At 40.2% G+C, this 936,433-nt stretch overlaps 2 protein-coding genes and 1 long non-coding RNA gene across 15 annotated transcripts; 1 reads left to right on the top strand and 2 right to left on the bottom strand.

The window, feature by feature from the left end:
• Window positions 1–22,053: 22,053 nt before the first annotated feature.
• On the bottom strand, window positions 22,054–463,102 carry ARHGAP15 (Rho GTPase activating protein 15). Of its 3 annotated transcripts, none has more exons than XM_007057477.4 (14): window positions 462,906–463,102; window positions 437,781–437,960; window positions 400,896–400,970; window positions 396,868–396,929; window positions 389,704–389,791; window positions 376,439–376,528; window positions 234,780–234,878; window positions 232,575–232,701; window positions 201,026–201,148; window positions 189,647–189,745; window positions 156,005–156,082; window positions 101,510–101,644; window positions 56,303–56,408; window positions 22,054–23,341 (listed from the first exon to the last, which is right to left on the bottom strand). In XM_007057477.4, the coding sequence occupies exons 2-14, from the start codon at window positions 437,943–437,945 to the stop codon at window positions 23,158–23,160; spliced, it is 1,431 nt and encodes a 476-aa protein (XP_007057539.1). In that variant the 5' UTR covers window positions 437,946–437,960; window positions 462,906–463,102; the 3' UTR covers window positions 22,054–23,157. The 3 variants fall into 3 exon arrangements, with proteins under 3 accessions (XP_007057539.1, XP_037768074.1, XP_037768075.1); XM_037912146.2 differs by lacking the exon at window positions 462,906–463,102 and adding an exon at window positions 455,285–456,061; XM_037912147.2 differs by lacking the exon at window positions 462,906–463,102 and adding an exon at window positions 455,955–456,061.
• A 15,806-nt stretch (window positions 463,103–478,908) lies between these two features.
• On the bottom strand, window positions 478,909–579,065 carry KYNU (kynureninase). 11 transcript variants are annotated; one of them, XR_006284892.1, is made up of 16 exons: window positions 578,770–579,054; window positions 569,440–569,629; window positions 563,659–563,779; window positions 551,690–551,772; window positions 542,078–542,139; window positions 539,787–539,858; window positions 538,508–538,582; window positions 536,954–537,100; window positions 525,210–525,308; window positions 524,761–524,834; window positions 494,475–494,527; window positions 492,760–492,845; window positions 488,774–489,004; window positions 485,123–485,285; window positions 481,047–481,570; window positions 478,914–480,352 (listed from the first exon to the last, which is right to left on the bottom strand). XR_006284892.1 is itself a non-coding variant. In XM_043525319.1 (15 exons), exons 1-14 carry the CDS (start codon window positions 578,800–578,802, stop codon window positions 485,142–485,144), a joined length of 1,470 nt encoding a protein of 489 aa, XP_043381254.1. In that variant the 5' UTR covers window positions 578,803–579,054; the 3' UTR covers window positions 478,909–481,570; window positions 485,123–485,141. The 11 variants fall into 11 exon arrangements, 10 of the variants coding, with proteins under 10 accessions (XP_043381254.1, XP_037768559.1, XP_043381253.1 ...); XM_043525319.1 differs by having other exon boundaries at window positions 478,909–481,570; XM_037912631.2 differs by lacking the exon at window positions 578,770–579,054 and adding an exon at window positions 577,083–577,224 and having other exon boundaries at window positions 478,909–481,570.
• Window positions 579,066–846,078: 267,013 nt separating this feature from the next.
• On the top strand, window positions 846,079–846,308 carry LOC122462483. The gene is made up of 2 exons (XR_006285039.1): window positions 846,079–846,125; window positions 846,201–846,308. It is a non-coding gene; the product is annotated as an uncharacterized LOC122462483 (long non-coding RNA).
• Window positions 846,309–936,433: the final 90,125 nt, after the last annotated feature.

Below are 936,433 nucleotides of genomic sequence, written 5' to 3'. Positions count from 1 at the left end.
GCTTTGCCAGTGGAATCTGAAGATTTGTACTCTAGTGAGCTAGAGTCTTAGGTACCTCTTCCTACCGCAAGTCATGAAGTTAGCCCAGACAGGGATTCAGAAATCTCCTGGGCACCCTCACACTCCCAAAGAGCACATTACCAGGTTTGGGACCAATGGTACTCTCCCCTTTGAGCACCATTTTCTCTACCTTATGATCCTACTCACTGGCCCTAATGGGGTTCTTGGGATCCTTATTTCAGACCTCCTGATTTTAGAGGTTCTGAGCAGAGATTCATACAGAGGTCTCCTCACAAAGATGGGCCTCAGCCCACTTGGAAGTATTATGAAGAGGAGGATCAACTTCAACAGATGGAGCCACTCCTGATAAAGCAGTGGCACTGACCTCACCATTGCCACCTGATGATTTCAGACACTTTCAGGACCTCCTGGGAAGGATTGCGACATCACTCCAGATTGCCCTAGAGAAAGTCCACGACTCCACTGACAAGTTGCTGGACATCCTCCAAATGGAAGGCTGTAGCAAGATGGCATATCCAATCAACAAAGCTATACTGGAGCTGGCCAAGACTATGTGGCATACCTCAGCCATCTATGCCTCACCCTCAAAAGGACAGAGAAAAAATGCTTTGAAAAGTCCACTTTAGTTCCCACTCAAATTGTGGCATATTTGGAACAACTCTGGATTGATTTCAGCCAGAGCATACTTACCTGAGGACTGATTCCAGGTGAATTTATTGCTCAGCTTCAACTTAGCCCTCAAAAAGGGTTCAATGCTGCCTGGTACTCCTAGGCCACATGGTCTCCTCCACTTACATGACACCCTTCTCAAGGCTCCATTACCAGTGTCTTCAGGCCTGGTTACAGACAGTCTACCCTCCAAGCAGAGACAACCTGGACAAGCAAGTCTCAATGCCCCACAGAGTCCTGACATCCTACACCTGGAGGGAGGATACAGAAGCCATATGTGTAGGGGTTCCCTCCATTCCCCCCTCAGCCATGAAGAGGCTGATTCCAGACACTGGGGAGTGCACCTGGACAATCATATGGCTTAAGGTTCATGGTCCCAACACGAGTTCAAGCTACACATCAGTCTCCTTGAATTGTGAGCAGTACAAGAAGCCTGCAGAAGATTCCTGCCTTTCATCTATGCCCAGCACATTCAGGTCATGTTGGACACTATGACTACAGTATACTACGTAAGCAAACAGGGAGGACCAAGGTTCTCCTCTCTTTGCACAGATGTTATCAAGCTCTGGAACTGGTGTATCTGTCACCAGCTCACTCTCTCTGCAGTGCACCTCCCAGGAGTAATGAACATTTTGGTGAAAACCTCAACAGGCACTTCTACAAGGACCACAAGTGACTTGGTGATATAGAATATCTTCTGACAGTGGGGATTCTCACACTGTGGGACCTCTTTGTGTCCAAAGACAACAAGAAGTGCCAAACCTACCATTCCTGAGCAGCTTGGGATCATGATTCCAAAGAGGACATGTTCCTAGTTCAATCGCTGGAGCCACTGATGTCTGCTTTCCCACCCATCCTTCTCTTCAACTTCTGAGGAAAATCAAGCATGACAAAGTATCGATAATCTAATGGTGCCCTGCCAGCTGAGGTGGTTCTGGTTCCCCAGCATGCTTCAGATGTCAGCACATCCATGCATAGGAATCCAGATGTTTCTGAACCTGCTAACTCAGGACAAAGGCAAGACCAGTCATCCCAACCCAGCATCCCTCCATCTAACATCCTGGTATATGTATGGATGATGAGCTTAGAAAAGTCATGTTCAGAGGTGGTGAAATCCATTCTCAGTAATAGGAGGAAGATCTCTATGAGAAAATGGAAGAGATTTTATATGTTGTGCCAACATCCCTAGATATCTCCAGAGGACTCGGAGATCCCTACCATCTTGGACTACCTCTTTTCCCCAAAAGAATTCAGGCCTATCTCTCAGCTCACTGCATGTGAAAGCTTGGGGGCATTATGGCAGACCCTCCCTACAGTCTTCCATAAGGAGGTAACACCCAAGTTCATTCCAAAAGTTCCCTCTGAATTCCACACGTCAGGTCATACACCTACCTGTTTCTACCTGAAACCTTACTTCGCCACTGAAGACAGGAAGCTTCATTCCCTGGATGTCCATCAAGCCTTAGCTTACTACCTGCGAATGATGAAACCCTTCAGGAAATCTCTGGGTCACTTATTTTCATTGCTGGGTGAATGAAGGGGGAAGCAATCTCCTCACACTGACTTTCTAAATGCATCCTGCTTTGTATGAATGGATGGAAACTCCTCCCCCTCAAAGTGTGCAAGCTTACTTGACAGGTGACAGGCTACCCTTGGTGGCTTCTCTTCAGGGTGTTCCCCTCCTGGAGCTCTGTAAAGTGGAAATGTTTGGCTCTGTGCATACCTACACTAGATATTCCACCCTGGTACAAGCTTCTTCAGTAGACACATTCTTCGATACAGTAATTCTGCAGTCTGTTGCGTAGCATGGTTCCTCGCATTCCCCTCCTCCATGAATGCTGCTTGGGAGTAAACTACAGTGAAATACTCATAGGGACTACCACTCATAAAAGAAAGGAAGGTTACTTACATTACAGTAACTAGAGTCCTGGGAGATGTGTGTTCCCTATAAGTATTCTACTATCTGTCCTCCTACTCCTCTGCTTCAGATCCTTTCTAAAGGTGGTTCATTGTAGAGAAGGAACTGAAGAGGTAGTCAGTACATGCCTCTCCTTTTGCCCTCAGCTTAGAGCACAGGGAGCCACAGGTGTGGAGTAATGGTTGTTAGTGAAAAATTTTCCAGTCTCTGGCACATGTTGTGCATGCAAACCCACAGTGAAATACCCATCTGGACCACACATCTCGTGGACCTCCAGTTACAGTAAGGTAAGTAATCTTTCTTTACTTAAGCTTGTGCCTAACTTTAAGCATGTGAATAATTCTATTGAAGTAAAAGGGGAAACTTATGTGCTTAAAGTGAGGCACATGATTGTCTTGCTGAGTTGGGGCGTTAGCACATGAAGGGATTATAATCATGGTTTTTTGAAATGCAAGGAATGTTGTCATAACATCTACAGTACAGTGTTGGTAATAAATGCAGTATTATGATGCTGCTATTCTCCAAACATTGTTCAACTGATTCTCTTGCTGAAAACTTGTATCTTTGGATTCTGTGGACTGAAAATCAATAGCGAAAACCATAAGCTACATACAGTGGTGTATATCATGGTCCAACCCCTCCAAGAGTATTAATGTGTTAAATGTATAGTAGTTTCAATTAAAATTTTTATTTTTAAAATAATGTTTTAAAATAATGTGTATATTTCTTTGTTTTCTTTAATCTCAGCAGTTAGATAATACAGCACGTTTGGTAATAAATAATTCATGTAGAATGTTAGCTTGGTAGTTCTCTTAAATCGACTCACAGCCAGTTATTTATTGTTACACTTTTGAAAATTAAAATACAAAACAATGGGTTTCAAAAGGGCTTTTATAGGGGAAGAAGTAGTGGGGTTTTTTTCTTTTCCTACTATTTTTTTTTTCTGGGCTGGAGAACTTTAAATTTTAATGTCTGTTAGGTAACACTGACAGAATAATTGGTTTGCATGTTAGGGATATAATTCTGAATAAAACCTTGGCCTTTTAAAATAGGTAATATATGTATCAGATATGTCTGCTTCATAGATTAAAGCTACAGGCATTTATGAAAAGAAGTATTTAGGTCTTGGGGTTATTTAAAGATTCCTAATTTTTAACTTGCCTTTTAGACTTTATTTAGCTATGCAAGATATCACCATATTCAGAATTTTTTATAATAAACATGTCTAGTCAAAGAAAGCATTAATGAAGCAATTCCCCAAATAAAACAGCCCATCATATCTGAGTTGCAGCAGAGAGAAAGTGTGGTCTTTGTAGTTTAATCAAGATCACAAGACTTGTTTTGAGCGTCTGTCATCTTTAATTTTACGGCACTTCATTTCAGAGTGGGACTGCCAGGGTCACATGCAATTAAAACACAGGCAAGATTTGTCTTGTGAAATCTTAACATAAAAAGTAATGTGTTACTCTATTTTAACTTTTCTACTGAACTCTGTGAACTCACTAATTACTTTTCCCCCTCTTGTCACCTTTTGATATGACATGTATTTTATAGAGGAGATAGAAGTTTGGAATTTTTTTCTATCATGCGTATGATTGAGGATAACAAAATTAAACCAGAGAAAAAAGGAAATGTATTTTTCAGAAATACATTTTTAGAAATATCTGAGCATTACTCCTTCAATTACAAAGGGATTGGAGGATCAAATTATAGGAAATAACCATTAATCTGCTTAACTAGGGCAGGTAGAAGTGTAATAGTAGACCAAGGATTTTACTGAGGCCAATCACATGGGCTGGAGTTTATTCTTTTGCAGGCGGAGGAGCAGTAGAGGGAGGGAAAAGGGACTTTAATGTGGTAGGCCATGAAAAGCACTAAAAGGCACTGTCTGTGTAGCTTCTTTATAGCTTTAGCACAGTTGTTGCATCATAGTGATCAGTAAATTGCATAGACCCTTATTAACCTTATTGATAAGGAGCTTAGGGAAGTCCCATTCAGTCCACAATATAGTCTTCTTATTGTTCTCCTGTCTGTCTCAGTTTGCAATACTAGTTTCTTTGTACAGAAAGCCTTTATGTTGCACCTCACAATTCTGTGCAACTACTCTGCTGATTTAAGTTGGGGCAAGGGAACTGTAGAGCAGAAAGAGCAGGAGTACACATGGGGCCATGGGCCTATTTAAATACGGCTGGGACACCTGGAGAATGTTTGAAAATTTTACTTTTAAAGAATCTTTTATATTGCTCTTCTTTCAATGCAGCTGGGGTCTGTGGGGATCAGGGGATTATTTTTGATACCTGTCTAAAAGAGTTATGTCTACACTGATTTCCATCCCTAGCTACTAATTGACCTTATTGTATACAGGAAACAGTCTATTTAATACCTGCATTCTTTCTCTAATGTCATGTAAAATGAACTCTACTGTGAAATCTAGTTAGCATTTGCCTTTTTGAAGTCATTTTTAAGTTTCCAGTCCTGGTGACTGTGACCTCAAAACTGATAGCTATAAAAATGGTGAGCCAGTCCCAATTTCAGCTTCAATAGGAATTTACTTAAATGTTCTCCATTCACCTGAATGTGCTGATGCACATTTAGGGAAGTGCACATTTTGGCACTTAACAATGATTTCACAGGAACCATCCATTTCTAGGTCACCATATCCCAACAAGGCCATATGTTCCTGCATTCTCTCCTAAGTAAAGAAGCTCTTTCTTTTGACTGGTGAGGCTAGACTTTGACTGTTGCAGTAAGAGGAGAGATATAAAAAATTTAATTAGTGATGGCAAAAGCAGATCCATTAAAAAGAAACAGGAAAAGATGTTTTAAAAATCCTACCCTCAAATCTAGGAGGTGGCAAGGACTATATGAAGATTGAGAGATTAATGTAAACTGCATAAAGGCGATGTGCGAAACCCTGCACATTTTCAAGGTTTTTTAAAGTCTGGTGCCTGACATAGATTTTTGAACATGTGTAAACTATTCTATAGATGTGCAAGTCATTGTCCTGCATCACACTTTTTTTTTGAAAATTATGCCCACTAACCTAAACTTTTGCACATTGTTCATTTTGTACTTGGGCAAGAAGAGGAGTTTGCATCAGTAATGCTACCATAACACTCAGCCAAGCCTTTGCGTTTGCATTCACTAACATTTCCCAGCTTAATCACAGCGTGTGAGCTAAAACAAGGGTAGGGAGATTTACTGCTAAAGGAACTGATCCTCCAGCTTCAGCAACAGGGTGTTTTCAAACCATGAAAGAACGCAATTCCAGAAAAATGGATGTGAATGATTTGCCATGTTTTCCTCCCTTTTGTGTTTGCTTTTTGCAAACGGTCATGTGAGTGACGTTTTGTTCATGTGAATATTAATGGAAAATGAATTTTGCGGCTGATAGTCATAGTGGGCCAGACTTTTGTACTTTTACTCATGTTGAGTAGTGCCTTATCCTGTCTGATGTCATGTTGAAATCAATGTGGCTATTCATGAAATAAAATATTACTCATCATGAGTAAGGGTATCCAAATCTGGCCCCCTTTATCATAGGAAGGGGCCTTCAGAGCTCATCTAGTCCACCCCTTCCCCCCTGTCCTCCTTATTGAGGCAGGACCAAAGTGTACCTCAACCATCCCTGACAGGTATTCATCTAACCTGTTCTTAAATTCTCCAATGATGTGGATTCCACAGCCACCCTTGGTAACCTTTTCCAGTACTTAAATATCCTTATAAGGAGAGAGTTTTTCCTAATATCTAATCTAAATCTCCCTTGCAGCAGATTAATCTGATTACTTACTGCCATATTTTTAGTGGACCCAGAGAACAATTGATCACTGTCCTTTTTATAACAGCCCTTAACATATTTGAAGAGTGCTCTCAGGTCCTCTCACTCTTATTTTCTCAAGACTAAACATGTCCAGGTTTTTAAAAATCTTTTCTCATAGGTCATGTTTTCTAAATCTTTTATCATTTTTGTTGCTAGGCCTCTGCTTGTACATTCACACCACAATTGCTGATATGTTGGTGTTAGCAATTGTGATGAATAGCTAATAGCTACTTGAGAGCAGTAAAAAACTCAAGAGCACTAAATTCAACAAATGCATGATTTAGATCAGAGTGGGCAAAGTACAGCCCTCCGGCCGGATCCGCCCTCCAAGACATTTTAAGCCGACTCCTGCTGGGGCGCGGGTTAGGGGGCCACACCATGCAGCTCGGCCCTGTTCCATGGTCCAGCCGGGGTGCTGGGTTGGGGGTTGTACCACACGGCTCCCGGAAGCCACGGCATGGCCCCGCTCTGAGGGTTGGGGGCCGCTGCATGCCTAGGAGCAGAGAAGGGACATGCCACTGCTTCTGGGAGCTGCTTGAGGTGAGTGCCGCTCGGAGCCTGCATCCCTGAGCCTCTCCCCATGCCCCAACCCTCTGCCCCAGCCCTGATCCCCCTTCCGCCCTCTAAACTCCTCGATCCCAGCACGGAGCACCCTCATGCACCCCAAACCTCTCATCCCCAGCCCCACCTGAGAGCCCGCTACCCCAGCTGGAACCTGTACCCCTTCCCGCCCCCCAGCCCTGATCCCCCTCCAAATCCCTTGGTCCCAGCCCAAAGCACCCTTCTACACCCCAAACTCCTCATCCCCAGCCCCACCCCAGAGCCCACACCCCTAACTGGAGCCCTCACCCCCTCCTGCACCCCAACCCCAATTTTGAGAGCATTCATGGCTCGCTGTACAATTTCTATTCCCCTATGTGGCCCTCAGGCCAAAAAGTTTGCCCACCCCTGAGTTAGATAGATATATAAAGATTGCTGTATATGGGCTGTGATACAATGCTTAACAACTATACAGCATTATGGGTAGTGTTTACAAAACCCTGCCTCGAGTCCTGGCCCATCTATGAAGTTAAATGAGATAAGCAACAATATGTCACTGCATCTTTCACAACTAGGATCATGCAAAAGTCCAAAAGCCAGAGAGCTCTCTTTTAGAATAAATGTGGTAAAGGTGAAGATGAAGATGTGATTGCAACTTTTGCATCTGGGTCTGCACATACCACCCCGCCTCCGCTCCAGCACACACAGTTACTTTGTACTAGTGTGACTGAATATGAATTTTAATTTTGGCCTCACCCTATCACCCTAATTTTTCTAACAATGATATATCAAGCAAGGCCTGACTCAGGTGTCCTAGAAATGATCATATTTAAATGTCCCCATACTTCCCTTAATACGTATGGCCTAGTTCTTCCTAGGGTCACAAGCTGCTTCTACCTTCTCTGTGATAGAGAATCAATTGCAGATTATTTGGTCATCCCATCCCATATCCCCAATCAGGGAACAGAAACAATACCATATGACTAAGGTATTATGAATAATGGACATTATAAATAATGAAGAAAGGTGAATGCACTGAATGAACACAGTTTGTGAACAGCCCATAGATTGAAATGAAATCTCATAAAGGGTCTTTTGAATAATTTTAAAATAACAACTTAATTCAGAAATAAAACCTGTGCACAAACAATTTGCAAATACAAAAAAGGTTGAAATTCAGCAAGTAAATTGTTTGAGAATATTAATAGTTCAAGCAGTTCTACTGATGGCTTTTTGATTGCGCAACTGCCCTGAGTAATAGTCACTATGCCTGACACTTTTGCCTCATTCCACTTTTGCCACTCACCATGAAAATCCATCTATCCCTCTGCCTACCCTACTGTTGCTCTCAATATGCCATGTCTTCTCCCTGAAGCTGCCATTTCTAGTTGAAGACAAGGCCAAGAATGCATTGGTCTTCAATCGGTCATTTTTGCAAATTCCACTTATGCATTTTCAAAGCAAAAGTGACTGCAGCAGAATAGATGGGATTGAAAGGAAGAGATATAAATGACTGACAAATTACTATTGGGGAGGATTTCAGGTTTCAGAGTAGCAGCAGTGTTAGTCTGTATCCGCAAAAAGAAAAGGAGGACTTGTGGCATCTTAGAGACTAACAAATTTATTTGAGCATAAGCTTTCGTGAGCTACAGCTCACTTCATTGAATGCATGCAGTGGAAAATACAGTGGGGAGATTTTATATGCACAGAGAACATGAAACAATGGGAGAGATCATAGATGCTTTCATTCCTGGTGTTGGTTGCGAAGCGTAAATGCACTCATGGATCGGATTCTGTAGTAATAGCATCTAGAGCATACCAGTAAGCCATGGTTCTATATCACGTTTCTCGTTGTTGTCTTCAGCAATGAGCACAATGTTAAGTTATATATGTTCATCTGACTTCCATTTGATGCTTCACATTTTCTCTTCTATATTTCAGTTGCATCAAGCTTACTGTGGATGGATGGCACTCTTGACAGTATAAACTGTGTCTCCAGATGCCTAACATTGCAAAAGTCTATTTCCCTTTGGATATGGGGAAATTTCTGGAAGAAGTATTTGGATGTCTTTGTAACTATCTTGCTAGAGGGCTGATAATAAGTAACTTAAACTGTTTGAGAATCAGAGAAGGCAGACAGGTAGCAGACTTGGTGAATGGTCAGATACTTTACACTTACTTGAAAAAGGACTTTTTCCTCCTCCTACCCTACCTCTAACACATGATATATTTTGTACATACCATGATCCAGGTAAGCAACATTCACATACATTTTACACTTTTCTTTAGAAACCACATTTGACATGTACACCCTGCATCATCTACTTAAAAAAAAATTAACAGAAAAAATCTGGATTAACTGTGCAAGTTATTATTATTATTTTTGCCTCTCATACTAAACCCTTCTGCAAAACAGCTAGAAATTTACATTTTCAAAACATTAGTACAGCAAATTGCCATCTTTCTGTGCATGGCATTCTCTGTATTCTCATCATTTGAATGATTCAGGATCACTGTCTGGCAGCGTGAGTCACAGCATGCCCTCATGCATGCCTCTTTTTCAATTATATCTAAGAGGAAGACTGTTGGAGACCCATTTTTTCGTCTTACACAGGACCCCAAAAGTGCCAGCTCTTATTTCAATACAATATTATGACAGTATGATAAAATGAATGTTAACAGGACACTGACAAATACGATCCATAGAGAGAGAACACAATACATTCTAGGGCAGAATGTATTACTCCTGTATTTTTATGAACACAAAATTATCTTTGTAAAGAGGGTCCTAGGATTTTATACTTATACCCTGCGATACTCTATTTACTGTAGTATTTAGATACCTCTTCATTAGAACAGAGGTTTTCCACATTACATATATTTTTATTTTATCACAGAGTCACCAGTATCACTCTCAATTTACTAATGAAACTTGGCATTCAAATGACTCATCAGCATGTTGGATGATACAAAGCATAAAAGTAGATTAATACAGAATACATTTTCTTTACCCATAAAAATGTACCTACTTATATTCTGTGTGCTGCCTTACTCAAAGCAAGCATGTCATTTCCTTACCATAGCAGGTTGCGTTAAAAATGAGCTTAATGTGTGAGAAAGCCATTATTGCACTAATGAAAAACCCTATAGTATTTGAATTTTTCATCATAGGCTATTTGTTTTGTAGCACACAGCACTAGTATTTACTGTCACCAGTACAGTACGCATTGTAATTAAGTTACAGTAATCGAAATGGTGAATGGTTGAAAGAAGATGTTAATCTGAAAAAGCGGACCCCTTCCATGAGACATTTCCTTTGAGTGTTCACTACAAACTTTTAACTCTGTTTAAGTGAGAAACCTCATGTAAAGGTTCCAAAGGGGTCAGGTTTCCAGAAAGTGAGCCTTTTCTATTCTTTTACACAACAACTGATTTTACCGTTTGTAAAATAACCTTTTATAGTGCCCTTTAGTATTTAGGTCTCAAAATATATTTCATGCTGGCTAGCACTGCATTGGAACATTAGTTAACATGTCACATGTGTGCAGTTTTCTAGCCCATACGTGGATACATCTAAGGCTGCAGTTTCTATATCTGCTTAAATTAAGGGTTTGTTTGATATTTTAGTTTTCATTAGTTTTGGCAAAGGCTCTGTCAGGCATGTAGGGACATGCATATATTAGAAAAAGACCATCTTCACTGGCTCTTTTATCCAGAGATATATCAATATGTTTTTCCTAGACAGGAAGGAAAGCAGGCTCCTCCATCTTGGGCTTTGTCACCATATAAAAGTTGTACCTCTTTAAGTATACCAGAATAGTTCAAGGGGTACAAAAAAAGGGGATAGACTATACTGGTATTAAGCACTTTTATACCTACCTAATAGGACTTGTACCAGCATAATTATAGCAGTAAAATATCATGCCCTTAACTGAAATAGTTATCCTATGTGTGTAGATCAGGCCATGCTTATCCATCTGTGCCAGGGCATCGCTAAGGTTGCAAGTTCTTCCAGAGAAGACCATTTCACACCCCTTAGTATTTGTCCCCCATGCAGGGTTCATTAGTTCTTAGGAGAGCTAGTTCTGTTACCTTGGCAAACCAACATAGGGCTAGGAAACAGGCCAGTTTAGCAGTTGACTCTGGGGGTAACTGATTTAGGAAAACATGAGTGTCCCCTAATGAGGAGTCCTATTCAAGATTTGGGTACTGCAAGGGAGGCAGTTCTGGCTAGAATGCCAAATTCTCTGATTCTGGTCATTCCAGGGTATATACAGTGAAGGCTGGGGCACAAGTTTTGATTGTGTCAGTAGATTTACCACCAACTGCTTTTGCAGTCAAATAATTCAAGGTTTTCTCCCACAGGCTGGGGGTCCTGCTTAGGGCACCAGAAGTCCTTTAATGTGCTGACTAGTTACACTGTGTTTCTTACTCTGACACATCTTCCCATTTTGTACTGTCAAACTGGTCATCCATTTTCACCTGGTTCCCCCTCATGTAATGACTCAGGCCACCATGGTGCTTTTATTTTACAGAACCTGTACAGGGGCTCTTGGAGGTGTCCATTGGCATCTGTTGTTTTGTACATTCACCTAAGTTTTGACACTTAAGCATGGGATACATTTAAATAAATAAATCCAGGATGTATTTAGAGCTGTCTAAACCTCAACAACCTCGGGCTTGTTTATACTCTGATGGACTTCTGGCAAATCCCACAATTTACTTATTATTAGGTAAGCAAAGAAAACCCTGCAAGTTGACTATGAGGCATCTGTCTTTAAGATTTCTAAAATGAGCATGTGCAGGAAGGAGTGGGCTCTAACAGCAGAAGGTTTACCCCTCCACCACATTATATTTGACAAGCATTCTAGGACAGATGCACACTTGCTTCTTAATTAGTGAGCTTTTTCCTTACACCCAGTAAATTCTTCTAGATGCTCTTACAATGGAGAAGAAAGGCAAGAAACAGAGCAACCAGTGACCTCGGTAACCTCTCAAAGCACATTTGAATTAAGGGAGGAAAAGACATCACAATCTGGTGTGTGTGTGATGGATTCCCCCTTTGGGCTAGGGAATGTTGAGGGTCAAAGACCTGATATCTTCTGTGAATCCTAAACAATACAGATAGGGAGAAGGGATTTTATGGTAAATCTGAGGCCTTGCTGGTTTAGGGCATATTTGAACTCTGTATCTGTTATGGTCTTGTAAAGGTAAATAAGACTTTTGAGTCCAAGAAACTTTATCTGTCTATTCATACTAATCTATAACTGTGCAGAAGATGGCATCACTGTCATTATTACGAATGGGTGAAGTGACATGTAAGATCCTGGAAATGTTGCCTTTTGTTATATGTGCTGCTTGGCTTGGGATATAAGCACTCATACCATAGATTTAGAGATGTCACCTTTCTTAACTTTGTCAATATAACATTTTCCTAGCAAGTGAAAACTGGCCATTTTCAGGAAATTTGGTGGTTTGCACAGGGCTTTGCCTCTGAGAGGAAGCTATACAGAAAAAGTGAGTATACCAGGATCACAGGCTTTTGTAGCTAGCAGGTCCAAAGGTATTGTCATGAGGAGAGTGGTGAGTCAAGAAAGCCCATGTATAGGTGGTTACCCTTCTCTGGAGTTGACATCTTGTTATGATCCAGAAGTGAGGGCCTGGGAGGAAACTCAGCTGGACAATGTCTGCTGGAGTAGAGATACCCTCCTCTTTTCATTCATTTCTGGAACTGCCCTTTGACCAGAGGAAAGCCGAGTGAGGGCTGAACAGGAAATAATTGGTTGTGATACCATCTGTTTCATTTCTTCAAGAAAGTTTGAAAAAACATATAAAGCCAGCATTAGGTGAGAGGCAGTATTGACCGAATCCCCCAGGTGGTCATCAATGGAAAAAACTGGTGACACTAAGATAAGTCCTATTTGATAGACACCTTGCTGATGGGTACCTAAGAAATTATTTACAATTATAATGATAAATTCTAAGGCAAGAAAACTTTGAACTTTTAGGCTCAAGGTCTTGAAATCTGTATATGTCTTTTCTTTTAAACAAACATCCACATTTGAAGGATAATGTAGCATTCTTCCCTAGTATGTAAAATAATAGACCATAAGGCCCTGCTCCTCAAAACATGAATGCACCTGAGTAACTTTATGCACACAGGATTACTCATGAGTGTAAAATTACTTATGCTCATAAGTGTTTTCAGGATTGATGCAAACTTAGCAAAATAAAAGAGAAAGGCAAAGACCTCTGTGTTCCACCCAGTTCTGCCCCCCACTTTCTGCAGTAGTTGTAGTACATGATTAACTTAGGGTGATCAGAGGTCATTTTCACCAATACCCCAGTATAGTTTTGCTACTGAGCGTCCCAAATCAGCAACTTTAGGAGTATCTGCGCTCCGCCAAGTCTAGTCTTGGGAGGCCTCTCCAAATCCAAGAAATCCTTCTCTGTTACATCAGTGCATGGTGAAACATCCCACTGCATAACCAATGCTGTGGGAATTGTGCCCTTACCCTGTCCCGTATGTCAGAGACATCCTGAACTTTCAGGAGTGCACTGTAGCCGCAGGACATAGGTGCGCACAAAATCAGCCTTGCTTCAATTTTGCATTGGCTCAGATGGTTGCACTGGTGAGCATTGCAGGGTCTGCACTGAACTCTCAGAACAGGGAGGAATTTTGATTTCAAAACATCCTTGTTAGGGAAATAAGAAAAAAAAGGGTATAAAAGCCAGTTATTAATAAAACATATATTATGCCCACAGGACTGAGAGCTCCTTCCTTATTGTTTAGATAGCTCATTTATTGTTGATGTCTCTCTTTCCACTGAGTTTGCACAGAAGCCCTGAAATCCTTTTACATTTTTAATAAGATTATTTTTTTCAAACTAGTGCAAGAAAACATGTATGCAATACTGCATAAATACTCTATAGAACTACATCATCAGAGGGAAAACATTCTCCAGTGTCTTCAGCTATCTGTGCTTCAAAGAGAATTAATGTTGTGAGAGAAACTGTATAGTTTTTAAGTTCTGGTGAAGGTGCTTTTACTATGTATCTCAGTGTATTTATGTTTAAAGCATCTACATTATCTTTCAGTATTTGCATTCTAGGGGAAAGCACACCTTTAAGTGTTTAGTGAAACTCAGTTCATTCTCTGGTGGCTAAAAGCCAAGAAAACCATACTACCATATATTACTATATCAGTTTGTTGTAATTGGCAGTCTCTTATCAGGTGGGATAATGATCACCTCTACCCTTTAAGCAGAACTGAGGATCCTGGGAAGAAAGTGCTCTACATCTGTAGCCTCACACTTGTCTTAAACATGAATAGGAATCTCAACTGAAAAATAACACAGTTTATGAAATATGTTTTTTAGTTCTTTGTCTTCAATCTATAGTAAAGTAAACTATATCATAAAGTAAACCATATATATACACATTCAGAAATCCGGTGGTGTTCGTCTTCAGTTTTTATTTTTTTCTTATCCTTCCACAGAGAAAGAAGTGCAAATGCATGACTCTAGTTTATTGTGTGTCAGTTTGGGTTTGGACCCTGGCTGTAAGTTCTTCTGTTGCACTAACCTATATCAGCATAAAAGTTCCACCATTCTCAGGCTAGTTATGGTGTGAGGAAGGATGGTTAGGTACTAAATGAGAACTTAAGAAACCTGGGTTCAATTCCCTGTCTAGCGATAGCCTTCCTGCGTAAGCTTGGGCTAGTCACAAAAGGCATGTCTACACTTACCGGGGATTGACGCTCCTGTGATTGATGCTCCAAGGGTTGATTTAGGGGGTCCAGTGAAGATGCACTAAATTGACCACAGATCACTCTCCTGTTGTCTCTGGTACTCCACCAGAATGAGAAGAGTAAGAGAAGTCGATCGGAGAGCATCTCCTGTCCATGCAGTGTGGTGTAGACACTGCAGTAAGTTGCAGTAAATTGAACTTAGCTACGTCAACTCTAGCTACATTATTCACGTGGCTGGAGTTGCGGAACTTAGGTCGACTTACCCCCATAGTGTAGACCAGGCCTAGACTCAGATCCGAAAAGGTATTGAGCTCAATGGCAGTTAAGCACCTAAGTACCTTTGATGATCTGTAGCTTCAGTTCCACTTCTGTAAAGAGGAGGGTAATAGTATTTCATAGAGGGTTGTGAGCCTGATACATACATTAAAGATAGGGAGGTACTTAGAGACTGTGGCAAAGGGGCCATATGACATAAAAGTGCCATACAGAGGTACTGGGTGGTTGCTTTTCTTATCTAAGGGTAATTATTTGCTGGAGATCAGGTCACTCACACTTTACATTGTAACAAATCTGTGGCAAGCTAAGAGTTTATGGCTATCACTGTGCTGCACATTAGGGCAGAATTCACTGGAAGAGCTTGTGGGGATAGAACACAGACCCCTACTGCTTGGGCTAACAGAGAATCTCCGTTATTAGCAGGAAAGGACGAGACACACAATTGATTCCATCTACAGAGGGCAGAGCTCTATGCATGCACCAGCCAGTTCATGACAGCATTATTTACAGCCTTTTATATTATTATGTGTTCAAACAAGGAGTGTAGTAGATGGATGTGGATTATCAAATGGTACACTTCTTATTATTAATACTAATTTTAAAATGATCCCTTCCCCATGGTGCTTGCAAATTCAGTTTACACATTATATAACAAGAGGGTTGGCAAGACAGTGGAAAGTGTAGTGAAGAAGTGGATCTGCAGGTAGGATTTAGAAGAGGAAAGGGATTGGCTTTGTGGATCAGCTCAAGAAGTCAGTTCCATGTGTAGGTACATTGTGGAAAAAACACTGAGATCGTTATGGGAGAAGTGGACAAACCAGGGACCACTGGCGAGCAGAGCAATCAAGGAGGTGATGAGATGAGACTATATCTGTTAAGCAGTGAGGAGCAATGTTGCGTAGGGCCTTGATGACATGATTTCTGAGTAGAAAGTCAAGAAAACTAGTGTAACCTAGTAAGTTTTATACGAGAAAAATCTTTTTTTCCCCTTTGAACTTTAGAGAAAGTACCAATAGGAGAGGGGAGGCAGAAGGAATTTGTTGTTCTCTTTTTGGGATCCCAAAAATGGAAGGAAGAATTGAAATGTACCATACATGCTGATATGTTCTAAATAAACAGTTTCCACTCAGGATAAAAACCTAGGGGCCACTGTGGGCAGCTCAATGCATAATAGCAGGCAAAAGCCAAGAAGATACTTGTCTACGTTAAGAAAAGGAAAGAGCACAATACTGAAATGTTACAGTGCCATTATATAAATGTGTGGGATGTACTTACCTCTAGTACGGTGGGTTTTGTTCACCCCATTTCATAAAGGGTATAGTGGAAATAGAGCAGGTCCAGTGAAAGGCTGTGAAAATTATTAGCAGCTTGGAAAATCTTCCATGTGAGGGGAGATTAAATGGATTAGGACTATTTAGTTTAGAGAAGAGAAGATATGATAGAGGTATGTAAAACAATGAATTGTACGGAGGAGTTCAGTCAGACACTCCTATTTAGTCTTTCCCATAAATCAAGAACAATGGGAAGGACACACAGTGAAACTAAAAGCCAAAGAAATTAAAACTGCTATGATATGAGTAAAATACTTTCTTACAGGGTGCATAATTAACCTCCGGAACTTGCCAGAGATCACTGAGACAAAGAACATTGTAGGATTAAAAAATGCATTATAGTCTTCTATGGATAATAACAGTTACAGTAGGATAAAAACGTGTATGGGATGAAAGCCACTAACTTTCTGGGTTGGGAAGAAATATCTCCTATAGGCAGGTTATTCATAATTATGGGGTTTCTTGCATCTTCTCAGCATAATGGCTGCTGTTGGTGACAGACTACTGAACTAGTGAGACCACTGGTCTGATCTAGACAGCAATTCACATTTTCAGGAGCAGAAAGCACAGCTACACAGGGCCAGAAACTCCATAGCAGATGTTTTGGTAGCTATTGAGCATGCTCAATAGCAGTTTAAAACCACTACAAGGACCAGAAGAACATAGGGCTGGAAAGGTGGATCATTGAGTCCAGTTCTCTACTATTGCTGGCAACCCTGGTGTATAATTCAGCAAAAAGTCAAACATTTCTGCACTTCACACACACCCATAGTCCAGAAACACCTTGTCATAAACAACATAAATTGAGTCAGGGCATGAGGAGAGCATCTCTGTAGAGAGGCTCATTGGATTTTTACCACTCAGCCCTATCATTAGGCAAGCCCTTGGCAAACTAATTTGTGATCCGATGTGGAGTATTTGAAGGCATTTAGAGGGTTGGAAGTTCTGTCACTCCCGCCCCTCCCTACAGGCTGCAAAACCTATTAAAGTCACAATTATCAAGCTCCTTTAAATTGAAATCAATCTTAAGAAGAGCATAGAAGAGGGGCTGAATGAAATGCTGCTCTGTAAAACTCCTGGAAGTTCAGTGAGAGCAGAGTTAGGCCAATCCTGCATGCTTTTGAAAAAAAAAATCTTATCCTGTATCCATACAGCACTTGCATAACCAGACTGTCAACTTGGTTGGCTTCCAGAAAGTACCAAAATATAAACGTTAAATAATTCTGTGTTTGTTCTGAAGGGGTATGCTGTAAAGGTTATTTAAGAGTATTTTAAGTGCTATCATGTGTAGGTGTTAAATAGTGTGCATTCTGAGCTGTTGCAAAGGTATAAATGACACACACACAAGGTGTAAGACAGTGGCGATTCAGGCCTCATAGGCCCACTCGTAGCTTTTTGGAGGTAGGTGGCCAGGAAGCCTTGCAATAAGGTGGGTTCCACGCACAGTTATCTGTTCTGAGGTGAAAGCAGCCCAGCCTGGCTTTTGATTCTGCCTATCTGACACAAGGTTGGCTTCTTTTGCTGTAAATGCTGCAGTCTGAACACTCAGGAACTAAAGGAGGAGCAGGAAGGGCCGACGACTTTAGTGTTGAATCTGCTGACTCACTTTGCATGTGTACTGTACTTAGCCACAATAGTGCCAATAAGACTTTTAGTATTATGCAAAATATAATTCCAGTTTTATAGGCAGAGTTGGTTGTGCCTCCTGTAGTTAAGGTTGCTCCACGCTTTCCATTTTCCTGGTTTTCAGGGGCTTATAACTCTGCCAATCTTTAACCATTTGGGCTGGCATTTTCCGTGCTGGGTTTCTGCCTCAGGCTGAATTTTTTTTGGACAAGTTTAGCAAAAATTGTGCAGCTGTTTCTCTGAATGAGGCTAGGGGAAAATATGTGGTTTTGTTCATGTTAAAAAATTCATGCATGTTTCTTTGAGACGGGTTAGCACGTATCATACTTTGGAGAAGGGACTTGAGATATACCTTGGTGCCAGTGATGTGCCTTTTGCCATCCTGTGAAAAATCCACCAAATTTGGCTAAGTTATGGGCATCCAAACATCTCAGTTTGCATATGCTCAGTAGACACTTTCTACAATTTGGCAGCTCCAACCTGTGGCTGCAGAGTTGAGCAGCACTTCTTGCTGGTTGCTGGTGGGGGCGGGGGGAAGGGCACAGTGAGTCCAGTTACACTAACTGAGGGCAGGGAGACTGTCTCTCCCATGCTTTCAGTGCTGCTCCTGCTCCTGCCCAGGCAAAAGGAAGAGGAGGAACAAACTGACGGGATACACTAACAGAGTGGTGAGGAGCTGGGCCTGTGGGGGCGGTGAGGGGGCCTACTGTGACGAGGGTCTGCACAAGATGCACCTGCTCTTGTGGTGAACTGGGGGTGCTCAGTGGTTTGAGCATTGGCCTGCTAAACCCAGGGTTGTGAGTTCAATCCTTGAGGGGGCCATTTGGGGCAAAAATTGGGGATTGGTCCTGCTTTGAGCAGGGGGTTGGACTAGATGACCTCCTGAGGTCCCTTCCAACCCTGATATTCTATGATTCTATGAAATGACTCAGGGTCTATGGGCCATGGACTAATTGATAAACTTAACCCTTTGTGTGCTTTGGAATGAACAGGATATCTCTTGTGAAGGAGTCTTTGGCTTTGATGGAGCATGGAATGCCCATGCAGACCAGCTGGAATATGTTGCCTGCTCTGCAGATAGTTTAATAGGAAATTTAACAACAAATGACAAAATGTATTTATAAAAGGGGAAAAAAATACACTCATGATCTCCATTCTTAGAAATTTACTTAGGTTCTCTGATCTTCCTGTCAGCCATGGAAGTCACAGTACAAAGGCTGCTGCGTTTGGCTGCCTTGCTATCCCAGGATCCTCTGTACAGAAAAAATCCTGTTGACTTGGCCTTCCTGGAGAAATATTAAGGCCTCTGCTCTTTATCCTTCTTCACTTCTTTGATGCTTTTGACACTGCTGATTATAGTTCCCTGCTTGTTCTTTTGACTGCCTTTTTCTGTGGCTGTGGTCATTCTGGAAGAAAGAGTTTCATACTCTTGGGCCAGCTGCAGAGAAAGCTCTGCCAGACATGAGTTTGACTCTTGATGCATAGTTGGGAAAGTTTGTGGTCTGAGAGAGAGTGGTTGTCTTCTGTAGATAGCATGCCACTCGGTCTAAAAGATCAGAATCGAGATCTTGAAGAACATGACCTGATAGCCAGTGTGGAGCACAGAGAACAGTGATGTGTTTCTAATGATCAGGTTCATTCAGGGGCCAGGCTGCTGCAATGTGGCCTGACTGAAGCTTCTCAAGCATTGGAAAATCCTCCCCAGTTCGCCACTTCCTTGCACCTTGTGTAGTCACTTAGTCATAGTAAAGGTTAGTGAAAAGTGGGTCTCACATGCTGCCAAATCAGAGGGGCTTTGTATCCACTTACACAGTGTTAAATGACAGCCCAAGGAGCAAAGAGTGGAGAAATAGGCCCAGTGAGTTGTTGTAATCCAACCTGGAGGACATGAAGACCTGGATCATTGTGGCCAGATCATAAGATGACAGTATTTGCTCCAGCCTCCTGGCTAGCCACTGATGAAGGAGACATTTTGGAAGCTGTAGCCATATCTATCTAGGAGTCCTGTTAGGACCACAAACTTGTGAACTTACTTGATTGAGAACAAACTCTCTCAGCAGAGGGTGAAGTCAGAGTTGTCATCATGGTTTCCAAAGTTCTTCTCTTTCCGCTGTTATCTCTGTCTTGCTGGTTTCAGCAACAGCAGCTTTTCATCCTGAGGAGCTGCTCTCAAGTAGGCATGGGGATATGGAGCTGAGTTTTTAAGTCTGGTTGGCTTTTGAGTCAATAATTTCCCCCAGTGGATTCATGTGGCTGTTAAATGGATGGGGGATAAAAATGGTATCTTGTGAAATGTCCCATATGAGTGCACTGATTGCAAAGGCATCCTTGCTTCTCTCCACGATCCACAGCAAGGTCTAACAGGAAGTGATAGACTCTGCCGCATTCAGAAACTAAAATGTTGGGACCCATATGAGTAGTTACACAGATAGCACTGAAGACATTACAGAACGACCTTTTAAGTCAGGAATCACCAAACTGAGGCTTCTGCAGACTTCACATCCACGCAGTTAAGGGGAACCTTTATGCTCCAGGGAAAACTTTTGTTTGTATTTTTTAAGAATAAATTCTTCTGACTCTTACAGGTTCCAAGTAACATATGAACATTTCACTGCGGACAATACTGGGAATTACTTCAGTGACTGTGAACTGGGGCCGTAGAATCATAGATTCATAGACTTTAAGGTCAGAAGGGACCATTATGATCATCTAGTCTGACCTCCTGCACAACGCAGGCCACAGAATCTCGCCCACCCACTCGTGTAACAAACCTCTCACCTATGTCTGAGTTATTGAAGTCCTCAAACCGTGGTTTAAAGACTTTGAGGTGCAGAGAATCCTCCAGCAAGTGACCAGTGCCCCACGCTGCAGAGGAAGGCGAAAAAACCCCAGGGCCTCTTCCAATCTGCCCTGGAGTAAAATTCCTTCCCGACCCCAAATATGGCAATCAGCTAAAGCCTGAGCATGTGGGCAAGACTCACCAGCCAGACACCCAGGAAAGAATTCTCTGTCGTAACTCAGATCCCACCCCATCTAACATCCCATCACAGGCCATTGGGCATATCTACCGCTAATCTTTGAAGATCAATTAATTGCCAAAATTAGGCTATCCCATCATATCATCCCTTCCATAAACTTATCAAGCTTAGTCTTGAAGCCAGATAGGTCTTTTGCCCCCACTGCTTCCCTTGGAAGGCTGTTCCAGAACTTGACTCCTCTGATGGTTAGAAACCTTCGTCTAATTTCAAGTCTAAACTTCCTGATGGCCAGTTTATATCCATTTGTTCTTGTGTCCACATTGGTACTGAGCTTAAATAATTCTTCTCCCTCCATGGTATTTATCCCTCTGATATATTTATAGAGAGCAATCATATCTCCCCTCAGCCTTCTTTTGGTTAGGCTAAACAAACTGTAATGTGAATGGTGTTTATTAAGGAATACACTGAGTCTTGAAGCCAGATACGTCTTTTGCCCCCACTGCGTCCCTTGGAAGGCTGTTCCAGAACTTCACTCCTCTGATGGTTAGAAACCTTCGTCTTAATTCAAGTCTAAACTTCCTGATGACTAGTTTATATTCATTTGTTCTTGTGTCCACACTGGTACCGAGCTTAAATAATTCTTCTCCCTCCATGGTATTTATCCCTCTGATATATTTATAGAGAGCAATCATATCTCCCCTCAGCCTTCTTTTGGTTAGGCTAAACAAGCTGTAATGTGAATGGTATTTATTAAGGAATACACTGAGTTTCTGACCATCATTCTTCCAGTCCTATAAACAGTACCTGGTATGTTGCTGTGCTTATTTAATGATGCAGCACCATCATTATACATTTATTCTCATAGATGATCACTCTAAGGAGCAACCTCTTCTGCTTAACAACTTGGTATTTTGTAAAATGCTGTTGAACAAAGCCAGCGTAATTCATGACCTGTTAGGGGTGATACTTGAGACATATCTCTCACGAACAGCAGATCTATGCATTAATCCTGTGTTTTGGGGTCTTTAATTGCTTTAAATATTTGCTTCTAGATCTTTGTTTCACACATTTTATTTACATGGTTTATTTTTCATTTTATGAAAAATCGATAACCAGACAGACTCTTTACCACACTGGATTAGTTTTATTTATTCTCTTTGAACTTGATTAAAAAGCTGTCAAACATAAGTGTACATTTTATCAGCAGAATACTTTTACAAAACAGGGTAGAAGATGTTTATAGCTGGAAACATACATTTCAAAATAAAACAATATTTGATATATTTGAGACAGTTACCCTTTTGTTTATCCATGACAACTGAAACTAACCATCAAATGCATAAATTGATTCAAGTCTAGCCAAGTAATCCTAAGGGCATATAAAAAGGCTTTTTTTTAAAGTTCTTTCTAGATGAATTTAATGTAGTTCACCAATAAAGCATCCTCAGGAGCATAATAAAAATTCTACATAACATGACATAGCTAGGGAAAGAGGGAAGATGTACAATGTGATGAAGAATCAAAATGGATGTTACATTAAAAATGAGCAGTCATGCAATTTCTAAATTTCATGTACAGCATTTAAGGACAAAATGTCTAGGCTTTAATTTTGTGTCTAATTTTTCAGACAGAATGTTTATAATACTGCAATAAGTGCAGCTTGCTCTCTTTCTCTCTCTTTAAACATATTCATTGGAAACTGTTTTGAACTGTCACTTTTTGCTAGGGGAAAAATTACCATTCAACATGTCTCCATAACTCTCACTATACATCAAAGGGAAAAGGTATGTTACATTTACACCAAAATCGGTTATGAATGATGAAACATGTCTGTTTTAATTTAATTGCTTTTAATATATTTTTAAACCATTAATCTGCATTGCTGTTTATCTTGTTGTGCCATTGTATATGCTGGTAAGCAGCACTTCCTGTGTTTTTTGACCACATTCTATATACCCAGCTTGAAAATAATGGGATGAAAAATGAGCCCTGGAGTTTTCGCAGAATGAAACTCTCAAAGGGTTAATGTAGAATACATATAGCAAATGTTGACAATATTTTTTATTCCAATGTTTGAAAATTAAACACAAAATCATCATTAAGTTTTCACAAAATGAGGCATCTGTCACTTGAAAGAAAAAGAAATATTTCAGAAATATGTTTACAGAAATGTAAAAATATTAGACATCAAGACAGATGTGAACATTTTCAATAACAGGCCCTGTCTGTCAGTCTTCCTCAGAGCTGAAGATCTTATTGTACTCACTTAACATAAGTTCAACTATCTGGTTTTGGTACAGCATGTGCACTGCCATGTTCCCTGACTCCTTTTCAGGTCTAAGGAGTGTTGGTCCAAATACAATTCCTAAGCTTTGTGTTGACATAAGATTCACGGATTCCTTGGCTGCTATCCTGTTGACAAAAGGAAAGAATTGGTTAAAGATGAGGGATGTCAAAGGAGGCACTATTGCATTTGAAGCAGAGAAATGCATTTTATTGATTCTCCTATCAGTAATGTTTATTTGGTTAAATTATCAAAAAAAAAAAAAAAAAAAAGCGAGGAGGGAACAGGAGTCGATAACTTCTGGCAGCATGACAAATGATGAAAGCAAATGTATATGTAGGCAGCAATTGGGTTGAGATCTAGGGCCTGAATTTCAGTACTCAGGTAGGACCCAAACACAACTAGTTTATGTAGTCCCTTTATTTTTTGTTTATGTGCACTCATGGCTGGATTTAGACACAGGGAATGAATATCAGGCCCTGAGGGTTGGGAGACAGTCAGATTTGTCGGGGGGCTCCTGGAAGGAACCTACCCGCTTCTGTTAGCACAAGTTCCTGTACTGGTGCAGTGTTGGTGTGCAAGGACAAATTAAATGAAAGATCACATGAACCTTTGCCACTTCTGCCAATCTCAGCCCAGTTACCTAAGGGGTGCAGGAATGAAAAGATACTTTGAGAAGAAGGGTAAAATATATAACAGTATGTGTGACGTGTCTATCCTGACATAAGGCTTCCTAAAAGAAAATAAGACCCTCCATCTTAATTAAAGGCTTTGGAAAATAATGCTCAGGATTACAGCATTAGACATATTGGTTTTCCGTATAATTTATAAAGCTGTTGGCTACAATATTAATACTAAATGTTGACAATCATGCATTCTTACAGATAAGACCTTAAGGATCAAGAAGTCTGATTTAAGAACAACACAGATTTAGTGGATAACGTATAGGTCGCCATTTCTGAAAATTTGACCCACTGGGCCAGATCCTCACATGATGCAAATTAGCGTAGTTCCACATCACTCAGTGGATTTACACCACTTGGGGACTTGGCCTATAATCTTGAAACATACTGTCTAGTCAGAGAGTGGAATAGTCTTTTAAAGAACTACTTAAGAACTGTAACTTACACTAGGGGTCGGCCCCAAAGCCCAGTGAGGTTAATGGAAAGACTCCAATTGACTTCAGTGGGCTTTGGAACAGTCCTTATGAAAGCAAAACTCCAACATGTCTGATATACTTTCCTGGAGAACCCCAGTGAATAGAAATCTGTTTTCTTTAAAAATATAAAATGTAGTAGAGTGGAAAGAGTCTAATATATGCATTTTTAATAGAATAAATTATAGTCAGCCCCTACCCATGAATGCAGACTAAAGGTACCTTCAGAACTTAACTATGCACTGATCTGCTTTTCATTTATGAACACTTTACAACAGAGTAGTTTTAAGACTTTTTGTCATTCTGAAATGAGAAGTGGCTTAAGAAGCAGAGTGAATGTTTTGGGGGAAAGTACTTTCTAGTACTCTCTTTCCTTCTTCATCAGATGTATCTTTTAAAACTCTTAAACATTAAAAAATACAAATTCTTCTGTTTCTAAATACTTTTCGCAGAAGCTACAGTAAGCTACACTAATGGTGGCAAAAGCTGCATGAGACATCATCTATTCCATCCCTTAGAGAAAGATTTCTCTCCTGTTAGTGGGTGGGTCATGCAGTGAAGACTATCTTGTAGTGGAAGCCTGCCAAACTTGTAGTTTACCACATTCCCTAAACGCAAACACTCATTTAGGTTTTTTTGCATGTATAAATAGGAAGCATTACTGTAGTTCTGTCTCATATGTGTAGCTGTGGTGTCCATTACACAAAGCACTCTCCATATGGTACGAATCAGAACATCTTATTAGTTTCTTAAAATATAACATCTTTATTATAAATGAAAAAGAATACAGTATATTTTCCACTATTGCAATATTAACATAGCATTGTTCTTCTCAGGGAGGGGTTCAGAATGTCAGAAGTCAGGAAGAAAAACTACTTGTTAATAGCTTTGGTGCCAATTTGGTAAGTGCGAGCATCTGATCACTGTCATACATTTTATCCTAGTTATTTATTGCTACAAACATTTTTTCCTAATACCACTCAAGCAGTTGTCAGGTGATTAATAAGGTCCTGATCCTACAAAGATTTATTTGTTCATGTGCTTAACTTTAAGCACATGAATAGTCCCGGTGACTTCATCTGGACTGCTCATATGATAAAAATTACATGCATAAATGATCTCTGCAAGATCAGTGTATACAACATTATATTGGCAAAGCTATGAGGGTCCATTTCACCCAGGGAAAAGTCATGTGCAATATGTCTATTGTGCGTATTTTGAGGGGTGAGCATTCTAGCACTTGCCGTGGTTATCGAGTGAGATGATATGCCTATTATTAAAATATGAAATCATCCCCCAAATATGCAAAGCTAAACACTAATGTTCACATGAAGGAACAAGCTACAATACTGGCTTCTAACCTCGTAAATTTCTAAGCCAATTATTATTTCTTAAGTGCCAACGTTGTGTTTGTTGCTGTAAGACATGAAAATCCAGAGCCAGCTCCTTGGCCTCAAGGAGGCTACTTTGCACCATTCTGGCATGCTGCCATCCTTGTGGGAGCAAAGGGGTGAGGTAGGATGTGAGAAGAATCAAGAAAAGAGTTATAGGCTGGGATAGAGACGTGCAGCGTCTCTAAAGCAAGGGCAAGAATTTTACATGTGCTTTGACGTGTTAGTGGTAGCCAGGGTAGAGATTTGAGCAACGAGTAACACATTCCAAGTCATGGGCAAGGAAGATGATTTTGGCTGGACGGGGAGGCAGTGAGATAGGAAGTGGAGCAGTAAAGAGGGAGTGAATGAGAGGATAAATGAGGTGGGGGAGAGGGGTCAGAGAGTGACAGCAGATAAGTGGAGTGTGAGTCAACAGTGGTGGTGAGGTGACTGAAGTGTGTGAGTTGTGTGGAATGACAGAGGCTGAATGTGGTGGGCGGGCTGAGGAGCTGGGGTGGATGAATGGGAGGATGAGTTTCAGGGTGAGGGGGGTAAGTGATGAGGCATCACCACTTGATTGACTATCACCAATGGTGTTTGGAGAGAAAAAGTTTGAAGTAGAGAGGAAACTGAGCAGTTATTTGAAGAGAGCGAGAGTTGGGCTGAGGTAGGAATGGGGTTGAAGAAAATATCTAGTTGGCTGGGAGGAATGAGAACGGTAGGGAGAAGACAAAGTCATGAAGAGAGAAGAAGAAGAAGACCACAAGCCCAGCCACTCAAAGTTATTTAAGCACCTAACTCCAATTGATATCAAATACTTTTGAGGACCTGGGCTTTATGGCCTAATCCAAAGCCCAATGTAGCCACTGGAAAGACTTTCACTGATTTGCAATGGGCTTTAAATCAGACATGTAAGTTGTTGGGAGAGGTAACTCAGGGCTAGATCCACAAAAGGGATTTGGGCACCTAACTGCTACTTAGTGTCCAAATCTTCAAAACCCATGGTAATCCTGTAAGCACCTAAATTCCCTTGGTGCTTAAATTTTCGTTAATATAGTCCCCAGGGTGCCTACTGAGCATGTGTGCTTCCAGCTAAATTCTGATGGCTGGGTGCCTAGCTCACATCTAAGCCCTAGTGAGATCCTTAAACTAGGCATTGCCCTGACTTCTTCCCTATGGGCCCAATCCGGTAGGTGTGCTCAGAGGCCACCTACCAGATTGGGCCTTGCACCAATAAGTTGTGATGGAGAAGGAGCTGGAGCTCCCCTTATAACCTTTCGTCCAGTGGTTAGACCACTCACCCCGAAAATCCCAGCCTCTGACCAATGTGGAGCAGCAACTTGAAGATAGGTCTCTTTCAGGGGAAACAAGTATCCTAACCACTGGGCTATATGATACAATAGGAAGGGCTCTCTGAACCTCTCCTATTGAAACTGTTCTGTATGATATAAAATACTTAACAATTCACTGGACAGAGAGATCAACTTGGGTCTTTCACAGCCCAGAGCAGTGTCCTAACCACTGGGTTATAGAGTCATTCTTACTTTTTCTCTGGCCCAATGAATATTTAATTAGTCGTACAAAGTGGAACAGCTTCAAAAGTGCCCTACCCCAGGGTACCTATAACCTAGAGGCTAGGACACTCATCTGTAATGTGGAAGACCTATGTTCAACACAGACAGGGGAGGTGGGGGAAATCTGATCCCAGGTCTCCCACATTCTCAGTGAGTGCTCTAACCACTGGGCTAAAGGATATAAAGGGAAAAATACCCCATCCCCCATTTTTTGTGAAAAAGAGCTTGGGCATCTGACTTCAGGAGAGGGTTCATAGCTGTGAATCCTGAGTGGTGACAGGCATCTCTCTCTGACCTGGACTTAGGTGCCTAAATCTCTTTGACAGGCGAGGCTTAGGTCACACCCCTCTCCTCGGCATTTGCTTTTGGCTACCTTAGATGGTTTCCTGCTCAGGGTGCTAGCTTTTGTGAATCCCATTCTTAGCCACTTAACTCTCCCCATGAATTGGATAGGTGCCTGGGTCCCTAACTTGGGATTGTGGATTCCACTTGGTGGTAGGATGCCTAAACATTAGGCCTTGCCATGCTGAGCCTCAGTCCCTTTTGTCAATCTAGTCCTAAATATTTAAATACCGCTCCCTCCCTGGCTCAGTCCTCACATGGCATCAGCCTGCAGTTGCAGGCCATTACATAAGGGATATGAGGTGTGTAGTAGCAGGTGTGTTGCCTCCAAATACCCAGGAAGGAATACTGTCTCTCTAAGGTAGAATGACTCCCTGTGCTCTTCCTGGGCCACATCCCCTGAACACAAAGATCCGTTTGAGCCCTACACAGATAACTAGTGGTGTCATAATGTCATGGTCCAGTGGACAGGGGCAGTGGACCACATGTCAGGAGCCTTGAGTTTTATTTCAAACTCTCTCACAGACCTGCTGTGTGACCTTGGGCAAGTCACTTTACCTCTCTGAATCGCTCTTTCCCTGGCCACAGTTTGTCTGTCTTGCCTCTGTAGATTCTAAATTCAGTCACTGTGGATACTTCTCTGAGAATATCCACCCAGTGTGCAGCGTCAATAAAAGAAATCTAACAGAATGTTGGGAACCATTAGGAAAGGGCTAGATAATAAGACAGAAAATGTTATAATGCCACTTTATAAAGCCATAGTACGCCCACACCTGGAATACTGTGTACAGTTCTGGTCACCCCAATTCATAAAAGTTATATTAGAATTGGAAAAGGTACAGAAAAGGGCAACAAAAATGACTAGGGGTATGGAACATCGTCCATCTGAGGAGAGATTAAAAAGACTGGGTCTGTTCATCTTAGAAAAGAGACAAAGAAGAGGGATATGATAGAGGTCTATAAAATCATGAATGGTGTGGAAAAAGTGAATAGAGAAGTGTTATTTACCCCCTCTCATAACACAAGAACCGTGATAGCAAGTTTACAACAAACATAAGGAAGTCCTGCTTCATGCAACACACAGTCAACTTGTGGAACTTATTGCCAGGGGATGTTGTGAAGGCCAAAAATATTAATGGGTTCAAAACAGAATTAACTAAGTTCATGGAGGATAGGACCATCAATAGCTATGACCCAAGATGGCTAGGGACACAACCCCATGATCTGCGTGTCCCTAAACCTCTGACTGCCAGAAGCTGGACTGGATGACAGGGGATGGATCACTGGATAATTGTCCTGTTCTGTTCATTCCTGCTGAAGCATCTGGCACTGGCAATTGTCAGAAGACAGGATACTGGACTAGCAGGCCCATTGGTCTGATCCAGTATTGCCGTTTTTATGTGCTTTGGGGCAGTGACTGTCTCTCACTATGTTTGTGTACAGAACATGGCATGGGCAGCACTCATTTTAGATGGACCTCTCCGCACTAATGTAACATTAATGATGAATAAAAGCTGAAGTAAAAACTTTTTTTGTATCATAGTGGCTGTATTGCTGACTTGTGATTATCATCTTCAAAAATATGAACTACTTATCAACCTGGTCTGAGTCTGATATAAATTAGACCTAGAGAAAAAAGTAGCTCTTATTTGAAAGGCAATTTTAAATGCTATTTAATCCAGTACAATTTGAGGAAAATAATTATGACTTTGTGGTTTTATACCTTTTTCTTTCAAAAAAGAAATTATTTATCAATGAAATTATGGTTGCTGTATTATATCCACAGTGTAAATTACTCCTGTAGTTGTGAAGTGAAATTCAGTTTATTAAAAAAAAAGGTTAAAATGGGCAAGAATTCATTTTTGGCAAGAGCAGAAAACATGATATACAGCCGACAACATAAAAAGGGAAAGGAAATGCCAGAGCTACTTTTTGTCAAGCCCAAATGGAAGGAGCAATGATCCATCCATTTAAGATTATTTTAGAAACAATCTATAATCCAGTGCTACAGATGTTGGAACCTCGTCAAAAAAATTGTTGAGCCTTATGCTGTGGTAGGTTTTTTTTTTCCCCTCCAAAAAGTCAGTTGAATTGCTAATTCAAAGAATGTTTTATATGCTTTAAGATCACAAGCCAAAAGAAACTCATATTGAAAATACAGATCTCATTATTAATAATGAAAAGAATTAGTCATGTATTAAAACAGTAAAGTATCTGATTGGAAAACTCTAATATCAAGGATAGCTATATAAGCAAAAATACTTTTTAAAATTTGTGCTTTGGCTGTTACCATGGTAACTGGAAGCTGGAAGCGATGTAATTGACTGTAGGACAACTATACAGTTAAGGTCATTACCTTATAGTGAACATGGCTCTTCAGTTCTATGTAAACTTACAGTTTTCAGGCACTAATGGTAAAATCATTATTGATTTTGAAGTTTGGGAGTCATGGTGGGTGTGACAACCCCTTCAAACAAACCATCTGTTAAGACGGGTACTTTGTGTGAGTGACTAAGAAAGAGGTAAATCTTTCCCCCTGGTGACGCTGATTCCTTTAGCACTTTAAAATGGAAAAGTGTTCTTACTGAAACACACCAAAATCTATAAAGGTAAATCAGTTTAAATTTTCCCAAAGGAAATTTTTTAGTATTGGTAATTCACTATATATTGTAGTGAGCTGGCTAATGTGTATTAGATGGAATCAGAACTGTTCAACTTTGTGTCATCGGCCCTATATGGCTACTGAAACTTCTACCTTGACTCAAATGTTGGGGGAGGAGGGCGTCTCTGCTTTTGGAGAAACTGATTTTGGCAACGTTATTTACTATTTATTTTAAATTAGATGAAGAAGTTAATTTTAAGAGCCTGATTCTGCCACTCTTGCAGCGACTGGGCAAAAGATAATATGACTAAAGAGCAACACGAGGGAACATTAACAAAACCAATCAGAATAGTTAGAACAAACAAATGGCTCAGCTTTTGAAACATAAATCCTCAGCTGGTAGAATGCCTGCTTTATTCCCTGAAGGCAATGGAGCTACACCAATTTACACCAGTACAGAGTGTTACTCTCGGGGGGGTTGTTGTCAAGAGCATCACAGCTTCTTCCGAAGCGTGGAGAAAAGTAATCAAGGAGTAATCAAAAGTAAACAAGGAGAAAAATAATCTTGCAACTAGGCAGAGTATAGCTCATTTACAGCATTATGCACATGCATAATTAACCTATGGAACTTGCTGACACAAGATATTGAGACCAAGACTTTGGCAGGATTCACGAAAAGATTAGAGATGTATATGGATAATGAAAACTCTTTTGTTACATGAGAGGGGATAAAAATGTATACATGATTACACTTCCTTATTCTTCTGGGGACAGCCACTAAAACCCTGGAGTTAGAAAGAAACTTCCTCTATGGATACATTATTCTTTGCTTGTCCATTGAAGTGGCTTGCATCTTTTCTGAAGTCTGGTACTGGCTACTGTCAAATACAGATCACTGGACTAGATGGACTATTGGTCTGAGCCAATATGTTAATTCCTATAACCTCATTTAGTGGGTAAAAATCTGCATATTCCATTGATTCACTTTACCAGTAAGTATCCCAAAATTAGCTAATATCTGTTTCCTATACGTAGTCAGGCACATGGAAATGGAGTGTCTTAACTTCAGAAGTAACCTGTTATGGCAGTAGGGGGCAAAATATGGCCCGTGGGCCGCATCCGGCCCACAAGCCATTTTAATCTGGTCCTTGAGCTCCTGCTGGGGAGTGCGATCTGGGGCTTGCCCCGCTCTGGCGCTCCAGCTGGGGAGGTCTGCTCCATGCAGCTCCCGGAAGCAGCAGCATGGCCCCTTCCGGTGCTTACGTATAGGGGCAGCCAGGGGTCTCTCCTCTGCATGCTGCCTCTGCCCCAATGGGAACCATGGCCAATGGGAGCTGCAGGGGCAGCACCTGCGGACAGGGCAGCACGCAGAGCTGCCTGGCTGCGCCTCTGTATAGGAGCCAGATAAGGGCCATGCCACTGCTTCTGGGAGCCATTTGAGGTAAGCGCCGCCTGGAGCCTGCACCCCTGAGCCTCCCCACATGCCCCAACCCCCTGCCCCAGCCCTGATCCCCCTCCCACCCTCTGAACCTCTTGATCCCAGCCCAGAGCACCCTCCTGCACCCCAAACCCTTCATCCTCAGCCCCACCCCAGAGCCCGCACCCCCAGCCAGAGCCCTAACCTCACTCGCCCCCTCCTCCCGACACCCTACTTCCCCTCTCCTGCATGCTGAACTCCTCATTTCTGGCTCCACCCCAGAGCCTGCACCCCCAACCAGAGCCCTCACCCCCTTCCGAACCCCCAACCCCAATTTTGTGAGCATTCATGGCCTGCCATACAATTTCTATTCCCAGATGCGGCCCTCGGGCCAAAGAGTTTGCCCACTCCTGTGTTATGAGAATGGTTCAATTGCTTGCTATACTGAGTGTACTGGCATTAGGGATATCATTAGTTAACAGATCTCTTTGCTTTACAGTTGTAGGCTTTTGGGTTGGCTTTACACAGTAGTTTCCTGATTGTTCATATTGCATTTCTTTTAATCAGTTTTGACATATTAAATTTTGATTTTTATGATGCACTGATCCTAGCTGAGCATTTTACACTTTCCTTCCCTGCTGCAAAAGCTGACTTGCAGAAGTTAAAAACACACACACACACACACACACACACAACAACAGGTATTGCATTATATACTTTGCCTTAGTGACAAGATATTTGGGGAGAAATCATCCAAGCTTGAAATAAAATCTTTATTGAAAGTAATTCTACATCCATGCCAGTGAGACGCATTGTAGGATCCGAACAGATGTCCCAGGGGAAAACTGTGCACCAGTCAGGGTTGATTACTTAGACCTCCTGTCAGTTCTTAACTCACTGACAATGGCTGAGGCATTCAGTACAACTTTGTTTTCTTTATTCGGAAATAAAGTTAATATGCTTACCTTAACTGTGCCAAATGTACTGGAAAATAACCTGATAATAAAAGTGCCGTCCTCTAAAGTGATAATGTCTGTATGTATAAGCACATTTTGACAGGGCTTTTGCAGCCTAGTAGTGAACTATTAGGAAGGAAGTACATATACCAAATGATACAGAGATAGCCTATCAGGTTTCCTGTGACTACATTTGCTTTTTATTCAAAGCCTCTGGTACATACTTTTCTGATATACAGCATATTATAGTAAAGTTATTTTCTTTTGCAAACTTACTTCCGCTCAGCGATGTTAGCCATTTTTCATGACCATTGTTGTGTTATTTGGTATTACAAGGATGACCAAGGTATGGAGTTTGATTCTGGGAGTCATTTTAAGACATTGGCAACAGTAATCATGCAGAGATAATCTGTATTCTCAGGGGACTATGTCCAGTTATAGGGTGACCCAACTCACCCCAGATGGTGAAATTCATTCTGTGCAGACAACTAGTACGAGGCCGATGCACCACTTAACCCATTTTAAGAGATTTACCAATGTAATCAATATAATTGAGCTCTTGATACCAATACCATAAGTCCAATTTGTTTAAACTGTTAGCTCATTGCAGTACAATGGAGATAAATTTAAAATATAGTAATAAATTGGGAGTCTCAATATTTTATGACTACAAACAAACCCTAATTATTTATGTACTTTATGGATGATTTGCTCAGTTGCAGTGCAGTGCTATTCACTAGCTGATGAAGCTAAGTAAATGCAAACACTATCAAGGGAATCTCTAGATTGCTGTTTGTTAACTTCATATACTATGTTTTGGGGGGTTTCTCTGTGCATATGTACATAGTATCTCAGATTTATACTTTATAGTGGAGTGCCAAAATATTATATTACAACGTATGCCCTTTTCAAAATATACTAGGTGGCTTGAATATATAATTCAAAGATTATAGGAAATACCTAAAATGATTAATATAGTTACAAAACTGCTTTTTTTCACCAGCCTGAAATACTAATGTGCTTAAAATTCCTATTTGCTCCAAAATGTTGAAGTCAAAATAATAACTATGTAAGATCAGTAATGGAGAAACCAAGTCATAGCGTGTGATATGCTATCTAACAGAGGTCAGAAATAGTTCAGACATACTTAAGGGTTTGCTTTAGCTGCAAATAGCCTTAGTGGCTCCCTGGCCTACAAAACTTCATAGCTTCCTGCCCTCTGCAGCTGCAGATGCTAATCACAACTCTTTGGGGGAAATCCCTTCTCCTCAGAGGCCCTGGGACACAAGATATGGAATTTGGTGCTGCCTCCTTCTCCAGAATAGCCTTCAGCTCTGCTCATTCAACTACCATATATGGTAACTGGGCAGCTGATAATGACACTAAGGGGAATGGGTATTCCCCAAAACAATGGCTAAATTATATCTGAGAATTGGTTCTTATTTGGCTCAAAGATCAAGCTGGAGGCAAGCTGGAGAAAGACATTCATTCTGGCTATTTGGCTTTACTCTGAGTTTAAGAGGAAGGTATTTCGAAATTTCACTCTCCCCCCTCACCGCATACCAGAACCAGGGCTCCAGCTGAGCCCAAACGTTTATACCACAATTAAACAGCCCCTTAGCCTGAGTCCTGTGAGCCTGAGTCAGCCAGCATAGGCCAGCCATGGGTGTTTCACTGTAGTGTAAACGTACCCAGAGAGACTAAGGGTGGAATCCACAAAGCTACTTAGGAGACTAAACCCAGATTTAGACACCTAATTCCCTATTGTGATCCACAAAACTCCTGCCAAACCCTCTAGGCACCTAAACTTACTCGGTGCTTACGTTTTTCAAAGGAAGAATTCCCTAGGCAGCTAAGTTTGAAATGACCCGCTCCAGAGGATTTGGCTTGGAAGTCATACTAAGTCAGGGCCTCTTGCAATTTTTAGCCGGTGATAAACTTCCACATCTTCTATTATATTTGGCTTGTACAGTATTTAATTCATTATTTGTGACTGAGCACAGAGCGGTTCTGAACAATATTTGAAGGGGATACAACTAACACATTTGGGCTAATCACCTTAGCACAATGGAACATTCTACCATTAGCGTAAAGCTAGTCTGTGCAGGAGGCAGAGCTTTCTGAGGAGGTGGTCCAAGATTGTGGAACAAACTCCCCCTGCAATTAAGGACCCTCACAAACCTCACCACCTACTGCTCCAAGTGCAAGGTGCATATCTTTGACCTGCCTTCTCTAACATAAACAACTAGCAGGGTGTACCTTTAGGAACCCCAAACCAAAACCCTAGTAAAATAAAACACTGCACATGCAATTCTCCCCACAGGGGAGAGGATGAGAGAGAGAACAAACCATGTGTACAGATGTTAGACACATTGCGTAACACATTCCTTGAAGAAACTTGGGGCTAGATCCACAAAAAGAATTAAGGCATTGCAATGCCTAACTTTTAGGCACCCTCCCGTCTCGTGGAATCCACAACCCTGAGTTTAGAGCCTAGGCTCCCAGTACAATCATGGGGAGCATTAAGTGTCTAAGAATGGGATTCACAGAAGCCAGGAAACTGAGCAGGGAACTGCCTAGGCTAGCTAGTAGGAAATGCTGAAGGAGAGAGGTGGACCTAAGTCCTGCCCCTCAAAGGGAACTAGGCACCTAACACAGGCATGTTGGAGGCACTTCTCTCTGCTTGGGATCCTAAGTGTTGAGCCTGGCTTTATGTGCTTACAGTTGGTGGTGGAGACCTAGGTTTGGATCTGTATTCTGCCTGACTTGAATACAGGTCTTCCATGTGAATGCTCTACTCAGCAAACTGTTGGATATTTTGGGGTGAGTCTCTAAAATATGTATTGAACCAGAGTGAGAATTACTCCATAGTCTAGTGTTTAGACCGAGGTTCTGGTCCCTGCTCCAAATCAGGCAGAACAGAGATTTAAACCTAGGTCTCCTACATCCCAGCTGAGCACTCTAACCACTGGGATATTGGTTACAGTGAGAACAACCTTTTATGCACATTAGGCATATATTCTGAGGATGCTTACTGGATCAGGCCCCCACAGGTGAGGGAACCCCTAGTTTGAGAATCCTGCTGGAGCTTTAGGCGCTGAGATGAACAGCACCATCAGGACTTGGGCAGCTTTATTCATGCCCGCTGCCAGAAATTTGGGCACCTCCAGGTTTAGGTGGCAGTTGATCTGGGTTTTGAGGATCTCAGTGGCACCTAAATGATGGTGTCAGGGACCTAACGTGGCAGTTAGGTGTTTAAGTCCCTTTGTGGGTGTAGTTCTTGGATAGTACAGTGATGAAGGTGGTATAAGAACCTATACAGAAGAGAATAGAATCAGACTCAAATATATGTATAGCTCTACTCACAACATCCTTGACTAGCTTTGTAACTTTTGCCTCTGGAAGCTATTTTTTTGTTTATAGATTCATAGATACTAAGGTCAGAAGGGACCATATGATCATCTAGTCTGACCTCCTGCACAACGCAGGCCACAGAATTTCACCCACTCACTCCTGCAAAAAACCTCTCACCTATGTCTGAGCTATTGAAGTCCTCAAATCGTGGTTTAAAGACTTCAAGGAGCAGAGAATCCCCCAGCAAGTGACCCGTGCCCCATGCTACAGAGGAAGGTGAAAAACCTCCAGGGCCTCTTCCAATCTGCCCTGGAGTAAAATTCCTTCCCGACCCCAAATATGGTGATCAGCTAAACCCTGAGCATATGGGCAAGATTCACCAGCCAGATGCTACAGAAAATTCTTTCCTGGGTAACTCAGATCCCACCCCATCTAATATCCCATCACAGGCCATTGGGCCTATTTACCATGAATATTTAATTACCAAAACCATTTTTATTATTGACTCGTACACCAGACCAGCCTAGTAAATAGCTCAACCTGTCCTGGTGCCAGGATCTATAAGCTTTGGGGGTCTGCATGTCCCAGAAGGCAGCAGATACTTTTATATGAATATAGCTTTAAGTTTCTAAATTAGTTTAATTTTTGTAATTCAAGAATGGCTTAAGCCATGTTTCCTTGAAACATGAAAAAATAAAAAACAGTTCGGTAACAATCTCACTTGAATCAAGAATTGCAAAAATAGAACCTTTATCATCAGCACAGCACATCCAAAAATGTCTTTGTAAAATAAATCAAATTATATGAGTTAATTGATTCCAGGCAACATCAGCAACTGCAGGTGGAAACTGAATAACAGGATGCTTATTAATGAAGGACTATTAATCAAAATTGACAATCGCAATTCCTGTTTCTTTTATTTGAATTCTACCTGCAATGGCCATAGACACATTTGTCAAATTTTTAAATACAGATTCGTAAGAAATGGAAATATTTAACACTTGGGATTTTATCTGGAGATATAGGGCTATTTGTTTAAACAGTGAAAGGATATCCTAAATCCAATGTGACAAGCAATGCCAAAGATGCCAGTGGTAATTAATTAGCACTTAATTTAGACCACAGAACAACAGGATATGGAATTGGTGCTCAGTGCCATTTCCCCTTAGGCTCCATCTCATGAGGGTCAGGAGTATGGCTGTTGTGTTGAAGGTCAGTAAATAAATTGGGGGAACACATTGACACTGGACTTTTCATGATAGATATCCTTCACCCTTGTAACTGCTTCTGGCTATCATTGACGAGAAAAGGACTGTGGCTGTTTTGTGAAGAATGCTGTGTACTAGCATGATTCAAGCAAGGTACAGTTTGAACTCACATGTCACACACTAGTCACACTAGATGCTTCTTACAGAAACAGAACTATTGCAGCATGTGTCTGTCCTAGAAATACGCTTTTAAACACAGCTGGGAAAGCTTGAGAAAGCTTGACAAGCAAGCAAATTTGCTTAAAAAAGGTCTCAAATTTGCTAGATTTGTGAGCTTAGCTTTTACCTTAAGCTTAATTACAATCAATGGAAGATTTTTAAAGTGAGGGGAGAAATTAGGTCAGAAAGGAAAAATGCACACATTTCTTCATTATGCTGTGGACTTTGTCTCTAATAATAATATACAGCACTTATATAGAACAGTCCATCCATAGATCTCAAAGGTGGGCTAGCACTATTATCTTCATTTTACCAATGGGGAAACTGAGTGTCTGAGATACGAAGTGACATTTCCATAATCACACAATGATTCCATGCAGAAACTAAATACCAGATCTCCCGACTCCTAGTCCATTTTCCTAGTCATCACATATGGCCACCTTTGGACAACACATTCAAAACAGAACATGAAAAGCATGCACGAGGTCCTGCAAATGAACTAGTAAGGTTGTACACAATTGCACATAACTAGAATGGTTTATTTTAAATATGCTGGTGAGAAAAATAAAAAGCTGATATAACCCCTGGCATTGTGTACAATAATAGAATCCTCATCCTTCTGAGCAGGCTTAGAGCTTCAGCCAGACAGTGCTATCACTAACCCTCTCAGCTGCTGTAGTCTTCTCCCAACAACTGCAAACTCTGGGGAAGGAGATGGATTTGGCATCCATAGAGAGGGGGACATGATACCGTCTGATACAAATACTCATACAGCCAATTTTTTTCCCCTTTGCAGTTCAGCTGAAATGGCAATGGGCATGAGCATTGCTGTTCAGATACCAGTATTTTTCTCAAGTTGCCAGCAACAAATGATACCCTGCTACACTTCAGAAAGTCATATTTTCTCCCAGGATACCAGATGTAGAAACACTAGAAATGGTAGTGTGCCCCCTTCACACAGATTTAATTGCTACTGCAGATCCTGTGCTCATTGCACGATCACAGCTTTATATAGTAGTTTCCCCAGCAGGGCTGTGTCGTCTCATCAAAGAAATTCCTGGCCAGGCAATAGCCCTCAGAAAATATCCCAAAGAACCATTGGGTTAGTATTTACCTTTGCTTTTCACATCACCGTACGCCTTGCGGTGCCCTGTACATATCACCTCTCTAGCCCATGGGTGAAAGTGCTATTGAAGTCAATTACAACTTCTTCAGAAGTGGTATTTTTACCCACGAAAGCTTATGCCCAAATAAATCTGTTAGTCTTTAAGGTGCCACCGGACTCCTCGTTGTATTTGTGGATACAGACTAACACGGCTACCCCTCTGATAATTGAAGACAATTACAAAACTCCCATTGCTATCCATTCCATAGCCTGTTGCAGTGTGCAGTCACCTTCCTTTTGTGTTGAAGCTCCAATAATCTATTGGGAGCAAAGATGTGGACCCAGAATATGTTTCCAAAATGTCCAGTTTCTGACTTAATGTAGTCATTTGGCTGAAATTTTCAAATTGGGAAGCTCAACTTTAGGCAACCTGTTTGAAAATGTATCTGTTCCAATGAATCTTGAAAGCTCTGAGGACAAACTTAGCTTTATCCTGCCAATAAATCATAATTTTTATCCAGTATCATGAACAAATGTTTCTGTTCTATATGGCACGGGATGTTCTTTGGAGTTGAGATCAAGAAATGTTGGCAGCGAATGGCTTCATAAGAGTCATAGCACAACTGCACTTCCTGTTCTGTGAACTGCTAGATATATATGTTCTCTATATGGTATGCCATTTTAAGTGATTCCAACACCTGAAAAACCTGAGTGTATTGTCCTACAGGCTCCCTCTCTTGTTGTTAGGATTAAGGTCTATGCACATTGGTCTACCTAAGAGCAATGATTGAGTAAGGTATGTGAACCCTCTACAAGCTGCTAGTGCAACATACATCCACGAATTTGAATCACATTTGAAAGATGCTTTAACATGCCTCCCAGCATCACAGTTGCTTCAGCACTGATATCAAATATGAATGGAATGAGGGTCTTTCTTAAATGCGCTAGTGAATATATGCCAATGAGAGTTTTTGATTTATTTAAATTTATTTACATTTCACATCCTCATGAACAATGTATTTATAATGTCAGCATTGTCTTTTCCACTCACACTTTGTCTTGTCCACTCACCTTAGCTTGATATTTAGTCTTTATGCACATATGTAGCCCATTGCACTAAATGCAGGAAATGTCTGGAATGGGTAACTGTGGAATGCACCATTTGCATGAACTGCAAGTTTTATAGGTTTCCATGTCTTCCCAGTTTTAAATAGGGGTTGGGTAGCTCATTGGCCCTCTTGTGTGTTCAACTATCCATCTGTCTGCAGGAGTGTTACAGTGGGTCATGTGATCGTGGCTGAACCCATCCTTATTGTCTCAGATGCTCTGCAAATGTCCACTGTTCATTTTCTGTCATGCTAAACTCACAATTTCTGGCTTTCTGCCTCAGCCCCATTAAATACTAGTTTAGGCCACAAGTTTGTAATTGTGCGAATGTCTAGAACTGAAGGTGATCAAGAAATAAGGCTTATTTTTGCTTTACATTTGTTTCTAATTGTGATAATCCAAAGCTACAGTGCCTGGCTGATCTGCCACTGGACTGCAGCTCCCCGGTGAGTTTTACTGGCATAGGGAAAACTCCAGACAGTGTACAGCCAACTATGCCAACTCTATGCCAGAGGCTACAGGAGCTCCTGGATAAGGGGGGCATAACGGGCCTGCTGAAGCAAGAAGAGGGTGTGGCCAGGGCATTGCACATGCTGGCCAGAATGGCCAAAGGGACTGTTGCAGCCAGGGTGCAAAATTAGGAGACAGAACTGTCCAAAGTGTGATGGGGGCTGAACTATTCCCCAGCAAGCCCTGGATTAGGGGATGTGCAAAAGTGAGGTGCTTCCATGTTAATTCCTACACGGCACTGAGCTGAGGCACAGGGATGAATAAGCCTCCAGTGTGGACAGGGTCAAATGGCTGCCCAGAAGGCTGCAGGTTTCTGTGTAACCTCTCCTTCAGATACACTTGAAAAAACTCCTCAGATCACTGCCAGCTTTCATGTAAATTTCCTTAGACTAGTAGGGGAGGGGGCTTGAAGTGTACCATATCTGAGTTGCTGTGTCTTTTGTATTAACCCTTTAAATGAGTACTCAGCTGCAGCTTGTGTATGGCGCAGCACTCTGCCAATGGAATGTCTGCAGGGGACACTCCACATATCCAGGATACTACTCCAAATAAATTTGTTAGTCTCTAAGGTGCCACAAGGACTCCTCGTTCTTTTTGCTGATACAGACTAACATGGCTACCACTCTGAAACCTACTCCAGGTGTGTTTTGCCCATTGTGTAGTTAGGCAGTACCAAAGTGGTTAATGGTTCATTCTCATAGTCTCTAAGGCCCAGATTTGTTAAGGTATTTAAGTGTTTCTACATTCAGTGGTGCAGTGCCTAACTGATTTAAGAGCCTAAATCTCATTTTCAAAAGGAATTTAGGCACGTAGGAGCAAAAAATCCCATCGACAGCTCATGGGATTTTGGCTCCTAAGTGCCTAAATTCCTTTAAAAAATGAGATTTAGGTTCTTAGGCATTGCAATGCCAAGGGCAGCAATACCTAAATACCTTCAAAAATCTGGGCCTAAATTCCTTGTAAACGGTGAGCTTTCTGTGCACTCACCCTGTTGGTCCTTGCACTGAGCTCAGACCTTGAGGAAAGATGAATTCAGCCAAAAGACAACTCTAGAACCTTATAGTCACCATATTTGTCTTTCAAGACCCTCTGGTTGGACTTGCAGATCTCTACTTACCTGCTCTCTGGAGTTTTTCTGAACTATGGATAGGAATTTCATTAATGAGGAGGATTAAGTTTGGCTGTGACTGCTGGACGCCAGACAAATACAAACTGCATGTGTTTTGTACAGGACGCCCCTGCACTATTTCCAGCTGCTCGATATAACTGTAAATTTCTTAGGGACAGTAGATATTAATTCAAGTGTAACCTGAGTCCAGCGTACAGAAAAGAATGATCCATTCAGTCACGAGGAGCGTGTACGGATCATAGTTATGTGACAGTGCAACATTACCCAGAATATATCTAAAATGTAAAACTAGCTAGCATATAGTATTATGTATGGTAAATATAATGTGGAGCATAAGCCTGTCTGGAGACAGGGGCTCAGATTCTGCATTCTGCTTTAGCCCCTTTATGGCTCTCCAGAGGTGTCAAGGGACAGATAGCTGATGAAACCAGCAGCTCAGGAATATCCAGCATAAAGGGGTTTGCAGATGGCGTAGAGGTTCCAGAACAGCTGTATGCCACCCGTCTTACAGCCCTCAGTGTAGCAACATGCCATGGTAGGGAGGGGGCAAGGCGAGAGCATCTAAGTTCTGAGTCTGAAATCGGGCTGAATAAGCATGCTAACGGTGAGACGATTATCTGAAACAGCAGGACCCTTCCCACATCTGCCTGCAGCATCTACGCAAGGCAGAGCTTCTCTCGCTCATTCCCTCCCAAACTTTTGGTTTTCTCTATTCCCCTGGAGCCTCCTTTTCCCTTTACCCTGACAGAGGCTGTTTCTAGCAGTAGCAGAGTGGGGCAGACAGCCCTGATGAGTACTTCTCTCCACGCTGCTCTCCTTCTCCACAGCTCTCCTGTAGGGATGGGCTCAGAGATGGAAATGGAGCAACTGACAGGAGAAGTGCCAGGGAGGAGACAGGTAGCTTCTCACAAAATAGCAGCAGTGCCTCCTAGTTGCTGGGTGTGAGAACGGTAAAGGAAAAATCCCAACTTCTGAGACAGAGGCAACTTGTTGGGACTTGTGACACAGGAGAGGATACATCTATCATACACTCAGCTGTGGGTTAGCCATTCCACAGATTTATGACTTTACATTGCATCATAATGGATAATGTATGAAAAGATACATATTTTCCATTTAGTAACATCTTGCTGGGTTTTCATCTAACTCTTATAATTTTAATTATAAAATGAACATAACCTGTATCAAATTATAAATATGTTAACATATTGAACGAGGAGAAGAAAAATAAGCACCAGATTTTATGCTATACAGGCACATGAAGGTATGGTAAAAAATCTGGTTTCCTTGACCACATTGTCATAATATGCATATATAACTGCTTATTGAATCCAGGCTGTGTAGACAACAGCAAGAACACTGGCTCCATACCATCACAATGCATGCCCACAACAAAGAGGAGGAAAGAACAGGCTCTTTCATTGTGTGTTTCTAAGTATTACCAACATAAGGGCTAAAAACATTACCTCTGTCTGAAGTATATCTATGTATCCATGCATAAGTTATTAACTGTGCTCCCTGAGCACAGTTGCTGAAAATATTAATATATTCAAATTATATTCTAGCTACTGCAAAAACAGTAGATCAGACAAATGTATTAAAATCTCTTCAGACAAAAGAAGTGTTATTTATATAGTTTCTCCCCTTTTTACTTAAAGTCTTGAACATAAACCTTCATCATATATAACATACTAGAAAGCAAGAGGATCCTTAGCTATCTGAATGTGGATTTAAGTTCAAATGTAACCATAGCACACTATTATACTTCTCATAAACAAATTTTCACTGATATTATGTGACTTGCAGTGTTTATAGAGCAAGAAAGAAGTAAAAATACAATGCTGACTGTAATGCAAGGATGCCTTCTTTCAAACCCTGCAGGTCAAAACACCCTGGACCTAATCCTGAGGTTTGGCCAAACTGCACACAGCAGGAATTGGGAGTTGCAAAGATGCCTTAAAGCCATGTTTGCCTGTCCCTGATCCTAGGCCACCATGTGTAGGGCTGGTTCCCTGGCTTAATTTAGAGAAAGATAAGGGCTGGTTGAGTTTCTCAGTTACTAACTGCTCTAAGGGGCCAGAACAGCAACCAGAGGTCAGCACAGTCATGCCAAAGTCTCCTTTGCTACAGCTATGCCCCTTTTTCTCTGTTATGCCAGCAGCGGTGGCCAGGAGAGTGGAATAAAAGCTTTTTTGTTACTGGAGGATTCCCCCTTTGCATTGGTGTGATCCTTCTGGGGACAGACTCTCCAGTTGTGGGATTATTGTGCTGCAATAATGCAGCAGAAAGTGGCTGCACCCACATGCAAGAATCTGGCCAATTGACGTTAATTCTAAATGTTTACCCAGTGTGCATGGTGAAATTTCACCAAGCTGACATCCAGGTCTTCATCCAGATCCTTTAGACAGCACTAAACTTTGGTTAACAAATATGAGAAGATATTTCAAGTTAAAAGGCCTTTGCTGTGGTCAATAGCCAGTCATCCATAAAATATTTCCCTTTCTGCCACAGTTCAGGATTTCTGAATGCCTTGCAAAGAGATACTACGCATGTGACAAGCAGATTTGCATCTCTGCCAGTGGGTGAACTAAGACCTTTTATCAGTGACAACAAACAAAGTAGGTGGTCGTCTACCTCTTTTCTCACTTAAAAAAAAAAAAGATGACATTTTTCACTGTCTGAAATGATTTTGGAAGCAGAGATACTGGGTTAACTCACTATGAATTATTAGTGGAAAAGTGGGTCTGAGAAGTGTGTTACATCTGAAATATTTTTCATCACTTGAACATGTGCTGTCCAGAGCTGGCCCTGTTTTACCAGTCACAGGGAACAAACATTTCACATTCACAGATGCTCCTAATTTGGTGCGGTTTGGAGTGTAATTTAGATCAAACGTATCCATGTAAATGAGTCAGGGTTTCTTAATTAGGTGCTCTAAAGGAAAAAAAACTTGGACCACATCAGTAGGTGTGGGTGTGGTGCCCACAATACTGGAGTTTTTCCTATAGACAAAGCTTAGTTTCATTCAGGAATACTGTAGGTCTTTTCGTTTTTTCAGGCACAATAATAAATCTGCAGATGGCATAGACATAAAGACGCTACTTCAGAGGAGCTGTCTAAAAACACTGTCTCTTTGGCAAAAGCCTTAAAGTAGGTCATTCTGCTGTGATTTAGGTTTATATTTCATTGCCAGCTTTTTGTTCCTATTATAAATAGGGTGCATTCCAGTCCACAGATTTGCTCTTAATTTTTTCAAACTGGTATTTGTTTACGAGGATTTGTAGATCTTCACAAAAAAATGGCCAATATCCTGTTAGAAGTACAAATACTGCAGTAGACCACAAAAAGAGATGTATGTTGCTGATAATTTGGAGATGCTGAAATGTGAAATGCTAGTCTCTGAAAGCAAAAATATATTGATTTCTCTTAGCATGATGACTGAAACGGTTGTTGCATGTTTTGCAATGTGTGAAAAATGATCTGATCTAATATGTTTTCTGCAGTTTTATAAGTGGGGTATATGCATTGGCCTGACTGATCAGAGTTTGTTTTTGAGTTCCTATATTTGCCACTGACAAGCATGCATTTGATATATCTCTATCTATCAATCTAAAAGGAATATCAGGGTCTATTTTCCCCATCAAAATGCTGGGGGTCTACTTGCCAAACACTCACTAACATTAATGAGTTACCTGCATAAATTCTTTCAATTGACGGTAGAATAAATCTCATTGTGTTAAATTATTTTGTACAGAACACTGACATTTTGGCATTTGTCTTTTTTTTTTTTAATAAAAAAAGTTCCAGTGAAGATTTTAAGAATGAAAAACACTGAAATTAACCCCTTGGTGACTTGGTTCTGCACTACAACATGTTGGAGCCCTATCTTTTAAGATACAAAGACCCTTCTCCAGTATCCTGAGCACCCTCAGATATTTGGGTTTAAAAGAACTCTAAACTCAAAGCAAAACTCAGGGATTGCAAAACCACATAAATTAAACCCACCAGTAAAGTTCACTGGAACTTGTGAAACCCAGAAAGCAGGACCCTTGTGTGGGTAGACCAAGGGCCTGACTATTTCACAGTAAATGAGGAGCAGAACCTAGAACTTGTGACATACTGCATGAGCTTCGGAAAGTTACTTACCTAACTTTTCATGTGTCAGTTTCCCCATCTGTAAAATTAGTATAATAAAACTCATCTACCTTAAAGGAGAGTTTCAGTTGTGAGACTTAATTAATATTTGTAAAAGCGGCAAAGAGTCCTGTGGCACCTTATAGATTAACAGACGTATTGGAGCATGAGCTTTCGTGGGTGAATACCCACTTCGTCGGATGCATGTAGTGGAAATTCCCAGAGGCAGGTGTAAATATGCAAGCAAGAATCAGGCTAGGGATAACGAGGTTAGTTCAATCAGGGAGGATGAGGCCCTCTTCTAGCAGTTGAGGTATGAACACCAAGGGAGGAGAAACTGCTTTTGTAGTTGGCTAGCTAGTTACAGTCTTTGTTTAATCCTGAGCTGAGGGTGTCAAATTTGCAAATGAACTGAAGCTCAGCAGTTTCTCTTTGAAGTCTGGTCCTGAAGTTTTTTTGTTGCAGGATGGCTACCTTTAAATCTGCTATTGTGCTATGTGCTATTGTCCAGCGAGATTGAAGTGTTCTCCTACAGGTTTTTGTATATTGCCATTCCTAATATCTGATTTGTGTCCATTTATCCTTTTACGTAGAGACACGTAACCAGATCAGCTACACCATCACCGGTTCATTCACCTGCACGTCCACCAATGTAATATACGCCATCATGTGCCAGCAATGCCCCTCTGCTATGTACATCGGCCAAACTGGACAGTCCCTATGACTTGCACTGTTATATTTTCTCTAAAACACTGAGAATTTGCCAAGTTCACATGTTACTGAAGAATGAGTGATCTTTGAGGAACGTTTTATTCACATTAAGAATTGCTATGTGTGATTGTAGGGGACTCCATGATATACATACATACTTTAGCATTTAAAATGATAGCAATGTAAAGATACCCAGGAAACCTGGTTTTGTTGCTCTTTTGACTAACAACTTTGTTTTCTTTTCCGTCTACTCTCTTAGTGCACACTTGCTGAGATGTATATTGTTTATGTATTGAGAGTGGCCACATACTGGCGGAGGGAGAAGTCATTTAATAAATTATACAGAAAATGGATTCAGCTCCTTTTCTGAGTAACCTAAAGGAAAACTGCACTGAGCTAGCCTCAGTATTTTCATTGTTTGAATTCCTCTCTGAATCTTTTATATAGATAAGATGGTGATCAATTGTTCTCCATGTCCACCAAAGGCAGGACAGGAAGTACGCAGCTTTATTTGCAGCAAGGGGAATTTAGGTTAGATATAAGGGAAAATGTTCACCTCTAAGGATGGTTAAGCTCTGGAACTGGTTACCCAGGCTGGCTGTGGAATCCCCATCACTAAGAACAGCTTAGACAGACATCTTTCAGGGGTGCTCTAGAAATACGTAGTCCTGCCTCAGTGTGGGCAAGGTGGACTCGCTGATCTCTGAGGTCCCTTCCAGCCCTATATTTCTATGAAACAGTAAGCACATGTGTTGTGTGCACAAAGGTGCCTCCATGATATACTTTACATTTAGCCTTTTTGTACCAGAAAGTTGTATAGAAAATTTCATATGAGGCTTAAAATCCTAAACCTACAAGCGCCAAGCATCCTTGACTGCCATTAAAGTCCTTTGGGGTAAGAGGGTAAGTCCCCGGCCACTAGGTGTATTACCATCCATTCACAATCATGCTTCTTTTGTCCTCTTCAGATTCTCAGCATTGCTTCCCTTGCTCCATTTTGCAGCAGTGGGACTCAAAATGTCCTTGTTCCCATTGTTGCGGTCCTGGCCCTTTAGCGCAAGGCTAAGAGGGAGACTCACAATCCTAAGTAAGGCCCTGATTCAGGAAAGCATTTAAACACATGCTTACATTCTGTTGATTTCACTTAATTGCTGTTTGCTTATGTGCTTTCCTGAATCAAGACCTAAATCTCCATTCACCTCTGTCTTCAGGCCTCCTGCAATCTCTCTGAGATCTGCTGAACTTCTCTGCACTGTGGAGTGCTTCATAATGACTATCTAAGCTTGATGAATTTTGCCTGATTTGGGGTTTCTTTGTGAAAGTTTCACAGTTGTATATGTGATTTGTTCTGCTGTGTAGAAGAGAGTTTTTCTGAGCCTAGATTTACTATCTAAGCCTGTCTAAACATGCTGATCTTCTGGTATAGTACATACTTTAATAAATGAAAATCATATGTGTAACTTGCATCTTTTCTCCTCCATAAAAATAAATATGGAAATTTTGCAGACGTCCCATGCTAAGTATTACTAGTTGTCATACAATAGCTTTAATTTCTGATTTATCCTTGGCATTCTGGGTATTACTGCTGGACTTGTCATCACATTGTCATTCCTGCCTCTTGCGTGGGCTATTGTTCAGCTCTTCATACATGTGGCTCCTTTTTAAAAAAAAATAGGTAAAAATAAATCTATTTTGTTAAATGTAGTTTCCAGAAGCTGGTGCTCTTTGGAATGCAATAAAGCTGACCCATACTGCTGTGTTTGTTTGTCTGTTTTCAGTCACTGGATGCTCTGCTGTTCATGGTGCCACAAGGAAGCGGGGAGCCAATTTTTTTTTTAAATCAACTAATAGAGAAACCTCTGTAATACTTTCATGCCTTGTGTTAGAGAATATATTAGGTTACAGGGTATTTGCTGTTGTTTTCGATCAACACCGCCCCTGCTTAACAAGGGGCTTATTTTTTGTGAAATTGATTCAAGTCATTATTATTAAAGAACTAATGGTTTTAATGGGGGGCCAGGATTCTGATAATTTCATTTCTGACTGAAAGGAGGAAAAAGCCTGGATTGCATGTACCATGCTAAAACATAAGTGGCCTAAAGCGTAGGAAAAACAGAGTGAACTAATTTTGCAGAATCAAAGGTGAATCAAAAGGAATTGGCTTCCACATGGACAAGGCAGCCAGATAGGCCACAGTACCTGATCCACGTGATAAACCAAGAGGCAACTGCAGAACTCCCCAGACAACTTGCCTGAAGTGCCTGCCAAGGAGCCAGATGCTGCTGCTGGAAGAATATCGTCCATACTTGGACATCTGGGTTCGATGCTTTCCACTTAAAGAAGTGGGGAGAGGGATTGCTAAAAGGCATCCAGGTCACTGTCTTTTTGTTTAATTGTTACAAAAAATACTTATTAATATAGTAAATAATATAATATAATAATATTAATATAGTAAATAATGCTTTTGAGGGGAAAGTATGAAATTTGAGGATGTTTGTCTCTAATATATTGTTTGATACTTTTAGCTGTTTTATGTTAATGCATATTAGATTAGAGAGGCAAAAGAATCTTGTGGCTACTGCAGCAGACTCTCTGCAATGACTTTGAGCTTGCTGGCTCTACCACTGACTTACTCTCTGACCCTGGGTAAGTCACTTAAATTCCCTGTGCCTCAGCTTTTCTATCTGCAACATGTTCATAATAATAGCTTCTTCCAAGAAGGGTTAGTTAGTTAATGTTCATAAAGCACTTTGGGAGTCCTGGATGGAAGGTGCTGTTTATTCCTCACTTGAGATTACAAATCTCAGTTTGTGAATTAGTTGCTGTGGAGATAGTGATTTCACAAACAGAGGGTGGTTACTTCATGTAGGATGAAATTCACCCTTATGCAGAGGGATAGTGCATCACTGATGGCCTGTTTAAGCCCTCAAAATAAGACCTAAATGGGATTTATGGGTTTACATAGACTTTGGTGGTTCCTAGGCATAGCTGGCTTTCTGCACAGAGGTGAATTTATCTCCTGATGAAAAAACAGGAAGAACGGGTAGAATGCTGAGCAGTCACAATCCCGTTTTCAATCAAAAAAAGAAACAAGGATTTGAAGGGAGTGTGGGGACACACACAATGCTGCATCAGTAGAATATGCTAACACAGAACGGGTCATATTATGCGGCCTTTACTGAGAAAAACTCCCACTAACTTCAGTGGTAGTTCTGCTGTATTAAAGATAGTAGAAACTGGCCTACAGTTTGTGGTTTGATGTTATAGAAAATGTCAGTGGCCTCTAAGATTCAACTACTTTTTAAAGACCATTCCTTGCAAAACACTTGATGTGGCATTAAATTGGCATATGCCATATGATTTGTCTAACCAGACCTGGACTGTGTGTTTTTACCTTTCATGTTATATGGACAGATTTCATGTAAAATCAATGGGAAACTAAAGGTTTTGCCCTTCTGTTGCAAAATGCTTAAAACAGCAAGTGCCCTAAAAACCTGGTATCCCATTTGCACTGTAAAATAGAGCTACACTTGCCCTAGTGGGTGCTACTCTCTGCACTTAATAAATGACATTGTGATAATACAATTTAACTTGCAGTGTTAGCTGTTTCCCTTTAAAAGAACATGAGATTTCTTTAATGTGTGTTCTGTACATGAGGGAACTCGGTGCAGTTTTGATCTTATGGATGTTCTGTGAAACAGACAGGCCTGCTAGTGTGGGCAGACACTACACATACTTTCCAGTTCAGTTCTGTCAGTACCTCACTGTTCTGTTCTGCTATTACAGCACTAGACCTCTCTTGCACAGCAATGACTGATTGTGTCAAATATTCTGGATGCACTTCTAACGACTAGAAAGAGAGACCGTTCTCCTCAAGCTCATTTCACATCTGATCTGAACCTACTTCTCCAGAACTGAAAAGCCATAGATAGAATCTGCTGTACAACCTTTCTCTCACCAAGATTGATAGTGGTGTCTTCCTTATAAAGGCCAAATCCTCTCACCAGTGCCAAGTGTACATCACTGGCTACCTCTACACTTGGAGCTAAGGATGCAATTCCCAGCTTGCACAGACATGTATTAGCTGTCGTCAGTACAGTAGCCCTGGTAGCATTGGGGTGGCAGACGGACTAGCTGCCCTGAGTACACATCAGTGGGGCTTGGACAGGCTTGTACATGGGTGGCTAGCCCATGCCACTGCTTGCTGCTGCCTATGCTTCCACAGATATACTATTTTTGGTGCACTAGCTTGATGAGAACTAGCTGAAGTATGTCTATGTGAGCTGGGAATCATATATTTAGCTCCAAATGTAGACATAGCCACTGTGCTGGCTGCTGGGACAAATGGAATTCTCCGACTCTCCTCTGCCAGTCCCCAGCTGTACGTTACATAAGAATTCCACAGCTGATACTCCAGCCTAAGTGTTCTGGGGTCTTGCTTCCCCCTTTGCCCCTACGCGGAAAGATCGGAGGATCTGAGTAGTTGTAGATTCTTCAGCTACTCCTGACCTATCCTCCTGTGGCAGCAGCGGAGATCCCCCATAGACTTAAGCTTCACGGTGTGCAGGGGATGTGTACCTCCAGCACATTAGGTCCACAATGTGAAGGCCTCTCTGTAGCAATGAAGTTGAGAAAAGGCTTTTCCCCTGAAATTGCATTCCTGACTCAAATCAAACCAGTTTACTTAAACAAACAAACAAACAAACAAAAACTGGCAACAATTTGGGGTAAACACTATCTATGCATATTGAGCAAAGTTCTGCCATCACTCACCTTGTGCAACTCCACTGATTGCAAAGGAGCTGCCCGAGGTGAGAGCCAGTACAGCTGGGTCATTGACTATAGTCTTGCAGAAGAGCCACTGAAAACATCCGAGTACCCAATTCTGCTTTCATATATGTCCATGTAATCTGCTTATGTCAGTGGGGTTGCACAGGTGTAAATTAGAACAGAATTGTTCCCCAAGTATTGGGGAAGCATTCTAATGACGGTTTCATACATACATTTGTTCAGAGTCCCAGCAAACAATCTCCTTCTTTAATCTCTATGGACTTTGATTACATGCTAGCATAGCTATTTAACAAAAGCTCCCCTAGAAATGTTAACAAGCTTCCAGCATGGAAGATGGGGCACAAGGGAGATATGTGACTGCTGAGCTACACGCACAAAGCACATGTGCTCAGTAGATGTGCTGGCTGCACCAACACAGTGTGAAGATTTCCACATCATTCTCAGTATGGTGAGTTGAAGACCCAGCCTGCACCCAGATATGTATAGGTGGGAATTAATTGGAGGAGTACAGTGAGCATAGCTGGGGCAATAATGGAAGGATGTCACCTACGGCATGCTAATGAGTCAAACAAGTAATCAGTTTTGTGGCTTTGCTGCAAAGTAGAATTAAGGTTGCTGCACTGGGCTGGGATACCAAGAGCAATGGGGCGGCCACTCTTTCTCCACCTACTTCCTCCCCGTTGGATGATGAAGCCAAAGCAAAATCATGTATGTAGTTAGACATGATTAGATTCTGCATATAGCTCTGAACAGCGATAGCAAGATGTGTCATTGTACAGGAAATGATTGGTAGCTTGTATTATAGTTATACTTTAGTAAGATGTTGCTAGACAATCTCAGTCTGAAGGAGAGATAATTACACATGTTGTTGGACCTAAGTACACCAGTTCTCATTTTAACTGCTTTAGTTCAAAACAAATACAAAATGTCTGCATTTCCCACATTAAAATACCCTGTTGTTAAATAATGTATGTATTTTCATTGACCCTGACCTATTGGGCCTCCCTGGGTCACAGAGTGGATCCTTTCTTGCCCATTGATAATATGTGCTACAAGACAGCATAGACCAGGGTGGCCAACCTGTGGCTCCGGAGCCACATGCAGCTCTTCAGAAGTTAATATGCGGCTGCTTGTATAGGCACCGACTCTGGGGCTGGAGCTACGGGCGCCAGCTTTCCAATGTGCCGGGGAGTGCTCACTGCTCAATCCCTGGCTCTGCCACAGGCCTTGCCCCCACTCCACCCTTCCCGCCTCCTCCCCTGAGCCTGCCATGGCCTTGCTCCTCTCTCCTCTCCCCCAGAGCCTCCTGCATGCCACGAAACAGCTGATTGGGAGGTGCGGGGAGGGACGGGGAGGCGCTGATTGGCGGGGCTGCCAGTGTGTGGGAGCTGGTGGGGGACTGCTGACGTATTACTGTGGCTCTTTGGCAATGTCCATTGGTAAATTCTGGCTCCTTCTCAGGCTCAGGTTGGCCACCCCGGCATAGACCTTTATGCCACCCCTTCAATTTTGGATGACATTTGTTTCCAATATAACCTTCTACCCCAGCTTTCATACCATGGAGCCAAGACTCATAAAATAGTTCCTTCTTTCCATTAGGATGTGCTTATACAAGTCAGCACCACATGCTGGCTTTCTTCATATAGATTAAGAATATTGCTTCCATAATGCTTATAGTCCCAAATGGTCCAATTTATCATTCTGTCCTATCTTGCACTGCTGGTGTGCTAGTATACTCCACTATTATACCAGCTGATTCACTGGGCTTTGCCACACTGATAATTGGAAATGCAGCTATTCATAGTTGGATGGATAAGAACATGTGTATATTTAGATAACAAATCTGCTCTCCTTCCTCCTGTGGAGATATGAGGACATATACTGAGGACATATGCAACTAAGTATCATTATTTAATTATTTGTATTTCAGTAGTGCCCAGCTGTGCCAAGGTGCTCTATATACACACAGTGAGAGTCTGTTCTTGCTCTGAAGAGATTACAGTCAAAATAGACAAGACAGATAAAGAAAGTATCATCACCATTTCATAAAGAACCAAGGCACAAAGAGATTAAGTGATATACCCAAGGTCACACAGAAAGTCCACGGCCAAGCCAGCAACTGAACCCATGACTCATGAGTTTCAGTCCAGTGGATGAACTACAAGATCACCCTTTCAGTCTTAAATAGCCTTTGTCCATATCTGATGTGATTTTCCCTTACAGCCTGGGTAACAGTAGTTTCTTCTTGGTGGGTCCACTTCTGGAAGGTAAAATATATCTTTATATATAGACCTATTCTGACAGCACACACATGGGCTGCTAGGAGTAGAACCCTGGACCTTTAGGCACAAAAACATAGGCCTCCGTCACTTGAGCTAAGGTTCTCTTTTAGCAGACACCTTCCCCTATAATTCCCAATTTGACAGTAATAGGTCACACAACCTTCCTTTAGGCCATTCACTAAAGGTCAATTTATACACACAGGGTACATTACAGGGAGACTGGGGCAATGGTCTTTCCACAAGGCCAAATTTACTTTTTTTAATCTCTTTATGGACTTGCTTAAACCTTTCCATGCTTCATTAAATGGGGCCATCACACAACTAGATGGATTTCTTTTCTCAATTCAGCATTTATTTGGTAGCCATACACCCATAAAATGATTTACATATGTTGTATGTAGTGAACTATAGAGTGCAGCAGAAAAGTATAAAGGTACCATTCATTAAAAGCTGGCTTTGGTCTGTTTTGTGGGGGTCACTTTTATTTATACTGGGTGAACTTCACCCCTGTGCCAAGGGCCTGAATGAGTCCATACAAACCACTTAGGCCATACATACACTTCATGTTAAGAGCAGTTCTACTCTGAGTAGTGACTTTGTAAAATGGCACCTTCTTGTTGCATTGATCTGTTCCCAGTTTCTTATTTCCATAAACGCTACAGAGCCAGCACAGTTAAGAGAGGAGCTGGATTCTATCCTTTGTTGTTTACTACATTGTAATCTGTTACACCTGTCCAATCCCATTGAAATAATGCAACTTCGGTGCATCACTGAAGGCATTATTTGGCCTACAAACAGTGCTTAAAGTGTACCTGGTCAAAAGGAGTCACACAACCAGCAAATACAATTTCTACAACTAGAGCTGGGGGTGTCATTTCAGCCCTCCCTAAAGCCCCCTTTGATTGGCTGCTTCCCTCAATTCCTCTCTTCCAGGGGGATAAACAGCCAATCAGAGCCACTGTAGGCAGAACTCTCCCCACTCCACTCAGGAGCTGAAGCCATTCTTGGGACAGGGCAGGGGGAGAAAGGGGACCAGACCAGAGCCTACTAACTGATGGTGGCTCCGTTCCTCAGTTCACAGTCAAGCTGGAAGGTCATCTTGAGTGGGGTCCCACAGGGACCAGTTTGGGGTTTGGGTCTGTTCAATATGTTCATCAATTATTTAGATAATGGCATAGAGAGTACACTTATAAAGTTTGCAGACAATACCAAGCTGGGAGGGGTTGCAAATGCTTTGGAGGATAGGTTAAAATTCAAAATGAGCTGGACAAAATGGAGAAATGGTCTGAAGTAAATAGGATGAAATTCAATAAGGACAAATGCACTGAGGAAGGAACAATCAATTGCACATATACAAAATGGGAAATGACTGCCTAGAAAGGAGTACTGCAGAAAGGGATTTGGGGGTCATAGTAGATCACAAGCTAAATATCAGTCAACAGTGTAACACTGTTTCAAAAAAAGCAAACATCATTCTGCGATGTGTTAGCAGAAGTGTTGTAAGCAAGACATGAGAAGTAATTCTTCCGCTCTACTCTGTGCTGATTAGGCCTCAACTGGAGTATTGTGTCCAGTTCTGGGGGGCCACATTTCAGGAAAGCTGTGGACAAATTAGAGAAAGTCCAGAGAAGAGCAACAAAAATGATTAAAGGTCTAGAAAATGTGACCTATGAGGTAAGATTGGAAAAAATTCGGTTTGTTTAGTCTGGAGAAGACTGAGAGGGGCTATGATAACAGTTTTCAAGAACATAAAAGGTTGTTACAAGGAGGAGGGAAAAAATTGTTCTCCTTAACCTCTGAGGATAGGACAAGAAGCAATGGGCTTAAATTGCAGCAAGGGTAGTTTAGGTTGGACATTAGGAAAATCTTCCTGTCAGGGTAGTTAAGCACTGGAATAAATTGTCTGAGGAAGTTGTGGAATCTCCATCACTGGAAATTTTTAAGAGCAGGTTAGAAACAAACACCTGTCAGGGATAGTCTAGATACTTAGTCCTGCCATGAGTGCAGGGGCCTGGACTAGATGACCTCTCAAGGTCCCTTCCAGTCCTATTATTCCCTCCTCCCCACACCTTCTCCTCCTGTGAATATTGGGATGCTCCTCTGCTTCTCCCCCAGGAGGGACCCTGCTCTGGACCACCCCTGGAATTGTAGGAGAGGCAGAGGTGAGGCAGAATTCATGTGGTGGAACTGATGGGGGGCTGGAGAACAGGCAGAGGTACTTTCTCTCTCATTTCTGTAGGAAATGATAGATCCTTTCACTTTTTTCAGACCACTTTAAATAATGCCTTCAGAAACTTCATTACCACTGGTGCCACAAAAGAAAGAAAGAAAACCCAGCTTGCAGTAGATTCCAGGTTGCTTTTGTACGGCTGCCATATTTCTCTCTTGTAAACTGGGCACAGTGAATATGGAAATTGCCAAGAGATGATAAACATGGAACTCAACAATGCTGTTTTTACAAATCTGGATTTGTGAGCCACGTCCATCGCCATAGTATCTGAATGGAACATCTGTAGTATCTCATCAACTTTTCCAGAGGAGATGGGCACTTTAAATCTTTCCTAAGAGCTTGTGTAGTCATTCTCCACTGCACTGAACTTCACTGTAAGGTAGAACAACTAATTTTTGATGTAAACTGCAGGTCTTTTTTATGACTTATGCATGCACAAGAGCCATTTATATGAATAGAAACTTGTTAATGACATACCTTACAGTGTGCACAGCTCAAAAATAGAAACAAACCTGAAGGAGAATTTTCTAACCCATAACTTACAAAACCAACTGCATATATATATATATACTAGATTATTCTGGGTAATACTATATTGTATAATTCAACATAACCTAGTGTACAGTAATCCAAAGCATTTTACCCCATGTGAAGAGAAGTACTACTGTTCCATTTGCTAGTATAAAAACAATGAGTATTTAAGTCTAGCTGTACAGATCTTTTTGTGAGTAGAGATAGAATATATGTACATATTTGATAATCATATTCAGTTTTGCAAAAAGAGTATACTGCATTGATAGTGTTAGATATTTAGGGTAGGATTTGGGCACCTTGCTCCTTTAGGCCCCTTTAAAAATCCCACTCCTTTAATACTGTTAGCTTAACTTACTTTTTTAGATGTTCAAAGAGGATTTTCATTGTGTCACGGTTTGGCCTAGGGAGCTTCTGTAAAAGACGCCTTATGGACTTAACTCGAGTGCTGCTGTCTGGATTTTCTGATGGGGAAAAATAGAAAAAAAGCATAAGATTTGAGTGTCACTTTAGGATACTGTTTGCATACAGTTATGTCAGACATCTTAGTAACTTGAGCTTAAACTAGAGGGCACTGTTAACGTGGTTACAAGTGCAGCTATCTTAGAATGTCTTACCCCATGTGATACTGATGGAGAGCCTACACAATAGCTTACAAGGGATTGAAAAATCTTTCTAATGGTTCAGGAAACATTTTCTCATCAGAGAACTGACTTTGTATTCTATGCATTTATTTTAATAGGCCATTTGGATTCATACAAATGCAAATATTCCACGGCTGGCCTACTTGTGAATAGTAAGTAGCCTTCTTATAAAGTAGAGTTTCCTATTCTGGAACTACATTCCACCAGTGCACCAGGATCTGCACTGGACACCTCTGCACTGGACACCTTAAACTGAGTAACCATGTAATCTTTACTGTCTTGTTTTTCCTGTGCACTCCTCCAATGACCAGATTGGTTCCCTTTCTTTACCGCTAATCTCTCTATATCATGCTTTTGATTCCACACTTATGGATATTAATTTAATATTATGATTTAACTCATGCTTTCTAGTGATCTGCAGTTGGCTACACACAATTCGATTTTTTTAGCTATCTTCTAGAATTGGTTGTATTGGCACCATCATTTTTAACTGCCTTTTGGTAGGAAACAATTACCATTACCAATATACAATCAGTAACAAAAGAATATGGGACTAAGAATGTTACTGCTGTCTTGGTCGGGATAAGCATTGTAGTTTAGTGTGATTCATGGTTTCAAGGACATACGTTTTGCATATGGCTTATGCTTGTGATATTTGCATTTATTTGCATGAGATGTTGCTACTAAAACAAAGACGTACAACTGTGGTTTCATTTAGGAACAGATTAGATAAGGTGACAGTAGGCCTCATATAGAGAAAACATCTTGTAAGCTGCATGTTCTAGATAACCTGAGAATTCTTTTCTGATCTGATCATCTATAGCTTAACTATCATCTATAATTCTGAGTATATTTTAGTATTTAATATTTATATTGGTCTAGCATCCAGATTCTCCAGTCAAAGTTGAGCCCTCTTTGTGTTAGGTGCTGCATAAACCATATGAATACACAGTTTCTACCCTGTAGATTTTATAATCTAAGAAGCAAATTTATAGCACCACAGATCCATCATTTAAACTGAGTTAATTGTGCAATCTCTTCCTAGGAAGCTCAAAGTATTTTGAGAAAAGACTAGACCTCCGAATAATCAACATAGATTATTTTTTCTTTTCAAAATCTTCCATGTGAATATAGTTTCAGGGAAAGTAGCGAGACTGACAACCCTGGAGAACGAAGTTATCCACAGAACAGACATAGGCATGGGTGACAACAGACAGAGGTTTCTATGCACAGCCCTATCATTGTATTTTGACCATGATATCTAGGGACCCAACTGTACAGTGGAGAAGGTAGTTCAGTATCAGTGCTCAGTCAGTTCTTGGCCTCTCTGTTGAGGCTGCCAAAGTAGTGATTATTTTTGTCATGTGGATACCCTGTCCTGTGAGAATTGAATTGAAGATGCTATCCAAAACTGTATAAAATTATAGCAGGTATACTTTTCAACTGATATAACTCAACGGTAGTTTCCATTCTGTTTTCCAGAAAGCGTTCACTGGCCTTAAGCACAGATGCACCCACTCAGCTCAGGTGTGAATCTAGCCTAGGATTTTTAAAAAACAGAGTTATGAAAGAAGGTCAACACCACAAATCAAAGCACCTGATGCTTGCTTATTGTTGAGTGCTCAATACTTCAGGGGAAATGCAGTACAGGAAGGATTTATTATAGGCATCTATGGAGATGTTTTCCCGTCCCACACCCCCCAGGTTGATTTGCATAGATATCTACCTGGGTGTCACCCTCTATTCCAGAAGTGACTGCATTTCAGAGATCAGGGAAGTGACTCTTACACGGATATAATCCATGAAACTTTTAGCATTACATAAATGCACACTAATATTCTAATACCCAATCCCTTTAGAAAATGGAAAGTATGGACAGTTCTTTTTTAAAGGCAGACTCTGCCTCCTTTTTAAAGTGCATAACCAAAGACATGGCCAGGAGAAAATAGGATGAGAGACAGTTAACCAATTTCTAAAGCACAGAAATCCTAGAAGAAATGGTGCATAAAATTATTTTATGAATCAGCCTATTCGTTAATTGTTAGCCTATTGTAAAAGAGGAAAAACAGGCAACATGTGGTAACTTTAGTCAGCATTTCTGAACAGGGAATGATAAACACCTCTGCCTGGCTCTGGCATTTATCAGTACTGAGATATTATTACCACATAGACTCACAGCATGGTTACTGTTATCATCGAAAAAAAGAGCCAGCTAATCTTAATGGTTTGTAAAGCCGTTACCTGCACTGGTCTGACATTTATCATGATCATTTTACCACATGGGTCCTACATAGCAAAGGTATTTTATCTGGAAGGGACATCACTATGAATTATTATTTGCAGCTAGGTAGAAAATTGTATGTTGTAGATACCTTTTCTCATTATAAATCACAGTCACATTTCACCATTTCCCACACAAAGCTGCTGAGCCCAGAATTTTTGCCACAATGCTTACTCTCTCTACCTTTTATAGTTCCATGAAAACATTGGGTACTTTTTCATTAAAATGCTTGATGTTGTTTTTTTAAATGCTACACATGCTTGATTTTTTTTGGATGTGTTAAAGACAATTTTCTCCAACTTTATAAACTGAAGTTGATAAACTGTCTACTTTTTTAAAAACCTTGTTCCTGCTTCTATCTTAGCGGCCAGACTTGTCTCTGCTCTTGACCTTGTCAATGCAATATTTAAGAGTAGATCGGATGTAAGTCCTTATGCTTGATTTTGAAATACCTATGCATTTTCTTCTCTGCCTGAAATCCTTGCGTTCCACTTTAAAGCCACTGAAGATTTTCTCCCTTCATTTTCCTAATTGGGAAGATTTTTTTCATGGATGCCTCTTCATCAAACTAAAAAGAAGGGGGAGGGAAATCCTACCTGAAGATTTGTGTAAATAGTCATCCAAGAGGTATCACCAAACTATCTGTTGCCTAATGAAGCCCAGTAATTTACAGTACAAAGAAAGAGAAGACATTTTGTAGATCTGACACTTCTTTTTTGAAACTCTAAGGCTAAGTCCAGAATATGAAATAGACTAATTTTTTTAAGTTAAAGTAGCACAAAGGTACAACTTGTAATTGCAAAAATAAAAAAAAATCCCTGTTAAAAGATTATCAGTAAGTTCTGGAAAGTTCTGTTTTCTTTTCTCTAAACTGTTTCAATAGGAATAAAAACAACCAAAAATTACACACACACATAATAAACAGGGAGAACATTTAGCCCTTCCCCCCCTTTTTTTATTTTAGGATAAACATGGAAGGAGAATGTAACAATTTTAGCAAATTAAGATAATTTCATGTGAATTGCAGAAGGCATTTTTATGTTGCTAGTACATATATTTAGAAATTGGGTTCCTGTATTTAAAAATAAGGTTCTCTTTAAGAAAGCAAGACTGTAGAGATGCTCTTGTTTATATTTAAATGAAGAATGCATTAAACAAGCTACAAAGCATTTAATATTATATAGGCTCTTTTGAAAATGAGCTTTGGATAAACATTTGAACATGGAAGAAAACATGATGTGCCTGTAACATTAACTGTGGCTGGGTGAAAATGAACAAAGAAAGTAACCTTTAGCTTTTATGTCCATAAAGAATACTTAAACAAATCCCATTGAATCTTTCTTTTAATCATTAATTTTAAATGGACATAGCTATTTACAACAAACCACTTTGTTTTAGAACAGGAAGTCCAAGGTTTATCTCCAATAACTCACATTTTCTAGGAAGGGATGTATGTCTCTAACCTGACATGCATTCATTATTTTGCAAGGTACTGGAGTCTGACCTTTGACCCTCCTCAGACCTGCTGCATTATTCATGCCTGACTTACTTTGTGTAGTTTTACTACAGTACCCATTTCCCTTTACCAGCAGCTTCAGTTACTTGTTCATGTTTAACGTTAAACTGGCATTTATGGCTCACATTAATGCTTAATTTTATTTCAAGCCATCATCTCTTCTTTTTGTCCTGTTGAACCGAACTGTGTTGTGTGGCTGGGGAAAAGGCGCTATATGATTCTGCATAAAATATTGCACTACTGAGCTGTCACCAACACTAAGATTTTTTTTAAAAAGCGTGTTTCCCTCCTCGCTTTTTATATTGCACTGCTCACCATTTTTTTGAGAAACTTTATGCTGTGTTCAAAATGTCACACGCTATTGCTACAGCAAATTCCGTAACCAGAGACTACGTCCAACAATTCACACAATTGATTCAACTGCCAGGTTTTGTTTTTGTTTTTTGTTTAATCAGAACTGAGTAGGTTAGGTGGATTTTTGAGTGCTAATGAAATTGTGAGACTTATGGTGCTGGCTACTGCCAGCCATAGTGTGGGCAGACGCTCTGCAAGCTTCCCCACTGTGTTGCTGTGCAAGCATCCCTGCTGTTATGTTTGCTATAGTTTTAATGTCTGTGAAAAATTCCTGATGAAACTAAATTATGTTATGCTCTCTTGTTTATGTAAATAAAATACCCGATTTGGCCAGTTTGTCCTGCCCTTGCCCATTTTAGAAGCTCTCCCATAGTACAAGTGCTTAACTTAACCCCAAATCCTATCAACTACCTCTGTATTATCAGGATATGAGAATTTACTTAAAACAGAATGCACATTGGGCTTCATTTTTCAGTGGTGCTGAGTGCCCACCTCCCCAACTGCCATCAGTCGATTTCAGTATTCAGAACAAGGACCACTGTGGTTAAAAAAAATGTGAAGTTAGATTTTTTAAAAAAAAATCAGATTCCTCATATAATTTGAAAAACAAGGATATTTCATCTTGTGTAACATTAACGTCTCAATCTTAATCATCTGCTATAGACAATGCAAACCTTATTGCATATATACATTGTAAAATACTACTACATTTTAAAAAATCCATAAGAATGTGCAAACTAACTAATGCTTGCTATAAGGAGAATAAATCAATTCAGACCACAAACTGGTTACTTTTTATTCATGCCTCAGAAATAGATGTTGCAAAAAATGAACATTACAAGAAACCTTTTTATATATCCAATTGATGAATTCACCAAATGTGATACAGAGTGGAGTTTTCAATGAATATTCATACAACTCTTGCAATCCATTAGCAAGACTTAAGACAATGAGTTTGCAACTCAATCCCATTTAACAAAAATATATGTGGAATTAATGGGGAAAAACAGCACTTACAAAACTTAAACTTTAATGTATCAAACTCCAGGTGCCAGAGTTTGAGGGAAATAACCAATAATAGTCATTTTTTACATATTTGATGGGACTGATTATGCAATGTGCAACTCTAAATGGCTTATAGCACATTGTAGCATGGTTCCATCCCATTGGCTACAGTAGGGTGCAGGCAGATGGATGACAGTGACAAGGAGAGAAGTGCTTTTGCTTAGCCGTGCGTTAAGATGCCATCCAGAAGCTCTGTGCACTGCAGACACTTCATTAGGATGCCAGGATAATGGTAAACTACCACTCAGAGTGACACCCCATTTCCTGCTTACTGAGCTCTCCAACCTCGGCAGATGTCAACAATCTCACAGTGCTACAGACCAGACCTAACTTTCCAGTCACTTTGACTCCAATTTTTTCCCCCTTAACAGTGCCATACATTACATGCAATATGTAACAGCAAATACTAAACGGAAGACAAAATTTGCTGCTCTAATTATAACAAAGCAGCATCTGACTTAGGTACTGTATGTTCAGAGTACATACAATCAGCTGGGCATTATAAAAGAGAGATGCTCTTTGTTAGTCAGTTTTAAGGGTTAATTAGACTTAGGACTTTAATAATAACAGTTAAAGTCTGATCCCAGTAGAGACGATTGTGCTTCATGACTAGTTTCCATTTAAATATGAAGAAAATTTGCGGAGCTCTTTTCTGATAGATTTCATATTCAGTTTCAGCCTCGTGCATGGTTTTCTGTACAGAAAGAGCAGACTTGAGCATCTGGATGGTGTGATATTTTCTCTGCAAATGCACAACTCGTGGCCGTCACATACCTCCCTAACAGCAGTTATAGCCAACAGAGAGTCTGTGCTACAATACTTAACCTATACTTCTTTCCAGAGATGCAAAAATAGCTACTTATCCTTTTAAAAATGATCTCCAAAATTAAAAACATTGTTTAAAAGGCCCCAAATCATAATGTAATTTTTCCCTGGTCCAAATTTTATTTTTCAATCCTCTGTGTATCTATAAACAGACTCTCCCATGAAAGAATTATTGATGTTTTTGAAACCAGAAATCCCTATTTACTTTACAAATGTTGCATTTAGAATATTTCTTTGTGGGCCAGGTTGATGTTTTAGCAGGAGTGGTCTGGACTGCCACAAAGATAACCGAGCATCTTATTCTCTTTGGAAGGGGAAAGAGCACGACAAGGCAGCACAGTTAGCCACAGAGAGCTTTCTGTTTGCTCAGAAGAGTGACCCCTCCCCAAGCCTGTGTTAAGGAATGACTTTGATTGGCATTCTAGTCTTCCCAGAGTTGTGTGGGGTGGTATAAATGTGAATAATAGAAGTGGGTTAAAAAAGAAGAAAAAATAGTAAGGATTCTGAGGAATCTATTTGGGATGAGATGAGACACGTTTCCCCCCCACTCCCCCACCCCTCGTTCTCCTTGCCTGGAAATTAAGATGCTTACAAAGAATCTTTACAAAACAGCTGGAAACATGGGGCCAAATCCTGAAGTCTTTCCTAAGATATTATCCATTCTTACTTGGGCAAAACTCCCATTGAAACAAGCAGAAATGAAGAATCTGCACTTGCTGATGTTAACAGGATATTACCACGGCCTTCTGTGGGAACAGGTCTGGGTCCTAAGGGAGAACTTTAGGATTGGATCCATACATGATAAAAGCAAATATTTTTTACTTGATTAAAATGTAAAGTTGTGATTATTTTAAAAATCTGTTTAAAATGCACTGAAAATATTTTTTCAAATACGCATTCCCATAACATTTTGCTGCACTATGACCTTTGGTCTGATGTCTCCTAATTCTGCAGAAGGTTAAGAAGGGAGATACCTCATATGTGCTAATACTGGCCATATTTGGGGATTAGAAGTTTCAAGATTTTTAGGAACAAAAGAAATATGCACATTTGATTCTTTTCCCCATCCAAATTATTTTTAAAAATCCAACAACAGTAAACAGTATCTCCCCAAGGGAGATTTAGATTTGAAGACTGTTCATTATATCATTTGAATAAGACTAGACCTGGCCTTTTGACTTTGAACCACTACCAAATTTCAGGCTGTGAGGAAATTGTTCTACATTTCCTGACAAATTGAGTTAAACAGACATTAAGTGGGCTTTAAGAAAACAAATGGCCATCTTTATCACAGGTGGACACTGATGGCTTAATGGGGCCTGGGCTGATTGTATCACTTCTAATGGCTTGACGGGAAGCATTAGGGTTTTTGCATAAAGAACTGGCATTGCGAACCCTGCTAACACAGACCTGTCAAGCGTTCTGTATCCCTTTGTGCATGGAAGCAGATGTTTGTATGTATACTATGAACTGGCATTAGAGCAAGCGACAGATGCCTGTATGAATGCCAGGTTTGTGAATTTTTACAGCAGGAGCATGTTCTGAGGAAGTGCAGCCCTGCCCTCTATCATAGGTAATTCCCACTGGAACTTACTAAATCCCAGCTATGTTTTCATTATTTGGTTTTCCTAGCAACTGGATGAATGTATCTGTCCTGAAAATGTAAGATGAGAATGCTACCAAATTCTTACAGATTTGCAGTACTGGGGCTGTTTTGAAGTTATTATTTTCTGTAATTTCCGTTGCACCCTGTAATCTAAACCAACATTCCTCAAAGGGGAAAGTGGTATTATAGCTATCTAATTAAAACGAGTGTTAATGTTAGCCTGGTAACCATTCCCTCCTCTCCCTGCCAGTCCCCTGCCCCCCGCCCCCCCAACAAAGGAAAAAAGAAAAAAAAAAGAAATGCTGAATTAGATTCAGAGCACTTCATTGCCTTCCACGTACAGAATTTACACTGTAGTTGTCTGTCAACAATACGAACAGGTAGCTTGCAGTCCATTAAACAAACACCGTGCCCCCCTCACTTTTATTTGACATTTTATTTGGCTATGACAAATGAGCAGCAGTTGGATTATAACATAATTTGTCTTGTCTTTATTACCAGCACAAAGGACACCATTCATTAATTATTCTGCCGTTGCAGCTTAACACTAACTGGAAAGGTCCCTCTTCGGACAGATGGCGGGGACGATGTTATTTATATCAATCAGCCAAAATCCTCAACAAGGATTACTGTTCCTGAGACTAAATGATTTATTTCTTTTTACCTCACCCTCCCTCAACCCCTTCTGCTTTCAGAGATTTCTCTATAAAAACAAAATTTGATAGGAATCTTAAAGCAAAGCCATATTTAACCTGTTAGCTTGCAAAACAACATGCATGTTACATCAGTTTAACTACACGACATTAGTTGCATATTTTGAACTGTTTTAGCCTTTTTTTCATCTTCAACTCCACAGAAAAAAGATTAACTGAGGGTCTTGGAGCAGCAAGTTCAGCAAAAGTTTGCCTTTTCTGTAACACCATACTGCTGTTGTCCCCAGAGACCACCAGGATCAGGAAATGGTGCCAGCTGTCAGGATTTCTGTCTCTGATAAGATGAGATGACCCACCTTATTACAGAAAGACCAGCAATAGACCTTTTGCAAGATGAACTAGGATGTTTCGTAAAATTCCAGGCTAAACTGAGGGTCAAATCATACATGAGACAGATGCTCATCTATTCCTACTGGATACAAGTCTTTATTCAGTATCAAGGGATGGAGGGGTTTTACTTTACTTGCTCTGTCTTGTTAATGACTCTGCCCAACACATAATCAAACAGTAATAATTTCTAGAGACTGAATCCATATGCAAAAATCTTCTGAACGTCTTTTACAGGACTTCTGAAATGGTGCCCTTTCTTATAGACATACTCTTTGGGAAAGAAATCCATACGGATTGTTATATCGCATGAGGATTAAGACATTTAAAGTTTTATCCAAGTTGCACACTCTGTTATAATAAAGACTAAAACACAGAAACTTTTATTGTCTGCAGAAATTATTGGTATAACCTTGCTATCCTGATTAGTTTGCAAATATTAAAAGTCCCATCAAGACAAATATCAGCAACATGCAAATACCCTTGCAGGTTGTGATTAAGATTTTAAATGTATCCTTTTGCTTTTAGTTAATGAAAAACAAAGTCTTGGAGGATCTAAGTTGTAATTTATTAAACATGAAAGGCTCCTTGATGAAATATAGAAATGAGATATATTTTGCATTTCAAAGATTTAAGCTGACAACTTACTTGCATGCAAATAAGAGCAAGATTTGTAAAAATATTTGAAAAGAAATTATTCCTGAATGTACTTATTACAATAATGTGGCATGTAGATAAGAGAAACACACAGCATTAAAAGACATTCATTTCTCCAAAGTCTTAAAATTAGCTTCTTTCTGCCATTGTGTATTAATGTTCTTCTTCAGGAATGCAGCATATTAAAGAACTGAACAGAATTAGTAATAAATTTGTTAATTACAAATTTAAGCAACACAACTGCGTTGTTTCCCCAATATGTTTTTTTCAAAAGCAGAATTGCTAATGCATTTTAATCATTTATGTGTAAACATTTGAGGATAAAATATTCTGAAGTTTATCAATTTCAAGAGCTGTTTATTTGCTGGCAAAATAGGGCATGTTATACAACATATATCTTATCATTTTTGCTCATCAAATCCCCATTTGCTGAATGCAAATTTCTCTGGTCTAAGTGCTCTTGCACCTCAATTTAAATGAATAATAGGATAGACTCTATTAAAATCGGTTTAAGGTTGCCATGGGTGACATATCAGTAGGGTTAAAATGAGAAAAAAGGTCACAGAAGCAGTCCTTACAACCTGTTTTTTTATCATAATGAAGCATATGTAAGTATCTGTGTAGGTTTAACAACAACATATGGAAATTGGAGACAATACTTAGTTTGTAGATCTTTTCAATTTATTTTTTAGACAACATATTCCAAAACAAATGAATGTAAAATCACAGTACCATCAATAACCGGGAATGTATTCAGTTGCATTGAAAATTGGAGAGTAAGCCCCAGTGCAGTAACATAGTACTCTGACAGATTGTGGATTTGTAAAAATAACAGAGAAGTCAGAAGAATACTGTATTTTGATTGTAGCAAATCCTTCATTTCAAGGAACCAGCAAGGTACTCTAATCATATTAACAAAGAAGCCAGAAACTATACCAAAACACCTCATTTAAGAAGATTTTTGAGTCCTCGGCTAACCAGATTTATGGGATTATGCATGCAGTTAGTTCATAAGTATTGAAAATATTACCACTTCACAAGGAAACCTTCCTTGATCGATCTCTTTTTTGTGTGTGTTGTAGTCTTATCCTGTTTAAAGCTGAACAAATAACACTACTGACCATTTTGAAGACTTGAGGAATAAAATAAAATCACAACTTTTCTGAATTTTTGGATCTGTTTTAAAAGTCAAAATCTATTTGTTAAGGTACTACACTTATTGCTGACTTTTTATATTATTTATGTTTCTCATTTGGATTTCACAGAATCAGATTTTTGTTACAAGTGTTATATTTCCTCTCTTTTTAACCTATATTAAAAAGAAAATCTCCTTATTTGCTAAGGTTACAGTGTTAGTTTAATTTTCATAGGAACAGTGGAATATGATGAAGCGAGTAACATTTACCAAGTCATTAGTTTTATGCAAACTAGGAAGGAAGATGAAAGAAAAAAATATCAATTATTTATAGATTGTTAAAATGTATCTTAGTGCAGTGCTACTGTATAGAAATGACAATTAGCCAAACTTACCTTCTATAATTAATAATGCATACATTATGCTCTTTGGGCAACTAATCACCAGTTCTACAAATTTGTTTGACACTCTTGAAAATACCTATCACATGGGTTTAAAAAAAAAATAAAAGGAACAATGCTCTGCCATTCATGGCCAACTTTAAAAGGCTTTCTGCTATCCCAGAAGTGATGAGTGAACAAAATGATGATCTATAAATTGCTTGACTACGTGAATGAAACATAAGATTACAATCCAAACATTCCTAACTAAAGAACTCCCAAAAGACCAAATTCAAAATGTAAGCTTGATACAATCTATTACATTTAGCAATATCTTTGTGGATACAAACTTAACTCTTAAGAAGATCTGTCAGAAGAACTTCCTGTTGCCTGCAGATCTCTGAGCATAAACAGGCAAGCAAGTCACATTACATGTCCTCTTTTTCCTGTTCCACAAATTTGAGTATGATAGATCTGGCTGTGGGAGGGGCATATATTCTATAATGTTGCTTCATCAAAGAGTAGGTTCTGAACCCCGTATTCTGCTGAAGTAAAGAACGATAACAGAATCAGCAACGCTAATTCTGTGTTCTCTCACTCCTTGGGGACATGCACAATTCTTGTGATAATGAACCATAGACTTCACTATGCGGTCACAGGCATCAAAATATGGAAAGATTATGCCGTGTTTGCAATGGGGAAATGTCATGTGTGGCTTCCTCATCCATGATGATATCTATTAGGCTCCTCTGTGAGGTGTTAATTTTTAAGGGGGTGCTTAAAATAATTTTTACTACATATTTGGTAGTCTTCATATTGAAAAACTAATCTTTGGATGTTAAGACATGTGGCTACTAGCATTGGTTTCCTGTAGATCTGAATGTCACCACAGTTTGTAGGTTTCTTGGAAAACATATTTTCCAGTGATTGCCCTCGTGATTGTTCATGTTTGTTTCGTGATCTTTATCATAGCAGATATATACGTGACTGGCTACACCTATAGGTAGGTCCATCCATTTCTCTAATGGCTTTTGGTTTGCAGTAGCTTTTACACACCAGTTATTCATTCTCAGTGGTTTCTGTGCCTGATATAGACTTCATTTAAAACAGATTTAGGATGGCAGGATGTAGAAGAGTGCTGCACTTAGGAAAAACACTACCTTGTGGTCAAATCACCTGTTATATGGAGATTTAGACTCAGATCTTAATATGGCGAGCAGCTGCCATCAACCCCTCACTGAACAATGGACTCATCCAGAGAGAGCTTATCTTCACACTGAGGGTCAGATAACTCACTATTTCTACTGAAGTCCTTGGCTTTGACCCATGGACCTCATGGGGGATTTTCACTTTTAATTTTCTCCTGAAGATCCTTCTTCCTCATTCACCTTCCTTCATAACTCATGTTCTAGTTTCAGTTATTTCAACTAATACTTTATAGCTGTATTAAGGTGGAGTGGCAAAAAGAAGTTTTTGTGTAACAGATTATTAGATGCCTCACAAACAGGCATATTTCTGTCATACTAAGTTCTGCACTGGTCATTGGCTACCTGTTAATACACAGGAAAAAGAAGAAGTATTTTACTGTCACAGAGGATAACACAGAATAATTTTTCCTATGGTTTTATTTGAAATAAGAATATTCTTTGCATTAATTTGTGGATAGTCTTGCATGTATAAATATTAAGGCATTGCCAAATATTCCAAGTATCCCTCCATGGCAAATTGTCTTTAAATACTGGCAGGTTTTTTTTCCTTTTAACATTTACTTGTGGACCAGAAACACTTTCAGTCTATTGCCCCTGGCCTTCTGTGAGAATGTTAGTTAGTAATGCTCATAAAAACTCAATTCATCAATGTGAACATAATTTGCTATGAACAGAAAGCTCACAAAAGGGTGAATTTGTCAGATAGACAGGTGGCCTGAGATCTCTCCCTGATACTGAATGATATGAATAATAGATTCTGGTAAATGTATGCCAAGACTTGAGCTGTAAACACAGCTGCCTCCATTCCCTTCCAGAATAACAGCTTCGAGAACGAAAGCCCAGGAACCACAGTTCCACCTGAGGACTAAGCTTGTGTACACACGCACACACACAAATGCATATGCACGCTCACGAACAAAACAAGTGTCATAAAAAAAAACACAGCTAGTTGTTTCTAACCTCATTCTCAAACCCCAGCCATGAATGCATTTAACATATGTGAAGATTACAACATTTAAAAAATGTTATAATCTTCAAACTGCTTAATTTTGCACCCATTGAGTCAAAGGGAAAACCTCAGATAGCTTCAATAAGTTCAGGATCAGGCCCAAAGATAATAAACTTTGTGATATTACTGCTTTTCATGTAAAAATAAACATCTTGGCTCTCTCTGTACAAACATTAGTTAGGTTAAAATCATCTGAGTCCTGCAAAACGCTTTGTCTTCTAGACTGTAGTACTTTTTAAGGCTCATGCCTACTGTAACTTTTCCAATTTTAGCTGAATTTTTCAATCATTAGTTACAGTGCCCAGAGCATCTTAGGAAGAGATTGCATGTGCAAAAGTGCGCTTTGTACTTCCCTACTGCTCTGCTCCTGGGCTGGTATCCAGGTGTATATTAGAGCAGCCTTCAGGCTGCTCTAAATTAAGCCAGCTTCCTTTGGCCCCAGGGGATGACTACAGCATCCATGGTAGCAGTAGTTGGTAGAAAGCAGAGGACAGGACATAGGAATTGTTATGCTGGCTGTAAACCACTGAAGGATTTCCCCACCTCAAGGAGGAACCTCTTGTGGCCAGTTACACCTGTTTACAGATTCTACCAATGATGTGGCTCAAAGTGGCTGTGACACTCTTGAGAATCTGGGTTTTATAATCTATTTTCTAAATCCTTGCCAGGCACTGCACATACATAGAAGAGGACTGTAATATATTTCAGAGTATTGTGGGTGGTTATCGTGTTTGTTTTGGTCTATCAAGCACTTTTATCTTCATAATTCTAGTTGTGCCCAGAGCTTATCAGAGTTATTCTTCTGCCAAACATGGTCAATGTTTCCTGTATACTTTGACCCATATAGGTCTGAAATAAGGCATTTTCCCACCCCCACCCCAAGGTGAGCCTCATTTTGGCTTCTCGGCACCAAGTGGGCTCCCTAGTCACTTCTTCACTGGAAATAACAAAGCCCAGCAAATGAACTGGGGATTGCATTATCTAAAGCTGATGCATGTTTGTTCTGATATTTGTTATCTAGGGAGAATGTTCTTTATAATGAGTTGGCTGAGGTGCGGGACATGTTTTTTGCTCTGCACTCAGAACTGAAACATCCTAAAGCTCCCAAAATGTGACAGAATATGAGGTATTGATGGCAAAAGGGAAGTTTTTTGAATAAATGAGAATCATTGTCAGAATAATGAAAGAGAAATGAGCTATGATTTAATCTGTTTTCTAGCAATGTCACAGAGGAGCTATGAGACAAGCTATCTGCAAAATTCAGAATCATTACCCATACAAAGCCATTCATACACGTTATGACTTTGGGCAAGTAGAGGGGACATGGACGTGCCAAAAAACTGTATGCAGATACTTCACTATTAATTACACATTTACACAAGTTCACACACCTAAGTAATTCCACAGTCAGTTGACTGTAATTTAAGCTCACTATGATATTAGGCCCAGCACTGCCTGTTTCTGATTGTGGCATGTGCACTTGGCTTACTCCCCCCCATTTCTGGTGAAACTCCAATCTTTTCTGGATATCCATTGTAACTGTGGAAGATATACAGATCCAGTGTTTTGCATTTTTTGGAGGACAGAATAAGCCAGTCAGATCCATGGCTGTAACCCACCTATCATACATATTACCCCGGGACATGTATAGCAAACTTGGATAGAGAAAAATCACAGGTGTAGTGGCCTAGCAGAAAAGTGTCAAACTGTTTTAGTGCCTTGGAACAAGGTATGAACTGCTGTCCCAATTACACTGATCCTCCGCATATATTCTGTAGCCGGGGTGTGAGCACTGAGCATGTAGAAGGGAGAGGTGGTTACATGGATGCTGCTGCCTCTGTCACCTCCACAGCTAAGATCTGATAGCTGTGAAGGTTGGAGGAAGGTATGTCAGGAGTAGTGAAGAGGAGGTAGAGAAACAGCTGCTTTATATGTTCCCTTCTCAGGGCAGATATAATAGACAACTTATAGCTGCCATCAACAGTGGTAATATCTCCTCTGTGACTTTGCTACAGTGCAGAAGGGGTTTAGGATAGGCAGCTGGAAATGGGGCTCAGCCACAAAGAGCACAACATGGATTAGAGCTCAGCTGCCATTGCTACAGGCAATGTAAAATGGCAGGAGCAGGTAAGAGCCACAGGGAAAGGCCTCCCTGAACCTATGTATTTCAGACAGTATGTAAGAAATGGCAGTTCTGATCATTGGCTTGTCTCCTTTGCACCATCTCTGCTTTAGTGGCTGACAAAGCAGTAGAATGGCAGATGCTAAGGACTGATGGAGCTCTTTTCCCTTCACAGTGCAGATCTGAGAGTAGCATAAGTCCGTAAAATAAGCTATCTTCAGGGACCACCTGTGAGGGAAAGAAGCCGATAATCCAAAGGATAGTGCAGCTATTCTGATCACCAAGTTAGTAAGGAAGAGCTCAGCAGCAGAGGCAAAAATAACAGCAGCAACAGCAGAAGATGGACCCCCCAATGTATGAGGTCATTGTCAGTAGACTTCTTGCGAATGCTTGAATCTATGGATACAGGTGTGATGTTAACATAGAATCATAGAATCATAGAATATCAGGGTTGGAAGGGACCTCAGGAGGTCATCTAGTCCAACCCCCTGCTCAAAGCAGGACCAATCCCCAATTAAATCATCCCAGCCAGGGCTTTGTCAAGCCTGATCTTAAAAACTTCTAAGGAAGGAGATTCTACCACCTCCCTAGGTAACGCATTCCAGTGTTTCACCACCCTCCTAGTGAAAAAGTTTTTCCTAATATCCCAACCTAAACCTCCCCCACTGCAACTTGAGACCATTACTCCTTGTTCTGTCCTCTTCCACCACTGAGAATAGTCTAGAACCATCCTCTCTGGAACCACCTCTCAGGTAGTTGAAAGCAGCTATCAAATCCTCCCTCATTCTTCTCTTCTGCAGACTAAACAATCCCAGTTCCCTCAGCCTCTCCTCATAAGTCATGTGTTCCAGACCCCTAATCATTTTTGTTGCCCTTCGCTGGACTCTCTCCAATTTATCCACATCCTTCTTGTAGTGTGGGGCCCAAAACTAGACACAGTACTCCAGATGAGGCCTCACCAATGTCGAATAGAGGGGAACAATCACGTCCCTCGATCTGCTCGCTATGCCCATACTTATACATCCCAAATTGCCATTGGCCTTCTTGGCAACAAGGGCACACTGCTGACTCATATCCAGCTTCTCGTCCACTGTCACCCCTAGGTCCTTTTCCGCAGAACTGCTGCCTAGCCATTCGGTCCCTAGTCTGTAGCGATGCATTGGGTTCTTCCGTCCTAAGTGCAGGACCCTGCACTTATCCTTATTGAACCTCATCAGATTTCTTTTGGCCCAATCCTCCAATTTGTCTAGGTCCCTCTGTATCCTATCCCTGCCCTCCAGCATATCTACCACTCCTCCTAGTTTAGTATCGTCTGCAAATTTGCTGAGAGTGCAATCCACACCATCCTCCAGATCATTTATGAAGATATTGAACAAAACCGGCCTGAGGACCGACCCCTGGGGCACTCCACTTGACACGGGCTGCCAACTAGACATGGAGCCATAGCAAGTACCAGCTCATGCCAAAGCCACTAGACTCCAGCTGAACACTGACACATGGATAGCTGGAAACCAGTCTGGCTCACCTGGCTGATAGCACTGTTAAATAAGATGTTAGGTTAATAAGAATGTGTTTAGACTTTACGAAATGCTTGTAAATTGCTGCATGTGTTAATCTCACTTAACATCTGTACTCCATGTTATAAGGTTATATTACGTGTTTGCATGTACACCTCTGTAACTCACCAAACAAGAAACAAACATTACTTAATGTAAAGGCACGCTTCCCACAGAAGGAGTTAGGTCCTACCCACATGAAGGCCCACTGAAACCAAATGAGCCATTTTGAAACATCAAAGGACAAAGACTTTGTTGATTGCTTCCCCCCATAATCATGAAGAGGAGATGTGCATGAGGACTCTAGGGGAAGGGAATAAATATCCCTGACCAGAAGAAACTGGATCTTTACGCTGTTGGGACTTTGAGAGGGCAAGATTTCTACACATAAGCAAGGGATCCCCAGCTGCTTAGCTTGGGTTACCCATAGAGGATATACAGAGCTTGCATATTACAGCAGCTTCTATTACCTTTTGTAACCTAAGACCATAACTCATGTGTGTGTGTATGTGTGTATGTTTACCTGCTTTAACCTTGTAAATAACTCTCATTTCTTTCTCTTAGTTAAGAAATCTTTAGTTAATTTAGCATAAGCTTGGCTACAAGTGTTGTCTTTGGTGTAGGATCTAAGGCGCAATTGACGTGGAGTAAGCGACTGGTCCTTTGAGTAACTTGAATATTGTGATTTTTCGTGTAAGAGACCATCTATCACAAAGACAGGGTGGCAAGATAGACCGAGGTATCCAAAGGACTGTCTGTGACTCCATGTTAAGGCTGTTATAGTGCTTGAGGAATTCACACTTAATACTTGGTTGGTGAAATCTAAGCATATAACTTACAACCAGTGTTGGCTTGGTGCCCTGTTTCTTAACAGCCTGGGGAGGTACTCATGCTCCTGAGCCACTCCAGACAGCTTGACAACAGGCTTGTCTACTGGGCCAGAATATTGCTGTGAGGCTAGACCTGGGGTTGCAACTGGAGTCTGACACTTCTGTGATGGCATGGTAAATTGCTGTGAAGCCAGCTTATGATGTAAATGGTCTAGAGATCTCGGTTGTTCACCAATGTGTGGAACTGGGGTTAATGTACAGGGAAAACCAAATGGCATTTCATGCTGCTCATGTAATACTTTCCCAACACTGCACTGGTGTAGTTTGGAATCTTACAGATCTGCCTACATTTGCACAGCATAAAAAGAAAAAAATATGCATAACATTCATATATCCAATGTTTATGTCAATTTTAGATGCAAAACTGGGCAATCCACTACTCAACTCCCCAAATCTATCAGCTCTCCCCATTAGTTGCCTTCACACAAATGCATCACTCTTCTGCCTATATTCCATTAATTCTCCCACCTCTTCAGTGCATTAATTTTTCCTCCACCCCATTCCATTAATTTTTTCTCTTCCACTGATTTAATTCTGCTCTGAAATCCATTAGTCTCACTTCCTGCTCCCACCCCATTAACATCCCCAACAAGTTCCTCTGTTCCCTATCTCTGTCCCTCAGTTCTCTTTCTCAGCCAGTTCTAATTTCCCCTACCCTGTCTCTGTCAATTAATCATCCCTTCCAAATCACCCATTCTACACCTAGACCACTTTCTTCCTAATCTCACTCCCCCTCAAGTCTGTCAGTTCGCTCCTTCCTTTTAAGTACGTCTCCCCCTGGTTCTCCCACATACCCAAGATGGTGTTATGCTCCTTTGGTAGTAGCTGCAGTAGCTCTCATTGCTGCTCTGGACTCCCTCTCCTTCTTGAGACAGCTTTTCAGTGCTTCCTACCCTGGGCTCCTTCACCACCTGGTGGGTCTCTCACTGCAGGAGTAGAGAGGAACCAAGGACAAGAAGAGAGCCTGACTGGCTGTCAAGGTCCAAGAGAGAGAGGAGGAAGTCTCGGCCACAGATTCTGCTCACCTTGGCAGCTGCCCAAGTAAGCCAGAGACTCAGAGTGGGGGGCTTGGGCATCAGAGAACAGACTGAAAAAGTGGACCCTCTGGCCAAAAGCATGAGGTGAGGCCAATTTGCAGGTGTGAGCTGACAGGTGCATTACATTCAGCCATAGTAATTCACCATCAGGAGGGAAATAAGTCAGGTGGCTAGAACATTTATGGTCTCCATCAGGGAGGCCGGAGGTTCATGGAGAAGCTGGGGCCAGTGGTCAGATGCTGAGGTCAATGTGTTTATGGAGAATATAAAGGTTTTGTTGAAGGGGATGAGGGGCAGAGTGTAGTTAACTAATCATTGATGATCCTGTGACAACATTTCTATGGTGGTTGGAGTTAGAATTGGAGGGTGGCCCAATAGTCACACTCTAGGATCAGAGTGTTATGTTAAAATGGGCCATGGTAGGTGGGAAGAGACTCTGGGAGGAGCTATTGGTGTTGCAAATAAATGTGTGCCCCCCTTCTGAAAGCCTGGTTGATTTCAGAAAGACATGGCTGTGTGGATTTGTGGTTTAAATGAGATTGCATCCCTTTTGTTTGGTAAGATAACAAATATGCCTGGGGCCTTCAAGGCTCTTGTCTGTGAAAAGTGGAGGACAGGGACTCAGTGCAAGGTACCTGAACAACGTTGTGTTTGGTTTAGCGGCATTGAAATAAAAAGTAGAACCAGAAGAGTGTAACCACACTTAATACATCTGGAGTTTTGGTTTGTATATTTGGGGCTCGATCCACAAAGGGAGTTAGGTGTTGCACCCACTGACTTTTAGGCACCAAGAAAATCACTGTGAATCACAGCCCTGAGTTAGATGCTCAGGCTCACTATACATTGAATGGGGCGAGAGAGGTGCCTGAGAATGGGCTCCACAAAAGCTAGCACGCCGAACGAGGAGCCACCTAAACTAACCAATGGGAGATACTGACTAAAGGAGTGTGCCTTAAGCCTTGTCCCCTCACAGGGTATGTCTACACAGCAGCTCTGAGCACGCTTCCCAGCTCGGGTAGCAGACGCATGCCAGCAGTGTAGCCAGGGATAGCACAGACAGAGGCTTGGGCCAGCTACGAGTACATACCTGGGGTCTGGGTGGGTTTGTGCTCAGATGGCGAGCCCAAGCTGCTGGCTGCTCTACCCCAGCTGTGCTGCTATTTTTAGGTGCTAGTTAGAGTGGAGGTAGTTTGTGTCTGTCTAGCTGAGCTGGGAAGAATGCTCCCAGCTGTAGTACGGACATACCCCCAGAGTTAGGTACCTAAGTCTGGACTGCAGGGAGGCATCTATCTCTGCTCGGGACTCTCGGCTGTGAACACCTCCTAGAGTCAGGCACCTAAGACGATTCTTGCAATAAATGCTGGAAGTGGTATGGTGGTGCTGCTGCTCACCTTATAACTTTCTGCCCTGTGGTTACAGTACTCACCCAAGATGTAGAAGAACCTCTGGTGATAGGGAAAAAGGATTTGAACAAGGGTCTCTCAGCGCTGAGGAGAGTGCCCTCGCCACTCTCTTTCAATCTCTTCTGTTGAAGCTGTTGTATTTTGGATAAATAATTACAAAGTCCTGGATCCTAGTTTTGCCACCACCCAGGTAAGTGCCCTACAAACCAGGCTCTGGAATCATTCTCACTCACTCACTGGCATCACCTGTTGTTCCCATTGACCCATCTTACAAAGAAAAAATGGCTTGTAGTGATATTGTAGATATTCAAACACTTGCACTCCCCCGTATGAAATGGAAGTTACTAGTTAGCTCACAATCAACCAACAATTTAAGATTTGTACATGGACTGCCTGACTTACCACCTTCCCCCAAAAGTCACACTAGAAACCATAGGCTTCCACCATTTCAAAACTGCTCTAATGCTACTGAAGGATTGCCCAGCATAGGGGATCCTTTAGTAACTTCTTACAGCTGACTTATTGGCTCCTATGGCACACGCTCTTCCTGCAAGCTAGTGCAAACAGGCACAGCCGGTGCATTCCTGTGACCCAGCAATGCACAACTGCTCTATTAGCTCCTTGAGGCTATCAGCAGTTGGTACAAAATAGATCAGCATTTTGCACCTTCACGTCACCCCCTGGAGTGTGGCCGCAAGATCAGAGTAGTGCAAAGGTGGTTAGAAGCCACCTGTTCAACTCCCCAGGACTAGTGCTGAGCACTGCTTAGTTAGACCCCATGATCTGGCCCATGATCCCCCAACAGAGGTGTGCCATAATACACAGGATACAATTTGACAGAAACATCTAGCAAAGTGTAAATAAAAAGCATGATAAACAGAGCTAAAAAGCTGCCATTTTTCATTAGTGGGGGGACCCCAGGAAATTAAAAAATCAAAATGCTATCATTTACATGGTGTATTGACATCCATACCCATGTAAAAAAGTCTGACAGGCTGTCACGGTGTAAACACTCCACAAAAGAATATGTACATAAACTTGTAGAAATATGTTGTTTTACTCTGTTTACATAGCACCTAGCATCATGGGACCCCAATTCTGATGGGGGCTTTTAGGCCCCACCCTAATATACACAATAACAACAAAAAAAAATACTTAAAATTCGGTATGTTGCAGCCTTTAAGCTTCTGACAAGTTATTAACATGTTGTTGCTCTTACTACCTTCTCTCTATAAGTGGGGGAAAAAATAAAAGCTGTAATCAATTAACGTTCAATGTATGTTTAACCTGGAGAGAGAGTATAACAAAGTAAAAGTGATTAGAGCACAGGACTGGGAGTCAGGACTGTTTTATGCCTGACTCGGCCCCTGACTTACTTGTGACCTCAGGCAAATCTCAAATCTCGCTGTGCTCCGGTTTACTCTCTGTGAAATGTATACAATCTTTCTCTTACTTACCTACCTCACAGTGATTTTGTGAAGCTTAGTTAATTAGCTCATAGTTAGGATTTTAAAGCATTCTTAGATCCCTGGATGAGAGCAGAGCTAGGTGAACAAAAGCAAAAAAGAAAAAAAAAATTAAGATCCATGGCTGTTCTTGCAAATCAGACCTGCTGACTTACTTTGCTGATGTTTGTGTATTCATGAACAGTCAGGTGAGCACTTTTATTCTCGAAGACACAATCATTGTGAATACCAGCATGGATAAATATATCTGAAAGTATTCATACCTGATGTTTTCTCAAGCCCATTTTGAAAACCCTTTCTATTAGTGGCACAATGATTTGTCAACTACTTATAAAATGCTTAATAAATTATTTTCCAAAAGAAAAGTTTCTTAGGCCTGATATCTATACAGTTTTTGTACTGCTTTAACTGTATCAATTTAGAAACTGGTGCAATTCCCTAGTGTGGACACGGCTATACCAGGTCCTCATATCTGGTTGTTATATATGTGTCCACATTGTGGGGTTGCACAAATGTAATTACATTGACTAAATTACACAGTGCAAAAAACATAGGGAAAAATGATAGCCACCACTTCAGGACCAAATCACAGGCTGAAATGTGTTCACAGGAAGTATTTGCAGAACAATTAAAATAATTAACAAAATAGTAAGAATTATTGTCTATTTGACAATAATGCGCAAACAAAAAAGGCTATGTTCATCTCTAGATTCAACCATCGTGCAAATAATTCACAAGCAGAAAAGGGCTCAATTATTCTTAAGAGATAATTCAACCTGCTACAGCAAAATATTAGTATAAATTGAAAAACAGACATTTCCATGGTGCTTTATTCAACAACTCAGGAGAACATACACTGTATCTGCAGGATAGCATTTTTTTCCGCCTCCAGATGTCTCTTTTTCTTTCCAGAAGTTGCAGAGCATTGGACAAGCAATAACAGATGATGAACACATGCATAACTACAAATGGGCAAGCTGATTGTTTTCAAAATTGGTATAAACATTTGCTCTTGGATAGAGATTTAGCCCATAGCAAATCTTTACATTCTCGTTATAAACCTCTGACAAAAAAAAGAGTTTATAATGGAAGTGCTGACAGTGTGAAAACGTGGTTACGGTCAGGAAAGTGAATGGATAAAAGTGGCATTTTTGTAGTTCCATATGTATACACCATAAATGATTTCCATGCCTGATTTTGCTAAGTTTATACTTCAGAGCAAGAACTTGCTAACTGTTTCTGTTGCCAGTTCCACCTAGGACCCGAAAATAAAACTACCATGTGCATCATCACTTGCAATAAAAATTCTAGAATAAGAACTCTGGCAACCTGGCTGAAGACAGCACAGCTTGCTCTTTAGCAGTTGTTGTTATTATTTATTTATATTATAGTAGCCCCCAAAGGCCCTAATCAGGATCAGGGCCTCCTTGTGGTAGGTGCTGTACAAACACATTGGAAGACATGGCGGGAACTTGTAGCTGAATTGAGGGAGAGTAAGAGATTGTTAAGATAAAAGAAGGAGTGGGTAAAATGAGGGGAAAACTACATGGAAGCAGGGAGTTGAGAAAGAGCAGAAAGAATATGACAGAGAGTGAGCTTAGGGAGAAGTAAGAGAGGAGTGAGATGATGAGGGATCAACAATCAAATGAGAAAAAGGGGGAATAAATCCAGCATCCAAGTTTCAAAGTCAAGTGAATGATGATGTCATGTGGCTGTGAAGGTTGCTTCCAGCTGCTGCTTCTGTTCTCCATGTAGGAAGTGTAAAGGGAGGCCACCGGGCGTAAGTTTCACTGGATCTGGTGTGAGAATTTGAGTAGCTAGATGGCCTCCCACACTTTCAGGTGTGGATGTTGCTATCTGCTTTGATAAAAGAGCCTGTTGAGTCAAATATTTCAATGAGGTGGTAGGGTGGGAGAAGCTTCTGGGCCCAGTGATACTCCTAGTATTTTCATTAAAAGGGAAAAGACAAGAAAAGAAAGGAAAAAGCAAAAGACACTTCAGAGTCAAAGGGAGCCATAAGAGCCCCTTCAGAAGTACAGTACATACGGTGGTTCAGCACTAATGGCAATATTAAGAATGAGGTATATCTGAAATAATGCTGGGAATTTCTACACCTTGAAATCCATATGAGAGAAAACAGCAGCTGTAAAGGAAGAGTTGAGACACTCAATAATGATTTCATGGGGTTGGGAAGAGAACATAAAATGGAATAGATGCAGATGAACCTCTGAGACATCGTTCTGCTGCTACAAGTGAAGGAAAAAAGCCTGACATTGGAGACCAAGTGATGGATGTGCCAGTGGTGTAGAAAACAGGGCTCTAGATTCACAGATCATCTGAATGCTTTCTGGGATGAGGAGCGACTGATCGGTTAGGTGGTCTCCATTTGAGCAGACAGGGAGCCTATTTCTGGGTTCAAAACTGTCAGGGCTTATCAGGCTGGCTTTACGCTGTCAACTAAGGACTTAAAATAATAGGAAAAAATATATGGAAAATAATCCAAATCACTAATTTTCAACAGGAGGAAGAAACCAGTAATGTGAAATGGAACCTAGGGCTGATAAGAAATAGTAAATTAGACACACATTGACAATGTAATATGTCAGGGGAAAAAAGGCCACTGAAAATTTCGGCTGTAGTCATAGAGGTACCACCTCTCAGGAGAAGAGGAAATAATCACTTAAGGCTAGATTCACAAAAGAACTTGGGTGCGGTGATGCTGAGTGTCACCCTGTCTAACTCCAGGTGCCTAGAAAATCATTGGGATTCACAGAGTCTGAGTTAGGCGACTAGGCTCCCTATATAATGAATGGGGAAAGATAGGTACCTCAGAATGGCATTCACAAAAGCAAGATGCTACATGGCTCCTCGCTTTAGCCAATGGAAGATGCCAAACTGAGGGGTGTGTGCTAAGGCCCACTCTTCTCTGAGAGATAGGTGCTTAAGTCTGGACTTCAGGGAGGCACCTCTCTCTGCTTGGGATTCACACCTGAAAATTCTGTCTTGTGGTTAGGTGCCCACACAGTTTTAGCAAGAAGACCAGCATGTGCACCAAGAAGGACAACCTCCCTTATAACTTTTACCTGAGCAGTTAGGGTGTGGGAGACCCCAAGTTCAAGTCCCCTCTCCACCCAATGGAGGAAAAGGATTTGAACAGGGCTCTGCCACCTCTCAGGTGAATGCCCTTGGCACTGGGCTATGGGGATATTTCCTCAGTCTCTCCTCATTGAAGCTCCTCACTCCTCATATGTGCAGAGCTGGCCCAAGCCTCCTTCCCCACCTCCATGCGGAGCTGGCCCTCTCCACCCTGCCGCTGAGCAGAACTGGTCCAAGCCACTCGCCTGAGCCCACCTCCTCCCCCCATGCACCCTAGCCCTGTCACTCACCCCCCGAGCCCCTTTTTGTCAAAAAAAAGTTGGGATATCCGGGGTGGGGCTTAAAAAAGGGGACTGTCCCAGCCAAAACATAATGTATGGGCACCTGTCTGTGTCAAGAGCTATCCAGGGATCCTGGATCACTATGGGGAGATCTGGACTTTGCTTATGAGAATGTCATGTGGGACTGTGTCAAAAGCCTTACTAAAATCAAGATATATCATGTCTAATCCTTTCCCCCATCCACTAGGCCAGTAACCCTCTCAAAGAAAGAAATTAGTTTGGTCTGGCATGATTTGTTGTTGACAAATCCATGCTGGCTCTTCTTTATAATCCTATAGTGCTTCTTTATAACCCTAATGTGCTAACAAACTGATTGCTTAATAATTTGTTCCAGTATCTTTCCAGATATCAAAGATAGGCTGTCTTATCTGTAATTCCCCAGGTCTTCTTTGTTCCCCTTTTTAAAGATAGGTGCTATGTTTGCCTTTCTCCAGTCTTCTGAGACCTCAACCATCTTCCAGGAGTTCTCAAAGATGGTTGCTAATAGTTCCGGGATTGCTTCAGCTAGTTACTAAGTATCCTAGGATGAATTACATCATGCCCTGCTGACTTGAATACATCTAACTTGTCCACATATTTTTTAACCTGATCTCTCCCTACTGTTGCTTGCGTTCCTTCTTCCTTGTTAATATTAATGTGTTGAGTAACTGGTCACCATTAACCTTTTTAGTGAAGAGTGGAGCAAAATAGGCATTAAACACCTCAGCCTTATGGTATCATCAGTTAATAGCTCTCCTTCCCCACTAAGTAGAAGACCTACACTTTCCTTCACATCCCCATTGAAGTCAATGGGAGTTTTGTAATTGACTTAAATGGAGCCAGAATTTTACCCTAAGAAGTGAGAAGAATTATTTAGCATAATAAAGGTGGTATTAGCTAGAAGTAATGCTATCAAATAAAAAAAGGGAATATCAGGAAAAGCTGGAATATCAGGAAAAGCTTCCAAACAGTGAGATCTATTGGGCTGTGGAACAAGAAAATCCACACCCACCCACAGTTTATATACACACCCTGAGTATAAAGACTGCACTGGCTTGTAGTATAATTAACACAGAATTGTATCACTAAAACAATATACACCAGTTGAATCGATTCCTCTTGAACAGATGAGAGCTCTTAAGTTGCTACACTGAAAACAAATCATTTGAACCTGGATAATTAGAATATAACGTGTAGTTAAAAATTATGCAAAGCTTAAAATATTTTAACTCATTTAAAATTCTGACAGCAAATTAGTAAAGGTACATCAGTAACTTCACATGCCTGACTCAATAAGTAGAAAAACTGGTATCTATTTTGCCAATAGGGACACTTTATACACACTGGATACACAAGTAGAAAATCATAATGTTGGTAAGAGATAATTAATTAATTCAAGCTTAAAGATAAGAGCACTAGGTCCTACTGACCCTACACGTTAATCATCTGATTGATTAATTGCTACAATCATAATAATTATAGGGTATAAATCTAGATACATTTAACAATAGTCTACAATTAGAATAAAAATGTTTTCAGTATGCTTATCTTCCCCATTTCTTGAATCACAGGCATTCTTTTTGTCATAAAAAACCCTCACATTCTTTGTTAAGGTATCTGTGTGATGAGGTGAGTTTACATTCTGTTCATCCCATCAGCAATTTTTTGTAGTCTCAGCTTGCTGTCTAATGAAAAAATGTACATAGATGAAAACCAATTGATTATGTACAATACTCAGTACAGCTTCATCAAAAATCTCGTCCTTAGAAGAGAACCAATGGCACAGACCAATATGGTAACTGTATAGTTATACAGTGCCTTTTATCCCCAAGCACTTTAGAAACTGAATACTACTTCTACCATTGAAATGCTGTAGCCTCTGAGGTGAAAGGCAACAACTGTTCAATAGCATAGAAAAATGCGACATCACAGTAAACAGACAGAAAATGAAGAATACCTGACCCTATGGAGACTGAAGGGGAAATTTTAGTAGGCAGAATGCAATTACTGGAGCTGAAATATGCCCAGGACAAAGCTATCAACACTCCTCACTTTGCAAAAAAAAAAAATTCCTATGGGATCTTTAATGACCACATCTCACTCAAAAGACAGAAACTTCAACCAGCAGTACCCTCAAATACAATGCCAAAGCTACATAGGGAGCTACCTACTAAATCACGGGTGGTGCTCCCTAGAATACCTACATGGCCACCTACATAGGCGCTGACTTCCCCTCTGTCCGATGGGTTCTCAACCTCCCCCCCCCGCCTCTTCCTGCTCCTGCACCGCCCTCACCCCACCCCATTCCACTCCTTCCCCAAAGTCCCCGCCCCACCCTGCCTTTTTCCACCCCAGCCCCACCCCCTTCCCAGCCCATTCCACCCTCTTCCCCCAAGTCCCTGCCCCTGCCCTGCCTCTTCTCTGCCTTCTCCCCTGAGCACGCCGCGTCCCCGCTCCTCCCCCTCCCTCCCGGAAAGTCCTAAGTGCTACCAAACAGCTGTTAGGAGGCAGAACGGGCGGGAAGCACTGGGACGGAGCATGAGGAGTGGGGATGCGGCACGCTCGGCGGGGTGGGGGGGAGAGAAGGAGGCGAGGAGGGGGGAGCTTGGCTGCTGGTGGGTGCGGAACACCCGCTAATTTTTCCCCGTGGGCGTCCAGCCCCACAGCACCCATGGAGTCGGCACCTGTGGCCACCTATATAGATAACAACAATCTGACTCAAAGACTCATAGACTTTAAGGTCAGAAGGGACCATCATGATCATCTAGTCTGACCTCCTGCACATTGCAGGACACAGAACCTCACCCATCCACTTCTGTAATAGACCCCTAACCTCTGGTTGAGTTACTGAAGTCTTCAAATCATGATTTAAAGACTTCAAGTTACAGAAAATCTGCCATGTACACTAGTTTAAACCTGCAAGTGACCCGTGCCCCAGGCTGCTGACTCTGCTTAGTTTGTGAGATCTAATGGGATTATGGCAAAAGTAGGAGATCCTTCTCACATCAAAATTCCATGCACTCTTGATGCCCAGTTCTCTCTCCACAGCCTTATTCAAGATACAGGTGTTTCTGTTGACTTTAATGGAAGTTACTCATAACCTGTGGTGAGAGCACTGGGCACCTGAGATTGCCCCCATCCTTGCCTTTGCTTTGTACCTTTTGTCATTACACTAAATAAACCCAGTTATGTTTTACAGACGTGAACCTACCATAAGATTGTATTTTAAAAAGGTATGGACCATAAAATCAGGGGTTCTCAAACTGGGGGTCGGGAGCCCTCAGGGGGTCGTGAGGTTCTTACATGGGGGGTCATGAGCTGTCAGCCTCCACTCCAAACCCCGCTTTTCAGCTAGCATTTATAATGGGGTTAAATATATAAAAAAGTGTTTTTAATTTATAATGGGGGTCGCACTCAGAGGCTTGCTATGTGAAAGGGGTCACCAGTACAAAAGTTTGAGAACTACTGAGCTAAACTAATTTATAGAGAACTGTTTGTCTTTCTAAAAGTACATGTGAGAAACAGTTCTGAGAAAGCAAACAATGTATTTTCTTTTTCCTACGTGCATCCTACCTGAAGTATATCCATATATTAACTTAAGGAGTGCTAGCATTAAAAAGATAAGTAGTTTTAGTTATTAATTCAGAACTATCTAGTATCCACCACCATAATGATCACTAATTAGCACTCTCACTAGAGAGGCTAGGACTAAAACAGCCATAGACACCTAGCAATGCCTACAAGTGATCCCTGCAGATCAGGACTGAGGTGCCTTGATGGAAGTGAGCTGTTTTGCTGCACCTGTCCAGAGAATAAGGAACCACAATCTCTAGTGCTGTCAACATGGCAGCTTTATCAAGCACTACATTCACATGTTTGGGCCTTATTTTCACATATACACAAAGGCCCCTTTATACTGCTCTTGAAGTGTAAAAAGGGGTTATAAAATGAAAATTACATTCACTTCCACTTTAAAGCCACTCTGAGCACTGTAAATGGGATTTGGTGTAAATGACAATCAGGCCCATTTACGTTTTTAAAATTTTTTTAAAAGTCATCAGCTTAATTTTTCCTCTTTGGGTTAGGAACTCTGGGACAAAGGAACTTAGGCATGGTGACACTGAGTGTTGCCACACCTAACTTTAAGGCACCTAGAAAACCACTGGGATTCACAAAGCCTGAGTTCAGCACTTTGGCTCCACATACAATGAATGATGAGAGACAGGTGACTGAGAATGGGATTTGCAAAAGCCAGCACAGTAGGAGACTACCTGAAGGGAGATGCCAAGCCAAGTGGTATGTCTTGGAGATAGGCACCGGAAATCTGGACTGCAGGGAGGTGCCATCCTCTGCTTGGGATTTTCAGCTGCAAACCCTCTTTTGGGGTTAGGCGCCTACTGTGTTTTAGCAAGAAGCCTAGGGGGCGGGAAGAGGACAACTTTCCTTATAACTTTTAGTCCAGAACTTAGGGTATTCACCTGGGATGTGGGAGATACCCAGTTCAAGTATCTCCTTCACCAAAGTGGGCAAAAGGATTTGAACAGGGCTCTTCCCTCTCTTAGGTGAGTGCTCTAGCCACTGATCTATAGGGGTACTGTCAGTCTCTCCTACTGAACATATTCCACTGTGGACATATAATTAAAAAAAATCACTGTAATTTCAGGATCTTGGGTATCCAACATTCCAGATGAATCCCCTAGCCACTGAGCTAAAAGTTATGAGGGAAGTCTTCTTTCTGCTCCTCCCTGGCAGTTTTGTGTAAATGCCTTTATAAGGGCCCGATCCAGTAGGCAAGTTCTGAACACACCTTCTGGATCAGGCTCTGCAGACAAGTTAGGCAAAGGAATGCCTATCTTTCCATGGTTTGTGAATCGCTCTGGGGCTTAGGCATGTAGACACCTGGCATGGGCTGCTGTACACATGTTCAGAGGCAGAAACAAAGCTGAGGGAACTTCTACTGAAAAAATGTAGGTGCCAAGTGAGTTTAGGTACCTATAAAGCTAGGGGGCAGCTGAGCAGGGGCTTAGTGAATCCCTGTGGGGCCAGATTCTGGGATTTAAGCATCTAAAGTGGCAATCAGGCACCTAAGTCCTTTTGTGAAACTAGTCTGTTGTGTTATTTCAGAACAAATATCTCAAGGTTTTAAATAATTATTCCGAAGCTGTATTTTAGGGGGAAAGCACTACCTTAATTAAAGCTTCGACATTAAAATCCATCTGATGTTGATTCAACTTTGTAATTTTGGTACTTTAAGGAACATTATTTTCCATAGTTGGTATCCATGCTGCAATTTTGTGCTTCCTGTTTTGTAATGATGTTTTGGTAAATGAATAATGCTAAAATGCTTTAAAGAATAATAAAAGCCACATATATATATTTTAAGGAACAACTGCAGCAATTTTGTGCACTATTTTCAAAGAAACATGCAGTCAAGCACATTTCACTGAGTGAATGAACTTTTACAATCTTTAAAGGGTTATTTGACCTTCTCCTTCTGCAGCTTGCTTGACTCAAAGTTACGGCATCAGAGGAGATAACAGTGAAACTGTACTATAAAAATAAATTACTATCATGAATATTAAGCAACAGGAATATAATAAACATGACTGCTTACACAATTCTGATTTATTGACACTGATTTGCTTGTAAATTATCACACAAAGCACTCATTTTAGTTTTTCAGGAACATGTGCAAAATAAAGCTTGGTGGACAGTTCCCGGAGACCTTGACATCTGCCACTGAATTCATACTTCATTGTTCCTGGTGTCTACTTTCTCATGTAGGTTGCAGTGGTGTAAATTACTTCCTCTTTTCATGAGTTTCTTCACATTTCTTGAGAGGTTTTTTTTTTAAACTTGTACTGTTTTTAAAACTACTATCACAGAGGTTGAGCTCTGACACAGTGGAACAAATCCAGCTGCAAAATCTCCTAAAGGCTGTTCATGCTTGTTCTGTTAAATAGTGCTCACTTTGAGTCAAGGGGTTTCATTACTATATTTATGAACCTTTTGGCACTAGGAGTTGGGATTTCCGAATGCTAAGCATTAATGCATTTTGCATCAGTGTTTGGCAATGGGAGCTCTGGATCACTGAGGGGTTAAAGACAATAGAGGAGATATTTATTTCCAGATAGAAATCTTGTGTGTATGTGTATAATGTTAAAGGTATGCTGAGCCACTATCAGATAATGGCGGTAGTCAGCAAACTGCCACAGTTGCTAACTAATAGGAATGGCAGGCATTAAGAATTCTCAGCATTAAAAGCCTAGTGCCTATATTCTGGATCAGATATTTGTTATCCAAATTAATGGAAAGTATCTCATCTCAAAACAGGATTATTCTCCTTTAAATTTTAAACGCTGCTTTGTGTTTATGTGCTTATATCACTTTATGACATGGTGTGTTATGTCAAGCCTAAGATTATTTTTCGAGATTTCTGAGACAGAATTTCCTCATTTTGCCTGTCATCAGCCTACAGCATATGCCCAAAGACCCCATTTTGAGAGCGTGATTCAGAAATACCATCTAAAATAAGGGACAGCTACAGCTTCAAAGAGAAAACACTTATCTTGGAACAAATCCTACTAACATTTCATTCGGTGGTTACTGTCTCCACAGTTTTGATAGCTCTCTGCAGAGGATTTGTATTCGCACAGTGGGCCAGGTTTTTTTTATGGTAATACACTTAAACTTGCATGCTGGAGTCTGAGTGCATGAGGTGCTCCCAATCTACAGTATGAAGAAAAATGAGCAAAGAACTCAGCTGCAGAACATGTGGGTTAGTTCTGGGTGAATGTGGAGCTACAGATGCAAATCAAACATGAGCAGAGAAAAACACCATTCTAAAAGTGGCACTTGGTAGCCAAGGGTTGGAACTGCAGAAGCGTGTATAAAATTGCCTGCTGGGCAAGCCCTCTCTGACGCTCTCTCCCTTTTTTTTTTAATAAACAAAAAGAACTGCTGAAGCTTGCATGCTTCCCTCACTTGCCCTCAGCACTCACTTTAGTCTTGTAGGCACCCAAGTGTTTTTCTCTCAGTCCCCCTTTCTCCTTGACAGCAGCTGCAGCAGTTAGTGATGGTGGACAGGACATTTTGGTTGGAGATTTTAGCTCTTTTCATGGTTCACCCCACACTCCTTCTGCACCCATTACATGACACCTTGACTATGTGCTAACTCCAGACCTTCTGCCTTTTACTACCAGTGCTATGCTTGACACTGCCTTATTGCCATGTGCATGGTCAGGATGGCTCTCTCCATTAGCTCACTATGCTAACCAGAGAGGATCATACCACTTTGGAAGATGTTTTCTTTTTGCTTTGGAGTCAAGATTCCTGTTATTATCTGTTATGACAGATCAGTGAGCTCCACAAGGATTTATGCAGACATGCACTTGCATCTAAACACTTCTAGTTATCCCCGATCTTTTAGGTCACTAAAATCTTGAAAAAGTCTGCATGTCCACTTGGCTAAGGTCATTTTCTTTTTATGGTTGAGTAAAATACAATTTGATTTTAAGCAACATTATAATGGTAAGTGTAGGCATGTAGATTTTGTGCCTGGGCTGGTAAATTTTAAGGTGATTTGCACGGCAGCACTATTTGCATACATTGTTTTATTTGTTAAGGGCCAGATTATGAAACCCTTAGTTACATTAGTGATCATACAGGCAGAGTTATTGATGTCTGTGAAATCACTCGTGTGAGTAACTGCTCATCAAGGTGAGTAAGGGGTTTTCAATCTGGACCTACTATAGACATAGCCTACATGAGCCAAGTTAACAGACTTGCATTTTCATATTAAAGAGAATTGAACAGCAACTGTTTGACTTTTGGGGAAGAATCGTGTTATTTTATTCAGTTTTAAGATCATGGATATTTAAAATTTAATACTTGTGCTGTGTGTACAGTGGAGCCCACTTACAGAAATACCATTTAACAGAAGAAAAATACAAGTGAAGTGCGATGAATTTTTGCTGAACAGGTTGCCTTTGTACTGCCTATTCACTGCCATCACTTTAAAAGGGAGGCAGACTCGTGGTATTACTTATTTCTTCCATTCCCTCACTTTTTCTTACTTGTCTCCTCTTTTCAGCTGTCATCCAGTACAGCAGGTGCACGTACAGCTGCCAAGGATGCTTTTCCATGGCCAGATTGTCAGGTTTTCCAGCAGCAGGTTTCCACAATTTGTGTCCCTCAAGAGACAGTATAAACCACATTAACTTTGACTGAACTCTGTCCCACTCTTGGTAGGAACACAGAACCTGCCCTCATACTTAAACACCAGTCTGATTTGACGAATGTTTCATGCAACCACATTTCAAACTGTGTTCACTGTATGTATTCTCTGTAGTACTTGTGTTAGCATGTGACTGCCCACCCTAGCAACATGGTATTATTTCTTCTCCCTGACTGGGTATGTGCTGCTGTAATAAATGAGCAGGTTCTGGCTAAGTCACCGGATGTTTGATTCTCTCTGGGAGAGAGCGGGACTAGTTGGTGGAGTTTTTAAAACATTTAAACTCCCCCACCCCCCTGCTTTATCAGCCACTTGAATCAGGCCTCATCAGAGATATCACTTTTGGAAAAATTAGGCTGCTGTAATGTTTTATTGATTTAAAATTAATTTCTCCTATCACTCTTGCATAAAGTGACTGAGGTTGACACATGCCTACATGGTCCCAGCTACTAAAGGTATTGCCTTACCTTGTTTGTTTAACTGCCATTTTACTAGGTCTGTAGCCAAGGGGACTGGCATAGTCCTTGCTGTGAAGGCTGCAGTCACATATCCTCTCACAGCTGGTGTACATGAATGCAGCCCAGATTGTGCTCTCATTCATGCCAGAAACCAAAGTGGTCTGGGGTAATAAGGAAACACAAATGTAGCACCTTTCCCTCCTAACCTCAGGCACTGCAGTTAGCACAACTCGGCTAGACCAAAGGATCATGAGTGTTTAATTTACTGGTCTTCAATTTTCAGTGACCCATCATCATTCACCCCAGTAAATATCAAATTAGTAATTTCGGTGTAGATGCAAATGTGCATTCCAACGTCTGATCCCCAAGACAGCTTCCGTGTCAGAATTTTGGCCAGAGGCTGAGGAACAACATAGTCACCTTCTTCTCTGTTGCTAAGCGGTGTCCCATATACAACAGTATTTCATGTATAGTGTGCTGGGACTGGAACGGCAGGATCTCCTATATGGCAGGGAGGTATACAGACAGAAGAGAAGGACACAGCATGGGAGATCAACCAACACCTCTCATCTATGTCATTTTTTTCTCTCATAGCAAGTTCCTTTTTCCTTTCCTCTCAGGTCCTCTTCTCCTTATCAAGGGCTCCTTCATCTTCTCTTTAACCAGGCTGTGTGTGAATGTGCAGAAGTCTCCAAGAAAGGTTCAATTTTGCAATTATAGGATTCTGAAGGTGTGGCTGTATTAGCTGCTTTCCCTCAAGCCCTTATTCCTCCTAACACGAACGTTGCTCCCTCAGGGTGGAAGCTGCACCCATTGCTGACAATGAGGAGAAACAGCTTTCTCCATCAGAGCCTCCAAGTAATTGCACAGGGCTGAAGTATCCAACCTGCCCTCATCAGAACTTCAGTTCACTTGTCTTTCGCAGCAATCTCATCACAGGTGATAAGTGTTTCCTCATCCTTTTTTGTTTCTCTTTCCCTCCAAAATGGACTGCCTCAAACTTCTCTCCCTCTTTCCTCCTCCATTCTCTCCCTCTCTGAACTCCCTCCTCCACTACTAACCCCACAGATGAAATTCTTAGTGGGTTGATTCTTTGCTTCCTTTGCCCCCTCCCAAATTTTTTCTTAATCACATACCAAATTTAGGCTACAAAACCAAAATCCATTTGCTATGACTGTTTGCATGGACAGCATTTCACTCTGCTGAATATTTGCGAAAAGTGAGTACAACAGGTGTGCAATATGCAATCTGGTTTTAAATTCACTGCAACATTTGCAAATATTCTTCTTGATATTCACTTAGCTCTTATACTGTGTAACACCAATGAAGAATCACTGGCGCACCAGGACTGAATCTGGCTGTAAATTAGAAACACACTTTTTTTCAAATGAAATTGAGACACACTTTTCATATGGGTATTTTTGGACCAAATGACATTCCTTCTAAAGAGCCAGTGGCTGTTTCCTCTCCTCCACAGATATGGAATGCTGTAAGTACAGCAGTTCCATGGAGTGTAGGAGAATGGAAAAAGCATTTAGTTTTAGTAATGTATAAAAGTGTAGACAAATTTAATGGATTGTCAGACTGGTTAAAACAAAGATAAAGATAAAGACAGGATTAAAGCTGAATAAGATCCTGTGAAAGAATATGCAGTCTAGGGATTTTGGAGACAAGGCATGCTTCAGCATGATCCTTTCTATTAGCACCTACCTACAAGAACCGGTTTCAAAACACTACCCTGGCCTTATGGCACACTGTTATGCTCTACCTTTAAAGGGGTTCTCATTGAAAAGATTACCACAGATTGGGGTCCAGTAATTTATTGTCTAAGCAATAAACCATTCATAACAAAGACACCTGTGCAAGCCAGTTGGCTGTAGTCATTCTTGTTTAACATTTAATTATGAATATAATTAGCATGAGTTAAGAGACAGGCCAGGCACGAGCAATAAAATTTCCAATATGCTAAGAAAAAAACAACAACCCCCAAATACAACAACAAAATATGCAAGATACTGGTGAGAATATGTCCCTGCTGTGCAAATGTATAACCCCCCCCCCCCCCCAAAAAAAAACTATGCTAAATATAATTTCATTTAAAATTTTAGTTGCCTTGATACAGTGCAGCAGAAGATATCTTAAAAGTCTGCCCTATTTTAGAGTTCTGGTTACTGTAAGCATAATTTTTTAGAATTTTTTTTTTGTTCCTCTTATTGTTAAGGCAATTTGTTACCATCAGCTTTTTACATTCAACAAGCATTTTCTGTTAAGTGTCTCAGGAACTTTGCTTTCCTCCCTCTTCTCTTTGAAGTGGAACATAACCCATTACATGATGCCTCAAAAAAAGTTTGAGTAAGGGTCAGCATAAAGTCCACAGAAAAGAAAACAAAGATGCTGGACTGAGATTTTTCTCAAAAATCTTACCTGAGCAATATTTGCAGCATAGCTTTGGGCTAGCCAAAGAAAGGAAGTAGCAAAATACTGCGAAAGATCTCTTTTTAGAGGCGGATTTTCATGCTCAAAAGAAAAAAACAAAACAAACAAACATCTAGAGCCAGCTTTAGTTTTAGACGAGTATTTTGCAAGCTTACTGCTTATGATGACTCTGTGCAATAGATATCAATCCTGATTTGCAGGACCTTTTTTCATTTCTTACCAAACATACATGTGGTCCTGCAAGCACTCTGTGTGCAAGAAAGGAAAAAATTACCTGTGAATTTTCATTCTACCCTTTGTTATCTTTTAACCAGTTATTGAGCCGTGAGAGGACCTTCCCTCTTATTCCATGACTGCTTAGTTTGGTTAGTAGCCTATGGTGAGCGACCTTGTCAAAGGCTTTCTGCAAGTCCAAATACATTATATCAACTGGATCACCCTTGTCCCAGGAGTGCCAGAAGGTCCCTAAAAGTGGGGTGGCTACTGGTGCCCAAACTGTGGCCCTGCCCCCACGCTGCCCCTTGCTCTGAGGCCCTGCTCCCATGCTGCCTCTTTCCCCCAAGACCCTGCCACCTGCTTGCTCCTGTCCGCACCCTCCCCCCCCCCATTGCTTGCCCTTATAGCTGGTAAAAAGGGGGAGGACCATGGTCCTCTGAGGACCTACTCCCCCCATTCTGGTACTCCAGCCTTGTCCAAATGCTTGTTGACATTTTCAAATAATTCCAGTAGATTGGTGAGACATGATTTCCCTTTACAAAAGCCACGTTGAGTCTTCCCTAACATATCATGTTTTTCTATATATCTGATAATATTGTTCTTTACTATAGTTTCCCTGGTACTAAATTCAGGCTTACCAGCTTGTGATTGCCAGGATCACCTCTGGAGCTTTTTTTCGGCATTACATTAGCTACCCTCCAGTTATCTGGTACAGAGGCTGATTTAAGCGATAGATTACATATCACAGGTAGTTCTTCTGCAGTTTCACATTTGAGTTCTTTCGGAACTCTCTGAATGTCTCCCTGACGACAATAATACCCACTTCATGACCTCCTGTTGGAACCCGAGAGGCAAGAAGGGGATAAGTGGGAGGTCTATCTTCTAGGGAAGGGGAGCTGAACAATTTCATTCCCATGCTACCTGGATCTGAGCAGAGGAAAGACCATTGTACAGAATGAGGAGTGAGCTGCAGCCACTGGACACGAATGGCTCATTAGTATCAGCAGGAGCTGGCATCTTTCATGCAAGCTTAGGGTTTGCATACAAAACAGCTTGTGGGAAGGAGGTATGCTCTGCGGGCTTCTTAACCATCTCTGCACAGGCGTTGCCTTCCTCTTGGTTGCTACAGGGGACCTTGTCTTCCCCTGAGAGTAATAGGGATCCCATGCTTAGGGGAGAGGTAGAGGGGCTTTGCAAAAACTTACCCCCTTAGATGCTACTGGTTCTGGCTTGATCTAAGTGAAGGAGCTTCCATGTGGCCTGGTTTCTGTCTGCCATTTCAGAGGGGTAAGGGGAGGAAAGGTGCTGTCCCTCTACCCTTCTCAGTAGGCCAAAAGATTTTTTTTTTTTAGTTTAACAGTTTTGAGAAGAAAACTTCAAAGCCAACATAAAAGCCACTGAGAGGCATTTAGTTAATACTCTTTTAAAAATCTTGTGTAAGCTCTACTGCAAAGGGGACCCCTGAAGTCTGCCATGTGTGCCATTTGGAGGCAGATAATTCTGGAGAGCTCATCCTGAGGGGCAATCCTACACCCAGACTCAGAGCAAAGATCTGGTCTGCGTCTAGTTGCCATGGAGATGGGGAACACCCACTTTGAAGACAGTCTGACATGGAGGGGACAGAGAACACATTATTGTCACTGGTACCTTACCCAGATTTTGAAACAAGTCTCAAGTCCCAGTGGAAAAAAAACCACTTTAACCCTCAGCACTACACTATATCTAGGGTGAAATCATGGCCCCATTGAAGTCAATGACAAAACTCCCACTGACTTCACTGAAGCTAGGATTTCACCCTTGCTATTGTAAGACCAAAAGCAATGTTAAAGTATTGTGTACTTTTGCAAACAATGTAATTCATTTATTTTTCATTCCGGTAATACAGCTTGCTTCTGTATTGTATTTTTTCTGTGTTTTAAAAGAACATGACTTTATGGACTTTGAGATTGTCACATAGGACCAAGGGACATCAATTTTCCATCTGGCCAAAACAGTACTAAACTAAAATCTAACTTCCTTTATTAACTAAAAGAGTTGGCAGTAATATATCATGTTCAAAATCCTAAGCATCAATCTTCTTAAATTTTCATATATAATAGGACTATGCCAAACACTGTAGGGTCAATAGTAATGACATTCCTAATTCCACTTAGCTTGCACAAAAAGACACTCACAGATATGAGGTGGTGTCTTATTACTGGTTAATTGACAGGACATGTGTGAAGTCATTTGAAGAGAGTGTTAATGGTCCATAGGAGCAACCAAGGCCAAAGGAGGAAAACACACTAAGGGACTGTAGGTGGGAAGCCCATAGCAATAGGAAATTACAATTTCATTCAGAAAATTGTTTGGAATAGGAAGAGCAGATCAAAATTCCATAGTCATCCAGAGATACTTAAAATACCATCTAGCCGGTGTCTGGATTAATTCTGCTTTCCAAAAAAGCAGAATGCTATTTACATTTCCAGGTGAATCTGATGCAAAGCTCTCTGTCACTCCTCTCCATGAAATGCATCACAATCCTGGACTCACATAAAAGGAAGAAATAGCTTCTGAGAACCTGGCAGATTTTTGTGCTTATTGGGTTGGCCCACTTCATAGCTGAGACTCTGAAAGTCTGAAACCTTAGTACATCTGAGATGGCATTAGTTACAGAGCTATCCTTTTTATTATGCATATTTCAAATTTAAAGCTGTAACATGGTTGTGGCTCAAGACCACAACTATTCTTTGTAATGAAATTAAAGCAGACTTGAAAATAAGAACAGATGAAGAGAGAAGAATGAAAAATGCTGAAGATGCAGAAGGACTGAAAACAAGAAAAAGTAAATAAAAATTTGATTTGATGTCATCAAGAATTAATAAAAACATAATAGGTAACTAGATGGAAATATTTTGAAGAAAAGCTAGACAAAGATTAAATAGATTGTGACATTGGCAAAAATGTTCTTTTTAAAGGCTTTGACAACTAAAACTATTTTATTTTAATAAAAAAGAGCTGTGATATGATTCTTAAAAATAACTCAGATCTATGATACTTTTACGTTCTCCATTACCGAAGTATCTGAGTGCTTCATAATATTTAACACACTTCTCTTCCCAACACCTCTATGAGGTGGGGAAGTTATTTTCCTCCTTTTACAGCTGGGGAGCAGATGCACAGAGAAACTACAGGCTAGATCCACAAAGAGATTTAGGTTCCTAGCTGCCACTGTAGGAGTCCAAATCCAAAATTTAAATCTTCAAAACCTCTGCTCAGCTCTGCCTAAATTCTCTAGGTGCTTACATTTCTGCCAGTGGGTATGCAAAAAGCCATCTAAGACCTGATATTACTGAGCTGTTTGGTGCATATGTCTGGCTGGATTCACTAACTGGGTGTTCTCCCTCCTATCTCATTTGCAGTGCCTCATCTGGCAGGTAAGGTCAGAGCATGCCTAACCAACACAAAGCAAAGAGGTGGTGGTGCTCTCTTCTGTCTCAGGACCCAAAACATTCACCCAGGATGCGGGAGCCCAAGGTTTAAATCCTCCCTCTGCCTAATTGGAGGAGGACTGCTTGAAACTGAGTCTCCCACCTCTCAGTGGCTGGGATACAGGGTGTGTCTCTCAATCTCTCCTGTTGAAGCTGTGACATTTTGTATGAAATATTTAAATAGCTGTGGGAGCAGAGATTGGAACTGAGGTCTTCCAGGTGAGTGCACTAACCTCTAGGTTATAGATTCATTCTTTCCTTCTGGCCCACAGAGCTTGCACTCAGGTCTACTAAGTTCTAAGCTAGTGGCCTAATCACTGGACTATCCTCCCCCACTTAGATACTGATTAAACTACACAGCTACACTTCGGCACGTTAATGTCCATGCAGCTTTTCTCCTCTCATAAGGATCTGAGTATAGTATTCTTCACCTGAAATGATACCAGGCAGTAGGCATGATAACAAATACTTCTAGATTTGAACTCATTCTTTTGGGCTATACAATGAAGGTGAATCATTATACCACATGACCAAAGGCAAAGGACAAAATACACTTTTCTATGTTTTCTCCCTTATACTTTTACACAGGGCAAGTTAACTACCCATTAAAAATCTGTGTGCTGCTAGCAAATAGCTTAACCCTAGTGGATTTCTTTTGCACTGTCAGTGGCTAGAGTGGAATGGCAGAAGGCAATACAAATTAGATTCAGTGACAGAGGTGATTAAAACATTCAGACTTTGGTCCAGATTCTGTCATCCCTGCTCATGGTAAGCAGAATTTTACGTTGCAACAATCTTATTAAAGGTTTCAGAGTAACAGCCGTGTTAGTCTGTATTTGCAAAAAGAAAAGGAGTACTTGTGGCACCTTAGAGACTAACCAATTTATTTGAGCATAAGCTTTCGTGAGCTACAGCTCACTTCATCGGATGCATACTGTGGAATGCATACATACAGTATGCATCCGATGAAGTGAGCTGTAGCTCACGAAAGCTTATGCTCAAATAAATTGGTTAGTCTCTAAGGTGCCACAAGTCCTCCTTTTCTTTTTGCCAATCTTATTAAAATCTATGGGGCTACTCAGGGATTAAGGTGCTACTTAATGTAAATGTGGCAGAACCTAACCTTATATTAGCATTGTTGTACTTACATCACACATATACATGTGTACCCATAGTGACATGCTTGTGATGTGTAGGCGGAGTTCCAGAAATATTTGTGTATCTAATGGCCAGGACCTGATACGGTAGTGTATTCATTGGCTGAGGCCTTGTGATCTTCCACTCCTTACTGTTTGTAAATCTTCAAATATACTTCATAGGGGTAGTGATTACCCACATTCACCAGGGCAAGCAACACTGTATGATTTCCCTGAATTAACTTCTAATGTTATGGCCATATCAAAGTTTGTTTATAAGGGGGAATGGAATGTTGAGAGATGATTCAAGCAATCTGACTGACTAATACACAGTGTAGTAATTTTCTGGAGCTATCTACATACCAACTGAAGTCAAATGAAACTACATCATCCAGGGGGGAAAAATATCCATAGGCTTACTGTGTAAGTTACTTTTCATTTAATGCTTAAAATAGCATTAGCATAAGGATAGCATGAAAGTTCCTGGGAATTAACTTCTCCTACCTAGCAGGCTAAATCCTCAGGAAATGCCCTGCTTCTTGATTATTCCCAACTATTACAAATAGCAGGATTTTAGACTACTTCATCTTCCTCACCAAATACATGGAGCTAATTAGTGCTCAGTGCAGAACCCAAGGTTTGATGGTGGGGTGGGGTAGCTCTAAGTTACCTTTTGTCCTTTAATCCTAGGATTGTTTTGTCCTCTTCTGTAACTTAGGGCATGTCTTCACTAGCAATGTTAAAGCACTTCCACGGCAGCGCATTAACGTGGCTGTGTAGTCACGGCACCAGTGCTGGGAGAGAGCTCTTCCAGTGCTCTAAAAAACCCACCCCCACGAGAGGAATAGCTACCAGCTCTGGGATGTGCACTGTCTACACTGCCACGTTACAGCGCTGAAACTTGCAGCGCTCAGGGGTGTGTTTTTTCACACCCCTGAGCGAGAAAGTTGCAGCGCTGTAACGTGGCAGTGTAGACAAGGCCACAGTAAGGGCCCATGATGGCTGCTCTGCTGGTCCAGGATCACCAGAGTGTGCTGTGCTTTGGAAATACCCCCTGATGGAAACTAGGCATCAGTGACATAGACCCAGCTAGCTCATCTTTACACCACCCAGGGGACTCATCTACAGCAGGGGAATCCCACAATACTCACTTAAGGCAGCTTTCTATCTGCTTAGTGTTTACTGAGCAATGCAAACTAGCCAGACAGGGGCAGTGTCAAGGGTTTGGTCTCACCTCGTTCTCACTAAAGTCAATGAGAGTTTTGTAATTGATTTCAGTGGTATCATGAAAGGGCACCTATATTATCAAATGGATTATTAAAAGAACAACAAAAACCAACACCTCTCCATTCACACCTGACTCTAAGTCTAAAAACAATAAAAAGGTCCCATGCAGGTTGTTTTGTAAATAGTTAAGGTGATTTCTAGCTAATCAAAAGCATATGAAGGGACAGATACTATGATTGTAGGGGCCAGATATATAGATTGATTGAATAGATCTGATAGATTATATTAGGTGGATGGATTAGCTAGAAATCATCCCGAGGTGTAACAAAGGAAGCAGTAAGGACCAAGGATTACAAATAATAGCAAATAATGTTTTTATCAGACTGCTAGTATTTTATTCTTAGAAATAAACTGTCTTAAAACCTCTTCATAAACGTCTGTTCATTTGTCTATCAATGGTATAACAGCTTTCAGAATCAGAACAAGAATTAATAATAGTTAAAAGAGCAGAAACATTAATTTCTCATACATAAATATTAATGCATTAGTAAACAGACATGCCAAACCCATGGAAAAAAATGCAGAACTTGGGCTTGTTTTTGGCTTAATTGGCTTGTGAGTTGCTTGTTGGCTAGTTTTTGGCTTGTAGCTTGTTTGGCTTGTAGCTTGTTGCTTCTTTTTTTTTATCGGCTCCCAACAAGCAGCGGCAATGGAGGGAGAAAGTCAGGAGTGTACAGCGGGCCCACCACAGTCCCACACTGCATTCCGGTGGGATCTAGTCACGTAGAGCATTGGGGTTCTTAGAGATTGGCTTGATTTGGCCTTGTTTTAAAATGGGATTAGCTTGATTTCTGGCTTATTGTGAAAGTTGGGGTGCTTATTTACCCGCGTGAAAGTTGGCAACTGTGCTAGTAGGATGTGTGTGTGTGACAAGCTTTCAAATATTAATGCACAGATTTATTACTAGTTACCTGTTATTTTCATCAATAAGAGATGGCAAAAATGAGCCACTGGAATATTTCACATGTGAAGGCTAACACAAAGGGTGAGATCATAAGATAACGTGAAGGATGAGATCATGGAATCATGATAATGTGCTTCGGAATGTGATTTTGTTTTCTTCTGGCTCAGCTGAAGTACAAACACAAAGGACTGAAAGGGGTAGCGATAAGGGTGAAGAAAGCCTAGATTTAGCCCCAAAAGAGCAGTATTATGAGGGGGAGTCTGCACATCAGAAAGAAAAAGAGATTAAAGGCAGAGAATATGTATTAAATACTTGACTGTGGCATAAAGTAAATGGGATGTGAAGCAAAATGCACATCAGGTAGTGCCCCATGTATCTACTATATCCTCTTGAAGCACCAAAGATCCAACACTTCAAGAGGACATAGCAGGTAGATGGGGCACCACTTGAAGTGCATATTGGAACATCAATACTCCAAAGGAACTTCTCTTCATTCCAATGCAGCACAGAAACTGAAGCTGAACACAATAAGGAAATGGGTATACTTTATTTTTTTCCTCTTTGAGCATTACAGAGACTGTGAGATGTGACTGGATCAAACCCCAGAAGACAATCTTTAGTCCTATTTTTCTTGTGCTCTGAAAGAAGATGATGGGGGGCCATGGATTGAGCCTCTGAAAGTGAACTTTTACATGCTGAATTTTCTTTGCATTGTATATTTAACTACAGGATATCTTTAAGTAGCCGAGAGGGGAAGAGAAGGATTTTGAGAGATTTATTCAACTTCATTATATCTGATGCTAGTCATGAAGAGCTTTAGTTGAACCTAAACACTCTTATGAACATAAAATCAAATTAAACAGCACATTAAGGTTTCCATATTCTCTGACGGATGTGCGCGCGCGCACAACTCTCATTAACGGTAATGGCAGTTATGCGTGAGCGTCATTTGGAGAACAGATCCCTAAGTGCTGTATTGTTTTTCCTGGAGATTTTTCTTTATTGGGCTTTATTTAAGCTCCTGTTAGGCTTGCAAGCTTTTTTTAAAGGGAAAGAAAGAGAGAAAGAAAGAAAGAAAGAAAGAAAGAAAGAAAGAAAGAACGCCCCAACTCAGATTGTTTAGCAGGCAATTTCCCCCCCAAGCTGTCACAGTCTACAAAGTGAACTCTAAGATATTAAATTTAGAGAAGTGTTGGTAGAATACAACCCCCAGCTCTATGTACCAGAAGTTGCTTTGTATTTTGAAAATACTGGTTCTGCTTGCAGTTATTTTTTAAACAAAATTAATAAGAGGTATGAAAAATAAAATATCACAAATATTGTTGCATTATACATATGGTCATTGTAAGAAACAGTATGCAATCTTGTGCAATGTGAGATATGCATCTCATTCTGGATACATACTGCTGAACTTTCCCCTCAAAACATGAGTAGATGCTCTTGTAATTCACAAATATTAGTCCTGTACTAAAGTACTGTGGTTGGAGGTACACAAATTATCAGCCTAGAATGTCTCCAGTGAAATGAGACAAAATATGAGCATTCTATTCCTTCCCTCAATCTCTCTTACCCGCTTAAGATAAATTGCATATTTAAAATGTGTACATAGACAATATAGTAATTTTTCCAGTTTGATAATAAAATATTTTAAGATATAAAAGACAATCAAAACCAATAAAAGGACAGGCTCAGGGTTAACGGAAGGTAAATCATGTCAGAGATGCCTCTGTACTTCCTTCCTTTTTTTTTTTTTTTGATTATTTTTAACTGATAGGCTATTTCACTAGCTGCTACTGTATGTGATGTACTTACTTATTGCCTCCAAAAACTGTTCAAAGAAGCAGTATGGGAACAGTGGCTCAGGCAGCTCTCTGAAAAACATCTTGAGTGCTCCGGTGACAACGTGGATGTCCTCCCACTGGCTGTCATCCAAATTCAGCTTCTCTTCTGGGAAAACACGAGGAGAAATGGAACAACTGGTTTTAATGAAACAATTACAAGACACTAATTATTATGTTAATGTTTGCCTACTATCATCAGCAACCGTTAACAGCCTTCTGCACCTAGAGGTTTGGTGCTGTGCATGTGTGTGTGTGCGTGTGTGTGTTTTTTTTGGTAGGAAGAGCACATTTTGAATGGAATACCATCTGTAGGAATGCAGCTGACAAAAAAACAAGAGACACAAAGAGACAGTACCATTGACACAGTATGTCAGATACATTTATTCCCATAATGCTTCAGTATGAAAATTAGCATCACAGCTCAACATGATTCAAAGCTATTTGGTTTTGAGGCCGAGGGGCTAAGAGTTGCCAATGATGGCCGGCTCAAGGGACCGGCCTAAAGGCCTTGCTGAGCCAACAGGAGACATATGCTAAACATGGCAATAGAAAATGAGTTATTGCTTTACATGTGTTAGCCTTGCTATGTACAAGGGAATAATGGGTAACACTTTTCTCCTTTTTTGCCTGAATGCAATGTCAGCAAGGAATAGAGTACTGTGAGAGAAAGGATATTAATTCCTTCTCACTGCTTCAAAAATATTTTGTTTGGTTTTCATCTCTGGGAGGAAGATTTGCCCAGCAACAATATTAGACAGACCCCTGTTGGACTACCTAGGCTATGCAAAGCTGTCAAAAATGATAACACACTAAAGACAAACCACAAGTGCTTACAAAACTGTTTTTGCAAACAACAAAAATGTTTTCTTTTGAAGCTTGACTGAGCTGAGGAATTTAAATATAAAAGAAACTAAATGCTAAAATAAAGTTTCTAATAAAAACAAAGAAAGTTTGGGTGATTATTATTCTATTTTTGTCTTCTTGTTATAAAAGTCTGCTGTTATTAGAACACAATAAACAATGGAATCATAATACATATAAAACTCTGTGAAAGTGTAAATACCCCTTACAATTAAAAGGACACATATTCTCTGGAAGTTCTGCTATCCCAAAAATGGATTTAGCTTTCTAAATGTGTGGTGTGACTTTAACATTTAGACAAGTTTTAGTCTGTGTTCAGATCAAGAGACAATCATGAAAACGATCAAACAAAATCAAAACAACATAATCCTGGCAAGCTATACCAAAGCTCATTGAAATTGGGTGTTTAGCAGTTCAGTTGGACTCAAGTCCATCCTGTTTACCCAACTTTAACATCATTTTTATCATTCCATTCTTTATACAAAATAATGGAAAAACCTGGACACCATTAATTTCAGTTCTTCTAATGGTTTTTCTCTATAGAGAATTTGCTTTTGGGCAGAAGTTCAACTTCAGGATGCACATTTCTTTGTGTTTCTCTATAAATGTTAATAAATGTTTTATGAAATATTGGACTCAGAAGGTGTCCGCAAATAAATAAATTAATGCTCCCATGCCTCAATTTATAGTAATGTGTGTCAATGAAATTAAAACAATGAACTTGTGTTTATCACATGGATTTTTACTTTCCTTTTCTCTTCTTTTTTTAAAAACTTCAAATTCTTACCTAGACCATAAAAATAATGATTTGATCTGAAATGAATTAGCAGAAGGGACCTTGTTTAGACCACAAGATCATATTTGATTGATTGTATTTCAACAATTAGCCTTTTATTTTGCCACAGACTATTGAAATAGATCGACAGCGTCTTAGCAGGCCAGCTTTAAACAGTCAACTGTTCACAATAGCATCAAAAAGAGAGACCTAATGGGGTTTACTGTCACTTTAAAGAACAGGGTGGGTTTTCACATTGTTGAAATCTGTCAGATATTTTGAAATGTCCCTCTCACTATGGTGCCACACCCCCTGCGTGTCCTTATAATAAAATTGGTTTTACTCCTGATTAAATCATTTTCTCCCTACCCACTACCATACTTCTCATAATGGACCTGTGTGCTCTACAGCTGGTGTTCTTCCCATGGTACCAATTCTTACTTTATCTTTTAAGCACTTTGCTGCTAAGATCTCATGCAGAGTGCTTATGTTTTGTTAAGAGCTTCATTCTTAGAGAAATAGCTTAACACATGTTCTAAAAATGTTGTACAACTTATTGCTTAAAACACATTTAGAAAATGTATAAGTACTGTAGCTCTGCACAGAACTTTAAGTAGAAACCTTAAAAAAACCCTTTGTTTTTACCATGCATTTGTCTTAAATGTCTAATGAGAAATGCTCTGCTTCTAAGGCTTTACGGAGACTTATCTCCCCAGATTTTTGCACCATTTCCAGCTCTTCAAGGAAACGTTTCAGAGTAACAGCCATGTTAGTCTGTATTCGCAAAAAGAAAAGGAGTACTTGTGGCACCTTAGAGACTAACAAATTTATTTGAGCATAAGCTTTTCGTGATGCATCTGATGAAGTGAGCTGTAGCTCACGAAAGCTTATGCTCAAATAAATTTGTTAGTCTCTAAGGTGCCACAAGTACTCCTTTTCTTTTTGCGAATACAGACTAACATGGCTGCTACTCTGAAAACTCTGTTAGGAATGTATCCTCTTGAAAGCAAAGGGTGTCACTTTACCCTCTAGCAATAAGAGATTGTTAAAAAAAATATTTGCTAGAAGGGACAAATGTCAAGTAAAAATATTACACAGTAAAAAACAAATTAAAAAGAAAATATCAGTCCATTCAATGTAACCTTTTAATTCTGTTCCTACTGGTTGCAGTCACTCACATACTGTGGTGATGGGGCCCTATTCAGACCTAGAAGATATATACGTTTCAAATGCATTTCAATTTAAACAAAGGGCCCAATCCTATAGAGTTTATTCAGCCACAACTCCTAGTGGAGTCAGTGAGTGTTTTGGATTTGGATTTGGAGAGATTTGGATCCAGAGTACATAAATCTGGTAACTTATTTCCTTGGTAGTGGAGGATGCTTAACACCTCATAGGATCACGCCCTCAAATTGCTGCTTTTAAAAAGCATTTGATTATTTCCCCACTAATTGCCAGATGATACCATTTTATCTCAGATGCGGACATAAACAATCTAAGGATCCTCACAAAAATATTATGCTAATAGAAAGCTAAGAATAAGAAGTGACAAAGTGAAAAGAAGAAAGTTAGAGGGGGCCCGTCAAAGCTCTTAGGGGAAAAAATGTTACATTTGTTTTAAATTCATGAAGGGAGTGTGGGCTTTAATGATTTTGTTATTATTTTTAAATCAACGTCTTCAGTAGTATATCATTTCATTTTTTTTCTTGTATTAGTTCCAGTGCAAACAAATATGTGTTCACATGTGGGTGACTGATGTGCACCATAAGAGTCTCCTCCTCAAAAAGGAAAAAAAAAATCCATGGAAAGATCGATTGAAAAATTTAACAAAATAATCAGGACAGTACTAAGACCTACGTTTTAAAGAGGATCATATCCCTTTAGAGGATGTACTAGCTTGCATACGGATCTGTCTCTGGAAAAGAGTAGTGATCCTTTGAGCCCTCCTCTCAAGTGTTCTTTATTTTGTGAAGCATCCTTTTTTTTAGACCATTTTGCTGGTCATATCTTGCTGTCATGCCACATTGCCAGTAAATTCTATATTTATATAGAATTTTATATATATATATATATAAATATATATTTTATATATAGAGCCATATTAGGCTGTAGTTCATTCTGCAAATTGTCCCATTTATTTCACTGGGATCACTCCCAGAGTAAGGGACTGTCCAATGTGAATACAGATATCAGAATCTGGCCCACAGTGTGTGTGTACCTTTCATGAGGGTCTTGTGCCACTGAATCCACACCATTTAGTCTAATCAGTGCAATAGTTCCAGCGCTAACTGGTGATCTGTTATGTGTTAAAAGAGAAGGGAAAGGAGTATGGATCACAATTTAAAAACAGGGGACCTGGAATTGGTTGAGATAAGAAAGAGAGGGGAGAAAAGTGGAGGACAAAAAGAGCAAGAGAAAACATGGAGAAGGATGAGGAATAGGACAAACAATGGTTAGAAGGGGAAAGGAACAAGTTAGGGAGAAAGAAATTAAAGAGAGGTAAGAAGAAAGGATCAAGGACAAATACATAAGGTGGCAGCGGGAAGTGACAGGGTCAAAGGGGAGGAACAGAGACAGAATGGGAGAAAATTAATGTCTCACAGTTAGGGGTCAGGTCGGTTTCTCATGGTGCACTGGGGATCACTGTTCTACACTGCTGCCATGGAATACTAAGAAAGGTGTGTTGGAGTGTGGACAGACGTTCCTCGGGAGTTGGAATATCTTATTCCAAACCATTTCCAAGATAGCATCTCTTTTTATTATGCTAATTGGGGGCATTCAAAATGGCCATTTGTTTATTTTTGTGGGAAACAAAATACCAAAACAACAAAACAACCACTACCACCACTGATACAGTACATTACTGGTTATCTGACTGGCCTGTGGGAAATCTGAAACTTTCGGACAACTGGGCACTTGGATAACTGGAAGTGCTATTAATTAACATAGGGCTACACTGGGGACACACTGTAGATTCAAAAACTAGGATTTTTGGATATCTGGAAATTGGATAACTGGAATTATACTGTATGTAAAGAAAGAACAAGAGCAGAACTTAAGCTCCTGTTCAAAGCTGTTTTCAAAAATATCTTCTCGAAAGAAGGAGCCTACAGCTTGTCATCTTGAAATGGCTCCTTTTGATATTAAATACGTATATTATTTTTATCATTCCCCCTCAGGGAAAGCCTTGCACTGTCACATTTACAAAGGCCCACTGTCCCTCCCTTATCTGGGTGCTGAGGAAATGCAATGTCTTACCCATTCCATGTCATTTGTGGGTTCCTCCCCAGGTGACTAAAAGCCAGGGAAACTGTGGGCCAACGTGACCCAATAGATATCTTCCAGCTGCGAACTCCAAAATGGAGCCCCAAGACAAAAAAAAGCCCTCTCCCATGGCAACGGGGAAGGGGAGAAAGGACAGTTCTTCAACAAATGGCCTCCCCCTTAATATCCTTTCCACCATTTTTGTGTGGACAGGTTCTTTTGGAGACACTTTTCTGATCACTCACTTAACAGCAGCATAACAAAGGATCTACACAGGACAGCTTAGTCTGGGGTAAGCTGCATGAGATCCCTGGCCACAAAGCAATGCTGTATCACCTGACCATGGACTAGGTGCAAGGCCCTACTATTCCTTTTCACATTGGGTCTGAACATCCTCAGGATTGGTACGATGCTTGTTTTGTTTTAATTTGTGTTAGCTTGAGTGACAACATAAATGCATGTTAAAAATGACAAAAACTTGCCCCATTAAAGATGAAGCTGCCTTTGGTAAAACCCCTGTAATGGTGGAATCTCATCAACCCTGTCAGGAATAAGGAAGCAACCAGCTGTCTGCCTTTTTAAAGTGATGACACTGCATTATAAAGTAGTGATGGAAAATATCAAAAGCTTTGGAGTTTCAATTTAAATAAGCATCCAAAAGTTCAGACATTCATCTAAACTAAGACTGAACCTTAGAGCACACTGTATGGAACACCCATCCCCTGCAGACCGACAAAGTTTTCTCCTCCTTTGTGACACTTCTGTCCAACCTGCGTGATTCTTTCTCCTCTCCCCTTCTCTAGGCTCAAAGTAGCCTATTGTCTAGATTTGCACAGTCCTATCTTATCTTTCTCTTCCAGGACCTTTCAAGCAGATGAAAGAAGAGGGAAATACCAGTGAAGTGAATCACTGGGTTGTATTGGTAATATGTTCATGTATATAGTTTCCGCCCTGGGTGCCCACAGGGGCACAGGAAGGATGTAAAATATTCATGAATAGCTTTTTGCTTAATTTACCAAACTTTATTGTTGACAGATCTTCATGGATCCAATCAGTAAAACAAAAACAGCATTTACTACCCTACTGTGTAAGTCTCCACCAGTTCAAAAGAAGGGCCTCTTAATGGAAAATTGAAGCCTTTTCAGCATTTGACGTAAATAGATGATATATGGATAAAAGGACAAGCAAATAACCTACGTATGTATCTATGTATTACTAGTTTGCCCTTTATCATGGTGTTTAGGTGCAAATTACTGAGCAACTGTAACTAAAAAGCAAAACATTTTTAGATGTGTGTTAATGGTGTTGTTTATTCCAGTTCTCTGAAATGACAATTCACTGACCTGAGGGCAAGTTGGAACAACCCAGTGCTGCTAACTTAAATCTTAATGTGTGCCAGAAAGAAATAGGATTTCTATACTTGGATACACTGGACCATATTCATCCTCAGAGTAACTTCACAGAAGTCCACCGTGGAGTCACACGGGGATGTTCATTGTTTCTGACGACAGAGATCCAATATAGCCAAAAAAAATTACAAGCAGCTCAGAAATAGTACACCATGAAAACATTAAAAATAGTTCAAAAGTTTTGCGACATGGTCAGCTGGTGATTCCACTACATCAAATATGTTACCACTTTCTCAGTTTCTGTAAATAACTGGAAGCATAAAAATATACAGTGACCCGAAATGAAGACTGCAATTGGTATGCAAAAACAAGCTTTATCATTACCGTATTATTCTCTGTCCTTCTCTCCAAATACCATTTTAAGGGTTAGATGTTGATGTTATTTGTTGCAGCACAACCATTAATGACTTGAAATAATAATTACAGTATTAAATTGCATTATATTTACAAATACTTAAAAAATCAGAAAAATAAACTGAATCCACTATTATATACTGGAAGAATAGTCATTTTATATATCAAATATTTGTCTTCAAAAATACAATTAAAGTATGTTAAGAATTATCATAAAACATACTACCATAAATCAACCACAAGTAGGATCAGACATCATAACCTACATCCAGTCTGTCAGCTCTATAATCTGAGTATACTAAGCCCCCAGGGCAAGATTCTTGCTTCCACCCAGCACCATTGCAGCACCCTGGGAGTCCACAGACACAGGTTGAGAACCGCTGCCTTGGAGAATATACCCCAATGATAGAAGTTAGCATAGCTATGAGGCTGCCCTACTTATGCCAGGGCCAGCACATACCAGATTACAGAATCCTGATGACTATCACCCTTCCCTGCACTAAACAAAGCTCAGATGTAAGGCAGAACCTGGATCACAGACTTTGTATAGCCCACACGAATAAGAGGCATGAGAAATAATGATGATATTTGTTCTTATGCAGCTGGAAAGAAAATGTCTTCTTGCAAGTGGACATTTCTTTTTGTGACATGGCAACTTTAATTTCATAGTCTTCAAGCACCCTTCATGTTGCTTGGCTCTTTTTGTTTGTTCTCCCAACTGTCTCCATTATTCTGCACCAAACATATGTATTCCTTATTCCTAAATCTCAACTATTTGATTTCATTCGATTTTCTTGGTAAATGCTAACAACAGTCCTCCATACATCCTGGATTGTAGGACACAGGTGACAAATTATTTCTTATATAGGTAGCTCGCTTTTCATTACATATGTTACAATCCGAAGGCTTTCTGTGTAGCTTTATTTCTTCTCTTCACCTAATCATTCTGATTTAATACAGTATAGTATAAATTAGCCAGGGTAAGTATCCCTCTTTCCAGCTTCCAATTCATTGCCATCTTTTTGGTTTCTGTAATTGTGTAGTAAACACAACTGTGGTATAAATTTAGAGTTCATACTCTCACCCTTTTATGTTCAGGTCTTTGATAATTTCTTTAGGTACTTCAGCATAAATGACAATGCTATCAAAAATCGGAGGTGGCTCAAATACGCTACATTGTTCTTATTTAAGGTTTTTCAAGATCTTGCACAAAGAGGGAATGAAGATTGAGGGTGAGACAGTGTCTCTTTGTTCAGCTTGAAAAATATCTCCATATTCCATGTCATTTTTAAATGGATTGTACTATTCAAGCAGAGTTTTTTTGGGATTCTGACATATAGTTCTTCAATTCCCTCCCTTTTTCACTGCTTCTAACACTGCTTCTATTTCCATCTTGTCAAAGGCCATTTATGGCCTAAAAATCTATACACAATGTTTTGCAATATTTGGCAGACTTATTCAAAATGTAATTCACTGTCTGCTTGTGATCCAAGGGTCATAAAATACTTCACACATAATGTACCCCAAAGGGTAAAAAATTCTTGGGATTAAATTGTAATCATTTGATTAAAGAAAAAAAGGCAAAAGTAATTTTTCTAGCTACACTGTTAGATTTAAACTCAACAAACGGTTTACTGTTTTCCCACAAAAATTGTTACATTTATTCATTACATAAGCAATTTCAATAGGCTAGATGTGAAAACAGGTTTGTTATAAGTATCCTGTTATAACTAGGGGATCACAAATACGTAAAGGAATCAAGAAACACAAGATGTGAGATACTGGATCAGACTACTTGCTCATTAAGTCCAGTATCCCATCTCTAGATGTCGTTAATTTCTAATGTTTCATAGGAAGACAAAAACCAACCAACCAAATATCCAAGCTACTTGGTGCACATAGTCAATTATATTACTAGGATTAGGCACGGGGAGGAAATTCCTTCCAGATTCCAGAAACAATCTGTTTATTCCTTGATTAATGAGTTTTGATAATCAAAGGAGGTCAAAACAACAAAACAATAAAGATCATAACTTCTTCCATGGGCAATGGATGATCAACATTGATACCTGAACTAAAGTTAAGCAATTCCTCTTTTCCAGCTACAGTACTTTAAAGAAAAACCTCACATACGTACTGGTGTATAGAATATTTTACCTATGGATCATTCGTTTACTTTGAGCTATTAAGAGAAAATAAAATTAGGTGCTCGGTCCTACAAAATTTAACTCACATGAATAGTTCCACTGATTTACATGGGGCTTCTCACATGAGTAAGCATTATTTGTATGAGCAAGTCTTTGCAGGATTCAGACCCAGGTTTGCAGAAAGTCAGGAACATAACTTCATATATGTGAGCTTTATGAAATTGATTTATGCCACAAGCCAACAGGAAAAGCTGTTCTGACACAGTGGTCAGGTATTTGTATATCCCATGTATAAAAGTCAAGGACAGAATCTTTTATTTTGTATAGAATTTATCTTTTGTTCAGTAAAGCCGAAAACAATTCTGTTCATCAGAACTTTATAAAGAGCTGTTACTAGTTTCATAATGTGAATCCATTTGGATTATCTGACCAAAGATAAGACTTCAATGGATTTATAGTATCATTCACCACTTTACCAGTGCCACAAAAGGGAATTACAATTAATTGGATTATGTTGGTCTCCACCCGCTGATAGTAGAAGAGGAAGTCTGAAACTGTAACTATTTCAAACAGACCATATCTCTAATCAACCATGGGATTTGCACTTTAACTTATGAATAAGGCTTAATTTTTATTCTGTACTGTCCTCTGGTTTGGAAGAGGTCATTTTAAGCACTTTATTCAAGTTACTCAAACTAAAAGGAAATTCCCTTCATTATTTTAATTGGCTGTTTATAGCACTTATACCTGACCTTTTCTTTTTATATTATTTAACTGATTTATTTGTAGGGAATTCAGTACTCTTGAAAAATGCAGATCAGACTGCCCAGGAAACCAAAGTCTCTTTGTCCATATAATAGAAATTTCCCTACACTGCCTCATCAACATGCTTCAAACCTTTTTTGAGGTAAAAGGGTAGGTCAGTCTTCCTCCCCACACACTCAGCGCTTGACATCTTTGTTGAGAACGTCACCTAAGGTAACAATTATTTTCAGTTGTGCTACATATAGCAAGGAACTTGACTGAGCCTACTAAACTCATGTCAGATAGGCCACTTATCAGCCACCAGGCAGCTACAGCGTTCACTTGCTACTGTTCTGGGCTAGATTTAGGGCTTGTCTATATGGGAAAGTTATACTGGTATACACGAAGGTGTTAATTTACATAGCTATAAATATATTGGAATAGCCCCCTGTGTAGACACACTCGTTCTGGAATCAGAGTGGCTTTTTCAGTTTACTTTATGTGGCATATAAACTATACTGAAAAAAGGCCATTTTTATTTCAGAATAAGAATGTCCGCACTGAGAGATATACTGGTTTGACTATACCACTATAACTATATGGGTATAAATGGTAAAACTTTGGGGTGAAGACAAACCTTATAACTGATGACTTAGAGGGAACAGGATCTTCTACCCATTATTAGTTTCCTGAATTATCAACTTCCTATCACCTTTTTTTTTTTTTTATGAAGGATACATGTGGATATTTGGTTCACTCTGCTTTGGAAAACTTTTCATTTATTTAAAGTAAATAAATAACCCCCAGCACTTAACTTATTTTACATTCTTCATTTAAAAAAAACCTTGTTTAACTTGCTTGCATCTAAGGCTTGCCATGAATGGGACTACCTACATGTTTAAGGTTTGATATGTGCTTAAACTTAACTGAATCAGGACATGAGATGATCATTTTACATGCATAAAATAAAACTTTCAAGGGGGAAGACTTTATAACTTCCATGAAAAAATAACCTGTTCACATGCATTGGTAGGTTTTCTAATATTAATAATGAAGTCTAATTATAATAATTATCATCTCGATTTGCTCTGTCTCTTTAATCTGAAAAGGGTCTGGCCCTCATTGATGTTATTGATTTTCAAAGTTTATCTTTAAACTACATGTTTTAAAGTTACAGAACAGTGTAAAAGTTTTCAAAATGAGTCTTTCATTTTAATAATTTATTACTATGTACAATTCAATGGCTAAACACCACACACACAAATACTCATATGCAATGTGAGAGTCAAATAACCATACTCAGCTGATCAGATGCTCATCAGGTGTAAATTGGCATAGCTCCACCAACTTCATTGGAGCTACACTGATTTCTACCAGCTGAGGGTCTAAAACTGAAATAGATGTAGTCCTTTGTATGATCATGGACATAAATGTGGTGCTGCAGTGGTTATCATTTAAAAAAAATCAACATTTGCCAGCAGTTATCACATTCTGATGTCAGGGATGCCATAGTCATTTCTTGATCTAGCCATAGGGTGAGGTGGCATATTCACAGATGAATGTAGAGTAATTGCTTGCAAATGTTGACTTTTTAATGGCACCTACTGTACCCATGTTAAATGAATACTGAGTTCTTAAAAATAAGAAAATCATGCCTTAAGGACCAAATTTGTGTTCACATGTACATGTGTCTATAGGAAATGTGGAGGAACAAATTACACATGAAGAATCTTTTTACCTCTTTCCCCACAAATCTTTGTGGCATGACTTGCTTGGGCCATGCTTAATAGCAAAAAAGGTTGAGTTAGGGGTAGACAGGACAAAGATGGCATGGCATGCTTGAAAACATGGCTCTGCTTACCCTGCCAAAACACCATGTGTTATTCTGTGTGCACCCTTGCTTATTTAACCTTACATGGAAATAAACTACATGAGGGGCACATGAAAGTACATCAATAAGTTTTACAGTTCCTCTTTGGCAAAGAACTAGTCCAATGAAATGAAGATGATTAATGCCGCGTGATTAATTTTCCTTCAGTTTTCTACACATTCCTCATAGTTTCAAGTGAAAATAGGAGACATGGCCCTTTGTGTGGTTGGGAGTAGTTATTAAAGTCATGCCTTTCCCCGCAACCTTACACATATAGAAATGTTCATCATGTTCTAAGACAGGAACTGCATGTTCATTCATGCTACTTTAACTGTGTATGTTTGCATCCATATTTTTGGTTTACACAGTTCTTCCCCTAATATTTTAGTTCCTCTTGTTACAATTATAATTCCTGGCATGATGGGGGAAAAAAAAAACAGAAGGGTGAGACTATTCAAAAACTTTGGACACATTTTACTAGCTGTTTTTCCTAAAATTAATTTTGGGAACAGATGAGCATAACTTGATAATTTAAGTATAAAGTAGAATTTTTTCATACCTGTAGTGTATTGATATACCTAGAGATACACGGGTGCCCACACACCCTATTCCCCCAAAAGAGATATTAAAATATTGGGTAGCTTACAGAGACATTCAAAAATTCATACTTCCTTTTGGGTACAAAATTATATGAAAAGTTTCAAGGCAGCACACAACAAAGCAATTGACAAGAAAGATAGCATCTGCTTTTCTGTCTATTCAAGCTGAAGTTTTTCATTCTAAATGCAAGCAATGTTTCCTAAGTTAACATAATTAACTCACAACAATCCTGGAACATCATAATATAAGATACAGATGGAAACTCAAAGCTTTAAAATGTCTTATAACTGGAACAGAATTATCATTTTTAACTGAGCAAATCTGAATAGTAATTAAAACAGGTGTTTTTATTTCAAACACTTTTGCACACTGTGAAATTACCAGCAGGGTTATTTATGTATTAGTCTACTATGAAGCATACCTTTCTTAAAAAATGAGATGTGTGATAACAACAAAGTTATGAGATAAAAAGAATGACACTCAATGCTGCTTCCTGAAACAATAAAAGACCAGTAGTTCAATTAGTTAGTAATTTCCATGTGACTACTTGACAGATTCTACTAATTGTTAAGCTCTCACTAACTATTGCTTTACATAATTAATTATATTCAAACACAAACAACAAAGACATGTGGGCTAGCTGCCCTTTTGACAATGTTTGTAACAAACTGATTTGCTTTCCAAAAATATTTTTCGAACTAAAAGATATTAATCTTGCATGGAAATACACATTAATATCTTAGCACAGCTCTACATTTTACCATGGTCAGAAAAATATGCAGATTGGTTAACATGATATAATTTCTGCTGCATGCATAATAGCTGAAGTCTTTCTAGTTGAGATCTTTCATATTAATTTAGCATTGCATAAAATTCAGAGTAAGAGGTCCAGAGGTCAAGCATCATTCATCATTAGTTGAAGTGACATTTGCAACCTTTCATATAGCAGCTGCTGGGAAGGGGAAAAAAAGGTATTCTTTGGAAGAACGGGGGGTAGAACACAATCCTAGCTCTATCTGTGGAAGGGAAAACAAGGTGCCACTATGTCAGCATGGTAATATGCTTAAATTTAGTGATGTCATTCTTCCATAACCCCAGGAGTCACAAGGCACAAGGCAGCTGCATTCCTGAACTTAGTAGTTCTGGTGGAGATAAGTAATAACTAGAAGTAAATGAATTACGTTAGTGTGGTTGTGAACATAGCTCTGTGCATCTAAATTATGATTTATATCAGGATTCTATCTTGTTTTTGAGAGTTTTCTACTTGTTAACAAGGCAGTCCTTGTTTTCATAGCATCCTCCAGGCACCATAGTTTCTGGGAAGCCAAATAAGATCACTGTTGAAACTGCAAGACAACATTCCAAGACTTTGCAGCAGAACACATTGGCCAAATTAGGACTTCTGAAGACAGTTAACAAACAAATAAAATCTTTTTTCTTTGTGTCACGGCTTGCCTACTATAAAACCTTAAGATCAGAACAGGAAATGTGAGCAATTAAAATGAAAAAGTAATCATCTGCACAAAAAGATAAATATGTATTAAAAGGCTAATACTTCACAGTCCTTTTGATATAACGAGTACATTTTAAGGAAATATATATTTTATATCATAGCAATTTTTATATGAAACATGCAATCTCTTTGGAATTATGCATATTTTTAAATCACAGTCATTAAAACAGCATGCAATACAAAATAGTTAGATTTTGGGGCTTTGTTAATGTTTTGTGGTTTTAACTTTGACTTTGTTATTGAACCTGTATTGTATTGAATTTGATTGATTCATGTAATAAATAATCTGTTGTTTTTTAAAGCACTCTTATGTTTAATATCTAGATTATTTTATGGTAAAAACAGATTTGATCAATTTTACAATGAGAAAACTAATAATTTTTAAAAGTCACCTTGAAGAATGAGCAGAATGTTCAAGGACATTATTATGCATTACAGTTCTATAAACAGTTATTAATTCAGGTGTGTTATGTCAAAACACCTTTCCAGTAGCCACATAAAATAATTTACTAGTACCCATTCTGTCCTTAAAAAATGTCTTATGAATGCACTGTCATGGAGAGTACTCACTTCCCTCATCCTACCTGCAGTGTACAAACAAAACTCCCCTTAACTTCAATGAGAGTTCCATGTACCTAACAACAGCAGCATTGGGCCCTTAAATCAGATGGTTAATTTCACTACTGACTTGCAAAATGGCTCAGTGAACAAGTTGGTCATGTACTAAAAAATTTAGTAAATAAGATGGCCACTCATCAGTAAGTACACCCTTACCTAAATCAAACATGAGGCATTTCCCCAACAATCAAAGAACCAGGCAAATTAGTTCATTAATCTTTGTTCTTCACCTTTCTAAACAATTTAATAAAAGATACAGATACCGGAAAGGAAGAATGGCTGTAAAAGGAATAGAACAGCAGAGGCAGGATGACTGGCAGATACGGTTGCTGCATCCCCCTAAGAGAGACTGCTCCTTTTCCACACCTTATGTCTCTTGTACCATAAAAATATGCATAGATGTATGTGGGAGCATCGTAGCAGATTTCTTGGGATGCGTGCCATGCATCTGAGCTTCGAAGCTGGCTCAACGTTGTCACCATTAACTTGCAGTGTACACAGCAACACTTCAGTCTAATTTCAACCAGTGAAAAGTTACAGAGAAACTTTGAGGAAAGTACACATGACCCTGCACATTTATACCAATTAAATTCAGTATCATCAGTGCCATTGCAATGAATGCTGATACCAAAGAAATTCATAATGAGGAAGCACTTCATGCTTTACACAGGACAGCAATGAATAATGCTAAATTTGGGCTCCCAATAGAAGAAAAGGGGTGACAAAATATATTCCAATGATATTTTCAGGTCTGTCACCTTCTAAATGACAAAAGGTAGAATGGTGCATCATTTTGCATGATAATATTGCAGTGTGGTAAACACTGAAAAGCTTAGTTTAATGAGGTGCTCTGAATGTTGTGAGTCTGAGTCAAATCAGATTCACAAAATAATACAACACAAACTTCAAATATCTCTTACACACAATGGCTCATAAAGCCCCCAAATTGGTCTATCTGCCTAGCTATCCATCGATCCTAAACTCAGTCCAGTTCATATTTGAAGGATATTCTGGTGTCATTAAGATCAGTTAGTTCATTTTACATGTTCATTAATTTTCATATGAACAAAGTGTGTAGTCATTTAATTTAGAGCAGCTCTACTTTCTTTTGTTAGATGGGTTTTTTTTCCCCATTTACAGATGATGAAACAACTGCAGCAAGATGGGCTTTGGTTCTTGACAACCACTTTTCCATTAAAGGCAGACCCCTTTAAAATGCAATCACTTTGGATAGACTTAAATGTGTTTTTTAAGTGCAGATTCTCAAAGTTCACCAAATAAACAAAAACTGCAAGAAAATCAAGATGACAACTCATTTTAACAGTTTTAAGATTCTCTGCATCAACATCATTCATTGGTGACTGGGGAGTTTTTAAAGTCTTTCAAATCCTTGAGTTCTTTCAATCACTACATGCCTTAAAGGGACAGAAGGCCTTAAAATGTGCTCCCTAACTCCTCAGTTGAGAAAGATACATAGAAGAGGAGATGGGGTGGGGGAAGGGGAGAAACAACAATACAGAAAGCATTAATGCAGAGAACAGTGGGGTCTCTCCCTAATTTGACTTTCTCTACAGGTGGTCTGCAGCTGCATCCAAACAGGTTACACTATTGCCTTCCCATGAGTACTACAACAAAGTGGCATCTGTATTCACAGGAATACATTTAGAGGCATGGACTGATTCAGGTCTAAAAATAAGAAAAAAGCATTTTCCAGCATAGCCCGAGGTAACTCCCTGCGCCAGCAGAAGACAGTAGCACTCTTGTCTCACTGGCTGTGTGTGAAGATAAAGGATATGAGAAACCTACTTCACATGACTCACTGAGGCACACAGTCAGCTTCCAGTTGATTCATTCTATTTGTATCAGCTTGTACTCCATCGACAACAGTAACAGACTAAACAAAATCAATACGCAATATTCTGTTTTCCATTGACTCAAAGGTAAATCACATTGGCCCCTGTGATTGATATATTTGATTGCATAATATTGGACATTACCATGTATACAATACGTCTTAGAGACAGCTCTGTGACAGAAGGGAATGTGTAAAGACTGCATGTTCAGGGCCAGATACGGGTTTTTAACCATAACTCATGCTGGAAGGGGTCTGGTGGGTCCTTGAGGAACTGCTTGCTGTAGTTCGGTCACTCAAACAGAATTTATTTCACTGTGGGCCCAATCAGCTTTACAGGTTGGTCTAAAGATGAAGTAGGGACACACACCCCCATGAAAGGGTAGCTAGCATCACAGATGCTTCTCATGAGGTCTATACTTACTTACCCGTTTAGCTTATATATATATATATATATATATATATATATATAGTGGCTATTGCAAGGGTATGTAAGTGTCTCAACAGGACTGTTTCACACTGGGAAAAGCTACGTTATCAGCATGTCTTCAATAGGGCATTTGCATTGATGCAGTTACGTCTGTGTAGATACACTACTACAAATTTCATAATATAGACAGGCCCTAGGAAAAGTGCTATCTCTATGTGTATACCTAATGCCTCTTGTTGATAAAATTATACCTGGATCATTTAAGGTGCAGTTTCTTATGTAATTTTGCCACTTTAATGTGTTTCAAAACAGTCACGTTAAACCAAATTGCTTTCAATGTTTCTAATGATGTTTGTATCTGTCACTGAGACAGAGCTCTCCCACCTTTGCCACAGTACCCGGGAAAAGGAAATTTGTTTCGTGTGCCTCCCAACTCCATGGTAGTAGGTAATGGGAATTTTCACTCCAATCACTTCAACATGGGCTTATTTCTTTTGATTTCCAACACTTTGACCCCTTTGCACTAAGTGGCTGAGGGCTAAGTGAAGAGATTTTCTCCAAAACCTGTACCAGTCCCCCCACATGGATATGCCAGCAGGAATCACAGTATGTGCAATATAACTGTTAGCACCATTCCAGGGACTAAGCGTGTCACTTTTATAATGTATTCAGTCTCTGCTTATCCAAAAAGTGTGAATCCCAACTCCATTCCAGGACTCAGGTTTCCTGAACTGCGGTTGTTATGCCAGACCCACAGTGCTAGGCTGGCTTTTTAGTATCTTTATCAATAGTGACTTTTCCATTCAAGATAGAAATAATGAGCCATGACCCATTATCATGGATGGATGTAAATGAGAGCAGAATATGGCCCTGTGTGGTCTTTCTATCAAACACACATGACAAACTTTAATGAAAAGTCTTCTCTAGTTCTAACAGATGTTTCCAATTTTTTCTCTCCCTCAGCACTTTAAACCACCATCTTTAGTTTTCACTTCTAAGATACATTATTATAGGATACATCATAATGATATACTGTACATTCATATACAGTATCCTATACAAAGACTACTTGATTTATAATTCAGATCCAATAAAGAGAAAAAATGGTTTAACTGATGACTAGTGAAATACTAAATGCATTAAAATGTTTGAAAAGAACATCATTTTCTTGTAATAGTGGTGACATAATAAAATTAAATATGGATATAAGATAATGCCTCTTATTATTAGGCAAGTGAATATAAATGGGGCAAGGAGAAAAGTAACCATATAGGATCAAGGGATAGCGAAAAAGCGCTTCCCCTTCAAATAAACCAACAAATGAACAAAGAGAAAAGAATAAAAACCCACCAAAATTAAATAAAGTTGAGCATCCAAACATTGCAATATAAAGTCTAATTTTAATATATTTTAGTAAGGCTTTTGGTACCATAGGATGACTCCGTTACAATATCAGAGAGATCTGTGTAAATTGCTATACTGTATACTACATCTATAGTGGTTTTTCAAGATGTTACTAAATGTTTTAAAAATCAGTTGCTGAGTATACATTTTTACTGTTCTATGGTGTAATTAATGGCTGTGGGTTTTGGTATTGAAACCCCCCACCCTTCCCAACTCACCTCCATGCTGAAATACCTGGCGGAAATTAAATAAACATAACTCTATGGGCCTAATCCTGCTGTTATTCCTCATATACACTTCCCATTCCATTCAAAGGGACCTTGCAAGTGAAAGAATTGCTGGAATTAACTCTACATATTTGATATTTAATTCTGCCCATGTATTTCAATGGGAGGATTTAAACAGTAAACCCACACAAGATTATGAGCACAGTTCCTGCACTGTGACCAAACAGCAGTGGGCACAGATGAGAAAGGGGTGTATGTAAGAGTTGTTAGTGGCTCCCTGAGCCTGGTGTCAGCTCTGTGTTGGACTGCTCTGTGATCTAGTTTAGGGCAGCTGGGGATTTCTGGATGACAGGGTGCTCTTCCAATTCCTTTTTGGTAGAAGGGGTTTTGAGAAGTCACCATGATTCTCTGAAATATACAAAACTGTTCCTTTACATGGTAGGGAATTCATCATTTTGTGGAGCCTGATGTCAAGCTTTCCAGTCTTCCAGAGTAGAAATCTAGTCTATATTGTATCTTTACAGAAGAGTAAATTACTTACAAGGAATGGATACTTTTATTTGCATGTGATTATGGATTCATGCACACATCTTTATTAAGAGCCCCTTTTTACAAACCTAATGCACTAATTCAGCCACATCAGTTAGCAGAACAGGCAAATAATCTCCTCTGGAATTGGAGCCAATGGGGTTTATTACATGGAAAGTACCATGGCAAGACTCATACAGTGCCTGAGATGACACCTGAACCACTGTGTTCTGTGGTACACCTCATTGATACTGACACATCAGACCAACTTATATTACTATTATTTTTATGCAATAATAATTATAATTACAATCATAATATTGCTGTGCTAGGAGCCCCAAGGACCAGGACCCCTTTGTGTTAGATACTGTACAAGCATAGAACAGAAAGCTGGCACCTACTCCAAAGAGCTATTTCAGGTATATTAGAAAGATTATTCTCATACTTAAGCAAAGTTGTAAAGGATGTAAAATTGGGAAATCTAATTTCCAAGCTATGGAACATTATAGAGGAACATTTTCAATGCACATTAAAAATGCACTGCAAAATGTATGGTTCACTTTACTTGTACTCAAACACCTACATTCACACATACAAAATCAGGTAATTATGCTCCTAACTATCCAATTCATGTGCACAGATGGATGCACCCACACATTTTTGTGGGAGCATTTTTGGAAGCCTATAGAAAATATGGCCCTTAAAGATTTTAATAAGGTTGGCAAAAACATACTTTGCATAAAATTATGTGGTTCCAAGGTCTAAAATTACTTTGATTTAAAAAATGAAAACTGGCAAGAGATTAATCCATGATGTGGTCTAATTATATTTTTTTCTTTAAAAAATTAAATGGTCAAGATCTTAACTTTGACAGTAGTTACTGTTCATGCACTGAAATTAAGAAATAGAACTGTATGCAGATTTTATGTTTCTAAATATCTATTTAGCTAATGGATCCTTTTACATAAGAGTTGAATATCAGGTACTGTAATTGTGAGTGCATATTTCATTTATAAATTAGAAGTACAGGCCTCTATTAATGTTATTTTTCTAAGATTGAAATGCAAACTGAGCAAAGCCTGAAATTGCTAAGTAAAGCTGATTTTCCATCATTAACTTGCCCTTTTATATATATATAGATAGATAGATAGATAAAATGCAAGTGTAGATATACACACACACACACACACACACATCTTTTTAAATAATGATCGATGAAGGCAAAGATTCAACACTTACATCTTGGTCCCTACATCTGACAGACGTGGCTTTTGTCAGGTTGTCTCAGTATCTTCATATTGTTTTTAATGCTGTAGTTTTTATCTTTATTATTCACTGAACGGGCTTCACCATTGTTCAGAATATATTTGTCAATTGTAATGTATACAGTATTGTAAAAATTGCTCAATCAACGGATCAGATTTTCTGTGAGAAGTGAATATTCTCTGTCATGGTCAATAGAAAGAACATTTAAAAATAATACTTCTCTATGCTCCATGATATTTTATTATTTCTTTGTTTGTAGAGGTTACTTACATAAGTAACTAAATACCACTTTGTTCTTCATCAATCAGAACTGATCAATTATAAGACTTGCAAAACTAGACCAAAATTCTAAACTGTATGGTCATGTTACCACTCACATTATTACTAAAAGCCACATCTATATTCCAAACTGGGATACCATAACCTCTTTGTCATTTTCCAATAAAAAAAGACCATACCAAATAGGCAGAGCACACCGTAATTAGCAGCTGGCAGAGAAAGCTGTAAATCTGTATGAGTTCTGAACGATTTGCTTACATTGTTGCTTTGTTGACAAATGATGCTGTACATGTTAATGTTCCTGAAATGTCCCCATTGCACCTGACGTGCCAATAAATGCCAGCCAGCTGTATGAATTATGGAAATAAGATTTTTGTTTATGAAGGTATCCCAGACATTTATTTTACTGCATGCCTCTTGACAGATTTAATGTCTGGAGTTACATTGAGAAGATATTTGTTACCTGACATAATGGTTAATGGTAACTTTAGCGGCTTTTTTTTTTAATGATGAGACTAATATATATATATATATATTTTACTTTTACCTTGTGGCTACACATTTTACTCTCAGTATAAAGCTTGCATATTTTAAATGAAGTGATACTAAATTGTTCCTAATGTACAATAGATTGGATATAACCAGTGCTGCCGTATATGATAAATCAGAAGAAAGGTCTCTCCATGAGCTACTAAAATAGGGATGTTACAATACGTTATCTATTTTTTCATAGATTTTTTCCCTCCTGTTTGTGATTGCTAGTACCTCATTAATGTAGAAAGAAAACTGTACAAATCTGGTATTTTTAAGTGTTATAAAAACCTCATAACATTTATTTATAGCAAAACCACTAAAACATTCATTTAATATGCTAAGGCAAGCTGGAGAAAGTTTAAGAACATTTACATTTACTAACTACCTTTGACATTCAGTAGACTTTTAACCAGAAAACCAGACACTAGTCGCTGAATCTTAAAAACAAAATGTTCCTAAACAGCACAAACATTAAAGTAAAAACTCATTCTTTTTAGCATTAGAGAAGCAAGGACTCATATACTCAGCCTGACTTTTAACAAGAGACCTCTCTTCTTCAAGAACTATGTTCTCAGGGACCACCTTCCTGAAACATAAAAACTTTGATAAGGCTAGAAACGTGCTATCTTCAAGATACACATGTTTGCAAGTTACTCTCGAGTTTCCTCAAACATGTATCCATTTTTTTTTTTTTTTGGCTGAGCTGCATTCAGAAGGCGCCATAAAGAACTCACAACAACACGGCTGTATGAAATGGCCAGCAGGTGTTGTGTCCTCATGGAATTTAAGCATGTCATTCTCACTACCCTACAACTAGGGAACCTGACTCCAGCACTAAAGTGGAAAATTTTGCCTAACAGAGGCATCTAGCCCTACCACTCTTCAGTTCTTCCTTTAGTAACATACATCAGTGTTGCTGTCAAGAGGAACAATAAGCAAAGTATTTATTCCATTGGGAGCAATTTTATTGTCTTTCCTAGGTTCATTTCCAGCTTTTGAAGCTTAACAGAGCAAACTCCACTTGTTCCTTAAAACTTCAGACATTACAGACTATTTATAACATTCATGTAAACGGTGGTGGTAACCAAATTAACCAAATTCATTCTGCGACTGCAAATCAGTCTTTACTAAAATGTTCCCTTCCCACCCCCATCTCAAAAGGAGAGGAGGGGAAAAAAAGAGTCCAGATGGTTAAAATTATTTTAAGCAAATATTTAGTGGTTACAGTTCAGTTCTTCTAGCCCACATTCTCCACTACAAAAAATGACACCCCACATTTACTGTGTTAATCATTTTCCAATGTGCCAGCCAAATCTGTGCATAGGAGTGCATCTCTCCCTCACACACACACCCCGGAGGCATCATTAGTGACTCCATACATAAGGTTCCTTTGAATTTGAACTTAAACTGGGCTAAAATCCCACTATTTCACACTTTGCTATTGAATTTAATCCCCAGATGTAACAAAATAACTCCTCCAAGGACAGCTGAATTTTCCATAATATTCCTTTGGTAAAATATTTGCCAGTATTTGCAGAGGAAACATTTAAAATTGATTCCCTTATGGCAAAGGTTCCCTGAGAATCTCATTGTGGGGGGGGGGGGGGGGTCCACAGTTATCACAAACTCAAAACTTCAGACACTTTTCAAATGTTTCACTTAAACACAAAATGAATTATCCACTTATTTGCCGTAATCTAGTTTACCTCCCAAAAGAAAACCCCCTAGAGATGTCAAACTCTGCTAGCTGCCTCTGTTCTCCACTGTTACATCCCTGACTCACTAGTCCTCCATTCCTGGTTCCTGGCTACAACCAGATGAAGATGCTGCTGCTGCAGAGGAATTTCACAGTCTGCTTCTCAGGCAGCTTTCAATGCAAGTTTACCCCTCAACATGGTCTCCTCATCAGGCCCTAGCCACTACCATCAACAAGGAGGCAAGGAGGGATACAAAGAAAGGGGAAGTTTCAACAACAGGTACCTCAGAGGCAGAGCTTACAGCTTCTCTGAAGACTGTAACTCCCTCTGCTGTAGTATAGCCAGTCTGTGGAATGCTGAGTGGGGGAAAGTATGGATAGTGGAAGTAGCTTACAGAAAGCTAGAGTGAAGGATAGCCAGAGGGTTTGGCCATGGAGGGGACCAGGTTTATAGGTGCAGGGAGGCAGGCTGTGCAAGGAATCAGGAACAGGATTTGAGAGCTGTGCTGGGCAGTAGGGCTCCCCACTCACTCCCTGGCCTTCCTGCCTGACCCACTCTGCAGCCTATGTGCACAGGGAGCTCCAGTCTGGAGTAACTAGTACAGTTTGTCGGAATGCGCCTCCACTCTGGTGGATCACAGAAAGTTTGCCAGATGAAGCAACTCTTTCTGTAAGAGAGCTGCAACCTGTGCTTCTCAGGCAACTTTGTGCTGGGGTTCTCCCCCATTTCCGCCATACACCCTGTTGCTGCCTTTTTCCTCTCAGTTCCAAAACAGAAGCAACCAAAATGCAAACATATAACTCCTCACAAACATACTCAAATGCACAAACTTAATGTAGATGACACACTTTTTCTTGTAAAATTAACATCATAGCCTTTAAAACGACATATACTGTTAGACATATACTGTATCTTAATACAGTCAGTTGAGACTGTGCTTCCAATTGTGAGGAAATGGATGTGTGTATTCTGGTTGCTTATATGTTGGAGTAGAAAGGTGGTTTGCTGTAGAGTTGCATATTCTGGGTATTGTGATGGTTGGATGATAAGGCACATGATTTTGGTGTGGATATTAAATGCTGGTTTATCTGGTGATTTTCCTTATCTTTCAGTAGTTGTGTTGATCAAGGAAATTGGCCTTGACAAACCTTAACTGTAAGTTATTAAAAAAAAACCCCTAATGGCTGGACTACATACATTCCCTTGGTGTAAACTGAGAATAACCTAAATAAAATCAGTGGAGCTACACCAGTAAAATAGGTGTGTATATATACACACACATATGCTCCATCATTTAAATATATATATTTACACCAGAGCAAGTGAAAGAAGAATCAAGCCTGTAGTGTGCAGTCTCCAAAGGGTTAATCCCTTCTGTATTTGACACTGCTGCCTGTATTTGCTCAGAGGAGGATTAAGGCTAATGTGTAGCAGAGGAGCAATGTATGGAAGCCTGTATTATGTCTCCCTCCTCCTCCATGTACCTACACAATGGGAACTCAGCCTCCAATACCCATTCTCCCTTCCACAGGCATGGAATTCATTGAAAGTAATGGGAAGGAAATTATAGTAGTCTCACAGGTCTCTAACAAGAGGGTTCTGTGTGGAAAAAATTACTTGTCAAGACTTCTTATGAAATGATACAATGAAAGTAAAATAGATCATAAAGAATAGCTGAAAACCTAACACACTTACATTCCTTTTCCACCATTAAATCAAACCAGATATTAGTAAAAGGTACAATTTTTACTGGAGGCTTACCAAGGTGATAATATTTCTATTTCTTGAGGCCAGTAGTATTCATAGACTAGACATCTGATTCTAACAAACTACCTCATCAAGGTTTGCATTATTTTTCTCTAGAATTCTCCATTTAAAATTTAGATAATTACTTTACTTCAAAGAAAATAAGCAATAAACATACAAGCAAATAAATAAATACAATAAATGAGTCAAGATTAAGGGCTTGAATAATTATAGCCTTTGAGGGGCACTTTTGTGAGTAGTCCCATTGATTACTCATGTGGTAAGGGCTCCTCAGTTCAGTCCTGAATAATAATATAGTCCTCTATGGACTTGATCTCACAAAGATTTTGTAATCTTTACTTTAGTATAGTTGCTCATGTGCATGAGTATTTGAAGGACTCGGCCCTAAGGTATTAGAGCACACTCCATTAGAGAATAATACAGTGTAGAGAAGCAAAACAAAATCATAGAAAAACAGTATGGGACTCATAATAATTCATTTTAATAATAAATATGCAATATTTATGAATAGCAATGTGTCAAGGTTCCTTCCCCATTCTGAAATCTAGGGTACAGATGTGGGGACCCGCATGAAAGACCCCCTAATCTTATTCTTACCAGCTTAGGTTAAAACTTCCCCAAGGTACAAACTTTGCCTTGTCCTCGAACAGTATGCTGCCACCACCAAGCGCTTTAAACAAAGAACAGGGAAAGAGCCCACTTGGAGACGTCTTCCCCCAAAATACCCCCCCAACCCTTACACCCCCTTTCCTGGGGAAGGCTTGATAATAATCCTCACCAATTGGTACAGGTGAACACAGACCCAAACCCTTGGATCTTAAGAACAATGAAAAATCAATCAGGTTCTTAAAAGAAGAATTTTAATGAAAGAAAAAGGTAAAAGACTCACCTCTGTAAAATAAGGATGGTAAATACCTTACAGGGCAATCAGATTCAAAACACAGAAAATCCCTCTAGGCAAAACCTTAAGTTACAAAAAGACACAAAAACAGGAATATACATTCCCTCCAGCACAGCTTATTTTACCAGCCATTAAACAAATGAAAATCTAACACATTTTCTAGCTAGATTACTTACTAACTTAACAGGAGTTGGAAGGCTTGCATTTCTGATCTGTTCCCGGCAAAAGCATCACACAGACAGACAGAACCCTTTGTTCCCCCTCCCCTCCAGATTTGAAAGTATCTTGTCCCCTCATTGGTCATTTTGGGTCAGGTGCCAGTGAGGTTACCTTAGCTTCTTAACCCCTTACAGGTGAAAGGGTTTTGCCTCTGGCCAGGAGGGATTTTATAGCACTGTATACAGAAAGGTGGTTACCCTTCCCTTTGTATTTATGACACAATGATACAGAGGATGGATGATACTACATCAGGCTACTGGTCCACAAAGTCTGATCCAGCCTCTGCAGTGATCAATAGCTAATGCTTCAAAAGAAGGGTCCCATGAAACCTTGCCTCGATGAAATCTGAAACATCTGGCTCATTGTGTAATGCTATACATGGCCTTCCTGACCCGTATGGTGATCATGTTTGAGGGGGATCTGTGTCTCTGAAGAGTGTTTTTTCCCCTGATATTCTTCAGGGTAGATTGAAGGAAGTGTGGTGTAGCGATGAGAGCAGGGAATTGGGAGTCAGGATTCCTGGGGTCTGCCATTATCTCATTTTTTAAAAAAAATTAACTGTCTTTAAAATAGGTTCTTAATACTAACTTGCTCCACAGGAATGTTGTGATGATTAATATTTCTCATGTGCTTTGAGTTTCTCAAATTAAAGGTGTCTCCAAAGGAGATTTACTAGATTGGGACCTTACATGGTATACTGACCAGGTAGGAAAGAAAAGGCAGTTTTGAAAGCAATAAATGCCTTTCCTTTAGAAAGAAAGAAAGAAAGAAAGAAAGAAAGAAAGAAAGAAAGAAAGAAAGAAAGAAAGAAAGAAAGAACATCAACACAAAAACACACCACCAGAAGTTTTCCTTTTTTATTAACTTGTGAAAACACATGATTTCTCCCCATGGAAGTGTAAGTTTCTTCCCACTTCTCCAAAAAGTTGCTCTGGTTACCATTAGCAAGAAGGGTCAACCTGAAGTACTAATATCAAGGGCAGATCTGGTGGATAGTGTTAGAACTATGGAACATTGATCGGAGAAGATGAAAACCAGAGGGTAAAAATGTTTTTCTTCTCTCTGACAGATTTTTATTTTTTCAACTTGCTTGGTAGTGATGCAGAAGAGACCACAAAGGACAGAAAAGAAAGACAAATACATAGAAAATATTGTTTTGGTGTATTTCTGTTTTCCTTAACTGGTACTTTGAGTTCACCGCACTTCATTTACAGGAGATTTTAATAGTATATACCATACCTGTGAGAGAAAGAGAGATTCCCACATGATAGAGGCTCTTGGATATTGTTATTTCAACCAAAACTTTGCAAAGCATGAGCTTGGTTTTGTGTGCAACATATGACTATTTTTTCCTGGCCTTAAAAACTTTGATTTACTTAACTGTTGCCAATGATGTGACTCAGGGAAAGATAAAGAAAGAAGAGGCTGAGAGAGAAAAACGGAGCTAATGTCTTCATCCATTTGATTACACAGAATTATATGATACAGCAATTAGTGCAGTATGCATAAAAATGTCTACAAAATAAAGGCCAGTATCAAAGAAAGAATACAAAAAGACATTGTTAGATATGTCCAATAATAACAGCACAAGCCCCAGTAAGACACTGCTCAAGTTTACTAAATTGCATGGTAAGTCTGAAGGTGTTCTTTCTCTCTTCAAATAACATCTCTGATCCAGAGGTTGTCGACACCACCTTGCATCTTTCACAATTGTGAAAAGATTGGTAAACTGCTCAAGATAGTTAAGACCAAAGCAGACTGTGAAGAGTTTCAAAAAGATCTCACAAAACTAAGTGATTGGGCAACAAAATGGCAAATTAAATTTAATGTGGATAAATGTAAAGTAATGCACATTGGAAAAAATAACCCCAACTATACATACAATATGATGGGGGCTAATTTAGCTACAACTAATCGGGAAAAAGATCTTGGAGTCATCGTGGATAGTTCTCTGAAGACGTCCACACAGTGTGAAGCGGCAGTCAAAAAAGAAAATGGGATGTGAGGAATCATTAAAAAGGGATAGAGAATAAGACGGAGAATATTTTATTGCCCTTATATAAATCCATGGTACGCCCACATCTTGAATACTGAGTACAGATGTGGTCCCCTCATCTGAAAAAAAGATATACTGGCATTTGAAAAGGTTCAGAAAAGGGCAACTAAAATGATTAGGGGTTTGGAACGGGTCCCATATGAGGAGAGATTAAAGAGGCTAGGACTTTTCAGCTTGGAAAAGAGGAGACTAAGGGGGGATATGATAGAGGTATATAAAATCATGAGTGGTGTGGAGAAAGTGAATAGGGAAAAGTTATTTAATATAAGAACTAGTGGCCACCAAATGAAATTAATGGGCAGCAGGTTCAAAACAAATAAAAGGAAGTTCTTCTTCACTCAGCACACAGTCAACCTGTGGAACTCCTTGCCTGAGCAGGTTGTGAAAGCTAGGACTATAACAGGGTTTAAAAGAGAACTGGATAAATTCATGGAGGTTAAGTCCATTATTGGCTATTAGCCAGGATGTGTAAGGAATGGTGTCCCTAGCCCCTGTTTGTCAGATGGTGGAGATGGATGGCAGGAGAGAGATCACTTGATCATTACCTGTTCACTCCCTCTGGGGCACCTGGCATTGGCCACTGTCAGTAGACAGGATACTGGGCTGGATGGACCTTTGGTCTGACCCAGTATGGCCATTCTTATGTTCTTATTGTAATAGAGTTGTAAATCTTTCACTCTCCTTTCGATACCATTCCATTTGGTAATATTTCTCATGTAGCTGGCTTTTCTTCTTCCTCTTCCTGGTTTGCCTGTGATCTTCCCTGATGGCATAAGTGCTGGAATTGAAGTGTTCTGTGATTGGCGAGCAATGTGTTTGCAGACAGATGTTATTCTTTTACCTACAGTCTCCAGTAATTGTGCTTTTTAAAAATTCACCCTTGTCATCACCTCATCATTTTTAGTTTTTGTTATCCAGCTGTTTTTTAGCATTCTTCTGTAGCTCCAAACTCAAATGTTCTTAGTGTCCTTTTTAAGAATACAACTCTCATATCTGTACTGGAGGGTTGACGATATGTAGCATTATAGCAATCTAATGTGGATGTGCAGTTTTAACTTCAGACAACACAGTTAGAAGTCTTTGGAAGTTATTGAATACAATTTTGCAAGCTGTATACTCATGATTTCTTCATTGTACCACCTGCCTGATATGATTAGACTCCCTAAATAGGGGAAACCATTTATTCCACCACTTGACCATCCACGTACATGTGTTGCCTACCTGTGCATTACTGTATTTACTTATCATCATACTTGTTGTCTTCCTAATGTTAATTGTCATTCCGTATTTGTTGCTGGCATTGTTCACAGCAGTGAGTATATTCTAATATTCTTCCCTAGTCAAAGTAATGGGAAGTAGGTCATTGGCATATCTTATGGTGTTGATGTATGACCTGGTTGATGTATGACCTGGTTGGTGTCTTTTAAACTTTCCCTCATTATACTTGCTATGTATATACTGAATAGTTGTGGAGATAGAATGCAGTGTTGGCATACACCTTTCTTGATGCCGCAAAACACTGATATTTCATAGTTCATCTGGATTGTTGTTTTCTGTCCCCAATACAGACTTTTTATTAATCGTAGATCCTGAGAGTCAATATTACATTTTTTAAGACTATGTATCATCTTGTTGTGTTGGATTTTATCAAATGCCTTCTCAAAATCCACAAAGCATATATAAATTTCCTTTTGCACTTCTATTGCACGCTTACATAAGATTCTCAAGCCAAAGACGCCTCCCTTTTGCCTGCTCCTGAGCAAAATCAGGACTTCCGCTGACTTCCGCTAATTCTTGTCTCAAGATTTTGATGGTGTTGATGATTTTCAGTCAAACGTTGAGTGTGTGGCTTATCAGGCTTATAGTTCAATTTTGTTCACATTCTCTAGCATTATTAAATTTCAATAGGGGAATGAAGACTGACCACCTGAAGTCCTCCAGAAATTCTCCTTGTGTGTATTTCTAATTGAAACATTTTAGCAGGTACATTTTTAAATCTTCATTTAGGGATTTTGGCATTTCAATCCCAATACTATCCTTCCCCAGGTTGCTTTTCCTTGCTTTCTACTTTTTTTGCATTTTTTTCTAGTTCATATATTGTAATATGCAACACTTTTCCTTCTCCTCTTTCAATGTTAATATCTGCCAGATTTTCAGGATTGTCAAGATGTTCCTTCACGTATTTTGTTCATCTCTCCTGGACGCTGTTGGTTTCGTAGCATACTCTGCTGTCCTTAGCTTTAATGCAGCTAATTCCTTTTCTTTACTTCTTTATTTGTCTTATAATTCTTTTTCCAGTGTGACAAATCTCTTTGTGTTTGTGTCTGATTTCATATTCTTTGATTTCATTGCATCTTGTTCTAGCCATTTTTCTTTGTCTTTTTGCACACTTTTTGAATTTGTGTATCTTCCAGTATTTTTAATTTTGCTTAACTTTGCATTCTCTTCTTAAATGTATTAGGTTTACAATTTCCTCAGTCATCCATGATTGCTTAGCATTACAGCCTTTCTCGCCCATTACCAACATAGTGACTGTATGCACTCCTATCTTAAACTTTTTCCAAGTTTCCTCTTCAGTGTTGTATTCATGGGAGACATCAAGAGTTTGGTTGACTTTCTAATTGTATTCTATGCATTTTTGTTGTTGTTCAAGTCCATCCACATCAATCTGTAGTCTTTTATGCCTTGTAAGTTGTTTAGGTAGTGTGCTAAGCTTTAGTCTCAGCTTCACGGCAAGCAGATTATGATCACTTCTGCAGTGTGCTGATAGGAATGTTCTAGCATCTGAATCTGCATTAAAAATCTTTCTGATATTAAAATGTAATCTATTTGATTCCTTATAGTATGTTATGGTTTGTCCCCAGGGCTTCTCCATGTATATAATAGTCTCGGTGATGCTGAAACCACATATTGCAGATGACCAAGCATTAGGCATAAGGAATGAAAGAGGAGACAGACTGACTGAATTTGCAACAGGAGTGGTCTGGTGTTCTGCAGCATGTGGTTTCAGCATCACTTGAGAAGAAGCGGTTAAAGTATGACAAAAAAGATAAGAGATGAAATTTTGGCCCTATAGATGTCAGTGGCACAACTACCATGGAGGAAGTTGAGAGAGCTCACAAATATTTAATGACATATATTCTGGAGATACAATTGGAGAAGCAAGTAAGGATTTTTGGTGCTATAACATGGCGTTGTTGCATCCGAAAATTGTATTCCCAACCAGCTTCACAACATCACAATGCAACATCGTCAAATGATGCAGAGATAAACAGGCATGATTTGCCTTCAGGGAACTATATCGAGCTGCACTGCCTTTGAAAGAGCAGAGGCAATGTGCTTTCTACATTTTTTGTAGAAAAGGTGGAGCTACATTCTAGGGACTTCCACGCTTTTTAAATCACTTATGTCTTAGAGAAAGTAGAGATAGGATTGACATACATACACCCTGTGAGAGACTATTGATGTTACACTACTTTCATGCTGCCATAGAGTGATTTGGTGATTGGGATGTGCAATCACAGGTGCTGGCTTCCAACTTTCCCCAGGGATGCTCAATCCCTGCTCAGCCCCAGAACCCTACCACCGCTTCACCCCTTCCACCAAGTCCACACCTCACCTCTTCCCACCCTCGCTCCACCCAGGCTCCGCCCGCACTCCACACAAGGCCCCACCCCCACCTCGCCTCTTCCTGTCTTCCCTCCACCTCCGCCCCTTCCCCACCTTTGCCCACCCAAATCTGCCCCCTGCATGCCATGGAACAGCTGATCGGAAGCAGGCAGGGGCGCAGGGAGGGAGGAGGAGAAGTTGGTCAGTAGGGCCGCTGGTGGACGGGAGGCGCTGTGGGGAGGAAAGGGAGCGTGACTGCTGGTGGGTGCTAAGCACCCTCTAATTTTTTTTTCTGTGGGTGCTCCAGCCCTGGAACACCCATGGAGTCGGTGCCTATGTGTGCAGCCAAGAGATCCATTAAGAATTTTGAAGGTAGGGTTGGACTGCAGTACAAGCAAACCTACTGACTCCCCTGGTACAATGAATAAAGAACAATTTAAAGTTTAATGTCACTGTGTAATAATTTAATCTTCTGCTGAGAGAACAAAGCATTGGATCCTACCAGATGCTTCGTATTCCATTTGAACTTCAGTGTGTCCTAAATTCCTATTGACTTTAATGGGAGATGCGAGTGCTAAGAACTTTTCAGAAGGTGATCCTTGGGATATTTTTTCAGTGGAATTCATTAAGCATAGGCAAACCAGTTTGGAAGAAGAAAGAACCACCCTGTGCTCCCACCAAAACATTGTCTATTTGCAAACCCCAAACTGAGCCAAATAAGTCTGAAGTATTTGGATTCCAACCTCTTACCTTCACTTCCAGGATCTGTCCAGATCAAAATAATGCAACAAAGATTGTTCTCCTGGTATCTCCTGCCAGGACAGGAAGTGAAGATGCAGAAAATATCCTGAGAAAGATTGTTCTTACAAAGTGTTTATTCCTGTTTTGCACAGTATAAGAGGTTCAGATAGTTCAGAGAAACATCTAGCCTTTTGGAATCTTGTTTTAACTAAATCTGAACTCTGAATTTTGTGAGGGTTGCTCATCAGTATTTATTATATGTTAAATCTTTTTATCTTAACAAGGTTTAGTAATGGATCAATCAGAGAGTTTTCAAATACAATATATTGCTTTTTTACAGACTATTACAACCTGGCTCAGTTCCCTTTTGGACAATTACCAGTCTGTTGTGTGGACCCAGCCCCTGGGTCCCTTGTGCTTCTCTAAGTCTAATGGGTCTGGGCTGAGTGTAGTCACTGTTCCCAGCTCTGTGTCTCTAGGGCACCCCTCTCTGGTTGTCTGGGTCTGTCTTGGAATATGGGACTCTGCAGTCCAGCTGCTCCCAACCCTGGAGTGCTTCAGGGCCTCCCAAGCCCTGTAGCTGGTCCCCCAGACTTCCACCTTGCTGTGAGTACTCTGGCTTCTGTCTTAACTACTTTAGGGACCATGTGGCAGAACAGAGGTTTAGCAAAGGCTGGTCATTGAGAGCCAGAGTCAATGGCCCTAGATTGTTGCCTTGATGCCTCATCAGAGACTGTCCTTTAATGAGGTGTCAAGCACCTTTCTGTAGCAGGACAGCTGCTTGGAATACATCATAATAATCATGGCTTGGGTGAGGTTAGACATCAATTCAATACCTAAAAGAAAATGGATGCCCTAATCCAAAATGGAGGTTACAATACAAAATGGAGTTACAAGCAGACATATGATGGTTAGATGCTGTATGGCCATATTGAAATACGATTAATAATAGTTTACTGTTAGTTCTAAATTAATGTTCGCTATAAAATTATGTCAAGCATTTAAAATTGAAATTTCCATAAAAAATCAAAATAGATATTGAAAAGTAGTCAGTTAAAACTCTCATTGACTTCAGTAGTTTTAATTGAATAACAAAGGTTGCATGATTGAGCCTTGACAATATTATTTTTGTTATTATTTATTTATTTATTTATTTATTATTGTTGTTGTTAATTTGTATTACCGTAGTGCCTAGAGGCTCTAACTGAGATCAGGTCATCATTGTGCTAGGTGCTGTATAAGCACATTGTAAGAGACTTTGGCCAAAGAGCTTACAATCTAAGTAGATAAGACAAAAAAAAAAAAAAAGAGTAGAAGGTGAGATGGAGAGATTACGTGATTTGCCAAAGGTGACAAAATAAGTCAGTGACAGAGTCATGAACAAACCATAACTACCAGTTATCCAGCTATACTGAAAGAAGGACAAGAGACAGGTCCTGACCAGACCTAGTATTTCACCAACTAAAGGGGAGGGAAGGTGGGTGCTGCCTCAGCCTGCCCTGTGTAAAAGGGGAATTTACCACACAGGGCTGCCCCTTTTAAGCTCTTCTGCCCACCCAGTTTCCAAGGGATAAGTCAGTGTTGCCACGCTGGCCCCTTGCCCCCTTTTGTAGCAGTTGGATCTCTCTCCCATACCCAACCATAAAGCACAGTTCCCTTCATTTGGCCAGCCAGACAAATCCCCTCTCCCAGCCCACCCGCACCCGCTTAAAGGTGCAGTGTCTTTTCAAAAATATAAATGTTTTTTCTTACAATTAAAACATAATAAGATAAAAAAGTAAAAGTTACTTATATTAATATTTTCCTTACAAAAAATATGTTCTAATCAAAACTAGATAGATTAACAACGTCTCAGTACAATGCAAATGTGGAGCTCAGTCCTCCAAACACTTATGCAGGTGAGTATCTTTACTCTTGTAAACAATCAAACTAAGATCAATGGAGAGTAAAGTAATTCATGTGCAAAGGTATTTTGAGGATCAGGCCCATGGCCTCGACATAAATCAGCAACAAAACGACTGTTGGCATAGAGAGAGTAAACAGGAGAGTCAATGTGACTCCTATTGAGGAAGACTCTGGTTTTGGAGAAGGCAGCCTCTGCATTTTTGATAGTATTTTGTACTGCACAATGAAGGAAATTTCTATATCAGCTCTTTGAAATCACATATTAACACGTTTCATGTAGAGTGAAACCTTTCTGGTATTCTGCATATTAGATAACAATAACTTATCTACCAGGAATTTAAAAGCAAAAGGGCATATTATCATATTTCAGTTATTTTTCAGATACTGCCTAAAGTGCTGTAATGATATCCTCTCTCATACATTTACTTTGTATGGTGTCTGGCAGAGACTTTTTTTGTTTTAAATGGAGAGATTGTTGTAAAAATAATTACATTTTATATTATAGAATTAAATAGGTCAGATATTTTAAAATGGTTTAAAGACTTGAATATGCCCAAAATATTTCAGCTGTTTAAACCCTTTCTCTGTGTTGTTTTTAAATACTTAGTTAATTTTTGAGAATTAGTATTTATCCTGGAGTTATTTAAAATCTCTGCCTCTCAATTACGAGTAATCTAGAATTTCCAACTTCACATAGGGAAATTAATAATTTGAAATTCTAGAACAGAAACATTTTATTTCCAATCTTGCATTAAACCAGGAAAACAAAAGCGATTTCTAGAATAGTGGGAAGTAAGTTTGTCAAAACTGGAATTTTATTTGCTTTTTAATAAATATATTATTGACATAGTGTACAGTTCAAATGTATAAGCAAAAAACTAGCAACTTGGCTAAATGATCATATTTCTTCTGAGGATCTACTGTGAGCATTGTACAGTCATTGCTATCCAAAATGCTTTTGTCTGAGCTTTAAATTTTACTCAAATTTGAATAAGCCGCAGAGCTAGCAATGTTGCTGAAGAGAAATATCAAAATATGTGCCTCATGGGTCTAAAAACCACAGGTTATTTTAGCTTTTGTAAGAATTCAGGGTGTTGTTTTTTTTAAGTTGAGCACAGCAAGTAAATAAATATGTACATTATCTACCTCTATGACCTTTTTTTTCTGAAAGCAAACAGCGTCCATCATTTGTGACTTGACTTTCCGTAAAAGTAACAGTTCATAAAAATCTGCGAAACTACTACTGGGAACAAACAAATTAAACAATGACAATGTAATAAAATAAAACTGCTGTTGTACTGCTATGGTGGAAGAATTGCTTCTTCGCTGGGATTAATACATCTTGCAGAAAACAATTTTAAATAATGTGTAACATATGGATTCAGCTTTTATTATTCTTCTAAAAGAAGACAATTATATTTATGTGATAAACTGTTCAGTGTTAGTAGCATAATGTTTATATTACTGGCCACTTAAATAGTCTTTGGCATACTTTTATAAGGAACAGCAGTCTCCAGATCTTTTGAAATCCATCTTACAAAGTAAGTCCTGTCTGTTACTGGAATGCAATGGCTCTTACATACTTCTTCCTTTGCTTACTGAAAACAAAAATTGTACTGCAGGTAATTTAGTTGTAATACTGAACGCATGTAAAACTTTCTAACGTTTTAGATAGAATTATACAGTTAATATGTTATTTATGGGTTTTTTTCTTCCCAATGAAGAACGTGGAAGGTCTGTAGCATTTGAGAAAATGGATGAAAGGCAGTTTTCTATTTTAACTTTTTGTAAAGAAGTTATTATCATCCAGTATGTACATTAGCAAGCCTCTTAGAGGTATTTTTGTTAATCTTCTCATCAGCCATAGGAATGGGTAGCGTTTACACTCTCCTTCTAATGGAAAACATTACAATAAGAAAAGAAAGACTTTGGGGGTAGTTTTCAAGGAGCTGCTTTTGTCCCCTTTAGATTGTAGATACTTTTCAAAAAGGATTACATAGAAACATTTATCTCCACGTCTTCTAGCTTCTCTGAGACAAAACTGCATACATTAAAAAAGGGGTGTGAAAAGGTTTCCATATTATTTTCTGTTGCTGCTGACTTCATTGTTAGCATCAGCGACAACAGAATTTCTGCATTGCCTCAATCCTGCTACCAAATATTTCATTCGTATTACAAAATCAGCTCAGTGACTATGTAAAGTGAAAGAATGTGTTTATTGCAATCTATTAAATACAAAGAAAATAAGAAATAAGAATAAGTATGTCAGCTTTGAAACTATTTGTGTTCTAATTATTCACTCTTGAAGTACAAGTTTAGTATTGCTAATAATCCAGATTTCATTTGCTCTAAATGTTAAGGTCATTGAAAAAGATAAAGTGAAGGGAATGTCATTTTAAAAAGTGGAACCTAATGGAAGTGAAATCTGCGTATCCAGTTAATTTGGGATTTATTATCCCTGTAACTAGACTTGCAACTGTTCTGAAATCATGTTGACTGAAGACTTGAGAGCAGAATGAGTGGATGGCTACCCCCACCCCCATTCTTAAAAGAAACCCTGTGCCTGCTGCTTCCAATTTAGTGCAATCATGCCTCTTACTGGCCAACACAAGATGCAGCATTAACTGACACATGCAAATGAGTATTCATGGAGACTCTGAAATGTACAATAAAGAATAAAGACATGCATTCTCTGTATAATTGTTTTCTTTTATAAAACTGAATCCAAAAGGGAGTGCATTTCACCCAAAATCTATAGACTTTCTATGGTTACAATCAGCTGTTGAAGCCAGATATTAAAAATGAAGTGTGGATAAATGGATAGAAATGAAGTGTGGATAAATGGAGGACTCCAGTTTCCAGTGCTGTCAATCTTTCACTGGCACTGTATCTGCTTAAAGAGAAATGATCCAATACACTTTTGTTTCTTTCTTTCTCATTTTCTTTTCCAAATGGCACTTTTAAACACACAAGGAGGATATAAAGCTGTTCATCTTATTTTCTCTGTTTTACACAAAGACTGGCCAAAGCTCTCGGTTGTCAAAAGGACAGATACATCAAATGACATAGCAGTGCAAGCTTCACTATGCGCTCATTGCCCAAAGTCTCTGAAATCTGTTCGGAGAGATCCCTTTTTGTGGTGAAAGAGGGTAGTACAGGTTCCATTGCCTATTTAAGTCATTGGCACTTCTGCTGAAATTGCCATCAAGGATACCATCTGGTGCAAGTTGTGATGACAATCACGCTGGGTGCTAATATGCACATCTGTCCATGAGGGCTGCATCTAACAACTCTTTTCACATTGGCCAATGAACAGCCATGAACTTTCAACTATTTTCAGTCACTACCACCTTTGGGCTTGATTCACCCCCTAGATTGTGCTTGCAGCAGCTGGGATGCAAGCTCCCCATGGTTAGAAGCCTGTCTGGAGGAGATCTGCAGCAACAGTTCTGAGCTGAAGAGCTCAGAACTGGCTGGTGTAGACCACAAAATGGGCAAAACTCAATCTCCTGGATTATATTTTAACCAGCAACCCAGAACGGAAAGGCCAGTATTTGTTTGTTAATCACCTGAGCCAGTGTTTCTCAATTACTGTGACACAACTCCTTATGACAATGGGAGTGGGGGGTGAGGGGTCTTAAGGTGTTGAAAATGTTATTACGATCGAAAACAAAGAAAATCTTATTCCCCCATTTCTCGCATACCTATATCTTCAAGGTCAAGTATTCTCGCTCAGCCTTTTGAAACTCACACACAAGTAAATTATATGGCTTATTGTCATCAACGATACATTTTTTACTCTTGCTTTTACAGTAAATATAAGGAGGTTGTGAAAATTTTTGATTCCGCGTAAGGATTTGTCAATCTGAAAAGATTTAAGGAACACTGACCTAAACCATCATATTTGCTAAATCCTAATGTTAGAATAGAATGTGTGCATGGCCAGTTCTCCATGACTGAGCATGAGTTGAAAAACCTGAAGAGGTGGAAGAGGATGACCTCATGGCTAAGGCAAAGGATTGGGAACCAGGAGATTTGGGTTCTAATCCTGACTCTCTGCAGACTTCCCATGTGATCCTTGGAAAGTCTCTTAATCACTCTACCTGTAAAATGGGGATATTACTACTTCCATACCTCACAGCAGTGTTAGGATAAATCTATTAACGGATGTGAATGCTCAGATGATAAGGATGCTATGGTGATGAGCTTCACAGAAATGACTACAAATTAATAATAACAATAAATATTAAATAGACAATAAATAATACATAGAAATATATAGAAAATAATAAAAAGAAAGAATACAAAAACCCTTCGGGTGTTCACTTTAGGAGTGAATTAAGATAAACCAAATTAAGTCCACTCTAACTGTGAATGACAGCCTCCACACAGGTTTAACTAATCCTCTTTAAATTCACACCTTTAGTTAAATTGGATTAACTTTCCTGAATGTTCCCAGGTAAAGCAGCCCTGACTTTCTGTGGGAACTTGGCAAATCAGTTAACTTCCCTGTACCTCAATTTCCTTATCTGTAAAATAAAGAGAATTGTGCTGATCTGCCTTTGCAAACTGAGATCTATGGATAATAAGTGCATTGCACGTGCTAACTATTATTTGTTAATATTATCAGCATTGAGCTGAGGGGTCTACAACACCATATATGTGGAGGCCTTCCCTTGCTCCTGTTAGCACTGGCCTGACTATCATTAGCATCGGTCAGATTAGCGTGGAGAAAATTATGTGGGTTAAGGAGATTCCATTTCCCTTACACTCAGATAACATGGGAGCAGGATTTGGCCCATTAAAAATAAACAAAGAAAAGCCTCCTCACAAAGATTTCTCATGTGATGCAGCAGCTGTGTCCAGCAAATCATCTTATTTCTAGCACAAGAAGAGTTTTGGAATTGTTAGATAACCACAGGATAATATTAGTGCATGTGTTGGTGTGTGTGTGGTTATTATACTCAGCCACAACTGTTATGTTCACAACTTGTGGTGGAGACCCTTGCCATTAATAGGAATTAACCACCACTTTATATACTTTGATTCAACCATCACTAAAAAGATATTTAGTGGATGCATTTAGCTACATCCTATCATGCTTTATATATTGCTCAATATTCAAATGAGTTAATTAAACCAGATTACACTCTATATCTTGCATTTATACAAAAATTACAAAAGATGTTTTATAAAATATCGACTTGCATATTTGTATGCCGAATTTTCAATATTTTTGATCAAACATATGTAACAGAAAATGCACAGTGGAGATCGTTTGGAAAAATTTATTATTAATGCACGTTTTTCTCTTCTGCTGGAAAAGGAAGAATTTTGTTGTGCATGTTATAAAATGTTAAATATTAGCATTATTTAAAGTTAATAGGATGCCAAAGAAAATGACTAATAATACATTATACAATTAGATGCCTTTCATATTAGTGCATCCATTAACAAAATAAAATACATTCAAACAGAGGAGTTCTGATTTGCAATTTTTAGCAAGGATTGCCCATGTGTAAAAGCTGAATTATTTATTCATTTTTTGAACTGCTGGATACATCAGTTTGCAATTATTTGCATTATGTTTGAATGCTTTGTCATGTGTCTTTGATTAAAAAAATAAAAATACAAATCTCCTTTTATAAAGGCATTTTCATTTACACAAATGCTTTAAACTTGCAAAGGCCAAAAGTATTCCTTCCCCCCACCCCTAAATTAAGTGAATCATCTGTTATATCAAGACTGGCTAGAAATACCGAAGACCTCAATATTCCTCTGCCAGCTACTACAGATGTCTGCTTGTTATCACTGTTTAACTTAGGCCTCTCAATATAGAGTTCCCTATCTCTATTTTCACCTTCTAAGTGTATTCTTTTTCCTGTGCATAACCAATCCCATCTTGTTCCCAGCATATAGATCTCAAGTCAGGCATCATGTAGTTTTTGCCTATAGTTATTTTCATGCCATAACATGCTCTGTTTCTGCACCCAGAGTCCTACCCATTTTAATGTCAGTTATTCTGACTTCTCAGCTGATGTCAGCATTGTCCTTGAATAACACATTTTGAAAGCATCTAACCTTTGCTTTATTAAGGACCCTCTTTCAGCACTACACCAACTAGACTTTGACCTCACATATTGTCCTTTTCCATTCCCATGTTGCACACTATCTCCAGAAAAGTTTGTGTAATCTATAAAAGACACTATCACCAGCACCTATACATCTCTTCATTTCATTCTCACATCCACTGTCTCTCCAGCCATGATATCTCATTAATTCAGCCATTCTCAAATCTTCTGTATTATAAGCACACAATATTGGGCTTTGGAAAGGTGTTCTGAAGTCTCCCATTTTTAAAAACTAATTACTGTGGAAAAATATATTTCACTGGTGGCAAGTAAAAATGCAACAAACAGTAGTGAAGTCTGCTTTTTTTCCAGGCATCCTAGAACTTCATGACGTCAACACTGCAATTAAACATCCCCTTAGCCTGAGCCGTGCAATCTTGAGTCAGCTGGCATGGGTCAGCCGCAGGTGTCTAATTGCAGTGACATACCCCAACAGTCCAACCTATTACACCTTAGCTCTGTGTTATGGTAAACAGAGAAAGAGCAACGCAACAAGAACAATAAAGCTTTTACTGGGGAAACTTTATACCCTGAAAAATACTACATATTACAAGGCATAAACAAAGGACCAAATTATGAGCTTGGTTATGTGCTCACAACTACCAATGATATCAGCAGGAGTAGAGCATGTGCATCTGAGGGATGACCATATCTCAAAATACGTGTGTCATGCACACATTAAACATAAATTGGTTATATCAGTTTCTTCCAAGTAGTCATCCCAAATTTGAATGAGAAAAAATGAATGCTCTGCAGTGCCTAAGTGCAATGGACCTACAGTAAGATTAAATCTTATTCACATGGGTTTTATACTGGGCTTAAGTAAAAAGAGCAGATTCTCTCCACACCTGAGCTCTGTTCAGTGCCCCAGAGTGTGGGGATAGGGGGCATCTGGGAGCCATTTATGCATCCCTGTTTCTGAGGCCTGACTTACTCTGACCTTGGCATGAATTAGAGCAATTTAAGGGCTGCTCTTACTTATGCCTGCTGTAGATCTGTATAGCACAGCATAGCTCTGCCCTGAATCGACACAACACCCCCTGTCCCAGATATGTCCACTTTGTCAGTATGGACTGCAGCTGATGAAGGATCCAGCTCCCCAGATTTACACTCACCCAGTGGGGGGGAAATATCAGTGGTCAGAAGGGTCAGAATCTGGCTCCTTTGCGCTGCCTGAGGGCTAGAAAAGGGCTGGCGATCATAGAATCATAGAAGATTAGGGTTGGAAGAGACCTCAGAAGGTCACCTTGTCCAACCCCCTCATCTAGTTTAATCCTCAAATGCTGGCCAAAAGCTTTCATTTTAACAGTAAGTAAGGTACTAGCAGTTTAAACAGGTAATCTATATACCAGTACTGAAATTCACTCTTATGTATAACATTTTGCTTTGTTCAGTGGGGAAATCCTTAGCTGGGGAACTATGGAAGATTTTTGGCCCTTCTGTGCCATCCAACCATAGCAAAGATGCTCAAACATGATAGAGAATCTTCAGTTGAATATATTTTAATAGTTCCAAAATGTTATATGCAATTACGCTGCTATATAAATAAATAAGAAGAATAACAGGAGAAGACATGTTAAGTGCAGGTTCACACACTTATGGGCTGATTTTCAGTGAATCAGAACATCCACAATCTCACTGAAATCACTGGCCAGATCCAAAGTTTTGAGTCAGACTCATTTTTTATATCAGAGTTAGGAAATGGTCCCTTTGACCTCAAGATGTCTAGACACAGTCTTATGGTGACTTTCACTGATAACAGATATAACATTAGAGATTACATAGTGCTGAAATTCAGGATGTCGCAGCTGTGCACTCACTTCCAAGAATCAGGTACCAGGCATAACTTCAATCTTTAAGAGTTTTTATGGGTTTTTTTCTTTGTTTAGAGCAGCACAGTCAAGAAGAAATATTACAGAATAGAAATATCCTTTTAGTGGTATTCCTAAAGAGAATATTTTGGGGTTGGAATGGAGGGCGGGGAGAAGAAAATACATATAGGGAAGAGTATTTCAGGGAAATAGTAATGATGTGAACATTTAAATGGGCCCTTTAAGGGATACACAGAATACTTTAAGGGAACACACTTCTCAGAAATGGGGCAATTAGCTAATGAGATAATTTTACTCAGGTCATGAGGAATAAGAAGTGATTTTACTGAAAACAGTAATTTACAATATTATGAAAATATAAAAAGTGGCATGAGTGATTTGAAAATTTCTTAAAAAGGGCAATTCCTTTTCAGCATGAAGATTTTCCTAAGGCACATTGAATCTCTGAAGTAAAAATTCTTGGAAAAGAGCACACCCCACTGGTGATGTTAAAACCTTTCGAGGAGAACTCCTCTTTATAAAGCTCTTTATATCATATATTTATGGGGAAGTAAATTATCACTACAATGGGCCTATGATAATTTACATCAGTGGATAATCTGCTCCAGTGGATAATTTTACATCAGTGGATAATCTGCTCCATAGAAATTAAGGCTGGAAGCTACGTCAGAGGTCTTCAAGTCTACACCCTCCATTGCTGCTTTTCTGAGTATTATCTAGCCCCTTTTCAACCATTTCCACTGAAGGTGTCTCTGGGACAACTCATGGCAGTTGCGTCATTCTCCAATTTATCTTACTGTTATTTCTAAAATCTTTAGTATCAAACTAGTTCTTCTTGTAATATAGCTGTGACCAGCTGTGACTAAATCAACACTCTCACTCTGTATATAGAATATACAGAACAATCATATTCCCACACCACTCTAATACTTTCGGAGACCATAACAAAGTATTTTTTAATCTTTCTTCTTTTAGTACTTTCCAACTCTTTACACATTTATAAGTATTCTTTGTAGTCTTGCTGTTTTGTTTTGTTTTGACAGTGAATTCCCAAAATTGTCAACAGTACTCCAGGTCAGGCCCTACTGACACTTTGAATATTGTTATCTGTCACTACTATTACATGAAGTACCTCTACAGTGGAATATACTACAAAAAATCAACACTTGCCACCTATGGTAGCGACATTTACATGGCATTTGTGTGGTTTTGCCCATTCTATGTATAAAGAATACAACAAACACCATGATAAAGTCAATTTCCACAGTGTGGTAAATGTTGATTTCTTTTTCTAATACCACCCAGCACAATATCACATAACGTACACCCATAAATAATATTGCTTTTTTCTGTTGCAGGCTCATATTGCAAGCTCCTATTTGTTTGCCACTATTACATCTTAATCACAGAATTACAGACATTAGCTACAGGGGAAAAAAATCTATTTGGTCGTATTGGGCCTCATCCTACAAGACACTGAATGTCACCATCTCTTATTTGGGGCTCTACAACTCACAAAATGGGGCCTTTAGATTATACTGTACAGAACATTTTCCACACTTTGTACAATCCACTTATAAATGTCTCTAGTACATTTTCATTTGCTTAATTTTACCTTGACTCTCATTGGGCCATTCTAAATAATTTATCTTGATCTTTTGTTTTGGATTCATTTTCTTCAATATTAACATTTTCTGTACTGTTGCTATCAGAGAAGCACAATTCATGAAAGAAGAAATTATCCCCAAGGACTTACAGCATCCCAATATGTGGCTACCTCCCACAATTTTGTAAAGTCTTCAAAAGCAGGGCCCTTTCAAATTGAACTTTTTGAAGTGCTAGTACACAAAACATCTATTATGATGTAAATAGTTCTGTGGAGTAGAGAGGAAATAAAAGGCATGTCTTATGGGCATGGCCAAACAATGCATGCCATAAAATTCATGGTACGAATGCGGCTGCTCACGCTGACCTAACTTATTACCTCTTCTTCCTCATTTATTTGACTTACTCACTGAGTGGGTTAAAAAGGAAACTGTATGACAACACATTTTGTAGCATAAAATATTAGTTCTAAGACTGAAGACTGGAAAGCCATGTACGCCAATACTTCTAAGTCCTTGGTCCTTACCAAGAACAAGGTTAGCTGAGTGAGAAAAACAATTACTGTTATAAGTTATTTTTTAAAATTTCAAACGAGCAAACAATAAAAATACAAAAACGGGGTGTAGTGAAATATAAACAGACTATTATCCTCATCAGGTCTGGAAATCTGGTTTCCATTTCCAAAATGGGTATGTTGGTGGTATTGTACCTATTTCTTCTTCCTTCCCAAAAGAAGAGAGTAACGTGCATATCCTTTACTTAAATGGCCCACTTCCAAATGAAAATGAAAGGTCTGATCCTTAGGATAGGTCATTTAAACACCCTTCCCCTTTTCCTTTCAGAAAGAGAAAAAGAAAGCTCCTCCTACTGTAGCATTTAAAGGCTTAATCAATAACATATGCACACCAAGGGCATTAAGACATCACTTCTGTGCTGTTGAAGTTAACGGTCAATTTGTCCTTTCCATTGTATTCCTCTGTTCTCAGGATTTTATAACTTGGCAAAAATAGAAGAGTGATGTTCTTGGCTGCAACTTGGCATATGCAGGTCTTAACCCAAGAACAAATTGTTTTATAATTATTCCTGAGAATTACTTCAGTCTGTTTTATTTTTCTTTTCTTGCCTGAGCAATGTGAAAGAAAAGGATAACTATTTTTTGATGCTTTCAAGACATTTTGGTTCTTCATCTAGCAAAAAAGTCAAGCAGAGCCTGATGTTTCAAAAGTGAACTTTAGCACACACACAATGGCTTCACACCTCTTGACTTCCAGGAGGACTACTTATGTGAGTAAATGCTCACCAAAGCAAGTAAGAGATTCACAATTAGGCCCATATTCAGTAATGCAGGTTGGCTCAGGGGTTCATCTGAAAAGAAGTTATTTGTGCACGTGGTTGAGTTCTAAATTTAGAATCCAGGTTTAGAGTTTGTTAAAAAGGAGAAAGGTGTAATCAACTACTTCATAAAAGCTGTCTTAAAATGCACGAATTGGATAAAAGGGGGAATCTAACCTGTTTCACTATACTTGCATGAGCTGAAACTTACTGGCCACACTGCCTGCCATATATGTTTCTAAAATAGAAGGAAAACACATAACAAAAGAAGAAAACTATCTGGAAGAGGAGTTTCACTTCTCCATTGGACCTTTAAGTTTGTAGCTGCTATCTGGAAGTTGGCAGCTTGTACTGAAGCCACTCTGCCTCTGCCCGCAGAGCCTTTGTTAACTGACAGAGGACTGAAGCTGCTGGCTGCCTTTGAAATGGATATGTTGGGTCAGTGGAAACAGTTGGATGTTTTTGAGCAGAACCTTAGTTTTTCTTATTTAAAAAAAAAACTGTGAGAAGGAGCTTCTTCTTCTTCCTCTTCTTCTTCTTCTTCTTCTAAATGCTTGCTTTAAAAACATCCAACCCATTTGTGCTGACCTGATGAGTCAATTTGAAAGGCAACTTCAATCCTCCGTCAGTTACAAAGGCTCTGTCAACGGAGGCAGAGCTGAATCAGTGCTGGCTTCTCTTTTCTTGATAAGAGCAGCTCCAGACATTAGGCTCCAACAGGTTCCTAAAATCTGTACTATTTTAATTGTACAATAACATGATCAAAAATAGCAGAGAAAATATCTTCAGAACGTTTCCACTTGTTTTCTTCCTCTCACAGACTTCTTGATAACTGATATGGTAATACAGCTGAGGAGTCCTGATGTTTGAAGGTGGTCTAGATGCTCATATGGTTCAAAACCCTCACTTGCCAATTAGATTCTTGCTCTTGTCCAAACCATTGTAGAAAATAAATATAAACACAAATGAAAAACAATAAGCTTCAAGCTGTCTGAATTCCAAGACTGGCATTATTGTATAACATGGAAAAGAAAATGATAGTGAGGTTTTTTATTGGTCATTCGAACTGCAGCAAAATATAAACGGGAGCCAGATATTCCTAAAAACCCATATGTGAATAAAAGTTCAGTGATTTTACTAATAATGCCACTAGTGAATTACCTTTAGAAAGGGAATATTGCACCTATAAAGTCAATATACTAGGTATGTTGGAATCCGTAAAAATTCCAATTACTGCTTCAGAATTTATTGTGCACATATGGAAAATAATACTTGTAAAAGAGAAAGGGGTTTGTGCCTGGTGCTGTCAATACTGTGAAGGATGGGGTGATTATAAAGCAAATTAACAATACTTTTAAATGTGCATTCACTTATCTTTCCAATTAAATCCTTGTTAAACAACTGCACAGACAGTAATGGTGCTTCTGCAAAGCACTGATCAAGACAGTTTTATTGTAATTTTTACTCTGTAACAATTAATCAAGTAGGCATTTTCTTTATTATTAAATTATTTAGTTAATAAATATTCACAATTGGCTAACATATTTGTAGTTTAAATTTTTGATTTTTTTTTTATTCTGGAACCGATATTTGAGTATTTTCTTGTAGCAGGCTCACAAGAGAAGTATTTTAATTTTTTTACCAAAATAGTATCTGTTAACTTGAGATGATAGTTTTAATAATAAATGTACCTTTTCTAATCTAGCTCACTTTACTAATTCCAATATCTTTGGCACTTCTCTTATACATACCACAAACATGCTGCTTTCTGCTGCAATATTTAAACTCCATAAAAAGTTATAGTTCTTTTTCTTCTTTAAATAGTACGTAAGAACTAAAAACACAGTAACTGATATGTGGATGGTAAATTGTGTTTTACAGTTAATAACACAAGGTATTCCAAATAAAATAATGGTGTCCAAAGGTCACCTGAACTGCAAATAGCAAGCATTTTGCAAACAAAGGATTGAATATAAAGGAAATTAGGAGCTGCCTTGTTTGCTGAATGAACCAGTAAAGATGGAAATCTGTATTTCTGTGGTTAGTTTCCCTGAACGTACATGCAATTGCATAGGATTATAGTGCTTCCTTGAGGTATTATGAACCCTTTATAGCTGTATTTTTTAATTTAAGTGCTTATGAAAACTGCTTCTTTGACAGTCCCAGAAACTGAATTCCTCTCTAGCCACAAAATAGGTACAGCATAGGAAGTGTAGCAGAGTAAGCTTCGCCCTGTTAGCACACCAATGTATATTAACCCTATATTGGGGAGAGTAACTCAGTCTCCAAGATAATATATTCATTCCTTGCACACTACAGAAAAATGGGCATGGAAACAAGGGTGCCAATGACTTCCAACTGTACTGATGCTTTCTCTGAGGTGAACACTTATATGCCATAACTAGACTGGGATCAGCACACATTTCACATAGATTAGCATATCTGTTGAAAGCATAGGTCTCTTTTTCATAGGGTTGACAGTGAAATTAAAGAATATTCTGAATCATGTCAGCAATTTCAGCTGGTTGGACTAGATTCTAACAGCTACGAGTTCATACATTTGTTTATGTTGCTCTTATCTGCACATGGGCATCACCTACAGTATGGCTTATTCCAGTTTATTTTTTCCCAGAAAACCAATGTAAAGATCATCAAAAACATGTAGTACCTTTTGTTGGCTGGATCCTTCAGAATGATCATAATGTCACCAGTACACTGCCAGTTAGTGCTTCTGCTTACTACAGTCCACTGGGCTAGCCCCACAGGGTCTAGATGCTTCCAAATTTTAACTGCCAGAGATTCAACGGGCAACATGAAAAGTAGCAGGAAGAATGGACATCCCTGATGAGTTCCTCATGATAAAGGTTGAAGCCATTAGAACAGCAACCAATTGTCTAGGCCACAGTTCTCATATTACTGTTAACTTACTCTCCAGAAGCCCCATTCTTAAAACATTTCTAAAATAAGAAAAAATATGGCTATCTTTATGTCACCAATAGTCTTTGCAACTTCTAGCTCCTTGAATCAATGATGCTGAAAAATGATGACTCGGAAAGTTTCCAAAGTACTGAAAGATGTTATAGTCTGGCCTGTTTATGATCAAGTGATCTTTTCAGCTTTTAATGGGAAAAATACATCACTGGTAAAAGATAATCTTGTCACACGAAAGCAAAAAAAGATACAATATCAATAGCCTTCCATACAAAAAGAAAACCCCATGAAATGAGCTGAACAAATAAAGTAGTTTCTTCTGTTGTTGGCAAAAACAAACAGCTTTAGGAATTACTTAACTTTAAGGAACAATAATAAAAGAAAGACAAATTCAGTGAATGAAAAAATTAATGGACTGGATGTGGAAGGTTTGTATTTATAAAAAAATGCATTCATAGAATTTGAAAATCCTCTTTTGATTTTTCCCCCTTTCTTCCTGTTCCTTATTTAATGATTAAATAGTCAATTGTCATCTTGCTTGCTTTTTCTACCTTCCCCACCCACTCTACTTTTTCTTTCATCCAGTTTTTGATACTGAAATGTTAACGGTACAAAGACAGGGACCAGAGTTCATGCTTTGCTCTTGAGTTAATTCTATTTAAAACACTAAAAGTACAGTAGGCAGCCTGGAATTTTTCTTATGATAATGAATTTGCACTGGTAAGTACAGATTCCATCTATTATAAAACCAGAGAAGCCTAATATTTAATACAGTTGAACAATACAGATTTTTTTTGGTGGGGAGGGGGAAAGGGGAGGGGAATGCCAAAATCAACTGGGCATCAAGAAATAAACCCCCAAGCATTTTGCCTGTATAAGGCTGAACACATGTTCAACTTTTGGAATTTAAATGGCCCTTGGGGGCAGTGTGGATTAGTACTTATAGTTGAATAAATTTTCACAAAAACAAAATACTTACAGAAGAGAAATGAAATAAACAAAATAAAAAGTCATTTAAAATACTATTTGTCTGGTTTAGACTAATTTAAAAAAATGAAGACAGAGGGATTAACCAAAAGCAAACAAAAAACAAAAAGTAAAACAACTCTGTCAAGTATACTACTGAAAATCACCCTATTCTAGCACTTTCACGATTTGTAAATGAGCAGGTGATGAGGAGATTTGAATCAATCCCTGAAACATGTAGGCAAAGTGTGCCCATTCCCCCTCCTCATCCTGTGTCAGCATCAGGGTGTGATTTTGATTGATCGGCAGGGGTTGAACACCTTTAATAGCCTTTGTTACCTCAGGGGTGGGGCTGGCTAAGCTCCACTGTAGCACGTGACACGTAAATCACACTGCCCCCCCCCCCCCCATTTTCATATGCATATGGGAAGTGTGCAGAGGAGGTAGAACTAAGTCACTTCTGGGGCAGCGACTGGCTTTTTTGCGGGAGGCTGGGGAAGCTGATTAGCTACCGCAGTGCTCATTCTGTGGGGTGAATTTTCATCTCTGCACTGTCCACAGACAAGTTGTGATGACTGCACTCACCCTTCCCCCTTTATTTGTTCTGAGTTGCCTATTGGGGTCCCAGGTATATTGCGAGCCTAGTCTTTCTGGAGTGGGGGAAGGGACTTACCTATTAGACTAGACTGGCCAACGTCTGGCGGGTTTTTTACCTTCCACATAACTGTTTAGAGGTTGGGCTCATTAGTCAGGAGTAAGTTAGCAGGATGCTAAAATTAAAAATAAAATAGTGTCGCGCTGTGTGGATAGTGTCCAATGCAGGGAGTCTAGCATAGGCTAGCTTTTGGGGTAGACCCAAGTACAGTACCCCAGGAGGCCACTGGCAGCAACCCAGTGTAGTGTCACGGTGGCAACTGACTTAAGTCTCATGCAGACTAATGCACTACTGTCTGCCTCTTCATCCCCTGCACCAGAGAAGGGTTCTTGTCACTTACATTAATAAAGTTTCAGCCTGCTCCTTGAAAGCATTTCCTTATGTCTGAATCATTTCCGAGGTGTCCGAACCAAAAATACTGATTCTTTAAAGAATGAAATCAGAGACTCTTTGAGCTCATGGCACACACTATTAAGAGAGCCAGCAGGGTTTGAAACCCTTGCTAGAGGGCTGTGGAAAAGATTCCCTGACACATTGCTATGCATGCACCTGCGTGAGGGCTAACTTGGTCTGGCCTAAACAGGTCTATGGCTGAGACTTTCAAAGCTGTTCTAATGGGAACTGGGCATCCAACTCCTTTAGGCAGCTTTGAAAATCTCAATCTGTACTGCTAGGATGATGCAACTGAATCAACAAAGACTTTTAAACACAACAAATAGATGAAAAGATAAAACATGTTGTCAGTAATTGAGAGATACCATTTTTCTTTGAATTTCCTTTGACCACTTAATAGAAAGTTAGGTTTCCTGAGTATGCCCATGGTAGACAATGTCAAAATGGTCCTAATGTACTATTACTTGCACCTTTGAGTATTCAAATTTGACAGTGGCATAAACTAGAGGAAAGGCCTCCTGGTATTTCTATGCTACCAAAACAAGCTAAGTGCTTTAGCTTTCTGACCAGCTTCACACCATCAAACCTTCTTCTTTAGATGGAAACTTGAGCAGTCATGTAGCTTTGAGTAAGCTAATGTTTGGATGGACAGATCTAATATCGTTATGGAAGAGTTATTTTCCCATTCTTCTGATAGTGTTGAGCAAAGATTTTAGGAAGTGAATAAAGATAGGGAATGCTCTTATTCCTGTTACTGGTTCTGCCCCTCTGTTTCCCAGGAGAAATATGTTACACAACCAAACTATTATGATCTGAAAACTGTTGGCCTGATAATCCACTCACACCAGTGTAAAATAGTTGTAAATGGGGGGAGAATCAGGAAGCGTGTCTCTGGAGAAATAGAAGGGATGACATCAGTATTAACCTACAGTTCAACACAGAATTCATACTTCAAGCTGATCCATTTTATTTCCAGTCCTTCAATATATCTTTGTGTGTTCTTCTTTCTGCCATCTTGCTGCCTGGCAGTGATATACAGCCACTACATGAAGGATCTAGTTTTGCTTCACACTGCGAGGTCACAAGTTAACTCTGATTACAATCTGCAGGAGTTTGTACCTTTTCAAATGAACAACAAAGCTCAGACTGAACCACTGCATTTTACTTGGCTTCCAAAACAAAGTCAAGCTCTATATCCTCAGCTATGAGGCTTTCACTACACATTTTTGCTCCCATTTTCTTTTGCTGCCTCTCACATTACTTTAACCCTCCCTTCCAGCCAGACTTTCACTGTGACTCTTGCCATTCCCATTTTGTGCTCTCTTCCATGTGGACTACTATGCTTGGCATCCCTCCCTTGTTGGGCAAACATGCTTCCTCTCCACAGTCAAATTTGCATTTGAATGAATTCTGTAAAATTCCACAAAGTCACCCTACATTGCTTACGTCTACACATTGCAGACATTCACACACTGGGTTCTGATGGATTTTATGCCCAGTTGCCAGTCATACGGCCACTACTTGTAGCTTGGGAAAGTGCAAAACAAGTTCAAGGCAGATAAAATACCTGGAAACTAACACTATGTCTTTAGAAAATTTAAGATAATAAATGCTGCAAGTCCAGCCAGTCTTGAGTGCTTTAATACCGAAACTATCGATTGTTTTCATAAATGTAAAACATCCAGACACTTGCCAATAGGCACCAAAATAATTTCTAAATAAACAACAAAGAAACAATAAAGATTTTTGCCTTGGGATGCTATAGACCACATTTTCAAACTAGCAAATTTTGCATGGGCAGCCTTTGAAATAGAGAAAAGCCTCAATCTGCATATGCAACTTAGATAATTGTGCATCTAATTACTTGATTTGCATGTGCAAGAGTGCCCACCAAAAAAAAAGAAATAAATAAAAAAAATGCAATTTAGAGCCGTGATTGGAAAGAAAAAAAGAGGCTCTTTATCTCTTATAGTAGTTTATGCCAGAAGAAAGACCAGGGAATGAAAAGCTGAAGCTACTCCAGAAATGGGAGAAATCGAACTGCTCTCTGACTAGAGCTTGCACACTAAAATATGCAATTTGAAAACTCTGTTTGTGTGTACACACACACACACATATATGCACACACACACACACACACAACTCTTTGCTGTAGCTTGGTTTTGGATGAATTTGGCAGTTCAGTTTTACATAAAGATACAGGGCTAAATTCATCCCTGGTGAAATTCACTTTCAAAGTGGTGACATCTTCACTTAGATTTGATTAAAAGTTCACAGAAATGTTTTTAGATTGAATTGAATGGAGTTATATCAGAGATTAATTTGGACCATATAGTTTTCAAAAATAATGTCATACAGTTGTATTCACAATCATAAAGAATTTCTAATATATCCTTTAGAAACAAATATGCCATGCTACATAGCCTTGAAATTATTACAATCCATGATGAATGACAGAAGAGCGAAATGTACCAAAATTTGGGATGGGGGAAACTGAAATATATTAATAATACCATGTACTTATATGAGAGCATGTATAGCATTTTACATGTTCAAAGTTAAGTGCAAACATGAAATAACATAAGAAAGATCTTTCTACCCTTCATTTATAGGAGTCAAATCCAACCTGTGGCTCTGAATTGTTCAAGTAAAACCACCATCTTTTCTATTGTGTCTCAAAATACTTGAAAATACAATAATAAAGTAAAACTCCTTCCTATTACTACCCTAAGTTAAAAATAACAATAGAAACTTTTTAAAAGCATTGAACACTAAGCTAGAACTAATAGGCCAACAACTGTTGGGAACTGTGGGCAATTTCCTATTATGACAAAATATCTTTACTATTGTGAAAGCTCTTGGGTCCACTCCTACAAAGTGTGGAGTGCCCACACCCTTCACTGGGTAAAATCCTGGCCCTATCAGAATCAGTGGGAGTTTTGCCATTGATGTCTATAAAGCCAAGACTCCAGTGGCACTGCAAGGCACTCAGAACCCCACAGGATAAGGCTCAACTATACTCTGAGGGGGTGAGGGCAGATATAGAGGAGCTCAGTCCTGCAGGCTGATAAGCTATGCTAAAAAAAGTGTGGAAATCCAAAATGCTAGAGTTCAGTGCTCAGCACGGCCGGCCCTAGACCAAAAGGTCCCCCAGGCGAGAAGTGTCTTCGGCACCCGTCCATTTGTTAAACCTTTGAATGCCTTATTTTTATTGCATTTGTAGCCCATTTAATGACTTTGATGCACGATTTGCATGCATGATTATCCCTGTCGTATAAGACTGACTGGTTACTCTCCCCACCACCACCTTTATATACCCGCGAGAGCATGGCTGACAACATTCTAGGAGGTTTGAGGAAAATATAGTTCTCAGAAAGTCTGGAAGGTTCCACGAGATTCTACAAAGGTCCAGACAACTCTAGGAGGTTAGTGAAAAATGAATCCACATATGGAATACCTGAAGCCTTTTACTTCAAACACTCTATTTTCTGTTTTGTCGCTAACAAAAACAGCACCCCTAGCCCAGCGCCCCTCTAAGCCCAGCACCCTAGGCCGTTGCCTGGGTCACCTGCCCCCAAATCTGGCCCTGATGCTCAGGATCTGAGCAGAGAGGATTCTGCTCAGTGTGGAGAAACATATACAATGCTCAGCAATGCGAGGAAAATTCTATGCCAGCACTATACCGAGCACTGGAGAGCAGGGGAAAAGTAGGCATGATGAGTCCAAAATAAGATTTAGCCTGGTTATAGCTGCTTAAGTGAAATCCAGCAGCCTCAAAACGCATGTGTGCAGGCCATTTTTATGATTTTCAGTAGGAGTTACTGCGAACCAGGAGATACAGAAATAATAACACAGAAATAATAAAATAATAACAATAACACAGAAATGTGTCTGAGGATTCTTTGACAATAATATCTCAGACACCTGCTCATTGGCCCAATGAAGATGTGGGGGCACAGTGTTCTTCATGAACTGTTAGTCAGCAGCATTCACTCCCCTCCATGTATTTTGCCATATTGAATTGCTAGCAGCAAAGGGAGTGCTCAGCAGTCCGAGCTGTTAACTCACAACCCTCTCCTACAACTCTGTAGGATGGAACCACTTTTTACAAGGTCAAGAAGAAGGATTCCAAGTCTACTTGTTGTTTAGCTCCCCAAACTAGAGTTCCAGGAAGCCATCTCTTCAGCACAACTCTGCAGAGTGTGAACATCATCTGATATACCTTTATATAATGGTGATGCTGTATGCTTAACCCTTGCCAAGAACAGTAAAGTGTTCAACACTGTGAGTGGCTTTGGGATGTATTTGTTCACTAGCTGCCTATACTGGCTTCCACACCTATAACATATTATCTATTGATGGATGCGGGATTCGTTTGGGTAATATTTGTGAAAAACCAATACAATTCTAAAATAAAATTTAATTTGAATATTGACTGTATTTCTGGTTCTCATTTGCTCATTTTACTGTTCATCATCCCTCATTTTGTAAGGTGAAATTTTGATCCCATTGAAGTCAATAGCAAACCCCGCATTGACATCAATGGAACGAGAATTTATCCCCAGTTCTTATGTTTCTGTTTTTCTTCTTTTTCAGCACCTGTATTTATGTATTCTTCTAATCTTTCTTTTTGTTTCATGATTTTTTTTTATTCTTGCACTACTTCTTCCAGCTTTTGTTTCACATTCAATATTCAGTTTACTTTCACTCTGCCTTTTTTATCCCTTTGCTTACTCTGTTTATCTGATTTCCATGTTTGCCTCATTCTTGTAATTTTGTTTCATTTTTTCTGTCATTTTCTCTTTTATTCTCCTTCTCATCTCCCTTCTCCCTACTACTTTTCCCTTTTTTTCCTGTGCTTTATTTATCTTTCCTGTTTCCTAACCCTACCTACTTCTTTGATTGTTTGTTGTATCTCTCCACCTTTCCTATCATTCCCCAAAATGTGACTCATCATTCTGTGCCGCTATTGTATAGCAGATCCTGAAATATTGTCATCTGAGGCAGTTATGTACTAAACAAAATATTACCAGGGTGAAGGAATCACTTACCCTGATTGACAACAAATCGTAACTTCTGTATTGTTGCCAGATTGCCGCTAACTCTGTAGATTCCATCGACATCCAGACCTAAAAAAGGAAAACATATTTCATATTGGCTCATGTGCGTACTTTATTGAAGATGACAGTCAAGAAAACATAAATGTCCTAACAAATATGGGGAAGAATAGTATGGTGAACTACTAGATAATAAATCACCTGAGAAAGACCAGAATTATATGATGCCTTCTGCCTGATTAAAACAATACAGAAAAACAAAATGGTAGGTTAACTCAATTGAACTCAAAATACTTTATTATAATGTTGTAGTAATTCTCTCACAGGCGAACAGTAAAGGTAGAGATATTTCAATTAGCTTGGAAAAGAGTAGTGTAAGTATAAACTTGTGTGTTCACGTACAAATACCCTCCACAAGATGTAAAATCAAATTTGCGTAAGTGTATATTAACTACTTATACTAGCTGGGCTAACAGAACTTTGCAGGTAGAGACACTGACTTTTTGAGCTAAAGGTTGCAAATTGCATTTCTGGTATTGCGTATATTCAGTGAGATGATTGCCATGTAACCATGATATGTAAGACTATGTATGGTTTCAGAGTAGCAGACATGTTAGTCTGTATCCGCAAAAAGAACAGGAGTACTTGTGGCACCTTAGAGACTAACAAATTTATTAGAGCATAAGCTTTCATGGGCTACAGCCCACTTCATGGGATGCATAGAATGGAACATATAATAAGAAGATATATATATATATACACACACATACAGAAAAGGTGGAAGTTGCCATACAAACTGTAAGAGGCTAATTAATTAAGATGAGCTATTATCAGCAGGAGAAAAAAACTTTTGTAGTGATAATCAAGATGGCCCATTTAGACAGTTGACAAGAAGGTGTGAGGATACTTAACATGGGGAAATAGTTTTACTTTGTGTAATGACCCAGCCACTCCCAGTGTCTATTCAAACCCAAGTTAATGGTATCTAGTTTGCATATTAATTCAAGCTCAGCAGTTTCTCGTTGGACTCTGTTTTTGAAGCTGTGGGGCCATGCGGGTACCCATAGCAATGCCGCTGACTTGAAGGTATATATTGACCCCAAATGTGAAATAGTTGTGGGTGAGGACTAAGTCACAAAGGTCAGCCACCAGGTTTGCCGTGACATTATTGGGGATACTGTTCCTGATAGCTTGTAGTCCATCTTTGTGTGGAATGTTGGTGTAGAGGGCTTCTACATCCATAGTGGCCATGATGGTGTTTTCTGGAAGATCGCCGATAGATTGTATTTTCCTCAGGAAGTCAGTGGTGTCTTGAAGATAGCTGGGAGTGCTGGTAGCATAGGGCCTGAGGAGAGAGTCCACATAGCCAGACAATTCTGCTGTTAGGGTTCCAATGCCTGAGATGATGGGGCAGCCAGGATTTCCAGGTTTATGGATCTTGCGTAGCAAATAGAATACCCCTGGTCGGGGTTCTAGGCATGTGTCTGCACAGATCTGTTCCTGTGCGTTTTCAGGGAGTTTCTTGAGCAGATGATGTAGTTTCTTTTGGTAATCCTCAGTGGGATCAGAGGATAATGGCCGTAGAATGTGGAGTTAGAGAGCTGCCTAGCAGCTTCTTGTTCATATTCCAACTTATTCATGATGACAACAGCACCTCCTTTTTCAGCCTTTTTGATTATGATGTCAGAGTTGTTCCTGACGCTGTTGATGGCATTGTGTTCAGCACAGCTGAGGTTATGGTGACATCATCATAGGACCTAATCACATTAGCCACGCCATCAGGGGCTCATTCACCTGCCAGTGTGATATATGCCAGTGTGATATATACCAGTGTGATATATGCCATCATGTGCCAGCAATGCCCCTCTGCCATGTACATTGGCCAAACCGGACAGTCTCTATGCAAAAGAATAAATGGACACAAATCTGACATCAGGAATCATAACATTCAAAAACTGGTAGGAGAACACTTCAGCCTCTCTGCCCACTCAGTAAAAGACTTAAGGGTGGTAATTTTGCAACAGAAAAGCTTCAGAAAGAGACTCCAACGAGAAACTGCTGAGCTTGAATTAATCAGAGAGATGTGTATGTTATTTACAAAGCATTTTACTATGGCACTGTTTTGTACCAAGTTGATTGAGTTTGATGATTTAATGCCCCGGAGGTTTTATTGCAAATAATGAAGAGTGTTTTCAAGGACACCTTGGGAGTCCCATTTTCCCTTTAAATCTGATCAGGTATCATCTTTTGGAGGAAACTATCTCCTACAGTAGGGTCTGCTGATATACCCTTTTAAAATTGAAAACTTTAAACTTTAAAACTTAAAACTGGTAACTGCCAATCTCATAAGAACAGAGGAAGAAATCTGCATGCTCCAAAATTTAAAACACTAAACCATATAGTGCCACTTGAAATGTATAAGTCGCAGATCAGCATGATGCAGAGAGGGGTTTACTGGAGATCCACTGCTCCATAATGGAGTTGTAGAAGCTATTAGTCACTTGGAACCCAAGTCTTAGCCACATTGTTTTATAAGAAGGCTGACTTTTTCTACAGAAAAAACCTAAATTAATTAGCATGTGCTACAGCCCAAGACAGGCTCAGCATTCCTCCTATGTAGTAAACTAAATTCTGCTTTTAATGTTACCTATTGAAAGTAAAAAAAGAAAAAAACAGCTCATATTACAACACAAAGCAGTTCTATAACTTATATACTACACTGCAGGACCAAGCAAAATTCAGATGTGATTTGAAATTTTAAAATAACATGTCAACAAGAAGCAGAGGAGGGATTACGGGGAATCCTACTGCTGGCAAATGGGAGAACGGGTACACTCCAGATGATGTGAGCGTATTTTAGGACTGGGCCCTGGAAATTGAGATTTTGTGGAGAAATGTCCCCACAGAAGTCACTAGCAAAACTCCCATTGGCTTCAAAGGGGGCAGAATTTCACCCTTGAGATTGCAAATGGATAACAGGTCATTGGACCTCAGTCCCATTCAAAAAGGCTTGTCTATTCAGGTAAGAAATGGGTAAGGGAGAATGGTGGAAAGGAAGAAGTGCTTGGCTGATGCCTTCTGTGTGTTGAGGAAATTGGATAATAGTGTTGGTAAGAATCTTTAACTGATTTTTCTCAAACTTCCAAAAGATTTGACTATAGTTTGTTTAGAAAGGCAGAAAAAGTTTTCAGGGGTTGGCAGCAGTACTCATCCCATCATTTAATATTTGACATCATAAACATTGGCACAGCAACTAACTGCATATAAATATTAAATATTACTAACCATATATTACTATAATATTAATAATAACCATACAAGCATACTAACTCCAAAGGTGAAATAACATTACCTTTAACATCCTTCATATTTTGCAACCCTTGCCACATGTAAACTCAGACATATTGCAGACATTCTGAACCCGTCTCTGTCTCCAAAGTATACATTGATACACAAATTTCAATAAAAAGAAAAGGAGTACTTGTGGCACCTTAGAGACTAACCAATTTATTTGAGCACGAGCTTTCGTGAGCTACAGCTCACTTCATCGGATGAAGTGAGCTGTAGCTCACGAAAGCTCATGCTCAAATAAATTGATTAGTCTGTAAGGTGCCACAAGTACTCCTTTTCTTTTTGCGAATACAGACTAATACGGCTGTTACTCTGAAACAAATTTCAATGTATTTTTAGCAGCTTGAGAACTGAAGTATAACAGGCATATTGTGACAGAGATTTCCTAAGCAAAACAAGATCTGTCTGAAGCTGTTCTAGTTATATTAGTCTCATACAATTTAATTTTTATTATTTCTGAAAGGTGCTTTGGGATGCTTTATATCCAGGTTACCATACTGATTTAATAATTGAAGGTTACTCTCATGCTTCCTATTCAGTAAGGGGCACAACCTTTGGTAACTTAACTGAGTTGAGTTGCTTACAGATTTGTTTGTTTGTTTGTTTGTTTGTTTTAAATATTGCTGCAGACACATCTTGCTTCAGTTTATCTTGAACAATTTATTTGAAAAAGAAATAATAATTCCATAATATATATCAGTTATACATGTCGTTTATCAGTCCATTTCATTGTCTACCCTTCACCAGTGGGAGCTCTGCAATCTAATACTGAAAATGATGGTTCATGTCAGGAAGATCTCCTTTGGTATAGAGGGCTAAAGAGAAAGTTTATCTAAGAGAAATAAAAAAGGATTCGGTAATCAAGAACACTTGGAAACTATCCATGTACAGGATACATAACATACGAACAAATGGAAGTTACTAAAATGCTTAAGTAATGCAACTCTATCTTAAAACTCAACAATCCCACTCTCTTCTTGGAAGTGGGGGAGTAAGACAAACAGAGTAGTTGCCAGTTTAAGAATGTGGATCTGTTGTGGTCATAGATTGAGAATTGCATCCCACTAAACTGCATAGTGAATTGATCTAAACCAGAATGTAAAGGACAAAAACAAAGAAATGTTAACTTCCATTTGAATCTAGCATGACTCAGTTCTCAAGCCTTCTGGACATGGAATAAGAGCATGTGAAAGCCACATATAGAGCTCTGTATGTGATAATAATCTCTCACATTAGTAGCACCGATTTGGAAGAGCTTAGCCCCCTTGGTATCATGCTATTTAAATGATCTGAATCAAGTGAAAATGACAACCTCTGTAGTAAACTGGAGGACATTACATCTTGCAAAATGATCTGGAACATATAAGTAAATTATTATTGTTATAAATTTACTTGGGTCCAGAAAGGAGGTCTGATTAGCATTTCATTTGGACACACAATATGGCAGACAGAGAAAAACCTGAGAATATTACACCAATTATAGTGTTCACATGTCATTAACTTTCTGCTCCAAGAACTTTGAAAGTTAAGCTAAACCAAACCAATGTAAATTGGTGGATTTGGACATCCTTTTCATTACCACATTATCCTAGCTGGAAACTACTTATTTTGGAAATCCAATTAGGCCAAGTGATTTTTTTTTTAAAAGAGAAGGTTCTTATGTTCTGATTGTGTGAAGAAGTTTTCAAAGAAAATCACTTTTAAGGGCACCTTTATCAAGAATAAAAACATCACTGCTCTGCTGTCAGTGTTTCTTCACGGCAGGTTATAAATACAAGATGAAACAAAAGTATTTTCAAAGTGTCCTATTTGGTGCTGGCATTAAAGTATAGTGGTAAAGAACAATTCAGAAAAAAAAATATTCATTGTATTAAAGTCAGATTATTTGTTCATCATGTGCTGACCTTCTTGTGTTTCGAAATGGTTTTTATCATCGAGAAAAATAACTGGTCTTTTCCCCAGAGGGTAACAAGTATTTTTTAAAGAAGCTTAGAATAGGATGGGCACACAATTAGGTATTATCAGACCAAATGGTGGTCAAAACTCAGTGGAAACAATGCAGCTGTCCCAAGCTATTCCCACCATAAATCTTATAAGCTTTCCAGAAAAAAAAAAAATTGGATAAGGACTGACTCCAGAATTTAGCTACCAGAATATAGACAGAGTATGACAATGCTCTTGTTAAAAGCAGTCATATGTTATAGATTAGGATACACTGGTATTAGTAATGGGCAAATCTAAAAGGGAACAGAATACAGGTTTGGGTCAGATACATAAACATCAAAGTTATATGAACTACTTTGTGTAAGTGGGTTGAAGATCTCAAAAGAACATTTCTTGTGCTCTTTATTTCCAGCTGAGCTGGGAATATTGCAAAAATGGCCTTTCTTGCATTATTGTTGCAGTTCCAAGTGCAGTCCCAGCTGGAACCTAGAAGTATAGAGGAGCATTAGGAATAACAAAATATTACAGAGGATATAAATATAATCCCAATATTTCAGAACTTCTAAATTACTCAGTTTGGGTTCTGTAATAGAAATAGGCAAATGTCTGAAGAAGTTCTTATGTTTTCTGAGCTAGTTTACCCCCTCCCCAATATAGGAGTTGTCATATCTATCCACTGGCTAAAATCCTGCTCTGTCTCATACCAATGAAACCCCTTATTGTGCTTAAGTTTTAAGATCATAGCACAAAGTATGGGTGCCAACTCATTATCTTAGTATCCATTAGATCTTATCTGTTATCTTAAAACTTAATATTTTGTGAGTTTCATTCAATTGTTTTTTAAAAAACTTCAATAGTTATTTTTATACACTTTTTCTAGATCTTAAAATCCATTATATTTTATTACTGAGTGTTTGATAATTTCCTATACATGAGCACTCAAAACTTCTAACAATAACTATTTACTGAAATTGATCTGGTATTGAGACCTGTTTGTAGTTATATGAAAAGAAGCATCGTACTGGGTATAACAAAGTAAAATGTAAACTTGATGAAAGGCATCCCTTGGGCAGTACTTTCATTTAAAATCAGCTATGTTCAGGGTAAAAATCTTGTATTTCAAAGGAACCCGGTATGCTTCCCGATAAACAGAAAGAAAATATGTTTTAAAACTAAAAAATTATTATGTAATCAAGCATTTGTCGTGTTTGTGATGTACTGCACAGGACTCCCATAACTGTGAGCCACTGTGTTACCTTCTTTGCCTCAGAAAAGGAAAGTTTTGTTATTGCTAAGCTGTGTGTCAGTTCCCTGACATACCAGCCTGTTTGCCTTGCCAGCAAACACTTCAAGACTCTACCAATCTAAACCTTGTCTTGTAGGTAACAATCAATGAACCCCAGTTCCCAGTGTCCAGCCCCTCTCACTGGAAACTCACAGAAATTATTAAGTTTGCTCTCTCTCTCTGAAGGCAGCACACATCACCCTGTTAGGTTAGCTAAAGACTCACATGTTACTTTAATACACAGCATAGAGATGATTTTGTAATAAATCAAGAATAAGTTTATTAACAAAGAACAGACATTAAGTGACACTAAGAAAGAATAAAAGAGACTGGCTTGGTTACAAATAAAAATAAATAAAACAAGCTTTTTAGTGACTAAAAATGGAGGTTACTTACCTCTAACTAGAAGTTATTCAAGATGGGTGGTTCCTACATGTATTCCATATGTGGGTATTCATGCACACCTGAGTCCAGAGATTCTTAACAAGTGTCCATTGGGCTGCACAACTGGGCATAAGATGTAGTGCTGGCCAACATCTCTCCAGTTCCTCTTCTTACCACAAATCCAATAGGATTTGAAGCAGAGGGGACAGAAGGTGGATAGTGGAATACAGCTAGGGGCCACACATCTCAAAGAACTTCCATTTATTCTTTGAATGCTGGTGTCTAAGTGTATTTCACATGTGGGTGACTGACAAGGAGTATTCAGATTGGAGGGGGTGCGGGGATGCTGGCAGTAAAGATGCTTGAAGAACTGCAGTCCCCACAGCTATATCTGCAGCAGAGGCCTGAATTAGCACATAATGTTTTGTAAATGTGTGAATGAAACTCCAGGTAGCTGCTCTGCATACATCCAGTATTGGTACCTCCTGTAGACATGCTGCAGAAGCAGCTTGTGCTCTCTTGCAGTGTGCCCTTACCCCATCTTGGGGAGGAATATAGCATGTTATGATGCAACCAAAAATCCATTTTGAGTTTCTCTGAGAAGATATTGCTTTGCTTTATGACCTTTCTGCTACAGCAAGAAACAGTCCTGGTGATTTTCTGATTGGTTTGGTTCTTTCCAAATAGAATGCCAAGACATGTCTGTCATCCAAGGAACTAAGTCTTTAATCATCAATGGAAACATGCAGTTTGGGGGGAAAAAACAGGTAAGTGGATAGATTGGTTGACATGGAATTCAGAAATTACCTTAAGGAGGAATTTAGGATGAAAGGGAAGGGAAACCTTCCCATCTCGCTTACCCTTCTGGTCAAAGTAATAGCAACTAAAAATACAACATTCATGGAAAGCTGTGTCATACAGCATCTGGCCAAAGGTTCATATTATGACTATTGACACAATGAGATTGAGGTCCCATTGAGGTGTAGGGTTGACCACTAGTGAAAAGGTCTTGACTAGGCCTTTCTGGAATCTAATCTGTTGTTGGGCGATTAAAAATTCCACTGGAGGAAGAAAGCACTGATGGCTGTGAGATGACTTTCAGTAAACTAAGGGAAAGATCCAAATTCTTCGGTGACAGAGATAATCTAAAATGACTGAGACATCTGCAGAGCCTGAGGAAGACTGATTGTGCTGTGCCCAGGTAGAGAAACATCTCCATTTAACTAGGTAGAAGTTCCTAGTTGAATCTTTCCTAATCTAAGTAAGAATAGCTTGGACAGCTTCCAAACATGAGTATTCTAGTTCTGATGCCTACCCAAAAAACAGACTGTGAGGTGAAGTGGGCCTGGATTGGAGTGTCTGATTTTGCTGTCTTACTGAGTTAGAAGATCCAGGAAGGGACAGATCCTGATTGGAGGATGGGTTCTCAGAAGTTCCGGGAACCAAAACTGTCTGGTCCAGTTGCATGCTATAAGAATGACTCTGGTCCTGTCATGATGGATGGGGAAATGGATGGAAAGGAAAGGCATATCTGAGTTGGTGGGGTCATGATAACAGGAGACTATTACCCTGGGAGTTGTGGCTCATCACTGCTCTGGAGCAGTTCCGGGGAAGTTTCCTGTTCATTTGGGACTTGAAGAGATCCCACTGGTGTGTTCCCCAGGGAGTGAATATTTCGCTCAGGACCAAGTAGTGTATTTCCCATTCATGGTCTGCAGAGAAGTGCCTGCCTTGGTTATCCACTAGAGAATTCTGAACACCTGGTACATATGTGGCTTGGATAGTGATGTGGTTTCTGATGCATCAGTTCCAAAGCCTGACTGCTTCCAAGCAGAGGAGAAAGGATCTTGTTCTACACTGTTTATCTAAAAGACAGCGGTAATATTATCTGACATTATTTGGATAAGTTGTATGAGTGGGAGCAATGCCCTGCAGGCCAGGTGGACCACTCTCACTTCCAGTAGGTTGATTTGCAGCCTTGCCTTCCATGGGATCCAAAAGCCATATACGGTATGGTCATTTAGGTGGGCACCCCATCCCAGAAGGAATGTGTCTGTTACGGTGACACTGTGGGGTTGGAGTGTTGAAGCGTACTCCCAATCCCACTCGTTATGGGTTCAACCACCATGTGAGAGAGGCAAAGACCTTGGTGGGAACAGTCACTTCGCTGTTCATGTGGCTCCTGTCTGGGGTGTAGAGAGACCAGAGCCAGGCCTGTCGGCAGGGTATATGAAGTCTGGCGAATGATGTCACATAAGTACACAAGGTCATGTGGCCTGGTAGAGAAAGGTGTACTTTGAGTATAATTTTTGATTTGAGTCCAGTGTTGCTTTGATAAAGTTTATCACCCATGTGATAAATGGATTTGCTCAAAATGGATTTGTCTTTGTTCATAGATACCCTGCACTGCTAAAAGATGGAGCAGGAACAAAGTTGCTGACCTTTGTTGGTTGGTTGGAATGACCAGTTAGGAGCTAGTCATCCAAGTATGAGAAGACTGTGTAGCCATGACATCTCATTAGGGCTACCATCACATAGAAAACCTTTGTGAATATCCTGGGTGTTACTGCCAGTCCAAAGGGAAGGACTCTGAACTGGTCATGTTCCTGACCTACCAGTAACTGAGGAAACTTTCTGTGGGGAAGAGGAATATCTACATGAAAATAGGCATCCTTCATGTTGAGAGCCACGAACCACGTTTCCTTCTGTAAGAAGGGGAATATTGATTCTAGTGTAACCATCCTAAATTTTGACTTTTGAATAAAGATGTTCAGTTGTTGAATTTCAAACTCTATATTTTCCTGAGCTTTCCTACTTCATAGCAGCCTTCTGATTCTCTGTATAGGACCAAACTGACCAGGGACTCTTTATGCCAGGGGACTTTCTTGGGGAGTGGAGTGGTCATACTGCTTTACAGTCACTTTGTGCCAGCATAGGGCTATCTTATAGGCCCAGTCCTATAGCTGACACAGATCATGCAAACTCCAGGAAAATTTCACATTAAGAAATACAAAACAAAACAAACAAACAAACAAAAACCCCAAACAACCCAACAACAACTGGCCATCTAGGCATCCCAAAGGTAGATCTTGGTGTGAGGGTTTGGTGAAACACTTCAGGAAATGAGACAAGTCTTTGTCACTCTGCTTGAAAGACATATAAGTGAAGAACATGATTTTGTATTTTATCAATGTTGTCTGACATGATCAGAGAGATATAGTAGCATTCCAACATGAAGAGAGAGTCAGATTTTCCTTGCAGTGATAAATAAAAGATGGAACAAAAGGAGATGGAAATCTGATGAAGAACTCTCTGTATTTCAGACACTGGAGAAATTGTTCCAAAACTTATCCACAACAGAAAACTCAGGTGTCCGGATCTGGATTTTAACAGTTTTTAGCTTGTGCCTCCTCTCTTCCCACCATGCACACACTAGCGCATATACTTTTGAAATATTTAGTAAACTTTGAACTTTTGAAAGCTTTCACTTTCTGGTTCTAGATAATTCTCCCTTCTCTTCGTCTCTTTATAGACTCCTTGCCCACTACCAAGAGTACCATCGAAATCTCTTGCTTCATGTTTAAAAATCAAGGTAGGAAACCCAATAATTGAACATCCTCGAATGGGAATGATTGCAACACCTGAATTAAGTAATGAATAGTGTGTATGCAATCTATACCATTTCAATAATGTTGTCAATATTCTTTTCCTTTGAACTGATGTTATTTTTGTGTTTCAGTCCATAAACGTGTCATGTGATTTACTTTGTTCCTTTTCATATCACTTGGTGGCAGATTGTTTACTTAGACATATTTGTACAATGGAATAAGGTCAATAACAGTATAAAATATGAGTACTCATCTCATCATCAGACAGCGTTACAGTTAAATACCTAAATCAAGTTTGCTTAATCTTCCCCTCAATTGTATAGCACTGTTTTTAATGTCCACGAAGTTTGTAGTTTTAGTACAGGAACAGCAAAACTTATTTAGAAGGTTCACTGTGACAAACAAGAAAACTAAACTTTGAAGATATTTGTTTAGAATGTGTCATCAAAGTTACATCAAGCTTGCAGTATGTTGACTATAAAAATGCAGTTGCTACTAATACATATTCTTGCCATCTTTTTATCCTCATTTTTTTGTAGCTAAACAAAGTGACCTCATTGTTTTCCACTGCATTTTCTCTTAAACATTGGCTGGGAAGATTGAGATTAAGGAATGTGGGAAAATAGATTCCCAAGCCACGTCCATCCCCTTTAATTCTGAGCTGTAATTTTTGGCTTGGCTTGAATCACAGTCATCACATTTCATTCTGAATCTCTCTGTAAAGTGATCTTTCTTAAACATTTCTTTCACTCATCATGGGATCAGAAACAAAGCCATTCTAGTCTTTCAGTGAAACACTTATAAACATCTTTTTACAGAGGAATCACAGGAGCTGAATTTCCTTTAAAAATATCTGAAAGAAAGGAGGTTTTCATTGCCTGATTGTCCTCTTTGTGAATCTTGTCATCTGTATGCCATGAGCTACAGCTATTTTAATCTGTTTTTGTTTGCAATCCATTTGGTGTCCGCCCAAGAAAATGCAGGTGATTCTAATTAACTTACTGCTGAAGATGTGGAAAAATCTCAATTGTGTTACAGAAAATTATACACTTAAAACCTTCCCTCTATTATTTATAATGTCTTATTAATGAAAATGATTACATGAATATATTTACCACCTGATTCATCTTTGTTCACTTTTTAAATCAACAAGGTTTATGACAAAGGGAAAAAAACTACCAAACACAGACCTCGTGTACACATGCCAGCTCTTTGATTTAACTGGAACGGCATTTTAAAAAATAACATTACTCTACTTTATGGAACACGATTTAATATCTGAAATAACTACAATCCAGTTTCCCCCCTTAAAGCCTTTTAAAAGGCTCTAAAGACCAAATTTTGCCCTTAAAATGTAAGTGCTTAATTGGAAGATTTTGTCTGTCTCTGAATATTTCCTAGAGAACTTCCATTCTGCTCTCTTTTGCTGGATCTGGTTGTGGGCAGTGTTAATATTTTGAAGTTTAGGCTAGCCAGGCCCAATATGGCTAGTATTTAATCCATATGGCTAAGCATGGACAAAGTACTTTAGTTTATGGCATGTGCCTCATTCTAGCTATCCAATCCAAACCAAATGGGCTTCCAGGAGTTCAAGTAGAGCTGACAGCACTGGAGCACCAGTTCCATTTCCTTCACAAAATAGATACATCTCCACTTCCTCCTCATAAGAAACAACAGCACCTAGTCAAATATGAACAAGACACAATCTACAGTTTTAGGATCCAGACAATTTTGTAGAATGAATGATAATTGCCATAGGAATAATCCAGTAGCCAAACCTTTCTCCCACCCACAAACAAAATTAAATCAACTCAACTAGCCAGTAATTCAAAGCCGCCCAATCTATCCCAATGCCCATCCCACCGATACACTCAGACCTTCCCAAGAGCCCTAGCAAGCGGACGGTCTGTGCAGCACGTCCTAAAAGTCAACAGATCCAGGCTATTCCTTACCAAGAGAGGACATATGTTCCAAACTTGAGGGAGCCCTGACAGTGAGTGCCCTGCTACCATTTCCCTCTCTTTTACATAGAGGGGTCTCCAGCCCCCCTGAGCTGAACTTGAACACTTCTGGTAATTGCTATTCTGGCAGTACAGCACTACGGGTATGAAAACTGATTTTTCAGGTAAGCAAGTCCCAGGCCATTTAGGGTTTTGTAGGTAAAAAAAATAAAATTTGTGTGAAAACGAATAGGCAGCCAATAGAGATCCCAGAGAATGGGCACCATATATTTCCTGTCAGATACAATGATATTCATTGTTACTGCTTTCTACCAGCTACTGTTTCTGCTTGTGTGCCCCCATGTAGCACACACTGCAGTACTCTAATATTGATGTGATAATGGTGTGGATAATAATAGTGAAGTTCAGAAGAAAAGTCTATCAGAAAAAAGAAGGTTGCCACCACTGGTCAGGCGCAGATGGAAACAAGCAACTTGGCTATTTCTAAGAGATGATCACAAAAGAGTAGCTGGGAATCTAATGAAGGGGGAGGGGGGAGAGAAAGGGTATATCTATGACCAAGAAATATGTACAACATTTCCATTTCTTATATCCCAGCTGTGCCTGTTAACTTCTCAAAACATGTACGGTCGAGGAATAAAGCATACTTGACTGATATTTATTGCAATATGCTTTATACAAAATTTCTATCCGTATCTGTTCTGTCACACATTATGTTCTCAAAGAGTTAAGTAACATGAAAAATACAGGCTCAAGATTATATCTGTCATGGATGAAAATACTACATTTATGACTCAATGTAATCCATTCATTGGTTTATGGACCCAAGCCCTCCAGGGAGTGTCACAACTCCACATGATATCCTTGAGTGGTATATTTTGCCTTTGGATCTCTGGTTTAGCTGAAAGAAGTTTAAAAACACATGTAGCCTGACAACTCCCTACTGGCTACACAACTGAGGAGGGTCAAGAGCATAAAATATTCCAGCAAAAGCCAGCTGTAACTTATGCTCACTAGACTGGCTCAGGATCAGTCTGTTTCAGACAGTAGCATACAAAGAATTTATGCACTTTGCTAAATCCTCCCACTTTCATTAAACCATGCCCCATTTGGGGATCCATCATCATAAACATTAGGCCTGCATTTTCTGAGCAACAGCAGAATACTAATGAATGCTGTACTTGGGGGGTCTAAACTCTTCACTCAGGGCTCTACACTGCCCTGAGTCAGTCTCATTAATTTCAATGGGGGCTGTGGGTGCAAACTGAAGGGCAGATATAGCTCTTTAGGCAATTCCTCTTATTGATAGTAGAAATAACCTAGTGTACAATAGAGACAAATCCTGACACCGTCTTTAACAACAAGAGTCAAGTTAACTCCTTACTGCTGTGTATGCTGTTTCCTCACCAGGCTGACCAATGCTGATGATTATTTGGCTCTGATTTGATGAAGGTGGAAGCACTCCGCAGTTGGGTGCCATGAATCTGCTTGGGCAAGGGTTGGTGGGGAGCTTATAGTCCCTGGATTTTGGTACCCCCATTCCCAATTCTTGGTCCACAGAGGTTACTGCAGAAGGACAGTGACTGGGACTGTGTTATATCTAGGAAGGGATATAAGAGTCACTAGGAAGATCTCTGACTCCCCTATCCTTGGGCTGCTTGGTTATGGGTGAAAAATCCAGTTAGGCCCACTCCTCTTTTCTCCATCTGACACTGCCATTTTGGATATGTCCCTGAAGAATGGTGCTCCTTTAAGGAATTTTCAGATGCCCCAGAGTTATCTGGAAAGAAACCACCTTTGACTTCAGGGATAGGTACTGTGTACTGTACACCATGTGTACATCTCTGACATCATTTCCCAGTACTGTAGGCTGGGAGAGAGAATATAACTCTGCCACTGGGTAGGCAGGATGTGTTCAATGAGTATAGAATCCTAAGGGGACACCTGATGGGATTCAAATAGCTTTTCACATCCAAGGAGCTGTGTTTGGCCCATACAGTGAGAAAAAAACAGACCATCATAGTTAATTCCAAATTTTGTAGTTTGAGAGAAACTGGGCCCTTAAAATGGAGATTTAAGACCTGTTTTTTCAAAAGGTGCTTACCTTCAATTCCCATATTTCACACAATATGAAATGAGGGCATAATTTTGCAGGCATATAAATATGTATCTGATTTTAAGTACATTCAGGTAGTTAGATGTCTATATAGGAGTATTTATATTTGTTCACAATTGTGTTTGCAAAATGGGAGGGCTGTTTTAAAAGTCAGGCCCTTAAATCTAAGCACTGCTGCCAGATAAATGTGAGTGCAGCAGTGTGTACCTTGTAAAATCAGTTACAATGCTTTGGTGTGTAAGACTTGGCCCTCATTTTACAAAATATGCCGACATATACTACTCCTAGGGGAATTCTGTGCCACTGCGCAATGCAGAATTTTGCAGAAATTAATGTTCTGCCTGTGAAATTTCCTTTCTCCCAGAGAAATGGGTTGTGGAGTTACTGGTCGCTATAGGGGCTGCTGGACCCAGCAGAGCCCAGCTCTCACATAGAAGACAAGGCTGGGGGGAGGGGAAGAGGAGGGAGCTAGAGGGTTCCTGTCAGGTGCAGTTCCCAGCATGCCCTGAAGGAAGGAGAGGGCAGTGCACAGGAAACTCTGTGCAAGCCTGGGATCGAGCTTCAGGATGTTTCTCCCTCTGGATCCCTGGGCTCTGGGGAGGAAGGCGTGCAGGTAACTAGGCAAAGGGAGACCCTGTGGCTGGGCTCAGGGTGTGGGGGACAAGAGGGTTTGGGTGTATTTCGCTGGGGAGGCCCCCACGGCTGGGCTCTGGAGGGATGTGTTGTGGATATCTGATCCCCTGGCTGGGCCCTGCGGGGGAAGAAGGATGCAGAGAAACAGGACCTGGGTTGTCATAGGGGTTTCTTTAACTCTCTACTCCTGGGGGGAATTGTTTTGTGTGTCTGTATTGTTACAGACATACTTACTAACAGGTATCTTGAAATAAATTACCAAAATAACTGAAACTGGTGTGATTATGTAGTATTATTTTGACAAATAAAATTTGCAGAATTTTAAAATATTGTGTTCAGAATTTTTAATTTTTTTGGCACAGAATTTTTAATTTTTTTGGTGCAGAATGCCCCCAGGAGTAATATACATCAACATATCTAGTTCTTAGAATTGTATGTCTGGCTATTATATAAATGATGACAAACGAGGGCACATATTCATATGATGTTATATTTATTTACTATACAGGACGGTATTTTTCTAGTATACACTGTATATATTTGGATGTGGTGGTGACAAAGACCATACTTTTTTAACCCTTGTAAGTTATTCAGTCTCATCTTGAGCTTGAACATCCCAACTGATATCCAGATTCTATGTCTAGTAGCAGTTTTTAACTTTGCTTTAATTGGCATGTTATGTTATTTTAATGTGTGCCCAAATTATAAAATTCTGGCTGTATAAAATAATAAATAGCTATAGAAAAATTCTTAAATAAAAATCTTCTCATGGACTATTTTCCATCCAATCCTGATCCCTCACATTGCCTGGAGCAAGTATAACACTTGGTTACATTAAAAAGTGATATTAGGATAGTAAGATAATATGAAAACATATACATTTTAATAAAATGGGGGAGTTGCTTTTGTATCTACCAAATATAGTTATTTCCTCTCCCTGTGAATAAGATTTGCAGCTATTAGCACTGCCTTTCTTCTCATTGCCAACTACCTCCACTGCACTAATCACTCCAAGTCACTTGGCAATTTGGTTCTGTCTTCCTGTGTTTGCCACTCCCATAATTTTGGCCAGAATTGTTTGTGGATGAATTTCCACCAAAGAAACACATGTTAAAAGACACTGAACAAAGTCACAAATGCCTATAAAAACTTTTAGAGAGTCTTGAATTCAGTTACAAATATCAGAAAGTGCTTCTTTTTGGAAACTGGCAGACAGCTTCACTGTTTTGACAGAAGCAACTCCATGGACCATTGGAAATGTATTCCAGGCCACAGTTTGAGAAGCACTATTACACTCTACTACATTAAAATAACACATATTTTAGATTAGGAATTGCTCTGGTACTATCTGTCAAAACAGGGTGTTTTTTAAGTATTACAACAGTTTTAAACAGAACAAATCACCTTCTACACATACCATATTCAGATACAAAAATATTTTAGTTGAAACACAAATAATGTAACTGCAACACAACGGAGACATGGAGCAAACAGTCACTTTTGAAAAGAAATAATCTACCTGCCTCCTTTATATACAGCAATGTGCACTGAGTATTTGTTATCTGATTTGGAGGTAAAATAAATGCAGCAAATATTGCACAACAATGTCAAATTATAGTAAGAGTTAGATTTTAAGCAGTGGAGTTACAGGTATAATTTTTAATTGCATCATCATCTTTGCTTATGCAAGTATTGAAGACCCAGTTCAGGTTTAATTCCTCTTTGAGTCATGGAATGAAGTAGAAGGATGCAGAAGAGTGCAGCTATCTCCTGTGTGAAGGATGTGTTGCTATATGGAAATAGGTGTCCTGTAGGCTGGGGTCAAAAACCAATCTCCTGCCTCTAGAAAAGGGTTTATAGCTGCCAGAGTCACCATCCAGAACTTTAGAGACTTTACAAATATGTTCAGTTGTCTTAGATCTAAGATTGGTCTCCACCCTCTGTCCTTCTTTGGCATAAGAAAATACTTTGAATAAAACCCTTTCCCCCGGTGAGGGAATGGGACTGGTTCTACTGCTCCTAAACAAAGAAGGGAGTGTACTTCTTGACTTATAGTATAGTTTCATGAGCACGGTCGCTGAAGAGGGATGGGGAAGAGGGTGTGTAAAGTGAATAGAGTAGCCAACTATTATAACCTCTGTGAGTCACATCTGTTATAATATGCTTCCTTGTCCATTGGAAATGGGAAAGGCACTGTCCAAAAGTGCGTAGCATTGTAGCTTGCAAATTATAGATGAGGGAGGAATCAAGCCCTCGACTAACTCATCAAAATTGTTGTTTTGATGGTAAAATGGTACTAGCTGAAGGAGGGTGGGAAGCACTTTTCCTCTGGAATCTCTGTCTTTTTCTAGCGGATTTGGTGGTTCTGTGAAAACCAGAGATCTGAGCCAATCATGATCTCTGGGCAGTTTGAGACCTGCTAAATCTCCTGTTGTCTGTAGAAGTATAACCTCAGTGTGGCCCTCCTAAGGGAATCTCCTAAGCAATAGATACAGTTAGACTAGGATAGCCTTCAGACAAGAGAGGCAGCATTTGAAACCTGGTGAGCCAGGTATGCCTAGCTAAACCAAATAAACTCTCCAGAAAAAAATGGAAGAGAAAAAAGGGGAGAGTTAAAACTGAAACTTCTCACAACTATCTAATTAATTCTATACTAACAACAACTAACAGTAGCTAGAAACACTAACCTAACTAATACAACTACAAAACACGCTGAGGCACATACAAGGCAGACAGGCTGACACAGAAGAGAAGGAACTGAGGTTGGTTTGCCCACAAAGCTTTATATACCCCCAGTGCACTGCACGAGGTTATATAGAGCACACACCCAGGCCAAAAGGACAGTGCTAATGAAAAATCTGCAATCACGAGCTTGAGAGGCACATGTGCCCCTGAAGTGGAACACCCATAGGAACACTACTCAAAGAAGAAATTGCAGTTATTGTCCGAATGCAGCTTGACACAAATCATGAGCAAAAAGTTAATTATCTAGTAAACAATTTATCATTAATCATTTAATATACTAAAATGTACCATTAACAAGAAGTGAAAACATTAAACTACATAATTGCTTAAATAAATGTATATAGTCATAGTATACCCTACTTGGTAGCAAAAGGATGTACCAAATCTAGTGCAAAGGCTCAATTTAGTTGTAAATCAACATGTTTTAATGGTTATATAAACCAATTAAAATGCACCTTTCTTTAAAAAATAACTGAAGTCCAAATGGAAAAGTTGATTACAATTGATTGTTTAAATCAAGGATTTCCACTTGGGTGTTAAATCAATCAACCTGCTCCATCAATCCCTGTGCTCTTTTGGATTCTGGAGGTGCAGAGGAATATTTGTATTTCATTGCTATATGGGCTGGCCATGATCTGGACAACTGATTTACATGCCTTTTGCCCTGAGAAAAACCTGGAAGTTTAAGATTTCTGGTCTGGATTTATGAATTGTTTAGGGCATCATAAAGCTCCAATTCAACAGAAAGCACTTAAGCATTTGCTTAGCTTTAAGAAAGTGAGTAGTTCCGTTTACTTTAATGGGACTACTCAGGTGCTTAAAGTTAAGCATCCGCTTAATTGCTTGGCTAGATTGGGTCCTATGTTAGTACAACTAGGAGCAGTGGAAAGAAATTATATGTAGCCAGTCAAAATGTAGGATGAACATCAGGAAATATTTTCTAATAGTAAGATCTACTAGACTATGGAATAGTCTCCCAAGTATGTGGAGGAAAACACATCACTGGAAAACTGGACAGAAGAAGGCACCAGAAAATATGCTGCATGGAGTAATCTTTCATTGACAGATAGATTAGATCAGTAGTTCTCAAAGCCAGTCCGCCACTTGTGCAGGGAAAGCCCCTGCCTGGCCTGACTGTTTGTTTACCTGCCGTGTCCACAGGTTCGGCCAACTGCGGCTCCCACTGGCCGCGGTTCGCCGCTCCAGCCCATGGGGGCTGCGGGAAGCAGCACGAGCCAAGGGATGTGCTGGCCACCCTTCCCGCAGCCCCCATTGGCCTGGAGCGGTGAACCGCGGCCAGTGGGAGCCGCAATTGGCCGAACCTGTGGACATGGCAGGTAAACAAAACGGCCCGGCCCAGCAGGGGCTTTCCCTGCACAAGCAGCGGACCGCCTTTGAGAACCACTGAATTAGATGCTCAAATAGGTCAATTCACTCTCTAAATGATATATTTATGGTATATTATGAAATGACAAGGAAACATTCTGTGTAGAACTCCATTCAAACCAATGAGGTTGTTTGCATGTAACAAAGCAGAATTTGGTATATATAATTACAATGTGGATTCTTAAAAACTCTTCTTGGACCAATAACCTGTTAGGATCCTGATTGAGCTAGAGCAGTCTATTAGGTTAATGTCTAATTTGGGGATCTTTAAAAGAAACACTAATTCAATAGCACATAATGGCTTAACATGTAATAGCCTGTTTGGGGATTTCTTAGTTACCAGATTATTAACTCCATGCCGTGTAAATTTCATAAATCCACTGGGTGTAAACTGAGTTACAGAAACAACCATAGGCCCTGATTTTTAACCTGGCCTCTTCTTTGCCCCAGAAATTATTTGTGAGATCAGTTCTCATTTAGGCATCAATCTGATTATCCTCTCATATCACATGGTTATCCATTGATATGACATAAACTGGTCTAGTAAATAATAATAATAAAACTACAACAACAATTAGTTGTTCCTGAAAGCTGTAGGCTAAAAAATTTTGAAATCCACCCCATAGTGTGCTATATGGACACACTAAAATTTTTATTTAATTCCTTTTATTGCATTAGCAATTCCTTTTAAAAAATGTCAACCCAGGTACTATAATGTTTATTTTTCCAAAATACAAAAAGCAATTAGTCTACATTAACGAATAATTGCATACACAATTTTATTTTAAAATCATTTTAAGCCATTTCTGAGGAGCACAGGCAGAAAAAGAAGCTGAAACCACCATTTTGTAAATATTTCCTTCCAGGGTAAGACTCATCATGCCAAACTTTAGCTCAAAGTGTGTTATTATGGTTGAGCTATTAAGTTCTTAATATAGGGGTTTACAGTGGAAACACATAGCTTGATGGTATAAATGCTGCTGCTAAGCTATAGCACTGTGCCTCACATCTTGGATTTTGAGGAGGAAGGGAGAATATTGTTTATTCTTTAATATTTTTTGTGGCTGGGAGGTGGATATTCTCAAGAATGAGCTTCCCTTCATATGGCTCTGACTAGAGGTATGTCAGGGCCTTCGTTTTCTCATTGACATAGAGCAGTGTTTCCCAAAGTGTGGTATGCGTACCACTGGTGGTACATGAAAGGGTTGCAAGGGGTACGCGGCAGAATTTTTATTTTACTTTATCATAGTTTTTTTTTTAGCAGCAGAAAACAATTCACTAAAATTTAATATATAAGAATGGTGTACACTTTTACAGTAGAAATACACATAGATTTACATTGTAACTAATATGATAACGTGTTCAGTAACATCTAATAGCACAGCAGAGCCGACGCAAACCAAGCGTGCGCGTTACCGCGGCTTGGGCAATACACTTGCCTTTGTGGCATGTGCAGAAGTCATACTGACTGATAAAAGATAAAAGTGAATAACTACTCATAGTAATCTAATGATCGTAGCAAGTACATACTTGGTGTGTATTAATATACAAAATTTCTCTCTTTTCGTTTTTGTTAAACCCATTAGCAATGGATCGCTGGCTAAAAACGGGAGTTTGAAACGTACAAAAGAAAATTTTGAAGAAAATATGAATGTTAGTGATAATTATGCCAAAAATGCAGTGATATGGCTACATCAGACAATTGTGATGACAAAATTAGTGAACCGTATGAACCATCTGTAAGTTTATTGAACGTATCAGCTGCAAAGAAAATGAAAAAAGCCCGCAAATATGTTGAAGAATATCTTAAACTGGGATTTTCGTGGCCTGGCAATGAGATGGAGCCTGTTCCACTATGTGTGATTTGTTACGAGACTCTCTCAAACGAAAGTAGGAAACCATCCAACCTAAAACGCCGTTTCGATAGCAAACAAAGAATACGAGGGAAAACCTGTAGAATTCTTCGAAAATAGGCGAAAGATCTCCAAAATTTCCAGAAAACAATTCATAATTTGACGGGAGGTGAAAATATGAAATCCTTGGAAGCTTCATATAGTGTGGCGTACTTAATTGCAAAGTCCAGAGCTGCTGAAGTGATTGGTGAGACATTAGTAAAACCTGCAGCCAAAGTAATGGTGCAAGTGATGATTGAAGACAAGGCTCGCAAAGGTATAGATTGTGTCTCCCTCTCAAATAACACTGTTCATTGTAGCATCACAGATATGGCCGAAAACGTAAAGCAGCAATTATTGTCAAGAGTACAAAAGAGTTGCTACTATGCACTGCAAGCGGATGAATCCACTGATATTGTGAATTTAGCTAATCTTTTGTTGTTTGTCAGATACGAGCTGAATAATGAAGTCCATGATGACATTTTGTTCTGCCAACCTATGCCAACACATACACCTGGAGAAGCTATTTTTAAAGTTATTGATGACTTTATCAAAAACAATGACTTGGATTGGAGTTGTTGTGTTGGAATAAGCACGGATGGCACCAGAGCCATGATTGGTTCGAAGAAAGGAGTTGTTGCACATATTCAAGCTGTTGCACCAGAAGCAAAATCCACTCATTGTTGCATTCACAGAGAAGCACTCGCCACCCAGAACATGCAGGCAGATCTAAAGCAAGTACTGGATGAAGCTGTGAAAATAAACAATTTTGTGAAAGGCCGCCCTCTGAATGCCTGGCTGTTTTCTCAGCTTTGTGATGAGATGGGCAGTGATTACACACAACTCATATTTCACACTGAAGTGCGTTGGCTTTCATGTGGAAAAGTTCTGAATCGCCTGTTTCAGCTGCGAGAAGAACTGCAAGTTTTTTTAGATGAAACCTTTAACCTGCAAGACCGTATACATGACTGGAAATGGCTATGCGAACTAGCATATATTGCAGATATCTTTGCTCATTTGAACAACCTCAGTCTATCCTTGCAAGGAAAGCTCATATCCATATTCCATGTTCAAGACAAAGTGAGTACCCTGGTCGCAAATTGAAACTGTGGCATACACGTCTTAGTCGTCATGAGCTGGATTCCTTTCCATCTCTTCATGACTTAGTAATAAACTTGACTAACAAACTTGATAGTGATGTGTTGCAAACCATGAAGCAGCATTTGGAAAGCTTGCAGAAAGATCTTCGTAAGTACTTCCCTGAACTGGATGGCACCTTTGAATGGATAAGGAACCCTTTTATCATCAATGTTCAAACATTGCCAAATAACCTCTCTGCTTCAGAAGAACAGCTCTTGGAGCTGGCTTCAGATAGCTTCCTGAAAACAAAATTTGAGCAAAATACACTGACGTCATTTTGGTTGGGGGTTAGCTCTGAATATCCAGCTCTATCAGACAAAGCTGTCAAGTATCTTCTACCTTTTCCCACCTCTGCGCTGGTTGGCATCAAAACAAAAAACGAAATCGTCTTATTGACGTGGAGCCCCATCTTCGTCTTATCACAAATGTCGAGCCAGATATCCCCGCGATAGTGTCTGGTCAAAAGCAGTTCCATCCCTCGCACTGAATAGTTTGGTTTGTATTGAAAAATTTTCAATACCGAAATAGTAAGTATTAAAACTAGTGCTTTCTTCACTAACCTAACCAAACCAGTGTATTTTTAGTTCAGAATTATATGAATTCACCATATACATATATATACATACATACACGCTGTTCTGCCAGACTGTTGATTTGCTTCTATTTTAATTATTTCTAGTACTATTTCTATATGTAACTATTATTTCTATTACAATTTTTGTGTCAACTATATGTAATATAATTTTTTTATTTATTTCTAATAAACATTTAATCCAGAATGAAACGAATTAGCAGTGTGTTATAAAAATGTGGCTACCACCTTCCCCACCTCCAAGACAAATGTCTCAAAAGGGGTATGCAACTGTTGTAAGTTTGGGAAACACTGACATAGAGTAAGCCAATGAGAAAATGGTTTTCTATGATTTTATTTTCTCCATAGTCTTGGCTCTAACGTGTCAATATCACGTATTTCATTTATAATGTATTTTGAAATTGTTTTAATTTTTAGACGCCTTTGTATGGTACTCAGTTTTATTTTCATAAGTTACATGGGTTTACTTTTTTGGTAAGCAGGTTGAGAAAGGTTTCATAGAAAATTCTGAACATAAAATCTCCATCTCCTTATAAAAGGTTACACAACGATCCATTATACCACATTAGAAAAAGGCAAAAGCTCAATTGCATCCCTGGTGTAATACCAGTGATAGCATTGTATTTACACCAGGGATTAATTTGGCCCAGGCACTGCAAAAGTTACTGTGGTGCACTCAGTGTCTGTGTGTTGTTACTGGCAAAGGGGCAAGGAGGATACATTTCTTTGGAACAGATTAGTCCATGAAGCAGGCATCAGGTAACTATGACAAAGATGTCAACTGGTTCAAAAGCTTGTCTTTTTTCCAGTACAGTGTTCATGTTGAACTTCTTTTGTCTCGCTTACATTACATGTTTCTGGAATTTTAAAATACATTTTTTCTTCCTTTCTGTACTGTGTAAGCTCAGTTTTTTTATTCTGCTGTCTCCCTCTTTTCCCCAATTTGCCCTTGATGTTTCCTGTTGACACTTCTTGATTTTTTTTCAAACTCAGAATGTGGCTTTCTTGCAGACACAGAGGCCCCAGAATGAATACCCCTACAGAGCCAATTCTATCTTGGACCTTGCACAACACTGTTAACTGGCTCATGCTCTTAGAAAGGTGGCTATAGTGGGATTGCATGAGTCTGAACATAGAACTGGTTGAGGAATCCTTGCCAATACATTTGCACAAAACTAAATTCCTGTTAATTTCTACTCAGAAGTAAAAATACAACATTTTAAATCACAAACTTGCAAGGAGTTTTCTCTGAACTTCGTTCAGTTGTTTCACATTGCATTCATCTGTACATTTAACATTATGGTTGATGGCCACTTTAAAGTAAACATAGTTCATTGCCCTCAGGAACATTTTTGTTCATTCCACAAATATTCCCTGGAAAAAGGGTTTATCTGCTGAACTGCTGGATTTTTTTTCAGCATGTAATTTTTTTATCAGTTTGTTTTGATTCTGTTCCCCCACCCCGCGCACACACACACACACGCACACACACACACACACACACACACTCAGTGCTTATAAAAGTAGGGAACAGAAATCTCCTTGGAACAAGATAGAATCATAAAAAGACTTCAAGAATCTCATCACAAGCTAAACAGTACAAATTGCACATTCTTTACGGAAGTGTTAGCTTTTACTGTGTGCCTGGATCTAACTATAATAGATTATCCCAAAGTTGGAAAGAATGAACGGTAAAAAATTAGCAGAACTAGGAGCTCAGATAGTTTAGTGGAGCAATATGATCTCTGCACTTTCAGGGTACTGAATTCTAAGGCAACTGGAAGCAATATGTAAAATGATATCAGAGTAAGCAAGCAAGCAAGCAACTGTAGGCCTGGAAGCAGGGGCAAAGATAGAAAAAAATGTTAATAGAAAGAAAAAGTAAATAAATATATTCCAAATAAATGAATGAAATCATAGAAATGAACTGCTTGTTATTCATGGATGAAATCCTGTGTTTATGACAGAAAAGCCTGCAACAATAAAAGATATACAAGGAGAAACAAGGAGCAAAGTAGCTCCTAAACTGTAATTCATGGCCCATGTCCTGCACTGCCTTAGAGCAATTTTGTACTCTGACAGTGGTGTAAAACTGCCCTAAAGACAGTGTAGCTGACCACTCAAGAATTCCCCCTTACATAAGGGAATCCTAATTCCCAGCTTCCAAAATGCCCTGTTGGAACAACTGTCAGAGTCTACTACTCTAATTTATGTCTAGGACTAGCTGGCACCTGGACAGACCCAGGACTGGGGGAGCACAAAGGTGGATTCATGCATCTCTTCTTGAACTGCCCTGTGCACTTCTTGGCTCCTGCTCAGGAACTGGCCTAACATCATTCCTTAACCCAATGCTCCGTGGGTCAAACAGATCATTTAGTACAAATCTAATAACAATAGCATATTACTATATACACTGGTAAACTATGAAAAGTTGTGAATGAGTAGGCTGTTCGTACATACTTTGGCTGCCCTGGCTTTGTGTCATCAACTACCCCAAAAGTGTCTACTAATGGCTGGCCATTATTAGATTAGGCTAACTAATTTTTCCTTAAAAAAAAAAAGTCTTACTAAATGTCTCCTTCCACTATAAAAAGTAGTTCCTAGGAAAAGGATAAAATAGGAAGAAAATAGTCACCTTTATTGTTTGCAATTATTTTTAACTTTCTCCATTTATTCAATTCCATAGACTATTTGGACTCTTGGGTGCTTAATCTGTCCCCCAGAAATGCAGCTGTCTTTTCAGGAGCAATTTATGACCAAACAGCTACTTTCGTCTCACTTTCTTTTATAAAAAGATCTCCCAACAATTTGGACTATAGAACAGCTCCCAGTTTCTCTTTTAGAATGTGAGTTAAAAGTGGATGAAAAGGCCACAAGATGCTGCCCAAATGGCATCTTGGTAATTTGTGGGAGAGGGTAGTTTAAACTGCCATTTTTCACCTTCATCGCTTCTCTCCCTCAGGATCTATTCTACTGTACTATATTCTATTCTATGTTCTTATACTGTGTTTATCACTGTAGTACCTGAAGAACTTCCAGTAGTCCATCAAGCACATGACTACACATCTCTCATATGTTGTTTGTTCTCTCATCCTCTCCCTAGAGGGAGAAGCAGGTGGAGTGGGGAGTCCTGTTTTAGTAGAGTGTGTGTGTGTGTGTGTGTATGTTTAATATAAATACTTGTTGCTATGTGTTAGAGAAGGAAAGGTCGAAGAAACACGCCTTGCACTTGGAGCAGAAGGGGTGTGGTTTGTGATGGTCCTAAATTCTTGGGGTGAGATGACTGCATTGCTTCACTACAATCCCACAAGGTACCTTATTTTTGTCCCTACCAATAAATCTTCTCCCTCAATCACCGAACACAGGGAAATAGGGATTTTTTTATTTGTGTTTATGTGATGATATCCCAAACAATCAAAATGCAGTTTTGGACAATCAGGCCAACATTTTCAAAAAGTGACTAGTGATTTTGTGGTGCCCAACTTGAAACAACTTCCAGAGGTCTGATTTTCAGAGGGCAGCTGCTCAAAAATTCCTGAAAATCAGGCTCTTTTAAGGTTGGGCATCTCAAAATGGAGGTACTCAAAATTATTAGTTACTTTGGAAATATTAGACTCGGTGTGTCTAGCCATAATCTAATAGAATGACCAACAAATCTGAGCAGAACTACTAGTAGAGGTTTTGTCACTGCTCCTGTTCAATGTGATTTTCTCACTGTAAGCTCAGAGCAATGAAGCTGGTAAATAACATGTTAGACTAACACAGAAGATAACAAAAGGAAATAGTTAAGGTACCGTAATAATTTTAGCCATTCTTTTTTTCAGGTCACTATAATCTACCCAAAGATAACTAATTGTTCAAAGTAAACATTCTACTTCAACCACAAAAGGAATCCATTACACAAACATATAATTCACAGTCATTTTTAGTGGGTTGTAAACAGTTTGGAATGAGCATAAAATGGGACAAAAATCAAAGTGAGCATTTAGAAATGAAAAAGTGTTTGCTACAAAAGGTCAGTCCCTTTGCTTGGCAAACTATGTAGAAAAGCCTGGGAAAATGTTGAACACACAAGCAGTAAGGGAATTTTAAAGCCAACAACCTCCCTGTTTCTTTAAACAGACATCGGAACCTATAACTGGATCCTGTCAAACAAATGACAGCAAAAAACATAACAGCTGCTAAGAAGCAAAGTTGAGAGATAAAGTTTTCTGAGCTAAGAACCTTCTCAGAAGTGGACTAAAGGTCTTTCTTAAATCTTTAGGCAGGGTTATGGATCTCAGGGTGGCTTTTCAGCACTGAGTCAAATATGCAATTCTATGTATCATTCCTGTCACAGCATATTGTGCTCCAAAAAAACAGAGACAAAACAGTGTCTGCAATGTTCACGTTATAATAAAACCTATACCTGTAATCATCAACTGTGGAGTTGATGGTATCATTTTAAAGTAATTTAAATTAATTTGGGCAGAATAAGTTGGATTTGGAAATGTAGGGGAAGAATGAATTGTCAAAACCATGTTTCAATAGATGGATGCCAAGATAAATGAAATCAAATTTCTCTGGAAAACAAGCCCCATTCCTTCACAAACCTAAAATATACTGTTCGCACAACAACATGTTTAGGGTAGTAAAGTATTCAATATGTTAGTTTATGGTGCCATTGGACACAGAGAAATGATCATCCCTGGAAAAGATTTTAATATCAGTTCACTTTCACATGATCAAGTTTTGATATGAAAAGGTACTGGTTGGCATTTTGTTAAGGTACTACAGAGTGATGGTTCTAATTTTTTTAATTAGTTTTACTTAAAAACAGCCGGTGGAACTTTAAAGGGTCTGTGAATAACAAAATAAACAAATGATTCAAGAAATGACTGGAAATAATACCTGGCATAGGGACATAAAAACTTGAGATGAGAGCCCCACCCTTGGCAAGACTGCACAGTCTGTGAATTATTGTATAAGCTGAGGTTTAGACTGTCACAAGCTTCCCTCATTCCAATACTTGGCCCTGCTCAGATTGTGTCCCCAGCTACTCACCCAATATTCCCTGCTGGGAACAAGCAGAAATGGGTAGGGAGCTCTGGCCTCATCCTAGTTAATCTGTAACTAAGTAGACTTCTCCAGGAAGAGAGGCAAAGTAACTTATTTCTTAGTTAGATGTCTTCAAGTCACCAGGGCCTGATGAAATATGTCCTAAAATACTCAAGGAGCTGGCTTAGGAGATATCGGAGCCATTAGCGATTATCTTCAAAAAGTCATGGAAGATGGGAGAGATTCCAGAGGACTGGAAAAGGGCAAATATAGTGCCAATCTATAAAAAGGGAAATAAGGAGAACCTGGAGAATTACAGACCAGCGGCTTAACTTCAGTATCTGGAAAGATAATGGAGCAAATAATTAAGCAATCAATTTGCAAAACATCTAGAAGATAATAAGATGATAAGTAATGGTCAACATGGATTTGTTGGGAACAAATTGTGTCAAACCAACCTAATAGCTTTCTTTGACAGGGTAACAAGCCTTCTGGATGGGGGGAGTAGAAGGGGCAGTAGATGTGGTATATCTTGATTTTAGTAAGGCTTTTGATACCGTCTTGCATGACCTTTTCATAAACAAACTAGAGAAATACAACCTAGATGGAACTACTATAAGGTTGGTGCACTACTGGTTGGAAAACTGTTCCCAGAGAGTAGTTATCAGTGGTTCACAGTCAAGCTGGAAGGGCATAACAAGTGGAGTCCCACAGGGATCAATTCTGGATCCGGTTTTGTTCAATATCTTCCTAAATGATTTAGATAATGGCAAAGATTGTACACTTATAAGGTTTATGGTTGATACCAAGTTAGGAGGGGTTACTAGTGCTTTGGAGGATAGGATTAAAATTCAAAATGATCTGAACAAATTAGTGAAATGGTCCGAAGTAAATAGGATGAAATTCAATAACAACAAATGCAAAGTACTCCACTTAGGAAGGAACAATCAGTTTCACACATATAAATAGGAAATGACTGCCTAGGAAGGAGTACTGCAGAAAGGGATATGGGAGTCATAGTGGACCACAAGCTAAATATGAGTCAACTGTGTAACACTGATTTTAAAAAAGCAAGCATAATTCTCAGGCGTGTTGTAAGCAAGACATGAGAAGTAATTATTTCTCTCTTCTCGGTGCTGACTAGGCCTCAATGGGAGTATTGTGTCCAGTTCTGGGTGCCACATTTCAGGAAAGATGTGGTCAAATTGGAGAAAGTCCAGAGAAGAGCAACAAAAATGATTAAGGTCTAGAAAAAACGACCCATGAGGGAAGATTGAAAAAACTGGGTTTGTTTAGTCTGGAGAAGAGAAGACTGAGATAACAGTTTTCAAGTACATAAAAGGTTGTTACAAGTAGGAGGTAGAAAAATCGATCTCCTTAACCCCTGAGGATAGGACAAGAAGCAATGGACTAAACTGCAGCAAGGGAGGTTTAGGTTGGACATTAGGAAAAACTTCCTAACTGTCAGGGTGGCTAAGCATTGCAATAAATTGCGTAGGGAGGTTGTGGAATCTCCATCATTGGTGATTTTTAAGAGCAGGTTAGACAAACATCTGTCAGGGATGGTCTAGATAATACTTGTCTTGCCATGAGTGCAGGGGACTGGAGTAGCTGACTTCTCGAGGTCCCTTCCAATCCTACAATTTTATGTTTCTATGATTCTTCCCACTCCGAGAGAAAGTGGGAGCAAGAAAAGAATTGTGACTCTGTCACTCACAATTTTTCCCTCAGTGTACCCATCAGGTACACACCAACCTTACTCAAGGCAAAATGTTCAGTTACCATCTAGCCTTAAGGAAATAATAGACACTTTCTCTGTAGGGACTACTACACTGGATACCAAGAGTCCACTCTTTCCCCCAGTTAAGCTGGTAGCAAAAGTCCTTTTGACTGAAAGGGATCAGGGTTGGGCTCCTCATATTTTTAGGGGCAGCATTTCACCAAATATCGAAGAAGGAACAAGTAAAATGGATAGGAAAAAAAATAATGAGCATGCTCCTGAAAACTTTAAGTCAATGGACCACTCAGGTAGGGTTTGCAGGAATATTTTATTTTTTTATTTTTTTTATTTAATATTTATGATAAACTATCTTGACAGCCCTGCAATATGGCTCATGAAGAGAGAGACTCTGCACCCAGTTCCATTTCCACAGTTAGAAATAGTAAATGAGAGATTACAAAGCTGGAGTTCACAACTGTATAAACAAATGTGTATGGACTAGTTAGATCTGCATTATGGTCTGAGAAGAGAAGTTTACTGGACACAAAGAAATCCTGTCCTTTCCGTATATATTAAAAGGCTGGCTAAGAGGCAAACAACATTCAACAGAATCAACAGACCAGTCTCTGATCTCAGTTACGTCAGTGTGATTCCAGAGTAACTCCATTGATTTCATGGAGATAGTCTGGATACAAATTAGTGTAACTAAGATTAAAAAAGGCCAATAGCAAGTTACCTACCCAACGGTGTCAGTGTATCAGAAAATCCTCTTGTGGTTTGACAGTATAATGTGAAACCATCTAGATAAGGAAACATACTAAATGGTATGTTTTATTTAGCTCACTATTAGGATTTTTTTCCTATGTGTGGCAACAATATGCTAAAATTGAAAAAAGTAAACCATGTTTTATTGGGCACAGTATGTGACATATAAGCACCTTTGTAACATAATGGTTAAGATTATCTTATTAACAGCACAGTTGTCCAGCAAAGCATGAATATTTGTTCTTTCTGATTCAAACAGGCAACATATAGGGCTGGACTCTTAAGATCTGTTTTTTGGATTTTTTTAAAATGAAGTATATAAGCAACATTTTTTGATACAGTACAGTATGTAGATTATATATTTTCTAAAAAGAAAAAAGTAACTATGAGGGAAAAAAAATCTTTTCCACAACAGCGAATGTGCCAGCTGTTCTGAGTATTTAGGCCATATTACTAAGACTATGAAAGTAAACATAAAGTTTTCATTAAATGTGCCTTTCCCATAATTGGTACATAAGTATTTCCCATGACTCTGCAGTTGAGTATCTTGGCTGGAGGCATATCTGGCCATTAGGAGGAGGGCTTTAGATCTGTTGAGTCTCAGCCATGCCGGGAGACTTGGCACCTCCACATACTGCTTCCTAATACCAACCCCAGTATAAAATGTCATCAGAAGCTTGCATAAACATTGGACTTAGCTTCACATAAATTACTGCTGTTTTGAGATAGTTTATGCCAGAACTTAGTAAAAACAACACTTAGAGTAAATAGAATATGAGTAAATGCGAGGATCTTAATCCCAGAAAATGATAATAGAAAAATGTATATCAAGTACAAACTCGTAAATATAGCACAATGAAATTTTATCTCATACCATTGAGATTAGTTTTTATTTACATACTGTATTAACTAAAATGATATACTTGCTTAAAGTTACAGCAATTATGAAAAAAGCACATGAACAAAGAACAATAATGCAATGCTTTAAAGGATCAATTGCTCTGTAGAAACAGTGAACACATTTTCCTATTAATCCTTATGAATTCATTTGATATCCATACTGATATCTTACATACTTTGGATTTTTCTGTTATAATTTAGCATTAGCAATGGACACTAGGATAGCGAGAACCTGAAACACACAAATGATTTATACCAGCTTTCTTTTTTCTTTTTAACTTTTAACGCTTTTTATTTTGTTTGCACAAGAGCGGGGTCTGGCATAAGAAGATACAGGACAGACACCTGTAGGCATATGTAAAATACATCTATTTTAATTATTATTTATTCATCAAGAGCCAGTATCATGACTAATGGTATAAGTCTTTGGGTAGGATTCTGGCCCCAGCTGCAGCCCCCTTTACGTCACTCTGGCATGAAAAGGGGTTGTAAAGGGGCTTCTGTGGTCCTAGGGAAACTCCTCAAGTGAAGAAATATGGAGCCACTGTAAGCAGCCCTATGTCACTCTTCCATCAAGGTTTAGAGGTAAGGGAGTGATGGTCAGTGTTGTAGGGTTCATGGCTGGAGCGCTCTGCACTCTGGATATTTTAGGCTGAAGAACAGTCCATAGGCAGCCTAGGTAAGGATGCCATAAGTTACAGATGCCCGGGAGCCTTGTACTGGGGCTGTACTACCCCCCACACCACCACCCCCGTAGCCTGGATTCTGGGAGGCACAAAGGTGTGTAAAGGCACCTTTGGCCTCCGTCCTCCTGGGTTACTCCCAGGCTACTCAAAACATCCGCAAACACTAGGTGCACCTTTCGATGAGCCTGAGCTGAGACTGGAACATGAAACTAGGCAAGTTGTACAAGGTTTGGGGTTTTCATAATGCAAATTTTGAAAAATAAAATTGATTTTCTCTCTAATCTCCATTTTTCCCTTTTGCAATCTGCTTCTCTTTTTTGCTCCTCCTCCTCCTCCTCCCACTGTAAAACTTTCTCCCTCCCTCCCTCTATATTTCTCTCCCTGTCTTATCCCCTATCAGATGGTTGTGCTCCTTTCTTTCCAAAAACACTGCTACTATCTCCCCCTGCACACTGCCTCCGTTCTGTTATTCTGTCACTTCCTGTCCACCTACCACTCTGGGAATAACAGTATTTCCAATGCTGTCCTTTCTACTTAATTAAATCATGAATTTCCAGGAGTTTGAATCTCTAGGCCAAGTTCATTGCACCCTTCACATAAATCCAGCTAACAATCATTAAATTAAAATTGCTTTCTCCTTTGTGGTTAACTAAAGATCTTTTTATTTTCCACTGGTTCTCTTTTTTTCAGATTCTAGACAACAACAGCACTGGGTTGTTCCATCTTTATTCTGAAAACTATCTTTTGCAAGATATACTTTTCCCATGACCCCTGGAACAAGTTGTAAACTTGTAAGAAATGGTGATTAAGTCTCACATTTTTATACAATACATTTTTAGGATTCTGTATATACTTCCAATGAAAATGACCTTCAATGAGAGAAGAAGAAAGATCAAATGTCTTAATTACATTTTATTTTGCTGTGATTATTTATGATTAAACAAAAACTCTTAAAATACAAATGAAAGTGCATCCTAACCCTGGGACAGTACTATAGCTTTGAATAACATCAATAAAAACAGGCACCAAAATGCAGAAGAGGAAAAAAAATGTAAGAGAGACTCTAAAATTACTTACAAGTTAGACTGGCATTTGTTTTGGTTAGGTAACATTGGGGACTTACCAAAAAATATAATGGCATAACAACCACAAGGGATCTTAGTATGAATGTTATGAGGGTTCTAGCACTGTAATTACTGACATTTTATGAATATTTTAGCATTGGCTTGCGCACAAAAAGTTTGCAATTGAATCAACAATATGTCAAACAGACAATATAGAGACATTAATTAGCATTAATTTGTTTTATTAATATCTCTATTGTAAAAAATTAAAAAGAAAGAAAGAATCTGTAATAGTTGAGTGAATCACTAAAGTATAATTTGAACTGCATGGCTTCTCTGGCAAGACAAGTGGAGTTGTTAAGCTAGAGCATCAGTTGTAAATATGGCTGCAGGAATGAAAAATTGTGTTGAATATTAAGTTACCCACCTCTTTTTTCAACAGCTTCTATACACCGTTTTACAAATAGGGGGACTGTGGAATTTTCGTGCTCACACACTAAGTGCAAATGGGAGCCAAAAACTTGATCTAAACAGAGTAAAGAAGATAAATATATTAAAACATGATAAACAATAACTAATAAATAAATGATAATAATGGGCTTTTTGCTTCTTCAGAGGCTTGTGCATTAACCATCTACTCCTGTGTGTTTGTTAGACAGATAAAAGAAGTACCAAAGCCTTCCTGACTCCTGCAGGTTTTTACTTTATGCCCCAGTTGTGATACAATTGCTCTTATAAACATAATTTGCTGAAAATTAGAGAGAATCAAGCCACAAAATTGTGATTTGTATTTTGAACCTTCCAATGTTAAGGTGTGGGATTTTGGTTCAGTAAAGCATTATGATAAGAGCCATTTCTGAAATCCAGATCTCTGTCTGGTTCAAATTTGAAACATCCAAAAGTAAATCATGCTGTCCTTGATCCTGAAAGCTCACATACGAGTAGACCCCTCCACCCACATGGAGCCCTATTGCTCATAATGGAGCTCCATGTTGGTGCATGGGTTCGATTGCGCATACTAGCTTGTAGAATCAATGCCTAATCCCATCTCTACTGTAATTATTGGTCATAAAATTATCCAGCCTTTTAAAAAGTCCAGTCACAGTATTTGATTGCATCATGTCCTGCAGCAGTGAATTCCATACATTGGGTATATAAGTGGTTGCTCTGAAAAACTTTTCAGTTGCCTGAGATAACCAAATACTTCAGTATTTACAGTTCACCCTAAGTATGTCCTATGTGAAGTTCAGGAGAGTTTAAGAACCACAATGGTAACGTTAAGTAATTCTAACAGCAACACTGGAAAATTTTTAAGGGCAACAACTGTACACTAAACAAAGTTATATTTTCTTCTTACATTTGCCTTTTTTATTTGTTTTCCTTGTAAAGAAACTATTTTGATAATTTATCTTGTCTAGTGCATCTGGATTTAGGAATACACTATTAGTAGTTATGGCTTTGACTTCCAGTGTCAATTGCTGCTCTGTTCCTCTTAGTATTCTTTTTTGTGTAGAAGGCAGTTGGCAAAAACCCAGTTTCTGTACTTTTGTATTTAAAAATGATGTACTTTTGATGGGAATAGCAAATAGGCTTCAGTGACTGAACTTGTAAATCACACTGTTTACATACTGAATTAGAGTTTAACTAGGTAATGCTGCTTTTTAGTTTTTAAGCTTTTAAACTTTTGACCGTTATAGGATGTTCATCTCGAAACACAGCATAACCAGGTTAAATATCTCAGATTACAAGTTAGCTTTATCTTCCTCATCTCCACTCTATATTTTCTGACAAAGTATGAAAAGAGCACTCAGTAATGGGAATTTTGTAATCTAGAATCAAAATGAATCAAGCAGATGAGGAAAATCACTCAATAAGAGCAGTTTAATGTTCAAATAATCTGACTGCATTATCATTATTTACCCAAAGAGACAGTCTCCATATACCTTTTCAACAGTGTACTACACTTTGAAAATTAGTACAAAGGGCTTTGATAAAACTTCTGTACTTGAGATTTTTTAGTACCATTAGAAACTTAGGAGAGCACGTAAAACACACCATAGTAACTCCCAGAACACCAAGGATGAGTATTGTCATCCTTTACTTTCTGCACAGCGGTACTAAAGACAAACAAACTAATCTATAAAAAAAAGAAAAGGAGTACTTGTGGCATCTTAGAGACTAACAAATTTATTTGAGCATAAGCTTTCGTGAGCTACAGCTCACTTCATCGGATGCATGCAGTGGAAAATACAGTGGGGAGATTTATATACACAGAGAACATGAAACAATGGGTGTTACCATACACACTGTAACGAGAATGATTAGGTGAGGTGGGCTATTACCAGCAGGAGAGCGGGGGGGGAAAAACCTTTTGCAGTGATAATCAAGGTGGGCCATTTCCAGCAGTTGACAAGCATGTCTGAGGAACAGTGGGGGGTGGGGAAATAAACATGGGGATATAGTTTTACTGTGTGTAATGACCCATCCACTCCCAGTCTTTATTCAAGCCTAATTTAGACAGGCCCAACAAAGAAAATAACAGAACGCCACTAGCCATCACCTTTAGCCTCCAACTAAAACCTCTCCAGCGCATCATCAAGGATCTACAACCTATCCTGAAGGACGACCCATCACTCTCACAGATCTTGGGAGACAGGCCAGTCCTTGCTTGCAGACAGCCCCCCAACTTGAAGCAAATACTCACCAGCAACTACACACCACACAACAGAACCACTAATCCAGGAACCTATCCTTGCAACAAAGCCCGTTGCCAACTGTGTCCACATATCTATTCAGGGGACGCCCTCATAGGGCCTAATCACATCAGCCACACTGTCAGAGGCTCGTTCACCTGCACATCTACCAATGTGATATATGCCATCATGTGCCAGCAATGCCCCTCTGCCATGTACATTGGCCAAACTGGACAGTCTCTACGTAAAAGAATCAATGGACACAAATCAGACGTCAAGAATTATAACACTCAAAAACCAATCAGAGAACACTTCAATCTCTTTGGTCACTCGATTACAGACCTAAAAGTGGCAATTCTTCAACAAAAAAACTTCAAAAACAGACTCCAATGAGAGACTGCTGAATTGGAATTGAGTTGCAAACTGTATACAATTAACTTAGGCTTGAATAAAGACTGGAAGTGGATAGGTCATTACACAAAGTAAAACTATTTCCCCATGTTTATTTCCCCACCCCCCACTGTTCCTCAGACATGCTTGTCAACTGCTGGAAATGGCCCACCTTGATTATCACTACAAAAGGTTCCCACCCTCCCCACTCTCCTGCTGGTAATTGCGCACCTTACCTGATCGCTCTTGTTACAGTGTGTATGGTAACACCCATTGTTTCATGTTCTCTGTGTATATAAATCTCCCCACTGTATTTTCCACTGAATGCATTTGAGGAAGTGAGCTGTAGCTCACGAAAGCTTATGCTCAAATAAATTGGTTAGTCTCTAAGGTGCCACAAGTCCTCCTTTTCTTTTTGCAGATACAGACTAAAACGGCTGATCCTCGGAAACTAATCTATGGTACCTCAGCTCCTCCCACTCCCACAGAACAGGAGCATTGTCTCCCTCCCCCAAAACTATATCCACCCTCACCCAAAATTCAGTTGCACCCCTCCCATAAAGTAGTCCACAACTTGTCCTGCCCTTCTTCACAGCAGGCCAAAAGCTTCCTGTTCATCTTCCAGCTTCGGGGGTGCTGGAACAATTTTTATAGTGGGAGTGCTGAGAGCCATTGAATCAAGCTATGAACCCTGTATATCACAGAAACCATTTCAAGTCAAGAGGTGCAGTAGCACTCCCAGTGCCCCTAGTTCCAGCACCTCTGTTTGCCTGATAGGGTCACCAGCTCTTGCCTCCTTGTTGTTACTCTCACCCTTGCAATATAAATTGCCTTTTCTCTGTTTATGGTCGTCAGCTTGAGGAACAAGTTGGGAAAGGGGAGCAGGGAAGCAAGGCAAGACATGCTGAGAGTGCAGGCCCAGGCCGGAAAATGGTCCCCAGCATCGAAGATTCAGAACCAAAACTTCTGCCAAGAATTCCACTCTGCCATGTCTTCAAATAGCCAGAAAGCCTCCCTTCTCCCTGGGTCAGAGCTTTTCAAAATCCTTGGCAAATAGACAGGTCCTGGTGATGTACACATGTTATTATGTATGTATTTTTTAACTTAATTCTAACATTTAAGGTGCTACTAATTTCAAATTTTTAAAATAGGAGTACTTAAATTAAAAACAAAACAAAACGGACCTTCTCATGTAAAAAGGGAACTCTTATCATCTGAGCAATTTTTAGATTTAGATTGTAAACTCTTTGAAGTGCAGGCCTCATTTTTTTATAAAGCATATTTCTGCACTAGATGATTATTAATAAACATCATTATAATTTTTTTCTGTGTGTGTGTGTGTCTGTGTATCTGTGTGTTTATTCTCAGAACAGTTTTAGAATGAATTGTGTGTTTGGAAAATGTAGTGGGAGTTATATAAATAGAATAGGTAGAATTTATTTTCATTTTTTAATAATTTTGAGAGATAATATATGTTTATTTCTATTTTAAAAATATTTTTATTGATTTAAGTTTTGACAGTTGCAGGAAATTATGGGAGTGTTAGACAATTATGTAATGACGGTAGACACAGAGTCAAAAAGTTAAAGCTGTATAAACCGTTCAAACATAAAAATCAACATCACATGTCAAAATATATGAAGTAATTATCCCTGAATCAACATACCATACTTGATTTTACTATTTATTCACTAGTCCACTTGTAACAAGCCAATTCAAAAGTCTACATCACTGGATTTTGACTGTGATAAGTTCTCAAGCAGCTTTTCTCTTACTTTGCCTATCTGTAAATGTCTATTATTATTGATGGAAATATTTTTTTGTCCATTTGTGTGTGTACGGTGACATTGCTGATAAAAATGTAATCCTTCCAAGCCTACATATAAACCATCTCAGATACACAGAACCAGATCCTCAAAGGTATTTAGGTGCCTAACTCCAGGAGTCTGAAGCCATAGTTACTAAGAACTAGATTTTCAAAATGTGCATTTTAAGTAGGGAGTTTGAAGCAATGATGTGCAATATTTTAACCCCAAAGGAATAGAACTAGAAATAAGAAATAGGCAGTGACCACCTGCTTCTCCAAATTATTGCAGCCTGCTGTATCTGCTTGCCATATGATACAGGGAAAGGAGTTCTGGGTTTCCTGAGTCAATATATGAAGGAAGGTCCATTTCAACTCATCCAAATATATGTATTCTGCAGACTGATATGTATTCTGCAGTTTTTTACAACCCAAAAGTCCACTGAGTTAGTCAAACTTCTGGGTACATAAGGAATGCAGGGTTGGGGTCACAGAAATACACTCTAGAAGGTCATGTGCATGTGTGGCAATTACATATTAGTGAGTGATCTGTTACATGTTTCGGGGTTATGTTTGTGACAAAGAATGGACAGGTTAAGTTTTCTTCATGAAAAGTTTATCGTTTCTTCCAGTGGTAATTATGTATACAGAGATTTATGATTAAAATGTACTAGTACTTCCTCCCTTGACATCTTAATTGTTTTTAAAATTTCAGTGAAGACCTGTCAAATTCTTCACATGACATGGAATGTTCTCTGATGCTAATTATATTAAAAAGATGTAAAACTGTATCTCATTTGAGGGGCAAGGGTGTTTGTAAAATGATAGGTCAGAAATGACAGGGGCAATGGACTGCATTGTCTACAGATAGCCAACGTATCAACAACTGAGGAACAATTAATTCTTTACGGTTCAGCAAGTTACCGTAACTACTATAAGTACATCATGTCTGGCATCCAGGAATCTCAAGTTACTTTCACAATTTCCAATAAGTGTTATACTTTGAAAAAACAAACAAACAAAGCCACACTGGTTTAGTGAATGGTGGTTCGAGGAAGGAACAGAGAAGTTGGAATTCCAGAGGTGAAATCCTGGCTCCACTGACGTCAATGTCAGAACTACCATAGATTTCAGTGAGGTTAGGATTTAACCTTTGGATTTTATTCTTGAATCTGCAAACTGCTTAACCTCAGTTTATCTACCTGTAAAAATGGATATAGCACTATTTACTTATCTTATAGTTAATGTTTTGAAACACACTTTGTCATCCTTCTTAGATAACAGGTGCTAAGTACTATTATTGCCTTCAACTGAAGGACCATAGAGGCAAAAGGGCAACATGAGGCTAGTTGTCACACCACTGTTACAGTTGCTAAGCAATGAAAAAGGCTACAGTAAACATTTAAACCAATCTACTTCCTTCTAAAAAGTATTATTTTAGAAATGCAAGATTATTTAGTGACTGAATATGCAGCTGGAGGCCAAGAACTCCTGAGCTGAAAACCAAGTTCTGCCCCTGACACTGTATGACTTTGATCCAAGTCACTTAATTTCTCTGAGTTTCCATGTCCTTGTCTATAAAATGGAGATGGTAATGCTTACATCACAGTATGTAGATTCTTATAACTCATATGCTTGTGCAATATTTTTATGCTTGTACAATGTTTTGAAAACACTTTATACAAGTGCTAAGAGTTAATTTTTGTAGGCAACAATTTGATATTTCTTTTCTTTTTTTAACTCACTTATTGAAAAAATAAATTATTGCTCTTAAAAATGTTCTTCTTTAATATCTATAAATATTTTAAATCACTGTAAGAGAAGAAAGTAACCAGAACATCTTTTCATATAATGAAAACAATAACTGTTCCCAATGGATAAAGGAAGCAAAAGAGGGTTTTGTTTGATTTATCTGTATTAGGGCACTTCAGAACTCCACTTTTTATGATTTGAAAAAAAAAAAGATGTACACAACACTTCTAACGTCTTGTTATAATAGTTTATGTTTCCTATCCAACTTATTTAACTCAAATGCCTGGGCAATAGACACAATTACCACCTTATGGAATGCTACTTAAATTTAAATGTTCCCCTCTGAATGGAAACCCACTTCATCTTCTCTAAGTTTATTCCAGCTTCTCAGGAATTATTCCCTCTATAAGCTCCTAAAATTCTCTTCTTCTTCATTTAAAAATTTTAACTAATGATTATTCAGCAGTATCTTTTATTGTAACAAAGGAAATTCTCATACAGTGGACTCTGTTCACAAGAACTTGAACAAAGGAGCTGCATACTATGCCCGTATATAGCTTTAATCATTCACTCTTTCAGCTGTTATCAATTTAAAACCAATGAAACTCCCACACTGAGTCCATTTGAGCATTCAATTTTAATATTTTGGGCATCTGTAGTTATTCTGAATTGGCTGCAAAAGCAGAACTAACAAGTTAAGCTCTAACCATAAGTCTACATCAGGCTGGTAAACCATGCATCAAATACAGACAGTTAGTCAATACCGTAGAATGAAAAACCAACAAGCATTTTAAAGAAGAGCAATATATTCATAATATGTTTGGCAGTATGGTTTGCATTACACATCCTTGATATCTATGCATTAAACTTTCTATTCAAGATGGTGGTATCTGTGACAGCGTTCTATGCTGATATAAAATGATCCACCAAAAGGGGATGGCATGGACACTAACAAAACTGTAAGATATAAAATGATCACTACAGCTGCTATTAATTGCTCATTATGGTGAACAAGCCCCTTCAAGTTTGCAAGCTCACTGCCAGGAGCCTGACAGACATACTCTTCACATGCAGCTTGTGCAGTCCAAGTCTGAGCTATTTACTCTAAGCTGCAGAAACCTAGAAAATGGGAGACAATGCTGCTGTAAAATGAACATTTAAAACAAGATCACAGAATCATAGCTGCATTCAGAATGTTACTGCTTAATTATTTCTGGTGTGTATGTATGCAATATGGCCAAGTCCTCACAGAACTCTTAGCGTGTCTATTTCTTTGATGTTTTAATTAAAACACAAGCACAAGTGCACCATTGGAAAAAATATTAGTGCCATTGGAAAAATGGAACATCACTGTTCTAATTCTGGAAAAAAGAGTAGGTGGCCCGGTAGTACCATCCCTACAGGTTTTTGGGAAGACAAAGCTTTTAATGAGATGCAGTGCAGTGCATTCCAAAGTCAAATAAATGCTGATCTATCTCTGCTACAACTTAATTTGGACAGTTGGCTTGCTAACAATTTTTATCAGAGCCTAAGTTGAGAAACGTATCCTCTCTACACCCTCTTAAATGTTGAGGGTAAGATAGGGGTAAAGAGAGGCAGAGAGACTCAAATGAGTATCAAAACAGCAATTTTACAATTATTGGGTTGGGGGGGGGGCATTGAAAAAGGCAGTTTCTATATATTCAGTGTACGTGGCAGGCAGGGTGTCTTGTAGTGGAAGTTGTGTTGAAATTACAGGCCATCACTTAAGTGTGAGGGGATTCCTGGTCCTGCTTGCAGGCTCTGTAGGGAATTGTGTGATTTGGGTCTTGTGCAGTCAATCTGCAAAGAGCAAGCCTAGTGCAAGGTGTGGTGGATTGTGCCTCTCTGCCTTAAGGAGCACCCTGCTTTCATTCTCTGAGTTTTGGGTTCTTATGTGTTATCCTTCTGAATGCCAAGAAATAAAGTAGCATTATATCGCAGCCTTCCAGCATAATAAAATCATTATGGTCTAGTCTTACAAACACTAACGACTCACATAAGGAATGTAATTCATGTATGTAGGACTGGGGTCCATATCATTTTAATGGCATTAATTGTTTAAGGTTTCCATAAGAAATGATATACTTCTACACAGAAAGATATGTAGGCCCAGTTTTTCAAAAGTTATAGGGTGCCTAAAGATACAGAGAGAGGCCTAGAGGGGTTTTCAAAAATGTCTAGATGCCTATGTTCCATTGAGTCAGTCGCCTACGTGCTTTTGAAAATCCCATTAAATGCCCATCTGCATCTTCATGGACCTAAATATATTTCAAAATCTGGCCCTTAGTGCCCAGATAATTAGATGACACTGAAAGTAAGTGGGATAGTGCAAACCAAGAAAAATAACCTTGCACATTTCAGAGTCTGATGAACCTTATATTTAAAATACATGTGCAAATCACATTTCCATGTGAATCTGCCACTCTCCTTCATGTATTAGTTATGTTTCTTTAAAACAAAGTTTTGTTAAGGGTTAAGTGATAATAACATAATCTCCAGATTTTCTAATTTCTGTATTGATGGATCAAAGTACCCCAAGAGAAAAAACTACAATTTAATTTTGAAGCATATATATCCCAAGTTAGGCTACTGTTGAGAAATGTGTTGAGTCCTCTGGCCAAGAGTGCACACATCAGTGACAAACAGAGAAGAGGACTGCATTTAAGTGAATTTACCACCTTAAAATGTATTCACTCTTGCCTATAATTTACGTGTTAAATTTATTGGAGTTTTGGTTCCAGTGTGACACACAAAGTGAAAAATCAATACAGATTTGAGAGCTTTCTAGTGCCCCTGGCAAATATGAATGGCACTTGATGAAAAGTGAAGGTTTTCATAGCACCTACGGTGCCACTGCTTTGGTGTAATTATCACCACATGCTTTACAGATATTTATATCAATTCGTCACTAGCCCATAGAACAGCTTTTGTTATAAGTTTGGCACTGTGATGTCCTGCAAGGCAATAGATGTACTTTTATTGAAAGTATTAATTATTTTAAGGGATTTATAATTCTGACAGAAGTATTCCCCTCTGGAATTAAAGTTACTATGTATGTTCTCAGAGTTGGAGGAATTTCTTGTAAAAATTGGTCAACATTCTCCCCCCCCCAACCCCCAGAATAGGGGAAATAAACAGTTTTGCGATGTTTCTGAAGCCATTTAATTCACCTTTAGGGAAAAAATAGATACATTTTAAAACATGAAATTTGTAAACCCTTTATTTTTAATCTGGATAGTTGCAATTTGCTATTTAAAATATTGTAATATAAGCCTAAAAATTAACACTTAAAAGTGGTCTATGTGTAAGCACTGCAACTGCATTTTCATAACATTATAACAGATTAAGGGATAAACTCCACTGAAGACAATGAAGGAACCTTATCAAATGAGCATTTCACATAGACTTACTGTAGATTGGAATTAAGCCCTGCTAACGAATCCTGACTCATTTGCATGGCCAGAACCTAATCCTAATGAATCTTCTTGGAAGAAAACTAACATGTTTTCTGTACAGTTACATTAGTTTATTATTAAAACTCTGCTACGGAATGCAGATCCTGACTCACTATGGCAGAACATAATGCATCTGGGTTTTCCATATAAGAACATCCCAATTAGAACCAGGCTGTGTTAGTGAATCAGGAGTCTAATGCAACTATATCTGAAAACAAATGCATCTGGTTTTCCTACAGAGACACATTAGAGGATGGATTTGAGTTATCCTAATGAATCTGGATTTGTTAGTAGGGATCACATCTGATCCCTGTGTGACACCACAGGAGATTCATCAGCTACACTTTATTAAACTGCAAATAACCACCCTTAAATACAGAAATTAAAAGACTATAAATTACAACACAAGCTTCTACTCTGATACTGTAATAATTGAAACGAACTAAAATGATGCACTCAGATCCCACCCTCGACCCAAATTGTGCAGTAAAGTGGCATCCAAACCCCTTACATATTATAATGAGGTACAATAGTCAATTAGGGATAGATTCTGAAAGTTAGGCACACAACTGCACACATAAATGTGCATGAGACTAATTTATGTTTGCAAATACCTGATGTATATGTGGGGGAAGATTTTCAGAAGTGTCTAAGGGATCTAGAATCACAAGTCTCATTGACTTTCAGTGCAAGTTGTGCTCGTCAATCCTTTAGGCACTTTTAAAAATCTCTCCCAAAATAATCAAGAATTTATGTGCACATGTTTGTGTGTGCCTAACTGTGAAAATCTGACCCATAATATTTTAGAGAGTAAGGGTCAGATCCTGAGGTGATCCCACAGATTGCTCTGAGCACTGTGGAGGGCTGGGTGAAAGCAGCTTTCTGCCACCACCTTGATCTTGGGCAAAGGTGGTAGGTTTAACCCCTAAAGCTGTTGACTGCTAACTGACCGCTGCTGGCTCAGAATTGCTGGCACCCAAGGGGTGCCAAGGCATTGTGGCAAAGAACACATATCTAGCCAGTCTGCATATACAGTTGTAGTTTTTGCACATACTAATTGGTGAGTGTGCAAATTTTTCAAGCACAATTCCAGAAGATATTTGAATATATGGTCTTGCTTGACTACTAGTGGTCAGAATACCAGCAGTTACAAAATAACAGTACCTACACTTTGGAAAACAGCATTCCTGAGATCAGCTAACAAAAGGTAACAGTGTTTTTTCTCTATTATTATATATAAAATATATATATTTTAAAAAACTAGAACATCTAATACACACACACTATATCTATCTATCTATCTATCTATCTATCTATAAAATTTTATCTTACGAAGAACTAGATATATTGGTTAGACAATGAAAGTGTATAGCATGCTTCTTTACAATGTAGATGGTGTACAATTGTGTGAAGTGTGAGGGTGTCTAGAATATGCACACCAAAATAGCAACTGAAGAAGCCAAGCAATACAATTTAGCTACATGTTGTTTTAGTCAGAAAAGCTAAATTCTTACGAAACTGAATGAGTTCTCTGATACACAGCAGAAAAAAATATCTAACAAGAAATGCCTGCAAAATCCAAATAGTCCTATGCATTTAATTGGTGACAGGAATGAAAATATTGTGAAATAGGAACACTCATTAATGAACTTTCAGTTTTTACTCAGAAAAATAGATAAGAGAAAACACACCTTTAATAAGTCCCTTTTCTTGCAATGTTTTCAGCGAGGGTCTTCGGTTGATAAACTTCTTTAATCTGCTTTTGACTCGATTTCTGTCATTTGTATCAGAGGCACTGTAGTTCAGTCTGAAAACTGGAGAAAAAAGAAAAGAAAAGCTACATTTCTAGTAAAGCTACATTTTTAAAACTAGTAGTACTTCGTGCAAATTTTCTTGGAAAACAATGGCCATGTCCACCCTTGAGAAATCAGACAGTAGGTCAGCAGTATAGCTGGTTGGATAGTACAAAGAGTTTGATTAATATTTGTGTGAAAAAACATGATGCGTTCACTCAGTATTATTCATGGAGTCATATTATTTATTGTTCATAAATATTTGGATGGCCACCAGTTTACTTGTGAAATGTTCATGAATCCCAAGAGTTTCACATGGATGATTATTCAACTGAAAGTTCCAGTTGGAAGTGTGCTATATGTTATTAGCGGGATACTATTTTTATGAGAAGGGGTGGGTTGATCACAGCACTGGTGATGGTCTGAATCCCCTTGCCAAGTCAGATTAGGCATCCCATTATTGTTAATACAGTTGTAGAAAGCATGGCTTAATGGTAAGAAACATATGCAAGATGCATTAATTTATGGAAGAAAAAGTGTTCCAATTCTAACTACTACATTTTATTGTATTTAGGTATTTACTGCACTGAGAAACCTTTGGGCTAAGTTCTCTTATGGCTTATGCCAGCAAGATGTGAGTCCCACTTCCTGAGAGTCCACAGGAGCAACCCATGATGATGCAAGTCAGCTATAACTTCTTGTCTTCTGCGGTGTCCACAGAGAACTCTCACAGCCCCCTAAATGGGCAATACCGATGGCAAGAGGCATCCCCAGTACCCCAGAATATTCCCTACTTCAGCATTCAGCACGTCTCCATGTTTATATTGTTCCATCCTGTGTTTAAAGCAGTAAGTAGGGATTCTATGTAAGAAAATCTCTGTGAGGATTCCCCAGCCTCACACATCCTAGATCTGTGGGAGGCCAGAAATATCCATTTTTTGCCCCTCATGAGGCTTTTCCAGTTTCCCTGGCCCTGGCTCTGGCAGTCCCTAAGTCACTTGGAGGGCTGTGAACAAAAGGTTATATAGCAAGATGCTATACAATCTTTTCCAGTAAGATCTCCAGGGCTGGAGGGGGATGATATCTGTCTCCTGGCCCACTCAGTCTCCATCTCATTCCTTTTCATGGACCTTTGACTGCAGAGAGCACCTTCTCGCAGAATTGCTCACCGGAAAGGTAGCTGGTCCGCAATTCTTCATGGAGAAGAGGAGATCCACAAGTTTACAGTTCCCTCTCTGTGCTCCTCTAAGAGAGAAGATTCAGCCTTCCAGTGGCAGAGCTTCTATGGAGCATTCAGGGCCCCTCTCCTTTCATAACTTCTATGACAGCATGGTTATAGAAGTACAATCCTCCCCCCACATGAAATCTCCCCCCAAGATGCAGCTGTTCTCCCTAGAAGGATCTGAGAAAAACATTATAGAGGGAAATCATGATATAGATTGTGCTGGGTTTTGTAGCAAGCAGTTTCACATTAGTTATAAATAAAAACAGAACGCTAAAAGGTGCACAAGTATAAAACAGTGATGATAAAAAGGGTCCTCTTAAAGAACAGTACAAAATCCTGGAATAATGTGGTCTATATTACAAATCTGATTTTAACAGCCAACCTTATAAAACGGTTTACACTTTGCTGTTGTCAAGGGAGCAAAACTTGCCAAATTGTTCATTTTAAGTAAATATAACCATAACCAATTAAGGAAAGCAACATTTAAACACATGCCTGTGATAATCGGAGCATAGTTTGCTTCTGATTTCACTACTGATTTTAACTGAAGAGTGTTCAATTTTCCCACAGCACTAAAATGACCCCACACATACTTCCACAAACTAGTAATCACACAGGACAAATAAAACAACACTTTATTGGAAAATACACAGTTTGGTACAATAATCCATCATTTATAAAAAATAGACTTCACATTTTTAACGGTAGCATTCTTAGGGCGATGCATCATAGAATATAAAGATTAGTGTTCAATTGGTTGACTCTTTTGTTCACTTTATATTTTAGAACTTTTTGTTCAAATTAGGCAATCCTTGGCAAGGATAGGCTAAAATTCCAAGTCACTCAGCCTTGCTATAAAAAGAATAACAAATGGATGCTTCCAGTTCTGCATCTTAAGGGTACTTTGAAACAGTAACGTAAATTGTATTTAGCTTTCTGACTGTGGCTATGTGGCTTAAGTTCATTCTCTCCATAGTAGTTCATTTTTTCTTTCCTTGCTCCCAGGGTGCAGCCTCCCCATGTCAAATATGGCACAAGTAAAACCACTCAGTTACTTTATGCCTGCCACATTTCTCTGTCTGCAGAAATCCTTATAAATTATAATTCACACAACGCCTGCTTGCACTTCAGTATTACCTCTGACTAACACCAAATTTGTTAAGATGATTTAACAGATCCCAATGTGGTTCACATTGAAGAACAGTTTGATAGGGGATCTACAATTCAATTTGTGGGGTAAATAATCCTTATGCACAGAAAGATGTTTTATTCCAGCTCTGTAGTTTTATACCTAAAACAGCAACTATGGTGTTAAAACTACATCTAGAGGTAGAAATCATTATTGTCATAGACACTTTTTGTATATTCCATGTCAGATTATATATAGCATGGAGAAAAACAACAGCAAAGCCAATTTTGATGAGTTTCTTATATTATGCTGGTAAGTCACCAGACATGCAAGTCACCAGAGGGAAACCTCCCAGAAATTCAAGGGTTTGGGTAATATGATCCAGAATTGAGCACTGGCTAGAAATACTCTTGCTGGGATCTTGTTTAGAAATATATTTTTTCCTGCCAAACCACTGCTCTCGTGGTATCCCCATGTAATAATGGCTTTGTTTTATATTTGGAAATGCAAAGAGACCTAGATGTTGTTTCCAAATGAAAAAGTGTAGTTATACAACAGAAAGATTATAACAAACAGTTTTGTATAGTACTTTACTTTTTCAAATTTCAGACTACTGGTGTGACTAGCGAAGATCTTCCATTAATGGAAGTTGGCAAACTCAAACAAATTAACTACCAACTGTATGTAACAACTTGGCCATCTATCTGTCCATTAGTTAAAATGACTGTCTGCAGTCAGTTTGGAATCTTTGAGTCTTCTTCTTCTTGTTCTGCATCTGCCATCTGTAGAGGCTGCTCTGTTGATTGTTCTTTCTAAGAAACAAACTGTATATATGTCAACAGTTTCTGTTGAACTCCCCATGGTCGGTCTCACTTACATATGATCTGGGCGCTGAATTCTTTTTCTTTATGGCAGCTGGAGTTGTCCATCCTTTTTCTCCATCCAATATATGAACACGATCACCAGGTTCTAGACCTGGCAGTTCTCTAACTGACTGGCATCTGTTGTAAAAGTGTTCCTAAGCTCTTTTACCCTTTTTATCAATTTTAGCTACTCTCTCTATGTTTGGCCACTTTGGAGATAGGTTCTTTTCCAAAGCTGGAACAGAAGTTCTGAGTTGTCTTCCCAACAGGAGTTGTGCTGGACTACATCCAGTAGCTGCTGTCAGTGTTGATCTGTAACTCAGAAGAGTGATGAAAGGATCTTCCTGCTGTAAGATTTTCTTGGCTGTCTATATAGCTATCTCAGCCTCTCCATTCACTTATGGACTGCCAGTAATATGATCAAAATCATACTTCGTTAGGAATGACTTAAATTCTACTGCAGTGAATTGTGGTCCATTGTCCATCATTGGTTGTTCTGGAATACTGATGTCAGAAAAAGTGCACTTCAGTTTCTTGATAACACTGCAACACGTTAGGTATTTCAAATACACGATATTTCTGTATGACTGGAAAAATAGCCCATTACAACGAGGTAATGATGTCCTCTGAATTGGTATAAATTTGCAGCTAATCTCTTCCAAGGTCTGTCTGATAGAGGTGTTTGTATACTGTATTGTTCAGCATCATCTCTGAAGTTGATTTGTACTGGATCTCCTTTCAAAAATCCAATATAATCAAATCCTCGACAGAGTTCCTCCACCTTTCTCACTAAGCCCATCATGGCTACTGTGCTGCAGTTGAGAAGCTGTTGGTCTTTGATCCTTTGTTCACATGAACTCTGAATGAACTTTGAGCAGGGGGTTGGACTAGATGACCTCCTGAGGTCCCTTCCAACCCTGATATTCTATGATTCTGTGAATGCATAGCTTTGTCTTTCTAAGTTGTTTCTATGGTGAAGTGGCCCATGCAGTTCAAAATACCTGCAGAGCTAGTCAGAGCTGTGTCAGGTGACTTCAGCTATGGGATGGATTGAAGGTGATTGTAGGTGCCTCCTGAGATGACTGTGATGTCAGCTCTTGAGTTCATTTTAAAGTCAATAGTCTTTCTGTGAATATTCAATTTCAGTCACCAGGCAGGTTCTATGTCATCACAAGTGATAGACCCCAGAAACAATGGTTCTTGATTGTCTGTAATATGAGTCAACTGCCTGCCTGCTTAGGTGAGGCAAACAGCTGCAAAATGTCCATATTTCATGCATTCATTACACCGAGTGCCTCAGCCTGGACATGCATCTTATCTTGGGATGTTACTTTTTTCACACCTTGCGCATGTAGGCTAGAATTTGTCCCTCTTAGGCATTGTCTACACTATCACTGTAAGTTGATCTAAGTTACACTAGTTAAGTTACATATGTTATGTAACTTAAGTCTATGTAACTTACATCAACTTAAAGTGGCATCTACACTGTGCTATGTCATTATGTCAATGGGAGATGCTCGTTGAGGTGGAGTACTGAAGTTGACGGGAGAGCGCTCTCCCATCAACTTAGTGCGTCTTCACCAGACCCACTAAATTGATGCCACTTCATTAATAACTACGCCAATTTAGTGCAATAGTGAAGACAAGCCCTTAGCCTAGGAGTTCTCTCTCCTTGCCTCGGGATTTTATGGTAATGACTTTTAACACTCGAGTTTCTGTTTGTAGCTTCTCAGTTAGTTTCAGATTTTTCAAGTTGCTCCTCATTTTTGTTCTATTGTTTGACTAATTCTGATGTCTTTGCTATCTATATATATGGTTAAATCTCTCAACTACTGTGAAAGGTTTTTGCCTGTTAATTCAATAACCAGCCTGTCTGATTTCTCTTTTTGCATTCCGTAAGTCAGTTTTTAGCCAATGCTTGCAGCGCTTTTGTGAAATATGCAACATTTCCCACTCGTTCTCTGGTGACCGCTTGCTCTTTCATAAACCACATTTCTCTGGGGGTATAAAGTATGCATCAAACAGCCTTTTATAGTAATCTTTGTGACTGTCTTCAGGAAAGTCAAAAGATTTAAAGGTATGCTCTGCTTGCTTCCCCATAGCATATATTAAAGAAGATACCTGTATATCTCCACTTTCTTTGTGAAATTTATTTGCAATGTGAAATCTTGCAAAATATTGTTTCCAGTCTGTCCATTGTGAAGGTTTGTCAAAGCTGGAGTTCTCTGGGCTTTGAAGAGTGGCAAGTTGATGAGATCCTGCAACCTTTGTTGCTTTACTCCCTCTGTCTGCAAGCTTTGTTGCTGTTCCTTTTGTTTTCAACCTTAGTTGCTATATTCCTTCTGTTTCCAATCTTAGTTGCTATGTTCCTTCTGTTTCTATTCTTAGTTTACTCTTGATACCATATCATGATCTTGTGTACCAGATATGGACTAATCACAGAGCCTGCTTACACATCAGATATGTTCAGCATAAGATCCTTCCCTGCTCTTCCAGATCGGGCTGAAGCTCATTTAAATAAGGTCTTTTACGCACAGTGCCACCTAGTGGCTGAACAGTATAATACAGTTTACCATTCCATACACCTCCAACACTCATTTTAAATAGGTATTTCAGTTGGTACCATTATATTGGCTATTCTGACATATGATGGAACAAATTCTGGAGCATTGTTTAAAGTGCACTTCACATACATGCTTCAAAAACAACATGATCCAACCAGTAAAGACCCGTGTGAGTATTATTTCCCATCTCTCCCTGCACAGATTATTCCCACTGGAAACACAAATAGTTTTTGAGAGAGGAAAGGGGAATGAATGCTTGTCTGTGCTGGGCAAGGAAACCTTTACAGAATGTGTAGGTGAAAATTACAGAAGGCAAAATATCATCCTAAATTTTCCCTTGCCAAAAATGAGATCAGGACACTACATTCCAGCAGCAAAAGGATAAGGAGAGGTTGCACTTTCACGATAAAGAGATTGCATTATGGTACTTGTATGAGGTGAACTGAAAAATACTATTTCTTTTGTTTATCATTTTTATAGTGCAAATATTTGTAATAAAAATAATATAAAGTGAGCACTGTACACTTTGTATTCTGTGTTGTAATTTAAATCAATATATTTGAAAATGTAAAAAGCATCCAAAAGTAGTTAATACATTTCAATTGGTATTCTATTGTTTAAAGTGCGATTAAAACTGCGATGAATCATGATTAATTTTTTTAATCGCGATTAATTTTTTTAGTTAATCACGTGAATTAACTGTGATTAATTGACAACCCTAATCATAAACCTCTGTAACTGTGTAAGTCATCAAACAGGACATTAATTAATTAATACATTACATTAATTAATGTAAAATGATGGCTTCCTACGGAAGATGTTATGTCCTGTCCACCAAGGAGGTTCATTGAAAGCAAACGAGCCATTGTGAAATATCAAAAAACAAAGACTTTGTTAATTTCTCCCCCTCCACACCCATGAAGAGGAGACGTGCATGTGGACTCATGCCATCAGCTTGAACTCTGTCAGAAGGGAATAAAAATCCCTGACAAGAAGAAAATGGATCTCTGTGCTGCTTGGACTTTGAAAGGGCAAGATTTCTAAGCACAAGCAAGGGATTCACAGCTGCTTAGTCAAGGTTGGCCCTTAGGGACATAGAGAGCTTGCATATTACAGCAGCTTCAATCATCTTTTGAAACCTAAGACTATAACTTGTATGTGTGTATGTTTACCTGTTTAATCTTATAAATAACTTTCATTTCTTTTTCATAGTTAATAAATCTTTAATTTATTATAGGATTGGCTACAAGCATTGTCTTTGTGTAGGATCTAAGGTGCAGTGACTTGGGGTAAGTGACTAGTCCTTTGGAACTGGGAGTAACCTGAATATTGTTGTGATTTTTGATGTAAGGGACCATCTGTGACAAAGACAAGCTTTCCTGGGTGGCAAGATAGACTGGAAGTACACAAGGGCACAGACAACACATATAATAGGCTGGGGAAGACTCTGCCTCCCCAAACAGCCCCATGTGGCTCCACCCACACTCCTCCCCAAGGCCCCCTCCTGCTTACCGCTAGTTGGCTCAGCCCAGGCAGGGCTGCTTCTCTTTCGGGAAGCCTGCTGGGGTTGAGGCTGGACCTAGGGAAGCTGGGACTTGGGGTGGCTGGGGCTCCATGGTAAGGCTGTCACTTAAGGATCTTAAGTGCACTCTATACGTCTCTAGGGAAGCCTGGCAACAGGAGACAAGATTGTCATCACATCACAAATCACGGACCAGGCTACAGCATCGGCTTCCTATAAGGAGGCCAGCAATGATGTTCTTGCTCAAAGTTCACATACAGTTATGAAGGCCTTAAATTGCTTGTGGTGCTTCTCTGGTAAATGTTTAATAAAGCTGTTAAACTTATTGTAATTAATAAAGTCATACCCTGACATCAACACTGTTGATTAGCAATTCTGAATTGTAAAGTCACTGAGGAGTAATTCTTGTGATTGGATAGATGGCGTAATTTCTGATCTTTGTTGAAAGGGGTAGACTTTGTACGGTATTGTCTACCAGGCTTATTAATTGCTTCTACCACCAAGGAATTCTGTGACAGGTGTGAAAACAGAAATTCTGAGTATTTGGCTGGAACATAATATACAGGTGGAAGGTGCTTAACTGGAGTCTGCCAGATAGCCTTAGCAGGCTCAATGAAGCCTCATTCACAGAAAGGGCCACACACGCAGAAGCTGTACTATATAAAATGTCTAGGAGTTATGCTGAGAGGCCTGAATATCCTCCGAAGGAATTTGAAGAGCACCTGATATGTGCTTCATTAGCTCCTGAAACGATCTAAAATCATCTTCCCTTGAGGGTGCTAGAGGCATTACAGCGTCATCTGGAGATAATGAAGAAATGTTTGTATAGAGTGTTACCTCTTTGTCAGGTTGATGAGAGGGGAGTGATGGTTCAGGAAAATGACTCTCCTTAGGATCCCTAGAAGAGGCACTCAGGACCCTTACCAATGGCTGATTATATAGACCCCAGAGATCCCAAGAAGGCCACTGTGGGGGCACATAGAGCATAGGAGTAGGGATCGATCATTGGTCACAGTAACTGGATGGGAGTCAAGATTGTCTTTCCCCACCTGTCTTTCTCTCAGTATAAAGAGTAGTATCTTGTACTGCAGAAAGGGGATCCCTGAACAGAAAATATGAGAGTCAGAAGACTCATCCTCAACAACTTTCAGGGGAGGTGATAATTGTTCACCCTGAATAGTAGGAGGTCTTGATGAGAAATGCAGAGTTGGTGACCCGGAAGATCTCGGGATGGACAAGCGAATGGTACTGCTAAGTAATGAAGACTCCAGCTTGTCTGAAACAAAATGATCCCTAGAATGTCTAAACTCCCGCAGTACTGATGGTACATGAGCAGAAGTTGAATGTGATTCTGTAGAGACCATCATCGGTACCAAGATAGGAACCCATACGGAGTGTACCAGTGCTGTGGGTACTGAACGCTTTGAATGAGGATGTCCAGACTCAGATGTACCAATATAGGGAGAAAGTGGTAGCAGAGAAAGGCTCTACTAGATCCCCATTGCTGGAGTGTTTTCTCACAGCAGAATTTTCCAGCTGCCCATCCTGCACCCAGGAAAGAGTTTGGAAGCAGGAAAAATCTCTGGCAGGGAGAAGCAGTGGAGATTTCCCCACAGCTTCCCCCCGACAGAGCTTTTCACTGATACATGTAGTTACATGTTACAGCGTGGACACAGCTTTTTTTCATTAGTGTGTGCACATGCTCTATAAGCCGCTGTCAGTGGGTGTAGTACAGACATAGCCTAAGAGTGCTTGGAGGCCAATGTATGCAGGATTCTCTAAGCCGGTACTGGAGGCTGGTCTTTGGGCTTGCTCCTTCATCAACAATTTAAACTTTATTTCTCTATTTTTGAGATCTGCCTTTAAATGCAGATCTTACACTTGGACAGTATATGGGAGTCTCCCAGAAAACAGAGCCACCAAGAGTGGCCATCTGGTCTGTTTTGGTAGTTTACAGATTAGGCATCAGGTAAGTATGGTGGATCAGGCTTGAAATTTCAGGGGGGAAAGGTTTCCAAAACCTTTATCCAGAAACATGGTGCAGATGCAGTTAAATGAACCAGAAAAGACACAGATCCTTTCAGAATTAGGACCATGATTGCATGTGTGATTACTTTGTGTGAATGTGGTGAGAGAATATTAAATACAAACCCTGCAACCAGACAGTACATTTCCAGCAGTCTAATTTTTGAGGAGCAATGCTTTGGACAAGGCCTGTATGACCCAGAAAGGAACAGGTTTAACATTTTCTAAATTTCCCTGTATGGCTGAATGATTTTATTGACATGGTTTACCCCTATATCCCCACACTAGACAATATGATCCTACCTTCCTCCCAATGACTTTTATTTCACTCTCAATTTACAAAACATTTATACAAAATCCCAAGGGTTTACCTATGATTAATTCCTGCCAAATACAGTATATTTGAGTACTTTGAACCTGTGTTGAAAGCATTGGTTTTTGAAGAACTATCCATTAACGACTTTCTGGACTGTGACAATGGATATTGACAGTGCTTGTCAGACTAAAGCACTATTGATTGTTTCACATCATGTGTATAGCAAAACCAATTTCTTTCAAGTGCCTCTTCCTAACTGTAATACATTATAACGGTGCCTATCTGTTTATCAGAAGTCCCAAAATTATTGTATGTAATGCATTCAAAAAGAAAGGGTTCAGAAGGAATGAATGGCACCAGCGGGAGAAGTTAAGGCACTAAACAATGCAAATACTTTAGCATTGCTAGTTTCTCTTTCATTGAGATTTATTGCTGAAATTAAAACAATACAACAGTGTGCTTTCTTTAATAATCTTGAACATTTCCTGTAAGGTAAAGCTGATTTGTGCTATGAGAACAATACTTATACAGGTCAATATTTCACTAACTTCTTCCCAATACACTTACACAGGCCATTATTTCACTAATAAGAGCCACAAGCTTAGTCCTTCAAGGTACTGAGCACTTTGGTCCCAGTCCTGAGAAACAATTAAGCATGTGCTTAACTTTAAGAGTGTGAGTAGATCCATTGGCTTCACTGGGAATATTCATATGCTTCAAGCTAATCACTTGCTCAAGTGCTTTGCAGAATCAGGGCCAGCATGCTTAGCACCTTGCAGGACTGTGCTGAATGTAAGATACTAAATGTGAGCATAGAGAAAATGTCCCATAATTCCTTGGATACTGGAAATGTGAGTCTAACAGTGATACAGTACTGTATAATCAGGGCATAGATTTTCAGTTCATTGTGTTGGAATTTATAACACTTCGGCCAAGGCAACACTTTACCTGTTCCTTCCACAAGGAATATAAAATCTTTTGAGGGTCTCCTTAATTTATGTACTCACTACAGTAAGAGGTACAATCTCACCCTTCATGGTTGTATAGCACCCTTCATCTGATTATTTCAGCCTCCCACAATTCCTATGAAATAAGTAGTTATTATTATTATATCCTGTTTGAAAATAGGTAAATTAAGACATGGAGAAGATAAGTGGTCTGCTTTACAGGAACCCAGAAAGCCAGTGGCAGAGAAAAAGATAGAAAGCAGGAGTTCTGACCCCTAATCCCCTCCTCTTCCCTGAGACCTTAGAGTTGTGTTTTTTGTGAACAGGTTGCATGGATCTGAAAACTGTGCAGCAGCAGATGATAGCCAGAAGAGGCTAGAGGGATTTCTTGAAGATATTTCTACTGTGTAAGGGCATGATAGGCCTAAATGCGTGAACTTAAATTACATTCAATGTGTTTAAATTGTGTTTAAAACAGGTGTTTGAAACAACCAAGTAGATTTGTTATAGTAAATATTTATGCAACAAACTCAGAAATAAATAATAGGACAAAGAAAACAGTGATTATGCAGCACAGATAATTTTGCTGTAATATGACAGCCTTATAACTTAAGTGCCCCATACTGTCCTTATACTTCATGAAATCCATGTCATTAGCAGTAAAGATGCAATAAAATGACTATATAATTCATATTTCTGCATCAAACTCTTATGCTTCTAAAATTTTTGTGTTTGTCAAATCTGCTAAAATAAATGGAAATAAATTGAAGGTACGTATTAGTTTCGCTGTAAGTTTACATTATGAACTGAAGCTGCACTCATAGATTTTGCATTCGTTGTTTGTAGCTTTTATAGGGAGGAAAAATAATGCAGTATTTCAGAAAACTGATTGCATTTTGTTACTGTCACCATCTTAACAATGCCATTATGTTGTGTATACATTACATTTATTTTAAGTATACAAATCACAATGCCAGAAATCAGTGAATCTGTTTTATTCATATAGTGTGACTGGCTTATGTTAATGTAACGTGAAAAATGTGTCACTGGGGTGAAACCCGCTCCATTCACACAAAGCCAGAGTATTCAGGCTCCATGCAGGTGGAGCATGGAACAGTTGGGCAGGTGATTTTGGTTCCTCCATGCCAGTGCCAGGGTGCAGGACTCCTGCGCCGTCTGACTACAGCATCTATTATGGCTCATGGGCTCAAATAGAGGTCGCCTCCTCTTTGTGCCACTGGCAGAGAGTACGGGGGTCACCAGAGCTGCAGAAACATGGCTCTGTGGCAACTCCCTTGGTCTGTGCCGATTGCAGCCTTCTGAGATAGCTTTTTTCTGTCTCACGTATCGGGTGTGCAGGTGCTCCTATGTGGCCCCTCCAGCAGCAGAGCACCTGCACAGCCACCACAGCACCTGGCTTAAATTTTGTCTTTCACTCTTGATGAATAAGATAAAGTAATACCCTGAAAAGCATCTTTTTCAGCATATAACAGCAATGAGCATTCAAACCATATTTCTTCTGGTGAAGAATGCGCTTGTAATAAACTATCACAAAATTCAGAAACACAATGGAGTACATTTTTTTCCCTTCAGTGCGCTTCTCTATAGTGAAAGCAACAGAGCAGCATACGGTATACAATTCCCAGAAAAACAGAAACAAACATTCAACAATTTCACTGGAGTTGGATTTAGGAGACCAGGATTATATTATTGGTTCTGCCACTAGCCTGCTGGGTGGCCTCACCCAAGTCAATTTCAGTCTCTGTGCCTCCATTTTCCCATCCATAAATGCCTTTGTAAAGCACCTTAATATCTGCAGTGGAAAAGCCAAGTAGTATTTGACCAAAATATGTTTTTCAAAGTTCACCTGTAGCAAATTTTTTACAGTGAGGGTAATACCATTGGAGCAACATAGCAAGGCATCACTGGCAATTTTTAAATCAAGATTGGATTGTTTTTCTAAAAGATATGCTCTAGTTCATAGAAAAATTAATACAGGGAAAACCCATGGTCTGTGTTATACAGGAGGTGAGACTAGATGATCACAGTGGTCCCCTCTGCCCTCATAATCTATGAATATCTTAAACGTAGAATGTGAAAATGATTTGAATAAGGCTTTTTTGTATGTAGAATTCTCAAGAAGTAACAAGCAGGGACATGCTTCCCCAAAAAAGAGCAGAGAAGAGTGAACCAGGAACTGGCTAACATTATCACACGTTGAGAAGATAATTCACAACAAAAAAATGTATTGAAAGAATTTAGCATGTTTTTATTTTCTGGTTGTAGAATAGGTATGAGCAGATATTGATGCAGCCGTTGTATGAATTCACTTAATAAATACCTTTTCAAATTTTTGCTCTATTGATTGATTGTGAATATTTATAATTTAAATTAAATTGCTCAGTTGAATGGTCTGATGAGTTACATGGGTCCGTATTCAATGGCAATACACAAGTGGACTGCTGTAATCACACAGAGCCCCACTGACTTTAACGGGGATGTGCCTGGTCTGACAGATAAGGCAATTTCCTGCAATATCCTTGAAAAAAAACAACATATTGAATTAAGTTTAAGTATCTTTATATTAAACACAAAGTTTATGTGTTATTGTGGGATCGCATGTAACTTCTTGGGGGGGGAGGGAAAGGGGGTGACGGAGGGGACGGACCCAAGAGCCAAACAAACTTTGGCAAGTTATGAGTTTCACGTGACTATTTTAAACAATATGCCAGACAAGGAGGAATTTTGGAATGAACAAAAGTTAAGTGGGTTTTCTAGGGAATATCTGGGGGGGTGTGGAATGCAAATTCTCACCTCTGGACCCAACCTTTCAAAGCTATACACTGGGGAGATAACCATTGTCTGCTGATCGAATGTTACTTGAGGGCAAAAATCAAAGGCCCATGCTGTATAAAGTCGAGAATGAAGATTCTTGTCCTGAGCTAAGGCAGTGATGAACTTGTGACGACAGAAAAAACTCTGTGTGGGGGACTGAAGGACTGATCACCTATCAGGGTCCTTGTTGGAGTGGGGGTGGTCTAGGATAAGCTTATCAGCATGTATGCATTTTATTTTATTTGTTTAAAAATGTTTTTTCTAATGCTTTCATGTGAAGAATAAACGTGCACACTTAGAAAGAGGTTATAAATTGTCAATTACAACTGTTCATAGCCTCTGCGGAGAAAGCAAAGTACAAACACTGACCTTTCTAGGCAGTCTGGTTTACTGGGAAACTCACAGTGTAGGCAGGGAACTATGCAGCCTGGAGAAACCCAGCTCACCATGGAGAGAGATGTGCACCTCTTCACAATAGAGGTGATACACTGGGAGCTGAAAGCCTAAAGTGGGTGCCCTTGTTGGACCACGGAAGGGCAATATAGGTGCAGTAGCCCTGAATTGTGACACATGGATGCTGCAGTCTCTCCATGCATTTTCAATTTTAGGATATTATCTGTAATTTATTGTAAGATGTGTCATTAAAGATAAGTGGATCTCATGCTTTGGGGCACAAACTAACCACCTGCAGAGGCCAGGAAGGATTTGGTACTCCTTGTATCTATCTAGATCCCATTCATGACTTCAGTGGGATTACTCAGATACTTAAAGATACATGCAGTGTTGTTGCAACTGTGTTGGTCCCAGGGTATTAAAGAGAGAAGGTGGGTGAGGTAATTTCTTTTACTCAACCAACTTCTGTTGGTGAGAGAGACAAGCATTTGAGCTTACACAGAGTTCTTCTGGTCTGGAAGCTAGGCATGTGATTAAGTACCCTGCTGAACTGGGGCCATTCTGAAGGAATAATATCACATGAAAATCATTCTTCACTGATTTTTTGTCAATAGTGCTCCATTGCTCAAAGTGAACACAAAGGGGATGAATTAAATGCATTTAGAAATGTGATGGGATATCAATAGAATATCAATTCTTCACATTATTCACCCAGTTGTACCACCATGTGTATAACCTTATTTTTTTCTAGACCCAAAATGAGCTTATTAGCGCAAGCCATACAGTAAAGGACTGGATTTGACCTATAGTACATATAACATATGTTATAAGAACCAACAAGATGATAATGTTTCCTTCCAATGAATAGCTAAAGACACATGGTATTATTCACATTAAAATTTATTATTTGAATACTAAGGAATGTTAGCATACCAGGAAACAGCAAATGCCAAGATATGTGTGTTTGTATTTTAAATAAGAAGTCAGCAGCAGGGTTTGAATAAAAAGGCAAATGGAATTTCTTGTGAAGAAGACCCACACCCATTGTCTTGAAGGTAATCAAGGAATAGCCAATCAAAGAGCTGAGCTCCATTTTCTATACAAACATTTTTTATTATTAAATTTGTGTCTTTTCTATTTTATTAAGTTATCTCTACCACAAGTAAATCATTACTAAGTGTAATTGAACAAAGGTTTTTTTTAAAGAGAATAATTTCATATGCTAAAGAAGTAATTTTACTTCTTTCCTTAAACAAAAGCTCTTGTAATAGTTTCCTACATTTATTTTCACAGATTGCAGAGGTCCTAGACAGACTGATCTTTACCACGAGCTTCACTTTACTTTTCTGATCCAAGTTATATACATTTATTGATTAAAATACAATTGAATTTAGAAACATTCAAACACTTACAGCCTTTTTTTACAAGACAGTTCCTTAGGTAATTCTACATTACAAAATTATGTCAACCTAAGTTACATCGACTTACAGCCACCACAGTAATTAAATCATGTTTGCAGATCCACACGACACTCCTTGTGTCGGCAGTGCACGTCCTCATCAGGAGCGCTTGCACCAACCTAACTGTCAGTGTGGGGCAGCAACAGTTGATGTAAGCCATGCAGAGTCTACACTGACACTGCATTGACCTAACTATGTCGACCTAGGAGCTATACCTCTCATGAAAGTGGAGTTATTAAGTTGGCATAGCAAACAAGTTACATTGGAGGGTCGCAACATTTTGGGGGAGACGCTTACAGAGTTAGCAAAAAGAAAAGGAGTATGTAAGCTGCCTTACATTGACCTACCTCTGAGGTGTAGACCATGGCTTAGTGTTGAAGAATTTGCACAAAGGAAAAAGGTCTGTAATGAAGGTGTTTTAGGAGCTATGTGAAATAAGCACACAAACTAAAAACAAAGGAAGGGAAAGTTTATGGGCTCAGTTTTGGTTCTTCTACGAGTCTGTTCTACACTGGGTAGGGGGGAAAGGTGTAAAACAGACTGTGAGTTGGATTGTTTCTTGTGTGGTGTTTGTATGTTGTTTGTGGGTGGCAGGGAGAAGGAGAAAAAGAGAGGAGGAACTGCATGAGGAAGCTGGTTATGGCTCCTTGATTCTTAGGCCAACTTGCATGATCCCAAAGGGCCTGCTTCCATCGCACGCCTTCCCAAGGGAGTGTTTCCACTGACTTCATTGAGGGTTGGAGCAAGCCATAATGGACTACAAGCCAGCTGAGAAATGGCACAGAAGCTGCACTGTGACCTATCCCTGCCTTATGCCAACACATCTCCTCTCTCCCATGAGATGCTCCTTATGCTGAGGTGAGAATGGCAGCTGGTGTAGAAGTCAGCTTTGCTGGCTTTATGCCAGTTCTCAGATGGGCAGCTGCAGCCAGATACTGGTCCCTTTGTGTCACTAGGGCTCAGAGAATGTAGCCCAAAGCTTCTAGCCACAGGAGAGGAGCACAGGGAGGGCACTACTTGCTCTAACTGCTCAAAGGAAGTAAACAGAATTTGCATGACAAAGCCATCTTGATACACAGACGTAGGGGAGGAAGGCATGATTCAACTGTCACCTTTCTCCGAATACTCCCTTTGGGAGCACTAACACTGCCAGTAGCCCTTGCTGCCCCGGATTTTCCGACCACGCCCTGGCGCCCCTGTGAGTGTGCTGTGGAGGGCTTCCTGTACCCTGTACATATCTCTACTGGATGAAGGAGCCATTTCTGAATGTAAGACCTTGTCTACACTGGGGCTTTCAGCCATCAGCGTCCAGCTGCCAGTATAGCTGAACTGGTGCAAATTGCTAGTGCAAATGGGTAAACCACTATAAATCACAATTGACACTGTGTATTTTATCCTTCCTTGAAACAGGGGCAAGCTAAATTGGTGCAACGTGTAGTTTAAAGAGGCTTACTCTGACTACACTTGGGGTTTATACTGCTGCAGTTACAGTGATGCCTGTCCTACCATGGCTAAAACTGGGGCAAATCCCAACTGTAGACCTGGCCTAAAGGAGAATGGTTTTAGCTTTAAAATCAACACCCCAGTTGATAAACTGAAGCAGGATTTAATCTATATAAAAACATACCGAATGGCATAATTTAGCCTTTAAAGTGAGAAGCAAAACAACTAATGAAGGACAAGCTTTAGAGTTTGGATATGGTTCAGATAAGCACCCAAAACTTGAGATGCTTATCCAAAGCTTATCTTGTGCACAAAAAGCCTTATTTCAAGAGCTCTAATATATGTAAGCAAAAGTACTGTAGAATGGAAATTCTATTATCAGGAAACAGCACCTTATGACAACATTCATGTGTTAAGTAGTTAAGCATCAAAGTTTAAGCAAAACATTTTCCAGAAAACTACTTCATGGAAGTATAAGACTTGGATGAAATCCAACACAGAGAAAGAAAATATTATTAAGGAGAAAGATAATACAAATGCAATTAGGCTATCAAGCAATAAAACTCAATATGTGCTTGATATCTGAAATCTTCCAAGCTTACAATGAATAAGTAAAGCAGAAATCAGAGGCCTTAATCTTCTGAAGTCTTACTGTCCAAATTCATGGTACTATTATCTGAGAGTTTCAAAGATATTGTGACTATTTATTCTCAGAATATGAAAGCTTTATTTCTATGAATAACCTAAAACTTGGGTAGGGACAAACTATGTATCCCTGATTCATTCAACATTGAAGAATTGTTTCAGAAAAGTACACTTCTTTATTTCTAACTGAGTTTTCGGTACGAATAACCAGAAGGGAGAAAAGGTTAGTGTTGAAGAACATTTTTCATTCGGGTATCCTGTCCTTCCCATTAATGACAGAAAACACTTCAATAATAGCTCGCTTTCCTACTCTACATTTTACCATTCCTAAATGACTCAGAAAAAAATGTCATACCAGATGAGACCATTGATACATCTAGTCTGGCATCCTAATTCTTCCAGTGGGAATATCTGATACCATTCTCCAGAGGGAGGCAAATAATACAAATAATACAGCAAGCCAACTGTGCTTCTGCCTCCCCCGTCTGATTTCTCCTCCCTTGCCTCTCAACTCTTTGCTCCTTAAGCTTGTCCACTCATTACCCTCCTCTCCCCTCAAATCTGACCATTTTATTGATTCTCAGCTTCATTTCTCCAGTGTCTGAATTCAGAAATCTAATTACCACCTCCCCAAAATCTCAAATTGCTCAGGTGAAAGTTTCTAAAAGGTGACTTAGTATTTCTCTGTCTGATTCTCAGTTGGTTTGTAGGGTTTAAACTTGTCAATGGTGTCACTTTTGCCATACTACTATATTCATAGCAAAGGTTCAACTGGAAATTAGAATTCCCACTCTTTGATGTTGTGCCTGGAGAGCACCACAGCATTTACCAATCAAAATGAAGGACCTCTCAAGACCATGTATTTTTTTCAGTACATTTCTCTATCCAATTTGCACCTGGCTTTAATTTTGGTTAATATAGAAGTAAATGGAAAAGTCCCCATTGACTTTCATGAATAGACTTATCGAGCATCCTATGAAGAAGTGTATGAATTTTTAAGCTATCATACAGTGTCATCATTTTCATCTTTAGTGTGAAATCACCCAACTCAGAGAAAAAATACAGAAACTCATCTCCCAGTCAGGAACAGACTGCACAGATTTTTCATTAAAGGGAAAAATGCAGGTGCAGATTTGGTTAACATTGGCTAATAATACCAATTTGTTATCCCAAAGTCAATTTACATGGGAATGGATAGTCAGCTCCTCACTCTCACCCCTTTCCAACTGACTTCAAATGCCACAGTCTTTGGTTATCTTCTCCCCGCGTTCCTAAGGCATCACTGGGTCTGACTCCTGTTATTGTAGCTTAAGCTTCTTTCAGTAGAAGGCAATTATTTTATGTAAACAGGCTTACTTAGTAGAGATTCATATCTATTTGCTTTTTAAACTGCTTCTGTGGGGTAGACAAGACATCTTCATTAAGTTACCCATGATTATTCCTAAGGCTTTTTCCCTACCAGTGATTGTGTCAGTGCATAGTCCATCAGCACATATGAGAATTATAAACTGTTTTGATATTTATTTATGGTAAATGTTATTTGACACCATGTTGCACAGCTCCTAAGAATCTTGCATCTTCACATAATTTAAATGGCATGTAATTAAAATCATAACATCGAATTGTTGCATCCACTAACTTTAATAGAAGACGGAAACTTATTTTAATGTGATAGATTGGAATAATGGCAGAGTTTGCACTCACTTTTGGAGTAGCTGGACTTCCAGTGAGCCATGGGCCAGATTTACCAGTGAGCTTCAATTTCAGTAATGCAAAGAGCTATAAACCCAGCTCAGCTGGCCAGTCAGGATAGATTTAGGGCTGCACTGCATCACTGGAATGATGCAAAGGACCCAGAATGCATAAAAGGCCACTATGTTTTATTTTTGTCCCTGCTCAACTTTTCAATAACAATAATAGAGTTGAATGCAACTTGGGGGAAATCCTGGCCCCAGTGAAGACGATGGCCAAACTTCCATTGATGTCAATAAAGCCAGGATATCACCCCTTGTGTTTATAATGGAATAAAAATTGTTCACAATTTACAATGATCTTTTAGGAAACATTATTCAAAGCCACCTCACTGTACCTTTTCCTTTCACATTTCCTGGGAACCTGGAAAACAGTAAAGGCCAAACTGTGGAATTTAGCACCTGCCCAAGCAGGAGGAAGCAGAGATGCTTTGTTCTTGCGGAGCTCAGGGAGACACAATCCCATCTGTGCACAGGCAGATTGTACAAGCTGCACCATAGGAACCCTCTCGTCTGTGGACTTGTGCCGTGGAGTGTGGAGCAATAGCTCCAACTCTCCACTGGTCCTGCAGCTGCACATGGAGGGATCAGGTCTGGCTGTCTTCACGGATGCAGCGAATGTGATTCTGAGAGGCCCTTGTGAAAGCCATGCAGAGGGCAAAGCTCTTGATGCTCTCCCTCGGCATATCCACATAAGGGCCCGTCATAGTCTGACCTTAATTAAGCACCTGACTTCCTCCATCCTTTGATCTTCCTGTCAGGGAGGCTTTTTCCTGAGGTTCATATAAATCACAATTATATACAGTTGGCACCCCCTTACAGTTTGAAAGAGTGCACTGGTTCTAATGGAATTCCCAATTTAAAGATAGGGGACATCCCTGGGTACAGTATTTCAGACTAGTGTAAGTTTTTAGGTGCTACAACTGTACATGCTTCTTTAACATGCTTGTCCTTAAACTGTTTATCTGGCATGTCAGCAGGCAGCTGGTGGAACAAATAGGAGGTCCTGGGAAGCACATTCATTTTTAAAGTGTTAATACACCCAATCCAAGAGACAGTAATGTGCTTCCATCCATAAAGTCCTTCTTTAAATGTTTAAAGGGTCATAATTTAAATGAAATGCATCCTCCAACCTGGAAGGTATAAACATTTAAATGATTTATCTATCAGGAAAAAAGGTGAACCTAACCAGTAAGTAATCCCTATCTGCATCTGAGAGCCTGATTTACAGTCTCTCTAATTTAGTTTAATTTAGACTTTTATAACCTAAAAACCTTCTTATTTCTATTACATTCCTTCCAAAATACCAGGAGGATTGTATTTGGATTAGTTATAAATAGCAGAGAAACCTCTGAATACAATGCCATCTGAGAATCAGTTTTGCTGGCATTGCCATTGGGATAGTCATTTTAATAATCATTACAAGGGATTTCAGAATTACTGCAAACAGAAGTGGTGACAGACTACCTTTACTGGTGCCTTTTCACAAAACAAAGTTCAATAAGTCATTCCAGTTCTCAGTTTTCTTAGTTGTGGCTGAATGGGTGGGGAAGACAAAGTTTCAGTAGTGGAAGATATTTCTAGTAGTAGTGAAAATTCATGGCTCATTTTAGCATCTGCCAGTAAAAGAATGAAAATATGTTCTTTCATAGTGGGGAATGGATATAGAAAATGATGCAAATAATGATGCATGGCTGAGAGGGATGCTGTGTTTCTGGAAGGTACCACAAAATATTATGATCCACCATAGTATGCAAAAAGAAATCAAGATCCACCTTAAAAATGCATCAGAGTTCACTTTGTGAGGCTTGCAAAGACTGCACCAAGTTGGAGCAACCAATGTTTGATAATGGGGTTTGAAAGCAGTATAGTAGAGGCAAATATTTTTATCCAGCTCCAAACAAGTTAATATTTGATTGAGAATACAGAAAGTCTTGGAATATAGTTGCCTCCACTAATACTTAAATTTCGGAAATGTTGTTCATGATTTCCTCATGGTTCTCCTGGAGACATTATATGGTTGTGCTAAATTAGCTCTACACGTTTTTTCCAAAACGTAGCATCCTATAAAAACTGTCATTACAGTGTATATTTTAGTTCAGTGGATGCAAAGTTAGACTGTTTGTTCAATGCCTGATAGCTTCTTGCCCTTGTATGAATTTTGTTCCTCTATCAATAGGAATTTATTTTGTTAACAAAAATATATGGCGGCTACCTTCTTTGCAACGAAGAAGAAATGTTTGTAAAAAATGCATGTGTAGCTGGTTTTTTTAACTTAAGTCTTTCGATACTGTTTTGAACAAATCTAAAGAGATTTTAAGACATTTTGTATAATAACATTCCCAAGGGTCATATGCATGATCGTCTTTACTAAAGCTTCTTTCAGTCCCAGTTGAATAAATATGTATTTTATTTCACTAATCTTGAAACAACAGGAATAAAGTTTACCCAGGTCCTTTATACCTCAGAGAACAAAACAAATACTACAAATCTTTAGAGAGAAAGGATATACAAAAGGGCTTGAGGTGAATGTTTCAAAGCAAATACACTTTAAATGATGTGCAAATTATTTCAGCACTTGAACATGATTTATGAAAGGGGATTAGTCCACTGAAACAAGAACCCAGCCTAAACCGTTGGGTTTCAAAGTCAAATATGAGAAGTGGTTGCAGGAGAAGGAAGAAAAAAAAACCCAGATAATAATCTATAGTGAAGATTTCTGATTGATTTTCTTTAACTTACATTAGCTATCACTGTCATTTAAGTAGTGGGCAGTATAATATGCCTTCCTTTATGCTATAATTCTCCATAAAAATTAAGTATGCAATAATGATAATTACCTAATAATGAGGTAATTAATACCTCACTATCTTGCTATTCACTGGTATGCCCCACAAATGAGTATGAGAAGCATGAAACAATTAAAGATTATCCAAGCTCAAACAAATAACTTCACAGTGAGTTGTGTGTCAGCGAATAGACCAATGAGTCACAGGTCACATCTATAATAATATATTATATTATATTGTAATATACCCACATACTCTTCAAATAATGGGTAATAGCTACTCTTAAGTACTATGAAAATGATCACTTCTATGTAATTGTAAAGATTAATCAGTGAGCTAACTTTTCATGGTTCTATAATGACCCTGATGTTCTAGTAGGTAAAGGAAAATTTAATGATCCTGTTCAAATATGATTAATATCTAACTTCTTCCTGACTTAAAATCTGGACTTGGTTCAATAAAAATGAATTAAGTGAACATGCAGCAATTCTCTGCCAAACTTTTACATGGAAGTTGGTTATGCCCAATTTAAAAATATGCTATTAAACCCAAATAATACATTCTGGAAGGATTTAGAAAAGTAAATACAAATCATTGTGCAAGAAATGACCTGATGCAATAATAATAATAATACAATGACATATTAAAAAGCAGCAGAACATTCAAATTCAAGAAACATCTATTGCTTTTAGACAGCAACACGGTAAAACCACCTCCCCAAAATGGAGAAGAACCCTGGTTGACCTACTGAGGTTGACGCAGGGTGAACGTAGACACTGCATGACTTGTGTCGACTCCGAGAGTCCTCCAACAGTTGTCCCACAATGTCCCATTCCCTGAAACAGTGACTGCGCTTGTCACTATTTTAAATTCCACTTTTTCTTATCAGATGTGGAACTTGCCAAGCCAATTTGCAGCAGCCTCATCACCAAAGTACAGATCCTCAGACCACAATCAAATCTGGTCAGAGGTCAGTAATCAGTGATGTGTGACTTTAAACTTAACTGCTCTGGCTTCATTGATACCAGAAACCTTACACCCCTTTAATCTTCCCTGCCAAACGTGTTTTTGAAATGCCTTTTCCTCGTTGCCCATCTTTCAAACACACCTAGCAACTCTCCCCTTGTTCTCTGCAACTGCCCAACCGCCCACACCCATGCACTAGACATGCTTCTGCTTGGAGTAAACAGGAGATATTGGATCTCCTGGGCCTGTGTGGAGAATAAGTTTTGCAAACACAGCTGCGGACTAACCACAGAAATGTGGACATGTATGAGCAGATTGCATGGGGGCTCCAGGCAAAGGGGTACGGCAGAGATCAACAGCAGTGATGTGTAAAAGCAAAAGAACATAACCAGGGATAGCGCAAGCCTGGGGAAGCCAACAATAGATGTGGTGCTATGCTGCATACCTGGTGCTTTTACAAGCACCGCGTGCCATATTGCTGTAGACTCCAAAAGCACTCTGCAGACCACTGTGGATACCTTGGTGAAGCCTGAGGAAAAAGACCCCTCCTATGAATAGTAAAGAGGAAGATGAGGATGAGGACAAGGACAAGAGGGAAAATTTGGCAGGGGACTCCAGCCATGTCATGAGCCAAGCCCTATTTGAGACACCACCACAGTCTAGCCATTCCCACCAGCAGACCACAGATGAGATGATGAAGTGGAAGGGACTTTGGTTAAGTGTTTGCATAGATTTTTCCTTATAATCCTTAAATGCAAAGATGGTGCAAGGCCCATCGCCAAGCTAACAAAACAAAGTATCAACCTTTTATTGTTTTATTCATACAAGAAGAGTTAGAGGTACAACAAACAGAAATAGAGTCATTGGGTTAGGTGGCAGCAGGGTGGGGGTGGAGGGGGTAGACCACATGGAGCAGTTTGTTTATATTCATAGGGATACCCCTTTTATCCTACTGACATATTGTGACAAAACTTTCATGGAGATACTTTGCAATTCTCTCCTGAAGGTTTCCAGGGATGGCTGCTTTATTTCTTCTTCTGTGGTAGGACACTTTTCCACACCACTCTGTGATGAATTTGGCTGGCACCATTGCAGTAAATGGGCTAGCACTACATAGGCCCAGGCGGGACACAAGTAGTAGTTGTGCTCACTGTGCCTTTGTGACCCTCAGGAGCAAGATATCAGCTAATATCACCACTACCTGTGGAAAATAGTGTCAATATTCAGTGTCATTGTCCTGTACTCATACTGATGGAATAGGGATTAAAATTGTATCGCTCCAATCAACAACAAAGTCCTTCCCCTCCATCCCTGATGGGTGATATTTACCATGGCTGGGATGGAGAGTGATGCTTGGCTGAGGTGCACCCAAGCTGAAGTGTCAATAAGTATTTCTTATTAAAAATATTTAAGAGAATAAGAGAAGGGAGTTTTGAAATTTATGTTTCTCTCTTCCTTGTGTCTGTAAACCAATGATACATCTGTCTGTCTTTATCAGCAGTTTTTGGCATGGCGTCCTTTGAAGAGTGCCTCTTCCATGGATACAGAACTCCTGAACCAGAGGAGGAGGAAAAAGAAGTGGACTAGGGAGGATATGTTCAACAAGATCCTGCAAGCCAATATGACTGACATCATGGAGAAAGACAGAGAGGACAGGAAAAAGGCCCAGGACTCCAAGCAGGACAATGAGCAGGAAATGAACCAGGTCATAATGCGTCTTCTTAGGCAGCAAACCAAAATACTGCAGACCCTGATTGACCTATTGCCTGATTGGGGCAAAAATCCCAGACTCTCCATCCTTTTCAGCCCTTGGAGAACTCCATGTTTGCTGGTCCCAAACCCCACAACATACTATATGCCCTCACAGAGTGCATCATTACCCTTACCACTCTAGCAAGGAGAACCACAGCTTCACATATACTGACCTGTGCGAATGATGGTGGGTATAGATGTACCCACAATGGACTACATTCAAATAGATAGAAATATTTACATCCTTCTACTTTTAAATTGCCACCCATTAAGTTTATGTTAAAAATTTGTATAACATTGCCTGTGAGGTTTTTTGCACATTGAATTTCTGCAGGTTTTTTTTTCTGTTCAATAAATTTCTAGTTTTGGAGAATCAAATTTTTTAGTTCATGATAAATATTCCAGACTGCATAGTGGTAGTCAAAGCAAACAATACTTGTAAAAGTCCACCAAGCACATAGGTTCAAGAAAACACCCAGACTTATTTATAAATTAACAGCAATAATTCCTAGCAGCACCCAAAGCTGCTGGCCCAGAGAACATTCCAGAACAGAACACTATTGGATGGAAGACTGTTAAAATGTTCTTTCAAAGCGTCCCTCAACCACATAGCTCCACACTGGGCTCTTATAATAGTCTTTGTGTCTGGCCGCTCAAAATCAGCAGATTGTTACTCCCCATCTGCCCTCCACTCTGGCAACTGCTTTTCTGCTTTTGTCTCACACATACTATGCAGGACACAACAGGCAGCTATAAACACCAAAATGTTTCTTACTGAGATCCGATTTAGTGAATAAAAACCACCATCATCCCTTCAATCTGTCAAAAGCACATTCAGCAATCCTTCTGCACTTTCTGAGCTGATAGATGAATCTTTTCCTGGAACTGCCAAAATGGCCATGTACAACTTCATGAGCCAGGGGAGCAAGGAGTAGGCTACCTCCCACAGAATCACTATTGGCATTTCAATATTGCCAATGGCAAGGTGGGCTGGTACCAAAATATGGATATGACTACTGTCTATTGCCCCACTGCAATTTGAGTACCCCATTGCTGCAAATCCATCCACTATTGCCTGCACAGGAGGAGATGATTAATGTCCCTACACATTTGCATTACAGTAATAATAAATAACAATACTAATAATAATGCACCAGCAATCTTCTGGACTTTCATTTTTTACATCTCATTTGGAACTTGTATGCCTTTATAAGTGGGATTGGCTTCCAAATATAACAGCCAAATATAGAGAAAAATGTAAAATATTCAGAGTGATTGCATGAGTAACTCCTAGATTTTAAGAAGGTACAGGATGCTTACCAGAAAAAGGACATTTTTAAAGATAAGGGGAAATTACAAGTAGAAACAATAAAAAATAATACAGTCAGTTCAAGCTCTTATACAGTATACAGCAAACAAGGAGATCAAATTGGGTTTTTCTAATATCACAGGGTTGCTTTTTAATTTCTAAAATATTTAATTATTTTGCCTTGGCAACCTAAAACTGAGGAACAGATTACTGTTCCCACTGCATAAGGAAATAACTGACAACAATTAGTATTTATTCTTGTTGCTTTTGTAATAAAAATAGAATTCCATCACTTTCAAGGAAATGTAAAATATTAATAAGAATGTGATGAACTGAGTAAATGTGACGCCATAAGGAAATGATGGAGAACAGGTTGGAAATATAGTGCTTTTGGAATGTACTGCATTATCAAGCTTGTGACTGTGCATTTTGACAAGAGCAGCCCTCAGATTGATATAGTAGCCAAAGGGCACTCTTCCTACTGAGAAGCCGTTTGTTTCCATTTGGAAAAGGGAAGAAAAAAATGGATTCCAGCCTACAATCAATAGAGAAGCTTCTAGCTACTCAAGCCCTGTCTCATTCACAAGAGATCACTAATGAGTGGGAAAAAAAGCATGAGATTTGGACCAAAATGCAAAAATCACCACCTCCATATGCAACACAAAAAATGTTAAGCCTATTACAGAGCAAAAAGTGAGATTTTTATTGGCTGTGGACAAAAAGTTAATATTTATAATTGACAACACACAAAACAAAGTCTACTTTCTAGAGAGCATGATTATTTAGGAGAATAGAAATGAGTTATTGATCTATCTATAGGGGTATCTAAAGCATCAACAGTTCAAATCCAACTATACTAGTGGTGAATTTAAATGATTACCATAAAATGGCTGTTCAGTGCCAGTGTAAAATGAACCTGCTGATCACAGGCCATTTCCTAGTGAACAGGTGTCTACACCACAGAAGGCACCATTATAGCTGGCACTAATTAGCACAACTGTTGGCAGTCTCAGGAAAAAGGCTAAGGTCTGAATGATCATGTACAGATTATGAAAAATTCCCACTAATTAAAAAAAAATCTGGCGGGGTTTGTACCCGGGCCGTTGACTAAAGGGTGCTGGTGTTGCTAGCCAAATTTCTTGCACCAAAGGTATAGGATCCCAGAGTGCAGGATTCTGCTTTAATGCAAAAAGTGTTCCAACTGGGCTGAGCGCTCCTATTACCATTGACACAGGGCAAGAGGCTACCCTACTGCATAAGTAGTAGCTGTATAAATTAAAGCTGTGCAGTGACTACTGTTGTAAAATACAAGGTAATGGATCCCTGCATATCAAAGGGCAGGACTGAGGTCTTAGATTGTAATGATAATGTTTATGAATACTAGGGTGACTATATTTCCCTATGCTGAATATGGTACACCTGTAAAATTACTTGTATTCAAGCGAGTTCAACAGCAATCAAGCAGAACTATGCAGTACAAACATTCAAATTAACATCAAGTTGACTGAGCCCTGGTTAAAAAGAAATACTGTGTAATTGGATTCTTTTTATTTACCTTCTTATCCTTAAAACTAGGGTTCATATGGGGAGAGATGACACACACACACACACCCCTACCCCGCCCCCCCACCATTCCTGTACACCTCTTTCACATGGAGGGCTGACCAAGCAACCCAACCCTCCCTGCCCAGGGCTCTCCACCCTCCATGCCTGGCTGGGCCCCCAGGAGGGACCTGCGGGCTGTCGGGGGGGGGGGGGGCGGGTGGAGGGGAAATGACCTAGGCCATGTCTTTACAAAGCTCATCTCTTCTCTCCCCTCCCACCCACCCCCCATGTGGCTGGAAGCAGCTTGTCCCTTCCTGCCCGCACAGTGTCGAAAGGCAGCTAACACCTCCAGGCTGCTGCTGGACATCAACATAACCCAGCTGTCCCCAGCTACAGCACGGTCAGGAAGGGGTGAAGCCTTAAGGATGCATTGTGCACCAGGGCCCAGGGAATCTGACTGCAGGGGCTGCAGCGAACCCAGCCAGAGAGATGGCTCAGCAGAGGAGGGTGCTAGGGGATGGAGCAGCCCCGCGTTCCCTGGGGACAGGACCCGGGGCGGACGAAGAGGGTGCTAAGCCTCTGCCCTGGGGGTTGCTGTGGAGCCTGAAGATTCAGGGCATGAACTTGCTGGAAATTGCTTTCATAGATTCATAGATACTAAGGTCAGAAGGGACCATTATGATCATCTCGTCCGACCTCCTCCCCTCCCCCTGCCACTCCAGAGCTTAGATGAGGGGCAGAGAGACTTCCCTGTGCCAGCGCTGTGTGTGCCTTTGGTTCATGCAGGGCTCACCTCCTCCTGGCCAGTGCCCTGGGCCACAGAGTCTTCGGCTTTCCCAGGGCTCTGGCCCAGCCAGAGGCAGTGAGGGAAGGAAGGAGCCGGCCTAGCAAGCTGCTGGTGAGCTGAACGCTCTGACCAGGGGCTGGCTCTCAGCACAGCACTGGGAGTGGGACATGCCCCGCCAGGGGGATATGGAAGAGCTGCGGGGATGAAGAGGCAAAGCAGGGAGAAGATAGTGAGAGGGGGAGCTCATAAAGGGCCAATGGGTGGACAGCAGAGGCAACACATAACTGTCCACCGCCTGGCACCTATCCACACTCACCAGCCACAGCAGCTTGGAGTGCGCAGCTAGCACTGGCTGGAAACAGGACGGGGGCTGGGGCCCTGCTGGCTAAGAGCTGGCACACAGTGGGGGCTGCGCTGACAGACCAGCAGGGGGAGTGCCCGGCCCCACGCGCTGCATCTTCGCCATGCCACCAGCCTTACACACCCACCCCCATCGGCAGTCACTGCACACTCCCCTCGCTGCTGGTGGGCAGGCGGCTGACAAGCAGGGATCCGGCCAGCAGCAGGATACACCAGTAATGATGGGGCGGGGGAGACAGAAAATATGGGACAATTTGCCCATTTTAAAGAAAAAGTCAGGACACCAGCAGAAGGACCTAAATACGGAACTGTCTTTTTAAAAACGGGATGTTTGGTCACCCTAATCAATGCCACCATATCAACACAGGGAAACTTTGCAAACTATCAATTTAAGAAGAAAAGTAGATATTAGGTCATTGGATTTAATCCAGACCAGGTTAGTGGTGACTGAAAATCTGTATGACTGAGCTGACCAATGTTCTGGGGCCTGCGTAAACTGAGTTTGCTGATTTTCCAAATTGGAATCGGTGTCCAAGTCTCAAAAACCATCATCATTAGTAGTGCTAATTGCCACCATTTCTGGGAATCTCCACAGAGGCACTAAGGATTAAATGAGCATAGAAACCTAACTCTCACTCCTCATCACCTAGAGGTCTCCTCAGATCTGAACTGAGACATACACTGGTGGGACAGTTTCGGATGAAACCCGAGATAATTGTTGTCCCCACGATACTTGCTCAATCAATAAGCAGAAACTTTCAATATCTTGTGCCAGACCTTTGACACTTTTTTACCAGCATTATATTTAAAATGTAAAGAAAAAATTACAGATTAATCTGAATTGTCTCTGAATAGTAATTAAAGTTTTCCAGGCCGTGTCAGTAAAACTTTAGCTCACACCAGTTGCCTTCCTTCCCCACAAAGAGTCTTCCTAAGCTTTCAATTTCTTGGTTTCTGTCAGGCTGAGAAATAAACATGCTTTAAAAATCCTTTTTTTAAAAAAAAATTGACTTTGCTGACAGTCATCAATAAAATGGAAGTAACAGAAAGATGACAACGGTTTAAACTTTGAAATAACTTCCTAAGTGCACTTACTGCAGATACTGCACATATCTTCTCTGTGCTCTGCAGTCAAACTGGACAATGAAACGACCACCTGTTAACTGCTAACAATGTGTCATTACCAGTTCTCATGCCTTTTTAAAGCAATTTTGGCTCTAGCTGCCAATAATTCTGGCGACGATACTTGTGTGAACATTAAGGGCACAGAAAGCCAAAGGCAGAAAACTGACAATACAGTTTGTGCTTGGACTGCTAATAAGTAAGTGAATACTATGATTTTTCTAATTCTAAATAATTACTTAATCTCATGGGGGAAAAAAATCCAGATACATATTTTTAAGCAATGCAATCTACAGTATTTTAATATAAGCTTCAGTTTGGTGAGATTTCACACCAGATACTTTCAAATTTTTAAACTGTTTAAACAGCCTCTAACAAGAAAGAGGCCAATCACAACTCTCTAAGGTCTAAAAAAGAAATGTAGACTAAGTTTATGTCATTGGTGGTGATCAGTTTCTTCTGTTCTGTCTCTTAAATCATTGTTGAGTGAAATATAAGAATTATGATACCATGAAAACAAAAAAGGTCAGCAAATGGTGAGACAGTTGTAAGGCACTTTGCCATTAACTCTAGTTGAAACAGAATCAGGCCCTTAGACTGTTTCACGGCTTGTTGAGCCTTTTTTAAAATGTGTAGCAAAGAATACAATGTAATAATATAATAAAAGATATATAAGAACATTCTTACATGCTACAATCAAAGCTGCTTTACACTCTATTAAAAAGAGAAAAACAAATCTATTCAACTGGACAAGCTACAGAAACCAAATATGGCTATAGGTTTCAAAATGAGGGAGTTAACTGAATTTACTTTTGTATATACATATGTAATTCTCACTGTTGTTACCTATATTTACACCCATTTATCAAGGAGAATAAATCACCCATCCATCTAGCTGTGGTATTTCTAAGGCTTGTATCACCTTAACATTTAATACCCCGATCCTGCAGAGAGTTATGCACAGGCAAATTCCTGTGCCTGCACAGAGCTCCACCACTTGTGTGAATTTCAAGGCACATGGGAAACTGAGTTTATCCTAGAATCAGTACATGTATCTCATATAGAAAAAGGGAAACAATTCTAGTTTTGAGGGTGTGTATGGCATCAGGAACCCATGAAAAAGCTCTGTGCCTTTAGTCCTCACAAAATCATCAACATCTCAATACAATTTCAGAAAGAAAGATTATCTGGAGCAGAATAAATCAACACTGATTTCAGAGAATTTTTCCTTATAATCATCCAGGCAAATAAAGTAAAACTTCAGACTTTTGGAATTTAGTTTTTTTCATAAAATTATAGTAATGTTTCTAGTTGTCTGAAGCAAAGGATCTGCCTTTTCCGGTACACAACTGAAGTGCACAAACTTCTATCAGATAAAATTCCTCTATCAAAATTAGTTATTTTCCTGAAATAGAAATAAAGTCATTGTAATAGAATGTTAGGATAGGATCCATGTCTCTTACTTTTAAAATAAACACCTTGGATATATGTCTTTGCTTCATGTGAAATTTATTTAGGTTAGAAGACAATGTCCCCCCAACTCAGATACCTGCAGATAAAAACTGTCCTTTGCTTAGACGTAAGTTATTTACCCAACAAGGGCAAAAATAGGCCCTAATATTAAGTTCCTAGTTTCATTACATTTTATACATAAAACAAATTATCTTATACAAACCGTTATTTAGTTTAAAAAACTTACTTAGAGATCTTCTGTGTTCAGACTTTGGTTCTTTGGACTCTGTACTTAAGCTGTTCAGTAATTCACTGCTAGAGGATCTTTGAAGTTTGAACTCCAGATTTCTTGGTGTACAACTCTGTTCTTTTGGCTGGAAATAATGATTTTTTTAAAATATTATATGGAACAATTAAGTACAAAATTACAGAACATTCATAGAATCAGAAACGGATAGACACTTATACCAGATGATATAATGAATATTTAAGTTAAGGAAAGTGTAATACAAAACCTGTTCACCATAAGACTGCTGTTTTATAACCCTTACAGTTGGTTTTAATTTCTCAGATAAATTTCAGATGCTAAATTGGAAAACAAAAGGCCTAATTTTTTATGTTGGTGACTGAAATGATTTCCCCACTGCATGTGTTTCCAAAGGGTGTTTCTGAATTATTGCAAAGAGGAAGTTTGTTTAAAATAGTCTGGCTTCCTATCTTGGAAATTACAGTAACTGTTGAGTTTCAAGTACCACTAATGTGGGATTGGATTCAGTTTGAATGCATTTTGGAGGTGGAGAGAAGGAGAGGACTCAATGATCCCCTCTTGTCCTACTTCACCCATATAGAAAGCAACCAGAACGGGACTGGTCTCTTACAACAAGAGGGGCGGTGCTATTGTAGCTGATAATACTCAACACCCCAAAAGGGATATGACCAGGCAAAATGGAGATGTAATCACTCTGGTGCCCACAAGCTCAGATGAATTTTTAAAGAGAAATGCACGTTGCACCTTTTCATAGTTATAGTGGGGGGCATGGATCAGTGTTCACGTTGCCCTCGCCGTTGGTACCCGGCCCAAACCAGGGAAGCTAATGATCTAACCAGCAGACCAAATTTGGTGATGAATCCTGGTCATGTGGTACCTCGGGCACATTGCACATACACTGAGAAGACAGTGATAGCAGTTGCTGCATCTTTGTATAATCCTCAGTCCACGCTGACTTGATAACATGCACATGCCACTGTCCTGCATGGACAACATGGGGCAGACACTCATCTGGTATAAACTGTCATATTTCCACTGATGATGATAATTTACATCAGCTGAGCAGCTACCTTTATGTATTTCTTTGTACTGCCCACCAAAGAGACTCAGCCCCTTAAAGCCAGGATTTCACCCTTAGAGGCATGTTAAAAAAAATCCCAGCAACTGAATTTATGGGAGCTTAACTGAACAACATAAGCAAGAAAGAGCTTCCACAGAAACTCCACCCAAAACACTCCAATAGTATATCAAGTGACAGTACATTTGACCAATAAAATACAATGTATGAAGACATACATCCTCATATCAAACTTCCCTTGGCTGATTATAGCTTGCAGGTATTACATTGTTTATAGCTCTTTAAAGAAGCTGTAGCCATGTACAAATTAACCCTTTTGGATGTGTCACATAGACCATGTTCACATAGACCAGTTTCAGGTAACATCAACTCAGTTTCAGCAAAATCCCCTGGAAAATTCAGCAAACAAAGATAACTTTTCTTACTACATTTTGCAGTATTCAAGAGGGGTCAATGTCCTATAAAAAGAAATCTGCTCTTGGATCAGGCATAGATAGAAAAAAGGGATTTGGAATTTATACTGAGTATAGCAAAAAGAAAAAAAGAAAAAACTATGGCTGAATTGGGTTGGGTAATTAAAAATGGTTTTCAGAAAATACAGCCCTGCTTATTTCTAGAAGAAAAACCCCAGCCTTCCTGGGAGAATAACAGCAATCAGTTACAAAGGAATATTATTTGCTAGTGCTATTCTTGTGAATAAGTAATATGAAAATGCATAAAAGGCTCAAATGTATTAAGAGTTCTATTGAAGATTATATACTGTAGGCTGCATAAACAGAAAATGTAAAAATTCATTAGTTATTAAGCGCTTGTGTGCTTTTACAACCCACAGTAAACCAATGCCCTTGTTATTCCAGAGAAATAAATGCAGCATTCTGTTTTAAGACAGGAATCAAATGACTTTTTAGTTCAACAACCTTGTTTATCTGACTTTTTTTCTTTACAAGATATACATACATACATATTTATATATCCTTCAAATAAAGGAAAGTCTCTCTAGCTAGCTAGCTTTCTGCCTGTCTAAAACCTGTATAGATGCCTAAGCAAATGAAGTTTAAATTACTACATCTTAATTAATAAAGGTAACAGCCAAAACAAATACATACCAATCTGTCAATTGCATTTTTGATAGCGTGGAACCAATCCAATATGATGAAGTCAATATCTGACTGAAGGAGGAACTCATTTCCTGATATTGTTGTGATCTGGTTGCAGGAAGGGGGGAAGAAATGACAGGTAAGCAAACCAGGCAAGATAGATCATTTTATTTTATTTTATTTTAGGTAATATATATTCTCTCACACACTGAAATGCTTTCTTTTTGAGCCAGTAATTATCTCTTAGAGAACTGGGAGTTACCAAGCAGTTTTGAACCTCTCTTTGAAAACTGTTAGTCTATGTCACAACAAATGACTTATTGTCTCAGTAATATAACTATTAAATACAAAGAATACTAAAATAATGTTAATGTGACACAAGCTAAGAAAAGCCAGGGAATTCAAAGTTAAGACAGACGGTTCAAATTTAAGTTAAGGCTCTCTGGAAAAAAATGCACATGCGTGTGTTAGAATTAATTGTGAATTTCCTATCATTTTAGACTTCTGTTTCAACTCTGCTAGCATTTTTTTTATATTTGATTTCTCTATATTGAAGATTATAAATATATTTACCTAAGACCCCAGCATGCCTCTTTCTGAACACTTCAGTCAAAGTAACATTAATGTTATTTCTTTTTATAAAAAAACATACAGATATATCTACAGCAAAGTAATTAGGAGCCCATTTACCAAGAAAAATAGTTTATTTGAATACAAGTCAATTTACATTTTTGACCCCCCACACTGGGAATATTTACCAAAAGAATATTAATTCCCCTGACATGCAGCTCTACAGTCTAATGTAGCTGGTAATATTTGATGCAAATATGCAGACATTATCTTTCTCTCAGTCTGAACTTTTTCTGAAGTGTTATAGGAATTATTCATATTTTGAGAAAGAGACACAGATAATGCCCATGTCATCACATAGAGAGACTGTGCATGAAAGATTCAGAGTATAGGGGATGTACAAGTGGTCTATAAATTTGGCCATTCATTCAGACATGCTCCAAACTTTAAAACTGGGGACCAAATCCTGAGGCTCTTACTTAGGTCTTTCACAAGCAAGAATCTCACTGAAATTTTTGTCCAAGTAAGGAATGAGGAAAAATGTAATAAGGTTGGCAAGATTTGGACTTGGATGTTCATTTAAACAGAGAGACATGATATGGTGTGGTGTTACTGTCTAGTCTCACTACACCTGGAGTTCATTTTAAGGCATCAAGGTGCAAAGGCCAAGTGTCATTATCACCTAAGCTGCAATGCTATTAATTTGACCACACCCTGGAGTGCTTAATTGCTAGTCAAACCTTCATCGTGGAGTGATATCCACAAGCACAGACCCTTATGACCACATGAGTCCCACTGATATCAGCACACATCATTTCCCCATCTCCTCTTCCCTGCCATGACACCAGAAAAGGTGGCAAAAGGCAATGCGGCCCAAGGCTTTACCAACTGTTCTGTGACTCTCTCTGTTTTGAGGAAACCTCTCTAAAAGGTGGTTCCAGAATCAGCAGCAGCTAAGGAGACTCCTGGCAGCACAGCTCCATGAAGCCATCCTGTCAGAGAGCTAGGGAAGGTGGGGCAAAAGGTCCAGGACCTAGTTTCAAGTCACAGGGCTTCTGTGCAGATATACATCTGCAGACTCCTGCAGATCCACTGGGATTCCTGGGCACTGGAAGTGGACATGCTGCCTATTCCATCATGAGCAGGAAGGAGATGACAGACTTTCAGAATGATTGGGGAAAATTCAGAGCCCCTTCCAGAAAGGAGCCGATCAGCCCATAGCATAATCCCTAGCATAATCACTATCATGTAGATCTCAAATTCACTGATTCCCAACACCAGTGTTGTTATCCTGCTTGTGAACTAAAAAGGTAAGATCCCCCTCTCTTTTTTTTAGCAACAGTACAAATTCAAAATCCAATTTAAAGTAACCAGATCTCTGATTATTTCTCTGGTTTATACTGAAAGCTTTTGGGTTATAAATGTATTACATAACATCACAATTTATTAACATACACATGCAGAAATTAATTCAACCAAACACAGAAGACAATCCAATCTAATACATCTCTTTCAGTATAAACAAATAATTATTACAATTATAAAAAGGAATAACATTTTCAAAGTAAGAGCAACATACATTATTAGATTTATTGTATTTTGAAGGTTTAAGAAGGACACAACATAGTTCAGTCTTCCGTTCAGTAAATTCAGGCTTTATTAAAATACACGTATTTCAACATTGCAACAACATTGTACCGTATGATATGAAAAAGAGACACTTCATTGCTAACAAGACTAAAACAAAATACATTTTGAAAGTTTCTGTGTCTGAACGTGTTATTGTAATAATCATATATAAATGGTGATTTATGAATAAATCAGTAAAATAGATCACAGAATTGTAGGAAGATAATTCATTCAAAATATACTTTCTGTAAGATATAGTTCAAGTCCGTTTCTCTCTTTCTTCATACTAATCTTCACAGTAACTAGGCAATTTCAAGAAGACTGCTACTGCTCTCTACAGTTTAAATGCATCCACTTCTTAATTACAGTCAGTAATTGACTTTGTTCTGCTCCATTCCAGTCATTCACAGGAAAGCAGTTCCAAAGGCTTTGGCTGGTAAATCCCATTTAATGTGTAGGTTTCCCATCCCACTTTTATATATTACCTCTTTAGGATTTCTGATAAATGGTTCTTGGAATGGATTGCTAAACCATACTTGCACTTTGAACAATCAAATTTCCAACACCCTTGGGAAAAGACATCAGTAAAGAATTCTAGCTTTGACTAAACCTTGTGATTGAACAATTTATGATCACTGCCCTAAATGCTGTATAACTAACAAGTGTAAATGGTTCAGTATTAAGGCGTGCTAACACGCCATCTCTTTATCAGGCATAGCTGAAATAAACATAGGGACTAGACAAAAATGAAACACAACTCTGCAAAAGTATGAAGAGCTCTAGCTAGAGCTGCCAGTCTCCATTTTGCCTATTACTCCTCTTATTTAAATATCTCCTGAAATCCTTTCTCTCTGCGTATCATGTTTTCAAGGCATGTATTCTGGCAACTGTGTGTTGATGTACCTTTAACAAATTGCTGATATTGTCAAAACATACTAGACACCTAAAAGGAATAAATAACTTGTATAGCGCTCTGTTATTTGGGGAGGGAGTGTCATCCAGTGGTTAGAACAGATGACTAGGAATCAGGACTACTGGGTTCTCTTTCTGGCTCTGTCATTGACTTGCTATGAAGACAGTATCCCATAGACCACCTTCCCTTCCACTGGTCATTGAGTAACATTCTTTTGGGCAACTGCAACAATTGCTTATGGGGAAAATATTTTTAACTATCTTTAGTGCAATTTTGGAGATGGAATCAAGGGGGAGAAGCCAGCATGACATTATTAGCCAGCTTTCCACAGGCCATTGGTGGCCTGGACCTCAGTTTGGTAACCATTGTACTAGTTCAAGAGAGCCACAAGGGCATTTTTACATGACCTCCAAGATATTGTTTGAAATATCTGTATTTCTATTTGCATACACATTTCTATACGCACATTGCTTTACTTCCTATGTTTGCTTTAGCCACATTTAATAAGGTAGAAGCAATTTTAAAGATGCTATTGACATACAATATATATAAGAGCCTTGGAAACTCCAGGGAGGTTAGGAGAGAAATTCATATGAGAGAACAAAAAGACAAAACAAACTTATAAGTGCACTTATATCAAAGTGCACATGTTCATCTCTTACATATTTAAGTCCTGTTTTTAGTGATAGGCTAATTTCAGACAGTCTAGAGCAAACCTTGATACAGGGCACCTAGCAGTGAAGTGAAAAGTCCACTGGGGGTGAATGGTGGGAAGAAGTGGCAGCAAAAGATGGACCAACCTCTCCTCTGAAACTGGAGGGGCTTGAAAGAGAAGCCCAGAAATCAATGTGATAGTTGGTGATAAGACCAGGGCCCATGGGGAATGTGGCCATTCAATGAGTCCTTGCTGCAGCTATTACCATTTCTCTGGAGCTCTCAGTAGAACACAGTTCTGTCCCCCATCAAGGGAAGGTAATTTGGCCTTATATAGCACTTTCATTTCTGAAGATCTCAAAGCACTTTACAGACATGAATGAATTAAGCCTGACACCAATCCTGAAAGACAGGTAATATTAATCCCACTGTACAGATTGTGAAATGGAGGCACAGCAATGTTAAGTGACTTCCCCAAATTCATAGCCAAGAAAAAAACCTAAGTCCAGAACCCAGACCTGTGCTTAAGTCACAAAAACATCCTTCCAGTCACAATAAACACAAGATATGAGATCATTGCCGGAAATATACCATATATCTGAAAGCTTTTAAAAAGGAAACAATAGCAAAGAATCACGAACTAGTATTACAGAGCTTATCAGTTGAATTCTGAGTAGCCCATCTGTGCTTTATGAACATCTGCATCAGAATGGGGAGGAGACAGAGCATAGGCTGGGACATGGAATCACCCTACAGCAATTACTTCAGTCTGAGGTTGCAACACTCCCTTATGACCCAGTACACTCTTAATGTAGGGGGATGACAAAAAGATGAACCCAGTGCAGAACTATAGTTCCTTGCACGTTCACTCCTTAAAGTGTCTTGAGTGCTGGGATGCAGGCAGCCTATGTAGAACCATGCCTGTTGACATTCCAGGGTCTGAAACCCATCATGGGCTCCAGGGAGCCTATAAATGCAATAAGAAAAGGAGTACTTGTGGCACCTTAGAGACTAACCAATTTATTTGAGCATGAGCTTTCGTGAGCTACAGCTCACTTCATCGGATGCATACTGTGGAAACTGCAGAAGACATTATATGCACAGAGACCATGAAACAATACCTCCTCCCACCCCACTCTCCTGCTGGTAATAGCTTATCTAAAGTGATCATCAAGTTGGGCCATTTCCAGCACAAATCCAGGTTTTCTCACCCTCCGCCCCCCCCCACACAAACTCACTCTCCTGCTGGTAATAGCCCATCCAAAGTGACCACTCTCTTCACAATGTGTATGATAATCAAGGTGGGCCATTTCCTGCACAAATCCAGGTTCGAGGGAGATAGCTGCTCCCCAACCACCTCCACAGCACCATTTCTTTCCTAAGCATGGTGACTGGCTGGGCTGGGGAATAAGGTGGCCCTATGTGGGGCAGAGGAACTCCATGCGTGGCCCTCCAAAATGTCTGAGGAAAATAAACAGCATGGGGCTTTGTTATCCTTTCGGTGCCCCCTCTCCATGAGAGGGATCAGGACGGCTAGCAATGACTGAAGGGCAGCCTTGGGAACATGGTACAATAGACACACATTTCCAGAGTTCAAGGGTTGGGGAGCATGTGAATTGGGTCAGTACTGTTTCAGAGAATCAGGGTCTCCTACCACCTATCTCACAGGGGAGTAAACCCTGTGCCCTATGAAATGATGTGGGTGAATCTCTGCAAGAGGAACATCACCGAAATTCTAAACATAAAGGTGTCCACTAATTCACAATTAAAATACTTTCTGTTCACTAAGGGGGAAATGCTGGGTGCATAGGTACCAGATGACATCCAGTGAACAAGACTGTTACATTGCATTTATAGGTTTCAGAGTAACAGCAGTGTTAGTCTGTATTCGCAAAAAGAAAAGGAGTACTTGTGGCACCTTAGAGACTAACCAATTTATTTGAGCATGAGCTTTCGTGAGCTACAGCTCACTTCATCGGATGCATACTGTGGAAACTGCAGAAGACTCTCTCACCTTTTCATGTTGGGGAGCGGCTATCTCCATGCACAGATCTGGGGGTTATGATTTTCTCCTCATAATAATTATACAGCAATGCACTGCCCCCCCCCCCCCACCCTATTGACACATGCCTGGGCCTGCAAATGCCTGAATTTCACCCAGAAACAAAAGGTTAAGAAATTAGGTTTTTCCCCCTTTTCTTTACATTTATCATTAGAATATAGCATAATTTTGGTACAGAATACAGCAGATATTCATGGGTTTATCCACACCCTAAGTGAGCAGAAGTAGAATTTAATTAAAATAAAGTTTGGAGATATTTGGCACTTCTTAGTGGTTTAATTAATTTGGTATGAATTGTATTTGAATTGAATTAAACAGAAACAGAGATCTGTAGTTTTTTTTAAAACACCTCAAAAGTGTATTTCATTGCTAGAAATTGATCTAAATTATTTTCTCTTTGATAATCAAGTCTCTTGCCATGTTTGTGCTGAATGAGTAAGCAGTAAAAAGAAGACTATATAAAATACTTATTTGTGCTCTACTATAATGACGTAAATATGCAACAATGAACAAAATGAACAAAAGCAAAGAAAAAATCAGTATTCTACTGCATTTTATTCACCTTGCATCACATACCCATGCTATGATATCGCCTATCAAGCTAACATTGTCATGGTTATGCTAATAGTTAAATTACTTAGTGGACTGAAAGGTGTTTATGACCACTACGGAAATTACATTATCAGACAGATTGTCTGTCTCAAATTACAGTCTGGCTTAACTAACCTCTAATAGTCCTTCTGACATGTCAAGCAAAGTTAATATAAAAATGAGGGTGAAATATCAATTCGAAGAAAAAGGTCTTCTATCAGCTCTCCGAAAAAATGTTTCTTGTTAAAACGTTTTGTGAGAAAGTATTTGTCTTGTGTTCCCAATGTTGCTAGATGTTAAGTAAATATATGCTGATTGCAAAAAAGTTGCTTTGGCAACTTTTTTATTAAAATGCATTTGTAACCCCCATCTGTCATGAAAGTTTTGAAAAGTTTGTTTACTTTGGATAGCCGCCTTATCCAAGGTTACCCCAGCAAACAATGATGGCAGTCTTCAGAAGTTGTGTGAGGAACAAGCCACTGGGGATCCATTTTTGTTTTAATTGGCACACACAAACACTTTTCTGGTCTGTCAAAAAGATCAAACTAATATGCATGGAGGGTGTTATATTCTCAGCTTTTGGGAGTAGTAAAGCTCCCTTTATTTAAGTAATTTAAATGATAGACTGCAAAAACTTTGCAAGTCAAAAACATGTTTTATACTTTCTTTGGGAATATTTGTTTTGAGCAACAGCAAATGTTCTACATATCTAACAATGTTGAACCTTATGTTATAATTACCCTGATTCTTTTGACGCTTCAAATAATTGTTACTAAATCCAAACATTGCTAAATAAAAGAGGCAACAAATAACTCCTGCATTTTTACAACTTCCCCAGTGTTAACAATTGCGAGCCCATTTTATTCCAGAAGTTATGGGATATGTTTTCAGTGTGTTTAGGTCTGATTGATTTGCATGTACATTTGGTGAAAACCTCAGTAGTGCCATCAGATCAAAACAAGCTGCTCAAGTAAGTAATTTGTTATTTTACACAAATGTTTGGGCTACAAGAAAGAGTGGTTTTCAAGTGGATACAAAATTCTGCTGGTTTGAGGTCAAACTTACAAGGAAGAGTGCTTTCTTAATTGACATTGAGATGTCTCTTTGATACCCCCAAACAATTTTGCCCTCAGAGTTCTTAGAACAGACACTTCTTCAGCATAATAAAATCCTCTGTACTCAAAGTTTGGATTGTTCAAAAGAGAAGATGTGTCTCTGGGTCTAATTCTTTCCTCTTTCACTTACCCTTTACCAGTTAATTGCACCAGTTACTCTTGAATAACACCAGCGTTAGTGAGGAGAGAATCCAGTCCTCTATATGCATTATAGGGCAGATTCTTTCCCTTCTTCCTGGGCTATGAAGGATCCCTGAGGCAGTAGAATGGATCTGATTCCAATTCCAAGGCAGATAGATGGTATTTGGGAAGCTCCGGAAGGGGAAACAGACCTTCTGACCAGCAGCAGCACAGATAGAAAGGCAGGGAAGAAATGGGCTGGAGCTGGTAGAGCCTATGCTCCGCAAATAAGTCAGCTATTGTCCCCTGTCACAAGAATAGACAGAGATGAGAAGGCTCTCCTAGCCTGTCTTAGAGGGTTAACATGCAGAGAACTGTAGGTATAGAGGACTCGTCCCCCTTAGCTTGTGCAGAACACCTTAATGCCAAGCCTGGCTACTGAGATTGGGAGCTGAGATAGAGGTTAGTAAAGCCAGACTGTAATTTGAGATAGACAATCTGCCCATTGCCTATCAAATTGAATAAAGTTGAATTTTCACCATTATAATTTAAGTTATGATTATTTCTAGTCACCTTTTTTTCAACTCACAAGCAACAGTTTCCATGATAGTCTTCAATTAAAAAATATTATTGCTCTTCTGGTTGAAGAAGTAACTGATGAAGGATTATAAATAATGCCCAAAGTTACAAGCTGAGAGCACTTTTATCCAATCAATGCCACATTTTACTCCCATAGGGCACAAATGATTAACTCCAGAAATCCTGTTCAGTCTACGTCTGGCTAGTCTTTTTGTCAGCAAAATATTACTGGCCAGCTTGGATGTCAGTATTGTCAAACTATTTTTAATGACATGATCATGTCTTGGCCTTTGAAATTGTGTTTTTCCACTGACAAGTATAATACGTTTTCTCTCTCTCTCTCTTCTCCCCTTCCCTCAGGGAAGAATGGAAATGTACAATGAACACAGAAACAGACCATGCTGGATGTCATGACACTGAACCCTGCCGTTCACCACTAAGACCCAGCATCAAGCACCAGTGTTGCACTCCCCAAAAGAGCTGGTTAATGTATGTTAGGATTGAGCACCTTCAGCTGAGCCTGAAGACTAGCCAGGCCAGCCTGTTGGCTCCCTGTTCCACTTCCTGTCCCCCTCAGCCTGGTTCTAACCATTGAGCTAGGTTGCTGGTGCTTGCCCCTGACAGTGGAACCGATGAAACGCTTCTGGCTTCCCCAGCTACAAATGATGTAATGGGAGCGGGGCACATTAGACTTCTGTCGGTCATTCAGGCAAGGGAGCTGGGGATGGCCGCCATCAAGGCATAACGGTTTTAAAACAGAAAGCATTAGGAAGGTAAGAAGGGGGAGAGGGAGACAAAGGCAAGGGAAGTAGGAAGGAAGATAGACAGAACACATGATTGAAGATGGAGAAGCAAGAGAGATAATCAAGACACAATTTAACAATACTCTCTGACTAAATGGGGAAACAGGGGCAAAGAAAATTGTGCATATTGTTCAAAGATTTAAGACAGAGTAATATAACACAATCTTCTCCAGGATACTTTTTCCCTTGCGGCAATATTTTCCTGCTATTGCCTTCACAATCTGTATCTATATATTACACATACATACACGTATTGGCAGTGGTTTCTTTGCGGAACCCCATCTTTCTTAGATTTACCAGCGGGACAAGATATTGTGATTAATAGTCCTGCTGTCCAATTTTATATGCACGTTATCACACATTATGATATATGTGCATGAAACGCAACATGATAAGTCACTGTACCAAACAACATCAAAAGGATGATGTGTGCTACGTTTTCAGTACAATCGGTCTAAAGGATATACATGTTTGTTTATTTGTTTTAAATACTGCATGCGTGTACATTTTGTTTTGTTGACACTGTAGATTTATTCAACAGTAGCAGAGAATATTTACAACTACATTACTTGAAGGCAAAAGCAGGTACTGCTGTGGGTATTTCATTTACTCACACACGTCTCCTATTAATAAGTGCTGAGATTACACAACAGGAAAAAGAGACATTGCTATAAGTATCTTTATACTTATAGTAACGTATTTGGCCATGATTATAAGTGTTTATAAAACATTCGAGAATCGTTCCTTGTCTACTTATACTAATGAGAACACCTGTTAACTTTAGAGCTGCACAGACTTATTTGCATTGAATTCAGGTTTTTGCACACTATACATTGCTTTTGAAACAATTAAATGTTTACAGAGAAATATAGCTAAAAGAGGAACAGCAGCTTGAATGCCCTCCAGCCCAAATCAGTGCTAATCCAGGTTTGAGTGAAAAACAGAAATCTGCTGAATTATAATAGTGATGCTAATTCTGTTAGCAGTGAACAAAGGTGTACCTGAAAAGTATGGAACGCAGATGTATATTTCTTATTTGTGGGGAGAAGTACCCACTGCTGAGAGAAGTAGTTCATAAGGATGAAATAGTGGTACTGAATATATATTTTTCTCATTCTTATTTTTGCTGCCTCCTTTGCATGAAGTGTTTTTCTTCTTTTTCTCTAATGATATTCCTTCCACATAATGGAAATGCAGCATGTGTAGTCAGTCCTCTAAAAGAGTTGTTCACACTACTTTATTCATTTGTCATTAGACAATGCAATAGAAAAATGCAAGAATCCTTCTAAAGCTAGAGACCCAAACACCATTCTCTGCTATGGAACTTTTCTCATCTGGCCGAGGGCAAGGGAGGCAAAAGGTCTCTTCCCTCAAACCAGGTCTGCTGAATGATAGTGTAACATTGTGCCAGGATAGCTGGCTTTTGAGATTCTATTTAACAATGATACGAAACATCAAAGCTGGTCCATGATAGGAACATGTATCGTGCCAGCTGTGTCAAATTCTTAATCTTAGCTGGCAGGAATGTAAATCTATGATGGTTATCTTTACTTTTCTTGCACAGAGCAACTGGAAAACATACACACAAAATCTGTGCTTTCATCTTCATCTCTCCATCCTCATCAGCACAAAAATACTGGAAAAATAGGAAAAGTTACAGCTTACTATAAATTGTGTGAAATAAGGCTGTTTCATTCATTCATTTAGGAAAATGTTTCCTGTAAACTAGTATTTTCTTTCCATTATCTGCAAAATATATTCATTAAAATCTTTTTACTTAGTTATTTAACATTTTAAATTTAAAATGATGTTGTTGATATTTACTAAGAATGTAATTATATTGTTAGGATCTAAATGAGCTATGTAGTTTAAAAATTAACTATTTTGTTAGACAGTACTTACACAAGTATTTATATTTATACAGCAACTAGTAGGTATGCACAGATATCCATGCTACACTTCATAAAGACCAAAGACACACTAAATGAGGGGACACAATCCTGGAACAATTATTCAATCCTAAGGATCTGGAATCAATTTTACTTTATAAGAAATTCAGAATCACTGAATAATCTGGAGCATGGGTTTCTTTTAAAGAGCACCAGCTGCCATTCAGTATGTAAATTTGCTAGTCTCGGGATCCACAGAATGGACTTTTGCATCTCAAAATCCCAGGACAGGTGATGTTGCAATCCCTAGATTTAAAGTTTGGAAACAATTAGAGGATCATAGGATTCTACTTTTTCTCAACTCTGGAACTGCATTGACAGCTGTGGACAAGCATTGGCCCATAAATACACATGGAATTCTAAACAGTATTGTAGCAATGCCATAAATAAATAGCCCAAAATATTATTTCACAATATCAGACAATCAAAATTTCTGTCATTTGAAAATAGCTGTCTCCAGGTAGCTCTTATAGGGAAAGGCAGAAAATAACATGTAATTCATTATAAATGCACTAATGCTGAAATTCTCCCTTTACAAAACTTCAGCAATCTTTATAGGGGTTGTGAGAAATTAATTTCAATACCTTCTACCAGCCATAAACCACCCACAAACCTGCACTGCAGGCCCTCCTCCTCAACATCTTCCACTGTACTGCAAATTATAACAGGGTTTTGGGCTACTGGATCTAATAAATGTAGATTCAGTGATCCAGACCTTGACTTACCCTCCCTATGCCTCAGCCTATTCAGAGCCAGAATGGAGAGACCATCTATAGAGATTCCTTTCATGGAAGCATAATCTGTATCTGTCAGTGCAGCATCACTTTGATGTTTTGTGCAAGGCCTCCAAGCCTCCAGTGAATTTCATCCTAAAAGTGCGGCTTCTAAAACTCCTGACATATCTGTGGGGCCACCAAGTTCCCTGGTGAGTCAGGATTTATTGAGTAAATTAATCTCACCTCAAGTTGGTTAAGGGACATATTGAGAAATCACCCTCACAACTTTCTTAAAACATGTCATGATATTATTTGCTTTATGGACAATAATAGAGATGTAGAACAGACCAACCTGTCACAAAAGATTATTGAAAAAAAAAATGATACAGGCTCTGAAAGTATTAACTCTAACCAGAACTCAAACTACTTTCCTGCCCACCCCCAATACAAGGAAAAATACAGAACATTGTGTTGGACAAGTAGAAACATTGATTAAAGTTGAAAGTCTGAAAATGGAGAATTTTAAATGAACCAGGCAGACTATTCTCTTAAACTGTAGCCAGTCCAGTTGAAGAAAGAACACATCGGAAACCACCATTAAACAAGACATGACTATTGTCTTTTAGTGACTTCTCTCAAGGTGATGAGAATGGACTCAGACATGAATTATTATCATTTGTACTGTGGTAGCACCTAGAAGGCCCACTCAGCACTGGAGTCCCATTATGCTAGGCACTGCACACACACACACACAGAGTGAAGAAAGGGCTCCTGTCTCAAAGAGCTCGCTATTTGAATATAAGAGAAAAGATAACTGCTGGGTACCATAAACAGATGAGGGGAGCACACAGTAACAGTGATATGGTTATGATTAGCATAAGGCGCAATCATAGGATGGAGGTTAATGGAAATTTTCCCACAGTTCCCAACCAAAATGAAATCCAAGATATTTCAGTGGGTTGAAATTTATCAACTCATTCTCAGTGACACTGTTGTCTGCGTCAAGTGAGAAATTATAATAATTTTTGGTTTCAGATGGAGCTAAAAATTAGAATGCAGGAACATAACTAGAGTGATATTTGTTGTGAAAAACTACTACTTATGGGCCAAATTGTGAAACCCTTACTAAGATTAGTGAGCAAGTACTCACACATATAGTGCTGCTGAAATCAATGATACTACATGGGTAAGTAACTGCTCACCAGCATGAATAAGTGACTCACAAAAAGGCCCTATAAGACAATGTCTAAATACAAGATTAACAGTTTGGGCTGATTTATTAGTTCTTTATATGAAAATTAAAAGGATATAATAAGAAAAAGACAACTCTAAAGTGCTGCACGGAGAAGACACTATTTAGATAGCTACCCTTAACATGTACTAGGGTATTCCTAACGCCAAACGTAACACTTTCCAAGGATGAAAGGAATTATTTAAAACATAAAAATAAAACTTGTGTCTAGAGTTGCCAAACCCTCCAGGATTGTCCTGGAGTCTCCAGGAATTAAAAGATTAATCTTTAATTAAAGATTATGTCATGTGATGAAACCTCCAGGAATATGTCCAACCAGAATTGGCAACCCTACTAGCGTCTGAAATTTTGAAATACTAGAGTTTCCTTACAAAACACTGTCAGTCAAGTTTCAGACTCTCACACCATTCACAGTAACTGGATAATCTGCAGGGTTCTGCCACAATGTGATATAGCGTGCAAAAAAATTGAAAAACTCTGGTTCCCAGAAATGAAACCACATCTCCTAGATTTAAACAGAGAATAATCGCAAAATATTTGGCCATCAACACTCATGACTGAGGTTGGATAATCAATAACTTTTGTGGCTGAATTACTGACGAATAAGTAATTTCCTGCTATTTGTGAGTAGAATTAGGAAGTGGTTGCTTAGATTTGGCAGGCTCTCCCTCTTTTCTAAATATGATGTGTCTTAAAGCTTAGTATTCTTTGTATATTTCTAAAGGAAGACTTGGGATGAGGCAGTGTTTCCAAATGCAGTTTTGGGGTGGCATTTCCTGCAATCACTTAAGAGACAAAACATGAGAATCTAAAATTAAAAAAAAAAAAGCTAAATTATCAGCCATGGAAATCGCAAGCTATTTAGTTCATTAACCATGAGATTTTAGTTGGATTTTATAGCTCCATGACAATCACTCCGCTTTCTGTCATTAGCAAATATACAGTACACACAATGGGAGAACAAATAAAGCATATGAAAACTGTTATGGCTTCTTCTTCCAATGATATCACAATGCATATTTATTCAAGTACAATTTAGGTGACTGGAGACCCAGTCTTATCCCACAAAACAAACTACAAAGATAGAATGTCCATTACCAGAGCACTATTTTATGGACCCCTGACTCTAAGATCCCCTCTCATTCCTATCACACTATTACAGATATCATATAGTAGTGAGTGACACTTGACAGCAACATCAGGTCAGACATATATTTTAAACCTTAAAAACTGCCAAACAAAACAAAAACTCTTAAGAAAATTGGAATTTTTGAGCTTACTTGCTAAGGTTTTATGTTACACCACATTACAATCCCACCCATGCCGTAAATCCTGAATTTTTGTTTCCTTACCACTAAAATAATTAGGTATGTTAACGGATTCTTGAGGCTGATAAGTTAAATTGAGAAGTTACTTCCTGTTGATGTGGGATACTTGCTTATAGGACAAGAGCTGGAATGGCTGATTCTCTCCCTTTAATCATGCTGATGATTGGAGATGTGCTCAAGACTGGAGATATGTGAACGATTTTGCGCTGTAAACAATACCAATGAAATTAACATTTTGATCAGCTTCACAATAATGCTAAAAATCGTTTGCTCTGCAAAATCATGTCCCGCTATTGCTAATAAGCCAAAACCTTGAATTAAAGAAAAAACTTTCAAAGTAGAACCTGCCAGTACATCATCTTATTTGTTCTTCTTTCATCTTCCCTAATGCAGCAAGGCACTTAAGCACATTCATAACTTTCAGTGCATGAGCAGTCCCATTGTCTTCAGCGGCAAGACTTAAGATTAGCAAATAAAACATTTAGTATTATGAGGCAGGAGCAGCAATAGCAGAAAAGCTGACCTTGTTCAAACAGAAGGGTACCACAGATATTGTAGAGAATAAAGCATGTTTCAGTGACAGATCGTAGGTACACTATATAAAACTAAAGAAATAAGAAATGAAAGCAATTGTGGTCACTCCTACCCATCCTTGCTTAGATGATTGTTTTGAGTAAAAAAGTAGCCAAATACAACAAACTAGAGACAGGATGAGGCAAGATGATTTTGGTTTGGGTTTTATTCTACCATACCAGCCCTAGGAAAGCAAGTGAATTGGAATTAATTTGCAAACTGGATACAATTAATTTAGGCTTGAATAAAGACTGGGAGGTGGATGGGTCATTACGCAAAGTAAAACTATTTCCCCATGTTTATTCCCCCTCCCCCCCGCGCTGTCCCTCAGACGTCCTTGTCAACTGCTGGAAATGGCCCACCTTGATTATCACTACAAAAGGTTACCCCCCACCCCTGCTCTCCTGCTGGTAATAGCGCACCTTACCAGATCACTCTCCTTACAGTGTGTATGGTAACACCCATTGTTTCATGTTGTCTGCGTATATAAATCTCCCCACTGTATTTTCCACTGAATGCATCCGATGAAGTGAGCTATAGCTCACGAAAGCTTATGCTCAGATAAATTTATTTGCGGATACAGACTAACACGGCTGCTACTCTGAAACCTGTCAAATAAATTTGTTACTCTCTAAGGTGCCACAAGGCCTCCTTTTCTTTTTGCGGATACAGACTAACACGGCTGCTACTCTGAAACCTGTCAAGTGACAACAGTCTCTGCTAACCCTCCTGAGACTATGCAGTGGGGTTAGCTCACTAAAGAAACAGAAAAGCTATCATGTGATTTCACTTATGTGAGAAAACTCAAACAACCTAACACTCTGTCCACTTACAGACCACTGAAATGGAAAATGAATGCAGTTTCCATCTAACTTTGGATAAAATGAGCCAGAGTCAAAACATAAACTACTATATCTGTTAGAAAACTGGAGGGGAAAATAGCAAATAGTTTTCAAGGAAATTTTGTGTTTAACAAAATATTCTGACTAACTCTACAAGACACTAGCTCATATCTGAGAGGAGGGGAGGTTGCTCTCCTTTGCACCTGGCCTTATAAGAGAGGAAACTAGTTAAATGGATCAGTGAAAATAGCTCGAGGACATGGTATGAAAGGATGAGATCATTGAGTGACATATTGTGGGGGGTCAAAATAAATATGACCTTTGCTGCTGTCTCCGCATGGGTGTGACAGGAGCCCATTTTGAAATTAACAAATGTATTACTTCAGCAACCACTGAAATGCAGCTACATCTGGGCTGAAACACATTAACAAAATATATAACAAATACCTTATCTAACTCTAACTGCGGGGACATGTAGATATGCAAATAGTAATAACCAATGTCACTATTTAGCCAAGATGCCAGAGTTGACAAGATGCCATGGGATCTTTTAAATATTACAAGAGAACAGGAACTCAGTTTTACATCTCATCCAAAAGACAGAAGATTCCAGGGTTTACATTGCTTCTATTTGATCTTGCTGTCATTCACATCTGTGGTTTTTATTTTTTCCATATTACAATGTGTTATATAACAATTTAGAAACAAGGAAATAAATCTAGATAAATTAACAATAGTTGTAAAATAAACAAATAAGTCAATTATTTAATTAGTTAAATACAAGTAAGTTCGTTTGGGGACCCTCTAATTTCCTATAGGTTCTCTTTTCTATTACAGACCAGTATAGGAACAGTAAATTATTACACCACAATTCCAGGTTCACTGGTGGCAATGTGCGTTAGGAAGTCATTCAACCTTGAGAATTTTCCCAATGTATCAGAATTACAGAAACACCTGTGCTAAATAACTTTGTGCTGAGCCACTGTGAAAAGCTGCAGTGTTAAATGGCAATCAGCATATCTTACTTAATGGAGCAAACTACTACTCACACTCTGAGCTGCAGTATAGAACATATATGGGTACAAGTTTTAATCTTCTTGCAAGATATTTTTTTTACACTGCTGTATGCAATTGGATTGCTTTATTTATCCAGATGTATTTCTATGTTTCCACATTTGTAGTAATAGAACTTCATATCGTGAAGGTTGAAAACAAGTTCTGAGCATAAACCCCTTTCCCATGCTCATAAATATCAGAAACTTTCAGCTTCTGAGCTGAAATCATTCATTGCTTGATCACTGCAAGAAGGTGATTTCTTGTTTTGTTTCTGAAAGAAAAAAATGAGGAAAATCCCTTCAGCCTACTTGAATTTGCCAAGAATGGGAAAAATGTACTTTTTTCTATTTTAAAAATTTCTAACCACATTTTATAAGACAAAGGTATCATTCAAAAATTACCTGTTGCTTGAAGCAGGAAACTTGGTGGACCTAGGCCTTACTAAGGACTAGAGTCTTTGCTTGCCTTGAAAAAAAAAGTCAAATTACTTTTACAAATGGCTTCACCACACGTTAAGTGGGAGGGAAGGAGTGGGTATTGTCTGGCTTGCCAGGGATAGAGGTATATCTGTTTAAGGCAGAGACATGGATGTTGCTGTCAGAGCAGAGCAGGTCAGCATGAGGATGCTGACTCATTCCAGGGGGTTGGAAGATGGGGAGTACATAGGTACAAGCTGGGTGGGGGAAGCCCTCTTTCACCTGGACCAAGCAGAGAAGCACCCATCCTCCCTCCCTTGAAAGTGGCAAAATATCAGGTTCAGTCAGGATCCATTGTTGGCACTGCACTAGCTCAGGGGGCTGGGCAGGAATTTTTCCCTCACTGCCAGATTAGCCAAGGCAGAGTGGGTTTTTTTTTGTCTTCCCAACAGCAGGTTTGGAGGGGGGAGGCTTAGCTGGGGTAAACAAGGAATGGGACTTAGGCTATGATGTAGCAATTAATTCTGTAAACGTGGGATGGATGTTCAGTGCAGGTACTCCATAGGGAAGAGATACAAGGATTAGATAAATGGTTTGGTAAAGAATATAAAGGAGATGTTTGTTAAATCAGTGGAAACAGGGGGGTTGGGACTCCTATGACTGGCATGGCAAGGAGCCAAGCTCCCCTCTTTTGTAGCCCACCTTAGCCTTCATTTGAGAAAGGGGGTGGTAAGGTCCCAGCAGGACGGAAAAAAATGGGGGCTGAAGGAAGATAGACATTGAAATGATCATGAAGTTACCTGTACACTTTTATCTGCCGAGTACTGCCAGACAGTGAATAATAAAGTTGCAGCCTAGTGTCTGCTGTCCTTCTTCCAGTATAGCCGGACAAGGAAGAATCATTTAAAAATTGCATACTATGCAATAGAAAATGTTCTTAAGTCTACAGGGACACACTAAAGCATATGTACTGTGCATGCATGCACACCTAGTGAAAGGTCTTAAGTGTGTAGATAATAAGATGGCTCACACTTGATGATTTAAATACAGGAAAGGATCTGTTGGTAAATACCAGAGAGCTTGTAAGTTACTATAAGCAAGTGGGAATGCTGCAAACAGGAATAGGGGTTGCAACCATCCTGCTTTTCCCACAATGCTGAATCTGAGAGAGGTCCTGGCTAGCTTATAACTAGATGGGAAGGAAGTATTGGTATGGAAAATGTCAAGAAACATTGTTCTACACCTCATCAATGGGCGTGGGAGGTAACTAAAAGCAAGTGCCCATGGTCTGCTTCCTATGTGTCACAGTTAAAAATGGTTTCAAAGTTTATAACATTGTCCCTAGTGAATGTGTTTCAAACTCACAACACCACTGAACAATTCTGTATGTTTGCCAAGCCCTGCTCAGGAGACAGTCGAGATAAGTGGGAGAAGAGCTATTGCTGACTGAGATTAATCTGCAATGGCACAACTATGTTAGGAAGATTGTACAGTGCCTTCGTGTACCATACCTAGCTCCAGGTATAGTTATGAGAAGTAATGGTGAGCCTCCGACAGCATAATTTGGTTAACGTGTGTGTATTCATAACCTTTCTGGGCTGAAAAAATTCCATCTGGTTATCTCAAAAGAAATTACTTTTTCAAAAAATGTCCAGTAATTTCTGGTTTTCACTGGAGCGGATTGCTATCAGAAAAGCCTTTTTGGTAATATTTCAATTAAATATTTCCAACAATACCACAATACAGTCTTCTGTGGTAATGACCACAAAATGCACCAGCAACATAACTGAAAACTGTAGTGGTTTGAATCATTACTGAAGAATACTGTGTACTATTTTAATTTTGAGCCTGATGCAGAAAGATTTATTTATGCAAATAATCATTACTCATTTGAGAAGTCCATTAATTTCAGACATCAAGGATTACTTGTGTAAGTAACCCTTTCAGAATTGGTATTCCGTAGAAATAGGGGAAATGTTTTCCAGTGTCATGTAGCTAAGGAATTCCAGGATCTTGCTTAGTCAGGTTTTTCTTTGTTGTCATCGTTCTCATTTATTAGCTGTAATACTATGGTTTTACATCTTTAGTTTCTATAAGGAAAAACTGATAATTTCAGTATTTTTCTTCTGACAAAGAAGCCCATTGAGGATGGCCCCTGGACAACTCCCCTAGCCAACAGCAAAAAAGATAGGCAGATACGTTATTTTCATCAAGGTCCCAAGGTAGCCTTCAATTAAGAAAAACAATTGACTGATGTTTCTCTATTTGCTGCCAGGAAGCTCTATGTAGTATTGATAGAGCTTTTCCTTCACTCTGCCCAACATGTGGGCTCAGTGTCAAGCTGTGAGTTTGTAAATCTTTTTCAGCACTTATCAGAGCTCAACATGAATTATAGTATTGCCAAATCTGCTTTATGTAGCTTTTTTACACTAATATAAAATGTATAATTTTATGGTCAAAAAAGAAATGTCTACATAATTTCAGTTGAAAAATATAGTCAGTTATGACTGAACCCAGGACAAAAATACCTCCCTTTAATACCATGCCTATAAAGGGATCTGAAGTTTCCAAACTTCAGAGCTTTCAATTCTTATGTTGTGCTCATTGTTTTATCGCTTTACATTTATTATTAAGACAATGATTTGATTAACCTGATAAATGCTACAAGCCATTGTTACTTTCAGGGCTGATTTTTTTAAAATTTATATTAACCTCCAAGGAAACAACAAAATATCTTATTTTTTATTGTTGACTACTTAGCATGTCTCATAAACCAGCCCTTTTGTTGGGGGCCTTAGGAAACTTATTTTGTGTGTGTATATATGTTTTTTTTAATATCATTATAATAATATTATATGGCAGGCAAAAATATAATGAAAATGATAATTTGCCAAAAAGATTTAAAAAACACTGAGGTGTTACCTATCAAAAGTTCTCCTTCTGTCTGTGATACAGCACAGATTGCAATCGTGACAGTAAATCTGGTGCTATTGTTAATGCCATGGCACTTTGGTTTTTGGCTTGCTTTAGTCCAATCTGTGACATGCTTGTGAATATCTTTCTTCTGTTCTGTCTGTATGGCATATGGATTTCTGGGATACAACGTCAGACCTATCCACATAACAAGTGTTCAGAGCACCTTATCATTTTAAAAAGCCAATTACTCAAAAAGACAAATGTGAAATGTTTCACATTTAATGATGAACAAATCTGCAAAACAAATGCAATTTTGCTTCATCTAAAAAAGTTTAGTTTAACTGTAAATATTGCAATGGAGTCTTTAGCAATACACACCCCGGGTAGGGACTAGCTCATGTTATGCATATTGTACATCATCACTGTCATTTAAATCTGCAGAATTTTAAATGCTGAGTTGGTTTAAATAAATAGAAAGAAATGGAATACAAAATAGTGAAGTATAAGCCTCTAAACACACTGTAAAAATGTCACTGCTAACATTGAGCATTGGACACTTTAAAAAAAAATATTTTGAAAGTCTCACCCAAAAAAATGAAAACTGCATATGTCTACAGAGGTAAAGGTCAGTAATGAAACAATTAACAACAAAAATACCAATCCATTTTTTAGAAACATTTGTCAATATATAAAGAATGTTTTGTACTGCACATAAGTTCCCAATTAATCCTGGATTAGTGGCCGTATGTCATATTCCCAAACTGAAATGATTTCAGTTGAAAAACCTATATACATGGGTGCAAAGCAAGATTTTACAAGGACTTCATGGGTGTAGAAATTGCTGCTTTCTGGTACTGTACTAATAAAGGCCCTGATTCAACAAGGTACTTAAGCACACACATAACTTTAAACATGTGAGCAGTACCACTGAAGTAAAAAAGCAGTACAATGGATTCTATATATCTGTATGTATAGTGTGTGTGTGTGTGTGTACAGGTGTGTGTACACTTGTGTGTGTGTGTGACACACACACATACACATACATACACAGGTCATGCTTAAAGGCATTTCACAGACTGCTGAAATATTGTAGGTGCTCAGCATCTCTAAGAATCAGGACTAGAAAAGGAATTAAAGTGACTACCGTTAGCACCTTGAGCTAAATTTTGCTCATCTTACTTACACAAGAGATCCAGTGATAATAATGGGACTACTCAACTAAGTAAAGCAAATGGGTTTATTATAATTATATTATATTATATTATATACCCATTTCCTTAACTCAGTCAAGTAATCCCAATTTTTATTTATATACATATATAAATGTTTTTAAATTTTGATTTTTGTTATCAATTTTATTGAAAAAAAACCCTTCTAGTCAAACTGTGAACATTGGTAACAGAATACTACATAACGTGGGGAAATGAATGCATCTGGCACTGGTAATTTTAGAAGAAACTAATCTTGATATTTATAACATCATGTAGCAAGCGGAACAGTTTTACCAGGCTTGGAATGTGGAAATATAAAAAAGTTCACCTTTCAGCTCTTGTACTTTTGTTCTGCATTAGTAAATCAGCTGCTGCAAACACAGGCATAAAGTTTACTATATTATATACTTATTGAAATACTTTTTAAAATCTATCTGTGCATATATTGTATTTTATGTTAAATTCTTATAATCTTGTTCAGGGGTTAAGTGTGCACAGCTGGCCAATCAGTTCATACATTAAATTTAGCAAGACAGAAAGTATGTCAGGCCATAAAAATTTGATAAGATTCTTATTTTAAATTATTTCCTTTGATTGTAATTTTTCTTTTTCAGAAGGTCAGAAGCTCTCCTGCACAATTCAGGGGTTGGTGGCTTTTTTTACCTGAAGAATGCCAACAATAAAGAGCTAGTAACTGATTTGTGAAAATCAAGTATTGTACACCTAATCCTGGGTTCAACTGTAACAATAATTCCAATGTTATTTGCTATTTTTGAACAGTAATAAGCATAAAATGATAATGAAATCTAAAAGAAAATGTAATTAGCTCATGATTTCAGTTATTATATTAATTTCTAATGTTTGGGGTTCTAATAATCCTAAAATAAAATGGGCCAAATCACAAGATAAAATGGGCCATATGCGGTGTATGCAACTCTATGTACATTGCAGCAGGGATGAACTTTGGCCCACTAATTTTAACATTCAATGAAAGGAAGACATAAGAGTTTATGATTTAACACTTTGAGCATTAGGAAACTCAGAGATTTCAGTTTTCATTGGTTTTTGCAAACATTTTCCTTGCTTTTCATCTGTGTGATTTCATTCCCCATTCTCCACTTCCACACCCACACATACCAATTTTGACTTTGATTTTCAGGTCTGCATGAAATAAAAAATGCAGTAGGAAACTGTTAAAATGGTTATGTTTCTCCTTGTTTCACACAAGAACCAGACAAAACCATGAATTTCTCATGATCTGAACACAAACCTACACATCAACCCATCTTCCTCTGAAACTGGACCAACATTTGCTCAAATGGGTTAGTGAGCATTGCTGAATCTTTCAGTAGACCTGATCTGAATATTGAGTTCCTACAAATACAACTCAAAAGCAAGCAAACTGTACATAATTTTGGGTTTTGTTGTGAACATTTCACACAAATCTAGTTAAACCAAAATATATTTACAAACAATAGCTTCACTGGCCATTCTGATAAGAAACTAGAGTAATAACTGAATAGGAGTAAATAATTGAAAGGAAAAAGAATGAAATTAGGATTTGAACATAGTTATATATAACATACTGATTTGCACAAAAGTGTCAATGTTAGATTTAGTTATTCCAGTGCCGTGTAATGGAATGAGAAGCTCAGACAGAAGAAAATAGTTATCCACTACAGTACTTTCACCCCTTTAATCTCACACATGCTTTGGCCTGGATTTCTCCCTGTTTTATTTGTATTTTTAACCTCAGTTACCTTGTGGGAAGTGGGCTATTCAAAGAATGTTTGGAAGCAAAGCTCTGCTTTTACAGATGGATGTAAAGCACTGTTAAATGAGAGCTTTAAGAAGGACTTTTTCCAATTTACTCTGAGTTTAATCTGAAGTGGTTTAATCACAGTTCGTACACATCTTCTTAAAAATTGTTATAAGGGGGGCAGAAGTAATAATCATGTAAGAAGTCATTATGACAGATGCTGGTTCCCATGATCCTATTTACACGTTAACATTATTATGTGAAACCCTATCTGGGCAGTACCTGTGTCAATAAAGTGTCAGGTGGTCAATTGGCAAGAGAATAAAAAGGAATCAGATCAACATTTTGTAAATGCTTTTTTTTTTTTTTTTTTTTTGCACCTGTTATTCTAAAATTTCTTTCAGTTACATTTCAAAACACTACAGTTGGGATCTCCTTGCCAACCTGAGATGGCATAAGCCTGGGTAACAGAACAAAATGTGAGAAGGTCCTTCTGTCTTTAACGCCTGTTCATCAGTGAATCAGCCTCCAATTAATCTGTTTCTTCAGTAGGAGTTTAATAAAAGTCAAGCACACACATGTTCAGTCTTGTTTAGTATTAAAGCTGTGTTAACATTATCTGCCTAGCCAGGTCAAAAATCTTATATAATTAAACACCAGAAACCATTTCAGAATTTTAAGGGTTTTACAATTTTCTGTCAGTAATTGATTATGCAAGGCAGAACAGTTTAACTTAAAACAGGATAGTGATGAGAGTGATGTCACTTTTCATTACATATCTCAGAAAAGTTTGCTTCATGGCCAAACTATACATACACCCCAACTTATTAGTTTTGCTATTTTGCATTTTTATGAACCAGAAAAATTCAGCAACCCAGATTTCCTTTCCATATTGTGAAATATAAACTAAATTGGCTGTGCACATCCCAAATTCCCAGTATCAGTCAGCTACCTACTATAATATACAGTGGGTTTTACCGCAGTCAGTGGTGCCTCAAATTTTGTTTGTAGAAACACAAATATTACAATATGATTGTGATAAAAATGTATTTTGGAAATATCATGAATGTATTTTGTACCACAAGCAGCCAAAGACCCTGTTGTCTACTTTGTGCACAAAGTGGCAAATCAAGCTCTCACCATCACAGCCATGGAAATCCACAAGGTAGTAGAACTGGTGTGGTTCTACTGCACAAGGGAATGGATCCCAGGAGGTCACATCAAGGGTTAAATTACTAGATTCTTAGGGTTTGAGTCACAAATGTGTCTGAATATAGCTGATCTGTAGACTTTATTCAGAAAAGGGTGTGAAATGCCAGAGCTCCAAGTAAATGCAAGCTTTTAATATTGATTAAATTTCAGCTTCACACGAGCATACACCCAGCCAATATGGCCTAAAAGTCACAAAAGTTGAAAATGGGAAAGACAAAGAGGGATGAAAAAGAAATGTCATTATAATAAGCCATTTACTAAAGCAGATCTCTTTATGAAATGACTATTCATCACTAAACCCGGTCCCTCTCTAGGGCCTCTGTTCCTCACAACACAGTCCTTCCTATGAAAGGAGAAGCAGGCTTAAATAATCCACATACCTGACAGATATACATTATACTGACCTAGGTGTAGATAGTGCTATGTTAGTGAGAGAGCTTCTTCCGCAGACCTAGCTACTGCCTCTCATGGAGGCTGGAGTTATTAAGCTGGCAGGAGAGCTCTCCCCCGTCAGCTTAGAGTGTCTCCACCACAAGAGCTACAGAGGCACAGCTGCACCGCTGTAAGTGCTGCAGTGTAGATGTCGCCTTGGAGGCACCTTATTTCCAACTCCCTCTACCTGTCCTGTAATGTGTGTAACAGCTCCAACCACTCAACTTCATCTTCCCTCTCATTCCAAAAAAGAAAAGAAAAAAAGTGTCTGAAGTGTTCTAGTCCCTGCTACTTCTCATCCCAAGAGTTGCCTGAGCCACTCGTCTCATTGCCTTTCCATCTGCTGAAAGTGCCGCAGTGCCTGGGCTGCTCTGCACCAGGCCTTGCTTGACCTCCAGTATTGGAGCGACTAGCTGTAGGGGAAAATTTCTACTGGAATAACTGTCTTCTGGTGGTTTCTTCCCAACATGCTGCCCCCTGCAACTACAGTTTTCGCAGTCTGTGTGAGCCATCACTGGGGTAGACAATAGCAATAACACAAGAAGATAATAGAGAAGGTTTATGGGGAAAAACAGGAAGACCAGTTTTAGATAGTTTCAGCTTGAAGTGTTAGTGAGACATCCAAGAACGGAAATCAGAAAGACAAGGATGAAGGTGGGAGGGTGAAAAGACAGATTTGGGAAACTTCCAAATTGAAATGATTGCTCAACCCATGTTAACAAAAGAGATAGCTAGGGAGGGGATAGAAAGGGTACACCAGAATAAAGCCCAGAGGGATTCTAACAAAGAGGCAAAGTAGAGGAAGAGGAATCCATAGAAAAGAAAATGAAGACATAGGTAGTTGTACAACAGAAGAACTAGTAGAGTACACAATGGCGGGAATTCAGGGGGGAAAAGGGTGAAGGGGATAATCAATGGCATTAAAGGAGTAGACAGATCAAGTAAAATGAGGGCTTAAGAAGATGTTAGATTGGCACAAGGAAAGAATGAAAAAGAAGAGGAATAAAGAACATGCTGGTAGTGAAGAGGGGGATTCAATTAGGAGGGGTGCCACCAGCTGCAGGGATGGGGAGAAAGAGAAGGAAGTGAAGGTGAGCAGTACATGTATGTTGATAGGGAAGGTACTTCTATTTGTCCAGTGTTCTATGCAGTGTGCACTCATCACCACTGTATCTGAGTATTTCCTAAAATGCTAAGGGGGGAGATAAAATGGCAGCAAAAAGCACAAGCATCAGAGAAAAGGAGTACTGGTGGCACCTTAGAGACTAACCAATTTATTTGAGCATGAGCTTTCGTGAGCTACAGCTCACTTCATCGGATGCATCCAATGTGATGTGAGCTGTAGCTCACGAAAGCTCATGCTCAAATAAATTGGTTAGTCTCTAAGGTGCCACCAGTACTCCTTTTCTTTTTGCGAATACAGACTAACACGGCTATTACTCTGAAACCAAGCATCAGAGAGGGGACGAAATAGGTAAGAGGCGGGTGGGAGGAGAAGAGAAAAAATGAGAAGAATAAATATTCAGCAGTTAAAATGGGGTGATAGAAAACATGAAACAATCAAAGCAATAGGAGTCAGTCTTAAGGCAAATAGAAATATAGCAATCAACACAGTAACAGTAGGTGAATTATGAAGATAAATAAAAAATAATATGACAGAAATAAATCAATAAGCAAATAGAGGGCACTCAATATAGGAATAAGATCAGTAATTTGGTGGAACTGTTATGGCAAAACAATGTATAGAAAAATGTCAATCAATACAGCAACAGCAGATCAATATACAAGACATCCAATACAATGGAAGACAGTATTTCTTTCAATATAGTAACTCAGTAAAGTAAAACAGATCAACAAACAGGTAAATGACAATCAATATGGTGAAAGCAGATCAATGTGCAAGCAGTAATCAGACAATTTGATAACAGGTGTGAACTGGCAATCAATAGAGTAAAGGAGCCCAATAGGCAGGAAATGACAATCGGTTCAGGAAACACACGCAGGTAGGAGAGGATCAGTATAGAAGTTTATGGAACCCCTCCCACAACCACCATCACACACAAAAGCAATGACACACAAACAAAAAAACAGATAAAAAGATCAGGGAGCTATCAAAGGGACCAAGCCTGGCAGTCTCCTCTATCCTGGCATGCCTATGATTTACTGCAGACTTTTCTGTTATTTTTTATGATAAACATGCTAAGATTGACAATTTTTAGTTCTTATGACCCAGACATCTGTTAGGCATGGCTAACACCAAATAGAACAAAGGCAGATGTCAAGGAACCTTAACTATGACCTCCAACAGCCTTAATATTATGTCTCTGGGTTTGTACAAGAAGATGCTGATGAGCAGTATGTTGTGGTTTTGAGATGTGAGCAAGTAAAACCACTATTCATAACATTTGTGTACTAATCTAAATTAGTATTCAGACCTAAACACAAGAAACTCCAGAACCCAGATTGCCACTGCTTATACCATCTCTACCCTGACACCATAAAACACTTCCTTGAAGTATACATGTTAAAACATATTGTGAACTTCAAATTCCACATTATTTTATAATCAAATATCAGTTTGTTGGAAATAAACAAACTGGCTTTCTCCATTTGTTTTGAAGTAAATAAATGCAAAACTAAAAGGTCCCATATTATGGCTCCATTATTTTAAAATTAGTATATAATCAAAAATAAATAAATAAATAAATAAATCCTGCTTACTACTGCAAATAAAAGGGCATCAATTGAATGCTATCTCTGTGGGGAACAGAGGATTGGTTGACACAAAGACATCTGGAGTTCCGGGCAAGTACATTTTCTGTGTTGGTATGTGAACTTTACTTTGGGATTAGAGCAAAATGGCAGCCTCATAAATATCTACACCATCTCTCAGACAACAGGAGGCAACCTCTTGAATGACAACAATGAATAGTTGTCTTTCCAAAGCACTTTTCAACTGTGCATAAGATTTCACAATATGCTGTAACTCTTCTCTCTTTGAAACTGATATAAAATGCTTTTCATCTTCAGGGCTCTAGACAAACACTGGCTAATCCTCATGGCATCCATGTGAGGTAGATAAGTATTATTAACACCATTTCACAGTTGGGGAAACTGAGGCCAATATGTTATGATCTAAACTGTGGCATTAAGCCACAGCCTAGCATGACAGGTGGTTTGGAGCTGCACCACCAGAAGAACTCCAGCGCTGCAGGGAAAGCATGGCTGCTGCACAACACCTATGGGAGTTACATATGCAGTCCCTTCTGTGGCTGGCAAATTTTTTCTGGCTGGTAAGAGTCGAATGAGACAACGACCCCACCTTATCCTTGTCCCTATTGAGAGAGTTATTCAGGAACAGTCCTTGAACTCAGAAGAGCACAAGGACTACATTTTTGACTGGTCCCTCCATGACGAGTGAAGCTCTTTGCACCCCTTTATGTTTGTCTGACCATACAGGGGTCAGCCACTGTCATGTCCTAAATTATTTGCCCCAGGTCAAGTGAGTCAGTGGCAGAGTCAAGATTAGGACAGAGGAGATCCTGTCTCCCAGTTCTGTGCTCTGATCACTACATCAAACCACACTTTATTCTATTCTTTAAAGATCATTGATCTTCTTTCTCAACTGAGTCCTAACACAGTCCTGTCACTAATGTTAAAATAAGGAAAGATCCCACATTCACTCCAGGAATCTGCTGGGTGGTTATGGATTGAATGTAAAGGGAAATTCAGCATTCTCATATATTCCCAACATGAAGTAACATAAGAACAGTCTCTCTTATAAGATTTTAGTGACAGGAACATACTGGCAAAAACAAGAGTCCTGGATCCATAACTAAAAAGATTTTTTAAAGAATTAATTTAATACAGTGCTTATGTGGTTTCTGAAAATAATTTTGCCCACACAGCACTGGAATTATAGGTGAACACAGCCAACTCTAGGAGAGTATTGACTGTCAAATACATTTTAGTAGCAAGGGTGGTTTCTATGTGGCTAACATACCATTTTCATTTATGCCTTTATAGTTGCAGCCACAAGACTAAAGGTTTCAATACCTGCTGAATGCTTGCCCGATACTGTAATTTACTGTGAGACTGAAGGCACACACTTGACAACCAAGATAAAGAAATGTTTTGTGAAATGTAACATGCTATGGCACTAAGAGGAAATAAGATCTTCCCTCACATAATGGCATAAATGTTTGTCTGCAGTTGCACCTAAGAAAAGTATCACAAGGGTATGAATCAACAAGGGTAACATATTTCACTACAGTTAATTATCCTGATTTATCCCAAGAAACTAGGTTTTAGTCTGTAATCTGTGAGGAAATCTGCTGTTCTAGTCCTAAATCCTTTCCTCAGCCTGGTGATTATCAACTACATTTTTGTACAGGAGGGAATTAATGCCACATACTGCCTAAGCAGCTTTGAAGTAAAAAGGCCTAGACCTGTAATAAATTTTGTACATTGTATTGATTCAGGGAAAGAGAGAGCCTGCAGTCATTGGGGTTTCCAGTGGATTTCTATGCCCTCCTTTACCTCTTACATTCTCTAGCCCTTCTAACACTACTATGAACCCTCATACTAACTCTCCACAGGAGATTCCAGGTAACTCTGCAGGACTGCTAACATAGGCTGTGTGTAAAACCATCGGTAAAAGGCTGGAATTACAATGAAACCTGATTTTTCAGCTAGCAACAATCAATACATCTTAGGAATTTGCTAACAAGGAACCTTTACAGAAAATAATAATGTTTTCTGTAAAAGGCCATGTATGAGACGGAGGTAATTTTCCCAGGAGTGTATGCACCCCAGTTGTAGTAACATTTACATTGACTATGATTATTAAACACACCAATTTGGATTTTTTTATAGTGCTTTTAGTAGAACCCAAATAGGATGGAATCAGAAGGCTTTTGTTGGAACTGGTAAAGCAAACTGGAGGGAGGAGGGGAGAGAAGCCTATCTAGAGCCATGAATTTATTCAAAAGCATTTCAATCTGTGTGCACATCTTCATCACTTCAGTGATAATTAAATCTCGGAATCACAGGTGATGTCCTCACATAGTCTCTTTGCCTGGCTCCCACTGGGCCAATGAAGCAGGCCTCCCTGTGAGGCCTGTTAGCACAGATCAGGTGGTAATGTGGAGGGACAGATGAGCTTTAGTTGACAGATGGCAGGATGACCTGGAAAACCTGCCCCCTTTTCTGGGATCAGGCAGCAGCTGACAGGTATTATTTCATAAAATAACGTCTAAAAGGAATCGCCAGGGTCTTCGCATTAATCTGAGGCTGCAACCAGCCATGTAACGTTTATGTCAGAACAAATCTGTCTCTATGCAGGAGAGGGAAAGTGGTTTTTGATGAAGTTGTTCATAAATTTTAATATAATATGCCTGATGGTGTCAGATATAGTCTCATATCTCTTTTATATTTAAAGGCTCTAGTGAAACATAGAAATATTCAATCTCCAACAGGCTACTTTTAAATAACTAAAAAGTTAACCAAGGATACCTTACTGTTTTTTTCTATTTTCAATAAAGAATTTGCATATATAATCTCCCTGTTTTTAAATGAAAATGATTTCAATTGCATGAAACTCCTTTTGCACTGGCACTAAACAAAGGGAGCACTGAAGATTTTGCAAACTTGGTTTTTTATAAATATAGGAAAACAACAAAAGGAAACTTACATAAAACTGCTGGTTGGGAACAGTTGAATGACAAACTTTTCAATCAAAAATATTTCTGTTTAAAAACCTGAACAATGTCTGGTTTGAGGAGTTAAATGTCCTTTCCACACACATGACATTTGAAAGTTTAGGCACAGATGAATATTTAGGGAATTCAAACATCTGGATTGGGTCTGGGCTTGCCAGCCCTCTGAATCTTTTGTAAACTAGTGAGAAAGCAAGGTCGTGCTTCCTACCTCATGTCTTTCTACGTACAGCAACAGCTAGTTTAGCTAAAACCTAATAAATACAAGACTTAGTAATCAGTATTAATATGCAAACAAATGGACTAAAGAGAATAATTATACTGTTATATTCTTCTGAATGTTATATGAGACAGGGACATTTACTAGCAATGTGCATGTCTCACTTTCTTTGTGGGGCCACCTTCAAGACCTCTGTTCACTTTTTCATCTTGTATAATCTTTTAGTTGTAAAAAATCACCTGCTTAAATATCTCTAAAGGGTACTAATAAAAAAAGAAAAAGTACATACATAACAGATGCACAAGTGAACCTTGGGATGAATGTATTATGGATACAGAACCATCATCACACACCTCATAATCACATTTTCACCTGCCCATCTGGTGCCGACCTGTGGTTTGTTAGTAATGCACTTGGGATACAGTAAAATGTGCTCATCTAAAAGGAACAACTAAACAGAGTGATGTAGGGTGATGAAGCTACTATGAATTCTGAAAAAATATTTTACAAGGCAAAATGAAAAACAGCAAAATGCACTTTGCTTTTTTAGAAAGATTGTAAAACATGGCTTTATATTTAAAAATATTAAAATTAAAATTGAAAATAATTTAATGCATGTAAAAAACCAGCATTCAAATATAGTCCTAGACTGACATCCTGTAGACTAAATTCCTCTGTTTATCCATTAAATAAGTACAGAGAGGCAGTGACAGTGCAAGCTTCCCCACACTACTCTACAAACTGCCTCAACTCTGACCTAGAGAGATCACCTATAAGGTTGAGAGGTTAATTCTGTCTCCATGACCACTGAATCCTTGGTCTCTCTAATAAGTCTGCAAACAAGGGTGCCAATTGTAATGATGACTTTCATTATGTGGACACCTGTCCACTGGAAACTGAAGTGAAACCAGCATGGTCATGACTTTTGAGCTATCAGTAAAATAGGCTAAATTCAAACTGGTGAAAGACTCCAAAGCCTAATAAAAACATTGACATGATGTACAATTTTGCCTCATTTGTGTTCCCTCCGTTTCCCTCACTGGTTATTGCATCACATATCCCCTTTGTGTTCCTTCTTATTGTATTCCAGAGAGAACTCGAAGAGGTTTCTGCATGTCCCTGTCAAACTCTGGGAATAAGATGATATGTGGGCTATATAGAGGGGTCTGTTCTCTTGAAGACATGTGGGGAATTACATGTCTAATACTCATTAGTGTTTATGTTAATTACCTAGCTGAATCTCAGCACTTAAGCAAGAGAACATATTTACCAGTGTTCATTATCAGAGGACAAATATAACTCATTAATTACACAGTACTCCTGTGTGGTAGGTAATTATCATCATACCCATTTTACAGATGGATTAACTGAGGCATAGAGACATTAAATGCTGGATTTTCAGAAATGCTCTGTTCCAGCAGCTCCTATTGAAAACCTGCTGGGCACTGAGTTCTTTTGAAAACCTGGCTACTTATTTAGGTGTCTGAAAAGGAGCTACTGCATGCTGAGCACTTTTGAAAGTCTGGGCCAAATTCACTTTTAAAGGTTTCACAATGGCCTGAATGACAGTAGAACCTAGGAGCCCTACTGCTCCAACCACTGATGAGACCCCTCAATCAGTTTGAAACTGTTTAGCAGAGTTATGTGTCCACAAATTACTATTATTTATTATCTGTATTGTGGTAGCCTTTAAAAGCTCAGACCTCCACAAATACACAAAGAGATGGTGTCCCTGTCCTGAAGAGCTTACAAGCTACAAGTTTACAAACTAGTAGGATAATTTTATCATCATGTGAAAAACAATAATAAAAAAACTTGCCAGTTCACCAATTGCAAAATTTGCAGTGCTTAGTTTTCTCTGCTAGCCTTTCTGAAAAAAGGCAAAAGTTAAGAGCATTAAAATGGCCAAAGACAAGTCTCTGTCCATTCTTGTCCTGACCCTTTCAGCTCTCCATCATCTGTCTGAATCTTGTCACAGTAACATTCAGAGAATTGCTGCTTGCTCAACAACATTGTTTTCTACCTTGGTATAATATCTGTGCTACACAAGCCTATGGCTTATTTTACTCTGTGTCAGGCACAAAAGTTGCTCCTGGGTATGAAAAATCTGGACCTTGCACTTCCTTTCATTGTATTTCATGCTGGCAACTACATAGCAAGAAGTAACTGGAAAGCTGTTTATTATTGGAGTTTCCTAAGAGAAAGTGTTCGTATCTTATTATTTTATTGAAGCCGGAATTAATACAGAATTTTTTTCACAAAAAATGTATAAATGAATTTGTAATATTCTATGCAGAAAAAGAGAAATTAAAACTAAAATTTACTAAACTTCATCTTGTTTAGATTTAAAATTGCCTAGCATGTCAATGCTCAGATGCAACTTCAACCCACATACAGGGAGCTCATTTTGTTCCAGAGACCTTTTCTTAGCGAATGAAATGCAGCTCAAGTATAACTCATCTCTTCATCGATGATGTGAATTACAGCTTGTATGTTTTAAGGAAACCATTTATTTTTATGCTAAGTTATAAACCGGACTATGAAAATTACTCTAGCTAAACAAAAACATTAAGGAGTCCAAGAAATGAATGGGCAGGAAATAAATACTTATGTGTCAAAGCACTAAGTCTGTGTTAAACTGTCAAAGATGTATGCAGGGGTTCCATTTGCTACTGAACTGATTCTTTATACTGATAGGACGGCAGGTCGGTTAGCATTAACAGAGATATCGAAAGGATGAGATTGTGCGTGTGTGTGCATGTATATACACAATACAGCTCAGTATTTGCATAAGGACCTGTATAGTCCCCAGGCCAAAATTTGCTTGATTAGTTCATTACACCTGTTACAAATAATTGGCTCTGGCTGAACAATTAAAAGCACAATAGCTTCTCAGCTCTATTACTGAAGTTTGAGAATCACACAGTTTAGAAGTTATCACATGACCATGCACCTAATTTTATCACACAGTGATGGTAACATTAGTGCTGAGAATCCTGTGACTTCCATGTGAAAAAAACTCACTAAAACTCCACTCCCCAGAAAAACCATTGAGACACATCATGAATACATTCAGGTAATTGTTTGTAATCAAACATAGTAAGCTTTTGGATAAAAATATGCTGTAATATGGGCATACACTATCTCAAATACCAAAGGCTAATTTTGACTGATTGCTTAGTTTATTAAGAAAATTTACTATTGTTAGATAAAACAAGTCACTAAAATATTTGATGTTTGATACCCAAAAACCCATAACAAAAAGAAATTCTGGAATTAGTGCTACAATAGAATCTTTAACTCAGCCCAATTGTGTATACCACACCAGTAGTTCTCAACCAGGTGTCCACAGCTCACTAGCCTCGAGCAGGTTTCAGGGAGGCCTCCAAGCAGAGCCAGCATTAGACTTTTTGGGGCCCAGGGCAGAAAGCTGAAGCCCCACCACATGGGGCTGAAGCCCAGGTCCCTGAGCCCTGCCACCTGGGCTGAAGCTGAAGCCTGAGCAATGTAGCTTCGTGAGGGCCCCTGTAGCATGAGGCCCCAGGCAACTGCCCCGATTGCTACCCCCTAACGCCAGCCCTGGCTTTTATAGGCAGAAAAGAAGTTATTGCTGCATAGGTGGACCGTAGAGTTTTTACAGCATGTTGGGGGGACCTCAGAAAGAAAAAGTACTACACAACACCGAGTATTGATATAAGGGCCTTCTGGCTGTACTGAACCTTTTCTTCAGCTGGAATATTATTTTACCTTCTATCCTGCCCTTTTCAGGAGTGCATGAAGGAGCCTCTCTTACCCACAATGCCAACTGTTGCATATATTAATCCAGAACCAGATTTTATTCAGTGCAAGTGCACACCATTTCACTTAACACTCAAGATGAGATCCTTTCCCAGAGGCAGCTGCTCTGTCAAGTGAACTAATGAAAAACCTCATTGTGGCTAAAACAATAGAAGTTGTGCTGAGACAGTCCCATTAAGGTAACAAACTATATGCCAACTTTCAGCCAAATTAGCTTGATATGATTGACATCAGAATTTGAAATGTATGATTAATAATCCAGCTAGCCATCCACTAGAATGGCTGCTACTGTATAAGGAATGTATGAATTAATTTGAAAAACAGTAATGATCCTTCATTTACACAATACCTGTAATCAGGGATTAATCCCCCTATGATGAACATATTTTATTAACTGAATGTATAAATTATAAACTGGACAGCAAAACCATATATAGTGCCCAGTACGCCTACCTACCTCAGTGGCAACCCTCAGCAACTGTGTAATAGTGAACAGCTCTCCTACACAACATTTTAGGACAGGAAGTTTAGAAACCCTAGATATACTTAATCCTACCTCAGCACAGGGGAGTGGACTAGATGACCTCTTCAAGTCCCTTCCAGACCTACAGTTCTATGATTATTTATTATCAGCATCATTCAAACACAAAGACAAAAAGACCTTCCTGGCAGAATTAAATTTGTTTCCTTTACCTGTTAAATTTTTAGCTTTTCTAGTCTCAGGATAGTTCATTTAGTTTGTCTATAGCACTGAGCTGGCCAATATTACAATGTTGTATTATAGAATAACAAGTTTTAAAAGTACAAGGTATGAAAAACGTATTCTAAAAATGAACGAAGCAGATGGGACATGCAGTTCTAACTTAGTCCATTTGCATGTGGTTTTTTTTCCTCCCTCTCTCTTTTTTAAGTTCTCAGAGATTTATCTAGTGGAAAAGGTCAGCCTGCAGCAGAAGGGAAAACAAAATTCAAGTCTTCCAGCTTCAGGGTATGAAACTGCATAGCTGCTAAGGAAGAGGAGAGATTGGGCACATAACATCCTCACCTCCCACACTTGGCAACTCTCTATGCCTGGAAGCTGCCACCCAGGGCAAGCAGCCCAGGGTTTTCTACTCCTAGACTAAAGATCTCCTCACAAGTCTTCCACTTCTTGGAGGTGGCCCAACACTCTGTACTTAACTGGGACATAGTTGTGTCTTTCCCCAGCTAGAACTTCAGTGTATTGTACTATAGCTTCCTTCATCCCACTTCCTGGCAACTTCCTCTCAGAGTTCTGCCAGAGAAAGCTTGTTTCAGGCTGCAATCCCTTTAAGAGCTATGTTGTGACTGGTCATTATATGAGTCCATAGGAGTGTGGGCACATAAGTACCTAACCAACCCACTGCATGGGGTGTCAGGGGCTCGAGCCATTGTAGGCCTTGCGCTTGGGACAGAAGAGGGACTGTTTCCCCATTTCCCCCTTTGTGTGCACAATGTCCCACAGGGAAGAGTAGGGAATAGGCAAGGCCATATTTCAAACTCCTCTGCACCAACTCACAGAGTTGGCTGGGAGAACAATCCATGGAACTAGCCCAAAGACTATTCTTGTAAGGGTTTCAGGATCTGCCCTATCTCTCTAGTTCTAAGGTTCTGTCTTCATCATAAACTAATTATTTTACATTTCTTAATGTAAGCAGGGTCTGAATGAATTCTTCCCTGGCAGCTAGCTGGGAGGGGGAGAGACTTCAAGAGCAAACTATATTTACATGAATACACCTACTCTGCTCAGATATCAAGAAGACAGAGCAGTGTGTTGATCAAATCAATTTTGGCTGGTGTGGGGTTACAAATCACTTTAGTACTGAATGCAGGGGTAGTGAAATGCTGTTACCAATGTTGTCATTATTGTATGAATAAAGGGGAGCAGAAGTGTGCTTAACCTGTCCCAAATGAGGGAGTCTCCCTCAGCTGAAAGGACCTTGCTAAGCCAGGGTCTCAAATGCCAGAGCCCTGTGAAAGTAAGAGGGTGGGGATAGGTGTCCCAGCCAGAAGGTGTGGACTCTCCCCAAGGGCTTTCCCCAGACTGGTTTAACTTGTTCCTCTCCACTGTTCAAAGAAAGAGCTAAACAGGCTTCATTAGGAGCCTCTTTGTTATTTTAAATGCTGAATCAGAGATAAAGTCAGTTGTGGTGGAGTAGTGTTTCTGCCCAGCCTGCAAAGAGCTGAAAATTACTAAGAGACTGATGTGCAGAGGTCACAGCAGAGAGGCAGGTGGTAGCAGATGGTGACTGACAGTCGGCTGGCAAATAAGTGGCTGGTGAGGTGGTGAGCAGAATAAGTGGCTCACGAGGCAGCAAGGAACCGCAGCTGGCTGGACAGAGAGCAGATTGGAGCAGCAGCTGGGGGGATGGCCTGCAAAGAGGAGGAGCAGCAGCTGGCAGGGAGGCCAGCAGAAAGCAGCAGCGGTTGGTGGGGAAGACAGCCAAAGCAAGTGCTCAGATGCCAGAGCAAGCAAGGTCCCTTCTTCCCCATGTTGGAGGTGAACTCATAGATGTGCATCTGAACCCGGGCTCCTCTCTGACCAAGGACAACCCCCGTGAGTGGGGCATAAGGAGGGAGCAGAGAGGGGCACGGAAAAGGAACTTCTGGTTGTGGAACTCAAGAACCCTGCCCTGGTTGCTGCTGGCTCCACCTGGCAGAAGGATTACATTAACATTACATTACATTAACACTCAGTTCATCAGAAGATGAATATTCTATAAAAAAAAAATACCCTGTAGATAATTGGCAATAGTGTGGGTTCTGCCCTGCCTATATATGGGGTGGTACAGAATGTCCCCAACATTTCCTCTTGAGGAGCATAATATATATCCCCTTCTGTGGCTGACCAGCTATGCTGGCCCATGTGGAGAAGGCAGGTCCATAGTGATGCCTCCTTCCCTCTTTTACCATGGATCACACAGCTTAACATGTGCAGACCTTATACAGATAAGTGCAAGGATTTTGATTATGACTGGCCCTTAAACAGGATAGCATAAGGTATGGGGAAAGCTTATTGTAGCTAGACAGGTAGGTAGATTGTTGTAAAGAAGAGCATGTGTGAGAGGCCCATAACATCTTCCTTTTGAAGCCCTTGAAGTTGAAAGGAAGGGACAAAATATTTTGTAATGACTGTGTTACCTGGTTCATTTTAACACAATTCACAGTCAACCTGTGGAACTCCTTGCTGGAGGATGTTGTGAAGGCCAAGACTGTAACAGAGTTCAAAAAAGAATTAGATAAATTCATGGAGGATAGGTCTATCAATGGCTATTAGCCAGGATGGGCAGGGATGGTGTCCCTAACCTCTGTTTTCCAGAAGCTGGGAATAGAAGACAGGGAATGGATCACTTCATGATTACCTGTTCCATTCATTCCCTCTGGGGCACCTGGCATTGGCCACTGTCGGAAGACAGCATACTGGGCTAGATGGACCTTTGGTCTTACCCAGTATGGCCGTTCTGATGTTCTTATTTCTTCCAAGCAATACTGGGTATCTCCATCTTCCTTTCTTTACTTTTAATTCCATAGTTTCAAACATATATTTTTTAAAAAGTTTTTATCAGTTAAAAGGTTTCTTGCAGAGGGGATTCTTTTAAAGAGTGTAAGTGGGGCATTACTTTTTATCTTTGGTTAAGTCTGGAACTCTTTTTCTTTTTTCTATTACAACTCACAGAACAAGTTGACAACGCAGAAAAGTAAAATCCAAACAAAGAAGACAGCAGCCAGTGGCACTCTGGGTCCCATGGGATGTTCCAAATTGCTAAAAGCTGTCACCATTGCCTGAAGTATCAGGTGTGAGGAGCATGCTGTTGTTAGTTGTTATATCTAGTGCCACTAAGGGCTACTCCTAAAAAGAAAACAAGACACAAAGCTACCATTCTCCAGAGCACTAGGCTTCTAAAATGCAGCTATGAGTGAATAGGTTCCCTGGAAAAAAAAGAAAATTCTCTCACCAAAGTGGAAAGTGAAACAAGGCAAAGGTCCTGCCACAGAAATGGAAAGAATCTCTTTATCAGTGGTTCAGAAAATGTCATCTGTGGCCCATGAGTGACCCATATAGCTTTGCTGGTGGTGCACAGACAACTCGTCGGTCACATGATGCTGGCTTCTCCTCCTTTCACCGGCTAATTTTTATTAAAAGGTAGCTATATTACAGGCCTTGCTAATGTTAACTTTTTATGTAGTAACTGCTGTTGCTAATCATGTGATTTGGATTGCCAGTGTGAGAGGAGGCGATCCACACAAACGCGCGTGGGAGCACAAGTAATGCACAAGACAATACATTAGGACGGTTTCTGTGCTCTGGGGAAAAAAAAAAGGCTGGGAGCCTTTGTGCTGGATCTTAAGTATCGACACAAAGAATCATTTGAAATTGTTCACGGTGACTTATGGCTCACGGAGCAGTTACAGCATCGGAACAGGGATTTAGAAGTTTTAGTAAAACTGGAAACATATCAAGTTGCAGGAATGAGAGGCAGAAGGGGGAACGTTTAGGATGTTTCAGATGGCTGTAGATAGAGGGGAGGGGACAGTGCCAGTCCAGAGAGACAGAGGTGTCCGTAAATCAAAGTGTAAATATACAACACATGAACACTTCCCCCGAAGTCGAGAACTAGTCAAGCAAGGCCAGCTGTAAAAATGGAAGTGTTCAGGAAGTGTAGGATTCCTCAAGCATCTGTTGGTGCTATTAAGAGTAAGAAGTAAATCCACATTGGCAGTACTTGAGAATTATTTTTCTACATTAACCCTGACAACAACTGCCAAGTTCTTTGCTCATTTGCCACACAAATATTCATTGACGGGCACAGGAATGAAAACCAATTGAGAAACCAACTACAGGTGGAAAAATCAGGATCAAGACAACTTAATAAAAGACACCAACTGGCCAATATGATTAAGGGAAAAGCAAGGAAACAGAGAGGAAAAAAAACATGCATTTGAGAACATGCATTGAAACTTCCCTGAAAATACTGCTAAAACTAGAGGATACAGAGTTGTAATCTCTTTAGGATATCTTCACAAATGGAACATACATCCATTAAAATAATCCTGTGTGTCTTACTAATGCACATGCTGCCACTCCACTGAAAATAATAGACTAGTCTTTGGCATATAGCCACAGCCCTACAGGAGAGGAGGTGATGCAAAGCCATTGTTGCAAACTCAAGGAGGGAGGCACAATCCCTTCTTGAATCCACCAGTGTGTAAAATGCATCATTGCTACACCCCTGCCTCCTTCTGGGCCCTCCTTATCTTTTGGGGATATTTGAACTTCTACAGGTGCATGTAGGGAGTGTTGCCTGCATTCCCCCGAGCATAGCGACTTCAATTATCCACAGGTCTTGCATGGGGAGGGGATGCTCCTTGAAATTCCTTGCTAGGACAAAGGTCAAACTGTCCCAAAGTGCTCAACTAAAAGCTAGGTTAGTAAAAATTGCAATCACTGAACTCTTTAAAAGCTAATATAGTTTAGTATTACAATAAACATTCAGTCCCCCTGTCATATTATAATCAAAGTATACTTAAAGCAGATGAAGGCACTTGGGTCTATCTTTTGCTTCATGATGCATGCTCCATATGGATCTCCCAGCCGTATTGTGTCTTACTGCTTAAGCAACACCTAAGTGTCACATCTCTTTGGTGCTCATTTCTAGGTCATGCCAGTTTCTTTATGCATCATGAGCTAGGGTTTCCTAATTATTTTTTCAAGTCAAGACTGAAAACAAAATCTGTCTTTTGTGTTACTGGTGTCATTCTGCTGTTCTCCTTGGTGTGCTCCTGTCTGTTCTTTTCTTTATCCCAGATAGGAAAGAAAGTACCTTAAAACTACTTTATATTCTCTAATGGGTTTCCACCTCTTTGTTTCACTTTCTATAAGAAATGTTCTTCCGGTAATACATTTATTCAGAGGGTCGTCACCCAATTTTTTTAAACTCTATTTCAGGCTGCCTGAGGGATGCAAACAAGGTTTGGTACCTATCATTAGTTGGGATAACTGGCTGTAATGATCATTTTTTGGTAAAACACAGTACATTTTCTGCTGAACAGGTACAAAACCACATTTTAACTTGAAGCACAAAATTCATCATTTAAAATCAATATAACATTTAATTCACATATACTTATTTGTGGTGTCTTTATATCTAGAATGAAAGTCTATAAATAGTTCAAATTCACTTATTCTTTACAAAATTTTGGTAAGTTGATTAGTTCTGTGTGGGATTCATTAAGTAACACAAAACTGCCTTCCACCCTTCCAGACCAAGTACACACAATACTTTTACATTGATTGTACTTTTAAACTATACATAAGCCAAGACATAAAACCTTTACCATGTTTTATGTACAGATAGAGTAAAATACTTTAATATATTTCCTGGTTACGTACAAGGAGTATGAAGTTTGTAGTGAGAGAAAATGGCATCCATCAACAGCAGCTTTACCAATCGTGGTGTCAGTATTCCAATTTACTTTGAATTATTTATGTTATTGTCATGGGGATTAATCAAGGTCAAATGGGCAAAGGCCAACTCTAGTATGCAATTTTTGCCCACGAGAACAACATGGAAGATGTGGGTAACAGATTCCTTTGTGCCCAGTTGTTATGTAGGGACCTTGGTATCCCACAATCATACCACAGCTGCTACACTATGGCTGAATATGAATTTGGGGGATGGTGGTCATAGCCTACTGCTCCTCCTCATCACACAGGGTATGCTGTTTTGCCCAGCAAATACATGTTATTCATAGGCTTGTTAGCCATAACTCATACTTTCCCCAAAACCTATTCACACAGAGCAGCACACAGCTTCTGCAGAGTTCAGCATTATGGCACTCTGTGGCATACAGAATCCACTGACTAGTCTCCTGGTGATGTTTCCATTGCATTTTAGGGCCTGATTTAGTGCATATGGAAGGCAGAGATTAGAGAGCTACTAGCTATGACTAAGTCTGGGTAACAATGAGGTGATTTTGATGGGCTGGGTCAAGCAATCAGAAGATACAACACATACAACAAAGATTATATCTGCCCATATATTTGATTGAGGGGAAGAGGGTGTAATTGGATCCTTAGCTGCTGTTGAGTGATCAGGTAGCAATCAAGGATGTAATAGAAGGAGGAAACACAGGAGTTCTGGTGAGAGACTGACTTTTATTCCCTGGGTTAAATCATTTGACATATGTCAGGGTTATTAGAGGTGGTTACACACCATCACCTGTGAGGTATCCACTGAACAAAGTGGCTACGGTAACTACAACCTAGATAGAATTTTATAATTTGCCTCAAGGCAGGATATTATCACTGAGTTTTTTTCTGATATAGAGTTTGCCACTATGTTCCATTCTACGCCTCTGTCGCATGAACAGAAGGCAATTGAAGCATATTCTGCTAAAGGGTGTAGACCACCATAATCACATTACAACTGTATCCCATGATCTGCCCTGGGTCCCAGCTGGTTTCCAGGTAGAATCACTGTATTGGTTTTGACCTAAAAACCCTAAATGGGTTGAGATCTGTCTCAGTTGTGACCAGTGGAGGCACATGAATTGGAGCTTCCTCAGGTTTGGAGTTCACTCCCCTTCTAGTCTGAAATAGTACAAATTTGTTGACTTTAAGGGCATATGGCAAGGCTCAACTACCTTCAAAGGATTTGGGGGGGGGGAGGGAGGGAGGGTTCATATGCTCGGGGAAAATAGGACACTTTAACTTAATTTGACTGGTTGGTTATTTTGTTGAGTTGTGGGAGGGAAGGGAGTGCTAAGCTGCTGAATTTGTATATCCATTATATTCTATATAATGCTATAAAATATATTCCTATATCATGGGATAAATGGTTGATCAATGATCTATAAATCAAAATAAATCAAATATATAAAACTTTGAAGCAATAGGCAGTCGTTCCCACAAGGGAGCTCAAGGTGTAGACTTCAAGGGAATTGATTCCTCAGGCATGTTAGAAAACACATTGACGTAATCCAATATTACAAAGAAATATCTCAGCACCATTTTGGCTGTTTAAAAAAATCAGTATATTTAATCTGTTAAATGACAATAACAGAGTCTCAAAATATGGTCATGTTAGAGTCCATTCCTGATAATCTTACTAATGTGACTAATCTTTGCTCAGATAGTTTCATTTAAAGTCAATGGCCCTATTTGTGTCAATAAGGATCCCTAATGAGGATATTTTATGTGATTACATCATTCTTCCCCTAAAAAACTTTTTACATTACATTAAATGTACTCATATTTTTGATAATATACATAAAAAAGACATTCAGTACTATTGGAAACTCTCAGAAAATGAAATTTAGAAAATATATTTTATGGGCCAATCCCACAATCTCCACATTAAAAGTGGGGTAGGAAGGAGGTGGGTCTTATGTACACAGTCTACATTAAATTGCAGGGAGAGAGAGAGAAACCCTAATTCTGCAATGGGATCAGAATGGGCAAACTCGTAACCATATGGACTCCCACTAAAATCAGGATCCACCAGTATGAACCACATTGCAGGGTTGGAACTTTATTTGAATTTAAAAAATGAGAAGGTAGACAGAGTGGCAAATATTGGAACAGATTATATCCCTAGTTATAGGCCCTGATACTGCAAATACAATCACGTGTACAATTTAAAGCATGTTAGTAATCCCACTGCCATTAAAATTAAGAATGTCTGTGTTTGTTAGATTGTTTACTTAATGAATGAGGAGAGCAGAGAGACCAAAGGCCAACACGGTGAACTCTACATTCCTAAAACAAAAGCATTGAGAGGAACAGCGTAAGGAATAGTAAACTGCCCTAAATATCACTATCCACTTTGTATTGCAAGGCACAACCTGCAACATACTTGTCATTAGATGCTACAAATACATTGATTTAACTGACATTGTAATGTTTGTATATTTTGTTTAATAAATACAAAATCATTTTTAAATTAAAAGCTATATTCTTACTTTTATCACTGAAGAAAACATGCCTTGCTTTTCAGATTTTTGTAGCAATATTCTCATTTGAAAATAGGTAAAAATAAGTGCCCTTTTTATACATCTGTTTGTTCCTTTATAGGCACTGGATTGCATTGAATCGATTGTATTACATTATGGCATTATTTTACATCACACTCTTTGCTAACTGAATGTGAAGATGTAAGATGTGACCAGTGGATATCACTCAATGTCATTAATTGGATCATTTTTCTCAACATCCCCTTCCCGATATGTAACCTCTGGAATTGATATCTGTTTGGATTTATAAAAAACCTCAAAGAAAGCTACCTGTCAGTGGCCAATTCAGAAGTACTTCAGAGAGCAATCCAGGGAGTTACAAGAACTACAAAAATTACACAAATCCTTTCCAACCTACCACCAGTCACAGACTCTTTTCTCTTTTATTGTAATTGAAAAAGGTTCAATATCTGCCCTTATTTCAGGAAGACCTAAACCTGACAAAGAGCCTTGACAGGAAAACTGGCATTATATAACATTTTCTGACTTGCAGATCTACTTTTTCTATCATGCACTGTCAGCAAACAAACAAACACAAAAAACAGCATTCAACTAAAAATGAAACAAGGGGTGACCTCCGTAGTTTTCCAGTATGTACAAATTTGCTATCATTTTCATAAGGTGGAGTAAGCTGATGTTAAATAATGCTGCGCTACTCACCAATTTTATTTTATTTTTTACAGACTGCGGGATTGATCTTGTTGTCAATTAAGTCAATGTCAAAATTCCTATCATCGCCAGTTTGAACAGGGTTAGGCCCTTTCAGAGGTCCTGTATCCTAAGCTGAAGACCCCAATAAAAAAAGGAAGTATCTTATTGGACTTAAAATTCAATAAGGGGTATAAACCTCAAAAACAAATCAGCAGGTCTTTTCAATAGTTGTCACTTTCCTGTATTCTCCTGGATTTATTTATTTTACTACAAGAGGTACACTGAACTTTGCTAGTTATTTTCTTCATTAACACATACATGTTTGGGAGGAGCAAGAGCAAGAGCTATGGAAGACAGAGAAGCTGAATGGAGATGGTATACTGGAGCCTGAGAATTCGCCTGAGTGTAGAACACCTCATAGCAGTTTACTTTAGTTGCGGTGGACATGCTTCAATGCCCTGTTCCCTTCTTTTCAGATGATCTCTTTAGGAATGCTACAGTAGTCAAGTGGTTAATGCTTCAAAAGTTACCAGACAAAATGCTTTTGGGATTAACATGTGACGTACACAGAAGCACATGAGACAGACAGGCTTATCTCCATTTCCTTATAGGTCATTTTTCAGCAGTGGGTTCATGGAAGATTCATGGATCAATGCTCTAAAGGAGACCACAGAGCACAGTATTTCAGTTACCTACAGCATTGCAAATGTCACCCTATTGGGAGGCACCACCACATTGTGATGGAAACATAAAGCAACTGAGGTCCCTTATACTGTATATTATATCCATCCCTAGTGACCTGTACTACTGGTTTTATTGGCATTGGGCCAAATCCTGTGATCCTTATTCAGTTTTAATCAGATAAATAGAAACTCTGACTCAATAGGAACAAAAATGAACCGTGATCTGTAACTGAAGTAGGTCAGATAATGAATAAGGTGTAACAGCCCCTGAAACTTCAAACCCAGTAGCAACTGGATGTCGAACAGGAAAATAGTCTGAAACCATCTGGTATCCCAGGTGTGGCAGCTATGAATTTTCAAATTAACCTGGAAGAGCTGTTATCTGCACTGATGTTGAAGTCATCCAGGACAGAAGGTCTGCTGGCTCCAACATTCAGATGAGAAATATCTCTGTCAACTCAGCGGGAAAATCAGTGGAGTAGCAAGGTGCCTGTACACCACAACTATTCCTAATTTAAACTTAATCTGGATTCTAACATGAGAGGGACAAACTAACCCAGATCTGGTGTAGAGCACAATTTACATATTAAATCAACTGCATCTCTTCTCTGACCCTCTCTTGGCTTTGGCTGAATTAAAGAAAAGTCTGCAGATTCTAGGCTAATAAAGACCCTATCCCATCATCCAGCCAGGTTTTAGTTATACCAGTAAGCGCATTTATACAAAATAAATACCTGGTAAAGGGAAAGCCTCTAGGAAAAGTTAATCAAGGGGTGAGATTGGATTTATAATAACCTGTATTACTGTCTGATCGCAACAAGCTTTATCTATGTGTGTGTGTGTTTAGGTGTGTATCTATATAGGCACCAATGTGCTACACTGTGTCTCTGAATAGTTAAATTTTAAGTTATTACATATGTATAATCAGAAATGTATGTATCACATCACATACTCCCTTTGTATGCATGTTGAACTGTAAAATATTAAATAATGTATATGGGAAGTACGCCAACTCTGAGTGGCATGGAAACCCTGGAGATTGGTGAATAATATATAAAACCATTTCTTTGTTAGCAGCACGTGTCCTAGCTTACTGAGTCTTGTGCTGATAGCTCACTTTTAGGAACTCACTATGTCAATCAAACTTAAAAATCCTTCCCAAACTTTCTCCCACTCTTTTACAAAAGAACAATCAGACAAAAACCTAACTTCCAAGATTGAAACAAGACCTCTTCTTACATCTCTTCAGGGGGAATCAAAGCCTGTGTGGCATTCAAGAATCACAATATGCAAATCATGCCAAAATGTTTTAAAACATAGAAATAGCAGATAAGTAAATGGAGCCTGCTGTATAACCCAATAATTTGACTTCAAGCCAAATCTAACCATTGGACGTTTTTACTTTAGGCAACTGGGGGGTTTTGTGCACATCACAGAGGTGAAGTTCTCAGTGCATGTAGGGAGATGTAGACTGCATTATTCTCTAGTAATCCTTAGTAACTGTCCACGCTGCCATCAGAGTCCCTAGTACATGGGCAGCAATTCCACACAAAGGGCTGATGGTTTTAGAAGAGACATTCCCACTGTAAGGAACTGGTTAACCATTCCCAGTACCACTTGGATTGATTAAATATCCCTTAAAATGAAAAATGTAAAGAAGAAAGGGCACCTAAGCAAATAAAGGTCACCATTAAAAATTAATGTGATAATTGTTGGTATCCAAGAACAAGAAGATGACAAAGAAGTTACTAAATGTGTGTTGTGTACATAAACAATTATGACATCATAGGTTTAATCAAAACAGATTTAAGTACAGTACTGGAAAAGCAATGAGATATAGATCCTTTGCAAAGAGGGCAGGTAAGAGAAATTGACAGAGAACACTTTTCTATACTAAGAAAGAAGATTTGAAAAAAAAATAACAGGAGCAAGCTACCTTGGAGGAATTGTTGGGATAATGTCATGATGAAAGAGGATAAAGCAGGTATTTATCAAAACAACTTTAAACATCACGATTGAGAGAACTGAGGGAACTACAAACAAACTGGCAAAGGGAGGTAAGAACTGGGACTCGTTATATTAATGTTATAAATAGAGGGATCTATTTGTTGATGTGAAATGTAGGAATACCTCTTTAGATAAGGCAGGGCCCTTCTGATAAGCTGGAAAACCTGTGGCAGCAGTAGGGCTCAGGTTAAGAGGGGCTTCACAAGGATGCATATATTACTGTGAATCTTAGCTGTACTCCTCACTCCCCCACGCACCCACATATAGAGAGTATAACAGCCATCTGAACACTCAGGCTCTCTCTTCTGAGTGGGAAAAGGGAAAGGAGAGAAGACAGAAGTACTTAATCCCAATGCCAGCCAGGAAGAAGAGAATAAAGTGATCAAACCCTGACTCCAGTTAGAGACGAGCGTATTGCTTGATTATGGGAAAGTCCTATAGCATTTAAGAGGGATGAACCCCATAGGGTGCTATAGAAATATTAGAGAATTCCAAGAGTCTATGCATTTAACAGATAATGGATATCTTTTAATAGTTTGGAGGTTTTAACCATTCTGTAGAACAGTGGTTCCCAACCTTTCCAGACTACCTTACCCCTTTCAAGAGTCTGATTTGTCTTTCGTACCTCCAAGTTTCACCTCACTTAAAAATTACTTGCTTACAAAATCAGACATAAAAATACAAAAGTGTCACAGGGCATTAGAACTGAAATATTGCTTACTTTCTCATTTTCTCATTTATAAATATAAATTCAAATTTGAATACTTACATTTCAGTATATAGAGCAGTCATTGTCTTTATGAAATTTTAGTTTGCACTGACTTTGCTAGTGTTTTTATGTAGCCTGTTGTAAAACTAGCCAAATATCTAGATGATTTGATGTACCCCCCTGGAAGACCTCTGCGTACCCCTGGTTGAGAACTAGTGCTGCAGAATTCTATAGCAGGGATATAATCATCTGAGTCTTGCACAGCCCACTAAATCTGCTCTTGGGAAGCTTTCTCAGCCTAAAATTTCCTTTTCTCAATTTTATCCCATGACCTTTTCCATGTAGTCCCTCATGGATCCCAGGGACCACTGCTGACAGGAGAAGTCTCTCTTAGCCTGGCTGTATTGCTACAGAAAGCACTAAAGCGGGGTGGGGGAGTGCATACCTGACATCGAGACACACAGGGTCACTCTACAGATGGTCCAGAATCCCACAGATCCCTGGGGAGCTAGCAGATTTAAGGATATGTGCTGAAACCTTTTCTGTGGCTGTATTGTGATGGTATGGGGGAATCTGCACAAAGGAATCCCCTGGACATTCTGATGTAGAGAGCCTCCTGTGATTCCCATAGTTTAACTTCTCCATAGTTGGTGTTTACACTGGTATAAGTGACAGAAGAATCAGACCTCAAATTTTACCCTTCCTTTTGAGTAACACAAAGGTCATGGCATGTAAGATGGGAGCCTATAGCCACTAGGATAAAACAGTGACCATCACACAATTGGGCTTGCAGCTAACAAAATGAGATCTCAGAAAAGAAAACACAATCATTGCATTTTTCAAAAAACACTGGAAATGAAGAATAGGAATGAATGATCTCAGGCCCATCAACAGAAATTCTGGTTCCCAGGGCCGGAGCAGGGCCCGGGGCAGAAGTGATGAATCTGTCACTTCCGGGACTGCCCATGCCGGCCTGCAGGGCGCCCCAAAGCACAGGGTCTGGAGCGGTCTCACGTGCCTAGGCACCCTGTGCCCTGCCCAGATGACTTAAAAGGGCAATTGCCCTTTACCCACCCCTGTCGGTGGGTCTGAATGATCTAAAGAAATAAAGGAAAAGGAGGTGGAGGACAAAAGGAAAGTCTTCTCAAAGATAAATTAAGATACAAATAAAGATAATGTGTTCTATCTGTCCAGTAATAAATATACCAGCAGTTAAAGGAGGCCAATTAGGATGAGCAAGGACATGCAGAATGATTAAGAAAGATGTATGTGAGGTATATAATATCAGATATAGAAGGGAATGGAAAGATTAGAGAATGAAGTCTAGTGTAAAAATGATAAGAAAAGCAAAGGTGGAGAATGAAAGGAAGATTGCTCAAGATGATAAAGATAAATAAAAATACATTTTTCAAGTACATATAGTCCAAGAGGTCAGTGAAGGAGACAGAAGATCCTCTAAGAGATGGCATGGGTAATTCATTGGCAGCGGAGGTAGACAGTGATAACAAAAATTGAATACTTCCCTTACAGTTCACAAAGTAGTTTGGGGGCAATACAGCAGAAACAGACATATTGTCCATTTCTCAAGGGAAGAAAATGGCACAAATGAAAGAAATTAAGATCACTATATAATAGGTGATTGTCGATAGGCTGATAACACTATGAGAAAGACGGGTTTCTGAAGACAGTGGTGCATAAAAAGAAAAGCTTTCTTAGGATATGTTTAAAAGGCTTTTTGGAAAGGAAAACTCAAAGATATAGGGCCAAATTCTGAACACTTATGTGCATGGACAGTTCCCACTGAATGAAGGGGAGCTATCTGAATGCATCTAAGGGAAGACATTAACCCATAATGGGAAGCAATTAAAATTAGCCACTACAGAGTCTTTTGGAAATATCAGAGTTACCAATGGCCTGGAGAAAGATAAACATAAGAGTGGCTATTATATACTTAAGCATAGATCTACGAAACTCCCAGGAAACTACAGACAAGGAAATTTGCCTTCAGCAAACACTGAAAGTAAGAGATGGGTGAAGAAGGATCAAATCATACCTAACATTTTCAAGTAGTCACATTATTTTTAATGGGATTACTCACACAGAAAGGTGAGCAGGGTTTAGTTAGCACTGTTCACCCATTTATTAAAAATATTCAAAAACAATATCTTCCTTCATCTTCAAAGAAATAAAAGAGAAGCTTGGAAAATTCTAAAACAAAAAGCCTTCATTTCATAAATTAGTTAAGGAGCTAAATTAAACTAATATAATTGTTACTGTATCATTAACAAACCTAAGCACTTTAAGGACATTCATAAATCTTACACTAAACACCTACTTTACTAATTCACACCAGCTGAGAATCTGGCCAATTTTTTTATTAATATACACATTGGCTCATTACAATACAACTGTCTTAACTCTGCCCTATTCTGTATCAATAATTTCATATCCCCACAATAGAAATCCCTTTTGAAAAATAAATTTTATAATCATGTGTATAGCCATTAGTGACACAGACAGATGAGTCTCCTATAGTAATCCCCTTAGAGACACAATTTTACTATATTGTAAGTCAGCAATAGTATACACTTCCATTATTAACTGATATATTCAACATTATACTCAAAATTAAGCAATTTTAACTATGAAATTAATACATTAATTGACATTTCCCACTTAACAGTATCCCTTAGAAGAATATATTTAGATACTGATTTAAAAATAGCAAAAATACTTTATAACAAAAGCCCTATAGTCCATGGGCCAGAGTTAAGGTTGTAATGTTATCATAAAATATGAATTTCTTTATACTTGATAATGTATTTTATTATGTGCAGATTGTAAAATTTATTGTCCTTAACTATTCATTTCTTTTATTTTTTATTTTAGATTTGTAAGTGATCTGATAAATAAGTCCTGATACAACCTTAAATGATTTTTAAATATATATTTTTTTATTTTCAAAATTTAAAAATGCACAGTCTCCAGTCTTTCAAGGTGCTGTAGTTCAGTGGAACTATGCATATATGTAAAGTTAAATACATGCTCTCTCTCTCTCTCTCTCTCTCACACACACACACCTTAATGCACAATCACTATACTGCTGTAACTTTTTATGTGTGGCAGCCTTTTATATCAAATATTTGCATTAAACAGATGGAACATCCATTTCCCCTTTATTATAGCTGAATAGGATTTGGCTGTTTGCGCAGTATTTTTTGAGATGATATGTTTTGGAGGTACAATATCTTGGTTTAGAATAGACCAGATATTTAGCAAGAGAGAGAGATGGGTCATGCTGTGTTTATTATATGCAGTGATTATTTTTTCTGTGTTTGAACATTATACTTATTACTATATATATATACACACACCTTTTAATATATAGTAATAAGACTAATGTTCACTCAGTTTGAAGTTAAGTGATTAATTAAATTAATCATAATCATGCTATGAACTAAAAGTCTATATAAATATATAAAATCGCCTTACATACAGGAGCTTATAAAAAGAAAGCTATTTTCTTTCCCAACATGAAATGTAAGCACTCTTTTAAAAAAAAAAATCTACATCTTGCAATCAAAACAAATGAAAGTTCATTTAAAATAAGTCTCCCCCCCCCACAACTAGTATATTAAATGTGGCTTTTAATGATTGGTTTTGATTATTTTTGAAGATTTTTGTATTTAGATGGCATACACATTTTCAATCATGTCTTAATTACTTTTAAAAATGCTGCTCTGGCTTAGGGACAAGACAGATAACTTGTTAAGCATTTGAAATTTCTGAGCTGTTTTCTCAGTTCTGGCAGTCAATACCCAAGTCCAGATTGTAACCTCCTTTCTGCCTCCAAAGCCTGCCTTGGCTGCGTGTCCAGTGAGGGATTATGGATTTATCAAGGAAGGTAAGTGTGACTACAAGCATTGGCTCACCATCTGCTCCCCAGCAGAGTTTGGGCCAACCTGCATAGCCTGCAGCAAGACCAGGGCACTGTTCTCAATCCAGCCCTTTCCAACCTGGCTCAAGAAACACATCACATTCAGTCAGATGATTAGGTCTAAGTAGTCCATATGTAACAGAATATTTTTCCTAAATACCAAAATGAAAACAAAATGAATGCCTTTTTTTATTCTCCTTACTTGATACATCAAGTTTTACACAAATAAATACTCTCTTAAGGTTTATGCAAATTATAGAAAAATAAAACTATGCATTATTTAGCAGTTCTCCCATTTCAAGATCTAACAGACTTTATTCACAGCATGTTTTTCCCTAGTTTATGTTGGCCTTCTTTTCTGATTCTACTTTTTAATTCATCTTTTTAAATTATTCCTTTTTAAATCATTATCTTATGTGTCTTCATAGATTTTCATGTATTAATCTATTATTAATTTTTTACTATATTCAACTTAATCTTAAATTGTTTAAATCTCTGTTAAGTTTAAACACTGGTACATGGACAGCTTTTAGAAATACTCTGCTCTTTAACATTTGGAGCATTTCTGTTTGTAGCTCATAACATTATTCAAAAACTTCTTATGAGATATGTTCTTTTCTGTTAGAGGTACCTTAGACAGAATAACCAGGCACCACATGGGAAAGCCACCAGTGCTATATTAAAAACAAAAACAAATTGTTGGTATAGATTTTGTCTTGTTGAATAAAAAAAATCTGTATTGTACATTAAAACCTTGACATCTGCTTGGAGAATGTAAAACTAGATTAACGCTATTTCCCATATTTATTCAATTTTCTTTATGTTGATTCAGGTCAAGATTTTTATCTTCATGCACAGCTCCAAAGAAGGCAGTTGTAACTAGCTTTCTTCCTTTCTGCAGCTCAGCAGTGAACATGAAAATAAGCTGAATAAACATCTTATCCTTTTTAGTTAAACTGTTGTCTGCCCAACTCCTGAATGCACACAGAAAACAATGTAAAATTGTATAACCCATAATACAGTATATTAAATTACAACATTGGTCAGTAATGGAAACTTATTCCCAGATATGAATTATTTACAGCCCATTTAAGTAATCCATATTCAGGTGTGGCAATGAAAAAAAAGTGCAACATAAATCTTTAATGTTGACCGGTTGAGAGAGCAGAGCTGAGGATTACAGACATTTTAAAGAAAAAAAAAACCCTAAACGAATTGATATAGCCTGTTCAGTGGCTTACTGCACCAGCGTGCTAATAAATTGACGGATGGCATGTCAGAGTATGAGTTGAAATCCCAGCATTTCTAACTAGGGTGGGATCTAATATCAGTGTACCAAAATAAAGAGTTTCTGGACCTTGATGTCACAGGACACACTCTGTGCCTCATTTAGTACATCCTGCAGGAGCTTGGCATATTGTATTGCAACACAAAAATCCTCACTTTCTGTTTTAACCCCATAACTGCATTAGTAATTTTCCAAAGCCATTCTTCAGTGTGTTGTAATGTGAGGAAGGATTATTTAAATATAAGCTTTTATTTTACTTTCTGAGTGTTGTTTTAAAGTATCTGATCGTATTACCATCCAAATCTAACATAAATCCACATGATTATAGTCTAGATTTCCAAGTGAAAAACACAGTGCATGCATCATAAAACAAGGTGTGGAAAATATAAATTATGGGAAATACTGTTGGATAGTTGGTTTTTGTTTGCTTCTTCTTGTTCTGTTTTGTTGCTGTTGTTGTTTCCCTCAAATCACGTAGATTGTAAACTACTTCAAAATGAGGATGATGGTGGGGAAAAAGCTCTTATATAACAATTTCTTTTGTTTCCTGGAGCAGTACCTATATTAATTCATCTTACAAAGATCATTGCTCAAGAACTAAATTTTGCATATATTAGAAAGCAGAATTAGCATTGCGCTGTGTACAACATTCCATGCTAACTTCTCTCCAAGCAACCATTAAAGGTCATGTTTTGACGACTGAATGGCATGTCGGCACCTTGGTTCCTTAGAGAGGCATTCCCCAGGTACAGGCAAAAGGTTATTAAATTACCTTCCAAGCAACACTATCTCCTCGGATGAAAATAATTACAGGCTTTTAGAGGCATCAGAATGCTTTCTATTTTTTTTAAATAAGATGAAGATGCAGTACCTAATGACCATTTTTGTGTGTGAGTCATAGAGCCTGTCAGCAGTGACAGGACAAATGAGCATAATGGCATAGCTTAAAGGGGAAAGGTTCATTTTAAATAGTGACAAATAATATTTAAATGGCATTGTTGGAGACCCATCATGCTTGTAAAATGTAGTTTGTATCTCTTCTTCATCCTTTAATTTCATCACTGTCAAATGGTATTAGCTGTTAACATGCAACATCAGGTGCAGATATAATTTTTAACTATTAAATGTGCCCATAACCAAACACAATGCATCTTGATTGTTCATATATTTTGTGGTAGAATAAATAATGTATTTGATAATTCACAATTTTCTCTGCTAAATTGTTTTGCCATATAATGGAGGTCTTTACTAAAAGACATTGGGAGGAGGGGAAAGGTTTAAAATGTGATATCTCAAACGGATTTCTTGTTGCCAACATGCTAAAATGGAAATTACTTTCTTTTTAGACTAATGTAATTCACAGGTTTGAAGTGCCAAGGGCAAGACTGTCAAATGTAGTAATTTGGTCAAAACAGTCATGGGCAAACCAATACGGTGACACATATATAGTATATACGTCAGGTAAGGGGGGCTGACATTAAACTTATTCATCCTTACAAAGGCACTTGTTCCTACCAGAAAATGTCTGAATTTGAATTGTCCCCGCGACATCAGACATTGCTTAGGGCATGAACAGAAAATGTCTACTTTAAAATATTTAGTAACAATCATTAAGCAAAACACTGCAGAACAAGAATTCTCCAGCACAAAAGCAATTATATAACTTGAAAAAAGTTGATCAAAAGTCAATCCTATACCTGCTAAAAATGACATAAGTGAATGCCAAGTCACAACATTGCAGGAAATAAAATCATGACTGTGTGAATGCACTTAGATAGAAAATTACATGTTCTGGAACTCAAACTTTCATAAAGAGGCTTCTAATTTTTAAATATTTTTGCACAGCTTCATCACATTTATTGCTATTTTATTTTCAGATCACTTAAGCCAAAAATGTAGACAGTTTAGGTACCTTTGAGTTGTTAAAAGTTATAGCCAATTTTCTGAAAAATTATACCAGCTAAAAACACAACATTAAATATTTACCCTGTTGGATGTTAAAAAACGCTTACAATGACAAATGTTCACATATTGACTATTCAAAATGGCCTTCACTTTGAAATTGTGAAATGGAAAGGATTGCAGATGTACAAGAATAAATATAAAAACAAATGAGTTGACTTGAAGTGTTGCCGGCTTTCATAAACATGCTACTGCAATAACATGTGACATTAATATTTAATTACAAAAGCACTGCTGCAAAATCTTTGAAATTAATGTTTTGCAAAATTAACATTCAGTGCACAGAAGCAAAGTCGTTTCAGGCGCGACTGTGATTAACAATGCCATTCACTTTACATATTATATTAATATATTATTCAAGCTAAGAATTAACACCTCCTAATTTAAATAAGGTGCTACATATCATGATGAGCTAAAATGCTTTTTCTTAAAATGGTCCATCTGATTTTAAGCAATCTGTGTTTATCATTTAATATTTTGTTACTGAATACTGTTCTCTTGCACTTTAATTTCAGGATGAAGAGATCTCATTAAACTGGTGCCTTCAGATTCCAGGATTATTAAACCAGTTGAGACATTTTTTGTTTACTAGTACACCTGGTTTTACTACTCTTCCATTCTATTCAGGTTCTCAACCCACACCCATTTCTGTGATCTCTGAATGACTATTAAAGAGTTAAACATTTATTTTTCTTAAGGAATTATGGGACAGATCTTCAACCGATGTAAATGAGTATAGTTCCCTTAAAATAAATGGAGCTACACTGATTTACACCAGCTGAGGATCTAACCCATTTTGTCAATATGACTTTTAATTGCATTTTTGGGAAAGGGGTAATTTCTAGGCCATTGATTTTGTGGTGTTGTTTTCAACTAGTAACTTGTTTCTACTGATATATCTATTCTTGTGTTGCAGGCTGTAGTGTTCCCCCTATAAGGGAGGAAAAGACAGATTGAGGGCTCGGGGAGGTGGCTGGTTTAGCACTCCAAGTACTTAGTAGAAAGCCCTCTCTGCCCTCCAGCTCTGCCTTTCAGTATAAAGAAATTCAAACTTGTACTGAATTCCTGTGGAGAACTGTAACTTCTGGTGGGGCACCACTGCTAAGCAATCAGGCCCAAAGGACTGTAAACAGGTTAACATATTCTATAGTAGGTCAGGCAAACCAGTTATTTTGGTTTGAGGAAAATATGGATGAGACAGATGGGTAAATCACTTCAGTTTAACTGCACAGAACTTCATTTGCCATCTTTCATCTACTGTAATTGTTTGGTTCTCTTCTTTTTAAATCAGTGAAGTAATACATAACCATCCTTAAAGGGCTGGCAGATTTTTAAGTGACCAAAATCCCAGAAGAATTTTTTAGTCTCAATACTTATGAACTGATTGGCTATAATTTCATTCCAGCCTTCAGTAAATTCTAGAGGGTAGCAAAACAACACCAAGAATCTTTCATCCTCTCTAGTCAGTCAACAGAGGTGTGTAAGACCTCATGAATTGAGAACTCAGTAATTAAAGTTATGTCTATTTATCTATTAAATCTCTCCAGCTGTTTGATAAAACCTGCAAATCATCAACAATTTCCTGTTGAAAACTATCTTACAAAATCAGTTATGGGGATTTGATTCCTCAGTTTGTGTGTTCTTAGTGGTGAACATGGAGCAAAGATACTTTTCTGGATGTATTTTTATATGTGTATACCTTCATAGATGTGATATTGATATAAATAGTCTAGGTCAGCATCAAATAACCATGAAATCCTCCAGTCGCTCTGCCACCCTTATGCAGGCAAAAAATATAATCAACGTTGTTAGGAGTTTTGTCTACATAAGAACTGTGTAACAAATACAAGATTCAGATCTAAATGAGAGAAGGGGACAGAGTTATACACAGTGGTGAGCTGGAGCCGGTTCGCTAGAACCGCCTGTTAAATTTAGAAACCCTTTTAGAACTGATTGTCCTGCGAGGGAGAACCGGTTCTAAAAGGGCTTCTAAATTTAACCACCGGCCAAAAGTGGCGCCTTAGGCATCGACTCCATGGGTGCTCTGGGGCTGGAGCACCCACGGGGAAATTTAGTGGGTGCAGAGCACCCACCAGCAGCTCCCCATCCCGCGCCCGGCCCCAGTTCACCTCACCTCCGCTCCGCCTCCTCCCCTGAACGCGCCGCCCCACTCTGCTTCTCCGCCCCCGCCCCCCCCGGCTTCCCGCGAATCAGCTGTTCGAGCGGGAAGCCTGGGAGGGCTGAGAAGCAGGCAGCGGCTTCGCACTCAGGCCCAGGGAGGCAGAAGTGAGCTGGGGCAGGGGAGTGCGAGGAGGGCCGCCCGCTCCACAGCAGGTAACCCGGCGGGGGGGGGGGGGGAGCGTGCATGGGAACCGCTCCCCGCCCCAGCTCACCTCTGCCACCCTCGGCCTGAGCAGAAAAGCGCGGCCTGCTTCTCAGCCCTCCCCGGCTTCCCACGCAAACTGCTGATTCGCAGGAAGCTGGGGGGCGGGGGCAGAGAAGCAGAGCGCGGTGACGCGTTCAGGGGAGGAGGCGGAGCGGAGGTGAGGTGAGGTGAGCTGGGGCCGGGCGTGGGGCGGGGAGCTGCCGGTGGGTGCTCTGCACCCACCAAATTCTCGCTGTGGGTGCTCCAGCCCTGGAGCAGCCAGGGAGTCGGCGCCTAAGGCCCCATTTTTGATCTGATCAGTGTGGGAGCGGCCACTCCCCCTGCTCCCCCCCCCAGCTATGCTCCACCACCCCTAGGAGCCAGAGGGACCTGCCAGATGCTTCCTGGGAGCTGCCCCAGGTAAGCACCGCCGGGACTCCCCACCTTGCCCTGGCAGGTCCATCTGGCTCTTGGGGGCTGGGTGGGCACCCAGTACTGTGGCCCACGAGACCCTCCTGCCTGGTTCTGGGGGCAGTCAGGGGACAGGGAAGGAGGGTAGATGGGGCAGGGGTCCCGGGGGGGGGCGTCAAGGAACGCAGGAGGTTGGATGGGGCAGGAGTCCTGGGGGGTGGGGGTGGGCCATGACACCCTCGTGGGGTGAGGAGGGAACCGGTTGTTAAGATTTTGGCAGCTCATCACTGGTTATACATGACAGTTAGTTATAGATTCAGTCTTTCTCACTATCATCGGTGTCCTACACCTGCCTTCAGATGCTTTTTGGTATCTTAGACTATATCTTTGCAAGGGTCTAGGCAGAGAAAAAAGCCACAGAATCTATACTGAATAGGTGAATAATGGGCTCCACGGGTTTTTGGTCCCAGTCATGCCTCCCTCAAAACCCCTTGAGTAGCCTTTCAGCAGACTCTGTACAACAGGAAGCTTACAAGAAGCCATTTACAGAATGAAGCCTCAGAGTGAGGGAGAATGGTCAACTTGCTTTTGCACATTCACCCCGGCTGTAGGAATGGCCAGACACAAATTATTCAGGGTCATGGCAGTCAAAATCAGTATGGGGGAGGCTTGCTATCAGAATGCAAACACATTTTAATACTGCTTTCTGCAGCATCAATCTGTGCCCATTTTAAGGCATATCCAGGGAAAGCCTACATTTGTCCCCTTGATTTGATATTAAATTGGATTCAGGCTCAGTTTTGTGACAATGGCTTGAGGGCTATATCCTGCATCATTTGTTTTACACAGAACTAGACTGAATGAATTGATGACAAAATATTGTCTTGATTACTTGGCGTTAAAAACCCCCACCCTAGACGGCATCATCACCTACAGGCCTTTCCCTCTCCCTTGTGATTTTGGAGGCACTGAGGACATTTAAAGAGGGAAACACTAGAGCACACAAATTTCTACCTTAACAAAGGTCACTTGTTAAATGTCCCATTACCACCTGTGGCATTATTGCCACACTATGGCATTATTATGGGCATATCTAAACACCATTTATCATCAGTTGGGCAGCCTTAGCTTTCTAATTAAAAAACTTTTTTTTTTAAAGAAGCCATTTTGTTCACCAAGGAGAATAATGATTCATTTGTTGTTTTCAAAACAATTTTTTTCTGAAGTCATCCTTATTTAAAAACCCGAAAGAATTATTTTAATATTTGATCACTAAATCTGAACAAAATAACAACATGACCAAGATTTTCAGCTCAAAAACATGTGGTACCATAATTATGACTAAGGAAACTGTCTACCCCTCTACGACCCTTCCTTCCGCCAATATCTCCAAAATAAAATACTCTGAAACTCAACTGGTAGTATAGCACATTTTAAAACTCCACATAAGGCTGCACATACGGTATCCAAGTGGATGTTTTAAAGTTTAATTTTATTTGACTAAAACATGGCATTTCAAAATGAAATAAGAGAAAATAGAGAGGGCAAATGTAATAAAATGGTGACTTGTTAGGATAGTATCCAAAAATGTTACTAACTCTGAGTATAGTATGTGGGATACTTGCAGTATTATGGTATATAATACACTTGTCTCACTTTTTATAAAATAGGGATCTGGAAATGTAATTCCAATTAATAAATATAAACATACCATAAATTCCCCCTAGTAGAATTCACATTAAAGGTGGGAAAGCTTGGGAAAAGCCCCCTGAAAGTACTACAATACTTCTTTAAAGATCAATGTTCACAATTTTTGGAAACACTGATGTAAGCACAGGAATTGAAGTCTGGGAAAAGGCTTAAAGAAAACCCTTAGGAATTACTGATCCTGCAGTGTATGTGCTAACACACTCCCACTCAACCAATGAGAGTTCTGCCAACATGAGCACTACAGGATCAGATCCAATCAAAGCAGTTGTTTCACATTGTTACTTAAGCATGTACTGGACTGTGCACTTGACTTCCTATCATAGGCAGCTGGTGAAAATAATCTTTGGAGAGGCTGAGCAGGGGCGTAGCCATGGATGGGCCATGGCCCACCCAATTAACACCAAAACCCACCCAAATCGGAGCACCAGGCACAGTGCTTAAAGTGAGGGGAGTGGCGGGGTGTAGCCCCAGGAAAAAAATTAAGATTGAACCAGGTCACGGAAAGGTGCAGTCCTTTTCAGTAAAGCTGCTGTTGCCTCATACCACTTCTCTGGGCTCTGCTGCCCCATCAACACAGGCTACAACTCTGCCCTGCTCTATCCAGCTCCTGGTACTGCCACCCATTGGCTGATTGGTTAGGAACTGAGAGCCCATAGGCACCCACACTGTGGAGCACCCATGGACAAAAATAGTGGGTTCTCAGCTGCCATTGGCCACAGCTGTTTGGTGGTGCCCCCAATCAGCTGATCGGCAGCTTGGGGGAAAGCAGAGAGCAGCGAGTGGGCCTCAGGGAGGGGGCGGAGCGGGGGGGTGGAAAGAGGCAAAGCAAGGGTGGGGCCTTGGGGGAAGGGGCCGAGTGGGGCAGGAAGAGGTAGAGTGAGGGAAGGGCCTGCGGAAGGGTGGAGTGGGAGCGGGGCCTCAGGGCAGAGCGGGGGTGGAGCACCCCCTGGAGAAAAGTAAAACTCAGCGCCTATGTGAGAGCCAATCAGGTTTCAGCCAATCCCTCACCTGCCAGCCGTGTACAGGGGCAAGGCTCACCTTTGCCAGTGGGGATGAAGTTATCAGAGCTGGGTGGCATGGGACTGAGACAGAGTCTGTGTCTGCTTCTACATTTGAGCTACCCATACTAGCTCTGCTTGGCTAGCACATTAAAAATAGAAATTCAGTCAGGGGAGCCTGGCTGGTGACTTGGGCTAGCTCCCCAGATATGTAACTGCCCGTATTCCCAGAATACATACTTGGGTGGCTAGCCCATACTGGTTACACTGTTATTTTTAATGCACTAGCTCTGCTTAAGCTAGCACAGGTATGACTCTGCGAGCTGGGAATCACACCTGTCAGCTCAGGTGTAGACATGGCCTTTGTCAATGGGGAGTGGAGCGGAGCCCAAGACTGGAAGCAGGAGCCCATGGACTACATCATAACACCAGTCACTGACCCAACCACCTTGCTGTCACTCATACAGGGGAGGAGCTTCCCATTGGCTCAAAGATCCCCCAGCCAATCGGAATGTAGCCAGCCGCTTCCCACAACCCTGGGTGGGCCAGGGTGCACCTCTGTCAATGGGAAAGCAGTAACAAGAGCTGGGTAACATAACAGCAGAGCCCCTTCCCTGCTGGGATGATGGAGGAGTGGCTGGGCCAAATTTGAGCAATCTTGTGACCTGGTACTAGGGGTTCTGCTGTTCCCAGTCTCTGCATCCCCCATGGACATATATGGGGAGGAGACCAAGATTGGAAGCAGGAGCCCCTATGTGGGGGTTGCAGCGCCACTCAAATCTGGCCCAGTCACCCCTCCGTCAGGCTAGCAGGGAAGGGGCGCTGTTCTGGTTACTGCCTCCCAGCTGGTGGAGGTGTATCTTTTCGCTACCTGCTGACTAGCACCTGATTGGCTCTCACTTTCCAAGCAATCAGCCAGTGGCGACGCAGTAACTGGAACTGAGTGGTGTGGGATGGAGTCAGAGCCTGTGTTCATGGGGAAGCAGAGCTGAGCAGAGCAGTCTGAGTCAGCAGCAGCTTTACTAAAAGGCTGCATCCCTCAGCAACCTAATGCAAAGAGTTTTTTTCTGGAGCTGCAACTTCCTGTCACAGCCCCTCATTGAAAGCACTGTGCCTGGTGCTCTGACTTGCATGGGCCTGCCTGCTAACTCCCACACCCTTGGCTATGTCCCTGAGGCACTGAAAGATTTCGCGGTGGGAGGGGGGGTGAAACCCTTCTAACCATAATCACCAACTGCCTAGGCTTCTAATTATAATCTTCTCAAAAACCCTTTAGTAAAGAAACTCATGTAGTGTGCTCTCCATGTGGATCAATATGACAGTCTGCATATGCAACACAAAAATATTTCATTTTGTATTTGATCGTTAGTCATCAGGAGTCAAGTTTGGTTTGGTAAACCATAGGTGTTGCAGAAACAGAACAGAGTAATCCACTTCCTTCTCAAAACAATAAAGAAGGGAGCCAAGATTGCTTGAGAAATATGGCTCCTTAAGAACTGCTCGTCCATCATTTTGCCCACTAGGTATCAGCTTCCCAACAGCTGTATCAAGCAGGAGGGATTGTACCCAGGATTTTGAGTGTAGGCTGCAGATGTGCTTTAATACTATGGGTGCACCTCACTTATCTCAGCCTCTGCATAAATTTTCTCTTATCGTAGCCTCTTCTTCTGTGCCCATCCATCTTGTACAGGCCCGTGATGCAAATGGCCAGCAGTCCACTAGCCTGATGGACAAACAACCACCAAGCTAAGTAGCTGTTTTCCACAGTTTTCATCCTTCCTTACCCCAAATTTATAAAGCCCAATTTCACTGCAGCAGCTATGGAGGAGAGAAACAGGCATATGTGGGGGTGGAGAACATAAAAGAAGCGACCCCTGCTCTTTCTCTATAGGAAATTAAGCTCCAGTCCATTTCAAATATGAAGAGAGAAGTCAATATCCCAGAGACAGAAAGAAAAAATATTTTTTCTACATTTCTGATATAAACTCTCTCTAGTAAGGTCACTGCTTGAACTAAGGATACTATAATCACACATGTCCAACAATGACTCATTATCAGATGCTCTACATTTATATGCTTAGTGTCCGGACAAACCTGAGTGCAGGAATGATGGTAACTTCTATTGACGCCAATGGGAATTGTATCTGCTTACATGAGGACTGAATTAGGATTTCCATGTACAACACATGCTATAATTTGTTACAATTTGTCATTTATTGTTTGTTCAGTAGAAGAGGAGAAAACAGAAATTGGGCTATAGGTGTTAATTAGTAATATCATTGTCCTTTTATCCTGAAACTGAGCACTGCCTTCAGGCAGTGCTATTCTGTCGAACTGTTCCCTATTAGCATAGAAGCAACAGTAGAGGCATATACAATGTCAAAAACTTCATATATGCTTTAGTGGTTGATGTTGCAGAAATTTGTGTGTAGCTGTGGAACCCCTAGCAGTCTCTCCAGCTATTAATTTTCATATTTATAGTTGAACCTTCTACATTATGCTAACTTGTTGCTTGAAGTAGTGAGTTTCAAACTGGAGATGTCACTCGGACACAAAGCACCACCAAGTATGCAAATTACAATGACATAGTTATGTTGGTAAAGAAGTGAAATTCCTGACTAATATACTGTGTAACCATATGTATATTGGATAAACAGTGTTGCCCTATGAAAAAGGAGAACAGGATTACACCACTGTAGATTTTGTGCAATGGGCCAACTCCACCCTGATTTTCACAGGAAAAACTCTTTTGTAGTCAATGGAATTTCACTGGTTTTACACAAGTGTCCAATAATGGATTTGGCCCAATGTATCAAAAAGTTTGTAATCAATACATTCACTTTATATACCTAAATTTATTGGACCTTAAAATTTACAACCAAAAAGAACATAAATATATTTTATTAATATGAGTGTACAATGAAGTTGTGTGTTCTTCTGTAACCACTGCAGCAAGTTTAGAATGATGTACAAAATGAAAAATCTCTGCATTGTCCACAGAGAATGCATACAGTACAGTGCAATCTCTGCTGGCTGCTGTGTGGTAGAGATGCAAAATCGAACACAACAAAAACCAAAACAAAAAAACCCAAAATACTCAGAGGGTTTCCAAGCCTTCAAAAATAAAATGGAGAAAACTACAATTTGTTTAAAAATAAGCTGCCAACCTCTGTAATCTTGCACATTTTGTGACATAATATGTGATTTCTGCCAAGATCTCATAACAGTTTTCGTCACTGCAAGAACTCATAGAGTGACATATTAACATCATAATTAATGCATTTCAGCACTATACTTTTCGTTCTTCATATAGACAACCCTTCTCCAGGCACCCAGATGTTTAGGGTCTGCATAAAGATGTACCTTCTCAACACAATCAAGTCTCTTCTATAGACCCAAAATATTTTAATGTGTTAAAACAGCCTTTTTATAGTGTTTTACCACATCCTAGTTTTCAACTGAAATTAAGTCTAAGCCACAAATTTCAGATCCAAATCTAGATCTGAAGTTCTACAAAACCCAAGGAAATTCAGCTCTGGCATCCCAATCAAGGCCAACCCTACATACAATTTGATAAACTAGAGAAGATAAAAAGTAAAGATGTTGATTTCCTGTTTTGACAGTTTTAAGGCTCTCTTACTAAGGTCACATTAACAATAATACAACTTACGATACTAAATCTCTACAGGAAAAAAAAATGCAATTAAATCTCTATTGTGCTTGCTAAGTCCTACTCCTGGATTGCTGATTAATCACAAATTATAATGTAAAACTATTATGTGATTCATCTTTTTTAAAGTGTGTGATTCTTGAATCTTAACATTCATACTCAACTCCCATGGACTAGTTGGGAGTTTGCATGAGAACAGCAGGAGCCAGGGCTATGTCTATATTCTCTCCCTTCCTGATATAATCTTAGCTCATGCACACAGTTCAGCAAATATGGGCTTGATTTAGCCCTTTTAATCCTCATTAACAGCCTAGCAAAATAAGCCATTTTAAAGGAACAGCAAGTTGACCCCACGGAGTTCTTCCCCAGGCCATTGTTGAGCAATCGTGCCCAAAATAGTACAGTAGCTCTGGGAAATGTCACGTGGTTGGCCTGGCACTGTTCCTTGTCCTTTTTGATTTACATATTAATTTATCCCACACCCATCACAGTAATATCTGAGTTACTCCCAACTGCAGTAAGTAGATGGAGGCAGGATTTAGCCCTTTAACAGCCTGTTTTTTTGGATGTGATTTTTTGCCAGAGGAAGTCTGTGTTGTACATCTTGTTGTAGATGTATTAAAAAGCAGTTCAGGAAAAAATAAGAACCCCTGACCCGTCACCATTCAAATCTGAACCTTCTGAAGGTTCTGAAATGTTCAGATTGGAAGCGTTTCCTTTCAACCCCAGGGGGAGATAAGAGGGTGCCAAATGCCCTCTATACTGTCCTCTGATCTGGTGGCAGGGCTCTTATGGGGGAGATCTGGTGGCATACCACTTAGTCTAGTTCCCATGCCTCCTCCTTTGGGACAATCAAGTAGCTGCTTCTGCCACACCTTCATATCCATCCCCAAATGTCTTCAAGAGTTTTCCAGGCAGCCTACTCCCCTTAATCAGTTTGGGTTTGCCTGCCCTTTTCATTGACACTACCAGGTGGCATACCATTAGGCCTTCTCCACCTATTTTATCTTGTGGGGGCAATCAGACATGTGGTTGTCCCTTGAAGAGAAGATTAGATGTTGGATGAGGAGAAGATGGTAGCTGGTCAAGGGCCTCCTCTCCAATAAGACCTACTACTACCATTCCTCAGAACATGACAAATTACAAAGGAAGCTTAACCTTGACATAAGAGGATCCAGAGGAAAAAACATAAATTTCCCTCATGCTACAGACATGCATTTACACTGATATCTTTAATATTTTCATCCATAAGAAATCTTTTCAAATTATTAAGGCAGATAATGAGTTTAACATTTCAAAAATCACTATAGTCTCTATGTATAGTTACAGTGACATAGGCTAATAATGCTTTATATGTGAAAAAGCATCGATGATCATCCTCAGCTGTTTTAAACAAACAAGGAAAATCCATTTACAATATCCACCTCCACTCCCAAATTGTATTCAGAAAGAGTTAAAATATCAAATAAAATTATAAAGGCACTGATGATTTTTTTTTTATAACAGAGCTATTGCTAGTAAGCTGTATTTCAGAGAAACACTGCACATTCTGATGACTGTCAAAATTTACATAACTTACTCTACATGAATTAAGTATGAGGTATAAAATGCAACTTTGGCTAAATAAACCCACAGCAATTGTAAAGCAGTATTTCAGGCATTGCTAGAATAATAGAAGACCAAACCACCAACCAAAAAATGAATGTTGTGCGGGGTGAGCTCCCCAACATTTAGTTATTGTGTGGAAATAAATTGATGGAAGATAATCTTTAGAAATACAAATCACAATTCTGCAGTTGCTATAGTATTTTTTATTTTTAATTTTAATTCGGTGTCTATGATCACAACTCTGACATATTAGGGTATTGAACTGGGCCCGGGAATTACAAGAAAACACATAAATACTAGTATTTCTTTAAAACATTAAGTGTTAAGAGAAACAAATTCCAGTCTTTAACATCTGTCCCACGGATTCTTACCATTTATCTGCTGATCAAAAATTCAAATGGTGCCAAAAAAAATCACGAAGTCAAAAGGACTTGGTGGGGGGATCTTTGTTTCTCTCTAAAAGCCTAAAAGTTATACTCAACTGCAGCACAAAGAGTAAAGAGGTTGTTATTCATATTAACTACATTTACATTCCTATCGCAACATCCAGAGAGCTAATAGTGGGGTTATTAACATAACAAACGTAAATGTTCTATATAAATAATACTGTTTCAGGCCAGCAACCGCTCATCTGACAGCATTTAGGCACAGGCTCAACATCTGTTTATGAACACTTTGCCTAATGATATCATCAGATATCATTAAGTGCGGCAGAATACAGCACAGAGGCAGGTGCAGCTGCCTTCAGTACCCATCACAGAGGAAGAAAAGAGCTGCATTCCCGATCCGAAAACCCATCATTAGGACAATTTTCTTCGACAAACCAGCCCTGTGATTTCAATCTGTATATCACCTGTAATTGTAGTTTTTAGCAAGAAGCTGATTCTATACATTTAGCGACGAATCACGTTGATGGCCTGAATACTGGAAACACATTTGTGGTACCAGCTGCGGCAGCTTTTTTTAGAGCCTGTGTTAACAAAATACTGCTAACAAGGCAATGCTTGGAGTGCAGCTTTGTTTCTCTTTCTTGTTCATAGTGTTTAGATGTGCATAATTATGGAGATTAGCAATTGATTGCTTCTCAATAATAATTGATTATTGGTCACTGAACCTTCTCCAAAGCACTTCACTGGAGGTGAGGGCAGGTGATAAGTGCATTCTTATTGGTTCTAGAAAATATAAAGGAAGGGTCCAAAAGAACCTTCGATTTGTACATCAGTTTCCATGATAAATAGACCAAAGGGATAATAGAATATCCCAAAGCCTCGTTTGCCCGGAGGCAAATTGTAGAGATCATAGCAAGCCTGCAGAATTCTCCCTGTGGACTATGTAAGAAACATACATCATTTTTATATATGTCAGTTGTTCTTTGATTTGAAAATATTTCTACCCATTTAATTTATCTTTTTCAGACAGTTTTCTTAAATTGTACAATTTAACGGTTATATGAAAGAATGAATATCAATTTTGAATACCCCTTCAATTGAAACAAACTGACAAAATAATGCAAACCTTTCCCAGATCAGTGTAGCTTGAAAGATTGTCTCTTTCATGAACAGAAGTTGGTCCAATAAAAGATATTACCTCACCCACCTTGTCTATCTAAAATAATGCAAAGTCTGTTTAGTAGACATGCAAATATTGAAGGCTCTATTGTCACAAACAGAGAGTGATTTTGAAGTTAGGACTATACCCATTTTGATCAGCTTTATATCTATGAAAACTGTGGTCTGTGGTGACTGCCTTGATGCAACATAACATAATGTTGGCAATATAACATGATGCCACCACTAAAATTTAAAGGATACTGCTCTTATTTTGGGCTTAATCATGCACAGTCAGTTTGGACAGCAAATATCCAATTTAAATTTACTGGAGTGCATGGAAGTCACTCAGACAATGAAGTATTTATAGTGTTTATAAAATGGTAAATATCATTTCTTGTTGGCTATTTAAAAAGTATTTTGAACAGTTCAGAATGATATTTCTAATGCTTTTATGTTAACAGGAAAATATAATTGTAAGTCTGACATCTCATTCTACCCATCTTAAGATAACATTTTCTTGTAACTCCTGAATTTTACAAAAATATGTTTCCTCTGTGGCAGTGAACTTTATAACCTGATTCATGAAAAATGCAGATTGTTTAAAGATAGCTTGCTCTATTTCCACATTTTTATGCGAGAATGGGAAACAGATTTCACAAGCATGATTGAAAAGGAAAATGCCCAGGGTACAGGGATGAGGTTTAGGAAAGAATAAATGGTTGAGATCTGAGTCAATGCTCTCTTTCCGCTCAAAGAAGGGTCTCTCACACGACGAACAGGCACAATTCTCAGGGAGCATTGTTCAGTCAAAAAGCAGACGCTTCTTTTTTGCTGCTTTCTCCAACAGCAACACTGTGTTAACACTGTGGCAGGAAATACTCAAAATTAACATTACACTTAGGACCCAATCCAGCCCAGGGATATACAAGGTTATTCTGTGCTTGTCCCCGCCTCCTCCTACCAGCTTCTATCTAGAGAGCACACAAAATAGAGAATGAGGTTTGGGTGGAGATATTCTACATGCTAGCAACCGCTTCGGGAGTCCAGGAGTTACTTTATCCCCTTTCATGATGAGGTTTTGAATTCAGGTGATGCAAAGTATTTTCATACTTATTTTATATAAAGGGCTTGAGTTTTAAAGCAGCTTTGACCCAACCTCCCGTTTGTGCCTACAGCTAGATGTAGTCATAATTTTCCCAAATACAATGACTTGCAGGTGTGAATAGTAATCTAGATAACTAACTAACTGATCTGTGAGCACAGCCAGATAGTTAGACATAATTGTGTCCATAATTATTTACAAAGCAAAAGAAAAGGCCAGGTTTTTACAATATGTACTTGATACATTGCATAGAGTTTTTGGTGGTAAGCCCTAAAACTGGTAAGCCAGGAAACTGTAAGCCAAGAAACTGTATGCCAGGAAAATTGATGTATTACAACTCCCCATTATTACTTCCCTTCTCCCAAATATGACATATTCACAATTGTATTTTCTTTTTAAAACTAAAAAATGTGGGATATTTGCACCAGTATAGCTAAACTGATGTAGCTGCACTGATGGATATCCCTAATATAGACATTCTGCATCAGTGTAAACAGTGGCTTGCACCTCACCACAGATTTAAACTACAGCATGACACTTTTCACACTAGCGCAGTAAATCTATACTCGGAATTTACATGGATGCAGCTACACTGATGTAGCTACACTGATGCAAAAAGAATAGAAAAGGCCTAAACAAATTTGTGGTAACTAAGTGTAGACATTCCAAATTCCCTTTACATCCCTACCACCAAAAAACTTGGTCAGAAATATGTACTTAATATGTGCTTCCAGTCCCCCCCCCCCCCCCCCGTTCCTTCACCAGCTCCCAGTCTCACTCCTGGCTCTCAGTCCCAGCCTCTGAACGGATGGAGCATGCTTAGTCACTCTGTGGGAGTGAGATGTGTGCAGTATTGTCAGCACTATGAGCTGAGAGAGACTTGCACATCCTCAGTGAAGACGGACTCTTTAGATATTTTAACTATTCAAATCGAAGCAGTCTCTATTGAGTATGTGCAAACTGCTCCAAGATTTATAGGTTCAGAGAATTTGGGTGGATTTTCACAGGGACAGCAAAAAGCACATCTCTGACACAAAGGCCACCCCTTGCCACATTTCAAGTCCTTGCTCCAAAGCATATAGGGAATAGAGTTGTTCCAAGCAAAGTTTCAAGAATTTTTTGACATAGGCAAAACAACACATTTTGCTCTAGTTTCATTCTCAGAAATGGATGAATTATTTTGGCTGAAAATTTCCAGAAGAATTCAGCCTGAGGCTGACACCTGGCATGGAAAATACCAGCCCAAACAGTTGAAGTCTGCCAAAGTTAGAAGATCATAAGAATGGCCATACTGGGTCAGGTCAAAAGTCCATCTAGCCAAGTATTCTGTCTTATGACAGTGACCAAAGCCATATGCTTCAGAGGGAGTGATGAGAACAGGTTGATCTATTGAGTGACCGATCCCCAGTTGTCCAGTCCCAGCTTCAAGCAGTTAAAGGCTTAGGGACACACAGAGCATGGGATTGTGTCCATGACCATCTTGGCTAATAGCCATTGATGAACCTATCCTCCATGAATATGTCTAATTCTGTTTTGAACCCAGTTATATTTTGGCCTTCACAACATCTCCTGGCAATGACTGTACATTGTGTTAAAAAGCACTTCCTTATGTTTCTTTTAAACCTGCTGCCTATTAATTTCATTGGACGATCCCTGGTTAGTGTGTTATGTGAAGGGGTAAATAACACTTCCTTGTCCACTTTCTCCACACCTTTCACAATTTTATACATGTCTATCATATCCCTCCTTGGTCATCTCTGTTCAAAGCCAAACAGTCCCAGTCTTTTTAATGTCTCCTCATATGAAAGCTGTTCCATACCCCTAATCACTTCTGTGGTCCTTCTCTGTACTTTTTCCAATTCTAATACATCTTTTTTGAGATGGAGCAACCAGAACTGCAGGCATCATTCAAGGTGTGGGCATACCATAGATTTATCAAGTGGTACTATGATAATTTCTGCCTTATTTTCTACCCTTTTCCTAATGGTTCCTTACTTTCTGTTAGCTTTTTTGAGTGCCACTGCACATTGAGTAAATGTTTTCAGAGAACTATCCACAATGACGCCAAGATTTCTTGAGGGGCAACAACTAATTTAGACCCCATCATTTTATAAGTATAGTTGGGATTATGTCTTCGCATTTATCAACATTGAATTTCATCTGCCATTTTGTCATTCGGTCACCCAGTTTTGAGAGATCCCTTTGGAACTGTTTGAAGTCTGCTTTGGACTTCTCTATCTTGAGTAATTTTGTATCATCTGAAAACTTTCCCACCTGACTGTTTACCCCATTTTTCAGATCATTTACGAATATGTTGAACTGGTCCCAGTTCAAATCCCAGTTCAAATCCTTGGGGTACCCCACTATGTCCCTCTCTCCACTGCGAAAACTGTTTATTCCTACCCTTTGTTTCCTAGCTTTTAAGCAGTTACTAACCTCTTTTATCCCATGATTCCTTACTTTGCTTAAGAGCCATGTTGATTCCTCCCAAAAATATCATGTTCATCTATGTATCTGGTAATTCTGTTTTTACTATAGTTTCAAGCAATTTGCCTGGTACTGAAGTTAGGCTTAGTGGCCAGTAATTGCTAGGATCGACTCTGGAGCCATTTTTAAAAATTGGCATCATATTAGCTGTCCATCAGTCATCTGGTACATAAGCTGATTTAAGTGATAGGTTACATACCACAGTTAGTAGGACTGCAATTTCATATTTGAGTTCCATCAGAACTCTTGGGTGAATATCATCTGGTCCTGGTTTATTTTGTTTAATTTATCAATTTGTTCTAAAACCTCCTCTATTCACACCTCAGACTGGGACAGTTCCTCAGATTTATCACCTAAAAAGAATGGCTCAGGTATCGCAATCTCCCTCACATCCTCTCCAGTGAAGACCGATGCAAAGAATTCATTTAGTTTCTCTGCAATGGTTTTGTGTTCCTTGAGTGCTTCTTTAGCACCTTGATCATCCCACTGATTCCTTTGCAGGTTTCCTGCTTCTGATGTACTTAAAAAAAAATTGCTTCTAGTTTTTGTGTCTTTTGCTAGTTGCTCTTCAGATTCCTTTTTAGCCTGCCTAATTACGCCAGACTTTATGCTCCTTTTGATTTTCCTCAGTAGGATTTGATTTCCAGTTTTTAAAGGATGACTTTTTGTCTTTAACCATCTTTTTTATTCTCTTTAGCCATAGTGGCATCTTTTTGGTCCTCATAGTTGCTTTTTTATTTTTTTTTTAATTTGAAGTATACATAGAGTCTAAGCCTCTCTGATGGTGTTTTTAAAAAATTTCCATGCAATTTGAAGGCATTTCACTCTTGTGACTGTTCCTTTTAATTTTCGTTTACCTAGCCTCCTCATTTTTGTGTCATTCCATTTTTTGAAGATAAATGCTACTATGGTGGGTTTCTTTGGTATCCTCCCCCCACATTAAAGTTAATTACATTATGGTCGATATTACCAAGCGGTTTAGCTATATTCGATTCTTGGATGAGATCCTGTACACCAATTAGGACTAAATCAAGAATTGCCTCTCCCCTTGTGGGTTCCAGGACTAACTGCTCCAAGAATAGTCATTAAGGGTGTCTAGAAGTATTATCTCTACATCCTGTTTTGAGGTAACATCTCCCTTTTTCTCCTCCCCTAAAATGTCTCTATTCCCCTTCTTTCCTTTTCCTTTCTTCCTGTTAACTTACCTCCTTTGTCCATTTCACTTGCCTTATCTGTACCCCATAACACAGATAAATAAAACCAAAACACTTTTAACTTTCATTTTCTTTTATGTGTATTTCATTTTCCTTACTCTTTGCCAGACTAACTCTGCCGGCTTAACTCCCCCACCCCTACCATTGAAGACTATATGTAACCTCTTCAGAGCAGAGAACGAATCTGGTCTCCACATGTGTGTTGAAGAAATGCCTAGCATATCTTGGCTGTTATTACCATATAAACAAATACATAGTAATAATAATCACTTTATTTGTATTTGCTGCATATATTGTATATGAAAGTATTAGCTATGTGGACTGTGCTTTTATGACAAGACCTCTCCCCCACCCCCGTCAGCTAATTTAGCTATGATAGCTATTGAGACAGTAGGAGAGTAGTATCATTTGGTCAATTTACCTTTTTTAATTGATAGCTTACGGTATGTTGTTCTAAGAGAGTCCATTTAAAAACATTACTTGCCATTTGCAACATTTACCACCTGCTCTTCATGCTTTGCTCACGTGCTGTACAAGGTAGCTGTGAGTGTAATGGATCACAGCAAAAGCAAAACACTTCAGTTATGGACGTTTGCAGTATTAATCATAGTTTCTAGTCTTATGTTTTGTTCTAATTCTATAAAGTTTTAACAGCAGATTGAAAAAATATAGTCAAATTGTATTATGCAATCAGATCACTTATCTTTACTATGTGAAATCAAAAGTTTAACTTCATCGTCTTCAGGCCTCAAACTTAAATGTCAAAACATATTATATAGTATTGAATATTGCATTGTACATAAACACTTGTGTACTCTATCTGATGTGTATATATGCTTTATAAATGTTATATAGTTTAAGAGAGAGAGAGATCTATTATGTGGCTACCTAATGCAGCCTAATATAATACAGGCTTTTATAGGACTTTGAGTTTTAGGTATGATAGAATCATAGACTTTAAGGTCAGAAGGGACCATTATGATTGTCTAGTCTGACCTCCTGCACAACGCAGGCCACAGAAGCTCACCCACCCACTCCTGTAACAAACCCCTAACCTATGTCTGAGCTACTGAAGTCCTCAAATCATGGTTTAAAGACTTCAAGGTGCAGAGAATCCTCCAGCAAGTGACCTGTGCCCAGCGCTGCAGAGGAAGGCAAAAAATCCCCAGGGCCTTTGCCAATCTGCCCTGGAGAATAATTCCTTCCCGACTCCAAATATGGTAATCAGCTAAACCCTGAGCATGTGGGCAAGACTCATCAGCCAGATACCCAGGAAAGAATTCTATGCAATAACTCAGATCCCACCCCATTTAACATCCCATCACAGGCCATTGGGCATATTTACTGCTAATAGTCAAAGATAAATTAATTGCCAAAATTAGGCTATCCCATCATACCATCCCCTCCATAAACTTATCAAGCTTAGTCTTGAAGCCAGATATGTTTTTTACCCCACTGCTCCCCCTGGAAGCCTGTTCCAGAATTTCACTCCTCTGATGGTTAGAAACCTTCTAATTTCAAGTCTAAAGTTCCTGATGGCCAGTTTATATCCTTTTGTTCTTGTGTCCACATTGGTACCGAGCTTAAATAATTCCTCTCCCTCCCTGGTATTTATCCCTCTGATATATTTATAGAGAGCAATCATAACTCCCCTCAGCCTTCTTTTGGTTAGGCTAAACAGGCCAGAAATGGTAAATAAACAGTGACTTTTATTGAAGATCATTTTCGGGTCTTAAATTGGCCCAGGTCAGTGATGCAGCACTATTTTATGGCCGCCATCTTGTTCTATAGAATCTCAGCTTCTTTCATTAAAATAGAAAAAGTTTCTAGCCATTATGGTTGTGAAGAAAACTTTGAAAATGAGAAACGTGCATCAACCAATGGTGCAATATCTACCCAAGTCTAGAGAGACCCTGAAACAATAGCTCTGAGAGGTACCAAGTGCTCCATTCCTCTTCATGTCCAATGATGGGCAACTTAGATGTCCAATGATGATTATTTAAATGCCAAAATTATTAACTATTTCTCTGCTATCATAGCAATTAAGAAAGGAGATGGAGGATCTACTGTGTACAATCTCCTAGAGTAGCATCTCATTTTGATGACATGAGTGAGCGGTACATGGGAGATAACACTGTTTCTTTCTATTGGGACCCAGAAGAGCATCCAAGTCCTACTGACCTGACAGTACCCTCATCTCTGTACCAACCAGTGAGAACCAGGTCTGTACTGGGGGTAGCTGCTGGGCAGCTTCATCTCTGGCTCTAATAGCTGCTCTCTTCCCTCTGCTGCAGGCTTTCTGCAGACTCTGGTAGACATAATTGCATCAGTTACGCTCAGTTCACATGTCCAAGCTTTTCTTCACAACCATGAAGGCTAGAAAGATGAGATTATGACACCATCACATGACTCTGGGAGCTGATGCCCTAAACATGTACCTATTGTGCATATGGTTTATCTGAACCTCACAGAGTGAGCCAAGCCTGAGGAGGCCAGAAGAGCACATGTGTTTGCAAGTGGTGTCATCTCATTTTGGCATCTCCAGGAGGTGAAGTTTGGTGCCTGGCCCAGTTTGAGCCCTGACACTATTAAAAAAGATAACCTGAATATAAATAGAAATGGTTCCAAACCAAAAACTTGGATCCAAATATTTTGAAATTTGGCTGTACTTTACATCTGCACTTGAATCTGGAGCTGAATCTTTCACATTGAATCCTTCCCTGTTTGTAACCACATATTCCGTGTAATGTTCGAGGATAAAATTACTCTTAGAACACTCAGGGCAGTAGCACAGCAGCAGACTCAACAAGATACTGTACAGAGCCACAGAACAAGGATCAAGCCTCAGGTTTTTAAAGGAATTTTAGTTTTTAAGCACAACATGGTTTTAAATGTGCCTAGACTGACTATTTCATTAGATGAACAAGGATAGAGAAATTAGGTGAAGATAAGCAATTTCAAATACATTCAGACAGTAAGTGATAGAAATTGGTGTTGAATGAAAATCTGAATACTCACATTACGTTCCTCTGGGATTTTTTTTGTAAAAAAAGTATTATTTTAAAAAGTAATATATTTTCAACACACATTCTCAATAGGAATGTGGCTTAATATTGTATAGTTGGCTTTTTACCAAATTCCGCTGGAGCAACTTCCTTGCCATCTGAGCAGGTTTTTTGCTAAATGCCACTGAAGTGGCTTCACTTCAAAACAACACTAGAGAAGGTTTTGTTTGGTTTTGTGTTTTGTTTTTAACATGGCTCTGCAGTGACTTCAGTTTAAGGCACTGCTGCCTGAAAATCTCCCCAATGGGATGTCACACCAATGAATTACTGTGGACAGCCAACAACAAATTCATGAACTATATGTTTTTTGTATATGGCAGAAGTTTGTTTCAAGCTGATATCCATGTAATATTGTAAGGTACTCAAAAATAACAAAAACTGCCATATGTCATGCAGCCCTGTCTATATTGTTTGAAAACCAGTTAATAGCTTCTGATTTACTGCAAGATACATGTAGGGAGAAGGAGGAGTTTGTAACCACACTGTTCCCTTCTCCTTACCTTGAGAAATATATACATTAGATTACTGCAAATTGATTTATTTGGGAGTGCCATGGAAACTAATTTGTGGATTTCAACTACTGTTCAATATGGCAGCACAAAAGCTCAGGGCTTTTGCCTGTGAAATTCTGTGACATCTGAATTTTGTGTATTTCTATAAACATGTACAAAGCCCATGCATTTAGTCAGAGTTAGCCACAGTTTGAGAACTGAAATCAGCCCATATCTAAATTAAATATAGTAACATAATGCTAAGGATCTTATTTATAATCATACTTAGATATGAAATTTAAACTATATCCTTAATCCACATTTTTACTAGGTAGTACAGCACATATGTTATATAAAATCTCCAACTGTCTGGAGGCTCCTGCAAACCCTACTGCAAGACGAACAGAGGGTGTTAATGATGGTAATGCAGCTTTTATTGAGAATTTTTAGTGTTTTGTTGGTCTGATATTAATTTTAACATTATTTTCAGTTCTTGTTTTATGTGACGGAAAGGACACACATCAGTTAAATAGTTGAAACAATCATTATGAAATTACTATGAAAATGCTCTGAGAGTTGTAAAAGGGTGACAATAAAAATAATCAAAACAGAGGAGAAAAAGTATTAGATATAATTTTCAAAAGCTCATGTGATTTGTCAAGAAAGGATTATTTCTATCATTTTTTGTGGGACATTAAGAAACAGTACATATCTTATTTGCAACTTTTTAATGGGCAAATTATACAGACACAATTTTCCAATCTTGTAAACAGATACAAATGAGTTTGTAAAATTTGATGGGAAGATATGTTATCTAAGATTTCCATTTCTAGTGTACATGTGTAAACCATTTACTAGTGTTCAGCTTTATAAAACAACATAAGATGGAAGTATCTGAACACTTAGGTTGTCACCTTAAAACAAACTGTCACACATTTTTCTTCACACATTTGAAACCCAACTTATCAACCTTAACAAGTGTTGTTATCAAAAGAATTTTGGTGCCTTTGTTCTTTCCCTTTTGCAAGTAAATTACACTTTTAGGATTTATTAAGACAAGAAACAATTTTTGAATAGCAGGTCAAAACTCTCTATGGAAAAATTCTCATTACTTTCTAGCCTGAAGCAGTATTTACCACTCCAACTTATCCATCTTTTCCTGTTTTTTATATATCTATATTTCCAGAATCTTGTTTCTGTGCCTAATGCTATAACACTGCAGCAGTTTGTTCAAAGCAACACTCTTATTTTTGCTCTTAGCCGGTGCTATACAAACCCTGATCAATTATTGAAGTGTAAGCCCTGAAGTAACACAGCCATTACTGCAGCAGGCAGATAAAAATGGAACACTTTTAGCTACAGTATATTTACTTTAGAGTTTCAGCAAACAAACCAACAAGTTAAACTACCTTGTCTTTCACTTTGTTTGATGTACTAATATTTCCTGCATGTTCAAAAGTCTCTCTTTTAAAACAAAGTTACTGAAAATGTTATGGCTGCTTGTTTGTGGGAATACCTAGCTTCAACATTTGCATGAAACAGCCTTGAGATATAGAAAGGATGGCATTAAAGTAGCAAAGATCTAATACAGAAGCTGCTATCTGCGGTGCCATAAGAACCACAGTTTTTTTATGAGCTGGTTGGTATTTTAAGTTCGCCAAACTGCAGAGCCTGCATATGGTAATGACATTAAAAATGATGCTGAGCTGCATCTAAAACAACAAACAACATCACGGAGGAAAGTATTCATTAAAGGGAAAAAAATCAAATTAGAGGTGCCGTAAATTTCTCATGAAAATCAACCGCTAATCACTTGTGGACTTTTCTCTCTCTCTCTCCGTAGCTTGCTCCTTTATTCACAAAGGAATGCCCAAGATGTTGTAATTTTTTGATAAAATGCTTTCTTATTTAATTATACAGAGTCTATCTGATAGAGACGCCAGTTCAAGACTACAACTATTCATCTTCTGATGGTACTGCATGTGCATCTGCAGACGAGATATAATGTTTTCCAGTTTAAATGTCTGTTCTGGGTTTTAAGGACTAAATGATAGTGAAGATGACTGGAAATGTTCCAGATCTTCCCATATATACTGCATAGCAGAAACAAAAATTAGTACTTGTGCTACAGAACTAATAGTGTTTGACATTTGCATTTATCACTTACGTTATGAAGAGTGGGAAGAAACTGCCCCAGGAAGTTTGGATGAAGCTATACGAATTCAGTTTAAGAAATGGATGTTTAAAAAACGTTGTTTAGCTGGAATTACTCCTCAGAGGCTCTTTTCTAAGGTCCCAGAGGAAAGCAAGCTGCATAACTTGTAAGCATAGGTGAAAAGATTATGAAAAATGATCTCATGAATACCTGTGTCATCATATCCCACTTGAAGGTATTTGATATCTGAATGAACTATCCACAAGTAAAAAAAAAAAAAAGCCATATGAACTTGGATGCTTTCATAAGTTTGGACAGATCATCTGAAAACAAAAAAGTATTTATGAAAAGATGTTCATTTTTTTGCACAGATTCTTCAGGGGCCACATTCGGCACCATTTGTACTGGTGAGCATTTACTCACACAAATGTTTGACTTCACTGGGCTACTTGTGAGAGTAAGCAATCACCTACATAAGTCCAGGTTACACAATGTAGTTTTAAATTTCTGCATGAGCTTATTACTATAAAGTATAAAATATCAGACTGCAATATAGAACTAAATATTTTCTCAAATAAGATGGCTAAATACAAATTCACATGTAAATCTGCTGCTATGAAATGTTATTATATCTCAGGATCAAGACAATAGGAACATCTACCCTTTTTTCCCGGCTGTAGCTATTGGAAATAACTAACAATGTCAAATTATTACTACTTCTTTTTTTCTTCTTTACCCTTTACTTATTTCAGTATCTCTTATTTTAAAAAGCAGAAACTGTAATAAATGTAAATAAATCCTTTATCTTCCATTTCTTTGTGAGCAGTGCCTATTAGCCTGATAACATATTCAAGGTATGCCTCAAATACTTGGAAGCAGAAACCTTTCCATTTGAACATTACATTCATCGAAAGTGAGGTAGCCAATTTGTTGATGCAAGCGTCTGTGCTATTATTTTTAGAGCTTTCTGGCAGACAGCTCATGAAAGGTGGCTTGTATAAACCAGCAATATAATTTGAAAAAAAAAGTGCAAAAAGGGAATCTATAGTGATGTATGCTTGTGTGAAGCTGCTCTTTATTTAAACAGTGTACTGGATGGCAGAAATAGGCTGACTTTGAATTTATGAGGTGTGAAGCTATGTCTCATAATGATTAACATTAGAATCACAATTTAAACCTGAGGTCAGATTCCAGAAACTATATTAACCCCTTTGCCATCAGCAAATCTGGAGCTCCCACCATTATTACAGTTGGTGATATTTACCATTGCTGCCATAAACTTGGGGCCGGATCCTGAAACACCTATTCAAGCAAAACTCTCACTGAATTCACTGCCAGTTGTACCCAAGTAAAGAATGTGGGACCAGGCCGTTTAACCTTCCTGCCCTTATTCTGTACGCATCCAGTATCATTACTGCAGATTTAAAAAAAAAAACCTTACAGTTTTCAATTGGAGCATTCTATATTTACCTACAGGGCTATACAAATGACTCCTTTTCGTAACACTTATGTAATACAACCTAAACTACAGAAAAACATTGAGGGAATTTAGCTTGGAGTTTCCAACTTTAGATAGAGTTGCATGAAATATCCACTTGGCCAATTTATTCAGGTGAACAGACCCTTAACATGTGAACATTCTCTGTTATTTGCTTAGTAATAATAATAGTAATAACAACAGTAATAATACTTAGCACGTCTATAGTACTTTTCATGTCCAGAGCACTTCACAAACACTGGATCTGAATGAATCCGTGGTATGCACCAATAGAAAGTCTGCGTGGAGGGCACTGTAGCACTGAAGGAAAACAGATGCCCAGAGGAGCCTCAGAAACTCAGTGCTGCTGGCTGGAGATGGGTTGTGTGGGGCCAGGACACTGAGGGATGCCTTATTTCAGTGCATGCACTGGAAGCTTCCTCCAGCAGGGCTCCTATGGAGCTCCAGTTGCAAATGAAAGCTGTTTCCCCAAAATGGAATCCTACAGATGGCAATAGTTCAAATAATCATGGGTGAATGACTCTGCTACTGCAAGGTGTTCAGTCAGAAAAACACTCTTCCGGCAGAGATGAATGAAACCCATTAAATAAATAGTCCTCTTCTCACTGTTTATTCAGGTAAGTAAGTATAACTATCCACATTCTACAGATAGAGAGACTCAAACAGAGAGCCTGAGTGACTTGGCCCAAGTCCAAAAGAAAGTCAATGTAAGAGCAGAATTAAAATTCAAGACTTCGTGATTTCCATACCCATATTAACTGGCAATGAACTGTTACTTCAAACAACAAGCTATCCTGCCAGTATGAAATATAAATTTTAGAAGACACAGCAAAGTTTCTGGAAAGAGAAGTAAAACTGTCATAATCTTCCAAGGGTAGACATTTTTATGAGCATATGACATAAAACTAAGGGCACTCTGGCTATCAGGAGACAGGGAGGAAGAGAGGACCTGAGACAGGAAGAAATGAACACCAAAAACACTTCAGGGGGCAAAATTCTTATCTTATACCCTGTGTAGCCCCACTGAAATACATGGGGTTGCACAGGGCAAAAGTGAGACAGAATTTGTCAGTTTGGGGAACGGAAGAAAGAAGAGGTAAGGATACAAAAAAAAAAATGTTCGCCAAAAAAATCTCACATCTACAAATAATTAAATATTGTGGATGTTATTCTTTGGAAGCACCAAAATAACACTTGTGTTTCAAAAAAAAATTTCACCTTTTTATTTATCAGGCTTTCAAAATAGCACATATGGTTTTGCTCATCACACATTTTTTTCTATTCTTTTTCTGCCTTAGTTTAGACTGAGGTGGTCCCACTGTTGTTTTAAGGTATTAGAACAAAGTTGTTGGAAGGTTGAAACCACCTGAACAGGAAAGTCGCCTTACAGATCCCACTTTCCAGGGGCTGGTCTCACAAAACCACAGATACATTATTGAATCATGTCAGAAAAAAAGAATTGCAAAACAGACTATCATAAAAAACAATGTAAGATACTGCTGGAAACAGATCTCCTAGATTTCTTCTAGCCCTTGTTAGATACTATAAATAAAGCCACTAGAGAGAAGTCTCTGGGAATGTATTTTGTGTTTAGGAAGTCCAAAACTGATAAATAATAGTCCAAATAATATTTCATTTATTATCATCATTTAGTGATAGGATACATATTTCTTAGCAGTAAAATGTAATGTTTTATTTAAGACTGGACTCTAGAGTATACAAAAGATTTAGACTTGAACAAATGTAATTCTGTTGGAACCAGGGTCAAATGTGGGAAGATTTCAAGAAAATGTTCTGACCCAGGATGAATCTTTTTGACTGATTTTACTTTGGCTTGGGGATGTGAAAGTCAAGAACCTTTGACCAAAGACAGTATAGAACTACTGAAATATACCCAGTTTTTAATTATTTGTCTATTTAACCAGACTTTGGTATGAATTAAATGATGATTTTCAGGCACACTAGCACCACAGAATTATACCATGTGCAAAATTCTTTTTAGAGGCAGTTATAAAACCTCTAGGTTACACAATAAATAGTCTCATGATCTTATGCCATCTGACCTACCATAAGTATGCTGGAGAATGACTCTAATTTTGAATATTCATTAATATCATGGGTTTAAAAAAAAACATTTTAATGTCACAGAGAAACAAAAGCCATTCACGGGCCAAAGCCCAGTCACTTACATTTACCACAGATTGATGATAATACATCAGAATGTCAGAAGATCTGTATTTACCAAGTTTGATGAAGAAACTCTGACAAATACTATTTAAGATAAGTGGCATTTTCTCCTAATTGTTTTCAAATGGATGAATGAAAACCTAATGCCCTGCTACTTTGGTGGAGCACTAAATGGCTTTAAGTCTCATGTTTATACAATATATCGGTACACACACTAAAAGGAGAATCAGGGTACTGTATAAATGTATTTTAGGGATCCATATAGTTTGAACTGGGGCGGGGGGAGTGCAAGAGGATGCCCCAGATAAAGCAATAAATTTGCTCGTTAACCTTTTATATTCTCAGTTTCCTATTCCATGTCTATCACCCTCATCATCTTGTGGAGCTGTTATATTTTTAACAAATACAAATGTTATATCCATACATTTTGTTTTGAATGAAATATATCAAAATGTATCATTTAATATAGTTGGATCAAATAATAGAGATAAATTATTCTAGCATATCTCGTCTGAAATAGGTAGAAAATCAAAGTTTAAGTGTCCTAAAACACTTACAACAAGGAGAGTAAGACTCTGAACCTGCAAACTGCCATGTGCAACTTGTTTCACACACATATTGAGCCCTATTGACTTCAGTAGGAGTTTTCACAGGGGTAAGAGTCCACACTCACAAGGAACAGGCTGCACACATGGGCATTAGGTCCCACTCCTGCAATGAGCTCTGTGCACGTGCAGGGGTCATTGCAAGATTAGGGTCTAATGGGGAAATTGCAGTTTTATCTCAAGCTCTGAATAAAGGGCAGCACATAGGAGCATACCATGGACTATACTGTGACTCAGAGTCACAGTGTGGCCTCTGGTTTCCCCATTTGGCTCAGGTGTAAGTAATTTGCACTGGCCCTATTCCTGGCACAGATTACTTCCTTTACATAAGTGGCAAAGAGTCCTGTGGCACCTTATAGACTAATTTATAGACGTATTGGACCATAAGCTTTCATGGGTGAATACCCACTTCGTTGGATGCAACGCTTTTGCGGATGAATACTGACGAAGTGGGTATTCACCCACGAAAGCTGATGCTCCAGTACGTCTGTTAGTCTATAAGGTGACACAGGACTCTGCCGCTTTTACAGATCCAGACTAACATGGCTACCCCTCTGACACTTGTTCCTTTACATACTTGCTCAGCTGCACTTGTCAGTGCACTGTGGCAGACAAAACCAAATCTCTGCCCACTTCCTGCTCATATACACATTTATTATAACCCAGCTTTACACATCTTGAGACAGGGATCAAATGTGGATTTAATCTAGATATGAATATGACAATTTAGCCAAAATAAGGATCAACAAAAACCCAAATTAAATAATAATTTTTTTCAATTAACTTCAAACAAATATATCATTGAGTTTCATGTGACTCTGCCCAATAGAATAGAGAAATCCTTGAGAAGATACAGAAAAGACAATTTATCACAAGAAAGACCGTTATCAAGGTAGTTTAGCCTGACTGAAGGAGAAAGTACCAGAACCCACAAAGGTTTTTTTTCTCATAAAATTTCCTGAAGTTTGGTATGTTATTTCTCTAAAACAAGGGCCTAAACTAAAGTCCCTTGAGCAGTGATGAGCTGCCAAAATCTTAACAACCGGTTCCCTATAAAAAGTTCTGATTTAAGGGATGTGCCCCAGTATGTATTTTTTGTACTAACAGGGTTATCATACGTCCGTATTTTCCCAGGAGGGATTTTTAAATTTTAAAATTTAAAAATTCCTCCCGGACAGCGATTTAAGAACTAAAAGGCCTGACCTGTCCGGAAAAATATGGATGTATGTTAACCCTGCCCAAAGTTCTTTTTTTAAAAGATGGGCCTGAACTAGAAATGAGCTCCGTTTCACATGTGTGGATGTGGCCACACGTGTCTCCAGCCACCCCTGCACCCCCTGCCCGCAGCCAGCCCCTGCTGCATGCACCCCCTGCCCTGCCCACAGCCAGCCCCTGTCTCCAGCCACCCCCTGCCCTGCCCGCACCAGCCCCTGTCTGCAGGCACCCCCGCACACCCTTTTCCTGCCCTGGCTCGGAGCTTGAGACAGGGCTGGGTCAGGGCAGCGGGTGCGTGCGGCAGGGACTGGCTGCGGGCAGGGTAGGGGGTGCGTGTGGCCAGCCCCTGCCGCATGCACCCGCTGCCCTGTCTCCAGCCAGCCCTGCACCCCCGCCTGCAGCCAGCCCCTGCCGCACCCCCTGCCCTGTATCCAGCCAACCCCTGCTGCACGCACCCCCTACCCTGCCCGCAGCCAGCCCCTGCCGCACGCACCCGCTGCCGTGTCTCCAGCCAGGGTGTGCGGGGGTGCCTGCAGACAGGGGCTGGTGCGGGCAGGGCAGGGGGTGGCTGGAGACAGGGGCTGGCTGTGGGCAGGGCAGGGGATGCATGCAGAAGGGGCTGGCTGTGGGCAGGGGGTGCAGGGGTGGCTGGAGACAGGGGCTGGTGTGGGCAGGGGGTGCTGGGGGTGCGGCAGGGGCTGGCTGCAGGCAGGACAGGGGTGGCTGGAGACAGAGGCTGGCTGCAAGCAGGGGGTTCAGGGGGTGGCTGGAGACAGGGGCTGGCTGCGGGCAGGGCAGGGGGTGTGGCAGGGGCTGGCTGCAGGCAGGGAGTGCGGGGGTGGCTGGAGGCAGGGCAGGGGGTGCAGCAGGGGCTGGCTGCAGGCAGGGGGTGCGGGGGTGGCTGGAGGCAGGCAGGGGGTGGCTGGAGACAGGCTGGCTGCGGGCAGGGTGGTGGGTACTCACGGGGAGAGCAGCAGGACGCAGCCCAGGCCCGGCAGAGCAGCCGGGGACCCACCAGGCAGCAGGAGCCCCAGGGCCAGGGGAGCAGCAGCAGCATCAGGGCTTGTGCCCAGGGCCAGACAGCAGCCCACATGGCTCCTGCAGCGCAGCGCCCCCCGGCGGCCAGAGGAGGAATTCCATCACTTCCCAGCCAGAGCCCGTCAAAGCCTCAGCACCCCCTTCAGGGAAGCAGGTTAACAACCGATTCTAAAACTGCTTCAAAATTTAACAACCGGTTCGCGCGAACCGATGCGATCTGGCTCCAGCTCACCACTGCCCTTGAGTCAGGCCCCAAACTTCCAAATCTTTCAAGTTTTCTCCATCGCTGATTTATCAGGAATTTATATTTGGCACTTTCAGCCTTTGGCCTTCTGATAGATCTCAGTGTCCATATAAATAAACTACCATACAAAATAGCACAATTCTGTATGAGATATAACAGGGGGTTACTGAAAGCCAGCAACAAGTTCTATTGGCAAAGTCATAAGGAAGCTTGCCTACAACTAAACCTGTTAAGTAATATAATGAATGGATAGTACTTGCAACTAACGAGTATTAATGTTCACTCAAAACAGAAAACAAAACCAAAAATGACCATAACCAAAAACTAATTCACTGAGAAAAAATAGTGCAAATATCAGGTCAGCGGGCAGCAAATTGTTCCCATGTTGGTCCTTAAGCCAGGTGCATGAAGGTGAGAGTAGGGGAGGCAACCAATACTTCATAAGGCTCAAAGCAATGTCAGGCAGAACCACACTGAGCTGTGCCAAGCCCTCATCCTCAGTTAGATGTGGGTGAGAATGAGGAAATAAGGGAGATTCACCCTCTAATCTGAGGAATAAAATAGCATACAGTGAGTGCATTTCTCTGGCTTTCAGTCACCCATTTATATATTGTGTGTGAAGGGTCACAATCTTCCTCCTAGAAGCCAAAAGCATTCCCTGAGATAGTTCCCGTCTGAATACATTACCAGCCAGAACGGCATGCAGGCTGATGTCACTCTGGCAATTGGGGCCTGCTCTGAAGCCTAGAGAAATCAATGGATAGGTTCCCTTTGACTTAAATGGCGTTGGTAATTATTTTGTGACAGTTGATATTCTTCCCCATTTTCCATTCTCTTCTCCTTTGCCCCACTCCAGCCACCTTTTGTCCCTTCCACTAACAGTTGTTGGTCTAATAAGAGATATTACCCCACTTGCCTTGTGTGTCTCAGCTATAACAACACTACAAACAAGATATCATGTAATCTCTTTATGATGAACCTGGATATAACAAAAAACAATTTAGAGTGATATATGAAATTCTAATGATAGTGAATTGCACCTTCAGTGTAAATAAAGACAGCTCTAGGATGCTTCTCTTGTACATCAGTATGACCAAATTTACTAATTCAGCCTCATATATATTGGCAGTACTGCCACTAACCAATAATGTTGAGACAATTCCTAGCTGGCATTTGAATTGGAGACTGTCACAGGTACTCCCTCAGCTAGATGTCTGGCCCATTCGCAGGGCCTCTTATTCACAACATACACAACAGTCCATTTCTTTTCCCTACATGTAGCTTTAATCTTTAGATTCCAAGCATTGCAAAAATATAGCACAAGCACATATTGGGAGGAGTCTTCCACCCAGCTTTCTCCATCACATCCAACTCACTCTCTGCACTCCCCACTTACTTCCTGGTCCTGTCAAATATGCATCTTCCCTTTATTGAGCTAATTACCTCAATAGCCCAACCACTGTTCCCAAGTGTCAACAATCCCTACCAAAACCATTTAATTTAATTCCAATTAATCCCATTATCTTTTCTGTTAGGATATTACCAAAGTGACCAGGGTGCTACAGCTAGCACTCTGTCAGAGACAACTGAATAGGTTAATTTCTAATGGCAGAGTTTGGTTTTCCTTGTTGGGTAAAGTAAAATCACAGTGGCCGTGACCTTAAGACTTAATTTTTGTGGCTCAATAAGTACCATGCCAATGTGCATGAACATTCTTTGGCTCCTATCCTTCATAATAAGAACATGATGTATAGTCACTTTGCGTAGGTGGGAATATGGTTGGAGTATGAATAACATAAGCTCCATTTTATTGAAATTACTATGTTAGACTACTTAAATTAGTAAGTGGACTGAGTGTAATCTGTGCAATGTATTTCTGACAGATGCTGTTCCTCCTTTTTAGCAAAGCTTTAAGCTTTCAGCTGTCTTTTATGTTTCCTACCTTAGTAGATACAAAGTCATTGAGAACTGGTCTAATCATTCTGCAATGACTATTTTAAACTTTTGGAAATCTGCTGAAACAAACATCTGTGTGAGTACGCACATACACACAGAGAGAGACACACATACAGAATAATAGGAACTTTGAATAGAGTGCACACTATAAATGTAAACAATAACATTTTATCAGTTTGTTTTGTTTCTGCACAATGAAATGAAAATGCAAAATACAGAAAATAACTGGCACTGTTGCTAGAACGTGTTCAGTTGTGTGATCATTTGGTGAGGTGGACAAATGCCTCCAAAGGACTACGTTCAGGTTCCCAAATGAATTTTATTGGTAATGTAAGGCAGGTTGGAGCATTGCAGCTCTGAAACTCTAGTTCATTAATTTTTACAGGAACTGGCTCTTGCTAATTCCCAGTTACATAATAGGCAGTGTAATAAAATATGTACTTTCCTTCTTAACCTATATTTCAGGATATTATAGATGTATAATATTGACAGGGATTCTTTTTAAATAGAAATTATGTGTTAAGGTGTGTACTTATATAAAATTTCATATGATTAATAGGGTGCTTTGTGTTTCTGAGGTGATGTAATTTGTCTACTACTATTTCTGCCAACTGGTGACCAGACACTAGAGCAGACATAACCAATAAGTAGAGTCTATCATCTGCTGGCAGGAGTTGCAGTATGTGTGCCCTGCAGAATATTATATCTGAGACCCAAACTGGACTTGTGTAGTTCATAGACAACAGTTTCCTCAGGTGAACCAAAGGGAAACCTCCCTTTTGTTAAATTGTCTCATCTGAAAGTCATTTTTTTTTAATTTACATCTGCTCCTTTATCAGCTTCTTCCTAAATATGGATGACTTAGTTGGTCTTTATTAAATATTTAAGTATCTTTTAAGACTCTGATTAACTTTTGCACATAAAAGTGGCTACGCCATGGTTTAGTGTGTTGGCTGGTAGTCAAAATTAAATAAGATGAATCCCAGACATAAGCCTCATTTGCCAGTAGCTAGGTGCTCTTCTTTCTTGTTCACCAAGCCTATTGCACATGAACTGGCATTCAAAATATATTTTCTAATGGCAGAAAAAGCATGGCTATATGACACCATGCTATACTGTGAATGATACACCATGAATACTGTAGATATACTCTATTTCAGCCACATGTAACACTAGATGACCTCATGTATTATGTCACTCAATAAAGATGTCCGTGGCCAATCAAAGTAAAATCAACACAGTGAAAATTCTAGTATCATCATTAATCAATGTGTAGCTATACTTGACTTCAATAAATCTTATATTAATTTGAAATTATACAAAATAAGTCAATTATACAAAATAAGATATCACTTATCTTGTCAGATAGGCTTTCATAGGTCCATATTACACCACATATATGAAGATGAACAACAAAATGTTGAAAGTATCCTAATAGTCAAATGGAGAAGATTGAAACACTGTAGATAAAGTAAACACTCTAAAAAGGTATGGCAATGTTGAAGATAACAAAGTAACAATAATTAAAACATGTTATCAAATAAAGCACCATTTATAAATAGATTAAAAAACAGAAAATTGCCAATCAAAAAAGAGCAATACAAAACAATGTACAATGAAAACAGAGATAAATTCATAACAAGTGGTAGCAGATGCTGAAAAAAAGGAATAGTAGCAGGTAAAACAGTACAACATTACAACCTTCTTCTGTACCACTGAAGAGGTTTATGGGCCAACATCCCACAGATTTTCTGTTTTACCCACTGATCAAACTGCATGACTAGTACTTTCACTGACTGAAAAATTATTCTCAGATGCTGAGCCTAATATCTGAGCAGTGTCCTCAACAGACAACCTAACAATAAGAAAAAATGTTTCAAAAAATGGAACACATACTAAAAGCAAATGTTCCTGAACTATCTTCTGTAAATGAGGTACAAAATGCTGTTAAACAACATGCATCTGGCAAGTCAAACGGTTCAGATGGCATACCTATAAATGCACGTACTATTGGTGGTTTCCAACTAATAAGACATCTGCTGAAAATCTTCCAATTAAAATCATTTCTTCAATGTTTAAATGTTATTTTCACTATCTATCATACATCAATAAACGGAAAGGTTATCAATCTTTGTGTGATATTGTGTGTAATAATCACCTTGGTAGCTCTTTCCCAGACACAGCAGGTAAAAGAAGCATTTAAGTACTGCTGCTCATTGCAACTCTTTTTTTTTTGTTTAATTTCTTATATAAAATACAGTGCTTCCGAATCAACTAGAGGTGAGGAGGCAACAGCAGGTAAGATTGTTGGTTGTCATTTATGTGAATACCTGTGAAATCGACTGTAAACAGAAGAGACAGTTTCTCTTACCAGGCTCTAACTAGATTAGGTTTTGCTTAAGTCAGGCATGAATAACCCAGGAAAAGAGAAAGACATGAACATTCATGTGCACCAATGAAAATTCAGAGCTGTCTGAGCCCCAATACCAAATCATATTATTCTGAGACTCCTGTTAGCTTGCCCAGCATGAATGCCGTAACACTTACTATAAAGAGATATACATGTTGAGGATCTGAGACATTTGGCTGGAATAAAATTGGTTAAAGAAAAATAAGGAATCTTATTAAAGTGAAAAACATTTATCCAGAAAGTACAAACTATAAACCACTGTCAGAGCCTATCCTCAAGAAATATATTTCAGAACAAGGGCATTAGTAAGCAAACAACCATTAGTAATGCTAAATTAAAAACTAAAGTTCCTCAGTGCATGTTTAGTCCTGATATCTCTATTTGTATAGAACCAAGCACAGTGTTGGTGCTAGACAAATAAATACATTAACACAGTGTTTCTCAACCTTTCCAGACTACTGTACCCCTTTCAGGAGTCTGATTTGTCTTGTGTACCCCAAGTTTCACCTCACTTAAAAACTTCTTGCTAACAAAATCAGTCATAAAAATAACACACACTGTTTCTGAAAAATTGCTTACTTTCTCATTTTTACTATATACTTATAAAATAAATTGATTGGAATATCAATATCGTACTTACATTACAGTGTACCTGAAGCCTGAGCCCCACCATCTGGGGCTGAAGCTGAAGACTGAGCCTCACCACCCAGGGCGGAAGCATGTAACTTAGCAATTGCCCTGCTTGCCACACCCCAATAGTGGCTCTGCATTTGTGACTCCCCATAACCTGTTGTGGACCCCCCCCCCCCCGTGGGTTGCGACTCCCAGATTGAGAAACTGAATTATGCAAATATCTAGATGCATTGATGTGACCCCTGGAAGACATCTGTGTATCTCCAGTGATACATGTACCCCTGGTTGAGAACCACTTACCAGTAACAAGCAGTGGTGAGCTGGAGCTGGTTTGCACCGGTTCGCTAGAACCGGCTGTTAAATTTAGAAGCCCTTTTAGAACTGGTTGTTCCGTGAGGGACAACCGGTTCTAAAAGGGTTTCTAAATTTAACTGGCCAAAAGTGGCACCTTAGGCGCCGACTCCACGGGTGCTCCAGCCCTGGAGCACCCAAGGGGAAAATTTGGTGCGTGCAGAGCTCCCACTGGCAGCTCCCCGGCCCACCCCTGGCCCCAGCTCACCTCGCCTCCGCTCCGCCTCCGCCTCCTCCCCTGAACATGCCGCCCCACTCTGCTTCTCCGCGCCTCCAGGCTTCCCGCGAGTCAGCTGTTCACGCAGGAAGCCGGGGCAGACTGAGAAGCAAGCGGCGGCTTCCCGCTCATGCCCAGGAAAGCGGAGGTGAGCTGGGGCGGGGGGCGTGAGGAGGGCCGCCCGCGCTGCAGCAGGTAACCCCGGGGGGAGAGGGGAGGCGCGTGCTCGCAGGGGAACTGCTCCCCACCTCAGCTCACCTCCACCAACCTCGGCCAGAGTGGGAAGCCACCGCCTGCTTCTCAGTCCTCCCCGGCTTCCCGCCAAACAGCTGTTTGGCGGGAAGCCGGGAGGGGTGCGGTGGGGCGTGTAGAAGCAGAGTGGGGTGGTGGGTTCAGGGGAGGAGGCGGAGCGGAGGTGAGCTGGGGCCGGGCACGGGGTGGGGAGCTGCTGGTGGGTGCTCTGCACCCACCAAATTTTCCCCTTGGGTGCTCCAGCCCTGGAGCACCCAGGGAGTTGGCGCCTAAAGCCCCACTTTTGATGTGATCAGTGGGGGAGCGGCCACTCCCCCTGCTCCCCCCCAGCTATGCTCCCCCGCCCCTAGGAGCCAGAGGGACCTGCCGGATGCTTCCTGGGAGCTGCCCCAGGTAAGCACCACCGGGACTCCCCACCTTGCCCCCCAGCAGGTTCCTCTGGCTCTTAGGGGTGGGGTGGGCACCCACTACGGTGGCCCACAAGACCCTCCTGCCTGGTTCTGGGGGCAGTCAGGGGACAGGGGAGGGGGGTGGATGGGGCAGGTGTCCTGGGGGGGGGCATCAAGGAACGCGGGGAGATTGGATGGGGCAGGAATCCCGGGGGGCGGGGGTGGGCAACGACCCCCTCGTGGGGTGAGGAGGGAACCCATTGTTAAGATTTTGGCAGCTCATCACTGGTAACAAGCAATAAAACATAAGGAAGGACTATTTCTTGATTCTGCTGAAAATTGGACAGGTCTTATGACAAAGAATGGCACAGTAAGTAGGACAGCGTTGGACTTATGGAAAACTGGAAGGAGAGGTTGTAAACTAGGGCTACCATCTCCGATACTAGGCAAACAGGAGAAAACTGCTATCAAAACACCCAAGTATTTAAAGTGTTAAAAACTTTAAAGGAATTTCCTTTATGGACATTAGCAGCTGATCTTTTGCTTTTAATCACAGGTGTCTTCTGGGAGGTGGAGGCTTGACAGCAGAGGAAGGATCCTCCAGCTGCACTTGGGCCACTGGGGAAGTTTTGGTTATCAGCTGAGATACACCTTTCTCCATTCATGCCAGGTGTAAGAATCATGTAATCCACAGATTCTCAAACTTCATTGCACCGTGACCCCCTTCTGACAACAAAAATTACTACCCAACTCCAGGAGGGGGGACCAAAGCCTCAGCCCACCCAAGCCCCACTGCCCCAGGCAGGGGGGGTCCACAGCCAAAACCCGAGACCCATTGCCCCTGGTGGTGGTGGGGTATACCAAAAGGCTTCAGCCCCAGGCAGAGGGCCTGTAACCTGAGCCCCACTGCCCAGGGCTTGGGCTTCGGTCCCAAGCAGTGGGGCTTGGGCTTTAGCTTTAGCCTCGTTCCCCAGCAAGTCTAAGCCAGCCCTGGCGATCCCATTAAAACGGGGTCGCAGCTCACTTTGGGGTCCCAACCCACAGTTTGAGAACCCCTGAATCTATGCAGACTTCAATTTTGGGGTGCAGGGGTCTATCCATAACAGAGGTTCTTTGGCTGTAAGCATCATCACCTCTCTGGCTGCCATTAAGGCTATTAAGAAGTTAGGTGTTAGTTAGTTCAAACACTCCCAAATAAGACAATTGAGAGATTTAGCATGTTAAATGGTGACAGTATGATCAATGTGCATGACTTTGGCACACAAGAAGTTCTTTCCCTTCCTTGGCTTATCAATCATTAGATGCATCTGCATCCCTTGTGAACAACCTCCATAAGAGAGGACAAAAATGACTTAAGGAAAATTTTGGAGAAAAGAGAGAGAGTGCTATATACCCATCCTACTCATTCTACTCAAGGCAAAAATACAAGGGGAAGTAAAAAGAAACCTCTCCTCAGCCTGTGTAGGCAGTGAAATATTCTGCTATTCATGAATTTGTGTCTGTTCAAATATGTTCTATATTGAGACTGACCTTGTCCATCTTTGGCCTGCAGAAATTCCTGAATATAATATATCTGGTTCATAGGAGCTAGCCAGTCATCACGCAATATCTCAGAAGCTTCCCATATAATTTTCATTACATCTATAGTTGTGATCGTATTTAGTAGAGAGATGTGATCTGAATTACAGTTTATGTTAGATAAGCATGTTATCCAAATTATCTGGAACACTGTGCTTTATAAATTAAAAAAAAAGAAGAAGAAGATGGACAAGTTTTAAGAACTGTAGGATAATATAAACAGGAAAGAGGGCAAAAGGTGGAAGGAGAAGATAAAAAAGGAGATAAGTGGGGAGAAGTCAAACGTGGAGGAAACCAAAGGAATGGGTAATTGATTTATCCTTGAAAATGCAATTAAGAAAAATATCACCACCATCACTGAGCTGTTCATGTGACAAGAGTTAGAGAATGAGCAAAAAAGGAAGAAAAAAGGACTGAAGGATTGAAGAAGAGATGGGTCAGAACTAATGAGAAAGAGAAGAGCAGCACATATCATGCTATTCCAGGAATGGGTTGAAAGCGTCTGTAGCTTGAAATAATATTTTTTATTACTAAAATAGAATCATAGAATTATAGGACTGGAAGTGAGCGACCTTGAGAGGTCATCTAGTACAGTCCCCTGCACTCAAGGCAGGCCTAAATATTATCTAGACCATCCCTGAGAAGTGTTTGTCTAACCTGCTCTTAAAAATCTCCAATGATAAAGATTCCACAACCTCCCTAGACAATTTATTACAGTGCTTAATTACCCTGACAGGATGTTTTTTCTAATGTCCAACCTAAACCACTCTTGGTGCAGTTTAAGCCCCTTGCTTCTTGTCCTATCCTCAGAGATTAAATTTTTCTCCCTCCTTCTTGTAACAACCTTTAATGTACTTGAAACTTGTTATGTCCTCTCTCAGTCTTCCCTTCTCCAGACTAAACAAACCCAATTTTTTCAATCTCCCCTTATAGGTCATATTTTCTAGACCTATAATCATTTTTGTTGCTCTTCTCTGGACTTCCTCCAATTCCTAGAATGTGGCGCCCAGAACTGGATACAATATCAGCACAGAGTAGAGAGGAATAATTGTTTCTCATGTCTTGCTCACAACACTCCTGCTAACACATCCCAGAATGATGTTTACTTTTTTTGGAACAGTGTTACTGTTGAAAGAAAAGGAGTACTTGTGGCACCTTAGAGACTAACAAATTTATTTGAGCATAAGCTTTCATGAGCTACAGCTCACTTCATTGGATGCATTCAGTTGAAAATAAATGCATCCGATGAAGTGAGTTGTAGCTCACGAAAGCTTATGCTCAAATAAATTTGTTAGTCTCTAAGGTACCACAAGTACTCCTTTTCTTTTTGCGAATACAGACTAACACGGCTGCTACTCTGAAACCTGCTACAGTTTACTGACTCATATTTAAACTGACTCATATTTAGCTTGTGATCCACTACGACCCCCAGATCCTTTTCCTAGGCAGTCATTTCCCATTTTGTGTGTGCAACTGATTATTCCTTTCTAAGTGGAGTACTTTGCATGTGTCCTTATTGAATTTCATCCTATTTACTTCAAACCATTTCTCCAGCTTATCCAGATCATTTTGAATTTTAATCCTATTCTCCAAAGCACTTGCAACCCCTCCCAACTTGGTATTGTCCAAAAAATTTATAAGTATGCTCTCTATATCATTACCTAAAGAATTAATAAAGATATTGAACAGAACCAGACTCAGAACTGATTCCAGTGGGACCCCACTCGATCTACCCTTCCAGCATGACTGTGAACCACCGATAATTACTCTCCGGGAATGGTTTTCCAACCAGTTATGCACCCACCTTATAGTAGCTCCATCTAGGTTGTATTTCCCTAGTTTGTTTGTTTATGAGAAAGTCATGCGAGACAGTATCAAAAGCCTTACTAAAGTCAAGATATACCACATCTACTGCTTCCCCCCATCCACAAGACTTGTTACCCTGTCAAAAAAGGCTATTACGTTGGTTTGACATGATTTGTTCTTGATAAGTTCTTCTTCAGCCTCTCCCCATGCCACCACTCACATCTAGAATATTATTCCTAATCCTGCATGCCAAGAAAACTCACTCTTTTTTAAATCCCTCCTCGGGAATCATTTTCTAGATATACTTCTTTCACCTTGAAAACACATTTGTTATACAGGTTCAGAGTCTATTTGGGTATGTCTATACTGCAGCTGTGAGGGAACCTCCCAACCCAGGTAGACGGGCTTGTGCCAGCAGGCTCATGCTAGCACACTAAAAATAGCTGTGTGGATGTTGTGGCACTGGCAGTGGCTGGTAGAGTGGGCTTGGGCTCTGGTGGTTATCCCAAGCCTCTGCCAGCGTGTCAACATCCATATAGCTATATTTAGCATGTTAATATGACCCTTACTAACACGAGTCTGGGAGGTGGGTGTACAGAGGTGGGTTCACAGCTGAGGGAGAGGGCAAGGAAATTTACTTCAGTCCCTGCATAGCACACATTAAAGCCAAGCAGGATTCCAGTGCCTCAATTTGCAGAAGCACAGTGACTACTCCCTCCCAATTTCCCTGGGGCTGTGCAGCACCTCAAAGGGGGTGCTGGGCAGGTCATAGCTCATATAATCAATGTACTGACAGAAGTGTAATAAACCTCTCTAAAAACAACCAGAAAATATGTATATTTTTGCTATGGACAGGGAGACATAAAATATAAAGTTAAATGCTCCCAATAATGTATGATGAGACTATTTTACTGTCAGCTTCTGTGGCAGTATTTAAACGTGCTGCATAGAAGTTCACCACTAAATAACTAAGTATGGTGTGCAGAAGCACACAGTAAAAACAAACAATCTATATACCTGTAGCATGAATGTGTCTCCTTTGTGTTGCAGTTTGGTCATTATTTAGGAAAGGTGTTGGCCCTTTTTGAATTTCTTTATTGCATGCCTCTGAACTGCATTAACACAATTCCTCAGAACTGCATCTGCCCAGCCGGGGTTACTAGAAGAAACTTTTGTTTCATCTTCCTTGGCTTTCCAAGTACAGCGCCGTAAAAACTTTTGATACAACAACGAAAACATTGACTCATCTGGTAGGTACAAGACTTATACGAGGAACTGCATGATTAAACTGTCTAGTGAACACAAGCATTCCAACACACAGTCCAGAGTGCTGCCCATAAAATGTAATCTCACCATTTCTATTTCTCTAGGTAAGATTAAATACATTTAAATTAAAACTGCAAGCTATTTTTGTATAAACCTGGTATTACTAATTTGTTAACTATGACAATTTCACACAGAAACCCTTTTGTTGGAAACTGAATTTCTCATGTAATAATTAGCTGTGGAATATTACCCCAAACAGGTGTCTGTAGCCTGTCAAAGTCAGAACAGGTGATTTAGAATTAGCGTATTAAAAGAACTGTGAATTAGCAAGCAAAACGTGGTTAATTTCTTGTTCCATCTGTTAATATGAATTCACTGCCAAATATTTTACTTTGTAGAACTCTGCTGGGATTGGCAAGAACATACACTATAAAAAAAAAAGTTTAAAGGCCTGAATGTTTAAAAATCATGACATACGTTACTGCAAAAATAACTTTTACATTTGAACAAGATTTTTTTCTTTTGTATCTTTTAGAACTTCATAGTGCAGAGTCCCACACAATCCAGAAAATTGAGCTACAACCCTCTTGCAATTAAATGACAGAACTTTAAAACCAAAATCTAAATATGTTACAAGAAAATGCTTTCAAATGGCTTTATTAAAAATGAAGACTAGTGCCTTTACTCTACTTTTACATTAGAGGCATATCCAAATGCTTTTACATTCAGGATGTGGGCATTTAAATGCTCAGTTCCTATGTCAGCCTGAAGAGAGTCTGTAAAACCTGTGGACCATCTGAACTATAACATGTACTTGGAGCAATGGATATGTCCTTGGTCTCTTTTAAAAATTGTGGCACAGGCTACAAACTATCCATCTTACTCATAGGCCTGAATATTTATGAGGCTATTCACAGAAATATGTATGACAGATTTATTTTTGGAAATAGTCCCCCCCCCCACACACAGACTTTCCTATTCTTTCTTCTTTAACTAGAAGTAAACATTTCCCCAGTTAACACACAGTGTTTGAAACAGAACAGGATATAATCCTTACCATAGAAACCATTGTGAGGTAACTGAAAAATTACTAGGTTTTTTTAAATGGCAACTATCATATTTCTCAGGCATCCTATATCCCTAGTCAGACCTAAGAGGCAAGTAGCTTGTATGCAACTGTAAGGCTTTGTACAGGACAATAAGACAGAAAACAAACTGATTTTGCAAAAAATAGTATCTAATTTTTTAAAATCTAAACTTTGGGAGTAGATTACCCACCAGAATCCCCTTTTAACTTTGTAGTACAGTATCATTAACTATTAATGAATGTCAGATGTAAAAGTCTGACCCCTAATGTATGTAGCTCATGGCTACAATGCATTGCCTATGTAAAAGGTGCACTTCTCCAGTGGTCCTGTGCTTTGAATTGCATACCTGAGAGAGTTTGTGAGATTCTGTCCCAACATCTCAAAATGTGTCTACACTGTTCCACATAAGCTCTGCTTCTTACAAGTCACCTGGCTATTTGTATATGTTCTCCCTGTTAGCAAATTCCTGAGCTAGCTGGCTGCCTGCTCCTCACACACCAACTCCAGAGTCAGCTTTATGGGCATTTCTTTCTCTGCCATCTGGTGTACTCTCCCCAACCATGTGAGACAAGGTAAGTGAGGTAATATCTTTTATTGGAACAACTTTGGTTGGTGGAACGAATAGGCTTTCGATCTCTTCCTCAACACTGTGAAGCTCAAAAGCTTCTCCCTTCCACCAACAGAAGTTGGTCTAATAAAAGATATTGCTTCACCTGCCTTGTCTTTCTTATCCTGGGACCAACGTGGCTACAAGAACTCTCCCCAACAATGTCAATGAATGGCCTTCAGCCCACAGCTCTTACCAACACTACGGTCATTGTCTCAGTCACCTCATACTCTTCCTTCCACAGAGCTAGAAGAATTTACCCAACCTGGGGCTGTCCACACACTCACAACCAGCTGACTAAGTGATACTTTCTGTGAAATTCTCCCCACAGAAAAGATGTGGGGCTGCCTAGGAGACACCTACTGCTGCAAGTGTGGAGGCTAGTTCATCTGAGGAAAGATGGGAACAAGGAGGGTGGATGGAAGGAGATTAAGGAAAGGGAGAGAGCAAAAGGGGATATCAAAGTAAGAAAAATAAGGTCCTTCACTGGGTCCATCATTTCCATGGACAGTCTCCTTCATTATTCCTCACTGTGAGGTTGCCTATGTCCTGGAGCAGAAGGAGACTCAGAGTAGGGATGGGCGTGACCTGTTAAGTTTGGATAAAGATCCAAATTTACCTAAAGTCAAAGGAGTTTTAGAGCCAGCATTTTGTTTCCAGCCTATCTTTTTCTGGGAGTTATGCAGAAAGGTCAGGAGAGGACTGAGTATGCATGAAAGGAGAAATGGGTGAGTAAGACAGCAGAGTGAAGTTTTGGAATGGTATAGAAACTGCTCAGGTTTCAATAGTCAACCCATTGATGTATTTCCTACCAATTATACTGTGTTCAGAATCTAATCCCTACTCTCTTTTGCGTAGGTGTTTAGATAGATTAATATCTAGATAAGGTACGTACTAGCCAACAACTCCTAAGCCTGGCCTCCTGACAGTTGCACTAGCTTTTACATTAGAATCCTTATAGGATTCAGTGATTCAGCATAGTTCAACCCATTTGAAATCCACCCCTTCATCACTCTACCCTGGTGCAACTAATAAGCTCTTCTGGAGAGAGGAAATGGAAAAGTGACTAAATGTAGTGAAACAGGTGGACACACACATTCCCTCAACCTTGCAATACTACCGAGAACTCACGCTGCTATTTCCAAGCAGCAGGTCTGGGTTATGACTGAAGGAGTCTTGTGACTTTAGCAGATTTCACAGATTTTATTTTTTGTCACATTAAAAAACAAAACAACAAAGCCTCATAGAAGCCCATATTGCTGTTTGGCTTTAGCAGAGCTAAACCATCCATACTCCATTACTATAAGCACTTTAAATAAAGCTTAAAGATATGCAGCATATTCTTAACTGCAAAGGATATTATAGGTAGTTTCTTCTCCCTAGTTTTGTGCCACATCCAAGAGATACTTACATGAATCATCTATAATGACTAGCATAATTTGGGGAAGTGAATGTGATTTTCCTGCATTATTTATATTATGAACTCACAAGAATATGAATAGTGGGTTATGTAAATTCAAATTGTGTTTACAGTAGCAAAGTGCACAAAAAGGAAGGCAAGGGTTAAACTGATATTTTCGGAGTGACTCCTTTGTAGCCTATTGCTTATTACTTTACTGGTGAGTGATATGAGTTACAACCTATGAACTACATATGGGAAACTTTTATCGTTTTCCACATTTGAATGGAAAAATAATTATGTTGCTCACATCTTTTACATACTTAAAATTAATGCATCAGATTCTTTCTCAGGGTGTAGGCCTGGATGTCTACCTTTAAGAAATGAAGGCTGCCAAACTTTTAACCTTCTAGTCATAAAGATTCTGTATTTTATGCTTGATAATTCATCCTAAATGTCAGATTAGCCTTTAAAATAGAACACATCATAATGTTTAAGAAATACAATGTCATTATGCTGTTATCAGTGGTAAAACTTGTCTAATCTTGATATAGCATCACCTTTAACAAATGCTTGTGTGTGTGTGTGCGGCGGGGGGAACCTAGTGAAAACATAAAACTTTTTATGTAGTTTTAAAAATATACAATACATTAAAGTTTTAGTTGACTTATCTGAAAAGACATATTTTTGGCACATAAATAAAAAAAGGCAAGAGAAGAACTTGTCAGAAGGAAAATAAAGTATGTAAATTAAATCAAAGGTAAGGCAGCTACACTTTTTGTATAAATAACTGTGTTAACAGATTTTTATGCATATTACAATATATTCAGATGCATTGCTTTTGCAAAAACAAATTCATTGCTTCTCTCCAAAGAATGGATTAAAACAATTTATTTTATAAAATTTGGATAGATAGGATAAGAAATGTAATAGCCATCTATGGAAAATAAATATAAAAATTATTCAAGCTCCATCTACTTTATATTAGTAATGAGATGCACTTCATTCAAATTCCTTTCAGTTGAAACAGTGCTGAGAAAGCAAGAACATGATTCTGTAGGAAATGATTTCTAATCTTCATGATAACATACCAATATAATACAATTATTTACAATTGACTAAGAGTTAATTCCAATAGTATAACATCTTTCTTGCAAAAATGTCAGCTTTTATTGATGAAACAAACTAAGAATAAAACATTTTTACTTGTAGACTAACTATGCTGTTTTTCATTCTGTTAACCAAAACAACATAGCAATACTGTAAACAAAAAAACAACATCAAACTGGCTGTGTTTGCATGATTTTATCAAGAATCATAAGCAATGGAGTGAGCATGGGATTTGTTTGAAGCATTAAAAATGGCTTGACAGAAAAAATACTGGTTTTTCTAAAGGACAGGTAGTGAAAATGAATCTGTCCTACAGTCATCACTAGCTATGTCAATATACAGTAATGATGCCAGAGACCAAGTATATAATTGTAAAGGTAAACATGATGAAGCTGAAGCTTCAAAACTTAATACACCTGATTTCCAATACACCATCCTTTTTGGTAAATTTGGAAGAATGACATATTAACAAATAGCTAACATTTAATCTTCCTTATGTGTGAACATTGTACTTATGTGGGGTCATTTTTTACTGGAGTTGGCCCATTATTTTATTGCTAGTAATCCCCTCCCCTGAGAAGTCATGATTGCACATTTCACCTATGATATATTCTTAATATTTGTATGAAGAAAAGAGATAACGTTTAATTACTTCTTTGCCACTCAATCTTGTGCTAATTCTCAATACCTGACATTTATAAATAAGTTTAAATTGATTAAACATAACAAATACTACTTACAACTAAACAAATATTTGAACCTCTTTTACAACACATTCTATTTTGGATCCTCATGGGTTCAATGCCCTAAAACACATACCTTTGAACACTCTTAGAGTCATCACTCAACATTTGGCACTTGCTTCTCTCTTTGATGCACTATGTGTAATGATTTGCACTACTGCAAGGTGGGGTTAAACTGCTACAAAATCATAATAATAGTGATTTACACCCATATGACACTGGTGCAAGTGACTATGAGTCATGAGGCAATGGAAAATCAGGGCCTTGCTCTTTGTAAGGTTAATGGTGTAACTAGATGACTGTAGCTCAATATTTCTATATTATTTTTAGTGTTTTTAGCTGTCTCTGTACATGCAGCTGTTTGAGGATGAAGAATTAATTTAACTCTTTTCTTATGGCAGAGCAAGGAGAGATTACAGCAGTATGCCAAGCAACAAAAACCACAAGGAGCTGAAATTCACAACAAAAGCAGCTGTTTCATCCAATCCATTTGGGGTTACCCCACTGAAGGCCTACAACTAATATTAAAATGCATGAATAAGAATGCCCTTATAAACAGAACATAGAAATCCTGCCTTAACTCTTCACATGGGCTGGCCCAACAAACTTGAACACTGAGACAATAAAATGAAACAGGTGGTTGAAAAAATATCTTATATCCTCCAAAACAGCTGCCCTAGAAGAAATTCAATCTAGGTATCCACAACAAACTGCCTTTTCATCAAAGAATATTTATATGAGATGCACCGTGTACCTATTTAGAACATATATTGTACTGTACATTATAGCACCAACTGGTTCTGTTTGATTGGCATAATCTTGGCACTTAGTAATATTTGTATTTTTTAAAACTGTACTTAATTTGTTTACAACAGTTGCTCACGTTCCATTTGTACAGAAGAGCCGTTGTTCCCGAAGGCTCAAGGATATTACTGTATATCTCACATTACTGTTTTTCTCCTAGGAGCACAGCGACCATTAAAATGCCAAAAGAAACAGCAGTAATGAATGGATTGACCTCCCAAGTTTCAACAATCTGAACTATCTGAAGTTCAGGACTCAGAAATGTTGTAGCAGGTTAGAATCTGTGAGAAAGGATATGTGCAGGTGATGAATGACAGGTTATGCCACTTGGACAATGGAAAAAAATGTTTTACAATATAACTATTTCTTGTCATTTTACTACACCATTATAATGTTTGGATTCCCTGAGGGAAAACTCAGAACCTATTTACAGTAGCAACTGAATCCAACTCTTTTGTAACAGCTGAAATCTTCACTGGGCACAAAAAACAATTATTCATCCTAAATGCCATAAAAAAATCCGTAAGTGTGTGGCTTCACTCAAGAAGTTACTTGCAAAGAAACAGAAAAACAATATGGATTGCGAAACAATCACTCCCCGTCAACTCATCCTATTGCTTTCAACATTAAAATCCACCTATTTCCAGTCATATAGTATTGGACTGAAACACAAAAATATTGGTTACAATACACCTTTATAAAACATGATAAATTAAACTTTGTGTAGAGTTAAGCACGGATCCTGTGATGTGCTGAGACCCTCACATTTTAAACTGTGAATGACATTCTCTCTCTCTCTCTCTCTGTATATATATATTCTTTGTATTTACATGTTTTCTTTTAATTTATTTAGACATATAAATCTATATATATAAGTGTAAGGAAAATATATATTATGATAATTTGAACTAATTATTGCATATTTCAGTCTAATATTCTTGGCAACTGACTATGATACGTAATGCTGGGAAATCAGTATTTAAAATGGAAATGCTAATCCAACTTTGTATTGCTATAACATGGGTGGGGTGGGAAAGGGGTGTTTTAAGGTCAACGATGGCAGTTGGGAGCATTCAGCGCCTCCAGGGGGAACTCAGAATACTGGACGCATAGTCATTAGTGTCAATTTATATGTCACCAATATGATCTCCTCCCATGCTTCTGTGCCCTGTCATGGCTGCCGTCATTGACTGAAATATGTCTAGCATCTGTCATCTGAGGAACAGGGGGATGCCAGGACTGTCTGAATGGAGGATTCTGGACTTTGCAATTCTCTCCCTTCTTGCAGGCTACCAAGTGGCAGCCTTTAGGACTTGGTGGCACACCTGTTTGATTTAACTTTGTATCCTGCTGGGAAGTTATTATTGGCAGAGCTGGGAGGCTAGAAATCTGTTTGGATTTGTTGGACAAATTATTTGCGCATTTGCTTCAGTTTTTGTTTGTCTGTCACGTTGCCTGATAATGAGTAATGGGTCAATACACAGAATTCTATAATATAGGAAAATCTATGTATTTGAATAGCAAAATATTAAACTTTTTAAAAAAAAAACTACAGACAACGGAGAGTAGTTATTAGCTGCAGCGGTTTCCTTCATGACACTAATTCCCCATTCCTTTGAATGGGGTTTAGTGGTGCTGTCACAATAATCTCACAGTGACACCAGTGGAAGTTCATAAGACAATGTAACAATGTTAAGATTAAATAACTTGATGTCACTGTGGTTTATTTTGAAACATATTCTATAGTTTCTATATTTGGGAATCTCAATTGTATAGAATTTATTAATCTGGCATATTAACCTCATTTTTATAGCTTCCTCAAAAGCTTCCATATTTAATGATATAATTCTGCACAGCAACACAAGCTATTGACCTCTCTTCAGTGCATTTATGAATCTTCTCTATTCTATAGAAGATATAGTGTCAGATTACAATGTCAAAGTGATTTTGGACTGTGACAGAGTGCTGGAAGCTAGCAGGTGAGCCAGCATTCTGGTCATTTAAGCATCAGTCAGCTCCCTCAGAGAAGAATGAGCGGGCTGATGAACAGATTAGCCCATCAGCTGAAGGGTATAAGTAAGAGATGGGAAGCAGTGGAGGAGACAGGACCTGGCCAGCTGAGAGATCTCAAAGAAGGGAGACCTCAGTTCCTCTCTGGCCTTGTGGAAAAGGGCTAAAGGTGGAGAAGCACTGTAAGTACTTTGCTGCATGGAACTGTGTTGGTGATTGGAATGTAAATAAATCACATGAACATGCTACTAACTGGACAGATTCTGAAAGGTTCCTGAGGCACTTGAGGAAAGGGATGGAGCATGACCTATTACACATGGGGCCTTGTCTGGGATCTGACTCCCCCAGCTAAGTGATAGAGAAACTAGATGAATTAAACCACTGTGAGGATTCGGCCTCTGGGTGATGGAGCAGCAGAAGGAGCTGAAAAAAGATTATGCAGTCCTTCCAAATAGCACACCAGCTGGAAAGCCAATCTCTGCTGGCATGCCAGGTGGAGCAGCAGAAGAGCCTGCAGGAATTTACCAGGGCGCAAGCATGAGGGCAGCAGCGGTTCCGTGAGAAACTGGTGAGTCCCCATACAGGGAACAACAATCGGACGCAGGGGGTTGGCCTGTGTAAAATGGGGCCTGCAGATGACCCTGAAATCTATTTATATTTGAAAGGGTAGTGATCAGAATTGGTCAGTGGAACGTGGACGCTCTGGTTAGCACCCTATTTAGTGGGCGTGGCTTAAGCATGACCCTGAGCGACAAACTTACATGACCCTGAGCAACAAACAGACCAGTGACTATGATATTGTGAAGGCAGCCATATCAGAACAAATGTGCCTGTCCACTGGCAAGTACCAGCAGCAGTTTTGGGCTGCTAGATGAGATGGAGATGTATGGCCCAGGGCATTTGGCCGAAGATTAACAAGTAGCACTATCCACTGGTTAAAGCCGGACACACAGAGTGTGGGTGAAATTATGGACTCCATAATTCTGGAGCAATTTCTACAAGGCCTCCCTGAGAACGCCCATGTATGAGTTAGGAGGCATCAACCCATGGAACGGGAGGTGGCGGTCATACTCACAGGGGAGTTTGAGGAAGATAATTTCCCCCCTAAATGGGTTGAGTCTATTTAACAGATCAGAGCCAGGAAAGAAATTTAGAGAAATTGGCAGGGATAAAGCCTTCAGAGAAGAAAAGGGATGAGATCCGAGGAACTTCTTTGAGGAGTCAAGAAATTAGCTGCTACCAACATGGGAGACTGGGATGTAAAAAATGACTGCCCCTATATGAACTGTTGACTAGCTGAATTTTGCAGTTGGGCAGACAACTTGGGGTTGTGGTGGAGAAAAATGCCAACCATTGCTTTAAAAGAGTGTTAGAGACTGGGTTGTGGGTGGTCTTGTCTTGTGGTTAAAGCAAGAGTTTGGCCTACCAATTAGAGTTGAGTCCAGGGTGGGCAGAGTTCAGGAATAAGCCGAGGGTCAGTACTGAAAGGACTGAAGCTGAATGCCAGAGCCAGAGGGTAACTAAAGTCATAAACCAGAGGCAGAGCTGAGGATCAGTAACAGAGAGACCAGGCCTGAAGCAGAGCAGGAGCAGGGACAGGCAGCAGGCTGAAGCAGGGACTAGAGCAAGCACAGCTGCAGACATGGTACACACTGAGTAGCCAGCTGCCCTTTCTGTCCAGTCTGGTGGTGCAGTCCACCAGGTAGCCTGGTGCAGACCAGCTGTGCTTTTTGGGTTGCCAGGAGACTGATTCTGCTGCAGGCCCCAATCCCTGACAAAGCAGAGAGGAGATGGGAGAAAGGGTGTTCTGGCCTCAGGGTGTTCACTGGCTAGTAAAGTTGTGATAATGCCACACTGTCTCCTGCCATGGGAGTGTATGGGTAGAGAAAACTCTGTCCAATGGCCAAGATACTCCTAGAGGTCCAAGGAAAGTTCAGGTGAAAATGGGCTAGGGTTATAGATATGTTGCCCCAATCAGTGGTGTTAGGGATAGACTGGAGAACCTTCTTATATGGGAAGAAAGCTGGCATCTGGGGTCCAGAGCAGATAAGAATTGAGCCACTGAGGAAGCTAGAGAAAGGGCTCGAAGTAGGAGAGCCAGAAAATAAAAGGTTTCTTACTGCAACTGTGGTTCTTTGAGATCTGATGCAGCCATGTATTCCACTTAGGTGTGTGTGCGTGCAGTGCACTGGAGCCAGAGAATTTTGCTTAGCACTACCCATAGGAGGCAGTGAATGCACCTCAGGCTCATAGCCCCTCCCTGGCTATATGAGGCAGCACCTCCTCATCCTCCCACGATTCGCATTGAACGTCCAGAGATTAGATTCTGATACAGAAGGGACAGAGAGAGGGTTGTGGAATACATATCTGCATCACATCTCAAAGAAGTTTCTTCTTCTTCATGAAGATTTTGCTACCTGGCATTGGAAAAAAAAAACGATCAGAAACGGATTGTTTATTGCAAGTGTACTTCCCCTTGCCTGTTCACGTAAGACATTACAGTGGTATAGTCAGCAATTATGCAAAACCACTGAGCCCCAATGCATTCCAGAAGGGCCCAAAGCTCCAGCACATTGATATAGGCTTTCTGCCCCAATCACAGCCCCTGAAGTTTCAGTGGCCCCAAATGCCCATCCGGGAGGCATCGGTGACAACAGACCTTAGTGAGGGCCGGGTGAAGGGAACACCCTGACATACACCCTGACAAGCATTCATCAGTGCAAGGAGTTCAGGACCAGTGGAAGGAGATGGACCAATCTGTCCAAGGGGCAAAGAGACTGTGTGCTTGGGGTGCGCGTGTCAACTGGCTGAACCTCAGATCCAAATGCCTCCTTCTCTAGGACCTATGCCTCTTTCTGGGTAGTCCCACTGTCTCAGTGGAAGGAAAGGCTGCCCGAAGGCATGTTGCAGGCGGTATTATTGTTGCTGCTGCTGTTGTTGACCGCTATAATGACAGCTTTGCAGTGATGGGGTATACATGCCCAAGGAATGCAGGGTAGCCCTAGAATCCTTGAAGGAGTGCAGAGTCTTGTCCGTTTTGTCTGAAAAAAGCACCCAGCCACTTAAGGGAAAATCTTCTTTAGCATGTTGCACATTGGGAGCAATGCCCAGACTCTGCAGTCAGGACACTCTTCTCATGGGCACTGCTGAGGCCATCACTCTGGCAAAGTGTCTGCAACATCCAGCATGGACTGTAACAATGTCCTAGCCTCGAAGCAGCCTTTGTGATGAATGCTTGAAATTCCACCCTGGATGCTTCAGGCAGCTGGCTTACAAATTTAGACGTAGCTGTCCAATTCACAAAGTCATATTTGGACAACAATGCTTGCTAGCTCACAATCTGCATTTTCAGGGAAGAGGAGGTATAGATCTTTCTACTCATCAAGGCCATCCTCTTAGAATCCTTATCCTTAGGAGTGAACTTAAATTTGCTCTGCCAAGCTCTGCCGTTCCGTGAAGATATGACCTGGGAATTAGGGGCCACTGACATGTATTGTGATCTCACCTTTGACAGAGATCAAGAGTGTGTCCTCTGTGACCACAGAGTGTCTCATGGATTCCAGGAGGCCACTGGGCATACTGTGGATGTGTAAGCTAATTAGCTGAACAGGCTGTGAGAGCTCATGAACCAATTAGCCCGTCAGCTAAGGGGTATAAGAAAGAGACAGGAGCTGGGTTGGCTGAGCCCAGTGTGTTGAAAGACCATAAGAAAGGGAGACCTCTATTTCTCTCTGACCCTGTGGGAAAGGGCTAAACAATTTGTGCTGTTCATTTCAAACAAGCAAATGAGTATACATGGGAACAAGTGGATGAGTACACCTTGGTAGCCTTCTGAAATCTAGCCCACAATGTCAAATTAATATAATAAAACAATCTGTATGCTAGCTATATTCTGATAAGATAAAGACCAACACAAAAACTCCTTGGAATACTGAACTAAAAGTTTTTACTGCTGTTATAAAAATCTGGCCCTGTTTTAATTTTATTTCACCTACCAGTGACAAGTGCACTACTCAACCACTGGACAACATTACCTCTATTTGGGAAAATATTAATGTTATCATTAGGATCAAAGTATGTGGGTGAGTACTGCCAAGTATTCGTGTTCTTTTTGAATCATGAAATGTAAGCAGTGAAGTGTTTGAGATCTTTTTCTGTCCCTGGAACCCACGGGTGTCTGCTGCACCAAAAAGGCAGAGGGTGCCTTACAGCACTTATGGTCACAGAGACATTCCTTATTAATTTCACACTATGCTTGGCAGAAACAGAAATCTGACAAGCATCAGCACAGTGATTGGCAGCACCATGACGGACAATGCTAGTCAAAGCAATTGGCAGCACAGCTATGCGCCCTCCCAGAGTCCAGAATTTACTTATAAGCAATGTGAAGTTCTTTTCCCTTCAATTACCTTCCAGCATAAATCATCAAAGGACACCTGAGAGATTGTAAGTCACTGCCCATGAGTTGTATGTCAGCCTTTTATTAGTGCAGATAAGACTTAGACATTTTAGAAAGGCTCATTTGGAATAAGCCTACCAAAGTCTAACTGCTTAGAGAAAGATGTGGACTTGTTGTCTGAAAACAGTACTGGGGCCAGGAAATTTTGAGAAACAAAACTAGCTCTAACACTCACTTTATTTAGGGCCTTCAAGAAATGATTTAGAGAGCAAATTTTCAAAAGCGGCCTCTAATTTTTGGAGATGCAAGTACTGAGAACCTCCAAAAAAATTAGGTCTTTGGTGTCTAGAGCTGGGCACCCCAAAATCGAGACACACAAACTTAGAGACCAATTGTGAAAATTTGGGCCTTAATGTCAGTTTCTGTTTCTCCAAGTGTAAAAGAAGATAGAAATCTTTCTATCTCAGATGGCTGCTGTGAGGATTAATCAGTTAATGTTTATCATTGCACTTTGAGATGAAAAGCATTATGTTAGTGTATGACTGTTCTTAATTATTTCATTTGGCAGAGGCTCTCTCTGTTGTGCCCTACCACAACATATCCCCAATTTCCTTCTCTTCTCCTCACCCAGCTAGATCCTTCTCCTTTTCCCTGATTCTCCTTACTTGATTCTCAGCTGTGCTCCCTTCCTCTCTCTTAGGCCACGTCTACACTACCCGCCGGATTGGCGGGTAGTGATTGATCTATCAGGGATCGATTTATCGTGTCTAGTGTAGACGCTCTGCTGTCGACTCCGGAACTCCACCAGGGCGAGAGGTGGAAGCGGAGTCGACGGGGGAGCGGCGGCCGTCGATCCCACGCCGCGAGGACGCGAACTAAGTGATTCTAAGTCAATCTAAGATACGTCGACTTCAGTTACGCTATTCTCGTAGCTGAAGTTGCGTATCTTAGATTGACCCCCCGTTGTAGTGTGGACTAGGCCTTAGTCACATACTCAGGCCTGGTCTACACTGTGGGGGCGGATCGATCTAAGATACGTCGACTTCAGCTACGCTATTCTAGTAGCTGAAGTTGCGTATCTTAGATTGACTTAGAATCACTTACTTCGCGTCCTCGCAGCGTGGGATCGATGGCCGCCACTCCCCCGTCGACTCCGCTTCCGCCTCTCGCCCTGGTGGAGTTCCGGAGTCGACGGCAGAGCGATCGGGGATTGATCACTACCCGCCAATTCGGCGGGTAGTATAGACATGGCCTCAGCTCTCTCTAAGCTCATGGGGAAATGCCCAGAGGGTTAAAAACCAGCTCTGCTCAGACCTTGTGACAAATGTTTCAATATAGAAGCAGAGAGGGGACCTTTGGGGGTGAGCGAAAAGGAGAGAAGTACTTATCTGAACCAGTCCCAACCTTCAGAAGAAAGGTCATACTAGTTTTTCATCTTGTTGATACTGATTTATCCCGTCTATTTAATGAGTGACACTTCTTTCTCGGCTGCAGTTAAATATACACCCTAGCCATTAACACTGGCAAAATATTTTGTTTAGGATTTTTGTATCATGCCTATCACCTGGTATCTGAGTGTGTTTTCATGTAGGGCTGCTGTAGGGAACTGGAGGAGGCAGGCATTTTGGTCACTGGAAGACAGGGCCAAATTGGGTTGTTTACCAGGACTGACTAGCTATGCTGGAAACACTGCTTGCTATCCCTGCCTGCCATCTCAACGTGCTCAGTTGTTAAGCTACCTAGAGACCAGCAATCTTGAGATGAATGTCATCTAATCCTATTACTCAAACCCCCTGAAGCATCCTGTCCTCATGCTGTTTTGTTACTGAGTTAGACCCTTATTTGACATGATAGTAGGTCTGAATAAGCCATATATCCCATTGGCAATTTTTTCTTTCCTTTTACCCCTTCTTATATTTTATTTCCTTGCTTTTTCACACAGCATTGCATAAAAAAGAGCAAAATTTAGCACAAAAAGCCCCACCCACCTCTATATTGATATGGCCTCTTTTTAGATGGCTTAAGGAAAACATTTTCAGGAACACCCCCCCAGCCATCATGACTAGTGCTCTAAAAACTAAGCAATTTTAGAATCTGTGTGTGTTGCAACACCTAGGCTCAGCTGGGTGGATAAAGAGTGGCTTTAACCTTAAATCTGAACATTGCGCAGCTTATAAACTCTGCTTCAAACCCAGGCTTTATGCCCCCTAAACTGCTGTAGTGCATGTTGCATTCCACAAAGATTTAAAATTCATCAGACAGACAAAATGTACATTTAATACTCACATGAGGGAATACAGAATGCCTTTCAATACATCAAACTCCTAAACCTTTTACATCTTTCATTTTTAAGCTACATGGATTTTGATTTGTACAATTTAAAAAATATTCTGAAGCCTAGTCAATCTAACACTAAAAAGCACTGTTGCACAGTAAGAAATCAAGAAATACAATTCAGCAAACCTGGTATAGTTGGTCCCCAGGGAAGTTTTTTTCCAATTCTGTTTGTCATAGCCCAGATCCATCATGTCATGCTAGCCTAACTTACTACTCTTTTTTTTTTTTTTTTTGCACACTCCAACTATTTTCTGTTAAACTAGTGCTGTCACAAGAAAACATATAAAAATGCTCTTTTGCAAACATACAGTTTGGTCTCTACTGAACTCTCCAGAGCCACGGATTTCTCTCACTGTCTTTATCGGGGTGAATGTTGACAGATCACTGAACCTTACTGTCCGCAGTGACAGGCTGAAAGCTGTTTTGTGCAAGGTGGATAAAAAACAAAAAAGGTTTCTGTGCCTTGCATCTAGAAGGTCCCTGATTCAAGAACAAAGGCTTATGTTCAAAGATGATTAGCTTAAAGGCATTTCAGAGAGTTCTGATTGTACCAATAGTTGGGTGTCTTGCTAGTGGGTGAAATATGTATTCCCATGAGAACAAAGGGAGCAGCAATTCTTTTCTGCTGAGATGGTAACTTTAATAATTCCATGTATTTATCAGTATGGTGTCAAAACCTTAGGGATTTTGCCTTTCAGGTGAAGTTGAAGGTAGCTGGAATGGATATAGTCCTGAACAATCGCACTAAGACATACATAGAAAATTGTCCAGTAATGTCTAGAGGGAGAAATAGAAGAAAGGATCCCTTTGGGTCCAAATATACATAATGTAGATACATGTCTCCAAGGTTTAGAAAGAGAAAGGTGAGGGTTTTACATGTGCTGTAAAACCTGCCTGAGTCTTGGCATCTTTTTCCAAACTGCGAAAGAAAGTCTTAGTCATGTAAATCACCCAGTGTTGTTTATACTGCACAAAGTTAACTCTGAAAAAATGAGAACTTGGATTAATCATTTAAAAATATAAATATGCTTTACTGGCTGCTGTCATGGATTTATTATACATAACCATGAGTGTAGATATCATGGTTGGCTGAGAATGAAACAGGGAGTGTTACAGAGATCGGTAGTAGTACGAAGCCACTGGCTGAGCACGCACACTGCACCTGAGCTAAACTCAGACAGTGCACAGGAGGGCACAATGCAGTCAGTATAAGTGCACAGTACTTTACCGTATTCCAAGGCATCAGGACAGATTTCATTGTTCCACGCTGATAATCACCAATGTGAAGTAACGAGTAATTTGGTGTGGAGTAGATATAGCTCTTCATGTGCCAGCAGAGGGGACTTTCTGGAGGAAATGTCTTCTAATTAATGATAGTACAGAGCCTTATGAAGTGTGAAGGAATGTGTAGCGTAAGCATGATTCCAAAGGGTCTGGTAGCATAGCAGTAGGAAGCAATAAAATTTTAAAGCTAACGTGCTAGACAGACACAGTACTAGGTAGCTGGAAGAAATCTAAGGTCAGGTTTAAATTATTTGGACTCCCTAGAATGATAGGTTGAAATCCTTAGAGGGCATGACAGGCCTCTCTCTTTCAAAGGTCAATAAATTGAAAACCACACATTTTGAGAGGGAATTGCATTTTACTGTATCTACTTAATAAAAATGATGAGCTGTTGGTGCTGTCTCATTAATAAAAACTTCATGACACTTTAGGGTTTGCCATGATGTCACTTGTCATGATTCCCTCTCCCCCAACCCTGCTGTGAATGTACAACTTACTGGTTGGTTGCTGTCCTGAATACCAGTAATGACTGCAAAGTATACTTGGACGAAAGGTAGTACATGTTAGTACATATCTTTTACCAGAGTGTGAGCTATAAACCTAAACATAAGAAGAATAGTAATACACATTACAGTTTAAACTGTAGAGATGTGTTAATTCCTCTGAAATTATGGTAATGGAGAATGGTTAAAATGTCAGAAACAAACTTTCATACTGTAGAAAACTGTATGCAGATCAGTTTACAAATATATCATTTCTCTTTTGACATGTTTTTCTCATGATGCACCAAATTCTGGAATGGTGGAGACTGGCCATCAGTGGAAAAGTAACATTGTGTCCCCAGATTCTGGCTGGCAGCAGCTGCATACTTAGCTTATTCTGTCCTTGGGACAAACTATCCCTGCCAGATGGGAGAGGCTGTCCATGGGCCATTGCTTATTGCACTGGGCATACATGCAAACCCATGTGAACCACGATCCCAGATCCCTAGGACCTACCACAGAATGCCCTCCATGTTCCTTTTGTGGAAGGCTTGTTGATGTTTTGGCCTCTCCACATGTTTTTTGGGAGGACCCAGAACAGCCAATTTCTAGTCCACATTCCTTTTTGTACAACATGGGGGTTCTGGCATACACTGATACACAATGTCTGCCGGACTATGACCACATATTTGCAAATTACTGAATCTTTTTGTGATTAAACAAGTATATGCTTCTTGGGGGCCCACTGCCTTTTCTGACTTGATTCTGTTAAAGTCACAGTGCTGTACTTGGGCCTTGGGAAAAGACTAGGATTACAGAGAAAGGATTTTTTTTTCAGGATCTACCAGAAGATGATAAGGGCTAGAGGAAGCAATATAGGCTGCCCAGGGACAAGTGGGCTGTGCTGAGCAGAAATCTTATTATAATGTCAGTATATTCAAAGGGAGCTGAGAACAACTCTAGCCAAGTACATTTCTAAGATTGTGAAGCCCTGCTACACCCTGCCCTATTACAATGGATAGTAAAAGGGACACCCCACCACATACACCAAGCCAGCCAGAACTCTGGGTTTCAGAAGTTAATATTCATCCAGTGTTCAAAGGCACCCCAGGAAGACACTACAAGCTGGCAGCTAATGAAATGCAGTGGGAGATGTTCAGTCTAAATACCATAAAAATTAGGTGTGTTACTGTCAGAGCAGAACCGTACCTGTAGTGTATGGTTTGTGTCCAAGACTGAGCCAAACCTCGCTCTCTCATTCTGCCTCTGTCTCTAATACAGTCCCTATTAAAAATGGTTCCTTATATGGGCTTTCTCTTCTGGGGCAGGAATTGCTGGTTCTTTGCCACCCTGAAATGTGAACGTTCTGCTTCTGTCTAAAGACCAACAGTCTTATTTTAAAATTATTTCCCAAAAAGACTTTTCAAATGAAATGTGTGAACAAGGCATCTTTTTGTAGTGGCTATTTATCATTGGAGTTTAAGTAGGAATGACTGGATATGTATAGTAAAGAATATAAGGATTGCCAAAATATTTAGTCATTATTTAGATTAGCAAAAAACTTATCAGACTCCCTAATAATTCGCATCTTTAGGGGTCCTACTTTTATTCTCTTTTTCTCCTCTCTTTGTCTAAAACATTTTTGCTCTGAAAATATTGCTGACACTTTTAATTTACCTGAGCCATTAACTTACACTGCAAAATTTTGCATAGCATATTTTTGGGGTAAGAACTATTTTAAATGCCTGAAGATAAGTTTTTCATATGGGAAAAAAAGCATTTGAAATAATCTAAAAAAATACTAAATTACTCTACATTAGATTAATTTTCGATTAAGGGAAAGCAACAAAACAAGAAAGAACAAGGTAAGGTCCCCATAATAAATTACAGTGTGTTTCCTGTCTCCATCAGTACTGAACACAAAATGAGATCTCCATCCAGCAGACAGCAAAACACTATCCAGCTATACACACCACCCAAAATAATTACACAGTGGTGAGAGAAATGTACTTATGAGGTCCTATCCCTTCAGCAGCTCTGCAGGTCTCAGCACAGAACAGGTGCAACACCTCTGTAGCTATCCCTTCCACACTGGCCTGAGGACTGGCCAGGCTGGAGCAGAGTGGCATGCACAATAATAAAGGGCCTAATATTACACGTAAAACAAGGTTGGGATTCGGCCCTATAAAATAATTGCACTGTAAATGGTTCTCACACTTAAAAGATTTCTTAAATTCCATTAGTTATTTGTCCTTTGCTAGTGCGATATGTTATGAACTCAAGGTGTAATATTAGCTCAATAAGTAATTTTTTCCCACTTAATTTCTAGAAAGAAGCTAACTTTTCTCATTAGTCTGGATTATACTAACCTAACTAAATTATGTGTCCATACATACTGATACAGCTGTCAGGAGAATTCTGAAAGTCTTCCTACACGGTTTCCAATTGTGATCTATTAAAATATTGGTTTCTAGAGAAAGCAAACAGCATCATATTGTGAAATAGACCCATTCCAAAGAATTCACCATACTGTGAAAAAACAAAGAACTAATACTATTTCTAGTTAGCACCATGAAAACAAAAGTAATGCATTTAGGTCCTGATCCAAAGCCCATTGCATTCCATGGGAGTCTCTGCACTGACTTCAATCGGTTTTGCATCAGGTCCCTGGTCAGTTACTTGATGCATCTACAGCCAGCAAAGCATATTCACTTTTATGCTGGTAGATATATTGGCTTGGCTGGGAAGTTCTGATCAGTTGTATACATTGTTAGATTACTTTTTCCTTCCTCGTTTCCTCATGTCTGAATAATGTCCTTTGCAGCTTGTAAGGATAATCAAGTATGATCAGATGATAAGTCCAATTTCTTTAAATTGCCATTATATTGTTGACTTGAAATTAGAAGTTCAGCTTGCACTGTTCTACATTGAGAAGTATTATGCTGATTACATTTTTAAAAATATTATTGATGTAGATGGAGTATACAGAACCTTTGTTTACACTCTATTTCATCTGCATACATCTTGCCTCTCTGATAAACTGGTAATTTTTGACCATATCCTTGTGAAGGGTCAGGATGTCATATTCCCTGTAGTCAACATTTTAAAAAGCTAATTTGAGAGAGTAATTGCATTCCAGTTGGAAAGATTATTAAAATAACTAGTTTACGTGAGTACATCCATTGTAATCATAACACATATTCCAAAAGAGTTGGAGAAATAAGATTAACATCAGAGCTGTATGAAATTCAGCAGCTTGTGCTTGCAGGGCTGTATGTGAAGAGTATTCTTCAGTTTTGGGTCACATGGGTCTGCATTCATTGAATATGCTCTGAGTTTTGGTTCCAACAGACCCAAAAAAACAAAAGGCAACTCAGTGAACTGTCAAGTTATAACTAGCTTCACACAGAAAACAGGCAAAACCACTGTGTTTTATATAGTTCCTGGCCAAAACCATCATCTGGCCCAGGACCTCACAACATCAGCCCTAGTTTATTTGGCATGTCATCATTTAAAACTTAGCCCAGGTTCACTGAAAAGTTGGCAAAACTCAGCGAACATTAAAGTGAACCTGGCCAACTTCTAGGTTTCACCTTCTTTTGTTTCACTGTCACAGTGCCACACAGTGACCCCAACAATCAAAAAAGAAAAATACAAAGAAAAATTAAGAGAAATCAGGTCTGTGTACCAATTCTTTATTTTGTCTGTCATGTCTGATACTTGGTTACATAGGCCAGGTATACACTAATGAGATAAGTTGATCTTAGTTACACTAGTTAAGTTACATAAGCTACGTAACTTAAGTCAATGCAACTTAGATCAATTTACAGTGGTGTCTACACCACACTATGTCAACGGGAGACATTCTCCTGTCCACATAGCTTCTGCCTCTCAGGGAGGTGGAATACTAAAGTCAATGGGAAAGCGCTCTCCCAGTGACTTATCGTGTCTTCACCAGACCTGCTGAATCGATGCTGCTGCATTGATCACAGCAGCGCCGATTTAGCTGGTAGTGAAGACAAGCCCATAGACAACATACCTGAAAGCCTAATCCAGACTAAAAGGATAAGCAGTATTAATACTTACTATACTGGCACCAATGCACATGATGATCAGTTCCAAACATAAAATGGATAACTATCCTGAACCGCCCGCATTCTAAGATTGCATCTGCATTGCCAAGAGTCACTGATGGAAGGTTGGATTACACAGCAGTAAAAATGTGCGAACTATGTCTATGCCAAGTTAAACGACATGGTGGTAAAAGTATTATGGCCCCATCAGTTCTGGGAGCCATTTTCCCCAGATCCCTCTCTCAATCTGACACTCTAACAGCAGTTCAGAGTTCCTTCACTGCGGTGGTGCCTGTCATTCTTACTCCTCTCAGAGATCCAAGCATTACTATTACTTATTAGTTGTATAGTTCTAGTGTCAAGAGGTGCCCAACTGAGACTGGGCACCACTGTGCTAGCTACTGTACAAACACCTAGAGAGACAGCCCTAAACTTAGACAAGATGGTTAAATTATAGGAGAGGAAACAGAGCCACAGAGAGGTGAAATGACTTTCCCAAGATCACATGACAAGTCAGAGCGCTCGCAGAAGAACTCAAGTCTCCTGAGCTTCAGTCCCAACACACTTGTTCTCCACCGGGGCAATGAGCAAGGAAACTAAAGTAACTGACAACTGGGCACCACTTCGCCTGACTGCCATACTACCTGTTATACCTTTTAGAGTAGGTTCCAACAATGGCTGTTCTCAGTAGTAATATGAATTCTAATTTCATTGCTATTGAAATTCATTGCTAATTTCATTGCTACTACTATTGCAGTAAATATTTGCATGGATATATACAGTTAGAAATGAACAGACAGAAAACAGACCCTTCCTGGTCCTTATGAGTTTGCTTCTGTCTGCTCACAATTTCATATTAAATAATAACAATATAAATTAACTCCATTCAACACTCCCAGTTCTTTGCTACCAGATATTTGTTGCCATGTGGCTGTTAAACATTGACTTTTTAACAATGTGTACCAAACTGGAATAAATATTGTTTTTCTTTAAATATACAGCATGCATCAGAGCCAGGTCATATTGTTTTCAGTGGCAGGACACATTCCATGGTAACATATAAGAGACATTTAAGGGTAAGAAGCATTTTATGTATATCAGCTACTTGCTATCCATTTGATTCTGAAATAGGTGGGGAATTAAAAACAAAATAAACTGCAATATGTCATCATATTGAAAACATATAAAACACATTTTGCCAGCTTCTCAAATTATTTTGTGGGAGTTTTACACTTCACTACTAATGTTAAAGATCGGAGAAGATATAAATAAATTCAGAGCAATGAGTACCGGCCTGTTAAAAATTAAACATTATTACAGATAGGAACAGAAGGACTTTGTGCTGCACAATAGTGATCTTACAGTGTACATCTGGAGCACTCTGCCTAAACCCTGATGTGCTGTGCAGGTTGAGGACATCAGATGTCATTAGTCGGACAAAAAAGTGTTACTGGGAAGAAATCGTAATGTGTGCATAAGCACACAAAATGGTCATAAATAAGGCAATGCACCATTTGTAGATTTGTTAGTCAATTATTCTTTATTTGTAGCCCCAAGGCTTCTGAACATTCATTCTCCTTCCCTGCACCTGGCCCTGACTACAAAATGGTCAGGGTGGAGTTCTTCAAATTCCCAGTGCTTTCATTTTTAGAAGCACGGTCGTTTCAGCCACCACCAAAACACTGACCCCTCTCCTGACTCCTTACTAGACAACTGCAAATTAAACACACACAGTCTCACCAGGAGGACAGGAAAGCAGAGCTGTGGGAAGCTATCATTCTGTGTATTGTGAATGTTCACATTTCCCACAAAGCTTGTTAATTAGGTCAAGGGTGAAATCACCATTTTGGTCAGTGAATACTGCCTTCTGCAGCAAATGCAGCAAAACCAGTGCTCACAAACATCAACCTGAATTCCACTTCAGCTATGCTCTTGCCCGTTTTCATTCACTATGCACAAATGGGGAGTTGTGGACATTAATGTTTGGGGAATGACTGTTCTTCATTTAAATACCAGTATCCACCAACAAACAAGGGATTTATGCATGAAGATGAGCACGCCTATTCTTTATTTCCTATCCACCATTCTCCTATTTAAAATGTTTTAATCCTCCAATCAGGGACTGGAAAAAAGCCATCTATGATGTAGGCCATGACTACCTGGCCAACCACAGGCCATGACTAATAGATAACTGATGAGAATAGTTTAAAAAAAAAACCCAGAGTTTGAAATTCATTGGTCTCAAATGATTGAACAATAGCAAATAAATTCATAAAAATCAAAGTCTAGTCACATACAAATAGCAAAGAGCAAAAAGGACCTAATAAGTCAGATAATTTATTTGCAATGAATAGTTTGATCGGTTCTGTTCTGAAGTTTATGTGAGAATACTGCAGATTTTAAAAAGTTATATATTTACCAAAGAGATCGTCAATGGAAAATCTGTAGGATAGTAAAATGTGCACTGATCTTTTCTGACATTTACAAAAGTCATTAATTAATATGATTAAGCAAATTAGATTGAGCCAAAGTCTGACTGATTTTAAGAGCATGCTGCAAGAGCCACCTGTTTGCTAGAGAGATTAGATCCTCTGGTGATGGGAGCTAGAGAAACAGAGAAATAAAGATAAAAGAAAGAGATTGTTCTGTACGTATAGATACTGTTTCTTATAACATCCATCGGCACAGCATCCAAAGTCCTCCAGATAATATGGTGGCCCACCCTACTCGTTAACTGAAAGAAAAGCCCCTATCCATTAAACAAAAGCAATATCTGCTTTAGTTGTTAACATTAAATGGCCTATGACACACCTATGAATAATTCTGATTCCACCCAGCTCAGGTACTTATCACCACAGTATCTAAGAAAGGGAAAGGGAATAAAAATAGGTGAAATGAAGTCAGAGATTGAAAAGTGGGGCAGAAGTGAGACCCTCATATGGCCTAATGTACTTCTACAAGAAGTTCAGTTCTTTATCAGTTATATATCTTCCACTCTCTGTTACTCGATTGTACCATCTCCACTGTCTACAATGTATGTAATACTTCAACTAATACAGGATCAATCTGTACATGTTTTGCTTTCTTAAATCACACAGAGATAACTAGATGAAAGCAAACATTTTGTTTCCTTTTTAGGTTATGGGTTGCTATTTTACTCACTATAACTTGGAGGAGGGGGGGTTATCTTGTGGTTTCCCCGTCTTTCCATTTGTTAAATCAGGAATTTACTGGGCAGTGTTTTTAGTTATGTTTTGTGAGGCTCCAAGAGGCCTGCAGGCACCATATAAATACATTTTTACTATTCTATTATTATGCCATTTTGAAGTGAAAGCAACATTATGAAATAACAGAATCATGCCGTTTGAATGTAGTATTATTAGTGAATCCACTGGCAAGTTATCCAAGGCAGTTAATATTGTGTTTCTTGGTATTGTGATATTGTGACTTCCTCCTCCTAATGTGATGGAATTAATTCATACAACCTGATAACAAGGTTATTACTATGCTAACAATGGCAAAAGGTGGCTCAAGTGGAACAGTCTGGCACATATGAACATTTCAGATCAAAGGTCTATTGAACTGAAACAACAAATAGAATCAATTTCTTGAACTGTTTCTGTATTTCCAAACTTGGAACATTACACCACAGAATGTGGCTTAATGAAATACAGATGAGTGGTGCCATGGAACAGCCAGTCCTACTGCAACAATGAAAATTAATGTAGCACTCTCCTGGCTGGGGAAATGAACCAGTTATTGAAGACAGCTTTGCACTTTAACACTTCGGTCTTTGAGATAGTCAGGGCTGAGATAACTTACTTAGTCACAGCTAACTAAGGAGAATTGGGAGAAACTGAGGGAAATATGTAGTTTACTAAAAATTAAATGAGCCTTACCAATCTTACTGATTTTTCATTCTGAATTCCTTTTGTTCCTTGCACAAGTCCAGTATTCTGCTTCTATTAATTTCAATAGTGCTGCCTACAGAACAGCAAGGAAACAGCCTCCAACTCACAGAACCTTATTGGACATAAAAGGTATGTAAAGTATACATCCATGGGCATTCTTGCAAGTAACAACAGGGATGTTACGTGAATTAGTTTAATAAATAAGCCTGAAACTCATACAAAGGCAAATGTTTTGTAAAGTTCTGATCCACTCAGGTAAGTTTTGTATATCCAATGAGAGCTGCGATCTTCTCAAAAAGGGAGAGAAGAAAAGAGAGGTACTGGAAGAAAAAGCAGCATACGAGGAATAAAAAATGGAATTAACAGTGCCAGAATGTACAGATTTATTAAAGTTGTTATTAATTATTATTATTTTATTTTTACAAGGAGGATCAAGGATTGATAGGACTGACAGGAAGGGAGCATGGATTTTGTGGAAGGATTTGCTGACCTAGAAGGAACATGGCATATCTATATTGGAAAGGGAATAAGTAGATAGAGATTGTAAGTATGGGTACAACATTCAAAGGAAATGATGCAACTGTAGCTGACGTTGCCCGGGCCAACAATGGAGTTTGAACCCAGGACCTTCATCAGTAAGGGCTGATCCAGCAGAGGATCTAAGCACATGCTTAACTTTAAGCATGTAAGTAATCTTATTGAAATCAAGTGCTTAAAGTTAAGCATGTGCGTAGGTCCTTTGCTAGATCAGGTCTAAACACACGGGCCTCTAGAGCTAAAGGAATAAGTCCTCGGGGGTGAAGCAGAAGTCCACAGACTGAGAAGCCTCTTGGGATCAGCGGCTAGCAGAGAATAGTGGGTTATGCAATATTAGTATGATATGGTTATATTATTGTTAAGCCTGTAAGCATGCTGAGTGGGAACTAAATGTTTTTAGAAATTTGGGCAGACTTGGACTGTGCATTTGTGCAGTTAATAAAAAGTTCTCTGCCATCTCTCCTGATAAAGCTGACCAAGGAATGCTTACTAAACAATACAGGGCATGAGGGAAAAACAGCACAGTAGGGATAGATAAGCTTTGCATAGCCATCCACACCCTGGACCCATAGGGTACATCTAGAATGCAATAAAAAACCCATGGCAGCAAGTCTCAGAGCATAGGCCAACTGACTTGGGCTAAAATAGCCCAAGCCCAAATGTCTGCCCTGCAGTTTGGAGCCCTGCAGTCCCAACAATTCAAGCCCAAATCAGCTGACCTGGCCCAGCCACAGCTGTGCCATGGGTCTTGCAATGCAGTGTAGATGTATCCTTTGGGTTTGTCTTCATTGCACACTCAGACTCAGGTTTGAGCCCAAGCTTCCCTTCTGTCCCCACACAAGTCAGTCTGACGTGAGTCAGCAAGCACTCAGGACCTAGGACCCTGCTGGGGTGGCGTCTGAGCCTGCTAGGGGAGTGGGACAGGTCCAAGTCCTGTCGTTCTGCAGTATGGATGCAGCTATGCTGAAGACCTGACTCACAAGATCTGCATAGTGCAATATGACACGTTAGCATGCCTGAGACCCCCAGGTCCTACAACTGTAAGCCCATGTTCAGAATACAGTGTGGACACTCCAGCGTGTGCTTGGAAACACCAAGTCAATTATCCCAGGTCCCACAGACCCAGGTTTACAGTGCAGTGTAGACTCTTAGATCTCAGCCCATTATTGATTAACATCCTGCTAGGTCTTTTGAGTCCATCTCTTGCTTTACACAATGCAAATACTTTAAATGAAAATCAGAATGAGTTCCCTAGGTACATTCCTAATAAAACTTTTAAGAAACATTTCAAAGTATCATGTCTCTGCTCAATCACCACTCCACATACGACTCCATTAATTAACTAGTTTAGAAGCAATTAAAAGACTTATTTAAAACTTGTGTTATTGGCAGCTGTTTATTCATTGACCCCACAGAACTAAGGCAATAAATGTCTAACTTGTTGTGTTACTAATAAGTCAGCATTTTAAAGACAAAGGAGACAGAATGCAAATCCATGTAACATAGCAATGCCTTAAAACACAAAAGCTAGTGTCTCCAAGCATAGAAATAGAACATTTATGTAGACAGGACAGCACAAATAATCTATTTAACCTAATATTTTAATTACAGGAAACATCTCCTAGCAAGACATACAAGAGCAATGAAATGACCCACAGCTAGAAATCAAGATGATATATTTGTGCATGTGAAAGTAACACTAGCAGAATTCATAAAAGAAAATCTCCTTGGGCATTATTATCTTTCCATCAGGACATGTTGTCGTCACACAGCAAACACGAGAAAATGGGTTTTTTAAAAATGTTATTAAAATACAAAAGTGTAAAGTACAGAGTAATGAAAAATGGAGAAAGAGTAGAGACAGGCAAGATTAGAATGAAAGATCCAGGTAGGAACAAAACCTCATTTGAATGGAAAAAGCAGCATCTTGAAAAAGCTAGAGTGAAAACTAGGGCCAAATTCTGATACTTTGAGATAATGAATAGCATTTTACTCTGCAAGAAGTTTCATTAATTTCAGTGGTATTATTTGCTCATTTACATACTACTGAGCATAACAAGGAGGTCAGAATCTGGGCCTTGTGTGGGGAGTATGCAAATTTTCTCCCACTCCTCTTAGAGATTCTAAGGATAACTGTCAGAGACCCCTGAAGAATCCTGGCAATGCCACTTTCTGCAGTGGGAAACTAGCATCTAAGAGAACCGTGGAGACAGTACTACTCCCTCAAATCTGTGCAAGTGGAAAAGTGCTGGGGGGGTGGGGTGGGAAGGAAGAGAGCATGTGCTCAAGAGAATAGTAATAATAATAATAGTAGTAGTAGTTATAAAAGAGTCTCAAAATATCAAGAGATGGGAAGATTGAGCCTTAAAAAAAGCTCTTACCCTCCTTTCTCTCTGTTCCCCTTTCCCATCTCTGATAATTCTGACCCTCTTCTCTGATCCTTTCCCTTACTGCAACTAAGTTATTATCCTGATAGTTGAAAAAATTGGCTTCCATCCCTTTGATTCACTATTATTTCATTGCATTCTTTCTATGACCTGCACACAATTCCTCACTCTCTTCCCTGTTCATATCCCCGTTTCCTTGTTTACATTCTATTTTACCATCTTCCTCCATGGTTTTTTCTACAACCAATAAAGCATAATGTCCATCCTATGTTATGGTCCAATACATGCAACTTATTAACTCTTATTCCTTAGTTTGCAACTTCATGTTAAGCACCATATTTGTTTCCAAAAACCAAGGGAAAAGGAAAACAGAACGGACTACACAAGGTCAAAAGTACTGTCTTTTCTTTACTCCCACTCACATCCTTATATAAACCTTACTGTTATTCTTTTCCAACAGAGGACTTGTTTTTCCAAACCTGGGAATTCCCATCAGTTTAACTGTTTGACAGAATTTTCCTGCCTTTTCTCAGAAGGTGCAAATTTTTCAAATGCCAGTAACATACCACTACAGAATTTCTCATAAGTAGGTGGTAACAGTGGCTTGGATTGCTGGGACTATTGTTCAACAGCCTTATTTCCACAAAAGCCAACTCATCTGAAAACAGAAAAATCAGAACTGAGAATTGACATCTTGTGAGTCAAGACAAAACTCCAACCCATGTGCATGGAAACATTGATAAGATTCTTTCTACATGCTGCGAATTGCTAGACCTCTTTCTTGGACACTAGCTGTTGATTCTGTTAGCACTACACAATATCCTGTAATTTCAGCTTGTGAATACAATCTTTGAAAATATGATCCCAAATCATTTTAAAAATGCAGGAACAAACTTCCAGTTTCACTGCAGCCCCTTTCCGCCATTCCAGCTGTACACAGGCCATAAAGGGAGTAAAATGAGGAACACTCCTAGGGTAGGGGTATGTAGGCTCATGTATGTTGTCCTACACTGCCCTTAGGGAGCCATGTTCCCCGCCGGGTAGACTAACATGAGCTAGCTGTGCTCGAGCTGTATGCTAAAAACAGCAGTGTGTCTGCAGCAGCATGGGGAGAGGCTCGGGCTAGCCACCCAACCTTGGACCCAGGGTCTCATGCAAGCTGGGACTCGGGTGGCTAGCCTGAGACACCACCTGTACCCCCCTGAGCAGAACTAGCATATGTCTGCCTATGTGCACTGGAAAGCAGGCTCCCAGCTGCTATGTAGACCCTTAGAGTGAGGGCATTCCAGGCCAGGACCAAAGCGAGTACCAGGAGGGGCATACCCCAAATGGGAGGGGGTCATGGCCAGAGCACTCTGGTAATTCTGAGCTAAGAAGCAGCCCTTGATAAATGTGAGGAGGCTGCTGTACAATGGCCACACCAAGAACAACCCAGAATCTGTGATGCACAAAGGTGGCTCAATATCAACTTTGTCATGTCCCTACCCTTCTCAGGACTCTCAGCACAGAACCTGGCCTGTAGTCTGTGCCTCACCCGGAAAGACTGGGAAACATTTTTCTGAATAAAGTATATATTTTTCTACATATTCATTTACACTAAAAAACTCTTCTCTGCCTTTAATCAACCTAGATACACTATAAGGCACTTTTTCTGGGAAGCATATGTGTTGCACAATATATAAATAGACTAGTGGGACAAATCTTCAGCAGGTGTAAATCAAAATAGCTCAACTCATTTAATGGAGTTAAGTCACATTACACTAGCTGAGGATATACCCCCTACTGTCTACCACACATAGCTACACAACGCACAGGAATGCAAATGTGGACTATGCACAGAAGAGGATACTTCAATGCAAAATGAAACATAAAAGCAAGTTACAATATAAACCGGCTCTTAATTGATTTAATACACAGTAATACACAGTGCTAAATTAGACCGATGCACACGTCTTTGGGATGTTCCAGGACACTTGCTTCATTGCTCCTCTTAGCCTATCAACCATGAACTATGGCATTGTTCTTAAACAATACAATCTACTAGAGAATATCAGATGACTTTGTGCAAGTTATTCATAGCCTTTTAATGTATTAACAGTGGTGGAGGCATGAGTATTGTATTTGTTTATTTGAGTTGGGAGCCCTGAAGTATGATGAGTCACCTCTGAGCCTGTCTCAGCCTGAGTTACCTCTGAGCCTAAGCCTCCTTAAGCCTGATGAGTCATCCGTGAGCCAGAGAATCTAATGAGTCATCAGAGGCAATTATCGGCAGGTCTTGTGATAAGCCCCACACCATACCACCAGGGTTTGGACAATCCACAGGAGAGGACCAAGGTCTCCTAAGGGAAGCAGTTTCTCCAGTCTGTTCAGTGTCACTACCTGGCTGGGAACATTCCCATTGCCAATAATTTCAACAGACTGCCATTGCTCCTTCTCCAGCCATGCCTACCAGGACCTTCGCCAGACCTGGAAGCTGGTTTTGGCAACCAGGTCTGTGGTGGCCACAGAAGGGGCAGATCTCCTCGCGGCGCCCCTGCTACACAACCCTCAACTTGGTGTGCAGGTGGCAGAGTGCCCCTTAGTGCTCCAGAGGCTGGTCCTGGCAGGAACCACCAGAATCGGAGGTCTCCTGGACTATGACTGGGGGAATTGGGTGGACCCTCTGGCACTTGGCCGGTGCATGGGGCTTTCCACCCTTCATACCTCCCGGCATGTATTGCAGGAAGTGAGGGCAGCCTTACTGCCTGCTGTCGGGCCTTCCTTGAGTGGGTCCTACAGGAGGGTGCTTCCTGCCTGCCCCTCACCCCAGCCCTCTGGACCTTTTCATCAGCCCTGCCACATGACCACGCCCTCTCCCTTTCTGTTGCATAACCTGAGAAAGCCGCATGACCTGCAGCCAGTTCGTTTCTGAACTGTGCCAAGGACACATCTGTACATGCTCATGCTCCATACTTTTCATTTCCTCACACTTGTGTCCCACCCTCACACCAAGGAGCAGGACCTTCTGCCATCTGAGGAGGATAAGGAATTCCGGTGGGCCAGTGTGTATTCCACCTTGGTCCCACGGCCCGCCAGAGATATCAGTTGGTGGCTCCTTCATGGAGCCATGAGCACGGGCATGTACCTGGCGTGGTTCACCCCCATCCCCCACACCTGCCCTTGTTATAGCATGAAGAAGACCCTGGCACACATTTATCTCAAGCGATAGGCCCACACTATATGAGGCCCCTTTTCTGGCTCCTTCAGAACCTTCTCCTAAGCTTCTGGCTGCATTTTTCCCCACACCTCCTGGTTTATGCACCCTATCCGTGATCCCACAAAGTCACGAGACCTCCTTGTCAATCTCCTCCTGGCACTGGCCAAATTGGCCATCCATTATTCCAGGAGGAGGATGCTGGACTGGGAGGTTCTCTGTGACTGTGAGGCCTATTTCCGTTCCTCCCTCCAATCACACATCCAGGCAGAGTTCCTCTGGCCTATGTCTCCCTAGAGATATTTGAGGAGCAATGGGTGCTGTCCGGGGTTCTAGGGCTGCTCAGTGTCCTCCTCTGGTTCCCTACTTATGCTCCTGTGACCCTCATACTGGTTCCTGCTTTTTTTCATTTGTTGTCCCCCAATCTCATTTGAACTGTAGGCTCAGTAGCTCCTCCACATAGCTGGTGGAGGGGCCTTTAGACACAGGAGGGCTTGCACCCAGCCACTACCAGAACTCAATAGGTGCTCCAGCCATGCCTGTTTACATGCTAGTGAGCACCTATTCCAGTCTGCATCTGCTCCTGTCTCTATGTCAGGCAGCTCTAATATGAGGTCTGTGGCAAAATAGGTTATTTCTGATCATTCAAGTGACAAGTTAAACATTTCTCTGCTCTTCAAGGAGCTATGCAATATTAAGTCACTTCCAACGCTGCCTCTCTTAGATTACATGCTCCCTAGAATATTTAAGCTCCATCTCCACCTCATGGTAAATTTATACAGATAGCAAGAAAAAGGATTATTGTCTCTTATTGCATAGAATCTAAAAATTGGCTAGCTGCCTCCCGTATGTATAAAAAATGTATGGTCCATGTCCTGAAGAACTGCCAATCTAAGTCATAAACCTGCAGGCTATGACCTCTGTGACACTACACACATACTAGAAGTTAAGTATGAATCTGTAAATAAAGTTAAGTTTGCAGGATTGGGGTTTAAGAATAAAAAGGTCAGACAAGGGATAGGCTGATTAAGAGGAACGGGGGCCACAGTGATAAAATCACCTAGTAATTTAAGTTATTGTTGCATATGTATATCATGACGACTTCACACTTTTGTAAACATTTTTATGGTGTTAACTAAATTAAAGAGATGTTAATGTATACTGCGCTTTTTGTGAGATGAGGTAAGAGAAGGAGGAGGGAGGGCATATCCCTTCTTTGGAACAACTTGTGAAGGAAAAGGTCTGCTCATGATTCCTCCTAATTTGCATCAAAATAAAAACATCTACTCCTGTGTCCGCACTGCATTTAACACAGTGTCCTTGTACCAGCAGTTTTCTAACAGCTCCTGTTTCTTTTTTTATCAGTAAGTTAAACTTATAATTGATTTATTTAATTTTATTTATTTCATTGTATAATATAAATCAACAGGCTCCTACCTTGGGTTCTAGCCCTCTATGTCATCAGTTAAAAATACAACCACATCAGAAACTTAAAGCAGCTGCTGTTCACTCCAAAACAGAAAAATAACAGACAAGAAATAGAATCCAAACTCAATCAATATCCCCAACCACATGTAACCCAGGCTGGCTTGATGTGGCACTCTGTCCCCCTCTAGTGGTGGCTAGACCAGCTAGAGATTGTTGAACCTACTACAGCCTTGGCTAAGAGACACATGTCTTTTAGTTCATGCAGTAGAGGCTCATACCTTTAGCTCCAGAGGTCCCAGCTTTGATCCCTGCTGCCGATGCCCCTGTGTGGTTCAGCTTTACACAGAAATCCAAGCCTATAAGAAGTCCCCTTTACCCCCATCAGCCAAGGTAAATGAGATGGTTTTGAAGTGCATCTTTGAGGTCAAGAAACTCAGGGAGTTGGCTCCATAATTGAGGACCCCATATGGAAAGTGTCTCGCTGGCAGCTCCAGCTTGTTTTATACCAAGTGAGATGCTAGCTCAAGCACTTCTGCTGACTACAGTTTTTGCATTATCACACCCAGCAAGGCTCTGAAGTCCACTAGTGGTCTGTGAATCACAATTTGAAAACTACTGCTCTGCATGAAATGGAGAGGTACATTTTCTAAGAGGTATGGAGGGTGTTACTTGTGTGACTCTGTTAAAACCAAATTGCCCTCTACTGCCCCATGCATCCCTTTGAAACACCTATCAGGACTGTCTTTCCCCAACAGGATTTTTTCTATGTAAATGACTCACACAGAAATATGTGATTCTCTACCATAATCTGGCACACATTTGTGTGCAAATGTGAGGTGCTGTCTTTCAAAGAGAGGAGAGCCAAGGCTCTGCTTGCACAGCCAACATCAAAATATCTGCCTCACTCATTAAAGAGAAACAGAAAAATGGAGTAAAGTGACTTAGCCAAGTTTTTAGAAAATGTAGTGGCTGAATACAGAAATACCAGCTCCAAACATGTAAACAAGTCAGATTTGATTATCTCTGAGTGAGTTCATTTGCGATTCATGTCTCTGCTTTGCATAAGTTTGATACATTAAAGAAATGTGCAATGTTTGGGTACATATAAAGACAAATATATATATATTATATTGATTAATTTTTTTAGCACGACCTTACATTAAATTAGAAGCTTTTGTTCAGAGGGCTCCCAAAGCATTTAAATGATATACCAAAGTCTGCCCACAGAAACATATACACACTTTCCACTTCTGCAGTGCCTTTTACCTGCTGATCTCAAAATGCTGTAAAAACAACACTGAATCAAGTCTCACAAGTTCCCTCTGAAGCTGAAAAAATATTAATAATATCCCCACTTCACAGCTGGACAAACTGAAGCAGGGCCAGATACTAGAGAGTTTCAGTGACTTTTCCAAGGTCACATGCAGGATATCCTCACCCTGTGCTTTAACTAAGATATCATCCTGTATCAGTTATTTACCACTACCAAGTATCCGCCCACTTTCACTACATCTGATCAGATGCTCCACAGTCAGTCACTGTTTTAAAATATAAAAATTTTGCTGTGTGTATAAACTAGTGATTACTGGTTTATAATAGCAATATTTCCTTCTAAATCAGACATTACCTCATTTAATAATCAGCTTGAAAGAGCAGGGCTGGTAAGAAACTATTTCCTTGGTAAGAATTTTAAAACTTGCTTCAAATATCAGTTGCAAATGACTACTATTTGTTACACCTGTAAAACATTCCCTTTAAAAAAACATCCCTCCCATTCAAAGATCAGTTGCGAGTCTAATCCATGCAAGATTACTCAAAAATATCAAAGAAAGTACAAGATCAGGTGAAATTATTTTATGTCTCTGTAAATTGCTTCACTGGAACAACAATATCATACAAAACCCCGCTCTTGGAAAGCATTCCGCTTTTTAACTGTTAACCTAGCAACAATAAAATCAAACCAGAGAAAGCCCATGTTGATACACATACTGTCCACCAGATGGCAGCAATGTGTTTTATGAATAATGCAGTAACATTGTGTAGTCCACTTCCATTTCACATTTAAACGATGAAACAATAGTTACTTCTTTAGATATGAATAAACCAAAATGAATTCAGCCAAAAAGTAAAGCAAAATAAACAGCTTTGCATTCATAAAGTCAGTTATGGCTGACTAGCTGAGATTGCTCTTTCACAGTAGATAGTGAAAATCAATGCTGCTATTGCTTTCCCTACTCTGCAACCATCTATTTGGGCCCGTACATTCTTCAGTAGTTCTGCTCCACCAAAATTACTTCACATGCACATTAAGCATTAACTGATGTTACATTTTATTTTTGTAACACAGAAAATGCCCATGGCTCAAAATAAATATTTTTCTTTCTGATGGACAAATAACATCTGCAGTTATGAAAGCTGCAGTGTAGCTGTCAAAAGCTAAGTGAGTCGCATAATTTCTTGAGAAGCACGTGTATATATACCCACCCCCCTTGCAGACAGAGACATATTAGAAGTTTCACCCCTACCTACATGGGGTCACTTAAAAGGACTACTTTCAAGCAATTCTTTTTATTATTATCATCATTTCAGACGACTGAAATTAAATGTCTATTGTCTGGTTAAAGTTATCTTTTTTTAAATCAATCAAATCATTCTTCACAGCAACCTTTGACTAGATTTTCATTTGTGAGAAGCAAGGATTTACTAAACACATAGGGCCAAATTCAGCCACAGTGTAAGTGCGGGCAACATGAGGCTTGATTATCCACTGCCTCTGTACCTCATGTACTCATTTATATCTGTGAGCCAGACGGAGCTATGCTGGGTTACACCAACTGAGGATCTGACTCAAGAAGGGAAGAGGAAAGAGAAAATCTCCTCTCTTGGCACAAGTCTCGGGTTCAAAGCAGCTTTTTAAAAGCCATCTTACCCCCTTTTAAAAATGTTGTTTTTTTATAAACAAAGAATACAAGAAAAAGTACCTGGACAAACAAAATGACACAAGTGGTCAAAGGGATACTGCCAACTTGAAATTGAATTTATTTTTTAACATTCTACATGCACTTTCCACACATGTAAATGATTACCTAAGGGGCAACGCAGAGGAGGATCATGCCCAGGGAGGCAAATCCCGCTCTCATTCACACACTGGCTTCACTGGAGTTCAGATATACGCCCTTACAAATGAGAGCAGAATTCCACTCCTGGTCTTCAGTGGAACTATGGCCATTTAGGCCAGGCTGGTTTTGGCCCAAAGTGTGTAAACATAGGAGATTTCAGTACACAAAAAGACCAGGAGGTTCACCAGTCCTGTTTCATACTTAAGTTAGCAGCTGTGCCCACTGTGACAAAGTGAAACAGCCAGGAAAGAGGTAAAGGCTATTTGCCCATCACAAGGCCCAGCAAGGAATTTAAGGGAAGGAGGCAAGTAACCTTTAACCCTTTCCTATCAGTATAACCCCGTCACACACCAACAAGATACTCTTCCTCTACAGCCTTATCTATCTCCTTTTAAAGTAGTGCATGGGAACCACAATTCTCAAGAGGTTATTCCAGACACAGTGAAAGCCATCTTCAGTGGACTAGAGAAAAAGGATTGTCCATCCAAGAAACTGTTACTAAAAGTCTACCGCATTTGCACTGGAAACCTTGGGTATATTTTAGAGTGACCACTTAGAGTGGTTTTGTTCAACGACTTCATAAATGATCTTGATGATGGGATGGATTGCACGCTCAGCAAGTTCACGGATGACACTAAGCTGGGGGAAGAAGTAGATACACTGGAGGGTAGGGATAGAGTCCAGAGTGACCTAGACAAATTGGAGGATTGGGCCAAAAGAAATCTGATGAGGTTCAACAAGGACAAATGCAGAGTCCTGCACTTAGGATGGAAGAATCCCATTGACTGCTACAGGCTGGGGATTAACTGGCTAAGAGCAGTTCTTCAGAAAAGGACCTGGGGATTACAGTGGACGAGAAGCTGGATATGAGTCAATAGTGTGCCCTTGTTGCCAAGAAGGCTAATGGCATATCGGGCTGCATTAGTAGGAACATTGCCAGCAGATCAAGGGAAATTATTATTCCCTTCTATTCGGCACTGGTGACGTCACATCTGGAGTATTGTGTCCAGTTTTGCGCCCTCCCACTACAGAAAGGATGTAGACAAATTGGAGAGTCCAGCGGAGGGCAACAAAAATTATTAGGGGTCTGGGGCACATGACTTATGAGGAGAGGCTGAGGGAACTGGACTTACTTAGTCTGCAGAAGAGAAGAGTGAGGGAGCATTTGAAAGCAGGCTTCAACTACCTGAAGGGGGTTTCCAAAGAGGATGGAGCTAGACTGTTCTCAGTGGTGGCAGATGACAGAACAAGGAGCAATAGTGTCAAGTTGCAGTGCTGGAGGTCTAGGTTGGATATTAGGGAAAAAAACCTATTTCATTAGGAGGGTGGTGAAGCACTGGAATGGATTACCTAAGGAAGTGGTGGAATCTCCATCCTTAGAGGTTTTTAAGGCCCAGCTTGACAAAGCCCTGGCTGGGATGATTTAGTTGGGGTTGGTCCTTCTTTGAGCAGGGGATTGGACTAGATGACCTCCTGAGGTCTCTTCCAACCATAATCTTCTATGATTCTATGATTACAGGAGATTGCCTACTGGAGGTGGCTGTTAGTGTAGGTTTCATACTATCAATAACTTGGGGGTTTAGATTTTTTTAGCGAAAAGAAAAGCAAGTCATTCCTGGCAGAGAGTTAAAGGCTCTCTACAGTCCCAATTTTGCAGTCATGAAACATGCAGAACTCCCTTGAACCCAATGAGAGTTCTTTATGTTCTGCATGTGGCATGGCTACAGAATCAGGCTCCAGGTAGATGCTCAGATACTAAATGTAAAAACTTCAATAGACGGATAAAGGGAAGAAATTCTGCCTAAACTTTTGTAGCAACTGTTTCTTCATTTGCTTACATTGCCAGCTCATGAACAAGTAGATGTTCCTTCAACCTTCTCTTTTAGAAAGGATAAAGAAAAGTTGAAAGAAAAGTTCTATGATTCTATGACTTTGTTTCCCAAACTCTTTATATATATAAAATCCTCAAGTCTTGGCCTCAATCCAGCTTCTTTCTATCAGATCTTCTCTATTTTTTCATATATTGTTTGAAATAACATGATGAATACTGTGCACAGTACAGGGTCTCTCTCAGTCTCTATAAAGTACCTGTATAATTTCAACTTCTCTTTATTGCTCTTATGTATGCAATTCAAGGCCTTGTTTTCTTTTTCCTGCCATTAAGCAGAGAGCAAAGATTCAGGAATTTTATCCACCAGTACCCCCATATTCTGATCACTGATTTGTATCACAGAACCACTGAGTGTATATTCCCTTTCCTTTTTTATTTTCTTGCCCCAGTCTTATTACCTTGCATCTCCCAAAATTGAATTGCATCAACCATTCATCAACCAGCCTGTGAGCCTACTCTATCAAAAGCAACCTGAGTTTTATTTAATTTTCTCGTAGTGGTACCCCAGTGGGCAAGTTGGACAATATGAAACCATTTACTAGTCATACATGTCATGTATAATGCACAAACTTCTGGGCAAAATGGTCCCTTTCTGGTAAGCACAACAAACACAGGGCTAAACTGGATCCTCAGCAGCCCAGTGAAACTCACTAACTTCCTAAAACCGTCTGATAATCTGGTAAAATAAGCATTGTTGGGCTGTTTATATTCATGAAATAAAGAGTCAGTGGCGTTTGTGTCACTGTCCTAGGTAAAAAGAAAAGGAGGACTTGTGGCACCTTAGAGACTAACAAATTTATCTGAGCATAAGCTTTTGTGAGCTACAGCTCACTTCATCGGATGCTGTAGCTCATGAAAGCTTATGCTCAAATAAATTTGTTAGTCTCTAAGGTGCCACAAGTCCTCCTTTTCTTTTTGCAGATACAGACTAACATGGCTGCTACTCTGAAACCTGTCCTAGGTTGGGGGCAGTAATGACCTGTGCTACTTCAGGAGGAGCTCCAGGGAGCTCTGCCACAATCTGCGGGGGAGGTAATGGATGCAGAGGGGCTGGAGCAATTTGTATAGTGGGGGTGCTGAGAGCCATTGAACCAAACTGTAAACTCTGTATATGATGGAAAGCACTTCAAGCCAGAGGGTGCGGCAGGACCCCTAGTTCCAGCACCTATGAATGATGGAACAGATTGTGTTTTCCACACACCACTGACTGAGGCAGAAAGGCAATGAACCTGCCTTCTCACTGTCCACTTCTCTGGTATCCTTTTTCCAGGGGAGAGCAGGCACAACAAATGCCTCACATACACACCCTGCTCCATACGCCACCAGGGCATTATGATGGTTCCTCCACATTACATCCAAAGGCCCCAGTTCAGGAAGTGCTTCTCCTGTCTCTCAGCATGGTCCTCACTCAGACAGGCATTAGCCCTTAGAATGGAATTGACATTTCAACCTTAGAATGTTTGCAGTGTACATTACACACAAACACACACACAGTTACACATTCTGTACAGATGTGTTCAGTTCTCCTAAAACCAGCTATCTAACCACAGTTACTAGCTTTCCTGCTTCTCATTGTTAATCATGACTGCAAAATATTCTGCATCCATGCACACAGTGAAAACACAGCTCTACCTGGCATTACTTGCATATGCTTCCGTGTGGTTTTGTGTGACACAGTGTTCTACTGTAGCAGTAATTTCTAAAGCAAAAGTTGAGATCTAATGTGTGTCTGAATTTTCTGCTTTTGACGCGTATAGTAATTGCAGGTATCAAAAGAGTGAGGCAGAAAACTGGTAAAAGCATGGGCTTATTTTTAATGCAACTTTATGTAAAAAGATAATAACATAATTAAGAAATGATGAATAAATAATTCTCAATACAGGGTAAATCAAGAGTAACTCCAATGATGTCAATGGAATTGCACCAGTGTAAAAGTGGTAAGAGAGGAGAATCAGAGCCATTAATTCTGATATCAGTAAAAATTTGTACTTATAAAGCACCTGTTATCCAAAGTTCTTACTGTGTTTTACATCCACATCTCTGAAAGATACAGTATTATACTAATTTTAGAAACGGAAAAATAAACCACACAGAGATTAAGCCCCCCACAACAGTGTGTGCACTTCTGCCTTGCACCCAAATTGCACAAGCAAAGTGCTGATGTGTTCATGAAGCAGGAATTTGCACAGGCACATAATTTTCCAGGTTTCCACCCCAGTTTTCACATATCCCGTAGATGTTCTGTGTACACTTTTGCATGTACATCTTTAAAAATCCGAATCCAAGTTACTCACCCATAGTGATACGTAGCAAGTAAATGGTAGAACTGGAAATACAATCCAGCAACCCTTTTCTACCACTTCAACACACAAGTAACTCTCACTGACTTCAATGGGAGTTATTTATATCATTCCTTGGTGGGAGGGAATCCTGTCGGCTAGTCCCTGGTTAAGCCTCTTTCTTTTGGTCCAATTTCCTATTACTTTCTAGATAATAATTGCAGGTTATTAAACTAATGACACTGTCATAACGTTATATATGTAGTCAATTATTTAAAGATATGAAATTGGATTTGGATAAATTCAGATCTTTGGCTTGTCAGTTAAACCCACAAAAAATAAATGTAACTTTCAGCCATGGATAAATTAACATAAAGGTATCTAAAACAGGGCCAGATCCATCCACTATTTATAAAACGTAAGACCAGCAAAAGTTAGTACACTGACTGTATGTGTCACAGACAAAAGCTTTCTGTGGCTCTAAAGCTAATGCAGAAGACAGAGCTTTCTTGGGGGCCCATCGGAGACTGTGGAACAAACTCCAAAAGGAACTAAGGATCATCACAAACCTCACCATTTACTTTTCCAAGTGCAATCTTTGACCTGCCTTCTCTAAAACACACACAGAGCAGAGCATACATTTAACACACACAAAATCAAGCCCCCAAACTCTACCAAAACAAAATGTTATACCATGCACACAATTCTCGCCCCGGAGAGAGGATGAGGGAGAGAAAACAAACCACATGTGACAGATGTCAGTCATGTCACTTAATGCACTACTGGAAGACGCTCAGATACTATGGTGATGAGGGCTGTTTAAGAACCTGTACTGTACAAAAGAGAACAGAAAATTTATGGGTCAGATTCTGATCTTGGTGTAAATCTGGAGTAACTCCACTGAAGATAACGAAGTTGCTCTGGATTTACACCAGTGTAACTGAGATCAGAATCAGGCATGTTATATGCTTACTAGCTGTAGGATAATCTCTTTTATATTAGGTGTAGGTCCAACTATACTTTCAACCAAAATACAGAACTTTCTAGTATTTTTCACTACATTTCTTGCCTTGTTTTCTAGGCTTTTACATGTTAGAGTTTTATGAATATGAGTGAACTGACAGAGCTGCAGCCTTTTGAAATTAAAGTCAATATCACATTAAGGCTGTGGCAAAACCCTGAGTATCAGTCTCTGTAATTTATGTAACAAAACCTTTATAAACAAATGAACTTGGAAAATGAACAGAAACACCAATGAAATAAAATAATGACTGTGTTTGTTAAATGAATGAAGCTATTAGGGGAATGAAGCTGCTTACTAATTCATGCATATGCTGCATAACGACTTTTTTAACACTGACTTTTTTTTTTAAATCAGCCAAAAAGAAATCCCTCTACAATTCATTATTCCATTGCTGCAGGATTTTGTATTAATGAAACCTTAGCATTGTGGAACCACAGGTATATTAAGGTCAAATGAACACTGCAACTTCCTCCCAAGCATCTTGTCATAATTTTAAACTCAGGAAGGGCGGTTCGGTTTACACGTGAGGAGGAAGAGCATGAGCAATGCAGAAGAAATGGATAAACCCTATTCTGAAAAGTTCTCCACAAGCACACAACATTGAGCATCAAGAACATTTTTCAACTAATCTAGTTACTAATGCCTCAGTTACCATATTAGTGCAGGCTAAAAAGCATTCCATCATGTTGTTATTTTCTTCAGCTATAGCTCACATCAAGATGTACCTATCCAATGCAAAATTTAACTACGTAAAGGAGAGAAAGGAGAATGACGGGATGACAGAGGCACTCTTTGTGTTCCAGTTGCTGATTGACAATACTGCCATCCCTTAACATGGTTTTATTTAGTTATTACAACCATCTCTCTGTAAATGACACTTAGGATTATTTAAGATTATGTTGTAATCCTTTTAATCCTCGGTGCTTTAAATTTCAGGCTAAACACCAAAGAGCAAACTAGCACTTAGCAGAAATGTTTAAAGCATGTGATTTGAACATAAATCTTCTTTTATTCACCACATCTCTGATGAAGACCTAGAGCATCACATCAGTTAGCCACAGAGAACAATACAGTATCTCACCGCAAATTGCTCTGTTTGCTCAGATTTTGTTGAAACTGCTTCAAAGTAGTTCTGTTTACTGACGCTATATCATCAACAAAATAAACTAAGGTAAGTCATGCTGCAGGATACTGCTATGCACTATTTGATGAAACTGAAGTGTTCAAAATGCACAGAAATAAGCTATTGTGCACACATTTTAAATTAATTAGGCCTCGTTCTGATCAGATTTACCTTAGTTTAGAAAAGGAATAACTCCATTAAACACAGTGAAGTTAAACATGTGCAAGATCAGAATCTAATCCCAAAACCTTCCTTCCTTCATTTGCTGTAGGTTTATATACTTTTCCACCCAGATAATATGGAAATTTTTTCCACCCATATTAATTAATTATGTATAGTCCATCTCTTTGTTGGCATGCGTTTACTAAGACATGTACATGTCTTAGTTAGAACTCAAATTCCACATTTCCTGTAACTTTGGGTGTTGGTTTTCTTTAACACAAAATCTCAATAGTCATTTTCTATTTGTAAACTATAATTCTTGGTCTCAGACAGAGTATCCAGGGCAAATCAAACTCAGAATTCTGTAGCCAGTTCTGATACAACTCATCAACAGAAACTAACATTGCTCTGTTTTAGTCAAGAATGAATGCTTTATTATTGGCACCTTAGAGACGAACAAATTTATTAGAGCATAAGCTTTCGTGAGCTACAGCTCACTTCATCGGATGCATACAGTGGAAAATATAGTGGGGAGATTTTATATACATAGAGAACATGAAACAATGGGTGTTACCATACAGACTGTAACAAGAGTGATCAGGAAAGGTGAGCTATTACCAGCAGGAGAGCGGGGGTGGGGGGTAGAACCTTTTGTAGTGATAATCAAGGTGGGCCATTTCCAGCACTTTACAAGAACAGTGGGAGGGGAAATAAACAAGGGGAAATAGTTTTACTTTGTGTAATGATCCATCCACTCCCAGTCTTTATTCAAGCCTAAATTAATTGTATCCAGTTTGCAAATTAATTCCAATTCAGCAGTCTCTCGTTGGAGTCTGTTTTGGAAGTTTTTTTGTTCAAGAATTGCCACTTTTAGGTCTGTAATCGAGTGACCAAAGAGATTGAAGTGTTCTCCGACTGGTTTTTGAATGTTATAATTCTTGACGTCTGATTTGTGTCCATTTATTCTTTTACGTAGAGACTGTCCAGTTTGGCCAATGTACATCGCAGAGGGGCATTGCTGGCACATGATGGCATATATCACATTGGTAGATGCGCAGGTGAACAAGCCTCTGATAGTGTGGCTGATGTGATTAGGCCCTTTGATGGTGTCCCCTGAATAGATATGTGGACACAGTTGGCAACGGGCTTTGTTGCAAGGATAGGTTCCTTGGTTAGTGTTTTTGTTGTGTGGTGTGTGGCTGCTGGTGAGTATTTCCTTCAGGTTGGGGGGTTGACAGTAAGCAAGGATTGGCCTGTCTCCCAGGATCTGTGAGAGTGATGGGTCATCCTTCAGGATAGGTTGTAGATCCTTGATGATGCGCTGGAGAAACGTTTTAGATGGGGGCTGAAGGTGATGGCTAGTGGCGGTCTGTTATTTCCTTTGTTGGGCCTGTCCTGTAGTAGGTGACTTCTGGGTACTCTTCTGGCTCTGTCAATCTGTTTCTTCACTTCAGCAGGTGGGTACTGTAGTTCTAAGAATGCTTGATAGAGATCTTGTAGGTGTTTGTCTCTGTCTGAGGAGTTGGAGCAAATGCGGTTGTATCATAGAGCTTGGCAGTAGACAATGCATCATATGGTGTGGTCTGGATGAAAGCTGGAGGCATGTAGGTATGAACCAGTCGGAGAACACTTCAATGTCTTTGGTCACTCGATTACAGACCTAAAAGTGGCAATTCTTGAACAAAAAAACTTCCAAAACAGACTCCAACGAGAGACTGCTGAATTGGAATTAATTTGCAAACTGGATACAATTAATTTAGGCTTGAATAAAGACTGGGAGTGGATGTGTCATTACACAAAGTAAAACTATTTCCCCCTTGTTTATTTCCCCTCCTACTGTTCTTGTAAAGTGCTGGAAATGGCCCACCTTGATTATCACTACAAAAGGTTCTCCCCCCCGCCCCGCTCTCCTGCTGGTAATAGCTCACCTTTCCTGGTCACTCTTGTTACAGTCTGTATGGTAACACCCATTGTTTCATGTTCTCTGTGTATATAAAATCTCCCCACTATATTTTCCACTGTATGCATCCGATGAAGTGAGCTGTAGCTCACGAAAGCTTATGCTCTAATAAATTTGTTTGTCTCTAAGGTGCCACAAGTCCTCCTTTTCTTTTTATGGATAGAGACTAACACGGCTGCTACTCTGAAACCTGCTTTATTATTCAGTTTGTAATGAAATGAAAACCCACTGGTCATGCTTTGTTGCCATGCTTTTGGACATATAATCATATTTATTCTGATAATTTCAGAGTTAGGCCAGCTAATGTAGCTAATCAAATAGCAGTGCAAGTCATCTAGATTTAGCTTTCCAGCAAAGCCTTTCGGATTCTTTCCAATCCAACAGAATAATAAATAGGTAGATATTCAAAGGATGGCTATATATTTTAAATAAATAAAACATCAAGAGTGTTTCCGGCATTCAACATCCAAGTATAAGCCACTTTCCTCGGTTTTAAATCTCTGCCTGGACTCTCATTTTACTCCCCTTCCTACTGTTTCCATTCATCTAGCACCAATCCTTTCAGTCCTTTCCCAAAATGTCACCACTGTTGGCACCAAATAACTCTTGCAATCTGGCACAGACTTCTAGTATATCTCCAAGATCCATCTAAACGATGCTCCACCCTTTTAGGTTTATATCTCTGATTTCTCTCACACTCAGTTATTGGTCTTATGAACAAATGATTTCATGGTTTCAGAAGAGAACTGAGCCTGATTCTTCTCTATACTCATACTCAAAGAGTTCAGTGATCTCCATTAGCTCTGCTAATGTGTAAGGGTTTGCAGAATTTGGCTAAAGTTATATTTTATTACTTTTAGGGAGACAAAACTGAAGAATAAGAGCAATTGCTTGTTCTCTCTACCAATATGCTCTATGGATTACCTAAGAATTGTCAAACCTCATATTTTATAAATCACTGTCAGATTTTAAGAGGACAGTTGCAAAAGCACCTAAGTGAGTTAGGTGCACATGTCCTATTGACTTTCAGTGGTCTTAAATCCTGTAGGTGCTTTCAAAAATATTCCCTTTACATCTTTAGATAGAATGGATCCAAATTATCAGTTGTACCCACAGTTGGCAGGTAAGGGATGAGCCCTTTCAGGAAGACAGTTATAGTCCCTGATTCTTTGTCTCACCCCAGTCACAGCTGCAAGTAAAAGCTGCCTGGTGACTACTCTAACACTTTCAAGCTGGCAACAGTCCCTAAGGGAATTTGAACCAGCTGAAGATACCCAGAGCTCAGCACATGCCAGCTATGTCATATCCCCATTCGATATTCTGTCACACTAGTTGCTGTAGGATAGATGTCATGGAGCCTACTATGCCAGCTCTAAAAAAGGGCCTCACCTACAGGGCAGGGCTAGAAGCAGAACGGCCCATTCCTTGAAACCAGTAGAGATCATTGAGGCTCACCTATGGAAGCATCACTGCTTTGGAGCGGACCTGTGGAAGCATCACTGCTTCACTGTTGTAAAGACCTAAATTACTATATAGTCCAGTCTTCAAAGGTCTTGGCACAGCATATTAAGCAGTGTTTGCTCTTACTTCTCTCCAGCATGTAATCCACACCTACTCCTACCTTGGAAGCAATTCAATAACTTCTAGTGATGCCACGTGCAACCTGGTTAATTGACAAGCACATTTTTTACTCCATCTGGCAGGAGTTATATGTCCTGAAGATGCATCCTCCCCTCCTCTTATGTCCTAGATGCAGTGGGGCACAAGTCTAGCACATACAGCTCTTCATGGATGACATGAGGAGCAGGACAGAGATCCAGGGCAGATGACTGAAGGGACAATGAACCTCTAAATAAGAGAACTAGGAAGGGTGAATAAGTTTGATGACAATAAGACCTAAATCTTTACCCAAAGTTCACACGTTATTTTGAGGTTTGAAATAATTTTGTTACATTTCCCTTCTTCTACTAATCTTTGCTCACATCTCTGCTTGTTCTTCCCCCACTCTAGAAGCATAAATGGGAAAACATTGCAAAAAAGGCATGAGTCCCTTTTGTGTGTAGACAAGATTTAAGTTTCAGATAGTGACCAATTCGGTGAAATAAAATACTGTTAAGCACAATTTTATACCCTCTTACCACCTAAATATATAGTCATATCTTTTGTAAGGCTACTGTTAACTGATTCCCATATTTACCAAACTCACACTGTATAAAATTTACCTTACTGTAAAACCAGGGTATGAACTAGAGGTACACTAGTTGCCTTACTAAAATAAATCAATTTAATATATAAATAACAGCTGAAGAAAGGAAAATTCTCATTGTTAGATCCTCGCTACTGAAGCCCTATATAAAATTCCAAATCCTCAGATAGAAAAAAATTATAGCGCTTGATTCAACTCCCATGACATCAACAAAAGCCTTTCCATTGATTTCAATCGGTGTTGGACTGGGTCCCTATAGTGGAAGTGTTGTAACAACCTTTTTTTAGCATCCAGATCCTGGAATGTCAACCCTAGAATAATGCCTTTCTCATCCTTGAAAGGCATTTATCTTGCCATTCAATGAAATGGCATTTGGATGAAAAAAAAAATTAAGCAACATTGTTTTCCATACAATAAAATGATCAGCACATGAGAAATATACAAACTTCTGAATTGGCTCTGATGGATGCCAGGTTCTTCTCCTTCCAGCCCTCTCCACTCAGGAATGAACCTGGGTCATCACAGCCGTGAGCAGCAATAAAAATAAACAGAGTAACCACACTCAGTTGGATCAGAGCTTAAATAAGCAATTTGAGAAAGTTCTGTTTATGGAAGTTCCTTAGGTCAAGGATTCCAGGCTTAAACCCAAAGCAATTACCTGCTAAGTTTTAAAAACAAATTGAATGTGGAACATTAATCAATAAATCAACAGGTTCTCAAGTGTTTTTAGTAGATTCAATCATCAGGACTCGTTAGCCTAGAAAAAAATAGTAAACTGAGGCTGGATAAAATGTTACGCTTTTAAATTTGTTTAAGAAACAAGTGCTGTATTAGATCAATCTGTAGTTACTAAAATATCTAATCACAGAAATAAAATCTAGTTCTTAACCTTAAAGGCTTTGTACCCAAAGGGAGAATGGAATGAACAAATTCCCTCTTACCTGAAAGACATTCTTTCTACTAGATTTCTCTGTAGTCCATTCAATGTGAGCGCCACACAAATCCACCCATTCTGGTTTATATCCTGCTTTCTGCAAATAAAAATTAAATACAAAATATAAATTGAACGTACAGATATGGGGACAGTTGCCAGATAAAAAGAGAGTGGATCAAGTTCAACTGGCAGAGAATTCGAGCATTGTTGCTAGCACCACTCTGAAGGGCCTATTAATCCTCCCTTTAATACAATATATGTCCCTTTTTCAGGTTCTCAGTGGGAATTACACGTGTGTGTATGTGTGTGTGTGTTATTTTAAAAAATCATTAGGCTATTTCCTAATTAAAGCAAAAGAAAAAAAAATGACTAGATATTTCCTATTTTTTGTAATGCTTACTTTGCACCACTGAACCTGAAAAATGCTTGTGCAGAATAGATTAATTCTCACTGATACAGCTGGAAAGAACTGAGACTGTAGAAGAATATGTACCTCAGCTCCACGGTAGGCCATCTTTTTATCTGAGCAAGTTACCAGGGTCTCAATCCCATGAGATGCCCACATCTGTGAGTTCCACCAAAGTCAACAGGTTTGAGATGCACTAAGTATCTCTCAGGAGCTACTCAACACCTTACAGGCCATCACACATCCCAGACAATAATACTTGAAAAAAAATTAGTTCCATAAAGTTCCTTCTGCGTTTGATCAGGGCAATAGCTGAGTGATGTTAATAGTCACCTTGACTCATCTTTTTTGTCCCTCATTTTTACTACTACTAGTACAGCTACTTATATAAGGTTTGTCATCAGTAGATCTCAAAGCACTTTACAAAGGAGGACAGTATCATTTTGCCCTTTCAGATGGGGAAACTGAGGCACGAGGGGGGACGAGACAAATAGGAATACAACTTAGGTTTCCTGAGTCCCAGTTCAGTGTTCTATCCACTAGGCCATATTGCTACTTTAAACAATTCTAACATTAAGAGTGACATCGGTTGTAAAGAAAACTAAATGGCAGCAGGCACCATGGCGATTCCAGCTCAATCACACTTTTCAGCTGCCTAAAAATGCTCACTAAATTTCTCTGACATTGTTATTAATGGCTAAAAAACATGTATTTCCAAAGTTGCTTTGAAGTGGGTAAAAGAAAGGATCAATCTGTGTTGAGAGAAGCACAGTAAAAAATCATGGTGAAAAGCTTTGCAGTCAGGGAACCTGGCATTTTTCAGGACTGGAGTTATAATTATACTCATAATTTGCCAAACCACAACACTTCCGTGTCTCAGGACCCTTGGCAATAACAGGCCCTATAATTGGTCTTTGTTCCTTGTTTCCAAAAGGGAAATAACAGATATGTTATTCAAAAGAGAAGGAGCTAAAGCTAAAGCACTAGGCTGGAAGAAATAGGTACATTCTGTGGGGTATTGAGGACTGTCATTTAAAAGTGAGGAAGGGAGGGTTCCTGGTTCTGCTTGCAGACTCAGGGGCTCTGCAGGAAGTTGTGCAGTGCACTCAGAATTACTTTGCAAAAGCCAGCATAAAAGCAATGTGGGTTGAGTTGTGCCTGTCTGCAATAAGGTGTAGCCTGTTTTCTCTTTCTCTGTTTTTGGGTTATTGTGTGTTAAAAACATAAATACTCATACTGGAAAGTTACAATGTAACCCTGCTTTATTTTTAGAATCCAGAATTTTATCTAATTTCTCAGTGTGTATGTTATGAAATTAACAGGTTCCATATCTAACTCTGCCACAGACTTCCTGTTTAGCCTTTGACAAGCAGCTTAACCTCCCTAAACCTCAGTTTCTCCATCTGCAAAATGGTAATATTGATACTTAATTTCACAAGGATGTTGTGAAGCTTAATTAATTTTTTTAAGCATTTTGAGATCTTCAGATCAAAGATTTTGAGGGGCAAATTATTATTACAAGCAAAATATTTTAATAGAAATGTCCAAGTTACAAAATTCTGTACTGCACAACTTTTAGAAATATATATGTACACACCATATTCATGGGACAGATCAATCACTCCAATTGTAAAATCGATAGCAGGGGCTCAGAGACAGGAATATCTATGAAGCACCTGTCAAGGATTCCATCCAAAATGCTCTATCAACTTCTATCAAGGTTTGCACTCCCACAGAATAGACATGTGCAGTTCCCTGGGGAACTGGTGCAGGTTTTGTCAGACAAATTTGATTGCTTCTTCTCTTTGGATAAAATCACAAAGTTATTGGCTGTGCCTGCAAATACTTACATATCTAGGGTGAAGGAAAAGACTACCCACTCAATCAAAATTTGGAAGGTGTAAACACCAGTGAATGAAAGAAAATCTTGGAAAAATATAAGAAAAAAAGGAAGAAAGTAAAATTTTGGATGAGATCAGGATAAAGCTCCTTGACAGTGAGATCACAGAATCATAGATATGTAGGGCTGGAAGGGACCTAAAAAGGTCATCAAGTGCACTCCCCTGCACTGAGTAGAACCATGTAAATGTAGATCATCCAACCTGTTCTTAAAATCCTCCAAAGATAGGGTTTCCACAACCTCCCTTGCAAGCCTATTCCAAAGCTTAACTACCCTGATAGTTAGAAAGTTTTTCCTAATATCTGACATAACACTTCCTTGCTGCAGAATAAGCACATTACTTCTTATCCTACTCCAGGGGACATGGAGAACAACTGATCACTATCCTTGTATATACTGTAATATACTTGAAGACTATTATTAGGTCCCCCCTCAGTCTTCTTTTCTCAAGACTAAATGTGCCCAGTTTTTTTAACCTTTTCCTGATAGGTCAAGTTTCCTAAACCTTTTCTCACTTTTGTTGCTCTCCGCTGGACTCTCTCCAATTTGGCCACATCTTTCCTAAGTATGGGACCCAGAATTGGACACAGTGCTCCCTCAGTTTCCCCATCCCATCAGTTTCCCCATCCCTCAGTTTTCCCATCCCACAGTGCCTCAGTTTCCCCATCTGTAAAATGGAGACAATGATACTGACCTCCTCTGAAAAGTGCTTTGAGATGTCTGGATGAAATTCACTATATTAGAGCTAGGTATCATTATTACCAAAATGGATCTCCAGAGAAAACATGTGGCCCCTATTTAAGTCTACAGGAAGTCCATGAACATGTCTGAAAGTAGAATATGGCCTTGTGTTGTCCTACGTACTGTATGATTCACAGTCTGCTTCATAAGCATGTAGGCATAACTAACACATCCTGTAACTGAGTGAGTTAAGGCTACCATGAGAGACCTAATTCTTAATTACCTTGCTTTGTGCTTTTCAGTCAGACCATTTATGTTATATCAACGTTGTTGGTGGGGGTTATACTGTAAACTGATATAAGTGTCTGTTACAATGAAATCTTCCTCTGCATGAATATGGATTTAGGAGGCATTTACAAGGCAGTTTGCACATGTGTTAAATATCCTCTATTCAATAAACTCTTCAGAAAAAAACTGCACTCATCCTTCTCTCGGTCAAAATTACAAATCTTTGAAAACAGAATTTTAAGTAGGGAATTCTTGACAGCCTGATATAAGCAGAAGCTAGGAATGGAGCTATGATCCTTTTTGATCTTGTTATCAATTTAAAATACAAAAAAAATAGGAGTTCAACAGGTTTTGTGACTTCTATAAAGTGGAATGAAATACAGATTTTTGACTAGGAGTGATCAAATCAGGAGCAAAAAATACAAATTCATTAAACCATTGCATTTCCTTTGTATTTTTATTAATATTTTAACAGTTTTTTAAACAACCATCTCTCAATCTCTCCTTCTACGCTTTACACTAACATTTTTTCTAATTAATACTAATGTTGAGGCCATATGTCAGTGCTAACCTGAAAAGAACAATGGGCCCGATTCTTCTGTCATTGAAGTCAACAACAATTTTATTACTATCTTATCTGGGATCACGCCCTATATCTGCAATAGGGATACAAAAGCAAGGAATAACACAGTAAACTGTGTAGCTAAAGGTAAAATTAATTCTGTGTATTAGATTATTATTAAAAACTATGGTAAATATATATTTAAATTGCCAATAAACATTACTTCTTCAGCATTAAGAGAGGGATTATGTGTATGGGATTTCATTTCCCCCCTCATGTTGCCTGAGTGACTTTACAGTGAAGTATTGTTCTTTTTATCATGATTCATCGTTATTTTAAATTTTCACTTTATATACAGTACTTAAGAATTAATGAATTAATAACCTTATAATCCAAAGCAGTATTTATCTTTTTGTTAAATCACATCATTTTCCTGTTATAAATAAAATTGCTATGTTATTAAATTCAGACTACAATGAATGAACATTGACTTTATTGCATTATTTAATTAATGGTTGAGTTCCCCCTTTGCCGAAATAAACAATATTTGAAAAAAAATCAGTAAACAAATGATTCTTAATGAAGTTTATTATATTATTCCTTTTCAGCTGTCAAAATTATAGCAGGATGAATGGGTTTAAAAAACCAAACATTGCATTAGATGCATCAGATAGAGTCAGCTTGCCTGGATTTAGCTACTTTGAGCAGGAACTTCTCTGATGCATTAGGTTTGGGTTTGACATGTTGGATTATGACATAATTGGCAGTGATAGTCATCTACTGTTTCTCCATGTAAATATTTGACAGTACGGCAAAAAAAAAAAAAATCAAGTTCAAATCTGCAGTCCAAATTTTTGATGTATTTCTGAACTTTCAGACTAATAGCCCAAAAGCCTTAGTCTAGCTCCTTTTTGTTTTGTCCCCAAAATACACAAACATACAGCAACATTAATTCATGCCTGTAATTTTGTTCCAGGTAAATACTGCTGCCATAGCCCCACCACCTAAAAGATCATTTCTGGGAGAGGAAGACTAATCTGAGTGAGGGGATGTGTATGGGGCTATGGTAAGATCAGAGGGAACACATGCTGAAATGGGTCATGACATGAGATGTGACACAATGAGGAAGGCCAGCAAAGAGAAAGGAGAGAATTGGGCCAGGACCTGGAAAGTTACCGCAAATGGTTTCTCAGTTTGGTCATGTGCACATAATGGTTGTTCTGCTAAATTTGACCTTTTATAAAAAAAAAAAGTAAGATAAAGATACAAGGATGTGAATATTATTTCACTGACACTGAGCACTGCTGAAGAAGTGCATTTTCAGGGCAGGCTGTTGGCTTGGAATGAACTGCTGTTTCATAACATGTAAATACTTATTTCATATTTAAACAGTGTTAGATTTAGATTTGGACCATATCCTCATTCTCTGGTAAGGTCCATTTGCACCATTCATTAAAACAGCCCTAAAGGGGCTGATGAAAATTCTTCCAGTGTGGGGGAATCTTGGACTAACATAAAAATATGTTGCTTTTACTCAAGCCTCTAAGTCTCCTGTCATACAGGAAGGCAAGAAGCCTGCAGAGGGCCTGGAGGAGATGTGACGGGGATTGGAGAAAGTGGGGCTGGGGTTGGAGTATCTATAATACACTCTAACAAACCTCAGGTGGTGGAATGGTCCTCACTCCTAGTGCAAGTTAGAGTAGCCCTGGGGGGGGTTCTACATTTTGTTAGGGCTGGCTCAACACCGTGGCTGGCCTCACATCCTGGAAGATGAAAAGGGAGCAAACAGCCACCTTTCCTTCCCCTGCCTAAGCTGTGCCATGTGTGAGTTCAGTGCAGCTCATGACCTTCATGGAATCCACATCTAACAGGTGATCTTTTCTGGTCTAGTTTTAAATATCTGGCAAACCCAAAGATGAATTTTCTCTCAACTTTGGAATTTCAGGCCTGACCCTGTACCAAATTGATTTAATGGAATCTTAACTAGAGTGGGTGCAAGATTAAGTATTTGGAACCTGAATCTACAAGGTGTGGAGTCCTTCCTGCAAGCAGCTGAGCATCCTCAATACCCTTGTAGGGTAAGCCCTTACCCATGTGGGAGAGGGAGCTGTGCCAACTGATAGAGTAGGATTCAGCCAAAGATCATGTATAGATCCTCTGAGAGGCTATAGCTTGACTTCAGAGTTGTTCTGCTATGACAACAAACAGTTTAGATGACTTTCTGATCAGTTTTATTCTCTGCAGGTAAAATCCCAATGCTCATCTTACATCAAGGAAATGGAGTCTTCTCTCTTCACCAGAACATGGGTTTTGGAAAAAAACAAAGGTAAGTGAATTGACTAGTTTATGTGATATTTTAAAACTATCATAAGAGTGAATTTCGAGTGTTCTCATAGCCAGACTTTGTCCTTATGGAATATTGTGTATGGCAGATCAGCAATTAGTGCCCCGAGTTCACCTACCCTTCTGGGTGAGGTGATGGCAACCCAGAAGGTAACCTTTATTGATGGCTGAGACGTCGAACATGTAGTTAACAGTTTAACGGGTGACTGAGTGAGTGCCAAAAGTACTAAGTTAAGGTTCCAGGAGGAGTAGGTTTCTTTACTGGTGGAAATGTTCTGATCAGACCTTTCAAGAATTTTCAAACATATGGTGGTTACTGAGTGACTAAAGATTGAGTAACTGTCCGATGGTGACTTACATGCATTGATTGCCACCAGACGAATCTGTAGCGAGCTAAGGGAAAAAGCTGTTGTCTTGAGAGTGAGAAACATCTGCTGCCTCTGGAAATATATGGTTTTGCTGCACCCAGATAGAGAAATGTTTCAACTGGGCTAGGTAACATTTTCTGGTGGAATCCTTTCTGCTATTATTAAGAATGGCTAGCAGAGCTTTAAATCAGGAACATTCTAGGCTTGATGCTCACCCAAATACCAAGCCACGAGATGAAGTGCTTCATGGCTAGGGTTCTTGACTCTACCATACCACTGAATCAAGAGATTCAGAAAGGAAAAGATGTTAATTGGCAGATGGGATGCCATTCATTGGAGGTTTGGAAACCAGATTTACCTGGCCCATTTAAGGATGATGAGGATAACTCATGCCCGGGCCTGTCAAATCTTCCATAGACCTCAAGGCATACCTTGAATGGGATGGGAGAGAAAGCATACCTCAAGTGATCTGACCAAGGATTAGGAAAGCATCACCTCTGGAGTGCTTTCCTTGAGCTCCCCTGGAGGAGTATATGTTGTATTTCCTGTTTGTCAGAGTGGTTCCCCACTGAGTGAAAATGCTGTTCAGTACTGTATTGTGTATCTCTGACTTGTGATCACTGGTGAAATGCCTGCTCAAGCTGTCTGCCAGTGATTTCTGGCTTCCAGGAAAGTACGCTGCCAATACGGCGATATGGTTCTTGATGCCTCAGTTCCACAAGGTGATTGCTTCTATACATAAGGATCTTGCTCATCCCTGCTTGTTAATGTAGAAGATGGTTCTCATGTTGTCAAACAGTATGAGTACACAGTGAAACTGGATGAATGGCAGGAAAAATTTACAAGTCTCTCAGACAGCCCAGAGTTCCAGAAGATTGATGTGCATTCTGGTCTCTTGGCATTCTGGTCTCTTGGGCATCCAAGTGCCCTAGACCATATCAGTGTAGGATCCCAAGCCTATTATAGAGGCATTCATATTTAACATCTTGTCAGGTGTGGGGGATGGGAAAGGAATACATACATACACACTTGCTTGGGATTTTTCCACCAGTTATTGAGGTCCCCATCCTGGCAGGGATTGTCACTGTGATGTTCATGATGTGTTTGCTTGGTATATATACTGTTCAGAGCCAAGCCTGAAGACAATGGAGGTGGAGGCTGAGGAATGGAATGAGGTAAGTTCATGACACGATGTGCCCCAAGAGAGAAAGGTAAGACTGGAAAGATGTTTGAGGGTTGTACATAACTTGGTCTATCAAGTTGCTCATGGTATGAAATCTGGACATGAGGAGATAAGCCCTCAGCCTGACTGAGTCTAAGGTCCCTCCTATGAATTCTATGGTTTGCATCAGAGTCAGAATAGACTTTTCCAAATTCACACAGACTCCTACGGATGAAAGAAGCTAAAGCAGCGATGACGCTAATGCAAGGGCTTCTAGATGTGTCCTGATAATGAGAAGTTCATTGTCTAAGTAGGAAAGACTGTGAAGCCACTTCATCTGAACTGTGCTGCTACTACTAGAAACACTTGGGTAAAGATTGTGGGTACAGTTGCTAGACCAAATGGAATCACCTGTATTGATAGTGATCAGGACCCACCATAATACTAAGGGAATCTTCTGTGGACAAAGTGATTGTCCATGTGGAAGTATACATCTTTGATATCGAGAGCTGTGAACTACATGCTCTTTTCCAGGGATGGTATTATTGATGCCAGTTTAACATTACAGAATTTTAGTTTGAGAATAAAAACATTGAATTGGTGCAGAGCAAAAACAGGTTTTATTGCACTCCAATTGTGGGTAAGGAGTGCTAGATGGCCACCAATACATATGTGAGGATTGGATGGCGATGACACCAATAGTGGCTCACAACTCCCAAGTGTCCTGTTGTGCGGTCTGAGGCCTTTTTCTGCATCAAAACATGTAATATTGGGGTGTTTAGGAAGTGCTTCTGTCCTAATAGGACCCACCATTACCAGATAAAGAAACAGCTCTTAAGACCTTTAAAGAAAACTTTCTTTGATGTCATTCTATCTGGCAAGGAATCACTTATCAATAGCTGTGATTGTGAAATCTGTACTTTATTGTTTTGCCTTTACGGTCTCTACTTCTCTATTGTTTATCTGGATGGTTTCTGTCTGTTGCATAGCTAATTTTGCAAGATTTAAATCAACTAAGGCGGTGAGGTATGGTTGGTTAAATAATTGTTCATAATGGGCTAGAATTGGTGAAAAATACTATTTTGTAGTAGGTTATTTTAAAATGATTGGTTAAGGTATAGCTAAACAGGACTCAAGTTTAACTGTATAATCTGGGGTTCAAAAGGAAGTCCTTTGGAATCTAACTCCAGGACACAGACCACGATCAGAGCTGCCAGACCTCAACATTGTGCCGACCTTACTGTGCAGAAGCTGGAGCCCCAGATGATCTAATCGTGACTGACCATCAAGAACAGTTTATCTGCCTTATTGGGAGAGGTGAGCATTGTATGTTTAGCATGTGTATTCTGTTTTGGTACCTGTTAAGAAATAGAGGTTAAGGATATTACTGTGTAAGGCTCTTTCACTGGTAAAACACCCTGCAAACCCACAGAAGATTACACCCTGAGCCCGAGGAAATGGGTAAGGGTTGCCCTGAGTCCTGGAACTGGATAAGGGTGCATCACAATGGCAGTTGCCACCCCCCTTGAAGTAGCGTCTATCGCAACAACTGCAGATTGTAATGCAGGTCTGGCCAAGAGCTTGCCTTCATCACTAAGTGCCAGAAATTGACCTTTGTCTTGCTGAGGTAATTTGTCTTTAAAATCTAAGAACTTTGAATAATTCAGAAAATCAGACACAGACATCAGTGTCTGATAGTTCAACATGCTGAACTGGAGGCTGATTTCTTCCCCATCAAGTCCATACATTTGGCCTCCTTATCGGAGGGGATGGTTCTTGGATGTTGCTGCATTGATCTTTCTGTGGCAGCCTGAACAACTAGGGAGTTCGGTGCATGATGGTGAATAGAAACTCCATTGCCTTAGCCAGGACAAAGTAACATTTCTCATCCCTCTTGGGGTAAGGGCACATGTTGCTGGTGCGTGCCGTAAGGCTCTTGCTGTTTCCAGTATGGCTTCCTTCACCAGTAGTATTATCTGGCTGGACCCTATGGGTTGCAGGATGTCTAAAAGCTTGTGTTGTGTATCCTGGGCCTCCTGTAGGGAGATATGGAGCTCCTTCAACACCCTGTGTGGCAGCTCTTGAAATTGCTTGTGGTCATTGTAATGGACACTCACTCTCCCGCTCGAAGGGAGGCCACTCATTCAAGTTGCCTTCGGGCTTGTCTGACCAAGCCACAAAGCTGCAGAACAGTCTAGGGCCCCTTGTCTCCCCTCAAGGCCCCCCAGCTCCTCTAGTTCCCAGCCCCCACAACAGGGCTGGGCACCAGACAGTTGTGGCCAGGCTTTAGCCTAGGCTTATGGAGGCTGCAGCTGCCAGCAATTAAACACCAGTTATAGGCGTCTGGCTTCAGCCTGAGAAAGGCTCAGGCAGCCAGCAAAGCAACAGTCTACAGGTGGGGGCTGGGGCCTGGGCTTGAGGACGCTCAGGCAGCCAGCAAGCAAACAGTCTTAAGGCTGGCTTTAGCCTGGGCGAGGCTCAGGCAGCCAGCAAAGCAACAGTCTATAAGGGAGCTGGTAAGGGAAACTCCCTCTTCAGGGCAGGAGCTTCCCTGCACAGTGTAGGGACTCAGCCACCCCAGGGTGGGAGGGGGCAGGGGGATGCCCACCCTACTCCACTGTGTCCCAGCCCAGGGCCCTAGCAGAGGCAGGATTGACTGCCCCTGCTTCGGTGGTGATCCAGCCGCAACACACCAACTGAACCACAGCTGGCTGCTCCGTGGCTGCCCCGGGCTACATCCTGCCTCCCTGGGGTTTGCTACCTCTCGCTTCCAGGGCTTGTCAGGCTCCTCGGGGTACACTCCTCATCGGGCTACTCCAAGTTGGGGTCTCCCACTTCTGCGGCTATCGGATAGCCAGGGGTAGGTTCCCCTCCTGGGCATAGCAGCATGGCAGAAGCGTCCTTCTCCTCCCGGGATTCCACCCCAGCTGGGCTGCAGGGCCTTCCTCTTATACTTCCGGCCCTGCCATGGCACTTACAGCGAGGGGGGTGGGGCAGGTTAGGCTTTGCCCACCAAGGGAAGTGTAGTGGACCCTCGCTCTCCCGCTCAGAGGGAGGCCACTCGGTCTCACTACAGTCATCCAGAGGGGACAGCACAACTGGGGCAACTGCTTCATTCGGAGATGAGGAAGATAGTGTTGCAGGTACCGGTGGAGCCGCCAGATCCAGCTCATACTTTTCCTACTCTATAGGGTCAGGAGTAAGCTTTGGTTACTGTCTTAGAGAGGAGGGGTGGAATGATTCCATGTTAGATAGCACTGACCCTGGGAATCATATGTATGGGTCCCATGGGCCCCAGTAGGGCCAGTAGGAGTGTTTGAAGTTGGGTTGTGGAGGTCCCCAAGGCATGGGTATAGTTGGTCCCAAGGGGACATTCTGCGTGCAGGTTGGTTTCAGGAGGTTCTCAATGTCCTGTCTGGATGGATCTCTCTTGGAAGAGGTGATGACAGTTCCTCCAGTAGCTCTGAGTCTCCTGATGACAAAAAAAAAGACTAGATCCGGTTCAATTGGCAGTGCTAATATCTCCGTGGGAAAAAAGTTGCAGCTAGTAGACAGGATGGAAGAGACTTTTCCTGTAGCCCTTTGACCCCTCCAGGTGATACATCACCCTGGTAAGGGATGGTCCTGTCAACAGAGGAGATTGCAGACCTGGGGGAATAAAATATGTCCTCTGGTGGAGCAAAGATGTATTTCTTTATTCTCCCTGGAGTGCTCAGGGTTTTGTCTGCCCATACTGACAGACCCAATATAAAGAAGCTCTGGGTTTGCAGGTCCACATGAGGTTGTGGTGGCACCATCAGAAGCTGAGTTTCCCAACAGGTCTCTTCACAAGAACAGGTGGCTTTTGATCTTTAAACCTGGATTTACCTTAGGTGCTCTATTATTTATTTTATATTAAGTTATTTTAGGAGAATGTATTGCCTGTGAAAGGTTTCAAGCTGACAGCCACTATCTGGTCAAGCACAGAGAGTCGTAACTGCGACACGGAGGGATGATCTGCCGGTGTGAGACAGCTGCCCATTTAGTCTTTGACCACTCTGTTGAGACTCTTATGAAAGGTATCAATTGGTGCCAGTTGTGGGATTGATGTGGGCAGTTATCCAACAGGTGTATCTCTGAGATACCAGCCCAAAAACACATGCTAACAGAATACATTTTTAAAGCAGATCACTTTAATTAAGCCAATATAATTTTCTAGCCTATAACTCAACATAATCCTATACACAGAATTCCAAATCAATTTTAATTTATGCATAATGTTTGTCTGCATAGCTTCTGAAACATGACATCATCCAGCCATTTCAGTATAAAAAGATATTGAAATGATCAAAAAGAGCCAGTGTCCCCTTTTCTTTTTTACTATTTTTTTTTAACAAACAACCCTTTGCACATGGGAGCAAGGAGGGCCAGGGAATGATAACCTTTTAGAGAAGAGGTTATGGCAAACAATAGTGGTGATTTAAGAGCATAGAACTAAAACACTTTTCATCACCTGCAACATATACATTAGTTTATTGTTTGTGACTCCTGCCAAAGAATGCACCTTCTTGGCCACCCATCACTTCAATAAGGTATGGCAGGTTTGATCAAGCCTTGGGAACCTTTCACAACAGGGCTCTGTCAAACCATTCCTGTTCTGTCCACAGTGTCATACACTTACTGACTTCTCTTTCTGGAGCGCATACAAAGGTTTGTAGGCTCAGACTCCACACTAACTAGCACTGAAGGGATACATGCCACTATTGCTTGTGCAATGTAACTGTCACATCTCTGAAAACTAAGATCAGTGGCCTCTCCTTGGGGCACAATAAAAAGGTATGCCAAATTTCACTTTGTAGTAACTACAGCTTCAGAAATTGCATTAACTGTATTAGAAGGAGTCATAAGAAATGTCTGTAAGGTTAGCTGGATATGGTAGGTGTCACATCTATACTAAGATGAAAAATCACTTTGCTAACTTACAGTGTTTTTCCCTTTGGTAACACCCTTTATTAAGGTGCCATTTATAAATAGTTAATTATTATTTATTAATGCATAAGCCACTTTATAGCATGCTGGATAACAACTGAAATTCATGTATTAAAGATGCACACACTTGGTTTAATACAATTTACGTCTTATAATATCCTTTGCAACAGATTCTCATCGCATCATCTGTTAAGCATTTATTACTAATGCATTTTATAACATGCTTTATAATACATTATTTGAGGAAGTAGCTGCATTTAGTGATCATTTCATAAATAAGAATAAAGCATTTGTAAATGGCACCTTAATTTAAAGTGTTACCTTCACATTACTGGATAGTCATTCACCATCCATCTCACTTTGCAATTATTCTCAAAATGCACCTCTTAATAAAAGACACATTAAGTTGTATTCCTTCTCCCACCCTCAACCTCATTAAAAGTTTGAGTTGTTTTCTTACAGCTGTTCTCAGATGTCTTATGGTTGGCTACTTAGTTTGATTGCATTTATTTATTTATTTTGATGATGCCAAACTTTCTATTCAGTAACATCATTTCTGAAAAGATGAGCACAATAAGATAGATAACTGCATACCAGATTGGCCAGTGCTGGCTGTTTGGATTCTTTGTAGAATTCTATTTTCCCACCAGCAAGAACGATCCAAGAAGTAGACCAGTTTTTCCTTAAAAAAAATAAAATAAAATAAAAATTAATGGATCAAGTAAGCATGAGCTATCTTGGTTGAGGAAGATGATACCATGGATTAAGCAATAACACTTCATATTTGAAGACCTGGGTTCCAACCCTTTTTTCAGAAATGAAAATGGTCCAAATTCACACTCTGTGTCAACAAATGCACTTTTGTTGTTGTTAATGGAGTTGCACCTGTTCACACCATTTGTTCTGCATTTGGCCCAATTGGCTTGATGGGCCAATTCCCTGAATTCACATTTAAAGCCCAGCTTGCTCCTATCCATCAAACCACTTAAGCACATGCACAACTTTAACCAAATGAAGAGTCCAATTGAAATCAATGGCACTATTCACATGCCTGAAGTTCACATGTGCTTAAATATTTTACTGCATCAGGGTCCGCATGATCGGCCACCATTTGGAGATTGATATTTTAGATAGGCCCAGGACAGAATAGCAAATCACTTTGTCAGTGTGATGTATACGGAGCTGTGCACAGGACCTATATTTAAAGATCAATATATTTCCTCCCTGTCCATAATAAAAAAAAAATAGAATCAAACAAGAGAGGTTTCCAGAAGATCAAGATACACAGTAGTAGTATTTTATGTAAGTTACAAGAAAGTGTAACGACATATAGAAGTTCTTCATTTGTCAAACACAAATAGCAACAACTTCTGTGGAGAGGTATAGAAGGGACAAAAACATTCTTTCAAGGTTGTTAGCAGCACACTGGAGAGAACCACAAAACCAGCTAATTACAAGCCATACAGTAGATTATAATATTCATCACTCTGATGGACGCTTGTTCAAAAGCATTGCACTATCATTGCCTAATTAACAGAACTAGTCTCACAGAAAAAAAATATATTTGCAAATAAAAAAATTAAGTTTGATTCTCTGTGATTTAGGGGGTCATATTGTCATCCCCAAGAATTTAGATACATCACAGACAAAAATCCTGCAAAACCTAAAAGCGTTGCAAATTTTAGCAGAAACCATTATTCATTCCAAAACGTGTACCAAACGTGATAATTAATCACAATTCACTATTGATTACTCTCCTATTTAATATATTTCAGTCATTCTATCAAGGAGCAGAAATAATACCTTGGGTGAAATCCTGGCCCCATTGAAATCAAAGACAAAACTCTCACTGACATTAATGTGGCCAGGATTTAACCTCAGGCATATTAGTGACCACCCAGCCTATATAAATAATGAGCAGCAAAACCAAATATCTGAATAAACAATCCATGAACAACCCAGAAGTTGAAAATTATTCACCCAGTTTATCTGGTGAATATTTACTAAAAGCAAATACATTTGAAGAAAATGTGGATCATTTGTGAAGACTTGATAACCAAAAAAAAAAAAAAAGGCTAAAGGTGGGATTTTCCAAAGTACCTAAGTAACACAGGAGCATAGGTGCCACTGAAAGTCAATAGAACTTATGTGTCTAAGTGATTTAGGAGCCTCCATCTCAAATTCCCAGTGAATAACTGAGCCAGATCCTCAGCTGATATAAACTATGCTGATTTGCAATAGCTGAAAATATGGACCATTATTTGCAATAAACTTATCAACAAGCTCTGCTAATTAATCAACACAATATCCTTATAATGTAGTATTGTAACTATCTGTTATTATCTGGTGTGACAAAATTCCTCCTCTACCTTGGTGGGTCTTGCACTTATTGGGGGATTTGCTCCCCTTGGAGCTTCACAGCAGCCCTCATCTTGGCCGTTTTTCTGAACCCACAGTCCAGGTCAACTCCTCCTGTGTCTGACCAGGAGTTGGGAGGATTTGGGAGGAACCCGGGCCCGCCCTCTACCCTGGGTTCCAACCCAGGACCCTGTGGAATGCAGCTGTCTAGAGTGCCTCCTGGAACAGCTGTGAGGCAGCTACAACTCCCTGGGCTACTTCCCCATGGCCTCCTCCCAACACCTTCTTTATCCTCACCATAGGACCTTCCTCCTGGTCTCTGATAATGTTTGTACTCCTCAGTCCTCCAACAGTACGTGTTCTCACTCTCAGCTCCTAGTGCCTCTTGCTCCCAGCTCCTCACACGCGCACCACAAACTGAAGTGAGCTCCTTTTTAAACCCAGGTGCCCTGATTAGCCTGCCTTAATTGATTCTAACAGCTTCTTGATTGACTGCAGGTGTTCTAATTAGCCTGTCTGTCTTGTCTCCAGAAGGTTCCTAATTGTTCTGGAATCTTCCCTGTTACCTTACCCAGGAAAAAGGGACCTACTTAACTTGGGGCTAATATATCTGACTTCTATTACTCTCCTGAAGCCATCTAGCCCGACCCTGTCACACTGGGTTTCAAAAATGGCTAGCAATAAAAACCAAGGGGAAAGGTTCTCCAGCGAAACCTTACCTCCAGCTCCTATTTTACGGAAGGATCTTCAGTGAGAGTGTCCTTTCTACTGCCTCCTCTACCAGACCAGTGTGCAATGATCAATGATTTTGGTTGACGTCCCTAGTATTTTACATTCCCAGCGAGGACATCTGAGGCAATACCGGGCGGGTTATTTGACCTATCCAGTGTCAATCCAGTATGTGTTTCATAATTAATCCACACATGAATTAGCAGTTGACCTCAAGTTGAAAGGACTTGCTGGACCTAGTCTACTCAGGCAGAGCTAGTGGAGAACTAAGATAGGGGCCAGTATGCAAGAGATTTGCATATATGTTTACCAGAGCCCCCCTCTAGTAGACATATAACCAGACTTGCTCAAGAGTACATACGTTGGCTTTATTTGACTCATCAACATAAAACCTGTGTTTTGGGTGTTGGGAATCACAAGAAAAACCATGTGAAATATTCACAATGATACTCAAAACCTACTACATTTCAAGTCTCCTTACAAACTCAGAACTCAGGTCAGATTAATCAGAAGGTTCCCTAAGATTTGCAACCTTTCCTGTTAACTTGGGCCCAGCTTCAAGAGAACCTGGAGCTATTTACAATTTTGCACTGAAGATGTGAAATTTGCTTTTGCACCAAGCCAGGTAAGACTGTTGTTTTGACTGAGCATACGTCTACTCTGCAATCACAGAGTGGGGTTGCAGCTTGTGTAGTCCTACTGGAGCTAGCTTTAATCTAGCTAGCTCAGGTACTGTATCAGCAAGGCCAAGGCAGCACAGGCTTCAAGGTGGGCTGCATAAGCCCATCCACAACCCTGGGTAATTACTGGCAGGGCTAGCCCACACCGAAGTCTGTGCTGCTGCAGAGTCACTGCTCTGTTATCCAAGCTAGCTAGATTAAAGCTAGCTCAGGTATGTCTACATGAGCATCAGTCTGACTCTATGATTAAAGTCCAGACGCACCCTGCATTTCACTTTGAGTTTTAGGGTTCATGTCAGCCTGAAATCCAGGGTGCAGATAAAGGATGTGGAAGGAAAATAGAGGAAAACTGAAGAATAATTTTGAAGGCTCCCTTGAGAAGTGAAAGAACTGAGCTTCACAAGAGCTGTTATTGGAGGTATGTTCCTGATGATGCATGTGTGCAGTTAGCTAACAACCACTGCATCTATATGTTGCATGTAAGCATGGATTGTTAGTGTTATGGAATACTGAGGTGTTATAGTACAAGGCCGTGTCTCAGATAAGGTCATTTCAAAGCATTCTGCATCAAGACTTCAGTGCCATGTGGCAACGAGCAGTGTTAGTGAACTTTGAATTCTCTTTTTTAGGGGTTGGTTCAACCCCTCATGACATATGAAGATTCAGAGTGCTCTTGCAGGATACTGTGTAACAGAAGCAGACTTGACAAGACAATGACTATATCATATTTGAGTATGACTTCAGGACAAGATAGGTTTTTTCCCTACTATTCTCCCTAAATTCAAAATTATCTTTAAATCAAAACTTAATGGTTTCTACTTATTTACCTTTAATTTTTAGTTCACAAAAGCAGTCTTTGTTTATGAAGTGCTTAAACAGACCTTAATAAGGTCAAATATAGTTTGGGGGGGTTAACTGGTTTTTCTACAGTTGGACATTCAAATATAGAATTTCACTAGACATGTAAAAGTGTGGGCAAGGTTTTCAAGCCCTTTGGGTAAGTCAATTCAGCAGTGACTGTACTCTTTTCCAGATGCGTATTCCATAGCTTTGAAAAATTCACTCCCAGTGAATGAGCAGTAAAGGCTAAATAAAGAGAGGGAGAAGATGGATAAAATATACATAGAACAAAAAAAAAAGAAGTTACCTTTGTCTGTTTTTCATCCACAAAGACAGACAGATAGCCCTCAATAGCAGTATGCAGAAAGATCCAAAATGAAAACCAGAAAGTATATTGTATAAAATCATCTTTTTGAATCAATAGAATTGTTTTATACAAAAGTTAAAAAAATGGTGGCAGAGTCATCAAAGTGTGAAATCTGACATCTTCATATTGTAAAATGAAGCAATACACTCAATGCATCAGCTTTACAGCAGTTGCAGTATTTGCATTCTATCAAATGGACACCTGATGGCAGCACATTATAACACCAACACTGTTCACAATTGCTCTGTCTCTTAATACAGTAGTGTTTTTAAAATCTGAATGGACAATACCATGTTTATAAATGCAATAATAATATTCTGAATTTTCCATGTGTAGCCATATGAGTTGGAAACAAACATATTCTGCATGCTTCCCTGTTCTGAATACTACATGGTATTAACATATGCAAAGCCCCACTTCTTACTCATACATACCCTTTGTTTAAGTAATGTTAAATGCCTGATAGAGAATCGCAAAAAAGAAAATTATTTCAAAGTTTCAGCCGATACTCCTTTGTACTTAGGTCATCAACATAGAATGAGACCTTGAGGCCTACTCAACTCATCACTAATACTGCATAACAGTTGCAAGAAATGAATGCATTCTTCCAATCCAAGATTGCCTGGAAACTATGCTGCTTCTTCTCAAACTAGGATCTGGCCACAGTGAACCATGTGTTTGTCACCTCCAGACTGGACTATTGTAACATCATATCTGGTGTTGAAAGGAGAAAAAACACAACAAGTCCAGTGTGACAGGGTCAGGCCAGATGGCTACAGGAGAGTAATAGAAGGCAGCTATATTAGCCCCAGGCTAAGGAGGTCCCTTTTCCCTGGGTAAAGTAACAGGGAAGGTTCCAGAACAATCAGGAACCTTCTGGAGACAAGATAGACAGGCTGATTAGAACACCTGCAGCCAAACAAGAAGCTGCTAGAATCAAGGAAGGCAGGCTAATCAGGGCACCTGGGTTTTAAAAAGGAGCTCACTTCAGTTTAAGGTGTGCATGTGAGGAGCTGGAAGCAAGAGGCACTAGGATCTGAGAGTGAGAACGCGGACTGTTGCAGGACTGAGGTGTACACACATTATCAGACACCAGGAGGAAGGTCCTATGGTGAGGATAAAGAAGCTGTTGGGAGGAGGCCATAGGGAAGTAGCCCAGGGAGTTGTAGCTGTCGCACAGCTGTTCCAGGAGGCACTCTAGACAGCTGCATTCCACAGGGCCCTGGGCTGGAACCCAGAGTACAGGGCAGGCCCGGGTTCCCCCCAAACCTCCCAACTCCTGGTCAGACACAGGAGGAGTCGACCTGGACTGTGAATTCAGAAAAACAGCCAAGCTGAGGGCTGCCATGAAGCTCCAAGGTGAGCATATCTGCCAATAAGCGCAAGACCCACCAAGGTAGAGCAGGAACTTTGTCACACCAGTTATTAAAACAACAGCCCCAGCCTGAGCAATATCTACACTTTCCAGGGGCTCCTAGTTTGCTTTTGGTGTCAATTCAAGGCTCTGGTTTTAATCCCTTAGGCCCTCTATCGGTTCGGTACTAGCTACATCACACCCCACCTCTTCATTCTCAACCCACCAAGACCGCCCACAGAACAATGTCTCTGACAAGCTTATAGGAAGGAGATAAGGCATGCTCTATTGGGGAACCCCCCTTGTGAAACAGCCACTGGAGAAGATGAGACTTAGCCCACGTTTGGCCCTTTTTAGAGCTCATTACTGAGACTCTACATTTTGCAAAAGCCTTCTGTCAAAAACCAAAACCAAGGAGTGACAACAGAGAATGACAGAAAGACAGACATGTCAGTGGTCTTACTCCATCTTTATACAGCTTTAAGGGAAAGCTCAATCAGACCTTCTGTTTACTTTTGAATGTCTCTGTTTTGGTCGGTTCTGATCATTTCTGTATAGCAATTTGTTTTTTGGTTAAATTTACTTTGTATACAGGATTTTGCTACCAGAAAAAATATAATGCCTCAGAGATGATGAGGGGTCATGCAACATGATCTTGGCAATGCATAAGGGCAAAAGAATATTTGCTTTCAAACACCCTGGGTCACTGACCCAAAAGACCCACACAGTTTATTACTATGTAGAGAGTTAGGAACTTTAAAATGTAGATCTTTCTTCAAATAGAACGTTATAATATATCATATCAATTAGCTAGTAATCCTCAAGAAGGAAGAATGAATTGTGTCTGTTCTGCTGCCATTTAGGTACCTATAGAGATAGGATTTTCCTCAGCTCTCAGTGTTTACCTAACTCTGCTCCCACTGAAATCAATAGTGAAACTCCCTTTGACTTCAACAGCAGCAGAGATAGGCCAGCTCTGACTGCTTTTAAAAGTCTTACCCTAGGTGCCTATATGGAAGCAGCAATTATATGGGTGTCCAGATCACACCCCTGAAGTCCACACCAGCTGTGCCCAAACATTGTCCAGCTGAAAGCTGCATTATCTATTTGCCTGGAGCCCAAAGGCTGCACCTAATGTGCATAAAATGGAACAGAATTGCAGCTGTCCCCATTTTTAATATGGAAGCAGGGCTCATGGTCACATCATACAATATAGCCTGGCAGCTCATATCAACTATATTCTGAGAGCTGTAGCCTCAGCAAGCTACAACAACATATTAAACATGAGAGCACCCATGTGCAGAATAGTAAAACTGTGGACTGCATTTGGTTCATATGCCAGACATTGGCCACTTTTGATATTCATGATATGGCCCATATGACTTTTGGTTAAAATTTATATAATTGACACAACAGAAAGTGCACAATACCTTAACTTTTTGCCTCCATCTGCAATTTTAGCTTTTAGAAGATATCCTTCTTTTTCCACTACCTGCAAGAAAGAATATTTATATCATAACCCTATCTTTTATTAATATGAACCAATTTATTTAGCACATGCTACAAGACTCTATATATAGGAACGTCTAGTGTTGTAGCACTTAATCACTTATTCTTATTTGAGTTATCTATGGTCAGTTCTTTTCAAGTGATGGCAAATTATCTTTAATGTCAATCAAATATATAGTAATAAAACGGAAAAGAAACTCTGAACATTAAATCTGAAAAAAAAAACCTGTTTAAGTGCAAGTAAAGTTTCTGGTTATACATGAAACATTGGTTAAAATGTATCATATTGGTTCACTAATGTATCTTCAGTTATATGAAACCTCTACAGGAGTTTTATGTTTGCTTATAAGGTATGTAGAACATATATTATCCTAGAGCTATAGCACCCTCTGCTGTGCAATTTTAGCTCTTATAAGCTAGCTAGGGTCAGATATATGAATGTCAGACCTCCAAAAGATTATCTAATGTAGGTGGACCTCTATAGGTGCCACTTTTCCCTTTGAGTCAGTACTAAATCAAGACCCTTGTAAGGTGCAGAAAAGCATTATGATTCGAGTGGTGCTGTCTTTCTGCTGAGATGTAATACAAAGGCCCTCACCTCTTGCAGCCATTAAAAGGTCACACTCAAATGGGAATTGTTTATGTTCATGCGAGGGCAGCATTTGTCCTTAAATTTACAATTGTACCAAAATGTTCTAGTGATATAACCTAGGGAAAGCACTCTGTAAGTAGCTCATCACTGCCACCACAATCTTGAGTTGGAATTACAGATGAAAACATCACAACTTATATGTATCTACAAAACTGGGCCAGAACATCCGGTGAGGCCAAATTGGCCAGGGCATAAATGTATGTGTGTAGATGTGATTTAAACCTCACCTTTGTAGTTCCGCAATCCTGGTGCTGCTCTGTGAAAGCCAGTTCTTCCTGTGCGGTGTTAGAGCAGTCTAAGGACTGCTCTAAACTACATTAGGCTGCAACACTCAAAAGGGGCCAAAATTGCAGTTGAGGATTGGCAGAGCACAGGGGCATTCTGGCTCACTCCTTTCCTCAAACTCCCCCCCACCACCACATACACACGCACTCTCTCTCTTTTATTTGTTCAATCAGCAGCAAGGAAATTCAATAGTGTAAGAGTTCCTGTGTCAGTTCTGTGGCACTATATGATGATCCTTATACTTGGGAGATTGAGGGGTTGGTTTCACCAATTTTATGGCCAGATTACGATGGCAGTGCAACAAAAAGTAACCACACCTTATTGAGGGATTTGGCCAATTGTTTCAGTGTATGTTGAAGAAACTTTTATTTTGGCCTTCAGATAAACCACCATGACCTGTGAACCCATCAGACTGCATAGCTAAACAGGATCAAATAGGGTCAGTACTTGGAAAAGAGAATTCAAGGAACACCTAAATGGTGCAGGAAGGGAGACTGGTGATTTAGAAGATGATTGTCTTAACTTTCAGTCATTATGAACTAATGCCCCAGGAGGATGCTGGTAACTTCCTATAGTCTCTGCTGAGTCATCACAGCTCAGGGTGGAGCAGATGATTTCCTAAAAACTGTGATAAGCTTTAGCCTTCTGCAGGGTTATATAGAGCAATAGAAAACGTGCTTTGTATATAAGGGAGGATTATAAAATCAAATATACAAGTCTGTTCTTACTGTACAAAAATATGACTATATAAACAGAATGGTGTATACAATGGTATACAAAGGGTACTTCAGTTTCTCATTAGAGTTTTAGTTTGGAATATACAGTACTGTGTACACTGCATATACATACATGTTTGCACATGCATACTGAAAATCCGTATGCTTACAGACAACATTTTGAGTGACATCCTCATCTGACCATATAGGAATTTGTCTGTGCCTTTTTTACAACTTGCACTTATTCCATTCATAGATTCCAAGGCCAGAAAGGTCCATTGTGATCACCTGGCCTGATCTCCTGTGTAACACAGGCCATAGAACTTCCCAAAAATAATTCCTAGTGTATATCTTTTAGAAAAACATCCAATATTGATTTATAAATTTACCACATCCCTTGTTGGATGTTCCATGCAAATCCCTGGGTGTCAATATGGAGTGTAGAGAAAAAAAACATTTAGGACCACAGGTATTGTTCGCCAGAATCACATCATTGTTCCATCTAGCTAGAGAAGGGGGGATAATTTTAGATAAAGTAAGAACTGACCCCCAGTATCCTCCTACTTTTCAATCATACTTGTGACAAACCCTTAGATCATTTTCCATCCCTTCTCATCCTTCAATTTTTGTTGCTTTACACTTCTAGTGTGTAGTCAGGGCCAGAAGTGCTAAATGTCAGATGAGAAGGTTATTCTCCGAATATTTCCGTCCACCTGGAAATGGCAGTTGGGAGAAGCTTTTACTAATTAACAAGTTGTTGATCGCTTCTCCAAACCAGACCCAAATTTTGATCATTTCAAGGTTTGCCCATCACTATGTCTAGATTGGTATTATATTCAAACAGAAATAGAAGCAACGTTGAATTTCAATACTCAGTCTGAACAATCCCTATCCTGAAATTTGGAGGATTTAAGAACAAGATTCATTTCCAGATTAGAAAGTTGCTGCTCAGACCCCTCTCTCTAACAATCCTGAACGGGAACAGCAAATGAATACACCACCCAAACTGAGGGATCTAGGGAATTCAAATCCAAACTGCACAGCTGAAACCCATCTCTTGTTTTAACTTAGATGTCTAGTTCTAACTTAGATATTTCAAAAACACAAGAACTAGTATTCAAATCTCATGGTTTATCCTGGCACTAGAAATCCTCCAGGTAATATTCAGAAGGCTCCTTGTTTCTATATATGGTAGTTGCTTATATATTATTCTGATTTAATAAGTACAATGATTGCCTTTAAAAATGTTACAGCTGTCTTTGATAATTTGATGTTATCATAGCATTCATTGATATTCCCCATAATTAGCACAGGGAATACCAAGGGAATGCTGCAGTAACATTTTTCAGTTACCAAGGCAATTGAAAAGGTTTTAAAGGTACCACTCTATCTTTATATATACATATACGCTATAAAGCAATATATGCACACGCATTGCATAGTACAACTGCTAATGTCCCTTTTTTGTCTTATGAGATTTCACAGAAATCCTTCTAGGACAATTCAGTTTATTCTTTCAGCCCTTCATCTGATGGATGACATGGGGTTACAAAATCATGAAATGTCCTTATAGTACTCTCTTTTCTTTCTGCCTCAATGAATATCCATCATTTGTTTTTGAGTTGTTGACCTTCCTGCACCTTTCCAGCTGAGGAAAGGTTGAGCGAATAATCCAAAATACCCTGAAAGAATTAGCATAAAAATAAGATACTCAGATGATTTTGAATTTTCATATTAATGTTCTTTTAAAAATATAATCTTTTCATTTGCCTCTGTTTCTCTCCAGCAAAATTCTACAGGTAACTAATTATGTACAAAAATGGAAGTTAAAACATAGTAGCATGGGCAAAGGCAGAAAACAGGCTCCACTCTTCTCAATATATATTTTTCTCTTCACTGAATCTCAAACATTACTTAAAAACAAATTCACACCTAGTATGTTCCCTTAATTTTGCTTTTTCTCCTAATCCAAACTAATAATTTTTGGAAAAGAAATATAATCAGTTAATTAACATCCAACTATTAGTAGTGCTGAAATGTCAGCCTAGTTCTACTAAGTCAATGGCAAATTGACATTGTATGTCATTAACTAAAGTGCTTCGTCATTTCTAACATTATAATTTCCATTGAGTAACAAACTTTCCACACTTTTTTGCTTCTTTGTCCCCCCTTAACATATTAAGGCATACAGAGCATCAAGTGTTCATCTTTAACACAACACATACTATATTTCCATTAAAAACATTTAAAGTAAATAAGCAAAGCAACATATAGATTCTGTAATACAATTGCTTACCGTTTGTTCCTTTGGGCTAATGATGTCTGTGAGTAATAAGTTATGTTGGGAATGATTCCTTCTATGACGAGATATCTGAAAATATATTAATTTACGACTTAGAATCAGCTTGATATAAATGTACCAAATCAAACAAGGTTTACATGTAAGGCTAGAATGAAACAATCTGTTGACAGGACATGTGCAGTGTGTGTATATGTGTATTTTATATATTAAATAAAAAATCAAGTTTTTGAAAACCTGGTTCCCACTGAGCATGAACAGACTTTAGGATCATTCTTGGTCCTAATGTTTGCAATGCAACTCTGGCAAATTAAGCTAAAATCAACTGGCATATAAATACGCATTCTGAGCTTATGTAGAACACTTCATTCACAGGATCTCAAAGCAGTTTTAAAAGATGGGCAGTATTATCGCCATTTAACAGATAGAGAAATTGAAGTACAGAGAAGTTAATGATGAGCCCAAGGCCACATTACAAGTCAGTGAGAGAAACAGGAGATAGACTAGAACTGGGAAAAGAATCTAATGTACCTAATATGTCCCAGCAATTGTAATGGCTATCCCTCAACCTTCCATGACTAGAAAGCTACATAAATATTTTGGTCCTGATTCTGCTGCTCGGATTGGGTCCTTAATTTCTTTCAGTCCCCTCTTTTTTCCCAGGAGAAAAGTGTACAAAACTGTAATTGACAGAAGCATTACACGTGACCCTCGGAAATTATCAGAGCTACATGAATCTTTCACAATGAACCTAAAACTCACCTGCATTCAGGTTTTCCTACAAACCAGAAACTCAGGCAGGTTACCCAAAGATATGCCAGGTCTCTTTGTAAAAGTTGGTTGTGCTTTAATTGAGTTTTAAACACAAAAGAGGGTGATTTACAGTTGGGAGTTGGAACCAAAACAAGAAAAAAAAATCAAATTTGGCCTGAATTTTACTCCCCATAATCCATTCTCTTATTACCTACTAAAACACAGTTAACAAAAAGCCATAATGTATTGTGTTTACATTTAAATATCTGAATCTACCAACTGTTCTTAATTAATCCGTAGGGCCTCCCTTAAAAAACAATTAACCACATTATGATCCCATATTTTCCGGCACACTTTGCCTTCATGTTTATATGTAACCACTAACATTTTAAGCCCTGAAATCTATATCCTAGATAAATCTCTACTTTCCTAGTCAGAGCTAATGAGCTTAATGAATGACCAGTTATAAATTTAATACAAACCTTTCAGATAAAGAGATAAACATTCTTCACAATTCAAAAAGTTTCTCTGACCTATTTATAAAGAATATCACTTAACAATTTCATTAGGGGTGAGTAACAGCTGGTGACATGGCTGTGTCCTAAAGTGTTTTTCTCTCTTAATATTCTGCATCTTAAGCAATCGAGCCTTCATAAGAAATACTTTAGTTAGTGGCAGTCCCTCCTTTGGGGAGAAAAATATGTCAGACCACATTTTCTGTATTTTGCAATCTTGTTTTCAGGAGTGTCATGTTCCTGTTTTATTAGCATGTAGGGTAAACAAGAATGATTTGCTGATGCTATTGAGAGAACTTCTAAGACTGTGTTCTTTCTATTTAGATTTTGGATTGAACTTAATATTAATGCAAACAGAGGCTTGTGTATAAATTCAAAATAAATTAATTCAATTTATCTTTTTTTCTTTATCTTCAGCATTACAAATCTGGAGACTATATACTGCACAAGACATATAACTAAACTATTCAGGTCTAGATCATATAATTCTCTCCACACCTAATTATTCTTTTACATATAACAAGGCATATTGCTAAATGATGTTTTTAAAATATTATTTTCTCTCGGCCAAATTACATAAAATGATACACCACTATTCCCGAACGTCTACTTTATAGCCAAGCAATATTCAACGGGTGGCTGAAGAATTAAAATGTGGCTTTTTGTGGCCCTGCATAGCACTCTTGGGACATCCACTGGACTGATCTGAGAGCTTCTTTTGCTCTGGACTTGGGCACAATGGCCACAGCAGCAATAAGGGGATGCTCTCCATGCTGCCTGACACACGCTAAAGAGAATGAACAAGATTGATTCGGATATACCTTGAAGCAGCCAGAAATAAGGCAGAATGAATGGACAGAGAAAGAGAAGGGAGAAGCATCCTTCAATTTCTTCCCCAAAACCGTGATTGGCATGTGGCGAATGGGATGTGGGAAGGAGAGAGAAAGAACATAAGAACTGCCGTGCTGGGTCAGACCAATTGCCCATCTACACACCTGTCTCCAACAGTGGCTCATACCAAAGCTTCAAGGGGAGTGGACAGAGCAGAGCAGTTTGAGTGATTCACCCCATCATTCCCCTTCATGCTTCTGACAGACAGAGGTTTAGGTTCTCACTAAGCATAAGGTTGGGTCCGTGACCAGCTTGGCTAATAGCCATTGAGGGCCCTCTCCTCCATGAACTCATCCAGTTCTTTTTTGAACCCAGTTATATTTTTGGTCTTCACAACATCCCATGACAATGAGTTCCACAGGCTAATTGTACATTGTGTCAAAAGTACTTTCTCTTGTTTGTATTAAACACGCTGCCTATTCATTTCATCCGGTTACCTCTGGTTCTTGTGTTATGTGAAGGAGTAAATAATACTTCTTTATTCACTTTTTCCACACCATTCATGATTTTATAGACCTCTATCATATCCCTGCTTAGTCCACTCTTTTCTAAGCCAGACAGCACTGATGTTTTTAGTCTCTCCTTGTATGGAAGCCATTCCATACCCTTGATCTTCTTTGTTACCCTTCTCTGAAACTTTTCCAGTTCCAATCTATCCTTTTTGAGGTGGGGCAACAAGAATTGCACTCAAGGTATGGGCATACCATGGATTTATATAGTGGCATTGTATTTTTCAGTCTAATTTTCTATCCCTTTCCTAATAGTTCCTAACATTCTGTTAACCTTTTTGACTATTGTTGCACAATGAGCTGAAGCTTTGAGAGAACTAACCATGGTGACTCCAAGATCTCTTTCTTGAGCAGTAATAGCTAATTGAGAACCTACTATTACATATGTGAGGTTGGGATTATTTTTTCGAATATGCATTACTTTGCATTTATCAATGTTGAATTTCATATGCCATTTTGTTGTTCAGTCACTCCATTTTGTGAGATTCCTCTGTGACTCTTTGCAGTCCATTTTGGACTTAACTATTTTGAGTAATTTTGTATCACCTACAAAGTTTGCCACTTCACTATTCATTCCCTTTTCCAGGACATTATGTTGAATATATTGAACAGCACAGGTCCCAGAATACTTGAAGACCCCCGCTATTTACCTCTCTCTGTTATGAAAACTGACCATTTATTCCTGCCTTTGTTTCCTGTCTTTTAACCAGTTACTAATCCATGAAAGGATCTTTCCTGTTATCCCATGACTACCTAGTTTCCTTAAAGGTCTTTAGTGAATTATCTTGTCAAAGGCTTTCTGAAAATCCCAGTACACTATATTGGCTAGGTTTCAGAGTAGGAGCTGTGTTAGTCTGTATTCGCGAAAAGAAAAGGAGTACTTGTGGCACCTTAGAGACTAACAAATTTATTTGCGCATAAGCTTTCGTGAGCTACAGCTCACTTTATTGAAATACAAATCAGATCTCACCCACAAATCATGCTGTTGCCAATCCTTTAGAATCTAAAATCTAATGGTTTATTCATAAAAGGAAAGAAATATAGATGAGAGCTAGAATTGGTTAAATGGAATCAATTACAAACATGAATGGCAAAGTTCTTGGTTCAGGCTTGCAGCAGTGATAGAATAAACAGCAGGTTCAAATCAAGTCTCTGGAGTACATCCACAGCTGGGATGGGTCATTCAGTCCTTCTTCATGCATCCGATGAAGTGAGCTTTAGCTCATGAAAGCTTATGCTCAGATAAATTTGTTAGTTTCTAAGGTGCCACAAGTACTCCTTTTCTTTATATTGGCTAGATTATCCTTATTCACTTGCTTGTTGACACCCTCAAAGAATTCTAATATATTGGTGAGACAGGACTTCCCTTTACAAAAGCCATGTTGACTCTCCCCCAACAAATCATGTTTATTTAAGTGTTTGTCTGGTATTGAAGTTGGGCTCACTGGCCTGTAACTGCCAGGATCACCTCTAGAACCCTTTTTAAATATGGGCATTACATTATCTACCCTCCAGTCATCTGGTACAGAGGCTTGTTTCAGCAGCAGGTTACATATTACAGTTAGTAGTTTTGCAATTTCATATTTGAGTTCCTTCAGAACTTGGTGAGTACCATCTGGTCCTGCTGACTTATTACTATTGCATTTATCAATTTGTTCTAAAACCTCTTATACTGATACATCAATATGGGATAGTACTTCAGATCTGTCTCCCAAAAAGGATAGCTCTGATGTGGGTATCTCCCACACATCCTCTGCAGTGAAGACAGGCAAACAGACTGACAGAAGATACTGCATTCAAAAGATTTCCAGAAAGCAAAACAACAATTGCCAGTTCCAGATATAGATGACTTCTTTGTCCCATTATTATATTAATTAAAAACCTTCATTGTGCATGCAGCACCAGAAACATTAATGGAAGCTGCATGTGTGTTAAGAGAGAAAGGGACTCTTAGTTGTTATTTATTAAATGATAGATAGATTAGTAGTTTTGTGGAAATGATACCCAAGTTTCTGTAAAAGTAGAAAATATGAAATCATGTCAAGTACTAATGGTGGACTCCAATGTAATTCAGACAAGAACCTCCTTCAGCCCCCAAAACTGAATCTAGATCTAGACTTTGAACCTGTGGCCTATCTCTATAGTGAATCAAGCCAAACCAACACTTTCATTAGAAATCTCCCCAAACATCTGGCTCTCAAATGAAATGAAAGAAAACTTTAAACAAAGTTTTTCCTATTCATTGTAATTCCTGGTGAGCATTTGGTTTAGGGATAGTGCCACTCTTTTATTCAGATCTCCATAAACTGAATCAAAGCATCTTGACAGAAACTCCTCACAGAAGTAAAGGCATACTGTGGAGATTTGTCTAAAAACTCCTCAGAACATAAATATTTATATTTTGTAAATATCCCATCTATTAAAGCAGTTTACTGGTCACAATACATCACTGCTTCCCAAATATACTTATAGTCAGTAGGAATCTGTTCTGAACAGGACCACTTGATTGACAGAGGGCTGCTTTGGAAACAAAATTTACAAATAAATCCCCAATTTTGCTTTATGTAAAATACTGAAAATCTAGGTGATTATTAACAACGGTAAGGGGCACATTATAAGAGTTGTGCACATGCACCTAGAGAAGGCTACATTCCATTAATTTGGTTCCAAGATATTCTTGTTTTATAGGTACACAATAAAGGGCATGATTTAGGAATTCACCATCCCAATATCACGCACCCCATTATCCTAATAAAGTCAAGCTGAACCTAATAAATAGTATCTGTCATAACACCTCTATCTCATCCCATAGTGTATTATGAAAGGCAGAGATTTATAAGAGTAGTTCTAAAAGGAATCTCAAGGAAAGTTATCTTATCAGCAGTTTTCTGATTTGATGAACATTCTTCAGTCAGCAACAATGTCACCTGCAGCATTAAAACTCCACTCAGTGAGCGCCTGCAAGTCCGTGGGCAAGTCTGGTTTTGTTAAATTCAGCCTCAGCAACTTCTTCTCCCCTCCTCCCCCCAGTTAGCTAAAGGGTATCCCTCTACTGCTGGAGTTATTCTAGCATCCAAGAAATGATCCAGTGTCATACTTTCTGTAAACACACAGAATATGCGGTAAAATATGCCTGCTACCCCAGTAGGGACTGATAACTCCCTCACAACTACTATTTACCATAATTAATTCAATGTAAATAAAATACCTGAACTTTTACAGGTTTCAGAGTAACAGTCATGTTAGTCTGTATTCGTAAAAAGAAAAGGAGTACTTGTGGCACCTTAGAGACTAACCAGTTTATTTGAGCATGAGCTTTCGTGAGCTACAGCTATGCATCCGATGAAGTGAGCTGTAGCTCACGAAAGCTCATGCTCAAATAAACTGGTTAGTCTCTAAGGTGCCACAAGTACTCCTGAACTTTTACAATTACTTGATCTCTAATTTAATTTCCTTCTGTGCTCCCATTTGTTCTCAAGATGTTTTCTGAAAATAATATGCTTTGCTTTGGGGGTTCACTCTGTGTGCCGATAAACCAACCCTAGCAAAACGCAGCTCGTTGCTAGTTATTCTTTTATCACAGCAGGACCCAGATCCTAAAAAGGGGTGTTGGGACTCAGTATTCACACTAGAAATCTGATTCTAATCTGACTCATTTTGGCAATGAACAGAAGCATACTCTGATCTTTGTGTCTAACCAAAACTAACCAAGACAGCTGGGATTTCAAATATGGACTTCTCCTAACAAACTGCTCAAGCGCAATCTACAAAGAATTATTACCTAGAATTATCTGCTGAACAATTATGAACAAGCAAATTCCAGATAATTGCAAGAGGTTTGTGGATAATTCGCAAACATAAAAAGAGATTAAATTTGTTGAATAAATTATTCACTGTGAATTATTCACCCAACAACCTTACCTTGCAGCATACTGCCAGAATCTCAGCCTGCAGACCACTAGGACTTCCCAACTGTGATTTGGTTAACAGAGTTAAGATGATTTGCCACTATAAAAATTTCCTCAAAAATGCTTGTCTCATGCCACCAAGAAAGAGATTTTTTTGGATGTTTTAGTAAGTTTTCTGCAAGGATCTTTTCACTCTCTCCAAGTTTTGACCTCCCTTTTAAGGGACTTCTCCAGGGGTTATGTCTATTATTTTACTACATCAAAATCAAATTGTAACTTCCATAATGGAGAATCCCTTGTAAACACCCCAAATTGGGACTGCACTTGGTAAGCTCTCTGGCCCTGATCCAGGAACGCACATAGGCATGTGCTTAAGTGGTTTGCTGGATCAGGGCCAGAATGTTCAGCACATTGCAGGATTGAACTTTCCAGCTGCAGCTTGTATTTGCTGTACAAATACAAAACTAGCCACATAAACTTCTGTTACTCCCTTCATACAACAAAGGAAGGGCAGGTAATACCGATTCAATGATACCGATTCATTTCATCTCCAGTCACTCAGATACCACAGAGATGGGCAGCTCCTAGACAGAGAGGTACGATAATTTACAGTCAATTTCTTAATAGCACCATCTATGGACAAATGTTAAACACTGAAGCATCTAAATTTACTACTGGGTTCCAAATAAAATATATTTTTAACGTTTAAGACCCATTCTTAGGGGTTATGGAACAAACCACCACCTCTGTGAAGGGATCCTTTATGGCATTTTCTGCCCCCTCCTACTCATCTGGAATATTTCACCAGAATTCCATCCCTAATCATTCCATCCAATGAGGATGACCCACACTATTAAGAGATGGCTCCTGCACTTTCCCCAGAATCAGCAAGTCCCCAGGGTTTGATAACTTCAGCACCAGCTCCACGGCCCTTGTAGCATTCCCAGATTTCCTCATAGCATAACTCCAAGAGAACTCCACTGAAGCCACCCTGTCAGGATTATCCCCAGCAATTGCTGCTCTAGGGACTCCCTGTAAAGTGGAGAGGGGAATTCCCCCAGGTAGAGAGGGTGATGGAAATCATAATGCAACATAAGGCTGGATTAACTTTTCGTCCTGCCTTTTCCACGTGGCTTCATGGGAAGAGGGAGGAATGATATATGTCACCTGAATCTTGCCCTCACCTCTCCCCATGCTGTTCCTAGCCTTCCCCTCTCCCACGAACAGAGGCTGCACAGGATCCATAGGAGGTAGAGGGACGGTGCTATGGAAGTGACTAAGACCTCTCTGCAAAGGAACAGGGATTTTCCTGGAGGGAACTTTTGTGGGCCTGCTAGGAACCAGAATCTGTCGGTACATCACTTAATAAGGAAACCATTTCACAGTCCTCACACATTTGAGTATATTACATATTGTCACCAGAATCTGTACATTCAAGAAAAAATAGGTTTGTGTTACATTCCCTCTGCATGTCTCCTTCGAGCACCCTGCCCTCTATATTCAGTTCAGATCTCTTGAGTGTGAGAGAGTAATGATAATGATTTTGTTTCCCTTGACCTCTTGATCACTTATAAATCAGAGTCCTATAAACCTTTTCCACACTGAGAGGGTCTCCTTCATATTCAAGCTTATAAAGATACATATTTTATATCAAGGAAACTTAGTAGAAAAGAGAGTACTCTACAGGATCAGGGCTTAGTCTGGATCAGCATCCTAACAGTCAATTTACTCCTAATGTAACCACATTTATTCAGCTGCTGTGGTCAATAGGAGTAAGAATACAAAAATGTTCAGATCCTAGTTTAAATTTGGGTCAATCCTTAAAGTGTACTGGATGACAATAAGAGCAGTAATTATGAGTTCCATTCCAAAACATGAGGTTCACTGAAACTGTGCCATATTTCTCCCCAAAGTTCTTGCTGGACTATCTAATTGATATTTTTGTCTCTTACAATTATTTCAAGAACTCCTCTTCTTCCTATATCAGGCATTAGTTATTTATTTGAATTTACAATACATTGATTCTAAGGATCAAATCCCAGCCCAAACTATGATCCTTTTGCACCTCTCTGGCAGTGCAAAGGTTAAAGCTGGCCCAGTTGGGAAAGTGACAATTTCCCTGCCTTGAGGGAGTCCCCATCTCATGAAGCAGGCTCTAAGTCACTCTTTTCTAACCCCCTCTGGTTTAGGAACCATGTCCAGATCATGTATGGTGGAGAAGGCACAGTCCCCAAGGGCTGTTACCAGTCAATGTAAGATAGAGAACCCCTAAGGCTGCTCTAATTTATGTCAGGGCTATTTTGGCTCCGGTCAGCCCTGGGGTTGAAGAAGCACATAGATGGTACAGCCATATTTCCCTCTGCCCCCTATTTTCTTCACCCTGTGCCTCTCAAGTAGACCCAAAGATCAAGATCTAAATCTACATTAAATATAATACAGGTTGGTTGCACAGTTGACCATTTCAATCAGTGAACCAATAAGTAACTTGAGAGGTAAGGGGGGCTTTTATGTTTTGATATCCATTTCCCCCCTGTATTATATACTGTAATCTTTATACACTTCAATAAATAGTATTCCTCTAGTGAAAACAAGTCAAAATACATTAATAATACACATGTATCCATAGGTCAGCCCTCTTCAGCTTGCCTTTCTATTGTTCATAACATCCCTAATACCTTTGGTTAGTACATCAGTAGTAGCAGATACCATGCTGTTCTTAAATATTGCAGGTGTTTTGGGTTGGATGGTACTTTAGTGAAACTGGATATGAAACAGAAGCAACAGGAGGAGCACCAAGGGAATAGAGTCCTCAACAGTAGTTTCTTACACTGTGCCTTCACCTGTCACGTGTGTAGCTCTGCATTTCTTGATGGTTTTTTTCTATAAGAGCAGCAGCTCACGTGAATTGTTAAAAACAGAAAGCAACTGTATACTTTCTGTCCAATTTATTATTATTTTAATTAAAACAACAAAGTAGAAAAAGAAGAAATGTATGGTCTACATGAAAGAACCCAGTATGTTTAATTCATTATATCAGCTATTTTGAACTGAAGTTGCTCTCCAAAATGGTAGCCTCAAGGCAGATGGGCAGACAGAGTCCTTAAAAATTGAAAGCTACATATACAAAAACCCATTACATAACAGTTGCACTAAAAATTGAATGTATTACAATAGTGGTTTAATGTAATTTCTGTAAGCATCGCCTTATTGGAAGACGAACAGTTAATAATAATGTCACAATGCTATAGATCTGCAAGAACTATATAGTCATATATATATATATCTATATATATCTATATAAGAAGTATTCTTATTACTCCAAGACCTACAAACATAAGCCTTTCTAGTAGATGCTTCGTTAATGTACCTCTTTATCTTGCCCGCCTAATTCATTCTCCCAGAGTTAGACAAGCCAAAAGCTCACCTTATGCTACTGCAGAAGCAATTTTTATTTTTGAAGGTTAATCCAACTCAGCAGGATTTAGGGATGGCACTTTTCCTTGGTCGTAGGCATGTTGGCTCAGGCCAGACAGCTGTTTGGACATTCTCCACTGGGAATCTTGCCCTCAACACCCACAGTTGATGCACATACATGGTCTACTGGCTGCCTACTTCCATGCCCATCTGTTCAGATGGCATGGTGCCCACTCACAAGTTCGCTGGATCCTTGCCCTTAGTGTGTAGGTGCCAGGCAATGATGGGCTTAGATGGGCAGCCTGAAAAATACTGCAAGTGATCATTTTTTTTCCTTTAGGAAGTCCTTCCTCTGTTATAGCACTGCAGCATGGATACCACATGCTACCCTACGCTTAATCACACCTGTGGACATTTATGTGCCAAAAAAAACATAACAAGGGCTATTGAAAAAGGAAGAGACAGGAAGATGCAGAGAGATAACAAAGACTCTTCTCAGAGATTGACAGGTTGTGCTGAAACCACTACCTTGGCTATCCAACTGCATTGGGGCTGTCAAAAGATTTTTAACAAAGGTACGTAGCCCATTTTACTGTACTGCAAAAAAAGCAGTCCCACAGAAAACAATGGCACTAATAAAAAAGGCCAGTAAAGAAGCTAATTCAATAGAGCTCGCATTTTAAATTGCTTCTCCTTCTTTGAAAAGTCAAAAACCTGCAGCAATAGAATAAACCCAAATAAACCCTTACAAATAACAAGCTGTGTGTTGTCCTTTTACAAGGGCAACACATAACAAGGGATTTTTTCCCATGTTCTTTAGGGCTGAGAAGAAACCTGACTGTGGATGTTATAGTAAAAAGCAATACTATTAACAATAAAACATCATTTTCTTCTCAAAGACAGACTTTAGTTTATAGTAGATTAACATATAGTAGGAGTTTATGACTTTAACGTAGCAAATAAAACCTTTTTCTGTTTGTGAATTATCCACACATAGACTTTAATTTTTACAAATATATTGGTCAAATAATTTCAATAGCAAACACTTTATGCACTTTATTTCAGCGCAGGGCTGATTTGCAAATATTCACAACAACTATATTTTCACCTAATTGTTATTTGTTGTGCAAGATTAGTCACCAAAGGGACATTGCACTTTTTTCTGTTCCTTGACTAGATGACTGGAACTTTTAAAAAACAGGAGGAAGGAAATCAGTTATTTCAAAATGAGAATATTTTCAAATGAATATTCTAAGACTCTTGCTTTCAGACAGCATTCTTGAAAACAAAATATCACACACACACACACACACACAAATAAATAAATGGAAAAATAATTAAATGGATTGCAAATATCATGATAGCATATTCACGTATTTATTCTAATTAGTGTTTGTTAATATTTTTGCACTATGCACCAATCACCAGTTCCAAAGATTATAAATGCTTGTTTGCAGATGGAACAGAGACATAAGAAATATATGGCTGGATCTGCATCCTGGACTGGGACTCTAGATGCAGTCAGAAAGCAGTGGAAGGCTAACTTAGGCCTACACTGGGATCTTATTGTCATGCAGTTTGGTTAAAGATGACCATTTATATAATTGATATTACCTCTGTTATCCAAGTACCATAAATCTTGTACAAAGCATATCATGTAAGGTGTCAATGGAAAAGTTATGATTTGCTAAGTATGATTATCCTGTTTATATGCATGCATCATCTTCTTATCTGAATTATGAATATTGGCTATGCAGTTGTATCTAAACCTGGGTGTAACCCAGAATACAACACATCAGATAGAATTTACATTAGGGCTAGACAGCTATGTGTTGATGGCCTATCAATGACACTCCATTCTCACTATGGGCCATTGAAGAAACTCATCCTGTCCAGACAGCAATTCCTGAGGATGCCTCAGAAAGCAAGGAGCCAATGGCCACCCCCTGTGATTCAGCAAAACCTGTAGGGACATGTGATATTCTCATGTGACCCTGGACTTGGGCCAGTAACTTTCCACAGACAGGGGCTGTGGGCTTTGTTTGTGACAGTTAATTTCCATGCACATGGCAGAGGATATACAAAGACACCTGGAACATCTCCATGTTGCCTCTTTCCTGCTCTGATTCCCTGGACTGTGGATTTGCAACTAAAAGGAGCATCTTGAACTATGGACTGAGGACTTCCAATCTTTTGGAAATTAGCAGAGAGACTTTACAAGCCAGCAGTCTATTCTTCCACTGCTACAAACCTGATATAAGGACTTTGCAATCATTTGTATGTATATGATCTGTTAACCATTTATAGCTTTATTTTATTAATAAATCTTTAGTTTGTTTACTAAGGATTGTTTGACAGTGTGATATTTGGGTAAGATTTGAGATACATATCGATCTGGGGTGTCTGATCCTTTGGGATCAGTAAGAACCTCATATATGGTCAAATGGGTTTTCAATAACCTCTCACTATATTAGACTTGGTTGCCTGGATGGGAGGCAAGTTTTAGAATGCCAAAAGGGGACTGTGTTTGGCTTCTGGTTAACCCATGTGTTACTGCAGAAGCTCTTTTGTTACTGACTTGATTAATCTAATTATGGAATAAACCACCCATTTGGGGGAATGTCTGCCCTATTTCTTGCAGTCTGCCTTGAGTGTGACATTCTCAATGTGGTCCATCCCAGGCACCTGGTCACACTTATATCAGCATAGCTACATCGTTCAGGGGTGTGAAAAATCCACAACCCTGAGCAAATTAGCTGTTCATTCTAATCCCCCAGTGTAAACAGCATTAGGTCGATGGAAGAATTCTTACATTGATCTTACTACCACCTCTAGGGGATGTGGATTACAAACACTGATGGGAGAACCCATCCCATTGGCATAGGTAGTGACTACACTGAAGTGCTACAGTGGTGCAGACATCCCGCTTGTCTTTGAGCATGTTCAGCTGAATCAGACGTGTGACTACTTGATCTGTTCTAGTCTGGACATGTTGTCAATCTGCTGACTCCAAATTTCACTGGAGCAGTGCCAAAAACTGATGGCTCCAGAATCAAATTATATTTAGCTGATACACAAGCCAAGAAAGTCTATATGAATGTCCATTGACCAAAAGCAAAGAATTCAAATGTTGTTCTAATAGAACTGTCACATGTAAAAGTGTGGAAATTGCTTTGTTTTGAAGTCAAAGCTTAGTTCCCCTTTTTTAGTAAGAAGAACAGATCAGTGTTAATACCCTCAAGTATCTTTACTTGTATTTTCACCAGTCAGGTGGTTGACTGCATGGCATAACAGGAAAAACATTGCAAAACATTTACAGTAAGAATTCTGTTTTTGTCAGTGGAAGAATTTTCAAAGATACCATGTTCTTACAAGTGATCACAGATAGTTTTGTCTCCTAGCACTACGGAAAGTCAGAACTCATGAACCCCTGATTTAATGTTGCTCTTGCCAGCAATCTTTAGCGATCAAAAACAGAGATGGGATGAAACATTTGGGTACCACTGAACATAAGGATATGTAGACGTCTGTCTGCTTTACCACACACTCTCCCTCCTCTTTCAACCAGCAAATTGAGGAATCCTCCAAATGCTTCCTATTGGCTGACATTCACCTCTTTATCAAATCATTTCCTGTAAACTAGCAAGTATGTCTCAGTATTGCTTAAAAGGAACCCAGCACTCATCTGGAAGATGCAACAACCTTAGCCCATGGTACAAGATTTAAAAAAATCAGCTACAAGCTCCCTAAGCATTATTATAATATCAATATGAAAAAATGGTTACCAACTTTTATAAGTGCTATATTTAAAGTCTCCTTTCAAGTGAAAGGGGGATTTCACAGAAAACCATTGTTAGGAAGTTTCCTTCCTTTTTTCCTACTCTACCTGGAAGCCTGGAGTACTAGAAAAAGCACAAATGTTTGTCTTTCCCTTTACTTTTTCTATTATATTTCTTAGTTTTTCAGCTAATTTGAACACTGAAGCAAACCACACAGGATAACAGTGATTGCTACTGTAACGGGACAGTAAGATAACCAGCTGGCCTCATGGTTAGGCAGTGAGCCTACAGTTTCTGTTGCCCTAGTTGTTCAAAGGAGCCTCAGCCAAGTTGTATGCAGTGGGCCTCAATCACGCCTGAGTGATTCTATTGCTTCCCTTGGGGTTCTGCTGCTACCGAGGGGTGGGGGTGTATAGAAGGCCATCTTCAGTCTGTATTCAGGGATGAGGGGGAATCTACCAATATTCCTTGGTCAGCTCAAGGGTGGATATGTACCTGGCAGCCCCAGCCTCTTCAGCAATTCATCGACTCATGGCTTAGGATTGGCATTGAATTTGGACACTATATACACTTTTTGAAAGTCTGTGCAGAACTGTGTTGAGCCATCTGGTTTGGGCACAAGTATTATTGGACTCTGCCACTCACTGTGTGGCTCTTTGATGACTCGCATGGTTAACATGTAGCTCTTGTTTCACAGTCTCTCATTTTTCTGGGTAGTGGTCTCACACTTTCTCATACTTTTTGACCAGGTTCGGTCTCTATACAGTGGAACACTAGGTGAGTCTGGCCTGGGGTCACTGAAAACATAGAGGGGAATGCACTGATGAGCCTGTGTAACTTCTGTTCCTGTTTGGGTTGTAAGTCTTTTTCCCAACTGACACTGTCTATGGATAGGGAGCTGTTGTAGTAAAGGGGCTGGGTTTGGGCTCAGGAGGGAATGGAGTGATGCAGTCTTTCCATGCTTTCCGTAGGTTGACATGATATATTTAGGTGGCCCTTCTCTTCTTGGGTTGGCAAGCTTCATAATCTACCATGTCAACCCATCTCACTAGTTCAAAGGGCCCCTTTCCAACATGTTAACAGCTTGGATTCAAATGTAGGTAGCACGAGTAACACTTGGTTCCCCATTGGAGTCCTCGGACACAGGCACCTTGTTGCTTGGTCTTGTTGCACCTTCAGTAAGTTCTCCTTTGCAAATATTCCCATGGACTTTAAATTTTCTTTTAGTAGTAATATATACTGTACTGTGCTGGTGGGCAGAGGTGGATTACAGTGTTTTGGGACCCTGGGCCAGAGCAAGTGGGGGCCCCTCCCTATCCCTGCAGTCTCTCCCTTCCCCCAGTGCTCCTGCCGGAGAAATGGGGCCGTCCGGTGCTCCTGTCGGGGAGCAGGGACAGGTCGTGGGGGCTTCCCCCACTGCCCGGCGGGAGCACTGGGCAAGTGGGCAGAGGGGGGCAAGCCCCTGAGCCCCGATCCTGCTCTCCAGAAGGAACACTGGGCCAGTGTGGAGGAGCGGGGTTTGGGCATGTGGGTTCCTATTTTTCCGGGGTCCCTCAATTGGCTGGGCCCCAGGGCACAGGCCCCGTTGGCCTAGGGGCTAATCCACCATCACTGCTGGTGGATCTTAACTCCTGTCCCTCCCAAGTTTCATGAATCAGATCTAACAATCCCTGGGGTTGTCTTCCAAACCAACCCATCAGTTGTGGGTGACAGACGGATGTTAGATCTTTCACCTTTAGTGAGTTGCACATCTCCTTCATTAGCTGTGACATAAAATTTGTTCACTGGTCGGTGATTATCTCTTTAGGGATCCCTACCTGGGTAAATATTTTCATCAATTTGGTGGTGATGACTGCAGCTTTTGTGGAGCAAAGGGGTATCCCCTTGGGGTAGCATGTGGCATAGTACATGATCACTAAGAGATATTGGTTCTGTGCTATGTTTTTTTCAAGCAAACCTATTAAATCCATCCCTACCACGGGGAGGGAATCTAGCAGGGACTTAGGAATTTTCTTCAGGCCCATCCATTGCGATTCAGGGCATGAAGCACAACAGGCTCACAATTCCTTGTGGATACCAGGCCAACACAATCTTATGGTCACCCTTTCTAATGTTTTTTTTCCACCCAAGATGCCCTCCACAAAGAGCCCAACCTTATCCCCAAAATTGAGATTGGGTGTGAGTTGATGGTATCGGTTGGCATGGCATATGTATGCTGTCTTAGCCTCTTCTAACTGGTGCTTGAGTTCTTGATGTACTTGTTGGATGTGTGCAGTCACAACAGTTAGTAATGATGGACACTGGCGAGATGAGGGGATACCAAGAGTGGAACCCATAATTTGTGAAGAAAGAGTTCTACTGCTTTGTGGCATGTATGGTCTTATTGTAGGAGCATTCTGCATGGGGAATGAGCACCAGCCAATTTTCCTGGTGGTAATTTAGGAATCAGCATAAGTACCGCTGCAGGACCCGATTGACTCTTTTTGCTTGATTGTTGTACGGGTGGTCAGAAGTCTAGGTGTGAGGTTCGATGCCCAAGAGGTGCAGAAATTTCTGCCAAAAACAGTAAACAAACTGAGACACCTGGTACTATACTTATGAGCACACACTGAAGATGAAAGACATTGCCTTTGAACAGGTGGGCTGAACCCCTGGGCCGTGGGGAGGCTGCAACATGGCATAAATACACCATCTTTGTCAGGTGATCAACTATCTCTAGAATTGCAGTGTTCTCATGAGAAGGTGGTAGCTCCAAGATGAAGTCCATAGACACAATGACCCAAGGCCAAGGTGGAGTGGGTAAGGGCTGAAGGAAATTAAAGCTATTTCACATATGGGGGTTCTGATCTGGATGCAGAGGTCACAGAACAAGATGTAATTTGCTACCAAAATGCACAGGCCAGCCACCAGAAACTCTTCAACACCAGGGCCTGAGTCTTCAATTGACCAACATGAACTCCCAGAGAATCATCATGGCAGATTCATAGGACTTGCAGCCTGAGTCAGACATTGGGTACGTAGAAACGCGCCTTCTGATACAGAATTCCGTCAGAGAGGGAGAAGGTCAAGGCAGTTTGGGCACTGGTATTGTCTAGGGCTTGGTATATCTGAGCTGCAAAAGGATCCTTGAGCAGCAGGGAATGTATGGGAGGAAGCAGGTCATGGACAGAGAAACCCAAGAACAAATTAGATGTTTTGAGGATCGTGGATGGAGTCTCCTGGTCAGGTTCACAGAACTCTTCCCTCAACCTAGCATGGTCTACACCAGGAGTTAGGTCAGCTTAACTACATCACTCAGGGTTGTTGATTTTCACACCCATGAGCGACATAGCTGGGTTAACCTAATTTTTTCTAGGTCAGGCCTAAGACATCTGTACATGCTGGTCATGCTTTGCTTGGTCATTTGAACAAATAAGAATGTCAACAAGATAGGTAACAATGAACTGATCCCTGAAAATGTCAGCACATATCCTTAATATAGTAGATAAAGAAAAGAAGAAATGGAATTATTCTGTTTGAAACTTCTGAAGAATCTAAACAGACTGGAAATTGCCACTGATTTGATTGTCCTTACACTGCAATGATAGAAAAGTCAACCAACTTACAAGTAATAAAAAATAGAAACATCTGTTGCTGTTAGAAAATTCTGTGGTGTATAAATGCAGTACTTCGGACACATTTCAGTACATTGCCTTTACATTGCCAGCAAAGTCACAAGAAGTAGAGATACATATTTGTGGGAGGGGAGAAAACTTGCATGACAAACTGGTTATTTACAAGTGTGTTGATGTCTCTCTCTCGTGTCCAATGAAGGCTTCAAAACAGCATCTTGATACTGTTTTCTCCTTGTTTTTCCACTCTTTAAGAGAGGGAACATGAATGAGAGCAGAATGGCACAGAATTAGCTCAAATAACAGTGAAGAATAGAGATGGAGAAATATCTCATGGATTGTACTTGGTCTAGCAGAAGGATTTCTATTAGAGGTGTATGTCCAACCTCCGCTTGGAGTTTCACTCATATTTGATCTATTGCCACACTTAAAATCCAGGTGACAGCAATGAGATGAAGTATCTTTTGCTGACCAATAGCTGGCCCACTCTGTGACTGTTCCTCCCTAATAAAGACCTCACAATGGTAATCAAAACCTTCATAATCTTAAAGGCAGATTAGTGCAATGAACTTCCCTTGTGGTAACCTTTGAAAAGCAAAAAGCAGCTTCATCTGGGGCAAGCAATCTTTTGAGTTGGGCAAGCCACAATGAGCATATCTCACCAACGTGCTATGCTCTGCATTGGTTACCTATTTGCTTCGGACCTCAGTTCAAGGTATCAGTCAGAACCTACAATGCCTTAAAATGTCTAGGATTAGAGAAAGAGTGGATGGAGGGCCCATGAATCTGGACTCCTGCACTGAGAGTCCATCAAAGCTTGAGTCTGGCAAGCTTCATTGTATATATAAAGCCACTATGGTCAAGCATTTTACTGACCATTGACTTCTCCTCAGCAGTAGAGTATAACTGTTCTGAACTATGTTGTGTCATACTGTCTATCAGAAAGATACAGAACTACTGTTTCAACATACCTGTTTTCTTTAAAAAGTAAACAAAACAGCATGAAAAAAATAAAGAGTTTGATTTTTCCAAAGTCTTGCACCTCGTATGGTCATTTACCAGTGTGCAAAATGCTGCTAAATCAGAAAAGCAGCATTTTACAATCACTTTGTACAGGCAAACACAACATAAGCAGCACCGTAGTGGAGAATCAGGCCCACCGTGTCATCTCTCTAATCTTATATACTTAAATACATTTGATAACAATGGGAGACTTAAGGCTTAATGGATCCTAATTCCTTCAGTGATTTACTATACATTGCAATAGAAAGTGCCTCCAAAACTATATGCTACATGGAACTAATTATCAGAGTTAAACAGATCATAGAATCATAGAATATCAGGGCTGGAAGGGACCTCAGGAGGTCATCTAGTCCAACCCCCTGCTCAAAGCAGGACCAATCCCCAACTAAATCATCCCAGCCAGGGCTTTGTCAAGCCTGACCTTAAAAACCTCTAAGGAAGGAGATTCCACCACCTCCCTAGGTAACGCATTCCAATGTTTCACCACCCTCCTAGTGGAAAAGTTTTTCCTAATATCCAACCTAAACCTCCTCCACTGCAACTTGAGACCATTACTCCTCGTTCTGTCATCTGCTACCACTGAGAACAGTCTAGATCCATCCTCTCTGGAATCCCCTTTCAGGTAGTTGTTAGCAGCTAAGGGTGGACCTCAGTGAAAAGAACATCCCCATGGTTATAGCTGCCTGCTGTGTGCTCCATAATATCTCTGAAAAAAGGGGGAAAATTTTCCACAGGGACGGACAGTTGAGGCAGATCACATGGCAGCCATTTTTGAGCAACCAGACACCAGGGCAATAACAAGAGCACAGCAAGAGGCACTGCATATCCACAAGGCTCTGAAAAGCCATTTCAATAATGAGTCTCAGTAATGTGAGCTGCTTGTCTGCATTGTGCTTTTCCAAAGCTTCACCTGGCTTGTATCACTTTCCCTGTAAATCCAACCCCCCACCCACGCCCACTGCTTCTATTCAATAAACATTTATTTCTCGAATCCATTTACTTTATTTAACAAACATAAGTAAAGAGGGAGAACAGAAAAAAAAGTTAGCCTTGGGGAAAATGGGTTGTAAATTTGGAATGGGAGATACATTCTAGACCATCAAAGGTCCGTGAATGGACACCTTTTGTTCCTTGTACTCTTACCCTGAGTTAAGCAAAAGCGATAATGGACTTTTCTCTCACACCTCATGGAATGCTTTGGGGACGGTGATTCTGTGCCAGGCAATGCTGACTGGCTGTCCACCGGGGTCTGCAGAGGGACTCTACCCTCCTGCTTCTGTTCCTGCAGTTCAACCAGATGCCTCAACATGTCTGATTGGTCCCTCATAATCCAAAGCATCTCATCCTGCACCACACACTCATGCTCATGGGAAGCTTTTCTGCTCTCCATGTCCATGTCTAACTTCTCAGACAGTGAAATCCTCTATGCTCTCAGCTCTGTGTCAGCTGTCCCGGAGGCGTTCATTATCTCAGTGAACATGTCCTCCTGCATTCTCTTTCTCCTCCTTCTAATCAGCAAAAGTCTGCTTTCAGGTGTTGATGACATGCCGAAGGACACTTTTCCAGATGTCAGTCATGGGTAAAAAGAAAGGGAGCATTGTACATGCATAAAATGTTTCCAATAGCAAGACTGTTTTCATTAAAAAACAAAAAACAAAAAAAAAAACCCCAACCCTTATTACACTAGGTGCAAGCTATAACAATCAGAATCCATAACTGTTCAGTGCACCGTTTTGCTGTTTCAGCCATGGTAAGTACTCCCCCCACCCCGAATCATGGGTGACCACACTTTTAATTAAGTTTACGGCAGGCTCATGTTGGGATCAGAGATAGCTAGTCAAACAATCGCCCCTCCTTGTAGCACCACAGTAAGCTGTTTATGAAGGGGGGGGGGAAATGTTACAGAATCTCACATATGGGATCCCAGTCCATCTATCAGCCACTTAAACTACTTGCTGACCCATGCCAAGCACAGTAAAGGCACATTAGCGGCTGTGTGGCTTGGTGATCCGGAATGTGGGGTGGGATGGGTCTACATGCTCTTTTTCTTCTTGTAAGAGCACTTTTAATGAGAACTTCCCCCTAGGTGACCCAACGTGATATCAGTCTCCTGAGGGTAACAGAGGTGGAAAGGAAGGAGATGCTGCAATCATCTGGGTATAGACCTGGTCCTGCAATGCTGCCAACAGAATTAATTCAGGAATTGCATGGGGAAGTGTCCTACCAAAGACTGCCCTGCCCAGAAACCTTCTGCAAAGGATTGCACAGTACCTCCATGAAAGTTTCCTAGAGATATCCATGGAAGATTTCCGGGCTATCCCAGTACATAAACAGTCTTTTCCAGGGGCTACCTTCTGCATAGCCGGAGCAGACTCTTGTAAGCAGAAAACCACAGCACCTCGCTTTTCCTTCACAGTAAACATGCACAGTAAACTGAATGTGTGTGCCTGCTAAAGTTTAACTGGACTTTGATTGTAACTGTATATTCACCAGAGGTGGTTTCCCCGGCATCATGGTCAATCACTGTGATGTCCTGCGAGCCACAGAGCTCCAGGGTTAAAAATATTTCCTGGCTTTCAGGGAGAATGGATCCATAACTTGCCTGTCTCCCATTTTCCTCCTCCTCCTCATCCACCATATTGTCCTCTCTGTTGTCCCTAGACTCACACATATGTGAGGTGTCCACGTTGGTTGTGGGGTACTGGTAGGGTCACCCCCGAGAATCACATGCAACTCATTGTAGAACTGGCATGTGTGGGGTTCAGCCTTGCCTTCTGGTACACTTGGTGAAGTTCTTTTATTTTCACACGGCACTGCTGTGTGTCCCTCATGTAGCCCTTCTCCCCCATTCCACGAGTAAATTTGCATAGATGTCAGCATTTTTTCTGCTGGATCGGAGCTCTGCCTGCACAGACTCTTCTCCCCACACATCAATGAGATCCACCACTCCTGTGCAGACCAGGCTGGAGCGCGTTTGGGGCATGTAGTCTCCATGATCAGCTGTGCTCAAACTGGCACGCTCCCAATTCTGATCAAACAGGAAATGGGAAATCAAAAATTCCCAGAGCTTTAGCAGGGGAGGGGCTGTTTCCTGTGTACCTGGCTGCAATGCTGCAGAGTTGAGAATGATCTCCAGAGCGGTCACAGATGAACATTGTGGGACACCACCTGGAGGCCAATTTAGTCAAAGTACACAACGCTGCATCTGCACTACCTTTCAGTCAACCCATGAAAATCTAATTAAGTGCTATGTCTCTCGCAGAGGTGGAATACAGAAGTTGACATTAGAGGTGACTTAAGTCAGCGTAAAGGATCTGGTAATGTAGACACATACATTAACAGGTCAACTTAAGGTGGCTTCCTTCGACCTAACTTTGTAGTGTAGACCAGGCCTATATCTCTGCGCTGCCTCCTGCCCCCAGGTCTCTCCCCTGCTTCTCTGTCAATATGAATTCCTCTTCTTCTCCCTGCCTTTACCTACTCCTCTCCTTCCTCCTGCCAGGACCCATCTTCTGAACTGGTCATGTAGGAGGAGTTTCTATTGCATTATTATAGTTTGCAGTAGAATGAATAATAATTATTGGCTACTGTCAGAAGACAGGATACTGAACTAGATGGACCATGGGTCTAACCCAGTATGGCCATTCTTATGTTCTTTCATTTTTGTATCTAATGTCAAGTAGCTTGATCTATTCCAAAATATCATTACTTTCTTTCCTATGAACTGCACATTTTGTGTGTATAAAGGAGTCATTAAAACTTAATGGTCCTCTTTTTCCATGAGAATCTGTGTATAAGATGCATACTTTTGCTATTGGCCATTCTGAGAATTTGTTTGCATTTTTGCTATCCTGTTCTTTAAATAAATAGATGTCATACGTCAAATGTCTTATAGTAGGTTGGTTCAATAAAACAAAGAAGTTAAGATTTATTTAGTTTGTTAGTTTTGTAATAAATATACTCATCTTGGTTTCTAGATGCCTTTGCAAAAATTAAAAAACAAATAATCAAATTCAGAAGGAAAGCCAGAAACTGCTTGCCGCCCCAAAAACAAAACAAAAAATCCAACCAGCAAACTAACAAATCCCCAAACCCTAATCATAATAAAACCAAGTCCAAAACCCTCACTAACCTTGGCCCTTGTCAGAAGCTTCCCTTCCCAAAAGCTGGTATAAGGAGGCAGGCCTTGCAGATGCAGATGCCAAATTCTGCACCTGGGGAGGCCACTTGTATTAGCAGGGGATATCCACACATGAAAGGCCAGGCAGCCACCCTCCCACAAGGGTTCCAATGATGAGGACATTTTAAAATCTATCCATGGCTTCAAAGGAATCTCAGTGGCAAAAGATTGCCTTGAAGAGGCACTATATTGGTCTGTCCCTCCCCATCTACTATTGGGAGAGTGTTGGTTGGTGTTCTGTCTACATACAGAATACAACGGTGCCATTGCACACCCACGCCTGGTAACTACAACCCGGGTTGTGGCAGAGGAAACCAGGAAACCAAACGTAAGGGTAGGGTAGGGTGGAAACCAAAGAGGAAACCAAACGTAAGAAGAGAAACAGATCCATATTTTTATATACATTCCAATATTGTAATAAACCAAACTAGGGCTTTAAAAACAGAAGGAAAAAATGGTATCTTTAAAATTACAGGAAAACATTGGCTGCGAGACAAGGACATCAGCTTTCAAGGAAAGGAATACAAACATTTAAATAATATTTCTTGCTGGAAATTAAGCTTTGTGAGAAATCCCATTGATTCCTTTTAAGTCATTTTATTAAAAGGTCTATTACTGCTTAGCTTGCACTTTGTGGCTATGAGAGATGTTGGAATGAAGAGCTATCAAAGGTGGCTATCAAAGTTTTTTTTTTTTTCCATTTAACTTTTTCTGACTATTAAGCAGCTCATTTTGTGGAGACAGTCATTAGTGTCTTTAATGTGAAACAAAGCTTCTGGATAAGAGCTGCTCGGTGAAGATCAATATGAAAGATATCATTTCAGTTACAGCTTTAATAACTGTAACAATAGGGAGCCTGGCATTGCTGGCTTTATGCATTAATGTAATTTAGAATCTACCAGGTACAAATCTTATCAAACATTAGCGGTAGTCGCATTGGGAATTTCTAGGTAGAGGAACTGTGTGATAAATGAGAAGTGCTTTAAAGGTAGATTTCAATGTACCAAGGCTCATCCACCATGCAAGAAACACACCAAGACAAATAAAAACAAAACAGATTCCTGAAATCTGATTACAGCTTGTAATGAGTTAACAGCATGTGTATGCATGTAGATGTATTTCATTCACACTTACCTATATACTGGTATGTTTATTTCATTTAAGATCATCAATGATTCCCGGAGCCTTGGACAGGTGCTGTCCTGTTGTAGATATGGTATAAATCACTATATATGTAGGTGTAGCATCTTCCTTAAGGCAAAGAGCTGTTTGGTGCAGGACGGTTAGGGCATGTCAGGGAGCCAGATGCATCTACCTGGTGGCTATCTAAGCTATAGCAGACGTGGAGATACTTTAATTTACATAACTGGTGTAAAATCCCTAAGGGTTTCAACATTCCCAGCTCGATGTGAACCTTTGTACAGAAGAGACTAGTCTCCTGAGCCAAGTCTTTAGCCCCTCCATGTGCCTGTATTCTGTCTCTTCAGCCTCTCCACCAGCTGTGAGACAGCCTCTCAACTACACACAGCTGCAGCTCCCCAGGGCAGCTCACTGGCCTCTCCCCACACAGCTTCTTTGGATCCGTCTGCCTACCAAATCACTCCTTTGCCTCCCTTTCCTACGCTGCACCCTACCCTACCCATTCCCCGCAGTCCAGGTATCTTTACACTGTTGCCACACTTATTCACCTTTTCTCCCCTTCATCAGTCTACCACAGTGGTTCTCAACCTGCGGCCCAATCAGCACACAGCTGCAGCCCATGTGATATCCGCAGGGTCATCCTGGTAGTATTGGATGTGGCCCACAATGGAAAATAGGTTGAGAACCACTGGTCTGCCACAACCAGCTGCCACTTACTCTCTCTCTCTTCCCACCCCCACCTCCCAATGCCTGGATTTAAAAAAAAAATAAATCAGGAACGAATAACCCCTTATTTTGGATCTTTTACAACTAGGTGGCATTTTAAACATTCGTTTAACTCATGTCCAAATTTCTTCAGGTTCTAGTGCTTACAGGTAGCCATTCAAGATTTACATTTTCATTTTAAAAAAGATCTAAACTGGGAACACTATGAACTTTCAATTTATCTTTTGCTGATAAAAATGGAAAACTCAAAGTTGAAGTAGCTACTGAAAAGAATAACCACCTGGCTTTTGAATTTTTAAACTTTTTTTTTTCTTCTGTGAGATTTTAAAGTAGATATCTGACTTCACAACAAAAAACAATGAGCTTTTAAGGATAACAGAACTGTTTATTTGAACCTCAACTGAATCAAAATTCAGGTTTAGTTCAGATAAGCATCCACATTTTGGATGCTTATATGGGTGCTCTACATCCCTTGCAGCTAGAAATGTCATAAGAACAGACTCTTTCATCACTGCTGCTCCATTTATGGCCACAGCTGAAAATTCCCATAGAGTAACCTTTCTTGCAGTATTTTTGCAGGGACGGGGAGAATGTGTCTGATCATTTCAGAACCCTTTCAAATTTGGTTCCAGAAATGGAGGAAGGGATTCTTAGTTATTTATAACCACTACATCCATTCCTGAACCTCTTTTTATTTTAGTTTTTCTACGGTCCAGCAGGATTTTTCAAAATATGTCAGGTAACCATTCATCATGAAAGAAATAGAGGTAATTTTCACAAAAGCTTAGCCATACTCTGCATTGTCATGAAGTAGCTAGTGTGTACAAGTAGCACTGCTCTCTGCTAGATAAAGGAAAATTATTCTGATGTGTATCATAGGCCCTATACTGTTAACAACTAAGATTCGCCTTCAACTCCAGTTGTAGGAGGCCTGGGTTCTTTGAACTGGAGGATCTGAATTCTACTCTCTCTACCCCATGATGTGGAATGGAAAGGAACCATAGTGTGTAGCACAGTAACAACTGTGTAGTCACAGATGACTAAGGATATCTTTCAGCACTTAATGAGTGAACAAAGGATCATCAAATATCATGTAAAATATTATAAATCATGTTAATATTATTAGGCCTGGCCCTGCACTTCTTACTCAGGCAAAAGAGACACTGACTTCAGAAGGAATTTTGTCTGATTTAGGGCAGAAGGATTCTCCTGTTATTTGTTTGTCTAACAAGGGCTTTCTAATGTCTGTTTTTAAATCTTTTCTCTGTATATTAAATAATAACATCTGGTAGCTGTGTCTCTGTGTTGTGCATATATTTAAGGCAGGTCAGAATAATTCAATATTGTTTCATTATTTCAGTATTACAATTATTTTACTACTATAGTATAAAAAAACCTGTTTCTTTACCTCTCCTGTCATGTTGTGTTGGGTCACTTTGTATCACATGATGTGATGTAATGTAACTCAATGCAAGAAGACACATGTCCCTTCTCATTGGAAATTTAAAGAAACACAGATTACTTTTCCCCTGTGGGAAACAAAGCAGGTCAGGTGCCCACAACTAGCTGTAGGAAGTTTGACATAATTATCTCAGTTTCAGTACCTAGGTATTTCTAATCTAATGGCATTTTGAAAGGAAGTCTATTAGATACCACAATTTAGCTGCAGTAAATCATTAAGCAAAAATAATGCGGAAAGAAAATCATTCCATGCCGTTTGCGCTCCTTGCATCTATTTTAACATATTGCTAGGGAAAACTCTTGTAAATAAAATTATTGTTGGAGTAGAATTTCCAAATATATACTATGAAAGTGGAAAGCCCCTGGGGAAAAAGTGATACAGCTGGAAGGCCTATTTGAACTGAATCCAAGTGGATGGAAAGAAAGCAAAAACACTTTTTTCCCTTTTTTTTGAGTAAAAAAGAATCTGGAGTAGTGACGTACTGATACAGGAGAACAGCACATGAAGGCAACTTAAAAATTCTACTCCAAGACATACCAGTGTAAAAGTAGAGTAATTCACTTTACATTGATGTACTTACCATTATGAGAGTGAGCATGGTTGAAGGGTAATATTGCATCTAGCTGCTAGATACTGTTTTTCATCTAAAAATGTCAAAACACTTTACAGCATCATCATCCCAATTTTACAGATGGGGAAACTGAGACAGAGGGAGGTGAAGAGACTTGCCCCAATTCACCTATCCGGACAGTGGCAAAGCCAGGAACAAAATCCAGCTCCCCCAAGTGCTAGCCCAGTGCCCTCTTTACTAGGCCACACCAGAGGAGGAGAAAGGAAGAGCATAGAATCCAACTGAAATGCTACTTATATAATATTAAGTACACTCTCTAATGCCAGATATGTTGTTTCTTTACATCCAACTCCAGCAATGGGGCCAAAAGCTTTAGTTTTGTATTTCTTGGTGACATTTTAGTTCCAGCATACAGAATGCAATGCCAGTAGTATGTCTCCTATGGGAGCCAGCATATGTCACGTGACAGAGAACAAAAAGTGAATATTTAAAGAGCAGCATATTCACAACAGATGCAGAAAAACTTTTTTTTCTCTCCCTGTCTCTCTCGCTCATGCTCACACACACACATACCACACACACAGCATGTGCTATTTCGAATGGCCTATAAGCAGTAAAGTTGACACAAAAGCACTGGCACCATTTCAATTTGAGTTAGATATTAAACTACAAGAAATAATATAATTAGAGGTTTACTATTTATTTAAAATCTTAGGTTTAATCTCTCAGACTATTCCGTTCCTTAACTGTGATAGCTGAATGACTGCTCTTTGCAAAGGTTTATGTTAAGCAGGTTCTGAGCTTCCTGCATTTCCATTGACCCCTCCTGAGTTGTGGATTGTCTTTTAGGTTTGAATAAAGAGAAACTCAGCTGGAACAGTTAAACTTCATCTGGCTTCACATCAAAACCACAATTCTTACATAGTTTTGATGGAAAGCCATAAATCAGCCTTTTTTCACTCAAAACTGGGATTGGGCTTACTTGAAAGATTTGCAAGCCTTACAGAGTCTTTCAGTAAACTTGTTCTGAGTTTTGAATTTGTAATGAAAATAGACAATTTTAATGGAGTTAGTGGATTCATCACACACAGGTTGTACAGCTCTAGTCATAGGTCACCTTCAGCAAAATGATTAAACAGTAACTATTCCATAATATTACCTGGGACAAATTAAATCAATATGACCCTCTTGCATATCCTATGCACCTATTTCCATAAATGGTGCCTTGCAAAATTTCCATGAATTATATGTAAACAGCAAAACTCAATAATTTCAAAAGGGGTAATAATCCATGAATATTGTTTACTTGCTAGTGCAGTACTACATTTCCTAATCTTGAACAACTAGCTTTAATCTCAAAAATAATGTTTTTCCTTGAGTTTTACTGTTCAGAGATGCTTCTGTTTGCCAATTTTTAATATACTTTTTGAAAACTGATGAATACTTTACCCACTCTCAAATAAGTGAGGGATTCTAAGGAAGGGTAAAACACTTCCCTGCTTTGCTACAGAAACCTGAAAGGGCAATTAAATAGATGGTAAGAATAAAATGAATTCTGGGACGTCAGGGAATAGGGTCCCTTATTAAAAGCGTTGCACAATCAAAGGAGGAAAAACTCTGGGGAAGGATTTCTGCCACCCACACCTCTGAACCAGGTCGTACCTCCAGAGTGGTATCTAATAATCCCTTTAGGGAAATATTTGTGCTTTAAGGTCCAAAGTGCTGTAGTTCCACCCCCAAATTGATAAGGAAAAGAATAAAGTAGTACTTGAGAGAAACCATGTGAGTCCCCAGGAGCTGTAAGTCAGAAGGTATGTGTGTCAAGCCCAGAGCATGTATGCTCAAGCCAATGCCTGAAAATAGGATTTAAGGATTTAGATGATGACTGGGGGTCACAGACTTTTCAGCAGGCATGTACGTCTTGATGTTGCCAAAAGCCTGCTCACCAAATCAAGAGGGGGAACTGCAGCCAGACATCTTGTGTGGTGTGTGTGTTTCCCTGCCTGAAGCTCTAGTGACCAAAGTAAAAGAACCAACAACAGTCAGATCCTTTTACAAGTGTCAGCTCCTGAATATTTTCCATGGTGGGGAATTCTGAAAAAGCATCCCACACATGGACCTCTGTAGGTTAGGAACTGGGTACTAGTGCAAAGAAGCCAATAAGAATTAAACAAAGAAAATGTAAAACCAAATAAGTGAAGGGTTTGTTTTTGTTTTTATAACATTCATTTTGTTTTGGTTTGTTTTTGTTTTTATAACATTCATTTTGGTAGATGCTGATAATATTTATAACCTACTTTTCAATTTTTCCCCTAAGGCATGGTTGAGTACAGCAGATACACAAAGGAAGAAAAATCATACCACCGCCCCACTCAACTACATGTCCTCCTTATTTGTGTGCCTTCTACCAACTTGTACTTTTGTAATGAACATATTTCAGCCAAATTGTTTCCTTTGAAACCATAGATGACTGGTATGTTTTTTGAGGAATAAATTCACATTAAAATGGATCTACTATTATGGCAGTACAAACACCTTATTCTCTCACTAAATATTGGAGGAACTGGAGGGGAAATCTTTTTTGTGGAGCGTACTGTGATGGAAAACTTCTTAGCACTTTTTAAATTATTCATTAGAAAGGTATATCAGTATTCAGTAAGCCTTATAATTAAGTATGTTTTGAAATGGCAGATTATGGAAATATAAGGATTTTGATTAATCAATTATTCTTCTTTAGAGCATCTCCCAAATTTAAAAACAAGAGAGCTGTTTGGCACACACTTGAACCTCTGTAAAATCAAATGCAACTAAAGTATCTACTTTACCTGTAATCTCTAGTACTGCTCTGCCCCCTTGTGCTGCTGCAGTGAACTCAACTGAATAACAGTTTAGCTTAATCTTTGTACATGAACTACACACACAAAAATCACCACTGTCACTTCTCACTTTTCTGGCAAGTTCAAGGTCAGTGCCTAGCTATTTTCAGCTCATCTCTTCTTGATCCATGCAGAGAAATGACAAGGTAACATGATTCGGGGTCAGCTGTATTACAGGAACCGTTACATAAACGGAGAAAGTGGAAATCAATCCTAGCTGACAGTGTCTTCAGGATAATCAGCGCTCACTCCATGCCGCTGTCAGCTCCCCTGCATCAAACACCATGTTACTTCTGTCAGATCTTTTTAATAAAGCCGTATTCTCACTTTTGGCAAAGTAAAAAAATATTTCACTTGGGCTCGCATTTAATTCATTGTTTAGCAAACTTTACCACTTTGGATTTGCAAACAATCCTCATATTTACTGAAAAGACATCTCATGCTGTCATAGCCATTTCTGCCTAGGAAGGTTGTTGGCAAAGATATGATCTTCTCTTATGACATATACCATTCTTCATGCTATGTGTTAGGTTTCTTCATGCAGACCATTGCCTTATGATCCTCTGTTTTCAACTAGATCTCAGCTTCCCAAAATGTCTACTTAAATGATCATCATTATCTAAAGAATATTAGAGCTCTACTGTAATGTTTTAGGATACCTTAGTGAATTTGTTTGATTATTATTACTTTATCTGAATCATTTCCTCCTATAACTAGACATCTTTCTTAATGTAGAATTATGAACATATCATTTCACAAGATGTGCTATGTTAGTTGCATTTCGATGACAGCACATGGTATGTCAGTTTAGAGAAAGAAAAGCTATTCTATCCCACCCACCTTGTGCTCCCATGAAACTGCCAAGCCTGCAGTACTCCACTGAAGAACAATTTACCATAATATTAGTTGTCAGTAAATTCAAAGACGGAACTCCTAAAGCTATAAAATGGATTAGAAGCAATTTAAAAAAGAATTAACAAACTAGAGTAAGAGTATACTGTCAACAAACAAATGCTTCATCATAGCACTGTAATTTGGAATTTTAATTACCCCTCTGCTTCTGTAACAAAACAATGTCTGAACTGGCAGCCATTTGAATCTCTCACAGGTCATTGAGCATTCTAGTTAATTACTCTATGAATAGCCTGTTTTTCTCCCCTCTGGAAACACGTTTCTAATGGCAGTCAAGGTCTGACAAATGTGTCATCTACATAATTAGCTAGGAAGCAACACAAAACATTAAACATGCTTTGTGCCGACAACTATCAAAACATTTCATTTGTTGTCAATTATTCATTACTTTGTAGGTTCTGAAGGGGTTGTTATTATGGAAATAAGTCCAGATGCTAACAAGGTTAGCATTTTTGATTCAAATTAGTAATCAGAGGACTAACTTTTAAAAAAATGTATCTGATGTACATTTATGGCTCTTTTCAATCAGTAGTAAAGTATAAATGAATTTAGTTAGGTTCAGGTTAAAATACCCTGGCATAGTACAAACACTAATTTGTCGAGGTGCATCTTTCTTTGAAGTGTTAGTATCTAAACTGAAGTTGTAAACTTTCAGAACCTTTGGCAAGACCAATTTGTACTTAGTAAATAGGGTGAAGATTTTCACAGCATGAAACAATGTATGGTTGAAGGAAAAAACCCACCACACTTGAGGTTTTTGAACCTTTTTCCTTTACATGTGTCACATTGAGTAAAAGTCAAAAATCAGCAATTCCAATTCATATAATATCTGGTCTGAACTTCAGTTTGATTTAGCAAACACCACAAACTGGTTACATTCACCACTTCCTCAGCAGAGCTGAAATGAATTTAGTCCATCTTTCAAAAAGAAATAGGTACTGCTTATTTCTTTTTCTGTAAGATCTTATGATGTTGTCTATCAAGTTATGCAGTTGAAATGTTATACTGAAAATGCCTTGAATATAGACAGATGGAGATTTTAACAATAAAATTAACATCCACCTTTTTAGCCAAGATCAATTCAGTTCTGGTACCTACAGTATAAATATAAAATACACATATAGAGACACAGACACACACACTGTAACAAAATACACAAACAAAAGAAATTCAGAAATTCTATTTTAGAAAACAAAGGTGCCTTCTTAAGCCTTGTTTCCACATGTGAAAAAAATGACAATATATCTGACAAAAAACAGTTTGATAAGAAATCATTGGTCATGAAAAATGGCAGGCAGTAGAGCAAGTTATATTGTTCAATGTACCTTTTTATCTTGACTCTAATTCCTCAATACCTTAGTTTTTCCTTTTAAACCAATATGTGGGCCCAGTCCAGCACTAAGAAGTGCAGTTGGTTTCAATGCAGTTTCGCCGAAGTAAAGACTAAGGCCCTATTCCTACAAATGATTATTGACTTCAGTTGACTAGTCACGTGCTTAAAGTTAACATGTAAAAGAAATTGAAGAATTGGAGCCTAAGGAATTATGACTTTACTTACAATTTGTGAACATTTTAGATGTACAATATTCTACTGTACAACAGAGAATAGAAGTAAAATGCCATTTTGATTCGATGACATAAAATATATTTGAACTACACAGAATAGAACATAGAGATGAGGCATCTGAAAATTCTGTTTTATTTTCCTTCAACGGTAGGGAACTAACAGGTCTTTTCCATTCCTAACTTCTATGATTTCACGAACAATCTTGCTGGAGAAACAGGACTGGAATTACTTTCATACAAGTCACTGCTTTAACACAAATCTAATAATTTTATATATAACGCTTACATGCTTGATGAAATTAAAGTGGTTGCCATTAAAAAATAAGCATTTACCAACAGTTATCACATTGTGTCATCTTAGGTACATTCATATTTCTAGCCCTAATATTCTAGTACTATTTTTTTGAACATGCAACAACTGAGTTACCTCAGATACTCGGGAGTCAAAACTGTTCCCTTTTAATGGTGTCTACCATATTTTTTATTGAAAGCTAAAGAAAAATGCCTATGTATATCTGTATGTTTTTTCTATCAATATTGATGTAGATATTTCTCCCTCTCTCTTGATATGTAGATATCTATGAGACACAAGTCTGAAGAGAGTCCAGTGTGAACAGCCCTTTTTAGAATAAAATAAATAGATTTTATTTTTTGCAATTTATAGTATTGTGAATGGGGAGAATGCCTTAATGAATTAAGCAATTACTTGTTGAGAGAACATTTTTATCAATGCCTGTTTTTCTCTAGGAAAAAAAAAAAGAAGGTACAAGGAAAAACAAATCTTCAAAAACTTCCACTAAATATATTATTTTAAAAAAGGAGCTCCAATGATCTTACAGAGAAGGAAATAATCCATTTTCAGCTAAAACTTCCTACAGCAATAAGAGAAATATCATGAAACTGAAAACATTTTTTAGGAAGGATGCAGTCTGTCTTTTAATGAACATTAAACAGATAACATATTTATGAGGAAGTCAAAATATTTTGGAAGCCGATAATCCTGTAAGTCTTAACATGCTATAAAAACCACAAATAAATGCAAAGTGTTACTGTTACACATGCCTGCCTGATCAATGGTTCTCACATATTGATCTATAAATGGAGTTGACAGTCTGTGTTGGCTGCACATTTTCCAAGCAGCTCTATTTTTGTACAAAACCAATACGGGCAATTACCTTTGTTTGAGATGCCAAGTCTTATCAATTCAATGTGATTTAGTGTCATTTAAATTAAATATCAGGATCTACTTCGGGACAATCTATACAAAGCCTCAAACTTGACTATAAGCTTGATTTGAAGTAAACATGTACAAGCCCCATAATCTCATAATATGGCTCAAAAACTCTGCTAAACAGAAGGCTTGTATTTTTAGCCATTTTATTTCTCTCTTTTTGGCTAGTCATAACTTTGGCAAGTATTCTATGATCACAGGACTGGAGTAAGAAACAAAAGAAAATTGCTTCCTGCTTCTCTGATAACGTATCAGAGAGCTAAATAAACCAACAAAGTCTGTTAAATCAAAAAGAACTCTAATACATTAGCATTTTGGAATGTCTAAGATAGACCGTAATTCTTAATCTAAACACCAATAACAAAAGACGTTTCATTGGTGAATTTGCTTTGAATGAAGCAAAATGCATTTCTCTGGGTTTAAAAGATACAAATACTGATGTACATTGGTGGTTGAGATACTAATATTAAACAATGAAAGAGCTCTTGCCTACTACACTCTGCGTCCAGCTTCAAGATTTGTGCTCTTTAAACTCTACATTAATATCAGTTCCAACTTCCAGCAGAATACGTGAGCATTTCCATTGTAAATACCACAAACTAAAAGACATGAGCATTTACATTAAGCTTTTGCATCAGCTAGCTTCTCTATTATACATTCAGCATCTTTACTAATACAAAATGCACAGTTCATATGGCCTTACTGACGTACGCTTCATATCCTCCAGTGTCACACCATAGAAAATAATCTGTTCATCTTCAAAAGGAGAGCCCAAGGTGTACACACAAGCACAGCACTGAATACTTTAGAATGCCACAAATCACTTAGACAAAATTATATAGTCTCTTCTCTACAAATCACTACTAGAGGTTCTTCATAAATGTGTTTTATTTTTTTCAAACATATTTAGGAATATTTTTTTAACTGTTCAAAATGCAACAAATCCTGAATTGCCTTAACTTAGACAAAACTCCAGCTGAAGTGAACCGGTTTTGCATGAGTTAGGCAAGGAATATTTGGCCCTTGATTTGGAAGATCAATAGAAAGAGAAACGTGTTCATTAACAGATCACAGATTAGCAGATATTCCTAATGCATTTCCATAATTGAAGTAACAGAGTAACATGGAGCCTCTTATGAGTTCACTCATATTACCAATGTTTTTAAAAAACCTAACAGCTGAAGACAAAGAAATACAGTTTATGTGAAACCAATACAAAATGTTTCCAAACGTTCGATAAGCCAACCAATGACATACACACCCACCCACCCACACCAACTATCTTAACAGAGAGTCAGATTCTCAACTGATATAAAACAGCATAAGTCCTTTTTTGCCCTGCAACACAGTGTAATAAGATCCAATTGATATGTTAGTATATGTATCTTTAAGCTCTGATCTATATTCCTTTGGATGCAAAACTGAAGGTTGTTTATTTAAGTGCCCAGAAACTACAAAACAAGAATACATTACTCCAAACAACCATAATAAAGAACTCTTCACTTTTTCAAGGCACTTCACAGACAAAGGTTCTATCTTCTCCCTTTCATGCCCTCCCCCAAAATCCTTTACTAATCAGGCATGGAGGATCTGATATGTCAACATGAAAGTGATACAGATATTTTGGTAAATCTTTTACATTCAAACAACATTACACTTTAAGAACATATTTGAATATGTTTGAATTCTTGTTTAAGAATTGTGGGTTTCGTTTGGCTTTAGCAAACAACTTTAACAGGCTTATCTGAGTAAATATGCCAAAATACTTTTCAGTATGTCAATATATAGTCAGAAAATTCTGCATGGCAAAAAGAGATGAAAAGAACTGAAACAGAAAGGAAATCAGTAGCATGGAAAGCTTTCAATCTATGATATTGGAGCCAAGTTTGCTTGGTAAAATGAAATATACTGAGCAAAATACCACTTCATATAATTAGCTACTAAACAAATGTAACACAAAGCAACTTTTCAGCTCCCTACTAATGAACATACATTGTACCTGCTATGGTTATGGGAATGCAGCAGTGAATATTTATGTCTAATTTAACTTTTTAGAACCCTTGCTCTATAACAGTCCAGCATACTACCCCCAAAACTAAAGTTATGTAACAAGGTAATATCAACAATGAGAAACTGCATGATAAAATCCTGCCCAAAAGTGAAAAATGCTAATTTTGTCTCATTTAGCAGCTGGATACAGAAATGCTCATTAGTTTTAAGAGGGTTAATCCTTTTAACTTTTGCATATTGATATGCCAATTATGCCTAATTGTACAAGAGGCATCAGTCAAGGTAATAGTGCATAAACACATGAAAGTTATTAAGTACATCCCAACATGTAATAAAGTAGGTGTTAATTGGTAGCTGAGTTCTGCAGGCTATTGAGGTGGATAATTCATTGAGAGATGGATCACTTGTAATTTCTCTACATAATTCCTTTTGCAGTCTCATGCTGTGATGTTTTCATGCTTGTCAAAAACAACTGCAGCCTAGTGCCGTTTGTTAAACACAGCCAATAAAATATGTTAGGCATCATTAAATATACTTAACTTTTAAACTTTTTCAAAGGTACAGTTCTTACTGATAATGCATTATAGTATTTCCAATAAATTACTGTAAACACTGTTTCAAGTTCATAACTGAGGAACATTTCACTTAGGATAAAAACAAAGCAATATGTGCAATGTGTCTGAGGCAAATGATACTTTTAAATTGGAAAGTAAACATACAGAAATGAATCTCTCATCAGTTGCCATGATCTAAAGCAATGCTTTCAGTACAGAAATATAATGATTTGCTTCCCTGAGCTAAATTCATGTAAGTACGTACGTAAATAAAAAGAATAATTAAAATCATATACTTTTCAATCTACCTTGATGAAAGTGTTGTGGGTTAATTTTGTCTTTGAACTCGGAGTGAATAATGCAGGAAAAATACAATTTCTATAGCAAGCTTATTCCATTTAATAACTCAGTTAGTATAATGGATTCCTATGAAATATTCAGCTCTCTAACAGAACAGCAATGAATGGCTGTGAAGACTGACTGAGTCTTGGGGGTCTGTCCCCAGCTAACCTAACTCGTTCAGATCCATTTTGTTCTCAGTGAATGCGGAGTCCAAAAAAGTAGCTAACATTGCATAAATAATTTTGTAACATCATATGGCCTCAGCTGCAAGTTGCCACCATTACAGAAGAAAATTAACCAGGGGAGACTCATACCAATCAGTCTGTTTAGTAGCTCAGAATGAGTACAGGGGCAGGGACATAATTGGCAATAAAGTTCATCACTAACTATTTTATTTTAAATCATTTTAATGGATAAAAATGACTCAACTCTGTTCACGGTTAACATATTAAGATAAGTTCAGTATCAGAGCTCTGCAAAACAGTAATTTCTACAGCAAGACTATTTTAGGTGTGTCAGTTGCAAAGTTTCCCTTTATTAGAAGAGTTTTAATGTCTGTTTTTTCCTCCTTTTGTCTGATTTTAGCCTCTGGCTTTTAGAAGTGATATATATTGGGAAACGTAAGCACTATACACCTGCACAGCTTCATTTTTTATTACACTGAAGCAAGAGAATGGAGAGCCTGATTAGTCATTAAAGGTGGTAGCACCAAATCCATGATATCTCTTTGGATTAAACAGTTTTACTTTAATAACTGGTGACACGATTTGAAAGGTGGCATTACTGACTGCTTGTAGGTGGATGGGTTCCTACTTGCAAGGGTTTCTAGAAGAATTAATAATAAGCCTGAAGATAATAACTTGGTTTTACAAAAATCAGATCAGGAAACACTTGTGGAATTTTACTTACAGGTTCTTTGACCTTCACATTCTCAGAAAGGATCATTGATTTACTTTGGCTATGCCTGTCATGGTGGCTGTTAGCACTTTTGATCCTCATTTGAACAGCCCCTATATTTTGGTGGGTAGGATTCGGTTTTTCAGAGGAGGTATCGGAAGCTGGAAGTCCTTGCATGATTACTGCGTTGTCCTGAAAAACACAGAACAATAAAGTTATTCAATATACATGTGCTCTTTACCTAAAAACATATCAGTGCAGTCAGTAGCAGACACAGGCTGAACCAGTTCAGCAAAGCATTGTTATCTTTGAACACTGGGGTAACCAACAGTTGATTACTGTACTAATCACTCACACAGCCAAACTGACTTGGAAGTGTTAATGCAGTGTTGGTGTAGCCATGTCAGTCCCAGGATATTAAAGAGACAAGGCGAGTGAGGTAATATATTTTATTGGAACAACTTCAAGAAGTTCGTCCAATAAAAGATATTACCTCACCCATCTTGTCTCTTGGAAGAGTTGAGTTTATGTAAAAGATTATCCTTATCTCAAATGCCATTCTCCTCTATAGTGTAATCTCTCTGTAACCTTCTATCATATCCAGCTGGCAGCTATCAAACTTTGTCTTTGGCCCTGTTCACACAATACATTTTTAGACCATATGAAGGAGAGTGGTTTGAAAGTAATTAACCTGACTGACTTCTACACTACAGTACTTTAAAATCCATGCTACAGGCATGTTAGAAAACTATGCTGGAGCCCTGTTAGCACAGTCTTCTCAAGCACAGATCTGTTAAACCTTTCTTAGCTTCAATCATTTCATCTATAGCTGAAACTTTTTCTTTTTTATACAGAAACTGTGTCCTTCAGCGAAGCCTGAGCACATCAGATTCCATACACTAAGGAGGGTCAGGCCTGGTTAGTACTTTGGTGGGAAAGTACTATATGGAATGCAGAAGTCCTGCATGAAGTAGTACTAATGATGTGGTATAAATAACTTACATGTGCACCTCTATGATGCTAAAGGGCACTGTGACTATGGATGGGCCATCTTTTGAATGAAATGCAAAGCCATGGTTCTGGCTCCTTGTTGTTATTTAAAGTAAAAAATCAAGACTGCACATTCTTCTAAAAAGTATGCTCTAGCAATATTCTGGGGAAGTTCTATGGTTATGTAGGAGGACATACTAGGTGATGCAGGAGGACATACTAGGTGATCAGAATGGTCCCTTCTGGCCTTAGAGTTATGAAAAAATTCCCACGGATCTTCCAGTAGAATGGGTAATAAACTTAGTGTTCTGGTCACAATGGAACTCTAGTCTTCGTATTCTGTCTAAATTCCCCATACATTTTCCATTGGTTAGAGACTTTGTATTTCCTGTGCTAAAATGTGTCCCATTGAACACTTGCTGCATTTTCACCCACAAGTCATATATTTCAAAAGTAGGCGAAGTGATATGTGATACTATGAGAGCAGAAGGAGGGAGTGGTAACAATCCACATATTTAGTTGCTTAATACTTTTAATTGATACTTTTTTTTTAAAATAGCTCCACCACCACTACTGGTTGGGTAGTTCTTTGAAATCTGACATATCGATTACTTTGAGGCCAGGGACATGTAAAGTCATTGAGATTTGGGTGAAAGTCACCAATTCCTGCATGTGTTTTCAGGGAACAAAGCTTTTTCGGACAGCACCCCAAAAACCCTGAAGCTTCTGTTGACCTTTGACCCATAACTTGAGCTCAGATGATAAAGAAGGATAAAGGAGTTTGAGGTGCAAGTGGTCTTCTCGTCCATCCTCCCTGTGGAAGGAAAAGGCCTCGGTAGAGACCGTCGAATCGTGGAAGTCAATGAATGGCTATGCAGGTGGTATCGGAGAGAAGGCTTTGGATTCTTTGATCACGGGATGGTGTTCCAAGAAGAAGTATTGCTAGGTGGAGATGGGCTCCACCTAACAGAGAGGGAAGAACATCTTTGCAAGCAGGCTGGATAACCTAGTGAAGAGGGCTTTAAACTAGGTTCACTGGGGGAAGGAAACCAAGCCTTGAGGTAAGTGGGGAAGTGGGATACCAGGAGGAAGCACGAGCAGGAGAGAGCAAAAGGGGAGGACTCCTGCCTTATACTGAGAAATCAGGACAATCAGCGAGTTATCTTAAGTGCCTATACACAAATGCAAGAAGCCTGGGAAACAAGCAAGAAGAACTGGAAGAAGTCCTGGCACAATCAAGGAATTATGACGTGATTGGAATAACAGAGACTTGGTGGGATAACTCACATGACTGGAGTACTGTCATGGATGGATATAAGCTGTTCAGGAAGGACAGGCAGGGCAGAAAAGGTGGGGGAGTTGTACTGTATGTAAGGGAGCAGTATGACTGCTCAGAGCTCAAGTATGAAACTGCAGAAAAACCTGAGTGTCTCTGGATTAAGTTTAGAAGTGTGAGCAACAAGGGTGATGTCGTGGTGGGAGTCTGCTATAGACCACCGGACCAGGGGGATGAGGTGGACGAGGCTTTCTTCCAGCAACTCACAGAAGTTACTAGATCGCAGGCCCTGGTTCTCATGGGAGACTTCAATCACCCTGATATCTGCTGGGAGAGCAATACAGCGGTGCATAGACAATCCAGGAAGTTTTTGGAAAGTGTAGGGGACAATTTCCTGGTGCAAGTGCTGGAGGAACCAACTAGGGGCAGAGCTCTTCTTGACCTGCTGCTCACAAACTGGGAAGAATTAGTAGGGGAAGCTAAAGTGGATGGGAACCTGGGAGGCAGTGACCATGAGATGGTTGAGTTCAGGATCCTGACACAGGGAAGAAAGGAGAGCAGCGACCCTGGACTTCAGAAAAGCAGACTTTGGCTCCCTCAGGGAACTGATGGGCAGGATCCCCTGGGAGAATAACATGAGGGGAAAGGAGTCCAGGAGAGCTGGCTATATTTTAAAGAATCCTTATTGAGGTTACAGGGACAAACCATCCCGATGTGTAGAAAGAATGGTAAATATGGCAGGCGACCAGCTTGGCTTAACAGTGAAATCCTTGCTGATCTTAAACACAAAAAAGAAGCTTACAAGAAGTGGAAGATTGGATAAATGACCAGGGAAGAGTATAAAAATATTGCTCGGGCATGCAGGAGTGAAATCAGGGAGGCCAAATCACACCTGGAGTTGCAGCTAGCAAGAGATGTTAAGAGTAACAAGAAGGGTTTCTTCAGGTATGTTAGCAACAAGAAGAAAGCCAAGGAAAGTGTGGGCCCCTTACTGAATGAGGGAGGCAACCTAGTGACAGAGGATGTGGAAAAAGCTAATGTACTCAATGCTTTTTTTGCCTCTGTCTTCACGAACAAGGTCAGCTCCCAGACTACTGCACTGGGCAGCACAGCATGGGGAGGAGGTGACCAGCCCTCTGTGAGAAAGAAGTGGTTCGGGACTATTTAGAAAAGCTGGACGAGCACAGGTCCATGGGGATGGATGCGCTGCATCCGAGATGCTAAAGGAGTTGGCGGATGTGATTGCAGAGCCATTGGCCATTATCTTTGAAAACTCATGGCGATCAGGGGAAGTCCCGGACGACTGGAAAAAGGCTAATGTAGTGCCCATCTTTAAAAAAGGGAAGAAGGAGGATCCTGGGAACTACAGGCCAGTCAGCCTCACCTCACTCCCTGGAAAAATCATGGAGCAGGTCCTCAAGGAATCAATTCTGAAGCACTTAGAGGAGAGGAAAGTGATCAGGATCAGTCAGCATGGATTCACCAAGGGCAAGTCATGCCTGACTAATCTAATTGCCTTCTATGATGAGATAACTGGCTCTGTGGATGAGGGGAAAGCGGTGGACGTGTTGTTCCTTGACTTTAGCAAAGCTTTTGACACGGTCTCCCACAGTATTCTTGCCAGCAAGTTAAAGAAGTATGGGCTGGATGAATGGACTATAAGGTGGATAGAAAGTTGGCTAGATTGTCGGGCTCCACAGGTAGTGATCAATGGCTCCATGTCTAGTTGGCAGCCGGTATCAAGTGGAGTGCCCCAAGGGTCGGTCCTGGGGCCGGTTTTGTTCAATATCTTCATTAATGATCTGGAGGATGGTGTGGATTGCACCCTCAGCAAGTTTGCAGATGACATTAAACTGGGAGGTGTGGTAGATATGCTGGAGGGTAGGGATAGGATACAGAGGGCCCTAGACAAATTAGAGGATTGGGCCAAAAGAAATCTGATGAGGTTCAACAAGGACAAGTGCAGAGTCCTGTACTTAGGACGGAAGAATCCCATGCTCCGCTACAGACTAGGGACCTAATGGCTCGGCAGCAGTTCTGTAGAAAAGGACCTAGGGGTTACGGTGGACGAGAAGCTGGATATGAGTCAACAGTGTGCCCTTGTTGCCAAGAAGGCCAATGGCATTTTGGGATGTATATGTAGGGGCATTGCCAGCAGATCAAGGGACGTGATCATTCCCCTCTATTCGACATTGGTGAGGCCTCATCTGGAGTACTGTGTCCAGTTTTGGGCCCCACACTACAAGAAGGATGTGGAAAAATTGGAAAACGTCCAGCGGAGGGCAACAAAAATGATTAGGGGACTGGAACACATGACTTATGAGGAGAGGCTGAGAGAACTGGGATTGTTTAGTCTGCAGAAGAGAAGAATGAGGGGGGATTTGATAGCTGCTTTCAACTAACTGAAAGGGGGTTCCAAAGAGGATGGATCTAGACTGTTCTCAGCGGTAGCTGATGACAGAACAAGGAGTAACGGTCTCAAGTTGCAGTGGGGGAGGTTTAGGTTGAATATTAGGAAAAACTTTTTCACTAGGAGGGTGGTGAAACACTGGAATGCGTTGCCTAGGGAGGAGGTGGAATCTCCTTCCTTAGATATTTTTAAGGTCAGGCTTGACAAAGCCTTGGCTGGGATGATTTAGTTGGGGATTGGTCCTGCTTTGAGCATGGGGTTGGACTAGATGACCTCCTGAGTTCCCTTCCAACCCTGATATTCTATGATTCTATGATCAGGTAAATAATCATTTATATCTTGCTAAATTAGTGCAAATGAAACTAAAACTATAATACAAGTAGGAATAAGCAAAGGAACAAAGATAATTTTAAAATGGGCTTTTTAGTAAGCCTGAAACCTAGTATTTATCTTGAGGCCTAGTGGTAATAATAGTGAGCATAAGGCCACATTAGGCCTAATAAAAGTTAGGATTAGTCGGTAACCTTGAGTCAGAAGATTTAGGAATATACATCTTGTGATAAACTGTCTAACACATTATTTGGCCAGAGTTCCTTAACTGCAGTGCATGGGGAACCTGTTATTAGTAACAAGCGCATTTTGCACCCCAAATTAATCATAAGGCTATGCTTCTAAAAGTCTGCACACATGCCCTGCCCACTTGCTTCACTGCAGAATTCCACAGAGAGCTGAATCTTCTACAAGACACCGACAAAACACATCAAGCAGTAGATCTGGGGGATGCAGAACACAGAGGAGGGGTTACAACAGCACACAGAACACTGAGGGGCACAGCAACATGGGAGAAAACATAGGTATGGGGAAACGGATACACAACTCTCGGAGAGAGACAGAGCAGGGGAGGGACAAGGGGACACAAAGTTGGGGGAAGGGGTTAACACACAGCATGCAGATATTACGGAACACAGTGCACTTGAAGGTGACAGAAGAACAGTTTTTTAAGTGCCCTTCTTAAGGGGCTTGTCCACAGAGCCTAACAGCCATCTCCTCATGACAGCTAGTCTGTTAGTTCAAGTGGTAAAAGTCTATTCCAGTGGTGAAGATTCAGTGTTCAAATACAGATCTTGATGCATCATGGGAGGTTGGTACAGTTGCATATAGTAGAATTTGTTTTTTCCTTTAAAAAATATAGGAAGTTACATACAAAAACTATGTCGAAAAAATGTTACTCAGATTGCAAAGTTAAGCATTCAAAAGCTAGGAAATGCCAGAATGGAGGTTGCCTGTGCAACCTTAATTCAGCCCCCTTCTGAATATTCATTATGATACAAGCTTTAATTATATGGTCATGTTATTTCTTCTAGAGGACCCCTACCTCATTCAGTGCAGGTGATGCCGTGAATTAATCAGGGTGGTGAAGGAAATGAGGCTGTTGTCTGTAGGACCCCTACAGAGGTTGTAATGGGCTTAGAGAATGAAGGAGAGGCTTGCAGGAAGAGTTAGGGTTGTCTTGTAATTAAGGCAGTTGAATGTTACTTTGTATAAATAATTAAATATTCATTAGAGTAGGGACCAGAACCTTACTCTCCCGCATCCCAGGAGAGTGCACTAGCCACTGGGATAGAGAATCATTCTTGGTTGCTCATTGACTCCATGAATATTTTATACAAAGTGGAACAGCTTTAACAGGCAAAGCTGAGAGTCACAGTGGCCCCCTGCTACCACAACACTGGAGCCAAGTAGCTAGGCACTCATCTAAGAAACGAGACCTGAGTTCAACTCCTGCTCCTCTCAGGTACTATGGGGCTCTGAACCAGCTCCTCCCATATTCTGGGCAAGTCCTCTTGCTACGCGGGACACTGCTTATTTATTTAGAGAAAAGGAATGGTCTGATGTACGCACCTAACTCCAGCTGAGGTTTCACACCTATGAATCCCAAGTGGACACTGGTATTTGGCTTTTGTGGTTCCCATTCTTAGCACCTTACTGTCCCCATACATTGTATAGGACCCTGGACACCTGATCTGGGGCTGTGGATTCCACAAGGTGACAGGGTGCCTAAAGTTAGCCTTTGCAACATTAAGCCTTAGTTTCCTTTGTGAATCTAGTTTCTGGTGCCTGAATGACTAAGTAATTGTCTGACCTTGGACAAGTCACTGGCTTTCCATCTATATGCATCCATCTGCAAAATGGGAATACCCATACTCACTCACTTACATCACAGGTGTTGGGAGGACTAATCACATAATGTGTGATTTGAACACAAACTGCTATAAAAATGCTATGCACTATGACAAAATCAGGCCAGGTATATAAAGTTGGAGCACAAACACTGGGATGCACAAAGTTAATAAAGATTTTGACCTTGGTCTCATTGTGCCACAGTTTCCCCTTTGTAAAACTGAAATAATAATACTCTGCTGTCTCAGAGAGATGTTATTCAGTAATGCTTGTGAGGGCCTGAGATACAATAATCAGTGCCACAGAAGAGGTGTCATATAATACTTTAAAAAAAACCCAGTTACAGCATAGTGAAAACTTGCAGAATCTCAAGAAAACAAAGTACTCTACTGCAGATGCTACTCTAAATGGCTGCAGTCAGGAAGCCTTTTGCAATGCATAACAACAATTTTATTATGCTTGTAAATTTACAAACAATACAACACATTTTTGTATGCCAGTAGATGACACACTTTATATTAACTACATGCACAGTGTAAAGGCACATGCTGCTTTTATACATAAATTCTTTAGCAGTTCTCTTCTTTGGAACCAGGAAAGAAAAGATTACAAAGGCCAATGGGGGAAACTCACACCTTTGTTTGGATGCATCCAGACTTAGCAAGAGTTACTGGTAATGCCTAAGGTCAAGTTGAGGCCTCATTTTCTAAGGCTGGCAGGATATTTTGTCCAAACCCATGTGGGGCATTTTATGCTAATGATTTAATTAGCTAATCTGCATATTTACAAATAAATATCAGATCTGAAAACTCTGCTTGGATTTAGTGCTAATGAAAGGCATTGAATTGAGTCTGAATTTGCCTTACAGCAATCCCTGGAGCAGTGGGAACAGGCATAGAGAGGCAAAATCTTATTTCCCAAACGTCTCTGAAGAGGGCTAAGGACTTATGGGGAGCCAGAAGCAGCATGGAGGGAGTTAGGAGTAGCTACAGGAGTGTTGTGGGGGGCATTGTTGGACAGGAGAGAAACCAGAGGATGGAGGAGGTTGCTATGGGTTGCATCACCCTGTCCTTCCATTAACCCTGTCGCTCTCCATACCCCATTTTCACATCACTTGCTTCTCCCTTAGCTCCTGCTGCTTTTTAGTTCCTTCCAGTAGCTTCTGTCCCCACCTTTTCCTCAAGTAGCCCCTCCCTCTCTCCCAACACAACTGTTACCTACCCCACCAGCCCCTAGTTTTCTTTATCCACAGCCCCTCATCTCCCCTGGTTGGGTGATGACCTCCATCACAGCCACCTCTCTGCAGTTCCAGCCACACATCTGGGAATGGCAGCAGGAGCAGATAGCCCTCAAAGAGGGGGGCAGAGAGGATGCCTGGCTGCCCATTCAGCAGGCTCAGGGTCCTATACAATGTATAGGGACAGTTAGGTGCTAAGAATGGGAACCACAAAAGCCAGATACCTGTCCGCACTTTGGATTCAAAGGTGTGAAACCTCTGCTGAAATTAGGTGCATACATCAGACCATCCCTTTCCTCACCAAAAAAAAAAAAAAAAAGAGTTGTCTCCCCCATCTCAAAAGCACTTTCCCAGGATGTGCGAGAACCAGGTTCAAAGCACAGCAGCCCAAACCCCACGGCATTCCCAGAGACCTGCTGAATACGTAAGGGGGCTGCAGCAAAGGACAAAGGACACTTTCTGTACCTTCACGCGACAGGCATGACACTTGGCAGAGGCTGGATTTCCCCAACCCTAACTTCTGAACACGCACTCAGGGATTGCAGGAGGTAAATTCTGTCTTTGGCACTCTGGGTGAAAAATGAATACAGGTAATTGCATGTGCAAAGTTGTGCACATTTAAAAGCATCAGAGAGGCATGTTGCTGAGCTCATCCAGAAACAGAGGGTCTCAGAGACTCAGGAGTTGGTTGGTCCAGGCAAAACAATTATAGACGAACCCTCTGGAACACAGAAGCTGTACTGACAAATCCAGTTTTTGTCCTCAATCCTGCCTGCTGTCCCACAAAGTCAGACCACAGTGCCCCATAAAGAGCCCCACTATTCAACCAAACACAAACATTTTTAACCAAACTAAAAATTGTCCAAAAATAGTGTTTCAATTGAATCACAGTGTCTCACACAAAGCCCTTTGATTTCTTTGAAATTCTCTATTTGATGAAAATTCAAAATGATGCATTTGGTATAATTTTTCATTTCCTTGTGGTGGGAAAATTCCCACTTTCATTCTTTTAATCTCCAGCAATGGGGAGAAGGATGGAGGGAAGTGAGAGAAAGTGGGTTTTTCCCCACTGAAATAAAACAAACATTTTAATGCTCTTGAATTAATTTAATTTTAATTTTAAACATTTAATTTTTTCCTGAAAGTTATTTTTTTGACCAGCTCTACCCATTACCATCCTTAACTTTTTGGTTTAACTGTAATTATGTATCAGGAACACAGCCGTTGGGGCTCTGCTCAGGCACAAGGGTCTACCTGGGTTAATCCATTTATGCATTTTTCTACAGAGCAGTACACAATACCACAATGTTTGCTTAGTTATATGGTGCTATGCAGGTACTTTTAATTTGTAGGCGTTTTCATACATTACGTATAACTACTTGCATTGATTCCATAAAGTCAGGCCACCGCCTTACCACAAAGCAGGAAGATGATTCTGAGGGGAAGATAGCATCATTTCTAAACTCTGGTTTGCATGCATTTTATTTGGTCATATGACAACACAATATACAGCGCAGACATAAATTCATCACCGTCTCAGAGCAAGAATGTGCAGCGAGTTGTGGTGTTGTAAGTCATTTTTCCCCACGGGAAAAAAATGGTGGCTGTGGTAACTCAAGGAACATTGCCATTTGTGTTTATTTTTCATGACAAGATGACAATTATCTTGCACTCTAATTGTAGGTGTCAGTTACCAAAATAACCTTTTAATTTTAGTTTCCTTCCAAGTCACTTTTCTCTTCTTTCCTCCTTGTGATTTTTGCACCTCTATTAAGTCTAATTTCCCCAGACTACTTCCATAAATAGAAAGGATAATGAATAATGGCCATGAAAATGCCAAACATAAGAAAATGGAGACATTGCAAGGGGGAAAAAAATGGACCTTGTCACAGCTTTCACAGGTTCAGATCGTCATCTGCTACTCTGTCTCCAGGGTGAATGGGATATTGTACATCAACAGTTAATATTACCCTTACCAAGTCTGACAGAACTAAAAAGGCCAAACACTCCTTTCATTATCCCACATTCGCCATTAAACCAACCAGTAAAAAGCCAAGGCCTGTGACTGAGACAAAAAACAAACTATAAAAGCTGAAGGTGCTATCTGCACAGGAAATGAGAATTACAAAATCATGCCAGCCCTAGTCAACTCCACAGGAAAAGCAAAACAAAACAACACATACCTCAATGGCTCAGAGTTATCTATTCTAGAAAAAGGAGAGGGACGTTAATTCATAGACCCGGGTCTGAAATTTTTTGCTAGTTATTTTCAGTTTTGTGCTCTCAGTGAACAAGATTACTGTTCACATTATTTGTATTAAAGTAGGACTCAAAGCATGCTGGATGCTGAGCAAACACATAGGATGACACTCTCTGCACCATGGAGCTTACAATGAGTGGATAAGATAGACAAACCAAATACAAATGAAATGGCTGAAGGGATAGGAACCACACACCCAGTTACTTTTTTCACTGTCCTGAGTACCTCTCACCTGCCCTCCCCTCCTTCTTTCACTTTGGCTAGGCTTCCCTATCAGCCTGTTCTACCACGACTATGACCTCCTTCTGCAGCAGAGATTCAGCTAGAGAGCTTAGGAGATGGACAGAAACAGCAAGTCATGGGGAGACAATATTAATGGCATCTGATTAATGGTGTTTGAAGGTCAGAGGCTTGCTGGGGAACAGGGCTCACATGGCCTCTCCTGTTCCCTGTAGTCGCTTGCGCCATTCCCCAAAAACCAAAGGAGTGGAGCACAACTCTGGTAGATATTTTCCCTCCTGGAAGGTGACAGCTCACATAGCAACATGTTATGAGAGAGCAGATGGCATTGGTGGCCCAATTACAGAGACGATGTGTAACTGTTGATAGTGGGGGAGCATATATTTTGAGCCCACTGTCCACAAAAGAAATAAAAATAAAAATATAAACCCTGACAAAAAACTTGGGGGGCACATGATCATGCATGCCTCCCTCACTCCATGCATCGCCTCTGCCCAATTACCCCGTAACAGCAATTATTTCTATCTTGAAGTCACTGTGGAAATACATGGATACACTCTCTCCAAGATTTAGAGCAAGACAAATATATTTGAACCACACCAATTTCAGAGGCAATGTAAAAATATTATGGCCCCAATTCTCAGCCGTCTTGGGGACGTTGTGTGCCATGCTGGCAGCCAAAACTGTCCTTACACCAACATGTCTTATATAACACAACTTTGGTATTTTGGTCAGAAAATGCCGATTTGTTTAAACCAAAGCTTTTCACAGAAACTTATCTGTTTTGTTTCTCAGGTCCAAGTTGGAATTTCTGAGCAAACCAGAGAAAGAAAGCACATACCTCTCCCCTCCACCCCCCGAACAGCCAGTAGCCCAGGGGTCATAGCAGCCATTTGGAATGTAGGAAACCAGGTCTTTGCTCTGTCTGATTCAGAACAGGGCCTTGACCCCATCCCAGGTGAGTGTCCTAACATCAGAAGCTTAACTTTAAAAAAAAAATTCTGAAAGGTCTGATTTTTATTACAATGTAGAAGGGAAATAGGTTTAAAACCTCAAACTTTTTTGCTAAATGGAATTCTTGTTTTCCTAGTGCAGAGGGAAAGGAATGCCATTGTGGCCTGGGATCATTTGCAGCCACTTTAATTTAGAGCAGCATTCAAGCCCTCCCCTGAGTCATGCTGAGTGCATCTCAGCCACAACAGATCAGGAACTATGATCAAGAACTATTCTACACAGTGCTTCTGGGTGAGATTCTCATCCTTGTTCCTACCCCATATGATAAAGAAAAGGTCCAGAGTGGTGTAAAGGCCCCCTATCCACCCAAGCGAGGATTCCTCCAGCATAGGCTTAGTGGAAGACAGCCATAACTCTCTCTTCTGGGGACTCCCTCACAAGCTCAGGGGTAAGGAGAGGCTATGGGTGGGGGAAGCAAATGTTGCTATGTTGCAAGGCAGCCCTGAAGAGACTCTGGGCAGCACTGCAGTCCATAGGCAGCTTGCCATAACTTAGGCTTTCCCTACACTACCCAGCTTTTAATAACACAGTTAGAATCATAGAATATCAGGGTTGGAAGGGACCTTAGGAGGCCATCTAGTCCAACCCCCTGCTCAAAGTAAGACCAATCCCCAATTTTTGCCCCAGATCCCAAATGGCCCCCTCAAGGATTGAACTCACAACCCTAGGTTTAGCAGGCCAATGCTCAAACCACTGAGTTATCCCTCCACCAAAACTAAATTCACCCTGCCTAGGTGCCCTCAACAGGTGGAGCTTCCCCACTTGCCAGCACTTGGAGACTGTACAAACAAGGAAATCTGTGTTAGGGGAAAGGGACCACACAGCAACGGAAGATATATGCAAATACAGAGGCAAGAATAGCCTGCTTCTCCCAGTGTCTTTGGCAGTAGTCAGGCTAACTCCCTTCCCGCCCCTCTGCTGGCTGTGCCGCTACAGTTGTGCCTCTAAAAGGCGCACAGTATAGCTGCTGTTTGTCGGCGGGAGAGAGCTCCTGCTGACAAAGTGCTGTTCAGACTGGTGCTTTTTGTTGGTAAAACTTCTCTCGTTCAGGGTGTGTGTTTTTTAACACCCCTGAAAGACAAAAGTTTTGCCAATAAAGTACCTTCACCCCAGATAGACCTAGGGTAAAATTACCTAAGTGACTAAGAGCCTAAGATCTAATAACTTTCAATGGAATGTAGGTTCCTAAGTTGCTTAGGCCCTTTTGAAAATTTTAGCCATAGTATCTTCTGGCTCCTCCTGGTATACGCCAAGTTATGGATTATCATATCTTCTTTGCCAAGCAGTTTTCTTCCAATATTGTGAACAAAGAAAATCAGCATCAATCCTCCTCATAGGACTGTCTTCTTTACTGTTCACTTGAAGGACTCTGTCTTCTTCCATTCCTCTTAAAGTTAGGTTGACCAACAGGCAATAACACATTCCACCAAATACCAAAGAAAAACAACCTGCATAAAAACTCCTTAACATTAAAACCAAAACGTAGTATCATCAGAAAACAGCAGCCACTCTAGCACCTTGTTTATGCAAATCAGCAGTCAAGTTTGTTCAGCATTTTATAGTCTGCTACAGGTGGAGACAAATTCATTAAAGCGTTCAGAAACGAGTCTTATATCTCTTACAAAGACACAGATAAATATAGTTCTTGCCCAAAGGAGTTTATGATCTAAGAGATGATAATGAGCTGACAGGATACACTGGGAAAACTAGAGAAAGTAATAATCTAAAGTTTGTTTTGTTTTTCCCTTTTTTATTGTAAACTCACAATTTGTTCCAACAATTAATGAAGCCCACTGTTGAAATATATGCCTTCTTTCCGGTTTTAATTGGTCTTTCTTCAGCTTCCAACAATTGGATCTCTTTATGTCTTTTTATGTCAGATTCAACAGCATCTGTAACACACCTTTTTTTCCATATAGGTATTTGTAGATCATGATCAAGTGACCTCTTGTCTTTCTCTTGGATAAACTATATAGATTGAGCTTCTTTAGTCTCTCATTATCTTTTCCAGACCTTGAAACATAATTGTAGTTCTTTTCTGAACTCTTTCCAATTTGCCAACATCCTTTTTGAAGTTTTGACACCACAACCGGACAGAGTATTCCAGTAATGGTCTCCCTGTTGGTATATTCAGATGTAATATCACCTCCTGACTCCTCTTGATACTCTCCCCTGCTTATACAAGAATCACTTTCACCTTCTTTGTTACAGCATCACCCTGGGGATTCATATTCAACCAGTAGCCCTTTTCTGTGCCAGTGCATTCTAGAATATCGTCTCCCATCTCGAGTGACTGACATTTAGCCGTATGAAAATGTAACTATATTAAAATATGTGTTGTTCAAATGAGCCCAGCCTGCCAAGCAATACAGCTGGATCTGTATTATTGATCTGTTCCCATAGTTATTTACTACTCTATCAATGTGAATCATCTGCAACTTTTAAAAGCAACAATTTTATATTTTCTTCCAGATTATTGTTAAAGATATTGAACAGCATTGGGCCAAGAACAAACCCCAGTAGAATATGGCAGGGGCCATGTTTTAGAATATATTTGCACAGTTCCTAGCACAATGAGGCCCCAATCCTGAATGGTGGCCCATAGTCACTACTGTAATACAAATAATAAAATGTTTTCATACCACGCTCTCCTTAAGCAGCCTTAAGATCCCAAACTACCAAATCCTGTATTCTGTGAGGTTCTGAACTGTTCCAGTATATAGGAAGGCTATTTTCAACTTCTTTCATTCTCTCTCTCTTGCAGTTTTAAAACTTTATATATTTTTTTCCAGATCAAGACTAATTTGACCAAGGCAAGTAAATATACAAATTTTCAATCATGATAAACAAGTACAGGAAAAATCCTTAATGGTTTACACTTGGAATAAGAACATTGTAGTTATTATGGGATTCTGTTGCTATTTAACAGTTTGCTTATAATCTGTTCAAAATACATTATGACTACAGGAGTCAAGTACCCTTTTCTTGATTCTGATCTCACCACAGAATCCACCTAAGTCAATGGAGTTACAATAGCAGACACCCGGGGTGAAATTAGATCAGACTCAAGCACTAACTCAGCACATTTCTTGAGAGAAAAAACAAACTGACCATTCCTCCACAAGGCTACGAAGACAAAGATGGCAATGTCATGTGTGTATATATATCATAGTCAAACTATGTGTCTGTTATAGTATTTTGGGTAAGATTTTGATCTGCTTTTTTGCTTCTTTTCTACTTTGAACTCTACCATCTACAATTCTACGTATTTGTACTAAAGTTTAAGAAAAGCACAATATTTCATCCTACATACTTAAGCACCAATCTGGAATATAGCTTACATCCACACTTTTTCTATGGTTCCACAGAGTAGGTGCCAACATACTCTTATGTTTTAAAATGTACACAGTAATATAGCTTGCAAACTGTTATTCTTCAATTCAGTGATTTCCTGTGTGGTAACAATAGTATTAAAAATATGTTAGGTGTGGTTTGTTGCCCGGAATAGTTTGGTTGTAGCTTGTTATTCAGATATTTGTTTTAGTGGCTCATTTACAGTATCTGAAGTGGCCAAAAAATTAAGACAAAAGAACAATAAACCAAATGACTGCTTTGTTGTTGTCCTCCTTTGCGTTACATTTAGACAAAGCTAGGTAGGTGGCATGTGCGTACCTTTTTTTACTCTTGTTACATGTTTTGATAAAAATATGAAAATTCAGTAAAAGAGCTGTATATTTCAAAAGCTGTAGTTCAGTTTGTCTCCGGATTTGGAGAAAGGAGATGTGAAGGAAGAAAAACAGAGTGGGTACACTGTGGACAGGGTGAGAGACGTGAACAATAGTCCCATAGTAGCATGTTGGTGATAGCTGCCCTTGCTAGGTGTAAATAGAGGACTAAGGCCCAGATCCTGTCCTGCATTAGGGCAGCTTTCTGCTACTCTGGAATCTTACCTGTATTATGACTGCAGTCCCAGCTACAAAACCTTAAAACCTGCCCCCCAGCCACGTATGGGTGCATAGGCCCCTAAAAGAAGCAAGCCACAGAGTTTATTTCTACACTGCCGTTGGAAACATGCCTACCAGCCCAGCTAGATGGAGTCATGCTAAATCGGCTCCAGCTAGCATGCTAAAAATAGCAGTGTGGACATTACGGCAAAGGCAGCATCTTGGACTAATCTCTCAAGTCTAAGCCCATGTGACCCCTGGGTTCAAGCTCACATGGCTAGCTCGAGCTGCCACCCATGCCAGAATGTCCACACTGCTACTGTTAACATGCTAGCTTGAGCAGAGAGAGTGCAACTCTGTGTACCCTGGCTGGAAGGCATGCTCCCAGCTGCACTGTAGACATACTCAGAGAGACAGACTCATTAGGAAGGGTCTCTGCTGTGCTCTATGATGCTTCTTCCATGATAGCATGGGAAACGTTTGAGGGACCAGGCAAGTAGTGGTAGATTCTGTGATGAGCAAATAGTTCAATAATTAATCAGATCTAATGCTCAGCCCTACAATCGTACTTTTATTGACTTCAGGCTCTTTTTCTGGCATTCTGTGACCTGGCAAGTGAAGATTCCATTTCCCTCCCCACCAATCCCTGTGGGACTGCATAACACTTGGTTAGTGGGGAGAGGATTAGTATATAGCACAAAGGGAACATTAGAGAGTATGGGGTCAGAGAGAATTTTAATGTCTATAAGTGACTACTGCATAAATCAGTGCACACACGTCACTTGGTTCTGAGTTACATCATATGAGGGTTATTTTAAAGCATCAGGGGTTTTACAATTTTTCTAATGTCCAAAATCACGGTATGTGACAAAAATCACTGAGGCTTTACTCCCCCACCCCCCGCCCCCGCCATTTACTGAAAATGGGATGTGTGGTCTTCATATTTCAGTTTTTTAAATAGAACCCAAAGCTCAAAGTGTACTATATGGGTTACATTACTTTTGTGGCTTACTTAAGTTACAAAAACATAACAAGCAATAAAAAGAATCCACGTGAATATGAACTATTGCAAAAAAAGAACCCACCCCATGCAAACTGCTACTTACAGTACTTCCTGTTTGCAACATATTTAATGTCTTACCTTAATCTATTTGACTCATAACCAAGCTGATTTCCATTATTAGGCTGCGTAAACTACATAAAATATACTCCAGATATGTTGAATATTGACTCTATTTCAGTGCCAAAAACAGCTGGCAAAATATCAGCTGATGTTCAACAAACTAGAAATTGTTTGCCCATTATGCTGTTGACAGTAACAATTGCTGTCAGCAGCAGAGCTAGGATCACATTGATCCAATTAGTTTAATGCTAGACCGGATAGAGTTAGAGAAATGCTGATCGATGTGTTCCTATCACTGCTCAGCTTGGGCAATAGTGTTTGAGCTACTACAGGCCAACTATACTCCAACTATGTGTAGCAAAGGGAAAGAAAAACCCTCTATCAATACAGAAATAAAATTATGAAATTCTAACCAGTGTATACAAGACTGAGTAGATCTAAATGCAAAAGTTTCACTCTACTCCTGCATATGATGCTTCTTAATGTTGTTTCCAGAATACTGCAAAATGAGAATTTTTCATTTTGTATAAGAAACGTTTTTCACTAGGAAGTTGGATGTCATAAAAATCTTGAATTTTCACCAGTTTTTAAACCCATATTGAACTGTACCTTTTTTGAGATTCTAAATTGTTTAAAAAAGTGTTGTTTCCTTCATGCTACCAGACCAGATCAGAGCCGATAAAATACCAGGAGAAAGGTTGTTTTTGCAACAGTTTCAGTGGCAACAAGAAGTAGAAGTGCTAGAAATCTCACAGAAAACCTGTTTGAGATATTTCCAGCACCATTTTGCAAAACTTATCTGGGCAAGATTCAGATAAGCACCCAAACTATAGCTACTTACCTTAAGCAGGCACCTGATGATGAAAAGTTCACAGTTCTACATCTAGCACCAAAGAACTTCAAATGAGTGAAGCAGTAAGTATTCCAGTGACTCAAGAAGACCTTCCTGGGTTGTACAAGTTCTGACTTCACAACTGTACTAGCACAAATTTCACTTTCATTTTGACTATAGCTGTGCCTTCACTAGAAAAAAGGGTGGGTTTTTAACCCATGTTAAACTAAACTCTATTAAAATCCAAGTGAATACAAGGCAACAGTAGATTTAACCTGTTAACTGGGTGAGGAAAATCCAAAGGGGGGAGCCTCAACCAGTTTACACAGGTTAAAATCATAACTGTAACTGCCCTATCTTCAAAGCAGGTTAGTTAATACAGATTAAAAACTCATTTTTTTCCTAGTGAAGACAAGGCCTGTACGATTGGTGGCTCCAAGTTTATTGCATGGGAAAGGCAAAAGAACAAACTTTCCCAAGTATTTAAAAACATGATAAAAATGTTTAAAATGGTTATGCAACCAAAGGGTTTTTCTTTCTGATGCTATGACAAGTTGCAGTTGGTGTCCAGAATAAATGATAGGGATTTGGCCAGCTAGATACACCCCAAATATCCCCCCTGTGCACACACAAAATTATTATTGATATCTCAAATAAAATCCACAATCAACTAACCCACCTGGAATTCTTCCTATCCCACCTTGTCCACAGTAGCTCCTAATTTATAACTCCTAGAACAGCTCTCCTACTCCTCCTGAAAATGAGCAGGGTCCCTGCCTTCCACTTCCCACCTAAAAAAAAAAACCAACAGGAATCTAACTGATGTATTTCCTACATTCCTCGCTCCTTGCCTGGTAACAGGCTTCTCCTGCTTTCCTTTTTTCCAGTTACAGTCCTCTGCCTACTGTTTTCTTGAAATCACAAGCTGGCCAGCTCCTCAATCCCACTTCAGATTTTCCCCATTGGGCCTCTGGTGCAGTTCCTGAAGTGAGGGCAGTACTCTGCAATAGGGCTGTAACTGTTCACTCTTTGGGGCAAACTTTTTTCAGCCCCACCAGCAACTGTAAATGCAGCCTTAGTGGCTAGAAGCCAGCAAGCCCCTCTGGTCTCTCCCTGTCTCTTCTGCACTCCGTGGGTCTGCCATAGTGAAGGATCTGGGCACTGCCAGCCATCCCAGCTTGCATTCTAATGATGCACTGAATGGACTACAAGCTGGCTGCTCTTTCTTCCTTCACAGCACTCTTCTCCCCTACCCCTTGAACTTCTCTCCGTTATGCTGCTGGAGAGAAGGTCGGAGGAGAAAGGCATCTGCCCCAAAGGGGATTTGTTCAAGGGAGGTGATTTAATTGGTGAGGTTTAGTCTCTTGTGCCTCGATTTACTTGACATCACTGGCTATTACTAAAGCACCTGGTTGTCAATAAGGGAGAAACACCTATGGTACCTTAAGTTATTTTTAAAGGAGGTATATGTTTAAAATATTAAATATTCTTTAATCATGTGCATGCTTAGCACAAAGTGAAGAACCCAAGAAATAATAATATCTCATTCTTATATAGTGCTTTCCATCAGAAGATCTCACAGCACTCCAGTCTCTCAAGTCCCACGTTAGTGTCCTAATCACTGGACCATAATGCATACCCAGTCCTACTTTACTGTGACAGACATATCCAAAGACACCATATTTGTCAAGAACAATAAAACAACTTCCCGTTTGTACGTAACAGCATATCACTGAGTATCTACACCACAACACATAATATAGCTAGTGTAAGAAACCTTTTCATTTTTTATCACTTTGTATTTATGTGTTATTTTCACTTTGATTAATGTATTATTTTGAGTTCCACATCTTAAGCTACATCTACATTACAGCCGGGATTGACACTCTGAGATCCATCCATCGGTCTAGTGAAGACCCACCAAATCAACAGCAGATTGCGCTCCAGTCAACCCCTGTACTCTACTCCCAGCGAGAAGAGCAAGGTAAGTTGATGGGAGAGTTTCTCCTGTCGACCCCCTGTGGTGTAGGCCCCGCAGTAACTCGACCTATGATATGTCGACTCCAGATACGTTATTCACGTAACTGGAGCTGTGTAGCATAGGTCGATTTACCGCGGTAGTGTAGACATAGTTAGTGAAGTGCCACCTCCTCATCCTGCTGCCCTTCCAGAAATGACCATGTTATAAAGATCCAAAAGTACAATAATGAAAAAGGATGATAAAAATCAGGGAGAAAGTCATCCACTCTTATTGACTTCTATCTCTACAGGACCTTCTGGTTCTTCAACTAACATCCCTGCATGCTACTCAAACCAGTATCACTGGAGCACTAGAGAATCTCAGAGAACAGCCACAGAGGAAAAGCAAAAATCAACTGAAGGAGGGGACCAGTTTCTTTAGCCAATTATTTAGGCTAGAAACCCTCCTGACCCTCTCCACTTATTACTTTATTGAGGCCAACGGACTACCACAAGGAAGGGGGTGCTATGTACTAATAGTTGTACTGTTCCCAAATCCTTTGGGCTGGTTCTGAACAGCCATAGGGTCAGTGCTGCCTGACATTGTAAGAAGAGCAGTCATAGGAGTTTTGAACAACTAGTCTATTGTCACTTCCTCCTCTTTTTCTTTCAAAATAACTAAAATATAACATCGGCCAATGGTATGCTGACCTAATTCAAGCTCAAACAACCTCTCACCCAGATCCAAAAAAACCAGGTGGCCCATGTGAGAGCTACTCAAAGTCAAGAGGAGCCATAAGAATGGCGGGTTTGGCTCAAACACTAGGTCTACTATATGGAATGATTATTTTACTAGTCCCAGAGACAGAATAATGGTTTTGATTCAAGCACTGATTCTGTTGTTTGGGATTATTATTATTAGTGGCAAAAGTCATGGACCACTCTTTTCACTATAACTATGTGTTATAGTTCCCTCTCTGCTGCCCAGACAGAGAGAGTTTAGCAGCATGCTGGCTAGCTGGCAAACAGCAATAGGTGCTAAGTGTCTGTGTGCAACATAATGACAAATTTGTGTGTGTGATATCTGATTCAGCAACGGAATGTACCATATGTCACAAGCTTTGCTTAGGGTGGGGTGGGAAAGGAAATTACAAGAACAAGAGCAAGCACAGACTTAAAACACATTTTTTGGCTTGCTCTCTTTTCATTTGTCTGCCTTATATCTTTTTTTCTTCTTATGATATTGCAGTAGTGCTGAAAACAGATATTGCAGTAGCGCCAGGCCCAACTCCAGGAACACTTTAAGGTCCATGGGACAGGGACAGTGTCATCTTACACATTTGTTAAGTGCCTAGTTAGTACAATAAGATGCTGAGTTTGACATACCACAATAAAAATAAAATATTTTCAGGTATATTTAGGGTATCTGCAAGTAACGCTATAAGAAGCTCAGGTATTTAATACCCTTCCATCTTAAATGGGAGACCATTCTGCTGGGAAAATGTATTACTTTACCACAATAAGTCAGTGTCTTAACCAACCATTCATCACTTTCTCTGGAATCTCTAATGACCTGAGCTTGCTTAAAGTGTTGGGTTTTTTAAAGTGTTTTTAAAGGACCTATATGCTCCCTTAGTTAATATTTTGCCAAGTAATTTGTGAGCCTAAACAGTCTTAGAAGGTCAGTTAGATAATACCAACATCTGTTATGTAGCCCTTTAATTCTAACAACAACCCAGCTGAGTAAAGCCTGCTGTAAAGGTAGGAACACTGATACAGACAGGTTAAAGATCTAAGTTTTCCAAAGATACTAATTTGGGTTGCTGACCTGAGTCAGATGTTCCGGGCACTTGCAGACCCTACTGACTTTAATTGGAGCAGGAGATGCATTGACAATTTGGGCCTACATGACACTAAAACATACTTAAAAACCACATTATTAAAATTCATATAGACTAGCAAATGAGAGGGTCTAATATCATAATGAGGGTTGGAGAGAGAAATGGGAGATTAACAGTGTTCATTCTAAAATACACCTTTGGAAAAAAAAATCATTGAGATGCTTGTCAAAATCAGGGAGAGATGGACCAAGACGGGCTTCAAGGTGTGTGTGGGGGGAGAGCAAGTTCCACACCCTAGTGCTCAATGCAGCAAAGGCACAATCACCTGTGGACCCAATACACAATAGTGGCATCTCTAAAAGGTGGATATTTTGTGAATGTAGACATCTGTCAAACTGAGGTTCAGAGAGCTCCCCAGTATAGCCCGGGGCATTCAAAGGGCATTCAAAGCCGGAAGTGTCAACCTGCCCCTAACTTAAAGAAGTCAAGGCAGCTATAACACGTTCACAATTGCTCAGACAAAGAGCATATGTGCTGCTGCATTCTAAACAAGCTGGAAGTAACGGAGACCCCTGCTGTGAGCCTTGCTAAGAGGGTATTACTATAATTAGGCCTCATAGTCACAACAGCATCTGCTGCTGTTGCAAGGTCATCACAGGATAAATAAGGGCACAGATTTGGGCAAATTATGCAACTAGAAAAATCACTTTTGTACTATGCTTGGGCAGTTGGCATACCATGGAAGAAGCATGGCCAGAAGTTATGCAGATATTCTTAACCTGGCTCACTGCCTCTGAAGAAAAACCTTAAAGAAGACCAAAGCTGCTTCATATAGACAACTTCCACCAGTAACGAAACTGTAGGTTCTGATGCATCCAGGAAGTGATATCAGATAGTGGAGAGAATGAACCACTGAGACCAGGCTGAGAGATACACAACTGTACATTCTCAATTCAAAGAATAAGTCCTGTAAGTCTGGGGAGAATACCCTGTACTTTTCATACAAAAGGAAGTCATTTAAGTGCAAACTGGAACACAGTCTTAACTAAGGAACCACAACCAGTGTCTCCACAATTACACCAGCATTCTAACAATATTCAAAATTGTCTTTTAAAATGATCACCTCAAAAGGTATTATATATATGCTGAGTAGACAGGAGAACTTAACAGGTGCCACATTTCAAATCTCTCATTGATAACACATATGTCCATTCTCACAGATTGTCTGCTCTCTTCTGTGCATGACTGGCAAGCACTCCAGCATCAAGAGAAGGTTTCTGGAGGAGGGAATAGATCTCTGCAAGTTTAAGAACAGTTAGTAGCCTTCCCTGGCTGAGGCACAGTCATACCACTTGCTTATAGAAAGATGGGAAAAGATCAGAATTGCAGGTGGTCAGCCTCAAAGAACCCAGAGGACATTGCTTTTGACCAGCCAACAGGAGATAGTCCATCAGTTGCCTGTAATTCCAATAGTCCAGAGGCCTTCCCCACCTCTGAATCAAACTCCAAAATCTATGCAGAGTGTAGCAAACACATCATTTGGAAGAACTAGTAAAGGGGTGAAGCGTTGTGAATTTATCAGACTGCATACTGCCTGAAAGCTTGGCTGGGAGCGCTCTCTTTAGTATTCATGACTGGGGACAAGTAACAAATCTTGGCATCAGATATAACTCTTCTCTACAACTGTATAAAATAGTGTGGGTTAGATTGTGGCTGTAGTGCTAAGTAGGGGGCAACACATAATAATACTTACCCAGGAGAACACCAAAGTCACAATTTGGCTCCTACTTCCTTTTTTGCTTCAGAGTGGAAAAAATCTACACCAGCTCATTACCTGGTTACTTCTCTCCTCACACCTGCATTGGCCAGCACAGTGGGAAGAGAGTGGGGCACAGTCAAAGGTACCTGTCAGTTCCCATTCACACATCCATTCTCCATTCACCTGTGTGCAAGAGGAGTAGTAGCCTCACAGAGGCTGTGTTAAGATACGCAGAAGACACCATCACAACCTAAACATTTGCCACACTTTAGAGATCACGGTATGGTAGTAGCTTCTAAGTATAGGAAGATAATGTGGATACTGTTTATACGTGTGGGAGAGAATGATCTATCACATTTCAAATAAGCACCCATATGTACCAGCATAGGGTTAGGGTATAATTGGGTAGATGGGGACCTCCATCTGGAAAACAGAGCACAGACCTTTCTTTTCTGGAAAAAAAAACATGTTTTTAAGTTGAATTACCCTTGGGAAAAGTGGGTTAAACTACAGGGGGAAGAAAGAAAAAAAGAAGTTTGTGAATTCAAACAAATTTTGCAACTCTCCAAAAAAGTGAATTTCAAATGACCAACAGCACATTGCAACAGTAAACATTAAAAGTATCAAACAGACAAATACAGAGTCTTTTTATATAAACTATGTTCCTTGTCTTTGCCTTCACTGCTTTAGTATACACAGAATGCTTTTGTCTCTGAGAAGTTCAGAAATTTTGGGTTGTCATCACAGTAATAAAAAGCCTGTCCTCCATACACAATACAGTCAGTATGCAAATTGCAAAAGGGAACTTCAAACCATGTATGATTTCTCTCAGCTATGACCCAAATTTCCAGAAAATAACCAAGCTATTTTTTGTGATAAGGCACTCATTTACAAATGTGACTGAGTTTTGCATAATATGCAAAGTAACCAAAATCAAACCTTTGTTATATTGTCCCACAAAATGAAATCTTAGAATGCTGACCATCATTAAAATATAACAGTGTGTCATGTGTACGTCTTGCTGATTAGTTATTTCTCTGAGTAAGATTAAGGGCCAGATTGTGAGATTTATACACAGCGCCATTTTAAGGGAAATTCAGAGCAATATGGCCCAAAGGGAAGCTCTGGGAGAGACTGTGGTTCAGGAAGTATAACCCCGCTCTGAGCAGATCAGAGTACAGAAAGAACATGTATAATGCATCATCCAATAGGCCATGTCTACATTAGCATCTTCCCGGAAGTATCCCACCATTGCATTTCCACTGAAGCAGCTCCATTATTATGATAATAATAGGAACACTAGTGTAGATAGGGCACAGATGTTTTACCACCCTATTATGTAGACTTAAAAACACCTGTCTTCTATCTGCATTAGCACTCCCACTATTGCTATCATAGGTGCTGCTGCAATGGTGATAACTTAACAGTGGGAGATTTCCCAAAACACGCTAGTGTGGTCTTGTAATGGTGCAATGTTCTCCTCTCTCCCTTTCCAGCCAGGACAGGGGAGACAATAGTTATAGCCTTGCCTCTTTCTCACCCCCTTTGGGATGGTTTGCACATGAGGTGTTACAAGGAGAGAGTAGTCACTTGGCTCATTAGACTGCAGGGGCTGCAGTTGTCTCTTGTCCTTGCACTGCAGTACAAATAGTGTAACAGTAGCTCCTGGCGTTCATGGAGCTACATGACCCCATCATGTAATAAGCGCATTAGCTTCCATAGAGAGGAGAAGGCTTTTTTACTCTCCCTCCTTCCTTTTCAGAACAGTTTAGCCCCAAACAATAAAGTTCCAAACTCTGCCCTAACTTACACAGCTGTGTGAATGTAACTGAGGGCTGGTGTTGGCCCTTTAATGACTATATACTTTTGTGCATCCTTCACAGTTGCTTATACCATATGCTTATAGTACTAAAGTTAACAAATAATGCCAAGAGGAATAAAATAATCATTTAAATATTAAAATTTGTGTCTAAAATTGTCTCTGTGAAAGGATATATAAACATACCTTTTATCACACATCTTTAACAATAGGCTTCATGAATTGCATTAAGGTTAATGTAAGGTTCCTTACCTACAGAATCATGGACGTCTTCTTCTTATCTCCAACTGCCATCAACTTGCGACTGTTTAACTATTTCTAAAAACGGAAACCATGTAGGTCACATGTCTAAACGGTGCAATTGGTTTAATCTCCCTCAGTTTATAAAGACAGAAAGAAAGCAGGGGGGAGAGGGAGTAAAAAACCACTTCCTGCAAAGCACCACCGTACTGATAAGTCACTTGCATCAAAGTCTATAGAAGAAAACCTTGCGTCTTGGATAACAGGCAGCACAATAGGACAAAAACAGATTTTTTTCAGCTAAAATTACTATAAATGTAGAGAATAGCATTAATTTTTTGCAGATGGTAAATATGCCGTTTCAAAGGAAATGCTGGGAGGAATTGTGCTGCTAAGCCCTGAGACAACTTCCCTTTTCTTACCTTCTGTAAATGCTTTGAGTGCTAAAATAAAAACCTTGCAACAAATCTATTTGTGCATTTTTTAAAGGGAGGTTTAGTAAACATGTTGCTTACCATTCAGTTACTTGGAGTTTGTAAAACAATAATTCCAACCACAGTAAGTACTCAGAAGGTTTACTAGAGAAGTTATATCTGTTTCAACTTCAGGCTGGTTAAACCCACACTGATAAACATTTCTGTTTCTTTAATATTCTGTTTTAACACATCCTCATGTGCCAGTTCTTAGAAAACCAAGCAAGCAGTCTGCTTCTCTGGATTACTTCCCATAGTTAGTCTCAACACTATTTCCTCACCCAGACAGGATGAACCTAAGGAACTGAAATTTGAACTATTTATATCTTATGAGCTCCACAAAAGCCCACTTCACTACCTTATACCTCTATAACTAGCTTCCACACTTTCCATTCCATCACAAGTGACTTTCCTCTGTTCAGAAGGGAAGGATGAGACTTCTTCCATTGTGCTATCAATGCTTATTTCCTGGCTGACTGGCTATAAAGGGTCATCAAAATCATTGCAAAGTCTGGCCCGTTCGGATAATGCAGGACAGCCTGCGAAACTCTCTATTGAGCTCTTGGTAGGATATTGTAAGCAGGGTCTGAATGAACTCTCCCCTGACAGCTAGTTGGGGAGGGGGAAGAGACTTTAGGTGCAAACTGTATTTACATGTTTCAGAGTAGCAGCCGTGTTAGTCTGTATCTGCAAAAAGAACAGGAGTACTTGTGGCACCTTCGAGACTAACAAATTTATTAAAGCATAAGTTTCCGTGGGCTACAGCCCACTTCATCAGACGTATAGAATGGAACATATAGTAAGAATATATAAGTTGGAAGTTGCCATACAAACTGTGAGAGGCTAATTAGTTAAGATGAGCTACTATCAGCAGGAGAAAACAACTTTTGTAGTGATAAATCAAGATGGCTCATTTAGACAGTTGACAAGAAGGTGTGAGGATACTTAACTTTAGGGAAATAGATTCAATATGTGTAATGACCCAGCCACTCCCAGTCTCTATTCAAATCCAAGTTAATGGTATCTAGTTTGCATATTAATTCAAGCTCAGCAGTTTCTCATTGGAGTCTGTTTTTGAAGCTTTTCTGTTGCAAAATTGCCACCCTTAAATCTTTCACTGAGTGGCCAGAGAGGTAGAAGTGTTCTCCTACCGGTTTTTGAATGTTATGATTCCTGATGTCAGATTTGTGTCCATTTTATTCTTTTACGTAGAGACTGTCCGGTTTGGCCAATGTACATGGCAGAGGGGCATTGTTGCACATGATGGCATATATCACGCCCCGATGGCGTGGCTAATGTGATTAGGTCCTATGATGGTGTCACTTGAATAAATATGTGGACAGAGTTGGCATCAGGCTTTGTTGTAAGGACAGGTTCCTGGGTCAGTGTTTTTGTTGTATGGTGTGTGGTTGCTGGTGAGTATTTTCTTCAGGTTGGGGGGCCTGTAAGCAAGGACTGGTCTGTCTCCCAAGATCTGTGAGAGTGAGGGATCATTTTTCAGGATAGGTTGTAAATCTTTGATGATGTGCTGGAGAGGTTTTAGTTGGGGGCTGAAGGTGACAGCTAGTGGCATTCTCTTATTTTCTTTGTTGGGCCTGTGCTGTAGTAGGTGACTTCTGGGTACTCTTCTGGCTCTGTCAATCTGTTTCTTCACTTCAGCAGGTGGGTATTGTAGTTTTTAGAATGCTTGAGAGAGATCTTGTAGGTGTTTGTCTCTGTCTGAGGGATTGGAGCAAATGCAGTTGTATCTTAGAGCTTGGCTGTAGACAATGGATCGTATGGTGTGTCCTGGATGGAAGTTGGAGACATGTAGGTAAGTATAGTGGTCAATAGGTTTCCGGTATAGGGTGGTGTTTATGTGACCATCGCTTATTAGCACAGTAGTGTCCAGGAAATGGACCGCTTGTGTGGATTGGTCTAGGCTAAGGTTGATGGCGGGATGGAAATTGTTGAAATCATGGTGAATTCCTCAAGGATTCCATCATGAGTCCAGATAGGAGCTGTGTAGCTCCAAGTGATCAACTTTGGCTGGTGCTGGGTTATAAATCACTTTAGTACTGAATTCAGGGGCAGTGAAGTGATGTTATTAATGTTGTTGTCTTTATTGTACGAGTAAAGGGGAGCAGAACTATGCTTAACCTATCCCAAATAACGAGGTCAACCTCATCTGAAAGGACTTCATAAAGGCAGGGGCTCGAATGCCAGACCCCTGTGAAAGTAAGAGGGGTGGCGACAGGTGTCTCAGCCAGGAGGTGTAGACTCTACCTAAAGGTCCCTGGTCTGGTTTAACCTGTTCCTCCCTACTGTTCAAAGATAGAGCTAAATAGGGTCCATTAGGAGTCTTTTGTTATGTTAAGTGCTTTACTAGGAGCTGAAATCACTTGTGATGGGACAGCATTTCTACTCAGCCTGCTAAGAGCTGAAAATCACTAAGAACTGATAATCACTAAGAGACTGACCTGCAGAGGTCACAGCAGAGAGGCAGGTGGCAGCAGAAGGTGACTGACAGCGGGCGGGGCTGGCAGGGCGGCCAACCAGACCAAGTGCTCAGATGGCAGAGCAAGCCAGGTACCTTCTTCCCCGTGTGGGAGGTGAACTCACACAGATGCACCTCTGAACCCTGGGTCCTTAGTAACCAAGGACAAACCCTGTGAGTGGGGTATGGTGAGGGTATCAGAGAGGGGCACAATAAAGGACCTTTTGGTTGTAGAACTCAAGAACATGAGGCAGAAGGCACTGCCCCATGCATACTGGGGTGGGTGTCCTGCTCACAGCATTATGTTTATGGATCCTGCTTGTGGCATTTTCCCTAATTAAAGTCAGGTGGCTTCCCTCCTTTCATTAAAAGTTTCTTTTCTACACTCAGGCTCTGTACTTGTGAATAGGAAGGTATTGCCTCCCAGAGGTGTCCAAGTATGGTGTGTAATTTCCCCAGGTTACGGGGTGGGGGCTTGAGCCAGTTCTGTGTTGTATTGTTGACAAGGAAGCCCTAGATCAGGAGTGGCCAACCTGAGCCTGAGAAGGAGCCAGAATTTACCAGGGTACATTGCCAAACATCCATAGTATTATGTCAGCAGCCCTGAAGCACCTCCCACCTTAATCAGTGCCTACTCCCCCCACCCACTGCAATCAACTCCTACTCCCTCCTCCCCCCACCCACTGCAATCAGCTGTTTCACATGCACAGGAGGCCATGGGGGGAGAGGGGAGGAGTGAGGGCATGGCAGGCTCAGGGGAAGGGGCAGGGGCCTTGGGGGACGGGTGGAGTGGGGGCAGGGCTTGGGGTAGAGCAGGGGGTTGAACGGTGAGCATCTCCCAGCGCACTGGAAAGGTAACATCTATAGCTCCAGCCCAAGAATCAGTGCCTAGGTAAGGAGCCACATATTAACCTCTGAAGAGCCGCATGCGGCTCCGGAGCCATAGGTTGGCCACCCCCGCCCTAGATATTGAACCCGGCCCCGGTTGCTGTTGCTCCATCTGGCAGAAGGGTTACGATATTTTGATTTTTTTTTTGTCTTCAGCCACTGAAAGATTAGCTCCCAGCTATCCTCCCGACACACATCACATGCTCACAGATCACCCGATGACTATGAGTAAAATTCTAGTGCATCAGAAACAGGTGGAGGGAGTCTACAGGACCCACCCCCAACTCCCCAGAAGCAAGTAAGGGGTTGGGAGAGAAGAAGAGAGTGTGATGGTGGATTGGGAGATCTAGGGGAAGGGTTGGAGAAGTGCAGGGACTCTTAAGAGCTGGAGGGAACCTGGAGCACCCTGAGAAGAGAATGTGGTTATTAAGGTTTGTCGAGTGACCTGGAGAGGGAACTGGATGGAGGGGGACGAGGGATGATTACAAGATACTGGAACATCCTTCCCATTGATCCATCATCCATATTAGTCTCCTTTCTTCTGTCCCTCCCTACCATCCTCTCCCTCCCCAGCCATCCCCACCTTTCAACCTTTGTCACCCACCCTGGTCTTCATTTTCTGTCTTCCTCCTTCTTCCAGCTTCTTCGCCTTGTCATCAGAGAACTTTGGCAGCTTGGATATCACAGGGGAGCCGATGAAGACAGACAGTTTGTCTACTCTGTGGCACAGCTGCCCACAGTTCCCAGGAGGAGAAACTGCATCGGAACCCCCTGAAGGTCTGCTGGATGTTTGACCTTTCTGCAAGGCTGCAATGACCAGCCACCCCTGAGTGACTTGCCACACTGGAAGAAGGAGGCTGTTCTGAGCATAGGAGGCAGCATGAAAAATGGTGAGGTGGTGAAGTGTTCATTAAGGCCAAGCATAAAGGCATGGGTGGGGATGTGTTAGGAGGCAAGGGCAGAGATGGAGGCAGGAGTGGAACTGCACAAGGCTTTAAAGGTGAGGATGAGGAAATTGCTATGGTTACAGTGAATGACAGTACAGCCCTGCGTGAGACTATACTTAATCCTGCTCTTGACCTGCCCTGCAATATCCACTGCCATTCCCATTCAGTCCCACTCCATAGCTCTACAATGGTCCCACACAGGGTTCTAACTGACAGTTTTGCCAGGCAGAATGCTAGCATTTGCTGCAAGAGGATGGAATCTCCATTTGATTTTGCCTGGGGAAGAATTTCACCATTTTCATCCTGAGGAGGTGAATTGATTAGCAAAAAATATGAAGTTTTGTTCAAACTCACAGGTAACGTGGGGTTTTTTATGGGGGTCGCAGCAGAAAATAGGATGAATCTATAGCTCTCATTGATTTCCATTTGTTTCTTATAAAGCATCTGAACTTTTCATCTGTGAATGCCTAAAAAGTGGAGAGACTCCAAAAATTCAGTAGCAAAACACTAATCTTTTGTAATTTATAAATACCTGGTTTAGGAATAATGCAATTTTAAAACTATTTTGTGATATCTAGCAAATCTTAGGAAAATATTCATGGGCACATCCCAGGTAACTGTATGAATGTTCTCAGATTTTTCTACAACAGAAGTGATTTTCATCAGCTTTATATAGTACATCTCTGTGGACTAATGATGCATGACTAAAAAAATAGAATAGTTACATTTACTTTACTACTAAAATGTGAGTCAAGTATCAGAAATCTTATACGATACATACAGTAAAATTTCAGGCAACTATATAGTAAACTCTGTCTATCATATCCAAAACCTAAATAACCAGAAGAAGTGCCATTCTTTAGTGAAAATGATTTGAAAATGTTAAATGTACAGTGAAAGGCTAAACTACTTCCTCCTAATTTCCCTAGCATCCAGTTGGCAGCATTGCCAAAACACTATAAAAAGAGATGGTAGTTTTGCATATCGCTTAAACTTATGCAGTACGAGCTTCCTGTGTGATCTCTGGAACACTGAAAATATGCTAGACGTGCACATAAGACCAGTTTAGTCAGAATGCGAAAGCTCTAAAATCCTAAGTAAGCTAAACAGGAAACAAAAAACACAGGCATTACTTGAAACAGGTCACTGCTCAGAGCTCAGAGCTCTTAGCTCTACTCTTGCATGACTATTTAGGCAGGTGAGAGCAATGGTGCACAGATGTTGTTCTGCTCCTGTCCTGACCTCTAGTACCTGGCATTTGAAAAATCAGTTTGGTTATTCTTCTTTTCATAGCCCCAGCCGTTGCTGGTTATACGTATGCTGTTGGAGCCAGGTGGTAGGTATCTAAATGTACGCAAACCACAGCTGAAAGCAGAAGAGATATTGTTACAGACTATATAGACTAAAAACATAGTATATTAAGGATACTGATTGCTTGAGAGTTCTTACAGACTGAAGTCTAATATTTGCCTGCATGACAAGTAATAAACACAGGCAGAAGGAACACAAGATTCCTCATGTTTTTGGATACTGTGCCTGAGCCCTCCTATGGACTGACAATTTCTAAGGGTGAGAAGGTACCTAAGACTTTTTGTCTATTCAGTCCTTGGTCTCTGCTAAAACAGCTAACAAGGAGGTGAATCCATGCTAAGCATAGCATGACTTGTGATATGAACATTAGAAACTGGAACAACTAATTTCAGATAGGGCATTGAGTATAGTCAGGAAGTTAACAGTTTTCGTTCACTCCAATCTTGGCAGGAGCTAAGCAGATGCCTAGAGGTGAATGGTTATATGTCCCACTAAGCCAGCAAGCTCTAAAAAGAACTTCTCAGATGGTCAATTTGTGATTAAAATAAATTTATGATGACAGAGATGGAGAACTCTCCAAAGTTTTGCTTTGCAATAATTTCACTGAAAAAATAAAATAATGTATAAAAGACTTTGCGAAATTCAAGAAGCAATATTTAATGCTAAGTTTTGCCCACATTTATCATAAATTGGTCAACATTTTCCAGATTTTGAACACACTTTAAAAAAGCAGAGAAGCCAAGAATTGTATCAATGTGGAAAATAAGTCATCCTATTGCCCATAGCGGCTATTCCTCCAAGGCAATGGGATGGCAAGTAATGGAGAAAAGCTTTGCTTGACGTTGCCTACACTATACCTATTATGACTTAATGCTGAGATGATGCATCATATGCTAAAAATGCTGTGAAAATGTAAGCTCATTAGTTCCTATAGCAACACATCTTGGACTGTATTAGCCCCATTTTACAGAGGCAGAGAAGTGAAGTGACCTGCACAAGGCTACTCAGCAAGTCAGCAGTTCATTCCTCTGTACTATGCTGACGCTCATAAAAGGCAGCAGTCTCCAGTACTTACATGCATATACACAACAGTTTATTGCTAGGCATAGCATGCTGTCCATGTAAAAAGCTACATTTCCACTGAACAACACATACTACTTGTGACAGATATGGCAATTTCCTCCAATATCTTTGGGTGATTGTATTGAATTAAGTTCAAATAGCTTTGGAATACATTGTATTATAAATTTGGAATACATTGTATTATAAATGCAAAGTTTTTGTATTATGGTGGGATTATATGCAATTTCCCTGGGGGGGCGGGGACTTTTGAGACAACTGAAGTTAAGTGGGTTTCCTAGGAAATAGCGGGGAGGAGGTGAATGCAAATTCCCACCTCCAAACCCAACCTTCTGAAGCTGTATCCTGCGAAGAGAACCATTTTCTGACTGACTAACTATTAAAGGTCTCTGAAGATCAAGAACATAAGCTGCATAAAGGAAAAGCTAACCTATGCATGGGGGTGCATGTTCTGAGCTAACAGCTGAATCACAGAAAAACCTGTGTTCACCTACCAGGGCCCTTATTGGTATTGTGAGGGGGGATCTTTGGTACGTTTGTTAGCATGTGTGTAGGTTGTTTTATGTTTTAATGTTTTCTCTGTAATGCTTTCATCATAAGAATAAATGTGCTTGCTTAGAAAGGTCTGTGTGGTACCTTATAACTGTGGGAAAGTATGCCATTTATAGCCTCTGAGGATAAAGCAGAGCCCAGGCAGAGATCTGCTTAGGTCATCTGACTTGCTGGGGAACTCTCAGTGTAGGCAGGGAACTGTGCAGCCTAGAAAAATCCTGGCCAGGAAGGAGAGAGAGGTGGGCTTCTGCACAAGAGAGGACCCAGGAGCCTAGAGTGGGTGTCCTTGCTGGACAAAGGAAGGGTAATACAGGTGCACTTGCCCTGAACTGTGGCACAACTCACAATAGGAAATCATCATATTCTTAAAATTACATGTGAAGTCCCATTTATATCATACCTTTACCTTAAAGTGCAAAAAGGTGTGATAAGTGTTTAAAAATAATCTTAATTCTTCAGAAGTTATGTATGGTATAAAATGCCTCTCCTCAACAGCAGTCACAACAGTTCAATGCATAGCACACTGAAGATCTAAATTTTGAAGTGACTTAAGGTCAGAAACGTACACTGCACGAGGGGACACTCACCTTCTTGGAAAAAAGTTACTTTGGGCTAAAATTAGAGCATCTCTTGGTGCTGATTTCAGTATCAGACAAAAGCTATGGATACAGCTGTACCTTGAAAAGTGGTCTAGATGTTTAGAGCAGAGGTATATGAAAACTTTGTATCTTACTGGATCAGTCTTTTTTGTTGGATCTCAGTTATATAAGGAAGAATAAATTTCAGCCCTTCCTCCAGTGTATATTTCTCGGTCCCAACCTATTTACAAGGTATATTGCACTATTCTTACATTCCATATTTCCCCAGCCCAAACAAATCTGATTTTTAATCTTTTAAAATACATACACTAGAAATGATGAAGTCAATGTTAATGAAATTTGCATGTGGATAAAAGAAAATAATCTCAGGTTCTTTGTATTTTGGATTGTGTACCTCTTACTTTGCGGTACTGTCAGATATGTTAAAGGCCAGTGTCACATCTTTGATAATTTGAAGACAGAAACACACCAAACATCTTTATAAGTAAAACTGTTCTAAAAAAAAAAGTAAAAACAAATATATGTTGATGCATTATTTAAAGACTATTTGACTGGGTTTAGTAGCATGCAAACTTCAAATGCAGTGCAAACATTTCTGTGCTGTTAGACCTTTGTGTGCTAAAAGTGCTAGGGTTGGAGTATAGGAGTGTCAAAAAAAAGGTAACTTGACATCACACAGTAAAGGACTTAAAAAAAAAAAGACAGATTGTTTCACCCTACTTTAATATATTGCTCCATAGTGAAGGTTGCAGCCAGGTTCAATTAAAAGCCTTCTTCAAAGCGCTTCTCTCTTCTTACCAGCACTAGCTGGGATGAATTGTGACCAGCTACTCTCCATACAAGTGATCATTGCAGCAAAGTGTTGAGAAAGCTGGGATATGCTGCTGTTTATATTTGACATAAAGACAATATAGAAATTATGACAGGTTTCAGAATAGCAGCTGTGTTAGTCTGTATCCGCAAAAAGAAAAGGAATACTTGTGGTACCTTAGAGACTAACAAATTTATTTGAGCATAAGCTTTCGTGAGCTACAGCTCACTTCAGGTATAGCTCACGAAAGCTTATGCTCAAATAAATTTGTTAGTCTCTAAGGTGCCACAAGTACTCCTTTTCTTTTTATAGAAATTATAGTACTTCTGGCACTTCAGCCCATGCTGTTTCTACCACTATCTCAATGGCTTCATATGGATGCTGAATAACATGTGAGAGAGGACTGAGCCTTGTAGGACTCCAAGTGATAAGGACCAGTTGCCCCTTGGTTCTTTTTGAGAGGAAAGATATGCTATGTTTCAGGATATTTCTGTTTATTCCTGCAGCCTTTTGAAGGACTGGAGTATTAAGTGATCAAAGTATCAAATGCTATAGACAGGGCCAATAAGAAGGATAGATACACTGTGCTGCAAGGCACATAAAGAGTTAATGCAGTTCATACCACACCTGGCAGCAATGCCAACTATTTGTATCACTTGGGGGCTATTACTTGTAAAGTATTTACCTATGTCATGGTCTCTCTGTAGTCCTTGTTCCTGCCCACACCACAACACATGGTGTCTGTACCGGTTGGATGCCACCTCCAGGAAAAAGACAAAGAAACAAATGGAAAGGAAGAAAGAGTACGTGAAACTTCTCTATGGAGACAGGGTGGTTTGCTTTCCTCAATTCCAAAAGCTGGAGCAGCTCCCAGAAGAGGCTGTGCTGCTCCAGCTGAACTGAGAAGAGGAGGAGGAGGACAGGGCAGCTTGCTAAAGACTGTAATTATACTAAATTAGGGGATTCAGTACCAAGTTTATGAAAAAAGTTGTACAGGGTCCTTCCTGCTTGAAGCGGGTAGTTGGATTAGATGATCCAGGATGTCCATCACAATCATCTTCTGTGATTTTTTTACTTGATCAGACAATACAAGAATATGTCTATACTTTCTTCTTCCCTGGAGAACTCTACCTTTAGAAATATTATCCTTTATTTGGAGCCTAGAGTGGGTGTCCTTGCTGGACAAAGGAAGGGAAATACAGGTGCACTTGACCTGAACTGTGGCATGACTCACAATAGGAAATCATCATGTTCTTAAAATTACATGTGAAGTCTCATTTATAGCATACCTTTATCTTAAAGTGCAAAAAGGTGTGATAAGTGTTTAAAAATAATCTTAATTCCTCAGAAGTTATGTATGGTATAAAATGCCTCTCCTCAACAGCAGTCGCAACAGTTCAATGCATAGCACACTGAAGATCTAAATTTTGGAGTGACTTCAGGGCATATTTCATATTCCATATGAAATAACAATTTCATTATTGCTAAGTGGAAACTATTAATACTTCCAATTAAAAATAATATTACCCTACCTGTTCCCTTGCTGCTGAGTCCCCAAAATTTTAGTTCGCTCAGCAGTGTGGAGAAGGCCCCCATAGTGGGAGAAATTAAGATATTGAAAACCCAACAAGCAGTTGATAGAAGTCAGGGGAAACCTGTTCCCTCCCCCGCAAAATATAATGAACCTCAGAAGGAAACTAAAGCCAATATACTAATCTCTGCTAGTCTGAGCTAAAAGGGTTTTTACTTTAGCAAAATAAATATTATTTATTTGAGCATTACCACTGTAAAAATGCGGGCACCAGCTGAGATTAGGGCCCCATTGTGCTAGATGCTGTACACATAATAAGAGAGACCATCCCTGCACCAAAGAGTTACAGTCTAAATAGACAAGACAAAAGAAGGATTATTATCCACAGTTTACAAAGGGGGAGGAAGAGATTAAGTGGCTCGTGCAAGATCACACAGAGACCTTGTGGAACTGTGCCAGGATCACCTAACCACAAGAGAAAAGACCTTCTTTCCTCTCAAATTCTAGTCTCACCCTTATTGTCTCCTTTGTATACAGAGACGTTTGTAAAAATTTCTCCTAGTGCATGGTTGTATATACAGCAGACCATAGTGTCACACCTCTAAATACCATGGGCCAGATCCTTGGCAGGTGTAAATGGGCATAGTTCCATTGACTTTAATTAAAGGCCTGCTACCACAACTACAAGCCCCCTAACCAATAGTCCATGCCATCCTAGTCCTCACCCTCAACATGTGCCCTCTCAGAATTCTTCCCTGCTATATGTGCGCTATTTCCTACATCCCCATATCCACATCAATCTACATTTATAAATACTTACTAACAATTTTTGAACTTGCCCTGTGTAGCCGTGAAAACAGTTCTGCACAAATATTCAGCCAGCCACTTTAAATTAAACTTGTTTTGTAGAGAGCCTAACATACTTGGAATCAGAAGTGAGTCTCTTTTCAGAAACGTCCAAGCAAACCACAGATAACTTAAGCTTGCTTTAACCAGGGAAAAATAAAAACCTAACAGCTCCTACCTTACAGCTTTTAAGCATGACAGTCCTCTAGTTTCTCATCTTCTCCTTGTTTCCTGACCCAGTGGCTTGGCCAAGAAAACATTGCCTTTTCCTTTTCCCCATCAGGGCTCCTCCTTCAGCATTCCCCTTGTTTCTTCCTTTATAACCCTTTTTAACAAGCCCCTAGTTAACCCCTTCCATGTCAAATTTAGACTGACGTATCACAAAGCACCACTATGCTGCTGGCATATTCTTAACCTAAAGATGGTGTAAATGGTCATGGGAGGATCATCCCCGTGTAAGGGGTTCTTTTAATGTTAAAGAGCCAGGATAGCAGCTCTTACACCCTCTCCTGCTGCCGGTATAGGGGACAGGATAGGGAACACGGCCAGGATTATATACCATGCTGATTCCCTGGAGGCTGTTGCCATAAATTAAAGCATCCTTATTCCCTTGTGCTGTGTACCCCTCATCCAGAGCACTGGATCTGGGCCCATAATGTCTAACTTTTACCAAACTTCCCAGACCAACTACTGTGGGATCAGAGGTGGCAAGCTCATTTTCAGGGAGAGAGGATGAAAGGTACAGTCCAGAACATGTTGTCTCATGGTTTGGCACTGCAGTCACCATGCCTCAGATCCCCTGTCAATGTCCACAGCCAGGAGTGTTAACATAATTGTCCCTCTCTAGGAATGAAATTTATTAAGCCCTCACAAAATAAACAGATAGCTCCTTTGGCCCTTCCAGGTTCAAACCCTTCCTCCCTCATGGCTTCTACCCATATTTCAGGGCTAGAGGCACCATTTCTATTGGGTTTCCAGGTCCCTCAGAGCAAAGGAGCTCTGCCAGTCCTACTATGGATCCTGGGCCTCTTTGGAGAGAGCTATCCCAAGATATCTTCTTAGAACTTCAACTCAAAATCCTTCTTTCCTTGGAGCAGGGTCTCCATAACTTTTTCTTGGGGCTGTGCATGAATCCTGGCAGGCTTCCCCAGCCTACTGTCACCCTGATTCTTCCAAAAGAGAGCCTCCCTGCCAGTCACCCCCAACTCTAGATGTTCCTTCCCTATTTCTTGACTGAGCTAAGAGCATCCCTTTATAATCTTAGCCAGTAGTCACATAACTCAGGCACCTGGGTCCCCTTTCCCAATTTGGTCTGGTGATCTTCCTCAGAACTACATGTTCTTAAAGGGGCCATGACTTAGAAGAGGGTCTCCACTACCCTTAAAGGAGACAGGCCATCTGTTTTTACTCAGCACTTTGAGTTTGGGGGAAAACTGGGCTTTTAGGTCTCAGCTCAACAAGGTACTTCAGCACGTGCATAACCTTATGCATGTGAATATTCATGTTGTTCTGCACATACAGAAAAGCACCTTGCAATGTTGCTCCTGCATGTGCCAGAATGCAAAGGCCAAAATGCAAAGTAATCATAATCCTTAAAACCACACAGTGGCTACCACTGCTCCATAATTTTATGGCTCACTCACTACAAAACAGTACCTCCCATCAGTTCTAGCATGTGTATTACATGCTTACTGACATTTTAAATATGGTATTAAGTTCTTTGTATTACATGAATAGATTAAAAATAGTCAGCAGTGATTTTATGAGATCAGCTTGACAATAGATCCCTTTATCCTTCCATTCTAAAGATTTTTTCTCTCTCCTTAGTATTCAGGGCAGGGTGCACATAAATCCCCCCTGAATCACTGGAAAAATAAGCCCCTAAATTAATGACTGTTGAACCTCTTCCAATATAAGCATGTGAAAGAAAGATACTTAAGGGAAAAAGAAAATGACCTTTTTTTCCTGATCTTTTGAAGACTGAATGATTTCCCCCCATTCTACAGAAACAGATTCCAGACTAATTTTTCCTACCAGAGGCTTTAAAGTATAAAACTCATCAAACATCTTGTCCTCTGAGACAATGTCATCTAAGTTCAAAGGATGTATAGCCCTGCAAAACTGATGTCTTATTGCAGAGCTAACGCCTTAGCTTTCACTGAATGTTTGATTTGATGAAATTAAACCAGTTTTTACACATTCTCTAAATATGAAAAAGAAAAAAAAAAATAGAAGACACAGCCAAATCTCATAGGCTTCTGGAAAAGAGTATATATATAATAAGAATATGCAACCAGAGGTAAAACATTATTTTCAATCCATTTATGCCTACCTTTTTCCAGGATAGATTTATAAGATACTGTATTTTGCAATTACTTTTTAAAGATTCTTATGATTGAAAACAAAAGTCATGCACATTATTCATTTTAATGAACGTCATTAAAATGAATGAGTCTGGTTTAGTGATGGGAGAACTTTAAGGAGTTTGGAGATTTTGTTTGGTTTGTGCTGCTAAACAAGAGTCATTCGGAAAACCTTACGATAACAGACTCCATTGTCTGACTTTTCATAATACTGACTCAAGTTAGGTTTCAGAGTAGCCGTGTTAGTCTGTATTCGCAAAAAGAAAGGGAGTACTTGTGGCACCTTAGAGACTAACCAATTTATTTGAACATAAGCTTTCGTGAGCTACAGCTCACTTCATTGGATGCATCCGATGAAGTGAGCTGTAGCTCATGAAAGCTCATGCTCAAATAAATTGGTTAGTCTCTAAGGTGCCACAAGTACTCCTTTTCTTCTTGACTCAAATTAGGCTTTTCTCACAGTATTTCCAGACTTTTGAGGGTATTTTCTGTCTCAGCTGAAACAAGAAAGTGCAAAAATAATGAAACCTAGAGATATGTTATAGATCTACACTTCCTCAAAGGTCAGACTTTTATAATTCATTGCTCCTAACCATGGGCTGGGTGAAATGAGGGACTAATCCCACCTCCAACCCTGAGGTGGAATAACAATCTTTGATTAATTGGTTTAATTTGTAAATTTGAATAAAGAGGTATTTCTTTTTTCCCAACCTCAACCATTCTCAGTGATTTTTTTCAACCATTTTGTAGCATGTGATGCTTCAGCTGATAGGACACTATAGCAACAGAAGAAAATTAGATGCTGTAAGGAGATTTGAAAGACCGTCAGCTCTGAACCAGCTACTTAACGATGGCTTCAACCTATCATATTTGTGTTTAATGATAGCAGGTGATATTTTCAAAGGCATCTAAGTGCACAAATCCCAAAGATTTTCAGTGGAACTTGCACTCCTAAATCACTTAGGCCCAGATTTAAATGGAAGTTAGCTTTGAGGATCTGGGCTCACTCAATGATCATATTTATACAGTGACTTTCATCTAGAAGGATAGGAACACACATACAGGAGGAAACACCATAAATAGTTCTAACTAACTAAACACAGCCAGATTTTCAGTCCCTCTGTATTCTTCTGAGGGAGAGCTCCCTTTCCAAACTGAGATTCTAAGGCATCTTTATGGCATGTTTATTTTTAATCATTCCACTTTGGTCTTCAACCTTCTGACTTCAAGCTGGGTCACCCACTGATCTGGTCTCTTGTCTGCTCACTGGACTCCAAACCATCACCTGCAGCAGTCCTGCAGTGGATGCTTCTTTCGTTAGTCTCACCAAGCCTGAGTCCTAAACCCAGAGAGCGGGCTGGGGAGAAACCACTACTTCCTATTCACCTGATCAAGAAGGAACCAAGTCCAAGAAGCCATACACTGCCCACTAGGGCATTTGATTTCCCCATGGGCAAGGCAAGCTCAAAAAACCCATTGGGACCTATTTGCCTCCCTGAGGAGAAGATATGTGACGAGCCCAGCGCACCTCATGGACTTTTTGTACTCCAATAAGGGGGAGATGAGCCCAAATAATCCTAGAGAGCATGCCTGGCCTTATTTTTAATACTTTACTGTGTATGGCATCTCCTTTGGGAAGAGCTTATTTTGTGGGTGGCGCTTAGGAGAGTACCACTACTCTTTAGCAGCAGCTTAGCCCAGGAAAGAGAGTAATAGCCCTCACAGAGTCAATGACAATAATACTTAGCATGTGTGATGGGTGGCCCTTAACAAACTAACTTACTTCTCTCAAGAGACCTGTATCCTGCTTTCTGGGCAGAAAGTATCATTATAGGAAAGTCTAGCAGTATCTCCAGAGAAGTGCTGACATTTTCAAGTCCCCTAGTTGTAAGGATCTGAACTGCTCCAGTAGGCTAAAAATAGACTAGCGTTAGTGTTGGCATCTGTGACCCCATTTTAGGGCATCTGATGTAGTATGTGCAAGATAAAGTAAAATACTACACATTGGGAGCATCCTAACAGGGTGCATTCTCAAATTTTTAGTTGAATGACATTTCCAGTCTTACCTTTCTACTTCCTATCGCAGAAACTGTTTATTTTCAGCAATACTTTGCATTCTACAGTGGATTCCATTAAAAATAACCAAACAAGCAAACATTTACAGACCCACAATATTTGACTGTACCACAGTATTCTCTTTACTTAGAAAGTAAATATATCACAGAAATTTTACCTGTCAAGGCTGGGGCTGGTCACATTATTTTTTGAAATAATGTCTGATTTTAGGACCTTTCATGCACATATCCCAGCGTATTTTGCAATCATTAATTCCCAGTAAGCCTCATGATACACATGTATTGCTGTAATTTGAACCTGGGAGTCCCATCCCATCCTCCTGCTGGAACCACTAGACAACACTGTCTCCACTGTAATGGATGTTCTCAGTTCTGTGAGACAGTTTTGTTGGTGCTCCATGTAATTTTGAATCCCATACAAGATGTTGCAAATGGTACATGATCAGGGCTTCCTAGACTAGGCCAGGATGAAGGCCCACCAGAGAGTCATTACTGTCAAATTTTGGTGGAATCACCAGCTGGTTGTGTGTGTGAGAGAGAGATCTTTTTATTTAAGATGTGCTTTAACTAGGAAATTACTGGGACAGTTTCCACATATATCTTTGTATTTATACCTAGCGATGATAAGAATGCAGTTGCCTTTTATTTCTGAAAAAGGGTTGTCAGCGTTCCTTGTCCCCAGACATACTTTGGAATCCTGTATAAAGCTTATCTGCATCTTCGAGTCACATTGAGTAATGATTTGCTATGCCTCTTCTGCGTTGATGCTGCCTCATAGCAGAAGGAAGTTCGCTGGATATACGATTTGGTCATATTTTAACCTTATGACAAAGTATTTAAAATCTTTCTGTAAAATGCAAGAAACAAGTAAATAATACTCTGATTAACTTCCCTCAGTGAGCGACCATATGCACTGTACCCTGCAATCAAGTTATAATGTAACAACTTTTTGGATACATATTTGAATGCAGGATTTGTTCCTTATTTTCTAAAGCAGTTTCATATTGTTTGATTAATTTCTGAACATGGAGATAAAGGGAACTTTGAAATTCATACCTTGGAGTATTAACATGTACTCAGGACTAGATGTAAATGTCAGAGAGAAAAAAAAGATCTAATGAACTCTTTATTGGCGAAACACAGTATTGTAGCTGCATAGAATTCTAAATGGTTTGTAGCTAGCATGTGACTTCAAATCAAAATAACCACAGAGAAGCTTACTTAATACATGGACTTTCACTCAACATTTATAACGTCTTCTTCTGGGCACTGTAGAAGACATTTGGTGCACTAGGAGTTGTACCAGCTGGTCATTTCACTGAGGTTTAGTAGATTTTAGTAAGGTTAGCAAATTGTCCAGGAAAGAAGCTGTGTAGCCATACGAGTACTTTTCTTGCTGGAAAATTACACCACCATACGTTTTCATTTTCCCTGATGTCTTCCCTGCCATAATAATGGCTCCAGGATTTAAATCCTTTGCGGTTATTGTGACTTCAAAGCCTTAAAACTGCAATTGAATGAAGGAGTTCATCTGTCATTATTCAAATATGAAGCAATTATGATGAAATAAAGATAGAATTCCACTGAGAAATACCCCCAATCAATTTTCACTTATATTTAACTAGAAACATAAAATGATACTTAGACAAGTAAGTTAGGTAATAAAAACTAGGAACATAAAAATATGAATTGCTGACCTATAACTTATTCATTTCTAAATGTTAGAAGCCCGGTAAATATATTTCACAAATATTGACAAATGTCTAGGCTTAGCATAGAAAATTATTCTTCGGCTGGTTGGAAAAAGTGACCAACAGCCTTCTGTGGGTACTAAGGCCAGATGACACAAAGGGATTTAGGCATTGCAGTGCTCAATACTGACATTTAGGCACCTGGGAAATCACCTAGGCTCCCTGTACAATGTATAGGGAGAGTTAGGCACCTTGGAATGTAATACGCAAAAGCCAGCACACTAGGCGGGGAGCCACCATAGGAGACACTGATGATAAGGGTGTGTCCTAAGCCTTTCCCCTCTTTGGGAGTTTGGCACTTACTTCTGCTTGTAAATGGGTGCCCCTCTCCCAGAATCAGGCAGTTCAGGGGCCTAAGTAATTTCTTGCAACTAATGCCACATAACCTGGTAAGGGAGGAGGGGAAGAGAAGTATCTTATAACCTTTAGGTCAGTTGTTAGGGTACTCACCTGGAATGTGGAAGATCCCAGGTCAAGTCCCCACTTTGCCTGATGAGAAAAAGGGATTTGAATGGGGAGCTGCTATCCCTCGGGTGAGTGCCATAGCTACTGGGCAGTAGAATCGTTCTCACTCTTCATCTGGCCCAATTAATATTTAATTAAAATGGAACTCCAATAGGAGAGATTGAGCACACCTCACATCAGAATATCCCATGGACCAATGGTTGGTATTTGGTACAGGCACTGATTTGTACCTCCGATTTTCCCAGGTCAGCTGGGGACAGCTATGAAGCCAGGTTCCAGGGGGACCTGAAGCTGCTGTAGAAGAACAGGGCCTCCAGTGACTCCTTCAGTGTGCATGTACGTCTTGAGAGATGAACAATTTCAGGGGACTGAATTCCCTGTTTGTTCTGGAAGGAAAACTCTGCCCTCTGCACCCCCTATCCTTCCAATTATAGTATCTGGGCAAAATTCTGCAAGTAGAAGCTGTGCAGTTTCTACTTCCCAGGGATTTTTCAGCAGTTGTGCAGGATCTGAGCCCAAGTAATTAAGGAAATCTACATAACAGTAAATTGTCCTGTTCAGAGAAGGATGACACACAACTCACAGACTCCCCTTCTCTTTGGTATGAGATTCCCATTTATTGTCACAAATCTCTGTCAGTCCCCTGGCATTTTTTTCAACACGACCAGAGTATTTTTTCCCTCCTGCATCTTTAGATCCTTACATCTTGTAGTTTAATTTGAAAATGTAATTTCTTCCAACCATCCTAAAATTAAATCTCATCACAATTAAAATCCAGTGGTACTGAATACTGAATTTAAAATCAGAGACATAATTAGCTAGAAGCATTTTGGGGTGTATACAACTAATTACTTTAGCACATAATTATTTCTGATTTTACTTTGACAATCATAACTAAAAGCATTTGAAAATGTAGTTTATAATATTCATTTCTTATACAACAGTTTTTTCCACTAGATTTTTCACTGAATAATATGTAAAATACTGACACCTAATGTTAACTTTCAGTATTATTCATTTCATAAAACTTTTGTATTGAGTTTGTGGAAAATATTTAAAATTAATTGCGGAACTGTAATTTTACTTTGGTAAAATCTTGATAGCCTCTAACATTTTAAACATAAGATGTTTCGATACATTATGGATAAGCAGCCACTAAATATATGTAAGAGAATGGGGGTTGTATTTATCTTCAGGGTTCACTAGTGGAAGTAAGAGTATAAGTCAGAAAAGCTGAAACATCAAGTGAATTTTGCTGTACCAAACTTCACCCAAATAGAATATACATCTACGTACACAGAATTAGCTAGTTAATGTTTACCCAGAGCATTTTAAGTGCCACAGAAGGACAAAGTATATAACATTCATTAACAAATTGTTTTCAGGTCATAGGTTGAGCTCCACAGAGAACAGGAAGAAATTTTCCTTCCTCTCCCTGCATGTAGTTTATGAGCCAATAAAATATTTAGGCACATGCTTAATTTTAAGCATATGAGGAGTCATATTTAAGTCAATGTGTTGAAAGCTATGCAAATTCTGAAGTGCTTTACTAGACTGAGAACACAAACTTGTATCTCCCATGAAACCAAAGGGACCAGTACTTGCTAGTGACTGGTCTTCTAATAGTTATTTAGGACCAGATTCCAACACTCCTACTTACCCTGAGTAGTTTACTTGTCGAGTAGTCCTGCTAAAAATCAGTTGGACTACTTGCTGAGTAAGGTTTTGTTCAGCATGAGTGATGGTGTCAGAATCTGGCCTTTTATTAGTAAACTTACTAAACATTGCGTGGAGGACAAATTGTGGTTGCTCCACAGTATTATACAGCCCTGTGGTTGCTTCACAGGTGCTAGCAGAATTTCTCTTCTGTTCTATGTCCTACATACTGTTCAGGAATCCTTTTCCTTCACTGCACTATATGTGAAATGGTGCTTTTCTAATTTCATGACATTATATGAACTCAGTCTTCTCCTACCTACAGAATGTCATGGACTTTACAGTGAAAATACCTCTCCTTTAATCAAAAGTGAAAACAAAGCTGTAACCACTTATGCACAGATACCTGAGCTGCAATTCAGTAAAGCTTCTTTAATTAAAAAGAAACTGTTTTAATGTTATTATAACCTCTTTATCATCATGCTTCCCAGACCATTAAAAATCTTCTATTCCTTATATTGGTATTATATATACCGGTGCTCTTATTTTTGGCAGGCAGTGATAATATCAATAAATGATTTATTTTGTAATTATTTTTGTATGAACTGGCCAGAGCTACATTACATTCCCTGAAACTGGGGTAACATTAGTCACAGATACCAACACAACTGGTGATTTAACCATCATGTTGCCCTACTCTTGGATGGTTTCAGATCATGATACCATTAAGGCAACTGCTATTCTATTCCCCCCAAATCCTTGGGGAAATTCAAGAGGCACAGGACCAGAGCTTCAGTGTTTGCTCCAAAGCCAATAGATAAGGCTTTTGGGGATCCCCCTGCCATGCCCCCTTAACATAGGAACATCCCTCATTGGTCTTGCTCGCTGATGTGTAGAGATGCGTCAGAATAGGAGAGTGTGTGGAGGGCATGACTAGTGCTTTGGGAATCTCATTTTATGGAATGGCTTTTACCACCCAATGCAGTTTAGTCCTAAGGCTTCCCTCACTCCTCTTTTGACTTAAAATTCCAATAAAGAGAAGCTCTGAAGTAGCACTAGATGCTATTTTCAAGAAGTATTGAACATCATGTGAGATGTGATATTGCCTGTCCTGTCTGGCATACCCTTGAATTACAGATAATCACATACACAAAGTTCTTGTCACATGAGAAAATTTCCCCATTAAACTTAAATCAGTTTTTAAACTGATTTAATTGAACTGGGGCAAATCCCTGTGTGGAGGCTGATATTTGAGTTTAACTGTAGAGAGTGGGTTATAGACAGCCATACCTAGTGGTTGGAGCACCAGCTAGGAGATAGATGCCAGGGCCAAAATCAGAAATCAGAGCAGAGGGTAGGAGCCAGGTTACCTGGAATTAGACAAGGTGGGAATGGGGCTGGGTCCAAGACAGGAGCAAGGATCAGAACAAGCAAGCAGGGCAGCTGTCACAGGTAAATACTTTGAACCACCACCAAATTGCTGCTGGGTTTAAGAATGGTCTGCTGACTTTTCCCACCAATCAGGCAGTGTAGCTAATCAGGCAGCCTACTATGCAGGCCAGCTGTGCTTGTTAGGTTGCCCAGAGACTGGTTCTGCTGCAGGTCCTGATTCCTGACTATTTTAACTTAAGCCATTTCCTAACTGACCTAAGCTAAACCATATAATAAGCCTTGTTTAAACCAAAATAAGTGTTTAAAATCAGTTATATAAACCAGTAACTTTCTCATGTAGACAAACCCTGTCTACATGGGTGCAAATATATTACTCTCCTTGAAAGTCCCTTCCTTCATGCTGCTAACGTGGTGTAAAGTGGCTGTAATATAATGAGAATTCACCACTTTGGTCTTTTGAGTGAAACAAAAGCTCAAAATGTTTGCTCCATTTAAGATTCCTCAAGCATCAACTAATGACTTTACCCCCCCAAAAAAGCAGATTTTCTTTTTAAAATGTACCTATGCATTTATATAAACAGAATTGATGCCAATTAAAACTGCAAAATAGGTAGCAAACTTCTGGTACATTACTGAAGTAATAAGCCAAATATTTCCATTCTTTGTTATGCATCATATTGTTATAGTACAATGAGATTTTATTTTTTCATTTATTGAAGTCTTCACCTGTTCCTCTTCTCAAGCCTAATGGAATGAAATTATAAAATATTTTAGAAAGCCCCATTAAAATGTACAGATCATAAGAACTTGTGGAGTCAAAGTCAAAGCAAAGAGGAAATATTAGCTTTAATAAAAAGTACAGTCTGTTGTAAATAACTATTCAACCCCCCCTCTTTTTTTTTTTTTTTTTTTTTTTTTTTTTCAAATTGCAGTGAATATAGCCTAGTCTACTAGAAGGACAGAATTGCTCAGAAGAATAAATGCATCTTAGTCAGAAATATATTAAAAGATACAGCTGAGCCATCAATAAAATCAGGACAGTGCAGCATTGTTTGCTGCTTGTTTTTCAGATGTAATTGCAGATCCCAGGATTTCAATAAATCTGTGTACATCATGGAAAGAATTGTAGAGAGGAACTGGGGCAACACGAAGAGCATTTGGTTCTCGCATGTCACACTGCAAAACAGAAAAGGAACATTTAATAAATTAATGCCACTTCAAATGTATTTGTCACAACAAAAAGCTCACCTCTTCCTTGCCTTCATTCAATAACACTAACTAAAAACCAGCCCATCCTCTCTCCCTAAAGTCTGGCTACTGCAAGTTTGAGGAAGAGCGATCCTTCTGTTTGCCAGAAGTTGGGAATGAGCGACAGGGAATGGATCACTTGATGATTACCTGTTCTGTTCATTCCCTCTGGGGCACCTGGCACTGTCAGAAGACAGGATACTGGGCTAGATGGACCTTTGGTCTGACCCAGTAGGGCCATTCTTATATTCTTATGTAAACCTTTAAAGTTGAGACAATAAAGATACGATGAATAATGGCATATTACAAGAACCTACCTGTGGGGGCAAGATTCTGGTCCATGCTGCTACCTCTTACATCACTCTGGTGAAGTAAAGCGCCTCCAGGGAATATCCCCAATACAGAAACAACATAGGCAGCCCTACATCCCCCTCCCTTCTGTGCAGCCCCTAGCATGGGGAATGTTATGGGGAGTGGCCAGAGCACTCTGAACTCTGGCTATTCTGTGCTGCAGAACTGACTTATGCCATGATCTACATCGGCCCCTGGAGCAGCCCAGAATTAGGGAAGCACTCAGCTGGCAAAAAAGCCATTTTTGCCTCTCACCCATGGACTACACCTTCTGCACTAAGAAAAGGAGTACTTGTGGCACCTTAGAGACGAACAAATTTATTTGAGCATGAGCTTTCGTGAGCTACAGCTCACTTCATCGGATGCATACCTGTCACTGAATGCATCTGATGAAGTGAGCTGTAGCTCACGAAAGCTTATGCTCAGATAAATGTGTTCGTCTCTAAGGTGCCACAAGTACTCCTTTTCTTTTTGCGGATACAGACTAACATGGCTGCTACTCTGAAACCTTCTGCACTGTGAATCCTGAGAGGCACAGCACTGAATATGGCCCAGATTCTTGATAAAAAGTATGCACAAAGTACAATAGTATGTTTTATAATAAAGGTACAAATAATGCCACAAGACTTACTGTGATTCTGAACTTAAATATTTTTTCTGAATAGGATAATCTCCTAAAAATGAAACATTACTGTGTCCCATTGACAAGGCAACAGTATTATGCCCTATGCCCTCTTAAAAGCAGTACTTCCTGGAATTCCTTGGCAGCACCAAAACACATAAGTGTATTCTGCCTACAAGTATTGCCCTTTGGAAACGCAAGTCACCAGCAGAAATAGATCTACTATATCATTTATATGGCATTAGACTATCATCCCACCAACACTTCTAACCTCCTAATTCAATACCTTAAATTCAGGCTCTGATTCCTTCACTTTTTTTGACCTGTGTTCATTGGTTACCAGCATGATTGGCTTTCAGTTGCCTTGCTATCTGAACTCTAGAATATTTCTCTAAGGAGATGAGTGTTTTTTATCTCTCCTGTTGTATGTATTGCTAACAACAAGGTTTTGTCTTTTTGCAGATCATTAAAGGAATGGGTTTTATCTGAGAGCTCCTTACTAAGCATTATATATTTTGTAGTGTTTTTGTAGTCATGTTGGTCCCAGGGAGAGAGACAAGGCAGGTGAGGTAATATCTTTTATTGAATCAACTTCCGTTGGTAGAAGAGGAAAGTTTTTGAGCTTCACAGAGCTCTTCTTCAGATCTAGAGAAAATAACCTGTTAGTTAATAAGTGTCAGTTAGAGGAAGATGATCTTGTGGTTTAAGATATGGGGTTTGGTTCAAATTTCTGACTCAGCCACAGACTTCCTGAGTGAGCTTTGGGAAGTGACTTCATCTCTCTGTTTCAGGCTTCCCATCTATAAAATGAAAAGGAGGACTTGTGGCACCTTAGAGACTGACACATTTATCTCTAAGGTACCACAAGTCCTCCTTTTCTTTTTACGGATACAGACTAACACGGCTGCTACTCTGAAACCTGTCATCTGTAAAATGTTTCTGTTTCTTTCTATTTAGATTACAAGCTCATTGGGGCAGGGATGGTCTTCTACTATGTGTATAGGCAGCATCTTCCACAGTGCAGCCTTGATCAGAGCTGTGTGAATTATTGATTTTTCAGATACAGTTCTGGAAAAAAAAATCAAAAACAAAACAAAACCTGTTTCAGGGCCAACCCAAACACATTTTTAAAAAAATTTCAATGAATTGAAAAATCAGAAAAAAATTGTTTCCATTTTAGGAAACTTGAACTGTTTGATTATATATATATAACAAAGGAAATGAAGGGCTAGATTCACAGGGAGACGTGCTTATACTCACTACTTAGGGCACTCACCTGAGAAAGAGCCAGGTTTAAATCCTAGCTCTAGGGCAGGGACTTGAACTCAGGTGTCTTATAGGCCAGAGGAGGGCCCTAACCACCACACTACTGGCTACTTTAGGGAGGGCCTACCTCAATCTTTCCTGTTGAAGCTATTCCATTTTGTATAAATAATTATAGCTGTTCATGGGCACATGACTAGAACCCAGGTGTCCCCCTCTCCTCAATGAGCACCAAAGCTAGAGAGTCATTTTCCCTTCCTGGCACGAACTCCCCCTCAGTTTTGTGAATGGTGCCTACTACACCTTGTGAATCTAGCTCCCCAAAAAATCAAAACATTTTGGAAATATCAAAATTAACCATTTGGACATTTCTGTTTTTTCCTTTGACTGAAACAATTTGCCAAAGTTAGCACAAATTCATGAAGTGTTTCAGTTGAGCTGAATCTGCATTTTTCAGCCAAAAAGTTAATGATACTAAACCAATGCTGTACAGAACATAGAGAAAAAGAATGATGGTCTGGACAGCCTACAGTCTAGCGAATGATCTATATAATGTGGGTAATAACATCCACTTATATAAATTTCTTTCAGAGCTAAAGATGAGTTATGAAAATATTTTATTATTCCATTTATTCAGTATATAAAAATCTGAAGGCTTTTCTGAATTAGCCACACCTCTTCAATCAACAGAATTAGCCTGGAAATCTCAAGATGTCCTTCTTGTTGGGATTCCTGGCACTCTCCAAATGGGTTGGAAATAGCCTTCCCTTGTAGTATGTTAAGCTGGAAAGTTTCATCTTGACTGGGAGAAAGCAGAGCAGTGCTGTATAAAACTGCAGACTATTTGTTTATGGTGTCTGTGGGGGGCAAGGAGGAGGGGAATATGAAGTGAGGGGGAAGTTATCCAAACATTTCTAAACCTGCAAAAAGAGTTTGTTCAAGTTTAGGGTGAAACAATCATATTCTTGTAATCTGAATATTGATAAAGCTTCTCTTTTATTATAAATAAGAAATTTATCCTCTGTAGGCTTGAGCCAAAGCCTACTGAAATTAACTGGAGTCTTTCTCAGGTCTTATATGAAATTATACAGGAATAATAACAAAAATGATTAACTCAGTGCAGTAGAGTCATAAAACAAAGCATGGGAAAATCAGCAGCAGAGAAGACTGATTTACTCACAGCTATTCCTCTTTTTTCCAGTTCTTTAAATACAGATTTGATTGGAGCAGAAAAAAGTAGTGTGAGCTGGCATCCTCTTTCCTCAATCTGAGATGGTGTGATTATTTTTACAAAGGGTTTCTCTGGATTTGCTTTATCCTCACTGTAGTAATGCTTTATCAGGTACTCCAAGTAACCCGTTAGCAGAATGGATTTCCTTCTCAGTGCTTTCATTGTAGTCTGCCCAAAGACCTACAAGGATGTAAATAATTAGAAAGATAATCCATTGCTGCAGCTGAAAACAGAAACAATAAAACAGAAACCTTCCAAAGTAGGATGAGGCCATTTTTGTCCTCTTCAATAATTTTAATCATTTCAAGAGCCACAATATTCTGAGACCCGGATTCTTCCATCCTTAATCATGTTAAGTAGTAGCTTTCTCTGTAAGTAGTGCCACTGGAACCAAGTAATAACATGCTACCCAGTGTAAATGAGGGTAGCAGAATTGAGCCTTAGAAAATACAAGACTATGTACTTTAAGGGTCAGATGTAAAGGGTCTCCTTATCTGCTGCTGCAATTGTTGTGAGCACATTTACCTATGCACATGGGAATCTGAACACACACATCAAGTGGCTCGGAGAGCAGTATCCCGTATAAATATTGTCCATAAATACTGCCACTACAATAAAAAAATATGGGTGCTGGACCAGGACTAAGAATGAAAATAGCAGTTTCAAAAATCATGGATCAGGCCTTGGAACATCTTGATATTGGCTTAAAAACCATGAGGTTTTTTTTTGTTTTTGTTTTTTAAATAATACATTTTGAGTCCATTTTAACTTGCATTCTGGTCTTTGGAGCCTTTAGGATTCATGTTTTTAAGCTTTTCTCCACAACTACGATGTTTGAAAAGAGCTGTTTCTTTCTTCTTTTCTTTCTTTTTAAAAAAGGCTCTTACATGATTCAAAGAAATGGTGTTTTAAGACAAACTCCACATTTCTGAAGACTCACGCTAAAATTGTAATAGGTGGTGACACTGCTTAACCCTGCTGCCACACTGAGGGGGACAAACCGTATCGCCAGAATCTGTGAGGGATAAAAAGGAGGCATGTAGCTCTCACTTCCCCCATTGGCATATGGGATGGCTCGGTTTAAGAGGACAGTTGAAAATATGATTTTAAGACCAAGTTTAAAAACAAAACAAAACACAACACAACACAACATTTTGTTTGTGCATGTTGCAGGGGCAAATGACAGAATAAACTTCCAAGTAGTGATTGTCCCTGAAAACCAGGTAGTTAAATCTAAAGCCATATTCCAGACCCTACATTTTACTTTATGTAGTTGCAGCTGATTGTGCCCTCTAATGATTGCAGACTCAAAAAATCAGACCCTGAGGGAGAAATTTCAGAATAATATTTAAAATCATACTACACTATAATATGAAAATAAAGCGTATAAAGTAATTACAGGAAGAGATAGCCAAGAGATCCCACTTAATTTACAGCATGCTGTCTGGAGAGTACTCTCCTCCCTGCTGAATATCCACAGGCCATTGACCCCAATACTATCATGGGCATGGAGTAACCTGGCCTAAACACAACTGAAATGTCACATCTCCTGTATGCAGCGGTGTGCAAGATGTGACTGGTCAGGCAGAGGTCTTGCAGGGAGATATTGCTGCAGTGGAGGGGGGTATAGAATGTGAAAGGGGCAGGAGCGTTAAGTGAGCTGCACCGGCATGGATGGAAAACTAGAACTGCTCCTTTGCAGGAGTTATACAGAAGGCTTTGCTGGTACCACAGAGCTTCTGGGTTTACAGGATGAGCAGGATTCTTGGTCCCTCTCTTAGGTTGCTGCTAGAAAGCCTGGTTACTCAGGTTTTGTTCAAGGAACATGTGCCCTCTGAGTGGAATTTTTCAAAAAGTTCTTTTTAATGTGGCGATGGAGATCTTCCCACCACACGCACTTTAATCCATAAAAGGGAACAACTAGTGCCATAACAGTCACTTTAAGCATTATTGAGGCTTCAACACTTGCAGTTTTCATTGTTTCCATTGGAAACACTGCCTTCTGCTTAATGTGTCCCAGTGCAGGATGGCATACAATTTCACAAGCCATCTCTTGCCAGACATGGAAACTATTCTGTTTCCCACTGTCCTAGAGCAATTAGCACTTGGAAATCCTGTCTGTGCCAAAAGGGTAATGTAGGCATGAAAAGGGGAGTCAGTGGAATATGATCAGTTATTGCTCTTTGAGACTCCCTGAGGTGGGTTAAATTACATTCACCCACACAAACTGGAGCAGTGACAATCTGGGTCATAGCAGAGCTGCTTTTAGCTTATCTCTAAGGTCACTGAAAGTTTAAAAATATATTGAATGTTTAAGGACTAACAAAATAAATTGTCAAACAGAACAAGAAGTATTTCTGTGACCTTTTGCAGTCCTTCAATTTAGTATGTAATGCTGGAGAGAAAAGATAGCCTCAGCTGGCAATTTTCTGACTTTAATGGTTTGTTCTGTACATGTCTAAGATACTTTTGTTTTAGTGTGAGGGGGTTGGCTTTTTGTTCCAGAATTGGCTTCACCAGTACAACTAGTGCTAATAAAATGGTTTGGGAAACTTTTTTAAAAACTTATACCCCGTTCAGACTGGCCACAGAACATTGTTAACCAAGATTGTTTTAAGTCTGAGTTTTTAAAACAGTTTCTCAAGATTGTGAATATTGCAGCATAGAGAAAGCTACGCATAACTGCACCTTTCATCCACAAAGGATCCCTGAGTGATTGAGAATCATTTGTACAGGGATAAATTCACCCATCACAGAAATGCAGCCATGTCTGGAGATGAAATGTGGCAATATGTGACTGCACTACCACACAGGACATCTAAAGGAGCTCTGAATGCTTTCCTAAATGGGCTGAATTCTGCTCTCAAGGTCTAATGTTGGGACCTTCTGTGCATAGATTACTCCTGTCCTACCATCATGGCAAAAACTCCCTTCCCATGGCCATCAGACGGGGCAGTTCCTGGTTCAGGAATTAATGCAGGAGGATATGGCATGGAGTGTGTGGGCCAAGGAGATGCATATCATCCTTCCACTGCTCTGATGTACTTCCCAAGTATACTAACAGCCCCAGGCTGTAATTCCTTTCCACCCCCAAACCCTATAGTGGTGATCCCTCTTTGAGGAAGGCTCCAAAGGCCAAATACCAGCTGCTGGAGTTCTGCTGCCAGGAAATAGAGGAGATGGATTCCCAGAGCCAGTGCAACCACCCAAGATCCATGACACTGGGTGGCCAGATCCTGTTTCTTCCATATTGAACAAACCTCACTCTCCTGACAAAATAATTAAGAAGAAACTCTGTGTTGAGTTTCCTGGAGCTTTCACAGGTAAACTGCAGTGAGGCACAATCTGCCCATCAGTTCCATAGGTGTGAATCTGGAGGAACTCCACTGAAAACAGCAAAGTAAGCTGAAGTCAGGAGGAGACAGTCTGGAGCTAGAGGTGAGTAACTGAGAGCAGAATTTGGCTCTGTACATTAAGGACACTGAAACATTTAAAGGGAAATGTCAAACCAGGCAAGTTCAATGAAGCCTGAAATCAAATAAAATCTTGCCTGATTCTGGGTTTTGAGTCTCACCAACAAATGCTGCCAAGATTAATTTTAGTCTTTTGGCAGAGGCAGATAAAATGATTCTGTTAAAAAGCTCACATGGAAAAGGTCAGTTTTACCACAATGATTTTTACCCATCTGGTGAGTTTCCATCAATTTTGTTTTATTTTCATCTTGAGTTCTTGTATTCAGATCAACCCAAAATGTAAAACAAGTGTGGGGTTGCCAATAGAAAGGTTTGTGAAAAGTCAACCATCTCATAACCACATTTAGTCCTGGTCTAAATTTTACATTTTTAAAAAAGACAATCTTGATGAAAAATCTAAGATTCCATTCTACAATTTGTAGATTCTTAAAATTCATAGTCATAAGAAATATAACTACCTACCTCTAAACTAGCATGCAGTGCACAGACCAATAAAATTGGAGGATTTGATAACCGATATCCGTTGATTCCAGGACTTAGTTGCAATTCTGGAAAACGAATAACTTCTGTTAGTTATATTTTTTAATTTGTTTTATTCATTAGGACAAATCTTGACTTTTCACTCAATTAAAACTTTCACTAAAGTCAGTGGGACATTAGGATTTGGTTCATTATCAGGAAACACATTTACTCCACTTGCAGCTACTATTTTTCACATTGGAGGTACTCAAAGTTTACCCAACTGAAGGTTACATCAGCAGCTTCCCAGGAGCCAGAGGACTGCAATTAATTTGCATACAATGGAACATATTAACATTGCCTTTAGGCCCGATTCCCCTCTCACACTGGTGTAAACTACAAGCATATCTATTGAAGTCAATGTAGTATAAAAGGAGTACAAAACCACAGTAATTGAGAGGAGACTCAGGCTTTTTATCTTTGATATGAATAAGTGGCTTGTGGAGACTGCACATTGCAGTGCTCCGTCTTGAGCTAAACAAAGTCCACTTGGATCAAATGGAATATCATATCCAAGGGACGCATAGTGTCCATAAACACATTTAGGCCACTACAGAACTTGTGGGGGCGATTGACTTCCAGGCCAGATTTTGGCTACCACTGCTTTAGGCTTTGAAATTTCATGTGATCTTATACTGCATTCTTTGAAATATTGCATCATTGTTTATCTTTTCAGTGCAAGCACCAGAGCTCTTTCAATGGAAAGGAGCACCTCTCACTCACTGTGAGGACTTATTAAACTCATATAATTTTTGCCTATCTTCCTCCTGTGAACTGCCCCTACAAAATGACTTCAAGACTAGCCTTTTGTGAGTAGGAACCCAAAGGAGAGGGAATGGAGAGCGTCTGAGGTGACAGATTTCATTTTTTATGTTTTAGAAGATGACATGTCTGATGATGGCTCTCCAGCAAGACTAGCCCAGTCCCTCTCTATACTTTTGGTCAGAATCCTTGCAGTATCTCAAAGAGAGGACTGAGGCCAGCAGTGTTGACCTAAAGTCAGATTGGCAAGGACTCGCATGGTAAAGCCTCAAAGCAAGCTTCTAACCCTCCTGCAGGCTGAGGTCTCCTTTAAGATGGGGTTGGAGGAGAGACTGACCTCCAGATTCAGAAAGTACTCCTGTGTGTCCATGCACAAGGCTGGAACACAGACATTTCACTTCTTTTGAAACAGGTCATTGTTTTATTTTATACCTCATTAAGTTCTAGCTTGGGCTAGTAAAGCCAAAATAGATGGCTGTTTTCAGTTAGTGCCAGATTCTGCCTTTATTCACATTTCCCATTCATTCCAATGGAACTACTCCCACCATGAAGTACTACTCAATATGAAGAAGGAAAGTAGTCTCTAGCTCTTATGGGATCTAGTAGGGTGAAAAATTTACCCATAGTCCAAGTCTGAATTTTTGAAAGGCCTTTTTGGCGTGTTTGTTTGAGCAAACCGTCCTGAAACAACCAACTAGATTGACATGATCAAATTCATTCTGGTTGTTACTTCATTGCCTTCAGTGAAGCTGCACAACATCAGGGATGAATTTGGCTTTAATAGGTTTAACAACAGTGAGCAAATATAAAGTCTTATCATTTCTATTCAAAATAATGGTGAACAGCAATGTATGCAAATTCTATATCATGTGACATATTTAAAGAAGTATACATACTGTTTTCCATGAGAAATCTAGTTTTGAATTCATGACCCCACCAGCCTATCAGCCTAAAACATAACATGGGGGAAAAAACGGGAAAAAACAACAAAATCACACATTGATATATATTTAAATCTGACATGAGTATTACTAAATAGCTTCTGATACACTAATCAAATAGTATCAGTAAGTTATGTGGTTAACTGGCATTAATAACTTATTTATGTGACTTTGCAATTTCTCTTCAACACTGAAATATGATATTTATTATAGTTTTCAAACAATCAATCTATTGGGGCTCTATTAATGTTCATTTTGTCTAAATTCATCTTACAAACTGAAAAATAAAGCAGAAATATTTCCAGTGTTATGTTCCTAATGGCTAAAAGGACAAACACAAATCCGCTTTGGTAAATACTGAAAACCAAAGGACATTATAAATCTGACTTAAATCCACAAAATCAAAGATATGAACAGCAAACAAAAGATAGCGAAGAGGCCTCTGAGTAAAGGTCGCAGTTGCTTCATCGTTCCATTGCCATGTTGTGCTGATGTAAATCCCAACCTAGCAATAAGATTTCAGATTATGAAACTGGGTTTATTACTCAATAATATGACCCTTTTTTGAATGAAATTTAGTCCCATTTAATTCACAACTAGATTTTTGAGACAATATTCTGAAGACATTTCAGGGTGGTTCCCCGCAAAATAGAAATATTGCAGAAATTTAAATAAAACATGAAAACATAAAATTTGAAGTTTTTCATCAAATATTTTGCACTGGCCTAGTATTTACTATGAGCCCGATCATAGCCCCGCTCATGTGGCCATACAAGGATATGAGGGGAGTAAGACAATCCCACCTCAACTTGTGTGTGGTCTTTGTAGACCTGGGGTCTCAGCACAAAGAGTTAAACTGGTGCTGGGCGCCCAATACACATCTCTAAGCAACTAGGTGGCTTTGTTTTCTGTGGCTCCATCTTCAGCATGCCAGCCAGCACAGTTGAGCTATCATTGTGTTTAAGGCTAGAGTGTATATGTAATTTGCTGCTAGCAAGAGCTAGTAGCAAATTACTTTCCCCTGGAGCAAACAAGGAGGAAAGGAACTGTGCTTCTCCACTCTACTCCTGGAAAGGCCTAGCCACATGCTGCAAATTAAAAAGGCCAAACTGTAAAAGTCCAAGATAGATGGGACTAGTTTGGTCAGTCACACTGTATGTAAAGAATTGTTATATAAACTATGCACAGTGCCAAGTAAAATGCTTACTTGTTATTTCTGGATAATATGGATTTATATTTCACCCCTATGAATAGATCCATCACTCTCATCTCATTGTATTATATAAAGCAGACATGTGAAATATTATATTGCTAAAGAATAGTCTTACTATTTAAAGTCCCATGGCAATCAACAATGAAATCATCCATTCATTTCAATGAATTTTTTGTCAAAAATAATATATTACAAATAAAACTATTTATTTGCTATTGCCCAAATAACTCAGATGCAGATGCTTTGAATAATAAAAAATGCATCAACTGTTTTATAGTATTTTACAGTATCTTTCCTTTATAATAGTTTACCATAAAACACGTTACACAATAATATTATAACAAAATCCCACTGAAGTTAATGGTGCAAGTATTCCATTCTTTCCAATTGGCTTAGCATAGCAAAAAACCAAACATGAAGTATACTACCTAGAATAACAGTGTGTAGTAAGGTTAAAAAAATACTAAAGAGCAATTTACTTGTTGGGTCATGTCATGCACTCATTCCTCAGGCAATAGATGTCAACAGGAGACCCACAGACATCAACAGGAGTACTATCCAAGTAAAGAATGATGAAGGACTAACAGTCCTGGACTTCAGGTTTTAGTTCAGGTGAGACTCCAAAAGCTTGGTGTTGTATCTAAACTTATTGACTCTGTGCAACTGGCCTAGAACAGGACCTATCCTGTGGTTTGTCATGTCTAGAACTTGGAAACTGAAATTTCAGAAATTGATTAAAGTTTGGTGATAGAAATGCATGAAATTTAAAGGTGGCATAATTTTTTTTAAATCATTTTGCCTGTCCCTACCATTACTAAAACACTGACAAGCTGACATTTCTTTTTGCCATTCTAGAACTCCATGGGCATCATACATGATGGGTGTTTAGATACAATTCTGGTTCTACACCATCATCAATCCAATTTTTTCTATGGATGTCATTTGTTTGATGTACGATATGTCAACAGGATTCAAAGAGGTTTTATATCTATATACACACACATACACAATCTTTATAAATTAGCAATTAACAGTTAATAGTTTTCTGTGAAAAAATTGAAATCAGGGCTGCTACTGGTATGCCAAATTTCAGCCTGTTATGATGTGAAATAGCTGAGGTGTTATATAAGGGTATATAAATGCATAGTAAAAATAATAGGCAGTAAAATTGCACAGTAAGATGAGGTAGTAAAATTTCTTATTCAAGAGTAGCTACTCTGCATGCAAAATGGATATTCTGGAAGGAATTAGTGATTTCAAACATTCATGTTTTCAAAATACCAAGGCAGCACCTTATAACTTTTATTTTAAACCTGAGTCATGATTTTGGCAAAATCTTGTAATACCAAAATGCATGAAATAAGAAAAAACTTGTTTTTTTATGTTCCTGTATTTAAAGTAATTTGTCCCCAGCCAAGTTGGGGCATTCAACTGTGTTAGGAGAACTAGCTGTTGTAAACCAGGCATGACTGTTTTACAAACCATGATAAAAAAAATGCGTTTTAGATTAGAGAAGGGACTTGTTATGGAAACACGCTTTAATAATCTCTATTGGGAACTGACTCTTACTGGACATTTGCACATATGGCTATTTACACACATAGGTACAACGAGACTGGAGATTTTTCACATTTTATTATAACACAATTTGAAATGGCCATTCCAGCTTTATATGTGTATTTGTGTTTCTGATAAGTGTTGGATTATTAGCCTTCTGACATCCCACAAACAGCTAGAGAACATACAGCTTCTCAAGATTGCCATGCCAATATGCTTCAGGAGTGAGAACCTCTCAGTGTGAGAAGGTATTTCAGTCCATGGACCAAATGGGCATAGAGACTCACAGCTGAGCTTGTCAAAAAGCAGTGCTAATTAGGATGGTGTTTTTTGTGAGAGGTACAAGTGATCACATAACCCTACTTAGAGCTAAATAATTTTAGTTTTTTGGTTTTTAAGTAAAAATTCCATTAAAAAGGGAAAGCACTGTGGTCCATTTTGTCTCTAAAATAAAGCAGGAATCCTAATGTTCTGACAAGAAAGAATATTTTTGCATATTTCTGAGCTATACACATCATTACTTTTTAAATGTTTAATACGCTGGGTTAATGCACACTGTTACTTGCCCAAGTTCATGACACAAATAAGGCATGTAATTAAAGATCATTAAACATATTTCATTGGTCTTGTTTTACCCGAAAACATTCTCCCATTTTACAAATCAAGAGGCGTAGACAGCAGATTTATGGAGGGGAAAAATTATGCCAGATAGGCACATCATCCTTTCATTTTGTTCCTATTTCTTTTAAGCACATTTACACCAGGGAACAATCCCTTCAGTAAGTATTTTTATTTAGCTCATTTTTTTCTCACATCTGTGTGTGTTAGACAGAAGCGCTGGGCATTCATAACTTGAGTCGTTTCGTTTGTAGTTGCATTAATGATGCAAGAGTGTGGGATATAATGATCACTATGTATGTGCGGTGAAGACATCAAAGAAGATCCAGTTAAAGAACATAGAAGAAATACAAAAAAATTCCTTTGACCTTTGCTTCGAAGTAACAGATGATTATGCAACTCATTTATAATTTACAATGTGAAGAAACGTGGTTCATTTGCCTTCTTGGGGGCGGGGGGAGAGAACCCCTCTGAAACTATTGAGCAGTGATACAGAAAACAAGCAAACACTGTTAACACAGCCTGACTTCCACAACCCAGGACAAAGCCTTCTATGAACCATTCTATCATCATATTTTGTGAGAAATCATTTTAAGGGTCTATGGGAAAGTATGCTAAAAGATATAATAGGAAAATAACAGTGTAGAATGAATGACACTAAATATTAAATTCTCAAACTTCACTATGTATGGAGTATAATGGTCTCCCTTTACTAGTCAGATCACATCCTTGCCTGGAAATGTCTTATGCCTTACTCGGATGATATAGAAATACTATATTATTGGATTTATATAGTTTACCTATGCTTGGCTTTTTAATCCTAATATCTGAATGGATTAAGAAGATGAAAAAACAAGAGGTAGGCAAAGCAGATAAGGACAAAAATACAAAAGACTTGTTCCTCCCCTTCTCTCCTGCCAAACGTTTGCCCATTCTTAGAAGTAAACTTAAGCCTTTAAGAATTGAAAACATTGGATCCTTTCTTTCAACATACCTTCTTCTGCTAACCAGATGGGAAGGCAACCAGTAATGCTGGAAATCTCATGAGAAAGTCTGGTCTATAGAGCTGATCAAGACATTTCAGAATTCAAAATTCTGATGAAAAAAAATATGAATTTTTCACAAAAATATTAATGTCAATTTTGACAAGTTCAATTGTTCTCATGAGATTTTCAGCCCACTTGTGCTGACCCAAGAGGTGTGCATAGTTTGGAAATACATCTGAATTTTTAGATTCATATCTGAACAGAACAAGAACTCTGAACCTCTTGTGATGCTCCCATCATTAGAAACAATTCTTATTTTCTCACAGGATTAACAAATGCTAAGAGGAAGGTTATTTTAACTGGAGGTTCTTCAAGATGTGTGGTCCCTATCTGTATTCCACTGTGGGGTGTTATGCATGCACATCATGCACCTGGAGTCAGATAATTTGAAAGTAGTGTCTGTTTGTTGATGAATGTGTCCTGGCTCACCTTGTGTGTCCAACCGAGGTGATAAAGGGTGGTGTGGACCAATCGCTTCGTCAGTTCCTTTTCCACCATGAATCAGATAAGATCCAAAATAGAGGGGAAGGAGGGTGGGTAGTGGAATACAGATAGGGACCACATGCCTCGAAGAACCTCCAGTTACAGTAAGTAACTTCTCTTCTTCTTCTTCTAGTGATACTCCCTATTGTATTTAACTGTGGGTGATTGAGAAGAAGTACCCAAGTAGGAACAGAGTGCATGGATGAAGACAGTAGCATTGATCAGAGAACAGCCATCCCACAGGTGGCATCAGCAACTAAATACTGTACCAGGGCATAATGCCTTACAAATGTGTGGATGGAGCTCCACGTGGCTGCTTTACAGCTATCCTAGGAGGGTATTTCCTGGAGAAACACTATGGTAACTGGTTGAGCTCTAGTGGAATGAGCTCATAACCTTGTAGGGGGAGGGACATTCGAGAGCTGATAGAGTAGAATGCAACCAGATATCCATTTGGAAATTCTCTGGGTGGAGATGGTATGCCCTCTGACTCTCTTCACTACAGCAACAGACTCAAGGACTTCCTGGTTGGTTTTGTTCTCTGCAGGTAAAAGGCTAAGGCTTGTTGGCCATTGCACAAACATGCGGTTTCGGGAAGAATACAGGTAAGTGAATGGATTGGTTAAGGTGAAATTCCAAATCACTTTAGGGATAAATTCCAATCACTTTAGGGATAAATTTGGGATGTATGTGTAAAGAAACTTTATCTTTGTGGAACACAGCATATGGAGGGTCTGCCATCATTGTTCCAAGTTCAGTGACCCTCCTCACCAATGTGATGGCTACAAGAAAGGTGACCTTCATGGAGAGGAGCCTTTAGCAAGTAGCTAAACACTCAAAAAGGGGGGCATTGTCAGTACTGAAAGAACAGGATTCAAGTGTCATTGGACCACAATCTTTTCAAGAGGTGGGAAAGTTCTTATCAGGTCTTTCCAGAATTGATTGGTTAGTGGGTATGCAAAAATAGTGTAGCCTTCAGTAGGTGGATGGAATGCACTGATTTCTGCTAAGTGGATTTGCAAGGAGCTGAGGGAGAGACCCAATGTCTTCAAAGATAGGATATAGTCTAAGAGAGTGGAATATACATCTCTTCTGGTAGAATGACTCTTTGTTTTATCCAGGGGAGGTCCTCAATGGTATTCTGGACCTCCCAGGGGAACCCTGGGGCATGAAGCCAGGACTCCCTTTGCATAACAATGGCAATAGCCATGGCTATAGAGGTAGTATCAGCCACATTGACTACAGATTGGAGGGTAGTTCTGGCTATTAATTAACTTTCTTCTGTCAGAGCTTGGAAACTAATATGATTCTGCTGTGGGAGGCCATTGACGAATTCCTCAAACTAAGTATAGTTCAGGAAATAATATTTAGCAAATTGCGCTTGATAATTGGTATCGTGAATTGAAGACTGGAACACGAGAAAACCTTCCTCCCCACTAGATCTAAATGTTTACCCTACTTGTCTGTGGGAGTAGATCTGGGATGTTATTGGCTGGACCTTTCCAAAGTGGCCTGAACCACCAACAAGTTGGGAGCTGGGTGAGAGAATAAGAATTCTGAGCCCTTAGCCAGCACATAGCATCTTTCCATCCTTTTGAGGGTAGGAGCGCAGGTGGTGGGGGTATGCCACACTCTCCTAGACAGCTCCAGTATGGCATCATTGACAGGGAAGGCAATTCTTGTAGGCCCAGAGGTATGGAGGATGTCCAAAAGCCTGTGTTGGGAGTCCTGGATCTTCTCTAGTGGAATCTGAAGTTCCCTGATGACTCTGCAGAGAAGGCCTTGGAACTGCCTGAAGTCATCCAGGGGGAAAGGGATGTCAAAGTTACCTCTTCATCCAGCGATGGTGATGGTAGTCTGGCCAGTTCTTATGGAACCAGAGCATAGTACTCCTCCTCCCCTATCGGAGCCAGGGGAAAATTTGATGGTTCCCTCAGAGGGAAGAAAGGTGATGACTCCCTGGCAGATCAGATAGATTTTGAAGAGGGATACTCATCCCAGGGTCACCAATATGGCCAGTAGGACGGGTTGACAGATGGTCACGGAGGTCCCCATGGCTGAGTCAGGGGAAGCAATGGTTGGTCCCAGGGCCATGTGGATCTCCTGGGGAATGGGTAAGGGCGGTATGGGAGAAGCGGTTCATCTGACGGTTCCGCATCTCCCAAGAAGAAAAAGCCTGACTTGGGTTAAAGTGGTGGTACCGCTTGTGCTGTTGGAGAGGTGTAAGTTGTCTCTGGGGGGCGCCAATAGGCTCTGTTCTGCAGGCAGGTCTCTTGGAGGAGATATAAGCTCCCGGAAATGGAAGGTCCCAATGGAGGGGATATTCTGAATCAGAAAGCAAAAGTGTCCTGTGGTGTGGCTATGGATCTGGATCTCCCCGGTGTAAAGGAGACTCTTTCTGTCAGGGCAGTTGGTGCCAGCAATGATGATGTTATCTGGCAGCTCTTGGTCTTTGCCAGTGGTGGAGGGTTCCAGGTCTTGTGAAGAGCTGTGGATGGTGGTACCGATGGAGCATGGGGTGGAACCCAATGTTTCTGAGCTTTCTTGTGCCTGTGGGACTTAGGACATACTAAGTGCTCATGGGCCGAACTGGTGAATTTGCTTGCAAGCATGTCGGATTTCTTTGACGTGGATTTAGAGGAAGGCTTAGTCCCATGCTTATGTGAGTACTTCCTATGTCCTGCAGTGGGGTCTGTGGGGATGGATTCTCTAGCACAGAGTTGAACTTTGCAGTGGGAGGCACACTCCGTGCTGATTCAGACTGATGTACAGGGTGGTTCCCTGGCCTGGATCTGATTGGGGTCTCAGAGTCATCTTCATGAGATACTTGCAGAGACAAAGTGTCTACCCTTCTTAGGTATGGCTGGGGAAGGACTGGCAAATACTGCACTGAGTTTCGATGTGAGCTTCTCCCAGGCAGTAGAGGCAGTGTTGATGGTTGTCACTGAACGAAAAAGATCACAGGCAGGAAGTACAGAGTTTAAAGCCCAGATTCCTGGGCACAGTCCAATACCCAAACAGGGTACAGGGCGAAGGGGGTGGCCTGTAGCCTAATTTAACTCTAAAGGACACTAAAAACTACTAGATCTAAAAAAGTTATTAAGAACTATTAAAATTTTGAACTATTTACAACTGAATTAATATTGTTTTTCAGAATGGCATCAGAACTGAGGACACAAAAGGTTCTGAAAACCCAGTTTTCTCCTCAAAGTAATTGTCACTGTGAACCCATAGAAACAGCTTCGCTTTTATGGGTTCATTCCAGCAGTTCACAAAAATGCCAAGAATGTTAGTGAAACTGTTCATTTTATTTACCATTTTTTTTGTGTTTTATGGTCCAGAAGTTGGGGACCCATGCATGGGACTTGGGAAAACTAGGTTCCGTTCCCTTCTCTGTCACAGACTTCCTGTGTAGCCTTGGGCAAGTCATTTAGGCTTGGATGCACAAGAGTTAGACACCAAGACCATGATTCAGGCACCTAAGTCCCTGTTTTAGCACTATTGTGATGCAGAAAACTCTTGCAAAACCCTCTAGGCACCTAAACTCACTCAGTGACTACGTTTTTGAAGTAAAAGATCTCTAGACATCTAAGTTTCTGCTCTGGGCATGCACACTGCTGCCTCTCTCTGGGCATCCAGGCATTATCTACTGCTGAAGCCCCAGCACAATTCACAAAACAGGGGAAGATAGGCCTTTAGCCATCTGAGGTGCATGCAGGGCTCAATCAGGAAGGGACCTTCTAAGCATGCCTACCGGACCAGGCCCTGCATGTGAGATCACACAAAACAGTTGTGCGGGGGCCAAGGAGCAGTTAATTTCCCTCATAACTTTTAGCTCAGTGGTTAAAGAACTCATCTGGGCTTTGGGAGATCCCCAGTTCAAGTCCTTCTTCCACCTGATGGGGAGAAGGGATTTGAAGTAGGCTTTACCATCATCTCTCAGGTGAGTGCTCTAATCACTGGGCTATGGGATACTCTGAGGTGGGCTTCTCAGTCTCTTCTGTTGAAGCTGTTTCACTATTGCTAAATAATTTACAAATTAAGTGCAAAATTCAGAGGTTTTATTCCTGCTGCAGGTGCAAATCTCATTGTAACCTTAAGTATGGAGTAACTACCTATGGCTCTGTAATATATATGGTTGGCCAGAATTTGCATAGGATTTGGCTCTCATTGAATTCCAATAATATTCAGGCACCTAACTCACTTTGGCTCCTTGGAAAATCCCTGCCAAGATTCCCAGCAGCTATGTTTAAAACCCTATTTGTTTCTCTCTGTCCAGCGATTCACTTATTGGAACAGTACATATCCTTTACCCCACATTGTGACACATGGCCAGAAAGGGTTATACAACTAGCAGGCTAATTGACCCAGAATCAACCTTTAGAGACATATTAGTAGACAATGGTTGTGTTTTTTGTGTGTTTACATATATAAAGCTCATCATTTCTATTATGAAACTGACCTAAGAACTCTATTCATAGCTGTATGTATGATAATCTTTTAACCAATACTCACTCTCGTTTCTTTTTAAACAAATTGTAGTTTAGTTAATAAGAATTGGTTGTAAGTGTATATTTGGGTAAGATTTTAAATATTCATTAACCTGGTGGGTAATGTGTCCAATCCTTTGGGATTGGTAGAACTTTTATATGATAAACAAGATTTTCAGTAATCCTCATCATATTTGACTTGGCTGTCTGGGTGAGAGCTCAAGGCTGGGTTGCTTTAAAGGAACTGTGTTTTGGCTTCTGGGTAACCAGTAAGGTATTGCAGAAGCTGTTTTGTTGCTGGCTTGGTGAATCTAAGCATTAGAATAACCACCATTTGCGGGCTTTGTCTGCCCCATTCTTTGTAGTTTGTCCTGATTGAGCAATCTCACAGTGGCCCCCATCACATGTGTCAAGTTTCAACCATTTCATAGTCCTCTTGTACACTGGATCAATACTTAATTATAAGTAGGATGTTTGTGGAGTTTGAAAAGCTTTGGAACCACAGGTAATTATTAGTCTCATATTACTGTAGTTTTGGTCTTTCACATATCCTGGTATACTTTCTTTGCCCTTTTCAACTTGCTACAAATATTTTGTAATTATTAAGTGTATATGACTCATTAATATTGCTGTACATTATTAATGGATTGCTCTCTTAGAACTCAATAAAAAATCAAAACCCTTTATGAAAGGTGTTACTATAAAAATAGTGACTTTTCATATTTAATATCTCTGAAGCTTTACTTTGTCAAAAGACCAAAACAATAAGATTATACCATAGGCTAATAGTGTGACGTCTCTTCTGTTGAATTGTTTGCATTTTCAGCAACAGCTAAAATAAGTAATTTTATTTTATTTTCTTAATTTTCGTATGTCTCATTTAAAAATGGCCAAACTGACTTTCTCCCCAGATGCAAATTTTAATGGCACAAATCTAAATCTCTAAAAACAGTTTTATAATCCAAGTACTGACACAAGCTTAACTCTGCTGTCTTGGTTGGTGATATTATAAAATGACCTAGATTTGAGTAATCATCCTCCTTTCCCCAAAAGTTGACCAATTCAGGTCTCACTTGTGTCACAGGTGGAAATTTTAATGTATCAGGTACAAGGTTAGGGAATAGAATCATAGAATCATAGAATAACAGAGTTGGAAGGGACCTCTGGAGGCCATCTAGTCCAACCCCCTGCCCAGAGCAGGACCAATCTCAACTAAATCATCCCAGCCAGGGCTTTGTCAAGCCTGACCTTAAAAACTTCTAAGGAAGGGGATTCCACCACCTCCCTAGGTAACGCATTCCAGTGTTTCACCACCCTCCTAGTGAAAAAGTGTTTCCTAATATCCAACCTAAACCTCCCCCATTGCAACTTGAGACCATTAGTCCTTGTCCTGTCATCTGCTATCACTGAGAATAGTCTAGATCCATCCCCTTTGGATCCACCTTTCAGGTAGTTAAAAGCAGCTATCAAATCCCCCCTCATTCTTCTCTTCCGTAGACTAAACAATCCCAGTTCCCTCAGCCTCTCCTCATAACTCATGTGTTCCAGTCCCCTAATCATTTTTGTTGCCCTTCGCTGGACCCTCTCCAATTTCTCCACATCCTTCTTGTAGTGTGGGGCCCAAAACTGGACACAGTACTCCAGATGAGGCCTCACCAATGTCGAATAGAGGGGAACGATCACGTCTCTCGATCTGCTGGCAACTTCACTCCACAGGTGAAAAACCTAGACTGTTTGGTCAACCAAGTGTGAGTTGATTTACAGCTTATAAGTATTTGCAGATAAAGAGTGCATATGTCCTCCTCTCGGATTGATTTTTTTCCTTGTTAGACTTTTAGACTCAGTACAACTGAGAATATTCCAATCTCAGAACATGTCCATTCATATTATCCCTTCAGGTCAAAACAAACGGAGATTGAGTTCACTTTTATAACAGGAAACAAGTTTTTGTGATCAGAGCATGTGAAAGAGAAATGACCATTATGTTGGGAATCCAATCAGAGCTTGGTGAATTCACCCAGAACAGTTTAGGAAACCTCTAAGGCATTCACAATGAGGGATGATAATTTCATTCAGTTGCCAGACTGAAAAAAAGGTATGATCAAACTGCAAAAAGAGCTGGAGCTTAAATTAAATCCTAAGAAAAGATCTTACAAAAAACAACCCCTCCAAGGCTAATCAAGTTGAATTAAAAACTGTTAAATCAGCTCATGAGCAACTATTATCACAGAGTGCTCATATATCATCACTTCTACTAGCCAAATATAAGATATATGAAAAGGCGGAATACAGCCAACAGTACGTTAGCACATTTACTAAAAGGAAATCAAATCTCCTGCCTAACATCAGAAATTAAAAATCAAACAGGGAGCCAATTTACTCATAATAGAGATATTAATAAAGTTCTCAGCATTTTCTATAAAGTCCTGGATAATGCTATATTTTGTAAAGAAATATGGTAAATCTTTTTAGGGTGTTTCAACAAGATTAAATTAAACATGAAGCGACAATCCCACCTAAAGATATTTCTGAACTGTGACTTCTGACTTAAAGAAGACTCAAATGGTTTTGATTATTATGATATATTTAGTGAACTATTCACACACTCCTTAATCTCTTGAATGGATCTTTGAGGGAACAGTATCTAGATGAAATTCTAAATAAATGCATATATCTGACTGAACTATAAAATAAAAATTTAAAGATCCAGGGAGTTATGCTTCCTGTAGCTCTTGATTGTTTTTGAATACAGACATCGTAATATTAATGCAAGCCCTCAATGAGATTGCAACCCTTATTAGACAGAATTTATGAATTATGACCAGATTGGATTTGTCTGCAACAGAAATCAGTCCACATTAAGGGCGGGGGGGCTAGGTCACTGGTTGGAGCTAGTGATATATTGCAAAAGAGGTGTTTAAAAGGTAGTGGGGTTGGATTGGTTTCACAGACCCTAAATTTGTGTTGCAGAATTTTTATTACTGGTGATGATGCATGAAAAGTCAGAAACACAGGACAGAAACTAAGAAGTCATCTTTTTACTTGGAAACTGATCATGTGCAATATGGAAATCACTGTCATTTTAAAATCCCTCCTCATATTAGAGAACTTTCATTTTGTTGTTGTTGTTGCTTTGTAACAACAAGCAAAATGTGACTTAAGATACAGAGGTGTTTGTTGTTGTTTTTAAATGTGGCCCATAATTGCTCTCATTTTTATTAGGGATGAGTAGTCCATGGAGACTACAAGTCCCAGCACCCAGTGCCCAATTTTGATTCAAGTGACCTAACACAAGTACTTAGAACAAGATAAACTTGATCTAAATGTGGGTTCCTCCGGTTAGGGCCTAGCATTTGCAGTAGGTGTATGAGAATGAGTGCATGTGTGCACGTACACACAGTACTGTATTCCTCTGTGTGATGGTCTTTGCTCAGGAGTTGGTCGGTAGGGGAGTGTCACTTAGTGGTCAGGGCTCAGGCCTATGACATGTAGGGGATTGTTGGTAAGGGCGCCAGGCCCTCCCACTCCACCGGGATCTGACCCAAGGACGTGGAGGGCTGTCAGTGATCTGACAGCCCAGGGATGCTTAAGGCTGTGATTGTCCCCAGGTCACCATTTGGGTGTAGAAGGCATGAAGTATTTCCGCTCACCACAAAACACCTTCTGGTGGCTGCATATAGCATGGTAGCTCTTTTCCTCAATTGGGTGGCAACTGCCTCCTTCTGTGGTATGGCCCACCCTCCTGGGCAAGCTTAGTCCTAGGGCTTTCTCCTGCTGGGGCAGTCCAAACAAAATAAAGGGGAATTAACAAAACTCAGAATCCACATAAGAGGGAGAGGACAATGCTTCCCTCTCAGGCTGTCTCTGTAGCAGGCTCTCCCTTCCCTCAGGGAGGGACTTTTGGGCAGTTGTCATGGGGAGAGATTCTGCCTTTCCTTCAGCTCTCCTCTGCTGGAGCTGCAGGTTGGCTCTTTTCCCTGCTCCCCTGCCTCTTAACTCTTCCTCCAGTTGGAGCATTTCCTACCGGTGTGGTGGGGCAGGGCTGGCTGATCTTAGAGCAATTCCTTAACCCCTTGTTGTCCAGAGTGGAGTTTGTATATCCCATCACACTCTAGTTTTAGAAGTTCTGTTACATCCTCTTTGTCCTTCAGGATTTGAATAATGTCTCATTTGTGTGTGATGTGGAGGAATTGCTTTTTTATTTTCAAGGTAGATTAACACAATATATACTGAATATTATTTGTAATGTGGTAGTGGCACCAAAAGCCCCAGTCAGCATTAAGACTCCATTGCACTGGGCACAGTAAAAACACTTAAGAAGTCATCACCTCTATTTTTAATTATATGAAGCAGCAAAAAATCTTAAAGGTCCTAACGAAAGCAACTTTGAAGACTGGACTCAGAGTTCAGGAGAAACTGAACATAAGTGGATGGTTTATGCTGGTAAATTTTGCTTTGGGTGTTTGTGATGGGTATGGCCTTGACCACCCAATATAAATTGTTTGTGCTATATAAAAAGTGATGACTATGAATTAATACTGAAGGATGAGTTGTACCCTATGATAAATTCCCTTTGTTCTATTCCAGCAGCACAGAGGATATATAGCTTCCTTTAACAGACTTTGTGCTACTGCCTTCCTGTCCTTTTTGAATTTCCATTCCATAGCACATTCTAAAATGTTAGGGGTGCTAATGAGAGTTGTGTGATTATACATAAATAGATAAGGCACCAGACAGTAAATGGCACTCAAGAATATACAACATAGTTCCTGGAGTTTGCAGGACTGATTAAAGCTTCTGTTTGTACATGGCAACTGGCTTTCTTCCTTCATCTCTTTACATCAGCCCTTCACACAAAGAAAAAGAGGTCCTGGGGTCCAGAAAATCCTCAGCCACTGGAAGAACTCATCTGGAACTCTTCCTGCTGGTGTAAATCGAACAGTCCCAAGGCTACTGTAATATAGACAAGGAGCCAAATCACCCCTAGGGTTGGGGGGAGAAACAGAAAGATAACATAACAGCACCTGCATCCCTCCCCTCTTCCATAGGTCAGGTGAACTGAAATAAAGGGTGTGTTTATCATCTGGCAATTCAGAGAATCATAGACTTTAAGGTCAGAAGGGACCATTATGATCGTCTAGTCTGACCTCCTGCACAACGCAGGGCACAGAATCTCACCCACCTACTCCTGTAACAAACCCCTAACCTATGTGTGAGCTATTGAAGTCCTCAAATCGTGGTTTAAATACTTCAAGGTGCAGAGAATCCTCCAGCAATGACCCGTGCCCCACACTGCAGAGGAAGGCGAAAAACCCTCAGGGCCTCTTCCAATCTGCCCTAGAGGAAAATTCCTTCCCGACCCCAAATATGGCTATCAGCTAAACCCTGAGCATGTGGGTAAGACTCACCGGCCAGACATGCAGGAAAGAATTCTCTGTAGTAACTCAGATCCCACCCCATCTAACATCCCATCACAGGCCATTGGGCATATCAACTGCTAATCATTGAAGATCAATTAATTGCCAAAATTAGGCTATCCCATCATATCATCCCTTCCATAAACTTATCAAGCTTAGTCTTGAAGCCAGATATGTCTTTTGCCCCCACTGCTTCCCTTGGAAGGCTGTTCCAGAACTTCACTCCTCTTATGATTAAAAACTTTCATCTAATTTCAAGTCTAAACTTCCTGATGACCACTTTATATCCATTTGTTCTTGTGTCCACATTGGTGCTAAGCTTAAATAATTCTTCTCCCTCCGTGATATTTATCCCTCTGATATATTTGTGGAGAGCAATCATATCTCCCCTCAGCCTTCTTTTGGTTAGACTAAACAAGCCAAGCTCTTTGAGTCTCCTTTCATAAGACAGGTTTTCCATTCCTCAGATCATCCTAGTATTCCTTCTCTGTACCTGTTCCAGTTTGAATTCATCTCTCTTAAAAGTGGGAGACCAGAACTGCACACAATATTCCAGATGAGGTCTCACCAGTGCCTTGTATAACAATATGAACACCTCCTTATCTCTACTGGAAATATCTCGCCTGATGCATCCCAAGACCTCATTAGGTTTTTTCACAGCCATATCACATTGGCAGCTCCTATTTATTCTGTGATCAACCAATACTCCAAGGTCCTTCTCCTCCTCTGTTACTTCCAAGTGATGCATCCCCAGTTTATAACAAAAATTCTTGTTATTAATCCCAAAATGCATGACCTTGCACTTTTCACTATTAAATTTCATCCTATTACTGTTACTCCAGTTTACAAGGTCATCCAGATCTTCCTGTATGATATCCCGGTCCTTCTCTGTTTTGGCAATACCTCCCAGCTTTGTGTCATCTGCAAACTTTATTAGCACATTCCCACTTTTTGTGCCAAGGTCAGTAATAAAAAGATTAAATAAGATTAGTCCCCAAACTGATCCCTGAGGAACTCCACTAGTAACCTTCTTCCAGCCTGACAGTTCACCTTTCAGTATGACCCATTGTAGTCTCCGCTTTAACCAGTTCCTTATCCAGCTTTCAATTTTCATATTGAAACCCAACTTTTCCAGTTTAGCTAATAATTCTCCATGTGGAACCATATCAAATACCTTACTGAAATCGAGGTAAATTAGATCCACTGTGTTTCCTTTGTCTAAAAAAATCTGTTACCTTCTCAAAGAAGGAGATCAGGTTGATTTGGCACGATCTACCTTTTGTAAAACAATGTTGTATTTTGTCCCAATTACAATTGACCTCAATGTCCTTAACTACTTTCTCCTTCACATTTTTTTCCAAGACCTTGCATACTGCAGAGGTCAAACTAACAGGCCTGTAGTTGCCCAGATCATGTTTTTTCCCTTTCTTAGAAATAGGAACTATGTTAGCAATTCTCCAGTCATACGGTACAAACCCTGAGTTTACAGATTCATTAAAATTTTTTGCTAATGGGCTTGCCATTTCATGTGCCAGCTCCTTTAATATTCTTGGATGAAGATTATCTGGGCCCCCCGATTTAGTCCCATTAAGCTGTTTGAGTTTGGCTTCTACCTCGGATGTGGTAATATCTACCTCCATATCCTCCTTCCCATTCGCCGTCCTACAATTATCCCTAAGCTCCTCATTAAAGACTGAGGCAAAGTATTTGTTTAGCTATTGGGCCATGCCTAGATTATCCTTAACCTCCACTCCATCCTCAGTGTTTAGCGGTCCCACTTCTTCTTTCTTTGTTTTCTTCTTATTTATATGGCTATAGAACCTTTTATTATTGGTTTTAATTCACTTTGCAAGGTCCAGCTCTACAGGGCTTCTGGCCTTTCTCATTTTATCCCTACATGTTCTGACCTCAATAAGGTAGCTTTCCTTGCTAATCCTTCCCATTTTACACTCATTGTAGGCTTTCTGCTTTTTCTTAATCACCTCTCTGAGATGGTTGCTCATCCAGCTTGGTCTACAACACCTGCCTATGAATTTTTCCCCTTTCTTGGGATGCAGGCTTCTGATAGTTTCTGCAACTTTGACTTGAAGTAATTCCAGGCCTCCTCTATCTTTAGGTCCACAAGTTCTTCAGTCCAATCCACTTCCCTAACTAAATTTCCTTAATTTTTTAAAGTTAGCTCTTTTGAAATCAAAAACCCTAGTCACAGATCTATTTTTGTTTATCCTTCCATTTAGTTTGAATTGAATTAGCTCATGATCGCTCAAACCAAGGTTGTCCCCTACAACCATTTCTTCTATGAGGTCCTCACTACTCACCAAAACCAAATCTAAAATGTCATCCCCTCTTGTTCATTCAGCGAAGTTATCCATCAGCTATATCCAGCTTGGCGAAGGTATCCATCAGCTATTGCATCCAGGAAAATCTGAGCCCTATTAATATTACTAGCATTTGTCCTCCAGTCTATATCTGGGAAGTTAAAGTCTCCCATGATCACACAATTCCAATTAGTATTTACCTCATTAAAAACATTAAAGAGGTCTCTACCCATATTGGATCCTGGCAGTTTATAGCACACCCCAAGCACTATTCCAGGGGAGGCTCTAATAGCTTTCTTTCCCAATGTGATTTTTGCCCAGACAGACTCTGTCTTATCCATTCCATCACTTCTTATTTCCTTACAGTCTACCTCATCATTGATATACAATGCCACTCCACCACCTTTGCCTTTATTTCGGTCTTTCCTAAACAGCACATATCCTTCAATACCTGTAGACCAGTCATGACTACTATTCCACCATGTTTCTGTTATCCCTATAATATCTGGTTTCACTTCCTTCACCAGTAGCTCTAGTTCCTCCATTTTGTTACTTAGGCTCCTTGCACAAACATCTTAATTTTTGCTGTTTGGCCTCGCTCACATTCTTTACCCAATTGGGCACAGACATTTTACTTCCAGTATCACCTATTAGACTGGTATGTACACTACCCTTCCTCCTTATGTCCATTCTCCTACCCACAGCGATATCCTTTCTTACTTCGTTTTCTTCCCTCTCAATGTTAAAATCCGGCTTAGAGATTACCTGGACATCTCCCAACCATTTCCCCCAGATTCCTAGTTTAAAGCTTTCTTGATCAGTTTTGCCATCCTCCATCCTAGAAGTCTATTTCCCTCCTTCCTCAGGTGAAGTCCATCCCGAGAGAACAGTCTTCTGTCCATGAATGCTTCCCAGTGGCCATACATCCCAAAGCCCTCCTTATAGCACCACTACCTGAGCCATCTGTTGAGCATCATAATCTTGTCACATCTTTGTTGCCCTTCTCTAGGAATAGGCAGAATCCCACTGAAGATCACTTGAGCCTTGATTTCCTTGAGCGTCTTCCCCAGCCTGGCATAGTCTCCCCTGATACATTCCAGCAAGAATCTAGCTGTATCATTTGTTCCCACATGAAGGAAAATCAGTGGATACTTTCCCACTCCCGTTAGGATCCTCTTCAGCCTCAGGTCCACATCCCGTATCTTAGCACCCAGCAGACAGCACACCCTTCTGTTCTTTGGATCAGCTCTTGTTACAGGCCTGTCTGTTCTTCTCAGTAATGAGTCCCCAGTCACATAGACCTAGCTTTTCCTGGCGATCGTGCGATTCTCCAGTGTATTCCCTGTTCCCTCTGACTGCAAGTCCTCTCGATTCCTATTGTCCCTTGCAATCCTCTGAAACCCATCCCATATCCTCTGGGGGCTCATATTTGGTGTTGTTATAGCCATTGACTCTTGCCCTCTTCCTATAGGGCTAGCTGCTCTTCTCTTCTTCCTTGCCCTCTCACCTTCAGTGACCACCTGCTGTGCCCCTTCTTCATTTTCCAACTCCACAAACCTATTCCTGAGTTCCGTTTCTCCTTCATTAACCCGTCTTTTCCTCTGCCTGGGTCTCTTAGTCACATGCTTCCACTGTCCACTTTCCTCACCCAGCAGTATCCCCTCAGAGTTCTTTGGTCCTGCTTCCACCTGCAAGTCTGAGCTTTTCCCTTGAGCCTCCTCATGTCTTTGCTCCATCATCCGTTCCAAACCCCTTCTAAACTCGACCAGAGTTTCCACCTGCATCTCCAATCCTCAGATCTTTTCTTCCATCAGCTCTATCAGGCAGCACTTCATGCAGACGAAACTCTCTTCAGGTACCCCCTCCTGGATCATGTACATGTCGCAGCTTCTACATCCAGTCATCTTAATTGTGTCTCCCACTATTTGGGTCACTCCCACTGCTGCCTCTGTATCTGTCATCGCCTTCTCACCTAAGTCCTGTTAGTCTGGAAAACACAAACCAAACCAAAACACCACCACCCACAGCAAAACAAACCCCCAGTGAGCACCAAAACACTGCCAGACCACCACACACTCCCTTCACTAGCCTGTCTGTTCCTCTGCCTGGCTCTCTTGATCTTCCCCCCAAACTCCCCTTACAAACTCCCACTCAAACTCCCCTGTTTACAGCTCTATTTGCTGGCTCCTATGCAGCTGTAGCTATTGTGTCCCTGTAGCTGTCTGTGCCGCTGCCTGCCTGACTGGCTGGCTACCTTTATAGGACCCCTAGTCAGAGAAGCCCCGCCCCCTAATCAGGGTTCAGCTTCTCTCCCAGCACACTGCCCCTACCAGCCTCTATAAATACCAATACACATACCTACAAATACCTTCTCCTCCAACAGAACTCCAACTCAAACTCCCCTGTTTACAGCTCTGTTTGCTGGTTTCCATCAGGATTCAAGCTGCACAGAGAAAAGTAATTCATTTTTCTGTCAGATTTTGATATTTCTAAATTTGGTTTAGTTCCCATTTGGAACAACGCCCACAAAATTTCAGAATGTGCTGTGAAATGGAAATTCAAAAAGGAACGCAACTCTCGATCCTGGGAGCCCTGTGTTCCCCAGCTCAGAGGCAGGTCATCTGGTGGCCTGCTCTGGAAGCAACAGACCTTGGAAGTCCTAGGAGATGAGGCTGTCAAGGAGCCAGAAGCCTGGGAGCCAGCACACCCAGGGCTCCCAGAGTCCCAGCTACCTGTTATTGTGCCTGATGGGGAATTGGGACGCTGCAAGCCCAATGGAGCCAGTATCCTATGGGCTTGGGAGCCAGGGCTTGCAGGCTCCTGGATCCCCGTCAAATTGTTTGACAAGCTGAAGCTGGAGTCTGGGAGCTCAGAAGTCAGGGCCTCCAAACTCTTGGCTTCCTGTCAGTCTGCAGGTGGTCTACTGAGCAGCTAAGCAGGTAACCATGCGGCCTATCACAACTTACTCAAAATCCAACAGGCTCCAGGAAACATCTTGATTTTGATGAATCAGCATTGGATATGAGAGAACTTGTAGAGGATATGGCTCTAAATAGGATGCTCTTTCACTTACAGCATAAGGTTTGGCCTTTTGAAAGGAATAAAGTTGTCAGAGAGCAACATTTTGAAAACATCATTGATAAAATCCAAAAAATTATATGGTACATGAGATGTCTCCAGCCACACATGGGTAAGCAATAAATTTTATCCTTATTGTATAGATAGGAAATCTAAGGCTCAGAGAAGTTGGGTGATTTCTCTAAGAGGCTCACTGGATAAGTTGATTTCAGCATGGGACAGAAGGCAAAAGTCCTGAGCTCTAATTCTGATACTGATTTACTTTGTGATTCTCAGCAAGTCATCTTTCCTATTTTTTCCTTTGTAAAATGTAGGTAATAATATCTATGGACTAGATAATAATTGTAAAGTTCTGTATGAAGGTGCAAAGAAATGTCAAGGCTAGCTAGTGGAAGAGGTGGGAATAGAACTCATGACCATGCTTTTCAAAATTGACACATACATTGACAGATTTACATGAAATAGGATTCTCAAGTTTTCACAGGTGTGATGGTGCGCCTGCCCCACACTGGGCTCTAAGCAGTTAATAGAGCCCTATGGAGACTGCACAGGAGTCAGCCAATCAGAGAAGGACTGAAGGGAGCAGCCAAGCAGGCCCATACAAAAAGGGAGGGCAGAGAACGAAAGTTCTCTGCCCAGAGTGGAAGGACTGTGTCCCTGGAAGGCTGAGAGAACTGCCAACACCCTGGACAGAGCAGTGCTGCTAGAAGGGACCGGGGGACCGAGAGACAGCTCCTGGATGGGTGCTGGGGTTTGCAGGATGAGGCCCTGAAGCAAGGGCAAAGAGGATGTTGGGGCCATGAGGAAGTGGCCAGACAATTCTCTGCAGTAGCCACTAAGGGAAGTGGCTGAACAGGGGACTGCAGGTCCCTTGGAAGGAGGGGAGCACAGTGTGTGGCATGGCCAGAGGTCTGTGTGCTGAAGAGGATGCCACGGTCCTTGATGTGGGTCCTAGAGCAGGAGTGATGGCGGTGAGCCACCACCAGAGGAGGGCGCCCTGCGAACTGAGCTAATCCCCAGGACAGCCAGCAGGAGATGCCGGAGTGGTGAGTGAACCCCATTACCACAGGTTCTACTGAAAACTTTCAGTTCCCCAAAAATTTGTGGAAAACCATAATTTTGGGAAATGTGATTGGATGCAATGAAATGGTGAACAATTGTCTAGGAATGAACTGTAGGGTGACATGGAAAGAATAAAGAGAATGTGAGTGGCATATTCCACGCACACACAAAAAATCAATTTTACCTAACTCTGATAACATTATTGCAACATATTTATGGCTATATAGGACTACAAATATACACAGCACTTTATAAACAGAAAGATACATTCCTTGTCCCAAGGATATTAAAATCTAAATAAGTCATAGAAATATAGAGCTGGATGGGATCTTGAGATGTCATTTCATCTAACCTTCTGTGAAGAAGCAGGACCAAGTATACCTAGACTGTCCCTGATACGTGTTTGTGTATGCTGTTCTTAAAAACCTCCAATGATGGGAATTTCACAATATCACTTGGAAATCTATTCCAGTGCTTAACTATCCTCACAGTTAGAAAGTTTTTCCTAATATCTAACTTAAATCTCCCTTGCTGTAGATAAAGCCATTGCTTGTCCTACATTCCCTGGACCTGGAGAACAACTGATCACTGTCCCCTTTATAACATTCCTTAATGTATTTGAAGACTGATCAGGACCTCCCTCAGATTGCTTTTCTCAAGACTATACATGCCAAGTTTTTTTTAACCTTTCCTCATAGGTCAGCTTTTCTAAACCTTTTTTCAATTTACTTGCTCTTCTCTGTACTCTTTCCAATTAGTCCACATCTTTCCTATGAAAGGGGACGTCCCAAACCAGACATCGTACTCCAGCTGAGGCCTCACCACTGCCAAGTAGAGCAGGACAATTACCTCTTGGGTCTTATACATTGACACACCTGTTGATACACCCCAGACACTTAGGCTTTTTTGCAATTACATCCAGTTGGTGAGTCATATTCAATTTGTGATCCACCAAAAACTCCTAGACCCTTTTCAGAAGCACTACGGCCAAGCCAGTTACTCCCCATTTTGTAGTTATGCATTTGATTTTTCATTCATAAATGTAGTACTTTGCACTTGTCTATTTTGAATTTCATCTTGTTGATTTCAGACCAGTTCTGCAGTTTGTCAAGGTCCTTTTGAATTTTAATCCTGTCCTCTGAAGTGCTTGCAACCCCTCAAACCTTGGTGTCATCTGCAAATTTTGTAAGCACACTTTCTACAACATTATCTAAGTCATTAATAAAAATATTGAATACTACCAGACTCAGGACAGACCTGTGTGGGATGCCACTACATATGTCTCATCAATGAAACATCAAAACACTGATAACTACTCTTGAGTATGGTCTTTCAACCAGTTTTGAACCCACCTTATAGTACTTTCATCTAGACCACATTTCTCTAGTTTGCTTATGAGAATGTCATGTGTAATTGTGTCAAAAGCCTCAATAAAATCAAGATATGTCATGTCTACACCTTCCCTGCATCAACTAGACCAGTAATTCTGATGAAGACAGACATAATGGGAGGCCCAAAGCTGAAAAGATGAGAATGGGAATAGATGGAAAGCATATTAACCAGCCTCTCTTTCATAACCTAAAACTCCTTCCAAAGCTAAATAATGCTCTTGGATATTTGCCATTCAGATGGCGAATCCAAGAACATACCCCTGCAGCCCCATCATGGGTCTAGATTGGCCTAATAAATCATTTGTCCCAAGACAATGCAATTAAACCTAATTAGCCAGTGCCTTTATTCCTAAACTGTCTCTTCCCATGGGAGATTTTAGGTTTTGGTTTTTAAATTAGCTTAAGGAGCTAAATTGCTCTCATTGACTTGGCAGGGAAACAGTTTACTTCTGTCATAGTCTAGGATAGTTTATGCACTCAGGAGACACTTGTTGCATTTCACGAACAGCTTACAGCTACATTACCCAACTATTTGATTTCACTGGTACTAACAACAAATCTTTCTACAAACTGCACCCAGTACATTTTTTTTATCAGTTACCACTAACTTTTGACCTTGCTCCATTGAGCACAGCTTCTCAGAAGTCTCCTACAGTGCTCCTTCACATCCTTCCTTTGGCCAGGTTGCTGTTTATTTTGGCTTGATTTTCAGAAGGGCTGAGATCTGCAGCTCCAGTTGGCCTCAAGAGGAATGAAGGTCAATGAAAATCAAGCCATGTGTCTATTGTCCGTATAAACACCTTCACAAAAGCAGCCATAGTTTTTTCCAGCATAGACTAAGCAACATTACTGCCCTATTTGAGAACCATTTTTTCTTCCTTAGAATAACTCTATTCCCAAAGATGGGCAGATGCATTATCTTTACAGCAGCTTCAGCCATTTTTGTCACAGCACTGAGGGCTCAAATCCCAAAATATGGTTATGTAGCATTTCCTCATTTATTTCCTCAAAGGAATAAAATAACAGTAATCAGAAACTCAATAAACTGAAGTAAAAAATGTCATAGGAGCCAGGAACAGTTACCAGCTGGAAGGGATGGAGATGGAACAATCAGATGCAAAGCAGACAGCTTATAGGCTTGATTTTCAGAGATGCTGAGCATATGCATGCTGTCAATGGAGTTGTGGGTGCTCAGGACCTCTAAACCATCAGGCAGCTTAGATGGTATTTGCTGGTCTTTAATCATCTTAAAACCAGGAAGGCATACTGGGATAAGGTTTTTGTAAGAGGATGAACCCAGGCCCTTGAGTTTTTGTTAGGGACCATACAGTCAAAAAGAAAGGCAATCCTCCAGAAAAGGTTGAATTCTCGCCTTTCTAACAATCAAGAAACCAACAACCAAGATCTTGTTTGAAGATCCTAAGCTTTTCGAAGTGGGAGCCTGGCGTGTATGAAATAGCTATGGCCTTCTTGTTTTTCCTTTGATATTTTGTTTCTATAATAAAAATGAGATGCTTTTGGGGTATCAGCTGTTTCCTGTGTATATAGCATTCCTCCACGACATCAAACAAACTGTTTATTTTTAAACTCAACTTTAGCGCAGACAAGCAGCAGGTAAAGGCTTGATAAATCCTTTCATTTTAAACATTAGACGGTGTAGAATATTTATTTACTCTTCTGCCAAGGCTTATCTATTATTCTCCTGGCTGCTTTACATACATTTATTTTCTTTTCATCTTATTAAATGGTGCTGTACTTTTTATTATAGGGGATTCAGCTGGGAACTTTTTTTTTCTTTTTCCTCTAACCCAGGATTCAGTCAGGTTGTTTTGCACAGCAAAAAAGAAGGGTTAAAAAAAAAAGGGTTAAAGAAACTGCTCAATTATAACTACAAATACTACAATATAAATACTTTTTTTCCGATAGTGCCTTCCATTCCAGACACTTTACAAATATTAGTTTTTCCTTATAACAATCCTGTTGGTAAGTTTTTATAAATTGGGAAACTGAGGCACAGAAGTTAAGAGGGAGAAGTTCACAAAGGAGCTAGGCACCTGTCATTTGTATCTTTGAACATCTCTCCCTGAGTGATCCGCCTGAGGCTACACAGCAACTGTGTAGTATAGTCAGGAATAAAACAAAATTTCCTCCTTCGTCCTTCCTCCCTCTTTCTTCACCAGAAAAAAAGAAACAGAGTATTTGGGTTTGTTGCAGCCCCAAACTTAGGGAATCAAATGTTAAATCATACAGCTTCAGTCCTGACAGCCAATCCTTGCTCAACAGATCACACCTCTTTACATTATAAAATGTCAATGTATACCTATGTGGGTAAACCATCTTAGTCCAAGCTGACTGAATCAGTTTGCATTCTAAAAGGTGGAACAGATATTGAAAGGCTAAATTCAGCCCTGGTGTCAGAAGTGGTCTCAACTCTTGTCAAAGTCAACAGACTAGCGACCACTGACATCAAAAGTCAATTGGCCCAAAGTTTCCACTAAAGGAAGAAAGGAAAGATAAGCTAGAAAAATGTCATCTGACATTTTAGGTAAAGATGCTTAATAATGCTGAGTAGGACTACCCTGACTACTGGGCTCTAGAGTCAGTCTGTGTCTTGTGCTCTCCTGTTGGAGCTGTTCTGCTTTGGCCCAGCAAATATTTAATTATTTATACAGAGAGGAAGAGATACTGACTCTAGAGCCCAGGGGTTAGGGTACTCATGTGGGAAACTTAATGACTGTTTACTTATATATGGAAAGTGGAACAGCTCCAAAAGGAGAGATTGAAAGAAACCCATCCCGGAATAGCCAGCAACCTGATGATCAGGGCACTCATCTGGGATGTGGAAGATCTTCAGTCAAGTTCCTGGTCTACAGTAGCCCGAGAAGGACTTAGAATCATAGAATCATAGAATATCAGGGTTGGAAGGGACCTCAGGAGGTCATCTAGTCCAACCCCCTGCTCAAAGCAGGACCAATCCCCAATCAAATCATCCCAGCCAAGGCTTTGTCAAGCCTGACCTTAAAAACTTCCAAGGACTTGGATGTGGGTGTCCCATCTCCCAGATTAGTGGCCTGACCATCAGGCTATTAGCTGTTAGGGCTGGTCTCTCTCGCTCTCTCTTGTTTTTCACCTGATGTGGAAGAGGAAAAAATGTTGAAATTTCAAAAAGTTTTGCGGGACGACAAAACCATTTCTCACCCTGTGCCCTGGTTTTACCTTGGGCTCTAATTTATACTTGCTAATTACAGGCAAGAGGTCCTTTGGCATACACCTCGGAGCTTCATCTTTGAAAGATGGCCAGAATGTACATTTTACATTACAAGGCAATAAAACATTTTGATAAATATAATTGCCTAGTCAATAGCTTGAATATGAAGGATGAGATAAGTTAAAGAAATCAATATGGTTGGTTAAAGTGGTTTACATAATATTGGCCATGGGTTAAAAACAATCTATCAAATCATTTAAATGACACAGAGATCAACTGGATTGGAATTTAATTACCTACTTCAGGGTGGCTGAAAGACAAAAATGAAAAGATATTTGGGGCTTCTGTGTTTGAATGATCTTTTCTGGCCACTGGGTGTCATCCTTGATTCAAATGACGATTAAAGACTTTTTAGATACAGCATAAAATCTGCAACTTCACTAACAGTTAAATTCTACTCTATTTGATTGTACATCACACAGCAAATTGTTCTGCATTTGAATCAGCTATCAAATTGAGCACTTTGACATAGACAAATTCTCTTTTGTATCACTGCTTTATTTGGAAATCTGAAATGGCTGGGTGATGTGGGAGGGGGAAAAAGGAATGCAACTGGGGCATATTAACAACAAACAATTTGATCTCTATGTTTCATTATATACAAAAGAACTATGGCTACTAAGGTCCCAACAAAAAATTACTCTTACAATTTTTCACTGTCCTGCTTTTCTGACTTTGTGTCGTCCTGCTTTAAAGTAACTTGACTGAGAGATGGGCTCATGTTGCAAAGTTTGCACCCAAAGTTCTACATCTCTAACATTTGCAGCTGTCTGGACTCAGGGATCTGATCCTGAATTCTGATTCGAGCCTGTTATAGAGATAAAGATAGGGCCTCGCCTCAAATTTCAGATGCAGATCTTGATCTGAACTTCAAAGTTCTGTGGTGCTTAGACCCACAGTTTGGCTTCAGCGCCATCTGCAATGTATACAGCGGGTCACAGGTTGGGAAAGTATGTAACATGTAGCTATATTTATACTTTAAAATGTTCATTTATCTCAGCATAGTACAGGACTTAATGACCATGTATGGGGAAATTGGTTCAGTAACAAACTCTAATCTTAGCCCATTCCACAAATGCAAGCTGGTGCATTTACTAAGGTTTCAAAAGCTGAGGAAAGGGATCCAATCCCCTATGTGTCTCTTTTTCACACACACCCCCAAATGTAAATCACTCTTCCCACTCTGTGTCTCCAGACAGCTCACTACAAAGTCCCTTTCCTCTCTCCTGTCCCCAACATCTTCCCCCTGTGAGACCCTGACCCCTTTCTTCTCCCACCCACCCCAAATAGGCTGGAAGATCCTTGTAGGATCCAGCAGGCGTGGCCACATTAGTGCCAGACTGCATGGTGTGCATTTGACTGGGGAGAGCCTATGAGTACTCTTGAGCACAGCAGCAATAAGAGATGGCTATTCTGTGTGTTCTGTTGGGAAAACCCCAAGGACCATAAAAAGGTGACCAGGCCTAGAGTGATGGAAAAGTGCAGAGATGGGCTAGGTAGTTTGTTTTTCAGACCTGAAAGCCTACTGGGAGGTTAAGGAGTAGGGAACGGAAGGTGCATCTTTTGGAGCAGATGAGTTAATCTTTTGAGTGAAGGAGAGGGGACATGTACAGAGAGGACAAAGAGCATGTAGCTCAAGGAAAATAGTAATGAGGGAGAAAGAAAGATGGGACACCGAAAATGGGGGAGAGAACTGCTGGGTGGAATAGTTCAGAAGAGCATCCAGTCTTGCTGGTGTTTGCCTCAAGCAAATAAAAACTTGTGATGATCAGCTTATAAATGGCTGCACGCCCTACAATGGGTTCTCTGTTGTGAGCAATTGAGATGATTCCAAGAACCAATCAGCAATATTGTGTTATCTATTAAGAGTCTAGACAGTCTAGGAGCTGCACATAATGTAATGCAACTGGTTATAATAATATTATTTCTCTTTGAAACTAGATTTAGTTTTCCTTGTCCCAGCTAAAATAAAAATAAGTACCAGCAATTTCTCCAGGTGTTACATCAGAAAAGTACTGTTTACATTTGTTGATGTATTAAAAAAAATCACAATCCGACTATTTTTTAAATATGACAGCATCTATATAACATTTTTTAACAAGTATTTCTTTGTATGCAGCCAACCTCTGTTCAGAGAATATAGCTTTACATGAATTAAGAAGTCTTTGAGAAAACAGATCTTCATGTAATGCTTCCTAGCTTTAAAAGTAGATATTATAATGAAAGCATGCCACAGTTAGAGAACTATTAATCAGAGCTAAAACAGTCTTTGATTTGGTTCACCAACCACAGACTCAGATTTTTATTTTTAAAGTCTAACTTTAAAAGGGAACTTAAAAGGGTGAGATATCTTTTATTGGACCAACTTCTGTTGGTGGAAAGGACAAGCTTTTGAGCTTAGACAAAGCTCTTTCTTCAGGTCCAAGAAAGGTACTCAGTGTTTACATTTTAAAAGAAAATTTGTTGTATTTTCTTTACATTAAACAGTCTTTTAGACATGATTAGGGTTACTTATTTTTAATGTTATAACTGTTTCCTCTTATTAGATTGCATGTAAACCTGAAAGCAGAGTCCAAGAAGATGACCTATTTAGGGGGTGCATATGTATGTGTTAATGGAGTTTAAAACTATTATAATTTACTAAAATTCTCAGTCACTAGTTTAGAATAAAATGAGGTTAATTAACTGTTGCCTGAACTTGTATTAGCCAGTATTTAGAGTATAGCTGAAAAGTGAAATTGCCAATTAAAAAAACCCCTTCCGTTAACAAAAACTGGAAATCACAATCCATTTTAGGGCATGCATGAGCACTTACTTTCTGTAATGTAATCTGAAATATCTCTCCCTGCATATACACTTTTAATTTCAATACCCTCATATACTACTATTTATAATTTAGGGCCAAACAGAAGATTTAAGCAATTCCATATTAGAGATGCAAGAAAACAACAATCCACACAATTTTTTATCGGTTTCATGTTATGGGTTGGATGTTTTTGTTTTTAAACAAATTAGGCCTCTGATCCTGCAATGAACTCTGAGCAGATGGAACCCCACACCTCACTAATTTCAACGGGACTCCATACAGACATCAGGGGCTGCACATGTGGAGCTCATTGTAGCACTGTGGCCTTAGCTCATAACCCTGGTAAACTACTTGCGGACACAGATAACCTTTCTTCACGTGAGTAATCCCATTCAAGTTTGCAGTGTTATTATACCCATGCTGGTCCCAGGATATTAGAGAGAGATGGTGGGTTAGGTAATATTGGTTATTGGACTAACTTCTGTTGGTGAAAGAGACAAGTTTCTGAGCTTACACAGAGCTGAAGAAGAACTCTGTGTAAGTTTGAAAGCTTGTCTCTTTCACCAACAGAAGTTGGTCCAATAACAGATATTATTACCTCAGCCACCTTGTCTCTCTCATCCCATTCATGTCAGTGAATTACTTCTGAAAGTACATATTGGCTTGACTAGGCATTTAAACTCAGCCTGTGTTCGTTTAAAAACTCCCTGAGGTTTGAAATTTGGATGCCACTTGGTTGGTTTGACTGCATAAAACTGATTCATTCTAACCACAAACTGAAAGCAAAAGTCACGAGATGAAAATCAAATGGACTGAAATGGAAAAAAGATATCATGAACCTTTGTGAAACAAAACTGAAAGGATGTACAGAGCTCTATTCCTATCCACTCTGAGGGGAAAAAATCAGCTTTTAGTTAAATTTTTCAGATGTGGTCACATTCATCCATTTTCTTTTGGCGGGGAGGAGGGAAGGCAAAAATATTAGATGTTGCATACTGATCTAGCTTCTTCAACCATAAGCACCATTACTTACTTATATAAGATATGGTCCAACAGGAACTGTACAACTGAATTTCCTCAAATTTGGGAATGAGGATTGTTGATATGTATCCCTAATTCTGAACCCTCCCTAAGTGCTCTCTGTTTCAAATGAATCTTAAGACATCAGTCCAAAATTGTGGGAATTCTCACAAGAATAAATTATACTTGTGATTTCCTACCCTCAAGATATTGAGCTCAGAAGACTTCCAGTATTTGGGGCCAATATCTCAAAAGAAGAATCTTATGAAATTCTAATATTGTTGAACCAGAACTCCAGCCCTGGCTGGACCTGGAACCTGAACCTCTAAAACCTTATGCTCAGTCAGAAAAACAGAATCAATCAGCAATGTCACAAAGGCAACAGTGTATTTTGACAGAGAAAGAGAGAACTGTTTTCACATTTAAACTTTACAACACCCCTGTGGGCTTTCTTCAATATATAGAAATACTTACACTGGTTTTATAGTCTGGGAATGTTTCTCATGAATGTAGGCACCAGCCAGGCCCCCAGCTCCAGAATTTAAATACTGTAAAGAATATATTAACATGAATACATTTTGCTCTCATCATTTCTCACATGCAGCATTCCCTCATCCTCCCTCAATAAAGACAGGACGGTTATACAATTTCAATAAGGCTTTTAGTTGAAGCTCTTTGGCCTCATCTATTGTCTTAAAGTGATGAGCTTGTTGAAAATAGATACTGTAAAATATTTTATTTCTTCAGATTTGTCTTAAAAACCACCATACCCAAGGTAGCTGCATTTATACCTTAGACAAAGCTTCTGTTTGAGTTTTGGTCCAAGGAGCCGGTACGATTCCTATTTAATCTGATCCTCTTTGCCCACCCTTCTCTGAAACATAATTATTAAAAACATTCTTAAATACTATAGCAGCTCTCACCTTGTAGGAACACCAGCAGGCAAAATCTACCCCCCAGTCATGTAAATGCAGTTCTACATTACCAACAGCATGAGCCAGGTCAAAGCCTACATAGCAACCCTAGAGGAAAGAGAAGACTTTAATAGACTCCCTAAAAGGATAAATACCATAAAAGTGACTCTGCAAAAAAAGTAAATTGCTCCCCATATCCCAGCACCAAAGTCTGTTTGATTTGGTGATAGAAACAAGTTGTGTACAGTGTGTGTGTGTGTGTGTGTGTACACATGCACACACAAATCTATATCCATCCTCAAATGAATAATTTTATGGGCTTCTATTAGGCCCCCAATTTTGATCTATTGTAACGCTGTGATGGTATGTGAAAAAATATTAATAATAAATAAAAGATGATAGTTAATTAAAATACATGTTTTGACACGCTGCGAGGACAAGGATAAATAATTTATTTATATCAGTTACACGGTAAGGGTCTGATTTTCAGAGCTGCTAAATATTTGAAGCTCTCATTGCCTTTGCAATTTTGGGACCTTAGCACTTATGGAAATCTGTCCCTTAGAATTTTGCAACAGGTGAGGTAGCATCACATACTGTACCATGCATTTTTAAATTTATTGTACTTGTCCCTACACTATACTAACACCCCCACTCCACGCTCTACTCCCTGTAAAGGTTATAGGATGGCCATATCTAGGGAACTGAAAATTTGGAATAACTAAGGAGCATGAAACAAAACATTTTATACACACAATAACCACTAGATGGCAGCATTTTTAAATTAAAAGAGTGATCTAAAACTTGTACTATAATGCTACACCATTAAAGTGAAGAAAAATAATAGCGTATTTTGTGCATGGACTACAAGTTAATACTATTTTACATTTCTCTCTAAAGACACAAATGGCCTTTTTACAAGTGGCATGGTAGGAATGAAAGTGAGAGCATGGACTTTAATACATCTAAGCCCTGTAATAAAACAAAGTTTTTTTTTTTAAAAAAAAAATCTCTTTTGCTGTTTGTTGTACAAAAGGCATCTCAGCTAAATTATTAAAAGAATACTTTAGTATACTTAATCCCCTCTAAAAACTATCTAGCTAACCGAATGAAACAGCATGTATGAAAGTGTGACAACCTAATTCTAATGAAGCTGCTAATGGAGTTGTGGGGCTGTAAAATTCTCTCAAAATGATGGGATGAACTGTCAGCACCTAATCACTTGCACAATATAAATATTAATAATGGGTGAACTGAAATAGAAACAGAGTTCAGGTTTGGTTTGATAAGTATTCTAGCCCTCACACAGCAAGAACTTGTCTACACAGGAACATTCAGGATATTTAAGATGAATCAACTAAAGAAGTGACATTAATGTGCATTAAACACCTCTGTGGATGCTCTCATTCTGGCCTTAGTTTGCAGTAGCTTAATCCTAAATAAACTACAGCAAGTTAAAGTCACTTAACTTCTAAATGAAGGCGTCCACAGAGGGGTTTATTGCACATGAACTTTGCACTTTTTGTTGAGTCATTTTAAATTTACGGAGTGTAGACATGCCCTGAATTGCAGCTCATCTGAAGATCTTTCACTAGATTCTCATTGGTTCCAGTCAAAATCCAGATTATTCTGGGAATAGCCTTTAAGGTATTTTGATATTTCTAGTCTCAACAGAAACTAATAAGTGGCCAAAAACATATCAGTAAAAATTTAAATAAGTTACTTATTTAAGTTGTGTGAGGACCAGTTCTTACTTCTATTAAACTGGTTCACCCATTCCCAAAGAATATGCCAGCTTTCTACAAAAGCCACTTTGAAAGCAAAAAGAAGAGAACAAAGAAAGCCTGTTGTTTAAAATGTCTGTCATATTGTTGTTGTTGTACTTGTGTTGGTCCCAGGATATTAAAGAGACAAGGTGGTTGAGGTAATATCTTTTATTGAACCAATTTCTTTTAATGAAAGAGACAAGCTTTTGAATTACACAGTGCTCTTCTTCAGGTACTTCATACAGTAAAGAATAAGAAGTTCAGTGAGGTAGCACAAGACTCCTTACAAGAATGGATGGCCTTGTGTTTAAGGCACCAGAGTGGGACCCTGAAGATCTGAATTCAGTGCCAACGGACTTCCTTTATGACCTTGGGCAAGTCTCATTTCCCTTTACCTCAAGTTGTCATCTCTGAACTGGGGATAATCATGCTTCCCTACCTGATGTGTGGCACAGCTATGTAAACAGTAAGACTCTATATAGAGAGAGATTTTAAATGGCAATTAAAGCAAACTGAAAGAGCTCTCATTGCACCAAACGAGCAGGGAGGGGAGCTGTGTGGGAATGTTGCTTACAGACACCATGGGGAGCGCTCCATCTGCTTTTGGTAGAGGAGAGGGATATGTGGTCCCCACTGAATCCTCATCTTTATTTCAACTTCTGAAAGGCGTTGTTGGAAAGTGCCTGGGTAGTTGCTGGTAACTGGCAGGTAGCAGCTCAGCATGGTCAATGACATTTGGAGAGAAGGAATTGACAGCTTCACGCAAGCACAGCTGGGACATTTTAGAAAGGAAGTCAGGAAGAGAAATGAAGATAAAGGATTTTAAAGCATTTCCTACTGGGACTTGAGAGATTAAAAATAGTCTACATGTCGTACACAGAGGGCTGAAGGCACAGTATTTTTATTACATAATGTATTATACAAAAGTGAACTTAGAAGTTAAAGTTTCCTAGAAGTTGGCTGTTTCTTAAGTGGTTCAGGAGACTAGAAGGTTAGCCCCTAAAAGCAAAGATGAAAAAAAAAGAACGTAATGCTATACCCTCCACTGCCTACACCCTGCTGAGGAGAGCTTGGCACAATATGTAGTAATTTTCATTTATCTGAGAGACTGAAGATGGAAAAATAGCTTGAGGTGATTTTTCAAGCTTAATTTAGTTCATTTAATATTTAATGGCTTAATGAAGCTGTCTGTGTTCAGAGTTTTCACTCTGGGAGGAATCTTAGTTTAAGCAGAGAACTTAGGAAATTGATTTCAAAAAATTCAAAAGGAAATCAGTAATTTAATTCATAAATAATTGACCTCAATCTTCTTAAAACACTTTTTCAGACCTTTCTGAACTTGCCTCTTAAATCTCTATTTAAGCAGTTTTAGGGCAATCATTGTGGTGTACCATTTAAACTCCATTTTTAAAAGATTTTGAAGACTTCATGTGAAGAATATTTCCCTCTGCTATATTGTTTGACTATAATATTTAGTGGGTTGTTCTACAAATTATATTTGTTTCCTTCCTCTCATCACACTTTCAATTTTTATTTTACATTTCCTTCTTTCTTTTCTCTTCTGTTCTCCCAACTTTACTTTCTGTTAATGAGATGTGCAGGTTTATTAATCATCAGTGTAGTGGGTCTTGCGTTTTGATTTGAACATGAGATGATTACGGCTCATTCCAACCTTTTTTGGCATCCCAAAGATTACAGCTTCCTTTTGATAAAGTTTTTCCACTGGCACTTAAGAGTTTCATTCTAGCCACTAACAGTTTCATCCCCCACCCAAAGAGGCAGAAAGATGTGGTCTTTAAGGTAACTGAGCCTTAGTCCACCAGAAACCAGAAAGGCTAGGGTAAGGAGTTGAATGGGTAGTCATGGAGAGTACAGAGCAGTAGTGTGATGTGATACTGCAAGTCTTCCCTGCTTAAATATCAGACCACTAAGTGCTGACATGGAGGACTGATGCCTTCAGGGGATGTGAATGAGATCAGCTCAACATAGTTTTTCTAGTTATCACTTCTGTCTTATCTGGGTACATCTTAAACCAATTTTCATCCATCTGCTTATTTCCATGAAGCATTATGACATCTGTGTGATGGCTTGAGTCCTGTCCACTGAGGAGAGAAAGGTAAGCGTCACTCACATATTGGTTGAACAATCTTTCCAAGTTAGTTCATATCTAAACTGAACAGCTGAGAGGAGGGGAGATAGTTCCATGCAGAAGAGTACATGTAAAAGCTCCTGTGAAAGAGGAACACTTGCTCATCATAACTATCTGGGATCTGTCCAAGATGAATGAGTTAAGTCAGCTCAGTGCTTTCCTGGACTACTCGTACCAGGCTGTGTAACTGAGATAGCAGCATTTTGTGCTCAATGGTGTTGCAGGCAGTAGTGTAAATATAGATATTTCATTAATGGTTGCTGGTAGATTGCCTAATCTGAAGAAGGAATTGATGAACTTGGTAATTAAAGGGTTCAGGTGTTCCGTGCTAGTTTTCCATCAGCCACAAGGGGCACTAGGACTTTTATTTGGGTGATTAGGAGCATAAAGAATTTATCCCTAAATCTATTCATAACCCAAAGATTAAGAAGTGTCTGGGTTTGGATATAGCCTGAGTTATTCCTATTGTTGCACAGAAAACATGAGTTCTCCAGCTAGCATGCCTGAGATGAAAGACAATAGAAAGGGACACCGTCATTCAGTCTGAAGTAAGCCATAGGTGCCTGAACCTTTTTTTTTTTTTTTTTTACAGTGTGGACAACATTTCAGCAGAGAGCTCATCAGCCTCATCGGTTTCCACTGACAACTGAGCAACTCACCCTTTTATCAATAGAGATTTCGTAACAGTCCTGTCCATTACATCAAGAGCTTATATGATAAGGCAATACTGACAAACTCTTCATGTATTTTAACCATCTTGTATATGAAAACTGGGTTGTCTTTCTTTTTTAAAAAAGAATTAAAATACCTAATTTAGTCTTCAATTAATCTCTCTCTCCTATGGGTACAGTTCTTCCTGCCCCTGCTGATCAACTCGGCATGCTTCTCTGCCATCTTCTCTTCTCCCCTGCCACTTAGGCCTTGTCTAAGTTTAAAAGCAGCTTGTTTCAGTTTAACTTATACTACTTTCTAACTGAATACAGCTAAACCAAAATAGGGCTGATTTAAATCCAAATAAGAGTGTTCACACAGGGATTTGCACTAGTTAAACTAAATTGGTTTAAATCACACCCTTAGGTAAAATGGTGCAACTTTCCTGAGTAGACAAAGTCTTGGTTCCCTTTTCTTCTGGACATTTCTCTCTCCTTTGTGGCTCTGGTCTAGGGGAATGGCTCATGTTCCACTACCCCTTCTCTCATATAACAGGGGCCCCTAATATATGCAGCTAGTCTCAATCCCCTCTGTTTCCCCTCTGTTTAAAGGCTTCTCAGATCTCCCCTGTAAGGAGAAGCCTGGAAACTTGTGGAAGCAGCTGCAAACCAGATCTGTCAACACCCATGTCACCTATGAACTTGTAGGGGAAGGATTTTAGATTGCACTATAAGAATTAATGTATAATTTGATTTCGTCCTGCTAGCCACCCCATTTGAATAGTAGAAAGGAATGACCCTCTGGGACTTATGAGATTCTGTTTTTCCATATGCATTACAAATTGTGCCCTCTTTAGTTCTTTGTTTTAAGGTTTAGTTAGTAAGAGACAGGATTCTGTATTGTGTCTATGTTAAGTCGATTAGAGGAACATTGAAGGCCTGGGTCTCAATGTAAATTGTCTTGGTTATTGATCGTAAAACTTAGCAAGGTTTAATTTGCAATGCCTTTTTGCTGATATAAAATACTACTGTTTGTATTCTCAGAGTCTCTGTAAAAGACTGTTTGGCTTCTGTAAAAGACTGTTTGTGTGAATGAGGAATGCATGCATCGGGAAAAGATACAGTGTGAAGGCCATTGTTAACCAGATGGTCAAGAAAGGAGGAGCGAAGACACTTATCGAGATTTGTTGATGCCAAAGAACCATCAACGCGTATCCATGATTGAGGAAGGGCAAATTGACAACCCTGATGTGACGGCTGGAACCCCTAAAGATAATTGATTAAATCGAAACCAGGACAGGATGACCCTCTCACAGGTGTTTTGGAATGTTAACACCAATCAAGGAGTAACCAGTCAGAAACTGACACAGCAAAATCTATAGACTTCAACAGAGAAAAAGGACGGTAAGAACAGGGTGCTTAGCCATGGGACTTTGGGTTCGTCTTGCCACACTCCAGGAGCATCGGATCGCAACCGACAGAGCCCTGCTTCCCTCTGCATCCAATCTGGCTGGCCACTAGATTGATCCAGACTCTGGACTGGGAACTATAAACATCAACTGGCAGGACTCTGTGTGTGTGTGTGTGTGTGTGTGTGTGTGAGAGAGAGAGAGTGACAGAGAGAGAGAGAGAGAGAGAGAGCTGCCTTCTTCCCTATAAAGATCCCGTGTGCTTCTTATAAGTATAACAAACTCTCCACAGTCTGGAAATTGCTGAAGTAAATGTCTTCAGACTAACACGGCGGCTACTCTGAAACCTGTTAACTTTGTATAAATGTATAGTATTTAGATATTGCAGAAGGTAGTACCTATAAGGGTCTTTGAATGTCTAAAATTTCTTAAAAAGAAAAGTTTCAGAGTAGCAGCCGTGTTAGTCTGTAGTCGCAAAAAGAAAAGAAGGACTTGTGGCATCTTAGAGACTAACAAATTTATTTGAGCATAAGCTTTGACAGACTACAGCTCACTTCATCGGATGCATTCAGTGGAAAATACAGTGGGGAGATTTATATACACAGAGAACATGAAACAATGGGTGTTATCATACACACTGAAATGAGAGTGATCAGGTAAGGTGAGCTAGTCACAAAGTTTTGTTGTTGGGCCTGTCCTGTAGTAGGTAACTTCTGGGTACTCTTCTGGATCTGTCAATCTATTTTCGACGGCTCTGACTCAAGGAATATTTCCAACACTCCTCTGAACAACATACTAACCCACAGAGACCTTCCTACCAAGACTACAAAAAGAAGGATTCTAGGTGGACTCCTCCTGAAGGTTGAAACAACAGACTGGACTTCTACATAGAGTGCTTCCGCTGATGTGCACGGGCTGAAATTGTGGAAAAGCAGCATCACTTGCCCCATAACCTCAGCCGTGCAGAACACAATGCCATCGACAGCCTCAGAAACAACTCTGACATCATAATCAAAAAGGCTGACAAAGGAGGTGCTGTCGTCATCATGAATAGGTTGGAATATGAACAAGAGGCTGCTAGGCAGCTCTCCAACACCACTTTCTACAAGCCATTACCCTCTGATCCCACTGAGGGTTAACAAAAGAAACTACACCATCTGCTCAAGAAACTCCCTGAAAAAGCAAAAGAACAAATCTGCACAGACACACCCCTGGAACCCTGACCAGGGATATTCTATCTGCTATCCAAGATCTATAAACCTGGAAATCCTGGACACCCCATCATCTCAGGCATTGGCACCCTGACAGCAGGATTGTCTGAGTATGTAGACTCCCTCCTCAGGCCCTACGCTACCAGCACTCCCAGCTATCTTTGAGACACCACTGACTTCCCAAGGAAACTACAATCCATCGGTGATCTTCCTGAAAACACCATCCTAGTCACAATGGATGTAGAAGCCCGCTACACCAACATTTCACACAAAGATGGACTACAAGCCATCAGGAACAGTATCCCCAATAATGTCACGGCAAACCTGGTGGCTGAACTTTGTGACTTTGTCCTCACCCATAACTATTTCACATTTGGGGACAATGTATACCTTCAAATCAGCGGCACTGCTATGGGTACTCGCACGGCCCCACAGTATGCCAACAATTTTATGGCTGAATTAGAACAACGCTTCCTCAGCTCTCGTCCCCTAATGCCCCTACTCTACTTGCGCTACACTGATGACATCTTCATCGTCTGGACCCATGGAAAAGAAGCCCTTGAGGAATTCCACCAGGATTTCAACAATTTCCATCCCACCATCAGCCTGGACCAGTCCACACAAGAGATCCACTTCCTGGACACTACGGTGCTAATAAGCGATGGTCACATAAACACCACCCTGTACCAGAAACCTGCTGACCACTATTCCTACCTACATGAATCCAGCTTTCATCCAGACCACACCAGACGATCCATTGTCTACAGCCAAGCTCTACGATACAACCGCATTTGCTCCAACCCCTCAGACAGAGACAAACACCTACAAGATCTCTATCAAGCATTCTTACAACTACAATACCCACCTGCTGAAGTGAAGAAACAGATTGACAGAGCCAGAAGAGTACCCAGAAGTTACCTACTACAGGACAGGCCCAACAAAGAAAATAACAGAACACCACTAGCCATCACCTTCAGCTCGCAACTAAAACCTCTCCAACACATCATCAAGGATCTACAACCTATCCTGAAGGACAACCCATCACTCTGACAGATCTTGGGAGACAGGCCAGTCCGTGCTTACAGACAGCCCCCCCAGCCTGAAGCAAATACTCACCAGCAACCACACACCACACAACAGAACCACCAACCCAGGAACCTATCCTTGCAACAAAGCCCGTTGCCAACTGTGTCCACATATCTATTCAGGGGACACCATCATAGGGCCTAATCACATCAGCCACACTATCAGAGGCTCAAAAAGAAAAGGAGTACTTGTGGCACTTTAGAGACTAACAAATTTATTTGAGCTTAAGCTTTCGTGAGCTATAGCTCACTTCATCACTATCAGAGGCTCGTTCACCTGCACATCTACCAGTGTGATATATGCCATCATGTGCCAGCAATGCCCCTCTGCCATGTACATTGGTCAAACTGGACAGTCTCTATGTAAAAGAATAAATGGACACAAGTCAGACATCAAGAATTATAACATTCAAAAGCCAGTCAGAAAACACTTCAATCTCTTTGGTCACTCGATTACCGACCTAAAATTGGCAATTCTTCAATAAAAAAACTTCAGAAACAGACTTCAACAAGAGACTGCTGAATTGGAATTAATTTGCAAACTGGATACAATTAACTTAGGCTTGAATAAAGGCTGGGAGTGGATGGGTCATTACACAAAGTAAAACTATTTCCCCATGTTTATGTACATGTTCCTCAGACGTTCTTGTCAACTGCTGGAAATGGCCCACCTTCATTATCACTACAAAAGGTCCCCCCCCCCCCGCTCTCCTGCTGGTAATAGCTCACCTTACCTGATCACTGTCATTACAGTGTGTATGGTAACACCCATTGTTTCATGTTCTCTGTGTATATAAATCTCCCCACTGTATTTTCCACTGCATGCATCCGATGAAGTGGGTTTTAGCCCAGGAAAGCTTATGCTCAAATAAATTTGTTAGTCTCTAAGGTGCCACAAGTCCTCCTTTTCTTTTTTTGGATACAGACTAACATGGCTGCTACTCTGAAACCTAAAATTTCTTGTCATGCTTTTAAGGTCTCCCAGACCAGCAACACATAAATAGTGCTTAGAACTGCATCTTTGTGTTGCATGAATTTTCAGTAAATTTAGGATCCTGAATCCACCCTTCCCAAGTCCTGATCATTATTGCATCAAAGGGGTTAAAGCACTTGACTGTCAATGGAAGTTGAGCATCTAGCTCCCTTAGGTACTTTTGAAAATCCCTGGAGGAGCCAACTGATACATGTCTCACGCCACCTTTATTTAGAATCATAAAAGCTTTGTAGATTTTCAGACAGAAGAGATGGCATTTGGCTTCCAATTCTGGATGCTAATGGGATGGATGATTGCTGGAAATTCATTGTCCTCTAAAGTATTTCTATCACATAGAAGTAATAAAATATGTGACTTAGATATCTATGCACAAATGCACCAATAAGCTCTAATGGGGACATTGTGTTTGTACGCCTTCCTATACACACCTCTAGCTCCTAATAATAATAATATATTAACATATAATATACTACTTGGATTGCCATTCACAGGATATCAGACGATTTTCCGAAAAACCAAGGGTGAAATTCTGACCTTATGAAAGGACAGGATTTCATCCTAACGCTTGTAAATACCCCTACGAGCTAGGTAAATTGCTGTTCCATTAAGAGATAGGCAACAGGGACAGAGGTTACATGACTTGCCAAGGTCATAGAGCACCCACAATCCGCTCAAGAACTTTTCTCATTCTGATTTGAAGACTACAGTTTGTCCTGTGTCTAAGACCCATTACAGGCAGTCACCTTCACCTTGCTTTGCCTACTCTACAGAGTTTACTTTTTCTCTAGTCACCAACCAGCAGTTGCCTCAGATAACACTGAGATACCAATCCCTGAAAAGCTTAAACACAGTACAGTATGTATTACTCATTTTCCTAATATTGAAAACATATAACAGTTAAACAGATGCCTACCTAAACACATAGGGTCTGATTCTCCACTGGTATAGAAAGAGTATCTCTCTGTTCTTAATGGAGCTATACTGATTTGCAGTAGATGTGGATGTGGTCCAAACTATGGAGAACATCTTTAGACTGGCACTAAAGTTAGAGGCTTGCAAGTTTACCTGAATTTACAGTTTGGTATAAATTTTTCTGGGCTGTCTGACATGTCAGACATCAGCAATATGACAGATTTATGAGAGGGAGCATGCTCTGTGTCTGTGCACGCATATACACGTGTATGCACTTAGCTCCAGCTTTCCAGTGTGTGAATGCTTTCATCACCCCCAGTATAACCTTCTTTTATGAACTGACACAGTACCCTAGCATTTGGCTACCTCCTCTTTCTATCAGACTATCCTTTCCTTTAATCAAAAGGCAGTGTTGTGAAGCTTGATTCATTAAAGTTAGCAAGAGGCTAGGTGATCCTCAAGGAAGATAGATCTAGTAATTATGTTTTTATACTATGCGGCTCTAAAATGTGCGGACCTAAATTCACCCAAGCCGGTGCAAGGAGGTGCAATGCCAGCTTCAAGCCTGGCAGGGGGCAGATGCAGTTACCATTGCCTATCCTCCCTTGAAGTTTCTGGCACAAGGGAAAGCAGCTTTATGTTGCATTTAGAAAAATTAGATTGTTCAGTGGGTGCACTCAATGTTTGCATCCCATGGTCACTGTAGCTAACTCATGGACCTGCATTTGTGCCCCAGGGGTTCAGCAGAGGAGAGACAGAAGGTATAACAACAAAAGGTAGTGGAAGCCCTAGTATGATCAGGGCTGAACCCTCAAAAGGGTTAACTGTTTAGATACAGCTATACTGCAGGTTTGTAGGAATCTAGTAACATCCAGTATGTTAATTCCTTGAGTATCTCAGGTCAGATAAGATATATCCAATAATAAACGTGCCTCCTGATAAGTGTGCTGATCTCTTGTTGATAAGAAAACTTAATTAAGACTCTACCTTCCCCTGCATTCCGGAGGCAATCAAGATGGTTAAAAAAATTCACAGTAAGTCTCTAGTACACTGGCTGCAAGTTTCCAAGTCTGAGTTATTGTATTGAAAACCAGTCATCTCATGAAGGTGATATACTCAGTATCCTGCCTGTCTCCTGTTAACTGATCAGCTGAGTCAGAAGCTGTCAACTCCACAAGGAACTCACCTTGCCCTGCTGACTGGAGGCAAAATGCTGTGATAGCAGCTGCCAGTGAGTGGGTGAGAAGAGAGAACATAGCTAAATTCTGTTTAAATATAGAAGTCTAACACATAGTGCTCTATTTTAAAGAGTTTGGGATGATCATTTCCTTCCCCATTCAGAACTCTTAAGCAAGAGGCCTGCAGAATTTAATAAAGAATAATAGCCTTTCTGTAGATTTTTTTTAAGCCACCTATAAGAACTCTATGGGAAATGCAAGAATACGATTATGATTTCCTATAAATCTTTAGAGTGATTTAGATAGACCCCCTATATGTTACATATCTGTCCAGTTTATAGAGGGGGGAAAGGATTATTTTTAACCGATTTTAGAGAAGTAGTCTTGGAACAATTCTACCTTTTCTTGGCCAGCCTTTGTTATTCTGGGGATGTCAAACAGCTGTCCTGTGTAGTACTGCACTCCACTCAGCAAAATTACAGCAACAGAGTCCCCTTCCTTCTCAATTATGTCAAGGATATCTTCAATTCTCAAGGTCTCCTCCCCCTAAAATAAAGTTAAAGCACATGTTTTACATCTACCCTGGCAGTAATGAAACTGTCATTTCTTATTTCATAATCTATATTTTACTATGTGCTGTGCTGCCTGCATAGGGAGATCAAAAGCGTATCCTAGCACAACAATGATCTACAAAGGTAATTGACAGGAAATAGCCTTTGAGTTGGTTACTTCAAAAAATGAAAAATCATTAGCAACTTATTTTCAAGGTGGTAGATTCTTAAAAACATTTGTTTTCCTTTCATCCCTCTTAATATTTCAGACAGTTTTAATGTACAATATAAAAAGATCTTGGTGCAAACAGAATACATAATGATTTTTATGTGGCATTTGAATATCGTGATACCCACAAGTATTAAAAGCTGTCTGTCAGGTCTCACCCTCACTTTTTAGTACACTTCATTTCCCACAGGAAGCTATTCTAAATCTGCCATATTTATATTTCAAAAAACGGCAAGTCTGTCACAATCAGAAGTACAAAAAAAATCCCAAACCTTAAGTCATTAAATATAAAGAAATTTCAACAGAAAAATCTAATTTTTATTCTTTGTAGCAAGATTTTCTGCCTCCTTCTCCCCACATTTCTTCCTACAAAGTAGCCACCACCCACCACTATCTCGGGACACCTAGGCAGTTAAAACTCAGAATGAAATTAGATTTGCTACTGCAATGAGCTTGGGTAAAATTTGCTAAATTGGAAGTAACTGCTATTATCTTAACAATCTTTGAACATCTATCAAGGATTCAGGAGTAGCCTCACTCTCCTCATAAGATTATTCAGATTTTAGAATCCAACGGTCATCATCCATATTATAGTTAAGTGGCAAAGTTCTTATGTTGAGAAGGGATCGTAATGCAATCTCTCAACATGATCTAAATTAAATATTTTTTGAAGCAGGCCCTTTCCTTAGGTTGTGATAATAAAGATACAGTATGTTGTCTTTATGGCAATCTTTTAAGATAGAAAACTATAAGGAAGATACATGCTGATGCTTCTGAATTTTGCGTTCTTTTAGGAGCCTATTGTTGTTATGGCAATCGGAAAATACATTATAAGTAACTGTTTTGAAAGATTATTTTCTTCCTAAGAGATAAGTCCAGCAATTTAAGTCAGACAACAAAGATAATATTGGTCCTTAAAGTCAGAAATGTATGGAAAGCAACAGAATAGACAATTAGTGGCAATCGATAAGTTTTTCTGAAAATTCTAGGCACATGAGTAGAAATATAAGAAGAGATGCATATACATAACCAACGACAGCAGATGCAAAAGAATTTGGGGGACAACACCTCCATTCTTGTACTAACTACACATTTATAGCCAATGCTAACTACACGTATATAGCCAATGTTAACAAGGAAAGCAGAGTTCTGACATTTGTATCCCTCACAAACCTTGCGTGGCTGTACCATGAGCATGCATTTCTCCACATCAAGTCCATGAAGCCGAAGCTGAGACTCAACAGCATACTGAAAAAAGAATTTCACGTACTACAGTTTAGCAAAGCAAACAGATTTTAAAAGAAATGGCTTAGATTTTTTGATCAAACCTACACACACGTCTTTCATTAAAATTAGTGGGTGAAATCCTGGCCCCATTAAATTCAATGGGCCAAAACTCCTATTGACTTCAGTGAGCCAAGGCTCTTTGTTCTATGACTGAACAGCGCCTAACACACACAATGGGGTTCTAGTCCATGACTAAGGCTCATAGGCACTACGAATAGTACTACTATTACTAAGTCCACCCAATGTCTATATCTCCAAGCTTTGCATATCTCAGCCAATGATTTTATCACTAAAGATACTGTATTGATAATGTTTGGGGGACAATGTCACATATAGTCAATCAGAAATATTGTGCTATAGACAGTTAATAATTATAGTACAGTGGTCTTAGATGAAGGCAGTTGTACAGCTTATTATTGGGGTGTCAAAAGAACATAGAAGGCACAGAGTGTGCACAAATGAAGCTATAGTGAGCAAAGGCAAAAGTAACTGTTGAGCTCTGTAGCCTAGAATAAAGGCAATCTGAAGTTCATGCATCCGAGTTACAAATAATCCTATGAGTGATATTTGGAGTCATTTTATTGTGCCTTAAAGATTAATAAAAATTATCAATTTCCAAGAGTTTACTGAGTAGATGATTAAGTAGCACTGGGCCACAAACTCAAAGATTTATTTGCTGTAAGCTGTGATGCACGGACTATTGTCTCCTATTTCATAGCACACATTCATAGCACACAAATTATGTTTAAACTAGTAATTTAAAGTGCTAAAAAACAAGCATTTCCATCTCTGTCTGGGGATATACAAGTGTTAATGTTGTGAGTTTTCTATTGATTTGGTTTCCATAAAGTAAAACAGCAACATGAATTAATAAAACAGCTACAACTTCAGTTGATTTAGGCCAGCAGTTTGTTCAATGTCTTTAAAAAGACTAATAAATCAATGTGCCCATTCAATCTTTTCATCTTGTAACATTTTTTATTTGAACGAAAGGAATAAAACTACAATCTGTAAAACATGCTAAGCTCAAAAGCATCTGACAGTTTTTATTTTTATTGTAATGGTACTTGGACAAGTTTATCTAATAAATATTCAAATCAGGCTACTGATACTCTTTCCAGTATATGATTAATAATACAAATACGGTGAAATATGAATTTCTTACATGGTCGGAGGGAAAGGCTTTGGCTTCTAGAAGAATCTTATAGCGACTTGGAGTAGGGCTAAAAAAAGATAACTGTTAAAAAAAAAAAGATGTTGAAACATTTATCTAAACCGATACTAAAGAATTGATCCCCATGTATAATTTAAGAAAAATACAAACAATTTGCATTTATGTAGAGCATGTCAAAATAATCCCAGAGCACTTGAAAAATATTTAGTCTTTACAATACTCTCTGATGTAGAAAACTTTTATAACATTGTACCCATTTTACAGATTTGTAAGTATGGCCATGGAGAGTTTAAGGATGAAATCCACATCTTTAAGATAATGGCAACATTACCACCGACTTCAGTCAGGCCAGTATTACACCCTACATGATTTGGTCGAGGTCATACAAGCAAATTACTGGCAGACAGAAATAAAACACAGTCATCCTGATTTTCCATCCCCCTGCTCTAATCACCAAGATCCAGATTATTCCCTTCTGTAGCAGAGGGAGTGCAGAGCTTTCCGCAAAGTTCCCACATCATCCTCTGGTGATGGGGGTGGTGTTGCTGCCGCCACCCTCCTGTGATAAATGTTGTAGGGCCTACCTCCAAACATAAACGATCAGGAGAAACCTGGGCCATTCATGCAGAGACTGTGTCTGTATACCAGCTCTGGATCACTGCATCACCTGCATCTCCCCGACAGAGAGACTTGCAAGGTGATGCTCCACAAAATATATAATACAGCCCCAAGCTGAATGTCATTTCCTACCTATACTCTGTCTGAAGCCACACCCACTAACCATGGTCCATCCACTTTCTACCCCTTCATGTAGTGTGGGATCCACACTGACAGAATGCCTTTCACAAGCTCCGGAAAAAGTGGGAGCTCTGGGACTGAGCACAGAACTTGGGGGGCTGTGAAGTGATCTGGGCCTAATGAAGGCAGCTTTATAATTCCATACCGAACAGTGAAAAGATTATTTACCAGGTGTTATATTTAGGGCCCTACCAAATTCACAGCCATGAAAAATGGGTCACGGACCATGAAATCTGGTCTCCCGCCGGTGAAATCTGGTCTTTTGTCTGCTTTTACCCTATACTATACAAATTTCAGGGGGGAGACCAGCGTTTCTCAAATTGGGGGTCCTAACCCAAAAGGGAGTTGCTGGAGGGTTGCCCTTACTTCTACGCTGCCTTCAGAGCTCGGCAGCCGGAGAATGTTGGTTGCTGGCCAGGCGCCCAGCTGCGAAGGCAGCATTACCAGCAGCTGTGCAGAAGTAAGGGTAACAATACCATACCATGCCACATTACTCCTGCAATGCTGCATTCAAAGCTGGGTGGTCGGAGAGTGGCGGCTGCTTAATGAGGGCCCAGTACTGTTGAAGTAAAGGTGGCAATACCTTACCATGCCATCCTTACTTCTGCACCGCGGCTGGTGGCGACTGCCTTCAGAGCTGGGCTCCTGGCCAGTAGCCGCTACTCTCCACCTGCCCAGCTCTGAAGGCAGCACTGCCTCCAGCAGCAGTGCAGAAGTAAGGGGACCAGTACCGCAACCCCCCTACAATATCAATGCAACCACCTCCCCCACAACTCCTTTTCGAGTGAGGACTCCGACAATTACAACACCGTGAAATTTCAGATTTAAATAGCTGAAATCATGAAACTTACTATTTTTAAAACCCTATGACCGTTAAATTGACCAAAATGCACTGTGAATTTGGTAGGGCTTATATACTATAGTCCTTCACATGACGAGCCCATATACCATGCATTTTTGACTTAAATTGTAGGGAAATTATTAACACCGCAGATGAGAATCTTCTTGAGCTTTGATGTTTTGAGAGGACTCTCAGAGCAGCTATCAAAATGTCTCTCTGGAGATGTGTGTGGAAACCCCAAAAAAACCAAATAGGTATTTGCACACATATCTCCTGAACGAGAGTCTTGAATGCTACCCTTTAGTCATTGTTTTATAGTGTACATGAGAAAAGATCAAATTTGTCCTTAAAATGTTTGTGGAAAAAAGCTTTGCTGCCCAGCTTTTGTGCTTTGTGTTTCCTATGGGCTGAGCAAGGTGCTGTATATACCACTACATAGGTCAGAGCACTCAGCAAGATCCTCAAGTCTTATGAAAAAGGCATCGAGATCATTGTCCCATGCTTCCTTGTAGGAACCTCCACAAAATATTTTAATTAACATAAATGAAGAGTAAAATCTTTTCAAATTCAAGGTATAAGGACTAAAGTTAATTTGACAATATCAAATGTACTAAATATTGGAGAAAAAAAAGAATGAATTTACCATCTGGAGATGCAGATTAACAGTTAACCCATTCATTAGGGCTACTTCTTCCTTTCGAGCACCTGAAAAGTAATAACACAGAAGTTTCTCTCTCTTTTCACCCTGTGTAAAGTCTGGTAAAATGATGTAAAAAGCAAAGGCATGGTTTTCAGTCAATGTCTCTCAAAAGACTAGACGGCAAACATGTTTGATGTGTCATCCCACTGAAATAAAAAGTTCTCCTGCCTGACTCACTGGGTCAGTCGACAAAAAATATGTATTTTTCAGGTTTGATATAGCCATTAAGAGATAATGAAGTAGCTTCATTTCCCAGCAAACCACCAGTTGATTTATTGTTATCATTAATACCTTAGCCAAATTCAACAACAGTGTATGTTTGCCATAAGTACATCTCTAAACAAATATCTCTAGACAAACATATATATTAAGGAAAATCATCTGTTTTTTAAATGGTTAGTATACAATGCCAAGGTAAAATGCATCCTTAATAAAAATAAAAAAGATTTTTGCAAAATATAATTAATTATTATCCACAGCCAAGCTTTTGGATTCAGCTTTGAGTACATAGCTCTGAGATAACTATATAGATATATGGAAGCTAATAGGAACCTCAGGCACAACTAATGGATTTTTCCAATATTGTTCTAACTGCTTATTTATGAAGCAATTCTCAAACACCTATCAGCTGCTGGGGAGGTTTTAGGCAGGATAAGGGGCTATATGTTATACAGGGCAGAGCTTAAACATGAAAAATTACCAGTTCCTGGCTTTGGTTTCATGTCTTTTTGTTGCAAAGAATTACAACCATCTGTACACCCTAGAGATGAATTAGCACTTTGCCAAGTCTCTTTTGCTGGAAGATGGGCTTGTCTGAGTTGCCTGATAATCTCTACAGATGTGGGGTAGGCTTGAGGAGAACAGAAGACCAAGAGAGGACCAAAGCTTGAAGGGGAGAGTGAACACATACACAGAAAAGGAGAAGCAGAGGAGAAGGACCCTGCACCATGATTCTGCCATCGGCTGGGCTCCAGAGAACTGTTCTGTCAGGATTGTCAGTGCACCAGTATAGGAAAAATATAGTACTTGTGAATGGGCCTGAAGTAGAAAGACCAGATTGCATGGCCAGTGGGTTTGGAAACGACATGAATTTACTGCCCCAAAACCTCTGTATAAGGGATCACATACCTGCAGTAGGCCTTATTTGCTACTACTGGATGAATGGCCAAGCACCTTGCTGTCTAGGATGATTTATTGTTGTTGTTGTTATTAATCGACCATATTTATTACAGTAGTGCCTAAGGGCCAATGAAGAGTGGGAACCCATTGTGCTAGCTAGGGTACAAACACAGTATTAGATGATCCTTGCCCTGAAGAGTTTATAATATAAATAGGTCTTCGGTTGCTCCTTGTGTGTGTCATTCAACCTGCCACTGTATGAGAGGGAGGGAACTGTGGCAAGATTCTAAAGAGTCAGGAGATCTCCTGAAGAATTTCTCACATGGACTTTCCAGACTCAGTGGGCAGAGGTTTGAAGCACCGTGAAGTTTGTTGGGGACAAGCACATCAAGCCTGGTCATCTATAGGTACGAAACTACTTCACCCTCAGCCAACCTACACTTCTCTACTACCCTTTCTTTCTCTTGGCAGCATGCTCCTGCAGATGCCATGCTGTTACATGGCTGCTCAATAGCAGCTGCAGGAGGGAGCCAGAGGGAATTGGTGCAGCTCAGAGCTATATTAACTGCATCCTTTGTTTCCATATAGAAACATGGGGCTGAAAAAGGGGTGGCACCATGAAGTGATGGGTCCCCTGCCCTATCTCCCCATCTCCATAAGCACACAGAGCCCCTTCTAACTAGGGCCACAGTGGAGCTAAAACTACCTTTTCTCTGCCTGTGTCTTGTTGAACTGTTCAACACATGAACAAAAATGGTTGACTGCATGCCAATATCCCAAATTAAATATGGCACTGTATTTATCACATAAGTCTTGCTGTCTTGTAATTTATATATTTAAAATTTAAAGCTTTCTTTTATTGAATTTCATGGCCACAAAAACCAAGCCTCATCCAAGCCATTGTGTCCAGTTTTGGGCCCTACAAGAAGGATGTGGAAAAACTGGAAGCAGTCCAGCGAAGGGCAACAAAAATTATTAGGGGGCTGGAGCACATGATTTATGAGGAGAGGCTGAGGGAACTGGGATTGTTTAGTCTGCAGAAGAGAAGAATGAGGGGATTTGGTAGCTGCTTTAACTACCTGAAAGGGGGTTCCAAAGAGGATGGATCTAGACTGTTCTCAGTGGTAGCTGATGACAGAACAAGGAGCAATGGTCTCAAGTTGCAGTGGGGGAGGTTTAGGTTGGATGTTAAGAAAAAAAAATTCACTAGGAGGATGGTGAAGCACTGGAATGGGTCACCTAGGGAGGTGGTGGAATCTTCTTCCTTGGAAGTTTTCAAGGTCAGGCTTGACAAAGCCCTGGCTAGGATGATTTAGATGGGGATTGGTCCTGCTTTGAGCAGGGGGTTGGACTAGATGACCTCCTGAGGTCCCTTCCAACCCTGATATTCTATGATTCATTGGAATCCTTTATAATCTGCATTGTATTTAAGAAAACAACCCTTGTATGATCCAATTAACCTATTACTATACTCAGAGACCATTCAAGAGACAAAACTATATTTGCCATCACTATCTCCTATCTTTATACTATATCACCGAGACAGAATAACCCTCTATATATGCTGCTTGATAAATCCTCTCTCTAATGAAAGGAAGCAGTGTTTGTAAAACACCATCCTTGCTACAACATTGGAAATAATTCTGATTGTTCTAGGCAACCACTGCCAGTTTTTTCCCACCCCTGCAGTCTTGTGACTGCAACAGGCATAGCTGATGGAACCAAGGGTGTGGGGGGGTGCTGCTGCACCCCCTGGCTTGAAGTGGTTTCCATTATATACAGGGTTTACAGTTTGGTTCAATGGCTTTCAACACCCCGACTATAAAAATCATTCCAGCACCCTTGGCAACAGGAGTCTGGGTCTCACCAGAATAAGTAAAAAGCATTTTGTGCAATGACTGGAAAAGGCTAAAAGCCCCAATCCTGAAAACAGGTTATCGCTCAAAGTCACTACCAATCTGCTCAGTACTCAGTCTTTTCTCAACAGAGACCTGCCTGAGCACATTGTACAACAGCAGCAATGCAGTTAGTCTGATTTCATTAGAAGGTGATCCTGCCAAGGTTGTAATGTTTTAATAAAGTATAGTAGGAAAAGCCAATATTACATTTTCCCTGTTACGCCATTTGGCTTAAGAAAAGAAAAGAGCTTTGGCATCTAGTGACCTTGACTCTGCATTTCACAATATATTCACATTGTAACTTTCATTTTAAAAGAAAGTGTGCACATTTAATAAGCAAGGTGTTATAGAGCTATAAACCTTTAAATGGACAAAAGAAAATCTTTACAGCCTTTAGTCCATTTCTGAATAAATCCCACTAGACAACATATACTTACTGCTTCTCAGAATAAGCTATGACAATTCTTCCTCCTCTATAATATGGTAAATATTCACTACCGAACAGTGTTAAAATTCTGTTTATGTCTTCACATTAAACCTACTAAAGGAAAAATTCAGAATTCAGCCTTCCTCTCTCCTTGACACACACTGATATACTTAGCATTGCATGTTGCTGGGGAGAACGCTTAATTGTAAATACCACATTGGAGGAGACATTTTAACAGTGTTGTTGTTCATATTTATTCACTTCACTTTTTCACTGTTACATAAAAGAAAAAAAAAGAGCCTGAAATAATCAGTCCATATTATGGAGACATTACCAGTCTAGATAGTTGACAATTCATCCATTATTTGGGGGAGATCTTATTATCTTAATTTGCTCCTTTTTAAAGAAATAATCATTTAGATTCTGCAAACTAGTTCTAAGGAAATTTCCCACAAATAAAATCCTGCTGGGCTGATTATCTTAATGCCAAATTCCAACTCAGACCACATTTTACAGCTCAGTACATAATGAACCTTAACTGCTGTAGAGTGCAACAGGGCTACAGAATCCTGCCCACGGAAGAACTGAAAACAAAACAAATGCAGGTTAATAGTGTGTTGACCTTTATTCATTGTTCATGCTGCTGAAAATGGATAAAGGTGTAACAACTTAAAAACATTTTGACTCTGGTGAAAGACCGGAAGAAATATTTGTAAGATACACTATAACAGTTTTATGAGTGCTCTAAAAGAGAAGGGGTAAGCAAAGAGATTGGCAATAGTAGAAATGAGATGGCTGCTACACAAAGATTTAAATTTCTATGTAACACTTCTCTCCGAGCTGTGCATATTTTTTTTAGTTAAAGTAGCACTTTAAAATACCCTGTTTTGATGGTGAAATACAGAATGCAGAAGTCTGACAGATCTGCAACACAAAACACATCACTCCAATTCCCTACTTTCTGTCAGGCAATTAACAGTTGCAGCTAGATTCATCCCTCCATCAGTGCTAGCACACAGTCTGAGCAGAGGCTGCATGTACCTCTCCTTTTGTCTGCTGTTGTGGGACAAGGTACAGGCTGGTGGGCTGAGACCGCAACCCAACATGCTGGCTAATACTGGCTCATTGTTTCTTTATACTACTGTTGGACCGTCACGATCCACTTGTTGTCTCTTGTCTTATACTTAGATTGTAAGCTCCTTGGGGCAGGGACTTTTGTTCTGTGTTTGTACAGTATCTAATATAGTGGGGATCTATGACTGGGGCTCTTAGATGCTACTGTAAAACAAACAGCAAACAATAAAGGCTAGGGCAGCACCAGAGCTACTGTAACTTGCACCTCCTGTAGCCATAACTCATACAGGGCTTGTGGCAGTGGAAAAATCAGGGTGCAGGTCTGCCTTGGTTATGTCTGCTCCCACTTCAGTCTACCCCCTGGAGTGCCTCCTATGCCAAGGCCTATGTGGAGGCAGTGCAGAAATTACAAAGCATCTCTGCCCTGGGTAGCTGAGGGTTGTTCTATGCAGGGGGATGCATTGTCCCCTTGTAGGTGGCACAAAGTGGCCACAGCACCCAGATGTGCAGTTCAAGGTCTCTGTCCTGAATTTCAAAGCCCTGAATGGAATTGGTGCTAGCTACCTGAGAGATTAAATGTCTCTCCTTGAGCACAACCTCCCATAACAGCTACCCAGCACCAGAACAGTAAATGTTGACCAGTGGAAAGAAACTTGTGACTGTAGGAGACAGATCGTTCATAGGACCTAGATCAGAACTATGGAACTCACTGCCAGATGAAATAAGAATGACCACTAACTTCTCTGTATTCAGTGCTAATTGCAAAACCCACCTCTACAAAGAGAAATATTGTTGTTTCTCTTAGCCAGTACTATGTGGTATGCTTGATGGGTATCAATGTTAGATCCTAGACAGAAAAACAATTAAAGCTGTTTGCACTATTCATGCTGAACAACTGATCAGACTTGGTTTTTATTTATATTTTTGTGACTTTCCCATGAATATATTGTGATTTTTATAAATGTAATCTTTTTTGTAATCTTTTGCTGGGAAAGTGAATATATTTGTTTGCAAAGAAACAGATACCTGTAGTCTCACAAATAAAAACTCTTCTCCAAACATTCACATGAATGAAAGCCAGTTGCACAAGTGTGTGAGGGAAATTAAACAAAAAACCCAAACAAATATGGCTGCCTGTGATTTTCCTTTTTAGACTGAGCCCATGATTAAATTTCCTCCCATTATCTCAAGTTTAGTAACCATTGCCAGAACCCTAGCTGGCTCGGAGCTTTGCTTAACAACCTGATATTTACAAATATTTTTTTCCCTCATTACGGCTAGAAGTAAATATGTTCATAAAATAAAATAATGAAAACTTTCTTTCACAAGGTTTAAATATCGTAAAATGAACTGATATGAGGAATAGTCAAATAGGATGATCAGCATTCTCTAACGCTTTCCAGGCATTCTCTTCAATCACCCCAGAGTCCTACTATTCTTCCCTTGGCCACAGGTATGGATCCTGGATTTCCCATGTCATGTGATTCTCTACAGTAAGAAAAGGTCTCGGCTACACTGGGTTTAGCTAACATGCATTAATCTGATCTAACCTTGACTTTTCCCTAGTGTAGACACAGGTTTACACCTTACACCCCAATTTAGTGGGTTGCGCAAATTGAGGCCAACCCTTAACCTCAGTTTGCTAAACTGAGGTAAAAGGTACTAGCTAACTCCAGCCTAATCTCAATTTATTTTCTTACTCTATGCAAACTCTGTGATCTTTGTAGAGAGAAAGGGACAAGACAATGCCTACACCATTTCTTTTCCCCTCAGAGCAGTTTGGAAGGCAGCCAGGGTGGAAAATCTATGTCAGCATTTATTTGTGGCTCTGGAGAGGAGCTACTAAGGAAAATTCATACTCAAACCCAATCCATTGCATGTAGGCCTGCTGAGTTTCCAGGAGCACTCTCTATGGCTGCCTTTTATACCTCTAGGATATTAGAGACACAAGGTAGGTGATGTAATATCTTTTATTGAACCGACTTCTGTTGGAGAAAGAGATAAGTTTTTGATCTACACAGTCTTCTTCAGGTCTGGGAAAGTTACTCAGTGTCAGATAAATACACGGCGAAACAGATTGTTTACCATAAGTAACCATTCTAAGAGAATTCAAGGTGAAGTGGCCTCTTAACACCTTTGCAGTCCTAGGACAAAAAAGGGAGGGTTAGTGGGTTACAGGGTGTTGTAATAAGCCGTAAATCCAGTGTCTTTATTAACACCATTATTTTTAGTGTCTAGCAAAATTAAAAAAAATAAGCTCCAAGGCTAATCTTTTGAAGGTGTTACATAGGTTTCCTTTTAGAATGAAGACCAAAAGGGCAGATATTGAGTGATCATTTTGTGATAAGTATTCATCCATGTTTGATATGGTGTTTTTGTCTTATTTTTCTGAGCCAGTTCTTTCCAGAGCCTAGTGCTTGATTGACACTAAACGATGCCCCATATAATCAATTTACCAAGACTACCCTTAACTGTAGTTGAATTATCTTTGATCTCCAAGGGACTGAACTTCTGCTCTGGAACCTGATACCAAACTAACATGGAGAATTAGAATTCTTTTGCTGACTCCACCTCAAAGAATTCTTTCACAACAATGACCACATTACCACAACTACCCTGTCCCCACTGACAGTCATCAGAAAAAAGAATCATCTAACTGGACACCCCACAGTGGATGAAACCACACACTTGATTATATTGATTGCTTCAGGGGGAAAAATTGACTGTGAAATTCTTAACAAATATCACATCCATTATCCAAATATCACATTGAGATACATTGATGATATTTTCATCCTCTGAACAGATGACCTAAATTCCCACATGAATTTATGGTGGAAATCTAACTACCATCAACCATCCATCAAATTCTCTCCAGAACATTCCCTCACTGTCACCTTCCTGAACACTACAATCAGCTACAACAATGGAACCCCACAGACAAGTACATACAGGAAACCCATGGATTACCACATTTACTTTCAAAGATCCATTAACCATCCCAAACACACCAAGAAACCACTTATCTAAAGCCAGGCACACAGATTCACAGAACGTGTTCTGAGGAGAAAGTCCAACAAACCTTAAACACACTTAACTTCACCAAACAAGGTCATTTCACCAGAGAAGCAGATCACACTATGGAAAGTGCCTCCCAAATACCCTGAGAAAACTTGCTTCATATAGAAGCAAAAAACAAACAAACCACCCCTCCAAACACACACACACCCCTTGTCATCTATCACCCCACACTGGAACCCATACAGGGTACAATTAAACAGTTACAACCCATACTCGATGGGAACCACATGCTGAAATAAATCTTTCCTAAAGCCCCTCGACTGGCCTTCAAACAATGCTCCAACCTCTCCAAGCTCATCATCAGAAGTAAGCTCCTCACAAACCACACTGACCAACTCATGACAGGTGCAAAACCTGCCGCTATGATGATGATCAATATGATGATGATCAATATCCCTCACAACTCACCTTTCAAGATCCATGAGCCCTACATATGCCTATCACAACATGTGGTGTACCTCATCGGGTGAAATAAATGCTCCCAAACAACAACTATCACTACACTCTTGAATGAATTCACATACAAAAATGATAAGGCAAAAACACCATATCAGCCGTGGCTGAATACTTTTCACAAAATGATCCATCCATATCTGACTTCTCAGTCCTTGATCTCAAAAAAAAAAAAAAAAACCCTGCACAACACCTTCAAAAAATGAGCCTGGGAGCTTAGATTCCTAACTTTGTTAGACACGAAAAATCATGGGGTTAACACAGGCACCGGATTTATGGTTTATTGCAACAACCGGTAACTCGCTAACCCCATTTTTTTTTGGTCCTATGACTGCAAAGGTGTTAACAGGGCAACTCACCATGAGTGGTCTCTTAGAATGTCTGTTAAGTACTAATGCTAAAAAAATCTGTTCCACTTCATATTTTGCTTTGACACTGAGTAACTTCACCAGATCTGAAGAAGAGCTCTGTGTAGCTTGAAAGCTTGTCTTTCACCAGCAGAAAGTTGGTACAATAAAATATATTACCTCACCCATCTTGTATTTTAGTATCCAGGCACCAACATGGCTACCACCACACTAACTCTAGAATAATCAGGTGTATTCATTGTTCAGCCTGGCAGATTCTTTAGAGGGGTGCAATCAGGGGATTGGTGCTCACAAGAGGTGCAAGTCAAATATTCTTTTTTGGCAGCCGGTTCTGCCCCCATGCTGATGAGGTAAACAACTCTTAACATGGGGCAGGGTTTCATGCTAGATCACAGAGTCATAGACTGTAAGGCCAGAAGGGACCATCATGATCATCTAGTCTGAACTCCTGCACATTGCTGCCAACTGAACCTCACTCACCCACTCCTGAAATAGACCCATAAGATGAGTACTGAAGTCTTCAAACCATGATTTAAAGAATTAAAGTTACAGAGAATCCACCACTTACTCTAGTTTAAACCAACATGTGACCCATGATCCATGCTGCAGAAGAAGGTGAAAAAAAATCGCCATAGTCTCTGCCAATCTACCCTGGGGGTGGAAATTCCTCACCAACCTCAAATATGGCAATCAGTCAGACCCTGAGCATGACAAGACAAGGCAAGACAAGGAGGAAAAGCAGGAAACATCTAGACAATCATTTGCTTTAGAACCAAAGGAATTATCATTGTTTCACTCCGACTCTCCCTTTAAAAGAGAAATGAAGTGATGTTCACTGCCCTTTAAGAAGGGCTTTGGCTTCATATATAATAGCAAGTGGTTTATGATGATCCCAGAAGCCCTCACTGCAATTAGTTTCAGGATATACTCATGGTCATATATTATCGTCCACATTCATCTCCTAAATCACATATAGATCTTAAAATAAGTTGTACTCTGTATTGAGCAGTCAGAAAGACTACTGTGAAACAAAGTGCTGAGAATTAAGTTTTGGATGTAAAGTTTCTGGGTTCTCCACCACAAGACAAAAAATTACACTTTTTCAAAAACAGTTTTCTCTCTGGCTCACACATACCCACAATATCAGCCATAAGCTCCACGATGCACTCATCTCCTAAAGCCCATGGGCGCTTACCACTGAAATGACCATGAACACCTCTGAAAAGAAAGAGAAACAAACGATGAAAATGTATTCTGTTCCCTTTGGTACATTGCTAACAACACTAACTCAATATGGGGCTTGTTTCATCTGAACACAGTACATTTATTAAACCACATGAGCTCATAACAAATAGAGTCACCAACAAACAATGAATTTACTGGCATCTAAGAGGGGCTTTAAAGACTGGAAAACATCTAATTCAAAATTTTGACCAACAAAACAAGCAAACAAATAAACCCCAAAATGGATGTTTTGTTTAGAAAACCACAAAGGGCTAGATAACACCTTTATCACAAGTCCTGTATAAAGGGGCAGTACGTAGTTGCACTGTCTCTGGAGCAGACTGGGTACAAGATCGGAACTTGGTGGGGCTTGCTGTGTGTGTGGAGAAGGGAAGTAATCTGTACCAGCCATATACCTGGCATAGCTGTGCTGGCTGGTGCACTGGAGTAGGCACTTCCTATCCCTGCCCACCGACTCCACACACACGTGCAGGAGGGAGACTAGTGACCCTGCAACGCTGCTTTCCCACCTGCATTGCTAACAACAATTCTGGTAGCCAGCGCAGGGGAGTAAGGGATGCTTTTTACACTCCCTTACTCTTGTGCATGGTTGCATAGCATAAGCCACAATCTAGTCTAAAAGCAGCATTTACACTGAAGGGGGGTTACGTAGGGTGGAGGGGGAAGGACAGGAGGATTTCCTTGCTGTTAGGTAACAGCAGTCCTTGCCTAAGATCATTTAGAGCCTCTTTGAATAGAAAAAGCTTTGCCCACTTGAATTCACCATATTGTACAAAATGACATGTATGTGTATGCTGTATATTCAGGGGTGAACCTGCTCCACCAGACATTTCCTTTCTTCCCCCTAAAAAATTATTCAGAGCCATAGAACCCCAGATCCAAATGTCCTTTGAATTTGAGGGGGTGTGTGTATGAAACCCTAGCTGGTATTTCTAAATCGTATTTTGAAAATTATTCCTCTCTTTATGGGGACCAAACCAAACCCCTGGAGCATTTGGAATCTACATCTGAATCTGAACTACATGGCTGGAAGTCATCTCTGCTACAAACTCTGCAAAAAGATAAGTTTGTGAGGTAACCAATGTACTTATAAATCTACACATGCAAAATTGCAAATGTTTAATCACAAAATAAATCAGTATATGAAAAAATAACATTGGTGTTCATTTAAGGGAATTTTATTCCTGGACTCATCTCTCATACACTGTATAATTTTCCTGCTTGCTGAACACCAGAAGGCACGTGTGGAATCTGAAATACCAGACTGCAGGTGTCTGAACGAAAAAGATTAAAGCTGCTTCAGAAGAGGAACTGGGCCAGTGGAGAAATGGGTGGAGAACAAAAAGAACCAGAAGGTGTGACAAAAATAAAAAAGAACCGTGGTCTAAATAAACCTTCAGAATTACAGCAGGCTTACGATGTTTCCCCCAAACTCAGGGGGAGCCTTCTGGCGTATTAATGCATCAGCAAACACGTTGTATGAACTAGCCACCAACATCAGAAGGGCTCATACCCTTTCCCACCTTCTTTAAAATGTTTTCCCCAAGCAGCTCAAAACCCTCCCTTGATCAATTTTTGTCCTGCAGCACCCCTCTTCCACACATATATGGATTTTTTATAATCCTATGGTTTCTGACTGACATGAGCCACTTTTACACTTCAGCAATTCACTGGTTCAGAGTAAAGAACAATTTCTGAACAAAGCAAAGACTTGTGTTACCCATCTCATCCTCACTTTGCTTAGGAAGAGCAAACCCCTGCACTGGCCCCTATGTAGATGCACAATGGAGCAAAGATGAGCAAAGACACTGCCATCTCCCTCATCTTGTTTACAAGAAGCACAATCTGGCCTTAAGATATTAAATGAGAAGAAATCTAACACTGAGACCAGAGGATATCACTACCCACAGTGCAGATACAATCATTATGGGCTGGGCTAAAACATCTTTTCCCAGCCTTAAAATTAATCCCTAAAGAAATAATTGTAATAGACACAGTTCTTGTAGGTAAGTAATATTTCCAATTTGATAGATGAGGAAACTGAGGCAGAGATGCTAAGTGACCAGTGGTTTTGGGGCAGAAGAAGTCAGTCTCAGAGCCAGGAGGATTAATTTGAAGGAGTTCCTAGGCTGGGCTCAGTCCATAAAACAATTTCTCTCTGTCTCTGTGCAGAGGATAACAGGTAGACAGCCATCACTAACTTCCCTTCAAAACTCATCTTTATGGTAGGATAGAATCATAGAATCATAGAATATCAGGGTTGGAAGGGACCTCAGGAGGTCATCTAGTCCAACCCCCTGCTCAAAGCAGGACCAATCCCCAATTAAATCATCCCAGCCAGGGCTTTGTCAAGCCTGACCTTAAAAACTTCTAAGGAAGGAGATTCTACCACCTCACTAGGTAACACATTCCAGTGTTTCACCACCCTCCTAATGAAAAAGTTTTTCCTAATATCCAACCTAAACCTCCCCCACTGCAACTTGAGACCATTACTCCTTGTCCTGTCATCTGCTATCACTGAGAATAGTCCAGAACCATCCTCTCTGGAACCACCTCTCAGGTAGTTGAAAGTAGCTATCAAATCCCCCCTCATTCTTCTCTTCTGCAGACTAAACAATCCCAGTTCCCTCAGCCTCTCCTCATAAGTCATGTGTTCCAGACCCCTAATCATTTTTGTTGCCCTTCGCTGGACTCTCTCCAATTTATCCACATCCTTCTTGTAGTGTGGGGTCCAAAACTGGACACACTACTCCAGATGAGGCCTCACCAATGTCGAATAGAGGGGAACGATCATGTCCCTCGATCTGCTCGCTATGCCCCTACTTATACATCCCAAAATGCCATTGGCCTTCTTGGCAACAAAGGCACACTGCTGACTCATATCCAGCTTCTCGTCCACTGTCACCCCTAGGTCCTTTTCCGCAGAACTGCTGCCTAGTCATTCGGTCCCTAGTCTGTAGCGGTGCATTGGGTTCTTCCGTCCTAAGTGCAGGACCCTGCACTTATCCTTATTGAACCTCATCAGATTTCTTTTGGCCCAATCCTCCAATTTGTCTAGGTCCCTCTGTATCCTATCCCTGCCCTCCAGCGTATCTACCACTCCTCCCAGTTTAGTATCATCCGCAAATTTGCTGAGGGTGCAATCCACACCATCCTCCAGATCATTTATGAAGATATTGAACAAAATCGGCCCCAGGACTGACCCCTGGGGCACTCCACTTGACACCGGCTGCCAACTAGACATGGAGCCATTGATCACTACCCGTTGAGCCCGACAATCTAGCCAACTTTCTACCCACCTTATAGTGCATTCATCCAGCCCATACTTCTTTAACTTGCTGACAAGAATACTGTGGGAGATCGTGTCAAAAGCTTTGCTAAAGTCAAGAAACAATACATCCACTGCTTTCCCTTCATCCACAGAACCAGTAATCTCATCATAGAAGGTGATTAGATTAGTCAGGCATGACCTTCCCTTGGTGAATCCATGCTGACTGTTCCTGATCACTTTCCTCTCATTTAAGTGCTTCAGGATTGACTCTTTGAGGACCTGCTCCATGATTTTTCCAGGGACTGAGGTGAGGCTGACTGGCCTGTAGTTCCCAGGATCCTCCTTCTTCCCTTTTTTAAAGATTGGCACTACATTAGCCTTTTTCCAGTCATCCGGGACTTCCCCCGTTCGCCACAAGTTTTCAAAGATAATGGCCAGTGGCTCTGCAATCACAGCCGCCAATTCCTTTAGCACTCTCGGATGCAACTCGTCTGGCCCCATGGACTTGTGCACGTCCAGCTTTTCTAAATAGTCCCTAACCACCTCTTTCTCCACTGAGGGCTGGCCATCTACTCCCCATGCTGTGACGCCCAGAGCAGCAGTCTGGGAGCTGACCTTGTTCGTGAAGACAGAGGCAAAAAAAGCATTGAGCACATTAGCTTTTTCCACATCCTCTGTCACTAGGTTGCCTCCCTCATTCAGTAAGGGGCCCACACTTTCCTTGGCTTTCTTCTTGTTGCCAACATACCTGAAGAAACCCTTCTTGTTACTCTTGACATCTCTTGCTAGCTGCAGCTCCAGGTGCGATTTGGCCCTCCTGATTTCATTCCTACATGCCCGAGCAATATTTTTATACTCATCCCTGGTCATATGTCCAACCTTCCACTTCTTGTAAGCTTCTTTTTTATGTTTAAGATCCGCTAGGATTTCACCGTTAAGCCAAGCTGGTCGCCTGCCATATTTACTATTCTTTCGACTCATCGGGATGGTTTGTCCCTGTAACCTCAACAGGGATTCCTTGAAATACAGCCAGCTATCCTGGACTCCTTTCCCCTTCATGTTAGTCCCCCAGGGGATCCTACCCATCCGTTCCCTGAGGGAGTCGAAGTCTGCTTTCCTGAAATCCAGGGTCCGTATCCTGCTGCTTACCTTTCTTCCCTGCGTCAGGATCCTGAACTCGACCAACTCATGGTCACTGCCTCCCAGATTCCCATCCACTTTTGCTTCCCCCACTAATTCTTCCCGGTTTGTGAGCAGCAGGTCAAGAAAAGCTCCTCCCCTAGTTGGTTCCTCTAGCACTTGCACCAGGAAATTGTCCCCTACGCTTTCCAAAAACTTCCTGGATTGTCTATGCACTGCAGTATTGCTCTCCCAGCAGATATCAGGAAAATTAAAGTCACCCATGAGAACCAGGGCGTGCGATCTAGTAGCTTCTGCCAGTTGCTGGAAGAAAGCCTCATCCACCTCATCCCCCTGGTCCGGTGGTCTATAGCAGACTCCCACCACTACATCACTCTTGCTGCTCACACTTCTAAACTTAATCCATAGACACTCAGGTTTTTCTGCAGTTTCGTACCGGAGCTCTGAGCATTCATACTGCTCCCTTACATACAGTGCTACTCCCCCACCTTAGCAACCAAGCAAGCTTTAACAATACAGATTGTTGACGGGAAAACAGAAGGATTTTCCATGGGCTGAATAACCTCCCTGTCCTCACCAGATTTGCAGTTCTGAAAAGGGCACACTTTACATGGTTGAGTGGAAAGTGACAACAACCTATGGGATGTTCTTCTTTCTTTAGCTTTCTCCCTTCGATAGACATTAATGTCCTCCTAAGGTGAATTTACTGGTGAAAGATCTCTTCCCCAACATTCAACTCGGTATCAGAATTCCAGAACTAATTTCCAGTTTACCCAGAAAACTGATATGAACCTTGAACACTTTTTTATTTTATTTTGGGAGGAAAAAAAAAACCCTGGAAATAAAAGCATAATGGAGAATGGGAGAAGCAGTATTCATTATTATTATTCATATTATTATGGAACAGCTTTCAGCCTGTCTCTTTCCTGATGGCCAACATAAATGCTAAGAGACAAAAATTATTACAGCTAAAATGGTACTTAAAGGCATATTCTTGGCTCCTTTTTTATTTTAATCACATGGAACTCTGTAGCCTTTGCTGATGGCACAATACGTTCTATTACACTTAGGTTGTAAAATTCTATGCTCTGCCTCAGAGAATTTATCTTTCTGCATATTATGCCACCCCATTCCCAAGTCTGGTAGACACTGGGGATAATAATCTTTAAGGATATAGTAACAACGGAGGTTCTCATGGCATTCTGCTCATTGGACATAGATAGCCTACTGTCTCAATTTGTTTCTACTCTACCCTTAGGTAGTGACAGAGGTTTAAGTGGAGGTACCCAAATAAATGAATGCATGCCTGGTTTATCAAAGCTCAGGAGAAAAGCTGATAGAGAACCATTGTGTAGACTACAGTGAGTTTCTCACTGAGCAAATTAGTATTTATGCAGTTGCTTGTCTGTTTGCAGTTTGGCATGACATCTTAATGCCATTTTCCCTTTAAGACTTTTGGGGGGCTGTCCCCCAGCTGATTGATTATTTCCCTACGGAACTTTAAATTTCCAACTTCAAGGGTCTTCTGGTCTCATCCAACCTTTTACAAGAGGGAGAGAGAGAGAGAGAGAGAGAATCTTGTCCTGTCCCAATCATCTACAAACAAAAGGAAGGATCTTCCTTTGCCAGTGTTTTATGCCAGTTATTTTATGAGCCAACTCAGATATTTAAATTTTGATTACAGTTTCAGCCCCAGGTGTGTGTGGAGGGGCTGTAACCTGAGCCCCACCACCCAGGGCTGAAGCCCTCAGGCTTCAGCTTTGTCCCTGGGGATGTGGGGCTTGGGCTTCAACCCAGGACCCCAGCAAGTCTAATGCCGGCCCTGGTGACCCCATTAAACTGGGATTGTGACCAGTGTTCCCTCTAATTTTTCCCACCCATGTGCGGAATAAATTTTGTTATGTGCCCCAATATGGAGGTGGTGTGCGACACATGGTTGGTTCAGAATCTCCTCCTAGCAATGGATAAAGATCAACGGCCAGACCTCCTCAGTAAGTGTAAATCTTCATCATTTTGTTGACTTCAGTTCTTGCCACCAAGTGTCTATGCTGATGGCAGCAGATCTTGAAGTTGCTACTGATAATTGCTGGTGGCAGGGTGTTCTCCAACAATGATCAAGAGTTTAGAAACTTGCTTCCACTCACTTCATCAGAAATAGTCTGCATTTGTTGATCTTCAGAGAGCACTACAAGGTTCATTTTCCCATTTTTAGAAAGTGGATGCTGCAAGAAGAGTAATATTTAGGGAGGATGGAGTATTTTTCATCACTGTGCTGTGCTGTGTGGTGTAATTAAGTTACCACCATATTTGGGAGGATTGCTGTTAGTTCCCTGTTTTCATATTTGCTTGATTATTTTTCAGTGTCCGATTAGGATGCCTAGAGGGTGAGATGGGCACCTTTTAGCTGTTTGTATAAATGAAAATAAATAATAAAGGATTCAGGAAAGGGACAGTAAAGTTAAGGGGGTGCAAGTGTGTGGGGGCAAAGGACCTAGGAGAAGAAAAGGAGACAGGGGCCAGTGAAAAGGAGAAAGAAACAGAAGAAGACGTGGAGCAAGTTGGAAAGGGCCAACATAAAAGGGTAAAGAGAACCAAGGCAAGAGAGGAGAAGTTTCTAGTCTCTCCCCAGACCCTAATCTGTTTAGATGCTTTAATCACGTACAGCTTAAGATATTTGCTATTCTGCCGCTATTCTTGCCGCTACTGGGCAGTGTTCCTTTGCCGCTCTTGCTTACCTGAGAAACAACCAAGGCACTACAATGAGTGAGCACAGTTTGAATGGACTAGCTTTGAAGTTTATTGAAAGAAGACCTAAGACACTAGGAAAAGGTGAAGTACTGCTTTACAAGACAGCCAGGATCCCTGAGAGTACTGCTTGTGTAAAATATAGATTTACTTGCTTTCATAAGGATACATCTAATTTGCATAATGCTACTTATTTGATTCCTTTTATTTAGATGTATTACCTCACTCATCCCCCACTGCAAAATCTTACATTGCCAACATATAGGCCATTAAACAGCCATCAGTTGTAATAACCCTCTGACACTACTTACTTGGCCTGGAGTTTACCTAGTTGTGCTTGGTAACCTAAAGGTAAAAGGTACCATAAACCATTTTGAATGGCTTCAACTATCTACACTCTATTTTTATTGCTTTTTTTTTTTCTCTTGCATGCTGGCTTCTCCAAGTATAAGCTTCTCTACTCTGTTCTATTTTGTATTGACCTTATTTTGACATTCTCAGTTGCCTTAGGTGTCTCTATAGCTAACACGGTGATATAGTTTTTTTAACTTTCTGCTATTTACTGAGCAAGGTGTTTTGGGCCAAACTGTATTTTTCACAAGAAGCCTGTAGATTTGTTCCCTCTGTTCAGAGGTTTGAAATCATATTTACCCAGATTTTTTTTCTAAGATTCTAGGTTTTGTTGTGAAGGCATTTTTGATATTATGGAACCTCATACTGCATCACCTTTCCTTTTGGATTTTTCTATTCATTAAGCGGGAAAAAATCCTTCATTGTCACAAAGACAAACAGAACAATGGAAAGCAAACCAACAAAAAGGGACAGTGAGGGAGCTGAAATATGCTCTGTCTGCATCATTTTACAGAGAAGAGTGCTATCTGACTTTAACCTTTTGAAAGAAGTCAGCCGTTTCCGTGATAAAGTACAATAATCATACAGAAATGGACAGGGTTGCAATTTTTTTTAAATGAATACAGAAACTGCAGAGCTGTGCTGAATGAATAGCCAAGAGGAAAGAGTGCTTCACAAAGTTCAAATTCATTCAGAACAACTCCCTCCTCCCCTGTAAGAATGCAACTACCTATTGTAAGTTCTAAGCCAGGTTTATTAACTTTCATCTTTTAAGGAGTAAAAGAAAGGAAGTGCAACGTTTCCACATGTACAGTGTAATGTATATTATTATGCTTCTGTAGCAGCCAATTGCCTATTGTAGAAAATTTATCCAATTGTAGAACCTGCTTTTCCCAGTCAACCTCCCCACCTTTCCTATGACCACTCCCCAGGAACTCATATCTGTTCCAGTCACATCCTTGTGACGTGCCCCAGGGGTATCCAGAGTTCTGAGGCACCTTACCACTACCTGCCTTCAGTATGAAGCATTCTTTTCTGTGCCTGCGGTAGCTCAGCTCCCTGAAATCAAAAGCCTCTGGTCACACGAGCGCTGCCATCCAGGTCTCTGCAGACTTCACTTTTTCTGTGCAGGCTAGTGATAGGTACACACCAACCCCTGAGTGCTCGGAGTGCTCCTTGCAGTGTCCAGCCTTTAAGCACTGAACACTCACAGAAATTACCAGGTAAGAGGTCCCCAAAGAAACTAAACACACCAGCTTGTTAGAGTCAACGGAAGTTCAGCTCCAACAAAACATTACTGCACTGATACATTTATAGTGAAAACACCCAGAAGTTAATTATCACAGAATAAGATACAAGAGATAGCCAATGAGGACAATAGAAACAAAGGATTACGTAAAAGGAAACAACATAAAAAGCAAACCTGGGTCTACCCTTCTCTATGGTTACCTTTCCTATTTAATAAAGGAGATTTTCCCCTAGGATTCAGTCTTTTGCAGAGCTAGCTGGGTTTCAGTCAAACTAGGATCCAAGCATTCATGCCTCAGGGAATGGAAACAAATGGTGTCTTTTTCCCTTTGTCTTATACCCCCAAAGTTTTTTATTTTGTCCCCAGAGTCAGGATGTGCCCCTCCTCCCCTGGGGTTTATTTTCTAGTATCTTGTAGTCTCCTGTTGGGGCAGCTGTGGAGAGAGATGCCTATCTCTCCCGGCTCCGGGGTGGTTGCGGGGAGAGACGTCTGTTTAAGCCAGCCAGGGCTGCTGCGGGGAGACAGGGCTGGGGGAGTCCTCTCTCCCTGCCACAGCCCCAGGGCTGAGCGTGCCTCTTCAAATCCCCAAACCTATCTCTCCCTAACCCCTTACTGCAGGGTTTGTGAGGTCCCCATAGAGATTGGTGTAGGTGACAGAATCATCCCTCTGTGTGACCACAGCTCCCACTAGTGTCATTATTCCACCACAGCGGTCTGTGGGCTGCCTCAGCTTTTCTCTCTTGGGCTGCCTCAGCTTTGTCATGGTTATATATAGAGAGATTTTTTAAAGTTATATCATCTAGGGTTTTTTGTTTCTATATCATCTAGGGTTTTTTGTTTGCACATAACAAAATTCATTCTGCACATGGATGGAAAAAATTAGAGAGAACTTTGCCTATAATACTTAATCTACATGGCTGACAGAGAGACAGGTGAATCAAAGTCCTTTGTTTGATCTAAAACATGTCTGTCATCTCTGCCTTGGATGCAGATTTTAAAACATAATTTCAGTACACATACACAACTCCTTAAATATCGTCTGTACATACATCTCACAATGATTATGAGAATCAGTATGACAAATATGTATTAGATACCTCCCCCTTGACCCTCTTTGGATAAATATCTTGAAAGCAATGTGTTCAGCGTAGTGAGTCTGCCAGGCCTGTTAGGAGTTTCTGTTATGGAACAATGAACCTTTTAGCCATTGGCACTGAGGGGTTCTTAAGGTCAATATACTCTACCCAGTAAAACTGTCCTTTTTTCTTCTTTTCCCAAATAACTCAGTCATCTGGTTATTCTCTTCCCTTCTAATCTCTGCTCCCTCATTATTATGTATCCCTTCCCTCTCTCCCCTGTGGCAGTTGCCCAGGTATCTGTTGGACACTTCAGAAAGCAGGCTAAGATTCTATGCTCCATAGAGCATACTATCTAAATTTACCTGACAATCCCTTAGGAAGAGGAGAGGGAGGAAAAGAGTGGCAATAAGGTAACATGAGAATTCAATAGTTCAATTCCTTCTCTCTCTCTCTCTAGTTTCATATATTTTCTCCCCACATGTCTCACAAGTAAGTTTTTAGGTGAGATTGAATGCGCCATAAAAGAAGATACAGAAATTAGAGCAGGTTGAAAAATAGGGCCCCCACTTTCCCATGGAAAATTTTGATTTTTCACAGGGAAAAAAATGCTGAATTTTCTAGTGCAAATAAAATTAAAATTTTCACAGAAACGATAGACTTTCCTTGAAAATACTTATTTAGCTGCAAGTCCTGGTGAAAGAAAAAAGGATAGAAAAATTTTGACTAGCCTTAATAGAAAAGTTTGTATGAAGAAACACTAGAAGATTGCAGTAATTGAAGCAGCAGATAATAAAGGTGTGGAGAAGGGATTTGGCTGCTAAGACAGAAAGGAAGGGACAGACTTCAGAGATGTCTTTGGGAATCTTCTCCTCTGTCTTTTGTCTCTCTCTTATTCCCTCCCTCTAACTCCTCTAACTTCTTCCCCATTCTGTCTCTTCTCTTCCTCTTCAATTTTAAAGTGAACCTGGTCCCCTTAGTGAGGCCATTGATGGTGGGAACTCTCCAGGTGTTCCGACATCAGATCCACATTGGAAGCACTTGCACTACTTTGTACAGCTCTTTGCGCTTTTACTATAGCACATGCAGTGTGGTTAGCAGAGCTGTAATGTGCAGAGAGACTCTCTACTCATAGCCGTGGGGCTACTAGCTGCATCAGAAGGAGGTCTCCTTTTAGTCACCTGATGTAGCTGTTGTCTTTGGACATCATTGTTCTCAATACAGCTGCACAAATCGTGAGCCCAGCAGCCGCTGCCTTACTATTATTTATTATTCAATTGCAAGTTTAATTAGTTTCTAATAAATTCCCCTTTTAAGCAGCACATGGAGATGTTTGTGAAGTCCCCAGTGCTGTAATTTATCCATCTTTTCTTATGCCAGGTCCCCTCTGTGGTGCTAGTTCTAATCCATGTTCGGCTGCTTGCTCAGACTCTGCTATGGACAGAAAGTTTGTTCTTCCCATACAGAATGAATTTTCAGGCATGGTATAGGAACAGCTGGGGGAACAGCCAACACTGGCAGCCATACTACCTGCGCTGAGGGCCATCTCAATGGGAGTTTGCCTATTTTAAGGATTGTTGGGATGAATTATGAGCAATGAGGAATACTAATAAGAACATCATGGGAACGGACATTGTATCATGTATATTGGCAAGTACCCATAATTATATGAGCATGTGTGCTCTCTGTGTAAGCACAGCTAGAGCTTGAATGGAGCAAGTTGAAGTCTGTAATCTGAAGATCCTCCAGGTGAGCCAAATGGGAGCCTCCCTCTGGCTTAACCAATGAAAGCCAGGCTAAAATGGTCTCCTGGAAGTTTCTCTTTGCCTATTTTCCAGCTCACACCTTCTAAAGAAGATTTAAATTTTGCTAGGAAGAGACTGAATATGCTTTATCTTTGTCTTGGGAATGGTTTGAATATAATATTCTCCTAATAAAATGTTTTCAGGCTAGTTCTCCAGATAAGATAAAAGGTTGCCCCCTGAAGCAATGATGGTTAATATTTTACATATCCTTTAATTACTTACCTTCTAGCCCACATATCCAACTCTTCATCCAGGTAAGCTTTAACTTTTTTTGGCTGAAGTCCAAGAGAATTCCCAGCAAAGTATATGCAGCTTTCATTTTCATTCACTAAAGTTGAGTCGGCTGGGAGGGGAAAAAATAAAACAGCTCAATTATAACTGTACCATTATTCAGACAGTAGTATCATCCCCATCCACTCCAAAGAGAACCAATTTCCTGATCAATGAAAAGATCAAATAAATGTATTAAAATACATGCTAGAAACACACATTAAGGTTACATTCCTTTGTGCAGTGATTTGATTTTAGGGCTATAGAAAAATAGATTAAATGACTAGAAAATATCTCTTGCTTAGTTTTGCAATACTTCATTGACCTGAACCATTAGCACATTTGTCAGAAGTAAAGACAACTTGGGTAACTTCTTAATTAAACCTTAAAAGTCTTTTAAAAAGCATAAATCAGACAGCAATTTTAATCTAATCTGTTTTACAGATGCTCTGTGCCTGTTTTTCATGCACATTCTTTTTAACATGAACGATAGAGTGGTGTAAATATTATTCACACTTCTAAATTGGTTCTATTAACTGTTCCTTTGTTATCCAGGAAGACAATAATAGTCTCACTGAGACTAGAGAAAAGAATCTTATTCAGAATTTAGAGCTGTAAATCTCACTAGTACGCCTTAAATTCCAATCAAGCATTAGAGAAGGTAATGAATTAAAAGCTAAACTGCTCCTCTGTACTACAGTCCCCTCTTCAGACAAATGCCCATTGGCTACTGATGCAGAAAGCTGGGCCTATCTCCTTCCCACATTGTTCTACCGTTACATCTGTTATCCTGTGGATTCTCTTTTTTTGGTTATCAACTGCATATAGGGCTTGGGCCTGGGCTTTTTTCCTCTCAAAAAATGCTGATAATTTCCCTTTCCCTGCCATCTTTAATGCCACATTGCACTGTAGTGGCTGTCCAACTATGCTTGCTTTTCAGCACCATATTAATTATTCCACAACTTCTCTGACTAGCATATTGTAAAGCCATGACATTGCACCAGTCACTACTATTCCCCTTTCTATTCCCCTACTATTCACAGAGCTCTTCATTTGATTAGCTTACGCTACTACTTAGCTCTCTATGTAGCTGTTCTGCACCTCCTTTTCTTCACACCATTGGCCCTCAAATTATTTCTGGAGGGGCTCAGAGGGATAGGCATGGGTCTGTAATGCAGTGTTCCAAAATACTGAAGGACTGTAGCTAAGCACTGGAGCATAGTAGTAACAAAAAGACAACTACAGTTAAAACATGTGCCCTTACATAAGGCTGAATATAAAACAATATGTACAATACAAAAAAGAAATAGATAAAATTTATATTCAAATTCATTAGATAAGATATAGTAAGTGGTTTCCACACCTACTTGAATGATTCCAACAGGTCAGATTTAATAACATATATCCTTTTGCACACGGAAGTATAACATTGCTCTACATATAATTTAGAGATGTGTTTCTAATGATTTAAGGTCACCTTTAATCCAAGACCAAGAGCAAGTGGTCTTTCAGTGACGTTCAGTCTAAATGAAGGGGAAATATATAATTTTTTCATTAGCCAAGGAGGAGCTACTGGCTATGCTGGTATATGATATAGTTATATGCCTTGTTGTAGAATGATGGGTAGATGGTCAAAGAAGAGATTAGGAGGTTTACTGTAACCTTTCGATATTTTCTTTAAGAAAGTATAGTCCAGCAGTTTCAAGCTGAGGGCATCCCAACAAAGCAAGTATAATGGAGACTATGCAAAGAAGTGCTTAGAAGTCTGAATATTTATCTAACTTTTCTGCTGTCATCTCACTCCACTTGTTCCACTCATCCATATGCTTGCCAGACTCCCAGAACAACGTGCCATGGAATTAGTCTGTTGGCAGGTTTTCACTTGATTTATATAGTGTAAACAGTTATTACAATTTACATTATGATAAAGTTAAACTATCATTATGATATTTGACACATTTTAGAGTACATAATATTACACCTGTCTCCCATGGATGTTCTCATCTCCCTCTTTCAAGACTATGTTAAAACCTCATTGTAATGTTTTATGTAAATATATAAAGAATACTTGATGGCTAATATCTGTAATGACATTTATCTTCAGGAGCGAGTTATCTAGGATCCGCTCATGCGTGAAGCTAAATGTCAAGAAAGATCAGTCATTATGGTATATCTATACAATGTAAATATTTTTTACCCTGCTGTTCTTCAGGACAGGAGCTGTATTTCATGACAGTTTAAAAAAAAAAAAAGACAGAGGACTCAGGATGTGTGAGAACAATGGGTTCTGAACACTGTTAAAACTTTTACTGCCTTGTGTGTTGTTGTGCCATCAACGAAATATGTAACAGTGCAGTCTTGGGGCCTAGATACCCATGGTGAATGGAGTTGGGGGTTGGAGTGGGGAGGGAGAAACAATAACATTACAAGTGTGTTAAAATAGAGAAAACAGAACATAGAAATCTCCTTATAGTTGTGTGTATAGAAAGAGATACTTTCTTGGACTCCAAGTTGCTGAGATATTAAGCTGATAGGTGCCCTAGAGATATTTGGGACAGAGACAAAGAGAGAGAGGGCTCCATACCCATTCGCCTCTCTGCTATGCATCGTGGGGGAAATAAAGAACAAAAGTAGGGTAATCAGCCCAAAATGGGAGCAAAGAAGAAAGCAGGTGTTCAGAAGTATCCCCCAAATGTGCATCTGCCAGAAACTCTCTGTGCAAACTCCATTTCAGAGCAGATGGACCACAAACAAATATGTAGCCTGCTGTTAGACTAAAATATCCATGATGTGGGCTCAATCCTACTTCCATTAAAGTCAGTGACAAAGCTCCTATTGACTTCAAAGAGAGGAAGGATCAGTCCCCACCTGCACATATAGAGAACTAGATTGGATATCCCTCCATGCTCTGTAACTCATCAGAGGGGTCACAGAGTGCAGCTTTGCTAGGGAATCTAATGACAGTATGGAAACAGAAGCAAATCATGTTGCCAGTATTTAGGATGAGCAGGAAGGAGTAGGAAAGCAGCGATACTTTCATAAATTTGTCCAGAGATTCATGGAATCCCCTCTGTCTTCTACCATGGATCTCTACCTAACACACAGTTCAGGGACTCACCTTTACTCCATATTCCCCTGTGTTTTCTGATGTGCCACCTCTACCCGCACTTGCAGAGGAACATGCATGCAGTGGATTATTAGGTAGCAGTTTTGTGGGCAAATATTTATTTCTATGTGTTGTTACACTGAAGGTAAACAGAGTGCTTTATTTATTTCATAATGGACACATTTTGCAGAAAGAAGCTAGTTATAGATCTACTAGGTATCAGCTTTGAATTTTTCTTGAATTATTTATTAAATGTCTCCTGGTAGCTTGCAACAGCAGGAAGGAACAAGTTTGCTACACAGATTTACCATGTAAGGAAACAGCATGATGTCCTTGAAGCTTCCAGAATTATATTGATTTGAACTGGTGTGCACTTTGTGCTTAGACTTGCTCATGGGAGATCTGAAACAGATTTGGTTTTCTAAACCAAAACTTAGATGATAGTAGGTGTGCTGCAAAGGTGATTATTTTGATTTCTCTTTATAGAGTTTCAGTACCAGCATATCCTTTCAGACAGCACCCTGCTACCAAGCATGGCATTGGTATTGGCTGCAAGGGGGTGAAGGATCTGTGTTGACAGGCACTACTAACTGAAGGATCCTTTGTGGACAAGAGTGGTTAGAGGTGGGAAAAGAGGTAAATTAACTGAATTATTAATGAAGCTATTATCATCAGGGGTCCTTAGTGAAACAAGAAACCTGCTCACCAGCCTTTGCAACTGATTTTATACTAATCCTCTCATAAGAAACCATATTGTAAAATTTACCATTTAAAACATTCACAATTTAAATTAAAAAAAAATTCCAACATGTCCCCTATGGATAGCAGCATTTACAATATTCCTCATTTGAAAGGCTTTGTTACAAAACTACCATTACTGCATCCACAAATAATATTCACTTACTCTTGTGCCTGTATTCAGCTACCAGATCCATGGTGCACATATGAACAGAGTAAATAACAATAAATAATCACAAAACTCATATATCCTTCCCATGCCCTTCTCTGAGCTTTGCAGTACCTTCTGTCCACTCTTGTTTAGATTGCAAACTGTTCAAGGCAGGCACTGTCTATGTTTTGTCTTGTGCACCACTCAGCCTATTACTGGCACTTAACAAAAAACAAGTACCAGTAATAGCCTCCAATTACTCACCTGTCAATATGAAGCAGTTGGATATGTCCAGATTATCATTCCTAACCTTTGTAATTTGAATAGGAAGTCTCCTGTAAGAGGGATTCATTTCTGTAATGATGGTTCTACTGTAACCACTTTGGGGAAGTTAGTTTGTTTTCCATGTTTTTGAACCATGTTTTAAAATAAGAGCCATATTTCAATAACATTATTCATCCTGAATAGTAATTTACTATTACAGCAGTTCAATGACTTACATGGGATTTTTTGTTGTTATTACTATCATGAGAAAAGGTATTAACATTGCCCTACATATATTGGTGAAGATGATGCACGCATTATTAAAATTGTACCAGTTTTTTTGCTCGCCCTTTAGCTATAAGTTTGTCACTCATTTCTGCTTTTGCTGGTCCCAAGCCTGACATTCAAATGCTACACATCTCTGTCTATAATTCAGAGTCCTTTCATAGAAGTGAGAAAATAATACAAAAAATTAAATAGTTATTTTATTCTTCAATTACTCACTTGAATTTAAGTATTAGCATCCTTTCTTTTTTAGCATCACACCTTTGCTTCCTATGAATATCTATCGATGTGTATGCTGGCAGGATTGTTTGATGAAACAGGGAATATTAATTGAATATTGTAAAAATGTTGATAAAAAGAGACTTTTCAGTGTATAATTATGAGTTTTTGCATAAGAAACCTGATTCTAATACTTACGTTGATCCAATCAGTGGAACCGAAACACATTGTGACTATCCAATCAAAACAGTTTAAATTTCTAGTGCTCACAACGAGTTGTTTAAAAGCAAACTTCAGACCAAAAAATTATTCACAGATATTTAGTGATTAATTTCGAATTACTATATTTGGGAAAGTCTTGCTCTATTTGCAGAAAATTCATGAACAGAAAAAGAGGAGCAATTGTTCAAATAAATGGTTCGTACTGATTTACTTGCCCACATCAATCTTTTTTCTTAAGAGATAGCCCTGTATATTTCCCTTAAGATCCTGCATTAATTTCCTCTTGAGTCCTAACAATAAAATATTATATACTCTAACATAACATATATACGGTCTCTTCCATTAACACAAAATAATTGTAACAAAATACATAACACTAAACTATGTTGTACTGAAGAAGCAATCACGCTGAGCTGTAAGTTCTTAGAGACATTGCAGTTTCAATCCACTAGATAAAAATTCTTTTGCCTATAATTTTCAATCAGTCACTATATTGTTCAAAGAAGCTGACTGACAGCATAAGCATTATGTAAGTACTATATTTTCACATTTAATTCAGGACGGGAATGAGAGCATAATGTATTCTGTGTCAGAATAAGCTGATGGATTGATTTAGCAACACTGAGGATGTACTGTGCTCATATATGTCTGCAATTGCTCCATTTTCTTATAGGTGACCATTTCCAAAGATTTATGAAAAAACATATGCAGAAGATGTAAAACTCCCCAATAGAAGTATGATTCTCACTTGGAGGTAGATCCTTGACTTTTGGAATATGGAAACATTCACGGAGGTGTTTCAGTTCATCTTCTTCATCTAAGTGCAAAGCAAGTTTCTGATCCGCTGGATTGCATCCTAGCTGCGAGGCAGTTTGTTCTAAAACGGTCACTGGGAACCCATGAGAAGATGGATCCATTTTCCAGTCATTCAATTTCACCTTAAAATGAAAAACATCATAGTTTAAATTCTACAAGATACATATTCACTAAGGGCTGATAAGAGACCACTAATGCTGCTTTAGTTGACATCGAAGATTTATTTGATTCCAAGCTTTTATAAAGTGAAATATTTCAATGGGATGGCAAACTACAATTGATTAATTCAAGCATTTACAAGACAACATATTGCTGTAGCCCCAAATACAGATACAGTGCTGTTTCCTCTTTAAATTATATCAGCAGTTTCTAAATTCTACCACGGAACTGACAGCGGTAACAAGTTCTAGAGTGTCATTCACATTTGCAGAACTCAAAGGCAGGGACAGCATTATTATTTTATTGTTTCTTCAATCTGTGTTCTGAAAGAGAGCAGGTGTATAACTACATTTGAAGTTGTTTTCCAGTCTGTGCAACCTTCAAACACTTTCAGCTTTTTCACTTACTGAAATAAATAAATAAAAAATAATGAAAGTGAGAGAAAGAAAAAGGAAACACTGATGGCAGACAAAGGCATGATTGGAAGTGTTGTTTTCTAGAACAGGATTTGAAATAATATTTCACTCTTACTAGACCACATACCAGTTTGGGTTTAACATTATACTTGCTCTGCACTGAGAAAGAGGGGGGAAAACACAGGCCAAACAGTCAATGTGATAGGCCATATTTTCCAGAGTATGCAAACCACAAATGCAACATCTGCAAACCCACTAGTCTTCACATGAAAAACAGAGAGACCTAGAGGTGAAGTGTTTGGAGCATAAAAAACTACCCTTAATACATTTTTGATACATTTTCACAGGCTTTTTTGAAAATTTGGCCTAACAGATTTTTTGTCAAAGAATATTTGCCTTTGAAGTACTTTTTTGTGAATTAACTATTATGTACTTTATGGGCCAATTCTTACTGAACCCCTGCTATGTTCTGCAGCAAAAGGAGCACTTGGAAAAACTGACTTAATCAGCTAGTTGGGTATTGGCCCAGTTTAAAGAAATTTCCAGGCAGCTAGAATGCACTCTACGTCACTCCCTTTAACAGCCCAAAGGAAAGGCTTCTATCAATTACACACTAGACCAGATCAGCTCTGAGAATTAGGGAAAGAAAACTGGTTTAAAGCCACTTTTCCCCAACCCCTGCAGCTGTACCAAGCAGAACTCTGGTGCAATTGAGAACTGGGCCTATATTCTTCCACTCTTCTTACCTACATATACCTCCAGTAAAAATTATTCTACCACAGAGTAATATGGTCAAATAACCTCCTGCAAATTCCTTGCTTTATTGATCTGGCTTCATTGTTCCATAAACCTACAGCTACTACAGTGAAAGGGGTCATATTAGATAGATAGATAGATAGATAGATAGATAGATAGATAGATAGATAGATAGAAACTCAGCCAGACACAAAATCAGTACAGATGAGATCTTATAGTCACAGTGCACCATGTGGATGATAGAGGGGATCCACAAAGGCACTCAAGTGTCTAAGTCTGGGGTTTAGGAGCTTAAGGCCCAGTTTTGGCTTCACTGTGATCCATAAAACTGCTGCCAAATGCTGTAGGCACCTAAACTCACTTGGTGCCTAAGTTTTTAGGGTAAAAATTCCCCAGGCACTTGTGTTTCTACTCTGGGCATACACCCTGTTGCCTTACTTTAGGTGTCACAATGCCTAAGAACCAGAACATTTCACAAAGCTGGGGAAGACAGACATTCAGCCACCTAGGCTGTCTGCAGGGCCCAATCTGGTAGCTGTGCTAAGGCTGCCTATGGCTCGGGTCCCATTCAAAATGTGGCCAGAGGCTGAGGTGGTAATATAACTGTTAGTCTAGTAGTTAGAACACTTGCCTAGGATGTGGGAGACAGAAGCTCAATTCCCGATTCTCTGCCCGAGGTGGAGGGGAGGGGACAGGATTTGAACAGGGGTCCCCCTCTGTCATATATATAAAGGGAAAGGTAACCACCTTTCTGTATACAGTGCTATAAAATTCCTTCTGGCCAGAGGCAAAACCCTTTCACCTGTAAAGGGTAAAGAAGCTAAGGTAACCTAGCTGGCACCTGACCCAAATGATCAATGAGAGGACAAGATACTTTCAAATCTGGAGGGGTGGGGGGGAGAACAAAGGGTTTGTCTGTCTGTGTGATGCTTTTGCCGGGAACAGATAAGGAAGGCAGCCTCAGAACTTCTGTTAAGTTAGTAAGTAATCTAGCTAGAAATGCATTAGATTTCCTTTTGTTTAATGGCTGATAAAATAAGCTGTGCTGGATGGAATGTATATTCCTGTTTTTGTGTCTCTTTGTAACTTAAGGTTTTGCCGAGAGGGATTCTCTATGTTTTGAATCTGATTACCCTGTAAGATATTTACCATCCTGATTTTACAGAGGTGATTCTTTTACCTTTTCTTTCATTAAAATTCTTCTTTTAAGAACCTGATTGATTTTTCAGTGTTCTTAAGATCCAAGGGTTTGGGTCTGTGTTCACCTGTACAAACTGGTGAAGATTCTTATCAAGCCTTCCCCAGGAAAGTGGGTGTAGGGTTTGGGGGGATTTTGGGGGAAGATGTCTCCAAGTGGGCTCTTTCCCTGGTCTTTGTTTAAAACGCTTGGTGGTGGCAGCATACTGTTCAAGGACAAGGCAAAGGACCTTGGGAAAGTTTTAACCTAAACTGGTAAGAATAAGCTTAAGGGTTCTTGCATGCAGGTCCCCACATCTGTACCCTAAAGTTCGGAGTGGGGAAGGAACCTTGACACCCTCCTCTCAGAAGAAGTGGTTCCTCAATTTCTCCTGTTGACGCTGTTCCACTGTGGATAAATAATGAAAATGTTTGGAGCAGGGGGACTGGACCCAGGATCTCCCACCTCCCAAGTGAATGCCCTAAGTACTGGGAAACAGAATCATTCTCACACTCTCTGGTCCAATGATTGTCCTTTTGTGGATACATACTTAAATGGGTTAGAAAGAACAAGAATTATTTGGTGGCACAGTGGTTAGGGCACCCACCTGGGAGATAGGAGATCCCAAGTCCAGTCCCACTTTCATTATTTACCCACACTGGAACAACTTCAACAGGAGACGCTGAGGGAACCACAGGTCAGAATATCTTATAGCTCAGTGATTAGAGCACTTGACTGAAAAAATAGGAAACCCCAGTTTAAGCCCTTTTGTCAGAGGAGGGAATTGACCCCGGATCTCCTACCTCTTTGGCAAGTGTTCTAGCCACTGGGCTGTAAGCAGGCACTGCCTGCTGTGGTTGACTTGTGTAAAGTGAGGCAGGCATGTAACTCATTCTGGCAAGAAACAGCTTAGGCTCCCAAGCCCTCTGACTCCAGGAGCAGGGTTCCCATTCATGGATCGCTAAGCGGAGATAGGTGCTTTCATCCGGGCTGCAAGAAGGCACCTATCTGAGACAGCAGTGGGGCTTAGCAAACACACCTCTCGTCAGCATCTGCCATTGACTAGCTTAGGCTGCTCCCCACCTAGAATTCTGCCTTGTGTGGATCACATTCTAAGGTGTCTCAGTCTTTGTGGATCACAGTGGCACTGAGACCACTTAGAGAGAGAGATACAATGAGTCTGGTCTACAGCCTTAGCTAAAAGGCAGTTGGGAGTGGATGTGTCATTACACAAAGTAAAACTATTTCCCCATGTTTATTCCCCCGCTACTGTTCCTCACACGTTCTTGTCAACTGCTAGAAATGGCCCACCTTGATTATCACTACAAAAGGTTTTTTTTCTCTCCTGCTGGTAATAGCTCACCTTACCTGATCACTCTTGTTACAGAGTGTATGGTAACACCCATTGTTTCATGTTCTCTGTGTATACAAAATCTCCCCACTGTATTTTCCACTGCATGCATCCAATGAAGTGAGCTTATGCTCAAATAAATTTGTTAGTCTCTAAGGTGCCACCAGTACTCCTTTTCTTCAGACAGCACTGAGTCCCATAGGGAAGCCCTAGGAGGCAGCTGTAATTTAGGTATCTGGGGCAGGTCTAAATTATACCAGGGGCCTCCTCTCCAGGCCTAATGTGATTTAAAACCACCTTACACCCCCACCTACCTCTTTTCTCCTAGGCTGCGAGATCTGTTCTTCCCCTCTCAGAGGCACAGTATAAAATCTCACCCTTAGCCTTACTATTCGCTATTTTTAAATAAGGCCTATATATGCCCAACAGTTATCACCCTGAATTAATGACCACTGTACTTCAGATGACTATCTTTTGCCTGACAAGCAAATATCATTACTCCCACCACCTACTTGAGGCATGATCCAAAGCTCACAGAAATAAAAGTGAGTCTTTCTATTAAGTCCAGTAGAGTTTGGATAAGGTCCTTTGTCCCCTGTCAATGCTGCATTTTGCTATATCTGATCAATGACTTCCATTTATTAAGATTCTTATTTATATCAAGTTTTGACAGCAAATAAAAAACCCCACAAATATCTAGATGCTATAAATGAATAATAACTGTTTGCAGGTATGTGATGTGTCATAAACATTATAAAATAAGATAAAACTACCAAAATAAAATCAATCAAAATCCCATTGAGGAATGAAATCCCAGAAACCCAGAGTTTCTGAGACCAGAATGAGTAAACATTTGTGTCTTTGGAATAGGAGTTAGGCTTGCTGGATGCTAAACCATGAAAGCCTGTGCAGCCTTTACGGCATAATTGAGCATCCTAATTGCAGCTGAACAGAGCCATGCAATTATTTCATACAATTCTCAACATTGATTTGTTATATCCTATCTGATGTTTATTGAGAATTTTGTAAACACAGTTTTACCCAATTATTGACAGGTAACTGAAAAAAATATGTGCTGTATTCCTCTCCAGTTGAAATTCAGAGACCCATTAATGCAAAAGCCTCATCCTTCCTTGATGAATTCACTTCAGAATACTGTCAAAATGGGGCAAGTTTTCACTAACTGAAACAAAAATGATCAGAACAAGGCTAATTTTTTTTAAATTTAGTTGAGGTGATGTGATTTCCTCCTCTACTTTTTCTCCTTCAACTTTCTGATGCCTATTTGGCTTTCTAGAGACAGCATTTATTTTTTATAACAGAAAAGAAGTGATGTTTCTAGTGGAACTAGGGTTACTGCCTGGCTGGTATTTGACTGGCCTGGTCAGCTTTTTTATGGATTTGCCAGTAGACAAAAAAATAATTTAATCTGCCCGAGGGGGGTGGAGGTTCAAGTTTGTCTAAAGATTTGCAATATTATCACAATACACAAGGATATCTAATATTAAAAGTTTCTGTGTCCAGCTAAAATGCTGCAGTGTTCAGACTTCCACAGTTTAAGCACTAATAGATCAAAACTCTTGAAAATACAGCAGCTGTCTGCCCACCAACACACAAGTGCGCCACGCATGTGTGATAGAGGGTTTGCGTCACCTCTGTAAAATCAGGATGTGAGGAGACATCGAAGGCATATTAAATCATGGAAGAATAGAGCAACAGTGCGAGTGATCCTACTACACCCCTGGGGGAAAAAAAAAGCTCACATTAGAAACTGGCCATTCAATGACAACAGGCTAAAATGAAACAGCCTGCAAAGACCGGCTGGCAAAATTTGCTGATGAAACAAAAGCCCATTTGTTATCATTGATGTTATCAGTCTTATCTATACATGTTCTCTCTCTGGATACTGTAAGTGGGCTGTTGCATAGTTGCTTTGTGGTTGGGGGTTAGGGTTGGAGCACAAGCTAGTTTCAAAACGGTGAAAGACTTGATTGTACATAATCCAGTACTTGCACTATTCAGTCCTGCATTGCCCACACTTGTGACTACTGATGCTTCTGATTATGGACTTGGGGCTGTCTTCACACAACTTCATGAGGAGAATACAGAGAGGACTGTGGCATTTGCTTCAAGGACACTAAGTAACGCTGAGAAAAAATATTCTACAGTCATTATATAGTCTTTCAGCACAAATATCAGTTTTATCCTTGCATTTTCCATTTTAAAGCTACAAAACAAACATAAATGCCACTAATAGCAGTGTGGATATTTCTCTTTTGCCATTTATACATAGTTTACTAACTGAAAAAAAAATCTCAATGAGGAAATATTAACAAACCATCCTATCAAACTTACAGGGAAAGGACCTTTAGGTTAAGAACTATAATTTGATTATTTTTAGATCAATTTTATACTATTTTATAGTTCTATTCTCTGCCTATATAATTGTATCATCATATCTTCATTATTCAACTGTCCCCCAATATTTTCCTAAAGTGTTCAGAGCTGATTACTCACGGTACTTTCCGCCTAACACGCTGCTGCCACAAGGCATGAGTCGTTACTTAAAGCTGAATCAGTAACGTCTTAAAAGAGGTTATCACATGAAGAAAATTTGTTCTGCTTTCTGCCCTCTAATAGCAGCTCACCAGGTTGCCAAAGGTAGTTTAACCCATAGAACTTTGATCTTTTCCAGGCTGCTGGCCAAATAAATGTTTAAGAGGGTCATATGCACGCAATATAAATCCGTAGTCTCAAGGGTTAAAAGACACCAGCTGAATGCACCAATAGCATTACTACATGTGGTAAAGGACTAAAGAACTACAGACCTGCAGCCTTTAAAAAAACAAAGTACAAGAGTCTGACCTAGCAACTCTTGGTCATGTTAGTAATTCTTATTCATAAGAGTACAGTTTTCAAGATCCGTCCCTAAAAATCCAAGCCAAAGCAATTTGCTTTCTAAATTTACATCATCCTAACAGGGTTTTCAAAATACTGCATTAAATTCAAGTAAGTTACAGAACTATTAGTAATGGAAAAAATTCTAAATATAATATTCACAGCATGACTGCAACAATATAAAGACTGGAATTAATTAATTGGAATTAATTTGCAAACTGGACATAATTAACTTAGGCTTGAATAAAGACTGGGAGTGGATGGGTCGTTACCCAAAGTAAAACTATTTCCCCATGTTTATTTCCCCCCCACTGTTCCTCAGACCTTCTTGTCAACTGCTGGAAATGGCCCACCTTGATTATCACTACAAAAGGTTCCCTCCCTCCCCCTCTCTCCTGCTGGTAGCAGCTCACTTTACCTGATCATTCTTGTTACAGTGTGTATGGTAACACCCATTTTTTCATGTTCGCTGTGCATATAAATCTCCCCACTGTATCTTCCACTGCAGGCATCCGATGAAGTGAGCTGTAGCTCACGAAAGCTTATGCTCAAATAAATTTATTAGTCTCTAAGGTGCCACAAGTCCTCCTTTTCTTTTTGCTAATATAAAGACAAACATTCAGTAAACATATAATTATATAATTAAATAAGTTACAGTGTCACATCTGCAGCAAGAGAATGTGACAGACTGGAATTACAATAAACTCAGTTACTTAAAGTAACTTAGGCACATATTGACCTTAACATCAAAAACTGACACAGTGTTAAAAGTAATTTCACAAAGCTCATCTTTCTACTCCATAGTAAAACCACATTACCCTGCAGTTAGCAGCCATTTCAGACAAAGAATGAGGAAGTTCTTAAACATGCAAACAACGTTGTGGTAAGAACAGCTTTTTCCACAGACCTGCGTTTTCTGTGTAAAGACTAAACAACACTATCTCTGAACACGTGACCATCTGCAGTTAATTAGAAGTCAGATACATGAAACTTATTCCTCTGACCACAGCAAAATTGAATGCAACACTAAAAAAAACCAAAAAAACAAACAAAAAAACTATAAGCAATTTAACTTTCTCTCAAGTAGAGATACATTAATGGACTTTGCTATCAGATTAGGGTGTGTTTACATTTGGTGCTGGGAATAGAGTGTAGCCACAGCCATAGCTAAAAATAGAATGTAGCTTCAGTGGTGCAAGTAGCTAGTGACACTGTTCCCTCTAAGCTGTGCGCGTGTGCACGCACACAGATCCTGAACCCCGTGCACACTGCAAAACACCACGCACACAAAAATTTGCACAGAAGCAAACAATTTGCACAGAAGAAATTTTTTGCGCACACGGCCTGTCAAAAATTAGAGGGAACATTGGCTAGCGACCTTGAGGTACATGCCTATTAGCTGGGCCCCTGCTGTCACTTTAGCCACACTCTGTTTTTAGCATACTAGCTGGGTCATAGCTAGTGTGGGTATGTTTCCTTCAGCTAGGATTTACATCCCCAGCTCCGAATGTAGACATACCTTTAGTGAACATCATAAACCAAATTCTCTTGCCAGACCTGAGGAGAAGGGGACAGACATTTGACTAGACATAACACTCAATTATGCAACCCTTGCTCACACTGAGCAGCACTTATTCACTTGAGTGGTGCAACTGAAATAAATATTTTAACTGGCTGTTAGAAAGGGGATAGAAGTTAGAAAGTGCAGCAGGACTAGTCAAATTAAAAAACAAACAACCTGGGAGATGGGTGAGTAAAACAGATGAATAAATATAGGTAGCCCACAACCAAGAGTCAGCAGCCTTAGTACGGATGGTGGCAGATGGATGAGCAGTATGAAGTGCAATTTACATAATATGGATATCTAGTAGCGCATATATTTTAATTTCTGTGTTTGTCAAAATTCAGTCACATTGTGGTAGATGAAAATGAAAAGCATTAGCAATTGTTTGTCTATTAAGCCTCTGATGTGTCAGCTAGAAGGGGCCCTGGGTTGGCCCTATGTGAATTAAGACATATGTACCTCCATCCATCTCACTCACCATCTGTGTCTTGGGTCTTTGTGTGGTGTTTAGCAGTCACTCAGAGACAAGCTGCTGGACAGAGATATGCTTTATTCAGTATCTCAGCTTCAATTGCCTCTGTGTTAAATATCTTAAAAAGTACAGTCCCCACAACTTCCTTTCCCAGCCAAATTTAATAACCATGAACAATCAACATTTATATAAATACAGACCTTCAAATATTTATAACCACCCTACTAATTACATTTACTAACTATATTCTATTAGTCTCTGAGGTACATTGTACTCTCTCTTGATATCTCCCTTGAGATATCAATACAACTGTTGTCAGGAGGCAGTAAGTCAATTTGTTCTGATGGTTTCATGTCCTAGGACTTATCTGTCTTAACCTGTTTTGGTTGGTCCCTTTCTCAGAACTATTCAGGCAAAAGTGAAGGCTCAGTGCTTCTTATTCTCTCACTAAAATAAAAAATAACATTACCTTCTGTCTGTCTTCCTTTTTACTGGCACTCATTGCTGGCAGATAGAGAATGAATCACTGTTTGAACTTCCACTGGTTGCCTTTCACATTTCCAGAGAGCGTCAGCTCCAGTGGAGATTTTAACTTCTCCGTTCTTCCACTCAGGCTATTTTCTTAATTTCTCTTTCATCATGGTACCTTGGGGCATTCAGTAATCACCGACAAAGTGCTTGACAAATCTGCTTCATTCAGTGTCTCAGTTCCAACAGCCTCTGAGTAACATAACTTTAGCTTCTTAAAGTTACAGTACCACACTCCATATATCCAGGAAAACCCTTGTTTAGAGCTTGTCTAGTTCTTGTTAACGTGAAAGCAGGCTCATGCTCCAAACGGTGGGAGGGAGGTCTTGTTATATGGGAAGAGAGGAGAGCGCCTCTGCTGGTGTTGAAGAGTCCATCCATCCATTAATATGAACAGGATAAGGTTGGGCTCAGGCCATTGAAAGCCCAGTGTTAGGAAGCAAATGCAAGCAACACTGGAGGCAACTGGGCTCGATATGTTATGAAGATCAACCCCAGTAAGAGCAACCAGAGGAGGAAACTAGGTCAACTAAAGCTCACTGTTAAGAAATGAGATGTTGGAGTGGAGGTGTTTGGGGAGAAACATGGTTATGTTTAGGTACGTATTTAGACGATTAAGTGGTTGGGTGCAGGGCTATGTATGACCATATAGGTAGGCTAGGACTAAGGATGCTGCAGAACGAGAACATCTCTGAATAGCAGACTTCCAGGCTCATTTTTAGGACCATGGGGTGCTCAGCACTGCTACACCAGGCACTGTGACCCAAGGCCAGTGGTGTGCCATGACTGCTGCTTGTTAATACCATTCAGAATTGTCTCATTGTTGCCTTCCTCTACCCTTCTGTTTGTTTTACCCCATCTGTCATCTCCTCTTATATTAAGACTGTTTAGGGCAGATGAAGTCTTTTCATTATGTGTGCACTGCACCTAGATCAATGGGAACCTTGTTTCCTTATTGGGGCCTCCAGGTCATACTGCAATACAGCCAATCAACCACAGTGCCCCCCACCATAATACTGATATAAAAAATGTATACAACATTTTTCTCCCAATCCTACCTAGAGAATAAATAATTTTTAAAAACCCTGTTCAAATACATAAGAAAAAGAAATGAGATTATCCAATAACGTGGCTATGTTGATACTGTGTGCCAGGGCATGTAGTTCATGGAAGTAGCATATTTTGCCCTGTTACAACTACCACCAATCACGCTTATTGCTGGAAGACTCTACAGTGCATTTGTCATAAATATAAAGGGAAGGGTAACCACCTTTCTGTATACAATGCTATAAAATCCCTCCTGGTCACAGGCAAAATCCTTTCACCTGTAAAGGGTAAAGAAGCTAAGGTACCTGACCCAAAATGACCAATGAGGGAACAAGATACTTTCAAACCTGGAGCAGGGAAAAAGTTTTTGTCTGTCTGTGTGATACCTTTGCTGGGAACAGGTCAAGGATGCAAGCCTTCCAATTCCTGTAAAGTTAGAAAGTAATCTAGCTAGAAAATGCATTAGGTTTTCTTTGTGTTTTGGCTTGTAAAATTTGCTGTGCTGGAGGAAATGTGTATTCCAGTTTTTGTGTCTTTTTGTAACTTAAGGTTTTGCCGAGAGGGATTCTCTATGTTTTGAATCTGATTACCCTGTAAAGTATTTACCATCCTGATTTTACAGAGGTGATTCTTTTACCTTTTCTTTAATTAAAATTCTTCTTTTAAGAACCTGATTGATTTTTCAGTGTTCTTAAGATCCAAGGGTTTGGGTCTGTGTTCACCTGTACCAATTGGTGAGGATAATATTATTAAGCCTTCCCCAGGAAAGAGGGCGTAGGGGGGTATTGGGGGGGGGGGGGGGAGAAGTCTCCAAGTGGTCTCTTTCCCTGTTCTTTGTTTAAATTGCTTGGTGGTGGCAGCATACTGTTCAAGGACAAGGCAAAGTTTGTACCTTGGGGAAGTTTTTAACCTAAGCTGGTAAGAATAAGCTTAGGGGGTCTTTCATGCAGGTCCCCACATCTGTACCCTAGAGTTCAGAGTGGGGAAGGAACCTTGACAGCATGTGTGTGCAAATGATGGTTAAATTAACCAAACACATTTAGCTGTAATAAAGACCAAGTCTTGTATCTTTCTAGAAGGCTGCTGAAGGCCTTTGGGCAGCAGAACTGGTCTGGTTCATCCGCTCAAAGGGGAATGGAGAAGCTGTGCAAACAGTGCTCTACCTTTATACAACTTGATTCTGTTGTCTCTGCTTGGGAAGATTAAACATTTTCAGAACATTCAGCTCAGACGTCTCACATCAAGATTAATTGACCAAATCGTCCACAGATGTCATCCCAAGGCACAGCGAACTTCAACACCTCAAGCTTAATGGCAGCAACTGCCTAGTAAATGCTAGTGTAAAATCTTTGCTCTTTCTCCACTGAGTTTGTTATTCCTGTTTTGTTCCTTCCAAAAGTCCTTTGAGACCTCCCTTCCTCCAGAGTTCCAGGCACATTAAAATCCCTAGTAACTCATGGCTACTGGAGGGCTTTCACCTGCTCCCGCTTAATCCAGAAGTCTGGCTCTTGAGTATCCTCAAGTACAGGGTTATGTTTTAACCTCTTGCAGGAATAGGCTGGATCAAGTCTACACATTCATGTCAATTTACAGGTAATAGCTCATCCTGCTTCTGTCAGATTCTAATTTTGGCACTGAGTAAATCTGTGAAATTGTCAGATCTTCATTCCATTTTACTTGACCATGTGTTGTAGAAATCAGGCAAGGTACTAACAAACTTCAACAGGACTTTGTTTTCAAAGTGGAAACCTCTTTACCAAGCTGCTGCTGCACCCGCAGGAGCTCTCACTCAGCCTCCTCAACTCCCCCCCCTCCTTCCTGTTTCCTGTCCTTTCAGACTCCCAACAGCCAGTGCTCCCAGTTCTAATAATTACAAGCAGCATCTAAACACCACATTCCCTCCTCTCTTAAGAAACTCTCCCAATTCAAATAAACATTGTTGTTCTCACCACAGGAACAAATATGAAACAAGACACTATACTGTTGGCAGAAATATTACACTGAAAACACTGTAGATGCTACATAACATAGTCCCTCGTCCAGATAGGTAGTTGTCTGGGTCTGACAGGCCGTCTCTCAAGCCCCAGTTTCAGTGCAATGTCTTCTTGTGTTGATACTACGGTGAAGTCATCCAATGCAGAGTGGGTGTTGGCATAATCTCCTCTTGGTGCATAGGCAGGTGCAAGATAAGAAACATTCTATACCCACCCATCAGAAAGTCGATAGGTGTAAGATCCCTTCTTCTCTATGATTTTAAGAGGAGCTGTGAATTTATGGTCCCCTTTGCGTAAAATTCCAGGTTTTCGTATTCTAATGAAGGAACCACAGTCAAACTTTGGTTCCTTAGCACCCCACCGCTTGTCTGTGAAAGTCTTATATTTTGCTTGGTTCTGTTCAACTGTTTTCTCACATCATCCTCGGCTGGGGGCTCAGGTCATGCCTTTAACAATCCAGCAATGTTTAGTTTAGTATTCATTTGTTTCCGATGCAGTAACTCTGCGGGTGATCTTTGCGTTGTGGCATGTCATGTAGCCCAGTATGCTTGCAAGAAATCAGTATTCAGAGTAGCAGCCGTGTTAGTCTGTATTCGCAAAAAGAAAAGGAGTACTATGCCACTAGTACTCCTTTTCTTTTTAAGAAATCAGTAGTGAAGGTTATCCATAATCACTCTTCCAGTTTAGCCGTTTGCAAACTTTCTTTCAAACTTCTGTTAAACCGTTTGATTTCCTCATTGGCTTGAAGGTAATATAGGGATGACCTTCTGTGTAAAATGTTCCTCTCTGCTAGAAAAGTTTCAAACTCCAGGGAAGTAAATTGACTACCATTATCTGAAACCAGTTCTTTGGGGTTACCTTCCCTGCTAAAAACTGAAGAAAGGAACTTAATTACTGTAGCAGAAGAGATTTGCAATGTAAACGCTACCTCAGGCCATTTACTGAAATACTCTATTAAAGTGATGGCATAACGGCAGTCAATTGGAGCAGTATCAAAGGGTCCTACAATGTCAATTGCTACTTTTTCCCATGCAGATTCAGGAAGAGGAACAGGCTGTGATGGAGGGGTACATGTCACTGCTGTCATATCAGGCATTTGGCAAGTAACACAGGATTTTATGAGTGCTTCTGATTGAGAGTCCATCCCTGGCCACCAATACAGATCCCGTAGTCATTGTTTGGTTTTGACAATTCCTTGATAAGTATCATGTGCCAGGTGTAGGAGTTTTGACTGTAATTCTTCTGGCACAAGTAGCCGGTGTGTACCTCGTAGCACACAGCCATCAAGCAAAGAAAGTTCATCCCGAACTCTAAAATCAGAGAGCAAAACTGGATCAAGGTTTAGGGTGACTGGGCCATCTCTTTGTCAGAAATTCCCATAGTTTTTGTTGAATTGGACAAGCTGAACAAGCAGCTTGAAATTGTTCTCTTGTAACTGCAGTAAGAGTGCTTGTAATAAGTGCAACTACTACATCCTCATCCTCCGGTGGACCATCTGGTGAAGGCAAAGGCAGGCGAGAAAGGCAATCAGCTACCACATTTTGGTTTCCAGGCTTATATTCCAGTTCATAATTGAAAGAGAGTAGTCTTGCATTCCATCTAGCAATACGATATCCTGCTCTTCCCAGTCCTTTTGTGGTGAGCAACATTGTCAAAGGGCTGTGGTCTGTGCACAACTTGAACGTGCGGCCCCACAGGTAAGTTCTCAATTTTTCAGTAGCCCAGACAAAAGCAAGCGCTTCTTTTTCAACTGTAGAATATTTTCTCTCAGCATTACTTAGTGTCCTTGAAGCAAATGACACAGTCCTCTCTGTGTTCTCCTCATGAAGTTGTGTGAGGACAGCCCCAAGTCCATAATCGGAAGCATCAGTAGTCACAAGTGTGGGCAATGCAGGACTGAATAGTGCAAGTACTGGACTATGTACAATCAAGTCTTTCACCATTTTGAAACTAGCTTGTGCATCCATTGTCCACACTAAGGCTGAACTTCTCTGTAGTAATTCTCATAACGGTTCAATGACAGAAGCATAATTGGGAATGAATTTTGCATACCGGGAGGTAAGACCCAAGAAGGAATGTAAGGTTTGCAAATCTGTTGGAGGAGGAACATTTGTAATTGCCAGGATATGATCTGGATCAGGTTTTAGTCCAGCCTGTGAAATTGTATGCCCCAGAAAGGAGAGTTCAGTTTGTCTAAATTTGCATTTGGACCAATTGAGCTTGAGGCCTGCTTTGCTGATGCAGTTTAGTACAGACTGCAGGTTATTGTCATGCTCCTCAGAAGTATTTCCAAATACGATAATATCATCCAGATAGCACTGAATTCCATGTTGATTCTTCAGAATCAATTATACCATTTTTTGGAAGGCACTTGGGGCAGATGTGAGATGTATGGAACATGTTTAAAACGAAATGGTCCCTCATGTGTAATAAAGCTGTGAGGTCTCTGCTATCTTCATACAACATAACCTGGTGGTATGCACTCTGCAAATCAAGAGTAGAAAACATCTTTGCTCCACGGAGTTCTGCAAATACTTCTATGTGAGGAAGAGGATGGCTGTCAATCACAATAGCTCTATTTGGCTCCCTTAAGTCCACACAAAGATTAATGCCTCCATCCTTCTTCTGCGTCACTACTATAGGTGAAACCCATTCCGAGAGTCAATCCCTTCAATAATGTCCTTTTGAACAAGTTTTCTAAGTTCCTCTGAAACAGCTTCCCTGACTGTAAATGGTAAGCACCGTAACTTCTGTCATACAGGCATCACATGATTCCGCATTTTAACTTTATGCAGAAACCCATAAGCACAGCTGAGTTTCTCCTCAACCTGGTGTTGGGTCCCAGCTGAAACCGGTGTGTGTACTGCAAGAGTACTTTGCTGAGGAGGATCAATTCGTCCATTAACTACCCTGAGATTTAAAGCAGCCAGTAAATCTCTGCCAAGGTCAGGAGTGCCTTTGTGGACAATGTAGAACTCTGCAGTTACACAGCAATCACCAAAAGTAAGTATTGCTGGCAGGCAGGCATGTAGTGAAATATGGTTTTTCAAATAGCACACCAAGTGAAGTTTGGGTTCAGTAAGAGGCACATCTTTAAAGTAATTCAAAGAGATGGAATCAGGTAGTATAGATACTGCTGAGCCAGTGGCCAACATTAGCTGAATAGAGTATGATTTGCCTGAGGGAATGGCGGAAACATTTACAGTGCACTTTATTTGTTCTGGAATATGTGCAGTAGTGATTTTGTCCATGCACAGCACAGTAACATCTGGTATTGTAACTCCATGCATCTGTTGATTGAATTGGCTGCTGTGACATACTTCAGCAAAATGCCCAATCTTTTTGCAATGATTGCACTGAGCTACTTTTGCTGGACATCCCGTGTAGCTTGCAAGGTGTTGTGGGGATCCACAGCGAAAGCATGCTTTTTCTGTATTTTGAATTTGCTGATTCAGTGGTTTTCCATTAGTTTTCCTCTTGTAATTGTTTGTCTGCAGTGATAGTGAACTTTTCTGCAAAGGAGTCGCAGCCTGGACTGAGCCTTCTGTATCCATGCTCATTATTTTGGCTTCAGCTGTAGCTGACTCAATCTGAGTAGCAATTGTTATTGCTTTTTCTAGTGTAAGTTGTGGTTCTAGACGTAAGCATTCTCTTACACGAAGCATGATTGTTTTCTCAATGAGCTGGTCTCTAATCATCTCATCAGCCATATTCCCAAAGTCACAAGTTACAATCAGACTCCTCAGGGAAGCAATTTCAATTCCCAGTTTCAATGAAGTCACACAAATGAGGGTCATTCTTGTCAGTTGCCAGCATTATAGTCTCCACTGGTTTTTGCTCACATTGGCGAAATCTGTAGCGATTAGCTACTACATTCACTTTTGGCACAAAAAAGTTCTTTAATGCAGTGAGTGCAGTCTCATATTTATTGTCTGCAAGGGGAAAAGTGTAAAACATATGCTGCCCTTCTGCTCCAAGGCAGTGGATTAGCAGAGCACGCTTTCTTACTTCAGAAATCTCTGTAGTACTGATCGCAAGCAGATAATTCTCAAACATATGGATCCAGGCAGTAAAAGCAATTGGAGGCTCACCTGGGCTTTGTAAAAAAGGTGCAGGTGGGATCTGAGGCAGAAGATCCACCCTCGTCGCCAAAATGTTGTAGCAACTAGGCAAGGTATAACAAACTTCAATAGGATTTTATTTTTAAAGTGGAAACCTCTTTACCAAGCTGCTGCTGCACCCGCGGGAGCTGTCACTCAGCCTCCTCAACTCCTCCTCCCTCCTTCCTCTTTCCTGGCCTTTCAGACCCCCAACAGCCAGTGCTCCCAGTTCTAATAATTACAAGCAGCATCTAAACACCACACCATATTCCCCTTTCTCCTGACTTCTCTCCATAGTTATGATCCTTCCTTCTAAATTTATACAACAGCATTGAAGTAGCTCCGGTGAAACTCACTGCCCTTTTGATGGCCAAACTGAGCTTCCAGAATCTTCTTGCTTGTTTGACACACTTTTTCCTTCTTTTCTCTTCATTTGAGTTTCAAATGTGGGTTCCTCCACCCATCATGTGACCTACAGCTGTCCTCTTCTCTCTTCATGCTTCTGTACGGTTGTCATTTTCATTCCCTTATCAGCCTTTAAGCTAGTATTAGTGGTTCAAGGTCCATTTTTCAAGTACACTATGTTAGAAAAATAAGTAGAAATAAGAAACTCAGAACCTATAGGTTTGTATACAGTAGTAGTTGGAAGAATCTCTGACCATGCATTAGCATTGGTGGTACCGACAGTGGGATGATAATAAAAAAAAAAGTGTTCAGGTGTTTTACCTCTGTGCCACCTAGAACTACTCCAGACAAGGGTATTTAAACAAGAATTGTTACAATGCCTGAGCCCTGTCTATACTAGTGCTCCCAGTCTGGATAACCTCAATGGAGCTGCAACAGTGGTAGAGCAATGCTAGGATAGATGCAGCCTATGGGTATCCCAGGGAACTAGCAAAGGGCTGCCTTCTGATACCCTTTTGATCTGCTTAAAGCAACTATATTCAACAGAATTATAAAAATATTCCATCTGGAACAATGAGGAGTTGGCCACTGGAAAGTTCCCTGCTGCAAAGGACAACTTATTGCTGCTCATTATCTTGATTTATTGCAGAGAAATAGGGGACTTTTCACATATTTTTACATTTTAGTGGATATTTGTAGTACTGTATAGCAAGGGGACAACCCAAGCATTTGGAAATCCAGTGAGCTTTCTTTTACTCACCCATTTTCGCTAGTAAGCCTGACCCACCAAATACATATCATAGCAGCAGTTGAGGTGCTAATGAGGGGTAAACTTTATTTCTAGGCCACTAGAGACACTGTGAACAAAGAAACCCTTTATGATATCCTTGTACAGTCACAGAGATTTGAACTGCCGCTTAGCATGCTTAGGCTACATCTATGCTTGCAGCTGGGTTGTGATTCCCAGCCTGTGCCGACACACTCACGTTTGCTCTCATCAAGCTGGTGCGCTGAAAATAGTGGCATAACCACGGTAGCATGGGCAGTTGCAAGCAGAGGCATGGGCTACCTGCCCCAACTACATCTCCAGTGCAGGTTTGTACTCACAAGCTAGCTCATGCCGCTGCTTCTTGTGCTACCCCAGCTACAGTACTAATTTTAGCACGCTGGCGGGCTGAGAGCTGGCGTAAGTATGTCTAAGCAAGCCAGGAATCACAGCCCTAGTGCCAAGTGTAAATGTTTGACTTCCACATCCTAGCATGGAAATATCATTTTGGACTGGACAAAGTAAGGAAAAGGGATTGGGACAGCAGAGTCTTGGATCCACCCATTCACTCCCCCTTATTTGCCCATTCCCCATAGGTGCTGGTACTAGAGGTGTGGAAGCACCCCTAACTTGACGTGGCTTCCATCATATACAGGGTTTAACAGTTTGGTCCGATGGTCTCAGCACCTCCACTATACAAATTGTTCCAGCACCCCTGCATTTGTAACGCCGACAGACGCTAGTCGTCAGAGGGCAGGATCGAACCTGGGACCTCTGGATCTTAGTGTATGAGCCTCTACTGCATGAGCTAAAAGCCAGTTGGCTGTTAGTGAAGGCTGTAGAGCAGACTCATTTTCTCTCTCTCTCTTTAAGTGGTCTCAGTGCCACTAGATGGGACAGAACACCACACCCAGCAGTGTGTGGGTTACACATTCACCTGTATGAGGCTGTGTTTTAATGGCTTCAAAAGTTGTTTTTACAGTGAGATAATAAACTTGATTATTATCTCACTGTAAGATCTTAAGTGGAGCCAAGACACTTGCAGTGTTTACCAGGAGGTAGATAGGCAAGGTCATCACTATACAATTTGCTAGGGTTGACCCTGCCCAGGGCCGTCCCTAGCCATTTTGGTGCCCTATGCAGCCCCCACCCCCCATGGGGGTGGGGGTGGCCCCAGGCATCTGTAGGGTGGGCAGGAGAAGGCTTGGGGGGGCATGTGGGAAACCGTCCCCCCAGCATGAGCCAGCAGCATGGAGCGGGCTGGGGCCAGGTCACTGCACATACCACCACCCAGTGAGTGCAGGCCTGACCCCTGCTGCAGTTGTCAGGGGAAGGGGTGGAGTGGGGGTGGAGCAGGGGCGGGGGTTTTGGGGAAGGGTTGAAGTGGGGACGGGGCTGGGGCGGAGCATGGGTGGCAAGAGGAGGGGCTGGGGCAGAGGCCAGGGGGAAGAGCGGAGCAGGGGCTGGAGCAGCACGCAGCTGCATACTTTGTGTATGGGTAAGGACAGCCCTGACCCTGCCTTGTCTCGCTGTGCTTTTCCACAGGACAGTTTAAACTGCTTTAGTTATCCTTCCCCCTCCTCCCTACCCGCCCACCCTTCTTTGGTCAGTGAAAAGGAGCCCTGAGACAGTGAGTAGAGGCCACTTTGCCTGTTCTCTCCCCATGCAATGTCCTGAGACACTGGTAGACCATGAATGTAAGTTAGGGTACATCTTTACTGCCTACTTCCTTGCCTGGTCATGCAGGTGATGAGACAATTTTACTTATTATTTGTCACCTGCACAAGTATGATCAGGAATGACCAAAGGAATAGGGAGCCCCTTTTAGAATCAAAGCCACACTTCAATTTGTCATAGTATTTATTTTTAAACACATATACTGACCTCTATACTTTCCCCTCTGAATTCTGGGAAATATGTCCCTTATCTAGATTTAGCCTTTGACTTTCCAATAAACTCATTATGCAGTGAACTAGAAAACAAACTGGCCCGAGACTAAATGAACTCTTGCCAGTATCTGACTTCCTACAGATGTTTATAATCCTCAGATATTCCCCTTACTTGAACTAAAGATTTCAGGCAGACTCATCTGTCAGAGGAGCCTTATTAATATTTCCTAAGGCATTATTACACCATTATAAACCAGCTACCTCACCTGTACTTTGGGCAGCCTATCAGTTTCTGGTGAGTTGCTCTAAGGAAGGTTACAGGTCTCCATAGGGATTGCATATGATCTTTGAAAAGTGCATTTCACTTGAGCAAGTCATAAAAAACTCAGAAGAGTTGCTAAAGATCACTCAAGATATATTACTGAAAGCACAATATCAAAGTGTTCATCTTATTTTATGTTACCATATACATTAAGTATATTAAAAATTTCCCTAAATACAAGATATATTAAGTATATTGGAATAAAATGATATTTTCTAGAGAAAAGAGAAAGTATCTGTGTATCATTTAAGGCTTTCCTCAGTTCCACAGAATAAATTACCACCATTTGACACAATTTCCCCCCTCCCCCTACGGTTCAATTAACGTTATCTACTTCTGTTAATTTCTCTGGATTATTTTATTATCTCTCCTCAGCCAAATGAAAAGCAAACAAAACAAAGCTAAACTAAACTTCTGCCTCCTTCCAGTAATTTAGCCTGTTTTCCTCCTTTCAGAATATATTTATTCAGAATAAATTTATCCAGGCAGCGAGGCTTCTGAAAAAAGTAGAAACAAACAATTAAACCAAAGATGGGCAAAATGCCACAGGGGAGGGGGAAAAAAAAGCCATCCACTTTAGTGAAATGGGACAGAAAAATCCAGGAAGAAAGAAACTAAATGCAAATCCAAATATATATTTAGATGTGTTAGTTAAGTGTATATATATCTATATCTGTATTTTGTGCAAATACAGTTTCTACATAGCTAAACTCTTAAAGAATGCATGAAAGTTTGATGGGACAGTTAAAAAACATGTTTGAGCTTCAGAGTCCAATAAAATACTGACAGAAGTCAAAATGCTAAAGCAAGGTAATTTATTTAATACCTTGTAATTAAAACAGTTTGCTAAATTGTCTTCAAATTTTGCAGAAAATTTCCCTTTAGCCTGACAAATATAGGATTAAAATGACTTTTCTAGCCAAAGTAGTAGGCATCCTTCAGTTTCAAGAGACCATGGATATGGGCCCCTTGAGAAGTGAAGAATTTACTCAGTTGGTTTTATGGCAGCCACAGCTGAAGAGATCCACTCAAGAGAGACAATCTCTGCCGTATCTGTCACATTTAAAGGCAGTGTTTTCACCCTTTGGGCTCTGCCTTCCACAAGCTCTTTTCTCCTCCGCTAAACTGGACTTCTTCCTTTTGTAACACTGGAGACTTTTGTTAAGCTCTTGTTTCCAAAGGCTGCAATCCTCAGTGTGATCCTCCCAGTTGTCCACTTCCATGTCCATTTCTTTCAAGGATGTGTGAAAGTGAGACCTCAAACAATTTTGGGCATCCTTTGGATCTTTTTCCAGATGCCAATTCACCGGAGAGGATGTCCTTTGGGATGCACTCATCATTCATTTGGCATACATGCCCAAGCCAGCAGCAGTGTCTCTGTTTGAGGAGCGTTTGCATGCTGGATATACTGGCCTGCTTGAGCACTTGGTGCCTTGAGGACAGTGTTTCTCAAATGGGGGTCCACGGGCCCCGCCGATCAACTCCTCCTCCTCCCTCCCAGTGCCTCCTGCACACCGAGAAGCAGATGTTCAGTGGCATACAGGAGGTGCTGGGAGGGAGGGGGCGGAGCAGGAATGGGGCATGCTTGTGGGAGGGGGTGGAAAGAGGTGGGCTGGGTGGGGCATGGGGTGAGTGGGGGCAGGGCCTGGGGCTGAGTGGGGGCCTTGCGTGTCCATGAAAAAAATTAAATCAAAAGGGGGGTCTTTGGGTTGCTAAAGTTTCAGAACCACTGCTCTAGTAGATTCCAAAAATTCAACAAAGGCAACGTATATGAAAGCTGTTGAGCCTCTTTTGATGATGAGAGTACAAGGTCCATGAAAAGTGAGCTGATAACACATGACCAATACACAAAGATCTTTGTGTGTTCTGTCAGTTTGTTGTTTTGCCATACCTGTGACATTCTATATCTCGGGGGGAGCATCCTGTAACCTCCATATTCCTCATTATATATAAATTGTGATATTGCATATAAAGCATGCCATGTGAAGTATCAGGCAAAAAGTTATGATCTGCTGAAATACGTTGTTCTGTCTAAATATATATGTCATTAGAGCATATGAAGTTATGAGATTGTGTTGTATTGTTGTCGCTAAAACATGCTGTAAGTTGGGGAATCGGCCAGATATTAGCTCCGCAGTAACAACAGCAAGGAAAGTAACCAATGCCCACGTGGGTGTCCAACAACCATCAATAGCCATTGTCCAGCAACACACACAACTGCATCTGGGAGCTATACTGCACTGACTCACTTGCACAAGGCCATACCAGGTGAATTGCTCAGCCTTACCTGGTGACTCAGCAATGCCCACCAGATATATCTGGACTTTTATTCTCCAAGTACATGGACTAAGTGTATAAAACAGAACACAGAGGCCCAATGCTTCACCTGTTTTCCTTCCCCCGCATCTATGCTGCAAGCAACAAGGATACTCCAAAGACTGAAGACTTCAACAGAGGAGACCGGCCCACATTTCAAGGGTGAAACCCGTGTACTATGAATGGCAATGTCCAGTGGGATGAGAAAAACTGCTTAATGTAGATGTTGCACAATCTAATAGGGTTGAGAGTTTAGATTGCATGTTTATATTTTATTTTAGTAACCATTTTGACTTTTTGCCTATCTTTTGTAGTCAATAAACTTGTATTATTGTTTATCTTTACAAAATCTGCTCAGGTTTACAAAGACTAGTATATGTCCACTTTCCATTGATGAAGTGGTGAACCAAATTAATAAATTTGCAGTGCTTGTCTTGAGCAGTGCAAGACGATATATTCCTGAGGTACAAAGCTGGGAGGATTTGGCTGGTGCCTTTCTCTGTGAGATTCATGAGTGGCTAAGGGAGCATTCATGCAATCTCGCTGGGTATGAGGCTCCACATGCGGTTGTGCTGAGTGATAACAGCACCTGGAGGGGTTTGCTGCTTGTCACTAGCAAAGCATTGTGAAGGACAGCCCAGGCTGGAGTGTTAAGGGGGCACAGCAGTCCCACAGTCCCAGACTGCACTCCAGGGATCCCCTCACAGTGCTCCTGCTCAGTCTAGATATTGTTGTGGCAGCTTTTTTGATGCTGATGTTGAGCTCTGTTTCAAGTGAAAGGTTGCTGTAGCTCTGCTCCCAGGCAAGTCTGCTCTCTCTCTGGGCTGTGCCTCTGGCTTTGGGGCTGCAGCTCTGCTCCCAGGACAGGGTCTGCTCTCTCTGGGCTGCTTTTCTGGTCCCTCTGGATCTGGCACAGCTCTGCTCCCAGCTCAGCTTGGGCCCCTGCTTTCTCCTTAGCTGGGCCCCACTCTGTCTGACCCAGGCAATTCCAGCTCACACGGAGGACAGGACCTCCCTGGCTTCCTGCCTCCCTGATTAGCCTGCCCGCCCTGTCATTCAGACTGACCTGGAGCATTGGCCTCTCCCCATTGTTCCTGGTCAGTCTCAGGGTCCTGATTCCCCATTGACCCTTCCCCCTTTTAGTACTGGGAACTAGCAACGAAAACACCCATTACTAACATTCAGTGGGGGGCAACAGTCCCCTTACACCAGGTATGGGTTGATCTTGGAGGGTGCTTCCTCATCTCTTTGGCACATTAGGTTTGTCTTTTTTTAGGCTTATGGTAAGCTCGAAATCTTGGCAGGCTTTGGTAAAACTGTCCATGAGGTTTTGGAGGTGGGATCTGTGTAGGTTGTCACTGCTGTGCCATCAGTAAGAGGAGGTATTGGATGAGGGCCTGCCGAGTCTTTGTTTTAAGCTCTATTTTAACCCCACTGCACATTGGGGTTAAAATAGATCTTATGATGGAACCTGGTGGCAACTTATGAGGCTATTGTCAGTCAACAATGAATGCATATAATTTAAAAAAGTACTATTCAACTTTATTTTGAAGAAAAAAAAAATAAAAAAAAACTTATGCCTGATGATGACAAAATATTCCAGACAAAAGCAAACCAAGCCCACAATTAATATAGTGAGTGACTGGGGAAAGCATAATAAACGAATAATTCCATTGACTAATGTGTGTTTAGCTACTCCCATCCACAAAAATAACCAATAGCCACCCTTTAATGTATTTAGGGGCCTACTGAGGTAATTAGGAGTCTTTACATTAGCTTCAATAGACTTATCAGGTCCTAAATTCCATATAGGTCATCCAGTTTCTACTTAAATACATTTATGCCACTATAATTGCAGGTTCAGTCCACCTGTTCGCAACCTCTAACAGAAAAAAATTACATATTTTGAACATATATGTCTACTTAATTAACTTGTCCCCTACTTTTAATCTGCCTGAAACTCAGATAAAACAATTCTACAGTAGCCCGTAGGTAATATACACACACACACAGAGTTATGTCACATCTTATCATATCTCAAAAAGAAATCAAACACTTGTATTTTATTAAAACTAAAAATGATCTTTGTTTCTATCTGCAAAGTTCAGACCATTTTCAAGGGAAATTAACGAATGTTGCTAATAGCTGGATCCAAGGAGGCATTAGGAAGAGACAATCATGAGGAAAGGCAATATATAACCTTTAGATGGAACAATTAGAGATCAATTATTAGTCATAGAACAGCATTCTGAAACTGCTTCTTCATTAATCAAAAATGGTCCCAAATTAAAATGTTTAATTATTTGCAGAGACAACGGTTTTGTATATTCTGTCTCAAAAAAAAAAGTGAATAGGTTCATGAAAAAATGTCTAACTCCCATTGATCATTTCAGTTGAAATATAATTTTAAAGCTGTAGTTAGAGAATGTTTAGTTGGAGCCTAAAACCAAAAGACAAATCCCAGTCCAGAAACATGTAAAGCCAGCTGGATTTCAAGGCAAAAACACTAGTGAACTATTTGAGCAGTCCCAAAGCTAAAAAGGCTTTTTCAACCAGTTTCATCTGATGTCCTAGCACAGGTGGGAAAGGGGGCCATGGCCCCATCACTTTTTACCAGCCGTAAGGGCAAGTGATGTGGGGGGGGGGGGAAGAGAGAGAAGCAATCTGGGGATGGGGTCTTGGGGGGAGGGGAAGAGGTGGCATGAGGGCAGGGAGCTTTCGGAAAGGGGAAGTGTGAGGGAGGGAGAAGGGGCAGCGTGAGGATGCTAAGTTCAGAGAGGTGGGCAGCATGGGGGGGCAGGGGCAGAGTTGGGGGGGCAGGGCTATGGTTTGGGTGCTGGTGGCCCCCTGACTTTGAGAGCTTCCATTGCCCCGTCCTAGTGACCTAAACACCTAATATCCCAATCATTCATTGCAGTCCAAAAATACATTTTTAAGTAACTACACAACAAGCCTAATCCAAAACCCATTCAAATCCATGGAAAGTATCTCATTGACCTTAACAGTCTTTGAATGAGGGTCAGTATTTGTCCATTAGGCATTGCTATGGTGAGCAGAATTTGCTTTCTGTTTACCAGGGACAGTTGAGAGAAACAGTGATGAACAATGTGTTGAGTAAAAAGAAAAATCAGATGATTTTAGCCAGTATCAAAGCTACACTCCTAATTTACAGGGGGGCAGGAGGGAGGGAAGAGGAGCAAAGAGAGAATCCTCCAGTACCAGAAACTAATGCATGTCACTGTTAAGTCAAAAGCTGGCAATAGTGACACCAGTGCATGTTTTATAAAGCATACTTTCTCTTTTGTATAAGTATTTCACACCCTTAAAAATGTTCCCACAAGGGTAATTGCCTTTTCTTTTGAAAAATAGTCACCTTACCCAAACTAAAATTGAAAAAAGTTCACTAGTGCAAAGATTGGCAATGAAAAGAAAGAGGCTTTCTGCAGCTAGATCCCCAGGCTAAACACAGATAAGGTTTATGCCTAAAGCTTCCTTAAGCCTAGAGTCCATACAGTGACAGACATTATCTAAAGTAGAAAGAAAAGGGAGTACTTGTGGCACCTTTGAGACTAACAAAAAGTGAGCTGTAGCTCACGAAAGCTTATGCTCAAATAATTTCTTAGTCTCTAAGGTGCCACAAGTACTCCTTTTCTTTTTGCGAATACAGACTAACACAGCTGCTACTCTGAAACCTGTCTAAAGTAGCTTTCCTGTTACTGATTATATTATGTCTCAGAATCAGGTGATTGCTCTTTATTAGCCTGGTTAATTCCCCATCAGCCATTTAGTACTGGCCAGTCGATTTGTAACTGTTAGAAGTATAGTATTGTTTTGTTTCAAATACAGAAAATATGATTACTCAAAATCACAAACAACAAATCCTTCAAAAACACTTGGGCATGTGCTTAACTTTACTACTCTTATTAGTGTCGTTCAATGAGAGGGGGAGGAGGAGGAGGAAGAGAGAGAGAGGAAGGACATGGATAATAGTAAGTTCCCACAGTCACTCAGTAGTCTGACAGTTCTATTAACTCTGCTTTTCGTTTTGTTCTCTTTGGGCAGCTTTCTCTCGCCTTCATTTGTCCAAGACTTCATGGCAGAAGAGTTTTTACTGAGGGGAGGAATAGGGTGCAGCAAACAGGCGGAGTACAGTGGTGTACCAAACTTCTTCAGGTCCTCAGTAGCCCACCCGAGGGACTCAAGCTGCTTTAGCTAGTAGGCTGCATAGGCACAAGACCAGCTGAGCCCAATAGTCACCCAGATACATGGCTATCGGGGATATTTTACTAGTGGTCTCAGGGTAGGGTTCCTCAGGCCTACTTTTGGGGGTGCCTTTCACCAGTCCATTCCTTGATTAAAGGCAAGTAAGTAACTTGCAGGTTTCCTGGCAAGGATCAGTCTGTGGTGCGTGTATTTGTGTGTGTGTGTCCTCTGTGTTGTCTAGATACCATGCCCCACCCCGTCAGCGACTCTGTATAGCGGTCCTCTACAAGACCAGTAGCCCTCTCTCTCAAGTCCAATAATCTCTGGTCAGAGCACATGTCCCCCTTCCCAGGTTAGTCCCCAGTAGATAGGACACTTTGTCTGCACTAGCCTTCTACTGGTTCCTATCCCTTTAAAAGCCTGTGCTAGCCCCTGGCTCTTGGTCCCTGAGCGTTTCCTCTCAAACTCAGGCCCTGTTCTGCTTCTTGCCATAAGTTCTGCACAGACTTGTACCCAGCTGTAATGTCCTCCATTTACAGCCTGCTCTTCTTGCCGCTCTTCAGCTTCTGTTCTCTTCATTGGCTTCCTGCTGTGCACATAGCTTCTCAGCTTCTGAAGCCTGCTTTCCCGTTCTGCTCCCTCCCAGCTTATCGTATGGCCAATGCCCACGATGCTCCCAGCTCAGCATGCAGCTTTCATGCTCTGCTGTCAGCTCACCATGTCTCTAGCCCATGCTGCTCCAGCCACTGTGTTCACAGGGAGAGAAATCATTTTTGGGTGAGACGAAGTTTCTGCAGATTCACTACACAGGTTTGGGGGGTTGTTTTCCCAAGTATATGGTGGAGCATGGAAGCATAGGGAACAATTTTTTGTTGCCCAGCATTCCCTTTGTACTTGTTATACTTATAGGGCAGATATAAAGAGCTCTTGCTGGTGGAAAGCACTGACAGAGATCTTTTCCTCCAAGCAGAGGGATGCATCAGGAAATTCTACAGTGGGCAGGGGGTATATGAGGAAATGAAGCCATGGAATCCCTAGTTCCCGATGATTCCTTGAGGCTATAATCTCCATAGGGGTTACGGCAGCAGGACACATGAATTAAGGCAACCCTCATGGGAGGCACAAGCCATTTCCCATTGGTCCCTGTGTAGGCCCTGGTGCCAATGCAGGGATGAATTTCCCCAGAGACATTTGTGAAAGAAGGATATTTAAAGGGTACCAGAATTGATGTCATTGGCAGAGCAAGGAAGGTGGGATGAATACAAAAAGGAGATCAAGCCTAAAATGTAGGAAGGAGCTGTTTGATAGTCTTGAAAGCTTGGGGCTGTTTGATAGTCAAGAAGTTAGAACATAAGAAGGGCCATACTGCGTCAGCCCCCAGTGGTCCATCTAGCCCAGTATCCTCTCTTCCGACAGTGGCAAATGGCAGGTGCTTCAGAGGGAATGAACAGAACAGGTAATCAAGCGATCCATCCCCTGTTGTCCATTCCTAGCTTCTGGCAAACAGAGGCTAGGGACACCATCCCTGCCCATCCTGGCTAATAGTCATTGATGGATCAATCCTCCATGAATTTATCTAGTTTTTTTTAACCTTTTGAGCATTTTGTAGTAGGTCAGCCTTTCGTGGCTAGATCAGCAGCACACAGAAGGGTTTTTAACCTCCAACATGCCAAGATGCAGGTTGGGCCCATGAATCCCATCAGTGTTGTAACTGTTTCTTCATTCTTTTAGTATGGCATTTCTGAACATTTCAGCTTTCACATGTGGCACTCTGCCAACCATGAAGCAAAATGACGGATAGCTTGTCACGCTGTGAGGAGATTATTGTAGTTAAGGTCAACTCTTGAATCATCTCAGTCCATTTTTCTTATGCTTGAGGGAAAAAGCCCTTTTCATATATTCCATAGTTTGGTTAAACCTTTCAATTCACTCCCCATGGGGAAGTAAAATGCTGCTTTTTTACAGAATTATTTAAATGCTTCAGTTGATATCATACAGAAACGTTGCCATGAGAACTGGCCCCTTAATCTGGTTATGTTTTGGAGAGGTGGTAACTAGTATTATGAACAATGGCTTATGAACAATGTTTGTGGTTTCCATTGACTTCAGCCTGAGTTGGATCAGACCCTTAGAGATTCAACTGGAAGACTTTTACCATAATATCTAAGTGCCATGTTTTGAGTTGTATGCCTGTTAAACAGGCATACAATTTAGCTGTGAATTTCAAGAAAAATCTATCACCAATTCTATCATTGATTGGCATGGAAATTGCTTACTGACTCTCAGAAAATGCTCGTAGTATTTTACATAAGAATGCTGTGCTAAAACCAGATTTTCCTCTAGCACTGAGGGCTTTTCTGAGGCATCATTAAATGGAGGAAATGAATTTTTACAACCCAGAAAAAGTAAAATTTATTTTTAAAAGTTTTGGCAAGAATTAAATATGAAAGCTCTTTTATGTTACATTTTGTATTTAATTATAAACATAAAAACATCAAATATACAGATCAATTCATGGTCTTTCTAGTTCATTTTTAATTTGTAGCAAATCAGTGTAACCTATATTGCACTCCATTGTCTTGATGCAGACGAGGAATTATTTTCAGCAATGTAACTTATCATGTTAAGCTGTTAGAATGTAGAATGCAAAAACAATCCTGGAAATATTAATGAATCATTAACAATGTGCTGCTGCAGTTTGGACCAAACTGTGTTAACTCTGTCACCCCCATCCTTTGCTTCCCACAGAACCACACAATAGAGAGATGTGTTCAGCAAACACCTGTTACTCATGTACCATAACTACCTTTGTCTTATAGGATCTTCTTGGTCTGGCACCACTCAAGTACTCAATTCTGGAACACATTGAGCATTATGGTCCTGACCCAACAAAGCATTTAAGCATGTCAATGGGACTACTCATATGCTTAAAGTTAAGCACGAGCTTAACTGCTTTGCTGGATCTGGGCTTTTATTAACAAGCATGCACAGTTGCATCATCGCCACCTTTGGTATATCCCAAGATACTATACTGTCATTTCTCTCCAGTTATTCATTAGGAAGTGAAGCATGGAAAAGAAAGAAACCTGCTGCTAGACCTCAGAGAGCTGCAGAAGGCCAGAACTCTGTGTGTGGAGGCCTCATGACTCAGTACCAGGTAAGGTCCCTGACAGCTCTTCCACTCCCTGGCAGCATGGATCCAAAGGATCTGGATTACCAGGGATTCCCCCTGGCACTGGAGATCCCCTTAAAAGAGAATCCATGGAGTACACTCTCTGGAAGAAATAATGTTTGTTAACTTTTTCAGTTACTCCCTGCTGCTCTGATCCACAAACTGGCAAAAGGCTTTCTGAGAGATCCAGAGGAGGGGGTGGGAGGTGGAGAGCTGTGTATGGAGGACTCTCTTTTGTCTCGCCCCCCCCCAGCCCCCCATGACTCATTTTTATCTAATGCAGGAGTATTGCATAATCTCAATATGATTAATGTGGACACATTTCCTATAAACTACTGGTTGAATTAGCTTTTTAAAACTCCAGTTTCTGTAAACTAAGTAACTTAGCCAGTAAAAATTATATTGTCCTAGTGGTAGCAGAGTTAATTTCTGACAAAGAATAAGCTCAACATGACTTTGAGTGGGTGACAGCACTTGGCAGCTTTAAACCTATATAATCATCTGTGTATTACTCCTGGGGAAATTCTGTGACAAAAAATTAAAAATTCTACGTACAATATTTTAAAATTCTGCATATTTTATTTGTCAAAACAACAATATCATCATCATGCCAGTTTCAATTATTCTGGTAATTTTTCAAAAAAAATACAGATTCTTTGCTAGGCATATTAATACAGAACTTTGAGTAATTCATTTAAACTACAATACAGAACTGTAATTCCTGCACCTGTGAGAAGCAGTGTAAAGGCTTGGGAGTGTCAAGGGTAACACAGGAGCTTAGGGAGAGGGAAGGAGCCTGGAAGGTTGTTGGGTGTGGGTGGGTGGGTGGAAGTACGGAACAGTTTTTTGGGGGGAGGGGGCAGGCTTGTTAGGGAGCCTCCCCATGCAGGCCCTGGCTGATTCCAAGCTTCTCCCATTCCATCAGGCACATCTGCCCCATCCCTGCACGCCCCATGCTGATGAGTCCCTGCAGCCTTCTCTCCCATCCCCCTATGCGTCCCTGCAGCCCTGCTCCCCTGTCCCCATGCACCCCCACTCCCATTCAGCCCCGGCTCAGTGCTGTCACCCCACTAGCTCCTGATCCCATGACCCAGTTTGTCCCACCCACTAGTCATTCTGAACCCCAGTCTGTAACCCCCATGTGTGCCCCACTCTGTCCTAACCTGGCTCCATGGGCCAGGTGCTGTGATGAACTTCCACTCCTGGGGGAATTCTCTGTCACGGCACACACAGAATCCCCTTCCCGCCCCAGAAAATACATTCTGCCCCAGAAGTGCTGCCGTTCCACCTTTTGTCCACCAGAGGCGGATGTGGCAACAGAACAGCATATCGGAGATAACAGGATCATGTTCTAGAGTACTTTCGTAGATCTCTGGCAGGCTACTATTGCCTCCTGACAGCATTAGAGCACAACAAGCATTGTGGCTTTGAAGTAAAACCATCTATTTCCCATGTATACACACACACACACACACACATAATTAGTTGCATTCATCAGCTTAAGGTAATTATCCATTTAGCAGTTCACAGACAGTTTGCTACGAACTTCCAAGAGAAATACAGATAATGGTTTTATTACACTTAAAGTTTCATCTAAATGTTAATATTCCCTTGTGATCTCTGAATCAATAGAATATAGTAACAGACAGGAACTATCTGGTTACATTGTTAGCATCTAACAAGATATAGGTAAACAAATACAATCAGTATTGTTAGAGAATTAAAAGAAGATACAAGTCTACATTTCAAAACTCTAGTCTATCTAACATGGTTTGGTAGCTATTTATAAGGAATGGCCCTAATTACCATGCTTTTCTAATATTTCTTTAAAGCAGTGGTTTTCAATCTGTGGTCCAGCTGTGTACTAAAAATTCAAAATTTGCTGCTCTGAAAAAGGCGCGGGGCTGGCTGAAGGGGAGACAGCATTTTGGAGCCTGCTGAAGCACTCCTGCTAGCAGGGGGCTGGTGAGTGTGGCGGGGGTGGGGGCAGGGTGCGGGAGCATGGGTCACTGGGCAGTTTTGTTTGCGTGTGCGCTGGGCAGTGAGGGGGTGTGGGATGCTGGGAACTAAGGGTTTGTGAGGGTGCTGCAATACCCCCAGGTTTTAGGCTGCCTGGCCCCATACGATGGGACACAGGTCGCGGTTGCAAGCTTCCTCGCCCCATATGAGGGCTCCCCTCCTGGCCCCATTCTGTGGCAGGGGTCTCTGCACAGGGGCACTGAGGTTCTCAACCTGCGGCCTATGTAACACACACAGATCAATAGGTGGAGAACCACTTCTTTAAAGGTTGGATTTGGGTCATTTAGCCTGCAAGTTGCTTAATCTTTTCTGGCTCAGTGTCACACAAACATTTTCCAAGTTTTAAAGCAAAAGAAAATTATATAACACACACACACTTTGTTATAGCATGGAATACAGACTTTACAAATAAGATTAATGCAGGCAGCAACTTACAAACATTCTATAGAGTCTAAACACTAAATACATTCTTATAAGACTAATACCTATTTTGAGCAACACTAACCCTAAGTGAATTGGTCTGGTCTCCAGCTGTGAGTTTGATCTCAGCTAATGCCTGCAGCCTTGGCAAAATCTGGCATCTGGCCTGCCAGTGTCACAGCCACAAAGTGTTAGACAACTTTATTCCACTTTTTGAAATCAAAACTCATTATATTAGTTCATGAAGCATTTTACATAACTTCATTCCTATTTTTAAAACAATTGCTATCATTTAGGAGTACCCCACTGTCTCCACTTAAAAATTGGTTTCAAACTTTGACATAATGGGGCTCTTACCAAGTATTGCCAAGCTTAAGCCAAAGAATAATATTTCTGGCTATCTAGACTCTGTTCTAAACTCCCAAAAATAAGGTTTATGGAATTTCTTGACCCTAATCTTAGAAAAAGAGAAGATTATAATTTGTCTCTGGATAGGGTAGAAATCACCTGTATCAGGAGCTATCACAGAATTGTTGTTTAATATCTAATTATTTCTATACCATACGACAAACAAGCATTTTAAATTCTCTTTGAGCAGTGTTAAGATGTGACACCTACCGAGTTGGGATCAATCTTGCAAACAGGCTGCGGGCTAGAGACTCCACCCCATTAGTCCCTTTGTGTTGTTCACAGAGTACAAAGGATCCATAAGCCTACCTTAACCAACCTGCTAAGGATTTCTCTTTTGTTCAGGAAATGGTTTGGTGCTGTAGGGCTACCACAATGGCTCTACCCCTTTCTGGCCCTCTGTACCCAGCCTCCAATATAAAGGTATGTTTGCAGAAGGGGAGGGAGGGGGGAGAGAAAAAAAAGTGGACTAGAACTCAACATCACATGAATCCCTTAGGGGGATAAACAATCAAATGCTACCTTAGAGCAACTCTGAGGCCACTTTTAGTTGCACATGGGCCTAAACTGTTCTCTGGACATTCCTAAGATCAGGGGAACACAAAGTGACTTAAAGCCACTTTTATCTCTCCTCCTCCAGCCATGCATTGAACACAGAGGACTGGCCATGCATTTTGCATGCCCATTACAGTCATTGGTTGTTCTATGCATGGAGCTCTTACAACACTGAACCCATAAGCAAATGACTCCTAGGTAAATTTTAAATAATCATTTAAAAAATAGCTCTAGGTCCTTCCCCAGAGTGTCCAACATAGGAGGATAAAAACCCACATACATGCACAAAGCATGGAAATTGTGGTTCTCAAGACAAGTAGTTTAATACTAAAAAAATACAGAATTTAATAAAATTATGCATATTCACATGTTAAATTAGTAAAAAGGCATTTAAAAAAAAATAAACTTGTAGCCCATTAGCTCATTTTATCATTCAATTGTTTTGTCTATTGTTATGGTTAATTGCATGTGTAATCAGTATGTGATGAACAGAGTTAAGTTGCAGGTAGAGATATAGCTATAAGTAGAATGGGATCATAGGAGTATAAGATTGACAAGTATTTAGAAGTACGAGTGTATATTAGGTACACAAGTAAAATAAGATTGTAATAGAAGGTCTACAGGCTAATAGGCCGGTCAGATTGTAGCTTAGTCACAATGGGCCTCAGGATTAAGGATGCTTGACATAAGTAGGTGACCCAAGAATAACCCTGTACCAGTACAGTTACAAGATTACTGTGAAGAATGTGCCAATAGGTGATATTCCAGGAAAAAATACATTGCAATATACTGGTCTAAACCACAAGACACCTCATTGTATCATGTAAATTTCTGCTCTTACTGCAGGTTGCATGGAAACGGGTTTATGTACATATGAATAGGATGCTAATGAAAATAAGCAGAAATAAGAGGACAATCTATGAAAAGCAGGGCAACTCAAAATGTATGGGGTCAGAAAGTACATATAAAGAAAAGGAGTTGGGGCCCTCATGCATATGCATAACAGGATAAAAAGGGTTCCCTGTTATGGATAACATGTAAAGACCTCAAGAGGGAAGACTCCTATCAATGACCCCCTGTTGAGAGAGAGATTCATCAGACTCTCGATCATCTTTGGGTGTTTGAGTATGAATATGGCACTGGCTATTGCTTGGGCTCTCTCAGGTTGTGTATCCATGTATGTGAGTGTAACTTATAAATACTTATCTTGTAAGTTATTAGTTCCTACTGTTTTTGTGGTCAGTGTATTCATTCTTCATAGACTGGGAGACTTTTAGGAGCCTAAGAAAATTGTGAAGTGTAATTTTCACCCTGTTTATCTGAAAACTGTAGCCGCACAGGAGCTGAGCTCACTTCCTAGGGCCAGGATACTTTAAACACAGGACTATCCTTTCAATTTTAAATAGAGGCTACACACTCTTCCCTCCCACTGCCAGAGGATGCAGGTGCTTAACAGTGATCTCTTTAGATTGCACAGTGAGAGCATCCAAACACCCTGCATGAGATCCAAAATGACTTCTCCTGCCAACCACCACCTCATTGAGGACTGAAGATAAGGCTTATTTGAAACTTGCTCACTACGGGAACAAGAGGGGCCACTGGTACAGTGGAGTATTAAAATACCTTCACCTGTCCCCCTGCATCTCTTTTGCAACTCTTCTGGACCTTGCGATCAAAGTAGTGAGATTGAATCACTATCCTGCACACACCATTTTGTGGAAGTACATATGGTCTGTATTACATAAAGGTCCTTGCATTCTTTTCTCTTCTCTTTAGATTCCATTACTATATACACCACCATAAGATTCTATATAACTTGTAATCAGACAAACTGATTCTTTGGAAGAGTGCACAACAAACTTTTCAGCTAAGATCATACATTCTGCATTTCTCCCAAATAAGTTTTTACAACTTATTGGTACTTCTAAATTCCTAAAAATCTTGGTTTTCAATGGAAATGTGAGAGAGCTTTAAATATGACATCTCTGGGTAGCATACATAGTACTAGGAAATTCAATGTCTCCCTATGGCAAACATGACGGGAAGATGAAATGCTAGTTTTCGGTTACAGCTGAGCTGTTGGACCTGAGATCAATACACCTCTGACAGAGTTAATTCAGTCAGACAGTATTTATTGCAACTCAGAAACATAGTTATAACCTACAAATATTGCCATTAAATTGTTATATTGTTCTTAAGTAATGCTACTACATATTTAATGGTTGTTTCACAAAATTTTCTTTGTATAAGCAGACCATTCTGTCATTCGGAACGCTAACCTCTGCTTCCATCATTCCTTTTATTAGTGAAATAGCAGCCCTAATGTATCATTCACTTTCACACCAATAGCTATCCTTTTCCATGACAACTACTTAATTGTGAAGTCACTAGAAAAAACTTCTAAAACAGACTCCAGTGAGAGACTGCTGAATTGGAATTAATTTGCAAACTGGACACCATTACATTAGGCTTGAATAAGGACTGGGAGTGGATGTGTCATTACACAAAGTAAAATTATTTCCCCGTGTTTATTCCCCCCCACCCCCAACTGTTCCTCACACGTTCTTGTCAACTGCTGGAAATGGCCCACCTTGATTATCACTACAAAAGGGTTTTTCTCTCCTGCTGGTAATAGCTCACCCTACCTGAAAACTCGTTACAGTGTGTAAGGTAACACCCATTGTTTCATGTTCTCTGTGTATATAAATCTCCCCACTGTATTTTCCACTGCATGCATCTGATGAAGTGAGCTGTAGCTCATGAAAGCTTATGCTTAAACAAATTTGTTAGTCTCTAAGGTGCCAAAAGTACTCCTTTTCTTTTTGTGAATACAGACTAACACGGCTGCTACTCTGAAACTAGGAAAAGAAATACCCACATGCACATCATTATAAAAGCAATATTTAAAAAAAACAAAAACAATGTAATAGTATTTTTGTGGGGACAAACAAAATAAGATAAGTTTTATGCATATAACTGTAAAATTAGTTGTCAAAATAATCTTTAACTGAAAATTAGCAACACGAGAGCAAGAAAATTGTCTGCATAACTTTTTCTTCAACTTTTAAATTCCCTGAGAGGATTTTACTGGAAGTGGTACTTAACCTTTATGTGTCAAGATCTTGGAATGTCTAGGTCTACATTTGTACAGCCAGGCCAATTATCTTCAATTAAGCAGTAAAAGTATGAAGCTCTGTCAGTGCCAGTACTAATTCTCTAGCGGCACACTATACGTACAGAAGCACTCTAAGGGTTAAGCCTGATTCATCTTCCAGTAACATTTTACTGAAACACACCTTTATGTAAGTTCACCGTTAGATATATTTCATTTGGAGAAGGTTTAACAGCAGCCTGAAAGAATAAAACAGCGTGGCTACCCTAATTTGACATAGAAGGCATGTTGCCCTATTGCCTTTGAGGGGTGTCTTAACTATACACTGTGGATATTTCTTCTGGACAGTGACCAGAGACAATATTAAATGTGGTGCATAGATTTGCTGAGTTACGACAAACATATTGGAGCAGTTCATTTTTCTAAAAAAGTGTATGGTTAAAAAAAAAGTACTGTACTGTAAGAACAATGGTAATAGATATCTATCATACTGATCACAGTTACACAGCCATTTTGTTATTTGGTGAAAGGAGGGCAAAATAAATAGAAGTATATATTATATGTAGTCATGGTTTAGAGAGAAAAATGCAGCAAGAAACTTTCAATACCTTTTCCTCATAAGTAACAGGTAATTCAGTGAGTTGTTATTAGCTAGAAGGTATTGATTATAAAAAGGTATAATATACACATCTGTACAAATTATTCTGACATTACCACCACTGAGCAAAGCAGTGCTGTGCCAAATGGGTAGGAGAGTGCAAGGGGGAGGGGGGGTGTATCTAAGGACTAGTGGGTAAGATGAGTTTTCCTTGCATCCCCCATGCACCTTTGAACTCCCATCTGCATCCCACTCCCCCCCCCCCCTTAATCAAAGCGATACCAATACATTTAACAGACATATCTCTGATGAAGTTATTTCTCTAAAGGCACTGTGACAAGCAGTACATACCTTTTAGGACCCAAAGGGCAAAGATGAGGTCACATCCCCAACCCAAAACCTCTGGGTTTTTTGGGTGGGCCGGGGGGGAGAAGAGACAAATAAAAACATGGAAAGGGTTTAAGAAAAAAAAAACACCACACACAAAGGTTTTATGAAATGAAGCACACAATGCATTGGTATGCACTAGATTCACTTTGTGAGCATAAAGAACAGGAGGACTTGTGGCACCTTAGAGACTAACAAATTTATTTGAGCATAAGCTTTCGTGAGCTACAGCTCACTTCATCGGATGCATGCAGTGGAAAATACAGTGGGGAGATTTATATACACAGAGAACATGAAACAATGGGTGTTACCATACACACTGTAACGAGAGTGATAGGTAAGGTTAGCTATGACCAGCAGGAGAGCCGGTGTGGGGGGCGGAGGAGAACCTTTTGTAGCGATAATGAAGCTGGGCCATTTCCAGCAGTTGACAAGAACGTGTGAGGAACAGTGGGCGGTGGGGGTGGGAATAAACATGGGGAAATAGTTTTACTTTGTGTAATGATGCATCCACTCCCAGTCTTTATTCAAGCCTAATGTAATGGTATCCAATTTGCAAATTAATTCCAATTCAGCAGTGTCTCGGAGTCGGTTTTTGAAGTTTTTTTGTTGAAGAATTGCAACTTTTAGGTCTGTAATTGAGTGACCAAAACATTCAAAAACCAGTCGGAGAACACTTCAATCTCTTTGGTCACTCAATTACAGACCTAACAGACTAACACGGCTGCTACTCTGAAACCTGTCATTTTGTAAGCATATTTATTCCTCAAACATAAAGGCACATTGTCCAAAATAAAAAGCTTGCGATTCCATACAAGAATCACAAGAACATGGTAATCAAGTTCCTAGTCTACTAACTCATTAGGCCTACCACTTTTTACATGTTCCCTTAGATACCAAGAGGTTTTGTTGTTGTTGTTTTTTAAACCAACCTAATTGCTTTTTCAGATCCCAGCCTGTTACGAAGTTGCAACCAGAACAATCCAGATGTGCTAAAAACATGCTCCATCAGTGCTGTGGTGGCTAGACCAGAATACAGTTCTTTCAAAATAACCAGTATTCTGATTTCAACTGTCCTTTCTGCCTTGCTGTTATTTCCAATCTTCCACCATTTTGATGAAAAGAACATTTGAGACTGGAGGGATAGCTCAGTGGTTTGAGCATTGGCCTGCTAAACCCAGGGTTGCGAGTTCAATACTTGAGGGGGCCATTTAGGCATCTGGGGCAAAAATTGGGGATTGGCCCTGCTTTGAGCAGGGGATTGACTAGAGGACCCCCTTCCAACCCCGATAGTCTATGATTCTAAGAAACAGAAGAGGTGATGCATGTAAAATTGATTAGACTCCTCTTATTCCTGTATTTCAACTTAACTCGCTGCTAAAGCACAGACTAGAGGTGTGTATTTTCAGGACTTTTAACAAATATATTATGCAGTGTTAAACTTCAAAGCTATGGTATGCAAAACCCTGAATGAAAGTCTAAAGCTCTGTTTACACTGCACACCTTACAACAGCATAGTTGTGCTGCTGCAGCCATGCCATTATGGGCTACACAGTGTAGCCACTCTTTTTCGCCAAGAGAGCACTCCTGGTGACAAAATAAAACCACCCCCAACGAGGGGCAGTAGCTTCATTGCCGGGAGAGTCTGCCAATGAAGCGTTGTCTATACCAGCGCTTTTTCTTGTTAAAACTTTTGTCTGTGATCTCTTTTCTCACCCCTGAGCAACAATAGTTAATGACAAAAGTGCAGTGTAGACCTGGCCTTATAACAGCTTCCACGCAGACATACAATTTCTTATATTAAGTCTACAAGACCACTTTTGTCGTTACAACTTATGTCGCTCCAGGGTGTGAATAAACCATGCCACTGAGTACCGTAAGGTACACCGACCTAAGCACCAGTATGGACAGCACTATGTCAGCAGGAAAGCTTCTCCCGCTGACATAATTAATCTACCTCCAATGAGCACCAGTAGCTAAGTCGGCGGGAGAGAAAACTCTCCCATTGGCTTAGAGCAGCTACACTAGAGAGCTTACAGTGGTGCAGTTACACCTCTAAACTTTCTAAAGTAGCCATAGCCTTCGTGAGCAAATATTTAATACATCCACAGACATTTTCAAGTAGTATGAGGAATACTTTTGAATATCTCCTTAAAACTGTAAGTCTATTGGTGTGCCTTACAGAGATTTTCCCACCTTGCTGTTGATACATATATTTCAGTGCAAGGTTTCCACAGAACACACACTTTTAAAACTTTGGTACACACATACAGACACATTCCCTTCCTGTCTCTATCACATGGCCTAAAAAGCGTGTGTTACTTGGATTCTTCAGAGCCTGCGCCAAACACTTCAGAATCTCTTCAGCAAAATAGCAGCCTAAAGATCCTTACAGCTAACAGAACTTCCAGTTCCTGAGCCAGTCAATTGTCTCCTCAGTTTCTAGCAAGATGGGGAATTTGTAGCCACTGTTTAAAGATGTACAGATATTGGGATGCAGCCTTCCAAAGAGACATCTCTTGGTTCTGCATTAATCAGCTGCTAAGTCCACAGGTTTATCTCTAATTCCCATATTTATGACTTCCCCGCCAAGGAGCTCTAACTGGCTCAAATCTCAGACAGTCAGTGTATGGATCTTGCAAGACTGCTTGCCCTTAATGGAAACTTTCTGTACATCTTCAAAAAGAGCCATCGAGCATGTCTAATAACTACCACGCTCATCCTTTAGACATCTCTGGGTCATTTTAAATTGCCCTGTCTGCTTTCTGCATGAGTCCAGACACTCTGAGGAGTCAGCTAAAATCTATGTCTCCTCCCTATTGCTTCTCTCCCTTCCTTTGAGCTTAGAAAAAAAATGTAGAAATCAAATGCTGCTGCAATATAAGCATGTAGGTTACAAAAGCACAAATCTGTGGTAGAAAAATGGATGTTAAATTTTAAATGCTCAAAGACAAGGAAAGAACTCAGGATTATGTTCCCACAACCAAATTTTATCCTTTTATCCCTCTTCTTGGCTCAGTTTTGCCTGCTATATTTAGGCTCAGTCGTGTTGGTTCCATAGCTTCTGTGAATTGGTTTGCTGGTCTGTTTGCCAGAAGCTGGGAATGGGTGACAGGGGATAGATCACTTGATGATTACCTGTTCTGTTCATTCCTTCTGTAGCAGCTGGAATTGATCACTGTTGGAAGACAGGATACTAGGTTAGATGGACCAGAGAAGAGCAACAAAAATGATTACAGCTCTAGAAAACATGACCTATGAGGGAAGATCGAAAAAACTGGGTTTGTTTAGTCTGGAAAAAAGACTGAGAGGGGACACAATAACAGTTTTCAAATACATAAAAGGTTGTTACAAGGAGGAGGGAGAAAATTGTTCTTCTTAACCTATGAGGATAGGACAAAAAGCAATGGGCTTAAATTGTAGCAAGGGAGGTTTAGGTTGGACATTAGGAAAAACTTTGCAACTGTCAGGGTGGTTAAGCGCTGAAATAAATTGCCTGAGGAGATTGTGGAATCTCTATCACTGGAGATTTTTAAGAGCAGATTAGACAAACACCTGTCAGGAATGGTTTAGATAATATTTAGTCCTGCCATGAGTGCAGGGGACTGGACTAGATGACTTCTCAAGGTCCCTTCCAGTCCTATGGTTGGTCTGACCCAGTATGGCTGTTCTTATGTCCTGGGGCTCCTAGCTGCTGTGGCAATAATCACCATGGTAACATTTCTAAATGAATAAAAACATTTCTAGACATATAACTTCTTGAGGACTTGTGTCAAAGATCAAAGTCACAACACCCATCAGTCATCACTCTGGCTGTGTCTACACTACCTATCTGCCCCCAACAACCCTACATGTCTCCCCATTACTATAACTTCTTCAACTGTACTGGTGATAACAGTTATGGGTGTGCTAGTATAGATGAATGCTCATGGCCACTGGTATTTTTACCACCATGCCATCTAGCTCTATTTGGGTAGAGAATTATCCAAGTGGTGAAAAAGGTTGCTGGAGACCATGGAAGCTTTGTCTAACTAGCTGACCCAATAGAACTGTAGATCCAAATAACACTGCAGGCCAATATCTAATTACTTTTCCCAGCAAGTCTGCATACATTCTGAATAAAAGAAATGAAAAAAAATTGCACTTGTGTGCGATTCTGCAGCGTTCTCTCAGTGAGATGTTATTACCACACTGAGATCTCAGTGGCTCAGTCTAAATTAGGAAAACAGTCATGTTTGAAAGTGTCCACTGTTGGGAAGAGATGGTTAGCCGTACATAATTATCTGTTTAAGCCCATATCTAAATCATCAGACCATTACCAAGCACTCATGCTTGGCCAGAAGGTAAGCTGTTCAACAGACACCTTAGAGGCACCTAGGGGATAAGACCTTTTCCAATACCCAAGCTCTAGTGCATGGAAGTGTGGAGACATGTTCAGAATGACCATAGCATACAAAGGGTGTGGCTACTGATCACTATATTGAGGTGTCCAACACTTTCAATTATAAAAGATCCTTCTTTTTAGAAGCCCTAATGCCTCCATTGGTTGCAGCTGGCTTTTGAAATTTGGCAGGGAAAAAGCCCAATGGCTAGAGGAAAAAATTCTTGTCCCCTGAAATTCCACTCAGGTTTGGCTGAATTGTTAAAAATTGCTATTTCTCCATTGCACGTTGGAAACTTTTGGCAGCATGACCACACACAACACATGACCTCTACAGCCCATCTCTCCCTTTGGGTGCACCTCATTGGGCAGGAGCTCCTCTCAGCTGGAACAGTCAGGGGTAGGGGAAGAAAGCTGGGTTGCACTCCATCAGTAATTCATCTGACCCTAGCACATGGCCCAAACACCCATCTCTGGGGGAAGCACCTAGGGCAGAAGCCCTCTACCACCTCAACTGGGAGGAGAGAGAGAGCTGGGCCAGGCTCCCTTGGGACCTAGCACACGGTGTTAGTGATTCATCCACTAGACTTCTCTTGCTGTTAGTAATCCTCTAGCTCAAGTAGTCTGAGTTGCAATGCTGAAGATTCAAGTACTCACACACTGCTGAAGATGCCTAATGGTGGGGTTATACAATTTTTATGTAATAGAATTCTCTTTTTCTTTAAAAGAAATTAGGAAAGTACACAAACAAATGAATCAAAAGACAACTAATTAGGTTGCAAATTCAAGCACTCCGAAGTTACATAATGCCAGTATTAAGACTGTCCATGCAATCTTCATTGAGACCCCTTGTGCATATGCATTACGATCCTGTCTTTAATCACATGATCACAGTGTTGTTTTTTAACAAAAGATCCCTGCTTTTTATTCAGTGCACAGAATGGATACACAAATTAAGTTTGAATGGGCAACCTTAAAACTGGAATTTTCTAATTATGGAGTTCTTGACTTTTCAACCTAAATAATTCTTTAAATGTGGTTGTTTTGTATTTTATATATACTATGTACATTTACTGTATATAGCCATTCACCCAGAAGCACTTACTAAATACAGTAGTGTTTCTGCAGGTCTTACTCAGGTGAGAAGTTTTTTTTCTGAAGTCAATTATGTGAATTTGCCCCACTGACTTCACCAGGAACTTGGCTGGGTAAGGACTGCTTAATTTGGCCCTAAAACTGGGAAAAGATTACTAACTCTTTGAGTCAGGTCTATTATATGCAGTGCAGGTTAGTGAGTTATAGGAAAGATCATAAAATACAGCAGAAGCTAAGACAGTCACTTAACTACAATCCATTGGTGATCTTCCAGAAAACACCATCCTGGCCACTATGGATGTAGAAGCCCTCTACACCAATATTCCACACAAAGATGGACTACAAGCTATCAGGAACAGTATCCCTGATAATGTCACGGCAAACCTGGTGGCTGACCTTTGTGACTTTGTCCTCACCCACAACTATTTCACATTTCGGGACAACATATACCTTCAAGTCAGCGGCACTGCTATGGGTACCCGCATGGTCGCACAGTATGAACAACGCTTCCTTAGCTCTCGTCCCCTACCGCCCCTACTCTACTTGTGCTACGTTGATGACATCATCATCTGGACCCATGGAAAAGAAGCCCTTGAGGAATTCCGCCATGATTTCAACAATTTCCATCCCGCCATCAACCTCAGCCTAGACCAATCCACACAAGCAGTCCATTTCCTGGACACTACTGTGCCAATAAGCGATGGTCACATAAACACCACCCTATACCGGAAACCTACTGACCACTATACTTACCTACATGCCTCCAGCTTCCATCCAGGACACACCAAACCATCAATTGTCTACAGCCAAGCTCTAAGATACAACCACATTTGCTCCAACCCCTCAGACAGAGACAAACACCTCTCTATCAAGCATTCTAAAAACTACAATACCCACCTGCTGAAGTGAAGAAACAGATTGACAGAACCAGAAGAGTACCCAGAAGTCACCTACTACAGGACAGGCCCAACAAAGAAAATAACAGAACGCCACTAGCCATCACCTTCAGCCCCCAACTAAAACCTCTCCAGCACATCAAAGATCTACAACCTAGCCTGAAAAATGATCCCTCACTCTCACAGATCTTGGGAGACAGACCAGTCCTCGCTTACAGACAGCCGCCCACCCTGAAGCAGATATTCTCCAGCAACCACACACATACAAACATATACCACACAACAAAAACACTAACCCAGGAACCTATCCTTGCAATAAAGCCCGATGCCAACTCTGTCCACATATTTATTCGAGTGACACCATCATAGGACCTAATCACATCAGCCACACCAGCAGGGGCTCGTTCACCTGCACATCTACCAATGTGATGTATGCCATCATGTGCCAGCAATGCCCCTCTGCCATGTACATTGGCCAAACCAGACAGTCTCTAAGCAAAAGAATAAATGGACACAAATCTGACATCAGGAATCATAACATTCAAAAACTGGTAGGAGAACACTTTAGCCCCTCTGGCCACTCAGTAAAAGATTTAAGGGTGGCAATTCTGCAATAGAAAAGCTTCAAAAAGAGACTCCAACAAGAAACTGCTGAGCTTGAATTAATATGCAAACTAGATACCATTAACTTGGATTTGAATAGACACTGGGAGTGGCTGGGTCATTACACAAAGTAAAACTATTTCCCCAGGTTAAGTATCCTCACACCTTCTTGTCAACTGTCTAAGTGGGCCATCTTGATTATCACTACAAAAGTTTTTTTCTCCTGCTGATAATAGCTCATCTTTAATTAATCAGCCTTTTACAGTTTGTATGGCAACTTCCACCTTCCACACACACACACACCTTCTTACTATATGTTCCATTCTATGCATCCGATGAAGTGGGCTGTAGCCCACAAAAGCTTATGCTCTAATAAATTTGTTAATCTCTAAGGTGCCACAAATACTCCTGTTCTTTTTTTAGAGTTTTAGGTTATAATTAGTCAGGTAATATACTATGACAATGCATGCAGACTTGACTCCTGAACAGAATATTTTGTTTTGATTGTCCCAATGGAAATAAAATAATCAGCAAAATCTGGTTTTTTCCATGGAAAAATTTTGACTGCATTTTCCTTGGAAAAAATCAAAACAATTTGCAAACACCTGTAATTTCTACAATTTATTAAACAAGGAGATTAAAAGAATCACTGTGATCATCACTGGTTTGAATGGGAAAGAAATATAATTAGCGCTAACAGCTTTATAGAGATAGTTTATAGATCAAAGTTAATTCATTCAGACAAAAGGAGGAATGTTTTGTTGCACTCTTTTGCTGCCTATGAAAATATCAACATTTCCCAGCCTGAAAGAACAGATCTAACGATTTAAGGCAGGTTTTTTTCCTCTTTACGACACAAATATAAATAAGTGTTACAACGAACAGTATAGGCAAATACACATCAAATAATATATATGCCAGGTCAGGAAAGGATAGGACATATTGTGGAGGCAGGACAAGTGAATACTATTATCAGCTACAATATAGTTGTGTGTGTTTGTACAATGGATCCCAATCCCGCAATATAATTAATAATGATGTCAGTGTGAGCAAATGTCAAGTTTTCCAGCTGAAACTGAACTGAATTCTAGCCTGGTAAAAGAATATATAGATTGTAGAAGAGCATCTAAAAGGAATCCTTGTCTCATGTTTCTAAACTGTGAAAAGCAAGGATTTGGAAGTGGGTGTTCACTATTATTATTTAAATCCTCACTGACTCTCACTATCCAAAATTTCTACAATGGAAGCTCTGTTCTGATCCTTAATCAATATAACCTAGTTTGACTTTACATTAAGTGAAAAAATCCCTCAAGGAACAGGCTTTTCACGCATCAATTGAACAGAAAATACATTTTTAATCATAAATAGCCCCTCATTTTTAGCTGCTGAGTAACTCCTTTTAAAATCTGACACTAAAGTTTTCCCTTTTTGTATATGATTGACTCTATACAGCACCTTTGATGGCCTGCATGAAAGACTTTAAAACAGAGTAATATTTATTTTTAGATAGAGCGGTGGGCTTTTTTTCTGGTGGGGTTGTATAGATCTCTAACAAATAACTATTTTATTGGGAAGGACCTCAAGAAGAGCTATTATACAAAGTAACCTACTTCAGAGGATTATGCAACAAAAGTAACTGGGCTAAATGTTTCACTCTCACTAACATAAATCAAGCATAACCCATTTGAAGTCAATGGGCTAAAAGAAGTGTAAGTGAAAAGACACTCAGGAGTATAGTTAAGTGTGGGTTTAGCCATGAAGTCTTTGCTAGACTCGGAGGCTATGGATGCGCTTCTGTAAGCTCTCTAGTGTAGGCGCTCTAAGCCGACGAGAGAGCTCTGCTGTCGACTTAATTAATCCACCCCCAACAAGTGGCGGTATCTATGTCGGTGGGAGAAGCGCTCCTGCTGACATAGTGCTGTCCATAGCGGCACTTAGGTAGGTTTAACTTATGTCACTTTGGGGAGGTGGGGGTTATTCACACCCCTGAGCAACATAAGTTATACCAACATAAGTGGTCGTGTAGACATAGCCTAAGGTTTGATTGTGGGGCAGCCTAACTGAGTGAAGAGCAGAATCTCTCTCCATTTACCTGACTTGAAATTTGGGCTTTTGTAAAATGTTGGCTTTTGTAATCTTCCCAGAATATATGTGCAGTACACTAATTAGGGCTTGTCTACACAGTGGAAAAATGCAATCTAAGACTTGCTAATATGTTGCACATTCATTGGCTCATAGACCTTGTTGATGCACTTTAATGTAGTGAAATTTGAAATCATAGGATATTAAAGCACACAAGGACAATTTTAGTGCACACCAGCAGGGTCTATGTGGGCCAATTAATGTGTAATGCATTAGTGTGCTTTTGAAATCACACCCCTCCCCCCCCCCCCCCCCCCCCCCATAGAGTGCATTAACCACCATGTAGACAATCATTATTTTAAGGAACTGGATCCTCCTTCAGAGTCCCTTGAATTTAAGCCCTGATCCAAAGTGACAGTGTATTACTGACTTAACAAAGTCTATTTTAGAAATATCATAGATAGAAGTGATATCAGTGTGATAAATTTGTTACATGGCTTTTTAGCATCAGGCATTTTTTTTGATCATTCCACCTGCCCTATTCTCTAATCCATCTTTCCAGGATTTAGGCTAAACCCCTGGGCAGCTTCAAATCATTCATATTTGCATTTTTTGTTAAATCAGCCTCCCCAGTAATTATTCTTCTTCCTCCCCTAAAATTACCTTTTGTTTGAGTGTGCAGAGAGCTTACAGGAAGCTTCAACTAAGTGGCAATGGATTTAAGCACATTGGTCCTGAAGATATGCTTTAATCAAACAAGTTATTGGGCTCCATACCTGGATAACTGGGTGAAGCTCTGGCCTGTATTATACACATGGCAAGATCAGATGATCTAACGGTCCCTACTGGTCTTAAATAGCTCTTCATATACATGCAGAAATGCTTTCCTTAATTGGGCCAATGTGATTAGATAGAAATTATAAGCCTCAATTTAGCAATTAGCTCCATATAGCCGACTCTCTCTGGCTGCCTGGAGCACTACTAAAGTCAATGGGCCACTCAGGACAGGGGTCCACTTTCACAGAACTCATTATAGGACAGGGGGCTCTTAGTTCTTAGTCTCCCTACCCTTTATAAAAACTTAATCCTCTCCCCAAAATCAAAGATAATCACTGCACTTAGAGTCCAATGTCTTTTTTTCCAGAGCTTCATATTTGCATATATTCATACTTTGATTTAAAAAATTTAATGATCCAATAGACAGTAAGAAAAATTGTATAATGAAGCTTATTGCAAGTATTTCTATTTTGAAAAAACTGCTAACAGAAAAGCAATAGTGGGTGTTCAAATCTTCTTAATTCCTAGTTTCAGGAATCACTCAAGCAAGTAAACTCAAAACAGCTGCAGTAAGTTGCTAAAATTACCACTTTTAATGACACAAATTATACTAGAATGATGTTTAATGAAAGCTACAATTCCCAGCTTCTATAACCAAAACTTAGAACACTCCCCTAAATTATGTCACTGATCTCCCTCATTTAATACCCTGCTAATCTTTGAAAATTGGAAACGAATGCTTCAATTAAGAGACAATTAATTCAACAACAGATGGCCAGACAGAGCTTCCTACTACAATTGAATCAAACCGAGAGGGGGGAACATTTGACCTTTACTACTTGAAATAAAAAAAAAACTTTGAATAACTTTTAAAAAAAAAGTTATTCTTGTGTCATGCTATATGGCATTATGGTTTGAAAAGTGAAAAAAAGGCTTATTTAAATCAGTATTTTGGTCTTCAGAATAGGAAGTAAGTGCTGGCAAAACAGAAGTCAGTGTGGAAGGATTAAAATTTAATTAGTAGCCTAAAGACTAACAAACAAAGCCACCATTATCGCAAAGATACTAGATGGACAAATAAAGTTACATATTATATATCCAGGTATGTATCTAATCACTTTGCACTGGGGCTAAAAACACCAGTCCCACTGAGTTCAGCGGAGCCAGGATTTCACCCAGCATGGTTTAGGAGAGACTGCACATAGACACTCAGATGTGTCAGGAATATTTTAATGCAAATTGCTCTTTCCTCAGTTCACTGCTTCTTCTAAAAGATTTTAGCAGCCGAGAAACCTACTGCAGAGATTTGAATGGAAATATTTGTATAGGTTTTGGGAAGGGGGAAAAAATATCCACTCAGAGCTACAATCAAATGGGGACTTAGGCACTTAACTGCCCTTTTAGGTGCCTACATCCAATATTTAGGCATCAGTGCTATTCACAAAAAACACTGCTCAGTTGCAACCTACTCTGTAGGTGCCTAGAGTCCCTAGATACCAGAGTTCCCCAGACATATAAGTTTCTTCTACTGGGCAAGCTGCTCAGTGCCTACTTTGCTCCTAAATCCTGGCAGGATTCACAAACTAGGTATTCCCTCCACCACCACCTATCTTACCTGTGGGGCCCATCTCCACCTAGCAATACTTCTACTTGGAACACCATCCCGTGGTCAAAGAATCCAAAGCCTTCTCTCTGACACCACCTGTGTAGCCATTCATTGAATTCCAAGATTTGAGGATCTCTACCCGGGCCTTTTCCTTCCACAGGGAGGATGGACGAGAACACCACTTGCGCCTCAAACTCAAATGTATACAGTATAAGACCAGACCATTGATCTACTAGTCTGGTAGTAGAGTTATTCTGATGATTCTCCCCCACAAGTTCACCTAGTTATTTGTGCGGAACTGGGCGGGAAGAGGCAGGGTGGAGATGGGGGCTTGGGAAAATGGGTGGAGTGGGGTCAGGCCTGGGGCAGAGCAGGGGTTGAGCATCTCTGGGGCAAGGAGGAAGCCTGTGCTTAAAAGTAAAACTAGAATTTTAAGAAAGGATGAGTACAGAAGTCCATTAGGGATCAAGACTGAAGAACAACCTCTTAAGATAAATAATAAACTAAAAATGACCAGTTTTCAGTAAATAGTGTAGCAACTCAGTATTCAAGGTAAAGAAGAGAGTTCCCAGGAATAGCAAAAGATCAGGAAACCATTTCCAGTACCAAAACAAATAAAGATTCTTCTGAATGAGTAGGATCTCTTTTCCCTTCCAGTTTTCTCCTGGCCAAGTTTAGGGCTAGAGATTTGTGAAATATTTATTTACAATTTATTGTAATCATGTGAAAGACTTTTTGGCTGGAGGGTGAAAGAAAAGGAAAGATTTTTTTTCCCCTTGCTTCTACAGTCAGTTTATACCTGAACCATAATATTTGATTATCCTTGTCATTATCTTAGCCTTGTTAGATTTCATGGTTACAAATATTGTTACTGTTCATTAAATTATCCACTTGTAAAAATCCAGCCAGCAGTATCTGACTTGGCTTCCTGCATCAGTGAATTTCACAACTTGACACTCTCCTGTATTAAAGAGGTATTGGTTCTTCGTTCATCCTTTAGTTTCACTGAATGAGCCTTGAAAAAGAATGGTTCAGTTTTCAGTATGCTCTCATTCATTTGGAAAAACTTGAATGAGTTCCATTCAGCTATCTTACACAGTCCTCTGTCTGTGCTATACAGAGTTGATTGTATAATGAAAAAGAAAAACCGGATTCATAAACGTTATCACATATTAAAGTGTGAGTTTGCTTTGCTGTGATCATGGGGTTATATTACCCACCACTTGCAACTGTATGTAAGTGGCTCACTGGCCAACATGACCCCAGGTAGCAGACTAGGTTAGAGCTCTCTGTTGATTGACTTTCTGGCCCTACAATACTCTGCTGCTTCTTGCGACTCAGCCCTCTGACTGGGTCACATGAAGTTCCACTATGAGGTATCAACAGTCCAACAAATAATAATCCAGCAACTTCACACTGGACCTTTGGTCCAAGTCCTGACTCACTAGTCCTTACCCCTGGAAAGGGAGTGGGGAGGTATTCAGTAGTTCTTGCCCCTCATCAGGGCTGGTTTCCACTCCCCCTTCCTCATGGGATTGTAGGGGATCCCAGGCCTTATCTCTCCACTGCTTTCCAGTCCAGGCCTGAGGGTTGCCACCTCTGAGATACACAAAACCCTGGAACATCCAGGATGACCAAGTCTATAACCCTGGACAACTAGCAATATGTACTGAGCACCCCTACAGATTTCCTGGGATGGCTACCTCAGAAAAGGACATTCCTAAGAAAATCTAGACAGGTGGCAACCTTAGGCATGACTACACAGACGATTGGCTGCCTCCCTGGACCACTTTATACCTTAACCTGCCATTTCCTACCTCAACGGTGGCTCTTGCCTCAGCTTCTTCCCAGTCTCCCAGTGTATCAACTCTGCTTTCTCTTAGCCTCCTGCAGCAACTCACTGCAGACATCCTTAGCCCTTTCTGCTAGTCAGCTAGAAAGGAGTTTTTTCCTCCCCTCCCAGAGCAGTCTCTGACTCACCAGGAGTCTTCCTGCTCCCCACAGGCCTCTGCTCAGAATCCTGAGCAAACTCTCTTCCTGCCATTCATTTCCAACTGCACTGGGCTCCCTTGTAGATGTACCATTCTTCAGGGTGACTGTCTGTCTCCAGCAGTCCCACTCAGATCCCTGACTCCAGCCAGGCTTCTCTCAACGAGCAGCAACTAGAGATCTTCTCTCCTTTCCTAGTCAGGGCTAACAGTCCTTCTAACTCCTCCCTCCAGGCCTTACCCCCACTACACCTTCAATAAGTGTAAGACTGATTGAGCCCACAGGTTGTCATTAAGCCCCTCAGGCCCAGAGTGGGTTTGGTACACCCCATCACAGCAATTATTTGGATGTATGTTAGGTGCTCACAAATATCATGAAAGCTTCACAGTTTCCTATTTAAGAAGAATTGTGTGGGCAAATGGAAAGGCAGAACTGCACTATTAAAATAGCATTACTTGACTGTTTCTGAGTCTCTGACAACTCAGAAGCAATTGATTTTAAAATCTTATGTATCAATGTTCTAACACAAAAAGCACATAATGGGGTACTAGTTGAGGTCTGCTACAGAGTATCAAATCTTATTGGAGAACAGGCTCATCAGCACCTGTCTATAATGTGTGGGGTAAAAAATGGTGTTACCAGTTAACTGTGGGACTTCAATCTAAGTGATATGTGCTGGAAGTCTTGGACTGCCAATATTACATCATCCTTGTAATTTCTAAAAATTATAGATGACAATTTTAAGAATAAAATCCCAAACAGAAATATATATACTTGGTGCTTTTGCAGGGCCAATTTCATAACGCTAAAACAATTATGAGCCAAATAATCTGGAAGAAAGAATTATAACCAAAAATGTGAATGATAATTGGGAACTATTTAAGATCATTTTACAAGGTACCACACTAGATAGCCACAATCCAACAACTGAGAAACAAAACCTTCCAACTTCTCCCCCAACAATAAAAACAGAGCCTTGTTTAGAGAAGTGAAAGCAGAAAAAATATCTATTTTAATATATAACAAATGGATTATTAATTAGAAGCTTGGAATTGTAGAAAATTTATAAGGGAAGCAAAAGATTTAAGGACAATAATGAGTTTTTAAGTGTATCAGGAACAAAAGAAACCTAACAATGGTATCAGTTCATTAATAGATGCAAATGGCAGAATTGCCAGGAAATATTTCTGTTCTGTATTTAGGTAAAAGCCAGGTGATATATTCATATTATATAATGATTATTACCCTTTTCATTCCAACAGTGACTAAGGAGGATTTTAAACAGCAGCTATTAAACATTTTAAAAATCTGTAGGTATAGGTAACTTTCATCCAAGAATTGTAAAAGAGCTGTTCAAAGAGCTCTGTGGACTGTTAATGTTGATTTTTAATAAGTCTTGAAACACTGGGTACATTCCAAAGGATTGGAAGAAAACTAATGTTGTGCCAATATTTAAGAGAGCTAAACAGAATGACCTGAGTAAATATAGACCTGTCAGCTTGACTACAATCCTGTGCTAATTAATGGAACATCTGATGCAAGACTTGATTATTAAAGAATTAAAAGAGAGTAATAAAGTTAATGTGTAAAACATGGGCTCATGGAAAATAAATCCAGTCAAACGAAGTTTTTTTTTTATGACATTATATATTTGGTTGATAAATGTAATATAGATGTAGACGACTTCTCTAATGAACTAGGATCATATAATATTACATTTTCATTAAGAAACTAGAGCAGTGGTTCTCAACCTGCAGGCCACTTGCAACCCAATCAGCACACAGTTTTGGGCTATATGACATCTTCAGGCCCATACAGGTAGTATATATATTGTGTTAGTGACACACATAACACAGAGAGCTGCATATGCAGCCCACAATGGTAAATAAATTGCGAACCACCGAACCATATCAACCAAATCAACCAGATCAACCAAAATCAACATGGCAAATAATAAATGGATTAAAAACTGGTTAACAGATAGGCCTCAACATGTAATTGTAAATAGGGAATCTTCACTGAGCAGTGTGTTTCTAGTGGAGTCCCTATAGCAATCAGTACTTGGCACTATGCTATTTAAAACTTTTTATCAATCACTTAGAAGAAAATATAAAATTACTGATAAAGTTTTCAAATGACAAAGATTGTAAGAGTGGTAAACAATGAGGACAGATCACTAATATAGAACGACCTGGATTGCTTGATAAGATGCATGCAAGCAAACAATATGCATTTCAGTATGTCCAAATGTAAGGTCATATGTGTAGGAACAAAAAAATGCAGGCCATACTTACAGAAAGGAGGACTTTATCCTGGGGGAGCTGTAATACTGAGAAAAGTTGGGGGGTCCTTGTGGATAATCAGCTGAACATGAGCTCACGATGTGACATTGTGGCTAAAAAAGCTAATATGCTCCTTGGCGTTATAAACAGGGGAATGTCTAGAAGGAGAAAGAGGTTATATCATCTCTTCATTTGGCACTGGTGTGACTGCTACTGGAACACTCAGTCCAATTGTGAAAAGAAAAGGAGTATTTGTGGCACCTTAGAGACTAACCAATTTCTTTGAGCATAAGCTTTCATGAGCGACAGCTCACTTCATCAGATGCATACTGTGGAAAGTGTAGAAGATCTTTTTATATACACACAAAGCATGAAAAAAATACCTCCTCCCAGACTGGGAGTGGCTAAGTCATTATGCAAGGTAACCTATTTCCCCTTGTTTTTTCCTACCCCCCCCCCCCCCCAGACGTTCTTGTTAAACCCTGGATTTGTGCTGGAAATGGCCCACCTTGATTATCATACACATTGTAAGGAGAGTGGTCACTTTAGATAAGCTATTACCAGCAGGAGAGTGGGTTTGTGTGTGTGTGGGGGGGGGGGGGGGTGAGAAAACCTGGATTTGTCCTGGAAATGGCCCAACTTGATTATCATACACATTGTAAGGAGAGTGATCACTTTAGATAAGCTATTACCAGCAGGAGAGTGGGGTGGGAGGAGGTATTTTTTCATGCTTTGTGTGTATATAAAAAGATCTTCTACACTTTCCACAGTATGCATCCGATGAAGTGAGCTGTAGCTCATGAAAGCTTATGCTCAGATAAATTGGTTAGTCTCTAAGGTGCCACAAGTACTCCTTTTCTTTTTGTGAATAGAGACTAACACGGCTGTTACTCTGAGTCCAATTGTGGTGTCCACAATTCAAGAAGGATGTTGAAAAATTGGAGAGGGTTTAGAGAAAAGCCATGAGAATAATTAAAGTATTAAAATACCTGCTTTATAGATTGAGAGACTCAAGAAGCTCACTATTTAGCTCATCAAAAGAAAAGATTAAAGACAGTGATCAAATTACCCCTGAAGTATCTACATGGGAAATAGACATTTGATAACAGAGGGCTCTTCAATCTAGCAGACCAGAGTATAACAAGATCTAATGGCAAGAAGTTGGAGCTAGACAAATTCAGACTAGAAATAAAGCAGATTTAAAAAAAAAAAAACAGCCAGGGTAATTAACTATCGGAACAACTTACCAAGTTTCTGGAAGTTTTAAAATCAAGTTTGGATATTTTTCTAAGAGATATGCTTTAGTTCAAGCAGGAATTAATTCAGGAATCCTTTGGCCTGTGTTATACAGAAGGTCAGACTAGATCACAATGAAGAAGAAAAATATCATGCAACTCAGGCTGGATAAGCAGGTTTCTGTTGCAGGTTGTCATGCTTCAAAGAATTTCTGCTTGTGTGTGTTAATCCTTGAGCAGAAGGCTGTATCCATGTCCTTTCAGGGGTTAGCAAGATTAGCTTGCTCTGGAGAGCCCTCTGTGGGTTGGAGACAAGTACCCTGGTAACACTCGGGCAATTCCTTTAGGGCGGGCCACAACCTTGTTACCCTCTTGTTAAATTAGAAGCGCTATCGTAGGCTAATTTAATTGGTATCTAAAATTTAGGGTAACAAATTAACTAAAGAGATGGGAGAACTTCTCCCACCACTGTACTGAGTGTCTAAACTGAAGTGCTGCAGCTGTAGTGTTGTAACATTTTAAGTGTAGACATACAATGGAAGCCTATTTGCATACTGAAGGTAAGACACATAATACGCAGTGGTCAGTCAGGAAGACAAGTGAATCCCACATACCACCTGATGTAACCTGTCTTAACGCTAGGCTATCTGCCTCTAACTTGAAGGCTTTACAACATAATTTCTAATATATATATACACACACACACAAATTGTGCAAAGGTTTTGATGAACAAAGTGACACAGGCTTTCAGCAAAATCTTACATGATGCTATTTGTGAACTAGAATGTATACACCAGACCCAGGAGATCCCTATAATCTTTCTATACCCCCTGTGCCCTCTGCCAGGTGGTATCAAGAGATCCTTGGGTCACACCTAGAGCTTTGATCAAATGAGGCCACTGGACATCATCCCGAGTGGGTATTCTAGGGGGCTCTGGAAGAATTCCAGGAACAACTTTGTCCCATTTCCAGTCTCAGCAACCCATGGAAAAGCCACAACGTGAATTAAATCCTCCATCATCTGCTCCAGAGCTGACCATTACACACAAGCTAGCCATCCTGTGATGCTGACAGATCAACTCAAATCAAAGCTACAGGCCAGTTCACTTGTGTGTGAATATCAAAGAAATGTTAAGTAGCCTAGGACAGTGGTTCTCAAAGCCGGGCCACCGCTGGTTCAGGGAAGCCAGGCTGGTTTGTTTACCTGCCATGTCCGCAGGTTCGGCCGATCGCGGCTCCCACTGGCTCCCACTGGTTTGCCGCTCCAGGCCAATGGGGGCTGCAGGAAGCGGTGCGGGCCAAGGGATGTGCTGACCGCCCTTCCCGCAGCCCCATTGGCCTGGAGTGGTGAACCACGGCCAGTGGGAGCCGCGATCGGCCAAACCTTCGGACATGGCAGGTAAACAAACCGGTCCAGCACCCCAGGGGCTTTCCCTGAAACAGCGGCGGGCCTAGGAGACATAGGACAATTAACTTGTGTGTGGATATAAAAGAAATGTTAAATGTTATTGTCTTCCCTTACCTATAACCGATTGTTTACTATCACATTACATTATATATATATATAGAGAGAGAGAGAGAGATCTCCTGTAATTAGATAACCCTGGATTTAAGTGTGGTAGTGTTAAAATGTGAATGTACTTGAGGTGTAATCTTCATGAAAACTAATAAAAGATTGCTTGGATTGCTGTAACTAAATGATTGATGTATATCTCTGTAATTGGATTGCCCATCTAATGGGATTGGAGCCTTGTAACTGTGAATGAAGAAGCATGCTAACTTCAAAGCATGGGTCATTGTGTTTGACAATGGGAAATCCACAGACCCAAACTGTGTTTAGAAACACTTTCCAGACTGCTTTCTGGGGAAAACAGCGATAAGAATGGATCCAGGGAACTATCCTACATCTCTGAGCTGTTTGGACACTTTCAGAGAGTGTTCCAGATACAAGACAGATCCCTAAAGTTACTGTGGGTAACCCTGAGAGATTTATGGAAAACTAGCAGATTACTACATCTCTGCTATGACTTTGGACGTACAAACTTGGACTCACCTGTTAATATATTTTACCTGCCTTAACTTCTCAATAACTCTAATTTCTTTTTCTTAGCTAATAAAACTTTAGGTTGTTTTCCAGAGAAATTGACTGCCAGCGTCATTTTTGGTGTAAGATTGAGAGTATCCATTGACCTGGGGTAAGTGACTGATCCTTTGTGATTGGGAGTAACCTAATGTGAAGTGATTTTTGGATTTAATAACCTTTCATCAAAAGTTTAGTTTATCCAGACAGCCCAAGGGGACTGTTTCTGACTCCATGGTAAAACTAATATAGTAATCCAGGAATACACATTTGTTACTGGCTCGGTGAAATCTAATTATAGAATATGCCACCAGTTTGGGGTGTCTGCCATGTTTTCTGTCACTCTCAGTTGTGAGCTACAGTGTGACACACCCTATTTCTAATCTCAGAGAAGCAGGGACAAGCAGGATCCTGTTTGAAACTTTTGTAATTCCTGGAGGAGCCTCGTCTTCAAAGCAATCCCATTTTACCATCCCAGACAATTCTTACGTTTTGCAGATGGATGGAAGTCTCTCTTTTCCCAACTTTGATAATCACCACTAGATCTTGCATGTGCTCCCAGGGACTCTCTCCAGGATCTTGATAGTAATAAGAGTGGCTTTAGAGAAGAAGGAAAATCACTTCTCTTCCCAGACATTTTTTTAAAATCAGGGTTCTATACACAGGGAAAGCTGAAGAAAACACAGAGTGATACATTTCCTGTAGTATCTTGGATTCAAGAAAAACAGTCACATGGTACCAGGGAAGTCAGTCATAGGCTTGAGGCAAAGATGAATATTATCAGGTACAAGGTGCAATCCATGGATGTTTAAAAAGGGTAATAGTAAATATAGATAGAGAGCTGATTGCACTTCTGTATATGGCATTGATGAGACGGACACTGAAGTATTGTGTAAGGTTTGTTGTCCACATTTTAAAATGGATGTTGGAAAAATTGGATAGAATGCAGAAAAGAGCCATAACAGGGATCAAAGAGTTGGAGAAATGCCTTACAGTGAGAGACTTATAGAGATCAATCTATGTAGCTTATCAAAAAGAAGATTTAGAGGTGACTTGATTACAGCGTATAAGTAGCTACATGGCGAGAATATACCAGGTACTACACGGTTGTTTAATCTAGCAGAGAAAGCTATAACAAGAACAAGTAGCTGGAAACAGAAGCCAGACAAATTAAAATGGGAAATTATGCTCAAATTTTTAACAGCAAAGGTTTAAATACCATTAAACCATTACCTAGAGAATTGGTGGATTCTCCATCTTTTGGATTCTTCAAATTAAGACTACAAGATGTGTTTTGGCTAAAACATAAGTTATACTTTAGTCAAATGCAAATTATTGGGCTCAATACAGGGGTAATCAAGTGAAATAGTGGCTGGTGAGATAAATGTGGTCAGATTAGATGATCTCATGCCCCCTTCTGGCCTTCAACTTTATGAATTTGTTAAATATTCCTGCTTTGTAGTTGGTCGATTAATAGCAGAAAGATACTTCATAAAAACTCAAGTCTGAAAATTATCCATCCAAACTATTTGATGAATAGTTATAAATATTTACACCCTTGAATTTGCTAGCTACAAAAAGGGGGATAAATTCAGAATTAAATTTTATTCATGACTGATTTCACTTACTCTAGTGCTACCACCTTTTAAAATACTGCAGCTGCATCAGCCTCTTAATTTTGTTCATTTGCATGAAGACCTAACGTAATTGTACTAAATCAAATTTCAAAAGTAAAATGATTTTCTGCTGAATAGGTCTGAGTTATGAAAACATGTTCCACGCAACCTTGTAGGTGTGCAGGACAGAGGTAACATAGGAGTTTAATGTTCTCAGTTTGTGAAGGCAATCCATGATAAACGTGTAGTGCAGAATAATTATAGAAGTAAAGGATATATACGCTTCCATAAACCATTAATAATATATGGAACTATTATGATATGCTTTTGGCACAAGTATGTATAACGTGTATACAAAGGAAAGCATGGAACATACTACAATACTGTAGTAGTTCGCAAAGAATTTACCATGGACTAGGCCTTCCCCACCTAGCACAACTCATTCAAGGGCATTTCACATGAAGTGCAGTGTTGTAGTAAACACTGATATGCTAGTGGGGGCTCTTGAGAACTCTGCTGAAAATGAGGGAAGGTCGGGGTGATTTTTGTGCTTTGAAAAACATTGCTAAATTTTCCTGTCAGACAGGATTTATCCCTGGGAGTCAAAAAAATACTTCAGTAAAGTTTTTGCCTGTGGAATGTACTAGGTAGGCTCTATTGAACAGCAGGAATTTTCAAAAAAATTCCTGGGGACCCACTTAGACAGTCTCCCCTTCCTCCCCTATTTCAAGTTATACAACTTGGGTCCCATGCTCTGCATAGATATGCAGAATACACTTTTTTCAGGAGTAAAGTATGAATATGCCAATAGTAAATGTAGTTAAGTTTGCTTGCCAGGTTTAATTTCCTCCTTCCCTGATTACAAGAAGGGGAAACAAATGAATAGATTCCCTAGCACTCCCCACTCCCTCCTCACACACACACACCCTTATTTTCTGGAAGGTTACACACATCCCAGGAACATTAGCGTTGTCATTTCTGTGTGGTTTCTCTTACTAAGGTATTGACAGCACATCACCCGCTCTATGGCAGGATACTTGATGTCAGTGTATTAGTTTTATGCAGTCACAGCTTGGGCCCAAAGATCCTTTTCCATGAGCTCATGAAAGATATGTCAGACTTGTCAGTTTATTATAAAACAATTATGTGTACTTACAAATGGTGACAACACGTAGGTATACACATCCAGCTCTCTGATCAGTTGTCAGAATTTTCAGGGATACAGAGAGGATAATATTCCTTCAAAATCTAACTCTGTCCCTTTGCTAATCTCCTGTCAACCCAATTCTCCTTGCTGTTATCTGGCCCATGGTGTATTTTATTTTAGAACTCTTTAATTAAACCCTTAAGCAAGTTACAGAAGCATGACATCACTCATGAGTCAGCACTTTGAGTAACAATGGCTGTAGGTTTTTGGCTTTTTTTTTTTTTTTTTAGGTCAAACACTTGAAATGTCTGGAGCTAAAGTACAGTGTGTTCACTCAAGTTCTTTGAAATGTAAATCAGCAAGTCCAGCAGACTGAAAGTCATTCTGACTTAGAAATGTCAGAACAAGAGAGGCTTTACAAGTGTAATTCCCTATTTAACAAACCTTTTTAAAAGACCATGGTTGAACATGTGAAGTTTGTGGCTTTAAAATCTGTTAAAGAGTGATCTCTCTGACCACAGCTAACCAACCTTTCTCAACAAGACTTTGAGAATACTTTGTACCAGAATGTCCAAAGTACACAGTTTGCAGCCAGTGTACTAAAGACACTATTAGTTTTATATGTAGCACAGTACAGTTTTGTGAAAATTACTAGGCTCAGGGAACAATCCTGGGGTTCTTACTCAAGCAGAGCTCCCGTTGACTTAAGTAGGCGTTTTGCCTGAATAAGGATTTGAATATCAAGCTCTGGGAAGGAATTTCAAACAACCCTGATTCTCTGCAATTCAAATTATACTTCTGTACGCTGCATGCAAAAGAGCCGTTAGTTTCTGCTGAATCTAGTTTCTCCACAGAGAGGAAAATGAATACATCAGAATCTCCTTAACAGGGATGCCCCCCCGCCTCAGTTCTGGACAGCCTGTTATCCCCATTAACACTATGAACAGAGACCCCAGTTTAACAGTAGTGCTTGCCTCTAGCCGATGCTGCTCTCACCGTATTCTTTGAACATGCAGCCCCTTCAAGGTTCATGTCAACCTCAGTCCTGGGCTTGCAGAGAGTAAGACGTGTCCATTCACACTGTCTTCCTCTCAGCTCCTAGAGCCCTGGTGCATGATCTGTAACTGGAGGTGGATGACTTGAGGCTTGTGCTCACATACAAAATTAAAGCAAATAACTAAGGGGTTGGTTGTCTACACACAAAAGTTGTACTGCTGTGACTATAATGATCTAGTTAAGGGTACAAGCCTTGTAGTTTGAATGCAGTCATATTTCCTACCTGTGTGATTATATGGGTATAGCTGATTTCCATACAGGAAGCGGAATAAGCTGTATTGTCAGAAGGCAACTTTATACCAGTAGAACTGTGCCCATCTATATCAATAAAATGATACACTCCTAAGTGAAATAGTTATACCAGTACAAAATCGGTGTGTAGACCAAGCCTAAACCAGTTTTCATTAATGCCTTCTGTAATTTTACTGCAAGACTGTGTAGACACTTATTTTGGGCTAAGAATATCCTATTTCTATTTAATTTAAAGGGGGTGGGGGGGTGGGCACACCACCAAAAGCTGAGGGTAGTAGCTTTATAGATTAGATTTCAGGTGGAGCTATGAATGCTGAGCACTTCTGAAAAACAGGCCCCTTATTTCTCAAACTCGGTAACCCAAAACCCTGGCACTTAGACTGTCTACACCACAAAGCCTATGCTGGCATAGCTATGGCATTGCCCTGATGCAGCATACAGTAACAGAAGGCGTTTTTCTGCAAGTGTAGGGACACCACCTCCCTGAAGGACATTAGCTATACCAACTGCAGCACTCTTCCATCAGCATAGCTGCATCTACACTGAGAGTTTTTTTCGCATATCCGTATCATTAGGAGGTGTTCCCTCCTTCCCCCCAAAACCCAAGCAACATAGCTATGTATAAGTTTTAAGTGTAGACCAAGCCTTAGTGAGCACTTGTCCTCACTCAGCAGGAAGCAGCTTGCAATCCACACTAATTAGTGAATTTCATACTAGTATTTCTATCTGCCCAATGCATGTATAGATCCTGATGCCATAGATTTGACAACCTTGTGAAAACTGATTGCTTTTGTTACTATTTGTAATCACTAGGAAAGTGCCCAGGGCAAAAGATTGTTGCTTGTTACAATCAATATATAAATAACATTCAAACTAGGGCTGATGACGAATTGCATTTAACTCACACGATTAACTCCAAAAAATTAATCGCAATTAATCTTGGTTTTAATCACAGTATTAAACAAGACAATACCAATTGAAACTAATTAAATATTTTTGGATTTTTTCTCCATTTTCAATTACAGTGATTTCAATTACGACACAGAATACAAAGTGTACAGTGCTTACTTTATATTATTATTTTTTATTACAAATATTTGCACTGTAAAAATGATAAAACAAATAGTATTTCTTCTTTGAGTGCTTGTTCATGTCAATTCCAATCAGGTGTGCGTGCACCATGTGCACGAGAGCTGGAAGATTTTTCCTCTAGCAGTATCCGTAGAGTCGGTCTGGGCGCCCCCTGGAATTGAGCCTTCATGGCATCCAATATGGTGCCCTGCCGACCCGACTGCCCCCCCTCAGTTCTTTCTTACCACCTGTTATGTCTAGCTGGAACGCCTCATTGCTCTTGCCTTGGCAAGTTTGTGCTTCGCGGTATTACTCTTTGTGTATATAGCTAGATTTAGTAGTAGTATAGTATACTTAGTGTAAAAGCGGCAAAGAGTCCTGTGGCACCTTATAGACTAACAGACGTATTGGAGCATAAGCTTTTGTGGGTGAATACCCACTTCGTCGGATGACTACATGCATCCAACGAAGTGGGTATTCACCCACGAAAGCTTATGCTCCAATACGTCTGTTAGTCTATAAAGTGCCACAGGACTCTTTGCTGCTTTTACAGATCCAGACTAACACGGCTACCCCTCTGATACTATACTTAGTGTAGATTTTCTTAAGTTTCCTTTGGGGGGGTTCCCCCGACCCCATCATGTTTCCCCGGCACTGGGGTACGCTTCAGTCCCCAGGCTTTAAGTCATGTTCAGACTGTGGCAGGTTTATGCCAACAAGGGACCCGTATACTTCCTCTCCAAGACACTTCTAGCATGGTCACCTTAGGGACCATTAAAAGATCTGTAGAGGGTTTTGCCCCAGGACCCTTAGAGACAGAGAACAGCACGTCCAAGTTTTGCTTATGGAGGCAGCACTTCGGCCTCATTCAGAGCCCGGCATGGCGGACCCGACTCGAAGTGTCGTTTTCTCAGTGTGCAGCGCTCCGTTGACGCATGAGCCGTTGCTGAGGAAGGACTCGTTCTTGTCAACTGTTAGGAATGGGCCACATCCACCATGATTGAATTGGCCTCATTAGCCCTGACCCCCAACTTGGTAAGGCAACTACCATTTGTTCATGTGCTGCGTATTTATACCCGCTTACTGTATTTTTCACTCCATGCATCTGATGAAGTGGCTTACAGCCCACAAAAGCGTTTGCCCAAATAAATTTGTTAGCGTTTAAGGTGCCACAAGGACTCATTTTTTAAAAAATAATGCGTTAAATTTGTGACTGAACTCTTTGGGGAGAATTGTAGGTTTTCTGCTCTGTTTTACTCACATTCTGTCATATTTCATGTTATAGCAGTTTCAGATGATGACCCAGCACATGCTGTTTGTTTTAAGATCACTTTCACTGCAGATTTGACAAAACACAAAGAAGGTACCAATATGAGATTTCTAAAGATAGCTACAGCATTCAACCCAAGGTTTAAGAATCTGACATGCCTTCCAAAATCTGAGAGGGACAAGGTGTGGAGCAGGCTTTCAGAAGTCTTAAAAGAGCAACACTGATGCAGAAACTACAGAACCCAAACCACCAAAAAAGAAAATCAGCTTTCTGTTGACGGCATCTGACTCAGATGATGAAAATGAACATGTGTTGGTCCACACTGCTTTGGATTGTTACTGAGCGGAACCGGCATGGTTGCATGTCCTCTGGTGGTTGAAGCATGAAGGGACGTATGAATATTTAGCATATCTGGCATATAAATATCTTGTGTTGCTGGCTTCAACAGCGCCATGAAAATGCCTGTTCTCATTTTCAGGTGACATTCTAAACAAGAACTGGGCAGCTTTATCTTCTGCAAATGTAAACAAACTTCTTTGTCAGAGCCATTGATTGAACAAGAATTAGGACTGAGTGGACTTGTAAGCGCTAAAGTTTTACATTGTTTTATTTTTGAATGCAGGTTATTTTGTACCTAATTCTACATTTGTAAGGTCAACTTTCATGATAAAGAGATTGCACTTACAGTACTTAGGTAAGTTGAAAAATACTATTTCTTTTGTTTTTTACAGTGCAAATATTTGTAATAAAAATAAATATAAAATGAACACTGTACACTTTATATTCTGTGATGTAATTGAAATCAATATATTTGAAAATGTAGAAGACATCCAAAATATTTAAATAAATGTTATTCTACTATTGTTTAACAGCACGATTAACCACAATTCATTTTTAATCGCTTGACAGCCCTAATTCAAACACAATGCTATGCACAATGACAATAGACAGTATCTTTTATTTGCTGCAATATAAATGAGGCACAGAATTAGTAGAGAACAGGTAGTACAGAGACTACTGTCAGTGTTGGATGCCAAAAGAAATAACCCATCAAATTTGCCAGAAATAAAGGCAAAAACAATACATGGAAAAATTATGCGCAAAATAAAATAAAAGTTAAAAAATTGATATAGTAATTAACAAATGAAGCAAACCTTTAAATACAAGGACAGTAACTGTCAGATTTCTGGATTTCAGATATGTCATCACCATTTTCATATCTTATTCCCCCCCTCCACACACACCTCCTGAAGTATAGTGTCTGTTACAAAATAGATACATCGGGACACAAGGTATTTATGCTTCAGTTATTCCTCTATCCTAGATCTGTCAAGATGAATTTTGAAAGACTATTTTTCTTTCGAATATTTGGAGGAAAAAAAGTGATGTGCCGTCTGTAAGGAACTGCTACACAGTCACTGGATCTAAGTTTTCTGTAACACACTTTTAACAATATTAAAATAGCTAAAATATTCCCACTTCTTAATTATGGGGTGGAGAATAATGCAGTTACTTGGCCACATGGCGGGTCTGCTGGTAAGACAAGAACAGGAAAAAATAATTGCTGAGCCCCTTCTGTGGTGGGAACAGTCAGGTTTGTTTCATACTTGACAGATTTTCTTTACCCGGAGGGCAGGCTTTGAAGTCTAAGCATCAAGCTTGAACCAATTAGGCTCCCTAGAACTAAAGGTTCAAATCATGGCAGGGTCAACTCAGCTCTTCATCCTTCTGTGGTAGATGTGATCAAACGAGTTTCATGTAGTTTTTTGTATGTGGGTATCTTTTGGATGAGACATTAAAAACTGGAGTCCTGTCTGTTCTGTTTGGACATTAAAGATCCCATGGCATTTCTGACAGAGTAGTTGCCTACAGTACTTTTGGGTAAAACTTCCCCTTTCAGTGATATTACCTTAAGTTCTAACAATATTATATTGGAGGAACCATTGAAGTGCAAATTTTGTGCAGTTTTATAAGATGTTGTAAGCACATATGCACAGTGGTAAAAATAAGAAACTAACTTTACTGAAATAACTATCAGAGATGAGAATGTACAGAAGAGTGGTTCAAATACCAGGGTAATAGATAATCTGATTGCAGCCTAGATAGACATACCTAGTCATATCAAGATGAGTTAATAGAGTACTAGGGAGCATAATCTGTATTTTCAGACTAGATGGGCCATTAACAGCAGATGTGTCTCTTCTTGTATTTAAGTAGTTTCACTGAATTCAAATAGCAGCTATACATTTATCTGAGGATAACATTTAGAGATGGTCATCAAGAGTAGGCAATTTTGAATGACAGTCAAAGCCCCCATGTCATGGGGTTACCTCTCGAACATCCCCTTTCTACCTGCCAGCCTGTTCCAGTCCAGCCCCTTTCTTCCCAACTTTACCTTTCTATTTTCTCTGTCAGCATGTGAAGGATTGGGCCTACCGTACCACATTCTCTTCCAGATGGATCCAGGCCAGTGCTTGCAGAGCCAGCTCCCAGCATACAGAAATCCTACCTGGGGTCTTCTCACAGAATCCAGGCAAGGTAGTCTCCAGTCTAATAAATTGCTGGTGGTTTATTTCAACCCTTCTTAATAAAGACGGGATCAAAGCTTCACAGCCTTTCTCCACAAAGTCTGTACAGCTTAAGTCCTTTCCTCCCCCTCCCTCTCCCCCTGCCCCCCAGCCTGTTCCTCACCAATGAGTTCATCAACTAATCATTCCTGGCTCTTAGCTCAGAGCCCTTTGTGCTCACAGGGATTCCCCCAGTCTTCCTTTGATCCCTCTGTCTCTTGGAGCTGCATCTCCCAGCAGTTGCTCTGGTTTCTATTGCCACCCCCTCTCCCATTTCCTGCTCCTCCTTTTAGGAGGATCAGCCATTGATTAAGTTGCCAGTCGGGGGCTAATAAGCCAGCCAGCTGGCGACAGGCCTCTGACCCCTAGAGGAAAAATATCCCTCACACTTTCACACAGCATTATTAGGTACAGAATGTTTTCCACCCCACTTGGCCATTGTAAAGCTTTATACCATTTCCTGAAAGCAAACAGACTTTATACCATTTCTCAGAACAGTCTTTTGCCCTACCAGGGCTTTATACAGCATTATCTAGGACTCCCAATCAGTCTTTTACCCTGTTCTCACCTCTCCTGGGGAAGGCTTATGGGAGCCTTCACTATTCCTGCAATGCTTTCTCCACAGCCAACCTCAGACTCCTGCACATCCTTTTTGGCCTCTATCACCTTTCTCTAACTTTCTCTCCACTGAACTTCCCCACTGACATTTATATATACCAGCTATCCTTCATTAGGGCCCACAGGATGGCAGCTAATTAGTTGCAGGTGGAGTGGACCAGACACCATCCCCTTAAAGGAGCCAAGCCTGCCTGTGACAACCTGCTCCTAACAAGACTTAAGGCTAGATTCACAAAGGTTCTTAGGCACTTAACCCTCAAACTTAGGTCCCTATGACCTATTTTTAGGCACCACTGTGATTCACAAAACTCCAACTCAGCAGCTGCCTGAACCTGTAGGCATGTAAGATTTTACAGTCAAAATTCCCTAGGTGCCTACTTTTCTTGTTCTGGGCATGCTGCTGCCTCACTCTAACTCTTACGTCCCTGCCTAAGCCCCAGAGTGATTCGTGAACTGGGGGAAGACAAGCACTTCTGTGCCTAACTCGCATATGACACCAGAGCCAGTAGGTGTGCTCAGGGGCCACCTAACCCCACACCAACGAGCCAGGGGATACTCCCTTATAACCATTAGCCCATCAGTTAGAACATTCAGCTGGGATGTGGGAGACCCTTCTCCCTCCACATCAAGTTCTCCTTCTGCCTGATGAGAAGGAATTTACATAAGGATCTGCTATTGCTATGAAATACTCTGGTGGGAGGGGGTCTCCCACAATCTCTCCTACTGAAGCTGCTCCACTTCAATTCAATAATTGAATATTAATTAGCCAAGGAAGAGGGAGAATGACTGTATAGCCTGGTGCCTAGGGCACTCAGATGAGAGGTGACAGATCCCTTTTTAAATCCCTTTGTCGCATCAAGTGAAGGGGGAACATGAACTAGGGGTCTCCCTGCAATACCACTATGTGCTTTAGCCACCAGGCTAAAGGAAGCACCTCCTCTCCCTCACTGGTTTTAAGTGGAGTTAGGCAGCCCCTGAGCATGCCTCCCAGATCAGGCTCCACATGCCAGTTAGGCAGAGGAGCACCTATCTTCCCCTGTTCATGCATTCCAAGCAGAGATGGCGATTGGTTTTTAAGGCCAGGCTGCAGGAAGGCACCTATCTCAAAGTGAGTGGTGGAGCTTAGCATACATCCACTTGTCAGCATCTTCCATTGGCTAGTTTAGGGATCTTCCTGCCGAGCATGTTGGCTTTGTGGATCACATTCTAAGGCACCTATCTCTCCCCATTTGTTCTATGGAGAGTCTAGGCTTTGTGAATCACAGCAATGTTCCTGTGATTTTCTAGGTACCTAAAAGTTAGGTATTGTGATGCTGAGCATTGCTACATGCAACTCCCTTTGTGAGTCTATTCCTTAGTGTTTAAAGGGGGACTGAAAGACGCTGATACTTAGGACTTGTCTACACACAAACTTGCACTAAAATAACTAAATTGGTTTTAATCCATGCATTTTGTTATTTCAGCACAAGTCTATGTTGTGACCCAACAACTTCTTAATACGAACTAGCAAGGGGGTACAGAGGGATTACAGGACTCTCCTGATTCTGGTATGTACATTCTGGTTCACCAAAGAATAATATGTGAAGTCTCAAATGAAGGCTGGTGTCACACTGGTCATCAATGTCATTGTGAAATGAAGATACAGACAGTATATAAGGCATTATGTATATATACTTAATATATGTTCTTAAAGTCTGTACCAAGTTTAGTCACCAGCAAAGGTGAAAATCAGGTTCTGTCCAACAGGAGATGTCTATCTGTCTATGTGTTAACATGCACATTGGGTATTGTCTCTTTCACAATGGGTGCCCTATCACCAATCTGAACTGAATGCAAATGAAAGATTGTAAGAAATAACTTCAGAAAGAAACTAACAGGAAAAGAAACACAGAGGGGGGAAAGAACCTTATCTTGAAGTGCATATCAACAGTATGTTTGAATATATTTGGGAAGACAAAGGAAATGCCTACGCTCCCTTTGCTGAGGGAATAAAAGGACAGCACTTTTACTTCATGAAAAAGGGGTGTCAACCAGGCTTGGTTGAAAATGTTGGAGCGAACTTTGGGTGAGATAAGCTTCTTTACGCAAATGAGTTTAGCAGTAGTTTAGTTAGCTGTTTAGTCTCTAGAAAGCAAGTTATGATTTTGTTTTATGTGTAAATGTTTGTTTCCAATATACTTCCTCACTATTACTTCCATCTACATTTTTGATAATAGATATATTTATAGTGAAAACAATAAGTTTAAGTGCTGTAATGTTAAGCAAAGTGATGATCCTGTTGAATCTTACAAGCTGGTGTGTACTGTTCCTTTGGGAATAGCAGACCTGGTAAGAGTGGCTAGTGGATAGGGGCTTTTCACTGCAGGGAATGCTCCAAGTATTTGGCGGTTGGTGTGGGCCTGTTGCTACCTGTATAGAGAGAAAGAAAAGGAGGACCTGTGGCACCTTAGAGACTAACCAATTTATTTGAGCATAAGCTTTTGTGAGCTACAGCTCAGTTCATCGGATGTGTACTTTCCACAGTATGCATCCGATGAAGTGAGCTGTAGCTCACGAAAGCTTATGCTCAAATAAATTGGTTAGTCTCTATGGTGCCACAAGTACTCCTTTTCTTTTTGCAAATACAGACTAACACGGCTGCTACTCTGAAACCTATATAGAGAGAGTGAAGCCTGTGGGGTCTGGAAGGTAATGCTTGTGCTGACAGAGGCTGTTGGTTTCAGGGAACTGATCCACAACAGCCACAGACAAGACAACTTCACACTAAGGGCAGATAGTGGTGAAGTGCCTCAGAACCCTGGGAAGCATTACATATGTGTGGATGTTTTTATTCAAAAATAGGTGCCCGTACAGACTTGCACTAGAGTAATGAAAGGTATGAATGGAAACGTGATTCACAGCTTGATTGGTGTTAGTTGGAGTGTAGACAAGACCTTAAAGCAAAAAGAACTATACAGTCCAGTACTTGTCTGTTTTTCTCTTGTTCTGAGAGTGGGGTGCTACATCTGTAAGGCATAAGGTGCACTTTGCTTTTGCCATCTACTAATCCTGTTCAAGAGTATATATACTCATAAATATATATAACTTTGCATCAGTTAATGCATCACCCATTAAGGGATCAAGCAACCTGACATCAAGGCTTTCCTAACTGCTCCGCAACCTTGATACCATGCATACCAAAGTATAGCATTTATTTAGAGCATGTAATAATCTCCCCAGGGAAATGTTGGGATTCTCGGCCATGTCTACACTACCACTTATGTCAGCAAACCTTATGTCACTTAGGGGTGTGAAAAAACACATCCCTAAATGACATACGGTTCACTGGCATAAGTGGTAGTGTGCACAGGGCTATGTTGGCTGGAGAGCTTCTCTCGCTGATATTGCTATGTTGGGGTTGGTTCAGCTAAGTCAATTGGCAAGCTCTCTCCCATCGGCATAGAGTGGCTACACAAGAGATCTTACATCAGCGCAGCTGCATTGGTACAGCTGTGCCACTCTGAGGTCTCTAGTGTAGACATAGCCCTAAGTCATTTAAAATGTGACTAGACCAGTTACTGTCAAATGTGTGATAGGACACCTTCCTCAACTCGCAGGGGAGGGGAAAACATTACCTAAGAAATGTATTCAACCAAAGTGTATTCTAACCCAGTGAGAATTCATAGGGCCAATCAGGGTCATAGGCTATACCATGCTGTTCATAAGTAGCCCCCCACTGAAGTCAGTGGTTCATGTGTAACAAGTTGCTGGATTGGGACCATATTTGTAGATATTTAGTCCTAATAAACCACTAAAGCAACATATCAGGAACAGCATAGAGATCAAAGGTCTGCAGCACATCTGCCATGTTGCAAGCCTTTATTTTCAGAGGTGGATCTCCTCAGTACTCCCTCTTCTCCTACGACCTTAGTCACTCCATCTCCTTCTTCAGATGGCTCACAGCTACAGTTTCTCCCCCTGTGCTGGCCAGTGAAACTGCAAACATGTGCCCTAGTTTTTATCTCCAATTTCTACTATGATTCTAGATATACAATCATCAATTGCTAGGAATGGGCACAATACATATTGGCAATGACAGTCCTCAAAACATCCCTAGTTAAGATGTTCATTTGTCCAGAAAAACATTGCAATCTGGAAGAGAATCACAGAATCATAGAATATCAGGGTTGGAAGGGACCTTAGGAGGCATCTAGTCCACCCCCCTGCTCAAAGCAGGAGAGCTGTACAGAATTTAAAGGGGTTGCTCCAAATTTAGTTATTTGTGACAAAAATTTGAAATAAGAGGTTAATTTGTCCAGCCCTGGAATCCTCTTTTCCTGTAGCTTTAGACAAGACTCAAAGCCATCTCTTTGTTCCTCTGTTTTTTTTTTATATATCTCTATAGGGCTGTGTTGATTACAGCTTTAAAATACAAATTGGCACACAGTCCCCTTGAAGCTTTTGTGAAGATTAAATCTATAATACCCTTCCTGATACTTTTGATAAAGTCTTAAGTGAAGATTCCAGAAACATACTGCATACAAATTGCTGTGCTGGTATTTTTCACAAGCCTACAAATGACTGATTTTTACTCAAGCATTGGATTTTGATTTTTAACCACTGCAGGCTAGATCCTCAGCTGGTGAAAATCAGCATAGTTCCACTGACTTTGATATTGCTTTCCTGATTTACATCCAATAAGTCTCATGTCTGACAACACTAGAGCCAATGAAAAAGTAAAAGGCTTACTGATATATTAATACTCTGAACTTTGGCTGCACTGCAGCCACTTTACATTGAATCGCCAGCTCAAAGCATTGGATGATCACTCTAATGGCACAGAGCTGGCGGTGACCCAAGAACCTCTTACTACGAGCTGACCAGGGGGTAGAGAGGGGTTAGAGGAATCTGCTGATTCTCGCATGTACATTCTGGTTCATCAAATCATGTTATGTGAGGTTTCAAATGAAAGCTGGTGTCACACTGGTCATCCATATTATTGTGGAATGGACGTACTGTGCAAGGAGTTACATGTCTGTACCAGAAAATTATGTTCTTAAGCATGTAATGTAAAAGCAGATCACCAGAATATGACATGCCTTAGACCAATCCAGACAGGAGATAAAAAACTTGCCTCTCTCTGTTGGGAGTGTAAATTAAGCATTGTAAACTAATACAATGGATTCTCATTTACATACAAAGTCAAAAGTTAACAAAGAGATATGAAGTCAACAGGAAAGGAGCACAAAGGGGAAAAAACAAAACCAACCACCATGAACAATGATGAAAGACAATGACCTTTGGGGGTATTTCTGGAAAGTAAAGAAGACAACCTGACATCCTGCACCTAGAAAGGAAATGGGCAGTGTGTTTGCATTCATTAAGCCAGAATCTCAGCCAGCCTTGGTTGAAAATGTTGGAGAAGACCTTGGGTGCGATAAGCTTCTTTAGACAGGAGATTAACTCATTAGTTAAGTTTAGTCTCTATAGAGCATGTTATGATTGTTTTACATGTAACCATTTGTTTCCAATATCCTTCCTTGCTATTACTTCCATCTACATTCTTTGATGATAACCGTATTCTTGTTTTCACAATAAATATATCTAAATGCTGTGGTGTTAAGCAAAGTGCTGGTCCCAAATTGAATCTCACAAGCTGGTATGTACTGTTCCCTTAGGAATGGCAGACCTGGTAATTCTCTGAGTGTCCAGTAGATAAGGGGCTGGACACTGCAGGGAAAGCTCTGAGGACTCCGGGTTTGGTATGTGTGAATTGCTACCTACACAGAGACAGCAAGGCCTGCAGAGGCTTACGAGGCAGTGCCTGTGCTGCCAGATGCTGGTGGTTTCAGAGAGCTGATCCACAGCAGGCACAGACAAGGCTGCCTCATGCTAAGGGCAGGTGATGGTGAGGTGCCTCAGAATGGAAGATATCCCTGTTGTTACCCACACAATCTAGAGCACCCCACCTTTATCCTACTTTGGGCTCAAAGCATAGCCCAGTTAATTTAGGCTTGGGCTCGGGGCATAAGGCACCCCATCCTTTCCCATCCTGGGCTCAGGGTGAAACCTGGTGAATTTAAGTACCCAACCTTACCCTGGACTCAGGGCATAACCTTCTGCAGGTTTGTGGGACTTTTTACCAGTGAAAGAGCCTTACAGAGTAGTATCCTTAACCTCTGTTTATTAACAGTTATCAAAACAGAATACACATGCTAAGCATACAATGCTCACCACTCCCAATGAGGCAGACAAACTTTTCTTGATGGCCAGTCAAGGGTAGATTGTCTCAGGCTCCAGCTTCTGCACAGTGGGGTTGGCAGGGTGTTCAGGTCTGGCAACTCTGACCTTGGGCTCTGTCCTAGAGTTAGGTTCCAAAGAACTTCCTTTTGGACCCCAGTTTATATAGTTAAACTTGAGTCCTATTAGCTATACCATAACCAAGCATTTTAAACAAAAGTACTACACAACAGTATTTTTCACCAATCCTAGCCCATTACGAAACAATTTGTTAACCAATCACACCCCACCACCTTAGCTGATTTAAATCTTGTGAAATTAGCTCTGTAACTGTGACAGTGCTGACTGTGGGAGCCAACTGAGGTCACTCAATTAGGGTGAACTGCAAACAGGACGGGGCAAACAAACCCCAAATGCTGGTGGATATTCTAATACTTAGATTTACCAAGCCAGCACAAAACAGCTTCTATAGTACCTCACTGGTTACTCAGAAGTCCAAATAATGCAGTTCCCTTAAAGTACCCAGCTTCAGGTCTCCATCCAGACACACATGTCAAACATATGATGATAAATTCTGAAAATCTTATTTCATCATATAAAAGAAAAGGTTCTCCTGATCCCAAAGGACCAAGCCTCTGACCCAGGTCAAATGATAACTCAGATCTTACCCAAAATACACGCTTACAGTCAATTCTTATTAACTAAACTAAAATTTATTTAAAAAGAAAAGAGAGAGAGTGTTGGTTAAAAGATTGATATACATACAGACTTGCATTCAATTCTTGAGGTTCAGACACATAGCAGAGATGAGTTTGTAGTGGCCAAAAGTCCTTTTAGAAATAGTCCATAGGTTATAGTCCAATGTCCATGTTCAGGGTGACTCGAGTCAAGTGACTGGGGATCTCAATCCTTATGGCTTAGGGTTTCCCCTTCTTGAAACTCAAAGCAGATCTGAGATGAAGAAGGATCATGTCCCAAGGTGTTTATACATTTCCAGCAGCCTTTTGGTCTGAGAAAACAATAGGCTTAACTTTCCTGCTTCCAAACATCATGGCAATTAGCACAGGATAATTTATCCATAAAACAGTTCAGATACAGGTTATCACAACCTTCAAAGAGATATAGACAATAATACTATTTCACTCAAGTGTCTTCCTAAATGTTAATATTCCTCGTTTGATCTCTGAATCAAAGCTATAGCAATAGACAAGACTTGTTTGCTTACATCACAAGACCTGAACAAACATCTACCCTTCTATCTCTAACAATGCAGGCTTGCATTTCAAAGCTCTATTCATTTACATATCTTCCTAACCAGTCTTTAAAGTTCCGCCATGGGTCCGGTCAGTCTGTGAGTTAATTAACTCTTTCTGGCCCCGTCACCTTTCAATGAGATATTACCTTTCAATGAGATATTATATGACACTCATAATGTCACAGTAACAGACAGAAACAATTAAAGAATCAAACAGAGACCATACAGATAAACAATAGAGAAGTAGGGACCGTAAAGGCAAAACAATAAAGAAGTATAGATTTCACAGTCACAACTATTGATAAGTGGTTTCTCGCCAGACAGAATGCTGTCAAACAAAGTCTTCTTCAAATATCTTTTGATCTGTTTCTTTATTTGGTGATGGTGGGTACTGTTAGAACAGAATTGCCTTCTTAGCAGCCCGGTATTACATTGTTTAGATTAAATGTAGATGAAACATTAGGATGTGACTCTCTGCAACTTAGCTCATGGCTGTTTCTCACTCTGGCTGAGACTTTTACAGCAGAAAAAGGCCTGAGACCTTACACCAGGCAGTGTCATACTGACATACCAACTCCTAGCCACTTCCCTCCCAGCCGCCAGCATAGGAGCATGGCTAGGGGAAAGAGGGCATGTTTAGGGCTTCCTTTTGCCCTGGAATTCCCTTTGGGCCATTGGCAGATGGTATACATTATAGCTGTCCTCAGTGGTATAGCTAGGAATAGAAGTTTGGGTGGGCAACTTATGGTGGACAGCCAGTGGCCCAGTCTCCCTTTCCCCTCAGGGTCCTCCCCACTACCTGGCTTGAGTCCCAGTCTCCCCTTCCCGCTGTTTCCCCAGATGCTCTCACCTTGCAGTGCTCATCAGCAAAGAGCAGCGCCAGCCAGGCCATAGCCTACACAACCTCCTACACAACTTCTGCTCTGCTGGCATAAAATCAATCTCAAGCTGCTGCACCCTGGCCCTTGTTGCTGCCTCCCCCCTGAAAAGCAGGTAAAAGGCAGCCAGACTGGTGCCAATTTGTGAGCTGGGGACAATCAGGCTGCAGTTGAAGTAGACCCTGACCAGCAAGACGTGGGCAGCCAGCACTGCCACACCCCCCGCCACCCCTGTATGGGGTCACTTGCACTTACTCCAGCAGGCCCAGAATCTTCCAAGCCTGTCTGAGCTGCTGGTTCCTTCCACTCTGTACTGCTCACTCAGTGGGGTGCTGCAGCCAGGACCAGTTGAGCAGAGCTCACAAAATGACAAGGCAGAGCTGTCAGAGTGCAGCTTTCTGAAGTGACGGAGCATAACTCTGTTCTGGATTTCAAGTGCTGGAGTGAAGCTCCGAACCGCTCTGCCTCTGGCAGTACTAAACCTGTTTGTCCAGTTCCTGAGTTCCCACCTTCAAGATGCATAGTTAAAAAAAAAAAAAAAGTCTGTTAATAAATTGACTTAACTATGGCATTCACACAGGCTCAGATTTGGGTGGGCATGGGTGCTAACTGGGTGGGCCATAGTCCACATGTTGCTATGTCCCTCCTCAGGCTAATGTATTTTATGTCAGAGGACTATACCACAAATGAGTATTGGGGGAGTGAAAAGTAAATATTCCTTTGCACCCCTAGGAGTACTGCAGCTGATGATCTAGGCTTAATGCTAGAGTTTTTGTGGGTCTTCCAAAAGCACTGTATGGCTACTGTGTTTTAGTTTCTAGACATCCCTGCTAAAAGTCCCCAAATGGTCTATTTTACTCTAGCTATTGATTTACTAATTGAAATTAAGATTATTAGTGAAAGAGATGCTTACTATTTTATCACTCAAGAAGGGTTAGACTTCAAGGTGCAGTTTACATGATTTTTTTGTTCCACCAGCAGAAGAAGTTCCCTTTAACAATCTGATAATTATCTGTGTATATCTCTCTGTATCTGGAATTAAAACAATAAGTGTTTAGACAAGGACAACTGAAAGTAAAATGTACTGCGCTTCTTCCCCCATCATCCCCGCCAAGAAATCAAACAGCTATTGTGAAGCGAATCTGCAGAAATTCTGCACATTTTATGGCAAATCCCTGTAGATTTCTGTTCTTGTAGCAGAGAAGGAAGATGTTACTGTGTGCCATGATACTGTGTAGAGTTGGGAATGCATCTTGCAAGCATAATGGTGGTTGTGATACAGCTGATTCTTTTGTGATTATTACCTTTATGAATGAAACAAGTATGTGCTGATTTTTCTCCAGCCCAAAAAAGCAAGATTCCTGAAAATAGGGAAAAGATTCAGCAAATCCATAAGAATCTGTGGCTGTTAATAAGAATGTAGCCCATATATAACATGAAAATACAGCTCACAGACAGAGCATTCTGCAGTCTTCTGACATACAATGACAAGGCGAGGTACACATCCTCTACAAATTACATTCTTTAGAGTCCATCATCAATTGTGCTTTTGCTCTGAGAATTCATCCACTAGCTGAAAAGGCATAACAATAACTGGTCAAGGACAGTGTGTACAATGCCTTTTCACACAGGGCAAAGGCAATCAAAAGATTTCACATATATTTGTACTGCTTGAGAAACATCCTTAATATATGGGGACACAGACAGGGTAAGAGCAAGAAAGAAAATATCTTGCTCCTGGTTACAGTCAGCCAATGGATAGTAGCAGATTGACACAGCTGAGTACATGCAGTGTAGTTGTAGACATGTCGGTCCCATGATATTACAGAGACAAGGTGGGTGAGGTAATATCTTTTATTGGACCAACTTCTGTTAGTGAGAGAGACAAGTTTGTGAGCCACCCAGAGATCTTCTTCAGATCTGGGAAAGGTGATCCCAGCATCTTATCTAAATGCCTGGTGGAAATAATTGTTTAGCATAAGTAGTTAGCATATATTATAAGGGAGCATGCAAGGTAGAGTGGCCAGGTAACACTGCTGCAGTCATCATAGGAGAAAAAGAGGCAGTTAGTGGATTACAGATTGTTGTAATAAACCATAAATCCAGTGTCCCTGTTCAGTTCAGAGCTTAAATTCATAACTTTGCTAGACACTAAAAAAAATCACAGACTGAAGCAACAAGTCTACATGCCTTTCCCTTTCAATCCCCTACTGCTAGGTTTTCTTCTTTTTAAGGCCCACACCCTGCCCAGATGTGGCAGGGCAGGGCTAATGGAATGGGGCTGGCCATCCCCAGGCAGCCTCCCAACTCCCAGGCCTTAAAGGGGCAAGCTGCCCTGTAAGTCTAAGAAAGGGGAGGGGAGGGGGAAAAATCACCCTGATGTCTTGAGATAGAGTGACTCAACCTCTACTGCTACCGCCATGGCTAACTTTAATACCTGATACAGCCCCTATTTATGCGTGTGGGTCTATAGTGGTGCATGTCTATAGACATTTCCCTGAACCACTCTTGTCACATTCCAGGGTGCAATCCAGATCAGTGAGAGGTTGTGTCACAGCCTTCCCTATAAGCCTAGGGGTGCCACCCAACAGCGAAGCTATGCCAATGTCACATTCAGGGCTGTAGCTATGCACAGACACTCAGGGTGTGACCTGCATGCTGGTAGGCTGTTTGTGAGTGGCCCAGGTTGGGAGCTACAATGGCAAAGCATTGTGAGGCACCTAAGGTTGCAGGGCAGGTGGTGGCAAAACCCCTCACTTGTCTGGATTGCACCCCGGAATGTGACACACTCCCATTACATGTAGAGTTTCCCTGAGTGACCTCATCCCACATTCTACCTAAGAAACAGAATCAGAGTTGTTTTGTTGGATACAAGGCTTTTGGGAGGGTGGGCAGTGGGGACAGAGGCAGCATTTAGCCTGAAACCTATTTTTTCCATTCTGTCTCAGACGTCAGCACTGCGTAATCTCACTTTCAGAAGAATGTGTTCACAGACATAAGGACTGGAAACCTAATATTCTTTTCTTTAAATGGAACGATAGATTGAGCAGCTGATTGGGTAACCTGAGAATTATTGGTAAAATGCACCATCATATACTGGATTAATAACTCTCTAATCCTTTCAATCATCTGGCTCATAACCTTACTGTCATACCAGAGTTCTCTTTCATTTTCCCCACACATCCAGATTGTTGTTAAATGTCAGTGGTTCTTTCTTTCTAATATCTCAAAAAATTGCTTCTTCCTCCCCATGCTTCTTGTCAGGACTGAGCCGATGGAGTTTGGACTCATCTCTATTTTCTGTTTGCTTCTGAAATCTTTTGTCTACATATTGATATTGCTGGTCTCACTGGGCATGCTCAGATTTCACAATATTATATTATGATTGTCAGCCTGCATCAGTAAATAGCCATTTTTAATGAACTAGAATTGAAAAGCAAAAGCAGAATGGAAAGGAAAATCCCAAAAGCAACATGCCCGAGTCTGACTGCAAAATCGCAGTGTAAATTCTAACAAACTAGAAAACTACATAACAGGGAATGAGCCCAAATCCTGACTTGTGGCCAGGCTGGGGTTGATGCAGCTCAAGAAGGTTGTACTGCTGTTGTCTCCAGTGCAAATCAGATGAGACATACAGTTTCTTTATTTTACATCAGCTACCTGTGGCCCCAAGAAGCTGGAGATCACAGGGATGTGCGGATACCCCAGTCACAGCCTTTCCCCCCCTACCATGTTCCTGCACTAGGGGATCAAGAAGAGGAGTATCATAGAAATTGCTCTGGAACCTCCATGGCATCCAAATATCCCCCAAGTAGTTTAATCCTCAGATGGCTGGTTATCTTTAGGGCTGCTTTGTGCCACCAATATGGACAGGAGGATCAGGCCCAGAGTGCCAAACCAAGTAGGCATAGCTTGTATATCTCCCCTGGCTGGGGAAGCACATCCCAGAGGTTTCCAGGTTCAAACCTCGTAACGGCCACCACTTGTAGTGGTGACACCCCTGGGTGGGTTGTCAGCTGCAGGGATCAAACCTGGGTTCTTCTCGATCTTCACATTTGTTGCATTACCACTGGTTATTGGCCCCTTTATCCTGCCCCTCTCCTCCACTGCAACCCCTCAGCTGCACAACCTCGCCCAGCTTGTCCACTGGTATTTCCTCATCTCTCTTCCCCCTCCTCTTTTAGGGATATCTTGAGATGACCTGTGCTGTGAGGCCAGCACTGAGTTGATGTTATGCATCTTTATGTACCCTTTTCTTTTGGTGTTGGTAGCATTATGTTATAAATATCACAGTACACTTATTATTAGTATTACTAGAGTTCTTAGCCAGACATCAAGACCTCATGGTGCAAGATGCTATATGCACATGTAATAAAAAGACAGTGCCCCAAAGAACCTGCAGTCAGTGAATGAAGGAGGTGGGAACCTGCATGAAGAACAGCTAAGTGAAAATGAACCCAGCTGTCGTGACCCACGGGCTCGAACCCAGGTCTATAGGAGTAGCCACACTTCAACTCTCCACTTGGTAGCCTGCTGACAACTTCTGACCCAGGACCCATGAAGCCCAGCCCCAATTTGAGGCTCCACCCCAATGTCTTATTGGAGGAGTCCCTGAGCAGCTGATTGGCCTACTGGCCCTACTTAAGACAGCAACAGGAACAGGAAGCTGTCTGAACAACTGGGATCCACCCTGTTCTGGAGTGTGTACCTTTTGGCTTTGACCTCTGACCTCTGTTGAGGTTCTGATCTCTGGTTTGTCTCCTGCCTCTAACCTCCTGCTATCCTGACCCAGATTGATTTTGGTTACTGACTTGTGGTTCTGATCTCCAGTTTGTCTCCTGCATCTGATCTCCTGGTATCCTGACCCAGCTGACTCCTGGCTCCTGACTGTGGACTCTGACTCTGACCAGTAGGTCTGGCTGCCAATGACCTAGCCCTGACACCTGGACAAAAACAAATGATTCTCAGTTGCATTGGTAGAAGTCAATATGTTCAGAAACAGGTAAACATTATTTGAAGACGGGTATCCTCAGACAATTATGATAGGATGAAGTCTTGGTCATGATGGACTCATCACTGGCCCTGTAAAATTCAAAACCAGCATTTTATCAAAAATTCCCTCTACCATATCTAGCTCCCAAGGAGACAATTCATCTCAGATGTTGTTGGGTTCGTTACCTCCAGGCCAGACTACTGCAACTCATTCTACTGCAGTCTAGACAAGAACTTGATAAGCTACAACACAATCGACCATCACCTAAGTGGACGAGTGAGTCAAAAAGAATATGTCCCTGCAGTGCTCCTATTCATGTTCTACCAAATCAGCTTCAAATTTCTTATTTACAAAGCTCTCAGTGGGATAGCCCATGTTAATTTAGGCTGCCTATCCATCAGGGTCCCACCATGACAGCTACTGTCATCAGGCACACTGTTGATTAGAGCCAAGGTACACTGTAATTTTAAAGTACAGTCTTATAAAAAATGGACCAAAAGCTTTGGAAAACCCTCATACAAAGATTAACAGGGAAATCCTACTTTAACCATCTTCAAGACAGGTTGAAAGACACCCCTCCTCACTCTAGCATGCCCCAAAGAACCACAGCAGAAGAAAATCCACCATCATGTTCAAATGCAACAGTCCATGATTAAACTGGGAGCATGACAAAACATGACATCTCAAACAAAACAGCCTCCCTCTTCCTGAGCTGGAAACCGAATTGACTGCCCTTGTGGACAATTCTCATTGTTTGTTATAATCCATATACATGCTCAGATACTATGGTGATAGGTGCTTAAGAAATGCTGACAGATGGATAAAATCAATACATACGTTATTAAATCAGGTTGCTGAATTAGTGGGTTAACAGTGAAAGGGTGATAAAAATAAATATTTTAATTATGAAAACAGATTAGGTAGTGACAATTTCGTTTAAGTAGTTTTCATTATCAGAACAAAATTGTGACCTTGAGCCAAGCCCATGGAACAGATAAAGGGAAATTGTGATGGTATCTGAAAAGTAATCATCCCTTTCCCTCCTCTTCTTTTGTTGTTATCTTTAAAAAGAGAGAAAGAAGCACCAAACAAGTTCTAAGCCTACTGAATACCAAACAATGTGTCTCACCTTAGAGTCAACAATTAGAACATTTTTGGTGTATTACCATAATGTACAGAGTCTCCAAAGCTGCCCCAGGCCCGCAGCTATGGAGTACTTAGTGCAGGCCAGGAGAGGCTGCAAGGGCTGCTATTGTATACCGCAGCCTTAGGGCTGCTCTAAATTAAGCTGGCTGAAAATGATTCCATTGGCCAATACAGAGAGGCACAGAACAATCCCAGTGCAACCTGAGAACTGGGATTATGGCATCTGAATTCTTATTCTGCATTAAATAATATCCTGTTAAAAATCCTAGTTGTACTTGTCAACATGTGATATTAAAATGTGTTTTGAAAGGCTTGATTCTGCCTTGATTCAAGGTGCAGAACACCATGGCCCTGAGCCAGCAAAGCATGAAAGCATGTGCTTAACTTTAAGCATGGGAGTAGTCCCATTGGCATGAATTTTTTGCGGAATCAGGGCCAAAGTGCTTGGCATCTTTCAGGACTTAGCCCTATGTGACTGCGACAGGTAGACTTTTCTGAGAATAACAGAGTAATCTAGAGTAATGTATATACTGTTTGCATTTCAAATAAAGATTTTAAATAGTTTAATCAAATTTAAAAAGCACTTTTGAAAGAACACATTCCTTAGTGGTTTGAGGACAGGGTTGGGAGTCAGAGTCTCTTCAGTTCTAATTCTGACTCTGGCCCTGACTCACTGTCTAGTCTTACGCAGGTATGTTTCTGTATCTCAGTTTCTCCATCTGTATAAACTTACCTCAAAGAGCCATTGTGAGGGTTCCTTGGATAATGTTGGTGAAGCATTCTGAAGCTGTAATTTGACATGTACATTCTAAGAATAAGATCTACTGTAATGTTAGTACAGTATCAACTTTGATACAAATCCATGAACTACACAACTGGTTACAATCCTTTAATCATAATCTCCAGGATAAAAAATAATTATGAACTATATGAAAAAAATAGTTGACTACTTTAGAACATAGTTTTGTAAAACCTTTATTCTTATATCCATTTTTTTATTGAAACGTCAGAATGTGCAAACCCTCTATTTTTAGTTTAAGCTGGGCTGATTTATTGATGACTGTGCTTAATTTTTAAAACATTTTTCCTTGAGAAATTAGACTTCCGACAACCCTTCTAATGTACACAGTTTGAGACACAGGATTCAGTATAAGAGGCTTTGTATTAATGTTTAATTCTGCAGTCTGTACCCTAGCTGTGCAGAAACAGTTTGATAGTTTATGCACCGCTGTAATCAGTATCTAACAAGTATTCACATTCTCACTTGCATTGGTAGTGAGTTAGCATTCTTTCCTCCTCCATTTTCTCTTAATTTTTTTATTGTTGTGGTTCCTAACAGCTTTAACACTCTTATTTTTCAAAATAATAGATTCAAGAATTTTGAAGACAATGAAAATAGTACAGTATAAAACATAATTGCCCTATGATTCCTGTTTGGAAGCCATGAGGACATGATTATGGACTGGATCCTGCAAGCATTTACCAGCATAACTGAATATTTACCACAGTGAGTGATCCCATGGGTGTCAAGGAGATCACTCAGTTGTAGTGTTTACGACTGTGGGTAGTTGCTGTTGACAGGATCAGGCCTTGTGTCAGCACAGGAACACTTCTCACAACAACCAGAGGTGATCTGTCATAACTCCTGATACTTCGGAAGGGGGAGGGGAGGGAACAACCAAAAGTGCTTCTGGGGCTGGGATATACAGGCTTGTGCTACCAGAGGGATTAACCTCAGCTTCAGTGCGCTGGCTAGGAGAAATTTTCCTCTTCATTTTTCTTATCACTTACATTTATCTATTAATAAATATATACTTCTCATAACCCCCTTATCTATGCTCTCTCTTGCTACCAGCTACAATCCACCAACAGGCAATACACTTGCTCTTTTGCACATGCCTCCCCCCCACCCCACCCCCCATGTACAAGGAGCTACCATGGTTCTTGATTCAACAAAGAACTAGAGCATGTTAAGTACATCCTTATGTTCTGTTGAAGAAAAAGAGATATAGGCACGTGCTTAAAGTTAAGCATGTGCTTAAGTGCTTTGCTGAATAGGAACAGGATAACTCATATGTTTAAGTTTAAGCATGTGCTTAAGAGTTTTGCAGAAAGAGAGCCATGTAGCCTAGATCTGATATGCACATGCAAGTCTGACTGTATGCATATTCCATACCTGTCCTTACTTCGTACAGCAAAACTGCAGCAGTTCTGATGTGTAGAGGGCTTTCTATGATCTTTACAGTTATGGTGAATTTCATCCCTTCTGAATACCCAACTGAAAAAATAAAAATTCTATTTCTGTTTTTACTTCAATGTCTTGTCAAAATCTTCAGAAGAAAAAGTTTTATTGGCAAATGGAGAACTGGAAATCTAACCTCTGCACATACCCATTTAGATGTTTAATTCCTGAATATATGAAAAAAATGATTTTTTCCCCAGAGTAGCTGTAAATAAGATGAACTCTTGCAACCTTGCTCAAACCTGTCAAACTAAAACCAAGAAAATAAATGCTTCAGGGAAAAAAGAGGTGAAGTGACCATCAAGGCAGAGACAAAGAAAATGTATCTACTGCTGTAAAACAAGAAATTCCAGAGGGAGAAACCACTGTACAATGACTGCAACCATTTAACAATTGACCTTGAAGAGGCAAAATGACTGCCAGCTGGATACAACACTAACGATAACAATTCCAATACCATGCAGTTTAATATAATTCGAAGATAATGATTATGACTTTTCTTAATTTGCTTCTTACTTTATATAACGTTTGCACAGTATTATCTCTTGGTAAAGAAAATAAGGGTATGTTTATAGTGCAGCTCGGAGTATATTTCTCAGATTTGCACTAGCTTCACTTGAGCTAGCTCACTAAACCCAGCTGTTTGGATGTCGCGGCATGGGCAGAAGCTCAGGCTAGCCACCCAAGCACAGACCCAAGGGGGATTGCTTGCGTGAGCAGTTACATAGCAGGGAGAAAAAGAGATTCCCAATTTGGCCCTTAGATTGTACAAACTCTTCAGGGCAGGCTCTGTCTCTTATTATGTAAAGACTAGCTCCACAAAGAGTTTTATGTGCCGAACTGATACGTTAAGCCAGGGGTCTCAAACACAATTTACCTTAGGGCCAGGGCCAGTCCTCAAATCCTCCCAGTGGGCCAATAATGTCACTGAAGATGGTGTTCAGAAAAGAAAAAGTTTATATTGTATTTTTTTATTTTGAATTTCTTAGGAATAATAAAACTGTCGTACAACTTTATACAATTCTTTGCCTGCCAGAGAGTATTTAGTGTTTGCCAGACACCTGGTAACGCTTCAGTTCTGCCAGTTTGTTGATATTTGGCCTCAGTGACCGAGCAGTTGAAACCTTCAGGACTGCAGCAAGGTGGGCATCAGATAGTTGTGGAATTTTGACTTGTTTATATTCATTGTGGAAAAAAGTGATCCTGCCTCGAAGGCTGACTCTGCCTGGCAGCTAATGATGTTGCCTCCATGGCTGACTCTTCCCAGCGACTAGTGATGGTATCTCTGTCCCTCTCCCTCAGCCAATGGGAGCTGCGCAGGGGTGTGGGGGTGGCACCTGCAGCAGACATTGCTGGCTGCGTGGCTGCATGCATCTCTCCTCCACGGGCCGCAGTGGGGAGGTTCTCGGGCCACAGATGGCCCACGGGCCGGGACTTTGAGACCCCCGCTTTATGCCAAAATTAAGATCCTCAGAACACCCCCCCCTTCCCCACCTTCCTCTACCACCTAATCCGGTATGAGCTTAAATTCCCTGGGCCCCTATATTTTCACTGGTAAAGTCCTGTCAATTTCTGCTAGCACGCATGCACAAAGCTGCCTAAATCCTGATGCCTGGTACCTAAGACTCAGTGGGATCCTCAAAGTAGACATTCCTCTGATTATCACACCCAGGGGGCCTGATCCAGGAAGCATTCTCATCATATGTCAACACTGCAAAGAAAAGCCGGCAGTGCCAGGTCTCAGAGCTCAGGTCAATTGACTCAGGCTCACAGGGTGAAAAAATAGCAGTGTAGACATTGAGGCTCAGTCTGGAGCCCAGCTCTGAAAGCCATTGAGGGTTCCTAGACTCCAGCCCAAGCAGGAACAACTACACTGCTATTTTTTAGCTCTGAAGCCCAAGTCCCACATGCCTGAGTCAAATGACCTGGGTTCTTACCCAGGGTGCCATGGATTTTTCTTTGCAGTGCAGACTTACCCTCAGAGGACACTTAATTGTCTAGTAGTTAGTGCACTTGGCTAGCCTTTGGGAGACACAGGTGCAAATCACCACTTTCCTTATGTGATTAATACATTTCTCTGAAAGGCCCAGGTTCCAGTCCCTGCTCTTATTCTTAGGAATATTCTTAGGTGCCTAACTCTCATGCATTGGATAAGGAGCCTGGGCACTAACTCAGAGATGAGGATTCCAATAGGTAGCAAGGTACCTAATGTTAAGCATTGCAATGCTGAGCCTAAGTCCCCTTTGTGGATCTAGCCCTAAATGTATGGTGCCTAGCACAATGGTCCACATTCTTAGTCGGGGCCTCTAGGCAACATGTACTATAAATGACAGTGTTGGCAAAGGCACCTCATAGCCAAACAAGAGCTCTAGGATACCTAAATAGAGAGTGTCACAAGCAGTATACTAAGCTCTTAATATTTGTTCCAGTGAAGGCACCGTGTGTTTTGCTGTTGATTTCAGCGGGATTAGTATTTGTCCCTAAAAGCAAAGACATATCCCAAGCTAAAGAGGAAAATAAAGAGTTAAACACAGATTTGGATTTTTTTTTTTTTTTATAAATGACAATCATTCAAGCTATCAATCATCTAGAGGGGGGAATCAGCAGGCAATCCAATTCAAGGAATGAGGCTGTAATGCATGATGTAGGTCTATCAGTTAATTTAAATAATGAGTAACCTGGTAGGCAATCAAATCTAGGTCAGGACATTTAGCAGACTGAAAATAATGAGTCTAACAGCAATAGAGCTAACAAAACAATCCAGATAATAATGGCAGCACAGAATGACAGTCCCAACGTAATCAGACAGCGTGCACAAACTGTAAATAGACAGAGTAAAGAGAATGAACTTGCACGTGAAAGCAAAACATATTCTCCAATGAAACTATTATAGAAGAATTATGTTTGTTTAAAAGGAAGCACACTGACAATCAGAGCGATAACATACAATATTTATGTGTTTTTGCTGAATCTACAATATCTGTGTAAAAAACTCTGGAATTTTTTTTTTTTTTTGCATGTAAAGCAAATATGATGAAATTTGATTTTTGTTAACTTTACAAATCAGCCAGAAAGATCAAACTTTTCCCACTGCCTTATCATGATTTTTTATTGCATTACATTGAGCAACAATCATGATTTTAAAAACTGCTTTTTTTAGAGCGAGAGTGGGGAATAAAAAAATATTTTGGTGAAAGAAAGCAAATGTTCAAATTGGGCTCACCCTGGGGGCAGTTCAGTGTCAGTGTGTGGTGTGGGGAAGGAAGACTGAAGGAGACACTAAGAACACTGTAGGTGTGCCAAGTCACTGCAGTTGTGAATTTGTCAGCCACATTTTGTACAAATTTCAGCAGTATATGAATGTCCCAGAGCTGCCCTCCGTGCTTTTTAAGCCCTGGTTCTGCAAATAGATCCACTTGAAGAGACCTTTCTGCCCAAGGAGAGCCTGAGTGGGGCCCAAGTTTGAGTCTTGGCTTGAAGGGGGAAGGGAATGTGTGGGTACAGAGTAGCAGTGGCCAGCAGGCCTCCTTTTGCCAAGATGTGGCTCCCAAACTCCAGAAGACAGCAGCCATTTTAAGCAAGTTCAGCTACTCCAGATGGGGAACGGGATTGCCATTTTCTGAGGTGCTTATCTTTGTATTCCACACAGGCACAGCTCCTCCCATTTCTGGCTGGTGCAAGATTTTGCCTTCTGTTCTTTGATCTCAATCTAGCCCACACACTCAGCTGTGCTCACCATCATAAGGCTGGCACCTGCTTCCGAGGAGATGGAGCATCAAAAATAATGAGCTAGATTGTCGGCTGGTGTACATGGGCATAGCATTACTGACTTCAGTGAAGGTGTACTCATTTACTCTAGCTGACAATCCAGCCCAATATACTTAAAAATGTGCTGAAAAGAAATCAAAATCACCTCTTTGTTCTTGGAAATGAAATTGTCTAAATAAATTAGCAAAATGTGGAATAGCAACTAGGCTTTTATTCGTTGATTCTCATCCTATAATCCATCTACCATACGATGCCCTAGGCAATCAGCTAATTCTGCTAATTTGCCTCTAATTCTAGTCTGTTTACTTCGTTTCACTTTAGTTTATTTTTTTAAGTTTCCCTAACTAATTTATGACTAATAAATAAATATTCTTCAGTAGTGGCATCTCAACATACTTCAAAGTGAGTGGTGGCATTTTACTGACAATTGCAGATGGGAGGTGGGAGTTGCAGTCCAGCTTTACAAAATTCTCTTTATATGCTGTTTCTATTTATTAACTGTGGTTTAGTGTCTAAAGCTCCAGGTGCTGAATACATCAGTGGACCTATCCCTGCAAGTATTTAAGAATGAGTAGTACTCGGTGTGGCAGTGGTGCCTCTATCACTTGTCAGTCATTCTTTTGCCCCTGCAAAAGGACCCCTGGGAGTTCTAGTGACATCTTAAGCCAGGATATGCTTTTCACAGCAAACAATAAGGGCCTGATTCACTTTTCACTTACATCAGTGTAAACCTTGTTGAGTATGGTGTTCAGACACCATGGTGATGGGAGCCAGACAAGTACCTACATATATAAACTTCAATGGATATATATTGTATAAAACTTGTGAATAAAAAGAGTCAAACCAACGTTTTATAAATATGCAATAACTTCTGCTCACAAGACAGACAATCATGAGTTTACAGAGTTAGGCTAATTAATTTTAAATTCTATTTATTTCTGTTTTCACTGCATTGTCACAAAAGTCAGTGAAAATAACATAACAAACACACAAAGTCCTCAGATAATAATACAAAATGTAAGACGATAAAGACTCGTAGACATGGTGCTTCATCTCATCCATTCCATTGCCATTGTAGGTTTGCTGACTACATTATGTTCTCAAATGTTTTTTGTCTAGGTCAGTTTTATAGTAATGAGCTTTTTATTCTGTATGTACCCAAAACTCCTAGTGAATGAATGGAGAATTTTGATTATGTAAAGAATAAAGGATCAGTTATGTGCAGTCGGTTTGTAAGGTGCTTTGGGATCCATTTGGGTGACAGGAACTTTTAAAATGGAAGATCATTATCATAAGACTAGTCTTAACATTTAAGAATAGATCAGAGGGAACAAACCTGCATGGAAGTGGGAAGGAAATGATGTCCTGATATCTCGTTTCCATCTTTAATTTGTATGATTCTTGTCCACAAGCACTGGAGATAATCACAGCTGTATAGTTTTTCACAACTTAGTAATTGTACTTTCAGCTTGTAAGAAATACAAACATTTGGCTGGCTGGTCTGCTGAAATGATAAGCCCTGAAATGATGATTTTCTACTTTTTAGTTAGATTTTACAGTTTATAGATGATTGAAATAGTAATGCCACATGTAATTCTCTTTCTAGACAAGCTTAGTTAAAATGTTCATTCAAAAGTAATAAGCGCAATATTTTCTCTAATCAGGTCCCCTCGGAATGAAACCATGGAAAAAATGTTCCTGTCAGTTCATTCTGATTACCTGTGTGTCTCATCAGTCTAAATCCTATCTGACAGCCACACAGTCATAGTGGCCTTTCAATGAGTATTACCACAGAGTCTTTTAAAAATAATTTTATTTCAATTTCTGGCCAGTTCTAGCTTAACCAGCACATATAATTGCCTAATAAGCAGTTCATGAGAAGAACATAATTTCAAAGTGAAATGTTGAACCCATCCATTTTTTGACTGTAACAGAAATTAGAGATGTCTTTTAAGTTCTGTACTGCAAGTTGCTCTGCAGCTGAAGAATCAGCCACCTGGAAACTTGTTAGAATGCCAATTAAACTTTCATATTGACTCACCATTTAAAAACAATCATACTATTGTGAATATAAAATAACTAGTGAGCTTAAAATGTAAAGTATGTGAGCAGACTGAGAACTATATGTGGGCCAAAAGATTTGAAAATTGTCTTTGGACAGGGAAAATCTTATGTGTCGTTAGATATTAAAGGGTCTTGCCAGTGAGAATTAGATCTGTGTGAATAGTTCATAGATTCAGAGAGGTTAAGGCCAGAAGGGAACACTGGGTCATCTATTCTGACCTCCTATGTAATACAGGCCATAGAGTTTCATGAGTTACTCCTATACTGAGCCCAATAACTTGTGTCTGACCAAAGCCAATCTTCTAGAAACGCACCCAGTCTTGTTTTGAAGACTTCTAAAAATAAGGAGTTGGCCACAACCTTTCTTCCCTCTCCCCTAACTCCTCCCCCGCATAAAGATGTTAATATGTGCAGGTTTGGGGGATTCATTATAAATTAAAATTTAGACCAGGTTCATCAAAAGTTGCACTAAGGTTCACTAAACTTTGGAACAATCATTAGCCTGCTTTTAAATGAACCATGGTGTTGCATGGAAATCATGTAAAATATGTGGTTGAGGCCTGAAAACAGGTGAAACTTCACAGTATTGATAAATTGGATAGTGAATTGCTTAACCACACTTTGGTTCATTATGAAATATACTCAAGAAACCAAATAACCAATGGTAGTCAGGTTTGTTGCTACAACCCAATAATACAGGAAAAAGGTTCTAGACAATACCAGTCTCCTGAAAGCTGTCTCATGCAATGATCTTACATTCCTGTTATGCAGAAGATGTGCTACCATATTTACACCCCTAAAGCTATCATTTTATATCCTACTTACAGTAAAATGAACTGTGTATGTCATCTGAAACTCTGTTGAACCAATCAGCTTTCCACCTTGTTTTTCTGGTACCATGGTGTACCCCTTATCTCTTTGTTCTGAACACATGTATTTCAGGTACCAACAGCGGTGACAGTAAAGCTGAAGACTTACCGGTACAGGGGCCGGCTCCGGCCCTCAGAAGGGGTGGAGCCTCAGGCGGAAGGGGTGGGGCTGGGGAGGTCAGCGTCCCCCAGCCAGTCCTTCCACACTGCCTGGCCTGTGCCTCCAGGGGCTCCAGCAGCGATTTAAAGGGCCCGGGGCTCCAGCCGCCGCTGTGGTAGCAGCAGCAGCAGCCAGAGCCCTGGGTCCTTTTAAATCGCTGGCCCGAGGCAGCTGCTCATTTTGCCCTCCCGCCCCCCGGTCAGTGGCCGGGGCTGGGGGGCGGGGCGGGGAGGACCAACCACATTAAAGCGCTGCCACGGCAGCACTTTAAGCAGGGTCCTTTGCCGTGGCAGCGCTTTAACGTCATTGCCCCTTTTGCTCCCTCCCGTTGCTGGCCCTGTGGCAGCACTTTAAAGTCAGCTGGATACAGGCCGGTACTGGCGGCCACTTTTTACCGGTACACCGTACTGGCCCGTACCAGCTTATTTTCACCCCTGGGTACCAGTGGGTGTGAAGGCACCTCCCATTGCAAGGGCGAAGAATAATCATAGGTTTTGTCCTCTTCCTTTGGGACATTCCAGTACAGGCCTGTGAGAATAACTCCCTTTCTGTTGCTATGGTAAAGCACTCATCTGTCACGATCTTGACAGCTTCCCTATTTGCTCAAGCCAAAACTTACTGCAAGGAGTTAACGGATACTTAACATCAGTGAGTAGAGTTATATAAAAATCATAGGCCAATTTAGGCTATGTGACTTCTATAATATTTATGCTTAATGATATTTGTGTTTCATGTGTTATTAATATTTCATGTGTTATTAATATGTGTCCATATGCTAGCTAGCATATATTTGTGATATTGTGATATATTAGTGATAGCATATATTTGTGATATTTGTGTTTCATGTGTTATTAATATTTCATATGTTATTAATATTTGTGTTTCATGTGTTATTAATATGGGTCCATATGCTAGCTAGCATATATTGGTCAACAGCAGCTTCAAGTGATTTTTTTTTTGCTTTGAAATATGAAATATTCAGTTTATTCAGGTACAAGACTCAAACCGAAACAGAGGAGTGTGAATCCATGAAGAAGTTTGCCCAATCCCCTGGAGCAAAACTGCCACCCAACTCTACCCTCGTGGCTTTTAGAATTTCAAAATTTAAAAAATATTGTCAATTCCCCTCTCTTTTTCCTCACCAGATGTAATCTCCAGCAACCTCATAAACTGTAGTGTATATTTGTTGGAGGACATGCTGTTCTAGGGACTGGGGAGCCTCTGCCTCAGAGTTTAGTTACAGAGCAGGTTCAGGAAATGGTCTCCAGCCCTTTTAACCAGTTGTAGAATTGATACATCCTGCCCATAGAAAAACTAAGACTGGGAAAGGTAGTGGCTTATAGCAGGCAGCCTCTTACAGGAGGGTTGAATGGCTACCTCCCCATTCCTGAATATCTGGCCCCATACAGTGCAAGGTACAGTGGTTGCCAAGCTTCTAGACTATACCAAGTGAAAGGTGGGGACCTCAGTGCTGTGTAAGTGGAAGCAGTCGGATATCTGGCTGACAGGACTGCATTCCTATATAGTCTGCAGATTTTCCCACTGCACTCTCGTTCACAGAATTTATTAAGACTTGAAGTTCAATTCAGATGGGTTTGAGACTCAAAGACCCAGATCCTCAAGCACCTTAATCTCATTGATTTCAAAGGGAGCTAGGTGCATAACTACCTCAAAGGATCTGGACTGAAATAAATATTTTGAAAACACTTAGCAGGAACTGCTGCAGAAATAAGAACAGCAGCATTCTTCTGCACCAAAAATGTCCATCTAGAGAGGGAAGTTAAGTTTGCAGCACACAGGTTGACTCTTAAGGCTGAAATATGCCCTCAGTTTAACCTGTGCAACCTATTGAAATATATAAGGTTACATAGATGCAAGGGCTGTATGAGGCAGTTAATTTTCACATTCATAAGTGGAACTGGGTGATTATGGTGAAGTCTCTCATAAATAATGGTTCTACACTTTTTGATTAATTAATTTCAACCGTGTTCGTCCCTCTTTCCACAAATTGTCTAGCTTACATATTTACTGGCAGGGATGTTTGCCAAAAAAGAGAATTTTAAGTAAATATTGCAGAAAGGGAATTGAAATTTTGTAATGTTGAGTGTTTGCACCTGAAATTTCATTTTAAAAGTTATCCTTATTCAATTAAGAAACAGAAATTGTACCATGTCACCTCAATGGGAGATAGGCTCCTAGGCACTTTTGAAAATACCAGTAGGGCTCAAATTCACATGGATATTTAGGTATCTCTCCCTCAGTATTGCAACACCTAACCCCTAAGCAACCAGCCACACAAAAGAATCCTCAGCCCTGCGTTAGGCACCCAGGTTCCCCACACAATGCATGGGGAGTGTTAGGCTTCTGAGGAAGGGATCCTCAGAAGCTAGTAAGCTGAGCAGGGAGATGTCTAATCTAGGCAGGAGTGAAATACAGAGGTGCATCTGCCTCTAATCATGATTCTTGGCCTGAACCCACTCTTGGTGTTAGGTGCCTAAGTCAGGTCAGCCCTTTATTACACAAAACCAGGCTTTCTTTTGAGTCAGTGTTATGCTGCCCCTCCACTTCTTGGCAGCCTTCATCCTCTTGTGCAGTCTGAAAGGAATTAGATTTTAGGCATGCTTAGAGCACACACATGAGATTTGGTGCACTGGTGAGATAGGCATTCCCCTGCCTAGTTTGAGAATCCTGCTTCGGTGCTGCCATCACTTTGGCTTACACTAGAGCAGCTCATTAGCAGTGTCACGATGTCAGGACTTTGGTGGCTTTGTGTATGCTAACTGTGGCAAGTTAGGCACTTACATGGTTAGGTGGCTGCTGAGTGGTGGTTTTGAGAATGTCAGTGGTGCATAAATGTTGGACATAGGGGTCGAAAGAGGCAGTTAGCTGCCTAAGTGTCTTTGTGAATCTGTGCCTACGTGACACCTTGCATCTTTGGGTGCCAAAATACCTTTACACATGTATCTGGTTAAAAGTTAGGATACAAAGGGTAGGAAGAAATGGTTTTCAGAATGGAGATACGTAAATAGTGGTGTCCCCCAGGGGTCTGTACTGGGCCCAGTCCTATTCAATATATTCATAAATGATCTGGAAAAAGGGGTAAACAGTGAGGTGGCAAAATTTGCAGATGATACAAAACTACTCAAGATAGTTAAGTCCCAAGCAGACTGTGAAGAGCTACAAAAGGATCTCTCAAAACTGGGTGACTGGGCAACAAAATGGCAAATGAAATTCAATGTTGATAAATGCAAAGTAATGCACATAATCCCAACTATATATATATATATAAAAGATGGTGTGCAAATTGGTTGTTACCACTCAAGAAAGAGATCTTGGAGTCATTGTGGATAGTTCTCTGAAAACATCCACTCAATCTGCAGCAGCAGTCAAAAAAGTGAACAGAATGTTGGGAATCATTAAGAAAGGGATAGACAATAATCATATTGCTGCTATATAAATGCATAGTACACCCACATCTTGAATACTGTGTGCAGATGTTTAAAAAGGCAGCAGGTTTAAAAATACAAAAAATTAAAATTAAAAAAGGCAGCCGTTTTAAAAAAATCAAAAGGAAGTATTTTTTCACACAATGCACGGTCAACCTGTGGAACTCCTTGCCAGAGGATGTTGGGAAGGCCAAGATTATAACAGGGTTCAGTAAAGAACTAAAGTTCATGGAGGATATGTCCATCAATGGCTATTAGCAAGGATGGACAAGGATAATGTCCCTAGCCTGTTTGCCAGAAGCTAAGAATGGGAGACAGGGGATGGATCACTTGATGATTACCTGTTCTGTTCATTCCCTCTGGGACACCTGGCATTGGCCACTGTCGGCAGACAGGATACTGGGCTAGATGGACCTTTGGTCTGACCCAGGATGGCCATTCTTATGTGGCCCAAAGAAATTAACAGAAATTGAATGGGACTGACCTTCTTTGTTATATTATTACTGTACACTATTAAGAATGTCTCATGAAGAACAACCTTGTGTCAGAGCAGTTTGGAGGTATTATTACAGAAAAGTAGTGACAACAGTGAACAATAAAGGCAATCCATTCACTTTCTTCCCTCAATAAGTAAAGTGTTTAGAAAAAAAACACATCTGTGGTAGATATTAGAACTAAGGAAACTGTGGTTTATTTTTCTCCTTCTTGTAATGGGAGTGGTGCTGAATACTGCTCAGAATATATTTCATCCAAACCCTAATAGTCACATTTGTGTGATTAATTTATTTGGCAAACACCTAACACAATCAGGGATAGTTAACAGACCAGGCAAGCCACCCACACAGGGGCTTTATTTAAAATCCTGGAGACTGGCTTATCTCTGGAGTGTAGTAAAAATTAGAGCTGGTTGAACATTTTCTGAAGGAACATTTTTTCATTAGAACATGTCTATTTATCAGAATGGAAACATTTTGCAGAAATGTGTGGATTTTATTGACATTTCATTTAAAATATTAAAAAGAAACATTGCAGTAAGGTTAAATGGAACAGAATATTTCAAGTTTTCACCTCAAGATGACTTCTCCATTTAGAAATTTATATTTTATTTTTTATCAATCCATGAGAGTACCAATTAGCAATTACTACAGATGGCCAAAAAAGGGAAATTCTGAGTGTTTGAGATTTTATTTTTTCCACATCAGAACAAAACATTAAACATCAGAATGTCCTGCAAAAGGAATATTCTAATCTGGAAATGTACTGCTGCCTCTTGTCTTGTCAGGGGTCTTCCTAACCCCCAGCATGGCTTCTCACTGGTTCTTCCTCCCCTGTCACACTGATAATGTGTAGATCATCTCAAGCTGGGAGATGGGGGATAAACAGAAGCTGATACAGAGCAGGGACGGAAAAAGATGCGGTGGCGGGGGGAGCTTACACTGAAATGGGAGTGTGTGTGATGGGGGAAATGACATGGAATCAGAAAGGGGCAGAGAAAACTTACAAGGGGCTGGGAAGGAAAAAGGAAAACCAATTACTGCAGTATCTTTCTGCAAGTCAATTCACAAGTTTGGTCACTAGATGGTGGTAATTTCCAGTTGATAAATGTAGATTCAACTGACACATTCTTGTGAAACATTTTTATTTTGTCGGAACAGGATTTGCCAACAAAAAAACCCCTGTTTCATCAGATAATTTTCAACCAGCTTTACCAATTACCAATTAGAATACCATTTACAAATGAGCAAAGTAAGTACCAATTACCAAAGGAATTAATACAATACTAAATTACCAATTAGAATACTTATCAATACCAATTACCAATTATTTTATATTATAATTTTAAAATAATTATTAGTCCCTACTTTTAAAACAATATAAAACAAAGATATTAAAATAAAAAGGTGAAATTGAAATGATTTTTTTAATTTTATGTAAATGAAAATGTTTGATTCACCCAAAATATTTTTTCCCCAGAAATTTCATTTTGTGGGAAATTTTGATTCTTCCTCACCCCAAATGTCAGAATTTACCATGGAACAGAAGAAATTCCTTGTTTAAACCAGGTCTAGTAAAACAATTACAAGATGTCCTTATTTGGATATTATTGCTGATTTCAAAGGACATGTTGCATGCATCTGTAAGGATGGCAGAATAAGGTTCTTATTTAGCTAGTTAGGTTATGTGTTAAATCATTATGAAACAATTTATTCCTTTCTTTTCTGTTCTTCCAGTTAGTGGTAACAATACTATTCGAACAGTGAAGATAAAGGAAGAGATCCTTTGACCCACTCTGATTATTTTACATAAGAACATAAGAACGGCTATACTGGGTCAAACCAAAGGTCCATATAGCCCAGCATCCTGTCTTCCGACAGTGGCCAATGCCAGGTGCCCCAGAGGGAATGACATCAAGTGATCCATCTCCAGTTGCCTATTCCCAGCTTCTGGCAACAGAGGCTAGGGACACCATCCCTGCCCATCCTGGCTAATAGCCATTGATGGACCTATCCTCCATGAATATATCTAGTTCTATATTGAACCCTGTTATAGTTTTGGCCTTCCCAACATCCTCTGGCAAGAAGTTCCACAGGTGCATTGTGTGAAAAAATACTTCCTTTTGATTGTTTTAAACCTGCTGCCTATTAATTTCATTTGGTGACCCCTAGTTCTTGTGTTATGAGAAGGAGTAAATCCAGTGCCCCCATTAACAAGTAGGAGGGCTCTTATACAAAGGCTGACATCAATTAAAAGAGAAAACACTACTGAAAAAGAAAAATGAAATTTTGCTCTCATTTACACTGGATAGTGGATAGAGTTACTCTGGCTTTAGTCCTGGATAAAGGAGAAGAGAATTTGGCCCAAAGTATTTTCAATGTTTTTTGTCTGAATTTACCAAACTCCAAATTTAAAATAAAACCTTAATTCAAACATGAGGAAATTTAAGAAAGGATCAAAGCAATACTCCATCTGCTGTTAGAGTCTGTCTTTAAATATGCATTTGATATAGCTTTATAACTTTTATTTCTTGACCTCAGAAAATATGTGTGGTTGTAGGGTGGTCCATTCAGTTCTTGAACAAAATTGAAGAATGTCTTAATTTCTTGTTAGTTATGGCATTAATCAATGGCTAATTGCAAATATTTAGCCTGTGGAAAATATAGGAATGGAATTAGATTGTGACTACAAGTCAAATAAACTTTGCTTTTGTTATTGATTTAAACATTTTTGAGACAGATGTTCAATATGGTTTGCTTAGCACATTATTTTGTAATGCTTGGTCAATGTGCTGAATAACAATTGGACTGAGTCTTTACACAAATTTCTGTATCACATATAATTTATCTTGTAATCATCAATATTCTTAATAATAGTAGACAACATTTGTATTGCTTTTCCAAAACCTCTGCACTTAGTTACCTGCAAAGCACCTACTTATGTTGTTCAGCTGCTGGTATCTAAGAATGTTTAATAATTGTTTAATGCCAGCAATATGCACTTTGTTACCATCTTTAAACATTTTAACATTTTCAGTGACTAGAAGTCCAATCCTCCTTAATTTATGCAGACAAAATTCTAAAGGGCCTGAGAAGGCCAGATCCTTGTTTGGTGTTAATCAGTGTAGCGCAACACAAACTGAGCATCTGTGCCTCTAAGCGACTAAAACTAGAATCTTTTGAGTTGCTCAAGGAAAGAAAATAAGAAAAAAGTTAGAGATTAAGGGCTTAGTCCTGCTCTCATTGAAGCCAATGTAATTTCCTTGTCACAGACTTTAATGTTGATGACTTCTGGACATAACAATGTGAATGATTTCAGAGTGTTTTCATTGACTTCACTGGAAGCTGGATTGGGCCACCTATAGATGCACAACTTAGATAGATGTTTATCCATCTATCCCTACTCTACCATAGACTTCCTATGTGACCATGGGCAACTCAATTAGCCTCTCTGGTCCTCAGTTTCCCTATAAACAAATGAGGATAATAGCACTTCCCAACCTTATATGGGTATTGTGAGGATAGATACATGAAAGATTGTGAAGTGATCAGATATTACGATAATGGGGTACATATAAATACTAAAGATATAGTGACAGACTTATCTACACTACATGCCTGGAATCATTTGAACCTATGCAATGCCAGTTTTATCATGGATGCAGTAAGAGTAGAAGGTTACAGCACAGGAATAATGGACTTAGTATTCTACCAAGAATTACAGATATGAAAAAGACATTTTATTGGTGACAATTCTTATGGATTTCATCTTGAATCTTGCTCTCTTTGTTGGTTTTCATTAAAGCGTCAGCTCTTGGAATCATGGAATTACATAAACTCTTATGTTTTCTTTAAAAAATAGCCTTCATGGTAGCAAGACAAAAAGATAAAAAATGTGTATCCTAAAGGCTCACGCACAATCAAAAAGAACTGAACATTTGTTTTTTTTAAATCCAATGATTTTGAGGCTTGACACATGATTTTGTGAATGCTTAGGGTTGGAGATACAGAAATGCTTTGACCAAAAGTTTCAGTGTAATACTTTTGAATCATAACTAGAGGTAGTAACAAAAATTACATGAAACATTTTAATTTTGTTCAATTTTTTTCACTTTTTATTTTTGATTAAGTGAAAACTGAAAAAAAGTTTTCAAAAACTAAAAAGTTTTTGGGTGTTGGTTCCTGCCTTTCTCTCTTTTCTTATGCTCACCTTTTTGTCCACAGAAAAAGATAAGAAAGGGAGAAAAGGCGGCAGGAGTACCTAAAATGAAATTTTTCATCAAAATCACAGAAAATGTTGACCACAACAAACCATTTTCTGCCCCCCCCCCCAAAAAAAAAAACTGAAAAAGAAACAAAAAAATCATTTTTTTGAAAAGCCATTTATTATAGAGAAAAAAAGATTAATGAAAAAAGTTTGACCAGTTCTAAAAATATCACAATATTGAGTTTTTTGCAGCAATGTAAATATCAAGCCTTGGGAACTGATTAGAAAACACCATTCCTTACTAGTCAGTTATTCCACACCTTGTACAATTTCTATTTTTTCTTAATGTACTTCAGCCCCTCTTTATCTTTTCCATTTGGATTTCAGATACAAAACTAATCTCATTTTATTGTGACATTTTACTCACTTTATTTATGTGGTTTGAAAACTATTTTAAGTACTTGCTTGTTTGGAAATATTTTTGAAACATTCCCAAATGGCTATAAAAGAAAAAAAGTCAGATATTTATTTAGAGGGTAATTGTACTTTTTATATTAATCTCAATACTGAATTGATGCTTCTTCTTCAGTTCCCCACCAAGACCCACTTTACAATGGCTGCTATTAGCCAGCTAACTATAGCTAGGCAATGGGGCAGTTAGAGGTGGGTGATAGATTTTAAAGAACCACCAAAGAGAAACAAGGTGGGCTACATTGTTCCCTTAGGCACAGCCCTGAGCAAGGTATGGTGCTTAAATGCCACACCCTATGAGTACCTTCAGGAGGCATTATTCTTCTGAGGCACAATTAGTCAGCTACCCCCCTGCTTTCCCATTTCTCCTGATCCTCACCACTCACCTTCCTCCTTCCTGTCTAGATTTAAGGTTTGGACAGTCCTCATAGGATTGAAATAGAGTTTTTATTCTCCTTTATTCCACAGAACAGATATTTAGCCCTGAAGTTATATGTTTTATCCCAATTCCTTACTTTCCACCTGTTACTTGTCCTCTTAGGCCTAATGATACAATATGAACCACTAAAAGGGATGCCTGCACTGTGCAGAGCTCTACTGATAGCAGCAAAATTCCACACACTGCATGGGCCCCCACTAATGGATCCTGATGCAAGGTTGGGGCTTGAGACTGTAAAAAGAGAACCTAGCACTGTGTGGCCAACATGGTAGAACCACCAATAAAAAATGATAATGTTGCCTTTAGAATAACAGTTTTCTGTTCTCAAATGGAGTTGTGATGAATTCATTCTTTTTATAGCCATCCCCCCCAACACACACACACGCACATGTCAAAATAAAAAACAATCCAACATCAAAACACAGAGGGAAAATGAACTTAATGCAGAAGAAGTCAAGGGGGTTAGATTAGGTGACCCTATGGTTCTATGATTCTTAGACTGGTGACATAACTATAAAGTACAATATCAGCAAAGCATTCCATTGGCCTTTATAAACTAGATCATACAATTATTCAATTAATCCAGACTGATTCTTTTGTTAAGCAATATAACTAGTAGAATCATTTTAATGATCTATAAATTATGTATTATAGTTAATATTCACAGCAAATTCCATACATAGAAGATAATTTCGATACCGAGATCTTTTCTTCTTTTGTAATTTCAATAACCATAATGTACATAAGCAGTTTGAAATATAAGAAATGGATCTTATTAGCACAAAAGAAATTTAAGATAATTTATCATTACCGTTATGAGATATTTTCGTCTTCATTTCTAAGGGTTTCCTTTTCTGTACAGTTTATTCATCACATTTAATACATTTAAAAGGAGCATATTCAGCAGATATGTTATTTATTGGAGTTCCTGTGTATGCTAATAGCTGGCTGGATTTCCACTTGTGTCTTTGAGGGCAAATCAAGGAGGCAAACTCAACTGGAAATAAAAAGTTTGTGCCTCCTGTGCCCAAGGTTTGCAATATACATTTAAAAACATTAATGAAATGTCTTTAAAAACTCCAAGGACACATGGTAAAGTTTCCCAAGAGGAGACTAATTCATGCTCTGACCTTTTATTCCAGTTTGGTTATAGCATATATTTAATTACCCTTTTTTTTTTCTTTTCTTTTCTCTTTTTTTTTAAAAAAAGAGTAATTCAGAGCAATGCAGTCACGGTGGGCCTAAGTCTCACACTGAGTAGTTCTATATTCCTCCAGTTCCAGTCATTCCCTAAAAAGCAATGGAAAATAATGCTTTTTAAATAATCTTCTACATAACATAATGCATCCTTCAGGGCAGGAATTCTCTGTATGAACACTTTCTTATATACAGTTGTTGAATTCATCTCTGTTATATTATTTCTGAAATCTATGTCCATTCCACACCCTGAGGTCTTCATAACTAGTAAATAGAAAATGTGCCTTCATCTGAAGGAAGAAGGAGGCTACATGCATCAGAGAATAAATACTTTTTTTTTTTTAGGTAAATGAAGTCAGTTTGCTACTGCTATAATCTTCTTTTATTTTTTTCTCCTTTCCCAAGATATTTTAACTAAATTCCTTGCTCCTCCTTTCCTGTCTGAGCATTGAAGAATCAGCCTTATAATAATACAACATTTTTTAGTGACCAGCAGGATATAAGTTTTGGTCTCTTAGATAAATATATTTCCCTTCAGTAAGTAAACTATCATTCTTTTTCTTGTATTTTTGAAAACATTTCAGGCAAATCTCCATTCCACTTCTTAACTACATAACAGTTTCAAGACTGCATAAATCATGATAGCAATCAATTAGTCTTTATTTAATACTGAAAAGAACACTGAAATAATTAAGTGAAAGACACTTTGGCTAGTTACTCAGGCGAACATTTTCAAATATGTTCACTGATTCTGTATGCCTCAACTTTTGAGTGCCTTGTGTGAGACACCTTGGATCTGATTTTCAGTCGTGCTAAGCACGCGCAGCTCCAACTGACTTTGACTGGAGTTGTGGGTGCTCAGCACTTTTCAAAATCAGAAATAAAGGGGTTTAAGTTATGCACCCAAAAGCTGAGGCACTTGGGATTAATGGATGCTTTGAAAATGTTGGCCCAAATTTTCACAATGGACCCAGTCCAGCATCATTGAAATCAATGAAAGTTTTGCTGTTGACATCACTGGGAGCAGAATCACATCCATAAATGGTTGTGATATCAACCATATCACCATGACATCACTAGGAGCAGGATCACATCCATAAATGGTTGTGATATTAAAGTAGAAATGCTTGTCTAACAAACATCGATACCAATGAAAAACAGAAACATTTACAATGGTCCTGATCTTGCAAGCATTCTTTACAAGAGAAACCTTTGTTTTAAATAATTCCATTGATTTCTGAGCTAATATCATCCAGATTCAATGATTTACTTGAGTAAGGATTACCAATGTGAGCAAATCTTGAAGAAGGTCCAATATTTGTAACAATTGTGGAAAATTACTTTCATAATTAGGTAACCACTGGACAGAGGGTTTTTTTTTTTTTTTTACTAGAATTCACTACCATTTTTGCAGACTTCTATCATTAGTCTTTGTAAATAAAGACTGCTGACCAAATAGAATTATAATGCTCTTTTGGCAGGAAGATAAATATTGGATTGCACTTTATGTTTTACACTAAGAAAATTGTGACTATTTTGGCCATAAATTTAAGAACAATATCAAATTTGGATAGCTACTGCAATGCTACTATGCTGCAGTAATGTAATATACACACTAACATGATAGATGCCCTCAAAAAGTACAGATATAACATGATGCAATACTTTTTGCAGATTAAATGTTCTGTTAATGTATGCCATGCTAATGATTTCAGTGTAATATATGATGGGTGGGTTTTACTTTATTGATTTTAGCATTTAACAAAGTTGTAGGTTAGTACTCAGAGTTACATAGCATAAAATATAAATCCTGGCAGTGGTAACTACATTGCCTCAGCACCTTCTCAGTTAGTTTACACATCTGAAACACAAGGCTAATAATAATCCGCAGTGCTTAGCATTTTCTCAGGCAGTCTATAAAATCCTTTTATTCTATTAAAAACCGCCTTGTGCAAAAGCTTTTAACAGAAATGAAACCAACTGGGCTCCATAGAAATGTAACAGGATTCTATAGAAATTACTCTAAAAACCTATCAAATGTAATTTAAAAAGGTAACATTTCTACAGTTTTTCTCTATAGAAGGGATAATTATTATTATTCTACATTGTTGTTCGGAAAACCTGTGATTGCCCTTAAAATATTTCTATCAGTTCAAAAGAGGGTTCATATACATATAGGGCCTGATCTAAAGTTCTCTGAAGTCAGTAAGAGCCTAGGCTTTGAGTCAGGCATTTAGGCCCTGATTCAGCAAGGTACTCAACACATGCCTAACTTTAAGCATGTGAGTAGCTACACTGAGGTTAATGTGCTTGAAATTAAGCATGTATATATGTCCTGTGCTGCATCAGGGCATATATCTCTATATGAAATGCATGGGTACATAAGCATAATTCTCACAACTGTGCATTTGCAATGGTAACATTTACAACATGACTAAATACTTAAAGTAAATGGTGCTTAATGTTAAGCACATGCTTTAAATTTCTGCTGGATCAGAACCTTGAAGTATTCAATGTGGAACACCACAATCCTGTAACTGTAACGATGCCAGCATTTAGAGACTCTTGGTCAAATTGACCACTGTTGTCAGGATAAATCCAGTGGAGTGTATGGAGCTGAACCAATTTATACTAACAATCTATTTGTTTCTATTATCTTAAATCATCCTGTGTGACTAGATAATAAGAGTGGAAACATATTTTTGGCTTGGGACTGTCTTTAGGCCTTTTATTTAATACCTGAAACTATTGTGGCAGGATACCTCTTTCATCTCCTCAGCCACACCATTTCACCCTGGGGTAGTGGGGTGGGTAGGGGGAGGGGAGGGGAGGGGAGGAGCTGGAGTATATCAGTGTGACTCCAGGGGATTTTTCTCTTCACTTTGGTTTTATTTTTCACTGTTTACATGCTGGGCCTCAGGATAAGCCCAGGAAGTTCTCTGAAGCAAAGCAAAATAAAAACCAACCTCAAACTCACAACAAAAACATAAATACTTCTCCCTGTTCCCACTCCAGGGTATTACCTTACTACACTGGCTCCTAGTTGCTAATCCTTCCCTAACCAGCTATCAACTTAGTTTCTTTCTGTACAGGGAGGAGAAACAGCCTTCCATGAATGGGAAGCCTTTCTTTCCTTCCTGCTGCTGCTGCTGAGCTCTCCTCTCAACCCATCCCATTCCTTTTCTCTCACCAGAAAAAGGGGGTTTTTTTAAGGTTACTAGCTGCCCTTAACTGGCCTCAGGTGTCTCTAGTTAACCTGAGGTAATCTTCTTCCAGCTCATGGGGAACAGGGCCTTCACCATTCTAGGGCTGATATATCTATACCCCACCACTCTCTTATATCTGTCAGGACTGAATTTGTCACATTATCAACAAGTACTGTTGAGCTGTTTCATAGCAATGGTAATATGTAGCATATTAGTGTTTTATTTTCTTTCAGTATTCTAGCACTAGAAACACCAATTCAGCCCATATATTCATCAGATGGCTTTAGTGTACCTTTTACATTTTCATTATTCTCTTTGCTCCATTAATAGAACTATTTGCATGAAGGAAAGAACAAATTGTCTTCCTGCTGGTTCATTACAAGGTACATTAATAAACATTGGGGGACTTTTGAGGATCATTAGTACTTTTATGGTGTACCCTTTTTTTCCCAACTTGTCATTGGTGTTATTGTCTAACAAGCTGGCTATAGATGTCTGAACTTTCTATTAATGTTTATCAACTAATGCATTAGAAACTGAGTATGACATTTGTATTCTCTTTATTAGTAAAAGTAGAGTACATAGCTCAAAAGCGAAGGTTACCACCATTCAGCTAATAGCAGTTGAAAGACTTGTGTATCAGAAATCTATTTGAATAACACACAATACCATTTTTGTTTAAAATTTGTGTGTGACTTTCCCACTAGCGTGTAAAGGGACAAAATATTTTTTTCAAAGAAGAAAAAATGTAAATGTGCATATGTGAAAACTATAGATGTGATTTTATGACTCATCACACTGGACACATTTAGGACCCCTTCCTGCAAAGGCTTTGGGATGCAAGCAACTTTACTCACACAAGAAGCTGCATGAAAGCACACATGACTGAAGGTCAAGGACAGATGTGTTTGCAGAGTTGGATCCTTACAAAGGGTAAGATTTTTTGTGGATTTTGCTTGGGTAATGACAGTAGGATCAATCCTGTGTTATAACGAGGCTGTACATATCACTGTAATTAAGGGTATGTCTGGTGTAAAACACTATGTACAGACTATTAAATTTGTTAATTCTATTATAATTTATTATACAGTTTCAATCCAGCATCATATTTCTTTTTGTCAGAAACATCTACCTTTAGCCATTTCGTGGCTCTTAGAGTAAAATAATGAATGTATATGTTTGGAGAAGCTTTGGGGTACATCTATACATTAAAAAAAAAACATACAAGACCAGCATGATACAAGAACATTATTTTGTTTGCAAAATCAAGCACTTGAAAGTTAGGAAATACCAGATCTATTGTTGCTTTTGCACCTTAATTCTGCCTTTGTGCGTGAGTATCTTGTGCACAGAATGAGGCAAGGCCCCGTGGAAAAAATTGTATGTTATCAGGTAATTACAAATACAAAAGGGGACTGAATTAAGCCTACATGGACACTCTTAAATCTGTAATTTCCTAAGTTCTGAGTGCTTGACTGTGCATCCCAAATAAAGTTACTTGAAGTCATTTTTTCCTTGTACACATACTTTCTTATGGTTTTTAGAAGGAAAAAGGTGAAACCAAATTCTATAACATACTACTGTAGCAATCCCCGCATCGTTCATGTTTGAACTCTGAGCCTTTAGCATTACCACACAGAGTGCTACCATATGAGATATAGGACTCTTTATGTTAGTTTGCACCTGTAGCAGGCTGCTATTCTAGAAATGGGGATGTGTTGTTGACATCATGTGCAGAGTTGTGGACTGGTCAGGGGGTATTTAATCCAGCTCATTTTCTTCTCCTCCTATTTCAGAAGAGGCTGCCAGAAACGTGTGAGAGGGTAGAACACTAGGATGGGATAGTCACTCGTCAGGGGTGCCCTGCATTACTCTCTTTTTTTCCCTTAAAGGTAGGGGGACTTTCTGCCCTATTACAGGTCCCCAGATGAGACGTATAGGCTACGTGCTGGGTCGTGGAGCCCATACCAGTTTTCTTCTTCCATCTCTGCCCTGCTGGAGTGGAACCTCCCAGGTAGTTCTAGGGAAGTGTGCACTGCTGCTGCTTTGGTGGTGGCAGGGGCATAGCTTTTTAGAACGTTCATGTTCAGTTATTATTTTAACAAGTTGCCAAAATATTCTCAAAGAACACAAACTAAAGCAGAAAGAAAAGGAGGACTAGTGGCACCTTAGAGACTAACCAATTTATTTGAGTATAAGCTTTCGTGAGCTACAGCTCGCTTCATCAGATGCATTCCTAGAGCAGGGAGATGATGATTTTTAACAATTTACATAAGTCAGCCAAACCTGAACAGAATTTTTTGCGACAAAGGGCTTGCTCAAGGGTTTTCTCCCAGCCAAATTTCAAAGGCCTACTGCAAACATTGGAGGTCCTGGAATTTCTTAAAAGAACATTTCAAGAATCTTTTTAGTGGACATTGGAAGGCAACGTAAACGTAGCGGCCACAAACTCCTCTCCCTATAATTTAATTTTCAAACTATAATTTTGCAAGCCATATTATGGCTGGGGCATTGGATGTTTCAGTTGAATGGTCATTACTCACACAAGTAGTCCCACTGAAATCAATGGACTTTACAAAGAAATTAGTCATAAAACTATGCACTTATATGAAATTTTATTTCAGAAATACATGCAGATTGTCCCTCAAGCAAAAAAAATGACTGCCTGTTCATATTGCTTTGAACTGCTAGCCTACCCAAGTAAATCAATGTGCTAGCTATCAAGTGCTGAATCAGTGAAAACAGAAGCAGACTTAGGCTATGTCTACACTACCGCAGTAAGTCAACCTAAGTTACACTACTCGAATAACATAGCTGGAGTTGACATAGCTTAGGTCAACTTATGCGGTGTCTACACCATGCTGGGTTGACAGGCGACACTCACCTGTCGACTTACCTTACTCTTCTCGTTTGGTGTGGAGTATCACGGTCGACCGGAGAGCGGTCTTCGGTCAATTTGGCGGGTCTTCACTAGACCCACTAAATCGACCCATGGTGCATCAATCGCCAGAGCGTCGATCTGACCATAGTATAGACAAAGCCTTATTAGAGTTTTTGGCAAATCTGCAAAACAATTTTTTACTCACCACACCATAATCATGCTTCTAAACACCATTATCTTTAAGATTTTGGGGAACTTTAGGCCATCACAAACCTCCAGCTGAAGGAGAAGAGGAGTGAATATATTGTTGCTGGGGACTGTGCATTGATGCCAACTATTAAGAAATAAAAATAAAAGGATAAATGCCCAGGCACAGCAGTTTAAGACATCCACTTTTTAAAATAAATAATTCAACCAATATTTGATTAGCTCTCCTCTGGTATTAATCTTAGACCAAGCAGCCACTCATGCTATCAAGTTGCGACTCTTGTCAATGTCCACAGTGGTTGCTCATCACTAGAATCAGTTCATCTGGCGACACCTAGCTAGTGCCTGGGCGTTGTTGAGTCAGTTCTATTATCATCAACTGCAGCTGGGGCAGCATTAACCACCTTATATGTGAATTGGATCTGAGGTCCCCTAAGTGTATTTCATGGGCTGCAAAGTTCAGCTGTGGGTGGCAATAGAAAGCCTTTGTATAAATTGGAGTCTTTAAGAAAAATCACAGTGATACATTTTCAACACTAGTTAGGGCTGGCCCTAGGTGTTTTCCCACCGAGGGTGGAAAATGTTTTCAGCGCCCCTGAGCAGCTGAGTAGAAATCACAGCAAAACAAAAATTGCCAAGTGATGTGATGCCCAAGGCATGACCACCCTGATCAGCCATGACTGTAGAGAAGGTTTTGCAATTTGAAATCTCTCTTGCACTGAAAATGTAGGGCCATGTCTTCAAAGGTAATGGAGCGATGCTGATTTTCACCAGCTGAGGATCAGACGCTAGATCAACAAAGCGACTTAAGTGGTGCAATGCCAGACTTGCAGTCACCCTGCTCACCAGTGTAATCCACAGCCCAGCCTCTCTATACCATGCATGGGGAAAGTTAGGCACCTAATAATGGGATTCACAGAAGGCAAAAAACTGAGCAGGGAGCTGTCTGAACAAGCCAGTGGGAAATGCCAAGGAGAGGGGCTTAAGCCCTCAAAGGTAGTTAGGCATTTAAGACTGCTTGGGGTACACAGCCATGAACCCTTTTCTAGAAGTTGGTGCCTAATCCAGGTCAGAACTTGCTCACCAAAACAACAACAACAACAAAATAGAGAGAGACCCACCCCACTGTAGTCGTTAACTAGGGCCCTACCAAATTCATGGCCATGAAAAATGCATCTTGGACCATGAAATCTGGTCTCCCCCCATGAAATCTGGTCTTTTGTGTTCTTTTACCCTATACTATACAAATTTCATGGGGGGAGACCAGTGTTTCTTAAATTAGGGTCCTGACCCAAAAGGGAGTTGCAGGGGAGGGTCCACGGTGCAGTATTGCCACCCTTACTTCTATGCTGCCTTCAGAGGTGGGCAGCGGAAAGCAGTGGCTGTTGGCCAGACGCCCAGCTCTGAAGGCAGAGCCCCACCAGCAGCAGTGCAGAAGTAAGGGTAGCAATACCATAACCTCTTTACAATAACCTTGCGACCCCGTCCCCTCCCCCACACACACACACAACTCAACTCTTTATTGGGTCAGAACCCCTACAATTACAACACCATGACATTTCAGATTTAAATAGCTGAAATCATGAAATTTACCATTTTTAAAATCCTTTGACTGTGAAATTGACCATGAATTTGGTAGGGCCCTACCAATAGCCTAGTGGTTAGGGCACTGAGCAAGCATATAAGAAACCTGTTTTGAAATCCTCACTCTGCCGGTTATGGACCAGGGACTTGAACTTTGGCTCTTATGTGCCCTAACCAGCAGCTGGACAGTCAATCTCTTTGCTGGCCCAATGAATATTTTGTTATACAAAGTGAAGCAGCTTCAACAGAAGAGATTAAGAAGACTCTAAAACAGAATACCCAATACCTCGGTGGTTAGGGCACTCATCGTAAAGATGAGAGACCCAAGTTGCTCTATACCAAACCAGGCAGTGTGGGGATTTAAAATCAGGTCTCCTGCATTGTAGGCGAACTCCCTAACCGCTAGGCTGTTGGGTACACATGACAGCTATTGCCAATAATTCCAGATCTGGTCACCTCTGTCTGTTCTTTTGTGCAAGTTAAACAGGCTCTCAGCATGCCTACCAGACTGGGTCGTGCAGGTGAGATAGGCCAAGGAATCCTGCTGGGGCTTTGGTAGTTGCTCAAGCACACCAGTTGAGACTCAGGTGCCACGGGGACTTTAATAGCAGAAATTTAGGCATCTATGGGATTAGGTGGCATAATTTTGCACTGGTGCCTAAATGTTGAACTTAAGCTCCTAAAGTAGCATTTAGTTATCTAAGCCTCTTTGTAAAGCAAGCCTAAGGTCCTTAGCCTAAAATTTTCACATTTAGGCAAATAAATCCCCATTAAGGGTATGTCTACACTGCAATTAAAAACTCAGGCTGGCCTGTGCCAGCTGACTCAGGCTCGCAGGACTCAGGCTAAGGGGCTGTTTAATTGTGGTTTTCAGCTTAGACTAGAGCCCGGGCTCTAGGACCCTGTGTGGTGGGAGGGTCCCAGAGCTCAGGTCGCAGTCTGAGCCTGAACTTCCACACCACAGTTAAACAGTCTTTTAGCCCAAGGCCCGTGAGCCTGAGTCAGTTGGCACAGGACAGCTATGGGTATCTAAGAGCAGAGTAGACATAACCATGGGGAGCTAAATAAATGGCTTGATTTTAAGATATACTGAACCCACATGTCTCTCATTGACTACACTTGGGAGTTGTGAGCACTCAGCACTTCTGAAAATCAGACCACTTATTTAGATGCCTAATGTTAGGCTCCCAGGTTTGAAATGTTTTGGCCTTATTTTTTAAAAATTTCATAATTGAAGGTCCCGAGAATCAAGGGAGCTCTAAAGCCATGAGTTTCATATATCCCAAAGGCCAGCTCTAAAGCACACATTGTATAAAGTTTTGGATCAATTTTTGAAAAGTATCATTTTGAAAGGTACATCATATTTTAGAGTTGCAACCTGAATAATGTCACGGTGTCAGTTTTCATTGATTATTAAATAGAAATTTTTATGCTGCTAAAGGGGTATGGTGCTGTCTTTTTATAAAACCCAATAACCTTAAATCAAAATATTAGATACTCTTACCTTTTTCTGATACCAGGTTATGCACGCAACATCTGTAGACTGCTACATTCATACATGGGCTGTCATCATCCCTTCTCAAGGTTGCTTCTTATTCCTTATCCAGTATGATATAAGGGGTGTGGGGAAATGGCACTTGAAATCTTGCTGCTTGATGTGACCTACTAGTGACTGTGAGGAGACTGTAATTAATATTTACAAATGTGCACTATAAGTATAGCTTTGAGATGTGCTAATTTCACTGCATATTCATAATCTGTAAATACATAATCATTCATCAACTTGCAGATATCCTTTTTTTAAAGTACTGTTTGTCAAAAATGTTTGAAGAAAAATAGTAATATAGTAAAGGGTTTAAACATCTCAGAAGAATTAAAATGAAGTTGTTTATATTCATGAAAATCATTATTTTCTGAGCATTTTTTACACTTTCTTTAAGTTGACAACATAGGCTGACGTATTATGATGCATTTTTAATGAAGTGTTTGATTATTCAATTTGATTTCCTGGAGGCTTTAGTGTCTAATTTACTGAAGAGGGAGGGATCAGCTTAAACCTTGTGTGGAAAATGTAGAATGACACCTTTCATGCTGACCCATTTTGGTCAGTGGTGCAGTGTGCCATGATGATATACAACCAACTGCCATGAAGCCACAGAAGTGTCCTTTGGCCAGGGGTGAAAGTAAAATTGAGCTCTTGTGGGGGCCGGCTCCCCCCACCCACCCAGAAGGGGTGGGGCCTCGGGCAGAAGGGGTAGGAGGCGCAGAGTCCTCCAGCCAGCCCATCCGCACTGCCTGGCCCGTGCCGCCCAGGGCTCCAGCAGTGATTTAAAGGACCTGGAGCTCTGGGCCCTTTTAAATCGCCGGCCCCAGGCAGCTGCTCCTTTTGCACCCCCGCCATCAGCAGATGAGGGGGGCAGAAGGGGCAATGATGTTAAAGCAGTATGGGTGGCCACTTTTTACCGGTATGCCGTACCGGCCCATACCTGCCTTTGGCTCATGTAACAGTGCAATGCTGGAGAGGGCATCAGGTTAATAGTAATACTTAGAAAAAGGCCAAAACTAGAACCATTTATCTGAAACCCTCAAACTCACAGAGGGCTACAGATAAAATGGTTCCCAGGTCCAACCCTAGTTTTGTTTTTTCAAGTCATTAACATTTGCAAAATAAAAGCTCCTCTCAGCATTGTCCATGTCTAATACTATTTGTGCTATATCTTATCTCTTTATTTTCAAATAATTTGATGGTCCCTGATTCCATCATTCATCTGTTGACCTTTTCCAGTCTTTTCAGAGAGCAGGTAAATTATTTCTGTGCTGCTCTACACTGTGTATTAACAGGGAACTTTTGAAGCAGGTGAAAATTATTGCAGCCAAAACCCTTTTCCAAAACCAGCTTGAAAAATAAACATTACATATAAAGAAAAGGAGTACTTGTGGCACTTTATTTGAGCATAAGCTTTTGTGAGCTGATCTTTCCTTATTTTTCCTGGTTCAGAAACAGATAATCAGATTTAATGGTTGGGTCTCAGTCCCGACATTAAAAAGCACAAAATATGGCATGTTAGGTTAAATAAATAGTATGCTTTTAGAGGGAAAATGTGCAAATCTTTTTTATTTCAAGGTAGTTATATTTTGCTTAGCATAGTTATTCATGTTAATGGCTTTGCAAAATAAAATATGATATTCTCTATAACTATTTCTGAAATAGTCCTGCATAAAATTCCTCTTCAAGTAATGGAAGTTTTGTGTGCAAGAGGATGTAAGCATCAAACCTGGGCATTCTTTTAGTATGTTTCTAAATATGTTCAGCAATTAAGATCATAAGTATCCTATATTTATAGTTATCTCCCGCTTTAATGGTATAAAGATGATTATTTTGGTGGCTGGGTTAAATAAAGCTTTTCAAATTATACTTGGGTTTGGGAATAGTGGTATCTCTTACTGTATCTATGATAATTGTAATGATGTTTCTCTTTAATACTTTAATTTTATATTGTTTATACTGATATTGTTCTGACAAATGTCAGAGTACAAAACTGAAGCAATGGAGAACAACTGCAATTTCAACATTTATGTGCATTAAAAGAAAGAAAAACAAAATCACTGTGCCAAATTCATGTGAAATGTAAGGGAGTGTAATGTATATATTATTATGTAGACTATAATTGAGTATAAGTTGGTGTAACTTACACAAAAAGACTTTAGGAGTAAATGTAAATTATAACAACATAATCTTATATCTGAATTTGGCCCAAAATTTTAATATTTCTACCAGAAACGCTTGTATGATTTTTTTCAGGATGCATGAAATAGTAAATATGAATAGCAAGTCACAAAGACTCAATTTTTTTTTCCTGATATTAGGCTTTTGACAATAATAAATCCCCAGGAAAGCTGACCAGATATCTTGAAACCCATCCAATTTCTCATTACACTGATAGGTTATGCTTTCTAAACTTGCTAGTTCACTCAGATCATTATACTAATTTGATATGGCAAGATAAATGCTTAGATTGATTTTGTAGGATGCGTCTTTTTGCTTTTAGAAATGCTCCTAATTTTTTTCTTAGCTTTAGATTTATCTGTTTTAGGCCCCAGTGCAGGAAAGCCCTTTAGCACACACTTAACTTTAAGCATATTTTCTCAGACAAGGCACAATATCTGTTCACCCCCAATGGGTAGGTCACTAGTCAAGGATTTGGAATACCTGGGTTCAAGTCCCTGATTCACAACAGATTGTCTGTGTGACCTTGAGCAAGTCACTTAGCCCAGATTTTAAAGATATTTTGGTATTGCTTTGCTCAGTTTTGCAATGCTTAACTGATTTAGGAGCCTAAATCTCATTTTTAAAAAGTAACGTAGGCACTTAGGTATGGTGATGCTGAGCATTGCCACACCTAATTATTAAGTGCTTAGAAAATCATTGGGGTTTGCAATGCCTGAGTTTGGTGCTTAGGCTCCCTATACAATGAATGGAAAGAGTTAGGTGCCTCAGAATGAATGGCATTCACAAGAGCCACCATGCTACATGGTTCCTTGCCTACGCTACCCAATGGGAGATACCACACCAAGGGTATGTGCCATGCCCTGCCTCTCTAACAGAAATAGGTACCTACATCCAGGGTGCAGGCAGGCACCTCCCTCTGTTTGGGTTTCTCAGCTGCAGACCCTCTTTTGGTGTTAGGGGTCTATGCCATTTTAGAGAGGAGGAGGACCACCTCCCTCATAACTTTTAGGTCCCATATTCCACTATACTAAACATTATGGAGGAGGTGATCCCCCTTCCTGGCTTCTTGCTAAATATGGGGTAGGTGCCTAATGCCAAGGCCAAACAGGATTCCCTCCAGCCTGGACTTAGGTGTTTATCTCTCGGAGAGGAACCGCCTAGCTTGTTGTCTTTTGTTTTGTAAATCCCATTCTGAGGTACTGTTTCTCTCCATTCATTATATAAGGAGCCTAGGTGCCTAACCCAGGCTTTGTACATCCCAGTGACTTTTTAGATGCCTCAGTTTCTTTTAGCTTTAGACTTTGTCCTTTTTGATTCCACCCTACCATACAGTCTTAATTTTTGGCTGAAGCAATATTAACCTTAGATCTAGTGTTGAAACAATAGCTTTATATCTGGTTCCATATCCTATGTCTTAGGCTAATATCAAATTACTTCATTTGATAGACTACATAGTCTACTTCATCAGTCTGTTTCTCTGGCCATCAAAATATAATGGTAGGCAGAGCAGCTATTCTGCTGCCTTGTTCTTCTTCTCCTGGTTCAATCTTACATCAGCAAATCAGGTGACTAGTATCATTTCACCTTCTCCTTCAATGTTTGGTCAACATTATCAGTAGGATGCAATCTGGTTTGTCTAGAAATTAAGGGTGAGATTTTCAAAAGCACCTCAGCGAATTAGATACCTACTTCCATTGACTTTCAATGGTAGCTGGGCATCAAACTATAAATTTGTACATCCCTAATAGTAATATACATTAATTTTTATGTAAGTATTAGTAGTTTGTTTTGTTAATGAAATAAATGAGTTAACTGGCATCCACATACAGCAATATTTTATTCACCAGTCACGTTGATTTGTAAGTATGCCGATGTGCTGTGAAAGTTATCTTTATCCAAATTTTTTGGCTGGAGGAAAGCAGATACTGGAGAGGGGGTAAGGAGTGGGGGAAGGATTTTTTGCCAATTAATTTTAAAGTCATTAATTTAAAATATTTTACATGAAAAATAAATGTGATTTGAATATTTTTAAAATTAATCATTAAGTCATTACAAAATTCTGTATAATTTAAATTATATTTCATTTGGATTTGTCGTCTAGCTTCATGTAATAAACTTGCTTTCAGATGTACTACCAACATTGCAGATGTGACTAACAGAATAAGAGTTTCACAGAAATCAGACTTTATGTAAATACAAGAAACAGAATCAGCCACTTTTAATGAAAATTTTATGAAAACCATTGGTGTTTTGGGTGTAATGCCAGTAAAGTAGAATCCCCAAAAATTCTGATGGAAAGAATTTGGCTGCTTAGCTATGTTGGAACAATTTATTTCCCAAATATGCTTTTATAACTGTTAAAGGAATCTGTGCGTTGCCATCCTAAACACCAGCATCAATAGCAGAGGAAAAGGGAAACTGTGATGCTTAAAGATGACAGAAGCTCATGGAAATGATATACCTGATTCTCACTACTGTCTATTCTCCTTCTTAATCTCTACAGTTCCTTATATTGTACTTCCTCTGGAAGCTACCCCAGACACAGAAGCTAACTGCCCTTTGGCAAACTTTTCAGATAAAGTTGCTTAAACAAGCTGCCTCAGGGAAGGTATCAATCCCATAAATCAGCATTGAGTTGGTGATAATCTATTTGATTGGCTACTCTCTGCTTTTCTCTGACTGAGAATGAGGTAGGTCTTTGAGCTAGTCTCATTACAAATTTTCCATAGCTAGCCATCAGTCCTGACATTAAGCTATTAAGAATGGATGTTCGGCATATCCTCAATATCGTTCTTCTGCCTGCCACTACCACTGAATAGTCTGGGTGAAATCTATGATTCTATCAATTTGAAAGGGATAGCTACATGTAATAATAAGAATTTATGTTTATTATTTATTTGTAATATATTATTGCCTAGGCCCATCAGCTGAAGATCAGCATCCCATTTTGCTAGGCACTGTACTGACATGCAGCAAAAAGACAGTCCTTGCACCCACAGAGCTTAAAGATGGATGAGACAAACTATTAGGGAGTTGGGGAAGGCGAGAGGATGGGACAACAGTAAAGCAAGCAAGTTATCTAATGAACATCATATAGTCACAGTCATGCAGTGAATTTCCACTTTTGTCTCAGGAGCAGCATTCAGGACTACATCCCTTAGAGTTTTTGTTGGCCAACAGTTATTGATGCTGCTTTCCTAGGAAATCCCTGAAGCATATGCTTAACTTTAATAGGATTTGACTTTGATGAGACTTAAGTGTGTGCTTGAGTGCTTGCTGAATCTCAGTGCTTTCTTGAATTGGGGCCCTACTAGATAGTTCTTATAACTTTTATACACTTCTTTATCTGACCTACTTTATGCATGGGAAATATACATTGATAAATGAGTGTCTTTGTCAAACATTAGAGTAAACCAAATAAATTGGGTCTCCAGGTATTAATTATTCTCTGAATAATGGTCCATCCAAAATATTCTGTATTCAAAAGACAGCATCACGTGTTATAGATGAGAGTCCAAATGTTTTAGTCTCAAAGGATTACAATCAGTACATAAGGGAGAAAACTTTTTCGCACTTTTCTAAATTAAACAATTAACTCTAATATTCACATCTGCTGAGACATTTCAATTGAACTAATGTGTCTAATTTAAAATCAGTGATTAACAGGAGATACACCAAATTTATCTTTGTTATTTGATTTTACCGTAGTCAAATTTACTCAGTAAAACAGATTGAAACAATGTTCTAAAGACTAGTCAGCTTTGAACTAGGAATCTTGTGTGTGGCTTTTTTTTTTGTAGAACACTAAATATGTAAAATGCAATATAGCAAAATGTCTTCCATTTTGTATGGTTTTAAATAATTTATTTTGATGATGGGTTTAACAAAACATTAAGCAGACTCAACTGGTCTGTTAAATTAAATGGAAACTGAATATTTAATTATTTTAATTGTCTGATAAGTTTGAAATTGAGAAAGCAGCAGTACTGAAAATCTTACGACACTTCCAATGCTGAATGTCATTGACCATTAATCAAGTGATTTTACTGTATTCAAGAGGTTACAAAGTCAAACCCAAACACCTCTGATTGAATGAGAATTGCACATTAGTTCAAGCATAATAGTTTTCTGGAGGTTAAAATACTAGTCCAGAGAAGCCAAGATACGTTTTCAAGAATATTTAGAATGGTGATTAGGCAGTAGTGGAACTAACATAGATGGACAGTCTTAATAATGAGAAGATCCATATTGTTGAAGTCACACTCTATAGTTGGGTACAGTGATTATAATAACACTTTATTTATAATACACATTTTAGTACTTTATGTACATAGAGCACTTCACTTTCATAGATTTTCCATATGCTTAATATAGGTAAAGGTGCAAATGTTAAAATAAGGGAAGGACAGTATGAGTAAAACTATCATATCAACATTTTGTTTTTTGTTTTGTTCTTTTTGTTTGTTTTTAAGGCTCTGATCCTTTAAGTCATCTGTGTGAGTGGACCCTGGGCCCCTATAGAGTCCCACTGACTTTAGTGAAGCTCTGCACGTGTGTACTGATCCACCCATATATATGTATTTGCACATCAGGGCCTTAGTTTTTGTATACTTTTGATAGACACTGTTTTTAAGTATGAACCATATCATTAGGTTAAGGTTTCAGGAAAATTTCATGTTTCCTTAAGTGTAATATGGCCCAGTAATAGTAACTATGAGCCAGACTGTGACTCCCTTACTCATTGTTGAGCAGCTATGTACAAGGGTAGCTCTACTGAAGTTAAAAATAACAGCTGATTCACTTCATATGAGCACCACAAAGAAGTGAGTCTTAAGCCAGAACTTGAATGAGGAAAACTGTAGTAGCTTGGCATGCAGGAGAGATGGCATGGAGACAGGGTGGGAGAAGAGGGCAAACAGGGCATCAAGTCTGGCAACATTTCTGTAGTGGAGGAGGAGGGTAACAACATAATAATGGGTTAGGTTGTATATATACAGGCAGGTGCAGAAAGAAGCCCATTAATATTACGAGTGTAGATTTGTTTTTTTATACAAACATATAAGCTGAATGACCAATACAATCAGAGGCATTCCCACTGTTGTATATGTGACATTCATGCAAAGACTACTTTGTAAATCCATCAGCTTCAGTGGCTTGGTCTGCCATCAAGGTCAATAAAGCATTGTTCATAAGACAATTTTTTAAAACTTTTGTTAGGGTGGTCTGAACTGGAATTCTCTATTGTGCAATTTAATAGCTCTCTTAATAAAATCTACACCTTTTCTAACTTGCCAAAGGACTTAACACTAATCACCCAAACAGTACACTGTAATTGGACCACCTTTTATTTCTGCATTCATAGAATATCAGGGTTGGAAGGGACCTCAGGAGGTCATCTAGTCCAACCCCCTGCTCAAAGCAGGACCAATCCCCAATTTTTTGCCCCAGATCCCTAAATGGCCTCCTCAAGGATTGAACTCACAACCCTGGGTTTAGCAGGCCAATGCTCAAATCACTGAGCTATCCCTCCCCCCATTCATTTATTAAGAAAAATTTCAAGTATTTTTACATAACCTTTCTACATGATAATTTTGCACTGGACATTCAGGACACATGATGATCTCAGTTACACTTGTGTAAATTGGATGGAACTCCATCAAAGTCACTTGAATGAATAGGTATTCCTATTGAAGTCAATAGAGTAACATCCTATTTATGCTGATATACTGGAGGCCATAATCTGGCCTTAACTGTTTTATTCTTTGTTTTTATTACTTTACCCTTGCTGTATTCGTCCACCTCACTTCAGCATGACTACTGGAAACATGCTACAATTCCTATGAAAGAGACTAAAGAATAGGAAGGGCAAGTTCATGAGTCAGTATGAAGGAAGGTGAATAGCAGAAAATACAATAAATGAAGGATAAACTGTGTGACCTTGCGTTCCTTAGTTAAACTTCATAACAAACTAAACTGGTGGATTTAGCAGCTAATCTTTGTGACAAAGAACAGCTCTGCTGGATATAGCGGCTAAGCTGTGTGGGAAAAAAATAGTCATTTTATACTATATGACAGTGCCAATTTGATAACTCTGAACATTCCCACTCAAGAACTGGAGGTGATTTTATTTCCACCCATTCCTTTGCTTTGCCTTTTGAAGAATTCAGTTGTCACTGTAAGAAGAATCACATCCTCTTTTTAAATTCTTTCTGAAAATCAAATATCCAAATGTAAACATGCCATCCAGTGGGTTACTTTAAAAAGAAAGGATAATATAATTTTTGAAGAGCTAAAATATTTTCTGTTAAATATAATTTAATTTTTAATCACATTTTTATGTAACACACTGATTGCTGTCAGACAGAATGACCTTCATACATTATAAATTGGGCTCACTGATAGTCTTACAAATAAGTTGCAGCACATAATAGTCTATTATAGAGAAAGGGATAAAGAGATCTGTGTTTGACTTTTTGAAAAAATAAATAAAAAATATGTAGCTATTTATCTCTAAAGGTTTGGATTGTGAGATAGTAATGCTTTTGTAAGAAAATCTGTGATGACATTTTGAAACAATATTAAAAATGGTTTTCAGCAGAAAGTTTCAATAAAATGAGCAAACATTCAAATTTCTACTGCACACCATTGCTACCCAACTAACATGCCTTAATATTCTTTAGGATGCTGTCATGGGGGGTAGCTCTCACCACTGGACTGGCACCTCCTCCTACTCACTCTGGGGATTAGCTGCTTGGTCCAAGTTGCTTACAGTTCTCTCAGCCCTCCAGGGACAGAGTCCTTACTTCTTGAGCTCCCAGCAGCAAGTGACCCACTCTGTCTCTGCAGCTTCTTTTATGTGAACCTTCTGGGCCCTAACTGGCTCCTTGTATCATCTCCCTGATTGGTTGTGCCTTACATAGCCTCTGGGCCACTTGGAGGACTCACCTCCCTTGCTTCTTCTGGGTCAGGGCCTGGTTAATCTTCCTATGCTTGTGTGGGGTAGGCACCCCATCACAGATTCCTTACAAAGCCTATTAGACTGTTGTGTATAAATAGATAACTACAAGCAACATGAAGAACTATGGACAATTCCAGCTCTCTGAACTGTAATGGAACATCAGTGAAAAGCTTAGCAGAGGGACATCTTACTTCTAGAATATTATTTTTAAAATGTTGCAAAATAAACATAAATGTGTGTTCCTAAAGAGACCCTTGAAAGTGCAATCTCCAGAGGCTCGGAGGACCCATCACCTGCTGGGTGAAATGTTGGTCCTAGAAATACTGTCTTATTCTGTGATGGATGATAGTGGATCTGCCTAACTGCTCAGTGCTTTAGAATCTTATTATCACATTTTCTCATGCAAGTTTTCTAACAGAGTGATACCCACCATCTGTGAAAGAGTAAAAGCCAAGGAGCCCAGTTATCCTCTCCTTGACAACAGTGTAAACAGAAGTCACTCCACTGAACTCAGTGGCATTACATTGATGTAAAATTGGTGTGAGTGGTGATACAGATTATAGTGTTAATGAAGTAAAAGTATGCTCTTTCTCCCCCCTCCTTTCTCCTTAGTTGGGCCAACTGGACAATAATCTATGTTAGAAAGAAGGGAAATGTTCCGTGGTAGTACTAATTTGTTGTTGTAGGTACACTTAATAATTCCTCTGACAACAATAGCCCATAATATCATAGATTTGAAATCAATGAAAGCAATTTGCATGTGAGTTGGACAAGTTAGTCAAACGTTACTATCCCTTTTGCCTTACAATTCTGAATGACAGCAGTGTTGCAAGTAAATAATTTATATATTATTAAATATTGACTTAACCATAATTAATTGTCACTATTTAAATAATAAATGGCTTCTATAAATTAGAAATCTGTATTGTACAGACTACATGTATACAATACTATATAATAAATCCAATAGATTTTATTAGACAGCTATACTGGGCTTTGCTTTTTATCAACCTGTGCAAGTTCTTACATCAAACATTTTAGTTTGACACTTCTTTTGTTTTTCTCTCCATTTTATAATATTATAGATGTATAATTTAATGAAAGAAGATTTTGAATGCATTTTTGATAAATAGATGAGGAGCTTTGTTCTCTATAGGATCATTGCTATTTTTATCTTTTTCTTCACCAAATTGTCAAGACCACATACTCAGTCACATCTAGACACTGGGACTGATCCTGCATGCAGACTGCTGAGGAAAGAGGAGAGGGAGAATAGCCTAGATGTATAAAGAGAAAGTAGGCAGTATTGGGCCTTTTTTTCTCGTGGTTTGCTTCATTTTACCCGCCCCCATATGAACTTCCATTTTATAACATTCCTCAGTGTGCAGCAGTCCAAATTCTACCTCTTGTCATTACAAAAGGTAAACATGCCTCTTTGCTATGGTGGTAAAGATTGCACCACACACCTCACTCATCTGGTATCTCTAAGATTACACCAAAGAATGTACCTTACTCATGTCATTGATTTCTTATCCTAACAGAAACTCCCTCACAGGACCCTGAATATTGGCTTGCGCCAAAAGGGGACTATCATCTCCAACCAAGGTCAGATTTTAAATTTGGGATCTTTTGTTGATGAGAACCAATATTGTACCTTTTAGTCAGACAGGTAGTCTTTAAAATGAACATAGCTTTCATTCCTAACGCAATTTTTTTGCCATAGAATTCAAGAAATATTCTTTCATTCCACTGGGCCCCAGTTCTTAGGAGGGCTTTAGGCAAATTTACTCAAGTTTGCCTGAAAATTTCCTTTCTTTTAGTAATAAAATCTATAAAGCTTGTTATCTGCAAAAAATCTAAGGCACCCAGTCTATACCCTACCGAGGGCTCAAGATGTGACCCAATCAATTTAGGCACCCCCACCTTTCCCTTCTGAGGGTTCAGGGTGTAAGGCACCTATCCTTACCCTGGGGCTCAGGAAGAAACCTGGTCAATTTAAGTACCCACCCTTTTCCTCAGGGCTCAGGGCTTTATGGGTCTGCAGAACCTTTTCCCAGTGATAAAGCCTTACACAGCTGTGCTCTAAACATCTATTTATTAGCAACACCACAGAATACATATACCAAGCAAATCTCTTATGCTCACCACTCCCAATATACAGACAAAATTCACCCGATAGCAAGTCAGGATAACTCTTGTCTCGGGGTTTTGGCAATTCCTCTGCACATCACAGTTGTGCAGAAGGGTCAGAGTTCTAGCAGCTTGATGTTAAATTCCAGTCCGGAGATGGTTCCCAAAAAGCATTGTTATTTGTTATGTTATATAGGTAAAACTAGCTACCTCCTTTAACTGCACTAAACCTATCACATTATTCAGTACCCCTAGGTAACTAATTTTAACCAGTCACGCACTGGCACCTATGTTTCCTCCTCCCTGCTCAACTTTTTTTACATTTTATCTCTCATGCCCAAATTGTAACTTATTTATGACCTTCTTTGTTTGTGCAGATGGTCAGCATAAATTCACTGGTCACAGCTTATTTTATCTATTTTACCAATTCTTGGGGTCTTTTTGTTTCCTCCCTAAACTTCCCAGTGCCTGGGTGTCTCTACTTTACAACCCTTGGTGTTATAACTCTTGTTAGGGGCATTCCTGAGGTGGGGGCACCTTAGCAACAGTGGAGCATTTTTGTTTTTAATTTTAGTCATGAAATCCCTGAGTTTCACCCAAGGCTGGTTTAGTATGGAGTGAATTCAATCTCAGGCCTACAAGCTGGCCCACCCTGGAAAGACAAGGATCATCTGGAGTTAGATATGGAAATTAACATCCAAAGATTTGAGTTTATCTAACTAGGGGGAATTATCTCCATACTCTGCAGCAGGAGAAATTGTTGTTTTTTCCCCTCCACAAAACAGTTAACATGATTTCTATTTTAGGAAAGCAGGATGAATTATCCTGGCTGTGGAAATTATCCTGGCTGTGGGAACTTCCACTCCATTCACCTACTGCCAGTGTCTACAGGTCTGGTTCTGCCCCAAATGGCAAGCATGCTCAAGTGTCCATTGCAGTGGATCTATGGCTCTTCTTACTCAAAGAAAGAAAATTTTCAGGATACATTTTCCTGTTTACATGAGCTGAGGAAATGGTCATACATTGTTAAAAACACTCACTTTTATCCAAGCCCTCACACTTTTTCCTGCCTTCTGGGCTAAAACTTGCCATTTGCTCCAAGGCTCTTTCCTTCCTCAGTACTATCCTTTTAAACATTGACTCTTAACTGTGTTATCATATCTCCCTTCTATTCTTGACACATGCTTGGTTCCTTTTACTTTTTTGGCAACATTGACATGATGTTAAATCAAGCTGGCAACAAGATTCCACAATTCATTTTTAAAAGAGCTCCACATAGTACTTTTACAAAACCATAAACTCAGAAAGGTTAATTTCCAACAACAACAACAAAAATTAAACTCATTATGTTCTTGTGAGTTGGAAATGTTCTCGAAAGTGTTATCTAATTCCTGAATTAATGCCTTCTAAAGCATTTCTGAACAATTGCTTTTCTGATAAGATTACAGAGATATAAGCAGTTAATAGATAATCCTTTGAAATACACAGATTTAAAAGCTGGAGGAATATACTGCTGGGTACATGCAGATGAAGTGCAATCATCCCAAAATCTCTTGATTTTTATTGTTCTTTTTTGGATATCATATGGGTAGTAAAAGCAAGAATCAAATTAACCCAGTGCAGAGACACTTGTGGAAGGCCTCAGGTGGCAGAAAGTCAGATGAAGGAAGCTGTTAAAACAAACACAAGCCACAATCTGTCCATTACTGAAGAATAAAATTGGCCTGAACTTCCCCAAAAATCTATAGCACTAGTCAGAAATGGGGTAGCAGTTAGGGGCTGAACTGATTGATCATATCCTCAATTCAGCCTACACTGGAGGAATTATTATGAACACCCTGAAATAACATGAAGATGCCCTTTCCCCAATATAATCCCTAAGGGTAAGGGAAATACTACCTGTTCTCTCGAGCTGGTCAGGAATTTTTGACAAAATGATTTTCCATTGGGAGTTGCTGATAAATCAAACCCAAAACATTTCACAAATACATATTGGTTTCCATGAAACTTTCATAAGAATATTTCTCAGTTTGAAGATGGTGGGTGAGAGAGAGAGAGGTGGGAGATCCAGGTTCAAGTCTATATGCTGCCTGATCCTACCAAGGAGTTGAACCTAGGCCTTTCACATCCCAGGTTAGTGACAGGACTATTCTGCAGTAGGTCTCTCACTCTTTTGTCTTGATCATAAATTTTACCCTGGACCTGAGAAACCTTCCCAAAGGAAGTTTCCTCAAAATTGATAGTAGGCTTTGCCACCTGATTTGGAGCAGGAACACAAACCTGCATCTCCCACATCCCTGGTGAATGCCCTACGCATTGTGGTATTGAGTATTCTGGGATCTCTCAGTTTCTTTTTCATGAAAAATTTTAACTAGTCTGTTTTGTTCTATGTTGGAATGAAAACAAGTACTGAATCCTCAATTTTTCGTGAACTGGAATGATAGTTTTCTGGCCAGCTCTACTGTCCTTCCCAGTGATGAATCTCGACTAGAGTGATTCAGGGAGGTGTAATTTGTATCTTCCTGAACCAACTGGGACTGAATCTGACTGAGTGTTACTCCTTTTGCTTAAGAACTTGTGCTAAAATGTCAACCAGTTGCCATGAGCTGATAATGAAACATGTCACAAGTTTTGGTCACTGTCCTCTCCTGTATTTACATATATATTTCCACTCATACAGCCAGGTGTTCCTCAAAACAATTTTTCTATCATTCATCCAGATTCTGATTAAAAAAAAATTCTAACTAAAAATGTGGCCCAATGCCTGTGTCTACCTGTGAACGCCCTTATAAAATTAGCAGATGAAAATGTCATTTCCAGGATTGTTACTTTGGACTTCTGGAAAAATAAGATTAAGTGATAACAAACCAATACTCAAAAATGGCATAACAATCAGCACAGTAAGGGAGATGCACTGGCTTTTTAAATAAGGAGTGGATTGTATTCTAAAATACCTACCTTATCCTTACATGAGAAGTATCTATTACATCTCTGCTATCACCACCTTCCTCTAAACTAATATGTAATTCCAGTTCTAATTTGTTAACTCATGCCATTGATGTGCTGCCTTTAATTTAACAAGGGGGTCCTGCAAAAATATTCCACCTTAATTTGTGACAAACACCTAAATCTGTGGTACCAAGGGTGCATGTACTCTCAGATAGGAGTACATCTCTTCCCACTCTTTGTTCCTCCTAAGGCTTTTTTCCTTCAGGGCCAGATCCTCAGCTGGTTTAAATTGATTTTCTGTGCGGCTATGCTGGTTTACAGCTGATGAAGATGTGGCCCTCAGTCATATATGATCACATCAGCTCTATACTGCAAAACTTCAGCTGACCAACCATACACTTACACAATGCCTCTTCTCATTTTTGAAATTCTACGACCACGCTCCTGTCTATGTTGACGATCTTATCACTTCAGCTGCTTCCAGTACTCTCCCTACTCTGTTTCCACTTCCTCCTCTCTTCTATTGGAGGAAAATCTCCCATTGTTGCCACACCCATTATGTGAAACAGTCTTTTGCCTTCTCTAGGCCTCTGATTCCTCCTCACTTTTTAAAACTCTGCTCAAAACCCACCTTTTTTCTGCGCTGCCCATTAATCGGCAAGTTGTTGAACTGTGCACCATACTAAGAAGAATTCCTTATCTCTCTCACCTTGCCCACTATCTATTTATTCTTATACCTTCTTACTTTAACTTTCCCATTGTTGCAGCTGCTGTGTATTGTGAGATGTGTAACCAACACATTATAAAATTGCAATCTATGGCACAATTTTGCTATTTTTCCTATGAATGTTGTTTTCCCCTCAACTAAGGCAGATTTTCCATTATGCTTAGATTAGCTTTCCCAAACTTCTCTACCATTTTAATTTTACATATACATCTTTGGCCTTCTTTTCCTTTAGGCAGATCATTGTTCTATGTGTTTTTTACACAGATCCTTGGTATTTATTCCTACCACCCTTCTAAGGGCCCAACTCTGCAAGGTGCTATTGACAAGAACTGAATGTTTTCAGCTCCCATAGACTTCAATGAAGTCGGGTTGTGTTTCTCTTTCATTGACCAGTGTGATGGCTCTCAGGGTACCCAGCACTTTAAGTCACCTTGTTATCACCTGCTTCTAGTGAGAAAGATTCTTGAGAGAGATTCTTGACTGTGGTAGTTTGGTGTTAGCTCCCTAATGCCACCAGCCTTTCAACCACTCCAGCACTCTCTGGGCTATGACAGTCCTGTATTTGCCTTGCAGGATAACAAGAGGTGCAGCCCAATCCCTGAGTCCCATTGAAACAGTCTCCTGTGTTAGCCACCCCTGAAACTGGCTTCACTCAGAAATCCCAGATCCTCTACTCCCAAAGGAGTGGTGTACCCCATCTGACCAGTTTTACCTTAAACCAGTGGTCCCCAAAACTTTTCAGGGTAACATACCCCTTACTCCTATTTGTGCCCCTCTCACCGCAGCCAAGGCCAGGAGCGGGGCCACGGCTCTTGGGGTGGGGGGCTGCAGACAGGGGTAAGGGGCTGAGGCCACAGTTGGGGGTGGGCCTGGGGCCAGGAGCAGGGCTGGGCTGCATGGGAGGCTGGCAGCTAGGCCAGTGGCCCATGGGCGCATAGCCACAGTGAGGCTGGGGATGGGACCAGGCATGGGGCTAGCAGCTGAGGCAGGGCTGGAGCAGAGCTAGGGCTAGGTGGCACTCCATTCCTGCTCCCCAGGGGGGCTGGCCTGGGCCCTCCACACCCCCTAGGGGGCGTACTCCACAATTTTGGGGACCTCTGCCTTAAATTACTGCTCCTGTATAACACACAGCACTTGTAATAAAACAAATGGTTTGTTTGAAAAAGAATAGAGGTTCCACTAGAAACAAAGTGATGGAAACAAATGGTTATGATTCAAAACAAAATATGGACTATGGCCTACATTTATTAATAGTTACTTTTCCTGTCTAATAAAGTAGGTTCCCTCTTCCCCCAAAATTCAGTCTGTTGCAGAGTTGGTTGGCTACATGGGAACCAGGATCTAATCTGTCATGAAACATCCTTGCTCATCAAGATGTCTCCTCAGTGAATGGATGCAGAGTTTCTTTCTCCACCCTGTGATATACTGAATCAGTCTTTTGGCTTGATTCACCACCAGGGCCATCGCCTGTCTGTTATAATGTTCCTTTTTACCTTCAAATGGCTTCAATTGTTTGCAATTGTCTTTGATCATTTTCTATTTACCGTTCTGGGATGAGGCAAAGGTAGACAATTGAACTCTGCATTACATCACAGGCTGATCGGAGAGGGGTGACAATTCACTTCTGCTTGAATAGGCCATCACCGAGACGTATGATTCCATGGTGACTAACTTTTACTCCAGAATGGCATAGTTGTCAATATAGCTAATGTATTCCTTAAATATTATCTGTATACACATCTTGTAATGATTATGAGTATTGATAAGTTACAAGCATTCAATAGAGACCGCACATGCTATGCTTCATGAATAAATACCATGAAAGTGGTATATTAGGTGTAGTCAGTTTGTCAGGTCTGAGACAGGAGTTGCTTGTAATGAGCAGTAAACACTTTGCCCATTGGCACCACAGGGCTTCTATTTAACAGCCATGTCATCAGGCTGGGATGTAAACTCCCTATAATTACATAAATTACTCTAATTACAAAATAATGATCTCAGTATAGAGACCGAAAGTAAATTTTTTTTACAGAAAAGCAGAAACATCAATTTACAGAAAAGGTGACTCAAGATACCACTTAGAACCACATGATTATTGTAACTTTTGCCCACACTTCCCCCAATGTGTGTTGATACTGTCATTTGTCTAAACTTAGACCCTAACCCTGCCATATGCAGATAAGCTTGTAAGATAAGTGCTCTTAGATGATAAGATGTTGTAGAGGGAGTATGTGTTTTATTTCTGTTATACATACCTGTTATGTTATACCTCTGGTGCTACACTAAAAATGCAACATCTACATTTATTCTCTGCTATTCCTTTCATATCTAAATCAGCTGATTTTCTGTCTCAACAAGCAGATAGTTAAATCCAGATTAAGTTTGTGTAGATCATATGCTCTTTCACCATAAAGGAAGGATCAGTTTCTTACTTTCCCATTATCTCTATATAAACTGTAAAATGTGTGGTCATATAACTCCATATTAATGTATTACTAATACATTCTTTAGCTGGTGGGTGTTATAAACTACCAATCATTTCTGGTTACTTAATTCAAGTAGGTGTATTTGACTGTTATTTTCTTCTTGACACCAAATTATATTTCCCATGTGAAAAGAACTTGATTACCTTAAATAGACTATATGAATACGTAGATCATGGAATATGTGGGAGCTCAGACTTTGAGGAAAATTCTCCCAGGACCAGAAAGTCCACATAAACCCCCTTGCGTGAATTTCTCCATTGGTGAGTAGGCCTGCAGAATTATGACAAATTATAGATTTTCCAGGGTCATATCATAGATCATGATAGTTAGAGATAGAAAAGACATAATAAGAGCTAGCCAATTACCATGAAAATATAAGATCATAAGCATCTATTACAGCTTGTGTTAGGATGAAGTGTAATATATTCTATACAACAGCCAAAACTAAGAGAATCTTGGATAACATAATTCTTTAAATTTCTGTAGACTTCTCCATAGGGCTCTGCCAGCAAAGTTTATCATCCTATCTACCATGGTACTAGAGTACAGAGTCTATTAGATTCTTCCCAGTCCTACAACATCACAGCTCACTGATTCCACAGATCTTCCCTTTCAGTCATACATTCCAGTTAATTTACCTTGAGACTTAGGGCAAAAGTCTCCCTATTATGTATTCTGCACTTACTCCTTCCATAGAACCTCCATTGACATCAATGGAAGCTTCGCATACAAAGTATATGACAGAGATCCACAGTGTACATAAGAGATCCACAGTGTGGATCAGAGATGAGAACTTTGCCCTTACCTTGGATACCAGCTGGGACAGTGGGGTACCACTCTTAACAGGGAAGTGCCATAAAAGCACCAGTGTAGGCAGACTGAACAAAAAGTAACTACTGAAAAGTAATAGGCACTTCCTAATAAATGCTTATGATACTGCCCCCTATTGTATTAAGGAAGTTTTATTTAGCCGTTAAAATAAATCTAACAATGACCATGAGCAGATGTAGTTGCTAAAGATGGATTTACGATTAATGCACTTTCATTGTGGGTTTTTAATGACACATGGAGAGTTCCGTTAACCTGTACACATAAATATTTATAATAGTGTATCAAATGAAATGAGCTGGAAGGAAGAATTTATAGCATTTCTTTGTCCTGTTTTTGTAAACTCGTTCCTTAAGCATCTTGAATTTCAACTGTTTTCAAATGGAATTTAGACACATGCCACTTGGAGGCACTCTCATACTATGCTAGCCAGTAATTTAAGTTACAAACATTTCATGTAATAAACAGTCATATTTATTTCATTTTTGCATCTAATAATGACTTGGGGATGGGTAATTAATATTGGTTTGGCTAGTTAAACTTTGACATTATTCATATTTATCTTATAATTTTGGTGGGGGTAAACTTTTCCCTATACCTTCAATAAACCTCACTTAATTCCTTTGTGGAAGGGATGATAAGAATGCAAACATTATTTCGAAGAAGTGGGTTAGAATGGATTACAAGATGCAAACTATTCACATTAGAAATGTATGGTGCTTTATCACTTCAGATTTGAAATTAAATATTCAGTTAACAATTAGATTCTATATATGTTAAGTTACATATAATTATCTCTGGGAAGCAAATAAAAGTGTTAATATTTTATATAACCTCTGAGTTTTGATTTCATGTTAGATATAGAAGTTAGGGATACATTTCACTGTATTTGGAGCCCTATATTTCTCATATATATGAGAAACTCAAATAATTAGTCTAAGAGAAGGATGACATTTTGAAACACATTTATGTACTTTAATAGACGTTTAAGTTTCAAATGTGATGTGCCTAATACTGCAAACTTTAAATAGTTCACAAAAGAAAATGTAATCAGGTAAAATGAAATATTTGCCATTGCATACAAGATATGATATTATCTTTCTGTTCAGATCAGTGGCGTGGCTAGAACTGGAAATCTGGGTGGGCCCTGACTTTCAGTTGGGTGGGCAATGATGGGGGCGGTGGGAGGGGGTGCAGGAGGGATAGAGGGCTCCCCCGCCTTCTCCAGAAGGCTCTTACAGCTCAACAAGCACCAGAAGACAAGGCTGCCCAAGGCGCACAGGATCTGGCTCAGATTTGGGTTGGCCTGGATATTCAGTTGGTAGGCTGAAGGCCACCCAGGCCCACCCGTGGCTGCATCCCTGGTTCACATAAGGACAGATAAACATGAAGAGCTAGACTGTTGAGCTGCCCTGAGTAATGGAAAGAATGTCTGATACAGTCCCAAGAGCAGACCAGGGACCAAGCTCTGACTCAGAGAATCACAGTCTGATCCCTGATTCGTCTTTGCTCCAGGGACAAAGTAAGTTATACCAGCCCTATACCTGGAGCAACTTACTTCCCCCTCCATTCTGGGTCACTTGTGCTGGTCAATGTGTTTGGAGGGCAGTCCTAAGGCTCTGCCTATATCCCACCCTAGCCTGCCCACATGCACAGGAAAGAGAAAGAAGGCCCCAAGGAAGCTTTCCTTCTCATACACAGACAGGTGTAGGGCATTTTATCCTTCTTTTTTCCACTGTGCCAGTATGTAACAGGTTTCATGACCAAGCTCAAAATGAATAGGAAAGTTAAGCGTAAAGAATCTCCTAGAAAGGTGTATTTGCTTCTTTTCTGCTAATTTTAAAAAAAGGTTTATACCCAACTATCTTTAAGCAGAGTGATATGATTAGTCCTTTATGCTTTTCAAATAAAGAGCTTAATTAATACAGGTTTGCATGGTTTCTCCACTAGTTCCCCTTCCCCTGCATTACTTATCCAAAGAAAAATGTGTATCCTCTTAATATACTCTGAGAACTCCTCATGGTGTGGGATACTTGTATGGAACTGCACTTGGATCTCATACCATTCTAAATATAGAATGGTAAGAGATAAGCCCTTCTTCCTCTTGAGTCATCAAAGATAACTGGGTGAAAGGGAGAAAATGGAAGGGGGCATCACACGCCCCCATCCAATTCCCCCCTCAAGCATGAATAACTGGTACTAAGACATCCTCTGTACAACTGACTGGGAACTGCAGAAAGCCACAATCCCCAGAGGCAAGAGATTTTCCTATAGCTCCACTTTAGCACTGAGGAATCTTCTGGTGCAATCCCTGCTACACATTTGAACCAACCAAGGGGTGAATGGATGCATGATCCAGGTTTTATCTGGTGAACAGGGGTAGCTAGTTTCCCAGATCTCTAGATTTTAGCTCTTTTCTGGAGGCATTTTACACACAAAAGACAAAACAGGATGTCAGCTAAGATGAGCACATAGAATCCATGGAAGTGAAAGAAACGGAGAGAAGTTAATGGAGACAGAGATTACAAATGATGCTCTAAAAGTGAAGTTTACTCCATATTAGTCTTAATGCACTATGTATACATGAATTTAAAATAGCATGCCACCACTCGTGTCAATTCAGTTAGAGCTGCTCCTGTGACAATTTCTATCTTAAGAATGTTCCGAGTCAAAATCCCAACAGTAATAGGAAAATGGGGCCATTAAACAATGAAACTTAATGTTTATGTAAGCCCTGCCACTTTTTCATTTTATGGCAATAACTGAGTGACTCCAGAAAGGGTTGGTATACACATAGTAAACAAGAGGTCAATTTTGATTCACCAACCCCTTTGTTGTATAATGTAAACAGTGGATATTATAGTTTTTTCCCCAAGCTAGAAGTTTCTGTTTAGACCATTATTCACCCACTCACAGGTCACCAAATTAATTATGCTTGTCATTTTACACCCAAACTGGTTCCTGATGTTAATTTGACAAGCCAACTGGTGGAATCCTTAAAACACTTTCCTGTTAAAGTGACTAGACAGAGTTGAAATTGTGCATTAGGGCATCAATCAAGCAAACCATCTGTTCTAACAGGGTTTTTTGTACTTTTCAAATTCAAGGGTATTAAAGCATTCTGAATGAGATGCTGACTGTTTTGTAAATACTGACAAGGATCAGTATACAGGAAGCTATCTATTCAATGTTTCTTAGACATAATTGACAGTAGTCAGTTAACTAGCAAAGATGTTTTGAATAATTATCATTTGATATGATGAGTTAGAGAATTTCTTCAATAATTCTGCACCAAACAAACCTTCCTAATGCTTGCAGCTGGATAATTAGTTTTGTGAGACACATTATATATGAACCAGCTCCTCCCCATTGATCTAAGTGGAAGATGTGTTTTGCCATGGCTAGTCACAACTACCAAATATTCCAGATGAGTTTTATTGGCTTTCTCCAACATGACATCCCAAGGTAATTATTTCCTTTAATCCGGACTGCCTCATACTACTATCACCACCACCACTGATTTTCCACATACAATCACATTCTTTCAGGATGTTGTAAACAGCTCCTTCTCTGACATCAGAACCGGGAAGGAGGAGGATGTAAAAGATTAAAATCTAGAATTAGGAATAGATACATATTTTTAACAAACAGAAAAGGAGTACTTGTGACACCTTAGAAACTAACAAATTTATTTGAGCATAAGCTTTCGTGAGCTTCAGCTCACTTCATCGGATGAAGCTTATGCTCAAATAAATTTGTTAGTCTCTAAGGTGCCACGAGTACTCCTTTTCTTTTTGCGAATACAGACTAACACGGCTGCTACTCTGAAACCTGTCGTATTTTTAACAAAATACCTTAATTTATTTATAACTAAATCAGACTTCTTTATGTTTAAAAAAGTATCAATGACCCCACCATCCTTCAAGTGGAACCAAGAGAGTGATATGTCTATCATTCACCTTTAAAGCCAAATGCATCCCATTTGCACCATTACACTCCATTGCCTCTGTACTGGGAGACCTAGAATTTATTTGTAAACATAGGTCTCCTGCATAACAGCACTACCTTTTTGTGTCAAACCACTGAGGTTCCTGTAGCTGTTTCAAACATGGATATTCTGTATTTGGATAAGAGATTTTCTATTTTATTTATCAAGGCTGATAATATATTATATTTTACATAGTATCTCTAATCCTTAAAAAGAAAAGGAGTACTTGTGGCACCTTAGAGACTAACCAATTTATTTGAGCATAAGCTTTTGTGAGCTACAGCTTACTTCATCGGATGCATACTGTGGAAAGTGTAGAAGATCTTTTTATATACACACAAAGCATGAAAAAATACCTCCCCCCACCCCACTCTCCTGCTGGTAATAGCTTATCTAAAGTGATCACTCTCCTTACAATGTGTATGATAATCAAGTTGGGCCATTTCCAGCACAAATTAAGGTTTTCTCCCCCCCCCCCCATCCCACCCCCGCCCCCACAAACCCACTCTCCTGTTGGTAATAGCTTATCTAAAATGATCACTCTCCTTAAAATGTGTATGATAATCAAGGTGGGCCATTTCCAGCACAAATCCAGGGTTTAACAAGAACATCTCGGGGGGGGGGGGGGGGGGTAGGAAAAAACAAGGGGAAATAGGTTACCTTGCATAATGACTTAGCCACTCCCAGTCTCTATTCAAGCCTAAGTTAATTGTATCCAATTTGAAAATGAATTCCAATTCAACAGTCTCTCGCTGGAGTGTGGTTTTGAAGTTTTTTTGTTGTAATATCGCAATTTTCATGTCTGTAATCGCGTGACCAGAGAGATTGAAGTGTTCTCCGACTGGTTTATGAATGGAAGAACCTTGGTATTTAAAGCCTCATCCTTATATATTCACATATAAAATAAGAGAGCAAAGATAAATGGAGAAATAGAAGTTTACTTGACGCCATGTGATTGACTTTATAACAATTAAAATACACTCCAGTTTTTGTACCACACAACATTCCTTTACCGTAGCAATCTTTCTGTGCTGATGATGCCGTAGATGTTCTCGGAAGGGCTGTTCAACAGACTGTAGTGGAGGGACAGAGCTCCATTCAGTGAAATCCTGCTGACAGCTAGGAACTGAAAGCTGCATTTTCTTGTACCCTTAAGATAACACAATTGCTGGGATACAATAACATCTTATGCAGTTTATGAGGTAGTGATCAATCACTGATTGGCAATTCTAATTAGCAGCTCTGCTATGTGAAACATTATGGTATTTTATAGCAACTTTCTGTTGCCTATATAATCTCCACTGCCATCCTGTATGAAATAGAGGGTATTTTATAGATCATTCGCTACCCACGGCTGTCAATTATGTCTGTTTATACTGAAGAGTTTTATTGGTACGGTAGTGCACCACTTTTGTATATATAAATTTATATCTGTAATGTCTCAGTGATCTCTCCCAAGACCTCAGTGTTTCTGCACTAAAGAGCTAATGGTATTTCAGATTGGCATAGATGGACGGTTTTTATCATTATTATATTCAAAATATAGTGTGTTTCAGGTGTATGGCTTTATATGTTTAGAAGTGATCTTCCCCCCACCTCCCCATCCCCAACAGAGGTGATGCTTAATGGAATACAGTAATCAGAAGAGAAATGCCATCTCTTTAAAAATACAGTGCTCTGTTACAAAGTCATGATGAAATGTCATGTTTTGCTTGGTGTTGAAAACATGCTAGAAAATGGTGTTCATTCCTCCCATAATTTGAGATGTGAAAAGAAATGTCTAAATAGATTTTTCATTGGGAAATTTCTTCCATAAAACCCAGCCACAAACATAATAATAATTACACAGTATGTTTATACCTTAGTGACTCTATTAGACTATATTATCATTGAACTGAGTTACATCAGAAAGCGAGATGTAAAATATAAGAAATAATAAGCTTTCCTCTTAGTTCCTGGATTTCTGTCATGTACTGAATGGGGTTTTTTGTTTTGTTTTTCCTGATATTTCTCTTAGAAAACTAGGCTTTCCATCATACAGAAGGTGATAAATTACTGAGAAGAAATAGTATCTTTTCTTGTCATGTATGTAGATTGTGGCAGAGATCTGGTTTCCCTTGTGATCTCAAAGCAAAGGACAGTATATAAAATAAAATTATACTTGTTTCCAGAAATCCCAATACAGCAGTTTAAACTTAAATGGTTCCTTAGACACATTGTAAATTAACCAATGAACATTTTCAAAAGTAAATTTAAAGACGAAGCATCAGCAAAAATTTTGTAATATCACACATAAAAAATAAACCTTGTAAAATACAGATAGGCGGATGATATATTCACTTGAAGCATTAGATATCAACAAAGAGAATGCAGAGCACAGCAGGGCAGTTACAACTCAGTGTGAGTTATCTTTTAAATTATACATCTTTTATTTTATGAAATATTTGTCATATCAAATGCTTCATAGTTCCATGAAGCGTTTCTTTGATTTCTCTCTGTTAAGGTGTTTAAGTACAGTATAGCACTCCCACAATATGAGGATTTCTGCTGTAATTATAAATTAACGGATGAAGAGTTAGGACTACTGTACATTGGCTACTGAACCTCTTAAAGCTGAACCCCCCCAACTTTAATATCAACCTTACTTGGTCTCACAAAGTCAACAATAGCTTTCTTGGGAAGAAGTTCTATGTTTTATTTAGAAAGGAAGAAACCTGAAGTAGTGTTGGCATGACACTTATTTTAGAGGTTACCTTTCAAAAATATTAGAAATCCTTTGTAAAACACTTATGAGCAAAACATCATCATTATTCTTTTTCTTGGGAAATTAGTCAGGATGCAATAAAATATATATTTTTTTAAGTCAGAAGGAAGAGTTTGCATCCTGTGGCATTACTGAAAGCAAACATAAAAATGCAAAGGGAGTTTAAGCATGACAGTCCTCCTCCCAGTAACCTTCCATGAGTTAAATCATTTCTTTGGCTTCAGCACTCTTCTTCTCAGGGTCATTTTCTTTCTGTTTCCAGGACACCTCCCACTTCTCTGTCTCTGGGACTTTGTCTCGTTCAACTGCCAGGCCTGTGTTCTCCATTTGTGCTGCCAGATGCTCTACATATCTTCTGCTAACTAGGCATCTCTCTCCTTCTCTGCTGTAAACTTTCCTCTTAGTTCATATTTTGCCAGATTTCCTTCCATGTCTCTTGCATTCCCCAGCAATTCTTCTTTTTAGTCTGTATATCTTTTCTCTGTTCCCAGAGCCCACCTTCCTTCAGCAACAATAAACACACTTTTCACCTGCATGTACAGCTCATACAGACACTGTCCTCATGTGAGCTATTGAAATAATCTCATCTTCCAACATCCCAAACTTTAACAGCAACCAACACTTTCATTTCCTATGTCCTACAAAAACTCTGGTGTGATGTGTTGTTAATTTCAAAGGAGTCAGATGACATGGTAACACCTTGCTTTGTGTTGACCACCTTCATGCAGACTATTAACTAGTGTTAAGATCAAGTTCAGAAAGGGCCCTCCCCTTCCTAGGAATGAGAAGATCTAGTAAAGTGTGTTTTACATAACAGGTGTCCATCTTCCAAAATGACAAAACATATTAGCACAGACAAACGTCTATGCTGAAGGGGCTGGAAGAATTTATAAATAACACCATCTTATATTAACCTCTGAATTTGATTTTATGTTTTAATCATCCAAACAAGGACCAGTAACTACTAGAGACTAACAAAGCCCCAGCCAAGGGTAAATCCCCTTTCTAAACTGCATTGTGGTTCTCCATTGCATATTTTGTACTTCTGCTATTCACAGTTTACATCATTTAGAGATCAATGCACATAACATGCAATAGATATCTGCAGTGTAGAATAGAGGACAGAAATTTGCCCCAGTTTTGTAATGGGAATAATGAATTAATTTTTTCCCTTGGTTGTATAAACTGGAAAAAGAGAGCTTCATGACACATTTTTTTTTTAAAAAGTGCCATTGTCCTGGGAAATTACCATAATCCAATAGTAAAGCAAAACCTTAATAAAATGGCAAGTGCAGCCCAATTCTAACAGATGATTAGAATTTTAAGAGGATTGCACTGTGGAAAGAATTATCTTTGCAGTTTTGGATTATCTGTAAGTCTAAAAGTTGAATAATATTCTAAATTTCAGCAGCAAAAATATTAGAGGTTTTATCTTTGAACCACAAGTAATGAGTTCTATGGCTAGATTGGGGCGACCACTTGTCCTGTAATTTAAATGACATCCCTTATTCCTTACCTAATATCTTCAAACTTGTATCCAAAAAAAGGTGCTAAAACTTTTGATCACAAGGAGGATAATATAGTGTCACACAATCATATACTTTTGTACCATGAATTCAACTTTGTGGGTTTGTCCCATACTTTTCATACTGTTCTTTGGTTTCTTAAAAGGTCGAAGGTTTCCCCAAGTAATAGGAACCTTAGACACTTTAACTGTCAACTAAATAACAGTATAATAATCCAATACAGGGAGATTTTGCATTCACTTTGGTCTGGGATACATTTTCCATCCAGTCACTTTTCTGTTAAAAGTAAGAGTATAATTTCCCCATTTTACAGATTATGAAATGGAGGTACAAAATAGTGAAGTGATTAGCCCAAGGACAACTAACAAGTCAGCAGTAAAGGCTAGCTCCCATTGCAGAGCAATATCGAACAGACTATGCTGCCTCTTATGTCATAATGCTTTTAAAAAAGCATTAAAATAAAGATAAATAGCAAAGGCATCAGGAAGCAATCTTTCCTGATTCTTCTACTAGTTTGAAATGCAAGCAAGAGTTGACCTGTGCCACGTCTTCTGATCTTAGACCAGTTATCAGAGAGCATCTCCCTCAAGAGGCCAAGCTATCTCTAATCAATGCCCATAGATAAAAGCTTTTCCCATAAACTGTCTCAATTAATTAAATCAAATGCAGATTTTAAATTGATGAAGGCAGTAAAATAAGTTGTTTCTTAATCCTGGTATACTTGTCAATAACACAGGGTATTACAAGGCGATGAGCAGTCACACTAAAAGCTTCATTAAAGTCATCGTGTCATCCATATTCACAGTTCAGTTTGGCTAAAAGGTGGGGCTTGTCCTGAAAGCACTGCCTTACACAGAGGAGAATGCCATTCTGCCCTCTGTGCACACAGCCAGCTCTGCTGGTCAATGCTACAAGTCTGGGGTCATAGACTCATATATTCACAACTCCTCCCTTTAGAAGTGTCCTGCACCCCAGTGGGCACTAGGAGGGACCATAGTTGGGGGAATGAGCGCACTGTGACTGTATCTGGCCACTGTGCAAAGTGCAAGAGGCTTCTTTTTAACTCCTCTTGCATTCCCCTTGAGCAGCCAAGCACAATCCAGCCCTCATAAAGGGAGAAATCCTGAGAATCCTCATTGCTATTATCTGGCCTTGTGCTATGCAACTCTGCAAGGATTAGAAATCCTTCACCTCAACAAGGTGCAGGAGTGAACTTAGGTGTTTTGCCAGTGACCCTACCCCTCCCAAGTGGTCGAGCCAAAAAACAAAACAAAATACCCCCACACAGCTGATCAATTAATGGAGGAAAAAACTAGCACAAACCCAGGCCAACCAATCAGCAAAGAAAAAATAGCCAGCCAATCAGAATGGATAAAACAAAAAACAAAGAAAGAACTGAGTAACACAGTAGTCTAGTGCTCCGTGAGAGAATGTATCCAGGGCAATTGCCCTTCTCACCCATTCCTAGGACCACAGACCACTGTAAAACTGCTTCACAATACTTTGCGCTGGTGGGTCCACAGATCGCTAATGAGACCTATGCAGGATCCACAGATCTTGTCACATTTGGGGCAGGCATTTCTTAATGGAAGAGGCAGATCTGGATTCTTGAGTCAGGCTGCAACATGTTCTTTCCTCCTTTCCCATTTCTCCATTTCCTGTTGTTTCCATTGGATCTCAAAATACTGGGATGCTTGCTACAAGGTCCTTTTCCATTTTGGTTGCTCGAGGGCTTGGGTTTCCCATGAGTTTATGTCAATATTGCGCTTCTTCATGTTGACTTTGAGGGTGTCTTTGAGGTGTTTTTCTTTTTTTGCCTGCCCATCGTCTGTTGGCCATGGCTCAGTTGTGAGAAAATGACCTGCTTCAGTAGTCAATTTTCTGGCATTCGAAGAACATGACCAGCCAAACAAAGTTGGTGGTGGATGATCATAGCTTCAATGCTGGAGATTTTGGCTTGGGACAGAACACTGATTTTGGTGCGTCAGTCATCCCACTTGATTAAGAAGATCTTGAGGAGGCACCATTGACAGTATCATTCAAGAACCTGGAGGTGTCTATTGTATGTGACCCAGGTTTCGGCACCATAAAAGAGAGCAGGGATAACAATGGTCTGGCACATGAGAATCTTGGTTTGATTCTAGAGGTCATGATCTTTGAAGACATGATTTCTCAAGCATTCGAAAGCTGCACTGATGCATTGAAGGCAGGGTTGAATTTCCTCAGCAATGTCAGCTTTCTGCTACAGATAGCTGCCAAGGTAAAGGAAGTGCTCAATGTTCTCCAGGGTCTCTTTATTGATCTGAATTACGGGAACAGAATCCTGATGATTTGGAGCTTATTGGTGAAGTACTTTAGTTTTCTTGGTGTTAGCTGTGAGGCCAAATTGGTTGTAGGCCTCCGAGAAAGTGTTGACTATTTCTTGAAGATCATCTTCTGAGTGGATGCACAGAACACAATTGTCTCCATATTGGAGTTCAGTGACTGATTTCGTGAAAGTCTTTGTCTTGGACTGGAGGTGATTGAGTTTGAAAAGCTTGCAGTCCATTCTGCATTGATGTCAAGCCCAGAGGGGAGCTTGTCAGTGATGAGAAGGAGGATGACAGCAAGGAAAATGGAGAATAGGGTTGGAGTCATGACAGCCTTGCTTACCTCCTGTCTTGACTAGAAAGGGGTCCGTTTGATAGCGTCAAATGTTTTCATGAACTTGATGAAGGCCATGTATAGAGGTCTATGTTGCTCGTGGCACTTTTCCGGAAGTTGGTGTGCAGTGAAGATCGTGTTGGTGGTACCTCAAAATGGTCTAAATCCTCATTGTGATTTTGGAACGATTTCCTCAGCCAAGGGGAGCACATGGTTGAGGAGAATTCTAGCAAGAATCTTTCTGGAGGTGGACATCAGGGCAATTCCTCAACAGTTTCCACAATCTGATTTATCTCCTTTCTTGAAGACGGTCACAATCATGGTACCCCGAAGATCAGCTGGGCTTTCTTCTGAATTACAAATCTTGATAATTAAGATATCTAGCTGGTGAGCCAGTTCTTCTCCTCCTTCTTTGAAGATTTCCAAGGTGATTCCATCAGATCCTGATGCCTTATTGTTCTTCATCTGTTCGATGGCTTTCTTTACCTCAGCAAATGTTGGTGGGGTTCAGAGGTCATCCTTGATAGAATGTTGAGGGATTAAATCAAAAAATGCTTTCATCATGATTTAGGATCTCTTTGAAATATTCCTTCCATCGTGCATTGATCAATTTGTTGTCCCTGAGAAGGTTGGCTCCATCCCTAGATCTGAGGAGGGTTAGCCCTTGGGTGATAGGACCATAAAGGGCTTTGGTAGCCTTGAAGAACCTGTTCATGTCATGGGTGTTGGCGAGCTGTTGGATCTCATTCACTTTGTTCTCCCACCACTTGTCCTTCACTTCATGGGTTTTCCTTTGAACCTCAACTTTGTGTTGATGGTGGATAGATTGATTCTGCTTGGAATTGATGTCATTCTGCCAAACACAGTAGGCCTTGCACTTATGGTTGATCAGGCCTTGGATTTCCTGATCATTCTCATCAAACCAGTTTTTGTGCTTTGTAGACAATAAAGATCTGCTAATTATGAGTTTATAAATGATACTTCACAAAGCATACTTTATACAAAATCTATCATAATCCCGTGAAAGGGGTGAACACATGGATACAGACCATCACATCTCTCCACTTACAAAGCTGCAGGAAGGTTAGCCACTGGCTGATCCAGAGGCAGTATGCCAGGGCCCTTTTTCCTGGACAGAGCATCTACCACTATGTTTTCTTTTCCCTTTATGTGCATCATTTCCATATCAAATTCTTGACATATGAGGCTCCAGCATAGAAGCTTGGAATTTGAACCTTTAGCTTTGTTTAGCCAGATCAATGGTGAATGACCTATTAAGACCCTGATATTTCCATAAAAGAGATAGGGGTCTAGTTGCTTAACTGCCCACACTATAGCATAGCATTCCTTTTCTATGACAGAATAATTCTGTTCAGTTGGTGTCAATTTTTTGCCTATAAAAGCAGTTGGATGTTTCTGGTTATTTTCCCCTGTTTGCATCAGCACAGAATAAGAACATAAGAATGGCCATACTGGGTCATACCAAAGGTCCATCCAGCCCAATATCCTGTCTACCGACGGTGGCCAATGCCAGGTGCCCCAGAGGGACTGAATCTAACAGGTAATGATCTAGTGATCTCTCTCCTGCCATCCGTCTCCTCCCTCTGACAAACAGAGGCTAGGGATACCATTCCTTACCCATCCTGGCTAATAGCCATTAATGGACTTAACCTCCATTAATTTAGCCAGTTATCTTTTAAAACCTGTTATAGTCCTAGCCTTCACAACCTCCTCAGGCAAGGAGTTCCACAGGTTGACTGTGTGCTGAGTGAAGAAGAACTTCCTTGTATTTGTTTTAAACCTGCTACCCATTAATTTCATTTGGTGGCCCCTAGTTCTTATATTATGGGAACAAATAAATAATTTTTCCCTATTCACTTTCTCCACACCACTCATGATTTTATATACCTCTATCATATCCCCCCATAATCTCCTCTTTTCCAAGCTGAAAAGTCCTAGCCTCTTTAATCTCTCCTCATATGGGACCCATTCCAAACCCCTAATCATTTTAGTTGCCCTTTTCTGAACCTTTTTGAGATGAGGGGACCACATCTGTATGCAGTATTCAAGATGTGGGTGTACCATGGATTTATATAAGGGCAATAAGATATTCTCCGACTTATTCTCTATCCCTTTTTTAATGATTCCTAACATCCCGTTTGCTTTTTTGACTGCTGCTGCACACTGCGTGGACATCTTCAGAGAACTATCCACGATGTCTCCAAAATCTTTCTCCTGATTAGTTGTTTCTAAATTAGCCCCCATCATATTGTATGTATAATTGGGGTTATTTTTTCCAATGTGCATTACTTTACATTTATCCACATTAAATTTCATTTGCCATTTTGTTGCCCAATCATTTCGTTTTGTGAGATCTTTTTGAAGTTCTTCACAGTTTGCTTTGGTTTTAACTATCTTGAGCAGTTTAGTATCATCTGCAAACTTTGCCACCTCGCTGTTTACCCCGTTCTCCAGATCATTTATGAATAGGTTGAATAGGATTGGTCCTAGGACTGACCCTTGGGGAATACCACTAGTTACCCCTCTCCATTCTGAAAATTTACCATTTATTCCTACCCTTTGTTCCCTGTCTTTTAATCAGTTCTCAATCCATGAAAGGATCTTCCCTCTTATCTCATGACAACTTAATTTATGTAAGAGCCTTTGGTGAGGGACCTTGTCAAAGGCTTTCTGAAAATCTAAGTACACTATGTCCACTGGATCCCCCTTGTCCACATGTTTGTTGACCCTCTCAAAGAACTGTAATAGATTAGTAAGACATGATCTCCCTTTACAGAAACCATGCTGACTTTTGCACAACAATGTATGCTCTTCTATGTGTCTGAGAATTGTATTCTTTACTATTGTTTCAACTAATATGCCCGGTACTGACGTTAGACTTATCGGTGTAATTGCCAGGATCACCTCTAGAGCCCTTCTTAAATATTGGCGTTATATTAGCTATCTTCCAGTCATTGGGTACAGCAGCTGATTTAAAGGACAGGTTACAAACCATAGTTAATAGTTCCACAACTTCACATTTGAGTTCTTTCAGAACTCTTGGGTGAATGCCATCTGGTCCCGGTGACTTGTTACTGTTAAGTTTCCCAATTAATTCCAAAGCATCCTCTAGTGTCACTTCAATCTGTGACAGTTCCTCAGATTTGTCACCTACAAAAGACGGCTCAGGTTTGGGAAGCTCCCTAACATCCTCAGCCATGAAGACTGAAGCAAAGAATTCATTTAGTTTCTCCACGATGACTTTATCGTCTTTAAGTGCTCCTTTTGTATCTCGATTGTCCAGGGGCCCCACTGGTTGTTTAGCAGGCTTCCTGCTTCTGATGTACTTAAAAAACACTTTGTTATTATCTTTTGAGTTTTTGGCTAGCTGTTCTTCAAACTCCTTTTTGGCTTTTCTTATGACATTTTTACATTTAATTTGGCAGTGTTTATGCTCCTTTCTATTTACCTCACTAGGATTTGACTTCCACTTTTTAAAAGATGCCTTTTTATCTCTCGCTGCTTCTTTTACATGGTTGTTAAGCCACGGTGGCTCTTTAGTTCTTTTACTGTGTTTTTTAATTTGGGGTATACATTTAAATTGAGCCTCTATTATGGTGTCTTTGAAAAGTGTCCATGCAGCTTGCAGGGATTTCACTCTAATTACTTTACCTTTTAATTTCTGTTTAAATAACCTCCTCATTTTTGCATAGTTCCCCTTTCTGAAATTAAAATGCCACAGTGTTGGGCTGTTGAGGTGTTCTTCCCGCCACAGGAATGTTAAATGTTGTTGTATTATGATCACTTTTGCCAAGCGATCCTGTTATAGTTACCTCTTGGACCAGATCCTGGGCTCCACTCAGGACTAGATCGAGAGTTGCCTCTCCCCTTGTGGGTTCCTGTACCAGCTGCTCCAAGAAGCAGTCATTTAAAGAAAAGAGAAAATTTGTCTCTGTGTTTCGTCCTGAGGTGACATGTACCTAGTCAATATGGGGATAATTGAAATCCCCCACTATTATTGAGTTTTTTATTTTGATAGCCTCTCTAACCTTAGCATTTTATCGTCACAATCACTGTCCTGGTCAGGTGGTTGATAATAAATCCCTACCATTATAATCTTATTGAGCATGGAATTACTATCCACAGAGATTCTATGGAACATGTGGATTCATTTAAGATTTTTATTTCATTTGATTCTACATTTTCTTTCACATATAGTGCCACTCCCCCCACCCCCCGCATGACCTGTTCTGTCCTTCCGATATATTTTGTACTCCAGAATGATTGTGTCCCATTGATTGTCCTCACTCCACCAAGTTTCTGTGATGCCTATTATATCAATATCCTCCTTTAACATGAGGCACTCTAGTTCACCCATCTTTATTTAGGCTTCTAGCATTTGTGTACAAGCACTTTAAAAACTTGTCACTGTTTATTTGTCTGCCCTTTTCTGATTTGTCAGATTCTTTATGTGAATGTTTCTCGTCTGATCTGGCCCATATTTTGTCCTCTTTCATCCCCTCTTCCTGACTAAAACCTAGAGAATCTCCATCAATAGACTCTCCTCTAAGAGAAGTCTCTGTCTGATCCATGTGCGCCTCTGCAGCAATCGACTTTCCCCCATCTCTTAGTTTAAAAACTGCTCTGCAAACTTTTTAATGTTAAGTGCCAGCAGTCTGGATCCACTTTGGTTTAGGTGGAGCCTATCCTTCCTGTATAGCCTCCCCCTATCCCAAAAGTTTCCCCAGTTCCTAATAAATCTAAACCCCTCCTCTCTACACCATCGTCTCATCCACACATTGAGACTCTGAAGCTCTGCCTGCCAACCTGGCCCTGCTCGTGAAACTGGTAGCATTTCTGAGAATGCCACCATAGAGGTCCTGGATTTCAGTCTCTTTCCTAGTAGCCTAAATTTGGCCTCCAGGACGTCTCTCCTACCCTTCCCTACCTCATTGGTACCTACATGTACACAACCACTGGCTCCACCCCAGCACTACACATAAGTCTATCTAGATGCCTCGAGAGATCCGCAACCTTCGCACCAGGCAGGCAAGTCACCATATGGTTTTCCCGGTCATCACAAACCCAGCTATCTATGTTTCTAATGATCGAATCTCCCATTACTAACGCCTGCCTTTTCCTAATGACTGGAGTTCCCTCCCCTGGAAAGGTAACCTCAGTGCGAGAGGATACCCCAACATCAACTGGCAGGAGGGTCCCAACTATGGGAAGGTTTCCCTCTGTTCCTGTTGACTACTTTCCTTCTCTGGGCCTTTCATTCTCCTTAACAGAGCAGGGACTGTCTGACCGCATCTGTACACAGGTCAAACATTTTGTCAAAATCAGGTCTAGCTAGAATAGGCTTTTCAGAGAAGATTTTCTTTACCTTACCAAACCTTTCCTGGAATGTTTTCGACCAAATGACATTGTTTGGCTTGGTCCTTTTACATAAATCTGTGATTGCAGACGCACTGTCACTAAACCCACAAACAAGCCTTCTGTAATAGTTTACCAGACCTATGAAATATTGCACCTCTTTTTGGTTAGGGGTACAGGCCAATTTACAATGTCTTCAACTTTCAAAGGATCAGGGGTTATTTGGCCTCCCCCTCCCTAGTGTCCCAAATAAGGAACTCTGGCTTCTCCAGATTCACACTTGGAGGCTTTCATGGTTAGGCCTGTCTCTATGAGATTTGACAGCACAATTCCCAAGTGTTTTTTGGAATCAACCAAAGTGTTGCTAAACTCTGCAATGTCATTGACATATGCTTCTGCAAAGTTCTGTAAAACAGCCACTGGAAAGTGGCTTCAGCATAAATTAAACCAAAAGGTAACACTGAGTCATGTATCAGTGATGAAAGCAATTTTTTTCTGTGCATCCTTGTCCAAAGGAATCTGCCAGTAACCACTAGTTAAATCCAAAGCTGTGAATAACGTTGATAATGTTGTTCTGGAGGTGCCTGAGTGGAAGCATGGACTTCTATACTTTGGGTCACAGGTGTATTAAAGAGACTAATAGAGCATGACGAGATCAGATCATTTCAGACCACTTTGCAGAGAATAAGTGCTAGGATTAGTTTTTGTTTTTGATATAAAAAATCTCAGAGATAATTACAGTATTTGTCATTAAAACATATTAGTAAGTTTATGAAGAATGGGGATTCACCAGTCTACGGCTTGACCACTCTAGGATGCATCTACACGGAATTGTAAACCAGACTCAGACTCAGGTTTAAGCTCAGCCCCCTTTTACTGTCCACACACAAAGTAATTAAATTCCAGGTCAGGGCATACTTATTAGGACCGCCTCTGTAGCTCACGATCCCTCTCCATTCATAGATATACTGGTCTATCACCAGATGCTTAAAAATCTCCTTAACATAGATGGGTGGCTCTCCTTCACTGGCCTAGAACAGAGATTCGTGCTTCCACTCAGGCACCTCCAGAACAACTTTATCCAGAGCTTGCCCTTCCTGATAGGATTGTAGAACCATAGCTAGTAGCAAGGTCCATCACAGGAGATTCCATATCTGGGGACAAATTGTGGAGATTTATAAATTATTTTAAGGTATTTTGCTTTGTGCATCCTACTATTATGTGTGTTGGCTTGCAGGATTTTCTGAACTGGGCAGTGATTTTTTGTGAGAATAAAATAAAGCCGAATGATTTAAAAGTATCATCCTTTGACTTTGAAGTGACTCATCCTTAGAAAATGATAGAAATGGATTTTTTGTTATGGTCAGACAATAATATGCTTTTTTATTTTTCTTGTCAGGTTCTTCCAACTCTGCTGGGCAGACACAAGGAACTAGGATCCTGAGGGGAGCAGACTCTCAACCAATTTACAAGAGGGAAGAGAGTCATGGATGAAGTGCGGTTGGACACTTTGACCAAAGCCTATAAGCAGATTGTGTATCAGAAAGAGAAGAATGACAAATGGTTGGAAAGAGAGAGAAAGAGATTGCCCAGCCCCACAGGCGGATTCCCCTCCACACTACCATGTCCTACAGCCTATGTAGCCTTTGGACAATTTTGCGGTTGGCTGGCCCATGGCCTAAGCAATGAACACTACATAAAATAGTCAAATATACCTTGTACATTCCTCCTGGCCTGTTTAGCTGCAGCTCACACATGAGAAATGCATCAGAAGGGCAAGGAGAACAGGAGGATGGGGACACACAGAAACAGTGAAACTGCTATTGTAGCAATGTACCTCGTTTGACTCATTTGCACTTTTGTTTGTTTTGATTTCTTAACATACACTGTTTTCATCTACGTTTTTTTACATCTTGATACCAGCTGCTCTGCCAGACAGGTCTTTACATTGTTATTTGTTATTTATATGCGTGTTTAAAATAATGTGTTCAATTTGCATGTGCAGGTTTTATTAAATTTATGAAGCAGTAATTCCTAAAGTATGTATTGAGTACCTAATCAGTGTCTATATAATGAATAACAAAATTCATAATATTTTATCACTGTAATCCAAAAACTGAATGTTTAGGTACATGAACAGTTTTTTATAAAATCTATAATAAAGTTTCATGAAGAGTAAGCTTTCCAAGCTGCCCCAACCACAGAAATTGTGGGATGAGTGTGGCACGATTACAAATACTACGTCATTCCCCCTAATCCATGGCACCCAGCAAACCTATTATGTGGGTGCAAAAAGCATCCCTGATTTCTGTTGCATGTGGGGATCCTGCCCCAGTAATGATAGGTACTTTTGTAAACTGTGTGTATCATTGCAAATATCTCACAGTGTCTTGGGGTCAACTCCCAGAGAAATGGTTCACCTTTGGCTTCACAGACTTTCTGCAGTGCACAGCAGGCCACAATAATGCAGATGGCATTGAAAACATTGGCATCCAAATAGTCTGAAGGCAGTGCCATCTGGATTTCAATCTGCTAAATGTACATTCCACCACCATCCTACAGCTTCTGAGCATGTAATGGAACTTTCTTTTGGCAGGCCTTCTGAAATCAGGGTACAGTTTCATAAGCCAGAGCAAAAAATTGTATACAAGTTCCCCTAGAACAACAGTGGGGATAGTGTTTCCATTTATAATGTCATTTGTTGGGAATAATGTGCCAGCTTGTCCATGAAGGTAAAGTCCTGATCTCCAGAAACCCCTAGGAGCATGCATCCTGCAAGTATATCCCACGCTGGTGTCCATGAATCTGCCTCTGCAGTCCACCAGGGACTGCATAATAATGAAGTAGTACTCTCTGCGATTGAGGTACTCATGTGCTCCTTGTGGAGTGCAAACTATGGGTATATGAACAGTTAGAGAAGCCCATTTCTTGCAAAGCCAACAATTATTTCAGGAACATTTGTAATGCCCACCACCTTTGGGTCAATCTCAGTCCTGATTGCCTCATAAATCACTACCACCACAATCTCTGGCACTGACTTGCCAACACCAAACTGATTACCCACACACCTTTAGTAGTCTGGGACAGCCAGCTTTCTGATGGCTATAGCGACCCGCTTCTGGACCACATTGGCCTTCCTCATGCATGTGTCCTGATGGTGGACTGTCAGGGCAAGCTGATCATACAGACCCAGGAATGTCTGCTTCTTCATGCAAAAGTTCTGGAGTCATAGCTGGTTATCCCAGGTCCACATGATGATGTGATCCCACCAGTCCGTGCTTCTGGCCCTACTTCAGAAGCACTAGTCTACATATGGGAAATCTGCGTGTATGGCTGCAGGCATGAGCAACATCAGCTGAGTTGTGGTTGCCATGTCAGTACCCCCTCTGAGAGATGCCTTTGATAGGACAGATACCACTGCCAAAATGTCCACCAGAGTCTCACAGATGCTCTGCCTGATTCCCAAAATAAGAATAAAAGCACAAGGACGAGAAGTTCTTCCACTGGTGTCAGATTCATGTTGCTGACTCCAGTTGCAGGGAGCATGCAGACCCCAAAAAGGGCTCAGCTGGGTGTATTAGAGAGATAAGATCACTTCTTGGCAAGTGCCGCAGAATGGACAGACACGTTTTCCCACAATACACCATGAACCAAGCTCTAGAACAGCTATAGTTAGCAAGGGCACGAAGAACCCTGGGATACACCCTGAGAACCAACAACATCTGATTCACCATGGGTATGAAACTCACATAGAAATGCAGTGTGGACTCAAGCATGAGCTTGGAATGAACGGATTTGCAGGCCTGGGTCCCACAGACCAGGATTTACTATGCAGTGTACACATACCCATCATTGCCTGGAGTACAAGCTAGTCTAGGGATTTTGTGTTATTTTGGGGAATGATAGCATCTTTAATAATCATTTCTTCCATAGGAGTAAAGAAATATGCTTGGTCAGTTAAAATACAATCCAAACTTACAGCTATATGAGACTACTGGTACCAACCAATGACTGAAAAATAGCAAGTCCAAATATTTTTAAGAATATGTGTTTTCCAGTCCACTTTGGTATGAGCTGTCAAAAAGCTACATCTTAAAACTAACTGGAAACTAAAACTGGGGCAGTACTTGGCCACTTGTTTATTAATGGGAGATGACTTGCCATGAGTATATACAGTATCACTAATACTTTTGGATCTGCACAGGCTACCTGAGCTGGAGTTCCGCTAGTATAAAAGCAGGGGCTGCTGGAGAGCATTCTCTTTGAAGGCCTCGTGGCTTTCGAACTTGCTCCTTTCTCCATTGATTCAAAATAGCTCTAATTTTTTTAACCCATGCTGCCAAGCTCATTTGTTTTCCCTAGTTGTGAGGGAATAGATGAGCCATCTGAAATAGGTTCTATGCTGCTAGTTATTTTGGGTTGTTGTGGACATATTGATTCATATTTGAAGGAGGGTTATGAGAATGGTCTGTCTTATAGCTGTGTAAATGCAGTACCTAGAGCAAAGGATGGGCACTCCTTTTTCAGTGGATGTCGGTATAAATCTAAATAAATTAATAAATACATTCAATGACACATTTTGACATAAGATATAGAGCACCTAATTTTCATGAACACTGAGACCCCTTTACACTATATTGGCAAGGTAAAGAGGCCTTAAAGCAGATGTAAGTGTAATTTGTTACCATTTTAAGGCCTATTTACACCAATGTAAAAGGGCCTTAGTTTAAATAAGACACAGTCCCTGGGGTTCTTATAGTCATATATGCCTTTTCTTTTGACTTATAGTAAATTATAAGAATTTCCCAATAATTTCTATTTGATAATACACAGTTGTTTTAATTTAGGCTAGTGGATTTAGTAAAACCCCTTTTCTTCCATCCTAAGTCAAACCAAGCGTTAGACACTTGAAAATTGGATGAATTCCTAGGGGTTCTGGCTTCTTTGGTCAGACGAGTACTCAAAAGGGTCTGCAAGTTACTTGGGGCTAATCTACACTCATAGTGCGTCTGGTGAAGACGGTCTATGCTGATGGGAGAGAACTCTCCCATTGGCATAATGAAATCACCTCCACGAGAGGCAGTAGCTATGTTGGTGGGAGAGCTTCTTCTGCCGACATAGCACTGTCCACACCGGCGCTTAGGTTAGTGTAACTTACGTCACTCAAAGTGTTGGCATATTCAGACCCCTGATAATAATATATAATAACGTAACCTGTAGTGTAGACAAGTGCTGAATGTTCCATAGGCCAAATGATCTCTCTTTGTATCAGTCATATCTGCTCTGAACTGCAACATCTGAGGGAATAAAGACAAAACAAGTTAGGAAATGTTTGATGTGTAGAGTTTTATTCTCTTGCAGACATTTTCTATTCATCACAGTAAAGTCATGAAAGCTGGAATCCAATGGGACTTCCACGTGTAAGGATGTTGTCCTGAGATTTCAAGTCCAGTGTTGAAGACTCAAGGGCTCAGACAAGCAATCAAAGTTTTGAAGTTTGAATTAGAGTCCCTTGTAAGAATACAGTTTTACACTTACATAGCTGTTCGTATGCAACATTTGAATTTATTTAAAAGACCTTAATGAAATAAGTCTCACAATAGAGACAAATGTACTATTATATGCATTTTGCAGATGGGGAAACTGAGGCATAGAGAAAAAATGAGTATTAGAGTACTCAAATTGACTCTACATACCTAAAATTGGCTCTGTGGCACCTAAATGATGGTTTGGATATCCAAATACAGAAAGGGGCATTTTAGTCATTCAATATTTGAAAACTGGGCATTTCACACAAATACCGAGAGCCAGAACCTAAGCTGGTGAACATTAGCAAAGCTCCATTGGCTACAACAGAACTTTGCTGATTTGCACCAAATGATGATCTGCCACCACAAATTAATCCTCCTATCACTGAAAAATCAGGCTGATTCTTTCTCTACATGGTTGTACAAGATGATATTGTTGGTAACTCCAGCACACAATAAAAATACTTGCTGTACACTGGTAGGCCTTAAATTGTCAGGGAAGAGGAAAGTGGGATCCTAGACACTTACTGTTCATTTCCCATTGGATCTAGTGTCACTATAATGAAATGTGATTACATTTTGCTTAAGATTTAATGGTTGGGATTTTTTTTTGTGCCACATTCCAAAAGTTGCATTTTTTTTTATAACTCACTGTTACAAATATAGTATACAGTATTAGCAAGTACTAATCTCAAACGTTTGATAGTTTTAGAAAGGCAAAAAGTAAAGATCTCTCAGCTAGATGATTTTTTTTTCGACATCAGGACATTATCCAAACAAAACTTCTCACTGGGTGCAGCTTGATGTTTTTCATAGGCTGTAAATCCAGCCCCTACATTTCATATTGATTTTTTTGTCTTCAAAGTTTGGTCATGCTACCTCCACTTTCTTCTCACCCACCCACCCAAACCTCTTTCTTCTTCATATGCTGGGAAGATGTTCCAAACAATACAAAAATCATTCAAATTACCTTACCTCTCTGGCACTCACTCTTCAGCACACACTATGGATCTGTTAGCATTTGCACCGCTTCTATTCCCTGCAATAAATTTTAATCAAATACTTTTGTACCCAGTTGTACTCTTGTCTGAAACCATCCAAAGTACTGTTGTTGCTAGGGAAACCACTTCCTTGTTATCTCTGCGTTCAGCACATCTGCCTCATTCTCTCTCCCTCTCTCTCTTTTACTCTCTCCCTCTCTTTTTTTTTCTTAAATTTGGCTCTGAGAGGCAACTTTATGTCATTGCATTAGGAGCAGTGAACCGTTTAACCAAAGTGCAAACTCTAATTTCAAACAGAAGGAGTAGCCACAACTAGGACTCTTGCTGTTTATATTAAGAATGTCTGAGTATGGGACAATGGCATAGAGGAGCCCATATGTAGTGAGCGACAGTCACTTCCCCCACTCTGATCCCAACCACTGGGGAGAAGGGGGGAATTTACCTCATGGGACTAAATGGGAGAGAGGAGTGAGGAGTGTGAGTGTATGAATATTACTTTTCACACATATAAAAGCTTCCTGCCCGTTTGCTCTTCTCTTCAGAACAAAGTATACTGTCCATGTTGGCCTCACTGCAAAATTAGTTGTTTACCTCCTTCAGAGAAAGAAAATTCCCTGAGCCATTTGACCATGGAATTGATTTCTGACCCTTTGCTTCCTTACATTCTACTAATGTTTAAATTATGCAGCTGGCAAGCAGACCATAAGAGGAGCCTGCATTTAGGGTTACACTCTCCAGGCTACGAACACCATGAATGAACTCCTCTTCCATAGGCATTTAATAATGAACACATCTCTTCTACTGGAGATGCATCCCTGGTTTATATGTCTTTGAAGACAAAAGATGTAAAGAGGAATCACTGTTAATTGCAGGGAGTGGGGAGCAGAGATGGCCAGGAAGGCAAAAGTGTTATTTTATATATTTTAAATAGAAGTAAAAACACATTAATGATTAAAAACAGCAGAAATCAGTCCTGCTTTCATATAGCTCTCCAATTTTTTCTTTGTTTGTTCCTTACGTGAAAGCATAACATGTAATATGCCCAGCTGCTTGTCACAGTGACACTGTCCCTCTAAACTTCTGTTGTGCTTTGTCAATTATAGCAATTTTGGCTCATGTCAGCTTTCACTACATTTACTCACCTTCTCTCTCTCTCTCTCTCTGTCTCTCTCACACATGTTCACACAGACATTTTATATAATAATTTTAGGATAAAAAAACAACATTCAAGAGTAAAAAGAAAGTAACCTACAATATTATAGTCTCCACTCAATTTTCACTTTGCCCAAGTGGGCATCATTGCCATTGGTATTGAGTGTAAGCATCCTGCTGATTCTGCTGCAGTTGTCCTATTAACTTTTGCTGGATGAATACGTCCTTGTCAAGAGTAGTACTAAATATCCACTTCAGAGACCACTTTTACCTATAAAGAGCACATTTTCCTTTCCTCCTTAGAGTCAGAGCCAAGCACTGAAAAGCAGAGTGAAAAGGCAATCTGTGGAGATAGATATAATTATAAGTAAATACTTCGTAGGTGTTAATGACTAAGTTCTTTTACCTGTGCTATGAGTAGTGATTGAAAAATGCTTCTAAATAGAATTCTGTGGGTAGTACTATACCTGCAACTACCACGTCTCATGAACAGCTGCAACAATAAGCCAAATACTTTTCCTGCATTATATTTCACATATTTAAATAGGAGCAAAATAACAGTAAATATTTCCCAGTTACAAGGAAGCTAAAACATTGACCCAGAATTGAAATAATTTCAACCTGTTTGTACTTACTCTTGGTCTGGGTCTGAGGTGGGGAGGGAAACTGCATTCAAATTATCTGCAAATGTTCAGATTGAGTGTTCAGAACGTAAATTAATTACCTGAAAATGATTGTCTGGAGATGAACCAAGCATTACCTCATCAGCATTCAGCATCAGTGCCATAAGATGAAGATGAAAGGGAAAAAAATCCTGGAAGAGACAAGAGAGCAGAAGAGATAGTGAAAAGTAAAAGTTGTCTCTTTATTGGGACCTGTGGGAGCAGCAGAGTACACATACATTGGTGGCAAAAGCCACTGATTTTATATGTGTCAGCTCGCAAAGAGCAACCTAGTTCCTTGGACTGTTTAGTTTCCTTAATTTGGGGATGCAACTACCATTGATATAAGTGAGAACTAAGCTTACATATCAAATGTATGATACAATAGAGTATCCACAATCTGATCCACAAGCAGTTCCTTGTGAGATGTGAGTATTTTTATTTGGACACACAAGTCATGAGACATATTTCCATTCTCTGAATGGTCGGCCGTTACTTTTAGAATAAGGTGCAGAGAGTGACACTGAGCAGATGTAGGAGTAGTGTTGCAGTAAGTTCACTTGGAAGCGTAAATGAATACACACAGGAAATGTTTTGCTGTATTTATCCAGCACTTGGAATGATATTCAATTGTGTATTTCTCTGTCACTGACCTGTTGTCCAGCCACTAGGGTATGATGAAATGGTAGAGTTAGTCTGGCAGCAAATTACAGCACATATTTTCAACTTTGTATACTATGCTGCCAGTGGTCATGACCCATTGTAATGATTGGTTCTAGTGACTGTACAGTCTACTTCTACTGCATATCCTAAGTAGTACTGCATATTTGTCTCCTAAGGTCAAATAGCACAGGCCTGCATTTTTGGCACTGAATGTGCAAGGTGTGATCCCAGTGGGCAAACATGGGTTTTTTATGTGTATGTGGCTATGGGTCATTACACATAGAAATAGAATATCAGAGTTGGAAGAGACCTCAGGAGATCATCTTGTCTAACCCCTGCTCAAAGCAGGACCCATCCCTAATTTTTGCCCCAGATCCCTAAAGGGCCCCCTCAAGGTTTGAACTCACAACCCTGGGTTTAGCAGGCCAATGCTCAAACCACTGAGCTATTCCTCCCCCCTGCATGACTTGATATGTTATTTCGGATAGAGGAGAATGTCTTTATAACTCTGATAATGGGGGTTCACTGCAGACACAGGATAGATTGTTTAAAACCTGCCATTGTTTAAACATTGTTTTCCTCTGCTTCACTTAGGAGATTTGTTTGAATTCATGTGGATCAGGCAGCAGCTGTTTGGAGGAACAAACTGAAGAAGAAGAAGAAAAAAAACCACTGGGGCTATTTTGGCTAGAATACCACAAAACCTGACCTACTCTGGTCTGCCAGATTCAGTTCACAAAGAAACCATAATGAAGAATAACGACACCAGATGCCTCATTTTCTTAGTGGTGGAATCATCATATGCTAACCTGCCTATTTCAGGCAGTTTGAACTAGTGATATTGCCTAGTGCTTTACACATGTTAGTAGTTCTTAAAAACTGGTTGCTGCTGAAGAGGGCTCCAGAGATCCTTTAAACTGTCCCTGGTTTTCTGTTTTTCACTGACTAGTATTAGTAGTACATTTTGGGATGAAAGAGTACTTGCATTTCATTTATTTTAAAATGTTATTGTGCAAATTACATTAACTGTGAGTGTTTTCATAGGGTTGGGCATATTATTGGAAGATTCTTGTTTTAAAGATGTGGCAGATCACTAGTAGACAGCTGTTATATTTTGACGGAAGGGGAGTAAGGCAAGAGTACAACATAAATAATTCTCACTTAATGGCCTCAAACTTCAGAGTCAAATATTTTACAGGTTTATTACAAATTTCCTGACCATAATTGATTTCATATTTTATTTTTTTCCCAAAGAAAAAAGTGTTTTCATGGTTTTTACTTTTAAAAACAGAAGAGTGTTAACCTTCCAGGCATGCTGCATGACTTATCTATTCTCCAAAGCTTTATTTTTGGAGTGAGTTGATCAGGTTTTTCTTAGATTGTAGTATGAAGATAGTATTTGGATTGTGGATGGGGATATTTTGGAGCTATTAAGTGGGCTGAAGGAAGTAAACACTAATTGGGTTTTGCTGGTGAGTCCTTTTATGGATATTAAATGGAAATAGAAATAACCTAGAAGATAGGCATTTATTAAATCGAAAGAAATACATTAAATATATATGATATCTGGAGTCTGTAAACTGTGTCTGCAATAATTAATATTTCAGAAGCCTGTGCAAGTAAATTGAAGGTAAGGAGCTACAACTGTAGCTCAGAATGTCTGATCCAAACCTATACAAGGTCAGGGTAAAATTAACTTCTTCCATCCAGATAAAAGTCTCAGTGGATGTTAGAAAATTATTTAACCATAACAAAAATTTGACTAGTGCCCAAAGGGAAAGCTGGAAGTCTTGCTAACCTCAAGTGACTGATAACATTTCATAGGTTCAAGATTTATTTCAACTTCTTCCACGATGTCAGTACATAAAGTAAAGTGTGCTGTGCTCCTCGTTGCTGCAAATGGTTTAAATAAAGTCACTGAGGCTCAGTAATCAGGTATATAACAATACAGTTTACTGACGATATGTGTATTGCATGACTACTCACACAGCACTAGTTAAACTCCCAAAGTCCCATTCCAGTATATACTGGGCTTACTTCAAAACCAAGGGAGGATTCTATGAGGGAAATATCTTTGGTTGCTTCAAAGTCCTACTTCAAAACTTTCCAACATGCAGTTCCTGTTTAGCAGTAGGTTGTATTTAGATGGACAGTCCGTCAATTGTGGACACAATGGCAATAACAACAATGGACTGATTGAAAGAGGCCTTCCCCTGTTATCAAAATGTGAATTGTGAAAAGAACATCATTAATCCCTTTAAGACAAAATGTTTCATTGTTTTCATCACAAAAGAAATTAATCCGGAGTTTCAAAAAAGATGTATGGCAAAAGAACGTATAGTTAAATAACATTAAAATAATATAATACAGGTGGTCTAGTAGCAGTGGAATGGATCTGTGTTTGGGTCAAAAACCCATCCCAAGCCCCCATGGTGACTAGCAAAAAGCAATGCTTTTTGACACTTACCTGCAACTCTTCCAATTTATACAGATTGATAAAATCTTGCAAAGAGTAGGGTCCCACACTCCTCAGTCTGAAAATGTATTGTTGTAGCAGCAGGTTAAAGTTAAAAGCAACTTGGTCTGGGTATATAGTGAAAAAAAAACTTGAAAATGCTGAAGTTTATGTTTAAGCGCTCCTATTCATACGCTGTATGGGAAGTAGAGATTATACTGACCATGTGAAAGTGATTATCACCAAGATGTCTGTCATCCATTATGTGAATGCCTCATCACAGTATTTGAGAGGCTGTGGGAAGATGGGTTATTTCTTGCATAAGTATGGTTGGTCTGCTCACATATCAAAGTCTTCTGCTAAATATATTACTCAGAGATACACACACCAACATGTATCTAACATCTCTAAGCTCTGTTGCAGACACTTTCCTGATGTTTCTGTTTCTCAAAAGACCACTGATTGACTATTCCCAGGACATGGGTAATCATTTGATTTCTGCAGCAAAGCTATCATACAATGTTGGAAAGAGGCTGAATGGATTCAGTCTGAAACAGCATGGCCCGGACAAACTGACAGTTCCTCAAGGACAAATACGAATACTACTTAACGATATAGTCTCCTTTTTACCTACTTGCAGCTACTCTGAGCAAAAGTCACCAAATCCCTAGAGCTGTGAAAACTTCCATAAAAGGGAACAGTTTCACAATATGAACTCAGTGACTTTTACAATAAATGATCCACAACAATTTTTCAGAGAACAAATAGACATACATCCATTCTTTGAGACTCCAGCCCCCACTCCAAAAAAAGTTAAAAGTTTTATAGTGATGTAGTTGTCAGACAAATAATGAAGAGCATGGTCTTGGGGGAAAGGTATGGAGCAGAGAGTCTAGGGAAAGGGGACTGTGGGTCCAGTCCTGCAAACACTTATGCATTTAAGTGAGCTTACTCCCATTGGGACTACTCGCCTGTTTAAAGTTACTCATGTGCTTAGGTGACAGTAATTGCAAAAAGGAAATGTATATTGTTCTGTGGTTCACAGCTTCAACAAAAAAAAAAACTAAAGATGAAAGCATATCTGTTCCCTGGTCTGTATTTAACACAGATGTAGTTTTCCACAGCTCTTTACTCAGTGCCTACTTGGTTTATTATACTCTTATATTTTTAATTAAAAAAATTAAAAAATTAAAAAATTAACAAGGAGCATTACAGAGCTACCTGTTTCCTTTTTCTCTGGAAAAATTATAGTTACATGCAGCTTACTAATAAAATATTGGTTGTTTTCAATGCAGATGCAAGAGAAAAAATATAGTTTTACCATCATATGATTATGGTTGTGCATTTGTATATTTAATCAGCATTTACCTGTAGAATAACCAGCATGGACCAGTGGGAAAAGATGGGTAGAGTAAAGGGCAGTTTATGTAAAAATTAGGGAAAAACATCTTGTTTACCTAGCATAGTTTGATATATTATAAGAATGGACACCCATTTTCCCCTTTTAGATAAGGAAGAGACAAAAGAGGTTTATGTATTATACCAAGTTATTAAAGGTTGAAGATGTTTTAATATGCAATTTACAAATCAATGCTACTCTCTTTATCCCCTGCTCAGTCTCTCCCCTGCTAGCAATGGCAAGGCCATAGCTAAAAGTTAATGAAAATTGCAACCATAAATTTCTGATATTAAAAACATTTTTTTCACTTTTGCACCTGTATTCACTACTGTGATATACATCAGCAGCATTGGCTAGTGGTTTGCTTGTGACCATCACTTGGCTACAGAAAATTAATCAGGTAACTGCATAATATCTCTTGGCCAGATCATTTCCTGCCTGCTTCGTGCATAAAGGTTCCCTGACACATACTGATCTATCCTATCCTACATGAAAGTGTGTAGGGAGGTCACTATTCACTGAAGCACCATTTCCTCCTTCCTTGGGCCCCTGCAGAAGGGTCTATCTATGGTCTATAGAGGCAGAAGGTGTGGGCACTGAGCCAGATCAGGCCAAACATCAGCACAGCCCACCCCCGCTCCTTTCCAGCCCCATGGACACTCGCCAGAAAAGGCAATGCAGCCTGTGACATTGTCTTTTCCATAGAAGCACTTCCCTTGCTGCAGATCCGGGGGGCAAAACTCAGCTCCAGTGCCTGTAGATTGGGTTGGGTTTTTTTTGTTTTTTGTGAGGGCGGGGGGAGCAAGGGGCTCCCTGGTAGTATTGCTTCAATACAGCAGTAATACCCAGGAGTCATAAGAGTCCCTGTGCCTAGAGCCAATGTAGAAGCACATGTCTCCCCATGTATTCACAGGCTCTCTACAGATCCCTGAGGAGGAACTAGATCTGGAGATAGGCACAGTGTTATATTCTGCTGAGGGGGCAACCTCCCCTAGGATGGAGTGATAAAGCGGAAACTCTCTGAGGGGATCCTTGTGAATATTTCCTCCCTCAGGGCCTCTCCCCAGTGGGATTGTGAGAGGCCTTTATGTGGCCTTTATGTGATTATGTGGGGCTTTGGTCATTTAATTTTAATAGCATCCAAATGTGAAAGTGACCAATAAAAAGCAAGCCCTTTAGCCAAAAGAGTTGCTGTCTCATTTTAGATGTAATGCAACTAGGAGAGGGGATAGCAAAACAAGATGGAGGTCGACATGACATCAGTATGACAACAGCTATTCATTGAGGCTTGGGCTCAAGGAGAAGGAGCAAAGAATTATTTTTTTTCTAAGAGGAGATAAGTGGATCAGATAAATAAACAAAAGACTAATTGGCATTGGTAGCAGGCATTGCAGAAGTGGCAAGTTTTCAAGAGAAATTTTAAAGCCAGCTAGCCTTAAGTACAGAGCAGATACCCCATAGTGCATTGGACACAAATATGCAGAACAGAAATGCTTTAATTTTGAGCTGCTGCTTTGTCCATGGATTTTCATCACTGCTCCATTTGTAGTCCTCACTGGACTGCCATTCTAAATTTTCTTTAGATTATGCTGTGCTGGGAGATCCTTCTATTGGGATCATTAGGCAGCTCTCAATTTAGTTTTCCAATACAAATCTGAACGTTACAATATAGTGGCACAGCTGCAGTTATTGAAATAGCTTTGCCTATGTTGGTTGAGTAGTCTAAGAGAGGAGAGAAGGAAGGAGAGTGGAGAAAAAGCCAATGACAGAGAACTAGGGAGAAGGACACAGGAAGGACTAGGAGGTTTACATCAGGAGAAGCAGGCAGGAGGGGGAGAGTATCAGCAGATATGCTTTTATTTTTATTTCACTGTTTTTCATACTTTGTATTGAGGTAGAAAATCTTGTTTAGTCCAGAGAGAGACAGAGGTGCAGACTGAAATTCCGCCTACTCTTTCATGCACTGTCTCTCTGCCCTCTCATTTCCTTCCCACCTGCCACAAAAAATGAATATTACATAACCATTATAAATGTATGTATTAGAGGCCGATACACTACATGACTGGTATCTTATAAAAGATGTAGAGAACTGAAAAACCTTTAAAAAGAAAAGGAGTACTTGTGGCACCTAAGAGACTAACAAATTTATTTGAGCATAAGCTTTCGTGAGCGACAGCTCACTTCATCGGATGCATTCAGTAGAAAATGCAGTGGGGAGATTTATATACATAGAGAACATGAAACAATGGGTGTTACCATACACACTGTAACGAGAGTGATCACTTAAGATGAGCTATTACCAGCAGGAGAGCGGGGGCGGAGGGAACCTTTTGTAGCGATAATCAAGGTGGGCCATTTCCAGCAGTTGATAAGAAAGTCTGAGGAACAGTGGGGGGTGGAGGGGGGGAATAAACATGGGGAAATAGTTTTACTTTGTGTAATGATCCATCCACTCCCAGTCTCTATTCAAGCCTAAGTTAATTGTATCCAGTTTGCAAATTAAATTCCAATTCAGCAGTGTGTCGTTGGAGTCTGTTTTTGAAGTTTTTTTGTTGAAGAATTGCAACTTTTAGGTCTGTAATCGAGTGACCAGAGAGATTGAAGTGTTCTCCGACTGGTTTTTGAATGTTATAATTCTTGACGTCTGATTTGTGTCCATTTATTCTATTACGTAGAGACTGTCCAGTTTGACCAATGTACATGGCAGAGGGGCACTGCTGGCACATGATGGCATATATCACATTGGTAGAGATGCAGGTGAATGAGCCTCTGATAGTGTGGCTGATGTGATTAGGCCCTATGATGGTGTCCCCTGAATAGATATGTGGAAACTATGGGTGTTACCGTACACACTGTAACAAGAGTGATTACTTAAGGTGAGCTATTACCAGCAGGAGACCGGGGTGGGGGAAAACCTTTTGTAGAACAAAGCCCGTTGCCAACAGTGTCCACCACCTCCCTAGATAACGCATTCCAGTGTTTCACCACCCTCATAATGAAAAAGTTTTTCCTAATATCCAACCTAAATCTCCCCCACTGCAACCTCCTGTTATTATACAGCTATTACCAACAGGAGAGTGGGTTTGTGTGTGTGTTGGGGGGTGGGGAGAAAACCTGGATTTGTGCTGGAAATGGCCCACCTTGATTATCATACACATTGTAAGGAGAGTGATCACTTTACATAAGCTATTACCAGCAGGAGAGTGGGGTGGGGGGAGAGAAAACCTTTTGTAGTGCTAATCACCCATTTTTTCATGGTTTGTGTGTATAAAAACGTCTTCTGTACTTTCCACAGTATGCATCTGATGAAGTGAGCTGTAGCTCACGAAAGCTTATGCTCAAATAAATTGATTAGTCTCTAAGGTGCCACAAGTACTCCTTTTTTTTTTTTTATGAATAGGCAGGTGCAGCCAATGGAATTGCAAAATGGTTTAAGTGTCAAACCAAATGGGCTCTAATATCCTCTCAGCATCCCAGCCTCTTGAAGAACACTTGCCAAAATCCCTTAGCTTAATTCTCTTCAGTTAGTTAGGTAATAAGATTAATATGTGGATAAGGGCTATATTTTTCATGGAAACTATTTTGTAAAAAAGAAAAGCTTATACGTGATGTGCAGATGTATTTCTTTTTTATTTCAAGATTACACTAGATGTGTTCTTCTATCTAACACGTGTGCCAGAACTTTTGGTCCAGACCAAGTTTACCCCAAATCAAGTTTTACATAGTAACGTAAGTTTTGCTCCTCTTGCCTACTATTGAGGTTGAAGGATGCTATCCATCTTCCTCATAGGTAATGTATTTTCAGTCTCTATACTGAAGAGAAGGTTGAAGTCTTTAAGAGCATATAATTGTTTTTATGGTTTTGGAAGAGCAGCTGCTTCCTCTTTCCCTTGTCCCATCATGTGTGGTTGGTCATCATGCAAGCATCCACCATCTTCGTCTGTCTGAGGGGGCAATAAGATCCAACTGCATTCTTCTTTGATGCAATCCACCCATCGCTTCCTTAGTTTCCCTGGGGGTATCTTTTGTAGCATCCTCTCCTTTCATGTGAACTTCTCCAGGTCCTCTTCATGCATCTTCTGTATGTCTCTAAAAAAGCAAAGTTGGGCTTCCTGTATTTTGTCAGCCACATCCTGCAATTTGACTTCCATCCTAATTCATTTTGAAATCTGTCCCTTCATATCACTCTTTTTATTGTGTGAAGACATTTTGAACACCTGTAGACCCTGGACCTGCCATCTATTTACTGCCCATGCTTCTGCCCTGTACAGCATTGCAAGGTAGTTGGGCTTTCAGTCTTAGTGGCATATGCTTGTCATATGCAACCCCTGAGAGGTTATTCCACACTCTACCACAAATCCCTAGTCTGGACTGTATCTCATGTTCAAGTTCACTATCTTCCATAACACACCCAACAATGTATTAGATCTGGTCAGTCTAGTTCAATTGTGCTCCATTAATCTCTATATGTAGTTTCCCTGTGGCACCTCTACAGACCTCCATAACCCCAATCTTAGTAATGTTCATTTTCATCCCATGCCACTTAGCTGGTCATACCTCAGTTTGCTATTTCCTCTAGGTCTTCTTTTGAGGTTGACCTTATTGCTATGTTGTCTGCATGTAGCAGCTTCTCACCTTTTCATATTGGGATCTTCCTGCTGACCTGGTCCATCAGTATAATAAACAGTGGCAGACAGAAGGCTGACCCCAATACAGTCCAACTTTCAGTTCAAAGGGCTTGTCATTCCAAAACGTGTTCAGATCATAGTCTTAGGTCATCTATATAGTGCATTCTCCATAGTTATTAAATCCTCAGACACCCCATATTTCCTCAGCTCTGGTGTGAGCATCCTTCAGTCTACTTTATCATATGCTTTTTCCAGGTCTATACAAGTCCAGAAGCCATCTTGCTGATTCTGTAACTGCTTCCCTATTAATTGTGGAATACAAACATGCCATCTGTGCTGTTTTTATTGAAGAAGGGTTCCACCAGTCTCCTAATCCTAACATCTAAAATGCATTCCAGTATCTTCATCCCATACAGCAGCAACTTTATCCCACTCTAGTTTCTACATTAATGGATGTTTCACTTCTTATGTATTGGGACCAAGATAGACTTGTACCTGTCTTCAGGAATTCTCTTGTCTCACCAGATGGCTTTAACAACTCTGCTCGTCCATTTTATCTCTGTCTCACCCAAAACTTTCACCAGAGCCACAGTCACTTCATCAGGTGCTACTGCTTTGCCATTCTTCATAATCTGGACTCCATTTCTCATTTCCTTCTCCATTATGTCAGACTAAGGCACCACATTAGGATCATGTGTTGTCAACTCAGCCAAAAAGGGATTGCCTCATGTAAGAGGCTCTCAAAGTATTGTTTCCAACTTTCCTTCACATGTTCAGACTAGCAGTCTTCCCTAGTCATTATTACAAACAATGTTGCAATCTTTTTGTGTCCTCCTACCCTTTCCATCTCAGTTTTAAAATGATATAGATCTTTTTTACAGCCAGCTGTGGGTAGATTACAAGCTTGTTTAGGGCACTTTGGCATTCTTCACTGCCCATTTGGCAGCTTGTTTTGCCACTTTGTATTCACTTTCATATGGACTTGATGGGTTCATTTATCTATTTATTTATTTATGCAACATTTATGCAACAGGTAAATTGCTACATGTTTTGGAAGAGCAACCTAGAAACAAATTATTAATATTTTTAGTAGGGTAGTGGGAACAATCATTTTAAATAAGGGGCTCCTCTGTATGGCTTATCCCACTAAAAAAAATAAAATAACGTCTATCATCTGCCATCCTAATGTAATCTCTTATTTCTGGAACAAATATAAGACTGCTGTAAAAGCACAGGACTAGACACTGGTATGATAAGACTAAACAGAGGTACCATCTTGCTTCAAGCTGGTAAGAAATGGCGTTGAGTTTTTCCATTGGCTTAAATGGGTTTTGGATTAGGATCCTGGTAACATCGTTTGATCAGTACTTTAAAGAGAAAACTGAGATACAGCAACACAGGAATTGCTGTGCTGGAACAGAACAATAGTCTATCTAATCCAGAAGTGTGCCTCAGACTTTGCAATGCTGTTTGTTTGAGAGGAAAGCATGATTCTCCCATAAGTCACCCAGTTGTGCAACACTGTACCATGAAAAGAACATTTCTTCCCAACCCCAGCAACCAATCAATTTATGCCCAGCAACATGAAGAGTCTTCATCTTTGTCAATTAAATGCCAGAGAATGTAACTGCATGTACTCTCTCTATTTATATAAATATCTAAGTGTGCACTAGCTTCTTGGGCATCTGAAAAGATCCTGTTCTTTTTGTTTTATTTACTTCTCTACCTTCTGAACCAACAGACAATAAAAACATGCTGTACACCTCAGGAAACAAAGGTTCCAATTTAAAATGTGAGAGTCTCAGAGTCTGGGAAAAAAATCACAGATAATAATAAGAGAGCTACTGGTAATATAAATAATAAAGGGGAAAAAACAAAAGCAGAAACAAAAGTTATACAACCTTGTCCTCCCTTGGAAAACAACCATAGCAGCAGACTCAGACTTTTGGTGATAAGAGATCCAAAACCAGACTGATGAAACTTGTATAATATGTGAATCAAAGTGTGAGGTGATATAATTTATAGAAAACCCTCTCTTTACTTCTGCAGTGTTAGGAACAGAGTGGCCACCTATTCCTCATTTCAAAGAACTGTCAGCTTTTTCATGCATAATTTGGCTGGGCCCTGAAAAATATTAATCCAAGGAATAAATGACTTTTTGCACTAGGGCATGGAAATGAGGATAAAAATGATATAGATTTTAGAAAGACAAGATGGGTGAGTTAATATCTTTTATTTAACCAACTTCTGCTGGTGAAAGAGACAAGCTTTCAAGCTACAAAGAGCTCTTCTTCAAGTCCAAGAAAGGTACTCCAAGTGTCACAGCTAAATATAAGGTGGAAGAGATTGTTAAGCATAAAGAGTTAACACATTGCAAGAGACCATTCATGATAAAATGGGCATTTAAACCTCTGCAGTCATAGGACAAAGGAGAGTTAGTGGGTTACAGATTGTTTAATGAGCAGCAATCCATTGTCTTTATTGATTTTTAGTGTCTAGCAAAGTTATGAATTCAAGTTCCCACGCTCATCTTTTGAGGGTGTCATTCAGGTTTCCTTTGAGGATGAGGACTGAGAGGTCAGATACAGAATGGTAATTTTATGAAAAGTGTTCACCCACAGGTTTTTGTCTTTTATTATTTTTCTGTGTGAGTTTCACGATATAGTTGTTGGGGCATTTGATGCTCTGGATGAAGTACACTACATGTTTTGTTAGGCATGTGTAAGGCCCATGGATCTTGAAACGTCTGTTGTGGGGTGTTGATCACCATAACAGTGGAGATATGTCTGCAGGTTTTGCACCTGTTGTTCTGGCAAGGTCTGGTGACAATTGACATGGTGTGTCCAGATCTGTGGGGACCTTGCTTCTGATGATGAGTTTGGAAAGGTTGGAGGGTTGTTTAAAGGCCAGAAGAGGGAGTACAGGTAAGATTTCTCTCAGGATGTGGTCCCCATCGAGTATGGGTTGTAACTGTGTAATGATACCCAATCTGGGTTCAAGTGTGGGCCAGTAGGTGGCAACTAGGGGTGTATGGTCAGAGGTTTTCTTTTCCTGTATTGAAGCAGGTTCTTTTGGGGTATTTGGGAAGAAAACAAACCCACTGAACACATACCCCAATTGTCATCCCACATAAGAACCCATACAGGTTATCATCAAACAATTACAACTCATAGTTGATGGGGACCACATCCTGAAAGAAATCTTCCCTGAACCAACCCCTTCTGACTGTCAAAAACTGCCCTACCTTCCCATCAGAAGAAAGCTCCCCACAGACCAGGGCACACCATCTCAAAGTGGCACCAAACCCTGCCACTGCAAAACCTTCAGACATATCTCTGTTGCTATAATGATCAACACTCCCCACAACACACCTTTCAGGATCCATAGACCTTCTATATGCCTATCACAACGTATGTTGTATCTCATCCAGTGCACTAACTGCCCCAATGACAACTATGAGGGTGAACCAAGACAATCACTTGGCTCTCAAATGAACTCACAGAAAAATGATAAGGAAAAACACCGTACCATCACTTTTCACAAAGTGATCACTCTATATCTGACTTCTCAGTCCTCATCCTGAAAGAAAACTGGTATAATGCCTTCAAAAGATAAGCCCGGTAACTTGAATTAATAACTTTCCTAGATACGAAAAATCATGGACTCAATAAAGACAATGGATTTATTACTCGTAAAAACAATCTGTAATCCACTAATCCTCCTTTGTCCTATGAGTGCAGAGATGTTAAATGTCCACCTCACTTTGAATGATCTCTTGCAACACATTAACTCCTTATGCGTAACAATCTGTTCCACCTTGTATTTAGCTGTGATACTCAGCAGAAGTTGGTCCAATAAAAGACATGATTTCACCCACCTTATCTCTCTAATATCCTGGGACCAACTCAGCTACAATAACACTTCAAGTAGTAATAGATTTTACTAATATATACAAACATATTATTTTGATTATTTATGATTGTGGATTTGATGTATGATTTGTATTAACTTATTATTTAAGAATTTAGGCAATATATAGATTAATCAGATAGATTGTTGCTACAGACTAATACACTAAATTGGATTGTGGCTATCTCTGCACAGAAATGCAGGTGGATGGAAGATGGTGTGAGAGGAATTTGTTCCCTTTTGTGCCATCCACTATCCCAGTCCTTGCACTCTCTTTCTGAGAGGACTGAGAGTGAAACTGCATCACAAACATCTCCACAAAGGAAAATGGGGTGAGCATGAGGACAGAGATTTATCACTTCAGCAGTCATCAGCAAGCCAGTGGAGGGTCAGGGCAGGGAGTATGCTTACATGCTGCATCCAGTTTAATGTGAACTGCAACATTTTTTACAATTTAAATTTATTAATTTTTGTTTTGCCTTTTTTGTGAATATTTAAAGGGTTATTTCTGCAAGTTTTTAAATTTAGAAATATGTGGAAAGTTAAGCCTGGTCTTCCCAAGTTTGGCTAAAGGGGTTTCAGGATGTTTATTTTGAGTACTCACATCTTAATTAAAATGTGTGTTGATGAGGACAGAGGAGTATCTGTTGACTCTTTAACAAGGACATCCTTTCTCTAAAGTATCATGAGGTATCTGAGTTACATAGATGTTAACAACAAAAATTTAAATGATTTTCTAAAAATACCCTTTTTCCCTCTCATGTGCTGCATTTTCATTTCTTTTTTGATGGCATCAGTACACTCATTTTCTAGTCGCTATTGAGTCTTCCGGGCTAAACAAAACTTGAACTTCCAACATAAAAATAAAAGTAGAACTCTTCCCTCATTTCTTGGCAAATACCATACAGGATTTCTTCATCACAGAGAAGCCATGATCCCTTTTTTATCCCTTTATGGGTAACATTTAAAGTGCGTGTTCAATGCTGTGCTCACTCTCCCAGGCATTGTGCCTGGCTCCGGAGTTGTACTGCCAGACCACCAACCCCTGCTGTGTGCTGAGGCTTAAAAGCCAGAATAGAGCAGGAAGGTGATATTTTCCCTTCAACTTCCATATATAATTCCCATTAACACTTATGGGAGCTGTGCAAGTCCATCAAGAAGGGTATGAATATAGTCGTCCCTTGCGCATAGCCTTGAATTACAGCCCAATAAGGTTGTAAAAGTCTGACATAAAATAAAATCTTGAAAATCCATATTTGTAATAGAGGCAGTTTCATCCTTAACTATAACAGTTTTATTGCCCAGTGTATGATACTTAACTCTCCTGTCATCATCATACAAATACAATCCCTCTATGGTATTTGAGCTGATAAGTGCTAACAATATTTAAAACCCAGTTCAGAGACCTTATTGCTTCTCCATCCCTGCCCTTAATTTTTTGGGGGGAGGAGGAGTATTTATTTACTGTTTTCAGTCATCAGATCCACTTCAGTGGAAAAACTGTGTAGAGTTCATTTAAGGACCAGACATCTTCAGTGGTTTCCAAGTTCTTTCTATGTTTGTTGTTCATAAAGTCATTCTTCTATCACTCCATTAAAACTAACACTCACCCGAACACTTTTTGGGAGACAGTAAAATAAATCAGATAACATGTATTTAGTCCTCCTCAAAAATGTCTGAAACTGAGAGCAGCTTTCTTTTGTCCCTGTACTCAGGGTCAATGCCATTTATAAATACAATTCTTGTGGTATGCTTGCTCTTTCCCAAAATTATAGATCGCTGTTAGGGCCATATTCTGATGCACGTTCTCACATTAAGTAGTACCTTACCCCACAGTAAGTCCCAGTGATTTCATTTGCAATTCTTGGGCAGTGAGAAGGGTATTAGACTCTGGCCCTTAATAAGTAGTCATGGCAAGATATAAACTGAAAGTTACTTTATCTGAACAAAGTTAACAGCATAGTACATTTGTGAGAAATAAATGTAATACATCAAAAATGGTTCACCAGAGTCAGCTAGCTGAACAGTGAACTAACTCCAGCAGCTATCTCCTCCTGCTGAGTTTTGGTGAATATGTTATATCTGAAAGGACAATACAGAAGTCATTCAGCGTGGTCTACCGAGGGAGGCAGTGTTGTCCAATGGTTAGAGCATTGGACTTCTTCTCAGGAGACCTTGGTTCTATTCCCAATTCTGCCCTTGGTCTCCTGGGTGACGTTGGGCATATCACTTTACTGCTCCGTGCCTCAGTTTCCCTCTTCTGTAAAGTGGGGATGATACCTCTTTTGAGATCTACTGATGAAAAATGCTATGTATATCATTATTATATAGTGGAAGATTTTTCCAAAACACAAAGGGAATTTAGCTGCATAGCTCTGATTGAATTCCAATGGGAATTGAGCAGCTGGCTCTCCTTTGCACCTCTGAAAATCTGCCCCAAATAACAAATATTTAACTAACTTTTTGCTTATAATAATTACTTACTACGGTAATTTTGAATCTTGCATTGCCATTCAAAACCAATTTCAAGGAAGTAATACATATTTAATGCTATGTGAAAGGGATCCTGAGTAAGGGATCAAATCATCATCTCACTTACACAAATGTATTAGAGCACACAGGAAAATAAACTGTGTGCCCAGAGATAAGAGTGAAGCTTGCATGCAGGCTGCATACCCAGAGGGAATTTTGCAGCTGTATACCCAGCACTGTGAAGGCTGTGCACTGGGAAGGCATCAGAGCTAGGCACAAAATGCAAGCGGAGCTGAAGATCCATGCCAAAATGGTTTAGTCATGCAAATAACCCCCAACACAGAGCATGTTTCACCAGCAGGTTGTAAATGATGTTGTGTTTTCCAGACCTAACATGTGCTGACCAAACAGCTGGTTACCATGAACACTGTTTTGTGGCTGGAACACAGTGCTCAGAAAGAGGTGTGTGAGTCAACTGACACCAGACATACCTTGTCACCAATACAGCCAAATGCCATGAAAACACAAAGCTCCCTTGGCTGACTTGCATGTCATGCTCTTCCTCCTGGTATGGTCTATCTAACATCAGTACACTGGGCAGTAGTAAAGGGTAGCATAGGGCTTGTCAGGTCCTGATACCGAATAGGTTTACTTTGTCAGGGATCTAGGAAAACTCTGCCCTCTCCTTGCACATGCAATGCTACAACTGACAGTGCAGTGCAGGCAGGGGCATTCCCACCATCAGGAATAGCTTACATGATGTTGGCACTGAGGTAAGCAGCTACTGCAACGTTAGGTCATGTTAAAATTTAGATTGATCTCCTAATTAACAACTTTTACTACTTTTGGATGGAAAAATCACTACTCCAGGTAGCTAGACACACTGACCTGAAAACTGACAGGTTATCTTTACTATGGAAAGAAATTGCCCCAAAACAACACTGTGCGGTGCAAGTTTCCTCTCATCAGAATCCAGCACAACTACCAATAGCTTAAGGTAGAACAAACGCTACAAAGAAATGTGTGGAGAGACAACAAAGAAGAACAGTGAGAAGGGAAAGGCGGGTTTTTTACAGTTCTGTGCTTAACTCACTCTGTGTCTCTTTTTTTTAACATATTCACCCTTCCACCATCCTCCTTCCCTCCCCCCGACCCCTCAACCCAACCCATCTGAGCCAATGTACTGCCTGTGGCTTTTCTGGAAATTGATATGCAGTACATATGTACAACAATACATATCTGAGGCACAGATGTGTGATGCTGTGTTTGCTAGCTAGCTAATAGCATTACAGCCGCCAGATTTTTTTGGAGAGGTGGTGGGAAAGGGGTGGAGGGTGAGCAAGCCCGAGGGAATCATTCACAATTTTTGCACAGCAGGAAAGAATAGTCCACTGAAAGAAATCCTGGTGGTGGCAACAGAGACAGTGGTAGCTTGTTCTGTAACTTGGCTTTGATTGGTGAAGCAGAAAACCCAGTATATCTTGTGAGAGGAGAGCAGGACCCACAGGAGTGTTTGTAGCCAGCTTTTTCTTTTGTAATTTAACAGTTTAACTCTTTGATTATTTCTGACATTTTTGAGGATGAACTTTGTCACAGGCTATTAGCCTGTGGTACTGGGCTGAGCAGATGAGCCTTCCCAGGGAAATGGATGACACACAAAGAAAATCGGTGTACAATTGAAATGTGATGGGTGTTAGTTTGATATTAAAGGGTTCTGAAGCTAGCTTGCTAGTTTTGACACAATGAATGCAACCTGGTTGTTTTGGTGATGGTTGAGGTAAATAAAATACCATATGTGAACAACTTTACTGGGTTCACATTGTTTATTAACTCCTCTTTAGTAAATTACAGTGGCCACAATTTAGAAAATCAGTATTTTCCAATAAACACTACACATTTACTACAATTATTTCCTATTCCAAGAATGACAATTTTGACATCTAAGCAGTTTATGACATGGTTTGGAACTGAGAATGTATCTGGGCTACACATATCTGCAAAATCTTTTATGGGGAAAATAAGAAACTGACATTGTTTTATTTACCCTTTGTTTGGCATCCATGTACACAGAATATAACAAAACTCAAGTTCAACATGCCAAACTAAATTTTAAGTTTTACCTAACTCATATACAGTGTCTAAGGCGGCTCCTATTCCAATAAATAATAACTAATAATAATAAACAACTCATTTGTATTACCATAGTATCTAGGAGCCCAGGCATGGACCAGAACCTGTTGTGCTAGGTGCTGTACAAACATAGAACAAAATTAGAGTATGTTCCTTATAATTTAAATACAAGACAAAAGACAACTAATAGATTAAGACAGACAGGGAGCACAAGGAAACGATGAGACAACACTGGTTAGCATAAACTCCTCAGCCTTTTCTTTTGTCCCCTATAATCCAGTGAGTTCTGACCGTCTCTTCTGAGCCATTTGAAGCCATGGGCCTTTGGCCTAAGCAGTTATTCAATAATCGGGGCATTGCAGGGTTAAGATGAGATAGGTATATTCTTTGGTGTAATGGTGTTTATTTACTAAAAATGTCCAAAAGTCCTGTTTCCCTGAATACAACAGAAACACACAAACAGCAGTCCGGTTTCTTGCTTAGAAATTGTGAAGTGTGCCACTCCAGTGAGCACTGTACTCAAGAAGGGCTGTCTCTCTGCTTCCCCTCAGGGTCATTCTCACACCTCCTTCTCCAGGCCTGCTGTTTCTAAGACTAACAGGTTGCAAAACCAATATTGTAGCCTCAGGGAAACCCCTCAGTCCTTACAGATTAGTTCTGACCAGCCTTGTGCCACTGTTCGTAGCTATCACTTAGGAGGCTTAATTGCTCTATCCATTCAGCCTGCAAGAGTGCTTGGTACAGCTACTGACTTTAACTAGGTGTAGGATTGTCTTTGGCACACGAGACATTTTAGGTTGCCTCAGATATGCGAAACCCATCCAAGTTAATAGATGAAAAAATAGCGTGCCATCTCCTCTGTCTTGCACCTAGTGTAGTCATTTTCACATTGAAAAAGTGTGTGTAAAACACTGCCAAATCCAAATGATAGTGATTTACACCAACTTTGCTCTTGCTTTACACGAAATGCAAGGAATTGGAGAATCCAGCTGAGCTGGCCCAAACATGGTGAATGCTGTCTAGTTTGTGGTGGGTCTTCAATGGACATATCAGCAAGAGAAAAGTAGGTCTGCTGAGGAAGATTCCATAGGAAGTGAACCACCCCAACCAAGCAAAAGCAAAAACAAAAACAAGGATTAGAGATTCATTGGGTCAAGTTTGAACACATTAGTTGGAGAGAGACTTTTATGGTATATCTGTTGTGAATAAGAATCAAGACTGGGGATTTGGTTGGGAGACCATAAGCAAAAGGGTGGTTGGAGCCTGGGGAAGATGGAAGGATCAAGTTGGATTGGAGGAGTATGGAATTCTAAGACAAGTGGATGGACGAGGGATAGGAATCCTTAAAATCTTTTGATAAACTTAAGGCTTAAATGGGCCCAGTTATAGGGATCCCTTCATAAGTATCAAACAAAGGATAGGAATAACTCATCATTTTTCACTATGGAGAGAAGTAAATAGCGGGGTCCCCCAAGGGTCTGTACTGCAACCTGTGCTATTCAACAGATTTCTAAATGATCTGGAAAACAAGGTAAACAGTGAGGTGACAAAGTTTGCAGATGATATTAAATTACTTAAGACAACGAAGTCCAAAGCTGCCTGGGAAGTGTTACAAAGGGATCTCACAAAACTGGGTGGCCAGAGAACAAAATGGAAGCTGAAATTCAATGTTGATAAGTGAAAAGTAATGGAAATTCCTGCAGCTATATTATAGGCTGTGCTGCATAATCGGTGTCATGCTATAATATTGGCTGGCTGCTCTAGTCTGTTGGCTGTGAGTCCTCTCAAAAAAGGGTGCCCATTCCTGAAATGTCCAACAACTAGCTTTTAGAACAGCAAATTTCAAAGTAAGGATAGTTATGGAAAACTCTGTGCCCTTTAGATAGTCATGGGCATTTTCCAAATATCGATGACTTATTACCAAACTATGTCCACCTTTTACCAGAATATAAAAGGATACCTGTTTGGTACTTAAAATAAATTACTCAAAAAATGACTCCCTAGAGCTTGACCAAGTATCACTTCCTCAGCATTCAGCACGCCTACAAAATAATGAAGGAGAAACATGTCCCCAGTACAAGAAGAGATTAAAAAAGAAATCAGCGAGATTATGCAAATGATTTTTAAACATTCTCCCTCACACATGGGTTCTCCAAAAAATGCTGCTATCTGCAAATTAGTCAGCAGTGGCACATGTACAGCTGGTCATAACTGACTGTATTTCATAGTCGGAGAACTCCAAGATGTATTGGCAAGAAGGTTCACTCATGTCCCTTAGAAGGAATTGGGCCTTTCACAATAAAGGCTGGCTGTGATAACTAAGATAACTTGCTGTGCTCTAAGGTACTAACTGGCTTTCTCTATTAAGGGCCAGATTGTCCATGGTCCATGCATAGATGTGCAGAGTAAAAGGTAGAACAGGAGCAAGATGCCACGAGTGAAGGAGTCTCCCTTTTATATGGTCCTGGCAGAGCAAATTGTGCATTTTGTCCAATGTTGGGGTACAGTAGAGCAACAGTTGCCCACTATTCCATTTTTGACTTTTCTCATTCAAAGGGGCCTAAAGTTCAAACCTATTGTATGCTTTATACATTCCGAGAGAAGCCTGAACATAAAACTACATGGTTTCATTTTTTATCACTAAATAACAGGCTGCCATCTAACAATATGGCACAGATTCCATTTCATATCATCATTGACAGAGATATATTTATTTTCAAGTATTTAAACACTCTATGATAAATGCATATTCAGGTAATAGATTTTCTTAATATAAATCTTACAATTAGGCCATAAAGTGAATATGAACTCTGCAGAAATAGCTAGAAAATCTATGTTGAGTTTGACACACGTGGATCTTGGTTATTTTTTTTTATCAGAAATGGAGTGAAGGAACAATAAGTCTTCCTTTTTGATGGTATGAAATTAATGTAATTAGGATTCAAAATAACTTTATTTCCCTTTCACGCCATTTTACACATAACTAAGGTTTGTAATGTTGTAATGTAATGTTGTTATAGCTTCTGCATTCTATTGTTCAAAGGTTATAAGATACAAACACACCCTGTGGCTATGTGCTTGTAACTAAATACAGTGCTTAAAAAGGAACTAATTAAAAAAATGTTTTGATGATGGTAGAATAATACTTAATAACCTTTGTAGTGAAGCAGCTGTGCAGCAAATATAAAATTTTCTCATGTTTTCTGTAAGTGTGTGCATTGGTATATGTGTCTCTGTTTGCAAGCAGAAAGAAACAAGGATGACACAGTAAATGGCAAAACGGCTGTTAGATGTACACTTGGAAGGCTTTGACTCTACAGCTATACTGGTATACTATACTGGCAAAGTGCTCCTAATGTAGATGCAGCTTATACCAGGAGAACTGTACTTTTGTCAGCATAGCTTATTGCACCTATGCTCTCTCTCACCCTCACCACCACAGACAGACAGACAGAAACTGGGGACGCGTTACTTGGAGGTAACAGAGGAGGACAAGGACCTCGGAGTATTGGTCGATCACAGGATGACAATGAGCCACCAATGTGATATGGCTGTCAAAAAAGCTAATGCGGTCTTGGGATGCATCAGGCGAGGAATTTCCAGTAGAGATAAGGAGGTGTTAGTACCATTATATAAGGGACTGGTGAGACCTCATCTGGAATACTGTGTGCAGTTCTGGTCTCCCATGTTTAAGAAGGATGAATTCAAACTGGAACAGGTACAGAGAAGGGCTACTAGGATGATCTGAGGAATGGAAAACCTGTCTTATGAAAGGAGACTCAATGAGCTTGGCTTGTTTAGCCTAACCAAAAGAAGGCTGAGAGGAGATATGATTGCTCTCTATAAAATATCAGAGGGATAAATACAATGGAGGGAGAAGAATTATTTAAGCTCAGTACCAATGTGGACACAAGAACAAATGGATATAAAGTGGCCACCAGGAAGTTTAGACTGGAAATTAGATGAAGGTTTCTAACCATCAGAGGAATGAAGTTCTGGAACAGCCTTCCAAGGGGAGCAGTGGGGGCAAACGACATATCTGGCTTCAAGACAAAACTTGATAAGTTTATGGAGGAGATGATATGATGGGATAGCCTAATTTTGGCAATTAATTGATCGACTACTAGCAGTAGATATCCCCAGTGGCCTGTGATGGGATGTTAGATTGGGTGGGATCTGAGTTACTACAGAGAATTCTTTCCTGGGTGTCTGGCTGGTGAGTCTTGCCCACATGCTCAGGGTTTAGCTGATTGCCATTTTTGGGGTTGGGAAGGAATTTTCCCCCAGGGCAGATTGGCAGAGGCCCTGGGGGTTTTTCGCCTTCCTCTGCAGCATGGGGCCTGGGTCACTTGCTGGAGGATTCTCTGCACCTTGAAGTCTTTAAACCACCATCTGAGGACTTCAATAGCTCAGACAAAAATTAGAGGTTTGTTACAGGAGTTGGTGGCTGAGATTCCATGGCCTGCGTTGTGCAGGAGGTCAGACTATATGATCATTATGGTCCCTTCTGACCTTAAAGTCTATGATTCTATGAGAAGGTATATCGGCAAAAGTGCAGTTTTCCCAGTATAACTGCATCTACACAAGGAGCTTTTGCTGGCATAACTATGTTGGTCACATGTGGCACCTCATCACACCCCTGACTGACATAGCTATGTCAGCAAAAGTTTTGAGTGTAGACCTGGCCTTAGAGACTCAAAGACCTAGAAAGCAGGAAGTACATGTTTTGATGTAGACTGACTTATCTACGAAGGAAAGGTGGGTTCACTGAAGGGGATCATTTGGGCTACACAGGGCCCTCTGCACTGTAGATATTTGTAATTCTACAACAGTGAGCTTTCAAAATGGAACAACAGATCACGCCTATCAGAGTGTCTCCTGAAAATAATTAGAATAAGTGATATGCAATAATCAACATTTAAAAATGGCATTTCCATTTCCCAGAAGGCCTTTGAAAATTCCTTGTTCTTCCTGCTCTCCTCAATTCCCGTTATTGTCACCATTGGATTAATTTCATACAACATTACCAGTTTTTTTTCTGATTGCTAACATGGGCAATGGATTTGATTTACACTTTTTTTATATCATCTGATTTTTAAAGTAATTCTCCACAGCGTATACTTTGTGTGAGACAACATTTGAACTTGACATGGGTTAGCCTCTTGCAGCAGAGCACACGAAATAAAATAAGATTGTGGATTTTTCAAATAAAATCTTCAAACATATTACAGGAATTGTCATAGAAGGACAGACCAATTGTCTTCCTACTCCAGTATACTATCTCCAGCCATGACCTTTACCAGAAGAACATGAATCTCCTCTATAATATGCCTATCTCAATGGCCAAACCCATGGGTTGAGGAGGTGATGGTGTGGGGGAAAATTGCTTCCCAAGTGCAGCTAGTGATCATTTTATACCCAGAACCATGAGCTTCAACAACCTGTTTAATGTCTAGCCCGGGCAGTACAACTGCAGGTGCTGTTCTTATTCATATGTGTCAAATCCTTTTGTTTAATCTTGCTGAGCTATTTGCTTCAATCATACCTCAACACAGTGATTTCCTCAGTAATTATACACGGCAGATCCAAGTGAAAAACAAAATGCATATCTCAAAAAATCTTCTCAAACAGCATTGAACATTCTAGGTACAAACAATGGTTTGCTAACCAAAAAGGTTCAAAGGTGACTGTGGTTGTGTGTCAGTGTGTTTTGTATTTGTGTGGCTATGTGCTATACTCTTATTCTACAAGAATGTGTTTTCGGATGGTAAATGTTGCTTACACCTTGGATGACTGAGATCCATTTTTCATTATGCTAATTTTTATGGTATAAGAGTTTCCTGATTGACACTAATTGATTGTCCCTCCTGAGGGTTAATTGACATAAGTTTGTCTTTACAAAGCAGCACTGATAATCAGTTCTTTACCCACTTTGAAAAATGTTTGTAGCTGAAATGTCAGTGGAGGGGGAGGGTATCCCAATAACATGGCTTGTAAGTAAAAATACTTTTGATTTCTCCAGAATGGCTGTTGTGTTTCATATTCCTTTAATATTTTTCAGACTTTTTCTCTAAAGAGATTGTGCTGGGCTCATTTACTGCTCTTTCATGTATTTCAATTAGACATTACCTACAAAGTATTTCCTTTAATCTATTACAATCAATGAAGTTCTGTGACTAAATCCTGTGCACCTGTTTGAAAATATACCAAGATTTTTAGTATATCAATCAATTTTATTCTTTCTCAAACAGAATATTCCTCATCATTGCAGTGCCTCTTATTTATGATAACTTTGTCTTCACTGGAAGGCATATTCTCAGATAGTCCAAGAGTAAAGCAGTCACATGTTTTATTACCAATGTGTGAATAAGTGTACAACAATTACTCATATTTCTTTTATAGAACGATAGGTATCTGAGACAAGTATGCTGGGCTATGCTTACTTATTGTTAGTAGCCAGTTTGTAGCCAGTAATGGAATATGTTGTAAATCCCAGTACACTAAAGATGTTGGTTGCTTTTTACTGAGATTTCACTTATATAAATTGTCTTCTTGGATATTTTTCTATAGACATGTTTAGAGATAATGTAACAGGCACAGTGGTGAGGGAAGTAATCTGTCAGATTTCACAATCCTCAGAAGATGCCCATCTTCAGTTTTACTGTCAAAAACCACATGACAGTAAAACATAATAAATAAATTTGATTCATATGTAAAAATCTTAATATAGTCCGAATATCAAGAGCAATGTTGATAAACGCTATACCACAACTGAAAATCTGTGTCATGAACTACAAAACACGACTATGGCCTTTACATTGTTAAAATGCTTGCATACAGGAAAATATGTGTATAAGGTTGAATGAAGGATTCATACTGAATAATTTATTTGATGATTTAGCCCTTTTTGTGTTTCTTAACAATCCATAAACAGACATTGATTTTTATGAATTTGTTATTCAGAATGCATTGATTACCAATTCATGTGAACACATTGCATCATCCAGGCTATTTCAGGCCATTTGTCTTTGATAGTTTGCTATTTGCAATGTATGACTGGTCACATAAATCAGAAGTATTGTGTCTTCCTTTGTGGTAGGATGACAAAAAAAATCTTATAAACAAGATGAGATGAATCAAAGAGGCTTTAGGATGGCCATATGAATCCTTTCAGGAATGAACCTCTGCATCAGTAGTGCCACCATTATGCATGGTGCATATACCATTGGTAGGGCACCAATTCATCAGCATTGGACCGTCCAACCCAGGGCCACCTCAATACCCAGTCAAGTTTGGCCCAGTGGCCCTCCACCATGTCAGCAGGGCCTGGTCCAACACTGAGTGAGCTGTGCTGCAACCCACATGCTCCAATCACAACCTGAGTGGATAGTGGGGTGTCCAGTGCTGGTCCTCCTTGGCACTGCCATCGGGCCTACCTCTCCAGTAGGGCTCCCTCCCCTCCAAGGGTCTGCCGGACCTTGCCCTGCTTCTAACAGACCAAGTCCCATCTGCTCTTCCTGGTGGACTCATTCAACAACAGCCTTAAAACCTGCTATAGGTCTGGGGAGGGGAGCAGTGGAGAGTGCCTGCACAGGGGAGCCAGCTTGGAGAGGGGTGGTGGGCACAAGAGAGTTTTGTGCCTACTATGTTAAAAATTTCTTGGGGCATCCCTGAACAGTGTACATATATTTACACAATTGTTCACAAGATATTAGCTTTCCATGAGCATTCTCATAAATGTATTCATTCATATAAATGTTTTTGGAAAATAAAGTCATGAATGTCACCAAAGTGAATCTGTGTTTTTTATTTGAACAAATATTAACATATCCTCTTTCCCGATTGCTCTTTTCTACTATATGTGCCCAAATGATAACGTCTTTGTGTATCTTTCATTCTCTCTATTCTGAACACATAATACACACACACACACACACTGATAGATCAATAATTTCACTATAACAGCTACTAGCATAAACACTCTTAATTTCATGCCTGCTTGAACAATAAAAGGTTGAGGGGGGGAAATAATAGGTTATGCAAAGAAAAGTAGTTGCTAAGAAAATCATAAATTGGATGGTGAAAGATTCAGTGCCCAGTCTAACTATATTCTTATGAAGGCAACCCCTTTAATTTGAAGACCTTCTCAGAGTTAATAACAAAAATCAAAACAGGTCAGCTAACTAATTTTCCTGCTTACTTCCCCCAAGGTATTTGATCTATGGTAAGTATTCTTAGTTTTGTTTTGTTTTGTTTAATTTCATCCTCCTTAGTATTCCTCTTTTCTCTCTTTCTTCTTGCCTCACCTCTTCTTCCTTCTCCATTCCTCTTTGCTGTTTTCAGCCACAGCTGTGGGAAAGCTAAGTGGAAGAAATGAGTTTTACACTTCATTCTGCAGACAATAAGACTAAGGGAGGTAAAAGGATGTCATTGGCTCCAGTGGGGAGTTCCAAAGCTTTGTCCTAATTTTCAAGATAGCTGTCTCACAGTCCTGTGAGCTTTACCCTTGAGGGACTGACCTTTTCATAGCTCCCACGGAACACACACATTGAGGGAGCTTGCTGTCACAAACACAGAGGCACTCTGAGGTATCTCGGGCCTCTTCCATGGAAGGCCTTCAAGATAAACAATGAAACTTTGAATCTGACCTGGCATTCTATGAAGAGCCAATGTAGTGAGAGAGCACTGAGATAATATCCTTTTGGCAGCTATGTGGCTAAAGCGGCCATCTGTTTTATTCTGGAGTAATTCAAGCTTTTTAAAATTATTATTATTTTTAATGGAAGGGTTCATGCCTAGATATAGCACAGTACATATTGTGTCTAGTCCATTCTAATAGGATAACTGCTGTAGAAATGTTGTTTTCCATTTTTGCTAAAGGTAACTTTTCACCTAATTTTTCCACTCAGCTTTATTAGTACTTGAAAAGTTCAGCTCAGATAACATCTAACTGAGTTATCTGAGCTGAACTTTTCAAGTACTAATAAAGCTGAGTGGAAAAATTAGGTGAAAAGTTACCTTTAGCAAAAATGCTGGCAGCAGTTGAGATCCATCTTATTGCTAAAAAATAGAACTGTACACTTCTCATAGTCAACCCTAACAAATCTCTCAATAGAACATCTGTGTAAGTGGATTCAGTAGATTATTTATGGTTATAAGGAAGTATCAGAGTGCCACATTTCAATGCAATTAGTGCAGGAATTTAGGAAGATGGTTTTAGGGTCTCAGAGGACAATCTATAAGAAAACAACTGATCTTTCTGGCCTGGAGTAGGGAACCAAATTAATAATAGTAGAAGATTAACTGTAGTTAGATATTGCATTTTCAACAGAATGAATGGTGTCTTATAATAAAGAAGTTCTATGTGACTAGCCACAATAACTGACTCCAAGAGTCTTTTTAGGGTGATAACTAATATATTTTTTATGATGCAGACTAAAATGAGACTCCAGAGAAAGAGACAGGAAAGAATGATCAGAGAGAGTTAAATTGGCAACATGAAGATTGGAAAATGGAACACTATGTGGAAAAAATAAATCAAGAATGTGATTGTAAAAGTCCGGATACAAACACACACAGAAAAACAGAAAACCCCTTGAATTAACTCCAGAAATGCATGTCCAGTCATGAGTCTAGTGAATTATCAATACATTATTTAAATATTTGACTGCATTACCATTTGACTGCTTTTATGGAACAAAAGTTTTGTTTCTGTCTGGATAGTTAGTTGGAACTGTAGGCAGGATCCTCGGCTGGTGCAAATTGCCATATTTCCATTGAAATCAATGGCATTAGGCCATTTTATACTAGATGAGGATCTGGCACTATGTGCTTTGTGAAGAAGTAGCCTATCAAAACACTTAAAGCACTGATTCCATATTCTGTAGTATTTGTTTTATATGGTTTTGGCCCTTTTTAGTACACTATCATAGTGCTATGTGAGTTACCATACATTATATTTAGAGATGCTTGGGAATTTTTCAACAAAAACATTTTTTCTTGGTGTAGCATTATGATTTGTTTGGTCAGCAGGTCTACTGATCTGGGCCCCTGACTCCAGCCTTTCTATTAGTTCAATGTGTCCCCAACCTCTGGATGAGGTCTTAGCTGGACTGGCCTATTTGAGATAACTCCTAGCTCTGCCCTCCTTAGGGCCAGAGGTCATAGCTATAGGCTGGGTAGAGGGACCTGGGCCCTCCATCTCCATCAGGTCCCAATCCCGGGTCCCCGAAGGTAAAGCAGCATGCACTCAGCGTATGTTTGGCCAGCCCACTTGCTCACTTCTCCCTGGGCCACATCCTAACACAGAGCAGTGCTGCTCCAAGCAATCGCCTCTTTCTTTCTGCCCTCATCTGGGGTTGCCAAAGTTCCATTTATACCAGTCTTCCCAAGGAGCATGCTCAACAGTGCCTGAGGGGTGAGGTCTCCCTCGGCCAGTAATGCTTCAGCCCTTCCTCTGTCTTGCCCTCAGTGTGGGATTTGTAAACCACATCACAGTTGCAAAAGGTGGATTTGTCAAAACTGAAACTCTTCACAGGAAAGGGTTGGTTTCAACCTATTTCCCATTTTGAAAACATTTTGACAAAAAATGTTTCAAAATTGTTGACATTTTGAAGTGAAAAGTTCCAGCTTTTAGTTCCAAATGACGTTTCACTTAGAAATGTATGTTAATTTGCAATAATTCTTTTTATTAAAAAGGTCAATATCTAAACAAAATGTTTTGAAATGATCAAAAGGAGCTTTTAAATTTTTAGGTCAATTTTTAAAAAGATTTTTTGGTTCACAAACATTTTCAGGATTTTGACTTTTCATCCAATTTCAGGTCAGGAAACTTTTTCAAAATCTCAAAAATTCTTGCAGGTGAGGAAAACTGTTTCCTGCCCAGCTCTAATTATAATGGGCATTATAATGAAAGTGATATGACACTAAAATAAACATCTGTGTTGGCTGCTAGCTACATAAGTCTAGGTGTGTACATATCGGATTTGCCAACATTATTTCTTAGTATTATTAACCTATGCCCCCAAAATCTTACAGTTCAGCACTTGGTTGGTCTAAGTCTTCTTTTCTCCTCAGCTATAGTAATTTTTATGACTCAGAATAAATCTATAAGCATACTTGTAACCAGTCAAGTCAATGGGAGGCTTACCTGAGTAAGAGATGCAGGATTTGGCAGTCAGTAGGGGATCACTTAATGTTCATGATATCTTCAATTTGCCAAGATCAATCATTTTTAAGACAGAGCTTTCTGCCTGGATTAAAAGTACTGTTTCATTCATATACCACTGAGCATAATCAAACATAACAAAGAGCCTAGTTCTCTTGTCACAACAGTAGTACATAATTGTAATCCTACTGACTTCAGTGGAGTTGCTTTTGATTTATACTTGTGTAATTGAGATGAAAATCAAGTCCAAAGTGTTCTCCATTTCTCTATGGAACCCTTTGCTATTCAAGACCTGTAATATAAATTATACAAAGACTTATTTCTCCAAAAAGTTATTCTTTCCAAAGTCATGTACTAACCATAATAGATCTGTATTGTTTGGTCGATGCTCCCAAGCAAATCAAAGTTCACTTTTTGAGTACCATAATTACAATGAAATTTATTTATTTCACTATTTTTTCCCCGCAGTTAAGGCCATTCATTATGTAAATTCAGAGATGTGCAAGGTTCTCCCCCTTCTGGCTCTTCTGCATAAGAGCAATTCACTTTCACATTCAGTTTCTTTAAATGAATCAGAAACTTGACAGTACTACTCTTGATAATCAGATTGTTCCATTAGAATTGGCACTTCATTTTCTTTTTAGAGCCTACAAAGAAAAAGTAATCTTTTCAAAGTTTACCATGACCTTGGATGGGAATATTGTAATCTCTAAAGTATTTTTTCATTGGTTTTACCTGCAATTATAATATATATTGCACATCCCTGTAATGAATTTAAAGATGAGTTAGACTTACATATTTTCACACATACAAGAAAGCCTTATATTAAAAGAATTTGAGAAAATATAGGAAACGAACCCAGCAAAGAAAAGAAATTCAGAGTTAAGGATTAAGAGCCCAACATTGTTCCCATCAAAGTCAATGGCAATTTTGCCATTAACTTCAGTGGGAGCACAATCAAGTCCTAAAATGAAACTCCTCTAAAAAACTAGAGGCGGTGGTACTGGCCAAAGGTCTTGTCTCACTACATTATTTATTCTTTAATATTGTATTTTTAATTTTTTTTTTGTTCAGAAAATGAACAATTGCTGTCCACACCCAACGGGTTTGCCTCTTCTTCACAGAACATACTTTAAAATACATACAGGTGAATGTATTTACATATCCCTGTACAAATTACAAAACATTCAAACAGAATGATTGTCTCAGACAAAGACAGTAGAGATAATTAGCCAGCGTCTTAGTCCCATCTACATGAATTGCTTTAGGAGGAGCATGGGTTCTATTTTTTTTGCAGGCTGCCATTAAGTTAAACTCTACTGACCTTTGTTTGTACCTACAGAGTAGCTGCATCCTGTGCTTGCTGTAGCTTGTAAATGTTTTGCAAGACTAGTCCCATGCAGAGCAGTGCAGTTATCCAATCTGGAAGAAACAAAGGCTTGGATAACAGCAGCAGTTGTCCCCATTAGAGAAAAGTGGTCACATTAATGTTGGCTGAGAATCAAGGATCAAGAGGGAAAGACTGAGCCCTCCAAAGCTGTGAATGTAAAAGATGTTTACAATTTGCTGACAGTTTCAAAACATTTTTCTTACAAATGTCATCAGAATTTGATTAACATTAGAAACCAATCACCAACAAAACTTGTTCATTAAAATGAAATCCATGTCTGCATTACCAGTGCACAAATTGGCATATGGGTAAAATTTTCAGTTGTATCTTTTGCCTATAGCTCAGAAATACCTGTATAGATTTTTAATGTTATCCCTCCCCAGAACCCTGGACAGAGATCTTGCTTCCTCTATTTCAACTCAGAGTTGATTATTTATCAGAAAATAGGTTTTCACTTTGGAGAAAAAGCTGTTCATCTTTAATATAAAGTTGCTCTTGGGCATCTCTAGAAAACTTCATTGTGTCTACAGTGGCTCCAATAAATATAATAAAGTGGAGTAAATGCATTGTCATGCTACAGTATAACCTCAGAGATGTAAGCAGTGTAAAATGGATCAGGAGGTTAAAAATGCGGGGGGAGAAGACGAGAATGTAGCAGCTTAATTTCTTAAGTATGTCAAGCCTAGGTAAGGAAGATAAAGAGGCAGAGAGAAAGAGAAAATCAATGAGCATTTTTAAAAACCATTAGTTATCATTAGGCGAATCTAGCCTGCTTGGAAAGAGACAGACTTTAGGTGTTCTCTTTTTAGCCCCTGTGTTGTGCATAGGAAGAGAGATACTGAAAAGTCATAGGAGTTGAAATCAATTGACTAATTTTTCAGTCACTAGCAGCCACTGCAATGATGCTGAGAAAGAAATTTATATATATATATATATATATATATATATATATATATATATATATATATATGAGCTGACTTTGTTAATCAGGATTGGAGAAGCTGTCTCTTGGCTTAACCACATGCCAGAAAAAATAGTACTGATTCTACCTTTATGTGTCATGTTCTGCAGCTCTCTGGCCTGTGCTGCATGTCCATGTACTTTAAAGCTTTCAGTGAGCTAATCACCTTTATATACAGCAAATGTCTAAAGAAAGAACATTTACTGTATATTCACAAATAGCATGTCATAACTAACAATGTGCCAAAATTGAGATTTGGGCGGGTGTCAATAGCTTACACTGAATCATGATAGTAAAGATAGAATTACATAGGAACATTTTTCTGCTTCTTAGATTATGCCGTTATACTATATGTTCATAAAGTGACAACCACAATGAGGTCTCTCGGTATTAGTGTAATACACAATATTAAAATCTATGCTGATCACTTCACAACAAACCCCTTATCTCCAGTCTAACAATAGGTACTGGGTGTGTAAATACAATATACTATGTAGATAATTGCACATGAAATATAGAGTGTGTGTGTGTGTGTCTGTGAGAGTGAGAAAATGCATTTAAACTGTCAGTTAAAACTAATTCTTTTGCTCTCCTGTGTCTCAGATTGCCCCAAGGAGAATACAAAAAAAAAAAAAGAGCAAAAAGTATGACTTTACACTAAAAGGCATGTAACCTACATTAGCAGATTTCTCCCTTGTATGCCACCATTTTGATATCAAGAAACTTTTGTCATATTGAGAATATAATATGAATTGATCACACATCAAATTCTCCAGCGGTAGTAGTTGGACATGAGGTCCTGACTACAGCAATATGAGAATTTAACTCCTTGTTTTGGACAACAGTTAAGTATAAGAAAATTTTCAGTTTTTTTAACAATGCTTGCTTGAAAAATATCTTCCCAGTAGTTCTACTTGGGCTACTATTTGGGAAGCATTCCATTTTTTAAAAGAGTGCAGCAGCCAGAAGATCGTAAGAGTTCAGCTCCCATTTAAGCACTTAAATGAAGTGGACAGGTTTCATATGATCATAGAAAAGAAGGGCTGAAAGGGACCTCAGAAGATTATCTAGTCCACCCCTTCCACTGAGGCAGGATTAATTATAGCTAGACTGTCCCTGACAGATGTGTGTCCAACCCAGTCTTAAAAACTTCCAATGACAGATATTCTAAAACCTCTTTAGGTAATCTGTTCCAGAGCTTAACTTCTTTATAGTTAGAACATTTTTCCTAAGCTGCAAACTAAGTCAATATCTTCCTGTCCTGTCCTCAGTGAACATAGAGAACAATTAACTAATGCCTTCTTTAAAACCTCTTACGTATTTGAAGACTATTATTAAGGTTCCCCCACAGTCTTCTTGCCTCAAGACTAAACACACCCAATTCTTTTGACCTTTTCTCATGGGTCATGTTTTCTAAACCTCTTCTCATTTTTGTTGCTCTCCTTTGGACTCTCTCCAATTTGTCCATCTCTTTCTTAAAGAGTGATGCCCAAAACTGGACACAGAACTCCAGCTGAGGTCTCACCAGTGCCAAGTAGAATGGAAAAATTATCTCCCATGTCTTACATATGCCCGTCCTGGTCATACATCCCAGAATGACATATGCCTTTTTTGCAGCATCACATTGTTGACTTATATTCAATTTGTGATCCACTATAACTTTGTGGTCCTTTTCTGCTGTACAATTCCCTAGTCCATTTTTCCTTATTTTATATTTCTGCATTTGATTTCTCTTATCTAAGTGTAGTATTTGGCACTTGAATTTATTGAATTTCATCTTATTGATCTCAGACCAATTCTCCAATTCATCAAAATCATTGAATTCTAATCCTGTTCTCCAAAGTGCTTTCAACCCCTTCCATCTTGGAATTATTCACAAATTTTACAAGGATACTCTCCACTCCATTATTCAAGTCATTCATGAAAATATTGACTAGTACCAGACCTTGGACTGACCCTTGCAGGATCCTAATAGATATGCCCGCTCAATTTGATAACAAACCATTGATAGCTACTCTTTGAATACAGTTTTTAAATCAATTGTGCACCTAGCTTATAGTAATTTTCATCCAGACCAACCTTCACAGTTTGCTTAGGACAATGTGAGGCGGGACTATGGCAAAAGTGTTACAAAAATCAAGATACATCATGTCAACTGCTTCCTCCCTGTCCACTAGGCCAGTGACACTGTCAAAGAAGGAAATTAGATGGGTTTGGCATGATTTTTTCTTGACAAATTCATGCTATTATTTATCACCTTATTATCCTCCAGGTTTGAATAAATTGGTAGTTTAATTATTTGTTCCAGTAGCTTTCCAGGTATTGAAGTTAGGTTGACTGGTCTATAATTCCCTGGTCTTCCTTTTCCTCCCTTTAATGATAGGTACTATGTTTACCTTTCCCAGTACTCTGGTACTTCACCTGTCCTCCATGAGTTCTTGAAGATAATTACTAATAATTCTGAGATTGCTTTGTTGTAGTTCCTTAAGGTTTCTAGGGTGAATTTCATCAGGCCCTGCTGATTTGAATACACCTGTCTTATCTACAAATTCTTTAACCTGTTATTTTCCTATTCTGGCCTGAAATCCTTCTCCCTTTTTGTTAATATTAATTATGTTAAGCATCTGGTCACTATTAACTTCTTTAGGTTAATTTCCAAACATTTTTCCAATAATTTTCTTATTTACAGAACCCAGCAGCTTCATTTGATAACAAAGGGAATGCATAGGTTAAGCACATTTGAAAATTTTGTGTCCTCATTTAGGCATCTAAATTCAAGTTGTACCCCTAAAATCAGTGTGAGTTTTGTCCTTGCATTCAGTGGCAGCTAGAGCAGACCTTGAAGCATAAGTACCAGGGATAAATTAATTTTTTTACATCATTCAAACAAAATGCTATAGCCAGAGATTACAGGAACTAAATGAAGAACCTGGAAGAAAAGGTTGTACAGGATATTTTAAGAATCAAATCTGTTGTAAAAGTTCTGATACATGATCAGTCTTAACTAAAGAGCCCACTGACAAAGGAAGCTGAATATGGTCTCCTGAAATTGAAGAAAACTGTTTTGGATTTGGTGAACAAGTTGGCAAACTTCTTGACTATAGACGAACAAATAATAGATAGACCTGGAACTCCTTGTTCTCCAAGAAAATAATGGGCAATAATGAAAAGCACTGTAGAGATTTGCCAGCACTTTCAAAGGTTTTTTAAGCAACCGTATAGTGTTGGCAGGGATACCAATGACTCTAATCTCTCTAACTTCCTGAAGGGTTTGCAGATCCCAGAAGTGCATCTGAAGAATAATATAATGTTTGAAGCACCTATCACTGAACTGAAGCAGCAAATTTATTTTTTAACAGTTGAGGTCCAAGCTTGGATGGCTTGAATCTACAAACTCTTGCTAGGTAGTAGTTTCAACATCTTACTGGTAATGTATAACAAAGCCAAAGAAAAAAGTAATGCCTACTAGAGAATGGCCCTAACATCCACAGAAAAGGAAGATCTCCTTTAAATTAGTCATAGACATTGACTTATTTCACTCATCAATCTAGTGTCTGAAAACCTGCCTTCTGTATTTCATCCACCTAGCTCTTACAAGTTTCTAAAGAAATAGGCATCAGCAGACAGCATGAAATGGCTTCTCTGCTGTGTCAAAAAGCTGCTATATTGGATGGTTGTCCCAAATGCATCTCTTTCACTGGATGCCCCTTTCTAGTGTTATAGAAATGTGGCTTTGGAGGAAACTATGGAGCATGTAAAGAGTTGCTATATGATGCACCAGTAGCACCGATAACCTGAAGGTATTTATTCATATACATTTCATATGGCATGGCCGCCTGAATTTTCCCCTCTTTCCAAATTTTGCCTCTTGGAATTTTACATGATTTAAAGAAATGTTTGATCCAGTTCCCTCAGAGCTCCGCCTCCCCAAAGCTCCTGCACCTTTTGCCATAGGACTGGGGAAAACAGGGCATAGCCAGGCTGTCTCTATGTCCAACTGATTCCTGAATACTCTAATAGCTTCCTTTGAGACACTGTCACTCTAAATTGGAGAAACCCATCAAGGGCAGATGGTAACATTCCCTTTGTCCCCCTCTGAGCCTGCAACAAGTTGGCTGAGAATGCATCTCAAAAGAACAAGAACAAATACTAGACACATTTATTAACACACTCACAAACTGTGTTGTTACATTTGCTATTTAATTGCAGAATGGGTATGTGTGTGTATGTGTGTGTGTGTGTGAGAATGTGAGAACATGGGCATTATTCAGTGGGAAAAATGGCACAACCTAACTTAGGAGTCAGTAGGCCCAAACTGGGTAATCAGACTTAGACAGAGAATAGAGGGATTCTTACTGGAATTTTATCATCATGGTTCTGGCATGGGAAGCTGCAATAAGGGACCAGTTGAAAAGAGACCGTGTACCCATGTGACTGAGGTGGGCTCGGACTTGTAAGTGAGGCCACAGGAGGCTGTTATTGGATGTTAGAGTTTTGAGGACTTCACCACCAACTAGCTGGCCTATTGGTTTAGCTGATTCCCCCCCCCCCCCCACACACACACACTAAATAAAATTGGCTAAATTCCCAAATTACTAAGATTCATAGTAAATTTGCAAGAGGGGGAGAGGAAGAAATCTGTTCTTACAAGTGAATGCCACAATTTTTAGATTTTTATTTTTCTAGAGCTAGCAGTGAAAGTGGGGGTCAAGTCAAACATTTAATTTATTTTAAAAAGGTACTCTGTATATTATATTGAACCTGTCTCCGATAGCTGTTATGGACACCAGGCAGAAGAGTTACATACATTATAAAACAATTTACTCTTTAATTTTTTTCAAAATGTTGAAGGAAAATTAGTCCAATTTCAGTTTAAGTTGCCTCACCGTTTCTCTTTATTTCTTCTGCAGGACTTGGGGAAGTTCTGCTGTGTAATTTAAGACAAGAGTCCACACACAATATTAAATTTCTGCTATTTATTTTGAGAGAGTAATCAAGGCAACAGTTTCTACCATATGCCACATACTGCATAACTAGTCTTGATGGCTCTGATTCAGAAAAGTATGTGCTTAAATCCATCTCTGTACAGGAAAGCACGTAAGTGCATTCTTCAGTACCCTTCCTGAATAGGGGTGCTTTCCTGAATTAGAGACAAGGGGACAAACTTCCAAGCTCTTACTGTAAAATGTTTTCTGCTTACCAATAACATATGTACAAACGTTACATTGTAGACTCAACTTGTATAATTTCTTACATTCTTTATTGGGTGTAGCTTGCAGCCTTTTGTTCTGTATTTTCACCCCAGATGATGGTCACCAGATATTTGAACAATGAATAATGCCTTGCTAAAAAGAGGATTTATATGTTGCAGTTGTGGCACTTTCTGTGCCTTCCTATGTCTATTTGTATAGGCAAGTCTATGTCTCTTTGTATAATAGTTTGTTGTCCTTTGTATGTCAGTTAAAAGCTAAATGTATGAATAGATATATGAATTAGAATGAGTCTTCTTTTTTAAAACTAATATCACATGCTATAGGATGCTTTCTCTCCAGCAAGATCATAGAATATCAGGTAAGGGACCTCAGGAGGTCATCTAGTCTAATCCCCTGCTCAAAGCAGGATGAATCCCCAAATAAATCATCCCATAGAATACTGGAAGAAACAAATGCGTTTTCATGAGCTATGTCATGTACCATAAAATATGCAAATTATCTCTGATCATGAAGTAGTTTTCATTTTTCTTGTCAAACACATATGCTTTATGTATGTGTAACCCTTCTGCCCATCAGAACTGGCAGCAACAAGGACCGGGTTCAGTATCTAGGGGTTCCATTCCAATAAAACAATGCAAAACCGGCTCCAGCCCCCACCCAGTGACCTGAGACAAATATATACCACCCCCGCTGGGCGCCTCCAAGAGGCAATACTTCCCCTCTCGCAAGCACAGAGTCTGAGTGTAGCAAAAGCCTTTTAATAACACAGAGAAACAATGTGGCATTATGTTGGGGAAACACCACCAACAGGATTCATAACACAACCCATGAGCAAAAAACCCACCCCAAGCAAATTGGGGCGTGTCCTTTCCCTTTGGTTCTTGAGTCCAGCAACCCAAAATCACCCAAAGTCCCACAACCCAAAAGTCTCTGCCCCTGGTCAGTGCAGCCCCAATTTTGAAAGTTTAGCTGCAGAATTCTACCTCCCAACCTGGGTGGAGATGTGGGAGGGGGAGGTTAAGGGGCACCTTACGTGGTCCAAAACCAATCTCCCCACCTCTCCATGGGGCTCCGCTCTGCACCACCAGCCATCCCACAAATCGCTCCGCTCTGCCAGCTGCCCCCATGAGCTGCTCCAGGCATCCCACAAACTGCTCCACTCCAGCCATCCCGCAAACTGCTCCACACTATATCTTCAGGCTCCCCCACTACTTAACACAACACTCAGTGATTTCAGCTCTTAGTAAGTTTAGCTCTTGCGTGATTTCAGCTTGTAGTAGGGGAGCCTCAGTGCTGGTGCACCATTGACCCAACGTGAATTCAGCTCAGCAGCTTGTAACTAGACTCCTAAGGGAATCAAAATTAGCTCTGATATGCCACAGTAGAGAGGAGGAAGTATAATTAGCATGTAATGCCCTCACCAGGAGACCCATACCACCAAGTATCAATACCTATCCCCAGCCTCTCTCCATTCACTGGTTTTTGGAACCCATGACCCTTGCCTAGCAAGTGCTGCTTAGTTGATGGTGAGTCCCTCCATCATAACAAAAGGCCAAGTACAGTTCCACTGTCCTTGATTCACATAATCAGGATAATAACAGTTTATTTCTGCCCCAATAACAGAGAAACTGGGGCTCCTACAGCAGCCAAAGTGACCATCTAGGTGGGGTGGGTGTGTCTATGCAAATGAGATCAGCCCCTGAAGTTCTTTTCCACAACCCACCATGACTCGCCACCAGATGTCAGGGTAGAGCTCATCCTGACTCTGCTTACATCTGCTTGTTGTTTTAACAATTTTCAGTAAACATTTGAATTTTAAAACACAGAATATTCAGAAAAGGCCATTTTTAAATGCAGACAAACAAAAACAAAGCTTAGTATGTATTGGACTGTAAGGGCTAAACTGTCTAAGAGGCCTGCCAAATTTGTGTATGCAACTTGGTTTTGTTTTTCCCCCATGAAATTCAGTAAATGTATGGTAACTGTGCCAACTACGGTGCCAGTGCTGGAGGTGGGGTGGGACCATTGTTGAAACACAGTGGCTCTGTGCAAATTCAGTGATATCCAGAGGATTTAGCCAATCTGTTCCTGCAGATGTCAGTTTTACACATGATTTACCTGGCTTGCCTCAACTCTTGCTCTCTCTGCAGCTCTGACAGTTCACAGGTTCTAAAGGAATGATGCCCATAGTGGCAGCTTTGCCAAAGCTACAGATCTTCTCTATACATATCTCCCCACTATGTGTTTTCATGGGGGAAAGGGAACATATGGACTTTGTGGATTTTAGGTCAGAGATCTTTGAAATAAGTTTCACAATTTTTTTCAGATGGACTTCTAACAAAGAAGATACTAATAGGTAAACAAAGAAACACAGACAAAGAAAATACTCTTTGGGATAGCCAGTGTGCCATCATACACACATCATACGTCTATAAAGTATTGGCTATTAAACAAATACTTTTCACTGTATCTCAATTACAGTTTAACAAAACTGACACTGAATGAGTTTATGGAGCTGACCTACTGTGAACATTTTCATTATACTTTAAAATGTCACATTCTTTGCCAGATGTGGGGAAAGTGTCCATTTTCAAGCAGTATAAAGCAATCATGGCTTTTTAAAGACTTTCAAGACTTCTTAAAGAGCTGCTAGTGACTGTGAGATACACTCATACTTCTTTATTGAACCATCAATGTGCACTTTCTTATGTCTGTCTTTATTTTTATCACAAAAGAGGGCACCAAAATTGTACGTCGCTGAAATACATATCATAAAAGTACTGAACAAAGGTGAAAGAGAAAAGAAATCTCTTAGTATATGTGGAACCAAAGATAAAAGACTAACTTTCACCTTATAATATGTCTCGTAATGTAAGCAAAGCTATTCCCAACATGGCACAATTAAACATCAATATTTGATTCTACCCTCACCCAAATAAATAGAAAAACTCCCATTGACTTTAATGGTGCAAGATCAAGCTTCAAAGGAGCAATTTAAAATCATGCTTGCATGATTTGGATTATTGCTTTGTATTTGTTTATTAGTCTTTTAATGTTCTATTTAAACAAGCACCTAAAAACAAATGGAAAAGCTGTGAATGAAGCAGCATGGTAAGATTGCAATGGCATCGAAATAAACAAAATTGTCCTGTGGTACTTGAGTTCACAAATATGGATATGCTAATATAAAGATCATCTGCGCTATTGAAATATGTTGATGGGCAGGTAATAAATGCTATAACATTTAAAACATGATAACGGCCATACTGAGTCAGACCAAAGGTCCAACAAGCCCAGTATCCTGTCTTCCGATAGTGGCCAATGCCAGGTGCCCCAGAGGGAATGAACAGAACAGGTAATCATCAAGTGATCCACCCCCTATTACCCATTCCCAGCTTCTGGCAAACAGAGGCTAGGGATACCATGCCTGCCCATCCTGGCTAATAGCCATTGATGGACCTATCCTCCATGAAATTATCTAGTTCTTTTTTGAACCCTGTTATAGTCCTGGCATTCACAATATCCACTAGCAAGGAATTCCACAGGGTTGACTGTGCGTTGTGTGAAGAAATACTGCCTTTTGTTTGTTTTAAACCTGTTGCCTATTAATTTCATTTGGTGACCCCTAGTTCTTGTGTTAGGAGAAGGAGTAAATAACACTTCTTTATTTACTTTCTCCACACCAGTCATGATTTCATAGACCTCTATCATATTCCCCTTTACCTGTCTCTTTTCTGAGCTGAAAAGTCCCAGTCTTATTAATCTCTCCTCATATGGCAGCCATTCCATACCCCTAATCATTTTTGTTGTCATTTTCTGAACCTTTTCTAATTCCAATATATCTTTTTTGAGATGGGGCGACCACATCTGTATGCAGTATTCAAGATGTGGGCGTACCATGGATTATATAGAGGCAATATGATATTTTTTGTCTTATCGATCCCTTTTGTAATGATTCCCAACATTGTTTGCTTTTTTCACTGCCACTGCCCATTGAGTGGATGTTTTCAGAGAACTACCCGCAATGACTCCAAGATCTCTTTCTTGAGTGGTAACAGCTAATTTAGATCCCGTCATTTTATACGTAGAGTTGGGATTATGTTTTTCAATGTGCACTATTTTGCACTTATCAACACTGAATTTCATCTGCCATTTTCTTGCCCAGTCATCCAGTTTTGTGAGATCCTTTTGTAGCTCTTCACACTCTGCTTGGGACTTGAATATCTTGAGTAGTTTTGTATCATCTGCAATTTTGCCACCTCACTGTTTACCCCTTTTTCCCGATCGTTTATTAATATATTGAACAATGAAACCTTTGAATAATGAGTGAATAAAATAGAAATATTTGTTAAGTGCTGACACTGTATTGGCTGTTTATAAGGTGCAGACATTATCAAGACAGTCCTGGCCCAAAAATGATGCTTACAATCTAAATTAGCTTTAGATATGTTCATGAAAAAGAGAGCAAGGGGAGATGAGAGTGAAAAGTTGAAAATTTTATGAGGAATTGTTTATGGTGTCCTAAACCAATGATTGTCCTTTATAGGTGAAATTTTGCACAGAGATGAATACCCGAGAACCATCACAGATGGGTATGATGCATATTTAGAAAATTCACTCCCCAACTGCAGATCTTATGGATGTGTTTTTTCCTAATTTGTAGTTCCATAGATATCTGTAGAAAGTGTCCTAAAACTTCATTCCACTTGAGAATAAATGGGAATGAGGCATGCTACACATGTATTTCATATGTGAAATTACAATTGTAGTAAGCGATGTCCACCTTCCTCACTACATTGGATTAAGGAGAAAATACTTGTAATTCCTATCTAGTTTTGGAAATCATTTTGTCTGTACGAAAATGAAAGATGTTTGCATATCAACTTGTTCAGTATCACCCTTAGAAGTTTGAAAGAGGGCTTTATTTTAATGAGAAAGGATTAAACATGCTTGCATAGTATAATTTTTGTAAAATCTAAAATTTCACATGTATTTTAATTAATTTAATATTCTGAAAATGTTTGGATTAAGTTTGATATTTCCTCAGTGGTGCAATAGATTAATCAATTCAATCACCACACTAGAGTTTACATCTTTCAGGATTAATGTGGATAGACAAACATGTTCCAGTGTTAAGGCCTGATCGAATACCTTATTGAAGTCAATGGTAGTCTTCCTATTCACGACAATAGACTTTTGATCAAGTCCATCGAGAACAAGCAGGTGCTGTGACAAGAGATAGTTGCATTTGAGTGCTGATTATAGGCAACAAGAATTACGGTAAAACTGAACTAACAGTCTGATGGACTATTATGAAATAGGAAAATAAACAATGTCCTGAATTAAGACAGTGTGAAGTATTAAATAAATATATCTTTCTGCTAAATCCTTGCATTTCAAAGAGGTAGAATGGCTCCTTTTAATCAAATCAAATGGCTTTTCTCTCCCCATGGGAAGGGCATTTGCTTTACATGTCAATGGTATTGAATTGTAGCATGGGACTGTAGCATGGCAGCCCTAAGTTTAAGACCGGTCTGTGATGAAGTGCTTATTTTGTGTAAAATGTGTCACAAACAAAAGAATAGAATACACCTTTAAAATATTAAAAGTAAGTTCCTATATTAGGAAAATAGCCTCTCCAGAAAATCAACAATCCCATCCCACCAGTAAAATTCTTCTACAGAATTCTTGTTCCTACCAAAACTACCACCTATTCACTCTTCCCCTCCCTGCAAGCTCAGAAATGAGGCTTTTATAATTGCAAGCAGAGCCCAAATAGCTCACAGCTGAACTAAATCCTCCTATTACTCCACCCTAATTAGGGCTAACATGGTCCCTTACAAAACTGGCCTTAACTCCTTTCAGTTTCATTGTCTTATAGGTGGCTACTTTGTTATATGTGTTCCTTTAGTTTTCTATCATTGATTGCATTTAATCTACTGCATGTTTGACTAAACTAGTTTGCCAAGAAAGAATATGAGGAATAGTTTTTTCTCTCTCCCATTTGCTAATATTCCAGCTAAATCATCATTTGTTAGGAAGGTGGGGTATCTATTGTAGGAGGGTCCAGTCCAGAAAACCTTTCGCTCAATGAACTTCTGTTGATTTTTGCTGTCAGTGCAATATAAATAGTGTTTGAATGATCTAACCCAGAATGAGGATCCCTATCTGGTTTCTCTTGGAGAGTGGTAACAGCTTCAATGAAGGGAAATGTTTACTAATGTTACACCTGCTAATTCCTGAAAGTGATTTAGGCCTTGGTAGAATAACTGGAAAGCCAGTGCATCCAGGAACTTTATTTATATTCACAATTTTGATTGCTTGATCTGTTTCCTGTTTAGTAATTGGAAGATTCAATTTAGTGTTTAACTTCCTGGAAATGAAGTGGTTTTAGGTAATTTAGAGTACAAAGCTATCAATGAAACCTGATCTTCAGAGATTTCAGAAGAATAGCTCCTATTATAACACTGAAGGAAAAAAGTTAAATTTAGTCATTGTCCTTGGTGTTTAGTTAATTTTTCATACAGATCTTAGATTCTAACTCTTGACAGTTTGAATTGGAGATAATATGTAAGTAGGTAGTAAGATTTATTGGAATTCAAATAGCTCTTATCCTTAAGTACAAATAATGGAAAACAAGTCTTTTGCAAATGTATGGAATTCATGTGGGATGTTTAAAAGAATAAAGTTTGCCTATACATGTTTTACTTTGACCTTGCTGGATAAACAGGATTTCAACCTTTCTCTTTTTCATCTGTGGTTGCTATTTTCTAATTCATAGAAACTAAACTTAGATGATAGCACTGAAGACTTCTCTGACTCCTTAGGAGGGTTTAGCTGGAAGCTGCTGGATTACACTATTTGGAAAAATTTAGCTAGGTTCCTTTTCATGTGTGCACATCTCCAAATGAGTTGAATTAGAATATAAAATGATCTGTCAAATAATAAGAAAGAAAGAAAGTCTGACTAGAAGATAGCATGAGGTTGAATAAACTGAGCATTTTTACCCTTAGGTTCATTAGGCAAAACCCAGAATCCAAAGCAATACAAGTCAGAATTTCAGTCATGGGCACAAGAGATTTGGGGGATTTTGAAGAAACTAACTTATATATCAAATCTCTTTGAGGAATACCATCCAGGATGTTACTGAATACTTCTGTAATAGACAGTGTGCTGCAATTCTTGTGGCAGACATTGTTGTCACTGAGATCAGTGGGAATTTTGCCATAGAATTCAGTGGGAACAGGATTGAATCCTTTTTCTACAAGCGGTGTGTAAAAAGTAGAGTTGTCCCATCTTGCACATAAATACAGACAATAAAAAATGCAGGATCACATTTTCAGTTTATCTCCTAGTCTATCGTGTCTCTATGTTGTTGGACTGACAAAAGCACACCTGTTAACTGTAGGGTAAAATACTTCATGAGGAATAATTCCCTTGCTGGCTATTTGGATTTGGCATGGAGGTTATCTATGCAATGTGTTGCTTGATTTAGTTTTTGGCAACAGGATATGTATTCCTCAGTGATTTTTCAGCTGGTTGAAAAAAGAGAAGATGATAGGTCTGATCTGTATGAAAAAATCCCCTTCAATGAACTAAACTGGAAAGTTTCATCTAATTCTCACGAGAAATGAGGTGTCTACTGTAAAAATGGTTGAATAGAAACAAAAAAGACTTCCTCCCACAGTATTTATGACTCTTTTCATTAGCTTTTGTGAACACTGGGGCAGGCAAAATTTGCATACCAAAAATGTATACTCGGAGTCAGAGTACATAGCTTCACGTCCAGGACACTGAAGAGAACACATTACTGCATCTGGACTGGACTGCGCCATTAAGCTAAGCCCTGTGTAGCAGGTGAATTTAGCTGCACTGTTCCAAGAGCACTTGAAGAAACTGACTCAGTCACCCATTGCTCAGGAGAGGAGAGTGACTTACTTCACCCTCTGTTTTAGGACTCAGCTTTTTCCAGTCTTATATGACTCCATTTTCTCTAACTGTGAAATAAGGGAAGCTGAATCATAGCTCTACCTTTGTTTACCCTCTTCCTATCCACTTGCTTGTGGACAGGGGGTGTTAGTATCAGGCACATGGCACTTCTCTCCTCACTCCACCTGAAACTGCAATCTGAGTAACACAGCAGCTGTACAGTTTTGGACACCTTATTTTTCCCATTCTTCCTTGCACATCTGCATTGAGGCTAGGGACAATTGAGCCCTTTGGAAGTGTATTGCCATTTATGTATGTTTGAATTTAGGGAAGATTTTGCTTTTTGCCTTTCCCATTGACACAGAAACACCCTGGATAGACAGGCAATCTCCAGAAATACCCAGTTCGGTAGTGAAATATATGTGTTCATCAAGCTACTTCAGAAAGACAGCTATGTTAGTCCTGGTGTTTTGTTCTGGTTGAATCAAGATATCATACTTTAATGATTCTTAAGAGTATAATATCAAGATGCTCTCTAAATATGTAAGGGGAAAAAAGAATGATCAAGTTAGGATCAGTACTTCAAGATCAGCTAATTCTGCTATTCCAGTAATGAAAGTTGGAAATAGAGATTCCCTGAATCTTTTGATCCCTCTGTTCCACCAATTATGCAAACCTTGATTATTTATTTATATATATTTCTGTGATCCATTGTACCTTAAAATAGCACCCTCTATCCCCCATATTCATCAGCTGAATATGGTTGTGATATTTCATACAAGGCATGCCTTGCAAGGTACCGCATGAAAGGTCATGAACTGCTGAAACTCATTGTTCTGCCAAAATATGTGTTTTATCATTGTATATGGAATTATGATATTCTGCTACATGGTTGTTATTGAAAAATGTTGTGTGTCTGGGAGATGCCCACAGTTAGCTCTCCAGTGGCAACAAGGGAGGTGACCCTCACCCAAACAAATGTTAAGCGACCATCACGAGCCATTGACCAGTAGGGGAATTGTAAGCAAGAGATTTACAATTCTGTAAGAGACAGTTGTGCAAGCACCACACAATGGGGATTGCTCAACTCTGTGACTGAGCAAGGTCCACCAGGACATGCCTGAGCCAGTATCTTCCCTGGGATATGAACTGAGAGTAAAAAATAAGGGGAAGTGGCATCATGAGACCACCTGTCTCCTTCACCACCTACTCTGAAGGCAACAAGAATGCTGGGAAGACAAAGAAGAGATTGGTCCCAGGCTCAGAAGAAATTCAGCCTGTGTATTAAGAACTGTAACCCACCTGCAGCATCCAGTGTGGTGAGAAAAGCCGTTTGATTCAAATCTTGCTTAGTCTGAAAGTTTAGGATTTAGATTGTGTGTTTACTTTTTATTTTCTTAGGTAACTATCTCTGACCTTTATGCCTACCAATTATAATCACTTAAAATCTTTCTGTAGTTAATACATTTATTTTAAAATTTTATCCTTACCAATGAGTTTGTCTAAAGTGCTTGGAGAATCCGCTCAGATTATAGAGGCTGGTGCATGTCCACCATCCATTGACAAAGTGGCAAATAAATGAGCTTGCATTGTTCAAGAGAAGATACATTTCTGGGGCACAAGGCTGAGGGCTGGGGTGGATTTGCTGTTGCCCCCCTCTTTATAGTTCATGAGTGGCTTAGAAAGCATCCATGCAATTTAGCTGGGTGTGTCTCTGTATGCTGGTGGCTGAGTGATTGCAGCACTTGGAGGCATTTGCTGCTTGTCACTAGTAAAGCATTCAGAGAGAGAGCCTAGGCTGGAGAGTTAAGGGTGCACAGTGGTCCTACAGTTCCAGGTTGTACCCTGCGGGTCCTGTCACAGTTTCCCAAAAGTGTCTTCATACTTTCTTTCATGCGACCTCTTTGGCGTGGAATGCCCTCCACTTTACATCTTGGCTGTTCTTGACATGTCATAATCATAGCAATAACATGCTGACAAGACTTTTTTCAAACTTTCAAAGTTCAATGGTATCCAGAGATACACACTAAAAGCTTTGGACAGACTTGTCTGCGGACAGCTAGGAACCTGGCCATGATTTTCAGGCTGAACTTCAGTGAATATTGATTCTGACTGCTTTCTGGTTGAATCAAATATTTAGCCCAGCTGTACTTGGGCAAGTCACTTCATGTCTCTGTGCCTCAGTTTTACCATTTTGTAAAATGGGGAGAATGATCTGCAAATGGCCAGTCAGAGGCTTTCACTTTTATATGCTTTGAAAGTTTTCCTAAGGGCCTAGGAAAGTATTTTAAGATCCTTATCCAAAGCCCATTGAACTCAGTGAGGGCCGTACTGGTTCCGAAGTGTATTAAAACCTGTGGTCTGATAGGAATTGCAGAGGAGGCCTGTCTACCTTATGCTTATGCAGGAGAACCTATATATATTAATATACTAAAAAAATGGGGAAAAGTTTTTATTTGAAGAGTTGACTTACAAATGTGTGTGGGGTTGGAAAAAGTGGAAATAGATGAAAACACAGTGAAGGAAGGAGAAGGGGGAGGAAGATGGAAGGTGGAAGAATTAAACAGAAAGGAAGGAAAAAATGTAAACAGCATGGTAAAATTGCTCTGATTATTGCCAGTGTTACATTATAAAACAACACCTTAATTCACCTTGTTTTTATGTGCAATGGGTGTGTGTTCCAAAATAGTTTTTCATGACATGGGTAGGGATTTGTGCTAACGTAATGTTCATTGGTTTTTGTGATTCCCCCACCAGGGTATTCACTGAAAGTTGAATGCTGAAGTTTTTCTCTGTTATACTTCCTAGATTTTCTGGGACTCCTTTATCTGATCTCACATAACACAGCAGATGGGAGAGAAAACAGAATGGGGCAGAATCCAGTAACATGCTTTGGATGGCTGGACTGGCAGATTGCAGGAAACTGTGAAATGTTGATTGTAACTGCCAAGCCACCAAACAGTCAGAATCAATTAATTATCAAACTGGCACTTCATATCAGGACAATAGGGAGGCTCCAGGTTCCATTCCCCTTTGTTTTACTAATTGTATCAATCCAATACCATATTTATTTTTAAAATTTCCTTTGTTCTTGCATCGGCAGGTTCATCCTTTTGTATACTGACAACTGGATATCCACTTGTCAGGGTTCCCTCCCCACTCTGAACTCTAGGGTACAGACGTGGGGACCTGCTTATTTCTACCAGCTTAGGTTAAAAACTCCCCAAGGCACAAATTCTCCCTTGTACCTTGGATTAGGTAACACTGCCACCACCAAGTGATTTAGACAAACTCAGGGAAAGGACCACTTGGAGTTCCTACTCCTCCCTAGTATCCCCCCAAACCCCCACACACCCTTGCCTGGGGAGGCTTGAGAATAAATAAAATGAGCACAGAGCAACCTTGGGTTTGTTTAGGACACTAAAAAAAAACCCCAATCAGATTCTAAAAGAAACAGAACTTTATTATAAAGAAAAAAGGTAAAAGAAGCACCTCTGTAAAATTAGAATGGAAGATAATCTTACAGTGCAATCAGATTCAAAAACACAGAGGATTTCCCTCTAGGCCAAACTTTAAAGTTACAAAAAGAAAACCAGGAATACACCTTCCTCTCAGCACAGAGAAAATCACAAGCCAAACCAAAAATAAGCTAATGCATTCCCTTGCTAGTATTTACTAATTTAAATGGAGTTGGATTGCTTGCTTCCTTGATCTGTGTCTGGCAAGCACACAGAACAGACAGACCAAAACCTTCCCCCCTCCCGCCCCGATTTGAAAGTATCTTGTCGCCTTATTGGTCCTTTTGGTCAGGTGCCAGCCAAGCCATCTGAGCTTCTTAACCCTTTACAGGTAAAAGGATTTTGTGCCTCTGTCCAGGAGGGATTTTATAGTACTATATACAGGAAGGTTGTTACCCTTCCTTTTGTGTTTATGACACCACTGTTTATTGTAAATGTGTAGTTAATGCATCAAAATCAGTGAAGCCAGATTTTGCTAGTAGTTTAATGTTTTCTGGATAACAATTTGTTTCCAGGTACTAAAAATGTTAAGTCTCTTTGAAATGGAAGACCTCTTTAAAAAACTGGAAGTTAAAGCGACAGTGTCAATATGTAGAATAGGATTTTTTTTGTTTCTTATTAATAACACTTCTTAGTGGATGAACTTAAAAGGTTGGGTTTTTCCATTTTTGAATGTTTCTTCCAGATGCAACATTTTTATTGGCCTAACATTTTGCAAAAACCTAAAATTTGAGCCAAATTTGACCTGGCAGTATTCCTTTAAGACATCATTAACTTTATTTATAGTTAAGAATGCTTATTCATAATTTTAGGTACTAATTACATAAACTTGGTATACACACTATAGAAAGGATTAAACTAAAATATATCCCAACCTGGCTCACAGTATCAATTTTTCCCACTAATTCATCCCACAAAATAGCTTCCTACAGCCAACCATCATGCTCTCTGCCCACTACTTTCTCAAGTCCCCACAAAAATGTAAGGTCCTGGCATCATGCCTAGCAGTGCAACCTCAATTTCAATTTCCTGTTGTTTTCAGATGGAATTTTAGTTCAGCACCTATGAAAATAAGGCCAATGAGTCATATTCTTGCTTTTGGAATATTTGAACAGCTTCCCTAGTGCCTGATCAAATATGCATTCAGGATGAGGGCTAGATGACAGACTCAATCCAGACAAGATGGGGGGGTGGGGATATTTTCAAATTAAGGAAGTAGCTAGCAGTGGTTGGATTAAGTTATCCTACTTGACTAAATCACTGAAGGGTATGAGTTTCAAGAAAATACCTACCATGAATGTTCCTCTTCTAAATCTAGGTTCTCATCACAGTGTTATCTTGGGTAACTTTGCTGATCACAGCTTCGGTGATATTACAGGAGAGAGGTGGCATCTCTGATCACAGTTGCCAATCCATTTACCAAGAACACCACCTTAAATTTCACCCAGAAACTAATGGAAAGCAGGCGGAATACAGAGCTCTGGTGTAAGGTGCTATGTCTGAAACACTGTTTATGGACAGACTCATTTGGCAATAACTAAATAACTCAAGATGTATCCCTGTGCACATTACAGTAGTCAGATCTGGAAGGAACAAAGGCATAGAGGGCAGTAGTGAAATCTGCATCCAAAGGAAAAAGCTGCAACATTTTCAACAGGCACAGATTGAGAATGACATTTTAAACACAGTGGCCAGTAACAAGCTGGATGGGGTATACAAAACCCAGACTGGAGAGCAAGGGGTTAAGGAACAGCTCTGGGCCCAAGAGGCCCCACCCAATCACACCTGAAATGCCTGCACAAGCCGGAGGTGGGGCTTTGGATGGGAAGCCGAGCAGCTCAGAGGGAGGCAGGCAGTGGAAGGGAGCAGTCCACAGCTTTAAGTACTTGCGCGGAGGGGGCGGGTGGGAAGTGCTGGCCAGGAGCTCATTGTCTGAGACCTGACAATACAGATCTAAGCCATCCTGAAAAGGGGAGGCAAGTAACTGATTGTGCAGCTCAGAGACTTTGAGATTCTTTGATTTACTCTGTGGGAAAAAGGAGACTTGGGCCGGAAGTGTTCCAGGGGGCAGCTGCTTAGCCCCCCAAGGTACAGAGAGTAGCTCCCCACCATTGGGCCCTGGACTGCAATCTGGTAGAGAGGGTAGGTCTGGGCTCCCCTACCCACTCCAAGAAGATGTGACAAGAACAGAAGCCTTCACCTCACAGGAGGACCCCCCCGGGGAATACTGGCTGTTGAAGGGCCCAGACCCCAAAGTCCCTGAGCTAAAGGGAAGGACAAGAAACTCGGGGGATGGGGGAGCACTGAAGGACAGGACTGTGTTTGGGGAGACAACCTGCCATATCCCCTCCTGGCTACTAGGTGGTACTATTGGTTGTTGTTCACCTTCTACACGAGCATTAGATGGATTCCTTCAGTCAAGGAAGATCACTTAATCCAACCACTTATTTTGGCTAATTCCCTTAATTTGCAAATATTTCCCCCCTCCCCTCTTTTTTGGATTGAGTTTCAGTCAGCTAGCCCTCATCCTGAACCCATATTTGACCAGGCACTAGGGAATGTCCCAGAAGCAAAAAATGTGACATTATTGGCCTTATTTTCATAGGTGCCGAAATAAAATTCCAGATGAAGGCAGCAGAAGCTCTGGGTGCTGAGCAGCTTTGGAAGTTAGGTTGCTACAGCTGTCATCAGTACACGGAAAGTAATGCAATGTATATCAACTCACTAACCATGCTAATGGCTTCATAAGCATGCTGAATATGAGGTAGCCCTCATACTGACAAGTACCTTTAAATATTTAAGAACTGATTATTCAAACCCATTAGGCACACAGTTATACGCCTCGGTTTGCACATGCAATCACTGTGCATATATATGTAAACTGGGAAATTGCATGCACAAAGTACCAGAATCAGTCACTGTAATGCACAATTACCAGGACTGCATATGAAATCTTGGCAATTGAGCGCACCTCCTATTTTGAAAAACCCAGCCCTTAAGGTCTATTTTGAATGCTCTCCACAATGTATCCAGATCAATGCATTATTCAAGAAGTTTTAAGTTAAAACCTATTAAAAAGTTCCTCTGCATTGACTGTAGGGTAGAGCTTGAATTGTAGTACAAAGGATTTTTCCATTGATGGACCTACTATATAGTGATTTTCTCTATACACTTATCCAATTAATTTTGTTTCTAAACTTGGAAAAACTGTATCAGGGTAGCTCATTTTATACTTCAATGTACTTTTGATTGTATTATACTAGAGAAGTAGTATTGGCCTTCCTTCAAGTCTAGGTGAGAAGCTAATTGGTTTCAAACTGTTTTAAATATGCTGAAGTTATAGTTGTCAATTATTGTTTCAGAAAAAATATAATTGCTCAGACTGAACTCTGCTTTGTTAAAGGGCTTTAAAGTTGCTAAAATCATTAAACAAAGGGCAACTATTCTTTTTCTTACATTACCCTGCTTTCAGACTTAGAATGCTTTGACTTATGACCTAGAAATCATGTAAATTTTGATCAGCTTTTGTTGTGCGTTTAAAGAATGTACCATATGTTTTCATTTTTTAATATGTTAATTGTGCTGAATGTGTTTCACATTACTTAAAATGACTATAGGAACTGCTGGTGAAGGAGATGTGACATTATCTCTTAATATACTGGATATTCATGTATATTTGAAATAACTTCCTATTTGCTCTTACCATTTTCTACTCTGTGCCAACTTTTCCCAGCCTCCTTCCCTCAACTAGAAGGCTTACATTGTTGATGTAGCTGTGGAACTGAAGAAAAATGAAACTCTACTGTTGAAATGAATCACAAAAATTGTAGTCTTTAAAAAAAAATCTTGAAATAAATTTAAAGGTATGCAATGGTGCTGAATGCACAAAACCATTGCAAATACAGTTAAAAAGTTCCCATGTCCTAAAACTCTCATATCTGAAGAATTCTCAAAGTAACATGAAGAATTCTCAAGGTAATATTTTTAAAACTTTTATTGACAGATAAAGGCTTCTACAGCCGTGTGTGTGTGTGTGTGTGTGTCCATTACCTTTAATGCCTTTTTATCTCTTAGAATGTTGGCACATTTACATTTGGAAACAAGAAGGGCCTGGAGTCACAGTGGTGCCCATTTCAAGGCTTTGAGACATCCGTCTACCTGATTCAGATCAGGGTACACAGCAGCTGGCAGCGTACTTCCCAGCATGGTTAGACAGACAGGCACGAACTCTGCTTAAACTAATGTGCAAAAAATAGCAGGGTAGCTGGTGTTAGGTGGTAGCCTGAGCTACTACACATGCTAAGTGCAAACCTGTCAAGACTCCCAAGTACATACTCAAGTCAGCTAGCCCAAGCTGCTACTCATATTATTCCCAGCTAAACTGTTGTATTGAGTATGTTAGTTCGAGAAGAGCTAGCACTTCTCTGTCTCAGCTCGCAGCCACATTGTAGACAAAAGAGAGAAAAGCTGAAGAGACTGAGTAAGAAACTGGTAGACAATCTTACTGATAGGCATAGGGTAAAATACATTGGAAAGAATGGAACAGACTGAACACAGGTGATACACTTGGAGATTATATATATATATATACACACACACACTGGATTTCCTGAAAGAAAAAATATGCTTTTTTCAGCTGCTCCTGGGCAAAGCCATTGTTTCAGTTATGCCCCTTCTTTGGCATCAGCAATGGTTTATGGCTTAACAAATGGAAACTGGAAGCTTGAGTTTAAAGTATTTTTAGTTAAATAAAAGTTAAACACACACTCAGTGACTGTAAGGACATCAGAATTGCCAAACTAGCTCAGACTTCTAAGTCCAGGATTCTGTCTCTGACAGTGTTTGATACTAATCAACAATGTGATTTTTTCCCCTGGCCCTAGGCAGTTGGATGACTTGTGTACTCATGCATGAGGGTTTACAACCTTCATACATTTTCATTCTACCTAATGAAACTGCAGAGAACTTCTTTCATATAAATGTCTAATCCTCTTTGAGTCATACTAAGCTCCAGCATTTAGATAAAAAGTGAACTGGGGTAATTGTAGTGTTTACCACCTAAACAGATGCTTTCCAACAGCAGGCCTGCCAGTCTCAAAAGCTTGAAGACAGACATGTGATCCTGCTCATACTGACATCAATTGGACTTCAGTGGAACCAGGAGTAGTTCCAGAATGTGTAGTTTGAACAGCTGCAATGCTGAGTGCCCTGGAGCTGTGACCAAAGACAGTTGGACTGAGGTTTGTACCATGCTTGCAAGCACAGTCTGACTGCCTGTCACAACCTGTTTGAGATAGCAAGCTAACATAGAGCAGACACAGATGAGGAAGATGGTTTGTAATATCCCTTCAATGTGCATTTAAACCTGGTTGCCTTTGAACATCACCTACCCATTCATTTTTCTCATATGATGCTCAGTATAAAATGTATTAATTTCTTAACATAGATTGATACAGGAAGGGGAGCTCTCCCTGCAGTAATTCAGGAGGAGGAGCTTTGGGGAAACAGAGCTCCTACAAACCTGTGAGAGAAAGGGGCATTCCCCTCATCCTTAAACAGAGAAGGAGAAGCTACCTCACTTTGCTTTTACTTTAACCCTTCCGCATCTGCCTCTGCCTGCTTAGATGGACCCTTGTAGAAATGCCATGAGGTCTTGGAGCTGAAGTTAAAAAAATACGCGTGAAACTCATTTTTAGCTCCAAAACTGCCAGCAATTCTGAAGAAAAAATAGCCTAAAAAGCAAGTAAAATTTGGAAGTAGAGATAGACTTACCCTTTTGGAAATATTTGGTTGTTAATTCTTTTCTGTAACGCAAATCAACTCCTTTTAATTAGTGCCTATATATCATCTAATCATAAGATGCACTGGATATGTGTTCTTTTGGGGAATCGGTTTGGCATATTTTTTTCTTATAATTCAAAGCCTTTTTTCCCTTTTAAAAGAAATGCATTAATTTAGTGACTTTAGAGCTCATGGAAGGTACCAGATTGACAAACCTAGAGAACAAAGTCCTCTATCCACAGACACAGAACAGATACAGTAAAGGCAGCACCAGTGCAAGTTTACCTGTATGTCCTACCACCATGTCTCAACACTGACCAGGAGAGACCACCTCTGTGAAAGCGAGGGTATTCCAATTTTCATGCTAATTCATTAGTGGCCTCTTCGCAAAGACTAATTCTTCTTCTTTGTATTTTGATAGCACCTTTTATCCAGAGTCACAAACATCTTTATGAACATTAGTCAATAAATCTGCCAACAAGGGTGCCAGATAATGCCAGCTGGTACGGTGGCTTTGTGTGGGAAGACATCTGCCTCCTGGCAACTTGAATGATCACCAACAGCCATTAACTTAAAAACTTGCTATCACTTGGGCTGATTTCAAAACAACAACCTCTAGGTTCAAAGAGAAATATTCTGTATCCCAAGCGGGATTGTACTGGGGGCAGCAAGTACGTGTTGCTGCTTCCTGTGCTGCCCCAACTACACTATTTTTTTGCTTGCTAGTTCAGATGAGAGCTAGCACAAGTATGTCTATGGGAGCTGAGAACCATGTTATTACCAGAGAAAAATCTCCAGGCTCTACTTTGTGTTTCTGATCTCCGTTCTGAATAAGCAAAAATTGCCCCACTCTGAGATGGACACTGTGGATCCTGAGTATCCTGAGCTCAGTAAGAACTTAGGATTTCTAAAATGAAAAAAAATGTCCTGGCAGAAAGCCCAGTATTGCCAAGATGGCACCTTGGCAAAAAGCCAAGTGTGTTTAGGGGTCAGTAGAATCTTAACTTGAAGTAAACAGCTACTGTGCAAGGAAGGAAGGGATGACACAGAGGTCAGTCAGTTAAGCCTCTAACTGATCAGAACCCACTCACACCAGTTACAACTGGTTTTAAAGGTCAGACCTGCCAATCAGGATTCTGAGGTAATAGTCAAGGCTGAGTATGTGCGAGTGCGGTAACTCTAGCCAAGCATAGGAAGCTATATCGAGACAGGATACAGTGTAGCATAAAAGGCCAGCTGCCTGTAACATTTTTGGGAGTGCTGCATCTGAAGAGGCGAGACCTGTGCAGGCTGAGCCAAAGAGCCAGCAAGAAAAGCCAAAGACAAACTGCTGCAGAGAGTTCCTTAGCAACCCCAGGAACTCAGGGAGAACAGCTTAAGGGGGCAATAGGCAGGTTTATGTAGCAGCTTCCCAAAACTCATTGTTCAGGGTAACAATGCCCCAAGCTCACTGTGTAGATGTAGCCTTTGTCTCTGAGTAAGGTGCCTGTTCCCTCCCAATAAGGGGCTGAGCCCCTCTGGCTCACCACTGGCTCAGCAATCTGCTTGTCCATATCACCCCATGCAGTTGCCTCTCTGTTGCCTTCAGCAGGAGTTTCTAGTCCATTCTATCCCCACCACTGACTCCAAGTATGCTGGAGATATTGTCAGAGGGCTCTGGTAGCAAATATTGTTGTAATCCATAGGATAGGTCCCCCTAGAGGCTCAGCCCAGAGTTCCAGGAGAAGGCACAGTGGAGGTTATACTAGCAATCCTTTCTATCTTCTCTTCTCCAAAACCTCCTTCTCAGTATTTGAAAGGCTCCTCTACTGCCTTCTGATCTCTTCGTGTCTGCTATGAGCTCTACTGTCACAACCTCTACACAGAATAAATTCCTAATTAGAGATGTGCTGGAACAGGAACATAGACATACTGTGTTTTCAAATCCTTGGAGCCAAACACAAACCTATTTTTGGATCCAAAACTAGGATGGATCTGTTTTCCCGTTCTAGTTCAGATGTGGCTAATCTCACATAAGAAAAGCCATTCTTTTGAGATTTGGGCCAGTGATGGTAGAAATCTCAGGAGATCTGGTCTGCTAGAGTTCCAGCATCTGTGGTAGAAAGAACATGAGAACATATTCTGTAAAATCCAAACAGGAACATTAGACCTGTTTGGCCTCAGAACTGAACCCCAAACCTAACCTAAATCAAAATCCTAAACTCCAGTTGCTTTATTCCTAGGCTCCCTCTCTGCTCCCAAGCATCATTATCTGTACAATCAGGATCTGTACAGGCCTAGCTTTCCCCTCTTTTTGCTTGCCAGTCCAAGTCTCAGGCCTAGTCTGAACACACTTTTTGTACGGGCATAGCTATTTTAGTTAACTGTGTGATTTTTTTTTTTAAACAGAAATAGTTATACCAGCATAACCTCTAGTGCAGATGTAACTTATTCCTTTTTCCATATGGGAATAGCTATATAGGTATAAATGACCTTTAGACTGGTATAATGGCATTCACTCTGGAAGGGTGGGGGCAGTGGTAGAATATACCAGCATAGTTAAAGCAGTACACCCTTTCTGTGTACACAAGCCTGCAGTCTTCCTAATTCTGATCACACATGGTGTCATCCATTACCACTATGATTCAGTCAGTGTTTTGAAACAGGTTTTCTTTGGCAAGCTGAGGATGCTACAATGCCTGTGCCAGGGCCCAAAATCAATGTGGGCAAAGCGCCTTATAAAAATACTCCATTTTGTGCTCTTATTTCCTACTCACAAAGTTCCAGTGTGTTCTAAATTTAGTTGAGCATATTCTTCCATTCCCAGTTCCTTGTTGTGCCAGTAATAATTGGCTAGACATAACTGTCAACTTTGTTGGAGACATAATGTAAATATTATGCATTTGTATAGCACCAGACTAAAGGAAATAGTGCAATATAGCAGTCTTTGCTGTGTTAAAATGGAAACCAAGTTTTCTCATCTCTTTGAAACAGTTCAATCTGTGGAGCGATGCTTGATTTTGCAGCATTTGTTATGTTTCCTTGAATAATTCTTAAACAGGTCTCCTAGCAACGGACTAAGGGACAGCACAAGAACTTTTCCAAAGAAGCAGTATTTCTGTATTTTTGGATGATACTCAAGTGTTAGGGTTTTCCCTCATCTCTTTTGGGAATATGTGTAAAGTAATGAAAGACTCGTCATATTCAGTTGTCCGTCTGTATATTCCTGAGATAAGGGATTTGGGATGGAAAGCTTGCACAAAGAGTAACAGAAATACCGTTAGTGGGTAGAATAATACTTTTCATTATAGCAGCTGGAGAAAACATCTTTGACAATACTGACTGACTTAAAACACAAACAAATCTCATTACACAGAGATTTTTTTAGGTGCTGCACCATTCTAGTGAATTTACAGAAAAAAAGGTGTGAGAAAAAGGGAGGGAAGAGATTCCATTATGTACATAAATCACTAATATTTGCAATTAATTTAAACAGATATTGAATCGTGCATAATTCAAAAGACTTAAATGCTTTGTAGAGTTCAAGGGAATACATGTGCACATATGTATATAAATAAATAGGAGTTTCCCCTCTCGCTGCCCCAGGTGATTGGAAAATGTCTGACAGCTTTATAAAGTAGTATTAGAATATGAAAAAGATGGAACAACATGCAGATTACGTTATTATCTGTGGTATCCACTCAGTCTAGTAAAAGACAAGGTACAAAGTCTCATTAACAAAAAGCAGCATGTTTCCACTGAAATAAAGAGTAACAGCAGAACCCATTTGTGACTTGAATTAAAATGGTACAAACAGACTACTGCACTTGTGCATCCTTCTGGAAAATAAGCATGGAGCCCTGATGGCAGTTTTTTGTCTTTGTTGTCAAGGAAGCATCCCCTGTGATATGTTGGGGGGTGGGGGGAAGAAGGGTTCTGACAGTTTTCTAAGGGTAGCAAGAAAACCATTTAAGCCAAAGAAAAGAAACTTGGATAATTGTAGGCTATTAAATCCTTAATTAAAGGTCAGTATAAAAGAATATCGGCATATCTGAGGTATTTATCTTAACACCAATGTAAATCAAACTGCTATTTCAACCAATTTATTAAGCGACTTCAGGGTTAGATGCATTCTTAAGATGGATGTTCATGGTCTGGACGTAAAACTAATGTAGTATCAGCATGCAGATTTCAAAGTAGGAAAGGAATTAAGAAAATGCACACTGGAGAAATAAAAAATGAGTGCTTTCTTTGGGATGAGAAGCCTTCTCTTGGTAGGTGAAAGATATTAAAAGGGATCTCTTTTCCTACAGAATGAGAAAAAAGTTAATGCCAAAATAATCTAATGCCAGCCACAGGATAGTACTGTAATCTCCTGATGGGCACAGCTGGACTGCAGCTTTGTGCTGCACCCAGCACTCTAATATCTACACATTGCTTCCAGCTCAGCTTGTCCTTGGTTTATCCTCATTGTAGGACAGAGGTATTCAACAGCATACAGATCTGGCTTTCCTATTTCTAATTCTCAGGTTTCTCATGTTTAGATTGCAAACAGGAAGCTCTGTACACAGATAGAACCATCTTGACAGTTTAAAGGACTTTATGAGTCTCTCCACGATTGATATGAAGTCATAAAGGTATGTTTAATGTTTTCTTCCTCAGAAAACCAGCAGACTAAAATCCCAGCTCTCTAAAGTATGTCAGTACTAAATGCAGCAAAATGCAACTGAAGGGCATTGAAAGAAAAACTTTCAAAGCTAAGTTCACCAGGATACTCCGGCTGTATTTCACCCTGCAAACCAGGTTTAAACAGTGGGTTAAACCAGGTCTATATGTATATTTGCATCACTGTAGTGGTTCAAAGTAGCTGGAGCATGACAGTGAATCTTTCATCAAAAATAAAGATTAAAAGATATTGTAAAAAGCTAGTTCAGTGCCTTTGGACGTTGCCACCTTGACAGTGCTGGGACTCTACTTATAGCGTGGATGTTGGGGCATGGTCAGTGGTTCAGACTAGCCACCCGAGTACAGGCCCACCTGACTCCTGGGGTCTGAGCTCGGGGTGGCTAGCGCAAGCCACTGTCCATGTCACAACATCCACACTGCTATTTTTAGCATGCTGTCTCCCTGGGCTGGGAGGCATGCTCTTAGCTGCTATGTAGACATCAAAGTAGGACTGCTTACCCACTGAGGCACTGAATAAGAGGGGAAGGATCAGGGCCTCATGACAGCATTAGCACAAGCTTCTCCACACTGCCCTGATAATGCAGCTCATCTCTAACATGATAAAGTTACTTCTAAGGTCAAAGGAGTAACTCAGTTTCCGTGTCCATTCAGGACACAGCATCAATTAAGGTGTCTTCCATTTCACAATTTTAACATTTTATAAGCTTGATGTAATATTCACTTAATTTTAATTCCCCTTCCCATGGGCGTGCATTTGAAGAATGTTTCCTGACTTATCTTAATTCATATCTCCTGTTTCATAATTACCATTTTACTGTATGTTGTACCCCGTCATAGCTTAGTTGTGTTTTGTGAAATTTAATCAAATAATAATTAAATTCTGAGGGTAACACCTCTGGTTATCTCTTCATAATTAAACTTTACTTTTTTCTTCAGAAATGTTTGAAGGGAGAAGGCAATTGCTATAAGAATGCAGGCAAATCATTTGTGTGTTAGTTTGATGTCTGAAAATGACTTTGGCAGTGAATTCAGAGGAGATGCACTTAATAAATTGAGATATGATTTTGTCGAAAATGGTATGTTTTCATTTGGGATGGGTAAGCTGGTTCCCAAAAGCCCAAATACACATCTTAAAACTTAAAAACTTACGGGATTTATAAGCAGTACATCTTAAGTAATGTTTTCTTTAAGCAATGTGTGCAATACAAATTGATCCTCTTTTCCCCTCCTACACATACATGTTAAATTATACTGTGATTTTAATACCATTTAAAACTCTTCCCAGGTTCCCTCAAAGTGGGACCTATCAGTTTTTGCATAATAAGGTAACTGGATTTTCCTTGGATATGAGGGCACAATGCAGGTCTCATGCCAGGGCAAAGGAAAAGTAACTCTTTTGAAATCAATCGAGGTGCAGTGGTGTGAGATCCAGTATCAGATCCTTATTCTATTTATACAATCACTAGCTTTCCTTAGCTTGAGGTGTGGGTTTCTAGCATTCTGGGGTTTGCAAAGAAATGCTCCCTGCCTCTATTTCAGCATTCATACTGACAAAGCTGTTCTTAACTCATAATATATTAATATAATGTCTCTCCAGCAGACATGCTAGAGGGTATTTTCCGAAAATAGATAACAGTCAAGAAGAGATAAAATAATAGCTTTGTATTTTACAGCTATTTACAGTCCCAAGATAAAGTCATGCAACTTAAGAATATTCAAGAATGTGAATATAGTGTTATTAGTGGTGCCAAAGGTACACATGTTGTTTTACTAAAAAAAAAAAAAAAAAAAAAAAAGGCTTGCACTCAGAAATTTACATCTAAGTTGGATGGATACATCAGAGTTATGAAGTATGAGATAGATAGTTTAAAGTGAAAAAGTAGGATTTTAAGAATGATTTGAAGATGCCTATGACAATAGAAGGCCAATCCAAGTAGATGGTACAACTTGGAAAAAAAAGATCATTTATAAGTTGGAGAGGTGAAAATGGGGACATAATCACATGTTTAAATACTATAGTTCTGTATTTGGAGTAATCTTGAAGTAATTAGGATGTTTACAGTTATGCTTGTGTATTTTACCTTATTAGACGACAAGGTTTCACCTGGCTCCCACACAAGCAGTTCAGAGTCCTCCTGTATCATACCTTGAAAACTTTACAATATTTTAATTTTAATTACTGCCATTTAAATTGTTTCTTGTACAGAGGGTTGTTCCTCTGTGCTTCTTTCATATGTCAAAACTCTCTTACATATCAAGGAAGCCAATATCTCAGACATGGACTAAACTCATCCAAAATCTACCTGTCTGTTAAAATATGCTGTTGATCCCAAGTTCCTACCTGAAGTCTATGTTTTCAACTACAGTATGTCTATTGTTTCTCATTATAATAATCCTAAAGGTCTCTCATTGTAATAATCCTAAAGGTCGGATTCTCAAATGTTTTCTTAGTGTGGACCACATCATGATAGAAGGTTTCCCATTGAAAGTGACATTGACATTAGTGATCTCATAACATCCCTGTGGCAACAGCCACTGCGCACATGAAAAAGCGACTTTTTGCTGTCTTTTAATGCAATATAGCTGGTGGAAACAGGCAGGGCACTCAGTGTGATGTACCAGCCAGCTTTCTGTGGACAATGAGCTCTGTGTGCCACTGTCCAGTTGTCCACAAAGTACAGTCTGAGAACCGATGTTCTAGAGCAATTAAAGAACACTTCCTCTAATTAACTTCCATGACAAAAAACAATTGATTCAGCACAATGTTCTGCCTCTCAGTACCCCTAATGTCTAATTTTTAACATTTTGAATCTGCATTTTAATGCCTCATCCTGGTAGTAGAAGACATTCAGAGTCCCCACCCTGGCTACCCAAAATAAAACTCCTGCTCTCCCTCAGTTCAAACAATCTGAAAATTATTCTTTAACTATTAAAAAACAAGGACAGGAATCTCACAGTCATCTTGCTCCATATATTTGTTCACTGATACAAATTACAGGGACATATCAGTATATTTCAGTTGTTGGAAATAGATAATAGAATGCTGAGAATGTTTGGGTCCCAAACAGACACTTCAAAATGCATTACAGGAAATGCTCTGTTCTCCTTATGCTTCTCTCTGTGCAAAATCTAAATCTGTTTGTGAAGAGACATTTAGGGTTGGGAGTGGGATACTGAACCCTATGGACATGATTGGGATTGAGTGCACAACCACTTATATAGCCCATAGAATGCAATACTGACTTGAGCTCATTCTGTTTGGGTGTGGACACCACTGGATTTTCACAGTCATCAGTATTGCTGACCACAAGCATTCAAAAATTGTGAATCAGGACACAAAAACCCATGTGATTGTCTTAAAAATCATGAGCTTAAAACACACTGGGTTATTTTTATTTGCCTTCTATATTTTTAATCTTGAAGATACTCTTGTTTTACGTTTTCAAGTTTTCCTGAACAACCATAAGGGCTGGAAACTTACTTTACAAAAATGCAATTCTCACTTAATCACATGCCCCCAAGCTGGAGCTTTGAGGGTAATTCCAATTATCATGAGACATGCAATAAAATCCTGGGAGCTGGCAACACTAAATCACTTATGGAATGACTGCTACCCCAACCTGCCTGTTAATTGCCCTCTCTTGCTCCCACAGAAAGGCATGACTGGAATGCAGACCACTCCATGGTCAGTGCCAAGGACCTCGAGTATTCTGCTGATCTTGAGCCTTCTGTGTCCTGAATGTCTTCAGAATTTCACTCAAAATGAGCTATACAGTAAGCTTACTTGTATTCTGTCTTAAGTAACTTTGGTAGCCAAGCGTGGAAGGTCTGAGGACAGAGTTGTAGAGATTGTGGTGAGGGCATTAGAGGTTGAAAGCCAAGAAGATGGTGTGGGAAAGATAGAATGGAGCCTGTGAGCAGGTGTGCTAATGTGACAACACCCCTTCCAGCTCAGGGCCTTTACACCAGGCAGGTAGAATCAAGCCTCAACAACTCCTCCTGCTGTTCCCTGCACTCTTTCCTACCTCTCTTAGATGGGTAGGATTCTCCGGCCTGTAGATCTGATCATCCCTCTTCTAGGATGTTGACTCTGGCAGCTTCTCACCAACTTGCTGGCAGGACCTTCCTTCTTCAAGGCAGCTTGCTTGGTCCTTTGGCAGCAACCCTGCCCTGCTGCTTCCCAGTTTTTTTATTCTCCCAGCTGCTGTGAGGCTGCCAATCAGAGCCAGATGGTGGATGCTGCAGTAACTCCTTAGTTGCCAGGCCAGCATGGGATCTATACACCTCATGACAGAGTCCTAGTTATAATAACTAGCCCTTAACTAATTGACTTGCTGTCTAATCAAGTCCTGAGGTTTGTATTGGTCTGGATCCTATCTAATCCTTGCTTGCTTTTATCAGAGCCATAAAGCCCCAAAGGCAGTGAAAGGGCCAAAGCCAGAGAGAAACAACATAGTGATCTAGATAATATTAGTGGGCCAGGTCGTGGTCTCAATTACACACTGTTGGAACTCCAGAGTGAGATAGCATTGATTATTAGTTTTGTGCTGATAATGTGTATGTTGCTGTACATGAAGACAAAGGTAATTACAACCAACCCCCCAAAGTTTTCAAAATAAAAGATAGATATAGAGTAGACACTGACTCAATGATTTACTCCAGATTTACACTGGTATAACTGAGGTGAGAATCAGGTCAATTACAGTGGACAAGAAGCTGGATATGAGTCAATAATGTGCCCTTGTTGCCAAGAAGGTTAATGGCATATTGAACTGCATTAGTAGGAGCATTGCCAGCAGATCAAGGGAAGTGATTATTCCTCTCTATTCTGCACTGGTGAGGCCACATCTGGAGTATTGCATCCAGTTCTGGGCCCCCCACTACAGAAAGAACGTGGACAAATTGGAGAGAGAGTCCAGCAGAGGGCAACAAAAATGTTTAGGGGGCTGGGGCACATGACTTATGAGGAGAGGCTGAGGGAACTGGGGTTATTTAGTCTGCAGAAGAGAAGAGTGAGGGGGGATTTGATAGCAGCCTTCAACTACCTGAAGGGGGGTTCCAAAGAGGATGGAGCTAGGCTGTTCTCAGTGGTGGCAGAAGACAGAGAAAGGAGCAATGGTCTCAAGTTGCCGTGGGAGAGATCTAGGTTGGATATTAGGAAAAACTATTTCACTAGGAGGGTGGTAAAGCACTGGAATGGGTTACCTAGGGAGGTGGTGGAATCTCCATCCTTAGAGGTTTTTAAGGCCTGGCTTGACAATCATCCCGGCTGGGATGATTTAGTTGGTGTTGGTCTTGCTTTGAGCAGGGGGTTGGACTAGATGATCTCCTGAGGTTTCTTCCAACCCTAATCTTCAGTGATTCTATGAATGGTTAAAAAAAAGCCCAAGAAGTCATATACACCACAAAAGAAACACACAGGTATGGTATTAACACAGTTTTGTCTGTGAGCTAGTCCTTTCAAGATTTGCAGGGCAGGAGAAGGTGGGATGATGATGATTTCTCTAATGGAGTGGAGCATTTGCTTTATTTGCATATGACCCAAAACTGGGAGGAATTGCAAGCACTTTGGAGGACAGAATTGGAATTCAAAACAACCTTGATAAATTAGAAAATTATTCTGAAATCAACCAGATGAAATTTAATAAAGACAAGTGCAAAGTCCCCACTTCAGAAGAAAACATCAAATGCCCAACTACAAAATGGGGGAACAACTAGCTAAGTAATAGTACTGCTGAAAAGGATCTGGGGGATAGAGTGGATCACAAAATGAATAAGAGTCAGCAGTGTAATGGAGTTGCAAAAAAAAAGACTAATACATTCTGGGATGCATTAACAGAGACTTGTATATAAGACACGGGAGGTAATTGTCTTTATCTACTTGGCACTGGCGAAGCCTCAGATGGAGTACTGTGTTCAATTGTGGCATCACACTTTATAAAAGATGTGGACAAAGTGAAGAGAATCCAACAAAAAAGATAAAAAAGGTTTAGCAAACCTGACCTATGTGGAAAGGTTAAAAAACTGGCCATGTTTAGTCTTGAGAAAACAAGACAGAGGGTGGACCTGTTAACAGTCTTCACATATGTTAAGGAACTTTTAAGAGGATGGTGATGAATTGTTCTCCAAATCCACTAAAGGCAGGACAAAAAGTAATGAGTTCAATCCACAGCATGGGAGATTTAGGTTAGATATTAGGAAAAACTTTCTTGCTATAAGGGTATTTATATTCTGGAATAGGCTTCCAAAGGAGGTTGTGGAATCCCCATCACTGGAGGTTTTTGAGAACAGATTGGACAAACACCTGTCAGGGATGGTCTAGGTTTATTTGGTACTGCCTCAGCACAGGAGGCTGGACTTGATGACCTCTCAAGGGTTTTACAGCCCTACATTTCTGTTATTCTGTTATTTATTACTGGCAAGAATAGCATATCTGGGCAGGCTGAGACAAGGCTCTCAAGCGGTGACAATTTAAATGCACAACATTTAAAAAAGATTAGGAGCATGATTTTAAATGTCTCATTGAAACACACTAGAAAATCACGCATTACAAATGTGCAGCTACTTAATTTTAAAGCAATTTTAAAAATCAAAATGAACAAGTCTCTCACTCTAAATGGGTAAATGAGACTTGGCAGGTCTTTTCAAACCTAGAGAGTTAAACCTCAGTGCAGAGTGTAAAGTTCTGGATCATAGAAGGAAACAGAGACTACAGAGGGGGAAAAATCTCTTAACAATCATTGCTACAGAGAGGGAGAAAGGAAGTGTATGCCCCTGTACACCATTGTGAAGAAAATCAAAAGAATCATTGGTGTGGGAATTTTTATCTCTAGATGAAAAGGCTAGTTGAAATGCAATCTGCTGTTTGTGTAGAAAAAGTATCTGTAGAGAAGGGGGGAAAAAGCAAACACGTGGGAATATTTGCTCTAAGATGTCAATGAAAAATAAGTATTCATTACTGAAGAAGAAATATTTGCAGAGTTCAGCAAACCACCCATACTGCAGATGGGGACTGATGCAGGAGGAGTTGGAGGGCATAAAAATGCTGAGCACAACCCCATCTATACTTGCAAAAGAAATGAGTTTTACCATAATTAAGTTCACTTTTAACTCATTAATGTCTGAACAGGCTTTTAACCCAATCTTCACTGTTAATGTAGGTGGGCCAAACAATGTTCTATGCAAAGTAGAGAACAGGGCAAAAATTTGCAAAAGTGCCTAAGGGACAGATTTTTAAAGGTATTTTGGTGCCTAAAGATGCATACAGGCACATAGTTAGATTTTCAAAAGTGCCTAGGTGCCTAAGTCCTATTAACTTACAAATGTGTTCCCAAATTCTATTTTCAAAAGTGAATTTGGACCAGATTGACAGTGGTATTTAGGTGCCTAAAGGTGCAAATAGGAGCCATGGGCATTTAAAAATCACCTAAATGAGTTAACTGGTTAACCCCTATTGAACTGCTTTAAAAATAGTATTATACATGCTGAGAATTTACTCAGCAAGGGTTTATCTCTAAGCACTGGTGAATAAGAGTGGTGCAGGCTGCTGACAATATTAATTGCTGTCTAGTGGCAGAATTTACTGTTGTCTTTTGTTACGTTACCTAAGGCCAAGTGGTCTGGAACTGGCATCCACATTGTCGACTACACTCCAGTGTGGCTTCTGTTTGAAACATAGCAAAGCACTTGTGCAAATTTTACCCATAGAATAGAACACAGTTTCTCCCCTCTTCCCCCCCCCCCCCCCCCCCCCCCACCGCCCCAACATGGCACAGTTTTTTTCTTAACATAGTTCTAAAATGGTTTTGGCTCCAGCTACACTGGCTACACCAAACTATTAAGCCACAACCAAATTAATACTTAGCACAATTGTTAAACAGTTCTTTTTATCTGGATCCAAATGGATGGGCATGGATGAGATCCAAATCAAGAATTGACTCTGTGCCTCTCTGCCTTTTTGAGTGTTTTAGCTAACATTCACTATTCCGGATCTTATCATACTCACAGCTGTTAGAGAAATATTGTTAAAGACAATGCAGAATTCAGGTGGTTATGGATTTAGAGGAACATAATTTTAACTTTATTTTTACAGTACCACTTCAAAAATTCCATCTACATGTTCCTTTGTATTTGAAGATAACTAGACTGAGCATTAGATACATTCCCTTTTCTTTCCATCTAAGAAAAAAGTCCCCCTTGAAAATATTTTTAAAAGTCCATTCAAGAAAGATGAGACCCTGGCACTGATTAGACCCATGTGTATACTCTGAGCTACCTAGCTGACAACACTATGTTAGTTCAGTGTGGGAAAGGTAGTTTGAAAACTATTTAAGTACTTCTGAGCTTGAGTGTAAATTCCATAATTTCTCACAGATGGGGATAATAATTACTTTCCTGTACATTCACTTCCCACTGGTACAATACAGACTGTGTTAAACTGAAAGGAAAGCTACAACAAAAATGGCATGCAATTTTAATTTGCTTCTTGCTTGGAGAAGAGTTTTCAGTATTACCACATTTTGTTTAGCTGTGTGTCCAGAGAAGAGAGAGGAAGTGGAAAAGACGGAGAATAAAAAAATCCTCTAAACTATTTTTACATTTAAATCCAAACCAAGGATCACCTCTAATAGAGTGATCTTACCCTACCCTCAGCATACACTTTAAAGTATTCTCAAGATTTCAAGTATAGTTTGGTTTGACCTTGAATAAAAGATCCACCCTTTTGCCGGCAAATTATTTTGGTTGGTCTCTTGGTTGAATGCTTAAGACAGGTCTCACGGTATTTAATTTTTCACTTTGTTGTTGCTGCATTTTATTTCTGGATAAAATCTATAAAGTTTTCAATTAATAAAGTGCCTATTAATATAGCACATTTTCATTATCCAACCGAGGCATCTTTAATTTTATTTCAGCAGCAGACAAGCTACTATAACTTGTTGCTGCAATTTGTCAGACCCTTTGTGACATATTTCACTGAATTATTGCCTCTCTAACTTATTGTCCAGGTCCACACATCTAGGACAAATCTCTAAAATTGAATGAAATGGTTAAAAACATCATAAGCAAGTTTAATTTCCAAACAGTCCGCATGTTCCCAAATATCAACTAACAGTGAGCTTGGGGAGTTTCTTACTGTTTCTGATGCTGTTGTTGCTATGCCTATTGTTGCTGTAGTGCTGCGTAACAAAACACCAGAATAACAGCATGTTATTAGTGCTGGTTTGGTAACCTAACAAAAACAATAATTCTTGTGAAGAACACAAAGGACCCATGCTTCTTTCCACAAACTGTTAAAAGAAAATGTCCTGTAATTTAAATAGCATGAACTAAGAATTTAAATACTGTGAGACCTGTCTTAAGGGCCTAAAGAAGAGACCAGTCAATATAATTTGCCTGCAAAAGGGTGGAACTTTAATGCTAGATCAAAACTAAGAAGCTAAATCATGAGTTAATTGACATCACAGAGATTTTGTGGAATAAATGCCATGACTGGAATAGTGGTATATAACAGTTTAGCTTGTTCAGGAAGAACAAGGGGGGGGGGGGGGGGGAAGGGGGAAGAAGGAGGTATTGCATTATACAAGAATATATACACCTGTTCTAAGATCCAGAAGGAGGTGAGAGGCAGACCAGTTGAAAAGTCTCTGGCTAAAGGTAAAATAGGGAAAAAATAAGGATGATGTCATGGTAGGGGTCTACTATAGACCACCAAATTTGGAAGAGGAGGTGTGTGAGGCATTCCAATACCAAACAACAGAAATATCCAAAACACAAGATCTGGTAATAATGGGAGAATTTAACTACACTGACATCTGTTGGAAAAAGAATACTGCAAAACACAAATATTTTCCAGTAAGTTATTGGAATTTATTGGGGAAAACTTGTGGAAGTAACACCAGGGGATGGCCATTTTAGACTTGATTCTGACCAACTGGGAGGTATTGGTTGCAAATCTGAAAGTGGAAGATAATTTGGGTGAAAGTGATCATGAAATGATAAATTTCATGATTCTCAGAAAAGGAACTAGTGAGAGCAGCAGAATAAGGACAATGGACTTCAACAGAGACTATTTTAACAAACTCAGAGAACAGGCAAATAAGGTCCCACGGGCAGAAAATCTAAGAGGAAAACAAATTAAGGAGAGCGGGCAGTTTCTCAAAGAGACAGTATTAAAGGCATAACTGCAAACTATCTTGATATGAAAGAAAGAGAGGAAGAAAAGTAAGAAGTCAATATGACTATCAGGAGCTCTTCAATTACCTTAAAATGAGAAAGGAATACTACAAAAAGTGTAAACATGAATGAATTGCCTAGGAGGAGTACAAAACTATAGCATGAACATGTAGGAACAAAATCAGAAAGGCTAAGGCACAACATGAGTTACACCTAGTAAGGTATATAAGAAGAGGTTCTTTAAATACATTAGAAGCAAGAGAAGAGTAAGGAAAGTGTAGCTCCTCTATTTTGCAGGAAGAAGACCTAATAACCGATGAATGATATCAAGAAGGCTGAAGTGTTTAATGCCTATTTTGCTTCAGACTTCACTAGAAAGGTTAATGGTGACCTGATACTCAACACAATTAATATGAACAAGGTAGAGGGAACACAAGCCAAAACAGGGAAAGAACAGTTTAAAGAATATTTAGATAAGTTAGATGTATTAAAGCTAGCAGAGCCAGATGAAATTGATCCTAGAGTACTTAAGGAATGAGCCGAAGCATTCTTGGAAATGTTAACAATTATCTTTGAGAAATTCTGAAGGACAGGTGAGGTCCCAGAGCATTGGAGAAGGGTAAACATAGTACCTACCTTTAAAAGAGGGAATGAAGAGGACCTTCTTAGTCTTGAGAAAAGAAGTTTGAAATCTTCAAATATGTTAAGGGCCAGTATAAAGACAATTGTTCTCCATGTCCACTTAAGGCAGTAACAAAAGTAATGGGTTTAATCTGCAGCTAGGGAGATTTAGGTTACATATTAGAAAAAAAAATTTCTATCTATAAGGGTAGTTAAGTTCTGGAACAGGCTTCCAAGGGAGGCTGTGGAATCCCCATCACTTGAGGTGGTTTAGAACAGGTTGGACAAACATCTGTCAGTGATCATCCAGGTTTACTCTGTCCTGCCTCAGCACAGGAGGCTGGATTTTGTGACCTCTCAAGATCCCTTTCAGCCCTATACTTCTATAGTAGCGTTAGCATGGAATAGATAAAAGGATTACAAGGAAGTGAGGAAAGAAGACAAATGCAAAATGCATTTCTGATACCACTTCAGATATTTAGTTTAAATATTTGTTTATATAGTGCATTAGTTTTATTCCAAATGCCATAATGATAGGAGTGGTATAAAAACCTATATAGAAAGATTAGATGGAAATCTCACAAGTGTAGTGCACTTGTGATGGAGAAGAGAGTGGAGTACCTTGCAATGTCTATTCTTCATGGAGGGCTACTGGACACAGATAATAAACATAACAGGTCTCTAAGGTGCCACAAGTACTCCTTTTCTTTTTATAATAAACATGGTAATTCTCTCTGGCTCTCTAGCTCCCAGACTAACTAAACACAGCCTGTACTGTCAGTACACAAGATCTCCCTGTGTCCTTGCTTGTGCTAAGCAGGGATTGCTGACTACACTATTACTGTAGTACCCCTCTGGAGCTCCTTCATGGGGACAGAGAGAGACCTGGATCTATGGAAGATAACTCAGGAGGAGTGAGGCAGAGTGTACTTGCATAGGTTCCCCACTTCCCCAAGTATTTCCAAAGGTTCCTCATGTAATGATGCAAATTTCCTAAGACAGGGATGTTTCTAGGGTCACATGTTTGGGGAGGCAAGTCAGTATTTTGGGGCCCCTGGATGTCATTATTTAGGAAAAAGTCCTTCCAGGAGTCCAGGGGTTAGTTAGGCCCCTAGAAAATCTTGGATTTTGAGAGTTTAAAAAGTAAAATTTGGCTACTGTGTCAATATTTTGCTATCATTATAATGTATATAAAGGATGAAGATTCTCCAGTCTGCTGCTGTTTCAAGTATAATTTTCCCTGTCAGCTTGGCAAGAAAAAAATAGAATAGAATGAAATATTGACAGTGTTGTAACACTGCTTTCAATTATATCTATCACACTAAAAGGCAAGGGTGATACAGTTTATACACTGCACCTAATTTATGAATTATTTGTGCTGATAACCCCAAATGCAAATACAGGGTTTAGATCACAACAAAATATACTAAATTGTATTGTTCTTACTGTGAAGGTCCTCCAAATGGAATCTGCTTATACAGCAAACAAAACACCAGTATTTTAATTTTCAGCCAGTGCTATAGAAAAACTTGAAACAGTAAAACCTCTACTAAGAACTACTCAGCAGTTAGGAAGATACACATTCACTAGATAAGTCAATCAGTAAAATAACATACTTCAAAAACAACTGTGGATTGACAAGGCACAAAGATCCAGACAGTCTTCACTTTTTGATTGGCATCACCACAAACAGACAGAATCATTCTAATAATAAGTTCAAGGATAGGAAGCAGTATTGAAAACTAAGCCTCTTCCAATACAATACCAATAAAAAGAAGTGAATCAACTGGTTGGCTTACCACTTACTATATGTTCTTTAAATTTTCTTTAATTGGACTGGTGATGATAGCTACTAAAATTATATGTCCATGGAAGCAAAATTCTTAATCAGATAATGTAGTATCCACTACAGGTTATCACCAGTTACATTACTGATGTGTGAAACCAGAAATCAGTCCCTGGCCTGAAATAGCCAAAGTAAACACTGCATCAGAACCTTCTGCAAGGGACAAGTGGACAACAAGACAGGGTGCTTCCTGGATCCAAGACTTGAGACATCACTCTAAGATTGGATAGGCTTCTGAAGTTGATGGGCAAGGATCCATTTGTGATGGTTCATATTGGCACTAATGACCCTGAGTTGTGGGATATCTTGCAAATAGTAGATAACTTCTTGGAACTTGGGCATGTGTTGAAAAAGAAGCATGCGCCAGCAATTTTTGAGATGCTTCCTGTCCCACAAGCGAAGGAAGAGAGAAAGCAGAAGATTCAGGAAGTGAACCACTGGCTAGATAAGTAGTGTTGGTTTTCTGGAACATTGTTTCACCTTCTGTGGGTACAGGGGGCTGTATAACTCGGATGGCCTTCCTCTCAATAGAAGGGAGACGAGGGGACAGGGTGGCTAGAGTAGTCAGGAGGATGTTAAACTAATAGCAAAGGGGAGGGTAAAAAGAGTGAAGATAGGAGCACTCCACACAAAATGGAAATGTTGAGAACAAAATTAATCCATGAACCAAAGGACACAAAAAAAAGAAATTATTTAACTGCCTATACACCAAACCCAGGAGCCTGAGTAACAAACAAAAAGAATTAGAATTGCTCATTTATGTGCATAAATTCAATCTATTTGATATTACTGAAACCTGGTGGGATGATTCACATGATTGGCTATAACCATTTTAGGAATGATTGAGTAGGCAAAAGGAGAGGGAGTGGCATTTTGTGTAAAAAAAATCCCCTTACCTGTTTCCAAGTCACTAATAACTCAGAAGAAATTATCTTGAATGCTTATGGATCAGTGTCCTAATAGATAAAGCACAAGGTGGGGTGTTAGCTGGTGTCTATTACAGACTACCAAATCACACTAGGGAACAGGATTAAACCTATCTATAAAGTGTGGGGGGAAAAGTTTTGTGATCATAGGCAACTTCAATTTGAGTGAAATATGCTGGAGGTCTCATGCTTTCTTTATTGAAACTTCCTTTGAATTTCTCAAGATTATAAATGACAATTTCCTAAACTCAAAAAGTGTTGCAGCCAACATGGGGGAATTCTTTATTAGACCTTTTCCTAACAGATAAAGATGAGCTAAATATAGAACTAAAAATTAATGGTAGCTTAGGTACAAGGGATCACGACTCGATCACATTTATAATGTGCAAGCAGAATAAAGTCCAGACCAATACTATATTAATAGGGCCAATTTCACAAAGCTAAAAACAATTATGAGCCAAATCAACTGGGGGGAAGAATTTAATCAGAAAAATGTGAATGATAATTGAGAATCATTTAATAACACTTACCAGATGCCCCAAAAGTCGCAATCCCACAATGAGGAAGAAGGCTGGGGTGGTTAAAAAACCCAACCTGGTTTGGAAGGAAAGTGAAGGCAACTGTAAAATATATATGGTGTATATATAAACAAGTAGAAGAAAGGGGATGAGTATAGTAATGAACATAAATCAAAAGTTAGGAATTGTAGAAAACTGATAAGGGAAGCAAAGGAACAGAAGGAAATATCTATGGCCACCAGAATTAAAGACAATAAGAAGGAGTTTTTAAAATGTATTCATAACAAAAAGAATCCTGACAATGATATTGATCCATTAATAGATGGAAATGGTAGAATTATCCATAATAATGCAGAAAAGGCAGAAGTGTTCAATAAATAATTCTGTTCTGTATTTGGGAAAAACAGATTATATAGTCTCATCATATGGTGGTGCTAACACTTTTTCCATTCCACTAGTATCTCAGGAGGATATAAAACAAAGGAACTCAAGTTAGCTATTTTAAAATCAGCAGATCCAGATAACTTACATCCAAGAGTTTTTAAAGAGCTGGCTGAGAAAAATCACAGGACCATTAATCTTGATTTTAAATAAAACTTAGAGCTCTGGGAAGTTCCAGAAGACTTGAAGAAAGCTAATGTTGTGTCAGTTTTTGTAAAAGGGTAAACAGGATGACCTGGGTAATTATAGGTTTGTCAGCCTGACATTTATCTCAGGCAAGATAATGGAATAGCTGTTATGGGACTTAGTTAATAAAGAATTAAAGGGAAGTATATAATTAACACAAATCAACATGAATTTATAGAAAATAGATTCTGTCAAACTAACTTGATAACCAAACTTATAACTTCATCAAAGAAAGCTAACAAAGATAATAGTGTTGATGTAATATACTTAGACTTCTCTAATGCATTTGATTTGGTATTGCATGACATATTGATTTTAAAAACTGGAATGATATAAAATTAACAAGGCACACATTAAATTGATTAAAAATTGGCTAACTGATATGTCTCAACATGTAATTGGGGAATCATCAGCAAGTGGGTGTCTTTGCAGTTGGGTCCCATATGATCGGTTCTTGGTCCTATGCCGTTTAACATTTTTATCAATGACCTGGGAGAAAACAAAGTCATCACTGATAAAGTTTGCAGATGACACAAAAATTGGGGGAGTGGTAAATGAAGAAGACAGATCACTGATTCAGACTGATCCGGATCACTTCGGAAACTGGTTGCAACAAAATAATGTATATATTTACATTTATCTGCATTAAAACACACATCTAGGAACAAAGAGTGTAGGCTATACTTAGAGGCTAGAGGACTCCATCCTGGGAAGCTGATGCCAAAAAAGATTTGGTGATTGTGGTGGATAATTAGCAGAACATGAGCTCCCAGTATAACACTGTATCCGAAAGTGCTAATGCAATCCCTGGATGAATGAATGGGAATCTTGAGTAGAAGTAGGGGAGGTTACTTCACATCTAGATTGGCACTGCTACAATCGCTGCTGAAATACTGTGTCCAGTTCTGGTGCCCACAATTCAAAAAGAATGTTGATAATTGGAGAGGGTTCAGAAAAGCGCCACGAGAATGATTAAAGGATTAGAAAACATGCCTTATAGTAATAGACTTAAAGAGTTCAATCTATTTAGCTTAAAAAAGAAAAGGTTAAGAGATGATTTGATTACAGTCTATAAGTAACTACATGGGGAGCAAATATTTAATAATGGGCTCTTCAGTCTAGCAGCTTTCTATCAACAATCCCAGAATTCTTCAGATGGTACAGTTCTCTTCAGTTTAAGTAATAGTTCATATGACATTCAGGTACCTCGTGCTTCCTTAGGTTAGGTTCCAACTTTTTCCAGCTGACACACTATTTTTGAAAGCTGTGACAGCTTCTCCATCTGCTAATATGATTTCATAGTGTTTATCAATCAAGCATCTACCATTCTGCTGTGGAAAATTAAAAATTTCATATGTCACTTGAATAGGGCCTTTCCCGACAAGATATCAAATGGAGTCTAAGAGTTCTTGGGAACATGGCCACATTACTGGATCTTGCCCTGGTTTGTCTTGTGATGAGTAGTTGCTTGGGACTTCTTCCTGGATACTTGCCAAGAAGGCTGAGCTGACAGATTCATCATCATATTCATGACAAATAGGAACGGGTGGCTCATTTAAATTGTCAGTGCTACCTCGCCCTGCTTTAGAAGTTGCAGGCATGATCATCTCCTGTTCAGTAAGGTTCTCTTCTGAATTTTTAATGCAAACAAACATCATCTCCACTGATGTATTAGATCCTAAATGATCATTTTCCTTCCTGAACCTAGGACCAAAATGCCACTCAGGCAGGCTAGCATGCTGATGTTACATAGTATCAACTCTGGTAACCTGGCATTTTCTCTTGTCGGCACCTGACAGATATTTCCACTTTTTTGATGATAGAATGGTTGAAGGTTCGCATATTAACAACAATCCTGTTTATGATAACTTCCTGTTAAATGGAAACTTTTTGCCTGGAACCCATACTATCCAATTGACTTAGAGCATTAATTGGTCCAGATATTGCCAAAAGGCTTGATGTTGCCATGCTGCCTTGTGCTCCCACTCCATGTGGAAAGCCCAGCCACTGGCAGGTTTGCAGGACTGCAGCCAGGGATGGAAGCAGGGTTGCCAGGTTTTTCAACAATAACTTGCTGGCCCAGATTGCACAGAGGGGATTAGTCCCATATGGTTTTTAATGCAAAGGGGGAGCTCAGAAAGAAGAGCTGGCAGGGGCAGGGCTGTGCTGGGGCTGTTTCCAATGTAAATCACCAGCCTGAGAAGTGAGAGAATTTGGTCTTCAGGAGGAACAGGCCAAAGGGATACAAAGGGGTGAGAAACTTTCATAGCAGCTCTCAGGATGCCACCTCACAGCCCTTCTGCCAGAGCATTCAGTCAACAAATTCTGCGCAATTGGAAGAGGTGGGCAGCAGATCTGGAGCAGAAGCGCCCTGCTCTGGCTCCTGCCAGCCCTCCGTGGCATAAACAGTATGCTGAGATTGCTGATCTCCTGCCCAGGGGCTGCTCAGCAAAGCGCTCCCGCCCCATACATACCTCATCCCACACAGAATCCAGCCAACAAGCTACAAGTCGACCAACCACCACATGTGCGCCTCTCTCCCCAACCCACACACAGCCCCTGAATGCCCCTCCCATCCCACATATATGCCAACAGCCCTCCCTAACGTTCGTAGTCACCTCCAACATTTTAACAGCTCAGCCTCAGTGGTCACAGCCCTCAATATACCGGCCTCCAACCCCACTCAGCATTCCCATCTCCTCGCAACACCCCAACTCAACCCCAGTCCCCTCAACATCCCCCATTCACGTTAAAATCACTCACCTCACAATCCCAAGCATCATGAACAGCCAACCCACAACTCACCCCATTTACCCCAGCATTCCAGCCCCTAGTCCTCACCCACTCATTCCACCCCCCAATTACATCCACAGACCCTACAATTCTCCCCATCATCCCCAACATCCCTCATTCACCCAGAACCTTGCCACCACTGGGCCTTCCTGTCCTGGCCACTCACTTGACCGTCCTGGCCAAACATGCAGTCAGCTGATGATCACAGTGTTGATCAACTTGGTATTGCTGCCAAAAGTCCGACCCCCTCGGCCACCCATCCACCCGATTGTGCACGCACCGCCTAACTGCATTGCTGTGACGTGCAACCCTGTGCAGCATGCATGCATACACCAGTCCGTCAGGAATTTGAAACTCATGTGCCCATCCTGGTGAGAACAAAGCTTGGGCTTTTTCTCAAAACATTTTCTGTGAGACGCACCAAAACAAGCAACTGTTTTGAAAAGAAATCCCCAAACCCACAACAAACAAAAGCAAAAAAACTAATAACAACTCAACACCCTGTTGGGGGAAAAACTAGTCCAAATCTTCTTATAATCTGGATCCCTTTGAAGGTCATTGGGGGAGGAGGGGCATATGTCCCTCTCATCCCCCAGTTCTCCGGTAGCACTGGCCCTGTCCTCAGGTAAATGCAGAGCTGGTACTACTATATGTGTATATTATCCACTCTGACATAAGAGAAGCTCTGTATTTCTCTATTGTTATGTAACCAGATCTTGTGTTCTCTTCTCATCTTGGGCCAGATTCTCATGTTCACCTGAGCTATGCTTGGCACAGGGCTCTAGGAGGAAAGCAAAACTAGCACTATGCCACATTTGCACTCGTCCTGTCCTAATAGGAGCCAGGAGACAGCTGATCATAAGTCAAGCAGGACCAAGATCACCACACCTTCAAAATGCCCCAGCATACCCACCACTCCCAGTACGCTCCCAGACCTGGGCATTGAGAAGGAAGGGGAAGGGGAAGTAGACTCTCCTTTCCAGCACTCAGGGATTTTGCTACACAAAGACATACTTAGTTAGTTAGCTCTTAGTAGCTTTCCATCTCCATTGTGCTGCACCACGGTGGTGCAAAGGAAATGGAGAGGGGCCAAGGATCTAGCCCTGTGTGTGCACTTAACTTGCCAGTGTTATGCACATAAGAAGTAATAAGAGTTAGTATGGCAGGGCTATAGAGGAAGTGACTTTTATAAGACAGTGTGAGAAAACTTCAAGGGTGAAATCTTGGCTCTGCTGAAGTAAGTGGCAGTTTTGCCATTGACTTCAATGGGGACTGAGTTTCATTCCCCGAACTAATTTTTCATTCTGCTATCTTTCTATCTAGGTTTTTATTCCACTCTAATCGTTACAGCATTTGGAATAAAGCCCATGTATATCATTTAGTCAATAATGATTTATTATACTATTTCTAATTTTTCTCTTATGCAAGGTAGTACATAAACTGCACTGAGATATATAACGATCATATTACAAAAAAAATTCACAAAGTTCCACTGTATCAACACTATAAGTGGTGTTTTAGAAATATTTTTATAAAGTTTTGGTTAATTGTTAAAGTTGCCAGAATAAAACACTCTTAAAATATTATCCTTGGAACACATGTCCATGTGGACAAAAGCAGTTAACAATGGTTTCTTGTTAAGATACCCTTCCTCCTACGTCTCATCCTATAAAGACTGATACAAGTAGATAAAGTTCTGCATATGAGCTATGCTCCATGGTGCTCTGGCAGTCTCTTCGTAAAAGAAAAAGTGGCATTGGTGCAGTTCTTATTTATTTGTAAAGGGGTAATATGAATTTTGTCTATATTTCTATAACAATCCACCATTGCTTACTAACAATCCATAATGTTCTAAAAATAATCAGCCTAGGTGGTACGGAAAAATAGAAAATGGAAATTCTGGAAACACATTTTATCAAGGGGGAATTGATACATTTTGTTTTGCTCTATTCCCCATAGGATAGAGCAGATGTACAGGTGGTAGACTAGAAATTGTTATAATTATACAACCTGTGTTCAATTCCTCCGAGAGCTTTGAAAGTTTCCACATACAGTAGAAATTCATGCTTTAAAGAAAAAAAATCCATGTGCCTGAAGAACAATAGAGTACAAGTTGATTTCCTGAATTATTTACTGCAGCAAGGCAATCATTGAGAAGTGCACCACAATTCAAAGGAAACACTGTAAATCTAAACAATTTCAGAAACGATATTGCTGGAACATGAAGGTTAAAAAAATTTGGGATATATTATTTAACACCTTTTGTGCTTAAAGTGTGGTTATAAAAGCATCTGTGTCAAGATGGCACCTTCTTCTCACTCACTATATCTGCTTTCTCTTGTCTTTGAATCAAAGTGGTTTACTTTACTGAAGAAATAAGTCTTCACTAATGCTAGTATGGGAGGGCCAATACGGATATGAAAGCATGAGTTGGATTCTGTATGGTCTCATGCAGCATTCACAGAATCGTTGCTTATGTTCATTTAGAAAGCTTTCCTGCAGATGTTGATGAAACAAGAAAGGAGACCATAGATGGATTTTCTGATCCTAGATTAAGGTTCTGGTTGGGTGTTGAGGATCGTGCAGTTTTCAAAAGTCCAAAAATCTATAGCTGAATTGAACCTCTGGTTATTGGGTCAGATCCAAAGCCTGGTGACATCAGTGGAAAGACTCCCATTGACTCCTACAACTTTCTATCAAGCCCACTATAAAATTCACCCATTATTAATTCTAAACCAGAGTACATACAATTGCTGTATTTATAAATTCTGGGTACTAGAGCCTTTTATGCAGCTATATCCCAATTATTTGACTCTCTCTAATGTTCAAATTTTCCTATATCATCTGATATTCATATAGAAACTGAAGTTCATTTTTAAAGATGGTTTCAGATCTTCCTGAGACTTTGGAAAAAAGGGGGACTTTCCTTTATTTAGAATTTTATCCCCTTGCTGTTTGCCCCTGTAGTCCCTTTGTACAGCAGAATGCAATCTTGGAAATGCTGATGTGTTGGAATATGGGGCTCTTTAAAGGGGACATACCTTCTGCAGCAGGCTGCATAGACAATGCATTTTGCTCAGTTAACTATGTGTGTGAAGTAACTCCAAGTCTTCAGAATTATTCTAGCTGTTTCTTACAGCAGATTATATAAACACATATTATTTTTAAAACATTTTTCTCTATTAATAATTTAATGCTGGATTGTCACAGCCCTAACTCAGCCATGCAGGGAAGTAATCATCCCTTAGTTCCCCTGTTCAGATTGTAAGTCCATCGCCAGGGAGGGGAAACAGGGCTGCTAGCCAGTATTTACCCTTGCAAGCAAATCACTGCAAGCAAGTGTGCAGGGGAGGGGGCAAAGGATCAGAAAGCGGGAGGAGCCCTAGACCAGGTTCCCTGCCTGGACACAAAGCAGCTGGCCTGGAACACAACCAGGAGTAATGTGAGACATGAGAAGAAATGAAGTATTATACTCTCCCCCAAAGCAAAGGGGCAGCAGAGCAGGAACTCTCTGTGGATCACAAGCCATTTTATAATCAGTTTCTGGGGCAGTGCAGCTATGTGCCTCCCCCTCCTCAGTATGGGTAACAATCTAGACTCATTAGATATTAATACTATTTTACACAGAACACATTACTTGAGCAAAAAATCCTTATCTGAACATCTGAGGCTATCATATAATGTATGTTTGACAGCAAGTTATACTGGAGGTCACATAATGTCTAAAGCTGCAAGGAAATCATTGCCAGCTGGCATATGTGGATTTTTAAACATGGGTTGCCACTGCCAGAAAGAAGAGATCTTATTGCTCAACTCAACAGAAACTTTGTTTTTGCTTAGACTTCTACCACAGGAGGGAGATTTATCATTTGGCTGTTGCTGTCACTTACACGGAAATTTGTAGATTGTGAACAGCTTCACAACTTTCCATTCAATCTGTGCACCAGAGGGAGGGGAAATTTTTGTTTTCTGTTCACCTGTTAAGATAGATGGTGTTTGAACGGACCTCATAAGCTCAGTTTCATCAATAATAACAATAGTAAGATCAAATGTAGTGTCACACAAAAGTGTGTGATTGGAGTTTGCATAATTTGCCTCTTATGGAAATTCAGCTTTCAAGTCTTTATTGTTTATGATTTCCGGTACAGAATAGTGTGAATGTAATAATATTTTCAGATTTCTGAGATGCTTGATGCAGAAAACAAAGAAAGGACCTATCTTGTATACTTTTACATGAAAAACATATCCGAGATGAGAAACAGAAAATCTGTTTAAGTACCATAATCCTATGTGCTATAACAGGTTTTTAAACATGGAGTAAATTGTTATCATGGTAGATAAACAAATCAGTTCACAATCCTTTTCTTTTAAGTTCTGTGAGAAACTAGAATGCCATGGAAAATATTCTGCCACTGAAACTTCTTGCAGTTAAATTCTTTACACATGATTTTCATTAATTCTGAAGAAAGCTGCAGTAATCCTTTGAAATTTTGCAGAAAAAATAAGATATATTTGAATTGCCTCACATTGTGGCATATAGCTCTTCAATCTCCTGCAGCTTCTGTAACAAAATGTCTTTGTGTAACATGGCAACAGTTTCAGCAATTGTGTAGATTTAGAATCCACAGAAAGTGTGACCTCCTATTTTTCTGCAAATCAAATGAGTTTCTCCCCTCCCCCCCCACCCCCGACACACACACACAGTGTATCTGTGATATTTATAAGTGGCTGTTTCTCCTCCCACAACAGAATACAACTGTAAAATAGTATGAATATATATGGTTTCTGTTGTTCACTGGCTGATTTCTGGATACCCTAAAAGGAACCTGAGACATCCAAAACTGTTTTAAAAAAGAAATAGGAATTGAAGAGTGAATATGTTATTTGTATTTTTAAACTCTGTTTATTATTTTTTTGAATTCTTAAACAATAGTAACACATTAGAGTTCATAAAAAACAATGCATAGTAATGAGAGTTATAAATGCTATGAAGTAACAGCAGTGAACCCTTGGCTTATAGAATTAGTGCATTCTTACCCACTGCATCCAACTCTGGTGCAGGTATTCAGTTCAGGATGTGATATTATCATGAAGGTATTGACAAACTGGAAAGAGTTCAGAAAACATCATTAAAAATGACCATGGGGTTGGACAGAGTGCAGCCGTGCACAACGCTATGTTGGTGGGAGAACTTCTTCCGCCGACATAGCTTCTGCCACTCACGGAGGTGGTTTTATTATGCCGATGGGAGAGCTCTCTCCTGTCGGCATAGAGCGCCTTCAAAAGATGTGCTTCAGTGGCGCAACTGGTTAAGTTGTGCCGCTGCAGCACTATATGTATAGACATTGCTTAATGTACCGTTGCCCTGAAAGATGTTAATGGCTGCCATCAAATCAGACAATCACAGGCCTGGTTAAAGCTGATAGGTGCACTAAGCACTTTTCCTTAGGCTAAACAGCAGGAACAGTTAAGCCCATTTAGGTAGGGTCTGACTTCACAGAAGGTGTGATTATAGTTTAGGTAGGCACATCTGTACTAGCTTTAATCTAGTTAGTGCAGGAAACACTAGTAATGAGGACATAGTGGCAGGGACTTCAACACAAGCTACAGGCCGAGTATGTACTCCTGGTTCCTGACAGGTCTGTACTGGGGCGGCTAGTCTATGTTGAAGTTCTTTCTTAAAATGCTCATATCTTTGTTAATTTATCATATTAGAATGAAATCCCAGCCTATAGAAGTCAAGAGGCACTCTGCAACTGACTTTAGTAGGATCAGAATTTCACCCTTAGAGTCTAAATGTTCACTTTCCATATTAGCACCTGTTATAATACTTTCTGCAAATTGCATTGCACTCTTGGCAATAGTGAAGACTTAAGAACATTCCCCCAGTCAGTTTTTCAGGGAACAATAATATAGTCAAAGCCTACAGACATTTTTCTACATCTTTTCACTAGACATAAAATGTAATCAGAGACAATCTCACAAAAGTACTTTTGAATGTCACTTCTCCAGTTTTCCTGGCAGCTCTCAGAACTTACTTGTAGATCTCCCCTGCATAGCACATGTAGGCTGTCTCCATGCATAGTGTTCTAGTGTAATTTCAAATCTTCCGGTTCATACAGCTCTTGACTGTCTCAGAGCATCTCCTCCTGGTCACATTCTATAAAATTTTCTTGCCATGAGGTGGAAAACTGAGTTCCACGTCATTCTGGGGTGGTAGCATTGCTTGCAAAAATGCAGTCAGGTGCTCATAGTATGGACAGGTAGTGTGAGCATTACTAGAGGTCCTATTCTTATTTCTTGCTATCAGGTACTTCTGCCAGAGCTTCTTTTCTTTGACTCCGCACTAGGACCACCTCTGCAAGTGCCCCTCTTCTTCATTTGCTCTGACAGGGTCTTGTGAATGTCTGCATCCTGATGACTTTTCTCCAAATGGGACTGGACATGCAGCTTTCCAAAGAGATCAACAAGTCGGGGAGCCTTGCAGGAGTCCACAAGGAAGCACATAGCTGCTACAATGCGTATGTGATTCTTGGTGTCTGAACCTGGGTATTGCAAAGGGGCACATCTGGCTGTGTGCCAGCATTTAAACAGGGAGGTAACATACAGTCAGGATGACCCTGGAGCAGTGGAGGGTACCGAGGTACACAGATAGGCCAATCCAGCTAAGAAGCAATGCAGCATGGGATACCAGTGTTAATCTGAATTAGGATTGCATCCAGAAGCAGAAAAAAATTAATTAGAATTGTTTCCATATGACCCTCAAACCAAACAAACTCATTCTGATGTAGAGTTACTTCTCTTCCAAAAAGGATTAAATGTGGAGTAAGACTCCAAATAACTTGCACTGCATATGGATGCAAGGCACTTTAATGCGAACAAACTCAAATTAATCCAAATTAACTTCCCTGTGTAGATAAGCAATAAGAGAATGTGAATTGGTTTAGTTCTGCTCCCAAAACTTAAAATAGGGTTTAAGCAGAAATTAAGAACTTCATAGGACTGTGATAGACCCAGGACAGTTGGGTACAGCAGAGTAGCCATATTGGGATCCAGGAAGTGGGCGGGCAAAGCCCGCCCACTGCTAAGGGATCCCCCCCCAGCCTAAGGGGGGGTCCACAGGACCTGGAAAACCAAATAATTGCGGGGGGACAACTAATGAACAACAGGGACAGGAGTGCGGTCAAAGGGTCAAACGAAGGGAACCAGACAGGGACACCGAGCAGAGAACCCCGGGCAGCGCCCACTGCTCCTCAAAAGGCATCAAGGGAGTCAGTGGACGCCGCCCAGAGGAACTCTGCCCGGAGGCATGAACAGACGGAGGATAGGAAATAGGCCCCACAGTCACAGGAGACTCTATCAGCCAACCTCCTCACCCTGCTTTTATACATGGCCACTTTAGCCAGGGCCAGGAGGAGGTTGACCAGGGGGTCCCGCGACTTAGTGGGGCCATGGACAGGGAGTGAATAGATAAGGAGGTGAGGGGAAAAGTGCAACCAAAATCTTAACAAAATATTCGTGAGGAGCCGGAATAGTGGCTGCAGCCTGGCGCACTTCAGGTAGACGTGCGCCAGGGTTTCCCCCACGCCGCAAAAGGGGCAGGTGTCCAGGATTGGGCTGAACCACGCCAACTACACGTCAGCGTTCATGGCCCCGTGAAGGAGCCACCAACTAATATCCCTAGCGGGCCTCGGGACCAAGGTGGAATGTAGGCCAGGCCACCGGGGCTCCTCACCCTCTAGAGGTGGCAGGAGGTCCCGCCACTTTGTGTCAAGGCATGACGAGAGGGTGAGGACGTGAAGGGTGTGGAGCACGAGCGTGTATAGATGTTTCTTTGGCGCAGTCTGGAAAGGGACCGGCTGCAGTTTGTGTAGCCGGCTCATGGTGAAGGGGTGGGGGGGTCGGTTGGGTCCACGGGGCAGGGGCCCAATGAAAAGGTCTGGAGGGCCTGGGGTGGAGGGTGGGCGGGGCATCTCCCTCCTCCAGGGGTTGATGGAGAACCCCTGCAGAGACCTAGTGCAGTCCTGACCAGAAGAACTCCAGAATCAACGTCTGGAGGTTGGCCAGGAAATCCGGGGCTGGGACCAGGGTGTTGAGCCGGTGCCAGAGCATGGACAGGACTAGTTGATTAAGCACCAGTGCCCTCCCGCGAAGGGAGAGACACCAGAGTAGTCCTGTCCATCTACCACCCTGCCCTCTAAACCTTGCCAGTTCTCCGGCGGAGACGGATGCGTGGCAGAAAGGTAAACGCCAAGATAGAGCAGCGGACCCGCGCTCCACCGGATGGCTTGAAGCGCGGGTGGGAGGGAGTTCGCCTGCCGCCAGTCCCCTACCACCAAGCCAGAGCTCTTGACTCAGTTGACCCGGGCGGAGGAGGCTGCCGAGTACACAGCCTGGCAAGCCTCCACCCGCGCCAAGTCGCCCGGGTCCTGGACCATGAGGAGTACATCGTCGGCGTATGCCGACAAGACCAGCCGCAGCTCCGGCTCCTGTAGCGCCAACCCCGTCAACCTCCTGCGGAGGAGACAAAGGAAGGGCTCGATTGCCAGAGCGTACAGCTGGCCCGAGAGGGGGCACCCTGCCATACTCCTCGCCCGAAGCTGACCGGTTCGGTCAGGGTCCAGTTGAGCCTGACCAGACACTCTGCGGAGGCGTACAGCACTTGGAGAAAACCCACAAACTGGGGTCCGAAGTCAAACCCTTGCAGAGTGCCCAGGAAATACCCGTGATCCACCCTGTTGAACACCTTCTCCTGATCCAGGGACAGGAGGGCGAACGACAGACCGTCCCTACACCCGAGTTCCAAGAGGTCCCGGACCAGATATAGGTTGTCGAATATTGTGTGGCCCAGGACGGTGTAGGTCTGGTCTGGGTTGATCACGTCCGCCAGCACAGACCCTAGCCGCAGCGAGATGGCTTTCGCTACGACCTTGTCGTCCGTGCTGAGGAGCGAGACAGGACGCCAATTTCGTAAATCGCGGAGGTCCCCCTTCTTTGGCAATAAGGCGAGCACGGCTCGCCTGCACGAAAGAGGGAGGACCCCGCTCTGCAAAGACTCAGCCCAGACGGTGACTAGGTCTGGGCCGAAGACGTCGCAGAACACGCTGTAGAACTCCACGGTCAGCCCATCCATGCCCAGAGATTTATTGGTGGGCATGCGGTGGAGGGCTTCCGAGAACTTGGCCAGAGTGAGAGGCAGTTCTAGCCGGTCTCGGTCACCCGCGCTGACCGTCGGGAGTTCGTCCTAGAGCACTCTGCAAGCGTTAGGATCGGTCAGATCCGGGGAGAAAAGGCCTGCGTAGAAGGCCCTGGCCCTCCCGCACATCGCTGCCGGATCCGTGAGGGGGGTGCCGTCCTCTGCGAGGAGGCAGGTGACGTGCTTCTTGGCCCCCCTCTTTTTCTCCAGGGCGTAGAAGAAGCGGGAGCCGCGATCCATCTCCCGAAGGAGGCGGATGCAGGATCGAACAAAAGCACCCCGGGCCCGATGGTCCTCGAGGGCCCGGAGCTCCTCCCACTTCTCCCGGCATGCCCCGCAGAGGGATGGATCCTCGGGGCTGGCAGCCAGACGCCTCTCCGGCTCTAAGACCTCCAGTTCCAACTGCCCTATCGCCGCATCCCTCCGTTGGCTGGCGCCCCGGGTATAATCATGGCAGAAGAGCCGGGCGCGCACCTTCCCTAGGTCCCACCACCGCCGCCGTGAGGGAAAGGCACGCCGCTGTCCTCACCAGGCCAACCAGAACTCCCGGAAGGATGCCACGAAGCCCACATCCTCCAACAAGCTGTTATTAAAATGCCAATAGGCCGGCCCCGGCCTCTCTGCACAGAGAGAGACCGTCACGGTGGCCAGGTGATGATCGGAGAATGGGGCCGGCCGGATGCTGGAGGAGTGGGCCTGTGAAAGATGGAAACGTGATAAATAGATGCAGTCCAACCGGGAGTAGAGCGACCGACGGGCCTCCACCCAGACAAAAGTGAACATCAAGACGTCGTCCGGGTGGTGGTCACGCCAGACGTCCACCAGGGAGTGATGGTCGACTATCTCCCGGAGGACGTCCATGGCGGCCGGGCACTGCTCGGTCCCTGAGCTGTCCCACTCCTCAAGGGTGATATTAAAGTCCCCGCCCAGGACCAGGCACTCGTGAGGATCCCAAGTGCCAAGGAAGGTGGACACCTGCTGAAAGAAATGCAGCCGCTCCGGGCCCGATGTCGGGGCATAGACCTTGACAAGATTGACCACGAGCCCCTCCAAACGGACCCGGAGGTGCAGCAGGCGGCCCGGTACAGCCTCGGCAACCCCCAGCACCTTGGGCCGTAGGTCGGGGGAGAACAGGGTCGCCACTCCAGCCGTACGAACTGTGAGATGGCTAAAGTAGACCCTGTCCCCCCATTCCAGCCACCAGCTAGCTTCGGCGGCCGGATCCGTATGGGTCTCCTGCAGGAAAATCACAGAGTACCCCCCCGCGAAGGAAGGAGAGCACCTGGCACCTGCGGAGACCCATCCTACAGCCCCGGGTGTTTAACGTGATGATGGTAAGAGGTTCCATGAGGAGGGTTGTGGGGGATCCTTGCCGGCAGGGACGCTTGCGGTTCCCAACGGGCCGTGCAACAATCCGTGACCTACCCCCTAGGTAATTAGGGAGTCACGGAAGAGGCGGACCCGCTGGTAAGTCGTGGCGGCCTGCTTCCTGATCCTTTTACCCTCCCCCATAAGGGCCCTCACGGCCCGGAGGATGAGATAGAAATCCCCCCATCCCTGCAGGGCGAGCTGCACCTTATTACGGGAGCCCCGGACGTCCTCAAGGAACTCCCGCAGCTCCTCCCGCAGCGTATGGGGGGCCGGGGTCACTAGCCCCCGGCTGTCCTCCAGAGGGACTACTGACACAGCCCCGTGGCCCACCGAAACGGGCAGGCAAGGGGCAGACCTCCGACGTGGCACCCAATGGGCCGGCGCCACGCAGCCTCCCCTCAAACCCTGGCTCGATTGGGGGCAGCGGAGGGAAGGTAGCAGTCCCTAGTGAGTCGGGACTGGGGAGTACAGAAGCCGCTCCCTGGGGGCGATCCTCTAGGAGCGAGGAGATGACGGCCCCAGGAGCGGCAATGATAGCACGGGAGGTGGGAGGGACAGGGGCGGGGTTGACATCAGGGGCAGGGCAGGGATCCAGAATAGGGGCAAGGCAGAGGTTGGGTGCAGAGCCAGGGAGAGGGACAAAGGCAGGATCCTGGGCCCCAGGAGCCAAGCCATTGGAAAATGGCCCCTCTCGATCAGGCTCTGGGAGGTGGAGGCAGGGCAGGGGGCCCTCCATGATGCTGGTCACCACAGCCGGCGAAGTAGCCACAGCACCGTCAGTGGGGTCCCCGCCCGGGAAGGAGGTCAGTCGCCTCACGCCCTCGAGGGGCAACCATTGGGGCTCGGGTCCCCGTCGCAGCGCACCAGCGGTCGCCTCGGTGGACTTGGCGGCTAACAGCGGGGTGCCACCCACGGCCGGGCAGATGGAGGAGCCCTGGGAACCCTCGGAGGCGGGAGCAAAGGTAGCGGTTAGGGGAAGGGGACATGGGACAGGTGGGGCCGGGGTGATGTCGCTCAGATCGAGGCCCGCTAGCAGAGGGTCGTCCTCCCCCTGGGTAACTGGGGTCAGACCCAGGGCCTCGATCTCCTCGTAAATGGAGGGGAGCTCTCCTTCCGCCACCCCGGAGGTCTCCCCGCTAGTGCCCGAAGTGACACTCGCCCCAAGGCTCACGGGGGTTCTGGATGGTAACGGGGCAGGTGGGGCTACATCGGGGTCCTTGGAGGGAAGGGACTCCAAGGGAGGGACGGTACTGCCCTCCCGTGCTGCCACGTTTTCCCCAGCCAGCACCAGGGGATGGTATGCACCCGCGGGCAAGGCAGAGGACTCGGCATCAGCGCCCCCCCTTCTGGTCTTCTGGGGGGCTTCCGCATCGGTGGAAAGGAGCGGAGCTCGAGCCTTCCGTTTGCCCCGCTTCCCCTGGACTAGGGCCCAGCCCTCCATGGCATCATCGTGGGGCCAGCTAACAGGGGTTGGGTCAGGGGGCAAGACCGATGGCTCAGGGACCGTGGGAGGCAGCGGTGGGGCGGAATAAGGGAGGGAAGAGTCCCCCTGGGGCAGGCCCTCTCCCACGCTTGGCGATATTCCTGCCGCACCCTCCTCTAGGGGCCCCACCAAATTGTAGGCAGCAGAGGCGGGGCTCTCCCGTTCGTCTGGGCGTGCTGGGGGGAGCGCCACTTGGGCCCGAGCGGGAGCAGTGATGGACTGAGTGGGAGGAGGGGCGGCTTTGGGCACCAGGCAGCCAGGGGCTCCGGCGATGACGGGGCCAGCGCCCTGCCGGGGCTCGGGGGTCCCGGATGCCTCTCCTTGCCGGGCCAAGGGGCAGTCCCTCCGGACGTGCCCCATCGCCCGGCAGAGGTAGCACCGGGCCTCCCCCGTGGAATAATGCACCCGGTAGTGGGCCCCCTGGTAGGGGATCAAAAAGGACCCCTCAAGCGCCTCTTCGTCACGTGCCGCCGGCGGCAGTTGCAGCTGCACTTGCCGGCAGAAAGAGAGGACGTGACGGAGGGCGGGGTCCTTGCAGCCCAAGGAGAGAGGGCTCAAAACAGAGATGGGCTTCCCCAGAGTAGAGAGGGCAGATAACGGGGCAGCATTGGGAAGGAAGGGAGGGACGGAAGTCAGGACCAGGCGGACGCCCAGGTCGTTCAGCGGCTCGAGGGGGACGAACACGCCCCCCACCGCCAGGCCCTTCTCCACCGCCTCCTGGGTGGCGGCCTCTGATGCCAGGAAGAAGACCACCTTCCCGTACATTTTGGAGGCCGCCACAATGGCCGTGGGCCCCACCGCCCTTGCCAATGCCCGCACGTACGTCTCCACGTGGGGCAAGGCGGGCACCAGGAGGCAACGGACGCCGTGCTTCCTGGTCATGGTGGGAAAGGGGCCCCGGCCGCTATAGCTGGTAGCGGAGGCGGCGGGCGGGAGAGATGACGTAACAGTAGGCGGGGGCGCTGCTGCCACCTGGGCGTATGCCCTGGGGGCCGGGGGAGGGACACCTGCAAAGCTGGCGGAAGGAGCAGCGGGGTGGGAAGCCGCGGCCGGTGGTGGGGCCGCGGCAGTGAGGGCAGTCCCTGCCATGGAGGGCCTGGACTTTTTGGCAGGGCCCTTCTCCTTTTTCCTACCCTGGCCCTTCCCGCCGGCTGGGGGGGCTCCCCCAGAATCTAAGGGGAGGAGGGACTGGCAGCAACGGAGGTCACCCCGGTGCCCGCCTCTGCCGGCGCCCCGGCGGGGGCAGTGACAGGTGGTTTGGCAGCGGCAGCTGAAGTAGAGGCTTGGGGGGGTGACGGAGGGGCAGGCGGGGGAGGGGTATCTAGGGCTGCTGGAGGGGCCCCACCCGTCATATCCCCCGCCATAATGAGCAGGGAGGGAGGGAAGGACACCAGAAAGAGGATGGGAAAGGTGAGGCAGATCAACCACTCCTCCCCGCTAGACTGCAGGCAGGGGAGGAGGGCGCCAAGGGGGATGGGCTGGACAAGGGGGCTTTCGAGGGCTTGTGAGGGACAGTCACTGGCTCAGAGTAGAAAACCGGCTCCTCTAGCTGCACTAGGGGAGGGGGGTCATAACAACATTCGGGGAGTGCAGTGAAATCAGGGCAGACTCAAACAGGGGAAGGGCACAAGCGCATGGGAGGGAGCATGAGCGCACTGAATAAGGGGCCAAGCAGGGCAGGGGTATCACATGGGGAGGGGGGAGAACCAGGCTGGAGGCAGGACAGGGAACCTAGGGGCTGACTTCAGAGGCAAGGGCGGGGCAAACAAGCAAAGGCTACAGAGGGAGAAGGGCGGGGCAGGCAAACAAACTGAAGCCAGCGAAGTGCTGGGGTAAAAGGGAGGGCAAAAAGACTGCAAGGGGAAAAATGGGGCAGGGAGCCAGGGACAAAGCTGGGGGCTGCTGAAGGGGGTCAGTCCAGGATGGGGCGGGGGGCACGTGCGCCCACGTGCGCTTGCAAAAAAGTCAGTGCGGGCTGGCTGCTGCTGCAGGCCCAAAAGGTGGTGAAAGGGGGCAGCAGGCCAAGCAAGCAGCAGAGTCCCAGAGGCAGGAGCTTGAGGCAGATGGTAAGTGTCCACTGGGGGTGGTGGAGGGGGCAGCGCTGACGGTGGGGGGGGGGGGGGGGAGACACTGATGGACCAGGGGGCAGGCTCCACGCCACACCCCCTGTGTCCCCACAAACACAGTCAGGACCCCCACCACAAAAGTACAGTCCAAAAGTTACTCAGCTTTCAAGCCTCCTCCACAGTGGTCTACAGAGTCCTTGTGCGCTCCCCCAGCAGCAGATGGCCTCATCCCCTTCTCCTTTGGGGTCCAGCAGCTCTCAGGCAGTAGCAAAGGCAGCAGCAGCAGCTCCAGGCAGCAGCCCGGTGGCCAGGCAGGCAGAGAGGACCCCTCACACGTGGTGCTGATGGTGGTGTCCACAGCAGCGGTAGCAGCAATGGCTGGGGTAGGGGTCCCTCACTCCCCCCCTCTGGGGAGCGGGCCAGCAGCCCCCCCCCCCCCTCCCAAGGGGCTGTAGTTGGAGCAGTAACAGTAGCACCCAAGGGTGGGTGGGTGGGAGAGTCCAGCAGCTAGCCAGCAACCAGGTAGGGGAGAAGGGGGGTGGGTGGATGGCGTCCAGCCTGGCCAGGGGAGCAGTAGGAGCAGGGGCAGCGGCAGCAAGGGCCCAAGGCCCAGCAGAAGGAGCAGCAGTCTCCCTCCTTCCTCCAGGCCAGCCGGGTACAGTAGAGAAGCCAAAGACGGGTTTACTGGCCACTGGATGAACAGGGTTCTGTTCCCTGACTGACCAGAGCAGGGGCTGCTCCAGGCTAATGAGAACACCTGACTCCAATTAACCTGCAAAGAGTCAGGTGAGGCCATTAAGCTAATGTGACCACCTGACTCTAATTAAGGCCCCTCTGATAATATAAAAGGGCTCACTCCAGTCAGGCAGAGGAGAGCAAGTTTGGCTAAAGGGCTGGTTAATGAAGACACTCTCAAGTCATTGGTAAGGGAGCCCTAAGGTAGGGGTGAAGAAGGGAGAAACAGGAGAGCTAGGGGGAAGTGATCCAGGGAAATGTAACAACTCTGGCAGTGAAAGGTTGGCTGCCAACAGCTGCTACCATGAGGGTCCCTGGGCTGGAACCCGGAACAGAGGGTGGGTCTGGGTTCCCACCACTACAGAAACACCTCCTGGGAGGGGAAAACAGGCCCCTGTCAGGACAGGAGGCTAAACTGTTTTGGCATGAGGCTGTAGGAGCAACAGAGACTGTGGGAATTCTCTCACCAACCTCCATTGCTGGCTTATGACGAAAAGGGCTCAGTAGACTGTATCCCTGGCCCTAGAGAGAGAAGGGCTATGTGGAGGGTTGTAGTGAGCCTCTGAAGCTAGCATAAACTGCCTGGAAGCACGGGACCTATGGGGACAAGGTCGGAGCTCAGCCACAGGTCTTAAACTGGTCCTCTGCCCATGGGTGAATTTCACCTACTATTTACATAGTTACTATTCACGTGAAGAAAGACTTGATAAAACAGCAACAACAGCAGCAAACTGTATACATAATGCATTAGTTCTGCTTCCAGAACCCTGGCAAAAGCCAAGTTCCCAGAGCAAAATGTTTCCCTGAGCCTTCGCTTCCAAAATGCTGTCCTCACTGCTGTGCATGACATGGTGCAGCGAACCATGTCCCTGCACATTCTAAACGCTTCTGGGTTAGGAGAGCACTCAAACTCACAATTTCAGCTAGGCTTCCAGGTGTCCGATCAGAACCAAAGTCCAGGTGGAGCTGTCCAGTCTGGATTTGCCACACCCACACACCTCACCACATATATGGAAAGGAATACTGTTTTAAAGGGGATAGGTCACATGCAGGTCAGTTTGGATGTAGTTGAGCACCATCAGACCTCGGGTCAGGTTCAGTTCAGTAAAGGTGTTAGCTTCATTTCTTCACCATCTTTGCCACAACAGGTGCGAAGCACTATAGGGTCCCTTGAGATGAGTCATATATTAGATATTACTAATGTTAATCCTCATGCTGCATGCATATACTTTAAATGATGACTTATGACTGTTGTGTCTGCGTATGTACACAGACACAGTGTTTCATTTTCCCCTGTCCAACTGCCAACAGTCAAAACCAGGGAATAAAAAAGGCAAAGCAGTTAGTGTTTTTTCCCCAGAAGTAAGAGAGAATAGGTCATGAGAGTGGAATGATTCCTTTTATGTGAAAGATAAAGAAGATCACAGCTTCATAATTTAGAAGAAGAATTTTCATTGCCCTGTTGCTGGTGTGAAGAGAGAAAAGCTTTCCTTTAAATCCATCTTTTAAATGTACACATTAAAAAAGGAGGTTAATAGAAAGGATAAAGAAATTTAAATGAAACAGTAGTTAGCAGTTGTACCAGTAGAGTTGTTGTTCTCCCCTGACTATGGATGAGTTGTAGTTGCCCTCCATACCAACATTCCACACAAAGATGCACTACAAGCCATCAGGAAGAGTATCCCCGATAATGTCACCTCTCCAGCGCATCATCAAGGATCTACAACCTATCCTGAAGGATGACCCATCACTCTCACAGATCTTGGGAGACAGGCCAGTCCTTGCTTACAGACAGCCCCCCAACCTGAAGCAAATACTTACCAGCAACCACACACCACACAACATAACTACTAACCCAGGAACCTATCCTTGCAACAAAGCCCGTTGCCAACTGTGTCCGCATATCTATTCAGGCGACACCATCATAGGGCCTAATCACATCAGCCACACTATCAGAGGCTCGTTCACCTGCATATCTACCAATGTGATATATGCCACCATGTGCCAGCAATGCCCCTCTGCCATGTACATTGGTCAAACTGGACAGTCTCTACGTAATAGAATAAATGGACACAAATCAGACATCAAGAATTATAACATTCAAAAACCAGTCGGAGAACACTTCAATCTCTCTGGTCACTCAATTACAGACCTAAAAGTTGCAATTCTTCAACAAAAAAACTTCAAAAACAGACTCCAACGACGGACTGCTGAATTGGAATTTAATTTGCAAACTGGATGCAATTAACTTAGGCTTGAATAGACACTGGGAGTGGATGGATCATTACACAAAGTAAAACTATTTCCCCATGTTTATTCCTCTCCCTCCACCCCCCACTGTTCCTGAGACGTTCTTGTCAACTGCTGGAAATGGCCCACCTTGATTATCACTACAAAAGGTTCCCTCCACCCCCGCTCTCCTGCTGGTAATAGCTCACCTTAAGTGATCGCTCTCGTTACAGTGTGTATGGTAACACCCATTGTTTCATGTTCTCTATGTATATAAATCTCCCCACTGTATTTTCCACTGAATGCATCCGATGAAGTGAGCTGTAGCTCACGAAAGCTTATGCTCAAATAAATTTGTTAGTCTCTGAGGTGCCACAAGTACTCCTTTTCTTTTTGCGAATACAGACTAACATGGCTGCTACTCTGAAACATTGCTTGTTGGGGAGTTTCTGGATAGCTGGAAGAGAACAACAATTCTTGTTAATTAAAATGAGGCATGATTGAAATAGATCAATAAGAAATAGAGAGAGGTACGTAATCAATGAGGAGGGAGGCTCCTGCTGCTAGGATGCAATTAGACGTCTAGTAAAAAGACATAATGGGCTCCATCATATGATAGCTCCCTGTCTGTCATGATTTTGTGTGTGTGTGTGTGCTACGCATACTCTGAGGACACAGAAGTGGTAATTGTGTTAATCTTACTAGACAAAGATAAAAAACAGGAAGTTATAGGTGATGCTGATTATTGTACTTACTAGGAAAAAAGACAGATTTTCCTTAGCCCTTGGGAAAGAGAGGGAAGCAGAGCAATAAACATAGTGCAAGGATGGTGTTTTGGACCTCATAATTAAATTCTGAGGTATAGAGGTCAAAGATCAATTGTCTAAAAAGATGTAAGAAGAAAGGCAGGTAGAAGTGTGGACAGGAGTTCCTCTCCTTAATAAACATACCAAAGAGCTTGGATTACAGTCACAGGAGTAAATGCATGGATGAGTATGCAGTTGTAAGAGGAAACCCCTTAAGGATGGGGGGGACACCCTTGATTTGTAGGTTATTGGTAGTGGTTGGGGAAAATTGTATCAGATTTTGGTCACTGTTCCAGTTCTAGTACTTCATGCATCATAACTCTAAAATATGCTGCCATCAGGGGCTCTCCACCATCGTCACCGCACTACATGATTCTGTGTGTGGAAGAGCGCCTTGTTACTGCTATCCTGTCATAACTCTGATAAGGTGGAGTTAGCAGGAACTTCCCCAAACAAAATCCTCTGGTTAGATGCAGGGTGTTGAGTCCTTCCATTCTTTGGGAAAGACCACAACCCAACTGAAGAGAGGGAGTCCCAGTCCAGGGACACGGGGAAGCCCAGCTGCAACGTCCCTTTACAAATCAGCAGATGGCTAAATGCATCCCAGAGAAAGGCAGAGCTGTAATTAAAATGGATGGGCCTTGGTGTGGGAGATGGGCCATCATGAGACCCCATATGGGTGTGCTTTGCCTTAATCTAATCCTATTCCTTCACAGTCCTAAAATTAAAAAGAAAAGGAGGACTTGTGGCACCTTAGAGACTAACAAATTTATTTGAGCATAAGCTTTCGTGAGCTATAGCTCGCTCACAAAAGCTTATGCTCAAATAAATTTGTTAGTCTCTAAGGTGCCACAAGTCCTCCTTTTCTTTTTGAAGATACAGACTAACACGGCTGCTACTCTGAAACCAGTCCTAATATTACTTATTGGTATTGTGGTAATGCCAAGAGGCCAGGGTGCCATTGTGCTAGGGACAACACAAACAAATAACAAAGAGATGATCCCCACCATAAAGAGCTTTCAATCTACACCTAGCTCAGCTCAGTAAAAATCAATTAATCTAGCTCCCTGTGATCTTTATTGCGATCCCCTTTTTATTATTATTCAAGTAAATGGGATCCTTCACAGCTCAAATATCCAGAAGCCCAGAATGTGTTTTGCATTTCTTTTCAAAGGTGACCTGGAAATGTTGTGATTTTTTTTGCCTTCAGGAGTTCTTCAGTTATAACAACGTGTGCCAAATGTCCCAACCAGCCAGACTTTGGGGCACTTTACTGATCAGAGTAGAGTAGGATGTCACAGGACATAAATAGAAAAGAAAAAGATGTAAATTAATAATGTGCTGACTATCCTCCTCCTGGCTATTCAGGCATTCAGCACATATTGCTACAGTTGAGGAAGTTTTGTAAAATAATCTAAAGGTCACCTCTAAATTGAAATTGTGAAATCACAAATGCAGTGCTCTCTTTCTTGGCAAGGTGTTCTCCTGCTGGTGGGTTTTGTCTTTCGTACAGTGAACACACAGCAATTCAGTCTGCTTTTCTTTTTCCAGAAATTAACATTGTGAGAAAATGAGAATCACACCAAGAACAATTCCCCATCTGTGAAATGGGGATAATAATACTTATCTCACAGAGGTGTTGTATGTCCTAATTAACAATTTCACACCTTCTGAGTAGTGTTCTGTCTTCTTAGCTTGCCTTGTGTAACTACAGCCACCAGCTGTCTGCCTGTCCCTGTACTTGTTAATTGGACCACAGTAGCACTAACTCAATAGGCCTAATTTTTCTTTAATAGTATTTGACTTTCAATAAAGTTTATGGTTTATCCTCCTAATTGCTGAAAGAAAAAAAGTACTCGTGGCACCTTAGAGACTAACAAATTCATTTGAGCATAAGCTTTCGTGAGCTACAGCTCACTTCATCGGATGCATGCAGTGGAAAATACAGTGGGGAGATTTAATTTACACAGAGAACATGAAACAATGGATGTTACCATACACACTGTAAGGAGAGTGATCACTTAAGATGAGCTAATACCAGCAGGAGAAAAAAAAAAAAAAAGCTTTTGTAGTGATGATCAAGGTGGGCCATTTCCAGCAGTTGACAAGAACGTCTGAGGAACAGTAGGGTGGGGGGAAATAAACATGGGGAAATAGTTTTACTTTGTGTAATGACCCATCCACTCCCAGTCTTTATTCAAGCCTAAATTAATGGTGTCCAGTTTGCAAATTAATTCCAGTTCAGCAGTCTCTTTTTGGAGTCTGTTTTTGAAGTATTTTGTTGAAGAATTGCAACTTTTAGGTCTGTAATCGAGTGACCAGAGAGATTGAAGTGCTCTCCGACTGGTTTTTGAATGTTATTCTTGATGTCTGATTTGTGTCCATTTATTCTTTTACATAGAGACTGTCCAGTTTGGCCAATGTACATGGCAGAGGGGCATTGCTGGCACATGATGGCATATATCACATTGGTATATGTGCAAGGGAACGAGCCTCTGATAGTGTGGCTGATGTGATTAGGCCCTATGATGGTGTCCCCTGAATAGATATGTGGACACAGTTGGCAACGGGCTTTGTTGCAAGGATAGGTTCCTGGGTTAGTGGTTCTGTTGTGTGGTATGAGGTTGCTGGTGAGTATTTGCTTCAGGTTGGGGGGCTGTCTGTAAGCAAGGACTGGCCTGTCTCCCAAGATCTGTCAGAGTGATGGGTCGTCCTTCAGGATAGGTTGTAGATCCTTGATGATGCGCTGGAGAGGTTTTAGTTGGGGGCCGAAGGTGATGGCTAGTGGAGTTCTGTTATTTTCTTTGTTGGGCCTGTTCTGTAGTAGGTGACTTCTGGGTACTCTTCTGGCTCTGTCAATCTCTTTCTTCACTTCAGCAGGTGGGTATTGTAGTTGTAAGAATGCTTGAGAGAGATCTTGTAGGTGTTTGTCTCTGTCTGAGGGGTTGGAGCAAATGTGGTTGAATCTTAGAGCTTGGTGTAGACAATGGATCGTGTGGTGTGATCTGGGTGAAAGCTGGAGACATGTAGGCAAGTATAGTGGTCTGTAGGTTTCTGGTATAGGGTGGTGTTTATGTGACCATCGCTTATTAGCACCGTAGTGTCCAGGAAGTGGATCTCTTGTGTGGACTGGTCCAGGCTGAGGTTGATGGTGGGATGGAAATTGTTGAAATCTTGGTGGAATTCCTCAAGGGCTTCTTTTCCATGGGTCCAGATGATGAAGATGTCATCAATGTAGCGCAAGTAGAGCAGGGGCATTAGGGAACGAGAGCTGAGGAAGCGTTGTTCTAAGTCAGCCATAAAAAATGTTAAAATACTGTGGAGCCATGCGGGTACCCATAGCAGTGCTGCTGATTTGAAGGTATACATTGTCCCCAAATGTGAAATAGTTATGGATGAGGACAAAGTCACAAAGTTCAGCCACCAGGTTTGCCGTGACATTATCGAGGATACTGTTCCTGACGGCTTGTAGTCCATCTTTATGTGGAATGTTGGTGTAGAGGGCTTCTACATCCATAGTGGCTAGGATGGTGTTTTCAGGAAGATCACCGATGGATTGTAGTTTCCTCAGGAAGTCAGTGGTGTCTCGAAGATAGCTGGTAGTGCTGGTAGTGTAGGGCCTGAGGAGGGAGTCTACATAGCCAGACAATCCTGCTGTCAGGGTGCCAATGCCTGAGATGATGGGGCGTCCACAATTTCCAGATTTATGGATCTTGGGTAGCAGATAGAATACCCCTAGTCAGCGGTCTAGGTGTGTGTCTGCGTAGATTTGTTCTTGTACTTTTTCAGCGAGTTTCTTGAGCAGATGATGTAGTTTCTGTTGGTAACCCTCTGTGTGATCAGAGGGTAGTGGTTTGTAGAATGAGGTGTTGGAGAGCTGCCTAGCAGCCTCTTGTTCATATTCCGACCTATTCATGATGGCGACAGCACCTCCTTTGTCAGTCTTTTTGGTTATGATGTCAGAGTTTCTGAGGCTGTGGATGGCATTGTGTTATGTTGTTTCCCCCTTATGTATTACACTGGTACAGATTCCAGCAGAGCCCTAGGACATATATGTTAGGATATAGATATTCAGGCCTGTCTGCAAAGGCCTGTACTTTAAGAATTTAGGTGTATTATCACTTGGCTAGTTCTAGAGGTATAAAAGAGAGAATCAAAATCACTGTCTGCTGGTGTAAGGGCCTTCTCTTACTGTGACAATCTGAGGCCCTGTGCTTAGGCTAAGGCCTTTGGCTAAGCAGCAGAGGCAGCCATAAGCTAGGAAGCGACGGGTCACATCCTCACATTCCAAACTAGTCACATTGAAAGAAGGTGCTATTGGGCTGTTAGGAATACAATCCTGTCCTGATAATGCCTATCACCTCCAGAGAAAGGGACGTGCCTAGAAAATGTAAAAGGAAACAGCATCCTGTCTGGCAAGAACTCACTTATCAATACTGGGATGTGAAATCCTCACTTCTGTATTGTTTTGTCATTATAGTTCCCACTTTGCTATTGTTTGTCTGTATAATCTCTGTCTGGTTCTGTGATTGTTCCTGTCTGCTGTATAATTAATTTTGCTGGGTGTAAACTAATTAAGGTGGTGGGATATAATTGGTTACATAATCATGTTACAATATGTTAGAACTGGTTAGTTAAATTTCAGGAAAATGATTGGTTAAGGTATAGTAAAACTTGAGTTCTGCTTAGCTATATAATCTGTAGTCAATGAGGAAGTGAGTGGGCGTGGGTGTGTGTGTGGGGGGGGGAGATGGGAACAGGGAATGGGGGTAAGGAAATTGGAATCATGTTTTGCTAACTGGGGAGATGGGAACAGGGAATGGGGGTAAGGAAATTGGAATCATGTTTTGCTAACTGGGGAGATGGGAACAGGGAATGGGGGTAAGGAAATTGGAATCATGTTTTGCTAACTGGGGAGATGGGAACAGGGAATGGGGGTAAGGAAATTGGAATCATGTTTTGCTAACTGGGGAGATGGGAACAGGGAATGGGGGTAAGGAAATTGGAACCATGTTTTGCTAACTGGGGAGATGGGAACAGGGAATGGGGGTAAGGAAATTGGAATCATGTTTTGCTATCTGGGGAGATGGGAACAGGGAATGGGGGTGGAGAAATTGGAACCATGTTTTGCTAAAGGGGGAGATGGGAACAGGGAATGGGAGTATGGAAATTGGAATCCTGTTTGGCTAAAGGGGGAAATGGGAACAGGGACACAGGTGTAAGGCTCTGTGGTGTCAGAGCTGGGAAGGAAGGAAACTGGAATCATGCTTGCTGGAAGTTCACCCCAATAAACATCGAATTGTTTGCACCTTTGGACTTCAGGTATTGTTGCTCTCTGTTCATGTGAGAAGGACCAGGGAAGTAAGTGGGTGAAGGAATAAGCCCCCTAACAATATAATATACATGTGGTTTTACAGAGCGTCTGATTCTAGACACACATCATACAGTAATATACTGGCTTTGTACATGAAAAAGTAAGTAATAGTTCCCTCCATTAGGTTGGCCACAGAGAGGAGAGGGAACCTGCTGCTACTGGTACCTAAGTGATTGGAGCTGGAGGAACAGGGTTCTAAATCCCTACTCTCAATTTGTGTATGATTTATCCAGCAGCTGTTTGTTGTCTTCAGCCAATGGATTCCTTATAATATAGCCATACAGCACTAATGGGGTTAATGAGGCAGAGGTTATTTGAAACATTTCAGCTGATCTGGACATAATTCATTTGAGGGTCCGGCTGTGCTCCATTCCAGTGACTTTCCAGCCTCCAATTGTTTGCTGGGACCTCATCCCTGTCTTCCCTCCTTCTACCTTTGTTAGTTTTCCCCAGTTCCTTAGTTTGTCTAATTTAGAGCATTGTGTCTTGGAAGCAGAGACTGTAACTTTTTTTATTTCTGCAAAGTGGAGCTCTAATACCTACATGGGCACTGGAGAAGGACCCAAATCGATAAAGAGATGGATAGGTCAGTATTCTCTCTAAATATGAAATAATATTGTTAATATTCTAAATCACCTTTGAAGAGCCCAACTAGTACACCGTAACCAGGTGGGTATGACCCAAACACAGTATCTAGTAAAGTTTAAGTAAATCAAATCTGGGTCTAAATGTCCCTTGTGTCTTGTAGCAACAGTATCCTGGTAGAAGTATGCTTTTGTAAGAAGCCATCTTTTAACACTGAAAATCTGCCCCATCCAAAGTTATCAAAAAGTGGATTGCAATTCAGGTTGAATATCCACCATGTCTGTATTTTAATATCTGTGATGTAGGGGAAGGGACAGAGCAGCTGTCAGACTCACTGTTATTTCTGCTTAATAAAGTACTGTGGACCTGGTTTTACCCTGCCAGGAACCTTATGTAACTATGTATGACTGTGCAAAGTGGAAAATAAACACAACCGTTCTGATCTGTACTCATGGTGCACAGGTTTAAATGACCGCACACAGTGCAAAAGAGTGGAAAATCAGGCCCCCTATTTTTAAACTTACTTATCTGAGGTTACTGAGCCTGATTCTCTTCTTGCTAATACTGCTGTAAATCAGGAGTAACTCTAGAGGAGGATGTAGAGTTGCACCAACGTAAAACCAGAATAAGTGAGGGAAGAATCAGGCCCACTGTCTCTTAGGAGCCCCAGCTAACATTTTTTGCCTTTGGCTATGGTTTACTTTTGAGGTCACCTTTACACAAACTGCACTTTCAAAACTTTGTACTGTTTTCATATGTTTAGAACGTAGTTGCAGTAGTTCAGGAGGGCTGACTCTCAAAGGGAACACTAAAGCCTGTACCCCCTTGAAAATCCCAGCTTAAACATTCATTTTCTCCCCAAAGGCTGCAGTAAATAGACTTAAAACTGGATACATAATCACTGAATTTATAATAATTTCTAACATTAAAAATTAAACCCACTTGCACAATATACAGTTTTAATGGAAATTGTAAATGTGACAGTTGCATAATGAATCCCATTGTTTATTACAACCCAGCATAGTCTGCATGCACATTCCAGGGGACCCACTGTTGTTATGAACAACAGTTGGGTCAACTTTCTGGAAGTGGTTGATGTGGCAGTTGCAGTCCTCCATCAACAGGTGGTGTCGCCAGAATTTCTTCATTGTTGTCACCAGATCCTCTTTGTTGCAGGGCTTTACTTCCTAACTAATGTAAGCACCTCAATGAATGTCAAACCAACCCTGTTGGGATGAAAAGCCTCAGCAAAAAGACAATGATGATAGACTCATTAGGCAGACCCTTAGTGAAAGTGCTGTGGCCAAATGTTCAATACTTACAGTGCAATTAATTTTCCTAAATGGAAATGCAGTATTTCAAGCATCCCATCATTTATTCTGGGAAGGGGGAGGGAAGGAGTCTCTCCTGCTTCAAGTAACACTGCAAAAACAGTGGTTGTAAATTGTGTGATTTTAAAAAAAATGTTTTTTCTTTTAATTATATGGGCTTAAGTCTGGATCCAAGTTTTCAGCTTGATTCTATCTCAGTAATGAACAGAATCTAAATACCCTGAACAGTGGGAAAGGCCAAATTTTGGATGCAGATGTCAAACCTACAGTTTAAGGGGTGGTTAAAGCCAGCTTCTTAATTCAACTCATTTAAGAGACATGTAACCCTTCTGCCCATCAGAGCTGGCAGCAACAAGGGCCGGGTTCAATATCTAGGGGATCCATTCCAATAACACAATGCAAACCGGCTCGAGCCCCCACCCAGTGACCTGGGACAAATATATACCACCCCCCTGGGCGCCTCCAAGAGGCAATACTTCCCCTCTCGCAAGCACATAGTCTGAGTGTAGCAAAAAGCCTTTTAATAACAGAGAGAAACAATGTGGCATTATGTTGGGGAAACACCACCAACAGGATTCATAACACAACCCATGAGCAAAAAAAACCACCCCAAGCAAATTGGGGCATGCCCCTTTCCCTCGGGTTCTTGAGTCCCAGCACCCAAACGTCTCTTGAGTCCAGCAATCCACAAATCACCCAAAGTCCAAAAGGTCCAGCCCCAGAGTTCAAAAGTTCATCTGCATAGTGTTACTCCCCCAGTCTGGCTAAAATGTGCCTGTGTGTGGGGGAAAGGGGTAAGGGGCACCTTACGTGTCCTGAAGCTGACTGCCCCACAGGGCTCTGCTCTGCTACGCTGTCTCACGAACGGCTCTGCTCCACCACGACCGGCTCCGCTTTGCACAGCTCGCCGTCTCACGAACACGCCGCTGTCTCATGAACGGCTCCGCTCCACCACGACCGGCTCCGCGCTGCACAGCTCGCCGTCTCACGAACAGCTCTGCTCAGCTCGCCGTCTCATGAACACGCCGCTGTCTCACGAACGGCTCCGCTCCACCACGACCGGCTCTGCTCTGCTCAGCTCGCTGTCTCACGAACGGCTCCGCTCTGCACAGCTTGCCGTCTCACGAACAGCTCTGCTCAGCTCGCCGTCTCACGAACACACCGCTGTCTCACGGACGGCTCCGCTCCACCACGACCGGCTCTGCTCGGCACAGCTCGCTGTCTCACAAACAGCTCTGCTCAGCTCGCTGTCTCACGAACGGCTCCGCTCTGCACAGCTCACCGTCTCACGAACAGCACCACTGCAGTCTAGATCTTCCGGCTCCCCACTACTTGACACAGTGCTCAGTGATTTCAGCTCATAGTAGTGGGGCCCTTAGTGCTGGTGCACCATAAGGCCAAAGTGAATGCAGCACAGTACCTGTAGCAAGACTCTTAATAGACCCAAAATTAGCTCTGACATTCCACAGTGGAGAGAGACAGAGGTGCAATTGGTGCTTCAGGCCCTCACAAAGGGGCCCACACCACCAGGTACTAATACTTGTCTCAAGTCTCTCTCCCTTCACACAGTTTTGGAACCCATGACCCTTGCCTAGCGAGTGCTACTTAGTTGATGGTGAGTCCCTCCATCATAGCAAAAGGCCAAGTACAGTTCCAAGCACAGTTCCCCTAATCAGGGTAATAACAATTTATTCTTCCTGCCCCAATAACAGAGACACTGGGGATCCCACAGCAGCCGAAGTGACCATTTGGGCAGCTATGGCCTCAGTCTAGGCGGGGTGGGTGTGCCTATGCAAATGAGATCAGCCCCTGAAGTTTTTTTTTCACAACTTGCCACACCTCACCACCAGATGTCAGGGTGGAGCTCATCCTGACACTGCTTACAGACAGAATTTAGATCTTTTTTTCCCTAGATCTTTCTGTTGCTTTTATCTCTGTGCAAGAACATATACTGTTTTACTAAAAAAGCAGTAAATAAATCCTGAGCAGTGATTAACATTCAATATTGCACATGTGAAATTAATGTTAATGGTCACTAAGTAAATGGACTTTGTTTTACTTTTCTTGGAGGTATCTGTATGTTTTATATGAAATTGGTTAGTTGTCTTGCCTGGACTTTATACCACAGTATTTTATTCACTGATACTGAACCTCCAGTACCTGTGTCTTTGAGGGAATGAGTAATGCAATTTACAGAAACAACTCACAGAAATTGTTTTAAGGAGGAAATAGGAATCCAGACAGGATGTTAGAAGGGGAGACCTAGTAATCCATGCCCATTCTGTAGTAGTCTCAACATATGGACTTCAAGCATCAAGAGCTAATAAACTGAATTCTCTGCCAAAGCCTCCAGATGATGTGGCATGCTTTGGAGGTTGCATCAGTCCCACTGATGCTCAGGGATATAACCTTCTTCATGAAGGAACACTCAATAGAAGATAAGCAATAATGGACATTAGGAGGAGAATTTAGTGTCTGGGCCAAATGTACGCCAGTGTAACTGAGAATAAATTTGGCCATCTAACTCTACTGTGTATTGGTGTTTTTCCAAGTGATCAGTGAGCACTTATTTAGCACACTGGTCATCAGAGGCACAGGCACCACAAACCAGTGTTTATTCCTAGACTGTTTTCATGCAGCCACTACATACCTGCTGAAACATAGGAGAGAAAGTTGCCTGAATACAAGCTCTTTGCTCAAGTTGTCCATGAATAACTAAATGGTGGAAAAATTCTGATTAGCTATGACAGGTCCAGGGAAAAGATTATTTAACAGCAAATGACTTCCCACAGACTGTAAGGCTCCATAGCAAATGGCTGAGGATTTAGATGGAAAACACCATGCAGAATTACGTCAGGAAACAGACTGATGCACTTCTCTGCATTCCTTTCTCCTGCAATCCCCCCATGCCCAAAGACTCATAAGAGGGATCAGTTACATTGTATGTATTGTTCTGTAAATATCTGGGTATAGCGATCTATTTGTCCATTTCGGTTTGGCATTGCTACCTGTTATATATGTCTGACTTTCTGCTTTATTAAAATTCAGAAATTAGAATTTCAAGTCTAATGATGCTTATTGGAATATCTTTTTTTAAAACTCTTCCACCGCGCTTTACTGTGACTTGCCACCCCACAGTATAGTGTTTAGAAGTGGGAGGATGAGGTGTGTAAACTGCATTTTTTGTAAAATTCCTAGTGTTCAAAGAAAGGGTTGGGGAGAAGGACTTGAATATTTTTATGCTAATTTGTGAGCTATTCCATTAAAAGGTACCACATTATCTACTGGTGTATGCATTTGGGGTAGGGTGCTATATGACTACAGAAATTTTCTGAACTTTAAGATGTCAGACGACATCAGGATAAACCATCAGTCACTTCACAAAATGATAGAGCAAGATTAAGCCTCAGTTTCTGTCCTCCCTGAACTACAAAGGATTCTTTCTGTGTACTTGGAACAGATGCACTTTTAACAGACTGCAGTATAGCTCCCTGCATAGAATTATTTTCCTGTTTATAAATAACAGTAAAATGCCTGTGTTTTTGCTGTTTATTGCACCTTAAATGTTCTATTTCTCTACCATGCATCACATGCAATTTATTATTTTATTGGGGGGTGGGGGAATCAGTGTTTATATACATATAACTCAGGAACTATGAAAAGGAAGCTATTCTATACTAACATTATACCAATGCATTTCTGCTGTTACCATTCTCCCTCCTATGCTATTCCTAAAAACTCTGGATTAACTTCACTGGAGCTGCACCAGTTTACATCAGATGAGAATCTGGCCCTCCATATCTAAGCATAGATTTTCAAAAGCATATAAGGGATTTAGGAACACAAGTTCCATTGAAAATCAAGTCACTTTTGGAAACCCTCTCTCCCCCCAGTGAAAATGGACAAAAGTCATCTCTCCCATATTTGGCTATGTAGTTCTATTCTTCTAACACAGCAGCTTTCAGGAGTCTGATTTGTCTTGTGTACCCCCAAGTTTCTCTTCAATTAAAAACTACTTGCTTACAAAATCAAACAAACATACAAAAGTGTCACAGCACATTATTACTGAAAAATTCCTTGCTTTCTCATTTTTACCATATAATTATAAAATAAATTGATTGGAATATAAATATTGTACTTACATTTTAGTGTATAGTATATAGAGCAATATAAACAAGGCATTGTCTGTATGAAATTTTAGTTTGTACTGACTTCACTAGTGCTTTTTATGTAGACCAGGCAAATATCTAGATGGATTGATGTACCCCTGGGAGACCTCTGCGTTCCCCCAGAGGTACACGTATCCCTGTTAAGAACCACTGTTCTATCACATTGGCCCAGCTGTGATGGAGCTGGAATTTACCTTTCTCAACAAATACAATACCCTTTGCATAATGTAAACACTAAGATTTATTGTCCTCTTTAAAAGCAGACACATACAAAGTCAAATTAATGCAGGCAAGAAATTGTAGATACTCTGAACAAAGTAAACTTTTATTCTCCCAAAATATGATTACAGCTCTCTTTCTTCCCCCCTGCCCATTACTTTCAAGAGCATGAATTCAAAGATTCAGATCTTTTAAAACTTGAGAAATGGCCTTATGAAGATCCTGGAAAACCTCTGAAAGGCAACAAACCTAAGTATGGATTAGTGAACAGAGCTTTTCCTGTGCACACATCAAATGAGGGTAAACTACTGTATATAACAATACCCACTTTGTGCCAGTTATGTGAGCAGATTATTTTGCACCATTCTTACAGCTGTGAGGGAGAGAAGGAACAATAGATGGTTAAATACAATATTATTCCACCAGTCTACAATTGGTCTTTTGTTTTTAAACAAAGAATGTAGAATATGTTAGGAGGCTAAGTATAATACAGTGCTTTATGGCTTTTAACTATTCTTTATTTAAAAGTAGGCAACACTAGAAGAAAAAAAAAGATCTTTTAAACGAATACAGGTTCCTATAGTGCTTAATCTTGGGATTCATTGCTGTCGTCATTAGAAAAAAAGTTTTTCCTTCAGCAGTTCTATCTGAAGAAAATCATATTGTCTTAGAGATCATGACCCTTGAACCACCTACAATTCTGGAGCTTTTGTTTTATGTAGAATGATTCTCAGAACCCCTGTCTATGCATACACCATGCATATTTTTTTATGTACCAATAGAAAAGTTGTCTGCCTATTCTGTAAGACAGGTTTCAGAGTAGCAGCTGTATTAGTCTGTATTTGCAAAAAGAAAAGGAGTACTTGTGGCACCTTAGAGACTAACAAATTTATTTGAGCATAAGCTTTCGTGAGCTACAGCTCACTTCATTGGACACATTCAGTGGAAAATTCCGTAAGAGTTCCTTTTACTTGCATCTTTAAGCATTTTGAAATGCAGATGAGCAGCAGTAGAAGAAGAAATTTTGAGGACTATTGCAACAAGTGAATTAGACCTTTGAGAGGCAAAACAAGATATTTTGATCAGTCAGGCAGAGCAAGGTAGCTGAGGGAGGACAAATTCCAAGAAAGGAAATCCAGGAGCGCAGAGGGTAGATCCAAATCTATTTATCTCAATGGGAATTTTTCCATTGATATTAGTGGAAGTTGGATCATCCTGCAGAAGTTAGTTCAAGTAGAGTTTGATAGGAGGAGGTAGGCTCTATGAATTAAAACAAAGGGAAATTGTGACCAGACATAATGTCACCATGATGATCTGGTGAAATAAGATGTATTTAGAGTATAGCTCTTGCTTATGCCGACAAAGCCACTTCAGAAACATGGTACTAGGTCTATATATGTCTAACCCTCCATCAGCTTCTACATTTGTTATGTTTATATTGTCAGGCATTGAATACAGCATTTTTATTCATTGCCTTATACCTAATGTAGCCACCTAAAAGTTATAAAATTGTCAATGTATATTTATAGAGTGAATTTTCTATTGTCAGGCTGCCTTCTTCCCATATCTTTTAGTAGCAGCAGATTGATGCCCATTGTAATTTGGAAATATTTTTTATAAACGGATCTTTATTTTTTGTGTGTGATTATTTAAATGTATGCAATTGTATGGTGTGTGTGACTTAATACAGATGCAAATTTCATTTAAAAATATGACTACACCAATTTAAATTTTATGTAAAGGAAACACTCTTCTGCTGAGACTTGCATGCCAAATTTCAGCCCAGAGAGAATTTTAATAGGCAACTTACAAACCCTTCAGAAACAATATTTGTAATGGAAATGTTGACGACACTGTCACTCCAGCAGTGAGAATTGCAATGCTATAATGAAAAAGAAATTACGATAAACAGACTACATTATAAAGTAGACTATGACCAATTTTTAGCCTTTACATTTGTCAAGAAGCTAGTAATACGTAGTATAACACAAAACAAGCTTTAGCTTTTGCATTAGAACGTGAACGACCAAAAGGTTTCTGAGAAAGAAACAGTCTCATGTAGAATTCCAGGAACTACATACAGGTTATGAAAGCAATATGTTGTATAGCACAGCCACATGGTATCAGATACTGGTTTGAGTAGCACAGTCTATTGACTAGTATCTCTAATATGTAGATCTCTTTTTTTTTTTCCACTGAAAATATTTTCCTAACATTTTCTGCCCTGTTCTATTAATATATTTTATTTGAACATATACATGTGTGGGTTTTAACCTGATTTCTATTGAGATCTGCCATCTAAAGGTAATGGAGAGATAGAGGCTGAGATCCTATGATGCACCTTCTAGAAGGTGCAGTCATGGGAAACGTGGAGTGGGAGTGAAGACAACTAAGATTCAAGGCTTCTCCAGGATCCAGTGTGGCTCCTGGCATAAACTAGAGCAGCCTGTGGGTGCTCTAAACTTACAGCAACATTCTGTGGAATGTCCATGGAGTATTCCATAGTCCTGAGCAGCCCAGAACCGCCACAGTGCTCACCATGACACACACCTTCTTGTCCACAGTACACACCCAATACTAGGGTTTGCGAAGAGGCAATCAGCCCTATAATGTGTCTGCACTGGCAGAATTCTTCCTTTGCTCTTTGTGGTGCAGTTCTGGTCCATATATACTGCGGCAGGAGACAGAAACTGGCTCATAGGATTCAATTTTGATCTTGCTCGCAGCAGCATAAATTCAAAGTGACTCCACCAACTGATTTACATGGGTGTGTCTGAGAGCAGAATTTGGCCCAGATTCTAGGTTGAGTCACCTTTCTGTTTTTAAAGTCAAGCTTCAGTAAGAACTTACTAAGAAAGAAATAGTGTTACAGTATGAGGAGTCTGTCCATGCAAAAGGGTATTGAGAAGAAAGTAAAATAAAGGAAAAACCTGTATTACCTGTCTCTCAATGAACACATATATCTCTACATCATTAATTTAATTTAACTAGAGTCCAAAAGGCATAACCTTTTAAATTATATTCTACCAGAGATATTCAAACACCAAGTGGTATTTATACTTGATAAGCACAAGTCAAAATGTAATATTCCAAGCAATAAATATGAGGGGTAAACTTCATTGCAATGAGGCACTATATTTTTAAGACTCTTGGCATGCAGTATGCAAGTTTGGTAATGCTGAGATAATGTATTTCATTACCTTTTCAGTTTTATTTCATTTTAGAGACATGCCAAGATTAAACTTATTGGAAACTAATAATGTTTCAATTCTCCTGACAAAAAAAATCATGCTGTAAAATAGTTATTTCTTGACTCTTCTGTACAGTGCCAATTATAGCAAAAGAAAGCTGCAACATCTTTTGTAAGTTTCCAAGTATTCTCCCTCTGCTAAGAAATATGAATCTTCATCTGGGTGTGTGCACACATGCACAAATATATCTTTTTATATATATCTATTACAGTTCCCTTTTAAATGTTCCATTTTAAAGGTTAAGCTGTATTTTAACTGCTGTGTATGGAAGCTTTCTCATTTTCTAATGGTTGGAATAAACAGAGAAACTATTCTTACCACTTTGCTGCAATAACGTTAAGTCTTTGAATCCTACTATTCCACAAAACAATTTTCAAGATCTGACCCACCAGTCATTCTTTCCATATCCAGCACAGTCAAGCAATTCACAGGAAGTTGCTGTGTTCTGCTTATTGGTTGCACAAAACTTCCCCCACCGCATTTCATGCCCCTTACCTACCAACTAATGTTTACATGAAACAAAAGTAGAATAATGAAGAGACAATGTCCTGTGCATCATTGAACCATTGTTTGACAGTATGTAAAGGGAAATAAGGGGTGTGGTTTATTTAATAATCGCTTCAGCTATTGTAGTTATATAAATGTGTAAATTACTAATAATATTTTGAATGACTAATTTCATTTGTAAACTCTTCAGAGCTGCCATTATGTCTTCCTGTATGTGTTTACACAGCACCTACCACAACAAGGCCTGACTGAGGGCTCCAGGGACTTGTGTGATAAAAGCAGTCATAAATAATAAGTATTAACGTACATCTTGCTTTTCTGATGGGATAAGGCCCTATTCCATACTCCTTATTCTTCATTCAGGCTAAAATTTCCATTGATGGCAGTGGGAGCTCCACTTGGCTAGAGAGTGAATCAGGAATGCCGCATAGGGTAGTGTGTCACAAAGAAGGGCTGCTCAGCACTTGAATGCCTGAGGAAAGGTTGGAGATTTTAACAATGCTACAGTTCTGTTATATTCTATTTGAAAAAATGTCAATTTAGCATTAATTGAATAGGAACAACATGTTTATAAATAAACACTAAGTTGCATTTTAAACATGGAAATTGCAAGATCATTGTCCCATTTATTAGCACCTATGTAAAAAAAACCCTGAAATCTCCATTTTTTCTCATGTGTAAAGGTGCCTTTGTCACTAACCACAGGTCATTTCCTGCCACTGATTTTTTTTAACACATAAATCCCATTGGCTTCAGCTCAAGTGGCTACAGAGAGTGATGACAGGAGGAAAAAGCTACATGGGAGCAGACAGGAAGTAAAATTGAAATTAGGGCAAAGTTGACCTTCTACAATCTGCCTGTGTATGAGGCTAAGTGAACTTTTGCATTTTACCATCTGCCCCAGGAGCAGACTGGGGAACAAAACTCAATGAGTCACAACCCTGTGTCTACTTTGTCCTCTACTCCAGGGGAGATGTCCCGTGTGCCAGTGCCAGACCTGGGGTAGCATACACACTCCTACAGACGTAACTGTGGCAAGGCTCTGCCCATTTCTCCCCCTTCCCACTCACTCCTTATCCACATGCATCGTGGGAGGATGTAGTGGTTCTGTAGAAGCTGCTTTCCTCTCTACACTGCTATGCATGGTAGTCAGTGCCGGGGAGGTACATGGCTCCTTCTGACCCATTACTTCCATCTGTGACACACAGGACTGACCACAATCTAGCTCTTCGGTATTTTTAAAGACAAAATATAAAGAGAACATTTTGAATTTATCGCTTGTTAAAGTGCTTTTGATATTGCATTTTATAAAACAATTATTTAAACAAGGGCACTAAAACATCCAAACCGCATATATTTTAATACTACTTATCACTGGCTGGCTTCTCCTTAACAGTTTAGCCTGTGATGGATCAGCAACTCTGCCCACATACGCACACAGATGATCCTGATTGGCTGGAGATCAGGTGGCTCAACTTCATTATTAGACCCAGCTGGGGAAATGCTGGGGTTTCTCAAAATAGCTAGATGAGCCCAGCTGGAGGGCAGAGATCCAGTGGAGAGAGGAGGTGGGAAGTGCCCTCTCTCTGAGAGGCAGCCTCAAGGAAGGCTGAGAAGGAGAAAGGGGGGAAGGGCAGACAGGCGGCTTCCAGAGTGAAATGGAAGCCTGACTGGAGGCAGGAGCCCAGATGAACAGAAGACTGTCTGAACCCCTGAGTGAGGAGAGGAATGTTCAAACCCCTGGACAGTTTGGCTGTCTAAGGCACACCTATGAGGAAGAGGCACCTCACTGAGCCTGTCTGGGCTGAAGATTCAATTGTTTTGAGTATTTATGTTGGATTTTAATAAAGGACTTTGTGGCCCTGGAAGGCGCAGGACTCGATGAAGTATTCTGGCCAGAGGACCAGGAAATTGCTATGTATGGAGTAGGACAAAGGACGGAGGGCGGAGGGGAAATTTGCAGCAGCATCACAGCCAGCCAGGGGAGGCATATTGGGGTGGCAGCTTTTCCATGTTTGCAGAGCTCATCCAGGATCTACTGAGATCCCTTCTGATAAAGGAGGAAGACTGACACTTTAGGGGAAGTAAACCAGGCCATGATAATCCTCTGATTAAGGACAGATGAATAAGGGAGCCAAAAAGTGCCAAGGCCCTCTTTGGCAGTGAGATATCGACTTTCTCAGGCTGGGATAAAGGGGGACAACAGGAACTGCAGAAGATGCAGCTCCAGCTGGAGATAGCTGGATAGCAGAAGCAGACCCAGGAAGTCCTCCTGCAGGTCCTGGAGAAACAACAGAAGCATCAAGAGATGTAGATGGAGCTGCACAAGCAAACGGCAGTAGTAGGAAAAACAGCAGTATACCTGCTGGAGGTGCTGCAGGGAGAAAATGTCAGTAGCTACAGAAACAAAGTCCTAAAGAGGTATTGCGGGACCAGGAGACCTGAGGCCCATCTGAGGGAATGCTATGCTGGGGGCATCTGGGGTACATAAGGAGGTTTTTCCCCTATATACACTGTGACTTTAAGGCTGACTCTATTGTGCGGAATATAGAAAAAAAACTGCGGAGATACTGGTGGTATTGGGCCTGCTACAAAAGCATGTACAGGGATAATATGTTCTTGTGTGGGGAAGCAGACCCATAGCAAGAGGCACTGCCCTTGAAAGAAAATGACCTGTAGTAGGAGAAAAGGCAGAGATCCCAGGAATATGTAAACCTGGGGTACAAGCAGGTGAGCACAGAAAGGAGTGGGTATCCTGCAATACCAGTACCAAGGTTTCAGGTAACTCACACGTGGCAGTGATTGCAGGGAACCATGCTGCTACTCAGCAGAATCAACCTGGAAGAGACAAGAGGGCTACTACCATTGAGATGAACTGGATGAAAACCAGGGTGAACAATGAAGTGACAGAGAAGACTAATGCTGCGATTATGACAGTACTGGCTGTGGCTGGCATAGGAACCAAGGCTGCAGTGAGAATTATGAACATGAACAGCCTAATCTCTCTGGCAGAGAAATACTAGGCGGAGCGTGCTACACTGGAAGAGGCTAGCCAACAGGAAGGAAAAGAGAAGTCACTCTGGGAGAAGCAGGTGTTGCAGTTCCACATTTAGCTCCTGGAGAATGAGAAAGTTGGATTTGACATACAAGTCCAGGGCTTGCTGAAGGAACACCAAGATAGAGACCAATTCCTCGTGGAGGTGGACCAACTGAAGAGAGATCTGGAGGAAATTCAGGGCAGGTCCTGATATAGATGGTAACTCTTGCCCTGGGACAAGGCAAGGTTATTAGGTCAGAGGGCATGTCACAGGCTGGCTGGCCCTTAAGGTATGTCTATACTGCATTTTCTGTGGGACAAGGACTCAGTGTTTCCAAAATCCACACTTGAGTATCCACACTACACTGTAATTCCCATATGAAAATTAGGGGTTCAGAATAGAAAAAAATTCATCTTATGGCACAGAAAACACACTACTTAAAAATCTGCTTATTTCAGAGCTGCCAGGTTTTTTAACTTATTCTCAAGATACATGAAAGACCTCTTAAATGCATGGCCTTACCATACTGTAAATCTATCCATTTAGCAGCTGTATCAGATATATTTCTTTGTCAGCTACCCATTTAAGATGGGATCATCTTAAAAGGCATTGACATAAATTGTTGTGTGGAAGATCAATTAGTTTAAAAGGCTTTTTCTTTTAACAGATCAGATAGCCATTATATTTAACCATTTAGTATATGGAATTCTCATTGAACAGTTTCCGTATTTAATTACTTATTCATTTTAAAGGATTTCACCAAAATCACTGGACCTGTGGGTATTTAGACTGATTCTTCACTTATGTATTCTTTGGGCTGGATGCTGGGATGCAATGTAATCTCTTTGCACTAAATTGCCAGGAGATTCTGCAGATAAAGCCAGCTTAACTGTTTATGGGAGGCTCACCTCAGTGCAAAAAGGTATCTCTGGTGATATAGGTATTCCTATGCTACCATCCCTCCTGAGCATACAGGGGACCCTGCTGATCAGCATTTCCCTGGGCTCTTGACAGCTGACATAACTTACGCTTGAAGGCTGCCCTAATTTAGTAAATTAGCACAGACTGAGCTCCATATCAGGGAGTAAACTGTTGAGCCTTATGCCTGCTTTGCATTCTTTCATTAAGTTGTGGCATGGGCAGTAGTACTGGATCCCGCAGCCCTATTTGTGTACATTTCGATAAATTCATTCCCTAGTGACCTGTGAGGTGTAGGGGAGGGTAAATGAACTGCAGCTAGTTATTGTTTGGAAAAAAATCACACTTTTTGACAGTTGTGTAATTGCTGCTGTTTGCTGAAAATAGAAGAACCTGAAAACAGCAAGTTGGTAAATAACTTTAACTGAATTCTAAGGGCAATATTCTGCCAACCTTTCTTCCCCTTGAGTAGAACCTTACTTTGCCATTAGTTCTAAGAGGTTTATTGGTTCTAAGAGGCTCCATTGGTTCTAAGAGGTTCCATTGAACATAAGTAATAAGAGGCCAAATTTCACCCTAATACCAAACTATGGCAAGGAAAAATGGACTAGTCCCTCTTTCTGGATCTTTTTTAGTTCATATGTCTGAACTATAATGTAGTCAGCAATCTATAAGTAAGCAATTTCATAAGTGTTCAATTGATGTCAGCATTTAGACAGACCCTGTATGCTAACGCTGTGTATCTGTGTTCTTCAGTCTGTGAGCTGGAGAGCTTGGAAGAGTTTTAGGATCAGTGTGCACCCAGCATCCAGAATAAAGAATACCTTTCTGGTTTCAGTAACCAAGCCCTGTCTCTTGTCTGTCTTAAGGAACCCTACAGAGATCATGTAATAATCTTGTCAATTCTGTAAGTTGAACTGAATGTTCCTTTAGGTGGCTGGGGAGCAAGTAAAGCTTAAATGACAAACTTCAGTCACCTGGTTTTCCCTGTATAAATCCCTACTTTTCCATATAGCTGATCGTTAGAGAAAGAGAGAGAAATGGATGGATGTATTAGCTCAGGAGTAACTTAACTACATATGGTAAAAAATGTGATTTTAAGCAACCGTACATTTGTTTCCTTATTTATGTCATACAGCTAGTTATGTCATGTTTATGACATCGTTCCTTTTCAAAGTAATAAAGTAACTAGAGTGTATTGACAAATCTGGTCCCATATCAAGAATGTCAACTGGATTCTTGAGACAGAAAGACCAAGGAGAAGAAAATGGGTCTGGTCCATGGCTGTGGAAGGGAGGAAGAGGGACAGACTCAGAAACAGCTGTTTGTAAAGAAATGATTGCCATCTCTAGGTGATTACACAAAGCAAGATAGGTAGGGGAAAAGTCATTTAATCAGTTTTTCATTTCTTATCCAAAAACATATGAATGGTTTGGATTCAATTTTGTTTTATTTTTCTGCACCAGTTCATCCATCCCTGGTTGTGTCATTATTCCAGGTAGAACTCTACCACTGCCAGACATTTAATAATGTTTTTGCTGCAGAATCATATGCTGTACCCACATCACACCAGATCTACTAGACAGGGGATTCAGCACTTCCAGGAGTGACTCTAAAAAAATTAAGCAGATCCCACAGATCACTTGTATCTAGGACACCCTCTCCAGACAGCCGCAACCACACACTAAAACCAGCTCAGAAAACATACCACACCACCTTCACACAGTCCTTCATAGTCCCAGAACAAGAAATACTAAAACACTGGAAGGAATCCTTGTCACCACTTTGTTCCAGAGATTGTCAACACCCCTTTGAGGTGAGAAACCTACCATCCATCCCAAAACATGCCATAGTCCACTCTATTCTCAGGAAAATGTCTCTTGAAGCAGTCGACCTCAGAAATTACTAACTGGAGACCAACCTCCCATTTCTGACCAACATACTTGAAAAGCTAGCTAAGAATTGACTCCAAAGTCACCTATCCACTGCTAATATCCTTGATTATTCCCAACGGGTTTTCAAATTAGGCTATAAAATAAAGTTAGAACAAGTGTGCTAGAGGATGACCTTCTCTTGCCAAAAGCAGAGGGAGAATGATTTTGTGGTTCAGGCACTGGAACTCAGAAGACATAGGTTCAATTCCTGGCTATGTTACAGAATTCCTGTGTGGTGTGAGGCAATTCATTTAACTTTGCTGTACCTCATTTCTGCCTCTGTAAAATGGAGCTAATACATATTCCGACCATGCAGTCTAGTAATGTTTGTGACATGCTCAGGTATGAAGGGGATGGTGCCATATAGGGAGATGGTACACCTTTCCCTGGAAATGATTCCACGGGTCTGGCCACCACATCCCTAAGAAAATATAACAGAAATAGGAGTGCAGGGTGAAGATGAGACTGGCTAAAAACAGAGAGATTTCTATATGAAGCAAAACTGAAAGGATTAGGACTATCCATTTAGAGGGAAAATGAATAAGAGGGCATTGATAGAGGTATACAAAATGGTGTAAAGAAAGTAAATTGGGTGCTGTTCATCCCTTTTTATAATACAACAAGGAGAGGCACAATGAAAGGAAATATTATTACACCGTGTGCAATCAATCAGTGGAACTCCCTGCAATATCTCTGGTCAGGAATCAGATAATTAGCAATCTTTGTATTTTATATGGAAAATGAGAACATCCTTAGACATGATAAAATATAGGGACATGCATACTTTGTGCACCGTGCTTTAGGGCATACAAACCACTAACGGATGATGATAGGGAGAAAGACACTTTATTCTATAATTGACCAATATACGGTTTCTTGAAACTTTCTCTAAAGCATCTGGTACGGGTCACTGACAGACAGGAGACTGGGCTAGATGGACCATTTTTTTAGACCAGTAAAGTATTTCCTCTTTTTCTGAAGCTGGGATATTCTACTTATCTGCCAGCATTATGTCATAGCACTACACCAACTACTGTACTCAGCAATAATAAAAAAAACTAACACACATACACAAGCCAGAAGATGGTTCACAAATTGGCATAGATGACCCCATTTTTGTCAAGAGCCCTAGTAGAAAAAGTGTGAAAATATACTTCACAGAGACATCCTTGGCAGAAGAATTGAACACAATGAAAAATTCAATGAATTTTAATGAGAGACTGATCTGGATGACAGAATCATAAGAAGTGTATTTTGTACCAAAACAATGGTCAAAAAAGAACATTGAAAGAACATTCTTAGCGCATATCCACTGTGTTGCTGAAGTCAGTGAAACATAAAAATAATAGAAAAGGGCAAAACATCTATATGCAATGGACTAATCTCTGTGCGATTCTCTAAGGGGCTTTATTCATTAATATTTGACTTGTGATATGAATACATATTCATTTTCTCCTTGCAGTTGGATGGATGCATTAGCCAAATGATATTCTTCATAACAAAGCCATTAGAAATATATGGCCCCAAAGTGCTTTTGGACTGGGTCCAGGGGTACCCATATTTCAGCAAACATTTTAAAGATGGTGAAAAAATAAAAGCAAATTCCTTTCTTGAGCATAGCAGGTCTCCAGATGCATGATCCAGCAGTGTGGAACAGAAAGGAATAGGTGGATTTCTGTAGTGTGCAATAGTTCAGATATTCATACAGTTTAAGGCCAGAAGAGACCAAAAGATGAATTCGGAGTGCTACACCACTTCGGTATATTCTAGCATCTATGATATTGCTTCTGTCGTGGACTTAAAAACTGCTGCCTCGGCATCATCTGCTGGTGGTACCATATCACACTGTCACATGATGTGCTAATGGGGATCTTCATATGACAGTTTGCAGACTATCAATTAAGGTCACTAACTATTTGTTCTCTGCATAGAAAAGAAAGTGAGACTTGAAATCTAATGCCCTGTCAGCGCTTTCCCAGAGATGTTGCAACACATGAGAATGAATGGAAAGATTTTTTCTCTCTCTTTAGCTATAATTATTGTTTTTAAAGTAAGATAGTACTTAGAGTCCATGGCAAGGTTTAAATTTGTAGGCTTGTTCTTGGCACTCTTGGGCCTTTAAGAGGTTTTTCTTTATGAACGTGTGACGCCGACAGACCTCAGTCGTCGGCGGGCGGCATCAAACCTGGGACCTCGGGAGCTTAGTGCATGAGCCTCTGCCACATGAGCTAAAAGCCAACTGGCTGTTAGCTGAGGTTGTAGAGCAAACACATTAATCTCTCTCTAAGTGGTCTCAGTGCCACTAGATGGGACAGAACACCATACCCAGAAGATGTGTGGGTTACAAATGCTCCTAGTGTCTTCAGCTTCTTTTATAGCTGGAGAACATATGGTACTACCTTGGTACCCCAGGAATCCTGCTGCACCCATATTTCTCAAACTAGGCCTAGGATCCCTACAGGTTGTCTCCTGTATGTGTGAGAGGGCTGGGGAACTTTGCATATAGTAGATGAGAGGGATGGTAACAAGCAGTTCCAGTGGCTACAGTCCTCAGCCACAAACTTTTTCAACATTTCCTTTAGGTTCCATTAGAGCAGTCAGCTAGCCCATCTGTCTGTGGATGGTAAAGAGAGATTCTCAGAGACTTGATTTTCAGTAGCTCACCAAGCTCTTTATCAGTCATGACGTGAAGTTCATTCTCTGGTCTGTCATTATTTCCTTGGGAATTCCCACCCTCACCTATACCTTCAAAAGTTCCATTGCTACCATTGTTGCCTTGATGGTGCAAAGTGGAATAGCCTTGGTGTACTGTGTTGTGTAAACCATGATCACCATTATGGGTTGGTTTCCATTTGCACTCTTCTCTGGCAGTCTGATCCAATCCATGACAATTCTCTCACATGAGTACTGGGAGGCCCAGGGAGTACTCTAGGGTCTTGGCAACTGACACTCCAGGCAAGACACACAGTAATCCCTCACCTCTTTGTAGTTGCCTGGCCAAAAGAACCATCTGGTAACTCTTTAGAGGGTCTTCTCCCTTCCCAGGTGTCTGGCACAGGGTACTGAGTGTTCGAGCCAAAGTAATTCCCTCCACAAAGGCCTACCAGAAGTTGAGCTCATACTTTATTAGTCTGGTGATTGCACACCATCCAGTAAAGTAGTTCTTTCCTTAACTCACTGTATGGCCATTTTCTCTGGCTTCTGTTGGTCAATTACTTCCCATTGATAGCAGACAGTTGTTCATATGCCCGAAACAAGGTGGAATCTCCCTTCTGTTCCCCTTTGAAATCCTTGTTTGGGGTCAGCCATTCGGTATCGAGGGGGTTCTTGGGTTTTCTGGTTCTTTGAGTCATAAATTCCCCTCACTGGGCTGTTCTCACACTCCTGCCTCAGCCAGCTTCGCACACCCAGCCTCTCCCCGTCTCGGAAGGCACAGTCATTGTCTGAAGTTGGGTCTTTCTCCCATGCTTGCAAGTCCTCACCAAAGTACTTCAGTCCAGGATCAATGGGTAGGCTAGAAAAGCCGCCACAACTACAGGGAGAGTTTTGGTGTGCTTCCCCCTCCTGTCAGCTATATCTCCTTTGTGGAGTACGGGCATTCATCTCTCTGTATCACTATAAGAAGATTGTGGCAGTTGGTGTCCCATGGGCCTCCACCAGCTTTTCACTCACGAGGTCTGGCTGAACCTGGCATTGATTAAGCCCTTCACCTCAAACCTGTAGACTCTTGTTGGAGTTATCTTCTTGGCTGACCCCGGCATGCAGGGTCCAGGGGCAGCTATCTATGCTTGCCTGTAGCTACAGTCCATGAAGGGACACTCACACCAGAAGTGGCTGCACTGCCCACATTCAAAACAATTGCATGCCGGTGAGGTTGCCATCTGTCTTCCCTCCATTGGGTATGCTATAGCCAGGGGAGACTTCACCTCCATGCCCCCTAGCTCCCTGAGCCTCTGTGCCCTGGGGCTCTCCTGATCAACCTCATACTCCCTGCTGTGGGAGGGACTCTAACCTCACCCTGGCTGACACCTTGGCTAGAGTCACAGCAGCAGCCTCACCTAGTGGTTAGATCCCTATTGTGTGCTGTGGTCCCCTTCATGGTGATGAACCCTTCTGGTGTAGCCCCTCTATCGTGGGAAGCAAGGCCTGGACTCTCTGCGAGCCTCCTGGCTGTGCTATAATACCTTCTTTTAACTGGGGTGACCATACACCTGTTTCAGCCAGGATAGTCCCTTTTTTAAGCCCTGTCCCGGCTGTCCCAACTTGTTGGGCAAAAGTAGACATTTGTCCCGTTTGCTTTTTTTTGCCAACTTGATCAATTTGTCCCATTAGCTCTTGCCAACTTGACCACTTGGCAAAAGCAAATGGGACAAATGCCCACTTCTACAAGAAAAAAAAAACCTGGGGTGCAGAGGAACGTGGTGGAGGGAGGAGGCAATCAGTAATGTCCGCCTCACGCAGGGAGGGGGGAGGCAGGGCTTGCACCGGGCGGCGGTGGGGAGGTGCAGCAGTGCTTTGGTGGGCAGTGACACCAACCCCATGCGGGGGTGGAAGGGCAAGGCTTGGGCAAGAGGATCAGGCATGCCCTGTACAAGGAGGGGTGTTCGGGCGAGCAGCTCTGGCCAGCCCCACACACGGAGGGCTTGGGCTCAGGCTAGCCCCATGCGGTGTCCAGTTTTCCCTTTGGGAAATATGATCACCCTACTTTTAACCCCCTCCTCCAACTGGAGCACACCCAACAGGCCTGCCAGAGCAGGGCTTCATGGCCCCAGAACTGTTCTTTTACCCCTCTTTTCTTAGTGTGGGGTTTATACACCCCATCACACTGAAGTTGAAGGAAACCACAGCTGTAACATAGCCAAATACAAAACTAACAAAGTTCAGCACTGTTTTATCTCTACCAAAAGATTCCCTCCAGTGCTCTCTCAATTGCCTGTCCCTATGTACATATTACACTAGTGCTGGAAGATACAATGTTATTGTGAGTAAAGCATAAGCAAGCATGTATAGGGCTGGATTTTGTTGCCAGCTTTTTCACAGGCTTACTGTGTGACCTTGGGCAAGTTTCTGAATCTGTGTCTCAGTTTCCACATTTGTAAAATGGGGATATTAAGACTTCTCTGCCTCACTAGGTGGCTGTTCATGTTAATTAATCTATCTTCAAAGGTGCTTGGATACTACAGTGATGAGTAACACTGGAAAAAAGTGATGCATTCCACTGATGCATAATACTCTGCATATCTTATTTATAATTTTGTAACTAACCTCTGAACTTTTATGTGAATTCTATATGAATAATTTGCACTAGAGCTATAGGGAAAATTCCTCACAGAAGTTGACTAGCTAAACAGGTGCACACATCTATATTTTCACTTGTATTTTCATTAGATGACATTAGGGGAAACAATGGCCAACCTGAGAACTGTTCATGAAGAATCATTAAGACTAATGGCTACGCATGCAGGACAGAAGGAGGTCGTTCAAGAGGATATGTCCTAACATGGGTAAGGTTTGTGGCTACACAAACCATCTTTTATTCCAGTTACATTCAAATGCCATATTCTACACTGGGCAGAAAGGTGAATTTTAACACCTTAGCTAATATGTTAACATTCTAGTGTAGACAAGACAAGACGTCATTTAGCTGGCTGAAACAACAACAACTTTTTTTCCCAATGTATACCTGTGAAAATCTATTTGAAATTAAATGATGCCAGCCTACCGCTGTCTCCTAAGTAGCTAACAGGTGAAAGAGTTGTGATTTCCCCCACCCAAAAGTTGCCAGAAGTGGCTGATATGGGTGAGGTTGGGCATGGGCTGAACCACCGAATGCAAGGAGTGCTGGGCACAATAGTACACTATATAAATGTAACAAATCATTTCCATCGTCTTTAGCCATCTCCCAAGAGGAAAAAAATAAAATAAACACAATTAATAATAAAATATGAGATGGAATATGTAGATGAGGCATCACGATGCCAAATTAAAAGAAGAGTTACAGAAAAAGATAGTATCTCTTGCCAAAGACAAAATGTTCAGAGTTATTTCAAAAGACAAAACCAAAGCAAGTCCAACTTTGACACATAAGTAGTTTGGACCACAAAATAACACAAGGGATTGAAATATGTAGTATATCACTGGAACAAAGCACCAATTCGATGATTCAATAAACCAACAAAAGGTAGGTATCAACAAGGGCTTAGCTAACTCTCATCCAAGAGAAAGATGCTTTAGCCGGAGGTCTTAGAGTAATGAGAGATTCCACAAAAGCAATCACTGGAAGAAAACAAATATTTGAGCCTGAGGTAAAAAGGGGCTTTGCATACATGTGTGACAAGAAATCCAATGAACAAACAAATTATGTATGAACACTATGAAGGTTCTCTAGCCTAAAGAAGAAATTTGTAATAGCAAGAACATTTAGAGAACTGTAGTGATTCAGGACAAAATCTATGCCCAGACTGGGTAGTGGGCTTGGCATTGGGTAGAGTGTGTTCATGGGGGACAAGAAGAAGTAATCTTCTCCTTAGGCTGCATAACTGCTGCATCTAGTTTACCTCATCCCTGTGGCTAAGAAAGCCCAACCCACTCCAGCCTGGAGGACCTATATAGCAGTGATTCCTCTCGGCCTCTCTCTCCCCTCCTCCTGCTACCACTCAGCTGGGCTTCCTGACATGTAGAATGTCCACTCAGAAGCAGCCTCCCAACCTATTGTCAAGGGAACCTCTGCAGACATAGAGGGTTTGGCTATATTGCAATGTGTAAAGATCTGTGGAGTAGGTCTTCAGTCTGCAGAGCCTGGGAGGACTGACCGTACCACCAGGAGCCCACATAGAGCCACAGCCAAGGGGCACTATGGAGAGTATCACTACAGGAGGTAATGCCCAAGATAGCTGGAGTGACAATACCCTATGGCCTTCTGATTGGCCAAGCACCCTACTTAATCACAGGGGTTGCCCCGGGATGTTGTCTGGGCAACCACACACACTTCCACATTTCACCTTGTCTCCTGATCTCAACCTGACTCTGAACCTGATTCCTGCCTCCTGATTCCAGAATGGTATTACCTCTGATCTCCAATCTCTGATGCACCCTCAATCAGCAGTCCAGCAGCACTGCTGATCAGCTGTTCCGCAGTGCAGCCGATCAACTGCTCTGCTGTACAGCTGATCAGATATTAGGTGGGGCCGCCTATCAGCTGTTTATCAGCTGGGGGAGGTGCTTTGGGTAGGGCAGAGAGCAAGGAGCAGCAGGTTGAGTGGGGGTGGGAAGAGGCAGAGCAAGGGTGGGGCCTTGAGGGAAGGGGCAGAATTGGGGAAAGGCCTCAGGGTGGAGCGGGGAGTGGAACACCCCTGGAAAAATAAAAGTCAGTGCCTATCCTATCTACACACAAGTCATGTAATCCAGGGCTCAGTCCCAGGATCCCACAGTGATGGACTGTCCAAGCCTGAGTCAAGCTAGGACCCAGTCAAGTCCTATTACTTTTCACTTTTGCAGCCCCATTGGATTCATGCTCTGGGAGTCTGCCAAGAGGATTACATGATCCCATGGGTTGACTTTCTTTGTCTTCTGGACAGTCAAGTTGGGTGGACAATCAGATTTTCCCACACTGTACCATGAACAAAGGGTTAGAGTAGCCCCCTTATGGGAGGGCTCTAGGAAGTCTGGGATATGGGTTGTTGGACTCTGGCCTGCAAAATTCAGTGTAGATGCTGGAGTCCCCTGTTGGGACCCATGGTTCAACAATTCTTAACCTGGGATTACAAATAAGTGTAGATACTCAATCCTATTTTAACAAACCCAGAGACTGCTCATTTGAGTTCTGCTAACTCTGGGCTTATTGCAGTGTAAACATACCTAGAGATTGTGACAAAAAGGAATATGTTGGTTGAATGAGAGATAGAGCCAGATGAATTGCTGAGGCAGGGATCTTCCCCACATGCCATTTGTTGTGAGTGAAGTGTGTGTCATGCAAGAGCCTATGTTGGATATTTCAACACTGGGCTGGGGCAGTGTCTGAGGAGTGGCTCTACAAATGATCTGCAGCTCCCCTAGGACTGTCTGGCTGTTTGTGCATGGGATTTGCACCATGGAGAATGATTAGTGTGCTAATAAGAGAACAACCAAACATGCCTAGACATTAAAGGGCTAGAAAATAGAAATCTGAGGTTTATGACTTACTCATGTTCTTTACTATGTATATTGTTTTACATTATTTTTGTTTTTAAGAAATCATTTTCTTCTTTAGTATAACCCTAGTTTGGATATTGTTCCTACTCCTGAATGTGCCAAACACCCATGAACCTCAACTCAACCCACACTCCATCTCCCCTAAAATAATGAAAATTGAAGTACAAAATAAGAAATCCAGACAAAGTAGATTCACATATAGACCACATAAAAAAAAAAAAAAAAACAAGCAGTATGTAGCTATTAAGAGTTATCAAAGTTGCACATTAAAAGATAAAGGGTAAAAACATTTAAGTCCCATTTTCAAAAGCACCTATGTCACTTAGAACCCTATATCCCAGGCTCCAGAGTGGCTTAGTCACTCAAACTTACTTTTGAAAATTTTATCCAATGGGTCATGTCCTCAGCTAGTGTAAATCAGCATGACTCTATTGGGTACAATGACATTACACTGCTTTTCACCAGCTGAGAATCTAATCGAAAGAGTCAAGAAACTTAACATGACACTTCTTCCAAAGAAACACTTAATTTGAGAAAAAAGGCACTTTCTTTTGAAATCTGCTGAACTTGTTTGCACAGCGTGTGCTTTCTGGATTTTCACATTTAATGACAACAGTGCTGGCATTGTGTGTTTGTTATTTAATGTGGTACAACATCCATCATGAATTGCCACTAGCAGTTCCATGAAGAAATGACATCCTTGATTCACAGTGAGGGATTGTGGACAATTCTTGTCACTGATTCTGTTAAAACATACTGAAATATTTTTCATCAAAATAGAAAATAACATACTTGCAAACAGAGTGCTTGACATCAGCATCAGATATCTGACCCAAAATTAATTAAGCCTCCTAAACAACCAGTGGAGCAACTGGATGATCAAGATGCTAGAAAGCACTCAAGGACGATAAGGCCATTGGGGAGAAACTAAATTATTTTTTGCATCAGTCTTCATGGCTGAAGATGTGAGGGAGAGTCCCAAACCTGAGCCATTCTTTTTAGATTCTTTTTAGTTCTCTGAGGAACTGTCCCAGATTGAGGTGTGATTAAAGAAGGTTTTGGAACAAATTGGTAAACTAAACAGTAATAAGCCACCAGGACCAGATGGTATTCACCTGAGAATTCTGAAGAAACTCAAATGTGAAACTCAAGAACTACTAACTGTGGTATGTAAGCTATCATTTAAATCAGCTTCTGTAGCGGATGACAGGAGGATAGCTAATGTGACGCCAATTTTTAAAAAAAAGTCTCCAGAAGCAGAGACCGATAAACCTAACTTCAGTAGTCGGAAAACTGGTTGAAACTATAGCAAAAGAACAGAATTATCAAACACATAGACAAACATGATTTATTGGCAAAGAGTCAACATGGTTTTTGTAAAAGGAAATCGTGCTTCAACAATATACTAGAATTCTTTGAGGGTGTCAGCAGGTATGTGGACAAGGGGTATCCAGTGTTTATAGTGTACTTAGATTTTCAGAAAGCCTTTGACAAGATCCCTCATCCCCCAAAGGCTCATAAGCAAAATAAGCTGTCATGAGATAAGTGGGATGGAAGGTCCTCTCCTGGATCAGTAACTGGTTAAAGATACAAAACAAAGGGTATGTACAGTGAGATGTCAGCAAACCAGTAAAGTGCCTGAAACCACAATGGCTTGAAAGAACCCCGAGTAACAGGTAGGAATAAATAGTCAGTTTTCAGAATGGAGAGAGGTAAGTAGTGGTGTCCACCAGGGGTCCGTACTGGGATGAGTACTGTTCAACGTATTCATAAACGATCTGGAATAATGGGTAAACAGTGAGGTGGCAAAATGTGCAGATGATACAAAACTACTCAAGATAGTTAAATCCAAAGCAGACTGAGAAGAGTTACAAAGGGATCTCACAAAACTGGGTGACTGGGCAACAAAATGGCATATGAAATTCAATGTTGATAAATGCAAAGTAATGCACACTGGAAAACATAATCCCAACTATATGTATAAAATAATGGTCTAAACTACCTGTTACCATTCAAGAAAGAGATCTTGGAGTCATTGTGGATAGTTCTGATAGTAGTGGCAGTCAAAAAAGATAACAGAAGGTTGGGAATCATTAGGAAGAGAATAGAAAATATTGCCTCTATATAAATATATGGTACGCCCACATCTTGGATACTGCGTACAGATCTGGTCGCCCCATCTCTAAAAAGATATATTCGAATTGGAAAAGGGCAAGAAAAATTATTAGGGATATGGAACAGCTTCCATATGAGCTTTGAAAAGAGGCAACTAAGAGGGGATATGATAGAGGGCTATAAAATCATGACAGTTGTGGAGAAAGTAAATAAGAAAGTGTTATTTACTCCTTTCCATAACACAAGAACTAGGGGTCACCAAATAAAATTAACAGGCAACAGGTTTAAAACAAACGAAAGGAAGTATTTCTTCACACAACACACAGTCAACCCCTGGAACTCTTTTTCAGAGGATGTTGTGAAGGCCAAGACTATAACAGGGTTCAAAAAAGAATTAGATAAATTCATGGAGGATAGGTCCATCAATGCCTATTAGCCAGCATGGGCAGGGATGGTGTCCCTAGCCGCTGTTTGCCAGAAACTGGGAATAGGCGACTGGAGATGGATCACTTGATGATTTTCTGTTCATTCCCTCTGGGGCACCTGGCATTGGCCATTGTCGGAAGACAGGATACTGGGCTAGATGGACCTTTGGTCTGACCCGGTATGGCCGTTCTTATGATTACAGGATCTCGTATGTCCAGAAACTTAGAAACTGCCAAAACTGCAGTCTGACATATCTTTTCAGTAAGTTTGCAATTGGTATGGCACAATTTTTCCCTGAATATGCAATAAGAAAAAAAGCTGAATGCTCTTCATATCATAGTAACCCACAGGGTATACATACCAGACTCCTCCAGCTAAGATAAAAGCTAAAATGTATTATGACAGAGATCTTGCAATCAGAAGTGAAGTAAAGGAAAAACTGAATTTTGAGGCAGAAAAGATTAAAGAGGTGGTCCTGAGAAGTGACAAAACAATAGCAAATGTGAGTAATCACTGCCTCTCCAGATCAAGCCCTAACTGCTGTAGAAGAAGTTCCAAATGACTATTAGAACAGTCAAAACTGTAGTGTTCTGTAGTTTGGTGTAATGTAGAAGCTGTTTGCTTTGTGGGGGGTTATGGTGGTTGGAGGTGTTATGAATTGATTTTCATAATTAGTCTTACTTTTCTTGAGACTTCAGAGCTCCTACTTGTAGCATTTATAAACGGTTTGTTGTTGTTCGCCCCCTCCCCACCGTGTCAGATTAGTGCTCCACTTTTAGCTGATTTACTCTTAAAAGCAGATTAGTGATTCCTTTCCTTATTGTACGTTAATGTGAACAGAGTACAAAGTGGTTAAAGAAGCTGAAATGCAATTGTGTTCTGCATATTTTATGACGGTTTAATTATACTATATTGATTCCACGGCATTATAGCCTGGCTTGTTTCTCTACTAAATTATATTGTTCTTTGAAACAGAGATGGGCTCAGACTGAAACATTATTCTCAATCTAATATCTGAAATGTATCCCTTCAATATCATATGTAACCTTTAAAAGGTTTCCTGCTCTTTGAAGGTTTGACTTATGACTCCTCAATGGCAACTGGCAAGGGGGTTACAGGAATATCCTAATATTGATATATACATTCTGGTACATCAAATAATTTCACATGAGGTCTTAAATGAAAGTCAAGATCATGCTGGTCATCAATATTGCTGTGAACAGTATGAACAGATACTTTGTAAGGAGTTATGTATGTATACTGAAAATAGCTTCCTAAAGTCTTTATCAAGGCAGGACTGACCAACTGGCTTTCTGCCAGACAAAGGATGTGAATTCACCTCTCTCTCGGTCAGCATGTAAATTAAGCATTTTAAGCCAAGACAGTGGAAGCCCCATTTACATAAGAAGTCAACAGGAAGAAGTGAAAAAAAAAAAAGGGAAGAAGCAGGATTCAGGAAAACAAGCAATGGGGGTTTTACTATTTCTGAGGACAGGCAATAGACTTTGGGAATATAAGTAAAAGGCCAGGAGACCTCTCTTTATCCTGCACCTGGGAAGTAAATATACAGCCTGTTGACATTAGTGAAAATGGGATCTCAACTAGCCTTGGTTGAGATGCTGCAAAAGGACACTTGGGTGAGATAAACATCAAAACGAAACAACAACAAAACCCAAAACTAAACAAACCACCCACAACACAAAAAATATACATTTACTTGCCCTCACTAGAGCATAGACTTATTATGATAGCGTCCAGTCACCAGCCCTTCCCCAAAACAAAGTTCCCTCGATATTTTCCCTATATGGTAGAAAACAGCCCCTCCACCTAGACTCCTTTTCTCCCTGCTGTAGTTTGTTTCTCATCACTCTCTCATTGGAAGAGGAGTTTTCAAAGGTCACTGGCAGCCCTTAGTTGGACTCAGGTGTCTTAGGTAACCTCATAGGAAAAAGGGCTTTCTCCATTCTTGGACTCATATACCTGCCTTCCACCACTCTCTTATAGCTGTCAGGTCTGACTTTGTCACAGAGAATTATGTTACTTCGTGAAAGAAAAGAAAGAGAGCCCCAACCCGCCTGGAAACCTATAAGTATTATGTCTGTTTGTTTTATGTGGTAATTCATATGAATGCTGAAGATTTAAGAATAGGCATAAAGGGAGAGTAGAGTATTTAGATGAATGATTTTGCAAGAGTGGAATTATTTTGTTATTCAAAAGACATAACAGAAAGTGAACATTTTCAAATAAAAAAACCTCACAAAAAGCCAAAATCATATTGAAAGAAATTGAGGTGAAGAAAAATACATGTTAAGAATTTATGTGCCATGCATTTTTTCAGTGGTACATGTTGATTTGAATGTCAGCAATAAAAGGAGAAGAGGTGGTTGTTTAAATGGAATAATTAGCATAAATACTATGTGGTACTAGGTCAAAATGGTTAGAAATATTAATGATTTTCAGATGTGACTAGGGATTTGTGATGCCTCCGTTTTGGTGTGTCCAGCTTGAGATACTTAGAAGGAGACTGATTTTCAGAGTGCGGGTACTCTAGGACTCTCAAGGTGGCTACCCAAAAGTTGAGTCATCCAAAATTCCTAGTCATTTATGAAAATCTTGGTCCATAGATTTATTGGAACCCATAATACTTACTGACACTCTGTGCTGTATGGTGGGTTTTAAACTAGAACCCTCTACCATCAAAAAATGAATATACTGCCTTTTATACCTTAGGGACAGCACTCTGTGCTGATCAGCAGCACAGTCATCTCAAGAAGATGTGTTTGGAGAGGAAATGTATTACCCCAGTCCTGATTCAGTATAGTCAAACTTCTCAAGTATGGAACTTTTGATCTTCTGCTTACATGGATCCTTTTTGAACTAGACTATATATTGTAAACAAAGAATTGTGTATGATTAAAATATACATGGATATAAAAACAATGTTCATTTTTAAAATATTATTGGGATCATTGATCACATATCCTGCTGACAATTATGATAAATGTATGTATTACTGTTCTGACCAACAGAGATGAAGCCAACGACCAGAAAGAGAACCCTATTTCCTTTTAGCCTAAATGTTATAGAGGGATTGTAGCTCTGGGTCAGGAACAGTAAGGTAGGCTCTTAGGTCTAGTTCATCTACAGCTATTGGAATAGGAATTAATTCAGGGAAGTCCTATTAACTTTGTTATGCAGGAGGTCCAACTAGATGATCACAATGGTCCCTTTTGGCCGTAAAATCTGTGAATCCAGCGTTATGCAAACACAAGAGGTTAATGTATTTTGGCATCCTCGAAATAGCCACTTGGACTGACATTATGGAATTGGTAATACATACATGTTTGGCATTGGAGCTATTTCAGAAGTACTGCTTTGGCACATTTAGGAATAACTACATCCATGCTGGTGCTGTGTATACTGCTTCAGAGGAAGGTCATTCAAGCAATAATAATATGCCATGTTATTTCTCTATTGTAATATTACATTATATCTGTTACTATTGGCCTGTAACCTCCCAGGATTTCCTGCTAGGATTGTTTGCCTGCACTCAGATATCAGTCAGATTCCTGAGGTTTGTGGAGGGATGGGGAAAGGGATCAAAACAAAATATACACCAAAAAAAAGCAACCTTCAAAGTTGTTTTTAATGCATTTTAAATGCATCAGTAGAATTGACAAGGAAAGCAATGTGGCTTACATAAATCCACTGAAATACGTATAGACTCCAACATGCAACCAAGTATCTACACAAAATAGCATATATTTCATTCATAAACATGTATTTTATTCAAAGAAACAGACTTTACAAAAAGATATGATTTACACAAACCAGGATGTACACAATTACAAACCATAATTATAGTTTTCAGAGTAGCAGCTGTGTTAGTCTGTATTCGCAAAAAGAAAAGGAGTACTAGTGGCACCTTAGAGACTAACCAATTTATTTGAGCATAAGCTTTCATGAGCTTATGCTCAAATAAATTGGTTAGTCTCTAAGGTGCCACTAGTACTCCTTTTCTTTTTGCATAATTATAGTATGGTTCAAACACAAACCAAGGTCCCAGTTGTGTCTCCATTCAATTAATGGCAAAATATTAAGTGTTTCCAATGGCTGTAGGGTTAGTCCATAAAGGCCTAATACTGCAAACCTCATTCACAAGGGAGTATTCCAAGCTTATAAGTAAAGATCTACTTGTGTGAGGAGGGGAGTGCAGTATTGCCATACTCAAGTGTCCCAAAATCATGAGATTGGGTTAAAAACCATGAGGTTTAGGGGGAAAAATAAACAGAGGGTTTTTTTGTTGGACTTTTGATTTCTGAGCCCTTAAGTGTACAAAGGTCAGATTTTTAAACTTCTCCACAACCAAGAGGGCTTTTTTTTTTTTTTAACTTTTTACATTTTGATGTTTTCAGGTAATCACTTGACTCCAGCAGCTGACAATGTTAAGAACATCAAATATCAGAAGACTCATGATGAATTTGTGAAGACAGAAATGGGCCTCTTGATTGTACTAAGAGTCTTGTCCGAGTTAGAAGTGAAGCATTTGGCTCCATATGCACAAACTCTTTAGTCTGCTTTGTATTAAAAAATACAAACCAAGATCACATAATCTTACCCCAGTTGTTATATTGTAAATAATCAAGATTCCATCCAGACAGAATATTATGCTTCACACTTAGACCACTATACTAGTCAGTCAGCTCCATTCTTTCAATGCATACAGTATGTTGCTGTTAATAGCCTATATCCATCATTAGAGCAATGGATCACCTTAAAACAGAAGTTTATTGGATTTACATCACTGCTGTGCACCTGAATCGCTACAAGAAAATCTAAATCTAAAATTTCAAAACAAAAATGAGAAGTTTAACCTATTTGTCAGTTTATGCTGTAGATAAGGAAACAAACAGCACTGTAAATATTTAAGGATCAATTTTTCTCATGTAAAGCAACACTGAGATTAAAAGCAGTTGATTATTCATATTTTTCCCCTTGTTTACAGTAGGGATTGGTAACAGAGCATTAAAACAGTAACAAAAAAAGTGCTGAGAAATATTTTCATGCATTTTAATATTACACCTGTATATTGAATAGCATATCCTTGTATGCTTGTTGTATTGCTTCCAAACAGAGACCCTAAAGCACTCAGATGAGTTATATAATATAGAGCAATAATGATGCCTCAATGAAGAGTGTCTTAGATTTTAATGTGCTGATAGCAAGGGTTAAGGGACATTACAAAGACACTTTGTTCTCTCCATAGTTACGGTTGACTCTAACCCTCTATTGGAAGCCCATTCACCCCGTCTTCACCAAAAAAAAAAAAAAAAAAATTCACCTGGAAGGTGTGACCTTAGATTGAGCCAGAACTTTTCAGGAATGACTGGGGCAAACTGGAGAAAGTTTTTGGGAGAGACCAGAGTTTTAAAAGTGGTGATTTCTTTTATTGAATCAGTTCCACAGGCAAAGGGTATCCTGCATTCATGAATCTCGCCACTCCTGTCCCAGTCCCTGCTGAGATTGCCATCATCTCCCCATCCCCTGATGACTCCACAGAAGGCAGGGATCTCTGTGGCCAGAGGGAGACCCTGGTACTGGAACTCTGTCAGAACAGCAGTAGTAGGTCAAAGGGTCATCAGGGCACAGAGCTGCTATGAAGCCATGAAGTATCTATGTGACTGTCCTTGCACCTATCCTAGGATCCCTGTGGTCATTCTGAGGCCTCTTTTATAATGAGATCAAACTCTGCCTTGGGTGGTGAGGACTAGCCTTCAGATTCCTGGGGTGGGATTTGCTGAAGAAATTTTTAGCTGTTCAAGCAATTTCCCCATACGTAACAGCTCCAAATGTGAAGTCCACGTGGCCCTGCCAGAGTCAGCCACAACTGATAAACTGACAGGCAGGACATGGAGAGGCATGAAAGACAACCTGGGTGGGGAAGTGGGAGGAAGAGAGAACTATTTGGGAGGGGCTGGGGCGCAGGCTGGGGCAAGCAGAGGAGAGCGGCATGGAGAGGCTCATTTTGGGAAGAAAGGAGGCTGATGAAGCAGTATAGAGACCACGCCTAAAATACGTTTACTTAAATCCAGCCAAAGTCCATAGTTTTCTCAATGAGGTCTTTGTAGTGAGAGGTGGGCTATCAGTCGGGGTGGGTACAGAAAGTTGTGTCTGGGGACTGAGGGAGGAAGCCATGTAAAAAGAAAAAATACAGTAAAGTCCATCCCTGAGCAATACGGAAACTGCAAGGACATCAGTAAACATCTTAAAATGTAAGGGAATGCCCAGGCATAAAATGTGACAATCAATTACTTAAGACAATGTTGTATTTTTCTCTATAATTAGAAATTTGGAAATTAAAAATGGTTACACTTAAAGAAAAAAAATAGTCTGATAATGCATAGCTAATGTCACCCATCTAACCTTGGCTGTCCCCACCCCATCACCCACAGGAAAAAAAAAAACACAACACACACACACCAGGGATAATCTTATCCTTAAATGATGCACTGCTTCTTTACATTTGTGACTCTGAAAATTGTGAAGTGAGTTGCCTTACTATCTAGATAGAATTAATTCTATGTCACTCTAGTATTTAACTGAAGGTACTTCTATCTGTATGTCACTACAGCCATCTGTTCCCAACACCTTTAATTCCATGCACTGGTGTGAGAAAAACATGGGGTTTTACATGTTTTTGCCATTTCAGTACAATGGTTGAGGATAATTGCCCCCAACGTATCTGGGCATTCAGTTGTAAAAAGTATTCTCATCCTTTGACATTCATCATAGACACTTCGCTACCAAATCTGTAATCAAATCTTTTTAGTGCCAAACCAGAAATTATGTACTTTATACACAAGGGTGTAAGGTAAAAGTGATCATACTTCATAGACATGGCACAAAACCAAAGTAATGTATTCCAGATCAACTTCTCTCTACAGGTAAACTAAGCAAATAAAGGGAATTTGGTAGATGTAAAAAAGTCTGCAGCCACAGGCTGTGAACTTTTTCAAGTCCTTCTCTCAACCTTTTCCATCAAGTGTCCATCATCAGTCCCCCATCTGTAAAATGGGGATACTACTGCACTCTTTTCTATTTAGATGGTAAAATATTTGGGGAATGGTCCGTCTCTTACTAGGTGACTGTACAGAGTCCTGCACAATGGAGATGACAATATCTCAGTTAGGGCATCCAGAAACTACTGTAATACAAATAAAGAATTATAACATGTTAACATATATAATAATTATATAGTTAACAGACTGCAAAATCCTACCTCAGCACCTCATTGTGGAGCAGCGATGACCGTGGCTGTCTGACAGCTATGGTAGCAGGACTTATGCTCTGGTAGGTGTAGCCATGCTACAAAGGTGTTGGATTATCCAATCCAGTGAGGGGGATTGCTCTCTGAGGAAAGAGTGCTCTTCCTTCTCCTTAGAGGTTGAGGGCTAGCTAAGCCTGAGGAGGTAAGCATGCCCACCTAGCCAGTGGGATGGCTTGAAGTTAACAGCTAAAACACTAGTAAATGGGTCTTAGTTCCCTGCGTGTCATCGAACCGTTCTATGGTGGCAAAGCAGAAATTGAGCAATGACAGGTTGCTAAAAATGTTAGGTGCTAGGCCAACATGGAAAAGGACAACCCTTGCTGTGTGTGTTTTTACAATGGTAGGTTGCTGGCGAAGGAGGACACTTTAAACCATCTGATGGAGGAGAAGAAAAGGATAAGATATGATATCCTCGGTGTCTGCAAAACCTGAGGAAAGAAGGAGTTGGAAGTCAACTGGAAGGATGGAAGCTCTGTGAGGCTTGGAAAGGGAGATGGCGCTAGAAATGTTGCGGGAGTCAGATTTATCATCAGTAAGAATTGGTCTTCAGAAGTCATATCATGCCAGCTAATATCATGTATTGGTGTGCTGCATCTTCAGATGGAGTCAAGAGCTACCCTCAAGGTCATCCAGGCACTTGTGGGAGCGTAGGCGAGTGAGGACGAAGAAGTGGAAGAGTTCTATCGAGAGCTCGAAAGAGCCCTCGTGCAAAAGTCCACTTATACTGTCAAGATGAGAGTTTTCAACGCCAAGGTCGGGCAAGGGAAAGCTAGCAAAAAGTTCATAGGGAGATACAGCAGCAGCAAAAGGAATGAAAGAGGAGAAAGACTGGTAGCGATGGCAGAAAAGAAAGAACTGTATGTGGCAAACACCTTGTACAAAAAGACGACCGCAAGAAGGTGGACGTGATCGCGCCAAACATGAAGAGCAAAAATGAAATTGACTATATTTTAGTCAATAAAAGGTGCATCATTCAAGACTTCGGTGGTGCAGCCTTTTAACACTGGCAATGACCATCGCCTGATTAGACCGAAGTTGATTTTCAATGAAGTGGTGGAAAAGAAGACGTTACAGATGGCAAACAGGAAACAGCGGCCGAAGACATTCGATGAAGCAAAGCTAAAGAAAGCGATTTCTGGGTTGACTGGAGCCAGATGGAAAAGTGTGATGAGGACTATAGTATCTTTGCTGACAAGCTGAGATGTTGCATAAAAGCAGCTGCAATTGAAAAGCTGAAGGTGGCGAAGGGAAGAATCTCGAATGAAACAAAAAGCTTGTTGGAGAAGCGGAGAAACATGAAAAGGAGCTTGCATAACAACCTTGAGTACTCCATTCTGTGCAAGCTTATACAGTGAAAACTGAAGGACGACTTTGAGAACTTCCGGAAAAAAAAAGCTCCTCAAAACAGCCAAATCACGCAAGAGCCTCAGGACATGCAAGCGGGAATTGACACAGTATAGATTGAGAGTAATAGCATTGAAGAACAAGGATGGAGAGACAGTAATCGACAGAGCAGGGATGGAGGTGGTCTGCAAGGACTTCTATACAGAAGTGTTCAAATGTCCCTCTCCCAACGCTCCAAGAGTCAGAAGAACACGTCCCCCAAATAATCAGCAAAGTCCAAGGCGCACTACACCAGATGAAGGGAAAAGCTCCAGGGAAAGATGGAATAACATCAGAAATTATTTCTGCAGGAGACAAAAAAAAAAAAAACCACTTTGGAAGGCCCTCGCTTTAAGATTTAGTCAATATCTTGATGAAGGAAAAATACCATCAAGCTGGAAGGAGTCAAATACCATCTTGCTGCACAAGAAGGGCGATCGAGAAAATCTTAAGAACTACCCTATATGCCTGCTCTCTCGTATCTACAAGCTCTTTACAAAGGTGATAACGAACTGACTCTTGCAGAGTCTGGATGAACAGCCGAGAGAGCAGGTAGGGTTTCGAAGAAATTTCAGCATGATCGACCATATATTTACCCTTAGCCAGCTCCTAGAAAGAGCGAGGAAATACAAACTCCAGCTGTGCATTGCTTTCGTCTACTATGAAAAGGCCTTTGATAGCATCGACTTTAACGCAATGTTAAAGGTGCTCGCAGAGCAGGGCATTAACACGCAGTACATCAGTTTGTTGAAAGAAGCAAATACTGGATGTACAACAGACATTACTCTCCTTGAAACTCCCCTCCGCATCCCGATCGAGAAAGGCGTAAAGCAAGGAGGTACGATTTCACTGAAACTATTCACCGCCTACCTCGAAATGGTTATGAACAAGAGCATTTGGAGGAGTGGTGTCAACATAAATGGAGAACAATTACCCCATCTCAGATTCGCAGACGACATCGTACTAATTGTCAAAAGTACCAACCAACTGCAGAGCATGCTACGAAGACTCGACAAGAAAAGCAGTCAGATTGGCCTGAAAATGAACTGCTGCAAAACAAAATACATGCAATCAGATGTCTTATGAAAAGCCTGAATAATGGTAACAGGAGAAGAAATCGAAGAAGTGGAACAGTACATATATTTGTGCCAAGACCTGAGTGGAGAACTCTTGAAAAAGATTCGGGCAGGATGGTGTGTGTTTAATTCCATCAAGGACGTCCTCAAAGGAAAAATTGACAGGACCACATGTACAAATATCTTCAATTGAACAGTGCTGCCAGCCATGTTGTACAACAGTGAAACATGGGCACTGACAAAGAAGAACAGCGGCTGTCGGTAGCTGAAAGGGCAATGGAACAAGCTATGTTGGGAATTTCCCTTCTGGATCACATCCCAAATGAAATGATCAGAGAACGCAGCAGTGTGAAAGATATTGTCGTGGAAAGAAGACATAACAAAATGCAATGGGCGGGCCACACAGCACGGCTCATGGACAATAGGTGGACTGCAATCATTGCTGAGTGGTACCCGCGAGAACAGAACAGACCACCCGGTCAGCCTCCAAAAAGATGGGAAGATAACATTGTTAAATGTTTTGGACAAATGTGGAGAAGAAAGGCAAGAGTGCGAGAAGAATGGCAGACGTGTTGTGATCGGCGCAGTCTTAACAGCTGAAGACCAATTGATCCAGGTGATCCAGGTGATATAGTTAACATATATAATAATGTTATAAAAATGTTTCCCTCTTACTCATAAATTGCATCATGTGCATAAGAGAAAAGGTCAGAAGGGAACTAGACAGAGTTAAGGTTGGATAGGAGATCTCAATTGTTCATTTCTATAGTTTATAATATTTGCATTCAGTGTAATTTTAACTTTGATTTTTCAAGCTCTCTAGTTTTTTGTGGGAATTGGGGAAAATATGGTATTTTTAGTGGATTTTTTCCCTTATGAACTTGATTGATATTTACAAGCTTACCTCTAGCTAAGTGGAGTTCTTTGCCTGAGAGTATTCTAAAGCACGTAGGGTTAAACAACACAAGCTCTGTTTCTTTTTTCTGATTTACAAAGATGGCTTTGCGTACAGGTGACTTGAATACGAAAATTAGGACAAGTTAAGAGAAGGTGAACTTTGTTCATCATTGTTGAAAAACTTGCAACTCCCTTGTGCTCACAAACTAAATACACAACAATGATACTGTATAATAGGCTTTTTCCCACAACTTGGTGTTATTTTAACATTTGTTTTATACCTGGAATGAAAGTAGCTGGGGATAACACTTTTGCAAAGGCGAGAGAACTCGTTTTCCTATTGCCAAATTCAAAAGTAATTTAAAGAATCAGTTTATCATGACTGGTAACTATGAACTGTGAAATTGAGTACATTCAATCAGGTAAACAATGGCTGAAGTAAAAAGGGATATTAGAGACAATGGGACAGATAGATTAAATTGATTATATGTAATTATATATAGCAATTTAAAAAATGAAGTGGTATTATAACCAGTGTCAGTCATCTAAATCTAGAGAAAATAAATGCATGCAGAGATAGACTTCTAAACTTGAATTTCTGAAATACTGTTTTTCTATAAATATAGAAATGTGGGGGGTCTGTGTTTCTTCCTTCTTTGAGGTGCACAGGTACACATAGGTACTGGGGTCCTGCTGCACTCCCTGGCTTGAAATGGTTTCCATTATATGCAGGGTTTACAGTTTGTTACAATGTCTCTCAGCACTCCCACTATAAAAATTGTTCCAGCACCCCTGCAGGTACAGACACTCAGATACTATGGTGACAGCTATGGTATAATTAGCTGCTTAGTTAATGCAAAAGAAAGTAAAATAGGTTGTCTAAGCCCCATAAGCCATAGAGCAGAATTGTCTGTATGAATCAACACTATTGCCAATCCCCAGCAATCAAAAATCATCAGAAAGGTTCCCCAAAATCATGGCATTGCTTAAAAAAAAAAACAGAAATGGGTTCTTCTGCGCCTTCTGGTTTCTGAGCCTGTAGATTGCCCTGGCTTTATGTTTTCAAGCTTTTCTTTGAAAGCATGAGAAATAGAAATTAACTTTTCTTTCAGTGAAAGCTGTGATTCTCATTTGATTCTATCAGCTGAAGCTTCAGTTAAAACAAAATATTGTAAGACTGCAATAAAAATCGAGAGAGTTGGCAGCTCTGGGTCAAGTCTGTGTTCTCTGAGCCAGGAAGGGTGGTTGGTATGACAAGGACAGGAAGGGATGGAGCCTGGGAGTAACAGAGCCACACAAATATCGAGAATCTGCCCATTAGTTAATGCTACTCTGAACTTTGACCACATGCCTGCAGGCCATTACTTTCAGGAGTATTAATGTTACCTCTATGCCTTCAGGCCTCTGGGCAAGAAGGGTAAAGTGCAGGTGCTGACAATTTGCTCCACACTGAAAGAATCTTCACCAACCCCTTTATGACAGCTGAAAGGCCCAAACATATCACCAGAGAGAGACACAAAGGGAACATAGATGGGACTGGATCCAGCCTTGTATGTTTACTAGAGAAAAGAAAGCCTTTTTTTAATTCAGATGCTGAGGTTTACATTAATTGAACGAAACAAAAAGAACCTCTCAAACAGCATCCCAGAGGTAGCTTTCTTAATTCATACTACCTACACAATGTCAATTATTATGATCAATATTATGCGTTCCCTCTGGCTAGTGATAAGAGCAGTGGAAAGGTTCTGAATCTTAAAACATGCAAGAATAGAGCACTACAAGCTTCATAAAGAATAAAAGTGAGAAGTTCATGAGTTTTTTTCCGCTAAATACAAGAAGCTTCAAATGCTATTTGGAGCCATGCTTCTCTCAGAAGGCTCACTCATATACACAGCGCAAAGGAAGTTGGGCTCTAACTCTGGTTATAACTTCTTCTAAACTTACCTTAAACTTATTCAAGAGTTAGCAGATAAAGGACAGCAATGACTATGTTTCAGCTGTAACACAAGAAGAAATTAGCAAAATATTGAATAATAGCATTTATATTAGAGAACACTGAATAATAATAATAGTAATAACAGCATTATATAAGAGAAACATTTTCATAAGCATGAATTGATTAAGCATCATTGCACACTGAGAAGCAGGTAATTATTATACCTATTTTGCAGATGGATAAACTGTGGATACCTTTGGCTAAAGTCACACAATAAATCCCTGGCAAAACGGGGAATAGAACCCCCGAGTATGGATTTTCCCCACTCAAATATGTTGCGTTTTCCCCTCTTGAGCAAATAGAAAATAAAATATGGCTATACCCACCATTAAGCATTCATTGTGTGCACATAATCAGTGCTGTTATCAACCAGAAAAGCCTGTTAAACTAGAAAATGAATACTGAAAGGTTTGCTAATTACACACTCCTTCCTCTTACTTGATGTTGAAAGAATGAAGTGGAAGATGATGATTCTGATATTGCAGTAGTAATTGTATCTTTCATGATGCCAGGGTAATCAAAATTTGGGAGTGTACATGAATAATCCAGGTGCTTGTGCTGTGTTGTGGATTGTAATGGGAAATATTATTGGATGATAGGTATTTCATGAGTTGTCTTTTTTTCCTGTCACATATTTAATGTTGTGTGACTGATAATTGAGCTGTTATTAAGTATTGTAGGGCAGGCTAATTTAGAATTAGGGACCTCATCCCACAAGCTTCACTGTGATACCAATCCTGATATAAATATTAAATCATAGTAACAGAAACCTGGCTAATGTACAGACAAAAGGCATTTCTCCTTCCCCACACCCCACATCCCAATGTCATCTCTTTCCGCCTCTCAGCAGAACTTTATATAGGAAATAATATACTTTGTTTTCATATTACAAAGACTTGTTATTTTTTAAAGAATAGCATGATGTTTTTGTTATGAAGTGTTACTTATGAATAAAGCAGTATTTTCATCACAGCTGTCACAAGAGTCAGATTCTGAGATTTTGTGTTGTTTTATATATAGCCATGACTTTTGACACTGAGATTTTTGTAAGTAAGTGTAAGTAGATGGATGTGATGGTAACAGTCAAAATCAATATCACTGAGAGCCTTGAGAGCTGCTGAGATTAGATCAGGTGTCCATGGAGGGTTAAGAGAGGCAAATACCCTCATAAATGAAGGCTAGTGGTTTGTCGAGCATTCAAAGTAGAGTCCAGATTGTAAGTGTGCTCCCTGCAGCAGCTATGTGGTTGAAGTAGGATTGTAGTTTAAAATGGTTTAAAACCACTAGCTGAATCTTATTAAATGCATTTATACAGGTTATTGTAAAATAACCTGGATTCAAATAAGTGACTTCTTTCATCTTTCCTTTGCCCCCTGCCTAGACCAGGCCGCCTCATAGGATTTACCATGATGAAGCTCTAACCCTAAATAACCAAAACTGAACTACAATTGTCACAATTAATGAAAAACATGCATTTGATAATGTACTCTCCTTGCCCTTTTATTGTGCATATTAAACAATACACAAGAACTGCCCCAACTGTAGCACCAGGAGGTTCCCCTAGCATAAGAACATTGGAATTATCATCAGACCAATGGTCCATCTACCTCATTCTGTCTCTGGCAGGGGCCAATACCAGCTGTTCCAGAAAAAAGATGCAAGAAACCCTGCAGAAGTCTGCCCTTTGAGAAAGTTTCTTCCTCAGACGAAGATTCTGCTGCATGGTGCAGGGCAGGATCTGGGGATCTCATTGGGTATCACGTAGCCTGTGAGACACAGAGTTCCGCTCTACACAAGACATTGTGAGGGCTGGAGCAGGGTTTGGGCAGACCAGAAAAGGGGGTAGGGAAAGGGCCAGAAGATTCTCTGCTATGCAGATTGTCACATACGTAACCTTGTGGTCACATTAGGGACTACAGAGGCTCCTTCAGCCACTAGCCAAAGAAGTCTTTGTGGAGCAGCTTGGTAGTCACTTTGTGGGAATTTGGGGATAGATGCCTCCCTTCTCTCCCCTGCTATCTGACCAGCACCTACTAACTGGCAGAGGATTTGGGTTTATTCTATAATTTACAAAATTCAATAATTCCCAATTAGTCTTCCCATTATTAGTGCAAATTAGTGAGTTTCGAATGTATTTTCAGAATAAAAATACTGTCACAGACCCACCCATTTAAACACTAATTTTAAGCTACCTCATCATGTGTTTCATGTTAAGCATGCAAAAGATCCCATTGAAGTGAACAGAACTATTTACATGCTTAATGCTGGCACTTGCTTAAGTCCCTTCCTGAATCAAGGCCTTGGTCAACAAGATCCAATAGTTAGAAGGCGCAGATTTTTAATCGTGAGTGTAATTAACCATTGGAACAACTTTCAAAGGGTTATGGTATATTCTCCATTACTGGCCATTTTTAAATCAAGATTGAAAGTTTTTCCTAGTTCAGACAAGAATTAATTCAGGGAAATCCTATATAATACAGGAGGTCAGACTAGATCATCACAGTCGTCACTCTGGGCCTTATAATCTATGAATCTTTGAATCTGTCACAGGGACAGCCAAGATTGTACCCTTCTTGTACTGTCTTACCAGCTTATCTTGGAAAGAGACAAGATTATGATAGGCACTAGAGTTTATAGTGCATACATTCTTTTGCCGACTCATTTGCTAATAGCATCAGCTAGATCCATCCATAAAACATTATTTCTCTTAAGTGTCAAATGCTCCTGATAGAAGGCCTTAAATATGATATAGCTGAAGGCTCTTAAATTATGTAAATTATTATATAGCTACGAATGTACAAGGCAATGTCATGTCAGTGAGAACATTAGATGAAGCAGGTATGGGTTCCTAAAATATCTGCCAAGGACGGTTTAATTAAAAAGTTGGATATTATATATAGCTAACTAGGGTGACCAGACAGCAAGTGTGAAAAATCAGGAAAGGTGTGGGGGGTAATAGGCATCTATATAAGACAAAGCCCCAAATATCAGGACTGTCCCTATAAAAATCAGGACATCTGGTCACCCTATAGTCAACATGTATCATTCTTAGAGGATCAGAAACTTCATAATGGAGATACCCTGCAGCTGAGAGGCTGGCCCAGTTATAGCATGTGATAATCAGCTCTCCCTTCTTCAGCAAACTCACAGGTGAAGCTCTAAGTGGAGGAGGAAAACTATGAGGTTCTTCCATATTCTTCTGTGGGAGAAGTTGCCTTCCCTTGAGCCCCAAGGCAGTGGCAGCACTCTGACGACCATCTTCTCTTCATTTCTCCCTTGAAAAGTGGCATTTACCCACATGCATCTAGGCCATTAGGGGCTTTCCACACACACACACACACACACTCTGGGGCAGGTTGAAAGAAATTGGTGATCCAATTTTTGAGTTATGGCTGCTTAAAAAAGGCCGTTTTTGACATTGTACCAAGAGTTTGTTTCACCCCTGTGAAGAGCAGTCTTCTTCTTAGCATATGCGCAACGTGCCTCAGGCAGCACATGACCAGGATTAATCACTGAATTTGGTCCTCTGGTTGGATCATTAGCTTCCCCAGCTCAGGCAGAGTACTGATGGGAAATGCAATGTGAAAACTGATTCATGCCTCCTTGAGGAGCAGTGATGATCTGGGGGGCAATTTCCATCCAGGCTGTATCCTCTGGCTGTTCCCCCAGAAGATGGTGACTATAAAGTGCACCCAAGATTCTTTTAGGAGACCCGTTGGGGGAGTCTGTTTGGAAATTACTTAATTGATGTATCCCCTCAACACTCAGGCTGTGTTGCCTTTGCCACCCATTTTTTGGGCTATGTTGTCTGGCTTGACCCCTCCCCTTTCCTCAATAGTCCCATCGCAAGCATCATGTGATGTTGCCAGGCGCCTGACAAATAGTCTCTAGCCAAACAGTTTTTGCGAAAGGCATCAGAGATGTTTCAGACACTTTATAAATTCAATTTCTTACAACCGGCATTATCATACCCAAGGTCAGCCTGTCAATCCCTGCGAGTAGGATGGGAATTGAAATATATAGAGATTTTTCTGAGTGGTCCAGAATTTTAGACTTAAACAGCAGAAGTGCAAGGGATGAAAAACTGAACTGGATGCAATTTAAAATATGACTTCTTGGACATAGTGTCATTTCTTTAGAAGAGTTAAAGGATGACAATATGTGTTGCAGATTACACAACCAGATTATTTTACCTATATAGGCCCAAATTCTAGGTAGGTAGGTAGGTAGATATAATGGGAGTGGCTAAGGTGTTGAGGAATACGGTTAGACTTAAGTGTTGTGTTGTTTTGTTCTATTTTGTTTTGAAAGTGTGTAAATACTGGGCCAAATTCATGCCTTGTGAAATGCCACTGATAAATATGGTGCCTAATGCATGCACCATAATTACAATGTATAGCTTTGATTTTCTCAATAGATGTATTTATATATTTGGTTCCCATGGGGGCATAGCTTATCAGACTTCAGTAGCATCACTGTAATATTATTTATGCCCAGGGCTGTTGTTACAGCATGGTACGTCTACTAAAAGTCATAGGATTGCAATGGTGGGATGCTCAAATGTCATGGAAGCAAAGACAAAGGCAAGTGTCATGAGAACTGTTTTGCAGTCCAAATAAAGCCAGATTGTACCTGGCCCCTGTGCAGGAGCCCAGGGGAGGAAAAGTCGTAGTCTTGTCCTTTCGGCAGGAGCTAGACACACGCTAGAAGTTGCTCATATACTAGTGTTCTGATGGCAATGTAGGGACAGATACAGAAATAGAACAATAGCAATCTCTGTGCTCCCCAACAAGTACTGCTCCCTTCTGGTGCCTGGAGGGTAGGGCACAAGTAAGCCTTGCCCCCACAAGGGGTGAGGAAGAGATGGGGTCACAGCTAAAACCCCTCCTCCTCTGGCTAGTAGAGCTGGCAGGACATACAGGGAGGGGAATATGCTGCATGCTCTGAAGCAGTGTAACAGAATGCACACTTTCTGCGAGGAGCTCCTGGATAGACTGGGCCTCTTTAAAGTACAGTCCCTCTCAGAGATCCCACTGGGCACTGCAGCTCTCACCACTTCTCAGATGAGTCACTAGCTAAAAGCCAGAGCTGAGCCTTATATGTTTTGTTCTATATTTTAGTGCCAATAACTAGAACTGTGTTTGTGCTCCTGTAGCAAAGCGATGGCTCACCAGTGCGGCACCTCCTGCTGGTGGTCTCAGGAATTAGCTCTTCCAGCCCAGAGTGCCCTCTGCAGGCCAGTATCTCACCTGCCGCTGGCCCCTGTGTCCCTCCCAGACCTCAATGCCCCTCTCCCCACCCGGGGGAACCCCCAACCCTCTATCCCCATCTTGCCTCAGTGGGGACTGCCAGTCACCATCTAGCCCCCACTCACTGGAGCAGACTGCAGTCTGTAAACCACTCATCATCAGCAAGGGGGTAGGACCAGCTGCCTCTGCCTATTCCCAGCCTACCCCTCTGCAGCCCCAGTACCTTTCCGGGCCTTTACCAAGGCCTGTAGCCTGGGGGTTTACCAGGCTGGAGCTCCGCAGCTCCCTTTGCATTTCCCCAGCACTGCTCTAACTCTAGGTACTCTGCTCCACTCCCAGGTAGCCAAGTCCTTCTCTCTCAGAAGCTAGAGAGAGTCTCCCAGCTTCTGGCTCACTGGCCTTTTATAGGGCCAGCTGTGGCCTGATTGGGGCATGGCCCCAGCTGTGGCTGTTTCCCCAATCAACCTAGCCTTTTCTCCAGCCCCAGCGCATTCCAAGGGCTGGGTTTAACATTTTCAGGGCTGAAGCAGGGTGACCACCCTGCTACAGCTTATGATAACAGTGGACAGGACAAATTAGTTGTCCTACAGAGGCAGTTGTTGGAGACCTGGTAGACCTCAGCCCATCTTCTTCTGAGGTTTTTTTTTTTTTTCAACTTTGTGGAAGGAAGACATCACCTGACCCATGGATAAATTAAACCTCCAGGTGAGAGATTACTGGCCAGGTCATTTGTGTGCCCACAGTGTTGTTGTGTTCCTAGTTACAATTAGTTTCCCCTACAGCTCAAGGTTTAATTTTGCAGCTCACAAAGCTTCAGGGAAAACAGGTTTAACTGTTCAGCATCAGATACACCACCTACTTAAAAATCCCAGATGTCAAAACCATTAAAGTGACACTGTCAATTTAAAACTCACATGTCTGTCTGAAAATCTTATCCCTGTAATAATAAGTCATTTCTAAAGTTGTATAACTGAAAGAGATTAGAGGAAAAAGTCTCTGTTTGAAAGCATTTTGTGTACAGCCTATTTTACTGTTTCTCCTGTTAATTCAGTTAGGACCTAATCCAGCAATGAAATCTGCTCACCAATTCTCACGCCAGCCCAGAATCCACATTGACTTCAGTGGAGCTCTGCATGGCCCCAGAAGCAACTCGTACAGATATCATGGCAGAGATGGGGCCTTGGTTAGTTGTTTCCCATATATTTTGTGGGGGTTTCCTAAACAGGGGAAAGAAGAATTTAGTTACTGCTGATTCAGTTCCCCCTGGAGACAAATGGGTTTGTGAAAGCACAAAAAATTAACAGTGAGAGACTCTGGGGCAAATGAAGTCCTTCAAACTTTTAACTCCTTTTCCCCAAGCGACTAGGTTTCAAATTGATGTCCCTTTAATATTTAAAAAATGAATGCAAAATAGAAACTCATTGACTCCTGTTGCATTAATAAACATTTTTATGTCATAAAATGAAAAAGGGTTTTTTTAAAGATAGACAAAGAGAAAACATTAGTAGACAAAGAGAACACTTCATATTTGCACCCACGCTATAATATTATATACACCTCTTATGGGTTGAATTTTTGACTCAGTGTCCTTATTTTACCCTTTGGCCAATGATATGTTTTCTCCTACTTCTGCTGTAATTCTTCTCCTGAGGAATAACAGGTATTTTGAGAATGGCTTTATAATGTTAGGGAGACAAATTCTGTAGCCTTTAAACAACATTTAAAAGAGCCATTGAAAGGGTGTTGTGATAGCACAAAAGATGACTGATTATATGCACATTATTGAAGGAAAGGGGATTTGGGGAGCTGGAAGGTGGATTGGTGGATAGGAGGAGAGGGTGACTGGGTGATAGAGCAAGGAGATGGGGAGTGGATAGATGCAGAGGGAGTTGGAGGGGCTGAATAGGCACAAAAGGTGGAGGGTGTATAAGTGCAGAGGGGCACCATTCATTCTATGCATTGAATGAAGCAGTATTCAATATAGTATAGTATCCAATCAGGTAATTAGAGATTGTATTATAATGTAGAAGCAAAAGGGGGTCAAATTCAAGTGGCAAGAGCGACCTTTATTCTTGCTGGTTTCAGAGTAGCAGCCATGTTAGTCTGTATCCGCAAAAAGAAAAGGAGTACTTGTGGCACCTTAAAGACTTAACAAATTTATTTGAGCATAAGCTTTCGTGAGCTACAGCTCACTTCATCGGATGCATTCAGTGGAAAATACCGTTGGGAGATTTATATACATATAGAACATGAAACAATGGGTGTTTGTTTCATTTGTTAGTCTCTAAGGTGCCACAGGTCCTCCTTTTCTTTTTCCATACACACTGTAATGAGAGTGATCAGGTAAGGTGAGCTACTACCAGCAGAAGAGTGGGGGCTGGGAAGGGGAGAGAGGAAAACTTTTGTAGTGATAATCAAGGTGGGCCATTTCCAGCAGTTGACAAGAACATCTGAGGAACAGTAAGGGGGGAAATAAACTTGGGGAAATAGTTTCACTTTGTGTAATGACACATCCACTCCCAGTCTTTATTCAAGCCTAAGTTAATAGTATCCAGTTTGCAAATTAATTCCAACTCAGCAGTCTCTCCTTGGAGTCTGTTTTTGAAGTTTTTTTGTTGAAGAACTGCCACCTTTAGGTCTGTAATCGAGTGACCAAAGAGCCAGAAGAATACCCAGAAGTTACCTACTACAGGACAGGCCCAACAAAGAAAATAACAGAACACCACTAGCTATCACCTTCAGCCCCCAACTAAAACCTCTCCAACGCTTCACCAAGGATCCACAACCTATCCTACAACCTATCCGGTCCTTGCTTACAGACAGCCCCCCAGTCTAAAGCAAATACTCACCAGCAACCACACACCACAACCACTAACCCAGGAACCTATCCTTGCAACAAAGCCCGTTGCCAACTGTGTCCACATATCTATTCAGGGGACACCATCATAAGGCCTAATCACATCAGCCACACTATCAGAGGCTCATTCACCTGCACATCTACCAATGTGATATATGCCATCATGTGCCAGCAATGCCCCTCTGCCATGTACCTTGACCAAACTGGACAGTCTCTACGTAAAAGAATAAATGGACACAAATCAGACGTCAAGAATTTAACATTCAAAAACCAATCGGAGAACACTTCAATCTCTTTGAAAAAAGAAAAGGAGGACTTGTGGCACCTTAGAGACTAACAAATTTATTTGAGCATAAGCTTTTGTGAGCTACAGCTCACTACCCACCTAAAAGTGGCAGTGTGTATGGTAACACCCATTGTTTCATGTTCTCTGTGTGTATAAATCTCCCCACTGTATTTTCCACTGAATGCATCCGATGAAGTGAGCTGTAGCTCAGGAAAGCTTATGCTCAAATAAAATTGTTAGTCTCTAAGGTGCCACAAGTCCTCCTTTTCTTTATTCTTGCATTTCCCAACTTTTGAATTGCCTTAACATTATTTTAATGTATGGGTTTTTTTATGTGAATCAGCACCTACCTTCATTTTCTTTCAACCAATAGTGCATAGCTTAGATAGGGAGAAGTAAATGGAGCTGTAGAGTTTTAAGCAATATGAGATCAAGTGAATTGCCTGTTCTGTGACTGCAAGGGCATATACAATTTTGGTGAGCTTGGCACTAGATGGGGAGATTTCTGACATCCTGGGTTTGTTTTTTTTTTTTTCTCCTTCTTTTTGCCAAGAGGTCTTTAAAGTAACATCATTGAGACTGTCAGTTTCTCTGACAGAATAACTTGAAAGCAGAACTGTGAGAACCATAGGATACTTGAGTTCACCTCAGGCTTGGTGAGTAGTACAAAAGGCTTCTTAGTCTGCAGGGCTTCCAAGCGTATCACAAAGAAAAGCAAAGAAAGTCCTTTTGCAGCAGCTTGAGAAGCCACAAGAGCTTCACAAGAAGCACATTCAAAGGCTTATATCCAGGTGATGCAGATTGCCCCACACTAAAGAGCATTGAAGCTAATGGGAATTTGCTATTGACTTGAAAGGCTGGAGGATTGGCTCCTAATACATTTTCTTAGATGCTCTGTGAATTATCTTGTCCAATCTACTTTTTACATATAATCAGAGCATGTGTTTTTTTTTTTAAGAAGTTGCACAATTGCAGCCACGTGTAGGAAGGTGTAAACTACAATCAGAAGCCTGTTGGAGGTGTTCTTGATTTGGCATGGGAGACGGGAGACACTATAAAATAGTAAAGAAGTAGCATTGGATAATTGTTCTTCCTTTCTCAATACTGACAGAACATTTTCATTATCACTGGATATTTATAAGTATTGTAAAATATAAAAATGAAGGGTATTTTTTTTATTAAACAAGAAATCAGTCATCTAATGGTGCATATAGTTGACAGATGGAGATGGTTGGCACTTATATGTATTTAAATTGTGAACATCTACAACACATCTACCCCGCTGTTCCATCCCCACTTTGTCACTTGTCTTATTTAGTCTGATTCTTGAAAACACTTACATATGTGAGTAAATTTACACATGAGAGTAGTTCCATTGATCTTAAATTAAAAATTCCTTGTCTTCATATATCAGTATAGACATTCACACTATGGGGCCCCAATTCTGACTGGGGCCCCTGGATAGTATTGTAATATTAATTATTATGATTATTTATGTAATATTCTTATAAGATATAATTTTTAACAGGTAATCTCAGAATACAGTTTGCAGTGTTGTTGCAGCCAGGTTGGATGCAGGATATTAGGGAGACCAGGTGGATGAGGCAATATCTTTTACTAGACCAACTTCTGTTGGTGAAAGAGACAAGCTTTCGAGCTTAGATTGAGCTCTTCTTCTTCCTTTCCCAGACCTGAAGAAAAACTCTGTGTAAATGTAACACACATGCCTAATAGGGAGATATCTCTTTAAGAGGTCTATTGGACCATGGGTGGGTAGGCATGAGTTGTGTCTGGGTTCTTGTTGCTAGGCAGGTGCACAATTAGCACTCCACATCCACAAGTTTCTGGAATTGGGAGCGGTGGTTTTGGGTATTGTCAAGGTTCCTCCCCCACTCTGAACTCTAGGGTACAGATGTGGGGACCTGCATGAAAACCTCCTAAGCTTACTTTCACCAGCTTAGGTTAAAACTTCCCCAAGGTACAAATTAATTTTATCCTTTGTCCTTGGAATATCCACTGCCACCACCAAACTCTAACTGGGTTTACTGGGAAACGTAGTTTGGACACGTCTTTCCCCCCAAAATCCTCCCAACCCTTGCACCCCACTTCCTGGGGAAGGTTTGGTAAAAATCCTCACCAATTTGCATAGGTGACCACAGACCCAAACCCTTGGATCTGAGAACAATGAAAAAGCATTCAGTTTTCTTACAAGAAAACTTTTAATAGAAGTAAAGGAATCACCTCTGTAAAATCAGGATGGTAGATACCTTACAGGGTAATTAGATTCAAAACATAGAGAATCCCTCTAGGCAAAACCTTAAGTTACAAAAAAGACACACAGACAGGAATAGTCATTCTATTCAGCACAGTTCCTTTCTCAGCCATTTAAAGAAATCATAATCTAACACATACCTAGCTAGATTACTTACTAAAAGTTCTAAGACTCCATTCCTGTTCTATCCCCGGCAAAAGCAGCATACAGACAGACAGACACAGACCCTTTGTTTCTCTCCCTCCTCCCAGCTTTTGAAAGTATCTTGTCTCCTCATTGGTCATTTTTAGGTGCCAGCGAGGTTACCTTTAGCTTCTTAACCCTTTACAGGTGAGAGGATTTTTCCTCTGGCCTTATTGGGATTTTAAAAGGGTTTACCCTTCCCTTTATATTTATGATAGGTATGCTCAATAGGTTCCCTATAGCTGGACTTGGATGCCTTGAGGGCAAGCAGTCAGGGACACTGCTTTACAAAAGGCCACGTGCCCTTTGTGGGCTGGGAGAAGCTGAGCCTAGGAGTAGAAAGCAGGCTGTTTTCCCTACTTCTGAAGCATTTTGTAGCAGGGCTTTTTCTTAAAAAAATCTATATACTTAACTGAGTGGTTGGTTAACCAGTTAAGTGACTGGCTAACAGTGATAGCAGCAGAGGAAGAGTCTGAATGTTTTTCACCTGAGGATTCCTACAAGCAAGTGGAGGGAAAATGTTGCTTTTGACTCCACAGATTGTATAGATTTGGTGATCAAAGACTCTAACTGAGGCTTGGGCGAACTCAACCTAACTTTTTGGGAACTCTGAGTTTCCTCTCACTATGTTTTTGTGAGGACTGACCTGTTTAGATTTAATTAGTTTTCTTTATTTATATTTAGATTATCTTCACAGTTATACGTACGTGGATTGTAAAGTAGGTATGTTGTAAAAATTAAGTTATTATTATTATTTTATTATTTTATTATTATTATTTGTTTCTTTATCATACGGTTTTATAAAGTTGGTACTTAATTAAGTTCATTTATTTTGTTCTTTTCAGGACTTGAATGTGGGGAGATTGACCCTGTGCAATCCTTGCTGAAAATCCTTAGAGACTGAATTCTGGGTCTCCTGCTGCTTTTCTATGGGAGTGGGGTTTGGGGGGCACTGGAGAAGGGCAATGAAGTGAACTCTAGCACACCCAAAGGTTATATAAGATCAAAAGTCTGTCTTTTTCACCAACAGAGGTTGGTCTAATAAAATATATTACCTCACCAACCTTGTCTCTCTAATGTAAGAATATAATTAATAAGGGAAAATAAAGGTTTGATTTCTAAATGAGATGATGTTTGGTTTATCCTGTGGCAAAAGTGATAAAGAGCTATTATTAGTAAGAGAAATTTTGTACTAAATGTGATTTATTCTTCTGTAAGGTAACAGTTGCCTTAGTGACTGACTTAAAGTCCTTTAAAGTCCCATGGACTTCAGTGAGCCTTGGATCAGACCCTTACAGTGCTAATCTCCACTGGAAAACATATTTGACCAAAGAGGAATTGCTTAAATAAGTTGGGCCAAATTCTATCCTTGGGAACACTCAGGCAACGATAATGAAATCAAACGGAAGATACAGTGCAACAGAGGGTAGCATTTGGCCCTTTGTCTCTGAAAGGAATGACCTACAATATAACAGATCAGCAATGGTAAAGTTAAAGTGTAGTTATGGTCAGAAAAGTGACAGTAAAAGTAGAACTTTCTTGCTTAACAGATCAGATCCTTGTGGGTATTTGGATTCAGATCAACTTGCTACAGTCACTTGTAAATGGAGTGCATCTGACTTGGAATCTTTGAGGGATATGAAACATGGAATTTCACAATGGCATTTTTACAGAGGAACTTTTCAGAGGAACTTTATTGGGAATCAGTAATGAAGACGTTAAAGGAGACAATGATGGGGACATTAATGAAGCATTTATTATCGAAGTAGGTTACATTTTGTGATGCAGAGGGGCTTAATTCACAGTGTCAGGATTGACCCAGCAATGAGTCTTTCACCTGCACATCTCCCAAGAACAGATGGCCAAACCGAAGAAATAGAGAGTATTCTCAGAGCACAGCATTTTGAACTGTTACAAATTAAACAGCAGAGAGAAACATTTCCTGAGCTACATTTCCTGAGCTACAATAAGGAACACTTAACATGGTCCAAAGAGATCTTAGAGAAATTGTGCTGCTTTTCTTGTTCCATTTTTGTTCAAACCCTAGTTGCAGGAATTGTATATTTGTTAATTTCAAAATAAGCCTAATTTATTTTAATTATCTGCCTCTTGTGCTTTATTATTTTACTTCTTTTATCGATGTAAAAACTAAACCAGCTCCAAAGGTTTTCTTAGGAGCAATTGGAATGTACTGTAATTTTCCAGCTAGTCAAAACAATGGGTTGAATTACTAATTGATTGCTAATTGTTAACATGCTTGCTGAATTACATTCAGAATTTATTGAAAATAAGGTTTGCATCTTTCTCCTCTTTCACCTCTGTGTTCAAGGGTAGGCATGATAGGAAGTCATGTCTATTTCCTTAGGGCTTAATCCTGAGCTATTGACATCAGTAGAAAGAATCTTATTTGATAAGGCCCTGTTGAGCTTATTGACATTGAATGTTGATGGGGGAAGAACAGCTTCTTTTTTTGCTTGCATCGTGTTCCATAATATAATAAAAAGTATGTCCAAAATGTTAACAAAACAAAATGCTCCTGTGCCTGTTGTCTTCATGTTGTTTCTCACAAAAGAAATGATGAGTGTCCACAACACTCAGTCCTAGAGTCCTACGATGAGACTTCAAACAACACACATCTGTCAGCTTTATAAAGCCAAAAAAGATTTCAAGAAAATGAACTGTAACAAGAATGTGGGGTTTAGCTGCGGGGTTTGCGGTGGGTGGGTTGTGGGCTGGAGATGGGTTTTTGTTTGTGGATTTGTTGATGTTTTGATTTTTGTTTTGGCAGGGGTGTTGCTATGACATTTTTTGTTTGTTTTTTTTATTTTTTGCTTCTAAGAAAGAAAGCCAGAAAACAAAAACATGTACTGAGTGTTCCATTCGAAGACTTTATAAAAGGACATGGTGAGAGGGAGAGGGAATCACGTAAGAGTGTCTGAAGGTTCTAAGACAGAAATTTCAACAACAAAAAGCCCAGCAAACAGTACAGCCCAATATTGCCTAAACTTCCATTAAATTGTCTTCAAGTTGCCTCATTACCCATACGATCAGATCTACCCTGTTGTGCTTTGAAATCAGTTGAAGCGGCACCCTTACTGCTTTCTCTTACTCTGCAAGATGTGGAAAATTCTTGGAATCTTGTAATCAGATGCAGAGAGTTAGAAGTTCAATTCATAGTCTGAATTACCCACACAAGAAGAAAAGGGTAAGGCTCTGAACTCTGTGCTTTACTCACTATCCATAGAACCCTCTGAGATAGGAAATGGGGAGGGAAAAAACAAACCTAAAAGGCAATTTCACTAAGGATGTCACAATTAATGTGTACTACTTTAGTCTTGTTTGCTTGAGAGCATGTTTGGGGAGGGGTGTTTATTGTGTTTTTATTTATGTTAGTACATGTGCTCAAATTTATCAGCTGGACAAATTTTTGAAATCCCCTAATTACTCTAATTTATTAGCATGTATCTGTTGAGCCATTATCTATAAAACTATCTGAGAGAAATTAGCTGATTTGTTACATGGAAGTGAAAATATATTATGTTATTTGCAAACACATTAGAATGGTACTTGTTTCAATTACTTGGAATATTGAAATAATGTGTGAATAACAATAGATTATTATTGTAACAAAAATACCAGATAAAAAATGTAGAGCCAGAGGCTCTTGGATGCAGAAAGGTATGGAAGGGAGAATAGGAATGGAAAACTGGGCAGAAAGGGTTTAATTTAGAATTCATGGGGAGGATGTTGATGGAAACTGTGGGCCACACAGCTTCTTTCCCATTCAAGCCATCAGAAGGCTGTGTAGTTGTGAACCAGTGTAATTTCTGTGGGGGCAGATGGCAGGAAATACCAGCACAATAGTGAGCAGAATGTAACAATGCTCATTGCATCCTTATTCCATCCCCCTGAGAGGGATGGAGCTACAGCATAGTAATGTCAAGGAGACCATATTACCAAGGGGAATGGAGAACTGGTCACAATGCATTGAAAAAATATTTTGGTCCAGAATAGCCTTTTTCAGAATAAAACATTTTCATGAAAGATTTTTGTTATTTCAAAATGTTAATTTTTTTACAAAATCCAAAAATAGAAAAAATTGGGGATGGGAAGGTTATTTTTATTTTCTTTGGGAGGTTTTACTGAATTAAGTTTCAGTATCTTTGGGGTCCATTGTATTAAATGCAAGTTTATGTATTCTTGCAGGCCAGGATGGTTTGTAACTCTCAGGGGAGTGGAGATGTGATGGGAAGCCTGGGAGTTCAGAATGTGTGCCAGACAAAAATGGACTTTTGGAATAATAAGTGTGAAGTGAATTTCCTGGGCGTTACTTAGGGAGAGGTTAATGGACATTTCCTCCCCCCTCTATGCAAAAACCCAGCTTTCTGAACCTACACTTGAACAGTGGGTCATTGTCTGCTGATTACCTGTTCCTGGAGACTAGAGACTAAAGGCCCAAGCTGTATAAACAACTGTCAAGCCATTGTTGTGGTTCTGAATCTAAGACAGTTATAAATCTATAAACATGGGAAAACAGGGGTTTTGAAGGACTGACACCTATCAGAGCTTGAGGCTGGAGTTGGGGGTGATCTCTGGTAAGCTCTTTAGCATATGTGTAACTTCTTTTATTGTATTTAATGTTTTCTCTGTAATTCTATCACCTTAAGAATAAATGTGCTTGCTTAAAGTGAAGTGGTAACTTATAACCACTGGCAATATCCTCCAGAGAGAAAGCAAAACACAGATACTGGCCTTTTAGGCAATCTGTCTTGCTGGGGATATCACAGTGTAGGCAAGGAATTGTGCAGTCTTAAAGGTTTCCAGCTCCCAGCCATCTCTTGGGTTGATACCTACAAATCACTCTCTCCTGAATGGGAGTTCTTTAAGTGGCCACCCTTGGTGGAACATGGGGAGGGAAGAACAAGTACAGTTACTCTGAAACTGTGATACATATCGTGGCAGCATGTGTGGGATCTATGAGTGTAGATTGCTGTAATGCCAGTAGAAGAAAGCAAGTACGGTAAAGGGTAAAGCATAGAGAAATGTCTCGTAGTCTTTTTTGGGAAAGGAATAGCAAAAATAGAGATGGGAGAAATGAGTTATTAACAACTGGAGAAAGTAAGCTAGTTGAGCTATGCAGAGAAGGGTAGTTCAACACTGAGGAGCCGACAAAGGGCAACTAGTTGACTTGCTGTATTCTGACAACCAGAAGAGAAATGATGGTCCAGTTTCACAGGGAACATCCAGCCCACTGGCAGAGAGCCCAGCATGCAGGAGAAATAGGAGAAGCCTAAAGTGTGTTCTCTGGGTGAAGCACAGAGGGGGAATACAGGTACAATCACCCTAAAATTGTGACATTTGAAACCTGTAGAATGAAAATGGTTTTGAAATTACCATCTCTTGGGAACATGGCTCGTGAAGAATGAGGTCTGGTGTCTTTGGACCCCAATCACTTCCATGCAGCTGCAAACTCCACCCCTTTAGGGAAAGAATGTGACAGTAACTGCACAATTTAAACTTTGCAGAGTTGTGGAAGCACTAATTCACTTCCCAAGGGATTTGCCACAGAAAAGGGCAATTTAACCCATACAACTCAACCAAGCAATGCAATTAATGCATTTCCTTGGGGAAAAATACATGCCTATTTTTTTCTTCAGTTTTAAAAAAAATTATTTATGGTATCAACAGCATGCAATTGCACTGTAAAAGAGACAGTTCTTATGGAAAGAAGATGATCACAGCTATTACTTATTTTTTACAAATTGCAATGATTTATATTAGGGCTGTTGATTAATTGCAGTTAACTCATGTGATTGACTTTAATCACGATTTAAAAACAATTATCGCAATTAATTGCAGTTTTAATCACACTGTTAAACAATAGAATACCAACTGAAATTTATTAAATATTTTTGGATGTTTTTCTACATTTTCAAATATATTGATTTAAATTACAATACAGAATACAAAGTGTACAGTGCTCACTTTATATTTTTATTACAAATATTTGCACTGTAAAAATGAGAAACAAAAGAAATAGTATCTTTTAATTCACCTCATACAAGTACTGTACTCTTTATCATGAAAGTGCAACTTACAAATGTAGATTTTTTGTTTGTTTGTTAGTTATATAACTGCACTCAAAAACAAAACAATATAAAACTTTAGAGCAATGGTGGACCTTGAAGAGGATGGTCCCGGAGACAGGAATCTTCTGTGGCCTCTTTCATCTGATATGACCATGGGAGCATTTGGGGAAGGAGTCTACAAAGAGCTTCCCTTAGATGATCAATGTGGTTCTGATGCGGTCTGAGGGGAACCTTCCCTCAACTTCTTTATCTTAGCTGCTCTCTCTGTCATTGCTTTAAGACTATCTCTGACGTGGCCCTTAATCAAACACTTAAGGTGGCTGGAGTTAGGGTCATCAACAGGCATAGGCTTCCTACAGTCTACACAAGATGTGAACCGAGGAACTTAGGCATAGGTCCTCCCCCCGGGTCCTGAGCACAATCCGGAGACCTGCTGGAATGGAAAAAAATTAAAAGAAGGGCTAAATTAAAATAAATAAAACTATAAAAGAACTTTAAAAAAGAGAAAATTCCAAAGACTTTTGGGTACCACTAGGCAGATTGTGTAGTTATTCACAGGGAATGCCAGTGCTCTGACCACCAACCATGCTAGGAAGAAAGAACTAAAGAAAGGGTGTGGTGAGACTGTCCTTTATATCTACACTTGGAGCACAAGAAGCTCATCAGTGGGTGGGGCTGCCACTACACATATTAGGGAAAACTCTCTGGCATTGGTGCATGAGGCACACACATACCTATAGTGCAATGGACATTTGCAAGCACTCAAAGGGGAAACTCTTTTTCGGTAGTCTACGTCCATAAATTCTTCTATACCAGCTAGTTGTTGAATAAACACCTATTCCTCCAAAGAATGACTGTTCTACTACATGTTGCATGCAACATAAATTTAAGAGGGATTGTATCAGCTTAATATTGCACTGAATATTATTCATATGAATAAGAGTAATTTTCAAATACAAGCCTTACACATTCTTCTCACTGAATGGTTGATACAACTGGTTACCACCAATTGTATAAATTATTTGCAAGTGGTGCAGAACATCATCATTTTATAGATGCTGCTCCCATGGTCCTGAATGAAATGCATATCACTAACCTAATAAGTACAAATGCTTAATGATGTATTTTTTTTATGACTTGCTAAATGTTAATGTCTGACTTGTGAAATGTTAAGGTAGTAAATAGCTTCTTTCAGTTTATATGCACTAAATTTCACTTTGTAGCCCTGAGCATTTAAGGTAACAGTCACTGAGTATTAGTCAAAGGGAGTGTTCTATAATCTCATTGACTTTTAATTTGTTATTGTTAAAAATAATTATTAAGAGTTGATCTCAGTAGAACTGAGGAATAGACCATTCTCACAGGATAATGGTCTTCTGCTGATTGGTGAATGTTGAGAAATTTACTGAAAATAAATATTATGAAATTTGGGTGAAATGTATGCTACAATATCCTAATGTTCTTTCACAGTGACTTTGTCAGCTATTTTGAATGACTAATATAGGAGTTATCATGGCCTGAGGAATGTTACTACACTTGTTTGATAGTCATTGATATACAAATTGGTTGGAAAAGATTTTTCACAAATGCAGTTTATTTTAAAGGTTACCACACAAGTATGACTATGTTGGTTTCCAATGTTTCCTGTATTTTAAATTTTATCTGTATCTAAGTATCATCAGTGAGCAGGATTTATTCTGGCTGAAAATGTCAGCATGATGATATAGTAGTTGTTTTAAGAGTGCCAGCCAGAGGTCAGGGCCTATTTCATGAGTGGGTGGTTGAAGTTCTGTGGCCTACAATATGCAGGAGGTCAGAGTAGACTATCATGATGGTCCTTTCTGACCTTAAAGTCTATGAGTCTGAGTTTCTGGAGAATGTTGATATATGGTTCTGCAGCTGGACTACAAGTGAATGTAAAGTGCTGAATTCAGTACTGATGTAAGTGGGTGAAAATCTATTGATGTTAATGCAGCTGCACCTGCAAACACTAGCGATAAATTTGACCCAAATTATCTACTATGAACGTGTGAATATACTTAGAAGATACCGAGTGTGGCTGAGCAAATATTATGCTAAATCCAACCAACTTTGGAGTAAGCAGAAATGCAGTTATTCTACATATCCCCTCCATGCCTTCTGGCACTGTAAAGTTATCTAAGTATTAAGGACCAGATTCTGATATCCTTACTCCTGTTGGGGAGTATCTTACTCTACAAATAGTCCGGATGAACTCATGTGGTACTCTTTTGTGGAGTAAAGAGCCCCTTGTCATGATAAAGGTATCCAAATCTGGTCTTCAGTGACTATTTATGCAAAACACTTTCATCTCTTAGAATATATATATATATATATATATATATATATATATATATATATATTAACAATTGCCAACAAATGAAAATAACATTTTGGTATCTTGTATAAATTTAATTCATTTAAGTAAAAATGAGTAGTTTTATCTGCACCTTTTTAATCATGTAATGTTAAATATTTTTATCAGCTCTTCATCAAGGGCCAACTACTGTGGTGATTTACATGCTATTCTATTGACTTCAGTTAATTTAAACATACTGTACATCAGCATAGATTTAGCCCTAGGGATCTCCAAGTGGCATAATTAAGAATGGAGAAAAATCTGCTCTCAGTTTAAACCCCATAAAGGTCAATACAAAACTGAGAACTAGGTTTGGTCCATGATCTCTTATTTGAACTGCATACCTCAGAACTATATTCTGACCTCCATTTACATCCATAATGCAGTCTTTTATTCCAGATCCACACCACTTCCATGCTGAGCATAGTATAAGTCAGGTTTTGGCCCAAAGGGGGCATTAACACACTGCAGTGCATTACCGAATCAGAGCCCAACATCCTGGCATTGGTTTAAATGAAGGTGAGTTCAGGTAAAAAAAAAAACAAATCTTGCTTTCAGTGAATTAATTGTTATGCAGCAGCCTTCCCAGAAGTTGGAACATTAAGATGAGGAATAGACACACATATATCTGCTAATTTAAAGGTCTCAGTGCAAATACTAGTATTCAAGAACATATGGGACACTAGCTGGAGGATAATTGTAAGATGAACAGTACCAGAGAGGCTTGTAATTCACAGCACTGAATGAACCTATGTTTGTTGCAGAACTATTTCCTTCAAGTGATAGTTCCTCCTGGAAAATCCACCATATCAGATCTGTAGGTATTTGCAGCCTAGGGTTTGACACATTTTACTCTCTTTTGGTGATTAATTGGTGGTCTCCCAAAGCATTCAGGACCATTGTTAACCAAGCTCTTTGTGCTAGCTTCTATATTTTGGCAGGAATAAGAAAAGACACTAATCTAGGTTGTTCTTGAGCCATATAAAAAAAAAAATAGCACATAGATTCACAGCCTTGGAAAACTATATGGGAGCTTCCAGGACTTTCCTCAGCAAATGTCAGTGCTATTTCTTTGTGCTGTAAATTCTTTTTCAAACATTAGACAACATTTTCTGCAACAGTACTATATATGCAGGTTATTATATAATACATCCAGGAGATGTAATCTAATTGCCTTCTATGACGAGATAACTGGCTCTGTGGATGAGGGGAAAGCGGTGGACGTGTTGTTCCTTGACTTTAGCAAAGCTTTTGACATGGTCTCCCAGTATTCTTGCCAACAAGTTAAAGAAGTGTGGGCTGGATGAAGGTGGATAGAAAGTTGGCTAGATTGTCGGGCTCAACAGGTAGTGATCAATGGCTCCATGTCTAGTTGGCAGCCGGTATCAAGTGGAGTGCCCCAACAGTCGGTCCTTGGGCCGGTTTTGTTCAATATCTTCATAAATGATCTGGAGGATGGTGTGGATTGCACCCTCAGCAAGTTTGCAGATGATACTAAACTGGGAGGAGAGGTAGATACGCTGGAGGGTAGGGATAGGATACAGAGGGACCTATACAAATTAGAGGATTGGGCCAAAAGAAATCTGATGAGGTTCAACAAGGACAAGTGCAGAGTCCTGCACTTAGGACGGAAGAATCCCATGCACCGCTACAGACTAGGGACCGAATGGCTTGGCAGCAGTTCTGCAGAAAAGGACCTAGGGGTTACAGTGGACGAGAAGCTGGATATGAGTCAACAGTGTGCCCTTGTTGCCAAGAAGGCCAATGGCATTTTGGGATGTATATGTAGGGACATAGCGAGCAGATCGAGGGACGTGATTGTTCCCCTCTATTCGACGTTGGTGAGGCCTCCTCTGGAGCACTGTGTCCAGTTTTGGGCCCCACACTACAAGAAGGATGTGGAAAAATTGGAAAGAGTCCAGCAGAGGGCAACAAAAATGATTAGGGGACTGGAACACATGACTTATGAGGAGAGGCTGAGGGAACTGGGATTGTTTAGTCTGCGGAAGAGAAGAATGAGGGGGGATTTGATAGCTGCTTTCAACTACCTGAAGGGGGTTCCAAAGAGGATGGATCTAGACTGTTCTCAGTGGTAGCAGATGACAGAACAAGGAGTAATGGTCTCAAGTTGCAGTAGGGGAGGTTTAGGTTGGATATTAGGAAAAACTTTTCCACTAGGAGGGTGGTGAAACACTGGAATGTGTTACCTAGGGAGGTGGTGGAATCTCCTTCCTTAGATATTTTCAAGGTCAGGCTTGACAAAGCCCTGGCTGGGATGATTTAATTGGGGATTGGTCCTGCTTTGAGCAGGGGGTTGGACTAGATGACCTCCTGAGGTCCCTTCCAACCCTGATATTCTATGATTCTATGAAACCTAACTAATACTGTCACTCAGTAGCTTCAATATGCCAATAATATGGGAGCTATATTCCAAAGTAAACTACCATGCCCAGATAGCTTGATTCCTGACTGTGTCCAACGTGCAAGAAGTCAGTGAAATATATCTTACAACGAGTTACTGTTAAAGTACAGGATGTACACTGGCTTCCATATAAGATATGCCGTATATGGCTGTCTTTTTTTGTTTTTGTTTCTTGCATATGCAAGACATGTACAGCTACATCTCCACATCCAAAATAATGTGGAAAGCCCTTTTAATTAGTGGAATAGGTAAAGGTACCTTTCACAAGCAGTAAGCTCAAAAACTCCATGTAATGTGTCATAGATTCTGTAATTGGACAGATGGGACTGTACCTTTTCCATAATAGTAATAAGACTACAAAGCATTGGAGCATCATACTCTATGATGCATATGAAACAGCAACTCAGAGATCTAACATCAAGCTTGAAATGACAATTGAATTCTAGTCTCTGGGATGCAGAATCCTGGACTTCTCATCCTGAGGTGAGGGCAAGCAATTTTTATAACAAGTCACCCAAAAGCTCAGTACCTCACATTATCTCTGGCTTTGTAAACACTAGCCTTGAGCCATTGTTTCAGTGTGTGCAAAAGATAAATATTTATACAAGCAAGATCTTACTGTAGCCATAGTTTCAAGCATTTGACAAATGAAACAAATCACTTCTACTAATAGTAGTCAACACTACAAATCTCAGGCTTCGCACAGTAGTTCTCGACAAGTGGATCTACAACAGTTATATATTACATCTACATTAGTTTGTAATTTTCACTGCAATGAATAGCAAAACACTTACTTATATTTAACATCTTCTTTTGAAGTGTTTCCATTTAGGATGTAATTCACTATGCAAATAATTTTGAAATTGTACTGGATTTGAATAATTCTGTTTATATTTTCCCATGGTTTTTTTTAATTATTGAAAACCAAATTATCAGACCATTTAAAACTCATGAATATAAAAGGGATGGGAAATTGCAACAACATACATCGAAATATGCTACCTGCTTCATGAGCAATTAGCTCTATATGAAACAGAAAATAGGTAAATAAAAGCTGCTGTTGCTCCTCACTTTAAATGGGAGGAGATTTTGACTCTGGAATCTACTTCTCCCTCCCATCTTGGTGTGAAACAACTCAAATCTGTTTACCAGCAACTCATGCTGCAAAGTCCTTTTGTTTTCTCAGTATTTAAATTAATGCTAATTCAAAATGCAAGTGCAGCTCAGTGCAGCTTTCTTACATCTGTGCTCAAGTCACTTATGGAGGAGGAGGAGAATATGCCTCTCCACAAGCAAAAGTTTTTCTCATTTTCTGATACTTCATGTCATTGTCAGCTCAAGTACTCACACTCAGATAAATTGATTTTAATAATTTCTATGGGTTACAGCAGTAAGTGGCTAATATAGAAAGAGATAGAGATGTTTCTGTATGAAATGTTTCACTCTCAAGTAACAGGAGAAAATATGCATTGGGAATTTCCTTACCCTGTTTAGATTTGTCAGAAGGAAGGTATTGATGCCAGAATTGTATTCCAGCAATGTCTCAGTCCATCCTTAGACAGTCTGGAACAAAGCTAGTTGTGCTTAATGGAAATTTAAATTGTTGGTTACTCTGAGGAAAAAAAATACTGTCAAGTAATGGATTGACTGTTCAATTTAACACCATTGCTTCACTTCAAGAATCAAGTTTTTAATACTAACCTAGCACAAAATTTGTCCTTGGATAAACATGCAGGGCTTCAATGGAAGTCAATGAGGGCTATGTATATGTAACTGAGGACTGCATTTGACTCGTAAATCACAACATTCATAGACACTCTTTCCTACACACACACACAGTAAAAGGGCAACTTGGATTTTAGCCAAATATCTAATCCGAACAAGCAATAAATGAGCAACCTGATCACTTTTCAGTGTGACATTAGGTAATCAAAAGAGAAACAAAAATGATGTAATTTCAAGGGATAACATTTTGCATGCCATGAGTTCTGTTTATTATTTAATAGCGTTTGTAAAGCATCACTTCAGTTCTGTTTCCAAAAAGCAATAAAGCAGAAGTTGTTTTTACAAAGCAGACAGAAAATTGGTTCACTAACTGTTGGTCATTTCCCAAGTATAATTCAGTATTTCTAAACTGTTGAATATACTGTATAATAATGGTTTGTTTTGTATTTTAAGTAAGCCTCCCAAGGAATGGATTGTGAAAGAACTTTGGTTATGAACTACATATTGATTTTTATTGTTTCTGATTCAACTATCAATTGCAGTGTTCTGCTTGTTTATTTTTGAAAAGTCACACTTTTGTCCTACTTTAATTTTTTTTGTTTCTTTTTGTTTACCCCTAACAAACTACTGTGTTTTGAAAATAAAGATCTAAATGTAATAGTATATTGCAAGCAATTCACTGCGATAATTCTCATTTCAAGATTTTCAAATTCTTTGAAGGGAATGAAATTTGCATTTTCTTATTAATACTATGAGAAGTTGGACATTACAGTTATTGAAAACACAAGCCAATTTGGTCTGCCCTTCACACAAAATACTCTTGTGTTAGGAGATTTGGCAGCTCTCTGTTAAAAGATTGATAGGGCTGGATACTGAATTCTCCATAACTGAAAGGTTACCAACAGAGACGATATATATTAAAGCTGAGACAGAATCTGATGCTCTCTGAAGGTAAAAATGTATTGGATATATGTGTGTGTATGTGTTTATTTCTATAAAAAAAACCCTCAAACAAACAGAATATTTATTTAGCCCAATGTACTTGTACTCAATGTACAAAAGAGCTTAGAAGTGTCAACTCAAAGGAACTGCTATTAGAGAGTTGTGGAAATAGAATATTAATAAAAAAATCAAAACTACAAGCAGAAACAAACAAAATCTGTTCAGGGAAAATGGATTTTATGCAACACATGGTAAATTTTTGTAGCCAAGGTCACATAATTTTCTAGAAAATCATTCTGATGCCAGACAAATAATCTTCTGCTGTCTTCTGAAGAATGAACATACTGAAGAATTAAAGACAAAACTGACACTACTTCTGTTGTGAAGAGATCAGATATTTTATTTGGCAAATATTGATAGACAAAAAAGCATTTTTACATGAAATCCTTTCCCATCCCACTATATCTAAGATATTTTTTCTTGATTTAGGAGTAACATTCACCTATCTCTATTAATGGAAATTATTTTTTTGAAGTGCAAAAATAAGCATTTTTTTATTATTATGGTTTCCAGTCGAGTAGAGTGGGACAAGCAGGAGATTATCTAGAACAAACTGTGAAAGTATTCTATTCCTAAATCATCTTCTCTTCTTTCTATTATTATGAATACTTCCAGGGTAAACTTGGAGTTTTGAAGTATTGAATATGAGTGGATGAGGAAGAGTTTCTGTTGCTTAAATAATCTCAGAATAAATACTTCTTTTCCCTGTCCCATTCCCACCCCTCTCTCTGAATACAAGCTTATACATTATGAATTCCTTTCTGCAGATACAATAGGGGTAAAAGTAATGGTCTGATCCTTCTTCCAGTGATGTCAGTAAGACATGGAGCAGGGCTGGATTCTTGTGTCCATTACATAAATTTTTGTCCTTTATAAAACAGCTTTTTTTAGCAATAGATTTGCATTTCTTGAAAGAAACGTGCCAGAATTCCTTCTTCTCCAGTGTCAGTCTCTACCCCAGGTAAGATTCAGGCATGACAGAGAATCTAGTGATTCATAGGTGAGTATGATTTATGCACAGGTCCTTGGTCAGAATATAATCTGGGGTGATACATGAACATATGTTACAGTGCCCCACCTATAATGAAGAGAATTATTTTTATTAGATGAATACGTAGAATTACAAAGGAATAGAAGAAGAGATTAAACATAGCTCTCATTTACTTAATAGAGCTTTGTATTTAAGCTTAAAGAGAAGATGTATGTATCTTTAAGGCTATCGTGTGGTTTGGCTTATGTAACTAGCTCCATTGTCTGCCTTTGTAGGTTATACTTCACTTCAAGGACAGTGCTACAGTGTGAGCGACAAGAGTGGTCTGGTACTCAAGTAAGCAGAATAACTTGGTTTGTTGTTTTGTTTCTCTATTTCGTATACTTGCTCGTTTTTTTTTCCCCTCACAGTGACCCTGAAATTCACCTCATTAGCAATGAAATCTGTCTGCATAAATAAAGCTGCCTGATTTGGAAAAAAAAATATTTTAGTTTCTCACAGATCAACAGACCAGGAGACCTTTACACATTGATGACCCAGTTCCTGAATACCAGCTCCTACACATGACGCAGAGGACCAGATGGAAACTTTGTTGATGGTTACAGAAGACAGACCAAAGAGTATATTGGCATATCGTTCTAATCAGTCTCCCAAGCTTCAGTCTCCCAATCCACCACCAGTGATGAACATTATATATCTCTATTTAATACAAAAGGTTTCTATTCATTTTGTTTTGCTTTCTTACATATTCTCTATAGAGTTAATTTTTTCCCCATACGACAGCAATGGGTATATGGTCTATGCAATGGATAGAGGAATTATAGCAATATTTTGGCAATATCTGCCAGGGGTGACTGTATATTTTACTGGGTTTTATATGAAGTAATATGTAGAATTCCCATCCAGCTCCCTCCCAACCTATGATCTGGTCCCTCCACTCCATTTAATCACAACTTCCCCAGCCACCTTCTTCATGTAAGGCTAATGTAGTGCCCATCTTTAAAAAAGGGAAGAAGGAGGATCCTGGGAACTACAGGCCAGTCAGCCTCACCTCAGTCCCTGGAAAAATCATGGAGCAGGTCCTCAAAGAATCAATCCTGAAGCACTTAGAGGAGAGGAAAGTGATCAGGAACAGTCAGCATGGATTCACCAAGGGAAGGTCATGCCTGACTAATCTAATCGCCTTTTATGATGAGATTACTGGTTCTGTGGATGAAGGGAAGGCAGTGGATGTATTGTTTCTTGACTTTAGCAAAGCTTTTGACACGGTCTCCCACAGCATTCTTGTCAGCAAGTTAAGGAAGTATGGGCTGGATGAATGCACTATAAGGTGGGTAGAAAGCTGGCTAGATTGTCGGGCTCAACGGGTAGTGATCAATGGCTCCATGTCTAGTTGGCAGCCGGTGTCAAGTGGAGTGCCCCAGGGGTCGGTCCTGGGGCCCGTTTTGTTCAATATCTTCATAAATGATCTGGAGGATGGTGTGGATTGCACTCTCAGCAAATTTGCGGATGATACTAAACTGGGAGGAGTGGTAGATACGCTGGAGGGGAGGGATAGGATACAGAAGGACCTAGACAAATTGGAGGATTGGGCCAAAAGAAATCTAATGAGGTTCAATAAGGATAAGTGCTGGGTCCTGCACTTAGGATGGAAGAATCCAATGCACCGCTACAGACTAGGGACCGAATGGCTCGGCAGCAGTTCTGCGGAAAAGGACCTAGGGGTGACAGTAGACGAGAAGCTGGATATGAGTCAGCAGTGTGCCCTTGTTGCCAAGAAGGCCAATGGCATTTTGGGATGTATAAGTAGGGGCATAGCGAGCAGATCGAGGGACGTGATCGTTCCCCTCTATTCGACACTGGTGAGGCCTCATCTGGAGTACTGTGTCCAGTTTTGGGCCCCACACTACAAGAAGGATGTGGATAAATTGGAAAGAGTCCAGCGAAGGGCAACAAAAATGATTAGGGGTCTAGAGCACATGACTTATGAGGAGAGGCTGAGGGAGCTGGGATTGTTTAGTCTGCAGAAGAGAAGAATGAGGGGGGATTTGATAGCTGCTTTCAACTACCTGAAAGGGGGTTCCAAAGAGGATGGCTCTAGACTGTTCTCAATGGTAGCAGATGACAGAACGAGGAGTAATGGTCTCAAGTTGCAATGGGGGAGGTTTAGATTGGATATTAGGAAAAACTTTTTCACTAAGAGGGTGGTGAAACACTGGAATGGTTACCTAGGGAGGTGGTAGAATCTCCTTCCTTAGAGGTTTTTAAGGTCAGGCTTGACAAAGCCCTGGCTGGGATGATTTAACTGGGACTTGGTCCTGCTTTGAGCAGGGGGTTGGACTAGATGACCTTCTGGGGTCCCTTCCAACCCTGATATTCTATGATTCTATGATTCTATGTTTGTGACCATCCTTTCTGAAGCAGCAGTGACATGCCTCCCTCCATCATGTTTAAGAAACTTCATTGTCTCAAGTGACTCCCCAGAGAAGCCAGGAGGTGAAACAGAATTGTAACTTGGGGCATGGAAGAGGGCAATCAGAGTATTCAGTCTCATTTTAGCTCATGGGGAGCAGTCAGCTGGGGCCAGGCTATAGGGAATTGAGCATGGTGTACTGTCTGGGACTAGATGTGTGTTTTTGGTGCAGGAAGGCGCTATATGAGCACATAGATAACATACGCTTAGGCTACTATTGATACCTGACGGCAAGTAGTCCGTAATCAAGTATGACTATGCTCTGCACCCATTTTATTGGCTTTTTAGAGATAGAAAAGGTGGAGAGCTCTCATTCTTATTGTTGCCTCACCACATTCCTACATGACATTTCTTAACCAGGATCTTTTTTACTGATTGCCTCTTGACCTTTCTGTTTTCTCCTGAACTCTTAATAAATGGAGGCGTGATGCTGCTTCTCTCGTTAAAGTTCATGAAGTTTTGCCAGTGCCATCAACATCAGTGGGAGACAGAACAGGCCAACAATTAGAAATTTTTTGTTTTGCTATTTTAGTATTGACATGTTTACATTTTCATTTTGGGTTTAGCTAAGCTTAATTAGACTCAAGTTTTTAAAAACAACGCAAGCTTGCTGGTCAGGTGGATTTTCCAAGATTCTGGTAAAAGATGTAATTTTTTTTGTTTTTTTTGTTTTGGGTTTCAATGACAAAGCGTACTATACAAAGTCTTTCTTCTATAAAATTCTGCATTCACTCACCTCTATATTAAAGTTCATCCACTCAGTGATAGAGATATTTTTCAATATCAATCAGAGCCATAAGTCATAATAGGTAACTAAAAGTAGGATTCAAGATTTTGATTGACAGTGAATAGCCAAATAATACTTCCAGCTCGATAAATGTCAGAGAGGTTTTGATAAGCAAGATAAACTATAATAATCTCTAGAGAAGAACATGGTACAAGAAAAGTATTAAAAATACCTCAAAATGTAATTTAGGTGAAAGAAGTAAACTCAGCTATTTTAAATGTGATGATTCTGCAATTTCAGCTTAATATTCACAGATGAATTTTGAGACAGAAATTGTTAAGAGAAAACAGTTTTGTTAATACTCTAGATATAATGAATTGAACTGAAATGAATGCAGGAAGGGTGGTATGGGGAAAAGGTACATTTTTCATTCCAAAAGTTATTTTTTAGTTCATCTCAATAGAACTATTAGAAAAAAAAATCACCACCACATAGGCAAAGTCTAAACATACCCATGATAAATGCGGAGATAAAGGAAGAAGGAGGCACGCCTCGGGGCCCTAATTCACCGGGATGTTCACTACTTCCCACCACCCAACACAGATGTAATGAAGTTAAGTGGTGTCTGTATAAAATAAGTAAGAACTACTAATTATTCCTCAAGGAAGGTTTTTAATGATTTTTGACTATAATAACAGCATAAACAAAACAAGAAAAAGAAAACCAAAGACCAGCACTGTCATAAATATAAAGGGAAGGGTAAACCCCTTTAAAATCCCTCCTGGCCAGAGGAAAAATCCTCTCACCTGTAAAGGGTTAAGAAGCTAAAGGTAACCTCGCTGGCACCTGACCAAAATGACCAATGAGGGGACAAGATACTTTCAAAAGCTGGGAGGAGGGAGAGAAACAAAGGGTCTGTGTCTGTCAGTACGCTGCTTTTGCTGGGGATAGAACAGGAATGGAGTCTTAGAACTTTTAGTAAGTAATCTAGCTAGGTATGTGTTAGATTATGATTTCTTTATATGGCTGAGAAAGGAACTGTGCTGAATAGAATGACTATTCCTGTCTGTGTGTCTTTTTTGTAACTTAAGGTTTTGCCTAGAGGGATTCTCTATGTTTTGAATCTAATTACCCTGTAAGGTATCTACCATCCTGATTTTACAGAGGTGATTCCTTTACTTCTATTTACTTCTATTTCTATTAAAAGTCTTCTTGTAAGAAAACTGAATGCTTTTTCATTGTTCTCAGATCCAAGGGTTTGGGTCTGTGGTCACCTATGCAAATTGGTGAGGATTTTTACCAAACCTTTCCCAGGAAGTGGGGTGCAAGGGTTGGGAGGATTTTGGGGGGAAAGACGTGTCCAAACTACATTTCCCAGTAAACCCAGTTAGAGTTTGGTGGTGGCAGTGGATATTCCAAGGACAAAGGATAAAATTAATTTGTACCTTGGGGAACTTTTAACCTAAACTGGTAAAAGTAAGCTTAGGAGGTTTTCATGCAGGTCCCCACATCTGTACCCTAGAGTTCAGAGGGGGGGAGGAACCTTGACAAGCACTAAATAAGAATTAATACAAAAGGCAGATTATATTGAAGACAAACGCAAGTACATGTAATATTGTGGACCATTTGCGAGTTTCTGAACAATGACTCTACATATGCTGGTCCTGGCAGGTCATAATAAAAGCCCTGAAGACAAGCATAAATAAAGCTTTTATTCACCAATTTTATATTCCTGGTGACAAAATATTTCAAAGGCAAACACAACTATACGTATAAGGAGCTAATGAACGACAGCACTACATGCATCCGCTCGGACTACTTGAAAGACAAGCACAAATACATGCAAAGCTGTTATGCATCAGCCACCTGCTATTGGTTTTATGCTACAGTATCAATACAACTATGATCAATTTGGCTTGAGCAACCAGACTTCTTTACTCCATAGACTTACCCTGCATTCATCCGAAAATACGTTACCCTTCAGTCGGCCACTTTCTGCACTGGCCAGGTACAGACAGTCAAGAAATGCATGTCTCTTCGGTTCAGGGGGTGTGGGTCAGGTTTCCCTTATAACCAAAAACACATACACAGTCCTGTGCCTTCGTCCTTTTTATCTGATCTGACGGCCATGTTTTAGAACAGACCAACCAATCAGGATGGGCCACATGGTTTATGTGGTTGCCCTAGTTGTATAATTGATGTGTATTTAATTTTTATATCTCATTGTTAGTTGTTCGTATAATTTAGGCCTGTTTATTTTCTGTAGCCAATTGGGTCTTGAATGTGGGTAATTTGGGTTTGATAAGTACATAGGAGTCAGCATAAAATATTATCTGGTTGCAGCACGTCCTGACCACAAGCTTAAGCTTTATTTTTGCAAGGCTTGCATTTTGCAGTATACGGAAGTTTGAGGCCTAACATTTGCAATACTTCTATTCCGTTCAAGCTTGACAAGACAGTTGTTCAATTTATTCACAATAAAAACTCTAGTGAAAATGTTTAAAGATAATTTTCAAAAGCTGTACAGGTAAAAAGAAACAGTGCAAAACAATTGCAAAACTATATGAAAACACTCTTTTTCCTTGCACTTTCAGTTAGTACTGCTGACCATCATTATGGAGAGATAAATTTGCTGCAGTTGTTGACACCTATTTTATGTCATTAAATATTGGCAAAATTAGTTAAACTTTTGAAGCACAGTATTGTTTTGAGCACATTTTCTTTCTTTCTTTCTTTCACAAAAACGCAACACATGGCATTGATTTTTAATGCTTAGAAGGCACCATGTTATCTTTTCATTTATCAGGGCTATGCCCAATCTTGGATGCTTGTGAATTTTGCAGTCAATTCTTATATTTTCTGTCTCTAGAGATCTTGTCAGGGAATACAACAAATCAGCAGTCAATATTTGGATTTAGGCATAACTTGATTAATGAAGAGGATTGCTTTGTGCCTCCTAAAAATTGTCATGCAATACCACTGATTTGCTACATAAAACATCAGAATAATAAATCATCTTGTTTTTAAAGTGAGTCTACTACTTTGATTTTTAGAATGTCTCCCCAAGTAAATAGTAAAGCCCAGATTTAAATAGTGGATTCATACTTTATTCCCAGTTAAACAACTGTTTTCTCCAATATGCCATAACAGATTGCAAATAGGGAGGACTGAAAATTTTCTGTGTGTATTTGGGGGCTGGGGCTGGGAGGGAAGGGTTGCTTGACTGACAGCCAATTTTGGAATACTGGCATAATAATTTGTAGAGCTGATTCTGCAGTGGAAGTACATTATTTATTTCCAGGTGGTGTACAGCATTTGTTTGCACTGTGCAAACAATGATATGATTTGTCTGTCAGGTCAAAGTCCAGTGAGTATAAAAATCTATAATGAAACAATATTAATTAGGCTTATAAGGACATGTTAGTATCTCTGTAAATTTAGAATGGCACCCCTACGCCTGGCTGTAGTTTAAGTGAGATTTTTTTTTGTCAGTTTTTTCCCCTACAAAATGATATATAAAACAACCAACAGTGAAGGAAACTCACCTATTGCACCCAGTCAATGTTGCTAGAGGGGTGATATGATATAAATCAAAGTTATCATTAGTTTCCTCTTAAAATTTCAAATGTATTTACATGTCCTGACAACTATGCTTGGAAGTTACATAGCACATTTCATCTTCAAAGTGCTTTATAAACATTAGGTCAGATTCTTGGCCCCACTCTTGCTGCTTTTTACTGTTTACAGTTCAGCTGGAAACTTAGTGGATCTGGCCCCTGGGATTCCCCAGCATAGGACTCCCTGGTTGCTGGAATGGACCCTTGTGGCCATGGATTTCTTTATGTGAAGCCAGGAACCAAACTGGCCTCAGGGTCAGACAACCACAAAAGTGGCTCAGAGCTTTCTTTCTCTCATTGATTTTAAGTAGAGTTGTGAATGCTCAGTTCCTTGGACAACACCCAAAATTAGAAGCCACTTTAGAAAATGTGAGTTAAAATTCCTTTCCCAAGGCCACGCAACGGAGTACTGCCAGGAATAGAACTCAGGTATTTCCAGCACTCAGTCCTTCACTCAGACAACTAGAAGTGCCATTATATCATCACTTTATCTACTCAGAGTTATTTTACTCTGAATTCACAGGATATATGCAAACTAGTGATGGATGAATCTGGACTAGATGTGGGTTGGGGTCTGCTGCTAATTACAATGCATTGGAAATTTCCTGTACCCTGGGAGGGAGAGTCCTACATAGAGGGTCCTTGTTCAATTGCATGCAGAAGTGCCTGATGATTTTCTTTTCCTCACGTTACGGCTATATCTACACTGGCACGCATACTCAGGTACTGAACCATGTACATGCTCATCCACGCTCCACATATCCACGCCAAGTATCTCCATTTTGTTGTGCCTGACAAGGCTATAATGCTGTTTACACTTGTATATACCATGTTCACACTGTGACTGTTCTTATGTGATGTTAGCGGTGTCCCAGGGTTCTATGCAGACAAAGACACTTTAGGAACCACTTTGCTGTGTGTTGTTGGTATTGTTCCCCCCTGCTTCACACATTTGCTGATGGCAGTTCCTGATTGCATTGCCCCCTCACTGGTGACAGTTTTGTTACCTGTAGCTGAAGGACATTAGCTGTTCATTCCTGTGACATTGCACACATTGAAGACAATTATAACAGGGCACCTCCACTGGATTATCACCTGAGGGTTGGGTTTGTGCTGTGGAGAGTGGTGGCTGAGTTCTAATGCAGTCATTGACTAACTCCTTTGTATTCACAAATTCACAAACCTCTCATACTGGGAGCACTCAATCTCTCTGAATGACCTCATCAACATTTGCTTTAGGGGGGTCAAGGGGGTATGGAGCCATTCTTTTTGTTAACCATTCACTGTCACCAATGCTAACTGCACTTAGCAGCTGTTATTGAGCACTAATCCCTACTAAGGTTAAAACTAGTCAAGGTTGAGGGGAAGGAGGGCAGGGAAGTGGCAGGTGCTGTCTTTACCTGTATTGTTACTGGAATTGTGTTTCAGTTTTCTGCATGTGAACTAAGCCATAAAGACATTTATCTACCTATTTTCTGTCTTTTAGATTTCTGCTGCATTGAAAACTAGTAGCACTTTTGGTAAGCATGTAATATAACTGTACTTTCCCCATCTCTCCTATATGTCCTTGGAACTTCAGATATTTCTGAACATGGGGATGTGTATATGTAAGGATGCTTGGCTGTCCCTCCTTGTCAATCTCTGAGGGAGGCCATGCCTCCTTGCAGTCGCACCCTTGTCCTGGCACTCGCTCAGAGGGGAATTAGCTGTATGTAACACTCAGGCTGCCCGAGCTGGGCTGAGCAGCAATTGTGCCCAGTCCTCAGGCAAGGTGGGGTGACAAAAACACAGGAGGCATTGTCCTACAGTCCAGGCAGAACAGCAAAGTGTCAGGTATCCTGGCTGCTGCAGACAGCTGAAAAATGCAGGCCTCTTGGCCTAGAGTGGGGAGGCTGCCACCCAAGTGCGGTGGTGGCAGGGGGACCCGGGCCTATGCTGCTCCACCAGGTCCCAGTCCAGGGCCCTAGCAGTGGTGAAGTGTTCTGCCACTGGGTCAGCGGGGATCTGCCGAAACACACTGACCTAGGATCTGGACAACAGGGGAGGGATAGCTCAGTGGTTTGAGCACTGGCCTGCTAAACCCAATGTTGTGAGTTCAACCCCTGAGGGGGCCATTTAGGGATCTGGGGCAAAAATTGGTGATTGGCCCTGCTTTGAGCAGGGGGTTGGACTAGATGATCTCCTGAGGTCCTTTCCAACCCTGATATTCTATGATTCTAACACCCAACCAGACAGTAGTCAAGTTTCCCTGGGCTACTTTCTATGTCCTTTTGTGTGGTACATCCATTTTGTGGGTGTCCTTTGGCTCCCCAGGGCGGTGGGCGAGTGGTAGCCCAAGCAGCTACTCGGCGTCTCAGTCGACCAGCAGCTCTGGCAGCTCCTCAGCATAGTGGGGTCCTTTTCAGACTCCAGCGGGAAGCATCTGTCTCCCTTGGCAGTTCCAGCCCAACTAAGCTGCAGGGCCCGCCTTTTATACTTCTGCTTCCTGTTTCACCACTTCCAACAGGGAGTGTGTGGCCTTCCTGGCTCTGCAAACCAAGGGGCGGGTTGTGATCCCTCCTTTTCAGTCTCTGAGGGAGGCCTCACCTCCTCACTACAGTATGGGTATGAGACAGACAGAAAAATCATGGCACCAGATCGGGATGGCCAACCCGTGGCTCCGGAGCCACATGCGGCTCCTTGTATAAGCACTGACTCCGGGGCTGAAGCTACAGGTGCCAACTTTCCAATGTGCTGGGGGGTGCTCACTGCTCAACCCCGGCTCTGCCACAGGCCCTGCCCTGACTTCACCCTTTCCCGCCCCCTTCCCTGAGCCTGCCATGTCCTCCTTCCTCCCCACCACAATCTCCTGCATGCCACAAAACAGCTGATTGGGAGGTGAGAGGAGGAACAGGGAGGTGCTGATCGACCGGGCTGCCGTTGGGCAGGAGGCGCTGGAGAGGAGGGGTGGGGGAGCTGATGTGGGGGCTGCGGACGTATTATTGTGGCTCTTTGGCAATGTACATTGGTAATTTCTGGCTCCATCTTAGGCTCAGGTTGGTCACCCCTGCACCAGATAGTTACATCATTGAATTTCATGTGCTGTAAATCATGTGGCCCAATCCTGAACCTAAAAACATCTTCCATTCATCATATTTAGGAAGGAGGGTCCACCCACAAGTCCAGGAAACTATAACAGTTATTGAAAGTACTATATAGAGCATGTAATGAACATATATTTTAAAAGAAATGTCAACCAAAAACCTTTAAAGCATTAAGGGAATGAATCCATGAACACTGGAGAAATATTAAATACTCTGCTCCCATCTCCTTGCCCTCCCCATGACCTGGGGGGAACAATGGAGGAAAATCTCTCTTGGAAAAAACTGGGGACATCTCCTGCATGGGGTTTGGGCAAATGGAAGAATTCAGGAACTCCCACAGGCTCATCATTCACCTCCAGGACACTCAGGTGGGTCCCTCTGTGAGGGGTTCTGGAGTGCCTGGTCCCAGGAGTCATGTTCTCTTCCTAGTTACATGAGAAGGAGTTCTAGAAAGAGGGTCCTCCAGCTCAGCAGCATCCTGGACAGCAGGAGGCAGACCCTGAGCTCATTCAATCACCAGTTCTATGAACCTTTCCATTAGGGCAAGGGTCAGTAACCTTCGCCACGTGGCCCATCAGGGTAATCCGCTGGCAGGCCACAAGACATTTGTTTATTTTGACTGTCTGCAGGCGCAGCCCCCCGCAGCTCCCAGTGGCCGTGGTTTGCCGTTTCCTGCAGCTCCCATTGGCCGGGAACAGCGAACTACAGTCACTGGGAGCTGCGGGAGTCCGTGCCTGCGGATGGTCAACATAAACAAAATGTCTCACAGCCCGCCAGCGGATTACCCTGATGGGCCGAGGGTTGCTGACCCCTGCATTACAGAATGCTCTTGTTCCCTATGGCATGCTCCTTGTACCAGTTCATTAAAATCTCTTCCTGTTAAAAAGCCCAATCCTCCCATTCCCTGGGGAATTCAAACTGCTCCTACTTTTTCCTGTCCATCCCTATAAGCAGCTCTTCCAGGATCCTTCTCCATCTTCCTCTGCTGTGTCTGGGGTGCTGCTCCTGCCCTCCTGGAAGAATGGGTTCCCTCTAAGGAGCCACAGGTCCTGCCAGTTCATTTTTTTCATTTGTAAGAAGCTGAGAAATTTCCCCATGTAACCTAATTTTGGTATAGAAGGCCACAATTTTGATACTTTTCTGCATTTGAGGAATGTGACTGTTGGATTATCCATGGTTCTCAGACAATTTTTGCAGCCCATGAGGCAGGAGCACAGACTATTAATGGTAAGAAAAATATACTGAAGTTTTAAATAAATTAAAATGTTCATATTGTCTTGAGGGGAGTGGGTGGCAGTTTCTTCCGGAGTTATGTTACCAGTTTGCAATTTCTTCTTTTAATGGCTGGCCAACATTTGGATAACATAGCAGTTTTCAAGATACCAGAATGGAAGAGAGAGCTGGCTTTCCAATGCTGTGGAGGAGATCTGCAAATCTATGCCTGAGAGACGTTTCTGCTAATTGATCATCCCTTTACATGTTGCTGAATTGGATTGGTTTGGAGAGCTAAGAAGGTGGACCAAGCACATTTGCATTGCTGTTGAACCTCAAGAACCAGCCAGAGTTTCTGCTACATCAGAAACTTGCTGAAACAGGCTTAAAAGACTGGGATGCAATTCAACTGGAAATTGACTATATTGCATTGACTATAGTGACTAGTTTCCGTGCAAAGGGAGATGTGAACCACTAAAACCGGCCACTCCTTCCCCCGCCCTGGCATCACCAGAAAATTCTGCCCCTGTGCCTGATTCACAACAGTGAAATAGACAGGAAAGAAAGAGTCATAGATTCCAAGGCCAGGATGAACCATTATGATCATCTAGCCTGCTCTCCTATATAACACAGGAGGTAATTCCTCGAGCAGAGCTAGAGGCACACTACAGACTTATCTGGTTTCTTGGTGTTTCTGATCAGCACCACAAGCCCCTCGTCTCTCCACTGCAAAGTGATACCACACTATGTTTCTCTAACTGCCAGACCAGATCCTTTCCCCACCCATTCCCCACTGTATGTAAAGCATGGCTTTGTATGAGAAGCAGCCAGACACCAGGGACAGGAACAAGTTTTGTAATCTTCCAAGGGAGAAAGGAATGCTAGACTAATTTTTCTTAGACAACCTGCACCCTCCCTTTCTCCGGTCCACACTGCCCTGGAACCGTTGCTACCTGATGGCTGGCCAAGAAATGAATAGACACAGGACAGAATGATTTTTCATTAATAATCTGTTTTAAGACATAGCTTTAGCCAAATGCATAATAGTGATTCATTAGAAATCACTAAAATCATTGATTTATAGCTGTGCCTGGCTTAGGAATCATTTCAGGGTGGAACAGTGTGGAGGCTGAATGGAAGGGGGAAAGTTGGAGGAGTTTGGTAAGAGGATGGGGCTCGACAATGCTGTGGATTCAGCACTGCAGTTCAAACTCACAGAGACCTAGCAGTTCATAGGATATTATTCAGCGAGAAAAACTCAGTTCAAAGTACTTCAAATGCCCTGGATCTTAAAATCAGGAATGTGGCACCAGAGGAAGAGGGGACATTGGTGGCGAAGCTGGGGGTCCACCATAAATAACCAGCCTGAGATTCTTGTTCCTGCTGCAGTTCAAGGTCCTTGCTGGGTTTGCCAGGGGGCTTCCTCAATTGTCTCCTCGAGGCAGAGATGCAAAATCACATGTTCCTTGTCCTCTGTCTTCCAGGGCATCCTCTGCAGTGCTTACTGCCTCCTCACTCTGGTACTCATTGGCAACCCATTGGACAATGAAGCCAGTGGGGTTGAGCAGGAGGTCATGAGACACTTCAGGCTCCGCATAGAAGGGGTATTTACCATGTGCCCTTCCAGAGCTACTGTTGGAGTTCTTTTGGGCTCCTGTACAGAAGCCTCAAGTACTTGATGCATTCTTGGAACTGGGCTGGGGTCCATTGAATATCCGCCTGCTCCAGCCTCTGTGAAATATCCCATAAAAAGTAATAGAGGATGGTGTACTCTGACACACATTGATCAGCACCTGGGTGTGGTCAGTGGGACAGGCCACTGCTCTTGGAGCAGAATTATCAGGGATCGTGGCTGCAGCAGTTAATCTCCTGGCAACCCAACAAGTGTCTGGGGAAGGCTACCTGATTGACTACACCACCTGATTACTCAAGAATGGCAGCTGGCTGCTTTTAGCCCAGCAACAGCAGCATCTCTCTGGCTGCTTGATGCATTCACACCTGCAGCTATGATACTGCCTGTGTCTGGAGCTCCTTGACATGATCCTGCCTCGTTCTAGTCCTGTTCCTGCATTGTTTCCCAGCCTTGCTTCTGCTCAGTTCTTGCTATCTCAGCTTGTTCCTGATCCCAGCCTCCTAACACTCACCCTGGTTTTTAACTCTGGCTCTGGCCCCTCATGTGGTTACTGGTTTCTGATCCTGGCTCTGATCCTCAGGTTGGCTATTAGTTCCTGACTCCAGCTGTGACCTTTGGCATGGCTACTTGTTCCTGATTTCAGCTCTGAGCATAGTTTCACTGTTAGTTCCTGGTCCACACTCTGACTCCTCGTGTAGCTATTGACTGCTGTCTCCAGCCCTGACCCTTGGATTGGATCTGCTTTCTGACTCCTGCTTTGACCTCTAGGCACAACTCCTGTGTAGACCACTGTGCATCTCTGCCCATGACCCAGTGTCTAACAAGGATCCACGTTCACCTGTATAGATCTAAAGAGCGCAGTGGAAAGCTGTTCTGAAGTGCAGAAATGCTACTACTGGTGACAAAAGGAGAAACTAGAACCCTTATAAGGTAAGGGTCTGGAAGAAAAGGGTTCAGTGCATTATGGGATTGTGGAAAGAGGACTACTGAAACTTGAGACATGGTACACACCCCTTTCCCCCATCCACACTTCAAATTGGCACGGGTATAGGGCTATGTCACAGACTGAGTTGTGTACTTACCTACACCCACCCCTCCGGCATACTAGCTTACTCACCCTCTATTCACCTCAAAACATGTGCTTCTAAGGTTTTGGAGTGGACAATAGGGGTAAGTCAATGTGTAGGAGGCACATTGGGTAAGACACACAGCATTTCTCAGCACAGAATTAGTCTTCTCCATTTTAACCTCCCTGCAGGACCATCATCTGGCCCTGCTCCTCTCAGGACAGCTCCAATCAGATCTGGCTTCTTATTTCTGGAAAATGCTTCTCCCAGGCCTCTGGTTTGGTTAGTCTCAACTAGGACACGTTGGCCTGATTCTGCTCCTTGCAGAATAATTACAATCTGGTCCAGCTTCCCCTTTCTGCGACAGCTGCCTAGCAATGTATTAGGAAAGCAGTCAACATTAGTCCTCATTATGAAGAGTCCTTCCTGTGATAGATATGGCAATTCCCTGCAATATCCTGGACAAACCTTATTAAATTAAGTTAAACCTTTCTGAATTAAATTTAAGTATTTTAGGAGTTAATTGTATTAAAATGCATATTTTTATTTGTTATCGTGAATCTCTAGGGCAGCAAATCTGACTAATGTAAACCCTGGGAAGTGTTATGAACTTCAGAGGTCTATTTGAAACAATGAGGTGTGTGCAAACCCAACCTCTTGAAGCTAATCCTTGAGAAGTAACCTATTGACTATGAATGATCTAGTCCCAGATCAAAGAGTTAGATTGCATAAAGGAAGAACTAGATTTTTCATGGGTGTGCTTGTTCTGAACCAAGGTGATTATGGACTAGTAACCACAGAAAACCCCCTTGGTGGGGTTTGAAGGATTGATGACCATTGGCCAGAGCCCTGACAACCAGCCAGAGTTGGGATGATCTCTGCTAAGCTTATTAGAATGTATGTACGTTCTTCGATTGTTTTTAATATGTTTCCCTGTAATGCTTTCACCTTAAAGATAAATGTACTTGCTTAGAAAAAGCTGGTTGGAACTTATACCTATAGGCAATTACACTGTTTATAGCCTCTGAGGAGAAGGCAAAACAGGCCAGCTAAGACAGTGCGATTGATTGGGGAATTTAGTGTAGACAGGGAGCTGTGCAACCTGGAAAAAAACCCACTTAGGAGGGAGCAAGGCAGAGGTCTCTGCCGAAGAGAGGTTATGGCCATGGAACTGGAAGCATGAGATAGGTGTCCCTGCTGGACCCTGGAGCAGGATACAGGTACAGTTGCCCTGAACTGTGACACTACCTATGCAGTAATTTCATGAGGACCATTACCCAAAGCCTGCTGAAGATCACAGGAGACTTTACATGGATTTCACCGAGTGTTGGATCAGGCTCCAAATGCCTTAATTAAAAAGAATATAATATACTTATATATATAAAATGTTGCTCAGTGGAATATTTCCTAGCAAATAATTGCTAAAGAACTAAAACCTATTTCTATTACTTTTCCCTCCTCCTCACTGTGGATACCGAGCTGGCTGTAATACTTGCTTGTTGTCATAAGCTTGGTATTTTTGGATGCCCAGATAACTGTAATTACATACTCTTTCTTCAACATTATGAAAAGCAGTTTCTGAATCAGAACTGAGGTCTACAGACATACCCTCCATGGTCAGGAGAGGAAAATGAGGTGTGAGCAATGCAGAGGGTATGATTGGCATAAACATAATCATCTGGTTGTTTAAAACCCACCTGTAGGCTCATGAAAGCAGAAACAATTTTTATCATAGCTGTCTGTGAGACTAAACATGAGCAACAGTAACAGATAGAGGGGAAATGATCACAAAAGGCTTCTGGGGAAAAATAGAAAGGCTAGTTGTGATAACAGTAAAAAGAACAAAACACCCACTATTTTGCCAGCTGAAGCATTGAAGTAATAGAATAAGGTATCTCTTTTGTGCCAATATCCTGATTGCATTTTGCTTTCCAAGCCTCATAAATGATAATTTGGATTTTAAGTTTTCTAATGCATGATAAACTTGTAGGGATTAGCTTCATGTGCTCATGTAATTAGTACCAAAAAACCCCACCAGCAACAAAATGAGCCAGTCAGAATATCAGACTTGCTGAACCATGGTATGTATGGCTTAGGGGGAAAAAGTGAAGTTGAACCAAGGACAATGTGAGAGTTTCAGGGAGCAGAGAAGGCCAACTGGGGCTAAGGAGCAGCTTAGTGGTCCACCAGGGGTGGGCAAGGGACATACTAGTGCTTCCATAGCTTCTTCCTTTATTAGCAGGAGTATTGTAAGTAAGATACAAGAAGTTATTCTTCTGCTCTACTCCACACTAATTAGGCCTCAACTTGAGTATTGTGTCCACTTCTGGGCACCACATTTCAGGGAAGATGTGGACAAATTGGGGAAAGTTCATAGAAGAGCAACAAAACTGATTAAAGGTCTAGAAAACATGACCTATGAGGGAAGATTGAAAAAATTGGGTTTGTTTAGTTTGGAAAAGAGAAGACTGAGAGGGGACATGATAACAGTTTTCAAGTACATAAAAGGTTGTTACAAGGAGGAAGGAGAAAAATTGTTCTTTTTAATCTCTGAGGATAAGACAAGAAGCACTGGGCTTAAATTGCAGCAAGGGTGATTTAGGTTGAACATTAGGAAAAACTTCCTAACTGTCAAGGTAGTTAAGCACTGGAATAAATTGCCTACAGAGGTTGTAAAATCTCCATCATTGGAGATCTCTAAGAGCAGATTAGAATACACCTGTCACAGATGGTCTAGATAATATTTAGTCCTGCCATGAGTGCAGGGGATTGGACTAGAAGACCTCCTGAGGTCCCTTCCAGTCCTATGATTCTATGATTCCACTACTGGATCTACTTTTATTCACTGCATTAAGATTCCCTGACAGTAACCCCAATAAGTCCATTGGGCAGAAAAGGCAGGGGAGAATTAGTTAGTACCTTATAACTTGTGTCAGTGGTTTATGTAGAGTTAACTGTTCTAGAAAACTAGAAGTCACTAACAATTGTTTTCACAAAGGGTGGATTAGAAATTGCTGAGAATTCTCCAATTGCATCACAATGTAGCATGGAAATTAACTAGAAAATTCAATCCCTTTCTTGAATGGTAGAAATTTGACAATGATCTGTGTGGTGTTTCAAGATAATATAGGGTTTGACTCCAATAAATTAAGTATAAAACTACAGACAGATAACTAAGGAGTCACTAGCACATCTCCATAATCTGCTAGTGCATAATGGGTGGCAGGCTGTTTATTGTCAAGAAGGCTGCCAAGACAGCAAAATACTTATGAGGCCCAGTTAGTCATGGGTCTTAGTAACAGCTGAAACCCTGGTAGTTTATATTTGAACTCTAACCCAACATTGTGACACATTTTTTTCTGATAATACTCCAAAGACTTTGTTTAATAATCATCATAATTCCAAAAAATTATACAATGCGTGGTGAATCTCAATTTACATATCAGTTATTTTTTTTAAGCACAGAGAAAAGAGTAATTATCTGGCACTGAAGCTAATGAATATGAAAATGAAAGGTTTTCACATAGGTGGCAACTACAGAAGCAATATTTATACAATAGCTTCATTGTACCTGCGCTCATTTAATAGAATTGTGCGGATGTTGCTGTTTGAGCTCCACAGAAAGCTTTAGCACACTGAGCACAACTGATGTACTTCGGTTTCTTGTCAGTTTCGCTTAAAAAGAGAGGAGCGAGATTGACCCAAACTACAAAATTCAAATCTGAGTTGGATGTAATTTCAACACTTCCACCTTTCCACCCATCTTCATAGCTCTGAGGTATGTGGATGTGGGTGCTGGTTCAGCTTATTGGAGAACTAGGCCCTACACAATGGGGATATCTGCATTCAAAGTAATGGTTCAAGATCTATCAAAAAAAAAAAATCTGTGGACACTAGCCAGTGTTTTGCTGGGGTGGGTTCACTAACTTTTGTCATAAAAAAACATCTGATGCTGTGACAAATTGCTCCCAAAAGTACATGATGGGAATATAACCAGGGAAATGCTAAATATCAAAAGTTAAACATTTCATGTAGTGTCACAAAAGTGTGACAACGTTTCAAGAAGACACCAAGAACATAACCAATTTGATTCCCCTGTCCCTTTACCCTCATCCACCCCAACTGATGCGACTCATTCCACCACTACTATCCTGGCCTATCAATACTACAAAATTGCGGTTATTTTTTGTTTGTTTTGCAAATGAATTCATGAGTTTTCTTCCTTTTATACTATAAGCCATTAGCACATCTTGAAAAAAAAAAACCCAACCAACTAGCAAACAATGCTTGTGGAAGGTGTTAGGGTGACTGAAAGCACTAGGGACTGAAAACCTAATTTTACTCGAGAGACCAGTTACATCATGACCAGTGGCAGTACAAGCTCCTCTCAAATCTCCCTTACCAATATCTCTCAACACAGATATTGTGGGATCAACTCTAGCGGGGAGAAGATAATTAATTAAAGTCCATTTCCATCCAGTTTTTGCCCTCTCAGTTGAGACTGTCAACAAGAATGGCAATTAGTGTCACTGGTTTATGTGGTCTAGGCACATGTCAGCTAGAATGGAATGAGATGATCAGACAGTTTGGTGGAACAATCACCACATGGTAATAATACTGTCTGTCCGTAATAACGTCAACCATGTTCAAATAGTGATGCAGAGGGGATTTCTTCACACGAAGAGCTAACTATGAATTTTCACTGTACATTACACATAGATAAATTAAAACAGAAAAAAAAAACAAAAATGACATCTCCATGAAAAGTCTCTATAAGACTATAAGATATTTCTCTTGAATCCGCACACAATCCCTGTTGCCTGGGGTAAGTCTACCCTGCAATTAGATGCTTGTAGCTGGCCCTTGCCATGTGACTTAGGCTTCCAGGGCTCAGGCTAAAGGGCTGTTTAATTGTGGTATAGATGCTCCGGCTGGCATCCGGGCTCTAGGACCCTGGGGTAGGGAGGGTCCCAGAGCTCGGGCTCCAGCCTGAGCCTGAATATTTAAAGCACAGTTAAACAGCCCCCTAGCCCAAGCACCGCAAGCCTAAGTCAGCTGATATGGGCCAGCCACACGTGTCTAATTGCAGGGTAGAAATATCTTAGTAGTCAAGCAGGCAGACTTCTTGCATTTAAAGGTATAGTATACATAGAACAGAATCATAGCAACAGGTAACACAGGAAATGCTTTCTTCCATACTGCTCTTTAGATGTGGAATGACCTCCATGCACTGATCGGTAAGATATACAACCTATGCTTTTTTAAATTACTTCTCAAGTCTCACCTCTGTTGTCACACCTTCAAGAAACCTGCCAACAAATGATGGTTAGGTTTGGGAAAGGGGAGATGTAAAAGAATGTATATTTGTACATTAAAATGTGTTTAAGCCCTGTGGTCTGAAGCTGTACAGAATAAGGACCTGTTCCCATCTGTTGGTGAATAGGACAGAGGACAGCTACTGAGAGAGCTTTGTTTCTCTTCACTTTCTACCCAGAATTCCTCCAGCAACACTTTGGAAGTCACTATAACTATACTCAAACTCAGAATTGGTTGGGTAATGAAACTGAACTGAAAAAGGTGGAAAGTGCTCTTGCTTTGTGGCAAGGAACACATCCCTGATGGCAAGGAGCCTATATGCTACTGGCTTCCCCCTTGGGAAGGTTTTCTCCTATTGGCAAGATGCTTTGTGTGTTCCTTATTTTCTTCTACTGTAATTCCTTCAGGGCAGGAAGTGAGTCCATGCTTGTGTCTGTACAGATTTAGTATGATAGAATCATGATCCGGAATGGAGTCTTTGGGTGCTACCACAATACAGGTATCAGTTATGATGTGGACAGTGACGATGATGATAATGCCTAGGTACCACAGTAGCAAGTAAAGCCCCATTATATTAGACAATGTGCAAACTACTGCTACTATTACTAATACAAGAGGCAGAAACTAACACCATTTGACCATTAATTCCCAGTCACTGAACCTGATTGGGTATGTTTATTTTGGAAGTTCCTTTAACTTTATTATTTGTAAGAATGTTTGATACTATACTTTAGCTGCACCTTGGACTCCATTAGGAAGCCAGGTTGTGTGCCTTTCATCTACCATCCGGCCAGGTGTTTCTGTGCTGGAGGCACAGAATGTTTAAAGTTTTAAGAGAGCTTTGAAATCCCTAGTTGTCTTGAGGCTCTCTTGCTTTCTACCTTGCTGTTCTTTGAAGAACCATTTAATTTGTTCTTTATTTGTGTGTTTTGCTATGTTGGACCCAGAACAATAAAGGGTTGCTTCTGGACTGACCTATTTTTAATCAGACTTTAGAGGACTGTGAGTAGGATTTTGATGGTGGAATATATCATTCCACTATCTGCAAAACATATTTTGGCACTTCCTGTTTGAAGATGCCATAAAATTAGCTTCCTTGTGAAAAGTATCACATATGATCTTTTATTCATCCTCGACTAAAGAAATTGTTGCAGATGATATACTGGAGGGTTGAGCAAGTTGTTCATAAATAAATGCATTCCTCAAATGACTTTGACCCATTTTTAGGAAAGAATGTACCAAACAATATATTGTGACAATTGGTTGATTATTCCTGATTGCTTCCTTTTTCCTTTGAAAGGTTGCTTTCATGTGCATATTAATGTGTGAATTCTGTGTGCTTTGCAGCACAAATGATACCAAAAACTACAAAGCCCTTTACTGAACTAACTACCCAAAATTTCTAACAAAAACATGAAAACCTATGCTTTCTTACTTTTTACTCTAAATTGGGGGAAAGTATAGCTGCAGTTTCTGATACATTAAAAAGACATATCAGTAGCCATCCATAAAAAATAAATTCATCACAATAAACACCCAAGCACCCACATTGTAGTAAAACATTTATTAGTTTTTTGTCTTTTAATTTTTATGTTTTCTTACTTTATATGTTATCCATATGTTGATATTTAGGCTAATTTTTACACTTAGGCGGTCAGGAATTATTGGGTGAGCTTCTTTGGTTATGTAGGAGAGAAGACTAGCTGATCATTACGACCATTTGTGGTCTTAAAATCTATGAATCTGTGAATGACTCTGAATCATGCAGTTATGCACATGAGCAACATTACTCAGGATAATCCCATTGACTGTAACTGTTTGTAGGATAAGGGCTATAGATTGAGAATTCCTTTTGGAACACAATAAAATACACGTCAATACCCATCATCTCCAAAACCCAACCAATTCAACAATCCATTCATCCTCATTTGATTATAATATTATTTTTCTATCATATGTAATCAAGACTACAGTTCATGATGGGAAAAGAGTATCAGAACAACACAGTCTTATATAAAGTCAATCAGAAAAGCATGCAAAATATGTTATCTACATTAAGACAGCTTCTGTGACTCTCCTAAAATATTAAAATCTAACAAATTTTTCTTCACAGTTCCTGAAGAAAGATGGGTAAATTTTAGTCATAAAATGCTCATATTGGGCCATCCTGTATTATATTTCCATATCCTTTTCAACTTTTCCGCCACAACTTCCTGAAAACCTTTCAAAATCCAGTGGGATCTGGTCCATCTATAGGAAAAGTAGATCATCCAAAATTATTTAGCATTCTTCATAAACACTGAGAAGATATTTTATGTTCCAAAAATTTCAGTTTTACGGTATCAAATCCTCAGGTTCTTCATCAGTTTTTACTCATGCTATATGCAGGCAAACTCCAATTCAAACCACCAATCACTGGGGCAATGAAGGCCATAGTTACACTCCTCTGCCTCTGATCCAGTCCTAAAATTATCAGGTCCAATCTCTGCTTTCTTTTTTAAATATACACTTGAGCAGGTAAACTGATCACTATGGTTAAAAGTTTGCCACCAGTTTTACCATCAGTTACAGCCTTTGGAGTGTATGAATCATTGACCGCAGGTCCCTTGACATTTTAGGAGGACCACAGATCAGTTTGCAATTGTCTCCCAGGCTGCCACTGATAACACTAGGGTGTCCACAAGGTCCTCCTCAGCCACAGGAAGAAACAGCTCAAAAGCATATGAGGCAGTATGATGTAGGGAAGTTAGCACAAGACTGAGAAAAAGCGACTCCTGCTTCCTGATTCCCAACTCTGACACATGACTCCCTTTGTGGCCTTACTCAAGTTATTTCACTTCACCTACTAGTACTTAAATTTCTCCTTCTGTGAAATAGGAATAATACTTAACCCACATGAATGAAGATAAGGTAATTAAGGGCCAGATTGTAAACCCCTTACCCACAATGTAGAGGGCCAGAAGGAAGTCAATAAGGTGACGTGTAAGTAACCACTCACCAACAGGATTAATGAGTTATTATTCTGGCCCTAATTAATGTTTGTAGAGTGCTAGGTAAGTGTTAGAATCCATCAGAATGCCCACATAATTATCCTATGCCTGGAGTGCCCTCCAGTTTATTCAAACACTTGTTGCTTGAAAAATATTGCAAACTACAAAAACCCCAGCACAAGTTTCTAAGATCAATGTAGCTAGAGTCTGGGAGAACCTACATTCACCCGATAAATACTTCTGGGACCTAATCCTGCAAATTTATCCTACCAGATGTAATGCTACTGATTGAATTCAGTCATTCGAGTGAGGGTTTGCAGGACCATGCCCTTTATGTAAAATGAGTCAGTTGAGTTTGAGTGTGTATCCCAAGAACCCTCTTATTAAACATCCCCCAAATCTTACAGCTTTGTATATAATGGTGAGGTCAGGGTGGACAGTCATCACTTATCTTTGGTGTAAAGAAACAGCAAAAAAAAATTTTACCCACTAATCCAAAAATGCTCTGCTCAACCAGCCAGCTCTTCACTTTATTTCAAAGTGAGTTTGCCTAGATCTTAGGAGTTAGCCTGTAAAGTTAAGTATGTGAAAACTCTTATATTTGACCAATTACTGGGCTGCCTGGTGCTATCCATTTTTAAGCAGAACACTCCAAGAGTGTGAATAAAGCTTCTAATATAGATGAATTGTGGGAGCCAAATCAGAAGATATATGATTCTTTTAATTTTCATAAAAGGCACATCTTTTCCTTTGCCATTTTCACATTTTTTATCCTGATTGGAAATAAAGTAAAAAATAATAATCATTGTCTTTCCAGATTGCAATTAGGTTGCAACTCTTAATGGTAGATGGCAGAATTCTTACTTTCTGATCCCACAATATGACTTATAAAATTATTAATTAAGATTTGACGTTATTAGGCTGGGGAAAAAAAGCTAAATTTGAAATATTTCAGCATTCAAAGCAATGAAAACATCCTCTAACATTTCAGAAGTAAGCTTCAAACTATTTTCCAATTAATCAATACAGTTTTGCTCATTATTCTTAAAGTATTCTGGCCATTCATCCAGAATTAAATGTTCTTTAAATAGTCTGGACTTTTGTTGCTTTTTCATGGCAGCTGTCAAGCTTCCTTCCCCACTCTGAACTCTAGGGCACAGATGTGGGGACCTGCATGAAAACCTCTTAAGCTTACTTCTACCAGCTTAGGTTAAAACTTCCCCAAGGTACAAACTATTTTACCCCTTTGCCCTTGGACTTCCACTGCCACCACCAAACTTTCTCTGGGTTCCTGAGAAAACGTTGTCTGGAATGTCTTTCCCCCAAAATCCTCCCAACCCTTGCACCCCACTTCCTGGGGAAGGTTTGGTAAAAATCCCCACCAATTTGCATAGGTGACCACAGACCCAAACCCTTGGATCTTAGAACAATGAAAAAGCATTCAGTTTCCTTTCAAGAAGACTTTTAATAGAAGTAAAAAAGAATCACCTCTGTAAAATCAGGATGGTAAATACCTTACAGGGTAATTAGATTCAAAACATAGAGAATCCCTCTAGGCAAAACCTTAAGTTACAAAAAAGACACACAGACAGGAATATTCATTCTATTCAGCACAGCTATTTTCTCAGCCATTTAAAGAAATCATAATCTAACACATACCTAGCTAGATTACTTACTAAATTCTAAGACTCCATTCCTGTTCTGTCCCCGGAAAAAGCATCAAACAGACAGATACAGACCCTTTGTTTTTCTCCCTCCTCCCAGCTTTTGAAAGTATCTTGTCTCCTCATTGGTCATTTTGGTCAGGTGCCAGCGAGGTTACCTTTAGCTTCTTAACCCTTTACAGGTGAAAGGATTTTTCCTCTGGCCAGGAGAGATTTTAAAGGTGATTACCCTTCCCTTTATATTTATGACAGTAGTTAATCTCATTTCCAAATCTTATAATTCTGAAGTATATATAGTATATTTTCCAGGGACATGTGAATGAGTTCTCTTGGTTTTAATTATATCCAATAAATGACTTAGGTCCTGGTCAGACAAAGACTTATGCATGTACATATTTTAAGTCAATAACAATTATATTAAGTAAGGTATCCATGAGGCAGTATATTAAGGAAAGCATGCCTACACATTTTTGCACGGCTGGGACCTTAGACACAAACTTGGTGTCTTTTTGTGTATTTTACATGGATGAAGAGGAAGCATGCCTATACAATATGGCATTGCACCAAAAAAAGGAAGACACTGATGTTTGCCAATGATCATCCTTGTTCCCAATAATAAATGACACAGGGATGTGAACAGGGAGTAGATGTGGGTTTTGTGTTATAGATAAAGGAAAGCAATTCAGAATTCAAAGCCTTTAACATTTCTTGTTGAACAAACATATGGTCACATTTTTGTGAAAATGTCACTACAGTACACAGATTTTTACAAGTGAAAACAGGCCAATAAGATCCAGTCACATTCAGTCAGTTTCCAATCAAAACCAAGCTAATGTCGATGAAAAAATGGAGGAAAATGAGCCCTTTTTCTGAGTGAAGCTTGCTTTTTCACCAACAGTATGTGAAACTGCCTTTTTGTAAGCTTTTAATGTGGAAATGACCATTTGACTGAAATTGTGGCTGAAGAAAAATGTGGAGGGGTGAAATTATTAATATTATTCTACAGTATATTATTTGTATTAATAGCACCATAAGGAGCCTAATCATGAATGAAACAGTTTCCACATTAAATAATTTATAATGATCTTAAAACAAAACAAAACAAAAACCTATGAAAAATGAGTGAGAAGTTCCACAAATCAAAAATTGTTTATTTCACTCAGCTCTGGTTAACATAACTCTGGAGAGATGGCCTTGATTTGGTTGCGATTAAAAGTGAAATTCTAAGTCTCTTCTAAGTCCCCATTTATGCATAGCACAAATTCAATACCCAAACTGCAATTTTCTGCTTAAGTGAGGCTCAGGACTGGAGTATCAGTTCTGAGCTGAAAGAATAAAATTGCACCGTTCCCACCTCAAGCTGGTGTAGTTAGTTCCACAGCTTTATGAGCTCTAAAAAAGTTATTCAGACATTTTTAAAAGAATAGAATAGAATAAAAAGACACAGGAAAACAAATCCCTCCAAGAGGTAGATGTGGAGTCTAGAGCTTGGTGAATAATTTATTTTTGAGTTGAGCCAGCACAATGAGAAATCAGGGAAAATGTTTGGCTCAGTTTTGAAAATGTTTGAAATTTGTCAGGAAATTGTAAAACCCCGTTTCAGGATAGAAAACTCTGTGTTGTAAGTCCATGTCCCCTTTTGTAACCTGTGGTCCACTGGTTAAGGCACTCTCCTGGGACATGAAGACCCTCTGAAACTGTTCTACTTTGTATAAATATTTAAATATTCACTGGGCCACAGAGAGGCACTAGCCTGGGAGGTAGCTGTAGATTCAAATCCCTCCCCTGACTTAGACAAACCTTTTACATATTTATGAGCATAACACCTACTATCTCCACTTTACGGAGAGGGAACTGAGGCACAGAGAGACTAGGGGTGGGCTTCACAAAGATAATTAGGCCCCTCGCTCCCGTTGAAATCAAGTGACTTGCCCTGGTCACACAACTGACATTCCTTTCCTGGCTCCTGAATACTGCTAATGCCCTGATCCTGCTAGCACTTATGCAGATGTGCTTAACTTTACCTTGATGTCAGTAGCATTTCTTGGATGCTTCACATTAAACATGAGCGTAAGTATTTGCAGGGTCATGGCCTAAATAGTACTTTTTTTTTATCTACAGAATACAGCAATCTGCTGAAATCTGCAGTCACAAAACCAGACATCATAGCAATTAAAATCTTACAATAACACGTAGAAACCTATAATTCTAGGAAATTACTGAATTAGATAACAGTCTTCTGTAACATACATATCTTATACAATCTAAGAAAAATGTCATTTCCACTCTTTTGGAGTCAACAGGATTTCATGGAAACAGCATGTGAATCAATACAATTTTATTATTATTTCTGGCACATCAATCAGGTAAAGCAGAGTTTTAAAGCAGGTCATTCCCTCATGTGCAGAAATACATTTTATTATTCCAATACTTATTTTGATCTTGAGTTTATTTTCTTTATTTTAAAAAAATATCACTGACAGAGACGTGTTGATTCAGAGATGCTGCTAGGCTACTTCTCTTAGGCTTATCAAAGGAAGTCATGCTGGAAAGGTATGCTTTTTTTTTTTTTTAAGAAAAGAAAGAAAAATCAGAAGTCGGCTGCAGTGCTAACGTATTTTTCCTTAAAGCTCTATTTGAAAATTGTCCCCAGAGTTTTAACAAAGGCGAGGATGAAGCTTCAACTAGTTTGTATAACATTTTCAATGAAAAGTTAGAAACAAAAGAATTGAAAGTTTATATTTATAAATATGTATAAATTAACACATCGTAGCCTTTATCCTGCAAATGCATGGGCAATGCAAAGTACAGAGCGCATGGTTGGCTAATGTGAGTGGAAGCTACTCATGGCCATAGAGATTGTTAAACATTACAGCCTTGATTGAAAGCCCTCTGAAGTCAATGGGACTCTTTTCACTGATTTCAAAGGGCTACAGATCAGGCTCAGTGTGTAGGACTTTGTGAATTCTGATTATGGGGCCTTAGAATTTTCAGAAGAATTCAGCTCTTGCTATAGACTTGTGCTCCAGAACCTCAGATTTCATTTTTGAAAAACTGTTTCCAGCCACTCTGGTTCTACAAACTAGCTTACACATGAACACCCATGAAGCAGTAGTGTCTACATGAGCTTGGAGACAGCCTGAAACATGACTACCCCATTCATCGTAAATGGTCAATAACTCTGAAACTTAAGGATGGCGGGCTGCAGCAGATTGGAAAATGAAAATGTGTAATTCAAAATCAATATAAAAACAAATAACACAGTGACTACTGCACTGTATTGCTCATTTTTTATAGGTGGGCAATTAAAATCTTCCATTTCAAAATCTTTCCTGAAGCTACACTTCCCTCTTTGGCCAGATTCCTGTTACTTAATTGGCCAACAAGCTGCAATTTCACTAATGAAAAATTCCATTGTCCCCATCACTAATTTATTTATCCTACAGCTTTGTGGGAAATTATAATTGTTTAGTATTTGTGTGGTGGCTTTGGGTGGGGGGAAGGAGAAGGTGAAAAAGAGCAGAAGTTAGGAGGCAAACAGAGTGTCTGTTGGTGGGAAGAAAAATCCATTTATTTATGTTTAGCACCCCATAAGGGATGTACTATCTCTTTAAGAATGCTTTTGTGTGTTTGCTAGGACAGGAAATGAAATATCCTCTTGGAGATGGCAAGCCTGACTGCTGTTTGTGAGAAGAGTGAAGCAAGGAGTTACTGTGATGTGGAGAAAACCCCAGAGAATGCTCCTTAAGTCCCACTGAGAGGAGAAACAGGAGAACAGATTGTGTGCCAGCTGCCTTCCCCAAAGTGGAGCAAAGGAAAAGACTCTTACAGAATATTGGTGAGTGAAAAGGGCCTGAAATCCTTAATCTGGCCCTCTGCAGTGCAGTGTGATAATAATGGTGATTTTTTACATTGAGTGCCCCCATTATTTCAGTAACTGCTGCTGCAAGGGGAATGTCTGACTTGTGTTCCCCACCAGTAAGTGATGCCAAATCTCATATTTGCTGGTTTTCTTGCTGAAAATCTCAGCTTTAAAAAAAAGTAAACTTTGAAAATAAAAGCTTGTGATTCACTATGACCCCCAGATCCATTTCTCTAGTAATCCTTCCTAGGCAGTCATTTCCCATTTTATACATGTGCAACTGATTGGTCCTTCCTAAGTGGAGTACTTTGCATTTGTCCTTATTGAATTTCATCTTATTTACTTCAGACCATTTCTCCAGTTTGTCCACATCATTCTGAATTTTAATCCTAACCTCCAAATGACTTGCAACCCCTCCCAGCTTGAGAGTGGTCTCTTAAATCATCACCCTAGAAGCTCACACCCGCCAGTTTAACCTATATGCTATGCAGTAGAATAGTTATGTTTGGTAATGTTTAGATGCCATATACACTCATCCATACTATTTTCCCTCTTACCCTTGGAGAAAGAATGGTCCAAGGAAAGTCCTTGTGTGTCAAGAAGCTAGGATGCAGATTTCTCCTGTGGAATGTGGTTGAGTTGAAAAGCCTGAATCAGAAGTTGCTATATATAAGCAGAGTTGAGCTGGGATAGTACTTGAATAGGAAACATTCAAAGAACCTCTACTACTGGTATGGCAAAGAGTGGTGTTGGTTTTCTATTAAGTGGAATAGTTCTTGCTGAGTCACAATTGGACCATTGCCCAGCAAGAACATAGGAGTGCTGTGCTGTTGAGGATGCATTTTGGTTGAGATTTAGAGACATGAGTGTTTTTGTGATCATTAAATATCACAAGCCAATTTTTGTAAGAGTTGGGATTGACCTTTGTGTCCAGCACAAATTTAAATTTGCAAAATACTGTTCTACATCCAAGTTCCCCCTCTACCTTACAACATGACTTAAACTATATTCTTCCCTCCATGAACTACACTATTATCTAGCTTTCGTGTGTGTTGATAAATTACTGCTATATTCACTCCAGACGTGACTGCATTTCAGAGGTGGACGAAGTTATCTTTGTTTAGGTTGTTGAGCTTGTTAAATATTTTGCATGATCCTTGCGATGACTGTAGAAATTTAACATATATTGATATTATGGCCTCTTGAGCCTTTTCTTCATTCTTCCTCTGGGGACAGATGCTGGCAGACTTCTGTTATGAGCTAGTGTGGATGCTATTCTGTGTATTATTATAATGACCTCTTTCTCTCGCATAGTGTCAAACACATGCAATAACAGTCAGAAAAAAAAATCTGTAGAGCTTTACATTCATCTAACTACTGGATCTAAAAGAAATTGCAATATGGTAAATATGCTTTTGTTTATTAAAATGAAGAGGAGTGTAGTAGTGCAAAAGAAAGATTACTGATCTGCTAGTTTTTTGGTGTTTTTTTTTAAAGGACGTGAATTAAAATGAAGTATGTACAAGCCTCTTTAGCATAACTAGCCCCTTACACTCACTCCAGGAGATTTATGCATTTTCACAGCCACTGCTACACCTGCCACTCTTATAATATGGTGATGGCAGATGCTTAGCCAGCAGTTTCTGCTGGGTCCTGGCCCTACTGGGGCTGGCAGATGAAAGAGCATTCTAGGGGAAGACTGGAATCTAGTCCCTGTTTCTGTGTTCTTCTTACGTTATCATGAATAAAGGATGATATAAATGTAATAGTGGCACTATTCTCAGGACACTGCCTGAGCAACCATACACCTCATTACGCTGCATGAAAGAATTGTTCTCCAATCAAATGCTGCAAGTACTGATGTGTTATTTCTTTGGCTGATAAAAACTTTTGTGCACTTATACATACTATAGCACACTAATTGCAGTCTCTAGAAGCTGTTGTGTCCCTGAATAGTGGCATCTCTTTAAAACAAGGTATTGTGATTCCATGGTGAGGTCCAATAGCTACAGTGTGAGCTTTATTAATCATGGCTGCACTGTAGAAGTATTCACAGAGCATTCAATAACCACCTATGGTCCTGCACTGTGTATTCACTGGGGGCAAGGGGAGAATTGCATCCCCAGATCTGAATCCAAAGGAGACAGTCTACATGTGGGTGTGTCCCCCTCCACCCCACCCAGCTGTGCAGGTAGGGGCCTCAGCCAGCCCCCGGGCACATTCCCTGGACCCTGCAGTAATCACTTCTCTGATCCCAGAATGCACTTAGAAGGATAAAGTAGAGACTGGGTAGCTTGGGGAAGGAATGGATGGCCTGGAGACAGAGTCCAAGGGAACACACATCCCCCAGCTGGCTCCACAGAGATGCTCAAGACAGACTTAGGGCTATATTACCTTCTTGTGGAGCCTCCTTTCTTGTAGTGATCCCACTGTAAGCAGGGTGAGTCACTGGGGCAGTTGCCACCAGGAACAGAGGGAACAGGGTGTTAGGAGCCAGAGCCATTGTAGAGATACAGGAACTCCACATGGGTGATCTTAGCTTCCCATTGAGCTCCTGGAATCTGCAAGGTTTAAGGGGCAGGATGTGTGGCCTATTCCATGGGGGACAAATCCTGCCCTTAATGAAATAATGCATGAGGAACTCTGTGAAGGGATCTTTGCAGAGATTTCCTCCCTCTTCAACCCCTCAGCAGGTGATGCTGTGGGAGGGGATGAGACAGTCTCTAGAATGGATTGTATTCTGTAGCTATTTTAAAGTCCTGGTCTGGTATCTGGAGCCATTGTTTCTGATAGCTCATTGTCTCTCTCTGGTCATCTGGCCCAGCCTCTTCTCTGTCCCATCATATAATCTCCTCATTGTCAGTGTGAGAGCTTTCCTTTCTGAGAGTTCCTGTCATATGGAGCAACCACTCTACAACTCTGTGGCTTCATCGTTTCTCCATTTCTTCCAAGTGACAGGTGAAAACGAATTTTGCTCCATTGCCTATATCCTTAAATTATAGCAGAGGCAGAGAGTCATTTTCTCAGTAATTGTATTATTTCTTTCTACAAAAACTTTGAAAGACTCTGTGAAAGATGATATACAAAATAAAGCTGAATTGTAAAAAAGGATTTCCTTTGAATGTAAACTAAAAAAAGTTCATTCTGTTTAAGGGAAAAATAGTATAGTGAGCCTGATTCTAATCTCATTTATACCGGTATGAATCACTAGTTATACTAATGAAAATGAGGCCAGAATTAGGCCCCTTTTTATTTTTTGTAAATAGGCTGTTTGACTGACCCTTAAAACCTGTTCAGTACAGGACAATACCTTGTGCAACTTTTTATACAGTGTACAGAGCTCCTCAATAGTTTTGCTAACTACCTTGGTAACAGAGGAAGTTACAACGTCTCCTGGAACATAAGGACATATGGTTGCATCTAATTTCATCTTGGACCACACAGTTCAATTGCCATATTGCAACAGACCGGTGTTTGATCATGTCTGACAGTATCCATTCTCAGGCACTTCAGATTGAAGTGCAAAGACAGCTCACAATGGACAACTATACAGTGACCTGCCCCCGCCCCCAAAAATGTCATCCTAACTCTAAACAGTTAGTAATTGGTTTATGCTCTGAACCATGAATATCTTTATAAAGTTATATCCATCTGTATGACTGTGGATATAAATGACTAATACTTTCCAGAATTCCACTAAGATCTTGCTTTCCAAGACATCTAAAGGAAATGAGTTCCACAAGTTAATTATGGGAAGGTATGGTTCCTTTTAACCAGTTTTTAAAATGTGATGCCCTTCAGTTTCATTAAAAATCCCTCTACTTTACAAGGGAATTTAAAGAATCCCACAATTAACCTTCTCTATACCACACATTGTTTTCCGTACCACTACTCTTTCCATACATGTCCCCTCTGTTCATCTCCCTGCAGACTAAACAGACTTCTTTTCAATTTCTCTATATAAGAAAACTCTCCATAGCTCTCATTTCTTTTTATCATTTGTGTTTTCTGCTTCTGTTTTCTACATTCCTTCTATATCTACTATAGCCCTTGAGATAGGATGATGAGAAATGAACAGAGTGTTTAGATATCAATAGTATAAGACATTTAGTATATTTTCTCTGGCACTCTACATACACCCTAATATTTTGCAAAAAGAAAAGGAGTACTTGTGGCACCTTAGAGACTAACCAATTTATTTGAGCATAAGCTTTCGTGAGCTACAGCTCACTTCATCAGATGCATACTGTGGAAAGTGTAGAAGATCTTTTTATACACACAAAGCATGAAAAAATACCTCCCCACACCCCACTCTCCTGCTGGTAATAGCTTATCTAAAGTGATCACTCCCTTACAATGTGTATGATAATCAAGTTGGGCCATTTCCAGCACAAATCCAGGTTTTCTCACCCCCCCCCCCCGCCGCCACACACACACAAACCCACTCTCCTGCTGGTAATAGCTTATGGTCACGCGATTACAGACATGAAAGTTGCGATATTACAACAAAAAAACTTCAAATCCAGACTCCAGCGAGAAACTGTTGAATTGGAATTCATTTGCAAATTGGATACAATTAACTTAGGCTTGACTAGAGACTGGGAGTGGCTAAGTCATTATGCAAGGTAACCTATTTCCCCTTGTTTTTTCCTACCCCGCCCCCCCCAGACGTTCTTGTTAAACCCTGGATTTGTGCTGGAAATGGCCCAACTTGATTATCATACACATTGTAAGGAGAGTGATCACTTTAGATAAGCTATTACCAGCAGGAGAGTGGGGTGGGGGGAGGTATTTTTTCATGCTTTGTGTGTATAAAAAGATCTTCTACACTTTCCACAGTATGCATCCGATGAAGTGAGCTGTAGCTCACGAAAGCTTATGCTCAAATAAATTGGTTAGTCTCTAAGGTGCCACAAGTACTCCTTTTCTTTTTGCGAATACAGACTAACACGGCTGTTACTCTGAAACCTAATATTTTGTTTGCTTTTTGTTCCGCGATTATGGCTAGACTAGAGGCACCTACTATAAACACCAGAAATTTTGGGAGAAGAGATTAAAATAGATGTGTCTATTTTAACCAGAATCCCTAATGCTGTTGACAGGTGCACTGTGGTTGAAAAATGCAGTCACAGAAGCACTTCTTGCTCTGCTGTAACGATAATATCATCTAAGTAGATAAGCAACCTGACTCCTGGAGACCTCAGAAGCAAAGCTACTGGTCTCATAATCATTGTGAAAGCTCCTGGAGCAATCTAGAGGCAAAACTACATTACTCTCTTTTGGTACAATACTGCTTTCCAGGAGAACCTTAGGAAATCTGGTAATTTGGATGGATGGGAGTGCTGATACAAGCTTTGATCAAATCTCTCTTGGCCAGAAAATGCACACTGTAAACAGTAATTTTTAACTGCTTGAGACAGTCTGCAAGACAGATACTACAAAGAACCCTATGAGCAAAGAGTAAATTTCAGGTCAGTTTCTTGGGATAGGTACTTTCTGGAAGATCTATGAGAGAGCTTGGGAAATGGGGAGTGAAGGGGAATGGAAAGGAGGAGGAGGCTAGCTTAGGAGGACTCAGAATAAAGATAGTCCATTTTATGGTGCTAGCCTGGAACTTGAGAGCACTGAGTTGAATTCCTTGGTCTGCCTTAGGCAAGTCACTTAGGCTGTCTGTGTTCATCTACGAAATGGGATAATAGCACTTGCCTACAACCCAGGACTTTTGTGAGAATAACTACATTAAAGGCTGTGAGCCTCCAGATACTATGGTGGTGGGGAGCTATAACATACCGATATTATAAGAACCTTACATAGACAGAATGCTCTGGGGATGGTTGGGCTCCATAACCCGTTGGGCCCAGGGCAAGTGCCACATTGCAATGTTTTTCTGTTAATTTCTGACTCTGTCAAATTACATAACTGTCTTCATGTAAACACTGACCTTTGAGGCGACGGCCTTGCTGACAGCAAATGTAACTCTTTTCCGCTGAGGCTTCCAGATAACTTTCACTGTCCTTATGAAATAACTGGGTAGTCATTAGAAATCTGGAGGGGGTTTAACCTTTCAATGGGGGTGACAGCCCGGGTACATTTGGATAAACCAATATTGCCAACTCTCGCAATGTTATCGCAACTCTAGCAATTTTGGGTGTTGGGTTGCTGGGGTTTTTCTTGCCAGTCTTGTGAAAACATGAAGAAAGGCTGCCAACTCCCAAATGTTCTCTCACTCCAAATGGCCACCATTTCCTGATGTTATAATGGGGCTGAAGCCCACGAGATGGCCATCATTCCCATTGTTTTCAATTAGGCTAAAGCCAGGCCCACAGACAAATTGGCTGCCACTCTGTGGTTCAGGGGGCTTGTTGGAATTATTAACAATATTTGAAAATTATTAATTTGGGAAACCACCAAACACTAATTTAGCCATATATCCCTTAATCCAAAGACCAAATAGTATTTATACAATTGATCTAAACTTGTTTAAAACGTCTAAATAATAAGCAATTTACTACATTCAAACAATAATAAAACATTTAATAAGCATTTGATCAAGATACTTACAAACAGGCTAAACCTAGAGGTGCTTAGAGCCATATCGGTTGTTCCAGTGTGGTCAAGCAGGTATTAGCAATCAACCCTTTAAGAGATTACATTTTTACACTCTTCAACAAACAAGTGATGTCATTGCCAGGTACTGACTTCAGCTAAAAATCAATTTGAGACAGTTCACCCTTATTTCAAGTCTTAATCAAGATAAGATTTACAATTTCCTTTCTTTCCAAAGCCTTTCCTCCCTTCCTTCTTGCTGTCCAACAGTTCTTCCATTGTACTTGGAACATCCAGGATGATTCTCAGCCAATATAACTGGACAATTGGAGTGCATACCGAGCACCTTTACAGATTATTCTGGGACATCTACCTCAAAAAAGGAATAATCCTGGGAAAACCTGGACAAGTAGCCGCCCTACTTGCTCTGCTCTGGTTTCACATAGGCATGAACACTGGTGTGTGGGTTGGGAAGGGCCATGTTGGCTCATTTTAAGACAGATTTGTCTTATTCAAAGCCATCAGCTGTCCAGTTTTATTGGCTCAGGATCAACCTGGATGTTCTAGCTTTTTGTACCTCACAGGTAATGGCAGCCTTAAGAGAGAGGGTTCTGGGGTAGTAGAAGGCAGGGCAGGGGAAACTCAGGGAAGTGCTGCATCTGGGATCCTGGCAGAGGAGAATAGCAGATAGCATGCCATAATGAATTGAATGTATAATTGCCTGTTTCTACAATAAGTGGAGGAAAAAATGCAAGACACTGGACATTTATTAATATATAATCACTCCTAGTTTGTGAATCACATTTAGGAAGCACACACAAATGCTTTTAAAATCATAATTGTGTACAAGTTATATGTGTGTATAATATGTCTAATCAGTGTTATGATATTATTAAAATCTTTTGGGCAAATTTCTGTAATGAAATCCAATGCTTCCCTTTCAAATCTTGTGGATTTTATGGTAGATCAGTGATGTTTTCTTGAAGTAAATGTGATATAACTTCAAATGCCCAGTACAGTTTTAAAACAATTGTATTAGGTTTGCCAGGAGGACAGTCTTGATTTAGATGAGTCTGCTCTTATCACTACAAGGGAAGAAGGGGAAAAAAAAAAAGCAAAATGTACTGAAATTTCTCACACAGGACACAGCAAAAAGAGAGATGATTATAAATCTAAAAACCCTGTCTAATCACTCAGCGTCTGAAAAGATGCAAGAAAACATACAGTCTTCATAGAGATAATTTTAAAAGCAAGGGACTAAAAGTATAATTCTGGAAATTACTGCATATTCTCTTAAGGACCTAGTTGTCTTGAGAGACACGCAGAACTCCCACTAATGGTAAATGGTGCTGTGCACATGCATCAATTCGAGAACAGACTTTCAAAACAAAATTGTGTATGGGAAGCTAATTATTTTTGATTTCCCCCAACATTGTCACTTCTAATTCCATAAAACTACAGCTGGACTCTTTCAGTTGCATAGTTACCAAATATTTGGTTTCAACACCTATGACTTTTTTTAAAAAGGTAACTCGGCTTATGCAGACCTAGTGTTTGGTTGTGGGGTTTTTTACTTAATTTATTTCTCACTTTTACATAATTCTATAGACAGAATTTCTCAGGTAGGGCCCAGTCCTGAACTTCAGACTAACAGATTTTCCATTAACCAGTGGGTGATTTTTATAAGGACCATGACCTTGCATTAGTCACACTTGAAATACCTGAGTAAAATCCAAGGCTAAGGGGCCGATATTATCCACCTTTCCAAGTTCTGCTGATGGTGAGGAGAAGACATGTGCCACCAGAGTGAGGTACCTGCAGCTCCCTAGCAGGCTCCCTTCTTTTTGCCCTTCTACCAGGTTTCAGCTATACAAGTTAAGGTGAGTTATAGCAGGAGTGGGGTGGAAGGAGCAGCTATTCTGTGGCATGCTCCCCTGGGATATCTCCTAGCTGGTAACTCTGTGGGTGTTTGTGCTGCTCCAGGCACTGTAAACTCCCACCCTGTGCTTCACTTTATGCCAGCAAAAGCAGAAGCTACTGGAAAAGTGCTTCCTGAAGAAAACATGCTGCTGCTGGGAGCAGAGTTTAGAGGAATTGGTTGCACAATCAATGGCACTTGGATCATATGATGTGTAGTGGGTTCCTTGGCACATGTGTGATTCAAAGGTCTTCCCTCCCTTGACTGAGAGGACAGATGGTCCAGTAGTTAGGACATTAGCCCAGCATTGGGAAGACCTGACTTCAGTTCCTTGGTCTGCCACAAACTTCTTGTGTGACCTTGGCCGAGTCACTTAGCCTCTCTGCTTCAGTTCCCCATCTGCAAACAGGTATAACACTTGCCTGCCTTTCAAGGGTGTTAAGGATATATTAAAGTTTGTGAGGTGCTCAGATACTAGGGGGCGTACAAGTACCTTTGTGCAGAACTGTCCGTCTGTCTCAAAACTCTCTCTTGGAATGCTGCAGAAACTCTGCCATTCTCATATTGTAACAGAATTCTTTGGCGACTTTTACTCCTGCTGTAGGATTCTTCTGGAATAAAGGAGAATATGGCCATTAGAGGGAAAAGAATGTGATTGATAGATATTATGTTATTTATATCTAAGGTGAATGTTTTGTTTAAGAATGGGTGGGTAGTGGGATGAGACAGTTTAATGGCAAGTCTACATATTTAATTTAGCATGGTATTTGTCACAAATTCAGGATCCTGTAGAACAGAATAAATCAGATGAAATAAGCAGCTCCTGTTGGCGCAGGATAGAGCCTTTAGTCTGTAAACTTCATAGGCTTTTATTTAGTTTATTCTTATTATTAGGGGGGTAAAATAGCAGAAATAAAACTGAAGACTTTTTAGATTTTTAAATTTGAAATCTTAAACCCCAGTCACGGAGGCAAATCCAATAAATGAAAAACAGGGCTGTAGTTCCAGAGAGCAGTGGTGGAAAATAATTAGAGCTCTGGCGAATAAGATCTTTTTTTCTTTTTCCCCATATAGGTGCTTTTCCCAATATACTCACTATTTCATCATCCTCTTCATCAGGAGCCAGTTTTGCATCCAAGAATTTACTGGCCCCATTAAATTAAAATAACAATATAGGGCCAAATTTTGGCATGGACTGTGCATACCAGTGGGATTGTGAGCTGAAAACCTAACTTTGCTGTCTCCAATAAAGCTCACAGAAAAACTTCTCTGAAAATTTCCACAGCAGGAGCTGTGGAGGTATGTTCTTGAGCATGTCTTAAAAGTCAGAGAGTGTTGCCTGGCATTCATGCATATATGTCCCTTGGCTCTGAGACCTGGTGAGAGGGATGGGTCTCAGATCCGAAGCTCTAGCCCGAGCAGGAACATCTACACTGCTAGTTTTAGTGCTGTAGTGTGAGCCCAAGTCTGTAGACCTAGGTTCTGAGGCTCACTGCTGAGGTGTTTGTTTCTGCAGTGCAGACATAAACTTAGTGACCTGCACAAAGTACCTAGCAAGTTCTTGACACAGCCACATTAAGAACTCAGGAGTTCCTGGCTTGTAGCCTCTTGTTTGGTCTACTAGACCATGATGCCTCTCAGGTTAAAAACTTTAGATACTTATGTGAGCCAAACTTTTGAATTTCTTATCCAAAGTTTATAGCAAACTTAGCTATGCCTCTTTGTCCTGTATACCAAACCAAATCCAAACAGATTTGAAGCAGCATGAAAGTCGAATTCCGTCCAGGTGACACAAGGAAATGCAGAGGCATGCAAGAATATTTTCAAAACAAACATTGTTCAAACTTCTTTGAACTGTAGCAAAGCTTCTGTATGAGTTAGGTGAAGGTTAGGATCAGTTCATATTTTTCTGGACCATTGTTATCTGTACCTGGTTTTTTTGGTTTTTTTGTTTGTTTGTTTTTTATTTTGGTCCTTTTCCAAACCAAACACAAAAACTATCTGAATATGTTATTGCAGCTTAATTATCAATGTATACTGTTTTCATTATGGTGCACATTTTTGCCTCCTAATTTGAGTGCCCCAGTTCACATTGATATGTGCCTATCTTTCTGAGCAGCAGATCCAAATACAAATCCCATCTCTATGTCCTAGCTTTTTCTTCAGCAATAAAAATATAATAACTAATTCAGAAACTAAGTGGCTTTAAATACCATGAGATGGGATGAGAAAGAGTGAGTGAGAGAGAGAGAACCATGTAACATTGAACTACCTGTTTATTTCATTGTAAGGTACTCTCATACCTTGATGATGAGCATTTATGAATAATTCCCTCTTAATAAATTTCTCCAGCCTCATTTTGGCAAAAAAAACCAACAAAAAACAGGCTCTAGTAATCACAAAGTCAAAAGATATATTCTACTTTTTTCCTTCTTGCCAGAATCCCATATTTCTGTGTTTGCTAGGAAAAGCAATTGCTGGCCCTGCTATCCAATATTTTTTCTCCACCTTCACCTAATACCTCTCTAATTCCCAATACACTTAACTGTTTACTTTAGATATTGTTCTCCATGATCTCTAGTTTTCTAGGAAGCAGGGGCAGTATTTATTCTTTCTGTGACACCACATTCCTGACTTTAGAACTGAATTTAATATTTCTGATTGATTGTTTTCTTATTAGTTGCTATATTTTTCCTCCGTAGTCAAGTTTACTTTAAAGATCAAGAATGATCAGAGAGAAAACATTCTTCCTGGTTTTCTGATTTGCCTTTGCACTCCTGTCAAGATAGTTTACAGCCAGCTGACCAATTCTGGGTCCAATAGCCACAGGTCCCCTGATTTTCAGAGCAATTGTTGACTGATCTGTGGCATTTGGAGACTCACTAGATCTTTTACCCCCAGTGCTAGGGGTGCTGCTAGGTCCCTGCTAGCAGCTGGCTTGCTTATGCCTCCTCCTCTTAAGGGGGAAGAGTGTTACTTGCTCATGTACAGGGTGCTTGGGGGTGGGCAGATGGAAGGTTGCAGCAGTCTGAATGGCATCCTTCCTATCGTAATGGCAGCAGTCCTGCAGCTGAAGGGAGAATGCAACACACGTGGCAGAGGAAGGCTGAGGCTAAGAATCTAAAAGCTAGTTTTTGCAAAATATTCAATACCTGTTTGTATGGGTGGTGGCCTACCCTCTGTGATGGAATTGTTCAAGAAAGTCATTCTTCCTTCAGTGCCAAGGTAGATGCAGCAGATGATGCATAACTTGATGATGCATCACTTATACTGGGACTGTAGCATACACAGCATTGCATGGCCACAGTCACAGAAGTGCTTTTCCACACACTTTAGGTGAAATATACTAAGATTGTGCTGGACTCGAAGTAGAAATACCATTGTCAGAATTGTGCCCCATTGCAGGCAAAGCAGAGTTACGTATCAAAAAAGAGACATAGAAGTAATTTTAATTATGCAGGGTGAAATGCAATAGTAAACTTAAAGACTGTAGGTTGTTTTTGGTTTTTTTTGTAATGTTAAGCTGGATGTGAAAAGGATCCATAAATAAATGATTAAATCACTGATTGTTTTGAAAGTTTACTTGAAATGTCTGTAGTGTGCTGCTGACAGCGAATGTCCTGAATTGGCCTAAGAAATGCAACTTAATGCAAAAGCAAACAGGAATGTAACAATATTATGGCATCTATATTCATTTGATAGCAGTAGAGTTTGATGTGTGTTTTCCAAAATACTAAAATTATTTTATGAAAGTAAAGCAGATTACATAATCCATTTTAAAAGTTTTGGTTTGCACAGTATTAAATAGACAGCCATATTAAATAGATGGGAATGAATAACCATATAGGATCAGTCAGTAAATACTGTCTGTATCTCAGTAAGCACACACAAAAAAAAGATTGAGTGGAGTCTTTTATTCACTTTGATTTCCACATGTTGAACTATGGTAATTTATGCCGGAGAGAGCTGTAAGTTTTTAGCTAGTCCTTACCGTGTGTATCTTTCCTCCTGATTCTACAGTATATTGTATATACCCTCTCTGTGACCACAGAAGGAATCTTCTTTGGAAGAGACCTGAACTAACAACACTGTGTGCCAAAGAGTGGGCTTGTTGGCCTGATTTCAAAATTATACCTACTCCTCCTGATTTGTATTTTCTACCATTTCAACAAGGGATCCATTGTCCTTAATCAGTTATTTTCTTCTGGCTATTGTCATACCATCTGCAAATCTCTCCTCTGGGGATTCTTGCTCTGGAACTGGCATTCCCAGGCTCCTGGCAGGTGCACAAATCCTATCTCTACAGGCAGGCAAGGTAAGCCTTATCTACTACAATTCAGGCCAGTTCAGTTTATTAAACAACAGAATACTATGTTACAATACCATTTGTGGACCAGTTATACATTATAGAATGTGCTAAAAATAAAATGAGTTAATGTGATGGGAGCCTATTAATTGAAGGTGGGTTTGCATTACATTGTAAGTGCAGCTTTCCAAGCTGCTTTTAGAGTTACGGTCTGCCGGTCCCCATGGGAGATCCAAGGATGTCTGAAAAACCCTTGGAGTAGGAGCAGTGTAATTCCAGATGACATTTGGATTTATGCTCCCTCCGCATGGTGCCGAAGGTAGTCAGGGCAAGTGGAAAGAGTTTTGCATGGAAACCAAAAGCAACTTCATGGTAACATCCCATCACTGTATCACCACTACCCCTTTAAAGGCCATGCAGCCATGGAGGTCAGCCATTCTCCAGGAAAAGCAAACTATGTGGAAGGAGAGTACTGCCTCAAGAGATGAATTTTCTGTGGTTTTGATCTGCTGCATTGTTTTTTCTGGGAAATGGACTGGTAATGGAGTGGAGCAGCCAGAGTGCATAAAAAAATGGCTTGGTACCATAGACTCTGGCCAGTCCATATGCCCCCTCGAATGCCAACAACAATGGTAGCACTTCTAGTCTCTGGTGTGTTGCCACTGGTTGGCCCCATTACTGCTTACATGCATGTTCATGCTCCATCAATTGCTTGCAAAAGCCATAAAAGGGGGATTTACTGCTGTCTTCAGCAGAAGTAATTAAGACGCGTTTTACATCTGATATCATTCTGAGAGCAGAACGTGTACACAGAGTGGCTGTTTCCTGGATCCTCTCCCATTTCCTCCAGCACAATAATCCACCTACCTTTCTACGCACATGGGCTCATCTCTGTGCTGCATATACCCCATAATCAGAAGCAATCAAAACTTGGGATGGATGGGTAGCCAGCAGAAATGTGTCAGGCAACAGATATGATGCTGCTCCTGCATAGCACCTAAGGGTAGGCAGAGTGCAGACGTAATGCTGACAGACCCAGTCATCAGCGGGTGAGATCGAACGGGGGACCTCCGGCGCTTAGTGCATGAGCCTCTACCACATGAGCTAAAAGCCAACTGGCTGTTAGCTAAGGCTGTAGAGCAGACTCATTTGATCGCTCTCTTTACGTGGTCTCAGTGCCACTAGATGGGACAGAATACCACACCCAGAAAGTGTGTGGGTTCCACAGATGCACCAAAATCTACAAGGACTGGTTCTGCTGTTCTGTGGACTTCGATCTCCAGCCAGAACGGCTGCCTGAGCTCTCTCGGTGTTCCATTCGTTCACTTGCACAGCCATCCAGAGGAGACAATGCAGTAGCACTGTGGCCCAACAAAAGGCAGGTTACTATCAGGATTAGTGCTCCCCTTTTGCAGCATGACATGATTGAAGGTGAGTGTGTGGCCCTTTCTGAAAAGGGAATAAGGGAAGCAGGTCCTGGTAGATGGGGAGCATGGTGCAGGATGCCATTGCTGACATTCTGCAGCCCTGGGAAAAAGGCCAGTTTGTTTCATGCATCTGATTTAGGCCCCGTGGCTGCCAGGATTTTGTTAAATAGATTTCATTTTCTATACATCTTGCCACTAAGCACTCTGGCCATATCCTGCAGTCACTGTGTGCACCTTCCTCACATTGCAGACAATGGGAACTAAGTGAGTGAAATGTTACTGCAGGATCCAGCCCTGCAATATGTAAAGGCTGAATAATGCCATTTGATTTATAAAGGAAGGAAGTCTCTGAATTATTCATGATTAGGTAAGAGAAATCAGCCTGTTTGATTTCCATCTTTAGCCTATCTCACATATACAGCAAGGAAGCACAGATCATGTTAGTATGTTCAAATTGGAAGCTCAGGCTTTTATATGAAAACTAGTAATCTACCATACTGTTTTCTTTTTGTTTGTTTGTTTTTACAGAGTTTACAGAGTAAAAACTCATGTTGCTCAGACATTCCATTGCCTTGTAGGGTTTTTTTTAACTTTACAAGGGGATTTGGAACAGGGGAGTATGCCTAATAGTAGTTTTAGGGGGGGCTGTATCCCCAAACATCCAAAGAAAGAAAAAAAGGAATGAAGATTCCTTATGAAATCTTGTTGAAGCCCTGTTTGAAGAAAGATTATAGAAAACATCTCTATACTGTGGGGATTTTGGGATTGTTTGTTTGCAACTCTCTTTCACCTACCACCATTAATCAGAAGGATCTTCTGAGGAAAACAAATATACCTGGCCTTCAGACCAAACTTATTCCGAGGTAAGGAACATTTGGATGGCCGTGGAAGCCAAAAAGGGAGTTAAAAACAAACCGCTCCACTGCGATACTCTGACACTGAAAGAGAGATGGAAAGCTGGTATGTGAGATTCCTATTTTTAAATAGTGATTTGTTTAATCATTTCTTTTCCCTTGGGCTGAGACTAAAAAGTGTTGCCCTCTTACATCATTTTGTGGGCAGACAAGAAGAAATAAGTTGTACATGCCCTCTAGACTGCATAGAGTACGGGCACCAAATTTGACAAAGAATCAAAATATTCAATAAAAGTTTGGAATGAGTTGGACACGACATCTAAGTGACAAGAGGTCATCCTATGTTCCACGGTGAAACCTGCCATCACATCAAATACTCTATAAAAATGTATCCCTTTCCTATCTCTATTTTGCTGCTTTGACGGTAACAGTTGGGGAGATTATCTGCCTGGCATCAAACAGATATATTATTTCTAAAGGATCATATGTGACCCATATGGGTGGGTTCTCCGTGTTCCTCTGATGGTCTGAGATATGGGGGGATTACCTTGACGTCTCCCCTCATCCTCTTAATATTCTTTATATGTTCTTGGGGCCCCGACTGCTGCTTTTTTTTTTTTAATGGCTGATTTGTTTATTGTTGACCTCTACCATGGAGTGTCTTCGTCTATCTCCTAAATATGAGTAGATGTTGACTTGCGAAATCATCTCTCCTTAGTGACATCAGATACACACTTGACAGCATGGGAATGGCTCAACAACAAACTGTGAGTTGCGCTCCTTCGAAATTCTTTACCATCATCAGTGAAAGACCCTGTTGCTGTATTAGGACACATCAGCATTGCTTTAGTTGACACTTATTTACAATACAAGAGCTTGATTTGAAATGCATTTAAATTGTTAGTTAGAATTAGTGATTCTGTTGTAGCAAGGAGTTATCTGGGGCAGGGTAGAGGTATATTATGGGGATCAAATTCTTTGCTCGCATAACTCCATTTATTTCATGGGAGTTATGTCAGCAAAGAACTTGGCCCGGTATTTAAAGCAAACACACTACAGATCTATTGAGTGGAATTTCGCTGTTGACTTCAATGGGGCCAGGATTTCACTCATGGTATCTAGGTGGCTGGTTTGAAGTTCCCCTACCTTTCAATCACCTCTTTGGCTACAACTACATTAATCTCTGCTACTTTGAAGTTGTGGCTCATAAAAATACTTGTGAAAAGCAAATAGTTTTGCCTTTGGGATACATCATATTACAACAGGTATCAGTTGGTTTCCAGATCTCTTCTAGACAGGATGCCAGCAATCACTTTGAGGTCTTTACTTTCCCATTTCAAATTATTCCAGCTGCTTGCACTGCTAAAGCACTATCTGCATTAGATTCCCCCCCACCCCCGAAATAAAGTATAAACCTTTCTATAAAAGTTGGCTTAATATTTTTGTTTGCTAAGTGGTTTTGCTTCCTTCCTTGGTTATGATTTCATGGAGGCATTTTTGTTCACATGAGAAAACAAATGAATAAATTCCCCAGTGCCTGCTTCCCTTCTCTGCAAGCACATATCCCCCTGGGATGCAAGGTTCATGACAAGCTAACTGGGGAATGTTTGCAGTAGCCCCTTGCTCCAGTTTTGGGATATCTGCAGTTGCCTAAAAAAAAAAAATGTAACAGGTTTCCAGAACTGAGGGCCATAAGACGCTTGTGGGTCAACAACTACTGCCATTATTCTCCCATCTGTTTTTCTATTGTGAGATGAAAAGAGGAATATGTTTCACCTGTACCAGTTTGCACCATAGGTTGGCAAATGTGCCAGCACATCTCCTTTTTTTATTCTTTCTATTTCTCTGTCCTGTTTTTCTTTTCCTACTTCTTGTTTCACACATTATTTATTTATTTGTGTCCCTTCCTTACCTCCCTGTTCAGAGGAAAGCTACAAGCTGCTTGGAATGCGTGGGAAATGAAGCTGTGGGTTGTGTGAACATGCAGCCCTATACATATGAGGTGTTTTATGGCTGGCTGCATTAGAGGGGCTTTCACAGGAGCAAAGGAGGATGGGCAATTTTTCACTGAGCTGCCTACTCTTCTGGCCTGCCATTACAGAGTGTGTTTACAGTGTGGCGCTGGATAGATTGTTGAGTTTTCCATGCCACTGCTGCTCCCCACTTCTGCCCTAAACTAGGCCTGTGCCTCCTTAGAGGCTAGTTTTCCCAGGTTTGGAAATATGGTACTAAACTGAGCTTGACAAGGTAAGTGTGTAAAATCATAGATAGATACAATACTTAAGAGCATGCCTCTATTTGTGTGGTGAAGAGCAAACATTGTTTCTAAGGAAATGGGACTGGTGGGAAGGAGACTTTCCCCTACCCTATTGAGTATCACCTGCCAGTTCCACTCAAGCAATAACGTATTTTGTGTGCAGAGTGGCTGACTAGAAAGCTGGTGGTGATAGGAAGCAGCAACTCTGTGTGTGTGCCTGTGCGTGTGTGTGTGTGTGTGTGGGGGGGGGGTTATGGTTACATCAGGTTTGTTGTTTTGAGAAAAATATCCCCACTATGTCACTTAGAGAGACAAGGTGGATGAGGTAATATCTTTTACAAGACCAAATTCTGTTGGTGAGAGGGATAAGCTTTCGAACTTACAAAGAGCTCTACTATGTCCCTGAAAGTTATAAAATCCATATGTGGTATCTATCTCTAGAAGCTAAAGGCTACTTTTTAAGATGTTTGACTAGTAACCATTCTGCCATCTAACAACAAAATATCCATACAAGAAAATGCTTATCAATTTAAATGACCAAGGTAAGCCACAGACATTTTGGAGTTAACTTGCTCTTTCCTCCCTAAGATTTAACCCCCATCCCCTGAAATTCTGCAAAATAAGATATGCTAATGTAAATATTGAATGGCATTATAGTAATCAAAGCCAATGTAAATATTCTTTGCAAGTCTTCTCGCTTATTTTTAATTGTGATTCACAACCATAGTTCTCCTGTGGTTGAAAAGGATTTCATTTGTATAACTTGTTAAAGTAATCATTTGAGAAGTATCCTATAGGGGGCACTCAGGTACCACAAACAGCTGTTACTATTTCCAGACAGTCAGATTATGTTCAGATGGAATGGGACAGACCCTGGGGCACATTTTCACATTACCTTTTATACAGAGAACAAAAGTGAGTAAAATATAAACTAAAACACTCTTTGTCATAGCCCTACTATTCCCCAATGAAAGACAAAGCCATATTAAAAAGTGCATTTAAATGACATTCAGAACCTGATTATGCTAGAAGCATAAAAGCATGATAGTGTAGACAGCTGAGCTTGTCTGCATTTTAAAATTCTAAACAAGATATCTAATACATTATGTTTCAGTCGTGGATACAATTATTATTCTCCTGCTGAGTGTTAGGACTGTTTTGAATGTTAAAAGCGCGGAGGCATGTGCCTTGCTCTTGGTTTTAAGTGAAATGACTATCTATTCAAATTTCCTTTTACATAAATTTGCCGGTAAAGAAAAGAGTTTGCCCACTATGTAGTTGTGACTGGTTGCCACAACAATAATTTGGACTGACCTCGTATAGCTTTTATCTGATGGTAAAAACCTTGTACGAAATGTTTCTTTATGTGAACCGTTTTATGGTTAATAAGATTTAGCCCAAAACCAGAATGAAAATCCTGCTGTGGCACCTGGCTGTCATCACACAGTGACTTATTTTGAAGCAGAGGGAAAAAAGATTCCCTTAATCTTTGAAATGCTGTGGTACAAATTTGTAAGTTTGTGTTCTGTGTCAAGGTAACATAAAAATGAATTCAACAGTTTCCCACAGGATAACTTGCTAAACGGAATTAAACAAGTTAAATACTAATAATATACTCTGAATGTAAAAGGAAGTTTGAATTCTAAACTATAGAGTATCACACATATTGAATGCTGATGCTTCTGGCCTATAAGTAACCAAATTACTGTGAGTTGAAGGTTCCAATACACTGCATCCCACCAAGGCTAAAGCCCTAGGTATAATAAAGTGCAGTTTATTTAGAGTAAAGTGTGTGCATGAAGGAAAGAGTTAAATGATCTAGTTCAGTAAGTCAAGCACATACACCTGATGTTCATAATGTGTGGGAGATTTTAGTGGCTTCTAATGCTGATGAGTTAAGCAGTATAGAGGTATGTTTGTAGGGGAGGATTACCCCTGGGGGGGAAAAGCACATTGCACTAAGAAAGCTGAAACTTTGGAGAAAGAGTATTCTACAAACACAGGTATTCTTTGTAAATGTAAGTAATGTATAATACTTATAATGATCTCATTAATAATAATTATGATTTTCTATACAAAGCTTCAGAGTTGCCCCAAATACGTCAGCTTTTTTTCAAAAACTACATTTTGTACTATTATTTTAAAATCCATTTTAATTTAAATCTATTTTTAATCCCAGTTTAAGAGGGTGTTTTTAAAAAAATCTGCCTTATTTTGACACCATAAGCAGACCTATATAAGGCACTAGCATATTCAACAAGTAAATAGAAATGTTTAAAAAATGATGCATGTGGAAACATGCTCAAATATCTGTGTTTAAATATAATTTCTAATTTTAAAGTCCATTATCTACAAAATATGAAGTATGGCTCCAGGATGGGAGTGTGTTAGTGGTCAGTGAAATATTTTCCTTTTTCCTATGGTTAGCATAAGTATGTCTGTTTACAAATATTCCTAAGTACTCCCATGGATTTTGGCATGATGCCTTAAAATCTCCCGGATGATCAGCAATGGGGTAGGTTTAGGAGCTTCATATGACCCGGTTGCAGGTACTGCACTCATAAAAGTGACATAGAATAGAAGGGAATTAGAAAGGACTTTGTATTCTGTAAAAGAGGCAGTTCTTGAGTTCTACCACTGTGCATATTCTTTGACACTTGTGGATATTTTAGTTTCCTGATTAAAAATTATGTTTATTTGATTTAAATTTAAAAATGAAAAAGAGAGAGTCTCTTCACATTCAGGGAAGAGACTCTGAGGCTTCTCATTTTCCGCAACTTGGGCAGGCATAATTGTTTGGTATATCATCACTCTCCTTGTGATTTGTTGCATGATGTGAAATACATGATTGATGTGTGCCATAATGGGATCCCTTTACAGTGCCTAATACGTGGAATTACTTTTCTCTGATTTAATGCTGTCACAAAGTGAGACTCTGAAAAAATAACTTGCTTTAAAAGACTTAACTTCTAGCTACCATATTTTGGAGGAGTGGAATAGGGGGCATCATATATAAAATTTTGAGAATTGACAGTGGGTCCAGTTGTGGAATTGGACAATGAGGCTTATTCCCCTGAAGGCAATGGTAAAACTCCTGTTGACTTTTGAGAGTAGGATCTGGCCTAAGGACTCTAGGCTGTTTCCTAGTTCTGTAGTTAAGATTTTGCAGGTAGAAAATGTATATGAAGCTACAAGCATTCTCTTTGCAAGCATTTACATGGGGAAATTGATATTTTTCATGAATTGTTTAACTTGATCCAGGGCAAAAACAACACTGTGTCAACCAGCAAAAATTATTTGATTAAAAAAATGATGAATTGAGCCTTCAGTAAATTCCCTGTGGAACTGAGAGTATGTCCCATGTGAATATTAGAATCTACGAATATTCATTATTGTTCATAAAGTAAACAGATTTTTGGAATGAAATGAGTTTCTGCTTGTGGATACTAATTCTAAGCACAATCCTGTGAACAGTTAAGGCTCTGTTCAGCACGGTGCTGAAAATTCTGGTTTTTTTTTTCCCAGCAAAGTATTTAAGCATGACAATTTCAAAGAAGCTGCATTCTTTTCCCCAGTGTTGTGAAATATTCCTGCCCAGCATTTATATATATATATATATATATATATATATATATATATATATATATACACACACACACACCCATATTGAATTTATAAAATAAAGATACTGTATTGATTATTTGACATGATTTTAATTTCTCTTTCTGGTTATATATTGGGCCAACTTCAGTGGAGTAGTTATTTCTGCTTTACACTAGTACAAGATTAAAAGCAGGCTCACTGTATGTAACAGAAAATATTTTTATATTGATGATAAACTAACTTGAAAATACAGTCTTTCTTGAAAGAGATGCTTCCTTTTTAAAAAAAGAAAAGGAGTACTTGTGGCACCTTAGAGACTAACCAATTTATTTGAGCATGAGCTTTCGTGAGCTACAGCTCATAAGTGAGCTGTAGCTCACGAAAGCTCATGCTCAAATAAATTGGTTAGTCTCTAAGGTGCCACAAGTACTCCTTTTCTTTTTGCGAATACAGACTAACACGGCTGTTACTCTGAAACCTTCCTTTTTAAAGTTGTCCTCTGAATGCAGTAAAATAGTGAAGATTCCTTTTGTCTTTACTTTCAAGAGTTTGTTTGGAAATATTTTCAAAAAGAAACAACCATTTCAATCTATATGAAGAGCTTCTATTGTTTGTTTTATTTTATTTTGAAAATCTATAACCAGCTAACTGTAGCAGTTATCCATTATGTGAGATATTGAACCAGATCCTCAACTGGTTAGTGTAGCTATATATTCTTCAGTGGAGCAATGCTAATTGAGAATATGGCCCAGTATTGTGTGTATCATTTAAAAACAAGGATTAGCAAAGTGATGTCTTGTGTGAAAAGTGCTGAAATGTAAAAAGGAATATTTCAAAATCCCTATATTCACCAAGCTTCAGACTTCATGTACTCTTAAAGGAATTCATGACATATTCCAGTTTTTGAAGCAAATCACCACAATTGTTTCCATTTTCCATGTATCTTTTTTTAATACTTTACAGTTCATGTATTAAAGCAATGCCAAACTGTCTTGAATGCCAGACAGTGATTTCCATCCATGCCACTTGGTATGCAGATATACACATTACAGTTCAGTCATGAAGAACTTTTCCAGCAGCTGTGGAAGATGCACATTTAGGAAGAGACAATGATTTTTAAAAAAAATATAGTGCATTAGAAACTGGAAATTCCTTAAGAGATGTTTTCTCCAAAAGGGGTTGCTTATCTCATAATGTAAACTGTTGAATTTAGATAAATAATCTAATATTTTATAACTTTGGTCTCTTTTTCTCCTTATCCCGTGTCAGCTGCTGCCTGGCAACTTTTCTGTATCTGGGAGGACAGGGCAGGGCACCCGGCAGCCTCCAGAATTGCTGCCAATATCATTCCCTAGCAACCTGCTTTTTCAGGCCAACTCTTCTCTCTGAGAAGCTGCATACATCACCTCTGTGACACAGTCCAGAAACCCTGGTATGTACAACCACCAGTTTTCTTGTTAACTTATGACCTGAGGTGGGTAGCAGGTGAATTATTAATGCCAGTAGTAATAGGCCACCTATTCAAATATTGTAGCAAGCACCCAAAAATGAAATATAAAAGTAAAATAAAAGTTTAAACAAACCTTAAAAACAAAAACCTGTTTTTTCTCTAATGCAAACAAGATATTTCTATAACTGCTAATGTTAGAATTAGCTTTGGCTGATGATTAATATTCTTGTGTTGTTTTATACTAGCAAGTAAAAATGATTGGTTCTACTTTGTTTAATTTATCTCAATAAGATATTTCATAATATTCTATAGCTTGATGAATTAATTTATTTAACTTGTCAGTATTAATAACCCCGATTAGTATGAAGAAGGTATAATACATTGAAGGAACAAACAGATCTTGAACAGCATTTTTAGCTTTGATTTCTCTGTTCACCATTAGTTCATTCTAATTCCCCATTTAATTACAATGTTTATTACAAGTCAAAGAATATTTCCAGACACCCATAAAATCTTTCCCCAAACCCTTTTGGCTGAATGCTCTCTAGCACTTCCCGTTTATGTCACTCACATGGAAAAGACTGAAACCTTCAAAAAGTAGGACACGCTTTCCTGACACTTGAACTATTTCTACAATAGCTACTATGTCCATTGCTGTTGATAGAGAACCATGCAGAAGTCCTTACATGTGTAAGGATACACGTGTAAAAGGTGAACTTTAAACATGACGGCTGTGAGAGGGGGAGGGAGGAAATCTAATAAGTGTATCTAATTCTTTTTCTTATGAAAGCTTCTTTGAGACTAAGCCAGTGAAGTAAAAATGTATTAATAGGTGGTCATTTAAGTTACTTTGTCTTTCAAAGTACATGTAAACACCATCTTGATACTTGAACTTTGTATTATATCTCAGGCATACTTTGTTACTCATTCCTTCCAATATTTTCAGGTTTATTCTGTTCTGTATATTATACTTTTTATACCAAAATAATCCATGTAGAGGAGGTTTTAGGTGCTGATTTACTGAGGTGGAGAGATGGTATTAAAGTTAACATTATTCATATATATTTGTACTTTTGATCTATATTGTTAGAGTAGTTTAATTTCATCACATAGATGTGACTTCATAGTGAATAATGTTTAATGGAAATGAAATTGAGGGGGAAAATGATTTATTAAAGGTCAACTTTTATTTGTGCAATGGCCTATATTTTAAAACCAGGCTTCCATGATA

The sequence above is a fragment of the Chelonia mydas genome, chromosome 11 (assembly GCF_015237465.2).
Source record: "Chelonia mydas isolate rCheMyd1 chromosome 11, rCheMyd1.pri.v2, whole genome shotgun sequence".
In the NCBI taxonomy this organism is placed as follows: Eukaryota; Metazoa; Chordata; order Testudines; family Cheloniidae; genus Chelonia; species Chelonia mydas.
Note: the sequence above shows the minus strand (reverse complement) of the source record. Positions and strands in the feature narration are given on the sequence as shown.

What these genes read in the sequence shown, in the direction of transcription:
- ARHGAP15 (XM_007057477.4), bottom strand. Translation starts at nt 437,945, where the DNA reads ATGCAAGGACTTCCAGCTTCCGATACCTCCTCTGAAAAACCGAATCCT. An exon ending in ATGTGAAGGTCAAAGAACCT is followed by an intron (nt 400,971 to 437,780) that starts GTAAGTAAAATT and finishes ATATATTTTCAG; the next exon opens with ATATCTCGTCATAGAAGGAA. An exon ending in AGAAAAGGGACTTATTAAAG is followed by an intron (nt 189,746 to 201,025) that starts GTGTGTTTTCTC and finishes TACTCTGTTTAG; the next exon opens with ATCAAGTTTTTGGCTCCCAT.
- KYNU (XM_043525319.1), bottom strand. Translation starts at nt 578,802, where the DNA reads ATGAGTGCCAGTAAAAAGGAAGACAGACAGAAG. An exon ending in AAAAGGAAGACAGACAGAAG is followed by an intron (nt 569,630 to 578,769) that starts GTAATGTTATTT and finishes TTTCATTTTAAG; the next exon opens with GTGAAATTGAATGACTGGAA. An exon ending in TCATGGTACAGCCACGCAAG is followed by an intron (nt 537,101 to 538,507) that starts GTTTGTGAGGGA and finishes ACTTTATTTTAG; the next exon opens with GGGGAGGAGACCTTGAGAAT.